Source organism: Rissa tridactyla, chromosome 7 (assembly GCF_028500815.1).
Source record: "Rissa tridactyla isolate bRisTri1 chromosome 7, bRisTri1.patW.cur.20221130, whole genome shotgun sequence".
NCBI lineage: Eukaryota > Metazoa > Chordata > Aves > Charadriiformes > Laridae > Rissa > Rissa tridactyla.
In genome coordinates, this window is record NC_071472.1 from 12,613,219 (window position 1) to 13,699,528 (window position 1,086,310).

Here is a 1,086,310-nt window from a genome sequence, read left to right on the forward strand (position 1 = left end):
TTTCAGATGCAAATAACTATTGCCATCTACTGGAAACAGACTCGCACAGCGTCAGCCAGGCGATGTTACCACTGCTGCCGAGTAATCCCCCAGGATCAGGCTGAATGAGACGCCAGTACCTGCACAAACCCCCCTCCATCGCCGGGAGGGGAGCACTTCACAACCTAAAGGCTCCTTCCAAAGCAACTGATTATACACAATCAATCAAATGCGACTTACAGACCCCACCCCACCACTGCCCCCCCGGCAGCACAGCAGTCAATGGTGCAATAACACAAGCCCCTGCCACACACACTGCTGCTCCTCCTCGCTACAAGGGTGCCGATGAAAGGCTCCAGAGGAGCCCTCCCCACCTAATGGCAAACAACTTCTTGTGTGGTGCACAAGTTCCAGCAGGAGCCATAAAACACCTATTATGTGGCAGACAAATGTTATTCTGTTCCTTTACCTGGTCTGGCATTGCATACCTTGAGTCCCACCAAACCCAGGATGAAGCTGTTACCCTGCTGTGCCATTGCGACCATGGTTTCAATCCTTCCTTCACTGGGGAGTAACATCCCAGAACCGCCTGCTCTCACCACTCAGGTATGCTTGATGCTCTCCTGTCCTTCAAGTGACTGTTGCCATTTGGTCTGAAACAAAATACAGGCTAATGGAGATCCTACCTCTCTTTTTCACCTGCTCAGCGAGGCGCACAGCATCCCACCATAGCCATGCCTGGGGGATGGCGAGAGACCAAAAGAAAGGGACCCAGAGCAGCTTCTTGATGCTACACACCTCCTGCTAAGAAAAAGGGCTCATAATAAGTTGCCTGAAGAACAAAAGCGACGCAGATTGTGTCCTGAAAACGGTAGGGAGAAGACACAATTCCAAAGGCCCTGCCTTTGGAATTATTTAATGTCACATTATTTAAGGACATGCTGAAAGCAGACACCCGGCCTCCTTAGCTAGGTGAGTACAGAAACACCCAGCCAATAATGTCCTTCTCTCTTGCCTTCTCTTCTCATGGCATTCCTGCAGCAGCTTCAGAATGAGAGATGGAGCGCGTTCTCATTGGCTGTCACGCTTTGCGTGGTTCTCGACAACTAGGGCACGTTCTTAAGCTCAGCTCAGTATGCAGGTTAGTGGGCTAAACCTACAGTGTCACTCCCACGTTCCTAGTGCAAGCTGAGCCAGATGCCCAGGTCACGGCTGTGCAGGAGCCAGGTACCTGCTGAACATACCTCAAACTTTCTGAACGCATACTTGTCACCTACCTGTCTCAGGAAGCTTTGCCTCTGAGGAAGAAAGAAATGTTATTCAGGAAAACAAAGACTCCGTAAATGCTCCAAGAGGTCTGAACAACTTTTGGATAGCTCTGTAAAGCCAGGATGGCACATGAAGGTGTACCAATTGACAAAAGCGCTCCATAAAGTTAATTGGCAAACAATTTGATCGATGAAACTGATGAACGATAATTTTGTTAAGTAAAGGAAACTGGTACAGACACTGGGAGATCATTTGGCCTTACCAGAGTAAATGGGTACCTGGAGTATTTGACAAAGCCGGGTGCTCCAGGCGTCCTGAGACCCCTGGTGAGAGATCAGCTGGATTCTTGTCAACAGAGGGCTGCCACTGCCACTGAAGCAGACTCCCTACCGCTACCCTTCTCCTCAATTACCTCCAATCAGGGAAAAAACCCTCCTGTAATACATCCCTTTGTATTGACACCATTCAGGAAGCATGGATTTTTGCAAGCCGTAACATGTATCTAGAATGCTATTTATTCTGACAAAAAGCTGATCCAAATAGCATATGTTTAGTGTTTGCAAATGTTAATGGGCTTCTTTTTTCCAATACAAACCACAAAAGCAAAACCAATCATATCACAGTACTTGCAATGGAGATGGGGAATGAAAGGCAGGAGGCTGAAAGGTAATATCCCTAAACAGGTGTTCCTCAGTCCTTTGATAAAGAAGCTATCAATTTATTAAAGAATCCACAGTGAATGTTAAGTAACCATGATGTCTGCAAAGGAAACTAGTTTCCATCATCTTCTAGTTCTCCGATACCTTCAATATAACTAAAAATCAATCCAAATAACACATACATACATTCCCCTAGTAGAAGGCTGCATTCTTTTCTACACCTCTCTCTCCCTTTCTCTCTAGATATATTCTTATATATCTTATACTTATGTATGTGTGTCAGCCGTCCATGAAGCACTGTGAAATAAGAAAGGGTCTAACCATTTTCCAGGATCTGAAAAGTTATTTTCTAGCAAAATCTGACAATTCACAAATGAAACAAGTTCTATGCCGAGCTATTGGCCCAGATATCAAATACAAGATAGCAGACCACTATGAAAAACCTCAGATATTAAGGAAAAATACGCAAGGAAGAATGTGGTTACATCTCTAGAAGCTCACACAGGGGACTCTGAGGTGACCAAACCTCAAACAGCCTGATATATACCTTGTGGAAGTCAGTCAAACTTTTGGCCATCCCTTCCTGAAAGCGAATATAAACAGCAACACTTTTATTCAAAGAAAAATATGGTATTGTGGGTGTTGGATGGACCAATTCCAACCTTAAAGAGGGCTTACTTTATAAACACAGCATGAAGTGGGCTCTGCTTCTACTAAATCGCACCAAAAAAAATCAAGCGGCTATGAATGGCCTTGTGCAATTCAAACTAAAATAACACATGTTGTTCAAGAGAGTAATCATCTTTCGTAAGCTCATTTTCCTAAGTCCACAGCTCAAGTGTCTGGCAAAATCAGCAGGGAAGCACCTACTGTTTCTCTGAATGCTGAGTTTGTATAAGCAAATGGCAAATCCTGGGAATTTTCAGTAAATTTTCACTGACAACTTGGCCTGGTGTGTCTTGTTTCTCATAGAATCGTTTACGTTGGAAAAGAGCTTCAAGATCATCAAGTCCAACCATCACCTCACACAAAATTTCAGCAAGTACTAATATTGTAGTCAAACTAAAGTAATAGGTTCAAAAGCTGTGTTTTTAGCACCTAGTAATATCAGGTAACGAAGAACAGCCATGCTCATTAACTTCTCATTGTGAAATGGAATTTTTATCAGTGCCGTAAAAACAAGCAAACAAAACCCCAACTGTCTTCTATTACACCGACAGTTGCATTTGTTCATTATACCTGCTAATCAGCAATTTAACACCAGCATAACTGGAATAGAATAATGGCTCCAGATGCTATGACAAAGGAAGTTTTCATTCCTTAAAAATTCATCTTTAGGAATAGCGGGAAGGGAAGGAGTCTCAGAGAACACAAGATTCTCTGACAACATATAAACTGATGATACAACAGAAAATTCTTCATGTGCACAAGAGCCCGAGTTAAAAACTAAGCAATACTTCAGGCATTCGTAATAGCTTCCCTGCCTATCAGTGGACGTGAAGTGAAAAGGTAGGTATAAGGACTCTTCTAGATTTTATTAGCAAGATAAAACCTTGTTCTATACTTAAAACACAAATAGCTGTATTTTTCAATCATTGACTAAAAAGGATAAAGGACAGCTTTTCACCTTTTCTGGTGTCCAGAGTTCAGAAAGGTGCACTGAATGCTAATACAAGCAAACTTCTCTGTGCTGAACAAAAGCTGTTTTCTGTTCTTCTGGATTTTTAAAATATTTGTGGTGTAAACGTTTCCTCAAATTCATCCACTCCTCCTCTTTATCTTTTCCCCGTCTTCTGGATTCCCAAACCAAAAGCAGACCACGTTCAAGAATGCATTCTTCTTCTCTGTCTCAAAGTGGGGAAGGAAGAAAATTAACTGCAAGGCACATCACCTCCAACACCAATCTTTGAGGCTGCACACCAAGGTATTTTCAAGGTCTTTATCTCAGACATCAGTCTGAGAAACACACTATGAAGACTATAATAGATATTGCTCCTGTTCACTTCGGATTACAATTTCATTCTCTAATTCTTCTTGGTTTTATTATGCATAATTCTCTTGACTATTACCACCTATTCAAAAAGAAAATAAAATATCTAGCTCCTTTCTTCTTGGTCATAATCTGACACTAAATAACTTACTGAAACACATAAAATTTTGGTATGAATTGCGCAAAGAAATTTGTCTGCAGCAACACTTTGTGGCACAGCAAAGCTCTGCTAATTCCCAAATCCAACAACACAAACAGCAGGGCAACCTCCCTGCCATTAAAGCTTGCTTCCCCCCCAGCATTTCAGTGAACCCTTATATTATTCTAAGTCACATATAAAAATCTATCTATTTGCACAGTATGAAACATGATAAATAACTGTCATGTAATTGTAAAAAAACCCACGGTGTAACTGATAGCGGTACTATACGGTTGCTGTTCTATTTTCTAAGTGTTTGGGGTTTTCTAGTTGATTTACAACTTCAGGAGTATATTATGGTTCTCCCAAACACAAGTCTAGATCAAGGAGGTTCTATCACAGCACAAAAACACCCAACTCACGAAGCCAGAAGAATAAAAAAAGTCCCTGGTCTTTTCTTGTTTAAGATAATCAGATTGATTTATTATTTTCCTGTTGCCAGCTGTTTATCTCAGATTTGAGCTAATTATTCATCCATTTCTAAAAGTATATAAAAAGAAGAACAATAGTCCAACAAGTACAAGTCACTCCATTTACTCACCAATCCATTTCCTTTCAACCTCTCCAGAGTTCGAACAGAAGCAGCGTGCAAAAATCCTGGGTTAAATGGCAGAACTTTTTGAATAATTACTAAAAAGAAACCCTCTCCACATAGATCACTTTCAAAGGATAATTAAAAGGAAATCATAAATGCAAAAAAGTTAAAGTATTTATAGCACTAGACAGAGGGCCACAGGTGCCATAAAGCTGATTCCCAGAAACAGAGTTTCCAGGATACATTTTAATTAAGAAAACATTCACGTTCATGTCAATGCGAAACAAAACATTCCAAAATTTAATATCTTACATATTCCAAATCTAGTTCACTAATATGCAATAGCATTATTATTATTATTTAGCCTATTCCCTACTGCCTCACAAAGGCAAAACTGATTTTGGAAGTGAAGAGCTTGCACGATATGCAGAAGACATAACTCTGTATATTTCTTCCATTAACATACTTTCAAACGGAGCTTTTTTATGCCACCAGTCAAATTCCCCAATTTTGGTGCCCCTACATGCATTTCACTGCATGGATATGATCCATTTTCCCCCTCTAGTCCTGTATTCCTTTGTTTCCCTCTTAAAACAAAAAAAGCCAAAGCCCCGTCCAGACAGCTTCTTCTTTTGGAGAACAGCGTTACATTCCTGAGAGTGAATAACTGTTGGAACAAGACTGCCTCTAAATGTTGCAGGACTTGTCAGACATTGTAATCAGGGGACTTTCCCTGTGGTTGTCGCAGCCGAATTTGTAAGGTAGAAAATGCTCCTACAGTCACATGAAAGAAGAGCTGCCACAAGTTGCGCAGTTCATACAGATACATGTTACACAGGCAAATTAACCCAAAAGTCAGGAAGGATTTGGCGTTCCTCCAACCTGTGTAGTACACAAACAGGTAACACTGTCAAGAAGAAAAAAGAAATCAGATTACCACATGAATAACTGCCACTGAAGAAACATTATCTGGTCATTTAGAAATTACAAACCTGAAACAAGTAAAACTCTAGATCAAATGTGTAAGAACAGTATCAATTTAGCAGTCATGGAAGGGTGAAAAGTACCTGTTATCAATACAAGGTTATATTTTGCTTCCATTAAACCCTCTTTGAGAACAATTCTCTCATAATAATTGATTACAACCTGCAATAACGAGTGGCTCATGACAAAGCAAAGTGGACGTTCCTGGCAATCTCTTGTTAAAATACATTCTGTTCCACCCAAGCAATAAAGAAGGAACCAGAGCCAGTGTTAAGTCTTCTTCAGGCAAAGCAATGGGAAGGACAGGGAAAATACCGGGGACCTGAAGCTGGGAATACTCAGCACAAGGCAATCACCCAAATACCACCACAGTGTCCTGCTAAGGTTAATGCAGAGGATTAACTGGTGGATGTGGAGAGGTACACATACATCCACCATCCTCCTTCAGGTGGTGCAGGATGGATCACATGTGGAGAGAAATACGTAACAACTCTACTGTAGTTCTGCCACATTTTAAGGGTCAGTTTCTACATGTTGTGGTGTAACGATGTCATTACTGCCCGCAGTTTCCAACTCTGCCTTCATCCTACTGCAACTGAAAATCTGTTCAAGTCTCTCGCCTCAGTTTTCGTCTCTAAAAGGACATAGCTGTCCAGTACTTTTTTGTGGACATTATTTTTACTTCTGCTATTGTTCAAACTACTTCCTTGACTTCCACAAAAAAACTGTTTGCTCCCTCTGGATTCTGTTTGATGAAGAAAGTTCTGCCTGTGCTTAAAGGTAGATAACAACATCACTTGGGCTTACTTTGTATCCCAAATCTGTTCCCAGAGGATATATAAGCATGCTCACACAAATTTTTTAACAGCATTCATCATTAGATTATCTAAGTGTCATTTCTGTTCTTACTGTGCATTTGCCACGTTTTATCAGTCAGAGAAAATCTACTTAATTTTCTTTCATTTTTCATGTTCCTCAAAAAAGGGCAAAAGCATTGTACGCTCACAACCGAACAATGCAATTTATTGAGGTTTCTTTATATTCTGTTTGAAACATAAGCATTTTCTTATAAAGCATGCATTTTTACTGTAACCATGGCTCAGATCAACAAAACTACTTGTGATTTCTGGATATCTAAGTATCTTCAGAGATGTGAGTACTGGCAATATCAGTAAGATTTGTATGTCCTTCCTCTAAAGCAAAGTAAAACTAGAGATAAGTAATCTTCATGTTTCAGAATCTAGACGGAATCCCTCTGAACCTGGTTGGCCATTTTGAGCAAAGCAAATGCAACCTACTTGCGCTGACAGTTTTACAAATCACATCTAAAAGAGCAATTAGTTGGTACTAGCACCTCAGCAATAAGAATTCAGATAATTTCCTAGCGTCGTTGCCGATGAAGAAGTGTAACTGCTTCCAAAACTAAAATAAAGGGTCAGGATATGCTTCATCAAAATGATTAATACACAAAGGGTTTAAAAACCAAAAAATACTACGGAAGTTTAAAATGTCACTGCAACGTGATGTTGAATGTTTGTGAATTTTACTGAAGATCTGTTTTAAATGAATTCTGGAGCTTATTTTTTTCCTTAGTTGAGGTCTGAGACGGTAAAAGATTTGCCACTTAAACAACATAGCACCAGCCAAAAGGCCAAAGCTCTGTGGTTTTAACACCTTGCTATAACAAGTGCTGTTACGAAACTCCTGAGGGCTTTTTTTCTTCTATTGAAGGGAAGTGTCAGCATGGCAATTACTGAGCATGCTTTTTTATGTAGAAGGCTCCTCAGAGCTTCAGAGAAGATTTTGATTTTTGATTTTTTAAAACGTATTTAATTTTAATAAATGTTAAGAAATGACTGAAAGCTCAGCTCCTGACACTTTGCACTCTTTGCACTTCAGGTACAACTGAGACAGTTGTTACTTTGGTACATTTTCTTCTTCAGAAGAGACTAGAAAGCATGGAGGAACACTAGACATGTCAGCTCTAGATGAACTGGAACAGGCATTTCCTGACTTTTTGGACATATTATCAGAGCTCGTAATCTTAGTTAACTTCCCCTGTGAACATCACAGCATTGCTAATTTGTCAGTGTTGCAATACTCAGTTACAGTTTTATAAGCAAAATAGGCCATAAAACAGAAACAGAATAACTTAAGTTTACTTGAAAATGGCATTTTCAAGTGTACCAAAAAAAAATAAAGTCATCCTAAATGTAAAAAAACCTTAAGCAATTACAAATCGCAGTTCATCTTTTAATGCTGCTAAGAAAGTGCCCTAAAGCTTTAAATTTTATTTCGATATAAAAGTGAACCTAAATACTGATCGCATCATCTTGAAATGAAAGGTTTTAGAGGCTTCGTGGTAGATGCTGATGGTGACAGACCATTCTCCCACAATACCAGAACAGCTGCTACTTTTCTCCTTAGACACTCTAAAAATATCAAGATCACATACCATATGTGAAAATGTAAAGGGAATACTATTATTATTTCAGTTTGATAGATACAGATATATGCCTGCCGCCTTAACTGACCACTCAACACATCCTCCGTATTACTACAATACTTCAAAAAGTCGCAGAGGATTTTCTTCGTGCTGTCTACTCTCACTTGCATTCTTCATATTTAGAGCTAGACTATGAAGATGCTCACCCTGGTCCAAAGAGCTTCATTTCAAATGCAAAAAGAGCTGGCATAGAAACGCCTCGGTTTATACATTTATTGGCTCCTAATGATCATGAGCAAATTGCATTCTTCATTGTTATACATGGAATGTTAGTGAACCGAAAACATCTTCTTCCATGTAAGTCCCATTTTTTGCCTGCACACCTAGCCTGCAAACATTTGCTTGGAAATTAGAGAAACACACTGCCATGTTGTTATTAACTGAATAAAAGAATACAACATTATGGACGCCTTGTGGGTGAATGATAATGAAATGTGTTGTCATGCAACATACGCAATTAATCTCCTGAACTCCTAAATGTGGCAAAAGAACATCAGAACATGCCATAGAACTGCCAGCCCTCTAAGTTCTGAAAAATGACCAATTACATGTTGTATGAATCACACTAGAAGGTGCAGAACAAGAGTCTTGACAGATAAATTTGGAATATTAAGAAAAAGCCCACATTCCGAGCTGCACAGATTCTTTCTTTAAAATAGATCTATTCAATTCAGACATTGGAGGAAAGACACGTGTCCTTATGTTTCAATGCAAAGACATGAATACTTTATAAAGAATAAGGTTTCTAATTTGGTAGAGGAGGGAAGAATGTGGTTTTTTTCACACAAAAAAATAATGGAGGAGCTCCACCTTATCTGATAAGGAACAGATCGTAGGCATGGAAAACTAACACCAATCTGAAGAATTATTGAAGGCAGAGGCTGACAAAAACCCAACAAGTGGTGAAGAACAGAAGTTGTACTGTGACGTTTTGCTAGAGATATAGAGCATGGAGATTACCTGTAACTTGGATAAAAGGCTTGCCTGATAGAAAGGGTGAGATAAAAGGAAAATTCTGAGACATTATTTTATTTTACAGTCTGACACTGTACTAAACATTGTCACATGTAAACAAGTAGAAGCTGCATACTCCACTCCACATGTAGGAGATTAAAAGTCAAAAGAATTGTAATAACAGCAACTGAGCATGAGACATTATAGTCACAGCTAAACATAACAGTAGTGTCACTGAATGACAAATGCCAGCGGGCACCAGAACACCTTGCTACAAATTATATAGGAAAATCAAATTCAGGTGCAGAAACAGAAAACTTACAGACCTGAAACAGAAGGTGAAACATCAGACAGGAGAAAGAAAACATAGTGGAAAGTAGCTAAAAGCTTTGAGAAGGAAGGAAATGCACAATAATGTACAAAGTAAGGAAGATTCTGGGGTGTAGTGCCTAGGTATTACTGCATTTACTTCACATCTTCCCAAAGGAGAGAAGCTGTTCAGCTGGTTAGATTTACTTGAACTATGAAACTATTACTTTAAGGAAATGATATAAACTCCATGTGACTTTAGAGATAAATTATAAGCTCCAGACAGAAAAGTATACCAAATCTCTTTATCAACTAACTGGAGAAAAATGTCAGCAAACATAAGCTCTTTGTATCAATCTACTGCATGATAGTTTATGATTAATGAAATAAAACAGAGCAGAAATTATTTTTATAACCGCCCTATTCAAGTATCTGTGACATTTAAGAAAACATGATGACATTTATGCACGACTGGGTAATGTTTCTAAATAAGCAGAAGAACACACCTGGTACAAACAGGCTGCTGTTCCAAGAAAAAATGCAATAACATAGCTGAAATCTTCACCTTCATTCTGTGAAAATAAAACCAAAAGCCATGTTTTACAATGTTTCAGTGAAATACCAGATATTTACAGTATGAAAGTTATTCATTATTCTATGATAAAATAGTCTCACATAGAGGTTTATTCCTATACTAATTCCTAATTCCTATACTACACCAAACAAAAGGAGTTAGCACTAATCATTGCTTGCTTATATGTCTGGAAAAAATCCATCATGATCTGGAATCTGACCAAAATATTTACTCACAATAGACAACTAATGTTGAGATTTTCACAGGCCTTAAAGGAAGTCCACCTCTAACACTGGACACTTACCTTCTCCAGATGCCTTTGAAAACACTGGTAACTACCTTTAATACCAATTTTATAGAATTGTGCCTTCTTCCAGCTTCACAAAATGGAAACGAGACAAAAGGAAAAGACAGAAACTGTCCACTAGGGTGTGGTAAAATTCTACACAGAGAACAACACAGGCAGCTCTGCCTTCATGGCAGTGAGAACAAACAAAAGCACATAAATTTATCACAGAGAGACTACTGGAAAATTAAGTTTTCCCCAAGGAAAAGACGGAAAAACTTATCTGAAGTGACAGAACTTTCCACTATGTGTTTAAAAAACAAAACAAAATTCCTTCAAACTTATTCAAATGGGTTGTTGTAGTTCCTGTAGAGCTGAGCAGAATAAATTTACGTGCTCAGTGATTATTCTAACTGCATCTCAAACATCTGCAACAATCAAAGACTTTCCTATGAAAGCAATGGGTAGTCATGAAAATGTTCTTCTTTGAATGTGAATTTCATTTTGAGAAGAAGGTGGTCGATTCGGAACTTGTTTCTGCTCAGAGTATGTTCCGTGTGAAGCATGTGCATCTACAGTGTAAAGTTTGTATGTCTGCACATAAAACTTACCTACACAATGCCGTACACTCCTATACCATACTTAAATCTTTGCCTCAGTGCCACTGCACATTTACTGGAGCACAGCTACAGATTGTAACAAAGTTTTGCTAAGACTGAAATAAAAACACTAATCATAAAGGAAACACTAATTCAGACAGAAGATGTTTAATGAATTCTCAGAAGTTCTATTAATCACGTTTTGGATTACTTATCCCTAAACCTTGTGGATTCTTCCAAAATAAAGTAAATAACGAGAAATTTTAATGTAATTATAGCATGCCTCATTTGCCAGAAATGAAAAAATAATCTTCCATCTGTACTGCCATCTAGTACCTCCAGATGCAGTAACACATAGAATAAAATGAATTGTCTGCCCTATCATCAGTTAAATAGGTTAATCTAATATTGGTATTCCTTTTTAAAAAAATCATCTTTAGAAAGGTAACATAACAAGTTCTAAAAACATCACAAAAAGCGACAGAATTCTGTTCAGTACTATTCGTACTCCAGTGTACTTTGAATTCACTCCTATTTATAAACAGAGTGAAGTGTGCATAACATAGAAAAATCTAATTAGGGATAAAGTAGAGATGTATGTTCACTATTTCGTTCTTGTTTTTCCTTTAAAAAACAAACCAAAACCAACTCAAAAGAAGGACCTAGCACGAAAAGCTTTCAGTAATCCTCTTCATCTATTCATTAGGCTTCAGGAAATGTTAAGACCTCAAACATTACTGCTTTATTAAATTTTTACATATATTAATAATTTTTTAAGACAACTGGAATACAGGTCATCTTCTTTACCTTACTTCCCCAAAAAGTCCCTTAGGTATCAAAAGCAATGCAGTTATAAAGTCTAGATGTATGTTTGAATAAAAAGATCATCTATTAGCCAACTTCCATAGGATTTTTAGTTTCTACCTCCATCGCCACAACAGTAGAGCCATTTAATGTTAAGCAAGCCTTTTTTTTGGGTAACACGTGAGCTTCGTAGCAGCATATTCATTCACCTGAATTACTTGAAATCATTAGCCACTATTATTTTCATTGTAGCAATGAGAATACAACTAGCACAAGAAATAGACCAGAAAGAAACCAAAAGGAGCTCAGAGCAGAGAGTTCACATAAACAAATAAATGTTTGTTGGGAAGGTTGTTTGGTGAGGGGGGTGTTGTTGTTTTGTGGGGGGGCAGTTTAGAAGAAATCACTTGACAGTTTCCCTTACACTGATCCTTTCAGCACACAAAGGGAAAGAAGCATCCTACTTAAAAAGGTTTATTAAAAACAAACAAACAGAAACTAAAAAAAGGTTTCTGAAAAACAATTTTACAAAACCTGTTTAAAGATCCCTGCTCTGTGGACCTTTCCAAAAAATTGGCCAGATTTTCCAAGCTGTTCATCCTTTCCCTCAAGTGTTTTTAAATAAAATCTATTAAAATTAAATGTCTCATATCCTGGCATAAATTTAGAAAACAGAACATTATGTTCACATTCTCGCTGCTACCAAGGTACCTAGGGAAGGAGCTGGCCACCCACCTGCTAATGCTTTTGAAACTCACAGCCTCAATGAATGATGCATCGCACTCAAGAAGGATGCACAGATCACAAACAATACAGGTTTCATAAAGAGAGGTCTGACCTCACAAACAATATTTCTGAAAATAAAACTGGTAAGACTTAGTTCATATAGCAAGCATCTTCTAAGGTGATATTATGATTGCTATGATGCATAACTCTTAAATTCATAAACATGAACAATACCTGGAGAAGACTTTCTATGGCATGAAAGCCACGAATTAAATTCAAAGCCCCACATAACAGACTAAGCACAAATGAGACAATCCCTGGCAGAGTCACAGGTTCCAGGCGCTGATGAGGAGCTGCAAAACAGATCAAAAAAAACAGATCAAAGGTCAAAGCAATGTCTTTAGAAATTTAGTAAAATAATAATCTCATTTTTCAGTGGCTTCTAGCTCATGAAAAGATCACTGACGCAAATATCAAAGTGCCATTTTTTTTTCTAAAAAGAAGAAGAAAATTTCAACACAAGGTTTAACAAAATATATATTTTCCTTCAATTCACATACATAATTGTCTTATTATATTTAGTCTTTAACTCAATACATTCAGCTTATCCAGTATAGTATTGAAAGCTGCTCAAACATGCCAGGAAATCAATGGCAAATGATGCACTTGCTAGCGAAATTTGTCCACAATTAGTACTCAGCTAATAAGTCACGTACTTAAGAGCTCCTCTCACAACCTCCACTTTCCTTTAACATTAATACATTAGCAGAGCTATTGAGACTGATTTAGCTTGTTTGCTGAACGGAACACTATGAGGCAAAGCTATTACAGTTCCCTACCTTAAAAAATACAGCCAGTGAGTGCTACCAAAAACACAAATAAAAAGACAGTTCTGAAACTAAGCCAGTATCTATATTACAACCTTATACCGACCTTCCAGACAGCGCTTAGAAGTCTCTTACAGAACACATTAAAATTAACACACGCTGTCTTTCCATGCGCACCCACTCCTTCGGGCTTATTTAGGGTCACGAGTATGTAACAGTTGTGTATGTTCCTCATTACTGTCCCTTTCCAGAATTAATAACAGAAAGCAAATATGAAGAAACAACGCAAAACTCTTAACAGTCTAGGCAACACTGGGAAAACAATAGGACTACTGAGCCATACTTAAATCATTCTGTTCAAATCAACGAAGTGTAAAGATGTGAACAATGAGGTTAATGAACTGTAACATTAATAGAGAGAGGGGTGTCAATCCCAGTTGTCTGCATTGCACACATCTAGGAAAAAGGCTTTCCAAACAGTTTATAAAGTTACAGAACCTAAAGAAAAAATGACAAAAGCTACTTCACATTGATAAGCAGACAGGGCTGTCTAATTATGCCTGTGTGATAATTTAAAAATAAAACACAAAATTAGTTCAGTTAACTCATTTGCGCTGAATTTAATAGTGTAATCAGTTGGGTTTTTTAAACAAAAGCATAACCCATGTTTAACTTTCAGAGCTTATTGCTTTTCTAACTGTAGTGCATATTAGAGGACTACTACCAGCAATCACTCAATTAACGTTAGATATGCTCTTTGCATACCAAACCATTCTTTTTCAGTGACTTGTAACTGGTTGGTTTGTGTTGGATTTTTTTTAAGCCATCTCATCTAGAGTGGCAAAAAGCTGAAGGTGTAAGTGACTGTTTTTAGCCAAAAATAATTGCATTTCGTTAATTGCTGGATAAAATTAGTTCACTGCTCTCCATGCACAGCTCTCCAGACAATCACAGTTTCCCCATGCATCAGGGAAACTTTAAAATATCATGTGTTAAAACAGTATTTAAAACACTTATTTGAGAACCAAGGGGGGAAAAGTCAAGAGTCTTGTCAGCTAAATCAAGATCCTATGAAGGATCATAAAATAGTAACTTTTCTCTCTTATTAAAATGTGAAAACAAATACAAAAACTTTAAAGGACGTTGCATACTGCTACTGATGTCATGAAGCTCTCCAGGGTTTAATAACTTTTAGTGTTACAATCAAAGCAAAAGAATCATTCAAAACAAAAAAACACAAAGGTAAAACCAGAAGAATGAAGGAGTGTCAGAGAAGGAAGGGTAAAGGACAGCTGACCTTGAGTCAGTACATCCACAATCTTAGAGATATGATAACTGCAATATCAAAAATTCTCTAACACAAGCCAAGGATCAAATAGAGCACAAATTCTGAATTAAAATGTTGAAATTTAAATAAAAATTTAGGAAATTTACACGGTATGAGAGACTGCACTACTTCTAAGGATCTTTATTTTTAAATAAAATGTAAAAAAACCCCACTGAGTGCACCATTAGACAAAAAGTAACTTTGATTTGACAACTGTTCCTTCATTGAAAAAAAAAGCTCAGAAAATGGTAAATTTATCCTAACCTAGAACATCACCCATCAGCATGCTGTCACCCTATTTCTAATGCCTGCCAACACCTACATTCACCTTTGAAGCAAAATTCTATCCATAATCTGCACACTTTATGCTTCACACATTAATAATTACCCCTATTCCTCACTACACAGCACAACTTTCGCTATAGGAAAAGGGCTGCTATTTTTAATTACTTTAACAACATAAGAGGCCTAGATGCTACACCTTGGATGCTTACAAGTATAAGCAACTAACAGACAACGCTTCATCAGCATAGCCATAACTAACGCATCAAATTCTGCTACTCTGTGTAACGAAACAAGATTTGCGTCTACCTAACTTCCTACCTCTGCATGCTACCCAACTTGATTTAACATACTTAATTCACTTATAGCTTGTCATATTTTTAACAGGGCAGCAGATTCAGGAAATTACGCTAGGCAAACCATATCTTTTTGAGAGAATTTGTCCTTAGAGCAAAGGAGAAACTCTGAAGTCTAGCCAACTGAGTGGGTAGCAAACATCCAGAGGAAGTTTTTTCCAAGGGTGGAGAGAAGTGATGAATGTAAAGAATTATAAAACTATTAGCAGACTTACTAAAAAAGACACTGTTATTCAATAGCATCTAAAATTTGAAGAGCTGAAGAAGGAGCAGAGTGTAAACCTCTCATAATGTACAGCCCTTTGATGATGAGCTCCCAGAGCAATTCAAGGAAGGAAGTGGATGAGTGAACAGAGAGATTTATGGAATTCAAAGGAAGAGGAGAGTTAAAAAACTGGAAAAAAAACCCCAGAAGAAAGTCAACATGGAAAGAAAAGAGGACAACATAACTGCTTCTGTAAGACAAGTTGTGGAGAGGGAGGTAAAAAAAAATTGGAAGATCATCTGCCAATTATTGTTTAATTTTACTTTATAGTAAAAAGGGAAACGGTCCTTACAGATTTTAATTTAGGCCCATATGATCTTCCAACACTTTTACTCGAAAAAATGATAAAAACTTCAACTCCCACTGTAATGACAACTTTAAAAACATAGACTATTTTGACACAGGCTGAATTCTCTCATGCTTATTTTTTTTCTTTTTCCAATTGCAGGAAGTTCGAATGCAGACAATTTTCTGAGTTAACAAGGTGCCACTTCTGCCACCATAACCTTTTCCACAAGCCAGGATTACACTAGGACATTAAGAGGTAACAACAACATAAGCATCAAAAGTGGCAAAAGAATAGTATCACAGCATTACATCCTTTTAAAAATGGCCCACACATATAAGTAGCAGATGACTAAAGGTGTGTATTAGTACTGCATAAAAGATTCTGCTCTTCTAAACGATTTAAACATCTTCACACTTTTTCTTCATTAGTTGTCCAGAATCTCTAATGCTGTTAAATTGCAAATACAGAGACTGTAAGCTACTTCCACACCGCCTCATAGCACGTAGAATTCTCAGGATCCGGGCCCCAGCAGTACAAACAGGGCACCCTAGCAATTTTGTTGGGTTTTTTTCCATCTTCAGTACAAAGTAGTTTTTAATCTTCTCAAGGAGTCCTTATGAGTAAATAAAGTAATGAGGACAATACACCAGCAAAGAGATCCTATTTTTATATATATATATAAACTGCACAAAATTAAGCCGATCCCTTATATTACAGAACTGTAGGAAGTGTTTAGATTTATGATTGCATTTTTCACCCTGCCACTGTAAAGTGAATGGCATCGGTGTATGTCTGCCCAGGATAACTGGCCTTATAGACAGAGACACTTTTGGAAAAGAAGGGGAAGATATTAAGTAATTAAAATCAACACTTCCTTTTATTCTACCTAGGATTTTGCTTCACTAAACTTGGAAGACGGAAATCAGATTATGTCAGTTTAACACATGGAGTCCATGTATTTGTGCAAGGACCTGGTAAGCTTTAAGTTTTCTGTCCGGGTGGGAAACAGGTAAAGGTGAGCCTCAAACTGATTCAGAGCATTCACTTAATAGCACAAACCTTTAAACCAGTTCAACCACATAATTCTATGTTTACTTCCTACATGAAATAAATTAAAGCTTTAAAAAAATAATGACTACTTAAACGAATGTAGCAAGTATATACAAAAGTGCTATTATTAACACAGTACACAAGGCACTTATTTCAGAGAGTACACCTTTTAGCCAGCACAGCTTTTTGGATTTTCTCTGTCATAGATGCTTCCTAAAGTGATACCTCTCCCTCCAGCTGCTTGAACTCGTGACACTACGCTCTTAGTTTATGTCATCATTGGGTCTTACTGGGCAGAAATAATAAAAATTTTCATAAATCTTAAAAAGGTCAGGAAAAGAAAGAAGATCATCCTGTTAAGTGCTCATCCTCATTTGCTTATTTTCATGTAGATTTTTTTTTTTCTTCAGTAAAGAGGTCCACTGAATAGACCCATTTCTTTCTCTGAGTGCCTTGGGAAGATACGCACTTTGAGCAGAGGACAAAACAGGTATCATACACGTAAGGGCATGGCAGCTTTATGCTTTAAGAATATCAAAGGGAAAAAAGTTTTTATAAAGAAAAAAAAAATCAAAAGAAAGATTATTTCTACTACCCTGCATCAGTCTCCTCTAAGGATATAGAAACAGAAGTCTGAAACTTACCTGCCGATATCTTACCAGTACCCTTGTATTCTGCCATGGATAAATGTGAGAACCCATTAGCTGAACCAAGTTCTGACACAGAAATTTGATACGGCGGTCTCAGTTTGATTTCTGTCTGCATGTCAGCAAGATTCATCTTTGTTGATAAAGAACGTGTGTTGTTATATCTCTGTTTGGTCCTTTGAATGAAATTATCTGTGTAAAATTTAGGACAAAAAGGTAAATCCTTAGGGACTTTTGTTAATTAAATAATCCAAGACCATGCAGCTTTATGTACTACATACTTCACAAATTGAAATATATTGTTTGAAATGCTTGCATTTACCTTGGAATTTCTATGGCTATTTCTATTTTGTGACTAATATATCATGGGCTATTTAATTCTGCAGTAAAAAAAAAAATTAAGCTCTAGAAATCTAATTACTTAGTAACTGTGTATAAACTAATGATTTTTCACTGCATGAGACTAAATGCATTACTAATACAATGGATTTACTGCACTTATTCTAGTTTTTCTGTTAGTTTAATAAATATCCTTATGAAAAAATTAACTCCTGCATTCGAGTATAAACTTACTTGAGTATGAAAAGTGCCTGCAAAATATTCAGGTGGAGAAAATTAATACCATATTATACAAATATAAAGAATGTAACAGACCTACATTTTAACTTAACAACTAGTAAAACAAAGAAGGTGTTGGGGAAAAAAAAAAAAAGAGTGTTCACAGAAATCTCTGTAAGGAAGACAATAACGTTATACAAAAATTGCTAAAAATTGCTTGACTGAATAACAGACAGGAATTAACAAACTGGAATATCTTCCCCCATATTTCTGAAACTGCAGTTCTTTTTGCTCTAATGCGTTTTATAAGAATATTTAAAATAACTGTCTAACATATAGTATTAAAGTGACAGATATTAATGGAATCCATAACAACTGTTATCTGGTATATATGAGATTAGTTGTATTTAGAGCTTGCATGACAGAAGATTAAATGCATTGCTATATCATAAGACAAATAAAAATCTCTCCCTTTCAGGTACTGAACAAAAATTACAGCACAAGTAAGAGCAAACATGAAATTGCAATTTTTCACTTGAGAAGTTTATGGAGCTCAATGCCTTTACATGTTAAGTATTTCAACAGGTACAAAGTCAAACAACTCCTAGTATTATTAACTAGGAGAAGAAGAACTCCAGATATGGTCACACAAGGCTTAAATCAAAACCTACCGGAATGAAGAGAAGGATTATAAACAAGTTGGGATAAAATGCTAGTAGCCTAATTTAATGCCCACAGAAGTATTTCTTTATTGACTTTAAAGGGAGTTAAATCAGATTCTAAATCCACCTGAAAAACAGCTACAAACTGCCTGGGACATTTTTGGTTTGTATGCATTAAGTTGCACATCTATTTAAATACTCATTTGTCTTAGTGTGAGAACGAAGGAAAAAAAAAAGTCAGATCCTTACCAAATTCTATAAAACAGTATGGTCTGACAGCAGTATTTGTCTTCATCATATTATAGGTAGTGATGAACTCTTTCTGAAGCTCATCCAGGAAGCAGAAAGCCAGGACACTGGGATAATTTTCAGTGCACAACATCATATAGCTTACTCCCAGAGAACTGATAAAGCTAGAATTGAGACAACAAATTAAAGACTTCAAATTTAAATCCAGGTAATTTGCTGCTTCATGAGTCTGATCTCATAATCAGAAAAGCAAAAACTGCTCTGGGGTAGCAAAGGAATTAATGCTTAATGGAAAGTCTAACACTATTCCAGAAGAAAAACAATTTTCTTCTAGGCAGTTTTTTACTTCAACAGCACATTGTACCATCATATAAGAAGCTGTATTATACATTTATGTGTATGTGTATACAATATGTGTGTGTGTGTGTATACATAAGTACACACTCTCAAACACATGGAACAGAAAATAACATAAGGCTTTTGGGATATAGAAACACAGCAGGTTTGTCCCATAATAGCTTTTCATTCATCTCAAATGCAGAATATGTGACCAGGTGCATTCCAAAAATGCAAAAACTTATCTTCAGATTGAGGGGGAGGGCAGCTGGTCCTTTCTAAAATGCGTGAGTCCATGCCAGGCCTAATCCCAAGAAATGCTGGAAACTCAGTACCAATGGGAGATGGAGAAGGCTGAGCACTTTCTAGGATCACTCAGGTGGTATACCTTCCACCGCCGTAACTTCTACATGTTTGCTAGGGGTTAGGATGAAATTACTCACCTCATTTAAAATAGCATATCTAAATTAGAATCAGAATTTAGCTCAGCTAAAGTGCAACTGAATTACCAACTACACACGGGTGCACCTAGTTACCAATACTAAGGAGAAAGGTCACATATAAAGCAAAATTCTTAGTAACTAATAGATTCAAAAAATTATTTCATGATAATCCAAGTTTCACATTGCAAAGAGGGGAAAAAAGAGCATTTTCTGAATTACTATTTAATCAGCATTGTCATGCCTATCAACCTTACTGCCTCAAAAAAATTAGGAATAGTTATAAAAAAAAAAAAACCAAAACACAAGAGCGTGAAGAGAAAACAAAAAGCTTCGTTGTGAAAGTGCTGGATGGAGCAGTAGATAAAACTCCATCCAACCATTTAAGGCTTTACTACACACTGCCTCCACACTAGAAAAATCATTCCCACCCTTCCCACTCCCTCACTCCCTGTCTGCCACATGAAATAATTATTGAGTTATGCTTGGTTTTAGGGCATGTTTTCTCTGAAGTCAACAGAAATCCTGAAGGTACAAGAAAAGGGCCTAATTTGATAACATCCTAACCACAAGTTTTCCGAAATACCGGGTTTTGAAAGTACTTGGGTACCTTTTTAAATTTGTGTAGACTAAAAAGAGAAAACAACGAATACTAGTTGAAATAGCATGAGGGAGAACAAGTCTGTTCATTTTCATGTAAGAAACAACCTTGAAATTTAAAGGAATATTTCTAGTAGGCCAAGGACTTCGATATTCATAAAAATACTGTCTATTTCAAAATAGAACTTCCACTAAAGTTTGAGTAGGTTTCAAATCTTTCTATAAATTCTCATTTTTAAATTTCTGATACATAAATACTGCCAAGAATTAATCCTAGTTTGATTAATCATTTCTAATGCAAACTGTTAACACAACCCAGGATGTCACAAATATATGAGAGAGAAGTCTTACTTTATATTATAATGCCCAGTTTTCAGGGTACATCTATCAGGAAGCTGCGAAAGTTTCTTTGAGAGCATTTTAAAATATTTTCTACATTCTTGCATTCCTGTGCTCTGCTCATAATCGGTAGATGCAGACAATGGGAGTCCATCCCTTACACGGACCACAGAGGCAGACAAAATCATAGACATTGCCAACAGAGTTAACAACAACCTAAAACAAAACACATATCAAGAGGAAGAAGAATTAAGGTAAAAGCAAAAACAACAGAGTCAACCATGACTAATCAAACTTCCCAACCTATATACTGGGTTCAGGCTTAAAACGGGGCACAAGGAGGATTTTCAACTAGAATTCAGATCAGAGTCCTAACTGAATAGCACCTATTAGTCTACGCAAACCGCAAAGAAGCAGCACATCTGACATCAACGTCATGTTTTCAAATATTTTTTATCTGAACTGCCATAAATCCTCACCTAGAGATACCTGCGGAGATTGAAACACTACTGCTTAGCCTCAGTACTCATGCAGCACTTGCACCCTTCAAGCTGTGAGTCTTCTTGTTTAGCAGGACAATTATAGTCTAAACAAACAAGAACAATAGCTGGAGAGGAAAAATGTGTAAAGATATGCCAGATGGAAACGTGATCCAGGTCTTGATCAAGCAATAATATTAATGTGCTTTCATGAAACTGTGTTACTGAGTACATGCTTAAGCACCCTGACAAACAGGGACTTACACAACTTACGTACTATCAAACAGGAAATAAAGAAATAAGGACAGCAAGGAATGTAATCCAGCTCTCCCAAAAGAATTTCTTAAACATGAAATGTCTTTTTTCTTATCTGGGTCTCCATTTTCTTTAAATCTTCAAAATGTGTCTATCAGTATTACATAAATACTGAGCAGGCTGAAATGGTGCCTGCAAAGCCAATGTATAAATACTTATACAGTATTTAATTTTAAAGGCATGATAATTAAAGCTTTGTGGAATATAGTCACTTAAAGAAAAAGTTGTGTATTTAAACATTTCTTCATAAAAAGCAGAAAATCTACAGCAGGCATTTAACAGTATAAACATAGCCTCCAGAAAGTCTTTCAAGACTGAAGACACATTTTTAAAACCTTCAAGTTCTTCAAACCTTACGTTAAATCAAAACATCCAAAGTTCAGCAAGACAAGCCTTAAAAGAAGGATTACTTATCTGCTAAGTATCAGTACACAAGTTTGTCCTGTTACAAGTGGGCGAACTGCTAGAATTTATATGAAGCCAAAAGCAAACACTTCCTCAACTCTTAACACTGCTCTGCAGACTCCTACCATGTACTACACCTATCGCTTAAGAGATTATGAAAAAAATAGTTTTTTGCCTCCCTCAGATGATGCTACTCAAGTTCCATACAGTCATAAAGTGCAAAAGAAAACAGATTTCTGAATACAGCTGAAATATGCTTTCATGTGCAATACTGACATGTTTACAACACCTTTCAAACTATGACATTAAGGGTGCTTTACAAGCCTTAGCAACTGAAGGACTCTATTCTGAAAAGTTAGAAATCCAAATTTTCCCAAAATAGCACCACCTCTTCATAAAAGAGAGGAAATAGCTGAACTCCCTGAACTCTCCCCTCCCCTATTTCCCACTACCCAAAGGTTATATATACATCAGGATACTTATTGAATAATAATCAATATTTGGGTTTTTCAAGTGTATTTACTCATCAGAGAGAAAGATGCACGTAACAATGATAACATCAAGAATGTGTTCTGATTTTCAATTTAAGAAATTCAGCTTCATCAGCAGTCATACTTTAACCTGCTTTGAGATGCATCACATTAGCTAAATAAATTTCAAATTAATAATCTTCTAATTTTACTTGTACAGTATATGAGACTTTCACCAAAGTCGTAACAGCAACAGAAGCCACTGTTGCCTGTAGTCTACTGAATACCTCTGGGCTTTTACCAGGTACGCTTGTTATTTCAGCACTTCACTACAGAATTCCCTATTGTACAAAGTGCTTTGATCAGCTGGACACAAAAATAGAAAACAAAGCAACTGTAGGACTTGCTCTTGATTAGCTTGCTGAAGTGAAGCATTCTAGAAATTAAACCTGCAGTTCTAGAAACTTTTATGTATCTCTATTTGAGTTCATGCACGTGCTCCCAGCAGGACAACTCACGTGGAATGCACATGGCATCCATTTTCTTAACTATGCTGTAACCATATAAGCACAGCAGCAGCTCAAGAGCATGACAAAACTGCGGAGGAGCTTTAAATTGTAATGGTTCTCCAACAATAACCACCTCTACCACTTGGAACTCAATCCTGAAAGGGACTTCTGGGACCTATATCAATATAAATATAAGAATAATGATGTGATAGCAAAGTTTAAAATTCCCCTCATTAACTTACTTGCACAGAATGTAATTTCATGGATCTGCATTTCCTCTGATGAAGCAAATAACTTCATTAGCACCTAACGCGAAGAAAGGAACATAGCTCCACGTCCTGTTTTAAGAAAAGGTAGCGAATAGGACAGCTCTGCAGGAGAAACTCAAAATCCTGTAGCCAGCTCTCAGAAGGAAAAATATTGTTCTGTTCACTTTTTAAATGATCTTGACGGTTAAAGTTCATGTTGAGCTATCTGATGAGATAAGAACAAACAGAAAAAGTTAATAAATGCATTTACTGGCTAACAATACTCTTTGGCTCTTTTTGTGAGGGTATGCTTATTGGAAAGGCCTGAACACACCCCAGGGAGACTACTCAGAGGTAGTCAAGTAAAACAAAAACAAATAATAGAAATATCAAAATGTTTTTCTGTTCTTTAAGTGAAGTTGAGGAAATGCCATCACTTCAGCCATTTAAAATGAGAAAATACATCTGTCTGTACAGTACATGCGTAACTCAGGGTAACACAACCTTTCACTGAGTCCCATCATCCACCTCATATGCTAAATTTAATCTGTAATCTCCTCTGATCAGAAACCTGAACACTTCAGGAATATAATTCAACACAACCACAGCTGTATTTCCAAAGCATTAAGGTTTTCCATATTCAATCTAACAATAGTTGTTTTACTCCTACAACTAAGGACAAAGAATCTATATGTCCCTAACTACAGCATGTATGCACAGACAACAGACAAAGGAAAGGATAAAGACTCCTTTAGAGATATTCTTTCAATTTCTACGTCTATTCTATATGTAAATAAATATTTCCATAAATCTAGAAAAATGGTTGCTTTCTTCAAGTTTCCTATTTAAATTTAGAGATATTAGTCTCTAGAACAGAAGATAAGCCTCCATTAAAATCTGCCAATTCTCTTTGTGTACTATGAAGTCACACAAGGTAAAAATCGTTTTCAGATGCACAGTTTTAAGATCACCAGTCAATCAGGTTTTGTTGTCATCATCTTAAAAACCCACACAATGAAAAGATGTACTTTTTCCTCAGCTTCCTAACAGCAGAATCAGAAAGCTATCTAAAAAAATGAAGCTAATGAAAGAAAATCACTTTATTTGCAAGATCACATATATGTAGAGATGTGTAATACATATACTGTAACAAAACTTTCAGCCTTACTTGAAAATGAATTAATATAGAAAAAGAGTTTACTAAATCTTCAAAATGAAAGACATACTTTACTCAGCTTTCAAAACAATAAGGCTCTACAGATGAAGCCAACTGGTAAGTCTGACATACACTTACATTGGTAGAGATTGAAGAAAGAACATTAAAGACAGGTAGTGTTTTTAGAACTATCTTTACGTGTCTTTTTAAACATCTGTTCAAAACTGCACAAAGTAATTCACCATACCGTTATAAATGTCATAGATGTTCCTCCAAAAATTCTATACCCATCAAACACCTGAAGATGACAAAAGACTGCACTTCCACTACAGATCATCTATAAATCCATTACAGATAGATAGAAATTAACAGGGACTGGGTTTGGTATCTCATCCTATGCAAGAACTGAGGAGTATCAAATCCAACCAGCAGGTGTTAGGCTTATGGATTCCTCACAAAACATGCAGTTAGCCAGTGGAACTGCTTGTCACAGAATGCTGTCAATGCTAAAATGTTACGTGAATTCAGAAGGCAACTAGAAAAGTTCACAGAAATACTACAAGGGTCATTAAAACTAAAACACTACCCTTTCTCCAGGGAGATGACCAAGCGATGACCAACAGGGACACCACACCATGGAAGCATCACTCCATTCTTGTGCTATTCTTACAGTTCCCTATGTGCTCTGCTTCTGGCCCATCTTTATTGATTTCTGCTTGCACCCTTGCACTTCACAGCCCTCCCTGCAAATGGGGGCTGAGAGAACTCATGAAAAAGAGAAACATGGAGAAAGCCGACCACAGATATATGAGTCAACCGGAACAGTCATTCCTCTGTTACTCAACTGTCCCTAATTTAATATACATATGTTAACCTGCACTGCTTTCATAAAAATGAATTATCATACGTGGCTTAAGTTTCATTTCCTCCCATGAGCAGGAAAACTTGGATGATGGAAACCAGAGCCTATTTTACAGTACTTTCTTTTTTTTTTAAGATAGATCCAACTACCATCTTATTTAGTTGTGTGTTATGATGGCACTTGGTCCTGAGGCAGCATTTAGAAAAGCAGTATAAAGTGGTATAGGTTCCAGTCTTCCTTTGTAACAAATTGGTCCTCCAATTTGTGATCTGACAATAATTGTTTTATACCTATCAGATGTCTTTTCATAACTTTTTTTTACAAGTGTTTGAAAGTGATCTTGTGAGTATGATTTGCTCAGGATACTTCAGTTTCTTAAAAACAGCCTAGTTTCATAAAAACCAAACAAGCTTCTAGGTAGATCTAGTGTAACAGCAAGCCTACCCTCCTGCAAACACTAGCCTTCAGCACCAACTTAATCAAGGCATTTCTTGCCAGGATGTCTGCCTCTCATGATAACCTTCCATAAAATATAAACTTGTGAAGTGGATGCAAGTCACGCACCTGCTTAACACGGAACTAAGACACAGTTTCTGTCCTAACGTCAAGTGTATATGATAGTGCTTTTGAGGGTTGTGACAGCTCCATTATGCAGGCAGGAGTCTTAATTTTTCCACTCTACAGCATACTTCAGAAATCCGTATTACAGACTAAAGCACCACAGAAGGACACAACAAATAAAGCCACTTTGACATCATCGGGTATGATCAGACAAGGAAATAATCCTAAACCACGAGCCCATATAATCCCTTCCCATAAAGCAGAGGAAAAAAAGAGACCTCGGAAATAGAATCAAGATTCTGAAAAACTAAGGGAATGGAACAAGCTGCATCCCAAAGTTTGGGAACTTGAGCCTTTCACCTACCGCCTACTTATATGGCGGCTTCAACATGATCATCTGCACTATTTCCAATGGCAGCTGGAGTAGGAAGAGGTTAATGTGGTTCCTGCATGAAGCAGGATGGCACTGCTTTGGGCTGCAAAACTTTATACAAAAAGGTTAATGCCGACACAGACGGCCAGAGGAGTCCCTGACAGACCCCTGCGACAGCAGGGATCTGACCAGGAGGCCTGAGGTGCCACCGACGGCCTCCCGCGCCGGCTGCCGGCAGCAAACCTCGAGTGACAGGGCAGGAGGAGGCAGCCGGTGCCGGGGGAGGCGCCGGCATCCCCCCGCTCATCCCGGCTGATCCCAAACGCAGCCCCCGACCCCCTCCACTCCCTCGTGAGCAGCCCCCGGCGGCCCAGACGGCGGAGAAACGGGTGACGAGTCGCTTCGCGGTGACGAGTCCCGCGCCCACCCCGGGAGAGCCCTGCGGTGCCCCGGCAGTCCCCCCCCGCCCCAGTCCGAAAGGGGAAGGCAGGCGGAAACCCGGCCCGGGGAGGGCGGGCAGACACGGGGCCCTACGGCAGCACCTTCCCAGCACTGTCCTGTCCCTCACCGTCCCTCGCCCTCCCTCACGCCGGCAGGCCCCGGGCAGGCCGCGTCGCCTGGCAACGGCCCCGCGCGGGAGGGGCTCGAGCTACCTGCCTCACCGGAGCGGCGCGAGCGGCGGCGACACCAACCTCCCGCCAAGCATTGTGGGAACCGTCCACGTCTGCCCCGCGCCCCCCCTGCCGACGGGGGAGCGCCCCTCACGTGACGCGGGCGCGGAGGCGCCATTGGCTGGGCGGGCGGCGCGGGGCGGGGCGGGGGCGTCGCCATGGCGACACGGCGGGGCCCCGGCTTCCCTGAGGGGGTCCGGGCCTCCGGTGAGGCCTCGGGGCTGAGGGGTGGCCGCGGTGTGGGGCCTGAGCCGCCGTTCTCTCAGGTGTGGTGTGCCTGAGGGGAAGGGGGTACTTCCCCCGCCCCGCGGTGCGTCCCCTTGCTTATGGTGGCGTCGCCTCACGCAGGCCTCCCCTGCCCCATCCTGGTTTGAGGTAAAACAGAAGCAGTTTTCTGTTCAGTAATTTGCAGCTAAGCCTCTTCTAACTGAACTCTCTGAAATTAACAGCATATATCTCACTCTCGGAGAGATAAGACCTGTTCTTTTGTAATTATGCCAAGAAATGGCTATGCAGAGAGGCTCCTGCTTGTAATAACCAAGGTCAGCTAACTTTGTTGTATGCGCAACTGGAGGGCCGGAAGCAGAAAAGTGTAGAGCGGTCGTACCTGTGGGAGTTGCGGACAGCACAGGTAACCCAAAACTGGCCAACAGGGTATTCCATCCCCTCTGCATCGTGCTCAGTATAAAAGCTGAGGGATCAAAGGGTCAGCCCTTTCTCTGTGGCCAGCATCCAAAGAGGACTCTCTGTTAGTCTACCTTTGCTCCCAATCCTTGTGTTCCTGAATCCACATCCAGAATCCCAAACCACAACACCCCACCACCTTGAACAGGGCTGCCCAGCCAACATTCATCAGCTCTTTAAACTTCCTCCCTGCAGCCCAAAACGCCTGCTGGGTTCCTGGGGAGTTGGGTTGGGTTTGTGGCCTTTGGTCAAACCAGTTGAAGGGTCCTGGCGCTGCTCGTGTTGCAGAAAGCCCGCAGTGTGTCAGGGTGGGGAGGCTGCCTTGCCATTGCTGGTTTTCTGCTTCACGCATCTTTGGCTAATTCTTAATTAGCCTCATTTTCAAAAGAAATGAGGTTTGGTAATTATCCTCTTTGGGTTCTCGTGTGTAATAACTTTTAACTATAGTTGGCCAGTTTCCACCAGGTTTAATGAAAGCATATAGAACTTGGCATATGCTCGATGCTCTATCAATAACAATATACGTGTTATGTGTTTTCTGATGGGGCAGCAAACGTGGCTGCTGATGGAGAGGATGTACGATGGTGGCCTAGTTGTCACCAGGACAAGGGCACTGAGATAACGCTGGCTGCTAGACTAATTTCACTCAAATCCAGACAAATCAACTGGGCATGTTTCGACAATAAATGACAATACAAGAATGCAAGTTTGCAAATCTCATTTCCAATCCCAAAGTGAGGTTCCTATTTTAGAACTACTTTCTTTACAGATACAAGAATAATTTTCAAGCTGTATTGCTCTTCAACTTTGCTGTTTTCCTACCATATCATACAGTTTTAGTCTGTTGGCTCAAATCTCAAATGAAAGCAGCTTATTTCCTCTCTAACGCCTTTTAATTTCTCCTTCCATCTGTTACTACTTCACTATCCAAGTGCTTGTAGCATTGCAAAGAGTGTTGGGGTAGAGGTAATATACCTCACGCTTTTGGGCTCTACTGAGCTTCGCTCAGGAGCAAGGTAATCAGGAGGATGGCACTGAAGCACATTATTAGTCTCCAACCTCAAGTCTGCCTTCTCTAAGCAGCATAAGCTATTTTAAGTGGACACCTATAGTGACCCCAGATACGGGTGGAGTATTGCCTCACTCCCTACCCCTGAGATAGTATCTTTGAATGCCAGTGATCCAGGTGTGGTAAAATGATCTCTTGGACCTTACAACCAGGTGTAAATTGCTATCACTGGAAATTAATTTTGCCCTTTCAGCCTCCAGGCTTTCTCCTCCGTGCTTCAAGCAAAGCTCAGCCAAGCTGAGGAATTGAGCGCTCCGTGTCAAACGAGGCTGCAGCAAGGGCTACAAGGTTAACGGTGGCCATGGAGTTGAGTAACAGAGGTGGAAAGGGAAGACTAGCAAAAGGAGAAAAACTGTTTTCAGGGGAGACTCAAAATGAGACAGGGAAGTGGTGAGGCAGGGGGTCAGGAGACATGGGTGGCATGAGGATGTGGGAGAGGAAGGCAGGTGCAGGTGAGCAGAGGAGCCGCTGCCAGAGAGGTCACCTGCAGGTGCCTTGTGAGGTAGTTTTGCTCTGAATGTAAAAGCAGCAGGGAAAAAGTCATATCCTGGAGAGCACAGGGGAAGACCCTTTCCTGAGCAGCATTCTTGTGGTGAAAGCTGGTTGCTGGGGGGAGCTGCCAAAGACATGCACCACGACCAAGTCTTGCTTAAGCCTCGCAAGGGACGGAGGGTCTGCATGTTTGAATAAGAACCTTCGCATCTCCAAGTCAGTATCTTGGCCTGTCAAGAAGAAACTGTGTTCTCTGTCGGGCTTTTGTAGAGCTGAGCTTGGGAACATCTCAGTCCTGACTGACTAGCATACATTTGGAAGATGATACACTAATCTAAATAATTTCCAGAGAGTCCTTATCCTGTATAAACAGAGTGAACAGTATTACAAGCTGCTACACAATTTAACAGCTTATGATAGCATCTACTATAATGCTGAGAAGTAGTGATTACTTAATTGGAGGCTGCCTAAAGGTTTGTAGTAAGTGCATACGTGTGTAATTTTAATTTTTCTAGTTCTTCTGAACTGTTTATCTTTCAACCCTAAAATTCTCTTGACCTTTTGTAAATGTTTTGAAGGAAAAAAGTTAAGCATTTTGCATTTATATAAACAGGACTTCAAAAATTACATACACAACTATTAGTTAAGACTTACACATTCCTAGGGGAAAAAAATGTAATATTCTTTATTTTCAGGTGAACCTGGCCCCAGAAGGTTAAATAAATTGCACAAGGTCACTGAGGGAGGTAGTGGCAGAGTCAGAAGTAGGGTTACAGCTCCAGCACTCCAACCTCTCACGGTGAAGTTAATTCATACCCTTTATTCAAGAATTTGCATGGCTAACAAGCCAGTTACACTTAAAATAGCTTTTTTTCTTGTCCCATTGACTCCCCTAAGACACAAATGCAGTAAAACATTGTTAGAGGGGCACACAGCGAATAAATTAGTGAAAGCTGCAGCCAGAGATAAAACTGAGATTCTTAAGAAGTAAATCCAGGAAAGGGAAACCAAAGTGGAGGAATGTAGGTGTTTCAAAAGGAGGAGAAGAGATGAGGAGATGAAGAGGAGTACGTTGAAGAGAGAGCTGGACGGGAAGGATTGGTGCTAAAGAAGTCCCTGTGGTGCCAAACCCCTCAGACATGGCAGCGAGGTGCATCTTAATGAGTACAGCAAAATAATGAAGCCATGTGCTTGCTCAATATGTCATCAGCCAGCTGAAGGCAAAACCCAACAGTGAACACTCAGAGACAAGTTAGGACAGGGTTTATCTCAGCAAAGTTTAATGATCTGGAACTTGCCCACTGTGAAGCAGCTCGTTGTTGCTATTTCTCCTCAATCACTGCAGGGGGAGTAGACGTGTCCGGCCGCATTTATACGCCTCGGGTTTAGGTGAGTAAAGGTAGGGAAGATAATCCCTTAGGCTTTGTTCAGCGGATTTAAACACGACTTTTAAATCAAGTTTCCCCAAGGAAAAATGGCCAGCCTGAGGAGCTGGCAGTAGTTGTGCTTGTCGGCGATGGAGTCACAGGACTAGTGCAGAGGCAAAGGTCTGAAATGACCCTCAGAAGGGCATTCAGAAAATTCAACTTCAGTTTTCTTTGTAGCATATTAAACTGTGGAATATGTCAGACTGCTGATCCACTTTTAACCCATTTTTATGGGGAAAATGAAAACCACCTCTGATTTAGACTAACTAAACCCAAAGCCTTTCATCTTTAAAAACAAAACAAAACAAAACAAAACAAAACAAACTTATGTTTACTAAATGCCTTTATAATTCTGTTGCTTCTTTCTCTGGACCTTTTTTTTTTCCTATGTCTTTCTTAAAGTTTGGTGATTGAAGCTGGAGGTATTATTCAAGCTGGGACTTTAGCTGGAAACTAGACTAATAATCCATTAGTGTGCTTCCTGTTTCCTGAATGGTAATGCCAACTCACAGCTATGTTGAATCAGTGAATTTATGTTAAGTGCAGCCCAGCTTCATCACGAGGGCTTTCCACTCCGAATCAGGGTCCTGAAATCACAGCGCTGGCTAAGAACCTGTGACTTTCTAGCAATTCTGCACTCTAAAAAAAAATTGCATCTGATTTTAGAGGTTTTAGAGAAACCTGTGTCCATAATCACAAGACCTAAGATTATATTCACTGGAATGAGCTGTTCTTGCTAACACAGCATCAGCAGAAGTGTGAGCAAGGTCATAAAAATAATCAGCAGAATATTCAGTTTATTTCCTTGCTTGTCTTTTAAAAGCCTTTTCTGCCGATTCGCTCATACGGGCCTGAGGTGGGCAGAAGAGTTTCTTTCATGGAACAATAATGTTTAACTCTCAAGGGCTTTGCAAGTCTGAAGCCACCTCGTAATGTCACATAAAGTATCTCACTGGTAATAAATGCAGATATTAGAACAAAATACAGCATTATCCCAATGGCTCTTGATGCAGCAGGGCCCAGCATGATCTCCTGCATAAAGAACATCATATTTCTGAAAAGTAATCTTCACACTGCATCTCAATTAGTTTGAAAAGCAACATGTTGTTAATGCATTTTTTATTTACAGGGCCATCAGCAATGTGGGCTTATGGAAATAACGCAAGTGAGCTTCTCTGATGATCGTGTCCCAAGCCATTCCAACAGTAACGTTCTCTCTTTGGGGCTTTTCCTCTTGCTTTATTCCCTGTCTGGTAGAAGCCACATGAATATACTCCTAGTACGCATAATCCCTTTAGTTCCCTACATGACTGTAATTGAACATATTGGCAGACTTTGTTTGTATTTAAATATTTTCATAGAAGGGAAAGTCATTCCAAGCTGATCGCTTCATAAGGCCAAAAATTTCATTAGGAGCCATTTAAACAATTACAATAAATAAGAAAATCATTATTTGTAAGTACAGTTGTACCATAAACACTATAATTTATATTCAAAGAAATCTTGGTCCCTGAAGAAATTTGTCTTATAATAATATATATTGTTTATAATAATAGCCACAACAAATTTACTTGAGTAAGAAAGAAGACACATATGGCTTTGTAATCCACAGATAGGATGTTCTATTTGAAAATTAATTCAGAAGGATAGAAAGGTTTCTTAGGACTGAAGGGATTATTAGGCGCTGTAATATCTAATAAGATTATAAGATGGAGGTGGTAGCTTACTGTAATAGAAACCTGCTAAGGCACAGGAATATACTCAGACATAGGGACAGGCAGGAGTTTCTGGGTTATCAAATCCAGTCCCCGGATACTGCAGGCAACTGGATCACGTAATCCATTTCATACATTTTGTGAGCTTCACTTTAAAACTAGGTATGGTTTTGGCCCTGTAATTTTTAGACCCTCACTCTGCAGGTGGATAAAGAACATCTAATTGATAGTCTAAATTATTCACGGCCAATTTATACTCATGTGCTCATATGCCAAGATTGCCTGTCTTTAATATTTCCCCCACTTGATGTATTTACAGAGAGTAATCAAACCTCATCTCAGTCTTTAGCTGCTAGGCTAAACGAGTTGCGTACGTACACTTCCCTTTCATGAAGGGTTCTCCAGTCTCCTCCTCATCTTAGCAGCCCTTTTCTGTACCCTTTTCATTAAGAATCCAACTTGCTTTAACGTGATTGATCAGGATCATGCGTTTTATTCCAAACAAAATCTTATTGGGGTCTTATACAAGGGTGTTCGTGCTTCCCTTGCTTGTCTGGAAATGTCGTCTCTCCTATTGCATTTTAGAGCTTCAGTTGCCTTTTCCATGCCCACACTGCACTGGGATAAACCATTAGAAATCTTTCTGTGCCGTTGCTGGTTTCCTGCAGAATTTTCTCTGCTGCCAGCTCTCTTACTACTTCTGTGGCCTCGCTCTTCAAGGACATTCTTCTTGCTGTGAGATGTTCTGAACTTCCTCTACACCAATGATACCCCCTAACGTTGTGACTTTGATACATTTTAAAGATCAGACACCTCTGTTTTCCAAATGGGTCATTAATGAAAATAATAATAATAATCAGTCTTAAGACTTACTTCTTAGGAGCTCTGAATAATTAATTCCCTTTCAACACCGCTCAGCTTCTCTTCTTCTAACACCCTGTATGCCTTGCAGTTCCTCTGTAAATCTCAGACTTCTCTAGGTAGCAGATACAATTTTATACACGGCTCCTCATCACTTACTTTATTGAAGTCCAGCCAGTCAGATTTCCCTTCTTTGTCTACCTAATTAATTACTGTATCAAAGAAAGCTATTGAATTAGTCTTGTATTATCTAGCCTTAGTAAATGCCAAATCCATTTTATTGTTTTCCACTGACTGTCATGACTTCTATAATTCTATCCTCCCACATTCTTTCCTAAAGCCCTACATAAAACGCTGATGTACGCAAAGCAGAATATATTGTGCCTTTTGAGTAAAATCCGTGTTTTATTTGTCTTTGGTATAGATTAGTTATTCACATCAATATGTATTTTTGACTAGCAGTTAGGGTTGAGCAGCAGTTATAAATGTATTGGATGCCTCACTTTATTCACTAGCAGAAATGTATATGCTTCCTTTTTTATTCTAAATATTGCTAGTACCACTTTTTAAAGGGACTGGAATATAAATTCAGCACGTTGCTCTGACTGAGACATGGCCCCACATGGAACAGGGTCTTTTCCTGAGCACGTTTGTTGTCCAACTCAAACATGATATACATTGCAGAAAGTCAGAGGACAACATGCACAGTGACTTGACATGTAAGGCAATCACAGGTATTGGGCATGGAAGAAATACAGCTTTTGAAGAAACAGGGAAGAGTTGGGGAGGATTTGGCTGAGAAGTACTGGATGATTGTTCCAGATAGAGATAAATTACACATGGTATTGTCTTCTTTGTGCTTAATTTTTAATTATGTTGTGGGCAGTACACAAATTGAAAGAAGAGCTAGTGAGAAACTAAATGAGACTTGAATTTCAAGTCCACCGCTGACCCGCAGACTTTGCGTGTCCTTGGGCAAAATGCTTTCTCTTTTTTTTTTCCTCTCACTGCCTCATCTGTAAAACGGAGATAACACTACTTCTTTTTTCCCAACCTGACTATTTACATAATAAAAGCCTTTCCATGCATGACAGTCTCTTATATATTTGTACAGCATCTAGCATAATGAGGACCTGGATCTTGGGACTACAATACAAACAATACACAACAATTAAGATTATACATCCATCCAAAATATACCTAACGCACCTAATACTGCGGTACCTCGCTGGAGAGACATGACTTTATTACAGGGTGAACTCTGCTGCTCTGACGTCTGCAGCCCCTCCTTTTGTTCTGCTCCATCGCCTACAGAAGGCTTTGGCAGAGAGGTGGGTTTTAGGGAAGTTAGGAGTCCTGATCCTTTTACTGTCTCCTGCAGGTGGAAGGAGTGATGGACCCCAAAGTCCGAAGGGACCTGCCAGGAGCTGGGCAGCATCACGCAGAGGCTCTGCAGAAAAGACTGAGAGGGGATCTCATCAATGCTTATAAATATCTAAAGGATGGGTGTCAAGAGGATGGGGCCAGACTCTTTTCAGCGGTGCCTGGCGACAGGACAAGGGGCAACAGGCACAAACTGGATCAGAGAAAATTCCATCTCAACATGAGGAAAAACGCCTTTACTTTGAGGGTGGCAGAGCACTAGAACAGGCTGCCCAGAAAAGGTGTGGAGTCTCCTTCTCTGGAGGTATTCAAAACTTGCCTGGATGCGTTCCTGTGCAAGCTGCTCTAGGTGGCCCTGCTCTGGCAGCAGGGTTGGACTAGATGATCTCTGAAGGTTCCTTCTAACCCCTACCATTCCGTGATTCTCCATGGCTCCATTTCCTCCTGCTGTATCAGGGAAGGTCTACCTTGAAGGCAGCTTGTTCTTCTCTGGAAAGGGAGCCTCAACCCACAGCGTCTCATCCATGTTGCCACTGCAGAGGACTGCATACCACCACTGCAGGACAGCCCAAGCACAGGGCTGTCCTTTCACTCTCTCTCCGTAAGCAAATCCTGCACTCTGGGACAGGTCTCGGTATGTTCTGGGGATGCAATAGGAAACGCTGGATCTGATCACCCTGCTCCACGCTCGTGGGGTGGGGTACAGTAATAAGTGTCCCCTCACCAGCAACCTGGAGGCTACAGGACGGGACCTTCATTATTATGCTGCACATTTTCCCAGAAAACGTTATATCGAGAATTTATGCTAAGCTTGGAGACAGACAGCTTACCATGCTGGAACTTTTGGGAAGTGGGAAGCTCTTTCCCCATCGCCTGTATGGCCAGAAGGTAACGCCAAAATACTGCTCTTGTCGGAGATCAAGCTGGGCCTGCAGTTTCTCTGCGTGCCAAGAGAAAGTAAACCGGAGGGCGCTTGGCTGGCCTGAGCTGGGGAGTGCAAGCCTGGAGGCTGGGTTGGCTCTGCAGCTACTTGGCATGAAGGGGAGTAAAAGCACGCATAAATTAGAGGCTCTTAGGCCAATTTCCTTGTTTTGCCCCAGAGTAACTCACTGAGGACACTTAATGTTTGCAGCAGTAGACCAGACCCTTCCCACAGGCAGGTGACACCTTTTATGCTTCCCTAGTGCTGGTAGATACACTATTACATTCATTTAATTGTGTGACACTGCCCTAGCTAAGAAATACAGACATTAAAAAAAAAACCCTAATTTCATTCCCCCCCCCCTTTCTCTTCACAAGTTTTTACAAACAAAAAAAAGAAAAAGAAAAGTGACGGCAACCGGATTATTAATAATACATAGTAACTGATTAATTTGGTTTCACGTACTGTGCAAGGACGATTGCATTATGTGGTGGCTATTGTTGTTTTGTGGGAACAGAGACTAGATATCAGGTGTCTGTTACAAATGTTAGGCACAAAATTAAACACCCACACATACCGAAAGGACTATCAACACCACAGGAAGAATTACTCATTTTGCAAGCAGAAAAATGACAAAGCAGAGGAGTGACAAATGCTCTAGATAAATCCCGAGCTCCAATTTAATGCATGGGCTAAGGACCTTTTTTCCCAAGTGAAGACTCCCAACTTTGCAGCATTTCTTACTTCTCCATAATTTAGCTGTGCACATATTTGGCATTTAGACTGTGACGGATTTACACATTTGCTACCAAATGAGCTGCAAGAGCTAATCAGCTCGGGCAGAATTGCACATATTAATGAAGAAGGCTCTTCTGCATGCCTGCGATGTAGACACCCACTTAACTGGGGCACCAGAGACTAATTTGAAAAGATTTTTGTTCACGTAGAAGCTTTTTTCCTATGATGAATGCTTGCAGGGAATCATGTGTTGTAGAGAGGGAGGGAGTAGTATCTGCGAAATCTGACTAAATGGTTCTCATTACTGAGTGATGGAAAAGCAATAGGAAAGATAATTTATTAGTGGCTCAAAGCTAATGAGAATAATTAGCACTGTGATGCTTTCTAAGCAAACACAGAATAACTGTTCCTTAAGGAGCACCGCTGCCCTGCAAGAGCAGCAAGTGCCCTGGGCAGGGAACAGGTCGGGCAGCTGGGTGGAAATGCCTGGACATCCTCCTGGCTTTAATTATGGGCCAGCACTGGGGCTGTGGTTCCCTAAATTTTGGGCTAACAGACCATCATCTTGCAGACCTCAAAACCAGCTACAGTGGGCTGATGAATACAGAGTTCAGCTTAACTCCTCGGAAACCAGAGTCCAGAAATCGCTGCCTTAGATACTGAGATTTTTTTGCAACATTGCATCATACAGTGCCTGCCAAAACCTCGGAAAAGCCGAGTCAGTGGAGGGTGCTTTGCAGGGAGTATTTCAGCAGTGCTGGTCAGTCAGGCCTTCCAGGAGTCCTAGTTGCCAGCAGATAAAATGGTATTTGGAGTCCTTTCCTTTGTGCAAACACCCAGCTACCCTCCTTCCTTAATCGGTAAATAAAAGCAGGACGCACAGAGAAAGTGTAGCATCTTCTCACAACCAGCCAAATAAAATAGCGGGAGAAATTCTGGTTTCCAATCAGTTCCAGCACAGAGCAGTTACGTACACAATTGGATTAGCCGAAGGGCTGCACACCCGCGGTTCCAGCGGAGCCACAGAACACTCAGGGATGCTGGGCTGCCAAAGGCAAAGGAAATGCCAGCCTTTGGCCCCGACACTCAGCACCTGCTGATAAAAGCTAATGCCTCCCCTCCCCCCGCCTCAGTTTTCAGAATTTACTCCTGCAATCCCAGAGTACCGTTACAGACCCACTCCCACTAAAGCAAGCCTATTAAATTAAAATGAGGTGCACGTGGACAACAGTCCCCACTCCCCTGAGTGTTGTTTTGAGCAAATGGCTTGTTTCATAGTTCGTAAAACACAGTTGGCAGTGGTGTAGTATTATTCTAGGAAATCCATACAGGCAATGTTTCTTTCTCTTACTACAGCACCATAAAGAATACGGACAGTGATTTTGTTTTTTATTTTTAAAAGGAAAACAGACTATGAAAAGATCTGTAGACTAAGTCACCAGGTCTTGACTTTTCTTTTGAAAAGCAGTAAGCCTCTAAAATCAAAATCACCCATGAAGCAATTCCATCTGAAATGAGACTCTGGAGCATTCTCTTAGAGCTTACTCATGACGGGAGTTGCATCTGCTTTTTTACTCCCCAATTAAATGCTGTAAGGACATAAACCTTACCCCTCTAATCTTTTTTGACCGTTAATATCAATCTGTCTTTGTGGATGACTACTGAGAGAATGTTAAGTCAGCAAGATTCAGGGACCTAATTTGGTCTGGGTGGAAGTTTAGAGAAATTCCCAAGGCTGTTTTCACCCAACTGCACCAAGTTAAGGAGGGGCGTGGGGGTCAATGGGGCTGTCATATCCAGAATGCAATTTTACAGGGGGAGGAAAGAAGAAATGGAGATTTGCTAGGCTGCTTTTCTTGATTCAGATTGGAAAGCAAGTTTCTTCCCGTCTCTGCTCTAGGAGTTCACAGAATCATAGAATCGTTTTCTTTGGAAGAGACCTTTAAGATCACTGAATCCAACCGTTAAGCCAGCACTGCCAAGTTACCACTAAACCATGTCCCTCAGCACCACGTCTACCCATCTTTTAAATACCTGCAGGGATGGCAACTCAAGCAGTTCCCTGGGCAGCCTGTTCCAATGCTTGACAACCCTTTTGGTGAAGAAATTTCTCCAAAAATCCAATCTAAACCTCCCCTGGCACAACTTGAGGCCGTTTCCTCTTGTCCTATCGCTTGTTACTTGAGAAAAGAGACTGACACCTACCTGGCTACAACCTCCTTTCAGGTAGTTGTAGAGAGCAATAAGGTCTCCCCTCAGGCTCCTTTTCTCCAGGCTGAACAACCCCAGTTCCCTCAGCTGCTCCTCACAAGACGTGTGCTCCAGAGAAGGACATAGTTATTGAACCAGAGGTAGATTTACAACAGAAGCCAAATTATCCTTGTGGGCTGCAAGGGACTGGGATACAAGCTCATGCTTATCTTCAGACTCCAACTTAGGTTTTCCATAACCCAGAGTATTCACTCTCCTGGGACATTGTCCGGGCTCCCTTTTCCCTCCTTTTCGCGGATGAAACAAATCCAACATCTCAGGCTCTGTCATTAGATGGGGAAGCCATTTCCCATCCAGCGGCTGCTAGTCTGCACAAAACGCTTGGTCCTGCCCCCAAGAGACTACCTGTAGTCTGACTACGCAATAGGACTCGGACTTGCGGGCTATTTATATCATGTTTAAGCCAACACTGGGGAACAAAGCGATACACAATCCCTGCTCAGCCTCTCTGCTATGTACACATTTTACGCCTTCTCAACAAGACTTAATCTGTTTAGGGTTAATGGTGTAGCGGATGAATCCCAGACCTTTGAATCGCACCTTAAAAGGGACCCGTAATTGCAAGAGCAGAATCTCTGATTCACTGCAAGCCATTTGTTATCAGCAATTAAGTTTCTTGCTGATAAATGATTCACGATTTGAAAGCCCAAATTACTCACTCTTAACCATGGCAGAAATTCCTTTGTGGTTATCAACACCTGGGCTACGCAGCTACTACGATGGGCTGGAAAGCCCGAATGTGTGAAATGCCCAACCATTTAAATACACAAAGTAAGAGCTCTTACATGTAAGATACTTTTCATTTGCAGTTTGCAGAAAAAAATTTTAAAGTATTTCAATTTGACTGACGCAAATACAAACATAAACTGACTTCACTAGCAAATATAAACACCAACTTCTGCTTTACTGGAGGCAACAGAATTACAACTGTGTAACTGAGGTCCAGACCTGGTCTACTAATTAAAAAGGCTTGGAAGCAAAGCTCACAGTACACTCTAGTTCACAGTACATAAGGCTTTTGTCAGCCATTTGATGTAATCGTTCATGGTGTTCAGAACTGTATTTTTCAAAAACCATTCAGACTATAAACCAGATGAGTCATGACCCTGTAACAGAAGGTAAATTATTCTCAAATATTTTATATTTGTGCATTAACACATGATTAGCCAAGAAAAAATGAATGCCCAAGTCCAAGAAGTAACTGACAAAAGACTGAAGGGAAAAATGAGAATCCCTAATTTTAATTTTATTATGGTGTAACCAGCTGTAAGGAATTACTGGTCTGAAGCGCAGTGTGCAATTGTCCTATCCTAAACATTTAGTAAAGCCTATAATTCAGAATGATCCTGACAAGTGATGTCACCATTGGCAAGCTATGATTTTTTTTTTTTTTTTTTTTTTTTAGGAAGTCTACATTTCTCAGCAATTAGCACTAACATTGTCACAGCCTATGCACAGAAATGCGCAAGCATTTCTGAAGATTGTATTTCTTTAACGCCAGCTGCTTTGACTCTGAGATCGAAAAAAAAATGCAGTAAGTTCTGGACTGATCATACTTGATAGTTTGCTGATAAGCAAAAGAATTTCTGTGTCAAGTCAAATGGCATCAATATACATTATTTCTTAAATGCAGGGCAGTTTGCTACTGATAGCTTGAAAGAAAGAATTACCGTGGTCTTACGCAAAAGCACTAAACACAACGTGAAATAACTATGCTAACAGAAAAGAAAAAAAACAAAACAACCCACAGTAAGAGACTTTATAAATTAAGCTACTTTCACACTAGGATATTATGTACTACCAGGCAGCTGATTTTTTTAAGTGAAGGGACTCATCAGGTGCCTAATAAGAGAAGATACTTGGCACAGCTCCATTGCTGTTCAAACTGATGTCATGGTTAACAAGCTGGCTACCATACAAGGCCAATCAAGCTACCGGTATTCCAGATTACTCATTAATGGCTTCAGCAGCTTAACGAGTGCCAAACGTACTGTGCCATTAATTGGGCAAGAGAGAAAAAAATATTGAGAAAAGAGGTAAGATGCCATTCACCTCCTGAGCAGCACAGCACCGAGTTGTCCATTAGCACGGCCTTCACCGAGGAACCAAACCACCAAAAGGAAATGAGATGGGCGGACTGAGGAGCAGGAAGAAGATTTGAGACCCAAAGCGCAGTTCTTCACTGTAAAAAGCTGTTTCGTCCGCCCGTTGAGTGCCAAGGCAGATGGAGGCCAACCCTCACGCTGCCGAACCCCCTGCCACAGCACCCAGCACACCTGGACACCGGGCTGTCCCCAGCGAAGGGGTGGTGGGCACCCGTCCTACATGTGCTGGCTCCTCCTAAACCACCACCAGCTGCAGTCATGCACCCAGCGGGGAAGAAGCTGAACAAGGCTGATTAATGATAAAAATACTTGTCTTTTTTAAAATTTATTTTTAGTTCAAAGTGAATCACAACTTCCTGCCCCTCCCTCTCCCCTCCTGTGAAGACATAAGTACCTCCAGATCAACATTTTTACATATTTTTTTTTTAAAAGTATCAAGAGTGTAACACATTTCAACTGCTGCTAATACAGGTTTTACAGTGATGATTTTGTCAGAGAGAGATTGTTTATGCAACTCCTGAAAGAGCTAAAAGGAAAAATCCCACGTACAAATGCTGATCAACTTTTGGCATGTAAACACATAATATATATAGTTACTGCATTATCAAAAGTATTATGCATTTATCAAAGCAGTTGAACACTTTCCAACACGTATTTGATATGGGCCAATCGTAATTTGAAGGGAGACTATACTATACCCTCTAATGGTGACTGTATACCCTGATAGGGTAATCACACCTGCCATAACTCACAGAGGCATTTGACAATATTGATGCCAAAAAAGGAGGGTTTAGTTTAATTTTACCCATGCTCTGTTGCTTTTTGATACTTGGTTTAATTAACTCAATACATTCTATAAAGGTACGTAAACAGTCCTGATTTAAAGACCAGAGAGATTTAAATGAAATCAATAGATCTGGACCGGTCAATGTTAATGTCTTCATTAACTCAGATACTTATTTATCCCTGAGCACCTTAAAATTGTTCCCCCAAATCTCACTGAAGAACATGTAACTATTTCACAAGAATGTAAAACTGCATTTGGATAAATCTGTGTCTTACAAGTCCCACTTTCCTTCGCTGGTTTAAAAAACAAAATGAAAAACGTGAACCCTCCCCTTTGTTTTTTAACATGTACTGCAATACCTTTAAAAAAAAAAATCACCCTATCAAACAACATCACCTACAGACACACTACAGACTACAAAAATATTGCATAGGAGTGTCAGTGGGCATAGTCTCACAACATGAGAGAAAATGCTAAGTTTTCTTTAAAACATTATGGCAACATTCTAATTTATTTTCCTTTTAAAAATCAAGTGGTTTCACTTTATTTCAAAATTGTACAAAATGGCCATGGCTGTTTATAAAAAAAAGTCTCTGTCTTGAGAATATGTGAAGTCTCAGGTGCATTAACAAAAGACCTGGAACCATTCACAGTGCAGCGGAAAGCTTCTTTTGAGGCAGAAACTACAATTCATCCTTCTTCTTTCCCACTCTTTCATGGTCTCTTTCTCTCAGGGTTCGCATGAAAGTGGTGAATCCAGACTCCTGGTTTTGAAGAAAGAAAAATATGGGTCATATTTTTACAAACAAGCCAAAACCATGCGTCAAGAACACTTTTAGCTGCTGTATCCCATGGCAGAATATAAACTAAGGAACAGTTATTGCTTCTGCATTGCCTCATCGTGTAGTGCTCTGGTCTGCAATTCCAAGGGGAAAATATCCACACAGATGCCACATGTCAAATTTTGAAGAGATCGGGCACAGAGAAAAAAGCCCTAAAGCTCACAGGACAATGTAAAATCTGTCCCTAGAAATGCCACCAATGCCTGTTCGTCAAAATCGCTCAAAGACATTTTCACGTCACATTTGTGTGCTACTTGTGTCATTTTGAAAGCAGTTACTGGTTGGCTATAGACACGTCTGCCACTGCTCCTCATTCCTTAGCAGTTTTGGTAATGACCTTCCTCCTTTTCTACACATTCAGATGAAGAGAACTACATTTTTTCAGGTTACTATCAAAATTATTGTCAAACAGTTTCAAACCTGGATGCCTAGATGCTGACCTCTGTATTTCAACAACTTACAGTTTCTGATTTCTAAGGCTGTCAGATGCCAGCAGTTTCCTTTTCCAAAGAAAGCTCTGGGCACAGAACACAACTCGCGGGCGTTTCAAAAGGTTTAAATAGGTGGAGGTGTGAGCACCTGTGCTTGAACACACTGTCCACTGGTACAAAAGCGCTGTAGTTGTCTGGGCAAATTACACCATTTTTACTGTTAAGCAATCCAAAACCAAGCCAATCAAAACTGGTGATAAAGATGGAAAATACAAAGAGGTAGAGAATAACAAACAGAAGCCAAAAACTGACTTTAAAAAAAAACACAAAAAAACGAATTAAAGAAACTAAACCAAAAAAGCCCAGAGCTGGGAAGCTTTTGAGAAGGTTGAACAACAAAAAGACTTCTAAAACTACTCACTATTCTTCCATTGAAAAAAACTGAAGCGACAAGTCTTGGCCATACACCATCTGAAGACATCTGGCAATCACTAGGTCCCACTGGAGGACCCCAGTTTCACAGCTGTGTGTCTGGAAGTCATTTAAAGTACACTTGGATCAGAGGGTATCCTGACTCTTCCTTGCTCGAAATGCCTGGGGTGAAATGCCCTCAAATCTCTGCTGTGGAACTGCAATTCCCTTGGAGGTGTGGAGGACCACTTACAGGCTACCGCTGGGGGACATGCTCTTCCCCATAGACAGTGCTCCAGCGTGGGGTGGCAAGGAGCTGAGAGCTCCTTCTTCTCTACTGGCTATGGCTCCTGCTGCAGCAGGTCATGTTACTCCCATGGCAGCTGACATCGCCTCTGTTCTTCCCTGCCCACGTGAAACGACGATACAGCAGCTGGACCACACTGAACTAAATGCTCATGGACATCTACTGATTTAGGGCCAGAATCAGGAACAGAAAACAGGTCCCCTGGCTCCCACCGCTCTCTCCTGAGATTTGTTTTGCAAGGTAGGAGGTGGTTGGCCAAGGTGGTTCAAAAGGTGTTGTCATGCTGATGGTAAGTCCTTTAACAACGCAATCCCTTGTTGCCGAAACAGATGTGTGAACAGACCTGGAAACTCCACGGAAGGCACTGTGCTAAGCACTGCATCCAGCGTTACCACGATAGGAGATAACAAAACCTAATTTGATGCTGCACAAGCAGAAGACCATAGGTCCCAGGAGAGGTGGAGGAGGAACCGTTGCCAGCAGCAGAGATTGCGATGTTCCTGTTGGGTAATTTAATTCTACCCAAGAAAGGGTTGGCTGCATGCAAGGGATTAGTCAGTCCACTTTCCAGCACAGGGATAATCATCTCCCAACTGCTGTGGCCTCAGAGCACTCCTGTTTTGCTAAATTCTATTTATCAGCCACCACAGATCCTTCCTTTCATATATCATTTCTATAAGTATGGGTTAGAAATACAAAGATTGCAGCTGAAATTTTACTTAATTGTTGGCTACTACACCCATCTTTACTTTAAGAAAAGATCCACAATCGGAACTAAACACAGTATCCATAACAACGCCTGGATCGGCACTGCAAAATGGTAATTACGGGGGTCCTAATGCTGGAGAAAACTGGGGGGATGAAGCTTCGTAGAGACTTCCCTAAGATCCTTACTGACAAAGAACCTCAGAATTTGGCTTTTTCTTCATGCATCTCTGTAATTTGGTGAGCTGTAATAGCAGCAATAACTTTCAGGCAGGGTTCTTTTATCAAAATACTGGATGGCTTGAAGACCCCAAGTTTTCCTTGCATACCCTAGCTCCTCCGGGCAATCTATCACTGCTGAGAAGTAACCTCCCTCTAGGAAGCTATGACAGAGAACACACACAAACAATTGGATTGCTCCCTTATTTTCAGGCACTTTACAACCATGGAGGGCATTATGCCATTTCTGCCCCTTATAGCATATAATTAGCTGGCCACAGCAGGACAAGAGAATGAAACTTCAGCCCATGGGCTAGATGGCACAATTGGTCTTTCCATCCTGAGTTCCAGGAGTGAATCTGATTCAGGGAGAATGAGATATTTAGCTTCCCCCAGTCTCCAAAGGACAGCTTTGCCCCTGCTATAAAACCAATGGTCTGTCACCCTTTGGCAGCCCGGTGGACCCGTAACATGTTTGCAGTATACACGCTTTCCAGATCCAGGACTGACAGGAGCAAGCTCTGTGTTTTCTGGCATTTCTGCACCTAGCAGCAGCCCATGCAATAAACCCCTCACTTTCACTCGGTCCAAATTCACTTGCAGACTTCAGCTTAAAGAACAGAACAGACAACAAAGCATGACCGAATCTACTCCTTTTTCCTCTTCTCACATTCCTAAAATAGACCAAGTATGTTTCTCATGCAGAGATGTACAGGGGTGTGGTACACAATGATTCATCCATGTAAGACAGTAACAGAAGCGGTTAAACATCCTTCCAGCATGGTAAAAATTTACTCTGCAGTTTTTATTTGCAAGGCAGCGTAGGCAGAGGAGACCTTCCTCCCTGTAGCAGGTGATGATTCTTGCTTTCACTTACCCCTCTTTCTCCAGTATATTTTTCCACAAATTTCCCGTAGTTGTAATAGTTGAAGGTAGGGTAGCCGTCAACCCCCTCCTGCTTACACAGGTCATGATTCTGTTCTTTGGCACAGTCCACTGCGGCGTAGGCAATCTGAAACGAAAGAGATTGGCATGAGAAGACAAAGCAAGACTTCACAGTTATGCTGCTGCAGCTTAGATTTAACACTAGGAGAGACCCAAGTCTTCTGCCAAAAATGCAACGGCTTTTGTAATGGCTCAGCTGTGGAGGAAGATCGGAGGGTGGTCATCAGGTCAAGCCATGCGAATGGAAGAGCAGAAGCCAGTTCCCTCCCGATGAAATGCCGCTCACACAGCACCCGGCCCGCGCAGCTGCAAGGTGTGTTCAACTCACACAGCTGAAAATCACCTTCCCGGCCTCCCCGCTGAGTGCTCCGTTAGGCTCCAAACGGGAAATCCAGAGCCTGTGTTAGTAAAACCAAATCCAAGCACGGCGGTCACAGCTCTGTCACGCTGCAGTATTTTTCCCGCACTTTGGTTTTAAGTGATGAACAGTGACAGGGTGACTTTAGTAACAGTAATGACCCACCTAACCCAACCTCCTTCCTGTGCCATGGCTAATGCTTGGAAAAGTCACCTCTTCTGTTCTTGGACAAACACGGCTGGTCACCTATGCGGGCTATTAATAGATTAATGATTTCTACCCCAAATGGCTTTTGTAAACTCCATTCAGTTCTCCTAAGGTCAAACGGGGATGGGTGAGAGGCTGGAGCACTGTCATAGAGAAGAAGGTTGCTTGCGTGCCATCTCAGCCCGAGTTTATGTTTCCTTTCCTGTCTTTTTTCAGTCTATCCTTTCAGGTAGGGCCTGTATGTTATGTGCAGCCATTAGCCAAGTGGGCTTTAATTCCCTTTGAAACCTCTAGATGCTACTGTCACACAAACAAACCCCGAGCAGGAGAGCGGCTGCCGTGCTCTCAGCCTGCCGGCAGCCCAGCAACACCCTCGGTGCCCGCTGGCTTTGGCACAGGCAGAGTGAGGAAGCGCAACCTCGCGGCCCCAGAGCATCCCTTCAGGCTAACCCTAGTTTAGACTATTTGACATTTGAAACCTGAATCTGTGAAGTACTAAGGAGGGGCTGCCCTCAACATTTCTGATAAGGAAACAAACCACAATTCATAAGCTTCCACTTAAAACTGCCGAGCCCTCTGCTGTGATTTCGCACTGACGGTTCCCGCGAGTGGCACTTCTTGCTCTGAAAGTACAGGCTTGCCTTCACAGCCCCGTTACGTGCTTTGCTGAAGAGCAAGCAGGTTTAAGTACAAGCTATGTAAAAAACCCAAACAAATTAGAGGAACGATGTTTGCAATTGTGGGTTACAATGTACAAGTGCTAATTTCGGAGCAGCCACATCTTAACTTGAAATTTCCGTTCCAGGAGCCTCCTTCAATCAATCTGATCAAAATACCTTTTGCTTGCATGACTTTAGGGTTGCAGTTGAACTGTTCTTCCGTAATTAAAAGATCACTTAATATTCCACAATGCCCTCCAGTTTCATGGCGACACTGTCAAAACGAGAAAACCTGATCTCATTATCCTAGCAGTAATTAAAGAGAGTGGCAAAGCCAACTTCAGTTAATTTGCTTGTTTTGTTTTGGCTTTGAAAGCCTGACAAGACAATACTTGGTAAGATCTCACTTGAGCCTATCTGCCAATGGAAAGCACTATATAAAGTGAGCAGCGTTCTTACCTTAATTACTTGGTTTCTGTTTCCCTATTTTAAACATTAATAAGGCCATTACAGAAACAGGGCTCTTGAGCTGTTAAAAACAGGTATGATCACACTTTTTTTTTTTTCCCCTTTTTGTAAACAGAAAGACTCCTACTCATTCAGGGCCAGTTAAAATGAAAGGTTAGGAATAATACACTGTAAAGGAGTTTCATCTAAGTATTTATGCCTTCCTGACCTTAGCAGCCAGCCAAAATTTAGAGCCCTGTTGGCTACTTTTGTGTAAAGGAAAGCTTACAATGGGGACAAACATTTATTTCATGTCACGGTATTAATGTAGGAAGAATAGAGGAGGTCCTGGTTCCCTAAAACCAGGAAGAATAAATAAAACTGTTTTTTTCTCACTGCTCTAAATATCACGCAGGGAGAAATTACGGCCAGAAAGAGGGGAGGGTATATGTGCACTCATCCAGATCTTAGTAGCTAGCCTGATGCATGAAACTTTTGTGACTGATGACCCGTCTGTTCTTAGATAGTGTCTTGGAGATTAGGAAAAGTACACTGGATGGAAGAGAAGCCCTCTTTATCTGTACCTCTCTGGAAACATCTAGATTGGCTTTGGTTGGAGCAGAGAGCCCTATTTCACTTAAAAAGGCTTTTGTGGGAATAGCCCCCAGTGAGGAGAGGGCATGGAGGAACGCAATGCTATAAGCTACTGTTAACCTTGTTAAAGCACATCTTCATTTGTTGCCTCAAAACAGATGACTGATGGAGGTGGCTTCTGAAAGGAATGCTTAGTAGTCAGCTTGAGATGCAGCTCTCCTCTACAGAACGTGGAAGTCTAAGCTGCGCATTTGTTGTGCACTGAATTAATTCACAAAGATCCTGGTCTAAGTCTGGCTGCAACAGTCACGTTAGCCTAACGCTATGCCTAATCTAACAGGTCGAATGATGAGGGACGTGTATATCTGGAGTAGCGTCTGGAGGATATGCCCATGGTCTGTCATTCTCTAAAATGCTCCTGATGCAAGCTCCCACACAGCCCCCCGGACTCGTCGCCGCTCCTGCAAATGTCATTTTGAGCCCAGCTCTTCAGAACATACATTCCCGTTCAGTTATTTTTACAGCCAGTGAGAGAAGAGAAATGGCAATTTTCAAAAGCCTTGTAACTCATACAGACCCAAGAAAAATTTCATAGACCGGCATCTAATTCCCAAGACTGTATCTGAGGCTGCATTTCAAATGCCGGCTGCCAACAGTAGCTGAGTAAGAGTACTTAGGAGAGCTTGAGTGATTACTTCAGAGTGGAAATGTTAAGGCAGCCTAAATATAGAGCTTGCTACCATCTCTATGCACTCATTACCATAGCATCACAGTCCTAATTGTCTTGCCTGTCTCACAGCGGAAGATCAAATATAGCGCACTGCAAAAAGAGAAAAGTAATGCTGAAAAACACTTGTAGCAAAACACGCTTCCGGACTGAGGACCAATTCCAATCTCAGTTCTGTCAACTTCACACAGCTGAACTCCGAGACGTACCAGAATTTCAGCAAACAGCACCAATGCCCTTTGGTTTGTTCTGTTTGTGTTACCATGGGCTGTGAATATTAACCTCCATTTTTGGTAGAGGAGTCTCCTACACTAGTTCCCAGTTAGGGTGAATCACTCCATGACTATACTGAAAGGCTGCACATAAAACGCAGCAGCCCACAAAAAGAAAAGCTTTGCTTGAGTCCTGGCTCAAGTTAGCGGTGATATATTGCAGAGAGGTTTTCCTCTCACTCTCAGTCTTCTTATCAATGATTGTTTTTTCTGCATCATTAAAGAAGAAAAATGAGTCAGGAAATATAACAATCAAAAAAGACTCTACCAAAATCTGGTTAAAGCTTTCTGGAGAATACTGCTCTCAGAAATGATCTTCATATTCAACTTCCAGCAAGAGGCTACATGAAGTTTACTGGAAAGCATAGGTTAGCAAGACCTATATATATGCTTTGCCTTGTAAAAACACTAACTTTATTCAACCAGAAATTTCAGACAGATTAAGCATAAGACATCCCTGAAACGTATCCAGAAGCCAAGACATAATCTCTCATTAATTCCCTCTCATTAAGAGGGAAAAAACCCTTTAAAAATCTGTGAGAGCAAGAATCTCTCCACTCTAGAAAAACCCAGAGTAACAGCTTTCAGAAGACAAGATTGATTTTATGGAGATTTTGACTGTTAGGGCTAAAATTTAATTTCTTGAGCTTTTCTAACTTTCCTATAACTGGGGGGAAAAATCCACTGAAAAAACATTATAGGAAGAAAAAAACCTTAAGTGCTATATCTGTGCTGCCTTACATATTGACAATACATCATTATATACAAGTTCCCTCTCCGGAGGCAATGCCGTTGAGGTTTATCACCATCCTGTTCAGAAGCTGTAGCAAGGATAGAATAGTTATCAAATGAAAAGACAGTCAATCAGAGACTGTGGACCCCAGAGGAAGTTCCTTGGAGCACATCCAGCCTTCCTGATGTTATTGGTAGTTCCTCACGACTACTATTCAGCTTATAATAATTAATAATACCAGGTTAGTATGCATAATAATAATGCATAAAAATTAATACCAAATTAGTATGCATGTCTCCTTTATTCCATAGTTGGTCTACTTTAACACAACTCTAACAACATCTGGGATGTGAAAATATCTTTATCTTAAAAGGGAAGTCCCACAACAATGTTTCATGGTTTTACCAAAGAAGTGTGAGCTTAACTACGGAGTTGCAAAGTTAACTCCACACGGCATTAGAATGTGAGCAATGTATGACCAGCTCTGAAGAGCTCTTAAAAAAGGAAATAGAGCACGGCATATTGTTCAGATGAAGTGGTCTGATGGTGAACGCTGACCTATTGCAAAAATCAGAACTTTTCATTTAGGTGCTTAAATAGAAGTGGAGCTATGCTGAAAGTGTGACCATTGATCTCCATGGGGCTCAACTGTAACAAAAGGATGATGCCTTATTTTTTACTGCTTAAGTTTTAGAAGGGAAAAGAAGTACTTACAGTATCATCTAATCATACATCAAGAATCACAGTTCCCTTCCAACAGAATTATGAAACAACTTTTTGCTCTAGAAGGATCTTGCAGGTAAGGAACACAATTACATCCAGCGGTTCAAACAGACGTGCAGAAAATTGAAAGTGGGATCCCTTGACCTTCCACGTAACTCCTCCTTTCTATTCTTAAACCTCTTTCACTTTAACAGTTTGTCTCTCAGTCACCATATGATGATATAGTAAAAATATCCCTGCAATCCTAGTTGCTCTCCTGTTAAAATATGTACTGCCATACACTGGTTTATTGATTCAAGGAAATAAATCTCTGCTGGAGCTAATATTGACTTTTGTTATGAAAATGGAAGTGAATAACTGAATATTGATTTGAGAGAGGAATGATATATGATAAGCTCAAAAAAAAATTAAAATAAAAGTAAAATTGCAGCATGAAAAAGAATGCTTCCAAACAACATTTTTAAGGTATAGTCAATTCCAGACAACAATTACCTGATTATTAGAAAAAAAGTCTGTTGTTGCCAAATGTCTTAAAAGCACCTAGGAATAAGAGAGATGTGCATTCTTCTCTATGATTACTCCATAGGTTTCTGTTTATATTAGCTGTTCTGGATCCTAACGGCAGTTACGAGCTGTTCTGCTAAAGCTTGTTTCAATTCAGCTACTGTTCTCAACGTGAGAGGCTTTGCAAATGGAAGATTCATTATTAGCTGCCCCGATGTGCCACAGCAGCATTACCATAGCTGCAATTCATCAGCTGTTCTCGAAGCAGGCATATTTGCAAAGGGAAGATCCATTAGCAGGCACCATGACGTACAGCACTAACATCACCATATTTAATGAGGCTAATTAAAAAGAAATTCAACTCATGCTTTTTAAGCAAATAAGGATCAAATTCTTGGTCAAACTCAGATATTTAGCTCATTTGGATAACTCTGTACAGTGATTTGGTTGGTACCATGATTTTAAACCATGGTTCAAGCCCAGAAACACACCGACAAAGCCAATGCACGATACACCCTGGGGACTCACCAGTGTCACTGCTGACTTGCACCCCCTGGCTACCACCCCAGCCCACCCCATCGGCTGCAACCTCTGCCATGGCTGTTTCTGTACAAGCTCACCAGAACCCAGCTGCAGTGCTCTGCTTTAGTCAGTGCATTTGTGCAGGAATAGTCTTCTGTTAAAATGGAGAAGACTAGTCAAACACCAGCCCCCTGGGGGGAGTTCCAGAGATTTGTTACTGAGAGGCCTTGAGGAGTCAAGAGCTTTCCTTCAGCAATTCCAAGCTGGAGCATCACAAATCAGTTCCTTCAAGCTGAACTTTAGGATCAGCCAAAAGGCAGAATGCAGATTTTTTTTGAAGATTTAGCTGGTGCCCTTTCAAGAGTCTCTGGAGTAGCTAGTGAACACGCCTTCCTGCTCTTCAATCTGTTCAGCAAAGTGACAATCCTCACATTTGCATTTTCTGACGTACACTGGTCATTGCCAAAACTCAAGCTGTGGAGCACAGGCCAAAGGCAGCTGCGTGCAAAGGCCACGATGCTTCAAGGCAAGAATGCTTCAGATAGCTTTTTTTTTTTTTCCCCTCATTTTTCTTCTTTTTAAATAACTGAAAGCAATATGCTAACTGCTTCGCTAAAGTAGCCTCTCCACTGATCTGGTCTTACTGGCACTGAATTTCTCCAGGTAGATGGAGAGATGCGGAGGCTCCGGTTTAGGGGTTACACCCAGAGCAGTGTTTTGCAATAGCCACACCACTGCCCCAGGCGAGCGTGCAGGCTCCGCATTTCTGCTCAAACCACCAGCAGTGATGTGGCCAACAAGAACTGACATTCGGGGCCGATGTTCCGAGCATTGTGTTTTTGAACTCTGACTCCAGCAGTGCAGATGATGAAAAAGTACACGGCATTACACACCACCCCGGGGCGGGGAGGTGTCTTCTGCGCCAAAATCACCCCCTTGGAGCAAATCCGCAGAGCCAGAGACACGTATTTAACAGCTTCAAGCTCTGCTCATCTTCAAAATTCCAATGTAAAGACTCAAAGTCTCCCAAAGGATACCTTTTAAGATACCATTTATAACAAATCCAAGGCTGGAATGTTTTTGATTGTTCTTTGGCTTCTGCAGAATTAAATGTTTAATTAAAGGACCACCCCTATTGAAGATACAGTATAAATGCTACCATACTCTGTTAAAGCGAAAAAACCTTTCTCCGGGGGCTGGGGAGGAAGGGGGGGGGGGGGGGGCGGGGAGGACAGACATTACTACAGATTAACAATGAAAATTAGTAATCTTTCCCTGTTTTTGAAAGTAATACTTCTTCCCTCTTAAGCAGCAATTTTACAGAAGTTTAAAACCATACAGAACTATGCATTAGCCAAAGTTCGAGGGCTCGGCCCAGTTTGAAACACGGTAATGTTCCCAGCGCTGCTTGTGGGAACAGGCATATGCCCTTCTGAAGTCTTAAACAGGTTTATTTTCTTTTCCACAAGGGCACAAACTGGCAGCAAGAAGCATCTTGGCAGATTATGGCTACACACAATTAAATAGGGCTCCCCGATAATCAATCCCTGGCACTTTCACAAGTCACCAGGGTGGAATAACATCATTTTCCCTAACTGCTCACACCTCTCTGAAACTGTACCAGCCTTAATAATCCCTACTGGCTCTCCTGTTTCAACTCATTACATTTTACACCTCCCCACTTCAGCCTTAAACTGAAGTCAAGAGTTGCAACCGTCAATCACTGCTCTGCTCTTGGAGTCCTTTCATAACCAGCAGTCTGAACTGAAAGCTGCACAACCCTGCATTTACCACCACCACCACGTCCCGTGAACTGCGCCATGATTCTGATTGCTTGTTAATACATCCTGGGGCTCTAATAAGCAAGTCTCACATTGTTTTGTACATTTGCTTCATCTCCTCTGAGTGAAATTTTAATGAGTTTAGGAAAGAGAGGTTTCACTGGGAACTACCAGAAAAGTGGAAAAACAAGGATAATTTTCTCAGAGATCTGAGCACACAGATTTCCAGCAGTAAGAGAACTGAAAGCTGCACGCCTCTAAACCGTCTGTGTGCCAGAGGGCATAAGTGATGGACTTCTAATTTTATGCAGTCAGTGATACAGAATGATTTGTTTCTTGTCAATCTGATGCATCGTCTGTGAGCTACAGAAAAGACAAGAGGAAAAGAAAAAAGAACACCACAGAAATTCTTCCCTTCTGGTAGCAGGCAAATTAATAGGGGCGTAACTGTTTCAAAATTACCTCTTCTAATTAAATTGCCAAATCTTTTCCATGCCACACCTAAACACGAAGCAATTGTGAAGTCAGAACAAATTTGGAGATCAGAATGAAATACAGTTTACTCAAAGATAATAAGCAGGTTTCTGACTAGTCATCTGGTTAAAGCCAGTAGCTCAGGTGAGTTTTTTTAAATCCCAGATATGCACAGACTCAGTTAAAAAGGTTCGGCTGATGCAAGGAAATTAACTGGTGTGCTTCAGCCATCAGATGTATTTTCAAGGCGGAAGCACGAGGGTCCTAGAAGGGCCCAACATCCCGGCCTCAAGTCAGCCAACTTACAGAAATATATTATATTTATGCTATATTTATGCCTCAACCTACGATTGAGGTCTTCAGGACTGTCACACAACTTGTGGTTTCTCCACACGCGCCCCACTTATGGCTGACAAAAGCTGAAGGGGAATGGAGATGTCGTAAATTAACTTTTATTAATCTTCCAATGAGAAAGAATGTGTTTTGCTTCCCAGAAAAGAACTCTTCCACAAAGAATTACAAAGAAAAGACAACAAGTAGTAGAAAACAGAGTAACTCAGTTTGACCAAAACCATACAATGCCTAAGATGCGGATACATTTCTATTAGCATAACAGCAATTTCATCTACAAGCCTAACACCCGATCAATAAGCAAAGCCTGTAAAGTACAAGTGGTAGAAAACGTTCTTAAGTATCCCTGAAATTATTAACAGCAAGTTACCTTTCGATCTTCTTTAAAGACTTCAGCAGCGGTTGTAAAATGCGGAATGGCATTTTTACAGTGTGGGCACCCTGTTTGACATGGGAAGAAAGAAACGGCATAAACATTAGTTGTAAATAAGATACTGGGACAAACTCAAGACACAAGGTGAACTAATGGAAAATTTGTATTGAAAGTAATTCTAGCCAAGGTTCTTCAGTTCTGGGAAGAGCAGGACAAGGCATCTGTAGACCATGTGTCAGCTACATGAACTTAAGCACACCTTTAAAATCCCTCTCACTTCAAGCAGTTTAAGTGTATACTTTTAGTTCAGTGACATCCCACAGAGGGACCACGGTGCAGGGGACTTTGCTCTACCGCCTGTCCCATAAGAGCACTGACAGATCACCAGCCACAAACCAACGAAATGTTTCCCTGCTGCTGCACCTCCTCATGGGCATTACCACGTGGGTTATTACTGCTGTTGCTTCAGAAACAAGCTGCGTTTGGTCACAGGAATTAAGATGGCGCAGTTGTGGACAGGAGACTGGAATTTGGAACGGAAGTCACCGGATGAAAAACTCCAAGTTGAAGACCAAGGGGAGTGTTTAGAAGAGTTTGGCAACTGTCTGCATTAAGGCTAAGCCATCGGGATCACAAGGGAGGGGAAGACGAGCAAGTCCAACGGGCCACACATCTTTCACGTATGGAGAGCAGATGTCCAGTCCTGGGTTAGGCTGGCTGCTGCTGGCCTTCCTGGAGACCTTCCTCCCGTCCACCACAAAACAGGCAGCCCCAGAAGAGTTTTACAGATGCAGCACACAAGAACCCCACAGCTTTGTGTGGGAGACGGGCCGACACTGTTTGTTACCACCACAGCACTGAACAAAAGGCCAGTTCATCGCTCCCTTAAACATGCACTAAATTCAGTCAAACATTTTAGAAGCAGCCACAGAAGGGGAACAAGAACTGATCTCTTGATTCAAGATTCAGATGTGGGCGCTTTTAATTCAGAAGTAACGTTTATTGTCTGGGATTAATCTAAACTGCTCTCAAAATATCAATACTAAGTAAGGCTTTGAAGAGGAATGTACCTGCCTACTTTTTTCAAACATAGCATAAAGAGGTTTTTCCTAAGCAAAGACTCAGGAGACTATTTTTTGCTTAGATGCCAGGAAAAAAGGAAGAGACACACTTCTGTCAATCCTGTAAAACGCTAGCAAAGGCAAAAGAGTTCATCCCACTATTATTTCTGGATAGGAACAGAACAGAGCACAGATGAGTTGCTCACAGGCTCCAATTACAGCTTATGCTACTGCTGTTCATCATTGTAAAATACTGGTAAACAAGTGGCTGCGTTACTTCTAAGTCAGTACTGAACAAATGCCCTCTTAGGAGGCTTGCAGCCACCCTCTCATAAACTGTACTCACTCTTTTAGCTGACAAGAAAAACCCGTATCTGTGCATAAATACTGCACGCTCCTTTTCACAAAGGAAAAGCTGCACACCCCTTTCATCTTCACCAAAAGGCAATTTCATTGCTTACATGCACAGCTTTGAATTTTTTTTTTCTTTCTTCAGAATGGGATTTTGAAAGCACTGCAATGACAGACACATGTCTAAATACAAGGAGAATCTACGCAGTAACTAACAATACCGAAAAGTCAAGGGGATGTTTCCTGGGAAACTGAGGCACTTCTGCAAATCCATCTTAATGGCTTTAAACTCTTTACGCAGCATAATGGCAGTCTATCTTGATGGCAGCCGTGTTCCACAGGGCGACAGGCAGGTCCTCTACAGCTTATGAACTATTAACTTTGTTGAGCAGTTTGGTATTTGCCTGGGAGAAAAAGGTCAAGAGAAGGAGGAGGCGGTGATGGCGGCCAGGGCTCCAGGCTGCTCGCGTGTCCACCAGCCCACTTCGATGACCCATTTTCTTTCTCACCACTTGCCTGTCCTGTCTGCCTGATACTGAAACGCCTTCAGGTCGGGCCTGTCTCTTGACGAATTTTAGATAATGTCCTGTACTGTGGGGTGACTGCCTCGGTTGACTTGTTAACGCTGTTCTACACAAATAAATCAGAACTGGTGACATCATCTAAAAAGAATTCCAGAGACAAGAAATGAGAAAAATCAGGCACCCCTAGAACAAGAACACTTGTTCTAGTCCACATGCTTACACGCTGTAGTTTACTCGAAAGCACTTCCAACTCTTGAACCAAAACATAAAGGCTCCTAAAACACTTAAACCTTCCAGGTTCCCCTTTCTGCTTATGATCTTGAGCTTAAAATTTAGATTTCACCAAACAGTAACTTTCAGACCCTCAACAAAAGATATTTCAAGAGAAATACGAGACTTCATGGCTTCTTTTTCCCCTCTAACACCTTTATGATACATCAGTCGATGTGTTTCCCACCTCGCAGATGCTGGGCATTCAGTAAAGCCTCTCTCCAAGACCCCACTAAAGTAGCAGCACGTAAGAGCTCTCCATAAGCCACGCTCTTCACGAAAACCAGAACATGATTCAACAAATGACAAGCATATTCTTTCAGACACAGAAAAGTCCAATGATTATTAAAAATGCAAGCTGCCATTTTACAGGGCCCAGTAGATGGCTGGTAAGAAAAGAGCTGTTTAGCTGATAACGACTCAGAGAAGCACCAGTGATGTCCCTTCCAACCCAGCGAGACACTGCTGCACATGCTGCTGCACTGCGTTCTATAGGTGGCATTGAGAAGGCATGGTGGCATGGTTCTCAGAAAAGATGCACATCTTGTAAGGCCAAAAGAGAGCATCCGATTATCTAGACTGTTATGGAATTTTGGAAAAGACAGGCAAAATCAAACATGCTTTGAGGTTACGGTCAACAACAGCACACAGAGGAGTGCCATGTAATCCAAAACAATGGGCAGAGGAACTTAAGCCCACAGCTTTTATTTCCTCTTCTTTGTGACCTCATCTTTTCACTCCAATACTAAATGACAAAAAGTTACCTTCATTTACTGATCTGAAGCTCCATCCCTCCTCCCCTCAATTCTCTCTTGGCCCAACCTCCTTTCTTTACTGCACTGTGCTTGCAAAACTAAAACACAACCATATGGCTTTTGGCAGAGCTGACTCCAAGTCCAGTAGGCATTTTGTTAGCCTTGGACATCCATCCATGGAACAGACGTGAACGCTGTGCTGAATTCCCAAGGAGTTTCAAGGAGTCACCGAAAAAGGGGAAGGAGCACATCATATGGAATAGCAGAACTTCATCTGTTACAACTTAGAAGGATTGCCAAATGCAGCAAACACTTGGAAGTCACCCAACCCAGTCATTCTATTTAAAGCACACATGCCAAAAAAAATAAAAGCAGAGGTTGATGTCTTCATTTTGACAGACGGAAAACTTGTTCTCCCCATTCCCTCTTCACACCCACTATCACATGTTTATTTTAAGTGTTAACACTATCTTCCAGATTGGAAAGTGCAAAGAAAGGAAATGTACTGAGCACTTTACATGAGGATAGGAAGTGTGCAGGCTCCATACAAAGGATTTTCCAGATGGGCTGCAATGGAAAGAGATTAAACTAGTGGCATCTGAAGCTGCGGGTAAGGTGTCAAGAACCAAAAGGTCCTGCCCCCTTCTCAGTAGTATTTATAGGACAGTAAGTTACTATGGACTAAAGAAGTGGGAAGATTCATTCTATTTCATTTCAATAGAAAAATCTGGGTAGTATGGTAGGCGCACAGACTTCCTACAAAGCCAAGAGGTGGACTTTCAATTGAGCAGCATTGGAAGCAGCGCTTCTGGGAGCAGAGCCTTCTAACGTAGGTGCAGGGCTTTGCTTTACCAATCTGGTTTCTTTGTTTTTACATCATTGTCAAATTTGATCTTAACAAGGTTAACAGCAGATGTGAACTGAACAGTAATTTCCTGTCCCTGACTTGAGAAATCTGAAAGAAATCTGCTCCTGGAACATCCAGCCTTTCCACAGGATCCCAGCACTGGCGCTCAAAACCTCTAATCACTTCTGCAAATCTTGAGCTAACTTCATTTCCCAATGCAGAAACACACTGGCACCACCTGGCAGGAAAGCAAGAGAGCTTGACGTCTGATCCGCGTGCGGTAGCATGTGTTAAGGCCACTCTCCGTTCACAATCAGCAAACGATACACCTTTATTACAGCTCTGGCCAGACATCCTCACCTCTCCGTGCTCGGAATTTTGCACTTCAGAGGCCCCCCCATGCAGCCCGGGGTGGTATCTGCTCTGCCTGACCGCTGAAGCCTGCCAGTGCCAGGGTACCAGGGCTGCCTGCTTAAACCACAAGTCTGTGGATCCATATGGTAACACATCTGCAATACAGGAGTTTTAAGCTCGCTTTGCCTTTGCACTACAAATTTAAAGTTTTACAGGAACCCAGTATTCTCTACGGAGTTTTTCACATTGCGAAGTTGGTAAGGGCTGGGAAAGCACACTAGAGAACAGTCACGGCAGGCACCGTCACATTCCTCACCTTGAAAACCAAGTAGTTCTCAACTGATCCAGTACCTGAAAAATATGGTTTCCGTGGGTAAAAAATTCAAGAGGAATGGCTGATGAACAACAGACGAGGGAAATCAAGCAAGCAGGCTTCATTCAGACCCATTAGCACTGAGGGGCTGGAGAGGGAGTCAGATTAAATCTCCTCTAATTAGAGAGGCATTTAAAGGAAAGATAGTGGGTCTTTTGGGAGATGAAGTGATGGAAAATATATAGCCCAGCTTATTTCCTGTGGACTGAATTTACTGATAGCAGGAACAACTGCATGGTACAGCGTCTTCTCTGGGTGTCTTTGAGGAAAGAACCAACAAAGCTGGCTTTGATTTGGGCACAGAAAGGTGTGGAAGAGGCCAGCACAGAAGCTGGATTCATCCTCATGGAAACACAGGTTTAAGGATTCTGAAGAATTTCTGAAGAAATAAAGAAATGAAGAAATAAAGAAGAAATAAAGGTTGAGCTAGATGTGGTTTCCAATGGAATGCCACAAAAAGTTTGAATACAGGATGTAAAACGAAGATATCACATAGGGAAATAGAAAAACTTCCTAAGTGCTCATATCACTTTGCAAACTGCCTTTTTTTTTTTTTTTTTAAAAACAAAGATCAGACTGAGGAAAAAACAATACAAACCCATTTGTCTAGTAAGGTAAGAAAGACACAAAACTGATATTAAAAACCAAGTGCACGTTGCCCCAAACATAAGAGTAATCAAGCATACATTGTGGTAACAATTCAATAAATCCACAGAAATATCATCCTCTATTCAGAACTGTAAACATTTCCCATGATTGCAGGGTCCCAAGGGATGCAGAAGGGATACAAAGAGGATTTCAAAGCCACGGAACAATCAAGTGAATAACTTACTTATCTTTATTACATTCACATGGAGAATTTTTCATTGGACAGAGTTTCTTTTTTTAACCAAGTGAATTGTTTAGAGATGATAGCAAGTCAAAAGAAAAACGTAGAGATTCTTAAAACTCCAGTGTACAAAAGTAATAGAACCAGATGGCAATTATAAAGATGTCTCCAGAGTAGTGCATGAAATAGATGCACCCTGTTGGACAACAGTCACCTTATTACGTTTAAAATAAAATTATGTGAAATTTTCAGAATTGCCCAAAGGAATCAAATTCTCTTTCCAAAAGACACAGGTTTCTACTTGCTTAAATATGAAAAATGTCCTGTAAGTTACTTCATGCTTTGTTTAATTTGAAACTACAAAGCCCGGTGATATAATATAACCTCTCTACAGCTGAAAAGTACAAGGTTAATTCAGTTTTCTTAGAGGAGTGGAAGCTGTATTAGCATAGCACATAGAAGAAAGGTGAAGCTGTTTTTAATGAATATAAATCAAAAGCTAACAATTTGTATAAAATAGATAAAGGAAGCAAATGGACATCAAAGCAGTATCTACAGTCAGCAGAGGTAATAATGATGTTTAAGTATAGAAGGGGCTTTAAATGTATTAGAAGCAAAAGAAATCCAAACAATATAGCTTTGAAAGAAAATGATGGAGTTGTCAAAAGGAAATTCACTGAATATATAAATGAAAATATTAAGTGGGTGTGGAGAGGGCCTCTATGTCTGGCACCTCCAAAACGCTGTTTGCACTTCTGGGTCAACAGATGAAGAATGAGTTCAAACTGGAGGGGGCTCAGAAGACCCACAAGAAAAATAACAGGACTGGAAGGCACGTTTCATGGCAAAGGGAGTCAGGAAGCTCTGTGTGCCAATAGCTTAACTCCAAAGATTAAGAAGTGCTAGAAATCAAAAAGAGTCAGTCTAGTTTTCATTCTAACAAGCTATCCAAGCTGGGTGCCAAAGGCTAAGTAACCTCCAGAGCCGGCTGAGAGCTGAAGCCCGTCAAATTCAGGCAGGGAATTCACACTCCCCATCACTAGTCATTTTTAGTCTGAAAGGAAACTGTTTTCTAAAAAAGATGCTTTCACACAGTGGTTCTCCACCCTGTCCTTGACTCCCATCGCTGAGCTGATGCTTCCACAGAGGTGATACGGTTTCGCTGTCCTTGTATCGTCTCCTGAGCAGCTGGGGGCTGCATCGTGCCAGCCCCATGGGTCAGGCGAGGACAGCCCCCACTGACCCTAACGTCAGCTTCCCAACCGAAGTGGCTCTATGTGCAGATCAGGCATTTTGACTTCAGAAAGCGCTACCTGATACTTTTTGCCCACTGCTAATACAGAATGATGTATAACCCCTCCCATGTTTTTTCTGTGTGTGCTTTTAGCATCTTGTACATAATAAAATCCAGTAAGTAATGTAACAAAGTGGCGTGCATGTATTTTATGTGAGATTTTTCAAAGAGAGACTTTAAACATGCATATATTGTAATGTTGTAGGCTGTTTCCATATCAAATATGCTAACTTAAACTATCAGTATTTTCATAGTGAAGTCCTGGCAAATCCTTAGAGATTTGAAAGCCCAGTGATTTGTGAGACCGTGGCATTTGTGCTGTCTGTGCTCTACCCTCAGCATGAGGAAGGGCTTTACTCCTCCTTCAGCCCCCAGCTTCCTTTAGTACCTCTCAACGGGTGATCTCAAACGCTTTAACTAATATCAATTAATTATGCTTCAAATTGCCCCTAAGAGAGACAGACACAATTATCCCCCTCTGCCATTACACCCAAGGTTAAATGGAGTCAGGAAGAGGTTAAGCGACTCCCGGGGAGCACGGCGGCAAGGTGCTGACTCCATTCACTCAACTGCAAAAGCATCGGGGACCCCGAGGGCTCAGCACATGGCAGGATGGAGCCCTCGGCGTGCAAAGTGCAGAGCAGGGAATGACTTTCCGACTCCCCATCTCTGCTTGAAATCATCGCTGTCTAAATAACAGGGGTAGATGCTGCCCTCCGCTATTGGTTTTTAAATGACTGCAATTCTAAGCAAGTGAAAGCAGCGCATCGCACAGCTATCAAAGCCAGCCCGGGAGCTTGTAGACCGCAGAGTAAAGCAAAGCCTTTTTCTACTTCAAGAGTCCCAAGCGATTAACTAGAATTAAAACAAGAATATTACTTGGTCAATCAAGGAAAGACAGGCCACAGACAGTAATTGCTCAGATAAGAGCTGAAAATGGGTATACTGCTTAAACCAACACAATTCGTGTAGCTACAGAAGTTTTTGAATCCATAGGCAGATTTGAGAAAGGCATTTGGAGATGTTACTGAAAGGTTAATTCGCTTTTGTTCTACCAGTAGAGAACTGGAGGACCTTTTAATTGAATATCTGGAACCAAAGCTCATTTTATGACATGACCTGACACATAGCATAATCATATTTTCAAGACACGAGATATTAGTAACTGAAAGGAGGGGGATTTGTTCTTTGATTTGAAAAAGGTCATGAAATTTTCAGTTAAGCATCAGGTCAACCAGGGCTTGCCTTGCTACTCTTAACAGCAACAGGCAACCTACTGCCAATTTCACAGGGGTTTGTTGGTTTGTTTTTTTTTCCCAAGCTATCTGAACTCTCATTTTGTAACACTTTAGGGGTATACTGAGGAGACAAGGGATACATAAAACAAAATCTTTGTAAACCGCAGCCTTAGACATGAACAATTGCAACAGCAGCAACAAAGTCATCAGAACAGGCCAAATTGTGAAGGTGGGAAGCGGAGAAAGCACAAAACTCCCAGACTGTTTTATCCACTACAAAAGGCAAGGATACGACTGACCGCAGTGAATTATAGAGGACATGACAGCACTTGGCATTTGGCAACAAGCAATCCTTTAAGATGGAAAGCTGTACAGCAAGCCACCTCTGGACAGGAAGGGTTAAAGAGCAATAGTTACATCCAGGACCAGACTGAAGTGTCAGTTCCAGCAGACCTGGATTTTCTAGATAAACTCTCACTGCCCATGTGGCACAAGCAAAGCTGGTAACAGCAGTTAACCAAGTCAGCATCAGCCTTGGTTAACTGCAAAAATAGTTAAAGAGCAAGTAAAATTATTTTGCCATCTAACATCCTAGTGGATGCAACTGGTAACCAGGAGATAAACCCCTGAGTTAGCAGGGGGCCGGCAGAGCACTGGGGGAGGCACCATGGAGTAACACCTGCGCTAAGCGAGGCTCAAAAAGAGCCCCTGTTATGATAACACTGCATCACCAGGAACAGCATCTGTCTTATTGGAAATGGGTTTGACAACAATGCACAAGGACTGGGTGGCATATTCGTAGTCAAATGTCTCCTAATGTACCCCACAGAGACTTTACATGGCATTGCACCACCAGACAGCTGTGTGTCCACGTGGAGAGAATTCCACGGGGCAAGGGCATGCAATTCCCTCCTCCTCCCCTTCTGATGAGCCTGAGCTGTGCATTCAGGTAATATTCTTCACACCAGTTCAAGCAGCTGTGACGTTTCAGGGTTAAAGCACACGTGCTGTTTTACAAAACAAAGGGAGCTGGATCACCCTGACAATTTTAAGTTTAGTGCCACGGCTCCATGACAACCCTGTCAGGGCTACCGCAGTCCTGTGAAGTGCCTCAACTTCTGAGTTGAGAGCAGTTAAAACTGTTCTCTCAGTGCTAATTAATATCCTCAACACAAGCAGTGGGGCTAAGAGCAGTTCTGACAGCCTGATTGCAGAGACCACTCTATAAATTCGTCCTTTATCAAAACCAGCCTGTTAATGTGCTCTGTGGCATCAGCACTATTTACACCGACAGGAAGGCACCTCGCTAACGTGAGCCTGTAGCAAGAGCACCGCTAACGCGTGAGAGAAACCAGTTAGCGGCAGAGCTAACATATCAAAATTCTGCAGTGCCAGCCCACGCAGGATTTAAAGCCTCATTATCAGAGGGTCCAGACCTCGCTGCTGCCTCAGTCAACAACCAGAAAATCCTTCCTGCAAGGGTTTTTGCCTTGAAATGGATTCTTTCTGTTCAGCATGTTTTTAATAATTTTTTTTGATAGCTTAAGCTACATTTACAAACACGCACATTTTGTTCAGGCTCTTTGATACAGCCTCCTAATGAAAACTTAACAAGATGTGCTTGCAAGGGATGGGAAATCCTCTTGGTGGGGGCCAATCCGAGGCCATCATGGGACACTGAACTCATCTGTGCTGCCGTTTGCGTGGTGCATCTGGACCCATAAACTGCTGAGTGTTTTAGTCCCCTCTGGGCATCCTTCCTACAGAACTATGTCACCCAGGTCTGCTCAGCGCCGAGATCCAGGACCGGGCATCCCACACCCAGCAGCCACAGGCTGAAGCCTCACGGTCGGTCAAAATTGCCATATTTTGTTACCGCAGTCCAGTTTAGCCAGAGCACAGCAATATCTCACCAAACCTTCCTGCGCAAAGGCTGAGATACGGTGCAACCAGCTTTGTCCCAGCTTACTTCAAGAAATGGTAGGGATGAAAAGAAAATATTACTGCTTTCCTAAGAACAGCTTTTTGACAACAGCTTGGGTCCCACGAGCAAGCTAGGAGGGCTGGGGGAGCAGACTGCCCCTGGCTGTCAGTATTAGTAGCCAAAACACAGCCTGCACCCACTGTGGCAAGCGCTCTCAGCTCAGCACTTTTTTGTCATTGTATATTCCTTGATGCATAACTTGGACAGAGGAAACTGGGCAGTTTCTATTGCAAAAGGACAGAGAAGGAGCATACCAGGATACAGAACGATTAGTATTTTGAACAAAGCCTATGGGTAAAATTAATACAAGTTTGCTTTAGCTCTCAGCATTTTACGTACTGCTGAGGAACCACAAAGGAATGGGTAGGACTAATTTAGTCAGAACTGAAAAATAGGTGTTTCCCATCATCTGATCTCTTACCTCTGAAGAAATGCCTATCTGATTTCTTATTTACTACTTCCTGATGGCCAGGAGATGACCCATCAGACAGCAATGATGTCAAGATTTCTCCTTGATTTGGAAGCCAAAGAAGTTTTTGTTTTACATCAGAACAATACCCAGGTACCATCTTCCACCAACAGCTTAGAACAACACCGAGCCTTTTAATGGCTCAAACATCATCCCAAAGCCTTCAGTGATTTTATCAGATGCAACACAGATTAAGCACCCTCATTCACTTCTTCCTGCCCTGAAAGAAAACCCTACAAAAAATTTAAGTGAAGAGCCAAGGATGCTGATGTCTCTTAATTGCACATCCTCTTGTCTCAGCACAGCCACTTACTCAATACAAAAATACCTCATTAAAATCATCCTCAGTAAGTTTTATTTCTGGGTGTTCTTTGGGTAACCCCTGTGGGTCAGGCTTCACCAGAAAATAACCTTTTCCAACTGACAAAAATAATTTCCAGTGAAGTGAAAGTTTCACTGCTGAACAGAGGACCGGAAACCAGCTTCCAGCAAAGTATTTATTAAAAATAACCATTCTGTGAACCCTGTTGAGTCCCACAAATTGAGGCCATTTGGTAAATTAATAACACTGGCAACTGCTGCCCTTACAAACCATTAAAAGGGAGCATTTCCCCCCTATTATTTCTCATTGCTGCTGAAAGCCTTTATTTTTTAAGAACGCTTATTACCTTGTGTTTTCATAAAAGTAGGAACTGAATGAATTTGCTCAGTGCCGAGCCCTTCCACTAAAAGTGATTGACCTAAAAAAAAAAAGAAGTGCCACCCCCCCATCTGGATCTGTTAATGACTGGTCTATTATACATAATTCCTGTTTCTGACACAGGTGTTGATTCCTTTGTAGTCTCTTTGGAGGCAGCAATCTCAACCAAAAAATGATACAAATGTGTTTTCATGTGTTGGCCTCTCATTCTTATGAGCCACAAGTGGACAGCTTCTGTTTCTGTGCAAGAATTAGTAGGGGGTGTTATTAAATCCTTCCTATTTAGCAAAAATCCAAACTCAACGGGAAGGTTAAAAAAAACCCCAAAACCCAAACCACAACCAACCAATGAAAAACAAACCCCCAAACAAAATGAAAAACAACTGTGTATTTCAAACTCGTGTCACTATTCCTAGAAACGCAGCATTGCTGTGGCTGGAAGGCACTTCTGGAGATCTCCTAGTCCAGCTCCCCTCCTCAAAACAGGGTCAACTAGAGCAGGTTGCCCAACACTGTGTCCAGTTCGGTTTTGAGCATCTCCAAGGATGAAGACTCCACTCCCTCTTTGGTCAACCTGTTCCAGTGTTCAACCGTCCCCACAATAAAAATAAAACACAAACAAAAAACCATTTCCTCTTATGTTTAAGCAAATTTTTCCTGTGTTTTGATTTGTGCCCATTGCCTCTTGTCCTGTCCCTGGGCACTGCAAAGAAGAGTCCGGCTCTGTCTTCTTTGCCCCCCAGGTCAGGCACTTACGCATGCTAAGATCCTCCTGAGCCTCCTCTTCTCCAGGCTGAACAGTCCCAGCTCTCTCAGCCTCTCTCCTCATACGTCAGATGCTCCAGACCCTTAATCACCATCATGGCCCTTCACTGGATTCACTCCAGTACGTCAACGTCCTTTCTGTACTGGGGAGTCCAGAACTAGACACAGCAATCCCACTGTGTTGCAGCAGTGCTGAGTAGAGGGAAAGGATCAGCTCCCTTGACCTGCAGGTGATGCTCTAACGCAATCGACGATGCCCATCTATGCAGTCTGTGTCCCCAGCTCTGAATTGCTTCTACAAGAGCAGAAAAGACCTAGCAGAAGTTTGAGGGAGCATCCCCCAAGAATACCTAAAACTTGACGGTCACATCACCAAATAATGACATTGAAGAGGCATATTAAATCCCAGGGATAAACAAGGCAGAAGACGGAACCATGTGACTTTTAGTTAGAGAATATGATGGTCATTAATCTGCTATGGGTCTTTGCATTGGTTCGACAAGAAATTCCATATAGGATTCCAAGGGCTTCTCCAGACAGACGTTTGGGTTAAAAAAACACAGTACAGTCCTGAAGCACTACCTGCATCTCCCTATTTCATTGAAAAATATGCACCTAGCTTCAATCACATTTTTTTCCCCCTTAATTCAGTTTGAGTAATGCAGCAAAACCATTTCCAACTGAGAAGATGTGTTTTTTACTGAAACTTTGTTGCCCTTTGTGATTCTGACAACTAATCGCAACCAACTGCTTCTATTTTGCACAGTTTTCAGTGCTATAGTAGGAGGTTAAAATTTAATGCATTGGCAAAGTCAAATCTCAATTATCTAGGATAACGGAGTGGAGAGAGCACATAAAAGTAAAAATGCAGATAAAACACATTCAGATAAGCTATATGAACAAACAGCGAGGACATATGAGAAAGAAGAAAGAAAAGTCAGTGCGCTGATCCCAGAAGAGGCACTGATGCAAACTGGTCAATGCAGGGCACTAGGTATTTAATGCTCCAAGTCTTGAAACAAGCTCTGGACGTAGACCACAGACATGCAGCTAGTGTACTTCTGTCCATAGCTAGTTAGCACTGCAGTCTAACTGGGGTAGGATGGATCTACTCTTGCCCATTTGGCTAACTTCCCCATTTGGTCCACAGCCCCCCAAAATCCTGATCATCCACATACCAGGCTATGTGTGTACCGTAACACTGTCCTCCTCTTATTTAAGGCATTTTGAACTCAGAGATAAGGGAGTGGGACAACATTTTAGGACCACTAGAGCCCCGCAAGGGTCCAGACAGGAGCCGGGCCAGGTGCTGTGCCAGCAGCCTGCTCCAAGTGCTAGCCCTGAGAAGCACCAACAAGGCCCAGCCGGCGCCACAAGTCTGTGTGGCGTGGTGGCCACAGAGGGTACACATCTACCCAATAGACACCCAGATGAAGGATCAGATCCAAGGCAGTTATTGGCACAAGTAGCATTGGCTTTTCTGCACCTGCCCTACTGCTGCCTCCTGCCCCAAATCAGTCACGACAGTGCGCAGAGGTACCACCGGCGAGGAACAGGAATGTGAAATCAAGAACATCATTCCCTGTGGGTGTCAAGTCCACAGGAACGGATTTTCTTCCCAGTCATTTCAAGAGTTTGGTTCTAATTCTCAGTCCTTAAAACATTCCATGGGCACCAGGAATAACCTTTATGTTTCACCCACGTTCAGGGTGATGGAGTAGGGAGTTCCCCATCTTTTCCTTGTGGATGTTGCAGCCTTCTCTTCCGGAGTTAAATCACTGTGAAGCACCGCTCAGTACCATTAAAGCATTGCTCAGCTCAGTCCAGAGTTATCGGCATAGCAGCAGATTGATGGTTCTCCTATACATATTAAGTAATTTGGACTGGAAGCTGCCACAGGAAATCCACATCCCCTTTTAATTTGCATGTAAGATATATATCTGTGGCCTTTGCCTAAAGGTTTGTCACTCTAGCTGAAAGCTTTACAAAGGTCAGAATATTCAACTTGCTGCTTTAAATTCTAATGACAGATGAGAGATACATTTCTTAGCATAAATATTTATATATAAACATACTTTATATATGCATGTATACACACACCCCCGATCTTAAAATATCCCAGCATATGTGTAAGTGTAACAAATACTGTCATAGAGTCACAAGTGAATGGAGTAACATGCTGTGAGTCTGCACTGACCTAAGATGTGGATCTGAATAGAAAAAGAAAATTATTTGAGATAATGGGGCCTGGCAATTTTAGCAGCGTTCCTTCTGCACTAAAATAAGCAAGTTAAGACTAATTGGCAATGTAAGCTCTAAGAGGTCTCAAGATTGAGGAAATGGTAAACAAAAGCTAATCTATCAAATTTAGCAGAAGGCACATTATCACTGCACAAAAGCAGAAAAATAGGATGATTTGTACCGTTCCATTGCATTAATGATTATTTCACAGAAATCAAGGATTTAAAATATTCATCTGCTACTTGCCCCTGCACCAACAAAGGGCAGGCTCGTTGCACTCCCTTTGTGCACCTGCTTTCTGCTTTGCACAGAGACACTTCCACTTTTAGAGAAAACAAATCTGACAAATCAGAAACTGTGTGTGACTCACATACTGACAACACAAAGGCAACGCTGACTGCCTTAGGAGTCATAGGAAGGCCAGAAGTGGTTCCAGGTAACATCTCCCTGTCCCATACATAGATGGTCCCATGCAGCACTGTATCCAAAACAGTGCAAGAACGTGTCTGAAGGGCAGCCCTGAAGGACCCAACAGTCTCACATCATGCAAGCCTTGCTTTTACAGGGCCCCGGTGATCTTCATTCATCCCTCCCGGTGTAAGGGCAGAAGTCAACCCGCAAACAACAGTATCATAGTTAGCCCATCAGGCAAGTAGCCTCATGCTTTCAACCCCGAGACACAGACACTCATTGCACGTAGTGTCTTAGCTTTAAACATGGCCTTAAAAAAGACCAAGAATTTAAGTGCCTCAAAAAAACGCAGCTAAAAACCGAAATGAAAATAAATCTCTCTCTTCCACAGAAAGTCACTCATCGAATAAAGGGAACTCAAGAGACAGCAAAGTCCTAAATCTTACCATTTTGTGTGCGATCATTTGATTTTAAAGTTACAGCTTGCTCTTAACCAGTTGAGGTCCCTCAATCAGAAATTCCTGGCACATGGGCCATTTTTAGTCAATAGGTGGTGGGAACTGGAGTTGAGAAGGGATTAAGTCCCCTTCCCTTTTCTTTTACAACCTTCCAGAAATCTCCCTTGTGAATTGCACCCCTCCCTTCTCCCACATCCAGCAGGGCTTCGCGGGAGCCCAAAAGCATTCATGTTTAATTCTCTAACAGAAAAGCAAAATAAGGGGCTGCCTGATTAAACATTAAGGACCTGAGCTTTTTCTCCCTTTCTGGAAAATACCTTCAGTTTAATGGGGACAAGTTAGTAACTGCTTATCTGAAGTTTATCCATGAATGGCAGGGCTGGCCACGTGATAGGGAAGAATTTTTCTTGCATCCGGGGGGGCTGAGTCATGGTGCTGTAAAAGCAAGTTAATGCTATCTAATATTAAAGTGCCAGGATTACCTTCTCCCTTTTAGAGGCCCTTCAAAAGTTAAGAACCTGTACCAAGTCTGCCTGTCTCGGGGACAACACAGGAAAACAGAAGAGGTCCCTCCCATTCACCTAACTTATAAAGGGCCTGATTCAAAACTTCTCTAGAACCATTCTCAGGAAAACATTCTCTAGAAACATTCTCATTCTTCAGAAAGAAAGTATGTGTGTGATGCACGCAAAACAATCTGGGAAGAGGGAGCTATGCCCTATTCCCAGTGGAGATTTAAATGTAGATGTATTACAGACAAAATTTATTCCATCAAAATTTGTTCTCAGCCTCTGGGGACTGATTCCTCCTACACCACTATATTGATTTCACTACTGAAGTGCTGCACTAATGAGTCAGGCTCTCCATGTCCATTATGCTACTATAAAGGATCACATTTTGTTATATGGACCATAAAATGCAGCAGAGGAAAATAAATCTGTTTTGTTTTTGTACCCCTGCCTGCTTTAGTGTCTGCATTAATGCAGTAACTCTTTAAATAAACACTGTATACTATTTTGTTTCCATTTATAAAGATACAAGTGATGGTGCCAACAACGGACCCATGTATTTATATTCAGAATCAGCTCTTTACCCTTAAAAGCCTGGGGACAGTGAGGGAATTAATTCAGGGTTTCATAAACTGTAGGGTTTATACAGCCCATCCACGTAGAGAAGTATTTACTTACATGGTGCATAGAACATGACAAGGGTGTGCTTCTTCTTCTTCAAGGACTCCCTGAAGTCTTCTCCAGCAAGGTGGATAACGCTAGTCTGTTTTTCTTCCCACGCAGGCTCAGGTGGAGGTGGTGCTTCAGGACTAGAAAAGAAAGGAAAAGAGTTCAGTTTGAAAATGCTTCTGGAAGCAGGCAAAGGGGCATCACTGGTCATAAATACCATGAGGGAACTAAGGTCAAACAATCCTGCAGGGTGCCTGTGCGGCAGAAAAACGCGCTCGATATTTCCAACACTAGATAACAACAAAAGTGATGCAAGTTAATTTCTGTAACTCAATAAAAACATAAATTTAAGTGATCTTACTCAGGTATATGAGTAGAAATGCAGAATAAAGATATCCTACATTGCATCCAACATCTGGGTGGAAAGAACATTGCTCCTGTATCACTGTGTCATCCATAGGCATGAATTGAGAAGAACAGCAAGCAGCTGGAATCAAAAGGCAACCGATATAGAACAACATCTTCCATTCAAACATCCCTTTTGTACTCTTTATCGCTATCATGCAAACTTCTATAAAGAATTTCGTGACCTTCTCTTGAATTCAGATATTAAAGCCAGGATGCAATAATCAGCATCGTTCCGCTTGGAAGACTGGGGGTGACCGAACTGGAATATTTTACCTTGATAAAGAGAATGTCAGGTTTCAATTATGACTGCACATACTGACTAGATCAGAGCAATCCCGCACATCTAGAGCGCCTCTAACAAAACTTTTGCTATTCACCAGCTCACAGACTTCTCAGACTCATTAAATTCATTCCTGCTGTATCTTAAATAGTGATTACTTATATAAAATCATCAGAATGGTGCCACAGTGTAAAGACCTTCATATGTCGCCTTGGTAATAAATTAGCTTTTCAGACTTTCCTGTCACTTTGAATGACACCATTTTAAGTTGTATCAGGTACATAAAATCTAAGTGGAGAAAAACTTGATTTTTAAAGTCCTACTCAAGGTCACTTGGTGGACATTAATTGCATTTCCATCGATACTGATTTGCCAGTTGTTAGCGAAAGAATTAGGGCAGCTGGTCTGAATTTTCACACGAACACAGTAGGTGTGAGCTATCATTGATTACACTTACAGTCAGAGGTGTGACTTCATCTCACACAGACCTTCCCATGCTGACCTGAAATAAGCTACCCAGATACTGGTAACAACCTAGTGTGGCAGCACTGACTACAGTCACCACAAAGGGACCGGGGATGAAACCCACATGGCTGCGACTAGACCACCCATTGGGGTAGGTTTATACAAGCTGTACTTTTGTCTCCAGCCTGCACCCCAGATGCATCCTTATTTCCACCAACTTCAGTGCAGCTGTGACAATTTTATCCCCGGTCAGCAAACAAGGATCTTCCTCTATTGTGTCTCTAGTTGGGAGAACATCCAACAGTCAAGAGCAGGAGACAAGCTGTCTGGGTTTCCCCTGTGCTGCTGACTACCTGAGGCTGCAGACAAAAGTCTTCCAGAGGCACAGCAGGATCCAGAAGGGCTTGACACCTCTTCCCTCTTCCTCACTGCCTAGTCACCTGCCAATATGTACAGGCGGTGTCAACCTGTCTAACTCAATATAAATTGCGTTGCACTCAAAATACTCCAGCAAACTGGTGAAACTAGTACAGTGATTTAACATACAGTATTGACACAGCAGCCGGGAGCCTGAGTATGCAGGGAGGTCAAGGGAGTTCTGTGTCTAAATGTAAAATACAGATAAAACTTCCCAACATGCTACAAAGATGCTGCCAGACCATATCTGTTACCTAATTCGAAGCACTCAGAGATGTAATTTAAAAAAAAAAAAAAAAAGAAAAAAAGAAAAAAAAAACAACCGAAAAAACCCAACACAACTCCCCTCCCCCCACCAAATAAGAGGGGAAAAATTAAAATTACATTCCTCATGCCAACTGCACTTAGCAGTTAAATGATTTAAAAACTTCACAAAACACTGGCAGTTTTTTTTTTCCCCATTGAATAATGCAGAAAATACATTAGGCTTACAGCACCTAAAGGACATGCATTTTTTATTCCAGAATACTTAAAGAGAGAATTGTACCAGCAATTTACTACTTTGAAATGAAATTATTTTCATCATACATCAAACTTAATTCTGCATATTTTAGCACACCACCCAAGAAAAGTTGGTTAGTGCAGACAAAGGTGCTGTTTTTGCTGTCTCACTGGCTTTCCTTCAGCCCCACATAGCTGGTATTCTAAGCACTGGCTCTGAAATGCTGGAAAGAGAAGAGTGCAACTGCAGAAATTCAGTTACCAACAGTGAAATATACTGCTTAGAGAGGGAACAACAAATGTTCTGTTTATTTTTCATAGCCATTGCTATTCCTTCTCCAGTGAGAGGCTTCGGGTATATTCAAAAAATATTTACTTTGGGAAAGAATTATCGGGACAACTATGAAAAACCCAGCAGCAAATAAAGGATTTGGTGTATTAGAGACCATAATTAACATACACGTTTGTATGGCTTTGAACACTGGAATTCAATTTGTTTTTGTTAGCAAGGGATTTAGGCAGTCGATGAAGCTAGGTTTAAGATTTACTTCCTCACCAAAGCAGCCTTCAGGAGCCACTAACCAGGAACCCAAATACTGTCTCAGATCCTCAAAACTTACTTTAGCAGCCAGTCAATGATCTTCTTTTTCGTTCTGAGGTGTGGCAGAGTGTATTTCTCCTCTCCATCCTTAAAGTACTTCAAAGTAGGAAACCCTGAGATGTGATATCTTTCTGCCAGCGCCTTGTTGACGGTAGCGTCGACTGCTGCAAGGACACCTGGACTCTAAAAGAGAGACCACCAACTGTAACTCCCAGCAACATACACACCCCACTTTGGCATGAAACAGTAGATTTGGGGGCAATTGCTCGCCATCTAGGTGCCTTCACTGTCTCAGGTACTCAGCACAGACACACAGAAAGACACAGAGGACTGATGCAAAAATCAGGAAGGGACATCTTATGTGCTAAATGTAACCAGAGTGTTACCTGTTCTCCTCTCATTTCCGACAGGATTGCCTGTATATAGCTCACTTTATAATGCTTAAGAGCTGTTCCCAGGAATGGCATTTCCTCCTACAAATCCCAGTTTCTCACAGAAGAAATGAGCATTGTTGCTCCTTCAAGTTCAAGTCAAATTCATCCTTCCCTAACTTGCCCTAACAGGCATCTTTACATGGACCACCTTTAGAGTCACAGGAGAACAGACACTTGTAGAGTGTGATTCCTCTGATCTTTGTTTTTCTCATCTCCTCCTCCTTCTCCAGCTACAAAGGGACTCTAGATGTCTCCACTGAAGATGCTTAATGTATGGGGGAGACTAATCCTACTTCTCTTCTTGCATGGCCTACACAGCAGGAGACTGAATCAATAACACTAATACTTATATTATTGGATCTCTCTTCTCCAGCCATGCTGATGGAGCACTTAAGATGAAGCTAATGGAGTGATGCAACCATAAAATCAGGGCATTCAAAAGAGGGATCACCCCCCTTTGTTTTTTTCCAAATCTAATTCATAAATAAAAGCCTATGTTTCTTCATATTCGATGCCTTTAAGTAAGGGAAAAAAAAAATCCAGTTTGGATTTGATCATATTATGTATAAGGCCTACAGCAGAATACATAAACATTTTTCGATTTTGTTTTCGTTCAAGACAGAATGTTCTTTCTAAGACTTTGGCAGGGCTCATGCATTAGCGATGAGACTGTACTTTGGAAGCACATTTTGAAGGGTCCTGTGGGAGGATGAGAACAGCTGAATTTGTTGTAGGGAGAAAAGTCACTTTTATTACTCCAGTTATTTATTACTGATAATTTGAAGGATATAATAAAGGAAATTAGCTTACATCATTGGCTACATGGAGAAACTCTGCAGCCTTCTCATATTCTGGCTTCATTTTCTTACAGTGCCCACACCCTGCCAAAAAAAAAAAATAATATAAAATTAAGTTGTACACGCCATAGTTATTCATTGACCCATTTAGCCATCATCCAAATCCAAAACCATGTGGTAGAGATTTACCAGAATTTAGACTGCATTTTACATAATTTATTTGTAAAGCCTTAGTATGATTTAGAATCTTTTCCAAAGTGGTCACTATGGCTTAAACAGTTTCATCTATTAAAAAAATAACAACAAAACCCCTGAATTTGCACCCGTACGTCTTTCCGCCCAGAAAGTACTATAAACACAGTATTTGTCAAGCCCATTGCTTCTAGCATGCTCCTAGGCGAGGCACAACCTCACCCATTTCAGTTTCCAAATCTTTATCTGCTCTAAAAAGAAACAACGCAGGCCCCCACGTGACTTCCCGACTTTAAGCCGAGGCTTATACTAGCACAGCTTAATTGAGTAATGTAATTTGAATTCAACTGCACTGATAATAAGCCCCGCTTTACACTGGTGCAGCATGTCCCTCTAGCAAGGACTTGCACTGATTTAATCACATCAGTGTAATTACACCACCACATATGTTCTCAACATAAGCAGGGCCTGTAAAACCGAGATAATGGTGTTTTCTCGCTCGTGTGAAGTTCTCCAGAGATCTGCCATTACTTCACTGCTAAGTGCTGACATTACAATAAAGTAAAATGAACGCATGAGCGAGAAAAGCAGATTTAAAATAAATTATTTGGGTGTAAATTAAACTGCTTTCAGCCGGTGTAATGTCTTCTGGGTAAGCTGAACTTCCAGGACCAGGTGAGGTTCCTGACGCGACAAAGTTACGCTTCAGCTCCTACAGCGCAATGCTGGGCCTCCAGGACAGCCCCTTCCTCGCCCCCGTGGGGCCAGCCCAGCAGGGTGAGAGCCAAGGGACGGAGAGGCAGAGAGGGACACCCGGGCAGGGCGAGGGCCGGCTCCTGGGCGCAGACCGGGGATGCGGAGAGGGGTAATGAAGCGCATGGCATGGCTCCGACGCACCGCACTCGCCTGCCCTGGTGCCATGTAATCTCAGTGCAATCCCTCGCCGCGCTTTTCCCTCTTGTTTGCAGCAGCAGCCAGCTTGTCTTTCTTTGGCTGTTATTGTTGGAACGGGCACTTGAAAGCCCAGACTTTGCTGAGCTTTTGAAAACTGTATGAGAAAATACGGCTAGAAATCTGTTTCAATGCAGCTTCAGCAAAAGCCGTCTCTGAAGTGTACGGGCAACAGGGCTGGGCTATTTTTACACCACTGTCTAAAGGAAAATAAACCAAGGATTCTGAATCTCAGTGCTGCTTTGATTCCCTCTAATGGGACAACTGCCGGAGCCAGCAGACACAAACCTAAGCTTGAACTCAACCAGACAACCATGTTTTATATAGCACAAGTCAAAGGGCATTCGCAGCCAAGAAGCGATAGGACATCCAGGTGTAGCTTCACCACAGCAAAGAGGGACTTCAGCAGAGCTCCAACCATCGCAGCACACCACGAAATGCTTTCAGGGCACATATAGCACCAGTTGGATACATTTGAATAAAGACCACAAATCCCACCTGAGAATTATGGCAAATACCCAAATGGTTGATCCCAGACTGAACTGCAGTTCAAACACTACCAAAGGTCTACATTGCTTAGTCATTTGCATAGCAATCGCAGCATTAAAAAGCTCCATGTCCTTCTTTTGAGCAAAATAATGTTTTAATGTAGTAGGAGCAGCAGAACAAGGGGATCTCAGGAAGAGGAGGAAGCTTTGCTTTGGTCTTAGATGGTGGTGGGAGCACATGCGACCAAGCTGGGAGCCTGATGCGACAGCTTCAGAGGTGAATTCAGGAAGAAGCTGGAAAAGGCTGAGGAAGAGTTACTGTCTCAGCACTGCTTGTCTTAGTTAAGAGCACGAAAGAGGCTGGCAAGATGATTTATTTGCCACCCACAGAAAACTTGCAGGCATATGGCTTTGTGGAAGGGGCTGACGGTTCCCTTTGACACCTGCCTGAGTTGATTTATTTCTCCTTTTAGGAGCAGAGAACTTTATTCATTTTGTGCTCTTCCTCACTTCTAAATAAAGGGCATCTCGAGTCCCAGCTCAGATACCTGGGAATGTCTCCGAATTAGCTAGCTCAAATTTGCACAAAAAGATTCCTTTTTGTAGGGGTAACTTCACCTTGGTAGGCTTTACACAGCATGTCCTCCTGCCAGACAAAGCTTCATACTGTGCTCTAGATACAGTATCCATGCAATCTACACTCTATTCCACAATCATTAACATTGGATCTGATCAACCAAAAGCATCAAACAACCTGAGTTTTCACAAACACATGCAGAGGGAAAAAAACCACATACCCAAACAACAAGCTAGGCATACTTTGCCCAGGAAATACAAAACAATTTGAAGCATCTGAAATTCATGTAAGTAGTATTTTGGAGAAAGATATCCAGACTATGAAATGTCACTGTTGTGGGTTCTTTCATGAACATCACACAGACACAGCACTACTGACTGCCACAAAGCTAACTCACTCATGCTTAAAATAAAGGGGAAGCGGGATCAGGTCTTTAAAGGCACTTAAATGCAAACTGAAGTCTTGGAATCTTTATCATGCAACTCTTGTTCTAGCCCTGACAAAGGACAGCATGATATGCCAGCCTCAAAAAAAAGCCACCACATTAAAATGAATCTGAAAAAGGGACAACAAATCTCAAGAGCTTCTCCCACGATAAACGATGCTTCTCTGGCCATCTTTATGAGAATTTTGCTATTGCGTGCTACAGTCTCCTTCCACCTACCATTGCAGAAAAGTGGAGGTATGAATTACAAGTCAGACCTACACACTGCAAATCAATTAATCTCTCCTATGATTATTTATCCTACCTCTCAATAATCCTGTGAGGATTGCCATTAAATTCTCAAGGCCAATGAAAAAGTCATTTAAATGAATTCCAAGGTCACTGCCTCTCCTTTGATTGCTACACTAGGTTGTTCAGCAGCAGCTGTATCCCTCTGCGCTAAGCTCCTCTAGTTTTAGACATTTTCTGTTCATAAAATGAATGGGAAAACAACAACAACCCTACAGGCCCTTAACCCAGATGCTCCAATGTCCTACATAAGGTCTGCTAGGATGGTGGAAGGAAGCCCACAGGCCTGTGGTGGCCATCTGTGATAGATGTGCTCTTAGAAGATGCACCGTCATGCCAAGTGTACACTGACATTAAAACTAAAAGACTAAGCAAGGGAAGCAACTCATTCAATCTCAGGTAAGACGAGAAAGGTCACAGTCGACACAAGGATGCCCCGCAGCCTACTCCAAGCACTGACATCCTCTGAGCCTGTCTGGGTCATGGCTGGTGGAAACACCCAAGGGACTTGTAGGTGTCTACACAAGAGGACTCCCACAGCCTCAGTGTTTTCTTGCAGAAGACAGTAGCTCCCCTGGAGGTGCAAGTCCGAGTTACTCTCCATCCAGCAGCAGTCAGGGTTTGGTCCCTGGCTCTGCGGAACAGCTCTGGACAAGCCCTTTGACTTCTCAACACCGCATCTTTCTCCTCCGGCACAAAAGGAGCTCCACGCTGCAAGGGCCAAGGCTCGAATAGAAAAGAGCACACAGAGTAAACGTAAAGGAGGAGACAGGAAAAAGAAGTTAAAGCTTACAAAACTCAGTGCTAGGACTGAGTGCTGGTACAAGACAGGCCCTTGCTAACCATTTTTAAAAGAGATGTCTAAATGAAGCAAGGATTCTGTTTTCCCAGTTTATTTATAATCAATCTTATTTGCATCATGCAGCCATGCAGATAAACAGCTCCTTCCTTCAGGGCAGCTGCTGTCACACAGCTGCACCCCCAGAACGACAGCAATCAAAGGTCTCCCCATCACCCCAGTGCAGATAAGTCACTTCCCTCCAGAATCCCACCGCAGGGCAGAAGACAACTCTCACTCAGCACTTCATCCTTCCCAGTGTGACTGTATGCAAGCGTAGAGGCAAAGGCCAGGGGGGACAGAGCAATGCTAACTAACGTTCAAAGGCAAGCAGAGCATGGACAAAGCGAAGGTTAACAACTGTACCAAGCAAATACAAATATTTACTTGGAAAATAAGTTGCTTACAGCACCTTGTTTGGAACCACAGCAAAGGCTCACAATACAGAGCACAGTTGCTCCAAACATTTTCAGAAGTGAACTAACGCAAATACTTCTACTGTTAAAACCAAGTTTTGCCTGCAGAAGACAGGCAGAAAACCAGTCAGGCAGCTCCAGCTAAGCTCCTGCATGTGCTGTCTTAGTGCCATCCCCAGAACCGAAATCTCTGTTTCTGTCATTCACTGTTTGCTTCTTTCAGGTTATTATGGCTATATAAATAAACACCATGCTTTTGGTCACGTCCTCTCATTTCAAGACAACATTGTCTGAGGATCTTAAGTGCATGCGACAAGCAAGAGATAAAAACCAACATCCAGGCAGTTGTGGACAAGGAATTTCTGACATGAAAAACCCTAGAGATAAATTAAATTGCAAATAAAGATTTAAAAGAATCATTACATTTCTGCCATTGACAGACTGCTTGCATACTGTTATTGCGAGCCAGCTATTTATTGTATTATGCTCCACATCCATCTATAGCCGCATACCAAAAATACCTCCATTAGCCTGATGAGAAAACAAATTTGAAGCACAAAGCATGTCCTGCTTTCAAGCAAGTTCATCACTGGCAGTTCGGACTACACTCACGGAAGATTTACACACAACTTCAAGGAAAAAAACATCTCAAAAAATTCAGATGCACCTTTGCTCTCTAAACATTTAACACCTGGGTATACATCTTTGGTTTCTCTATTCCTAATCCCAGAGGAGCAGTGACCTCTCAACACAGCAGAACAGCCAGCCCTTATGCATGCCCTGTTGTTAACATTGAACGTACACCTGTATACATAAAAGCAAGGGTATGTACATGGGAGGGAGACACAAGCCTTGGAGCCAGGGCAAGGACACACACAAGTCCCAGCTCTCTTATCACCTATGCGAGAACACAAATGTATCCTCTTCTGCCATGGAAGTCTTCAATACGCAAAGATTTCTTATGCATCATGTTAAAGAGTAGATCTAAGGTTTGACATGGGGCAGCTTACAGTTCTTTCACCGCTGTAGGAGAGCGTAAACTACAACAGCTGCAGATTCCCTTGCATAATTTAGCCGTCTGCATTGCAGACATCTGACAGGAAATCATCCATAAATTTGACAGGGAGGGAGGATGACAGAAGCAGCTGTTTCTCCCCATAATCACAGGTACACATTTGCAACCATGTTGGTTGCATGTTTACTTAATAGTCATAATGGTCAGACATCAGGACATGCCCAGATCTCCAGGTTTCTGCTCTAAAAAAAAAAATAAAATAAAACAATCACCTTATGAAGGATCAGGAGCTCATGAAATTTTATGCATCCTTTTCCCTCTGGGTACTTACTCCCACCAAACCATCAGCACTGCTCACCAAGGTAAAATTCCAGACAAAGATGTTTCAAGGTTTGATGCTTTCTTACAAGATCAGCAGGTGAAGCTTCAACATCTTTAACATGATACAGAATTCAAGTTTTCGACAGCCAGAAATGTGTGCATGCACAAATTCAGACCGCCCACCTCACTACTGTACTTTTAAAGGTAGGTTTGATTTGACCAAGTATGACATTGCTTAGGGATCAATGACAAGAAAACAGCTTTATGGCTTTACAAAAGACAAAGCCTTTGAAAGGTCAGCCTGGAAAAGACTCTGAGGAACTAGAAACATAGAATTTGAAGGAAAATACTTCAGCAGTTTGGATTACTGCAGTCATGCTACTTTTATGCGGTTGAAGCCTAACGCCTCGGCTGCGTGGGCTGCACAGTTCATCCCAGTGACAGGAGAGCAGCACAGCATTACAGTCCCCAACACTATCACCATCTCACGGGCATTGCCACAAACTCACAGTGCAGTCAATCTGTGTGTGCAATGATCTGTGCAAATCCAATCCCAGCACGTACACACAGAAGAAAGTCCCTGCCTGCCTTCAGCAGCTCTTCAGCGTGAAGTCAGGGCACGAAATGACTACAAATCCATCACCCCTCCTCCTATCCACATGACTAGCTGAGGCGGTGGTGACCCCACCACAGCCACCACCTCTCTCGGGAGCACCTCGTGCATGTGCTGCAGAGCACACATGGCAGGCACAGATGTCCCTGCAGGAAAGCCTGAGGGCACTGAAAAGGACAGAGTAGCACAGCACGGGTCACTACCAAACTATTCTGACTGACACCAAGGAACTCCTAGCCACAGGAGCAGGCCAACGCTACACAAACTACCTGACACCAGGGGATGCATGCTGAGGCAGCCGAGCCTCACCTCCCTACCTTAATCACCTTGGTTGTAGAGGTGAAAGCATTTGAAATCCAATTCTTGATCGTCTTTTGTATGCTGGCATAACTGTTTCCTCCCAGCATTGCTGAAACTGCTCAGCAGAAGAAGATTCAGAACAGCCTTAGACAGTTACAGTATGAGTTTGGATTATTTATTTATTTTTTAAAAAGACAGTCAGATCACTGCATTACATAAGATAAATCAGATCAAACTGAGAAGTGAACTTAACCAAACATATCCTCCAGGAACCCTCTCTGCACCCATGCCAAATTCACAGCTCCTACAGAAGGGCTACCTTCAGCCAGCAGGCTACCTTCAGCCAGCAACAGACCTCGACAGGGGAAGGCTCAGCACAGAGAGAGAGAGAAACACCGAGTGGGTCCTGCAGGCTGCCTCCACGGGATTTAAAAGACAACGGCTCTGATGAACTGTATAACACATGCTTCTGCTTTCATTTCTGGTCATGCTGAACCATATCTTCTTTTAACATAAAGGCTCAGGAGAGAGGGTGAATATTCTCCAAGGCTAACCTCAGCCACAGGCTGCTACCTGCCAGGGGTCCCCGAGAGTCAAGCAGGGAGAGAGATTTCTGCTCTATCTTGCCCTCAGACTGAACTCTCACTGCTTTTAACCTCACAGGGACCCCTGGCTGAGACAGGCTCCTGAAATTAGCCTTTGAAAAATATACCCCCATCTTCAACGGCACAGACCCCAGCACATGTCCAGGAACGATCTTTAAGCTAATCACCGTCTTTATTTAAAATAAACTAACAACAAAAATCACATGGTTCCTTATTTCCAGTTCAAATCTGGCTTCAGCTTCCAGCTATTGGAGATTACGCTGCATGTACATACCCTCCCAGTCTAAACTATATGGTGCAACTGGTAGAAATCAATGTTGGGAGACGATGGTGCCTCCTATCATCCCTCCTGGGTGGGAAAAGAAGTGAAGGAAGGTGGATCAGCCGGCATCGGGAGATATGAATTACACTTCCTACACCAGCTTGGAGGAACATGGCCCTGAGTAGGTGTTGAAAATTAATCTTCCCCTATTGAAATGTGAGAGAGACAGACACAACAGCATGGCTGCCTTAAGGTGAAATTGTTGAGAGTTTATGAAAAATACCACCAGAAGGTTTCCTTCTCAATTAAACCATAATTATTCCACATCCAAAAAAGACCCCCCCTGCTTCTCCATTGCCAGATGATCAACAAAATTTCACCCCACTGTGAAAGACTTTATACTTCGTATATAGCAATGGAAATGCCAGAAAACAGAGACTAGATGAAACGGCTTTGAATGTCCATCTCATGAAAATAACATAGCAAGCAAATGATTTCCTAGGATGCAATTCACATAAAACATCAGCAAAATGGATGCAATGCAAAGACATCTTCTTAAGAAAGGTACATCCCAAAGCACTTACTCTTATGGGGCAGGTGTGTTAAAAGCAATGGTGACATTGGCTATTACCATGAAGTTACCTATAAAAGTCAAGTACCAGGAAGGGATACTATGCAGAATGCACACTTCTTGTCCAAGAGCAAAAGCGGTTACCAGCTGAGATGCATTCACCTACTTAGGAGAAGTACGCTGGGATGCTCGCTAAACCCAAGTGGTCAGGACCCCAGAAGACACACCTCTACCATCAGCACAATACCTCAGTCTGAAAGCCATGGATTCATTTATTAATAACTCAGAAAGACAGCATCACTTGCCAACTCACCACCTGAAAGGGCACAAGGATCAGACAGGCAGGCAAGCAATTTTTCACTGTAGGCTTCTCTTCTCATTATTTGCCCTTTAAAATAAGTTCTCTACACTACCTTCCACAGGATAATAAAAATTGAAGCCATAAAGTATTTAGGAAGATAAACTTGATAATGAAAACTCTGCTGGTAATGATTCAAGTAGCAGAGATACTGTAAGGCACTTTCCAGATGAGAGCCCTGCACCATATATTAAGCTTATCCAGGCAAGGAAATTAATTTATTTCAGAAGAAATAAACCTGGTGCTTAATTCTTAAAGCTAATTCCTACTGTTAACCCATCATTAGAGACAAGCGAAGTAAACCTATAAAAATAAGTTACGCTTCACTCCTATCAGAACTTCCCACAAGAGCATTAAGGGCTTATATGTACACCAGGGTCAAGCTTGCAGAACGACATTCTCCCACTCTGCACGCTCAGATAAGGACTTTCACTGGACAAAAAGGGTCAACTAAAACTACAGAAGTCCTTTAATAGACCATTCTGAATAACTAAATCTACAACAGATACGCAGAGGAGGCGAGAATGGGGCGAGTCTCCCTTCAGCTGTCACCTCTCAGCTGCCCCTTGGCTCTCCGGCAGCCATAGCTACTCCTTTGCCGTAGTCTCAGTTCGTAGAATTATAGACTATCAGGTTGGAAGGGACCTCAAGGATCATCTGGTCCAACCTTTCTTGGCAAAAGCATGGTCTTAGACAAGATGGTCCAGCACCGTCTCCAGCTGAATCTTAAAAGTGTCCAGTGATGGGGGAATCCACCACTTCCCTGGGGAGACTATTCCAATGGCTGATTGTTCTCGTTGTGAAAAATTTCCCGCTTGTGTCCAATCAGAATCTCCCCAGGAGTAACTTGTACTCATTACCCCTCGTCTTTTCCATGTGACTCCTTGTAAAAAGGGAGTCTCCATCTTCTTTGTAGCCACCCTTTAAATACTGGAACATGGTGATAAGGTCTCCCCTAAGCCTTCTTTTCTCAAGGCTGAACAAACCCATTTCTCTCAGCCTCAGTTAGTCGGTAAGGACTTTTTAGGAGAGAGGGAACGCAACAGTAATGTGAGAAATGAGGCAGCAAACCCCCAAGGAAACTAATGTTCCCTTCACACCACCTGCCACGCATTCACAGGAAGATTTTTTTTTTTTCTGATTGGAATAACCTTCACAAATATCTTCTTTAATAGAGAAAATAATTGCTCCCTATTGGAGGCGAGCATACAGTGATGCATTTTGAACAAATCCCCCAAATTTCACAAAACCGAAGTATCTACAGTTCAGCTCCTTTCTTTCCTCTCTTACTACTGCCCTGCACACTGCTCTTCATACCCACAACTGCTAGCAAGTAAATTATTTAAAGTACACACTGTGTCCCCAGAACAGCACCAAGGCACAGAGCAAGCTGAGATCCAGCCTGAAAGGCAGAGCAGCCACAAATGCCCCAAAAGTCTGGTTTTGCTGCTCTTTCTGTTATGAAGCCGAAAAAGAGCAAGACAAGGCTTCTCCCTTCAAGTCCTGGCACGGGCTCTAACCAGGCTGTGAGTCATCACCTTTACCTGTGACAACCTTGTTTGATTTGTGCACTCTCCTGGTCACACATGGGGTTTCCTAAACCTGAGGGCCAAAAGCCTGATTGTCTGCCAGAAGCCATGGAATGCTGAAGGCAGAATCCTACTTCCTTTGTGTTAATCAAGTCTTTGCTATGTTCGTATGCCTTCTGTACCCCAGTGCTTGCAATACTGGAGCATCTTACAGCCTGGACATGCCTCACTAGATAAAACCCCCACACAAAGTGAAATGTTATCTCCACTTCACAGATTAGAAACCGAGACAAGTATTTAGCAACTTGGGTCTGGACTGCACAAATCAAAGCAAGGCAAGGAACTAAACTTTTACATCTCCAGGCCAAGGCTATTGCTTTTATCACTGTATCATCCTTTTTTTATGACTTCACTCTGCTCAAAGAGCACAAACTGCTTCAAAAAGACAATAATCTTATACGAACTGTATGCTCTAGTGTCAAAAGACCAACACAAAAGAGACAGTGGACTCCATCATTACTGTCTTCACCCTTTTCATTAGGTATCCTATCAAATTTTACTGCAGAAGCTAGTTATTAGGATTTTTATACTCTCCACATTCCTATTTATATTAAGTACCACTAAAACCCATATTGATTTTTATTTTTAAACCCTCAAGAAACGTAAGTGGGATGGTCATTAAAGGAAGAATCCATGTCAAGTTGTTCATTTTCCAGGTTTACTGCATTTTCAAGAACTCCTGTTTAAATGTGTGATTAAATCTCCACTGAAAATCATTGCTTTAATTAGTTTAATGAGGCAGGTCATTGCACTGAAATGTTTACACTCCCTGAGACTTTTGGCGATATTAAAATATATGTAATATCAAGCAACATCCTGTTGTAGACCTACATGCTTTTTTAAATCCTAGTCTGAGCGTCCCAGTCCTCCTCTTTCTGAAATCAACAGTCAGAATCTTGTTCACCTCAGTGGAAGCAGATTCAGGAGCCAAGAATTTACCTGTTTCTAACTGGTTCATATGAAGAATACATCTCTTCCAGGAGTCTGCCAGTAACGTCCAGCTAAAAAGTGCCTACATGCAATGAACTGAAAGTTGGCACAATTTATGCTTGTCCAGGGAAGCATTTTATTATACATGCCATTAAAAATGCATTAAGGCAACATTAAAGTTAGGCACCTAAGGGATGCAACAAGTCAGGAAATGCGATGCCGAAACCGAAGCAGATCTCCTCTCTTCACCTATCTATCCAGACTCTTGAACAGCAACATTCATCATCCAAGTGCCCTCGCGCAACAATTCAATCTTTCAGTGATTAGGGCATTGCGACAGCCCATCCTGACATCTGCAGTGCTTCACCAAGAAACCCAACAGAGCTAGGTACTGCCTGTGACCTACACAATGGTCCAGAAAGTTTACCTTATTCAAAGCTCTAATTACTCTAAAACAAGGAGAGCCTTTTCACTGGCTGTAGTAGGAACAGCTCACAGCACGGATCTTGACAAATGGGCTAGTAAGCACAGCTCTATCAGGTGGATATGGCATCTGCCAAGCTTCCAAATACATGACCTGACTTACACACTACAAACTTACAGTAATCCATTCAGGTTGCAGCCGATGCAGCACAGAATTGCTTGCCTTCCTTTTCTTCTCTGACAACAGCATCACTGAATAATGGGCATAGCTGTTTTTAAAGTACTGCCCATATGGAAAGTCCAATTTAAAAAGTAGAGTTCATTTGTCAGGTTGGGTTGTGAAAGCTTATAAAAACCTTTCAGGAAACTCTAAATAAACCCCTTACCGAGGGGCTACATCCTGCCAAGCTTTCAGCTTCCAACTGCCTGCCGTTTTGCACAGAGAACGTGCATTTTGAAAATACGTCTCTTCTCTGCAACTTCTGCCATTCAATAAGCCCTTCTCACACACAGTTATCTCCCACCATGGACCGATGAATATTGTACAACCGGAAACAATGGCACAGAGTGCAGACATGGAGGGACACTGGAGTAGATGCTATTATTGCTGCTGCTGATCCTCCTCCTGGGGAGCTACCCGAGACCCCCCCCATGCAGCCACTAGTCAGATGCATGACTTTTGCTCCAAAGCAATTTGGCTGGTGCCAAGGCTGAAACCAGAAGGCAGACCTTTGGTGATGAAAGACTATTTTCCACTCAAACTAAACTGATGCCATCAACAGAGACAGGCTGAAGCTTCTTTTGAAGAGCTACTGCTATAAGATGTCAAATAAATTAAAGGGGCTCCTAGCACAGGTCAAACAGGGACAGCTTCCCAGCTACCTCCTGTTTGTCTTCATCCTAGAGGCTGTACATCTGAAGGCAGGCGCCAAAAGCTCTCTATCTAGCCACCGAACACAGACAATATTTTATTTTAAAAGTCACAAATGCCAGATATTACAGGGACAAGTACAAATTAAAGGATATTTCCATTCATTCCACATTCAGTGTTGCTTGCTGTTTGGATAACCTACAAGCCTTTAACTTCTAGTTTGCCAGTTTAAATTTAAAAAAAAAATCCTTAATTGAATCATGAATAAGCATGGAAAATCATAAGATTTTATTTATTTCTTTATCACAGGCTGCCAATGTTAGGCTGCTGCTGACCTGTGCTGGAAAAGCTATTTTTTCTGGCTCCGCAGTAAATTAATTCTTCAGCCTTTTCAATTCATGGCCTTTCTGTTGAGGCTGCCAACAGATGTACCAATTAGTGCTCACTGCAATGGTAGCTTGCTTTCATAAGGAACCAGTGGAGGTCTGAAAGGGACACTTATTTATTTATAGTTGTAAAACCCAGTTTGAAAAAAACAGATTTGATTTTGTGCGCACATTTTGGGTTTGCTTTACTTTAAATATCAAGTGAGCAATGGATTCCTTCATCCTAATCTCACCACATGCAGCAGGAAGAAACAAAACCAAGACCACTGAAACCAATGATGGTGCGCTGGCAGGGAGAGATCCAAGTCCGCTGTTTGGTTAGAAGCTGGAGGCCTTCAACTTGTATTGGGCTAATTGGCTGGCATTCTTAATAATGAGTCCACAAAGTGGCTTAAAACCTTGTGGTTTAATGCACCAGAGGGAGGAGGGAAGGAGGAAAGGGTGTGAAAAGCTGTTTTTCAAAGCTAAATTGATAAAGCAGCTCCCTGTGCAATTAAAAACCTGCAAGGCTGAATAGTTGGCTTTGGAAAGCACTAACTGTGCAATTTATTGGGCTGGTTTATAAACGGAGAGAAAATATCTGAGGACAGGAAAGGAATTTCACAGACATTTCAACAACACATCAAAACTATAGCGCATTTTATCATCTCAAGATTTATTTTTGCCCTCCCTTCCATTAGGAGGGAACAAGAAAAGGTATATCAGGGCTGCACCTCCATAGCAGTTTCCAAGAACAAATTAAGGAGGGGAAATAAAAAAAAAAAAAGCACAAAAAAAAAAAAAAGCACTGCATTTTCCCTGCCTTCCCTCCTTTATCAAGGGAGGAAAACATGATGGCTTCAACATCCCCCCAAAGAGCACTGACATTTTTCCTAACCTAAAATCCTGCAACTACAGCTTATATAAAGTCTCTGAAGAAGTCCTATGAAGAGGGCTGGGAAGAAGTCAGGTTTAACATGAATTTAAGCTCACGTGCAAGGAAGAAATGTGGCAGGAAAAACATTTTAATAGTTTAATCCTTTAAAAATCAAACACCCGCTCACACCAACAGTACAGTCTAAGTGCCTTTTTCCCCTCTGTTACCTCTGGCACCAGTACCGGGCCATGGACTTTGCTACGGCCGATGGGGTATGAGGAGGGAAAAGCAACTTCAAGCAATCATCAGAGGTGACTGACAACCACCACTAATTAGGAGCACAGACTCAGATCTGTGCTTGCTGAAGGTACCCAGGGAGGCTACAGCTCGTGGTGGCGCCAGGACATTATTGTACATGAGGCTGCAGGAACAGGTACGCTTTAAAATGTTGGCAATGTCATCTGTGTTAACAAAACATAATGAAAAGTAACTCCTGTGCATGAAAAGCAGACACTTTTAGAACCCATTTCTGAATTGACTTTAATTTCAATCCTAGACTTTAAACACCCTTCAGTAGCATTTGAATTGACTTATCAGTGACTTGGTTAGGTTTATTTTGTGAAAGACACTGAGATTGTGCTTTGAAGAAAAACGCTGAGAAAAATGTAGAAAGGGAAATTTGTGGGGTTTTATTCCTTTGACAAAACCAAGTCTGAAAGACTGCAAGCCTCACTAATTTGGCTAATATTTTGGGCAGAATTATTTTTAAAATTGCCTTTGACACCTTGTCTGATGGGGACAAATGAAAACAGAAACAGGGCCTTTCTTGTACTCAAGCAATTCAGGAGCACTTTAAGTTCTAGCAAGTCCCTATGCCACTAAAGCATTTAACAACACTTGACCGGCAGTATAACTCAAATTTACAAACATTCAGAACCCAGCTGTCATCTTAGGCATCTAAGTATGTTGATCAGCTGCAGGCTTAGATATCAAGCAGCAAATACAGACATGGAGTCTATATTCTCATTGCTAACACAAGACTACCATAAACTGCATAGGTGCCTTTATGTCGTGGTACAGAAACTGCTTGGTTGGTGTAATACCTCTTCTGTTACAGACTTGGAAATAGGCTCACTAACATAACTGTGCTATCTTGTGTTAGCAAATATGATCAACCCAAGCAAAAACTCCAAATCCTTTGGGTGAAAGGGCCATTTATTTGTTCTTCTGTATAGTGCAGCAGATCTCAGTTCACAACTAAAGTTCCTGGGTACAACAGCAACACATAGAAAAAACACTTCAGGTGTTTTTTCACTGCAAGACTCCAGTTTGGCTATATCCAGGATAACACTATGCTCACCACCAGCAATTACAAAATTTCAGCAAAATGCCTGAATAAGGAACACAATGCTGCACACCCTTCGCAGAGGGCTGGGGAGGGAGAGTGCCTTCAGACTCCTGGCTGTTTGGGTCGCTGCTTACCTATGCTAAATATTCAGATTTATTGAACATCCTCTTAAGGGCTTCACAAAGGAGTTTCAGAAGGTTAAAAATCCTGCTTTGTGTCCCTAGCGACCTGCAAAACGAAAGCAGGATGAGCTTATCCTGCCCACCCACGCTCACCCATGTTTCTCAGGGCCAGCAGTAAGGACTCAAAACAGCACATCTTCTGTTCAGCGCTTGTGCTAAATTATTCCGGAAAAGGTAAAAGGTATTTGATAGCAAGAGGTGCAAGTTGCATGCTGCAGACCTTCCTGGTGTGTCTAAATCACACATAGCTGCTCCAGTTGAACCTACTTATGCTAGGCTGCACTTAACACAAAATGCTGTGACGCCTTTAATTGGGCTAGTAAGTTCAACTGATTGTAAGTAATTATAGTGTGATCCTCAGGGATGATCATTAGTAGTCACAGGCATGGAGACCCAATTGGCCACATTCATCACAGTGCCTAACTCTGCAGTTCACAGGTAGGTAGCAGGGATGCGTTTGGTTCAGCTGTATCTTCAGCACTTGGAAGAGCGGGGAGAGAGTCACAATCTTCCAATTCCCCACACATCTTTTAATATTACGCTCTGTTAATGCGCTGGCCATCTGACTATGTAATTAAAGTATCACTGAAATAATTCTCTCTCTAGTAAAAAAGCGTCTCATGAACACAAGATTGATAGTGTGCTAGAAAAACACCAAGTCACATGTATGCTGCATGGTGACACAGGGGCTTAAGTACTTGCTAATTCCAGGCCAGTGTTGAAATCCTCTTGCTTATTCTTAGTTACACAGAAGTATATCCTGAGTTCTGGGCCTATTTTGTATATCTGTTTTAACAATTTTTTTTATTAATACATAATTTGTAGAAGAAACTTTCTCATCCTAAGCTACCAAGATTAAAACAAATAAGATGTTCTCCATTTTTACCGCTTCTTCTACTGGAGTAATTTATTTCCTAATATTCATAAGGTGACTCCATTAGCACATTTTAGAAGTGCTAGGAGAAGATCTTTTAATCATGGAGATAACTGTTTATGATAGTTGTGTGTCATTAATTAGTTTGCAAACCTTACCTTCTCTGCTGAGGATGCCCAGAGAGGATTCTCACTAGCACAGATCCTTTACGTGTGTACAAGCTGGATTCTGCATGTAGGCATACCACTACCACCTGACTGTAAATAAAATGCCCCAAATACTCAAGTTGCATTTAAAATGGAGTTGTTTTGGTTTGGAACATTCTTTATCCCAATCCTGAGCAACTGGAACGTGTTATCAGGAGATTGCAACAGCCTGATTCAGGCATTTGATTTACTTTCAAAACAGCATTTGCCAAAGTACTGCTGTACCTTAGCACAGAATGCCCCTTAGAACAAAACATACCTAGCTAGAAGTTCTCCTCCTCTCCAAATGGGTCATGCAATATTGTTACCACTAAAATTGTATTATTTGTGTTTGAAAAGGTATTAAAAAAAAATCAAAAAATGAACAGAGCCCTGTTCAGATTTGTAACTAGCTTGAATTTACTATAAAATTTGATTGTAGTTGTGCGCATTCATCTATTTTTAATCAGACTTCCTAAAGGAATACGGTTTGCAGGGCCAACCGTCGATTTCTTCCCTCTCTTCCTCCTCACAAATACATGACTTTCCCATTTCACAGAATCATAGAATCTTCATGGTTGGAAAGGACCTTTGAGATCATAGAGTCCAACCATACAAACTCAGAAATTTACAAACTCAGAAAACAGAAATGCTTTTAAATACGACTAAATCTCTGTAAACATACAGAGATCTGGGGCTGGAGAGAGAGGACATTTATCCCAAGCCATTGTGCACAGAGAGGGAAAGGAGGGAAATTCAGCAGTTACATTTTTGTTTGGCAGCAGTTGTTGAGCCAAACCAGCGAGCATGCAGCTCCCGAGGAGCAGCAGCCTGTGCCATCGCTTGCATGCTGGGGTGCATGGAAATCTGGGGAAGGAAGGATTTGGGTAACGAAGGATAACTCCTGAGCAAATCAGGCTTCATCAGTTCTGCTACTTGTGTTTTGGTTTTTAGACCGGGCATTAATCTCCGGTCCCACTTTCATTAGTACAAATAACCCAGTGAACACAGTGACAAAGCAGCAGCCAGTCACCCGCTTCAGTGGATCAAATCCCTAGTCATTTCATCAGGCAAAGGAAATTCATTATGGTACGCTTTTCAAATGAGTCTTATGAGTAGACCTTCAAAAAAGGCATTTTGGAGCTAACTCCTGCTGATTTAAAGGGAAGCAAGACTTCAGCCTCCGTGCCAAGACCCTCCGTTGTTCAGCTGTGAGCACACAGCCCACCTCCAGAGCCCTAACCTTCAAATCTATACCCATCAAAATGAACACCTCACTCAAGTGCAACTGCCAGCACAGCAGCAAGAGCAGACAGAGGCTGTGTATCACCCAACATAGCAGATTTGAGGCTGAACCTTCCATCGCAGACACAAAGAATTGGTAGAACCAGCTATGGAGCTGAAATAACTTACATCATAAGTGAACAAAGTGTTTAACACACTCTATTACCCTACAGCATACAGGAGGACGATGTGGCTGGAAGAGCTTTCTGAGGGCAACCCCACTGCATTTTATTGCTCAAGCTAAAACCTCAGGTCGTGAAAAAAAAAAAGTCAGCCTCATGCATTCTCAAACAGTAAGCGGTATCACTACCAGCACTGTATTAGTTCTCAAAAGTCCTGGGAACTTTCTGAACTTAGATCAAGTTTTACCATTACTTCAGCACAATACGCAATGACCACCTCCCCACACACATTGCAAGAGAACAAACTGCAGCAGAGGAGTGAAAATACTCAAAATGACACACCAGCAGCCATGAACAAGAACTCAGGAGCTCGCAGTTCTCAAGTTGAGTTGCATAATCCACCAGAGCTCTGCTTTGAAAGCAAGCACCACGCAAAACAAGCTGAAAATGGGAAGTCATGCTGTAAAATTATGAGTCTCAGGCTATTTAAGCATCATTACACTCTTCAGCTATGTTTTGACTCAGCCTACAAAGTGTCTCTTCCAGCAGCACATCTCTGTCCTAAACTTGAAGTCATCAACTTCACAAACATTTCATGCCCTGTGTATTTAACAATCATCACAAACAAGAAAAGCCTGGACTTTGAGTTCACGGCTCTGTGAAACCTTCACGGAAAATTATCACTGGTTTTGTTGGCAAACATTTGGCTCAGGGTGCAGAATAGAAAAAAAAAACCAACAAACTCACATGGTGCATGGAACATCACTAGCACAGAAGAATGATCTTTTATAAACTTGTCGAAGTCCTCATCAGTCAGGTGATAAACTACATTTTCTTCATCTGCCCAGGGAGTCTCCGGAGCCTGTGGCTGAGGTGCCTGTGGGCTACAAGACAAACAGACACAGCTGAAAACCAGCTCTCTGGTGCTAAGCAGTCATTCTGGCAAGTCAGACTGCAAGGAACCACTTTGTGCAGATGTCCATATGACACACTAACCCTACTGAACAGCTTCCACAATTGTACCCACCCAGAACTCATAAGCACGGAAACTCAGATAAAACTGGAGGAGGAATAAAAAAAAAAAATCCACAAGAAGCTCAAGAACACAGACCAGCAACGGAAGGAGACAGAGAGAGGAGATAACCAGGCTGCTTGGATATTACATTATAGAAATCAGATGCATTTTCCGTTACTCTTTTACCCTCCTCAGCAGGATGCTCCTTTTCCCCACAGCATTCACACTTTGTAGTTCACAGGAGCCATTGCAAACGAAAGAAAAAAGTAGCAAGCAGAAAGCGCCAATCTAACCAGTCACCTTGAACACCGACAGCATGATTAGGGCTGACAGGGAAAGAAGGAGCTGGGGTGTTGCGACCAGTAGCTCGCTACACAGACTGTTTCCCCAGGAATATACGGTTTTACCCTGAACAACCCCATGAGGCCTGGGGAAGCATCGTTATGTCCTCACTCAGCAGTAAGCTTGTAGGCCTAATTCAGCAAAGCTACTCAACTGCATTCTTAACCTAAAAGATAAATGACACGTTCTACTGACTTTGCTATCACTGTACATGAGTTTAACCATCTTCGATGGATGAGGGCCAGGGAAACTGCTCAAAGACATGGTGGCAAATCTGGAAACTGAACCCAAGCTGCTCTGGACCAATTCAGTGCCCATCATCTGGCAGACAATTGTTCTTGGCTTTTATTAACCTACATTAAAAAGAGAATTTGGCAGATGTGAACTAAACTATGTTAATTGACATTTTATTTATTAAAGCAGTGTTCACATAAAGGACACCCAAACATATGAACATTTGGAGCCAGACTTTGAAGCTATCTTATCCTTGCCAGTTGTAGTAATGAGTTCCAAATACCCCCCAAATTCCCCACATTTTTTGGCAAAATACAGATCTGGATGTGACCCCATTGCTGGCGAAAAGAGATTTACTATTTTTGATTAAAATGTATCATTGTGTTAGCTGCCTGGAACAAGGAATGGCAAACGGATGATAACTCATTTATCCTGCCTTGCTCATTTTTAGGCTGAAAGCCTAGTTTGATAAAAAAAAAGCAGTGGAGATACACAGATTCAGATAGCAAATTCTGTTGATGTAACCAATGGGTATGATCCAAGAATATTAAGCAACCCATGCAAAACTGCGATGCACACCTCTGCTGCTGCTTATATGATAAACAAACCAAGAAACAAACATCAAAGCAAAGATGGGAGCTGCACTCAGCCAAGCAGCTGAGAAAGAAAGAGAGGCAGGTCCCCATCCACAAAAGTTTACTCTCTAAAAGCTTAGCAGATAATCAGTTTGCTTGTTGCTAAACCTGTAAGGGAGCAATAATCTGCAGGTATCCTGACAGAGTGAAGGCTTTCCAGAAAATACCATGACACTTAGGAATTTGGAAGGGGAGTTGGGTTGAGTAGGCAGAGCATGATGAACATGGACACAGTGGCTACAAAGCACTGGGAGAATGCTGTGTTTAGCGGGGCCTGGCATGGCCTATTTCAGTAAGGAATTAGTAAAGCAAGGCACAGGATGTTTATTCAAATGGCCCAATTAAAAATGCTGTGTATGCTAATAAGCCTACACAGGAGTTGGTAAGAAGCACCTCAAGGCCTAGAGGAAGCAACAAGCAAATTCTAAAGTGTCATTTAAAACTGAGACGAGGCATATCCAATGCCTGAAGACCAAAAATAGGATGACAGAAGCCTGGAAGAGTTATCAAGAGCTAATTCAATTAAGAACATTTTCTTGATTTAACTGTGTAGCTGGTGCTATGGAAGGGCCCGAGAGAAGTCCATAAAAACAGCAAGACAAAGTAAGCAGCTATTGAAGACAGCAAGAAGCTGTCTGGCTTGCCTACCATCCAAGCTGATAAGCAGCGTATCAGATTAAAAAAAAAAAAAAAAAGGAATTGTGGTATGTACAAGATAGCATCTCTGCATTAATAATGCTGCATGTTGCAGTAAGGCTGTATGATGGTTTCTCTCTATCAACTCATAAAAACATCTGAAACTCCATAAGATAGTAGCCAGTGCCTATTAGGGAGATAAGAGAGGTTAAGTATCTGTAAGACTGATGCATTAGCACACTTCAGCATAAGAAAGAAGCATCTTCGATAAGAAGTAAAAGAAAAGGTGTTGGAGCCCTCCAAACTAGCAGCTCTTGTTCTGAGAGGAAAGAACATGGAAAACATTCTTTCAATAATTTAAATAATTCTAACCTTCATTAAGTTATATCATGCCCTCCCCAAAACATTAGCGTAGATCAACCACTTTCAGCACTTTACCAGTGCTAAAAACATTTAAAGGGAAAAAGCAGAGAAGGGGGAGAGGGAAAACAGTTGCTCTTCTACTGTGCTCTGCTGTGCGTACCTAGTGTCCACAAAAAATAGGTCATTTCATGCGGCTCAATATCTGCTGGATTCTCTTTTGAGAATCTGCAATGACAGCACACACGTGCACAGTATAAAAACACATTGGCTTTCCTCAACATGGGCTGCCACGTACACTCTGGCACTGCTGTGCCACTGCTCTGCAATGTCTTGCATCAGAGTGACTTCCTGACGTGATTTTAATATTATACTATTCTGAAATATACCCTATACACCCTGCAGCTACCTAATTACACTATTTGGCTTCCCTAAAAAGCCCTCGCCATACCATTTGACTACTAGTACTGCAGATTCCTCAGAGTAATATAATATTATGCATGTAACAGATTTACCTCGTATATCGGTTTAATTGCAACATCCATTACTGGCAAAATTCAAGTATGTATAATTTCTCAATGTAGTTTCCTTAAAAGTTGTACTTATCATAGAAAACAGAGGCAAGAAGGCTACTGCTCAGATCATCTTTGGGGAAACTAATAAGCATGCACTAACACTAAGTGAGGCCGAACAGCTGTCTTTAGCTCTGGACTGCTGAAATATCAGCCAAAGCCCACAGTGGCTTGTTAGCAGAGATTATCATTGGAAAGAGCTTGCAGCTGTTCTGTTTTGCCTCCAGTAGCTGTGTTCACTTGCTGTCACAGCACTGATATAAAGGCCCTGCATATTACAGGGATTATCTGGATATTATGTGGGCAGACAAGGGAAAAAACCCACCCCAAACATCTAATGTTTCACATGTGGTAGCCAAGAGATAACCACATCCTTGCAAAACTGAAAAGCATAATAAAGTGCAGGTGATGGAGTCATATCCTTGCTGATCGTCTCCTCAGCATTGCTGCAGTTGCCATCTTGATTATTCATACCTGAAGGCTTAATGGACTAAATGAGGCTTTAAGAGTATGGCTAAATTCCTGCTCTTGGATCCACTGTGCCGTACTTGCCTGCAGTATTTATACCTCCTGATGCTAACAGGAACGCTGCTGTCACTTCATTTGTGGGTTCCCAATGCTGAAGCACCTAGCCTACCACTGCTGAAGACCCTGGGCTGCCTGCAACCATACCTGTGTCCCCAGCACAGCCCCGCTGGTACAGCAGGACAGTTATGATAAGCCATGTTATCACAGCAGTTTGCAACTTTCTATTCTTTCCCATGCGTTCGTTTCCTTTATTAGCTTCATTTCAAGATTATACCTGTGGCTGCAGCAAAGAAGGGAGGGTTACAAAGATGACATAATGCCCAAGGGCCAAGGGCTAACTGGTATTTCTCCATCACCAGCTCTCTCCAGCTGCTCTATCAGCTTCGCTGGCAACATGTCAATTTGCACCAGCTGAAGAACAACTATGCACACACTCACACACTCTTCTGTCTCTCTCTCAACGGCTAGTCCCATAGGCTCATTCAGCTCCCAAAATATTTATGACTGCAAATAGCTCTTTTTAGGTAGAACAAGATGCTTTCAACGCCACTTCATGACATGACAGGAAACACAGACTTTGTAAAAACAACTAGCAATCTGGGGTGCCTTGATCTCCGGGTTGTCTCTGCGAGACACTCTAAAGGCTACAGCTAAAGGTTGAAGAACCAATGAGTACTGCAGACTTGGCATACACATTTTTCAGGCACCCAAGACCACTGGAAATGTAAGTTGGCATTTTTAAGGAAGCTGAGATCTGTGTATCTGCATTTATTTTGGTCCACAGATGGTCTCCTATAACAGACAAAATGCAATTGTAAAATGCAAGGCATGCATGCTAAAAACCAAACATTAGGCAATCTCTCTGTACTAGTTTATCCAGTCTCAGTGGGGTAGTTTTATTTGCTCTTCTGAGCGGAGGGAATGAGGGAGAGATGGCTGTTCCTAAATCATTACATTCTGTAAATAATGAAGAGTACATAAAAGGTGGAGTGTATGAAGTTCAATGCCTTACTTTTTCAGCCACTCTGCTATATCTGCTGCGGTAGCACCATAGTTCTCAAAGTGGAACAGGAACTTTCCTTTCCTGTTAAAGCAACAAAACAACGTTTAGTTCTTGCCCTGGAAGATAAGAACATGCAATTATAGTTGAGTGTATGATTTCTAAACTAGTAGCAAAACATAACTGACTCAAAATAGCAGATTGTAGGATATCCCCGGACATTGTATTCTTCCTTTATCCTTTCAAATTCAGCAGCGTAAACATTCATCCCCGCAAGAACCTGAAAAAACAGAGCATAATCATATTGATTCTTACAATACAGCAGGAACATTACTACTTTTTTTAAAGAGTTAAGTAAAAACAACTAAGTTCTGTGCAGATTCTGATTTCTTGCTGTAAAGCAAGGAGATCTCTGTAAAAGGCAGTGAAGTTTTTCTCATTTTGTGCAAGGGGGGACAGAGCAATATTTCAGTCCAGTCCACAGAAAGCAAACGCCAATCAACTTGTCACCTCCTCCTTGCTCTGGAAGTGTCTCTGTTTCTTTTTATTCACCCACTAACAGAAATATCTAAAGGGAATTCTCTCAGTCACACTACTTGTGCTCCTCTGTGTGTTTGGATTTTAATCTACAAGCCTGAGTACATACCTTAGTTTGCATCCAAGCATTAGCTAGGACGCAAGAATTTCCACTCTCATCTCTCTGGTTTCCACTACAGCAATGAATTTACAGTCTCAGCTACTGTCCAGAACCAACCAAGCACTGGCATTATCCCATTTCAAAAATGCACTTACTGAATGGCAAGAGGAAATCAGCATTACTTTGATGTGAAAGTAAAACGTGCCATATTTCCATGAGCCCAGGAAATACCATAGAGCATTTATATGCTTTAAATATGTTAACTTAGCTGACCGATAGGGTATAATGAGAGTTAAGAATTAACCTTGTCCTACAGATATCACAAGCGGGGCACAAAAGCATAGTAGCTTTTCAAGCTAGCATGTGAAACAAAAAGCTTCTCCTCTTTCCTTACCTCTGTCCTAACCCACCCTCCACCTCAAGAGCCCTTCATCCTGAGCTTCAGGCTCGCCTGAAGTCACACCTGCGACTTATCCTGTGCCCCGTCCAACTGTCTTCCAAAAATTTCTGACTTGAGAATTTGAACAAGGGACCGATTCTGAGTTTCTGTGGGTGTGGGATTCACGCAGAGGCTGTCAAACCTTCAACCAGGGAGTTGCTGAGATACCACTTCATGATTAGCTTAGTTTAATGGCATTGATGGCTTAAGTCATTTTAGCAGAAGGATCTTAATCCAAACCCCTCCTCCCTCCCCCTCCAAAAACCAGGATTTTCTCCTTCTAGCTGAAACACCACATCAGAATTTAATACCGAGTTCCTGACTGCAGCAAACTGCACACACCAACCAAATGTGCTCAGAGCCAGCATGAAATAAATCTAAAAGCAGAAAATCCTCATTTGAAGGTCAACCTTTTCCTTTCCAAGAACGTGCTGGAAAGTCACAAAAAGATAGTTTGTTTTGTCTCCCCTATCCTGAGAAAGGACAAAGGAAAGATAACTGAGAAGAGTACAGCAATAGGGTTTATACTGGCTGGCCAAGTATCTTTGAATTTTCCTTGTAGTTCCAACAACCAGATTGACTTAATTCACATGAGATCATCTAGACCCAATTCTCCCCTTCCCTCATCCTCTGTGTCACCACTTGAGGGTAGGTAAATGCAACAGACAGTGGCTGCTTTATAAAGTGAGAACCAGGTTTGTCAACTAATTGCCTCATAAACCATCAGTCTAACAGATTTCATGATCGCCATGAACCTTCAGAGGATTTACTAGGTTTTAAATGGACATTCCCAGCCATTTCAGATACTCTGCTATATTTCACTGCGCCCACTCACCCTGCAGTGACTGACACAAGTCAATAACTTGGATTCATTCTGATGTTCATACATCATACGAAGCATACTTAGCAAAAAGCCTATTACAATGGGATTCAATTTTAATGACAAAAGTTAACGGCTTTAGCTGGCCTATAATCACAGAATTATGTAACGTCAGGCTGTCAGGGACCATCAAAACACACCTACTACCCAAAGTTAGGATCCTCCCTCTATACCTAAGCTGCTCCTGCCAGATGTTTAGCTAATTTGCTTTTAGTAAATGACTGAATGACCCTAACTTCAATTTAAGTCCATTACCTCTTGTAGCAGCCACAGCAGACGCGAAGATTAGTTTATTCCTTTCACCTCTGCAATTTGACATATTTCAACACTTCTCTGCTCTCCACCAAGCTACCTATAACCTAAAGCAACTCTGAGCATTTCCTAGCTGGCCATGTCTTCTGGGCTTCTGACCATTCCTGTTCTACTGTGACACACCCCCCCGACCTTGACTCATAGTTTTCTTGATGGGATTGCTCCAAAACTGGTACCTCTCACCACTACTTGAAACCTTCCTAGAGCCAAGTTTAATGAACAGATTAAACAAAGGCTTCCTCTGTCTGGTATCTGAAATAAGTGTAGGAACTTTATGCGTCTCAATTTTCATGTTTTTACCAAAAAAAGAAAAAAAGACAAGCATTAAAGGAAAAAAGCACTCAAAGCATACATTCAAGCCAGTCTTTACTGAGTATAACACCGGCACACTCATGAAGTCCATGGGCATTAAGGAGATGCTGAAGTGCTTTGCTGACCACCAGTTCCTCCCTGCACCGGGGCCATAGTGTATTGGTGACAGTCACCCGCCTGAGCTCACCTTACCCACAAACCATGGGAATCTCTCGTGCTAAGGACAAAATAAGCCAACTTCCGATTTGGAGCCCCTTTTTCCCTTCTGCACTGGGTGGAGTGGAATTGCAAGATCTAAACCCAATGTAACACTGAAAATGCCACCCTGCCTTCTTCTCAGTAACAGTTCTGGGACAAGAAGCAACCAGTCCCAAGAGAACACAGCAACCAGTGACAGGTACAGGTCACCTTTTCATTTATATGACCTATTAAATAGCCAATACTGTACTTCATTTTCCTGCTATATAATAGCAATAATCGCTTTTGAGCCTGGCATATCCTGGCAGCTAATGACAGGTCAGATTAAAAGGCCAAAACTTCAGCTCATCCAAACCAATCATAAACTTTCCAGCAAAGTCTGATCTGGAGGTCAACATCGCTCTAAAGGTATCCCATGGATAATTTATTATGGGTACAGCGCAGTTAATTTTAGGGGCAGCAAACTGTGTACACATCCCACTCAGGAAGCTAATTAGGTCAAATTTAGATGAACGGACCGATTTTTGTGAAAGACACGGGTGGCAGTGGCACAACCGGACTTTCCTCTGAACTAATCCTGCACTAAAAACACTCAAGTGCAAAACCCAACCCTGAGCCGAGCTGCATCAAGCACAGGCACTGCCAGCCTCAGTGCTGTGCCACAGCCCTGACACTCAGCTGTGCAGGATTAGCCCAGATCTACAGAAACCATTTCCAAGTGAGGAAGGAAATAATCAAACTAGAATAGATTTAGAGTTTAAATTCTCCGGTCTGAATTTAATAAAACGAGCTGGGCATGGACAAGGAAGGGATAACTGCAGGAGAAGACAGCGCTCTGCAGCATGCCTCCTCTCTGGCATGATCTCTGTAGGTGATTCTTTACATTCCTAATTCCTGCCCACCCTATGCCTCGCGATCTACCCGCTGCGAACGACAGGACTGCCTTCCCAAAGACCGCAGCACACACTCCACCGAGGGGAGATGGCATTAGAGTGCTGCCTGGCTGGATGAAAACCCACTTGAAAATATCTTCAAGGGTTGTACCATGTCCTAAATAAATCTGAACAACTCCCACTCATTTCAGCCCTAAGCAAACAAGGATTTAGAGAAAACACTTCTGAAAAACAACTTGTTGGGAGAACGTGGGGGAGTCTGACAGCACTCAATGCTTGTGAGCAGCACCGGCCAGAGCCGCCCTAGCAATGCCAGAACCGCAGTGCTTCACCTCCTCAAATTGTGCCAGGGGAGGTTTGGATTGGGTATTAGGAAAAATTTCTTCACCCAAAGGGTTATCAAGCACTGGAACAGACTGCCCGGGGAAGTGGTTGAATCACCATCCTTGGAGGTATTTAAAAGACATGTAGATGTAGCACTTGGTTTAGTGGTGGACTTGGCAGTGTTAGGTTTATGGTTGGACTCGATCATCTTAAAGGTCTTTTCCAACCTAAATCACTTTATGATCTTTTCTCCTAATCATATGCCACCTCTCCTGAGGAAACCTGTAAACTTGACAGTGAATGATCCAACAGGTAGGATCAGACCAAATCCAGCTAAAGCCATGAAAAAATACTCATGTATTATTGGTATCATATAAATTATACATTAAGCACATTATAAAACCTTGACTAGAGGAGTGCCTTTGACTTGCTTAGAGAGATCAATACACCTTATTAGTACAAACAGGTAACTAAATTATGGTGACTGCTGTTGATGGATTTTGTTATGGTCAAAACTTATTTTCATCTCCATCTGGTATGAACGCTAACTTTGTTGACAGAGCTATAACCATAAGATCTTATCAATGCTTATGCTTAACAGCTAGGTAGGACGATCAGTAGCTAACATAGTGAAATCCCCCTCCCATTACACTGTGATTCTCCACTAAAAAAGTGGGTTAATTATCACTAAAAGGGCATCCATCCTTGATCCCTCAGTAAAGCATCAGGCCAAAAATCTTATCAAATGCATTACAGCAAACATTTCTTTATTTATCGTTACCAACATGAGCTCAACAGGACTACAGACTCACAAATTAGAAGCTAAACATGAAACTACACAGTATCAGAGCCTGTTTTTCTATGTCAAGAACTACACTGGAGCTAAAGGGTAAATGAGTTAACATCTCATTCTCCAAAGTTTTAAAAAGAATAAAAAGCAAGAGAGAGAATCCTGAAGGGATCTGGAACCAAATAATTCATTTTTGTTTTGTTTCAACTTGCTTAAAGATTCCCCAGTTTGATAACTATTTGTGGTTTTAAATACTAAAAAAAAAAAGCGTTAAAATAATTTTTTAAGTTTTATATAAATCTTATCTTCTTACTTACATATTTACCCTTCAGTTCTGTGGCTGCCTGCTGGTAAGATGGCATCATTCTCTTACAAACTCCACACCCTGATAAAAAAGAAATTGTCTAAGTAATATGCCAACAATTCTATTCAGATTGTTCTACAGGATCTATGTTCCAAAGCATATGAAACTGCATTTTTTTTTATACAATAAATTTTAAACCAAAATTCCTTGTCTATTTCATGGAATAATTATTAGATTACTAGTTTCTAAGCATGTTACTTCTTGTTACATGCAGCTGGTTTTGCATGTTTTTCAATCTATTCATTTTCATACTCATTTCTCATCCCAGTTTTGTAAAGTGTAACACCATCTTGTATTCCTCAGGCTCTGAGCTGAGACCAGAGGGGAACTTAAGATGAACCTCACATTTCAAAAGTCAATGGAAGATGTCACGCTTGTGAACTCAAAGAAAAAGCTTTGTGCGTTTCTGGTCTTTAAGGGGGGTGTGGGGGGTTGGTATGTACTTCAGATTCATCCCAGCTTAACAAGTCTTTGAAATTCATTTGAGAGACATTTCCTAAACACATTAAACAGACATCAAAAGTTAAACAGTGCTCTGTTAATTGGGAAGACATAACTCAGAAGAAGCAACAGCCCTTGAAGGATACAATAACTTTATGTGCGGAGAAAAATACAAACAGCAAGTGAGGAAGACTACCAATGTATAGCTGGAGTGTGCTAAGAGCTGTTTGATGACGCTCTGGAGTGCTAAGCAGATTAGCACTAAATCACCTTGTAAGCAGCAGGTTTCATCCTTGCCAAGTAAAATATGTGCCTGCACATGGGAAGGGGCAGCATGAAAGAAAGGAAGCTGCGGCCAAGCACTTCAGACACTCTTTGTGGAAACTCTTGGGTCCACCATGGGATAGTAGTCAACATTTTTATTCTGGTGAAGAGACCACAGTTTTGAAAATATCTTCCAGAAAGCAGGAACAGATTTTGCAGCCACTGGTTTCGGATCACATCAGCATGCCTCGGAGGAACATCTTTTAATCAGAGGAAAGAGAGCTCTTGTTTCTGTGGTCTTTCCACCTTTGATCTCTCTGCTCAAATTGCCAGTGAGGTTGTTAAATTAGGGCTGGTCAAAATGACGATTTCTTGGTGGGTGCAGACCACTCATTTGAGCCCCCCTGAGATCTTGCGGCTTCCTCCAAACCACTGGACAGACATCAAAAGATGCAAGTTGTTAACACCATCTTCTGGATCTTCTGTTTCTTCTCTCTTCAGCAGCCTCAGGCCCCAAACTTCCCCAGTTATTGATCTATCTCTCTCCAACCTCATGCCACTCCCTGGACTCCCTTCTGGAGCACAGGCACGTACCAACCTCCTCCACCCAGCCATCACCCCTATAGTCTTTGCCTTCCCAGCTCTGCCACTGCTCCCAAACCCACTTCAGTACAATCTCTCCTGCCTACGTGTTTCTGGGTTATACTGTTCAGGATGCTGTCAAGCCACATATATCCCTATACAGGCATAAAAGGGTAACCTCAAAAAAGTCATTTTCTTCTGCTCTTTTTTCTTGTATTTTAACTCAAAAGGAGGGGCTTAATAAACACATATTAGTTTTTCCACTAATAAACACTCCATTTTTATAACATAATTGAAAACAGGGCTTTAAACAGCTCCTTTTTGTTGCCAAATCCAGGCCATCTCCTGCAGGAGTCTTCTTTGACAGTTAACTACAAATAAACCTAAATGCCTATAAGTATACCTAATTTTTCATGTTTAGTGCTGTCTGACTTTATAATATAGGTCCGAAAGTACAGTGAATGGTCTCCGAATGACAGGTAATATCTTCTAAGGAAAGCATGCCATTGCTCCGAGTCATTTTACCCAGACCAAGCATTCCTGAAATATTAAAGAAACTACATTTAAGTTTGCAGTGGCTTTCATCTCCCTCTGCACTGGTACGTAATGAAAGAGCCCATTTCCTATGAATCTGCCACAATGAATCTAAAGCCCCTGCTTCCAACAAAGCAGAGAAATAATGCAGCTGTCTTCGCTATAGCTCCCCAGACAAAGTCTCTGATGTCCTCTCATGCCAAAGACCTCCCTGACTCACCCCTTACAAGTAAAGAAAAGCAGAATTTCCTTTAGTGACCAGCCTTGATTTGCCGCTCCCAGTTATGAAAGGTAACACCTGTATGTAACCAGTAACTTCAGCTGCCCAAAGCCAGTATCTTAATGCAACTGCAGGATGTATTCTGTCTTCAGCAACAGGAGTAAGAAAAGAAAAATTGGACAAGAACCAAGTCTGAAGGTCTCGTGTGTTAAATAAAAGATGAGGGAGTTAAGAACTGTGAAATCAGAGGGGAGAAAAAAAAAAACTTACAAGTAGGCTTCCTTCACAGCAGTTTAGAAAGCAGCAAAAGTATTACAGCACTGAAGACTAGCAGGTGTTTTGCCACTTCAAAAGAAGAGAAACTGGAAGGAGGAGGGTTTCTGGGGGAATTGTTCAAAGAGAACGAAGGGTTAGATAAGGCACATTTCAGGAAGAGACTCAGTTGTGGAAAACAATCACTCATGATACAGGTAAACTGTGAAAGCACTCTGCAGCTGAACTCTCCCTGAAGGGGTGATTTACAGGCACAGCAGGCATATCGTCTCCTGCTGATGCTAAGGCAGCAGCGACTGGGAGCGACCATGCACCATGCCAGGCTACGTAGGACCATCCTGCTGCAGAATCTGAAGGCATGGAGCTGCAACTAATTTTAATAAAGGAAAAAACATTGTCTTAGAGATGCATCAAACTAAGTCTTGGGCAATTCTGGCCACCTTGGCAGTACTCAGATGAGATTAAAAAGGCAGAATGGCGTTTCAGGCAGTAATTACAAGAGAATATACACCGAGAAATATCAGATAATGCTGCCATGGGATACAGTTTTGAAGAGAATCAGAGAACAAATTGCTAGTGGTCCCTAACATCAATTTCCCTATCAGGGCAGTGCTGGGAGGCTTCTCTAGCTTAGGCCACACGTTCATTTCTGTCTCATGGCTCCCCTCCTTTCCAGCCAAACAACAACTCCAGTGCAACACCAGCTTGTTTTGAAGAGCTGGAAAGCCCCTCACATACCAGTCACCAGGAAACATAAAAAAAGCAGCTGTAAGTCTGCAAAATCAAGGAATGAGCGGCCAAGGCAATGACAAGATTGCAGCAATATAAAGTCAAGGTCACAAAAGAAATGGAATGACTGCAATGTGCTCTTCTCTTTCCTTGCTGTCTCCCTGCCCTGAAGTTCCACTTGTATTCAGGTTAATCCTGCCCATGTGGGTAGGAACACCCAGGCTGCCTCCTGGATGGAGTAGGAAAGATGTTCCTGCTCCCCACCACTGCACTGTTCCCTCTGCTTGCAGTTACGAAGAACAAATATGTTGGCTTTTTTCAACTCCACAGTCTCCTCTAGAGATCTTTTGCTTGTGTTGAACCAGCTTGTCTTATGCTATGTCCCAAACTGCAAAAGTAAAAAGTGTGTGCGATACCCATTTGCACTTACAGCTCTGTACAGGCCAGAGAGTTAGGCACTCTTAGACAGATGTATTAACACTCATGCACTCAGTGTACAGCGTTCCTGTCTTGTACAACACAAATCTAGAAAGGACATTGGGTAAGAAATTACAGAAAGCAGCTACTTAAAAGAACAACAAGCAAGGGTCATCACCACAAGAGAAAGAGGCAAGACTAGGATACAAGCAATGGACAGCTAGGGGAAAACTGAGGACAAACAGGCACAACAACACAAGGAGCTGAATGATTAAGATGCGACAAGACAGTATTAGTGAAGCACAGGTGAGGCTTCTACTCGGACATCTCTCAGTAGAGAAGGGAGAAAGAGGTAACAGGACATGCTGGGTTACTTACATGGGGCATAGAACATCATCAGAAGGGGTTTGTCTTCCTTCTTCAGAAGCCGTCTCAATTCCTAGCGAATGAACCAAAGAAAATAAAAACAGACCTATACCCAAGAACATCTCTTATTACTTGTGTTACAAATTTAAAAAGTCAATATATATATTGAGAGAATATAGGCTCATTTATCTTAGGGAAGAGGAGTCATCTTTCCTAACAGACAAGACTTGAGTTTCTTCTCCTTGCTCAATTTTAACATGAAAGATGACAAAATTTATTATAGACTCGAATATCTGCTAAATACCCTAGACCAATATCTTCACTGTTGAGACGTGGAAGTTGCATGGCTTGGTTTATTCTCACTGCAGAATCTCTGACTGGAAACTTTTTCTTCCCTGACCCACCCAAAAAGCCATACTCTAATTCAGAAAGTCAGACTCGATAATAAACAAACCAAATTCAGTTACCACACTATGAAACCTTGTCAGAGCTATGAGAAGCCATAAGAATAGATTTTTCAGTACCAGCATGACACAGAAACTAGATGAAGTTTTGAAATTGAATGCAACCCTTGGAAGGCTTCTAATAGAGTACAGAGGGTGAACATTAAATATTAATCTTCCTACAAAAACTGAATGTCAAAATAACTGTTTCTAATATTAAAAATGAAAGCTGGAAAATTGAAAAGGCCCTTTACGAAACACCAGCTAGAGTCCAATCAATTAAAGTTTTAAAAATCTATAGACTAGAAAACTAATACAAAAGAGCAAGCTGATTACATTGGAGAGAAAATAATGGGTAGCTCTGTGGTGGCACTGGCCTTCTTAAGGTAGTTTCATCGTATTTGCTGCTTTCCCACTTCACACTGAGAGGACAGTTACTGTACCAGGTTAAATCACTCAAGATCTGGATTCTGTTCCTTCCTGCTCCAGGCTTCCTGAGACATCCTCAGGCACGTGAAGGAACCCAAGGTTTAATGAAAACCTGCAGTTTTAAGAGCAGCATTTTACCTCCTACTTGCATCCTGCAGTGACTGCATCTTGCAAGCTGCTACACTTTCCTTAAGACAAACAGGTCTCTTTTGCCACACCATCCACAATACTTTGATACTTGCCATGCAGCTGGTAGATTAATATCACGACCAAATGAGACGAAGGTGGGAAGTGAGAGACTTTATAGTTATCACAAACCACAAACTTTGTCAAGTCACTTAAAACAGTTTGGGTCCTTTAAACTTCCCTTCCAAAGAAAGGAAATAATGATGCTTCTTCATTAATAATTAACACAAACACAGACACTCCCTTCATCCCATCTATTTATAAAACATATAGAAAAATCTATCTGCTAATGTACCTTTTCACTGTCAACATGCACAACATCTTTGGCTTCCGGATCCTCCTCCCACAGTGGAGCACCTTCTGGATCCTTGAGAAAGGCCACCATAGACTGTAATAAGCAGAGGAAAAAAGCTTTTAAAGCAAAATGAATGGAAACCATGAGACATCCAATCTCAAATCTATGCTGTCATGCAAACCTCATCTAATTAGTGCAGTGCCTTTGCTTTTCTGTACACGTATTCATCTGCTCTAATGCAAATGAACACAAATCTACTGCAGAACCAAGTGATACATGGGTGTGCACCTTCCTCAAAAACAGTATCCCAACTTACCAGTTCACATCTCCACTACAAAACTGGGTAAAACAGCGTGGAAGTACACCAGCACACAGGCAGTAGCTTCAAGGATCCTTCAGAGAGTTCTTTCGATGGTACTAGATCTGCAATACTTCCACAGTTACTCCCTGGCTTAGCAGGAAAGATTTCTCTTTAGATAGAGGTCAGGTTCCCATGCCCTTCACCATATCTCAGTAACCTTTGAATCCAATAGGACTAGTTGGAGTGCACACTGATACTCGCTGTGAGCAAAAGCAATGAACTCCACACTTAAAGATCAAACTGCTTATTTGGTCAAAGGAAGAATAATCCACCAATAGTTCCCTCTATGACCCACCTACCTAGAAACTGCACTCCATGGACTTTTAAGTTGGACAGTAAGAAGTAAACGTGACAAGAGAAGTGGGAAATATGAGACCCTGATTCTGCAGCTCCCATATTCAACAAGCTGAGTACACATGCCTACTTTACAACTGCTTTACCCAACTGACACACAACCAACAATCCATTTCAGCAGACCACAGATATTCTCTTTATTGTAAGGAAATACTCTCTGATGGTTCTGATTTTAGCCTGAGGGAAACTCCAGTCCTCCAAAGTCAATCAGATGCTCTTCATGGATTCCAACAGAATCGTACTGCCCCCCATTTCCAGTTGTACATGGAAGCACAGGCTTGATCACTGTTATCTTTGGATGTCTGTGCTCTAGGACACATAATACTTGGTTTTCTGTGTTTGTTCACCACTCAGATTGACCTCATTCCTTTCCCTGTGGCATTCATTGTAGGTATGTGTCTACTCCCAGACAAGATCTCTGCCACACTAGTAATGTAGTGAGGTCCCTGAGGAGCGTCCTTCAATGTCAGAGTGAGTGGATGATGCTGCCACAGCACTAAGTGAACTTTCTTGGAGTTGGAGCAAAGAAAAGCTTCATCAAAGCCTTTTTCAGCCCATGGGATATTTTGCCAAAGCAGCTCATGATGGAAGAGCAGAGCTGGGTATGTACTAACACATGCCAAGAGCACCTAAAAGCCTAGGTTTATACTCCACCTTCTCAAGAGCAGGTTAGTAGCATGCCTGGTGACACATGCCACTGAAACAGTCTCAGAGACACTTTTGCCATCTTTCTGCCTTTGATAGGGTTGCTCTGGTACAACATCAACAGATAGTGGAGTTCAGCCCATTTTCCTGCATCTCAGTTGGTACTGGAAGGCTTGAGAGGATTCAGAGCTTACGGCAGGATCCATTTATTGCATTTATGTTTCTGTCTACTTGCACAGCTAATATTGAAGAGATTTGTCTTATCACAAGAGACAGCATGTATTAGTCACTAGACAGCATGCAAAGCACTTAATGTACACAGTAAGAAGACCTAAGGAGTGAGGTAGTAGTGTTTGGACCACAAACACTTCAAGGAGAAGAAATTTGTTTTAACGTGGCATTAACAGAGAAAGAAACTAGCTAGGAAAAAAAAAAATCAAGTAATTTATAATGGTGTTATAGTTGTAAAAATCTCTAAAACTAGAGGCATTAACATCCCAAATGATGCCCTAAGAAGACTTACTAATATATGGGGAGAGAAGAGAAAGGGGCAAACCAGGGGAGATGTTCTACATTTAGGAAAGCTACATCACATTCTGCGCACCCTCATTTTGCATAGACCTCAACTGTACACTGGAGGGGAGGAGAGAGGGGTCAACATTTTAAATGGCTAATGAGTGCGATTGACTCTGCTAGTTTCAGGAATTCCTGTGTGCCAAGTTCAGTCATGTAGAAACAGATGTGGTTAGAGGATGGGGGATTAAAGAGATTTAATTCATCCAGCCTCTCCCTCTCAGCCAAGAAAGAAAAAAATTAGATGTGTAATGTCTTCTGGCAGGAGCAGGCAGCACGTTGCCTTGCACTCATTACTCCATGTGGTGAAGAGAACTTCCTGTATGCCTTTAAATAGGCAAGAACCCCCCCAGCAAACCAGCACTTTCTAAATAAAGAAAAGCAGTGGTCCCCAGGCTGCTGCGTTAGAGATCAGAGCAAGGTCCAGGCCACAGCAACCCCATGTTGAAGAATCAGCTACGCTCCTGTCCTGCCATGACGTGATTGGGACTCACTTTGACCCTGTAGCACCGACACAGCCATGCTGGGCTGTAACCCCCTGCCCGGACCCCTGTGACAGCTTTGAACCTTAAACACGGATTCATCAGAATACAGGACATGGCTTTCATCCAGCCTATGCTGCTAAAAGCTAGCAAGTTTTAACAGCACAATAGCTGGCTATCATATACAGACCTGGGTTTTAATCTGAAAAAAAATAAAAATACATATATACAGAAACATATCCCTCTACTTTTCACTCCTTTGAAGTATAATGCAGTAGGGATGCTAATAAAAAGCCTTTCCTTGATTTCACACACACACTCCTTACAACAGCAAACTTGAAAAGGATTCAGATTTTAGAGCAGGACCGATTTATTGGGTTAGTCTATTCCCTTTGCAAGTACTGAACAGATTTCTACTTTAATGAGTTTTCTCCATTTTAGAAGGAGACTAAAACTCTCCCTGTACTGTATCCTCCAGAAAAGGCTTCATCATGTAATAAACACAGCCTGGATATTGGCCTTATGGCACTACCGAGGATTAGGACATGGCATGGCTAAAGCAACATCCAGACATACTAGTTAAGATCAAAGACTGATCTAAGCTTAGGTCTCCAACAGCAGCTCATTACAGATGCTTGGGGAAAAACTATACCGGTACCATTCTTACATAGCATACACTGGTATACGCTCTCAATTTCTGGCAAAAAGTAATTAAGTTTATGGACTCTGCACCAGCTGTTGTATCTGGACCTCTGTGCTTGCTAATTATCAATGGATCTATCCTTTATGGCTAGTTAAAACTGTTCTTAAGGCTCCTAAACTCCTGGCTTTCACAACACGTAGCTATGAGTTCCACAACTGTTTGGGTTTTTTTTTAAACATAGCAGTTATTTGTTTCAAATCAACTGCCCCAAATGCCACTATTTTCACCCAAATTTGGAGGAAAAAAAATAGGTAATCATTCCCTTTTTCAAGCTCCTCACAGTTACACAAGTATCTACCATGGTCTCTTCCGGGTGTCCGTTTTTCAAAGCCCAAGAACCTTCATATAAATATTCAAGCCATCTGTGCCTCTGATCATCCTTCTCTGCCCTGCTGCAGTACTTCTACACCTTTCACTTGACGGGGCAACCAGAATCACATACAAGACACAAGATGAAGGAACCCAATGGACTCAGATGGTAGAATAACAATTCCTCTTCCATTCTTTGTTCCTTTCCTAATCATTTGACTTTTAAATATTGTTAAGTACAGGGCCAATATTTTCAAGCCAACAGCTGTTCTGACTGGTAATTCAAAACCTATTACGCTAGCCCGCATTACTCCAGCATCATTGGAGCTGTGTCCTTTCCTTCCTTTTCATGTTCATTACCCAACAGGTTCCTACTTTCATACTGACAAGCCACTTGGTATTGCGAGAACCTAAGTCCTTCTGCAAAGAGCCAAAAATATTTTTTTAAAACTATTCCTAATAATATTGCATCACCGAACTTTGTTATCTTGCAGTCCTCCTCCCTTTACCAGATAGCCCAAAGAGCTCCGATCCTAAAACAGGTCTCAGCAGCAGGAGGTTCTGACTGCTAACTAACTTCCCCCCCACTGTGAACACTGAGCTATCCTTTATTCCTCATTTTTCTAACAGTAAACCCACAAGGGCATCTCTGCTAATTACATAAGGATTTAGTTACTTTAAGAAATGAAAAGCTTTTCTTAAAAACCCAAGTACACTATCAGCTGGATCAGCCACATCTATGAAATTGCCGATTACTTCGGAAGAATCCTTTTACAGTTCTTCAGAGCTGTGTCCATCATTCTCCAAAATGTCATACATATATTAATATGTCTACTGGATGCCTGGAAAGAAGATCCGAGTTTTATTGCCACAAGCTTGCTGAATGATATGATACAAATCCTTTAATCTCCCTGTTCTTCAGTGTGTCCACCTGTCCATAAAATGAGTATGATACCCTACATAATTGTGTTGCTCTGCTGCTCGCTGTTTGTAACGTACTGGGAGATTCCTGACAAACACAGCTGCGAGAGAAAGGTCACTGCCTCAACAGAAGAAAACAGGGAGAAGTAGTAGTACAGAGGGAGAAATACAGAAAATATTCAGGCAGCTGTAAGCAGGAGAACAAGCAAACACTCAGCTGAGTTATTTGACCACTGCCCAGCTCTGATGCACCATCCAATCTGTAAATCATTAGCAGCTGGTTTCACAGGGGCAGTTAAATTAAGAAAGACTAGAGGTCCTAGAACGGGGGAACTTCAAAACCCCTCTTCCACCTGCACTGGAATCCCACATCTCCGTCCACGGGATGTTACCTCCTTCTCCCCAGCAGGCAGGGCAAAAGTGAAGGGGGAAGTGTTCATCACAAGACAGTGACTGAAGGAATAAACGGTATGGTTCCCGTTGTGCTATGACTGCCTCTCAGCCCTATGCTCCCTGGGGCTCTGCAGCAGGTGCTTTCCAGTTGATTCAATCTGTAAGGAAGAGTCACAGCACTAATTCCTGGTTGCAGCAATTTATGAAGGGCAGGAAAAACACGTCATGTGTTGTTCAAACCACCCAAATTTAGGCAACTAACAAGTCTCCCTCACCCCACCACCCACCAAGAGGGAAAAAAATTCACCAGGTGCATTTCCTTACTAAGTACAGAAGAAGCTTCGGGCACTTGCCAACTAGGCGGGTATCTAACATTGCCCTTCCTAGTGCCAGGCAAGATTTCTACTGCAGGAGATGGGAAGATACACAGTCCTACTCTCCCCACCTCAGGCAAATCCTGCATTATGATCCCAAGTGCAGGCTCAACGGATGATTCAGTGCGGGCAAACACTTCCAAGTGAGTCCCCGCCAACAGCCGCTCCATAACAACTGCGGCTGTAAAAGGAAGGTCCAGAGCAAGTGCGCTTAGGAACGGCCACTCTGACAGACTTGGGTTCATGTAGCATCACACACAAGCTCTCCTCTATCCCAGGCCAAACCCCTGAACAAGCCAGAAAGGGGAAGTAAAAGTAATGATGTCAGCCTGGGGAGGTGTCATCAAGCCTCCATAAGACCAACGATGGTGCAGAGCCTGGGTTTGCTGGAGAGGGAAGAGAAATGGGAACTGGGCATCAAAGCTGTACAGAAGTCACTTCTGGAAGCCAAGTCATCTCAGGACTGCAGCCTCACGTGAGGATACTCCCAGTGTTTCACCAGCGCTTCGCAGAGGAAGGCTGCACAGTTTCGGCCTGCTTACTGTGCTTGTAGTCCACCATTTCCACAATCATCAAGAGCTACACATCCGTTTCACACTTCATGTCTTCTTCCTTCCATTGCCCATTGCTGCTTTGTGTCGAGGTTTGCAGGAGACGGAAGATTATTTTATCCGTGCTGCACTCACGGCACATCCATAGAAACTGTGGTTTCATAATCCAATAAAAGATAAGACTACTCAGCTGTCTTTAAAGTTTATAAACACAGAACCTAAAAACCTCAGAGAACTCCTTATCAAAACGCAGTATCAAATAATACTTAGTTACACTGCCATTAATAGCACCTTGTAATCTAAACAAGAAAATCTCTATTTGTTGCCAGCCTGCAAGGTAACTTACAATTTACATCAGAGTTCAACATGGCTTCAATCTTCCTAATACACAAATATTCCTGGATCTCTGGTTGGCAGACACAAACATGCACAAAAACCTTCAGGTCATTCTGACAGCTGTTTATGAAGATTAACCCCCTCCCTTTCATGCCTTCAGCATGAAAACCAGTACCAACACCTGGTTTTAATCTACGAATGTCTCCCCTGTATCTAGCAAAACCAAAAGAATAACAATCAAATATTTAAATTTACCTTCAATGTGACCGCTCTGTTATATTCAGTATGAAATGCACCGTCCCTGTTGAACAAGGAGTGGGGAATAGTGTTAACTTACAGTACTGTTGCTGGATATCATATAGCTGCTCTTTATCACTTCTCACTAACCACAATAACATTACCCGGCTGAAGCCACAGAATTAAGAATTCTGTGTAGAGTAGAATTTACAGTACAGTAATTTAAGGGGGAAAAAAAGAGTAAGGAAAAAGGGAGAGGGCAAAACAGAGTGTAAAGCAAACAGGTTTCTAGTAAATAATTTCCTTCCTGACACTTTAACAAGAATATTTACTAAGGCATGATCTTTGGAGATGGAGCTGCAGCTGCTTGGTGTCTCTTACACTTAACAGTACTCCCACTCCTATTATTTTCAGGAAGAAAATCTCCTGCTGTCTCACAACGCTTGCCTTTCTCCACTTACTTTACAAAGTACTATCTCAAAGCAGAAAAGCAAGCACAGAGAGGTGAAGCAACTTGCCCAAGGCACATACCAGTGGGCACGTGCCAGCAAAAGTAAGACAGCTTAAATCTCAGGCATCAGCCCTGTGCATTGGGCAGTTTTAGTCCATTGGGCATCTCTTACAGGTCCCACTCATGCTTTTAGTGTATTCTATTCAACAGCAAAATAAAATTATCTCAACTTCTGTCACCACACATGCTTGAAAACTGAAGAAACAGCAAGCAATTTCACATGTCAAAGGATTAAAAAAAAAAAAGTGTCCATGCTGCAGCAATATGGAGCTGCAAGGAGAACAAAGGGTCCTAACAGGGGCATCAACAATTAGGAACTACAAATCCCAGCCCAGCACTCACTTATAATGGAGTAATTCCACTCCTTTCTCCTTTGAATTAGGATCTACTTTCATCTTCTTGCATAATTTTCGGCTTTCAGTATCACTGCAAAAAACACATATTGGAAGAAAAATGGTTACAAGAAAGGAAATCAAATGCATTCAGTTCTGAAAACTCATTGCTGTGCTTCCTCATCAAGCAGTTAGCTGCAACTAACAGTAATTTGGAAGCTGTTCGGCTAAGTTTGTGGGACGAGCATTGTGGAAAGCTCCGTTAGCCAATTTAATTTCTGCATTTGCTTGATCAGGACACAGTGAACTGTGTTAAAACCACACTCCAAAGCCAGGCCCTAACCAGCAGAAAGCAGCCCATTCCAGCATGTCCGAGTACCCCAGCAGACCTTCTGTCCACAGGATTAACATAAAATTTAGGAAGTCAAGTTTTCAAGAAGACCGTGCTACTGTTAGGGTGGCGGTCAAAGAGCACTCTTCGTGAAAAGATTCAAAGAGAAAGAGCAGGTCTGTTTTTATACCTGTCAGAAGATAATTCGAAACCAAAAAGAAACATCTTCATGGTATCTCCAAGCCCAGATCACAAGTGGCTAGCCTTAAAAATGTCCTACAGAAAACAAAAACGAATTCAAATTTTGGAGCCCCAAGCCCAGCAACCCCATTCACTCTAGGTATAAGGGATGTGTCCTGGGGCCACACCCGGGAAGTGAAGATAACGACCATCTGCCACAGCTCCTGAATGAAAGAGGAGGCATGTAACAGCAAACAGACCTCTCAGAGGTGGTTTTCAAACCTAACAAGAGTGAATCGCTTCCAGCATCACATTAGGCGGAGCTGAATAGGGAAAGGTCACAGGAGAAAACCGCATATACATTTGCTTTGTGGACAGGTAAAGGGTCTTCATGGCCTAACTGCTGTCCTAAACAATGTAGAAGTGAAGCTATAAGGATACTTCAAGCTGAAGTGAATATGAAGTTAGTCAAAGACCTGGGGAGATGAGTGACGCTGTACAACTACAAAGAAAAGAGGATGATTCACACTGACAAGACTATGCCTTGCATTGACAAACTGCAAGATTAAAAAGCTTGGAAACTTGTTCCCAGCAGAGGACAACTTGTACCTTTTACGCAGATAAATCAATTTAGAAAATGAAAACACTGAAAAGCCATCAAGTTTAAACTGATTAGAGACTCATTAGAGACCAAGATGCAAGGGTTGCAAGAGCCCCACCAAATTAAGTGCTGCTGCCAGCACTGGTGCTACTTCTCCCAATGTTCTCCAGCTGCCTTTCTGCAAATGTGAGGAACCACAAACAGTAAATTCATAGTGTGCTGCACATAAGAGTGTGCCTTTGTGGAAATTTCCCAAATGCTTACTGTAGATGGAAATGAGGAGGGGGTGCTACAGACACACGCTTCAGAATCAGAATATTATGCTGAAGAAGGAAATGAGGATTTTAAGTAACTAACGAAGCACGCAACTACCTCACCAGGAAGGTGCACCTGTAATCCCAGTTGTACAGAAGCATGTTCATCTGAAGAGTCTTACAGAATTCATGTTGGTTCTACATTTTCAGATTCATAGCCAAAGCTAGCCATTGTAACTCTCAAACTCTTTCTTTGCTTCTCCAGGAGGCTGGAGATCTGAGCCTGAGAGGACAGTTATTTTCACATTGCCTGCCACTTCTTTGTTTTCCCCAGAGTGCAGTGGAAGGTATAGCTAAATCAAATCACTGAATAACATGAACATCTCTCCTTGTAACAAAACTAGATTATGAAACAAATAGCTGGATTGGATTTTTGCTGAGAAGGCGGTTTGCCCCGTGCAGTTTGTACAGAAAGTCTGCAGCAACATCAAACCCTGGGGCCAGAAACATGTTGTCTCTCACCTGCAGTCCTCCAACAGTCCCATGGGCTAAACCCTAAGTGACTCGAAGGTCAGGGAATCTCAGCACACAGCACCAGTTTCAGATTATCCTCCCGTCTTACCCCAGGCACCGCAAAGCCCTTGTGGCCCTCCTGGAGCTGGCTAACCTCCAGACAGATAACTAAAGTCAGCCCGAACCACAGTCAATATTTATAAATGCTCATCTAGACACTCCCAAATGTTTCCAGGATACACATATATTAGTGGCCATCTCATCCTCACTAAGACAAATGTTAGGTGGTTGATGCGAACAAGTGTAATGCTGAAACCTCTCTCCAGCTACAAGGTCTGTCAAACCCCAACATGCGCAGACTATTGTTCTGGCATCAACAGAGGACCAAAATGGGTATCAAGACAATTCTGTTGCCAGTTTCCGCCACCAATTTGATGGCCTTCAAACTATATAGGGGAAAAAACTGTAATTGTTCCTTATGTGTCACTTAGAGATCCAGGTACTCATCTCAGAAAAGTTCTGCAAGGTTTATAGTTGAAAAACACTACAAAACATTACTACTGGGATGTACCTGTAAGCAAGCAGCTAGCAACTCCTACCACTCCAGCTACTACCAATTCACTTTCTGTTTGCATGAGTTTCTATTCAAAAAAAGAAAGATAAGAACAGCTGTTTCATTGGAAGGAAACAAGATCCAAGCCTGCCGTGCTATCAGGATTGCTCCATTTGTAGAGATGCACATAGTTGCTTGAATGCACATCCATTATCACAGGAAAGAAAGCAGCAGTTTACTCCAGTATGTGTCTTACCATTTAGTGGGCAGATTCTCTGCACCGCTGCATTGGGAGTTTAGTCTGTTTATGCAAGCTATCTGCACTGATGCAAGGGATGAAAGAGGAGCAAATTCCCAGAATAGGAAGCGTCTAAATATGTATCAGTAATTTTTTCATGCATCAGTGCAGATTTTTGCACGTCAGACACACCAACTCAGATGCTATACTAATGATTCTTTGGAAAAAGCAGAAAATGAGACATACAGAAATGGCAGAGATCCTGCATTTCCTTCTGCTTTCACTTACAGCCAGACAAAAATAACCTGCAAAGAGCAACCTGCTCTGATATCACTTGGTAATGACCATTATCCTTAATAAGAGTAAATATCAACACAGATGCGGTGTCTGCTCTGAGATTTGTCTCTTTTGGATCTCAGCCAACAGCCTCTCTCTGAAGATGAGCTCCTCAACTCTCACATGGGAGAGGTAATTCGGACTCTGGTTTTTGCAATTTTATTATAGCACTTGAAGAGGCAGTGTAAGAGTTAGTTACGAAGACTAGGAAAAAAAAAAAAAAGAAAAGGAAAAAACAGAACTAAAACCCAAAACCTAAAAAGACAGAAACCACCCCCAAAATCAGCACTCTACCACCCAGGCCAAGACACTCCAGACAAGGCACCAGGCGCAGGAAATATTGGTTGGAGGATGAGGTCAGTAACGTCCCCCAGCAGCCATCCTTGGCTGCCTTGCGCCATTTCTGTCCAGAGCAATTGATATCCTCCAGGTCCCTGTGCTACTGCTGAAGGGACCTCTGCTTTGACTGCAGGAAGCCCTACAAATCATCCAGCTTTATCTCCATGGAAAATAATCCAAACATCAACGTGTGTGCAATACCACAAAGGACCTTAACCAGCAGTTGTCTATGTGGTAGTAAGGCCAAACCATAAGTAGCACAATGGCACAGGTTCCTTCCACTCCCACTGGCATGTTCCTCACGCTCCCCCTTCCCACAAAACCAAACCAGGGTCCAAAATGCTCCTTTGTTGGAGAAGCAAAGACATATAGCAGCTTGGTAAAAACAAAATGAAAGATCCATGTTCACCTAACTAAGCAAGAAGTCTAAACAACAAAGACAGCAGGCATCACAGGAATACTTCACCCCTTTCCATTCACATCCCCACCTCCTCTACTGGGAGACACTTCTGTCATTTGGGGTTACAATGGAGCTGTCAGGAAGCCCGACTGTAGTGCTCCCTCTAAACCTCTGGGGTCCCTTGTCAGCGTTAGCATGCATGAATAATCACTTTGCACAAGCAGCCAGCTGTTACGAGGGCAGGAGGAGTGTGAGGGGCTTGTGAAGGAGATGTGATCTCCTTTGGATCACCACCATTGAAGCCAGCACCTGAAGGGGACATGCTGCAGGTATTCCTCAGGGGTGGTGCAGGATGCTGTCCACAGGCCATGGAGCTCATGAGCATAAGGATGGAGAAGCAGTGATACATACCGATAGCAGTCCCCAGTGGCAAGAGCAACCCAGAGAAAGGCTTTTGCAGCAATGTGTCAAGGTAATTTGAAGAGAGAAAGAACAGAGGACAAAGCCAGACAGACAGGAGGAACATAAGATCCAGGAGTTTGGCTGCAGTAAGTACACAATGGTTTATAAAAACAAAATAAGTCTGAGCTGGATGGATCCTGAGTAAGATCACGGTGCGTGGAGGTGGCAGTGCAAAACATCCTCCTTGGGGTGAATTCAAATATTGCCCAGGCAAGTCCTGAAGGCAGCAGACTAAGACTAAGATCCTCAGCACCATCCTCTCTCACGAGCACAAATAAGATCTTCTGCAGCTCCCTAATTATTTCCCTTATCACATAATGCTGCCCGTTGGCTTCTCATCAAGAAGGGCAAACAGCCCTACAACCACATTAGCCTCTGGGGAGGAAGGCTCTGGAATCACTGTCAAATCCCCTCTTAGGAAATGACAAAAATGCCATCCAAAAAAAGTTCACGTCCCCAGTTGCCAACGTAATTGCAGTGTGTGCTGTGTGGCCACACCACTTCAATGCCACAGTGCTGGCATTTACTAACACTTTGCAACACAGACTGGACACAGTCTTCTTTTTCATCCATACCTACAGTGTTTCCAGACACAAGAGAAGTCGTTAATAAAAACAGACAGCACCAATTTAAGTAACCGGGTCAGTAAATCTGTCTGCACAAAAACTCACAACTCTATCAGCATATCATGTAACCACACGTGAACCACAGACCTCACAATCTGTAAACGGATTTTCTCTCTCCTATCTCTACATCTCTCGGTCTGAACAATCCACATAAATTATACTTCAGCAGTCCCTTATATCGCAGTTGCGCCTGTAAACCCCAGTGCAATGGAGGCTCTATTGTATCGGTGGCTGCACAGACAAACACTGTCACTGTCCCAGCAGCTGGAAGAGACAAGACTGAGCAGGTAAGGAGGAAGAACGGGCTCTGAGAGCAGGGCGATATGGCAGAGCAGGAACAAGGCTGCCTACAAAACAAACTCCCCAACACTGGAAAAAGCTTTGCAAGGTACCAGTCAAAGCTGTCACCTTGTTACCAGCATGCTCTCTCGTTATTGTGTCTGTTGTTTAATTGCTTTCATTCTTTTATATTAGGGTGAAAACCATTGTACAGAGAACAACTCCAGTTAAACTTGAGGGCAGTGCAACTGCAATTTCAGACCAGCCCTCAGAAGTGAATTATCAAACAGGGTTTTCCAGCCCAATGCGCAGCCTCTGCACATGCCCGCTGGCTACCTTCCATAGAATACCCTCTCCAGACAACAGACCGATGAACATCTGAGAAAGCATGGAGTTGAGATCCTGCCAAACAACTAATTGAGCTTGTGACCCAAAAAGCAGCGAAAGGGGTGTCAACGCCAGAAATTTCCTCAAGCCACTTAAAAATAAAAACCACATTTGCACTTGCAAAACCAATCTGAAAGAGGAAGTCATTAATAGTCAGTTGCAGTTAGATGTGCTCCTACACGGTTTCGAAATCAAAAATGCAATTCATCGGCCATTGTTGGGGCCAATATGGGATTTTGACTACGCTCCTCGCAGTCACCAATCCCACCCTCCAACAAGGGCTGTGTGATCCATTTACACTACAGCAGTTTGTGTCCTTTGCTGACCAAACGGAAACAGACCGGCCCCAGCAAAACCCTCCTTCTCTCAGACTGCGGGCATCGCCTCCCCATCATCCTCACTCCTCCCTCTCAGCCCCAGGTGGCTGCTGCCACAACTACTGCTGCTGACAGAATGTCACATTTGTAAGGCTCCTCATATTCTCTAATGATCCCAGACCTTTCTGGATCACTCTCAAAGACAGAACTGAAATCAAGAGAAGAAAAAAAAAATAATTAAGAAAAATCACTTCTCAAACCATCAGCCTAGCTTGCAAGAGCACTTCTCCAAAGAGCTGTGCTAAGCAGCCTCTGGATGGTAATGGCTTACATCTACTGGAACAGAAAGCCCATACGCAGCCCTCCACGCAGACAGGCACTTTGATACTATGCTCCTGAGTGGGGTTTAAGAACCTGCAGTCACCAAAATAGGAACAGGACCCAGGAGAGACAGACGCAGAAGTAACCAGCACAGGAAGCAGAAAACATAAGGTTCATCTTTGAAAACAAAGCAACACTGTTCTAGGTTCCTGATGGAAATTATCATATAAAAGAAGTAACAATAGCAACAGGTTTCTATAGCACAGAACAAATGAGCTGCTCAAACAACGCAGTGGATGAAAAACTTGATTTTTTTTTAAGGGATAGGAGAGCATGAAAACCAAAACTAGAAAACATGCTGCTGGAAAGAATTAAAGATCAGGATTAGCAGACTGACAGGACAAAGTCTCATCTGAATTTAGGTCCTTATTTTCCCCCTTAGAACACAGCAAAAAGCCTCCCTGTGACCCACAAGGCAATCGCAGCCTTCTGCTCCAAATGCTCCCCTGGAACGTGCCAGGAATGCAAACAGAATAATCCATGTGCTGTGGAGACCCAGCGCCACTCTTCACCCAGTACAAACGACTCCCTGTGCCCATTAGTCAATTACAGAGGCCACGAATCTATAGGAATGAGATTAAAAAGAAGTATTTTCCGAAAATTAAAACCCATGAAATTAATTCTCACTGCAAGCAAGAGCGAGCCAAAGAGCAGAAAGAAACCCAAGACAAAAAGGTAATGGGTATCGTCAAGCAAAAACAATTAAAGGAAAAAATTATAAGCTCCAGCCCTGCAGAAAGTCAAGAAGTTATAACGAATGGTACTTTCCATGGAAATATAAATGAGTAAGAGGCACTAGGCAGCCCACATAGCTGCAGAGAAATAAGGTGAACACATTCACAGGAGCTATGAAAGGCTCTGCAGGAACTTCTAGAAATGCCAAACATTTGAACTCTCTTTACAAAGCAGTAGCTTTCCTCACCAGATGCATCCACACCTCCTGTAACCCACACAACCTGGCAGAGGGGGACACTGTCCTAACCCTGGACACAAGACAACTACCACTCTCCTTTGAGTTCACCCTAATCTAAGATCCCCCCATGAAGGCAGGTTTTGAATGTATCACCCACGGACACAGCCCCTGCAGCACATTGTCCTGTTCCCTTGGCGCCTGTGTTATGACCTTTAACTGCACTATGGGCCTGGTGAGGATGTTAGAGGATGTTTTAAATGAAGTATTGAATGTAGGGAAAATATAGGTAACTTTACACTAAATCATAGCTCGCTTGCTCTTGATTTTAGTCGGAATAGCAGCAACATTGAAGTGTCACAGTTAATGAGCAATTCTAGGCAAAACCCATGGTTAGGATGAAACGGACACGAGCAGAAGCACTACAGTGGATTTTAGTTAAACGCTCTGGATTTCTGAATTAATGCAATACACCAGACTAAATGGGTTTATGTTAGGAACTGAGAGCTTACTTTAACAAGGATTTTTTTTTCAGATTGGCATAGCACTTCCTGCATGGTCATTCTTACGGTAAAATAAAAGGGCTTTAATGTGAATTAGCATTAACCACGCAGACAGGTTACAATAGAGACAGGAGGAAGGTACTGAGAATCTATGCTGCAAATGCACGGTTTGCCCATATAAATAGCACCCACACAAGGACCACGTTGCCAGTATAACTACACTTGCAAAGCGTTCCTGATGGACACCCGGCTTACCTGCCCTGGACCAGCTGCAGATGGAGCCCCCACTACTTCCCCCAGGCTGGTATCTAACACTACATGCCATCCGCTCCTGAGCTGCCATCACCCTTTACCTTCAAGACAACTGTAGAAAAAGGCAGAAATCCCAGACACTGCAAATCTACTTGGATGGAAGAGGTCACATCAGTCCAAGAGCAGCACTCCTTTCTTCTTCCTTTTTTCTCACTCCATTAGATGTGGTCACTTTTATTTGCAATTTCAAAGCTTTTCATCATCTTTAAAATTCAACTACAAGGAAGGAAGATGAGTAGACTTATTCTGTTAAATAAATCCTACTTCTGATCAGCTTTATAGGAGTGAAGGTAAAAACTAAAGAGCAAAATTACACTTAAAGCCATCTGTACCAGTAGCCTTCTTTCTGAAATTCCTCCCTGCTATTTCAAGGTATTAAACAAATTAATTTATGATTGCGTATATGGGTAAAGCCTTTCTGTATCAAAGCATTAGGAAATTAGAAATTTGGGAAGGAAGATTTCATCTAAAAGGCAGATAAACACAGAAATTGGGGGGAATCCCAGAAAAGACAACTACTCATTCAATTTGGCTCTCTCATGAACCGGCACATTTAGATGCATAGCCTTGAAAGGGCTGCTCTACCAGCCAGATTATGGTTTTACCTTTATGCCAAATGCCATGGGATTGCAACAGTAACAAGTAATTGTTGGGGATGGGGAGTACAAGAATGATGCACAGGACACAAAAACGGAACTACAAGAATGACACACAAAAGCAGAAAGAGTGGGATTAAAACCAACCAAAAATTAGTCAGACATTTTAACCAGATGGCATTTCCTCTTCCTAGCAGTCTGATGTGCTAAAGCCAAGCACAAGCGCTATGACAGCAGATGGAAATTACACAGCTTTGTTTATGTTTGGGACCTACAGTAAAGGGAACCATGCAAGTTTGAGCAGAGAATAATTACCCAGAGCCAAGGAAATGGGTGCTTTTTTGAAAATACCAGTCCAAAATTGGGCAGGAGTTATAGTCAATAAAAAACTCGAGACAATTCAGTAACAGGAAAACTCAGGAGCGTTCTCTAAATCACATTCAGGATGGAAAGAGCTAGTTTCAACCTCTTCTGCTACCTCCTCAAAGCTGCACCTGACCACAATGCATTTTATAACCTGCCAAACATTTTCTTCTCTTCAACAAATCCATTTTACTTTCTTTCCACTTCACCCAAACTAGTTACCTTCTTCCAAGTAACATCAGTCCTTGGCCACACCATCATATATCACAAAACCTACTGAAGAAGGCTAGAAGATAACTTTATAATGATTACTCTTCAAAACCAGACCTCAGGGCATCAAAAACTGGGATTGGAGCTTTGTCTGCTTTAAAGACAAGCAACAAAAACTTCATCTTTCACTCAAGCAGTAATTCTGTCTTATTGCATTCCCAGGCACATCATCACTTTGTACCTTTTACTTGCCCCCCTAAGGATTTGCCAGGAGTTTCTATTTTTCACAGAACTCCTCTTTTACTTGACCACATCAGCGTTGTACTACGCCTCCAAAGACTGAAGTTTAGGGGGCCGAGGTGGGACGCAGAGACTCTGCGGCACGCACACTGACTGTCCGCCTGTAGCTCCACTGCACCCAAACCTGCGGTTACAGCTACCAGCAGCCAGACTCTGAGACTGCACAAAACGACACGACATTTTCTTTTCTGCAGACACCTTGAGCTTTCAACTCCCTATGAAGCCCTTCCATTTTCAAAATTTCTATCAGCCTGCTACTAAAAATAATTCAATAAATAACCCAACCCTCTCCTTGCTTACGTGCCCATCCCAATAGCATCTGAACACACTAAATGAAGAGCACTCATTCGTGCTGCTGTAGCATTTTTCCTTTTAAAGTTCTCAAAACTCTTTATAAACACTGACTAATGAATCAGGCAACATTTACCCAGCTGCCTGGAAGACAGATACACCTTTTTTAACAGCACGAAGTAACAAGTGAATCATTCGCAGAGCCAGGAACAGAAGGTGGGACTCTCAGCACCTATTAGTGTGGCATCTCCCCAAATACAAGTCTCCAAACGCTTGCTCATAAGATGACTGAGCCACCTCTGGGACGCTCTGAGGATTTACCAACCTGCAACGTTGTGCTCTACCCCTGAGACCAGTTAGCCTCAACTCAGAAACAAAACACCAGGTATTACAGGAAGGAAATAAATAAATAAAAGTTAGCAGAAAGCACTCTGTTCAAACCGACAGCAACAAGAAGTAGCCATCGCACAGAAGACTGCATTTTACCAGGCATTATTAATTCAATATTCTGTCATCTCTCACACCACTGTTCATTCAACATCAAACGCCTCAGCAAGGACTTTTAATTAAAACACAGAAAGGCTAGAATAAAACATATTTTTGTCACATCATTTGTGGGTCTTTTATTCACAATTGAAATAGCTTCATGTTTAATTGCGTACAGAGCCACATATGCTATCTCAGCTCACAGCAGCAAACAGTGACCACTTCAATGCTGCAAGCAATTGTCATGCTGCCCCTTCATTTCTAATCACGAAGCGTCTATCTGCCTGCACAAACTGATTGAAATCTCCTGTGAATGAGGACCTTATCTGCAAATACTGCATGCAGAGGTGTCCCTGGGTGCGTTGTGCTCAGCGTGGCCCTACTCCAGCATGGCACTTAACACAAGTGAGCCTAATTGTGCAGTAAAGACAGGTACCTGGCACTTCCCAGCCTTTCATCTCCGAAGCTCAGGCACTCTGGGGACCTGTACTATCCTGCTGCAAAGTGACAAACTAATTGGCAACCTCTTCTACTCCACGCTAACAGTCCCAGCGAGAAACCAAGTATTTCCCCACATTATGCTGAAAAACTAACCTCCCTGGTCTCCCTGAGACCACTCAACCTGGAACTGAAAGCTCAAACCTAACCTCTGTCTCATACCACAGACCTAACAAAAGCCGAGGTCACGTAAGCCAGCAATTCAGGCAGCCCGCTTCCAGCTGCAAACCCGCACACTCCCCTTCGCTGTACGAAATACAGAACATACTGCCAAGACCGAACAACCCATAACGATTTCCATCAGTGGAGTGATATGTCCTGAAAATGAGGGGAAGAAGGGGAATGACAAGAAACAAAAAAAAGCACCGCCAATAAAGAAGAAGAAAAGAAAGAGACTGCTGTCATCGCCACAGGGAAGCAGAGACACAAACCACAACTCTACATGTATGCCAGCCTTGCCAATGCTTGGATCTGAAGGCAAAGAAGTCCGCTACAGCGGGATGTAAAGAGCAAAGCCAAAATTCCCTGCTAAATATTGCTGCCAAACAAGCCATTTCTTGTCAATATTTGTAAAACAAATTGAGCCTGTGCTGTAAATATCGCTGTATCTGTGCACTGTTTGTTTCGGCATGAAGATTTGCAAATAAGCTTCACAGCATACTTGCAGTGGGAGAATAGCTAGAGCAATTCTGGTAGGACTCAGCTGTTCCGTCCCTACAATTGGCCCTTTATGACCAGTGGCAGACAGCACTGCCGCCTCCTTCATATTATCACTGCAACCAGGTGGGCAGCAGTTTGCAGCCACCTATATACACACACATGAAAAAAGCAATAAGCAAAGGAAAAAAGATTTCTAGGAAAAAAAAATTGTTTAAAAGTTACCTCAACACTACGAGATCGATTTCAGAATGCTTTAAGGGTTTAACAAGCAAATCAACCACAAAACTTGGTTCAGGCTCAAACTATTTGTTTGCAGGGGTTTGTTTTGGTTTTTTTTGCACACATCAAGACCTCCTTCGCCACAAGCCAGTCTTCCAGCTCACCTTGCTCCATGAAGCAAGTTCACAAACTCTCTTATGACATCCCTCTGCAGGAGGGAGGAACAGAAGAGACATCTGTGACAAATATTCAACTACAGTTGGACAGATCATCTATTTTTTCCTCGGCTCTTCCCAAATGAGTGATCTGAAAGGAAGCGCTGCTCAACCCTCAAAGAGAATTATGACTATTGCCATGTTACAGCACCCTGTCCATTGCCTGTCACTCGGCAAGTGTCAATCTGATTGTGGTATTACTGGCATTAAAGCTAATTCTGGGAACCTACAAATCTATTTCCCAGGTCTCCCAACCTCTTACAGCATGATCTTCATCAGGCTGCTTCACACTCTGGGAATAACCCACCTTTCATTACGAATAGGAAGCTCAAATATTTCCCCACCACAGTCAGAGGAAAGGCACTGCAAGTACCAAGCTACCCACAAAATGTATTAAAGCACGACCTGGAGACTTTAAAATATATTTCTTGCAAGTAACTTCCATAACAAAGTTCGGTTTAGATGACAATGTTTGGAGAGGGAGAGCATATTAGGGTTTGATGAATTAAAGTTTGTTTTACAGCAAAAACCAAACAACACATTTCCCTCCCCATCACCATCACTTACAAACTCAGCAGCAGAGACTTCTCCGTTGAACTAAGTGACAAAACCTCCCCGGACTTCAAATTGAAGTCCTAAACACTGAATCTTTCCTTCCCCAACCCAGAACTGAAATAAATCCCGGAGATGGTTATTGCTTAGCTGTATTATAGCAGCATTTTGAAAGGCCAGATGAACAGCCTCATCATTCCAGCAGTTGTACACACGTGCCACATACACAGGCATGGTAAGCATTAAGTCCCCCAACACAGATGTAGCCTAAAACAAGAAGGAAACAGAAGACACAAAAAGGTAGTGACCACTCCACATTCACAAACAGGGACGATCAGAAACTGAAGCCAAGAAGCTGGCCCAGTATCCTATTTGCTAGCCATCATTACTGACAACCAAAAATTGTTTATATGTGCTTTCATTGGAAACGGTGACTGAATTGCAGAGGTATGTCTGATCTTCTCCACTCAACCTTCTTTTCATCAGGGTCAATGTAATTAATTTGCTGGCTTTTCAGCAGGTGGGAAATGGTACAGGCTTCACTGAGCTCTGAGGAGCAGCCCTGCTTTCTGCCAGCGGGTGACTTGGAACACTGTCCCCATCAGTTGGGCAGAGATGAAAGTGTCTGTGTACTTGGACAAGTCCAGCAGAATGCAAACAGAAGGCAGAAGCAGAGGACTCCATGGGAGAGATACCTGCCTGGTGGCAGGGGGAGAGAAAGACAGGTTAACCAATAACAAAAACACGTTAAATTTGACTTACCAATGATTTATTCTGGATCATTGATTGACGGATGGAGGTTGGTTTCAAAAGTATAATTTTAAGGGAGCCACATGATTTTTCAGAGCTGACTTAGGTTTGTACACAGTGTACAATTTGTTCATACCATGGCAATCCACCCAAACACACAGGTAGGCAGCAAGCTGTTCCTCTGCAGCACAGGAAGGGGAATTTGCCACCTGCAGGCAAAGCTCTCGAAGCTGCATAGGCAGAGAGGCACTACGATACACACGCTAAAACCACAGGCAACGTGTTATTGAGCAGAACCACAGCAGAGGCTTTCGCATCTGCAAACCAGAAAGTACACACCTGTTCATTCCTCCTCACACAAGCAACCACTTACAAAAACAAGTTTTCCTGCCTTCACATTAAAAATTGCCATGAACCTACATAAGCACAGAGGAAGTTCTTTAAAAGAAAGCACTTTTATTGAGAAATGCAAACAGGTTAATGCTTCAAAACCAAGCAAACAGCCCTACTGCTCGTGCAACATTTGCTGTAGGAGCAGAACCACGTTGCCCTCCAGCTGAAGCACAACATGTGAGGTTCCTCCCCTTGTGGGAAAGCCAGAGCAGTCAGAATTTCTATGTCCCATGAAAGGGCAACGCTAGCTGGGGTCTCCAGCTTCACGCTGAAAAACATGCTGTCAGAGAAGAAGTGACAACAGCCATAAGGAAAAAATGATTCCCCACCACTGGTACAAAGGAAGAGAAGATGGTAAGATGTAGGCTCCCTACAGCTATGACCAAACTGCACAGAACAATGTGGGTTCAGTTACAGGCAAAAAGTTTCAGAGCTATCAAAAAAGCTAAGTCAGCAATAAAAGCCAAAAGAGGAGAGGGAAGAAAAGGAGAAAAACAGTGAGACATACCCGCAGTCTATCCAGCTTATAGTACCTCGTCCTTTCACCTCCTGGGCCACACTGGACAGTAACCTGAGCGAGCTTTCTGCAGCAGCAGCTGGAAAACAAAACAAAATAATAATAAAAATAAATCAACAGCAGCATTATTATTCCACATAGAAAAACACAACGGTGCATTCCTTTGTTCTGAAGCACTGGAAGAACATTTTTTCTAATTTGAAGAAAGCAGTATGAGAGGGATCAGTAAAATCTTCTGTAAACTAGAAGGAATGCTGGCTGCAGCTGAAGTTGGATGGCTCCTTCCCTCCACCCCCCTGAAACAACACACTGAAATTCATACCTCCAGGCACACTCCCTGACCTACATTGATGGAGCTATACTGTGTCCTCTCCTGCAAACCAGCTTCCATCCCAATACTGCCTTTTTCCTGTGGCTGAGCATTAACCAGTTTACACCACTGCCTGCTAATTAGAGCAACTTTATTTAGGATCTTCATTAGCTGTAAGGGCAAGTCATTCAGCATCTCTGCCTGCCTCAATTCTACCCATCACACACAGAAAAAACCCCACACTGTTATTCTCATAATAACCCTGGGAGACATCCAAACCAACAGTCATGAGGAGCTCAAATCTATCAGCCGAAAGCACCCAGAAAAGGTTCTTCCAAGAACTGGCTGTATTATAAATACCCAGCTGAGATTTTTATAATGCCATGCCACATGTGTAGATTTTGCAAAACACTTCCATTCCAAAACAGTCTTTAAACGGTATTACAAATAAACACAGAAGAAAAATGGGAGAAGAGCTCGGGAGAGAAAAATACAGAGGTTTCAAACAAGTATCAATTCCCCCAAAAAAAATCTAACAGAAACTGTTTCCTGCCTTAATAAACAGAAAACAAACCAGAACCTCTTCTAGATCTATTTAAACTGCTGCTGCTCTACAATTACTTCAACTAATTGAATATAAGAACAGCTATACTGGGTCAGATCGAATGCCTCTATAGACCAATATCTTGTCTCCAACATTTGAGAAAGTGAAGGCTATATAGGTCAGAGTAGACAAGTAGAGCCAGCGGGCAGTGATAGCCCCCTCAAATAATGTCTAAGCCTTCACAGTTTCTATCTCAACAATCTCCTGAGCCAGAAACAGCTTCTTTGTATTCGACAGCCTTTGCTTGGGCCTGATGCCATCAGAGACGCCAGCCCACACACGTTAGCTCTCAAGAAACGCTCCTACCCCCAATACTGATAACATGCAACTGCCACCTCTCTCCAACACAGGGATGCAGACACATGGGAAAATCTCCGCATGTACTTAGAGTGAAACAGTTTGACAAACACCCTTTAAAAAAAATAAGCGTTCAGGATAGGAGACTTGTCCCAGAAGACTCACCAGTTGAGCAGCCTTGGCAGGATACCCAGCCAATAGGGTGAACTAAACATCTCCTGTAAATGAGGACATGTCCTGAAACCAGTGAATTTTCTGCATGAGCTAGAAATACTCATCTATTTTTGCTCAGCTGAGAAGTAAAACCTTTGTTCCAGCAGTACGATCGGATGCTGGCCAACATCTCATCACAGCTGGGGGACATATATCTGGGATTAGAATCACACCTCCAAATTCCTATCTCCTTTTTCCCCTCCCCTCTTTCTGGATTTCTAATTGTGCAAGGATCGCTGTACTAGGAAGAAACATTAATCCCACAGTCAGCTCTGCATGCAATGCTTTAGACTGCTAAAACCAACCAATTAAATAACAAAAACAGGAGGAAAAAAGAAATCTCCACAACACGACTTTTGAACAATGCCCATAGGGCAACATTTATTTGATGAGTGTCAGAGCTGAAGTGCTCTGGTCGTGCTTCCAAAAATGAAAGCAACCACCCCTTAAAATATTAAGCATAAAAAGAAATTTTTTCCCTTTAAAAAGCTGAATAATACAGATGTCTTTTTTATCTAAAGTGTTCCTTTCAAAATCAAAAAGCATTAGAAACTCTTTTATGACTTTCACTTTGAACCTGTTACTACAAAACCATTTGGCCAAGTTCGAGCGCTCAAAGTTCCTCACTCTAGCAAAACACAAATATTTTAACAAAAATTAAGGCACATATATCATTTTAACTGTTTCAGAATAAGCATATCTTTAGGAAACAAAGTTAATTATCCCAGCACCTGCACACTTTTGTCTGCAGAATTCTCTGATACCCCGGGGGGAGGTAGAGGGATGATATTGGGTCACCTCATACTGCTCCAGAGCAACTCTACATATATCATTGCATTTAACTAAGATAAGACCCTTGCAACAGGTCAGAAAGGGAGGACCCAACCCCCAGACAAAGCATTATCTTGTATTGCTTGTCTGCAGGAAGGAAAAGGAAGCAACAACAAAAACAATACCGCACGAAGGAAACTCATCTTAGTAACATATTTTACTTCTTGCTGTCCAATGACTTCCACATCCACAACATTCTGCACCTGTGTATGGAGCTTAAAGGTTGTTTCTTCATTTTCCATGGTGTGTCACAAAACAACACACCAAAAGAAAAAAAGGCTACAAAGGAGAAAAAGGTACAGCAGAAGCAGAACAGAGCAAAAGGAAGAGCAGACAGGTAAGAGCAGGCGCGAACAGCCAGAAAGGAGAGCCTGAATGAGAGAGAAGACAGCAAAGAGAGATTCAAGGGGACAGGTGGCATGACGTGAAATGAGTCATTTCTCCCTCTTACACAAGCAGCTCACTTTTTATTTTTATATTTTGTTACTTAAAGTTGAAAGACAACCATGGCACACTCAAAGCTGTCAGAAGCAAAGATGGATTGATTTCAGTACTATAACTATTCATTAAGCCTTTCAGTGTCACCAGAAAATCGAAACTTGCAAACTACTGTGATAAACACACCAGAAAAGCTCTAGCTGATAGCTATTATGAGCAGCCAGTTCTGGAGACAAAGCCAGAATAAAGTACATTTTTGCCACCGTGACAGAACAATTAGAAAACCAAATTAAGACGACTCCAATCTTGAAACATCAGGAGCCTCAGAGTTAGAACAAAGGACACCGGTCCTGAAGAAGCCCTTGTAGTCGTGTAGAAGCATCTCGCAGCCACATAAGGCAACACCGCACAGAGAGCACGTAAGGGCGAAGAGCTTAGTCATCTGAAAATGCACACAGATGTTCAAATGCACACACCTTCTGGGCACAAAGAGCTGCGACGTTAAAAAAAAAAAAAAGAAAAAAAGGAGGAAGGAGGACTTACCAGATTTGGAATACAGCGCTAGTACGTTATTCCGTGTCCTGAGAAGCTTCTTAAAATCCTTGTGGTCACTTATTTTTTCTATGAGTGGAGACACCTTCAACGAGTACACGAACACTGGCAAGAATGCCTACAGAAACACAAAGCCAGAAACATGAGTAACAGCTTCCATGCTGAGAAATAAAATACAAAGACAAACTGCTTTTGAAATTGCCTTGACCTTTTTCCATAATCTTGAGACACGCTGCCTTAAATAAACTATCATATCGATTTGATAAGCAAAAGCCAAAAAAAAAAAAAAGCCATACGCATGCCTTATTGAAACTGGACCAATACAACTCCCAGCAAGCATCCTTAAGTGGAAAGATGAGATAAGCACATCAAGAAATATGGGTTTAATTAAGAAGCCACCCCCTTTAAAAGTTTGTTCCCTAGTCAGATAATCAGATAAAAATTCTTATGTAAATTTAACATGCTGTAACAAGAGAAGCAACAAATTACCACTTCGAGAGCACTCTTGTCCCTAGATCACAGAATACGCTGCAAACTTAATTGAGTACTTTGATATCCCAAAGAAGACAGTGAGAGCCATGAAGTTAAAATAACTAACCCACACTAACACAGAGTAAACCAAGGAAACGAAAACAGAATTTGCAAGTAATCCAGCATCTGCATTACAGCACTAACCACAACCTTCTCCCACCCACCCTTCCAAAGCGGAACAGGGCTTATGTTTCCCACTGGCTGTACTGTACCGCACACACACACACCAGTGCCTTTGCCACAAGATCAAGCTTGGCTTCCACTGGCCACATGGAAGGCATGGCATTTTATCTCTCTGCACCTCAGTTCTGTATCTATGCAAATAAATTATTTTTTTGTTGCGTCTTTTGGTCTATTTAAATCACAACTGCTTCAGAGCAGAGCCTTTATTTTATCCTACCATGAAGTAAAACTCCTATCAAAATATGACCATAACCTCAGCTGGGGTCTCTACCACTCATTTTTACTGCGATAATCTTCAATAATAATAATCTTAACCATCAGGCTATGCTGCCTCCCTTCTGCACTGTACTGAATTCATACTAATGGAATGATTATGGGAAGCTTAACTAGAGAAATTATCTAGTTTACATTCACCTTACAGTAAAACCTTAACACTTAATTGCTTGGCTAAAAGCTTTAGCTCATTTGCCTAACATACACAAGAGGTTCAACATTTTCTTAATTACAGAACTAATTTTGATCATGTCTCACTCCAACTGGGCTGGAAAATGCGTCCAGGATGGATGTGAAGAAGTAAGAGGCTGTTCTTCTTGCATCCCATGTATTACAGATTGCAGCATTCAAAACAAGGCACCAAGCCAATCAAAGTCAGAACACGCAGCCCCAGGCACTACGCTTCATTACAAATTTAGCTATTTGCAAACACCACGTCACTGAGGCACAGAAACAAAACCTGCACCTACGAAACATACTTTGTAAGTGCCAGAAGTTTTTACGTGGAAAGGGGAGAGGGAGCTTTGGGACGCATGAGGTAGAGGGAAGAAGCCGAGCTGAAACGGGGGTCATCCTCAAAACAACCCCAGGATATGTTCAGGAATTTAAAGTTACTAGAAGATACACCTGTATAACGTAAAATATAAAAGCACGACAGGCTGCACAGGCTTAGAGCAAACAAGTTATCCCACTCCACAGGCAAGATTCCCACCACTGAGCCCTGCTGACCAGATGGTCTAACTGTGAGAAACGAAAAAGCACGTTTGCAAGTCAGCCCCTACCTTCAGCATAAACGTCCTTGGTGCTTTAATTCAACCAACAGACTCACATTCTTCTAAATCCAGATGTCCAGAGCTCAGCCTTCCTACTTCAGGCTGATGTATGTGAATCATTTCTGTATTTTCTGAGATAAATACATGGTGTTGCCAATCAAAGTAGACAAATATAGTTGTGCTAAGTGAGGTGACACAGACATGCAAATTCCTGCTCAAAACTCATCGCAATCAGAGGCTGTACAGGAGGGATTAATCTAACACTGACTTATGAGCAGATCTCTTTAATCCTAAGTATTTAAAAAAAACCAAAACAAACCAAACTTTTTCCTTCACCTCAATTTTGTGTAACTATCCAAGTGTCTTGAAGTTTTATTTATGCCTCGAGTTACAGAAGACTAAAATTAAACTTTACTGAAACTAAAGGCTGAACACAGAGCAAAAAGGTGAAACTACAGGTTGCTTCTTTTGTTTAAAAAAAACTGGACTCAATTAAAATATTCTAGTCTATGAACTCACTGTCAAAAAGAAATAATTGGACTAAAGCCACAAAGGCCACTTTCAACGTGACACCAAATGGTATTATGAACTTTGTTTAAAGCATCTGTACAGTTTTACCAATCGCTGAGAAGTACATGTATGTCATGTCTTTTCCAGATGCAAAGGCTGTTTAGCCAATTTCAGTGAATTTTTTTTTTACACACACACCCACCCCTTATAATGGCAGAGCTATAAACCTCTTGAAAAATTGGATTCTGGAAACAGTGACAGCTTTAACTACTGCCTTGTCGGTGTTGCCACTAACAGAAAACTCGCTGTGCTGGTGGAACAGCAGGCACTTGGAAGGAGAGGCACGTCGCATTGCATACAGCAACTGCTACTTTGCCCAATTCCTCCCCAGGTATCAAATCAATACACATTACTCATTTTCCTGCTGTTTTACTACAGCAGCCGTCTCTGATCCTATGGTTTACACCAAAACCCACTGGGAAAGGCATTGCGCACACAAGCGCACCAATCGGCCCTGCCGAATAAATCATCATCTCCCTTTAATTAAGATTAATGTTGCAGCCTTTCCTGCTTATAAAACCCAAAAGGTCCAAGCTGAAGGCATTGCGTTGGAGAGAAACACCCTGCCTGCACATCTAAGGCAGCCGCAGCAATACTGGGAGGTTATCGGCTGAGCTCAAGAATTCTCCACCTCCCAAGAAGCATTTGCACTACATGGTGTTTGCAAACTGGTATGAATTAAGTAGTTCCATAGCCTTCAGCTTTCTCCTGCTGAAATTAACGAAGACCCTACCCAGGAATGAATGAGAGGCTGGCTTTTTGTCAAAACTCCTGAAGAACCCCTGCCTGAAGGCAAGCAACGTGCAGCAGACATTTTCACCCAAAGCCAGTCCCAGCCACGGGGCCACTTTGCCCTGCTCCAGAGCCAACACTGTGATGAGATGACCATACCAGCAGCTACAGCCCCACCAGGGCAGCTACAGCCACTAGTTCTGGCAAGAGTATGAAATTAAGAGGATGGGAAAAGAGAATCCTATGGAAGCAGTTACACACTCCTCTTCTTCACGGAAAACCAGGCTCATATTCCTGCACAGCCCACAGGCAAAGCGGCAGCAAAGACAAGGCTCATTTGCATGTACTGTGCGATAGGACTTCAATTGTGAGATATGACTCAGGTAGATTTACTCCAGACATTTTGCCGAAATCTTTGCAGGAGAGCTCATCAGGCAGGCACTGCCCGATCAAGCACACTGCTTCTTGTTTAAATCCAGGGCAGAAGAGGAGATGAGCTCATATTAAAAAAAGAAGAGGTCAAGAAAGGTGACAGTCCCTCCTAGGCAGGAAGCCTCTTTTCATATGCGTCAGGAAGTGCTACATTCACACATATGGAACTCTATAAATAAGAAACAAGCTAAACTCTCTTGTCACTTGAGCATCCTAAAGCTTTAAAATCTATTCACAACCACCGCTGAAAAGCTAAGAAACACTCCAAACGTTTTTCTCAAGAAGCTGCCTACCTTGGTACCCGTTAAAGGCAATTAGGACCAACACATGCAGTATCTGTGCCACCCCTGCCCTGTGACAGTTATGCTGACAAGAACTTGCAATAAAACTGAGGGAAAGTCTATTTTATTTCATGCTGTGTTTGCACAGTGCTTAGCACAACGGGTCCTCATCCACGGCTGGCTCGGTGAGCTGGGACCAACACAACAGTCACCTGGTGTCCTCGGATGCAGGAAACTTTGGTGGAGACCTTCAGTGAAAGGCAGGCTACACACAGCAGACTATGAAATGCAAGTCTGGTAGCACTTCTAGTCTGCAGATTTTTCCCCCGCTCAAGATCTGAATTTATTTTCACAGAATTTTTTATGGTGCAGGTCGCACATCAGTCATGTGACTGTAGTGTCTGATCTAAGATGCATGAAGGATTCTCAAGTAAAACATAAGTGAACCCAAACCCTCAAGACAGTCAACTCAAAACTGCTGAGAGACACTGCTATTTGAGTACAAGGTACAAAAACACACGTGCTCTAGCGCTGCCTCTGCTCTTCAAATCAAAGTATGTATTTAAATATATAATCTTGCAAGGAAGAAGTCTGATCAGTCAAAAAGGTTTAATTTTCCATTTTTTCCCCACTCTCCAGCAATTCCTTGCAGAGCTGCCGAAGATATGCAAGTGTTACAGAGCAGCGAAGCACTTCACAACTCCACTCCCTTAGAATTGGGACCCAAGAAACATCTGAGCCTTCAGAAACCCAGAGGCAAAGAGAGTTACAGGCAAATAACTATTTGCTAATTATACTTCCAGGACTGACACTATTCAAAAATGTGGTCATCCCTCAGGCCGCATTTTCTCTAAAATCATCAAGGATCTGAGAAAGCAGAGTTTACTTCTCAAGTTTTCACTCTTCTCTGAATCTCATTTCAGAACGAAAAAAAGGAATATCTTTCAAGCAGCCACAAAAATGTATTTTCATATTTTACATTTATTATTCAAATTAAATATGATAAATGCTTAACTGCTGTTCCCACAGAACCCAGTTCAATTTATGAGTTGCTCCCCACAAAAGCTTTGTGACAGCACAGTCTTTTGCTAAGGATAATGAGCATGTCTGGAGAATAATTTTTTATTTCTTTATTTAAAATCGAGGGCAATGAAAACATATGGTTTTAAAAACAAGAAAATACAAATCAAAATTAAATAAGGAGGCACTATCAGAGGAGTAGCATTGCACACTGGACAAAAAAACCCAAAAAACTATTTCCTGCTCAAGAGCATGAAAAAAATATATTTCCCTGGACAGAAATTATGCATTAAAAGATATAAATGGATAGGCGGCTGAAAATAGTGCTTAGGTGCCTTAGTCCATACGTCAACATACAATTTTTATGTGCACACTAACACATGTATAATTAGGCAGACAATTTGCACACTACTCATCAAGAATAGCTGGGGCTGACACTAACAAGGCTGATTCCAGCACAACTGCCGCTTGGCAGGACGCAATCTTACACTCAACCACAATTTCAAAAGCCCATTTTTCAGCAAGACATTGACTTTGATTTCTGTCTTAGCTTAACCGCCCACTGATGTCATCCTCATTTTGGGACAACAGCATTCAACCCACTGTAAATATGATCAATGAGCGACCCTGTACATATGAAACAGATTGCGTCTGACAAGGCATTTTATGGGAATCCAGCTGAAGAGCAAACCTGCCTCAAAATTCCAAGCAGCAATGGAGATGACTGAATTTAATTTCATAATTAATTTCTTTAGGAGGGAACTTCTTCAGATTCTAAACAAGGGTCTCCTCTGCCCCATTAAAATGGGGAGCAGGAGGGAGGCAACAGGCAAGAAATCCCAAGAAAAAGACCACATCTCATCCTCCCTTTCCTACCCAGTTCCCAGAATGAACCCTGTGGCGGAGCGCACACTCAACTTCATAAGGCAGACTTGAAAGAACATCTCTGTTCTGCAGTGATGGAGGTTTGTAAAGCTGCAGATCAGCTGGTGGCATGGCCAGGTCTTAGGGTGCAGGCAGCATGCACGTATGGAAAATACCAGGTCTAAGTCATCTCCAGGCAAGCACAAGAGAGAAGCAGATCTCTTGCTCCCTTCCCCCCATTTGTTCTCGCTTAAAAATACAAGATGTTCAAATCCAAAGCCCCCTTGTTTACAAGAATCACAGTTTGACTGCAGATGTTTTATCTTCCTTGTTCATCATACAAACCACTCTTGACCTTGTGCAATAATTGCTTGCTTTTCACTCACAAGCCCTCCCTCTGCTGCTATTTACATTCAGGGTTGTGCTGCTTTGATCACTGAGCCATTTGTAACAAATGCCTTCCAAGATGGATAGTGATAAGTAGGACAGTCCCCTGTTTTCATTCACGATTAATATCCAAAATAGCTGTAGAAACGTTTTAATCAAATCACAGGAGGGGAAACGGGTTATCTCTGTTACCCAAAGGTGCCTCAAGGAAGCCTTCTCAGACTTCATTATTTCAATGAGGCAGGGGAAGAGACAGGGTAGCAGTTGGGTCTCAGACTTCACGGGTCACAACTGACATAGCCCCTGCAATCCTCCCGGGATCACAACACAACCACAAACAGCAACCTGCTGAGGACCCCCAGCTCAGGGGCTACAGCGCGTTACCTGCAACAGATCCAAAAAGCCATCTACGGGCTCAGTGAGGAGCAGTGACCAACAGCATTAGAAAACCATGTTTTTGCCTGACTTACTGTTGCAGACACTCCCATTGGACACTTCTTTTATTCATTTCCCATGAGTTCTGTGGAAGAACGCATTCCTACTCTGTGTATAATCCAGATCAATTAACTCTCACCTCAAGCCATTCAAGGAATAAAAAACCCTAGCACTGATGACATTTTATCATGGTGGGTCATATCTGCAAGAGGCAAGTGTCATATCTTCTTTTGTTCATGAAGGAAGGCAAATTAAAATCCTGACACACAGTGTCTTGGTATTCTTTAACTTGGGCTGAAGAATGCTAGAAATAAGGCATTCTCCTTAATGTGGTGCTTGCTATGTTCACTTTCCAAATATAGAAGATAGCAAAAAATACCATGGAGACGTCAAGATTTGACTAGACTCTACTGTTCATATTGTTCTTAAACACTGGGTTTTAAGGAACATAAGCTACAGGCATTATAGTCTATACTAAAGGTTGCTCTTAAGGGCTCTGTGTAGCCAATTAATTGTATGGTTTTCAAATGCTTAGTGAAGGAAAACCTGTGCAACTATTTACTAATTAACAACTGACTGTAATAGGGTCAATTACTAATGCTGACAAAGAACTTTCTCCTCGCTATGAATGTGAAGCTTGCTCTCCCAAGTCAGGCATTGGTGCAATATATATTAAACAAGCTGTTGATGAAATAATGTTTCAGATATCACTTCTGAACGAGCACATTTGGATGACATCAGAAGCTAAGGGCATGAGCAAAGCATATGCCACACAATCCCCCACTAAAAATTGGGTTTTGAAGAAGTTTAAAGAAGTATCACCTACTCAAGAAGCACGAAGGGGATGCTATAAAAAGAAGACAAAACCACTATTAATGGGACTTACAAAGAAGAGAGGGCAAAAAGTGACACCTGAAAATCCTTAGCACTTTATATGGCACTTGTTATCTTCAAAGCATTGCACAAATATTAACTAATTAATCCTCACATTTTTCTGCCAGGTGATAAGAGACGAAGCTTAATTTAAATAGTTGGAGTAAGATTCATACAGAAAAGCAATCTGCAAGAGGCAAAAGGGAGGCAGCATCAGAGCACACCAGCACCAGCTGATCCTACAGCAGCACACAACCACACACTCATGATGTGCCATCTCCTGAAAACTGAGAAGGGGGAGAGGAAGAGTCTGTTTGCAGTCACCCAGCAAATATGCTATATGACCATAAACTCAAAAAGACAACAGACAAGGTATCATCAAGGCAGCTACAAATGAGACTACCTTTGTTATCTGTGTTCTGCAAGCACAAAAAATCACAGTGCCCCGCACCAACGCTACCAACTACTCTCAGCTAGCAAGTGCCAAAACTTAAGACCTGCTTTGCTATCACAATTTTTTGCCATTCACAAGCTTGAAATAGTGGCAGGGTAAAGGTAAAACATAACTAACTTCCAAAATAAACCCTGTCCACCTCAAGAAATTTAAGGCAATGCTGGTGATTAAGGTGATTCTGGTTCCAATTGCATTGAGTTTTTTCATTCATGGGCCTCCAAACACAACTCTGAAGACAGGTAAGTCTCATGACCTCTATTTTACCGAAATGAAGGAACTCAAGGAACTGCATCACCAAGAAGTAAAAGAAATGGTCAACAACAGAACAAACACCTCTTACATCACCAATTGCTCACAACATTGTGAACACACCACTGGGCAAAAACACCACTTGTGATGACCACACCACACTTATGGCAACAACCCTGGTCCTCTGAAGTAAACAGGAGCTCTGGCACCAAAGCCAAAGTATTCAAAACATCACTCCATAAGGTACAGAGTTGAGTAATAAAACCAGTCCTGAAAGCCAAGGTTTGATTTGGGAAGGGCATGTGAGGACACGGAATGCAGCCCATGTCACAAGTTTTACAAATCCATGCTTTGAAGAGGGAACAGAGATGAAGTAGGAATTGGGCAGGGGAGACAGCAAGTAGAGGATTTGCCTCTGCAATACCCTCCCTCTGACTGCAGCAAAACACTTCCCAAAGCAGCTCCCGTAGTACAAACATTAACTGGAAGGGAAGAGGCACTCCTGAATTCAAACCCAAATGCCACCTCGAGAAACAGCATCCGAGCGCTGCAGAGGAGAAGCAGTGCTCACACCCTGCCTGCAAACTCACCAGAGGCAAACTGCTGCCACGCTGCAGGGCTACCTGCAACACAAAGAGTGAGCCACATCCAAGTCCTCCCCGCAGACCTGGATTCACAAGCCCATGTCAGTGCTCACCAGTGCACTTCCATGATGTTACTGGGACTTGAGGAGCTGGAAGCCTGAAATGTTCCTTTGAAGCCTTTCTTTGAAGGCACCGGGTTTGAATGGCATCAGGTCAAGACGCCTGCTTCCCAACGCGTTCAGACTCTCTTGACTCAGTTTCTCTGTCATTAAGCCAACACTCAGAAGACAAACTGATCTTTGCCACGTTTGCCTGAGATAACATTCACCAGTGTTTGCAAAGCAAACGGATCCCAGATGCGTAATCCTGGTAGAAGCAGAGGCTGGCCTCTGCTAGGCAAAGGACAGTACCCGATACACCAGAGGAAATGCAAATCCACCTTGGTGTGAAACTCCTTCCCAATGCCTTTAATAGTCAATTCAGTCATTCGAGTGTGAAATATAGTCAACCACTTGACATACCAAATAGGGAATTATCTCTAAAGTTAAACCACAACTTCCCCATGACTCTACGACTCATTCAAGAAATAAAACTTTACAGCAGGCGGAGATCATTGCAGTATCTTCCTCACGTGTGCGTCACATATTCACAGTGATGCAGAAGATAACAACATCTTCCATTAGAAGACAGTGAAGTGTTTTCTTCATCCAGTTTTGTAGTTTTCCTTTTACGAATGCAGGAAGTCTTACAGAGATAAGGATTTCAATTCTCGGAAGCCATCTCCAATTTTGGGTCCTACTTTAAAAATTAGTCCTATTTTTCAGGAGTGCTATTACACACACGACTCTAGCTGCTGTCCCAGGGGCATTACAAGCACTCAGCACTTCCAGGGGAAAAAAAATTTAAAAAAAATCACGTTTGGGAACATAAAAAAGGATGGTCTGGAAGGAAAGACAATGTTCTCATTAACCTCTGTCCTATTAAACAGCTGGCATTACCTTTGCTTTAACTTTACACGCTGAGAACCTGCCGATTTAACAGCCTCACTGACTTTGCAAACATTGATTCAAGAAAAATTTAAAAGCAGGTTTTGCAATGTCACAGCTGTAGGCTAGTTTTTTAATCCTGGCATACAGCGAGTTACATATTTCAAGATGAAAAATCGCACCTTCAAGTGCAAGATAATGCAAATTGGAAGAAATAATTTAAACTACTTGTACACAGCAAAGGGGAAAGAATTAGCTGAATCAACAGCTCCATGAAGACATCTGCTCAGCATGCAGCATCACAGAGCAAATAAAATGCTGGGGCAAATTAAGAAGGGGAAGAGAGAATAATGTGGATAAATTATAATGGCTTCATATAATTTCACTGACAACGGCAGGCCCACTCTGCTCATCTCAAAGACACCAGCTCTGCAATACAAAAGGTCCAAAGAAGGACAACTAGAATAGTTAGAAAAAAAGAGATTCACGTGAAGAAAGCCGGAAAAAAATATGATCTTTTCATCTACAAAAAGAAATCACAGCAAAATACTTACATTAACTTGAAATGAATGTTACGGTAAGATAAGATCTGACAGTCACAGTGGATATAGAAGGAGATACCACAAATAACTCCACGTGTTCAGTTATTTTAAATGAAGAGAAAATTCAGTCCACTTGTAACTCCACTTGGTCCTCAGCATATACTTAATCCGTGGAATACACTGCCGCAAGTATCATTAAGAGAAGTAGTGTGCATATTAAAGATGAGCCACATGGGAAAAAAAGCCACACTAAGACCTCTTCAACATTTTAGAAAGAGTTCAGCCTGACTTCAGTTTCACTTGAAATCAATAAATAAATTGCAGATAGCAGAGGTCTGTGCTTCTAGACCAAGCTTAGAATAAAACAAACACTGTGCACAATGCACAGCATTTCTTTTCCCTCCCCCTGAATGAGCTGACAGCCCTGCCCCTGCCCGGGGCAAAAGGCTACATCACACATGGCCGATGCTTTCTATCCCACAATGACAATTCTAATATTAGTACAGAACAAGCACAGGGCAATTAGCAATTCCACACTTGATTTGTATGAATTAGATGAGCACTCCTAGGTCATACATTTCCAAATACATTTCAGATGACGCGTGCGTAAAAAAATTAATGTAATTTTTCATTAATTATTAACCCTATTTGTCCAGGCAGAAGGAAGAACTGTAGTTCATGCCAATAAAGTAAATAAAGGAATGCTTTAAAGCATACCTTCGCCAGTCTTTTCAGCTATTTATGCTAAATTCTGTGGATAAGAAAAGAAAAATCAGACTTTAAAATATTTCTGTAAGTAGGAGCCTCCCTGAGGTAAAGAGTGCTTTATTTAGTGTAATTGCAATGAAACATACCCAGGTCCTCCGGAATGCACCGAGATGGAGAGCGCCACATCCGAGGGGCGCAGAGGCAGGGCCGGCACGGCTGCCCCACGGGAGGCACCGGCTGCCCCACGGGAGGCACCGGCTGCCCCACGGGAGGCACCGGCTGCCCCACGGGAGGCACCGGCTGCGCACAGGTGCACAAAGCCGACCGAGGCAGCTTGGCTTTGGCAGAGCCACCGCCGAGGGAAAGCCTGTGCCGCCGCGGCACCGATTGTCACACCAAACTTAGGAACGAACGAAGCGCCCGCCGCTCCGAGCCCCCGGGGCCGGTACCGGACGGGGGCTGCAGCCCGCAGCCGCTCGGGGAGACGCCGCGGCACGCCGGGGTGGGTTTTTGAGAGGAGGGAGGGAGGGAAGCAGGAAAGCAGCGCACGGGCTGGGCAAACACCCGGGACGAGAGCTGCCGGAGCCCAGCCACGCCGGGCTGTGCCGTGCCGAGCCCAGCCCGCCCGGGGCGGCGGGGGCAGCCGCCGCGCCCAGCCCGAGGGGCCCGTCCCACTCCCAACTTTCCCCCAACTCCGCCGGCCGCGCCGAGCGCCGCACCCCGGCCCGGGGAAAGGGGGGGCACCCCGCGCCCGCCCGCCCGCCTGCCGCCCCGGGGCGCGGCCGCCGCCACTCACCGCCAGGCCCAGCAGCAGCAGCCGCCCGCGGCGCCGCGCAGCCCCCGCGCCCTGCCCCGGCACAACCATCGCCGCCGCCGAGCCGGACCCGCCGCTGCGGGCTGCTGCCACGTCTGGCGGCGCAGGCGCGCCCCAGCCGCTACCGCCCGCCCGCCCAGCGGCATGACGGGGCTTGTAGTCCGCCCCGCGCCTCCGTCCCGAGGGTGTGTGCGGCTCCCACAGCGATCCGGCACTGCCAGCAATCACAATTAAAAAAGCAATCTCCGTCCAGTTTGTTTCAACAGAGGATAAAAAGGGAAAAGTTCCAGCTCTTCTTCTCTGATGTCCCACTGGCCTTCCCTCTAGAATTAGTTTTTTGTGCATTCACTTCTCTCCCAGTGTGTACCTCACTCTAGGGAGACTTCTGGCAAATAACCTCCTTCTTGATGCTTTTTTGTCAGAGTCTTTATAAGCTTCTACTGGTCTAGAGGGGTCTGCAGGACAAGTCTTGTGAGGACTGAGGGTCCTCACTGAGGGAGCTGGGGTTGTTCAGCCTGGAGAAAAGGAGGCTGAGGGGAGACCTTATCACTCTCTGCAACTGCCTGAAAGGAGCAAGGTGGGGTTGGTCTCTTCTGTCGAATAACAGGCGACAGGCTTCAAGTTGTGCCAGGGAGGCTCACATTGGATATTAGGAAAAATTTCTACACCAACAGGGTTATCAAGCATTGGAACAGGCGGCCCAGGGAAGTGGTAGAATTTCCATCCCTGGACCTATTTAAAAGATGTGTAGACGTGGTGCTGAGGGGCATGGTTTAGTGATGGTTTTGTCAGTGTTAGGTTGATGGTTGGACTCGATGATCTGAAAGGCCCCTTCCAACCTAGATGGTTCTGATTCTTAGATGTGGGGCAAAAGGTGAATAAGGGAACCAAAAAAAAAAGGAAAGGGGAGAGAGAGTTAACTGGAAGAGAAGCTTAGAAACTAGGCCCTGTTCTCCTTGTAAGTTGTTCCCACTTGTTATCATTAAATCCTAAAGGAGAACCCTGCTTTATCTTCACGTGTTGGCAATGATGCCAAAGTGCAAGCAAATAAATACACTGAGCCTGACCGTGATCAATTTGTGCAGCCTCCATTATAATCACGCTATTTGAATGATTGCTGCATCCAGACGAACAAATCGGTCTGTACCCTTGGTTAGGGACATGCAGTGAGCCAGCTCTGCCTCGCAAGGACATCCCAAATGTTCTGCCAGTAATCTTAAGGTCAAAGCGGGTCAGCCGCGTTATAATTGGCTTCCCACAAACAGAAGGGATCTTCACCTACCGCCCAGTGGCCGTGTGAAATTCTTCCTTGGCTCAGAAACATCAAAGGAAAATCAAAGGCATCTTTTTGAGTCTGATCCTTACAGCTGACTGTCGCCTGAGCATTACACTAAGAGGCTGGCTGCAAGGGAGCAATTTGTAGATCCATACAGCTGACTGATCACTTCGAGCGGTGATCATGAAAACTGAATGCCGTTGACATTAACAAGTCCCCTGGTGGAGATGTAATTTTGCAAAGCAGAAACACACGTAGAGAAAGTTATTACTATTAACATTTACACTTTTGTGGCATCTTTTGCGGCAGAAGCAGAGCACACTTTTCTCAGTCACAGCTGGGTAACCTTTAGCAAATCATTTCACAGTGCTATGCCTCGCTTCCCATTTGCAGGCGGCCTCAGTTAGCCTGCCTTAAAATGGGAAATTGGCACTCAAAAATGCCAGTGAATGTTCACATGAGGCACAGCCCAAGAGCCGTCAGAGGAGTTTGGGATAAGGAAGGACACATGGCTGGAGAGGGACTTAGAGAAGGGAGGAAAAGGTAGGAATCTTTTCACTCTACAGTGGAAGGACCCCAACAAAACATCCTTTGCGTCAAATATCTGTACCCCTAAAGTATATGTTATCTGCACTGCCACTTCTCACCCGCAGTGCCACTTCTCACCTGCAGTCCTTACTGACTGCCCTGAGATGGATGGATGGATGGACGGATGGACAGATGGATGGATGAAGGGCTGCACTGTACTAGTCACCACCAGCACTGGGGCCAGTTTCCCAATCTCTAATAATCAGCCTGCTAGCAAAAGGCTCCAGATCCCCAGTTGAAACACATTTGAAATAAGCTATCAAAACCTCCAGGAAAAGGTAACCTCTTCCAGATCCTGATCACCTTCAGATCCTCAGCCTAGAGCTGAAAGGCTTCTGCACACAACTACCCTGACTCATCCAGACCTCTAATCTCAGTCGGATATCCAGGTCCTCAAAGACTGTTTGAATCCTCCTGTGACTCTTTTGTGTAGAAAACTGTTATATCTTCTGACATATCACATCACAGTTACCAGTATCAGGCAATGCAAAAGTAACTTCAATGTGGTGGAATTTCTGTGCTGTGTCATCACCATATGGGATGTGCTGCCATTGTGGTAGGAAAGGATAAAATCCTGGGACGTGGTTGTTTTGTACATTTTTATCATGATGGCAAGAGGAAGGAAGAAAAGAAGGAAGAAAGAAAAAAAAAGAAGACAAGCTATTTCAAACTGTGCTTCTGAGAGGTTATATAAAAAACCCAGTTTGGGAAGCTGCAATTCTTATATACAGAACAATATAAAAAGGGTATCCATGTGGCAACTACAGCTTCTTTCTTTCAGTTCAGCTCAATAATTTGTATCGACATGACAGGCATTGCCAAAACTTAAGAGACAAGATCATTGAGCATCTGTCTCAGGTCAAAAAAATATATCAAGTATCAGCTCTAGACAAGGCTTTACACAGTGGCAACTACTTAATCAATCCAGTCGTGCATTACTAATGAAGTCATTACAGTTGTATCTGAGTGCACTGCTATCCAGCATCCTAAGTTTTACCCTGTATCTGTTTGGCATTAATATCATATGCTGCTTGCTTTTCTGTAAATGTAATATTTGTATATGGCACCACAAAACACTGTGAAAACATTCATTAATTCACCACTGAGAAGCAAGAAAGAATTACTGCCCTTGGATTATAGATCAGAAAACAGTAGCAGAGAGATTATATGATCTGCCCAAGGCTATAAAACCAGACAGTTTCAGATCATGTTCATTTCCAAAGTCTGCACTGGGTCTGCTAATCCTTACTTGTCTATCTATATTCAAACACCTCTTTTACCAAGAATAAAATACAAAACTGGACTGACAGTAAGTATGTCTGTAAGGAATTACACCTTCCGCATTTGCTATATGTTGCTGCTTTATTTGACAAGCTTTAGTCTTTGTTCTCTTTTTAACCTGAAAAAGTCTCTGGTGGCCTCTGACAAAAGGTAAAATGAGTCACCTTTGCCACAAAAAATGACAGCAGAGCAGACCAAAAAAGATACAAGCACTTTGCAAGCCATACTGAATCCAGGGGCAACATGGTCTACACTGGGACTACATAGCATTTGCCCAAAATGAAAACAGGATTTGCTCACTGCCTTAACTACATCAAGTTTTCCTCCTTCCTTCCAGCAACATCTCTTCCTTCTTTAGTTCAGCTTCAGCCAACTGGTTTTGATCTGCGGGCCTATCTCCTATAAGTTTTGTGACATCTGTGTCATGGCACTGATTGCATCAGCTGAAAAGAGACATACGAGCTGGTTGCCATCAACAGATTGATAGTATCGTAGCCCTCGGCTCCTCGTGACCTTTCCTACAGCTCTTCAGCACATGATGAAAAGGAGAAGAGACAGGACCAGCCCCTGTAGGACTTTACATGGGAGTGGCCTCAGAGAAGAGGCACAACTGTACATCGCTTTTCTCCAGCTGACATCTGTCAGAGGGGAGAGTCTGAAGGCGGCTTTCCACTCCTGCTGCCTCCTCAGCACCCGATAGCAGGGCTGCAGATGCAGCATATCCATACACATCAGCTAACAAGTTCCATGGAAGATCATGAGCACGCCAAAATAAGGGGTACAAAGGTTCAGCTGTTACATAAAGGATCGTTTCTTAGGTCAAACATTCCGGTTTCATACTTTTGCATGACCTTTTTTTAACACTATTTTGTTAATGATGGAAATACATCATGAGTCTCAAGGGACTGCTCTGTGCTATTCAGCTGTGACACATCTGCGCGTTTCACCTGGTTCACTCGCTGCAGTCAATGGGAATGGCACGGAGGCAAGTCAGGGTGGAGTTTAGTCCGAATCTTTTATCTCAATGCTCTGCAAGGATGCTGTATGCAATCATGTAACTCAGTGCCTCCATTTTCTGCATCATACCCCTTTACATTTCTAGTCTAGAAGGACTGTGAACTTTTTGTACAGACCTTGCACAGCACAAAGGAAAAAACCACACATGCTGTGTGCTTTCATGGAAATTTTACTTTTGTACTTTATTGTTGTTGTTTCCTTCATTCTAGAATAAAAGTACTTTTGGACCACAGGTAGACAGATGCTCTTTATATATGAGAGGGAAAAAACAGTAGGTACTGCAGGAGTCAGTTAAAAGTTGAGCATAGATATTTTCCAAATATTTCTTCCTAGAAATTTTCCGTTACAGTTTTTATTGCTTTCTTTAAGTCTGAGGTCTGCATGCCCCTTTACATTTAAGTGGCCCTACTGTTAAGAACACTGTCGTTTCTTTCACTGAATTTCCAAAGCTGGATATAATGCGTTCCTGAGTAACATAAAAACATTCTACAGTACAGGCACCTTGCTGGCAGGTAGTAGATAATTTATGTCTCTCAGTTACCTGCTGAGAGAACAGTTTAAACAAGATTAAAACAACCACTGGAGTCTAGCTGTTGTGCACTGGCTGCAGCACTACTGCATGTTACCAAAGTACTGCAGTCAAGACAGTTTTCCAGTGATTTGCAGAAGCTTTATAAAATATTTGCAGGTTGTTTTACCTTTACTGCATCATCAGAAAAGTGTTGAACAAGGAGCTTGTGAAGAGGGCTGAGATCGGAATCTGAATTCAATGCACAGCCCAACCACAGGTTTCCTGCATGAGGATTTACATGTCACATGATCTAGCGGGGGCTGATGTCTCCACCTGTAAATCAGAAATACGTGGATAAGTGGGGTTTAGCGAACACCCATTGGATTGTGATGGTGCCTACATACCCTAGTAACAGGAGCCCAAGTGGTTATTTTAGAACAATATAGGTCTCTATTCTGCTGGCAAAATGCTCGACTTTAATACGCAAGTTCACATACCGAGACTGATTCTGCCGTGCTGCTCAGGGGTAGCCTCGCGCTAACAGCTGACAACAGGGAAGTAGATGACTTCTCCTGCGAGTACAGTTGTTAGGCCTCTGGTCTGGGTACACAAAATATTAATCTATACAAAGGACTGAATATAAAGATAGGACTATAAATATACGACCAAAATACTGTTCAGTGTAAAACTGTTTGCATTACTGGCCTCCATCTTCAATGGAATTGTATCCATCCACAGTAGCTGAGCATCTGTCTCTGTATTATATCCAAAAATGTATTAGCATTCAACCGTCAGCATATATTTGCTGCAGACAATGTTCTACTGAAATATTTTTTGTATATCTATCCTATGAGAATATATCCAATGCATCCAATATATACATATTCAGTACTTTTTCCTCTCCGTATATAGATAGATAATTTTATATCTGCTATTTTTACACATGTGTATGCACACACACGCGTGCAAACACATACATGGCAAGGGCCACTACTCACAGCTGTATGAAAAAAGCTGTGCTGTGATGAAGGTAGCACAAAAAAACCCAACCTTATGACCAAATCCCTTGGCTTTCTGCAGTTGTGCAGTCAGAGTAGCAATTTAGCATTTCAGTAAAGAATTTACTAGGACCTTAGGATTTTCTCTCTCTAAACCTCCTTCCTTCCCAGCATATTGCAGTAACCCATCTTTCAGTAGAGAAACACCACAGAGAATACTGCATGGGAAAAGAGATTGTAGAAGAAGCAGGGAAGCAAGCAGGAATAAGACCTTGATCCTAAACTCTTTGAAGGTAATGGATTGACTTCAGCAGGCTTTGGCGCAATCCTCAGCTGTCAGGGAGAAAACTCAGTAAAGGAAGGAGGAAAACCAGCTGAGAAACAACAGGAAACAAAGGAGGCAGAAAGAAAAAAAACAGCGAAGATAAAAGGAAGAAATCGGAAAGGGTAAAAGGTAGAGTGCCAAGGGAAGAGAAGCTGAGGAGAGCAGTAGTGGACACCGCTAAAACATAAATAGAGAAGAGTGAGATAAAAACAACAGTGAATGATCCGTGAAATGGAAGCTGATTTGCTCCTAGTTTTTAAGCTGGCTGTCCACATAGCACAACCTCAACATGCCATGACTGAGGCTGCAACTACATTGACCTTTTGATGTGCTCTGTGGCATGCCCTGTGTCCCAGCTCCTGTGGTCACGCAGGCCACCACTTCTTTAGAGAGCACCATGGCTCCCAACTGCTGTATGCATCTAGGTTTCCTATGCAACAAGGAGTCTGGTGTGCATCTGGATCTCACCTTGAGCATGGAGTTGAGTCCTGCGGAAGTCAATGGGAATGGAAGGAGCTCAGTGTGAGAGAAATATGAAGTCTTGCTTCTAGCTTCCACTGCAGCAATGAACAGATCATTTACGGTGGATCTTATAAGCACAAGATTGTTTTGCGGGCCAAAACCAGGAGTTAGGAGACGTAAATTCTGCTTCAGAGCCCTGTCATGAGGGTCTGGCAACTGTTAATAACTCTATAAAGTATTATTTTTCTCATTTTCTCCTCTTGAAATATGCATAAGCCTGGTGACAGGTGGTTACTCAGCTGCTGCTTGTGAAACAGTGAGATTTGCAAACAGGTTCCACTGTGAAACCCTCTGGTAAGGTCTGTGTTGAGAATGCACCATCATAGTAAGTTTCGGTTGTTCTCCCAAGTCTTCCTTTAAGAATACATTCAAATTTTTAAGATATTTAGCAATACCTCTGCATGGCTCTAGGTACCATAACACAATAATGAAATCCTTGCAGCATTATAACAACACTGGGAGAGAACTCTGACAGCCAGGTGAATTCCCGTCTATATCTTCATTGTCAAGGATATCCTCATGCCTGCCTTCTCAAAAAACCTTATCAGACAGATATTTGATAAAGCTGAAAAATATTTCTCTCCTCCTAGGATTCATCCTAAGCCTCTGGAATTGCAATATTGCCCCGGAACAGCCAGACAACACAGTTCCCTGGGATCCAGAAGACTGAACAGTAGCTCCAGAGGGCATCTCTCCTCCCCTTGCCTCCCTGTGCCTTTGGGAAAATGCTGAGTAGAAGAGCCAGCCTGAGACTCCAGCCAGATGCAACCAAAGCCAGGATCTCTGCACATGCAGGTAATGGTTTGGATTTCGGACAGTCGCACCTTTGCTTTGATTTCATTTTTGGCCTTTTGGGAGCGTGTAAGCTGAGAATTACCCCCAGGATTAGATGAGAACTAGAGTGAATCTGTGGGAGAGCAGGTTGAGCAAGGAAACACAACCAGGAAATAGTGTGAAGGGCAGATCTAAGAGGGACTGTGTAGAGATACAGCTAGGGATGGTGGCCAAAACTCATGGGTGGATGAGGAGTCTGTGTTTGTGTGAGGATATTGGGGGCAGTGTCTAGCACTGAATGGTGGGTTGAATGAGGAAGACTCAACTGAAATTTCAAAATTGGTGGATGAAGCTTAAGGTAACAAGACAGGAGCTAGAGGGACAGAAAAGCTGTAGCCACACTCTCCCCCACAGCCATTAGATTCATGGATTTCTGCTCTCAGTAAGTGCCTCCACACACTCTGATCTACAGATGACAATTTGCTATTTCTATGAGTTAACTCTGGTGTCTCAACTACCAGGATGGGAATGCTGAATTTTACTGATGTCAAAATATAATGTAACCTACAAAATGGAAATCGTTTTTCTCTGGATTTGTTTTTAAAACAAACTAGGAAATCACACACACACAAACTCTGTTCAGAGGGAACAAAGTCACTCAAGAGTTAGGAGATGCTAGATTAAGAATGCCTTAAAACCTGTACTATCCTCCTTGAATATGGGTTGTGAGATGGAGGTTTTTAACTACATAATTATTTTGTGTCCCACAGATTGCCTAACCTGTTTGTTGCAATAGTTGGGAGATGTATAATTAAAGGCAGGAGATAAATGGAAGGGAAAAGATGGTCTTATCATTAATGCAACGTAACCTCTATAACACTGGGCAAACTGCTTAAATGAAAATTTTCCCACGTTATCTCTAAATGTTCATATCTGTTTTTGAGTATCCAACTTGGTACCTGATCAAATTTGCCAAAATGCTGAGCACTCAAAAGAGAAACTGAATTCAATAGAGGCAGTGCAGTGAGTACTTAACACTCTGTACAGCCGACTATTCTGAAATAGGAGATCTTAGACAGGCTGTACACTCAGAATAGGAAGCTCAACCTTATGTTCCCTATCTATGACGTAGAAGGGCATCCTCTTTTGCCCTACTATGTGTTGGAAAGACAAACTTATCAACAGGCATGAAGCACTCAGGCTCTTTAATGATAAACAACATACAGAAGACCCCGTGATAAAGAATATAACTGACATCAAAGGGAAGTCTGAGTAGTATACAGTAAAGGAGGCAAGGGATGTACATGGATCATAGAAGTTAAATCAAAATATGAAGAGCTACGTGTGTCCTGAGCACCATCTATCCTGTGCACTGAAAGAGGAAGGGGATTGTGGGAAAAAGATATGGTCAAATATTAACAGATGCCTGTTTATCTAAGAAATCAGTTTTGGAGGAAACGAGCAGTGACAAGACAAGAATGTGTTCAAAAACACTCTGTCAAGCCTATGCAAAAATGTGTTAAGGACCTATAAAATGGAGATAATGATACTTTTCCTTGCTAGTGAAGTGCTTTGAGAACTGCTGGCAAAATCTGCTACAAGACTTAATGCATTTTTCTTTTCACAGGAACTATAAGATCTTACCAAGTGCCTCCAGGATAGCTCAAAGGATGGATCTGAAGACAATTGCAGTCAGTGGGAAGTTAGTTAATTTCAGGGGTTTTGGAGCAAAATCCATGAGCCATCAAATCCACTTTTATTTTACGAAGTGACTTGATGTCATGAGCTGTAGACCCTAGAGACAAAACGGTGGAGCTGAGGTTATTAGGGTGACATAAGCCAGGATCTGGGTTTGGTTTATTTTTTAAACAAGTTGCGTCTTGGCAGCAACCCAGAAAAAAAGCAATATATATAAAAAAATAAGAGGAAGGATAGCATGATAATAAAATAGCTACTGAAACTAGATCTGTGCAGACAGTGAAGTCTGTAAAATATAAGAGGGGGACAGCATTGAGACACTAACAAGGTATTGTCCAGCTGAACTAGTAAAAAGCAATAGAATGAGGTTTAGCTGAGGCTGACGGGGTCATCTCAAGCTCATTTCCCCACGTTCGCTGCAGAAGGAACATAACCGAAACAGCCGCTTTTTTTTCCCTTCTGTCAGTTATACAGCAGAAAAACTGAGCACCTGCTGAAGGCCCTTGTCAATGACAAGCAGCAAATGGTAGCACTAAAAGTGCAAGCCAATGCAGCAAATGTGACCTAAGAAATACAGACTGACAGTGAAAAATGCTGCAGACTTGAAGTGCGCCATAGCTCTCTGAGTTTATGAAGGCAGTACATCTGGGCAGCTAGCATGGGAAAAAATGACAGGGCGCATATCTGAGATGTTTTTATGGAAAGACAGAAAGTACAAGGTCCTTAGCATCATTTAGAAATGGGGTCTTAAGACTATAGTGAAAAAAAGAACTAGATTCACAATTTTTAACCTCTTGTTGCCAAATTGCTGGGGCCTGGTCTAAGTCTTTGTTGTGGTTTAGTGTCTTGTCCCAGCTCCTTGTGAAAATTAACGTTATCCTTGCCAGAACCAGGAGAGTCTTCAGGTGGACACACTGTTGCCAGCACTGTCAAAATACTCCCTAACAGGCCAAGGAAGGGGAATCCCCTTTTCATTAGAGAGCATCTAGCACCATGGTGTTCTGATCTGATTAGAAGCCCTTCATGCTAGTGTATTCCAATGTCATTATAGTAATATGTATTTTCCATTTCTCCTTGATTCAGTCTTGAGATAGTCAGAAAAGACAGAAATGGAAATGTTCAAGTATGTGTGATCTATGGATTCTTCCTTAACACAAATCTCTTGGGTTGTGCTTTTTCCCGTCACATTAATATCCGATTGGTTTTCATAAATGCCAGATTTTTAAGTGGGAATGGACTTGTTTTAATATCGTCTACTTACAGGAAGAGGTTAAGGGCAAGCACCTTTTCTCTAATTGGCATATAGACATAATTTCTCCATAAGGAACATGGATCTATTTGGGTTACATAAATCAAAACCCTCAGCCGTCTGTACCGCAGGGGGGACAATACGACTTATGCAAAGGAAAATCATGACTCTCAAATCTGCTGGAATTATAAACCCACAACTTTAACTAAAGCTGTTGGTTATATGCTGTGTTAATACTTAAATACTACAATACGTGCAAACAAGATTACATACATTCACAAAATAAGTGAATTTTTCTGCAAAGTGAATTTTGGTTAAAGCACGTTGTGTGGAAAAAGCACAGCTGACTTCTGATACAGTTTTGCTATTGTAATTGTATTTACATACTGTAGTAAAATGCCCTTTTAAATTTCCTTCTTTTTAAAGCTGTTTAACATTTTTCTCTTGTCATAGGGACAATACTACCACAGGCCTATTTGATTTATAATTGCATTTTGGCAGATGAATTAGTTAACATAAATATGAGATTTATTTGCCCACTTTGATAGTAATATATTTAAAATAATTTAAAAATCCATTTGACCTTTCAGTTTTGATGAGTTGGTGAGTTCTGAGTTTTCTCATACACTTCACCAAGTGTATGAGTAAAACAGCTTCCTTCCTTTGGAGTAATTTTATGGTTTGTGTAATAAGCAATGCAGAGAAAGTAAATGTTCTTTGTTTACAAACAACAGAATCCCATTCAAGTGTTAAACAACTGTTATTATTAATTATTTACATTGTGATAGCTCTGCAGAGACACCATCATGGAGCATGGCTCTATTATGTTAGCTGCTATACAAACATAGATGAAAAAGATGATTGTTACTATTCCTTGTGGCCAATATGCTAAGTTGCCCAAGGTAACAACAATTTGTTTATAAAAAGCAGCAAAAGGGCCTGGATTAATCCAAACAAAAAAGCCTAATTGTACTACTAAAATCATTTGTGGTAAGGAAGAAGGAAACAAAACTAGAAAAGAATGTGCTAGATTAACCTCACATCTGTTTACTGTTAAAATAATAGAGAGATCAGCTGTTCAACTCTTCAGAAGGGCCATTAAAAAAAAAAAGACTGAAGAGGAATCAAGATGGTCGTGAAAGGAAATATGCTAATGGCAGTGAGGCATTTTTTAATGGCCGCTTCCTACATTACCTTCTGCTGATGCTTCCTACATTACCCTCACTGATGCTGAAATACAGCAGTGCACTACTGAGTATCAAAGTCAGAGCAGACCAGGCTGTAGAGAAAGACCTAGATGACTCAGTACTCTCGCCAGCTTTGGCTAAAACCTGAACAAGTGCAGAGTTCCTGTTGTTGTTCTTCCTTCTACCTTTTTTCTTTCCCGTTTATTTCTTCTGTATCTCTCTCTTTTTAGCTTTTTTTTAGTAAGTGTTTTGCTTAGTTGACCAAGATCATAGGTTTTGTTGCTATGACATTAAATAGGCTGAAATCCCTGTATTCAAAATCCTGAACCCTAGTTAACTTTTTAGGACTGGTCATGAACACGTTTTTGATTCACTCATCCCATCAAATTTAATATAACAGTGATGCAGGAAGCTTGCAGTCTTGAAGCATTACACTAATCTAAACTTCTGAAAAGACTATTATGCATTTCTAATTTTGGACACAGAACTATTAGAAAGTGTTTCTGTTATTAATAAAACCAGCATCAGTAGGTGTTAGATCCCCTAGAAGATCTAGGTTTAAGAGACTGATACAGGAAGTCTGTGGCATATTAGAATACTGAAGACTGCAAACCTACAGGCTGGCATTCTGAATACTGGATTACCTTTCTCCTATCACATTGCTGTTTACAGCAGATTTGATTCATTATCGTTGCTTAATTTTCAGTTTTATGACAGTTTCCGGGGCAGCCAACACAATATACTGGGTTCCTTTGAATTCTCCAGAAGCGACAGCCTCCCCAAAACCCAACTCCCTTCAGAGTGCCTATTTGAGCATGGATTTCTACGTCAGGAAAGCAGTTAGGCATGCCTTTTTCTGTGTGCTTTCTAAATGATACTTAACCTACTGTGCCAGAATCTAGAGAAGACTGTTTTCTCCTTTAGACTTTCTCTGAGAAAAAATTGTTTCCTTTCTCTCTAAGAGGGTTTTTTCCATTAAGCTTTTGGGGAAGCAATCTCTGCTAGAAAGCATGATCATGATCATAAATGCATCTCAGCACTGCAATTCACATATGAGAATTAGAGGGAGCAGCCCCTGGCATTTAATCTGATCCACAGGTGACTGAGAAAGAAGCAGGCAGAAGCAATGTCTGCTCAATTTATCAACAGCAAATCTGAAAAGTACAGTACTAGCCTGCTTTTGGTGGAGAACTGAGCTTTTGACAGAACTATTTTAATTAGAAACATTTCTGTTCAATGGTACTTGTTTTCTGCAGAAAATTGCAGCTGAACCGGTGATCATAACCCTAGCTATTACAATTTTGTAACATTATTTTCTTTCGTATACTTATATATCTTATATATATCTTATATACTTATATAGATCTTTCGTATACTTAGTTTGATTGTCTTATACTCTTTCTTTTTAGGCTGCATTATCCCCCTCGGTGTGTTGTGGCCATGTGCGGGCTGTGATGCACCATTTCCCTGTACAAAGAAAGTGAAAGCGGAGGGCATGTTGATCTACTTATTTATGACAGGGAACCCAGCCTACAATGAAGAATACCATTTTGCAACACCTGTACTACAGTTCCCAGGAGGCAGCACAGCCATGTTTAGGAAGCAAAATATTTTTCTTTTTCACTGCCATTTCAGACTATTCTATCTAAAAGTCTTAACTGCCCATTTTCCAAGCAGCTCTAACCAAGAATCCTCAATGAGACAATAGAGGAAATAATAGAAGAGAGACCTTGTTAAGCAAAAAAAAAAAAAGAAACCTAGACTTCCAAATTTCAGATGTCATCATCTTGTAATGAGTTTATTTTCTATTATATGAGGTACTTAGGCTGATTCTTCAGAAAAATTAGAAGTTAATAATGATCAATCTACATTTACTCTGCACATAACTGTAGAGGTTATGATGCATGGCATAATTGCAGTGTACTGAATGTTTCCCTTTTATGGCTGGCTGCAGAGACTGTAATAGCCTGTTACTCATTTCTAGGTAAAGGAGTTCCTCCTTCGGTTTAGGTGGTAGGGATTTGTGCTTCTGCTGCTGAGATATTTGAACTTGATCCTGACTGGCGGTTGTAGACAGCTACATTTAATTATCATACAAACAGCATTTTGTCATTCTCCTTTCAAAACGACCCCAATGCACCTGAAAACAATACTGTGTCAAACAAACCAAAGATGCTCTTGGAAAGGAAGTTTTCCTGAACAGTCTTTGTTACAGGGAAGAATTTATCACATGCTTTACATGTTCTTGTTCCTCTGTTTCATTTCTCTTTCCCTTAAAGATGATAAAGAAATAGAGAAGACCCAAGGATAGATCTGGCATAATTCCAACACCAGTGTGTCTCTTATTCACCAATTAATTATTTACCTATTTTTCTGAGAAAGACAATCAACATGCAAACACAATCAGGATGTATTATGTGTATTTACAAGGAAGTGAAACATAACAAAGACAGAAGAAAGAATTGTAAATTTAAAATATTCTTGAAGATAAGACACCAAGGATAAAGTGACAGTTCATGAATGTATTCAAGCACACTGGCCCAAATCCATGCTGGCTATTAATCCATAGCTCACAGATGAATTTGTTTCACTGTTGTTTAAAAACAGAACAAAACCTGACTCTGGAGCAGTTACAATGAGCTGACAACCTCGGTACAGAGCACAATGTACTGGATTAGACTAGAGAAAACATATTTAGTTAGATAACTGCCACCAAAGAGAAAGGATGAGCTTGTAGCTATGGCTTTAGTGCACGACTGAGAAGAGCTGGATTCACTTCTTGTGAAAATCATCTCCTCTCTGTGGGTCTGTTCCCTGAGTAAAATAAATCTATTTTTACATTTCTGCATCATGAAAACCTTCGGTGAAGACATGCTGTGTTGCCATTTGAGACCAAACCTAGGCCTTGGAGACCAAAAGCTGTATACCTTTTCTGCTTGAAGGATGACCCATGTGGGGCCCAGCCCCACTCATGCTTACCTGGGTGACAGCTCTGGCCATTTCAGCCAAAACATGGCTAAATTTTGAAGGGAAGAATGCAGTGATACAGTTACCTGTGCTGACTGACAAAAAGGATGGGTAAAATTCGCTGGACATGCCCTGCGCAAAGGAATACCTGAGCTGGTGGAGCTGCCCAGCCCTGCTGAGGAGCTGCCTGAGGCAGGAGGCCGCAGGGCGCCTGCCCTGAGGTGGGACCAGCCTGGCGAGCTGCACGTGTGATAATGTCTTTTCCACTGAAAACTGTGAGCTGGGTGAGCTTCCCTCAGCCTGCCCGGCATCCCCTTTCCCTCAGGACTTACCCTCACGGCACTGGGTGGTGGTGAACGGAGGGCAACCATCAGCAGGGCCGGTGGAACTGGGTCCTGCCACCATGTCGGGAGTGCTTCGGCGGCTGTCACCCGGGAGGAGGTAAGGCATGGAGGCACAGGCTTCAGTCATCTTTTGGATGATGGGGAGATCATGGTGTTGAGAGCTCCACATTTACATTTATAACTGATTTAGAGGACCTATGAAAGGGTTTCTTGGCCTTTGGGGGGAAACTTGAGACTGTCCCTCCTGAGTGTGACAGGAGCTCTCTGGGTGGGTGCTGGGTCCCTGTCACCGCTCAGCAGACCCAGAGGCGGCTTTGTCAGTCATGAAGGGACAGAAAGATGTTGGAGTACTGCTGGAAGGACAGCACCGAACACAGCCCCTGGAGTCCGGAGGTCGTGAGGGGATCATCCCTGCTTGGCAGAGTGGCTAGTGGAAATGTCACGCTTCGGGTAACAGTGAGCGCTGAGGGGCCTGCCAGCTGGTGACGGGGGAGGCGGTGGTTACTCATAGGAGGTTTCTGTGTGGATTCCGTAAAAAAAGATTTGTGGAGGGCAAGAAAAAGCAAACTGTGGTGCTGCTTCACAAGGAACGGATGCCAGGGAGCCACAAGAGACAGTGACTCCCTGGGGCCTGGGCGTGGCAGGGCCTGTGAGGGGTGGCAGGACATGGCCTCCCTGCCAGGAAGCAGGGCAGTGGGGGGGCAGTGGGGCAGCTCCAGCCCCAGGCATCGGGTACCTCCCTGGGGACAGGGACCCAGCTCAGAGGGACCCATGGGTAGAGCTGTGGGGAGCTGGAGACCAGCATCGCTGGGGCAGGAACTGAGGGCCCTGGGCTGGGCTGGAGGGAGGTTTTGGGCTGTGGGCTGGTCAGGGCATTCAGGCCTAAAAGTGCACTCAGGGCCCTGGCAGTGGGCTGTATGCTACTGCAGTAACTGGACAAGAAATGAAATTATATATCACAGGATTCCATAAAAGAAAGCATTTGATAAAAATAAGCATTTTTACTGAGCGTGTACTTCAGCCATGGAACATGTTGTCGTAGGAAGCCACTGAGGACAAGACCTTAAAGAAATTGAAGTGGGTTTGGTCAGTTATATTATGGTAAGATTGCCCAGATTTGGCATAATTTATGTCAGATTTCAGAGAGATTTTAAAGCATGTGCTCCAGGGAAGAATTGAGTCTGTCAAGAGATTAATTTGAGATTTAAAGTGGAGAAAAAAGTATACATATCAGATTATGGCACTGCCCTCTTAAGCTACTATTAGAGAGGATACTGATCTGAACAGATTGCCAAGTTGATAACATGTGACAATTCTTATACTCTAGGTTGAGTGCAGCCATGAAAAACAACAGTGTGTATGAGGGGCATGTGATTTTAGATTTTAAAAGGGCTACACCAATTTAGCTGCTGACAAATGAAAGCATATCTGACCTGAGCATCTTTCAATCTGTGAGGTTTCATCCTCCAGGAAAGAGGAATAACTGACAAAAATGTTATTGCTTCCACAAATTAATTCAGGTTTCCTGCTCTTTATCTGGTACATAGCCTTTTGTTCTCCCTCTACCCTGCCCTCCCTTTTTATTCTTGCATGCAAGGAGACAGGAATCCTCCATCACTTAGGTAGTCTTTTGTACTTACAAAACCAGTCCAGTATTACAACATTTCTGACGACATGTGAAAAATCACCTCTGGATATGCTAGTGTATCAGCACAGCAAACAATAAGCAGGGCATGGAATCCTGTGGCAACTCACATATGAGTTTAGACAACATACGTACAAAAGTTACAGTATGTGAACATGGAAAGAAAGCTGAGCTGCCATTCGTACCACCTGGCCTGCTGTAATTCACAGTTTCAGCAGCAAAATGTGATTCTTAAAGGTACACGGACTACAGTTTGTGACCTTAAGGAATTCCTGGGTGACCCTTAAAAAGAAGGTTGCATTAGTTGTATCATGTCTTTCCCATAAAGCACACATCTGTGTAAAAGGTAATAAATTTTAAACATATTTCTTTATATGCTTTCAACTCCTTTCTACCTAGCAAAATCCCCAAGCACTTCAGGAGCTATTGGGATCCCTTTACCTACCACTAAAGTGCAGTCATTTCTGGGCTGCAAACCAGCAGCTGCTGCATGATCCAATACTTAACAGTTTGAACATTGGTGTGTGAATAATACTATCTCTGGCTGAAACCACACAGCAAGTATAACCAGTAATACATGAATCTCGTGATTTTCAAATACTGTATTGCCACAGTCTCAGCAATACAGCGTCGGATCTTTCATGGATTCTGTTTTTCCTTCCAGTGTCCCAGTCCTTTTCTCATTATTTTTCCAACATGCACTGGAGCTGACATAAAAACAGTTGAGTAAAATCAGAGTGACTATAGGAAACAATGGGAAACTGAGCTTCCTTCAACAAGAGGTGTGCATCTGCTTTGCTGCACCTCGTTGTTCGGTGTTCTCTTGAGAGAAGTGTTAGGACCTTCCACTTGTAATTGTGGACTCTTTTTCTGTTGTGTGCAGACATTTAATTTTCTCTCCAGGTCCCTCTGCATGTTGGTTCTCTCCTCTCACTTTTTTTGTTGCCCTCTTGTTTTCAGCATTGCCTGAAAGTTTGCTCATAGCTGGATTTTCATCAGGGATACCTGACACAGAAAGACATCAAAGAAGTATGCTTATTTTAGAGTCTAGCTGATTAAAAAAAAACAACCAACCGACCAACAAACCACCCAAACAAACAAAAAAACCAAAAACAAAAACCCCAAGAAAAAGCATTTTGAAATCTTAAACGAATCTTGACCTGCGCTCTAAGCAGCAGCAAGGCATCACAGCTCTGAGAGTGACAGATGCTTTACTATTGTGACAGCAGCAGTTTTAGTAGATTATAGTTTGAGAACTGCTGCATTTGCTGAATCAGCAAAACTGACTGCCTGGAAACTGAGCTGCTAATTGCTTGAATGCCTATGCAAATATCTCGCCTGGCTTCCTCCTGCTTTCCAGAGGAAGAATTAGGACTGGATTACAGATGAAAATCTAGATTAAAGTGAACCTGAACTTTTATAAAATGAAGACCTTCAGCTGCTCTTCACGGCTAGCTCTATCAAAGGGTGTGATTATTCAGACCTAGCTTTCAAACACTCCCAAACTTTGGGAGCTGAATCAAAATTCTAACATTGTCATTCAGGCTCATCAACTGAACACCTTTGAGTAACTCCAAGCAGGTATAATGCAAGACGTGCCGTGAGGCAGAGGATGTGTGTTTCAGTGCCGATCACTGAACTTCATGAACCCTCAATGCCATCATTTGTAGCAATGTGGCACCAATCTCCAAAGCTTGTTTTGAATTGTGCAGTGAAAAATTGTTGGTAGTTAGGCTGAATAATCTTTTCCTTTGTTATGTCAGGAGCAAATGACAGTTCGAAGTGAGTACTGCTGCTTCAGCTCAGCATCTGATATGTTTGCTTACCTGATGCAACGTTCTTAGGCAGTGATTAACGAGAGCCCCTGAGTCAGAGCCTATAACCATGACGAGCATTAACAGGTAAACCTAAAAACAGTAAAGGATAAAGCTCCTAAGGGAGAGAAAGGTACTGACTGGTTTCTCAGTCTGGCTGCTTATATATTGGCCCCAATCAGATTGTTCAGAGGTTGTTACATTTCAACCCAAGGCTGTTAAAGGTCCAAATAAATTTATTCATGGGAATAAATGTTTATAGCCCAATCTGACCCTACAGAAACTGGTGGCTTACTTCTGTGATTTAATCAAACCCAGACAGACAATTCATATTGGAATGCTTATTTTCTTCTGTGGCAAAATCAAAACCGCCAGCAGTATGCTTCTATGTAGAAACAAGAAGATGCAGAAATTCTTGCAATATTAACAAACCCAGTGGCAGCTCCCTGTTTGTTACACAGGGGTATACAAGTAAAAATGCCCCAGGTCATCAGTGCATTTAAGCATATGCCTACCTTTGAGCAAGTGCTTGAATATCACTGTCATTCCTTGAACTTTAATGGGACTTTGGGCCACTGTTCAAGGATTAATCGATATTTATGTTCCTTGAACACCTGAGATGGGCTTGCTTATGACTTTTTTGCTTTGCTGGATCAGGGTTTATAACCCTACAAGTTGATTTCTATCCTAGGCTTTCTAAATATTTCAAGCACATATACAAAAATAAACCTAATCTTCTGCCAATGTTCCACCTCTCTGCTCTCATGACATCCAGGACACAAACCACTGATCTTTCCAATGATCTGACTTACAAATCTAGTTTTAGAAGGCACCGGCAGCTAATCACTCCTGCAGTTGGAATACCTACATTACTGCATCTCTGTTGCATGTGACTAGCTTGGAAAATGAAGTTAAAACTTGTACAATAGAAGTAATTTAATACATGATTTAGAACTTTAACCATCTTACTACAAATTAATTTGCATGCCTACAAACCCTTACTTGTATGAGTAACCCTATGTGTTTTGACGAGGAAGGAATATTAGTGAGGTTTGGCGTCCTGACTGTAGAAATGATTGTATCACAGACTAGTGATAATATTTACACAAAATGCAGCAGTTCCATTCATTGTTCAGGGGAAAACAGTTTCATTTTTTCTGTCTTTTTTCCTTCCCTGTAGCTGTTGAATCTCACATTTTTTAAGAAAGGGAGAGGAGAATCAAGCCTCGTATGATCACACTTAACCTGGTTACCTACTGAATGAAATCATAACTGAGATTCAGATAGGTCACTGCTCCAATAGCCAATTATGTTCATCTCTGACAAAGCTTCAAGCACCATTATAGCTGATGGAAGTGATACTTAGTATCTTACAGAACTGGATTTTATGTTGTAGATTTATAGACAAATTTAGGTTGGAAGGAACATCTGGAGGTCTGTAGTCCAACGTTCTGCTCAAAGCAGAGCTGGCTTCAAAATCAGATCAGGTTGCTCCAGGCCTTGCCAAGTTTTGAAAATGTCCAAGGGTAGAAACTGAACAGAGCCTTTCAGCCTCTGTCTTGGTGACGTGCTAGTCCCACTGACACGATTTTTTTCCATATTTCCAATCAGTATTTCCCTTGTTGCAGCTTGTGACTGTTGCCTTTCGTTCTTTTGCTGTGCATCTCTGAGAAAAGTCTGTGTCTATCTTCTTCAATGGATTAAGGTAGTGCAAGACTGCAGTTATATCCCCTCTTGGCCTTCTCATCTCCAGGCTAAACAAACCAGTTGCCCCAGCCTCTCCTTGTATGTCAGGTGGTCTGGTCCCCTAGCTGTCTTAGTAGTCCTTCTCTGGAGTCTCTCCAGATTGTCCGTAGCTATTGTTCTGCAGGCCCCAAACTCCAGCTGTGGGGCTGTTCACTCATCCCTCAGACCTGGCACACGGGGTACTTCTGACCCTGATGCACGACTTTGCATTTGCCTTTGTTGAACTTCATGAGGCTCCTGCTAGCCTGTTGCTCCAGTTGTTGAGGTCCTTCTGAATGGAAACCCTGCTCTCCAGTGTATCAACCACTCCTACAGTTTGGGTGTCACTTGATGATGTTGTGTTGTGTCTCAGCATCCAGGGCCATATGGCATAGCAGCAGGGTAACATATTGACTTAGTCAGCAAGTGATAATTTTCAGCTTATCTGGCAGGAATAGAATTCTTGATAATTGTTGACCAGAATTCATGGAATATTTTTGGCCACTAGACTAGACTGAATATACAATACACTTTGCAGTACATGTTATGCTAATTAGAAATATATATAGTAATTTTATTTTGATTATACATATCTAAATGTGGTTTTATCTAGTAAAGGTATTTCTGATGGACATCTTTGTGTGGAAAAGAAATAGAAAATAGATAATCAGTAATATATAACTATATATATATAGGAAGTGGTTGGAATTATCTGAGTAGAAGAATTATAACAGTGCACTGCTCGATACCTGAGGCTCAATACCTGACTCAATACCTGACCCTGCCCGCTCCATCCGCCCTGATCTGTGCTGCTGCACTGTGTGCCTTCAGAAGTCACGACGAAGCTCTCACTTGCTTTGCTTTTGTGCCTTATATTTGAGATGCAGCCACTATATGTTGTGATGGCCAAGCTGAAGGAAGGATGTGATGTTTTGTAGGAGAAGTTACAGGGTTTTTAATTGCTGAAAATGCAAAGCAGAAAGCTCTTCTCTCAGTGCACTAGCCCACTCTGCTGCAATCATTTTTCTTTATTGACATCCCCGACTGTGCCGGCGAAGGGAAGCAGACATTCTCCATTAGGAAGCAGTGCAGTGTACAGTCTAATGCGACAGCATTCTTAGCTTTCTGTTAATGCAACATTTGCGGTATCCAACAATCTCTTTGCTGAGGTACTGCAAGAAAAATGGTGTCTGTTTCTTCCTTTTTTTTTTAACAAAAACAGGCCACACACTATAGTAACATCCAACCCAACCTCTTCCTGGTGTTCAGGTTTACCAATCATAAAATAACAATGAATATTCATATTCCATGTATTACTAGCTCTTCTTCGGACAGCTCAGCCTAGGCCCAAGATTCCCTTTCACCACAGAACTGCTTCCACCACCTTTCTTTTTGTGTGGGAGAGAGGAATGAATCAATGAATCAGGCGGTGGAGAGGGCAGAGTAGAGCTCTCTGTGGGAAACCTCTGTCTCTTCATACTTCACAAGGTTTTCCTAATGCGGGGCCTTCCATTGCATTGCCAAGTCACAAAGGAGTACATTGCGGCTCAAGAGGGAATGTGGCTACAATGTGCAGATCTAACCTACATTCCCCTAAAGTAGCAGGCGGAGCTGTTGGGTTTAGGGTTTCAGGTTTGTTGTTCAGAAATGTCTCAACCTGTGAAATTGTACCTACCCAGTCTAGGAATTTGAAACCACATTTTGCCAAAGATCATGGATCTGTCTGCATCAGTTCCAATGGGCCTGTTAAGAGAGGAAAGACTTCGTGACTTGGTCACAACCATCATAGGTGAAGCTACAATACAGTTTATTTTTTAAGCCCTTATTTTTAATACCTGTCTGGAAATCTGCAAAATGGAGCGTTGAAATTTAAACTAATTGGCCTTTGCCTAAAGATGAAAACATGCTTTTAAAAATATATTTTGATTGAGAAGACTAAAATAGTTTCATTTTAAAAAATATTTTTTCTCCTGACCTTTTAGTTTAAACAGCCAAAAGCAGGGAGATTTGAAAGTCAGTTAGTTTTGACTTGAATTATAAGCATCAGAATATCACCCACTAAATAGTTACAATATGGTTTTTAGTTAAGTTCATTAAAAACGTACAAGTATGGAAGGACACTGTATTAACTGAGTGCTATGAAGTCCTTAGAATGGCTTTCCAGGTCATGGGTTCCAAATACTACAGGAGAATTAAAATCTGATGAACAGATATTCAGTTTTACCTGCATGTTCATATTCCTACCACACTCAGAATTGCATTTTCCAAGCCAGACACTGCAAGCTGCATTATCAAGACATTGGTCATCACATAAGTGGGTGAAGAAAGTAATGCTAATACTTTCAAGACCTGCTCACATTTAGACCCAGATTTTTCAGTAGAGCACAGCTCACTGGACGTAACAGTTTGTTGTATAAGTGAGTCCCTGTAAAGCTTTTTAATGTAGCTGTTTAAAGGAAAATTAGGATAGGGCAAGATAATGCAAAGGTTGTAATGGGAACTTACAGTGTTGAGCTCATCTTTCAGCTGAATTGCCTACGGTTGGGTATGAAGTCAGTAGATAAGCTGTCAACAGTCCTGAATTCACTTTCCATTCAAATCTGGTTCTTGTACAGAGCATTCAGTGAGACGTCTGATGTGCCAAACAACACGTCCTTAAATTAAAGCTTAAGTCTAATTGTAAAGGTACCTATACTCCCCAGGGAAAAAAGTCCCACTTGTATTTGCCAAGGAAGTTTTCGGTCCCTCGGATAATATATATCTAGGAGCACCATAAAGGTGTTCAGTACTAGGTTTTACACTTCTAGTCTTCCAGGCAGAAGTAATTTCCAATAAACACAGCCTCTAGGCTCAGAGCTTGAGTTAGAGGAGGGGGGAAAGCAATTTCTGATGTAGTATCAAACCTTCTAATGGTGTCGTTAAAAACTAATTTTTCACTGCTCCTTTTATTTGCCAACAAATAGGTGACTGCTAGGTGCTGTATATCGTAGTGCAATGTGGATGGTCGCTGGGCAACGACGAGTGTCTCAGGTTAACAATCCCTCCCTCCTGGTATATCATGTAGTTAACTCAACTTTTATGTTTCATGAGTCTTTGTCTGCAAACAGGGAACTTTCTACTTCTGTGAGACTCAGTGGGAATACTCAGGCCTGCCTCTATTAAGTATGATGACATTTGCTGACTTCGTCATGTCAAGTGACATATGAAAATTGGCAATTAATAGTACCTGGCTTCAGGGGGAGAAACTATTGTATATCACTTGTCTGTAGGTAGCAGAGGCTTCAGATGTAATTCTCTGAAAATAAAGCAGTTGTCCCAATTTAAGCTCATTTCATTTCTTTCCGAAGAAGTGAAATACAGTCGCTCTGGTGATAGTGTCAAGTCATTCCTCTGTATTATTCTATTTGTTCCATCACAGCCTCTTCTCTCCAGGGAGCTCATTTGTATTCTCTTGCTTTCAGGTCATCTGACTCTTAGTTCATGTCATGGATTTAACTTTGCCTTCTCTTTAGTATAAATTAAAATGTTACTGTCGCCCGGAAACCACAACTGTGACTATTTAGCAACCTATTTTAAATTCAAGAAAAAAGCCATGTACCTAAATATTTTATGGCTAATGGCCATTTGGCTTCAGATCTAGATCTCAGTATTGGGAATAATGCTTACTATCACTATTGCTGCATGTCATTGCTTTTGAGTATTTGCTGATACTATATTTAGAAATGCATTTTTTCCCCTTTTGAGAAAACACCACATCACCTAGAAGGGCAGTTTGGGCTCCACTTGGGTCAGTCGCTTACATCGGCATAAAATTGTAAAGAACATTTTTCTGCATATATTTTGACTGTTTTCCTCATGGCAACCCCGTTTCTCCCCTTGCAGTGCTACAGGGAAATAAAAACTTGTAATCAGCTACTGAAGTGACTGGTTGAACGTGTGTGCCCAGCTCTAAATTTAAGCATAATTTAAAATTTTTGCCACTGACATATGCACTTACCCCTTCCCTCAGTCTGTGTGAAATGGCCTGGCCATCTACAGCAAAATTACTTTTCTAATGAGACTGCTACTACTATGGAATCGTGGTCCAGAGATCAAGTGTTGGTCAATGTTGTTGCCTAGCCTCCAGACGATGAGGCCAGAGTCAAGATTTTCCTCCAGATCTCCCCCCAAAACATCTACCAGTAAAGCTTATATGAATGCCCAGAACAGCTTGAGTTCAAGCAGGTCTGCGCAACCAGTTCAGTCATAAACAGATTGATTTTCTGTGTGCAAATGCAGAATAACACAGCACACTCTGGTTAGGCTGCAAAATGCAACACTAGCTGTGATTTGGGGTACTGTCTTTGGATGACTTGACTCGCAAAAAGCCTAGGTCTGATCTCTTCTTACCCCACAGAGCTCTGTTCTATGCTTGCAGGTCCTTGTGCCCTCCAGTACCTGTTATCCTGCCGTCTCCTGCCCTATAGCCCAAAGTCTTCCCATCGCTCTGAGTTTTGTCTCTCCTCCCTGCAGCTTGCATCCCTGTTCTGTTTGACTCTCCTCCATCCCTCTCGGTGCTCTGCACGCTGTGTTTGAAGGCGGCAAAGGTGTCCCCTGTTCCATGCAGGCAGCGTCCCTCCCTCTTGCACAGGCGATGCTCTCCAGGCAATGGGGTTTACTCCTGCTCCTTACAGCCAGCCCCCGGGGAAGCGCTGCCAGACCTCCCTCCCGCTGCCCAAGTTGCCGGCCGGCCGCTCAGCCGGTTCACGCGTGTGCTACACAAACCCACGCACCCGCGTGGATGGGTTCCCCCCGGCTAAGGGGGGTGCCCCCATCGGCCCCGGGTCACCCTGCGGGTCGGGCGGCTCCGTGCCCGCGGCAGCCGGGCGTGTTCTCGGCCCGCCCCGGCCCGACTCGCCGCCGGACCCGGGCGCATCGGGAGGCACTAGCAGCACCTAGTGGTAAAAGCCGGCCCCAGCGGCGGCAGGGGCGCAGCGGGGACGACGGGGCTCCGCCAAACCTCTTTTTTTCGGTGAAAGTGCACTTTGCGCAGGCTAGAAACGACCTCCAGGGAATGCCATGTCTCTCCCTCATGTGGAACTGGGGGGGACAAGCCAGGAGAAAAGCAGAGTAAAGGGGGTTTTTCCAGCAGAGGCGGCTCTGGACAGAGGTGCAGTTCAAGACCTCTGAGAGCAACTGTGATGAGTCCTGCCAAGCGTTCAGTCTCGGCCAAGCCCAGAACAGGAGACCGGCACATCCTCTCCATTGCGAGGTTCAGCATTTGGAGACTGAAAACAAATTGTTTGGTATAGGTCACTTCACATGCAATACCCTGACTTTTCCCATGGCATTTCTCTTTTTCAAAGAATCTGAACTGTACTGCTTTGTGTCACAAGCCCTTTACTAAAAGGTTTTGAGTAGTTTCCCTGATGGCCAGCGATTTTGGACGTCATGCTTGTAATGGCAGTAAGGTGTCAAGACCTGAGTGTTCAAGGAAACACTACAGCACTTTAATTTATACGCATCTTTATTTGTGGGTCTCTGAGCAATGCATGCATGCACATGACCAACAGAAGTACTGCCGGTTTTGGGGGGAAAACAGCAAAACACTAGCAGGAAAATGCTAGAAGATTTTAGGGCAAACACTCAATCTTTTCTTTAATAGAAAAATGTTATCCATTAGATCTTTAAATGTTGAAAGATATTGGGGAAAAAAACCCTTAGTTCATATGGTCTCATGCTACTGTGCTCAGTGCCTCATCTGCAAGTCTTAGGAGGAAGAAGGGTTGAGCTGAGTCTTCTGGAAATTGCATGTGTAGTTGTGGCATTTGGTGAGGTGTTTTATCCCTGAGGCTTAGATAGCCAAACCACCCACTCTATAGTAAAACTGGAAAAGAAAGCCAATAGTGCCCCAGCACAGCAGTACAGACCTGCGCTGTGTTCTGCTCTGAACACCCAGGCTGCTATACATCATTATTTAAAATTTAATTTACTAAATTGAAAGATATCATGCTGCATATTAGGGAAATGGAGGAGCTTGTCAGTTATTTACTATTCATGTGTGAATTAAGACAGTACCCTAAGAAGATTCTATCACAGCAAATCAGCTAGAGTTTTTTTCTGTACGTCTTTAGAAGACATGGGGATGGAAAAAGAAGGGCAGATGCAATGCTACTGGGCATGGGGCAGTCTGCTCAGCAGCTTCCAGGCTATGTTTGACTCGTGGCTTATCCCAGAGTCTGAGTTTTAAGCAGAATACATAGCCTCATTGCAATTATTTTGTACTCATTACCTGTCCTCATCTTTCCAGTGAGAGTTTTAAAATGGAAATCAGATAGAAAATGCTATACATATAAATAATGTATTGACTGTTTCATACAAACTGTATCCAAAAATGTGTTACTGCATGAACGGATGTAGTGATATAGTTACTTGATTAAGGAAGAACTGAGAAGTTAAGAACAGGCAAATAATTATGTACTGTATAATGATCATCGCAGTGGATCTATGCTGTTACTTCTCCGAGATGTGAATTGGGAGAACACCCACTGCCACCACAATTGGCTGTCATAGCACTGATGAGCCATCATACAATTACACTGTTTTTATATAGCTATAACATACCGTCAACATGAATGACTGGATCGGTTTACAGAAGAAAAAAATCCCAGTCTCATTATATATGCACACATACATATGCAATGGCAACAGTGCAGGCCATTCTCTCTGGGGATTCAGCTGATAAATAACTGAGGCTCTTATCTTGCGATTTTTAAATGTCACTAAACCAGCCCAGATGTATTTTTATCCCTTTACTGCCAGGCTGCCTGTCCATCACCAGAGACCATCCTACAGCCGTATGCGGTTGCCGCTGTCGGTGTACAGGCACTGTGCATCACCACGGGGACACCGCGGCACACCTCAGCCACTTGAAACACACGTTTGATGCAGCCCCCCCGCCCCAAACACCCCCCAGCGATTCCCCGCGGGGGGCCGCGGGCGCTGCCCACCGGCCCCGGGACTCGGCGGGCCGCGGGCGCGGAGCGGTCAGTGCTGCCGCCGGGCAGCGCACAGCGGCGCTGCTTCTCCCTCGAGCTCCGCGCCGCGTAACGCGCCTCGCCGCGGATTTTCCGCCGCCGTCTCAGCTTCGGCTTGAGAAAACTTTGACGCTTCCTTCCCCAGGTTCATTTTGACCCCCTTCGTCCCCGGCGAGCAGGGCGACATCGCGACGGGGAGACGCAACCTCAGCCCGGGCCCCGGGTGAGGGGAGCGGCTGCGGGCAGGAGGACAGCGTTCCGCCCAGGGTTCTCTGCAAGCCCTGCCGGGCGGCCTCTCCGGGCGGCCTCCCGGGCGGCCGCTGCCACCGGGTCCGCACGGCAGCGCTGCAGCCCGGAGCCCAGCGGGAGACCCCGCGGCGCGATTCCGAGCCCAGCCCGGCGGCTCCCCCGCGCCCCGCTCCCATCCCATCCCCAGCCACAGCGACGCTGCCGGCCCTGCGCTTCCAGCAGGGAGGGAAGGGGCTGGATTTAAATGCAAACATCGCTCCGCCGCTGGCTTTTATTATCGCTCTCGGCTGGTGCCTCTCCTCCACCCTCAGCCCTCCCCACGCCGGCGGCACTTGAACCTGCCCGCCCGAAAAGTGTGCAGCCCCCTATCCCCGACCCCCCCGGGCCAGCCCCGCCGGCGCCCCTCCGCGGGGGGGTCTGGCCGCGAAGCTCCACGCCACCGTGCTTCGCGGGACACCCCGCCGGCCCGGGGCGGCCGGCTGCGAGCAGCGGGAGGGCGGCGAGGGCGATTCGCCTGCGAAGAAATGCCCTGTTGAACTTTGAATATATTAGTTGACATCAGTGCGAGTTGGGGCTGCCAGCCCCTAGCTCCCTCCTCCTTCCCTACCTCCTCCTTCTCCGCCTCCTCCCCCTCCTCCCCCCCGGTCTCCGATGGAAAGAGTTGAAGCCGTGCTGATAGGAGCCGCCTGGAAGAGACAGCGGAGCGCAGGGGAGGACTTCGGTCCAAACTCCGGCCGCGCCGCGGGGACGCTGCCCGCAGCCGCTCGCATGGCCCGAGGAGGCGCTCCCTGAGCGCCGGGCCGGCCAGAGCCGCCGCTCCGCTCCCCTGCTCGCCCTGCGCCGAGCCCAGCCCCGCCGAGCCGAGCCGAGCCGCGCCGAGCCGCGGCTGCCCCCGCTCCTGCGGCAGCCGGAGCGCGATGTGCCGGTGAGCCCCGCACCGGGACCCCGGCGGCCACCCCGTAAGCGCAGAGCGGCGGCGGGCCGGGGGGCGGGCGGCGGGCCCGGCTGCGGGGAGGGGGGCGCGCAAACTTCCCAACTTGGCGGGGGGCCGGGGCGAGCGGGAGGCGCTGGGATGGGGATCCCAGGGAGGTGGGGAGCCCCGGGCTACTGCGCGGCTCCGCCGCCCCCGGCGCAGCCCTGCGGCGGGCGCGGGGTGATGGAGGGGCAGGGGGCACTCTGCGGGCCGTGGCGGGGTGTGTGTGCACGGCGCCCAGTGCATCGTCCTCTTGCCCCCCGCGGGCTGTGGAGCGAAAGGGGCTTTTCTTGTCGCTGTTTTTGCAGTCCGGCAGCGCTGGAGAGGACGTTAGGTAGGAGGTGGCAGTGGAGGTGGTTGCTTTCCTCTTTCTCTCCCTCCCAGATTCCCAGTTCTCCCTAAACCCGCGGAGTGGGACTGTGGCGTGAGGGAAGGGGGTGCAGCGGTGAAAAGCCGGATAGCCTAGACGGAGGGATATTAATGATTTTTTTTTCAGATGGTAATTTGTCTTTGTGGTAGGGGTGGCCCATTAAATTTCAGCTCACGTCCTGATGGAGATCAAAAGCGAAGGGGAGAGGGAGAGGGAAGCAGAGACTCTTGTGCAGCTCCTTAGCTCCGTGTATTGTTAGAAACTTATGGGGCGGGGGGGTTGGGGGGAGGATTCCCAGAAACGACCTTTGTCGATCCAGCTCCAACACCCACACCAAAAGTTAGAGATCTGTATTTTCCAACACTACCATCTGCTCCCCGGTGCTGCCCAGGAGCACGCTTACTGTTACGCCTCAGAGGAAACAAACAAAAGGTGTGCTTGCCAAGTCGGTACTGAACCTGTCTGTTCATGGGCTTTTCGGTGGAGTGTAAGTATAGAGGAGTGTCTATGTCCTAAAGGTTCACTGTATTCTGTTGTTTCAGTTTAGATTCTTAGATATAAATTTCCTGTCCTTAAAAAAGGTCTCCGAACATGGTACATGCCAGGTCATGGGTTTTTTTTTGTTTTTTTATTTTTGGTTGGGTTTTAATTTTTGTCTTTTTTTTTTTTTCCCCTTGAACTATTTATGTATGGATATATCGGTTTGGGATCATAGTGAAGTTTCATTTTCTGTTGTGCAAGTGTTCCCTCTCATTACAGAAAATACTTCTTTTCCTAAATTATAGTCTGAGTGGCAAGAGGTTAGCTCTCTCTGCCTCTGGATGGGTTCAGTGGTAGGCTGAGACCCGAGGCTGACTGCGCTGTGAACAAAATAGAAACCAACTAAGCTAAAGTTATAATGGGTTTTGATTCTTACTGCTGTTTGAGATCAGTAGAGATCCCGGTTGAGTGAAGGCAAGGAGGAGGAGTGAGAGTAGCTGGAACTAGCTACTCATACAGAAAAGTGCTCTCCTGATTTTATGTGTGATTTGTAAGCACCCAAAGGAAAAAACTGGTCATAAACTGCAGAAAAGGTGGCAATAGGAAAAAGAAAAACCCTGCAGATATTTAATGAGATTTTTAATAGAGATTTCATTTTTAAATAGACACTTGAATCATCCATATCTTTTTTCCTTTTTTCTCCCTTTTGGTCAAAAACTTTTCTGTTCAGATTGGACTGGATGATACGTAGACTCTGCACTAGGCAGGCTATAGTAGGGTATCTCTGCATTTTATGTTATGCCTCTTGCATTTTCAGTGAAGTGGAGGCAATTTCTCTTTTTTTTTTTTTTTCTTTCTATCTTTCTTTCCTCAGAGAGATTAAGTTTTTGTTCTCCCCTGTCAGGGACATGTTAATCCTGAAGTCATGGGGGGGGAGAGAGATCCCGCCATTCAGAATATAGATATTTGCTTTGTTCATCCCCCCACCCTGTTAGGCTGATGGAATTGGCAGTGGCTGCCCTCCGTGACCTCCCTCCCTTCCTGCAAAGAGCTGGGGCAACCAGGGAAGAGAAAATGTCCAAACTCCAGCGAGTGAAAAAGCACAAACCCAGAAGACAAAAGGCTCAAACAGAGAGATATAGGGGATGAGGGTCTGTGTGGGGAATGACTTTTAACAAGGTGGCCCTGATCAGTTCATATAGACTTGAAAAGATGGCATAGGGATGGGTTCGAATGTGTGTAGCCTGATAGAAACTCGATACAAGTTGTGCCATGGGATTTTAGTTGCTTTGCAGTAGAGATGAAACAAGTGCCCAAACAAGATGGCTTTGGTCATCCAGTATGATTGCCCTTTATTTTCCAGGCAGACAGCTGACTTGGGGCAACATACACCCAGACACTATAGTCTTTGCTTCTTACCTTGTAGTCAGTTGTAAAAGTCCTGCTTGACTTGGGCTGAGACATGGTGGGTCCTTGTTAGAGGAAATGTTCCTGGAGAGCAGTCTCACTCTGTGATATTAAACATGGCTTGAACATGGATTTCTACTTTAGTCAGGATTAATAACCATGTGAGCAGTCATGCTAGGGTTAAATAAGACCATCTGCATGAATATGTTTTCCTAAAAACAAATACATGACATGAAAAGTTTCTGTGCAAAGTCTAGGCTGTTGACTTGCTGTTTGGCAAAAGGGGGCAGTATCAAACAATACCACAAAGCAATCCGCTGCTGCACGGCTGCCTTTCTGCCTTGAGTATTGATGTGTGCTGTAACTACTGGGATCTGGGAATTTAGGGTGTTATACGGTAGCCTTTATTCAGGTGATTCCTTGTCAAGACATCAGGGAGGTTAATTGACTGCGTAAAAGATGCAGGATCAAAGCTGTTATTGTTTTACTTTGTGGTTGCATCAGTTCCATATGCTGGTTTGACCAGTGAAAGCTTGGAAATTAAGGACAATGCTTGACTGCAAAGCTACTTTTATTCACATTAAGTAGGCTGACTGCAGTAACCTTAATCTGTTCTTACTCCACAGATTTTAGGGAGAGCATGATGAAGCCCTAACTTTGGATTGCTGTTCATATAAATGCTCTCCAAGGAACTGTCATCACTGTTTTCCATAGAAAGAAAACCAAACATTTTCTTCCCTAAATTTAACTTTCTTTGAGAACTCATTTGTTTCCAACCTAGAGAAATATATTGATCCATCTTATAAAATATTGGTTTTAGAATGCATTTAAAAACCTTTTCACCTTTTATTTATCTATATGCCTGGAAACATTAGATGAGCTATTCTTAGTTCATTTTTTACTGAGAGCCATGGGTAATTTTACCGAGGGTCTGTCATTGGAAAGCCATGCACTGGACTCCAGCTTCGTCAGGTCTCCTAAGTGTTGCTCACTGCCTTTGTAGTAAGAGCTGCAGCAGCAAGTGCAGACTGGCCCCAAGAAAGAGGGGAAGTGGTGAGGAATAAGGAGTCTGTCGTAGTAACATGAAGATGTTCCCCTGCTGGGGCAGTGCCAAGATCCAGAGTTCAGGTGCAGTCCAGTGTGAAGTCTGCAACTGGATTTGCCGCACTTCAGATCATGCCCAGCCACATTATTTCTGGTGTAAAACTGAAAAACCATCTGCAGATAGTGGTGGAAGCAATTCACTACGATTTTCTAGGGGTGAAATTCATTGATGTTGGTTGTGCAGCAGATACATAGTATCAAGTCATGCTGAGATTGCAAAGTCAATCTTAAGTGATGCACTTACCTTTTACAGACTGAATACTGTGAAGGTGAACTGCCAGTATTTTAGGTTGAATCCTTGTGATTTAGACCAGGAGACAAACCGTGGTGTATTACAGTGCTGTCCCTGCTGTGCCTCAAAATGGTCTGTGTCTGAATATGAGTGTTGTTGACTTTGAGGATCAAGTCAACAGTTCTTTGTTATTGTTCTGTTGCCTTTTTTTCTTTTTAAGGAGGAAAACCCCAATTCACTGTCAGCTCATTTTGTTGTAGGGATTGTTTCTCTCCCTTTTACACTGTGGGCTGCTGACTCCTCCAGTGTTCCCAGTACCGGGACTCGTCCCCTCTCTGTCCATGGTGGCAATTTTCATTAGTTTCAGAGGGAGCTGTCTGAATATGAGATACAAGACTTCGACAGGTTTTTGAGCCTGCAACTTGTGTGGACAGTGCCTCGCTTGCTGCAGATTATTCTTCAAGCACAGTTAGCCTCAGTATTTATTTCACCTCTGTTCCTATTGTTGTCCAAAAAACACTGCATGACAGCAGTTATTCCTTACCCCGGGCTCAAACCATGTGAGCGAAGTGCAGCAGAGCTCCGACAGCACAACTGTGACTTTCAGTATGCGAGGTCTCCTTGACTACGGTGCTGCGACTCCCAAAGTTGTCTCTGCTTCAACACTCATATAAAGCACAAATTTTTAAGGTCCACAGAAAATCCGTCAAAGTGATTTTCTGATGATGGGTGTATGAGTAGTGATACTCTAGAAGTATTACTGTTATCAAATATGTATCTACAAACCAAACGGGTTTGTTTTGTTTTGGAAAGTAATAAGTCTGGGAGGTAATTTGCATGTGAAGGATGTTACCAAGTTACAGAGTATGACTCTGAATTGGTGACAAGGCTATTCATGTGCTTATAATTAAGCATATACCAAAGCACTGTGCTAAGGACTGGTGTGTCTTTATTTACTTTTTAGTGAGATTTAAATGAGATCATAAGTAAACATGCTGATTACTAGTCTTAATGCCCAAATCAGTTGTGAACACCTTGGGAGTTTATAATTATCTGCGTAATTTCATTGCTTTTCAGTAAGAGGTCATTTGTGGAGAGAGCACAGGACATTTGCTTCCCAGAAGCTGCTGTGAAGGAGCTTGATCTTACAAGGTGCTACATGTTCTTCATTCTTGTTAACACGTCTCTGGGAAACTGCACCCTACATGATCAGGCCCTGATAAACACAAACCGTAGCAGTGTGTGACCTCTGTGGGTCACCTGCTTTGTTGAGCAGGCTAAATGCTTATGGGCTTGCTAGTCTCAATATATAATGTACTCCCTATTAGACTGTTGCTGGAAGCCAAATAAATTGCAGAGTGCCAGTTTCAAAGGTTTGACTTTATCCTTTGTGCAGCAACACGTGACCAGCTGGGACGTAGCAACCTGCAGAGAAGAACCACAGTCATTAGTTTTATCTCTGTCAAATGTTGTGCTGCACTCAAAAGCTTAATTATAACTTCAAACCCATGAGGCAGCCTCCGTAATTGGGAATAATATGTGAGGATCTGATGATGCCAAATAGATCCTCCAGTAGCCTTGAACCGTCTGTGTTATGGAGGACATACATACCCTGATGCTGGATATGCTCAGATGTTAAGCAGAGATGCAGTCTGCAGTCCTGCAGAACAGCCAGGCTAAGTCCTATGTAGATGATCTATAAGCCATTTGCAGTTTGTGGCTTCTGAAGTTTGTATATTTTGCAGATTGCTTGTGCCATAGTCTTCAAAAACTGTTAGCTTTTAAGACAAGCAGATGGCTTTACCAAAATATATTTGCTGGCACCTGGAACAGGTGGATCTGGAATCAATTTATGCAGTGTAATTTTTTCCACACCCCTTTTGGAACAATTTTATACCCTGGAGCCACCTAAGGTGCTTATTATGTAGCCAATAGGGAACAGCTTCTGTCTGACTACATAAGATTTTACATGTCTTTTATAGCTAATGCCTAGATTGAAATGCAAAATTTAGTGCTGGGAGTGCATGTGAATTTGTGAAACTCCCTGGAGAAAATGTGGGTGCGTGTATCAGTGAATGAATTATGCTCCTCCATAGACAGAGAGGGCTTTTTTTAGTGGTAACAAATGTCCTGTGTTCAGTGTTTGTCATTTTAAAAGTAGTATTTTTCATTTCAAGTGCAAACCTTGTGCAGGTTACTGATGTAGAGTAAAAATGAAAACATAGCTTTAACTTTATTTGAAAAGATAACAGAATGAAAATTTCTTACATGGCATGAAAGTGTCCTGACTCAGAGATCAAACTGGTGTTTCCAAAATACGCCTCCGACAGTTATGACTAGATATATGAGAAAGGAGGATCCTGCCTGTCTTCTCGAAGGGCAGGAAACAAACTTTGATGAGACCTTGGCCACATCCTCATTCTTGCAACAGAATCAGGGCCAACAAGCTTACTTGGCCGTGTAGATTCATAGTAACTTCAAGGAGGTTTTGGGTGGGTGCTGGGACCATCTGCACAACTCAGAGGTAGGATTAGGAACTAAATCTGGCAACACTTTGGGGCTAGCCTCTTAAGGAAAGATGATGCTGACAACGGATGGCCTGTTGGACAGGTTTAATTGCTTTGCTGTGTTGCCTGGCCACGTGGAAGTTGTTTAGCCTGCTGTCTCAGCTAAAGTTTACTTATTTATCTCCTATGATGCTGATTTACAATAGATCAAAGATTAGGGGAAAATAAATTAAGACGACAAGAAAGGAAAGGGTAGGAAGTTCACGCTGGATAACTCAGTTTGACGGGATAATATAGTAAACTCAAGAACATAGAAAGAGATGCTTTTTGTAGCTTGTATATATAATGCAGGGAAGGAAAAATTGGCTAGGTCTCAAAAGTTTGTTAGAGTGATTACAGATCCCCCTGCCCTGCCTCACGTTCTTTTCTCTGCTCTCTCTTCCTGATTGAAGATGATGGTCTGCCAGAAGGAGATTTTCAAACACATGGTTTGGACAGGACAATCCGTCTATATTTATAAATCACTTAATATTTCACTCTCTGACCTTTTTGGGGTCTGCTCCACATATGAATGGCATTTTCATTAAAAAAAAAAGCTGAGACTCAGTTCCTGCCTCTGCCCAAGGTGCTCCTCCAGTCTTAGAGAGCTTAGCTTTTACTTGTAATTGCACGTAGTAACCACCTACTTAAAATAAAAGACAACAGGGGAAAGAATATCATTAGTGGCTTGTGGTAGGATAAAGATTCATACTTCATTCAACATGCAAAATAGGACTATGCACTGTAACTATGTGCTCTTCCAATACTGATGAAGGATGATGTCAAGTAACACATAATACAAATTATGAAGAATTCCACAGTTCCTGCTTTGTGAGGATAATCAAGTGATATAATAGTACAACTTACCCTTAGTTCCGTTTTGACAACCATGCTCATCAGTCAGAAGAAATAATCATCAGGGAGAGAAACTGATGCATAAAAGGACTATGGCCTGGAGAATTTTGTGCTCATCTGTTAAAGATATCATGAAATATAACGATGCAGATAGGCGCCAAGCGGGACTGCCAGCGACTGAGATCAGTATGAATTAGACTTTGAGGTCTGTGAAAAGTCTGGTCTTACATGGCTTGCTCAAGGTCATAGAGTTCATTACTGGCAGAGGCAAGGTTACAACCCCTGAAAACACTTACTCACATACTTAATTCTAAATATGTAGTTAAATCCTATGAATTAAATGTTTCATCTCATTGCTTTCCTGCATCAGAGCCCTAGACTTGTGCCTTACAAGACTGCATTTATCTCCTTGCTAAACACTGCCAGTAGGTAACTTGATCGTGCAAATCCTTTACTCACCAAAGCAGTTCAGTTCAAGTTAGCGTGACTACAGTTTGAGAAAAAAAGTTTCCTGATCGCATGTGCACAATTGGTCCCAACATTTTGAAGATTAACTGGGGATCATTCCTATATTTTGTATTTTTATATGCACGCACAGACATGCGTCTATATAGATTGAATTAAAACAAAAGCAAGTGATTCACGTATTTAAGATTTAATGTTTTCCCCCCTTAACCAACAGAAATTGTTCCCGAGAGAGTAATTTACTAGATGCCTTCTGTATTTGCCTAGGACTGTATATCAGGAATACAAACTATGATATTGCTAATGCTATGTGTTTCCTCTAATGGGTCTTTGAAATATTAAACCAACTTATATTTGGAATGAGCTTTGCACACCTCCTTGTCTGTGGTTGCTTTGCAAATCCAGGCTTCACTGCTTTGCCTTGGAGAATTATGAGTTTATTATACTCCTGGAATGCTAATAGCACTTCGTTTTCCCCCTAAATTTCTTCTTCATATTTATTTATTGATTCTTCATTTGAGCACAGTTTCGCAGATAATGGTGGTACTACTGAGAATAGCTGGTGTGAGTTAATTTTAAGAAGGCTGAAGTTACAATGCCATCCTTCTTTGCCAAGAATCTCTCTGTAAAGTTCATAAGCTAAGGCATCCAAAATGCTAAATTAGTTAAGATGACTGGATAAGATTACTCCCAATGTTATATTTCATTCCTAGTTTCATAAAGACAACGTGTGTCAAGGCTGACAAACCTAAATTTATTTTTTCATTGAAAACTCATTGGCAGATTTGAAGATGACATACTTCAGGGAAGAAGTCTTTTTTACGATCACTTGGTCTTTACTCAAATGAAGAACATCGACTTGTAAGAGAACACATGTGAACTGGGTTTTTAGCATTTCACTCTTTACTTTATGTTTTACTTTTGATTCCTGGGATTCTTTCCCATCTAGTCCCTCCTTCCACAGTGATGGATGGTAACTCCAGAAAGGTGCTTTCCTCATTTTATCTGTTTTCCCTGAAGGCACAGAACTTCCCTGAGCTGATTCATGTTCAAGCTGGTCAACTATTCTAAACAAACATCCAATTTCAATTTAAATATTTCTGAAGGAAGAGAGCATACTGCAATTCTTGGTGAACTGTTTAAAATGCAGCAGCCCTTGTGATTATGTTGCCTCTTAGTTTCACAGTTGCTAGGTTCTTGGTCCTGTTGTGATCTCATCTGGAGAGCAGAGCATCATATTTTCTTGCTGTGGAAGTACTTGTGAACTGCAGTCAAGTAATCTCTTAATTTCTATGTGATATTTCAGTATGATACTGGATTCTCCTGTGTTTTTTCAATCCTTATTACCTGATGGCTCTTCTCTATATGCTTTCTAAGGATGCTACTGGCCAAAGAGGACAGTAGCGCTGACAGCTGCAAAGGTTTGGTAGAGCTTGAACAGCAGAGATTGTAGAGCAGAACTGAGCAGATACATAGCAGGAGAAAAGGACTATAAGCTTGGAAGGCAGAAAATAGGGATAGTGGTATAGGAAGCTCTTGGCATGAGGAGCCTGGTGCGATACATGCCTGGTGAAGAACTGGAGTAGCTGTAGTGGTAAAAGGTAACAGCAGGTTTTTTCCTGGCAGCAGGTTTTTCCTGGAGCATCCTCCTATGGCTGAGAGGTGGGTAGGGACTGCAGAAGCCATACTGCTTGTAAATCAGAGCAGCGTTGTATCAGAGGACTTCTCTGCAGGGAAATGTCACAACGTCTGTCTGTACTTTGCAGGGCATAACCAGACTCTGTCTTTCACTCAGGAGCACCATGATGTAGGCAAAGAGAGAAAAGACACTTTAAACTAACTGAGGGCAGAGTTCAGCTTGAATTTCTGGTGGGGAAGCCATTCCGTTCTTGCACGTGTAAGATCTGGGCCTGCAGGATAAAACTCACTTTTGCAATCTGTACAAATGCATGAAGTGTTACTCATTTCAGTGAAATGACCTGTGGATGAGAAATTACCAGCCTGAGTTCTTGATTGCTAACACAAGGCAAAGACTCTTCAACTATTTCCAAAATTTATACTAGTGTACGGTTGGGCTGCACTAACCTTAACTGTGATACTTAGAGGTAACTGAGAGGACTAGAACCTTCCCATAAGTAATACAATTTCTGTTTTTAGTTTGGAAAGATGTTATCATTTAATGAAAACTTTATTTTCTGGCAGCCTACTCTGCTATCTCTTTACAAAGCTCTCAAAGGACTTGGATGTCCATGAAAAGCGCCAGAGCCCAGTTCTACTCACAGATACACTAGTGCAGCCCCGTTGAAGAGTTGTGGTTGTGTTTGACTGAGGACTAGCAGTATGAGCCCAAAAACTCAAAGACAAGTTTGTACCTATGGAAAAGGATTGCATAGGGATGGTATCAGTCCAGAGGCACCCTCCAAAACTAGGTCTGCAAGATTACGCTGTTGCAAAACACAGCATCAAAAGCATTTCCAGTTTTAATTAAAACAAAACACAAAACAAGATCCCTATTTCTGTTGAATTTTAAGCTTCCCAAATGTTTGAGCATGAGATGCAGAAGTAATTGATTAGAAACAGAAGTAAAATAATGAGGCTTTCTTTTTTTTTTTCCCTTTCCCAAGCTGATTCGACTGAGGAAGGAAAAAAAACCTTGAGTAAGACTTTTCTCCACAAATAGACCAAATGAACTACTGAAGTGCTTCACTGAAGTTATCACAGGGACCTAAACCAGTGGGATTATTTACACGGCAGACTTCTACCTGGTAAAATCAGAGGTTTAAATTAACAGTATAAAAAATTGGAAATAATCTGATGTCTGCAGTTCTAATGGTCTAAGACATTTGTAGAAGAGATTAAGGCCTGATCCTATGCCAAGGGGCATCAGTAGCAAAAGTTCCAGTTATGTAAGTTAAAATTGTTTTTTTTTACTTAAAAACCCCCAAAAGTTCACGTCTTGCAGCTCTTATCCAAGGACTATTTGCTTTTGAAATTGGCATGCTACCTGAGTCAGGGCTGCATGAGTTGGCCCCAGGTTTTCAACCTGACGGTACCTCTTTAAAATGCAGCAGTATAATTTAGGCATCTCTTATTTGTTTTGAATAGCAGAGCTAACATGTCTGTCAGTTACAATGACTTGATAGACACGATTAAAAGGCAGGGGATCCGGAAAAATGCATGCTTATCACAGCCAACCTTCCCTGATGAAAAAGTAAGTGGCTCAGTGGCATATTTGCAATTGAGGTGTAACTGAAAGCATTTTTAGAAATGTGCTTTGTAGACTGCTTTGAAATGGTGTTTTCTATTATGACCAGTTTCTGGAACAGATTATCATGATTGTAGGAAGCACTTCAAAGCAGATTGATGTAGGAAGATCTTTCCCCGAAAACTTTGGCTTCTCTGTAAGACAGAAAGCTACAAATGTGTCTGCAATCTGTGTTGTTTCAGCTACAACAACATTTATTTGATAAAAATGGGCTACTATCAATTTCCAAAATGCTACAAAGCTCTTGGTATTTTGCTGGCCCCTCTGTTTCACAGAGGGTTTCAAAGGTTGTGTATCCTTTCTCCCATATCCTTCTAAATTTTTTTAAAGGCTGAGATTTAAGCATTGTAATGAAATATTGAACTGCATCTGATAAACAGTTGGATGCTTAATTTCATGTACCGGTGGCCAGACTTTCACAGAACAGATCTTGACACATCATCTGGTCCATTCCCCAACCTCAGACAGAATCAACTTTACCTCCACCATTCAGCTGAACACAGGCTCAGCTGAACTCAGCAGTAGGTAAACCTTGGTAGGAACTGGAGATGTGCTTAAAATATATTAACCTCTGAATTTTCACCCACAAGACTAGCTGTATTCTGTTTCAGCAAGACTCCTAAAACTTTACGTGTAGGCCGAAGTCTGTATCTTGGGGAACTGAGGCCTTTTACATATTTACAAACACAGAAGCAAACAGGAAAAGCCAACTTTCTGGTTGGTATGAAACCTGGTGGTAACAGCACATTGAAGTGTGGTGGGATGCCAGTAAATTTTTCTTGTTTTTCAACGATATCAAAGAAGAAGGAAGCTTGTGCAGAAAATGAAAGGCAGCAGTAAGAAGAAAGAGAAGAATCAACTAGAACTGTCTTGCTCTACTATATTTAGTAGCACATGTAGAGGACAGGAAGAAGAATTTACAAAAAAGTGTTATTTTGTGCCTTATCCAGCTGTAATATAGCAAACTCATTGCATTGTCCTTTATGATTCCTAAGTGAACAAATTTCCTTTTTACCAGGGAAGAAGCTGAGGCAAAGAGAAGTTGAGTCACTTGTCTAAGCTGGTAGAGGGAAGCAATGAATGAGAGTCCTGCAGTCACAGTCACTTTTTCTTTTTTGGCAGCTGAAATATGATGAATTCTTTATGTCAAAGCAGAAGGGCCTTGAAATAGTCCCTGCCCTTTCTGGGAAATTATTTTTTCCTATAAAGCAAGGCCAAATGCTGTTGATGGATGCCTTATGAATACTTATGATAATTGTTAAAAATACATTTTTGTTTTATCCGCAGTGTCATCAAATGAAACATTCTGACAAATTAGTCTGATACCAAAATATTGTGTTGCTTTTCTCTCTCAGCTCTTTCAATAACTAAAGCAATACACTCTGTATGCTATAATCCATGCGTTCAGTTCAAAGTTGCCATCTTTCTGTTTGAAGCCCCAGCAGGACCTTCTCTTTACTCTTCTGCTCAAGCATTTGTCACCTTTCAGAGGCTGGGAGCCTGTCTTGTTTGTTAAAGAAAATAGCTGTTGGCAGAGAGACTCTTCCACACAACTCATGTTATAGGTTGCCTCTTGCTTTCCTATAGCCACACCGTGTCCGGTGTTCACTCAAAATGTGGGAATGGATGGGTCTGATATGCTGCGAGTTTATGTGTCATCAAACAGTCTTCAGCACTGGCCTGCTCTGCCTTGGCCCCTGTAAGGACTCTGTAACTATGCTATGTGGCACTTCTTTAACGTGTTCATCCTCACGCATCACGTCATCGTTTAACAACCTGCTTTATTCCTTCCTCAAGGTGCCTTCTTATTACTTAATTCCATAAAGTTTATTCTTTTAGAGTACAATTCATTTATAAAATGTGGTGAGTAAATGAAGTTATCTTATGCAAAGGACTTATTCTGGTTCTTTTTGAAAAAAATGCAGATCACTCTTAAATAAACTTCTAAAACAGACAACTCTGTGAACCCTTTCTTACCCTTTCTTTTCTCCAACATAGAAAATTAATGGCTAAGCACCAATTTTGTCCATATTTTTAGTGAGAATAAATTAATCTACTTAATATGTAGTGTGCTTCTTGCATCTACACATAATTAAATCATATTTGTTCTTAGAAACTATTCATCTAGTGTAAACCTGCTTCCTAAGTAAATATTCCTTTAATTAGTAGAACAAATAGATTGCGGGATTTGGAGTTGATTATCACAGCATTCCTTCCCCTGATGTCTGCTTCAGATCTGCACAGCGGAGAGGTCTGCTAAACACAGCCAGGGAACACAGCATCAAGCTTTTTTGCAGTTTGAAAATAAATACATCTTATGAATACTTCACACCTACGGAACCCTTCATTTGGGGATTACAAAGTGCTTTGCCATGCTGTGTGGGTATTATTTATTTCCATTTTAGAGGAGGATAAAGTGAAACAGAGAGAGATTAGGGCCAATATGCAACATCCCCATATTGTATTAATAGGCATCGCTGTGCTAAGATGTATATGGTTGTACACTACTCATGTAAAACAGCAGAGGACATGGCTTCTCATACAGGCTAATGAGGCACAGCCTCCATTTTTGGATGCCTGGTTGTGCGTTTCTGGTCTCAGGGGTCCTGAAAGCTCAAAGATGATGGAAGTCAGAGAGAGCTAAAGACTCTGGGGATCTTGGAGCCATGCCTCTCCCGCAAGGCACCTCATTTTCAGATTTGGCCGCTGGTGTTTAGTGGCTGAGGACTGGGGTGTGCAGTCAGTGGCAGAGATGAGAGAGGAGTGCAGGCGTCCTGCTGCCCGGCCTTGCTGTGCCAGAGCAGAACAATTTAGTCACAAATGCAGATCCTTGTCGTCATCAGACAACTCATGTAGGAGGTTGGAAGCTCCATCTGAACAAGTACAATAGCCATGTGCATGTCCTTAGTGTTTCTGCACTTGCCTCTGGGAAGGTGTGTGTGTATGTGGGTGTCACTGTTTCCTAGGATTTTTTGTGTTGAGACTGTTGAGGAGTAATTCCCCAGAAGTTATGGGAGAAATACATTTCCTGTGGGAGGAGTGTTTTAAGAGTTGTCAGCAGCATCAAGTTTCCTAACTGCAGGGTGAGGAGTTTCTGATAGGGGAGGGCAGATTTTGAGTTCTGACTTTCTCCTGCTGAGTTAATTAGCCAGACTTTAAAGCACTTCCTCTCCTGAGATGGAGTTTCTAATGTGGGAAAGAGAGGTAAGAGGCCATAGCCAAATGAGAGCCCCAATTACGGACGCAGGTGAACAAGGCTTGTAAACAGCTGTCTTGAGTCTGAGCAGAAGACCGCGTCTGCCAGTGAAATACTGTTTCGACATATCCTTAATGAAAAGAAAGGGTTTACTATGGAGTCAGCAGCCAAAACATCCTTTCTGCTGTTAGAGTGCAGCATGCCACATGTGCTGTGCTTCTTCCTGACTTTGCTTCAGGAGTGCAGTGCAATGGAGGTGGCATTTGGAGGAGACTCGGGAATGTCAGAGCTCAGAGTGGCAACTGGATGCTGTGTGATACCACGTTAAAGGGGACAACTCTTTGCACCTGCTTGTCTTTGGGTGGGTTAAATTCATAAAACCATCCCCACTCACACACATACTGACTTACAAAAATCCTCTCTTCTTACAGTTGCTGTTTGCTTTTTTTCCTCACTGGAGCTATTAGATGTAGCCAAACCTGGTCAGATTATGGACTGTGAAGGAACGAATATCTATCTTAAACAATAACATCTTTAGCATTTAACAGGTTTATAGTTTTATTTCTCTATGCACTTTAGCTCTGAAAGCGCAAGGGCTGTTCCTTCAAGGCTCTGAGGGCTTTATTTTAAAAGCAAAGGCATCAACTGCCCAGGTAAGTACCTAGGATGCTGGTAGTGCTAATACAGCCTGTGCCTTGTCAGCTAGCGCAGGTATCATCATAGTGGTTGCATCTCCTGCCTGTGGTGGAATGATAACTAAAGAGTGCCTTTATGTGGTTTAATGTAATCCTCTTAACCACAAGAAGATGTTCTGACTGTGTAATACAGTATCTGCACCGGGGAGTTAGCAGGAAATAACCTATCGCAATTTATATTTACATCCTGGATTATTGGGCAATAATTTCCTTTTTGCAGGAAGTTCTAACTCATGTAGAGGTCAGATGGTGCAGGGACAGGAAGTTTAAGGCAACTCCAAGAGGATGTCTGATGGGTGCTCTCTGCCTCACCTTTCCACTGTGAATGAGTGTGAGAGTATGTGTAATCTGTTTTGTTCATTGAGATCAAAAGTTCTTTTGGCATGAGAAGTTACTCCGTGGATAGCACCTTGTGCCATGCCACTCATGTGGAACCTCTACCTGTCTCTGTAACGAAAATAGGAGTGTGAATCCATCTGAAATCCAAGTGCCTTGTGGTTTAAATGCTTTCTCTTTGTTTTCAGATAACAACCTCTTTAGCTCTTTGAGGCATTTAATGAAAATTGTTTTAGCAGGACTGCAGTATCTTACAGAGCATTGTATGTGTTTTTGTGTAGTTAGGAGTTGAAACCGTACAGTACAGCTGAAGCCTCAGCGTTTTACTGTGTTGTGATAGGTAGCATCGATTTTACAGTTAGGTGAGACTGATTTCAAATGTTCCCTTATTGAGTTTATTGGCACCTACAACTAACAATGTTGAAAGGTTAAATGGTATGCACGTTACACTGCACACAGCCCAAAAATTTGTTTAGAGACCCAAAACAATAGAGTCTCTTGTGACTGCTCTCTTCACCCTGCAAAATTTCTGTGTGTGGATGTCTAGCCTTGATGAGGCTCTTCCAGATCACTGGACAGGGTCTTCTTACATCTTTTCTCTGCCCCTTGTGGAGAATATTTCTGACTGAAAACTGAATTGAAGGAAGGGCAGAATAGGCTCTTGAGCTGCACATAGGTTGAAGACTGAGAGCATTCCTGAAACATCTGGCAATGACCTGGCATTGATGGCAACATCAAGTCCTGTTACAGGCTTACTGTGTGAACATGAGCATGTCCCATGAGCGCTCCATGCTTCGTTACTCAGCCCCCTTGCAAAGCAAATAGTACTTCACAGAGATGCTGTGAGGCTTTGGTCACTGAGATTTGTGAAGGTCTGGGAACAATTACTCTGGGCTGGCTACAGAATTGCAAATATTAATATTGCTTGCAGTCAGGCAATCCTGTATAAATGTCACCTGCTTTGGTCTGTGTTAACAGTTAGAAAGGGACATGAATTCACTGAGAAAGAGAGACATGTGCTGTGATTGCTTAGATACAAACCTGGGAATTGGTAAGTTTTAACTTCTAAACTCATCCCTACCGGCAGCTCACTCATTGCTTTGGGCAAACAATGGGAAGTCAGTATCAGGTTTCTCTGTTGAAGTAATAATGCATAAGAAAAAAAAAAAAGATAGACAGTATTTTCTAGAGTTGTGAGAATTAATCAGAAATTGTTTTAAAGGATTGCCTGAAAAGTGCTATATATTTTAAATGGCTTCCCATCTCTGCATATTAGTTGTACGCATAGGAAAAAAATCAGTCTGAAGCACAGCTCCCATTTGGTGATTTCCGTTTGAAATTACCCTTTCTTTCATGACAACAACAGAAAGGACAGATGTGTGCTATTAAAAACAATATGTTCTTGTTCAAACTGGCAGCATTATCTCTGAAACCCACCCTGCTAGAGCAGCGCTTGCAGAAAAACTAGATTCCCACCAGTTAGCTGCTGCTAACTCTTCCACTTCATTCCCAAATTACTTGCAGAACAGCTGGCATTAGCCACCCTTATTTCCTTTGATGCAAGAAGTTTGCATTTCCCGTTCTTAGATTCCTCCACACCTGTGCTCCCAGTAACAAGCAGTGATCAGCGGTGAGTCACTTGACACCCTGTCTGTCTAGTGTTGGCTTTGCTCCTAGTGACATGTGCCAGCCTGGGTGGAAAAAAAAGAAGTTAAAAAAACATAGACCCTAAAGGCATGATAACTTGAATTATTTCCCTTCACCCCTTCCCTTCCTGGAGTGGAAATCCAGCTTGCGCAGGGGGTTCACAAACTGGAAACAAGGGGCTGACTCTGTGGCTGCTGTTGGCTATGATCCTCCAAACCTCAGCGATTGAATTGAAAACCAGCCCTCTCTGGTGCATTATGGCTCGCACACTAGATTTAATCGTTGAGTTTCCTTTGAGGACTAAAAGATTACAAAAGAGTTGCCAAGGCTGTTTTGTCAGTGGTCCACAATCCCATGATACTCTAGCTGACTTGACTTTGAAGTGGGCTGCAGATGAAGATGCTCTCCGTTCTCTCTTCTACAAATGCACATTGCAAGGGTCCAACTGCCGCTGAAGTTCCCGTCAGCTTGATTAGTTGGCACCAGCTTTGATGTGGAACAAAATGCTGAGGGCAAATTGTCTTTACCCCTCTAAAAGTTACTCAAGAAGTTACTGTATCTGTTCCTTCTGCATTTAAAGCCTATGAATTGGCTACAAGCCTCCTGCTATGGACCTGATCCAAAGATCATTCAAATAAAAGGGGGAGGGTGTCTTAAAATTCTTTCCATCAACTTTAGATCAGGCTGTCTTTTAAAGATACTTGTCCTCTCTTCTAATGTGAACCAGGTATTCTTGAGGACTGTGCCTATCTTCTCTGTTTCAGAAGTTTTTGCATTTCACTCCTACTGGCATGCCCAGTTCACCATTCCTCTCATTTAGTATGACTTGTGGTCTGTAGAAGCAGGTTGGTTTTCATTACTGCATCAGACATGGATAGCTACCAAGATTGTATTTTAACAGAAGGTGGAATATATCAGTGTTGTACAACTGAAGTTAGAGCCAATAGCATATTTTACCTTTAAACTAGTGAGTTTACCAAAGCCAGTATTTTTTTAAGCTGAATAGGGACTGTACATCTGTTGTGCTACAGCTGGAATACACGTCGTTAAGGGCAGGGTGCCCTCTCCAGGGGCTGGGTGTAGTGCTTTATATGCTGTCCACCTGCAATGGACTGTTTTCACTTGGCTGAACCGAACTGTGGTCATGGTTGAAAATAAGCAGATTTGTTATTTAATACCTTTGGCAGTCTGACAGGGAGTTGTAGTAAAAAATCTAGAGCGCACTTGGTTGGCATCCTGTTCCCATCAGGAAGGGCTCATGTAACAACAGATCCCCGTGCTTGTCCTCTTCAGCCAGGGGTGTTGTACCTGCTGGAGAGAGAAGGACCCCTAGGGTGTTGCTGTGTATTGACACCAGTCTGCAAAGGATAATCTGCAAAGTAGTACCACTGCTTCTCAGAAAGAGCCTTGGCTGCCCTCTTTGGTGAGGGAGATGAAGGCAGTGTTTTGTAGCCTGGAGTTCATGGGTTCCTGATGCAGGGAAGTGATGCTGTGTTTGGTTGTCCTCAGAGGTCATAGATCTGCTCTGCTGAATGCAGGAGGGCAGGTCTCTTCTGTTTCTCTGTCAGAAATCCCCCCAAAGGCAAGAGCAAACTTCAGTCAAATTGCTTCTCTTACAGGCTGGTAATTTATGTGTCTCTTTTGGCTGGCAATGGGCTGAGCTCCAACCTTTCTCATGCTGTTTGCCCTGTAACCTCTGTTCTTTTCCCGATTCCCATCCGCATTGTCAGAAATGGGCAAGCTCCCGTCTGCCGCCGGCCGGGCTGCTGCCGACTGGGCTGCTGCCCTCCCAGCAGGGCAGGGCTCTCCCCGGCCCCGCACGAGATGCTGGCATCTCCCTTCCCTCCCTCTGCCCAGTCCCTGCAGGCTGTAGTGCTTGGATGTTGTCCTTTGCTTTCATCCTCATAACCGTACCTAATCCAGTGATTACAGCTGCTTGTGTTTCACCAGAAAACCTCCGCATCTGTCTGATGGGCTGGTTGGGGTGGTAAGGGAACGAGGAGTTTTCAGCCACTCCTAACTTGGGCTGAAATGCACGGACTTTTAATCACATTTTCAACTGAATGCTAACGGTAGCTGTTTGTGAAGCCAAGAATGTGTCTCTTCATGCCACTCGAACGCTTTACTGAGGGTAAGGGCACGATTAGTCATTCAGCAGGCAAACATCTGGTGCTTTTGCGTGCCCCGCAGCTCTTCCTAGTTAGGAGGCCTCACCTCGGCCTTGCTAAGCTAGGAATGTGTTAGTGCAGGCATTTTAATTTTATGCTTTTAACCACCACCGTAAATGGGTGGGGGGTAAAACTTAGTTGCTCATGTGGTCTTTTCCAGTTCTGTATCCTTGTATTTCTAGATTCCAGTTCATTCTAGACAACAATTTCTCTCCCTAGGGATGTGTGATAGATAAAAGAAATAGGATTCTCAGAGGTTTTCTAACCCATTAACTCTGTCCTTTCAGGCAGAGTAGGAGTCAGAAAAGCAGGGAGAATAAAAAATGCCCTTATGCAATTTTTGTTCCTTTTGTCCCCATGCTTGGCTTCTCTTCTGAATCCAAGTCACCCTTTGAACATGGGCAATTCATGGTTGATATTCGAATCCTTGCAAAACTTCTTCCTTTTGTTCCTTTTTGCTTCCCTTGTTTCTTTTATCTCTGGTAGCCCACTTAGGCTTTTAATTCTAGAATGACAAGAAGTTTCTTTGTTTTCCACAACTGGGGAAATGCACTTTTCCAAATGCCTCTCCTGGCATCTTGGAATGCAATAACTGGCTTCTTCCACCTCTTCTACCTCTTAGCACATCCTTTGTGTTAAAACTGCTGACTTTGACTTTTGTTTATCTCATGTCTTCTTCCAGAAGCAGTATGAGATCTGCTGCTCAAAGTGCATTACAGCTGCTAGGAATGCAAACAGTGTTTGCAGACTAGCCCCGAATTCCTCCAGGTATCTCAGTAGATCTTAATCACAACCTGTTTTCTTTATCCAGGCATAGCTTCCAGGCACGCTCAGTCTCACAGAAACATGGTGAAACTGGTCTGTTGTCTTGCAAAGTGCAAGGAGAAGTTCTAGTTAAAGTGCCCCTCACCATCATTTAGAAAGTAAGATCTCTGTGCTGAAAAGTCTTCGCTGCACGATATTTCATTAATTGCAAGGTGACAGATACAGTATATTGTACACAGAGAACTTGTGCTCTCTGTCTCGTGTTCCTGTGCAACCTGCTCTAGGTGAACCTGCTCTGGAAGGGGGACTGGACTAGATGATCTCCAGAGGTCCCTTCCAACCCCTATCACTCTGATTCTGTGCTTCTGTCTGTTGTATAACGTATATTTATGGAGACTACTAAGCCGGATGGTGGGGATCTTTTGACCCAAAGAAGAATTATTAGTAAATCATAAGCTAATTAGAATTGGAAAAGGGCTGACAGCCTGTCTAGTTCATCCCTTGCTAATGTGGGATTGTTCCCTACAATGCATTTTCTCCTCTTGGCCTTAAATAACTGAGCATCTATTGCTTCCTTAGGAAAGTGTACCATTCACCAGTAGTGAACCCTGTCTAACAGCTACCCTAAACGTTTCTTAATTTCCTTCTCCCGACTAACTCTTTTTAGATTTTTACACTTTTCCAATATTTATAGATAGCTCTGTTGTTACCATATGTCGTGTCAGTGATCAACAATCAGCACAAGCTTCATTCTTATAAAGTGCTGTTAATGCTGCTTCAAGTTTCCCTCTGGAGATGTACATCTTCTGGTGCCATTAATTAATGCTCAGCTCAAACTCCAGCATGTCCTTTGATAAAGCCACTTGTGCATCTTATGCGCTCTGAATAAAACTGCAGTTCTGGATACCTTTGAAAATGTGGCACCAGAGTCTTGGAGCAAGATAAGTCCACGCAGTGGGAAGCCACAAACTCCCTTTTTCAATGTGAATGTTAACATCTGTTCATGTGGTAGCCCTAGGAAAGTGATTTTCCTTGTCAGGATAAGTCAGGACAGCTTCTGAATGGAGGTTTGTGCACAAGAGGTACAGATTGCTTTCCCCAAACTGTGTATGGGTGTGAGTGTGCGTGGGATATATGGTGCTAATGTAGCTGAGATATTTCAGTCTTCCCAGCTATGAGTTAGGGGTAATGTCACTTGTAGGTGCTATTGTAAAACCTTCAAAAACCAAATACTAATCACTACTGTGTCAAATGGTGCCTTATCTTTAAAATAGGCTGATCTACCACCAAATCCTAGAGAAGCTCTTCCTTTTGGCTGTGTCAGATCTGAATCTGGGCATAAGGCAAAAGGGTTTCATAAGAAAATACTCCTTTTTAGACTATCCTTGCCATCATTCAGTTTGATGATTAGGCTACCTTTTTATTTCAGCTCAACGACCAAGCAGCAATCTGGAATTATACATCAACCCGTTTCATATATTTTATGATTCATTATAAATTAAAAAGAATCCTTTTTTGGAAGCCTGAAATTTTACTGGTGGCCAAAGATCCAGCGAATCCATTTAGAGGAAAAATACTTGTAAGAGTAAGAGAGGATAAAGAGCATCACTGGCTGTGTCTTTTGGTGTAAATCACATTCATTTCATAGAAGTATTGAACACATCTCTTAAACTTTAATACCTGAATTTCAAGCCCAGCAGTCAGTGGAGTTTTTAGCACCAGCCAGAGAGTACTCATAGTTGGCAGGCAGATGGTCCTTTTCCCTCTTTTACATTCTTTCAACGCACTAACACTGCCAGTTGGGCATTTGAAAGCCTCATTAATTTTCCTCGCTGTTTGGCAATGAGACCTTGCTTGTTCCTTGCTGTCTTCCATTACTGAAACCTGTGCAGTTTTCAGATTGCTCCTACTTGTTGCTTTGATGTGGGGCTAGATTATTTGCCTTACTCAGGAACCAAATGGTGAATATGTAGAAATATGCTGGGATGTGATGTCAAAGTCACAAGTAGTTAGAGTGTGGAGAGAAGAAATTTGGTGTGTGGGTGCAAGGAGGGAATTAGAAGTGAAAGAGAAAGGGTCACGTCAAGACAATATTGGTGTTAGATCCAGCAAACTCAGAGGAGACTGTAACTTTCTCTGGTTAAATTATTTCCATTTTGATGTTGTGGAGTAACAAGTGATGTTTCTCTATACTTTCTGGAGGTCTCATGATTCTGTGGAGCCTCTGGAAGTACGTGATGCATCTAAAAATAGTAGTTTTGCGTAACTTCCCCCCCCCCCCCAAAAAAAATGCTTTACAGTGTACTCCTCCCTAATAAAGTGAATCTGCAGAAGTGGCAGCACAGAGCTGCATGTTGAGTGGTTTCGAATGGCTCCATATCTCATTATCCAAGTTACAGGATGGATTTTTTGACTGCCTGCCTTGCAAACTCATTTTGAGACAGGTGTGTTAAAAATGCATGTATCCTTGGTTACCTGGAGAGAGCAGAGGTGCTTTGTAGCTCTGAGTTAAGTTAAACGAATAAAGCCTGTATTATTCATCAAGACAAAATCATTTTCTGAATCTGAAAAAAAGAAACTGTCTTGTCTTTGAGAATCATTTATCTGGCCTTGATTTTCCTGAGGGCAGCAAGTAGAAGTCAAGTTTAAAACAGAGACTAAAACTCTTTTTCTGTGGGATCAAGAAGAGTAAATTGCCAGCAGAACCACTTTTGATCAAATGAGTGTCTGCTGCAGCAATTGACTGTGCTGCCTGCGCAGCACCATGTTACAGTGTTCATCTGCTCTCCAGTCAGTTAGCATTGCTTCGCGCTCTTCCTCTTGGTGTGCCTGGCAAATTGAGAAAGATGGATGTGTAAAAGGTTTTGTCTTTCTCATGTGGACTTCTGGAAGGCGAGGAGCTCACTGATAGATCAACAGTAGTTGCATCTGTCAGCATGTGTACAGAGAAACCACTGGTGCTAGGCATTCATGGTAACTGCACCTCTGCTGATGGCATGGAAAGGCATCGCTTGCTATGTCACAGCTAAAGAGGACGTGACTAGCATTCTGCAGATCTCGACCTGGGGTGTGATTGTCTGGGTTCTCACAAGTTGAGAAGATTCAGATACGACCAGATCTTCAGCGCAGAATTGAGGGTGATAATCATGACTCATGTGCTAAGTTCTCTGCCAAAGGGTAGGATGTTGCTGGAGTCATTATCTTTAAGAAGTAATTCTGATATCCGAACTGTCTTATCATGGTCAGTATCCATCCATTTCATACCTCGGCGCTCTTTGCTTTTGAGGCCCTGAGTCTTGGACAGATTGCAAATTAGAGCAATTTATATTCTTGCTGCCATGGCGAGTTACAGAGGAGAATAAATCTCCACAGAAAGGTGTGTTGGGCTTCTATGTGAGTAGGCATGAAGCAACATCACCAAGGGGACCAAGGCAGCCAAAGCTGGGGGGTGTATGTGTGGAAAATAACAAAAGTCATGTATTGATTGATTTTACTGAGCTTTTACACTAAGAGAGACTGCCTGTGGAGAAATTTCTCCATACAAAGAATTAGGATTGATGAGTTTGGAGAATATGGATCCATATTCACTTTTGGCCTATCAGCCTCTTCTAAATTACCCTCCTCAGACTTGTAACAAGTAAGTCACCAACCAGCCTGTAAGGCACAGCAAAAAATAATATATATTTTTTGCCCTAAAAATTCAGTCGATGCCTTTTAGTCCTTGATGCTAATGGTATTGTTATTATTTTTTCACTTATTCTCTCCTACCATAGTGGTAGGTAGTAAGGTAAAGCCCAAAAAAGATAAAAGGAATATTTAGCCTCCTTTCCGGGAGGAAGAGTTCCAGATGTTCCCTATACAATGAATGTTCAAGATATTCTGTAGTTGTGTCTGCATGTAATTCTCCATAGCATTTCAACTGGTTATAGTATTCCTTATCTTCTCTCCTAAAATATTTGCGCGTCTGTACGATATGCTGTTAAACAGGTACTGTTTTCCACTCCAGATGTGACTTTATTGCTGGACAGGGTGGAATGTCTCCTAAGGATAGTTCACAAAATACTTCATCACTCTAAGCATGAGATATTTCTTCCAGTAATAGTACGTATCTTGCCTCCTTAATAAAGCTCAGACTTATTTTCATTTAAAAGTTTAAAGAAAATCTACCATTTTTCTTACTCTTGTAAACTGTATTAGTTGTCACCCAGATTATTGCAATAGCATTTTGTCTGGCCATTTTCTCCTCTTCATTATATGGCAGAACTTAATTGAACTGAATGAACTATACATGAACATGAAGTGGTTATTACTCAGCCCTGCTCGTGTTAATTCACAAATGTAATTTAACAATTTAAAAAAAATCTTAACTTCACTCAGTAGTTTTAGAGCATCAATCACAAAATTAATTAGAGCCTTCTAAATATGTCATGCAAATTATGCATTACACTCCCAAATACACATACCATATAGAATTTGTAAATGTCATGGAAGGATTATTGCTGTAGCTGCCTGCAGTATGCTGATGTGACCACTTTTACATTGTGGGACCATAGTGTGATGAGTTACTCTTTGGTGGCTCTTTCTCTGTGCAGTGGAGGCTGCCATCGAATGTGTTGTTGGGGTTGGAGTTGAGCTGGAGTAAGATGTTATCACTCCAGCTGCTCATCTCAAAAATCTTGCTGGAGGAGGTTGTTTTACTTAGGTTAACATGCTTCACTTCTTGTTTGCAATGGGCTAGGAGCACTCATAGAGTCAATTTTTATGTTCATCTGACAAGTGGTGACATGCTACCACAAGGCTTACTGTTTTTTTTTTTTTTTTTTTTTTTTATTGCCTAGCCATAGCAATTGCTTAGATTGTAGTTGTTGTAGGTTTTTATTTGTTCCTTGTTTTTGAAGTCTTTTTTTCCTCAGCTGATACTCCCCTCCAATCCTTCTCTCCTCAAATCTTGTGGTCTTGACTTAATTTTTGGCCAGATTGTTTTATTAAGTGGGATGCCCTTTGAATCTATCAGGTAAGACAAGACATAGAAAAGCTGCAGTATAGTAAAAGCCCATCATTTTGTGATAAGCCCATGCATAGTGCCAAGCACAGTGGGACCCTAGTTCCTCACCATGGCTGTGGAGTCTCAAGTACCCTGCAGAGATGCAGGACTGGGATGACATCTCCAGAGTATTGACTCTGTTCCCTGCTCTTTAAAGATGGTAGGTTGTACGGTCCTTAATACATCTAGCAAGACCCATTTTTAAGGCATGTAGGTGTCTTGTCCCCACTCTTCTCACTGGAAAACTGTTAAAGAAACTTAGTCCTTTGATAGTCAGAAATATTTTCTAAGGTGTATGCTAATTCTATTCAGAGATAGCTTATATATTTTATTTTCTTGTATGAACACTTTCTTTTAACCTAAATAGCTCTTTTATACCTGATATATTTATGGTCAGTAATCATCTTCCATCTCAGCTTTTGTTTTACTAGGCTAAGCAGTCTAAGCTCATGGGATTCATAAAGTGTCTGATAGCAAGAGTAGCCTTTCTCTGGACCTACTCAAGTTTGAATTCCTTTTCTTTGGGTACAGGATAGAACTGTACTGTAGAGCTCCATTAATGCTTTCCCACCTCTGCTAGAAAAATGTGTTTTAATACAAGGATGTGGTTTCATTTGTCTTTTTAGCAGCTATGCCCTGTTAATGGTTCAGGTGCTCCTGAATGCAGTTATAAACCCAGGTCTTTATCTTCCTCTTTCTAGCCAGTGATATCTACAATATTCTTGCTGGTTTTTAAATACATGGTCTTGCCCTTTGCATTATTAAACCTCTTGCTCCACACCTCTTATGTCATGTATGATATCATTGTTCTCTTCTGTATCACCAATTTTTTTGAACTGTGAATCAGCATCACCTTTCATTAGGACATGCCAATGAATTAAAAGCATGTGAAATGTAGAACTCGGACTGCAAGTTGCTTGTGTAGCTCTTGCTGAGTCTCTGCCTCATCTGCAGGGACTTAGGCTGTAATGAATCTACAGAAGTTGCAGTTGGAAAGTTTTCATCTTTCAGCTCATGGTAGCAGACCATACATTTAACTCTAAATGTCTTTCGTTAAATTCCTAACGTACCTGTCATGTTGGTTTTCACAGTGTTACAAGATCTTGCGCTGTGCTGAACTATTTCAGTGTGTGCACACTTCGAGGTACTTGCATTTGTTAAGATAAAGCTGCTTTGCTCAGGACAGCTTTTCAATTCTCAGAATTCTTTGCAGGACTGTAACCTAAATCACTTTCAATTTGATTATGATACAGATTCAGTCTATGTCAGGCTGTGTATGGGTACTTATGCTTTCCTGTGAATGTAGGATTCGGAGGTTGCCTGCTGTGACCCACTGTCATTCCATTATTGAAACTGGAGCAAGCATGATTTACTTCAAAACAGTGGGACTCCATATGGACAAAATTTATGCCTATGTGGAGCTCCTCACTGAGGCAGGATTTTATGCAATATTACTGAAGCTACTAATCTAGAGATAGATTGGAAATTCTACTTATTGGCAAAACTTGAAGTCAGGCAAGTTCCACATCAAAATTGTCTATTGCGGGATCACAGTGACCTACTCAGTGATTCAAGTGAGGTTACACCAGGGGATGAGTCTGGCCAGTTAATTTACCCTTGATGACAGCAGTTGTGCTGCTGATCTACACAATCGGATTGCGTTTTGGCATTGGAGGGACTCTGGGGAATCTCACGTGATCTGTGCTGTGAAATTAATTTGATAATGCACCATTGTTTTCCCTGAGCTTGATCATTCATTCCCTGCCGAAGCTAAGGCCCTCAGGATAGGATTCATCATGTTTAGAAACCAGCTACAGCTTTCCATTTGCAGGACGTCAAAATCCCTGTGTGGTCTTTCTCTTGAAAAAAAACAAAGTGCAGTGCTATGCGCAAAAGGAGGCCTGATAGAGGTTTCTGCCAGTGAGGGGCACATTATCTTCCCTCAAGCTTTACAATTTACTAGGAGCACTGTAATCCATAATCACTGCCCCATGAAAAGTTGGCATCGAGTTTCTTTAGAGCTGATCATGGGTGAATCTGCAGGTGCTCATTCATGAAGGAACTGATGCAATCCATTCTGATGAACAGGAATCCCAACAGACTCAGGGGGAAGCATCCAGTCCCTCCAGGCTGTCATCTTTCCGTATCATGCCTGCAGATTTCAGCTGTGCCAGCTAGAGGCATCGGGCCAACTTTAGCCTTCGTGTAAGTCCATTAACATCAGTGGAGTTGCCTGCACCTACGCAAGGCTAACTTTGGCCCACTGTGGCTAAAGTTCTGTCAGTATTTCTGCTAAGCCCTTTTCTTTATTCACGGGTTTAGAAGCTGGCTGTAAAAATGTGCTCCATGCTGACATTTGGCATACAGCATCTCCTCATCCTGGGAGCACAGATTTTCTTCCTCTGTAAAATAAAACAAAACAAATGGAAACCCCAAACCCCATTGAGGAATTTTAGTCTGACTTCCTGGATTAGAAATAAGTAGGAGTTTGTTTCAGAGTCTTTCCTATTCACCTGTGTCTCTAGGGTGGATTTGTGTTAAAGATTATCATATGCATCTGTATGTACAATACAGACACTCTTTTATTTGTGATGTCAGCTTGTATTGCCTGCTTTGGTAGTTGGGGCGAGATGACCCTTTTAGGAAATATAATGTATTGCTTAGGCCACTGTGTCCATAAATCGGTGTCTTGTGGTAGCTTCTTTCTGGTTCTGTATCCCTTGTCTAAATCACAGAAACTACTTTCAGCAAATATAGCTCTGTTTTTGTCTTCACACAAGGATTTAAGTCTTGAGAAATTTGTTTGCTACTTCAGTGTTCACATAGGCTTTTATGTGGACACATTTCAGTTTTAGAGTTGCTTGAGAGTAATTCATTGCAGTTTTGCATGGCTGTCATCTGTTGGTGGCCAATGGTGGAGTGTAGACAAGTCACATGTGAGTCTGAGTGAATGGCAGAAGTGTTCAGTAAACAAGGGGGGGGGTTTGAATGAGTCACTTGTGCAGACACTCATGCCAAAGCATATTTACATGAACATTCATTAAACTACTAGGACTTCCTCAGTGATATTTCTTTGCCTAATGTTTTTTTTTTCTTGCAAATGCAGTTACCTTACAGACAACAATAAAATCAGCCTCACAGCTGTTTGTAGACAAAAATGCATTTGCAGTGTTTGTCAAGAGGAACTTCCTGGAGGGAGTTCAGATAAAAAGGGAACCTGCCTGATGCTATTGCCAACACCTGGGGTGAGATCTGCTGACAAGTGGGTGCAGTAAGTGGAGACTCTGGTTTCTGCCCTCAGGTCTGTCCTCGATCCCATAAGGCTACAGCAGACCACACAAGGGTAATTAGGAAATCTAGGTGTGGGAGGGGTGTATCTACTAGCATATTTATCTGTTTCACGAGGATATGGCAAATTTTGAAAGATAGTCATGCCCATGCCTTTTAAACAGCTGTACTGATTTAGGTTGTTACTGTCTCTCAGCTGTTCATTATCTCCTGCTCAGCTGACTGATCATGTAAGTATTCCTAATTTGTTTCAGTACAAAGTGAAGCAGATCATTTAATGAAGTTTTAATTAAGCTGATAGCAAGAAGGGATGGCCAGATCTTAAAGCACCATTGTTTTCAGAAATGAAGATAGGATGATGGCTGCAATATTTGCACAAGCCTATGGAAGTGCAGAGGTAGAAGTGATGGTTCAGTTCATATCTTTAAGATATGTTTTACCCTAAATCCACAGGATATACTGTTTCTAAAACGTTTTATGGACTGTTTTCTCTCCTCTGTATCAAAATACAAAGGCCTGGAAAATATAGCCAAAGAAAAGTGGAAAAAATTATTCTTGTAAAATGCAGGCTTACTGGAAATTAAATACAGGTATCACAGGGAAGCTGTAGTTTCAGACTTAACAACACTCGTGTTCCTTATTGTAGTATTTACATGGCCAGTGATGGAAAAATCCCAGTGTTCACAGATCCTCTTTTTTAGACGAGAACACCTTCACAGGTTTATCCAGTGTATTGCCTTTTTTAGTTCATAAAGGATCAGTCCTGGGGAAGCATATGTTCATGGACCTGTGAGCAGTAAGACCTTGTCTGGTTCTTTGTAATGAAAATATCATAGCCCATCTGCTTTTCCAATTGTAGAGCTGTCCTGGTTGGTGTCTCACTGACAGACCCGCTGCAGGGAACACTAGATAGATAGATACACATTTAGTATTAATTCAATGTACATACACTACAATCTAGTTCATTTTCACACACTCCTTTGGTAACTCTTATGCTTTAGTTTTCAATGCCTCTGGGGTTGGGGAAAAATCAGGCCCTGAGGGCATGTCGGCTCCACTTTTGAAGACTCTTAGCTTCAGAGGAAGCTAATGGAAGCTCTGGGTGCTCAGGACTTCTTAAAGCTAAGCCACGGGTTGTGCTGTATTCTCTCATACAAAATTAGTACCTCATCTGCAAATAGTTTCACTTGCTTCAAAGCAATCATGAATCGAAGAAGGCATTTCGCAGTAGGAGTGAGCCTTAGGGCCAGATGACTGGAGTCATTAGAATAAAGGAGCGTGAGCCTCCCAGGGATGCCTCAGCTCTTTTTGAAACGGTCAGTCCGAGAGTGTCTTGGGTCCTGGTGGGACGTTTCTGCACGTTGCTGACCTGCACCAGCTGAAGATCTGCTGGTGAAGCTGATGAACATACTCTACTACGTGAAGACCTATTGTTACATGTCATTATTGTTTACAAAATAGAATGTAAAACCCAATATTGCCATTTATGTTTTCCATATATTTTTTGGTTTGGACCAAATACTCAAAGCTAGTTTTGCTTTTATCTTTAATCAATTTCCCTTTCCAGCTCTGTGTTTTCTTCTTTATTGTCTTCCCTCTGCCCTCCTGGAATGACTTTTAAGTTTTTGCACAGAAATAAAAACAAGTCGAACTGTTTCTAGGAGTTTTCCACGTAAAGAAAAGCTTGATATTGTTATAAATGTTGGATGAATAACTAGTTTATGCTTTAACTTTGAAAGCACTTTGTGATGCTCACTGTGTCATAGAACATGTATTTGTTAAAACAATGCAGCATTTTTCATGGCCTCTGGTTTTTACTGCTCTACCCTCTGTACGTCCTTTACTGATCATTTTGGTACCCGAGCACAATTGGGGCTTGATGCATTAGAGTATTATGGTTTTGTTTCTCTGCTGCCTATTAAATATGCGCCCTAGTTCAACCTGAAATTATGGCCAAAATGCAGGAATTACAGGTGGTATTCTGTATCCAGGGTAATTCAGGAGTTCATAACGGCCTAATCTGACTGTAAAATATAATAATTTGTCTAAACCTTTGCAAGTACTTTAAAGTACTGCAAGGTGCAAAATATTCCAAACAGAGTGAAGAGCCATCATTAGAGAGAAAACAAAACTAGCCTTGCTTGCTTAGCCCAGCAGAGCTGAGGTGGAAATGGGATATGAGTGTCCATAAACGTATCACGGGTGTGATACCAGGGAAGGAAAAGAACTATTTAAGCTAAAGGACTAGGCTGGCACACAATTAGATATTTATACATCGGTTGTGAGTAAGTTGAGACTGGAAACTGTAATGTTCTGGCCACTAGAGAAGTGATGGCGGGATTCTGTCACAGCTTTTTAAAAGGGGAATATGTTTAATGTGGATCATGGTTGTTTATGAAAGGGATCAATAATGTGGTTGTGTGCGAAAGGAAGAGACTGGATGACCCGGCAGAGTTCAATAAAAGAGCTCAAACAGCTGAACTTTTGTTATATGCATTTAAGTGTCCAATTCAAATTGACGTCAGCAAACCCCAGCAATGTTACAGTTCAAATCGTCCTTAGTTTACCCCATTGCACATATTTCCATGACTTTGTAGGGGGCGAGATCTGGATATTATGTGTAAAATCTTACCTTGCGTAAAGTAAAACTTGACATTGTCATGATGGCCAGCAGACTGCACGGTAGGAAAAGAAGTATATTCGCCTGCTTGTCACTACTTTATTTAGACATGACTGGGTATAATAAATCTCTCGAGTTATCTTCCATATGCAGTATTCTGTATCTTATGAATCCCTTGAGTGAAGTTTAATGAGAAAGCAAGGTCACAGAACACTGAGGGAAAATTGCCGTGTTCCAGCTATGAAGACAAAAAGATTGATCCAGTCAATAGCCATTCAAGTCAGAGAAAACCTTTACATTGATTTCAATGGAACCTGGATCAGAGCCTTAGTGAGTAAATTACTGTCTGGTCTCAGCACTGTGTCTGTCTAGTGTCGTGATATAACACAATTATATCTGTGAAGACATTTTACTCTGTGTCTGTGCTGTAAGGCATGAGAAATAAAAGAAAAAGTGATCCCAGCTGGAGCATTCTCCACAATGCAAAGGTCATTAATTTTTATCTGGAGCTGTGAAATATAATTCAGAACTCTATTGAAAATGCACATTGGCATTTGTGATCTCTTCTTTAGGAACAGTCATTTTCCTTCTCAAAAAAGAGTAGATAATCACTTTTCTTCGATCAGTAAGGAGAGTTCTGTACATCAATGGTTTCAATCAAATGCTGAATTTTCTTCCTTGGTGATTTAAACTGAAGATGGGTCCAGACTGAAATGTCGGATCCTAAACCGAAGACTCTGAGACAGGTTTCTAGATTTACAGCTGGCTGTCTTAGCCAGCATGTTATTCCTGTTAGTCTAGCAAAAAAAGTTGAATCCATTGCAAGATCCACAGAGTGGTATTGTTATAGTTGCCCTAAATTATCAGTGCCTCCTTGAACTAGCTGTAGCACAAGCACAAATCATGTTGCTGAAGGCCTACTATGAACTCCATTTTTGAACTCCATTTTCAAGATGGTGACCTGGGGCTCAGAGGCTGAGGGACTGACAGACACTATCAGTGGCAGAGCCAGTACCGAACCTATATCTTCTTATGTTGCAGTATTTAATTGTAGATACCATCACTTAGGTCACTGAGATACATTTTAAGTTTTCTTGTTTGTTCTAACCTCAACAGACTCCCATGTCTTCTGAGTTACACGTGTGGAGAAAACAACGTTTTTTAGAAAAGCCTTCTTCCCCCTTGCATTTTGAGAATATGGTGTATGTTTGGGGCTGCCAATAGAAATTTCTTTTTAATCTCTTCCATAGTCAGACAACGGACCATAGCCAAGGAAAGGAAAAAGACATGAAAAACTGCATGGCAAGTGAAAACATATTGCAATCCTGAACATTTTAGGGATGCCGGCTTATTTTCCAATTATGCAGACAAGACCGTCCCTGTTTCTTCTTCTATATAAATTGAACTACCAGGCCTTCAGGGATGGGACCCTCTCGTTAGAACATTGTTTGGTGCGTTAGCATTTTGTTTCAAGGTTGCCCACAGAGAATAATTGAATCTGAGTACTGTGTTTGTCTGTGCAAATAGACACCTCGTGCATTCTCTTCAGTAGCACTGCAAAGCCTCCACTTAGTATGCACACACTGCAATGGTAGCTTAGCCTGCCTTCCCTTGCATGGAATATGTATGTACCCTGGATGCATTTGCACGCGCTTACATCAAGCTGTGCTGGCAGGTTTTTAGTTTGCACCGTCACTGTGGGCTTCTCAGGCCACAGAGAGATGGCTCTGTGGGTAAGGGAAAGCCGATGTTCTTTCTGCTTCATAGGAGGTGCTTACACGTGTTTAACCATTGCTAGGTAAGAGGTGTAAAAATTTTAGGTGCTGTGTGAGAAAATACTTGGACCGGTAAGGAGCGTGGGCTGCCTGTACTGTCTGGACATCTACACAAAGCTCCCTTAATCCCCGAGAGCCATCCACCATCCACTTGCTGTGGAGTGCTGTGAGCTCTGTCCCATTTGGTGAGCACCTTCTGAAGGTGCAGCTTGTCAGTGGGTCCTTCAGCTCAAGGGACTGTGTCTGGAGCAGGGGATCAGCGTGGTGCTGCACCCCAACATGGGTGTGCACTTCCCAGAGGGCTCCAGAGCTTTTTCCTGTTGTGTGATCCAGTGTGTCAGGCACATCCCCTGTGTTAACTGGTGGAGCAGAGGAAACGAGAAGTCTGCAAGTGCCAAAGTTAGAGGCACGTTCTCTCGTATTGCTCAGAAATGTAGAGGATGTTCCCACGGTACTGCTGCTTCCCATCTTCCACCCTCCTGAGACATTTCAGAAAATACAAAGCTGTCTTCACCATTTTCACTGTGTTCTCTCCAGCTTGTAATTGTCAAATCTGTGTTCCCATGTTCTCTTTGGGCTCTAGCTGTGTTGGCGTTACTGCCCTCTTAGGTCAGTTGCTCATTAGGTGGTGCGAATGCTCCCTGCTGTTTTAGTGCAGATGAGCTGGGTTAGGGTGTATACTATTTCAACTCAAGTTAAATGACCTTTCTGCTTCAGCTCTCCATTTGTTGCTGATGTTTGGCTTTGAATGTCCCACTGCACTGGGAGCTCATGTTGAGTTGCTTGTTTGTTCTGACCTCCTAATTCCCTTCCTGAAAAGTAGTGGCTCTGCAAACAGTTCTTTATCCTTCAGGGATGGCCTGCACTCTTGTCTCTAGATGAATGATCCCCCCATTTGACTAAATTAACCGTTTGGGTTTTTTTTAGTGGAACCAGCATATAAAGAAGTCTGGCGCACATTGTACACTTGCCTACACTGTGGAGACGAACTGAATACATGCCTTCTAAAAGGCAGGTCCTACTCTCTTCAGAGTCCTTAGCTACGTTCTTTTTTTTGCTTTAGTCGGAATCTGTTCCTCAAGAACTGAGAAGATGGTCAAATTCAAACAGTTAATATCTGTGGAACTAAGAGCTGCTGTTTCAGGTAAGGGCCCCGGCCCCATGCTCCCGGGTTCTCTTTGGCATGTCTTAGCTCTGCAGATGTTCTCTCTTGTCACTCTTTGTGAGATGTCACTTGTCACCCCAATCAGCTCTGGGCTGTTGAGGTCAGACAGATCACATGCTGTGAGGAGAGCAGAGCTCAAATGCTGCAGTGGTCAAAAGTGCATCTTTGAGATGGGCTGAATCAAAATCGTCAGGAAAAAGAGACCTGATGAGTGTGCAGGTTTGAGAAGTGTCTGTCTCCTCTCTCCATATTGATGGCTTCAGCTCTAAACTCTGCAGCTCAGATTGTCGCTGGCATTTTCAGCAGTATCACAACAATGTTGGGAAGGTAGGAGCTTCTTTAGGAGTTGGAGATGAATAGTTTTCCTTTCCCTAAACTGGCATTGAGCGTACCCAGCAGAGATAACTCACAGGAACCTTGCTGTTAATGCAGCCAGAACTGGAACAGATAGGACATATTTGTGAATCAATTCCTGACTTTCCCATGCGTGTCCTTATCCTCTGCCATTTCAGCAGTGTGGTGGAAGCAGATAGTATCCTGAAGCTTTTTTTCTTCTTTCCCTCTAGCGTGAAACATGCAGGATATTATAGACATCAAATCAGAAATGCATACTAGCATATTTTACACACAAGCTAGCTCGCTCACTCTCCCCGAGTAGAAGATATTTAAATTAAACCCAGCACATTCAGAAACACTAATGCAGCAGTTAAACGGAGTTGACCATAGCAGCTTCCTGAAAGACAAGTGTAGCCTAGTGCATTTGGCGCTGGCCTGGGACTGGGGAGCTGAGGTACTATTTCTGGCTCTGCTATCTGTTTTTCCTGTGCACAGTTTTCCCATTTGTAAATACAGACACTTATCTCCTTCAGGAAAGCTTTAAAACGGTTGAGGGAAGTTGTGGGAGAGCTGTAGGAATGAAGAACCTGCTTGGCCCTGGAAAGAATCTGTAATTTTTAGATTTTGTACTGATAACTAAGCAGGCTCCTGCTCTGCCTTTCAGTACCATTGAGAGGCCTCAGTTAGGAGCGGGGCTTCAGCATATGGGATGCTTTTGAAACACGCAATGTAAGTCAGACCCAGCCCTGAACAGATGGCAAAGTGCTCCATACAGCTATACGTCATGCCCTGTTGCAGTGAATGGGCCACTGCTGCTATAAACAGCTTTCGGGATAGATGCCTAATTAAAGAGAGGAGGCAACAAGTAAGCCTCGCAGTAGTGGGGAAAACGGGAGGTAACTGGAAGAAGTGGGAATGATCGAGCAGTCTAGGTCACACACAACCGGATTTCAACTTCTGGTTTCACTTAGTCAGAAAAATTCAGCTCTCTATGCCTGCACTTCTGCTTCCATTTAAAACTAAAACTATTTTTTAAACCTCTGTTTATCTTCAGAAACCTGTTTCTGCCTGTTTTCATTTTGTTTTTTAAAATTACTAGTTTAACCCGCTAAGACTTACCATGGATTTTCTTAAGGGGAAGAAATGCGTTCTGCAATTTCAAGCCAATAACGATCTGTCTGTGTACAACATGAAAGAAAGAAATCGAAGGAATTTTTTGACAAGGAACAGACGTATCCGTAAACTAATCTTTTCTAAGCCAACTGTGGAGAGGTTTAGCTTTCTGGTGTTTCCCATGAAAGCATACATAACTCAGAGCAGTTCAGCAGTTTCAGGTCACTTGATGGGATGTAATTAGCATTCTGTAATGAGCTGGCGAGCCCACTGTAGGTCTTGCCAGGGAAATGTTTAGGAGTCTGCAAAATGTACTTTGTACATCACACGCAATTGTTCGATCCATTAAGACATTTCTCCTCAGCTCACAAGGTGCATTTGATGCATATATACGGATGTGCTGCATATATGCGTACGGTGCGGATGCTTAGAAGAATGTGACCATACCAAAATTGGCAGTTCACTAACAGTTTGGTTTTTGTGAGCTGCAGGTACTATTCCTGTTGATGGCCTAGAAAGGCAAAGTTGAGAGTTTAGGACAGGGAGGAGAGAACTTAGTGTACAGAAGAGCTGCGTGTGTGAAGGGCGTAAAGCCTGAGATAAGTGATATAAAACCCTACTGTGACTACACAGGGAATGCCTGATTCCTGCCCATCGTTAGAGAGAGACGCTCTGTGGGAGAGCAGATGTCTTCTTCAGAGCTAGTCACTGGAGTTTGGAAAGGATATCGGGGAAATCCGCTTTAGACTCAGAGAGCAGTATATAGCACATGTTTTCTGAAATACTTTCTGACTGTGCATGTTCAGCACTAGCAATAATTTAGGCCCCAATCCAATACCCACAGAAGCTAATGGGTGTCTTTCTGTTAACTTCTTTTTAATAGACCAGGCCCATAAAGAGAAGACAAGCGTATTTTTAAGAGCCTGCTAATCTGTGGACCATGTGTTGCTTTGAGTGAAATCCCCTAGCACACTGTGAATGGAAGATTTCCAAAAATAAAAAAAAGAAAAAAGAGTAAATATCCATTTGTAGAAGCTAAGAAACTATAACGGCTGAGAAAGGAAAGGTCAGCTGCTTTCCAGGCTAAAGACTGAAGATCTTCATGGTTATGAATGTGCTTTTTCCATGTGTGGGAGTTTTGAAGATGCCTCTATATTAATTATATAGGGTAGAAAATAATAACAACGAGAAATCCACCCAAACAAATCCCAAACCTCCTCACTTTGCCTCAAATTAAATTGCATGAGTGTAAGGAGCAAGGGAGCCAACTTTCTTACAGACAAAAGGAAAAAAGGCCTAACCTGCTGTCTCATAATCAACACAGCTTTTGTTGCAAAAATACATTCTAAGTGTCAAAAAATAATTTGATAAGTAGCATTATTACATTGCATGCTTGTATAACTGTATTTCATATTTATTTTTATTTTTAAAGACAGAATCGCCTATAAGCATTTAGCCTGATTTTCTGTTAAACTACAGAACATGGAATTTCACCTGCTAATTCCAACATTAAATCCAATGTGTTCTAGCACATGACTGTGCTAGAACATACCCATACTAGGAAGAAATTAAAACTTAGAGCATGCGAGAACTGGACAGTCTATGACATCCCAGGTTAAAGGGCTAGGTGAAAAGTAAAAAGTCTGCTTTTTCCAGTTTGTTTGTCTAATTTCACATTCTAGCACTTTGATCTTGTTACACCTTTGTCTGCCAGATTAAAGAACTGCCTAGAATCAGATACGAGATATTGTGCAGGTACTTACAGACTGTGATCAAATCTCCTCTTAACCTGCTCTTTGGTAAGCTAACAAGATTGAATTCTCTAAATCTCCCACAGAAAAGTGTGTTTTCCAGATCATGAATCATTTTTACCCATTTGTTTGATACTGTTGCACCGGCGTGAAATTGGAGGTGTCCAGTGGAGAATCAAGCTCTGTTGCTTTATTTATTTTATAGAGGCACTTGTTCTTTGAAAAAATACTAGGCTTTAAATACCTTCCAAAATGTGACCAGCTCTGTATTTCTGCCAAAGAAAAACAGACAGTAGTCTAGAAGCATCTCCCCTTCCTGTGTAAACTCACAATTTTAAGTATTTGCATACTGGTAAATGTTTCTTCAGCACTTCAGAGAAGCAGTGACGGTGAAGTAATGCTCACTGAGCCCCAAATGGCGCTTGGAAAGCTTTTGAAAGAACCAGGAAATGTTATGCTTCTCACCAATGGGATAGCAATGCCAGTATCATGTTTTTATGAGCTAGGTAACTGAATCATCCGTCTTCGTGATCCTGTTTCTACTGAAATCAGTAGGGAGTCCTCCACAGACCCCCGTGGAAGCAAGTGGGTACCTAAACATTGTCATCTCCTTGGAGGCTGTACCTGCTCGATCCAGTTATCTCTTTTCCATGGCCACTGCATTTCATTTCTGAGAATTATAGTAATACTATACTATAAGTAAGTAGTGACTTTCAGCTGAGATCTGGCTGCAGATTTTGCTGGCCCAGACAGAAAGAGGGCCCTCGCATGTTTGTTTGGTGTGACAGTACAGAAGGAAAGTTGGCTGTTGGCTGGAGTGACACAGGGTCAAAACTGCCAGCCATCAAAGCCATCAGAGTTTGGGAGAAGTTCTCTGTGTCATTCACCAGACCTATCACACTAAAGCCCCATTTCTCCTGGTGTCTGTCTTTGACAGCAGGCAGCTGCAGATGCTTAGGGCAGAAACTATGCAGCATTCAGTACATCAGTATACGGAGAATTCATCCCTAGAAAGCTCTCCCTGCATCCAGGGCCGATATCTTCTTTAATGTTCCCAACTTAGCCCTTCTAAAGTTAGATCATTTGAGCTCGTCTTCGCCAGAAGATAAATTTCTTAGCTCATGCCAATGTTAGATTTTGGAATACAGGTCTCTCCAACCCACCTGTTGAGAAGTAAGTTAACATTTTAACTCCTTTTTGTCTAAACTCAGTGTCATTCGGCGTGTGGTTTGGAAGCTTCTTCCCCCTTCTGAGTGGGGAGAAGGATTAATGGTTTATGGTATAGCCAAAGAAACATGGTATGTGTGCTCCCAAATATGCGAGGTGGAAAGTAGCTTCTGAAAGGAAACTCAGATCCCTTATCTGACTCAAATAAAGTCAAAGTACAGTGCACAAAATAATGCTTGTGATTTCCCAGTTGTAAAGAGGAATAACTCAAATGATGTCAAGGAAGTTATACATGATTGATAACCAAGTCAATGACAGCAGCAGCTAGCAGTGAGCCTCCTTCCCCTAATGACCTGTTCCCCAGAGGCTGTTCTTGAAAAGCTTCCTGAGGCTACAAGAAGTCAGTGAGAGCTGAAGGCATTCAGGGTGCTAAAACTTATGTTACACGAGCATGAGGAGTTTGGTCAAGACCTTAAGATAAGGTATAATTATCTGTGCTAAAGAAGTTTAAATTCTCCTCTTGTAGGCAGGAACCTGTGTTGCGTAACATGTGCATGAACATTGTCAAAATCCAGCTATTACAATTAGTACAACTGTAGTTGAAGTTGTATTGATCCTGAATGAAGAATACCTGTTTATGGCTGGCAGAGGCAGCTTCCCTGCAGGATTTACTGGGGTTGGCACATTAAGCACTGTTCAACCTAAACGCATGAACTTCAGCCTCCATCGCTCTGCTTAGGTCTGCTTATATTTCAGATAAACCACCAGCAATTTAATGTTTATAGTGGAATGCAATCTGAAAATCAATGTTCCCTTGTCTGCTTTCGCCATTGTGCTCCATTGCTCTTTGTGGTCTTATGTTATTAAAATTACATCAGGTGTGTAGCTATATTGTATGATTTGGTAGTTGGAACGCAGATAACACTTGGATTATTGGGTCAGACATATTTATTATCCATTCAGAGAGGGTGGATATCTGATGTGAATTTCTGGAAGTGTCTGAGTCGATTTTGTAAGCTGAGAACAGTTTCCCCATCATTGGCTGCTGTGGGCAGTCTTCTGGCTGACGCTTACCTCTACTTTATCGTATGCTCCACTGGAGCGTAATGAGCATGTATATTGGAAATTGCTCGTTGTGTGTATGCTGAGGGGAAAAAACCTGTAGATGGAATCCAGCATCCACTGATTGCCTGGCAAAGGAAGAGGGGAATGGGTGTTTCTCGATCCTTTGTACATGCAGTGTGGGGCTTGCACTTGGCTTTGGGGTCAGACGCTTCTCTACTGCTGGCACTGATTGAGTGTCAAGGCCCAGGGAGAGGCATGTGTGGACAGAAGAGAATAGCTCCAGTGAGCAAGACAGTCATGAGCACTGAGCAACTGGGTGTGTTAGAATGACTTCCTACTACATCTAACTGTCTTGCTGTTTTGCCGTCTCTGAGTTGTACTCAGTGTCTCTGGATGCTGCCTGTCTTCTTGCTGGGTGTGCGTATTGGGGTGGGTGGGATAGCATGCACACCTCTGCCCGAACTTCAGGTGGGAGTTTCCAGCTGTGAGCAGCAGCAGGTAGTATGCTACAGTACGCTTACGTGGTGTAGAGCAGCATTTCTCGGAAATGCCCAGGTGAACCCTGGAGGTGCTTTTTTAGCAATCCAGAGCCAGGTGATGACACCGGTGTGGTGACTTTTTGGGTTAATTAGTCTTCCTTGGAAGCAGGTTGCGTTAGCTTGGCAGAGTGGTTATGTTGCTCACAATTGCCAAATGAAAAGTGGTTATGTTGCTCTCGAGGTAGCTTGTTGAAAGCTGTCTTGGGTGTCTGCCTGGCAGTGCACTCCAGACACCTACTCTTGGGGATGGAAGCAGGTTTAAACAGACTTGTCCTTGGTGGGGAAGGGAATCATCCAAACCAGCTCCACAGCACATGGCTGGACTTGTGCAGAGAAGGAGTCAAAGCCAGGACAAGCAATCTGGCCTCACTTGGAAGCTGAGTAATGGAGAAGTACATCTGCGTGTGGTGGCCCAGAGCATAGCAGCCAGCACATAACAAATCCACAGCCCCTTCCCTCCCTGCAGTCCTCAGTTCACCGGCAGAACCCTGCGGGTCTGGTTCAGAGAGGACACAAGTGAGTGAATTCCCTGTGAACTCACGTTCAGTTACCTTCCCCTCCACAAGAGTCAGCTCCCTGCCCAGCCTTTTCTTGTAGAAAGATGCAGGGCTGTCCTGCACCTCAGCTTCTGCACTCCTGCCTGCAAGCTGAAGAGGGGAGGTTCAGTGCCTTCCAAGTGAGGAGATGCGCTCAGCCAGCAGCTGCCGAACTTCTCTGTCAGGAGCTGAAACTCAAAGACATAAAACATGGAATCCAGATTTATCTGAAGTCTTCAGAATATTTTACAAAGCTATATGCATATTACTCAATAAAGCAGATTGCACCTGGCAAGCCCTTGCAGCTGTACATCAAAGGAAGGCACAAATGGAGGAGGGGAGGGAGGGACGGAGCTGGGGAGAGATTTCTCATTAGATTGTTATCTAGGAGATGATGCTTGGCTCAGCAAGCCTGTTTCTTCCAAGGTTATAGTTGAGAGTTGATTTTTTTGCTTCCATTATAAATAGCTTCTGGCTCCTGAGTCTGACTTGTCAGATCTTCTCCCTAGGATTGGGTATGGTCTTTGTCATACACTTATCTGGCTCTTCTCTGGCAAGGCCCAATTTGCAGAGCAGCTCTTTTTGTCCCAGTCAGTTCATCAGGTGGGACCTAGCTTCCTAAGGATTTTGTTTGTAGAGAGCTGTCAAAATCAGCTGGGCTCAATCCATGCTTCAGTATCTAGTCCGCCTGGGACTTTGTGGTCCTTCACGTGCTTCCTTCAAGATTTTGTTTCCTTTCTAGTCAATCCCACCCTTGGGCCTGGGTACAAATTGTTACTGATTCTTTCCTTCTCTGGTAGCTCAGTTGAGTTCTCCTCAAAACCAGTTTGATAAAAACACCAACCTCTTGGTGCCCTGTGGTGTTAACACTTGTCTCTGGTCAGCTGCAGAGTTGGCTGCCCATGGGAGCTCTCAGTGTCAGGGAAGAAGCTCGGGCTGCCATATCCCTGTTTGCAAAGCACCAGTGGTACTATAAAAAGGAGGCTTACGGGTGCCTGGGGAGACCCTAAGTGTTGCAGAGGGGATAACTGGCAATATCAGCCCAGGGTCTATTAGTCTTCCATACACCTCAGTGGATGTTCTGTAAGTAGCAGTGCCTAAATTCATTTTGATCTACCTTGGTTCTGGATTAAGCTTTTGCAGAGTCAAATTTTCTTTTTCCTCTGAATCCAAATTTTCAAAGCAAAGGGAACACCTGGAGTGGAAGATACTGCAGATGTCAGAGTTTTAGGCTATAAAATGATAGGATATCTTTTTTTTCTCAGTATAGGGTACATCAGCAGCTATGCGTCCAGGTATTTAAATTTAAACAACACATAACATGGATTTGCAGCTCTATTTTCGGTGCAAATATTTTATGAAATATTGACATTTAAGACAGTTCTGTATTCCTTGTTACAGGATAGTTAAACCTATAACAGCAGTTTCTTTCTTTATTAAATCCTGTAGAATCCTATTAGCTGTTGAGCTATAAAATCCAATCAGCCTTTTTCCCATAAGATCAGCTGAGAAGATGTGATATAAATTCAAAATATTAGCACAGACTTTAGCCTAGGGCAAACACTGTTCTCTGCAAGGATATAGGGCCTTCACTGTACTTACGCTAATATTTGTGACATACCCTTTACCCTCAGCTTGAGACTTTGCTCTCCCAATCAACAAACCTGTCTGCTTGAGACTCATTTGATGAGGCAGTTGATGCATCCTGCTGTGAAAGTAAGCACAGCATTCAAGGGTCATTTGAAGTCCAGCTGCCCAAGTCCTTTCTTTAAGACCACTTGAAGAGTGGGGAAAAATTGGAAGAAAACTCCCTGAAGAGGAACTTTGCACCAAACAAGCCATTTGGATGAGAATGTTACGCAGCCGCAAGAAGCCATGGGAAGAGACGACCACACAAGGTTAATTGCATCTGCCAAGTGTTTCCAGATTTAAAGAAACAAGAAAAACATTAAATCCTACACATTTTCTTTTTCTTGTCTGCCAAGTCCGTTAGTAAGCTTCTTAAACTAGTGTGTAGCTCTGTGGATTCTTTCAGGCCATAAGCATGTTACAGGCGTGAGTAAACATTTGTGTCTCCTGCAGAAGACGGGAGGACCTGTGCTGTAACCATCACACTGATCATGGGGTCAGCAATGGCTCTGGCACAGCTGGAACTTGTAAACGTGGCTGATGTTTGGTCCAAACCAGCAGAGCACTCGGAGAGCTCTGCAGCCCCCATGGCGCCGGGGTCCGGGAGGATTTGCTCACTGTGCAGGGAATGCACAGGACGTGTGTGGAGACTGAGCACGTAAGCTCCCAGCCTAATGAGAGCTGGGGGGTTGGCTCAGATTAGGCAGGGCTTTTCAGCTTTGTCTCTGTGCTGACTAACAGGAGCGAGGTGTCTCTTTACTATTTTCATTATCTTTTTTTTGTTTTCCGCTACCTGTGATATTCCAACTTCTTGTTACTGTGGATAGCAGAGCGTGGATGGTATGCGTGATCTATTTTTTCTCGTAACTAGAACATAGGAGTTTAACACACACCTTATAATTGGCATCCGTTATACCAAGAAAACCAGCAATTAACCTGTTACCCTTGTCTGAGGTTGACAAAACAAGAAAGTAAGTTGCATACAAATTAAAGTTGTTGCCGAACAAAATGGGATCTTTTTCTCTCTCTCAGAAATAGGAAAGTTTTGAAAGCAGTTCACTGAGATCAAAAGAAAAACTAACCATCCAGGGGGGTTGCGCCAAGTGACTTGAAAACACATTGATTTCTTTGGTGCTAAAAATCTTCTCTTTTCTTTACGTTATGATGTAAAAACAGGCTTGAATTGCAAAGCTTCTTGCTCAGGAGTTCAGTATCATAAATATGCATCGCAGTACCTCATGCTGTAGATGAGGCTTGGGAGTCCTCTGGTTGTACACACTTGGTAGGAAGCAACGTGAGGATCAGAGCTGGTTCTTGTATGGGATTGTTACTTCTTTGGCAGGATGTGAGTCAGCAACAGGTAACGTCTACAAAGACATGACTGGAGGGGTGAGTTGGGCTGTTTTGGGTTACCAGTAGGACAGAGCGCCTCACCTATCAGCAGCGTGTAGTCATAGCCTTGGGCACGTTGTGCTCTTGCCAGATCTTGTGTAGGAAATTATGTCTGAGCAGGCCTGGTCCTAAAGAAAGACTCTTAGGGTTGGCAGATGATGACTCAGACAAGAGAGTTGTTGCTGCTGATTCGGTCAGGCATGGTGTCACTAATCTCCAGGAAAGATATTAAATGAAGTTTCTGACATTTGAAATCGTTAATTATCACTTGGCGCTTTTCAGAAGTGAAGAGGTGCCAGTTCCATTTTGCATGGTTATTTCTTGGCAGATTTAATAGAATAAGAAGTCATGCAGGATTTTCTTCTCCATACCACTAAACACCAACAGTGTGCCTTAAACAGTGGCCATGGTGACCTCTAGGCCCAATCCTCCTAAAATTTATCCCCTTTTTCATACATGAAGCATGAATAAATGCAGTGTAGAATTGTGGCCATAGTGTATAAGACACCATTATATCCTCCCAAGAAGAAAAGTGCTGTAGAAATTCAAGATCAGTATTTTAAAACACCCTCCAGGTCTGGACTCCTGCCTTAAACTCTATCTGAAAATAAGCAGAAGCGCCAGACACTGCCTGTTTTGCCCTGCCGCTGGCCCCCTTCCTTCAGAGCAGATTAGGAACAAATGTGGAACTCACCGGCTCGCTTAAGCACTCCAGTGAATTTAAAAGCAAACATGACGATAAAAAATCAACAGCCTTTTCATCAAGTTTTAACTCTCTCTAACTCATTAGTAACAAAGGAGATGTATTACATAAAATAGAAATGTAATACATAATAATTTCTTCATCCTGTTATTAAAATTCTTTGTGATGTCACTTTATAGTTCATAAAAGAGTAATGGGGTAATTGAAGGGAACTATTCACATATTGTTTGAGGAGATGAGCAAACTTTTTTCCTCATTGCTATGTCCTCCTGTGAAAGAAAACACATTCCTTCTCTGATGATGTTGTGACTTTTGTCACGCTCTGCTTCTGAGTGTGTTTGTTAATTGGCACCTCTCAGATGAGCCTGTCTGTCAAAATCACATGTAGCACCTGGATGCGTAATGTAACAAAACACTCCCAATATTTGAAAGGAATTCAGATTTAATATCATATTCTATAAATAAAGTCTCCTTGTTGATACGAGATTGATGTGATATGCCTTTAATCATAAAAATGAAAAGTCTTCTGTGCATTGGCTTTCTAATGGTGAAGCTTTCAGATCCCAAATCAAGACATAACTTAGGCCCATGAATAAGCCCCGTTGAAGTCGATGACCCCTATGTACATGCTTAATTTTAAGCACGTGCTTCTTAAATGCTGCACAAAGTCAGGCCCCACTTTTCTTGAAATTCATCAGATCTTCTTTTCAGACTTTATTGGTGCTCTTATTTCTGTGGATTTGGAATGTCGCTAAGAATGGGGGTAGACTATTAGGTTTCCATAATAGTGCTTTGGCCACAGTCCTGCACCCAGATCCAGAAGAGTGCAAACTATTATCATAGGAACAGAGGTTTCCTGTAAGCTGTGAAAATTCACAATTCCCTTTCGTTACTTGTAGAAAGCTAAATTTATATCCAAGAACAAATGATTATGCAACCCAGTTCATGGAAAGGATCGCTGGCATTGAAGGAAAGGATCTCTATTAGCATGTTAAGTTTCCCAAATGAATTATACTGTCTCTTCTCACGTGCTGTGTTCCACATTAGTGGCTTTGCAGGTTGCAAGGTACGCTCAAACCTCTGCTTTAGTAATAATGACTGTAAGTAATTGAACACAGAGAACCTCAACTAAAGGCCACTGGGGTCAGTGACAAGGTCCTTACTGGCTGGTTTTCATCATGCTCTTTTCTGTTCTGATCAAATGCCGCCTGAAGTAGGAGCTGGGTTTAGGAGAAAATGTCCAGCACTTTATGATGGATGTAGATGTAGGTTTGGAGTTCTTTTCCTGGGAGGTGGAGATGCATGCATTTTGGAAAAAGAAGTATTCCACATTCTCAGAGTTGCATACACAATGCAGGAAGGCTGGAGAAGCATGTGGCTGAGCATAGAAATGAAGGATAAAGTGCTTTCCTTGCCCTGGCGAGACTGAACACACAGACAGAGAAACGCACACAGACAGAATGAGCCCTTTCACGCGGGGAGTCATGATTTACTGATGCGCTGACTGCATACCAAGTGCAGCCGTGTGACAGGAGTAAGGCTCTGCCTCTCGGGAGGATGGGGGGAAGACACCCAAACACCTTAAATCCTGTTTTTCTCTTTAAACCAATGTTGTTCCACTGACTGCATGAATTTACTGATGACTTATACCAGTATGTATGTTAAGACTTAAGCCCCTTCTCTTCTTCTATTCCATGTATTTCCAAACTGGTGTAAAAGGCTGTAAGGTAGTATCAGCAGTTTGCATAGGGAGTGCTGGGCTGTCAGCATAATGTGCTTTCCTCAGGTGTGAATGACTTTGGTGGCCGAGATATGGGCCTATTTCTTTTAGTACTGATGATCACTTACGTTGCTATAGCCCCCACTGGGTCCCATTTTGCTGGTTATTGCAGTGACGCCAAGCAAGAGGCAATCCCTTTGCCAGATCAAGGGCCTGACTCTGATTTCATGTCCTCCATGACAGGGTAAATGGGTTGAAGTCGATGGAGCTGTGCCGGGGTGAGGGGAGAATGGAGCACTGAGCGTGATGGATCTGCCTGCTTAAGGAGTTTTTATGGCTCCCAGGGCTGTGATGCTGGAATGCCTCACAAACTTTAAGACCACTCCTGTGAGAGAGGGAAGCAGTGTCATCCCTGCTTAACAGCTGGGGAGCTGAGATACAGTAAGATGAAATACCTTGGCCAAGGTCGCTCTGGAAGTCTGTGACAGAGCAGGGTCTGCCAAATAAAACCTTGCCAGATCTCAAGCTGGTATGCGGACGGCTGGGCCAGCTTCCCTCCTAGCATGGGGTGAATGGGCTGTCCTTGCCTTTTGTCCCCCTCTGCCCTCGTCTTCCTCCCTTTCTCGTGTTGCAGTGGTGGGATCTGTTTATCTCAGTCCCCTGAAAACAGTCAGGCAAATCCAGCCTCTGGGATGCTCTCCCTGGCACAGGTCGGTTGTGGTCCCCAGGGTGCAGGCAGAGGACAGATGCTGGTTTCCCAGGAGTGTCGGAATCCAGGGTCAGTGCAGTGCCGGACTGTTCATTACCAGGGTCTGAACTGTAGCACCTTCCCCTCTCACGTTTGTATTATTTAGGGTGACTAATCATAATAACAAATTGATTAAGGTTAACTGGATAAAGTCATCTAAGTCATATTTACTGCTAAACTAACTGCCCAGGGAGGTGAATTAATGATCTTTACAGAAACCTTTTATGGTTATTTGGCCACAAGGTGCGATCTGGTTTGATCTTTTATGCAACATAAATCAGTTTAATGGTTAAATCTGTGCAGCTAGCTGTTGAATTTAAATGAGGGCTTTTTAAATGAAGTATGATGCTTTTCCACACACAGAGGGACATTGAGCAGGTGTATATTGCAATTAAATGGGAAAACTTACAATTAGATAATGTTAAGTTTGTGACACTGGCTGACAGAAGCCTAGAGATTCATGGTGAAGGTCCATGATCAATCATTAATTCATGCCACTGCGGAAGAAGTAAAAATGCAAATGGTCTCAGTTGAGGTCAAAGTAGTGTGGGAGAGCGATGCAGGTCGTGCAGCGGATGGCTGATACCAGCCATTCATTTCAATAGCCTTGGGTTCAAATACTCTGTTGAGTCACAGATGGAAATGATTTGGGTTTAGCAGGTGGCTCTCAGCTTTTCTAGCATTTATGCTTCTTTCAGCAATATCCAGGAAGGTCCAGCAGAGATCAGGGATACATAGGCAGGCTACAAGCATGTCCTGGGAGATGGCTTCAGACGGTTGCAGATTTTCAAGGGTGGGAGAAATCTAAAAAGGCATTAGCAGCAGCTCTCCTGGCCTTCCTGCACTTTAACACTCTGCTCCTCAATCGCCTCATGTAGTCACAGCTTCTTCTGCCCATTTAGACAGCAGTGGTATCTCTTCCAAGAGCTAACTGTTTTAAATGCTGAATGCACTTTGGGAGGTGGAGGCTGACAGACCTGTGCTAATGCATCCCAGGTCAACAAACCAGATCTGGAAATGAAACCAGCACTTCCGATCCACACGAGTTTTTGTCTGAGCCACAAGACCACACTGCCTGATGGGTCTTCCATGAATCCTATCTTCACCCAAGGATGGAAAATGGGACCAACAATTAGGCAGGACAGCTTAGCTGTGAGCTGCTTCCCAGGGGATTTGCTGGACTCGAGAGCAGTCTGTTACGCACCTGTTTACTCAGGTGTTTCCTGAAGAAAAGGAGAAGTGTTTGGGATGTTGATTGAGCACTAAGGAAAAGTTGTTTGTAGCTGGGAAGGCATGGAGAGGAGTGAAAAGTTCCTGTTTGATTGACTTCTCAGTGCTCCTACGTTCTACTGGTGATATTAAAGAATAGGCAAAGAGCCTTGGGGCAGGCAGTGAGCTGGGGGTGGGTGAAAGGATTCATAAACACTCAGGGAGGGATTGGTTCAGGCAGCATAAGACATGTTTCTTACTCAAGACAAAGTTGCTGATGGGGCATGGTCCTCCTAGTCTTGTCTCATTCTTGATCAGAGGACAGTTGCCTGTTTTTCCTGTAGGGCTTGTTCCGTATTTCCCATTGAGTGATGGAGCTCAAATGCTCAGTGATTCTGCCAAGGCCTTCTGCGTGTGTGAATTCCCTGGTGTGACCCAGGGGAGGCAGCACAGCTACATGCTCACAGTGTTGAGTTGGGACTTGGGGGTCTTGGGTCATCCAGTTACAGCCTTAAGTCTTTTACCTGGATGACTGTGTGCTTTCTGCATGTTTCCTGTCCATCTCCCATCATGGAAAGCATATCTAGTAATGCAGAGTTCTAGGTAAATATTGCTTGTAAGTATGAGGATGGAAATGGCTGTATAAGAGTTAAGCCTTTTTACCGTGGATGTGCATCAAGTTTACTGCTTGAAGTGATACAGTCTCTGTAGAAGATTCACCTGTGTTCAGGATCAGGGCACATCACGGGCGCTTCTTGGGTTATGGCTTTTCAGAACTGCCAGCCAGTTTGTTTTGTTCCTCTCCGGTGGATCACCTGTGCTGAAGTTCTCTCCCAGCAAAATCAGTAAATAATATTTTAATACTTACAATAATTGTTTACATCTTCAAAACTCTGTGCAAACATAAGCTAATTGAAGAATTGCCATCAACCAAGAAATCATAGTTTTGTCTTTTTGATTTTTAACTTAATATATTACAGAAAACACCTGAAAATTGTAATAAATGCTGCTTATAGAGCAAGGAAAGGAAAATTTCATGGGTTTCTTTCTCTCTTCTTTTTCTAGTCAAAGCTGTGATTGATGAAGTTTTAATTCCTTTTTTCTTTATTAACTGGCACAAATCACAGAATAAGAAAAAAAAAATTAGCTACCTTCCTTCCAGCCTGCTTCTGCTGTGAATTTGCAGTATTGGAAATGGGGGCTGTTAGGATTCTAATGCTATTACCTTTTTGCGCAGAACAAAATAGAGAGAACATCACAAAAATATGTGATTTTTAGATCCTTAAGAACTGAACATGGGGGTTCAAGATAGTGCCTGAAACTACTGCAGACAATATCTTTTTGTATCACATTAAAATGCAAGTTGGTACATTAAGTCTCCCACCACTTTGGTGAGGTAAGTAAATATTATGATCCTATTTAACATATGCCTCAAGCCACATAAAAAGCCAAATAAAGAGTTGGCATACTTGGATGTAAATCATTAAAACTGCAGCTCCTTAAATGAAGAGACTTCAGTCCAAAGAAAAAATGTTAGGTCTGGAATTAGACTCAGTCCTCAACCCATCTTCTGTACACCAAACTGTGATTTAATAACAGAGTGACATATGAAAAACTGCACGATGACTCTGATGGCATTTCAGATTTTCACTGCCATGATAGTTTCCCTGTTTTTAAATCAAAGCTTGTTGTTTCTGCTGTGCTTGGGCTCGTATAAAGGGCGATAATCAGTCTTAGATCTGGCTGGTTTACACTTGGAGGAGCCGTTGCCTGGAACCCTGCTATTGTATGAAGCTGGTATCTCAAAACAAAGTTGGAAAACTTGCTCGGTTTCAAGTTCAGTCTATATGATGAGCAGTATAGGATTTCCACCAAAGTGCAGAAGGAGGCTTGGACTCACACAGAATGTTTTTAAAGCAGAAAACAGGGCTGTTGTGGCAAGCTTGGAAAGTGGTTTTGTTTGGAAACAGTCTGTTTTCTGTAGAAAGAGTCTGAGGCTGGGTAGAGAATGCAGAATGCCATTTTCTTTGTTTCTTTAGTCAAGTATTGTTCTTTACCACTTCACAGAGAAATTGGCTTATTTATTATCGGGACTTTCAGGATTCTCTGAAAATGGACATTATGATCACCCTATGCTGAGGCTGCACTGATCTTTCAGTAACCTTTATCTATTTTTCAGGAAATCAGAGAAGCTTTGTTTCATTTCCAGACTACTAGAGCAGGCTTCTTCATGGGGTGTACATTGGAGAAACATTGAGATGTGGCAGCTGAATTCTATCAGCAGAGAGAGTGGTTGTTATCTGAAATATCTGGCTCTGACAAAAGTTACTCAGTAACGCATTGGTCAGTTTCTGCTCTGATTTTATGACTTTCTTTTCTTGACTTGATATTTCAAGTCTGTTTTTGAGAATAAGGTTGGTCCATTCTGCTAAAGGAGAGATGTCGTCACAAATCATCATAGCCTCCCAGTCTGGGAAGGTCAAACGCATCTTCTCCTTTTTGTCCCACTGCTCAAGAAGGAAAGTGAGAGGTAAAGATTGCATGGGGGCTCTCTCAAAACACATGCAGAGTCTCAGCAGTTACTTGCTTTGGTTGTGCTTTGGGATTTGTGCTGGCAGAATTGTCCAATTAGGAATAAAAAATAGTGTCTGGAGCCGTCTCTGGTACCCAAAGAGCGAGCCAGTTACTGAGCATTCAGCATTGCTCCCAATTAAAGCTGCTCTAAAACCTGAAGTTGATGTTCTGTGGTGATGCAGGAATTGGTGAGAAGCAAAGCAAGTGAAGGTAGACAGCTCTGCTAGCCCAAGCGTCCACCTCTCCGTAACTCTGCCAGATAGGCTGTGGGGAGGGAGTGGGGAAGTGGTCCAGACAGTTCAGGAGGTGGAAGCAGCTCACAGCTGGAGGAAGGGAGGTCTCTGGCTGTAGCACATCTTCATTAATTGACAAAAAAATTACACTGCTGCTCCAAGTGCTCTGTCTTCAGTCCCACCTGGCTATGCTGTAACTCTCATTTTCTGCTTGTGCTGCAGGAAGGAAACAAAGCAGCATTGCCATTTTCCCTGCTTTGCCCTTGAAAGGCGAAGATGCTCCTTCACAAGCAGAGAAGAAAGGCCTGTAGTAAAGGCACTGGCATGGGACTTTGGGGATTTTGGTTTAATTCTTGCCTCTGCCATGGCCTGCTTGTGTAACCCTGAGCAAGTAATCTCCATGTCCTTTCAGTACTGCAGTTGTAGTACTGAAAGCCTTTTCCTTTCTTGTCTAGTGTATGTGCTGTTCAGAGCAATTGCGGTCTCCTTTTCTTTTGCGTAATGCAGTAACTGGACAGTGGGACTGCAGGAAAAATAGAACAATAACCTGGGCCACTCTGAGCTGATTCAGGCCTGGGGCAAATGAAATCGGAGGGTGGAAGGTGGAAGGCTGGTACTTGCCAGGTTTGGGAGCGGGGCTGTGCCTCATGGGTGCCTGCAGGAGTGGGCACTTGCTTCTCTTGGGAAAGCTCTCACAGTTGTGCAGGAGTGTTTCTGTGCTGACGTGTGCTGGAGATGAGGACTCTGCACGGTGACGTTTCAGTGCCGTGTCAGCCACGAGGGACACCAAGGTGCTCTGCTGATAGGAGAAAGTACGTGCATGCTGTGCAAATTCCTGTGGGTCCAGATACCAGAGTCGTTTCAAAGCAATAAAATTCTACTTGCAGTTTTTGTTTCATTTCCCAGACCTGGGACTTGCTTTACTCACCTAAGGTTCACAGCACCTCTAGTAAGGTTCAGAGGAACCTAGAGGCTAAGATGGGATTGGTACCTCTGTAGGACAGTCACCATGTGAGTTCAGCCTCATGCTGGACACCACACCTGTGGCTTCTAAGGCTGTGGGTTCTTAAGGTGACAAGTCACTCCCAAGCTGGAACCTGAAATAGTTTGTCACAAATCCCTATGTCCTGCTGTGGATGAATTGGTTGATGCTAGGTGACCCTTACATGTTGTTGTACCTGTTACAACATCGTGGGGCTGTCAGTAATCTGCTGCTGAACACTTCTGAAACAGAAGAAAGCTCTGCAGGGCAGCTGTTCCCCAGCAAGATAAAGCAGAGCACAGAGGGTAGGAGAAAACAAACGACAACACAGAGAGATGGCCAGTGGCCAGGTTTGATGATACAATTTTTAGGAAATTGTGAGTGTGTAGAGGAGATTTCTGTTTTCCCTGACACCCTAATGACTCTTGAGGCTCTGAGGCATTTGAGTGGAGAGGCATCATGAGAACCGCTATTCAGTTCTGCAGGAATAAATGGAAACCTTGTACTGCTGTGTGACAGCGCCAGCCCTCCTTCTGCAGGGGAATCGCTACGTCTGGGTAACAAACCAGAAGTGGCCCAAGCACGTGCCATGAACTGTCGGACCCAGCCCTGCCGAAAAGCCCTTGAGCGCATTTTGAGGAACCTCGGAGGGGTTTGTGTGTTTGATTCAGATCTGGCATAACTTCTGTCACAGCCTCGATCGGCAACGTCCCTGCAGCGACTGGGGCCCGAGCAGTGTGGTTTACAAGGGAAGTTACTATGTTAAATAAAAGTTACATAAGGAATAATTTACCCCCAGCTGCGCACAATAATGCTGCTGTAATTCCATCAAGGCGCTCTGCTGACATCAGAAACCGCCCGCGTGAAGTTTCAGTGTCTTGTTAATCTCCCCAGGCCTCACAGAGGGGCTCGCAGCCGCCGCTCGTGCTCCTCCATCACCCGCCCTCCTCTCCCCGGCAGCCAGCAGCCGCAGCGCAGGAGGCACGGGCACGCAGCCCTTCCAGCAGGAAGCCCTGCACCTCCCAGCACAAGTCATCCTCCACGCCAGCCGGGGTGGTTTGGTGGGAGGAATTACCCCCACCCCCCAGCCGCTCCTGGCTGGCTGGGTGCGAGCCTGGAGGCTGTAACCAGAGCTTTGGCATGGCAGAGCTAAGTGCCTCCTCGGGGCTTATTAACTCCTCTTTGATGCTTTCTGCAAAAACAGCTCTGTGGCTCCTGATTTGCATCCAGCGAGTCCAGGGCACGGGTAGACGTGGTGGGAGCGCACACACCAAACCCGCAGGCACGGTCGGCAGCCTGCCAGAGCAATGGCCTTGCGGGCCTGGAGAGCAGCTCTGCTGCTGGCCTTGCTGGATCCCAACATCTGGCTGCAAGTCCCGCAAAGGGCTGGGAGTGTGAGATGGGAGCGCGGTCGCTCCATGCAGAGAGTGGGGCTGGAGTTGCTGAGCCTGGAGCGATTTACAGTGAGCGCTCACGCTGCTCCCTTCCTCGGGCCCCTTGGACTGTTTGAGTGCTCATGACCCCCTGGACCCTCTCCGGTGGGACTGTGAGCTATAATGTTTCAAGAAAGAGAAGGATGACAGGGGGGATAAAGAGGAGCGAGGGAAAGGCACCTAATACGATTTCAGAGGTCCCTCTGGCAGTCCGTCCGTGGGAGGCTGCCATATATAATAAGGAAACGATTTGTCTGGGAATGATTCAGCGTGTAAAACTCTCCCTCCCTGACCTCTTCCTAAGTCCCCAGCATGGGATTGCAGGAGGTTTCCAGTGGAGGAGAGCTGATAAGGCACAATAGTTTTCATATGCTCGGAAGAGAGGTCGAAGTGTCCGTGCTGAGGCAGCGTTCTCACCGCCACATGGGGCTGTGTAGAGCCGCGTGGAGCCGCATTTCACCTTTACCCTATGAAGGGAGCTGGATTTTGCCCTGCTTGAAGACACATTAACCATTGGGGAACTTTCCTTTTCTCCCTAGCCAGCTCTCCAGCTTGTGTTTCCCACAGCCTCTCCCCCTGTCCTGGGACCATGGCTAGCTAGAGCCCACCGGCAGCTGCAGAGCAACTTCCTCACCAATTTTCACGGGGCTGCCTCGATGCTCTGAGCTGGCCCACTGGCATTTCCCCAAGCTTTCCACCCCTTTTGTGGGTGACCATGGGGAGGGCTGGAGGCTGCAGCAGCTGCCCTGTGTGAGCCCAGCGATGGGGGCTGGTTTTCAGCTGGGGAAATTTGTGTGAATTTTCTGGAGCTTGCTCTAGACATGAGGGTTGAATCGTTTTTGCTTTTCGGGTGCTCTGGGAGTTCCTCCTGTCCAGCACTGTAAACCTCTACCTGACTTGCACAAATGATTACAAAACTGCTGTTTCTTGGGAATTGAACTGGGTTTATAAGTTGTCAGGCTCTCCCAGCAAGTGCGGTGCCTATTTCCCATTCAGCATCCATCGTGTGCAGAGGGGAAGGGAAGAGACAGCAACAAAGTAAGCTCAGCGGCGTTGAGTTTGCAAATGCTGACTTTTAATATAGTAGCCACCTGTGTGTGCTTCCCTGTCCCCTAACACGCACACCAACATTTTTGCACCTTTTTTTCATTTAAAAGCTTTATTATCTTTTGGGGTGGATGTCCTCTCTTGCCGCTTGCTTTCTGCAGTTAGTTATACCAAGGCAAAAAGGTTATGAGGTGTGAGCAGATCAAAATGGGCAGGGATCTGTGGGCAGCCTGAGGGGGCTGCAGGTCCCTGCTTGCTGCCACTGTCACGTGGGGAAGGAGCAGCTGTGCTTCTGTGCAGTTCCCTTCCAGAGCAGTGCAGCTGCCTCCAGATCTAGCGTTTCTCCTTTCCTTGTCATTAGCTGAACATAGAGATGGCCAAGATTCCTGACCCTGCAAGTTCTGGGCAATCTAAACTCTGTGTGGCTGAAGGCCATGAAATACATACAGCATCCCTTGGGGAGCTGGAGGGGGAACTGAGCCTAATTCAGAGATGGGAGAAGAGACAAGCTCTGCAAAAGAGCGACCATTCTGCTGCGAGATGAGGCTGGACTGGGCATGCAATGGGATTTCGGGATGAGAAGTTAATGACCTTCATCATCTCACTTCCCCTACAGCAGTGACTTACACTTACACTTGCTGCACTGCTGGTAATGTAACCAGCTCAGCATGGGGGCTGCGTTTGAACTAGCTATGAGTGTGCAGCTAAAAAGCTGCTGGTGGGCACCACAGGCTGAGTGAATTCACAGAGGCCAAGGTGAATGGGGCACCCAGTGTTAGCCAGCAGCAAGGCTAACGCTCAGCAGTGAAGGAGATGTCAGAAGTTCAAACCGGTACTTAGGGTTTGTGAATTCATCTTCTGAATGCCTTGCTCTCAAGGTCCTTCAGAGATATCAGCATGGACTGTAAGTGAAATAACTCCTTTCCCTGTTATTAGGTGATACCTATTAGCAGACAGCTCATTTTCTGTTCTGTTCCTGGCGGGGACATTTTGGCCAGAAGTGGTTTCCAATCTGGCAAGCACAATGAAAGTATTACAGGAAGGGAGAGAAGTCAAGATCCATGGAGGAAATATTTTTATTCTCTTTTTCTCCCTGGTTTGAAAATAGCCCCTAAGCAGGATATGTCAGCCAGGAACTGAATAGTCTCAAGTTGCCTGTTCATATTCATCAGCTAGTAACAAGGCCACTCTGCACTTCTGTCTCTTTTCTGATTTTGGTGGGAATTTTGGGAAAAGAAGCCTTGATTGGGATTCCTACCTGGGCTGTGTATTTACTGAGTCTGTCACTGACCAAAACCTGCTGCTATATGGGGTCTGTGTCTGCAATAAGCCGTCCTTTGTGGATGTCTTGTCCTAGCTCCTAATATCCAGAGATTGGCTCTGAAATGTGTAGTATTTTGTCAAAGGCAGCTACAGTTTGCTATCATAATGCTGGATAGACTTGTCACCAATATGAATCCCAACTTTGTGTGTGGTGCTTTCTCCCCATCGCTGCCAGTATGAGTGCATTGCAGTCTGGCAAAACCAGTAGCAGAGGAAAAACATGGACTGTGTCTGTCAGTCATCATCTTCCTTGCTCTGCTGTTCACTTTTGCTGTGTAGAACAAATCACGTAACCTTTCTGTGTCTCAGTTCCTTCCCGTATAATGGGGACAAATATTAATTTGTCTCCTAGTGACAGAGAGAGGTTGTGTTCATACTTACAAAGTGCTTTGGTAATCACAGGTATTCCATCAGTGCCGTATGTTGTTATCCTGCCGTCTGAATGATCAGTGTTTCCTGATGTCTGGCTGCTTGGAGCTCGGTCTGTGGGGCACTACATGGCCAGCTTCCTGCTATGCCCATGTGCTGAACGCAAGACAACCAAGGACTGTGGGTCTGTGTCACTTATGCTGTACATGACACCTGGATCTACACTATTACTTTTTAGGCCGGTGCACTGGTGGCATGGAGCCATTGTGACAAGGACAGTGTGTAGCTCCACGGGCAGAAGATGCTTGGTGTCTCATCAGCTCCTTCAAGCAGTTTACACATCCCTCTTTCTCTCCATATCACCTAGCCTGAGAGCCTTTTTCACCACTTTGAATGTTTCCAGGGATGGGGCATCTACTACCTCTCTGGGCAACCTGTTCCAATGTTTTGCCACCGTCACTGTAAAAAGTTTCTTCCTTCTATCTAGTCTAAATTCACCCTCTTTTAGTTTAAAAACATTACCCCTCATCCTATTGCAAGAGGCCCTGCTAAAATATTTGTCCCCATGTTTCTTATAAGCCCTTTTTAAGTACTGAAAGGCTGCAATAAGGTCTCTCCAGAGCCTTCTCTTCTCCAGGCTGAACAACCCCAACTCTCTCAGCCTGTCTTTGTATGAGAGGTGCTCCAGCCCCCTCATCATTTTTGTGTCCCTCCTCTGGACCCGCTCCTACAGGTCCATGTCTTTCCTGTGCTGAGGACTGTGTCCAGAGCTGGATGCAGTACTCCAGGTGGGGTCTTACCAGAGCAGAGTAAAAGGGGGGACAGAATCACCTCCCTCAACGCTTTATTAGCACTTCTACTAATGTACACTTCATTAGCACTTCCTCCGTGACTTTTCTGAGCAGTCTGTAAATGCTACACCAGCCCTTTCTTCATTACCTTTTCCCCACTTCGCTGTTGAATTAATTCTTTCACACCTCGTCCCAGAGGAGCTACTGCTCGCTCACTGATCTGTAAGCATTTCTTGTCCCCTGCCTTTCTCTGGTTTTCATACCTGGGGTATTATTTCCGCTCTTGCCCTGTCCTCCCTAGGTACTTAACACTTTACATTTCATTTATAGTCCCTGTCTCATATTTTCTCTCTGCATTTTGTCTTCTCAGCCTTGTCTTCTTCCTTTCCCACTCTCACTGTTTTATACAGAAAAATGGAATTTGGAGTCTTTCTAAATCATCCGGTAAAGCTGAGCAGAGCACAAGTTCCCAGCAGCAGCATTCTAGGTGCTGACTAAAAAATATTCCCAGAAACCTTTCATTCTTTTTTTTCCCTTTAAATACATTTTTGGGTCCCTTCTGTAGCACATGGCTGCTGTGCTGCAGAAGCCATTGGTTGCTTTTCTGTTGAGAAGCCCAGGACTCTTCCACAAGGGCGGCTGTGCAACGACAAGGAAAATACTTTGTTTTTCTTCTCATAAGAGCCTTATAGAAGCTAATCTTCACAAGAGCCCTGGGGACTGGGGTCTTGCACAGGTAGGAAAGCTTAACCAGGGTCACAGGAGGAAATCAAAAGCAGAACTGGGACTGGGATTTTTGCACTGGTGCCCCCAGGCATTTTCTTGGAATGTCTTCAACAGGTCTTCTGCTGCCCAGCGCATGCACACAACCTACCCTATATCACATGCAATGGAAATTGCCATGGGGCATGCACAGCTAACAAACTTTGATGCAGGAGGAGCAGTAGGACTGAGGCATGGCTTTGGGAGACACATGGATCTATTATGATATATTTTACATATTATGATACATGACACTTAGGATAAATTTTGTGAAATGTCCTTTGTAGTTGACTAAAAAAACCAATTACTTGGATTCAAGATTCCTGCCTCAAAGGCTTTCTATTTGCAAACAGCCAAGCAGCACAAAAGTTAATTTCTTTAACATAGTCAGCAAGCCATTTGCCCTCACACCCCAGTGGTGATATGAAGCATAGTAACTTTGTACAGGGTGGGAAATTCATATGGGTCATTTTTAGGACTCATTTGTCAGGGTGTCTGCAAACCCATCTCAGTGGGTTTTCCTGGGCTTTGCCTCCCGGGAAGCATCACTGCAGTGCAGCAGCAAACCAGGACTAGCTCTGTCCTCAGCTACAGGCAGCGTGTTACTCTCCCTCCCCGACACCGGCTGGCCTCTCCTCCACTGCGTAGGGTATGTTGGGGGTATCTCAAGGGCTGCAGTGCAGTGGCTGAACAAGCATTCCTGCTTGTTCCAGGAGAGACCTGGGACCTGTTTAAGGTCACCTTGGATATTTCTGATCGTTGCTGCAGTGTGTTGCTCTGACCTATCTGCGCCATTGGTCCCAAGCTGCTGGTTTGTAGGCAAGAAGCCGGGATGTTGCGGCTTGCTGTATATTGTCTTTTGAATCTTGCTGCTGAGGGCTGTCTGGACCCTGGGAGGGACGCTGCTTTGCTTTGGGAGCCATCCAGAGTGTAGATCCTCGAATCACATGGCATGTGGATTATTACTTTTTAATCATAAATGAAACAAAGCACGAAAACCGAGATGTGATGTAGAACACGAACACCCGGCAAGTCTGGATGTTTGGCTTTCGCAGCTCAAGCCAGTATCTGCAGAACATAAAGGGTTCGTTATTCTAGCAGTAGCATGATTAGGTGCTATGAACACTAATGATCCAAAAAGCTCAGTTTTAGCTTACGTGAGAATTGTATTCTATGTTTTCATGCCTGTTAACTTTGCAGACAGCAGGTTTCCTACAGGAGCCTGAAATCCAGGCAACTACATGAAAAGTTACTGCAAATGCACGTAGTGTCTGACTAGAGCTGTGGTCCGTAGTGGGAAGTTAGACAAGGTGAGGCTGTAAAAGGCCAGTAATTGTACACAGGAGATGGCTGTGATTGCTTTGAATGTGGAGCCATTGTCAGGAGCACAGAGGGAAAAGCACAGCCTGTTTGAGTGCTCTTAACTCAAACTTGTGGCTAAGTGAAGTCAGGAAACGATTGGGGGGGGTGTGTGTGCTGTTGTCGTCTGTGCATTTTCACCTCTGGGATTTGTAGAAATTTGGGATTTTGTGCTGCCTTTGGCGTGGCTTTGCTACCCTTTGCCAAGTTTCATTAATCAGCAGCCAGAGGTTGCATGAAGGGTATGGTGTCTACCCGGTGGGAACTCAAGGACCAAAAGGAGAGGTTTCAATAATGTTTGTTTAAAGGCACTTCAAGTTTTTTTGTTTTATTTTCGGCTCCTGAAACATAACTGCCATGCTTTAACTATTATCAACGGCATTAGAGCTTCACGTAGTAACAGCACGCTGGGATCCATGAGAGAGTGTCAGACTGGCTTGCTGCTACATGAAAAATGTCAAATCTTGCAGCATCTCAGCTCTTGATTTTTGTCTGGTTTTTAGTACTTAGGAATTTGATGCCGTCATCTTATCAAAGGGAAAAATGTCTCAAATTAGAGCTTGCTTTAAACAGATGCTTTGCAGTCTCAAATAAGTACAATTTGTAGACATAACTCGGAGTGAAATTTAAATGCTGAAAGCAGCTCCATTCACCAAATTGATGGGATCCAGCTAAACAGATGAATTTTTACTGTAGCGCACCATCACCCCTTGAGCAGACCTTTTCCTTCCGAGGTATTCCTCTCAATTTACTCTTATCCCTGAGACTCCGGTGTGTCTTCTGTGCTGAACAGCACCTCTATCCCCTTGTCTTTGTGTCTCTTAGGCATCGCCATTCCCAGTTGTGACAGCATTCCACTTCATACATCGCTGTGTATGTACAAAAAGCCTTAATTATGGCACATTAAATGAAACAGTATGTAGAGCATGGGGTAAACTCTGGGATATTTTTAGTCTTTGTTGGCCTTGTCATGGCCCTTGCTGTATTTCTCTGGGAAACAGTTGCTGAGTAGCATCATTTAGCTTGTCCCACATAACTCCAGGCTCTTGGAAAGCTGGAGTTTCCTGCCAGGCTTGAGACTTCTGGGACAGCTGATTTCCCACTGGGAATGTGCCAGTTTTAGCATATAAGACCTCATGCCTTATTAATTTTGATGAGCGTTTAGGGTGGAAAGGCAATCTCAGGACTAGACGTTAAGTGTTGTATTTGAGGGGGTAAGCCCCAAAGGTCGTGAGTTTAAACTGCGGCTAGGTTATGTGTAGAGCAATGGGAGACACACTGCATCATTGCTGTCGAGGGTTCCTGATGCACAGGTATTCCCAGGAAAAGGGACAAAAAGCGTTACTGCCACGGGCAAATGAAGATACTCTGGATGGGTGGAGGACAGAGAGCCAAATCAGTGCCTCCAGGGAGAAGCAGACAAGAAGCAGACACCTTAGGCCTGCCATGGCTGACTGCTGGCTGGACTGGCAGCACGGCGGATGGGCAGCACTCAGCTCGGCAAACATCTGGCCACTAGTGAGGGTATGTGGGGAGAAAGTGAGGTCCTGGCTGGGGGTGTGGGAGAGAGTTTGTGATGTGGGGATGTCAGGAGATTTGGAAGAGGGATGTTGGAAGGCCAGGGTGGGATTACCTGGGACATAAGAGAAGTGGAGTTACAGGGGTAGCTGGGTCCCATGGTAACTTTAGCATCACTGCTTCCAAAACAGCTTGTTTGAAATGCTGGGGTCCAAAATGAGGGCTGATGAACCTGGGGCTGGAGACGGGGCCCCAGCTGTCTGCCCTGCCCCGACTGTCAGGGCCCCTGTTTAACAGAATAGGCAGAGGGGCAGGTAAGCCTGTGCTGCCTCCATCTCCGGTGCAAAACCCATCTTTTAGCTCAAACCAGTGAGGATGATGGGCATGAATCGAGCTCTCTGGCTGTAAGCTGTTGTGTTTAAGTGCAGACACGTGTTCTACTCTGCCCATGGCTTCAAGCAGTGGTAACCTCTGCAAATGGTTGAGGCAGACATCTGGGGATGGTGATGCCTTAAACTGCTGTAACACGATTAGCTAGGGCTCATCTGGTTTTTGAACCTATAGTATTCACTTTTGCAATCTCCTCTTTTTTACCCTGAGCACTAAAAATGTTTTTTTTCCTTTTTTTTTTTATTTTTGTCTAATGAGAATTTCATGTAACAACATGGCTCCAGGAACTGAGGCTTTATAAAGAAGAGAAAGTTATGAGACACTGTATAAAATCACCATGTTCTATTATATTATATAAAAATTAAATAATACCATGCTTCAGAGACAGAGACAAGTGCTTTTATTAGCTGAGAAAACACACATGAAATTCAAGTTCTACATGCAACAGCACAAAAGGTAGGTATCAGGCCTGGGAGCAGAACTGACTTCTTCCATATCTTAACACAGAGAAGGGAAAAAGAGAGCGGCTGAAGATCCTGAGCATGGAATTCTTCCTCTGACAGGCAGTGTGTTACATTAAGAAATAGAATAATTCATTTTCTGCAGTCATTATACTTGCTTAGAAAAATAAGACCTTTATGTATTTTAGTTTAAAAGTAATTTTTCACTTTTAAAACTGCTAAGAATCTGAGTGAATTTAAGAATGAGTTTTTTGAAGAAAACACTTCTGGTCCCAAACTGAACCAAGACTTAGATTAATCACAGTCTTCTGTGCAATAGAAGGCATTTGAGAATCCATCAAGTTCATGGGAAAGTGATCTTGGAAGAGCAACAAATAAATACTGTGACCTTTTGACTCTGCTAGCCCTGGAGCTGTGGTAAGTTTGCAGTCAGGCACTCCGTTCCAGACAGGAATTTTCATTGCTGCAGTGAAGTAAATCACCATGAGGAGGAGGCCTCGCTGGCCCTGTCTGCATGGAGGTATTTTCAGAGCTCCAATTCCCTGCGGGTGCCCCCTCCATCAGTGACAGTGTAAATGGGAGCCGACTGATAGATCTGCTCAGGAAGCCTGAAATACCAGCATCTTAAACCATGTTAGTTAACACAGTACCAGAAATGCCAGCGTTATCACTGTTGTGGTCTGCAGCGGTGGTTCCGGCTGAATCCCAACAGTGTGGGATGGATTTGTCCCCAAGGCAGATTTAGTGAGGGCATGGAGGGTGCTGTAGTACTCTTCAGTGGCACCATCTTGATGTGGCACATGTAGGACACGTGAGGTTTGCCATTCCTATCCATGTCTCTTCAGCAGTTCAAAGATGCTGAATTAATGATGGGAAGTAAAATAGTTTTTGTAAAAATCATTGTTTTTCATGATTATTAATTTAACGATCCTTAGAAACAAATGCTTTTAAAACCTTATGTTAGGGGAGGGGAGTTTCTCTGCAATTAAATTGTCTGATTGGGGTTTTTTGGCTTTGTTTTCTGTAGCCTAGGCAGAGCTGTGTCTACCCTGGATTGGACTCTTACGTCTCATGTTTTAATTACGGTTGAGCTGCAGACATTGAACCAAGTGTCGTATTGCCAGACTGGTTTTCAGACCTTGTGAGATCAAGTCTGGAGAGGTTTAATTTGTCTTATAGAGCCTGAAAACTGAAAAAGTGACTGAGGTTCTTTTTGTTTTGACATATATGTGTGGGGATGGAGGCTGATCTTTTATTGTTCGGATTTTCAGTCTTCTCTCTCCGTCTTTAGTTCCAAATGAATACTAGTTTCCTGCAGATTTGTGTCTTGTGGTTGGTTGCGAACCCTGATGAAGGTAGTTAGGTCTCATATAAAAGGCTATTTCCTACGTGGTTTAGTTTAATAAGGCACCAGTTCACATTTCAAGCTTTCCTGAAGCTGCTAGATCTTTGTCCTCTCCAGAGCTTTTGTTCATGAAGTTTGTGAGAATTACTTATCCCGGAAACCTCCACTTTTCTCTGGTCTGGATTAAAACTAGTCCATGAGTTTCTGAGTTATTAGGAAGAAGCAACTGGCAGACTGTACTCTGGGTATCATTTCCTCAGGAACCAGGAACAGCACTGACTTTTGTGTAACTACAGGAACTAGCGCTTTAAAGAAATGACCGGCCAGTGCAAGACTTGGGATAAAATTGAGAGTTGAAAATTATGGTTTCTCCTGATCGGTCATCATATGCAAGGGAATAAAAGGCCTGACTACCACGGAGGCTGCTTGGGGAGACAATACAACCAGGCTGGATGTTGTTTTGTTCTGCTTGATTGCCGCCTTCTCCATGTGAGCTCAGTGTGGCACGTCCATGCCGTCACGTGAGGAGAGTAAGAGGAGTTTGTACTCTGTGCGGTCATTATCAGGTTGTCCATGGAGAATACAGCTAATACAGTTCTTCTCAGCATTGTAGCTCCTGCTGGGGGGTCTTCTGCCCCAACAGGCTCCTCGCAGTTGCTCACTGTTACAACTATATGAGCAGGAGTCTACAGGGGATGCCCTGCCTTTGTCTGTGTGGGCTCTGTCCCTACCCGCAGTGAAAGACTATGCATGTCAAACATGCTGAGATCCACTAAAATGAGTCCTTTTCCTCTTAATGCTGGCAAATTTGGTGCTGCTAAAAGGAGAGTCTTGCCATCATTGTCCTTAAAAGGCTGTTACGGAGCAGTGCATGGGACTCGGTTGTGGAGCAGTAGAAACCTCTGGAAGAAAATCAGAGGCTTTGCTGTTGGCTGTAGAAACCTCCCCTCCTTCCTCAACGTACGTGCTCAGCGTGAACCTGTGAAATGCCCAAGAAACAATATCTATAAACACTTCTCTGAAATACTGTCTTACTCCCTTTTCATCCTCTCCCATCTGCTCTTTTCTTGTGTTTCTGTTCCTTTGGTGACGATAAAGAGCCCCCATATTAATTCTGTGGATTCCCTCCCCCTCAGGCAGCCAGTGAAAAATACAAATGGCATCTGATGTAAATCAGAGTAAGATTCTGTTGGGTTTTTTCCCCCCTTTTCATGCTCCAGGCATTAGTATAATGAAGGAGAAGGCAATGATTCTTATTTAATTTACATTCTTTAAGGCAGATGCCTTTGGCATGTATGGGACGGGAAAAGACTGGTCAGCGTGGCAACATGTGAATGACTAAGTCTGGACTGAGGGCAGATCTTTCATTTATTTAGGCAAAGACAGGAATGTGCCCCCTGCCTTCCTTCCGCAGATTGCCCTCACCTGCCACTGTCGCCTCTTTGTGAGCAGTGATTCATTCGCTCACCAAGAACATAGCAGCTGCAGAGCATCCCAGTTCCAGAAATGGTGACGACAACTGCGATGCTGCTCCACCACCAGCTGAGAGACGCTCCCATAACTGGCCAGAGCAATCACTCAAAGAAGGGAGAGATCTTTTGGCTGAGAGCTGTGCCAGGAACTTTCTTGTACTGTGCACAAAAAACCCCCCAACCAAACTAGAAAAGCTAGGTTGGCATGACCTGTACTTGTGCAAGGGGGAGTAGAGGAGAGTCCTGTCCCCCACTGCGCTCTACACAATATTTCCTCCTACTCTGACTCATTTCACCATAAGAGAGCAACAGGCTTGGTTCTGCCCCTTGTTTTCCCTGTAGGGTGGCTGCACACAGCCTGGTGTTTAATGCTTCTTGCAGTGAAGTGGATACAGCTTTTTCTTCTGGCAGGACTGAAGGAAGTGGAACTGCCTGTGCCACAATTTGTTGCCTGGGTCCTGTTCACTGGGAGAGCTGGTCCCCGCCTTTACTCAGAGCAGACAATGTCTTACAATCAAGATGTAAGTGATTGCACTATTAGGATTTTTTTTTCCAAGTCAAAAATGGCTCTCCAATAGGTGTAAAATTTTTCATTTGTGATCATACTGTGATGGGCGCATGGTAATTCTTCTGCTCCACCAGCAAATCATCCTTTCTGATAGACAAAGATTCGCTGATTCATTTATTTGCCATTTTTTCTTTCTTTTAAAAACTCCTTAAATTTCCATCACTGGGAAAACATTTAACTGCCGTAAGACCGCACCATGGGTTTGAATCTGATTTGTTGAGGCTTTGAGGCCAGACAACTTTATTAATGACAGTGGGTTCCTTTTCAGATAAATCCTCCTTTTCAGAGAAGATCTTTCCTAAAGAGTTTCACAGCTGATTATGGACACAAATAACTCATCAGAAAAAGTTAGTGATACTCAGTGCTTGGCAAGCCCTGAGTTATTATCCATTTAATGCTGCGGCATTGTGCATTTCCAGCTGTGTTGCAGTGGCACGCAGACCTCAGCAGCTGTTGCGGAGCTCATCAAATAGCTGTTGAGCATCATCCCTGATTTGTCATAAACCTAAAGGTTCCTCTGGGGAAAGAATGTTATCGCCTGCCACAGCCCGGCTACACTACAGCAGTGCTCCAGCACTGTCATTATCATAGGGACGCTGCTTGTTTGAATTCCTCCCCTCTCCCCTTTGCCTTTATTATTTTTCCTTTTTTGGGGGGGAGATTTGTGCACAGATTATTCATAGCCTTATGCTTCTGACTGACTTGTCTGGAAATGCAGTTTGGTGTATGCTTTAGGGCTACCTGGTTCATTTCTTGCGAACCAGCTGACTTCACATTTTAAAAAATATTTAGATGCCTAACAATACCAAGAGGCACAGAACGGTCTTTTTGTGAAGTGCTCAGGTATGTTGTCCCTATAGAGACGAATGGCATTTCAGGTGTAAATTGTGGGATGGGCAAAAGCTATGTTTATGTAGGATTTTAGTGTTTGTACTTATTCTGTGTAGGAACAAAACCAGAAAACTTCAAAACTGGAAATGAAATTCTGAGGGGGAAAAAAGCTTTGTTTGGGGTTCACAGAAAAGCTTTGTTTTAAGAAATGTTTATCTTCAGATGCATAATACAGAACATGCTAAAGCAAAACCTTATATCAGAATATTTTATTATTCTCAAAAGTTTTCCATGTCTGATTTCCCCATTTTCAGAACTTTTCCAGTTTTCTTGCCTTTTTTTTCCTTTCAGACACAATTTCAGCAGAATGGATATGATTTCCCAAATTCTTTTGGCTCAAGGAAAAAAGCTTCCAAAGATTTTCTGACCACTTCAGTCTTGGTTCTGCTCAAAGCCCTGTTTCAGGGTTCATGTAATTCCTAGAGACCTGCAAAATCCCGCCCATGGTCTGGTGCAGGCGGTCTTTTGCAAATGCAAGAGACCACAGTTTTAAGTTTCTGATGCTGGTGGCCAGATCACATAAAACTCTCTGTGCTTCACACATTTCTTGATATTATGTGAACAACAATAAAGTTGTTTTTGGTTTTGGGTTCTATGGTTGTCTAGGCAGGGTTCGAGTTATTGCAGTCCCTAATTTCAAAGTCTAGGTTTTTAACTCAGCCAACACCAACCCCTTCACGTTTTTAGTTTGGAAACACCTTGTTCAAGTCACTGCTAAGTGGCCCTTTATGTTTATATGGAAACATTATCAAAAGAGACATAGAAGTCACTCCTGGCCAAATCCCTATTTGGCTGTCTCTGAGAAACACCTATTTTTCTTTCCCTAAAATGCACAGTAATCCCAAGAGATTTGCAACGATCAGTTCCAGGGACACCCAAGTACTAGTGACAGGTGAAAGTATATGTGTGATTTCACAGAGAATTGCTCCTTTCGTGACTGCGCTTCTTGCAAAACTTGCCAAGTCACCATGATGGGGCTGTGAACATCCCAGTGACTGTGCTCTATAAATATCCTGGGTGGATAGAGACAGTGCAAAAAGCAAACAGAGCACTTAAGTGGTAAGGACTTCTCTGTTGGGCCTGCTGAGTTTGTGCTAGTTGTCATTGTGACTGTTTGTCACAAACAGGCTGCAAAAAATATTTTCAGCTGCTTGAGATAAAATGGACAGAGGTGGAGGCTTTGTCTTGGCTTGAAACAGTGAAATGCTTTCAGGCCAGAAATGTTCTTTCTGCTGCCAGCTCCCAGAAGACTTTTTTGGCCTGAAGGCTCATGTGTAACAGCTTATATATTAGTCCAATAAAAGATACACATGATCTACCTTTTCTCACTATCAGTCCATCACCTAAAATGTTGCTGCAGCTAATGGTGGCTTATACTTGATTTGTATCCAGTGTATTTTAAGGCTGCAAAACCATCCAGCCAGGATAGATGTCTGTCTCACTGCTGTCCTCTGCCTGTTATTATATGTTTGTATTAATGACGAGCTATCCTGTAGTTTCAGTCAATTTAAATATTGAAAACAAATGTTCTCCTTTTTCTCTGCCTTGAGGCTAGGAGTGATTGTTTCAGCCTCTTCAGCATATATGAATCTGCATCTGTTAGAGGTCTCTATTCTGCAGTGAGCCCAACATATGAACTCAGTTTGCAAATTCAGCTGAGAAATGCTAAAATTGGCACCTAGTTCTGCAAGTACCTATCCTGATAACATATTCAATGGTCTAAATACCACATTGCTTTTGAATTGCAGTTTTTTAGACTTAGCCAATTGGGTCAATGTCCTTCTGTCTCTTGATTGTTTACATCTTGATGTTTCAGTGTCACCAGGATACATTATTATGACCATGGGATGCAAACAGTCCATCGCTGAGGGTTTTTTTTTTAGTAACTTGGCAACGTTATCTAAAGCAAAGCAGACTCTTGAAATTGGGACATATTGCAATACACAGGGACAATAAGAAGTGTTTGTGGTACAGAGTATTTCTTGCACATTTGAAATCTCTGTTATATCAGTCTTAATCAGAAATGGACTGGCGAAAACAAAAGTAATTTTTTTTGCTGTTTAATGTTTCTGATAAAATTAGCATTTGCAAAAAACATTCTTGGAAATGGTATAAGAGTTTCACACAATAGCCTTAACAATGTTTATACTGCTGTTTATAAATAAGCTTTTAGGGATATATAAAATTGTAGATCATTGGCCTGATAAGCCATAATATCATTTTCAGAGCTATTTAGGTGTGTTGACTGAATGAATGTTTAGAAACAGTGCAGCACATGTAGTAAAAATTTGCATGAAAACCGTATCGATTTCAGGTGCAGAGGAAGCATTTCAATGCAGAATAGATGGGCTGCTGAATTTATCTGTATTCTAAGCTGGGAGCAGGCAGAACTTGCCCAAGGGACCCCTTGTAGTCCTAATGTGAGATGGCGCAAGGCAGTGGGAGGCATGGCATACGAGATGTAACAAAAGACTGTGAGCTGCAGCTCCTTGGTTCAGCTCCTGGGTCTGTCCCGTATAGCCCAGGGGCACAATGTGTGATGGATTCTGTTGAATGCCCTCATTTCTAGCCCTTGACACGAATGAGAGGGGCTGAATGACTATAAGGGGCTTCCGTGACTATAAGCGGAGAGGTAGAAGTAGATGCTGCTCTTCATGCTGCTCTTGACATGAGTCTAGTGATGAATCCCCAGCACTTTTTGGTTGCTGCACATTTGTTTCAGCATTTGGGGGCTGCAGAGTTGGCATACCATCAGCAGCAGAAGGTTCGGCCCCTCCAGAGCAGGGGGTCAAGGGAGAACCTACATCCCTAGTGAGTGGGCAGTGGAGAAGGCAGGAGGAAAACAAGAAAGCTTGGGACACATTGCTATGAGTTGCAGAAAAATAACAGGAATTTTGCAAAACTGATACTCAATGTGGTGATGTGCCATTTATGATGAAGTGCCTCAATATATCCAGATCATTTTGAACATTTTGTTTCTTCAAGCCAATGTCAAGATCTTTTTGTATCCTGCAATCTGGAGCTCATTAAGTGCATGACGCATGGAAAACTGTGTTTGCTCCTTAATAATGTAATACTGGGGAAAACAAGCTCTCAACCCCATTTTCTGTTGGACACCTTCTGCATTCCAAATTCAATCAATTTTATATATGTGCACTTGAATGTTTGCACGTATGTCTCACTGTGTCTGAGTGTGGATTTGAAAGTCACACTCTGCGCAAAAATCTCCCCGAGTCACCGATCCTTGGTTGAAGGCAAAATAACAAAATACATAAACCGCAGTGCTTCATCCACCCGTCATGGCCTGAGAGATGGAAATGCCCCGTTACTGCCAATGTTACAAACGGGTATTTCTCCAGAGGGAGATATTGAAGGATGCAGTGCATTTAGGAGTTTGTTGTTGTCTGCCTCAAAGTGAGGAGAGAATCAATAATTTGTTAGGCTGTGAGCTGACGGCTTGTCTGAGTGCCAGCTCCGGTGCCCTCCAGGATAAGCTGCCAAAGTGACTGAGGGAGCAAAGCGGGATGTAAATTCCACAAGTCATTTTCCTGAACCTCTTACGTGGGAAACCTTTAGAAGCCTCTTGGTAAGGACAAAATCCTTCCAAGCTTAATTCTTGTTTGAGCAAAATTCCTTCTGAGGTCAGTAGACCTAATCCCGAAGTCTTATCACTTGTTTACCTCAATGGGATTTGAGAGTGCGTGTGTGGGGAACAGGGGGAGGGAGGGTCTCGGGACAGGGTGTGCTGAAAATGCTTTCCTGGGAGGCTGGAAGAAGCCTGCCAGGTTTAGGTTCTCCAGAAATGGGCACACATGTGAAAAAAGGCTTGCTTTGATAAAAACAAACTTTGCTTCCTGCTTTCTCAGCAGCGGTAGAAAGAGGAGGTGAGTATTCCTCTTTTCTGTGGAGGCTCTTCGGTGCCTGGGGGTGGCCAAGCTGCATCTCTCAGGGATGGTACAGCTCATGCTTCCACGTATGTGCTTCAGAGGTGGTTTGCATCTGAGACCTTCCCTCTTTCACATCCTGGAGGAAAAAAAGCTCCCCAGGCTGGCAACTCCCTCTTGTCTTTTTAATTGCAACACAGTTCATCAAAGTGATAAGTAACATCAAACCTAGAAGCAGGTGAGAGCTGGGATGTTGGTTTCTGAGTTTGCCATGTGGCTCTGGGGAAAGAACCTTGCAGGGTGCTTTAGAGCAAGTCCTGGCTCAGCTTGCCCCCATGTCCTGTCATAGTGAAACTCCATAAAAGGCCCCTCATCCCTGCTTTGCAAATTTTGGCATGCCCACGGTGCCCTCAGCAGAGATTTTTCCTGCCTGTGTTCCCCCCCCGCCCTTTCTCCCTGCAAGTTGAAAATGTATCTCCTTTATAAGGGACTCAGCCTTTATTAGCCAAAGATCACACCTGTTTATTAACCTTCCAATAAGGCTACATCAGCTGAGTGAAACACCATTCAGCAGGGCGTATGGTATCATAAAAGTCGCTGCTGGTGTCACCCAGCTCTGTACAATGCAGGAAATGGAGCTGCTGCTTTTTGCTTTTTGGTTTGAGGCTTTTTGCGTTTTAGTAAATGGATGGAAATGGTTCTTCTCTTCTGCTTTCTGGTGAGTAACTTATAAACGGCCTGTGTAAAATTGGCTCTAGAAAATGTAATCAGAAAAATCTATAGGCAGTTGCATTGTTTTTATGAATGCTGGGTCATGATACAGGGAAGATTCCATGGTAAAGTTTCATTGAAAGTAAAGGAGGAACACTAAAAGCTCTGCTGCTGATCCAGGGAAAGTAAAACTTCGTCAAGCCAAGTAACACCGGGCCATCTTGTACTTTATTCCCTGCTGTTTATCTAAAGCACATTTCTTACATTCAATAGATTTCTACTTCTGGCAGTTTATATCTCCATGAGTTTAAGAGCTTTTGACTAATTAAGAGCAGAGAGATTTTCACCATGCTGCCACAGCCCCAGTGAAAGAACGATTTCTGAGCGTTTTGCTCTCTGGGGGCATATGAGGCCAAAATTATAAATAAATAACTGTCTGTGTGCATATACATACATATATTTAGATGTTCAGATTATATTTATATCCATATACGTATTTGTTCAAAAAAAGCCTTAGAAATGAGCACCTTCAGAGGGCAGGATGTGCGTACTGTAAGGCAGTCTTCTAGGTGGGTGTCCAGTTATGTTATAAGCTATTTGCAAATTAATTGTGGAAGAAATTTAAGAGGTTTGATTCTACGGGTGAAGAAGCGTGTGTGCTTGCGTGAGTGCATGTGCACGCATGCAGAAAGCAACTGTGAGGGATGCCTGTGCTTAAACTGATCAGACAAGTTTTATTACTTCTGTCCATCGATGCTGTTTTGAAATATGACAGGCTGATCCTATTAAGGTAGCTCAGAAATGTCTTTCTGAAATGGCTTTTGGGCCCCAGTTCCCACACTCATTTACTTCCTTGATTCACTGCAAAATCTGCTCTCCTCAGCATTTGCTGCGTTTGCTCACACAGATGCATTGAAAAATGGATCGTTAACCAGTGGTTTTCTGTAACAAAAGGTGGGGTTTGGTCCAGATCCAGAGAAGGACATACAGGAAAAGATCATAGCTGAGGAAATGACTGTGTCAAATTGCATGTGAAAAGTGAGAAGGTAGTACGTGTATGAAAGAATACGACTGAGTTAAAAAAATATACAAATGAAGGGAGAGGTAATTCAATTGAAACTCACAACTGCTTTAACCTCACTGATGTTGGACAGTGCCCGACTCCACAATAAATCCTGTACACCAAAGTTCAAGATTCAGATTCAGGAAAACATACAAGTTCTTAACTTCATCCCTATTTGGCAGCACGATTCAGTGCCTCTCGCATAACTGGTCGCCAACTCTCACAACGCTTGGTGCAGTACTGAGACCCCACGGATCCTTAATTCCGTGTATAGATGTTTGCAGTGCCACACGGGGAGAGTCTGGTCTGAACCAGAGCCTTCAGCAAATGTATCCTGAGTATGAGTGATGCAAAATGAAAGCAGTCAGGGAAAGGAGGATTTGTTGATGGAAGTTAACAAAACACCTTTCATTTTAGTGTGATGTGTTTGAGAAGAACAAAATCACCTGTAAGGCATGAAGGCTGAAAAACAGCTTCATCAGAATAAGAGAATTTACAAATGCATTATTATGCTGTTGCTAAGATCACACCTGTAGTATCCCGCACCAAGATCATGCTCTTAAATTCAGAAACCAGTCTCCAAAGGAAGACCACAACATTCAAGGAGATATAAGAGTGGGAATGAATTTAGCCAATTCCATCTAAAGAAATGTTTAATGGCAGGATGATCATCTCAAGGGTCATTTAATACCGGGAAAAGGAAATGACACATAACACGAGTAGTAGCACAAAGAACAATGAATTCAATTTAATAAAGGGCAAATTCAAATTGGAAATGAGGCTAAACTTTTAGATGGTTAAGGGCAGGCAGAAAAGGAAATAATTTGCTTAATGAGGTAGTTATGACAAACTAGGTAGAAATATTCTGGTTTCCAAATTCAGCAAGTGTGGAGTTGAATCTTTCCTGCCTGATGCAGCGGGTTCGTCCAGGGAGCCCAGCAGTGTTTTGTCAGCCTTGTCCATCATGACCATTCGTTGCATCAATAATCCATATATGAATAAAGGCGCTACAGTAGCATTGGTACATTTTGAGAATCCTTCTTTCATCTCTAACAGTGAAGAAAGAAATTAGATTTTTTGTGGCTTCACAATACGAAACAAGATGTTAAGTGTGCTGTAGTTGTACGAGCTGATATTTATAGACCACGTGGAGATTTACAGCCTCACAGCATTTCTGTCTGATCAGAACCATGTTATAGAAAGGCTGGTGGGGATTGTTCTTAGGGTTGCGTGGGACTCGGATGCTTTGCTCTTCACTGAGTTGTGGAGAATATTGGAAACCCAGAAGTACCTGTTCAAAATCCTACTCTTGTGTTCCACTTCCACTGTTTCCTTGAAGCAGGGCTGACCTGATGGCTGTTAGTAATGCAACGGTTGATCTTAATTAAGCACCTACAGGTCTCGCTGCTCCAGATGGGCTCTTAGTCTCCTGCCTGCTACAGCACTTCTAAGGAGCATGTCTGAAAACAGCCTTGTATCTGTGTTGCCTAGAAGGCTTTACGAAAAAATGCATACTGCCAGAACCTCACGTCTGAGTAAAAGTGGACCAAATGTATTTCCAGTGTCAATTTACCAAAATTAGTGAACAATGCAAGAACTGATACTGATATTGAAGTCAGTTATTCTAATATGATGAAAGTGATTAACAAAAATGTTTATCTCTTTGTGGCACAGATATATATTTCTTGCTTTATTTTAAATATGTTGAGAGGCACAGAGTACCTAATTAATGAGGTTTCATGGGGATCCCCATTAACATCTAATGACCATCAACTGGTGAGTTTTGCAATGTCTGAAAATGAAATTAAATGACAGCATTCGGTGCATGGAAATGGCTCATATTGTCCAACACAGCTAATGATTACTGTGTTTAAGTAACAGAATTCTCATAAGGATTTGAGCTGCTCAAAAATTAATGCAGTTTTTCCAGGACCTTGATAATGATCAGGAAGTGAATGTAAAACTGTGATCTCATGTCATTTGGAAAGTTAATGGAATAATCTGATGGGCAGAGCTTGCTAGGGATCTAACTGTACACTGGAAAAGAAAAAAAAAAATTAAGGCATTGGTCTCTGCCAGCAGCAGTGGAAATGGAGAAGATAATAGATTTTATTCCATATTATTTGAGATGAAAATGGGTGGTGTCCCAAAGAGAAATAAAGCAGTGTTGCTTTTTGTGAGGAAAATAGGTCAGCCTAAATACTAGCATTGGTTGTTACATGCTACTATAGATGTATATGTTGGAGAGCTGGTTGGAAAATTAATTTATTCCTGTAAAAAGATTGCTTTTAGAGAAATCTTTCTTTAAGCTTTGAGATTTTCATTGGAAAAATTGAAAATTATCAGTTTCCAGCTACCAGAAAGTTTCAGATGGAAACCTGGTTCCTGGTCAAGATTTTTTTCCCCAGTGCAAACACATAAACTCTTGCAGGAGTAGCCATCTTTACTGGTGTGGATGTTGTTTCCTCTACAGCAGAAATGAATCCATTTTTTTCGTGCAATATGCGTCCATATTCTGTTTTGTCTCTTGGTTCAATAGATCCCTTACTGGATATACCTTAGCTACTACCTCCTTATTCCAGTTGTGAGTTTCTAAGTCTTGGTTTCTAAGATTCTGTTCCGGTCATAAGTTTGTAAGGTGCTCGGAGGGCTTGTCATCCCATTTGCTCTGAGATCTCTACTCTTTGCAGATGAGCTGAAAATTAGTAATAAAGTGTTTGTGATGCTCAGTGAAAGCAATGGCAGAGGTTGCACTGGCAGTAAATGTGAAAGAAAGAAGCTGTAAAGGCTGAGGAAAGTAGATGCAAATTACCAAGAGTAAGTGCAAGCCATTTTTCTGAAAGAACTCAATCTTTTTGGCTGGGGTCGGAGAATGACAATCAAGGATTTGATCCATTTCTCATATGAGTCATTGAGGTTGTTGAATAATAACCCATAAAATTTATACTAGTAGAGTTGTTCCAGGACCCTTGGAAAGGTAATACTCCCTGGGTGTTTCACGGGAATATTTTTTGGATCTATAGAGCACATTACCAGTGTTCATCAACTAATATGTAGCACTTACTGGACTCAGTTGTGTAACTGGGGAAGTTGAGTTGTCAGCAGTAGGTCAGAGAAAATGATCTGTTGGTCCCTTCATGCCTTCACTTCTCTGAATAATGGACCTAGATGCCCCAATTAATGCCCACAAACGTGTGTATTTGCACTGAGCAAAGGAAGTACGGAGCTGCAGAAAGCTCTGTGATTAGCATCAAAACACGCCTTGATGCAGGCAGTCCTCTGTGTTGTTAAAAGGTGAAAGCAGGGATGTTTCAGAATTTGTTGGGGTATTTTATACAGCTTAGGCTGGTGTCATGTTATTAGAAAGCAGAGTTGGTTGGGAACGTGCTAGTAGTTGCTGGTCCGTATTTAAGATACAGATATGTACACCTCTCTGAATAGCCAGTAACTTTGTGACTTAGACTTTTGGCTGAGAAGTGAAAGGCAAATGTTAGACGGTCTGGTTAAATTAAGCAGCGTGGAGGCTTAAACTTCAGTCTTTTGTGCTGGATTGTTCCTTGGAGTGCAGATGCCACATGGGTTTTCCCTAGAGAAGGTCTCATTTTTATCTCCATGTAAAATGGGAGAAGCTTTGTGGCATGAGAAAGTTCTTTCCTCTGTTGTTAAACTAAGGACTTATTTCCAATACCTTCCCTCCTTTAAGTAGGTGTCAGTCGCCTTTTTTTGGTTAGATACCATAGACTAATTCCTGTCTCTGCTCTGGGTCTGTAATTGTGCAGAGTAGTTCATCACCAAGGGAAAACAAGTCTTTCTTTATAACTGTTTCTCTTCATTTTATCTCGGCTTGTCAGTGTCTGGCAGATTCTCCATCCTTTACGCCATTCCTCTTCAGCTCACTAACAGAGCCGTCATTAGCTCTGCATATAGGGCAGGCTCGGGGATTTCATTACATCTCTGATGTTTTGCTCACTCTTTCTCGGGTTCTCTTTGAACTTTATTTTCTCTATAGGTGAAAAAGGCTGGGTTCTGCTCGGAATCTGGTCTCTGCTTTTTATGTTCTTAACACTTGTAATTACTACTGGACTGGACTGACATGAAGCGATGCTGTAACTGTGCCTAACGTTTCTGTTTGGAAAAGCACTTATGATGTTGGCATGTGTATCTCATTTTGTTAAGTTTACTTGTACTGTTTAGGACAATCTGAGGAGATTTATAATTGCTTGTTTTGTAATACAGCCACAAAGAATTAAGTAAAGGCTTTATAAGTAATCTTTCTTTTCCTCTAGCCAAAGAAACACTGTCATGTTTTCATATATCAGCTTATTTAGGGTCAAAGTTTGGCTTCTCTCTGCATTTGATAGGCATATGTAAGTGCTGCATCTGAGTAGTTCACAGAGGAATTTGGCACTTTGATTTTTAAATGCGGTGCCAAACATGTGGAGAGAACAGCATAGCTTGATTAGAATGGAGCCCATGCAACGACGGGAGGTATATTTTCAGCAAAAATTACTATGAGAAGAGATGACAACTTAGGAGACCAATTGCAATTAAAATTGTAACAGACTTGGAGGATGGATAACTGCTAGCTTTAGATATTTGATAGCTAGGCAGAAACTCAGAAAATAAGTGTTTGCTGAGAGCAGAGATATGGAGGAAAGATGGCTTTATGTTTAAGACTCTACACTGGGATTCAGAAAATTGACTTCAGTTCCTTTCCTGGCTGCCTCACAGGATGCCTCTGTAGTCTTGGGGATGATTACAAACTTTTGACCATATGTTTATGCTGCATCTAGTGATCTGGATGTATTTGGTCTTCATGAAGTTCTAGCCTACCAAGTAATATTTACTCATTAGTCTCTAACAGAAAGTAAACAAACGGTCTTTGGAAAAATTAAACTGAGTCATGTTTACACTGAATAGGGATTCTGTGTCCTGGTCAGTGATGGATGAAAAGCAGGACCTTCAGAGATGATGACTATATCAGACTTGATGCTCAGACCAGGCATAGGATCATTTAAGTTGTTTCAAATAATGTTGTGATGAGGGAGAGGGAAGAAGGGGAGGTGATGTTGACCATGAAGACTATGAGCTGTTTTCCCAAGATCTTAGTCATATAACTCAGGAAAGAGGAAGGACCTAACAGAAGTAGAGAGAGCCTTCCTCAAAGAGGACTTTATAATATCATTATTGTATCGGCCAAATGCAGGCACACTTCTTTTTTAATGAAGGAAAAAAAGCCTTTTTTTTTTTTTTTTTTTTTTGTTTTAGATAAATCATCCACAAACAAGCTTATGAGAAAGCTCGAAGGAAGAAGGCCAAAGAGGCATGCCAGAGAAGGAAGTTTGCAGAGTCCAAGGGGTTCAGAGAAGACTGCAGTGGGACTGCCTCTGAGAGGGAGCCTTTACATCACTAATTCTTGAAGAGTTTACCTTCTGGGACTCCGACCTTGGACTGCTGCCAGTCCTTGGCCTCTGGGCTGGTGAGTTAGTGATGGAAGGATACTCATCTCTGTTGTGCTGAAACATGATGTTTTCAGGTTGCTCAGCATGAGGGGTTTTGGTCTCTGATCATTCTGTTTCTCCTGCTCCAGTGATGAGAGGATGTCTCAAGTAGTTAAAGCACAAATCTGGGAGCTGGAAGACTTGGCATCTGTTTCTGAGGCTGCCACAGCCTATTTGTGATTTTGGACAAGGCAAAGAATGACAGACATTAGATGTAGCGTTTTCCAAATGGCTCAGGGCTCCCTTAACTCTGCTATCATTGGAGTCAATGGGACTTTCTCCCTTGATTTTTTTGGGAACGAGGACTTTATATTTCAGACTTCGTGTGAGATAGTTAGGTTTCTGTAATTTGGATACAGAAAGTGTGTGTCTGCTGCAGTGCAAGGAACTGATGCAACTTTTGCAGATGCTGTTTAGTGGGCGGGGGAAGCACAGTTTAACTAAAAAGGCAGGTGACATTCGGGCCCTAGTTATACCAGTTCAAATCCAAAATAATGTTGTTGGCGTGTTTGGCCAGAATTCATTGTTAGCAAATACCTCGTACTTCACAGTCACTCAGTGTAGGTACATGTGATGCAGTATGGGCAGGGGGATGGTGAATGGAAATTGATTAGTTTGGTCCTAGAAGATAGCCCAGACCCAGTAAATAGCATTGCAAGGCGTTAGCTTTGTAGTGCTGCTTTTCCACTGTAGCATTACAAGAAGAACCATTTACAGATCGCGCCCAATTCTGAAACAAGGAGAAGTTTCCACTTTAGAAAGGCTGGAGCTTCTATTTGGAAAATAAAAAAGTTCCTTATGGAAAATTAATTTTTTATTTTGACAGAAATATATAATGTTTTTCTCCGGTTTTGTAGAACGATGGACCCAACACAGTTTGTCAGAATAACCAATCCAGGGACCAAGGTCCCATCCTGGTGATTCATTTCCCTTTGGACTGTCTAGCAAAGAGATGGGGGTCCACACACAGTTGTTCCAGGGGAAGTGGCAGTATTGGCCCTGCAGGCAGCTCCCAGCCTGGGATTCCTCTGAAAAAGAGGAGGCATGAAGGAGGCATCAGGAAGAGAACAGGTGGTGCCATTTGCAGAGAACAATCTGCAGAAATGTGTTCAGTAAGCCCCAGAAATCCCAGATGCACTGTTCATTTGCAGTTGATATGCTGAGCGTAGCTTTGGTCATCTGACAAGGGAGGACAGGACCATGTTGCTCAATCCTGCTGCTGCAAAAAGATACACAGCCAGAGGGATGGAGTGCCACTGTCCCTAGAGAAAAAGGAATACTTGTGTGCTGCTTATGCTCAGGAGGCCTGCTCAGGCGAGTCCCTTCTGTACTGTGGGCAGTCTAGAGGCAGATGAACATTGTGTTAGTGAGAGCTGCTTGACTGGTTATTGGGGATCCTAGAAGCCCTGTGAGTTTGATCTTAAAATCTGCTTGAGCTTCAAGTACTTTGGTCTATGGCATGGCTGCTGCAAGCTTGGGGTTGCTGGCCTGGAGCCGTCAGTGCTGTAAAAGCCCAGGCTCTGTAAGCTGTTTCCTTGGAGTCCTGCAGTGTGAGCTGGCGGGGAGCCGTGCAAGGTGGTGGTAGAGACCAACAAGACAAGCTTGGTCCCTTCACACCTCTTTTTTGATAAACCTGGTGAAACCAAAAGACTGGATGTGTCAATGTTGACAAATCAAGCTGTACTGTCAGAAAAGAGTTGTCTTGGGATTTTCCTAGGCAGATCTACTTACTGCATGCTGGGTCTGGTTTAGAAACAATTGCAAAGAGTGAACTTTGCTCAATGGGTTTTAAGTCTTTGACCTTCATTGCTCAGAATGGTGCTCAGAAACTGTCGTCTTTGGAGGAGGAAAGGCATTTTCTTTCACTAAAGATGTTTGCAGTTATTTCCTGTCTTCCCTTCAACTCTTTTCATATTTATATTAATATTTTCAATGCTAATGAGAATCATCACTATATGCTAAAAAGATCCCCTGTCCCTTAAAACTCTTCTTGAAATAGCCAAAGACAAAAAAAAAGTAATGAACTAAAGCTCCCTCTGAGTCTTTGACTCATCTGATCACCTAAATTAATCAGCTTTAAAGAAATGTGTGCGGCTTGTTGCGTCCAGGGCACTCTGTCTGGCTCCATGACTTACGTTGCTTTGTCTGGGTATCACAGCGTGCATATGGTGTGGGATTATGCTCTGTCCTCAAGTGCCTGCCACACTTACACTGTGTAATCAAACTGAATTCGGGATGAATGTCGGCTACAACAAAAAGGTATTTCCAAGCAGCTGTAATTTTAGCTTACAGGCCTTTTAGGATCAAATCTTCATCTCCAGTATAAATCCACTGAAGGAAAGAGTTTATTTAGATGCACACCTGTTGAAAGCAGAATCTAGACCTACATCTTGTCTTCAAGCAACATCCCGGGCCCTGCTTCTGTGACCTTCCATGTATATATACATGCTTTTAGTGACAGCCTTAAATTAATAGTCATGGCTGTATGTGGAATAGGCAGGAATGAAAACAGTGCCTAACTCCATGGCGTTCTTAGTGGAAACATTGCAAGCAACGTGGTCTAGCGCTGGGAGGCACCAGCCCTAGGTTGGGGTTCCTGGCTTCCCCCAGCTGTGCCACTGGCTTGCTGTAAAATCCTTCACAAATCACTCACCTTCTCTGGAGGTTCAGTTTTGCTTTTGTAAAGCAGGAACAATGATTCCTTTCAGCTGCGCCTCCACAGCAGTGATTGAGCGGGGCTAACAAGCAGTAATGCAGTCTTCAGGGAGTGGCAGCGCTGAAGCTACTCCAGTGAGTGTTTTGTACTAGGAGAAGAATGGATGCTTAAAATATTTAATCAACAATCTCTGGGTATATATACCCCCACTTCTGCATTAAATGCTCTTAGTGATTTAGGGCTTTATTATGTCTTCCCCTCTTTTGTTTATCTCATGTTCTCATCAACAGGAGCTTCATTTTAGACTATGGTAAAGCTTTTTAACCATACTTTTACTGGATATAGTCATTAGGAAATCTTCTGCATATGCTGTTTTTTTTTTTTTAATAGTGACCCCATTCTCACTTTATGAACTATCTTGACTTTTTTTAAAGGGAAACAATAATGAATTTCCATATGGGCTATACCTTGTAAAAAGATTATCTCCGTTTATTCTTTTTATAAAGTTTTCAGAAGGGAAGGCACTGTCCCAATGCACAGAAGCAATTTTTCTTTTCAATGGATCCTGTGACTCAAATCTAAACCTTTGCTCTCAGAGGAACACTTTTCAAATGTTTACTTACTGCTTGATTCCTGATAGGCAGTCTGGAAAAAAAACAGATGAGGTGTTGCTCCTGAAAGTTATACTGCTTTATATTGTTTGAAAGGCAGAGATTGAACTGATTTGTCTAGCAGCTTGCCTTTTCTCAACTGGGGGAAAGAGTTCCTTTGTAGCTCAGGCTTTTATCAACAGTCCCGTAAAAGTGTTTTATATATATACATAAAAAATCATACAACATTTATATAAAGCCTTTCATCTTGATGGCTCCAAGGTAGTTGACAAATTTGTCAAGTAATTTGTCAACTACTTTCCTCAAAGTTATCTCTCACTCCAGCACAAAAATGGAGGTATTTCTATGCTGGGTGAAATTATTCTTGCTACTAAACAGCTTTTTAAAATAACCATCAGACCTGTAATGCATGCGTTACAAAATTTTAATCTAAGAATTTTAGAAACGTTTTCCTGGTCTTCTAAAGGGATTTAATTAAATGTGAAGTCACCTTCTTTTTCTGGTGGTGCCCAGGGGAACTGGTGCATGAGGCGTGCTGAGCAGGAGAGGATCGGCACTGTGCGTGTTCTGTGGGTAACTGGGAAAAAAAAAGATAAATAATACAACACTGAAGACAAAACTGGGTCTTAGAAAGATCCCCTCTGACAGTCATTTGGTGACAAATTCCTGTTCTGTGGCACAGCTGTAACAGATTGTTGTGTATGGGTAAAACCTGCATGAACCAATGGGGACGCCTGCTCCTCTCTGGTATACCCTTACCCGTCCCAGGCTTGGTGAGGACCCTCTGTGCCAAGAGCGGGTTGCCTTCCTGGGGCTGGTGGTGTTCCTCGCAGCAATTTGCCCTTTACCTCACTGATGGCACCATGACCTTCTGTGTCCAGTATTTCCATAGAAGCTTTATATACGAGCAGCATTTGCCTCTTCTGGAAGGGCTCTGCATTCACACATCCCACATACATACACGCTCGGCATCTGTAAGGCTTCATCAGAGGATCCTCTTGGCTGCTGAACCTTTCCCTTGTGCAAGTCGTTGGCTACCTCGTGAGCAAACACGTTGCAAAGTGACTAAGGGTTTTGTGATGGGATCCATAGCATGAGTGTGTTAATGGAGTCAAGTGCTATTTATTGGCTCCAGCGTGTTTCACTGCGCCCTTGGCGCATTTGTGCTTCCTGTATGAAACTTGGCTGAAGGAGTCAGAACTGCAAGACATCATCCCAAATTCCAGCTGGGATGCGTAACTTGGCTACATGACACTCTCCCCTCTTTGCCCCCCTTAGCCACTTCCCATGTTAAATAGTTTCTCAGGACTCAAAGGGGAAGGGGGAGATAATCTGCAGGCCAGTGATTCTGATAAGTAGAAAAATTGCATAAATAAATTAGCCATGATTTATAGTAAGAAATTGTCGCTTGTCTCACTTGCCTGGAAGTTGTAGCTTGCTGAAATGACAGTCCTTGTCTTGCTGTTGGGGGGCTGGAATGCAGCAAGTGAATGCTGGGGGTAGGGATTTATTTCAGACATATTTTCAAATTGAAAAAAAAAAAGGTGTGATTTATTTTCTTTTGCTGCAGCCTGCTCCCAATTTTCAGTTTACATTAATAGCTATGGGAACAGCAGTTCTTATTGCCATATACTTTAGCTATTAACACCGTGTCTGGTTTGACAGTACATCTCTCTTAATTTTTTTTTATTCCCTTGCGGTCATAAAATATGTATCAGCCTTCCTTTTTAATCTTCTTTGGCATGTCCAGCTAGTTAATTTGCGTCTTTCTTTCCTCCTTTACAATTTGATTTCTCTAACATCATATACTTAACCAGAAGAAACAAACCAACTCTCTATCAAAAGTTCCTTTTATTTTTTTTTTAATTAGTAATTTGTTTGAATTCATATTTAATGGAATGTTTTCTCCAGGAGCCCCTAACGGCTTTCTACCCCAAATGTTTGCTTCATTGATATTTTAATTGCTGTATTAATCAGCATTCTGAATAAGAGGTCTTTCCCCTAGTTCAGTAAATCCATACTGGTTGAGTAAAGCATGTCTGTGATTTATGTGCAGATAAACAGCTTTGGATTCTATCCAATCGCTTCATCAGTTTTAATTCGGCTGCCTAATCAGTAGCAAACAGGAGGGTTGTTTTTTGTTGTTTTTTGCTTTGTTTTGTTTTTAACGGGGTGGGGGCTGTTAATACAGGATTTGGCATGTTCCCCAGAATGGCACAGATAGCTCCCCATTTCTCATCATGTTCATGTCACAGTCAGCTCTAACTTTCTAAAAGAGTTTATAAGAAGGGGATGAGATGCCAAGACCTGCCTTTGGGCTTTCGGTGGTATCTAAGGAACCACATAGATATGCAGTCTGAACAACAACTCTGCTCTTATCTCATGTTTTATAAAGGACATCCCTCAGATGAGTGAGAAAAGTGGAAAGGCTCGTATAGAAGCAGATTTTATTTCCTGTGTGTGTTTAGGGGTTGATGTCTTCAAAATTATTTTCACAGCAATCATGTTACTGCTGTTGCTGTTCCTTAATAGACGTAATGACTCTGATGGGGTCTGGGAGGCAGAGGTGAGCGGTGCCTGTGGGGTGCAGCTGTGTAGGACCGTGTAGCCTGCTCTCACCTTTGCAGCTCCAGCCTACAGGTTGCTGTTAGGTGTCAGCTATGGGCACAGTGCTGTAAAGGCCAGGGTGGGCCAGGTGACCCCAGGCTGAGGCTCTTCTAACTTAAAGCTCGTGACCAGAGTTCCTGAGCTCATTTTTGCCTACAATAACCCAAGCAAATGCCTGTTAAGGTTAAAATATCGGACCATTTACATTATTATCTATTAGCGCCATGTGTCCAGAGGTGAAGTGTTCTCTGATTTATAAGCAGCCTCTGAAGGATTCCAAAGAGCAGCCCCATTTTGGTCATCAGAAATAGGGCAAGCAATTCCATCTGTAATAATAAAGCTTACCTAAAGAGCTCAGCATGGTTTGAATAGTAAACCATGCCTGTGTGTCTCTGAACCTTGTCAGCTGTCCTGGCTGCCCTTCGTTTCACCGTGCAACAGTGCCTGGCCACTTGCCTTGCACCGGGAGACTGCAAGAGATATTAGTAGCTGTTCTTCTGTATCTGTTTTTTCCTGTTTCGTAGCAGCCCTTGCTATGTAGGCAAGCAGCAGGCTTGGGAAGGCTGTGCTAGGCTGGGTGGCCACCACTGGACTGTTAAGGAGACAGGTTAATTTAGAAGGAGAAGACATTGGCATTGCTACTGTATATTCTTGGGGGTTTACATCATAATGCAGGTGACATATACCACCTTTTTTCCATTTCAGGTTAAAACCCCACAGGTCTGTGTTTCACTATTACCAAGATGAATCCCAACGAGAGCTGCTAAATTCCAACTTTTTGGCTCAGCCTTAATGCCTTGCACACACCCATAGCTGAAGGGACTTTAAATAGAGCTTTGAATCATCCTGAAATTCAGAGAATTAGGCTGGGCTGGAGGGAAGGGCAGTAGACTGAGTTTGTGGCATTTTGGGATCAGTTTGCAATGCAGATGTGCATGTCCCGAGGGACCTTGGGCGAGGTGTTTAATCCATCTGCTGTGCTGGGATTTTTATAGCTTGCAAAAGGGCAACAACACCTCCCCGCCTTAGACTGAGGATGAAGAGAGGATAAAACTCATTAATGAAGAGAAGACATTCAGATCCTGTGTTGATTCTGGTACAGCTCCATCTCTGCTACGACAGTCACCGGGCTTTTTATTGGCAGTGCTCGAAGATTTTTCACAGATGGTTGTGAACATTTTTATACTCTTCTTGTGCGTGGTCAGAGGAAGGCAACATGGCTGCCCAGGGTTGGGGAGCAGTCAGTGACAAGGTGACAGTCGTGCCCCTGTCAGCAGATCCCCCTCTAGCCTCAGGGAGAGCAGAGATGCCTGGTTTCTGCTGCTCCGCAAAGGCTGTGAGCGGGCTCTTGCGCTAGTCCCACAGGTTCCTTGCCTCGGGATGGGCAGTTTATTCTTTTAATGTTGGAATTCCCTGCTTTTGGCTAAGACAGCATGGATTTGGAGGGGTGTGCGGAGGGGAAAATTTGGCCATTAGACTACGTTACTTATATTATCCTGTTTTTTTTTAATTGATGACAGCACTACGGAGTGACTACGAGGCTTGGGATTTTCCTGGCTTTGACTGAGCACACTCTATGGGCCTGGTTCTTTTAACCTCAACAGATGCTCTGAGCATCCCGTTCCTGTTAAAATTAATGTGAAACAAACTTCCCAAGTCCTGAAAGATGAAGACTATCCCATCTGTCTGTCTGCTGCTTTAATGGAGAGATAGGAAAGGTTTCATGCTGTAACCTGAGAGGGAATTCAAACATCTGAGAAGTAATTTCAGGAGAAGGCACAGTTTCTTGCAGGTGAATTTAGTGAATCCTCTATTTCTGGCCAGAAGGGAGCTATTATATTTAGAGAGTTAGGCAGTTTACAGACCAAAATCCTTCTGGTGATCAAACCTGAGAATTTGTGCTGAGCAGTGGCTTAAGTTTTAGAAAAGACAAACAGTCCTGGAGGTCTGAGCTAAGAGACGCATCTTATTTTCTTACAACCTTGTACGCTGGGCTCTGAACTGCCTCCTGGGTTATCACCAAAAAAGAATTTCCACTGTTATAATTTTAAAGAGCAAGAGTCAACTGGCAGCAAAGACTGGGTCCTTTTGTCAGGTGCTCTGTCCATATCGCGTTCCCTTGTGTTTCCCACTTTCAGGATTCAGCCCTGGCAGAACAGCTGCAGAAATTTTCACATCTTCATCCCTTTCCTATGATTTCTTCCATAAGGGAAGACTGATAGGAGAAGGAAGGAAATGTGAGAGTGTGTATATGTGTTAGTCTTAGAATGTTGAAAGAAGGGACTGTGGGAGCATTTTCTGGTTTATGGAAATGTGATGAATGAGGCTTCTTGTACAAAACAATTCCTTCAGTCCTCTTGGTGAACTTGGTGTCCGGTGCCTCTGTTGCTGCAGTTTGCTTTTTTCAGATGTTGCTACATTTATTATGACTTTTCTTTATTTTTTGTTTTCCTTTTTCTCTCTTCCTTTCTCCCTTTCCCCTTCCCCTTTCCCCTTTTCTTTTTCCTTTTCCTTTTCCTGATTCACACTATTTAGAAGCCATTGTTCAAGAAAGAATTACCAGAGAGGTCTGCTAATGCCTAAAGTCTCATTGCCCATGCCTGAGCACGGCACCTTAACCCATGGGAGCCCTCTGGCACAATATAGGGTTTTGACAGGTCAGATTTTAGTTTTCCTGGAAAAAACATTTTTGTCTTTTTAGTATCTCCATTCCTTGTCTATGGTGTAGAGTTAACAGCATGTGCTCCTTCTCAGGAGTGCAGTGAGGAAAAACCCATCTGGTTTGTGAATGCTCAGACATTGATCTAATGGAAGCCATGCAAATAACTAGATAAATGATTTCAGTGAGATCGCCTGTCAAGCATAATAGGTAGCAGGGTTAGAATCTCTTCATAGTGAATCATTTCTTACTGGCTGAGTGGGACTTGTGCTCACAAGCCATTTTGCAGAAGCGTCCTCTGATTCTTGCTGTCTCTATCTTTTCCCTGCCTACACACTTAGCTCCTTGATTTCTTGCTGGTAAGCTCCAGGGAGCAGAGACGACCGTGGCCAACCTCTGCACAGTGCTTAGCACAAAGAGTTCAGGCATAGGGTAGGCTTTGGGGTGCTGCTATAATATGAAACTAAAGGATAAACTATTAGAAAATAATCTAGAATTTCTTATAATGTGATATAATTTTTGCCTCTACTTTCATCAGGTTGTGGTGCAATTGGGATTTTGGATAAGACAGAAGGGTGATAATAAGGGAAATAACCTTTGAGGTGTGGGTTTCATCTCAAAGGTTTGTTCATTTTGTGCTTTGCTTTAGGATGAGTACCCTTGGTGTTTCAAAGAGGGGGGATATGGGCTCACAGCTAGCGTGCTAGATGTCTGCCCTGCCAGCCTTGCTGTGAGACCTGGGGCAAATCCTGTAGGCTGCGTTCACGTCTTCATCTGGCTGCAGCTCCTGGATTGGCTCAAGCAGTTTAAATAGGTCTTTACTAACCCGTATCTGACTGCATTTGCAAGTAGTTCTGCTGACAGAATGGAGGGTGCAATGAACTCTAGCAGGGGTGAGCGATGAGGCAGGGTGGTGGGTGGTCGGGACAGGAATGTCCCCAAAGAGAACGCTGCAGTGAGGAATAAGATGTGTGTTCACAGCCCACATTTCTCACTGGTGCAAATCTCCCACTTGGAAACTGGGGCAAGAACGATTCCTTGTCTCTTCCGTGAGGATGAAGCAGGATTGTGAAAAGTTCAGGCAGGGCTGCACAATTTCTAAGTTAGATTGAGTGTGTTAAAATATTTATTGTTTCTACAAGCATTTTCTGGTAGCGAATCTGTAGGCTAGGATTTTTGCAGAAAGAAAATAAAAAGAAAAAAGATTGCAGCTGAAGCAAGTCTTGAAGCAACCTTCAGATAAGCATTAAGGAAATTTTGTACACTGTTTTGTGGTTAAGCTTAAATAATGTTATTTACATTTTGTTTCCAAAATAGTGTCAAAATTTGATGTTAAATTCTCTTCCCCATCGGATATAAGATGTAGTTAGAAATATCTACTGAAGACTCTTTTTCTGATCTTTTCACAGGTTACTAAGGATTTTCCCTGGAGCTTGATTTTGAATATGACACTTCAGTAATGCAGAGGCTGTAAGTAAATAAAATAATGTTTGCAACCCGTCTTTAACAGCTGTGTTTACACTCTTTCCAGAGCTTCACTAGAACTCGTCTTTGCTATACTCTACCTTGCAATGGGTTTGCAAGGAAGTTTGCAAACTTGCCTCTCCTCGGCAAGTTTGCTGATGACACAAAGCTGGGGGGGGTGGCTGACACACCAGAAGGCTGTGCCGCCATACAGAGAGACCTGGACAGGCTGGAGAATTGGGTAAAGAGGAACCTTATGAAATTCAACAAGGGCAAGTGTAGGGTGCTGCACCTGGGGAGGGATAACCCCATGCACCAGTACAGGTTGGGGGCTGACCTGCTGGAGAGCAGCTCATCTGAAAGAGACCTGGGAGTCCTGGTGGACAACGGGATGACCATGAGCCAGCAATGTGCCCTCGTGGCCAAAAAGGCCAATGGCATCCTGGGGTGCATCAAGAAGAGTGTGGGCAGCAGGTCGAGGGAGGTCATCCTCCCCCTCTACTCTGCCTTGGTGAGGCCGCACCTGGAGTACTGTGTCCAGTTCTGGGCTCCCCGGTTCAAGAAGGACAGGGAACTGCTGGAGAGGGTGCAGCAGAGAGCTACCGAGATGATGAGGGGACTCGAACACCTCTCTTATGAAGAAAGACTGAGGGATTTGGGTCTCTTCAGTCTGGAAAAAGGACGGCTGAGGGGGGATCTTATCAGCACTTATAAATACTTAAAGGGTGGGTGTCAGGAGGATGAGGCCAGGCTCTTTTCAGTGGTGCCTAGCAACAGGACAAGAGGTAATGGGCATAAACTTGAGCATAGGAAGTTCCACCTAAATGTGAGGAGGAACTTCTTTACTTTGAGGGTGGCAGAGCACTGGAACAGGCTGCCCAGAGAGGTGGTGGAGTCTCCTTCTATGGAGACATTCAAAACCCACCTGGACGCGTTCCTGTGCAGCCTGCTCTAGGTGACCCTGACATGGCAGGGGGGTTGGACTAGATGATCTCCAGAGGTCCCTTCCAACCCTATGATTCTATGGTTCTATGACTAGAAGCTGACACGGTTCTAAAGTGGATCATGCCATTGTAGACACTTTGCTTTATCAGCATCCTGTCTCATGTAAGAGCTCCAATAATGGTTGCTTAATCTGCAGGAGGAAAGCCAAAGGCATCTGTCAGTATTGCAGGCAGTGCCACAAGCAGACAAAAATAAAAATACCTTATTAGCGTAGATGAGCAGTGAATAAAATGCAGTGATACATTACCAAAAGCTGACGTGCGGTTTGTTCCCAGGCACAGAACAAAGGCCAAGAACCTTATTTTACTTGTGATACCACTAATTAAAAAGGCCTACTAGAAGCTGAATGAATGAACCTGAGGGGTTGCTGCCCTGGTCATGTATTTGTTGGCCCTTGGTATCTTGGTGTCAGAGTTAGATATCTGAGGAGTCTTATCACAAAGGCAAGCTTTTGTGCAGTTCCTGGTTATGAATGCTTGAAAAAGATACAATTTCTTTCTCTTCCTCCACTTTTCCCATCTTTTTCTAAGGTGAATTAGTGAGCTGTTAATTTTGGTAGCTCCTTTCTGAATTCTGCATTGTTTTTCCTAATCAGTTCTCTCAGATCTGCTCAATCTCCATTTAATTCAGTCAGGTACTCAACATCCAAACCTCTTGTAATAAAGAGAGTGCTAATTTTTCCTTTTATTTCAATTGTAGTTGATGGTTTTCGTCAGGTGTTATCATATAACTCAATCACCTGCCATTGGAATTTGTAATTTAATCAATAAAGGAGGCAATTTTTCTCAAGGAGATCAAAAGAGAAAGAGCTCAAGGAAAATGCACGGTAAAAGGAAGGTGAAGAACAAAAAAGGATGATAGGAACTGTGGTTTGCACTTAATAGCCACACACCATGGTGATTCTATCCGCCTGGCAAGTAGTAAGCAAAAGAGTTACCACCATTTTAGAATTAATGAATCTAATGAGTGCATCTATGCACTCATCTTGCAAAATCTAGAGGGAAAATTATGAATGTTACTTTAAGATGCTATGACAAGTACCTTGTGTCAACTCCACCACACTGAACGGCTTTAGCAACCATGTGCAGTAATATTCACACTAACAGTTTGATACCAAGAGAGACACCTAGAGATGAAACTCTGTGCTATGTGAGATTCTCCAACTTTTCTGTTCACATGCCTTTGCTACATTGCTCTTGCTGTAGACAAGGGCAGAGGAGGGAGCAGCCACAGCATCAGGCCACTCTTGATGTGCTCATTGAACAGCTCAAGGCTTTGCAGCACAGGGCCTCAGTAAAAGGTGGCTGTGGCCTGTGTACCTGCTCTGTCCCCTGCCTCTCTGTTTACTTCCGCTGCTTCTGCTGCCCCAAAGGAGGAGGTGGCACTGCACTAGCTTGGCAGGATGAGGGGATGGCTACTCATTACTAGCAGTGAGATCTCCCTTGGTTTCATGCCCTGGCCAATTTGAGAAGTGCAGTATCCGGAAGAGCATCTCTGCCAGTTCTGCTGCAGAAGTGAATTTTGTCCCAAGGAGGAAGGTCTGTTTTGCGCTCAGCCTCTGGAAGGCAGCATCCCTTTCTCACACTGCCAAGCAGCTTTGAGCAAGGCCTGGGAGGCCGACTGAATGGCCCACTGGAGAAGCACTTGTGCTAGGTCACAGCTGGGAGTCGTTTCTTGGCTCCTTGACTTCAGAGGGAGATTGCCTGTACAGGTCTCAAAAATCAGGCCTCTGAAGCGTCACCCACGGTTTTGCTGATAAATTGCTGATAAGTATTATAGTCTCAACTTGGCAAGTTCCACAGAACTCAAGATGAAAAGTATCAAAATTATTCATTCAGAAAATGTTAAGATTTAAAATTGCAATAAATCATTGGTCTTTAAGGGATATCAAAATGATGATTTGCTTATGTCCCTCCCAAAGCCTCGTTGCTAGCGCTGTAGCCACATTTTCTGCAAATGAAATGTTGAGCCAGCCACTGAAATATGCATCTTGGGGGATTTTTAGAACAAGTTTTTTAATTGAAGTGGGCACATTAGTAAAGAAAGGCTTAAGAATACAACGTTTTGGGGAATTTTAACATGCAGTATGCGGCATTTGTCTCAAAGCTTTTAGTACTCCTCTTGAGTGCTACTACAGATTGAGTAAAAGGATATTTAGAGAGTCTTTAGGTGCTTATTTTCAACCTGGGTTGACAAACATTTCGTGTGGTAAGCGCATAATTTCATAAAACAGTAAGACAATCTACTGATGAACTCTACAGTGAATGATCCAAAAAACCCCCACCCCAAACACTCTACAGCATAAGCTATCACTTAATTGTAACAGAGACGTACCTCAAGGTTTAAATGTTGAACATTGTGAACTGAAGAATGCTTGGACAAGTGCTACATTGAAATGGCTTGGTCCTCATTTCTCAGCAATTCTGCCTTTCTGCAGCCCTCTTGAATTCAAGTCCTGCTCCTGTTTGGCACAACTGTACCAGAAACTTTTGGACAAGGAATGTGTGAAGCATGCCAATCAGACAGCTACAAAATCTACAAAACTGCAACTGGCCAACTTTTGACAAATCACTCCCTCTGCCCTTGGAAAATATCATAGAAGCCTTTTCTTGTATGAGCAATATTGTAAATATTGGTTCATCTTTCTTTCATGAACCTATGTTTAAGTCTATTCCCCAACCTTTCAACAGTGCCAAAGGATTACCAAACATGCACCATATGATTGCTTATGATCCTTGGTCCCTTCTAGTACACACCAAATAATGTCATCAAAGTCAGTGCAGTTCTGCCTGTCGTGTTTGGCCAAATATGAGTGCAGAATTTCTTCCACTGAGTAGCTTAATGTGCTGTATTTGAAGATTCACTTTTTGGAGCAACTAGACTTTGACTGGCCAAAGCAATCAGTGTTTTGCCTAGCCAGGCAGCCTAGGGAACCCAACTGTAAGAAGTGAAAAGCTTCTGATGAGAACCGAGGTTGAAAGCATTTCTTGGGGTTGATTTAGCACTCAAGAGCTCAGTGCTTTCCTGAATTGGAGCATCCTCAGAAATAAGCAGTGGCACATGCAGACTGCCCCTGTGTCCTTCCCACAATAATGACTTCCTCTTTTCACCTAAAAAGGAGAAAAAAAGCACTTATGCTTTAGTCCCGCTTGTCAGTGGTATTTTGCACAAAAGCCCTCCCACAGAGCAGAATAAGTGGGGGCTTGAGAATCATGCATGTGTATAGTATGTCCAAAAAAGTTTACATATATGTTCATTCCCCCCCCCCCCCCCCCCGCCAAAGTCTCTTGTCTTTAAACCACTAAAACATTTTGAAACACTTGGATTAGTTTTTATGTCCTGCTCCCAGCACCAAACCACCCGTTTTAGTGATTCCACACAGATTAGGAATTTGGAAAAAAAAAAAAAAAAAAAGAACATTGCAGCATCTTTTAGCTCATCTCTTAAAGGACTTTGAGTTTTGCTTCCGCTGTTTTTGAATTCAACAGGCTGCAGACGGACTGGGTGTCATTTAGCTATTAAAGATTTTTGTTTTCCTGATCATTGTGAAGTAGCATCATTAACACAGGCAAATTACCATGCTTCACTGTGCTGTGTCCATGGTACATTAGAAGCCCTTTCCCATTGGTAAAGCTGGGTCTATTCTTCCGTAAAATGAGGGGCCCATTGGCAGTTCTTTGGCAAGTGAGACAGAAGGACTATTTAATGAGAAGGAGAGTGGTCTAATAAGGGGGAAGAAGCTGAATGTGACAATTGCAGGGAAAGATAGCAGAAGGGTGATTTATAAAGCACTGCATTATTGGGAAAAAATATTCATCTAATTAACAGGGCCAGGGAAGGAGGGGTTTGTAGTTTTGGGGTAAATGAGTAACATGATTTTTCCAAAGTGCGTTTTAGAAAAGCCAAGCACTCCATTCCATTTCTCTTCCCCATACCAAGTGCTGTGCTTTCAGACTAATGGAAACTGGTTTGTATTGCTTAATTTTCCTCTTTGAAATGGTGTATTGGCTTTTGATGAAGAAATTGGACTTATGCTTGAATATGTCTGGATTTTACAAATAGGTTTTTTGTTTAATAAGATGAAACCAATTAACCAGAAAAGTCATTGCCAATGGATTTTACAAGTACATAAAAATATATTGCTTTTTCTTGAAACATTTCATCACCCTTTTAAACGTTCCTTTTTCTTTCCTTTGCCACCAGTTGACAAAGCACTGTGATGAATTTATCCCCTCATGCCTTTTCCTGGAGATTGATCTCTGGCCCTGATCGTGTGTGTGTTTGTTGGGGGGGTTGTAGGCATATGCATATGCATCTATTTATTTCTGTCTCACTTTGCCCCTGGTGGTGTTCAGTGCATTTAACTTGTGGTCTGAGGAAAAACAGAGCACACAAGCTATAAAAAGGTCTTCTTAAAAGGTTACTTAAAGTGGCACAGGACCCAAGGGCTAATGAGCAATCTCTCAAAGCCAGGTGTTAATGCAACTGCTGAAACATTTGGTGCAGCTGAGATGTTGAGGAAGGCAGTAGCACCTGGTTGTTACCCTACTGCATCCCTGGGAGAGGAAAGGTTTCCTGCAAACTCTTCTGAGGTCCCTCATTACGCCAGCTTTGCCTTGCAAGCGAGGGTGGGGACAGGGGCAAACTGTCCCTCAGTGATGCAAAGGTCTGTGGAACTGAGGTCTGGTCTCTGCCTGCCTGTCTCTGCACAGTATTGCTCATTTAATCACCTCTAGCGATATTTTACTTCCATTCTGAATAATTAAATTGGAGGGAATTTTAATATGAGGCCCCACCAGCCTCCTCTACCCCTAAATTTCCGTCAACTTTCTGCTGGTGAGAGGGCTGGGTGACACACAGGACATGGGCGCACACTGAGGAATTATAGAATTTCTCTTTCCATTACCTCAACCCTCCCCATTCCCTCGTAGCCTTGCCTTCTGCTTAAACTGCGAAGGATATTAACTTCTATGAGTATGTGGGGCGGTAACCCAGGCAGGCGTCGCCTCGGGATGACATGGTTTTCCCTGCTCTGATCAGCAATGTGTAAGTTGAAGCATAAAGAGTCTGCTTTGATCCCTAATAACTTTTCTCGTTTGCTTTAGTTACCAGCTGGTACAGAGATGACTAAAACATGGTACTTTGGGGTAAAACAGCGTGTCCATCCAAGTACATGGCATATGACACAAAATTAGCTGTTGCAAACAGACCTCTCTGTTCCTGCCAGCTTTGCCCCATCCTTCAAGAAAACATCTGCATCATCTAAAAGAATAACAAACACTAATTTTTGGTAGTACAAAAGGCTTTAATTCTCGTCTTCTGCAAGCAATGGGAGTGCCCTGTAGGTCAGTGCCCTTTTTGCATCCCTGCTTCCAGTTAGCAGTGGTTCTCACACTTTAAAAATAGGTCTATATATTTTACCAGCAGCCTGACATCATTACTAACGCTCTGCGTATTTGCCATGACTGAGTGATCAAGTTGAAGGAAATGATTGCATGGAGGGCTTTAAAGGAGTTACCCATTTCAGTGGGGTGTGAACTTCAACACAAACCAAACAGTTGCTTCAAGTCCTCCTGGATTTGTGAAACTCTCTCAATTAGCCGCACCAAGCCGTGAATGATGCTGCCCTTTCAAAAAGCCAGGACGGCCCAACACCTCCTTCCAGTAGCTGCGGTGTGAGCAGCATGTGCTGGTTTACATCCAAGCTCTTCCTCTGCTTATTTAATTCTCACTTTTTTTGGCCTTTGTTAAATTCCTAGGCTGTCCCTCATATTAAAATGACCTTGTTCCTCCAGGGAAACCTCCCCCCATTCAAGCAAATGGTACCAACACCAAATAACCGCTTTGTGGTATCCAGTTTTGTCCTGCATTTGTTTTAAAGCTTCCCAGGAACCCTTGGCTACTTCGTGCAAACTGTTAACTTGAGGGTAATAATTTTGTCTGGGTTTTGTCACAGAAATTCAATTAAGGAGGATTATGAACACAGTTGTAGGCCTGTTTCATTTACAGTTGCAAATGAAACCCAGGCCACACACTGATCGTTTATATAGGAAAGGAGATGCTGTGTAGTTTTGAGTGGCTGAATTACCTGCATGTTCCTTTGTGTGGCTTCACTTATTGCAGAAGGGAGGGGAGGGAGACTTGCAAAATGAATAAAGGAGTGACGGAAAGGCGGGAAAGAAATCACCAAGGGAAAAACTACCCCCACTGCTTTTCCCTAGGAGGCACATTTCCCGTCTACACATAATAAACTCCACGGGGAATTTCATCCTCCTTAGAAAACATATCCCGAAGGGCAAGAATGAGTAGTCCTTTATTTATTTATTTATGGTTAACAAAGAGCAATATTCTATTTTCATGGCCTTGGTTTGGCTCCAAGTCCCAGAGCCACCGGGGGCAAGGCATATGGTTTCACTTTTTTTTTTCAGTTCTTATTTCTGGGCCATGCAAGCTAACTTCTGTATTCCTTTTTTCTTTTTTCAAGTTTTTCTGCAAGAAGCTGAATTCCCCAGGTAGGGAAGGGGAGAGGAGGGGGAAGGGAGGAGAAGACATTTACCAGATTGAAGCAAAATGATAGCTGCTGCAGAGGCTGGCTCCTGGTGGAAGCAATGTGTCTGGAGATAATAAAAGAAGAAGGGATTTTGTTTATTTTGTGGGATGCCTTTTTTAGTTACAAAGAGCAAAACAAAGGCAAAACTTGTCTTGATGTCCTCTGATGAAACGTCTGTGTTCGTAAAGGAGCAATATATCTTTGCTTTGCTTTGCAACAGTAAACTTGGGAATTACTTTGCACCGCTCTGGAGATACGCGACAGGCACAGCATTTGGTCATCTCTTCTTCCTTATACAGGCTTTGTCCCACAGCTTTGGGCTCTGTCCTCTAACCCTTTGGCTGGGAAATCCCACACTGATTTCTCTGGGGTGTTGCCTCTGCCTGAAGACGCATAGGATGTGGCCTCCTCTTATTAATAAAGCTTGGTTCTTGTCTACTAACTTCATAAGGAGTTATCACATTTTGCAGGTGGGGAGGAGAGAGGTGCCCAAGGGTGGAAACGCAGCCCCAGTTGAGTCAAGAACAGGAACGGCCCCAGACTCCAGTTCCTGTCCTAAGTATCTAAATATCTCCTGCTAGTGAGCGCTGGAGTGTCTGCTAAGGGACCTACACCATGCATCGCCTTTGATTAAAGCTCTCCTCAAGTATACTCTATTTAACAACTCGTTTTCCTCTTGTTTCTTGCTTTCCTCCTGATCCTTCAATTCCAGGAAGGGTTTTACTGTCCTTACTGTGGTTTCAACTGCGTGCCCAAGAGGCTTACCGGATTCTTCACCAGATAAGGGGAAATAAGCTCTTTTGTTTCTACCTTTAGATCAGATACTGTTTCCATACACCTCTCTATACGGCCTTGACGCTGTTAAAGTCTGCAAGAGAGGCAGGCACCTTATTAACTCTCAAAAACTTCAGCAAACATTGACTGGAATTGATGCAGTGAAGTGTGAACAATATCTACCTTTGCTCCATATCCAGAGCAATTCATCCTGTGGTGAGGGGCTTTTACAGCAATTTATATTTCTCAGTTGTTTCGTGGTAGAGTTGTCTTCTGTCAGACCAAACTTGTGAGAGCTTGTTGTTGAGGCAAAACCTGGATGAAAAAAAATGAAAGGCCTTATATTAAAGGATGATATGTGAGTCCCTCACCTTTTGGGCACTTTTTCTGAAGAAGTTAGGACAATTGAATTCAGTGCCCTCAAGCAGCTTTCAGTCTAGATGAACGTGACTTTGGAGCGGGTATTATGACTAGATGGATCTGAGTTTGAATAACCTTGCAAAAGTCAGTGGGTTCATGCTGGCACAAAAACACTGGGGGAGAAAAGAAGGAGGATCAGGGTTTTCCATAACTATTTTGTTACAGCTGATTGGGATGATCTATCATAATCCAGTTTTGTTGTGTAGTGGAGGAAGGAGATGAGCATCTCCCGAGAGTGAGTCATGAGAAGGGTGACAAGAGCCGACCCTTGGGAGTGCTGATCTCCTCCCGCTGACGTACCAAGCGCCTCGCTGCCTAGCCCAGCCCGGCTTTCAGGTGAATAAAGTAGGGTGAGATGAATCTCTTCCTACATTTCAATCACATATTTTATAGTTGGTAACGCATATAAAAATAGCCCGTTTTAGCATCTTTCAATCTGTAGATAGTAGACTTAGATCCTTAGCCAGCATAAATGAGCTAAACTGCAGTGCTGAAGGGGTGATTTTGATGGAGTAACTTCTGCTTTGCTCCAGTTCAAGCAGAGTCAAATATCCATGTAGTTTTTGGGGGTTGTTCTAGTAGGACCCTTAAGCTTAGTACCTAAACCTCAGCAAAGGGACAGAAAGAGGCTGCAAGGTACGTACGGTAAGGTACACGATTTCTTATGATGCCTTATGTTTTGCATAAAGTGCTTCTTTTAGATTCATGACATCTGGCAGCATTGCCCTCTCAAAGTGCAGCAGAGAAATAATCCTTTCAAATCAGCTCTGATAGAGAGAGAAATGTTTTTCAGTAGCCTGGTTTAAAAATCATATCTGAGTCTTTCCCTCCTGTGGCTGGTAGCTGGTTTAGCACAAACAATGCACACAGGCAGTAGCCATTTCAGCGGTTTCCCTGGAACTTGCTGTACATTTTTAATTCTTTTCTTTCTTTCTTTCTTTCTTTGTTTGTGTTTTGTTTTTTTTTTTTTGAACAGACTTTTTTTTACACAGAAGGAAAAGCGTGTAGTTGAATCATAAAGCTAGATAAAGTATTGTGAGCCTGTGATGGATTGAGGTCCTTTTCAGCCAAATAATGACTTTATCTGCTTATAATGGAAGAATTGAAAGAGATGTGGGAAAGTAAGACTGAAACACACTCGGGAGCCTATATTTCAGGAACGAGGAGGAGGCTGACCATTAATACGGGAATTAATAACCCTCCAAAGCCACCTCTTTTGAGCAGCTGGAGTAGGAACTGGCAGTGCAGCATGCACAGACTAATTCTCTTTTAGAGCAGCTAAAATTAAATGTTTGTTACAGCTTTATGTACGCACACTCTCAGCAAGGGGCCGCTTTCTTTCCCTTTAGGCAAACTCAGAAGAGGAAGAACATTTAACAGCCTCGAACCACCCAGTCTGTGTGCCATATGTATGTATGTGCCACTGAGCCATGCCTGGGTTGTCACTGCTTAGACTCTCCCTGAAAGGTGGAATCTGGGCTGGTTGCTGGCAGTCCATGTTGTTAGAGGCACTGGAGCAAAATGCTAATGTTGATCAGAAAGGGAAGGTTTGAAATTGTAGGCAAACAGAGAAGATCCATCATGCGTTTTCACAGATGATAAAAGGCTGACAGTGGCAGTCTGCTTATCAAATAACTAGATTTATTGAAATAGCCTGTGCTCTCATTAAATAGTTTGCTTTTTGTGTTTTCATTTTATTTCATCTTACTGAAGGTGTCTGGGATTTTTTCAAACCTACTATTACTGCCATGGCAAACTGGCTAATTTAGATCATTTCCTCTGTTAATGCTTAAAAGAAGGACGGACTGCGGTGTTCTCTTCTTGCTAATGTAGTGGGACCTCAGCGCAAAGCCAGTCCCTGTCATGAAATCAGAGCTTCCTGGAAAATAAATTATAAAATCAATGTAATAATTATAAGTTTGTTCCTTGCAAGATGATAGTACTGGTGGAAGTGTGGCTACACATTTCATTTTGCGTGAGCCTAGCGCCGTCAGCTATGCACAGAAAATGGGGTAGGATCGATCATTTTTAATCACTAGAGAGAAATAAAATGCAGAAACAAAAATGTTGCTAGCATGATATGACATCCCTGTGCTGAAGGGACCATTCCTTTCATGGCTCAGCGAAGTACCGCATTTTGTGTTTTTGTTCCCAGGGGAACAAGCTGCTGCTTTCCTCCTTCTCTGAAAAAGTTTGTAAGATGAGAAGCGAAATATTAATAATTGAAAATGCAAGTTGCAGTAATGCCATTTGCATAAGGATGTTTCTTGACCCATGGAGGCTATTCACTGTTTGTTGGAGAAAAGATCAGCAGAGGAACTGTGGGAGCCTGATGGATCTAAAAGGCTACCTGGCAGTAAATAACGTTTCTCAAATGAATCTTAATGTGGGTCCCAAGACTGGAGTTCTCTAATTATAGCCTGCCCTTTTTCCTGGAGGACCTGAGATACTATCAAGAGAATCAGTTCCCCCCAGCGCTGGGTGTGGTGGCAGTAAGTAGACATTAGCATGGAGAGAGGGTTTTTTAACAAAGGACATGGAGACAAATCCTTCCTCCTGCAGAATTTGCTTGCTGAAGTTTATCAGTCCCTGTGACCTTCACTGAAAAAGTCCTTCTCCAAAGACATTTTAACGGTGAACTGCGTGGAGTTCATTCACCCGTCTGCTGCAGCAGGGGTTAAGACTGAGTTGACTCTGCTGATATTTTAACCTGTAGTTTCAGGAATTGTGGTTGTTTTTTGTTTGGCTTTTGGGGGTTTTGTTTGTTAAGCCAGATGCTTATGCTGCAAAGCCATCCTTCCATGCTGTTTTGAATGCTAGCAGTACCGAAACATTACTCATAAAGTGCACACACTGTTACGATTCCTGTCTTTAACTCTTAGCATATTTATAGGCCTCATTTCCATTTTTTGTGGTCTCATTAATGGAACAGCAATAATAAATTGAAATGTTAATGGGGGATCATTTCACCAACAGCAGAAGGTATTAACGAACTTGATAAGATAGTTGAAAGGAAAATAACTTTTTAGTAGTGTAATTTTTTTGACCATAGCCCCTGATGGTCTCCTTCCAAACATGTGTAATTGGGGCAGTTCTGAAATTATGGACATAATTTCATATGGACTTTTTTTAAATCAGCTTCCCAGACGCCTTGCATGGGAGATGGACCAGCTGCAGAAATTCCAGTGGGGGCAGCCATTCTGGAAGCTGAAGCATGAGCAGACTTTACTGTAGTCATGGCAGTAATGATAGAAACCCAGAAAGCACCTTTTGTCTATGTGAGTTAATGACCTTCATTAACATGGTGTGAAAAAGTGGTCCTCCTTGTATGAAGTGGGGAGTTCACATCCTGTTGTGAAGTACTTGGAGATAGCGTTCAGGTATGGTCTCATATAGGAGTTAAATTCCCCAACAAACAATTTGTGGAAGGAGCCTGAGAAGTCCTGTGGCGGCACCGCATCGTGCTTTTCCCACTTGTAAAGTGGAGGGCCTTGAGGTGATGGAACACAGTAGGATTTTCAGGCTTGGTCAGTTAGTGTCTGTGCAGAGTTAGTATCTTCTGCGGGAGAGGTGGTACCCTGGGGGGCAATTCTCAGCTGGAAGTAAACAGTACCAGACACTGTCCAGTACCTTTCCCAATGCTATACTTTGTTAAAGACCTCTGTGCTGGAGTTAATTACAGCTGTAAGAACATTTCTATATGCATGTTTAGAAGTTGAAGGCTAAAATTTGTAATAAAATTGCAGTAAATTTGCATTTTGGCCCCCGGTACAGGGCACCTGTTTGATGTTTAAGTAAGTCTTTTGCCGCATAGTTCTAGGAAGTTTGTTCCCAATGAGTTTTCCTCTCTCTGAGCACATGCAGTAATGCTTTTTGGACTTTGCTTACCCACAAATATAGTAGAAATTTTGAAGTGGATTGGCAGCTTTTCACCACCCTTCTTTCTTTCTTTCTTTTTGTTAAACAATAAGTTTAAAAGTACTAGAGTGGGCCAAGGATTGCATGTTTGAACTGGTTGTTTCCTATGAGAGAACAGAGATTGGCATTTAAATATGCCATTCAAGGTAATCGTCTCACAATCAGGAGTCTAGAAACCTAGAAACTTAATGTAGTCTTGTAAGTACAAATACGTGCAATTTTTTGAGAAAATAGAAAAAACATTATATTCCAAGGAGGAATGTGATTTGTCTAATTCTCTCTTCTTTTGTAGATATCATTAATTTCAAAATTACTTCTGTGCAGTGTTGTCTTGCTTCTGTGCAGGGAAACTGCATGAGCATGAGCCCACTGGGCTAAGCATGGGATGAGCAAGCACGTGTGGAAGTGGACAGATAAATGTCAATGGAAGGACATTTAAAACAGGGGAAAAAAAAAAAAAAGAGATTTTCTGTCTAGCCTTATTGGCAAATAATCAGTAAAAATACTAGGAGTATTACATTGCATTTTTTTCTTGCTTAGGGCTTGATCCAAAACTCACCAAAATGAGAAAATGAGTGGGAAACTTTATATGATGTGCTTGAACTTTGGGCTGGGACACCTGCTCCCCACTCACTCTTTCTGTCTTACTGCAACAAATTGCTAAGTGCCTCAGGCAAATAGATATTTTCAACAGCCAGCACTACCAACACTCCCTGGCACTGGCAAAGCAAACTTAATCTGCTGTGGCTGTAATGACTCTTCAACATGTAGAGAGGAAAACAGTTGCTTTGAGTAATACAACACGGACATGAATATGGATATGGGTATGGATGTGGATGTGGACATAACCCAAGCATGTGGCATGGGGTTACATGTTCAGTAAGGTGTCATTTTTATATAGACAAGTGACCTTAAAATGCTTGTTCCAGTTTGCTGCACCGTCATCTCTTAAAGTTCTTATTCTTTAGCACAATTGTATTTAATTTTCCCCCTGTTTTTTATGTCTTATAAAGTTCAGGGTGTGCTGATTCGGTTTGGGGATGGAGGTGGAGCACAGCTGGTGGAGTGGAGGAGCAGGGAGGGAGCAGATCTTTTTAAAGCAGCTAAACTCGTAGCCAAAAAAGATACTGCATTTATAATGTTCCCATTCTTCTCAATACTTAACAAGAAAAATGATTGTGTGTGTGTGACGTGAATATTCAGCACAGAGCTTTGGTAGCTGACCGCTCTCTTTTCACAGCCATCCAACCGCACACACATTCCTAGGGGATTACCTCACTGCCAGCGCTCCTCAAAGTGTGGGATACGCTGAAGCCGACCAACTGCAAAGCTCCTTTCTGCTCACTGTGGTGCTGATTTTAAGCAACGACCTTTAAAACCACAAACCTAACCCTACATCTACCCCCAAAAAGGTTTTTATCTGTTAGCTAAATGGAAGAGAGGCTGGGAGTAGAAATAGGGTAGAGTCTGTAGGTTACGTGTAGAAATTCCTCTCCAAGCTTTCCACTCCTCTGTGGCTCTAAACACTCAATAACTTTCCAGCCAGAGAATGTTTGTCCCTTCCTTCTCTCTCTCTTTTTTGTGTTCTTCCTTGTTTTGCATATTCTGACAACACTGTTTACTTCAGTCTGCAGCTCCCACTGCTTTGTGTGCTTTCTCCCCATCTCACAATTGCACAAATAAATCACTGAGGAAAATTTGCATTTGATGAGAATTTTTAGGTGATATTAAGTTTTATGGGTGGAATATAATGTATATGACTTGGCTTAATTAAACTGAATTTTCATTTATGACAGAGAGGTCTTTATCTGTACAAGGCTGGTTTTGTCTTTCATCTTTTTTGCTGTTAAACATGCCAGTGGATTTGAAAACCCGAGGATGACGGGTCTCAGAAAGTATCGTCTCTCTTGTATCAAAATATCTGCTTATGCCAAGTGGAGCAAATCTGCATCATCACAGAGCTGAACAGTTAATTTATGCCAGGAATTTCTGAACGCCAGGCGGTCAGAGTCCGAGGCCTGTATGTGTTGTAGCACCCTCTAGTCGCTCTGTTGGTAACTTGCCACGCTCTAGAGGAGAGATGAAGTCTGGCAAAAGAATTTAGATCAAGTGAAAGTTGATTAAAAGTTTGTCCAGCGTTTCTGTGCCCTGATATTCTATCTATATAGGTTGGAAGTGGCTTCCTTCCCCATCCTACAGAGTGGTGCTTCCCCGGAGCCCTGCTGGATTTGGCTTTGTTGAGCGCAGGATTTCTCTTGCCACTGCCTGTCCTGCTGCCATGACAAAGCTTGCGGATGGGATGCAGTTTGACAGTGAGATTGCTGGGGCTGAAGTGGGCTGTGAACACAAGCTACCTGTTCTGCCATCGGGGCTGAGGTCATGACGTCCGCAGAGCAGTGGGGAGCCTTGGGAAATTAGTTACTTGTTGGCTGCTGCAGCTTTGTTTCAGGGAGATGGGGAACCAGCCTCCCAATTCCCATTTCACCCTCATCTTAAAAATCTGAATTGAGGGAAGGGACAGAAGAGCGGTTATACTCTGGGTCACACACCTAACTATAACATGTTCAATGCATACCACTGACCAGGAACTCGGCCTGTGGTATTTCTCCATGAGCAACAGGAAGGGCTGTGAGCCTCTTGCAGTATCCCCATATCCAGCCTCCCGGAGCGCAGGTACTTGGGAGGGCTCCATACGAGTTCTGACTTTTTGACTGTTTCCCTGGAACAAGGCTGGCAAATTATAGTTTGAGATTGTCACATGGATTAATACTAATAATGCTGGTGCGGCTCCCCAAAGTTCATGAGGCACTGATGAAAGTGCTGGTTTCAATTTATTTATTTTTCAGGCCAAAGATTTCCACACTTGCACAACTCCCTTTGCTGCCATTTTCCATGCAAGGGGCCTGCGTGCCCCTGAGACTGATACTGCATCTGCTCCTCTGTGAAGACAAAGATAAACTGGTTCATGGTGTGTTGTTATTTCACTTGCTCTTCAGCATAAGAACAAGCAGTAAGAATGCATTTAAGATGTTAATGAAATTAATGAAAGCCAGATCTGGGAAACAGCTGAGATTGTTGACTGTCTCAGGCAGATTTGTACTTCATTTTAATTACAGATGAGCCAGAACCGAAACCCTGATTAGAATTGCTCCAGATTTTGGATCCACATCTCTCAGCTTTGCAGTTTGGACCAGTTTCTAGTGTTTAATGCTCTTCCCATTTTATTGTTCTTCTGGTTTTACTCCAGGTGTTGTAATGTTTTCATTTTGTCTCTGTGAAAGACTGGCCTCAGTGATGGACATGAGGACTGCTGCCATGGGTCCCACGGGGGCTGCAGAGGCGTAATTTGGTAGCAGGATGTGCTGATACACGCTGGGGGAGCCTGTACTAGACTTTGGGTTGATAAACATTTCAGTGCCGTCTATGCAGGCAGGTGGCTGCCCCTACTGGCATTCTGGCAGCTCAGTAAAATACGGTCCCTGGGAAGCCCTCCTTCGGTTAAATGGCAAATGTCTTTCTCTCTGGCCTGAAACAGCCACGACTCTTGACCAGTCCCCCCAGCTGCAAATCTGATTGATGGTTTGTTACCATGCTTTTGCCCATAACGCCAGAAGACCCCGTCGACGGTGTGGTGGTCTCAGTTTGCACGTATATCAATTCCATTGCAGAATTTATACTTTGATTAAAAAGAAAAGCCTCTTGGAGACAGTGCATTAATAATGAACAAATTCCTTTTTATGTCTCCTGGATATAAGGGGACCTCAAGCCTCTCCCTGGAGAGAGAGAATGGTCTGAACAGCCCAGTTAGAAACCTCAGAGGCAGCAAGCACACGGGAAAGGCTGGTTTATTATCTTTGTTCTTTCGTTGCTATACTTAAATCCCAGGAACAGTATTACTTTGGGCCGCAGATATTGTACCGTGCATTTTTAGGGAAGGTTGAGAAAAACACCTGATCATAATGGCTTTAAAAACAGTGATAAGAGAGGGAGACGAAAAAATAATTTACATTAAATGCTACAGTGCTTCATTTACACAGTATAATAAAAACCAAATTTTGTTATTCAAGTAATGATTGCAGGTTATTAAACTAGGCTTTAAAGACTTTATAAATGAAAGGCTTTTAATAAGTGATAAACATGGATGATAATGCACTTGAAAATAGAGAGAATCTTTATTAAGTTTGACACATTTATTCTCCACCCCCCCACTTCCCTGCTACTTTACTTGGTCCCTGGATCACTATCACAAAAATTCACCATGAGACAAAGCTTTAGCTGGGAAACTACATGGGAAAGCACCACCTTCCATGGCTGACAGGGCCTGGAGAACGTGACATTTTGGGAAGAGGCTGTAACACCGTGGATTCCCGCTGATCGGAGCAGCGGTCGTGGGGCAGCTAAAGCAGGTGAGACTCCGCTTCTGGAGCCAAATTCATCGCCAAATGGTTTCCATCTATGTGTGTAAGAGATCTCTCCTACACCGATCGCTGGAAGATTAAGCAGAGCTCACTGAGACATGAAAGTTGCTCTCCCCAGACAGCCGTTCAGTTAGAAAATTGGCAGCTGGTGGTGTTGGCAGGCGATGGGGCTGATGGGCAGAGCTGACCTGTGCTTCATTAGGGCCTGATTCAGAGCCTATTGACATCAATGGATGCCTTCTCACTAGCTTGAAGGATCTGGCCTGGGCAGTGCTGGAGTGAGAAACTTGGCCTGCTGCTTTTATTTTTTCGAGGGTTAGTTCTGACTGTCATCAGACTGGGACTTACTGACCTGGAGAGGAGGTGGCAGAGGGAGAGGCAGAGCTGTGCTGCTGAGCCGAGGGTAGAGCCTTCCTCTTCTCAACTGGTAATAAACTGATGCTGGTATAAGGGAAATTGTTCCTGCAGGTACTGCCTTTTGGTTAAATATTGGAGAGTCATAAAAAACTTCCTGTTATGAGGGTGAGCGTATCAGACAGCCCTGCCCAGCTGCAGTTTTGGATAACTTAATTTTACCTGCTCAACTTGCCTTCTCATTTCAGTGGAATATTCTGCTATGTTTTGCCTAAATTATTAAAGACTGATGAGGTTTCCAACCTAGAAGTGGCTGCATTTCAGTGATGGATGAGTTGATTCTTGTGTGGATATAGTAATCAAGGCATTTTTAAGCATCTTCGGCATGCAAGGCACAATATAAATGTAAAATATTATTTTGTACCATGCAGCTGCTCAAATCTGAAATACACATTATGTCTCGGTAATATAGACAGTGCTTAAGACTGTTAAATTAAACTATTAAAGTCTATAGAAAAAAACCAGAGATGACAGAGTGCAAATTAAATCTGAATTATCGTTAAATTGCTGTGCCAGTAGTTTTCAAACACATTCATAGTGACCTGTAAGAGAGCAAGGGGAGTGGAATGACATTCACACCTCCTAATTGGAGTCATTATCTGTACTTTGTTATCGTGCTGCCCACAACAAGGGCATCCCTGGGACAGCAGTGACCCGGGTAGGACAGAAAGCAGCCTGTGGACCACAAGGGATACATAGGGATGTAGTGAATGTCCTGCCATCTTTCTGATTTAAAGCCAGGACACGGCCAGGCAGTCACTTTGTCAGATAGACAGTTTTTAAAGGCGGTAAATGACTGCAGGCTCTTTTCTGTGCAGGGCGACCGAGGTGGGTGCATGGCTGCGCTGTGCTTGTAAGAAATGCCGGTGTCCCAGGGACACGCCAGTGCTTCCTCCCCTCTTCTCTCCTCTGCTAACAGCCCAGGCTCAGAGGGGGGCCTTGCTGGACCAGGGGCTCATAATAATTCCAGCTATGGGCCTTCATGGAATATCAGATAGAAAAGGAGCTTTTTAGGTCATCTGAGCGATCTGCCTGCCTAAACATGAGCACACCTGACAGTATGTTCTCAGGTGCTTTGTCCGGTTCATTTATATCCAAGTTTTCAGAGCTTCCTTTGGAAGTTTATCCCTGCCCCAGTCTCTAATAAGCACTCCACAGCGTATTTTTAAATTAAGATTTCGCCTTTGTTTTCCTCATTTCATTACTCATGATGCTATCTCCGTGTACCTCTTAAAAATCCCTTTCCATCCTTAATCTTTACAAGTGCTTGCAGGCATGTGGGTATCTGTTTATTGTGAGTCAACCTCATGCCAATCCATCAGTTTGCCTCTTGGAGCACTTTATGACAGCAGAAAGTGATTAATTTTCAAAGCAGACACAACCTTTAATCTGCAGAAAAGGAAACAAACTTTCCCCCGCTCCATTGCTGATTGAATCTGGAAATGAATGAATGATACCCGACTCAAATGTGTTTCTAAAATAGTTTTCATTAAATATAATCGGTCAGTGCTGATCATCAAAAGTGTCTTGAAGATTGGCCTATATATGTATACGGTACTAAAGTCAGAATGAGCTCAGTGATCGATATTCATCCAACATCTTAATCTGCTCAACAGTATTAAATGGATTTTCCCAACGTCCCCGTAAAGCGGGGAAATAATGTAACTCTTGAGGAGAAACATTAAAGCAGAGAGGATAAATGTGATGTCCAAAGCAACGTTGAGCAGCTCCTGACTTGTATCTTTGTACCCGTCATCCTGCTGTTTGTCATCATCAACTGATGCAGTTACAGCTGGGGAAAACTCCCATGGGTGGCCAAGAAAACCCAGGGTTTGGTAAAACTGGAGGAAACATCTCAGTGTGGCTTCCCCCTGTATGTGTTTTGGAGTCCCAAATCTGTCAGCTGCTCATTGCCAATGGCTGAATTGGGACTAAACCTGAGTGCTCACACAACCTTAGTTCTGACTACAGTTTATTTGTTTTCTGGGTGGTTTATTAGTTGTTGGGCTCCTGTACAAATGATGGGAATACAGATCCCTGTCCTGAAGTCCATCCCTTGCTACGCTGATAAAATGCATTTCCCGCTTCCAGCATGGGGCTGAACCTTGGTCCATGAGAAGCTAAACTCAAATATGCAAGTCATTTTACATACTGCTGCACTATAAAAATCATACTGATTTTATATACATATACAGTTAACTCAGTAATGGCTAGAGATCTGTGTTCCTCCCTAGATGTGCTCTAGGAAACCTTTTAAATCTCCCCGTTGCAAAACGAGAGGGTAACTAACAGTGTATTTAATTTAGTTATTTAAGGCCGAGTCTGCTATGGGACATTTGTCTGTGGCTATGACTTCTGGCAAGATTTGAATGAGTGACCGAGAAGAATCTGAATCATCCAGTCATGCAAATTAAACTATTTCAATAATAGGAGGGCTACTTTTCCTGATCCATAGTAATTGATGAGGCTCATTATATGTTAATATCACTCCTTTTTTTTAATCTTACATGTAATTCACTACAGTGTTTCAATGTGAAGGTATAATTAAGATTCAGATGGCAATTTCATTCTAGGCTGCTCTCTACACTTGCTTAAATAAAAATTAGCGCTTGCGATGCTATTTTCTCTAGAGGCAGAAAAAAATATTCTTTTTGATACTTCAGATATAAATCCATTCAGCCACTGCTGAGTTTTCTAATTGTGAAAAAATGCAAAGTACTACCTCTTCCAGGCAATCACTGCTTCTCCTCCCCCTCCGTGGTTCGGTGCCCCTGATGAAGGTCTTGTGTTCAGGGCAGCAGCCGGGGCTCAGTTTCTAAATGCACAAAACCTCAGACTTCCATGGTTACAGCTGTGACCAGTGACCAGTTCCTCCATCTATGTGTTAATGTTAATTGTCAGTGTGCACAGTGCTGGTGGGTACGGCAGCCAGCCTCTCCAAGGTCTGCACGACCAAGCTGTTGGTGCACACAGCCGTGCATGAACCTTCATGAAATCTCATTGAAATTTTGCCAGGCTTATTATACACATTAAGGGTTTATGTGGGGCTTAAATTGGGCAAAAAGCCTTGGTGGTGAGGGCAGGAAAGGCATCTGTGTGTCCGTGTGCTTGCGTGTATCATCACTTTGCGCTGATCCTCTTCTTTACGCCCAGGCTCTGGCTGTATGTGGGATTTGATGACTGCCTACCAGTTGACTACACACATGAGCTTACGGCGGGAATGCAGCTCGCTGTTGACAGAAATGCTTTGGAATGTAGCGTATGAAAAGAGCAAAACAAAATGTTTCTGTAATATCTTGTGAGGAAAGACAAATGTGGGTGTACATGAAAACATCCAGGCGAGCCTGCTGACACGGGCAGGGAGCGGGGAGACGGGAGTTTCTGTGCTTTTGTAAAGTGAGTAAAATAGTCACTACCCAGCTAGTGGGAATTTCTGAAGTGCATGGCAAAATCTCATCCTTTTTTTGGTAGCAACCATCTTTTGGAAGTGATCTTTTTGTTTAGGCTGACATCAGGTGCTTTATGAAACCCGTTTCAGAGGTTTTCTTTGCTGGCTGCTTGAAGGGAGCAGGACCGTGTGTCCGGAGCACAAATCTTGTGGAGGTGTGAACTGCGGCTGCCTGGCAGCGGTGGTGCTCGGCAGGGCAGCCCAGGTCGCTTCTCTGCTCCAAGGGAGACGTGCATTTTACAGCGCTCTCAGTGCAAGGCCCCGTGGGGGCTCATAGGCTGCGGCATACAGAAATCATCCCTCTGAAGCAATGCAGCCGCCCCGGGGGCAGAAGAGTGGAAGGGGGGAGGCTGCCTGTGGCGGGGGCTGCAGCCACCATGTGGGCAGGGGACAAAATCCCATCTCCGCCCCGCTGTTGGAATGGATGGGATGATGTGCCAACACCTTTTTCATTGGGGGGGTCTGTAAGAGCCAGAGTGATCGTCATCCTGCTCTGCAGTGGGGAGCGCTGTGAAAAATCACTGAGTGCCTTTCTGACTCAGTTTCTCCTCCTGTAAATTGGAGGAGAACTTCCCCAAAGGCGCTGTAAAAATGATTACATTACAGCGATGGTGTGGTGTAAGGAACTGTATGAGTCCTTCAGAGAGACAGCTTTCTGTCTGACAGCTGCTTTAAAGATGTAAAAAGAAATGCAAAGATTTGGCTTCGCTTTGTACCCTGTGGAAAAGCAGGATACGTCTTTCAAAAAAGGAATTTATCACAGTGTTGTAGTTTTGAAAGACTGCAAGTGGTGTGGGTCCTATTCTCCCCTGGTGTAACTGCAGCTCCTGCGCCCGGCTCGCTCAATAGCAGGGATTTGGGGTTGCCCGTCCGTGCAGGTAACTGCAGTGGGAGTGTGCTGTTTCTGTGCCATGTGTTGTACCTTAATGTGAGTTTTGGAACTGGGCCTGTTTTTAATAAATTGTACCTTTTCCTCAACTGCTTCCTGTCTAAATACTGTGCGCTAACCCAAAAATGAGCAACCGTCACAGCAGCTGTCAGTGGATTTTTGTATGTTCTCAGCAAAGACCCTCTGAGGAATTTCCTTATTAAACAGCTGAGCTATCAAAAGCGCCTTTTCCTGCCAAAAAGGGCAAAAAGCACAGAGAACTGAATGAATGTTGAGTGAAATTCTGTTGCAGTTTAACGAGACCGGGCCTTGGAAGGAGATCTCTCTCCTGACTGGTGCCTGCTGCAAAGAGAATCAAACCAATACGTTTAAGTCTTGAGGGTAAAACCATTACCATCTTTACTTTGACCCTTTCTGGGTATACCAGTACTTTTGACACGTTGCTGATGGATACTGTCACCCCTGGAGCTGAGCTGGGCTGTGGGGTGTTTGTAGGGCATCATGTGCAGTGAAGTCTTATCTACCCTTGGACAAACTCTAATCTGGGGGGCTGGAGAGCATTGTTTCAGCCTTCAGTGTGTTTCAGACTTGATCTTGAGGAGAGAAAGTACTCACCTCAGTTGTAAGAAAACAAATGAAGGTGTACAGACACACCAGGGGTGTCTGTAACTTTTGATGATCGAGTAGAATGGACCAGGACTCACAAGCCTGGAAAAGACATGGACCAAGTGTGGATGTGGCAGAGATCCAGTGGACAGGAGATGGCGTGGAATCAGGCAAGGAAGGATGTGGCTTCACACATCTGGAAGTCACTGTTTTGCTTGCTGTGTTGTTTTATGGCTAATTCTATAGGAGCGTTCATTGGATAATTGCTGATGAAGGGAAACCTGTGACAAGATGAGGGCCAGGGGTGATAGTGCAGGAATTGGCTTGGAAAAGCATTGGGACAAGGCTTGATAGAAGCAGCAGAAAGGCAGAACCTGCATTTTTGCAAAGAAGGAAGCAAAATGATCTGATTTGAGACAGAGGGTGATGTTAAAGAGAAATACCATGTCTGAGAGGTGGACAAGCTGATCACATGAATTAAGACTATTCATTTCCATGGTAGTACAGAAATGTGCTGTCTGCTTTTATTCCATCTCAACCTGGTTTTGACCATTTTTATTCTGAGTCACTGCCGGAGGGTGTCCTTTAATGCTGCCCTCCTGTACAGAATTCAGGAGCAGGGCTCTTTTGCGGATCTAAGTCTTTCCATTATCTTATTTCTTTCCTAAGGGAGCAAAATTGATTCCCAATAAAGGAGCTGGTTGATTTTTAAGATTCTAGCAATTGCCTATTTATTTGATCTTTTGGTTTTCCATTTAATGGGTTGCTCGCTCTGTCCCACCTCTAAATGACTTTCACCCAGTCTGGGGGCACGGACGGCAGCTCCGCATCCAGGCTATTGCATGCTGCACCCCTTCTCCAGGGATTCCCACCACATTGCTGGATATGAAAGCTAAGAAAAAATGTTGTTTCTCCTTTTCCTTCAGTGGATTTGACTTTTATTCATTTTGCCCCTGTCTGTCAGGACTGGATGAGTGGAAGGAAGGTGGAGTCACTGAAGCTCTTTCGTCACAGACCCTGAGCGCACTCTGCTTCACTCTCCCCTTATTCCCCAGAGTAAATGACCACTTTTTTTCATACCCTTGCATTTTCTTCATGCTTGTTTTTTTTTTCCTTCTCATCATGGCCTTTTTATCCTCGTTGCATCCACTCCTTTTGGTGCTGAGAAATCGTCAGCTTTGAGGCATTTCCTATTTTAGTGAATATGTTTGTCAGTAATAAACAACAGAGCATGGTCCAGGCCAACAGCACAACATAAATCTTGATATTTCTTATTTATTCCTGATTAATGTTCACACACTCAAGCCAGCTGGTTTCCAAGTTAGAACATTTTTTCTCTCTCTCTGACCACTGCAAACTCTTCCTTTTATATAAAGGATAAAACGTGTTTTCCTCCTGCTTTTTAAAGAGATGCGGTAGCTGTAGTTGGGACAAAGTCTATTCCCCAGAGTCACTTTGGTTGTGCAGCGCTGGGAATTTGTTTGCAAATGATGCAAATACAGTGCAGATGAAAAAGTGAGCATGGCTGTGTCTGTTATCCAGTGTGATTTTTTAATCCTTTTCTGAAGATAACTTTTATTCAGCAGGAAGCTGGTTATTTGACACACCATATCCTTCTTGTGGGTAGTAGATCCCTACAGGATTCCAGAAGGCTACTGGCAGAACAATTAAGGGTGCATATTTTAAGCAGTGATTTCAAGAGATGCTTACAACTCTTGTTGCTTGTTAGGAGAATAGGAATTGCCACGCCATATGAAACTGGCAGTCATTCTACTCTGATGTGCTGCCAGTGACAGTATCCAATGTCGGATGCTTTAGGGAAGATGCAAGAAACTATGAAGTGCCGTAAAGGAGCTTCCTCTGACTCACACGCAGCAGAGCTGGCCGATGCCCTGAAGCGTGTTGATGTAGTGTAGACAGTGATTTTTAGCTCATGACTGGTGTTAGGAGTGAGTTTTCAATGTTTCAGGGCAGGGCAGTGATGGAAGCAAAGGTAGCTGGAGCAGGTATGGGTTGGCCGAGTGTGGAACCAGGGAAGGCCAAGGTAAATTGAAAGAGTGCAGTGGAAATTCTCTGTTTTCATTACATTTATCACTTACAATCCATACAGTTTAGTCCTTTCCTTTAATTGGATATATTAAGTAAATCATTTATGCAAGTTCATAGGCAAATATTACAATAATGTGTGTCTTAATTTGCTCAGAATTAAAATAAGCTTTGCTAGGGAGTTCTTATGGTCTATCATGAAGCAGCAAAGACTTGTGAGCCTCTGAATTACCATAGAACTTGAATGAAAAATAGGTGTGCTTTCTTCCTCATTACTTGACTACCCTAATGCTGCTTTCACTTTTAACTGCTTTTATATGTTTAAGTGACTGGCATTTTGCTCTTCTTTCCTCGTGTGTTTGAGCCAGCAGAGCGATCACTCAGTTTTGATCTAATAACCATGTAGGAGATGGGGGCCACTTGACTTCCTGTAATTTCTTGACCCACCACCTATTGAACAGAGAAGTAATGCAGGATTGATACAGCTGACTTGGCTATGAGATCTCGATATATAGGATGTCAGCATCAGCCTGAAATATCCTGCCTGGAGAGTGTCAGACGTGAGCATTGCCAACCCTGACATCACCTGCCTAGGGAGGCTGCACCATATCAGTTACTCTGGCAGGTGGTTCCTTGGAACAAAGAGAGATTAAATATCCCAAAGAATTTTACTCAGCTGTGTGAAACATTATTAAAAATAATTTTCAAATAAGGTTTGTGCGTTACTTGCTCTCTGGTTGTGTAATGACAGGATGCCAGGTTTCGTAGGTGTGGGAGACACAGACGCCGTCGTGGCTCATGCATTTTTAAGAGGGCATTTGCTGGAGAAAGACCTGCACAAGCTGCAGGATTGCAGCAGCTTTAACTGTGGTTATGTGGACAAATCCATTTTCATCCAGCACTATCAGCAGGATGGAACTAGGTAGGACTGCAAATTGTCGAGTAACTTGGCCCGTGGTGCGGTGGCCAATTTTGCACTGCTGCCCTCAGAGAACACGGCAGACGTTGCTGCCAGGCAGAGTCACAGGCACCGCGATTCCACTTCTTGCTCTCTTCAGAAAGTAATCAACTTGACTTTGGTGGTTTGGATTTTTTCTCTTGCCTTTCAAAGCTTCAGCACATCTCCTCGTTTTGGACACAAAATCGTCCCCTGTAGAAAACTCTGTTGACACAGGGACAATGCTTGTTGCCCTCTACGTTGAATTCTTGTTTTCTGGGAACTTTGCTGGTTGTGGGATCTGCATCAGTAAAGCTGTGATAATGCAGAAGTCAACTTGTGCTCAATTGCCTGAATTTGGTGGGTAACCTGTACTGATGTCCATGCTGTCCCAGCTTGGCTGCTTTCCTTTCCAGGTGTAGCTAGAGGAGAGCTGGTCCTCTTTTGTCTACACTGTGCTGCAAACACTCTTGCAGTTGCAATAAAGTCTGTGATGATGATAGCACCTATTTTGGGTGCAAAGTGATGCTTAAAAAAATTAAGAAGGCAACTTTAAAAAAAATGAGATTAAAAAAGAAAGAACAGAGAAAGGAAATAAAAAGAACATACCTCGGTCAGCTGCATGCACAATTATTCGCCATTCTTGGAAGCGAATGGCAAATCTTTCTTTCCCCTGCAATTCCAAACTGCTGAATTGCTCTGGGATCTCTGATTTACCTGAATATCCTCTCTTACACTGAAATCAAACTCTTAATGTTGCTTATACACTCCTCTTGCAGTTGAAAATCCTGAGTCATTTTAACATTTCATCTACTGTCTTTACTCCATTGAACAGAAATAATGGAAAGAAGATAGAGTGATAAAGAAAAACACCAATGGGAAGTAGCATGAAAACTGATTGATGAGACATAATGTAGTTAAGCAACAGATGTTAAGCACCGTTAACTGATTGTCTTATTATATTCTTCCAAAGGCTCATCTCCCCCAACCCTCACAGGCCGAGTGATCTGGATGTACGTACGGCAAGTCAACACAAATCAGAAGCAAAACATTTGCCCGTAGACTTCTAAGGAGCTTTTCAGTTAGACAGTGGTGGTATAAATGCCAGCCTGATCTGATCTATTAGTGCAGTTAAGAATAACCTCTCTACCCTTTTAAACATGGAAAAACAACAGCTCTAAGTGGCTGTGAGGTTTCAATTACATTTGCACCCCAGAGGGACGCAGCGGTGACCTGGTGCTGATGGATTTATGAGTATGTTATCTGACAGGAAGGCGGGTTTAAAAACAATTGCGGCAACACATGCTTAGTTATTACACTCTACTACTTTCCTTGGCTTGGACCTCTCTATTTGTCTCCTCTCAGCAGGCTCAGGTAGTCCAGGGGATTCCTACCATTGATATTAAGATTATTTTCTTGTAGTTGTTTCAGAAATCAAAAAGAAAACTAAAGTAATTTTAGACACTAAAAAAACCACACCAACGTTTGAATCGCTAGCACGGTGAGAAGCCTTTTGCTTCAGATGTTTTTTTAAAGCTGAGAAGATTATTTTGTCTGACTAGTCTGAGCAAGAGTGATTTCAAGTGTAAAAGGATGAGTTAGATTTTTGTGAATGCTTTTACATTTAAATCCTTGGAATAAACATGCTTTATTGATATGTTGTCTTGTCTACATTATATCATAGAAGAGCTTGATTTACTTAGCTGGAAGCTCCAGAAGATTATTCTTGAAAGTTATGAATTGCTTTCCTTGTTCCTCTGGAGCCTTTTATTCTCCTTTGGGGCTAATCATTATGAAGCAAAGAATTTAATCAGTATGAAGCAAAGAATTAAATATTGATGGGAAATAATGAAAACATTTAAAATGGTCTGAAAAATATACAATTGTCATGACTATGAAAGTGTTCAATTAAATAGTAATATTTCAGCATTCTCTAGTATGTCACAAACCTACATGTGTACATTCCAGCTCAAAACAACCGTCCTGTGTAATGGTTTCAGTTTTACAGATGTATTCACCATTACCCTATGTGTGAAGACTACTAAGCAGTTTTTAATTAACTTATGTCAAACGTTGCATAGCGGTACATCAACAAGAACTTACAAGAAGAACAAATCTTCATTCAGCTCAGATCAATACATGTACATAATTCATTACACCTGTACAGAAATATCCTACGAAGGCACCTTAACTCTGACCCATGAGGCTTTGCAGACAGCAGATGTCTATTTTAATAATTATTGCAGTAACAGAGATGAATAGGAATATACCCTCAGATGCTTTTGCACGTAGTAGCACTTAATGATGCCTATATGTCATCTATCTGCTTGCATTAAATTGTCTAAGTTACCTCTTGTAGAGCTAAGAGATGAACCAGGTGTTTGAGCCATATTAGCCCCAATTAACATCCTCTTTGATCTTGCAATAGCTTGATGGAAGTGAATGGCATGGACCTGAGCTTTGGATTCATCTGAAAATGTCTCTTTCTTCAGCAGGCTCTAATTTTGCCTTTTCAGCTCCTCAGAGCCTGTCTACCAGGCAGTGTCAATGCGTAGCTATATACTACTGAGTTTGGATCTTTTCAGCGCATTATGGCCCACATAGTCTCAGGCAAGTTGCGTAGCCGTGCTCCATTCTGCTGTGACTAAGTTGCTCACGACACCTGTAGTACACGTTCTGAAGATGGTGTGAGTGCATCTGCATCTGGCGCAGGGCTTCCGTGGTAGATCAGCTCTAAAATGTGAGGAGCTCCTCACTTGAGCTGATAAGACTGCAAAACATGATTGGGCTATGCAGAAGAGGATGGTATTGGAAGTTTATAAGTTATTATTTTTGTATTCCAGTTAAATCTACACTTTGGGAAGAAAAAAGCCTCAATACTATTCACCGCATAATGTTTTTGAAAACACTCCTCCTGTTTTCCTACAGTTTTGTCTTGGCTATTCGCTATTTCCTCTAGTGGAGGACAAATGGTTGAGTTTCTGACAGTCTCAGCTGGTATGGTATCCCTGAGTACCACAACCAAAGTTCTTGCAGTGTCCTGGGTGCCAATACTTAGCAAGTGAAGATCTCTGCACAGTCGAGTGTGATGCCTGAAGCAAGTGGCTAAAGAGGTCCGTGGGTGGGTATTTTTTGATGAGAGCTCACTGCTAGTGCTGCAGCAAGAGGAGGAGAGACGAGAAGAAATCAGAGCGCCATGGCAGACAGTTATGTGGGCTTTGTCTCCTAGTTGCATAGAAAGTAGTTTGACATAGCCAACAACTTTCCTGCATAGCAAAATTTTCCTCTTAGCAGTCTGTGCATGGATCAGTCAGGAACATGACGTCTGCTTTAATAAATTTTCCTGATTCCTATTGCCTTTCAAGTGGTCACTGAGGTACAAGGACAAGAAAATTTAAATGTGCGAATGGCCAATAACAAGCAGCTTTTGCAAAACTCACTGTCTTGGTAGAGCTCTGCCACAGCAGCAATAGCAGCATTTTCAGTCCATTTTCTCCAGCTGATCCCTGCTGCCAACCCTACGATACGAAACAAACCGGCTTGGGACAAACAAGAGCATGTAACTTATCCATCCCCGCACCTCTCCAGCAATAGCCTCTTGCTGCATCAATCGATGGACTGTTTACCTGATGAGGCAGAGGGATTTTCACTTCACAGTGTGGTTCCTATTTGAAACTTGTGTGACCTCCCTGCGACTGCCAGGTTAGTGGCAATAACACATTTCACTGAGAATATTTGGCAAGGAGGGGTTTTATTTTGTGCTTTTCCTGTCTGACAGATGGTTTTTGGTTGAAGCAGGGGTAGAAATTCCCCACAGTAGTTGCAGGGAGACTTGGCCACATCCACTGGCATTAATTATAATAATTGTCCTTCGTAATTAGCTGCGCGCCAGAGCTGGAGGCACAACGTCGCGTCTCTGCTGACTCCATCTGATTGTCGGGTCCTTTTGCGGATTGCTCTCCCACAACTGGGAAACAGATTGTTTGGGCTGGAATTAGAGAGTTGTAGGTAGGCAGCAGCTGCTCTTGAGCTTTTTTTATATGCTAGTTGGATGTGTGAGATCAAATTGGTTTTGTTCATTTAACAGCCTGTTCAATGGAGGAGGAAGAACAACATGAGCCCCTGTAACTGGTAAGGCTCTGTTCTGATAGAGGCTCTGCCTTACATGACAGTTAGGTGTATTTATGACTCTGGAAATTATTGGTTCCTGTTCCCCTGCAAGTGTAGGAAACAGCCCTACATGTACCTAACTTCTGGCAGAGAAACCCTTACTCGTTGCATGTAATACCAGCCTGCGCAGGTGGCATTTGGTTTGACCTGAACTTGGTGTAAGCGTTTACTCAGTGAATACAGTGCTACTGAAATTACGCAGGGATTTTCTGCCTTGTAATTTAGACCTGGAGCTGACCTCACTCTCAAGACCCCCATATTTAACGAGTAAGCCTGTGTACAAAAAGGAGGGCTCATCTGAGCCCTGAGCCTCACTGATAGTGAAGAACCAAGGTTTACACATTTCTTTAGCAGGGTCCTCTGCTTTCTGGGTTAGCACACAGGTAGTCTAAAGCTTAGAAGCCGTTCCTGAAAGGACTTCACATAGTGGGAACAAGGGATTTACTGGGTACTTCAGACAGGAGTGATAATATTCATTAGGAAGTGTGAGTACTGCAGGTGGGTTACTGCAATAATCCACAGAAGCTAACACCAGTCATGTGGATAGCAAGGTTGGGATGATGAGGCTTATGCTACTTAATTTTCCTCTGAAACTTAGTCCTTTGCATCACAGGTAGTCAGTCATATCAAGCTACAAAGTGCAGAACTTCATTGTCGTTCCTACGTCAGCAGAACTGTGACGTCCTCCACAGCGTTCAGTGCCTTTGATCATGTCTGCATTGCTCTGGATGCTCACAGTTTGTTTCACCCTAACGTGTCAAAGCATTTCACAAACCTAAGTAACTAAGGTATTTTTATAAGGTGGACAGGCAACATAGGCACCACACGTTATCAAAAAGCAAGCTGGTGTTTAGAGCGGTTAAAAGAACTGCCCAGCCTGTGCTGAGATTCAAATCCAGAGTTCTTGCTGGCCAGTCTTGCCCCTAGACATATTGACCTGCACCAGGTGATCTGCTGATGTGGATGACACACTTCTGCTCTTTGGCAGTGGACTCAGACTGAGTTACCGGCATGTGAATCTGGCTCCTAGAATGTTGTGTGCAAATTGGTGTTTTGTGTTCAGGGTACGGCATCAATGCAATATTGAAATTAAATCCAATTTGTGTCAAGCAACTTTGACAACGTAAATACTGCTGTGATGCTGTAGTGAGTGAACAGGTAACAAACCATGCCGAGACACAAGATGGATGTTTTCCAGAGACACTCCTATGCAGTATGTTGTGAAGCCTCGATGATCAAATGATTAACTTCTCAAAGCAAAACAAAGGTACTCCACTTCATCTGGAGAAGAAACGCAAGGTGGCTGCCAAACCTGAATGGCTGAAAGAAATCTGTGTTCATTGTTCTCAACTCGGTCTTTTAGAAATGGCAATAAAATCACGCTTTCTTTTTCTTTTTTTCCTCGTGCCAAGCCATGGCTGACACCAGGGATGAATCTGACTCTTTGCTCTGCACAGTCTGGGGATGTGGGAGCAGAGTGACACAGCTTGCTGTGGTGACTAAACCAAAACTTTCAGAGAAAGCGAGAAAAATCTACATTTCCCTCCTGCATCAAGTTCATCAAATGACTTCAGCTTATGATATTGCATTACATTATTAAAGCTAAACTCCAAGGAAGCAGGTGGCCCAGTGATGTTATTTCACCTCCCAAGTCTGTTGGCAAATCTGTCATCTTAACGTCAAGGAAGAATAAATTTTGGTAGCTGCAGTCTAGGGTTTTTTCAAAAGCAGGGAGTTATTAATGGTAATGGCTATTAGTGTTAAATGTTTGCTTTTTGCAAAGGAGTTGACTATGATTTGTACTTGTCACTGTAAAAAGGAAAAGGAGACAGTATTTTCACTGGGCGTTCAATTCCCATTGGGGGAAGTCTGTGGGAGTTGGGACTACCTTTTCTCTAAACTGTAGGGGATGTGTCTATGTCCGAGCTTGGAGGGTGATATCTGCAGGCTTGCCTTGAGGAGAAGGAGAAGGAAATCCTTACTTGTCGCCTGCCTGCATTATGCATAGCTTAAATCAGGTCCAAATTGAAAAGAGAAATTTAAATAGAAAGAAAACCTATATCCAGTGTTCTCAGTATTCAAGAAAAAAAAAAGCAAAACCAAGGGAAAGAATCTGCATCTCAATCTCATCGTTGTGTTAAAGGAGATGTACTGAATTTGCGGAATGGCTGCAGCAAGTTGTGAATAATGTATGAAAGGGAAAAATTGCTTCCCTGTGCACAGAGAGAATGCAAACAGCTGTGCTGTTTGCTGTGTGCTGGTTACACAGATACACCGGCATCGCTGGGGACCCACAAAGAAGAGTGTAGCAAATCCCGAGTTCCTCAGTTTTCCCTCCTGCTCTGGCACCAGTCCTTAAGAAGTTTAAAATTACTTTTATCGGTTATAATTAATTTTTGTTCCAGTTCTCTTCTTTTCTCCTCTTTTGGCAACTGGCCAGTTAAAGGGATGGAGAGGTAATGAGAAACATACACAAACAGGCCAAATAAGGAAACGTGACTCTAAATACATTATAGCTGATGTTTTTTTTTTTTATTTTTAAAGCTCATCTGTCTCTTTTTCAATGTTGTTGTTGTTTATTTACTGCTGGTGAAAGATGTGGATGAATAGGCTTGGCAAAAGTCAATGTCTTCTGGTGCTTTGGTTTTGTAAACCAAACCTTGATTTCTGTTACCTCTGTGTTCACCCACTACCTTGAGTAGTTAATCTACTTTGATATGAGAAGTCAGAATCTGGCCAAATATAGGGTTTGTGCTTCAACGCATCACTGGTCAGACCTTCAATTTTTTTAAGTCTCGATAGCCTCCTGGCCAGAAAATGAGACTTGTGCCCAGTTATGTGCCATCTTTATAGTGGTGTTAGTAAGGTTTAGGGCCAGCAGGGTACTGGTCTTTTTCAGAAGGTTGTCTGAACTCTGGTCATTGAAAGAGAAGGGGAACAGACGCAAGCTCATTACTTACTTAGCTTTCATTTAAATGAAATAAGCTTTTAAAAAAAATGTAAATAAGCTTTCAGTCCTACTCTCTGAATTTAAACAGATGAGTGAATAGCAAAACACAAATCGAAGATCTGTCTCTCATTGCCAGGAGAACCTTTTGTCTGAGGTGGTGAAGAAAACACAGACAATTATTCATTTTTATGCTTTCAAAGCATTGGTTTGATGGTGCCAAACTTTTTCTGACAGATCTCGTCTACTTCAGTTATCTGCCACTCTAGCTTGTGAGGTTTCTAGGGCAACTGACATCTTCGTAGTGAACCACCCAGCATATTCTCAGGATTCATAGAAGGTTGTTCTTAGTGGCTCCTTTTCCTTTAGCACTCATAGATTTCAGTAGCTCAATTTCTAAAATCACAACAAATTATTATTATTATTATTATTATTATTATTATTATCATCATCATCATCATCATCATCATCATCATCATTATTTATGAGCACAGGTGAGTGATTTCTTGTCTTGGATTTTTGCAAGGCTGATGGTTAGGAATGCTTCAGCTTTTTCCTCTGTCAGGTATCTTCATAGGCAAGGGGTCTTGGCCAAGAATACTGCTTGTAACCCTCTTGAACTTTCTTGGGAGTAATATTAGCTTCACTGCTCTGGAAAAGTGTAGCTGTCTCAGGCTGGGAGCTGAGCTTCTCATCTGAGCAACAAGAGAGGTGAAGAGAAAGGCAGTGGAAACAAAGAGCTCTGGTCTGGGGCTGCAGAGAGGGGGAGCTTCTGCAGATTATCCATGAAATTGCTCCTGTCAAAGACTCAGTGAATCTCAGTAAGATGATACAGGATTATTTGTATTGGTAGAACCTGATCCTGAAAGGAAAGGAGCTAGTTTCCTGGCCAAAGGAGATGGGAACATTTGCTCTGTAAGTCCACAACCTGGGGGGAGTTCAATGGGATGTGTGGTTGCAGAATGCTTGTTCAAATGTGTTTATTGTGTGGATCAGGAAAACCATTAACCATGCTACCTGGAAGAAATAAATAATCTGATTAGTCTGAAATTCCAGATGCTGGGGGATAATGTGTATACATGTTACAAAAATTAACTATGTTTGGCTCCAAAGTCAAATCTCCTTTCTTAAAACACTTTCTTGTGAAATATGATCATTTTATCGTTCCATGTAAGATGGATGGATAGTGATAAAGAGATGTAAAGAAGCTGCACCACAGCTGGGTGCAGTTAAGACAAGAGGCATGGAGTTGCAGTGATATATTCACAGAGACGTTCCACTGTGTATTAATTTTGTGTTCCAGTGGTGTCTGAAAGCTCTTTGACAACACTTTTAGCCTGGGTATTGTGTATTTGAAAAGCATCTAGCGTGTTGGTGGCAGCTATTTAGGAAGCAGTATTCTTCATTGCCCATTGGTATCATTCTTCCTGCGCTATTGGCTGTGCAGAGGCAGAAGCTGAACAGCATTGATCATTCAGGTCTGCTCCTGGCTTCCAGGCCAAAAAGTAACAAAGAGGTTTGCTGGCTCATCAGCTAGCCAAGGATAAATGGGTACCATGCTTTTCACCAGACCTTCTCTATGAGGTGGTAAAGGGGCAAGGAAATGTATAGTTAGCTGTTGAAAATAAACGATAAAGTTACTTATAATGCTTACACTTCCAGTTGGAGCCTGTTTGCTAACACCATCAACCCCAGCCACTAATGCTTCCCGCTTCCCTGATGAGCAGCTATTTTCTACTGCTGGCGTGGTGTAAGAATATCGTGAATAGGATTTTTTATTTATTAGCTGTGTTAATGTGGCACATAGGAGCTGCATTACGCTGGGCACAGTACAAACACATTTATTTAGTCTTGTGTGAAAATTACTAATGAGAAAAGATGGCTGGCCAAAGCTCTAGGCGTTCTGACACCTCTGAATAAAACAATGACATCCCAACAGTGATTAAAGTGATGATTCCAGCAGAAACTCAGCCAGCTGCTTCCAGAAACTCCTACAGCATACCATTAGCCTTCTCTAAATAGTCTATAAAATAGAAGACTTGACAAATGTTAGGAGATGGTCTTTACTCTGAAGTGTTTACAGTCCAAAGCCTCCATCCTTCAGAGAAGTGTCTACTTATATGATGTTGTCCAGTGAGAAGATGTTACTTGTCTCCTTTAAAATTATGCACATCTCTGGATGGTCAAGACAGAAAGCAAAGGGAGAAGAAAGGAAAACTCTTTTTTGCTTGAAAAGAAAGAAAAGACGGAAACTTAAAGCTGAAAGGACTTGCCTGAGGCCACATAGAGAGTCAGTGGCAGAGACCAGAATAGAAGCCAGATGTTCCGAGTGTGTGACAATATGCCTTACCAAGAATTTAACAGGGAGATATTTCCCTCCAAAGTCTGTTTTCACCTCCCTTTTGAATTATCTTTTGGTTGTCTTTTTATTTTTCCAGAGGATATCTAAAGAATGACGTGGGGAGTTTCAAACAAAGATGATACACTGAGGAATCCAAGCTTTGGGACATTTGCTTGAGTTCTGATTTACCATGAGCTGCTCTGATCCTAATTCTTAGGCAGGAACCTCAAAGACTGCAGAAGTCTATAAATATTTGCTTTATTTGCAGTGAAGAGTACAGGAAGTTCTGAGTTAGCCTAATTTAGGCTCCAATATAGGCTATTTATGTACTACCTCCTAGGATCACCTCTGATTACTGAAAGAGCGACCTTATTGGAAACCAACAAGCAGGTCTGGAGTTAATTATAAAGGATTCAGAGCTCGCTGCAGAACCCTAACAAAGGTATTTTTGTGGATGATGTTACATGTTTTTATTTAACAGCTCAAATCAGGAGAGCTAAAACAGATGGCGTACTTGTTAGTGCTCTCTGAGAACACCTATAGAAAGACACTGATAATACCGAGAGAGGCCAAGCCTAATAGGTCAGGAGTAATGGCAAAGATCAGGCTGTCTGGGCTCTCTAATTACCATCTGAAAGCAATAATGAACTGGTCAGTGGGGTCAGGAACAGGTGATGCTGTGCGGAGGGGGAGAAAGAGGGTTTTGTTTGTCTTCTGCTTTGGAAGAAGTGGTTTAAACATAGTTGCCTCTTTTTTAACTTTATGATAATGGCAGTGATTTAATCTAATCTAAATGTGGCCTTTGGAGCAAATCTGCTCTAGGATTTTTCCAAAATAATTTCCTGAAGGAAAGAAAAATCTCCCTGAGCAAAGTTCAGAGTAATGTCTGAAGAGAGAAATGTAAAAAGCTGACTTATGGGGCAGCAAGTTTATACATGGGATGATGCTCCTCTGGGGCATTATAGAAAATGATTATACCAGATTTTGTTCATCAAGGCAAAGTAAGCTAAATCAGATACAAGGCGAAGCCCTTAGGAGGGGGAGGAACGTATTCAATTTAGTGAGGCAACTGTGATAGTAATTAAAGCCCAGATGGAAACCTTTGAATGTGTCTGGCGTCTGTGTATCCGCTGTGTTTTTTCTGTTAACTTGACATTATAAAAGGAGCACCCAAAGAATAAAGAGATGGTGTTTGAAATTTCATCAGTCAAGCACTGTCCCAAATTTGATTTATTGTAAACAATCTTCAAAAATTGCTTTGGGTGTATATGATACAGGCAAGGAGTTTTCTCAAGTGGTAATTCACAAAGAGAGAAATTATACATTATTTCTAGATTTGTCTTCGCTGAAATGCAGTCAGGATTAATCACACCATTTGCCAGCTCTGACTGTGAACCTCTTGTACTTCGGACATATGGATAGAATTTTATTCTGCTGTTATATATTCTCTCTGAAGCAGAGTGCTATGCTGTTTACTTTATGAATGGATATACTGCAAGATTTCAGTAAAAAACCCTATACAATATAAAAATTAATGTAAAAATCAAGGATTAAAAAGGGAAATGTTGTCCTACTTTTTCCCTCAAATACACAGGCCAAGAGCTGTGTGTGGATGTTGTATGGAAAGACTGTTAAAGAGTCAGAAAAATGTAACGAGTGATTTGCTATTACTGCTGAGTGGAGGGCTGGGGGTGGCTGTAACTCTGCTGAGCTGTCGCACACACCGGGAGCCTCCAGTGTCTCCTGCCTTGTGTTTGAGTCATTACTTTATCTGGAGCAGACAGACTGCTTCCAGTCCCAAATCCTCCAGCATGTGCACTATTTGATGTCTACTGGTACAGTCGTGTATGTTGTGCTAAGATTTACTACTACCACTTGAGTAATTGGAGAGTTGCAGCCCACGCTCACGTTTTTCCTGGTTTGATAGGCCAGGCTTGGGGTGCCGGCATCACTGACCAGCCTTTCCTGTCGGAGCAAGGGGGGAGAGTTTGTTGTTTGGAGCAAGTTAAATCTACAAAAAAAAAAAGGGGGAGAGAGGAGATATTCCTCTTCAGGTGTGTTACATCACTTTCCCCTGTATTATCTGTAAACACGTATTTAGGGGCTTTTGAAGAAGTCTGTTACTCCCTAGACAGACCAGTTTATTGGCAATTTTGTGATGTTACAGTTGCAGTCAAAGCTGCAGTTAAGCATGTGTAATTAGCGGTAATATTAATGGTCTTTAATGATACTAACTCCAGGCAATGGTGTTTTCCCAGAGTTTTCATTACGTTTATGCTGATAATGGCTTACATCCTTTGTAAGAAATCCACGTTGCCAAAATCCTTCTGGTGGTTTTCACTTGAAAAAGTATCTCCATTTGTGCATATTTCCCCCACATATGCTGTCAGCCTTCATTATCTTTTTTTTATTGTTTTTGCACTGAAGTACATGGGGCCTCTTTTGCAGTCTGTATTCTGAAATAACAACAAAAAAGCCACTTCTTAAAAATACAAAGCCTTCTTTTAATGGAGATTTTTTGAAGAGCTCTGCTCTTAATCCGCGTACTCTATGGCTACGTTTGCTCCTGTGCTCTCTGCAAGCGATTCACCGCTCATTGACGAGAACCCCAAACCCTTGGTCCCACGACTCATGAATTTGACAGAGATTAAGTTTCAGATCTGATTTTTTTTTTCAGTCTTTACCTCCACGTTTAACATTAGAGGGCATAACAAGTGTATGTGTCAAAGGAGGTGTTTTTTTACATAAGTCAGGTTGGTACCTATAACCTTGGAAGCGGAGTCGCAGCGTTCGTGGGCTCTGTGATCAATCCTCCGGAAAGGGATGAGAGACTTGCAAGTCGATAAAAGACTTGAGTGCAGCGCAGAAGAGGAGCCGATTCCCAATCACCTTTTCAATCAGCTTTTCACCTGTCATCCCGTGACTTTGCTTAAAGCCGAACTAATTGTAATTAAAAATAAAATCCTTTTTTATTCCCTAAACCCAACATCCTATAAAGTTTATAAGACCACTGGTTATATTTATGGCTCTTATACCTCCAAAGGGAGGCCGTGGTGCTTTTGTCTGCAGTTTCATTGCCGCCACGGGACTGAGGTCTGAATCTTGCATCAGTGTACGTAAGAGGAGACTTGGGAGATTTATGATGGGAAAACGCTGACAGCTCCGTGATTTATTGCAAGGCTAATGGGCAGCACCGTAGTTCCTGACAGCTCCAAACCCTTGTTCGCCGGGACAGTTTGTTTCCAATACGTTGCCTTTGCTGGATCTTCCCCCCCTCTCTGGATGAATGCACTAGGCTGGTGAATATCTATATTGCTGCATTTTCCCTTGGTATTTTAACAGCCTTTCACTTTTAGGACTTCCTATTGTTGAAATTTGTAAGAGATTTCAGGAACTTCACAGCAGAAAGGCTTTTTCATGTGAGATGCCTTTTTTCTTGTTGTTCCCTCCCCAGCCCGGAGTATCTTACATATTCATTGTCACACCGGATACTCCAGCAGCAGCTTTACATTTGCGAGCCGTGGTACTTTGCTGCGTCCAAAAAATGGGTAGGCACTGAACAATACCTACTTTTTAACTCATTTGAGGAGAATGCCGTGAATCTGCATAATGATCTCACACAGAAAGTGCTTTATCTTCACGAGTTAGTGAGTCAGTTTAGGGGTATTCTATTGGCAAAAGCTTTCAGAGAAATTATGCATGGTAAATTAATGAAGGCCGTCTGAGGTATTATTGTGTGTGAATGCACATGCCATTAGAATCAATGGCTGGCTGAAAAAAGTTAACGGTCATTAAGGGACTGTTAAAAAGGCCAGTGGACACAGATTTACTCCCTTGCAGGGCTCTGGTTGGGTTAGGTGAAGACAGAGATTGCTATTTGCCTCCAGGCCACAGGACAGCCCAGGCTTTGGCTTTCCTGTCCCCATTTCTCTTGGCTTCTGTCCCTGGCAGATTTACAAGAGCTTGCAAGAGACCATCTTCGGAGCAGGTAAAGACCTTTGTGTCACTTTTCCTTATCTTATGAGTGGATGGTAACAGAAAGTCCAAGTGGGAAAGCTTGAAAGGGCTTCAAACCTCTGACCACCTTTGGGGGTGGAGACCTTTAATGGAAAAGTTGAAAAAGAGAGGGTTCTGTTTAATTTTGGGTGATGCCACCCTGTCTGAGGGTAATTCTTTAAAATATTGCTCATCTGAGTAGTGGGATATCACCTGCAATTTATGTTCAGATAGCAAGAAAATAAATCGAGCACCGCGACAGATCTAACCATTAGCCATTAGCCAATGGTACGGGAAATGGAGCGCTAAACGCCAACTGCAGATTAGACAACTGCGTACCATTATCGGCAATTCAGCTGTGAATTTCTCATACACAAAATATAAGTGACGCGAGCTATTTCGGGGGCACCTATATTCCCTGGGGCTGTGTCCTTTCCCTTGAGCACTGCAGATTTTTTTTTTCTACATTGTATTTTGAAAGCAGTGATTCTGACTGAATAAAATGCATGGAGAAAATTAATGATTTGATATGTTCTTGCTGCTGCCAAAAGAAATATAAAAGAGTCTTTGATCTGGGGGCTTTAAAAAAATGAGCTGGACCAGTTACTTATACTTACTTACTGACCTAAGTAAGTGATAAAGCCTCTGTGTCGAAGTTTAATTAGTCTTGATCAAGATACTTTTTTAAGATTTAGAACTAGTGGCCTTTTGAAGAAGAAAGGCTTCTAGTTGTCATTTATGCCACAACATGTCCTTTTATCATACGTTGTATGTCTCCAGCAGGAACAGTTTTTATTTTAGAGGAAAAGAGAGATGGCTCATTTGATGGAGATTAGCACGGACAAGCTTACTAATATTTGAAGACAATTTCTCTGTCTTACCTTTTTATCTGTTTCATATCCCACAGAGATTACCTCAGACTGCCGTTGTTAGTCACTGTTATTTATATAAAGATATGTAATGCATTTGTGCTTGAGGGGTCGTCTGTAACGGGGTATGCAATTTCAGATTGTAGAGACTGGCAGGAATTACTGTGAAGAATTGCTTTCCAGTGACAGCTTTATCCTGCCTGTAATATGTCATTGCGTGTGACTTCCAATTAATCACGCAATAACAAAACATTGCGTCTGGCGACAACGGTGTGTCCATTAATACGGAGAAGTAAGTCTTGGCTTTATGAACACAAATGCTGTCGTGGTCCCCTGCCCACTCGTGCACTTTAATCAGTAAGTCTCAACCCAGAAGAAACATTTCTCTCTTCCCCTCTCCCCCATCATCCTCCATTGCTATCTATTAAGCTGCAATCCATAACGTCTCGTGTCTCTGTAATGGTCTGATGGCGTGTGGTTTTAAATGATTGCATGAATTTGACTTTGTCTCACTCTGCCTTGACCTTGGTGTCTTCAGTGACTTCCCCTTCCTCTGTTTTCAAATCAGGAGTGGGGAGTCGGGAGAGAAAATGGAAGAGTGACAGAGTGGACTTTAGAGATATTTCACAGGAGGTTTAATGTTGTTCTTTGAGGAAATGGGGGAGAGAAGAGGTAAGAGAGAAACTATTACTGGAAGACAAAACGCACTGATCTGCAAATTTGCAGGAAAAAGGCATCCTGCTGTCGAGCATAACTGGCTCCATAGACTGAAGCCTGCCGTGTGCTGGACCTCATTGGTAAGCACAGCGGAAACCTTGCAGTAATTCTTCCTCTTGCTCACTCTCCCATTTATAAGAAGATTGCTAAGTAATGTATCAATTTAAGTAAGACCCCCAAATCTCATTGTGTTTTACAGCTATATCTATATCCTGAACGGAAGCATAAAGAGGCATTTGGGTGCTCTGTGCTTGGGCTACAAAGAAAAAGACACCCTGGTCCCAGCCACCAAGCACGCATCCCTGTTATTATATCCAGCTAAATCCAGGAGTAGATTCTCACTCCACTGAAAGCCTTGGTCTTTTTTGAGTTGATTTCTTTTGGGTTAGTATTGAGGTTTTATACCTTGTGCAATGTAAATAGGAAGCCTGGTAGTAATTAGTGTCAATGCTTTTCTTTTTCCCCTAAGAAGGAGATGAACTTAATTTTTAAAAAGTGCTTGGTTGGACAGTGTCAGAAGAATCTCCAGAGCATCCGGAGAGCTGGTTTACAGCACAGCATTGGCATGTTACATGAAACAGAGGAAATTAATTTTTATAACTCTTCCCATGGGTTAATACTGTTAGCAAATTTGTGACACATTTGACTGGTTGCCTTGAAAAGTGCACACTGAAAGAGGCATTTGTGTTAGTCATGGATTTTGGCAATGGTGTGTTGGGTACGTTGGAGTACTTTCACTTTGTGCAAGTAAAAAGCAAATGTCTTTGGGATTCTGAGGAATAACAACAAGGCTTGTAGCTCCTTGGGGAGATCTTCATGCTCTGGCTTGCTGCATCTCCCCATTGTCCCTGAATTATCAGCCAGACAAGGCAACAATAGCAAATCAAGGGTTTATCTCAAACATGGTTATTCTGGGGTAAATGCAGTATTATACCAGGGCCATACAAGGTTCTTGTTCCCTCTGGGCAATATGACTTCTGCCAGTTGGCAAGGGTATTAGTTTTGGTTCTTTAATTAAGGCTAACCCCGTCGCTCTTGCTGTATGAGCAGTGGATCTGACAAGATGCCGAACGTGCTAAACTATATGAAATAAATGCACCTACTCTAGCATTAGTCCATCATGGACTTGAGGGCCCTCAGTACCACAAAAGGTGATCTCCTTAGTGATCCCTAGCAGATGCAAGCCAGCACAACTCCATAAAACCATTCACTGCCAGGTGGGGGCCGTCTATTTACATCAGGCTTTTCTATCAGGTGAAGGTGGTTGGTGCATGTGTTTGGAATGAAGCACACACAAGGGAGGCCTCCAAGAAGGCAGGTTTGTAATCAATTTCTCATTCCCAGATTATTTTTCCAGGATCCCCATAGTATGGTGTTTGAGTAACAGAATAATTTCCTAGCTATTAAGTGCCTGAAAATCAGCAGTAATTAACTTAGCGCAAATTCTTCTCTTCCTCTCCCTCCTCTTTGCTCAAAAAAACAAACAAATGCCCTTTCTCAGCAGAGGAAATGCAGATGGAAGCGGTCTCTTCCGCCTTAGCGCAGTCGTGTACAGACTACATCTTCTTCACCCCTTTCAGTTCTGTGAATAACATAATTGCTTTGTTATCCCTCAGGGGATTTGTAATATTAACACTGGTTAATGACATTAATTCAAGTTTTTACCATTAATAAAATGGCCTTGCTTAAAATTAAGCATTACATTTCAATTAGTAGTCCATCGAAGACTTTAATAGTCTGGAGCATTAGTGATATATTTTTTTAATTTCTTATTAAATTTTTATTGTATCATGCTAATTTCCAAAGAGTGATTGAAAGCCCAGCTGATCCAACGAGCGACCCTATCTGCCATGTTTCTTGAGGGAACTTCTTTCTTTTATGACATTATGCAAAAAGGTCACATTTCCACAAAGCAGGAATCTGTTTCAGTCACCTCCTGAATTCATTATCATCCTTTTTACTTTTTAACATGAGGCACATGATATACAGGCACCCCAGGTGGACATGTTTAAATTAATCTAGTAATAATTGATTCAGAAGAGATTTGGAGGACAGAATTTGCATAAAAGCCATAATGAGAGCAAATCCTCCAAGGCCAGACTGAACAGCTAAGTCCCTGAATAACTTACATCTCCTAAACTAATTTGGTTGTATACGCAGGATGAAGGTGTGGGGGCTGGAGCACCATGTGCTTGGAATTCATTACAAATAATTCATCTTCTCCGGAAAGCCTGGCCTCGGAGTGTATTAAAATGATATCAGCCCCCAAATGCTTGCTCAAACCCTGCCTCCTGGAAGACGACAACAAGGTTTCTGTCCGATTGTTTGGGTCTTTTAAAGCATTTCTGAGGAGGAGAGCTGGCACCCTGGGGCTGGGGCGTCTGCTGGCAGGCTGCTTCTCCTGCCCGATGGGAGAAGATTCAGATGTCCAGTTTTAGCTGGACATCTGAATTTGTCAAAAATGTGAGTGTGGAGGATGATCCCAGCTTTCAGTCTCAGATATTCCTCTCTTCCATTCCAGCATGGAGCAGCTTAGCTAAGTCGTAGATCATAGGCTTTATATTAAAGCCCAGATCACCTTGGTGTTATGGGGAATTTAGGGAAAGGGACACCTTACAGCGTGGGGACTGTACTGTGTACTGTTTAGCTAAAGTAAATCTGTGGACAGTGAAAATTACGACTGCAGTTCATTAACAGAATGCAGCCAAGAGCTTTTTGAAGGTCACTTGTCCTGCTTCACTTTCCGTTTGCCTAACTATCATTTCTGAGAGAAGCCCTTAAAGGATGTTGCTGTGACCCAGCATAGTAATACCTGTGTTCTTAGGCTGGCGAGCGTCAGTTAGCGGGTAACACAGTAGCATGCTCCTGGAATCAGAGAAGTTGCATAGGATATTGGAGGAAGAGGAAAATTCTGCTCAGCTGTTTCAGAAATTGTTGATGACCAGATATTTTTTGGGGGAAAATTGATGTCACTGTTGTTTTCAGCAGATGAGGAATCAGTCCCATTTTGTTTACACGCAGCAGTCGGTAATAACCTGTCATTTGAGGGCTGTATATTTTCTGCACTGCTTCCCTTCAGTGCTGTCCTGCAGCCGGGTAGCTCTGGGGAGAGCCTCTCTCCTCTACAGTATCCCGAGTGCAACGCAAGAATCGGGGCAGACCAAAGCAGCCTGGCTGCTGCGACGAGGGCAAGGGTTAACAGAGCCCAACCGGTAACCGCTGTTGCCAGAAATATGAGAAAAGCCGGGCATTGCAGGAGAAAAAAAGGCTGACAATTATTATTTTGTCTGTTCAGATTTGGGGCATATATAGGCTGTTTGAATGCCTTCTAGCCAAAGGTTTCCATATGATAAATGATGCTGTGCAGTGCCAAGAAGACGCTGCAGCGAAACATATTCTTGTTTCCAGGCAGGCTGAAACTTGGAGTTGCGCTACAGTGATGCTTTATGCTTATTCTCCTAGAGTTACAGTCAAACCATGAGTATGTGTTACGTGGCACCAGGTAATCACAAATCTTTGACAAAAACAAACAAGCTGTAGTTTCTCTCTCCTGCATGGGCAAGCATTAAAAGGAAAAGTTCTTTTCATCCATTGTTGCAATGTAGCAGCAGAAGAAGAACCTGCTGGGAGGGATGAGATGTGTTTGTGACATGCAGCAACTGCCTTAGACCCTGGCACGTGGGGCTACGTGAGTGGTGCAGGAGGATTTGTGGGATGGAGCAGAAGGAGGGTGGGTGGCAGGAGCCATGGCCCTGGCGCTAGTGCTGGAGTCTTTAAAATGGTAAAACAAGGCTCTAGGGAAAGTCAAGTCCATATGTTATGGCTGAGTGTCAGGCAGGAGGCTGATTGGTGTGACGATTTCATGGCTCAGTTTTCATCTGCTGGAGACTTGAACTCTGAGATTCCTTCAGGTCAAAGGAGAATTGTGGTTGGTTTTTGTTTTGTTTTGTTTTGTTTTTCAATTTCATCTTCTTACTGTTTTCCCAACTGTGTGGCCACAGGCTCACTAGAGTGGCTCCTACATAGTTTATCAGGATCACCTATCCCGTTGACACAATCTGGGGATTGCAGTTGACCCAGCTTGCTCTCACAATGTTGAAGCGAGAAAACTTGCAAGTTACCAACCTATACGTGCGGTACAATTTGGTACCACTTTTGCTAACTTCCTTACTAAAAATCCCATGGGATGTCTCCAGTAGACCCTCTATAATTAGAGTTGAATAAAAAGCTAATGTCAGTAAAAGAACACTTAGTACTCGAATTAGTCAAAAATTCAAGAACACTTATGCTTTTCATATTAAACTGTGAGACAAAAGAAAACCCCATACCAAAAGCATTTGGAAGAGTCCGGAGGAGTTTACTTCTCTTTCTGTCTCTACAAAAACTGGCTGCAGTCACTAGTGACCGAGGCACAGAGTTGTGTTGTGCCTCAGTTTCCACAGCTGTAATGTCACAGCTGCAGTGGGGAGGTGTGTGAGCAGCAGCACCACACACCTGGAAATCACTGCAAACAGAGGAGCGTCTCCAGACTGTCAGGCACCAGAGTGTACTGGAATGACGCTGGCTGCGCAGTGTGATGTTAGCGGCTGTGTCTCTGCTGATTTGCACATTTACAGACCATTCCACATCGTACAGGGCAGCAACTTAAAGAAAAACTGCTGCCTTAGTGTTTCTGCAACAGCTATAGATTTAAGGCATGGGTCTATGGGTTGAGTAGCAAACCTCAAGCCAGAAAGAGCCCTTGCAGCCAGGTGACTGCAGCAAGTCTGATGCTGGATCTACTGTATTTGCATTATATAGCCGATCTGCATGTAAACGGCACGTCTGGCACCTTGATTTACAGCACCCATGCAGAGGACTCTATATCACGCATACAGTGAGAAAGGTGACTGCACTGCAAGGGATGCTGAGCCCTGGACATGCTTCCCGGCTGCAGGCAGGGCCTCTGGAATAGTTATTCTTGCTGTGTTGCTGCTGTCCTGTGAGCCCTGCGATGGCTCCTCTCTTGGGCTGTTGTTACACTCATTCATCCTCTCCGTTTAATGGAGCATCCAGAGACTTTGACTGGGAGCCAGGAGCTCCCAATTTCTAATCTAGGCTGCAGTAAACTTTGTCTCTGAATTGCAGTCGTGCTAAGTACCATACCATCCATTGCATTCTGCTCTTGTGTTGGTCTCTGCCTTAATCTTTGTGTTTTACAGATGGAGCATGTGAAAAATAATTCCATAGTCAGTCCAGGTCCCAGAGTTACCAAAAATACCTCCACTTTGACATCTCTGTTGACAGTCTCTCAGAGAGGCCATTCTGTGAAGAGCAAACAGAAGGTCTTTCCATCCCCACTGTAGAGGTAGTCTTCTAGAGAATGGTGGAGGCATACCACCAGGGAAATAAATGAGCGTAAGCCTTCATTGCCAAATACGATCTTTGGATAAACAGAAGACTTCAGACTCCAAGGCACCTTTTCACAAGTGCTAAATTCATACCCCAAACAAACGCTAACAAAACCTCTCATGTCTTTATATTATGTGTAGCCAGTAAAAAAAAGATCTAGAGCCCTCTGGGGAGTTTCTCTTGAAGCACTTGGGGACGCACTCAATGTGTGGTCAGGTTAGCACTATTCAAAAGCGGGTCTGAGTGTCAGCAGAGCACGTATTTATTTATGCCCACTGGGTTTGGCAGAAACCCAGCAGTATAGTATATTTTGCTCTGTTAAACAGGCTTTTATTGTTGAATCAGCTTTATTTAATGGGAGCTTTCTATAATAGGTTCCTGTTCTGGAGGGCCTCGTCTAAAGGTGAGGAAACAGTTCAGTTTCCAGCACCATGCAGCCACTGACTGTGCCACTGTGGCCAAGTAACCAAGTGGTGGCCGATGATGGCTCATTGAGGGCATACACCAGTCTGCCAGAAGTGGGCTGACACCAACCAATTCATTTTGTACTGAGCCGTTATGAAGAGTTTTGTCTCTGTTTCCTGATCTGAACGAGAACATCCCATTGCATTTTGTGGGCTTGGTTTGGGACCTTGACCATTCCTGGGTGGGTTTGAATAGCAATCAGAAAGCGCTCTAGAAATAAAATGCGCCAAAGTGCGCTGTCAATCTTTTGTGGGAGGTAGACCTAAGAAGATCAAACTATAGTCTATTACCATTCAGCTCCACTACAGGCTTCATGAGCCATGAACCTAACAGCATATTAGGTTATACTGATTTCTCCTTTGCAAAGAGTTACCTGAATTATTTATATAGATGACAGAAAGGTTGCAATAAAGTGACCTGTGTTGCAAGATCTTGATTGTTTATTTCTGATATGAAGCCTACTGTGATACTGCAACCAGTGCCTTGCAGACTGTGCGAGGCAGGAGCTGTGAGAGTGCCCCAGTGGTCAGCAATGGAGACTGAGCTTCTGCTTTGCCGCAGGAGAGCGTATTACGTGCACACTCTTGTGATCCACCCTGCTGCTCAGTTGTAGGGGCGTTTTAAAAGATAACACTTGGATTATAGGCATGAACATGTAGTTCTGTCTTCCTGGCGTGTTGTGAGAGTGAATTCAGTGTGAAGCTTTTATGTGCTGTGTGGAGGCCATGGGAAGCCCTGAACAAGGTGGGCACATGAGAGCATGGCAAACCCCAGCCAGAACAAGAGCTGTTGTGAAATTAGAGGTGAGTTCACCGATTCTTCAGAAGACTGTAGGGTGATTTAATTAAAGCAAAACAAGTTGTCTTTACAGATTCTCATCTGAACAGTAGTTTGACCAACCCCATATGTTTGCCTCAAAAGTAAATAAATGAGAAAACCTTGTTATGCGGGAGCCCGGTCTAAGGGTGCACATGAGATCTGACATGTGGACGCACCAAGTGCAACGTGCCATGGTTTGGCTGCGAGACAGATCCGTCTCCCCAGTGCAAGCATGGCTGAGGACTGAGTGTGCGGATGTGGCCAGGGGCAGAGGGAAAAGCTGTGCCTTTTCTTCGATAGTGTGAAACGGTCCTTGGAGCCAGTCCGGTGGGACGAATTCCAGATGGTGAGGGTGGGAGGGGAGGGCAAGGAGCAGCGGGTGAATAAAGGACCGTGGTTTTGTTGGCCTTGGAGTTTTCTAGGGCAGAGCTGCCTGTGCCAGCCTGTCATAGCCGCATTGCTGAGCTGTCTTGCTTTATAATGTTTATATTTATTTCCCTTATTCTTCCAGTACTTTTTTGAATACTTTAATGTCCACCTCTTTCCATTGCTCTTCTTCCTCCTGGTATCCCATTCTAATAAAATCATAACTGTGCCAATCACAAAAGATCCTGAACAGAAGAATTAATGCTTTTATAGGAGGTTCCTTTTTTAGTCTTTTTTAAAGGCAACTCTTTTCTTTAAAATGAAAGATGAAGCATTTTCTTTTATCCTTAAACTTTACTGTCACGTTTTATTAAGTCAAAATGATAGTTACAGTCAGAGGAAAGCAGGATATGAATTCCTGGTACAGCCATTTTTAAAGTGTGCTTTGTTTTAAAGCCCTGAAGATTGATTGAAGGTATTTTTCTTTTAGACGTGGAGCTTTAGTCAAAGGGGGCCTGATCCGAGTTACCCTCTGTAAATCAGGATTAGTTCCTGTGAAATCAATGGAGTTACAATGGTACAATACAGGGCGAGTTGGAAAAGACTCATGCCCTGAGAATGAATAAGGGAGGGACGGTGGGTGATCCCCTGAATGCTGCACTTGTGCGAGGGGGCGAAGCCACGAGGCAAAGCAGAATTATACGCTGTCCCTATCGGGCTGCCATGAAACGGCCTGGATGAGGAATGGCTGTGCGGCAGCGGGCTTGTGCTCACATGGGTGCTGCGGTTGCAAACCTCAGCCCTGGGGACACATGGAGTGTGCAGAACTCCTGCTGTACCCAGGAGCAGCCCTTTGCCCGTGCCCTGCCACCGCTGCCGCAGCCAGGGAGCCCCATGGGCTAAGAGAGACTGATTTAAGAGACAAGAGGATGGTGGCGGAAGTGGTGCTCTACAAAATACCTGTCTCTGGAGCATATTTCATGGGATCCAATGGAGCTTGAATTTGTTGACCTCTTTTTGGCAGAGGCCCAGAGGGATTCACTGTGCAGAGGGGAGAGATATGCCCCATCACTGTGCCTTGGGACTGTGTAGAGGCGCAGAGGACGGGCTTTCATGAGGGAGAGGACTGATAAACTTGGACAGATAATCTTATTGGACATTTTTATCTTTCTGTTTTTTAACATTGTGGGGTGGGGGGGACATAGCTAAGGTGGTAAACATACATCAAGATGAGCAAATAAGGAATTGAAATGATATGTCCTGTCTGGGATTTGAGTTTAACCAGAGATTTGAGTTCTTGTCTCTCATCTGCACTGAAACCTTGACAGCTGATTTCTTGAACCCTAAGCCATTTTGAGCAGTCTCTAATAAGAACAGCTCTTTTTATGGCATTTAACTGTATCTAAACGGCTTAACGCTAGGGCAAGTTCCAGCAGTCCAGCAGTGCAAACCACCGCTAGCCTGGGCTGTGCTTAGGACGTGCAGTGTTTTAGCAGTCTGGATGAGAACTGATCCTAAGCACTGGTCGTACTCCAGCCCTCACAGTGAAAATCTGCAGCTTGGGCAAGATTGGAGGCTTGAGTTTGGCCATCTCCAATAGAATTAAAACATTTACACTTCATAACTAACTGCTGGACTTTCCCAGACAGTTACTAGTTTGCTCTTGGCATACAATTGACCTGCTCTTGCACATGGCACTGCTTCGTATTCAGAGTATGGCTTTTTTCAGAAATAAAGTTGCAGCAGCTGGGAATAGCAATTACTGAGTTAGCGTCTCTCTTAAAATATTGAGGAAAAAAAGAGTAAGGCAGCCCAGGAAGGGGCAGGTTGAAGGAGTAACTTTTTGCAATGCTCTCCAGTGTCTGAATATTGTTCAGCTGTGCTGTAAGGCTCTGGCTTCTGTCACCCTTGATCAAGGTGGCATTTACCCATTGACTCTGACTCCAGTAGACACCAGTTCAGGGCTGCACATGACACTCATTTAGTTCAACTTCTCAGCACATGAGAGTTCCACACATCTGATGGATGCAATTGGATGTAGGAGATAGGAGACATAGGGAAGGATACAAGTTTTTTATAATGTTTCTCTTTCATCTTTGTCTGGACATATATTACTTTCCACTATGCATCAAGTTTGAAACTGCTATTTTCATGCACACTTTGGATTTCCCTATGACAACAACGAAAAAGAAGATGGAACTTTACCCCAAATACTGGTTACAGCTTTCTAAGGAACACTGAAGTCTCTTGGACTGTGGTAGAATCTCCCAGGGAAAGTGGCAGAAATCCAGCTACTTGGCACATTTTACAACTAGTCCAGACAAAACACTAGTAAATGTACTCTGCTTTGGAACAGAATAGGCTGTGCAATGTTATGAAACTTTCCAGTATGCAACTTTTTATCATTTCATGACCCTGATGAGTGTGAAACTTGAATTTGATTATAAATCACATAGGGGCATAGAGGAAGCATGGGATCCTACCGTGTGTCTTTGATTTTAGAATTTTTTTCACCTAGCTTGAGATCATTGTTTTGATGCTTAGTACATGAAAGTAGACACATTGGGTCAGACTAAAAGTCTGTCTAGTTTAGTACCTTATTTCTAGGATTAGCCAGTAATGGCTGCACTGGGAGGCGTAGAGCATGTATAAAGTGAGATTTCCATGACTGTCTCTTCCAGTTTCCAGCAAGGATATCTGACAGTGAAGAAGTCCTTTTGCCTCTTGTGCATTTCCCACAACAACCATCTCCTATCTAACGAAAGTTTGACTTCGCCTCTTCTGGAACTTTAAGTGGATCCGAGAACTATACAAACTACACATCCCTGGGGTTCACATCTCTGTGCTGTGTTTCACTTCTGGATCCGTACAGAATAAAAATGATCATTTAAACCAATGGCTGAAAATATAATCCGATGCTTCATCATCAATAATTTTCATTACAGCATGACTTGCATAACATCTCCATCAACTTGGATGCCACCCTACTCAGTGGTGTACGCCCTGCAGTATGCTTGTGCTTAATGACTAAATGCTGTGCTGGCTGTAGCTTTGAATGATTTCACATCTCTTACTTCTGCCAGTTCCATTTTTTAATTTAACATGATATTTTCTGTGTTTTAAAAAAAAAAAACCTCCGTAGTGAAGCACTGTAGAACCTCCTTTGGAGAACTGGAAGGGGATTTTATACATCCCTGCATAAAATCTGCATGTACATGGGGCTGGAAAAATTGTGAAATGCTGTAATCTCTCACTCACACTAGTTGGGAAAACAAGTCCCTAGAACTACCCCAAATCCTTAATGCCAATGCTATTTTCAGTCAATGGTATGTAGCTGCTGCTGAAGACATGCATAATGTATGTGCTGGCAACTCATCTTAATGCCAGTGTTTAAAATCATAGAGAAATACAGATAAGAATAAAACATAGGATCCCTCTTTCAAACCAGCTGTCTCCCATTGCTGCTGTAAGCGGTCCCTTATTGCTTCTGTGATGCCCGAAGACCTTTACAAACTTCTTCCAGCTCCTTGATATCGCAATATTGTCCCCTATATTGGAGTTTGGTCCATGCTGCAAGCCTGTCATTGTGTATCAGTGCCTCATGCTATCAGCCTGGCCACTTCAGATCACTGAAGGTGTTTTGGAGACTCCGAACAAAAATATAGAGGTATTGGGCTCTGCGAATCACTACACCCACAGGAACTGAAAATCTTGTTATGCGTGAATTTAATCAGAATCAGCTTTATCACTAGATAAGGTTTAAGGGTAGAAGACTCCATTTGTTTGAAAACATGTGTTTGTAATAATTGAACAAAGTTACATAGGAAAACACAATATGGACTTCAGTAAGATTAAATTTGGCAATGCAGATTTTCCTAAGCTGCAGCAGCACCTCGGGGAGCTTGTGGCATGGGCTAATTAATCCTCCACCCCTGCCTCAGGCCTGGTAGGCCCAGGGGAGTTTTTAGAGCTATATCTTTCCTGCTGCTATTGTTAAAAATGCTCACGTGGAAAAGGCATGGCGTTTCCCTCCCCTAGCCTGGGAGCAAGAGCTCCTTCTCTTTAGCTGTGCCTCAGCTCTTGTGACTGGGAGCTATAGCATCCCATGATAATGCAGGCAATTGACTCACTTCTCACCATTCTCCCCATTAAGCTCTTTTAATTTTTATGTTACCTTAATTAGCACTTTCCTGGCAACACCTTTAAATTGGCTTTTCTTGTTTCAAGACATTTAAGACAGCAGTGGTAAAATGTATAAATCTCCTATTAGAACAGTATTAATTGCATATGTATTTTCGTGCTATTGATAATGGATGTAGGCCTTCCCTTAGCGATCTCTTGAATGCAGCCTGACATTTAAACATGGACACATCATGAAAGTGAGCAGTGAGGTGTCCACACTGGGGGACACATTCACGCCTGGAGTAGTTATTTCGTGTTGTCAGCGCTGGCCATTGCACACTGGCTGCTGTATAAGGACACATACCCTAAAGGCACACAGAGATAGATATTTAGGGAGCTGTGCACTTCCCTTCTCTTTGAAGTTATAAGCCCCAATACAGTTGTAAATTGGGTCATTTTTTTTTTTTTAGATGCTGTTTGTGGAATATTATCTTGTGTACTTAGCACAAGTGGGATCGGGATGAAAGGGGAACCTCCACCCTTCTCTCCCCATGTTACACACTCTGGATAAGCATTCGTCTTTCTGAAAGTTGGAATTATTTGTATTGCAGGTATCTTCCCCGGGCCTACCTTGGAAGCTAGATCTGCAGCCGCCCTTCAGTCATGGTTGTTTCAAGATTAAAGGCCATTTCCCTGTCATTGCCAAGCCTTTTTCTTCTTGCTTTTCATCTCTCAGCATCACAGAATGTACCTGAATACTCTGAAGCTGAACATCAGCAATGTGTCAGGAAAGAACACCCCACAATTGCTTTTGAAGGTAAGAGCTTCTATTCCTGTTTCAAGTTCCAGTAGGATGATCCATTTTGAAGTCCTTCCTGGTGTTGTTATGGATGGTGGTTTAGTCTGTGCTGTTTTCCTTACTGTGTTCCGGAGGCCAATGCCAGTGGCCTGAAGAATCATATTCCCTTTGATGCTTTACAGTGTTTTAACTTGAGGTTGCACAGCAGACACTTAGTTCAGGCAGTTTTAGGACTACTGGTCTAAGAATCTCCATTTTCAATTCTGCGACAGGCTCCCTGTAATCTGCCATACTGAAACTGTGTTTCAGTTTCCTTTTTTCTAACTGGATTCAATAATGCTTGTATACCTCACCTGGCTGGCTGGATCCAGACACTTAATACATGAAAAGTGATGGAGAATTTGGACATATTTGAATACAAGAGAAGTACATTGTTTTAAAATTGCAGGGAGTGGCTGCCTTTTTGTTTATTGGTTTTGTTTTGTTTTGTTTTGTTTTTGTTATGTATTTATCACCTCAGCTAGTAGTTTTTCTGTCTTTCACCTGGGCATTTAACTGGTCGAGGTCATAAGAATGTGAGAGGGGACCTTTGTATTGCAATGGGCAATCCTTATACTGTTCTTTTGCAACATGGAATTTCTCTTGTCCTTATCCCAGTTGGATTTTTCATGAGTATGTACTCCTCTAAGTTGCTGTTTGTCCAATCTGTCCACTTACCCACACGGCAGTTAGATCATTATATTGGTACCACCATTATTTCTGAATTCACCCCAGACTAGTGTGTTAAGCTGAGTGTGCCAGCATCATCAGCTGCTGACCATCTCCTTGCTAAAAATGGTTTCCTCCTAAATGTTGAAATATTGATTTTGGTTCCCATTTAAGGCTTTGCAATGCATCTCCAGTTACATTCTTCACTAAAGGCAATTAAGTACCTTGCAATGTGTCTCTAGTTAGGGGTCTTTGCTAAAGGCAATTTAGTTGTGGTTTTGTGACCTTTGAGATAGGGTTTCCAGGAAGAAAGTAGTCAAAGGCTTCCTTGCTGACCTTTCAAGATTGTTCTAGAAAGCTTTACTCTTTTTCACAGAGGAGGAAACTCTTGTCTCTTAATTTGGAAAGTGTAAGAGGTTTCTTGTCTGCTTTCCATTATCTATGCTTTAAAGGTTTAAATGGATTGAAGTAAATTAGCAAAATCTTTAAGACTACATGATATGGCATTGGCTCTAACCTTGCTCCGGTGGAATGGGTAAATAAACCTTGATTTTAATTGCTAAATAAGTGTAACCATCTGTTTAACTGGGGAGGGGTGAAAGGAGAAACTCTTGTGGTTAAAAATGTAGTGGAACTCAGTCAGATATTTAAATAGATAATACAATAATGAGGATGTTACAGGTAAAGAAAAAAGAAGTGTGGGTTCTTTCTATTAAGCAGGAGCACAGAGTTTGCAGAGGATGTGTTTGCAGGATCCAGCACTGAGATAAATAATTCTGCAGGGAATATGAGAGCCCTGATTCCTGATGTTGAGGAATTGATGGGCATTTCTGGCAGTCAGTATGAGTGGTTCTGTGCAAAAGTGGTGGCTACGTAAACGCACTCATACTCTGCCAGTTTGCTTTGTTTTAATCAGGCATGATTTTTTCACAGAAAAAAAATAATCTCTCCTCCCCTTTCACTGTTCTTGTTCCCTTCCTCTCTTTAGTGACAGAAGGCAAAAGCGGGTATGAGTTAATTAGAACTTGACAATTATACAAAAGAAATAAAGATTGAAATTGCAGACACATCAAGAAAATGATCCAGATTATCATTTGGTTCTCTTAAACCCAAGTTAGATTCAGAGTTGGTTTTTCTCAGCACCTGTTTCCTCATGATTGTTCATGATAGAGTTTAGTCCTGTATGTTCTGCTGGAAAATACACAGGAATACAATTAAAGGCACCTTATTTCCACTGCACGTAGTATTTATGTTCTGTGGAAGAGGGCTCACGCCTCCAAAAACATGTATCTGTTCATAATACAATTTACCTCAAAGCTATACCCTGTTGCGATGCCAGCACAAGCAGGTTTAGGCAGCACGGGAGACAAGCTGGGGAACCTACCTCTTATGTGCTATTGCAAATTGCTCTGAGGGTGCCTGTGCTTAGCAGCGTGGCTCACGGGCTTCCTGTGGGTCTCCAAATACATTGTCCCATGGATCACAACCTGCTATACAATGGAAACATGGAACCAACGACTGAAAGAGTGACCTCAGCAGCAGCTCTGCTGATACTCCCGCTGCCAAGGGGGAGGATTATGTTACAGCCGCAATTTTCAGTGGATGGGCAGTAATAATAAGAAAGGCCCCAGACCATTCAGTCATACAGGATGCATTAATTTACTGCCAGAATGAACAGATTCACAAAGCAATTTATGTTACAAAGGGGTTGAAGGCTTCTTTTTCACAACCTTGCTAGCCAGGCTTCCCATCGCAATACAGAGGGGATGCCATAACATGTTTTGTGTTCTCCAGTCTTCAGTTCCCACCTGACTTGTGCTCAGCCTCTCTTTTTATTGTACTTTTCCTCCACATTATGATATTCTTAACATCCAGTTGGCCGGATAATATCCTTGTCACAGAAGAATCCAAGTAAAACTCCTTTCTGTCTAGTTTTTAGCTTATTTCCTGAGAAATTATGTATTTTCTATGCCTCATCTCTTGCTTATTGTATCTCATCCACACTAGTCAACCATCTGTTTGAATTGATATCTCTTTGTATTGCTATGGTAGGGCTAAGAAAGAGAGAATACAGTACATGACCTACTCATTTAAGCAGAAAGGAGTCTATGTATGCAAAATGCTTTTACTTCAGCTGTGGTTGAACCTGAAGAAATGCCTGTTTCTTTACAGGGTCCATTCCCCAAACCACCTGCCATTACTTGTGATGTAGAGCAAATGGTCTAGACAAGTCAAGGGACATAAATTCTAGTCATAAATATGCTTTATATGCTTAAGATAAAGTTTGCGCTGCCAGGAGAGATGTGGGCTGGGAAGGGGCTGTGAGCTGGATGATTTATCCTAGCAGACTGCATAGAGATCATGAGGGACAGGTTAGGAATTTGTGCTGTGAGCGCTATCCTGTGTGTTTGCACAGTAGCGAACTAACACAACAGTGCCCCAGTTTCCCTGGGGCTTATAAATGATGCTCATCGTACAGTTCACCAACAATAATAACGTACCCAGTTTGGGCTTTTCATAATTAGATTGTTTTACTCTGTGCTTATAAGAAATCCAGTTAAAGTTTGATTTCCCTTGTTAGATCAATAAGAAAATGATCTTTTACTTCCCAGGAGCCTATTTCTGGTGTCTTATTACCTATTTGGCTGTGAGTGGGTAACTGCATTAAGGATCTTGCATGCTTGTTTGTTTTTCAGCGAGTTGAGAAATTAGTGAAACAAGTCAGGTGTATTCTTAGCGCATCCTTTTTTATTTATGAATGCATGTACACATGTGTCCAAGTCCCATTTCACTAAACAGTATGTCATCCCGACACAGCTCCACTGTGGACCACTCTAATAAGCCAAACACTGGAGAAATTGTTTCTAGTTCTTGTCAGTCATGATCATCTTTCTTGTATTTCCCACATATATCTTATAACCAGTAGATCAGACCCTGCATTCGCAACTGGGCTGTGCCCTTGCCGTGCTGTCCTGGTTCTTAGCAGTATCCTTCACTTTTATATGGCTGTTTCTTAGACATAAAGCACCTTTGCTATTCATTAAAGACATTTGGAGCTCCTTTGTAACATGCCCCTTGGGAAAGCCAGAAACATCTTCTGCCACAGCAATACTATGCAAGATTTGTTATTTTGGGAGCTAGAGTCACGACTGAGGTGCATATATGTTTCTAATGGGTGCAGAGTGCCTGGTTTCAGCTTGTTTACCAAGGAAGTGCTTAAAAGTTTGCAAACTCATCTGTGTTATCTGAATCACTTGGATGTTCACAACTTAACTGGAAATGAGTTGTAGACCGGTTTCCACTTGCAGTTTCTACCATTATTTATTTCTCATTAGTTTTATCCATTAAATCACTATGTTCAGGAAAAAGTATGATAGACTTCCCAGGTTTTTCTCTGTTCTGTCTCCCAGGGATTTCTCCCCTGGGCCAAGACAGTTAGTGTAAGCTGTAAGAACATCATTTGTCCCTGCTTTAATAATTGCAGCCTGTCTTCATCCATAAAAACACCTCAGCTGATCTCATGCTGAAGCATAGGAGAGAGGTGGACTTAGTTAAATGGCTTATATCCCAGATCTTCTCAGGACTGCAAATCTCAGCTGTGCAGACCGTATCATCACATCTGGGGTGAGTTCTCAGTGTGCAGCATTTAACCCATCATCTAATCCTCAGTCTCTCCCAGATGCAGACAAGTTGCTTTGTCTGTTGCCTCAGGTTTTCAAAATGAATTAGTTTGGGAGTGTTTAAATCTGGGATTTTACTTCAGACTGTCTGTAATTATTACCTCCTAGCAGATGAATGTGATTCAGGTTGCTTGAATGTAGCTTGCTATATATTTTTTCTCAATATTTTCTTTCTTTAAACAACATTTTATTGAAACGTGGCCAGCTTCGAACACTGCAATCTGTGGGGAGCAGTTAAGTGTTTGCTTGTTATATTGAAAGCAAAAGCTGTTTTAACTTTGTGGGCTGAAGGATAATAGGGTATGATTTATTTCTTTTGAAGGTTCTTGACATTTTACCAAACACCCACACTATTGTTGAATTGGTCACTAATACATTATTCCTTTTACTGTATATTGATGGAAATAAAAGCACGTTAGCATCCATCAACTCCAAAGGCCAGCTAGGAAAGCCCCTTAGGAAATTCTGATAAAGATTTACACTTTTCTTGAGCAAGTGAGATTTTTGTAATCCAAACCAAAATTTTAGTTAAGGAAGGATGAAGATTGTGGGATGAAGTATGAGAGGTATATCTGCTTAAACAGCAAAGGGAAGGCAAAATACATTATGGGAGAATTGTCTTCTAGCTCATAGCCTTGCTGCCCTGGAATCTCCATGCAGGGAGTCAAAAACATTAACTAATGATGGATTTTTGACCAGAAACTGGTGGCATCCTGTGGGTGCTACAGAATATTTGACCTTCAGTGCATTTCAGTATATATTTTGTTTCCATTAAGCAAGCCTTGTGGAAATTTTCTTTTTAATCTTGAAAAATGGAACTGTGGCAAATGAAGCTGATATTTTCTTCTTTAGGGTTGATTTAGAATTTGTTTGAAAATTATGACTAATAAAGCCATAAATATACAGTGGTTAGGGAAGTAATTTGCTCGCAGGCAAAACTTCTGAAAATTACACCCAACAGCTCTCAATATCTTTTTCATTCCATAATAATAATTATAACAATACTGATGCTGGTTCTTTGACACTTACCCATTAATGGTGTCCAAGGCACTTCACAAATAATCACATTGAGATCTGATTGAAAAAATTGTTCAGTGTGCCATTCCTTGGGGCCTCGAGAAGAAAAGGGGTCTTGGAAGAGTGCCCTTCATTCACAAAATGCTTTTGACAGAGCAAATCATCACAAACAGGAGAGAAAGGAAGACTTTATGGTGAAGCTTCAGGAAGCAAAGTGATTGAGTAACTCTCATCTATTGGAGTAAGGGAAGGTAAAACTTTAAACAGGTACAAGAGTTCAAGTAAAAGAGCAGCCTCTGACCATGAGTGGTGATGATGATGAGAGGGAGGGCACACTCAGCAGCAGGACTGAATGAGGTGGGTTCACGATGTGTAGGAACAGGTACTCAGAAGGTCACCAGTGTAGTATGCATGGACCAAGGCCATGAAAACCTCTGGTCAACAGCAGAGTAGTTTATTTATATTTTCCAGAGTTTCCACTGCTGTAACTGGGTCTAACAGCAGCAACTAACAGCAGCATGGGCATGGTCCTTTTTTTAGCAGAGTGGTTGGATCTAGGACATAGAAGTGGGCTGCCTCTTTTCAGAACCCAGGCAGCATCCCAGACAAAGGAAACAGCGTGGAAAGCAAAGCAAAGTGCTTTTCTTCTTTTTCTGTGGTTCAGTGCAAACAAAGACATGCCTTATGGAGACCTCATTCTCAATTTTAAGGTTACTTAGAATAGTTCCCTAACTGAATAAGTTTGTGAGCCAGTGGTATGGCAGACCTCATTTATTTAGCATATCTGCTTCTGATGTGTGTTAATATATCACGTTCTCCTAAAACCTTCCATCCAAGGATGTCATTATGCTTTGATAAAGCTCACTTTAGTACGAGCAATCTCATAAGAAATATTCTTGTTTAATCATGCGGGGTCCACTCTGGAAAGCCACAAACAGTCTCAGCTCAGTCAAGCACTTAATATGTACTTACCTTGAAGTCAGTGGGATTGTGCACTTGAAACCAAGTGTATGCTTATGTGCTGAGCTAGGACACAGCCAAAGTGCACAGCACTGAAACATCAAGTCTGTAAATGGAAACTGAAGCATACAATTTTGTTTCTAGCGAGTTCTGCTACCATAGGTCCAACTGGCTAAGTTGTTCCTCTAACATGGCAGAATCAAGTGGTTAAGAAATCCAACATGTTCCTCGGCTAAGTATGGGATTAGCTGGATGAAAGTCTGTGATCTACAATACACAGTAGACTGGATTAGAGGTTTTTATGATCATTTCTAGCTTTGGGAGGCGCAGATAAAATCCTGAAGCAACTCTTGTGCTTTGGCTTAAAAGCTCTGACTTCATAGATCATCCATCCTTTCCTTTTTATAACATTAGGCAATCCTTAGAAGGTGTTTTAATGGGAGTGCTTGAGCTGCAAAATTCAGATTTGTATTTTATACATGGGGATTGCTCTGTCTTACAGCACATTAATAAAAGAGGTGGAGGTCATAGGTGAAATGTGGTCTTTGACAATCCTTTACTATTAATAGCCAGCTTCCAATCTAAAAACACTCATCCTTGTGAGAACAGGTTCATTTCAAAAGCCTTTCAAAATTTTACAGCTTCTGCCCCGATTCATTGGTGTAACTGACTCACAGTGGGACCTTTGTCCACCGAAGACAGTAGTCCTCATAGGCCTGGCTAGCTAAAAAGCACAAACTGAGTGTCTCCAGCTCAGTCTCTGATGAGCCAGCAGAGGGTCAACTTGTGTTTCAGATGTTCATCAAAATCAGACACATCTGCTTCTGTGGCAGGTCTGTCTATCTGCAGGTGAAATTCAAGGAGAGTTTAGCCATGCTTTCTCTGCCTTCTCCTACGTTCTGACTAGTGAAAACAGTTGTCCTGAATCTTGTACCATCTTTGCCGGCGCAAGTGGCTGATGTAGACATGTAACTGTAAGGACAGCAAAAAAAATTTGCCTCCAGATGCGAAGAAGGCAGATCGAACGATGGTTGAATGATGACAAAGGAGTGTTTTTTCCATCAGACTGCAGTGGCTGTAGGAGCCAAGATGCAGCTTGCTTTCCTGTCTGAAAAGAGGGATTATACTGATCAGAATGTCATAGGAAGCTGCAAGTGATGCATGAGCACTCACCTTATCTTCTCAGTGAGGGAGATTGCGTGACAGCTGCAGGGCTTGTCTCAGTAAACAATGGATCACAATACTTAAACACTCTGCAACATCCTTATGAAAACAAGAAAGCTGTGGGTTTGCTAACAGTGGGGCTGTGTGTGGCACTGGTTAGCAGTTTCACAAGGTGGTGGTGGGGCACAGGGCTACGGCTGCATGACACCATGCAGTGCTGTGTGGGGTAGCAGGGCGAGGTTTTCGAGGAGGGTTGCTGAGGAGGGGAGGCAGCGTTAGGGTAATGCTTGCCCTGGTTAGTAGCCTGCTGAGGAAAGCCAGATCCATTCCTTCCACGAGGTCCCGTGCTGTGTAGACACACACCTTTGGTCCTGTTGATCTCAGGCATGGCAAATGGACATGCTCATGACTCATGGACATGCATCTGTATCCTACACTCTTGCAGCACTGGCTCTTAATCGGCCATTGCCAGTAAGGATCTGCAATGCTGGATGTTAGTTGGGGTTTGAGGTCTTGTGGTGGTGTGAGCAACTGGAGCCATGCTCAAGACGGAAGAACCTCTCTCATGTTACACGACTTCTTTCTCAATCCCCAGCCTGAGGCCTGGGGACTCACCAAGTGGAAGCACACCTGAGGCAGGTCTTGATTGAGCTCCTGCCTGCCCTTCATCATCTGCAAATAGGAACCCAAGTGAAACAGAGCGTGTGCCAAGACTGGCCTCTCTGATTGAGCAGAAATGCTGAAGAACTTTAGAAATGTGCAGAATTTGGAATGTGACTCACAGTCCTTCAGTCTCCTTCCTTGGGAGGCCCCCAGGACAGCTTAACTGCACACTGTCCCATACTGGGAGTGAGTACTAGTGCATGCTTATTAACTGGTGTTTTCTTTATCTGGGACCGAATCCCTGGATTCTTCCTGATAGACTGGTGTGTTTTTCCAGCTGCTCCATATTATTAATAAAAAAGTAAACAAACAAGCAGTCATAATTGTACTTTCTCAAAAATTAGGTTTGGACTAAGTTATTTTTTCTCCATATTGAAACAATTTAGCACGCTTGTTTTGAAGAAATGATTAAAATTTAGGAAACAAAGAGTCAAGATGCTCGGTATGCATTAGCAACAGTTATTGCCTCCTGTACATTGCGTGCTTTACAGATAATTAGGTCTTGATGCACTAGCCAGTATCCCTAAACCCATTTAACAATTGGAAGCACTGAGTTACTAGTTTCATGATGTGCCCAAGACAGAGAGGACTCCATTGTCAGCACCATTGGGCACTTGGGACCATGCCTACTTCTCCAGATGTCATTTCTCTCTTGGGATGGAAGAAGCTCAGTAAGGTTAGTTCAAGAAGGAGCTGTAGGCAGTGAGGAGAGAGGTGCAAAATCATCTAGATTTGACATAACTTTAAATGATAACATATCTAGAATACCATGACTCTTGTGATTCTTATAGCTCCGTGAAGGTACTGCCTGAGTCTTTGGTTCTTTTTTTTCCCTTCGGGATGGTAAAGAGCAGAGCCCTTTCTTCTGTCTCCGTCTGTTCCTTGGTAGATGAGAAATGGGACTATTCCCTCTTTCATGATACCCAGAGAAAAAAAAGTCTTATTCTTTCTTCTTCCAATCATCTCCTATCCGTGTGTTCTTGGACAGGCTGGAGAGGTACATTAGCAACTATTTGCTTCTTGATCTCATTGAAAGGGAATGGCTCACTGCAAGCAGCTGTACAGTGACTCTCAAGCCACTCATGGGTTAGCTCATTGTTTCTCTCATCTGAGGAGGAGTTTCGTAGTTGGCCGAGACAGGAATAATTGATTGAGTGGGCAGGATATGAGGTATAAATGTGGAAGGAAGGTGAAGCTGCTAGAAAAGAAAGCAGGAGTGGGAAGGGTGGTGAATGTGGGGTCAGAGGGGTAAACTGAGCAAAACCATGAAAATGAGATAGCTGGAAGAACATCTGAGTTGGATTTAGGTATTGAGGAGAGAGAGAAGGAAACTGCTGGTTTGGCCCATTTGGTAGAAGGGGTTGTACTTTGCCAACTGCCTTCTGAGTCCTATGTAACTGTGAGTGGATATCAGAGATGTAAGAAGGCAATGAAGCCAGAAATTGCAGCAGTTGGGATGCAGACATATTTAATGTACAATTAAGGATTTCAACGGATCAGGTTAAAGAAAGAGAGAAAACCAGTAATGAGGTGGAGGTGGTGATGGGAAGACAAGACAGCGGGGTTATATGTATGTGTAGGAGGACTTTTGGGGTAAAGCCAGCTTGAGTTTTTTGGCCTCGTGAGTAAAGTTGAGCTCTGAGTGCTGACACATTTGTTTGCTCAGCTCTGCCCGCGCAGTAAAAGATTTCTCCTTCCCCTGATAAATTTGCTGAATTGTGGAGTGGTTTTGTGTTGTGGAGGCTACTTTTACATCTCAGCATGAGGTAGGAGTGAAAGTTATTTTCCAACGACTATTGCACTAACCTGCGGTGTGACCTACAACAGAGATCTAAAATTTGAAATGAGGCTGATATTAAAATATGATTTATTGTCAGTCTAATAAAGATAACACTGTAAGTAGACTTTGACTTCTGTGCATCCTTGGACGTGTCCACACTTGCTGCGTTTGAGAAGACAGGTGGTAGCATGGGTAGTCATTAGCCTTCTGATCTTTGGTTGCAGCCTTGTTTGCTTCATTTCTGATGGATTCTGGTCAGTGGCCCACACAGAATGGAAACTGTGGCCTCAGTCTTAGCAGGCAACTGTCTACTTTGTGAAAAATGCTCTGAATACTGAGGATAATTGAAGCAGAGGTTGGTGTGAGATGGTAGATCTGATTCTGAAAAGGGGACGTTTCATCAGTCTATACCAAAGACAGCCTGAGACTTTACCTTATGTTACAAAGTGATTTGCATCTGTTGGTCATTGTTGTGATCCAACACTGAGAGTCCTCCAGGCTAATGGGCAGTCTGAAGAAGATCCAAGTGGTTGAGTACTTGCAAACTGGAGCATCTGCCAGTCGCTGTACATGGTTTGCCCCGTGCCAGGGATGAAGCAAACCAAAAGGAGAGGAGATCGTACAGTTACAGAAATCATGGCTGTCATCTGGGCCTCCCCAGGAATGTTGAAATACTCACACACAGTAATTAAACATGCCATGAACTCATAAGCTAAGGGAGTTAAGTCTTGTGAGTTAAGAGAACTTATAAGAGACCATACTGAAGCAGTAAGGGAAGTGCTCAATGTGTGGTCAAGTTAACAGTGCACAAAAGTAGGTTTGAATATCTGCAGAACAGGTATTTATTCCCATTGAGTCTGGCAGGTCCCCAGTGCTATATGTGTGCTTTACTTGATTGCACAAGACCTTACTTATTTTACAGGGGCTTTATGTAATGTATGTGGTTCAGGTTGTCTTTTCTGGAATGGGACCCGCGGATCTTCCTTCATGTTTAACTTCCCTATCTTCCTCCCTTAAGGTCTTTTTATGATATCTTTGAAGATTTTCTGTGCAGCCATCCTGTTTTCAGTAGGAGACTCATGTTTCTATGTGGTGGCACAGGTAGTCACCATACCTGGCACTAGTCATGAGGAGCTATCCTGAATAACTTGATGCGTGGACACCTTGAGCAGCGACTACACTGCTACTCAAAGGTGTGAACAGGGCTCATATAGATGTGCCTGAATTGGCTTTCAACTAGCCATCTCCAGTATAGATAATGACTTTGAAACTGGCAATACAGTAATCATTTTGGGCTGCAAACTCTGCCCAAAACACAGGAGAAATACTTGGATGAGTAATTCAAGCCAAGATTTTTGCTCCTGCAGCCTCCCTGGTATTTAAAGCTAGCTCAGATAGAAGCATGGGTAGTTTATATGTGGGTATACCCTTATTTTGCACAAAGAATCCTTTGGTCCTGTTCAGTTTAGCTTCTTTTGCTCCAGACTAGGAAATCCATTCTGAGAGTTATTCCGGAAGAGATGTGCTTGAGTATCACAGTGGTTAGCCATGCTCCGTGCACCTAGCAAAGGCTTTGCAATTTCAAGGCATGGGCATTTAACCTCTCTGCTCTCGCGTGGTGTGTGCTGGATGCACAAAGCTGTTACAGCTTGCTGGAGATGGGAGCTACAAGTGGGCTCAAGTGAGATGAAGCAGTAAATGCTGTCCTTCAGACAGGGGAGTCTCAGCTCAGTGTTTACATACTTCATTCCTCCAGAACACACAGCGTAGGGGTGAGGTGGGGAGCAGCTGGTGTTGAGGAGATGAAGGCTCAAGTATTACCAGGTTTACCACATCTTTAGAAGCTGATCCAAACCCCATCAAGCTCAGTGGAAAACCGCCAATGATTTGAAGAGCCTCTGGATCAGGCCTTTAAACCCAGCTCCTGCAATTTGGCACGCCGTCCTTTATGCAGCTGACTAATCCTCGTTCCAGTCCTGCGCTCCTAGGAAGCCGGTGCAGAGCAGTGTGCTAGCAGGCTGCAGGGACCACCCTCCGAAATGGCAGAGGGCCTTTTTTCACCTTGTCTTATGCACACATAATAGCCTGAGCGCAGCTGTGTCTGCAGACTTAAATTTCCTGCAAAGCTTTGCCTTCTTTGCAGCTGGATACCTGAAGCACCTTGAGCTGTGAAGGGACTTGTAGAGCTTTAGAGGCTCTGAATCAGATGTCTGGCGATGGATGGTGTTGGAAACTATTAAACTTTTGTTCGTTGGTCCTCATGTGGAGGAAGTGAGAGCATGGATCTTTAACCCCCTGGAAATGATTAGAGATGAGAAGCACAAAGGAGGCCTTGATGAACATTTTGCCCCTAAGCCATGTGGTTCCTTGCTTTCCAGCTCCTGCTGCCGACATGCAAAGCCAGGGCCTTGGTTTTTAATTTTTCATACTGGTTTTAAACTGATACTTTTGCAAATGTAAACATGCCCCAGCACTGAAGGTTTCCAGCCAAATTAAAGAGTCAGCACTGGAAAAATCAGCCTTCTGAGAAAGGTCAAATACAAGTAAACTCTGAAGTTCATTGGGTCCATATGTGTAAACTTCAGCTAATACAGGATAGACCCAGGGCAGCACTTACCTTGCAGAACCCAGCTAGTTTCAAAGTGAAAGGCTGGAACTGTCCTTAGGGATGCCTGTGGTCTGAGCAGTAGATTTGAATGTGTTGAATGAAAAGAGACCATGTCCTGACTTCTGGTTGCATTTCCATTCCACTTAGCCCTTCCCTCTTGACAGGAAGAAAGAAGGTTGAAAAAGTGCTGTTTGGCATTAATTCTGACAACTCACATGTAGACATTCTTAGCTGGGACCATGCTGGGTTTAATAATCTCCAACTACATGCCTATAAAAGCTTAATTTTGCTATGAGGATGCATGCCTTGCAGCCTTTAATTTAATAACCAGGAAGGGTTTCTTTATAAGTTGTACCACCTGCAGTAGTAATAGAAATCAAGACACTGCCTGTTATTTCTTGGGCTTCATTGACATTTCAGCCAACATGGAAAGATTCAAGCCACCTACTGCCTTTAATTTTTTTTTAATTATTTTTACCTGTAATTTGTCAGAACTTGCCATTAAAAGGAAGATCTGATGAGTTACCTCTCTGAAGTGTGGAGCTTTTGCTTAGAGCAGCAGATGAGGAAATATTCTTCCTGCCACTGCACTGTCATAGTGGGTTAGTTAGTAGGAACGAGTTGGTAGGAGAGGAGGTAAAATGACAAGATAAATTATGGCCTAAAAGCAGGATCCTTAAAAGGTATCATCATTATATAGCAATCCCCTAATCCCACCCCCATCAGCCAACAGAAATGCCAGGAGATCTGCGGCACATGTCAGCCGGCTAACCTGCCTGAAAGGTGTTATTGTTGCTGGTTCTGCTGCTTGGCTCAGAAATGTCTCTGCAGCTAAAGAGCTACAGGAAAAGAAGACAGAGCCCCATTAGGAGAATGCCAGAGGTGAAACTGCGGTGCCTCCCTGGTGCTAGTACATCATTAAGGGTCCCAGAGGAGCGTAGGAGGTGGAGATGCTTGAAGGTTAGACGGGCTGAGTTATTCCTTAACTCATGCCTTTTCATTGAAGAGCAGAGGAGGTACACGTGGTGTGTGTGGTTACGCAGTGTGACAGGAATGCTGAGAAAGGCTGGAAGCCTCCAGCTCCTGGCAACAGGGTTTTTAGATTGGAAGGTTGGAGCTCTCATTGTCAGAGAGACCCCAGCAGCGTCCAGTTAGGTGGGGCGTGGGACCAGGCCTGATGGTGTCCAGCTCCATGGTGGGGTGGCTTAGGAACCATTACGAAACATGGTGGTGTTCAGGGCAGAGGCAGAAGCGCTACAACAAGGTTCTGCTTTGGAAAGGGAGGCAGGACAAGTGGAGTGTAGGGACTTTTGTATGTGTTTTCTTAAGGTTTTGATAACTGAAGGGCTTGATTAGGTTTCGTCTGTCCCTGGAGGGAGAAGGGACTTGAATTGCTCAAAAAATATCCATAAGTCAAAGGTTTTAAACTGTTGCATATCAGTAATCCTACAAAGCATGCCAAGACACCAAAGGCCTTAATGAGATTCGTCATCAGCATTGTCATCTCACCCCTGTGGAAAGGGGAACTAAAGCCTATAACAAAACATTCAAACCTGGCTGCCCTCAGTGAGACTTCTCAATTTATCATTGGGGATATAAAATGACAATGGAGCGTGTTTTTTCAGAGCTCTTTTGAATTGGTCTGAACTGCATCATTATTGTTATGAGTCATCAGGTCATTGGCCTGTGTACTGGTATCCTGTTAGCCTGAGGCCAAAAGATATTACCTTTCATGTTGAGCCTTCTGGATCTTCAACATCCAGTCCTTGAATGAGGCAGGGTTACTTGTCAACAGGTCATAGAGGGATTACAGATACATTGATTTGGTTTCATTTGTGCCTTGCTCCCTCAGATATTTGGTATTCTCCATGTATTTAACAGACAGAGTATTTAACAGTTGGAATAAATTCCCAAGAGAAGTCATCACAGTACATCTGGATGACTTTCTGAAAGTTACGTATATCTCCAGTTATTTTGTAAAGGTGTAAGGTGAGAGGCTGAAATTCTGTGATCTGCGATAGACACAAGGTCAAAGCTGGTAACTGTATTGAAAGCTGGGATTCTGTGAATGCCCTAGCATCACACCTGAGAGTAGCCTAAAAGTAGTAATTCAGCTTTTTCTTTAAACAGGTGTATTTTTTATTACATCAAGACTATCTGTTGTAGATCTCTCAATTGATGTTGTAGCTTCTGGAAGAGCTTTGTCTCCACGAGCATGGCATAGCCAAGTCTATTGCTTTGCGTTTAACCTGTGTGGTTGCAATTTGGACAATTGCCTAGACTGGCAAACCCAAGCTAGTTGATAGAGCCAGTCTCAAGCTTGTGCAATCTCTCAGCCACAAAGACGCTGTGATGACAACCTTTCCCCCCTCTCCCCCTCCATCTAAATTAAGGAAGGAATTCACTGATTGGCATCGCAGATGTTAGGTAAAGTGAAACCTAGAAGAGAATGTAAAACCTGAAAGAGAAGTTAAAACCTGTCATTGGAGCAACCAGGTCTTCAGTGCAGATCACGTCTACTCTAACTTGGTTTTCAATCAGTTGACCCCACCTTCTCTTTCTGGAGGGCAGCAGTTTCCCTGTGCTTAGTACAGAACACAAGGCTACAGAGGTATTATGGCGGGCAACCTGGTCCCTTTACATCACTTAACTCTGGCACTGAAGATGGTTCCCCAGTTTGAACAGAAGTAAAATTGAGCTGCTATTGTCTCTGAAACCAATGCCGACACTCCGTCTTGGATGTGAAAATAACTGCTGAGACAGCCCTGCATTTATGTACCCTTTTTTGCGCATTCTACGGAGAATCAGAATAAATAGAAACCCTTTAAATAGATTATTAATTAGCCTTCCCCTGACAGATAACTCGGTAGGAAATCCATTAGTGGATGTCCGGGTGAACTCACTGCTTCTAGAGCAGCTTTATTGTTTTCTGCTTTCTCATTTTCATTGCAGATCTGAAGCCCTGGGTGTCGAATTTCACCTATCCAGGTGTGCATGACTTTTCTCAGCTTGCACTGGATGCCAACAGGAACCAGCTCATTGTGGGAGCAAGGTAAAGATAATCTTCTAATTAGTCCAGGGTTGCTGCTCAAACTCTGTCCCTTCTGGCTTCAGAGGAGAGTGTGTTTCCAGCTCATGTGGCCAGTCTCCCCCTCAAAAAGAAAGCTATAATTTATGTAGAGGGATTTAGACTCCTAGTATAATTGCAAAGAAGAGAAAATTACTAGAATTTAAAAAAAAAAAAAAAAGATGCAATCAAAATGACTGGTTAATGAAGCAGAATGCTGGTATCTCCCTCAGTATCGTGAATTTTAGAAGAGTTATAGTAAATCATTCTGCACCATCCCTCTGCCAGCACAGAATTTGACTTTATGGTGTATTTGCCGTGGCCAGACTTTCCCTCTGTACCAGGTTCATCTTAGTATAGGTTGTAGTGAGCCTTTGGCAGCATAAAGGATTGCTTTCTTCTCTCTTCTTTTAGAATTCACTCCACAGCCTGTTTACTTCATCTTGCTGATATAGCCAGATCCTCACCTAATGCATTTTGGTGCAACTCGGTTGTTCTGGCCCATTGTATATAATTAGCATATATTTTCCTTTATTTTTAAACATTATTTTTATTTAGGATGCCATAAGGGGAGGATAGAAATACACAGCATGAGCATAGGAAACCTCTAACAAATTTAGAGCTGCATTTGTAACAGGGAAAAGAACTATGGTTCAGTGAAATAATATATGTCAGGAGCGGCTGAATCATGAGCCCCAGCAGCGACTATTTTTTATTGCATAATAAACAGATAAGACAACCCAAAAAGAAAAGACTAAGCATGGCCTAACAAATCAGTTTAAGTATAACATTTAGAATCAGATAACATTGTGGTCGCAGTCTGTGCTATTAATGAAAATGGAGGAAGAGACTGCTTTCTTCCCGGGTTATTCAGCATTAGAGGACAGCGAGGTGAGGAGCAGAGCTGGAAGAACTCATGATATGAACAAGAGGAAAGAGCAAGATGTGTAACAGAGGGAGAGTTTTGCTCCACAGAGACAACCGAAGTGTGATTTAATACACATTTTCTATGTGTATTTGTGCAGTAAATAATAACACATCTTCCTGTAGCTGTTCAAATTGCTAGAGGCCCTCCTGCTTTTCATACAGAAACATTTTACCTTTCAAGCTGTGGCTTTACCTGGGCTGGAATCTGTAACCAGCAATTATTAATATTTATTACTTCAGAACGACATTGCTTTGGGGACGACCATGAACAGTGCCTTCTGCCAGGCATTGCACAAACACAGGCACACGTTGCTCTGAGGAATTTACGGTTTCCATAATTCTGCTGCACGGCAGGTTTCCCCCCGTGCCGAGGCTGCTAACACTGACACGCTTCCCCCGGCCCAAACCCCAGCAACACGCCCTGGAGGGACTCTCTGTCTCCACAAAATTTTGTATGAGCACGGTTAGACACGAGACTACAATATCATTATAAACAGGGGAATGACAGCAAATTTGACTTCCCACTGGAAGTACAACACAGTGCAGTGTGTTGCCTCATGAGGAGGCAGTGACAAGTATTTATAGGATTTGCGTGGAAAAGTCAGTTTTCATGAAGCAGTACCCACCTGACTGGGAGACGGAAAGTTTCGGTGGTGCCACATGGCTCTGCTGAGGAATTCTTGATAGAGTTAATGGAGATGTCATTTCCCTGGGTGGTTTTCTTGGGCTGGACGCAGGCCTGGTATGGGGAAAGTGGGGAGAGCTGAGCCCTTTCCTTCTTCACCACCACATTTCCACCCTGCATGAGGTGACAGGGAGATGTGGATGAATATGGATCCTCTGGGTGCGCTGAGCTCCTGGAGCTGTGCCAGAGAAATGGGAATGGGAAGTAAAGCCTTTTCTGTTCCCTCCTTCCCTGATAAATCCACACCTTGTTCTGGACTATTTTTAGGGGTGATTTTTTGAGTCATTAGTTGCTCGTGCACCATCTGCTTGAATCTGCAAATGAAACAATACCTCAAAGAGATAGGAGCTGTCTCTATCCATCTCTACAGGGTGTAATTTATGAAACCTAAATTTAAATGTTAACCGTGTTTAAATGTGCTACTGTAGTAGTAACGCCAGCTATTCTGGGGTTGTGGAAGGAGTTTGGGACCAGGGTGGAGTTTATAAGTACTCCCACTTCTCAATTTCCTGGTTAACATCATTCTCTGAGATGATAGCGTTATAAATTATTTCAGACTAGTTCTTTCTGTCTCTATTTAAAAGCAGTATGACCTCACCACAGCATCTCTTTGGCTTAGTTCATCCTGCGTTTCAAAGCTTCATAGAAAATGCTTCCTAGAAGAAAAGAAGATCCCAGGGCTCACGAGGGTTTTTGGTTTCAGGAATTGGACACAGCGTGACTGAAACTGTAAGAGGTATTGAGGGCACGCCATGCAGACAGGGAGCTGGAATAACACAAGCCTCAGATTTTTAAGCTTTATCCTTATCTGAGAGCCCTCCCTGAATGACTGGTGCTATCTGAGTGCTAACCAGAGGAGTTTGATAACTCCACGGCACCAAATATCTGCCAAAAAACCAAAAGAATTCATTTCAAAAGCCCACCATGGTTTCTAAGCAAAGTATTTGCTTGTCACATCATTTGTAAAATCCAAACATTTGCAAGTAAGGATATGAATAGTTTAGAACATTGTAAATCTCACACTACCCATATTATGAGCCACATTTCATTAAGTATAAAAACACACATTTCCAAAATTCATAACCTTCATTTTGACTCATAGTTTGCATGTTTTGTTTTTGTTTTAAATGTAGTGCTAGTATTTTAATGTACTGTTTTTCTTCTGTGAATGAGTGATTGTTTTGAAATATTTGCAGCTTTTTTTCAGCTCTTGAGTGCATGTGATTACTATTTGAGCTTATTTTAATGGGAGGAAAAACAATTTTCTAGACCTCATTATTATTGAGAAAAAACTTGAAAATATGATCTGAACAGCTCAAAAAACAAGACACATAAATCCCCTCATGCATTAAAAAACCTGATGATTTTGGGAGCTTAAATCCTGCTTTTTCTGTGCTAGCTATCCGCAATGCCATTTTGTCCAATTGTCCTGCTTTTTTGCAAAACACTTTCTTCTTTTCATCAAGAATAAACCTTGAATTTTTCAGACCTGAGAAACCTTCCAAGTCAAAGCCAATAAAGGAGCTGAAATGGAAACTGATTGCAGCCTTGACTATGTAGAAACTTCCATCCCTCTCTAATAGCATGATCTGGGATGCTTATTGTCTTTACTTTCAATCTCTTTCCCATTATTAGATTTCAAATTTAACTCTGCTATACAGCATTCCTAGCGAGCAGTTTGCTTTTATTAACTGAGGGTCTATTTGCTCTACCTAAACATCTGAAATCAAAGAGTAATGGTGAGGAAATGGGTGGCAGTTTCTTGCAGATTAGTGTCACATAATGAGCTATAGTTTTGAATTATAGATACAAGTTGTATATATGCCGCCACGGCAGAAGAGCCACAGAGGAGATTATTCTGGTACCAGAACAAAGGCTAGAAGACTGGGACGCTGCTCTTTTGTCAGTAATACAGCTGGTGAATGGACTGGGAAGAACAGCTTGAATGAGCTGCTGTATAATAAATGGTTTAACAAAGGAGATAAGCTTAATTTCCTAACTCGATGGGCAAGCAAAAGAGACCCATGTTAAAAAGCAGTGACTTAAAAGATGCAACTGTTGGAATTCATGGTATCTGCTTGCTGTAGCTGAAGGTCAGATCTAGATGCTGTCAGAAACCACAGAGAGCAGCAGCCTGCCTGGGCAGCCAGACAGCCGCGGACCCTTTGCCTGTGCCAGTGTGCCCGTACTGTGATGGGGATGCTGGAGGTAATGGTGGTTGGGCAGGAGGAAGCCTCCATCCCCATAGGCAGGATGTCCCAGCTCAATTCTCCAGTGTTCTTCCTTTGCCCTTTCCCCTCCCTCCTTCCCTTCCCTGTCTGTAGCAGAGACATTCTGGTCTTCTCCCATCCCCACGGCAGCGATTTCACCTGCACGTTGGAGAAGCAGTGCTCTGTTCTCTGACCTGTGCTGTAGGCAGGGTGCCCATTCCCCATGGAGGGTGGGTTTGTGGAGGAGGGCACATAGTGTAGCTGTGACATCCCACCTTCTCGAGGAGCCTTACTCCTCAAGACTATCTCATTACTGGCTGGGCAGAGACAGGAGCCAGTAAAGAAATGATGATATGAAAGACCCTGCTTGGAGTCAAGCCAAAAAGCATGCTTCACAAGAGCTCCCTGGTGAGGAGAACATAAAAGGTTTAAAGGAGGATAGTTGAGACACCATGTGACAATCTGGCACGATGGCAAGCTGAAGGGAAACAGCTTGGACAACAGGAGGATGGTACGCAAACAAATGGCTGCACAGAGAGTGGCTGGGAAGCCCTAAGGGAAACATTTGACTTTTCCCAGAAGGAAACTGTGGGGGTGTCAGCTCAGGGCACTAGCCTGCTGGGGCTATGGCTGTGAGAGACATGGCTACAAGGGTTGGCCATTCGCAGCAAGTGGAGGTGTTACTGTAGAAGACCAGCCAGAAAGCATCAGGACCAGAAGTCCTCATTACCAAGAAGAGCCTGGAGGTAGAGGGTAGTGAGCAAAGGCTGCATCAAGGGACTTAAAACTGGCAAGTAAAGTGCATGTCATTCTGGACTGCCAGACTTCTCTGCAATAAATGTAAAGCTACTAAGCTGCTGGTGATGCAAGTCTGGGTGCTTTGATGGGGGTAATTTTCATACTTGATTTAGAGCTGAACTGAATGTGCCTGTTAATGCCAAGTAGGTAGGTGCAAGAAAGGAGATACAGTTAGTTTGGGGAGCAGGGAAGGTACTAATGAACTTACAAAGGTTGTTTTAAGGGAGCACAGCAGGCTGGGTGGAACCCTTCCTGGCTGTTATTGCTCCTGGCAGTATAAGCATTAAAACAACTCTGGATCATGCAGGCTTAGGAGCTGAAGGCTGAATGGAGCGGCTGATGTCCCAGAAGAGTTGCTTCAAGTTGCAGCTTGCAGAAATATGGCAAATTGTAAATATACTCTAGGACCCTCAACCAGCTGGTTTGGCACCCTGAGTTTATTGAAAGTCTCCGTCGTATGATAGATTAGTCTGTCAGACACCAGGTTTCATGCAGATTTCTGGCTGAACAAAGGCTCTTTCCTGCCTGCTTGGCAGAAAGCTCTAGAGCACTGCAGTAAAACTCTCAAAACCTGTGCTGCTTGGAAAATATCACTCTTACCCTTGGGCACCTTCAATCCTGTCCAGATCTGGACTGCCACTGAACCCTGAAGAGAATAAGTCTCAGCACTTTATGTTGCCTGGGCAAAAATCATTTTGCAAACCAGGAAATTCAGTGGCAGAAGTTGGGTCAGAGTTGATTCACAGATTTAAACTATCAGCATTGGGTCTAAACTCTGTCAAGAATGCTTTCTGTTACCAAATGATCAGGGCCCCTCACCAGCATTTGTCCTCACAGAGCTTCTGTGAGGCAGGAAACCACTAATAATTTCACACTATAGATGGGAATCCGAGGCCCAGAGGGATTAAGAGCAAGCTTGCCCTCTCAAAAGGCTGTGATGCTGAGACATGTGAGTTTATAGTAGATCTGGAAGGTAGTGTAGTGCTGCACCTAACACAGCTACTCCTGCAGCAAGACTGCGCTTTCTGAAGGTACCAGTCAAAGTCTGCATAACCTCAGAGGTCTCTGCACTTGGCTAATGTGGACATGGCCAAAGCTCTTTGTGGACACACAGAAAACCTGTGGCAGATCTTGTATTTGGACCCTTTACTGTTGTGTTTCCATGTGATAGTTTTATCACTTGTCCTCAGCCTTGCATCTCCAAAGAAGATGTAAGTCTCCGAAATGCTCACGGAACTCTGTGATTCCCACACACTTACACTGGGACAGTGGGGCTTCAGCATGGCTGAAAAAGTAGTCTCGATTAGCATGGATAGACTAACATGCAAACAAGTTAAATTAACATTGGCCATAACCACATGGGCACAGCCACAGGTTAAATAGTCCACAGACTTGTCCTGTTATCGGCCAGGAATGACATCCCATTCATCCCTGACTACAGGATTTGACTCAATACTTTTCTGAGACAAAATGACTAAGCTGAGTTACTGCCATTTCTGATGGCTCGCATTAGTATCACACTGTCTTACGCCAGCTTTACCCCCCACTAAGTCACGTTTGGCTGAGAATTACCTTGCCAGTTGCGGTATTAATGAGGACGTGAGCAAGCAAAGAGCATGATAATGTTTTTGATTATATCCAGATCGTAGGAGGGTAGCTGAAAGCGCTGCTGCAGAGAAACCTAGAAAAACAAATACCATCCTTTCTCACTGTGATTTTTCCTATCAGACAAAAGAATGCTCTAATTAAAGTTGCATCCTTGTCTCAGGGGCTGGAGGGGGGCAGATAACATGGTGATGTGAGAAAAAAAAGGGAGAATCAGTCTCTGAAATTAACAGAAACTTTCAAAGGACCATTGATGTTTTTTAAAGAAGCTGCCTGACCTGCATGGTAAAGAACATGGTGAAGGTGAGAAACCTGTGATTAGACGTTGCAGCTATTTAAATCCATAATTGGGGGTGCACAGTTTCTTTACACAGGGAACAAAAGTGCGATTTAAAGTGCAGGTTTAACCTCTGGTTGAGCCTGGGATAGTTCAGAGGGAGAATTTCCTCTCTGATACTGTGCCAGATGAGGTCAGCTCAGCCCTTGTACAAGCGTGGAGGGGTGAAGCCCCACTGGGGTGCCTGATTCTTACCTATAGAGTTTGCTTTGCTGGTCTGCAAGTAGTCCAAATTTGCCATACTGCAAATCTGTGCCGTCCCTGATTTATACCCCTTGGGCAGGAAGGGAAGCGGTATGAACAGGAAAGGACAGAAGGAGAATTTTTGTAATTATGGGATTCTGGGAACTTTGTAGTCTGGCCCAAATTTTGTTCAAACTGTAATTTTTTTTCTTAGTTAAAATTTGTGTATTTTCTCAAGCACAGAATGTGAATTTTAATTATCTCAGGAAAAATAAATCAAATAAAATGCTATGCTGCAGCACTGTCAGGTTGCTGGGCTGGACCAATGCACAGAAGAAGCTGCAGCTACAGAACAGCAAAGAGGCAGCTTTGCCCCAGATGTTGTCCGTGGAGAAGAGGGTGAGGCAACGGCAGTCTCTGGTCTGTCACCTTTGTTGACAGAGAAAACAGATGATCCTTCAAATCGCCTGCAAGGCACTACCGTCTACCTCTCTGCAAATGACCTCACCGGCGTGGTAGTCTGTGTGCTTTTGTCCATCATCAGAGGAACCAGGCCTTTGACTGACTCATGGGCAGTGCCTGCGCCGCCAGTGCTCTGTGAAAGGCAACCTTGGTGCAGGGCAGGCTGATGGGAAGCATCCTCACACAGGGAATTGCAGGCCTGACTGGAAAAATATCTCATATTCCAGATAAAATGAAAATTGGTGATACCCTATCACAAAAGCAGCCACCCATGGGAGCCTCACTGATTTTAGTAACACACTGAGAATAATTAAGTTTGAAGATTGTATTTCAGAGAGTGGGGTGCAAGAAAACACAAGGTCAGGATATTTTGGCAAAAGCCTTGGAGGCTTGGACCTAATATGTTTTAACAGCATCAGAGGATGGGGCTGCAGGGCAGATTGCTTTTGCATTACTGAAAATACTCTCTCTTGCTGTGGTTAAGTTGGTGATATGTCAGTTTTATATGGCAGGGCTCACCACAGTGGCTTGCGTATTATTTATATCCAGATATTTAGGTGCTAGGCCTACTGTTCCGTGCCACTGCAAAGGTATAAAAACCACAGAAAAGAGAAGGGGTTGGTTGGCAATAACTTAAGCTCACCAGCCAACTCTATCAGTATTTGCATACAAGTCATGTTGAACTCATCCAAAGTTTGAGGAAACCTGACAGAACTGAGCTTGTTTATCAGCCTACGTAGGCAGGTGGGGGGGCTGCCAGGGAATATTTGCACAGTAATCACTGCATCAGAAGAGGAGGAATTTTACAGTAGGACTTATTGATAGCACAACTAAAAGTGATGGGCAAATAGGAGATCAAAGGTCCCCACGCGGCTCAGGGCCACATCAAGGTGCAGTAAGTGCTCCGTGACTCTGCCAACTGGATGAGAGGGGGAGAGAGGAGCTGTCAGCCACATGTCAAGAGAGACCTGAGGTGGCATGTGGGATAATATGTGATGGTCTGAGAGATGGACTCACTCTTCCAGGAAAATAGGAACAAACCTACACACAAATTTTGAAAATTTGGCTCAGTTTCCATCTCTGAGGTTTTGAAGAAACTCATCTACTGAAACAGAGGGAGGGAAATGTAACCAAAAAAAATAATATGTAAATTGGCCCACGTTTTATAAATATGTTCAAAAAATATTACAAAAAAAAATCCCAATCCCCATTCTCTGAAATGTGTACATATGCCTACCCTCTAGAAAACACCTGGTTCAAGGTGTCTCAGGAGCATGGCAAACACTGTCACCTCCAAGGAGGTGGGATCACATTGGAGCGAAGCTTTGCCTCTCCTGCCCTGGGAAAAGAGAAGGTCCAGAGACACCAGAGCCAGTTTGCTGCTCCCCTTGCAAGCCGATGGAAGAGGGGACATGGCTGTCAATCCAAGGGACAGTCCCCTTCCTGCTTCTCCCTCCCACGGCAGCAGCCATCCGTCTAGATTTCTGAATGCTGGGATAGTCCAAAGGTGCCAGAGCTTTGCTGTTCCTGCATGCCCTGCCCCTATAAGCATCTGCCTCTTTTGACTCTTCCTAGACTCTTGAGTACACGGCATTAAGCCTGAGCAGATCTATGACATGTGCCCTGTACCATTAAAGCTGATGGTAGTTCTCCTCCATTGACTGGGATATAGAGGATTTGATTTTCATCCTTGTTTCCACTGAGAAGTACTAAATGGGCCTCAGTGGCAACCCAGAAACAGTTATCTGAGACCCCGGCTTAATTTGGAAGCTGCTTAATCAGAATGATATGCTGCTTGCATAAGGAGCCTCTTCTAAGAGGATGCTCCTCTAGCTCTGGCTGGATTTATCACTGAGAAATGTTGCTTTGGGAAAAGGAATTGGTCATACAGCAACTGCATCGTATTACTGTATGCCGTTTAGTATGGTTCCCTGTTGAACATCTATTGATTTTTAAGAAAGAATGATGTACCGGACAAGTTTTTCTTCAATAGAAACAAAGTTACTGGTGAATACAGATCCAGCTTGTAAGGGAGATGCTGGCTCTCCACAGTTTCTCCATCATGTGTATGCCAGGCCCTTCAAATGAATCACTGGAGTAGCTTTTGCAAATGGATTATCACATCACACTCCGGAGTGGGCACGTAATTAACTCCTGAGAGCAAAGGGCAGACTCACCCTTCAGGAGCTGGGTTTCTTGGGATGGTTGGCTAGTTCAGAAATGTGGATAACCATCTGAAAAGTTCAGCCACAGCTGGACCTGCATAGAGGCACTGTGCGTTAATCTAGCATGAGATTTGGTAGCCAAGAGCCCTGGGGTCTGATCTCGATTCCATCACTGACTTGCTGTGTGCTTTGGAGAAGGTCATTTAACCTTTCTCTGGCTCATTTTCTCCATTAGTATAAGGGGGGAATGATACTAACCAGCTCCCAGGGAGTCGTGAAGCGTGACTAAGCTGTGTTTATCATGTACTGTGGAAGTACAAAGTATATCTAAGGCCTCCAGAAGCAAAGATAGGAAGAGCTGACAGGAGCTGCTGGCTCCTAGCCTGAGGCTCAGCCCCAGCACGGGGCTTCCAGGAGTGCCAGAAGGGAGCATTAGGTTTGTCACATGTATAATTCTGTGTCTTGTTTCGTATCGCCCAAAGGGCCCTGTTCTGTTCATTATTTTTCTTATTATCTATGCTGTGGCAGTTGCGAGTCCCTCTTGTAGACCTGGCTCCTGATTGCAACACAATCCCCTCCTCAGGAGGGGAAGTGGAGAGGGATGTGCTGATCTCTTCTCCCTGGTACCCAGTGATGGGAGGCGTGGGAATGGTTCAAAGCTGTGCCAGGGGAAGTTTAGATTGGACATTAGGAAGCATTTCTATACCAGGAGGGTGGTCACACACTGAAACAGGCTTCGTAGGGACGTGGCCGATGCCCCAAGCCTGTCAGTGTTTAAGAGGGATGTGGACAATGCCCTTAACAACACACTTTAACTTTTGGCCAGCCGTGAATTGGTCAGGCCGTTGGACTAGATGATCATTGTAGTTCCTCTCCAACTGCAATAGTCTATTCTGTTCTATTCTACAAGCGCAGGGAACACCTTCCCAGCGTCTACTTGAGTCTCCAGTACCTCACCTGGGCTGTGCTGGATGCTTGTTTCAGTGCAATCGTTGACCCCAAAAGGGAGAGTGTCTCTTCACTCAGTTCTCTTCATCTTTCCTTAAACATATTTTTTTAGCATGATTAAACATTATTATCAGCTTTTGTTGGCTTTGTTTCTACTTGCAGCATAATCGTCTGTGTACAAAGAGAGGGGGCTTGAGATATCCTGCCTTGTAACGAGGGAGGGATGAGCTTCTTACCTCTACTATAAGGTGCAGGCAAGTAGCAACATGCGAGTAGGTGTACGTGTCTCACAGTGATACAGACCAGCTGAGATAAGGCAGAATATTCCTGGTCACTGTGTGCATGTCGAAGTCCTGAGGGGTTCTGGTGGGGGTCAGCATTAGGGATCTCGTGGCTCCCGATTTGCTAGCAGGGGTTGTTTTGAAGCACAGAGAGGTTATCTTACCTGTTCGGTGTGTCTGGAGGGGGACAAAGTTGAGGAATGTGAACAAACCTTGCTCATTTAAATAGGAAAAAGAATGTGAAGCTAGAGCAGCCTTTCATTCACACGTATTCAGTCCATTGACTGCAGGGATGTTCCTCCTGATCTACCACAGCAGAACTGAAGCGTCCTCTCTTTTAATTAGAAGGAAGCACCTTTTAATCAGCCAGCACAGTGGTTGATTGATGTAGTGCCTGAAAAGAGGCACTGAAAAAGAGGCCTGAACGAGTGTCTGAAGGATGTTGCAACCCTTATAATTTCAGAACTCCTAAGAGGAAGGGTCTCTGCTATTATTCAAGCACTCTTGTTATGTGGCTTCCTATTGGAAAGGCGTAATTTATCTTGTAGATCTGTTGCTCAGTGGCATCGTAGACAAAGTACTTTGCCTTCACTGTAAATTGTTTCAAGGCCAGGCAATGTGTGAACAAGTGCACGGGCATCATGTTACAAAGTTCATCCAAGGTGCGGTTGGCTGTATGAAATAAACACTTAATAAGCAGCTTTTACTTGGGAATGTCATGGCAAGCAGATATAAGCGGATATATTCTTCCACCCTTTCTTGAAACACATCTCAGCTGCTCTCCTGCTGTTCTGGTACGTCTGCTTTGTGGTACCAGGCACAGTGAGCACTTAATCATTTTACAAGGCAGCCAAATACAAATTATGAAGCCAATTAACAAATACTTTCATCTACAGGATTTATACTGCAGCTTGGCTCTGTTCATACGCAGGCTAGCATAGAAGGCCCAGTTCAGGAAAGTAATTTCACATCTACCTAATTTCCATGAGTGTAAATGGCATATCAGCACAGGTTTACATGCTGCGCCCCAGCTTTGGGGGCAAGTTATTCTCCTAACCAGGACATAGACTAATGGACCGGAAGATCAGCTCTTGGCTGTGCCGCAGATACACTCTGTGATGTTGGCTAAATTGCTCAATCTGTGTTTTAAATTTAAATGAGAACAATGTCTCTTTTTCACTCTTCTGCATGTATTTAGATGGCAAATTCTTCAAGACTAGGTTGTATAGAGCAGAAGGGTCTTTACAACGGCTAACATCATATATCTGAGCTGGGGGCTAATATCCCCCTGCAGTCAGAGGTGACAGAGAGAGGATCCACCCTCAGGTTGTTTAAATAGGCATCTGCTGTGAACCAGTCTCCAGAGGAACCACCACCACCCCACTCTGTGTCTTCACACAACAAAACCACAGTCTTGGCTGAGACTTCAGGGTATTACTGTTTAACATGGGCGTTTTCAGAAATGCACTGATGTTCATGAATAATAAGGTTAATAGTAATAATAATTAGTGGTTTCAGGCACCTTCTAATGTGTATAATACCATTTGTCCCAGAGTACTTAGAGGAGTATAGTTGATTGCTCTGAAGATAGCTGAAATACAGCCAAGTCTGGGATGAAACAAAGCTCATGTTTTAATAGCATGGAGTGAAGTTGTGTGACCTTTTAGGACAGGAAATGAGTAAGAAAGTTGTCCTGTCCCTCCAAGTTTGTGCACCAGCTTTTACACAGGAGAAGGAGGTTGTTAGAACAGCTGGGTGCACCAGGCAATCGCTCTTCTGGCCTAGTACAGATGGGTTTAATTTAAGAGAGAAAAGAATTAGCCAACGTTCACTTAGAAGACAAAATGGGAGGAAAAAAAAAAGAAAAGAGACCAAGAAGGCACCTCATCCATTCATGCAGAGATCTCAATGTTCTCATATATTTCTTAATCCTACTCTTTCAGCTGCTTTAAATTATAGTTCAGCAAGGTATTAAACAGACATAACTTCAAACACAAGCAGAAAAAAAGGACACAAATGGGGCAATTCTAGGTACAATAAACCATGCCTGTCATTCAGAGACCTTGCTCATTCTTGGACTGAAATTGCAGTTAAAATGCAATTCATAAAAATGGCACTGTCTTATTCAGCAGATCTTTCCCCTTGACTTTTTACTCCTGGTATAGCATTACAGAACAAGTATAGTTAAAAGAGCATATTATTAATTAGGAATTGGTCAGTTCTAGCTGGGCAGGTGAACTGGAGTCTGGAGGCGTCTCTGGTAGCCTGGTCTGCCTACCGGCGTTCGTATTACTGCTGATGAGATGTGAGAAGGATCAAACAAACAAAAAGAAACTGCCAGTGGCTGTGCACACACCAGGTGAAGCAAGCTGATGAAAGATGTAGGGAAACCCTCCTGTCTGTAAGAAGGCCACAAGGTCAGACTTAGAGAGCTGGGGTTAGTAGGAAGCCTTTGGAAGATCATTGTGCTATTCACATTAGTACGATGTTCCTGCCTGGTTTAGGTCTAAGCACTCAAGTGATCTCTTCGCCCAGGTGCTACACAGCAGTCACCGAGAGGACAGAGACTGGCTTTATTTAAATGGGCACTGTTCCTGTCTGCATCTGTTTTGGCTGAGTGCAAAGAAAATTGTGTCCTTTAGATACGTCTCTTCCATTAAAGATATTTTGGTTGAATTTGCTCTGCGGTGCTATCAGGGAAAAAAACCTAATATTAAAATTTATTACTCAGTCAAACTGTCCAGCTTTTTACAAGGCTAAAACAAGGAGCTGAAATCTGCATTAAAAGACTTCCAAAATCAATGCATTTAAATAGCATGCTTAACAACGGGAAAGCAACTTCAAGTCTCTGGTTATGAGAACTTTCTCCTTAGGGTGCTGTAAGACTGGAGGCCAGTGATATGCTTAACTTCTCCAGGAGAAGGCTTATTCCATGATATCTCACGTCCTGGAGTTGCATTAATATTTTGGTGGGAGTAGCATGGGCTTTTCTAAGGGAGCTGTCAGAGCAGTCACTGGATGAGAATCTCTCTCCATGTCGAAATTTTAGCTGTATGTAAGCTCAGTGCCTCTGGTCTGCTGCATGCACCTGCAGGACATTATATTTAAGTCTGTGGCTGATGCTAAAGTGTTAATAACAAATTACTTGGGAAAGTGTGCTGCCCTTTGAGGCAGAATTAGGGTTTCAGACTGTACAAAAGAACTGCTGGATCTCCAGTGACAGGACTAGGAGAGAAGATGGAGACTTCGGGGGTGTGTGTACTACTCTGCATACTTACAGGGGGTATAATAATTATTTTGTTCGGATATTGCTAATGGATCTCATTCTTCTCCAGGTAACAAGTCCCAGTATAGAACAGGATGATGCAAATCAAAGCAACATCAACTGAAGATTCGGTACCACGAGTTTGACTTCCCAAGTTCCCCATCATCCTTGTTCCCATCCTTCTTTATTGACAGTCAGCAGCAGTTGAGACCTTGTGATTTATTTGTAGAAGTGGGACAAAGTATACAGGCAACTCCATGATTATGACTTAGGTGATATACAAGTGAGACATAACAGAAGAAGGAAAAATTGCTCAAGCCGTGTAGTGGTCACTGTGACCCAATATGAATCTCTCGTATGTCAAAGTTTGAATTATTTTCTTTGCTTGGGCAGAGTGTGCTGCTGACTACAGACCCTTAAGAAGACTCTTCAGAAGAGTCCTTAGAACCTTTTCATTACTATAGGAGCTTTCCACTGATTTCTCTTGACTTCACTGACCTAAGACTAGGAATTTGCATTTTTACTAGGTAGGGGAATGTCTGTCTACTGCACTTGTAGAGCAGATGGAGCTATATCATCAAAGCTGCAATTTATAGAATCACAGAATGGTTCAGGTTAGAAGGGGCCTTAAAGATCATCTAGTTCCACCCCCCCTGCCCTGGGCAGGGACACCTCCCACTAGACCAGGTTGCTCAAAGTCCCATCCAGCCTGGCCTTCAACACCTCCAGGGATTAAATAGAGCCACCTCCAAAAATGTAGTTCGCCTGGTATAATATAAATGTGTCTTCTTTGTGAGACTGTGGTGACAGGGATGTTGGAAAAGGATCACAGCTCTTCAGATTCCCTGACAGATGGGATGCAAAAATATGAAGTTAGACATGGCCAAAACCCTCAAGCACACGCTCAAGTCTGTATGGCTTAGTATGTCAGCTGATTCCTGGTAACTGCATTGTCTTAGTAAGCAAAAATGTGAGATAAATCCTGTTAACTAAGCCTCATCCACAGATGTTTCTGTGAACGTGTGTTCCCTCCGATTTGTGACAGGATATGAACATACAGAAGGAGGGTTACAGGAGCTCAGCTGATGTGTGGTATCTCATGCTGCAGTGACTTCTGTCAGGAGTTCCCTCGCTTTGCCTGTGGAGATGCGATGACAGGAGGATTGGGAGTATCTGCAGTCACTGCTTTGATTTCCCTGTTGGTTTTCTGTGCAGAGAGATTCTGCTGAGAAGCATCGGTCCTCTTCTCCTCCTTTTCCACAAAGTTCTGAATGGGAGTCTCCACAAGGACAGGCTTGAGGGAAGCATACTACAAGAGTCAGCTTTGCTCCAGCTGGCTTCTGTCCAACCCCAGTTTTCTCAGAATGCGGAGAAAAATGAGCAGAGCCCATACGGGACTTCAACCAAAGCCCTTTGAGGGCTTGCAGAGAGTCCCTGTGTTTTTGGGATTTCATTGTGGTTCTTCATCATGGGTTCTGGAATATTTTACTCCAGATCTGCTCAGAACTTTGTTACAAGGTTCAATAAGACACTGATAAACAAAGGGCATATAACTATTTTTACATTCTGTGGAGAGGAGTCCAAGAAAAGATGTTTGTTTGTAGAAATGAATGACCAAAAACTATGACTTGCTTTTATAACTTTTCCCCTTCCTTCTTTGGTAGTCTAATGGTTTGTAATTTTTCTGCTTGTTCATGCAGGAACTACCTCTTCAGACTTAGTCTACACAATGTTTCTCTTATTCAGGTATGTTCACTTTTTACTCTCTTGTTTTATTTGACTTGCTAATGAATGTTCTGTAATATTTGGTGTACATTTTCAGAAGGCTGTATAGTGTAAATTTGCCCAGAGCGATGGAGCACAGAGAAGACAAAGTCAGAACCAGATGCTTATTCCCACTCCAACAATAATGCTGGGGGAAGGGCTCTTCTACACTTGCCCATTTGAACAGCGCGCTCTGCTCTTGTTTCTTCAGTGTTTGGGTGGTAACGAGATCTGCCAAAAATATGGCATCTTAAGGAACAAAGCATGCAGTGTGACTGATACAGGCTTAAACACAACAATCAATAAAAATCCTTGGCTTTCATTAGAGGAGATGTTAGCAACATGTAGAAGAAGCTTTTACTATTCTCGTCCACCCTTGTTTTTAGCCATGGTTGGCCTTTGTGAACATGGATTGCTGAGGAGTTGTGTTTTGCTGAATGCATTACAAAAAGCAAGATTGGACTTGCAAGCATTTGAGAGGCAAAATGGGTTGAAAAATGTGTGTTACCCATGGCAGAATGGAGGCAAAGCAGCTAAAGTTTGAAAGGGCTTGCAAATATCCAGCAGTATTAGGACTTTCCTCCCACTGCACTGAGTCTGGAATTGAAAGATGCTGCAAGAATTGTTAGTGAAAACCCCAACTGCTTATCTTTAAATAAATAACTACTTATGCTCTGGGATATTTACCATCTTCTACAGTTGCTAGAGCACCAGAGATGTATTCAACATTTTTCAGACAGATTGGAAGGCCTTCCTCCTGTACCTGACCATGCAAAGAAGCCATTAGGGTAGTATTGCCAGCCATTCTGATGTGCACAAGCCTTTTGCTGTTAGTAAGAGTTACAAGTATAGATGGAGAGAAGAAAAGATGTTTAATGGTTGTAAAATGCATTGAATCTTCCTTTAAAAGGAAAACAAAGTCCGGAGTTACCAATGACAACAATAAAGAGTTAGAGAAGCTGATACTCCCATTTGGCAGTAGTTTCCCTTTGCAGAGCCATATTAGCATGGCTGGAAGGCTTCCAGCGAGCCCACAGGAGAGGGAAGTCTCTGTAGTTATGCGAAGTGTCATACCTTCTGCAGTGCCTGTTATTGTACTGCCTGACACAGCCTCTTGTGCTTGTCAGACGAGGGATCCCCTTCCACGAAACCCAATTGCAAATTTTCCTTATACGCTTCTGAAGTCAGGCTTGGCTTGGGCCCTTTTCAGTGCAGTTTCCTTTCCTACACTGCAAAACATGGGAAGCCTCTTTCTATGGCACTGGAGGATGCTGTGGGATCTCCGGTTAACATAATGAGCTTAGTTTGCTCCTGCTTTCTGGGTGTATCCGGTCACTTTGCCAAGACTTTTTGCATGACAAAGAGAGCATGGAATTATGTTGACACACGTGTTGGGAATGATGGAAGCGATTGTTTCCTGACCTAATGGTTGCCTAAGTAGCTGCTTGGCTTGTTTCCATAACGCAGATGATGTGGCTTAGAGGCACCCCCTCCCACCTTCCCTTCGCTGTGCATCATTTTAAAGATCAGTTCAGAAAGCGAGACAAGAAATGCAAAGAATCTGCAGTTTAAGAAGTAATCGCAATGCTAATTTGGGTTGGTTTGGATCTCCTGTTTGCTTGCAAGTAAAATACAGTGTGGATCTTGTCAGGCCTGATTTGGGGATAGTTTTTCAACTTCAGATTGTGGGCTGATTTATTCCTGCTCATGGTGCCTACTCTTTAGGTTGCCAGTGGTGCTAAATCTGCTTCAAGGTGCAGGATTGTGTTGACAGATGTCTGCTCCCTTGCATCTGTGCTTCCATGAGGTGAGGGCAAGAACATGAGGAGCACAATCTACAGAGACAGCAGGATATGCTGGTCATGGGGCAAAGCCTGGCACTGTGAGAAATATACCTCTCTACAGCATGGTTAGGTGAAGTTTAAAGCTGTTTTTCACTGAGTGTTCTTGTGCAATCAGCTATATCCGTAGGCTGCACTGTCCCTGTGGGGAAAAGGCAAGGGCACATTTGAGCCCCACAGCTGCCATGGAAAGGAGAGGAGGCCAAGGTCAGGGTGCTCCTCTGAAGGAGATGACTCTTAATTGTCTTTTCAGCAAGGCTGGCAACGGCATCTCGCAGGAGCAATATCCCTGTGCCACCGCTTGCTAGCACAGCAAATCCAGTACTTTAGTCTCTCATTCTCTAATGGGTAGATTTACTAGCTCACTCCACCTAATGCGTGTTTTCTGTGACAGTTATCTGTTCTTTAACCAGAAAATGAATATTTCCTGCCATTGAGCAGGCCATAATGTTTTTCGTCACAGCATTACTATATTCATTGCTTTCCAATGGGAATAAATTCTTCTGTTTCTGGATTATAATCCCCTTTACTAATACGGTGTATCACAAACCCAGTGTTAACCATGTCGTTACTCTCTGGTTTTAGAAAGGTTTTCAGCACCCAGACACTAAAAGGCCGCCCTCTTTCCTTCTACCTGTTGAATGGCCGTGGAGGCCTTTTATTTAAGACCAAGGCAAAATGAATTAAAATGAGCACGAGTTCTCCCTCAACTTCAAGGATCATCTTGTGAAACTGTCACTCCTGGAAATACATTTTAGAAGTCTTCAGTTCCAGAAGCCAAAGTTATGGTATTACTCCTGAATCTGTGTTGGACTACCATTAGCATAAACTTAATTGTGTAATCTCCACAGCAAAGAACACACTCGAGTATCATGTAGCCACTCCACGTAGTTTGGATAGGAAGTTATTGTCTTGGAAGTGCAGTAGACTAAAAGACAAAATTTAGCATTATATGGGCAAGTTACTGGATAAGAGCTGTGTAAAAAGATAGCATTATCCTATAGAACAGTTGAGATTTCAGGGGAGGGGAGGAAGTGAGGTAGATTTTAGGATGTGTCAGCTGTTGGACCGTATTATAAAGGGGTCATTTCTTTTCCTTTCTGAGCTCTCAGCTGCTCTACCACGTGCTGAAGTTTTCTCCTCACTTTGAATTTGCTGTTGGTTCTGCTGAGGTTGTTTCTTCAAGACTGTAGCACTGAGCTTTTACATGAGAACTAGTGAGTGGAGCGGAGCAGAAACTGAAGCAGAAGCAGCTTGTTTCCTGCTCTGCAGAACAAAATGTCTCAACTTCTTTGAGACTTTTCCCCCCTCTCTCTTTGTTTCTGAACTGTGTTTGAGAAATTCTGCTTGGGACTTGAGAAACCTTACACCAGATGAGTTGTAGTTGCATGAGAAACCTTAGTGGTGGTGCTTAATTTTTTTTGTGAGAAACATTTTTGGCTGAATGTCAATATCCAGAAGGAAGTTGATGCCAAGGTATTTTGGGGATCATTTGTGATTCTGTCTACCTGTCTGTCTTGCCAAAATTGAGGCACATTGTTAAAGAATTTCTGAAAATCATCATCTTGAGATGCTCCACATGGTGTATCCAGAAGCACCTGTTAATTTTGGAAACTTTGGCATGTAGTATTCAAATTCTTGCAGCAGTCAAGAAGCATAGTTTTAAAATGGATACTGTTCCCTAAATCTTTTAGCATCTCTTTTAAGCAAAATCCCTGCAACATGTTTCATCTCCATCTTTAAACGGTCCTCTTTTATGCATTCCAAGCTTGAAGTATTAGGCATTTTATAGAACACATTTTTAAAATTATGTGCACTTGAGCACATGCTGTTTAATTTATGCATGGGTCTGAAACAAGGTTAGGTCCTAATCTGCAGCTTTCACATGAGGCCATAGAAAAGTCCATTTTATACTGGAGTTTGTAATTAATAGAGTAGGTGGAAGGGTCATTTTAAAAACATAAGCCTTTGAGCAAATTTTAAAAAATGCACGATGCTGATTAGGACTTCTTAGCAAGCAATGCTATTCTCTGGTGTGAGCTAAAAGCAGGCTACTTGGCAGGCATTTCATAAGTCCCAGTGCAGTGCCTACCCCCTGTTCACCCTGATTTTACCCGGAACTTAGAGTTCTTAATTGAACTGAGCGTGAAATGATTTTTTGAACCTTTTTGAGATGCTAAGATTTCCAACCTTTTTTCACTGAGATGAAAACAAGACTTTTTGACATCTTTGTAAAATCTGAAAAAGAAGGAGATAGACACATGGTTACTTGGGATGCAAATATTCTAGGTCAAGTTATTTTCTGAAGCATCAAGAGAGAGGATTTGAATGGGCTTTTCTCTCATCTTGAGCGATTGACCTGGTTTGTTTGGGGCAACTTTTTTCCTCTTATTTCCTTTATGCTTGTGACCAAAAATTTCCCTCTGGATCCAAGGTTCTCTTCTGAAACCTCATCTGATAAGTTTAATAGAAACTATTAGAATTTCATAAAATGTTTTGATTTCAATTATTTGTTTTAATGGAAGATCTCTTATGAAAAAGTTTCTAACCAGCCCTGTGAAGCTTCAGGTTAATAGTATTTAAAATACTTGAAAAGCCAGTATGTATTCCATTTCTTAAAAATAAACTGTATTTTAGCAGAATATGAAAGAATAAATGGGCGTACCTTTCGCAAAACTATTTGGAAGACATAAGTTATTTCATCTGCTAAGAAAGACACAAAACTTTTGAGATTAAAATATGCTTTAACTAACAATCTAATATTTTTTCCTGAGGACAAAAAAATTAAGCGAGGACTAAGTTCAGAGAGAGAGCGTGTTAGTTCCCCAGTAGTCATAACCCTGAATTTGGTAGGATTGCCTGTGGAGTTACGCACTCTCCAGTACCACCTGGGCTGCCAGAATCTAGATCTCCAGTTACAGATCTGCAATTACCCCACTGCAAAACATGAAAATGCTACAAAACACACAGCTTCATTTGCTTTTGAAATTTTGCTCCAAATGTATAAATAAGTGCATCAACATTCATGTGGGCACTTTGGAGAGCGTTACCCAGTCACTAGGGTAAAACTTGATGAACTTCTCAGTCCCACTGGAGGCCTAAGACTTAAACCCAAGCTTAAAGTTAGCAACGTGCTTAGGCAGCATCAGCTCTTAAGCCTTGATCTGAAGCTTATAGAAATCAATTTCTTTCTGATAATGTCGTGGGGATTTGGAATGGGCATTTTTTCAAACCTGAAACAGAGACAAAATGTTTCCATATGGTCCTGTAGCAGATGAACGTATCCAGTGCATTTCCAAAAGGATGGGTTTACTCCAATTTTTCTTCCCTCAATCCAAGAAGCAGAAACGTCCCTGCTACAGAGGTGAAGCTCTTAAACTGCACATCTGCTCCTGAAGACACACTTCCCTCCCTGCTAGTCCCCGGAGGAATCTTTAACTCTGTGGCATAATCACTGGTAAATCAACAGTACGTATCAACAAAGTGTAGTTAATAATAATAAAACTTGCCTACCAGGCCTCAATATGTCACATAGCAACAAACGGAACAGGTTTCATATTTTGCACTTTCAATCAAACCGAGCATTAAATGCATTGTTTTCTACTTATTTAGGGCTCAGTAGTGCCACATTTATGTGTGCTGACAAGAAACATGCTCTGCAAATGTATAAAAGTGTGAGGAGAGGTGGCAGGGTTTGACTTGTTTTTTCTCTGTATAGTTGAATAAAGTATGATAAACAAAACCAACGGGGAGCAGTGAGTAATATAGTTTACAGCACAAATTGTCACTCAAGTAATCTTTCCTGGTGAAAATACTTCACTGGGAAATTTTAAGGATTCAGAATACGTTCACAAAGCCCTGGTGCTCATCAGAAAACTTACAAATAAGAGATAACTCTTACCTCCCCGGGAGATGCCGGGTAGGCACCAGACGGGGCTTGGAGGGCCCGAATTTGTATTGCTGGCTCTGCCCACGGGTGCCTGAGGGAAAGTTAATCTGCCCGGTTGATCTGCCTGGGGTTTGCTCATGTGCGAAATGGGGATATAGCACTCCTTTATAAAGTGCTGTGAGTTTTGTCAATAAAAAGAGGTAAAAAAGTATTGTGTTTCAGATTTTCTTGCAGAAACATCCTTGAGCCAGAGTCGTTCCCATTTTTCAAAATATCCTTTCGAAAATCGTGAGGAAACCAGGCATTGATATGACAGCGCAAACCCAGGGTGCTCAGAAGTTGGCCCAAGTTTGCTGAATATATTTATTTCTTCAATCTAGTTGGAGCGTCAAGATTATCATCCAATTTAAAATCCAGTTTGGGAAGTAATTTCAGGAAAGAGTGAGAATACTTTGCCTATCTTTATGTACCACTGAGCCGCCTGACAGGAACTCCATTTTGAAATGTTCAGGAATAAGCTTCACTTTCCAGAAATCATTTTCTCAAAAGCAGTTTATTATTTGTTTCTTGCAGATTCCCAGATACTTCTTTGAATTATATGACACATATTTCTAGATAAAACATTTATTTCTTTATTTTCAGACCAATGCAGTTCCCTCGTTTAAAAACATAATCAAAATCTCTACTAGAGCAGATGCAGTCTTTAATATGTGGCTCATAGCTGAGTTATGATTGTCACATATTTTATCAGTACGATACATTTTTTATTAACAGATTAACATATAAATCTATTCATAAATCACCTTCCAAAGCTGCACCTAAAACCTCTCACTCTCAGCCTAGAGGTTTAAAGCTATTCCATAATAAAGCTTATATTGGCTGAACAAACTTTCTGGCAAATTCAGCTTTTTATTCTTATGGTTTCAGGTTTCCAAATCAAATCTTCTCCCTGAGTACACTCTTCCTCAAAATGACTGATCAGGAGTTAGATTGCAGCTTTCAGGTGCAGGTCTTCCTTCTCAGGATTTATCTGAGAGAGACATTTCTACCTGGGGTGGGAGATGGGGAAGAAAACAAGGCATGTCGGACTGGAGATGGCCATGCTGGAAGGCCATACTTCATCCTGCAAGGACGCACTTCTGCAGCTCCGCGCTGCAGGGAACGGTACTTTATGTTCTTTGATAGGCTCCGGCATAAGCTGTTGGGAACAAACGTTGTGCTTATGTTACTCATCAGCTGAAATTCAGAGAGCAGAGAAAGCAAATCTCTTCTCACACCTCATAGTGTTGAGTGATTTCTGAACACAACATCCCCTCTGTCTGAGAGAACCCAACTCAGGAGTCCATTTATAGCCAGCAAAGCTTTTAAGCCCAGGTTTAGCTTTAAATAAATGCCTGTTTTCCTTTGAGAATTGTCCGAGTTAAGAGCACGCTGCATGCTCTGCCGAGTGAGAATACGTTTCAATACGTGCATTCATAGATTTGCTAAACTGGCTCAGAGTGCACTGCCTAGTTGTGATCAATGTACTTGCCCTCTAAAGTGACTATTTAGGCATGGTATAGGAAGTTCTCATATATACATTTACATATATATTTATACCTATACATATGTATGTACCCATACGCAGGAGGATCGTATACATAGGGTTGTATAGCACATATAGGAGGTTCGGGAGCTATACCTGTTTGGATTCATCCTTGGCATTAAGCAGGGCAACCTTCCTGGAGTCAGTGAAGGCCACGGAGCTGATTTACATCACAGTTACACTCACATGGTGAAGTGAGGTTTGCGTGATGACTGTCGGCCATGGATTGCCAGCTCGCTTTCCTGGGTATTTGTTAGTTGTCATTCCCTCCTTCCCTGCCTCACCTCACCTAAAAGCCAGAATTACTACAGGGGTTTTGGTCTTTGTCAGCAAACATTATGAGCAGGATTCAGAAACTGAGAATTTAATTAGCTGCTGAAGTCACTTACTGATAACAGTAGCATATTGGTCTCTTTATTTGATAAAACCCTGTCAGGCGTTTTATGTGTAGGGAATGAAGACTAATGTTCTTACTCCTTGCAACTTACAGTCGGGACCATTAAACATCCTTTAGAAAGGGGAGGTAAAAAAAATGAAAATTCAAAAGAAAAATATCCGTTGGACTTCTCATTTCTTGTCACCAACGTTGCTTCTGTATCTTTGCAAAACGTATTTTGGTTTGCCTGTTTACTCCTTTTTCTCTGTAGGCTGCTTCCCACTCCACCAGCTCTCGGGGATCTGCGTGTACTTATGCCCTGGCTGTCCCCTGCCCTGACACACGCGTTCATCTGTGGCTACTGTCAACAAATCCAGCTCTGCTGATGTTCCCGAGAGGCAAATCTGCCTCTTGTTGTAGGCTACACCTTAGATAAACTGACACTTATATAAACTGAGATTTATATAAAAACACACTGCTTTTTTATTATTATTATTTTAGGGATGTGGGGTATTTTTAGGCGTGGGAGAGGTTTATTCTCTACCTGCAAATGCTGTCTTACCACAAGGCACATAAGGCATTTCCTAGTTGCTCCTGTCCCAATTAGGGCGCTCCGATGCGATCGTTAGTGAAGGCTCTAATGCAGGATGGGTTTAATGCAGCACCTTCGCTAAAAGCTGTTGATGTGGCAACAGCGACCGACTGAGTTTCACATGCCGAGTGCAGGGTTCATGCAGTTGGCTCCTGCTTCACGCTCTCCTGGAGAGGAGGTGATGCCTCCCGCAATCTCTGCCCCACGCAGCGAGCCCGGCTTTGCGGAGGTGGCGAGCTGCCCATCAGTGGAGCCTGGGGAGAGGTCCCAGCACCCTGCTGCAGCCAATGCTGAAGTGTGACACTTCTCAGGGCTCTGCACTCAGTGAAATGCATTTCCTACCTGGGACCTGGTGCCCCGACCCGTCCGTGGCCTGGGAGCTGAGCTGCACATACTGGGAAGTCAGAAGTAAGACAAGTTCTTGATAACACAGAGGAGTGCATCTTACACGACGAACAATGGAGTATCTGGGCCACTTGCTGCCAAGAAGCAGCAGGTTTGGTTTTTTTTAAGACTGGGAATACGGGGAAATATCTACATTTTATTCTCAAAGCAGAGCTTAAGAGAGATTTAAATGATTCACGTCCCTTGCACCGGCTCTCTGTAGAGGATTAAGTTTGACCCTGATAGCATCCAGTCATTTATAAAGAGCGCATTAAAAAATCACCATTTATTGATTTGCACCTCTCTAAAAGGGCCCATGAATGACCTCATATGTTTCCTTTAAAACGAACTATTGAGCTCTTAGAAAAAAAGAGAACTATTTTATAGTAAATACATTTCATGTCAGTGCACGCTTTTTTTTTCCCTAGATAAATAATCCTACTTTTCTCTGTTAGTAACAGTTTAGCTGATGTGTGTTTTACAGCTCTTTTAACAGCAACAGTTCTGAATGACTAATACGAGGGGATTATCGGAGCCTGGAGCTGCGCAGCAGTCAGTAACGTGGCCTGCCCAGCTGTTACCAGAGACCCAGAGCTGGGGAGCAGAGACGGGAACGGTTTGCTCATCACTCCCACAGGACATCGATCCTGCCTCAGCATGGCAGGTGCACCTTCCCTGAATCCTTTGAGAGCCCCAAAGAGCTTTGGCCTCCAAGGTTTCATCTACCTTTCCCAGGCTGAGCTCAAGGAAAGCACAACCCATGTGCTAAGAGGACAGTCAAGTAAACAAACACAAACTCAACTATGCCTACAGCATCTCCAGCCACCTTGACTGGAAAAAGATGTCAAGTTTTCAGACTCAGAAGCCTTTCTTCAGGGCAGCAGGAGGAGTAGCAAACCTCCAGCTAAACAACATCAGGCAACAGCTGCTGTGAGTTGGTTGCTGATGGGTGGGTAATGGGACAGGAAGGTTGGGTTGTACCACTAGAAGAGGGTGAGGGATGTGGCTGTGGGGTATAAATAAGTTGCTGGATACCACTACAACTTGAACAGTCAACGGGATCTTACAGGTAGTCTGTTGTAACTGAAATGTGTTTTTCATCTAAAAGTTACCACACTACGGTTGTAGCTATTGAACATGTTTGTATTGGTAGCGCAACCAAGTACAGCCTAAGCTCTTCTGAGGTTGTGGAGACCAAGTGTGGGGAGTCAGTGGAAGGAGATATGCAGAAAAATTGCATGTTTCCATTGTCTATAAGGAGAGTTTGGATAGCATGAACTAGTTGCCTCGCTTGTAAACAGCTGTGGGCAGGTAAGGTGGTTTCCAGCCATCTCCAGTCTGAGCTTTCCGTTCTCCACATGTGAAGCTGAGATAATGATACTTGTCCTTTTGAAGTGCTTTGAAACATGTGGCTTTCTGTTTAAAACCTAAGTATTATACATGATGATATGCACTTGTAAATGTAGGGCATTTGCCTTAATCATGAGTCTGCAGAGTTGTTATATTCTGATTCATAGTACATATATTATTAAGCAATTGTTATCTTCACCTCTGCTTTCTAGGTAAGCAATTATGTGACTTCAGTACGTCCACGTGTTTAAAATGGACCCATTTTTCACTACTTTTTTCTAAGCTTTTTAAATGAAGACCTTTTAACGTAGAAATAGAGTAGTTGGGGTCTGGTAGGGGAAAAAGGCAATAAAAACATAGCACTTCAGATAAAAATACTTACATTTACAGGATTATTTATATTTTAAAAAAGAGAACAGTATGGAAAGAATTTGAGGGGAGGGTTAATAAAAATATGTTTTCATCAGAAACACTTTTGTGTCAGGAATGTGGATCAAATTCCATATATTATTTTAATTATTAATTAATCACTTCAGACAGGAGACAAAGCACGGTTTTGAGGTTTTTGAAATAGAGTGTTTTAATTCCTTATAAGTAAAGAAAAAGGAATAACAAGACTGCAGTCACCTGAATAGGCTGCAATGTTGCTCAAAAAGAAGTGATTTAAGCTTTATTAAGAATGACAAAATGTTCTTAAGTTAGCCTGGGAGTATTAAGAGACAAAGTGCAGTTGCCTAAGAGGAGAGGATTTTGATGCATGGGGTAGAAAGGAATGATCAATGGTTCATAAATATAATAGTGGTAAACACAGTGACAGGAGAAAAAATGTATGTGGCTAATATAATTGTTACAAATTTAGTAGCTTTTGCTGTGAGATCAGTTACTGAGGATTTAAGAACAAGGCAGAAAAAAGAAAAAGATTTTTTTTTTTTCAATACAAGATAAATGTGAAAGCATTGAAAACCACCAAAAAGCAGTTTGACAGAAGCAGCACAAAGAAGTATGCTGCATTAATCCTGTTGGAGAATCATTTTGTATTCCCTCATCTTCATTATAAGGCATATTCTCAAAACTCATTTGTGGAATCTTTGACCTCGGTAGAGGTCAAATGCAAACGTGCTGGAAAGGGAGGTGAGAGAAGAGACAGGTGGTGGGGGAATGTAAGGGCAGGACTCAAACTGAAGGAAATAGGAAAATAAATCCTGGCTTGGCAGGAGAGTGCAGACTGGAGAACAGAACAGAGGAGCTGGGAGGAAGGAATGAAAGACACTGCATCAGAGTCTTCTTTGCAGGAGAAGGACCAAATAAATTTCTTGTTGAGATGAAGCTTGGCACGGCTCACTACGGCATCAGTTGCTGACGTCTGGTGTTGGAAAAGAGGAGGCAGAAGCAAGGCAAACTGTGACAGACCAAGCAGGGAGTCTGAAGGCATCTGCTTCCCAGCCGTAGGAGGAAGCTAGGTGGATTGATGCTAGGCACAGCGGTGGGGCTCTGGCCGCTTACAGCGGCAGCAGGCAGGGACTGCATCCAGCTGGGCAGCGAGGGGACAGTAGGGGTTAGAAACATTTAACTTTTTGTGGTGGGACAGGAGAGGGGCAGAGCGCCATCTTTCCTAATGTTGCAGTCCAGTTTGGATTTAAACTGGTGTGTGCTTCCATTTTGCAGCAATAAACATAAGGCTTAAGAAATATCTTTTAGATTCTTGATAAATCAACCTCATTGCTTTTTTCTCCAACTGATTCCTTGTGCTCCTCTGAGACAAGTATTTGATTTTATATTGATCAACAGCTGAACTCAACCACTGCATGTGTTGCTGGTGATGCGATGGTATTTGAAATGTGAAGCTTTTGGTACAAAGAAATGGAGAGGTTCAGGTCCTTTCTGGCTTGTCATTTCCCCACTGACCACTGAAAAGTGTTGCTGCATCTGTAGATAACTGTAGCCTGCTCAGAGGCTTCCAGTGTATTTAGGACAGGATGGATGTTGGCTTCACACTTAATTGGAAATGCTGGGGAGAGGAGTTGGGGGCAGCGTATGGGGAATTCAACACCATTGGTTCTTCACTTTCTCTGTATTTAAGTGTTCCTTGCTGACGGAGCACAGATGGTCTTGGATTAAGTAAAAAAACATGCCAGAACTGCAGGCTAGGCTGAGACTGGGGAGGTAAACTTGACATGAAATAAGCAGAAGGCTGTAATTAGCTTATCAAGAGCGTTAGGCACCTGGCGGAGGAAGGCAGATATGTAATGCACAATGTAGCTATAGAACAATTAAAAAAAATATATACCAAAATCCGTTCTATGAAACATGGGAGACTTTTTTTCATCACTGACTTCCTCTTCCAGCCCAGCCTGGTAACATCTGAAATGTCCTACTTATTCTTGGTTACTAGTGTTTTATCAGAAATGACACTTTCTGGCAGTTTGTGATGCTGAGCACCAAACCCCATAGAAGCTAGAGAGTCTAAAGGTCAAAATCTAGGTGTGGTGCCAAAACCTTTCCTGAGAAGCTTGCACCACACTTGCCTGTGCACCATGTGTACTCCCTGATTGCAAATATCAGTCATCTCACTGCTCCCTCTTGTTCTTTCTGCCTGTTTTTTTGCAGCCACATGTTGTCTTTCACCTTAACTCTCGGATTTGGGCTTACTGGGGCAAGAATTACCATTTAACTTTAAGCAGAAATCCCTAGCAGAGTGCAAAGGAGTATTCCATGTGCTTCCGCAGTACATGTCAAAGTCCTGGTCTCTAGGAAAAGGAGTCTGGATTCTTTCGCTAGGTCTGCAAAACAAATGGAAATTCAGGCATACATCTGCTGAACTGAATAGGGAAAGTACAAAGGCTCCTCTTTAGCTGAGGATTTAGAATTTTTTGCCCATAGTCTTGAAACTCAAAAACTATTACTTTAAAATAGGGAAGAGCAGGAAGGAGAGTCTGGTTTCACTTAAGTTCCCGTGGCTCAGGCGGGATCTCTGTTTTCAGCTTGCCTTGCAAAACTTTCCCAGTCTCTCTGGCTTGCACAAAACTGGCCTTGGCTAATTAAAGTAATCTCAAAGCTTTCGTTTGGTCTCAATAATGCGTCTTTCACTTAATTAAAGATTTCCCAAGCCTTTTTTCCCTTTTGGTTGTACTACACCAAGCTTAAGAGCACAACCAGAAAAGAATGTTGATAGGATAAATTGAATCACATGCACATTTATTTTTTTTAATTGCACACTTCCCCCTTTTTTCAAGCCAGGACAGAGCTCAAACCATATTCAACCTCTTACACAGTTTTAATGAGAATATATTGCAGTGTTTGTCATCTGAAAGAGTATTAGCCCCCCCGCTAATGCAATAGGTGTGATTTCCCTAAAGAAAAACAGGAGGCATGGAACAGTGAAAACGTCATCTTGAGTTCTTCGTTAGTTTCTTTAATACTGCAGGATGTGCCGATTTTGATTCCTGAATCTCAGCCTAATTGTTGGGAGAATCGTATCCAAATTGGGCATTTCCTCAAACTTACTTTAGCTCCTTCTCAAAGCAAACAAATAAATGCTGAACAAGAATGTTTGGTGATGTAACCTGGAGAGGAATAAGGAATGCAAGACTTCCCCACTTGAGAAAGCTGATAATACACAGAGGTTTCACATGTGCTTCAGTGATTACATTTTCGGTTTGAAGCATGTATGGGAAGATTGCTTTTCATAGCTGAGCTCTAAATGTGGCTGCACAAAAATGCACTCGGTTGACTGTGCAGGATTTGTCCAGTCTGTCTCAGAAGCAGGGGGGGAGGGAACACAAAAAAAATGTATAGTGGAGAACCCTTAACATCTCTACATAGCAGCGAGCTTCAAAGAGGCACGATGGCAAGGAAACCCGGAGTAGAAAAATGAAGGAGAATAAAATGCCTTGCTTGATGCAGAAATACAAAAGAGACTATAGCCATGGTAAATTGATTTTGTACTGAGTATGGGCTGGTCCATTGGAAGGGGTTTTGAACCTCCTACTCCAGAAATCATTGTGCAAAACAGTAAGAGGAGGCTGCTTAGAAGTCTTGTCACATCCATCAGTGGAGCCCACAAAGAGGAAGGAGGGATTTAGTTCTGAATGGTGACTCTGCCAAAGAACATAAAGGGGTGGAGATGGACATCTTTTGGCGGTAGTGGGGCCTCGAAGGAAGAATTGCCCCCACTTTATCAAGGGCGACCATTGCTGTGACTCCATTCATTGGCTCGCTTCTTAGAAATAGCTTGTGGTACCTTGTTCATAGCAACTGAAGAAAAAAAACCAAAACCACAGCAAAACCTGTTCCTCACAGAATAAACAGTGCTGGTGGTGTGAGAGGGAGTGCTGTGTGGTGCCCACCTGGCCAGTGTCAGCCACACCTGCACGTACGTCGGCTGTGCTTGACTGTAGTGGAATTTTTCTTTAATCAATTTTGACTGAGTGTATTTTAACCTCTTTATTTTGTTATTTTATTGATTTATCATATAATCTTATGTCTCTCTAATCTCCAGTGCATTTAGTAAATGTTTGTTGTCATAAGCTATAAACTGAATGTGACATGGCAAGAAACCAAATTCCACTGTGGCTGTTAATTACCCAGTATACTAGAAGTCTCCTCTCTGTTTCTGTATGCTTTTGATCTTCAGTAATAGGAAACACTGTAAGTCGTCTTTCTTTAACATCCGCTGTGCTGTTCTCCAGTTCTGGATGTTGTCGCTCATTCTAAACTGGCTACAGGTGAAAGCTGTCAAATATCTGAGTTAACTAAGACTATAAATTTGCATTTCACCCTGTCCATGCTTTTGTATGCTTAAAAGCAATAGAAATATCCAATAGATTAAGTTGTTTTCAAAAAAAGATAAGCATTCCCATATAGTACTAGCAGCTAAATCATTGCAGTGTTAAGCACTTTCAAGCAAAATGAAGTAGATCATCAGCAAAATGAAATCATTGTCACAGACTGACATTTTTCTTTATATAGAATGATAAAAATACAAACACTAGGTAGTGGAAACAGAAATCCAGTGCCATCTTTATCTCTCTTCTTTGGAGCTGTATCTTTCTTCCAAAGTGACATGTTGGCGTGTTCATCTAACGTTGCTGCATAAATATGTAGCTGTCAGTCTGAGCTCGGCACATAGCCACAGCAGAGTGTGTACTCCTTTCTTTACCCTTATGGACCGCACTGCAATCCGATCTGTTGCTAAAACCTTTAGTCTGGGCATTATTCCTGGCTTCCACAAGCCCTTCTGTTCAGGTAAAGCATCACATCCGTAGCTCCTCGTGTTGCTGGATCACCAGGGTCTCTGCACCCTTCCACTAATTCCCCTCTCGGGCGTATCCTTGTTGCATTGCATTAGTGCTTACATTAATGTTATGGGTCGTTCACAGACCTGCTTATCACTTCCCGTAAGAGACTCACCCCACTTTGAATCAGCCCATGAAGCCCATGTCTCTCCCCTGTGGTTAATGTGCCTTCTCCTCTTGCTTTCTCCCATGTGTCCTCTTTGTGTCTTGGAAGGATCCCATTCTTGGTATACTAACTCTTCTGGTTACTAAACCCTCGGGATGAGTTTCTCTGTGTGTGGTTATGCGTTGTTGTCTCTGTCCTCTGCCATCCACTGCACCCCGATGCCTCATATATTGTTACGCTTTGCTTATAATGCATTTTGGCAAGGCTACACCTCCACAGGCTTGCACAAGGAGTCCTGGGCTGTGATGGAGGCTCACGGGCACTACAAAAACTGCAAATATGGATGAGAAAGCCAGTTCCATTATATAAAAAAAGCTGAAATTCTCTTCTGTGTGGCATTCAGCATTGAGTTACAAATGTTTTACGCCAGGATTACTGAAAGTATGCTTAAAGCGCTGGCAAGTCAATCTGCTTGCTTCAGATATGAATTTTAATTTGACAGTACCTCCTCAAGGTTGAGCTGGCTGCTCCATTATAAGCTGTCCTTTGTACACTAAAATTCCCAAAGAGCTGAAAAGTACAGGTTGTAGCCTGGATGGGACTACCTATATGTATTGTTTATCTTAGAAAACACTGTTTTAGTTTTAGTACTTGGTATCAAATGTTCTTTACTAAAGCTTTAGACAATTGTCTTTAATAATAAGACTTCATACTTGTACAGTACTTTCCATTTGGTTACACTGTAGAAACCGTGATTTGTTAAGCCTCATATAATGCTGCTTTCAGATAAGGAAATGCACAGTCTGGAGTTGTAAATTCCTACCTGACACTGCAGAGAGGGGGGAATGTCTGATTTACAGATGGTATGTTGTTTAATGGAATCTTCTGCAGGACAAATGTTTTTATACATTAGACTGCGGCCTTGCCTGAAGATGTCAGAAAGGATGGGATGCGTGGCATCTCTCCTGTTGTTCTACTCTCTAAACCTGCTCCCTCTGTGCACCACCGATTCAGTGGATGCATTTTGTGATACTGGCAAAAAAAAATGCTACCTAAGAACTTACTTTGTGCTCGACAGAAAAGTTTTTAGTCCTCAAGAGAGCAAAGTTCAGTGCTCATCTCTGCCTCTGACATGCTCAGTGGCTTTTCCTAGTCAGTTGACCTCTCTGGGCTTCTTGTTTTCCTTTCCTCCCATGTGCCTGTGTTTTCTGTTTGGCTTGTAAGCGCTCTCAGACAGAAATTCTCTCCCACAACATGTTTGTGTATTGCCTAGAAATATGGGGGTCACAATATCAGTTTGTGCCTCTACGTGCTCCTATAATACAAGTAAATAACAAGGGATTTTGAAGCTGTGAAAGAGAGAAAATCAGTAGCATTGACCATCCAAGAAGAACTCAAAACAGCTGAAAACTTTCCCTCAAACGGGAGTTGGTAGCATTTGCCATTGATAACAGGCTGTGTCTGTAGGCACAGACACACAACAGAGGTACAGGAGCTTACTGGGACGTGCTGTCTGTGCCGCAGGAAGACTGTGAAGGATTTTAACAGGTATTTTACCTTCCATTTGAGATAAGACAGAACCGTGAACAGAGTGGGCTGCCATGACTCAGCTGATGTACAGTAGCTCATTGGGCTGGGATAACTTGATCGGAGAAAGTAGAGCTCCCATACCTGGAGGCCCTGTTCTGCCGGGGGTTACAGCGATGCTCCGTCCATCTGTGCATACAGCCTGAAAACATAAGGTGGGAGGACAGGCTCCAAGTCAGTGAGGCTTAAGAATAAAACCAAAAAAGAGAACATAATCAGATCTCCTGGAAGCTCTCCTCCCTGACTAGTGGGTGCAGACGTACAGCATTTCTATAGTTTTTGTACAATAGGTGAGCCAGGACAGAGGAACTTCCTTCGGACTATTGCAATTCTCTTTGTAAGGATGTGATAAGAGTCCGTGAGATAGAGGAACATGAGTATGAAAGGTGGTATTATTTGAAGCTGAGTTAAAGATCCATTCTTAAAATGAGAAAGTCCTTCTTCCTGATTCCATCCTTACTATGCCAGTATGTAGCATCCACTTCTGCTCTGATGTGAACAGAGTGAGTGATGGTGTTCAGCAGCCAAAAAACGTCAGGCCAAAATCAGTCCCAGTATAGTAAGAGGCTGACTTTTGTTTATAGAGAGAAGGTCTCATTCAAAGATTAAAGTTATGAGAACTGGAACCCACTGATGGATTTTTTTTTTTTTTTTTGCATGTTTGCCAGCCTCCATCTTCTAAGTGTTACATTTTGAGGTCTGTGCCAGCTGACTTACTGTCCAGCCACTCCAGAAGAGCCGTGCGACTGGGCCAGTCTGTTGATAGGCGCTATGGGTGTTAAGTTGAAAAGAAGCAAACAGCTTGAGTTTTACCACATCTCGAAGGATCTGACAACACTTAAGGGAAATCAATTTATAATTTGATAAAACACAAAGCAACTCCCTTCGTCCAAGCCCCTTCCTCTCCGTGCAATGAATTGACTGAGTCCTGTGATCGTTCCTCATGCCTGTCAGTGCACGCAGCAGCGATCTGTAATTTGTATACTGCAGTATGTAGCAGAACTATTTATTGAAGCTTGGCATTATGTTCTTTTGGTATTAGTTATCTGTCTATCAGACATGTTTATCACAGTTTTAATGAATTACCAGTGTTGGAACTTCAGAAATGGCCTCTAGGGTATTAAGCTACTGTGCTTTATTATTAAGAAGTTAGATTTCAATAAGTTATTATTTATAGAGCACTGTAAATGTGCCTTGTCTTCGAGAGAAAAAAGCAATGCTTCAAAAAGGGAATTTAACTTTCCACTTTTAGGTTAAGGCAGCAAGTCTTTATGGAGAAGTCCTGGAGGATTAAATAGGGAAGAGATAGGTAAAGATGTGTTTTTACAGTACATATCATAGAAACTTAAGTTAAACAAGAACCTTTTCATGGATTTTCTGGATACAGCCTATAGAGCTTCTTTCAAAGATTTTTTTCTTCTAAGTGCTGTAAGACCCAGCACTTACCAATTTCTTTTAAATGCTGTAGAATTTGCCCAGGGAGGGGTTGATTACACTGGTGCTATCTAGTGTAGAGACCGCAAACTATATAGAAACATAGAAATAAACTTATGAAATGGATTTGTTATTATCAGAAAGAATCTATGGGTGATATTTCAGAGGTCTGAAATTTGTTAATCAGTATGGATGAAAAGATTGATGCTGACAATCTTGTAGAGGAATGAACTGGCCTCTGAGCAGCCACTGTGTGAGGACTTGGTCTGCACCTCAATTTAGCAAAGCCCTTAAGCTAAACTGGTCTGGTAGGGTATGTAAATACGGGCTTTATTTCTATAAAAGTTGGCAGATATTAAATGCAGTGCAGAAACATGGTCCCTGCATGCTCCTTTCTTCCCAGACTTGGAGAAGAGCTTCCATACCTTGCTGTGAAATGAGCTGATCCAAAAAATTTTTGTAAATGTAAATAAGAAATGCAGAAATTTTGGGCCAGTATAAGCAAGCCAAGAAGCTGCCTTCAAAGCAAGTCTTTTTTTTTCCAGAGGAACATTTCTCTGAACATACTAGTGCCCTGTACAGTCGCTGGAAAGGAAGATGTAAATAAATACCCAGGGAAAGAAATGGCTGTGCCGGCTCAGGTCTCTAGTGAACAATAACTGTCATATCACAGCACCTCCTGCCCTCCTTCCTCATGCATAACTCAGCAAAGGGTGATGTGACTGGCAGGCTCTGCTCGGGGTGCCCTGCGCGGCACAAGCGGGGAACCAAAATCACCCCTTACTCTGTGGGCAGATTGAGAAGTCTCCTGTGGGCACTGCAGAGGGCTGATGGAAGTGGAAGCTCCTGCCGTTAGCAGTCCCTGCAGACCTGAGCCTGGGACTCAAGGCGCTGCTTCTGCTGACGTTAGCAGAAACCGGAGGAACTCAGTACCTTTTAGGAAATGCTGGGCATCTCACAGAATCAGTCCCTGGGTTTTTTTTGCAGTAAGTCTGTACTTGGGTTTTTTTTTGTCTCCTTCCAAACGTACACAATGTACACTTTTGTATTACACTTTTTTCCCCTAATAGGAGAGAACAACATGATTCTGTGTGCAGGCGTGCGAGGCTGCCAGTAGCTTGCATGGAGTACTTATTTAATGGAAGTGAGGTTGGTAACAGATGGATAAGTTTGTAATGAAAGACTTTAGAAATGAAGAATGGGTTTAATTTACCCAATATATATGCATGTAACCTATTCTCTTCCAGTCTTCACTTTCCAGTTTTAAAGCAATGTTCTGGTTTTGCACAAAAACCTACAACCTCTGTTGTGCAAGTACAGTGCAGGGATTAGTGTATGCCTAATCTATTGAATTCATATGTGGTGTTTGAACTAATTATAAATTGCTGGCCTGAATGCAAAAGATGGTCCATAGAAGTCAAAGAGATTTTCACATCAGCGTTTGAGGATGCACATAACTATTGATAACAGGACTTGCTAGTGACAGGCAGGTACTTTGGATGCCAACACTAGGATGTGCAGGTAATTAAATAAATGTATCTAGAAAGCTTCTCTCAGCACTGTGTGCTGAATAACTGATTTGACAGCATGTGACGAGCTGGAATTTCTAGAGCACTGTTGATCTGCAGTCTGAACTGGAAGCAAACTGTGATGCTTATAATTTATTAGAAGAGACGTTAACTCTTTCTTTCTGTGTTGGAGTGTGACATTTGAATAGTCAGATAGGCACTGAGCTTAGCCATTGTGGCCCATTTCTATTAATTTCTGGTTGGGTAGTGTTGCACGAGGTACGTGACTCCTTCTCCTGTGATTGTTCTCCTTCATGTCACTTCCTAAAGATGCAGAAATAACACGCAACGCCACCCCCTCCCCCCCCCCTTTTTTTTTAATTGAGAAAATCTGCCTGCATAGAACTGATGAACAGAAATCGAGATGTGAAGAACTGGGTGTCCCTGCAAATAGGCTGAAGGAAGGCATTTTCAGTTAAGGGACAAAGTTGCTAACACTCTCATGCCTGTCTGCACAGGTGGCTGGGCAGTCCTGCTCGTGGTTTGCACGGTTCTTGTCTTACACAGCAGCTGCAGCCCTGAGCTGGTTGTTTCATTCGTACGGTATATGAATCTGGTGTTCCCCTTATTCTGCACATGGGCCATATGGTTGTATAAGAGATCCTCAAAGAGACTGGGAACACTGTTAGAAACTGCATTTCTACTGGAAATGCAGGAGGGAAGAGATGCTTGTAAGGAGGTAGCATGAGGAGCTGGAGTGCTCTTGGTAAGGATGTAAGGGGAGGAATTGCTGACATCCTGATAGCCTAAAAAAAGTGTTTGCTTGGCTGCTTAAGCAAATGGCAAGGAGGAAGCAGCTAGGAAAATGTACGTACTGTCCTGTGTTTGTATATAGCCTTGCTCACAGGTTTGTCACATCATTCAGGCTCAGTTTTCCATGACCCATGCCATGAAAGTTGTTTTATTGACACATGGGTCCAGAGGTGTCTGCTCTACTGCTTTTGACTGACATCTGTAGCAGGAAGTACAACAATCATCCCAGATGTGTTTTATGGAGCTGGGAAACTTAAATGTCTCAGACAACTGAGAAAATGAATGACAAATTGAGGATGATGACCTCATCATCCAATGATGTGACCAAAACCGATCCAAATGAGTGACAAAAACTTCTGGTGGATGCAGTTTGTACCTCGTCCAAGTGTGCAGAAGCAGCTTTCAGATGGAAAAGAAATAGTATTAATTTGGTTTATTGAGGCAGATGAGGAAAAGCACCTAAGTCAGTGTGCAAGAAGCTGGCTATTGAGAAGTGTTATGATCAGGTAAGCAGACAAAAGTCCAGAGCATCCCTTACAGTGCTGTGGTGTTAGGCAAGTGTTAGGTAGGTGTCTGCCCCACTGAGAAACACAGGGGTACACACAGATATAGTCCAGAAGAGAGATCTTTCTGGAGGTTTCTCTGTCAAATGTCCAGGATTTAGTTTGATACTGGGGCAAAATGGATCTAAGGCAGAGGAAGAAAATTTCATCTGGGAAGGAGGGGCTTGGGTTGGACATACCAGTTAGATGCAGGAAGTAGAGTACCACCATTGCACTGGGAGTTTGCACAGAGAACCCCAAGACAACAGAGATGACAAGAGTGGGACATTTTGATCTGAAAAGAGAGCTGATCAGTCAAGTAAAGAACCAAACAATGCTGTAAAGCTCATGTGAAAGCCCTAAGCTCAGAGGTCTGAGGTTGCCCAGAACCAGGTCCAACCCAAAGGCCGTGACCACAGATGTGTGTGGGCTCCTGGGAGCCCAGCAGAAGGACTTGTCTAGGCTGTAGGTCAGCTGACTGGTACATACTCATACCTTGTAGTGCAATTATTTAAACACATATTAGCTCCTTGGCTTTGCAATTATATTTTTATTATTGACAAGATGTTCTACTTTGCAGGGTCATGAATATTTTCTTTGAGTCACTGTGGGTCATTGGAGTTACTCAGCCCTCAAACTAGCTCCTCCCTGTCCCACCGAAGACATGTGTGGGACTTGTAAAACATGCTCTGGATTGCCATATTGCTTAATTATCCTCTTAGCTCTAATGAAGTGCACCCTGACTAATGGCGCAGTCAAAAACAACATGTTCCTATCATCTGGGCCATCACCAAGAACTTCTGTTATCACTAGACTCATCAAGGTGGTGCTTCAGAAAGCTGAAGGGTAATGTTGCCTAATATAACTAATCAGTTAGGCACTGAGAACATAGCTGGAGGGGACCAGTGCTCTGACATGAGCTACGTTTGCAACGTGCCTCAAAGCTCTGCGGTGCAGGTGTCTGGCAGGAAGAGCTAGGTGTCCCCTAGGAGGCCAAATTCTTCTCTATTGCTTTGCTGCAATCCCAGAAGACCCCAGAGTATTTGCAGAGAAGCAGCATTGATTGCTGATGTAACCTACAATTTTTGTTTTCGTTTTGCCCTGTCAAGCACTGTTAAGGTAAACTGGGCTGTATAATGGGGTGTGCTCTGTCTTTGTTTTTCAAATGGGAAGAAGAGCCACCTGATGAGCTGTCTCTTTTCTGGATATTTTTTTTTTTGATTAAGGTTATCAAAAATTGATCCAAGGTGCAAGGATACTGTGGTTAGATGAATAGGGGCTAGATTTGGGACTGTGGATCAAAACGCTGCTGCACAGTGGTTTTACAGATGTCAAGGGCTCCTGGGACTTACCAGTCAAAATTCCTTGCTCTCCTATGATGGCTTATCGATGTGAGCTTTCTCATCCAGTGATATATCCCCTCTCAGGATATGGCTAAATGATCCTTTCCAGCAAGGACTTATCCCAGCTCTCAAAAAAACACTTCTGAGGCACAAGTTTTTGGCCTTCAGCCTGGATTGGACTGCAGTACATGGGAGGTATTTCCCAAGTGACTGCACGGGAAAGATCTGTGCTCTTCCCTTCTCCCACCAGATCTTTGCATGTGCTCGTAAAATCTTACTTCAAGCCAAATTGAACTGAATGCTCAGCTAATGGAGAAGATACCATTTTTTAGAATGAGGTAGAAATATCCTTTCCCCCAGTGTTGTGTCTAAATCCATTTGCCAGGTGGTGGCATTTCTTGCAGTTCTGAGCGTCTTCGTGGACCTGAGCTGAGGGTGGGAAATTGATTCCATTTTCTTACTGGTCTCTCATCTTTCCTCCGCAAAAAACAGGATTTATCATGTGTCAAGGGGACAATTTCTATGGAAGCCCAGAGTTTAAAAAAAATATATTGGCTGCAGTGAGAAGGTTCAAGAAGAGTTCAGATCTGGACTGAACTTTGAAGCCATTTCCTGCGTTGGTAATGGACTGGGGAAAAAAAAAAGAAAACCTGGCTCTTTTAGGGGAAGTTTGGATCTGTATCTGAACTTTGTGAGCCTGGCCTTTCCCTATGTAACAGAGCTATTTTTCTTCTACTCAGAATGATGTATTATGTATAGTATGGATGTTTATATGTATTTTCACCTCCAGCTAACAATACCTGCTTGAATTTGTTAGCACTATTTTAAAAAAGTGCTGAAGGGAGGAAAATTGTGGAGGGCACTGAATGGTTGGGTATGTTGCTGAATATTTTAAATCTAAAAGTTTTCTCTAATGCAGCTTTGCTGGTCTTGACTTTTCTTGTGAACGAAGGGGCTTCTTCACGCTGAAGCAGTCAGTCAGAGCCGACTGGAGATCCCAGGTGCTCTCGGCCCCTGGCCAATAGTGCCCTCAGCCCTAATGCGTTTTACTCCATCTCAGGGTCTGACCCCACATGTCTGGCATCACAAATCATCATCCAACCTTTCTCCCCGCTTCCCATCTCTCCTGATTTCACCTGTCAGCTCCCAGTTGTTGGTTTATCCAGTTCACTTCACTGCAGGATTACTTAGAAGGTGATAATCTTGTGGGTAAATTTAAGAAGACCAGCAGATTTGTGCAGAACTACTGGACTTCGCTGCAGGGAAGGTGTTCGTTTTGGTGATGAAAGCTGGCGGTTTTATACAGCACTATCCTCTTAGAAAAAAGGTGATGGCTCGGTGTGTGGGGCTTATGTCTTGGACCTTCCAGTTGAATGATGATCAGGAGTTGTATTTATATGTAAATTAAAGTCTGTCCTCTGTTAACATTCCAGTTACTTCTGCCTCTGGACTTCTCATCTATTTATCATTTGCGTGCACTGTGAGCACAGTGGGAGTGAGATACATGTTTACCGTCACAATGCTGCTTTTAAATTGGGCTATGTAAATTGGCTGGAGATGGTTGCTCTTGTTTTGGGAGTCTCCAGACATGGTGGTTGGTGGCATTGTCATGTGACTTGTGCATTTTGGTTTCTCAGGCAACAGCATGGGGTTCAGATGAAGACACCAGGAGGTCCTGTCAAAGTAAAGGGAAAACAGAGGTAAGTTTTGCTTTGCTACAACGATGCTATGGGTAAATTTATTTACACCATGTGAAATGCACACAGGGAGCATCTGACAGCAGCTTGAGATTGTAAATTTGCAGCAGTTTAGGTCTACCACCACAAGTGTATAAGCACCACAGAGCAAGCCATTTCAAAGGCCTCCTGTCCAAGTTATTAGACTTGCTCTGCATGAAATTTAAAGGTGATTTCACTGCTGGAGAGGACGCAATTTGTGACACATCAAGGAGCAGAGTGGTGGCAAGCCAGGGGTAACATCTTGCAGTGGGGTCTGAGGCTGGGCAGGTTGGCTTATTCTTGGTACTCAGCAGTGAGCCGTTGGCATTTGGCCACGTAGGCTTCAATGCTTGTTTGCAAGAGTTCATCTTTGTATAATTCACTTGAACATGAGAATTGAATCTGCTATCACACTGCTGTTTGTTCATGTGGAATTTCACAGAGCTGCTTTAGAGGCAGGTGCAGTCCGCTGAAATGCAGTTTAAAGCAAGAATTGCTTGAACCAAGGCATGCTGTCCCAGTAGGCTGGAGTTTGCAGGCATTTCTAATCCAAACACAGGTCCCTCCCGCTTCTTTTCTGGGAAGCTAAAACAAAACCATGTATCTAAAAGCAAGAAATTTTTCAAACGTGGTGTTGGTACTGTTCAAAAATCTTCAGGCCTCAAATGAGAGGGTGTCCTATTGTCTGTCCTTAATAGTACACGGCAAAGTTCTCAGTCTAAACCAAAGGAGTCGGACAAAGGATAAGAGAGGATAAGCACGATCTGTGCTTACATGTGGACAGTCAAGCAGAGAATGATTGTGTGGCTGGCTGAAAATGCAGGAATTCTGCCAAGTTCCAGTTCAGTGCTTTAAACACAGCAGGATTATATGATCTTCCATTGACCACACTCATTTTATATAATAAACTACGTGATTACTGTATTAACTTGTATATACACAAAAAACTAGCTTGAATCTTGCCGGATAGGCAACAGTTTACTTCATGTAGCTGTGGAGAGCAGGAGTATGGGTATCCTAGAACATCTGTTAGAGTCTCATGTAGGATCTATGTTATGCAGGAAAATATTCACAGAGGCAAAAATGGGTTGGGTTGGGTTAGGTGGACACCAACCACGGCCAGCCGCTAGAAGAAGAACCCAAGAGAAGTTGTACAAAATTAGAAAACTCCAAAGCCCAAGATATGAGGAATTTTTGAATTTTTAGTCTTTGTACTTTAAAATGTGTAAAGAAAGGATCTTGCTCTTTTCTTCCATTGTAAAATTTGTGAGATTTAAATTGTATCCTATTGTTCATGAAGAATTTGAATTTATAACCCAGAATTATTTTGTCAACCCCTGGATAAAACCATGCATTTGACTGAACAAATTCTAGGATAATTTCAATTTGTCTTTTTTACTGTCATGCCAAAAGAAAGCAATGGTCTGAGTATCTTCACTGCTGCTTCCTCCTCAAACTGCAAAGAGTTTGCCAAAGAATTTCATGAGGATAATGCTCTGAACAGCTGAGTTTATGCTGATTGTGATCCAGAGCTTGAAATTGTTTGGTGGGTGCAGTGGCCATGGGTGTGAAGTTCTGAGGAACAATAATTAAGCAGATTTTTAGACATTTCTTGACATAGAATTAATGGCAAACAGAGGTGTTGACTAAGAGTCTGACCAGAAAACATGAAGCTACAAACAAAGGTGGAAGGATTCAGCAGTAGCTAAGTAAACTCAGATCTCCCAAGTCTGCATCTACTCTAACGTGTGTGTCCATGGCTGAGTCCCTCTTAGGGACCCTACACGTTCATTGTTTGTTACGCTGCAGTGAGATGAATTAGCGCTAGCTCCAAAAATACCAAGTTTAGCCTAGTCAGCTGGTGAAGTGCTCTACTCCAGCTCTGACCCAGAATCTCTGGCCTTGGCTGGGTAAATGCAGCAAGTGAGGGCAGCACTAACATGAATATTTCTGATGCTGCTGTGCAATGATGGGACAAGATCCAGAGCTTTGTCTGCCTCAGCTCTGCTTTGTCAAAACTTGACTTATGGCAGTTTTCTACCTAGCACAGATGATTTGATGATAAATATGTTATGGATTGTCAGGCACTTAGATATGTGGTGATAGAGGCTAGAAATAAGGAAGACCTTTGGCTCTTATATTAATTCACAGCGTAATTTGAGTAAGTTATATGACTGGTCCATTTTCCTTGCTGATTTAATGATGTATGTATTTTAGGGTGAGGTTTTCAAAGCTACCATGTGTATTGAAATGCCTTTCTTCCACCTTCATTCTTATGCCTGTTGAGTATCTAAATCAGATTCTTCCTGCTGCTTAGAAAATATCTTCTAAAATGCTTAGAGCTTTACCATAAGAAAAATAAAAATTGCAAGAATAGAAGCCACAAAATACGTATCACAGAAGTATAATTCTTATGGCATGACGGTTACTCCACATTTAAGTACCTATTGGCCAGAGAAAAGGGAAATGAGAAATCTGGGTCCCAGGTTTGAGGTTAGAAAGTACTATTATGTTGGTCGTTTCTCCTGACACCCTGTGTAGCTCTGGCCACAGATTTCACCTGCTTATTCCTAAACGGAGCTCAGTACCTTGTGTTTGGTTGCTGTACCTTTTTGAGGAAGGCAAAAAGTTTTGAACTGAAGAACAGAAGCAAATGGGCTGACTGTGTGCTTTGCTGGCTTGGTCTAATGGCAGATGACCTTCCCTGTTAACAACATGTGCTTTATTTCCTCTTTGGATCTGGCTTCAGTTTAGAGTGGCTGAGTCTCATTTTGCCCTTCTTTGCTAGATTAAAGAGCCCTTTAGTTACCAATATTTATTTTTTACAAAGGCACTTATAAGCTCTTGTCAAATCAGTACTTAGGCTTTTTGATAAAGTAAAAAGCTGAGTTCTCCAAGCCTCTTTTTCCAAGTCATTTTTCTACTGCCCTTGAATATTTTTTGTGTCTGTTTTCTGTACACTCCAATTTTTCACCTGTATTCCCTTGTCAATCTCTCTAATGCCTGAGTGTGATTAGAACAGTCTTCCACCTCTTATTCACCCTCTTCTGCTCATATACCTGGCAGTTTCATAAGCTCTTCTGCCGTAGGAGATCATGCAAAATTGCCTAGACACTGTGACCACTGAATCCTTTTCACAGTTGCTGGTCTTGGGGTGTTATCTCCCAGTCTATACATAGAGCCCTTTTGTTCCTTGCTGTTAAATGCATATCTTTCTTACAAAAATTTATTTTATTTGTTGGGTCCAGCTCCCCAGCCTAGCATATATCACTATAGTGAGGCTTTGACCTCACTGGTAATTACTGTTTTCGTAACATTTGGGTTATCTACAAATGTTCGTTAAGAAAAATGTTGATACTGGGCTAGCACCACCCCATCTGGGACCCTGCTAGAGTAGCAAGTTTGTGAAGAATTTCACTCTGAGGACTTTTTTCAGTCCAGTAATTTATCAGATTTTAATCCATTAATGTATGTGTTCTTGAACCAGATTTTAAAATTAACTCTCTGCAATATGTCATGTGGTATTAAAGCAAACACCTCAGAAAACCCTTTTTCATTTATGTCATATTTATCAACCAAAACTTGTGGTTTCCTGAAAGGGTTGTATATGCTTTATTTGCCATGTCTCTGGAGATCCACGTGGGCTTCCACTAGTCATCATTCTTATTTTTGCAACATTTATAAAATGTGTCCTGATCAGCACCTTAAAACTGTCCCCTGGAAAACATCCACGTTACTGAGAGACAATGCAGAGAAAAAAGCCCTTCTTTCTGTCTTCCAAGTAATATCACCCAGAGGTTGTAGTTAAAATGAGTGATGGATAGAGCAGAAGGGGAAGAGGTGTATTTAATTTCATTCAGAGTTGCTCAGCTTCTAGATTGTAATTGGTTTGTCTCTGCATAACAGTCCACATCCACCACATCTAAGGAATTTTGCCTGGCATGGAAGGTTGTTTTGGTTTTTCTCCTGTCTAAGCACAAAATTATTTGTTAACTTTCCAAAAGCAGCACACTGTCATTTCAAAAAGTGAAAGGGAACTGTTTCTGAAAATGTCAGTGATCCAGCTCTTTCTTACATGCTGTCCTAAGAGCTTTGTGTAGCCAGAAGGAAGATGATGAACTAATAACACTTTTGGAGCAAGAAAGAACCAAGAGAGACGTCTGATAGGCATCCAGCTCTCGGCTGTCCCACCGTATTGCCAGTATAGTTTCTTCCTTTTCTTGTATGATGTCCTGATACTGGGGGGTCTTATGATTCACAGGTTACAGGGAAATCCCAGCCCAAGGCTAGAGCCCACCTGAATGGGTTTGGAGCTAATGGAGGAATCTGCTGTTTCAGGCCTTCAAGTGGCTCTGTGTCACACAGAGGAGGTGCCCTCTGGTTATCTAATGGAGCTGGGAACCTCCACGCCACTTAGGAATAATAGGCATCCAGGTAGGACAGGCACCATATAAATCCCCAGGCAAACGGAAATAATCGGGAGGCTGTCCGTTATTTTTTTCCCTCATTTGTAACTGTTCCTAGAGATCCGAACTTACATTCCTAGTACTTCTGCTAAGCTATCAATGCAGAATCAGCCCCCAAATTTGATTTGAAGTCCATTAAAGAAAACTTGCTGGAAAAATCATTAGCAATTCTCTTTGCTATCTATTGCACTCAGAGGAGAAAGACAGCTTGGTCAGGATATTGGCTGAAACTGATTAATAGAATTGTTTGTCCAAAGAAATAAATATAGATATCTGAGAGCGCATTAATAACAGTGCTCGAGAACATGTTAGATCTTGATTATTTTTTAACAAATTGGGATGAACGGCAACAGATAAATGTTTGCTGCACTCTTAAAATGTTGTTGAAGGGGTAACATGGGAGTTCTGGCTGATCTCCGCGCTGCAGGTTGTGCTCCAGGAGTTTGTGTTTATTACTGAGGACAACAAACCATCTGAAACAGCTATTTTTCTCATACAATATGTAAATATGTTTTTAATCTATGATTAAAATATATCAGTAAGTGATGAAATAGTGTTAGCCTAAAAAAAGAAAGCATTAAAAAGAGGATCTCTGAAAATGGGACTTGAGTGGTTTATTCAAAGTAAAAGGGCAATTAAAGTAGTGGCTATATATGGTTACACTTTCAAAGAAAAATACATCTGTACAATGAGATTAAGGGCTTAAACATTTGAGAACTCCAGTGTTCAGAGATGACAGATGAAACGACTCAAGAAGCACCTACAGCTGGCCTATTCGCAGCATCCTGAAAATGTCTTTTTGAATTTTACCTCAGACCGAAGCCGGCAGGAGTTCGACCCCTCCATTTGCTGCCCTGTCCACATGAACGAAGGGAGTAACAGGGCACCGCTCTTGGTTCTTGGGTTTGAAATGTGCTTTCAAAGCAGCCTGACATCTATATGAGCTAGAAAGAGGCCTGGTCCTATCTACAGTTATGGATATTACAGCATTCACAGACAGACACGTTTACATCTAAATTTTGCAGAAACTGCAACAAATGAGGATAGGCTGAAACTGCAGGGAGGGAGGGGCTTCACTGAAGTTCATTCATTTAGTGACTGTGAGACCCAGTGCCATGTAGGCTTGAGCATTAGAAGTCACGTACTCTCCCTTACCAGGAAAACAAGGGTCATTAGACTGGAGAAAAGTGGTGTCTGCTCAATTTAAGGTCTTATCTCAAAAAAGAGACCAGTACCAGGTAATTTTGAGGAAGGAGCAAGAACCCCAAAGTGGGTAACATGCAATTCGTAGGAAAATTGGAGATATCCTTAATGCTCTGGCGATGAGACGCAGGTTTTTATCAGCTCTGCCATATATTTAATAGTAATCCCAACTAATATAACTGGGTTATTCTCATTAACCATATAAATACCCAGTCTTCCCCCTTTATTTAAATCCTTAATCTCTTGATCTCAATAATATCTTCTGGCGATGAGATTTGCAGACTGATCATACACAGATTTAACTGTCTGCTCCATAATGTGAGAGCAGGATCCAAATATTGTCTCGTCTGGACAGAGTTGGCTTCAAGCTTGCCAGATTTTCTGGCTATATTAAAGCCCATCTGAATTTTGCCTCCTGTATGCCTAGAGTTTTCCAGCCACATGGAAGAAACTGCATTAAATAGCTCCTATTTTCTGTAAGGGTTTGTGAGATCATTTTACTAGCCAGTTGCCTGAACTATGAATTGTGGCAGAGAGCAGCACGTTGAATGATTTTTCAGAGCAAATCCAGGCCGGTTTAAAGAACACAAGAGTGGAGACTGTTCCTTGCTAGTTATTTTGAGAATAGGGTAAAAAGGAGATCTCATGTAAATCTCATCAGCGGTGTCTTCAGAAAAATCCTGCAAGCTGGAGCACTTACGTGGTTGTGCTGCTTCTTTGCTTTTGTTGGAGGTTTTCATAGACTGACATGACTGGCAGTGGCTACAGCAGTAAGAAATAACAGATGAGCACAGTATTCCTCTTTGGGCCAGGCAGGCTAGAGTGGTGGGGTCTGGTAGGTCAATCTTTGTTGGTGTCCTTCGGGATCTCCTCTGACTCAGTGTGTCACCATGGCAAGTCCTTTAGCACCTGTGTGTCTTGATTCACCCAGATAGATAGGGTGAATCAATAAACAGGCAGGCAGATAATGCACATCTATTTCAAAACGCTACCTACAGAACATTACTTAAAGCTGTTATACATTGCTTTGAGACCACTGGATGAAACGTACGTGTTCTCATTGCTCTTCCTCCAGGAGCATGGAGTGCTGTTAAACCTCCATCAGTAAGGCAGGCCCAGGGAAAACGTCTGCTCAGCGAATTCATAGGAATAACTATGGTTGGATATCACAGAATCACAGGATGGTAGGGGTTGGAAGGGACCTTTGGAGATCATGTAGTCTAACCCCTGTGCAAAGCAGGGTCACCTAGAACAGGTTGCACAGGAACGCGCCCAGGTGGGTTTTGAATATCTCCAGAGAAGGAGACTCCACCACCTCTCTGGGCAGCCTGTTCCAGTGCTCTGCCACCCTCAAAGTAAAGAGGTTTTTCCTCATGTTGAGATGGAATTTCCCATGTTCCAGTTTGTGTGCCTGTTGCCCCTTGTCCTGTTGCTGGGCACCACTGAAAAGAGTCTGGCCCCATACGGACCATGCCTAGAGGCATCGTTATCTAAGCAGGGAGGAAAGCATCCACTAGTCACCCAAATTTCTCCCTCTTACAGCCAATGAAATAAGTAATGAGCTTGGTGCATCCAGTTCTCTGAAGAGCATCAGCTGTCAAGTGTTTCCAGTCTAACACCTCGTCCAGACTGACTGTGCTCTTTTGCTCTTTGCTACCGCAGTTGAGAATGGGCTGGAAGTCATGGATTAAATGTTCTGGTGCAGGTTCAGACAGCAGCAGATATATTTGCTCAGTATGGTTTCTCCTCTGTTTCAATAAATAACTTGAATGGATACAAATAAAACTGTGCTTAATTAGGCTAAAATAACACAGTATTTTACAAGTTTCCTGCATCCTTACCAACCCAGGCTACTGCGCCTTGGAGTAAAGTGTGCAAGAGATGCATCACTGCCAGTAGGCTCCAGAAGACCATCCAGCGCATGACCTTGCAGAGAAATTCTTTTTTGTGTGCTATCTTCTCAGCTGGGAAGATTTTAATGGAAATTGAAGTTTGCTGATCTGTAATATAGTTCTGTGCAAAGAAGAGAATTCTGCAAATTAGGATTTTAGATTTCTGCAGGACAGAAGTTTAGATAGGGATATATTGAAGTACCTAGGCAGGAAAGGGTCCAGCAACATAAATAATATTAGCTGGTTTGGGTCAAAAGCTACGCTCAGACTCTGCACAAAGCAGAGAAAGACGGAAGTGGAGGGGGAGCAAATGGGTATTCTCTTATTGTGTGAAATTTGGGTGCAGAGCTGCATGCTGGGTTAGATGCCAAATCAATCATATTCTGAAAACAAAACCCTGTTGGGAGAGGAGCCCATACCTTTTTTTTTTAAAGTATCCCCTCCTGAATTTCTAGTACTTTGCAATTAAATACATAGTGGTCCTAAAGTTATGTGGGAGTGAATAACTGTGCTCTATAGAAAGAGGAGTTACTTAACCCACTCATAAAATGCAGACGTCTCTAGGGCAGGGGATAACTAACAGGGCTCACAGCACCATGTAACGATGATGGGAGAGGGCAGAGAGGCTGGCAAGCCGTTCGTCTTGCTTGAGGAAGCGACGAGATCTCTATTCTCAACACATAGCAGGTGGGACGGTGCTTCTGAAGGTCCTGTTTGATAGACTGATGCACAGTCACCATGACTGATCTGCGCCTGAAATAAGAAGTGCTGAATCAACCCAGCTCTGAATTCAAGCTCTCATTTTCGGGTGCCAGGCTCTACGCATGTGATCCCCGATACCCCTGCTGAGACTCAAGACCGGCAGCACCTGCTCCATGGTACTCTGTAGCCTCTGCCTGGGCTGGGCGAGTGCTCCTGGGCTGGCTCTGGAGTGCGGGCCCTCTCATCTTCTCCATTCGAAAGCAAGCCTCACGTGTCATGCCCATGCAGTTGCTTGTCTGTGGTTAACACTGGTGGGGTTTCACTAAATGCCATCCTTCAAGGAGATGATTTCCATAGAGCAAATGAAAGGAGATAGCACGTAATCCAGCTAAGCAAGCCTCTTCCTTCCCAAATGATAGGGAGTGTTTTTACACTGCTGAATCTTGGAAATGAAGTCTTCAGGGAAATGATCAACAGCGTGGAGCGCTGTGAGACAGGCAAGCTCGCAGAGTGATTGCTGCTTACAGAGGGAGAAGCGGTGTCTATAGCTGTAGGCTCAGCTTAGTGGCAAATTATGATGTATTGGAGGGAGGAAAGCAAAGCAGCCAGGATAACCCAGCCGAGGTTGTTATTTTTTTAACAAGTTTCATTTTCTGTTTACAGTAGAATAGAATAGACTTTCTTCACTTGGAGGCCGGTGGGTGCCACTCATTAGCTGTTGCTCACATCCTTTCTTCCGAGGTGCGCCCAGAGCCCAGGGCAGGCAGGCTGGTGCCAGGCTCGCTGTACAGCTCTCATCGAGGCTGTTCAGACGAACCTTGGGGCAAGCGGCTCTCGAGCTTTTTGCACTGCCTGTGGGAGTTGCACGCGGATCTCATACCTCCCTTTCCTTGCGTGTTCTGTTAGAAAGTCCCTGCCTTATGTGGCCTCTTCTTCCCCCAGTGCTTAACTCCCCAAAGATGCTCAGTTAGCCTGATCCGCAGTCCACAGGTCTCTGGATATGAGGCTGCGGGGAGAAAGAAAGATTGTGCCTCTCTCCAACAACATGAAGGGGATTTTCTGAAAAAAGTCAACTGCAGCCTCGTGCTGCCACCTCCGCCCCAGCGTGGGACATCTGGAGCCCCACACCTTTGGGGACTGGCATGTGGGGGGAGTTGCCTGTTTGTACCAGCAAGCGGTCGTGCAGCTGAGAAGAGGGGATTTGCTGTTTCTCGCTGACCTGGCCTGAAAGAGAAACTCCTTCTACCATGGAAAATCCTGAGCACACAGTCCTTGTGGGAAGCAGGAAGTAACAGCCTGTTCAAGCACAGGATTCCCCTGACCAGCCTGGTCCATTAAAGAGAAGTTCCTGCTGTTTTCCTGCTGGCAGTGGTGTGAATTATAGTGCAAATGGACCCACTGCCCTTCACGGGAGTTTGTGTCTGGGTAACGTTTTCAAAGCTGCAGCATTACTGGGAAAAATAGGTCAGAAGTATCATCATGAAAAGAGCGGGGATTCCTCCTCCAGTCTATGCAGAGCACAGACAGAGGCACTGGTGTAGCTAATACAGAGTCAACCTGATGGATAGCATCCTACCCAGGGACTGTGCAGGGCTATGATTAGAGAAATAACCAGCAAATTGGGTTTGCTCACTTAGACCGCTAGTCCCTACAGGTGTGCGCTGCTCGATGCAACAAACCTCACTCCGAGTTAGAGCTAAGGAAGGTGTATTCCAGCTGAAATACAGGTAATTTTTTTAACATAATAAATAACCCCACGGTCTCCATTTCAAAAATGCTTTGTCTCTGTCTTGTGTCCCTATAGGAAGAGTGCCAGAACTATGTCCGAGTGCTGATTGTTTATGGCAAGAAGGTTTTTACCTGTGGTACCAATGCCTTTTCGCCGGTGTGTTCCAGTCGACAGGTCTGTTTCGACTCTTTTGCAGTGATGGAGAGATACACGTGCTCTGGGGAAGGCCGTCAGGGCGTCATGGCTGTAGAGAATATGTTCCAAATGTAGCTGATATGAAATTGTTTTGGTTTTGTTCTTTGGGCCCCTTTGGGGTGGTGGGTGTATCAGCAGGTGGGGAGCTGGATCTGGACAAAGTGCTACTAATGTAAACCTTGGGTGTGCTATTGAAAATGGGGAATATAGACAAGCTTAGCTGTGAACGCCTCCTGAGCTGAATACTTAAACATTTCCTTAAAATAAATGGCAAAACTCCTTTTGGCTTCAAAGGAGGCAGGAACAGATCCAGAGCAATGTTTATGTTAATATTTTTTAATGCCAGTACACATTCAGGAGGTGCCTATGGAAGATTAGAAACCTGTGCTAGCAGCAGGAGCACCGGATTACACTGAGTGGGTTGGGGCCTACAGGCTTTATTGACTGGGAAATTACCCCTCTTACAAAGGAATAAGATCAGTGAGGCTCAGATACAGCTTCTTATGTTGGCAAACAATAGATGTAAAGATCAATTTACAGTCATCACTGATGTTACTTTCTTATAGCTGCCTGGTTTTTTAAAATCAGGGTTTTACTCATAGGTACTTGTGGGTAAACTGAATTCTCTGTACCTCCCTCCTTTTAAATACAGGTAGGAAATCTTAGCAAAATCATTGACAGAATTAATGGAGTGGCTCGGTGCCCGTACGACCCCCGGCATAACTCGACAGCTGTGATCACATCGCGAGGAGAACTCTACGCTGCAACTGTAATTGATTTCTCTGGACGGGATCCTGCTATTTACCGCAGCCTTGGAAATGTTCCCCCACTTAGGACAGCACAATACAACTCCAAATGGCTCAATGGTAAAGTCATGTGGGTCATATCTGAGCAAGAGGTGTATTAAAGTCAACTTGGCAGGCTTGTAAATCTTTCCCTCTGTTTTCATATTGGGATCCAGAGTTATGATGGGGAAGGGCTTCCGTTGCGGTAATAGATGCAGCTTAGAAGACATTTAAAAATAGCCTGGAAGTATTTCAGAGAAGTTGATTTAGAATATAGAAAGTGGGTCTTAAAGACTACTTAACATATATATGGGTCTTTGTCTTGTGAGATGACTAAATGCATCTTTTTAACAAGAAAACCACTCAGAGATTTGAAGATCAAAACCAACTTAAAGCATCATATTGTTGACCCAATTCTGCGTGGTGTTAAGCACCCTCAGCTTCCACTGGCTCAGCTGAAGATGGTTGGTTTCAGTGCAAGATCAGTCCAAAAATGAGAAATTTCACAGCACATTATGTTCCACGTGAACCCACGCTGTTGTGGATTTATAGTTATTAAAAGCAGCTGTTACCCTGGTGTGATAATACCCTATATCAAACAAGCTATAGAATTTCAACCAGTAATTCCTGCACTGAGTCCACACATTCTGACTGGGGCAAAGCACGTCTTGCCTGAGCAGACCGTAGTGATGGAGAACCCAGTATTCCCCTTTCCCTCTCTCCTTTGACCCAGGTAAGTTGACAAGATATTCAGAATCTTTCCATTGGATTTCAGGACCTTTCAACCAAAGGTACGAGCAGTGGGACTGTGCACTCTCTGGAGCTTAATGAGACTGACCTGGGGCGTATTGAAGTCAGTATGGAGATACAGAGTTGTGGGAAAAGGGTGTCATCAGGCAAAACTACAAATTAGGACCAAGAAGCAGCATAACCCGTATACGCTCACTAGAAATATGTGCCTCTTGTCTGTGCACAAATGAAGAATTCAGACAGAAGTCACATTGGAACAGGAACACAAACAGAAACTGAGTTTCTATTCTGTGATTGGAAAAGCTAACATGACTCTTGGATTTATAACTTTGTGCAGTGTTGGGGACCTTGGAGTAATTTCATCCTGTTCTGGACACTTTTCAACAAGAAACAGAAAATCTGAAGATGATTCGGAGAAGAGCCATGGAGTGATTTGAAGCTAGGAAAGCCTGCCTCACATCGAGAGACTTAAGGAGCTCAATTTATTTATCTTTCTGAAAGGAGATAAAAGGTGTTTTGTTCATGATATGGAAGTACTTACATCAAGAGAAGACTTCTGGCAGGATAAAGTCCTTTAATCTAGCAGACAAGTCATGACAAGAGCCTGTGATTGGAGGCAGAAACCACATAATGTCAAATGGAAAAAGAAGTACAGGTTGCAGCTGGGGCAGTATTTAGTCATTTGAACAAGTCACCGAGGGAAGTGATGGATATAAAGCCATGTGACATTGCCCAGTAAGATCAGACCTGCTTCAAAAGATGTGGTCTAATTCACCTGTTAGTTACAGGATCCGATGGTGGAATTACAGGGTGAAATCCTCTGGTTCATGTTAGACGGAAGGTCAGATTGGTGAGCGCAACGGTCCCTTTAAGAGTCACTGTTTGAAGGAGAAAGTTTGATGGGAGATGCTTTGGAGTGCCCTCCCCTCTGTACCATCATCTACCTCCCAAACCTGCCTTGCAGTAGCATCAGCCTGCCTTCCTCTCCCTCCGCCACAACTCTGTTCTCCTTTCACTCCTGGGCTGCAGCATTAAAGGAATTCTGTACTTTCCTTTTTTTCTTCTTCCTTTGAGCATTGCTCAGAAATGAACATTGTAAAAGCAGCGTATAAAACCAACAGGGTTTTTTTTGTTTAGTCAAATATTATTCATTGGCCAATCTTTTCCCTTTGCCAAAGAAACTGTTTTGATAAAAGACCGTACACTTTAAAGCTTTGTTAAATACCCAATTAAAATATTCACTACAAAACCAATTCCAGGTTCTTTTCAATTATTGTGAAAATAATAACAATAATTCTAGGAGAAAAAGAATTAAGGAGAGCTTGCTTCAATACTGTCAGTCTGTGGCATGGTTTTGTTTTACAGACATAAGATTATCTTTTGTGCCTAGAAACTGCAAAGACTTCATGATAAGAGCCAAATGTGATTGTGCTGGAGGAGTAGGTTGAATGTTTCAATGCAGCAGTCTGGGGGATCGGGCAGATGCACGTAGCACATTTAACACACCATAAGGTGCACTTCAGAAGTGAATAGGTGAAGGAATCCAGTGGGAAGGCTTTATATTGTAAAATGAGTATGGGTACAGAGAAGAGCCATGCATATGCAAGGTGTTGAACTCTGCTTCCACTGCAGTCAGTAGCAGCTTTGGCAATAAAGCGGGGAAACAATGGGGTCTTTCCAAGATCTGAAAAATGGAACTAGAGCTATAACCCCATATATCATTATTCTCATCTACTGTTTTTATGTCATCTGCTGACTCCAAACTCCCCACGGCCCCAGCTTTGACAGCCTGTGTAAAGGGAGCTGGTGGTGCAATGCATTGGGCAAGTCAGTGAGCACGGATTGATTTCTCACCTGTATAAATCTCCTCAAACGTTTGTTTTTCAGAGCCTAACTTTATTGCTGCCTATGACATCGGTTTGTTCACCTACTTCTTCTTCCGTGAGAACGCGGTAGAACATGACTGTGGGAAAACAGTCTATTCTCGTGTGGCAAGGGTTTGCAAAAATGATATTGGAGGGAGATTTTTGCTGGAGGACACATGGACAACTTTCATGAAAGCCCGGCTGAACTGCTCCCGTGCTGGAGAAATCCCTTTCTATTATAATGAATTGCAGAGCACCTTCTACCTTCCTGAGCAAGATCTGATCTATGGTGTCTTCACTACTAATGTGTAAGTTGCACTGATTTTACTGCCCTTCTTCTAATCCCCAGCATTCTGAGACTGACAATATCCTGATTTCTTAGACGGTCTGAGCAATACTTTTTTGAACGGTCCTTTGGTTAACATGACGGAATATATAGGTCTGTGTTATCCACTGTGGCAATATAGCCTCTAGGACAATGTTTTTAATTCATGGTTCATAGATTTCTGGAGTCCGTAAAAGGTGACTGTGCAGTTCTAGGGTAACTTAATTTGATATAAACTTGGGCTGTGACAGACTTCTGACTTTTTGTAGTGGCAATGCTACTTGTGTAGTTCAGAGAACTGGTCTAAAAAGGACCCAACAGAAAAACGTAATTAATTTTCAGCCAGGTTAACTGCCTGGGCAACCTGACACAAAAGTGTGAACACTGGGGCTGGCCCAGGAAATGGGCAAGTACATATGTTTGAGAGAGAAGGACTGGAAGGAGGAAAATGAGACAGATGGGATCACCACAGCCTAGACTGAAAACAACACAAATTGCTGTTGAACACCACTCTGTAGAAGCAAGGTCATACGGGCTACACAGCATTTGACATTTCCAAGGGGGACTGTACCTCCACTACAGGTTGTTTCAGGTCCACAAATCAAAAGCAGTGTTGGAACTCTGAGGGGAAGGCATGATTTCTGAAACTTCATAATCACCTCTTCTTGGCTTGATATTGAAAAAACTTGTAATTGGAATGATTTAGTGTAGCTGTGAAAGCAGAAAGGAGAAGAGGAGTTAATTAAAAAATATATTAAAAAACTCATAATATATATTTTTAAGTCAGGAAAACTCAAATAACTTTGAAGCCCAAGGCTAGGATGATAAGTTTCAAGCTACAACCAGTCTGCGTGGTATTGAGTTTCAGTAATACGTGTTCTCCAGGGGGGTGTTATCCTCATGTGTAAACTAGAGAATGAAAATCTGAGTTAGTTACTCCACACGACAAACACTCAAAGTGCCTTTTTCATGCTGGGCAGCCAATGTCTTTGTGGTTTTTGTGTGCAATGGAGTACTGTTTAATATGAATAAGGGTCTGTTCCCAAGAAGCCCACAGCAAACCAAAGAAGTGAAGCCCCACTGAAGTATAGGCCTTCCTATTTTTATGTGTCACTTGCTGGTGTGACTTGAACTTCAGCTCTTGAAGTCACAAAGCATCAGCCCCAACTTCTTGAGCTAAAGCACTGTTGGGAGTTTCACTATGAGAGTCAACAGAGCCTGAATGTTATTCCTGCTCTGTAAATGTCAAGAAGTAGGTAATGTTGGCCACCCTCATCCATCTTCCATGTTTTGTTTCTGCACTACCATTGCCAATGTGCTAAAAGTGAGCCAGTGGAGAAGCAACTAGAAAAAATAAACATGACTGAGTGCTGCACCTTGACTGTGGACTTTGGGGAAAAGTCTGTCCTGGGATTGAAAGGAGCATGACTTATTCTCAGAAAACATTTAAAGGATGGTGGCCAAACTTCCTGAACATTAAAAGGAAACCTGGCTACTGCTTTGGGCATTTGAGATGACACTTTTTGTTTGGTTTTTTTTGCCATCAGAGAAGACTTCTATGCCCGTAATGATAACGTTTTATCTATCCATTTGTCCATTCATCCAGTCAAGAACAGAAGTTGGAAATGGCAAAATTATTAATAACCATATTGTATTTATCAAATTTGTATAGTTTTTGGAATATAAAGCGGGGAGACATAGGCTGCCTCTGGTTGGAAGATTTCCCGTCTGCCGTTTCTGCCTCCCAGGTTTAGTGTGAGACATGATGAGTGTTACCTGTCTCCTCTGGGTTACACTTAAGTCGCTCTTCATACGTTACGGGTGTATGTTCTCTCTTGTATCTTTGGAGGACAATATAACATGTAACATTTGTGTAACTGAAGAAATGAGTTATTGATAATAGCTGAAGTTAGATCAAGTAGTGTTTTGGGTCTACCACATGATGTTCTTTTGAGAGTTCAAAGCGAAAACGTTCCAATTTGTCATCCAACTAGAGAAATAATGGTAATTATTCTTTTAACTTCCACTGGGACTTATATCATGCTGCATGAGCTCTGCATACCAAAGAGGGTTGATGTATGCTCCAGTCTGAGTTTCTTTATAATAGAGTACCCATGCACCACAAAACTATGATTTTTTTTGTTTAAAGGTATTTTTATTTTGGAAGGATCATGTATAATGAATTTAGGGTCACTGTATAACCAAGGGGTATTAGTGGTTGTGGTAACACCTACATATAGATTTATTGCTTTATGTTATGTTATACCCAGCTGAATCAGTGGAAAGAGAGCTTTTCGGGGAAGCAGCTGATGAAATATTTAAGAAGTTTTTATTAAATTTTTTCTGGGAGGTAATGGAGGCAATGTTAAAACCTCATTGAACTTAACCCATTCTCTAAACCACCCAGTTAATCACAGGAAGTAGGAGGTGGGAATAAAGGAGGTTGCACTTCACACCAGGGGCCAGCTGCACAAGTTGATGTCTCTGGCTTCAGACTGGGATCAAACTTTTCACAGGGAGGGACGGGAAATATGCCAGGCCACAGATGGAAAGGAAAATGGGCTGCAGATTCATCAAAAACCTCTTTCCTTTCTCCTCTCTAGCAAAGGGAAAGGGGTAAACTGTGGAGTCCTTAGCAGGGCCCTAAAAATATCCTTTTTTTTTTTTTTTTAAAAAAAAAAAAAGTGGTTTTGTTAGACTAGTGGGGTTTTATTCTTTCTTTTCCTTTTTCATTTTCTTTCTCATTCTCCTTTTTGTTCCATGTGTGCCTCAAGGCATTTACTTGTCACCCATCATTAGCTTTGTGTTAAGAGCTGCCGTCTGTGAGCGTGCCCTGCGTCAGCGGTGTTCAGGCAGAAGTGGAGTAAGGTTCGCCCGGCGATGCTTTGACACGTTCGAAATGAACTACTCCATCACTCTGGGGATGGAAGGGGCAGGGGCAGGAGTGGAGAATGGGAAGGCAAAGCAAGAAGTTCTTCCTCATGTTGTATTGCTTGGAAGAAATAAGCTGGGAAAGAATCTGTTCTTCTGCTTCCCGGTCTGGGATTGTGGAGCAAGGCTTTTTTTTTTTTTTTTTTTTTTTGGGTGTAAGAGATTATAATTATTAGTTTAGTAAAAAAAGTGTGTTCTTTTCAGAGAATTCAAATTGCTTTAATTAGCAGAAAGACACATACAGCGGGGCTTGGGTTATTTAAAAGGCACCGTGACGAGTCAGTCTCTTGTGCTAGCCCTATTTTTAGTTTTCTTCTGATATCTTTTTCTCTAAACGTTGTTCTTTTTCTTTAAAAAAAAAAAAGCAGGGAGGAAGGGGAGAGCTGGGAGCAGGTTTGAATTTCAGGTGACACTTAGCAAATGTCCCTCTTTGGGCTGGCTTCCCTGAGGTGCCATCACCATGCGGGAAGCGCCCTCCAACCCTCTTGAGGCAAAAGGAGCTGAGCCTGCTCAGGACCTTGCAGAAATGGGTCCTCCATGACTGAAATGGGACAGTGAAGGCGGACTGATCTGTGTGTGAGTCTGACTGGGCAGCGGAGCATCCCTAAAACGAATTCCCTTCCAAAAAGTCTTTCCTACAGTGGCATTTCCCTACCCATGCTCCTCCTGGCTGGTGCGTGCGTGGTGAACAGCCTGCCCCGAGACAGGGGCTATTCCCAGCTGGGAACACAAAGTGAACTGCGATCATTGAAAACAGAGGCTTTCACGCATTAGCAAGACCTTTTTGCATGCTGAGCTGCTGTAACAGCCAGCCTGGTTTGCACTGTCACCCTTTCCCTTCCCCTGCATGTATGTGTGTATTTTTATATATATATGTATATGTAATATTAGGGGATCTATTTTATACCTGAAGATTTCAGGAGCCTGTAGAAACAGAATTTCACCTTGAGAAACAGCAAGAGATTAAAAATTAGGTTGTTTGTAATCAATAAAGATAGATGGGTTGTTGAAAAAATAAAAATAAAACGAGACACAAATAATCCATGCAAATTAAACTGTATTCACCTTTCTTGTCAGAACTGCTTCCATGGCCCTTAAATCACGGACATTTTAAAACCACGCTTAAAATTCATTCTCAAAATTGTCTTGCAAGCCATCTGCATTTTACAAGTTATTTATTTATTTTTACTCCTCATGAGAGTGGTATCACTGTACATCTACCTAGCAATTTACAGGTATTTTATTTGAGTGGAGTTTGATGTCTGTTATGATGAAAATGTCAATGTTCTAATGATTAAATTGATTTTTTTCTCCCCTGTTCCAGAAACAGCATAGCTGCCTCAGCAGTGTGTGCCTTCAATCTGAGTGCCATTACTCAGGCATTTAATGGCCCGTTCCGTTACCAAGAAAACCCAAGATCAGCCTGGCTGCCAACATTAAACCCCATCCCTAATTTCCAGGTACTACTGCTGCCCTTCGTTTTACTCCAGTCCCTTTTACCTTCCGACACTCCACTGGGCTGATTTGTGTGGGGCTCATTTTTCCAGGTAGACCCACAGTGAAGAGAAATTGTATTTCTCCATATTCATGAGTAGTTTAGTTTGTGGAACTCCTTGCCGCTCGTTTTTGAGACCATGGGATTATCAGTTAAGGGCAATTTGAAAATAATAGAACAACTTCAGTCACTTTATGCCCAGATTCGGTCAGTGCGGTGCAGAGTATATGTGTGACAGCCCCAGCAAACCTGAGTCTTCTGAAGCATGAGCCCATTTTACAGCTCAGCCCCTTCACACCTGGAGAATCCTAGGGAGAATGGATTTGTCTTCCTATCCTCACTTCCCATGGTGAATCCTTTCAGCCCAATTGTGTGAATCTGGCTTTCCTTTATTATGGCAAAGGTGCTGAGGCTGCCTGCAAATGCCATCTGCCTTCAAGCTGGTGATGTCAGGGACCTTCCAAAAAGGACTCTGCAGTCACCTGAAATCTCAGCAAGAGCAGATGGGAGGCAGGTCCACACTGCGGGCAGGGATGTGCTTGGGTTCTTGCTGAGGAGCCTTATTTCTCCCCCTGAATTCCCTCATGGCACCTGAGTGAGGGCTTCTGGCTGTACAAGGTGGAACAGGTTTGGGCTCTCAATCACCCCCTCAGTTTGGTGCACTCAAAACCAAGAAACAAAGCTTTGCTGAAGACTTTTTTTCTCTTTTCTTTTCTTTTTTTTTTTTTTTTTTTTTTTGAGTTTAGTGGGAACATTAAGGTTAACTGAGAATCAAGGGCTTTCTGTCCCTTGCTGGGCTAACCCAGGAGTATCAGATAAAACGTGGAGTGCAAAGATTGCAGCAGCAAGATGAAAGAAAAGGGTCAGAGGAAAATAAGAAAGGAAAAGGAGGTATGTGTCAGACAATAGGAAGATTGCAAGAAGAGATTAAGATGTTTTTCAAGTACAGGAGGAACAAGAGGTCAGTGAAGGGCCTTCAGGAGATGACAAGGGTAATTTAGTGACAGAAGAGGCAGATATTGCAAAAAAATTAAATTAATTTTTTTGCCTCAGTGTTCACAAAGGAAGATGAGGGAAGCATGCCAGAACATTTTTTTTTTCTTGCAGAGAGGAAGGAGAAATACTGAAGGATACAGAGGATCAGGGCAGTGCAGATAATCAGGAAATTAGAACAAAACAAAATAAAACCAAACCAGAGGGATGCTGTGTCAGCACACAGGCTGCCAATAGACCAAACGGATTATCTGTGACTTGATGAGAACAGAAAACAAAACCAATAATGACATTCCTGCCACTGGGACTCCTCCTTCAGTGATGCTCTAGAAAGGAAAGTGAGCGGGGAGAAAAGCATCCAAAGCAAGACGGTAGTGTAAACCAGGAGTACAGGACACAGCAGAAGAGAGAGATCTAAAAACTCTTTAGAGTGTGAGATGAGTCATGAACTAAAAAAGACCATTGCAATAGGAAAAAAAACATTAAAACCCACCTAAGGACAAATCAAAAGCCACTGATGTTTCCTTAGTCTGGGTACTCAGGAAGATGCTTAAGTTGGTAAAAAAGTGTCCATGTTCATAGGTGGTGGCAATTACTATCACCCTGTTCACCTACTTCACACAAGCTCCAAAATAATGTAGGGCTTAATACACCAGCCGTTAGGATCCATATTTATTGTGTAAATGTGAGCTAAATTCCTGTCAACTCATTTTAGCACGTCGTAAGAGAAGCTCTGCATGGTGCACAGCGGAAAGGCAGCCACGCTGCAAAGAGTTACTTTGGTGCATGTGGAGACTATGCACATGGGAAATTTGTACGCTGTAGCTGGAGTGCTGTAAATCCACATCCTAATTGACAATATACCGACTTCTCTTCCAAAGAAAGCCCAAAAACATGGACCCAAATTGAAGAACAAGAAATTTGTGTGTTTTTTTCTAGTGAAATTACTTAGGTGTGAGCTTCTCTTAGTGAGAAGTGAAGTTGTCCGTGGACTGAGTATGGGAGTTGGCAGGATTTCTAGTTTGTACCACTGACTCCCCTGGCCTCGGGCAAGATAAATAACCAGTCACCCAGCTGTCTTTTGGAGTAATTGATCTTCTGCCCATTGTGCATGGTACTGTGGGGAAGAGTGAAGATCCAGCCCTGGCTACAGACACAGACCACAGAACTGCATGGAGAGTTTTAATCTTGCATTGTTTTTTGAAAATGCTGAATTGTAGAGATTTGCGTGAGATAGATAGAAATTCAGGCCTTAAAATGCACTATCCACCTGGTAGGACTTATGCTGGTGTTTCAAAGACACAAGATGAGCTCTCTTCTTTCCTTCTATTCTGGATGAACAAGGGCATTGAATCCAATTTCGGTGCACCCCTTGGTGCTGGAAGATGGGTGGACACGGCTTGATCTGCCCTTTGCTGAGAGAAGAGCTGCGTGTGGGGAGGGGGCAGCTAGTGGCTAACCTGCCTGGCTTCAGATGAAGCTGGAAGGGTCTGTTCAGAAGGGACCACATCAGAGAAAAGCAGTGTGGTGAGTTGGGCTCTGTGGTGCAAAACCAACCTGGTTTTCAGGTTTTTTAACCTCTGTTTTTTGTGAATTGTACAGACTGAGATACCAAGTAGAATCTGAAGATTATTTGAAATCCTTCAAGGATTTATCACCACAAAAGCTTTCTCCCCAGTGCTAGCTTTAAATCTTTCTACAGCTAGTTTTAATTCTTTTATTTTCCTCCTCGGTTTGTTAATGCCTTTTGCCCTTCTGGTGTGCTGGCTCCAGGGTATCACAAAGGAAGGAAACACCACATCGCTGGTCAGTGGGCCAGCTGGGAGAAACATTTTTAGAGTGGGCTACAGGCCAAAGCTAGGCTAAGGACCTATGATCAGGCCCAGGGCCTGATCCTGTGACCCTCATACAGACCCATCTCCCCAGGAAATCAACAGGACTTTGGGTTTCAGAAGAAGAATTTCAGGGTTTGGTCTTGGGCTGCTGGAGAGGGGAGAAAATGCAGGTGCTGATGTTCAATCTTCCATGTTTAGTGTGGGACGCTGAATGATGACAGCCCTAATGAGAACCTGACGGAGAGAGTCCTGCAGGATGCGCAGCGCTTGTTCCTGATGAATGATGTCGTGCAGCCGGTGACTGTAGATCCGTACGTGACTCAGGACAGCATTCGATTTTCCAAACTGGTGGTTGATATTGTTCAGGGGAAGGATACTCTCTACCACGTGATGTATATTGGGACAGGTAAGAGCATCGGGGCTTAAGAAAGTTCCCTCGTAGACCTAGGAGCCCTGGGACCCCAGTCGTGACATTACACAGTTGTCATTCAGTATCATTTGGGCACAAAACAGCATGGAAGTTAGTTTGCCTCAGTAAATTAAAAGCAGGATGGAGAACTTGAGGCAGAGTCCCAAGTGAACAGACCATAAATCTACATTGTGTTTAAAAACAACAATAACATTTTTCTCCCTTTTATAAAAACATGTTTCAACCCATCAGACTAATACATAACAGTGGGGAGGAGCAAAGGTCACTGAAACGCTCTGTGGTTTCGTGCACGTAAGTTGCCTTTCTGCGCTATGACATACTCATCTCCAAATAAGCACTAATAATACTTAACCTCCAGGCTTGCACAAGGTTTTAATTATTTCTTTCTTTGCACTTCCGTGTGCCTGCTGCTGTATGACTCCCAGTGCTTTCGGGAACGGGCATGCACTGAAATGTAATGCAGATGGGGAAGCTGAAGCAAGTGCTTTTTTTGTGGTAGCATAGCGAGCCAGTGGTAGAATTAAGTATAAGATTTAGTCTCTTGATTTCTACTGCCATCCTCTAATTAGCAGGACACGTTGCCTCTTCTGAAAAGCACGGATATCTTGGATAAATGAAAGATGCTGAAGAAGGACAAAGTGTTATAAATGGTTGTCTTAGCCTATATTCGTACTAATGATAGAGGTTAAATTAAATAGTTTGATTAATCAGAGCATATGGCCAGCCTCATGGGTATAATGTTGTTATCCTCTATTGCAGAAGCTTTGACTTTAGAATAAGATGGATTGCCTCCGTGTTAGTTTAATTTCACATCTGAATGCAGAGTCACTGCCTCATTCTCATGTTACCACCTTCCAGGACTGTGTCATAATTTATCCAACTTTTACCACCACTTCAAAAGTGATCATCTTGGATGTGTTTTAGTAACATCCTCACTGTGGGAGCTTCTATGTACATTGATTATGATAAGATTTTACTTAAATGGAAACACAGCATGGTGCTGCCATTTTGATATCTTGGTATTTTAAGTGAGGAGTCCCAGCTACAAAGCCCGAGAGAAAGCTGGGATACTTTCTGCCTCATATCACTTGTGTAGAAAGGTCTGCTCCTTATTCGTGTTTGCTTTCTGGCCCTGGTGAGTGGCGACTGCAGAGTGAGCTCTGATGGACCTTCTGCCTCTTCAGTAGAGACAGCCCTGCCCAGAGGCAGCCCTGGACATAAACCCAGTCCTGGGACAAACCGAGCCAAAACTTGGGCCTCGGTCCTGTTCCAGACTTAAAGCCCCCCTAAGTAAAAGAGAAGCTTTGCACGGCAGCCAACCCCGCCACTCTAAATTGCTGAGCTTTGGCAGCAATACAGAAGTTATCGGGATAGAAGGATTAAGCTTCAGGAACACCCGAGGCTGACAGACCCCTTTGGGGTTTTAATGGAAAATGGTGTGGTTGACGCCTTTTCCCCAGCATAAATCTCCCACAGTTTATTAGATCTTTAAATTATTTAGGTAAGAAAGAGCACTGTGAACACAAGCATATATGTTTCTGTGTATGTACCGCTCATGCCGTAACATCCCCTTGTCAAGCTGGCAGGACGGCTTCTTCCAGGAAGAGGATCAATTAGATCTGTGACCCATGCAGTCATTACGGAGGCCTCTGAGATTTCCAGCAGTGCTGCTGCATCTGTTGTCATTTGTCATGGCATCAAATCACACCGATCTGCTCCATAAACCAAAAGAAATATAGACTCGGGGCACCAGAAATGATCCCTGCTTTCTCGGGTCACCTTGCTGGTAACGGGACGAGACTCTTTTCTGCCTCAGTGCTACAACTGGGAAATATTTCCAGGTACTCACTCTCCAGATGGTTCACATCCTTCTGGTTTTCCATTAAAATACATTCATAGATGGTTTCTGTAATATCTGAGAACTGCTGAGGGTTGTAACCATGTAGCTGGAGCTCTCTCTACCATGGGCAGCAGGTGACCCAGAACTAGGTTTAAAGCAGCTGTGTAAAGATGACACTAATATTTCACTCCTTAGGCAGGTATGAAATGAAGTCAATGCCTCCAAGATTTACTTGTGCCTTGTTTCTTGTTCCATTAGAGTATGGCACCATCTTGAAGGCCCTTTCTACCACTAACAGGAGCCTGAGGAGTTGTTATTTAGAGGAAATGCAGATCCTCCCTGACGGGCAACGGGAAGCAATCAAGAGTCTTCAAATCCTACACAGCGACAGGTCTCTCTTTGTGGGCTTAAATAATGGAGTGCTAAAAATTCCTCTGGAGAGATGCTCCATGTACAGAACAGAAGGGTAAGCAAATTTATGGCTCTGATATATTCCACTTCAGCCTAAAAACAAAAGCACCGGGGAAACATATTCCAGTCTGATTTGGTTTAGAATGCTTTTTTTCATCACTACAAGACAAAAGACACTGTTGGAAATGCATCTCCTGACAGATACATTCATGACAGGAACAATGAGAATGAGCAATAATTTTTTTTGTAATATTAATTAATCCTCATCAGAAATTAATTGTGTGTTTACCACAGAAAGACTTGCAATATTTACCACCATTTTTTTTTTTTTTAACTTGACATTTCGGTGTTGCTTTTATTAACTCCGTGTGTTTTGCTGGTAGTTCTTATTGGCAATATGGCTGCAGGTTTCTGAATTTGGGTTGCAGCCAGCCTATCCTGGCTTATCCGAGTGATCACCTCTCAAACATCTGATGAGGCAGGGCTGAGCTGCGTGGCAACTTGTTATTGCTTTTGGAACCTAATAGCTCATCTCAACTATGTGTGACACCTCTCACACCTGAAGAGATTCTCTGCCTTGATTGTACCTTTTAAAAAGAGTAGGAAAAAAGACTTTTTTTTAATTGTCAGCCCTGGCTCCAGAGCAGTTTTCCACCCAGAAATGTGCGGAGAAGGATTTTGCATCCAAATGGTATCCCCCCGTTTAAGCAGGTGGAAGAGTGTGATACCAACCGATTGAGACATCTGCTCAGATAATCTTCCTGAGTGTGCAGTGGGGTCTGCTGTGGGTAATTGCTTGTTTACATGTCTTAAAAACAGTCTTCCTTCTCCTCTCTTGCTTTTGCCTTGCTTTCCTCGACGAGAGTTTTGTCTGCAACTGATGTCCTCTGTGCTAGACAAGAGGAAGGAATTTGTGAGTGACGTCTAAATGGATTCCCTCTTTCACGGCCTACTGCAAGATGTCCCTGCCCTCTTGCCAAAAAAACCCCAAACTGACATAGAAAATGTCACCATCCATTTTACTTTCAACAAGTAGAGTTTATCAATCAGCTTGTACTAAATTCATGTCTGTCTAAATACAAAAATGCCAGCTCTTTCTGTTTTCACTGAAACTCTTAATTATCCATTTCAGAAAATACAACTTGGTCATTACTGCGAGTTTGACACAGAAGTGTTTAATGTGTAAAGATTTAGTTGCTTATACAGACAGGCTGACACAGAAGTGTTTAGTAAGAGAAAGAGAACCACAGCTGGAAAATGCCATCCTGTCCTCAGCCCTTAAAAACAGAGATTTTAAAAAGGTAGAACATAACAGCTGTCATCTTCAGGCTGTCCTGGAGAGCTTCAGTGTGAGAGTATTTATGTGTGTATACATATATATGATCCAGTTTCAAGAGAAACGAGTTCTTCCTTTTCTTTCTTTTCCTAATCTTGAGTTCAGTTTTCCAGTAATTTATAGATCGTGTCCTAGTTTTCAGCCTGCATAAGTGGTTTGTGTGGCACTTCCATTAAAACTCAAATGGTGGAGGTTAGCTCAACTGCCTAAAAAAGGGACAAGCAGGGAATTGTCCCTTCAGTGGCTGGAGGGCAAACGGGTTGGGGTACCACACGGGAGCACCATCTCTTTAGGACTTGAGAGCCGCAGGGCAGTCCCCTGCTAGTATAAACTTATCCCAGCAAAACAAACACCCACCTCCAAAGAGGTTCCCTTGCGCGCTGGTGGCCACAAACAACCTCAGTTTTATGCATTGTATGGCACTGAGTCCTGGCTGAAATTCCTGGGAAGCTTGTGTACCAATGCTGTTTTTTTCTAAAACAAACTTTCTGGAGGCATTTTTCAGTGAAATAAGGAAGTGGTCCAGCTCTTCGGAGGTTGGAGGCTCAAACTCTGCCTCCATTGCCTAGTTTCATGATAGGGCCTCCTGACAGTGTGGTGGGTGTATATGTTTGGCGACGTGGAAGGCCAGAATTTGTTGAATTCGGGTGCTGGGCGGGTAGTGTATTTGTGTATTGCAATGGATCCTTTGCCCCATGGCTGAGTCTTGTGGAGGGACTGCGCACTTGAAAAAAGGAGGAAAAAAAGAAGAAAACTTAGGAAAGCCAAGGAAGGCCATTATTTATTTATTTATTTGTTTGTAAGGATATTTGTGACATTATTATTACTTTTTAAGCTAAGCCGTTTTTTTGTAGGAAATTATTCAACTGCAAACTTTTCAGCTGCAAGTGTCGGAACCCTTTTTCCCCTTCGCATCCTGGCTACGTAGGTGATAAGTCAACTTGGCCTCCTTTGGATTTCTTTCAATACTGAACTGTATCGAGAAGGATGTTTTAATTTCCTCCAGTGCATTCCACCTGGCACTTCTCCTGGGCTGTGATTTATTGCTTATTGTTGTGTCTATGTTTAATACATGCCAATATACAGCCACCACGGGAAGAAGGGCTCCCACCCCTACAACACCCCCCGCTTAGTTTTTCGTCGTGCTGTGACTTCTTGACTGGCCTCTCTGAAAAGCTCTGGTTTCAGCAGTTTTTATAATCTAATCGTTTTGATGGAGGCTCGGGAAACTTGGAGGTGATGGAGAATTTGTGCCTCCCAGGCAGGAATACCACAACGCTGTTTGTTTTCTTTGGCTCTGCCTCATGTTATCAGGAAACTTTGCAGCCTTTTGCACCCTGGGGGCTGATGTGGCTTTGTGATTGCTGACATAGAGCTCTTCCCTTCACCCTGCCTTCTCCCTTCTCTCTGGAACAGGCGATCTCCTATCGAGAGAAAATTGATCCTAGCATTGATCCCCTCCAGCGATCCTTGCCACTGTGCTGCTTTAAAACCTTGGGGCTTGGTTCCAAGGCTCAGAAATGAGGCAGAGGAAAAAGCAGCAGGGAAAGGAAGAGGTGGAAAGGGAAAAGGATTTCTGCCATCTCCTTTACTGTTTGTTTATTGACACGGCACCAATTTAATCTCTTAAATGGTGGCCAGTAACTCAGCCCCATGTCTTGATGTTGTTTGTTGACCCAATATATTTCTGGGTGTCTGAGCAGTGTTTTGTGTGTGCCCACTGACCTGTCTCAATCTGTCTTTTCAGAGCAGCCATTCTTAGCAACAGGGCAACGGGAAGACATCTGTAATGTCAGCTGCCCAAATTTACAGGCTGGATTTGGCTGCAGGGACCTTGCCTTGTGCGTGTGTTTTCCTGTTGTGCTTCAGTGCTGCCGTTCCCCACTCTCGCTGGAGAGTGTTAGGAAGATGTCCAAGGCGAGCAAAACCTACAAACCCTTTGAACACGCAGCGTGTTTTGAAGGCTGCTTTGCTGGGTGTGCTTTAGCTTGGCTGTGCTTGCTGCTGGATTTTGCATGGCTTTGAAATCTTTGTAACCTCCCTGCAATTTTCAAATGAGCTTGGATTTTTACCTCAAGTTGCCCCCAAGCTTTGGGGAGGCATGTTTGGAGAGCCAGCACTGCAGCTTTATCACTGACACCACCATATCTCTAGATATGTGCCTGAACAAAATCCTGAATCTGAATTCGAGAGAGGTGAGGACTTCAAATCTGGACCATTATTTTCAGGTGGGACCTATCTGTGGGGGTAGTTTAATAATTTTTTCAAAGGGTAGGCTGAAATTATTCATTTTAGGAATTGCAATCAAACAGGTAGGAAAATGAAGCTGGTTGTTGCAGGGAGCACTTTATGATCTCTCTGTGTTGCCCCTTTGCAGCATCAGGGCTGTGGGCCTTGGAGTGATTTTGTAGCCATTTTTTGATTATACATTCTAACGAGGAAAAGAAAATGTGTTTGGGAACGAGACCAGAGGGTGTCTTGAATACCCACCTTTTCTGCTCTCACTGTCCTGAGGAGTTTATTTTAATGCACTTTATGTTGATAATCATAGAATCACAGAATCATAGAATGGTTGGAGTTGGAAGGGATCTTAAAGATCATCCAGTTCCAACCCTCCTGCCCTAGGCAGGGACACCTCCCACTAGACCAGGTTGCTCAAAGCCCCATCCAACCTGGCCTTGAACACCTCCAGGGATGGGACATCCACAACTAATAATCAGTCTTTCCTCTTCCTCCCTCCAGTTTTCTGCATAAAATTTGCAGTTTGCATGATGCAGGTTGCAGTTTTGGGACGTGCAGTGTGGTTCTAAGAACAGTTTCACTTGCCTGCCCTCTCCGTCATGCTGTGCTCACGTGTGGGCATCCCATCAAGGTTGTGTGAGTGCCACCTCAGGTCAGCCTCATGCCAGTGGAGATACTCCTGCTTCTGAGGCTATGGCGAGAGCCAGATCCTCTTGCGTGCAGCTGTGACACGCTCTCATTTGAACTCTGCCCGCTTTTCTGACCTGGTTGCGGTGAGTTTGCTGTTGAGTGACGCTGAGCTTTTGCCCTCCTACTTGGCCTAAATTCTGCCGTACATCCCCTCTGGGCCGTGGTGCTTAATGCAAACCTAGCAGAAATGACTCAGCTGACAAGTACTCTTATTTGCTGACTTGAGTTCTGTGTGAGGAACACAATCCACCTCTAAATAGCCCTGGGCCAGTGATCAGACAACTAAGTACATATAGGTGAGTAACTCCTGATATGGCTCCAGGGAATTCTCGGAAGAAAAGGGTCAGCAGCTGCAGTAAAGAAGCAGAGTTTTTTGCCGTCTTTCTGTCTTCTGTGCTTGCCTTCCAGTGTGGAAAACTGGAGCTCCAAGGACGGTCCCTGTACTACTTCCACACCACACTTTAAGGGGGTTGAGATACCACATGGAGGATTGCTTTGGTGGTTATTGTTGTTTTCTTTTTTTACTGCTTGTGTAGTGTAAGATCCTCTGTAAAAAGGGAACAAAGCAGTTGAATTTAAGATTGCAAAACCAGAATTACAGGACAGGACTGAAACTGTTGCGGAACTTTTGGAGGAATAATACAGTCTGGGAAGAGATATGAAAATTCCCCAATTTGGGGGAAAGAATGAATTGAATATGGGCTGGAAATCCTCTGACCTCTTCATCAGAATGACGGTAGTTCCTTGAAGGACAAACAAGGAACTATTGTTGGGTATAAAGCACGGGAGAGAAAATGTTAAAAGAGGTAGGGGAGGGAACAAAGCAGAGACTGTTGTTCTGTGGAGAGCAGCAACCAGCAGATTGCTGAGGCGATGTTGACGGCCTGACTGTTCATCAAAGACCTTGAAAATCCAGCCCCTTCTTCTGAGCTGAGGATGTGGAAAATCTGGCTCAGATTTTGTTTTGAAAATCTTCTCCCTGGGTCTTAAAAATTATTCAACACGTTGAATATCCTTTTAAAAATAGAGGCAAAAGGAAAGGTAAGAGCCTACAAAAATGTTGTGATAAAGCCTAATCATCAATTTCCATCTGCTTTGGCTGATATGGCCTCTCCAGAATTAAGGGAATTAGCTAATTATTGTACCACCAATAATGCTGAAAAGCTTTGGAAGACTTCATAGGCAGAAAGGAGAGTGTTCAGCCCAATCTTTTGTCATCCACAGTATCCAATAATACATCAGAATAAATCACTAAACATCTGGTTTGGCATTCTGGTTGCATTTAAGTAAATAGCGAGACTCCCACTGACAGAGAATGAAGACATCAAACAGAACCATGATCACTGAAGCTCTTGGAAAGAATGAAGTTTGGTAGATGAAATGGATCTGTGTTCTTTAAATAGAAGTGCAAAATTATACCATTTTCTCTATCCTGAAAACACATTTGCATCTGCTGTAGCAGGCAATTACTGCCATTTTCTTTAATGTAGCTGCTTATATATGTAAAGTTAAGCACATCCATACTATTTGCAGGATATGGACCTTTAAGATTCAAGGGCATGGTACAGGTCTAAGAAACCTGGATTTCGGGATAGCAGTTGAAGAGCTTCGTTTGAACGGTCTGGGAAAGGGATATGGCCAGGTGTGACTGAAACTGGAAAAAAAAAGAAGGCAAGGGTAAGCGGTAATGCAGTGAGCAGGGGCATGTTTCCAGTAAGATGCCAGAGAGATCGGTTTTCAGTTTCATCTTATTTGACATTATCTTTAATGGCATGGAAGAAAGAAAATAGCATACTTTGTAGATGGCATTTAGGTATGAGGGAATCACAAATAACAGTGAGGAGAGAAATGCAATGTCGGGCCAGGAGGGAAACCAGCAAGAGGCTGAGTTTGAGGAATAAGCCTGTGCTGAGGACGCCGGTGTTTGTATCGCTGAAAAAGAGAACGGAGGATGAAAGAGTGGAAACGAGCTTTGCTTCAAACCAGATGAATTATTACCGTTTTTCCCATTTCTGTTAAATGCTCGAACCAATGGCAAACTTTACATTCATTTTAAGTTGTCTGAACACTTTTAGGCTCCTACTTTTAGCTCTGAACTATGTAAATGGTCCCGAGTGGATGGTACTCTGGCAGAAGGGGAATTTAGTAGTAGCCAGAGTCTGGGTTATACAAGTGCTGAAACAGATGAAGGTCACTGCAGAAAAAGCAAACCAAAATCAGCTAATTTCAGGGCTCACTGGCTTTTGTCTCCTTACTATCATGACTGGGTTGCCAATTTGTTTCGGGGGGGCTTTGGATTTGCTAGGAGGGAGGAAAAAGCAGGGAGGCTGAACGTGCCGAGGGCTTTTATTTGTTCCTTAATTTTTCAAGTGTACTGCCAGCGTGGCTCAGCTCGCGAGATCGGGAACAGTTTAGTGTATGGATCCCTTTAGCTCTAGCAGGCTGGCTTTAGGCCAACTCAGATCAATGATGTCTAAAAGTCATTACCATCTGATGCCTGCTAGGTGGGCTGTGTGAAATTAGTTTCAACACAGCGGCGACTGACAGGAAACCAGGTAGTTTTCTTGGAATATGTAATGTTAGGATGACACTGATGCTATTGTTATACAAACAAGATTAATAACTAAAGCTACCAGCAAGCCCCAGGGCAGATATCCATTGCATCCATCAATTCTTGCCATTTGCGACTATTATGTCATAAAATTTGTATTCTAGGCAATGGTCATGTTCTGCTGATGCAGAGTCTACAGCCTTACTGCTGCCATGGCTGGTTTGCTTCATGTCTCAAGCTTCCATTCAGCATTTGCAGTGTAAAACAAGAATGTGTCCAATGTTAATACTGAATGAATGTATTGCTGCAGATGCATCATTAACTTTTTATTAGGAGATGTGCTGTTTTACCTGTTTGGGGAGGAGGAAGTGTCTGGAGCCAGAGCAAATTTGTTATTGTTGGTTTAAGTTTAAATTTAAGTATATATAAATACATAAAATATGTATGGGTTGTAGAAAAACATAATATTGTACCGTCCAGTGTCTTTTACATGTCAAAATACCTAAGTACTGTAGATCTATGGGAACACTCCAGTCTGCAAAGGGATAGGGCTGGATTTCAAGAATATCCATTTAGTTAAGTGATGTTGTCTCTTGTTAAAAAGTGGAATTGACATTTTTTGATGCTGTTTTTATAGCTACGTGGGAAAAACCAGCGGGGAATATGTTGGCGGGACCATTTTGCCCCTTATACATTGTTAAAATAGCCCTGCATTGGACAAGAGACGTGTTAGATCCTCAGGGTGTAGTAGGTGGTCTAATATTTATTTGCCTTTTCCAACACACATTAATCTACAAAGGTTCTGTCTAGTTGAATCTACATCTTGTTGAGCAGAAAATAATTACCTAGAGCTTAACAAAATCCAGCTTTCACAAAGGAGCTGCCTGAATATGGATTACTTTGTGCAGCCTGGGTGACAACTGTAGACTGTTTTCAGGTTTCTTTATCATCACTCACATTTCTTTTTAAGTTTTCTGCCTTTGCAGTTTTCATTCCCTTCCTAAGTACCCATTTTAGCATAATTTGTGTTCTTAAATCGTCAGCATCTTGCAGAGGCTACGTAAAGCACCTGTCTGTGTCCCTTGCAGTGGGTTTGCTCTTGCCTAAACCACCCTTTTCCCCGTACCCACCTACGCCACCAGGCTACAGGAGTTTGCCATGTTCACACAGAAGTCTCAGATCTGCAACCACAGAGCAGAAATGCAGGAGCAGAGCACATCTTAATCTGACAGCCGCCTCCAGACACTGACTGACACAGGGCAGAGACAGGCAATAACACTTGAGTGCGCTGATTTGCCCAAGCTGCCTTTCCAAAAGGCTGTCTAGTCCCCTCTGCCTCTTTCCATATGGCAGCCCTGGAGGGCATGTTTTCTTAAGGCTCAAAAGCCTGCTGAGGCTAGGAAATTGTTGTGCTTCGAAATCCAGACAAACATGCCTCGCGTTCAGGAATTCCTTCTGGCTATTCCTTTCATTAGGACTTTAATAGTATCCGAGTTTCTTGTGGATGACTGATCCCATCCCTGGTAGTCAGAGGCCCTCTGTACTTCTGTTTTTATTAGAGGTCAGTTTTGTTTGGCACAGTGACAAGAGTTTCTAATAATGTTTGTGGAACAACACATTCATTTTTTTTAATAACCTGCTTTACTGATGTAAACATAAATCCAGATTTAATCAGAGTTTTTCTTGGGATGGCATTAATCTTCATATTTGAATAAATGCAATGTTGTTTTATTTCACAGCTTTAAAAATAAAAATAAACACCTATCCAATACAGAAGTCGCTGTTGCTAAAAGATGATGGAATGGGACGTCAGAAAGTAAGAATTGGAATAGTTTGTTGCGTAGATTGTGCAAGGCCATAATCTATAAAACACAATTGGCTCATCAATGGACTTCAGTTTTAGAGGTTGTTTTACACCATGGCTTTAATTTATTCATTCAAAACAGATCATGTGCAGAGCAGCAATCACCGATGCTAAGCGTGTGTGGGTGATAAATTACACACACACACACAACACGCGCACGGTTGAGCTTCTCCGCCTCTGCACCCAATATCAAATGCCAAAATACCAAACCTTGTCTGTCCAGATTACCATCAACTGTAGCCCTCACAGTGGTGGTACCTGTGAGCTGTAGTATGCTCTTCCCGAGTAGTGCCCTGCTCCACAAATAGCCGCATTAATTGCTTATGAAATACATGGCTACTCGTCTTGAGGAAAGGGCAGTAGCATCTGGCATGCAATACGTTGTATTCACCAGCTGAGAAATGAAGCTGCTACTTGACCAGCGTCTGACTAAAGCAGCTCAGTTCCACTTGGCTTCTCTTCTCAGTGGGGAAAGATAATGGATTTGTACAGATCACTAACTCATCTCTGCAGTTTGAATTTTTAAAGGTATCAAAATTGGAGGGATTGTTTGAAGGTCTGGTGCTTTTTTCCCCTTTCTAATCTTATTTTCTTAAGCCACGAACATCCTTTTGATTCGTGTTCTTCTCTTTTCATGCCATCTGGCTTTAGGGAAGACAGAAGTCCGCTCTTCCTTGCATGGGCTATTGAAGTTGTCAGTAATTGTGATTTGGTTGGCTGGAAGCTAATATGATTATTTGTTTAGTTCATCCCCTCCGCAGGTTGATAGCAATGGGACAGTAAACTAACCTTGTCAGGACATGTCTGTCTGCCAAACACAGCCTCGTGCTTGCAACTAGCAGACACAGCTAAAAACCCCCTTATTGCTTGAAAAGGGCTGTTCCCTTGGGGTTACCTGCTCGAGGAGTACAACAAATTTCATTGAGTGCGAAATTCTCAGATCTTATTCCCCAAAAAGAGCAAGGTGAACTCTTGTGCTGCCTGTGCTCTCGAGATCTGAGCACAGATGAGCGTAGGCTGCTCAGCGCCTTTTGCAGGATCAGGCTTATAAATGTTTGCCCCGCACCAGTTGATAGCAATGTGGTCTCTCTGCCTCTAATGAACTAACTGGTGATGCCCATGGGGGTTTAAAGGACTAGGTGCTATGACAGCTGTTATGTTTCCCTGGTGAATGTGATGTTCATTGCAGGTTCCAAACTCATCGCCAAAATTGCAGAACCCTCTTCTGGCAGAGCGGCAGGGTTTTGTTAGCAAGAGCAGTTTGGGACGGGAGATTCTCAGTCTTTGGGTCTAGAGCCCTGCCTCTGCAGATCATCACATCCTGTCATTCCATTGCCACTTGCTTTTAGTCATCCAAAAGGAGTGAGAAAGAGGTAAATGAAAAGAGAGGGAATGAAAACTGGGAGAGTAAGCGCATCCTGGCAGATGAAAGGAGTCCTTCAGTGTGAATGCTCTGGATGACAGTTTTGTGGCTTTTGTAAAAAATGGCATGGTTTTGTGTCTTCTGTCTGATAGTAAGAATGGGAAGAAGCTCTAGTAATTCTTTCTTTCCTTTCGTCTCTCAAAGCCTGATATCATGGGTCTGGTTCTATTGATTTGGTGATCCATTTATTAAACAGTCTAAAGATTTTTAACTCTCTGGGGAAAATGACCAAAAGATTAAGTTATTTGGACCCAGAGCAAATTAAAGTGGATATGAAAAATTTTTGAACTACGTTTAAGCTTTAATGAAGATTCTGAGAGAAGACTTAATTCAGGCTATTACAAAAAAAGGAGATCTTGGGCAGGACCGGCATCTTGGAAGCAGAAGCCTTTTTACAGCACATGCTATTCATGAAGGCTCAGCACCACCAGGCTTCAAAGGCCCTGTAAAAACTCTTTTGAGTCGTAGGTAAGAGTTTCCATTGACTTCAGTGGGCTGCGGATAGCGCTCCACTTGCACAGTCTTAATCCTTTGTGTTATCCCAGATCACTGCTGTAGAAATGATTGCAACAGCCAACAACAGAGAGGCTTACAGCTCCCAAACAGCAGGCAGCAGGTGAGCTCGTATGAGTAAGATCTTATTTTCATGCAAATGTCCTTGGTAAGTGAGAATAAGGAACCGGAGAGAAAAATACCTTGAATAGGAGATACAAATGGAATTGTTTTTCAATTGAGCGTTGTCAGTGTATATGCCTTTATGCCTCAGATAAGACATTTATTGTGAGGCAATGAATTAAAGTGAATTGCTATTGATAGTAATGCCCTGTCTTAATAAATCCAACCTCTCAGATATCCGTCAAGAGGTATTCTCCCGAGTCCTCACTGAATGCTCTACGGCCAGAGGGGAACTGGGAGCATGAACCATGCGGTATCACCACCATCTTACTTCCAGAAGTATCCCGCTTTGTAGGATTTCATTAACTAAGTCATTAGCATTAATATAGCCAGTGTTAACCTGCTACGCTTGGGTAATCTTCTGGGATAATGGGTTCCCTCTACCTGTGTGAATTATGATGGGAGACAACAGTGTGTCATTAGTTCCTTGAGGCATTCCCAGCCTGCCACTTGGGAGACCCAAGTGTGGTGTTCCCTGTGTGTATGGTACGAAATCTGGCCCCACTGAGCCAGTGGCAGAAATCCCATTGCCTTTGAAACATCAGAATTTCATTGTATCATGTAAACTCCTTTGTATCTTATTTCACAGTATTTACATAGTGCCCTGCGAGACTTTGGGTCCCCCGGCCTGTGTGAGTTTTTTCAGTGGTATCATAATACGAAATGGTCTTTATATGTAAACATTCCAATTTATTTTGTATTCTCAGAATAGGGAAATGCTACGATATCTTTATATTTTCCACACCATGGTGCCTGATCTACTAAGAATGACAGCATATTTCTGAAGCATTTTGATCTGTGCGTGCATGTATGCATACATATATTTGTCTTTTGGTGTGTGTTTGCTGGTGTGGTTTTATCTTTTAATGACATAAACAAGGACATATATTCTAAAGATATTGTAAGGATATAAATTAGGGTGGACTTTGAAGTGTTCACTTAAAGTATTTGCCAGAAATGTTGTTCTCTTGCATTAATGCACATTGTAATGCTTTTTCCTGCTTACAAAAGGGAAAAAAACGCAGCAAATTGTGTGTGAGTAAATACACCCTTAAATGTATCGCTGTCAGCTGATATAATAGGTTTCTTACCAGAGCTGAGGCAGATGAGTGGGCTCCAAATCCTGAAGGGAGGCAGACAGCATAGCTATTTTGTTTTTAGATTTCATATGGTTTTGAGGGCCTGCCGTCAGACGAGGAGAGGTCCCAGGCTTTGATGGTTGTTAAATTATGGAGTGCTCGTTTTGACAACCCAGCGGAGCTCGGGCTAGGTAGGAATTCATTGCACCCAGGATGCAGAGCGCAGGGCTGGTGCGGGATGGCCGTAGCTCCCTACCAACAAGCACCACACCGGGCTTTTGCTGGGGCCTGTCATGGTGGCCTTCTGGCGGCTCTGCGGCTCGGTTACTGATGGCCCGTCAGCTGGGGGTCAGTGGCGGCGGCAGGGGATGGCAGGCTGTGATCCATTGAGTGCACCGTTAGGGATCTGTAGCTCGCCGCTCTCAGCCAAGAGCAGCACATTAGCTACATGACATACGTTATGATAGTGCCAGCAAAGTGGTCAGTGCCTAACCGGGATATATTGCAGCCTGCGGAGTGGCTGAGGGCTGCAGCACAGAACATATGGAGATTATTTCCTGAATTTATGCAGCACATGTTTTCCTATAAATTAAATTCAGGGAAAATGTGTATCATAATAGGGTGATGCTCACAACAGCCTTCCCTGTTATGAATTACAATGACCTCTCTCAGCTCGCTGGGTGCCCAGCGAAATGGCTTCATGCAGTTGGAAACAATAGCATGTACTTTTCAGGGTCTGAAAGCCTGACCAAAAGGCTCTCTGACTAAAAGCAGGGATTTTTTTCTTCCCCCTCCCCCCTGTTGCTTCTCTCATTCTTATTCTTCTCTCTAGAAACCGCCCAGTTCCCTCCTGAAGGGCTGAGCTGCCAAGAGGCTGGGCAGATGCCCCAGTGTCTGCTCTGTGATTAACTGGGTGCTGCCCCAGCTGAGGGCTGCCCTGGATGGCAAGGGCAGCTCTGGACGTGGAGTCAGCCCCACTTCATGGATGAGGGTGGTGTGGGCTGCCAAAACAGCACAGGAGTCCTTAGCGAGAATAATGAGCAAAGCAGGACACGTCCCTTCTGTGTCCTTGTACTGAGGATCCCAAGTCTTTCTAGGCAAATATTTGATGTTCTGTTGCCTGGGGCTGGGACAAAATCATCTCTGCCTTTTCCTTGGATGTGTTGAAGCAGCTGAAGGAAAAATGTAGTAGAGACAGTCATTGTAACTACCTTCCTAAAGCATGAAAGATTAAGTCATGTTCCTAACAGCTCCGTGTGTGAAATCTTTAGTCGAGGAAATGTAGGAGCTGCCATGTGGAAGCAAACTGGAAACTCATAATTAAAATATAAATATATACACATGTGTCTCTGTGTGTGTGTATTACACACACACACGCACACACACATATATATGTAAAGCAATCGGTCCCAGACAGCAAAACAATCTAGGGTTTGCTTTGGGGCAAATTGCTGTGGAGTCGGTACAGACTGATAGAGTGTTTTCAGCTGTGCTTAAGGGACTTGCTTTTTCATTTGCAGCTGATTACAGGCTAATAAGATTTCAAAGATTTCTGGGAGGGAACAGTTCACATCTCATTGCATTTGATTTTTTTTTTTTTTGATGTTTCATTTATCATACTGATACCTACCCTTAGAATAAATTTTATTACTCTCCTGTTTAGCTTCTTGAGCTGAATTTTTCCCCCTTGCTGCTGTCTAATTGGCAGTTTTCAAATCATTTGGGACTTTTGGAAAGATCCTATCAGCCTTTTGTGTGACAGAAGAGAATGGATCATCGGAATAAAAAATCATGTTGTGAATCTTTTTAGGTTTAGTCCTCTCTTCTTTGTCTTTCAGTAATACATGCATGATGTAGCTTGTACTGTTATGTTTTCTTAATGAAAATTAACAATTTGAAAGCAACTCATGGGAACAACCAATGCAGCTGAATTTTATCGGTACAGACTAATTCTGTGACTGACCTTCTCTGTTTAGCGGCAGTACTAACCTAGTTATTTTTCTTTAGCAGCTCACATGTTGGGAACACACACTTAGCCTGTAAATATGGATTCAGGAAGAAAATGAATACAGCAGTGTTCAAAGCAGCCAAAAGCTTAGAAATAATGTTCTGCTGTGACTTTTCCAAACTGACATCTTGATGCTGGGATTATAAATGAAACCATTGTTCCAGCAAAGGCCAAGACTAATAGAAAGCCTTTATTACTGGTCCATTGGCTAATTGTGCTTGTCTAACCCCTTTGGATGGACACAGTGTCAGAAAACATACTCACAGAGGTTGCTTTGTGTGAGATTTGGCCTGCTGAGTGATTACATGGGGGCACAAAGATATCTCAATGACAAATGTTCTTTGACTAAAATTTGTAAAGTCATTTTCTTTCCCTAGGCCTTGGAGAGGAGTGAACTGATTTTTAATCTGCAGCTTCTATGAGTGATATTTGCTTTGTGTTCTATCACCCTTCTACTCAGCCATTCTTCCCTTCCAAGCAGGTAAACCTCTGCTTAGAAGAAATTGTTTCTTCTGCTGAGCCTCGGCGCAGTTGACAGCTGTCATATACAAGCACTATACTTGAATACGTGTCTTTAGAGCTAGACAGTCTTAAAAAGCTTTAATCTTTTCTCTTTGTACATGCAGGGAATGCCTAGGAGCCAGAGACCCCTATTGCGGCTGGGATAGCAAGCAGAAGCGATGCACCACCATTGAGGATAGCTCCAACATGAGCCTGTGGACTCAAAATATTACAGAGTGCCCAGTAAGTGGAAGGAGTGGAAATAGTTTATATATGTTGGTGTGTGAGTGTGTGCGTATGTGTAGAAGGGAGAGAGAAAGTGAGTGTGTGCCAGCCTGATGGGGCCTGGCTGTTAGGAGAACATGGAGAGCCTATTATCTGTGCACAGCCACTTGTTTAGAGCACAGAGACCCCAAATTTATTTGTTTGCTCCAAAAGGGGATCCTAAAGTAAGCATTCAGTCCTCCTCATGCCCACCCATGCCTTAAGAAGATTGGATCATGCTGTTGGGTTATTGCTGAGAAGCGTGTAAGCCCCAGATGAAACGTAAGCTTTCTCGGGGCTGCTCCACTGTCTGCACCATTTCCTTGGCTTCCCTGCAGCTTGGGGAAGTCAGAATAGCTGATGTACAGCGCCCTCGGGCAGCATCCAGTTCATTTTCTTCTTGGATCCCTGAGCCATGCCCAGGAGACAATGCTGGTGAAGAAGTGTTGCACTCCAGGAAGAGGCATCTAGGGAGCAGCAGAGAAACAGGGCATGTATGGATGGTTTGCAGAGGGAACAAAAAGATGCAGTATGTACTAGAGAACAAGAGGGAAGGGGAGAGTGTATCCAAGAGAGGGAGCGTGAGAAGAAGACCGTTCAGTTCTAACCTTAATTTAGCAAACCAAAGCATCGGTGGGCATGAGGACGACTGAATGCTTGCTTTGGGATGCCCCTTCTGGAGCAAACAAGTTGATTTAGGGTCTCTGTGCTCTAAACAAAGTCTATGTGATATTTCAAGGAGATGGTCTTCTTTCCTTGCCCTGGTCTCCATGAGATGCATCAGCTAAAAATAAGTGTCACTGCTTGAGTCAGTTTGAGTTGGCTCTCCAGCTCCCTTCCAGCCCACCCAACCTCCTCTGACGACACTATCCAGTTCCTGGCTGTGATCCCCAGAAGCCGTCTGGCCAAATTTAATTCCTGCTGCTTGAAGTGTACCTGCAAGGTGGCTGGGGAGGAAAACCAGGCTTGTTAAAAAAATAGCCGTGGAGGAGAAATTCTCATTAATGTCCGTCGTTATTATCTAACGTCAATTAGCATGTTAATACTGCTAAGTCCAGTAGATAGAGAGAGAAGACTGGATGGTTTATATCTTCAGTATGCTATTTCTGTCTGGAGGTGCTGCGATGTTTATTCCCCTTATCTTCCTTACTTCTCAGATATTTTCCCAGGAAATATTAGTCATTACTTCAATCCATCCTCAGCTTGGCAGGCTTAAGTTTTTCACTGCTGGATTCAGAGGCTTGTGTGTTTATAACCCTCCTGTGTTGAACTGGGATGCAGTGCTTCTTGATTGACCATGCTGTTATCTCGTCCTGCTTAATGCCTGTGTCTGTTGATAGGTGTGTGAGGTGTTAATCCTCTAGTTTGAACATGTCTGCTGTAGTGCACACTAGGGAACAGGCTACTCCAGATCATTGTTTCAAGGTCATAAAAATCCAGCGCAGAATATTCAGGAGCTTTGGCGGTTCTTGGGATGCTAGTTTTACATTTGTTTTAGCATTTCCATTGTAGATTATTTTCCGTTTAGGTGCTCTGATTCTGGCACATACATCAGCCTTGTGCTCTTCAACTGATGGGCTGCCAAGCTGTTTAAAATCCACATGTGAGTGAATTCTTTCTCCTCTGCTCCTTGCTGAAATGAATTCACCTCTGGCATGGAGTGGGATGGCTCATTTAAGCACCTACATCAGCAATATCCAAGTATTTCCTTGTGTTCAGTGCAGGATAAAGGTTGTGGTCAATAGAGGCAAGAGTCTGGGGCAGCATGTGCAAATAACCACTGGAAAGGTAGGGGAATGCAGTGACCCAATGTCAGATTTCGCTGCTGAAAAAGGCCTGTCTGGGAGTTTAGTTGGATGAGTTACTGTCTTAAGAAGTCCTGGCTTTTCTCACCCCACTTTCCTGGGCTGAGCACCAGGCGTTCAGCTGTGCTGGTACAGCTGTATGTGAGATCACACTCAAGTGTGACATGGCATAGATTAAAAGCACCCCTCCCAAATAAACTTTTCCTAACCCAGATAGTGTCAGTGAGTTCTTCTGCAGCCTAGCCCACAAACAGATGTCCTGGCACAGCCGAAGGGACTGGCACGCAGCAACTTTTAAAGCCAGAACTGGCATATTATTGAATTATATCCTACAGGGGCCAGGCATTTGTGTGAGTCAACCACAACACTAACACAACTTGACTGCTGCTCTTGTGCAAACATGCTCGTTCAGAGCTAGTCTGAACAGCTTTGTATAGCACTACATTGTACCACAGATGCCCGCTCTCCAGCTTTAATAGTAAGGGACCTTAGATAAAAGGTTAATTATACACTGTTAACATAGTACCTTGGGCAATGGTTAATATATGTTATTAGCAGGTAATGCCCAGAACCTCCTAAAGGTTTGTTGCTAAGGTTGCAATGTCAAACGTTTTAATATTAAGAAGTGGGAAGACACAAATTGCACATGCTGCTGCTCTTTTCCCTGTTTGTGCGTGTGTCGTATCAGGGAGTCCCGAATATATGATTGCATGCTGTTTCTTCTTAGGCTTGGGAGAAGGGAGTGAGGTGCCTTTTGGTTTTAGGAAAACTGAAAAAAGGCACATCCTACTTTATAATATCTTACTGATGCCAACATGAGCCACCAGCAGGAAAGGAACTTTAGATTTGGCTAACAAACTCTGTTAGTCAAGTTCATGGGGTCACTGTTGGTGGTGGTTGGCAAGTCAGGAGTTGAGTATTCCCAATGAAATGTACAGTGTTCCTTATCCTGAGCCAGATGATGCTCTTCCTCACAGGTTTTCATCCCAGTCCCACTCTGTGCATCCAGCAAACCCCTGTCTCAGCCATCTGGCATGTGCTCCTTGCCACTCCATTTTCTTGCTAATCAGTGCCCGTCTCCCCACTCCTTTTTTTGGGGTGTCTAGCAGACTTGTACCCTGCTCTCGATTCCTGTGGGCTCAGCCACTCAGAGCTGCAGTGCCTGGGATAATCCTGCTCCGGCCCACACTGGAGCATGCCCAGGACCCAGAGAGGACTCCAGGTGCTACGATCAAAATCTGCGAGTCTCGGAAAAATTTTCCTCCTCGCTTCTCAAGGATTTTATACCCCAGACAGATCTGAATCACTTTTCATGGAAATCGTGAAAAGGTGGTACAATGACATAAAGTTCAGTTCCTTGCCTTGAACACTAGCTTGTTTCAAGGAAAAGGTTGCTGCTTATGGACGTTCTTTTCCCCTAGATTGGATTTTAGAAATGTTTGAAATATTTTGACTGAAAACTTTGCAAGAATTTTCAGCTTCTATCAGACAGCCAATGTGGAAACTTCCAGCTGAAATAATTGAAGCTTGGCAAAGTTATAAGCAGTTGACATCTAAATCCTAAGAGGAAGCATAGATGAATCAAAAGAACAAGGAATGCTTCCAGCCTTATCTGTACTATCAGAATAAACATTGAAAATATCCTGGCAGCTGGGCATAGGAATGGTCAGTCTGAATTTTTAGATCCTGCACTTGAGCCTTTAGATGGTACAAGGAAGAAATGAAAAGGCGATGCCTTTGGGTGGAGTATGGCAGCTTACAAAATATGAGAACTGTGGAATCGGTAATAATGTCAGGTGAGAGAAGAGCATTCGATCACGGATGTTTTTAAAGATGTCCTCTCTGTCTGATGGGTGCTGTGTTGGCTACAAAGGATTTGCCTTGTAAAGACATTCCTGAAAAACATCAATGCATATGGGTTTTTATCCCACATCCCAACTTTGCTCTTTTGAAGATGTTTTTATGGATTATTGTTCCATCTTTAAATTCATATATAATTTCTTAAGTATAAAAACTTCCCACACTCACAACGTGACGTGTTTATAAATCTTAGATTTTGGTTATGGCTGCTTGTTTGTTTAATTTTTGGGTTGCTTCCCAGTATCACTTATGAGCCAATAATTATTTGTCAGCTTTTTTTTTTTTTAATTGAAGCCACGGGCCATATTATACCATTGATTTCTGAACAGAACTCCCTGCTGGAATCAGCAAGGCTTTCTGGCTCAAAAATGAATAGAAATGATCCAATACTTGGATTATGACTTTCGTAAGGCAGGAGGAAAAAGGAGATAAAAATCTAGTATTAACTATCTCAAAGTAGTTCTTTTGATTTTTTTTTTCCCTCCTGACTTTTAGCAACCCAACTGTATTGATTTTTGACTGCATGCATGTTTAAAACAACAAATTCGACAACAACAACAAAACTCGATGTTCTCTTCTCTGGGCATCATGCCTTGTAACCTGCAACCCCGAGCAAATTTTTACGACGACATGATAATCTATTTTAAACAAAGGTTTGCAACAGATGCTTGAACCCCCCCCGACTACAGCCTGACGAGCACAGTAACAGATCTAAACTACTTCCATGCCACTGCTGCATATTTTTGATGCTGCTGTAGATGGGTGAGAGGGGAAGATGACAGCCTACCAGAGGTGCATTGTGAGTGTTTAACATAGTGCCAGACTTGGAGAATAAGCAGAGCAGCATGTTTCAGAGGATGAGTGTTTGAAAGCACTACTCCTGTGGCTGTGGTTGGCTCCTCGCGTGGCTCTTGAGCAGGCTCACAGCCTCCCTGTGCCTCGGTTTCCTTGTCTGTAGAGCAGGAGAAATTATTTTCCCTATGGGGTGGCCCAGGGGACTCATCCTGCTGACTGCAGAGCTCAGTGAAACATGGCACAGTGGGGATTGTCAGTGGTAGCTGGCTCGGATTTGGGGCCAGGGCTGCTCGCCAGGGCCCCAGCCTCTTCCTTTCTTCACCCTTTGTGGCATGCGACACTGCTGCCTTTGCCAGCAGTTTTACCAAAGCTGCTGAGCATCCCACCACCCCATGGGCGACATCAGTGGGGACGAGCCACTCGCAGCCAGCTGCCATCTGTGCCATCCTGCCTGCGAGGCCCAGCGCTTTGGGACATGGAATGAGGAGGATGGAGGGAGCCACAGTGGGGAGATAACATCATGGTGCTGCGCTGTAGCAAGGAAATTGCTGTATATAGGCAGGGCAGGGATGTTCTGAAGTCGGGAGCAGAGGGGAAGGCAGGGCAGGGGCATTCAGGGCAGCCTGCCAGGCATGGCCCTGGAGTTGCTGGATTTTGCAGTAGTGGTGGAGCAGGCATGAGAAGGCAGCGGTGGCCTGGGAGCGATCCCAAGAGGAGCAGGCAGCACTCATCTTCTCGAAGTCAGCCTGGGTTGCGAGGGCCCTAGGACCTGCTCCCCCAGCCCTCCGCTTGGGGCTCACCTAGCGGCACTGGTTAAAACAAGGCACAGGGGAGCAAGCTCTGACACCCCATCTCCTGGAAGATCTTCACCAACGCTGGGCTGAAATAGTTCTGATTCTCATTCTTTTGCTCTGCCAGGACTACCATATTTTTACTTCTTCATCGAAGCGCACGGGAAGCTCAAGCCCCCCAGCCTGTTTGGGGCTGTACAGGCATGAAGCAAAATGCTGAGGAAACAGCCGTGGGATCTGGTCTATAAATTGCCTTGAGATGAATTCTTGCTCTTTAGCCCACTGTGTGATCCTCAGCATTAATTCTGGTCACCACCATCTCCTTCACTGTCTGTCCTTCACCCAGCTTAGCCATTTAGACTGAAGCTGTGCAGCGTGGGACGTGGGAGTGCGATGGTTTTGTGGCGTGGCAGATGGATGCTTGTGCCTGGTGTGGTGCTGGCTGGGCCGGCTCGGGTGCCTGTGCGCACATGTTAGGTATGCGGGGTGGAATTTGGAGGGTAAATATTGATGCGGCGTTGTCTGAAAACAACCCTCTGTTTTGAATCCTGCTCACAAGCACAGACAGCTCCCATCTAAGCTGCATCCTAATCCCCCCGGCAGCTTTGTTTGGCATTTCTATTGTGGGGCTGTCTCCAGAAATGTAAACTTGCTATTAATGACCTTTTTTCTTTTAAAATTAGGTGAAAAACCTGACAACAAATGGAAGACTGGGGCCTTGGTCCCCATGGCAACTCTGTGAGCATTCGGATGGGGACAGCACAGGCTCCTGTATGTGTAGGTCACGTTCGTGTGACAGCCCTCGTCCTCGCTGCGGAGGTCGTGGCTGCGAAGGGGCCAGGATTGAAGTTGCAAATTGCTCAAGGTACCTCAGCATCTTTGTGCTTTTTAGGAAGGGAGCAAGAGTTGTGCCTGTCCACAGCTTAGCTCCTTCCTTACGTTTCTGTGACATGTTTCTTGTTGTATCCCAGCCAAACTGAGGTATGTGAGGTCCAGCTTGAAGCTAGTGAAAAATGAAGGAGCCCAAGGGCTCTGAGAGATGGGCCTTCAGCCAGAGCTCTTGGAACATGAGCACCCCAAATTAGTGTACACATTAACGTTTCCCTACACTGTGCCTCGGTTTCCCTCAACTGTACGGTGAGTGGTGACCCATCAGGAGGAGGCGAGTAAGACAGAAGTAGCTGTTAGCCAACTGAACAGCAATAAGCTAGAGAAATCCAGTAAGCTCATCATTTTTTGGAGTTTGAATTCCGAGGTTGCATTGCCAAAAGTGAGCAGAGCTCCTTCAGAGCAACGCTTGTAAAGACAGGGCCTAGCCTAGCTCCGAGCAAGGCTTGTTTGCCTTGTTCTGCCAGTCTGTGAACTGTCTGCAGCACGCTGGCTAGGTGAAAGCAACAGCTCATCGTCTGGCGGTGCTTAGGAGGCATGCCTGCCGGGGACAGCACTTAAACAACGCATGCAGCTCGGCTTGTGTCAAAGTGTTGCCTTTCCAGGGAAGCCTGAAGCTCGTGTTTGAGCAGTATGGAAGCTAAATATCCTCCGGTCAGGTGCCCCAGCACAGCCGCAGTGTTTCTGTCCATGTTACCCCTCCACCCTCAGACTACATCATGTCATGACTCAAGGAGAGACGATGCAATAGTGTAAGCACTACTTAACCAGGGTGGGATCAGCCAATATTCTGGTAAATATTGGGTCAATACAGTTTTTATCTACTTTATCTGCTCCATAAATGTTCATGCCGTTAAGGACAGCTGTCTCTTGATGCCTCCCTGGAGATCAGTGCTGGTCTTGGCATTAAAAATTCAGCAATACTCATGTTTTAATTGGCATCTCTCCTTCCAGTTGTGGGCTGTGCTGCCCAAAAGGCGCGCAGTCATTCCTGCCCCTGTGCTGCCACCGTGGGCTGAGCGGAGCGGAGCCTTCCCCAGGCAGGCTTTTTATGTCAGTGGCAAATGGAAAGCGTGCCAGTGGGAAGGGTTTCTCAGCACTGCTCTGATGGCAAAAGAGGCAGGAACAGCTTCTAAGAAGGGGATGAAAAATAGATTATTCAATCTTAAGACACAGGAAAACAGCGCGGTTTGAAAAATAGGGACATCTGGTCATCCTACATCCGCCTCAGCCCTCAAATTTCCTTTAATTGACTTCATCTGGCATTGAGATTTCTTTTTGCAGAGGGAGCAGGATGCTTAAAGATGAGTTCTATTAGAAAGCTGGAGATCAGAAAATGGAAGGGGTCTTTATTTGTGTTAAAAATCCTGAAACATAAATAGATGCTGAGAATTGTTGGGGTTTTGAGGAGTTTTTAGTAGAAATTACTTTCCCTTTTTTGTTGCAATAAGAGCAACAAAATTTTTGTGATTTTACATATAGTCTTTCTTTTGCGTTAAGGAGTGGGGAGGTAGTAGGTGGGTTAAAACGTGGCAGAATAAGATGGAATAGCAGGATTTTTATATAAGTGAGTTTCTTGTTCTTTGACCTTGTTTGGGGCGGGAGAGGGGAAGGGAAGGAGGGAGAGGGATGAGAGAACAAGAGGAGGAGGAGAGAAACATCTAACAGGGTTCTGAAATAAGGGTGCCAAGAACAGGCAAGAGTTGATAACAAATACAAAAAGTGTGAAGGGCAATGCGGGTTTTAACTTTCATCCTCTGCCCTGATTGGTGCTATGCCAGAAAATATTTCTTGCCAGCAGTGTTATTAGTTCAGTAAATGCTTTGAAAATTAACATCTGTTTTCAAGCTTAGCTTTCAAGAACCAGAGAGCACCTGAGTTGTTTTTTGACTAGATTTTTTAGAAAGGTTTTTCCTTATTAAAAAAAAAAACAAAAACCAAAAGAAATGAGATTTTTTGGCTTAAGGCAGTGAAGTGTCAAGATTAGGCAGTTCTGTAAGACAGAGCATTGCCACCAGCTCTATTCAAAATGAAACCTGCGGTGCGGAAGAGATGAGATACAGTTCCTCCTCTCCTGCTCCAAGGTTCAGTAGTGTTGCCAAATCAGAGGAAGGTGAGCTTTAATAAATGCAAGGTTTTCAAGATGAAAATGTTGGCTTCTGTGTAAGCACGCGGTTGGGTTACCGCGTGGCGGCAACCTCGCAGGAGCCAGCTGCCTGCACGTGCTCAGCCCGTCGCAGGAGCGAGGCGCAGAGCCTTTGCGACATCTCTGTCGCTGAGGTGTGAACGAAGAGGTTTTACATCACATTCGCTTCAGGCTAAGTTACCAGAGATGTGATCACTCATTAAACCGTGAAACTTGATCCTGCCTCTGAGCTCTTAATTGCCTTCTGGTTTCTACAGATTTAAGGTCACACTACAGTGACGTCTGCAGGCAGCCATGAAAGCTAGAAGCAATTATTGTTATTTTTAATGAAATTTGAGATTTCCACTTAATAGGATTCAATGCTAAAGGCTTTAGAAAAACACCAAATATTATGAAGTTTGTGATAAAACCGTGGGAGCTGGCAGTAGTATTGCGGTAAGAGATTTAAAGCATCAGTACCTACTGAACTAGCAGAGGGTAGGTTTTTTTACATCCTTTGGCACAACTGGCATTCGTGAGCCTCAAACCCTCCACTTTTTGTGCAGGAGAGTCCAGGACATACAACTTGGGGATCCACCATTGGATCAGAAAGGGGAGGTTATGAGGCATGGGGGAGGTAATGGGGAAACAGTGAGAGTTACAGCAACCACACTGTTGCCCAGCAAATCCTAGGAGGCATTTTGAAAATCCTTCAGCATTGGCTTCATTCTCTTCCTTTCCAGTTCTTAAAGACTTCAATGGGAGGAAAGTTAGGCCAAAGCTAAGCACTTTTGAAACTCCCTTTTCTAGATCTCTGCTGATGTAAAGTCTGGTTGAAATGAATAATCTCTTATCCAATGAGTTGAACCATTCCCCCATCAGTGCCTTATGTGTTTTGTTGCTGAGTACAGCATGATGTGGGCAGACCGTTAGGTCACCACCACACTCCGTTCTCTCCCACCTCCTTTGTTAGAAATGGCGCTTGGACACCCTGGTCTTCCTGGGCCCCGTGTAGCACCTCCTGTGGGATTGGCTTTCAAGTCCGCCAGCGATCCTGCAGCAACCCCTCTCCACGGTACGGGGGCAGGGTCTGCGTTGGACAAAGCAGGGAAGAAAGGTAAGAGCTGTCCACAACACCATGTGTTCACTTCTGTGGTTATAATGTTGGCAGTTGGAAGTGGTGGCTCTTGTATGAATGCAGATTAAGGCTCTTTGGCTGAATGCACAAAATGGAAGAAATTCCAGAGAGATGAGGTTTCTCACATGCATGGCCACTGTCTTTCAATGAGCCTTTGGCCATCAGAGACTTCAGTTCTGCCTCCCCTCTCAAGCAGGACGTTTGAGACCTTCACAAGTATTCCCGTCTCCCAAACAGAGGTCTGACCCCCTCAATGAAAGGAGAAGCTGTGCCTGCTGTCAGCAGTGTAGAGTTTAGTGATACAGTTACACTGTTCTGATCCGTCCCTGAGGAGGCAGTTGAGTACGTGCAGCTTCCATCGCCAATTGCACCATTCCTAAGTCGCTATTAATTGTGCTGATGCACCAAGAGAAGTTCAAAACAAAATACAGCTGGACTCACGGAGTCAGGGTTGAGTTTTTGCAGGGGTTGGCATCAAAAAAACATCTTTTTTTCCCTCTGACCTAAGCAAATTTCATGCAAAATCAATAAGAGACAATACTTTTTGAACCTACGGAGCCATCTGCACTATTACACTTCTTCGAGCCCGGCCCCTCATTAAACGCATGCTTCAAGGCATCCCAATTTGGTTTCCAGATTTGACATTTCATTAAAGGCCACCTCTGCTTGGCAGTAGGCTGTTGCTTGTCCCTTGAGTGGTCACTTAAGACAGATCTCTCTGCATTTCTCAGAATACAAAGGGCAATTCATTTAACTTCCTTGATTCAGGACATTTTAATGTTTGGTTTGATTTGTGGCCATTCAGAATGGTCCTTTTTGGGTTTTAAAGACTACATCCGAGTCAATTGCAGTCCTGTGTGATTCAATTTGAGAACAATATTGATTAAAAAGCTGAACAAAATTAAAGTTACCTTTTGAAAAGGGAACATGAAATAGCATTACTTTAGGGCCTGCTTTTAGATGCTTATAGCATCTAGTTCAGCTCCAGTTGCAAACACTAGTTTTTTAGGGTCCAAGCAGTAGTCAGGGCCAGATCATGGGAAGAGAAGATTGTCAAGCCTTTAGCACCTGCCATTAGTGACAGGTCACTGTTGAGTTGACCTGCCAGTAGTCATCCCATTGAAAATATTTACCATCCACTGTCTCTCTTTATGACACATGGGTTCAACTTATGAGCTCTTTTGTGAATTCAGTGCATAAAAGTTAGGATCTTAGAGCACTTTCAAAAACTTGATCTTGACCATTTATTCCAGCTGTCTCAGTGAGCTCAGCCTGGTTAACCGCTCCCCCTGTTCGGAACAAAGGGTACAGTTCTATGAACAGGAACGTTGCTAATCTGGCTGTTGTGTCAGCCTTCCGCTGGCTTTCTGTGCCTGCATGAATTGCACCCAAATGCAGTGTTTAGTCTTGTATCCATCACCATTTTGTCCCTTGGATGTGCTGACATGGATGTGTTTTGAGCAATGCGCTTTCTTATTTCAGATTCTGTAATGAGAACAGTCCATGTCCATTACCAATTTTTTGGTCTTCGTGGGGTCCTTGGAATAAATGTAGTGTGAATTGTGGTGGAGGGATTCATTCAAGGCAGAGGTCCTGTGAAAATGGAAATACATGTCCAGGCTGTGCTGTGGTATGTATTTTTTATTGACATTGCGTAAGGGGCACCTCTTGGCATCTAGCATCTAGGAACTTGGTATTTAACTCCTCTCTCCATCTTGGTTTTATTTCTTAAGCTAGAAAAAGCCGCTATCCTCAGCTTTTGCTGGAAAGGATGCTGAAATGAACTGGGAAGCAGAGAGGTGGCAAATTCCCAAGTCAGTGAAGTTGGTGTGAAAGTGTGTATGTGTCAGTCTCTGTGTGTGTGTTTACCTAAAGGTAAGGACAGACTGGTGTACAGAGGACTTCCTCAGGCCTCTGTGGGATCAGGTATGAAGTCCTGTACCTGAAAGCATTATACATTTTCTTTTCTTCTATCCCACTCCCATTGAGTCAAGGAGGCCCTAATATCAGAATTGAGTCTTATTGCCATATTTGAGTAAACAACTGGTCAAAAACCTAGTTAACCCATCAGTGAGGCGATGGCTACCTATTTGCTCTCTCTATTTTCCCGTTCCTATTCCGGCAGCTGTTTCATGCAGCTGTTTTAATTAGTTTTATGGAGAGTTTTCTTTCAGTGTAAGCAGATTTGATCTGGAACCTCCCATCTGTTCACAAGCTGTTTGGCATTTACTCTAGAATCATAAAGTCCTGAAGCATTACGTTTCTTTCCCTCTGCCAGAAAAGACTGGTTTGTTTATTTATTTATCTTTAAACAAGAGCACAATGTTTGTCACTGGAATTCCTCCCACTAGTGGCAAGAATTGTAAAGGCCCTAAATCACCCCATTCCCATCCAGCCAGAACGTTGTCTGTGCTCAGTGGATGCTCATCTCTACACCAAAGATGGCAAATGGTTTAGTCCTCACTAGAGAGTTCAAAAAGCCAACCAAACAAAAATAGCTGTAAAAAGATAATCTAAACCCATCTTAAAAAGAAAACAATAAACTTTTCAAGGAATAAACCTTACTAACATATTGTTCTTATGGGGCTCCTCTAGGCTGACCTGAGAGCAGCATCTCAGGGTCACAGCAGAATTTTTTTGCTGTTATTATTATATTTTTATTATTATATTATTTTTATCTATTTTATCTATTTATCTATTATTATTATCTATTGCCTGAATTATTCTCCTGCCCATAATGTACCAAGTTTTTGAAGCCTCACAGGCCTTTGAGTCAGCAAAGAAACACAAACCTGAGGGAGACATAGAAATAGCAAGCATAGTTCATCCTTGAGGTCCACCTGAAGCTATGCACCATCACTGCCTTCACAGTCACCACATTTTGTGCCGTGCCCAGCACTGGCTTGTGTCTGTGAGGTCAGATAAGGTGGATGGAGGTTGTTTTAGATCCAGGGGGTACCCCCTTATTTTCTGGAGTGGAAATAAATCTCTGTCAGTTAGGCTGCTGCTATTTAAGTAAGTAAGGAGAGAGTGGTTTTCCTTCTTGGCAGGAATACAAGACCTGCAACCCAGAGAGCTGCCCAGAGGTGCGCAGGAACACACCCTGGACCCCTTGGATGCCTGTCAACGTCACCCAGAACGGTGCCCGCCAGGAGCAGCGCTTCCGCTACACGTGTCGTGCCCAGCTGTCCGATCCTCACGAGCTGCAGTTTGGGAGGAAGAAAACTGAGAGTCGATTCTGCCCCAATGATGGCTCAGCAGTGTGTGATACTGACTGTACGTCTTGCCAACTCTGGGGGACCATAGGGCAAGCCTAGATTTGGTGGTGGAAGGGGGACCCTCTCAGAACAACAAGAACCTGATTGTGTCTACATAAGTCTCGCCATGTATGACCGGTGTCACTGCAGAAGGCAGGGATGGAGAGAGCCCTCTGACTTAGAGATCAATACAATTGTGTGCTCTGTGCTTATGGCATTGTATAGATTTGTTCTTGCTACTACCAGGCTGCCCCAAGGAGAACAGGCAAGTAATGAGGGTATAGAGAAGAAGAGAGCAGCCATTCTACAGGACAGTATGTCTTTATTCTTTCTCTCTGGAGGCTCCCTTGTGCCCTGCCTCTGGGGTTATTCCCTTCGGTACTGTTGTGATGCAAGGCAGTGTCCTGAGGGCACAGCCTCGACCGCCACAGTTTGCTGCCCAGAAAGGCCATTTATCAAGGTTATCAGTAGACTCAGTTTGTGTGTGTGCAGATTTCATTTTGTCTCTAGTTTAGCTGTAACCCTGTGTAACAAAACTCTTGCTAAGGGCCTTCAACACAAACTCTTCCCCAGGGCACATCAATCCTGATTTTATTCATGAGCTGAAGCCCTTTTTAAAAGCCGAACAGCTAATTAATTTGTGATCTTGTGGTGTTTTGTTTGTTTTCCTTGAAGCTCTTGTTGATGACCTCCTCAAGACTGGTAAGACCTCTGCACGGATTATCAATGGGGGCTGGTCCTTTTGGGGGGCCTGGTCTTCCTGTTCCAGGGACTGTGAGTTGGGCTTTAGGATCAGGAAGAGAACATGCACAAACCCTGAGCCTAAAAATGGTGGCCTGCCCTGCGTGGGGTCAGCGATGGAGTACCAAGACTGCAATCCTCATCCCTGCCCAGGTAACCATGATCATCTTCCTGCATGCAATTCAGAGGTGTTCTTCCCCATCTTAATAGTAGATCCACAAAGAAAAATAAAATCAGTATTTCCAAGCTGCTTTTTTTTTTTTTTTAATTTGGGGGATTTTTCCTTAATGTTTTTAAAAGCTATTGGAATGACCCATGTATGTGATCTTGAGTGCTATGACTTATGTTTCACCTCGGCTCAGAGGGTAACACAGCCACATCCTCTAGAGGAAGTAGTACCGTGGCTTGTCTAGCAAGTTTTTGCTTCAAGAAGGTTTGATATTCCATCCAGTGGAGGGCATCACGGTGCATCTGCACCTTGATGAGGATACAGGCTTAATAAATGTGGCTTAATACTGTGTAGAGATGCTTGATGTGGCGGTTCTTCTTGTGAACACTTGTTTCTTCCCCCTCTCCTGCTTACGTATTGTTCTTGCGATGGGCATCTACTCTTGGCATCAGTTACCATTTCCTGCACAGCCAGCAGGGAGTATTCTTGCCTGGTTTCCTGGTTTTCGAGTTTGTCCTCATGTTTATGTTGCACTCCTGATCCAGAATAGTAATAATAGACCATTGACTACTGTATTCTCTCTCACTTATCCTTCTTGCTCTGTAATAACTATCTAAACTAAATTTAAGCAATTTTACACAAATTACCTTGCCTCTTTGCAGTTCTAGCAAGTATCTACTTCTGGTGATATAGTTTGTGGCCTACACTTGAAAATGTTATAATAGTATTATTATGATTCTAAAATTCAATACAAAGATAAAATTCCAATGCAGATATAATCAGAATGTGCAGCAAGAGCGTAGCGGGAGTGTCAAATATTGCACTCTATGGCCTATAAAAAGAAAATAACTCTAGCACTACAAAGGCAGCTATTAGTACTATTTTGGAAGCTCTCGGTGGCTTTTCACTAATGTCTGTGCCCTTCTTCTGTGCTGTTTTCTCCCCTTGGACACTATGATGTTTTACAATCTGTTCTGAGTGCATGATTACTATTTCTCTGTGTCTCCCTCCTTCCCTGCCTCACTCAATGTGTATACCCAAATCCTGGGTTTATCTTGCACTACGTCATCAGGTTATTATCTTCTGAATTAATGGCATGTGAACCTGCAAATCAGGCAGTCTAGTTGCCTGACAAGGGGCGGGTGGGAATCAGGGATCTTAAGTCCCTCCCTAGTTTCATTATTAATCTGTTATGGGGCTGTGCTCACATCATAGAATCACAGAGTGGTTTGGGTTGGAAGGGACCTTTAAAGGTCATCTAGTCCAACCCACCTGCAATCAGCAGGGACAATAAATAAAGCCTCTGAGTTTCTGTTTACTGAAGGTTGGAAGTAGAGGACTCGGGGCCCCCACAGAAAGGTGCCATATAAGCTCCACTTAGGTTGTAAAGCACTTTTTTTCCAAGTAAATCTGTTGTTGCTGTAGGTGAAGCATCAGGAGACAATATAATAACAATGCTGTATTATAAAAAGTTGTAAACTAGACTAGACTAGAATACAATAGAATATTTCAGTGACTTACCCTAAGGAATAGTTTCTATTTTGGCACTTCATGATGTAGAGTCTTTTTGTGCATAGACTTCATTCTGCATCTGCAGATTGCAGCACATTTGTACCCTCTCTTGATATGAAGTTCTTGTTGTAAGGCCCAAATGTCCTGGGGTGCAAGAAACTGCTAGCTAGTCTGGGCAGGGTGGATCTGGAAGGCGAGATACTGGGGCTCTCCGGCTTTCTCACAGTGAGAGGAGTAACCAATGGCACCTACCTCTCTCTCCTTGCTTTTCAATGTCCTTCAGTGAAAGGTTCATGGTCTTGCTGGACTCCTTGGTCTCACTGCTCAGCAACCTGTGGAGGAGGACACTACCAGCGCACACGGACTTGCACCAATCCAGCTCCGTCTAGTGGAGAGGATATCTGCATTGGGCTGCACACCGAGGAGGCCCTTTGCAACACGCACCCATGTGAAGGTAGCCAGTTTCTGTCCCTGCGCCAACTGGCTTGAGTGGTGGTAGGAGCAAGACACATCTGCAAAATGTTTAAAAAATAAATCGGAAACACCACCAGTTAAAAGCTTTTCTGTTCGTTCAGTAAATGTCTATTGAACCAGGGAGAAAGGAGACATCCCAGTGGTTCAACTGCAATGCATCACCTTTCTCTTTACCTGTTCACTAGCCCATGCTCTGGCATTCTGGTGCCGGACAGGCAAAATCTTGTTAACAGCCAATCCATTTAAAGTAATTGAAAAAGCAGGAGCTTGATTCTTCAATGTGGAAGCTTACAAGACAAACAAAAGGAGTCATGAAGCATCAATCTGTACAGTTGCTGAAGGGACAATTCTTCCTTTTTCTTACACAGACAGGCAGATGAGCATGTGCTAGAACGCAGAGAGCAGGGTTTAGGTCTGTGCTGCTTTTGAACCACCTTTGTGTATTTCTGATCCAGTGCTGGCTGACTCCTGTCCTTAGGAAACTCAGCAAGACTTTCTACCTGCTGTAACTCGTCCTGGCGGCTTGAGGTATCCCCAGGAGGCAACCTCAAAGCTTGGAGGTCCTGGTGCAACATTGCCCCATCCAACTCCTTGTATGCCTTTAACCAGAGAGGTGATATAGGAGCTGTTAAGACAACTCCGTGCTGCGCAGTGCTCCACCAAGGGTTGGTTCAGTCCGTACTGGGAAAACTACAACCTGACAAGTAGGGTATGATGCTTGCACTGTTATTTGTATTGAGAATATTAAATCCACTAGGGCCCCTGGATTAGATGTGACAGAGAGGGCCAGGCCAGGACCTAGACATCCTTCAGGATGGGAGAAGTTTGGTGTCTCTAAGGGATCCTTTTCCTTCTTGGTGACATTGTCTGTGTGTTTTCCTGATCTTGGATTTCAGGTGGCTGGTCAGAGTGGTCAGAGTGGAGCCTGTGTAATGAAGAGGGCATCCAATACCGCAGCCGTTACTGCGAAGTACACAGCCCAGACTCTTCTCAGTGCGTCGGAAACAGCACACAGTACCAAGAGTGCCTGTATAATGAAATTCCTGGTATGTACAGTGTCATCGAGGAGGGAGAGGGTGGGCCAATGCAGGAGGACAGCTCGTGCCCAGACTGTCAAGCTAAACTGAGATTTTCCCTACTATAAATTGGGTTTGGATACTTCTAGAAAAACAAGCAAACAAACAAACGTTATAAACTCCTTTGTGGCAGGCACAGGGTAACTGACAATCCTTTAAGGCAGCTTAGCTTTTCTTTAAAACAGAGTTACTTAGCTCTGTAGTAAATAACTGGTATTGCTTCACCTGAGTTGAAGCTTTTAACTTTGCATAGTTCATCTCAGGCTGGACTATAAAAATTATCTCTGTTCTCAGTATGGATAAAGGCAACAGAAGGTCCTTGAGTTCAGGTATCAAAAGAAGCATCCCAAAAGAACAAAGAAATTAGGAGGGGCAGATGGAGAAAAGTGGTGTGTGAAGTGGGGAGATTAATCAAGGGTCTGACAGAGCGATACTGCTGATGGACAGATGGTCATCAACATCTTCCACCCTGTGTTTTGTGGAAATTGAATCTCCCAAGCAAATACTTCGTATGGGTCTAGACTGAATAACCCCTTTCTGCATGTTATTTTCTGGTTTACAGTGCCCTGACTTAAAAATCTGAGAGCTCTAGGCAATGGTACTCTTCTTTTTCATGGTTTTCTCAGCTGTCTTCTTTCCCCTAAATCGAAGAAGCTGAACAGTGATCAGGTAACAATACTGGAATCGTCAGGTCTTTGGAGAGGTTTTGCTGCATGTGTTTCACGCTCTGAGTTTATCATTCAATTTAGAGAGACTCTCAGCTTGCTGCAGAACACATGAGCAGCTTCTCGTGTCTGGAACACAGGGGGTTTAATTACTTAAAGAAGGAAAGTGATGGCAAAATGACAACTTTCTCCAATCCTCTTCTCTTTGTTTAGTGATCCTGCCTGCCTCCAGCATTGATGAGAGCACGAACTGTGGAGGTAGGGTACCACTAACTATGTATCTTATTTTTATCTTAACCTGGCTTCTTTTCTCCCTGTGCAGTATCAACCAAACCATTAATCTGTACAGCTCATATCCCACTGATAGCCTTAATTCCACTGGAGTCTTGCTGTCTGAGTCAGACTGGAGGAATGTTTCGCATGTCCACTTGTCAGTTCCAAGATTTTTATTTATTTCGGGGTTTGGGTCGGCCACTGAGGGTCATTAATTACCAGAGAGCACATGGCTTGTCCTCTCTCCCTGCAGGGTAAATGTTCAGGAGAAAGGAAGGGATTCCTCATCCCACCACTGTAAGCCTCCAGCTGTTTGGAGGCAGGTGTTTTTAAACAATCTATAAAGCTTCCAGTGAACGGGGTCTCTTAGATTCTTTGCTGATAGAGGATGAGATTAGAGTTTATACTTGTTCTCCAAGCACTTCCTTTCATTCAAGTCCTCACCTCTCACAGAAGTCCTGTCTCCTTTCTGCATGTAACTTGGAAAGATCCAGTCATTAGTGTCACTTTTCCACTGCCCTAGGAGCCCTTATGATAAAAATGCAGACTGAAGAAAATGGCAGGTTCCTTCAACATTTTAAAACACTAGTTTCACACTAATGACCATGTCACATCCCTGCTCTCCTGGAATCTAGATGATCTGCAGGCTGCCAAAATCTCTTCTCCCTGTGGAGATCATGGCAAAAAACAGGCATGCCACCTGTGGCACGAAAATGTGGCCTCTCAGTTTGTGACTGCGGGGGCAATCAATGGAATTGAGATTTCAGCACCTGCAATGTAACAGTTGGCTTTCTGCGTCACTCCTCCCCCAGAGGGTGCCTCCGATCTGCTTCAGTTCCAGGACTTCTTGCTACGGCCTGCACCCTGCTGTTGTGCACTGTATCCACGTTTCCTTCTTTTACCACCACCATTGTATCTGCTGGTGCAATCTACATTTTACCATAGCTAATATTATTTATTACTTAGTGTTCTACAATGTTTGGCAAAGAAGCCAATCAATAGAATTTCTGTTGACGCATCTCAGAAAATCTATATTTTCATGATGAACCAGAAAGCTTCCCCTCTGGGGACTGACATGCTGCAAACAAAGTAATTTGGTTTTTCCCTAAGATACAGCTAAAAATCACCTGAAAAATCAGATGGTCTTTCAAAAGTGAAATGTAAGAGAGCTTTATGTTTTAGAAAGGATTTCCTACTGTAGTGACTTGCAAATGTAGCAGTGAAATGAAATATTCACTGAAATATAAGCAAAGCTGGGTATGAGGAGAATGTGACGGTGTCATGTGGCTTTACTGGGCGCTGTTGCATATTCTGTGTTTTAGCTCTCATGAGTGACATAAAGCAGGCAGAGTTTTTTAGAAAAGAAATGTCTTTTGGGAAAAGTCTTGTAACATTTAGTAGGAAATTAGCATCTTTCTGCTGCTTTTTTGGACCATCATCCAAAACACAACAGAAAGTGGTAATCTTGCAATAGAATTTTATAGTGTGGTTTAAAAAATAAATGTAGCTCTTCAGTCCAATAAATTCTCTATGTTCCTTACTGTAATTATGATTGAAGCCCATTACTTTGTTGTAGAACTCTATTGGTTTTGTTCTTTTTAAACTCAGGAGGATGTGCTTTAACTAAAGATTAGAGGAGAGCAGTAGACTAATGGGCAGAATTCTCTATTTGAAAAGCATATCAGTTAAAATGTAAGATGGCACCAAAAAATTGCACGCTGTGATCAGACTAAGAATGAACCTCATTTAAAGCCACTCTCTGAGCAGTCCCTTCCATTTGCCTGCACACAGTGAAGTCAACACAGCAGTCTGTCCAAATGAATTGGCTTTTTAAGTATTATGAGAATTTTACCCCTGCAATCCCCGCCGAGCCCGTGTGGCTGTCCCCTGGGACAGCTGCCCTGGGGGGCCAGCAGTCAGGGGTCCCTCCCCCCGGCACTAGGACCCCTGTCACTCCTGTTTGAAAGTTGACAAAGCAAAGGCAGAGGAAAGGTAATAGCGTTTGGACTCATCATTGCTGATTCTTTTTCTGTAAATCCCTCCCCTGCACATAGCAAGAGAGCAGGGTCATAAAGTTTTGCCACCCAAGATTGCCTCTGGTTGCTTCGTTAACTTGATGGCTGTAAAGATCGCTACTGTTTGTTCTCTTGTCACTGGAGATCTGTTGGTGGTTGGTTTTACCATGGGGTTTGAGAGTCTCCGGTGTGAGGGAGGAATGAGGAGCAGTATTTGACTTTGTCTTCCCCCCACCAGCCGGAGTTGTGAGTTAAGTACTTCCCAGCGTGTGGGATGCACAACTACAGCTCCTTCCAGAGGTCAGCGCTGTGCTTGGAGGGTGCTGCTGCAATCCCACGTGGAGAGATCTCTGTAGGAGGCTTTTATAGTCCAAGAGCTTTTCTGTTTGAAATATTTGCACTGTAGCTACCCTGCCGGCACCTGCCTTCCTATCTTTGCAGTTTGTGGAGAAAGCCAACAAAGAAGTGTTTTTCAAGCAGTTCCCCCCTTTCCTTTTCCATCTTATCTTTCCCACTCCCCTGAGGATCCCTGTTTCACTGTTAGCGGTACAAATACACACCTCAGAGGTAGTGCAGACATGACCAAGGCAATGCTGCCCTGTGAATAAGCAAGAATGCTGAGCACACTTGGATTACATGGGGGAGGAATGTGTATCTCCCCCACCCCACACACAGTCCCGTAGGCATTTTGGACAGCCAACAAAAAGGGCTTTCCTCTCCCTTCCTTCCCCTTCAGAGAAACACTGAGCAGTTTTATCCCCTTATTTCCATGACACACACACATGCTTTGGAATCCATTAATGTGCATTGTTTGTACGGCTCATTTCTTTAGCTGTCAGCTTAACATAATGTTTAGTTTCAATATCAATAGAGGGGCGAGAAGAGAGACAGGGAGGGAGCTTTGAGAAAACAATGCATGAACCTGTTAAACTGCACAAGGCAGAGCTGCAGTGGGGAGACCGATTTGCAGGGAGATTATGTCAGTTTATGTTAGAACGTAAGACTCTGGCTTCAACAGCTTATTAATGTTGATCCCGAGATGTCATAGCTCTGATTTGCACCTGTGGTCTTGTCGGGAGAGGAAAAAAGGCTGTTCTTTAAAAATAGCATCTCTTGTCATTTCCCTTGCAGGTTTTAGTCTCATCCATCTGATTGCCACTGGGGTCTCCTGTTTCTTCGGCTCTAGCCTCTTAACGTTTGTGATTTACGTGTACTGCCAGCGCTGTCAGAGGCAGTCCCAGGAGTCGACTGTTATCCACCCAACCACTCCCAACCATCTCCATTACAAGGGCAACACAACCCCCAAGAACGAGAAGTACACCCCTATGGAGTTCAAGGTAGGGTAGTTGATGAGAAATACCACAAACAGCTTGCTATTACCGAACAAATTTTGTCTTAATGTCAGGGTTGGAATTGGGTAGGTTTGTGATTCTGTGCCCAGCTGTTGGCCTTATCCGGGGGGGTTGAAGGGGCATTTAGCTGTACTGTCGCAAAGGGGATAAAAAGTCCCATTACTGCAATGGGGTTTTGTTCTGTTTCACGGTCCTGATGAATGCCAGTCTGGCAAGTACATACCAAGATACTCCAGCCCATTCTGACTATTGTATGTATACAAATTGTCCTCTAAGAAAACAGTAAGAGCTCAGTTCAGTGCATTGGTAGTGCGTGGTAAGAGGAAACGGAGGGGAGGAAGAATAAAAATGGAAACTTCATTAGACAAATAGCTGGGAAAATGCTTATTGGTAGGATGAGATTCTGAAAATGCTTTGGGAACTGCCAAATTGGAGAGAATGAGAAAGCAGAAAGGGTTCTGCCCCCGCTATCAGTACTGGACAGAACTTAGCCCAGGCAGCCATGCAGAATTCAATGGTAACAGCGGAACTGGGAGCTGAAGCCTTAGGAGAAACTGAGTGTTGAAGTGGCATGCTCTGTTGGCATGTCTGCTTGCTAAAGAGAACATTAGAGAAGATAGGACCAAGGGTGCAAGAGACAATATGCTGAGACAGTAGCACATTGTTGTATTTGAGCATCAGTCTCCAGGCGAAGTGTGGGATCAGAGAAGTGAGCAGTGGGATGGGTAAAGGGGCTTCATGTCACCACAGCAGGAGCAGCCTGCCTAAGGTCACTTGAACAGGGTGGAGCATTATTTGGGACATGAACACAAAACAGAAGGAAGCCCTGCAGCTGCTTGTTCCTTCCTATAGCTGTGTCTTGTGCTGTTGACATTTTGATTGTCTGTTTCTGCTGATCTGGCCTGGCTTCTCACTGAGACCCAACAATAAGATCAACGGTGGGACCGTAGCCATAGTCCTGGGTGTTGGGGACTGCTTCTACGCAGGGATTTTATCATTCTGGGCACAGGACAACTCCTGATACATGGCCATGATTTGCAATGTGAATATGCATGAGAACTAAGAGCTTGCATCAAATCATTTGAAATGAGTCAATGTCAGTTTGGTGTTTTAAGGGAAAACAGTTTGAGCTGGAAAATAACAGACCAGTTTGGCAATAAGCATGTGCTGAATTCCTTGTGTTGGGCATTGCAGCTCCTCAGAGGATCCCGCTGCCTATAAATGCAGTCTCAAAAATACATTTCCTAGCAGCATAAGGCTACCGTTGCATAAAGTTTAATAAGGGTGCAGCATCATAATGCGAGTCAGCATGGATTTGTGGAAAGTAAATCACGTCAAGCAAATTGGATTCCTTTTTTAAATTAAATAAATATTGATCTAGATAGGAGGGAAGCAGCAGACATATTGGGATTTTGCAGAAGCTTTTAACAAAGTTTCACAGGATGTATTATTCTACACACTCTGCATATACGGGTTAGGTAATAAATTATTAAGACAGGTAAAGAACTGGGACCTGATTCTGAAAGCTTCAAACTATAAGAGTAATCCTTTCGGTTATGTGAGTAGTTATGGCAAAGTCAATAGGAAGACCCAGATGAGAAAAGCTTGCAGAAATAAAGAGATGAGCAAGAGTATCCCCTCGTTTCTTACATAGCAAACAATGAAGAAAAGAGACAAATTTATTTTTGTGGCCGAAAGCAGGTAGTTACAGGGTTGGCTTTATGTTAACATTTTCTTCATGATTTATATTGTGCTATCATATGTTGTCAGACAATGCTAAAATAGGAAGAATGGTTAAAATTTAGAAGGATGAAGTTGTTCGCGGAATGATCTTGATCAGATGGGTAAATGGATTATGCAATGCAATACGTCTATGCCGAGTGGTGGAGTGGAGTAGAAGTAATAACAAAGCTAAGCAAAGTTTAAAATAGCAGTAGATTAGTTAATGTGCTATCAGGAGGGAGCTGACCTCTTTGATAGATGCATCTCTGAATACTTGATCTAGTGTGTAGTAACAGTGAGCAGCTGTTAGAGTCTTCTTTTGAGGGACATAAAGAGCCTAGGCATTAGATCAAGTTTTGAAAAGTCTCATTTATTTAAAGGAAGGCATTAGCTAACCCAGACTGCATGAGTTAGGCTGGGGGGAGAAGGGACCTGGACACAAGGAGAGATAGACCAGATGGGACTTATTTATAGAATGTTAGGAAGTGAAAGAGTTCAAGTGCATAAATCTGCAGTCATTGGACAGACCAAAACTAAATGTTTAGGAGCAAGGGGCTGCTTACTGAGAAGAACACAAAGTCATACTCTTTCAGAGTGGTGAATGAGGCAAAGAGATTTACAGAAAGGGTAAAATCTGTTTATGAAGTGAAGCCCTTTTTCTCTGTTCTGGTTGAATATTTCCTTATGTTCATCTTTTCTGTTGGCCCTCCTTTCTTAAACTCTTGCCTGAAAATGTCTCATTTAATACTACAAATTTGCCATTTCTCAGTGTTCCCTTGAAGAATATAGCATTAGTGCAGTAAGAGGAAGGCTCTGTGTGCTCTGTGCTGTGTAATTACTTACAGAACTTGTTATTAGCCATCTTTATATTTAGGAATAAATGGCAGATTTTTCTAAGGGTCAGGAGGGAGTTTTTCATGCCTTCAAGGAGCATGTGTGGTTTTATTGTGACGCTACACAATTAACATTCAAATGACGGAGGAACTGAAATTCACCTACTGGAAAATAAGGGTTGGACGGAGCTTGGATATGGGCCCACCTGAATTTAAAATGTGTATGTATGAAAGAAAGTGAAAACACCTGAAATTACGGATTCTAAACCCAAGTAAGTTTCTATTCAGCAGATACCAAGGAAACTTTCCTCAATATTTTTTATGTAATGACAGCAAAATCATTGTAGATTTGGGAGTCTGTGTGTGTGTGAAAGAGTTAATAAAGCCATGATTAAGGAAATACATGGTGTGTAGACTACTTTTCAGTAACAGAAAATGATAATACACAGTGACATGATGGTAGCAGAAGGCTGAGCATATGCACAAGTCTATTATTTTCCATTCTTTGATAATAATAAGCCTTCTGCAACCATCTTTAGTTTGTTTTCATCTTGAAATATCTCTGCTCTCCAACCAGCAGGTGAACACAGTAGAAAGTTTGGCACTGTTACATTCAAATGTACAGCACTGAATGCAAACTCATAAATCAAGGTGAATTTTATATGAAGGCAGATTTTAATGAAGGAAGTGCTAGCTGATAGGAGCCTTGTTGGACATTTCAGCACAGCAATGCAGTAATGCAGATCAGATGTAAATATCATACATAATGGTGACCTATTGATCATTTAGCTGATGCTAACTTGCTTAGGCAGTGTTTGGCAGAAGAATGTTGTATTTTTGCTGGCTTATTTTCCCTTCCTGTTTTGCTTTCTCAGGAATGCTGCGAGGTTTATTATTAGCTATTTTAGCTGTGGTGTCTTCAAAGATTTCATGCATATACATTTACCAGCAGCACGTTGATTTTGATTTGTTATTCACAGATCATAGGGGAGAGACCTTTTGGGTCACCTAATAAGCAGTTCATGTTTCATTAATTGGTTAAAGTTCATACAGCACTCTGACAATATTGAAGACTGTGCAGAACAAGAGCATAATGAAATAAAAATTACCTGCTCTTCACATTTTGGCATGATGGGTTACAGAACCACCTACAACCTTCCCAGTACAGCCACGCCGATTAGTTAATAACCGGCTATCAAAGCAGAGAGGGGATCCTCTTTTTAAATGTCTTGTTTCAACTACTCAGCCACTTACTCATATGAGTTACTCGTTAGCATCGTGCTGATGGGAAGCGAGATGTTCATCCTGCAGCAGAAGTGGGAGGATGTAGGGTCAAGGTTGAGCCCTTGTGAATTAGGAGCTCTTGGAAGAGCCACACATGGAGAAAGGATTTGGACTGAACTTCTTCCTATTGCTAAATTCTCTGCCAGTAGAGAGAGCCAACTTTTTATTCTATGCGGGATTTGCATAGGCAAAGGCGTCTGCACACTGGTCCAAATCCAAAATCCAGTGGCCTTTGGATCAGGCCAGATGGGATCAGTGAGAAATGTAAGTTTGCAGGATGGTTGTGATGATGATTCTGCAGATTTTCTTCTCGATTGTGCTGGACAGACCTCCCTCTGTCCTTCCTTCCTTAAACACAGCTTTAGTTATGAGTCACACAATCAAACTCCTCCTGTACCAATGCTTCAAATAAGCTAGGGAAGCACTGGAGCTTTCCATCTGCTCTGGGCATTACTGCTGCTCTTGTAGAAGCTAAAGACCAAACTCTAAAGTTGTGCTCAAGCAAAACAATTGTTTATGTCAATGAGCAAATTTATTGTGAGGGAAAATGAGGTGAGAACTGAGTGAGATCGCAGGCTATGGCATTGAAAGAGGGGAACTATATACTGATGTATCACCTGATGCCTGAGGTTTCTAGGAGAACACCAGAACAACACACATTAACTTGAGCAGGATTCTGAGTCCTGCACTTGCTCAAAATTATACAGCAAATACAAATGCCACTACCAGAAAATGGGAGGAATATTCAGTAGATCACTTGGGACTCTGTATAAATTAGAAGCTACAATGAATATTTTTTAATAAAATGAGAATAATGCTGTTGAGAATCAAATAACAGTGCAGAGCAGACACCTTCTACGAAGGACTCCGGACTCTGTGATCCACATTTCGTTACTAATCCCAAATACTTCATAGCAATGAAATATCAACATGGAGGGTTATGAAACAGAAACCAATTCTGTCTTTGGAAGAAGAATCCTTCTGAATAAAACGACAGGCTGTGTGTTTGGTGTGGCTTCCAACATTGCAAAAAGAAATAAAGCTCAGGGTATAGGAAAGTGGATCCCTGTATGGATTTTAAATGTCTCTCTCTTGGTGATGGTCGTTTTCACTGTCAGTGAAAATCATGCCTTTTTATAGCGGGGAGACAGCCAGTGGTTCAAGTTTAAATGAGCTTTAACTGCTGTCAGGTGCCCTAGAGGAATGTTCGTCTAAGTCATCCTTGGTTTCTGAGGGTGTTTGTTTCTCTCTGCCATGGAAAACTTAGGGCTTCGGTGTCCTGTCGCTTAATTTGATATGTTGCTACTTCAACTAAAATTGGCTAGCCCATTTATTTCTAGTGATCACAGCACATACACTGATAGCACTGTGATATAAACTTTTTTCTTTTCCCAGTGACCCTTTCACTGTGCATCATTTAAGCCCCAGGAAGTGGCTGTAAAGTTCAGACATAAGCCAGCAGTTGATGATACCCAACATCATCAATAAGTTATCAACAGCCTCCCTTAAGTATTTGCTTTAGCAACGTGGCATTTTAGAGGGAGATTTAGCTGATGTAATCAGCTGGAAAAAATAAATACACACACACACACATATATATACACACACAAATATAGTAAATCACATTGAAACATAAATTTTGTTACCACTGAATTTCATGTTTGACAAAGACTATTTCCCCTGAACAAAGTGGCATTTAAGAACATTAAGTGCTTGAATGGTAGAGTACATATTTTTAGTACTTACCATGAGTATGGTATTATTTGAAAAAGAATAGTAGGGGCAGGGGGTTGTATTGGCAAAGGAGCATTGTGCCCTTTCTTGTATGATCCTGCAGTTGCAAATCTCACTTCAGGGGACTCTCAATTTACATAATGCCTGCTAGGAAGGGAAGGCTAGAGAGCTTACCGATGGGGAAAAAAGGATTAAGTGGTGCATCTCAGTCAAAATCTGTTAGTGTCTTTTCTCCTCTTCATATCATTGGGTCGAGTCAAATTAAGCAGTCAAGCATGCCTGGAGGTGCGGCTGTCCCAGGGTGATTGTGCCTGTAGAGTGATGTGCATCTCTTGGAGGTGTCCTCGCCCCACGGCAGCAGCAGCTCAGCGGGTTGCTGTGTGCAAGTCACAGATATCTCCCTCTCATAGATACATTATTTAAGAGTAGGGGAAACTGCCAGTTTGGATCTGAATGTTTCCTTGCTCCTGCTCCCTCCAGGATGCTAAGCAACTGCTCACAATGGTCCCCCAATGGAAATTGGTCCCCACTCCATTCACTTTTCATGCAAACCCTTCAGACTTCACAGGGCTGTTGCTGCTCACCGTGGGGTGGGAATCCACATTGTTCCTCCTCCCCCACCGTTTTGAGAGTCCAGCTTTTGGGATGACTTTTTGTTTTCCTCTTTAAGCCATATTGAGAAGTTTTAAGTGACACTGGGGTTAGATGCTCCATATTCATCCTGTCATGTTATCCTCTATTGACTGAGCCTTCTCTCCTTCTTGTATGACCAGATGTATCTCCTCTAAACCCAGGTCAGGGATATATATGGTCCACACTCTGCCTTCTTACAGGCTAGGCTACTTCTCATGGATGCTCACACTAGCCTTTCTTTGGGGTTGTATTAGTGCAGCTGTGATAGTCTGTGGGTGCAGGCAAGACAGGCAGACAAGTTTTGTTTGGTTTGGGTTTTAATTAGATCAATGAGGATAGCTGGAAAAAGCTGGTGGGTTTTTGAACATGTGAACTGCTATTTCGGACCTGCAGACAGACAGATGTGTTCAAAAGTTTATCTGATTTTTCCAGCTATGCTAATTTATCTAATAATTGATATTACCTTTTTCTTGCAATTTTTGCCATTCCTAATTTCTCTGAGGTTGACACGTATTGGTCCATGCCCACCCACCTGTGCTGGAGAAGGCAGCTGGAGAAGGAGAATTAAATGAAGGACTGCAGGAACAGGAATAACAAAACCCCACCGTACTGACTGCTGTGTGTTTACATGACTTCCCTCTACTGGTCAGAAGAGGAATATTTCAAATATACCCTAGCCTCATTTGCTAAAAGTTAATGGTTCTGCCTTGGTCCAGGTGCTTGAAGTGGTTCTTCACTCCTTCTCTCCAGGAAGCTCTGGCTGGCAGTGTTATGTGCATTAGCAGGACCGGGAAATCCTCAGTGCCTCCAAGATATGCAGGAGGAATTAATTGTGTGTTTGCAGAAGAGTTTAAAGGGAGCCATGAAAGAGCCAGGGAGCTAAAGTAAAGGGAGAGGATAATATTAGACAAACCGTAAATACCAGAAGACCTATAACCTGTGTAGTACACTTGGAGGGGAGCTGCCTTACTATTCATCTGGAATAGTTCCATTAGCAAATAATGGATTTTTAAGTTGAATTATAAAAAAAATGGAGCTGCATACATATAAAATAAAGATAGCTGTGTCGGTATGCAGAACTAGAACTCAATGTCCAGAATGTGTTTGGCAGCTCTGAGAGATGACAGCCAAAATACCTGAGCTGTTTTTTTCCTGAACCATGACCGCCCTGTCCTAAAGGGCAATTGAGAGCTCAGGGCTGCTCAGGATGTGCTGGCTGCTGCCACGGCACAGGCTGCAGCAACACTACATACATTGCCACCATTCCCTAGTTCATCATTTCTATACGCACAATAGGTTTGGTGTAGGGTAAGCAGGAGTAGCTCTGCCTGCATTCCCCTATAGCTGGGGGAATCCTCATTAAGTCAGCTCTAACACTGTCCTGAGATTTGGCACAAAGCATGTGAATAAAGGAAAGAACTGAAAATCTGCGGATGAAGGAATCTAGATGGACCGTATCCCAGCATCTGTGAGAACCAGCTAATGAACAACTCCAATTACCTTTATAAATATCATGGATCTTGGGCAAACCCTCAGTGCCACGAAACGCAAAGGTAATACAAAAGCGTTTGTAAGAAAGCAGGCCAATTTCCTCCCCGCTAATTGAGTCACTGTTAAGCTACCAAAGTCCAATGCACTAGTCACACAAGTAGCTCCAGTGAGTCTGTGTGGGAAATGCCAGTTGGATTTGGGGATAAGGGAAACTATCCGTAATCACACAGGCCCACAATCAATAGAGTATGCCTGGACCTTCCCCATTCAACAAAGAATATCAACAGGGTGTTAAATCCCGCTTGGTCTTTAAAATTTGGCAGAGTTTGGGCCATACTTGAGAGTGAAACCAGGAGAAACAAATGGGATTGACTCAACCGTGCTCTCAGTTACAGCGATGGAAACTCACTGAAACAAATCTGTGTCAGTATTAATATACAGGCAAATCTGAATTAATATTTGAGAGGCAACATGTCACATACCTTGATGAAATGAAAGGTGGTTGGGCTGAACTGACAGCTGAGCTGGGACTGTAATGCTGAGCAGGAAGAAATCAAAAACGATCACTTTTTGCACAGACTTTCAGCATTAAAGGATGAAGGGAAAGCACGAGACTGAGCCGCATAAGGGCAAATTCTCAGCTGGTTGAAAATGTAGCTTCACTGGTCCACACAGCTAAAGAAAAGAGGATGATGTTGGTGTCTTAAATAATCTTGTGACGTGTAAGTAGAAATTGGCTTGGACAGGAATGCTGCTGCAGAGATTGAAACCTGGCTAATGGACTGTGAACATCGGGCAATCGTTAATGGGAACATACGGGGCTACAGGGAGGAGTTGTTTGGGGCACTGCAAGCAGTAATGCAAGGTTTGGCTTTATTTAATATCTTCATTAATGAGCTCGGAGAGGGTGCAGTCAGTGTGTTAATTAAACAAGCAGAAGATATTAAATTGGGAGGTGTGTCAAAAACCCAGCCATTGCTATAGAAATAATGGAAAATGACCTGGGGAGGTTATAAATGTAGAGAGGAAATAACAAGGTGAGATGCAGCGCAGGGAGAAAACAAAGCAATCTTGAGGAAAATAATCAAAAAGCAGCTATTTAGAGGGTGGGAGATACTTGGAAAGCAGTAAGACTATAAGAGACTGAACGAGTTAGCAGATGGCAAATTAGGCCAGTTTTTACTTTTATTTCTACTTTTACTAGGGTTTTTTTTTTTTTTCCACCACTGCAGTTACACCTTTGCAATTCTCAGTCTAAACGTAGCGCAGTGGGCTGGCACCAGACTGCATGACTTGTGTTGGTAATTCACCGGAATAAGCAGCTCCGAGACCATCTGAAGCCTCAGGGCTGCTTATTCTAATATAACTGCAATGAGAGAGTGAGAACTTGCCTTCCCCGGACAGACCTACAGCTGGCCGCTGTGGCTTTACTAGTTACCATCAGCTGAAGCCCTGTCTAGCCCAGGCGCTCTACATGATCATCTGCAGCCAACGTGAACTGGGAAACTTAGTTTTAGAAGGCAGTGATTATACCTCTGGTAAGTTAGTCTGAGTGCTAGAGCATGCACGAGGGCAGGTGCTGTAGCTCAACTGATGAGCCTCCGTAGTAACACTATGGTACACATGAGGGACCCAGGAAGGGGGGAGGAAGGATGTAGACCAAAGCATAGTAGTGCGGCAAGGAGACAGCTTACACCTTCCCACACAGCTGAGATCATGTCTGCCGTATCCTGTGCACCAGCTATATTGGGAAGCGGCTTGGGGCAGCCCTGAATTCCTCCTTTGTGTCTTGACACCACGTCATGGGTGTTGCCACCACCAAATTACTGGCAAGCCAGGGATAAATAGCAGGCTCTAGGCTAGACACCTGCAGTTGCCAGTGGGAAGATTTCCATTGACTCCTCGGACTCCAGTTTTCAGTTCAGAAAAATACTTAAACCTGGATTTAGCTCTAAGCAAGGACTCGCTTCAGTTTGTCTTACTCTTACATACAGTTTGTTTTGTCATCTTACTCATGTGCTTAAAGTCAGAGATGTGCCAAAGCATCTTTCTGACAATGGTCCTTTATGTTGCCAACTCTGAAGGTTTTCATAAGTTTTAAACAGCAGTAATATAACCTCACTCCCTCCTAAGTATAAGGATAAAATAGCTATTTTCAAACAGCTGTAGAAAACTGTAGCTATTCATTTTCTCATAATTGAATGATAGTTCCATTGTTAACCTGAGCACATCTACAGATGATGCCATCATTTGAGGGTTCTGTAATTTATTTACCAATAACAGTGAACGAAGAATTTCCAGTCTAAAAATATGGTAAGCTTCCATCCAAAAAGAACATGCAATCATAAGTTTAGTGTCCCAGTGGGATTTTTTTTGTATCTCTTTTTGAGAGGAAAAACCTTATTATATAGAAAATGGGTTCCTCATCTGTACATCGACACTTCACTGTAAATCCTGCAAACAGCCTTATTGAATTCATCAGAAAAAACTTAATACGTAAACCCTGGCCACTGCTGCCTTTGACTTCAGTGCAGGCAGAGCTCAAGAGATTTTATAAAAGCATCAAGTGAGATAGTTTCTTTGCTGTAAGACACTAAGCAAATTTTTAAGAAAGAGTGGAAAGAAGGATCATTAAAGTCTTAAAAATCACTTGTAGCTTGCAGTAACTACATGGGTCTCATAAGGTCTTTCTGGCAACTTTCCGTCTTTCCAGGGTCATTTGCAATGTATAGCTCGAGAGGCACAGCGGTGTTGTGGCATCCAGTGGATCAGAAGAAAGGGAGTATGTGGGTGGGCCAGACGTCATTTATTTTCCTGGTGTCAATTAATGCCAAAAGAGGTTATTTCAGTTGTATGCTTTATTTTGTGGAAATGTAATGATTATGCTAATTATTTCCAAATTTACTCATTAATTATAATTCCGAGATCTCTGCCTTGGTACTTCCAGAGGTGTACAAGCTGTGGGAAATATTTCATAATATTAATATATTTCCACAACTCCACTCATTTGGCTGATGTTCCTAGAACACAAAAAGTAACATCCCTTAACAAGAAGGCATGGCTAGCTCCATAAAACAGCTCATCTGCATCAAAAAGGCATTTTGCTCAATGTGATTTCACTGCACGAAACAAACGACTTAAAAGGAGGACAAAAGCTGCTAAAGGTTGGATCTTGACTTCCTTACATCATTGCACAATTCCCTTATCCCACCGTTTTCCTGGGGGATGAGGGGGAGTAATCGCCATCCCACTGTTGCTACAGGAAGTCTGTTGGATGCTGTTCCAAGGAAAATTGGAAACCCTACTTTAACTCTTTTAGGGCTAATTGTGCAACTGAGTTCAGTGGGAATTTTGTCCCTGATTTTTGCACAGGCAGGACGCAGGATGCACAGGGCCTTCATTTGGATATTGCTAAGGGGAATGGGTTGACTACAAAGTTGCCAGCTGCTACGAGGACCCTAATTTTAGACCTTTGCCTATGTCCACAGTGGGTGACCAGGGTTAGCGGTGACTGGAGTTGTCACCCTTGGTTCCTTAGTGCCTGCGCTCACTCTGTGACAAAGGAAAGGGGAAGTTTGTCTTTCTAGTACACTGGGGTGCTCAACATTACAAACAAACTTGCAAGATGGAAACTTCCAATGGTGCAGTCGGTCCTGGCACAGGCGACACATCTCTGATGATTCATGGCCATTGTAAAGGTGCGCACTGCGTTGTTCAGCCTCTTCAGAGGTTAAAGGGGTGAGAACTTAAACATAAATGCTAGACAAGGGTGGTTGGAAGCTGCCCAGGAAGGTCACCCAACTTTTCCTTTCTTCTTTTTACCCTATAAAAGAGGAAAGTGTCGTGGGTGGGAGGGGAAGAACTGCAATAACTCCTGTCGACAGAGAAATAACAGAGAAACTGTGAGGTTGGGGGAAACTGTCCTTGCTCGCTGACTTCACGGGGACTGTGGTGCTGCGTAGCTGGGGAAGATTAAGCCACAAAAGTCTTGGGAAACTTGTCAACTGTTCTCCCCCCACCACCCCCAAAACAGAAAAGAAGAGCTGGAGCTCAAAGAGAACGCTGTGTGCTTGCTGCGTGAGAAGATTCAGGAACTCTTGCCATTGCCATTGCATGTCATCCTCTGGGAACTATTTTATGGCCTTTATTTTGGTATTAGTTCTATGTGTATCAGATGCTTTTAGAAGCATCCTTTTCACTTTAGCTTCTCAGAAACTACATGGAATTCCTTTTAATTAGGGGGTGGGGAGATGTTCGTCCCCTTTTAAAATTGAGTTTTGAAATTTTCGTGATTGTTTATTGAATATTGAAACATTTGATCTGTTTATGTGTGTAAGAAATGTTTATACAGCTTGTACATGCGGCTGTAGGATGGGAGTAGTACTGAAAGTCCCATACTGTTACACACAAAGATGTTTTGATACATCTGAGAGAATGTAAGCAAGTAGGTCAGTGGATGATGACTTAATGATTTGGAGCAGAGGCAGGATTTGGGGGAGTAGTGGCAAGGCATTGCTGGAGAAAAAGTAACAAATGGAAAATCTGGATGATGACTTAGGCTAAAAATATCAATGGAGCAAGCTGAACGAAATTAAATGTATGCATACGGCACAATGCAGTCATGTTTAACACATCCGACGCTTGGCTCTACCTTGGGAGAAACAGCCTGCGAGTGTACATCAGTATTTTGCCTCCAGTATGAGTACCAGGGAACAGAGCAGCACACAAGGGGGGATTGCTGTCAACTTTCCCCTCAGACGCTTCCAGTTCTAACTAATACAATAGCAAGAGAGACAACAATTTGTTTGTCTATTTCTATAAATATTGAAATGCTCCGTATTCTCTCGTGCTTGGCATAGACATGCAATTTACTGGCAACAAGACTGGGCCTTGTGATTAGTTGACAGATCACATGTAATGGAGAAAGCTGATGCTGTTTTACATGCTCTTAAAACCATATCTGTCTTAGCCCGCCTGAAAACATCCCTGCTTGACAAAGCAGAGTTCCTGGGTCAGAGAAGTTTTTTTTACATATTAGTCATATGCTAATGCAACATAACAAAGGGTCTTTTAAAGAAAGCAGTTGAAGTTGTGCCTGCTTTTGTGTGATCCACTTGGTTGGGTTAGCGCGTGTGGTTGGCTTACCTTCTGCTAACAGGTTCTTGTATTGAGGTTAGTGGTGAACAGACCAGAAGAAACAAATGATATCAAATATGCCAGGATGGCATGGCTCACACTGGAAGGGAGGAAGTGGGTAAAAGTATTTCATTGACACCTGTTGAGTTTCTAGTTATTAGTTGAATGGAGCACTTTTTCTAAGCACATCTGCAAGCGTTCATAATAGATATGGGTCTGGCCTCACTTTTGCATGGGGAATATTATGCTTCTTTCTTCTCAAGGCAGGATGGGACCAAAATGAGGGCCTGAAATATGTTTCCCTCAGTGTTTGAAATACATCATGTATATGGCACAGAGATGTTGCACCAAGTGATATTTCAGCAGTAGACGCTGATCAGACTTTTGGTCTTTTCTGATCCCGCTTACCCAGCAACCAGTCCTAAGAGGTTGTAGCTGCAGGCAGGAGGAAGCATTAGTGTTTGATATGGGAGGACGCAGACAACAAGAAAGGGAAAATTCGTGTTGAGTATCAGGAAAATTGTCATCAGTAGGGTCTGATGAGTACTCAGACGACCAACACATCTCCCTGAAGGGTGCAGGATGGTCATGCAGAAGGGCTCAGGCAGCAAAGGCAGGTTTTTCTTCCTTCTCTGAAACCTCTGCTGAGGACAGCCTGAGCTCTAGTGCTCACTGTGCTGCTCTAGTCAGCTTAGTTAGTGTAGCCACAGGTAAGTCTCTGCAAAAACACCAAAGGATTGTCCCTTCTACGAGGACTTACTGGGCATTGTCTTCAGCAACCACTTCTCGGCCACTGCAGTACTGGGGACTTGGCTCAGAGGTGGCTGAGGTGAAGAGGCCCTTGTAGGAATCGGGCTGTGAGCAAGGGCTGGGTCTGTATCAGTTTTTGTGATCGACTGTAGTTGTGTGGTGGTGACGACTCTTGGCCTTTCCCGTTGGGACTGATAAATATTGGTGGGAATGCCTATGGGCACAGCAGGCTGTTTTCATCCCCGCAATAGCTCCAGTGAGTTCAAGTTGTCAGGAGGCTCTGACCTTGACGGCATAACCCATATAGCATTGGGGGAATATCTTCCGAAGGGACAATCATTGGCCATCTCTGTATGGTCACAGCAAAGAACTGCAGAACGAGAGCAACGGTTAAAACTCAGTAAAACAGCATGGGAGCCCGCCCAGAGAGAGGTAACTGCGCACCTCTTCTCCTGCAGTGCATGCATGAATCTCTAAAATTCACTGCTGCCTAATTTCCCTTCTTCAAAATATCAACCAATTTCTAGTGCCAAGGAACCTAATAATCTATTTATTAAAATGAGACAGACAATAAGTTTGTGTGGGGAAATGTTAAGGCAGTGCACATTGATCATGCTGATTTAGGACTGTACTGCCATTGCAGCATTTCTGGAGACAAATTCTTTGGAGCTAATTGCATTATAAATTCCACTAAACCATTTTCATAAGGTATTTCCCTAAGATATAAGCCCTCCATTGAAAATAAAACCAAGAAGAGCAAAGGAGCAGTTGTGGGTTTTTTTCCTAATTAAATGTTATATGGAAGTAAGACAAGACAGAGAGAAAAAAATGCAAATCATGTTAATTAAATGCTAAGTCTGCTGTAAGGGGCTAGTTTTAAATACCGTGGGACATGTTGAAACTCAGATTTTTAACTGAAAGCCAAAAAAGTAGGGTCCTGAGGCTCTTGTCCTCAGATTGAGATGGTCCTGAGCCATCCAAAGTCAGGATTTTGATGTCACCAAGTTTCAGCTGTGGTAATCTGGCATGTTGTGGATCTTAACCATCCCAAAAAGTGACTTGGATGCTGGATCACCTTCAAGAGAGCCCAGGGAGTGCGTGAGCAGGAACCAGCCTCTTCCTCCTGCTGTGGCAGCCCGTGGCCGTGGGGTTACGCTGCCTGCAGTGGGTGCCCTGGGCTAGAGACGCCGATAGGACATGGTAGTCATCGTGCACAGCCAGTACGAGGACCTGCGTTGTTCACCAGAGAGCAGTTCCCCCAGACACTCACTGGTAGTACCCAGCACAGTGCATTTTTACAGGGGATCTCAATCGTTTTTATCAAGCTGGGTCAGAAGACACTGAAGCAGAGAGCAGTTAATTGGATTTCCCAAGGAAGCATAGCAAGCAGCGGAGGACTGAGCCTGGCTTCCTTGTTTCCCAGCCTCCAGCACCAAGCGGCAGTCTGTTCCCCACACTAGTTTAATATTTCTTTGGGTGACTGGGAGCAAAGCATGATATTTCTTTTCTTCCTTCCATATCGAAGGGAACAAATTCTCGTTCCTTGGAAATATTTGTCGCTTTGAGTGTGCCTATACAAATTCTCTCCTTGGTTCCTACGAGTGACGTGCTGTGAGCTCAATTTAGAGAGTCCAGGCAGGGAGGGATGGCAGTCAGACCCGGAGGAGGCTGGGACTCCTCCAATTTTCATGTATATGTTTCAGGTAATGCTCATTTCCAAAAAATGTCATTCGCTACCTCAGCAACTGGGAAATTTCTTTGCCAGGGTACTTTTGCTATAGGAAAGCCTTTCCTCCTAATGTCTTGTATGAAGTTTGTATGAGTTGCCGCTCCCAGCTGTGAGCCTGTGATCGGATTAGAAGAAAGCATTTTCTTTTCTTCCTCCTCCTCTCCCCCTCCCCATGCAGTAAAATTACAAACAAATTGGGAGATAAATGTACTGCCTGTGGTCTTGTCTTTGCGCCTAAGGGTAGCTCTGATCATTTCGACGGTCACAGTTGGGGTACAGCTAAGCCCTGACTGTGCCACGGGCACATGGACAAGGCGAGACCCCCCTCGCATAACTGTAGCCTCCTAAAAGTCGGGCACCCACTGTCAGCAGGTCACCCCGCTGGCTGCCAGGGCTGGGGGGACAGGGGCTCCCCCAGAAGGCAATTTTCATCTGCACCTGCCTTCACGCAGGAAGGAGGCTTCTCCTCGCCTTGCCGACAGAGCCCCAATGCCTGAAGTTTAGGTGGCTGAAGTTAGATGGGTCGAGTAAAGCTAACGGAGCTGGGTATTTCATGGGCTTGAGCACTGATTAATTGAATTTCATCTTGCCCTGAGCTGGGTCAGGTATGACCTGTTTGTCTCAAGTGGGAACTGAGGTGAAGTGGTTCCCCCAGGAGCGTTGGATTGTGGCAGAACAACCGTTAGGTCCCAGGACTTGTTGCCCCATTAGACCTCTCCATCTCTCTGCTCCAGACAGGAGAGACGCTCACGCCCTTTTAAAGGTGCTGTGCCCCGAGCGTGAGGATGCTGTAGCAAACACGCCTAGTGTCTGCTACTGGAAAGAAATCTAAGCCAGGGGCTAGTTGAAAAACCTGTCACAAATGTTCCTCAGCCAAATTCACAGAAATCAGATGACTATAAAAATAATGGAGAAAGCTTCATAGAGTTATTGCATCCCCTTCCAAAATGGGATTTTATCCTTGTGCATAGGTAACAGCTGGCATAGCGGTGGGCTTTCTCCTGGGGGGAAGGGGGACATGCGCTTGCTGGTGGGAAGAGTAATAGCAATTCTTGCAAAAATCAAAGAAGCGGGGGCGGGGGGAAGAGGGGAGGGAGAAAAACCCTATTTCTAAATTTTTATGGTAAAAGGGGCATTTGTGGTTCTCATTTTTTATGTTGCTGCTGCCAACAATTGTTACATGGTTGTTAAATTTTTTTTAAGTCATTTTAGTTTTTCCAAAAGTGACCATGATTTGTTACTTATACTGTAGCTTACAGAAGTGACACACTTAATATCGGGGGGTCCAAACCTGGATATCTACCAATGGAGATGGAGATCAGGTAAATGCACACCTGCTCTTCCAAAGAGAAAAAGCTGCCATTTGGCAAGTGGTTTGAGAGGGAGATGCAGACTGTAACACAAGCATTTTGGAAGAGATTAGATTGAGCGCTGCCATTAATCACCAAGTTCCTTGTAGGCCCAGCATGGTTTTGTGTGACAATGATGTTCAGACAACACGCCAGCTACCAGGAGACTCCGTGTCCCTGGAGAAGGCTCTGTGTTCTGGCCCTAGCAGTAGCTGAGCACAGGTCCACCAAAGGAGACCTGGCAGGAGCCGTGGTCCCCCGCAGACTAGCCCCATCGCGAGTACGATGTACCGTCTTACTCTCCCAGCCGGAGGGAAGGTGGTGGTGGCTGCAGCAGAGACCGTGATGGAGAAGGCAGGTGAGAGGGAGGTGTCTGCAGGTAGATAAGAGTAATTATGTGGCACCAGTACCGTGCCTGTCATTTCCTCTTCTCTTTTACAGACACTTAACAAGAACAATTTGATACCAGATGACAGGACCAACTTCTACCCGTTGCAGCAAACCAATGTGTACACGACAACCTATTATCCCAGTACACTGAATAAATATGACTACAGGCCCGAGGCCTCCCCTGGAAGGACCTTTACCAACAGCTGATGATGGACAGATCCTACAGGACTGGATCACTTCCTATATGAATTTTTTTTTAATTGATTTTATGGACCAAATACTGGCCCAGCCTTTAGATGTAAATATTGTACAGTAGGGTCTTTTTTTTTTTTCCTTTGGTTAATTGTATTTCTTGTAAACAGCACATCTCCTTACAAGGACAAAAATGCATATGGACTGTTCTGCAGAGCTTTTGTGGACATTTGGCTGGAGATGGCACTTACTACTGCAAGTGTTTATGGCTGGAAGATCAGCGTTGCTGTCCAAGGCCGACGTTGTCAAGGAGGTGGCTGTGTCTGGGCTCAGTGGCCACCGTGCTGCAGCACGCGACACATGGGTGCACTCTGAGCAAGGCAAGAGGTGGCCTCCTGGGGCAAGGGGCCACCAAGGGCGTCTGTCTCGTGAAGAGCATCCTTCCTGAGACAGGATAGCAATAGTGCACTGGATGACACGCAGCTCATGAGACAGGCCAAGTGGGACTCCATCGTGCCAACAACTTGAAGAACGTTTTTTTCTTTCTTTTCCTTTTTTTATTTTTAATTTTTTTTCTGTTTCTGCAAAAAAAAAAAAAAGTGACTTTCTAGGGCAGTGTTCCCTGTATCTTCAACAGAATCTTTTCATATTACAGGAAATACTCTCCGCAGCCTTCTTTGGTAATATGCAGTTCAGCTGATGAGAAACAACACACAAACAAAGTGCATTACCCAAAGAAGCTTTCTAGAATGTTTCCAGTCTTAATTAAAAGAAAATTATACAGGCAGTGAGACACTGAGAAGAGTAAATGTTGGAATAACATCGGACACATGAACTTGGAGTGCCTAACAAACAAAAATGTTTATATCACTGGAAAAAAAAGATGTGATGATTGCCGCACAAGAGCCATGGGCTTTTTTGCTTTCTTTCTTGTTCTCATTTTTTCTGAGACAGCGTTAACTCTTTTTGTTCTAGCTTTGATCCTGATGGCGTCTGCCAGGAAAGGCAACTTTAGAGGCCATGCTCTTCTTGTTGGAAATCACCATGCTTTGGGCTAATTTTTCCTCTTGTTTTATTGTTCGTTTTTAGTTCATTTACTTTCAAAGAGTGAATAATTCTGACTTTGCAGGGGGAGGGTATTTTTGTAAGGAACGTTTCCGTGGTCTGACATGACCCAGAAAGTCTGCTGCACATTCTTATAGCGTCTTCCAGTCAGTACTCTATGAAATAGTAACACAGCTGAGTAATGTACGTTGTTTGCCAATATTTCTTTAATTTTTCTGAACAAAACCAACCCAACAAACAAATGCTGCTGCAGCTACTGAAGTAAATTGGGGCGGTAGCATTATTAAACAGTATATCCAGCCTTGAAATGTAATTTTGTGTATGTGTGTGACTGTGTCTATGAGAACTGTATTAGTTTGATGCAGAAGCCATGTTGTCTACAACCAGATGTTTGTCTGACATAATTGTTTGGCAAAAAGGAAACTTATTGCTGGTGCTTAATGTACAATTACATCCAATGTGTTAGCAACGTGAACAAGTTCACCGCTGTTATCATTCAGTGTTTCTAAATATTTATGATGAACTCCTGATGCTAAGGATTTTAGAATGTCGCAATACCGAGCATGAGATAAAAGTACACCCCGAAACGCGCGTGAGCTCCACGTTGTCCCGAGCTTGGCTTTGTCGTCTGCATCTTACTCGAGCAATTGCCATGCCCGTGCTTGGCCATTGACTCGGCCGTGTTCCCAGCGGTCCCGTTTGTCTTCGCTTTATTTCAGATTTCGCTGTAAGCTGACGCTGGTCATTTCTCAGTGCTGTTCCTTTGCTTGTTTGGAAGCCCAGATTGGGCTGTGTGCTCAGCTCTTTCACGTAGGCAGCCGGTAGGAGATGAAGAAAGACTGTGTTGCTTGTGACAAGTATATTGCTTTTCCTGCGAGGAAAAGCCAACATGGCTCTGTAAGCCTGTGTTATGGTGGTTTGACCAGAAGGCAAGAATAAAGTAGCCTCCCATTTTTAAATTACTTTGGTCGACTTCAGTTTGCAGTGATTGAAGGCTGTAGGGATATTTGTAATAAAGTGGGGTCATTAGCACTGCCGTGAGGATGCCTTAGGCTCAGTGGTGCCCATCATTTCCAGCAGCTGTTTTTCTAATTTAGCAGCTCATCCTGCTTCTGCTCTGGTCTCACCAGGTGAAACAGAGGGAACAGAGGAAGAGAGAGGGAGAGGTGCCCTTGAATAGATACACTGACATTTGAAGCAGCGGGGTCAGGAGCTGACGCAGACCTCGAAGCTCTGTCTGAAGCAACCTGATGCAACCCTCCAAGCAGGCACAGCGGCTCGATGGCCCTAACGCCCCTGGCAGCGCGGCCAGGGCGAGAGCGGCGGGAGGGAAGCAGGATGGCCAGGGAAGCAGGAGAGCGCTGGTCTGGGTACCAGCGCCTGCAGGGGGGCTCTTCCCAGGGCCCTAAACCCCATTAGAGGAGTGATGCCTTCGTGCCTTGTGCCGTAACGAGTTCACCCCTGTTTCACTGCATTTCCGCGGTCCCCCTCAGCAACATTGAAAATCCTGACTTAAAGTAGTTCTAGCAAGTACGTAGCCCAGGGGTTGGAAATTATTACATTAGACTATCAGGATGGGATTTCCCAGCTTTAATTTATGTGTGTCAGAAGAAAACATTGGCTCCCAAGATCACTCTAGCTATTAAAACCATCTCCGAGCTTCCCCTTCAGAACATTCCCTGTATCGACACATTGTGCAATTACCGTGCACGTGGCAGGATTGCAGCTGGAGTGTGGGGGGGATGCAAGCGAGTCAAACCTTGCAATTATTTTAATTTTCAATCTTTCTTTTTTTTTTTTCCTCCTTTAACATTTTTCCATTTTCAGTTTCGCAGAATAATGCGATGTAAATTGATTTTTTTTTTTTTCCCCAAAGTGCTACATAGCAGCTGAAATTATTTAAATGTTCAGCTCACCAAGATAGATCATTACTGCCATTGCGCTCAGGAGGTGGATATTTTGTAGGCTATTGGAGGGCAGATGCTTCGAGGGTGGTGCATGTGGTTATAGTTTCATCAAGACATTCCTTCTTACCAACCATCCAAATGGATTCAGCCCTTTTTCACATAATTGGCAATCACAGCAAGGGTCTGTAGGCTCCATTCGAGCAGAAAGTAAAATCCAGGAGAGAGCAAGACAGCGCGAAAGAAAGAAATCAAAACGCTTATTACTCAATTAGTGTTTGCGTGAGAGTGCAGTTCTTTAAGGACAATGTTAATGCGGGCTGAGGGTTGCATTTTTTTATGAGCTCTCTAAAGCGTGGCAGGTTAATGACACCATGTACAGTGATATTCTTGTGATCCAGGTAATTCGGCAGCTTGATCATCAGCTCTGTGATATCTGTAGCAGCTTGAATTGCTCCTGCAGCTGGACGTTAAACTTCCTAAAATTTCCTATTCCTAAGGCCATCTTACAGTACACTGGAAATGCAGTTAGTTCGGGAGCATTGATTTCTAAAAGATTGATGTTGAGAGGTATCTATAGTTTTTTTCTTTCACGTCTAAGATGGAGAAGGGGAACCCTGCGCAGTTCCTGTGTCGGTCTAGAGACGCTCATTCTCTGCAAACCCTTTGGGTAGGATTCAGGTATATTGTATGTAAAATATGATGGAAATCTTACAGCCAAGTATGTAGCAGAAGCGTCTTTCATTAGGCTGTCCTTCTTTCTTTTCCCATGGAAGTGGCTGCCTTTCTCCCTCCAGAAGGGGTGTGCGTTACGCTGTTATCCAGGCTGTCTTGTGCTGTTGCTGTTGGGCTTTACTTGATCAGCGAGCAATCACCCAGCAGAAATAACTTGTGCAGCTCGCTAACAGGCAAACCACTTGATGATTAAACCACGGTGTAGGAGGTGCTGATGCTGTAAAGGTGCACTGGAATGTTCAGCGTACGAGCCAGGGCTGTTCTTAAATACGTGAACCGTACAGCTACTATAGGAGAAGAACGCGTGTTGTCTTACCACCACTGTTCTTAATGCCTTACGTTCAGAAATTGAGCCGGTTGGTTTGACATCAGCAGAGAGCAGGAGTGGAGCCCACGTCTGATGCAGACAATTTGACGCCCCCGGTGTGAATCTGATGTTAAGCCCACCTGGAGAGGAAATTGCTGTCCACCGAGACTGATTTATTCTTTGTACCAAATGTAGTGGGGGAAGAGTTATATATATATAAATATATATATATATATATAAAAAAATGTAAATGTAAAGTTTGTGTAACAACTTTTTTTTTTCTAATAGTGGATATCTATCAGTGGATAGATACAGTATATATTTATAATATATACACACACAATATATATATTTAGCAAAATGCCTGCAGAGGAAACTTAGAATAAGAAAGGCAGTGCTGGTATTCAAATTCCACGGGGACAAAGTGAAGAAAAGAAACCTGTAAAAATCTAGTAACCTTTCCGTTAGGTTTAAAAAAACACTTTTGAGGTAAATGAAATAATATAATTTTTTAATTGAAAAGCAAATTGATTTTTCTAGTTAGAAGTGCTGATTCTCCCCTAAATCATCCTGATTAGGGATGATTAAGAAAAAGATTATTGTTACCGCTTATATTTTCTGAATAAGCCTCCCAAGTCTCTCATGTGTGTCACTCTATTGTTTTTGTAATTACAAGTAGGGAGTAATTGTGCAAAGAAAATTAAAATAGCAAGTAGGAGTAACAAATATTGTACCATTAGAGGAAAAGACATCATCTATTAGAACGTGAAAAGTGTCATCTCCCATGTTAAAGGAGTTAGCAACTGCTTTCTGAGTTATTGATCGCCACTGTAAGCCTTGCCTTAGAGTCACACTAGGAGGTTTTAGTACACAATTTAAATTTAGGGAAGAGAAACCCTGCAACCTCATGGCTTTTGGTTTTCAGAGGGGTACAAAAAAAGCCACCAGGCCATGGCAGTCAGGCGCCGGGTGCCCTGGGTGTCCCTGGAGCTTCCGGCGTTTGTGGCCCAGGCTCTGCGTCTATTCCTCGCCCGTTGCTCCCGCCAGCCAGCCAGCAGCTCGGCAGGGCATGGCACCCCTTGGAGCTGTCGGGCACAAGAGAAATACCCAGTAATTTGGGTTGGAAGGATTTATTTTTTTTCACCAGATCCCTTTAGAGCCCTGGTGACCAAAGCCCAGTGACTGTTCCCCTTAAGCTTCTTAGGAAAAAAACTTCAGGCGGCTTCAAGAACAGATTTGGGGTAGGTGAGCAAATCCACAAATTTTGGTGCTGCCTGATTGCCAGAGCCTTCCAAACTGGACAGAAACCTCTCTGGAGCTGGGTCCTTGTGGAGCTTGTCCAGTCTTGGCCATTCTGCCTGGAAATTCCTCCTTTGGGCCCCTTGGGAAATTTCAGTGTCTGCATTAGTCCTGGCTGGAGGAGCAAAACCAGCGACCTACTATTTAGACAGCCACAAATGTAAGTGCTCTATAGCATTCAACAAAAGTTTGAGTCTTGGACTTGATTTTTTTCTGTTCTGCCTCCAGCCTCAGCTGCAAATTCACCCCGGCTATTCGCGAGGGCTCCGTGCCGCAAGAGCAGCATCTGGCTCGCTGCAAGTCCCAGCCACGCTTTGGTTTTAAACAAACCTGATGATTGTGAAAAATATTAACGCTGCTCTCCAGTAACTCTGAAACCTCTGTGAGCGGGGTGCGCTTAATTCGCGTGCCACGGAGTCAAGCAGAGGTCGGCGTGGATGGGCCATTAATAACTGAAGGAAAAATGATTTAATACCAAAATGTCAAACAATGTAAAAGCCAGCCAGCTGCATGACAGTGGGGTTTCCATCCGCACACCCCTCCTTAGATAACATCCAAACCTGCGCATACTTAAAAGCGATGCGGTTAATTAGGAGCATTCCCACAGAGGAAGGTTTAGGGAGGATGAACCGTACGTGAGATGGAAACGATAGGATTTAGCTTGTAATTGAGGTGGGAGAGTGACAGATGCGATACTGGATCTCGGATACATGGGAAGTTATTGCGCAAACACGGAATGCTTGCCCCAAAACAGCAAAACCTGGAGAGTATTATTGGACTCTGTTGTGAAGGCACATCACCCTTCCTATGCAATTGAACTTGATGGTACTTTAGTATAAAGGTGACCTAGACTGTAATCACTGCCTTTAGACACTGTGAATTTTTTTTGGGTACTCTGTATTTTTATATATTGTACAATGTAAAGAATAATTCAGAAATAAAACAGACCAACCTGGCAAGCCTCTGAGTTATTTCCCCTCTGTGGGCGATGCGCGGTGGGGCCGGGGCCCCTGAGGGGACGTGGAGGAGATTCCTCCTGATGGTGGGGGCCAAGGGCAATGCAAAATTTACTCAGTGGGGATGGGGAATTACAGCATACATCTGTCTGCGCTCCGGCTGCATCCCGAGGCCCCGGTTTGGATTATATTTGTCAGGAGTTGTAGACTACGTGCTTACAAAATTGTGTTCCTGAGTATAACGCCAAAGTCTGTCGCTGCAATTCGACTCCCCTCCCACGCAAACCTGAGTGCAGGAGTGTGGCTCCGCACCAGACTTTGGGTGCGTTGGAAAGAAAATGGTATTTCCAAGTAAGGTGCCCAATGGGGTAAGATCAAATCTGCCTGAAATTGGGGATGCCAAAGCCACGTCCGGTTCTGCAGTCTCCCCTCCTCTCCCCGGCACAGCACACCCAGTCTCGGAGGCCGCGGCTGCTGACGGTGCCAAGGAGCCTGGCTGGACGCAGCGAGCGAAAATACGCCCGTCTGCTGCAGGGCCTTTCAGGTGTACGCACACAGCTGCACTGGGAGCCTATGGCTGCTCCTTCTCAAGCCCTACGTATTGCTGCGAAAAGTTATAAAAAGCTGAGGGATGCGTTTTGATTGAAGGATGATCGTAGCCTCGTACTGAAGAACATTATAGCTCCTGTTGCATTTATTAATCAAAGTAAAGACCATGAAAAGTGACAGAGTCAGGAACATTTTAGTTTATGTTCCGATACAGCTCAAGACTTATATTGAAGTTTCATACAGAAAATTACACCATAATGTCGTAAAAAATAGATTGGATTACTAATAACCTGAAACGTGCTACACCTGCATACATAATACTTTAATCCTACTAAATCATAAGCTATCATTTGGGTGTTTTCATATTCTCAAGTGTGCATACAGGAATTTCTTTTCAATGCAGACCATTAAAAAGTAATTGAGAGGCACAAGATCAGTAAAAACAAACTTGCTGTGAATAAGATGGATTTTTTTTTCCCCAGTTAGTTTGCACGGTAACACAGGGAGGCCGTTTCCGAATGGTTTTGTTTTGCATCAAGACACCTCTGCACACAATTAGAGCAAAGTATCACATTGGAACCTATTTCCATTTTCCTTAAAAGCTGTCTACCACAACACATCCTTTTTTTTCTAGTTGATAATTTGATTCATTAGCATAACAGTTTCCCTTTTAGCCCCAGTGTGTTTTGTCCTCTCACCTTCACTATCCATACCAACTGGTGCCTTTTCCTCTTCGATTCTTAACTGTGTGTAGTAAACAGCAAAAACTTCGTTACCTTGCAGGTTGCCCATCGGCATTTTGTGAAGCCGAAGCCTTAGGGCTGTGCTGTGGGCGATGGGGCTGAGCAGCACCCGCTGCCCACGGGGTTTGCCGGGGAGGCAAAAACAGGCAAATGCGGGCCCCTGGTCCGGGATGCAGAGCCCTCTGCAGGGACCACGGGCCCCTCCAGCCCGCTTCCGGCATCACTCGGGGGGTGAGTATGAGGAACGGAGGAAAATTAAAAAGCAGAAGGTTCCTTGTGATTCATGTCTACTTCTTTCCTCCTGGCTCCCTGCAATAAATGCTCTAGGGATGCCCTGAGCCAGATGTTGCAGTGACGAACCTGCTGTATCCCTGTACATCCATGTCAGTCCCTTCTGCTGGGCTGTTCTTTTCCATCAACAGCTGGAAACATCCGTGGCCAGCGGGGCACTTGCCTGGGCAAGGGTACAGCCAAGGCTGGGCATTATGGAGGAAAGGAGTGGCAGGGAACTGCAGCCCGGCCCAGTTAACACCAGTGCTCATGAAAACGCCGGAGCAGGGACTGGGAGGAACGAGCTGTAACCACCGCAGAGCGGCTGAGCAGCTGCGTGTTGGCACCAGGGCATTACCAAGAGCGAGACGTGTCAGACCGAGTTAATTTCCTCCTCTGAACGGACGTCAAGTGCTGCAGATAGTGCAGAAATGAGAAATAACCTGCAGCGGGATTTTTAGGGAGGCTTTCCACTCTCTCATGCACCATCTTCATATGCTGCCGGGAGCTGTGGCCAGGCAGACGCCCTCCTCGGAAAGCACTCAAGCTGCCGCGATGGAAAGGCGTGCCAAGTGGGTGTCCTACTGCCATGCCAGTGTCCCCACCAGTGTGCCCAGCCCCACCAGTGCCCCCAGCATGACGTGATCACAAGCCCTGGCTCCGACCCCTGAATTTCCCTCTGCCGGCACAGGCGTTTCACTGAGCTATGAGAGCCCGCGTCACCGTGCTGCTGTGACCAGGCAAGGGACAGTCCCCAAGCTCTGGGACAGCCCCTGAGTCAGCTTAAATCAGCTCAGTGCAGCCACCGCGGTGCTGAGCTCAGCACCGAGCAAGGACCACCTCAATGTGCACGAGAGTCAACGCCCTCCGGCAAAACCATCGCTTCCCGCGCTCTCTCGTGTGCTTTTTCCCCTCGAGCACGGAGCTGAGGGACCGCACGCTCTCAAACACACAGCTCAATTGCCAAAAGCTTTGGAGATTCATTAAAAATGCTGTTTTGCTAATAGTTGAAATGTATTTTGACGTGGTTTGTTTTGCTTATTCATAAAAAGCCACTCGTGGAGTTGTCATTGCGCTTCCTGTTTAAAAAGCTGACTTTGGAATTAACCAAGATGAAGGCAGAGTTCAGCACTGCCCGAGCCTGTTTCCAAAAGAAAAAAACCCAACACACACGCACTCTCTCTCACACACACACACACACTCTCTCTCACACATACTCACACACTCACACACACACACTCTGTCCTCCCAGCGTGTGAGGTAGGACAGGCAATAAATTCCTTACGTCGTCAGGAACAATGAGAATCAGGCTACGAGGGCAAGACATCAGCCCATTTCCCAGGACACCCCACACACAGAGCTCATTTTCGGTCACATTTCAACACTTCAGGCTACGACTTCCCCAAACCAAACTGTTTTCTTCTGGAGAAAGGACTGGATGGGGCTAAAGTCATTTTCTTTGCCGAGATAAAAAAGTGAAGCTGGTTCGCAGTGGGCTGATGGGGCTGGGTAAACTCTCGCCTTCTCCTGCTTTGCTGTGGTGTGCTCTAGGGCAGGTTTATATTGTGACCCCGAGTTTTATCACCCTCTTTTTTGCTGTGACCAACCCTACGTTGACCATCTCATCGCATCAGCTGAAGCACGTGTAAGATTAGTTTGCTCTTTATACTTTTAAAACTATAAAGACAACAAGGAAACACTAACGTGCTGTACTCGGACACTGGCCGTGTCCACCCCGCACCTCCACGGTGTGTGTCTCTACTGAACACAGAAGATTCAACTCAGCAGATCTTTGCACCAGCTGCAGCAGGTCTGGTACCCAGCAAATATTTAAAGCTCCTTCTGGCTGCGGGGCAGAGGCGTCTCCTGGCCGAGGAGCTGTGCCGTACCACTGTCACGCTTCAAAATTTTTTCAAGTTTCTTTTTTTTGAGATTTCCAAAATTTTTTTTAGTTTTTCAGAGATTTCCAAAAGTTTTTTGAGCCTTTTGGAGATTTTCAAGGTCAAACTTTGCAGTTTATGACCTGGCAATTAACTGGAAGCAAAAAGTAGTCCTAGTTTTCCATCACTCCGTAGACTGTGTGGTGTCCCCCAGACCTGGGCTTAGCGTTGACCAGGGTGAACAGCAACAGGCTGTGGAGGTTCGATCCATCTCACCTTGCTGTGTTTTTTCATTTTTAAACTTCCCATAGTCATTTCCTTGCTGTCGTGGAAATAATGGAGCCGGCAATGGATTGCTCCCCTCTCAAGCGCAGGGTAATGAACAGCCATCAGAACCATTTGATATTTCCATGATGTGAAGCATCAATGGCCACAGAGAAAGCTGTACCCATTTTTGCAGTACTTAATTTACTGTCACGAGCAAGTGATCTGTAGGAGAGAGCAGGCAGAACGCTGATACACTTTTATTACCCTGGCAGGAGCCACATTATTGTTTTCTGTTTCCACATTTCTTAGCAACAATGTTTTTTTGGTCAAGGGTTTCTTCGTAGGAGCTCGGCTGAAATTATTTTTCTGTTGTACCCAATTTACATGCTGACTTACATCAGCCTGTCCACGAGCGAGAGCCTTGCTTTCTGCCTGACAGCCTCCTGGCAATTACCACTGTCTTCTGCTGATCCATGGCTCCTCTGGCGCTGGGAGAGACGAAGCTGGGGGAGGCCGCCCATCGCGGGGAGCTGCTCGGTCCCTGGCAGGCCACTCCGTCCTGGGCACCGGCGCGGCCCAAGAGGGGCTGGAGCTGACAGGGACGGACTCGCTCCCCGAGCATCGCCTCTGCGGCCGGCCCCGAGACCCGCAGTCCTGCCCCAGCCAGGATAAAACAACCTCTAGGTACCACGTGAGGGCACAGGGTAGGACGAGCTGCCATGCTTTAGCGTATGCTAAGGCCTGTTCTGGAAAATCTCTCTCAAAACAGTGTTTTCTGCACTTCAGTGGCAGTTGAAGTCGCTTCTGCGTGAAGCTGTGCTGTTTTAATACGCACTTTTGCTGCTCGTCCACTCACCACAAACCCCTCAGGGCTGCCCTTTCCTTTGCCCACCAGAGACGCTCTTGCAGCGCCAGAACTCAACCGCGAAGCTACATCCGTAATCCCGGCCCTCGGCTCTGCAGTCAAAGGCAGGTTTAGGAGAGCCCCGGGGAGAGGCTGAGGTTCGGGACACGGTGGGGTCGGTTCCTCAGCCGCTGGTGTTCCCTCTGCCTGTGCCCGCCCCAGCCCCCCGCACCGGGGTCCCACTGAAGCTACGGATCCCCATGTGCTGCCTGGGGGGAGGCTGGCACCCCCTGGCCACTGCCTTTTAGTGCCTGAGCCGGGTACCTATCGTGGCTGTGGGTCTGGAGCCAGGCAGACGGAGGGATGGACGGGCTCACCCACGGCCCAGCAGCCGCCGGGGAAGGGGTCCGCCCCATCCCGGCGCCAGCGTCTGAGCCCCTCCAGCCCCGGGATGCGCCTGCAGGCACGGAGCAAAGCGGAAAGCTCCCGAAGAGGAACCTCGCTGTGGCCACGGAACCTGCTGAGAGTCCAGGGTGACCTGGCTCTGCCCCGGCCGTCTGCCCGTGCTCCTTTGGCTCTGGAAGAGTTAAGGTGGTTTTTGCAGCCCTCATCCAAGGATGACTTCACTGGGTGACTGGCTGTTCCCAGAGCGGGGAGCGTGCCGCTCCTGGCAGCTCGCGTGAGGAGTCCTGGCATGGTGCACGCTCTTGGGGTTCCCCTCCGCCTGCTCAAGCCCGAGTTGTAACAAAAACAAACCAAACCAAAACAGTCCCCTGGTTGTAAATTCGTGTTGATATGGCGGTGGGTGCAGAGTAACGTCAGTGGCGTGTGTCAGGTAAAGGCCGGTGCCCTGAGTCCCGACAAACTCCCCAGCTGCAGCCCAAACCATGCCCCTGGGGCAGGTCACACCGCGGCCCCTCGGCCCTCGTGACCCCCGGCAGGAGAGAAAAGGCTGGTCCACCCACATTTGGGTGCTGCTGCTGCCCTTCCCCAGCACCAGCATCCCCCGGCTGCAGCCCAGAGATGGCAGAACCCCCACGCCCGGCATTTCCAAGTGGCCCTGACTTTTTTCCCCAGCCTCTGTTTGTCCCACGGCCGTTAGATGTGAGGTATCTGTGAGCGGCTCCCCCACATCTGGGCACATCTGGGCACGTCACCGAGTGCCTGCACGTACCCCGGCCCCCAGCCCGGCTGCTCCCGCAGGTCCCTCTGCCCATGGGCAACTCCAACGTGGTCGGGGAGGGAGCCACCAGCGAGCCCCCAGCAAGGATGTGTCCACTGGGAAGGAGAGAACAAATGTTATTTACATGCCAGGGAAAGAGCAGTTTTCACCAGCAGCAAAGATAAAATAGAAACCAGCTAAAAAAAAAATAGAAACCCTGTGAGAAAGAACGAGCATAGCGGGTTCACCAATACACAGAACTACGGCAGGGATCTGAGATGGAGATGGATCAGCTCTCATCCCCCCAAAAGGATGGAGATTTCTGTAACACTGCAAAGATAAATACAACCAGGAACTGTATCATTAGAGGAGCCTTAAGCTCCCATATATAGACTGGAAAGAGACTGTTGCTAAGAATAGTGGGGCCCAGATATTCCACGATATGAGAGTTGACAGATTTCTTCCCAGAACTAATAGGACGTGAGGCTATTTTAAACTTGCCCTGGTAAGTAGTCAGGGCATTATTGAAGAGCTGGTCCTAGAAAATAAACATGGATCAAGAGATCCCGGGTTGGGTCCGTTTCAAGTGGATGCAGAATAAACACAAGGAAGGTTATTACGAAGGGCGCCCTTTCCGAAAACATGAACAGAGATGTTAATGATGGGAACCAGCAACATCAGCGGGCTTGCAGCTTCCTCAGCCGGGAGCCCGGATGAGGCGGGATGTGAAATCAGAGCCGGGACAGTGGGATGGGGCAGCGGGGGCTGCCACCGCCGCCAGCACCGTCCCCTCCCTCCCTCCCTCTGCCCCGGCCCCCGCCCCGCGTCTCTTGGTCTGCAGGGACCGGCAGCAGTGCCAGCCCCCACCCTAAAAGCCCACTGAAAGCGATGGGAATTCTTCCGCTGGGTGGGCTGGGCTTTAGGTGAGGCTACGTTCGTTTAGAGCAAGCATTCCCCGTTTCGTAGCAGTATCTCCAGTGGGGTTTTGGCAACATTATACCAGAAATAAATTATTCCCCAGTATTTTTTTTTTTAATTAACGAACAGCGACGGCAGCACATCTGAGTAACCTCTTTAATGTGCAACAACCAGTACGTAAAGTAACACGCACTTCATGGTAAGGTTCCAGTTTTAAAAAGAAATGAGCCGGTGGATGTGTTACATTGACAAGTATATAGTGGTTTCCACATTATTTTCTTAAAAATAAAAATACAGCACATCCAAATATCGCATACAAAAAGTAGAATTTGCCCTAAAATAAAATTCTATCAAATCATTAAAAAAATTACAAAAGTAAAATGCATACAAACTCCAGTAAAATTGAACAGTCTTACAGGTCGAGGATAGTTTACAAAGACGCTCTCCAACACGTAAATCCCTCTTCCTGCTCCATATGCTCATGCAGTTCAAAAGACCCCAACCGCTGGGTGCGTCACATAATTAAAAGCCATTTTTTTCCACCATATCAAGTACGTGTTTCTAAAATGCACAGCGGAAGACGTTAAACTTGGTAGAGGAAAAAGGGATTTTAAATCTTGCAAGTATCATAGGCAGAGAAAATAAATACATGTGGAAAATACATCGTTGTCCTGGGAGGGGGGGCAGCAGCCAATGGCCGCCCACCAGCCCGTGGGGATACCCTGCGGCTCTGCAGGGCTTGGTCAACCCAGGGGACAGGTGGGAGCAGAAGGGTGGGAGCAGAAGGATGGGGGCAGCCAGGAGAGGGGCAGGCAGGGCCTGGGAAGAGGGAGCCAGCTCAGTTTTGTCTGTGATTGCACATCCAGAGCGTCTGGAGAGAGCTGGATACAGCCCGGCATCACCGCACACCCTCCACTGCCCCGGGCAGACCAGCGCTCTGAGCATCCCGTCCCTAAACACAACCATTTTCCCCCAGTTTGTTAACACAACCCGTCCTGCCAGAGGGGTTTTCTATCTATAGAGCACATACTGTCTATGCCTTACAGATTACACTGGCCGGGCACAGAAAGCCAGCGTCTGTGCCCCCCACAGCGGTCTCAAGGCTGAGGACCTTGAGAGAGGTCCTTGAGGACCCAATGGACGCATCCCATTAAAACAGGGCATTTCCCAGGCCTTGCTCCAGCCCATCCCTCAGGGGATCCCCCAGCACTTCCCAGCCCCGGCCGCAGCGTCCCTGCCCGGGGAGGTACGTGGGGTGTCCCCCTCCCCTTTCACAGCTGGGGAGAGTGAAGCACCCCACGCACCAGCAACCCTTCCCCAAGCCCCCGAGCAGCTCCGTGACTGAGCCCAGGCTCTCCCTACCCCTCCCAGCATCACACAAACCTGCCCAGCTGCTCTGCAAAGGAAAACATGGCGTTTGGGAACTTTTTTTTGGCTTTTACAGACAGACAGACAGACTGAGGCCAGAGAAGTGGCCTGAGCCTGAAGGGAAACGTTCCCCATAGAGACAAACAGGATTTGCTCATGGTATTTTCATCACGTAGCAACGCAAAGTGAGCACAATGAGTCTGTCCAGATCTAACGAGTGGCGAAGTCGCATGGGGGAAGCTGGTGGGGTGAGAGACCGTGGAAGGAAAAGCTTTTATCACAGAGAGAAAGTCCCACCTGCCTTCTCTGCCGCACCTGGAGGAGCCAGCGCCTCTACGCCGTGTGCCACAGCCACCGCTGTTCCTGCGGCACGAGCGGCAGCACAAAGATAAAACAGAGGCCAGAACCTCATCCTTCAGAAAGCAAAAAATGAGATCCTGCTAAAACTGGTCCGTAGAAGACATCCCTCCTGCACAAATAACCCAGGCGCCCGCCAGCATCACACCTTCTGGGCACCCTGGCTGGACGCCTCCCTTCTCCCCCCATCCCCATCGCTGCACCCCGGCCCGGGCACGGAGCTTCCCGGGGCTGCGGGAGGGGGTCCACGCTATGGGGGGCGGGGGGGGGGACACACCGATTGATCCAAACATGTTGCCATCCCAAGTAAAAGGCAGGAGCCAGCGCATCTGTGCAAATATTTGCTTTTGCTTGTCAAAACTTTGGACAGCATTACGTTTCTTCCTCTATTTATTAGTTTCATCTGTCTTGAAACATAAACTGCAAAAATCATAAGCAGATTGACGCCATCTTCTGACTCCCCCGGCGCTGCCGCCTGCTCCGCGGCCATTCTCCGCCGCCGCCTGCCACGATGCTCCTGGAGGTAGCGAAGCAGATACTCCTGAGCCACCAACCACCCACCTCGCGGCGGCAACGGCTGCAGGGACGGAGCGAAGCCTGTGTCGGTGCTCACGGTCTCTCACAGCTGGAGCAGTAACAGCCCGGAGGTTTTCGCCCTCTCGGAAGGGAGGCAGCAACCACAACAAGGCTTTTCCCCCGCTACATGGGCTCCTTCCTCCTCCCAGCCCCGCCGCTGGGACCCACATCCCGGACCCACGGAAGGTGGTGAAGCAGCTCGTGTTCGTTTTGGCAGGGTCAGCGCCTACCCTCGCACCGCTGCCGCCCCCCTGCCCGAGCCCCGCTCGCCCGGCCCCGCGCTTCAACAGCACCGGGAACCGCAGCACCACCGTCAAACACCAAACCGGTACCAAATCTCCCCGTACGCTCTCACGCCAGCGCAGCAGCTGTCTTGCCGAATTATCCCGATGATCCAAACTCAGGCTAAAAAGGAGCCCCCCAAAAACTAACGAAACATAAAAACGCCGTTGTCATAGAAAATTATTAATATTTGACCCAACAGAAGAAATGAAGATGAAAAATTAAAACCCTGCCGTCATAGCGTTATAGGACAGTTATATCCACTGCGCAAGCTGTATAATTCCAATTCATATTTCACTCAATCCTCACAATTAAACAGCACTTCCCTTTCTAGTACCAGCCAATATACACAAATCAATCCATTCCGCTTGTTTCTATTACAGCGTAAGGCTACGCACTCCCTTGCTAAGTTTTACCATAGAACAAGCCAGGCACTAACAACCCTGTCATCCCAAAGCTTTCCATTTTATATGGATTTGATGAACTCAGCGCAGTATTTCAGTGTTGAAATGGCCCCTGGAGCCCGCATTTTGCTCCCCTCACTCGATCCACCAGCCCGGCACCCCCCCGGGTGACCAGGGCAAACACTGACGCAGCCTGGGGTTTTCCAACCCCACTCCAAGATTAACGACGCCCCACTGTCCCACTCCTGTTCATTGCGGCTCCGTCAGATGGTTGGGAATAACTCCATGATGCCGTGAACCGGAATACCTAACATCAGGTATCAGCAGCTTGGGTGTCTAGGTGTGGGGGCTAAAAGGATAAGTTTCAGGCAAATTATAGCCTGCTCATAACAGACTGTCCGCTCACACATGTACAAAATCCTTTGGGGCTGCACTTTCCTTCAGCTTGCACAATTTCCTAAAAAAATGCTATTTTAATGCCTATTAAGTAGATGGTCGACCAACCCATCCCTCTACAATCAGCTTGGGAGCACGGAAGCTCTTCTCCATACCTCCTGCATGGACTCAGGGGAGCAGGCGGCCACGCGGGAAGGCAAAGGAATCAAACGGAAATCAATGCAGCGCAGAGAGACAGCAAACACTGCCGTAAGAGGAGCCTTACGTCTACTAACCCCGAGCTTCTCATCAGCAGCACAAAAGCCAGCACAGCTCCACAGCTCGCAAGCAGCCAGCCTTCTGAGCCAAGCAGAAACCTGAGGAGCAGCCCATGCTTACAACGAAGAACTATTAAGAGAGAGCCGTCACTACAGAGCATCCTTCCTGGCATTTTCAATATAAAACTTAGCACAATCATTTGTATTTTAGGGGACTCCGCACTGCTGGGAAAAAAACAAAACCAAAAACAACGTTCTTCAGAGCCGTGAGCTTATGAGCCATGAAAATAGTACAACTTCCCAGGGCACGTTCCTCTGCTTGCAAGTCAAAGCCCAAGCAGCAGCCAACACCAGCTACTCTGCGGCAGAGCAAGGTAATGCCTCATTTAGATAAAAAACACCGTTGCTGATGGCTCAGAAGTTACAGAGAGACTTAGAACTTCAAGTAATTAATAAGAGAAATATTAACCGTTTTGAGCCTGTTCTGCACTGCTGCTAATCGCATCAGCGTTGCTTAGAGCTCTCCCTGCAGTCTCAAAGCCTACCTTCCAATAAAGCGCGGTTATCATGGCAGCTCGGACCCTCGGGAAATCCAAAGGTGGACCTAGCGATAACCCATATCCCAAAAATATTCCCACAGGTTCAGCTGGGTTACTGGCATGAAGTGGACTGCTCCTCCGGAGAAGGATGCTGCTGCTGCTGGGCCCAGAGGATAAAGTATTTTTCGGAGATCTCAGCAAGCACATCTGCAACCCCCCACCTCCATCATGAGCCAGACTGGTTAATCTAATAAAATCCTAAAGCCTGAACATGGCGTGTGTGGAATGCAGCAGCATCCCGCCCAACTCCAAGTAATTGGGGAGCCATCCTTTGGTTTTCGCTCAGGCAGATTTCCATCAGTCGTGCTGGGAACTCTGGTTGAGCCCCAAGTGTCTCCACCCCGGCGCAGGTGTCCAGCAGAGCCGGGTAACGCCTCTGTTTTGGTGGTGCAGAGGCGTCGAGGGCTGTCATTAAGAGCACACACTACAGCGCCCAAGATGGACGCAGAAACTTTTACCAAAGCGTCAAAGTTCAAGACAGCAGCGAGCAATTCACACTGACGCAGAAAAACAATCAACGGGGATTAAACCAGGACGTTCTCTCTTCTCCCGGCTGTGGGGAGAGCCTGAATCTGGCAGCACTGACAAATATTTTGAATTGTTTGGTGCTTTCTGTAGAACAGAGGCGGAATAGGTTATAGTCTGAACACTGCCTGAAGAGCTTCTCCACCTTAAAATAGGACAGTGAAAGGATTAGAAATCTCTGTCACTCGGGACAGTGCCTGAACGATGCAATTTTAATCTTAATATAGCTACAGTAAATTGCAGAAGCAGAGCTCCGAAGAGCCATCTGAGCTTGTAATTCTGCCATGACAATGCAACTCCAATCAGACTCTTGGCAAGTGATCCTTGGTTTCAGAAGACAATAGGTAGCAGCAGCTACTGGATACTGAAACCATTCCAGGCACTAAAACATAGTAAAAAGAAGTTGGACAGTTAATACCATTCATCTGAAAAACGGTAAGAGGATGATGCCAGCGGTTCCGAATGCGCTGCTTAGATTGATTTAGTTATCCCAGCGTAGGTTAGCTCCATTTCTACAAAGAGCCTGTTTCAAGACAGAAAAAAATCATTTAGTAGCCGATATAGGCAATGAGCGAAGTCAATTTTCTGTTACAACAGTAAGTACATCCATTGCTCTGAAAACATAAAAGCAGGGAACAGCTTGTTTTATTTTACTGCACAGATACACTCCTGAGCGGAAGGTACTGGTGGCAGATTCTCTCCGGGGAAGGAGAGCGGGCAGAACGAAGGGATCCGTGTCTGAGGCAGCGCTCAGTTCAAGGTTTATTCCAGTGAGTTTCCAGTGCCGGTGTCACCCCGGGGCGGCGGCGAAGAGCCCCCCAGGGGAGCAAAGGGCCGTTGATTCAGACTCCTACGGACGCACAACCCTGCAACACCGTCCGCCTCCGACACACGACCGCACCACAACCCCTGCCGTGGAACCGCCACGGTGGGAAATCACTCACCCCCCACAAAAAACATTCATGTCACAGACAGCGTATGTATGCGCTTCCATTCCCAGCAGTGAATGGTTTAGTTACAAACAGTGGCATACCACCGTCCAGAGACAGGATTGCCTAAAATAAACCTATGTAAACACATACCCTTATATAACTTATATATAAAAGATATATATATATAAGTTTTATTTGTGTATACATAGATATAAATACGCACGCAGGCACACAAACACACGCCCCTAACACAAAGCACAGAACACACACACGGAAATACTGTAAATAATGCTGAACTGAAATCTAAAAATATAATTAAGAAATTATTAGCAGGTTTAAAATTGAGTTAAAAAACTATTCAAAGTGTCTTTAATATTTATGTTCAAGTAAGGGCCAGAACGACCACCGATTAGTACTGATAAAAAGAGCTGGCGTTATATTTCCCATATTATGCCAAAACTCATGAGTTATTTCTCATTGCCAAACTCATTGTCATTTCGCCATCAGGGCACCTCATCAACTAGAAAGATTTTTTTTTTTTAGGAAACGGTGATTTTAAAGACTTGAGTTAACAAACAATCTTGTTTAGGCACCCTCAATCATAAACTAATCCTAAAAACCACGCACACCTTATTGTATCAGAAGAGAACTAGTGGGACTTGGACATCCACACCCACAGTATTCAGTGGCACAAACAGGTCGTCACATTAAAAAAGGCCGTACTGGAGACGGGGGATGAAAAGGTGACACAGTGGTGGCCTTTAAAACAGCAACATTTACCAAGAGTGAGGCTCCAGTAAACTTCTGAGATACCACGGATGCTCCGTGTGCAGGAGATACACGACCACGGTGGTATTTCAGAGGTGACCGTGGGTGCAAGTTGGGTTTCAGTGGCAGCTAAAGCTATCGTGTGCTCCAGGGTGACAACAAACACCTCTAACAACACTCCAAGGACTGTTTGGGATATTTAGTATGGCTAAAAACCCTGGTACCAGCGTCTTATATCAGAAATCAATTTATTAGAACGTAAATGTAGTGTACAAGCACCAAATCGTTTTAGCTTAACTGTTTAATGGACATTCATTATATAAATGACTAGCGATTTAAAAGAGAGATTTTTTTAAAAAAAGATTTTCTTTTATCTTTTTTTTTTATTCCTTTTGTTAAGATTATTCACTATTTCTATTCTGATAGAAGACTGAAGATTACTGGTACCCCGGTGTGCACAACCTTGAGTTCACACACACACACACACACACGCTCACACAACTGTACACCTCACTGCTACATCGACAGCCTTTTAAATAGAGAGTCCCAGCTCTGGCACCGGGACCTGTACACCAGATATATCCTCTTTGTGCATTTCGGCATCATTATCACCACTCAAGTTCCACGTTTATCGCAAATCAAGGTGGTCTTGAGCGTAAGAACAGCCTGTCCCTCACCCTCCCTAATAAAGCCACGATTAAGTCTTGTAATTTCTTTGTTTTTCCGCTGTTCAGCCGTGCAAATCCAGGCAGATGTGCAGCCTGCAAAGCTGACTTCCAGTCTCTCCCAACCTCTCACCACCCCGGCGTTATCACACAGAGACGACGACATCGAGATAGAGTCTGTCGTAGGACTCGCGGAAGCAGAGGATGAGGAGCAGGCTGAGCAGACACGATCCCGGCAGGCACCAGTTGAACCACGAAAACTCTGTAAAGCAGAAAACAGACCCAACCTCAGAGTTATCAAACGTGCTCCATGTTCAAAGAGGCCAAAACTTTGATTGATGGCGGGTTCGAAGGAAATTACTGGGTTCTGAACAAAATCCTGACAGCTCTCGATCGATACAGATGGTTAACGTGGTCCATGAGACTTCTCCGTGGATGCCTTATGTACATATAAAGTGTTCTTTTAATATATATATATATATATATGTATAAAAATAAAACACCAACGCCTCCAGCTAATGTTAAACCTCCTTATTCAACCTGTCAATGGAGAAAACGTCAGGAAAAAAAATAAATCTATCGTTGCTAATGGAGAATAAACCACTTCTGAAGACTCTACTCATTAGTTCTTTGATTTCTATGGAGTGAAAACGAAAACAAATTAAAAGTGTAAGAAGAAGCAGGATTTGATTTTGAATCAAACCTGCCGCACGGTTTTGAGAAGGGAAAACCAATTCCTCAGAAGAAACTTGTGAGCCGTACGATCAATTCAATTTGAAACTAGTTGCACAAACGGCCTCCTCAGAAGCCTCTTTTTAGCTGTTAGTAGACATAATGTACTGCTCTTAAAAGCTTGTGTTCCACATTCAAGAAATCCTACCGCCTGATATTTGACTACTAATTAGCAGTTATAGTCTGGGGGGTTTTTTTTGGGTTTTTTTGTTGTGTTTTTTTTTTTTTTTTTAAAAAACAAGTGCACCACAATTTCTTTTTTTGTAAATCTGTAAACTTACTGAAGAAACATTCATTTTACTGGAGATGGTGGGGTATATTTGTTTTTGTTTTGTTTTGGGGTTTTTTTGGGTTTTTTTGTTGGGTTTTTTTTTTTTTTAAATTTCCTTTATTATTATTATTTATTTATTTTTAAACTCTTCCTCAAGGCCTGAGTTAATCAAAATCAAGACTTTGGCACTTCTACTTTCTTAAATCTGTAATTTATATTGCTAAAAGAAAAAGCACAATTTATATTAACACAATGCAAAGGACAAAAGATGCAAAAAATTGCATCTCCACAGTTCTAGCTGGAGCAAAATCTTCAATGGACTGGAAGGTTTCCAGGGCTTGGCTCTTTCACGGCCTTTGCAGTATCAGAGTATGAGGAGAAAAAGAGAGAAATCCGAATTAAAACCACTAAAGATTATTTGGCCTCAAAGGCAAGACTGAGGGATCGAGATGAATTCGACTGAGGTCCGGTTTATCCGTAAGCTTCTTAAATGCCATTAGAGGATGTATTTGAATCAAATGTAAGACAAATGTTTAAGATCGTTATCTACCTTCTGAATGATTTTTTTTTATCAAAGGAGCCAATAGCACCCACTGGAACTGATCCCTCCCCGCTGCGACCACAGGCGCTCTTCTACTTTTCATCATTTGTGAAACTGCATCACAGAGAATGGATCATCCTAAACACAAATTACTACTTTTTTTTTTTTTTTTTTCCTTTGTAGAATCAGGGAAAATATTCCAAGTGCATGGATATACTAATTTCAGGTTTATCCTTACCTGGATTTACGGATACCTGCTAGGGAAAGAAATACTGGAGACAAAAAAGGGATGCAAATACCCTATTTATGAGGGAATGAGCTCACTTTATCATAATTCTTCAGTCAGAAGTGAGACACTGTATCCCCATCCTCAATTATTAAGTAATTCTGAACACTGCATTGTTACTCTGAAAAACGTTGAAAAATGTCTCAATACTCTGTATAATCTTTTCGGCTCAGGTGTAAACGTTCAAAATAATAGCATATGTGAACAGAGTTCACACCAATCAATATTAATCATAAAAGCATTCTTTAAAATGTAAAGACTAAGTATCATGCCACTCGAGGCTAGCAGGGATGGAACTCAGATTTTACAATGACGCAGTTCAGTGTCAGTATTAAAAAAAAAACCAAAACCAAACCTAAGAAAAATTAATCGTTTCTCTCAGTTTGTGTTCACAGACCACAATTTGGAATGGGGTTGTCAATCTGTTTGCAATTCCCTGGCAGAAAGACACACACACACCATGCCGAAAATTTGTGCCGGGCTGTAACCTTCACGATTTCAAGCACAATTCGTTCTGAAATTTGTCAGTCTCCTCTTGGTTATAAAACACACCATGTTAAGAAGTAATCCACTCATGCACTCATGATAATATATAAAAGCGCAGAATTTCTAATGCTTCCAAAGTAAAACATTGCTCTACAAATCTTGCAGCATGAAGCAAACATTTACCACAACAATAAAAATCAAAAAACTGCATCTTTGAAAAACCATTAGTAAAGACCATTTTGCCTTTTAAAGCAAGATGGGTTCTTACTTTACAGCTTAGAGTAATAATATATATTATAGTCTACTAAATAGCAAGTTGAAAGTTACGATTACGAGTTATGAGGAAACACATAATACTCGAGAGATGAGAAAGTCTGAAGAAGTTGAGGAAAATATCAAGCAAAACACTGTTGTGCCTGATGAGGCCACCGGATTAATCCAAAGAAATGAGTATTTTGTCTCTGAGCAGCGGTCCCGAGACGCTCTCTCCCCCGCAATGGTATTTCCAAGCCACCGATGGGAGCTGACCGTAAACGGGGCGTTTCTGCTCTGCCCCTCCTGGGCAATGCAGATTTACCCCGAGGCACGAGAGGGGATGAGCTTTACTATGGCTTTGAACGCCCACAGATACCACCAGTAGTAATGGCCACATTACCCAGGCCTTCAGAGAAATATGACGACAGCGTGTATCTTGATGGGTTCTGGCTACAGCAAATTCTAAGTGGATTATGACTACATACATCTTGCACTAAAGCGTTTCCTTTTTATTAGCATGCATAGAGAAAAGAACAATTAAAGTTCTTCTAACTTGAAGAATCTACACAGGTAGATTCAAACATCTGATTATTAATGGAAATTGCATGTACAAATCCTCCCTTTACTGACAATAGTATGTCTTCACGGAGAACTATATTTTCAAAGTAGCTTTTATTTCTTACCTGTATGGTAAAACGTGAGGAAAAACAAAAGCACTCCCATAAACATGTTACTCAAAAAGGTGACAACTCCACAGGTAATTCCTTCTGGAACAGGGTAGACTGTTTCCACAAAGAGCTCAAAGAATATTGGTACGCTGCTGTTGAGGAATATACCCAACAAGATGCAGGATGTGTACAGTGTAGCTGTAACAGAAACAAAAACAGTTATTAATTTCACACTGGCATTTTATCCCCCCGATTCAGAGCTGCCAAGAATACTAATATTTGAGTAACTGAAAAATGCATAAACTTATTTTTATCCTCTGTGTATCCTAAAGCATATCACATCCTGATAGTTTTAGGTAGCATGCATGCATTGATTTGAATAATAAAAAAAAAAACCAGAGATACTGATTTTTTATTTTTTTTTAAACAGAACCCATGAAGATACATTCAGTGATCTGAAATTCACTTGTAAATAAAACAAACAGAACAAAGTTTTGAATGCAAAGCATCACCTACAGTTTAATTTACCTCTGAAATTAACAGAAACTATTGTCCTATACACAATTGGGACAGGGAGCAACTAATGCACCAAATCAGAAAAGGACATGGATTGACCTTTTGACTTAGCTTTAAAGGTCAAAACTAATTTTGCTTCCATTTTACAAATAAAAACTAATGATCTACCGGATATCAAGACATTAGTATTCATCACAGCCTGAGCTGCAACATGTTGGATCCCTTTTGGCTGCAAAAGGAAATGAAGGGCACCCAGCGCCAGGCAGGAACGGGACATATTTGATAACGCAGATTATTCACCGCTGTACAACAAGTTATTTTTCTTGGACGAATCAACAGAAGAATACAGGCATTTCGGCAGTGGCCTCAGACATTTCGTTCTACAATTTCTGACACTGCCAAATACTTTGCAGTGCTTAATAGCGATGCTTAATATGCCTATATTATCTATTAACAAACCTATTATATCTATTTCTGAGAAAAAAAAAAAAGAAAACTTCAGAAGAATTAATTAGCTATTTAGAAATGTAAATACATCTTTGCTAAGTGCTGTCTTGGGAAGGGGGAGATTTCCTGACCTGCAGCCTCAATAACTTGAGGCTAGTGATCAAGTAAAAAGTATAAGGATACCAGTAGAAGGCCTGGAAAAAAAACAGAGAAGTCTGGAATATTCTCTCAAGTTTCTACCAAAATTACAAGAAAACTTGAAGAAAATTTTTTCAGATGCAGAAGTGTTACCAAGTCACAGGGAAATTATTTATAGCATCTTGTCACTGCAGTATGGTACAAAATGCTTAGACAATTTTTTTTTCCATACGGATATATATGTTTATATAAAATAGAAACCGCATTTTCAGTTTAATTTACGTTCTTCTGTCTTGGAAAGGAGAGTACTGAAACAGCTCTGCTTCATCCTCTGTTAAGAATTGCTCGATTTTTCAATTAAGAAACTGTTAGGAATCAGAAAACTTCCAGCTTAAAAAAAAATAATAATAAAAAAAACAAAACACAAAACCCCACTGTTTCTTAAAATATGAAGAATCATGGACAAGAGATAAAGGCATTAAGGAGCAGAAAGGGCTATCTATCAGATCTTCCATTTGATGTGGTTTGCTTAAGGCACAAAGACATATTTATTTCTCTACAGAGGATTTGCCTGGACAGGAAAAAGAGGACAGAAGTCTCAGCCAGAAAGATGATACAGATGGCACAACTTCAGGAGGGACAGCTGGCCCCCACCTTTTTTTTTTTTTTTTTTAAAACACACTAGAACGTTCTAAGAGAGAAAGAGAGAGAAAGAGAGAGAAAGAGAGAGAAAGAGAGAGAGAAAGAGAGAGAAAGAGAGAGAGAAGAGAGAGAAAGAGAGAGAAAGAGAGAGAAAGAGAGAGAAAGAGAGAGAAAGAGAGAGAAAGAGAGAGAAAGAAAGAAACAACAAACTAATAAGCTACGATAACTTTTTAAACTCTCAAATTCTCTTATTATAAACTGCAGAAAAAAAGTCAAAGAAATGGATGCCAGGTATGTATGTTCAAGAGTTCTCAGAGAGAAAGGAAAAAACCAAACCAGTATTAGGATGCTTCTCCTAATGGGCTCTTCTCGCTTACACTGAAGAAGTGATTCCGTAGTTACAAGATCCATAGAGTTTTGCTGCAAGTCCTCAACAGTACTTAAAATTTCATGAAGCTCTCTTTGAAATCCTGTTTACCTCAAACACCACCGCACATTGCTCTAAATGTCTCTAACTGCTATCAGGTGTAGCCAGCAAATCCGAGCATTGAATTTCTGAGCATGGTATTTTTTTGTTGGCTTGAGAAGCCAACACATAAACGAAATAGAATATCTCAATACAAATGAACATCTGCCCCTCATTACACTCAATTAAAGATATCTATGGACAACTACTTGTAACTTCAACAGAAAATTTCCAGAACTTTCCCCAAAGAAAAGAAGGTGGTAGCCAGCCGTTATGTCTGTGTTAGAAACTCAAACAGTGGAAATAGTCGTGAAGCTGCTGAAAGTCACAAAGCACCATCAAAAGCTGAGCTGCATATAGAAAGCACCAGCAGCAACACCTCTGCAGGAAGAACGAAACCACTTCCATAAACAGCAACAGCCAGGAAGGGGGCATCGTGTGCCTCTGAACAAAGACGATCTCTAGGCACGTAATTTCCAGAAACTTAGATTCACTTGAGGTGAAGGCAAAAATATGCATCTGAGATTAGCAGCCATGCAAAAGATCAAGACTTCAAATTTTAGTCAATACAGGAGATGCAAAAGTTTACATAAAACAAACAGAAGCCTTCAAAATAAATTTTATAGTTTACGCTAGTTGAATTACATGGTTGTTCATCACTTACTAAAAGGTATCAACAAGACCAGACCAGAAGCAAGTAAGCACAATAACTCTGTACTTTAGAAAATACACCCTTACATTTCCTTGTCACTACAGCTTGCTTTAGTCGTACATTTAGCAGATACACCCACCGGCACACAACTCTCACTTCCATACCGCCATGAGCAAAGCAGCTTGAGCATTACCCTTTGTTTCCCCCCAAAGTACAACCTGCCCCACGTGTGCACGCCAAAAACTGCCAGCTGAATACCAACGACAAAGCCTCCGCTGAGATCACAGGTAACACTTATAAAACAAGGTGTATGTACATGGACACATATATTTGGAAACCAGTAAAAGGCAATGGCAAGGCAAAAGGACGGGTAGAATATAGCACCTGGTAGATGCCAACTTAAATTCTACGACCCAATGGAAATGACAGCTTTAACTGGTAAACCTCAAAAAGCCGCTCTGAAAGCGGAGGAAGTCTGAGGACAGTCCAGCCCGAGCCACACAGAGATGTGCACATCTGAAACCCTACAGAGTTCTCCCTTAATGGGTACATACTGTAGTGATGGGAAAGTATTTTTTTTATTTCACGTTTCTGTAAATCATCCAGGGTCTTCCTGAGTGCTTATACAAATAAGCTTATTTCATTAACTTTCGATTAAGTCACAAATTCAATTGGTCGACTAGAGAGGAATTCAAAGATAAGACAGGCAGTTTCAGAAAAATAAGTTCTGTGAAAAAGTCAAAGAAGAGTTCAAAAGTGGTTTTTGCCTTTTATTTCACGCATTAAGTAGCACACCTCATAGCAAGACACTGTAGCAGGGAGAATACCACCTATTAACGGAGACCATTTACTTTCCATTGCAGCGACCTTGCATTGAACGAACACAAACAATTATCACGATTTTATAATGCAGAAGAACAGCTGCTAAAGTCACAGCGAACGTTTTTTCAATTAAGACAATCTTGATGACAGCCATTGGAAATGAATATAAGGATATGAAAACACTGATAAAAAAAAAAAATAAAGGGAAAGAGATGATTTACCAAGAAGCTAACATTATGTCCTAAAGCCTAACAAGGACAAACAAGGTTGGACAGGCATACACTGGGGAAGCGTGTTATGCTATTAGTACTAAAAAAGATCACTTTTTCTTAGGAAAAGGAATTAACTGCCTATGAAGCTACGCACAAAGTTGTGTACCCGAGACAGTGACAGCTGTGGACATCAATAAATAATGGAACTGGGCTGCGTTTCTTTAAGCCACTTTGATTAAGGTCACGTTTTAAAGATGCTTGTGTGAATTAAGCAGCTATTTCACAGGTTGGCCACCGCGAAAAGAGCAGGAAAGGCAAAACACCCACCCAAAGCACAGCTGCTGCAGAGAACTGGCCTGGAGCTGCCGCAGCAGGAGGCTCAGGCTCGGCTTCATCGTGTCATGTTCGTGCTTGAGGTGTGAGGCAACCCATGCTATTCCCTCAGTGCTCATCCTCCTTCTCCTGGCCGGGATGGAAGCAAGAAATGAAAAAACCCTTGATAATAGCGCTAGGGATGTTACCCGTTAGACAAAGCAAGGTACCGACCAGGGACTGATGGTGACACAGTGGCTTAGCACAAAAAGGAGAAAAAGTGGTAAGAAGTTACATTTCTTCCCGGCTTCTTCTCCCCTGCAGGTCTTCAGCTCCAGGATGGCAAATAGGTGCCCGTATCCCAGAAAGAGATTTTCTTTTCTCCTAGCCACAAGCTGTGGCAAAAGCTTATGCCAAAAAAAAAAAAATTCGGAAAAAAATCAGTAATTCAAACAGGGATGTGATTTAATCAATGGCATGCACTTGTCCCCAGATGAGCTTGCAACACAGCAGAAGGAGTCTCAATATCTCTGACATCCAAACGAGTTCCCAGAACTTTCCAGGATGTTCTGCAACATGTTTAGCAATTTACTCTTAAATTATACCACTACTAAATTTGTAACTACGGAGCCTGATCCAAACCCAAATGAAATTAATGGAAGGACCTCCACTGACCAGCCCACTGGCACATAAGCCTTGGCTGATTTTTCACAAAGAATATGAAACATTACAATTTCTTTAAAAAAAAAAATGTATTTTGCAGATAAATTTACAAAGGAAATGCAGATACCCTAGAGCAATATCAAGCACAAGCAGGTGGTATAGCATCTTCTTCCAAAGTCCTCTGCCAGAAACTGTTGAACTCTGTACATTTTCTAACAGTTCCCTTCTCAGACAAACTGAGCCAAGACTCCCACAAATTTCATATGGATAAACAGGAAAGTAAACACAACTGAACATGTTCTTTTGGGTGTAGCATACAATTTAAAGTGAAGCCTGCAAAGATCTAGAGCGTTTTGTTATTGCCCATTAAAACAACATCCCAAACGCCAAAATGAAAGGATAATGCCTGATGTGGACGCACGCTTCATTGACTTCAGTACTTCAGTATCTCCACGAATACTTTGAACAATTCAAAGATAATTCCTATCAAACTCAGTTCCTATCAAATTCTCTAAAAGTCTGTTAAAGTGGAATGAAACTTCCATATAATTTAATTCCTGCTACTGGCCACGGTAAAAATAGTCACAGAAGAAGTCCCCCTTAATTTTTCCATGAGAAATGCGACTCCCTCAAGGTAAGACAGTAATTTTTACTGTAATTCACTCACAAGAACAAAAAACACAGTAGAAAGAGGAAGTCCCTGTAGTGCGCGTTTATAACATTTTCATTGCCTGGATTTCCATTCCAGCACATGCTAATCAAATTCTGATCTCATGATACAGTTATGAAAGTAACCAAAAATCTGATCAAATTGGATTTGTTCTATATACTTCCCAAGAGAAAAGCAAGTGGAACTCACTTCAAAAGCAGAGCATTCACTTTGGAGAACTAAAAAGTTAAGAAACGACTGAGTGAGCCTCAAGAAAAAAAAAAAGAAAGAAAAGGAAAAAAGGGGGGTGGTGGTGGTGGAAATCATACGATATTTGAGGCTTGCTATCAATGGATATTTCAAGTGGCCAGGTTTATAGATACTCATCCCTGAAATGCTCCTCCCAAATTTCAAGCATTGTACACTGTTTAACACTGGGGGTTTTACATAAAACCCTTAAATTAGTTCTTCTTTAAGCACTCTTCTATCTGTGGATTTACAGAAGCCTTCACAAAGACAAAGGTCATTACTCCCTTCTTATGAGTGGGACAAGCACAAGAGAACTGGGGGTAATGATTTGCCCACAGCCATAAGCAGGTTAATGCTGAAGCTAGAAAAAGAAATGTTTTCAGGCCACTGTTTTATCTTCCGGGTCCTCCTGCCTCATACTTATCAAGCACGCCTTGTTTAGAGTAAAGAAATTAAACTCAAAGAATAAAACAATCCGTATTAAATAATTAACATCTCTCTTTTTCAATACTGTGCTTTGTAGATGAGGACCGGGAGACAGACGTGTTTATAACGCTCAATCTGTTGAACCTGAAAAGAAAGCCTAGGCTGCTTAACCTAAATATAGTCATCAACTCCTGGAGTTGCCACCGGATGCAGAGTATATGCCATACAGCACTAGAAAAGGTTTTGTAAAGCAAAATTCTGCTGAATGTGCTCATAAATATTAGAATATCCTTGATATGCTATGCTGAAAACATTCAATCTGAGCTGCGAGCAACTAGCGTTGCATATCAATTTTTGGAAAATACTAGTATTTGTATCCAGAGATACTACCAGCAATACAAAGCGGCAAGATACTGAAACTGGCATTACAATGCCTTACACAATTATTTTGGGTCAAAGTATCCCATTGTACATAAATTCACATAATGAAGTTCAGTACAAAGCAAACTAACAATGGACTTGGCACAGAGAAACAGATCAGCAGCTGCATTGGGAATTCAATGGAGAAAACTATTTTCATGCGCAACGTGTGCATAAAATCGTCTTTGAAACTTGCTGAAAAATGCAAATAATATAAATTAAAATAATTTCTTAAAAGAAAATTCAAGCTTGCTTAAAATATAAACCGATTCCAGAATCAAGGGTTTTTAAGAGCTGTGATTAGCTGATGAGAGGTGTTTTAGACAGATGATACAGTAGCTATGATGGCACTATATCATTATTGCCTTGCTTTCTTCCCCCCCCCCCCCCCCAGCAGTTACTAGTTCATACACATCACTCCAAATACAGTTTTTATAAAATCTTTTGGAGATACATTAAGAAGTCAGCAAATGAAAACTTGTCTTGCTCTGTGGCAGGAGGAAAAAGGGAGCACGTTATGATAATGCAGAGCGACGCAGGCATTACACAATACAAACAATGCTAAACAGTGTCATTTAAAGAAAACACAAAGCAGTCATTGATTTTTAATATCTGCATTAAAGGTCTCCATTCTAAGTAATTACATTCTGTAGGAAATACCTTTAAATGATGTCGTGCCTATTTACAAGGAATTAGGAGAATATCAGACAAACAAGTGCAGGAAAAAACATTTTGCTGTGACCATTTTTTCCAACACAATTCCTCCCCCAATATTTAAACCAGACACTACTAGAACTGCTACAGAGAATACTGATTAAAAGAGGGAGGGTGGTTTGTTTGCTCTTTCCAAACAAATCTTTAGAGATTTTCTTCCCTTCCCTTTAGGGTGAATAATTGGCCACACTCTCTCACCTTTTTAGCATTTCAAAAGCCTGCTTCCATGCAAATGTACCCACCTGAGTGCTTTCTCTGCGGACCAGGTGAGAGACAGGCAGAGGGGTTTCAGAAGAGGGGAAGGAGAATGTCGGCCACAAAATATCCACACGCTACAGGAAAAGACTATTTTTTGGACCTGGGAAACCACTGGCAAGGTCTACCTATGGATGCAAACTTTATTCGTGGATCAAGCAGTTGTCAGGTGAGATGAAGAGGATGATGATGTTCTCTAACCAGCCTTCATCTCTAGGGTGAAGCCTGCCCTTCACACCTGGGCCAGTACAAAGACTCCCCTGAGGTGTCCTGCTTCCTCATCAAAATTGACCGTTCTGTCCCATGGAAGAGATCCCTTTTAACTGTACCAGCAGCCTGCCAGGTCATGGGGATATTTTAGCAGTTTCCAGGTACTGCTGAAGATGGCAACACTTGTTTATGGTTTTATAGGACAAAGTCAGACTCACTCAAGAGAAAAACATCGGAGGCAGGGCAAAAGAGGAGGGGAAAGCCCTTGCAAAATGGGAGATAGACAGTTGGAAGGGAAAACCTCCTTGCAAGATCAAACGCACGCCCCCACAAGTTTCCATACCAGCCAGTTTGAACCCTGCTTGCTCTGCCTCAGCATTCGAATGAGGCTCTAGAGGTGGACCGCGATCCGTCACTGTCTCTGTAGCACTGCCGAGCCTAACACTTGCGCTCTGTGCCATGGGACAGGAAGAAGTGGAGGAGCCTATTAACCTTCTGGCAACACCAAACCCTGTTGCCCACAATAACACAAGAAGCCCTGCTTTGCAGCAGGTGCTCAGCGCTGCCTGCAAAGTAGCCCCGGGATACAAAGCGTTACATGGACCTCTACTACAAAAACCCAAAACCCACAATGATGGTTGCTTTTGTTTTGCACATCTTCCAGCTCTACAAAAACACACAGAAGATAGCCACCTGGAAGTCCACTGTCAACACCGGTCCACTGAATGTGCAGAGTGACTTCCACCTTCACCAGCTACCCCAAATCACTTCCCACAGCTGCCAGCCAACAGCCTGCCTTTGACCTTCTACATTTATACTCTGATATACTCTGCATCTCAAACTTTTAATTAAAAAGAAGAAAAGAAAAAGAAAGTTAATCCAAGTCAATTCAAATGTTCTGTTCCTCCCAATTACTGTGGAATGCAGAGGTCATCATCATATTGCATCATTACATCGAGGAATAATCTAGCATGAAGTCCTATAAATTAGCTGAAATAGCTTGTGTGTTTTCATCCATAACAGCGTATTTCATGAAGATATACCACTGCTTTTCTGTGTACAAGGATTTAAATTGAACAGGCGCATTACATCTATTTTATATGAACTTTAATGAGAAAAGGCTGGTATGAAACCCCCACAACCTATGTGTGAAGTTTAAACACTATGCCAGAGAAGAAAAAAAGAGATCTTATTTGGTTAGGCCCTGATGCTTTAGATTGCCTTTTTTAGAGGACTTCACCATATTGCTAGCATTTTTATTCAAAACAAGCTTGTGTTTTATAGAAAAGGGTTCAACATTTACGGTGACATCTATAAGAACAGCACAGACAGAAAACTCTAAAACAGAATTTACAACTCAATCTAAGGAATCGTCCATTTTAAAAGAAACGATTACTGCATGATAAAAGCAACCCAATCCCTACATTTTTATCAAGGGATGTTAGTGGAGGATACTTTATATCAAACCCCAAAAGCCTTAGGTACTTTTATGTCCTGACAGTGGATCACCTTTCCAAAAAAACCACCGTAATGCACCTACATGCTATAAACAAACAAGAATTCTTCTAGAACCTATGTTGCGTGCTGAGCTCTTTAGAAAAAAAAATAAAATAAAATGAGAGACAGAGCTCCATCAGTTTTGTTTTGGATCATTGGTGAGTACATACGTAATGACTTTCACCTCTTGAAACCCCTCCGCTTCATTCTTATGCATAGACTTGAAGGGACGTTTATGTGTTTGGCTTGTTGCATCAATTCAGGGGATAGAGTTACTGTAAAAATTTACATTACTGCAGGCTTGTAATGAAGTGATGAAGCAGGCAAGCACAAGAAATAAGCTTTTATTGCGTTTACTTTAGATCTGATGAAAAGCAAAAATGCAGTCATTTAGTACAACAATAGACACCACGAAATTCAATTTATTGATTAAATTATGTTCTATTTAAGCAGAAATTTTTTTGAAAAATTTGAAATTTCAAGAGAAATCACAAATTTGACCTATACATCCAGATGGTGTTTCTCCTGATTTGATCATGTATTTCGATTTCCTGTACCCACTATAGTTTACAGTTGTGACATATGCAATGCACCAAGGACACTTACTGAAACTCAGAGTTAATTCAAGTAAAACAGTACTTTATATACTGCTCTCCACACCAAACTATTTATCAAAAATGGGAATAAACCAATTTTCATTTCTCCTATAATGCATAAACTTGCCTATAACAAAGATGGCACTTTATTTCAAATGGATTTACAGAGTTCTTTAATAAATAAATATTTTTTTAAATTTCGATGGTTAAGTTTTACTGTAACTTATTGCTCTGTTGAAGGTCTTGGACTCACAGGTCTATCCATCCATCCTTTGGTGCAGACAGTAAGGTGAAGGACAGATTTTTAAGAACAAAGCAATGCTAATTTTCAACTAAGGGTACAGCTCGCTGGCAGCTCGAGTGGACCTCTGAGCTTTTCCCCGACTCCAGACAACAGCTTTTTTTCCCATCTTTTTGAGGCACAGGCTGAGGTAATTTTAGGCTGGAAGAATTCCCTAAACCTGCATGCAGGGCAGCACAGCGCAGGGATAGATTTAGATGGCTGAAAACACTACGGGTCACCTTGGTTTGAACTGCACCATGCGTTTTCAATAATTAATATAAGTTTCAGACCCCTAAATTCCCAGACATGTCACTGTTTCTTATATGCAATGCTACTCCCATTCATCTGATTTTTCTCGGTTTATTTCTCACTTCTGTTATTCCAAACACTCAAAACAGAAAAACACTCAGTCCCAAAATCAATTTTAAATACATGTTCTGGGTTCTTATTATTGGGTTTTGTTAGTTTTTAATCTTTTTATGAAGTTATTTAAAGCTGGTAAAGAGATTTCAGATTCAGTAGGTTTTCTAAATCTTTTTTCTTCTTGTCTTGGTAAAACAACTGTATTTCTAAAAGATACCACGCCAGGTTATAATATAGGGTTTTTTGACTGCAAATATTTACCTGCAATACCAATTATAAATAATAGAAATTAAAATAATTGTCGATACCTGTGGTTAAAGGCAGATGAGTGACACTAGTTAGACAGGTGAGAGTGAACCAGGTTGATGCTAATGTTGCTCCAGATAAAAGCAGCAGCAGTATAAACTTCAGCATGCCCCTGATAAAATCTGCAAACCTAAAATAAAAGCACAGATCAGAGCAGTACAAATGCTGATTTTCTTATTATTTAAATGTGATGCTTGACAATTAATTCAGTATATTCTCATTAAACATTTTGGAGACTATAAAAACAATTTAAAAACCATTTCTCATTTTCAGAAATAGAAAAAAGCGCATTTGTATAGAATGGTGATATTTCTAGCTGTCAAGCTGAAGAGCCACGGATTTTTTTAGCTGTCACAAAATAACAACCAAACAATTCTCAAGGCATCAATTGAAAACACTTGGTACACAGGATGGGTTTGGCTGGTTTGTTTTTTTTTTTTCCTTCTGCATTTGTTGGACACAACATCACACCACTACTTACATCGCTGTTTTGTCAGCGTTTGCCAGTCTCCCTTGGCAGACGCACGCGGCTCGATTAGCATGTGAGGAAGCTGCTGCATTTCATTCAAGACATAGTTAAGCGTCACGATTCATTCCTGTGGGAAATGACAAACCTCCAAATACCAGAAATCCCTAGATCGAAGATGACATGGAACAGCCTCCGAACCCTCGGATGCATTGGCGATGAAGTTCTCGGTGGCTTAGGCAAAGGAGGAACTCTTTACACAGGCGCTCGCTGCCGGTGGCCGTTTTGGGTTGAAATGTTCCAGAAACCAAGAGCTTGGTGCTACTCCTCTCCTACACACGTGCCCCACTGACGATGTAGGGAAGGACAGTCCCACAGAGGGAAATATGATCTTTACACCACCTGATGGTACAACTGCTTTTTTTCATCTTTTTTTCTTTTTCTTTCAAGGAGACAGAATGCATTTGAGCAGAGCTCACATGGCATAATTATCAGTGCATCTGCTCTTTTCAGAAGGGATTTCAACACAGCTACTAAAAAAGATATATTAGAAAAGGCAATGTTGTTTATCCACTAGTAATTTTCTATAATCTCCTGCTTAGGAGATGTGATTTTGGGCCGGATGGGTTAGGTATGTATGTCTAAAGAACTCCTTCTGCCCTCATAGCCTCCTACCTCGATTAGGCAGCACAATCCGCCTAGGTTGGTCCCTGACGAAATCTGTCCTGGCTGTCAGCTAACTGTCTCCTCTCCCCTTCCAAGGATCACTTTACAGGCAGATACCATATAGCTTACTTGACAAAACAGATAACGCTACGAACGTTTTAAGAAGCAGGAAGCCTAGCTCTACATACACCATAAGAGATGTACACATAACGCAATCAAAAAAAAAAAAACCACCAAAAAACCAAAACACGCCCCCACTTCTTTCCTCTTATTTTGATTGTCCCTGTGCTTTCATTCCACATTGAATTTAGCAGTGAGTAATTCAATAAGCAGTAGAGGAAGATCAATGCTGCATATAATCTTAAAAGTTTATGACTGCAGTGTTCGAGTGGCTTTCGCATTAATCTCCAACAGTCAGAGGTTAGCTGCTACTGTTGTTTTTTTCTGACAATCCAAATACAGCAATCAGGATCACCTCAGTGGTTTGCCAGTTTCTCTAATTATTCTTTGGGATCACTGGGGTCAAAATCAGCAATTTTAAAAGCTTCTCAAAGCATCTCGAAGTGCAAACTTTACATGTCTTCCACAGAGACTCCCCGCTTTGCCTGACGGCAAACACCACCTCTCCTTACAGGCAAGAGCAGGTACGTATATCCCATCTAATGAAACACCATGTGAGAAATACCAGCCTTCAGGGAGGGACATCCACAGACAACAGGCCTGGAATGGATCTCTAGGGGGTTGGTCCTCCATCTCTATCCTCCCACCAGAGATACGTGGGGATGGGAGGACAACATGCAACTAAACCATTAAAGACAGTTAAGCAGAGCAAATATCTACCTTAACTGCGCAGCCGCAATTCTTTTTGACACAAAGATCCTGGTTGGGGTATCAGTGGTATCAGTGTGCTCCAAGGAGCTCTCAGACATCACAGGACTCCAGAAGCGTCAAATACAAACTGAAAGGTCTATGCAGCTACGGAATTCAGCCAGCAACAGAAATAGTGGGGAAAAAAAATCACATAGCAAACTAGCCTGAACTTGGTAATCAAGGAACTTCTGCTTCTTGTCTAGTTACAGGAGAATAAAGACGACCATAAATCTAGTCAACTCTTCAGAATACTTGTTTCAATCAAAAAACGAGAGAAATTATTTCTGTCCTCTGACCCCAGTATCTGCTTTCAAAACTCTCTGTTCTGTCTAAATCCTCCTCCATCATCTAGCACGTAGGGGATGTCTGCAGCTGCTAAAAAAGTAGGCAGTCCAAGAGAGAAGGTGTATGCTTACCCAGACACAGACCTCTGAGCCTACTGCTGCGAATGGTCTCCTGCAACCCAGCAATTCCAGCCCTGGGCTGGATCCTGCAGTTCAAATCACAAACCTGCATTTCTGACAGCACTGGCTGTTGCTAAGGAAATTACCACCGTGTCAAAAAGTTTCAGCATTTTGACTACACTGCAGGGTAAAACCAGGAAGAAAAACTGAGCCATGGAAGCCAAAACCTCAGAAGTATCTACGATCATTAGCAAATGAGGCAAAAAAACCCACAAAAAAACTGAGAAAAGGGAACAGATTTATGTTTCCATGCAATAATATGAACGTCACTCTTTGACACTGCTTTCCTTCAAACCAGTATCATTTGAAAACTGCCAGCAAAGGGTACAGCACCTGCCATCTGCCCAAAATAGCCCAGGCTTTTCAATTATAAAAATGCATCACACAAATTAGCTAAACATATCTAAGTTCATGGCTATCGGACAGGAGTGGGTGGAGAGCAGGAGGATTTATGTATTGTGCTGAGGAAAACTTGCACCATTTTGAAAATGAGATAGACAAACAAATTTCCAAACCAGGCATTACTTTCAATATAGATGATTTAACACCCACTGTGATGTTCGGGACCAAATGCTCCAGGGCAAGGCTCAGGTTGTTACAGTTCTAAATGGCAGAAATGGAAGAAGCAAATTCCTAAACTGCACCAATTTTACTCTGATAAATTAGCATAAAAAAAAATTAGAAAAAAACCCAAACCAAAACAAAACCCAACAGCTTCTTGAGAGATGGTTAAGGGGGAGAGCTGCTTGCTTGGCAAATCACAGTTCTGACACTGAAATACATCAACTTGTCAGCCTTGACAAGAATCATTACTTAATTTTCCTAATTACAACTTTCAGCAGATTACAGTCAGACTCGTCATTGATTCAACCCTACACAGATAAACGCTGAATGGGCCTAGGAGGGAGAGTCATCCATCAGGAGTGACAAATCACCTCCTCCCTCCCTTTCTGTGTGCAAACCCTCCCATTTGAACTGTGCATCACCCAAGTTAGACATATTTGGAGCCTGGCTGTTGGAATTTTTTTTTAATTTACTCAAAAGCAAAGCTGCGAATGCTACAAGACACTGGTATGCAACAAGGTTTGAAATCAATTTTAAAGCAGTTAAAGAGACTGTCAGCATTTCCTGAAACTTAACCCAGGCAGTATATTAAATAAATTAATCTACCATAAAGACTGAGATTTGCATGTTGGCATTGAGTCAGCAGATTCTCTCCTAACAAAGTTAAGTGAGCTGCTAAGGGTGCCCCTCTCCTATTGAAATGTCGAAACTATGCGAGAGATTAACCCATGATGGAAAGGATTAAACTGGCACGCTACCTGCTTCAGCATGTCACCCGCTGCAGCACCTGTCTCATTTACAGCAGTTGGTTTTAAACATCTACTTCTCTTAGAGACAAACCCTCATATCTGACCTTGGCTAATCAAAAGTAGCTCTTTTTAAAGGAAATCGTGGTGTGAACTTTGTTTCAATAGATTAAGTCCTTTGGCCTGCATCTGGAGCAGACGGGAGGGAAGCGCTTGGTTTTTTCTCTCTAGGTCAGGAGTTTTTTCCTCTCCCTCCACCGCAGTTGCTAGGCAGCCTGCAAAATGTCAGGATGAGGAACTTCACATTTCTTTATGCATTGTGTATTCTGACGATGCACAGCAAGTGGAAAAAAAACCAAGAGCTTCAATTTCCATCCTAAAAAGATGCCTCTCTGGGTCCACAATCCCACAACGACTGCAATAATGACAGACCCTGCACTTGTGCTAAACTCTTTGCAGAACTGGAGTCTAAAGAGTGGACATAGAGAAGCCAGGACAATGCCCTGACATCTACCAGATGCAAGGGGAACATGTGATTATTTTTAATCAATTTTATAAACTCACTGCTAGAGTACCTCCAAAAAGACTTTTTCTCCCCTCCTTTTTTTATATAAAAACGGAACCTCAGTGAAGAAAAAGAAGCAGCAGCCTTTTGGAAAGGCAATCCCTTCCTTGCTTTTCCGCTCTCCATGTCATCAGCATTCATGATGGCCAGAGAGAACCGTGTCTGGATATTTTAAAAGTGTAGGTATAACCATACTACCCATAGCAGCATAGCAAAAAATAGTCAGGCCACCTAGGAATCCAAAAACCTGGCGAAAACGGGCTCCGACTAATTTCTCTATCGAGAAATGTAACATTATTGTGGGTCGGCTGCTTGTGCTACATTCCCAATATCCCTTCGGGAATCGGTATGCCCAAAAGCGTTGATGGAAAGAGATGAGAGGCTAATTTCCTCAATGCTTTCCAAATGTGCTACAATGGGTTCTCCCACACACCAGGCAGCTGAATTCACAAGAACTGTGTTTAAAAGGAGCATACAGGAAGCACTTGTCAGGAATCGGAGTATGGCCTGCCAAACTGAGGCACACGCGTGCGGAGTTCTCAACTCCCAGCAACCACTAACATGGCACGTAAAAATCATTGCTCTACATGAAATATCATAACCCCAGAACTATGCTTTTTGCATTTCGAGTACATAGAAGATGAGAGAAAACAAGTTATGTTATTAAGACAATAAGCTAAATGACAATCCCAGTTGAAGAAATGGAGAAGGACACGTAATTATTCCTACCTTGCCATTGCTATGCCAACCACACAACCTCCAACTATAGACCAAAATCCAATCCAGCCTGCATCTACCTGACAGGAAAAAAACCAAAACAAAACAGAGAAACGTGTTAAAGCTGAGAAAATAAGATGATAAGATGTTACTACCAAAACAAACGGTGTGCAGGAGCTGCAAACTGCTAGCAACAGCCCCTGACAACAATGGGAAGTCCAAGGCTTTTTTTTCTAGGATATTCAAAAGGAAATAAATTCACTAAAAGAAAGTATGACTAAGCAGCCTATGCCCTAAATGTGACCTCTCTTTATAAAAGCTGAGTAATGGCCTCTGGATTTTTATAATGCTCTATCAAAAGCTTAGAAATCCTCTTCTCCCCACTTCATCATTTCCACCTGCTAAATATTCTTTTCTTCTACTAAAGGTGCAGCAGCCAACAATACTCCTGTTTGTTTACGTACCTCTTCCTTCTTGTCAAAAGGTGCATACGGTCCAAAAACACCCACTGCTGGTGGAGAGTCAGCAGGGAAAATGGCGACAGTTTGGGATGCCAAAGCTACAGTTTATTTTGTTTCAAGTTTCAGGAGAAAAGTGGTCCATGTGTATTCATAGCAGCTTAAACATAAACACCTGATAAAACTGTATGCTAGTGCAAAATAAAAACATGCCACTTACTTACAAAAAAGCTGCTGGTTACCGGTCAGGAGATACTTACTTGGCTTACGTGAACTGGCGTTAATATCAAATCCAGAACACCAGACCAGCCAGAGAAAACACCCAGTGGTATAGCATAGGCTAAAGCAATCATCAAGAAGCGGAAATTGCTGTGAAGACAAAACATACGCAATTAGCCGCAGCTTATATTAGAAATTACACCAAGATTAGCTGCTAGAGCAATTGACACCCTAGAATCTATATTTTGCCCATCAAGAAAAATAGCAGAGGTGTGAAGAAGAAGTGAGCCAGGAAAAACAAGAAAGGTATCCAGTCATGCCACTGAAATTCCAGTGTCTGAGATGTTACTTTTTTAGCACTGTGATAATAAAAAAAGCCAGTCTCTCCACATAGTTCAAAGATTTTTGTAACATGCCGGGCTCATGTGTTTCCCATTTCCACAAGCAATTCTTCCATGCATTTGCATGGGCAACCTACCTAGCCTAAGTGTATGTTAGGAACAATAAGCACTAATTTAAATGACAAAAAGTGTATTTCAAGAATACAATCAGAGATTCATACTTTTTGAACTGTACTCTTTTTTTTGTTAAACTGTTTTACTTCTCTTTATTTTGGTGAAAAGCAGGGAGAGCTCTGGGAATGAGATGGGTACAGTTGCAAGAGTGGAAAATTTTGACAGTTTGAATCGTCAAAAAACAGAGACAAGTATAATATTCCGCTCTAAATAGCCAACGTGTTTGCTTTTTCCTCCCAATTGAAACTATTCAACCTTTAGTATTCAGTGAAGATGAAGCAGTCAAAGCTGTGTCATCATCTTCACCGTACACAGCTAAACAGGAGTTGGCAGACAAATACCAGCACCAATTTCCCCCACCTACCCATCGTAACTGAAAGCAAATGCAAAATCTTTGCAAAGAGATATCCAACTTTTTCTCAAAAATGTTTCAATTTTGGAATAAAACCAGAAAATATACCTTGGACTCTGCAACAGTGATATTTTAAAGTGAAGAGATTTTACGGTGGTTCCAAGGTTATCCCACGGGATATCTGTGTAACCACAAAACGTGGCTCCCCCCACTCCCAAACAATTAACATAAAATTGATCCTGATCAGTACTAGTTCCTCAGCACACAGCAGCAATTTGATAGCACACAGTTACGACAGCCAAGAGGGAGGGAAAAAGCTTCAAATGCTCGCCAAAACATTCAGAGGTTTGCAGCTTACGCTGTTTTACTCCCCTAGAAGATCCATGCGCAGCACACCAGCCCGTGTTTTTTTGCACTGTTCTTTTTCACACATCCTCTTCTTGAATAACACATTTCTACCACATGAACATACCCTCCTCTTTCGATATCATTCATGTCAGATTTATTTTTTTAATGCAAAGAAAAACAACTCCCAAACTTTCAGCTCTTCCACATGCTGCTTTTATTTCTCTGAACGCTAAAGCGTTTGCTGTCTTCCTGACAACTTACTTTCTCTCTTAAGAATGCCATGCTCTCATCTTCGTCTATCTTGCATCATCTTGGCATCCCTTAAGGCAGGTCTTCTGATGCTATTTAATGCTACCCATGTAAAAGCTAATTCAACATCTGTGTAATAAAATAAAAGGGGAAGTACCCATTTTGCATGGACATTATATAGCCATGTTGTAGACTGCAAAGAGGGAAGTCTGGATGCGCTGTTCCGAAATAACACTTGCTCAATATTCAGAATCTTTGGGTATCTAAACCCCATCTCCGTTAAAGAGCTACTTTTGCTGGGAGTGAGTACTTTGTTACTTACTTGATCGAGATCTCCTGTGGTGTATTTGTCTTCTCTAACTCAAGCAACAAGACAGACTGGCACATGGGATAGCTGCTCCGTGCCACGTCCAACTCCTAGCGCCAACCCTAGAGAACCAGCTCTGCATCGTGACATCCTCCACTAACAGAGGTTCAACCCTGCCTAGTCTCCAGATTAAAGAAGGCAACTGGGAGAAAAGGTGCACATCAGTGACAACGCGGCACCGATCACTAGATGCCATTCTGTCCCCTTGCCCAGCAATAGCTAGGCTGGCTACCTGAAGCACTAAAGCTATTTGAAACACACATCCCGAGTAGCAGCTCCACTTTTCATGGCTCCAGTCACTTGTATTTGTTTTTGCAATTTTGCAATTGCTCCACTGAAAACAGAAAAATGTGCTGTCTCTCACACCATCAGTTAGTGAACCCACACTGTTTTCCATCGTATCAGCCCTTACGACAGGATATCAGCATTAGCCTCGCTGTTAAACCATTCTGCTGGAATATGAATTGCCTTTTTCTTTTGTTTTTTTTCAGAAACCTACTTAATGCCACTAGAATCTGTGAGACAGGCTGGTTCAGAAGAGAGCCCTGTCAAAGTCAGTCACCATTTTCAGAATAACTTTGACAGTGCCTATTAACATCAGGCACACTCTGAGCAGCTTCCATCACTGGACGGTGATGTCACATGCAAGTTTCATTAAAGAAATAAAGATGCACAAAAGCTCCGTTATGAAATTTCAAAATTGCTTACCTAGTCCCTTGAAAATATAAAAGGCACGTAACCGGCTAAAACCATCTAATTACTTCAAAGCAAAAATCACGACATGTTTTCTTAATGCAGATTTTAAGACTTATCAACTATCTACTTGTCTTAGAATCTTTTCGATGGAAATTTGTGGCATATTCTGAAATATGAGGGGAAAAAAAAAACAAGTCATATTTGCTTCACCCAAGAAACTGAGAAAGGGCACTGTACTTTTTCTAATGGAAATTCAAACTGCGCTTGTCACAGTGTGTGATAGACTGTTAAAAGATTTGGGCTTAGCTCCCAAACCATGACTAATCTGTCATCTCCCACTGCAGGCTCAGAGAGTTGGTATCAGGAGATAACTTGAGATCAGCTCATTGTTATAATCTGTCAGAAGCAGGAATCCTCCAAACCAGGAGGAAGAACCAAGTTCCTGAGCAAGTCCCCCAAAAATGGCTTACAGGGGATGGTTGACCCTAAGAAGATACATATAACTCCACAAGAAGCAGCTCATGAAGATGACTGCTCAAGGACCTGAAGGTGGGAAGGCGTGTGGGAGTTGTAAGGATGTGATAGCTCCCTTTGGTGTCCAAGGAAAAAAGTTAATGACTTCAATGCTAAAGTTATGCTACGCAGCTTTATTTTGAAGTAATAAAACTGCAGCCTGGGGGAGAGAAGAGGGAAATGATGAACATCTCAATTCTCATGAGTGTTTTTCCGTGCATAGTTGGGTCAGCCCACCAGCTCACATACATCCTAAATGCCTTGCACACAGTACTTATACCAGAGGGTAAGTCTGCAATAAGGGGAAATCATGATTTCCTGGTACTTATCAGCTGATTACCTTCAGTCTACACCATTAAGTCAAAAGAAAGGCTCTCTGTGCCAAGAATTATGAAGCCTAGATTAGGCAGGCAATAGAGCTTAGAAGCCTAACGAACCAGATGATGGATTTCTCTTGAAGCAGGGCAGATACCGTTTTCTTTTATAAAACCCCCTTGCTTGATGGATTGTTGCTGAAAGGCTCCCCAAGATAAGTGGGTTTAATGATGAACTGTTGATTGTTGCACGTACAGAGGAATGAAGAAGTGCCTTTGATAAAGGGTAGCATGTAAGAATGCATAAAGACCAGAGGGAAGGGAGATATAACGATCTACCTGACTGCATTTTAAAAAACCTCTTGGTTCTTGGAGACACTACAAACTATGCTCATTATTTAAGCATCCAGTTTGTTTTCTTGTATCATTGATTGTAAGCCAACTTTGCTGCTTACCTCCTGACCTTACCAGTATCTCAGGTCCACTTTTTACAACACTTTGAGCAAGCAATCTAGTAGTTATAAAGCTCCCAAATGAAGTACGGCCAACAGAAATTTTATATTTCACCTGCGGAGTCAGTTGCTGTTTGGATTTCTGTTCAACGGCAACATTTTTACAACGTGGCCCTCAGGCAGGGTCTCACTGCACACCAGCTTGGATGCGTAACGGCATTGCTATGTGTGCTAAGTGTCCTTATGAGAATTGCTATTTTTTTAACATCCTGAGTAGGTCACTTTGCAGACTAACCAGCCGGCTGTACTCACACCTTCTCCCAACTGCCAGCCTGCTCCAGGATGAACACACTGGATTAAGCATCTTGTCAACTATTTACTCCCCCAAACTCAAACAAAAGCCTCCAAAAACAAAAGAAAAAAAAAAGGCAATGACAACAAGCGATAAGATGTTTTTGCTGCCTCTAAATACTAAATAGACTTTCAGAAAGTACAGCCCACGCTAGGTCTGTAATAACTAAATGCCTAAAGCTCCACAATTACCAAGTTTCAAGCACCCTTTGTACGCAGATTCAGCCCTTATCACTACATCCCACAAGAAACAATTACATAAAAGTTTGAAGTTCCCCAGTGAAATCAGCCACGCTCCGCACCATGGCAGCCGTTCTTCTTTGCCCCAGGAAGTTCATCTGTGCAGCATCACATACAGGGCACAGGCCTTCACAATTATTCAACATTAATATTGCTTTAGCTGTTCCTCTGAGATCAGACCCCCACGACACAAGACACTGCACAAACACTGGGGGGACGGGACTGTGTCTTACCAAAAGAGCCCAAGTGGCAAAGCTGGAGATGTCACTTTCTTTGTAACCCTTTTTTGAACCCCCAAAATTTAAAGGAAACTAACTCACCTTTGAAGCTGTCCAGAAACACATCTTGAGACACTTCTCCTATTCCCACTTCATAATTTAACATACAATTAATGAGATTTAATAGATCAAATAATGGTTTCAGACAGTTCATTCATTGCTTCCACAGCTGAATGAAAGCAGCTGAACACTCCTTTGAATGACAAGCAAACCTCAAATTCATTCCAATATAATAAGCATAGAAGAAAGCAGCTTATTAGTTAGTTATGCCCAGTGTTGTTAATTGTTATCTCACACCTAGCAGTACGCACTCTGTTAACAATCTTGTATAACCTGACGTAACAGAAACAGTGCATAAGAAAAGCCGCGCTGACAGAATGACTAAAGCCGTGTTGGCGCTGAAGGACTTTGGCATGAAGGCTTGAGATACACTCAATGATTTAAAATTTAATGTCTGCTTTTTAGCAGTTAGCATCCTTTTATGTCTCAGCATTAATATTTAATTTTATTTTGTTTAAAAGCACTACAAACCAACTTGTTTGCTCAATGAGAAGATTAAAGCACACTTGTTTTTATTTATTTAGGTGCTGATCTGCTTTGAAGTGGAAAACCCAATGAGGACCCACCTTAAGAGTCTGCAAAAGCTTCTCCTGTAGCTGAGCCGTTGACTCGCCGCAGCCACGCTGGGAGGGAATGGCGGGCGCGAGGGGAAGTAGGCCAACGCTGCGGAAAATATCAGGGAAACCATTCCAAATTCTAAACAAGAGGGCGAAGAAAAACAAAACCGAGAACAGATGTTAGCATCAAAAGACTTATTTCGGTACAGCATTGTTATCAGCCAGCCTCTGATACGTAAATCCCACCACAAGTGCTTTACCGCTCCCGACAACAGAACTCCATAAATTGAAGGAGAATTTCTTTTTTCCTCCCCAAGAAAGATTTCAAAACGAGATAAAGAATCAATGAGATGGAGAAATACCAGCAGTCCATCCCAGGGAGAGGAGCTGCAGAGCACCAGGCTCACACATGGGGAACTCAGCGAAGCAAAAGGAAAGCTTTGGCTTTTTCTCTTTAGAGAGAACCGCATTATGAAGATTTGGCAATGTTTCCTTGCGATGGAAGTTACGCAGTGCAGGTAATAGCGTGCTAGAGACTTTAAACAGATGGGACTGGGGAAGCCCCAGGGCACGGAATGACAATTACTCAGCGCGCAGGATGATGAAGGCAAACGAAAGGTCAAGCAAGGCATCACGGACACAAACAGTATTAGACGGCGACAGAATGTAAAGAGAAAAGTGTAGGAGCAGCCACGGCTCAGGAACAGAGGGAGCACAGGTAACAGGGAGAAAAATGAAAGAATACAGCTGTTTGCAGATGCTCCTCCTGTTCAGCAGCAGGCATTCTAGATCTTTGAAAAATTTCATAGCAGAAATTTGGACCTGAACTTGCAAAGTGATGAACACTTCACAGAGAATGTTCAGAATGTTCACAAAGCATGATCAGGCATTCTGAGAAAAAACAACTCCACGCAGTCAGTCTAATTAATTTGTTTTACAGGCCTTTTACAACGTATATCATGTTCTCCACAGTCCTCAATCCCAATACTTCTCCTATCCCCTTTGAAAACAAGATTCTTTGCTGCTGGAGAGAAAAATGTATAGCTGAAATGTGTTATCTTAAAAGAACTGTAATCTTATAACAAAGAAGTGTTCACTGACACCACAAATAAATTCCAGCAGAGCCGGATACTCAACTGCGTTCATTTTCTTTTTTCTTCTCTTTTTTAATAAATCAATATGATCGTGGCATTTTGCCAGCTCTTCTGCTAAACCAGAAGAAAATAAATTCAGGAAACTGAAAAGTAAATAACACTCGAAGTCTAAATGGATCAGCTGGAGGTGGAGAAGGGAAATGAATGCTTCTATTTGGTATATGGAAAAAAAGTCTACACTAAATTTCTTTTGAAGGCATACTGGGAATGTGACAATGCCATTCTTCACGATCAAATACTAAAGGATTCCATTCTGAATTAGGTGGTGTCTCTTTTTCCTGCTGTAGTCTAATTGCATGTTTTGAGGGTCAAGGGCACTTTAACTAGACCTTCTCACTATATCTCCTCTGTTCTCCAGAAAACAGATGAATTTCTATCTTCATGTACATTGTTTTTGAGACCATGAGCAGTGATTAAAATGAACGGTCCATAACTTGATCAACCCAGGTCTAAGAAAGGGATGAGATGCTCTATCACTACAGCATGATACTACACAGGGAAGCAAGGCCTGACAAATGCTGCTTATCCCCTTCTCCTGCATCTAGGTATACATATAGGTTTATAGGTATACATATGTACATGCATACATATGCTTTAATGACATATTAAAGGAAGATTTCAGACTGTAGACAGGTATAGCCAACAAGAATGTGACCACACAAACCCATAAACTTTGTCTGAGGTGCTTATTATTTAGCTTCATTATATGGCAATTCCATAAGGGGAAAGGCTAGGTCTTTTTCTAAAGAATGTAAAACACGTTGGTAATTTTTTTTTAAGTCACAGTAATATTTTATAACAGGTGCCCGTCTGGGGCCTCTTCTACAAGTTGCCTCCAGATTCCTGCCAGTCAAATTGCTGCAGTAGGAGCAGTACAGTAACACTTCATTTATTATTTTTTTAATTATTAAATTCAGCATGCAGTCCTTGTAGTACCTTCTTGCAACTCGTTAATGTTTCCCAGTGTTATACTTACCAAGCTAACAAATTTGCCTTGCAAGCACTGCCCTCATGCACATAAGAAAAGAGCAGAATTCGCTTTGGAAACTAAAGCAGCTCCCTCTATTGAAGAATAGAAGTCTTTAGTGCCATCTTAGCTTTGTGTATCACACTTGCATCTCTATCAAAAGTCTAGATCCTGCCAAACACATCTGATTTCTTACGTGTTGCATTGCGTCCTCAATAGGAAACCCACGCCTTTATCTCCATCATCATTTACTCTATCAGACCAGAAAAAGAAAAATACATTCCCAGGACAAGTTTTAGATTGTAAGTAGAGAATAAACATAAGCAAAAGATAAAAGGTAAGAAATAGGTCAATAATGAGACCCAGGGAGCACTAGTCACAAGAGGAACTCTTCCACGGGAGCTGACTATTGGCTTCTCAACAGTGCAAAGCATTCAGAATTGGGCAAGTCAGCATAAATTACTGTGCACAAATACAGCTGTGTACGTCTCTTGCTGAGGAGTGAATGTGGAATGCCTTGCTAAAGCTGGGTACCATGCCACGGCTGTCAAAGTGGGGAGATGCCTGCATCTTAGCCTAGGAAGTAGGCACGCCGCTGCCTGTTTAAGCCCCGAACAGAAAAAAGAGGTTACAGAGACCCAAGCCTCCTTGATACAAGCTCTTTTTCCTTCTGATAGGCTACGCATAGCACAAAAACCTACCCAAAACTAGAGACTCTCCTCCCCATCTTGTCCTGAAACATAAAGGGGGAATGAGGGCACTTTACACACATTTTTTTATTTTTTTTAAACAAATAATCATTTTACATTGATGTTTAGGAAAGCACATGGCTAAAAGCTCTGGCTGCAGTCCAGAATAATTCAAGCTTCTTTATGCAGTTCAGGTAATACAATTCAATTCTGATTTGCTATGTCTGTACTATTTCAGCTGTGAACCAGAATGTGCAAAGACACAGATGACACAGGAAGAGGCTGTGGTAATTCAGCTGAGCTCTTAGTCTGCATTTGAGATAAAGGAACAGCAATTGATTAAAACACAGAAGAGACTGGAGTTAACTGAGCAATTTTGGAATGAGTTTACAAGCAATTGCTTCGTAATCGTGTTAGAGGCTAAGTCCTTGGAAGGTTAGCACGCTCTTGGCATGCTACTGATCTCAAGTTAATAATTCATATCATTACCGTCTTTTAAAAGTCATCACCAAACTTTTGGAGGCTGCTTATCTAACGCTACCTCACACAACAGCAACAAGCTCCATCACAAACACAACTCCGTTAGGAATGCAAGGTGCTTATCCTGTGAAACTGGCTTTCCCATGCTATCTGAAAGGAGAAGTCATGCCAAGCCTGACCACACTCGCTAAGGAAGTGGGGAAGTGGGACACTTGGGTCCAGCTCCTTGTTCTGCTCCATTCCATAACACCTTTACTAGTAATCAGTGAAGTCAATTTGAGCTTCGTTCTCTGCCCAGCTGATGAAGGGGACAAATAATACCCTACCACACCTATCAGGTATTTTTCGGTGCACAGGTGAAGAGAGCCGTACAACTCCCCGAGGTAGTCACCCACCACGAGGCAGCCTTCCCTCCACCTCTGGAGCCTACCTGGTGTAAGGAGGACAGGGGAGGCAGACAGCAGGGACCTTGCTCCTGCAGCTCTCCAGGGAAACAGGGCTGAGGTGAGACAGGACAAATCCCATAATGGACTCAAAGTAACCTCCTCTTTGACAGTTCCTGTTTTAAACCAGTTGGATGTTTTTGCCACCGTCACTGCGATTCACCGCAGGCCAGTAACGTTCAGGAACCATCTCTTTTTCATTGCCTGAGCAAAAGGGATTGTAGCTCCTAAAAAGATGCACCCCATGCAACACAACTACAGCTGCAGCTGCACAAAGAAACCCACCCCTGTTCAAAGCACTTTCAAATACCAAGAACTACAGATACCCCACAAAACACTCTTCCTACGAAGCTGAAAAGCTACTGTAGGATACTCTTATGCTGGGACCAATGATCCCAAACAGGTTTACAGGATGATCCCAAACAGGTTTACAGGATGTTCCCAAACCCTTGCCAGTTCAGAAAGAGCCGTGCTGAGACACGGGAGAGAGAACACACACACCTCTGAACCTTGGTGGCAAGCAAGATCCATCACAGCTTCTGAAGAAAATGCTTAGGAAAACCTCCCAAAAGAGAACACAGAGGAGAAAGTAAACCCAAGGGGCTGCTGAAAGCAACATTTCTAATGCTACCAGACTCAAAACAGTGGGTTTAGACACAAAACTGTACTTCCTTTAAGCAGATGAATTCTTCTCTCACCATGGAAAACCTAGAGATGGAAAGCTAAAACACTTCTCCAATTGCTAGATTTGTCCTCCCCTTATCTACTGCTCCTCAGGACAAAAGCTGACTTGCCTTCATTTTTCCTTCTTGCATACTGGCCATTTTCATCTGCCATGAGATTTTCAGAGTCTAACCTTATATTTACCTCTGAAAAAGGTCTAACCAACCCCAAATTTCCTTGTTGTTCCAATACATTTGAGTCCAGTAAAAAGCAGGTTACTCAAAAATACTTGCTGAAATAGTGATCCAACTTCTACTATGCTTTCTTTAAAACGAACAGTAAAGTGGTCCTCGCCCAACAGGAGCATTAACTCAACAAAATTTCCATAAGAATAACGTCCAGGAATAAATTGTCACGAACAGCTAACTCAATCCCATAAAGCTGCGTATAAACTATATAGCATATATACTTTGAGACTCCTGGAACACTTCGGGCTAACTCCTGGCTGAATTTCAACAGCTGCAATTATAAGGGGGGGAAAAACCCAACCAAATGTGCAACTGCCATGACATGGTAAAGTTCAGCTGCTTTTAATGCTATACCAATTTATAATCACAAAGAATCAGATTTAGACTCTTAAGCCACTTAGGTAACTCTTTTTCCTTAATGCTTGCTGATAATTTTTGCAAGAGGCATAGAAGCCATTGCATGAAAAAGAGCAAGGACGTAAAAATTTAAGTTATATCAGGTGAATTTTATATCAGTGTTTTTTTTTCCACTAAACTGCTGTCACTTCATTGAAATTGCTCACCACATAAGAATTATGTGGTTTTAGTTAAAACCAAAATCTATTGAGTTTTAATTTCAATGTTAGATTCTTAAATACTAATAATCTAATCACATTTGAAAGCCATATGCAAGTCATAAATTAAGGCCGATTTAATGCAGGAAAGAATATAATGCTGAAAGACTATTGGATTTCCATCCTTAAAGAAACAAAAGAAAAAACCCAACCTGTCACGGACACATTTTTTTAACAAAAATTCAAGAAGGAAAAACCAGTTTGGAAGCTCAGGGAAAGCACAAGGTTGCCTAGAAGACATTTCTCCTAAGATTAGCCGATACAAACAACTGAAATACTTCATTTGGAATCAGTCTGTACAAAAGGCTATTTTTAAATCTTTACTGCACAAAAGGGAAAAAATATTAACCCTTCTGATGGTACATTTTACCACTTTCCCATCAGTCAGCAGCTGTCTTCTGTGCAGACCAGCCACTAGAGGGTAGTGGTTCACAAGTACCAAACACACACATGAAAGTATGTACATTTTTCATAATTTTTTTCTTTTTTTTTTTTTTTTAATTTTTATTCTATTCTAAACCACACCTGCATACAACACAGCCTCAATGCGGTCCTTGATGTGCTCAGTGTTGCTCTGCGATAGCAGTGAGAGGTGAGATGTTCCATTAGGCGATGGCACTACAAGAGGTCCCACTAGAAAGGCGCCGGCAGCGCCCAGGTAATTGAGCAGCGATGCGATGGCTGTTGCCGTGGCACGTTCATCTGGAGAAAACCACGTCGTGGAAAGAAATGGTGCCGCATTCATCACAGTTGGCCCCGCCAAGCCATTTAACAGCTGCCCTCCATGAATCAGCCTGGAATAGAGAATAGAGACCACAGTCATTTGAATGACAATTGCCTTTGTTTCTTTTTTTTTTTTTTTTAAATTAAAAAAGCACGTTAAGATATTGAGTGCTGGAGATGGAGAGACTGCAAAAAGAAATGAAATTCCTGTGCAAAAAAAGAATATTCTATACACTAAAAGAAGCCCAATTAGACTGATTTAAAGAATCCAGAGCTACTCTGTTCTCATTACCTCAGATAAATGGAGAAGCAAACGTTCTCTTCAAAGCAGGAAAGGAGGAGGGAATAAAAGGGACTTTCTTTGCAGAAAAAAGGTATCATGATAGGACATAAAAGTCAAAAAGGCATGGTAGCAGGAAAGTTTTAAATTACAAATGTCTTAAACCTGACCCCTTGCCTGCATAAATCCCAACAGAAGATTTAAATTAGTTATGGCAGATCGAAGATTGAAACACTTCAGCAAAATACTCTGCATATTTTTTCACTGCATTATTTATTTTTATTTACACACTCAGATGAGCTTCATGTGCCTACAGATGAGGAGGCCGGGCTGTTGAGGTTTCCAAGAGAATCATCTTCTCCAGCAATCTGGCCATTCTCAACACATTGTTGAAACAGCCAAGCAAACCCAGATTTTTCTCGTTTTTCACACTCGTTGGGATTTAGCAGATAAGACTGGTGACAGAACAGAGATAGTACTTCCAAGCAGTGAAGTCTCTACAAACTTTGGCTTAATACTAGTACAATGAGCGCACACAGAAAGGACTTTTTGAAGGCTCTTCTACATGTGGAAGTCAGCCAGAAACCTTCCACTTTGACTTTTCCAAAAAGTGATCAGCCGTGAAAGGCAAAGGCATTTTGAAATTTATATAAAAACCTCATGTCTAAAAAACAGCTAGCGAGTCAAACAAAACATTACAACCCTCCAAAGCAGATCTACCCATTGTGCAACAAAATGGTGGCAGATGATATTTTTATATGGGTGGTGTTTTTCTAAGCATAGCAGGAACTCGATGTTATTGCTGCAAAACTTGAGTTGTCAGACATAAAAAGCTACGGGCTGAAAATGGGGAAACATAAGCTAGCATTTAGGCAACGTTTCAAGCCACAAATGGTTGAATAATATACAGTGTAGTGGGAGTTTTTTAAAGCACACAAAGGAACAAAATATGCAAAAGAAATGCTGACAGACTCTTTATCAAATTAACAAGCTAGCTTGCAATAAAAAGGAATAGATGCTACTGATTCTCAGCAGATTAGAAAACAAAATTTTTAAACAGAATTTATAAAAATATCCAGGATAAAAAAGAAAAAGTTATTACATATCCTCTGAAAACTTGCAGGAAACACTTTCTGAGCTGGAACCGAAGTAATACCCACTCTTAAATTTGAGCAATTGCTCCTTTTTTTTTTTTCCTTTTTTTTACCTTTTTTTTTTTTTTTTTAAAGTTCACATAGCAAGGATCGATTTCATCACTATTTGTTCATGATGCGCTTCAGATGGGCACCACCAAGGCACAGTCAGGCCTTTTTCATGCTTGTTAAACTGTGGGCCCCCAATAAAATAAAATTAAATGGTTTTAAATAAATAAAAACCACTATCTGAATAACGCTCTGGTATACTTTTCTGGAGGAGAGATTACATGAATCCCTCATGGTTACTCTCCAACCCAGTGTACTTTGGACAAACCAAGGCATCCTTGTGCACTTTGGTATTTTCATTTAACTTACCTCACTACAATAAGTTATTCTCAAACTTATCCTAAACTGTTCCAGGGTACTTGCAGAGCTGTGCTACATCCCCAGAAACAGCTGCATCTCACTAGCCAGCGAGGTAACTACTGCAACATATAAAGATATTATTTTAGTATTTCCTCTCACTCCAAAGTGAATTTAATGCTTAAATTGTGGTTTTGTTATTGTATGCTAGGAAAACTGTGTCACCACAAAATAACCTTTATAGCTATCGGTGCAATATTAACACTTCTGTTGACTCATACCAGTATGATAATATTGTTTTAATTCAAATATGCCTATTCCATAGAAATTCTAAGGGCAAGTAAGACCCACTAAAATCAGAAAAAAGTACAATAGTTTTTCTGCAGCGCCTATGGGCGCTGGTAGAAGAAGAAGAAGAGTTATGTAAAAAAACCCAAACAAACCAACAAACAAAAAAACCCAATTCATATATTGTGAGAAATATGCATACTCTTTTCATGTACTTACACTTCAGATTTAGATCTATCGAACTCCACCATCCGAATAAAGCTCTATGACCGACCTCTATACTAGAGGGAGACACGTGTTAATTTTACTTTGCAGATCCAAAGGGAGAAAGTAATACCTTAATCCAGAACTTTAATTCTACCTTACTTTTCTGTCTTACTTTTTTTTTTTTTAAAGAAAGAGCCAATTTTTGGCTCCCTGTAGGTCTCTTCTTCTGTTGGTGTTCTCCTGCCTGCTCTCTCTCCTGCCTTGCCTTGCCCTGCCGGCTGTGCTGTCTGTTCCCACAGATTTGCCTTTCCATCTGCATTTTCGGCATTTACCAAGTTGGACATTATCATCCTGGGTAGAGCACCTCTTATCTTCATATTGCTTAATTTGTCAAGTCTAACACATTTGGGTTAATAAACACTATTTTCAGACTAAATTGCCACTGATACACACTACTACTTCAAACATCTCTGCATATAACAACAGCCTAAACCTTATTGTATCTGTTTTTCAATACTTGCTTGAATTAAGCTACCTTTTTTTTTCCTGAGAAAAAGATTATTTGCATTGTTCCTCTACACATCCTTAGCTCATTTCCCTAGAGAGGCAGGGACGAGAGATTCAAAACACAATTCGGTGCATTTACTGAGCTGCTGCTCCAAGAGACACGTGTAGCAGCCGCTCCATCTGACAGAGAAATATGAACACAACAGTATTGGTGGCTTTTTGCTGTTTGTTACAACATCTTATCATCACCGCACTAGATTTCGGTCTCACAGCCCATAGGAGTCTCCTCCTGAACACCATCAGTGCTAAGAATTGCTGCAACACCAGGACACACTTATTTCTGTTACTCCCCCATTTTCTTCTTGTTTCTGCTAGCAAAAAGGTGCAAAGAGCAACTGATTTTTTCCCTGCGGCTATTTGCAGTTTCATTCTGCACAACAAAATTTCTCTTCCCTGAGAAAAAGGCTAACAAGATAACTTCAGCTCAGGACCCTACCCAGATGGAAAAATATTTTTCAGACTTATTGCACTAACAGAGTAATTTTCATCTGTTATTTATCCGGCTCTGCTCTGTTTTCAGACGCATTATTTATCCAACCATCACCTAATTATTTTCATGTATCATAAAGTAGAAAGTTATTGAGCTCAAATAATAGAAAGTAACAGAAGAGTGGAAGGCTTTTTAATCACAATCATGAAAGGAAAATTGGAAAAAATGACACCAGAAATTCATCCCTGACTTACAAAATAATTGATGACTGTCTAGCTTAAAGCAAAAGTAAACATCCAGCCAAAATATCTTATTTCTAACCATTCCAGAAGCCAGGTGAGGGACTCATTTCAAAATTTCAAGGTTTTTGCACCCCTGACCTCTGCGCTAATGAATTTGTATGCTCTGCCAAACTTGTAATTAGCAGTTGAACACAAGGCCTTGAAAAAAAAACAACCAAACAAACCCCAAACAAAATTATTTGAGGACTATGTAAATGTAAATGCTAGTGCTAAATAAAATATGCCACAGCATCACAGTAACGGATAACATACATTTATATTATGTATATATCCAGCTACATATAAAAAAATTAGTACGCAGGCATATATATATATATATATGCATACATACACCCTTTTGCACAAAATAAAGATCACATTTCTTCCTAAACTGGTCTCTGAATGGCAAAAACATAGAACAAGGGATAGTTCAAATATAACACTAGAAATTAAAGAAGAAAAACTCTTTTTTGTACTGTATTGTCATCTCTCTTCCAAATTTTTGTCAAGTCACATTATAAATAACTTAAATTATATGGGCTTCATCACTTCCCTGAGGGGAGACTTTATATGAGTATTAAGAAGTAACCTGGTTATTTCTACTTTATTCACTCCCTGCTGTCTCTGCTTCAATATCCTAACAGGCAACAATAACGAAAAAAACACATGTAAGACTATAAATGCTGAAATTACAATATCACCGAGCAAACTGCATATGGAAAAAAAAAAAGTGAGATTATACAGGAAAAAGGTTTTTGTGATTGATGATAATACCACATAGTTAAGATGGGAAAGAGCCTCCATTTACACTTGGCTTGAATTATCTTTTTCTCCCCGTACAGGTTGAAACTCTTCATGCATGGTCACAGTCCTGTCAGGTATTGGATTTGTTAAGCTATTAAAAAGCTGTGTGTTACATAAACACTTTTTCTATGCAAAAACTGCAGACATTTAACATTTCTACCATAGTGCATCTCATGCCTACGCTTACGAGCATTGTAAAGGAAAGGGTATCATCTCATTTGTTTCTGTACTCAGATGGGGAAACAAAGGCAATGGTAGAGGGAAAACGACTTACCCAAGAAATGACTTTTAATACAATGGATTTAAATTGCAATGTTAAAATAAATCTCCAAAGCGCAGTTCTAAGATGTGTTAATTGAACTTGTTTTGGGAAGGCTAGGACTGGAGAAGTCATATCAGTATTTTAACACTGATGAACAGAATGGAAAAAGCGTTTTCTTTGGCAGGCAACACAGGGAAAGAGCGAGGCCGTCGGCCCCAGCGCGTTGCTCTGACTCTCTAAACATGGATTTTCCCTACCAGCCTCTGATGAGCCCCAGTCAACTGGGAAATGAGGTTCCTCTGGGTCCTAGCAGGTGGCAGAGCTCACCTCAAAAACCTTGCGAAGATGAGATTTTTGTGTTTTGTTTTGTTTTTTTTTTCCTGAAACTTCTACCCCACTTTTCCTACTAGCTACCATGAGAATTGACCGCTTACTCACTATTAAAACTTCTGTGCAGATGCAATGAAAAAAAATTGCCGCTGTTGGGCAAAGCGTAAGGAGTAACGAAGTCGCTTAGAGCACCAGCCTGCTGCTGCACAAAGACAGCGCTGTAGCATGCCTCTTGGTCTGGAAAAGTTTAGTAGATTAATTACTGATCCTAACAATTAACGCAAACAGGAATTCCGGATAAAGAAGTTAATGTTTTACAGAAATGGATGGCTGATTTTTCTTTCACATGCCTGACATTTTCACTCATTGAAAGAAGTAGATTGTTCAGCTCCTGCTAATTTGGAAGACAAATAAGTTTATATAGTGATTAGCTCATTGTGGGAATTACTGGAAGCAAATGAAAGAGACCCTTCCATTGGAGGACTTCAGAGCATTTCTCAAGTGCTATTGAATTTAGCCTAAGTACATGGCAACAAAGCAAGCAAAAACCTCCTATTCTGGAGCATCTACATTGATGTATGATGCAAGTTGCTTGCCCAGGAAAAGGAATATGAAAAAACATGGACTTACCCACATTATGCTTTAAGAGATTTATTATATCTCTGATACCAGTTTTGTAAAGAATCACCTCTGATTGTTCACAATGAAGTCACTAGAAAAGCATAGAGCTTTTCCTTTAGACTCACAAAAATAAGTACAACAAAAGAACCCTCTATCATTAAGTGGAACCTTTTCAGGTACTTTTTAAGGCAAAGACAGAGTTAGGGAGGTCAAATTCATGCTTTACAGCAATTCACTGCTATGGACTATGGGGAGAACCCGATGCAAATGCTGTTCTGTTCATAACCCGAAGAGAGTGCAACAAGGGTCTATGTCTGGAAAAGGATGGGAAAGGAAAATACCTCTGGGTAAAGCAATGAACTCATCTATTAAAAATAACATTCTGAAAGATGAATTTCATGGAAATGCACTTCCTTTCAATATTTTCATTAAATGATGTATTTATACTACAAAGGCTTTATGCCTTCTGGATATTCATGGATTGAGGCCATTAGCATTTTTTAGCTTGTTTTTGATGCATGCGACCATTGATATGTGGAATAATTTAAAGCTGTTTTTCCCCATCAGTAAGAAAAATTATTACAAGCAGAAAGCCCGAATCACTGTGTGGTACATTATCACCAGCAATTCAGTGAAAAGGAAAAGACAAAAACTTAAAAATGTATTTTTGACCATTTTCATCAGGAACTGGGCTCACATTTCAGCCCCCGTACAAACCATGGCCTCAGCACAGTCTGTCACATCATTATGGGAGCAGACTTGGAAAGAACCATAGCATCTCCCAGGCATCCCAGCCTCACGCCTCTTCTCCCACTCTTAAAGAAAACAGCAAACACATTTGCAATGGTCTGAAAAACAGGGAGTTTCGGTTTTAAATTTAAAAGGATTGGAAAAACGGAGTTGGTCCAAAACTATTATTACTGAGAGCCTGCCAAGGGAGAGACAAGGATTTGCAAGGGGAGGGAGCAGCAATTGCAGGCCAAGACCCTGACGTCTCCGTCAGACGTCCTGACAGAGGAAAGGGACAAGGCAGGCGTACAGCAAGACCCCTGGCAGTATGGTGACAAATTCACTCACATCCTCACATCGTCACACCATGTTATTGTGCCGTCAGCAGAGCTGTCACGCGGCTGAGAAGATGGTGTCTTCACTTAAAGCCTTATCCAAGTTTGAAGGATGAGGGCACATGACATCAAAGCTGCTTTTTGTTATTTTTTTTTTATTAAAAGGGTCTTTTTTGTTTGTTTGTTTTTCTTTTAAAGCTAACCCACTCCACAAACCCATTTTTAAAAGAAGACATCTTTAAAGCAACCCTAACGGAGAACACGCTCATCAAATATGAATGGACCCAAAATAAACAGCATTGCTGTAAACACAAAGTGGGTAATTACATTATGGGCTAATGAGGCAAAACGTACTGAAAGAAGTTATCAGGGAAGCGCACCAGGCCTGGCTGCTATCAGGGCTGCCATGGGAGAAAGCTGATGGAGATTACTTAGCACCAGTAGGATTTTTTAGTAAAAGAGTAGGAACGTACATGAGATAGAGCAAATTAGGAAATGGGATAAACAAGACCTATTTAAATGCTCCCACACAATTTTTCCGTGAAAGAGCAAGAGGATGTTTTGATTATAATGCAGCAGCTTCGATATAAATTCAATTAATATGAATTATTCTTCAAGGACAGAAATTAGCCAACAAAATATGAGTCACAAGACTAAGGCAAAGAGCTCAATATGATTAAAAAAATCAAAAGCTTATTACAGTTGAGGATAACACCTGCCATTACATGAGATGGAGTGAAATATCCCACAAAGAATATAAATTCTGTTCCTTCCAGCATAGGCTTATATACTTATATACTACCTCAGGCCTTGTAGAAATGTTGCCCATTCAATATTGCAGCAATACTGAGCCCTTTCTGAGATTTCAGTTTCCTTTAATATATCTACTGGATTTACCATTCCAAGAATTTACACAGGGTAAATTGCTGCTTCAGCAGCTAACCCCGTCGCTGGGGGAGGCGGATGACACCCAGAGTGCCACGGCTGAAATCAAGCACAGGAGCAAGAGAAAGGAGTATTTACCACCAAACCCATCAAGCCATCTTCTGTTTCCACTAAGGCTGTTTCAGCTGAAGGAGAAGCCAATTTGGCTGCCACCTAATTGGCAGCGCTGAGCAGCAGCTGCCGGTGCATCACAGGACACGCTGGGCAGGCAGAGGGACACGCAATCACCCACCGAATCCACCTCTAACATCGACAAATAAGTAAAGCAGGAAAAAATCATTGCCAGTTAGGAACGACACACAGGACCTCTCATCTAAAACAACAGCTTTGGAGCAGAGGTTAAAAAATAAAACCTGTGTAACAAGATGAAGCCAGTAGAGGTAATAAAAACAAGCTAAACTGTTAAGTTACGGACGTATAAGATTAAATATTCCTCCTGAGAATCTACCCATGAATGACTTGTTTCCTTTTACCCCCACTTACCTCTTTTTTTCGATACTATGGATTAACCCAACTGAGCCTTCCCCCAGCTCTGCAGCCAAAGCACAAACCAGCGAGTGCCATCAGCGCCAGGCAAGTGCTCCGTCTCAGCATCCTCCTCCTGCGCTACAGCACACCACCGGGTACCTTTATTCACCTTTTTACTCCCAGAACCACGCTTCAGATTAAATAATTTTTTCATTTCTCTCCCCCAGTGAGTCAGGGAGCGCACAACATGCATCACACTCTGTCTTTATTTCTTACGGTCAGATTCTTCTACCATCCCCTCTCCTAAAAGGCTCTTTTAACTCCCTGGAACATTTTAACCCATCTTCTCCACAGCTGCTCCAGGTTTGGGGTGCTTTTGTAAGCACAGAAGTGTGTTAAGTATTTCCAGGGAATATAAGAGTCTAACGTGTCCTTTCTTTACTCTTCTGAGGTGTCCCTTTGCATTTTTCATGCATGAGAATGGTGGCTCATGGTCATTTTAGGATCAGGAAAGGCAAACAACGAGATGATCCCATGTCATTCTTTAGGTTTTCAGGGATTAAAAAGGGAAAATGTGGAACTATTAAAGAATATGTCTAACAAGGATAGAATATTTGATAGAAACTGGGTTGCAACTAGCTAAAAGAAACAAAATGTACCAAAGATGTGGTAAGAGCGGATCTACAAATACAATAAAGGGAAAAGTTAACATCAATGTATCTAAGAGTAGGCAAAAATTTTCAAAATCCTGAAGAGTGGCATTATTAAAGAAAAAGCCCTTTTACAGGAACTAGCAATTACTGGTGTGCCCTCCATAAATGACTTTGTAAATAACCGCTCCTGTATCCGCTGTCATTCTCCGTGTCATTGTTTTGCTGGCTTCCCAACAAATGTTCTAATGGTACTTATTGCCAAGAGCACCCTCTCACCGCCGTGACTCAAGGTCCTCAATAACTACTTCTCTGTTGTGAAACCTAATGTGAAGGCCAAACCCTGCCAGCCAACAGCATATTAAGTTCTAATAAATTGCTTAATTTATATATTCAATACAAATGACAAATTATGTTACATCCTTTACTTCCATGTCTCTAATTATCCTGTCTTTCAAAACACTTTAAGAAGTCTTGCATCACATGGTCAGTCTTAAAAGCCACAGATTTATGGCTATGGGCTGATTTCATCATTTATTTCCTTCTTTCTTACCTGTTTCAGCTCACATAGCTTTTTGCCTAGATTTATTATTTTACAATTATACAGAAGTCCTAAGCTGTATGTAAATCTATTGCTAAACACATAAAATGAGATAAATACAAAGTGTTACATGAAGGGGGGAAAAACCAATCTGGTCTATAAAATAAAAATGGCCTCTTAGTAACTGTTAATACTCAGGATAAAATAATCAAATTTAAAAAGAATGCAATGAAAATATTCCCTCAGTGCCAAGTAGTAGTCAAAAAGGAAAGGACTGGGCCTGGAGATACAGGCAAAAAAGCGTTAGCGATGCTCTTGCAACCTTCAGGGAACGGAAGAAGGTACAAGTTCAGGAATGGTACAATTTGATAACATCTTTTTTTTACGTTCTATATAATTTACATTAATTATGAACTAAAAAAAACAGGTGTGGCAAATGAGGTTTTCATAACATTTAGAAAGGAGTAATAGTTTGGGGGTTTATTTTTAGAAGTCAAATTCACCATCACATATCTGGCACATTTGACAAGCCCAGATGTGTGTGGTACGTAAGAAAAACTCTCTTTAACCTCCTTGTCTTTATGATACACACATTAATGTCACAGGTTAGTGGGCTGAGGAGGAAAGCAGGTAAGAGCATAGGTGTACGTGAGAGGGACTTTACTAGCCCATGTATAGGTTTGCTCCTCAAACACAGGTCCACGCTTCCTCATTTTTGCCTGCACTCCCACTTCAGCCTTCACTGAATTTATGCGGTTCTGGCATGGATTCCCAGTACGGTTTTAGGTCACACTGGCAGAGAACGAAAATTCACCATAAGGAACAGCTGCTTCAAGAGACACAGTCAAATGCGCAGCCCGAATTCTCCCTCATACAAGTCACACACATACATGGGCACCAAATGAACTGGAAACAGAGGTTAAGGTTTGTGTTTAAAACATGAGTCAGAGAGCTGGAGATAGTCTGCTGTTCCACACTAGAGCCAAAAGAATAATTACAGACTAGAAAGGAGCTTAAGAACGCACTTGGATATTACAGGTCTGTGTGAGATAAGGAGCACAAAGCAGTCAGGATTAAATGTCAGTCTTAACGGTGATTTCCTCACGTCTCTGATTGCTCTGATAGGCAATGGGCTTTAGTAGCTCTCCTTAATGTTAAATTACAAGAGCTTAGGGAGCAGAGACAGCTACAAAGTAGAAAAAGCCCTAAACCCTGACAAACCTCATAAACGTTCTTCTAATTTTATGTATCTTAACTCTGACATAATTGTCCCATGGAAATCCTTCAGTATATTACTGCAGATTATCCGGCAACTGAAGGAACACATTAGGAAACATGCAAAAGCATTTAAAGACATTCCAGTTACACTGGCTTCTGAAATGCTCCAATATTAGCTTGCGTGGGATCTTGTCCATCCGAGTGGCTCTGTAATGTTCAAACTGTCATATTAATGCACATACACATTCAGAGTAAGCGCACAGTTTAGTGCTCAGCCATTTGTTGCTAATTCATTAAGCAGTAATGCTCATCCCAAAAATATTATTTTATTTGGTATCATGCTTCAAATAATCGATGAAAATTGGCCTTAAGTCTTAGTCCCCAAAACGATGTAAGTTACATTGCACAGCCTGTACAATTACTTACAATGTCTCAAGAAATCTTCGCTGAAAACCATCCTTGTGCTTCACACCATTAGCTATAATTAATTCTCTCTAGATTTTTAGTCAAACTGTGTAAAAAGATCAAACTACTTCCTCAGGTAGAGCTGCAATTCTTAAAAAAATTCTCTTTTTTTGGCTAAGTAACCAAATTTATCAATTTCAGCTGGAGATGACGCATATTTTCACAGCATGAATAAATGAAATAAGTAACCTTTTCCATTAGGATTCTGCTCGTGCTTTTTTATTTCCCCTATATGCTTTTCAATAAAATGTATCATTATATTTTATACATCTCATCCGACTCCACAGCCTTTCTTTACCGAGTTAAAGAAGTTGTTTTTTGAATGTTTCTTCTTAAGCATTCATTTCACCCTTCTCCCAGATCCCATCACTGCAGTTACACTGGAAAACCTTGTTTAAAGGTGATCAAAGTGTGTGGAAATTCTCCTTCCTACTCCCCATATGATACCTCGCATCAAAATCTCACTTGGGAATTTCTTCTTAAGTTCTTACCATCTTCATTATTACTTTGGTAAAGCCTAGGCCCACATAAGTCTTTTGGCATAAATTGATAAATTAAAAGCGACATAAGACACCACATTTCATTGCATTTAAACCATGTAGCCAATTTAAAAGATATATATAACTAATCCAACATTGGTCGGAACTGATGAACTGGATAGTGAGCATCCCTTAGCATCTTGAGAAAAGGTAAAACAAGGGCACAATGAGGATTGCTCTTCCTTAATCATACGTTTTTACCCTAAATAGAAAGGGTCACTGTGATCATCAGCATAATACGGTTAGTTCAGCCTCCCCTGCTCACAAAGTCCTTGAACACCACATTGAAATGGGCAATGCTGTTGGCAACTAACATCTGGAGCACCCTGGGTTTCCTCATATGCTCACTAAGCACCTAGGAACCGAAATACTCACCACGCTGCACTCAGTTTACTAAGCCAGCGTTACATACTAGCTACTTACTCCTGATCGGGGCTGGTTTTACAATCGATGTGTTTTTCACATTCTCAGTCCTCTGAACCTATTCCCCCCCCCCTTTTTTTTTTTAACCTGTGACATTTAGTCACCTGCCTTCTACTTCACACCAAACATTTTCTTTCTCAACTTAAATGTTTCTGAGTTAAGTTTCCAGGGTAAGCAACACTAAAGGAAAAAATGGAATTTGCTGAAATAATACAAGGGCTGCCTAGAAGTTGACTACAATTGAAGGGGAAAAAACATACAAACCTTTTATAAATATTTTTTTCTTGGTGCTTACATAACTAGTGAAGATCTAGTGCTACTACTATTTTTAAAGAAGCAGAAAAACGTAGTAGTTCCTGTACTCCTTCCTCTTTCAGCATGAAAGGCAAAACAAAGATAAGCGAACAACAAGCGATCCGTATTCCCTGGCTGCACACTAAGGATGCGGCTCCCGTACTTACCGAGGATTCCTGGGCTCATGATACATTGATGGGGCAACTGAATTGTTTGGATTGTGTGATTTTTAGGAAGTAATCTGTCTCTATCGCAAACTCTCAAATTGGATGTGTACAGAAAACATTCGTTTCAACCACAGAGAAAGCCGAAGACTACTTTGGAATGCACACTGGAAGAGACTACATGAAAAAGCCATTTTGCATGAATTCATCTGGTTGACTGCACAATCCCATATATCCAATATGAGAAACATGAACTAATTATTTAACATTTGCATATAAATTACATATTTGGGGGTTTTGTGGCATGGTTCCCTGTGTGATCTCGGGCCAGTTTCTGAACCTCTCTAAATCTCTGCTTCCTTGTTTGCAAAACAGATTAATATTAGCTATGCAGGATGGGGTGAGGCTTAATTAACTCAAGTTTGTAAAGGGCTTTCTGATCTTCAGATACTATCTAAAAGAAGGACTAGAAAAATCCATTTAAGAAGCAAGAAGCATGTAAGCCCACGTCCACACAACAAACATTTGTTTCATCAAACCCATGCAGAAAATTTGTACTAACATTTCTTTGCCGTAGCAGCAAAAATTACGTTGGCAGAAAGCATAAAATATGTATATTAAAAATAACTGATTCACTTACTTCTTCCTAATTTCTAGGTCCGAAACTGGAACACATCTCAGGCCAGCTCCCAATACCATGAGGGATGATGTTAGTAACACAGTCACCCTCAGACCTAAGATGAAAAAACAACAGTATTTTACAAGTTAAGTCAGCAATGTTGCAAAAAAATGCGTTCCCTAAATATATATATTTATACGCAGTCTCACAAAAGTAATTCATATCTCTTTCAAGTCATAAACACTTTGGTGCTGATATGAATTACAGATACATTATGAAATCCTGTGTTATTTTCTATACTTACACTCCAGAATTACAAAGGCTCACTCTTGGCATACTATCGCCCAGGATTGTATCCAAAATCTTACAGACATTCTTGGAAGTGAAAAGTGATAATAAAAGTATCATCAAGATGTACTGTGTTTCCTTTAGAATTAGAAGCATCAGGGAATCCGCTCCAATGTGTGATCTGAAATCTAGGTAGATCCAAAGAACAATGTAGACTTGTACATTCTTTTCCAACCACTTAATGAGTGCAGACACAGCACTGTTATTGTTTTCTTTCCTAACGCAGAGATGCATTTCATCCTGAAGAAATAACTATTTATTCAGGGGGAAAAAAGTTCAAGTATTTTTTTGCAGTCCTTGCAATTAGGCCAGGTTTTCGCTGCGCTCAGCTCAAATTGTCAGAGGACGTAAATATAGTACATTAGAAAAAAGCTACAATTGACTGATTCCTCGAATATGTTTTTTTCCTCATACTGTGATTCTCAACTGAGAAGCACTTAGATTAGAAACAACTTTATCTTAGTGGTGCAATTCCTTTTGCCCGCGGTTTGCTTGCTGCTGCTAAGGTGTTTCCATCAGCAGCAAACAGAAAGAGAACAGTGACAGCTGAGGGGCTTAATCTCCAGAATCTTGTAAAACACCAAAATCATAAATATGCACAATTAAAAACCGCTGATACAGTCTATATCTGTGAAGTCATAAAACTTGGAAACAATTTCACAGCAACAAACAGAGAATAAAGGGCTTCCATGTTCTTAGCAGAACATAATAAAAACAATTAAATGCTGACAAACGTGCAGTATCTCTAACTTCAGGTAAAACTAGTAACTACCCAAAACACAGACTGAAAAAGAACAAGTCCCTATGATAACTCACCTAACAAACAAATTATTTTGATTGTTTCTATAACCAACAATTTTCAGAGAAGCACTCCCTCTATGTTAATGACTCCTGTAATCAGCACAATTCAACCAGCACTTGCACTACACATTTTGTCTCCATGTGAATTTTATGGGGGGGTTTTAGATCACGTATTTTACCAAAACGTAATTTCAGTGGTTGAGACATCACTTTGCTCTCATTGCCACAGCTCTTAGTGAACTTCATTCATGGGTGTGCAACTCCTTGTGCTGGACACTGCACAGACCGAATCAAAGACGGCTCCTCTCTCCATCAACCTGGCCCAAGTCAACCCAAACAAAAAGTTGCCAATGCAAAAGGTTTTATGAAATGGACGCGTGACTTCCTTTGGTATGGCTCAGTCATTAAGGAAAGGAATGCAACCGGCAGTCCTGCAACTCCAAAGGACACCTCACAACCCTGATGCCCCGGAGAAGTATCATCAGCTGAGAATATTTGTTTCCTTGAAGGATTTCCAATGCCTGTCCAGACTTACTTGCTTGACTCTGTGCTCAACCAGCACTTGTTACTGTGAAACTAGTTTTTCAAGTATGAGTGTTCAGAGAGCCCTAACTAAATGCCCGGATAATAGGGCTGTTCAAAATCCTGTTTTTCTTCATGTTTGCCAGGCCACCCCATGAGCCTTCATGCCATGCTTAACCCCATATTACCAAACTACAGACGTTGTGGGGGTAATCATTTGTATCAGGATTACGTATATGATGCTTTTGCCTCTTCTCCTGGGAAATGAATCTCTGTGAGCATTGCTTTTTTGCATAATGAGAACTTGCGCGCAATGAGAATTGTAATTTTATTGATGGAAAAAAATCAAAACACAAGTCTTTTAATTGAAAAATTTACAGTGTTCCATTTGGAAATGCTGCTGCAATGATTCAGGAAAGGTCTAGTGATGTACATATCACCTTCATATTTTCCATGTAAACCATGGTCTTTTTGAATTGCATGTCGCAAAACACGGCACATTCTGCCTTCTGGGAGACACAAGTACAGAGCCAGCCAGCATGGAAGGTCCTGCTCACGGGCACAGAAGGTCCTGCCACAGGAGGCACAAGGCAGGTGCAAGCCCAGGGCACAGCAGTTAATGACTGTTAGACAGACATTTCAGTTTAAATCACTGCAGGAGATAGGATCATAGAATTGTTAGGGTTGGAAGGGACATTAAAGATCACCCAGTTCCAACCCCCCTGCCGTGGGCAGGGACATCTCCCACTAGACCAGGTTGCTCAGAGCCCCATCCAGCCTGGCCTTAAAAAATTCCAGGGATGGGGCATCTACAGCCTCTCTGGGCAACCTGTTCCAGTGTCTCACCACCCTCATGGTGAAGAACTTCTTCCTAACGTCCAGTCTGAATCGTCCCATCTCTAGTTTTAATCCATTCCCTCTAGTCCTACCATTACCCAACATCCTAAAAAGCCCCTCACCAGCTTTCTTGTAGGCCCCCTTAAGATACTGGTAGGCCACTATAAGGTCTCCTCGGAGCCTTCTTTTCTCCAGACTGAACAACCCCAACTCTCTCAGTCTGTCCTCATAGGAGAGGTGCTCCAGCCCTCTGATCATCCTCGTGGCCCTCCTCTGGACACGCTCCAGCACGTCCGTATCTTTCTTGTAGTAGGGGCTCCAGAACTGGATGCAGTACTCCAGGTGGGGTCTAACGAGAGCAGAGTAGAGGGGGAGAATCACCTCCCTTGACCTGCTGGCCATGCTTCTCCTGATGCAGCCCAGCATGTTCCAAATCAAAAACTATATAATTTTTAATTAAAAAAAACACACCAAACCAAAAAAAAAAAAACCAACCCAAAACAAAAAACACAAACCAATAAAAAGTTTAAATTTAATCTGCAGAAAGGTTTCCTAAGAAAAACAACATGCAATTCAGTGAAAACTGAATTGGATGCCGAAGTGTTCCCCCAGTCCTAAGTTTTGGCTTATCTTTAATGTCAGCCTTAGACATCAGGTAATTTTATTTTAAAATTATCAGTTAAAGCCTCACACAATCATGTATGTTTGATCTCTCCAAACATTCCTTGAAGTCCTCATTTTGAATACTATATACTGTAATGTTTTGATCGCACAGATTATTCTTTGGCCTTCTCCCCCCCTACCTTAACATGTAAACACACCCCTAAAAATACTTCCGGTTAAAGCTGCATGTTGAAAATTATGACATCCAAATAAACAGGTAAAAGACTCACAGACAAGCAACATGTTAGATATTTTCATTGCTAATTACATGATATGTTTCTACCCTCTATGCACCTTCCCCTTCAATTTTGCTTTACATTTTAACTCTCTGAATCCATCCTCTTTTTCATCTTTGTTAGAAATTGGCCTTTAATATATTTTTATAGTTCTTTCAGTATTTTTGCTTTGAACGTTGCAGTGGTCCTTAATCTGAATTGGGCATCTTGTATCACTCTAAAAAGTGCACACCAGAGTGTTTCAGATCGCAGCATGCATCATGGGGACAACAAACCAAAGTAACCAACCAAGTCTGAAAAAAAGCCTGTGAGCCCTCCAAGAAATTATTTCTCTATCTCAAAAGATGTAAGTAATTCACACAAACAAGGTTTCGAGTAGGTGTAAAATTAAGTTCATTAATTTTACCCTATAAACGCAACCAGTAACCGGGGTGTGGGGGTGTGGGGGTGTGTGTTACAAATTAAAATCCATCATCCAGTTTCCAATCCCCTTCTACCAAAGGGTTCTGACACATGGACGGAAAGGGAAGAAGCTTCCTAAAAGGGATTTTCTGCCAATGGAGGAAGTTTTCCGCTCTTCGCAGCCTTTCTTGTTGCCGTTGCAAAACCTCTTGGCGGAGGCTTTGGGCCCCGCAGGTTGCACTGGCTGCTGAGCAAAGCATGGCCATGGTCAGAATGGCCAAACGTCATTGGCAGTAACAGAAAAGTCCAAGCTAGCAGCAGAAATTGAGTCAGTAATAAAAAGACACATTAATTATCATTTATGAGTGAAACAGTCGATATTGTTCAACTGTTTAACCCTCCTGCGGCTAACAAGACACTCTGCTTTACAACTTCAGCAGCCCACGCTGCATTTGCTGGTTTTTATTTCTCTTTAAAACAACTACCCCCAAACTCCTGCTGCTATTACAGATTTAACACAAACTCTCAACCCACAATCCTCTTAACTCCCCTGCAAAACACAGACTTTCAGTCCTGCCAAGACCATGTTGTACTAGCAAACCTTGATGTTTACCTGTGCCCATGGCAGGGGGTTGGAACTAGATGATCTTTAAGATCCTTTCCAACCCAAACCATTCGATGATATGCTGACCGGTGGGACGTTTCTAGCTAGCCCACAAGCTTTCTTTCTGGGAAAGCAGCTGCTGCAGCAACACACATGGCAGGATGAACCCAGGCCCCGCCATCACCCGCAGCCCAACACAGAAAATGGGCAAAACCCAACACACCATGACGTGGTCTCGCACCGGAGTCGGAGGCAGCAGCCACCAGTGGCACCCAGCTGCTCTTCAGCTCCCTCACAACAATGTCAGGCGACGGCATCCAATACGTAGGTGTTGCTAACCCCCCCAACTCTGCCAGCACGCCTTACTTTCAAGATACTTTTTAAAGTACATGAAAAGAAAATTCTTCCCCCCGCCCTCCACACACTGCATTACTGACTTGTAACCCAGTTAAGTGATTTAGTATGCCCAGTTTAATAAGAAACTTAGTAAAGGATGCTGTACAGCTACAATGAACTCCTCATTCCAACTATTTACACATTATCAGTTTGTTATTCAGAAAGAGAACATGATCAACAACCGCTTAATGCTTTTGTAAGCTTTTGAGAAGTATGACCGTTCCTTCTCTCGCCCGTAAGTCACCCATTACAATAAAACATCATAAAACACGTAACTGAGAACGTTTGTTTGTAAAAAACAAAAAACACGTTTGTTTGTAAAAAACAAACCCTTACACAAAACACACTTCAAGGCAAAATTGCCTGCACGCTCAGAAGTGGAAGTTTCTACTTCTGCTGTCTAGTGGCAGCAAACGCCCTGTGCATCCCCTGGCTCAGGCCGGTGTTTGGCCGCATCCCGGCTCCCCAGCCACTGCCACAGACACCTCTACTTCAGAGCATCACACAAATGGCAGACACTGTTTGGGTTTGGGTTTTCCCCAGCCTCCTGATGAAGGAGGAATTTTCCTAGGGGCAAAATTCCAGTTGGACACGCAGAACAGTCACTTTTCACCTTTCTGCTAAGATGAATGGACGTTTGGCCAGGGGAGAGGCTGCCGGATTCAGCCCCTGCCTGGCACGGCAGCAGTGGGTTTCCCTCGCACAGCTCACGCATCCGGCGCTCGGATGCATTAGCATTTGAGGGTTTTCCTTCCCTCAGCTGCAGATACTAAAATCAGTCCTCACAAATACAGGATACGACAAGGCTCTAATTAGAAGCAAGTGACATCAGCCTGCTGCACATTTTCACACTTTTTAAAGACCAGGCTGGAAGCAAGAACGGTCCCTTCTGACACTGAAATGAGAGCATTTTAATTTGCTTAATGACTCTACTACTATTTTGACTAAAGCATATCTAGCTAAATAAAAAGTTTTAAAAATGCTCCCTTGATGCAGACACATCAGGAAATGAAAAACTCAATTTCAACAGCCATTCCAACAATTCACTGTTAAATTGAGCTTTTCCTTTCAATTTAAAGTAAATTCACTTGTCAAACAAATTCTTGCTTTGCCTGCCTTTCCTGACAAAATGAAGTGCAGGATCTTGCATTTTTTCTTCTATGAAGTTAATGTATAACAAACAGCCTTTACCTTCGGTTTCAGAAAGGAAAGCACTGACCTCCAAGTCTTTTACAGTTTTTCTTTAGTTCTAGAATTGTTTTTGTCTTGTCTGAATACCCTCCTTACTGTTTAATCATCCTTTTTAAAATGGATTTTTCTTTGCTGGATACCAATTGTGCATTTTATAGCAAAGGTCTGTTTCTCTTCCTCCTTAATGTGTGCCTTTACACTTAGCCATAATAAAACAAAAGCTTGTTTAAACATCTCACTTTATCAGGGAATCCTGAAAGCTCTCCACAGAGTCCCTACTTCATCATTATCTACTGCTCCAGAAATCTTTGTATTTTAAATGTAATTCAAGCAAAATTATACTAATAGCTGTGCCATTTACTCTCACAAGATCAGTTATCCTTGTCATGATTAAAATGCCAAAAAAAAAAATTGCTACCTTTCTACTACACACAATGAATAAAACTTCTGTTGTGCCTGCACTTTGCTGAATTGACTGCTGTCATTAAGGACGATAAGCAGCAATCCTCTTTCAGAAGAAACATCCTCGCATCAAGCAATACAATTCTCATCCTTTTCACTGATGTAAAAAGACTTCATAGCTAAGATGTGCTCCCAATCTTTCCGCTAACACATGGAACAAACTCGAAAAATCAGCGTATCGGGCCTGCCTTGGATTCCACAAAAGCACTTGATTGCAGAGGAGCATAAATTGTGTTTGGAAACTCAATGGAAAATAAATACGTTATCAAGAATAGCATCAACTACACTCGGAACCAACAAAGACCCCACGCAAGAGAGAACAACTACCATCTCATATGTGACTAATCAAAAATTACTCCTAGTTTGATGGCCAAGACGTCATGGGGTGCCATTAAGCACAACATACATGATGCTGATGCTTCTATTATCTTCCCGTCTTTCGTAAGCATTTTAAAATGTATTTTAATCCCGTATTTTTAAACAAACTGAAGCCAATTGTTTCCATCTGTTCCCCTGGCTCTATGTGGCACTACCAAAGTAGCATCCAAATTTCACCTAAAAAGGTTTAGGACTTTTTTTTTTTTTTCCCCTGATTGAAAATAAAGCAAACTCCCAGTGACCTCATTTAAGCATTCTGCAAGACAGGTCACAGCATCCTTCTGGTATCAAGTAGTAAGAATCAAGCTCTAATAGTAAGAGCCAAGCTCTATCATACAGGAGTTGTTTGAAATAAATTAGACCCCAAACTACATTTGTGTTGTCCCCCCTAACCCCCAGTCTTGTCTAGGATACAAAAAGTAGACCTTTTCCTGTATGGATCCTTCCAGTGGAGGACTGCACAGCAAGAGCAGATTCCACTAGACAGTGTGCTCCAATTTCCATCTGACATCAACAGTAGGCAGATTGGGATCCCCAGACAAAATATGTACTAGAAATCTCTTGAATTCTAGATGTAGGAGGTACATTTCTCTCTATAATTTCTTACAGCTGTTGTAACAGAATCAGGCAGCAACAGTTGCCCAGTTAACATCCAGGCTATCAGGAGTTAGAAATTTCATATAAATTAATTTATTGCAAAAATTAAATTCAAGGAAACAATCTTCGTAGGTACAAACGCAGCACCTTCAACTGAAACAGTTCCTGCGGTTTGATATACACTTTCTAATCAAGGTCAGAAATTCAGAAGAGCCAATAACCCAGAAGCATCATCACCAGCGATGCAGGGGAACCCACAGGGAAGTCCCTGCCAAATGAAGAAGAGCGAGCAGTGCCAGGGACCAGATCTAACCCAGAGATAAAGTTATTTCTGCTGCTAGCACTTGTTGGGCCGACACAGCAAGACTGCGTGCAAAACTGAAAATATGGCAGCCAACACACTCATCCCCACTGGTCCTTTTTTCAGTTTAACTCTCAGATGAAAAACATCCTTTCTCTGCAGAAACATCATCATGTGAGTCTTTATAATAACAGCATCACTTGTGATTTATGAGGTTAGTTAAGAATCTTGTAAAAAAATCCCAATATAATGAAGAGACTCAAAGCAAAAAATTTAGCTAGCCAAGTGTTTTGGAGAGAAGACAGTCACCTCAGGGGAAATGACCGAAGATGTGTAACAACTAAAACAGATATAGAAGCTGCTAGGACGTAATTGTGAGAAGCAAAGCTGCAATTGAGAATTATAATGACAATCACACAACCACCCCACAATTCCTGAGCTGCTGCGTCTTTCTGTACGTGCATCCTGATTGTGAGTGAACCAAAATACTTAACGTATTCACACTCTGACTGCTCTGCTCACTTCTGGTTTGTATTGTAAATACTCTTCTTGCTTTACAGGTTTTTTGGTTGGGTTGGGTTTTTTTGGTTTTGTTTTGTTTGTTTTTCCTTAACATTCATTAAAGCATATTAAAATCATTATTTTTCCATTTACTCTAGATACAAGAATTTGACTGCATCTGTTAGAAGGAAGAACAAGCTATCACAACCACATCAGGAGGATGCAGTGTGCTTTTGTCTCGTTTGCATCAGTTAGGTCAAGAGAATACGATCAGTGGACCCATCCTGTTTTAACATTATCGCAGTATATCAGGCAAGCACATAATCTCTAAAAAGATGTCAAGGAACGTACAGCTTAATTCTCCAACTCTATTCCTCTAAACTTAGTTGTTACAAATTTAATGACCCAGGTTCCTCCATGGTGTCTTACAGAGTTAGCCCCACGAACATGGATATAATCACAGTTGGTGGCAGACTGCAGCTGGAAATACAAAGTATTTCAGAGTTTGTGCAGCAGTTCAGAAGTTTGGTATTGTAAATAACATGGTCTTGATTTTAAGAACTGAACAGGCTTAGTCTGAGCTTTTGGATATATGAAAAGGTAGTTTACAAGTATTGAAGTTTCCTTTCCATATGTGAGCTAAGGATTTTGAAGCACCCTAACAGTTTAACATCAACAATGGAAAAACAAATGGCAAAAGATGCCGATTAAAAATCTGCACTGCAAACTCCTACCAGTGTTGTAAATTCTATTTATCAGTCCAGAGACTGACATTTTGCCTGAACAGATAAACAAAGCACTGAGTTGAATGGTATTTGCCTGCAGATGAAAATGCTGATTTTTAGAATCAGTTTTACACTCTTTACTAAAATATCTCCTATTCTTTAATACCATGTTTTTTAACTTCAAAGGAGACCAATTATTTTAGCTGTTTATTGATATTACTTTTTACTGCAGAGAGCATCCATTTTATCTGCAACTAATCCAAGTGTGATGAACCTCTATTAATCCTTGCAGAGCGCCTCCGAGAGAAGAGAGCACTGCCCTGGGGCAGTGGGACCTGCATCTCTCAACATGCCTTATGAAATTGGGCAAGCCATTTATCTTCTGCTCCACTTTTCCCTTTCTTTTCCCCCCTCTGCCTTGTTTATTCAGGCCATAGGCACAAGGAAACAGCAGCCAGTCTCACCATTAGTATTAAAAAGGCTAGTAAATCAGGTCTTCTCCTCACCTGGGGTTCAGTGCAGTGCTGGGATACAATAAAAAAAAATAAAAATGAAAATGAGCCATTTGAGTGCTTACTAAATCTGTGAAATTAATATACAAATATTTGTAAGAGTTGTTCTTTCTTCCTTCAACTCAGGTACCTGCTTTCTACTCTCAACTCCAATATTTACTGAAACAGGAAGATATCAGTGAATAATTAAGTCCATCTTTGCCATTTGATAAACTGAAAAACTATGTACCAGGACATGCATGTGCTAGTATATACATACAAAGATACAGAGCAACTGACAAAAACAGCTAATAATGCAGTCAGGGACTAAACCTCTTCATTAATTTGGAAGCTAAATTATGGATGCTTATTAAAAAGTTGAGAGACAACGAGTACAAGGCAACAAGACTTCACTCTAGTTCTCGCTGTTGTATTCCTGGACGAACACCGACAGCCCAAACCAGGGGGAGGGAAGCTTTTTCTTCCCACTCATTTCAAGGACTCCCGATTGCACAGCAGGCTTAATTACCACACAACTAACTACAGATCCTTACCTGTGGTGACAGAGAGGAAAAACAATCTCTCTTGTACATATCTATCAGGGAAGATGTTCTGTCATTACCTTAGTGGTACGTGCCCGCACTGCCCAACAGTGCATGAAATTCTTCATTTTAAGAAATACAGAGGCATTTTGCTTTGCCACAACAGAGCATCAAGAAGCAGCCATGCAGCAAGATTGGCAACCGCCCTAAATACTGCCTAGTGCATCTGCTAAGCGGGACACTAAGTGCAAAGTTTCTCCTTTTTAATATCCCTGCTGTGAGTTGAGGTAAAAGAGAGCCTTAACAGTCCCACTGACGTAATATCCATGTGGGTCTTGTGACTTGGAGGAAAGGTCACTGGACTGAGCTTTCAGTTTTCCTCTCTGTGAACCGTTTCAATGCTACTTTAACATTAAAACGCATCAGGCACTATTGAGGGTACATAGCTGATCCTAAAAGACACCCTTTGCGGCACTGTAACGGGTCCTAAACCCACTACATTTTTTAAGGCTCCTGATCAACTCTTTAGGTTCACATGATTAATCAATTAAAATATAACAACTCCACCTTTCTCAAATATTCAAAAGGAATGCATTCATCAAAAACAACCAAATAAACCAGAAAGTTTCTAAATGCAGTTGTATGTGATGTCTTGTATTCCAGAAAAACACCGGCAGACTTTGCAAAAAGCGGAAGACCTCTCACTTTCAAAACACATCATTCCCTCAGGCTGAGTCACACGCATCTCCAGCTTTAAAAAGAGGAAAAAAATCTAAAAATCCTCTCTCCTACGAATCTGCATGAGAAAGCTTAATTTGTAGCTTTTGAGGAAGTTGGAGCACTGATCACAAGCTTCTGCAGCATAATTATAGTTACAGCACGGCTACAGAGCCACAATAGCACAGGCACGTGAGAAGCATTAAAAAGCAGAATTATGGCAGGAAGTGATGGAATAGCTCTGAACGTCACCACTGAGAGAAAACCAGAGCAAGCCACAATTTCCCTTGCCCCAGGATTATAACTAACAAAATTCTTAAAGAAACTTGTACTGGCAAGGTTTTTGGTCTGCTCAGCTGAGGCTAAACTGAGTTGCCACTGGGAGAACTCAAACAACGTAACAGGACGAGGGGTAATGGGCACAAGCTGGAACATAGGAAGTTCCAACCAAATATGAGAAAAAAACTTCTTTACGGTGAGGGTGACAGAGCACTGGAACAGGCTGCCCAGGGAGGTTGTGGAGTCCCCTTCTCTGGAGGTTTTCAAGACCTGCCTGGATGCAGTCCTGAGTGATGTGCTCTGGGCAATCCTGCTTTAGCAGGGGAGTTGGACTAGATGATCTCTAGAGGTCCCTTCCAACTTTGAGAAATTCCACGAAATTCTCCAAGAAAATTTGCAAAATATTCTAACAGAGAATTACTGAAGCATTATGTTTCTTCAATTTACTTCTGCTTATCTCAGCACTGATTTTGGTTTTTTGGGTGGTTTTAAACCAAATATTTTTGTTTGCAATGTCAAACTATAAATTTTCACAACAGAGACCACTATTTTAGGACCTGCATTATGAACTATCTACTTCTGCTCGGGAAAGGCAAGCAAATACCCATTTTACATGGCTCCTTTCCCATAAGCAGGGCATTTCACACCAGAAAAAAAAAAAAAAAAAAAAAAAAAAAGAGAAAAAGGTAGAAAGCGGCAATGCAGAAAATATCCAAACTTTATTAACAAGTAATGAACCTCATTTCTGCATTCACTTCAGGTTTGTTTTTCACTCCTAAAACATAACATGAAACTAACACCTAAACCCAACATCGGCCAAAAATAATGAATAAAATTTGTTTTGTTTGTGCAATGGTAATACTGTGATTGGAATTTAGAAATCAGTAAAGCTGGGTTAGTTCAGCATTATCAAATGAAAATGTTCTTTCTTTGTTTGTACTTACTTTCTTCTGCTAGGAAAAATAAACAATATCATATTAATTCTTTAAAGGAAACAGACTCGGTTTTCTTTAAAAGAAGATTCTGCTTTTACAGGTTGAAGCCTACTCTTTTTTCTCTTTAAAGGAATTATAAACTAATAGCTAGAAATTATAAATACAGTATAAACACACAGCTAGCAAAACGAATGCATTACAACTTTCCAAAGTACTTTACTACTTCAATAATAAAAATCTATGAGAGAGCCCAAGGGACTTTGATAACAGTGGAATTATTGTTGCCATTTCTGTTATAGAAGTTAGCATCAGCTACCTTTATGTAGCACGGCTGACACACTGTCAAAAACTTCTAGAAGAAAGGAGATAAGCAAAATTTAAATATTTTTAAAATGCAGCAAGGCAGTGGAAAACATAATGGTATTCTAGTGTTTTCTGTCCTGTTCTGCCAGGGCTTCCAGAAGGGGTGAGGCCACAGTAGCCATATCCACCCCAGCATCCCGCTGGTGCCTCCATCAGGAGGCCAGACATCCATCATCACCAAACACATGCAAGAAGGAACAGCTGCCCTGTCTGTGTTGGCAGCGTCCGGGGAGCCCCGCAGGGAGCAGGCGGCCGTGGCCCGGGGTGTCTCGGGGCTGGGGAGGGTGAAGGACAAACGAAATACCCCCTCTGGCCGATGAGAGGCACTGCCAGGCGCTGTTCAGAGGCAGAAGACTGGGACCTTGCTGGAGATAAGAAAAGGCAAGAAGGTCAATTGCATTCAAAGAGACTTCCCAGCTCCTGGTTTTAAAAGTGCATCTCAAGCCAGTTGACAAAAGCTGTGTTTTGCTGATCCATGGCTGTGGTGCTGTGCAGGCAGCCCAGGAGGGATGCAGGCACCCACCAGCTGCTAGCTACCTAAGTCCTGTTTACTATCGCCTCTTGTTTGCTGGAGAAGACTCTCAGTGTCCTTTTCCCTGTGCCTCCTACTCGTCTCGTTCCTCCACCTCTCCCAACCCCACCACTCCCTGCCCTCCAGCTCTAGATCTTGCTTCTGCAACTGTGCCTCAATGCTTCACCCACTACCTTGTCCCATTGTCTCCCCTTCTCTCCATCTCTTCCCACCTATCCAAGGGCTTTTCTGTCATCTGCTCTCACTCCTTTGAGCACTCAGCTTCTTGCATCCAACCTCTTCTACTTCTCAACAAGCAGGACGAGTGGAGGACAGAGGGAAATTGGAGGACAACATGGGCACAGCAGGAAGGAGACACACAGGTGTGGCAGGAGATAGAGAAGAGGAAACAGTCAGATTAGGAAGAATTTGGGTCAAGAGAGGGTTATGAGGAGTAGTGAAAATACACGATCATACAACAGGGGAGACATGGTACATAGCTGCGCTAGAATTACACTCTCCATAGTCAACTTCTAAAAGCTTATATTGACAAAATATCTTCCGAGCTGGAGCTGTGTCCTGACCCAGTTCCAGGACACTTAAGTGCTTTAATACTGCTAGTGTTAACAGCTGCATAATAAGAGTATGGGATTGTATTTTACACCGGTAAATGATTTCCCCATCCGTCAATTTGTCAACATCAAGGTACGGCAAGTTACACACCCCACGCTCAATGCACCAAAGCCTCAAGATAACGTTATCTTCACACAGACATTGCTATTCTCACGTGAGTTACACAATCATGTTAGGATTTTACTTTCCATCATGACAAAGTTGTTTTAAATCCAGCGTGCGGTTTCCTGATATTGTTCAGTATGTGGCATTTCAAACAGCTGTCCTAGCACCACTGCCCCAGCAGCAAAGAAGTGTGCTAAGAGTGCAAAGAGCATGAGAGTTGCAGAAAGGACAGTAATATAAAGATAAACGTCTGTGGAAACACAGTACAAAGCAGAGACTGGGGGTGACACCATCTAACAGAAAGAGCTCCAGAAGAGGACATCTGTCTACAGCCATGACTGATGCTTTCAACCCGACCTGGCCCATCAGGAGGTATGGGAAGTGCTGCTAACAATCAAGCTAGTATTGCTATGATGAATCATAGCCACATCAAGTTAATACAACTCATCAGATCCTAATTAAACCACTCTATGTTGCTAATCACTCTGTGTATCTCAAGTGGTCTTTTGCAGCATGCCTGACTCCAGTGAGGGTGGGCCAATCAATTCTCTAATGAGTCCTCACTTTGCAAGCACTTGCGCAAATGCTCTGTGGACTTTCATGCAGCTACAGTATATAAAATTAAACAACAACAGCTAAGTTCGGTCCAGTCTTCCATTATCTTTTCTTCTGATGGTGCAGAAAAGTGTCTGTGCAAACACACACCTCAGCAACTCATCAAAATAAGTTTTGTAAAATCAAGCTGATCAAATATCTGCTCTAGTGGGATTTACCTATATTCAGCTCTCTAATTGCTTCTTTCATCTTTCCACATGAAAAACAACGCTTCATCTCATCTCCCAAGATTTGTTAGCTTAGGAAAATTAATCCCTTTCACAGAATTTGATAGGTGTGGATCTGTATCACTTATAAGACAATGAAATATGCATCGTTCATAGCATGCAGTAGAAGATGTCCACAAGATGGGAGAGAACAGACTGAGGTAAAACTGATACTTTCCTTCAAACTTCTTTTGCATTTGCCTGCAGTGCATCAATCACCTGCCTTCTCACCAGATATATACAGTTTTTACTTCATATGAGTCAAAGCATTCTCTCCTCCCCCCCCCCTTTTCTTTTTTAAATTGAAGCTCTAAGTTCACATTTAGCTTTCATTAAATCCGAACGAGCCTTCTGCTGCTCTTGTTGGAGTTAACAAGACCTTTGCCATTAACATAAACGCTACTGAGTAGAATCAGTTGTTTATGATGAGAATACTCCCTGTAATCCCAGCATATTTCAGTCGAGCACCAGAAACATCACACTTTCCTTTCTCACTGGCTCCTTGCCATTCTACCCACATTTTCATACCTGTAAATTTTCCCATGGGTATTTCTTTCCTGTAGGCTGTACTAACCTACCAAAAAAAAAAAAAAAGAAAAAGCATAAACCTTTTCTATTGTTGAAGCGTGTAAATCCTTTTAGCTTGATCTCACCAAATTAATATAACTTATTAAAGTCTTACAACCTTATGCCAAGTCTTATCCTAGGCATCTTTAGCTGAGGCTCAAGCTTGAACTTGACCCATGAATTATCGAATTGGTCATTTTGAAGTATTGGCTACATATCTTGCAGTCATTCATCTAAGATAAGAAAAGTCTTATTCTGAGATCATGACAAAGAGAAGCTGCAAATGTGTTTCTTTGCCACAAGATAAAAACTCTCAGACTTTAAAAGCTCGCGATTTGTCTACTTTTTTCCTTCTGTTAACCAAAACTCCATGTGTTTATGATCACTTGGGACACAACAGAATTATGAATACTTCCATTAAAAACTCAGCATGTTCTTGTGACTGTCCATCTATGCCAACTGTGACACCTATCAGCAACTAGACCTACTGTAATTTTTCTAAATTATTAGTGATGTGCTCCAATTTACCTGAGAGCCTGAATGACAGACAAGGACCCTGAGATGCCAAGTGCAATGGAAACACCTAAGAGAAAGAAAGTCTTCCCCCTCTGTTGGCTTCACTTGACCATTCATGTTTCTACTGACTTTAGGAAAAACAACACTTTTCCCTTTTTGCTCTCCGTACCCACCTTCACATCTCTCAAAATAAAATGAAAGGCCTTTCACAAACACTTCCTAGATGAAAATCTAGAGGGAGAACAAGTTCACTTGAAGTCTTCTCCCTTCTGTCCAAGTGACCCTAGATGCGAGTTAGAGGAGTCCAAAGCTCCCCGAAAGCAAAATCAGTGCTTCCATGCGTGCAGCACACTGACAATCTGGGAACTTCAAACACAAAAGCTGCTCTGCAGAAGTCTCTTTATCCATCATGTGTAGTTTATTTTGTACAGAGAACAGTTATTAAGACATTTTATATTAGTAAGGCCTGATTTAGTACTCATACTCAATATTCATGACTATTTTGTCAGGCTGTATTAAAGGATTTAACCTCAAAATTCCCACGTGGAAGAGAGAAGAACTATCAAATGTCTTCGAGAGGGAAACTGAGAAGCATGATTTAAGAGACAGCAATGAAATCAAGAGTTTGCTATTCAGGAAAGGAATAACTATTCATACAAGTAAAAACATTCATGGTTTCAATAGACAAGCCAATCTCCATTAAAACCCAAAATCTGATTATTGAAGTTTTCTCTCTACTTCACAATTTAATCACTAGGATAACAATGCTATGTAAATTTAATTTCAGCAAAATAAAGTTACTAAGAATGTCTATGCAACCCATGTAACTATATACCATTTTATAAAAAAGGACCAAGAAATAGATTACATTTCACTTTTACAAGTAATATGTCACATTTCTTCAAACTCAGTATAAATCTGTTCACTGTATTTCAAAAATTAATGAAAAATATCTCCATTCTGTTCAATTTGTTTAATGTAAATTAGCATAAAGTATTTCATTCTTCATTGCCTCTTCTTGATTATATGGGAGCATAATGAAAACTGACAGCATATATTGCTTCTAGGTCTCACCTTGTAACTACGAACTTAACTAATAAAAAAAGAGGAACCAGATCCATAGAAGTATGTAAACTTCCGATTTTGAGTTAGATATATAAACACCCTAACAGTTCCGAATGCTTATATTTACCTTCCCAGGAAATGAAACACTCAAGGCACAAAACATCCATAAACACTCAAGCATCATGTGACAAATTGTAGCTAATTTTAATCATGTAAACAACAAGGGTCCATCCAACTGCACAATGAAGTAATTTCCCATTTAATTTCAGTCTTATTGAATCTCTAAAGGTAATTATCATTTAAAAAAAGGACTCTCTAACACTATTGCTAAAGAAAATACACCAGACAAGACACACGTAGCTCCATGGCACACTCAGTCTTTTGACCTTTCTTCACCAAGAAACCAACTAACCAAGAGAACACCTGTAATCCTGCTTATGGAAAAGGGTTTCAAACCTACTTCAAAATGGCACATATTCAAAAATGACACATGCAAACATCATTCCTGAATTTCAACACGCACCATCCCAGAACAGAGCTAGGAAAGGTTACGGATGCCACCACTGTGCCGATGAGAGCACCCAGCCAAGGAGCGTGGAAAGCCCCCCTGGCTCCCGAGGAAAAGCGCACTGGCAGGAGTCTCCAGGCAGCCAGAGGAAGCAGGAAGGCAGGGACAGAAACAGGGCTTGCTCCCCAGAGAAGAACTGCCAGCTGTGACACGTGAGCCTTGCCTTACAGAGACACCAGGTAAATCCAGACTTCCTCCAATGCCTCAAAGACTCTTTAAAATACAGTGTTAACACTCTTCCGAAAAATCGCCTATTCCTACGGAGTCTGTGCAGACCGTCAAGTAAGATTTTTTCACAAATACAGCCTTGTTAAAGGCCATCACTACGCTCCTGATGAAAATTCACTCTCAACTTCTTAAAAACCCAGGAAATCACTATAGATCTACAGGAACGTGGGCTTAGCCAACCCAGACTGTTCATCATGCTGCTTCAGACATCAACACCCGTTCTGGGGCATCGGAGCCCTCGGGGGAAGGCATACAGTTGCCTGTAGCATCTCCCACAGATGTTCCCCAGTGACACCATCTACACACCTTTCCCAGCCCACATATTCCCCCCATTCTCCAACCGCATTACCTGGGTCAACTGCAAACAGGCCTCCACAAAAATGCAGGAGACACACTCGGCAAGCCAGGAGGGAAGAGGCCACAAAGGCCGAGAAACCCTTTGAGGTCAGAAAACAAGAACCTTGTAATTTCTCCATCCTGGATCCCTTCTATACGGAACTGAAGAACATTTGGAGCTTATTTAGTGTACCTCTTAACTGAAAATAAACACTGTGGTCCCCTCTTCTCAGAGGACCCTACACTTCTCTGAGAAGCTGTGATGGAACTGAATCATGCAGACCAATAAATGCTTCTTCCAGGTAGCATTATTAACATGTCTATTGCTTAATATTCAATCTTTCAACTTCTAATTAGTTAAAAGGTTAAAAAAAAAAGTGACCAAACCCTTATAAGCAGTACTGAAATAAGAAACAAGCACACAAGTAATACAACAGAAGTTTGGTATGGAAACAGATTTATGTTTCAAACTATACACTACAATGAAAAACTGAAAAAACAAAAAGACAAATACTTTTTGGACTTCATCTTAAGCACTGTAACACAAAATCAGACTTAACTGGCAGCAGGCAGCTACGTAACAATATCAGTTAGCTATACCTCTGACTGTGAAGCATAGGACTATCTAAAAGCAGAATCTCCCCTCAAATTCTGACGTGCATCATCTACAGTGTCATACTTCTGATACATGCCAGGTTTTACATGTTGACACTTCACAATTACATTTTTTTTCCTGACAGTTCCTTTACTAGCTAACTCCAATGACAGATGACTCCAATGACAAGCCAGCAGAATAAATGGTGTCGTTTCTCTATATTTTTGATACAGAGAGTGAACTTGGTGCAACAAGCATTTGTACGCCTAAGCAAGCGAAATACTGCCCTTGCAAAGTCACACCCAACCAACTTTACAGCTCCAAAGTAGCAGTCACACTCCTCCCGGAGCACACATACTCCAAAGAGCAGAAACCTCCCCACAACGTGCCACCGGTGGAAACGTGCCCCACGGGAGAGGTGGCCAGCAGTGGCTCTCGTCTCTGCTCCATGAGAGACCAAGCAGCAGGACTGCACCACCACTTCCAAAGCGAACAGCACCACGTTCTCTGTGGGAATCATCCAGGCTTAGAAAACAGCATGGAACGCAACAGGGCCCCCACAAAATCTGCTGCTGTGCAAAGAACATGCTCCAGAGCCCCTAGGTACTCCTTATGCATAGCACCAAGGAGCTGAGATGCTCTGTTTAGGCTACTGACAGAAATTCTCTCAACAAGGAAAGCAACAAAGGAGGAGCAAAGTGATAGTTTGTATCAGTATCTCAAATGATCATGGAAATCTAAAAAAAAAAAAAACAAAAAAAAACCCACAAACAAAAAAACCCAAACACCTAAGCAATCAGTTAAGGTAATGAGGAAAACACTTGTATGCATATTCTCACTAAAACAAGCTATGTGCGAAACAAAAAAATCCAGCAACTATGTTACTAATCACATTAAAGAAACAACAAAACACTAATGTTTCTTCTTCCATGAGATACTTCAAAATTTTTCCAGGTTTTGGGGTTTGTTTTTTTTTGCATTGCTCAGAATCAAATTTGTAGAAAATGAAGAAATAAAAATGCAGACTCGGTTCTACAAGCACAGGTTGAAGCTTAACTTTATTTCCTTCATACCACGAGCAGAGTCATTGTCTTCACTATACGAAACAAAATAACTTACTTTAGTTTTAAGATAATTAAGAACACTATTATACACCAGTCTAGACAGACATTGTCGACTTAAGCCTACATTGCTTGAGAGGAGACTGGCTGTACAGCCACCATGGACTCATTTGGAAAGCGTATTTTCAGCCCAATGGGTTTTATTCCCCCAATGTCTCTTTGGTTTTAGGAAAAGCAATTCCAATTTCGAGACACAAGCCTTCTCAGCTACAACTTTTCTCCCTGCCTGCCTTCACTTTCCCCCCTTCCCTCCCCACAAATGAGCTATTAATTCCTAAATAAATGGAATGAGTAGCACTTAACTTCGGGAGCCACAAGGGTACGGTTGCTCCTATCTCCTGTTTAGAGGCCTGTTTAAACAGGAATTAAAACACTAAACACTTCTGTGGATTTAGGCCCAAAAATCTCAAATCCACAAACAGAGGTCCTCAACCTCACCAGAGCGGTCCCCAGGGCGACTGCAGACGGACTGCACAGGCCCTGGAGAAGTACTCTGAAGATAAACACCATTTTCAGAAGTTTGCTACCAAGATGCAACGGCCTGAGTGCAAATTGGGAAACTCTCCCTCGTGCTCATCTGCTGAAACACCGGAGCACAACTTCTGGTTTACACGTGCCATCTTTGCATCTCCCCAGCACCACTAAAAGCAAACCGCTGGCTCTGTGTACAGTCCGCTTTTAAAAATTAAGTATTTCTTTCAAGACGCGGGGGCTGCCTTGAACATGGGCTTTACTTGATCCAAACATCAACACGGGGGTTTGTTTTACAGCCGATTACCAGAAAACCTGACCATCTCCAGGTCAAAACACCCGCATGGCAATGCCAGAGGGATGCACATCTCCAGACCCCCACCTCAGCTGCCACGTAAGATGCCATAATTCCTCTTAGCTCTTAGGAACAGCTTCAGCACCTTCCTCGTGAACGGCCTTTGATGTGTCTTTGTTTGAGCGGTGTACTGAAAATAGCACTCATAGTGCCTTTAAAGTATTAGTCATCCCTTTTTAAGACCGAGGTCACCAGCCCCGAGCACAACGGGCAGCCCGGGGCTGGCAGCACCCCCTCCCCCGGCCTGGGGGCCACCACGCCGCCCCTCACCGCGGCCTCGGTGGGACACGGCTACGGCCACAGCTACGGCGTCCCCGCCTGGCCCGGGGGAAGCCGCAGGAGCGGGGCGGGGAGTCCCGACCCCCCGGCCCCGCCGCCCCCGGCCCCGCTCACCCTTCTTGTCCATGAGCCACATGAAGAAGAAGCAGGGCGCGAAGCCGATGGGCCCCCAGAAGACGAGCAGGGCGATGTCCCAGCCGCTGAAGCCGAAGGCCAGGCGGGCCGAGTTCTGGATGGGGCCCCAGCTGTTCCACACCAGGCCCTGCGCAAAGCCCAGCAGCGAGAAGAGCAGCAGCACCAGCCACCGCCGCCCGTAGACGCGGCCCGACAACGGCGTCAGACGCCGCACCGGCACCGCCGCCGGCACCACCGGGCCCCCCGCCGGCCCCCCCGGCACCGGCCGCCGCCGTTGCTGCTGCTGCTGCTGTGGCGGCGGCGGCAGGAGGGGCTGCCGCTCCTCCGCGCTGCTCCAGCCTAAGCCCATCTGCGGGGGCGCTGACGGCGGCCCGCCGGGGAGGGGGACGGGGGAAGGGACACCCACACTTCAACCCCCGAGCGCGGCGGCGCTGCCCCGGCCCGGCACAGCCGCATGCGCGGTCGGGGAGGGCCGGCGGCCGCCTCCTTCCTCTGCCGGCGAGGGGAGGAGGGAAGCGGCGCCGGGGAGGAGAAGCCGGGCCCGCTGCCCGCGGGGAGGGAGCCCTGCCGGCGGACAGACGCGGGCCCGCCACCTGCGGGGGCGGGAAGCCGCCGACGCGTCGGGGAGAAGGGGCTCGGGTCCCCGGGCAGCAGCCGCCGGGGGCGAGGGGCCGCTCGGGTGTCACGGGAGGGAATGGGGCGGGGGGAGCACCTGCCTCGGGGCCGCTGTCAGCCCGGGCTGCCACCGCGGCTCCGCCCCGCGCGGCAGGGCTCGGCGGGCCGGGCTGGATCCCGGGCCGGGCTCCCCCTTCCGTTAGCGAGGGCGGTGCCGAGGGGAGGCTGCCGGAGCCGCCTCGGAGGGAGAGCCGGAGGAGCATGGCCGGGGCGGAGAGCCGCCGTCCCCCCGCGCCGGGTAGGTGCCCCTCGCCCCGCCGCGCCCGCCCCGGCCTAGGCCCGCCGCGCTGCGGCCTAGCGCGGCCCAGCGGGCGGCGAGGCCCGGGCCTGGGCCCGGCAGCGCGGCCTGTCTCCCTCCGGGCGGGAACGGGGCGGGGGGCGAAGCGGGGGCGTGAGCCGGGCCTCCATGCCTCTCCTTCGGCTCCTCCTCCGAAACGTCCCTGTCCGGCGCGGGCCCGTCTCCACCGCGGAGCCGGGCTGGCCCTTCAGCGGGGTGTGGAGGGAAGCGCTGATAGAGGGAAGCACGGCGGCAGGGCTGCGCCGGGGGTCTGGCCATTTAAAGGGAGAAGTAAATTGTTTTGTGCTGAGGTGGAGACAGACCAGCTCTGGTCTGAAATGGGGGTGGGGGGGAAGTAGGGTTCAGTTACAGCCTGCATTAAAATCCATTTAAAAATAATTCGAGTGAATATACCGTCATGTGGGCTACACTAAGCTCATTAGAAACTATTACCGTTTAAGTAGATTGAAGTATATATTCATTCCATTAGGTTACATATTTATCTGTACATCTACCATCTGCACTTGTCATAAATGTAATGGCTCGTATGCTGCATAATGCTGCATCTTCCCTGAAAAAAAATGAGGTATTTCAGTTTGGATCACTTAGGCGTTCTGTCACGAAGTCTGGAAGTTGGCTTGATAAACGCCCGCGTGCTTAACTGGGGAGACGTGAGCAGTGGGACCCAGGTGGGCTGGGTGCGGACTCAGTGTCACTGTTGGTGCTCTGGGCAGTGCACAACTGAGTTTCACACGTGGTGCCTGTCCCGCAGTTTTGCAGCCAAACCCACACACTCCCATGAAATCTTCCCAAAACAAACGGGCATTGCATTTTGTTTAGCCCACACAGCTCAGTTCGGTGGACTGAGGTTCAAATTAGAAGTTGTACTGAAGGTGCAAAAAGGAAGTGTATACCCACTGAAATCAGCAGAGCTATGATCAAAAAGAAAATGAGAATTTGTCTAGAAAAGTTCAGGAAATCCCCCCAAAAAAATAAAATTCATGCACAATTACAAAAAGGGGGAGACGGACATACAGATAGTAACAAACTAATATTTGAGCTTGCTGTGTACAACTGTAGTGGCAAAAATAAAATACAGTAGAAATATTGGACGAGATTCAGATTTGATCATGACCGATGCATATTCCAGAAGTGCTTTGGGGCTCCAAGTAAGATTAATTCCCTGTTTTACTAGGTCTTTTTCATAAATTACCAGCTCAGCATAGTTTAGCCTATGCCAAAATGTTCTTTCAATTTACAATGGCTATGTTACTACTATAATATAATTGATTTGGTGGCATTGTGCCAAAGACAAAGTGCTGTCATTTACAGAAGTAAACAAAATGAAAAAATATTTCCCTATTTGAATGTTTTTCAATTAACTGTAGTAATTGTGGGGGTTTCTTGGTTGTTCTAGTGGCAGGAAGCCCATCCAGAAATAAGGCAAGTGGGGCTTTGCAGTGTCCTTTAACTGCAAAACTTGCTCTTGCCTCTTAATACCTGCCTAGTAAAATGAAAACTTGAATATAAGCAGGATAACTCTTTGATAACTTACTCAAGCCACTTCACCTTACCATGGGCTTAAAGATATTTTGACTCTTGCGTGGGCCAGGAAGAAAGAGAAATTTCTGAGAAGCAGCAACAAAAGGAAGGAGTTGTCAACATAGGCTCAGAAAATCTAGGGTTATTTACTATGGACTTAATCATGATTTAAATAATTTATTTTAATTGCTTGATTTGAAATCGCTCCATCTTTTCATAGCTTCACAACCCATATGCGCATCTTTCAGTCATGGCCTGACCTTTTCTGTTCCAGCTATTTAATTAACACACTGTAATATTCTGTGTGAATTATTCTTGTTTGCAGGATATGGCACCATTTAAATTTGTTAATGTAAAGGAGCAGTGCATTGTTGATAAACTGTTGGAAACCAAATTAGCTTTATCTTGCAGCTAGCTGATTGCATTATTTCACTCATGGGCATAATACTTCCCTAAATATGCTAATTTCACTCTTTTCTCCGTGTGGTGACATTTTTACTGTTCTCATTACTGACATTTGTAATATTTGGGGTGGGGAAATCTTTTCTTGCTTTAACCTCATTATAATGTGGCTAAAGAGATTTGAATATTATCAGATGAAGTGCACATATATTCAGGCAAGTGGAAAGGTTATTTCATCTCCTGGCCCAGAACTTTCATGCCTGTAGCAGCACTTGCAAGAACTTAATGGTGCCTACATCCAAAATTGTGATACAGAAGCCCATCCAATTACTAATTGCCCAACCATGATAGCGTATCCAATGGTAGGTGCCTTCATTTCAAACCTAAAAGCTCTCAAAGTGGTTGCTTCTCCGTATCCACGCCTTCCTGCCTGTGTCCGGCCTAAAACCTTCTGGAATTCATATTAGGAGGAGTTGGTGGCCTTGAGCTCTGATAGACTAGTGGTGATGGATAAAAATTACATGGCTGAAGCTGTTACTGCTGCCAAATGCTCATCCCATCCCTGAGGCAGGCCTCGCTGATGCGCTTATGAGTTGGCACCTAGACTGTGCTGATTTAAGCGTGGCTTATTAAGATAAACCAAAGGCCTTGACAGGTTTGTTATAACCTTGAGGCATCTGGAGGGTCCATTTCACCTTAAACACACATAGCCTGTAATAGCTGAACCGAGCAGTCCAGGAGAGCGTCCCTCCCGTGGTGCAGCCCCCAGTTCCTAGCGCATTAGGAAGTGCCATTTTCTCTCTCCATTCATCAGGTTTTTGACAGATTTGCTCTCCATGTGACTTTCTTGGAAGAGACTGGACAATTTTCAGCATCCCCTTGTTTCTTATGCCTCTCTCCCAACCCCAACAACGCCTAACGTGTACTTTTACTTCCTTGTGTCAACTCATATCTCACAATCTGACAAGTAGCAATTGATTGCATACCCTGTGAAGGCTACAAGCATTTTGGCACAAAATGGGCAGGACCCAAAATTCATTCAAAGATTCAAAAGTGGCATTTAGCCAATTCTGAATATTCCTTCCAGCATCCAAAAAGAGACCTGTTTTCCAGGGATTTCCCTCAACTTCTAGACTTCAGCTGGAGTTGTGGCAGTGGGGTTTCAAAGCTGCCAGAAACAGCGCTAGTGTAGCAGGGAGCTGTAACGGTCCTCTTCTTTACACCCCCTGTCTTGAACAACACCTTTGAAGGTAGGGCTGTGAGGTGTGGGAAAATCCCGTTCTTCACTCGTCAAGTTTTGACATCCCTTTCCTTTTAGTTACTTACAAACAGGTTGTTCGGGATCTGCTCTGGTTTGGGCTTAATTTGGGTGCCTTCCAGTCTGTGTATTCTGTACCTTAGAGCGTCTTTTCTCACCTTACTTTTTTATCAAGATAGATAGACTTCCAGCTCTAACATCATACAATGATTTCGTTGTGCTTCATGAAGAAAAAGGTTTTACAGTGCTTCCTTCTTCCTAGTGTCAACAACAAAAATACAGACACATCTTCAGCTGAACATTTTTATTCTTAAATTCAAATATCAATGTTATCCAGTGGGCACTTGTTTATGTCTTTTGATTGCAGGCTGTCTATATCCACATTGCAAAGTGATCATTGTAGTGGAGATGATTCTAAGGTTGGTGGTGAGCCAGACCCCATTGCAAGGTCCTTTAGGGAGATGTGGGGTAGCTCCTTTTTCTTGTGGAGTCTACCTTTGTGGTTGGCCAATGAAAGACATCTCACCAGATTCCCTTTAGACCACGCTGTAGGTTCTTCACTGTAGCTGTCAAAAGGAATATGCAGAAGACACACTTGACTTGAGCTTTGAGTCCATTTAAAGCATTTTGTACTCCATTTATGCTTGTTCTGCCATTCATCATTAACGATGAACATTTAGATGCTGATTTTATCTTCTTTGAGGGGAGATAGAAGCTGCATGATGTCTTTCATCCAAGCTCATTTTGATGGATACTTCCCTTCCTCACTTACACAGCTCAGGGTCTTAGGTATTCTTGGGGAGGTTATGTTGGAGCTCCAACCTCAGCAGACCATAGACCCTATGTTTTTTCTTTCATTTTATTGAGGGCTATCACGTGCAATTAACTGCAAACAACATCAATAGAGTATTTTGCATCCCAAAGTTGTGTTATGGAAATCCAGTTTCAAAGACTGATGGTTTCTTGTCTTGAAGACCTGAGAATGATGGAAATGAACCGAGTCACACAAGGATGTTAGGTTTGAGTTGGGAATACAGGGTGAAAATCTCCACCTGTCTCCTTGGGCTAGGACTGCCTCAGAGTAGATCTCATTGTCTTCAATGCCAGCGAGAAGAGCTAGTCATATTGCTCTTCTGCTGATCTTTCCAACGTGTCTCTGGTGAATGTATTTCTCATTCCTGATCAGACTTTGTCATTGTTTTCCTATCGTCTTACATCAAAGCAGCAAGGAGTAACGTAATTATTGCTCTGATAAAATTAATGATGTAGGCATTAAGGAGTTTGTCACAGCTGGCCATCATACAATAGGTATGCCATGTGCTCACCACGTGAGTCTTCTGAAGACCTTGTCTGGGTAGGTGTTTGCGATCAGATCTATTTGAAGACACGATGCTCACAAAATGTTTGTTTGGAAATTTAACTCTCACGTAATACTGTATAGAAAGAAGAGGCTAAACAGATTATTTATGTGTCTCTGCTTTTCTGAACAGGGCCATATTATGATTTAAGAATAAATTATTCTATGCTTTGTGATCACAGACACAATGAGATTCTTAGGAATGTAGAGAGACATTTTGATTTTTATTAGAGTATTTTATCAAGAGCGATGGTAAGGCAGTTTCAATGCCTTGGTATAAAAGTGCAACTTTAAGCTTTTGCAGTTTTATTTTTTTGCTAATGCTCAGGGGGTTATCTTAAATTTATAAATACTATGTGCTTTCGAAGACTGGATGTAGAAGACATTCTTGCTTCTAAAACTAACAGTGAATTAGTCGATGGTTGACATAGTGACATCAGTGTTTAAAAGGAATATGAAAATGTTGAAACTCCTCTACTGAAAGGACTTTTCCAGATATACATTGACAACTACTGAGTTTTGGTACATTTTGCATATCGCAAGAAGCTTCCAAAATTCAGAGCAGCAGCACTGTCATGATTTCTTCTAAAATTAAAGGTCATCTTCAGTCTTCAGAAGAGCAGGTGCACCTGATGAGAGCAAAAGTTCATGCACATCTGAGTGGAGATTTGGGCCTGCAGAGTCCTTGATCTTCTCTGATATTTAGCTCTTGGTGTTTACAGATAAAGAAACTTTGCAGGCAGTTGTTATTTGAAAAAGAAAAGAGAAAGAAAATCTCTGGAGGGAAGATAGCAAAGATATGTTGACACCACTAGCAGTGGCTTGTTGTGTTATAAAGTTGTGAAAGATAAGCTTCTGCATAACAAGGCTGTGCTTTTTTCAGTAAAAACAGAGTTTCTTTTATATTTAATATTTATATTAAAAAACAGCTCACGTTAATGAAATGTTAAGATTGAAAATTAAATTAGAAGAGCTCAGTCGTTCACATTTTGGTGAGCTGTATTAGGCTGAATTAGCTTACATTATGTACATATTACCTTAGCTCTACATTATGTCAAAGCAAGATTTTACATTCTTTATATGAACCCCAAGATTCAAAACATACACTGTTAACAGTTTTTCACAGACAAATTTTGTGTTGTTCCATGAGAACCTTTATAAAGAGAAATAGCAACTTGAAATAAAGGATAAGCTAACTTCTGCTTGGTTTACCCATGCTGAAAGAGATGGAATGATGTAAACAGATGGAATAATTGCCATGCTTTTTGTTTAGTATTCCTATAATAATGGCAATTTCTGAATCTAATACCCTGAGTGTGCACATTGGTTATTGTGCACTTCAGAAACTGTTCTAGAGGTTCACATGGTGGTTCTCTCTGGTTTCTTTCAATTCAATAATTTATGTAATTCAAAAATACTTCTTTTATTCTTTTAAAGTATAATTTCATTCTGACAATTATGTCTGTAATTGACTCAGTCATTAATCATAATTTGTATCCTACGTAGTATAATAGTGAACAAAGTCATGTATACTTCCATCATAACCCCTTTGTGGATCAAATTCAAAAGGCTCAGTTGTATTATTGGCTATTTATTACAACGGCTTATGGGAAAAAAATGTATTTTTAGAATACCGTTGACTATTATTGACTATTTACTACAATATCTTATGGGAAAATGGTGTATTTTAGAAGATGTAGATTCTTTTGTTGCTGTCATTTTGACGTTCTCGCCAGTCAAGTTTGCAGGATAGGACAACAATAAAGTCATAAATGGTTACGGTTTTTGACAGTGAATTTTATACAGTGCATTCATCAGTTTAAGGAATAGAAATAGAAATAAACTTTACTTAAAACATGAACAAATTATTTTTTTCTTAGAAATATAGATGTTTGTTCCCTGATGTGGCAGTTCCCTTATTTTCGGTCATGATGTTATATTAATATTAAGTTTTGTATTAAATTTCCCATCTATTAGGAAATGTTGTGAGAAATGTGTATCAGTGCCAGTGGGGTACTGTGAAGGAACGGCTTTGCTACTAAATTTCTTCAGTGGGTGTAATTTACACCCCAGCCAGGCAGAAAGGTGGAATTGTGGCAGCCTAACTTCAGGAAGCACAGTCTCTCCTGGTGGATATCCTGGTGGAAGGTTTTGGACAGAGACCATAGTCTTTTCCTTCAAAAGAAAATGAAATGCCATTTATTTGACAAGTGCTGCAGTTGGATTATGTTTCACTTTGCTTTCCGCAGTTTTCATCAATAAATATACCAAATTCATTGGAAATACATTTAGTATGACTTCTGTCAGTTGTACATATCCTAATTTTCCTGGGTTGGGGTGGGGTGAGAGGGGAAGAGGGTATTTCAAATGGCAGAAGACGCAGGCAGGAGCTGTAAGGACAAGGAGGGAAAGGAAAGAATTTCTACTGGAGGAGAGCTGAGGAGCTGAGGTCATTCAACATTTGGTTAGTTATCTGGAAACCGACACAACTGCTTTCTAAAAGTGCACCGCAGGGCGGGAGGAGAAGAGACAACAGGCAGAAGCTGGCCAGGGGTTCAGGAAGAGCTCTCTAGGAAGAGCCCTGGGGGATTTAGGAAGGAATTTCATAAATGTATGCTTGAGATGATACGCTGCCATTTAGAGCAGGGGCTGGGAAGGCCCTCCCAGTGCTGTGTTCTGGGCACAACCTCTTACCTCCAGCCCTAAGAAGTCTGGCAGCTATTTCCTTTTCCTTATCGGAAGGACAGTTTGAGGTTTGAGGGCATAACCCACGCTCTTATCTTACTTCATGTCTTGAGTCACTCACAGTTACTGTAAGTAAAACTGTACAGTGCTCAGCCCTGCCACAGCACAACTGGAAAGTGGGTACAAATACAAATTCCTGTTTTGGCCTCTTTGTTTTCTCTTGTTCCCCCCCCTCCGCAGCAGCAGACATGGAGGGTAAGGAAGGGAGTGTTGGCTTCAGGCTACCCGAGTAAGCTTCAGGTGCCAGTCTCACCAGTGCAGAGATGGGTTTGACCAGTCTATCCTGAGAGGCTCCATGCAACTGCTGATTATCCTTCAGTAGCCAAAATACCTATGCAAATCTAGGTTAGATGGCCCCCAGGTATGCTGCGTCTGCAGTATTGACATTCCCGGAGCCAAAAATAATAGTAACTGCAGTAACTGGTCAGGACGTAATAGCTAGATGTTCCTGCGGTATTTCCTGAAAGCTACTCGTGTATATTTAGATGTATTCTGTTTGCCCAGAGTAGGCTGATTACCGTGCATGACGTTGTAATCACATGCAGATTATTTAAAGTTGTTTTTTAATTTACAGAGTTAATGTACTGTGAAATCATTAAGTCTGACCTCCAAACCAAGTCACTTCTCTTTGGTTTGGGGAATTTCCCCATCCTCCCCCATACCTTCTCTTTTCCTACTCCTGGTTGTTGGATTTTGGAGGTTGGTTGAACATTTGAGTGACCTGGCTGCTTTGTATTAGTGTATTGAAAATGCCATTTTTTCCTTTTAACTTTTTGTACATTTTTTAAAAGAAATAAGGATGATGAAGCATGACAGATTCGCAAGAAAAACAATTTGACAATGCTTATACCAAATACGTTGTCAAGATTTCCTTGTACTCCCTCTTTTAGAAAATACTTTTAATACCTCTCAATTAAATCTCATATTTAAGCAGCAGGGTGTTTTGGCAGAAGCCAACTACCACGCACTAATGAACTCTTCTAATTTGCTAAATTATTTTAAATGAATGACAGTACATTTAGCTTTTTAATGGCAGTACATTTAACTTCTGAACAACTTTGATCAAGTCCACTTTTTGTCAGACTGCCTGCTGTGCTAAACTCTTTATTCCCAAACGCCACTCAGTTATTTGGAAAAAACTGTTAATCGGAAACATTAGGTTATTTTCTCTCTTACAAGCACAAAAATCTACTGGAAAGTACTTAGCCAATTCATCGCTTTTATTTTACCTGCCCTCATTGCTGAAGTCTGGATAAATCTTCATATTTAACAACACTTCATGTAAAGACAACTGGAGAGCTTTGTTTTTTCAGTTGGAAGATCTTTATTTCGCAATGTGTTACCTTTCTAAAGAACACCTACGTTTTTCACCAATTATATAAGCTGTCACAGTTACAAAACTTGAGCTAAAACTTGGTTTGGTTTTTCAGTTCCTGGTAGAATTCTATACATGCCTTGTGTAAAATCAAAACATGAGACAAATTATTCCTGCTTCCTTTTGTACTGTGAAGCCACATCATTTGTTGAGCCTGATAGAAAGAACTAATTTAACAGTATTCCTTTTCTCTTTTGGATCAGAGTACAACTGAGAAAATGAAGACTCCAACAGAGCTTTTCTTTTCAAAGGAAATAGGCATTTCTCTTCCCTCCGGCTACCTGATCTCCCGTAGGAATTTGACATCTAATGCCCAGGATGTGCCACGGGCATTTTGTTTCTTTGCAACACATTTTATTCATGCACCTTTTACTTGTAGACATCCATGTCCAAATTGTATGCTGTCATATATGCTATACAACCTCAGCTTTTGCCTAGGAATCAGTCACCATCAATTTCAGGTTAGGAAATACTGAGAAGCAAGAGCCCAGCTTATGAGGTCTCTGTGAATACAATAACTAAAGAAAAGATTAGTATTATTTTAAATAGCAATTTTTTTTTCTGAATCTCTTTTTCAAAAGATGTCTTCAGAGATCTCTTTTAATTACATTTTACCACTCCTGCAGTATAAATTTCTATCAGAGATCTCTGTTGGTCATGAGCAGAGTTCTCCAAATTATCATAATATCTATTTGATGTAGTATATGATATTTACCATTTATTGTGTGCCTTTTCTTTAGCAGGCATTTAGATATGCATGACAAATATTATGGGGAAAGAATTATGTTTAGCTGACTGCTGTTCTCACCAAGGAATACATAAAACTGAATCAAGACACTTAAAGATACTTTGCATAAAATTGGCAAGAATCCCCATTTGTCTTTGCAAAAAAAAGCCCCTAATGTTGATTTATCTAATGCTTTAAATTTTCTAAAACGTTTCAAACTTCACTGCTGATTATATTGAATGTATTGTATGTGATTATTTTATCTGTATCAGGAAAAGATATACGCTCATTTAACAATGATTTCAATACTGTTTGAAGATAGGAATGATTAGCATCTTACTGAGACAGACTGTCGTCTTTCATTGTTTCTAAGTATTATAGGGAAATAGGTTTATAACTGAATAAAGCATGATGACATGAAAAAAACCCTTCAGCTAATGTTCAGTGGAGGAGAGGCTATTTAGTCTAATTGTGTTTTTTTGTTTGGCATTGATACAAACTCTCCCAGTAGCTTGAGCTCTGAGCTTCCCACTGTATATTCACTGTGGCTAAAACCACACTTTCATAAGCACAATACGCGTGTGGAAATCACATTAGAAAGCCACACAGCATCAACAGTTGGCCTGAGTGAATCTTCCTGTCTCTCCCGGTAAAATTTCTGCTCTTGTAGGACATCCCAACTGTTGACTGAGGTTACAGGATAAACGGAAGCTTTTGCAATAAAACTCAGCTTCACAAAATCCTCCAGAAAACCCTCCAAAAAAGTGCCACCAATTTCTTGCATTTCTTTGGATTTTTATCCTCTAAAATAGTTAAATGCACTGTCCTTAAAACAAAAACAACTGAGCAGTCAAAAAGACAACCATGCGGTGATAAACCTAGCCTAAGCAGGAATGACTTCATTTTTACGAGTTGGAAAACCTGAAAGGTACATAAGGCCAGCCAGCTCCTACATCATGAAAGCCACCTCTGTATGACATTATAATTGCACCGGTTAAAGACAGAAGAAGTTTTATAATCCCCGCTGGGAGTGTTCAGGTCTGGACTGAGTCTCGCTTTTAGCCTTTGAACAACATCACTGCGAAAAAAGCATGCTGAGCTTTAACCTCTTACCCTGCCTACAGCCAGCTCCTGGTAGCTGGACCAGCACATGCTGTTGTATCTGCATATGGTCTTTTTGCCTTCTCTGGACTCGCTCCCTCTAGGTATATGAACCTGTTGCTCGGAAACCCCCAGGACCTCCTTCCGGGGGTAGTGAAGACCATATGGTAAGACATACGGTCCCTGTGAGGCCTCCTTATGTCCTGGTTGTGCAAGTTGCTGGAGCGCGAGACTGAAGGCCAAGTGTCGTAGACATCTCTGTGTCACAGCAACACCATCCTGTCAAGTGTTGCTCTGCGTATGAGAGGAAACATGGAAAACAAACCAAAACCCAAACTCCCTCCTGTCATCTGCCTTAAGAAAGGGAAGCCATTTAAAAATTTTACATTCCATGGAGATGAAATATTGGAAGTCTTTTGTTTTAAAGCTTCAAACTAGAGTTTTCCTGAGGAGTGGAAGGAGAGAGCATTTCAGTTTCCCTGGAAGCTGGCGGGAGAAGGGACCACCTTGACCATAGAAGACCCCAACCCTGATATGTTCCACTGAACCTGTGTGAAGACAGCAGTTTAATTTAGAAAACTAGACAGTACAGCTATGGTGGAGGATAAGAAGAGGGACTGCCAAAAGAAGAGGGACTCAAAAGAGTTTCCAAAGAGATTTGTCATATAGCATGCACAGGGCTCCTCTTATTCCTGCCATTCGTGTTTCAGCATTCATATATTTATTTTAAACTGTTATGTTTGAAACAATCCTGAAGAACCTTCCTTGATGGTCTTGTTCCCAGTGGGTCGTCTTCTGTGTTTCCCCCAGCTGCCACTGCTGGGCTGCCCTGTGTGGGAGATGCTGGCTCTCCACTACCTGTCCCACCACCCACAAAAGGGGAGGAGCGAGAGGCAAAATTAGCACCTAGCAGTAAAGGGAATTTTCTTGTCCTGTGCTTGTTTAACCCCTCATGCATGCCAGACTGTAATTTGACCCCTAAGTAGAGTGATTGAATTGGTTGGTTTGTTTTAAATGAGCTGCTAGGAGTCATGGGGAACCATACGTATTGATTCGGTATGTTAAATCTTAGACATTATACAGATACAAATTCTGGATGAGTTAACTTCAATAGAGGTTAAAATAATGAATAGATTTTTTTTATGATCTGGAGTTGTAGTCCACTGCTTCAGTTCTATGGAGCTGTTATGTTATTTTATTTTTTTTTTAAATCAGGTTTTCCTTCTCAATATGTCCCTAAAGGAAAGTTGTTCTGAAAGTGCTGAGTTTATTCAAGGTTGCCAGCATTTCAGCTTGACAGTTTCAGTGGGGCATATAAATCTCTAAACAGCAAAGGAGTAAATGGGAATCTTGCATTAGCTTAGTTTTTGGATTGGCGCAATTTCCTTTTTCTAAAAGTTTGCAGATGAAAAGGAATTTTAAAAAGCTTTAAAAATACCTGCTGGTTTGGTTACACTGTTGTTTCTTGGTTAAAATCAAATGCGTAGGAACCTGCTTTCCCCTCTCTGACAATGCACTACACTTCTTGGAAAGAATCCCATGCAGAAAGACTGTTAGTCATAAAATTTATGTTCTTTAAACTCTGGACATTATTCATAAGGTTTTTTTCATTGTTAGCCTAATTCTAAACAGTTTGGCTGCAGTGCTTTATTGCCTAAGCTACAAGTGAAAATTCTAAGTACGTGCCTATTTTTTAACTTTTTTTTTTTTACATTTTGTGCAGTAATACACAGCTCTAAACTTTAATTTAGTGTAGGAATATTCTTTCAGTGTTTGCAGTAGAAATTTGACTTGAGAAAAATCTACAAATATAATAAAAAAAATCAACCATAAACAACGGAGGTGTTAGTTCTTAATGTTTCCTACGCAGTGGGAGATGATAGGTAACGCTTCGTGTATCATAAATCATCTCTCTACAGCTGTGTTTTTTATTTCTTACATAGGTGAAGATGTCAAACCATTTACTCCTGAGAAAGCCAAGGAACTTGTGATGTCTCTACAGCAACCTGCAGTCTTCTGTAACATGGCTGGTGACTGGCCAGCCCTACACTGGAACACGAAATACCTTTCTGTGGTGTTGGATGGGAAGACGATCCAGTTTAGGCTAGGTCTGAAGACCGTGGATTTAGGTGAGACTGAGGTGGACCGGTGTTACATGTCTCAACTCTCTATTCTAAGGTTCTGCGGTCCTCTGCCTCTCCATTATCACTGTTCACTCCCCAGTGTATTACTTTTCACCTCAGGCTTTGCTTTTAGGGCATTGGGTTTGGCCAACAGTGGAACTCTCCTTTCTCTTTCTTGTGTGTTTATTCATGGTAGGAAGTCTAGTGAGTAGCACTAACATAAGAGAATCAAGCATCTCCATTTTCTTTCCTTGCTTTGTAGTATGTGTGGTTGGTCCTGGTCTTTTACATGATTCAGATGTTCATGTGAGCTGAGCTTCCATATTCACAAACCTAAGTGCATTAAAAAATTAGCCAATTAACTGGTCTATCTTGGTTTTTTTTTCAAATCTGGATAAGGGTGGTAATTCTCACCTTCTTCTCAGAGGTTTTATAAGACTGGTTATTTTCAATACGTTGAAGTCCTATGATGGAAGATGTTATAGAAGTATAAAGCATTAAGAAAATCACTTGATACCAGTACAATAATTTCACCTCTAACCCTCCAGATTCACTCGGATGTCTAGGAACACACTATTGGAGAAAGACAATTTTTGCACTTGATTTTAAATACTACGTTTTGGTCTGTAGCCCCACAATACTAGTCATAGTCTATCCATGGACAGAGTTTCATACCAGGGAGGAAAGACACAGGAAAGGTGCTCTGTGGCGGCAATCTGCTAGACACTTTAGAGGTTATGCATGGCTTTATTCGTGCTCTGTACATCCTTTGCCCTCCCAGCCACATACCAAAATACATTTTGCTGTGCACTTTCTCCTGTTTGCCTAAAGTATCTTGGCTACATTCCATCTTTTTTTTCCCTAGGCCAGACAAACCCAGTTTTTAAAGAATGTTCACTGTAAGTCATGGGTTTTTAGATCCCCCCCAACTGTTCTCTCTGTACTCTTCTAACCTTCTTCAGTTGGAGCGCCTCTTTCTTGCAATGTAGGGTCTGCACAAAGACTCCAGATGAGGGTCTGCTAGTTCCTATGGAAGTGGTAGGATTACATCACATTATCTTACTTAACAACACTGTGAAATTTGCTTTCTTCACAGCATCATGACCGTATTATTTCATGTTAAATTTTTGCAAGAGAAGTGATGAAACAGAAGGAAGTGTTAGAGGGAAAATGCTTGGCATTTTAGGATTTCAGAGCATTTTGCCAGCATGGATTAATGATTCCTATGCCTGGGAAAACAGATGTTATTTACTTTCTACAGATGGGATAACTGAGGTGTAGAATTAATACGTTGGTACACGTCTTCACAGCAATATCTCTATGGTTCGATGAGGTATCAGCCAGTTCTTGCACTACAAGTAAACAGCATCCTATTGCCAATAGGGAAGAAATTGCATATATATGGCATTTTCCTTGATACCTTGTTACTATATCTCAGTTGTAATATGCATGGCTTACCAGGTAAAAGGATAGTTTTGTTCCTAGTCTCCTTAATTAGTAGGCACTTTTTGAAAGCCAAATGGGTATTCCAACTGGGAAAGCTTCTGATGGGATTGATGGAGTGTTATGTAGCTAAGTGATGGATTGATGCTACCAACTAAGTGGATAAGAGTCACCATTTAACAATAACTTGTAGTCACTAGGGATATAGAGTGGATTTAAATTGGAATTTGTATCTTGAAGTTTCATCTATCTGTATTTTGCTTTTTCCTAAAGGCATCAATCTCTAGGCAGCAATTGGTTTGTCTCCAGGAACTTCCATTATATGCTAATGTGAGCTAGAAATGTCTTCAAGAAGATGGGTAGAGCCTTCAGGGATTGTAACTGAATGAGACCTGTGATGCTATAAAAAATTTGCATTGTAAGGATATATTAGTGAAGCCATTAACCAAGCCATCTCAGAGTCTGAAATAATGTAATGCATTTCGTGTGCCACTGTCATTTGGAAGATGGTTGATCTCACTCTTTTGTGCTTAACATTGTTTTTCAGTGAGGGCCTCTCTTTCTTATCATTGTTCACGCTGACTTTCCCAGATGAAACGGAGGCAGCGATGTGGTTAGAGAAAGCAACAGGAGAATACAACTAAAATTCTGTTGATCTCTCTGAATACCCCTCCCATGTTTACCATAGATTAATTGCCTTAAGACTAGTCAGGACCACTCCTGCCACTGAGTCAGAAACATGTACAAGAAAGAAACCGGTTTCCTGCTTGTAAGTATATTTTGGTGTCACTCTGAAAGGGCTGCTTTAGAGTTTCTGAGGTTATTTAAGCCACGAGAAGACCTCTTACTTTGACAACTTTCTTTAGTTGCCACATCTGCAGCCTGGGTGAGGATTCCCAAACTGAAGATTCCTTAATATAAAAAAGTGAGAACTGCGAATGGGGCAACTTGGTGGGAATTGCTTGGATTTTATATTTGCTTTTCTTGCTAGTTTGGAACTTCCTGCGGCATATCGATATGGAAGGCACATTTGAAACATGGGAAACATGAGCGCTAGCAGTATTATTTGTATGTATTATTTGTGTGTATCATTTGTACCTAAGTTTGCGTGTTTGATAGTGTTCTGTCTGATTACACAAGTTAAACAGTATGTGTCCATACAAGGAAAAAAATACAGTCGGAGGATTAAGCAGTGACAGAGATAAGATACCTCCAGAGAGAGTACCAGCGTTCATTACAAGAGCAATGAAGATGCTATTAATCAGAAAATCCCTATCCATCTAGTTCCAGCTACGCTAATGGGTTTATTTTTCTGAGGTGGGATAAAGGGTGGGGAGCAGCTACAGAAGTTGAGTTTCTGGCAGAGAAAATGTAGCGTTATAGCCCATCTCTCCGAAGGCTACCTGGAGCACACCAGCAATTACAAAGGAAGAAGAAAGCTTACACATAACTGCCTTCTGTACGCAGACATTCCTTATTTGACCATTTTCTCTGGTTGGGTAGTAAAACGAATAAAGAATGAGTTTACTATGAAGAAGCTGGAGAGAACAAGAGGTTGTCATGCTGATCGGTTATGAGGCACAAGATCTCTGGAGGAAATTTCACTTGGAGGTCCTGGATAGAGCTGATGCTGTCAGGTACGCAGTTGGATAGAAAAGGGCTGCAACATCTGCCCAAGAGGTTTTACCACTAAGGACGGGAAAAGAATTCAAGTCTCTGAGGTTTAATATAGAGAGGGACTGCAAAGGTGACCATAGACGCAGTAGCTGAATAGGAGACTGAAAATATATTACAAATACCATAGGCTGACTAAATGTTGCATAAAGCTGAGATTTGAGGTAGTTATTGGAGTTGGATGTGGATGGTCAGTTTTTTGGTTTGTGAGTGTGCCTGTGCTTTTTTATAGCATTAAATGGTGATTCCTTGCTTGGATTATTCATTTAAATAATTTTATTTCCCCAACAGCTGTGAAAAAGACATTTGGTTTTCTTTTAAGTTTAAAGAAATGGAGGAGGCATTTCACTTACATTCTTACTGAAGCTTTAGGGTATTTTGTAAGGATATTATTTTTTCTACATTTCCCTTAGCGTACATTGCAAACACTGTCTTTCTGAGTAGAACAGAATTTGGCGTCTCTCAGGACCAGACGTTAACTGTTTCCTCCAAAAAGCACTTCTTCCCTCCCTCCCTCTGGTTTCAACCTCTGGCATTAGGTGGGATATCAAAAGACTGTCCTGCCTCCAGATACTGTGTCATCAGGCAGCACTGGTAGCTTGCTTTAGACTTATGTGGCTTAATCTACACATTATCAGTTACAAAACACCTTCATCTCTTAGTCATTAAGCAAATCGGTTCATAATGTTCTTGCTTTCAGCTGCCCATTTCTAACACTTGCACCCCAGTTGCAGTCTACAAATGCATCTAAGCAATCTGTCTAGATTGCCCAAATACATTTTTATTACTATTTATTTTTCCATAAGCACCCACACCTTGGTACTGAACAAGTTATAAATTAAACCAAGAACCCTGCCCTGAGGAGACTGTATCCTAGAAGGTAGTTTTGCTTTTCATAGTTGGAATTTTTCAAATGAAGCTCAGAGTGAAATACGCTGTGAGGTAGCAAGAGCATATTTCTTGCCTTTGAAACACTTGCTCCTGAGTTATCTTGGAAAATAGGCAGTGTCCTTAGCACTCTTTGTTCTCATCAAAATAATATTGAGCCACCTTCAGTAGGGCTTGAATCTTTTATCTAATTTTTCCATCAGACCATCTTTTAGTAAAATGATGTGCGTTGCATTAATGACTGGGTATCAGGAGGAAGCACTGGACTGCAACATAGGCAGGGAATCAGATACAGGGGGTTTTGGTTGTTGCAGGTGATTTATATATCTTGTGTGCAGTTCTTAGGTAGGGAGCCCTCCTACTGCACAAACCCAGGTTACAGATTGCTGAATAGTGGGGCTTATCTGTCATTTTTAGTTAATGAATTTGATAGTGAGGGAAAGGAAAACCACTACCTAGGCTACTACAATGCAAAACGGCAAAACGATAGCGATAAAGGTTTGTAAAAGCTTTTTCTCCCGCCTAAAGGGAATAAGAACAAACGTATGAGACTCTATGGGAATTGCTGCGATAACAAAATGAGAGCAGTAAAGAGCGAAGAGCTGCTGCTGCACAACAGTGAAAGGATCCCATTTCTGAGCAGCCCTATGCAAGTTACACAAGGTTAAATTGCAGCTCTGTCATTGTCGTTCATTCAGGCTGCAGTCATTTTTCCCAGTAGTAGTTATAGTAAAGTGAGGGATTTTTTTATTATCTTTTTTTTAACATTGGATAAGTCTCTTTGAAGACTGGCACAATTAGCAGCTGTGGGAAATGAAGATCTCTGATTAACCAGAAGTAAAGTATGCTGTGGTGTGGGTTATCTTGTAGGCCTTCCAATTGACCTGACCTTGAGCTGAAAGGCTGCATCAGTCAGCCTGACCAAAGCATGGCGGGAGCAAAACACTGCTGGTAAATACTTTTAATGTCTGCCAAGGAACACTGCAATACACTTTTGTCATTCCCAAATGAAAAATAAGGACACACAGCACTTTAGATGGACCATTGGCACGCACGTAGCTCCATAATTTGCTTCTTATGCATTACTGTGCTGATTTGGTTATTGCTTTAGGTGGGAAAGGGACAGATGAACACGTCCATCTACATAAATCCATGGAGACAAAATAATGGGTACACAAATACTGGTGTGCACGTTTGCAGCTCACGCTTAAGAAGGGAGATGAAGCAAAGGACAGGCTCTCAGTTGTTTTGGGAACTTGGGCGCATTATTGAGTTACTGTGCTTAAGGGTGCCTTGCACATGAACAACAGTAACTATTGGTGTGCTTTTACCTCACAGCAAGTTCAAAGTAACAGCCATGCACTTAAATTTTAATGAAAAAGCAATAGTCTCAGACTTTAATTGTGAGCTGGGTGATTATTGACCAGAGTGAAACCACCTAGTCTCACTTCATGTCTCATCTCTCTCAGAGCTGAGAGAAACTACATATTATTTTTACTCTTTCTGTGCTCAGTATTCCTGTAATATCTCACTTTTCCTTTGTTGCTCTAGTTCCCCAGTTTGAAACTAAGTGTAGCTATGTGGAGGCTACACTTGCAGAGTTTTTGGCTTGGAGTTGTGGGCAGCCTCCTTGTCTCTCTGGACCATTCAGTCGTTACGAGTACTCCAAATATTGGGCTTATGCTGACTACAAATACATTGCCAGGATATTTGAAGACAAGCCAGAAATTTTCCAGGTAAATCATTAATGTTATCTCATTCTAGTTTAATCGTTGCAAATTATCTAATGTTGCTTCTGAAACCCCTGCTGCTATCCCCTCTCTGCTCCTTTGGCCATTTAGTTTAAAATTTTGAAGTAAAAGCTGTTGGCTCTCAGGCTGAGAACCAGTACCAAGGGGCAGCCGTCTAAAATTCCTGGTCTCCTTATGTGCTTAAAAACACCACCACGAGTGACGAAAACGACTACCAGATTGGCAGCGCTCCCCTGCCCATTTAGCCCAGCATCATGCTGTGACTGGGCTGGCTCGGCGAGCACCGAGTGATGTGTGTGACCTCTGCAGCTGAGCACTTCGCCTGCACCTCTGCGGAGGGTATGGAAGTGAGGTGGGAATAGAGCATGGAGATGACAGGCAGCCAGCAAGCCTGGCATGTTGCAAACTCCAGGCCCTGCTGCCGTCCCACATCCACCTTGGGCCCGAATGATGCCCAAATTCACAGCTCCACTCAGGAGAGAGGATTTGATGGCATGGATTCACGCGTAGCAACAAGGCTGTAATATGGTTTCGCTCTGTGTTTTGCCTTGTGGCTCATTTTCTCAAGGAGCAATCCCTTCCCTTCGTATATTTAGGTTAACTGCAAGGAGGAGAGATTCTGAGTCTGAGCGATTATTACACCTTGATTGCCTGTGAAGGCAGTAAAATACATGAAGTAACCTGTCCATGGAAGTACATAATCTATGGCAATTTCCAAATACAGGTATTAGGACACATAGATGGGGTATTTTCTTACACTTTCTTCATGTCTATCTGCTATTTCAATGTATTGGTTCATCTACGTTCTTGCTACTTCTCCTTCCAAATTGTAAGAGGGCAAAATTAAGGATAGGTGTACAAAAGGTGTATTTTTGCAAAAGATATAAAGAAAGAATAGTAAATGAAGCCTTATTCATTTCTAAACTTTCTATTGCAAAGATGGAATCATAATTCCCTGCAAACACTGTGTCACCGGGGTGACAGTGAATATGAACTGATAAGCCCCTTCAAATTAATTATTTCCTCAAAAAGCATTTCCCGTGCTCCTTATATGTATTTTATTCTTTTATACCAGTAAAATCAGTATTTTTCAATGCTCAGGCTTTTTTTCAGACTCTCTCCTTTGCCGTTGTTGGTGGGAAGGTAAGGTTTGGGCACAGAGACCATTTTAGCTTCCTTTCTCCCCTCCCTTCCTTGGCACACTCAAACACAACCAGGATCACATAACTTGGGCTGCACGACTGATACCGGGTCGTGTTGTTTGAACATGACTATATCTACCATATACATCTAGATCTACCATATCTATGTGGACTTGCCTTGGTCTTCTTTCTTTCTGCCTCAACAGACAGCATTTTCCTGTGTTTTACGGCACAATAGCAGCTCAGAAGACCTGAACAGCCCACTGCTTCGTTTGGTCAATAGAAACACACTTGAAGGAAACAACTATCTTCCTGCCTCCTTCTTCCCCTTGCCCCCATTCAAGAACAAAATTGAGGCTCCAGGAATCGCATTTGTGTGCACGTGTCACGCCACAATCTCGTCACCTGACCTATAACACGCAACAGATTGTACTGCAATTTTAGAATAGACACACGTAATGGTTATGCCGCAGATTATTTTTTTTTTTTTAAAGCAGAATCTGGGAAAGAAAAAAAATCGATGGTGTTATGCAAGCAAATATGGTGTATGTCATCTGCCAGTTTCACAGGCATGGGAGTGAAACGCATCCGTCAGTTCCAGACTCATATGGCTTTTGAAACACTGCTACACAATTTATACCAGCCAAAAGAGTTCTTTATAGAAATTATCTTCCATTCTTGTGTGAATTTGATGATAACCCCTTTTTTCTTTTTAGATTTTATTTAGATTTACGTAAGGTGACTTGAAGGGGAAAAGAAGGCCAACTGCACTGTTATTTATAGTGATTAATAGGGCCATTTAGAAGTTGTTTGAAATTTAGATTGCACTGTTTATCATTTACAGTTGTGTGGGCTAAGGTAATGATTCCATTATTCTAATCTATGAGCAGTATCTAGCATCTTACATTTTTTGTTCAGTTGATATTTCATTACAGAATTTGAGATATAAATCAGAAGCAAGATATATGCGTGAAGTTTAAATAGAAATGAGACCTTTTAAAGTGACATACGGGTACAGATTAACTTCATTATAAGAAGCAAATGAAATAAATATAATTCACAAGTAATGTGCCATCTGTTATGGTTGGAACACCTTTTACTGCATTTCGTCTTGCTGTGGCTTTTTATTGTAGAAAAGGAACCCACTGTGACAAGATTTCAGTAATCCTACCAGTTCCTTTTCAGTTCGTTGGTTAAAAACTATTTTACCCATAATCGCTTCAACTATTTACTACAGCTGCAGCATTTTCAAAAAGTTCTTTTAAATCCAATATTGATTATGTGTGCTTTCTTTCCACTTAAATTGTAACAAAATACAAAAACTATTTAGGTGTGAGATTAAAGTGTAGAGATGGTGTTACGTTTAACTTTATCACTGAGATAGTTGTATTGGATTTTAAATTTTATGGCTGCTGAAATCTATAGGAGCAACTTTTTGATTTTTTGCTGCCTTTGACAAATGTTTATATTAAACTTCTGCATTTTTTTCAAATGGTGTCTTTAAAATCAATAACGCTGCAATTCAAAATCTTTAGCAACACCTAATTTTTGGGAAGGCTATCGCTCATTCTGAGGGTTTCCTGATAGAGAGTCATGGTGAAGTCATCCTTATAATCGTGTCTAGCTGTAGTTTTCCTCATCTTAAAAAGGGATTGTCATCCACCTGTCTGCAGGCAGCTAGCTTACATGCTGAAATTAGGAGGCTAGACACCTATTTGCTCTTTATAGATAGATAGTAGAAAGAGAGAGGTTTTTCCAAGGGGTGATTGAGAGTGCTTTGACAAGAGCAGGAGCCAAGCTTAAATGAGGTTCCTGAAGTTAGGTGATGCGAATGACCCAAAGTGCTTTACTGAAACGGAACAAATACCGTTATCTTCCTTTTCAAGATGGGTAAAATAAAGCTCAGAGATGAAGTGATTTGCCCAAGACCATCAGGAAGCCAGGAACTGAATCTCGGTTTCCTAAGGCTCAGTCCGGGGCTCCAGCCAAAAGGCACCAGTATCTCTGGCCAGTATACTTCAAACGCTTTCCAATAAACAAATGATCAGGCCCTGGCAGGTGGCAGGGTCAGCTATAGAAAGATGGGAAAGCTTTATCCAGGCTCTGCAGAGCCATCCTGCAAAACTCTTGAGCTATCTGAAAAATACGTCACTGTCCCTTGTTCCAGCTGTCGTCCCCAAGGGATTGCTGGCAGGAGAATCAATGGACTAGAAAGCTCCAGGATCACGTTCATAACAGATGCACGCCTGTTCTGCCCTTTCCTGCCGTGTAATTGAATTGTTTGAAGTTCACTGTCTCTGCAGTTGCAAAGGCAGGAGAATAATGTGTCCATTATAATAAGGTAATAAGGAATTTAGAAAAAACAGTATACCACGGAGGTGAAATCATACCAAAGGGGTGAATTCTGTATTTCCAGAATACACGGAGAGCCCTGAGACAGGAGCAAAGAGAGAGCAAACATGGTACATGGATTATCAAATCGGTTTGAAAAGGGAATGGGGATTTTTCCTTCCTTCCAGTCTTCTTTTTTTTAAATGCCATATATACCAGAATTTTTCCAAAAGCAATCCTGTACTTGGGTGGATGGTTAAAACTGGAGAAAGGGGGGGAAAAAGAGCGTTTGAAGAGAAGGAAAAGAAGCCACATGTGGCCACGAGCGCTTGGGCAGTCCTTCTGTAAAGCAAACGGGTAACTTGAGTAATATGAAAGACTGGGATGAGAACTGGAGACAGAGATCTGGGAGGCTGTGTAGCTGAACAGAAAAAGAAGAAAGTCAGCAGAAGAAACATGCCTAGAGAGGAGAGTTTTGGAGGAAGGAGCACAGGCCACGCATGCAGGAACCCCACCAAGGAGTAGGAGCCGCAGTGGATAAGGAGTGACTGAGCGGTGGAGGGAGAAGACAAGAGACTGGGGGAACTGAAGGCAGGATGTGAATCAGTTCAACAGCTTACCTGAATAATCTTTTCATTGCTGTAGGATATAAGGTGGTCTGACTTTGGTTTTCCTGGAAGAAGTGGGAAAGAGAGCACGCTGTGGATTGGTTCTGAAGGAGCAAACACCCCCTGCCACTTGGACTCCTACGGCTGCAACTTAGTGTTGCAAGTACAAGGAAGGTAACAAGTGCATATACATATGACAAATACAGGGGAAAGTTATCCTGTGCTATAAAGTTAGTTTTGGACTCTGCGTATTGAGTCTAGGTCCAGATTATTTTAGTTTTCTGAGCTTTCAATGACTGAAAAGCATCAGGAGTGTTGTATAGGAAACAACAGAACCTCAGGCAGGTTGGAGTCTGACTGGGTCATGGAGGTAACACAATTTTATTTTCTTCTGTTTGAGGAAGATTGTTTCTGATCTGTGTGTTATGTGGTCCTGTAATAAACGTTTTGATCTTCCTAGTAGTTATGAATTCAGGAATTTGCAATTAGGAACTAAAGAGTTAAAAATAAAAAGCCCAGAAACAAAACAGAAGTAAACTACTTTAGACTTTTACAATATTCGCTGTGCAGGAACCTCTAATAGCCTGCTAGAATTAATTTAAAAGAGGAACATCAGAATGGGAGCAGCCAGCTGTGAGCAAAGTTGAAAGGGACACTTGAGGGTCCAAACTAATTTTGGAGCATGTGGCTTTGTTGCTGTATCTTTCTGCCTGTTTGCACGCTGTCTTTTTTTGTTTTTTCCCCATTCTTTTTTTTCTCCTTTCCTTGTATATTGGCCTCAGGGGTTTTTTTGTTTTCTATTATTGCTAAAGTAATGCTAGAGTAACGAAACAAGTTGCGTGTATTTTTTAGGTTTGCTAGTATAGAGTGGTAGGAATAATTTGCCGGTGGGATTTTAGCGTGACTAATTACTCTGATGTTTTATACCACAGTAAAATCACGATGGTCTTGTGATTGGAAATCAGGCATGCTGGCTTCTATGCTGGGCAGTGCCGCAGGTTGACTGGCTTTAAGGCCTGAGGCAAATGAACTTGTCATCATCTTACCTGTAAGAAGGGTAACTCTGTCTAGCTCTCAGGCAGATTTTCATTCATGTTTATAAACAGCTTTGAGATCCTTGGGTGAATGTGCAGCAGGACACTTGAAGCCCCCCCCAGCACTGCGCTTTGCTCCCGCCAGTCCCATAGACTTCACATGGCATCAGTAAGCATTATACATTGAAGTCCAGACACTTAAGTGTAGTTAGGAGCCAGAAATCTCATTGAAAACCATGAGACTTACATGCCTAAATATCTTCTAAGGATCCACCTAAATACCGTCAGAGCCGATACCCGTCCTGCCCCTTTGATCTCTGCCTTCAGGTGTTGAGCTCGAGCCAGAGCTCCAGCATCACGTAGCAGTTTTGCCTGCCTTCCCAAGATACACCCTCCCCCTCTGGTAGAACAAAATCCTTGTTCCTCTTAGGGAAAGAAGCCTTTGCATGGCCTGAAAAGACAAAGTTGTTTTCCTCCTCAGAGCAAAGCCTATAAATAGATTGCAAACTTCCACAAGCTTGTGAATCCTGTGCTGCTTCAGAGCAGAAAGATTCCCTTTTGAGACTCACAAACAAGACGGGCTTTGTAACAGAATATAAGCTTATGCTAAACTTAAATAGATTTGCCTTTGCAGGAAAGCCAGGGACGACTCCTTAGCCCTTTGTTGCTATCTTGAATTTCCTCCTTGCATCCCTCGGGCTTCTTAATTTTTTGCTTTGTGATACTGTTCTGGCATGAGCTGCAGGATTAACCCCTGAGCCTCCTGAGCCTAGTTATTCTCTGCCCCTTCAGCGGGTCTAACTTGGAGGGCAAAATAAAGTTGCAATGGGGCTTGGGTTTCAGGAGAACTATTTTTTTGTGCTTGAGCCCAGCAGTAGCTTTGGTAATTACGAAGAAATGTCAGCGGCCTGTGGCACTTCCATCTGTGCCGATCTCTGCAGTTCTGGCTATCCTGCTATTCCTGTCTCGTCTTTTTTTGTGCCATTTGGCGTCTTTTCCCCCATTTTCAGACCTGTGACTTAGAACCGACAACCAGAAGCAGTAGGCAAAAAGCAAGAAGTGGGTACCAAGCAAAGGGACAAAAAGAAAAGGTCTTGCTAGAACCTGAAACAAAGAGGAGAGCTCCGCAAATTGTCCGGCTGTGCTGTAAAGTACTGCCTTCACTTTTCCATTGCTTAGTGCATGGGTCACTGTAGCACTGATTGTCTGGCACCTTTTAATGTAATAAATTCTCCCTTTGTGTATTCCTTTCGGGTTATTTCCATCGCCTAAAGTACCGTCATATAAACCTCCTATTTCTAAATAACATATGTACCTGCTAAGATATTTCATTTATAGTACCCATAAAACTGGCACCACCAGTTCTGGCGTGTTCTTTTTTCTGTCTTTGACTAGTCTATGTGAGTGAAATAGAGACATCAGCGCCTGAGGACGAGGTCCGTGTCTCGGTGCTGCACTGTGGTGTGTTGACCCACGTCTTTGGGCACATAGAGAGCAACCTGGAACACGGGTCCCCTCATGAGCAGAACGACGCCATCCTGCTCCATCTGGGCATTTGGTCACACCAGGGAGTTCTTAAACCCAGGGGCCCACACAAGCCACATTTTCATCGTGTGGTACCGATAACACCAAAAAACGCAGGTGTTTCAGGATGCCTATGACTATGGATGTCTCTCGTTTTTATTTATGCCGTTGCCCTGTCTGTGGCATAGGAGCATCAGTGTGGGTTTTACTAAGAATGAGGCGTTTGTGCCTAACAGCCAAATAAGTACTGTAGGTGATGATAGGAAACAGAAGATCACGCCCATACCCCTTTACCGTTACCATTCTAAACACACAATACCCTCCTTTTAAAACAAACATGAGTACAGCAGCTATTCATTCAGTGAATGAAAGTATGTTGTCTCTAACAAAACTGTTTCCCCTGGTTTATAGAGCAATTTTTAATGCTCTGAGCATCTGTAAATGCTGCGTGTTGCTCCGTAAAAGGGAGGAAGGAGAAACCAGATGGGAGAGCTTTTCTTTTTCTTTTTTTTTTTTTTCCATTTTATTTTATCTGCCTTTTAAAAATAATTGGTGAGAAGCTGTAAATCTTTTCAGTTAAAAAATTAAAAAGTGGAATATTTTAAAAACACTTTTAGGAGACAGCCTGTAAGCACTGCCTGTGTTCTCACTGCGTAGGAGATTCACACAGCGAGGCAGATTTATGTTTTATTGAAAACCTTGCTACTGCCTTTAGTTCTTTGCTGTAACTGACATGCAACTGAATACATTTTTATCTTCTCTCTATTTTCAGGAAGAGATGGCACCTCTTCCCACCTGGTGACACCAGTTTCCTTTATCCCACCAGGATCCCTTATGAGGAATCCAGCGTATTCAGCAAAGTCAATGTTGCCAACCCTGATCTGAAACACTTTCCTGAGTTTAGGAACGCAACAGCCCATGTGGTTACGCTCAGCCCAGGACAGGTACCCTTCGCATATGAGCTTTATATTAGTTTAAAGCTTCTAGTAAATTATTTAACTGGCTAATTAAGGGCTAGGCAGTCTTATTGACTGTGGTACTTCAGTCCCCTTACACTCTACACTCAGGCTTAAAATATTTCTCCCAGCACGGGAACTTTCTTTGCTCACAGTTATTTTACCAGCCTTTTTTTGTACAAAAACTGCAAACATTTTGGAGAGTTAGTTCAATCGGCTGCCCGGTTCCATCACAGTTCTTGCAATCGCCTCCAATTTGTCTGCTTTCAAACTTTCTTGAACAGTACTCCAACCTGTCTACTCTGAAACCGGTATGTTCCATAAAATGTATTTGATTAATGAGCATGTAGAGCCAGCAAAGGAACTCGTATTTTTATAGTGAATAACCTTCACCAGGGAACATTGGCCCAACTTGTTGCTTTAATAGCAGAGTACTGTAATGATGATACTTGCATTTAGAGCGCGCACCATCCAGAGGTTTCACAGTGCTTTACAAGGACGTGAGGATATTATTAACCCTCTTTTACTGAGTAAGTTCAGTTACGAGTGCCGGCCTTACACTCACACAGGCAGTCGGCAGCAGTATGAGAGTAGGGCTCAGGACTCTTAATTCCTAGCGTCCCGCCGTAAATAGCGTCCTTCTTTATTTAATCAACATGGTCTGTATTTGGAGTCTGAGTTACCCTTTTTCATTTGTTCAGCAGTGCATGTCCTCGTAAAGCACTCCTGCGCATCTCGAACTGTCAGGCCTTTCCAAAGGAATTTTGCAACGTTCGTTGCTCCGACTGCTTAAGACAGTGTAGCTGCCGCTGCTAGAGCCTTTTCACCATTGCCCTGCCTGATGCTGTCACCTCTTTCGACCTGCCAGCTCAGCAACTCGTGCGAGGGTTCCCTGATCCCTGGCTGGCAAACCCAGCTGCCTTCAACAATTTAAAAAATGGATTTTTGCTAATCCAGGTAGTTTTGAGGAGGCAGAGTAAGGAGCGCTCTTGTGAACTAGTGAGATGGCAGACTGGAGCAGGACAGTGGTTTCCAACAAGAGGATGATCTCTATCAACTGGGAAGAGTATGCTCTTCTCCTGGTACGGTTGCAAATGGGGAATACCTGTGATCAGCATTCATTGTTTGCAGTACATTAGCTCCTAGCCGTACTCCTAAAGCAAATGATTCGTTTCACGCTCTGCACTTTGTAAGGTGCAGTGTTCAATAATTTAAAGCACAAAGAACAAATTTTACTATTGATAAAACCGACACATTCATCCAGCATTTCATTATCCATGATCCCCAACACTATTTCAATTTATAATCTCCTTTGGAATGATCAAGTATGGTAGTGAACCTTTAATATGATCTTAATTTTAATTAGGCTTAAAGCAATTACAAATTAATCTTGCTAGGAATAAAGGTCTTGAGCCAGCTCTAATGCAAGTTGTCTGCATTGCCACGAAGGAGACGCTGTTTGGATTTCTGGGGAGGAGGTAATGTGGAGACAACGATGGAGCAGTGAGGTGTTGCCTTCATCCATTTTATCAGCCCCTTTCGGGTGGTGCTTTCCATGGACTCATCCGAAGCTTATGGGGCAGGTGGCTGGGGACTGCTGCCCTGTGAGGGAGAGGAAAGAAATGACCTAGAAGAACTCCTTTGTTAACATGGGAGAAGATCCCTAAATAATAACAATCCCAATACGTGCTTAGCAGTGTTTTTTGTGTAGAATTAATGCAATTACCGCAGAATTTGCAGCCAGCTTGGGTTTTTTTGTGATAATACATAGCTTCTCCACTCCTTCCCAGGGGGCATGCAGAACATTTTGGATTAGATATTGGAACAATAAAGGGTTGAAAAATAAAGACAGAGGTGTTAGGTATTCAGGAGAGCAACTGCATGTAGGGTGAGTGCAGCTTTGAATATCAAAAACTGATGTCTAATGCCACCTTCTGGTCGCTGTTTGCTACAGGTCATTTTTCTACACCCGTTTAAGGCTTTAAAGCAGAATTCCTTCTTATAACATTGTACCAGTGCACAATGTGTGCTTCGATTGCATCCTTTGTGCCCTTTCACTGTATTGTCCAGAGGTGAGTCTCTGTTATGAATTCAGGCAGTTGGCTGAGATTTTATGTTTTATAAGGTTTCATCCTGGACTTGACCAGTGGCTGTGGGCTGGATTTCCACAGGGGGCTTAATACAACTTCTAGTTATACATTAGTGATCTGTTCTTGATACAAATTATGATAAAATTTAGATATCTAACTTATTTAAATAGGCAGCTGAGTAGTTTTAGTGTTTGCAGCTGTACATTGCTATATGCATGAAGTTACAAGCTCAAGTTTTGTCACACAAATGTAGGGGATCCTTATAAATATTTGGAGCGGGTCACCTATGTAATGGTTGCGAGGGTGAGCGGTAAGTATGGAGCAGGATTTGTGCTCACTGAACTAGTGAGTTTTCACCCAAAGCATTAGTGTTTTGTTTTAGTTGTTCCTAAATTCTCCAATGTTTCTGGTAACACCTTGATTGTTTTCACAAATACTGCTTAAAAGAGCGCCAATGGGGCAAAACATGTCTGTTCTGCTATCTTCCACCCCACACTTTGGGCCAAGTGTTAAGAGAGCTAGGGTAAGATCTGCTGCCCTCAGTGGGAAGAACCTGGCACCTCCACAAGACGATTCATCCTCCCTGTCTTACACAATTAGAGTCCTGCAGGAACATTCTTCCCATCTTGTCCTTCAGCACAGGCTATAAAAGGAGCCTACGCATACAGATGCTTAACTTTTTTGATGATTAAAAATAGGAGAGATGAATCCCACCTGAAAAGGCTACAAAAAACCCTGAGATGCTATAGAAATACAAAATCATTGATCATTCTTTCCTCATTCTGCCCCACTTCTCACCAGCTTCTTGCTTCCTTCCTGCTCGTTATTGTAATTGTTCTTAATCCGTCTTCCTCTTAATCCATATCCATAGAACTAAACAATGGTAAAAAGACTGGAAAGCACATTTCGGCTTGTCTGAAGGCAGACACATGAGGCTCCACACATCTGCTCTCCTAACGGAGAGCAAGCCCCTTGTATGCTGGGCTCCCATGAGCAATGCCATCCTCTCTCACATTGCCCCGGACAGACAGCAGGGGTAGTGGACACCAGGGCCCATGCTGTCACAGGCAGCACGCAGCGGCTCCTGCTTCCTGACCCTGTGTCCCAGGAGCAGCCGGGAGCCAGAGGAGCCGCAGTGCATCTCCAGACACCAGAGATGCGAGGAAGGGCCTCACTGAGCTAGTCTCAGAGGCACATCGAGTCTGAGAAGGATGCTCCCTTCCAGGCTTGACAAACATTGTCACAGTATGGGAAGAGTGATTTAAAAATTATCAACATGATTGCTTACTGTCTCTCACCATGGTCTGCTGCTCTCCTCCCCTGCTTTTCTTGCCTGCCTTATGAAAGTCTAAAGAAACACATCTCAAACTCAGTCTGTGTCCGCAAGTGCAGTTATCACTAAGTTCCTGTATATAACTGCAAGTTTTTCTCCTTCTGTTCTCCCGCTGCAGTGTCTAACACACCAGGGGATCCTGCTGGGCAGCCACAAGAGCGCAGGCAGACCTCTGACTTCGAACCCAACCCTGAGCAAGCAGGAACCTTCATGAAGTCAGGGAGGGATTTCCCTATGTGCCACCTTTACAGAACAGGGGTGAGAACTTCGGATTGGGCTTAGAGGGGAACAGCAGAACAGACAGTCTCAATAACCAAGAAAAATATAACTGATACCAGAAAGTATAGTAAGTCAGGAAATGCAGTAATTCAAACTTTTTAAAAGGCAATTAAATGTTCCATCTCCAAGTATATAAAATACTTTTTAAAAGGGGTTACAGTGAAAAAAAATGCTCTTGTTGGAAAAGAGTTTAAGTCATTTTAATAATGGAGAATTCAGAGTTGTCTGTAGCATTATGCATAGTAGATGGTTGATAATTCTGTTTTTGGGAAGGGAGAACGAATTTCCTTATGGGAGACTACAGAGCTGTCACCCCCAGAGAAGGCAGACAGCCCAGACCAACCTCTAGTCACTGCAACTATTGTCTCCATCACAGAAAAGGCAGCAAAGTCCAGGAGCTGAATTTACACTAAAATCAGTGATGAAAACACCACTCAGTCCACAGCACACATGGAGAACCCCACGAGCGCCCAAAGAGTCGGGCAAACCAAAGGTGAAAGATGCTAGTTCCTAACTCTACTTTTCCACCTCTTCCCCAAACTTCCCCCAGTCCCTGGCCTGGGTCGCTACGGACACGGCACGGCGACAGCCCCATTCCCTTCCCGTTCACAGTGCTTCTCCCCAGGCCATGTCTGTGTTTCTGCTGTGAGTTTCCCTGGGGTCCGGGTTTCAGTGGGTGGGAAGATCCCAGCTCCGGAGGGAGGCAGGGCAAGAAGCACCTTCCCAGCAGCCGGGCGCCGCTGGGACGGGGCACAGCTGGGGTGGCAGCACGCTCACAGAGCCCTCACACGGTGCTCCCGCAGAGTTCATGGTGCATTTACTTATTTTGTTTTATTTTTCATTGCCAGGCTTGCAAGCAGCTCTGGGATTTGCTTGGCTCCCCCCGCAGCCCCCCATCTTTTCCTTCCCATCACACTGGCATTCTTTGGTGCTTCTTTTTCTTGCGCGTTTACCCAGATATCTTTTTCTAATGAGCCGGAATTTCTTGCTATAATATTTCACTTCAGGGTATGCTCTCTTTTCGAAGCAATTCCACCTCTGCCCTACCTTTGCACTGTATCGAGTTAATCATGTCCATTGAGAATTTAAACCTGTTCTGTTCTCTGCGCTGTACAAGTCTTCAGCATCGCTCCACTTGCTCTCCCAGCTGTTCTCTTGGTTTCTTCCCTCCCATTACAGGCCAGAATTTCATTTTATCTTTTCTGGGATTTCTGTCCTACTTTGCCTTCATCTGCTATATTTGCCTATCACTAGCCTAAATATTAAAATTATCTGATTGGTTGCTGTTTAGATCAGTATCTTGCCAGCCCACAAAGCCAGATATGTTCTGCATAAAGCAGGCTAACACAAAATTATCTCTTAGCTTGGAATAGTTCTGTCTTGCTTTTGCACTTTATGTTTTCCCTGTAAAACATTTTCTGCGTGTGTGTGTGTGTGTGTGTGTGTGTGTGTGTTATTTCACTGTGGTTTACTTTCACATTTCCTATTGAAATGTAATTTCAAATGTAGCTAAATCTGTGTCCCATATTCATAAACATATGGAAGTCTGCTTTATTTTATTGTGGAATTGATAGTTGGGGGTGTTGGTGGGTTTTTGTTTTGGTTTTGTTGCGGGTTTTTTTGCTTCTAGTTTGCAAACCTAGATGAATACTAGTTTGTAAAGGTAGAAGTATACTTCTCTACTTCTCTCTTTGCTGGATTATTTTTTTAGTCTTCTGTTATTTCTGCTGCTCCCTTGCCAGCTGTATTTTTTTTTGTTTTAATTACTTTTTTACCATTTCTTTGTCTTCATTAAAATGTTAGTCCTTTTGCTTTTTGATAATTTCAATGTTCTTGCTGCCATAAATCCTCATTTTAACATGCATAAGCTTCCCCAAAAATGAAGAGGGAAAGCAAGTATCTTCATGGTACCTGTTTTGCCTGAGTCAGAGCTCTGTCGCTCCTCTAGAAATTGCGTCAGCAAACAGTGCCAGCTCCAGAAATACACAACTTTGCACTTATTTACCCTTAACCTGCTGGCAAGTGTAACCTGATGAGTCTCTCCAAAGACCAAGTTGTCCTCTTTGGGTTGAAAAGACTGGACTGGTTGGGGGGATTGTATTTTCCTCCTAGCTCTACCTCCTCTTTCCAAAGCAATTCCGTCTTTACTTTGCACACGAATCATGCTGAGCCAGCACTTGTATTCCTGATTTCCATCCTGGTTTTCCCAGGCAGCCCCTCTTACTGAAGCATTTATACACTTCTCTTAATTTGCCTCTCGCTTTTGTTCCCTTGCTGCCTGCTCTCTCTGCACCATACCCCAGTTCCCTAGTGCCTTCATCCACTTCTCCAGCGTGTTGCAAGCTTACTCTTGCTACCCAGGTCTCACAGTAAGGACCCATTTGTTGGAAACAGCTACTTATTCTAGAAGCTATGCCGTCTTCTGCTGTACACCAAAATTTTCCAGGCTTCATCTTGATACCCTGTCATTTGGATGGCACCCAGATTCTTTAACGGAGTGCAACGTCAGACCCCCTGTAGAGCAGATGAGTGGGTTTTTGTATGAGTCTGCCGTCAGTGAAACACGAGCAAACACTTGCTAACAGATAAACCCATTGCAGCTAATGCAACTGCACTTTATTAATTTAAAGTGTAAGTTTCTATGATAAAAGCACCGCTCTGAAATTAGTTCTGTGTAGAAAACATGTTTTGGCTTCAGTTCGTGGAGGGTTTTGTACATGTTTAAATGTTAGGAACAACTAATTGGTGATATTTTTTTAAATAATGGCCCTCCACAGACTGACTTCCTTCTGTTTTGTGTGCTGTACTGGATTAAAGTACAATTTCCAAATGTTTTTGACCCTTAGAGAGCCAATGCTTTTTTTTGTTCTTTGATTTAAATTGAAACCTGTGGAGAACATTTTGTCCTGTGGCCCAAAAATGACTCTGTTCTGGCTGCCGTGTAAGCAAATGTTTGCAGGACTAGGGCCTCAGTCATTGTTTCCTACACAGACATTTTCTCATTATCCATGTTGTGATATAATGAAGCACAGGGCTATCTAGGTAGCAGAACATTCTTTTAAGTAATTTGTGTCTACCTCGAAAAAGAATTGTCTGCAATTCAGATACAGATCATTGCTTCACTTTCTCCATTCTGAAGTGTATATTTTTATCCGTCTCCGACCATTTTTATTCCCTGTCAAACCCCATCTTTTATGCTTTTCTTGATAGCTCTATGTTAATCTAATGTTCAGTAATCTGTAAAGCTTGTACTATATCATCAAAACAACATTAATGTCTTTGTACCATAAAAGCCATGGGTTAGAATCAATTTTGTGTCACAGCTATCATCCTGATATAGTTGCAAAGCCCTGATCTAAACTAGACTGTCATGATTTCTGGGACACCTTCCTTTAAAAGCCTATCTACTAAATGTGGCAAGTTTAATACTAGTGATTATTTACCAGAATTAAAGCTACATATCGTTAATCACCTCGATGAACGTTAGGATACCTGCTTTTGGGGGAAGCCAGCTGGCAGCCCTTCTAAAAGAACTGAGAAGTCTGCTCAGTTGGAGAGCCTACAAAAGAGTTCTTGCTCGGCTGAGACTTTCTCTAAAGCCCTGCTCTGCTGCTACACCAGCTGTACTCCCTTCGTACCCCCAGCCCTTGCTTACCTAGAACAGCTATGAGGTTACAATCCTGCTTCACATGAGGAGGAGCTTGGATGAAAGGTAGTTCTGGATCACGTCTTCTTCTTATATGATAATATTGATACAATGGGAGGAGACAGTGGGCATTTAAGTCCTGAGAAAAGGCTCTTCTAAAGAGTCATAGAAAGGTTCGGGTTGGAAGGGACCTTAAAGATCGTCTAGTTCCAACCCCCTGCCCTGGGCAGGGACACCTCCCCCTAGACCAGGTTGCTCAAAGCCCCAACCAGCCTGGTCTTGAACACTTCCAGGGATGGGGCAGCCACAGCTTCTCTGGCCAACCTGTTCCAGAACCTCACCACCCTCACAGTAAAGAATTTCTTCCTGATATCCAATCTAAATCTACCCTTTTTCAGTTTAAAACCGTTACCCCTCGTCCTATTGCTCTACTCCCTGATAAAGAGTCCCTCCCCGTCTTTCCTATAGGCCCCCTTTAGGTACTAGAAAGCTGCTACTAAGGTCTCCCCTGGTAAGATAAGACAGAGATAAGGATCACCACCCACCCCTATTCCTTGCCTCATTCTGCCTCTGCATCCCGCATCACCTTAATTAAAACACCTTACCTTTCTTCAAACCTCTGCCAGTACCCTAACGCAATGTCTCTGATTTCAGGTCCTGCTCGTTCCAAGGCACTGGTGGCACTATGTGGAATCCATTGATCCCATCACTGTCAGCATAAATTCTTGGATTGAACTGGTATTTTCCTTTTTATGTCATGGTGATGTAGCACTTCCATGTTTGCATGTATTATAAAGAGTAGGAAAGCTGACACAAATAATCCAGTCCCAGATTTGATGACCTCATGAGACACTTTCGAGTAGTTTCAATGGTGCTTAAATTTTTACAGCATCTTTTATCCTGAGGATCCCAGAAAACTTTGCAGACTTGCATGTTCTGCTAGCATCATTTGTCAGCCACCACTAAAACGCAGCTACGCTTTGCCAGTAGCACAACATTCAATTCAACATTTTTGCTAGGAAAAGTGGGGGGAGAAAAAGACCTGAGCAGAAAAATGATGCCACTCAATTCAGCTGTTTTTCTTACTTCGCTGCATTGAGCGGGAACCTTTGCAAGGATCAAGGGCTGAAGCATTTTGTCCCTTCCCTGTCAGGGTCAGCCCTGTTGGGTTGGGTGCTGCATTCAGAGGCTGGTGAGGGAAGAGCCCTTACGGGTACAGTTTTTCCTGAAGAACCTTCCAGGCTTCCAGATCTGAAACCCCAATTTAGCAGAAATCACATGCAAGTTTACCTCAGTCAGGTAAACAATTAAACACAAGCTGAACTTTTCACGTCCAGTTTCTCACGGACTATAGCTAGCTTTGTGTTGAATAGGGGACAACAAAACAGCATCTTCACCTCAAGCACATGCTTACACGCAAAGCTAAATTAGAATTTAAATCAGATTAATGTGATAGGAAGGGGGTGGCAGAGGATTTTTGAATTTTCATTTCTCTGTGATAGTTTTGATTTGCCTGGAGTTGGATTTTCTCAAGTACTTAATTAATTTTCTTTTCCCCAGGCTTTGATTTTTCTTGCTCATGTTAACCAGTATGTATGGGATGGTTCCAGGGATATCATCTCAAGGCTTCAGAAGGTTTTCTGATTCAAATTACTTTATCATTAATCCTAGCTTAATATAAAAAAGACCCTTTGAAATGGCCTGTGAAAGCTGCCTCACTAAAATACTTATTGCCTTTTTTTTTTTTTTAAACCCTTTATTAGACTGGAAATCTGCAGGGGAATGAACACATGCACTCAACTGCTGTCGAAAGACTACATGATACATTTCTTACACCAACATCAAACCAAGCATTTGCAGAGTAGAGGTTGGGTGTTTCCCTCATGGAGAAATTTTCCAGATGAGACTCTGTATTTAGAAAGGACAGCGGGCCAACAGCCCATACCGAGTTCTTCTATAGCCCTAAGTGCAGTCAGGCTGCATCCAGTGCCAGAGAAAGCACCAGCGACGTTGTAGAGCAACCATTTAAGCCTGCCTTAAATTTGAGCAGCCTTTGAGGCAACTCAGAGGAACTGGCTGTGTGTCCCCGTGCTTGGGAAGACCCTGATGTCAGCGCACACGCTTGTACACTAAGCTGTGCCTCACAGATTGTCCCCCTCTGGAGGAGCAGGTCAGGGCTGGATCACTTGTGCCGGGCTGGTATCTCCCAGGTGGCTGGGCGGTGCGTCAGCTACAGCATTTCTAGCTGTTCTTATGTGCCGAAGGAAAAAAAAAAAAAAGTAGGAGACAAACTCTGCGGTCCTTCTGTTGATAAAGGTCTCGCAGAAGTCACCAAGATCCTGTTTGGTGGCAGCAAGAGGAGATAGTTCTGTATGGCACCATGAGCAGAGGAGTGTCTGATGGATCTTGCTGACGAGTGACATGCACACTCCCCCTCCCCAAATATCAAAAGCTGCCATAAACAAGTAGCTATTTCAACCCGTGTGGAAGTTCCTTACAGAAATTATCCCTACAGCTGATGACGGCAGCACTGTCAGGTGTCGGGCAATCCATCTATAGAAATAAATTCTGACCTGGATGCCAGAAGACAATACTGAGCGTATTTCCATTACCAAACCAGGCAGTTCTTGCTTGCAGCTGCTTTCATATTGACAGATGTGGATCATGCCAACGTTTATAGTCCTAGTGAAACCATTAATTATATTGGCAAGACTTTAGAGTAGAAGTTTAATTTGTTTTCAGCTGGATGTGAGCTACTCAAAGTATTCCTTGCTTCCTAACATACTCCCAATGCAACCAGCACAACCCTGTTATTCAGCAGACCGGGATGAATACCGAGAGTGCAACACCTTAAATAATTTCCGCATGGACATACCAGACTCTGTGTTTTGGGGGCTTGTTCTGTGAGGCCATTGATAAGTCAAGCATCCAAAGGCACAAAATGCTAAGAGCACCCCCACCTGCTTCTATCCCAAATTCTGCTCAGAGTTCCAGGATGAATTACTGCCTTTAACACTCATGGTTTGCTTGACATGTTCCCCCAAACCTTAATTAGGCAGTTCAAGGGCTGTGGGTTGACAAGGTTACATCTTTCTTCCAAAGCTTGTATGTCTAAGCATCTCAATGAAAGCAAATTTACGTATCCACTCCTAGGCACTTGTAATTGAAATAACTATACCACCATCTTGTTTGGAGTCTTATTGTCTCCTCCCGCATACCCTTCCCTTCCACGTACAAGAAATTCAGTTAAGTAGGAAAGAAAGCTTTAAAAGATCCTAGAAGGTTTTGTTCTGTTAACCTAAACTAGCAAGTACCCAGCTGCACAAGGGGATGATGCAGAAAGTGAAGGCCCAAAGCAAAAGAACCAGTTACTAACTTAGTATTTAGTTTCGCAGAGAGCTTCCAGAGGAAACATGTTTTTCCTTCTGCCGATGTTTAAAACCGCAGCAGTATGTCAGCTACTGTGACATAATAAAATATTTCCTGAGTTGCCTTACGACTCACTTTTGTGCCTCTGTAGCCCCCAGATAGTTGCTCCTTGCTGTAACATCCTGTGTGTTTTACTTAAATTAGACGTAATATGTAGATATATGAAATTTGCTATGTACTTTCATGGTCCTTCTAGTCCTAAAGAGCTATATAAATGCATACATTAATTAAGTGCTAACATTGCACTGTAATTTCAATCACCAGATTTAATTAACAAAGCACTAGTAAGGAAAAAAGATTATATCCACACACCAGAATCTATTTTTTTGCAAATCCTTATTCAGATGAGTAGTCACACCAAAGTCTGTGCTGCTCCTCACGTGGGGGCTGTACGTGTGTGTAGGAGCATCAGGGGTCTGACACCTTTCACTGACTTCAAACGAAAGCCATCCATTTAGGTCTTCCATGTTTCGGCAGAGACCAAGTGCTGACCTATCTCCAAACACTTTCTGTTCCCTTGCGGCAGGATGCAGATCACGAAGCCCGTGTAGAAGAAGCAATAACCCGAATGCTGGTGTGTGCCGTAAAATCGGCAGAAAACCCCAGCGATGGAGATCTCTGGCTAAATCCCACAGAGGTAAGCCCTCTCTTGCTCCCATTACAGCAGCGATAACAGAGAATTACTGACATTTTGCTTAGCTCCCCCTGAGTCTTTCTGCTGCCTGAGAAAAAGAATTTTAAATTCCTTCCCTTCATGTAGCAAAAGTAATTCACGGAAGATGATCACGCAACACCGAGCTGAAAAAGCTCTTTTTAACCGAGTGTACCCTGGGTGTTTTCTTAGGTTGAGGCAACGTCCCATGAAATCAATCTTCAGTACCTGAACGAAGCAGTGTCTGCGTATTTCAGGTGTCAGAAGGCAGGTGTGCTCGGGCAGGCCCGTCCCAGCAGCGCGGCTGCGGAGCAGAGGACAAGCGCCTCACGCAAGAGGAAGAAAAGGGAAGTTGGCCGCGAACCAGAGGACAGCGGATCGCTAAACCAGGAATTGGGCTTTTCAACACTTCAAGCAGAAAAGTTGCAGGAAATACCTTTTGGGCCTCATCTTATTCAGGTTTTACCAGAGTCTCAAGAAACAAGCTTGATGGGTGCAGCTGCGGTCGAAAGTGATGGTAGCGATCTTCTCCGTGAAAATGAAGGAGGGCATTTTGGGAAATCACACTGCACCAGGAAGCAATTGGTAACGAGTAACGACTACAGAACGCCTGCGCATCAAACGGGTACAGACGGCAGTCCAAATGCCTCACAGACAGCCCTTTCTACCAACGATTTGCTGGACTGTTTGGTTAATCCGCGTGTCATCAGTCTAGTGGCTCGGCTGCTGCTGGAGAGAACAAGAGTTTAGTGCCAGGGCGCTTTATCATTTCTGAATAAAGAAATCAAATGGCAGCCTTGTTCTGGGTGTTTAGGCTCAGCAATAATTGAATGTTCCATTTCAAATAATTTTTCGGTACAGACGGATACAGTTAATGGTGAAGTGGCAGGTTGAAGTTGAGCTGAAAGAAGAATAACGGGTTAATGATGGCTGGGAAGAGAAAGGTGTGTTTAGTCAGAGAGCTCCTCGGTGTTACAAACAAAACAGAGGGCATACAGTTATAATCCCACCTCGTTGTGTGGATGGGATCCTTAAAATGTTCTACGGCTCTGAGCATGGGCTGGGGACAGCAGGCTCTGCATTGCAGGGGGTAACAGCACGGGCTGTGATTCCTCCTGGATTAAGTTTACTAGACCTCAACTGCCAGGGTGAGGGGGTGGGTGTCATTTTCTTGCAGGGGTTTCTTGGTTTGTTGTTTGGTTTTGGTTTTTTTTTCCCCAATATATTTTATTTATTTTAAAGTGGAGCAGCCTAACTACTGACTGACAGCTTTGGTCTGGGCACCCTCACTGCCCCCGGAACCAGGCAAACCAGCTCTGGCCTCAGGGTGAATCCTGAAAGCAGACGTCACTAGGAATGGATGTGGCTTGGCCGAATCAAGGAGATACTGCAGGACTTCATGCTTTGCAGCTGGGGTCAGAAGTGGAAAGCAGACTTAGAAATAGATGTGTTTGATCTATGTCTACGTTTAAGTAATAGACTCGATTCATCCCCACAGGTACGGGGATTGCAGTTTGCACCTTCCCGAGAGGAAGGCTCGTCCCAGCAGAAAGATTGGTGCTCAGGGTAAGAGGCATCCAGAGTCACTGAACCCCGCACTTGCTCACACACCTCCGCTGCCAAAGCTGGTCATCAGCTGGAGGGCTGAAAAAGCACTTTTGTGCTGTCCTTCATCATTGGCCTTCCCAGGGCTGGGGAGATGCAGGGTGGCATCGCTACTGAAACAAGCGTGGCTTGACGAGGGACTCGGGAGGTGGTAACAGAGCAGAGGGGGGCTAAGGGTGGGAGGAGGTAGACTGACTTACTGTGGACTGCAGCCCTTGACCACATCACGTAAAATAGTAAATAAGTGATCGGTTGGATCACTTCAGAAATAAACCTCAAATAAACCTCAGCCAAGAGGTACTGCACGCACTACTGCATTTACTTCTTTCCACAAAATAGCGTGAGTTTTGTCGCAAAGCTCTAGGAGGGAGCGAGACAAAAGCCCTTAGCAAGAAAGCAGCCTTCAGCTGGCTCAGAAACACTCGACGGCAAGGCAGGAGACAAAAGGCCATCGGGAAGTTACTGTTGTTATTTAAAGCCAGATGAGCACAGTTCCCTATCTCTAAGGAACAAAACAAAGCAGTTGCCACTTTCTGGCCTCTGCCCTACTCTTTACCATAACAATCAAAATTTAATGACTTTGTAACTTTCGGTTGTAAGTGGTTGCTGTACAAGACCATCCTTTCTTCAAAGTATAGTAGTCCTTGGATTTGTTTTTGAAGGCTAGCTTGCCCTTTGATTAAAAGGTTATGGAACTGGGAAACATAGGGAAGAAGGTGAGTTAACACTGAAGCTGTGCACGGAAGCTTGAAAAAAACCTGGAAAGAAAGCTGCTGAGATCTGGGATGCTCTCACCTCCTCTGATTTCTGTCTGTGGTGGCAACAGAGAACAGCGTTTGTCCTAGCCATAGCTTCAGAGGGGTTCTTCTGGGACAACTCCTGTGAAGCCTTTGCTTTCAAAACTTATCTTTGCTCATGTCACTAGCACCTACAAACCAGTTTCTGTCATCAACCTCTTTCCACATTCACAACCCTGCACCACCAGCCATTTCCTGATACTTCCTTTGCCTGATGCCAGTTCCTTGCTCAATACATGAAACTAGCGCTATTTTCACAACTCTCACCTGCCAGCAATTCATAGTTGAAAAATCATGATGGCAAAGGTGCTTTCCCTCAGCTTTTATGCAGGTTGCGGGTTGGCAGGGCCCCGACGGACGATGGTAAGTGCTGTAGATATGCACCAACAGGTCAGAAATCCAGGAAACCTTGCCATTTAAAACACACGCACCCCAAGAAAAACCCACAACAGCCCCACAACCTAATACGCTTGGAAAAGAATTAAATTGAAAAGGCTCGAAGGTTCACCTTTAACAAGCACAGAAACTTTATCCTGGTGGGCCCTTCTGGCTGCAGTTACTTCAGCTACTGGAACGCGCTGGGAAGGAAAGATGAAGCAAAGCGGTACGGGTAGCGTGCTGGAGACCTTGGCTTTGAAAGTGACCATGAGTTAATAGTAGGTGCCACATCAGCTGTCTTTGACACAGAATTGCGCGGTTTCAAATGTCCTGCTCTACCTTCGTAATTGGGCTCAGACCCTGATGACACCTAAGTATCGTTTTCGGCAGCAACCTGCAGGCAAGGTGTGATTCTCGGCAGCATCCGAGAAAATCCACCTTCCTTGTTTTTTGTTAAAACGCCAAACTGTCTCAATGGGGTTGCACCACTGCGACAAGACCAGAATTTAATAAAACAGTCCCACTGACACAGGTCTTGTTTGTGCGTTGGCATCGCTGTGCCAAAAGGATTAAAAATTAGTTAGGAAACACCTTAATCACATCTGCTGCCTTTAGTGATTCACCGGGCTCCGAGGGAGCAGACCTGTAGGATATGGCAGCCCCGTCTGGATGCACGGGGACATCTCGGCCTGGGCTTTAGTGACAGCCCGCTCCCGTCGGGAGCTTGTCCCCTTTGCCAGGCTGACTGGAGGGGCTGGGACCAGGCAGGGACTGCTGCTGCTGGGAGGAGGGGTTGCAAATTCTTCGTTTTAATTCACTGAGGAAAAATAGTCTTGCGATAAAAAAGCTTTTATATCTAGAAGGGATACAAGGCAGTAAAGTGGAGGAGGTGGACGGCAACACCGCCTCCCAGTCCCCAAAATTAAACTTCGTTTAATCTTTCCTCCCAAGGCAGAGATCATTTGGACGCTGCCCCCACGCTATTTTTCCTGAACGTTTCCTCCCTTTGTGTCCAGAAGGGCTGTCCTTGGAAAGGTTCGCTGAGGGTTTCACAGATCTTTCCCCCCCGCGGTCAGAGGCTCGGGTGCCCGTGTGGGAGGACCCACCTCGGGCTCAGCACGGGAGCAGCCGCTCTCACGGGGCTGAGCCGCGTGCGTTGAGAGGCGGCATCGCTCACCCCTCGAGCAAGTGCCCACTGTCACAGCTGGTGCCTGCCCGGGTGCAGCCCCTGATTTAAGGGCCAGGCTGTGGCCAGAAGCCATTAGCCAAGGGGACAGGGAAGGGCGCGAGAGAGGCTGTTTAGGATGCCAGGCAAAAGCACCAGAAGGACTTTGTGTCTCAGAGGCGCGATATAAAACAGTCACGCACTCGGCACACGGGGGGGTGAAGAGAGAGGAATGACCACAAATCCACAAAGTCACGTATGGCAAACGGCTCGCGCGCCAAGAAGAGAAATTTATAGCTCTGACCCGTTTCGCAGGATACCAAACGCCGTGATTTCTGACACTGTTTCTAAATTCATGGCCACTGCGTGGAGAAGCTCAGACAAGTTTCTACATATTCATAGCATTAAAAATAAATGATTTCTGACCTCTCCAGTGACAGCCTGGCTTGACAAGGAACAGAAACCCAGCGCCCAGCCCCCTGCAACCACTAAGAGGAAACTTTCTTTCACCTCTAAGAAAATTTCCCACTCGCCGTCAGCAGTGGGCATGGCAACGGTTGAGAATGTGGCCTCCAGCCATCACCAGGGTGGTCACAGTGGCGACGTGCTTGTCGTCTCTGCTTTAGCCGAGTGACAGTAAGAGGTTGCCACTGCACAGCTCGGTGATGAAGGCAAAGCCGTGCTGCAGCCCAGGGGCCAGTCCAAGCCACGGGCTGGGCCAGCGTGTTCATCTCCACACACACATCGGGGCCATTCCACTGGCCTGATGGAAGCCCTGGATCTTCCCTGTCTCAAAACCAGGTTTAGAGAGTGGTTCACGGGCCAGCCTGGTTCATCCCTCCTGGACTGTCCGACATCGCTACCCTCTGTCCCTGAGCACAGCCCTCACCTAGAGGGATTTACACCTTACCCAACGCAAGAAGTCCCACCTCTCGAGAGAGCAGGAAGGGAAAAACCCAAAATAGTTACATCTTACAGAGTTTTAGTCTTTCACCGAGAACCTCCCCACTACATTTCACTGGGTACCATTTTATTTCACAGCAATATTTCCCCCTCCACGTTCGCATCTTTTAGAACGTCTGCTCTGACACTGTTTGCTTGATGCCACAGAGCAACTCAGTTGCAGAGCTGTGACATATGTTATGATGTAGCGGTAACCATAAACTGAAGTTTTAACTAACAAACGTGGCATATTGAAGAGGCAGAGAGAATCCTTCCACAGTGCTAATTGCCCTTTAAAATAGAGGCAGTGCTACATATTAGTCCCTCTGCCAACTAGTAAGCTCCTTGCTGTGTTTCTTGGCCACAGATTTGAACTGTTTAGGTGTACGGTGTGGGCAGGCTTCCTCTCTGGGAGAGTTTCCCGACATTTCTGGTGTTACTACAACAGTGGCTGACGGGGAAAGACCTTTGCAAATGGGTGGCCTGGTTTTACCACTCAGTTCATCTGAACGGATGAGAAAAGGAGCCTAGATCTTCCATACCGTGCTATTCTGTCCTCTGGGTGAAGAGGTCTGATCCCACAGCGAGATGGGGACAGAGCTGACACATCGGCTGAACGTGGCACGATGGCAGCTCTGCCTAAAGAGCCACACATTTTGGACCTGTGTTTTCGGAGACGTCCCAAGTGGATGCTCCACTAGACATTAATTTCTCCATCCATTTAGTGGGGTTTGTCCACCTTAATGGGGTGACCGGGAGCTAGAAGCTCTGGTCACCTTGGGACAGTCAGCTTGGCAGGACGGCAGCACCCAGTGCTCTGGGGAGGACCGTGGGGACCAGGGATGGCAGGTTCTGTAGGTCAGGGATGGGGGAGGACTTTTGTGAAAGTCTTCCAGATGCCCTGGGAACACAAGCAGAAGCCCGGGAGCTCTCTGACCTCCCAGGTCAGGCAGGTAAAAGTGTCCCCCACAAGCCAGAAGCATTGCTTTGCAGCCAAATCTCATGTGCGCTACAGCTGCCCTGGTCCTTGCGTTATTGCTTACCTGTTTGCAGGGGCAGTGTGATGGAAAAAGCCATGGCTAGGTCCCTGCTCAGCACGTGGTACAGTTCCTCAGCAAAATCCAACTCTAGGTTTTGAGGGCGCAAACTTTGCTCCTTCCAAAGCTCTCATGAGATTATCTCAGCAACGAGTTCGGATTCCTTGTGATGACCCATGAAAACCACTTCATGAACGTCTGAAGCTGACACTCCAAGCACTGAAGAACTTTTAAACCCAATTTCCCAGCACAAGAGGTGGGGGCCTGCATCTTTCCAGGTCAGAAAGGTCGCTCACAAAAAGAGCTTTCATCTCCCTGGGGGTTATTTGACTCACGTGGAGCCCCATCACTGCCACAAGGAGGGTACCTCTGAGCTTCTATGGCAGCCAGAGGGTTAAATTTGTTCCTAAATTCATCTCTCACCCCCCCATGCCCCCTCCTCCTGCTCCCCACAGCCTGGGCCATGCCCATTCACTGCACCAGGCAGCAAAACTCACCCTTCCCATTCCTGTGCCCTGGTAGGACACCTGAATCCAGTCCAATTAGCAGCAGCCCTAACAAAGCTGGCTGAAAAACCACCATTAAAATGAAAAATGGTTGTTGTGTAAAAAGAAGGCAGAGCGAGCGGGGCCATAATACAACTTATTGCCATCCCCAGACGAACAGCCTCATAACTTATGAGGAGCTCGACGCCTCGCCTGAGTTTTAGCCTGTTTCTCCCCAGGGAGGTAATGCGTTACCTCCGCCCTGCGCTCTGCATTCGCTCAGAGCTTTGGGGTTTTATCTGAAGAGATTAGGAACTCTGCCATGGTTAAAAGCGGAGCTTTCTGCTACGTGGCAATAGTTCATTGAAACGTGGTTTAATTCTTTGTTTGCTGCTACCTTGACTGAAAGCTAAGGAACTGCAAAGATTGATGCCACGCACTGCACATAGATCATCGCCATCTTAGCCATGACTGTCTCCTCCTGATCCCCCACCAGCCCCATCCTCCACCCAGGGACAGGCCCCTGGGGACAGACAACCCAGCCTGGGCAAGAGTACTCTTCTTCAGCTAGGGACACGATGGGGTGAAAGGCCTCCAAATCACCAACGTACTTGATTCTAAGTATGTGAACAGACCTGATTGAGACCCAGTGACATCCATGAGGAGGAGCCTTATAAGCAGATCAAGGCCAGAGAGCAGCAAGGCCAACCCCAGGGTACAACACGTGCCATTAGAAGCCTTCCGGGCCCTATAGCTGCCAGCCATGTTGTTGCCATTTTTAACTTCAAAATAATGTTTAAAATTCTATTAGAAGAAGCAGCAGAGCATGGACTAATAGTAAACAAGCCTGCCCTGGCTGGGGCAAGAGAGAAAGGAAGAGATGGCCAAGCAGGTCTTTCCCATCTCTTCCTCTTTGGAGAGTTAATTAGCGAGGCAAGGTAATGGTATTTGTGCATTTACTGCATGCACTGATTACAATAAATTTTGTCCTGCATGTTAAAGTCAAAAACATCTCGCATCTGCCAAAAAGCAATCAGGACCAATTAATGAAGATGTGATTTCCCCAGATGCTGCTATTAACATAATTCACAGTGTTCCTAGCAACATGAATATAATTAACCCAGTTAACCACAGCTCCCATCACCACCACACCGAGCTGCCCGTGCTGGCAGAGGAGCCTCCCCGAGCCCCATGCCCAGGTGGCATGTCCACAGGGCTCCGGGTCAGAGCTGGTCCCCGTTCCCCTCCTCTGGGGGTGGGTTTGGGAGTCACGGACGTGGCCCACAGCCCAGCAGCAGCAGAGGCTCTTCTCAGAGGCAGGACAACACAACAGCCCTCACCCCCCCACAGTTCCTACAAGTCAAAAGCATCTCTCCAACAGGAGGGGTGACACCACAGCAGACCCACCCCAGTCCTGGAAAAGGCACACACACGGGTCAGTCAAATATATGGCAAAAATTAAGACAGTCCCTTAACTCAGAGCACCTTCCAGCTCTTCTTTCCAGATTCATGCCTTGCGTAACGACGTGGTAAACACTCAGCTTCACCTTCACCGCCACCCAAAGCACAACAACTTACTGTTGGGGAGCAGCAGGACAAGCCGGGAGCCGAGGGTAACCCTCGCCAATAGGGTGCAGTCCTACAGGGGCTGGTCCATCAACACCTCCACACAGCAAGCCACAAACCAGGTCCGCAGTCCCACCACAGTCCAGTAGCTGGGAGCAAAAGTAAACAGGGCCGGGGAGATGTAACCACATGAGTCTAAAGTCCCTTCTGAAGGCCAGGCTCGAGTCAGGGCTGCTGGCCCAGGGCTGAACTGCAATGGGGCTCCAGAGCCCGTGGGTGGGTGTGTGTCCCAGGTGAAGCTGGTCAGGGCCATTAGGGCCTTCAGGTGCTTCTCCTGCAGTGATAACGGAGCAGTGAGCCACCATCAAGCCTTTGACATGCCACAGCCAGTGCTTGCTGCAGGCTGGGGACAGGTGATGCTCACACTGCTGATGGGGAAGGGCAGCGGCGGTGGGGTTTCCTCCCTGGTCTGTCCTAATTCAGCTCCCCTCCTGCTTCTCAGGCAGGAGGAAGAGGAGGAGATGAAGGTTCAGGTGTTCAGATCACAGTTCAGGGTTTTCCCAGTGCTTTGGTACGTGCTGAGCGGAGGCAAAAGTCTCATCCTGTGTCTACATCTCCATCTTGGTCTCACTCGATCGCTCTCCAAACCTGGGAGGCAGGAGCTGGAGCCACCCTTGGGAAGGGGAAAACCAAGCCTCGTGCAGCTCCCTGGACCATGTTTTAGCAGAGAAGTGGGATCCCTGCTGGCCTTTGGGGCGGGTGCAGGCAAGATGCTTTAGCTAGTCCTAACATCTTGCACAAAATTATTTCAATTTTCCATGGTTTGAGAGGAGAACTGACATTTTTCAAGTGGTCAAAATTGGTCAGAAGTAGCAGTTTCACCCATGTCTGAGGATTTCTGGGCTGGGTTTGTTGTTGGGTTTTTTTTTGTTTGTTTGGGTTTTTTTCCCCTCCCCTCCATTTCAATGAAATTTCACATCAAAAAACCCTGGGCAGGACTTCTAAAAACTTGGAAGGACTTTTCTCTCCTGAGGGAAGAGCCCCTGGTTTCTCTCCTAACCTTTTTTCTGGTTAGAGAGGAAACAAGAAAGGGGATGTGAAAAATTAATGAATGCTTTTCTTTCCCCCCCACAAGTGGGGAAAGTTTTCAAATGAATTTAAACTATTCAGTTCTTTCTTTTGATAGCTGTGGTCAATAGGGAGTTGATTTCCCAGCCAGGTCCGGGAGCACCTTGAAGCTCCTAAAATTTGAAGAAACATTAAGCAACCCCCATTTCCTAGCTTGAGGCCGTCGGTGCTTTAAATAATTCATCTTGTTTCTTGCAGATTGATTTAACTCAAATCACCTGAAAATACTAGGCTTAAAAATATGGGTAATCTGCTGGCTAGGAAAAAGCAGGAGGTTTTAATGAAAGTACAGACCTCTCTAAAGCAGTGAGTAGTTTAACAATTACGTGATATAATAACATGTAAAAAGATGCTACGGACAAAGGTGAGATCATTCATGTTAATTAAAATGTCTGAATCGCAACGCTCCTGCCTTAATAGTGGAATTAAGCTGCGGCGTTGTAAAGCGATGATAGAACGGTCATTGCTTCTGTGTAATTAAGGAAGAAATAGAGAATTAACAAGTGCCTTTGCAGAGAGCTGGGGAAACGCTGCCAGCTCCTCAACGTCGCTGGGCGGGCGGTTTCTGGGGGGGGGGTTCCTGGGCACTGGTGGGAAGCAAAGTGCCAGGGAGGGGGTGTCCGGGTGAGAGGCTGCCACTAGCGTGGGCGGCTGCTCCCGCCGGGGATCGCCCGAATCCTGCATTGAGAAAGGTCAGGATGCCCGCCAACCCTGAAAGCGACCCCCCCTTTGCTTTCCCCGCAGCCCTCCTACCTTTTGCCCCTTCGCTGAGAGATGTGGCCACCAACCCAGCCTGGCTATGAGCACCGGGGACGACTTGGTGACACATTTCAAGGTGTTTTCTGCGCAATGCGCTGCCCTTTCCCTGCGGGTGGTGGGTGCTGCCCTGAGCCCCGGCGAGCCTCGGCCACGCAGGCTGCCCGGGCTGCGCTGCCGCCCCGGGGCGGGGGGGGTATGAAATATTCATCGGGAAAAGCGAGTGAGAAAGTGAGCGATTGACTCCGTGGCCGGGCGATTAGGGCACGGGCGAAGGGGAGCTCAATTATTCACACCCGGCAGAGCGGCTTCGATCGCAGGGAGAGCAAAACCTCCCAGCACCTCGCTGCCAGCGGCTGGAAACTCCCCGAGGACAAGAGAAACCCCCACTTGCTGCTTCCCTGTCCTCATCCCACCGGCATCCGTACCCCTTTTGCAAGGGGTGCAATTTGGTCCCCAAACCCCAGAGAGGGGCCAAGACTCTGCATCCCCAAAAGGAGGGTCCCAGGGGGAGGGAGCCCGTGTGGTCCCCTCCATCCCTCCTCTGCAAGATGGAGATGTGGTGGGGAGTGTGTGGGGTGGGGGATTAAAATGTCTGAGGCATTGTAGAAAAGCCAGCAAGGAAATCTGGTCCCTCTTGGCGAGCAGAGGTAACGCCTCCCTCCCCGCTGGGCTGCTGACGGGTGGGATGCCCAAACTGCCCCCGCCTGCCCGGGGGTCTCCCAGTGTCACGGGGGGAGCACAGCTGCTCCCCAGCATTGTCCTGCATCTGTCGGGGTGTTGGGCTCTGCCACAGGGCACCCAAACCTGTGCCCCTGTGGTGGCGCAGGCTGAGGCTGCTGGAGGATGCTCTGCAGCGCCCGGGAGCACCAGCCCCACCGATGCACAGCACGTGCCAAGGTGGCTCTTTCAACAAAGTTTTCCTTTTTTTTTTTTTTTTTTTTTTTTTGCAACACGGTAATTCTTTTATTCCATCAGCTACAGAAAATCGATGCATCTTTTCGGTTAAAAGTCCTGGCTTGAAGCTTTCAGTCCCTTAAATCATCTCCCCGTGATTTAAGGGGAGATGAAATCCCTCTCTGGTGCCAGCTCCTGTGACACCTTCCTAGGAGAAGAAAGGCAGCCCGCTGGGATGGCATGAGGTGCGAGAGAGGCTGATTCCCCTTCTCCTGCCCCATCAACTTCCTGACCCCCCCCAGCCACCCCACAGAGCACCTTCTCCCCCAGGTCACGACGGCGGTTGTGCTGGGGTCAGCTCCTCCGTGGACAATGGTGGGTGCAAGAAGGTGGGTGGGTGCCCACAGGAGTAGCCCTGTGCCACCGAAACCCCGCAGCATCATTTTCACTGGCCAACGGCACGAACTCGGTGGGGAAATCACTCAAGCGTGGCGAACATGGCGCGCCAGGAGGCCATTTCCAGCCCCGCTCCTGGGAGCGCAGCGGCACCCGCATACTAATCCAGCCAGATGTTATTAAAGCCTTGATCGAATTAAACATATCGAGCTTTTAAGTTCTCCCTTTGGATTTAGCCGGAATAAATCCTTCTGAGAGAATCAGCTAATTGACGGGTTACTTTTTAAAAAAATTTTGGCAGCCTGCTGGGTTGGAGCATCGGCAAGAGGGAGCTGCTGCCCCTGCGCCTGGCCAGGACAGCCAGTGGGACGCTAACGGAGTCCGTGTGTTTCCCTAATGCTTTATGGACTTGGCTGAAACATCAGGAAGATATGGAGAGCCCCAGAAGTAATTTTTAAAAATTCGGTACTGAAGGCTTTTCCCTCCTTCCCACTTTCAGATTCATTTATTTAATTTCCCCCCTTGAAATAAAGACTAATGTTGCCGGAGCTGAAAGCACGGCTCTTTTGTCTCGCCTCGCAAGGAAGGAAAATAGCCTTGCTCCCCTTTTAATGCTAATGCATGAAAAATCTCCCGGCAAAATCTCCATTTATCAAGCCCGATTGAAGGGCAGACAGTGGAGGAGCTTATTGCCCTGCCGCCTTTTACCTTGTACCTCTGTTTGTGTTATCAAGCGGTGTGATTAAGAAGATTGCTTTTTCTTTTAGGCGTCACGGGACAGAAAATTTACAGCAAGGGGATGCAAGAAAGGACATGGGTGCAGCTTTACGTGGAAAATAAAGCGTTTCCTAACAACTAAGAGAGAGATGTGAAGTTTGAGGCAGAAGGTGGCTTTCAGCGTCGATGTGCCACGTGTCCTGCATCACCAAGGGCTGGTGGGAAGCCGCTGGGGATGGAGGGCTCGAGCTGGGTCTGCGGCAGCGCCAACAGGTCAGCCACCACCTCTGCCGCCTTTATCAACCAGTAACGCAATAATATTGATTACTTTCACTGACCCAAACACAATCTTTTAAACAATTATTTATACAATTAATAGAGAAGTCAAATAACGCAAATGAATGATAACGTTTTAAAATAATTATTTGCTACAAATGAACATAAATGGTTTCAATATATAATGCATTAACTCCAGCAGTGGGGAAATTCATCCTAATTAGAGGTATTCTCAGGCTGCGGCACGTTCGTCAGGGTGCTCAGCTCCAGGACCCTGCCTGAAACCGTTTTTTAGGTGTAAATCCCTATTTCCTTTACTCCCATATAAACTCCTCAGGGCTTTTACTTTCAAGTAACACGCATCCACAGTGAGGTTTTCCTTTTTGTCCCTTAACTGCTCCGCTTTGTCCCATTTTAATCCTGCGGGAGGTATGGTAGCGGGAGGACACAGCCCAGCCAGAAGAAGGCTCATCTGCTCCAAAGGCCTTGTTTCCTTGCACGGAAAATTTGTAGTGGACAATGAGAGCATTGTAATGCTGGCTTCCCTCTGCCAGCAGCCAAAACCACCAGGAAGAGCAGGGGTGAGCCCAGGTGTCCGCAACGATCCCGATGACACCGGGCGGGAGCTGCTCCCCAACCCTCCCAGCCAAACCCCATCACTTGGCCAAACAGGGACCATGCCTCAAATTGATCATCAGGGCAGATATTTTGTGGGCATAATGCAGTTTCTTGCACTTAACTCAATCACTGCATAATTACATTACCTTCTCTGGCACCTATTTGTTTGTACCAAAGGCACACGCTTTCCAGTGTTTATTTTTATCCTTCCGGGCAGCTGATGTTGGACAATGCAATCAGTGGTGACAGAAAGTTTCCGTTTCGATTAATGAGAGAACAAAGTTCTGGGGGAAGGAGAGGCAGAAAAACAGGGATGGAGGAGGACACGTGGTAATTCAGGATGATTAGGGCTAATTGCCCTGTTTTACTGCCAGTTGCAGTTTCCCAGGCAAAACTGTTGGGCTGTGAAGCTCTGGAGATGTCGCTCAGGTGCTCGCAGTGATGGTGAGGTGGGCCACCTGGTGTAGGCTGCCCAGTCACCCATGGGACTCGCTGTTGTCCCGCTGCTGCTCATGGAGCCCTGCCGGCATGCGTGGGGCAAGGCAAGCAAAGGGTCAGGGACACTGTCCTGACAGATCCACCACGCAGCAGGACGTGAGAGATGGTGGAAGAAGCTTGGTTTGCTGTAGAAGCGCCATATGGAGACAGTTACTAGCAGTGGTCCTTGGTGCACTGCCATGACACCACGTGGGCAGACAAACAGCAAACCCAGCCGTGTTTTTTGCCAGCATGTTTCCCCATGGGGAAAACCAGAAAGTACCTGTCTGCCCGCAGCATCCTTCCTCCTCCTCTCCCTCCAACATGGCTCGCTCCCTGAAGCGCGGCGGTTTATGTCCCTCATCGAACACAGTGCTGGCTGTGCCCATTGTCCATGTAGCACCTCATCCCTTCATGGATGCGTTGGCTCTTAGTTCCAATGGCACCTCACGGAAAAGAAGTCCAGTTAAATATTCCCTTTAGCTGTGTCAGCGTTGTCACAGTATAACTATCTGCCTTTCCCTCTTGTGCCTGTCTCATGCCTGCTGATGGATGTGGTCATGTTGCTCCCTTCAAGTCCTCCTCTCCCACCTTCTCTGTTGGCCTCACCTCCATTACCCCACCTCGCTCAGTACCTCATTGGAGACCAAGGCAGTGAAATCTCATCTTGACAGGCCTCAGTAGGAGCAGAATTGCTCCCAGACTGTTTATATTTTTAATTAAGCAACAAGTCAAATCTACTCCTCCAGCTGACGGGGGTCACCGTCATCCTGGAGCTACACAAACCAGGAGCATCTGGATTGCTGGGCTGTCTCGAATGTCCGTTTTGCTAGTGGATGTGCATGAAGTCCCCACGCTCACGTTAGCCTATTTTTCAGGGCATCTGATTTGCTTTTGGAAACTCCCAATCCTGAGGAAAGCAAAATGAGGAGAGACTTGGCTTCTTCCCCAAGAAAAGCACAGTTGATATATTAAATGTTCCCTGAGTGCCGTGAGTTTGCCTTGCCCTTGCATGGCTTAAATATTGCATGAGGCTCAGGGAAATGGGGAGAAAGGCTTTTATTATGACTAGTTTTGCCTGTTTCTTGTTAAGTTTTACCATCACCATGGCCTGTGGCCAGGTGTGATCCTGCTGGCTTGGGTTAATGTCCCTCCGGGCTGGCTGGGAGCCCTGGGGCACCTCCTTCTCCTCATCCCTTTCCAGCTACTGACACTGAAAAACACCTCGATGCTGGGGGCTGGGAAGGAGCTGCACGGGGGGAACCAGCCCAGCCTGTTGGCTGCTCTCCATCGCCTGCACCGGCTGCAGCAGCCCCGGGGAAATAAACCCACCAGATCAAAGCACACCATGTGGCAGAAAACCCGATGAGCCCCTCCAGCAGAGCCCGAACTGGCACAGGAGGCATCGCTCGGGATATGGGATATTCATGCACAGCAAAACCTGTCACCAGGGGAGTGCTGGCCTCCACCGCGGCCCCAGCAGGAGTGCTTTCAAAGGGTTTCCACCAGCCGGTTGCCCCACTGCTGTTTCCCCAGCACCAGGGGAACACGAAGGGGATCTATAAGGGCATTTATGGCCATCTGTGGCGGGGCTGCCCTGTGTGGAGATGGGTCAGGCATGGAGGCAGATGACGGTGATGGGAATAACACGGGAACATGCAGAGTTCCCACTCTCAGGCGTTTGTGTGCACTTGGATACCTGCAGGAAGATGCCTGCCCTACTGAAGGCGATGGTGGTATGGAAGGAGCACTTTCCGACAGAAATATATTCTTATTTATTTCTGGGACATAAAATTTTACCCATGCATCACGCCCCATGGCAGCTGCAGGAACAGACCCACCAAAGTCATCTTTGTGAAGAACGGAAGTTTGGAAATAACGGGAACCTTTTATCCACAGCAAAACGTTTGTCATAAAACTTCAGAAAACAAATTTCTTTTTCAATGGGTCCCCTAGGGCCTAAAAAATAAATATCTGAGGATTCATGTAGTAGTAAAAGTCGATAAAAATCTCTGAAGCAAATGGGCTATTGAGGAATTATGCGTGGAAATGAATGGATGGATTCTTCTGCAAATCTCTTCATAGAGGTGCCCTGACATAATGAAGACACAGTAGGTGCATTAGTAAAAATCCTCTTTTTAATAACTGCTATACCTTATGGTTTTCCTAAAGCGACGGTTTACCAGATGGAAAATCCACTTAAAGATTTTTATCTAGAAAGGAGGCTGCGGTCGTTCAGCGGCAAGGAGCCAGCTTCGTTCTCCATCCCCTCCCTGGAGTGGGGGACACCGTGCCTGTCTGCGATACTCCAGAGCAGTAAAAGCCTCCCTTTCCCCTGGCAAGAGGTGGTCAAAAGATGATCTGGGGGCCACAGCCAACTCGATGGTCACAAAATGCAAGGAGAAAAACACAATGTATGGAAATACGGTGGTTCCTGGCCGGGGCAACGCCAGACACATCCCCCACGGAGCGCCCGACAGCCAACAGCTTGTAACGGTGTTTACCGGCCCTCACAGGGAATTTTTCTCGCACCCCCTGAAGAACACGAGCTGAGTCAGTTTTACGTAAGTGCCGAGCTTTGCTGTGGAAACATTGCTCCCTGCTTTAATTATTATCCATTTTCATTTTTCCAAGGAAATGTTGGGCCTCTCTAAACACCCCGCTGCTGACTCCAGAGATCTGGGAAGGATTTTGGCTGAGCAAGCATTTCTCTTGCAAATCTAAATATTTATGCTACAGCTGTGTAAACAGCCAAAAACTCAAAGGGGGGTTATTTTTAATGTTCACGAATTGCAGTGAGGGATTAAGACGGACACGTCATGCAAACTCTGACGTCTTCTTTTGCCATTTATCGCACATTGTTGCTGATGGGCTCAGCCCCCCTGAGCATCCTTTCTAAAGGTGTTTCACTCTAATTATTTATACGGCGAATCCAGATGGATAGGAATTAGATGATCGCTACTTTATGTTGCATCGCCTATCCGCACGCCAAATGTACATCTGCTTGAACGCAGCGGTTTAAAATTACACAATGTTAAAGAAAAAAAAAAAAATAAAAAGGCAGCCTGTTGTTAAAACATGATATTTGGGAGGGAGAAAAGCTATTCCTTAGTGCGCATCCAAAGAATATGTCACCAATCTTAGCACGACCCTCCACAGACTCTTCTCACGGAGAAACAATTATACAGTCTTTACTCAGCATTGAACAAGCAGGAGTTTTGTTTCGGAGAGCTGACCCTCGCCTCCTTGCTATCGGTTATGTTATCCGTAACTTGCTGCTGAGAAGCTGGGTGGGAGCGTGTACGTGCCTGATAAGGTACCAAAGCAATTGCAAACCCCCTCCCTGATTTTGGCCGGGGTCTCCCTGCAAGGTAAATGAGGGTTTTAAATGCGTACGTGTGTAGCATCTCTGCGGAGTCCCTCCCGGCCTTGGCCGCCTGCCTGCAGACATCACTGACGCTGTGAGGAAGAGGGAGGAGATGGGAATTGCCAGGGATGAGCAGCTTGAGATAAACACAGTTCAAAATAGATAATGCACATGAAAGAATTTTTTTCCTCAGGTTGCAGAGAGAAAAGCTGCAGCTTCCCCTTTGCCCCCAGGCACACACAAGGCACTTTGGGGATGGTTGCACCGGCCAGGACAGCCCACAGCCTCCGGCTTGGCTTTGGACGGGTTTTAACTCTATTTGGGGCTTCATCTGAGCAGTGAAAATGGCTCGGTCCCCTCCTGGGGGACAAGTGGGGCATCCCCAAACCAGCCTTGGCCCCATTGCGGACCTTATGGGGGGATACCAGGGGAGGAAAAGGGAAGGACCACCAGGACCGTGTCACAGACCCCCACACCACCGCTGTGCCTCCCGGGGACGGTGCTTGGCAATACCTGGCTTGAACAGCTCAACCAGGAAAGGGGGATGCAAACACCCAGCAATGGGTTTCCCCTAAATAAACACTTCACTCCTGAGCGGCGCCGCTGCTGCTGGCGCCTTGCCTGGGTGATAAATTGATTTCCTTAATTAGCAGCCCCATTGGTTGGTGGCATGTCTGGGAAGCGCGTGGCATGCAACACCTCCGTGGCGTCCCAGCACAAGAGCCAGCACCGACCCCCGGGATGCACCGGGAGCTTTGGCTGGGGAGGGACTCATCACAACGAAAGAGGGGGGCAGCTGCCCTGAAAAAACCTTCACTGGAAGAAAAGTAATGGAAAACCTCCCAGAAAAGCAGCTATTTCGGAAGAGTAGCATCCACCCATGTGGAAAAACATGAAGATCAAACCCCTGGGTGGGCAGGGGGCTCAGATGTGAGTCCTCAAAAGCAGTTTCTGCTCAGCTTTCAGTGTTTGGGGGCCTCAGTCACCTTGAACAAGGGCAGATCATCGGGGTACTCCAGCACGGGCTCAGCCCTACGCACGTGCTCAAGCCTTTTGACAAAAGTTGGTTAAAATGAGAGACATGCTCCCAGCACCACGCAGGAACGGAGCTCAAATTTCAAGCCAGGGAGGCCTTCCACCATCAGGGGTCTATCTGACACGGTTAATATTAGGCGAACAATTTCCAGCAGGGTAATGTTCCCGAAAAGACAGGATTTAAATTTTCAGGTGCAAAAGAAAAGCTGGAGACCAATTTCCTCCCAATTTCCTCCTGGTGCTGCTGGGGGAAGGAGGACTCAAACCAGCTCCTTTACGCTCTGCCACTTAATTAATTTTAAGCACTTTACAGTAAAACACAGTTTGGCCCAACTTCTACAAATGAGAAGACAGAGCAGTGAAAATGCTCGGCTCCCCCGGCTGCGTTGCGCACCCCGAACGTGCCGCAGCCAGACGTGGGAGCTTTTCCACCTGAATATTAAACAAGGAACGGAAGGTAATTCAAGCCTCCTGAAATTAAGGGTCTAAATCCATTTACATTTACAAACTCTGTAATTAAATAATAAACCAAAATATTACGCCTTGCGCTCTAAATGTGAATTCATTTTCTAAAGGGCCTATATCTAAAATTACATTACAGCCCCTTATTTGTTTAGCCTGCTGCAGTCCCTGCTTGCAGGAAAGGAAAAATTGCATGGAGAGGAAGGAACGAAATCCCCAAGTCCCAGAGCCACGGCGGGTCCTTCTGCTTTAGCCTGGGCAGGCTCGGCCAGGCTTTTCCTCCCAGAGCTGCCGAGGCGCCTGCGGCAGCACGAGCATCTTCCTTCCCCATGGGCAGACGAGCCGGTACCCAACCTCATCCCATGCCCGACCTGCTCCTGCCAAAACCCTGTGCCAGAGTCCGTCCCTGCTGTGTGACCTGCCCCCAGGTGACTGCTCGGAGGAGCTTGCTCTGCCCCATCATACGAGCTCTCATGTGCCAAAATATGGCAAAGGCCCTGATGCTTGTCCCTCCTCCGTGCCCTGCGGGGCCGTGCTGGGGCTCGAGCCACCTCTGCCCTCCTGCCTTTGAGGACAGTGACAGCGGCACAGCCACTGATCTGCTCTTTTATTTGCAGTCTCGGCAAAGAAATAAAGGGAGGGAGACGGGGAATAAAAGCAGTAAGTAAAGCACAGCTGCTGTGCTTTACATTTCCCATGGCGACAAAAACAAATCACAGCCTGCGTGCAGCCCGGCCACCTCTGGGAGAGAGAGGGGCTGGGGGAGGTTGTTCTGTTGTGGGGTTTTTCAATGGAGCATTTACTTTATTTCCTTTTGTTGTGTCCTCTGTCTGCTCAGCCTGAACCACAGCCCCGTGCCGGCACCACCAAGGGTCCCACCAGTGGTGTAGCGGGGGCTTGCGGCAGGGACAGCATGCAAACGACTTCGGGAACCTTCCCAGTTTGGAGCCTCTCTCGCCTATCACCTCAACGTCAGTTACTGCTTTATAAATATTTAAAGGCCTCGCATACACGTGCACAGCCTTCTGCAGCAAAAGTTTCCCCTCCACACAGCAGGGAGGGGACACCAGCTCATCCCAGTGACACGCTGGGGGTGGCAGGGGCTGTCACCCACCTTGTCCCCTCCTCACTGTCTCCAAGGGAAAGGCAATGTGCCAAGACCCTTATCTCCCTGTGTCAGGGTCACGTAAACTCATCCATCCCTCCTTCCTCTTTTTCTTTTCTTTTTTATCCCGCTGGGCTGCCGGAGCGTCCCCGGCAGCCGCTGCTGTTCAGAGCCTCTCCCTCAGTTCTCCGCTTGCTTTAAGCTCCGCGAGGCGGAGAGCCGAGCGCCTTTAAAACCACGTTACATCAATTATCACCACAGGGTTTTCATCCTGCACAAGGGGACAATAAGCAATGCAAATAGCACAAATACAGTGTTTGATATTTAATGATCCCATGCCGGATGGGCAAGATGTGCTCTTGAACAGGAGTCTCTTTCTCAAGCCGGTGCAATGCAGAAAGGACCCTGTCTTTCATGACTAATTGAGCCCTAATGATTTTCCTTTATCATCCGAAATGAAAACAAAGGATTTAAGGGGTGTTTCATTGCAGCACTGTGGGTCCTTCTGTTCATTTATTATTACGCATTTTAAAAGCTGTGCTTTGACTCGTCCTTCTGAACCCACTTCTCTCTGCTCTTGCTGCTGCTTTTGCAGCTCTGTCCCTTTGCCTCCGACAGCCTGAAAAGAGCCGCCGCGGCTCATGCAGTCTCTGCCAGGAGCAAAGGCACCTGAACCGTCCCCATCAGCCACACTGTCCTCCAAAAACTTATGGATTTATTTGGATTTCAAACCAAGCGTGAATTCGCAGGTTGCACGGGCAGGCTCTGTGCCGGGAGGGAGGCGCGGGTACAGGGCTGGCCCCGAGGCACGGGGGGACGAGCTCGCCCCCAGCTTTCATGGGGACAATGGAAATGCCAGAAAGGACCAGGGCAGGGCAGATCTTGAAACAACGACGCTTCGCTCCCCACGGTTGGGGGACAGTGGTTTGGGATGAGCTGCTTGCTCTCCCTGGCTCCCCAGGAGCGAAGCCCACCACCTCCCTGCCTGGCATGCTCGTGTGCAGGCAGCAGGGTGCATATTTAACAGGGAGAAGAAAAGGAAGAACTGTTTTTTCCAGATAAACGGCCAGGATGTGTACCATGCGCCCACTCCTGTGCTGAGCCCCACGTTCAGGCAGAGGCAGCCACGTAAAGGAAAGACGGCAGGATGGGAGTCGGACTGAAGGTAATCTTGCAGCCAAATTGTTCTGCAAATGGTAACGGCTTAAATCATTTTCCAGCTCTTTCTGGCCATTTGCTGTAATTAAGGCTGAGCTCTGAGGTGCCATCACAGCCCCACAACACATTTCCGAATTGCTGCTCTTCTGCAAAGCCACCTCCAGAGGTGTCCTTGAGATGCCAGCCCTAGGGTTAATTGCAATCGACAGGAAAATTGGCCTCCGGAAGGAGAAACGCAGACACCGGGTGAGTGGGAGCCGGTGGAAACAGAGTCAGGCTGCTGCTGGGGCCCCAGTGTCCCTCCACGTGGCATCCATGGATGCTGGCACACACGAGAGCAGTAGCCCCACGTCTGGCCTAGACCCAGCTGGTTTCAACCCAGCAGCCCAACACAGCCCGGACACCGGTGCGGAAACCCCACGGGCAACTATGCCACCGAGCGCACGCAGCTCCGCCGTGCCCAGGGGAAATGCTAAGGATGGATTTGGTCCTTCCAGCTGCCACCGCTCCGACTCCGGCGTTGACATGGAGCTCAGCACCAGGGTGCTGGTGGGATCTCAAGGGGGATGAAAGCAGCAGTGGACCCCAGCCGGAGGGTGCCGAAACATGAAGGCTGGGTGTTGTGAGGAGCATGGCCGCCCTCCACCTCCCTCGCCCCCGAGCATTGCATTGGCCATGGCACGGAGTCGCAGACTCCCATCATTTTTCTAAGTATTCCTCATCTCCTTCAATGCCATTAATCACACTATTTCAATTAACGGACCTGAACTGTTGAACAGACCCGTTATGCGCTAATATGTTATTAATTGGGTCAGGTTGGATGGCAGCAATATTGAGTGCCGTGCGGCTCTGAGCTTTCATTGTCTGGTCCAGGCTCGTTTCATTTATCTAATCACCTCCCCAATGCCACAGGGACCCCGTTCGCTTTTTCCCTCTCCGCCCACCTTTGAGGTAATCTGATACATTTTCTGCATTGTCTGGTATCAACTACACACTGAAGAGAGTCATATCTAATTTACAGTACTCTACTTTCCCAAGAAAAATCAATGATTGTTTACATTACTATCCTACAATGCCTATTTTAAAGTAATTCATGGCCGGGCCAATGCTATTACTTTTATTAAGCCATTATTAGTGGGCAGATATTATTCTGCTCCATTGATCCTAAGTTGATGCAATTACCACTTACGAAGCTAGCACCGGATGTCTGAAAATTTCAATTCTGTTTGCAACCTGAAGCTGTATGTTAAAATCGTGCCAAGCCAGATGCGGGTGGTAGAAGTCAGGGAAAGCTGGCTCAAAACAAAGAAGGAACAGCCCGAATTTTATAACTTAAATCCTTTTAAAGAGGAGGTACTGATATCAGCCTGGACCCCAGCCACTCCCAAATGCCCCATGCCAAAGGGAGAGACATACCCTCTTCACGTTTCACGCGTCCTATAGTTCATAGAACACTCATCATCGTGGATTACCGGTTAACTGAAACATCCTCTGATACGAATGGGAAATTTTACAGATGAAACTAAGTTTAGCTCTATCTGGGCAGAAAATACACCGAAAGCCAGGACAGGCCCACGTCCAGCTGGGTGTGCATTTCACTCTGTTTGCAGAGGATGAATTTCACCCAGAGGCCTCAAATCTCTTTTTCCTCTTCTCTATGTAAAAAACTTAACAGCAGAGCAGTGTGGGAAAATTGAGTGAGACAAAATATGGCAAATCACCAGGGTCTCAAACATCTCCAGGAAAACCAACAGCATGGAGTGACCACCTGGTCATTAGGGGTGTGAAAGGTCCTGCAGGGCAGGAGGGTACAGGAATCCCCATCGGTGATGTCCACCCCGTTGAGAGGCCATGTGGGTGCCCATTGTGACCCACAGGGCACAAAAAGCTTATTTTAGCCAGCAGAAATTAAAAACTGCAGTTTACAATAAAAATAATCCTTAAGCAGCTTGGAAAAACACAAGCTCAACCACATCCTTTTGATCATGGGCAGAAATGTGCTTTGTGTGTAACTGCAAATGGATAAAAACCTGCCACTCAAGGAACAGGATAAGACAGAGAAAAGAAAGACAGTTCCTGCCTAAGGATGTTGCTCTCTAAATAAAAGGTGATGGATGGATGGAGGGAGGGATGGATGGATGGATGGATGGATGGATGGATGGATGGATGGATGGAGATAGTGGAGAAGAGTGAACCAAGAAGATAGGAGCCATCCCAACAGGCTGCAGCACCAGCATCACCATTCTTAAGCTGATGAGAGACAAACGGTTTGAAGGAGAACCATGATGTCTGCTGAGAACCTTGGCAGTGCAAGCAGGAGGAAATCAAGCCCCTAGGAGGCCTGGCTAAATGGGACCAGTAGCCTTTGGAGTACGTACTACTGGAGAGGGACCTCTTTCCGCTAATGCTTTGGCCTGGAATTATTTCAGAGTAACAGATACATTTGTTTGGGACATACAGTTTCACCTGAGGCAAATTTGCTTAAATTGTACTTTTTCAAATGCATTTTAAAACACCATGAAGCAATATATAGAATCATAGAATCATTTAGGTTGGAAAAGACCCTTGGGATCATCTAGTCCAATCATCAACCCCACTCTACAGAGTTCTCCCTTACACCATATCCCTTAACACCACATCTAAACGACTCTTAAACACATTCAGGAATGGTGACTCCAGCACCTCCCTGGGCAGCCTATTCCAGGGTCTGACCACTCTTTCTGTGAAGAATTTTCCTAATGTCCAGCCTAAACCTACCCTGCTGCAGCTTGAACCCATTCCCTCTTGTTCTATTGCTAATTGCCTGTGAGAAGAGACCAGCACCAACCTCTCTACAATGGCCTTTCAAGTAGTTGTAGAGAGTGATGAGGTCTCCCCTCAGCCTCCTCTTCCTCAGACTAAACAGTCCCAGCTCCTTCAATCGCTCCTCATAAGATTTATTCTCCAGGCCCTTCACCAGCTTCACTGCCCTGCCCTTCACTCCTCTGCACTCGATCCAGCACCTCGATATCTCTCTCCTATTGAGGTGCCCGGAACTGGACACAATACTCAAGGGGTGGCCTCACCAGTGCTGAGTACAGGGGGACAATCACCTCCCTCCTTCTGCTGGTCACACTATTTCTAATACAAGCCAGGATGCCATTGGCCCTCTTGGCCACCTGAGCACACTACTGGCTCATGTTCAGCTGCTCGTCAATTAGAAGCCCTAGGTCCTTTTCTGCCAGGCAGCTCTCCAGCCACATTTCCCCAAGCCTGTAGCGATGCATGGGGTTGTTGTGGCCCAAGTGCAGGACCCGACACTTGGCCTTGTTGAAGCACATTCCGTTAGCGTTGGCCCATTGATCCAATCTATCCAAGTCTCTCTGTAGAGCCTCCCTATCCTCATGTAGATCAACACTCCTGCTTAGCTTTGTGTCATCTGCAAACTTGCTGATGATACATCAGCAAGTCCTTATCAAGGTCATCAATAAAGATGTTAAACAGAAATGGTCCCAACACTGAGCCCTGAGGGACACCACTTGTGACCGGCTGCTAGCTGGATTTAACTCCATTGACCACCACTCTTTGGGACCGCCCACCCAGCCAGTGCTTGATCCAGCAGATCGTATGCTCATCCAGGCCATGAGCCGCCAGTTTTTCCATGAGAATTCTATGGGGGACAGTGTCAAATGCTTTTCAATTCTAGGTAGACAATGTCCACAGCCTTTCCCTCATCCAATAATCAGGTCATCTTGTCATAGAAGGAGATCAGGTTCGTCAGGCAGGACCTGCCTTTCATAAACCCATGCTGACTAGGCCTGATCCCTTGCTTGTCCATTATATGACTTGTAATGGCACTCAAGATGATCTGCTCCATGACCTTCCCTGCTATTGAGGTCAGACTGACAAGCCTATAGTTTCCTGGATCCTCCTTTCTGCCTTTTTTTGTAGATGGGTGCTACATTTGCTACCCTCCAGTCCATCGGGACCTCCACAGTTAACCATGACTTCAGGTAGATAATGGAAAGTGGCTTGGCGAGCACATCTGCCAACTCTTTCAGCACTCTTGGATGTAACCCATCTGGTCCCATAGACTTGTGTGCATCCAAGTGGTGTAGCAGGTCACTGATCACTTCCTCTTTAATTGTGATGACCTCATTCAGCTTCCCCTCCCTGTCTCCTAGCTCACGAGGCTGGGTGCCCAGGGAACAACTCGTTCCACTGCTAAAGACTGAGGCAAAGTAGGCATTGAGCACCTCAGCCTTTTCCTCATCCTTTGTGACTATGTTTCCCTCTGCATCCAATAAGGGAGGGAGATTTTCCCTAATCCTCCTTTTGTTGTTAATGAATTTATAGAAACATTTTTCATTATCCTTAACAGCTGTAGCTAAGTTGAGCTCTAGCTGTGCTTTGGCTCTCCTAATTTTCTCCTGCATAGCTTTGCTATATCCTTATAGTCTTCATGAGAGACCTGCCCCCTCTTCCAAAGGTTATAGACTCTCCTTTTGCTCTTGAGGTCCAGCCAAAGGTCCCTATTTAGCCAGGCCACTCTCCTTCCCCGCCTACTTGTTTTTCGGCATACGGGGACATCCTCCTCCTGTGCCTTTAAGACTTCTCTCTTGAAGTATGTCCAGCCTTCCTGGACTCCTATATCCTTCAGGGCAGCTTCCCAAGGGAATTTGTCCAGCAGTCTTCTGAACAGGTCAAAGTTTGCCCTCCGGAAGTCTAAGGTGGCAGTTTTACTAACCCCTCTCCTTGTTTCTCCAAGAATCAGAAGTTCGATCATCTCATAATCACTGTGCCCCAGACAGCCACCAACCTTTACTTCCCCAGAAAGTTCTTCCCTGTTCACAAGAAGCAGGTCCAGGAGGGCACCTTCCCTCATCGGCTGACTTACCAGCTGTGTGAGGAAGTTATCTTCCACACATTCCAGGAACCTCCTGGATTGTTCCCTCTCTGCTGTGTTGTATTCCCAGCAGATATCCAGGAGGTTAAAGTGCCCCACAAGAACAACGGCAAGTGACCGCAAGATTTCCCCCAGCTGCTTATAGAAAGCTCCGTCCGCCTCACTGCTTTGGTTGGGAGGTCTATAGCAGACTCCCACAGCGATATCAGCTTTATCGGCCCTTAACCTAATCCAAACACTCTCCACCCCATCATCAGTATACTTGATTTCGGAGCTCTCATAGCATTCTTTAACATACAGGGCCACTCCACCACCTCTCCTTTCCTGTCTGCCCCTCCTGAGGAGCTTGTAGCCATCGATTGTGGCACTCCAGTCGTGTGAGGCATCCCACCACGTTTCTGAGATAGCCACTATGTCGTAGTTTTCCTGGTGCATCATGGCTTCAAGCTCCCCCTGTTTGTTGTGCGTACTGCATGCATTGGTATAGATGCACTTCAGATGTGCTAACGATTCCAACACCTTTTTGTGAGCAAGGTGGTTCAGATTCATGAGCATTTTTGCTATTGAAAGGGTTCTTTTAGCATTTCTCCTCCCTTGTACTTTTTAAACCATTTAAAGTATCCCTAGGTGTTTTTTTTAACCCTTTTGCAGAGGGGAGGACTGAGATTAAAGCTTCCTCTCCCTGTGGGAAAGGGAGCAGCAGCAGGAGCAGCATGACGTGTTTGCTGTAGAGGTTTTGGGAGCCCAGAGCACGGACCGAGCCTGCAAACAGCTCTCTCCAGGCAGACCAGAGGCACATTAGCCCAGCGCCTGCTGCCAGTGCTCAACACCCTTCACCAGGGGGTATATTATAAGTGAGATCCCTCCCCTGCCTCTCCATCCAGACAGGTCAGAATCCCTTGTTGGAAACTGCGATAGGGTTTGGCTCATCAGCGTATCAGGATCTGTTTTATCTGCCCGCACAAGCCTGCATGCAGGAATAGATCAGATTAACATGGCTGATGAAAAACATCCTCCTCTTTATCCCCTCTGACAGCAGAAACCTTTTATCAACAGTCTGAAGACAAAGTTTTCTCAGCCATAAGTTTTCTGCCTTGGGGGTTCGTTTTTTCTTCCAGTAGAAGTTTTCTATTTTTTCTTCAAGAAAAATCAAAACATTTTGATGGAAGATTTTTTAGCCATCCTTATGCATTAGACATGGTGGCAGACAGACTGGCACATCAACATCTGCTCCTTCTCACTGGATTAAATTTAATATCTGGTGTATGAGCGCTAACCCTCCCTCAGAGATCCGCTGGGGTCGGCTCAATGAGACATACCTGGCTTGGAGAGAAGAAAATAGCTCCTTTTCTGAGGGCTTCCAAATGCTTTTCCAGAGTGACCCTCTCATCATTTTATCCCCTCTTACAAAGCTAACTTCATAATGCCCTCCAATGAGGCTTCAGGGAGGAGAGTGTTATAAATTGTGGCTCAGTGAATCTGCCACTCACTGCTGCTAATATACTGCATTTATCCTCGCCGCCGCAGAGGCTGTGGCAGTGAGAGGAGGAGAGAAGGAGAAAAGTAATTACTTCCCGCTCAGTTTGTCACCAAATCCCTTCATCAGCCCTCTCACGTCTTTCTTGGCTGCGTTAGCAACTTGCCACGCTCCAACCGTGCCAGGGGGATTCAGCGGCACTGGTGTTAACGGGGCATGAGGATGGGGAAGGGGCTGGGTACCGCAGGCACCAGGAGCCCCCTCGGTGCCCAGCTTGCCCCGGGCTGTCCCGCTTGTGTGCACCAAGTCCCATCAGCCCAAACAGCTGCTGCTTGAATGCCATTAGAATCCCCTAATCAAGACAAGGGTTTATTTCAGTCGGGAAGTCCTATCCCAAAAGCGTCCCCGGTGTGGAATGAGGGAGAAGAGAAGGTGTCTTCTCCAGCTGTTTTTTTCTTTTAAATATCCTTCAAAGGCCACAGATGTGAGAGTCCAATGTTAAAGTCTCTCCTGGAGAGGACTCAAACTCCATATCCTCATTCAGCAATACGGATCAGCCAGACAGCGAGTTAAAAGCAAAGATATTGAGTCATGAAATGAACCCAAAATGAGGGCAGTTTGCTGGCTGGTGCTGAGATTCCCAGGAGCAGCAGCATCTTCCTGAGACCTGAAATTAGGTAGGATATCGGAAGACCTTACCTGGGGCATGTATTAAATTGAAGACAAATATTTTGACCAGCACCTGATGGGCCATTTTACTGCTTTTCTTCAACTCATAGAATCATAGAATTGTTAAGTCCTGCAAGGTCGAATAAAAGATCAACAGCAAGGGCCATTTTCCTCTGGGGAGCTGGTGGACATGGAGACCACTGACGATGCCATGAAGGTATCCCACTTAACCAGCCTGGCACCGCCATCGCTGGGGTGTCACGCACTGAAACCAATGTGCCATGTGATGAATTTGATGCACTTCACACTGAAATTGATGCATCACCTTTGGAATCAAATTTATCACCTCTTCTGTCACACTCCATATACTGAATCAGAGTCACCACCTACTGAATTAAAAACTTCACATGCAGTTCACATCACATCATAAATCAGGCCAAAATGGAATTAAATGCATTGTATGCTAAGAACTCATTCATCACCCCATAAATTAAACATGGGACAAGCCTCTTAGGCTGGATGTGCCCAGCTATAACCTGCAGACTCCACTGGGGAAAACATGACACACTGAAGTCACTGAGGGCTTGGCCATTAATTTCTGTTAATCTTTTCAGTGCCAGGATCTACCGTGTACCAAGTCCAGCTCTGTCCTGGACCAATCTGAAACTTGGAAATGGCAATTTCTGCTGTTAGCGAGTCTCCTGTTGAACCATCCACAATCCCCGCTTGGAGGTTTAGGCAGGAGCCTGGAGGAGAGAAGCAAATCGGGCCCCAGCCCCGCTCCTGCATGGGAGAACAAGAGGCTGAGAGGGCTTTGTACCTCTTGCTGGCAGCTAGCACAGAGTGTCGCACACACACAGCCCGTCATGTCTTCAAAGGACCATGCGCCACGAAGGGCCAAACTCAAAGTCCCAACATCCTTGTTGCTGGAGGGGAGCATTTTTCTCTGAAGCCCTCAGCTTAGCATGGGGCTGGGCTTGGCGGTGGGGGCTGCTGGGCACCCGACACCCCTTTTGCAGTCTTTGGACTTCAAGGCAAGAGGAGGGAAAAAAAACTCCAGGCTCAGGGATTCATGTGGTGCCAGAGCATCCGAGACTGTTCACTCCTCGGCAGCAGGCGTTGTTAGTCCTGCGTGACAGATGGGAAACAGGAGCACAGAGTAATAGGTACCGGCTGCTCGAGGCCAAAGTTAAAGACTGGGGCAAAGATAAGACTTCAGAAATTCTTATCTGAAACCAGGATACTCTTTTCTCCTTTTTGTTATCTACATTAATTTTGGCTTTTCTGACAGCACCTCCCCATGTGCTCTCGCCGCACAGGAGCTCCCTGCCCTGTCCCTGTTCCCCAGGGAAAGGTGGGATGAACTTCCAGCTCGTCTGAAGCACGGTGCAGTCAGATACATCCTTGGATCCAATCCACAGTCTTTCCTTTTATTTTCCTATTCATCTGGTCCTCTCAAAATCTGCTCAGGAGCAATTAGAGCCTGTCAGCTACAGGCTGATGCAACTTCTATTTAATTAGCCCAGCAGCCAATAAAGATCTCATTCATCAATTTCTCATGGAAGGTGTGGTTGGGGCGGGGGGGAGATTTGTCATTTCTTCCCTACATCCAGATGGCTCCGGAGTATCTATCAGTGATCCGATCACACGCATGGACTCATGTGCACATCTGAGGAGACTGACCAGCTGGGAGACATCTGTCTGGAAAGTAGTTATAGGAGAAAACAGTGCAAGACTGTCCCAGATGCTCTGTTAGCAAGACTTGTTGGTGGCTCGGTCTCCAGACCACGGCCAACCTGGGCAGTGACTGATCCTGGTGGGATGAGCAACTTTGGAGGGCTTTTCCTTTTCTGACCCATTTTGCTGCCCTTGCCAGCAACAGGAAAGGGCAGAGATGTCTAAGGAGGGACAGACACCAGCAGGATGAATTGGGGGAGGCCTGAAGAAGTATGGAGTTTGCCCCGTACCTGCTGCCTTTGCCCTGGGAGGGGGATGAGAGCCCCTCTCACTGTGCTGCTACGCTGAGAATAAACACATTAGAGATGGCAAAGCAGGAGAGGAGAAATTAGTACCCAGACTGATGGATCCCAGCAAAGTTTTGGGGTGTTCAACCTGCCAGAGAAAGTCTTTGGGGTGACACCCTCTTTGCCTAAAAGCTTCTCCTTAAATTGACTGTCGGGGTATCAAATACTTTCCTAATCTTCTCCTGACAGACCATCTAAGTAGGACACATTTGGGCTGGGCTTTTCCCAGAGACTGGTCAGGGTGTCCAGGAGGATAGGGGAACATAAATCCGTACCCATGAGGTCACTGTGCTGGCCTCGCATCACAAAAAGTGGGTTTCACCAGCTCAGACCTGCAGGAGTGGGTCCCTGCAGGAATCGCTTGCCAACACTGTTTGCATCTTCACCATCACGACTCATTGAACTAAAAAAAAACAAATCAGTTACCCCGGGACAGTTCATAGATTACAAACATGAGTGATGATATCTTCATAATTAATGATTATGAGAAAGCAGCTTAATAGTTTGGTTCCTTGTGGCTGGTTTGATTTGTTGTATACATGGCAGTTGGTGTAAAGCAAAGCATGTAATTGGAGCCAGTTTACCCTTGGTGTGTCCAGCTGGTAGCTGCACTTCCCCAGCTTTCACGTAAGGCTGTTTCTTCTCAAAGCCTTAACCCCCAACAGCAGAAAAGGGCTGCAGATATAACCACATCGATAGCCATATTCCCAAACTGGGAAATGCTTGGGGATTGAATGATGGGCAGTTTCTTGCTGCTGCCCCCGCACATCTGCAAGTTGCCGTGGTCAGCAAATCTCCCCTGGAATTTGCAGAGAAAATGCCCGTGCTCAGCACAGGGCCCTGAGCCACCCAGCTCCTCCGTAGTTATTAACAGCAACATCATAGATGGCACATTACTGTGATTGATGCTGCATCAATCAACTGGAAAATTGTTAAGTAAGTCTTAAAAAGAAGTGAGATGAAGACTTAAATACCGGGCTAAAACGTCCATATAATGGGGATTATTCCAGGATTGAAAACACATGTGCAGACATGCTGAAATACGCAGCTGTGCCCCTCTCCCTGCTGCTCCATGCTGGCCACCGCTGGTTCCAAGGGAAGTGAGTAATGAGTGCTTACATTGCAAATGGGGATGGGCAATTAGCAGAGGGCACATAGAAACTGCAATCAGTGTGAGTCTGTGGTTCTACTGCTTATCAAATAAAAAATAATGAAGAAACACTCTTTCTATTAACACATTCTTTCAATCCAAGCTGTGGTGTTTGGCTGCTTTTATTCTGTTCCATCAAGTTTTGTTTGATTTGGCTTACTTTTGCTTAAGACCGATGTGATATGATACACTCGGAGTTGCCAACTTAAGTATATTTTTGCTGGTGTGATGTTTGGTATTTCAGAACTCCTGGGGGCTCCTCTATTAAGGAAAGTCACAGATTTTCTTGCATTAAAACAAAAAATTCGTGGCCAGGTCAGTTGTGGAGAAACTCATGTGCGGCATCCAGCTTCCCAAACCCAAAAAGCAAGCAAACAAAAAAACCTCCACAAAAACCAAACAAAGAAAAAACCCAAACAAACCTCAAATGTGTTATCTTTTAATCATCTGTGATTTTCAAACACTATTTCCTTGGGGAACCCAATGCACAGATTTTCTGCTAACAAAAGGTGATTTTACTGGAGAACAAATTCACTCCTCATCTCCAAAGCCTGGCTCGCACACTGGTGAATTCCTGTATTGTGTATGCAAAGCCCACAGTCAGAAACCACAGGGCGGAAATGGCCCGGTGCCCAGCACGTGTTCTGAAGGGGGTGCTTCATGCTTTGAGTCTCTATTCTGGTTGTGTTTTCCCCGAGAAGACCCCCCTGGGGGATGCATCAGGTTTTCCCATGGGGTGAAGCGCCCTCCTTGCTCTCCTGCAGCCATCTATACCAGCAACAACCTTCCCAGGCAGACGCTGGCGCTTCAGCCCTTTCCGCACCCTTTACCCTGAGCTCAGACCTGGAGCAGGTGAAGGGGATGCTGCTGCAGAGTCAGGGATGTGTTTTACCAGTCCCAGGACCTGGACTGAATGTTTTCCAGTGCTGCCTCCAGTGCTCTACCGAGGACCAAATCCAGCATGTCCTTCTGGATCTCCCTTTTCTACGGAGGCTCAAGGTGGTGTCCTTGCTCCTATGCTTGTTCTCAGACAGGACATATCTCTTAAAGCACTTACAAACTGAACAGACCCAGCAAGCTCAGGACTGGGAGAGAAAAACAGCTTGTTTTGCCAGCCCTTCATGTTAAGCTTCTATATTTAAAATGACTACATAAACTAAGAAATTAATAACAGGCCTAAGCACGTTACCAGGCAAATCCGATTCTTACTTAGGAGAATTGGAGGGAATAAAGCTAAAAAATTTGCTTCAAGGATGAGATTTAATTCAAAGTGCCAGTGCTAGTTCTACTGCACTTGTAGGTTTAGAGAATAAACCTGCTAGCAAAGAATTGTCTTAAACAAGATCATCATTAATCCCGAATTCAGCTGTCAAAAAGACTGAGATTGCAAACTAAGAGGGGAACAAGGGAAACCTGGTAATTTGTTTGTTAAATATTTGCAAACTGTCATATGAATAATGGATAATAAGAAAATTTTGGCCATCCAGAGCTGATGCATAACACAGAGCTTTGCTGTATTGCACCTAAACTATTATCAATAGCACATTTATTATTATAATAGATGAAAAACAAGTTTCCTGGCTGAAAAACAAGATCAATTTGAGCTCAAGCTATTTGGATGTATTCTAAATATTGTAATTAAAATGCAGCATGAATGTTCCTTAAAAAAAAAGAAAAAAGAGAGAGAAGAATAGCCCTACTACAATTAGATATGCCATCTAGCTCTGACTCAGTAACCTGAGAGAAAAAAAAAAAAACAGGCAAAATTGTGTTTGTGTCCAGTCAGACATTCCTCATCTTCAGGGCTTGGTGCAGAGCCTAAGCTAACAGAGCTTTTCCTACTGGGTCAGGATCCAGCCCCAGGCTGGAGGATTTGATGCAGAGAGTCAGCCTAGATTGCACTGAGCTCCCTGTGCAGGTCAGGATTTGATTAGAGTCCAGCAATGAAACTCATCTGAGCTCTATCTTGCTGCAAATTCCTGACCCAGTAGGAAAAGCTCTGTTAGCTTAGGCTCTGCACCAAGCCCTGAAGATGCAAATTTTTCACCCATAAAACCCAAGCAACTCCAGAAAGAGATAAAGAAGCCACCTGTGGGAAAGGCTCCACTCCTGGAGCAAGGGCCTTGGGAACAGAAATGATTGGAGTGACGTTCCCCTGCAGTGTTATCACACACATCAAAACCTGCAGGAGACAAACGTGACTCTCACCTCCCCCAGCAATTAGAGGCTCGCAGACACTTCCCAGGGGATGCCTGACACCCCGCAGAATTGAGCTTTTCTTTTGTTCTGATAAAGAAGCGAGTGACTAGTGAGTTACAGCAATCTCCTGGTAGCTCCCTACATAATTGCATTCTCTTATGTCTTTTAATCATAAGCCCCGTGAGGCTCATAATACCTCATGTGCAATCCAAATTGGCCCATCAGCTCAGTTTATCAAAGGGACCTAATTTAATCCCAGTCTTTGATGGAGACAGAAGCGGTCAAAGTCTGCCCTAATGATTTGCTAAGTTTACTTAGCTTGCAGATCTGTGGCGTGAAGGGCACTCGGACTCCAAGCACAGCATTGATAATGGGAAGCCATGACAAGGAAGACAAAATTGGCAAGAGCTTGACAGTTTGAATCAAGAGAAACCACAGCAGAAGCCTGGAACAACGGTGGAAACTGAAGAGGCAAAATAAATGGTTGTCACCACAAGTAACAAGTCAAATAAATTGTTGGAGACAACGGCTCCCTCGGAGTGAGTACCACTACTGTGAGAGACCCACCAAGGAGAGGGCCAGAGCAGATGAATCCAAGCCAGGAAATGCAGAGCCAGGAGCAAAGCGCTGGGGATGGCAGAGCTGCTCTGACCTGGCAGCATCCCCTCCCAGCCCAAGCAGGATGCAGTAGGCATGACAGCACACCTTTCAACGGAGAAGTGCCTGCTCTTCCACTACAAGCTGAAAAGAAGCTCAAAACTTCCAGGGCTGAGCAGGTACAGTCTAGGTGCATCTTTCAAAACCACCAGGATGACTTCCCTGCTCCAATTCAGCCCAGTAGGTTAGTGGACCCCAGGAGGTGTAAAACAGTGACACCAGCTAAGAAATGCTGAGCAGATGGAAGCAAAAACCCAAAGGAAGGAGCACAAATTCCTGGCTTCAAGGGATCTTGAACAATGAAAAGCATTAGGACTAAAGGCACCGAAGATAAGAGCTTTACGGAAAAGCTAAAAGTCCAACCTTGTTCAGAAAAGTGAGGGTTGACAGGAGAAGACTGGAGCAGTTTTTCACTCCATAGCTGTGAGTGATGGATGCAAACACAGTAAAAAACTGCAAAAAAAAGAACTTTACTGGACAAAACCAGCTGGTTCTGAAGCACTCAATGGTTTTGAATAGTTTCCAGCTCAAAGAGAAGAGGGAACTTGGAGCCTGAATTACGGAAGCTTGAGAAGTGCTGCGGGCCGTAAGGAATGAAGAACAAGCCCTTTGGTTTTAACCAACATGTACAAAAGGATGGTGCAAAGAAGGGCCAAAGAAGTCCTCCAGTAGGGATGTAAAGGACTATACCGGCATCATTAGCTCAGAGAGATTCTTCATGATACTATCAAAATTTCAGTAGAAGATAGATGTACCATCTGCCTGCAAACAGGCAAGGCCATTTATTTGTTTTATACAGAGAGCGCAGGTGCTCAGGACAACCTTTGGGGGGAAAAAGGAAAAGAAAAACAGTGACAGCTCCAAAAGTAAAGCTACAGACAGCAGACAGCAAAGGGTGAAATGCAAACATTACCCAGACTGGCTAATCCCCACAAAATGACTGTCTTGTTAAAAATATATCAAATCCTTGGTCTCATGAGGGATGTGGTCTTTGGAGGAGTGGGGGACCTGAATTTGAGGAGAGCTTCCAGGAAGGTGCTGGTGGGTGGGCAGAGTGGGAGAGCCTCGACCTTCCCTTACTCCAAGGCAGTGATGAGATGGGGAGACTGCACAGCTCCCTTGGCCAGCCCTGAAATAACAGGGCAGCTAACGACACTGGCTGTGAATGAGAAAGGAAGGGGGAAAAGCAAATTAAACACACTCTATGGAAAGCGGGAACTTTCTTCTCTTTGCTCTGCAGATTTTGAGCTGTATAAAGTGTCAGGAAGCAAAGCCGATGTTAACAGACCATGAATGGCACACAGACGGGCTGGCCAGTGCTGGGACCTGGGAGCTGCAGCCTCCTGAGAGGCATCCAAGCATCCACTGGCCTCTGCTGAGCTGAGGGCGCAGTGGGAGCCGGGCTGCATGGCCCCGCATCTGGGGAGCTGCCGTGATTGACAGCAGCTCGCCTTTTTGAAAGGCAGCAGCTCCTGGCGCCTGCTGAATTCATGCTGGCCTGTTTCACCTCTAACTCAGGCAGGAAAAATCCATATTGGCACAGCACCTTTAGAGAGGTTCCTGTCTTTGGTGAAGACAGCATGAAGGCCTATATGGGGAGTGTTTTGATGCATAGGTTACACATAGCAAGAGCCCAAACAAAGGCTCCAAGTAGCTCCAAGCAGATTTGGGCAGTAAAAGCTCAAAGCAAGAGAATTCCCTTCCACTTGAAGAAACTTCCCTTGTGGGTGGGTGCATAACACATCAAGGTCTGGGAGGTGCCATTTCCCTGAGACCTGGTCACTGGGGCTAGGCAAGTAGACAAAGAAGGAGCAGAAAGTGCCCTGCCACAGGCGAGCAGCACCAGCACAGGTCCCTGTGCCGGGGGGGGGGCAGCTCTGCCCAGGCACGCAGCCTGCTGCTCCTCGCCCGGTAGATTCAGAAGACGGAACCTGGCAGCACCACAGTAATAACACAGGTCTCCCAGAAAAACATGGACACCATCTTTCAAAACACCTCGGTCAAGCCCAGAAAGGCCACAAAGCCAGCCCCCACTGACATCCACAGTCCCCGTGCCGGTGACTGCTGGCAGAGGAGCTGGTCCCACTTCACTGGCTACCACGTCCACCCTGATGGGAGATCTGTGGCTACTGATGCAGCCCACTGACCACACACTAGTGCTGCGATGAACACAACCTGAGTGGCTTTCTGCCATTTCTCTCCAAGAGAAAGACTCACAAACGGACTGAGGGGTGCAGGTGAGGCTCCACAAGTGGGAGGCTGGAACGAGCAGCCTGACCACAAATAATATATAAACAAAGGCCAACTAAAGGAGGCTGGGGCCACCAAGGATCTCAGGCAGCACAAACAGACTCCCCATGGATGATAACAACACTGTGTCGGTCCAGGGGTCCCTGCAGCTTGACATGGCACAACACAAAGGCCGACTGCGGGCAGCGAACTGGGCATGGGATAGATCAGAGGGACACACAGAGATGCTGGGTTACTCCAATCCTTCTGATTTGCCTACAGATGATGCATAGGGTCATATGAGGCTGTGACAAGGGTCCAGAGCCACAGCAAGCCAGGGCAGGTGCCCTGTTACCAGCAGATATTTGGCTCTGCATGGTTTCTGCCCAGACGTGTTGGTCTCATGGGTGAGAAGCTTTTCTGGCTGCAGGAAAGTGGGCAGCACCAAGACAACCCCCAAGATGAAACACTGTTGCTGGCAGCAGAGAGGCTGCATGAGAGGAGGAATAAACAAGATGCTGAGGACTTGCAAAGGCACCAGGGAGAAATCCGAGTGACTTCTGGGGAGGGAAGGTGAGCATGTGGGAATGAGGGGGATGACTGGTAGAGTTGTTTGGAGCCAACTTTGGAATCTGCAACAAGATGAAAACCAAGCTGCAGCTTGGGAAGGGTACATGTCTTCCACAAGTCAATTCAGCTTCTTTTCATTACACACATAGGTAGATTGAACAGGACAGGCCAAGCAGACTGAACAACAAATGCAATGACAAAAAAGAATCTAAAAAGTGATGTCTGCTTGATTTTTGTGTCTTCAGCTTGGCTGCCAGTTGCCACACTGCTGGATTCCAACTGCAGCTCTTCATTGCTCAGACTGAATTGCTACATTTTGGTTTAGCATATATCTGTAGCTACATATCTGTAAGCATATTAAAATTTTAGTTGAGCACTAAACAAGTGTTTTAGCAGTTTTTTGAGTGTGTTTCTCTTTATCTTGTTGATTACAAGTCTCTCAGGTCCTTAGTTTTGGCCTAAATTTAGACCAATTCTGGCTGAGCTCTGCAGGATAACTGCAAAAACTATTCATTAAAGAGGAAGAGATCAGAGTTGATCAGCTGACAGTGGGAGCCCGCAGTGGGCTGCTCCACATCCTGGCAATCTTCTGATCTACAGATAGGAAAGGCAGGTTAATGTTGATCTGCTGGTAAAAAACAGCATGGAAAGACCTTGAGAAGATGCAGCAGCTCCTTGATTCAAAGCTCACTGAGAAACAACTTGTTTCGTTCCTTGTTGACCACCTGAGATGGCAATGAGGGAGGGATTTTAAGCAAAGCAATTATTCTCCTTCATGCAATTTCTGTAATGCAGCATGTGCCCTTCTCAAGGCAAAATGTTTAATAGCATCCCCATTTTAGTCTTTCTGGGAAGCACTTTGCAAGAGATGAATGAGGGTCCCTGCTTTACAACGCATGCGGGCAATTCCAACAAGCAAGCAACGCCACAGTTCATTCTTAGCCAGCTTCACTGGAGATGTTTTTTTCTACTAAAGTGCTGGGGAAATACAAAGGCCTCGCAATATCTACTGGTACATGACAGGTTTATCGCACGCGTTAACATGAAATACTAGCTTAAATCCAGCTATCAACATGCAAAACCCTGACCAGATCTGTCAACATCTGGGACCAGAAACATCTCTTAAATGCTGTTTTAAAATTATATCACAATAACAAATGTAGTGATAATGAAATGCAGCGTCTGGTACCATCCAAAATTCAGCAGCTGTGGTATTTGCCATGGAGCGGAAATCCCAGGTTTAAGCTGGTGGTGCTAGAAAGCGTTTCTTGTAGCTAGGCAAAGAAATTCAATACAGAGAGAAAATGAGATTATTCCTCTGTGAGAGACTCTGGCTAAAATTGCCCATTAACCATCCCTAACTGGATGCTACTCCCTCCTGCGCTACTCCCATCCATAATACACCTGCAGCTGTTTTTTTCTGTCCCAAGGGGAAGCCAAGGTGGTGGCTGCCAAGGATGGTGGGGCCATTGCCAGGAATACAGCCACTTCCTCCTCCAGTCACTGCAGACCCACCGACGCAGGCCTGTATGTTGGTTTTTGCAATACTCTGGAACAATGAACCAGTTCTCAAGCCACAGGTAACTAATTCCCCCGGTGGCCCTCCACCACCAGTTAGGGGACCGCTTTTCTGAAAAGCCTGAAGTCGTCCAGTCATCCACAATTTAACCCTTTGAGCTTTCCACTTCTCCCATCTTCTTTTCTCTCCAATTAGTTCCATGTGAGGAATTTCAGCTGTTCATTGAGGAGCTGGGAAGACCTTGACCAAGTAGCCCTTTCTATCCTCCCTGCCCATCAGTCTCCAGCCTCTTTGCACAGCGCCTCAGCCCAAAGCCAAGGCCAGTGAAAACTTTTCCTTTCACTCACTCGCATTTCACTTTCACAATAAAACTCGCATCCAGATCACTGCTCAGGAAAACCACATCTTTCAACAAGCCCTGCCCCAGGCTACCTTGCCCAGCTCCATTTGGGTCTCTATAGAGAGGAACAAGCTCCTGTGCCTGGCCAGGCTCCTGCCTCCCAGCCAGCGCTGACAGCACACACCAGCTGCACCTGAGCCAGTCCCATGCAGCCCTCCCAGGGCTCATCTCCTGGAATCCTCCAAAACTCATCTTCTGGAATTGTGGGGCTGTGGGGAAAGGGAGAGGGAAGAAAAAAGAGATGCAAGCCTCTTGACCCGCACAGAGCAGCTTGCTACCAAAAGGTGTTTGACTGGCTCAGAAAGATGAGGTAAATTTAAGGAACCCACAGCCAACAAGTTGTTTTGCTGAATTTGAAGTCTTATTTTTATGCTTATCTCATGCAAAGCTGGAAATAACACTGGCCACACTCACAACCTGCTAAGAGACAAAAATGTGTTGAAAAACAGCCAGTCCAACTCAAGGGAAATTTGCTGCACAAAACCCCAAAACTTTATCAGAAAGCATCCTTTAGAAAAACAGATAAATACACATACTTCCACAGTGAAGCCAAACTCCTGCAATCTCCATGAAGACTTGTGCAGCAACATAGCCACAGATCCCCACCAGCTCATTACTGATCCTCAGCTGGAGATGATAATTTCTGTAGGTCAGCCTCCAAAACAGCTGGTGTGAGCTTTCCCTAATCTGCTCCAGAGCAAACTCCACCAACAGCTGAGGCTCCCTTCAGCGACAGGCAAAGCTGGACAGGCAGCAGGTTGCTATTTCTCTATAGAGGTTCACATAGCTTTATATATACTACCACTATTTTGGCTTCCCTCTCTAATCTTAAATCAAAGAATCAGGAAGAATAAAGCATATTGTTCTAAAACTGGGTGTTAAGAGCTGTGCATGTCCCCGTCTCTGAGCTGACCATATGGAAGACAAACCCAGAGACCTCAATGCTCCACAGATTTGGGTCCTAAATCTTTGATCCAGTCTTGAGTCCATTTGAAAGTGATGAAAGGGCTCCAAGGATGGAGCCGTGGTTCTAAAATTGGAGAAGTGCTATGCTGAATGCGCTATTTTGCCACCTTCTCCAGCTACAGCTGGGGCAGCTCTTCATTACCAGCCCCCAGCCTGCTCCTGGCTAGTTGTCAGCATGCCCAGTGGAAATCCCTCCAAACTGCTGGTGCATTTCAAATAAATGGGTCCAATTAGCAAAGCTTTATGACTGCAGCTGAAACAGTGGGAAGGATCATACCGGCAACCAAGCACGCAGATCAGAGGAGGACAAAGCTTCCAATGGGCGATGATGAGCAGGTGGGAAGAAGTGACTGTGTCAGCTGGAAGAGAAATGTGAACAGAGCCTTACACTCCCTCGGGCAAGCAATTCCTCAGAGGGGCTGCAGGAGCAGCCCCCAGCCTCATGTTAGCACTTTATTTATAGCATTGCCTTCCTGTTCATTGCCTTCTCAACTGTGAATTGCAATTTTTCTCCCTCCAGCATTATGGTGATGGTTTGGAGCATGGAGATGTTTGGAAAAGGGCAATTTGGCATCAGGAGTCTAAAAAGCAGATACAGATGACATCCTAAATGTATCTTTTATGAGTTTGGAACGATTCCTTTAAATTAAGCTCAGAGTGTGTGACAGCTTCTGGTAGTGCCGCCAGTAAGGAAATAAAACATAAAAATCAAGAGGTTCTTGAGCATATGTAGTCTTAAAGATCACGTCCTCTGGACAACTTGCTTTCCCTCATGCCACTTTGAGCTGTGATGTACCAAGTGCTTCCCAAGGAAAGTGCTCCAATAGTTTTCAATTGTCTCTTCACCACATATGCCCTCAAACCCCAACATACTTCCAAATTCGAGGCTTATAAAAAATTAAATGCTCCAATAATTCTAAATTGTGTGTGTTCAGTGTTACTGGAGCCTGTCCACTCCTTCAGTTTGGGGATTTTTGTTTTGTTTGCGGAGGGGAGGATGAAATGCTTTCTATTAGTGCTTCAAATTGGAAGCTGGTCAAACAGCATCATAGCAGAATGATTCAGCAGCCTCTGAGCTGATTCGCAATGTATCATAAAACAGGATTAGGAAAACAACAATAACGGGAGGAGAAAGAACCCACACAAAGAATCACGGCAGGAGAACAATACCAGAAAGGAGCAGAGGGAATAATCCTCACTTGGCTTCTGAGGAGCAGGTCGGATGACCTAATGGATGGCTTTCAATGCCCTTCATTCCCCGCTGCGTTGCAGGGTTCAGCCGCCTGGATCCAGCCACCACAGCTTAAATAATGGCTCTGCATTGACTGAATCACATTAAGCATTTCTGTGCGCACACCCGCAGCCCGTTGTCACTTATCTGAGACCACAGTCCCCCCCTGGCACAAGACCCAGATGCTATTTCACAGCAGGCAGGAGCTTATGCAGAACTAGCAGTGGAAGTTCACGACCATTTAGGACAGGAAGCGAAGGAAACAATTGGAGGCGGTGAGTCTTCCAGTTATAAACCAAAAAGCGGGGGTTTCTCAGCCTTACTCAAGAAGACACACACACACAAGGTGGCACATTAAAGTAGCAGAGATGTCAAGCTAAGCATATTCCTTATCACTGTCCTGAACAAGAATGAAATTAAACATGTATTTCATGATCTCCTGAATCAAAGCATCAGTGGCCACCTATGGCAAATGCCAAGATGGAAGAGGAGGGCATCATTTAAAATCTATTCTCTGTGAACCTGAAGAACTAATTGACAGCCTTGTTGTAAATTAGGCCATACCTGTTACAGCTGTGGCCTTGGAGCGACAGAGGAAGGCAGGGACTCTCTCGGGAGTTTTACTAGATCAGCAATGGTTGAATTACTTCTATGCAGAACATGAAATCACAGCTTCACGCAAGCGAAGAAAATCAGACAATTATATCACAATTCGAATAAAATAGCTATATCCAAAGTTTGTTAGAGAGACACAAAAAACAGGGAGGAAAATGAAAAATCTCCTATGCCACGATCTCCTCTTTGTAGACTGAAAAAATGATAAAGTGCATCCTTGTTTAACTCACTGCAGGATGCCTGGAATTTTATAGAAACTGCTGCAACGTGTCTCCCAGTGGGGAATAACTGAAGCATGAGATAAGAAATCAGCCATATCCTAACCTGCAGCAGCAAGTGCTGTAAAAGGAAATGCCCAATAAAGGCTTAATATATAGGAAGATGGCAAATAAGTGCCTGGATTTCTGAAATAAGAAAGCCTAAGCCAATTCTCTAATCACATCTAATCAAAGAACACCATCAGTTGCCAAAAACTTCTAGGAAAAAATGGGTATCAGAGAGATGGTAGCATGCATATCTTCTTCAGTAGTGTTTTGGGAATATTTTAGCCTGCAGAATTTAATTCCCTGTTATTACTTCTGAGCCTAGAGGCGAAAGTCATAAATCAGGACCATTCATAACATGCAATAATGGTGTGAAATACTCATAAGGCGTGTTACATGATGAAATCCTTTGGGACTGTGTGTAACACTTCCAGTCCTTGATGACTGCATTAAAAATTCGTCTGTCAGTAACATTTATTCTTCCCAAATTCGGATACTGGGTTTTCATTCTTTTCTCCCAACATCTCCAAATATTGCTGTCATATGGCATTCCTTCCACGCTTCCTCCCTGCTGCCCTAAATATATGTTTAAAACAAAATCACAGGAAAGCATTCCATGGTTAAAAAGATGGGCAGGTTTTAAACTACACTGTATTTACTTATAACGGCTTTTAATACCAGAGGAGCTTTCCCAGGGAGTTTTGCCCTGATTTCAGGACCCCCATTGTTTTTATAGAGGGCTACTTGGTCCCATTTAGAGGGTGGCCACATTTGAGTAATACAGACTGCAATCCTATAAAACAAAAAACATTGTCCCCACTCTTTTACCCTCCCATCTAGTGAGTTAAAAAAAAATAAATCCCAACCCATGATGTGTTAGAGCTTTGTTTTCTGAGTAACGAGACTAATCATGTTTCCTCCGCTTGTGGTCTCTCTCTTCTCTTCCTTTTCTTCTAGGTCCTCTGGATCCACGCTGACATAGAAATATCCCATGATGGAGAAAATAATGCACACAGCAAAGAGGAGAACAGTGAACAAGACAAATTCAGCCCACTAGGAAAGAAAAGAGAACAGCAGGTCAGGAGACCCCAGACTCTCAGTCCAGAGGATTTCTCTGCACTTACAAGTGATTTTTAGAGAGCTGGGTGAAAAATACTTTTCAGCTTCCAAGATTGCTCACAAGATAGAAACTTTCTCATCCTGTTTTCTGGTAAACCCATTTACACATAATGTAATTATGAATATGTGGTATACCTTGAAACAAGCCAGTTAAAATGGACTGATTTCATTAAATCTTTTCTTAGAAATCTGTCCTGACTGGAACGTACCTGCCTGGGCCTTTTGCCCCCAAGATGCCTTTGGGAGAGGCAGTTTCATGTTAGCCAGAAACAAGCCCCAGTTCACACCTTAATGCCACCATCCCAGAAATCTGATAGCTTGAATTAAACAAGCCCTGCACCACAACCTCCCTATGCAAACCCAACATCTCAGCAGTGCTATGGGCAGCTGGCCCTGAAGGAGTCCCCAGCTAGACACCTGAAGAGGCTGCCTGCCCACTGGGCTAGCTGGATGAAGGCTAGCTGCTTTTGGTAAGCAACTGCAACGCGTGGCTGGCATTGTGTCTAAGCTCCAGGCCCAAATACAGCCTGCTTGCCTAGAGCTGAGATCCAGCAGTGTTATCGCAGTGCAGGTCACAGTATTATTTACTGCCACTGTGGGGCTTAGGGAAAGTCACTGATCCAGAGGGCATCACTGTTGAGGGCAAAGCAGAGCCCTGGTTGGGAGGTAGCTTGGTGCAGGCTGCCATAACTCCGTTGCTGGAACCTGGGGCTGTGCAGAGAAGCTGTGCCTTCAGGACATGGACACCCAGAAGCACCATCCAGTGCCTGTTTTAAAGCATCACCTCTGTTTTAAAAGCCAAAGCATACCTGTGCCATTGGCGCGGCCTGTGCAACAATGAGCACAAGGGTATTCCCAACAGCCACTGTGAGCAGCCAGCCTGCCTGCAGCACCGACTTCATGCTGGCTGGAGACTGAAAAGAGGAGAAGGGCCTAATCAGTGGGTATCATGCTGTGCCCTTCTGCCCTGGTTCACCCTTGTGATGTCCTGTCCGGTGTAGGTGTTCCCAGGCTTAGCCTAGGAGGAGATGATGGAATTTCCTCTGTGTAGAATGGTTAATCTCAACAACTGCATAAAAGGAGCTTTTGAAACATGTCCTCCAGGAGGACACAAGAAGAAGGAGGAGATGCTGATGTTGCAGAGCTGGATCCTGATCATCCTCAACCTGCATCATCTGAAACTGTAAGATCAGGAAGCCCAGGAAGACACACAACAAGCCTACAGCTTGGATTCTGGTGCCATGTGGCTGGACACCTTTGGAAAAGAGACTGAATCTTGATGTTAAGCTTCTTGCTGATGACAAATTTTCCATATCCCATGACAGATCATCCCACTGTATTAACTGCCCTCATTGATAAACATCTTCACTTTACTCCAAGGATAAATTTGAGCAGCTTCATCTTTTTGGTCTTGTAATGTCTCAGTCCTCTCTTCTCATAAACCTTCTCCCAGACAACACAGTCTACCACAGTCAAACCATTCCTTGCATACTCATTACCCCTTGCTCCCTTGTTACAGACTCAGGTAGGCTTAGACCCTTTCAATCTCTCAGCTTAAAGCAGGTTCCAAGCCCCTATGCCACCGTGTAGTCCTTGAGATTCCTTTGCCTTTTTATCACTGCAAAATACATACCACAAAATGTTTCACTGGGAGAAAAACCTGATATTACAGTATTCAGAGCTTTGACATTAAAATACACTTCCATCCAGTTCTGTTCTATGTTCTCAGCTTTACTAGAAAAGGAGTTTCCTGAGCATAACTGAGAACAGGTATCTTCAGAGTATGAATTCATTAGCTTGAGAGGAGCCAGCAAATGGTGTTATAATCCCACTTTTAGCTGAAGCACAGATAACTTTGTCAGTAAGTGTCATGCCAAAGGACGTATTACAAGTCAATGGCAGATGCAGGAATAAATCCTGAAGTCTAATTGTAAGCCCCTTATCTTTAAGTCGAGTACCTGAGAATAGGAGAAGGCCAGACCTGTAATGGAGAACATCACCTCCCCAGCAGATATTAATAAGTATTGTGGTAACTGCCAAGCCATATGGACATTGTTGGCTTTGATGTCTTCTGACTTCCATGTCTTAACAGCACCTCCAGAAACCTAGCAGGAAAATAAAGGTACATTGATTAGCCGCTCAAAGATCATATCCTTCTTAGCCTGGACTCCAAGAGCAAATTTACCAAAATGAAGTTTTAAGTAAAGTTGGAAGCAAAGCTCTGCCCTGGAAGCAAAACTCTGTGTCTGACCCCTGCCATTTCCAAGCCTGTGGGGAACAGGCTGACTTTTCCTGCAGGGGGCAGAGGTGACAGGATGGAAGCATCCCAGCTCATTCATGTGCTACAAGAGTTGCATTAGTTATTACAAACAAAGAAGTTGCCTTCTGTAGTGGGACTGGGAAAAGCCTGTGTGGTGCTTCTGCAGAGCCTGTGACCAGCTGCTGTCCCCAAGGCCAGAACAGGACAAGAGGGTAAATGCTCATTGCTTCCATGTGGCCACTGCTCCCATTTCACTGGCACAGTACAACTCCCCTACGATAACAGTGACGCTCAAATAAATCCACTTCAGGAATACCAAGATTACCAGAGACTGCCCCATATCAGACGTATTCAGATAGTTACGGTAGTTGTATTCCCAATTCTTTTTGTTTGCTCTCCAAGGTGCAATTAACACTGCCTCTGGTGCACAGAGGCTCAGAGGCAGAGAGATTTGACTAGTAGCCAGGAAAGCACTAGGCTGAAATGACTTCAGGCAGAAAACCCTGTGTTTAAGGAGAGTAGTTGGGAAAATACAAGGGATGTTTACGAGATGTACTTAATCACCATGCAGGGAGGCAAATCAAGAGACTGTATTTTAGCAAGCTAAAAGGGGTGAGAGGAGAGCTGTGCATTGCTCTTTAGCCCATAAAGAAATGTCACAAGCACCATACTATAACTGCACACTGAGGAAGGATGAGTAGAAGGCAGCATCCCCATGATTTAAGTATCACAGTTCAGCCACATTAGCAGACTAATATATTGCATTCTTAGTTCTTCTATATAGCGCTCCTGGCAGAGGAGCAGGGCTCAGTACAAATCACTCCAATAATTAAAAATTAACTTGGCCTGGAGCAAACTAACTCTCTACAGAAGGAGGAACCCGCAGGGAAAGAGATGGAAAAAGAGGGTCAAAAAGATTAAAGGACTAGCACAGGGTCCAGAAGGGCTGAGGCACAGAAACACCCCTGAGCAGCCATGGCTACAGCAGGGACTTTTGTAGGTGGGTAAATGCTGGAATCCTTGACCTCAGTGACGCGGGACACATCTACCTCTACTGGCCCCGATTCAGTTGCATTACCAGAGGCTATGGGGCAATATTCTTAATCAAATATTCTTCATGTAACTTCTTGGTTTCTCATCTGGGGAAAGAGGCTTGCAGCTATGGAGGAAGGGTCTGGCCAGTGCCACTTCAAATGTATATGTGGTTTATGTATGCAAATCTCTGGACTCACAGATGGCAGCATCTGCCTGTTCCCTCCAGGACTGTATATCCCACTCCAGATACTGGAGTTAAAAAAAAACGCCAGGTGCTTTGCAGCTATATTTTTCCCCCTACGTATTTGGACTCTGCAGACATGAGCAGCTCCTATTAATTGCCCAACAGGGAGATGTTACTGCCAGGGAGTAGCTGACAACACTTTGCTCTGCTCATCACAACACAGTAGTCAAAGTCCCAGAGGGCAGCTTAGCAGTGTGTTATGTCAGACCTGGTTTGTCTGTGTGCCTGTGCAGTGGAAAGGTTAAAATGGGAACCAAGCTGATCACGTTCATCTCCGTGGCTCCTGCCAGCTGGACCAGGGTTGGAGCAGCATGCCTAAGAGGCTGGCAGGCAGGGAAAGGAATCCACCCTCTCAGCAGCGCTCACGCCCCATCAGGGCTAGGTTGTTCAGAAAACCATGCCTTGACTTTACACTAGGCTCCAAATGAGCTGTACAGACAGTGAGAGGAGGAAAAGCAGATGTACAATCTCACCAACCTCCTCCCTCAACATGTCCCTCTTTCTCCCATGCACAATCCACAAGTCTTGGAAGATCAGCCTTTAGATCAGTAAGTTAAATGTGTGGATACAGCAGACTGCTTCTGCAGAGTTTTTTCAGGTGTGAGGTACCACCAGGTACAGTATTTTAAAGACCACATGCAGAGTCAGCTCTTGGCAGACTGTAATAGCTCTTTGCAGTGCACTGGGTCAATGTTAACTGAACAAGGATGGCATGAGACCAGCACAAACCACAGATCACATGATTTTCCATGGAGGATTTCCATCACGCAAAAGATCTTACTTGTTTAACCCATGAGATCTGACAAGGTCACAGTGGAAGGTGGAACAAGTACCTTTTACTGTCCCTTGTATAATGAACTGCCTTCAGATGGCTACTGCCCAGGTCTCACAGGGTAGAGAAAGCAAGTGACAGTCGCAAACATAAGAACAGTAGCACTGGCAGAGACTAGAACAGAAGGAGCTTGTTACTGCCACAGGGACACTTACGTTAGTTATCACAACGGTGTATGATGCGCCGAAGTCGAGCAGCCCTAGCTCCATGGTGAACTCTCCCGTTTCAGTTATGCATTTTCCATTATTGTACCTAGATACAATGATGAAGTACAGTATTTCCAAGTTAGTCCCACAGACAAAGAGCACACAGCAGCCGTTATCAAACATGCCCCTACAATGGAGTAGGGAGGATGTATGATGTAAAGCTGCAGTCATGTTTATGTAAGGCGATTACTAGAGTACTTGCCATCTTTTCCTTCCAGAAACACTTAGGCACTGACCGGAGTTCACCTAATGACCTGGGCTGTTGCTAACGTTTTTAAATGGCTTCTGCTTCTTCCTAGCACTGCTTTTTTTCCCCCTCAGGTTTATTTTCCTTTCAAACTTTTCTCCACTGCTTCAGGAACTGTGGGCCAGACAAGTTAGCCAAGCTCAAGCAGCCTTCAGGAAATCAGAGCTATGCATCCACAAGCCACTTTGTTTCCTTTCAATAAAGCAAATTAGCCTTCATATTTGTTTTTCTGATTTTGGATGTGTGAGATGGCACAGAGGCTCAGCAGCATTGCCACAACGGCTGCTGCACCCTACTAAATTGCAGCAATAAATATTTTGGATGGAGCTGATGCAGAGAAAAGCCATGAAGCTTGTTTTGAAACATTGCAAATGCCAGAAATACCCTACAAGAGCCAACTCCAAAGCTGCCAAACCAAGGCCATATGGAGCCCCTGTCTAACAAGCCCAGCCTGCAAAGCCATGTAATGTTACTCGATGTTACCAGCCCACATACCAATGCTTTGTAGTGTGGAATATGAATTACCCTTTCCCTGAGAGCACACTAACACTAAGAGCTTGGGCCTGAGAGAATATCAAAATAGAGCAGGCATCAAATGGCAGGGGGGACTTTACCGTGTCCCACCTTACTCTGCTGACAGATGCACAGGAACGGCTTGCTTTTTCCCTCCAGGCCCCCACAGAATGTGGATAAAAACTCAGAGAAAGTTAGGTGCTGTATCAAGACTTCTTCAAAAGGCTTTTTGGGTTTCCAAAATTCCCCTGACCTGACTGTGAGAAAAGTCAGATTATGGCCTAAATTAGGATGTCATTATACTCGTGTCATGGGAATAAAGTTTCCAAACTTTGTCCCTACTGATTTTGTCTTACCAAAGCAATAACAGCCATGGGAAGGGAGCTATCTCAGACACTGTTTGGAGGCTGAATCTATTCAAGTGCGTATTGCACACAGAGATACTGATTTGCTGTCCTTTGGCTTGTACACTTTGCAAACTAAATGCATGGTGCTTCTGCACACACACGAGTGTCCCAGAGCACCTGCTCTGTGCAGAGTCAATAATTCTGTTTTTTACAAAAGCAGCAATGCATTATATCTGCACCCACAACCCAACGCCAAGGCAATAGCAATGAAGGTTTTGCTATTCATCCAAGAAAAGCCCCATTGTATCCAAGGAAAGGCCTCAGCAAGAACCTTCAGCACAGCAAGGGAAACTTACTTGTCCCTTTCTAGCAGTGAGTACTCAGAAGCACTGTAGTTCTTCTGAACAGCAATGAACCGTTTGCTGTCAATGGTGAGGTTAACATCTTGACTCAAACCATTAATGAATCTGCAAAGAAAGCATATTTCATTGGGTTGTCAGACAGGGCAGGAAAAGCATATTATCAGACACTTGAGGAGAAGTGTGCTCTCTCTCCCAAAGCATTCTGTAACTCCATAAAGTTATGACAGACTCTCCTGCAAGCTAACAAAATACTTGCCCAATTCGTTGTCCAGTTTTTCAATATAAGATTAGTTTTCCCTGCTGTGTAATTTTGCCCTCTTACTCCTGCGAAAAGTGACCCTCACTTTTTGTGGGTTAGGACTTCCAGGCAATCTCTTTTCAGTGACTTTCAAAGATTGTTCTGTGGCTGTTGGAGATGACAGAGCCCCAGCCCACCCCAGGAAATTATGAAGTTGGGTTTCCTGATGAGTGTGTGCACCATGCTGGCATACTTTCCAAGGAGTTTCTACCAACAAGAAAAGAGTTTTCTAGCAAAAGTTTTTCTAGAGCTTTTCATCAAAACCAAAGCTTTCATGGGAATGTTCAGGTTTGGGTATTTTTCGTGCAGTGTTTATATACTTTTTCATAGACAAAAGACAGTTTCCTTTTGACAACTCAAAAAACATTAGCAAACCCAAACCCTTTTCATTTGATCTGACTGTTTAAAATATTTTGGTTTTCCGTTCTTAAAATGGGGATGAAATCCCTGAAGATAGTCAAGTGCTTAACAAAAGTAACTTTTTAGTGGAAAAATAGTGAAACCTCTTGGCAAATTTTTGAAGGGGAAGTTTTGGGATTTTGTCAAGAATGTTCACAGGAAAATGCAAAACATTCCTGACTGCAGGTATTAATCAAGTCTCCAAGGCGGTGTGTAGTCAGTAGAAGCCTTCACAAACCACGGCTATGAAGAGATACTGCTCTCCTGCTACTGTCAACACGGGCTTTCAGATAAGGGAGTTGGTCATTGTTTTATACTCTCTAAAGTTTTTCGGGTTTTTTTTTGTTTGGCTGGGTTTTGGTTGATTTTTTTTTAATTGCAGCTTGCCCAAATCCTCCACAAAGTCTAGCAGGAATATCCTTTTTTTTTTTTCTTTGCAAATCTGCTTCTTCTGCACCTCAGCAGCCTCGCATAAGTCTGGTGATGTGGCGCTGGAGGTAACTGTGACATCAGTGAGATGGCATTTCAGTGCAGACCAGCACAGGACTGTTCATGGACTAGTTCTGGAAAGTAGACTAGCCGCTTAAGCAGAGCCCAATGCCCAGTTGAATTGTTTACGAGGACGTAAAATTACTGCTGTATCCAATTTAGTAAAGCATTGTGCGTGAGGCTGGGTGAGATAAACGAACGTCATGGGTTGGCCAGTTTGCAGAGTATAGATGGCAACAGCTCCTTTCCAGATTGCTTCTTCTCTTTCTTTCCCAAAGAGGTGGGACACAGTGAGATGAATTTACCACTCTTCCAAAGGGAGAAGATCTTTTATGGTGCCATCTCAGCCCAGACTATCCTAGGCAGTAAGCAGCAATAACGCTCAGCTCTGCATGGCAAATGTGGGAGGTGACACCCTGTCAAGCCTCCGCAGCTGACACCCAAGTCTTGCATGAGAAGTGTGGACTAGATTCCAACCTGAGAACATCTGGGTTATGTTACATACAGCTTGCATTAGATATAAGCAGTTTCCCTCACCCCACCATCTCCAAATCCTCAAAAAAAGCCATTCCTACCTAACAGCTGCCAAACCATTTTCTGGCTTTGCTTCCAAGTCTGTAATCTAAAGAGGGGGGAAAAAAGAAATCAAATATATTTATTAATGCCTCCTTATAAATAATGTGTAGCAGGAAATACTAGTGTCTGTGGAGTTAAACATGTGTTGCAAACCCCATGGAAATCGACTGGACTCTCACATAAGCTTGACATCAGGCCACAGAAGTGAAGTCCTGGTATGATGAAGCCAATGGCAAAATTTCAGCTCCAGCGAGGGCTTAAGATGAGATCATACCTTTTTTCTCCCCATCTCCTGCGTAACTAAGGCTACAGAGTTCCAGCCAGTCACCCTTCTACTGAGGCATGTAACACCCTCCAAAAAAGTATTTTTCTTCATCTGAAGATAGCAAGAGACCATTATCCACATTAGCCGCTTTCAATGACTAATTGCAATTAAACATGAGTGCCTTACTCCTACAAAACCTGCAACTGCCTAACTTTCAGATCTTGGTTCTTGGCATACTCATAGACTTCACAGAAGCCTAAAGCCAAGAGGAACTGCTAGGTTACTATTCTGATCATCATGTATCACTCATATTTCCCCTGACTCCCGATACTCAAGAGATTAAACTGTTGTATGGTGCTAGCAGAGAGCAGGTGAGACCAAGTGCACTGAGCTTGTTTGTGCCCACAGTCTCTGCAGACACACCTCTGAAATGGCCATCTGGTTGGGCACACTGGGGAGTGAGAGTGCCTCTCCTGGAGATCACAGCTAGAGCATCAGCTCAATACTTAACATGATCTACACTCTTTCAAGAAGAGTCTATTCGGTGTACAATGCTGAAAAAAGACAGTAGAGACACAGCCCTACCCTGAAGACTGAATGTCACAGAAATAGAATATGGAGCAAGGTCTTGGCTGGTAGAAATCCACAGTTCTGCCATGTCCACTTAAGCTGGCAGGACAATTTCAATTTGTGCAGCCCACAGACGGAACCCAGACAAGCCAAAAGGGACTGAATCTACCTTCAGAAACTGGATTTCTCTTAAAATTTTCTAGCCCTTTCTCCACACTTTCTTCCTGATGTTCAACCCTGGGCTTCTGAGACCAAGGATACAGAATTTCAGTATACCTATAAAATGTCTATTGTACTTCAGTGTGATATGCTGATCTACAAATGATGTATGCCCTAAATAATAAATACCTACAGTGAATAATAAATGTCACAGCAATAAATAATAAACAACAACATATTTTTTTCCATGGGAGACACATGGAATCAACACTCTAGTTCATTGCAGACAGGCCAGTCAAATCATTACTCACTTCCATCGACAATCCCTAGAGCTCTCAAATTCATTTCCTGCCCACTCAACAGCCCACAAAGGAGAAGAAACCAATTTCAGATTGGCTCCTTCCAGGAAAACACCCCCATCTGAGTGAGGGGCCCAAACCCAGCAGTGAGGGAGGATGGCATGGGCCATGGCTACTCCAGGGCAAGTCCTGCAACACAGCAGTGATGCTGACATTGCCTTCCTCATGTTGCAATGCTGGAAAAGTGAGCATTACTTATCACACTGTCTTCCACATCTCCCTTATCTACAGCTAAGAATGACAGGTCAACAGCATCACCCAACAGCACTGCTGTTCCCCAGTGCGTGGGAGCCTGCCCATGCCAGGGTGGGCGTTAATTTAAGCACAGACTAGATAGCTGGGGCAGCACAGAGATGTACTGAAGCTCAGAGATTGCTTTGCTCCACCCTGTCACAGGCTTTCTCTTCATAAGGACTCTACAAAAATCACTGTTCGAGTATCCATTCCTTAAGGTAACAGCACACAGCCATCAGGGTCACAGGGAAACTTAACAACATTGTGTGATAACAGGAGACAGGCTCGAAACCATAAAGCATAAAAAACCCCCAATGTTAGGAAAAAATAAATTCCTAAAACTCCCCATTTTTAAAGACAGTTATGTGATTTCTACTATATAATATTGAATGCTTAGTACAGCAACCCTGCAAGGTAGGAGGCTGAGGAACTGCAAAGAGAATTGATATTTTAGTATGAGGATCGATTCTGATGGCATTTACACACATACATACACACCTGCCACAATGTGCAATAACACTATACATTTCAAGTGAGCTTCTCGGCATACAGCTGCATGTAAAAGATATCAGAATCCAGCCCTATACATCCCATATGCCTCTCTCTGATTGTTGTGGCAATACACAGAAGTCCAAACGCAGCCCGCTCTGCTGCAGAGCCTGAAACGAGCTTAATCATTTATTCTGTTCAGCAAAACAAATGGGCCTTCTGTGCATTTTCACTAAACACACGCAATAACTAAACCTGGAATCATTCCTCTGATGCTTTTATTCCATGCCCAGCCCTAGAGCCTCTTTAATATCTTTGCTTTATAGAACCATCTTTGGGGGAAAATCTCTGGCGCTCTGTTTCCTTAGCTTTCCCAAGCTCTCCTGCCTAGCAGGCATGACTCTGCTCTCCCACTGCAGCATTCACTGGATTAAAGTGTGCCCAGAAACCCTCAGATGCCATAACGCCTCCATTAATCAACCAGCAGAAATGTGTACAGATCCAGTGCCGCAAGCTAAGAAGTCAGGTTTAGAGCAACTGAGAGCAATCAGACAGACACTGAAACTGAGCAAATGAATTAATGAGCCTATTACTCCATTGTATCATCACAGCCATTGAATTAATACTGTATTTACACTTCACTCCCACACTCACTAAGCGGCTTGATAGGCTTCCTTCTGCCTCAAAAACAATTAAGCTGTATACTGATTTTTCCTTCACGGTGTAGTTAAAAGCAAGAGACAGTCCTTGATGTTGCAGGGTAAAGTGAAGGCTCTGTTGTTCTCCATTCAATATTAATTTTGAGTACTCAGCTGGGTTCTGTGGAAAAAACAAACTTGGTTATACTTTCTTTAGATGAGAAAGGATCTGGCTCTTCCCACCAAGTGTAACCCTGTCCTCTCTTCAAGGAAGCCTCTACAGAGAGGTTAACAGTCAGAGCTGTCTTCTACAGGACTATGTTGATCTATAGGCTTTGGGCTGGTGAAGCCAGAGCCTGGAGGACCTTTCCTTGCTGGATGTAACCCGAAGGCCAGGGCACACCTTCTGCCTACACAGCTATCCTTTGCCCTGGCCCTGCTGTGCCTCGATGGGACCACATCCAAAACATGGCAGGCAGCTGGTGGCCTACGAACTGCTGGGCTGAGTCTCAAACTAGCCTGACCTGTAAAGTAAACTGGAAGCTGAAATAGGAATCAGCCCAGTGTCCATGCCCAGTTAATTGCCTTCCTGTTTCTTTCCTCCTTTGCAACTAAGTACTTTTCAGATGCTATCCAGATCCCAGCAGCAATGGGATCTCATTGCCCAGTCTGAGCACTGAGATATGTGAGCTGAATGCTCATATGCTACGTGCTCATGTCAGGACAATTATCCTTTATTCTATTCCTGATTACAGGTGAATGTAGTTAGTCATTTCCTCCTTTGCCATGGAAATATGTCTCCAAAGTTTCCATTTCTGTCTCATCAATGGAGACAATATGCTCTATTTTTAAAGCTATTCCCATGCATTTCTAAGGCAGTAGAGGAAAACAAGCTCTAGCATCTGTGGGCTTTATTAGAAAGTACCTGAAAAAAATCCCACCCTTTCTTCAATGGGATGCAAGTCAGGCCATACAGGCACAAATAAGTGCTTACCTGAAAAGCCTCCACAGGCTGCTGAAATAGGTCCCGGTCTTGGATTGTTACTTGAACAGGGTTCTTTGCCAAATTCAGGACCCGAATTAAACTCTCTTCTGGGACAAGTCGAGGCATATCAGTTTCCTAATTAAAGTAAAAGGCTTTAAGTGCCATCTGTATGCTTTATTAGCACTTTAATATCTCTTCATTTTTAGCCATAATAGTCTTCCTCTCTGTAACGAAACTCTTCCATCCCTTCCTCATCCAAAGTTGTAATGAGAGAAAACTGAACATAAATCTTATTTAGGGAGGTTTCCTCATAGTAGCTGAATAGCCAACCTGTCGTTCCTCCCAAAAACTGGTTGTCACACCTGTAAGACTACAGGCTACACAACTGCTGGGCAGGTAGAACAAAGTCACTCCATTTATTATACAGCTCCCTAGTGTCTGGATTTAACCAACTGCCATATCAGAACGGAAAAAATTGTGCTTAGCTTTCAAAAGCAGTGACCAGAATAATTATTTCCCACTGCAGTCAGTGACTGGGAAAAGAATTAGGCCAGAAGCTAAGCAGTTTTGAAAATCCCAGTCCAGCTCCATGTCTGTAATTGGTGCTTTTGCATCACTTGACACCGTGCTATCTAACAGCCAACTGTATAGATCTTACTCCCTGTTTTCTGAGAAAGGGAGGACGGTGCCTCCAGCACAGAGGTATCTCTTTCTGTCAGGAAACATTTCCTAGAAAGAGTATTTCAATCAGCATCAGCTTTGTACTATCTAGAGATCTAAAATGCATTTTTTTTTGTAAACTTCTCTCTTTTCTCACTTTATTTTCAAGTAGCTGCCAGCAATACTTCAGAGCTATTAACTTTTCTTCTACCTCATCCTATAAGTTGGGTATTGCAGGCAGGGTAGTTTGAACCTAAGTCAGTGGGGAGACACACTGTCAGAGAAGATAGGGTGACACTGATTTCCCTGTACCCATATGCTGCTCCAGACCAACAGGCCTGTTAATGATATCCAGCAAATCGCGTTACTATGGCTTTTCACCTGCACTACCCACAGCCAAGCCAAGATGGGCCATCCTATCCCAGTCTTTGCTAGAGCTTTTACTGGCCTTCAGGGTAAAATTTCCATGCACAGGCAGGGGGGAACATCTAACTCACCTTGTCTCTGCCCAGAGGAGTCACCCCACAGCCAGAGCAGACTTTCAGTGCTAGGCCAGAACTGCTGGTGGTGACAATGACAGCATTTCTTTGCTCATGTAAAGAGATCGGGAAGAAGACCTGAACCCACAAAGTCTCATTTCAGCAGGAGACTTGTCAGGGGATTCACCTGAGGAACCAGCAGATGTTAATCCAGGGCTGTCTGCCAGCCACTCTAACAGAACATTTTAAGTATACCTGGAAGCTTTAAAAATTAATCCTACTGTAACTTGTGTGAGCCAAAGGTCAGCCAAAGTCTGCACAAGGTTGGTCACAAGCCAGAAACAAATGGTACAAATCTGCAGGGGCTAACATCGAATTTACAAGAGATTTGCTACCATCCTGTCTGGGGATGCCTGGCAGTCCCCGATGCCTGTGACTACAGAAGTGACTGAATTCACCTGCCTCACTGGAGAATCAGTTTACTTGTAAAAAAAACACACCCTAAAGGAGGAAAGGAATTAAATTAAAAAACCAAAACCACTACACATATACAGCCCACCCCAACAGTAAAAGCTACAGCAAGAAATAGGAGAGAGAACAGACTACCTTTTGGGAATTAATCACTAGCATTAACTAGATGTCTGTCAAGCACTTTTGACGATGGAAATCTAGAATATAGACCAATACAGATGACTGGCACAGCACAACTGCAAAGACTAGAAAGAGAGAAAAAGACAGAGAGAGAGAGAGAGACAGAAAGAGAGAGAGGGAAAAGTAGACAACGTAAGAATTATCATTAGCCACTGGGTCAGTATGCTTAATTGCAAAGAACATATTAAAAATTATAATCAAGGAACACAATGGTCAAAAGGATTATCTAATACGGATCAATAAAAATAACCCAGGGAAAAAAAGTATTTCTGAGGAATCCCTTGTGCTATACTTACATTTATTTTGATTTCTACAATGGCTGCAAGTCCAAACGCCACCCCTGCAAGGATCATACCTGTTGCCATTTTCCTAATAGGTCTATGGAGTAAATGAAATAGGTGCCATTAAGAAAAAAAAGTAATATAAAACATAGAATACTATTCCTCAGAGCCAAAGATGTGCCAAAACCATGTAATAAACTGTCCAAGAGGTGGCACTGGGGATGACATGCTATTTAAATTGCCAATCATTTAACTTAAAACTATTCTATTATTCTGTATGAGGCCAGCACTGAGGCCAATTAAAACTGATATGCCATGAAAAAAAGCTCTTTACTTGCAAGTTTCGTATTATCTCGTTCCTAGCTCTTCTAGTGGGAATAGCTCATGGCACTATGTTAACCTACGATGTTGGAAGGAGCACTAGAAATGAAATATCTTCAAGTCCCTTTTGGGAAAGGCAAAAGAAAAGCAGCATGCTACTTAGCAGGAGGAATGAGAAGAAAAATGTATAGTTTGTGTCATCAATGTTTCTGACCATCTGTAGCATCATTCTGGGTTATTTCTCATGCCAATACATTTACATTTCTACAGAATAGAGAGCTTCCTTCTGAACTCAGAGCAAAACTAGTGCAACTCTACCAGAGTTACATGAGACAATCTGATATAAAGCAGAATAAAATAGGTCCAGAACAGCAGGTCCAAACTCTGCACTGAGTTTTTGAGACTTGAAACAAATCTGGTTCTAGATTCAGTGGTCTCCACTATTTGCAATGGTCTGAATTCACATTCCAGATTGACTGGGCTGTGGGAAATCCAGATTAGGAATGCAAATTTTGCCTCTCAGTTATATGCCCTGGGATAAGAAAATATTTACTGCTTGCATCTTGTAATAAAAAAAATTGTTTTGATCTTCAGTGCTGCATTAGGATTTTGTAGCACAAACTTTTGCAGCCACATAGGCTAACTTCCTGCAGGCTACAGCATTTCCACAGCCACTTCTACAGGTAAACTGGATAGGAGCCTGTTCGTATCCCACATGCAGGGGCCAGAACCAGCATGGCATTCAGTCCTGATCGGTGCACGAGTTTGTGCTGTTGGGTGAACTAGTCTGTGAACTGATCATCAGGCAGGAAGCTTTCTGTCAATTTGTGGCTCAGTCCAGGGCACGGACTCACACTGAGGTAGCACGGAAAAGCACAGCTTCTGATGTGTGTCCTCCAAAGGGCACCATTGCAGGGCTGGCCAATGTCTTTGATATGTCTTTAGGTGCAAGTAATTCAGCATGACGGTGGAGGATCAGCAGGGTGAAGGAGTAGGCCTATGAGGCTCCTTCCATCCCCATTTTATGTGGTTTTGTCTATCCAGCATTTTAGTTTGGATTGGGAACATGCTTTTTAAGCCAATCTCCCACTCCATTCTCCCTTCCCACGTTGAGAAGTGGTGCTGGAGCATGGAAACTGGGCTCCTTTCAGCTGAAACTGCACTGCCAGAGGCACTCCATGAGTGCACATAACATACTCTCACTGCTAAAGGGCATCAGTCCACAGAGGCAGACTACAGATACTCTTGAAGTAAAATCCCCCAAAATGCATAAAGTCAGTCTCAGAACCAACCTGGAGGTCTGCTCCTATTACACTGCACTTCTTGCTAACATACGCTTGGAATAAAGTGTTTGGGCCATACGGAAATTCCCTTATGTACTCATTGGTGCAGATTCTAGTGTGGAATCTGCTTTCACAACGCCACATGTAGCCCACGTGGGACAGTGAATTTGGCCGCACAGGGACCTTTCAGGGAGGGAATTATTTAGGGCTGATATAGGGGATAAGGTGAAGAACATGTTGATCAAATTCGAAGAGGCACTGTTCATGAACATCTGCTTTCAGGGAATGTCTGTGCAGAGGAGAATCCAACATCACTGAATTTTCCCCTCTAGAATTTCCAGGGCATATGGAAAGGGTGATGCTGCCTATTGGGATTGAAGTACTGGGAAGGGTGAATGGAAATTTGTGTTTCTTCTCCTTAAAAGTTATTCTGCAGACTTGCTGCAAAAGAATAAGAACAGAGGCATCTGTATTGTCCCCAAGTACTTACGTGAAATTAAATTTGCACATGTTTATCAGGGGGTAGAGCCCAAGGTCAAAAACCGGGATGAAGACAAGAATAAGAAGTGGATTTAAGAACTGCAATACAAAAGAATGGGAGTTTAGTGACTAGAAAGCAACTTTCAGTAATTAAACTCATAAAGCACTGTCCTCCAGAAATAATTCCATTACAGAAAGGACATGAACAAACACTTAAAAACCTCCTTTTAAAATATAATCATAGTTTGCACTCCAACAGCTTCTGCTATTTAGTTTTCACAGGCACGAATACATTTTGTTCATATCGTCCTCTCCAAGAGGTAAGCAAGCATCACTGGCCCAATTTACCTGAAGAGAGAACTGAAACATCATGTTTTTAAAAAGTACAAAATCTACTGACAATAGAAGCAGGTGACCTTCAGTGCTGTGGTGGGACCTTACAACAAATCAGCAATAATGGAAACATCTTGGGACTTCAGCAAAATCCCAGAGGAACAGGCACTATTCTGTGAAATTGGCAATTTCTCACACTTCCACACAGCTTGGTAATCCCCCAGGAACTACATTTCTCCTGGGAGGGCCAGAGCTTGTCTGTCAGACAGCAGTGGCAGAGCAAGAAAACAGAGCGTGATAGAGAACAAGCAGAGAGATGCTGTTTCAGTTTTGAGGGAAGATTTCAGGGAACAGAACAGCTTTGAATTTCTCCAGAGCTGTTCAGCGTAAGAATTGTAATCAACTGTGACAACACATCACCATCTTGGAGCCTTCACATTTTCATCTGCTCTGCAGGAAGGGAGGAAGGAAACATATTTCAGGTGCAATGCTCATCCCAAAGCAGGGGCATGTTAAAAGGAGACACAGTTTGAATCCTCCACGTGCCAACCCCACTTCAAGAACTATTATGGTGGCATGTCTCCCCACACCACTGCACCATTCTGCAGGATTCAGCCTCCATGTAAGGACATCATTGGGGTCTTCTGAACCCCAAACTAAGCTTTCAAAACAGCTAGTGAGCAATAAGGCAGTGTCCACACCGCAGCAGTCAGCAGGAGCACTGCTTTTACCTTCAAAAGGAGCAAAGAAAGGCCACTGGTCCCATGAGAAAACGAAAAATGAGTCAGAAAAAGAAAATACATTTCTAAGGGTTATTTCCTACCCTATAGTATCTTTTACCTGCATTTGGTCAGGCTGAAGGACATATATTCCCTGAAACAAAAAGATATTCCAAGTGATTCATAAACACCATAATATAGTAGCACATACGGCAATTAAGTAACTGGTCCAGTTTGCCTTAGCAGCAGAAGTTGTTTCCTCAAATGCTTTATGTTGGCTTTAGCAGCTGATATTGTGCTCTTGACACTTGTCATCTAAGGACACAGTGTTTGATGAGAATAATTTTGCAGAAGGAAGCTACACTCAGACCTTGATATATGGCAGCTGGGACACAGCCTATGACAGATACTGAGACCCATCTTTCAGAGTGGCTGAGCCATGAAGGAGGGGGGAAATGGGCATGTTAGTGTCCCAGTTGGGATTTGGACTTAGAGCTTCCTCCCTCCTTGCTTCTGTAATGGGAAAAGACCAAATCCTGCAAGTGAGTGCTCTCAAGCTTCAGGACCCTCTGAGCTCTGTTGGCATTTCTCCCAGGCACCCCGAGAGGATAACAAAAGAACAGCCCTGAGCCAGGGGGCTGCACCAACACCTCTTTCTTCCGTCCATCTTCCCAGGGCACCAAACAGGCTTTGGACATCTGTTCAACTGTGACTTCTTGCCTTGAGCCAAGAGTCCTCAAGGCTGTAAGAGGTGCGTCACCCTTGCATCACTGGACCCAGCCCCCACAATTGGGCAAGGCTAATGGGGATGGACGGAGGGATCACAGTCCCCAAAAGGGACCAATGAGCTGTCTCCAGGGAGAGGCTGGTGTTTGAACTCCATGCAATGCTTTTCATTTGAAATTAAGACAAAGAGGGGGAAAATTAGGAAGGAAATAATATCTTCCCAAGAAAGCATTGTGGGTGTTTGTCTCCTGTCTCCCAGGTTTGTCCTGAGCTGAATCTTGAACAGCTGCCTGTCTCTCCCAGCTCAAATTTTGGGCTTTAAATCAATTTTAAACTGGAAAATGGGCATTTACAATCCTAAATTCTGATGTGAGCATCCTCAGGTAAGATCTAAGTGGCCCATTAAAATATATATGTCTGCAAACCAGCCCTGTATGGTGGCATCTTTACGCAGATAGCTGATCCCCATTTACCTGCCACTGCACCCTGCACCATTTGCCATTCACATCTTTGAAGAGCTTTATGGCTACTAACTAATTAATCCTCATCACATCTCTACCTTATACACAAGATTCCTGCTGGTTTCAAGAGGCTTCATTAATGTATCACCAAGTAAGCCAGAGTACAAATATATAACTACAATAGCTCTAGTTACACCTTACAAGGGCTGTGTGAACTTTCCCTGACTTCACTCTCTTCAGTGGGGGTAAGCAGGCTGGAAACCCTACCTGCTCCAGGTCACAGAGCGACCGGTTGCCAGTGGGTCAGCACTCCTGACCCTGCAGGCTGCTGATGGCTCCCCAGCCCTCGCTCCTTGCCAAGATGTACTGTGATGAATTGAACATGGCTGCACAGAGCCTCTCACTTCTAATCACCAAAAGTGCAACTCACCCAGACTCATCAAGCAGATGCTCTTAGTACTGCGAGACTCCGGTTAAAAAGCAAGAGCAGTGATGTTATTACTAGTCTTACCAGCGTTGGTGACATTAAGTACTTACAAAATCAGCATTCATTTTTGTGGCTTGCAAAGTCCACCTGGATCCCTAAGAAGAAAACAGAAAGCTGTGAAGCCTTCAACATGTCTTATGGGACTAGAAAACATGGGGAAAGAGAGGAAGACAATACTGGAGGTCTTATTTCCCATTTATTCCTTCCCATCCCTGTAACACATGCCAGTAGGCAGGGCACATCCTTCCTTCTCACCCTCCTGTGCCAGACACCCAGCAGGACTGTGAAGGGAAGGCCAGCAGTGATGGTGGGCACTGCCTTAGCAAGCACCTGGACACCCGGTAGGACCATGGCACTCTGTGTCCCCAGGATGCTTTAGTGTTACCCTGGAAAAACAAGGGTGCAAACCCAAGCCGTCAGGCAGACCTGCAATGCACTGTACCATACCTGCTGATCAAACAGGGCCCAGAACATTGGCAGCGGTATGAAGAGGAAGAGAACACGTGTCACCATTTTAACCTCCCCAATCAGCTGCTTCTATAAAGGGAATAGGCAAAAAGGTAAGATGGGAGTGAGAAGCCACCACGGGATTCAAGCCACAATGCATGAGAGCTCCTGTTTCTTTCTGCATGGCGGTTATTCATTGCACTTATTCCTGATATTGAACATATTTGCATTTCTCCATTTCAGTGCAGCACCTAAACTGTCCATTAAGGGTCAGGAGAGTACAGATGTGGGAACGGACAGGACAAATGAGAGCCCGGTGCATGTGAGGAGTGGTGTGGCCAGGCCAGTCTTACTGTCTCCCTTGTATGTCTGCCTGTCTCCCTCCTTCCCCCTCCAAACTTGCCAGGTAGAGCATCACTTACCGAGTATTTTTCTGATGCCCAGTCCAGCCAGTGATCTCTCTTTGGAATCTGATGGGAGCGGTTTTTCAGACGGTTTTTAATAGCAAACTAGGGAGAAAAACAGGTGAGTAACTCCTTTGTGGTGTCCCTGCCTTTGTCACATTCCCAACACAAGACTGCCCTCCCTATCCCCAAATGTAAGCAGCGCCAGAAAATTGTGGGTGTTTCCTGAAAACCTCCAAAGTCTCAGACTGAATGCTTTATGACCAATTCTCTACAGGGAATTTTCTGTGATATTGGTTGATTAAAGGTATGATGTGGGAATGAACTACCTCATGGGCTTGTTTTTCGGAGAGAAATTTGACACAAGCCCCCAAAGACTGTTTCATGCTTGATTTGAAACCTGCTACATGATAAAGCTTTAAACATCATTTCTTCAGTTCTCTTCCAAAAAGCACCTCTCGAATTGACCACTGTGCTGGGGAGGAAATGCCTTGTTACCCAAAGCAGTGTCAAAACCAGAACTCTCACTCCCTTCTTGTTCTGTAGACCTTTCTTTGCATATTTGTGGCACAGCCCATGTCACATTCACTCTTAGACCAGCTTCAAGTTGGTTTCTCACTGGAGGAGAAATCAGTGACACCGAATTTGTAACTTGTTTATTTATGCTGTGTGCTCCAGTCACTGAACCCAGCCACCCTGGCAAGAAGAGTGGCAGACCTCACTTAGGAATACTATCCTTAAGATCTCGCCTGTTTCCCCAAGGTAAGTCTGTCACTAGGATTGACCTAGGTAAAAAGAAAACATCTGCTGTTAGCAACAGCTTCCTGAAAAAGAAACATCATTATCCACCTAATAATAAGAGAGTATTTTTTCACATACCATATTCAGCTCACACGCTATGAAAAATAATTGATAAGGCTGTAATGCGCCTTCAGCAGGTGTCTCTTGCATTTACGTGAACATGCTGAATGTGCATAATATGAATGTGTACTATTACTGTCTGCTGAACTGATAAACTTCAGTAAAATTATTCAGCTGAAAAAAAATGAGTCATATATCTGATACTCCGTGAGCTTCCGAATTTTCCTTTCAGTTCAGACTCCACTAGCATCTGCCAATAGTGGTTCTAACTGACATCAACTGAACAGTTCATGGAGCTAAGGAAAAACGATTGAAATGTTGAAAGAATAAACTAGAACCTAAATGTGTTTCTTATTTCTTACAGCTCATCAGCAAGATACCCAGGAACAGCATACAGAAGAACTCCAAACGTCACCTCCCCGTTTCCTCTGCACTTTTCTGACCTGCAACCTCAGAGTCATGCGTGAAAAAGAGAGAATGGCACACACTTACACCGATGCATTTGCACACTTCAAGTAAGACATTCCCTTGTGGTGGCGTTTTTCTGTACAGTCCACTTCCAGCAATGAACACAACTGAAAAACATTATAATCCAAATGGGAATGGCCATGAATGAGTCCTGCATTGGCTTCTGGGAAGGATCCCCCACCCCTGTATTCAATAGAAATCCTCTGCCCTTGGGGCTTACAAGATAGCACTTTTAGCAAGGTCTGGTCTGGCACAACAGGCACCTCCACACCTGATTCATGCTGGGAATCAAAGCTTTGAAAATTCACCCATCTATGCTTTTTGTATGCTAACCTTAAAATACAATCCACATTGAATTGCTGCACCTGATGCTGGAAATCAGCCCTGAGACATTCCAACCGTGCGAGGATTAATCCAGACCCAACATGGACTTAGTGTAGTTGCATCTCACACACATTTCAATGGAAACTGCCACAAAGGTCACTGCATCACATAGTGGTGTTGACAGAAATTACCTCCATTTATGGTTTCCACAAAGGGATACACAATTTAAGATAGCGTTTTGTCTTGGTTTTCCTCCCTCAAAGCACAAAGAATATCGGACTGAGGCTTCAAAATCCTGTCAGAGAGGGGGCTATCTGATTACATATCATTTGTCCTGCTCTTTGAGAGCCTCTGAGGACATTGCAATTCCAAAGATGTTAGGCAGGGACAAGAATAACAAAAGCTGAGCATAAAATCCATATAACAAACCAACCTCAATGTTTTAAACTAACCCAATTTTCTGGGTCAGTCCACAGCCAGTGGAGAAAAGCCTGCACCTCTGTCCTAGCACAGGAGGCACAGGACACTGCAGGAAACTCACCATTTCTCTTTTCTGACTGTGAAGACCATTTGCATCGAGTTTTGACTTGCAGAACTGTCAGAGGGAACTCTGAAGTCAGTTTAGTTGAGTCCCACTGAAAGACACTTGTCCAAAGTCACCCAGAGTGGGCAGTTGCACTACCTAATTTTTAGCATCTCCTTGTGGATGTGTTGGTGCCTCTAAAACATGATTCTTTAGGTTTGCTGGAATACCTTCTGGTGATGCCATTGACTCATTTGGGAACTGAGGTTCCTGCATTAGGTTTGGCATTTGGAATGAAATAGTATGAATCTTCCCCCATCTTTCAGAAACTGAAGGAACACAGAAAATCTTGCTCTATAAGATTTCCATTTTGCCTCTAAATCTATCCTTGCTTTCCATCATCCTGAGAAGAGGGCCAGTCATATTTGAAAGGGTATTTTCTCCAGTTCTGCATGCTGCTCACATAGTCAAATATATCACTTCCAAGAGCATTTTAGCGTGTTACAAAAGAACACAGAGCTGCTTTGCTGGGCAGGCCATGGAATCTGGCAGCAGGACACTAGCTAAAAGCACATTTCGATTGATGCCCTCACCAAAACTGCAATATTCACACGTCCATTTTCCCCTGGGCAGATATTACCCTGCTAGAAACATTCTTCACACAATGATGCATGGAGGAGCCTGTGCTGCCTTAAACTGATAGGAATAGGCCACAGGGGAAAAGCCAAGCTTCTCAGGCCCATGACCATGCATTTTTTTGAAAATAATTGCTGTAACGTTAGCTATGGCCTGATGACTTTATTCCAGTGTCCTGATTCTTCTCTCTGATGAAAGTTCGAGGGGAGAGAGAAACATTCACATTCTCTGGGGGACGAACCTCTCAAATCACAGATGCCGTGCTGAAATCACACAATTGTTTGGTCTCTCAATTAAGTTAACAAGCTGAATGAGAAGTCAACCCATGCTGTGTCAAAACCTCTCAAATGCAGCATAATAAGGGGACTGCTCCCCTCAGCAGCTTGCAACTGTGGAACTAAAGATAATGGGGTGTCCTCCGTATTGGCTACCAAGCAGTAACAGTATGAATGTGGAAATTGCTGAGTATTTTATGAGGGATGAAGAAGAAATCTTGACAAGTACATTAATGGGGCTAAGATGCAAGCTTTAGGAAGCACGGTGATTGCGGCTGCCTCCTTACACTTGGACAATAAGGGCTTTTTACTCCAACAGAATAATAATAAGCTGTCACTGTAATTGTGGGAATTACTTCAGCCAAGCAAAATGAAACAGCTCAGAATAAAGTAACATCTCATTCAGCTCCTTCTGCGATTTCTGTGTGGTGCATAGATTCTGAAGCAGAAGTCAGAGCCATTAAAGATGGCCCCAAGCTGCAAAGAGCCTGTGGAAAGGTTAGAAGTGGTATGCTAAGCTTCTCTTCTATAAACTGGGGATCTTTGAGGACTGCTCAGATTGCAGTTCAAAGGCCAAGCCTGCCTATAGGCAAAGCTGTAAGCCATCAGGAGAATCATTTTGGAGCCTTCCTTTGCTTTATAGAGCAAGGCAATTGTATTTTGAAACATCCACCAGACCACCTTCTCATCAATATCGTGATAAAGGATTGCAGTAAAACCATGGCCTGCCCACCACTAAGTGAACTAGTGATTTTTCTTGCTGTTCTGAATTGTGGAATTGTTGGGTGACCTTGAACCCTTGAATTTCCCATTGTAGTATCCATACAAAGCAAGTGAATTTGTGCATTTTCTCACCTATCCATGCACTCAAAAATAGTAAATCCTGTTACAAGCATTATTCTTTCCACTCACCAAGCGCCAACACCATCAGTGCTGCTGGGACACCAAAAGCCAGTGCGTAACAATCCTCTCCAAAACATTTCACATCTCCTGAAAAAGTAGTCAGAAATAAAAGCACTTCATTACAGTCAGACTTATGTTACTGGGGCCTTTGATTTGCTTCCCCTAAATCAGTCACTTCCCCTGGCTTTAAATCTTCTTTGCTGGTGCTTGACACTGTGAATTGAATCTCCTTGAAACAGTTGTCCTCCCTTGATGAAGACAATTTGGAAGCAGGGTTAGTGTCTGCCAGCAAAAGCAGCTGATAATGGGCTACTGATGAGAATGGTAGAAGGGAGGGGGCAGACAAACAGGTAGAAAGAAGTAGTAGGTACTGGAATCTGGTAGGTAATCTGGAAAAAACCCACAACATTTAAAATAACCTGACGCCATTCTGTATTTGCCTAGATATAAATAACTAGTACTGTGTTTCCACATTATTTGTGCCAGCTGCACGATTTATTGAGCTAAAAACCTGAATCTGATTTCATAGCTACGTACAGTGGACAAAGTGGAGCCAATACCCCTACTGAATAAGTGGGTGCACAGGATTAGTTTTAACACTCCAGTTCCCTTTCTCGTCACCTTTGCACTCTCACTAGAGGAAGCCTGCTCTAAATGTCATGTCTTGCAATAACCCATCAGGAAGTCAGGTTTGTTACAGCATGGCTTTGACTGATCTGAGCCATGGTTCACTGAAACCCTGCCCCTCTTGGACCAGGTCAGTTCTTGCACCACATGAATTTAGAAGCCCAGCTGCAAACAGCAAGCCAGCAACAGGGTCTGTGTTTGTATGCCAGTGGCTACAAGTTACTGCATTCTGACATGGAGTAATATCAAAATGGCTAAAGTAAGCCAATAGAGTTAACAGGAAACCAACCCATGAAGCCTTCACATGTTCCTGTTTGTTGTCCCTGGGCAGTCACAGTCAGCTGCATAGCTGTGTGCGTGCATAGCATTTATTTACTTATTTTCAGCAAATTAGCTGAAATCCAACAAAGCTGGCAGTGAGACATTATGGGCATACTGAACTTTTGACATGCAAAATTGAGTTGGACTTCACCTAAAAAGTATATATTCCACATTTCTGCCAAACGTCCAAGAACTGCACTTCTTGCTCTTCCAAGAAAAGCTTTCAAACTTCACAGAAATTTTACTCTTCCCCCATCCTCTCCATCTCATTTCCATGTTGCAACTACTTTATTGCTAGGCTATATTGGCACAAGTTTTGATGTTCAAAGGGGACTGTATTGTCATTTGCCCACTCACTACATTGAGCAAAAGCCCCTTCCCAACAGAATGCTGACCTGGGGACAACAGAGAAAGAGCAAGAGATACAGCATTTGTCTTTGCCCGTACACATGGTGTAAATAAGAGACAAGCACAATTGTCCAAAGGCTTGTGAAATGAATGGCCTGTTAAAATAATCACTCTGAACAAGTGTTAAGCTTCCTGGAGAGAGCTACCTGGAGGCCATGGGATGGAATGAAAAAAATTGCTACTAAGCGTAAAGCCTACCGTGTCCCTGTCCCCATCCCCATCGCCTATGGCCTGCCGCTCTGCCTCTGTGTCTGTATTTAGAGCGTGCCAATCCCTTTGGATTCTAGGCGCTGCGATACAATGAAGTAAGTGCAGCAAGACTCAGGGACTAAAAGGGGTTGTGCAAGCTGGCTAGAATATAAAGTAGGTCTTAAATGGGGCATAGGCCTGTGCTTTGTCTTCAAAGCTAGTTGCTCAGGGCTGCAATCTTGCAAGCAGACCCACGCAGACATGCCTGGGTGCCAGGACAGAGCCCTCCAGAAGTCAGCAGCACCCTGGGGGAGGGAGAAGGTAGGATTTCAAAACCAGCCCCGCTAAGTTTTTCATCCCTGACTCCTACACAGGATAGCAGAGATCAGTTCCCATCCACAGGTTACCTGCAGGCAAGACAGAGAAATAACACTTCAATGGCAATGGGGAGGATTAGATGATCATATAGGTCCTTCCACCTTTCATATTTTAATTCTACAGTTCAGGCTGGCTTTGAAATACAACCAGGAATATAGTTTCTGTGACTTGTCTGCTAGTACTATAAATCTGTTACACCACTACGACAGGATTAACAAGGCGTAAATGCAATACACTGCCCACTCCACAGATAATATAATTTCTGCTATTCAGTTGTCATAAAAGCCTAACTATGCACAGCAGAGTAGTCAGAGGGCAGCTAATTTATTGTCTTATTCTAAATCAACACTGACCTCTTAACACAGGAGTTACAAACGTGGAGATCAAACTTCCAGCATTAATGGATAAATAGAAGATGGAAAAAAACTTGTTTCTCTCCGAGGTCTAAAACAAGAGAAGACAATATCAATGTCACGGCTAATGCACAGCATTGGGCTTGCAGATTGAACACTATCAATTCTCTTGTTAGGAAGGCTGGGTAAATATTGACACGCAGCGCATAAAATGTTAAGCAAACATGCTTGCGTTCAGGTGATGGTAAATGCTCACACAAATCAGCTCACGCTACTTGAGAAGCGCTTTGGGGCTTTTTGGCATTTCAGAGGAAAAGCCACTGCTTCGAGAGTGTTGTGAGACTGGAAGGAGGGGAGAGCATTTACTTATTCAGAACAAGTAGCATGATTCAGATCCTCTGTCACCTAATTCAATCCAATTTGGCACAGTTTGACAAGCTCATAATTTCTTCCCATGTCTGAGCTCTTTTTTTTTTTCCCCTCCTCTCCTGTGCAGAAATAGAAGAAGAAACCTGTGTATTTTGAGGAGCTAGTAATGACAGCATAGATGAGAGAGTGCCAGCAAATGAGAGGTATCCATCACACAGGAGATTACCAAGCTGAGGCCAGTCAACCTCAAACTAATAGGGTAAATTAAATCTACGGGAGCAAATTCATGAGCCTGATGGAGGGATGAACTCTTAAGAGAAACAGTTCAGAATTTAACTGATGTTGTAACATATTATAGTTCATATAGTCAAAGGATTCCTGTTGATCTTCTTTCCTCCTATATAATTCATAATTTGGAAGGAATCAGGAACTTCATGCAGAGTTTGGTCCTTTTTGCAGGAGTAATGCGTGAAGGCATTCAACCAAGAGCTGTCTCTTCTTGTTTGTGAGGGAGACATACACACACAGTCGTATGAACATACATAGTGCTAAACCTCTTCCCCGTGCCTGGGTGGGCCAGCAGAGTGGAGGAAGAAGAGCAGGCTACCTGACCTACCCCACGCTCATCTGTATCACCACCTATGGGACACCTGAGTTGGTGAAACCAGCATTTAAGGACAGCCCTGGCCCAGGTTGCCAATATATTCCATATATGTCTAGGCTTTGTTCCCAGCTTTCACTAGGTCCTGTAAAGTGGGAAAATTGCTTGGTACATGGCTTGGTGCCTGGCAGAAGCTCCTTAGGGCACCTTGAGCCACACGTCTAGGACTTGTGCATCATGTGAATGCGAATCCTTTACTTAGTTGAGTGTAAGAAAGCTCCTCAGGGGCCTGGTTCTGTCCCCTCTCTTTCTAATATGTCCTGCTTCCTCCTGCTCCCTGAGACAACAATATTCACAAAGCTATAAAACGGGAGAAAATGTGAAGAATTGCAGGCAGCTAAAAGAGAACAGCTCTTAAGGAATGAAACCTGGGATCCAAAAATGTAACAAAACTTCCCGTGACTAATGGTGCAGCCAACAGGAAATATTGCAGCTTCATTTGGCAAGAAGCCTCTTATCACAGGGGATTACTGCAGGGAAGGTGGGCAGGTGGGAGGGTGTGAGAGGGCTTTTCTTTGTGTCCCCTTGTGAAGCGGGTACCGGGAAGGTGAGGGAGAGAGCCCCTTGCTTCCCACTGCCACCCACCAAGGATTCTGGGGGTCCCCTTACTTGGATTAAGGGCTTTTTGCCTCGCCCCAGCACAGCTATGAAGACCCCATCAACTTGAGCTTTTGGCTCTTCCACAATTTTATTTCCTAGCATGTCCCAGGCAATTTAATCCATACATTACTCCGAAATGGTTTGTCATGGATTAAAGGATGTGTAAGCGTTATAATAATCATCTCTATGGCATATTCCCATGCTTAACAGCAAACAGCACTGGGTCTTACTATCTCTTATACTCCATTTCTGTCCTTACCAGTGTTTTTTATTACCTGCAACTTTCTACTGCTAAGCTAATATGAGTGTGTTTTCTTCTTCATTCTACCTTTGTGACTAGTTAAGGAAATCTAGAGAAATGAGCAGCCTCAGCAACCTGTCCTGCTCCGAGTAGCCCTGCCATGGCTTGATATGGGCGGTGCAGGAGAGTCCTCACAGTCCTGCCCTCTTCTACTCAAATTCTCATGCCATATCTCTAACCCTTTATATCTGAGCAACTCAGAATTTCTGAGACCTGAGAAAAACTCAAGCATGCAGCTCTCAACATGATAAAGTCTAGAGTAACAATTACTAAAAAGAATGTGCTGGTAAGAGAAGAGGGTAGTGATGCATAAAGAATTTGGGGCATTTTGTTTCACACATTTTCAGATTTCAGTGATGGAAAAAAATGGTCAGAGAAAAGCAGGAGTACAAAAATAATGACCCAGCAGCTTGCAAATTACACTGATTGGAAAAGAGAATTCCCTCCCTATTTTCTTAATCTTTAGAGCAGACATACATTAACAACATGATTTGGATTAGCTAATTTGAGAAAAGGTACTGTACATGATAATCCTGATCTCCTTGGCAACCGGAAAATAAAGAAACAAAGAGAAAGCTATTTAGTACCTTAAACACCATATCACACTGTTGGAAAGCAGCTTTGATCCTTAATTAATATGCACAGCAGCCTTCGCATTCATATAACATATCATAAATATCATTTGGTTCAGGCATTTTTAGCTTGGATTCCTAATCCCACAGACAAAGATGCTTGGAAATCTCCTGCAGATAAATCTACTTTCCCTATCTGACCTCCTGCTGAATCAGTCTCCATCACTGTTTCTAGTAGCACTACACAAAGTGGCAGATCCAATACTATTACACTCATAAAGTACTTAAAAGAAAAACAGACCGATGGTGTGCATTTACCTCAAAACATAAATTTATCTCTACATGGGAATAGCAGGGGCAATTTATTTATTCATTTTATATACAGAACTACCACATCCCTAGTTTCCAGATGGAACAACTAAGCCTGTGCACTTAAGGGTCAGCTGAAGTTTATTGGTGTCCTGAAAACTAAGGGGGAATCAAATGCTTCATTTAATTTGGTATTTTCAAATCTTATTTCATCCTACCTGGAGTGGAAGATGAAAAACATAAGTCCTCTCAAACAGCACTCCGGGGGGGAGAAATATTCTGGTTGGCCCCAAACCTTTCATTCCTTACAAAATCAAAACTTCTCATTCCAATTTTCAAGACTTAAATTCCTATCGCATAGCATAAAACATTTTTTTTTCCTTCTGAAAGGCCAAGTCATTTCAAAATGGTAAAATACAAAACTTTCTATTCTGAAAAGAATTAATAGAGCAGAACGCATTGTCCTTATCAGAAGGCTTTTTACAGTTTTCTTTCTCTAAATTAGTTTTTCTTGAAGGCAACACACAGGTGAATGTTTGAGCCTTAGTATTTGACAAATTTGTTGGAGAGGTGTAGTCTGAATGCTGGAGAATGGGTACAGGCCCACACAACCACGGGCAATTCAGGTTTTTCTCTGCAACTCACTTGTGCTTGTAAATTTGGGATAATAATATGTATGTGCCTGGCTGGGGTGCTGAGATTCATTAGCCGAAGTCTATAAAACACTGAAGATAAGTGGTACATATTATCATACTGTAATTAGGTGGTAATTGAAAGATGCTGGATAAACATTATTAATCATTAATATTCATAGAAGTAGCACTTCTGAAAACGCTGCAGTAACACCTCTTAGAATCCTCTGGGGACAGCTATTGGCACTGCAAGCTGTGATGCCCACATGCTAGTATGCACACACCGCATTCCCAGAGCGCGTGTGCTGTACTGCCAGCCTGTTGTTGTTGGTCAGAGTTGTGCCAACTGGGGAGGCTGGTGACCACCAGATAATGGCTGCTCCCTCTTCTGTGGCATCCTCTAAAGCACCAGGTCCAACTGACAGCACAGGATGAACGTGCCCACAGAAGGATCTGCTTTGAACAAGTGACCATGAAACATCCCGTGTTTTGTTACTCCTTAGTAACTATAAGCTTCATCACTTCATCATCACACAGTTCATGTGCAGAAAGCACAAGTCTCCCCAAAATTTTAAAATAAACATTCTAGTCTGTATTATTTGTTCATTAAATGCTAACTATATGCTAGGGCACTGCAAAAGATAAAGAGCAAAATGCTCTACAGGGATCCCATCCCTTGTCCACAGCCAAGAAGCTATCCTTTGTCCAATTCTACCAGTGCCTTTCCTGACAGACCGTTAGTCTAATGTCCTTCTTCAGTGCCTCCATTGATGGGAATTTCCATCTCCCAAAGGTCCTAGTCTTTTTCAGTGCTTCTCTAGATCTATTTCTGGAAAATTTTTCCTACTGTCAGTCCTAAATAATCCTCCTTGAGTTTAAGCCTAGTCATCACAGACCCCAACATTTATTTTCCTTCTTGTAGCAGTGGCCTTCTATATATTTGAGGATTTGTGCCATGCACAGAAGTTGCTGATTTGAATGCTGTCATGGAGAAAACTGAATTTTTTATTTGTGTGTTAGGTCAACGTAATCTAAGTGTTTTATTTCAGGTCAATTTGAAAATTTAACATTTTGCCTGAAGCTTAGTATTTCCTGACCTGCTTCACTTCTTTAAGCGCCACCTTATCCCTGGTTGAGCCACTGTGCTTCATAATGGGAGTCTGAAATTAGCGCAGGTGAGGAGCTAAGCACTCATGATAGAGAATGAGAATACGAAGCAACTGGACTACAATTCACAGGATGCAAAGCACAAAGAGCTAAAAAGAAACATTTTTTCCAACTCTTCAGAACTTTCTGTTCTGGAATATATAGAAAACATTCTGGATAGATGTGGTACCAGCACGACTTTCAAAAGACTGGAATTTCCTACAGTTATTTCTGAACAATATCTAAGACACAGACTATGACTGATTTGAGGGAAAGTTCTCAAGGAAGCATAGGCTGGTGCTATAATTTTCTCTTTCATTTGCTGTATTCCATTGCGGTGCATTATAATCACCCCTGTTATACTGGTTCAGGAATGGCTACAGTTCCACGATACATGATACAGGATTTTCCAACTACTCTGATGTCCATTTAACGTTTAGATGATTTGATGCAATTATGACCTATCCTTCCTGATATCAGTCCTGTTCTGGTGTCATGTTCCTTTCCGGAAGCATCCAGATCCTCTCAAGTTTTATGCAAACCCTCCTACTTCACATATTACTACATCTTTTCCTAGCAAACTGGCCCTTATTCTAGTACAACAGAATGTGATCACATAAAAATCCTCATAAAATAAGTAGACACTGCAGATTTTAGGAAAGAAAAGAAGTCTTACATGTTCCTCTTCAAACTGGTCCCCACCAAATGCAGAGACACAGGGCTTGATACCTCCCGTTCCAAGGGCGATCAAAAACAGACCAACCATAGACAGGATCCTTCATGCAAGAACAAAAATATCACTGTTGCAGAACCTTTCCAGTGCTTATGAGAGCATTTTAGTGCCACCCAACCATGATTCCTCTGGTATTATTGTCTTTTACACATGGATAGTGATGATGAGCCAGGTAAGTGTGAAAAAAAAAAACTATCCTCCTTTCTGCATTCAGTACCAATTAACCAAACTGCTTTTGTCAGTTTCTTGCTGTTCTGAGGCCCAATGGACATACTAGAGATCAAAAATCCATGGGATTATTTTTCACTCATATGAGAACAAAAGATTGCAGAGATCAATTGAGAAAAATAAATAAATAAATAAAAATTTAAAAAGCTTTTTCCTGTACCCTTTCAGCTTGGGTAAGCATAGACAAACTGTTTGAATTAGGCTCATTCTAGGATGCTTTCTGACTCCTAGTACTCCTCAAAATACCATTGCTGGCCAGACAGATTAAGTCTGTAGGGAACAGGAGTGTCAGGACTGGCCAAGGACAAAAGGAAACTTCTGTAAATAAGATGTGCTCCTGCCTGCATGTGCACACTTTTAGAGCTGTGACCACCTAGGCAAAAATAGCCTGGTGGTTTCATAGATGCCAGCTGGGGTACTACTCTGACAAGCCTATCAGCTCAGAATCTAGAGAGCAAGAATGGTTCTACCCTATGGAAGAGGTAGACTCTGTCACATCAGAAAATACATCTTTGGTTTTGTGCTTCCATGCAGACAGGGGAACCTTGGTGAGCTGGACAGACATGCTGATGAGGAAATGAGGGAGGAATGAGCCTGTCACAGGCAGCTGGATGGAGGAGGCCAAACTCCACTAGCATGGTATAGCAGAGAGGGGTGATCAGAGGTCCCTATTTCAAAGGGCTTAGAGTCTCTGTGGTGGTTTCCAACTCCTTCTGGTGCATCCACACTCTAGATCCACCCTTCTATTCTTACTCAGATATCCCAAACCCTTCCCTGATAAAAGCAACCCATGCACAGCCTCCAAACTGCTGGCCTGATGGAGATCATTTAAATGAATTATAGTTCTGGGTAAACCAGCTACCATCACAACCTACTACAGTGCTGTGGTTTCAACAGCTACTTACACATGAACCACCTGGTTGCCTAGGGATGGAATTGCACCGACTGACTTTATCAGATGGCCAACCACATACACAATGGAGAGGTAGATGATCGTCCTGTGAGGAAAGCAAACAGCAGTGACTGAAGGTGCTGGGTGATGTACAATCCGAAAACAGAGCGCACCTGTGCTTCCTGATACGGCAGGTCTACTTGGCAGATACACAAGGAACTGGTTTGTTCATACCACCAGTATAGCAGGCAGCTATAACTCTTTTGTGTCGATACTGAGTGCACTGGAAAAAAGGGATAGGCAAACGGGTTCAGACTAAGGAGGGATAGCCCCTGCTTTCTTTGTAGATGTTGCTGAGCAGAATAAACTAAAAATGTTCCAATCTTGTCATGCATGGAAGGCTGCAAATACAAAAGCACTGTTCCGGTTCAACTCAATTTCCAGATTACTAATAATTGGCATTATGTAGCACATGCCTAAGCGAATCCCTTGACCAGAAGGCATCTACAGGGACTGTTGCCCACATTGAACCCACCCAACTAACTCACCTGAATTAGGAGTGTGGTTTCCCCACTACGAGTACCTCTGAAGGACTGAGCTCATCTATCTGCCTCCCATGTCTTGGTAAGGGAGAAGAACTCTGACTAGGAGGATCAGACTCTTGAGTGTATTCCATTCCTTCATTATCTCCAGGATTAAGAGATGTCTATGTATTTATGTGCAGACTAGACACACACAGAGGGAGTAGAAGGACTTGTTAGGACAGAGGTACTAGAAGAAGCCCTATGAACTTTGAGTACAGAAGTGGTCCTTGACACATCCAAACCCTGGTTGCAATAGCTAATTTAGGGCCACATCACATCATTCCGAAAAGCCCCTCTAATCTGTTATCCTGTCCTCGATATTGGTCCAGCTACTACAGCAAAAGCCACCTCCCATTCAGTCACAGGTATTACTCCAGGGAAAGTCTCCTGCCTGATGCACAAAAGTCTGCATAAGGATTTACCTTCTCACAACACCATGCTGCAAAACAGATATTGTGAAATACCAATGAACACTGCTAGGTGACCTTAAATAATGAAGTTAATAAACCGCCACTGTTATTTTTTTCATTCAAAGGGACAAGAGAATGATTAAAATTGAGGACAAAGGAAAAAAGAACATTGATATCTCCTTAAGAACTTTCTGCTGGAAAGGTATAGGGCACCTGTTTTTTTTTCTGTTGAGACTCTTCTGCCAGATGTGCTTACTCCTAGAGAGAAGGGTTCGGCTGCACTTCATCGCTCTGACTGCCAATATTCCTCAGACAATGAGCAAACAGTGCCAAGCAAAGAAAGTCCTGCATCGAGCTGCTCACCACCACTCTGGGGGAGATGATGGTCCCGCAACTTACCAGCAGAAGGGAATACTGCCTAACTTACTCAGGGAGAGTTTACCTGGTTATGTGCTAAGGGAGATGATTTGAGTGAACACAGGTTTCACTGGCATAAAAATGGGTGTGCCCACACATTCCCTATGCTGTGAAAGCATAAGTAAATATAGTATAGTTAGTGGCATTTTATCTGAAACTGAGAGATCTAGAGGATGACACCACTTCCTCACCATTTTTGAATCCCTCTCAGAAGCAGATCTTGGCAAGCTGAGGGTTAATCACTCTACACCTCAGCTTCCTCAAGGTGGGTAGGGAAGGACAGTGGAGGAAAAATGTGATTATGACATTTAATTTGTTCCAGCTTTGTTGCCTGTTGGTCCTTGGGTGAAAGAGGAGCACTGAACAGCATGAGCAAACAGAGAGGAGCTGACCTTCGCAAGTGTATCTTTGCTGCACTGACCTAGCTCAAAACTAGGAGCACACACAGCACTGCCCTTGCACAGGCTCCATGGTGTAGGTGTATGCTGTCTGAATTAGAGAGATGTCTTCACTCACTTGTATTTCCCCAGCCATGAGTCTGCCATGATGGCTCCAATGACAGGTGTGAAATAACAGAGTGCAGAAAAGGCATGGTACACCGCAGTGGAGAGATTCTCATCCCAGTGGAAGAAGCTTAAGAAATATAGTGTCAGGACAGCTAAAAGGAAAAAAGCAGATCACATCAGATAATTAATGCGTATCTCTGCAGGTAAGCAGGAAACTACATCACAGTGGCAAGAAAACCACTGATTTGTCTAGCAGCTATGAGCACTGTTGTGGAAAGATCGTGCGTTCAGAACTGTTCCTCATAATCCCTGACACAGGAAAAGCTAAAATAAGATATATGAGTATCAGGCGTTCTTTGCTCATAAACATTTATGTTTACCTGGAAAATATATTTTCTAGCTTATCTTACCGGAACCTGTAGTTCTGTTTATGCACAGTTTCTATTTGCAAATTAGGTGCCTGTATGATTGAATTCCGAAACAAGCTGATTGCACACAACTATGAAAGATGTCACACACTGTAAAACCAGGTTTAAGAGAGAGAATCATATAAAAATTTAGACTGGAAGGTACATTTGGAGCTCTCTAGTCACAACTTCGGCTCAGAGCAGGTGTAGCATCAATGTTAGGGCACGCTATTCATCCCTGCATCCCAAAATACTAATTTACTTTGAAAGACTGCTGAGATCACACACAGCAGAGCCCTGGAACACCAGGCCAGTGTGTACAGAAACCCAAGGATGGGAAAGTCACTTCCCAGACACAGGCCGCATACCTCTCATGCCATAGTAGGAGAAGCGCTCGCAGAACTCATTCACCACGATGAAGGCAATGCTTAGGGGGTAATTGGAGCCACAGAGTTTCTGCAGGAGACAAATGAGAACATATCAGTTCTGTGAAAGCCTTCAGCCCAGCAACATATCACCGCAGTGCCCAAGCGGTGGAGAGGAGTCCAGGCCAAAAACCAGGTGCCTCCTGCTGCTTGAGTGGCCTGTAGGTTGGACTCAAGAGAGGGGAGCCCACGCCTATCTTACTTTGGTTAAGGTTCCCCAGTGAATCAGCCTGGCTGACATGGGCCCAGCAAGGACCTCCATGGTGATTCGCACACTGCCAGCAGCCCACCGTGCTCATAGCTCCAGGAACTTCTGTGGAAGGTTCCTACTGCCTCTCTGCTGCAACACAAAAACCCACTGAGATGCAAAAACACCTTCAGATGCCTTTTCTCCTACACTTCATATAAAGCTACTACTCTGCTTCAAAACTGCTCCCTCTCCTAGTAGCAGACCTTGCCTGAGCAGACCTTGCCCCAGGGAGCTGCTGTCTGCTTCCACGTGAAGCTGCTCCCTCCCACGCGACAACTGCCCTCAATCTCTGCACCTCGCTTGCGCCGATCTGTGCTACTGTGTTCAGGGAAGCAGAGCATCAGCCCTGTGTCCAGCACTCCCTCAGGCATGGCATCCATTTCATATTCCAAGAACGTTGGCATAGCTATGCATAATTCAATTTATTAATCAAAACTAAACGAAACAGTGATGGGACTGTCAAACCTGTCTGAGTGTGGCCACTCTTTCACTGAGTCTGACTTTACTTCAGCAAAAATCAGCAGCTTCCAAGTAAAATGCATTTAAACAGACGAGTCTTGGCATGACCTTGTGTGGGCCTCTGTCCCTCTTGCTACCCTACTGTGGTCTGAGCTAAGCAGCTTCCAGCTGCTTAGCTCCACTGCCTCGCAACACGGAAAGCAGGTTTTCACAACACTGCCCAGCCTCTGCCAATTAGCAGGAGAGAGGGGATGGCCACGGTGAGGGATGGAGGGGACGAGGCAGGCGGGGGGGAATGTGATATTAACAGCTGCATTTATATTTGGCGTTTTAAACAGCCATAGTATGGGCCAGTGAAGTGAGATGAACTCTTCACATGCATTTCTGTGCCTCGTGTCGGAAATAATGAGTTCCTGTATTTCTTCTCAGAGTCCCAAATGCAAATACAGATACCAAAATAGATGTGTGTATTCAGGTTTATTTCACCACCAAGAGACCTGAGCTTATTTGGATTCCCAAAGCAATGGCATCAAGTTTGGAAGAGTCTAGCTTAATGACGCTGTCTTCCTCAACACTACACATGAGCAACAGAAGCGAAAAGACTGGCTGGCAGGAAAAAAACCAAAACACAAAACCCAAATGCTTTCCACTACTTAACCCAGCATCTCTAAAGACAAATATTTTTGTCCCTTTTTATATATATTTTTCTTTCACTGTTTATGAGCTGCCTTTTTATTACAAAACCCTTGGCCTCTTTGCTTTACTAGAGTAAATATGTAATTATCCCTTTCATTTATTATTCACTCTGAAACCATCATGCTTAGCATATGGCTTGTAAGACGGAGTGGACTCCCTTGGAAACTGTACTGGGGTCTCCTGCTTTTAGACTAGCCTAAAAATGGTGGCATGTATAAGCTGTAAATGCATAAACACACAGACATACACACACAGAGAATATCTTTCTCCAATAAGTTTTTCATAATAAAGAAAAAAAGCCAGAAGAGGCAAATTATGTTTCCTGTGGGTGCTTGGAAGCATTTTTTCTGAACTTGGAAGTAAAACAGTATAACACAGATAATTTTCCTTCATCTCTTTCACAGACCTCGCTATCAGTACTCATGAGATTTAAAAGCATTTGATGGAGATGCAGAGTGTGACTGTTCAAACCCAGATGGCCAGGTGTCGGGAACCCTGCTGCCTGAACTCAATCCTCCGCACCTGATGCACAAGCTCTGCTGGATTTAGCTGCAGTGGTTTAAGGTATCACGTGCCACACTGCGACCTGCAGTAACAGAAAACCTGGCAGTGACCCATTTCAGCCACTCCTGCTCTGGGATGGGCACCTCCTACAGATGAGCAGGAGGAAGCAGGGAAAGGAGAACGGGAGGTGGTGACTTCCCAGCTAAACCTCCCCAAGTGCCTGAGCCAGCACCCTCAGTAAGTGCTTACAAGCACAGAGCAACGACTTACAAGCAGGGGTACTTCCATCTGCCTTGTATGTCATGAGATGGCATCAGCACACGCAGAAACCCTCATGTATCCTCTCTGCTGTATCACTGACCTGCCTGTGGCCTGCCTGGACATCCAAAAGTGGGCAGCTTTCATCCATGCGGAGAGCCAGATGCAGTTTGCTTGCTTTCGCGGAGGAGGACCTCGCTCAGCGGAGAGCCCCGGCAAAAGCAAAGAGGCTAAGCCTGGATTCATGAGCGCACAGATAGTCTGCTGTGCTTAGCTACCACTGTAAGCCTGGGATCTGCAGGATTATGGAGCTCTTAAAGATACTGTGGAAGTTGATAGCCTGTTTCTTTGGAAAAAAGAAAGGTCATTTAAAGTGCCAGTTACAGGAGATGTTTGTTTTCACCTCTCCTTGCTGACTGGATGGAAAATGGGACTAAGATTAATATTTCACAGGAGCTCTGGATATCCAATAGTTAATGTCTGCACAGTACTTAAATTTGTGAGTTAAATAGTTGGCTTGCTAATGACATAACTGACTGCGGGCTTTAAAAGCAAGTATTACCACACTGCAAGTCAAAGTAGGTGCAATACAAGCCCTGTTCTCCCCAAAGTCAATACAGCATACAGATTTTAGGGGTCAAGCACTCAACAAGAATTAGCCTCAAAGCTGCACAAACTTCAAAGCTGTAATGCAAGAAAATATTCAGCTGAATCTGGCTCTAAATCAGGTCCAAAGATGTAAACTTGAGGCTCTGTCACTACAGTTGAGCTCTGTAACACACATCAGCGGCCTGTGCTCAGTCCCTGTCCTTCCTTCTGCTCTGCAGCATCTGGGGACCCTTCCCTGCTGGGTTTCATCATACTAAGCAAATGCACAGGTCAGCTCCCTCCCTCCTCTACACAACATCCCCCTCCACTTCAGAGAAGTAAGTCTTTTCCCACAAGGAAAGATGCGTTTAGAAAAAAGCAGCAATCAAAACTTTTACCCTTTTTTGTAAAGACTCAGTCAGTTCATTTTTCCCTTTAAGCTGCCCTTTCTTAACATAATCAGGTTAGTGGAGGGATTTTTGCCTTGAGTTGTTAATGCTTATTTGAACCCTGTGCAAGAAAGGGTGTTTGTCTCTAGCCAGAGCACAACAGAGGAAAGAACACAGAGATCTTGCAATGTTTCGAGCAAGCTGAGCAGAAAGCAAAGAAAAGGAAATCAGCTGTAACACTCACCGGGGATTTTTTCTGAACAGGGAAATCTCCTTTGGGGGGATCATCTCCTGCAGAAATAAAAGTGAACAAAGTTTCCTTGGATTCGTTTCTCTGAAAAGCGTTCATCTCCCCTCTCGCCTTGTCTCCCACCATGCTATGTGGCTGTGGTGAGTTGACTGGGAAGATTTCCAACCTCAGGCATGAAGTTTGATTCAGTTTGAGTTAACCCTAATTGAGCACATTTGTGCAGCCAGGACAGAAAGGAGAGGGAGATGCTACCAGGAAAGACAACTCCAGAGTTCAAGAAGAGTCAGGGAATGTAGCCTAAATCATTCACAGGTTGGGGCTGTCAGCACTTTGTGGCACAGACCTCCTATTTGCTTGGCATGCCCCCAGCTATCGTACGTGCACCAGCCCAGCACAGCACTGTATGCTGAACAGATGTGAGCTGAATAAAAATCCCAGGTCCCAGATAACCCTAGAGCCTGCGGATTTAGGAGCAGAGCATGCATCTCCCTGCTGATGCGGCAATGACAGGTTTATTCTGCAGAGACTGCAGGGATCTCATTCCACTGAAAAGCCACACATCCATCCCAAGTTGTAACTACTAAAATGCTCATCACGTCAAACCCTTGGACGCTGGATGTCACGGACACCTGCACTGTGTTAAATCATTTCTTTGCTGTCCCAGGAGTGAAGTGACCCAGGGTTCATTCCTGCACCAATTCCCTGGAATGACCTTGCTTTTTCCGACAGGACAATTTAATCCAGAGGGCACAGCCAGAACCCAGGGGCAGCCCCAAACCCCGTCTCTACTTCCTATTTTCCAAAAGCCCACCTCAGGGCTCCCTATGTGGCAAATGCATCCTCCGCTGTGCTGGGAGCCCTGGATTCCCCCTGCAGCTATATGGGTTCAGGTCCCTGCAGGTACCCTGTTGTCCCTCCTCCCCTGCCCTTCCCACAGGAATATAGGAGCTCTTTATCAGCATTCTTCCAGTGCCAGTTGCAATTACAGAGCAAAATTCACAGTCTTCCCATAAACCATCCTCAGTGGCTATGGCTCTGCAGTGTTCTCAGTACAGTGCAGGCTTTCTTTAAAAGGCAAATGTTCAAAGAATTTTCCCAAGTATTTCTCCTTTCTATCACCAGCAAAAGTACAGACCACACCCAGAACCTGCAGCTGGTACAAGGAGTCTCCATAAACTCATCCCTAGCTCAAGTACTGAGTTGCTCCTAGTGCTTGGATATCACAGGAACCAGGTCTGCAGTTGACAAACCAGGAAAGAGGTCTTTGCTCATACCACGGATCCATAATCTGGCTGCAGTTATTCCTAACAAGACATGGAGAACACTTAGATAAGGAACTCAGATGTGACACAGCACACAGAAGGAGCATAATTACTCTCCACATTCCCTCATGTGCTCTGGCATTGCTTCCTCTGAAGATCCCCAAGGATCCTGCTTCATTCCTGCTAACTGGGCAGCTAAACACGGGGCCAATGGGGCAGCTAAATATGAAGCCCAAACTTCAGATGAGGCCAGGGAGGTCTAAGCATTTCTTAGTCCCTTTTTCTTCTACAGCAGTGGCAAAGCAACACTTTGGTACCTCCCTCGTACTGCCATAGACCAGCTCCTCACCTTCAGCCCTCCCGGTGATTTACACACCCGCACAACCTTGCGTTTCACTTGGGTCACACTTCTCAGGTGCCACGAACAGGGAGCTAGGGTTTGTTAAGCCCATTTCACGGGCAACAGTGACTCAAAAGTACACCCAACTTTGGGGGCAGTGCAAGGAACAGGCTTGTGCACGTTGGTCCTGTCTCCTGCACACCAGGTTAGCGTGCGCTCTTGATTCCTGCAAGTCTGACCCTGTGCTCAAGGCAGCAGGAATATTTTTGTGCCCTCACTGGTATTTCTTACTGCCCTAAGTATCTCTAGACAACTCCCAGAAGCCTGTTGTATTGTGCCTTGCACACATGAGCAGAGCAAACACAGCAGCCAAGTTATTAAGGGAATAATACAAAAGGAAGACAAAAATGGTTTCACTATCCCCTGTGCAGGGCTCCCACGCTGCTGCAATGTGATGCCTTAATATTTTCAGCATCTTGCAGCTGTATTTCCTGAGTGTGTACACAGTGCCGTGCATCACATAAGCTAAATGATTTATTTTTTTTTTTAATTCTAGCATGAAAAACCATATCAGTCAGTGGGATTAACATATTACTTGTCAAATACACTGCATAAATGCCAGAAGGTTTTCTGAGACAGAAAGGGAGAATAGGAATTCACATGTCTGGTAATAAATGGTAACTCCTGGCAAACAGCAAAAGCAAGTTAAAGAGAATAAATCTGCAAGCACCTCAGATACAAGTGAATTCAGAATAAGACCCAATAGAAGGAGACCTGCGCGGCTGGGCTGAAAATCAGGAAGGAATTGTATCACAAATGGAAATAAGGTGGCATTTCTGAAGACAAGTATAAACAAAGAGATCAAGCATAGAGCGATAGAGGCTGCAAAGCTAAGGCACAAAACGAATTACAGCTAGCAGGGGGACACAAAAGGCAATAAGAAAAGGTGTTAGAAATGCTGTCAATATTGGAGAAAGAGGAAGGAAAATGAAAGCCTGTTATTTAAACTAGAAAACGAGCAAACAAAAGCTTATCCAGAGAAGCCAGAAAAGTTGTGTCCTTTTTGTTTGTCTTCACTAAAAAACCCAAACTGCAACAAGATACACAAGACCATTAAAATGAACAAGTAGGAATATGGGTGAAATGAGACAAAAACCACTTAAAGAATATTTGGATACCTCAATTGTGCTCAAATCATTAGAGCCTAGTGAAGTTCACCTTCAGGTGCTGAATGTAGTTTTTGAACCATTTCCCTTGTGAATGACAGAAGCAGGACAAGTATCACAACTGCCTTTAAAAGGGAAGGTTAGGACAACCTAGGCGTGTTCCCTCCGCAGCCAGAGAGATACTTGATCAGATAATCCCTTCCAAGCACCAAAAGAAGAATAAGGATTAAAAAACAGCCATTTTGGATAGGAAAAAATGCTCTCAAACCAGACTGTTTTACTCTTTGGCGACAGGGCAAGTGGTGTAACAGCTAGAGAAGCTGTGGATATGATATAACCTAGCTCAGTGTCTCTAATGTCTCACGAGGAAAAGAGGGTCCAGATGAAATACCCATACAGTGGGCAGCTGTGAAATCCCTCTCAGAATAGCTATCAATGTTTTTCCATCAGATTAGGAGGGCATGAAACATGCAGGTCCTCAGCTTTTCCGTGGGCAAAGGGAACATCTGCACAGCCAGCGTGCTGCTCTTGTTTGTGCCCAAAACCAGCATGCAGCAAGCCTGGGGGAAAACAGGGTATGAACTCAAAGTGACATTGCTAAATGTGAGAAACCATTTTGCAGCCCTGGAATGAAAAAGATGAAATTCAGGGAAGAAGACTACCAAATGGCACCCCTACCCATTGACAGGAAAAGCAGACACAGAGACCAACTATTCTCCATTTTTATTGAGGATAAGGTGAGAAAAATAACTGACTTTATTTTCAGTAAAGAAGATCTGGGGCTGCTTTTGTCCAAATGCTCTTTCTGCAAGGACAGGTGAGCACTGGATCAGAGTTGGTGTGGCTGGGGCTGCAGGGTTCGGGCAGTCCCCAATATCTGATATGTAAGAATGTATCAGGGACTGGCTAAGTATCGGGTCCTGCCCCAGAGCAGGTAAATGGATGAGGTGACCTCCTGAATTTCTGTGAAATAATGTGCTAAGCAACTTCAACAGGTAAGCACGAAAGCAAGGACTGCTTTCTGTAAAATTTCCTCTTTTCTGAGTTATCTTTATGCAAGTGGGGAATCTGCAGGATGATTCATGCTTAAATGTAATATTCAGCTACCAGATGCCTTGCATAGCCAGAAGTTCCCATGAATACATTTTTCTATGACTTTCAGTTCATCATTTAATTTTTTCTGGTTCCCAAATCCACAGGAAGACAATCTGCATTTTCCCTTTGCATTTACAGTCCTCAGATTCTCATTGCTTCCTGCTGCAGTACTGTGCACATTAATCTGTTTATACTCAACTGATCTCTTCATTTTTATCTGCATTCATCTTGTGGTACAATCCCTTCTTCATTTTCAGCTCAGCCACACTGGTCTCTTAATAATGAGTCTTATTTTGAATTCATATACACTGGCCATACTTTTATAGCCCTTTTACCACATCTGTGTTTCTCTCCTCTTTCTCTCTTTCCAAGATAAGGTTATGAGAAGCAAAATGAATGTGTGCCAGCAACACTTTGGGCTTAATGACATGGCCCTGGATGGACAAGATAACCTCTCCAGGTCTCTTCTGGCTTATTTTCTCCAATTCTTTGATTACAGGAAAGAGCATGGCTTAACTGATTTAGACAGATCAAGACTGGTTTCCATTGCCTGCACACTTCTCTCAAACTTCAAAGTAATTTAAGAAAATGAGGTATCAAATCACTTGAACAACCAGGAAAATATGCCAGAAGTCTTCAGACCTACATCTCTGCTCTATTCACCGTCCCTCATAGACTCAAAATTGTAAAGGTATTTAGATTAATACCACTTATAATATCAAGTACCTAATCTGTATTTTAAGAGCCCGTCATCTGGTCAGTAGTCAACCTGTAACAATCAGAGAAACTTCTCATCCCTCCTGGTGCCTTTTTGCCTTCAGTTTCTTCTATGATTAACAAGAAGAAAGCTTTAAAAAATTCTCTCACCAGCTTGGACTTCTTTTGCAGCCTGCAGCACGCTGTCCGCCTCTGCCATGCCTGCTGCTTCCTGCACATTGGACGACCCCAGGTCTGTTGCGCCTGAAGATCATAGAATCATAGAATCATGGAGTCATAGAATCACAGAATTGCCCAGGTTGGAAGGGACCTTTCTGATCATCGAGTCCAACCATCAACCTAACACTGACAAAAACCATCACTAAACCATATTGCTAAGCACTATGTTTACCCATCTTTTAAATACCTCCAGGGATGATGATTCCACCACTTCCCTGGGAAGCCTGTTCCAATGCTTGATAATCCTTTCAGTGTAAAAATTTTTCCTAATATCTAATCTAAACCTCCCCTGGTGCGTGAACCTCATTGAGCAATCCTCGCTTGCTCTTACCCTGTTGTCAATGTTTCACTTCACAACAGCAGTCCTTTGGTCACCAATAAAATAGTTAAACTTTCATTTATTTTTATCTTGAAGTCAAACTGAAGTAATCTCTGCTCAGCTCCCAAACGTCATAGGGAATCTGCCCTTCTCCTTGAATACAGCCTCTAAGGCTGCACGGCATCTGTCACAGATGTTCACGATCAATCACTCTGCACTGCTGCCACACTATCTTTCAATAAAATTACTACTTCTGGATGAGAACAGGGACTGGACCTGTGACTAGACAGGATCTACAGCTGGTCATAAATCCAAACTTTTGACACTGTACACCAACTACAGAGCTGGCCTTAACTATACATGTCTTTTAGTAGTTAAGGTTGTGAGGACACAGGATTTCATCACCTTTTGACAGACTGGCTTCAGTTCCTCGTTCTTCACATGTCACACAGGAATGCAGACATAGCATTGAAATGCTGTCCTCCCAGACCCTTTTTCACTTTAAACCCATGAGCTGTCTGAAGAAGGATTAACATTTTTGCTACCATGCTTTTGCTGTGTATTTCTTTCTGCTTCCCCCCATAACCTCCTCTCAACTCCTGTCACTTCCTTTCAGAGAGGCTCTAAGGCATCTCCTCTGTAGGTGAAAGCCCCAGATATTTTCTGCAGATATAGAAATGGCTCACAGTGAAATTCTGTGTGTTCAGCAGCAAGCAAAACAGGGTTTCCATCATCACATGTCATGGCCTGAAGCCACCTGCATCCTTCCCCTCTTCCCTGCACTGAAATTCCAGACCCATGCGCTTCATGGCCTCATATCTCTCATTGTCTTCTCAATACACAAAATATAGCCACAGCTACAAACACATACATAGTTCCTAATGAACTCTGCTATTAGCTGAACAAAGGTTCTCCCAAGGCAACTGGGTGGGAGGTCTAGAAAAATGCACTAGGGAAACACTAAGAGACATCCAAACGCTACAGTGAAGAGAAACATGCAGCAATAGCTACTTATATGTGTAACAGCAAGCAGCTTAAGCTGATGACAGATCAAATTCCAAGATGAAATGAGGAATAAATTCCTACAGGTGTTGAGTCACTTGATAGAGCAACAAGGGATGGACAGGCTGAAGTGAACGGAAGAATACAGCACAAACAACTCATAAAAAGACAATGGTAAATTGTTAAGTAAGTGGCTTGTGAAAGGAGGACTGAAGCAAAACTTTAATTATGGCTACAAAAGAGCAGGCTATTCACACAAGATATATTAAAGTGAAGATAGATGGTAAGAAGGATTTAAATCCAGAATGTAGGATGTATGGCCAGGATCCAGGGAGCGCTAGTCATATTATAAGAAGATGTACCACAGATAAGTACAAAGCACAGCATGGCAAAGCTAGCAGTATGAAAACCTGGGTAAGCACTGTGAAAAACAAGCAGAAAAGAAGCACGAGCACTACAGGCCAGACAATGCAATAGAGAAAGAAAAGCTGGAGGGAGAATAGTTGTTGGGAAGAATAAAAAGCTTTACTTGGTAATGCTTGTGACTTCTGTTAGAAGATTAGAGGGGAAAAAAAAACACAGAAGGAAAGGGCTTTTCTTTCTGAACAACTTTCTAAGAGACTGTCATAGCATGGAAAAATTAGGATTTTTCTCTTAATTGGAGGGAATGTCCAAGCAAAACACAGGGAAAGATAAAGCTGATCAGCTGAGGCAGGGAAATGAAGAAAACCCAGCACAAACAAAATACAACCACAGATTTAAATTACCTTCTAGGGTCTCAAGATGGGAGTATCACAAAACCACTGCAAAAAATTGGAAGTCAGCTCAAGAATAAGACTTGTTAATAGTAAGTGAATACCAAGGAAGCTATATATTGCATAGAAAATCAGGAATAGTTTAACAATTCGGGCTGTCCGTAAAGAGAGGGGCTCGTGACCTCTTGAATTCCTTTCCAGCTATTTTCCCCTCCAGTTCTAAGTTGTACTTGATGCTATGGGATAAGGTACCGTGACTCAGAGCTGACTGGTTTCAGTAAGTTTAAGACAGAGAAATGGACATCCAGATGCCCTAGACAATCTGGACCCATGGGAACATGTCCACTCTCAGGGATGTTTCTGTGTTCTGCCATTCTTGCTTGGCCTTTCTTTCCCCTGTATCAGAGTGTGCTGAAAGAACAAATCAAGAAAAGGAGAACCAAAATAGGTGTATAAGGGAATGTGAGCTCAGTTTCTAACACACTAGTCAGTGCTGTTTGACTCACAAGGGTGTAAATGATCAATTCTGAATGTCTTTTTTATGCCCCTAACAAACAAGGTGTGCTAGTCCCTCAGACACCCAACACCACAGCTGTCTGTCTCAGACATTACTCAGGCTCTCTGTTCAAAGCCTCTGAATAACAGAGAGAGCCTGGAAAGACAAAAAATCTGAAGGTTTACCCGGTCCACTTGCCTGGGGCTGAGGCTGCGTCGTCCCCTTCATGGAGTGAGAAGGTGGGAGGTCCCTGCAGCTGGAAGAAAGATGGATGTAGTGTGGCAGGACTTTGTAAAAGCACTTGAGGACTGTTTGGTGTCCTAAGAACATTTTCTCCCTGGTAGTATCAGAAGCAGGATCTTACATAGTGCAGGTATGCTTTTAGCAGCAGGTCTCAGGGCGCTTCACTGAGCAGATAGCAGTATGTCCATTTCAGAGATGAGCAAAAGAGGGAAAAAGCATCCTGAGGAAGGCAGACTCCACTGAAACCTCTGGCATGTCAGCCCAGCAGTCTATCCATTGAGCTGCCCTGCCCTTAGTATTATCACAGCAAAGAAAAACCAGCTAATGATTTATTCTGCCACAGGCTCTGAGGAGTAGTTCAGCTACTGAAGACATCGCAGTTTGCAGCAGCCTTGGGTCTGGAAGAATGCTGAAAGACAGTTAGATCCAGTGTCCCAGTCATCCCTTGGGTGCATTGCGCTACTCTCTGCTCACTTCCAGCCTCTGGGTCAGATACTGCCTTGGGAATTTCGCTTTTTGCACTGACCCCTCAGCTGGCCAGTAGCTCCTTTCTGGTGGTGAGTCCTGCACCCTCTCCCACCCAGCTCCAGAGTAAAAAGCTGCTTTTACTCACTGGTAGCCTCTCCTTCAGCGAGAGGCAGCTGGTAATGAGAAAACAGGAATCCTGTAACTACTCTCTTCCTCCCAGCCAGCTCACAGGGATGCCCAGCACTGGGAGGGCAGGGGGGCATCAATCAGGTAGAAAGGAGGTGGCACGGCTACAAGATGTGGCAGCATGACCCCGAGGTTCCGTTCTGACTATGCTACTTGTCAGGCACCTTGAGAACATATTTCAAGTTTTCTAGCCTTAACTCTACTGGCCATAAAACAAAAGTCAAGCAGCTCTAATCTCCTGTACATCTGGGGCGAATAGTGCCATTCATTAACCTGGCTACAGGACTAGGAGAATCTCAGGGAAGGCATTAATTATAGCTTTTCCATTTTTTTTCCATGCATCCACAGTAAACAGCCTGCTTGTTTTATTCTTTGCAAGCTTCTGTATATCAGGAGACATAATGCACTGCACAATTTCAAATCTTTGCCATCACAGAGAGGGTATTCTCACCATATCCCAGCACAAAGCTGATTTTTTGACTATAGTTTAAGTTGGATTGCAATTGTGTAATCAGTGTTACATCAGGGCAAGCTGCCAGGGACAGAGAACATGTAAATCCCCAAAATACCTCTGTTCTGATAAAAAAAAAAAACGAGAAGATCTAATCCAGAGAGATGTCAGCTCTCTGACAGTGACCTCTCCCAGATGCAAGCACAGACAGATATGATACGACATTCTGTATTCTAGGGACTGTCATTTCCACCGAAATGTTAATCTGATCCTCCCCAGCCAGCTCCCTCCATTGCCACACTAAGGGACAGGCATATCAGGGGCTCATCCAAGATTCATTAACTCTGGTTCTCTGCATTTTCATAACGAGCTTGCAGTGCCATCCATTCTTTTCAGCCTCCCTTGCAGCAACCACGGGGATCAATCTGCTAATGTGGTGAGTGCGAGTAGCTCTCACCAGCTCCAGCGGGAAGAGCAGTCAGGTGGATTTTCCCTGCATCAGGTCCCAGAGGGATAGGAACAAAATTAGAGACCTTTCTTGCTTCTTTTAAAGGTTGCTGTAGACATACAGCCTTTGGATCTCCAGGGTTCATGAAGCTTTGCAGCACAATTAATTTTGTCCTGACCACCCTGTGCCCGTGGTAGTCTGCTCTCCACTGCCACTCGTGGCAGTTTCCCTCCAAGTTTGTCAGGGAGAAAAGTTATACTTGCATAGGAGGAATTCATCTGTGCCTCTTTGTCTTTATGCTAACTCCCCCAAAGAGGTCCACTTTTCCTAGGAGCTGAGCAGCCTCTGGTCCACCTGACATCAGTGGGACCACAGGTTCTCAGCCTTTCCCAGATGCCACCCCCACAGCACATGTTAACTTCCCTCTGCTCAACATGCCTTTCTCCCAGAAATAACCTCTCCAGTCTCAGCAGCTTAACTGGAGTGCACCTTCTGGCTATGATCAAATACTGAATCAGGCACTTGCTCTAACCCTCCTCTTCTATCCCCAGCCTGGGATCCTCCTCCTGGAATCTTGCATGGGGCTGTGCCCATCACACAACAGTCAACTCCTGCATCGCATACCTGCGAACACCCTGCATGCTTCACTTATGCAAAACAGCAACATTGAACACAGAAATGCTTTTCCCATCGGCACACAAAACCCACCTCTGGTGTTTTCCAGCTTGTCACCACCCAGAAGCTATAGAGCAGCGGTGAACGTGCAGGGCAGCAGCATGGCACATGCCAAGCAGCAGGCAATGCTGTACGTTGCTCTTAATGCACCTGCGGGTCACCAGAGCCTTGCTGACTTCACTAGGAGCAGAGCTAGCCCCATGCGTTTTGAGTGCAGACACAGGCTCAGAGCATGAGTCCTACACAACAGCAGGAGTTTATTAATAAAGTCAAATTAAGCTACATTCACTCTTCAGTCTACTACACTCACCTCCAGCCCCTCTGCTTTCCTAACCTATTTCTAAGCAGTTCCTCGTACACTATAAGGATAAAAACCTCCACAGATTTCCAGTATCTTCCTGTGGTGAGCTATCAGCTATTGATCTGGTTGTTCTTTACGTTTATTACTCACCAGTAGCCAGTCCCATCTGTATCTGAGCAAAGCAAGATGCCCAGATCTAGCAGAGGTTTCATTAGTCCCAGCACTTGCTCTCTGAAGCCTTTTTCTCTGGAGAGGATGTCTGCCTGACAAACGGGGAAAAGCTCAGCAGCTGCAATAGCAAGATGGGAATGGTACATGTGGGTCGTGAGGTAGCATAGGCATGTACCAGCTACAGCAAGAGATGCTAGATGATGATGATGTGCCTGCTCAGGTCAGTTAAGATATCCACTGCAGTCCCATCTGTGGTGCCTGACAAAGGCAGATAGTGTTTCCACCGCAGTTGATGAGCAACAGTGCTGGGATATGCTGGTATCAGCTTTCTACCACCGCTTCCATCTCCTGTTCCCACAGCTGGCATGTCTTTGCTGTTTGGCATTCAGCCTTTAGATGTCTCCAGGTGCTCCTCTGTAGCCCTTAGTAAACAGTGGAGAGCACAGTGGTACTTGGTGACAGCAAAATCCATTAGTGCCAATATTTACTAGCTTTAATAAACCCATGCAAAAAAAAAAAAGAGCAGTCATGTTTTCCATGACGTCCAGCTATGCCTAGGCTACATGAGAAGATCTAGCCACACCAGTCCTTTAAGATGCAGAGGGCCACTCAAAAGGTATACATTCAATTGACTTCAAAGAACCTTTGAGTGCTCAGAAACTTGCAAGAGATTTGTTTAAAAAAATAATCACTCTCAGAAGTAAAGTGTACATGGCACTTTTTCTCCATCTCTCATTCAGTTTTCCCTCTAACAATAAATCACTAAAGACACTCAACATGGAATGCCTTAGCATTGTACTCATCTAGAAATATTTCTTTGCTGTATAAACTCAGATTAATATTCATTCTCTCTGAGATAAAGACAGCTAGAAATAATTTGAGGCAATAAAACCAGTTTTCAGCATTCCTGCACTTCCCATTGTTAACAAGCACACGATCTTATAACAGTAAAGTCTGAGGAATAATTCTTTTCCTATACTAGATCTGATTGACTAGACATGACAGATGGTGTTTTTATTACTTTCCGTCTTTATGCCATTCTAAAAGAGGCCTCATCTAATGCAGCCCAGGCTGTGTTTTGAGTCTTAACCTCTCAGATAAGCAAACTCTCTTTCATCACGTTAATGGATCCTTACTTGATGCAGGAAGGTAATTTTCCTTAAAGTTATTCTAATCAAGCACTCTGACCCCAAATTGTCCTGGCTGATTGACTGACAGCAACGGGTAAATCTTTCTACTGAGGACCATATTTATTTTCAAAGAGGGAAAACAAGTTATTATTATTATTGCAGAATCAATTCTATCATGCATTCAGTGACTCCTCAAACACTGATTTTTACTGCAGCCGCAGAATTAAAGATAAAAGTAAAGTTAATGCAGCCTTCCTCTCAGTAGTCGTATTAAATAACAGGCAGGAAAGGAAAATTAGAGAGAGATGGCCTGCTGTCTATTGGTACCCCCTCAATTAACTGCCCCTATGGTAATAGCATCTGACCCTAATCAGCACAGACCCCTTCAAACACAGGCTCACTCCAACCTGTCTTCCTGCATCAGCCTCCAAATTGAGGGCTATCAGCCCAAGTAACTTTGCCACCAGGTTGGGAAGAAGTGACAGAGGACTATCCAGCTTCTAAAAGAAAAGGTCTGAAGGAAAACCACTGCCTCAAGGATGCTCCCTGCAAATCCCATTTCCAGCATGGCATCTGGCTCCACCAGCACAGTTTGGTGCTACAGCTGCTCGTTAGTGCAGCGACAGGCCATATGGAGAAAGGGATCATAGCGCCCTAGTGCCTTGGGTCTTGGTTAACTCAAGTCACTCCAGGCAGAAACCCTGCCAGCTGTGGGGCTGTCCAGATTGCTTGAAGCAGCAGATGGGAGGTCCAATCTCTCCTACTCTCTCTCACCTACTACAAGAATGGTCTAGCAATTGAGTCAATGTAAGGACAAGGAGAAAAGGCAACCATCCCAAGGTTGTGCAGAAAACCAGGCACAGAAACAAGAACTGGGCCCACAACTCCTGAATGATCATTCAGTCAGTGCTTTTACTTCTCAACGCACATATTACCTTTCACACAGCCTCACAAGGAGGACTGGTAGCCCTGATGCCCCGTCAGACACTAAACACTGGATTTCCACCTCCAGAGTATCTGACCCCCAGGAGCCTCAGCTGCAGTTTGCAGGGCAAGCAAAGTGAGCTACTTAACACAAAAACTGCTTCTTTGATGTTTTCTGAGCAGCTGAGCTGTTGTCCTAACAGCTCTGCTGAAGTTATTGATGCCTCAAATGAAACGATCATTCTCGATGATTTTTATCTACCAGACACCAGACTTTTAGGGTTTAGTCAGGCAGAGTATTACATTGTAACATCAAGGCAGGCATCTTTAAAACAGGAATGATAAAGATGCTGGAGAATATATTAACTCCTTTCTGCCCACTGTAGGGGAAGACCAGGTTTGAGACCATCTAAGGAACCTGAAGGTGCACAAGTCCATGGGACCTGATGAGATTCATCTGCGGGTCTCAAGGGAACTGGCAGATGAAAATGCCAAGCTACTATCCATTATATTTAAGAAGTTGTAGCAGTTTGGTGAAGTTCCTGCTGGCTGGAAAAGGAGAAACATAACTCCCATTTCTAAAGAGGGAAAAAAGGAAGACTTGAGGAACTACAGGCCAGTCAGTCTCACCTCTGTGCCTGGCAAGATCATGGGGCAGATCCTCCTGGAAACTATGCTAAGGCACATGGAAAATAAGGAAGTGACCAGTGACAGCCAACATGGATTTACTAAGGGCAAATCATGCCTGACAAATTTGGTGGCCTTCTAGAATGGCATTACAGCATTGGTGGATAAGGAAAAAGCAACTGATGTCATCTACCCGGACTTGTGCAAGGCATTTGACGCTGTCACGCGTGAAGTCCTTGTCTCTATATTGGAGAGACACGGATTTGACGGATAGACTATTCAGTGAATAAGGAATTGGCTCTCAGAGTTGTGGTCAATGGCTTGATGTCCAAGTGGCGACCAGTGACGAGTGGTGTTCCTCAGGGGTTGGTACTAGAACCAGTGCTTTTTAATATCTTTGTTGGTGACATGGACAATGGGATTGAGTGCACCCTCAGCAAGTTTGCTGACAACACCAAGCTGTGTGGTGAGGTAAACACACTGGAGGGAAGGGATGCCATCCAGAGGGACTTGGACAAGCTTGAGAGGCGGGCCCATGCAAACCTCATGAAGTTCAATAAGGCCAAGTGCAAGGTCCTGCACATGGATCACGGCACTCCCAAGCACAAATACAGGTTGGGTGGAGAATGGATTGAGAGCAGCCCTGAGGAGAAGGACTTGGGAATGTTGGTTGATGAAAAGCTCAACATCAGCCGGCAATGTGCGCTCACAGCCCAGAAAGCCAACTGCATTCTGGGCTGCATCAAAAGAAAAGAAGCGTGGCCAGCAGGTCGAGGGAGGTGATTCTGCCCCTCTACTCCGCTCTGGTGAGACCCCACCTGGAGTACCGTGTCCGGCTCTTGGGCCCCCAACATAAGAAGGACATGGACCTGTTAGAACGGGTCCAGAGGAGAGACATGAAGACTTCTAGTCTCCTCTGTATTAGAGAGGGGACTTGGTCTGCTCCGGGCTTGGATGCCAGGTGAAAAGTCTGTGTTTGAATCAGAGGCTCCCATACCAAAGTCAGAAAGTATGGCTGGGCTCAGGCTCACAGATTAAAATTTCCCGAGCTTTCTCAAATGTCTCTGTTTCATGTCCTCTCTTGTAGTCTATCACATTTAAAACACACAGCACGCTTCAGGAGAGGCAGCCTTTTAAAATAGTGCTCTCCTCGAATATCATTATGGGCTTGATTGCAGACACCTTTGGGCTCAGAGCAAGCACCACTGAAATTGTTCAGACAGGGGATCAATAGAGGGGCATAACTTAAAAAACATGTTACTTGTGGAGACAGCCTCCAGGGACAGCCCTGAAACTGTCCCCACAGTTAAACAATCCCAGAAGAAGCAGGCATCCATCCCTGTTAATTACTGCTGGGAAACAAGGCATCAGAGTAGCACGAGGAAAAGACGAGCTTGATTCTTACTAATTCTCATCTGCTACGCCAGTTTTTAAATGAGCAGTGTACAGCAGAAAGAACTTGTCTCTGGGCCTGATGCAAACTCACATAAATTGGGTGAACTGGACGATACGCAAAATTCACCCCCATCCAGTTTCCGGTGTCTGGGAATAACTGACTCCAGCTGCTTTGGAGAGAACTGCAAAAAGACTCCACAGCTATCAGATAAGCTGCCCCAGTAGGTTTCTCATTGGCTTTATTGAGTATTGGGTCAGACCCCATGCACAGAAGTGTCCGTGATCAATGAACCCATGATTTGCTAGTTCTGCCCAAGGGCTTATTCACAGTTAATCCAAACCAACTTGATTCATGAAACTGGCTGGAAATCTCATCAGAATGGGCTTTGCAGAGAGATTTCTGGCACTTCTGCTGAAAATAGTGCAAAAAGAGACTCCACCCTCCTCCGAGTTATGTTGTCAGATCTGGAGATGGGTGATTAATTCACAAAAAATAGTAGTAGCTTGCTCATTTTCTGCCTTTTGCTTTTTTCCCCCCTATGAACAGAGGTGTTTTTTCCTTAGGTTTATTTGGTTTTCAGAACTATTTGTCAAGTAGTTTCTGCAAACAATTTCAGGTACTTTGACAGCATTAGTGATCTGCAGTATAAACAGGCACAACCGGACACACAGGCTACATCATACACTTCAGAGTTTTTCACCTGGATGAGCATACACCTTAGAAACAGGTTCGCAGTGCACATTTGCACAACTCTGATTCTGAAGCATGAAAATGGATATTTTGGACGATTGCCTCAACACCCCACTCCCACAAACATTCCTCACATGATGTCTGTTTGAGCACTCCCAGCCAGGGAACACAGAAAGAACAGGAACACAATCAAAGCACGTTACTTACGGAAATATCTGCAGCAAGTCTCAAAGAAACGTGTCGGAGGAGTGTCCCCAGATGGAGGGATTTCCATGGAGGAAGCAGTAAAGTGGTCCAAGACAAAAAAAGAGCACTATGAACTCTTTAAACTTCAGGATGTGTCTGAGATGAATGTAGGGAATGAATACAAAGTTATTTCGCCTTGTACCCACAGCAACACTTTTATACCATGGTGATGTACAGAGAACAAATGGTGAAACAAGCTCTTGGCCTCACAGAAACATTGCTCTGTTTGTTGTCCCTGAAGGCTTTCAGTTAATCTTCATCTGTGGGTTTGGCCAGAGAAATGTGCTGTGAACCTCCCCTCTCTGATTTCTGTATGCAAACATAAAGCTTCTCGAGAATTCTTTAACTCTTTAATTCATCATTCATGTACTTCAGGGGAGTCTTTCATATTTTCTGTACCGCTTGGTGTCTTTATAAGTGTAGAGTTATTGGTGGGGTCTCTTTCTGACTTGCACATGCTCCAGAGCAGGACTCCTGTAGAAAGAGCTGGTCCTATAGGGAGGATAGTCAGCTAAAACAGGGATCGTGCTGGAGCTAGCTTGGCCAGACCTGGTCTCTCTCAGCCCTAGACCTTCCTCCTTTTTTCACGTTCCCTGTTGGGGAACGGAAAGCAACCCAAAGGATTTGTCTGTATCAAGCCACCTTTCCAAAAGTGATTAGCAATAAGAATTGATGCCATATGTTTTCAAGAGATCATACTCAGCTTAATGCCTAAAATTAGATTTAGGCTTTGGTGAATGGCAAGCAGGAGGGAAACGCACTGTACTGACTACTCAGGTTCTCCAAAAAGCCAATCCTGTGAGTGCCGAACACTTCTCAGGCACCCCCCACTTTCTACAGATACAAGGATCACTTTGCCATTCAAGTGCAGCTTGCAGCAAAGTAGGAGCAAGCCAGGCAGGTAGAGCTGTATTCCTACAGCAAAATAACCTGGGTTCGTTAATTGCCCTAGAGAGAAAAGAAGTTTTCACTTTCTTCAGCCTTGCCTTCATAATCCACTGTAAAAATGAAATTTGCTGCTCCCAAAAGTTGCTATGCTGCAGAAGGACAGAGCTTGATACAGGTGGCCAGCTGGCCATCCACCCAGGCACCCTGTGCCCCCATCCCCACAGCAGCCAAGCACCTCAAAGGCACCAGCAGCTCCCTCCCGGTTCAGGCACGGGGCTCCAGAGAATGCAACTATTTCAGTCCCAATGCTCAGGTCGCTAAACCCCCTGAGGCACATTAGTTCTTAAATAAGGCTGATTGATGAGCAGTGTACTGATCATTTCAGAGGAGATAAACCAGATATTCAAGATGCTTGTGACAGAATAATTCAGAGGACATGATAAGATGCCATCGGATTCTTTGAGATTAAGAGACTGATTCTCCTCTCACTTGTTTTGGTGAAAAGCAGGAGGAGCTGCCTTGTCTGTGGAGGTAAACCTGTAGTAAAATGGTTTAATAGGAAGAATCTCCTTCTTGGGTGTTGGCAGGACCACACTGGAGCGAGGACATCTGGGTCCCCAGACATCATCTGGCTGCCCAGGGAACCCAGCTTGTTTCCACAGCGACGACCCTGCAAACCCTTAGGGTCTGGGGGATTCCAGGCTCCCCGGTGCAGAGGCAGGAAAGCCCTGCAACAAGGATACAGTTCCTATTGCTGCTCCTGGCAGGGAATCCCAGACTTATGAGGTCTTCTACATACCTAGATAGGCCCGAGTCTCCTCGAGCCACGTGAACTGCCGTTCAGACCCCAGTGACTAGCAGCAAAGCCGCATACCCTGGGTTGTGGATATGGAGCCCTCAGAGACAGCAGAGAGAGAATGAGGTACATAAGGGCAGGAATTCAGGCACTGGTGACTGAGAGGTCACCAAGGAGAGTAAGGAAGAGAAGCAGTACAACATGAGGGGAGCTCAATTTGCCATGAAAATCATAGACAGAGGTTAAAAAAAAAAGCTTTATAAAATATTCATTCTGCTTCAGAGTTTATGCACAGGAAGAAATCTGTCAAGGCAAACATGCCCCAAGCAAACATCACCTGGGAAATGCTGAGGCAGTTCTCCTGCCCAGTCCTCCCAGCATATTAACACGTCAGGTCAGTGAAAACAGGGCTGGACAACACTTCAGTTTATAAAAAGGTCAAGGCTAGTTTCAGCCAGCTGCATTTGGTATGTGGAGCAGCCCCAGCTCATCACATCTGTCTGCCCCTAATGCTCCATCCCTACAGGATTTCAGAACAGCTATTTTGACCAGAGTCAGTAAAACCAAATAAACCTGTGTTTCTAAAAAAGGCCTATGTAGCAAATTTGCAGTGTGCAAGTCCAGAATAAACAGGAAACTGTAGAAAAATTATGTCTAGTGGTTGCCACACAGAAATAAACCCTAGGGATGAGCCACATGGGACATCCAAGGAAGGAAGGAAGGAAGGAATTATCATAACTGAGACTGAAGAGAGGAGACCTTGCTGAGACACTGTGGTGGAAATGAGGGTGAGAGTGATTTATCTACAAGCTTGTGTAGTGAGTGTGAGGCCAAGGACTCTGCCTCTTGACTTGGCTGGAGGTAGCAGCACTGGCAGATGCTCTATAGTCTTTCTGTTGTACCCCAGTACTACCCACAGCCAGACATGCAGGAACCAACTCATCCAGCCTGTCCCCATGCCCAACAGCGATTCCGCACAGAAAGTCAAAACTCAGGCACAAACACCCTCCTCAAGTCCCATCCAAAGGTGGAAGATGGGTCATTACTAATAAAAACAGAATGTTTTGGTTTCACAATGGTCTCAGGGAGTCAACGGCTGCTGGAGCAAACAGCCTATTTCATTAGAATTTAGCAAGGGAATAATTTAATGGAGCTCAGATAAAAGGCAGTCAGATGGAACTCAGATTTAGAAGAAATTGCTTTTTTTCTGAATTACTGTTTTGGAGGTTAAATAAGAAATATTCATGTAACTGCACTTTTCTTGCACACTTTCCCTGATCGGTGCACTAATGAACTCTAAACGGTATGAGGAAATGCTTTCAGTCCCCCCCACACCTCCCAAGAGGCAAGTTCTTTATTAAAAACTAATGATTGATTCTCTTTTTCAAAATTAGCATTTGCAAATCTGGAGGCAGCTTCAACCCTGGAATAAATAGGAACAATTCCCTTTGCACTGATTAGGAGTTCATCCTTCTCAAAAGTCCCAAAGGCCTCTTAAATTGACTGTCTTGATTAAAGATGGGTTTAGCTTTAATTGAGTAATTGTTGTGGTTTGTTATCATTGGTGATGGCAGACATTTCCTTTGCTGTATCTTGGCCAGACAGGGGTGTTTCCTTTACACCTCAGTTCAATCCTCTTCAGGTGAACTGTTCAAACAATTACAGATATATCATCAAAATACATAAAAATATGTATACGTCCACACATTTTAATATGTCAGCCTTGGAGCCTGGTGGAAGGTCACATTCCAGGCTTAAATTGTGGCATGGCATACAGGGCTCCAGAAGACCAAGAAGAGCCTGTAGGACCAGAACCACAGATAGAAGAGTGTAACTCCACTGATTTCAGCGCGTTGTTGCCAATGAGACAGTTCTGTGTGCTAGGGACGCAGAGCTGGAGGAAAGTCTAGTTAAAAACCAATGTATGCTGCCAGGATTTAATAAGTTTACTCTGGCGCTAAGCTGTTAGGTGGCTTGTACCCTTGTGCCTCTCAGTATTAGTCAAGCAGCTACGAGACCCAGTATGAGGAAAGACTTGGCTAATGGTAAATCTCAAGAACATACATTTTCTCAAAGCCCTTTATAGGGATTTGGAATCAACTGCTAGTGAATGAGTAGTTAATGTCTTCACTTGCAGTTAGGACTGTAAAACATGTGGATGCACATCTCTGGTGTCTCACTATCAATTTCTAGCTGCTTTATGAGGGTCCTTCCTGTGATTTCCTGACTCAAACCAAAGACAGAACTACCACCGCTTAAAACTGAGCTAGAAGCTAGGAAAAACGGGTTCTAGGGTTAATTTTATGTCCAGTGGTGACCTCTTTGACACCATTTAGCATTTGAGAGATAAACTCCCTGACTGTGCAGCTCCGCAAAAGCTCTTTCTAACTGAATCAAGCAGATTTAGATTATATCAACTGATTTTCTTTGAAGCAGGAAGTAGGGATTCACTTCGACTGGTGAAAAATGTGGGCTTGCAGGGGAAAGGAATTGAGAAGATTGTCTTCATGTAATAAACGAGAGACAGAATAAAGTTTCTAAATTATTGTAATATGTAATTCAAAGATTTTAGTTGTTATGGTTTAAAAATCTGTAAACACATAGTAAAAGCTCACAACTGAAATAAAACATGTCAAAAACCTTATGAATGACTCAAGCCGTGTTTTTCAGTTTTTCAAAATGCAGGCAGCTTGTTCTGCTTCAGGATAGAAAGATTTTCTAAATCTCGGACATTCTGGTGGGGTGGAAATGTCCATCTCTGAGGCTCTAAGATCATTACATTCCCAGATCTTCTAGAGCTGGAGACAACTGTGTTGACAGTGCACTCTCCTGCCACTTCTCCACCTTGCTAATGGTGCACTGATGTGGACAAAGCACATGCAATGAGGCAGGTTATTGCCAATGAGTGGCAATCCAGGTTTACACTGCCTCTGCTGCCTTTTCAGTAAACACAGCTCATTTATCAGTCAGCCAAGGAGGACAAGCTCGGGGTTGTGTCTGCTGTTAGGGAACGGCAGAGCAAAAAAGATGGCTATTTGCACAGGGTGAAGACGACCTGCTGCTTGCATGGGCCAGATCTGCCCCACCTAACCACCCCATTCAGCCCTCCCTTGCTGAGGCGGACTCTCAGATTCCTCAGCTATGTACTGGCTGCCAGAGCAAACTTCTCCATGGAGAGAGCACCCATCAATGAAACTGAAGCCACGGACACCCAAAAAACTGCCTATGTGACAGATATCATGACTCTGCTAGACACTGCGGATCCAGCTGGTTTTAAATGGAGAAGGAGCCTGGCTCTTTCAAGCTCAAAGCTCAAAGGCAACCACGTAAGGGCAGAGCCATTGCTTACAGTAACTAAATCCCACACTACAGTCAGACTATTGGAGTACTCGTAAAGAGTCCCTCACTCTTTACAACAGATCCCAGCAGATGCTGGTCAGCTCCATTCATGCAGAACAGATGACTCTGGCCATGCCAATGAAAGATGCAGCTGCTTCGTAAAGCTGTGGCAGATGCACTGGGTGGTTGCCTGAGCCAGCTGGTATTGATGTGCAAGCCAGCGAAGGGCAGCAGATCTGCACAAATGGCAGGATGGCCAAACACAGCTTAGATAACACAGTGAACACCTCCTCTTCTCCATCAGAGGCTGGACAGATGGCCTGGAGAGACAGCTCTGCATCACCGAACACCTTGCTGCAGAACAAGTCACAAAAGGCTTCCTTAGGCAAAAGAGTCATTGGAGGCAACAGGCTCCTTGCCTGCTCCCAGCTAAGGAAAGAGCTGTGGGACCACAGGCTTGGACTGCACAGCTGTATCTGGCCAATGGAAGCACGCTATGCATGCGGTACCTTCTGCCCTACTGTATTTTTGGCCCATGCCCCACCCTGGCGGGTAGCAAGGATGAAAGTAATTTGACATGTGATGAACTAATGTGAGCCAGAAATGGGAAGGCAAAGGAAAGCCAAAACCAAGACAAAAGGTTGGCTTACACAGAGAAACAGAACCAAGCACCTGCCTCAGAGAAGGACAGGATACAAAAGGTCACTGCTAGCACTGGGTTGTTCCTGAAATAAATGTTCTTTGGCTTCAGGGCACACAACAGAAGCACGCTTCATTGAACCTTCTGCTTCCAGCATGTGGTTGGAAAGTGTTTGTTCCCCATGCCACTCCAGAACCATGGTGACGGGCTATTACTATGACAAGGAAAAAGTCACTCTGGCAAAGGAAAGCCAAAACCAAGACAAAGGGTTGGCTTACGCAGAGAACCAGAGCCCAGTGCCTGCCCCAGAGAAGGACAGGATACAAAAGATCACTGCTAGCACTGGGTTGTTCCTGAAATAAATGTTCTTTGGCTTCAGGGCACACAACAGAAGCACACTTCATTGAACCTTCTGCTTCCAGCATGCGGTTGGAAAGTGTTTGTTCCCCATACCACTCCAGAACCATGGTGATGGACTATCACTGTCCGATGACAGATGGGTTTGCCTCTCTGTTCTTCAATATGTGGAAGGCCATTGATCGACAGACTCTCCATCCCTACTCTTTTCCCTTTCCATCAGCTATGGAAACCTCCATGCATGTTGTAACCCTGACGGGCCACGTAATCAGCCCACTGGTATCACAATACAATTGCACTGCATTCAGCAGCTCTCCAGCAGCCCACCTAAAATAAGCTACTGATTCCATTTGAGTCCCCAAGGAAAAAACAAGCAGATATCAAAGCCAGCCCCATCTGTCAGTGACTGCCAAGAACATGACTTCAGAGACTCTGGAGACACAGCTCTCTAGGAGAAAGCAAGCCAGGCTGCTATACCCATCTTACCATTGCAAAGTGAACCAAATTGACTAAGCAATTTAAGAAGGTGCAGCCTGCTCCTGCCCAGGGAAATGGGTTAATGTGCAAACTGGAACAGGCCTGAGAAACCAGGCCGTGGCTCAGTCCATCCCTGTTGGTTGCAAAGGAGGCTGTTTCTACCTTAGGATCCGAACTTCCACTGGTAAGAACTGATTTAATGAGGAATCTTCCAGACTGGCAAACATACAAGGCTTAACATTCAAAAAGTCTAGGAGGCACCACATAACCATCTCTTGATACACTGGCATGGCCCTTCAGGCAAGGAGCAGTCAACCTAAGCTGACTTACTGTCATCTTGCTACTCATAAAAAAAGAAAAGAAAGGACCAGAAATGTAAAGGCCAACTATAATGTAATGCATGTTACTGCCTTCAGTTATACTGCTCTGAATCTGCCACCACCATTTCTCTCCTTCTGCTTGAAAATTGCAATGATAGCACTTTGCAACCAACTTTCACAAGACTTTACAAAACAGCAGTCAGATGGGAGGGTGGTTTGAAAGATTACAGAAAAGAAAACACAGGGCAGTGACTCCTATTTGAGACGGGTCAGCCTCAGGACCTCAGCATTTTCCGGTGTGCAGCCATGCACACAGAACAGCTGTCCCTAGTCAGATGGAAGCAACACATTGCACGTAGCATTCAAACTGATTCAAGGGTGGTCTTGTTTTCGAAGAGGATGGAAAGGGACTATCCAGACATTAAAGGAGCAGAAAGGATAATAAATCTGTCTGTCTAGACGTTCAGCTGAACAGATTCTCCTGGGAGCCAAAAAGAATTGCACTCCTGACAAAAATAAAGTGGTGATTCCCAAATCAACCACAAGCATAAATCCACCTAGAGCTTCCAGGGAGAGGTATACGGGACATTCTGTGACTGACCAAGGCTCCTTTGGCTAGACCTCGAAAACAGGAGAAACAAAAGCTCCACCTGTGGAAGCAATGCAAGTGTTAGCTGCCACCACATCGCTTGTCTGAGCCAGTGCAGCTTGGGAATACAGTCATGTGGAGCAACAAACTCTTCCATGCCATGAGTGCCCTTGAAACTCAATCTCAATGATATCTTTCAAATTTAAAAGCAACACTGTTAAAAGAATGGGAAAATAAAACTGGCTGCTCCTAACCAGAGCTTTCCAGAGTTGCTCTTCTCTCTGCATGGTGTATTTGTCACTGTATCACACAAAGGTACACCATCACTTCCCTGGTCTCTCTCCTTTCTCCTATACCTGGTCACAGCTGAGGGCAGCCTGGTATGGAAGGATGAGGACAAGGCACAGCTGAGGGAGCCCAGGTCTCACAGGAGCAAGTCCTCCAACCTCATGCAAGATGATTCTTCTTAGTGGCTGTGCCTCATGCCACACAATTTTTTCCCCGCCATTCTCTCTCTCCCCTCCCAAATTCCCCAACACACATCCATACAGAAAACACCCTGCCACACTTTGAACACCCCCCCCAGTCAAGCTTTTCTTTTTCAGCTGCCTGACTGCCACCCCCAGCATAACAGGGCTGCCCATTTGCAGAACTCAGCACTCTAATCCATTGACCTTTTACACTTTGTACAGGATTGTCTATTTCTTATCACCATAGCCCATTTTAAGTAATTTTCTAGAAGTTCAGTTCATTCTTCTGCTTTGCCTAAGGAAATATAAAAATTTACACCTATTGTAAAAGCATGAATAAAAGCTGATTGCAGAAAGTAAAGACAATAATGTGCCCATAATACTAACTAGCTCACTTGCACTGCATTTCTGTTTAAAGGAAGATTTGTCTGATTATCAACAGGGTGTTGATTTAGATTGCTGCTAGAACTACCACTGTAAAAGTAAATCCACTTTTATTGCACAGTACAGAGAACAGTTATGTACAGTTTAAACTTTTATGCCTGTTACCAGTGGTGATCAATCTCTTAATAATTAACCCAAACAGGTTCTGTGCCAGGAGACAACATATTTAGTGCACTTGGGATATTTTTTGAAGAGGTTAAAATTTACAAAATAAAAATCAACAAAGCCTTTTTAAAATAGAAATCAGCAAAGTTGGTAACAGAACCAGGTAGAGAATTTATGCCATTCTCAGATCGGGCTGTTTGAGAAAGGAAAGTGAGGGCAACGCTCTAGGACTTAAAAGATTCACATGAAGTTTCCAGTTCTGTACATAATTCTAGTGTGACTGAAGTTAGTCTTTTGATTTTGGGAAATGTTTTTTGCACTAATATTGTGCAATTTGGCCAAATATAACAGAGAGAGAAAGAACTGCATTCCCTACTAAGAGGCAGTCACCTTCAGTGGTAGCCATATGTGTTTTGATTACTCTTTACGCAGTTCTCTAGTGACCTGATACTTGAGAAGCAGGCCATAAGTTTTCTTTGGCAGTGATGTTGCCCCCTTCACACTCATGCATTTCTAATCTCAATTCTGTAATGGGTAATGACTAACAGCAAAGAAGTAGTTCTAGAACAGAACAGCAAAACAGAACAGCAAAGGCTACGCTGTGTGGTCAGCAAGGGGGGGGTGTTGGCAGCAGGGCTATGGGGCAACCTGAAAAATACCAGTTGGAATCACTTTTATGGAACATTTACAGAAAATACATTTACATATGAAAAGCACATTTAGCTGAAGAGCATTTCATCAGTCAGAAGTCACTTGAAGGCACTGATGGGGAGAGCTTTGGAGAACACTCAGGATCCAGTTCTTTTCAGTACAGCTTCATTATGAGACTTGCATAGACTGCTTTCCAGTTGGGCGACGTACCCATTTAGGAGCATCGGTCTGACTGACAGATAACCCTGCTAGTGCAAGCTGGGTGGGAAGGCTGCATGCTTGGAATTGGCATTGAAGGGACTGCCATTAAGGAGCAATTAGGTCATCGCTAAAAGAAACTCATTGGCTAGAACATTTAAAAAAATGTGAGATCATGCAGATTTAATGACTGATCAGAGAGATTTCTAGGATAGTCCTCCCACCAAAGTAACAGAACCAACAGCTGACAGATTATATGAAAGAGAAAATCCTGTAATTCAGCCTATTTCAGTGCCTGAGAGATGGCACACAAGAGGAAAATCACGTTGTTAAGGTACCAAAGCAGCACCTTGTTTTCAATTTTCAGCTGTGTCTCATCTTCCTGTCATGATCTTGGGCAAATTACTTGACCTCCCATAGCTTCAGTGCCTCAGCTTTGAAATGGGGAAGATTCTTCTGCCTTGATTACTTGGCTTTTAAACAACTTCAGTGAGCATCTTTTTGTGGGAGTTTGTGCGGCACCTAACACATGCTCTCTGTGGCTGTTTTAAGGGATGAAGCTCCATCCTTTATATGCCATTGTAAACACCACTAATTAATAATCACTGGAAATTTTTCACTGCATCTATGTAGTTCAAGAGGGATGCTCTCATTTCCAGGCCACAGAAATGAGCAGGACAGACTGAATTCCTCATGCCTTCATCAAAGGACTTCAGATGGGGCAGCAGCTGTCTGGGGGTTAAAGGTTTTCAGCAGTCCTTCGAAGGCACTGGCATTGCCTGTGGAGTCTTCAGCCCAAACAAAAGAGCAAAGACCCTCAAGGTCTTTTGGGACTAAGAGCAAGAGGAATCTTCCTTTGAATTGAGGAAATCTTTAGAGAAGGGACTTCAGACCTCTAGTGATAAAGGAAATAAAAAGCATCTGCACTGACAGCTCCAGTTAGGAGCAAAGAGGCACAAAGGGCTTTGAAAAACAATCAGCCTTTCATCTTCAATAGCAAGCTCAACAGCTCTGCAGCAGCTGCTCTGTAAACAGCATAGCAAGGGAAAGCAAGTCATTGGCACCAAATGCATTAAACATGGCAGTGTCTTCAGATGACATATTTTGTAAACTTCCTCCTTACAAGTTATGCCATTTCTTAAATCTAAAGGATTACCTGCTGTATAGCAGCAGAGTCATTCTTCCAGGCATCTGGGCAGCTTCATTAGCCATGTTTCTTGCTGAGTTTCCCATAATGCAGGCAGGCAGTTTAGTTAAGAGAGCATCAAATGGGATGTCAGGTGACTTGGGTTCATCTCCTGCCTCTGCTTTATATTTTCTGAGGGACCTTCAGCCAATCACTTCATCTTCAGCACAAGTTTTCACCTGGAAAAGGAAAGGAACTACTATTTTGTCCTAAAGCAGCCGGCCCTTTATAACAATCATTTGCAACCTTTTATTGACTGTGGATCCATAAGAACTTTTTCACAAGACACTGCTTGGCAACTTAAAACCTCCTTTATTTAATCATTTCATGTGAACTATAAAGCACTATCGGTACGGCTTAAAAGAAAGTACTGAAAATCCCCCTACAGTATTTTGTGTGCTGAAACAGTTAAACACACCCAGCATCTATGTACTCGTACAGGGAGGGATTACATCCTCTGAGCAACTTGGTTCTTGTTATCTTTTAAGACTAAAGTGACATTTTTTCTAATTTCCAACTCTGTTTCTATTATGAAAACTATGTTAGAGATAAAGAACAAGCACTGTTAGCAACATCTGATCTTCACTTGTTATGCCTGTGGCAAGGCATGACAAGACCCCCACCTTTCCATTTTCTCCTCATGCAGAAATCTATTGGGATTCTGGTCACTTAAACTTCCTAAATCTCATTTTGCTAACAGAAGAATAAGAATGCCAGACATTTCCAGAGTGCACAAAGGCTTAACAGTAACATGATATACATAATACGTCTGTACTGCTTAAAAACCACTACAGACTCTTTTAAGTAGCTGCCTGCCTTTGTAGGGAAGCAGCTGAATCGTCTTCCTGCAGCCCAGTTCCCTAGGTTCACTCTGCCAATGGTAACTCAGTGTCACAACCAACAGTGAACAAATCTCACTGAACGCATGACACCCACTGCTGCTGAGCTCTAAAAAGCCCCTTTGCATAAGTCACAGCCCCTCTCACCTGGCACATGACAGTCCCATGAAAAGCACCTGACACTGCTTAGTGGGGAGCATTTGGGGCTTGCATCTGCCCCTCAGTCTTTGCCAAGCTGTCATCCAAAGATTTCCTCAACAGCAAGCATTAGCCAGCCCCTCCACTTCTGGCTAACTGGCTGTTGCTAGGCCAGATGCTTTCCCCTCCATCAAGCACGGATAGGTGGCTTCTCAGGAACTGCCTTGAGAAGAGCACAGCTGCCTCACTGTGCTAAAATAGGCACTCTAATTTGTTCTCCCCACTTCAACCAGTGAAATAGCATATGGGCTTCTGCCCTCTCTTTTAATTTGCTGCAAAGCAGCCCCAGGGTTTCAGGAGAAAGCATTTGGTGATTGCACTTGTAATAATCCTGGACACACATCCAGCTGGTACCTGCACACTCGATAACCATTCCAGTATGTGGAACAGCAACACTACATCCCACATGTCCTCAGGTCTGCATCTCATGTCTTCAGAGCAGGCAGCACTGGAGGCTCAACCCTAGGTACTGCACTGCAGAGAAATTTTGCTGGCAATCTCCTTTAGCAGCTTAGTTGCTATTAAATACCTGGGAGGCAGGGTCAGGCTTTGCTCCCACTCAGTAGAGCCTTAAAAATCTTATCTTCTTCCCGCAAAGTTGATTCATGAAGCAAGTATAGCCTGTGGAAAGCCGATGTTTTACATACCCTGCTGTGGTGGTCCTCATGACTTGACTTGAAGACCTTCCTTTAGTCAGAGGCGTGACACCTTCAAATGGGGAGCACACACTGGCTGGTACAGAGCTAAGCTTAAAAAGCCCTTGGTGCTGCTTGGACCTGGTGGGATCTGCCTTCCTGTTTCGAGGAAACAGGGTGAAGAGGTGTCATCATGTGGCCAGAGACAGCCACTGGTTTAATGGCAAAGGCAAGTATCCTTCTGCCTTAGTCTCAAAACCAACCTTCTATCATTCTCTGGGAGCAGCAGCCCATCAGGCAGGGACAGCCATAATGATGCAAACATCCTTCCTCACCCCCTCCCCTTGGTAGATCAGCATTATTACACTTTTATAAAAAAGGGAAAGCTGAGGCACGCAGCAAGGTGGCAACTTGTCCAAGGCTGCTCAGGGCATCACAGTCAGGAGGCTACATGAACTGCTGGTCTGTGGGCAGTGTCTGTTTGCCTATAGCAGCCTCAGAAAGCCAAGCTCTGTGGCTGCAAGCATGCTTTTTTGGGATCCGCTTGAGCCCTGAAGACAACCAGGGTGAGCAGACCCTGATCTGCAGCAGGGTTAAGAATCCCTGCCAGAGTCTGGCTTTCCCATCGACAGTCAGTGGAAGCAGGTTTGCTCCCCATTGCCTTGGATGCCCCTTCCCACAGCCAGGCAGAAGACGGGGAGGTCTCTTCCCCACTCCCCCAGCCCGGCCTGCTTCTCACAACCACAGCTGACCCCAATTCAAACTGCTGACACTTTTGCTTAGGGTATTTCAGAGCTTCGTTATTTGTGAATGCCTTTTTGTGTAGCGCCATTGGCACCAGCACAGCCTGTTCCCAGCCGGTTCCAGCAGCTCCCTGATGACTGAGGTGACAGATTGAAACGAGGCATGGGCTCCGAGCAGGTCCTCAATGGGGTCAGGGAGAGAGAGCAAGCATCCTGGTGGATGCTTCCTCCCTTTTCCAGCTTCCACTCCCTGCACATCTCTATGCACACAGCCTTCAGTTGCTGCTGTCCAAGAGCTCAGTGCAGAGAGCTGCTTGCTTAAAAATACACAGACAAATTATTAAATCCCTAGCAGCAGGCTGGGTATCAAAAGACTGCATGGCATTGGGAAAAAGGCAGCAAAAATGGCTGGGAGGCTTCCAGGATTGATTTGTGAGGAACAGATTAAAACAGACTAAACATCTATATCCTGACTAAGTAGTGGCCAGGTGCAGGGCAGGGAGCTAGCTGCACGCATCAGGGAGATAAGTGCTGCAAGGGACGATCCAGCATATCTGAAGTTACTGTGAGAATCCTATATTTAAGAAAAGGAGGCTTCTCTTGAGGGGCTGCTGCATAAACTTGCAGCCAGTTTATGAATTATTAATTGCTCTAATACAGTCTGTAGCTGATGCCAGGCTCAAGTTAGGGAAGAGGCCAAGGTACGTCCTCAAACAACTTCTCAGCACAGAGACAGGGTGGCAGAGAAAAAAACAAGAATAACTAAAAAAGAAGAGCATTGCCAGGATGGATGTGTGTCCACCTTGGTCAGGATCCTGCCTTTGACTGTGGCTAAAGGCAGATGCTTAGGAAAAAGTGAAGGAATAGGGCAAGTAGCACATTCCCAAATGCTCCTCCAGCATCTGAGTTTGTAGCTCAGGTGCTTCTGTTCCAGAGAAAATTAATGACAAAGACACCCCAGGTGGGAGACCAGAGCAGAAAAATGTCTCCTGAGAGCTGAAAACCTGCAAAGCATGACAGATGAGTGGAGATCATCTGAAAGAACATTGCTCTCTATATACAAGCAGTATCATCTGTTCAAAGGAAAACAGCCATGACCTGTGTAACAAGCCTTAGTAGGCATCTCAGTATCTACAACATGGTCAATGTAAGACACTTTTCTTAAAGATATTTCATGTTTGAAATGATGTCAAATGAAGCTGTTAGGCATGTTTTCCCAGTCCTACATAATTTGGAGAATTCTGCCTTAGTAAGATGGCTGGTGTGTGAACCATTTTGCATAGTATTTGCTTTCTGCAGGGTCTCATCCAGGGCAGTGGCTCTGGCAAGCAGAGTCTGCGCTTTGACAGGGCTGCTCTGCTTCTGCACACCAACACATACGTAATCCAGCTCCGCTGCGTTTCTGTCAAACCCTCACTGTATCTGCAGCCACAGCACTGCTCCCAGACTTCTATTTACAAATCACACCTTCTTCACTGCCAGAAGGGGAATTACGTTTTTCCAACAACAATAAACACCATTTATTGAACTCTGAACACAGTTATCAATGTTGGCTAGCCCTGGCCCCTCAGGAATAAAGACAAGGAGCTTTCACACACCCAAGTAGGAGGTCCAGTCCTGACTGCTGTTGAGAAGGGACAAAGCTAAAAAGCATCCTCAGAAACATCCACAATCAGCTGAGCTTGATCTTGCTGTCAAGGGCTAAATTTCCCTATTTACGATGCACAACATGAATGTCTTATTTTTCTATAGAGTACAACATTCAAATTTCTCTATTACAGTTTTACAAGTAGCCGCCTGCGTCAGTCAATGGAAAACTATTAAAAAACAAGCACTCCAAAATCAGGCCAAAATAATACAGGGCAAAGCTAAAGAAAACAGCCTATATCATTGCCGCAATAAAAATCAGACTCCTATTGCACAATACCCTATGTTTTTTCTTTTCCCCTGACATTGTTAACAAATCTATGCAGTTGTCCTACTGGTAAGTATCTGGAGGGAAACGCAGCTAAGCAGGCACTTACCAAATCTGCTGTCGTGGGACATGGGTGATGGGACACAGAAGTACCCAAAAGCAGCCCACGGCTTAACCTTCTAAAGCAATGTAAATCCAAACAAGAAACCGATGCCTTCATTATCCTCAAACAATTGAGGGAGAGGAACGTTCAAACAGTTCTGCAGAGGCTGCAAAGCTAAGCCTTGAGTGTGGGCAACAAAGCCTCCCGACGCGGGCAGCCCCTCTAACAGATGTGCACACCAGTAAGCACTGGAGAGACAGACTCTGGCATAAAGAGACACATGAGGTCACACACAAGCCTGGGGACAACTGGGGTCCCAGGACTGTCCCCTCACTTTTGCCATCACAAGTTTCTGCACAGAGAAACCAGGTCACCAGTACAATGAGTGGTGAAAAGCAACCCAATGGGTGTCACCTCAGACAAAACAAAGGAATGAGGGATACTTTTTCCTGATCCCAAATGGGTGCTGAGTGACCTTCAAAATCAAACTAGAGCAGGGTAAAGGCACTGATCCCCATGACCACTGCAGGATGGACAAATGGATTCTGCTGCTGGTGTTGATGCTGCATTTTTTTTCCTTTCCTTTCCTTGTGTTCACTGGGTTTCCTTTCTTCTCCTCTCCCTGTGGCTATTACACAGGATCTACCTACTTCCCCATTTAATTGCATTCAAACCTTTTCTTTTCCCACTGTAATATCCCCAGCTGCACAACTAGGAGTGGGAAAAGGAAAACCACAAGGCACTGTTAAGAGTCATGGCCACATCATTGCTTTGCTGTCACACTCCATGGCATGACTTACTTTCCAGTGTATTAGAGGTGTTGCTGAATTAAAGATAGAGTTTTAAGACTGTAAGTGTCCTACACACTCTATTTTATAGATGAAAAAACCACAGCCCATAGGGCTGAGGAAAAGAAATCTGCTCTTTTTTCTCCAAGCTGATCTTTCCTTGTTACTTCTGTTGCTTATTTTTGTTTTTCACTTTCTTTACCACTGAACTTGTCCACCCTGCACCTGCACTGGACTGAGCAGACCCATCCTGCAGTCAATCACAGTGAGTCACTCAACTCAAAAGGTAAAGAGTTAGGTCCGCATTAGAGGTCAGACAGGAGTAAATACTGCTCTGAAGGGTTTTGCATTTAGGCACAGGTAAGCATTTGTCTTACTGGAAAGCTGCTTTAATTCATTGTTTTCAGCTAAATAAACTCAAGGGCACAAGCAAGACACTGACACGCTGAAGTGCAGGAAATCTCCAGCACATAACAGAGCGGCCAGCACACAAAAGCACAGTGACTCATTCAAATGCTTAGACATTGTCAGCTGAAAATTACTATATCATTACACTTTACTATTTAGAGGTCTTGCATGCTCTATCTGGGAAGGTAATCCATTTAATCTGACCACTTCTCATGGGTAAAGCTCAATGCCCAGGTCCTGGACCAAGACAATAGCCTTTGTTACAAGGAAAGAGAAGAGTTTTATGCCCTCCTCCATAAAATAGCACGCAGGGCACAGAGACAAATACCTTCCCCTGACATATGAGTTACAGGCCACAGTGTTGATTGACCCATGAAACAAGATGAGCAAATCACCCCCAGACAGATCAGATCTCCTCAAGCCAGAGGGCAGCTGGCAAAGCCCAATCAAGAGGGAGCTAAAGACACCAGTGATTACCTTGCACTGGAAGCTCCTTCCCACCTCCTCTTCTGAGGCTGATCATCTCAGCTTCTTGGAGGTGCTACGTACCAGCTATGGTGTTAGCATCTTGCACTAGTCACCTCTGCCAAGGGATGGTGAGAAATCAGCCATATCACATCCACTCTGCAGGGTGTGCAGATGATACCAAACATGAGCAGCCCTCCAAGGGGGCAGTAGGCGTTGTCTCACGTCTGACATAGAGCACTGATCGGCAGGAGATGTAATGAATTGATGTTAACAGTAAAACTCTTTGGGCAGAACGACCGGCAATGCAGTGATATCAAACAGCTGGTAAGCACCTAATTCCAGCTAGTGGGCCCTTATAGAAGTGCCTACAAAGGTTTTGCTCTGGCAATAAGGCCTTTGGGGGGCTGATTTCTGAGCCTTACAGGGATTTAATACAAAGCCATGCAGTTTTATAAGCAGAGGACCTGGAACACATTGCAGAAGCCAGCCCAAATCTGCAGTGGGATTACAGGTTCCAGCAGCTGTAAACAAGATATGCATCCTGCATTCAAAGCACCACAGACATTAGAAGGAAAGTGGACTGCTACGATCTCAAGCAGGGGTGCATTAAAAAAAATTAAGAAGTGTTTCTGATTGTGTTTTTCCCAGACATAAATAAATCAAAGTAGTCTCTGTCCAGGAAGAGCAGGAAAATGCTAACTTGTCTGGATTGCAGGAATGGATTCACCAACTTCGTCCCTGAAACCAAAGAGCATGTCTGAGATCATCCAGCCTCATCCAGACATGAGCTGAACGAGCAGCTGCACTCTCCCATGACACCAGTTCAATCAGGCTCTTCCCAGGTGACAGTCTGGGTTAATTGCAGAGGTCAACACCTGAGCTCAGGGCAGCAAGCACTGCACAGGGCAGCTTTCACTAACACTTTCCTGTGGCAGAGGAAATCTATTTCCTTTACCTGAACAGAGGAGATAAACTCCCACTGAGGCCAGCAGGTTTCATAGTCCTTAATGCATGTGATGGGCTGGACTGAGAAGCAGGTAACAACCAGCTGTGGGTGTTTGATTCCTGGATCTTTTCCTCGCAATGCGAGACACTGGCTGCTACACCTCAAAGCTCTGGGACCTTGTCCTTTCCCTGGTGGAGCAATGGGATTGGGTAAGCAGTGAGGTACAAGCAATGGAGGACTTCGCTGAGCCTCAACAGTTGTTTCTACACACGGACACATCACATGCCTCTGCCTCAGATCTCCCTTGTCAGTCACACCAAACTGCCTGAGCGTAGGAGCCACACACTAAAAGAGTACCTAGAAAAACAGAGCCTCAGGCTCTGCTTACGCCTCTGTACACCATGCAAGAGAAATGCTGACAGAGTACTCCTCCATGGCCAAGCTGCGTTCAGAAACTGGGAAAAGCACACAGAAAAGAGTCAAGGAGGAACTGGTGGGGAACAGATCTGAAGCAGTGGCCCAAGTCAGCACAGCTTCAACATACACCTCCAAACCAGCTAGCCGGGCACCAACTTTTCTGATGCTGCTGGAAGCCTCGGGCCCCATAGAGGTGAGGGGACAGGTAGTTTGGGGGCAGTTTGCAGGGAATAAAGTCCTTTCTCACAGCTGCCGGCCTGCCAGACTGACTTAAGTGCTCAGGAACACACTGCTCAACTGATGCGGTCAAGAAAAGAGACTTTCTTCACTTACAAGGGAGATCTGAATGCAGTCGAGTGTCTGAATGCAAACTCAGACACACAAGCCAAACCAGCTCCTTGTGGCCTTAAACTATGAAGGACAGCACCAAGGAACTTAAAAAGTGATGCACAAAGAGCAGTTTAACCAACATTAGAGCAGGAGGAAAGACAAAGGAGACCAGGAGACCAGATCTCACTGGTTTTTCCAGGCAACACCCGACGCAACCTGAACAGAGTCACATCCCAGGGCTGTGTCTGTGTGTTGGGCTGTGTGTTAGGGAGTGGTGGTGACACTTGGCTGCACATGGGCACCAGCTGCTCCAAACACTGGGTCTCACGGGGAGAAAACACACTTCCTGTCTTTGGCTCAGTCTAAGGTCTTGCTGTCCCTTGGGGCCACCAGATGCCACTGGTCCCTTGCAGGTTGCCTGGGCTGAGCACACAGGGCCCTCCCACCAGGCAGGGACTAAGCAAGAAGCCAGCGCTACAGGTCTGCCGCTAAGAGAGAAAGCTGGACTAACTCTGGCTACCCTCCAAATGCAATGCCTGCCAGCAGGTGAAGATCTTCCTCCAGGAATACACTAATTATCAGGAGATTTGCGTTTCAAGGCAAATCAGAGCCCTTAATCATCTCCCCAGCCACACTCGACCAAACTCTGGCCCCTCAGCAGCCCTGAAGGCAGATGATCCAACTGCCCTGAGGACCAGCCAGGGAGGAGGAGCAGCCAGGCCATGAATTCTGCCCAGCTTTGCCTCTCCCCATGAGTGCCTGCATGCCCGCAGGAAGGAGGGATGGGCACACTTAACCTCCCCAGAACTAGGCAGCAAAATTGTGATCTTTCCAATGTGGATGAGTCATTTCCAACTGGGTTATTAAGTTATTACATTGTATTATTCTATTAACGTCATTGCCATTTTCAGGAAAAGATAAACCTAATTTTAATCTGCTCTTAATTGAAAGCTTATCAAGAGACTGGCTCCATCCCTACGCAGTGAGACGGCTTTTTTTCCTTCTCCTTCCCTTCCCCCTCTCCATACGCTGCACACTTTATGCTGATGAAAAGAAACATCTCTATTCATTAGAGAAAAAGCAGCTTGGAGTTGATCAGGCCTGTTAACCTACAGCCTGGGTTGTTATCGCAGATCAGACCTTCCCTAACAACAAAAAACTGTTGCGGGCTGCGGTTTGGCGGCCTGTTGCAGCGGTTTCGTTAGCTGTTCATTTTTATGTTAGGGTACTTGACAGTTTCCATTAGAGGAAGTGAGAATATTAAAGATATTTCATCAGCTCTGGGAGAAAGTTAAGTATATAATGCGAGGGGACTGTGCAGATTTTAATTACAGATTCCCCCAAAAATCCATAGAAACTCTGATTAAACTCCTAATTACTTTTAAAGAAGTGAATAAGCAGTCAATAAGATGAACAGCAGTCTCTCTCCTTCTTTCTTTTTCTCGTGAGCAAGTTCCACACTGATAGCATGCGGCAGATGTATTATCACAGGCAAGTTAACAGGAGACCAAGGGGGAAACATTTCTCTAAAGGTTCCTTTGAAGAAACTTTTTGCAACATCTTCAATACCAAGCCTGGCCCTAAAATCAATCAGGTCACAGTGATTTACACCAGCAAAGGATGTGCCCGTAGCCTCCAGCTGTGACTTCATTTTGCGGGATTACATTGGTTTTTCTCTGCCTCCCCACACAAGTGGTGCTGGCCTTCAAGGGGCTGTGGCAGGGTTTCACTCCTTGTCTAGTGCAGGGAGGTGACACTCACAGAGATGCAGACCTTGTCCCAGGGGCCTGGAAAAGTCCTACTGGCTGTGTTTTACTAGCAGCCTTCCCAAACATGTCACGCAACCACACTGAGCAACTTCACTTATCCCATCTGTCAGACCACAGAGCTGGCAGCAAGTCTCCCCTGAAAGCCCTGGCCCAAGATTACGGCTCAGCCACAACTAATATCTCCACAGCTGAAGATGTGGGCATCTCTGTGCTAAGAAGAGCACCAGCCCCTGGCATAGAGAAATACTCTTATTCCAAGGGAAGCTCTTACCAGATGGTGAGAAACTTCTCGGTCCCAGACCTGTGGGCCATGTTTTAGCCCATCCACCCAGGCCCAGCCCTGCAACATGGATGCACCTGACTATCTACACTCATCCCGAAAAACAAAAGTAGTTTCCCAGCTAGGCATTTTAATTGCCTCCTCAGAACTTGCTCAAACATGATGGATTTGCAAAGAAACTTCTTTCTTCTGAGCTTAGCTGAGACTCACAGTTAACTACAACCCATGCTCCACACCCCCATGAGCATTACCCCTCTCTTCCATGGCAGTCTCTGGCTCACATTCACCCAGAGCTTTGCTACAACTGTGCCAGAGCAGCACAAGCCCTGCTTGCTCTCTCCAGGTACAACAGTGCCAAATAGAGTAAAAAAGAGATACCTCCCCTAAAGTAATTCAAAGTCTGAAGGTGGGACCCCCCCTGAGCTGGTGTACAGCAGCAACACATGCTGACCAAGCAGTAAATGTTCCCAGAGCACAGCCATGCTTCATCTTCCTGTCTTCTCTTCAAGCCATTTGTCTCCAATGCCCGAAACTTCAACCCTGCAAATAGCTTTAATTTCCCCATCTCAGGAAGGAGAACGGGAGTGCTTCTAGGGGGTCAGCTGTGCCTGCGTTCGAGGGCTCTCATTCTCCACCTGTATCACCACACTCTGCTTCTTGTCTGATTTTTTTACATTTTCCCCACAGACAAGACTCACAGATACCAAAACCCTCCTCCTACAGCATTGCCAGTGATTTTCTAGCTAAAGCACAGAACTGGGAAGCAGCCCCCCAGCTGTTGATGGGCACTAACCACTCATCTCCCCCATCCCTGCCTGTAGTGCCAATGCAGTTTATATTCCATGATGTGGCCAGAACTGTCCTCACTTTATCTGACCACCCACGTCCCACAACTTTATCTTTCACAAACCTTTCAGAATTGTCCCCAGATCTGGAGAGACCTTAACCAGAGGATGCAGATGACTTCTGGTATACCTGTTAGTTCAAGATGGCTAAAGCCACCTTGTGCACTGGGTACAGCGCCTGACAGAACAGGGCTCAGTGCTGGCTGGGAGCTCTCAAAGCTTTTGCCATAGAAATAATTTTGACACAGAAAACACAGATAAAATTGTAAGGCTACAGTGCATGGACATTCAAAGCCTGATTTGTTTTTTTTGGAAGAAAGCTGCAGTGGGTTCTTCTAGGGGAGGAAAAATACCAAGATTTTGTATCCCAAGATACAAAATGGGAAACTTTTGTATCAGGAAGGGAAGGAGATTTTGCGGTGTGTTGGAGAGCTCAGTTAATTCCCGAGCCTTGAGCCAAGGGGATGGAGGAGAGAGAAAGAGGCTTGGAAAGGGAAGGAGGGAAGGAGTTTGCTCTGCAACCAAAGCCGGGTAATAAGGCATATGTGGCTTCCAGTGACAGTGTGAGAATTTACAGTATAATAAAGATATATACGGCCATTTGGAACATGCTATTTCTAAAATAAAATGACTCTGTATATTGATTGCCCGAGGAATTTGTACAGAACCTTATTTCCAGACATACAACTGAGCATATTATTTACTCACTATAAAAGCTGGATAAATGGCCAGGCTCCAGGACGGTGTGAGGCAACAGTAGCTGTTTGTTGACAGATGAATGGAAGGAGGTTTGAGCATGATGGAGAATGCCAGGATACTGGGACCTATACCACCCAGCCAGCAGCTTCCACAAGTCACGGCAATGTATAGATCAGGTGTATGTGCTTGCTCTTCAAAAAGGGGATGCCACTTAACCTCACCCTCAAGAGGGTGATGCCCTCTTGAGAAGGCAGGAGCCCAACATATGGGAAAAATATGATTTCTCCTCTGGAACAACACTGAAAAATGAGGAGTCTGAGGCCAGCAAGTTCAAAAAGCAGAAGGGTCTGAAGCAGAGCAGGCTCTTGTACAGCAGCATATGAGCATTCACTTGAGGCCCCCGACCATGGGTGCCATAGTTCAGCCTCTGCCTTGCTTCCCACAAGCCTGGCCTGGACAGGTCCCCCTCAGCAGTACTGAGAGCTACTGGCTCATTTCCAGCTGAATGACATTCTATGGAGTTCAGACAGCCGATCCTTCCTGATCCGGGTTTCTCTTCCCGAGAGACCCCTAGGCATACAGGTGTCCAAAGGGAAAGGGCTTTGCAGGCTTCCTTGTCTCACAGGCAGACCTTAAACTTCAAAGCATTTCCTAGGGAATGTGGTACACACATCAGCTGGGAATTTCCTTCCAAAGGAAATAAGGCTAGGAGGAAGAAAGAGTCTGAAAATGAGGGGAGGAATAGAGAAATATCTTTTGGCGTTCCAGCAGATAAGCAAGCAGTAAGGTCATCCCAGAGATGGGGATTCTATAAAGTTTAGCAGCTCTACTGTAGACTACTGTATTTAGTTTTGCCTCAACTCATAAAGCAGGTGAACAAGCAACACAGTTATCTTGGGTATTCTCCTCCCCATCTCCTTGCCTTTCACACTCCATCACGATGTTATCTGTAGGTGATACCAAGTCCAGACTGAGATCCCCTAGGCAGGGACTGCATCCTTTCCGTATTACCAGGTGTCCAGACTATTACAGCAGTAACACAGAGAGACACAAAGGACTTCCAGACAGGTGAGGGCGTCTTGACTCATTACTTCAGCTCATCAGCAAGTAGCTCTAACAATGAAAATAAAAACTCATGTGTGTTAGGCTGTGAAAGGGTTGTAAAACTAGGTTTACGTTCAGCACGAAGCTACGCCACCACAGCAGGCCAGAGTATCAAAGAGGCTGAAAATTCTCGTACTCCTGCTGCCACCTAAAGGAAATTTCTCAAAAACGTTCTGAAATATCGTGGAATAAACATGTTTATGTTTCCAGGCTAGAGCGGGTTTTTAGCTGAAGAAAGATCCATTTGGAACAAGGAATGTTACAAGCAGGATATTTCTGTCTCCAGGAATCAGCTCCAGTGTTCCGGCAGATTTCCAGCACGACCATGATTACAAATGGATGGGGCCAGGGGACTTATGCTGCCAGCACTGCAAGGACTCCAACTGTGACCATCTTGATGGCCATGGTCTAAAGCTACACGAGAGAAGGTTTGTAGACAGGAGCAGTATCTTTCATTACATGAGCCAACCTAAATAGAAAACCAAAACAGCTTTAGGGTCATAAAAATATCTTCTTCAAATCATTTAGGGCTCAACACAAATACCACCAGTTCTTGTTCAATGGCTTCCTCTGAAATAGTTTTCCTCAAGGCACCTGGTTCCTGTGTTTGAATTCTCCCCATTATTCAGGGGAGACACTGAGTCCTTTGGTGCTTTTGAAGAGATGGTGACCAGATCAGGCAAAGTTTAGAAATCTAGCACCATGTCCTGTTTGGGCCAGGTGTTCCTGATGTTGGCTGCCTAAGCAGCTCACTTGGATTAATCCATTTCTTTTGGATTTGTTTGCCAGAATTGGGCGTACTCCAATGGCGCTGGTGGTAGCTGGGCAAAGGGGAGATTTCTAAAAGGAAATGTTCCCATATTGTGCATAAAATAGCAATAACTTTGTTCAAGCTTCTATGATGAATAAATGCCCAACAGCAGAAGTTCTGTACAGTCAGCACTAGTGAGCCCAGGGAAATATTAAATTGCCTCGTAAACTGGAAGCCAAGTGGAAGTATTACTTAAATGCTCAAAAAGTATAATTTGCTGCTGCAGATCGACAAATTGCCTTATTAAATAGAGGGAACATTACTACATGAGTTATGAAATTGGCTTTACAACTTTAACTATAGAGTTCACATTTTAATAACCTTCTGCTTAAGGGGTAAGAGAATGTAGCCTATTTAGTTTTCTATCATGTATGCGCATGAGGGCATGCATGGAAAAATGTGCATATGACATTCAGAGTGCTTGAGTAGAAAAATTTCATGAAACGTATCACAGGTTAGGAGCACTTCTCACATACGGGCCAGTACCTCTCACTTAGAACTCCAGTGAAACCTCTCCGATCCAGGATGATTAAGTAGATACTTCCAGATATCCCCATACAAAATTGCATGTTTGTCAAGAACAGGCAGCAGTGCATAAGCTTCAGTGCACGGTACACTCTGATGTATCATTCCATGACATGAATATCTAGTGAACTTATTACCTTCCCTATGTATTTACTTTTTGGGATGAGTGAACACTGTGTTGTCCTTATTTCACAGCGAGTTAAGCTGAAATGCATATGCGTTAAGCAATTTGCTCCAAAGTATCATATTGCGATGTGTCATTTGATGATAGCTGCACTTTCCTGGTGTTACTGAGGAAGACATTTGACTCACAGACTGTCTTGCCTGAACAGTCTTGTCAGGAGATGTGATTTCTACATATGCTTTTCTTGTCCCTGTGTTCCACAGAAACTGCATCTACCCAATTTGGTCTAATACTTTCCCATTTATCCTCACTAGGGAATTTTAGCTTTTCTTGAAAGTGGAAGCAGAAGCTATCTAGGGCATTAGCCATAGATGAATATGACCTTTTAATTAAATGTTCTGAAACTGCTGAGGAATTGGGAATGGAAGACAATATGGATGATTTTGAAAAAGAGAATGAAATAAAGAAAATAATCCTCTCAAAAAGGATCATCTCCTTGTGACGCCTGTCTTGCTTTCCCTCCCAGACTGCACCTCAGGTATAGCTAATATTCCTACAAATATTACAAAAACAGAGGCAGCACAGGAACGCTGGTGTGCTCTGCTACAAGGCACTGCACAGCATTAACTCCACAGCCAGCAGTTCTCATGACTGACATCAGAACATACTTGATATCAGAAGATGGAAACTAACAGGGGAATCAGAATGATGAGATTTTATCTTACCATTTTATTCCCCAAATGCTCAAATTGGAAAGTATTTTTTTCTCCAATACTCAGGAGCATGTACTTTCAGCTAATTGCAGTGAGTGGCTTTCACATCTATCCCCAGCTGCCCTCAAGGTGTTGTCTACACAACACAAGAATTCCCAGAGCCTTTAAGTAGAGAGGCAGTCAAGTAACTCTCACTAAATATCTCTTCAAGTGTAACCACAGGTGTGGGACACATCTCACCTACCTTCAGCCATCCAGAAGTGACACCTGTAGTCTCACCTACTCATTGAGATGGTAGTCTTAGCTTACATTTTGATGGCCTGCAGGAAGGGGAGAGGACCCTGCCGCAGAAGATTCAGGAGGTTGTGTACCAAAGTCCTGCTGAAACGCAGGCTTGGGGAACTACTCAGAACACTCCCCACCTCTGTTTTTGTCTCTTCCAGCAAGACAAAGTAAATATACACATTAATAATCAAGCATAGAAAATCACACACACACACCCTCCTCTGCGACAGGAGTGCGCATTTCATATTCTAGCCATCCAAAATGTGTCCCTGAAGCCCTGGGGTAGCATTTACCTCCCAGCCAACTGAAATCAATTTTGCTTGTAACATCTCATGAAACAGTGTCTCTAATACTTTACTCTATTCCACACACTATGTTCTTACCTACATCTATTAATTTTTGTAATGGTATCCAGGAAAAAAAGAAGGCGGCTTGCTTGGCACACTTTCGGTTCCGAAAACAAAAGAACCCAGGAGTTCTCAGCACCATTCTTGTCTCCAAAGCAAAAGTCCTCACTGCCTCTTGCTGTTATGCCAGAACCGTAACTCCACTACAATGCATTTACGTCTTGGTCTTGGTCCCCTCCACTTTAATGCAAGCTTTGGTGTTTCAAAATTCCAGCAACAAAGCACAGCAATACTACACACAGGATGTGCTATGCGCATGCCAACACTTGTATGGCTTTAAAAGCACCTCTGTAATTCCTATGCATCAGGAAGATGGAGTCATGCTGGCACAGGTTTTTTGCCATTAAAAGAAGATGTAAATGTTCCTCAAGATCTTTGCCTCCCTGAGTAACCTCACACTATTTCAGCTATCTGGTCTTTCTTGGGTCTTCAATGGAAAGTCATCCTGCTGGATCACTTATTGTCATTATTGCCACAGACAAAAAGGCAAGATAGGAAGTCAGGTGACAGGTCAGGGACATGGAGAGTACTTCATTTTATCTCATCAATGTGAAAGATAAAGGATTTTTACTTCCACTCTGTTAACATGTTGCCTGTAGAGATGCTCCCTTCCTGTTAGCAGTCCGGCATCTATCTGAAGAATTTCTGCATTGCATGTGGAAATAAGCCAATGTATTGATCAGAGGAAAAATTCTCTAATAGGGATTAGGAGAAATTTCATCTGTGGTCTTAATTCTCTTTTAGCACAGCTTGCTGTGAAGAGCCTGAAGACAGCAGGGGAGTACTGGATGAGGGCCTCTTTGCAAATTACTGGTTATTAGTGTCCCCAGCCTGCATGCCAGCGAAGCAGGGCTGTGGTTCATAGGGAGTGACTGAATCAGTTCTGACACAGGCACAAGCTGAAGAGTGAGATATGGGATGAAACTTTCCTTGGATTTGTTTCTGATACTGGAGCAGAAGAAACTCCGCACGTACATTACCTTGCTTCACATGCTTACCCAACCGGGGACTAGGTACAGCTATCTAACACCAATCTTGCACATATATTCAATGACAACAAATATAAAAGGGATCCATGAAGCAGAACAGACTATCATGAGTATTCACACTTGTTTTGAGAGAGCCTGATCTACAGAACACCGTAGTATCCTCCACTATCCATTTCTATCAGTCATGAATTTCCTGAGTTCTTCTCAGCTTCAGTGCAATACTGGGATATCTTCAGGTTTTTTTATAACTTACAGATTTAAGGTTTGAAAAGTGCCCAGGCACAGAGACCAGTGTTAATTTCCACATGCCTTAGAGCACCAATTAAATCCACCCCTCTGATTCCATTGGACTCTCTGCAGATGTAAGCCCAAAAATGAGAGATAACAGCCCTACTACTACTACCAGGGAGACATCTTTCTTATCTGCAGGTGGGAGACACCTGCATGCCCAGCTCCACTGTGGTAAATGCCAAACAGGCCTAACAAGAGACAAAGTTAGTACCTGAAATAACAACAGGCCACAGAAAAGGAACGGAACAGCGCTGTGTAAGAGGGGCCTTTGGAGCACCAGGGGAGAGACAGTTTGGGGAGCAGAGAAACCTGGGCTCTGCTCCAGATACTCTCTCACACGCACAGGTCCGTGGGCAACAATTACTGTTTCACGTGCTGTGAGCTCAGTGCTAATTACAGGAGTCTAGACTAGGAGCAAAACCCAAGGCATTAGAGGCCAATGTGTTTAGTCCAGAAGGTAAAGACTACAGGCAATAAAGAGAATTGTATTAAAGATATGAACTACCTAGCAAGGGGACTAGAAGACCTATAAAAACAAGGTAAAGTGAGTTAGGAGGATTATTAAGGAACCAGAAAGAGATATTGGGTATCAGACTTACAAAGAGGTTCCCAGGAAGCATAACGCACTGTGGACAAGTCTGTACCAGACAGGAAGTAAACAAGACAATTACTCCAGTAAAAATGATAGGGGTGAACTGGAGTCAGCAGGTGATGAAATGGGGGAATTTATGAAACTATTTTTTTTCCTCCTGCCTCTTTCCAGGGAAGGGAGGACCCAATGCCGTGGCAGGGAGTATATCTCTGGGAGAGAGAAGAATAGATAACGTGCAGATAGCAACAAAAGTGTTTCTGGGAAATACAGGGAATTCACCATTGCCAGATACATGAAACACCCAGTTAAGAGAAAACACATCTAGGAGCTGTGCAGGAAATGAAGATAACAGACAGAAAGCATCAGGTCTAAGGAAGCTGTTTGAAAAGATCCGGCAGTGCCAGCAAAGGAACACAATGGAAGACATATTTTGATTAGTTTTGGAAGATTGCTATTGTGTTAGCACAGTGCTGAGATACACAAGGAGGATCGGGGGTAACAGGCAGGCAAGCAGATGACCTGCCAGCCCCAGGACTATGAGACTGGTGCAGTTACCCCGTGAAGCCCCATATCATCAAGCTCTGCAGAGCCCCTAGGTACGGTTGAACCATGCACACACAGGAAGAAAGGCAGATCCAGAGCACAGAAGAATTTGGCAATCTGCTTGTAACATTACCTTGAGGTAGCCCTGGACAAATCGGTAAAGTCTTCTCCTCCTATTTCATTATAATATCCAAGTAGGAAAAAATGAAGTCCTTTAGATATGTGTGGCAGCCTCATAGCAGGACAGCAAGAAGGCTCATGCCATAGCCTCTGGTCAGGACTCTGAGGACCTGCCATTAGCTCTGCCCATGAGCCAGAGCAGACACTGGGGATTCACTGTACTTGGTGCTCTCCACTCACAGCAAGAAACAAGACTGTGAAGGTGGGAGAGGAAAAACTGAGGCACAAAGTATTACAGAGGCTTGGCCTCTTCCTTTGCATAAGTCCATGGCACAACTGGCAATTCCTTCTTGTAAATCAGTAACAACTCCAGTCAGCCAGTGCAATTACTAGAATTAAAAAGGAATCCGATCCATTTAACTAGATCTATTGACTTCCACATTAGCCCTAAAAAATCCATATTCCAGGCTGAAAGCAGATTTACAGGGCAAACAGACAAAGTGCAGGAAATAGCTATATTTCACCTCTTCCTTAAACTCAGGATGCTGGGTGGTAAACCACAGGTGCTGGGGAATGATGATACTAAAACACTGGACTATTTGCAAAGGAAAATAACAGCCCCTCACCACCCCTGCTCCTACAAATGCTTCTGCGTAGGGTGAGTCCTACTGAGCAACACCACCCTCATAAAAGTGTCCAGAAAGGAAGAAGTGCAAATATTCTAAGGCCTGATTCCCCCTACACTTTATACCTTATCTTACATAATGGCTGGATTCCCACAGACACACACACAAGATTTTTCCTTAGAAACAAGGCAGAACTGTTTTCCAGTTCAATTCTAAAATGTCAGTAGTCCCATCATTACTAAAAGCTGGGAGTGCACTTTCAGGTCTATATGATCAGTTAGGGAATAAATGCCCAATGCTGTCATGCCTATTTGGTATCTGGTTCACTTCTCATGACCCAGTTAGCCCTTAATTAGTCCTTAACTAGTCAGCAGTGGCAGTGATTAATAAGGTGAATTGCCACTCAGGAGACTTAATTTCCCTCCTGCTTTTTCTGTTGTGTCTATATGGACAGTAAATTCTTTATAGTAAGGACTATGTGGAGTGTGTCCACCTGTTTTCAGGTTTTATACCTATTTCCATGGCAATGCTGCTCAGGCTCAGTTCTCCAGTCCAAATGAATGTTTTACATTACATCTCCCATAAGCATTAGCTCAAGGGACTGTATATGGCAAATCTACAAGTCTTTCAATTTGTCTACAGGAAGATGAGGAACATGACTGCTTGTAAATAACAGGTTTGAGGATATAAATCATCCTTCTGCTTCCATCCATCTGTCCCAAAGACTCTGAAGCTAAAAATGCACAGTTCATTACCACATAGTTGTTACTCAGCCAAGTTTCAAATAGCGTTAATATGCATCTTCATGTATCAGTGACAGACAAGGTTCACCAGTTCAGCCCTGGGCTGTGCATGGCAGAAGCGGTACTGCTGGCTGGTAGAGAGCCTTCACAGGTCCTTTATGTGCTCAGGACAGCCTCCTCTGCTAAGCTGCTCAAGAGATCTGCACGAGGGGAAGAGACACTCAGTTTAAACCAAAGCCAGTAACAGGACTGGGAATGAAGTTATTGTCCTGCCTTTACTTTTGAGCCCTCCAGAGACAGGACCTTGCCAGAGGGGTAAGACAAAGCCCTTGGACAGAGATCACTGGCACCACAGGTCAAAGGGATCCAAAACAAGGAGACCTGCATCCAGCTGTACTGCAATTTTCCATCTGATCACAGATATGCACTTCCCTTCCACTCCCCCTTTTGTGGTGATGGCTGTGCAACTTTTTACCACTTTCCCAAATGCACTGAGGCTTAGCATATTGATTTGTGTCGGGAAGAGGGCAAGAACAGGCACTGCTGGAAGAGCAAAGCAGCGTCTAGCAGGCGCAGGTAACCAGATGAGTGATGGGTGCTACAGGAACGCTCGCAAGTAAATAATAAATCTGTCTTGTCTGTGCTGCATGTTGCACAGTAACTAATTCCTTCTCCTCCGCATGGATGCTGCTGAAGTATGGTGGCTGGGTACGTGCTCAGCAATGGCCTGCCCCTGAACACGGGATAGCTATGCAGAACCCCACCGCACTATCTTGACTTTGAAGAATATTATAGTAGCTTTAAAGCTCTCAGATATTAAGAGACCATTACTCACTGTCTCTTTGGAGCTGATGGAGTCCTTGCCCTACGTGTTCTCCATTTAACAAATGTCACTGATTGTTTTACAACACACTCCGCCGAGGAACAGAGGAATCTTTCAATTCAAACAGAACTGCAATAGATTTAAACAGCCAGCAGCGCTTTGCGCTTGCTTGGGAGCAAAGTAGTTTTGCAGACTAAGGTCAGGCTAATAATCCCTGAGAGAAACTGCCCTGAACAGAAGGACTTTTTGCTGACAAACCCTGCCCGTCCCTTGCACAGCAGGCCCAGCAGTAAGGCTGAGATGTGTCCAACATCATGCAGTAAGTCTGTAGTGGCATTAGGGCTCACATGCTCCAGCTCCTGCCCAGCTGAGCAGTGCCATTCGTGATGAGCTCTGGATTTCACAGTCAGGCCCCCGAGGTGGCCGAGAGGCCAGCATGGAGCTGAGAGGGAACTTCCCATGCGGGCAGCATATGCTCAACCATGCTGCTGTTTCAACTTCCATGCAGTAGGATATTGATTTGACATCAAATTATCATTTCAAGCAAACATGAATGTTTCCCCTATGTTAACCCAGGAGATAATGTGAAAATCTACAAATTTAGTCAATGGTAATCATGAACCAACATGCCAGTAATGTTGCAAATTAACAACTGTACTCCTCTTAATACAGAGAAAATGCTATATCATAGCTAAGTATTTTTTTAAAATCTGAACTCAACAAGGATAAAATGGCATCGCAAATCTACGGTATCATAAAAACTTCCATTCCTGGTGCACAATGGATTTAATATCATTATCTAGAGACAGTATATGTTCCTATTCTTCTGAAATCATCCATTCCTCATCTAAGGTTAATTACTTTACATGAGAGATGCTTGAAAATTATTTCCCCCATGTGGAAAACTTGGATGAAAATGAGAACATTCTAGTTTGGAATCAAAATTCTCAGTAGAAAACTGTTGGGGTTTTTTTTATTTTTTCCTCAACTGCACAAAGCACTGTATTAAAAGTTTTGAGTTTTCATTTTCTACAGAAAAGCATCAGCTCTTTCAGGTTTTTTTCAAAGAAAGCAGATGCTCTCCATGAGTTGCTATTTGCTATGTCAAAACGAAAATTTTCTTGGCATTAGGTCTAACCACACACTGCACCAGTTTCACTGCTACCGCAGCAGGCAAATATCCAAAAGGACTCAGTATCACTCACAGGCACTTTTTTTTTAATGCTCTGACACTACACCTTGCACCAATACCCTGGGTTATGCTCATCAGAACAAGCACCGTGGAAGGGTCGTCAATTTGCAGAAACAGACCCAAGGGCAAGGGTACACAGTACTGTGGAACCGACCTCCTTATTCCTTCAGGATTGTGCCAGAGGCAGTTTGGCAGTTCTCAGCGTGGTTTCTGGAGGCAAAGTGATTCTCTGCAACCACAGCTGCAACAGACTTTTTCACCTTTTACCCTAGGACCAAACAACCTCCCCCCGGGCCTCTTCAGAGCCATCCATTTGTGAAATGGCTGTGCAAAAGGGGCACAAAAGGCAGTAGGAACTTGGATGCTATTCCAGCCTTAATGTAATAACAGAGGTGCTGCTCAGGAGCGATGTACTCTGTGTCCCTCAGTCCCTCCAAGATCCCAATTAATACGATTCCATTAACTTCAAAAGGTGTGCTAAGTAGTAATGCTCTGGGCCATTAATTCCAACAACGTCAGCATGCTCTTGCTATGACATTTGCCTTAATTAGTACTATAACCCACTACTTGACTGCTAGCTTTGCAGATAATAATTCATACACAAGTCCCCCATAAACAGAACTTTGTGTGCTTCCTGCTAGAAACTGCACATACTGGTACATACTAAAAAATGCCACAGGGGCACAGGATTTAAAATGTTGTAAGAGAAAAGAAAGGGGTTTAAAAAGATGTTGCTAGAGTTATTGTAACTCTTTGAGCTTCAGTTACCCCTTATAGGTCTGTTTGTTAGGCTTCAAAACTGCCAGTTTATGATGTTCTTCATAGATCCACCAAAAAGCAATAGACTGGAGAAAGTGTCTCGGGGTGGCATTAGTCTGTAGCAAGCTGTAGGCTTCTTGTAAAATCTTTACATGGGATAGATTCAGCTGAAAAGGATTTGATCCCTTGAAAATTCAGCCAGAGAGACCTGGACAAGATCAAGAAGTGGGCCCATGTGAACCTCATGAGGTTCAACAAGGCCAAGTGCAGGGTCCTGCGCCTGGGTCAAAGCAACGCTTGGTGTCAGTACAGGCTGGGGGATGAAGGGATTGAGAGCAGCCCTGCCAAGAAGGACTTGGAGGTACTTGTGGGTGAAAAGCTGGACATGAGCCAACAATGTGTGTGAGCAGCCCAGAGGGCAAACTGTATGCTGGGCTGCATTAAAAGAAGCATGGCCAGCAGGTTGAGGGAGGTGATTCTGCCCCTCTACTCTGCTCTGATGAGACCCCACCTGCAGTACTCTGTCCAGCTCCAGAGCTCTCAGCACAGGAAACTCATGGACCTGTTGGAGCGAGTCTAGAGGAGGGACACATAAATGATCAGAGGCGTGGAGCACCTCTCCTATGAGGACAGGCTGAGAGAGCTGGGGCTGTTCAGCCTGGAGAAGAGAAGTCTCTGGGGAGACTTTACTGTGGCCTTTCAGTATTTAAAGGGGACTCGTAAGAAAGAGGGGACAAACTTTTTAGCAGGGTCTGTTCCAATAGGACAAGGGGTAATGGCTTTAAACTAAAAGAGGGTAGATTTAGACTAGATATAAGGAAGAAATTTTTTTACAGTGATGGTGGTGAGGCACTGGAACAGGTTGCCCATAGAGGTGGTAGATGCCCCATCCCTGGAGACATTCAAGGTCAGGTTGGATGGGGCTCTGAGCAACCTGATCTAGTGGAAGGTGTCCCTGCTCACTGCAGGGGGGTTGGACTAGATGACCTTTAAAGGTCCCTTCCAACCCAAACTATTCTATGATTCCATGAAAATGAGATGGTCCTCATCCACCCTGAAAACAGCCCCTGCTGCCAGAAATCAATATGTCATGCGTGGCTTTGTTTCTGCCTCAGTGGTAGCAAGGTTGTCTTTGGGGAGACAACCCTTGAGGGGTATTTACAATTTAGAATGGGGCAAGGACATATATCCTGGGAGGACATATACCTGGGAAGGGGAAAAATAGAAACAGCCCAACTTTCCCATAACCTCTTAGTTTCTGCTGTAATTTATAACAAAGTCTTATGGAAGGGAAGTGGGGATAAAAAGGATGCAAGAAGATCACTGTAATAAGAAATAGGAGACAACAACTGATACACAGGCAAACAAGCAGTCCAGGCCTGTCCAGCCACCAGGCACACATGTGGAAGGTCTTCCCACCCATCTCCTCCAGCAGCAGCAGCTGGAACTCTCATCTTACTACCAAAACAAAAACAACTTTCACAGGCCAAAGAATCAGGATATCTAACTTCATGTTAGGATCCCTTGCACACCTGAGCTTAATTCACTTTTCCCCACACCTTCTAAAACTAGAGAAGTACTAAGTACTGAAAACAGTCAGCAAAGCAAGTACCAATCTAGGTGGTGTTTTCTGAATGAGCCAACTGCAGGTAACTCAGGATGAGTTACTGATGATAGGGCTGATGATGCCCTGTAACAGCCAAACTCTTGAGATCAGTACATTTTGGCCAGACATCTTTCAAGGTCAAGTCTCCCAAAAACATGCAGTTTTGCTAAACGGCCAGATCTCCAGCAAGGCATGCTGGAAACGTATCAGCACAAGAGGGCAATGATGCTAGTCAGTATGGGCCAAACAGTCATACAGAAGATGTAGGCTGATGGAAGGACACTGGATATTGAGTAAAGACAGGAAATGTAACCAAAGATGTTATCTCCTTCAAAGAGAGAGATTGGTTCTAGAAAGCAACAGAGATTCAGATGCATAGTGTGTCTTCTAAATGTTATCTCATTCTCCACCTAGACACGACAAACAGATGTTCCTGGTAACAACCCCTCTTGTAGCTAAATGAGATAACATAGATGGCTGAGAGATGCCAAAAATGTTGTTCCCAGACCACTCATTCCTTGTTTTTCCAGCTGAGACTGCCAAGAAGAGAGGCACTGACTGCCAGTTAGAGTTTCTGAAGGCAATACTACTTCAGAAAGAATTCAGATGAGACCAAACCACTCATTTCCCCCCAGGACTTCATTTTCATCATCAGGGAAGAAAATGTAATACATCCCTGCAGGCCTTTGACACTGAAGTCTGAGGACCTCAGTCTGATCTTTATTATACTCATGTAAATCAAGGCCTGCTTGTGATACAAAGTCGGTGACATTTCACCGCTGTGGTACTAATAAGGCCGCATGTATCTATCACCTTCCCTGACAAGCATCCTGAAAGGAGATGGAAGATGCCTTGATTATAATTCAATACCCTTTCCCTGCCATGCGTGACTTGGCCAATTGCTAAAAGAAAGGGAGAAAAAGTCCTGAGGTCAAAGAGGAGGTCTGTGCTGGCGCAGTAGCTGGAGCAGGTCTTCCCCACATCAGACCAGTGCAAATTACTGGGGGAAGAGGTTAACTGACATGAGAAAGGGCATCAGTCCCCATCTCCCGCCTCCTTGCCACAGCATTTGGATTTCACACGTTACCAGCACAGTCTCCTGCCTTCCCTCCAGCTTCACAACCCATGAACGACATGAAGGCAACCTAGCAATGCCTGGAGTCTGCGTCAGCAATCCTGCACTCATCCACTCATAGCACACAACTCCAATGCATGAGCTTAAAGCTCACAGGGTGTTCAGACTGGGGCGGCATCTACCCCACCAGACTGACACTCTCCCCATGCCAGTATCCTTCCTCTTTCCAACCAGAACTCTGAGAGCCTCTGTGATTCTGGTCGTTCTCCAGCTTTCTGCTCAAACCAAACTGAGGAACAGCCCAGAAAAAAATACCTGTTTAAACCAAGCTGAGTGTGATATTTTGATGGAGCATGATGGGTTTTGCAGCCACCAAGGGATTAGCCATAAACATCCATTCCTACTAATGCAGTCGTGAGCAGTTCTTCTCGGCAGATCTGAAAAGCAATTGAGGTGTCCCTGACCATGGGAGGGGGGTTGGAACTAGATGATCTTTAAGGTCCCTTCTAACCAAAACCCAAACCATTCTATGATTCTATGATTCTATGAAAAGCAATACAAGACAGCAGCCATCAGCAGTTAAATCAAAAATAAGAAAAAGACATAGGCATAATCCAAATTATTGCTCCAATCCCAGTGTGTTCTGTGCTAGAAATAGCTCAGACTGAGGTTCAAGCCACAGGATTTCCAAACAGCTCCCTGACCCCTCACACTCCAGGAAGGCTGAGACTGGCTTTTGTGGCTTAACTCTTACTGCCAAAGAGTTTTTTCTCAGGGGCTGGTCCAAGTCTATGGACTGTGCAGCCTGCAGGATCTAAAAGCTGCTACAAACTACCGTACCTCCTCTTCCAAGGGTGACTCCCATTTCCCAGCAAGGCAGGCCATTTAATGCTGCTCACGCTTGAAGTGAAAAGGTTGTGTAGTTTTTTTAAAGTTCTCCTTCTATTATCTTCTGCTGAAGAGAGAAGAAAAGCAGATGCATATGGGGAGCCTCTGTCTCTCCTCATTTAATGTGGGACTGAAGGGCAGACAGGCATCTCAGCACCACCAGTGGGTCATAACTCTAATGGCTGGTTAGAAGAACCTGCAGCAAATCTCTGTCCAAGCTTAATAACAGCACCTGGTCAAAACCACCCATAAGCATCAGGAAATTCAGCCCGGATTACGATGAGGGTGGCAATGGCACAACTATACAATCTTCTGCATCACTCTGGAAACACCCTATCTGCTGAGAAGAGTCACTGAACAGAAGTGCCATTTGTTTCAGACACACATAGCCAGCTCTGGATGATGTCAGCTCTCATATAAATTAGTCACTATAAAATGGAGAACGCAACACTGGGAAAAAAAAAAGCGAGGAAATAATATGAGAGGCTTTTCTTGGTTCATGACTGGAACAGCTACTGTCATTTAAATTTTATTAGGAAAGATTAAAAGGAGCCTTGGAGTGAAGCTGCTGTGATGAAGTGGTCCCAGGGTCTCCATAACTGTGATTGGCACCATACTGATGTGTCAGCCTGACAAAGTTATGATAGTTATTACGCTGGCCCTAAACCAGACCCTTCAGCCTGAGGCGAAATAATAAAAAATGGGGAAAAAATCTCCAGAACACAGGAAAACTCAATCCAATTGGGCACAGAGATAGACATTTATCTCAGCATTATTTTTTTCGGAGGTGGCATGGAGCAGACAGTCAATACTGCCAAATCTGTACATGGATGACTCCTCTCATAGATGTTTTTGTAGTCTGGCCTGTAGGTGAGACTCGGTGCATAGCCAGTCCATGCCTGCCCTCCCTTGTGGCAGCAGGGCCCCTGGGACACAGGAGGGAGCAGGCTGAGAAGCCTCTCATCAGTTCAAGACAGCACCTGCCTTGCTCATACTGGTTGTTTCTGTCCCCACAAAACAGCAACAGGCTCTGCGAGTCAGGCTTAGCACTTGCTAGGCGGGGCCTCTGATTTTATCCCCATCTTCACCCTCAGCCATAGGTAAGGAAGCTGGGCTTGTGTCACCACTCTGGAGAGAGCTGTCACCTGGCAGTCACAAATGTCTGTCCACATGTCGCCAGCCCTCACAATGCTGCTGTAAAAATCTCAATTTCTGCAGGCTGCTGCCTTCGAAAGCTCTGTGTGCCCTCAAGATACCTTTTGACGCATGCAACCTACTCACTGACCGCATTACACCACACATGCAAGCGTTATCTCTGGCCCCAAGAGACACTGCCTGCATAAGCACAGCTAACAAACATAAGGATAATGAGCCCTTCTCACTACCCCAAAGTTGAAGGTGAGATGCCTTTTTAATAATAGGGTATTTGGAAGGATTTATAGGCTCTGGTTTTCTCAATACACAAATGACAGCATCAATCAGAGCCAGACAGCCGAGGAGGAAAGCAATATACCTGCTAGGTGAGGGGAATGTTGATGTAAGGCACAGGCAGCAGGGGCTGTGACTGGCAGGAGCTGCCGTTTGTGCCTATACCTTCCCACCTGGCAAGAGGTGTGGTAGCTAGCAGTAAATATGAAAGAAAAACTTCATTCTGCATCCCACGCATGTTTGGCTTGTGGTTTAGGACAGACTAAGCCACTCTGGTTCCATCTCTTCCTGTCTCAGGGACTCTACCTGCTGCTTACATAGAACCACAGCACCTCACAGGCAAAAGACGAGGCTTCTTCCAGGTCTGTTTGCACCCCACAGCCCCTCACTGCTGCAGAGGTGGTAGATGAAAATTGCAGATCATTGCTAACTGAGACCTGTGATTCCTCCACCAATTTAAAGGCCAAACACACCAGGCAAAATCAATCTATTTTCTTGTTCAGAGGTTGGAAAAACAGAGGTAGTTGAGTTGCAATAGCTGCATTCTTTAAAGACACCTTGAGGAAAGAACAGTACTTTGAGGCAACCAAAGATAGGCGAGCAGATGATAATCCCATGTTGCAGTAAGCACATCCTGAACAATATTGCACATGAACTCAGACAGTCTGGGGCACTAGGTTATCTGCCAGTGGAGGCAACTGGCAATCCACAGTACATCTGCACTTGGTCTACCACCCTTTCTGTCCCTACGTAGGGAAGGGGAATAGCTGTAATACCAGCGCAGGAGATATAGTACAAGAACAAGGCAGGTGATGCTTTGAAAAGGTGCACAAGGTTGGAAAGATTGTTTGTTTTCACAGTGTTTGATCTGCAGAGCCAAAGCAGAAAGGGAGATCTCCCATCCAGTGGGATTATTTTAATTCATATTCACCCAGAGAGAACTGTTTAATTTGAGCCTACTGAGTTGGAGTTTAATTGTCCTATTCCATTAGCTACTGCATGCATGCAAACACACTGTACAGTAAATCCTGTGTTTCACTCCTGTGGCTGTTCTACTGAAACAAATACTGGGTAGGAAATGGGTTCCCAACCCACAGAGATTTTTGCAGCTTTGAAAAATCCCATTTTAGAATAATACCAAGGCCTCTCAAATCCCTTCTCAAAAGAAATGCATGTGTACCCCAGCAGCTAGGGGCTATCAACTGGGACAGGATGAGACTCTTCCAAGTCCAGGCTGACTTCTCAGCAGGTCTTCTGCAAGCAGGCTACTGGGCACACCACCATCTCTGCTGCTGGAACTTCATTCATGCATTCCATAAATATCACAGTTTCAACCAGTGACTTTAACCCAGCTTTCTCAGGGCTAATGAATATTGATTTTCTACAAAGCAGAACAGTTTCAATAGGACAAGCTGATAAAAACCTGCCCCAAAATACCCGTGAACCTGGTACATTAAGTTGGGATACCTTCATTCAAGCTCACATTCAGCAGTCTCTCACTACTCTTGCCTCCCAGATGAGTACTACAAGTCCCATGCTATGCACTGTAATAGAGCATGCAATCATTTCTCTGTATGTCCTTGATCTAAGCAGAGTTTAATCAAAACCACCCCCCCTTTGAGAAGTATTTTCTGAGCAAAACTATTTCATCAAAATATTTTCAGCCATTTCAAGTACAACAGCTCAAACCCATTTGTTGTGTTGTGCATACTCTGCAATTTAGCAGATCAATAGGCAATCTTTGCCTTTTTTGCAAGAAACAGTAAGAACCTTTGCTGCTGCAGACACTCCCTTCTTTATGTGTGCCTTTGACAACACTTCTGCCTCCAGCTTCTCTTTGCTTCCATGCACTTTGCAGGTGTACGCCTGAGCGAAGTCAGCATCTAATTCATGGGACAGATAAGGCAGAACAAAGAGAGGGCTGAAAATACACCTCTCTTGCAGAAGGGAAAGCTGAAGTCTGTCATTCTGCAGGGCAAACTGAGCAAGTAACAAAGACCCTCAATTTCCTTTGGTAACAGCCTCAGTGAAATCCAGACCCAGAAAGCCAGCTGGGAACACAGGAACATACTATGAGCAATTGGGCTAATAGAGCAAACTCCCAAATGGCAAAGGACTGAGCATGTCCCCCTGTGCTCTGCAAAATGCAGATGATTAATTCCTTCCACACCCTCCCTCCATCCTCCCAGCACAGGACAGCCTGCCCAGCACCTCCCTTGTAGCCAGCATACACCTGGCCAGAGCTGACGTCTGGGATTTAGCTTTGCTTTCAGTGCCACTGCATGGCCAGCCCAGGGAGTGGCATGTGCTCTACTAATCTTGCATCTGCCCGCTACAGCAGTGGTGTTACACACGTGCTGTCCAACTCGCAGAGCTCATTGTGAGTCACTGCTGCGTCAGGGACATACAGGAGTGCAATCCAACAGGACATCCACGATTTGATGGATAAGCCAGGCTTTGAAGATCGTTATACATGTTTTCCAGACATTATATCACTCTTGACCACTACTAATCAAGTCCTTTACAAAAGATACCTCAATTTCCCCATTAGGACACTAAAACACAACTAACTACAGTCACCAACCACTCTCCCTCAGTTTCAAGCTAAAAAAAAAAGCATTTCCCAACATAAAGACCTCACAGTCACCACCAGAACTTAGAAAAGAGCTGCAGCAGTTTCTCCCTCTTCCTCCAGGGTTTTAGGGCTCATTACCAGACTAAAAGATAGCCAGGGTTTGCCCGTTAGGAGCTTTTTCGTAAGACTGCAATTCAAATCTGCAATTCAAACAGTTTACAACACGGCATGAAAGCAATACAATTTATCTTAACTGAAAACAGTTTCTATCTGGCGCTGTTTGTCTTAGAAAGCAGGTCTCCCTCCCAGGGTCATTCAAGTTACACAAAGCACTGTGCCACCACAAGTATGTAGAGGCTGATGCTGAGCACTTACTACTCGAGGGGGAAAGCAAGGCAGGCAGCCCTTCTGGGGGATTGCTCAGTATCTTACAGCCCATCCAGCTGAGGAGATGCAGGATACAGTCACCAGTTTCAAGTAGTTCTTTGGCTGGAAATTGCTACCACTCCTCTGTGTTCCTCACTGAAGTGCAAACCAAATTCTTCCTGCAGGTGAGAGCAGCAGCAAACGGTGACTCTGAGATAAGAAAAGTGTCAAGGAGTCCTCTCATCAGCCCAGGTTTGTCATGATGAGGACCTGGAGCTTTGGGTGATTGTTGAGCGAAAAAATGGTCATAACCCATACAACAGGCCAACCTCAGACAGTTTGAGGCTTTTTTCAGGCTTTTTCAGTAAACTCTGAGCCTTTCCCTCCTCCAGGTCACACTAAATGTCTCATTTTTCTCCCTAGAAATTGTAGTGATTTAAATAAACATCACTTTCGACAAAATGTGTCACATTTTATTCTGAGGCTGTCAGAGTAAAACCTTCCTCGGAAAAGTTCTCCCTTTTCATTTTTGGCCCAAATAACTCACTAAACTGAGCCCAGATTCCCAAATAATTTCACTTCACAAAACTGTATTTTTCAGTGAATTAAATATTCCTCAAAAGGCATTTCACCCTATGCTGATGATCCCTACCATTTTCTTCTTTGATGTGGTAAGTAATAAAAGATGACTAAGTGAGAACAAACCACTCCTTTACTTTACTACTACACAAGCGATTCCACTCCCAACCACTTTTTCATGTTAGATACAGGTTCCTCAGGCTTTTAGAGACATGAAGTTCCTCTAGAGAGAGGAAATGACTTGCCTACAGTCACACTGAGCCAATGGCAAGGCAAAAGAGATCTCTTGCGTTGCAACTCTCTGCTTGAACCACAAAACACCCTTGAGAGGAAGAGATTTATTTCTACAGTTTCCTGATTTGCAACAGAAGCACCACCACAGGGTTTATTGCGAGGAATAGTCATTAGCAGAAATATCAGAGTTGTGCCTAAAAGCACCAGACATGACAACAATTGCATTGTGTGAGATGTCATCTGCACACCTAGTGAGAGACAGGCCTTGGAGCGGAGGGCTTGCAGTCTGTGGAGACAGCTGAAGGATGCGACGCAAGTGTTAGTCCCTTTCAAATGCAGAGAGAGGCAGTGGCTCCACAGCATTCATTCTGCATTCCTACAGCAGCAGACCCGGCAGCTTATCTAGGCCAGACTTTCTTCCTTAATATATATTATCCAAGAAACCACAATTCATTTGTGTAAATCTCCCATTTCTCACTGGTTACCACTGAGACTTTCTTCATTGCCTCACTCAGTGGTGACTGCCTCCTCCCATGCAGAGCAGCAGTGATCAGGGTGAGGATGTGCAGACAAGATTCCTTTTTGATCCGCTGGATAAAAACCACGAAAAGCTCTCAAGGCTGACCCTGCATGAACTGAAGGAACAAGGACGCAGTGCACCTTGCCTCTTTGTAACTCCTACAGCTCTGTGAAATCTCAGCATGATTGCTAAATTCTGTTCCCCAGAATCCCAGCTTCAGTCAACGCTTAGCAATGACTATGCATTATGCATTATGCCCTCATCCTTGGGGGGGCACTGAAGTCAGGAGGCTCTGAAGTGCAAATAAGACGACCTGTATTAAACAGCTTCCCAGACTCAGTGGGCATGCCTGCATAGATGGGCACAGGTCCATCAGTCCCAAGCTCTGACCTACCTGGTGCAAGCCAAATCCTGCCTGGAAATACATAGGATGGTTAATGCAGTACTGCCCGCTCTTGCTCGCGCTTGGGGCAGTGTCAAGGTACCTGTGTCTGATGGGGCAGTACACGAGCACAGCACGTGTCCCACCACCTTCACGCAGGCAAAGCACCCGTCCTGTGGCTTCTTGCCACAAGTAAGATTTGTACCTTTTCTTTTCTGCTTTCTTAGCATTCCGCTAGGCGGAGCAAGTCCAAGGAGCCCCAAGGACAGGGGGACGGTGTGGCACACGCTGCACAGAGGGAAGCCTTGCCACACAAGCTCTTGGCCATCAGCAGGCGGCTCGTTCTTCAGTAGCTGGCGAGCACCTGGCACCACACTGGTTTCTCTGCCCCTGCACGGAGATGTTTGAGAAACGCAAATCTATAAAGGATAAAAGTTACCGAGTGAGGAAACGGAGGGGAGAACAAATCCAAACCACAACATACTGAGTGCTTTTTTGGCCGTCCGCCCTACTTCTTACAGCATTTGCCGGCTGGCAGCGAGGAGGGGTTCCCAGGCAGAGGAGATGTGGTTGCTCAGGCTGCTCTGGAGCCCCATTTTTCACCAGGGCTCTACCCATACCACCAGTTGTACATTGAATTTTCCCTCCCAGCCCTGGTGCAAGTGTTTCATCCCACAGCCGAGGCCAGGCCTGGGAGCACTCCAGGGCGGCCAGAGGGCCGGGGTTCTCCTCACGGAGCCAGCGGCCATAAGGCGGGAAGAGGTGTGAGAGCCGCAATGGCTCCCACTGCGCCTCACTGGCGCTCACTGTCCCCACAGCCCGGGGTCCCGTTCCCCTCTGAGCTCCCCTTCGCTCCCCAGCCTCACTGCTCCCCCAGCGGCATTGCCCCGGCGCTCCCCGGCCCGGCCTTCTGCCCCCTCCACCTTGTGAAGGAGCCCAGAAGATGGCGCCGGCCCCTCAGCCATGGCCGCCTTCCCTGCCGCGGGGCTCGGGGAGAGGGGGGCGGCATCTGCGGGGCGCTGAGATAAAACACGATGGAGGAAACCTCCCTGTCCCCCGGGGCAGCCATTAAAAGAAAACAGACCCTCGCCATGCCCGCAGGGGAGCAGGAGCCATCGCCCACGCCGCTTTGACGGCAGGTTGCCGTGCGGACAGGAACCCGCCCATGGTGGCTGGCCCCTTCCCGCCGCTCCCCGCCCGCCTCCGGAGCCCCGGTGAGAGCCGGAGAGCGCCGGGGAGCGCTTCGGCCACCGCCGACCCCTCGCCTGCCCGGCTGCCTCCATTCCAGCCTGTCAGGAGCAGAGCTCCCCGGCCCGGTGGCACAGGGTGAGGGGCAAGGGGAAGGCGCGGGGCCACCCCTGGGAGGGAAAATGCCACGTTTTTGTTATGGCAGCCTTCAGCAGGCAGGATTAAACCACGACCTGCGGAGACCAGGACATTTGCTGCCTGCAGAACAAGTTTTCCAGCGCCGGACGGACGGAGCGACCAGCAGCTGAGGCGGCCTGTGAAGGCCAGGGCCTGGACCTGCGTGCGGCCAGGAGGGTGTTTATCTTTCCTTTGGATCGGGCTGCAGAGGAGTAACGCACTCTCCTTGGCACTCTCCTCAGTCGTCACTACCTTTAAATCTTTAAATTGCCATTGAGCGATTGCCAAACGGCTTCGGTGCCAGCCTGCTGCTTTCAGGCCGCGGCAGGAATTCTGTCAGGGGAGGTTTGACGTGACTGCTGGGACTGGGTGCTTGAGAGAGACTTCAGGAAACACAGGAGAAAACAGGCACTCAGAAGCAACAAAAATGCAGCATAAAGTTGGGTTGTTTTTTTCACATGGCTGGTTCTTTGGAAACTTTTTACTTTCAGGGCTGTTTTGGCAAGGCGGTCCTTGGGACACGTGGCAATCTCTGGTGGAACTGCGGAAGGAAATAGTTCCCTTCAGGAGTTGTTCTCATCTCACACACACATAGATGTACACAGACAAATCAACAGCAAAGCCTGATTTTTCCGCAGTGGCAAACAGCATCACAGGACAAACTGAAACATCAAGAGCACTTTTAAAAAGGGAGTCAGAGATCCCAAACACCAGCGTTCTTCAAAGACAGCAAAACTCTGGGCAACTGCCCGCTCTGGCACCTGGCCTGAGTGCCAAGGCACGTTATCCCGCTGGAGGAGCGAGCCAGGGCAAGGTCCTTGAGTGGGAGCTGGGGAGAAGCAGAGCAGCAAAGCTCACGGGCATGGCTGTGTGGGACCTGACAGAGAACCAAGCCACTGGACACAGGGCACATGCAGCTGCCATCTGGGTGTTTGTACAACTGTTGTCAGAGTTCCCTTGTGGGAGACACCTTCTGTTTTAAAAAGCTCCACTCTATTTGTCTTCTCTTTTTTCTATCTCTGCTAGTAATCAGCTTCATCTTCTAGGTGCCCAATTCCCAGTGTCTTGGTTAGAGGATCTGGTGGTACCCAGGCAATCATTAAGAAATCCGTTAATGAAAGGTCCTGCTCTGGACTGCTGCATGGAATAATGAGAATCCATCTGAGCTCTGTGGATCCTAATCAATACCGACACCAGCTCTTCATGGTGCTGGTTCCCATCCCAAGCCTGAGAGGATCTCTCCACTCCTAATCTGAGGCTGTGGAAAAATGGTCTGCCTTCCTTGGCAAACTGTGGTTGCACAAGAAGAAAAGCACACAGCATGCAAAAATAACAAATGTAAGACTAGAATATTGTGAGAAGGGGCCCCAAACGAAATTACTTCAGATTTCCTTGCAAAGCAAGAGTCCAGGGAATCAAACTATTCCTGAACACAGCACCCTCTCCTGTCTCATAGACAAATGCCCAAGTGCTGCACACTGAAACAGCTGTTTTAAATAATATTATTTACGTGCGTCACCAACATACGAATATAAGTCTTTGGGGTAAGACAAGCTCCCGGAAAAAGGTGTGTATCTGCAGGAATTGAAACTTAAGCAAAGGTTTGCCCAGAGAGGGTACAAACTATTCTTGGCCTGAGTCTGGTTGAATAGGTTGAACTATTTGGGATGACAAGGTTAGGCTTCTGGAAACCTGCAAGTACGTGAAATGCAAGTACTGGGGTGTCTTTTAATTGCAGGGTTTTTTTTTAAAAAAAAAAAAAAACAACCACCAAAAAAAACCCCACAAAACCTGATTGGAATTAAACATCACCTCTGTTAGGGAGCAGCATGAGCTGGCTGCTCCTCAAGGGATGGGGAGCCAGTAGCCAACCATGATAATGCAGCCAGCAGAGATGGTGGCCTTGTCAGTGAGTTCCTGCAGTGCTGTCTGGGAGCCTCTCCCCGTGGTCACCAAAGGAAGGGGGCTGCCCTTGGCTCCACTGGCTCTAGGTCAGCCCAAAGCCAGGTACCAAAAGGCCCAGGAGAGGGGATAATCTCAGGACCCTTACACTCTTCCCACTGACAGCCCGGCTACACTGCTGCATAGGGGTAAACATTCCCGCTGGCACTCATTAGAAGAGTGAAATGCAGAAAGACCAACCAAACTACACCAGTCAGTCAAAATAACCTTGGGAAGGCAACTCTGGAAACCGTTGTGTGTGTATCTAATCCCTGTGGAAATTACTTTTCCATGCCCTGAAGAATGCCGCTTGGATATTTGTAAATTCAAATTGTCATTTTGGTCACACTGAAGTCAGTTAGAATTCTGCAATTAATTTAAATGATGGTCAGAATTTAAAATCCATGTTACTACCTTGAGGCATTTAAAGCCATTGTAAATGAAAAATTAAATTTACCAACCGTTTCTCCCTTGCAGTGAACAAGTGCCTTTCACCAAGCAATTGCTGTGCAACAGTTGTCTTCATCATGTTGAAGGCGAGACCAGAATCTACAGCACCAAATGCTCTTTCTTCAGAGCTGTCTGTATCTCGGCGCACACACACACAAAAGAGAGTTAACATCAGGCCGTGCAGACACATGGTTTTATCTTAACACAGCTAATACATTACCAGCTAATTACTGGAAATTCGAAGCAGCCAGGTCTCGGACCCCACTCACACGTGTTGCTTGTGATAAGAAGCCGCACTTTTGTATTTATGCATCTGTTTGTCAGTGGGAGTGAGCAGGTAAGCTGGGTTACTGCTAAAGATGTCCTGACCATCTCATCTCCTCCCAGCCCAGCAGTGACCAGATGTAAGCTTGCCTCTCTGAAAAGTTATTTTGGCACTGCTGGTTTCTAAAGAACGGCCATCGCACCCTAGTCTGGGGGAGGCTGCACTGTGGCTGGAGATGAGTAAATTTTGTGCTGTCCGTACAGGGCCTCACAGTAAAACGCTTCGTTGTATCATACCCTGAAAGTCTCAGATAAAGCCATTTGAGAAAGCGGTGCTCTAATTTCCAGTTGTTTTGTTGTTCTAGAACTAGAAATGTTAAAAGCAGGAACAAGATTCTAGTCAGACAAATTAACTGTTTGACTGTCATTAAGCCTGTGTACAGCTTTACAAAGCAGCCTATAAAATAATCTGAAATTGTGTCTGTGCCAAATTTATCAGGACGTGCCTTTTCAATACAAAGACGCCAATTGTTTGAAACAGCTCCTAATGAGTCATTTTGGGCCACAGATTAATTGTTTCTGCCTCAAGGGATTCGACTCTCCTTTGTCAGATGCAACAGTAGCAATGATATATCCCTGGTTTTGCTTTTTATCATTGATTTTGTGATGTTTCCCAGGCTTTGGATCCCATTTTGGCAGGGTGGCCCAGGATCAGGGTTCAGACATTTCTGCACCAGCAGCGCCTTCCAACACCACCTTGAGCTTCAGCACGGCCAGATCCGTCTCCTTCAGGACAAATTGGGAGCACAACTCGCCTGTTGCTGGGGTGGGTTAGTCAGCACAGCCTCGCCTAATCCTACTCACCCACCCTCTGTTTGTGACTCAAATATTTGCATTTTGTGCTTTTTCTTTCTTCATGGATGGTAGCACCGGAGGCTGGGAGACCATGCAGCTGGGTGGGTTATGCCCTGGCAGGACTGTGAGCTTGCATATGTAACTAACTCAAGCCCAGAGGGAAAAGGACTATCTGGTGTGGTTCCCATGGCTTGTCTCCCTTCTGAGATGCTCGCTTTTTGTGCTTTGGAAGTGGCACCTTTAGGAAGATTGGGTCTCGCTCCCTTTTGTCAGAAGGGACACAGTAATGCTGTAAAATACTGTTGCATCCACTAGACCAATACATAGTAGCTGCGTGAAGAGCAGGGTGAGAGAGTCATGCCCACTGGTTAAGGACACAGGACCTGCCACCCATCGCGGCTGCATGTCTTGCAAGGAAGCAATGCAGCACTGCTACAGAACTGCCCCAGGAAAAGTGGAGAGAGGGAAAAGGGGAGACCAGGAGAGGGCACACACCCGATCTCTCTTTTCACCTCATGGGCGGCCCAACCACACACCACCATGCAAGGTAACCCAGATGTTCCCTTGTGGCTCCAGCTTGACTTCTGCATAGTCATGCTTTCAGAGAAGGTGCCTGACATGGTCCTCGCCACTGAGGCAGAGGGACACAAGAGTTGTTTCCACCTCCCCCAGTCAGAGGGAGAGGAGGAAAGGTGCTTTTAATTTCATCCCCTGATGCAGTGGAAAGGCAGAGGGAAGGAACTTTAGTTCTTTACCCCATGAGACCAGGCTAAGGAGGCCTCAGCAAAGCCAGGAAAGAGCAGGGGCATATTATCATTACTTCCCCATACAAAGGTGCAGTTAACACAATCCTAAATACCCCCTCCCATGAGAAGAAAGGAGGGAAGCTGATACTAGCATGGGGAGAAGGAAGCCTGTGAGACAAGTGGCCTGATTTCACTGGAACTGTGTTGTTTGGCAGTCTGGGAGGGCTGTAGTAGTGCAGCAAGATGGCTGGGTGTTAAATTGTATGGTTTTGTCACCTGAGCAGAGTCTGTCAGTGAGGAGTCCTGCTGATGAGGCCTTGCACTACCTTGAACAGTCACTTCATCTTATTGCGGGATAACCAAAATATTTCCCTCCCTGACGAGAAATCTGCCACTATCCCTGTAAAGTGGAAAGGTGTGAGAGGTGCCAAAGCAAAAAAGCTTGAAATTATAGTTTTAATTTAGGTTGGAAAACAAGTTTACCACTTGTACAGCCCCTCCTCCTTGTCGAAGAAATGCAAGGTGAAGAAAACACAGCTGCGAGGCAGCCTCTTGCAGCTGAGCATCAATATCAGGCAGGAGGTCTCTGTGTGGTGTGAGCTGCTGATAAGACCCAGGAGGTTCACAAGCCACCACGCAGCAGGGAGCAGTTTGCAGTCTCTGCGCTTCCAGCAACCAACGCACCTGCCTGGGGGTTGATCTCAAGGTCCCAGGAAGTGTCAGATCAATCTACCGGCACCGTCAAACACATCCCACGGACACGGGCTGTTTGCCAGCCTCCCATCACAGAGCTGCTCCTGTTTAACAGTGGCTGAAATTACCTGACAGTTATCATTCTCCAGTACAGCACAGACAATCGTCTCAAACCTATTTTTGTTAGGTTTAGAGAGATTTGTGCAGCATAAGCACTTCTTGTTTCCAGACCAGAGGTCATTTGGATCAAAGGCTCTGATGTAACATGGCAGCTTCTTTGGCTCACTCAGCTCAGAGTCTCTCTACAGAATTATAAATATAGCTGAGACATCATTAAAATTTTAACAAGTTTCTCTCTGGGGGACCTCAGTTATTCACCTGTGAGTAGCTGTTGTTTCATCACCAGGAGGGAGTCAAATGGAAAGTACAAAAGCAGGGATGGGTTCTAAGCTTTAGCAGTCGTTTTGGTTTACAAATTAATGGGGATAAAAAGTCCCCACTATGCTCGGTACAGTCCTTCCAGGTGGTACTTTCTAAAATGTTCTCATTGTGGCAAGAACTTCTTAAATAACTTAACGGTCTTGCATCCTCGGTTAAACATAGCCACAGCCACTGATCATCAGTATCCTTGACAAATATGGTGTCCTGGGTGATCGTTACTAGGCAAAGTCTGGCTTGTGAGGGGCAAAGTAGCTCAAATAAGGGAGCCACACAAGTGTAGCTGCTAATCTACATGGAGTTTTCCCCACCTACGTTCAGGTCACATTTGGCAAATGTTTTTGATGGCCAGTATTTATAAATAAAAATAAATTATGAAATGTTAGCTAAATATTTCTATTGGTGACTTTCGCACAGGGCAAAAATAACTACCCCAGATTATCATTCAGTGTGGGAGTGGAAGTTGTTCTACACTGTGGTGGGAGACAATCGTGAAGCACACAAGCCTTTCCAGAAGAGTTGCTGAAGGACAGCTAATTCCAAAATAGCTTGTCTGACCCTGATGCTCTGAGTGGCCCATTACCTTGTGCTGCCTCTGTTGTGCCCTTGTTATTCCATCAAAATCAGAAACTGGCACAAAACCTGGTTTTATTTGAAGGGGGAATCTCAATTGGACATTGGCCTTTAAAACAACCTTAGCTTTTAGGAACGCTTGGTGGTGGGAAATTTTTTAAAACTACCAGAACCACTTGGATCAAAACTCTGGTAAAAGCCTAGATCTTTTCATAAATTTTCAATGTGCAGAGAATCAGGTGTAAAAAGGAAATTGGTTAAGGGATGCGTTGGCATTTCAGGCTGCAGCCAGCTCCCATGTCTCTGTCAGAGCTGTATATGAGGATGTCCACAAGTTATTTCTTCCAAGAAGTCATGGCGATGAAAAGGTGCAGGAAAAAGGCCGGGGTGGGGGTGTGTGGGGGGGAGTGTTGCAGAGTTTATTGGAAACTAAATACATTGAGGATCTTAGAAAAGGTACAGCCAATTAGGTGAGCTCAAGTTTAATTCTGCTGGTTGCTAAGGGGAAGTCATTGTGCAACTGTTTTGCAAGAGAATTGAAACTGGTTGAACAAGATACGCAGCATGTGGAAGTGAAACTAAAGAGATTAAAGAACAGTTTGGGTTGTTGTTGGGTCTTCTTTAATTACCTTTTTAAGACGCTCCACTTTTCTTTAAACTTTAAATAACAGCATGAAGAAGGCCTTGTCTCTTAGAGGAAGCAAATAATCCTCTGTCATGCGTAAGCACACTTATGAGAACAAGCCAGGTATACATTTTCAGGAGACAAACCAAGCTGCATGGAAAAGACAGCATATGGGAGATGAGAGATGGAGAACAGGTTCTGTAACAAGGGCCCCTGTTCAAAGCAAGTCAAGAGAGGTCTCAGCAGCTAACTCACCAGGTACGTGTTGTACATCAACAAAGCCTTCTCTGTTGAATGAGAGGCTCCTTCATCTTTGCCTCTAACCTCCATTCCTTCCTCACCACAGCAGAGGCGTTTGCTTTTCAGAGAAGGAAAATCTGAGAACACACTCTATGTGTTCTTCTACACTTTTACACACATCTATGGATCCAGAAAACCACAGAAACTACTAGAGCCCAGCAGGCCAGATCCTTCACTACAGCATACGTGCATGGGTTGTACGAAAACCCTGTATGAAGTTGGTATCTCTGCTTAGGAGCTGAATAGTTCTTCCTGCTGATACAAACCCTGAGCTCTGAGTCCATGCTTCAGGAGCTTTTCTCCAACATGGGGGTCTGCAAGTGGTGAAATAAAAGCCACAGTAACAGATTCTTCAGAACTTTCCACTAATTCAGCCCATTCCTGTGCATATAGCTGATAAGCAAGGACCTGCTGCCTGTGAATACCCAAGCCATGATCAGTTAGTCTTAAACAGGGTGACCAAGATCACTTGGGTCATAACTACTAACCAGTTAACAACCAGGAGAAGCTATCACCACAGTTTCATTGAACTGGGCAGAGTAATAGCTGAGACACATAGGTCCTTCAATCCTCCCCTCAGATGTGGTGACTACTCCTATCAAGTTTTAGGCCTAAACTGTGAAAGAAATTATCATTGCACACTTTTTTCTCCTCATTTCAGTACATCTGCACCTTCTTTTGCATTTCCCCTACCTCCCCCAAAGCAGCAGGAATATATATTTTGGCAAAACGCGAACACCCTTATTCAAAAAACTCTTCCTCATTCTTCATTTTACATCTCCTCAAAAAGCTGGTCTGAACTCCTTATCTACTTAGATTGTCCTCAGCATCTTATGTAGTTAGCTGAGTGACCTCAAAAAGTGGTGAGAGGAGGAATTCACATGCACTGCAAGCATTCAGCATAGGAGCCATCACAAGCCAAGTCATCTTCTCTTTCTTCCTCTGCACTTCTTGATTTCTGTCCAGCCCAGGCATCCTCGTCTCTTCTGTTTAAGAAGCATTCAGCAGCCTACTTGGCTGTTCTCAGAAACCTTCCTGTAGAAATTCTAAAGAAAATAAAAAGTGTTGGCCAGAAATGATACAATTTTTGTGGGCCAAAATCTTGAGAACCAAAGCAAATGATTATCTGAGATGATCTGTTCATGTTTGGTTCCCCAGCAATCAGTCAAGAAAGACCCAACAAATAATTAGAATCATAGAATTGTTAGGGTTGGAAGGGACCTTAAAGATCACCCAGTTCCAACCCCCCCGCCGTGGGCAGGGACATCTCCCACTAGACCAGGTTGCTCAGAGCCCCATCCAGCCTGGCCTTAAAAAATTCCAGGGATGGGGCATCTACAGCCTCTCTGGGAAACCTGTTCCAGTGTCTCACCACCCTCATGGTGAAGGACTTGTTCCTAACGTCCAGTCTGAATCGACCCATCTCTAGTTTTAATCCATTCCCTCTAGTCCTACCATTACCCAACATCCTAAAAAGCCCCTCACCAGCTTTCTTGTAGGCCCTCTTAACATACTGGTAGGCCACTATAAGGTCTCCTTGGAGCCTTCTTTTCTCCAGACTGAACAACCCCAACTCTCTCAGTCTGTCCTCATAGGAGAGGTGCTCCAGCCCTCTGATCATCCTCGTGGCCCTTCTCTGGACACGCTCCAGCACATCTAATTCTTAGAAATACTGTTGCTCTGTTCTCAAGATGATTCACTGTCTGTTAGCACAGAAGTGACTTACTACAGTCCTTTAATCTGAAAAATGTTATCTCCTGCTTTCCTCCTAAATAAAAAACAAAGGTCATGCAATAACACTGATCATATCAGGTGCCTTGACAATAAACTCTGCAGTGAGCTGGGCTCCAGCTGATTCTGATATCGTGTCTTTGATGAGCAGCTGTTTTCAGTAATCCACGCCTAGCCATCAAAATAATTTTCAGAGATTATGCGGGAAACGAGGTTATTACTTACCAAGCAACTACAAAAGGCATGGACGTTGTATCGAGTTGTTTGGTCTTTATCAACTAGAACTTCCTAAAGGCCCTTTACAGCGTTAGGGGCAACGATCTCAAAAGGGAATTACAGATAGACAGAAAAGCCCAAGTAAATGGCAACTCCAGGGTTAGTCGTGGAATCCAGTGGTGCCAGGGCTGCCCTGAGGGGATCACCTCGGCCCCTCCACATGCCCCAAGGCAGGGTTCATGAAAAACAAGAGCAGGACAGAGATCTTGGAAAACCTGGAAGCTGCCAGGCAAGGTAGTTACAATTGGTAAGAATACCTTATCACCATTTCAGAACCTAGCGGGGGTTGAATACAACAACCCTGAAGAGGTAGTTACCAGACAAATTATTGAAATTTCCAGTTGTATTTGGAAGATACTTTTCACTCATCAATGTAAGTGTTCCGCAGATGTTTCTCAAATCCAAACCATGCACAATAGCTTAATTATAATGTCACAATAAAATATCGTTCAAATGTTATCTACTGCTGAGAGATACATACGCACACATGTTTTAAATCTCTGGATGTGAAGACAAAATAGCTGAAAGCAATGGGATAGAACCAGATATATTTCAGAAGACTATTTTGAGAGAGGTACTCAGAGGTCTTAGGAGCAGTGGCCATAGGAACCCGTGGGAGCTGCTGATTTTATTCATTGCTAGTTAAGTTGACATGACAGGAATAAAACTGTTTTTAAAGGAGAGGAAAAGAATTTTCAAATCAGGATCTGAAAAACTTTCGAAGACCAAAAGGACAATCTGATCTGTTTTTCTATTGCTGGAATACTTCCCTTATTCACACTTCTAAATCTCAGTGCAACCAGCCACCTCCTCACCCCTGCCATTTGAGAAGACCCTGCAGCAGGATGTGCGGGGGCTCAGCGCTGCTCGGGGCACCCAAACCAAGCCTTAGGGGAGGAAATACCCCCGGGACATCAGAAATGAGATCCAAGCCAGAAATGAGATCCAAGCCAATCCCCTCTGCACAGCGACGGGCCCAAGCAAGCTCTTCAGCTCACTCGCCTGTGTTCGACACTTACGTGGAGAAGGTGAGTCAGATCACATACGTTTGGGCTGCAACCAGCATACAGCGTTTTTTTCTTCCCACATTTCAAGTCTGTTATCTTTTGTCCTCTTATCTCTATAGGAACTCTGTTTCAGAATCTTATCTCTTGTCCTGATATTTACAGGGAGCCTTTCCTCAATTATCACAACTGTGCATTTGACAGAATATTTCCATCTGGGTCACAAACTTATTTACACTGGGCAGCGTCTGCCTGGCCGCTAATCACTTTGTGCTACGGTGCCATACGAAAGCTTAACCGAGACTCTTCCCATCCTAGACAGCTTTCAACCCAAAGAACAAATCCTAAAGATAGCACAGGCTTAGTTACAGTCCTGAGACTCAGGAACTCGGAAATCTGCTTTACTCCCAGAGCTATATTTAAGCACCTGTACGCACAGTGAGTGCAACTATATACCAGGTGCAGGTAGGTTGTACTCACCCGTTTTATCACTGAAGGAGTGATGATAATGCAGAAGTACACACGCTCTCCATGACTTAGACCCTGGCCTGGTCAGTGCTTCCACACATCTGCTTGCTCCCGTACGCCCTGAATACACCGTTATTCAGAAAAACCAGCAGCATTCTGGCTAGAATTAGAATTTAGCTCTGGCCTAAAAGAAGGCTTTGATGCAAAAAACTCACTGGGGACAGAGGGAAGGCAAAAAGAGGCACTTCCATCTCAGGACACTGCATTATTGTGCACCCCTTTATTTAGCACACGGGGCTGCTCCTTAGTCCTAAGGTTACCTGCAACATCTCAGCTCCTCACATCGCCCTTGGAGACTTTATGAGCAGCAGGTGCCAAGAACCAGGTACTCTGCTTGAGTTCCCATACCAACAGCTAGGATCCATCAGAGAACTCAATGCCCTTTCCCTTGAGAAAGCTCCAAGTATTTCACCACAGTTATTACACAGCATCCTGCCTCAAGGTTGCTCATCAGCCCTTTTCTTCTCGAAGACCTGTTCGCCCATGGTTATTAACTTCAGCTTTTTTCCTTTGAGAATAACAAGAAAATATTTTGCTTCTTATACCAACTTCAGGAAGACTAGCAAGCTGTTACCTGGTGCAGAGCATGAAGCACTGCCATACTTTGGGGTACGGAGCGCAAGGTGGGGGAGCATCAAAAAGCAGAATTTCCAGTATTTCATTTCTGCCTGGTGGTACCAATAAAGGTTCCTTTGTGAGGGGTGGACATGGTTTTGGCCTCTTATTCTGTCTGGAGATAAACACGGTCTGACTCTCACAGCACAGTTGAGAGAATAAACTAGTCTAGTACCATCTATTGTATAAATGTATTGAGTGTGCATTTTTTCCATGTCTGCACATTCAGGCTTACATATAGAATTCAGTCCTCACAGTTTCGACACAGAGATGCGATGCAATCACTGCAATCTAGCACAGGAGACTTCTGTGCAAGACTGAGCAGATTTATCTCATCAGAATTCATCCTACAGACATTTGCTACTGTTAGCTACAAAACTTTCCAGTACTAAACTAGAGGATGAAATCTGGACTCTTACCTGCAGTTCTTCAGGTCTTGAAATATAATTTCAAAGGAGGAAAAAATAAGACTAGGCAAACACCTTTTCTGCTCTAACACAGTATGATTTACTAATGGCATTTGGATATAATCTGTATTAAACATTCTTCAGTACACTGGCACCGCCATAAACTTTTAGCGAGCTCGTATTAGGGCTTGTCTCAATGTAGGCAGAAGCAAGGAACACCAAATTCTTGCAGACGGGGTGGGGAGTCCATATTAGCTACCATTTCACTGCTTTTTATGTCTTTGCATGACCCTTTCACCGGCAGGACTACTATAGCTAGAAAGTGGGATTCGTAACGAGTAAAAACAGAATCAGACACATGACAATGATAAATATTGCTTTATTAAATTACTTTTATACTCCTACAAAGAAATTTTCTGATTTCTGTTACAGAATTAAATGAAAGAAATTCATTGCTGTCTCTGCAGTTATCTAAATTTAGATACAAAAAAGGTTGTAAAAAGATGAGCCTATTCAAGTTACATAAAAAAGGCAGAGAATAGACAAGTTCCCTTAGGAATCTTGAGGCTCAGAAATATAAAGTCCTATAATACAACGAAATTAAGAATTCAGCAATGTGTTGAACAATTGTAAACTGTAACTGCACTAGTGGACCACATTATTCAGCAGTTTCCTTAAAGGTATGAACTGTGAACTGAACAAAAAGTGTAGCTGACACAGCAGACCTCATTTAGTTGTTCTCCGTTTCGCTCCCTCCAAGTAAAAGTTGTGAGATCAGCATTCAGCATTTGCATGATAGGAAGGAAACTTGCCTCCATAAATATCAGAAATTTCTCCATTCCATAACTATTTATATAAAGTAACTAGCTGTTACAAATCAGTTTCAAGTAAAACAGGTGGCTGAGGCAAAAATAATCAAAATCAGATCATACACAATTTTACTGTAAATACAGTAATTTGAAAGATAAACATATAACCGTAGCACTGACAGGATATCAATGCTGCTGTATTATAGACATGATGTGTCAGTAGAAAATTAGGATGTCTATTATCAAAATCGAGGACATTCATTCCAGTCTCCGGTAATCTAATCTTAGTGCAAAACAGATGCTAAGACATATTTAGCAAAAAAGGTGATACGCTTAAGGCCAAAAACTTTGTTCAGTCATCACTATCGCTTCCAGATTCACTCAGCTGCAAGTCATTTCCTAGAAGAGAGAGAGTCATCGCATTAGTCATTTCCAAGGAAATACTTTTTTTTTTTTTTTCTTTCAAGATATTCCCTTTCCCAATTAAAGGCTTGCAAAAAACTAATACCAAACAGGTTGTGGAGTTGGATTAGATGATCTTTAAAGGTCCTTTCTAACCCAAATATTCTATGATAAGAGAATAAATAGGTGTAGAAGCAAACTCCCCAGTGACAGAACCTTAGAGAGAGCACTTTTCTACAATTTTAAAATCTTGGCAAGGAAGCCATTAGCTTACTAGCCACAACTGCGTCTATTTAATATCACCAGATCACAAAAGACAACACCTAGCTATCTTTGCCACCCACATTTTCATGCTTCGCAAGTGGGAAAACTGCTGGTGAATGCAGTTTTGTGAAAAACGAGTTGTTGTTTTTTTTGAAACACATCTGAATGCTACTCAGCTGTGCTTGAAAACAAAGTGGTGTCTCAATCAAGAGCAGCAGCTCTTTGATGTACCATTTAAAGATGTATCAGTGACCTACTATTTCAAACAGGTTTCGGAACAAGTGAACAAACAAAACATCAAAAGAAATTTTACCCAGCACTTTAATTTGGTGGCTATATATATTTCAAAACGGGGAAGTAAGAAGAAAGACTACATCATGCTTTTAATGGATGTCCATAAGCTTAGGGGGTGGGAGGAAGGGAATCTTTCCAGGATGACAGATAACTAACAAAAAAATACAGCAGCAGCAGCAGGCTATACAGAATCTACATCCTATCTAGCAACTTCCCACACATTTTTAAGAATTTGTTCCAAGTAGTATGCTTTTATTCACACCTCCCTTGCCAAACAGCCATTAAATAAAAAATAATAATAATAATAAAGGAATGCATCTCAGACTGTGTTGTGCAGAAAGGGCCTAAAAAGCAAAGAAAAAAAAAAAAAAGAAATCACAGAAACTGAGTAGGCACACTATTTTCACATGCCTTTTCCTCAGCTGCAGCACCCTTCACTGACGACTTTTGCAGATGTGTAAAAAAGTAACCTCAAGAGGGTAAACCTGACGAGACACTCAGATTGGATCTTTTGTTGTCAGGCATATCATTTCTGCCAGAACACTGAAGTCTTTAACATGGCTGCATTTAGCCTTCCTTTGTTTTCCACTATGTCATCACTAAAGCTTAGAAAGCGGTACGTGATTCTCTATGACAAAACAGAAAACACTTTATATAAGGCAAGAATAGTGAAGATGGCTGTTTCCAGCAATCTTTAAGGTACTGCTGTAGACAAAATTCTTCCAATCCTCTATATAGAGACAATATTTACAGCCATGTTATTTTAATATAAATTAAAAAAGCAATTTTGAAAGACCAAAATCAAGTAATTTGTCAATAATTATTCAGGACCTAAGAAGTAATATTTCAAGGCAGAGAATGGCATCAGTAAATTAAACTCATGCATTTACCACTCAAAGGAAGACTTGCAGTGAATTCTTAGAAATCCCAGCCCTGTTATGCACTACCTACTTCAGGAGAGGACTGGGCGTACGAACAAGAAGATAACCTTCCAAATAGTGATTCTGCAGCCTTCAAGAGTTATTTCAACATAGAAATTACACAAACCCTCTAACACCAGCCAAAAATACCAATGCTTGTGAAAACCAGCAGATGGGAAAAGCAAGAACTCCGAGTTCCAGAGTCAGAAATAATGCATTAGGATTTACTTCAGGAAAAACTGTCTGCCCCATTCTTATAACCCTACCTCCAAAAGACACCTTCAGAGAGACGGCAAAATAACACAGAGCAGAGTTGGTAGTTTTCAGATGGGTTTGGTGCAAGAACGGAAAGTTCATTTAACTAGGACCCTGAAGAAACCTCTCTGGACTCTCCTGTACTTATAAGGCAGCAATAAAGTGGGGAAAACTGCTGAATTCAGTTTTTACTGTGCCAATTGCTTATTAGCAAGTGGAGAATTAGATTGCACTGCAAATTATGACATTCCCTAAATTTTTAAATCAGTGACTTTAAGACATTCAATTGAATTCTTAAGAATTCTAGGGGATGGGGAAACTCATAGGAGTGACCTGTGTTTCACGGGTCTCAGTGGTCACACCAACACCAAACTAATACAAGGGAAAATTATTTCATGACTTGTAGCAGCACCAAGTATCAAAAGAAGTGAAGCTGTGCTGAATACTATGTACGTAACACAAGGCCCCAGAATAGCCAATCTATGCTGTTTTTTCTTTGGAAAATTACTTTATTTAACCTAACTCTTGTTTAAACAAAAAGTAGACATAAATATTTGATCATATGTTGTTTTATGAAGAACAGATCCATTAGTGCCACCATTTACAAACTTTGTTATAAGGCAAGTTGTGAGCCTATATAATCAGCTTCTTAAGACAGAAGGGGGAAAAAGCAGTAATTTGAGGGTGAGGGGCAGTCTTGAGCCCTGGATTCCTGAGGAGGCAGATCACGTATATCGGACAGAATTATTTGGTTACCATGCTCTAGACACCACCTCCCTCCTGTGTTTTCCAAGTTCCACAAAACCTCAGCTGTATGATTTCTACATGCAAGATGAAACTCTGCTCTCTAAGCCTTCCCCCAGCCTTCTGCCCACGCACAGCAAGCCAAAGGAAAACTTCACTAATTACCCAGTATGGCCCCGATTCTACAGGGGTGCACAAAACTAGTCACGCACAAAAGCGGTAAAACCTCAAAATGGGATTAGACAAGCAAACAGCTTGTGCTGACTATTTCTTGATTCAGTATTTTATTTTTGTAAAATATTATTTGAGATGGAAGAAGTGACTGTACAGGACCCCGACTGAGATCTCTTGCCATTCAAGCTAGAACCATGTGCTATCCATTTAGTTTCTTCAGGTTTCGATCTCCTGCTAAATTCCCCTCAGCCAGGGAGCTAGAGAAACACATTCTCCTTGAAAGTAACTGTTATGATCTTTGTCTAGTTGGAGTGTATTTTAAGTGTTAATCATACTAGAAGTTGGGGACAGAATCATTTTAAGCAGTAAATAGATCCGTAACTATATCCTAAGTAAATTCTATGATTCTATAAATGGTATTAAGCTAAAGATCTAGGCAAGCTCAGATAGTCAAGCCCAGGGCTTGATGCTGCAGACAGAGGTTCTACCTGTCAATGTGGTTCTTGAGCACCATCAAGCCACCAACTTCCCCTGTAACAGTTTTGATGTTGTCATGTTTCAAGCAGCATTTTCTCACTATGACTGTTGGAACTGGCGGACCTGGCCACCTGTACTTTTAAGCGTGTTTCTCAGTGGAAGCTTTGCCAGCTGGGATTCTGTCACTGGGTATAGAGCTTAATCTCATTTTCGTAACAGTTTTATTTAAAGCACGAAGAACGGGAAATCCCATTTGTGAATAAGGGTTGAAGTAAATGGCACACTCTAAAGTTACGCAAATTATAAACATGAGATATTGTTCTCTACAGTGACAGTAAAATGAAAGCAGCATTTAGTCCTTTGCACACAAAGTCACAGGACTTTTCAGTTAATGCACTACCTAAATAACAAGTACAGATATTTAATTAAGTATTTAAATACTAGCTACAAAAAAAACCCTGTTCATTAAGTACTGAAATAAAAGTAGGTCTGCCGGAGTCTAAAATTTCAGTATAACAAGTTTACATATAAATGATAAACCTTAAAGATCTTAGGCTGCAAACCAGGGTTGATGGGAATCTCTTCAAACCAGGAGCCTGCAGCTAAGCACCTAATTAAAAATGTAATAATTTTCAAAGAGTCACTATAGCTGAATACTCACTTCTGTGTCTGAATACTCCTGCTATTTAGGTAGTGAACTTAAGGTGCTCTACCTAGTGGGATTTTTTTCTGTTCAAACTCTCCATTTTTGAATACACTGAGCATTCAGTTGCAGGCTGCACAGCAACCACTTACTGAAGAACATCATAGCTACTCTTCAAATTACATTTTTAGTTGCCTGAATGGTGGAATAAGATAGTATCACCTGAAAGCAAATCACCTCCTTCCTTATACGCGAAGGACAGTTTTGCCATGCTGTGCAGTGGAACAGTGCCATGAATAACAGTAACTGGAGTAGCTAAGAATACACCATCTCTTCTGTAATTCAGAGTATTGCCAGGATAGTATCTTTCCCATGGTTCTACCCAAGAAATTATAAGCATATGTTTGGGGAGTGCCCTCTTAGTTCAAGTATTTTCAATACAAAATTACTGTTCTCCAGTCCCAATGTATATAACTGGGAGGAAGCCAGAAGAGCTTAGGAAATATTTTCAACTGCATCAGCTTTAATTTAATATCTCTGGGGACCAAGAACGTTCTAGCCCACTGTCTAATTCAGACCGCTGCTGAACAATCAAACCCTAGCATCACTTCCCACAGTTTTAATTATAACAGAGACATACTTAAAAACAATATGGTTTCCTTTCAGAATCTTGATGTCTGGAATCGTGCACTAAGAAAAGAACAGCCTTTGTACTTACGTAGTGTATTCATCATATGACCACTGCTCTCTTGGGATCTGTTATGACTGGCATCTCTGTCAGGGGCAGCGTGTTGTGGTATGGCAGACACAGTAGGCTGTGGCTGCAAATATGGCATCGACATAGGAAGAGAGGGCTTTGTTTCCTCATCCTCAGAATCACTAGAACTATTTTCACTACTTGATGAAGAGGACGAAGAACTTTTAGAGTCAGATGAACTGTCAGAGCTACTCAGCTGATCCATGATACTGGCTTCTGCTTTTAGCTCTGCAAACAATACAATTTGTTTCTCAGTTAACATTCATCATAATTGCAATATAAGAAGGAGGGGGAAAAATAATAGAAAAGAAAAAAATCAACAGCAGAAATTACACACATTACAACAACAGAAAGTACACACATTATCGCAACTAAAAAAAACCAAAAAAAACCCCCAAACCACACAAACTCTCCAGAACAAAGAAAAGAGCACAAGCAAGCATCCAGCCTGTCATGTGGTTTTCTCCTTTCTTAACTTGGGCACTTTCTCCCTTTCAAGCCAAGCGTCAGAACAAGGGTGACTGTGAACTGTGAACCCAAATGCTAACCCCACATTCCACAGGGTAGTGCATCCCACATAGCCTTTAATTTCTGCAACTAGCAAGTCTTCTGTATTTTCCTTAGCACCTCCAAAGATGTCTATCACTGACTAAGAACTGCAGTTGCAATCACACAGATAAGTTAGCTGTAAGACGGCTGCAGCTGCACCCAAAATGCCTCCCAGCAGTTCAGCATTACAATCAATACACTTGTTTGGACTGCGGGACATTTTGCTCAAAACCAAGTAAAGCATGAAGAATATCCAAAGGAACCATCCACTGTATACCATTAGGAAGATTTCATCAAGTCGTTGTTCTGTTTATAGATTTGGGGCAGGGAGGGAAGCTAGAACAACATGAGGTTGAAATACTGGAAATTAACAGATCAAACTGACTCAACCAACTTGCATTCTTGATGAAACAACTCATGTGATTACAATAATATTTCGGAGCATATGACTGGATAGATCATGCTGTGCAGTATGCATTTTTGATATATACTAGCCAAGGACCAACATACAGAGAAAACTAACATTTGCAGAAAGGGTACACATAATAATCGTGCAAAATAGGGGAGCTGCTGAAGCAAGAACGCTGAAACAGACCACGGAATCGTGGTGGATGGAGATTTTATACAGCGAGTTGAGAGTTACCCAGAGTGCAGAAGTTCATCATTATAGAAGATTGTAACTACCCAGACATTTGTTAAGATGGTCTTACAAGCACTTGGAATACTTCAGGAACAGCTTTGATACAGCAGACATAAAAAGCAACTAGGAGAGTTGCTCATCTCACAAGTTTACCCAGTACAGAAGAACAGGTTGAAGATGAAAGTCACCAAGATGCAAGATGGCTCAGAGTTTAATCAAGAGAAGAAAGGAGAACAAAAGAATAAGCTTCAACACAAACTTCCATGAAGCCTTCCAATTCTGAGTTATCAAAGGCCACTCTAAAGGAAAGGTGCTTTGGCCAGTCAGCCTTATCAAAGGCCAGTCTAAAGGAAAATGGTGTTCTGGAAAAATGCCACCTGAAATAGTGCAGCTATGGCTGCAAGGACAAACTAACCCAGTGCCAAGGAAGTATAGAAAGTACAATAAAAGACCACACTGGCCAACTCAAACATAAGGAAAGAGATGGGGAGTGGAATAAAAAAAAAATAAATAGAAGCATCTTCCTGTTACTAAGGACATGTCTAAGAGAACAGCTTAAGGACAGAAAAGCTAAGGCAAAAATTAGGATGCAACTAGCAGAACGATCAAAAAGTAATTTCAAAATTAATTCTAGAGAAGAAAGACCAAAGAAACAACTGATCTACTACACATCTGGAGCTGTAAGATAAGTGAAAGATACCACTCAAGTCCTATGAGCTTAATTCTTCCAGTTCCTCCCTGCTCTCACCAATGTCCAATAAGAGAAAAATTTTAAGTGAAAGGCTAACAGTTAATACCAAAAACTGAAGAATAAGACCTCTGCCTTGAGTTTTGATGTATTTTAATCTGACAGAATTTAAATTAAGCGTTTTCAAGTGGTGAAGGAAGGGCTGTATGTACACTAGAGGCCAAAGGTAGAGTGACCTTCCCCCCACCCAAGAAAACAAAGTTAGTAACAAGTTCAAGGTAGTGTACTTAATCATTCTTCATCCCATGGTTGTGTAACTGACTATTCCTGCTTAAGTAGGCAACACTTCTGAAAAGTCTGTGAGTTACAGTGGATGACTACCAACAGTTCTACTGCACTGTGCTGTTGCAGAAGCGACAAGCATTACACTGAGATGTGATACTGTTTGGTCTTTGTGCATAAAGATGAACAGTGCCTGTAAAACAATCCTCTTGCTCAACTCGGCACCACTAAAACCTTAGCTGAAACAGTAAATGTATTTAGGTACTATACTTCAGGAAGTTTTTGGACTCATTGTAAGATAGGTAAAGGAGAGTGACAATGAACCTGGGATCTAGAAAACTTCTAAGCAAAGACTGAACCACCTGGCATCATTTTGCATAAAGAATGAGAAAGACATGGCAGCTTCTGAGTACATGAAGGACTGCTCAAAAGCAGCAGAGTAACCTGGTCTATACTTGCATAATAAATGTGAAAGTAGTAATGGGCTTACTGTCAGATTATTTATTAGGAAGAACCTGAACAGTTAGGAGACCAAAGCCCTGGAATGGACTGACAGAGAGAACACAGGATCTGTCACTGGAAGGCTTTAAGAACTGGTTAAAAAACTATGTTAGAAATCTGACTTCAAGACAGAAGGACTTTTAAAAGGTCCCTACTATCCCTATTTGTCAGTTATTCCACATTCTTTAGGAGTACTCAAAATCGGACTGGCACTCTACGCAAGAGTTTGATACATGTTGGCAGCCACTTTGGTGGCTTCCAATACGTTTGATGCCACCATTCCCCCCAAAACAACAGACCACCAGGAAAAAGTATTTTATTCCATGCACTCAAGTACTGCTTCCTCTTTGCAACCTTAGGCATATTCTAGTACTGTTCTGGTCAGAGCTTAAGACCAAAATGGAAAAAAAAAAAAAACCCCAAACCTTCATAATGATACATTTAAGAAAAAAAAAATCCGTTTAAAGGCATTCAGAACATCTTGGGAGGCAGATGTCAATTCCAGTCAGTGAAACTGCCACCTGTCAGCATTTCTGTAGCAAGTAATTACCACCTGCCATCTTCCTTGTCCTCCAAAAGGAAATAAGGCCTCCCATTAAGTGAAATATGAGTGCTGCACCAAACCAGAGTCTCTCAACAATACAGTACATAGTCCTGTTCAAGAGTTGATTTATGCAGTTTTTAGCTGTCTTTTTCATTGGAACCTCATCTTTCACAAGGTCTCATCCAGTAATTTAAAATGTATTTCGAGTTGTAAAGCACTGTAACCTATGTGTTTTCTGGGTGCAGAGAAAGAATGAGGAACGATGTCAAAATGGAAGTGACTGAGTTCGTTCCAGTGCCACAACACAATCAACTATATACCTGATTAAAGTAGCAGCAGAAGACAGAATCAAGGAGAGACAGCAGTGGGACCCTTGGCATTATTAAGTCTAATGGTTCATCTGATTTTTTTAAGTTTCAAATACTGCTTTGTTACTACTTGAGCCAGAGTGCTCATTTCCATATCAGGGTAAAGTGCTTACATAATCAGCTTCTAGTGTGAATCTCAAATTAAAAAAAAAAAAACAAAACAAAAACCCACAAGAAAACCACACAAACGAAAACCCTTGGGTCTCAAAAACTAATTGCTAGTTGAGAGCAAAGTCTCTGAAACTTATGTGCCAGTGAAGCTTACCTTGTTCGATATCATCCATAGGAGAAGACGGAAACATCTTTTCTTTTGGTGGAGAATTTTTAATGTTGTTTGGACCCTTAGTTGCATTTCGCATTTGCTGCTGTTGCTGTTCTATGCGAGACTGGACTTTACTACTTCCTTCAGCTCTGTGTGTAAAAGCAAATGATTTTTAATTACTAGAAGACAAGAGGCAAGGAAAAAGGCAAGAATACAGGGGATACAGTATCTTAAGTTATGGAATTATTTGTTATGCCTTTCTGAATAGCACCATTAGATTTCTTGGTACGTTATTATACTGCCATATAATTATATATAGATTTATTAAAATTTTTTTTTTAAAACAGTGCTAATAACTTTTTAACCCGGCTACCCAGGATCACTTAAAAATAATTCTGCTGGAAATTACTTATATGGACTCAGCAGCAGAAAAAAAATAATTCAAAAACTTGGTATGAGAAAAACAAGCCATTAATATTACTGAAACATGTCACAAAATTTACCTTTTTTTATTTGCTCATTTAGAAGACAGTAGGCAAGCTACCTTCCAAACAGATTTTTCCCCCCCTCTAAACTCATCCGAAAATAGTTACCATCTTTCAACAATGTGACAGTTTTTACTTAAAAAAAAAAAAAAAAATCCCATTTCTTATGCCAGTCAAGACTCGAAAGCTGTGAAGTCAGTGTGCTGAGGAAGCAGGCTTTTCACTCTATTGAACAAGGCCAGGTACTTTCTAAAAATGAATTTTAGCTAAAAATAGTAATGGGTAGTCCTGCATCTCAATTTAGACTCAGTAACAAATCAATTTTCACAATGAGTAAAGCACAGTTTTTTCTCTTGCAAATCACCCACCTGGTTTTTTTCACAGTGATGTTGCTACTAAGTTTCTCTAGGCGACATTCTCCAGTGTCATGGTTGATAATTAAGATACATTCTTTTAGGTAAGGCTTCTTTGAGCCCTTGAACACAGTCACTGGTGGAGTTGAGCCCTATTAAATCAGAAGTCCAGTAAGCGTTACTCCTGTAGTCTTTTTCTTTTTTTTCTTAGAAACAACAATCCATCACAGTGATGACAAGTTCACTATAAGTGATAATTTCTAACCTTTAAAAGTGTTCAGTTAATTCAAATTAGATTCACAGTAGCCATGACCAAAAGCAGCTGGTGTTTGACTGGAACAGGATTTCACCCAGCTTAGTTTAGCTTGAAACTGATTAAATGCTTATTTCCCAATGAGAGCATGCTCACTGTAGGACTCCTTTTACCAAAAAGGGTTTCAGTTACCATATCAGCAGAGCAGTAAAGCATGGCAGGTAGTAAATTTTCCCTTTCCAGTCTTTCCTGCTTTAGAACTGCATGCACTAGAGCAATAAATACCAAGGGGAAACTTGCACTGCCAACATCCACATGAAGCTTTTCTGTGTACGCAACACTTCTGGGTCATCCTACAGCATATTTCCAATGTGGTGAATACACTTAAAGTTACAGCGCAACTGTTCAACCTTCAGGTCTTTTGTAATTTTACACTCTTAAAGCAATTGTTTTTCTACTCTAAAAATCACGCAAGCAGCTCTGAAACTTCATATATTCAGTATATTCTATATTCAGTATATACTTATGATAACAAAACAAATCATTCCCTTCAGCCCACCACTCTTCAGCCACCCACTCACCTCAATATTTGGCAGTGTTATTGTCACCTGTTCACCTTTGCCAACTTCAAGGTCTCCTTCACAGGACATATCAATAGATGCAGGCTTAAAGTCATCTAAAGACAAAAACAAACTGGATTATTTACAGGCTTTTCAGGAATCTTATAAATGTAGACACCTTTTAATTGCAGTTGGAGGCTATTAAGTTAAAGCCTTTTTTGCTAGTGTGTCATCTACCACTCCCCTGAACAAATCATTCCATAAGTCAGTAGAATTCAAAGTCAAAAGGGTTTTCTCAAGATTCAGTATAAAAGTTAACACCTTTTGGTTAAAATCAGAAAAATGGTTTTAGGTTTTAATGGTTAAAGAGGCTCAACAAGCTGTGTTATATTTCAAAAGATAAATCCTCACATAATTACTGTCAGAAAAATCAACAAATAGTTTTTGAAAATGTTGATCCAAGATATGGGAGATGTAGACAAGTGACTGAAAATATGAAGAACACCAATCCTTAATATCCATTCCTGATTTTACTATAGCATGCATGTCAGAAGCTGACCAAAACTTGACTTTCAGTATATTTATTTTTGTCAAAAGTGAAATTACTTCCCAAGTAAATATTAATTTACTTTTTGGTTTTTTTCAACATCTAAAGTATTGATTAAAGCTTTAAACAAAAGAAGTTACCAATTTCTGGTCCTTTTCAAAAATCTGAGACATTGAAAATGAGCATGTGTTCAGGCACCAGCACTGCAGCTATGTAACATTATCTATAAAATAGTATTTCAACCACAAATGAATTTGGATGGGCTACAGCTAAAAGGCCTGCCTGCGCAGATCTAGGGAGATAAGACAGCATCAAGAGGCTCTGCAAGGCACGTGGTAACACGAGTGGGTTTGAACCCATGGTTCCAAACACAGGCACAGGGCCAGCCTTGCAGCCTGGGGATGTCCAGCACCCTGCCTCGCATGCTGGGGACCGGCACCCTGTTGCACCTGAAGAGAGGCATGGCAGGACCAGGCGTGTAAAGGGGACCCATTAGACGGCACGTTCCCTAGCCGCTGCACGTGCTCCTTGCCTCACAACCTGTCACGTCAGCCACTGCCGGTCATGGGTGGCAGCACTCTGTTACAGCTGGGGAGCTTCACAGTCCAATAACACGACCTGCAACCCACGGGCCAGGCAGCACAGGCCAGAGCTGGGAACCGTGGCTCCAGCTTGCACACCAACCAGGCAAGAAAACCAAGCTTTGGGAGCTGGTGGGCAGGACTATGCATGCAGCAGAAGGCTTTGAGTTAAGACACAGGTAACAGCCCCTGCCAACCTTGTTTACTGCAAAACCCCACACGTCATCTTACAGGGATAAGCATACAATAGTCCCAAAGTCTCTCATGGAATTAGAGAATGTTTGCTCTAATATACAGTAACTGGGTGGTTAATACTTTAGAAAATTAAGATACTGATTCCAGTGTCCATGAACAGACTTGTGCTCTTAACTTTCAACCAGCAGATGTCTTCCCCTTTACTCATTTGTTAACAAAAACTTCAGGAGCAGAGAAGCTCTGCATTTGACAGAACTGATGAATGTGCCAGTTTCTATGTCTCATTCGTTGGAAAGGAAGAGAGATTTCAAAACAGATTTCAGAATAAATCATCAAATTACAGGAGTCAGCAAGAAATTGTACAGGCAGGAGGTACCAGACGTGGTTTTTAGTCCTCTTTAAAATTAGGGTAAATTTCAAGTTACAGCATTTGTTTAAATCCATTTATAGCTTTTGCCTGCTCCTTCCCCTCTCCTCCCCTCCCACAATTGCAGACAATCCTGCTAAGTGCCATTCCATTTGCTCACAGAAAGCACATTACCCATCTCGCTGCACTGCGTGAAAGCATACAGGACATTCTCCAGAGAACGTACGCGAGACTGAATCTTGGGAATCAGTCTATAAATAACGAGACATCAAAACAAGAAGCAGCAGTCCTAAATTACCAGAACTATAATCCTGAGAGCATTTGTTTCCTAGCTACCCTCAGAATCTTTGAGCACACACCTCTCTAGATAGTAATTATGTACTCAGGGAGGGTATACCAGCTTTGTGATTAATACTGCCTTTAACCTTTGATTGCTGAATTGTACTTAACTTCTAAAAACTAAGCACAAGCTAAGAGGGCAAAGCCAGAGGTTCAACCCAGTTCGGTTTTCAGCAGAGACACGATGCTGGATGCCAAAGGTGTAAAAAGCGAAGTTAGTTCCCAGAAAGCTGCGAGGGGCAGCACTGGGATACAATGGCCGTATCAGCACCACGCTCTCAGGAGCAAATGAAGCCTGATCTGCCCCGCATTGCTCCCAATATCCACAGGGATATTGGCACCCCAGGAGCAAACGAAGCCTGATCTGCCCCACGTTGCTCCCAATATCCACAGGGATAGGCACCCCCAACCCCAGGGACTCAGTTCTCAGCTGTGCCACCCCCCCAGGGATCCCCCCACGAAGGCTGGCAATTCACGCCCCTTTCCCGTACTTTGCCTGTGCAGATGACTGATAATTCCAGCTCCCTTGCCACACCATGCCCTCCCTCACACCGACACCCGCCCCCTAGGCCTGCCAGCAAGGCCAAGCCGGGACGCGGCACCTGCCCGGTCAGCGTTCCCGCCCCTCAGGGGACCGGTGAGCCCAGGGGCGGGGGGCCCACCGGTCCCCTGAAGGGACGCCTGCCCTGAGGCGCTGCCCCAGCCCCACACTCACAGCGGACGGTGTGGAAGGCGCAGCGCGGCTGCTTCTCAAAGCTCTCGCCCAGCTTCAACACTCGTTCCTTGGGGTCGAAAAGCGAAGGGACCGCTCCGTTCATGGCGGCGGCGCCTCACACCACCACCCCCCTTCAGACCATGGCGAGCCCGAACGGCCCCCGCCGCTGCCGCTGCCACAGCCGCCGTCTTCGCCGAACATCCCTCACAGCGCCCCGGATACGCCCACTCGCCTCCCATTGGCTGCGGCCGGCAGAGCCCCTCCCCTTCGGTCCCTACGCCATGGGAAGCGTGAGTTCGGATTGGGCCGCCGGGCGTCCCTCTGTGGTTTTCCACGAGTGGGGAAGCAGGCGGAGGCGCCAGCCCGTACGCGGATATGCAAATGATACCCGCCTCCTGCAGGGGAGAGCGCTGGTTGGTGGAGAGCGGCCGCGACCACACAGCTGAGAGGGGAGGGGGGGCGGTGCGGTTAGAACTGGTGGGTTCGTGCTTCCCATTACCCCCCACCCCCGAAGTGGGGGAGCCCTCGCGCGGCGGTGAGAGGGGTCGGGGGAGGGCGGGAAGGGGCTTCCCCTCGGAGCGGCCCTGACGGCCCCGCCAGTGTGGTCCCGCGCTGCCGGGGGCTCCGTGGCATCGGGGACCGCCGCTAGCGGAGTGGGGGGCACTGAGGTGACTCTTGCGGGAGAGGGCAGCTGTCCCTCGCCGCCCTGCTGGCGGGAAGCGCCCTTCGGCGGGCCCTTCCCCCCCTCCCCGCCGCCCGTGGCTGAGGTGATGGCCCTCAGGGAGGCCTCTCACGCTGCCCGCCCCGTGGGGCCTCTCTCGGGCTGCCCTGCTGGAGCCCTGTGCTGCCGGTAGAGCCAGGCCCGCGGCCTCGAGAGACGACATGAGGGAGCGTGGATGGATGCATGGATGGATGGAGGGATGGATGGGGCTTCCTCCATGTTTGTTTCCTTCCTCAGGGGGATACCTGCTGCCCGAAGCGCAGAGCTGATTGTTGCAGGAGCTGGAGGTTTGATGGAAGTTGTGGTTTAAGGACCCCACACCAGCACCGAAACAATTAAAAAGGGAAAGAGGATTGAGTCGATGGTATTGCTGGCCCCTCTCTGTTTCCTATGGCCAACACGCCCAGCGCAGGGCTGGCAGCTGCGGACCCCCGGATACTGGCCTTAGCGGCTCAGGTCACTGAGAGCAGGGAACAGGACATCCCCCTGCTCCTTCTAAACTTAAAGGGTAATTAATACCATTACTAAAATAAAAGGATGAGGTTAGTGAAGTACGGACAGTCCTTCTTCCTTCTGTCTCCTTAAATAGAGAAATTTTTTCTGAATGTTTCTGGCAGGGCTGGAAACTCAGTAAGGTTTATAATACAGCTTTTCCCGAGAGTGGCATTTGCCTTGGCAACAATAAGGAGGAGGAGGAGCTGGGGAGCAAATGGAGAGGAAGTCTTTTCTCCTTCTCAGCTGTCACTGTGTTTGTAAGATCCCTGCTGATGTGGGCATGGACCTTACACTTGGTCAAATAATTTCTCCCAGTGCTTTTGGGTGAAGAGACAGAGTGGTTGTTAGTATTCGATTTTTAAGTCTACATGTAGAAACACAAGCACAAGCTCCTGTGTGACTCCCCCTGTCTTTCCTTTTGCCACATAGCCACTGCTCATACAAACGGTAGAAACAAGTTAGGTCCTGTTCTAAATTGGGATGTAATTAGAAGGAAGCTGTATGTTTTGCAGTGGTTGTGGTTTTATCTGGCCTAGGAAATGCATACAAATGGGCTATATCCCAGGTAATGTATGTTTTACTACTAAATATGTAATGAGAAAATGGAAACCTAAGTTTAGCTATCTTTCCCAATTGTCATATAATCTAACAAATGGATTGTAGCTGTAGGAGTGAAAAATGCTGACAAAACATTTTATGCTGTTGTTAGCACTTTTAGAATTACCTTAATTCTGGCTCTGTGTACACATGTTTTAGAAAAGGAAAAAAAAAATCTCATACATCAGAATCTTATGTTCCTCTTTGTCTCCCTCCTGCTTTCTTCCCACAGGAATTTTAAATATTGCTTCCTTGGGATGTGAAGAATCAAAAAAAATTAAGCAAGATATATACAATTATGATCTTACTCAGTACTGCATGCTGGTCCTTAGACAAGACCACTCTCGACTGCGTGGAGGCTGGGCTACTGCTGCCCAGCTAGCAGAGATACTAAGGTAAAAAAAAAAAAAATTGCTAAGAAATTTTCTTCTTGTTTTCTTCCTGGCCTTTCATCTTGCTCTTTTTCTTTTCAAGCTGTAATACGTTGGCTCCCATCCAGAACAAGGCTTGTTGTTCAGGAAAGGCCAGGGTTAAAGTGCAGGGAGCAGTCAAGAGCAGAGGGGTCAGGCATAGCCTAATTGGTCCTGTTTAATTCATTCACATTGTGTTTCATTGAGTTGGGTAAACTGGGGGGAACAGTTTTTGTGTTGGCTTTACCTTTTCTTGTGAACAGGACTCATCAGTGTCACAGTTCTTACCCAGCAATTGCTAATTTTGAATTGCGGTTATTTTAAAAAGTTTGTGTACTTAGATTTCTTCTTGCAAAAATCTTCAGCCTGATTGACTCACAGCTTGGCTTGACTCTATTTAAATATCTATTTAGTATACCTATTTTAAATATCTATTTACATTTTAAACATAATAGAGGACTCGGTTCATACAGACTAGATAGCTTGATGTAGTGATATTGTGAGAATGGCATAATTAAGTTTAATTCATAGCTAGTAAATAAGACAACTTTAAAGTCAAATCCCCAGTGATGCAATCTCAATCCTTCATGTCAGGAAAAATAGTAAGTTTTAAATTTCCCCCGAGTTGTACTTGATTTTGGCTTAATTAGGGAGCAAAATTCTCAGGCATGAAGCAATTAGGCAACCATCTCTTATTTATGCCGTATCTGCAGTATGAATTTTTAATGCTAGTAATTTCACTAAGAGATGCAAGATTTATCACCAGAATTGTGTGATACTTAAATCATCCCCTATAAGCTATTTCAGTTTGCAGAGAAAACTGAAATGTATTTTAACTATAAAAATGTCCTTTTGTAACTAGATGAATCTCAGCTTCATGCCTAGAATTCTCTTTCCAAGGGCTTTGTTAAGCAAAGCTTTACATGTGTGCACTTACAAAAAGCTAACAAAGACTAGATAAGATGTTAGCAAAATTCATAAAAGTTAGGAAGACTCTTTTGCTGCACTAGTATCAGTGCAGAGTACAGAATTTAAAAGCTTCCCTGTTGTAAAACATGCAGTTTCTTGTAAAAAGTCTTCCAGAAATGACTGATGTGTTTGGGGTGAGTAAGATAAGAAAACAGATCTGAAGAACTGATTTCCAGCCCATATGTATTCCTCAGTTAGAGAAAAGTTGTAGACAGATTTGCTGAAGGTTTTGTGGTAAGTAATATTTTTTAATACATATTTTCATTGCTTGATCCACACCCCTTTCATCATCAGGCTTCCTTTATCAGGTTTTTGTCTACCTTTCTATTTTGCCTTTTCTTTTCTTTTGACCGTCAGAGCTCTTCCCTAGCATGTGGAACAAGCCTGAACAGATCCTATGAAGCTAAAGGAGAAAGTGCCTTGGATATGTTTTTAAACTGAGACGTGCTACATTAAATAGTAATATACTTGCTGTCTCCAGCCTGTCAGTGATTCCTCCTCCTTTTGAGGCAGCTACCTTGGAGCCAGTCACAGCAGTTAACTGCTGTTCAGTGTCGAATTGTCCCATGCCAGTGAAGCATTTCTTCTCTGATGACGTGACATTCATTCTAAGCTGTTCAAACAGACCTTCAACTATTCAGGTTACTTTTTTTTCTTTTCTTTTCTTTCTTTCTTTTTTTTTTTTTTTTCATTTCAGTCATTGTTGTGTAGGACTAGAGGTGAAAGAAGATACTGAGGAATTTTACAAGAAATTTCTTCCTTCAGCTATAGACAACCTGCTGTTTTTGGGAAGACGCTTGCAAGCACGATTTATCCGAGCAATCAAGGTATTTAAATTTCATAGTTAAAAAAGCAGAGAACCTCTGTAAACTTTCCAATGTTATGTGTTGTGTAAGTAGGATATTATTCTAGGGACACTGTACTATGAACACTTATTTTCTTATGCCCTGGAGCTTTGAAACTGAAATCTGTCATTGTACAGTGTTGGGTTCATTACGTGTGCAAAGCTAGTTTGTTACCATAGGTTTGTTTAGAGAGTTTGGCTACTACTTTTCGCAAGTTTTAAAGGCAGGGGAACAAAATGCAATTGTAAGCAGGATAGAAGAATTACGGTGGTAGGATAGAAAAAAAATGCCTGACTAAAGGCAGCATCCCAGTCACGGTAGTGTCTTTTTAACTTTGCATATAATTAGTTCAGTCTTTGTAATGGCTCTGTTCCCACTGCTTTATTCAGCTTTACAAAAAAGGTTTAGGAAGTCTTAAGATTTTAAATCAGATTTGTTGAAGTTTGTTTTGCCAGAGAATTTCTGCTGCGAAATTGGCAAAAAATTCAAAAAATGCTCACTGCTTCTGAACCTGCACATTGGGAACGCCAAAGGCAGACTTTGAATTTGTAGGTTTGAATGTTTTCTTACATTTCTCTCCCTCTTTGCAGAGAAGAAGGGGTTTGCCCATCTAGGTTCTCTCGTGCTTATGAAGCATTCTGAGTTCCAGAATCGTAAGAAAAAAAACCTAACAAACGAAACCTATTAATAATTTAAATAACCAACCTCATGGATTCTGATAGCTTCTTTTCATATCCCTGTTTCCCCTTAGTATCTCACTTCTTGGCTCACTGGCTTCTTGCACTTAGTCAAAGTTTTCCTATAGAGTATTGTGTTGGGCACCACAAACACAATCAATTCACAGAAAGTATCAGTAGAGTAACGTATTTTCTGTTAGTTCAATACTTTAGAAGTGCATTTACTGCTTAAGAAGGAAGCTTCCTGAATGACATCCCAAGAGACTCGAGTCTTATCCGCAATATGTAATTTCCCCCACACTTTCTTATTATGTCTCAGCCTACATGCTACTTGAGTCATGCTTGTGGGCAAAGATTTCTTTTGAATGCAAATGCAGTCTACGTTATAATTAGTCCTTTGGCTTTTAAACCATGTGGTCTCAGAGGTGACTGGGCACCCAGACTTGGTGCTTGCTCAGTGGAACTTTGGAAATCCCACTCTACCAGTGCAGATTTGTAGTTTATTCTGCCTTCATTTGCTTTTTGTAGAAGTCTTTGAAGTCAAGGGAAGTACTGAAATAGCTTTCAGAAACTGACGTATTGCCAAAACACAGAACAGATAATATTACAGCTTAACTTATTACTGTGATTTTGTATCTCTCATTGTCAGTAAGAACCAAATACAAAGTTAAACCACGACTGACAGCTGGAACTTGTAGCAGGGATCTAGGAATAGGCTTTCCAGAGTGTCATTTGTAGAGACTCAATGTGGGAGATATCAGGCCAAGTGCTTTATAACAACATTTGTCAGCAATGTACTACTATCAAAAGCCCCTTTGCTGTCCACACACCAAGATTTTAGATTTCCAGTGGCCTGTGGCTCACACCTGTTAATACAGACTCTAGACTGTGCGTCTGTATGTGCGTTCACATGTTAAAACCTGGATTCTTCCTGGTCATTTTTTCCAGTCCAGTGTTATCACAGGTAAGCACATAACATAGTCGGTTTGGCAAACTGATCAAACTTCAGCTTAATAGCACTTTGGTGTTTGCTCCCAGACTTCCAACTGGGAGGTGCTTCTGAAGCCTTACCATGCCAGTTTTTAGGAACCTTTTCCATTTTTACTGTGTCCTCGGCCACTTTGGACCCTTTTTTTCCCCTCTGCTTTAATCTTAAATAATATGTTTCACCCTCTGTGGATTAAATCTGTGATGCATTTGTATTGAGATATTATTTGTCTTCTTAGCCCTCCTATGCTATAAAATATTTTTGAAGGAGTAAATAAGACTTCTCTCTCCCTGTTATGGTGTTTTCAAGAATGGATGCTTTTTTAGTATGGTTAGATTTTTCTTGATTGATCTCTGGCCTTTAAGCACTCGCAAGTTATTTTTTTGACTGGTTCCTACAGTTTCACCAACTCATCTTGGAATTTGATGGAGTTTTGGTCTTCAGATCCCTGAAACATACAAACCTTCCCGTTACATCAAGGCGAAGTCCTCAGTGAAGATATGTACACATACTTTTACCTACTTCTCTTTTGCTTAGGATGAAGAAAAACAAGATTTTTTACGCTGGTTCCAAACAGTAACTGATGCCATCTGCTGGCTGTTCGGTGGGCATATTCAACTAGCAGCATGCGGTAAGGGAAAAGTAAACCCATAAAACAACTGAAAATTTATTTATGGCAACTACAGGTGTCAAGAATCATCATACAGGTATCAAGAATTTGTATATATCAAACATATGCAGAAACTTGACCAGACTACGTTGCAGCCCCTGAAAAGTAGATAGACTTGAAAACAGATTTCTGAAGTTGTTGCCATGCCAGGAAATTTTACAAACATCTAATGAACTTCGCTATACACTTCTGACCAAAATACGCTTTCAATTAAACCAATGTTAATAACACTGATTTTAAAAAGCGGAATTTTGTTTTGTTTCTAATATGGAACAAAAAAACTAAGGATCATAAGATGTGTAACTAAAACCACACGTGGTCAGAAAAATTACTAAATATGTAGACAGTGATACACTGGAATAAAAAAGATGGTGCTTTAATAATATCAGTGGACTTGCATTAAATAAACCTGCTGTAACAAACTGTCAAGGTTGAAGTCCTTACCTTTTCTGGATGTTGTTACCCCAGTGATAATGCCACTGTTGTAATAAGAAACTGGTACTAGTGTAACATAAAAGGCTTTAAAGTTTTTGTTCCATTGCAGCACCAGTGCCTGAGGGATATCCAAAGGCAGGAAAAACAGGGCTCAACATGTTTTTTAGCTGTTGAAGTAGTTTACTTATTCCAGTAAGTTTCAGTGTAAAAATTATAAAAGGAGGAGTTGGTTCCAGAAACAGTATCTGGTTTTACTTGCTATGGCATATGTTTCATAATGAAGTTTGTTTGTTTTATGGTATTTTCAAGTCTGGTTCTGATTATGTGATTTCTTGTTTGCTTGTTTTTGGTTTTTTGCAGTACTGCAAAATGATCACTTCCTGCAGTTGTTAATAACGGATGATGTTGAAACAGCAATTAAAATGATGTCTGTTTTACACAATATTTTGACGGTCAATAGGTTAGTTGTTTTCATATCATTGATTTTTCCGAATTTTAAATTTAAAACTCATTTCACTGGTGCTTGGTAAAATAGAAAATTTTCATATACAAGAATTGTTGGGGGGTTGTGGTTTTTTTCTTAGTCTTTGTTGTAGAAATAGAAAAAATAGCTATTTTCTTTATCTTGCTGTTAAATTGAGGGAATGGGAAACAGTCGATTGAAACAGTAGCACTGCCTGGATGAGATTGCTTGTCCAGCTATCTGGGTATGTTGATTTGCTGAACGCCTGACATATCTAAAAATAAGTCACTGTTAAAAAGCTCATAGTTTGTAATTAACACCTCAATTCTGTGTGTGCTTTCCCGTCTCTTTTTTTCTTCTTTTTAAAGTTCTGTCTTGCTCCAGGTTGATGAAGAGACCCTTCACTCTGTTTTGGATGAGCTTGTTTATAAGCTTTCATCTACCACCAATCCTGTTGTAGGAAATGCTGCTACAAAACTGCTTTTGTTGGTGGCAAAATTTTGCAAGCAGCTTGTGAAGTTACTCACGGCTCGCTACAAAGGTTGGTAAGCATGCATGGGACCAGTCGCTCAGCCTCCTCTTACACTCACTGTGAAACTACAAAGATGGAGGTTTCCCATCTCAGTTCCATCCAACCATCCAATACAGATGGAAACTGCAGTGCTGTGTTGTTGGTGGTTTTTTCCCTTCTCTTCTGTTCATTTTCATTATAGTTTCGGGTGCCGCACCTCTTTCTGTTTCCTAGATTTATTTTCTTCAGTCTGTTGAGGACTCTGCATGTGGCAACTTGCCTTTTAAAGCTGCTGTTTGTCACTTCCAACTGGATGGGCTTTACTTCTTTCTATGTGATGTTCTGCATCTTTTTTCCTGTGCCGGTTGGCTGTTGAGAGATCCTAGTAGCAGGGTGCCTGTACTGCCATGGTAAGAGCCGTGTGTCAGACATCTGCCAGTGCGCTAAGGCTTGCTAGTCCAGAAGCAGGAAAGTTTTACTTAAAGTCAACTTCTGACCCTGGCTGTGGCACATCTGCTTATCTGATTGGTGCTGTTGTGTTACTGAGGCGCTGACTATCTTTTGCTATCAAGTGATTGGTGTGAACTCTTTCCAGAAACTCATGACATGAGTTTATCATTTTGTCTTGATGCCTTTAGATGAGAAGGCTGAGTGTGCATAGAATTTGCTATGTTATTAATTATTTAATGAGATGTCCCATTTGATGTTTCTGTCTCTAGCCTAGCAGGGAGCTCCAGGAAACCCCTTTGTCCTCTGTCATGTCTATGGAGACTAAGAAAGAGGCTTTGATGTTCGCCAGATCTTTTATATTCTGGATGTTATTGATGGTCAAAACTACTTGTGAGCAGCCTCAGTCCTTTGGGGACAAGGACAGTAAGAAGTGGGTACGCTAGACAAAAAGGTCCAATTCCCTTTTTTTACACTTGTGCTAATTGCTTATTAGGCAGTGAATTTCGTGACCGGATGGGCAGCTTTGCCACCTTTTTGCTTACAGAATTGAGAGAGGAGGACTTTCTTTTGGTATGAAATTAAGTATAATGTGCCTAAGGCTGGTATCACATTGCAGATTCTTGTGAAGCTGCTGTGATGGTCTGATCATCCCAGATGTAGAATGCTGGCTTGTCTGAAGAGGTGCAAGTCTCCATCAAAGGATTATACTTTATTTTGTTCTAGAATCGCAATATGCCGCAATCATTTAGAGACTCTTCATTTCTTGTACATTTCCTATTTCCACTAAGAAAAAAGAAAGTTTTTTTTTTCCCGTATGTTTTTTTTTTTTTAAAGTTAGAGTCCTTATGTTAGTTTTCACTCAGGCTTTGGACTTCTTTAGATAGTTTGAGGAACAGCAGCAACAAAGAAAGCATTACAGTATTTCCACCATCTGGCCATCTCGTTAAAGTGACATGGCTTCACAGTGGCTCAGAGCCGTTGCCAGTATGAGGTACTTCGGTGTAAGCTTTCTATCAGTAGATGCTGCCGGCCAGCGGTGAGGAGGTCACTTGAACCTCACATCTCCAAGACTAGCAGGCTTTACACCAGGTTTCTAGGAGGGCACTAAAACCTCTGAGAGGCACATGTGAGGTACTATTCCCTGGCAGTAGCTGAAAGGCACATATGGCTACATAGTCAGTACAGAAACTGGCAAATAGTTGTGTCAGACCCACAGGACTTCTGTGAGGGACCTGCCTTGTGTTACTAGGCTACGTGGTTTTGCAGAGCTCAGGCAGCATTAAGGCACACACTGACTCCATTTGGAGTCTCACCTGTCTCTCCTGAAGTGTTTAACTGTCATCGTCCTTCCAAAATGGTGCATGTGTGATAGAACAGAGGTGCCATTTCTGTTTGCATGAAGGACTTTGTGCTCCATATCTAGATCCTGTAAGTATATATGAGTATTGAAGTTGCCCAGTGTATGAATATGCTCATGGACAATGATCTGAAAATGGAAATTTCCTGAATCTGCAGTTTTTCAGGAGGGTATCTAAACATGTGTCTACCTCCTGCTCTCCTTTCTTTTCCCTCCAACTCTCTGCAGAACTCTCAGGCTCTGGGATTTGTCTCATACACAGCTAAAAAGCACATGTTACTGTCTACTTGTGCCCTGTGCGTGACACCCCGAGTGTGTGATATGCAGGGAGCGCAAGTGTGCTTTTTAGCTGCTGTGAACTTAAAAAGGTGTTTTGTCTCAGGGATTGGATGCACATGTACTCACAGTTAGACTATGCTATACAGGTAAGACGTCAAAGAATTCCAGTTATAAATAAATTTTTTTATGAAAAATATGAAATCAGTGCTAATAAAACCTAGCACTTGCATGGTGCTTTACATCCTTTTGGTACCTTACAGTGACTTACTGACAAGACACTGAAAGTACATTGATAATTTAACTGCCAGTTATGTAGACACAATATATGGTGACTTGGACGTACAAAATTGCAATCGCTGTATAATACTTCTCTGTGATGGTTGGAGCACCAGATAATACTCTGTATTGAAACTCAAAGATGACTGATGATATTCAGCTCTAGTGTTCCTTTGCACATAGAATCAGATTTGATTTTTTGAAAATCCTGAAAAGAATAATCACTTTAGTGGTATCACGTGCTGCTTCTCTCTCACTTAGGATTAAAAGGGCTTTTAAGTAAACAGTGGACTGGCAAAGGATTTGACAGGGATCTCAGTCAACTCTTGGACCTGCTGGACTTGGAACAATCCAGTGGAAAAGGAGAAATGCGGGTACTGAAGTTTAACGAGATTTTTGTATGTGAAATCCTAGTCACATGTGATTTATATATATTTAGAGTGGATTTACTCAGTCACTTTGACGCTTTTCAAAGCCTGTGTTATTTTTTCACTTTGTTAATGGATTTTTAAATTTGCTATTTGTTTTTTTTCCCTCCACCATTTTTGAAGACCTAAAGAAATTGTCCAGTGATAAAGGTGACTGTGACTCAAGAGATTGACTTTCTGTCGCAGATTCACCATAGATTTCTATACAACCATAGGGGCAAAAAATTAATTTAGTTTTGCTAACTATAAAACAAAAATAACTGTGTCTGCTTTTCTCACATCAGTGTGACAAATTTGGATCTCTGAACTCTAGGCAGCATTCATATAGAATTAAGTCATATAGAGAAAATGTTCAGAAAGAACACCTTCTGGGCTGTGTTCCAAATAAAAGAGATGATGTGTGTTTTATGAACTTCTTACCAAAATTTTACATGCAGGTTTCTCAAAGACAATACTTTAAAGGAAATCAAAGTTATATTTTATAGAGACCTGCTTTCATCTTCAACAGAGCAGGGTATTTAGTGTTGGGGTTTAAAAAAAAAAAATCCATTTAACACTAGAATAGATAATTTTTTTTTCATGTTTGTTGTGTTTCAGTGACTTCTGATCATACTGCACACATAACACTTCTCCTGCTGCTAATTCTTCAAACTTGTATTTCTGTCCCATCTAGTGTAGGTATTTTGATTGAATCACCATTTGAAATATCAAGTGCTTCAAGTGCTTTAAATACAAATTTCTAACATTGATGAATGCAGTTAATATATATTTTATATTTCTGCTGTAAATTGATTTGTTTACCACAGAGAGCATCGATCCAGATGATCAGATTAGCTGCCCTTGGAGCAAGTACAGGTGTCATGATAATAATCATCTTAGAGGACCTTAAATTCCCTAAGCTGTTACAAGTACTGGATATTGATGTATTTGAAAACTGATGGTTTTTTGGCCAAATGTTGAGATTGTTCCAAATATGCAAGCAGTAATAAAGTGGGTTTATATGCAGAGAAAATATTCTACCAACTGCTTTATTAATTTCAGATGCAGCATCAAGCAGCTTGTATAATCCAGGCTACATGGAGGGGATTTCTGACAAGGAAAAGGCTGAAAAAACTACCCCAAGCTGTGACCGCTTTACAGAGAAGCTTCAGGTAACCAGTACAGCTTTGTAAAAAGCACTAGTTAAAAGGTTTGGTTTGGTTTTTCTCAGGTCACAGAGTCATTGGATCTGCTGTCCAGGTAGTCAGTGCCCAGCCTGTCCTGGTTCATGAGGTTAATTTGTACCAGGTGTAGAACTTCACATTTGAACTTCATGTTGTTTCTGTTGGCCCATTTTCTGTGTTTGTGGAGGCTCCTCTGACTGTCAGCTCTGCCCTGCATGGGATTCTGATGACAGCCTTGATAAAGTCAAGGAAAATTACATCCACTGCTTTCCCCTTGTCCATGGAGCCAGTCATCACATCACAGAAGGCAATCAGGCTGGTCAAATATGATTTGCCTGTGATAAATCTATGCTGATGGTTCCCATTCACTTCCTGTGCTTCCTGGAAATAGCTTCCCTGAGGATTTGTTCCCACGTCCCAGGCCATAGGTTTGGGCTGACCAAGAGTTCCTTCATCTTGAAGATGCTTTTTCCCAGTCAGCTGTTATTTCTGTAACATAAAGGTAATGTAATGCCAATATGAGCTGCTTCACTACAGATTCTTTTAGTAGAAACATCCAAACAATGTGCTTTTCCAGCAGCACCAAACTGCCACTTCTGGTGCCAAAAGTTCCAACTGTCCCTTTCCCAGCTGCCAAACTTCTCTGCGAAAACACTTACTTCTATGATGCTTTTATATGTTTTCTGTGTAAAAATTTATGGCATATAGAACACTAAAACGTGGTACACTGTAGCATGGGATTGCACTAAATAGCACTAGAGGATGAGGTACTGGTGGTAGAACATTTTACTGGTTCACAGTTAACTTGACACGAAATTTCACTGTAAATTGAATGTGGAGCTGTCCTGGAGTTTCCAATCGGATGTGCCAGAGTGCTGCAGAAACCAAGGCCCATAGTATTTTCTCCATATAGTGCTTGCAAGACCTTGTTCTTCATTAATATTTGAAATCTTTGACTCTCAGAACTGGAGTCACTTCAGTGACCTAGAAATAGTATCCTTTGATTTGAAGCACCACAGAAGAATGAAGCTACATAAATAATGCTTGTCTTACTTGAAGTAGGATTTCAGCAGTGATGGTAGCACATACTAGGCTAACTCTTTTGAGAAATTTAGTGTGAATTTAACATAGGATAAGGGATCTAAATCAAGTTCAGACTCTACAGCAGGTTTCTTCAACCTCTTTTTGCACATCTTGAGCATTACCATGTCAAAACTAGATCTTAGAAATCAATTAGTCAAATCAAATTGCATTATGATCAAGGGATTAGAAAGCAGACAGTTCTGATTTGTCGTCTAGACTGGCATTAGAAAAAATATTGGACTTTCAAGGGTGTAATCTTTAAATTCTGGAGGATTTGCAGGGGCATTGTGGCAGTGTCCATTGAGGGCCACTAGCCACTCCAGCTTTTGTGGGGAAACACCAAGAATGACATCCTTGCCACTCCTTTCTACTCCACCATACACTTTGAGCCAATATTTCTGCCCTTATGAGGCACCTTGCAAGCCAAAATCATAGCCCAGAAAACTTGAATGATGGACTAAGACATAACAGGGTAAAGCAGAAGGGAAAGGGTAGTGAGCAATCAACGAGCTACTTGACTTTCTTGTGTCATATTTTCAGTACTGTAAGCATTAGTACATGCCTTTTAAATAGTTCTTGAGTCATTTAGATGGACTTTTGAATGTGTTTGTTTAATATTGAGAGGAATGGAAATGTATTAATATCCTTGCAGTTGTGTGTTTGTGGCTCAGTCAGTACCGATGTACTGAGTAAATATAGCACCTGTACAGCTCCAGTGTTGTTTTTTTTCTGTCTAGGCCAAAGCTGCAGTTAGTGTTATACTGAATTACTGTGTTTGGAATACTTTAAGCATGACTTTAGAAAAGTTTTCAAGAGGACTTTTTGATTTTTTAACAATCAGGGTTTGGTTATATTCACAGATTTATTTTAGAACAAGTGTGGTTAAATACTGCTGAGGTTGAAACTGTGAACTTGGCTCACCTGCAGCTGCAGTGGAAGATCTTAAGCTCTGCAAGTTAAAAACTTCTGAAACTCTGGTTTCAGAAATGTCTCCTCAGTGAATATTTAAGCCTGTTAATTTCTCCTTGAAGTTAGTTCAGTGTTACACAGCTAATTGTAGAACTGTTGAAATGGCAATAATTTGTATTAGCCATGCATCAAAAATCAAACCGTTTTATATATAAAAGAGGTGATCAGCGGGAGGCTGATCTGTGCCATGAACTGCTGAAGGAAGCATGGATCTCACTCTGTATGTGTTTTGTTTCTGTTCAGAGGCATTTCTCTGTCACACTGTGGTCTTGTGCAAACAAATAGGTCTTATCATTAGGAGGAACTGAGACTGAAGAAGAGCGTGTGTTTTGCAGATTACATGGCAAAGAATCAGTATCAAAGAAACATTTAAATATCTGACAGACGCTATTGGTAGTTTCACAGATGCACATCTGAGAAGTTCATGAAACATTCTTGTAGTTTTCCACCTCGTGGAGCTGATAAAAATTTCTAGGGAAAATTATTAATAGTTTTATCAAGAAAATGTCATCAAAAATCCTGCTTGATCCTGTGACATCATTCCACTGAGAAGTATAATATGTGCCTGCCTGGATTAAAAATGCAAAGATTTACAGCTCTAATTTGCAGAAATGCGTGGGCTGAAGGCCTCTAGTTTCCTTGAGACTATTCTGATGTAATCACATATATCATGATCTGTCTTTGTAGGTAGATGTGTGGCCACGCTTCAAGTCTGCATTACCATCATAAAAGGATTATGGTCTTTCAGATCATGGTGGAGACTGTTTATCACTTAGGGCCAGATCTTTAAATCCAGAGCATCTCTTTTACACAATAGCTTCCATCCCATCTTTCCCCACCCAGTTATGGAGGTTGAGGAGAAAGTATGGTTGCTGGAAAAAATATATTGCAGTTTATATTAGCAATGGGAAACACACAAATAACTCAATAGTACTGCAAATCTAAAGGTATGTGACATGAAGCGATATAAAGATTGCTGGACATTAGTTCTAATCTATGGTCTTTTTTCACCTTTCCGGTACCCTTTATGCCTGTGCTCTGTCTGTCTGTTCTCTTTCCTAGTGCTCAAGGTGCTCCTTTCATTGTCCTTGGAAAAGGGCTAGAGAAGAGCTCAGGGCTGTGGGTCCAGTGGAGGTACTCGGGTCCTGAGTGGGCAAGTGATTTTGCTGCAATAGGAGAAGAGGAGGAGTCACATCATTACCTCATTATAAAGTCTCAAGTGTTAAGCTGCTAATGAGGTCAGGTCCATTGGGACAAGAAGGAGCAGTGAAGGGAGGGGGAGTCCTGGCTCACAGCTCCTTATGCTTCACTGAGACCAAAGTGGTCTCAGTAATTATTAGTATCAGTATATCTAGTATTAATATATTAGTCTCTATATTAATATGTTAGTGTATATATCAATTATATATATATAGGCTATTATTAGCTTAAACTCTCTGGGGCCAGTTACAGAGTTTTCAGTTGTCTCAGCTGTGAAACATCTGCTGGGGCTTTCTGTTGCCAAGTACAGCTGGGCAACATCCTAACATCAAGTTACAACAACTAGTACAGATCAGGAAGAGTTTGCAAGAAAATTCTTTCCTAGTGTTCTGTTAACAAAGTTGATAGAGAAAATGTGGCAGTCTGTATTTCCTGGAGAAAAAAAATCCCTCTAAATTTAAGAAGTGAGCCTTAACAGACAACATTCTGATCTACTTTTGCAGTCAGTCCAAAAATAATAGTACGTATTATGGAAAGCAGGTGCCATGCATGCTGATGGATGCTCTGGAAAAGGTGCATACTGGAGCAGATGACTAATGTTGCTTTACCTCTTCCCCAGATAATGGAATCAAAGTTGTTGTTCTAGTTCGTGCTGGCTATGAATGTCCCACACGGAGCACTGTTCCCTTCAGAGTCCTTAGAACTTTATCCTTTGATTGGCTACCAGATTGAGTGACTGGCTCAGATTTTTTTCTTGGCTATACATAGTGTGGTAATTTGTTAGCTTGCAGATGATTCCTCATTGCTTGGTGCGGTCCTGCAGCCAATAGCGGGAATGGCAGATTATTTTGTGGATTTCCTCCCTCAGTGCTGGACCATTTAACACAAAGAGAACAAGAGATGGTTTTAAGAAATGTACGATTGAAGCTAATTGTTAATGTATTTGTGTATTGCAGAGCTAAGCGGGAACAGGAGCTGCAGCATTTGAAAAAACAGAAGGAAGATGAGGCTCTAAAACTGCAAATGCAACTTCAGAGGCAGAGAGCCATGAGACTCTTCCATGAACGACAGCTGGCCTTACTGGAAATAATCCATGCCAGTATGATATATATTAAACTATACTAGAAGATTAAACTGTCTGGGTCTCCTTAAGAGCAGTTTCCCCAAGTATATTTCCTAGTCTTGCCTGTCTGTTTGCACTTTAGTCCAACTGTCTCTTCTGACCCAATTATCTGACAGAGAACATGCTAATTCTACAAGGGTAATTACTGATCAAGATCTGCTGCCTTCAAAATGGCCCAGGAGAAAGGGAAATCCAACTTTCTTGTGTTACAAAGCTCCCTTGCAGCTATAAGTCTCTGAGACATGGCCCACAGCTTGGATGACAGACCTTGGATGAAAAGAGGTTTTTAACTGATAGCGCCCCAGCTTTTTTGGTACTATCTAGTTTAAGGATTAAAAAAATAAATTGTAAAGAGATCCCAACCTACAGTCTTATAACTGGTTTTTTGCTACATTTGTAGGTGAGGTAAATAAGTACATGGAGGAGATGGAGGGGAAATCAGCATTAACTATCCAGAGATTCTGGAGAGGGTATAGAGCAAGAAGAAATTTTCATCAACAGAGACAATCACTTAAGGAGTATAAAGCGGCTGTTGTCATTCAGAGAGCAGTAAGTATATATACTTTGTTCTGACATTAGGTAGGACTGAGTGGATTATTGCAATGCCTCAAAAAGCTCTGTTTATTCTCTTACTGTTGATGTACCCATAATTTATTAAAAAATATTCAGAGGATGGTAGTCTAGAGCCACAAGTTGTTTAGATGGGTTAAACCTTCCATATATTACAAAATCTTGTACAGCCTTGCAACTAAAATGTAAGAGCTGCCACTTTGAAACCTAAGGTTGGAATTTCACCACGCTACAGATGAGTTGGTAATTTATTATGAGTGTTCTTACTTATGATTTAGTATTCATGCTGACCATTGTATGTTGTCTTTTCAGCTTCATAGCTAAATTTATGCTTTAACAGATGCAGTACTGAAATACTTTTCTTTCACTGATTGATTACAAACAAAGCGAGAAGACAAACTTCCTGTCTGTGATTGTCATATTCTCATATGTTCTTTACAAAGGCTTGTAAATTCTTGGAAAAACGAAGAAGGAGGAGACCTCTCTCTTCTTGGAAAGATCCCAAGGGACTGACTGATGAGCAGAGACTAGCTTTGCAGCAGAAGGTGGATGACTACATCAAATTGCATCCGGTCTGTTTCTTAGTCATTTCATAATTCGCATTAATGATGCAACATAAAGTACTGTAGGGATGAAATATATTCAGCTTCATAAATTCTGATCAAGATAATCCATGTGAGGTATGCATATATTAACCCTGCTTGTTTGACAGCGAGGCACTAGGATATTGGGGATTTTAACCATTAATCTAATAAAAAGGGTCAAAGCAAACTGTAATTGGAAAATTCATATACTTGATGACGGATAGCTTTGGAGAGAGCTGCAGAGGAAGCAAAATTATTAGGTTAACAATTAAGAACAGCATTTGCATTCCTTGTTTAGACATTATTCTGCCCCCAGAAGATTTAAAATAACCAGCTCCTAATGGTAACAAAATGTTATTTTCCTCCAGGCTTCACAAATGTCAGAAGAAATGAGTAAAGAATTGCATATGCAGGCCCAGGAAAAGCTGGCACAGTTCCTATTGAGGAGCAGACTGGATCAGAGAGCAGCGCAGCGGAGAGAGACATTACTGGCTCAGGTCAACACCGATGTGGAGCTGTTAATGAGTATGTGAATGCTCTGGTCATAGTTTTGATTACCATTTGGATTAAACTAATTTAGAGAGAAAATTGGAGGGAACAGTGGTAAAGCCTCATTTCAAAACTGAAAATATTTCTTCCTTTGCCATCTGCCTTATCTTGAGATTCAGGCTTTGTTAGAGATTATCTAAGTGTTGCTATAGGTTACGTATACACATCTGCTTTTCAAGGAGCATCTTATTCTTCTGCTAATAGTCTCTCTCTGTTATGTTCACAAGAAAAGCAATGGCCCTGTGAAAGGCATTAAAATTTCTAAGAAGGGAATCTCACACAGCCTCTTCCTCTACATTTGTTTTGCTTTGTTCTGTTTTCTTGTGTTGTAAGCAAGCCACTCGTTGAAGTGCTCTCACCTCTTCCAGATAAAGAGGGAAATCTTTGAGTTATGAATTCTGAGTCATGTTTTTATTTTCTCCGGCTTGTCCTTATTTGAAACGGAATTCACTATTGTGCTACCTTAATTCCAGACAAGTAGCCTGGAGTAAAAAAGCAAGAATAGCAAACTGCAGCCACCAGAGAGCACCCAAGCCGGACAAAATTCAGCAAGTTACTGAATTCCATTATTTAGTCTGTCCTGTGCTGTGTCACTGCAGCTCATCGCTCCCTGAACAGGCAAATCAGCAACACACACTCACACTGTGCTGGGTCCCCCAGGCAGGGAATACACAGCGCTGCCGCACCAGAGCGGTGGAAACACTATACTGATGTCACCCTGCGCCAGGAGCGATGATCCAGCCGGAGCAACCAGCAGCTCCTCTTTCTCTTAGGTCATAGTTTCACAAAAAGTCATTTTGGTGGATGAATGACTGTTGTCTGCTGAATGAAGTTGTCCTGCTTTTCCCCTCTTCTATTCCTTCCCCCATTATGTATTTATTTTTTCAGATTAGTCTTAATTTGTATTGCTTCTCCAATCAGGTTTATCATGCAGCCATAAAATTGTAATGCCAGCATGGGGAAAGGAGTTACCTAGGACAGCGGGAAGTGGGAGGGGAAGGAAAGGTCCTTTTTTTGTTTGAAATACTCATAAAACCACAAACAAAATAAAGAAAATTATTCTTCTTGTTTTTACAGATGCTCCAGGGTTAGCAGAGATCACAGAAAAAGATCTTGATGTCTTTATGAGTCGATCAGTCCCTGTAGCTACCAAGGCAAGACAATCCCACAACACTATGCTGAAATACACTCGCTGCCCGTGGTGGAAGAAGCTTGGAGATGAGTTTGTGGAGGATGATGTCGTTCCTGATGATGCCCTAAATGCAGAACTGGGAACTCTGTTTATTGGTGGAAAGAAATCCTTTTAGGTAACAGGCAGAAGAATTTCTTACGCAACCAGACTCATATCTTGCACTATGCATTCACTTGCGTGTGTTTTTAAGGAAGGAAAACACTTGAATTGTAAGACAAAGCACTGAAAAAGACCAAAGCCTTATTTTAGTGCATTTTACTTATTAAAAATCTCTTCCTGTACATCAACAGTTAGATCCTATTGATTGTGCTGTTGCAAATAGGATTTAAATACTGTAGTTGTAAATGAGGATATTTTGTAATCTGTATCACTTTAAAAGTAAGTTCATAACCTTTGGCTTTTCAGTTCTTACTCACACTCAGATGTGTATAGAATCATGCCATTGTAAAAGCCTGGGCTTCTATAGCAAAATATTTTATCAGGTGATGTGCTTTGAGATAAAGATGGGTTCGGAACAAACCAAGACATGAATAAGAAGTCAAGCAAGCACTAGGCAGGCTGGGTGCTTCTGGCAGGGTAGAGCAGTGGACTTCAGTGAGCACAGGCAAAGCTTGGCCTGAGGAACTCCACCAGCCTCTTGACAGCAGCAAGAGAAAAAGCAAGGGGAGGAAAAAATGCCAATATTCTTGGATTATATGTGTGCTCCTTTAAAAGCATGCAGTTCTTTCCACAGCCAATGCAGTGCATTGTAACATGGCCGCAGTCCGAACTGTTGTAAGGGATTGTAGCCTCAGTGTGACCATTTGGACCATCAGTGCTGTCTTCTCAAACCATGCAGATGCTGTTTAATCTGGAAAGGTCTACAGCACAGGGCCTCTGCAGTGGCTGTGACCTGGTACGCAGTAAAAACCTACAGTCAAGGGCGGAAGGCTGCTGCTTACTGATGTGCCCAGAAAGCAAGGAGAACTCAAGGCTGCAGCTAGTGCCATAGGTGCCTGTGCTATTTTTTTAGGTGAGAGGCCAAGAGAATCCTAAGAATAAGATCTTACCTCACTGCAGAAAAAGAAAAAGCGCAGTGATTTCTGCCAGTTGTATGTGGGCAGCAATACTGGTTCAGCATGTTTGTTTTCCATTCTCTCTAGAAGGTTTTGAGTTTTAATTTTAGTGGAGATGAATGGAAAACAAATAAATAGAAATAGTGGGCAGAAGCCCAAGCCCGTTCAGATGCAGCTGATACATTGAAATTAATAACTGGACAGCTGCCAAGAGGAAGAGCTGTGCTCTAGGTTAATTTTTTAACAGAGCTGTGATTTGGAAGGCACTGAATTGGCTCTCAGTTCCTTTCTTGGAGAGTTAACTGGTGGAACAATCCATTAAGCATTTGCCAGAGCCCTTGCATGTGTCTGTTGAGTTACAAACTGTTCTGCACAGCCCTGCTATTAGTTTTACACCATGCCCATAAGAAGACAGGTGCCCTACAACCACCAGAGTGGAGAGGCTGGGGGGCAGTCACCAAGCGTTCCTGGGGATGGAAGCTACTCCCCAGCAGCTGCCAAGCTCTGGTGCTGGAAAAGGCCCAGCATCTCTGTATGAACTGCAGCAAGCCAGCTGGTCCCTCACAAATACATGAGTCCTCTGTGCACGGCATAGTCCCCTGTGCCATGCAGCCACTGACCCAAACTATTCTGAGACGGCAGCCTCTGATGTTATGTTTATACCTAATCACCTTCATTATAACAGCTCTTTAGTACGGGGGGATGTTCACAGAGGTGCTTTGCTTAATGTGTTTGATGTAAAGAGACGAGCCCCCTGGCCAGTGTTAAATACCAACTGAATTATAGAGCCATCTTACCAAAAAGCCATTTATTGTAATGGCCATTGCCACTCACTGCCATTAGAGTGGATAATGAACTCCCCCTTTGGAATATGCAATTTGCTGAATAATGGGATTTTTTTAAGTGAACAGAGAGCCTGATGGAAGGTGCAGTCTTGCTGGAGGAATTCGAGTTGCTGGGTTGTTTATTCCCAACCCAGCAGCACAAATTCCCCTGCCCCACCACTGCCCTGATAAGTAAAAATGCCTCTTCTTACTTTGTGCTTGTCACCAGGAGATCTCAGTCATCTCCATTTTACAGAGCAGGGAAAGCAAGGCAAGAGAGCCAGAAGGGAACGTGCCTATGGCTGTAGATAACTGTATAACCTGTCACTTGTTCCCGTTACTGTCCCAGGCAGAGCAAGCCAGAAAGGAGCCACTGGAGCATGCTGGGGCAGTGCTGGGAGATGCTCTCAGATGCCAGTCACTGTGGCCAGCTTGGAGCCTGGGCCCAGCAAAAGAGACCCCCAAGCTGCCCTGCTGCTGCCCCTTTTGCTCATGAGTGGGAGGGATTTGGCATAGCTTGGCTCATCCTCTCCTCAGGTCCTCCTGCACCATGCACAGGACACGTCGCTGGCGACTTACTTCACTGCAGCTCCTTCTGGCATAAAATACTCCTGTCTGAATAATGGGAACAGATGTAGACAGCTGAGCGGAAGCCACCTCCAGCCTGCTACCAGGTGACCAGTCCTGTCTGAGTTATGTGGTCACCAAAAATAAGACTGTAGGAGAGGCTGTGAACTGAGATGGGGCCAGTCCTGCTCCCTGCTTGCCACAGACCACAGGCACGCTTGGAAAGCACATAAACGTGCCAGAGAGGTCCTCCAGCTGAGTAGGAAAAGGGGCAGAATTTGGTCGTGCCGAGCAGGTCTGGGCTGTGCCACTTCGGATAGCAAACAGGCCTGCCCCAGCAGCCTGGAGACAGACCCTGCACACGCCCGGAGGAAGCGCGGGGTGGAGTGACAAACCTGGGGTGCCATGCTGTGATGTGCAGAGGTGAAGCTGGAGCTGTGAAGGCAGCGGTGCTCAGGTCATTAAATATTGATGCCATCTAAGCTGGCCTGTGGGGGCGATTTAGCTGAATTGCAGGTTTCTGTTGCTGAGATAAATTGGACCAATTTGTCATGTGATTTTGTTTCTTCCCTCCCTTAAGTAAAGCTATACAGGAGTGTTATTGACACAGCTTCAGCAATCTGGACAACAAAATCCTCTGATGAAGTAAAAAAGAAGGAACGGTGACTGTTCTCCTGCCAAAGGTGCCACCAGAGTCATGGAACAGCAAGAAGGCAGCAAAAGGAACAACAACAACAAAAAAATCACTCATCCCTTTCAGAGCTGGAGACAAAGCAGTGTCCTCTGCTGGCTCCTGCAATTGAGGAAGATTCCTGTTTATCCGGACAGATGCTTTTTTTCAGCTTTAGCTGTAACTGGACTCTGCAAACAACAGGACGCTCATCTCTAGTGGAGACACAGGCATGTGCTTGAGACTATGCTGCTAAGTCCAAGGGCATCTCCTGGCCTGCCAGGCTGCCTGTAACAGGAGCTCTGAACTGAGGACGGGAGATAACCCCGATGCTGTTTCACCTCTCGCCGCCGAGTCTTCTACTGCTGATTTCCATGGGAGCAGAATCTGGTACAAACATCTGCTCTCCACTGCAGAGTATCATGTACATCAAGGACAAGGAGAAATGAAAGCTTTCTCCATATAGCGGAATCGGGGCTATTTATAAATAAGCATGCATCAGAAAAGGGGGATCCGCAAAGATCATCGCAATCGGTCTCTTAAGTTCTCCTTGTCATCCTTCTTCATAGCACAGGAACACCGGGTCATGCTCCAGGCATTCTTGTGTACGGAGAAAAACTCTTTAATAAAGAGGTTGTTTACTAAATGAGCGATATATGGGCCTAGATTTACCAAGGGGAACTCCTGTCCCCTCTCTCCGGGTTCACTCTGGCTGCCTTCTTAGAACAGAGGGGCAAAGTCTGGCAGGTGAGGACCAAGGTCAGGACAGTGCCGCCCTGGCAATTTTTCCCAGCTGTGCTGAAGAACTCCTCTATGACCTTGAGAACATTCTGTCTCTGCCTCTGTCTTTTCCTCTCTCAAATGAGGCTTATGAAGAGGTTTCATATGTTGCATGGTAATTTGCTTTCAGAGCCTTCAGTGGAGGACGCTGTGTGAGCCCAGTGCCATGGAAGTCCCTCTCTACTAAGGTGAAACAGGAGTTTGACAGGCCCCAGAAAGAAAAAATGTTTGTATAACCAGATGTTGAACACACAGAAAGACCTCAGGGTTGCCATGCTCTTTATTTCTCTTTGAATTCAGCTTCTCTCCGCAGAGTTTAGTTCTTTTCTATTTAATTACATCATCTAACAGAAACAATGTCTTTAGCTATGCGTGATCACTTAACAAAACCTATGACAGTGAGCAGTTCTGATCAGGGAAACTTCATTTAACACATCTTGCCAATCCAGAACCTGCCTGTTTCGAACAAGGTGAACATCCACACATACGAGACAGATAAGATGACCCAGCTCAATCTAGTATTACATGATAGAGCCAGTGACTGTGACACTTAATCCTAGAAACAATCAAAGCAACCTTTAAGTTTGCCAAACCCCTTACTGTCTGAAAGGGAAGAGGTGTTTGAGCTGGCACTGCTACCCCTAAAATGAATGGTGAATCAAAATAAAATAGTTGCAAATGCAGGATACAACTCTGTTCTGTGCTCAGGAACAGGGAAAAACGGAGGCATTACCATTGCCTTGGCTTTATTCTGAGAGTAGCTCCACTGGTTTAAGCGAGGCTGCCCGTCACCTGTGAAGGCTGATAGAGGAAGATAGTCACGGAAGTCACCAGAACCATGCTTGCTTCAGGACAAAAGAACGTGCCATCCGCGGCCAGATATTAGGGACTTACGAGGTGGTCAGTCTAAAGCAAATCTACTGGATACGGAAAATGAAGGGAAGCACCGTGAGGGGAAGCCCAGAGCTAACCCAAACCCCACCTTCCCCGCTGGAAACTGCCGGGAAAGGAGGGGAGCCGGGCTGGGGAGAGGGGCGGCGGGGTGCCCAGCTAAGCCCCCTCAGGGCTGGGGAGAGGGGCGGCCGGCCTCACCCGCGGGTGCCGCCGGGTCCGGCGAGGGGCTGGCGGGGCTGCCACCATCTCCCAGCAGCGCCAGCGTCCACCAAGCCCTCACCGAGGCGCCCACAGAGCCGAGGAGGAGGGTCCGGCTCCTCCCGCCCCCGCGGGGACACCGGTATCTGTCCCCTCAGCTGCCGCCCCCCTCCCCTCACCCCTCTCCCTTCCCCTCAGGCGCGCGGCGGGCGGGGCCCCGCAGCCGTTGCGCGGCGGCCGTTACCCCCCCGCGCCGCCGCGCGCCCGCCGTTGCCGTGGCGACGGGCTAAGCCGGGGCCTGGCTGCGGCGCGGCGGGCGCAGAGGGGGCGGACGGGCGGCGGCGGCGGGCCGGCGGCTCGGCGCTGCCGGGGCATGCACAACAAAGGCGGGAGGCGACGCGTCCCGGACGGGCTCAGCAGGTAGGTAGGTGCGGGCGGGGGGGCGCGGATAGGTCCCCTCTCGGCAGCCGCTCCCGCAGGACGGCTGCCCTCCGCCGTGCTGAGGGGGCCGTTCTCCTCAGGGGAGAGCGACCCGCGGCGCGGGCTCCGGCTCCGGCCCCGGCGTCGGTGCCGCACCTTGCGGGCGGCGGGTCTGCAACAAAGGCAAATGGCTGCGCGCCGGGGAGGGCTGCGGGGCTGGCGGTGGCCTCCCTGCCTCTGCCTGGCTCCTGCCCCTCTCCCGGATGGCACACGGAGGGGAACCGGGCGCAGCTTTTTATGTATTTATTTGGGTCTCCGTCCCGGGGCCCTTCGGGTACAACCGCTAGCTCTGCGCCCAGCCCGGGGAGCGGGATGGGGGACACACGCTTCCCGAAGCCTTCCCAACACCTTTCCCGGCTGCCACCTGCTCGTTGCTGGGGGACCCGCATGCCGCCCACCCCCTGCATTTGCTCGCCCCTCGCTCGCAGCGCTTTGCCATGGCTCCCGTTGGCGCAGGAGAGCGGGCTGAAAGGCTCTGCCCTGGGCAAGTCGCTTGCCCGGGGCTGCAGGCAGCTGCCCTCCCCGCCTAGGGCTCCCCATCCGCCCCCGGCTTTTTCTCCTCGGGTCCTAAAACAGCAGCCGCAGAGGCAACTTTGCGAATTGGGAGGTTAGAGCCTTTTCGATGCCTAGGGGCTTTTGTCCTAGGCAAAGTGGAATATTGTGTGCTGGTACGGTATTAGCCTGAGTTTAATTGTTGTAAGGGGTGGCTGAACAGCTCTTTAAATCTGCGGGGTGCCAGTGAGTCATTTCTTAATTCGTTTCCATGTGATTCATAACGTTTTCAACTCCGGGATGCCTTTTCCCAAATTCATAATAGGTTTTGATACCTGAGCTATTAGCAAGGGCATCTGTTTGAATCCATAGAGGTAGAAGTTTTACTGCATTGTTGAAAATAGCAGCTACGACAGAATTCCCTGGGGGGAAATCTATAAAACCTGCTCCTACCATTTTTATTTACACTGCAGCAAAGCAGCTCTGGGTGCATCTACAGTTTTGCCTTCCCTCATTTCCTAGTCATTGTGGAACTGAAAAGCATTATAAACAACTCTGCATTGTTTGTTGGTATTATAGTAAGGCCTGAGGGCTTGGTAATGGTTTTTTTCATTCATGGCTCTCAGAATGCTTCACAGACATCAATTAAGACTGGGAGCCCTGCTGCAAGTCAGAGAGGTTTTACTGATCCCATTTTACAGATGGAGGAGCAGATCGGAGACCTAGAAAGATTGAAGTCAAATTCAGAACCTAAGCCATCATCTTTCATATCCTAAACCCTCTGTTTAGGGTGCTCTTCCCCACCTTCTCTAGCAAAATTCTCTCTTAATTTCACTGGTTGCTCCAGGAGCTGTTTTGGACACTGACAGGCCATGTATGCTTTGGGATTTTGAGATACTGCTCTTGCATATTGCCGAAAATTATGTGCCTTTAGTGCCATACTGCTGAGAAGAATGATTTCTGATTAAAACAAGCCTGTGATTGTTCTTTGGTTTGTACTAGGGTAGAACCCAAGAAGGTTCTACCCAAGGTAGAACCCATTATGGATGAGGGTGCGTTAGTCAAGACGTTGTACAGCCAGATAGCAAAGAATGCGCAGAGCTGACAAGCCAAGTACAGAAAGTGTAGATACCCGTTATGACTTCTTTGACGGCCTCCCTTGCAAAAGACTCTCTTTGAAGGGCATATTTCCAAAAGCAAAACAAGTGGTTCCTACTGTGACTGTAACCCAAAAGACTCCTGATCCTAACCTGTTTTTGAGTCTATCCACTTGCTTTCGTGGCCCAGACAGGAGGTGGGCTGTGTTTGAGATCTGATTCCCATCCTTAGGCATTGCTTATGTTGATCTCCTTTAAGGCCTTTAACCAGAGAACTCCAGCTGCAGTCTCAGATTTAAGTCTTGCTGCCCTGCCTGTGGAGCCCTCCACAAGATAACAATGGTAGCCCCAAAGCATTTACAAAGTTTTAAGCTTCTTAAGCTTCATCTGTGTAAGAAAAGCCTGATGCAGACTAGGTGATGATGTACAGCTCCCAGTAGTCGCAGAGGGAAGGGAAAGGAGCAGACTGAATGCTTTTCTGGGTTTAATACCCATTGGGTGCTTGCAGAGTCTCATCTAGTCTTACAAGGTGTTCTAGAAATGCTGATTTCTTAATATTTAAGTTTGTAGGAGATCCAGTTTCACTTTAAATACATTCTGCCCCCGCCCCCAACCATTTCGGTGCTGCAGTTGCAGGAAGCATTGTTCATTGCTGGTAGGCAAGATGTGGTATCACAGTTTGTTTCCTTTCCAGTGTTTCAGAGGACAGTTCTTTCAGAGAAGACAGAGCAAGCGTAGCTCCAGGGCCTCCATGGCTGGGCATCAGCCAATTACTGTCATATCAGATTAGCTCTATGGCACATTAGCACTCGTTTATGTTCATACAGATGCAGCATGACTGTTCCATAGTATTGATGGAATTATTGTATTTACAGACCTATAATATGACTCATTGAAAGGGAGGTTCTGATTACAAAACCATGGACTTCCAAGGTGATTCCTCCGTGGCTTCTGTATGGGCCAGTTTTGAACCACGAAGAAGAAATGAAACACTAGAAAACATAAGCCAGTTTTTATTTACCATTGATGCAGTTTCCTTTTTGGCAAATTCTAGGGCAAAAAATCCTCTATCACAAAAGAAACAGGAAGAACTTACGGGTTTTTTTCCACCTTGCCATGATCCCGACTCAGTAGCCTACTGTAGCTACTTCTTGGCCTCTGAGAAAAGCTCTTACCTGCCTATGCTCTGCAGGCATCTAGCCCTTGAAACCAGCATTAAGATTTCCTCAGCTGCCACTGCAGTCCATGAGCACGTTCTCCTTGTCCAGAGCAGCCTGGCAGCAGCAGTCATGGGTGTTGGCGAGATGAGGAGGCATCACATGAAGCACTCCATAGCCAGAATTGTAAAGCTGTCCACAGCATGGTGACTTACCTGCTGACATTCAAAGGGTGTGCCCGTTTGTCTCTGGGAATAAACTAGGCACCTCTGGCCAGAATCACCATGAGTTTCGCAGTCCCTGCTTCATAATTAGCTCAGCCTCAGCTTCCAGCTGCTTTGCAGTTTGTAGCAGCCCTAGCAGCTGGTTCCTGGCAACCATTGTCACCTTCCAGCACAGGAACAGCTTTAGCTCAGAGTCTTGGGAGGATGGACAGGGCTGGCAGGATCAGTGATACTAGGAAAAATAATGAAGGTGCAGAAAGCAGGTGCATGGGCACAGGGAGGGAAGGTAGACTGAGAACATATGTGACAATGAGGGGAAAATGAAGCGAGAGGTGGGAGCAAACGCCTAGACTTCGTAGAAGTCGCAGACGAGGTAGGACAGAGGAAGAAGCAGGGAGCTCTGCAGCTTGTAGGAACAGTGAGGGGGTTCTCCTCTGCTGCCAGGGATGAATTGTATTACTGCTGCCAGCCTTCCAGCCCACTGCTCAGGCTTCAGAGCTGCTCAGCCAGCCCCGAGCCACTGCAGAGTGCCATGCAGCATTTGTTATTTTCAAAACACCCTGCTGTAAGTTACAGCAACAAAAGGTGAGTAGCTCTGAGAACTGCACAGGAGTGCTGGGGTCAGTTGCCTTGTACACAGTGCCATCCCTGCTCAGGGAGGGCCCTGGGAAAATCTGCGTCACCGCAGCAGACACCAGCATCAGTTATATGAGGAGCAGTGATTTGCTGCTCAAGGACAGCAAGGACGTTGGAAAGTCTGTGATTTCAGGAATTAGTTATGGAAAGCTGGGACCCTCAGGCTGAGGTAATAAGAGTAGCTGGAGAATTAGGCAATTCCCATATTCATGAGATGACAGACTGCAGTCCCTTTGCCAAGGCTGTATTAAATACACTGAGGGGCAGAGGAGTTTTCTGGCTTTGCTAACAGCTGCTTCAAGGTGAAGCACAAGGGGAAAAAGAAAAAAAAATTCTCCACTGTCTGCTGATATTCATTTTGCCATGTAACAACTCGGGGCTCTCTGCAGACCTTTTGGAACGTGGGTTTGAGACAGTCCCCTCACTTTCTAGAAATAACCTGATTGGGAATTAAACAGTACCTGTCCTAAAGACTTCTTTCCAGGAAGGAACTAAAGGAACTAAAGCTTTTGAAATCCTTCTCTGTCTCCTGTCCTAGACAGGAAGTCAAGGAGCAACAGTAAATTTTTTCTTATAAAGAAAAAACATGGCTTTGTGTTTTTAGCTAGAGAGAGTGTCTACGCCCTTGCCTTCTCTGCTGCTAAAATGCTTAAAGATACATGTAAGCAAAAATCCATTTTTCCTTTGGGATACGAAGCTTCAGCAGATGCTAGTGGGAGTTTACAGGCTTGGTTCTTTGTGAGTGCCTGCAGAAGCAGCCAGACGCTGCACTAGCTGTGGATGCAGTGCTAGAGCTGCTCCAGTCAGACACTGTGCAGCCCAGCTTGTGCCTTCCCTGGCGTCTGGGAGCAGTGCTCAGTGTCCTGTCAAAACTCATTTGTTTGCAACACAGCAATCTGACTGTTTCTGCAGGCATGTTTAGGAAGCCAGTTACTGACTGAAAGATGACAGTGGCTTTGACCACAAGCGAGTGATTTACAAGATTCGGAGTACACACAGCTGAACTTTTCATGCAAGGTTCTTCCCCCAGGAAGAAGGGAATTAAAGACCCTTAGACACCAAGGAGAGACAGCTCCATTCAGACCTAGCACAGAAGTGATATGCATTAGTTCCTACTGTCACAGCCAGTCAGAGCTGCTGTGAGAGATTCATCTGCGGGCTTCATACCTTGTCTCAAGGACAACTCGCCTACCATTCCCTCTAATCAAGTCCTTGCTCATCTTGAGGATCTTTGCATCTCATACACCTCGCTCAATAAACCCATCCTTCAGAGAGGTCTAGAGGCAAAGGAGTGGTTCAAAGTTTGACTGGAGGAGAATTAGCACCAGCCATGGCTGGTACTGGATGGAAGCCAAGCCCTCTGGATTAACAGGACATTGGTGCCTGGGGATATTGATCAGCTCAGTGCTGAAGTACTCCTGTCACTCATGGTGGCGTGACTTATCCTTCCAGCCTGCTTCTAGGAGTAGACAGAAGCAACCCCTTTCAAGAGGAGGTCCCTCTTGAAAGACCCCTTTCAAGAAAGTGCCTTTCAAAAGCCAGGGAGGTAACTGCTTCTCATAAAGGATCAATACGGTTTCACTGCTAATCCACGCTGTGGTAGTTTAACCTGGAAAAACCTCAGGCATGAACTGAACTGAGGCCTCTCAATTACAGTAAGATCTGAGAGCACTCCCTCAGGAGTCCTGGTTTGCGGTACTTAACTGTTTTGCACTGATGTGCCCCGTTTTTTACCACAGCTGTTGCAACAGCTCTGTTCTCTGTGGACAATCAGGGTTCAGGTTTCCACAACACAAGATAACCTGTCTGTGAGTCCCAATGTAGCAGTCCTCTTCCTGGTTTAAGGGCTAGACATAGTTTTGGAAATTGGTGTTTTATGCTTGCAGAAGCCATACCTGCAGTGGCGAGACCTCACAAGGCGTTAGTTCAGCTTCTCTGAAAGCTCAGTGTCATTGAGAACAAACAACAGCCAGTCACAGGAGAGAAAAAAAGAAAGAAAAAGAAAATCTGTTTTTGAAAGAGGAAGGAGTAGGCCATAAAAGCCTTCCTTACTGATAAGCAGCCCCTGAGCTGATCCGCTTTTTAACATTAAGGTGCATAGCTTGCTTGTTTGATCTGCCACTTGAGTCTCAGGACACATTCCAGCAAGTATGGGCATCCCATTTCTGACTCTGAGAACCAAGTCTGCCAGTACACAGACAATTGCGTCTTTCAGGGAGGATTCTCTGGCCTTTATTTCAGGTTCTCTCCTACCTGGTTGCCATATAGTCGTGTCCCCAAGGGACACAGTCATTGCTCGCCTACGCAGCACTGTGTTACCTCTAGTCACATGCAAACAGTAGAGCAATAACTCTGCAACACTTTTTATTCTGGCTCTCAGCACACTCAAGCTTTTCTTCATTATAGGAGTAGCACTAGTACATAAAACGGAGCTAGCCTAGTCCAGAATACTGGCTGGTATTCAAAGACCACTTCCTCCAAGCTCAGGATCGGTGCATCCCTGAAAGAAATCGGCTAAGGGATGCAGGAGACCTGCATGGTTGAGCAGGGAGCTTCTGAAAAAGCTCAAGTGGAAGAAGGAAGTTTACAGTAAGTGGAAGAAGGGACTGACCCCTTGGGAGGATTACAAGAATGCTGCCAGAGCGTGCAGGGATGAAACAAGGAAAGCCAAGGCTGCCTTGGAATTAAACCTGGCTAGGGATGTCAACCTCAACAGGAAGGGCTTCTACAAGTATATTGGAAGCAAAAGGAAGACCAGAGAAGTTGTGGGCCCACTGTTGAATGAAACAGGAGCCATGGTGACGGAGGATGCGGAGAAGGCAGAGTTACTAAATGCCTTCTTTGCTTCAGTCTTTACTGCTCGGCCCAGCCCTCAGGAGTCCCAGGCATTGGGGGAAGTAACGGGGAAAGAAGACGACTTCCCTTGGGTTGAGGAGGATCGAGTGAGGGATCAATTAAATCAATTAGATATTCACAAGTCCATGGCCCCGATGGCATGCACCCGAGAGTGCTGAGGGAGCTGGCAGAAGTCATTGCTGGGCCGCTCTCCATCATCTTTGAAAGGTCCTGGAGAACAGGCGAGGTGCCTGAGGACTGGAGGAAAGCCAATGTCACTCCAGTCTTCAAAAAAGGCAAGAAGGAGGAGCTGGGGAACTACAGGCCGGTCAGCCTCACTTCCATCCCTGGCAAGATGATGGAACAGCTCGTTCTGGGCATCATCTCAAGGCATGTGGAGGAAAAGAAAGCTATCAGAAGTACTCAACGTGGATTCACCAAGGGGAAATCATGTCTGACTAATCTGATAGCCTTCTGTGATGGCATGACTGGATGGATAGATGAGGGGAGGGTGGTAGGTGTGGTCTACCTTGACATAAGCAAGGTGTTCGACAGTCTCCCACAGCATCCTCATAGGGAAGCTTAGGAAGAGTGGGCTTGATGAATGGACAGTAAGGTGGATAGATAACTGATTGAAAGACAGAGCTCAGAGGGTAGTGATTAGGGGCACAGAGTCTAGTTGGAGGTCAGTGATGAGTGGTGTTCCCCAGGGGTCAGTACTGGGTCCAGTCCTCTTCAATACATTCATCAATGACCTGGATGAGGGGATAGAGTGCACCCTCAGCAAGTTTGTTGATGACACAAAGCTGTGGGGAGTGGCTGACACACCGGAAGGCTGTGCTGCCATACGGAGAGACCTGGACAGGCTGGAGAGTTGGGCAAAGAGGAACCTTATGAAATTCAATAAGGGCAAGTGTAGGGTGCTGCACCTGGGGAGGGATAACCCCATGCATCAGTACAAGTTGGGGGCTGACCTGCTGGAGAGCAGCTCATCTGAAAGAGACCTGGTGGACAACAGGATGACCATGAGTCAGCAATGTGCCCTTGTGGCCAAAAAGGCCAATGGCATCCTGGGGTGCATCAAGAAGAGTGTGGCCAGCAGGTCGAGGGAGGTCATCCTCCCCCTCTGCTCTGCCTTGGTGAGGCCGCACCTGGAGTACTGTGTCCAGTTCTGGGCTCCCCGGTTCAAAAAGGACAGGGAACTGCTGGAGAGGGTGCAGCAGAGAGCTACCGAGTTGATGAGGGGACTCGAACACCTCTCTTATGAAGAAAGACTAAGGGATTTGGGTCTCTTCAGTCTGGAAAAAGGACGGCTGAGGGGGGATCTTATCAACACTTATAAATACTTAAAGGGTGCGTGTCAGGAGGATGGGGCCAGGCTCTTTTCAGTGGTGCCTAGCAACAGGACAAGAGGTAATGGGCACAAACTTGAGCATAGGAAGTTCCACCTAAACATGAGGAGGAACTTCTTTACTTTGAGGGTGGCAGAGCACTGGAACAGGCTTCCCAGAGAGGTGGTGGAGTCTCTGTCTCTGGAGACATTCAAAACCCACCTGGACGCGTTCCTGTGCAACCTGCTCTAGGTGACCCTGCTCTGGCAGGGGGGTTGGACTAGATGATCTCCAGAGGTCCCTTCCAACCCTATGATTCTATGAAGCAACTGCAGGCACTAGCATAGCCCCCAGTCACATCAGCCATCCCCTCCACGCTTACAACAGTGCAGTAGGCATAAGTGCATAGCTTGTATTTTTTTTACAGGCTGACTTTTGACCTCCATGGGAAGAAGCTCCCTGTTCCCTCTGCCCTGTGCAGAGGGATGAGAGTCAGCAGCTTTATTTCCTCATTGCATTAGGAGCCATGCTTTTACCTGTATCTCACCTTGTGTAAAGACTGTCAAAACAGAGTCCTTTTTGAGTAAAGTCATATTGAGTCAAACTCCAGTTATGCCTCAAGCTAACACTACTATAAAGAATAATCCATTTGAGAATATCTAAATGTTATACAAATCAACTCAAAGTTGTTGTAATAGGAACGGCAGATGATATATATATGCTAAGTAGTACATCATTAAAAATAATGTTCCTAGCCCTCCATAAAGAGAAAAATTTAGACATACTTTCCCTTCTTAGGATCTGTGTAAGAAACACTTGCCCTTACCTGGTCATGCCTTCTGCTTTCCTCCCAGAACAAGACCCAGCCTTTCCCTCCCATAGTAGCCAAGGTGAATGCACCTGCTTGCATGACACAGCAGAAGCTCGTACTGCTCACTTTCAGTGAGCAAGCTATAAAGGTGTCCTCACAGAAAATTCCTGGCTTTCTGGACCAGGAGAAGTGGTCTGCTATTTTCAGATGGAAATTAGAGAAATGGGAAAGCTGGCCTCTAGATAGGCATGTACTTAAGGGGCAGAATGCCAGAGGGTCTCTGCAGTCCCTGCTGAATTGATTTGAAAGATGCGAGTACTTATTTTTGGTGAAATGATGTGGCACATTCTGTGAGAATATGGCTATGAATATAGGTGCTGAACACTTTTAAGAATGAGGGTTTTGTGCTGTTCATTGGTGGATCTGAATGTGGTTGGAGAGGTGGATATGTGTTAGCAGAGTGACTAAACCTTTGAAATGCATACTGAGGCAAAGCTAAGTCAAGTGAGATGTCCACCTTTCCAGGCAATGGACAAGATCACGATATGTCTGGAAATACAACTCCCAGTCCATGGTTCCACCTGCAGGACCACACTACATCATTTTGTAAAATAGTGTTAACAATCCATTTTGGATTATCTCTGTAGATTATCATAATTGTTGCATAGTAAATGTGTCCATGTGTAAAAGTCCTCAGCGTTAACATATGTGTGCAGACTGGAGTTTGCCACACACAGTATTTAGCAGCTGCATAATCCTGCTGATGCCAGCATAGCTTCCTTAGGTGGAAGCCGTGCACAGGGTGTGGTAACAGGAGGTAAGAGGTTCATAAACTTGACGGTTGGACAAGAATGCTGAGATGTAAACTTTTGCTAGACATGGGCTACAGGATTTCCCCAAACTGATTTCTTCTGTCCAGTGCCCCTCTCCTTTAATGGCTGTTTCCAGCCCCTGAGCCCTGTGAACCAAACTTAGGCATTCACATCCCCAGTCTTGCTGGCTGTCAGCAGCCAGTGTCACCATCAGCTGCCTCTCTGGGCACCTGTGCGGTGGATGTGCTCTCACCTCGTGCTGCAATGCTGATTAGTTGGACACAATGCTGTGTGCGGTAACGAGGGATGTTCTTTCTGTGCATCACACGTTCTGCTTGCACTCAAAGGGAATCAGCTGCTGGACTGAGCTCAGACAGAGCCACATGGGGCAGTGGGGACACACCGAGGGGCAGGGTACGGAGGTGTGGGCAGCGGATGCTGCTTCAAGTTGAATCCCTGCTTCATAGCACAGCTCTAGTTCATAATTCATGCAGGGCTTGACCAAAGCTGTAACGGGAGTGCGAGTGGCTATGGCTTTGGGGGCAGGTGATAGTCCTCCTTCACCTTCTTCTTCAGGGTTGTGGGAGGGACAAAGGATGAGGAGTTTATAACAAAACACAGAAAAATGGGTTGAGAAGCCTCATCAGGTGACAGGATAGCAGAGGGTGCTCTGTGGTAGGGAGAGGAGTTTCTGTGGCAAGGAAGAGAGGGTGTAGCAGTGGTGTCTGTGCTGAGGAGAGAGGAGCTCAGAGGGAGCAGGGTAAGGCAGTGGAGCAGGGAAGATGCAGGACAGGGGTGTTAGCTGCGGCTGATGAATGGCAGTTGTTTATTGGCTTGGGAAGACCATGTAATCTCAAATGCCTGGAGCTTTTGAGATTCAGCCCTATCAAGCATCAAAGCAGCAGGTGGGCAGCGTGACTTCAGGTAAGGAAGAGCAGAATGCCTGCCTCCTAAATATATTCCCTTCATACCCTGCCCCGTGCTCTCTGTCTATGTTGCCATTTCTGCTGCTGTTTGAAATACACAGCATCTGGAAAAAGCAATGCCCTTGTATAGTGCCTCTGGCTTCAGGAGAGTTCTCCCAGCATTGAATTTGGCCCATGGATTTTAATTACTCTCTGCTGCGATAGTAATGAGAGCCAGTGGAATTGTAGTGATTTTATTTCCTTTTAATTTGTTATGATGCTCCGGATGCAGATTAACTTTCCCAGCTCGATACGTATTATTGATTCATTGTGCCTCGTGATGTGGTAGATGGCTCCAAGAGGTGGCTGATTTCACTGTAGCTTCCCTTGGTAGCTCTGTACCACATGCAGTGTCCTCCTCGCTCCAGCAGTAGCCAAAATTGGGTACCTTTGCTTGCATCTGATTAGGTTATTTACATCCATGTAACTGAGGATAAACTCGGGCCTATGTTAGTGCCTCTTCATATGCAATAGTCAAGGTCTCCGAGCTTTCTTTCTGTTCAATGTACTAAGTGTGAGGACAGGATATGATCATTTAATGGAGATGAACCTGCTTCTGCGCCAAGCACAGGGGTGACCCACACTGAGGGGAATCATCTTGCAAGGAGGGAGGAGAGCTGTAGTCAGAGGTGTCTTCCAGCAGCACTCCTCCAAGAACACCCTTGCCTGGGAAGGCCCTTGGCAAGGCAGTGGCCAGCCTCTTGCCCATGTCCCCATGTGCCAGGCTTGGCTGATGGGCATATGGTAGACTGCATTGCCCAGTTGTTCATGGGGTTGTGGAGCAGCAGGGAGACTCTTAGCCTCAAGACCTCCCTCTCAGTGAGGAAACCTGATAGGAAAACTTATGGTATAAGACTGCACTGTACTGAGGGATCCTCCCCGGCTTTTTTTAGAGAAACGCCCTGCAGTCCTTAATGCAGAGTAATTCATGTCTTTCTTCCTCTGTAATTACGTCATTGAAGCTCTAATGGGGACAGACCCTGAGTTCTCTCAATACAAAGCCCAACCAGAGGTGGAGATAAAGAGGCTGAGACAATGTCTTGCTGGTTGTAACAGCAGTGACTGCAAGATAACCTGCAGCGCCATTAGCCAGAATTTGTTCCACAGGCTCAAAGACACCCCAGTGGAGCCAGGCTGGGTGTGTCACTATATTGGTGCAAGTACACAGCCAGCCCTAGGCTGGAACCACTGCTGGCTCTGCACCACACAGCCTGCTGCTCCTGCCTGCTGGTGGCTTGCTGGGCCTGGCTGCAAACCTGGTGCTCCACCTAATCAAATTATCTCATGGGGCAGTGCAGTGCTCAGAAGCAGTGGAGGTGTTTTCTCTCCCCCATGGTGTTACTATCCTACATGATCTTGGATAGCAGAGAGCCAAAAGAGAAAGGGGGGAGAAAGGCAGGAGTCAGACTCAGCAGCTCTGCATCCTTCTCTGTGCCAGCCCCTTGGCACGGACTGCAGCAGGAAGCCCGGTGTGCCAGGACTCATCTTAGAAAGCTACCTTGTCCTCAGCCATAGAATCATAGAATGGTTCAGGTTAGAAGGGACCTTAAAGATCATCTAGTTCCAACCCCCCTGCCATGGGCAGGGACACCTCCCACTAGACCAGGTTGCTCAAAGCCCCAACCAGCCTGGTCTTGTGCCTCACCACCCTCACAGTGCTTTGTGATAACCGATCCCCTAGCTCTGTGTATCATTACAGCACGAGACCAGCGTGTCCCTCGGCAAGTCCAAAGGGACACTGACTCCATTGCATGAGTGACACGAGTGTCACATCGTCAGAGGCCATCCGGTATCCAAGTGCAGTCATTGCACTGCTGATGAGCAGCCCTACAGCTCAGTGATTATTACCTGTTTGCTGATGATGGTTATTGGCGCCTTGGAGGCGTTCCCTGGAGCAGAAACTAAACTCAGGCCAGAGTAGCTTTGCCTTAACTCAGAGTCTGAACAGTCACTTCAGATGTAAAATGTTACTTGTCCCTCCTGCAAAAACATCCATCAGCTCTGTGGACAATTCTAAGGCTCAGGAACGCGTATACTGACCATGCAGCACTGGGCAAGCCAAGATAAAGTAGATAAGAGGTAAATACCAGTTTGTCTTGTCACACACTGACTTTAGGACTTAGAAGCCTATATCCAATTAAAGCAGCCAGGCAATTAACATCAAAACAGTTGAGCCTGGTCTTCATGTAGTGCATGTTAATATGGCTGCTGTAGCTGCAAGGAAGCCTCAGATTTATCTGAGTGGGTTTGCCCCTGCCCCATTATCTCCATCTTGCAGAAACTTTGTTTCCAAACCTTGCTCTGTGTGACTTGTCCATAGGATCGTGGTGGCAGCAATCTTCTGTCTATCTCTGTCTTGTTTCACCTCCAAAGTTTTCCTGTGCATCTACCTGCCAACACCCCACTCATGCTGCCCCCTGAACAGTGAGGAACTGCTGTCACCAGCTTCTTGAGAGATATTGAGCAACAGATTGGCAAAATGCTTTTCGAAAGATTAGAAAATAGCACTAGGCAGAAAAACGGAGGTAAATTTGGACGCAGTGAAAAGTCAGATACTGGGGATTAGATCCCAAATGTCATCATCCTAGGGAGCTTGGGGCAGAATCCGCAGACCCTCAGCCACAGACATCCATCATGCATTAGTCCAGCAATGTCACAGTGTCCTTGCACCCAGCAGCATTTCCCCAGGATACTTTGCATTCATTTAGGAGCTGCAAAACCTTTGGGGATGTAGTGATTCACCAGAGAAGGTGCTTATGCTGCCGTAGGCGAAGCAGTACAAATACACACTCTTGGCTTAGTTCCACCATATCCTTAGAGAAAATAAAAAAGCATTTAACTTTTTTCTTTTTTTTTTCCCTGCTTAGACTAAGCCAAGTTTAACACTTAGCTGGGCTCACCTGTCAGTGACAGCAAGTGTGCCTTCAGCACAGCACCGAGGGCAGAACTGGGAGAAGCAGAAGGGCCCTTCTGTTCCCTCACTGTCAGACCCCAGGGGAACAAGTTTGTTTCTTCAAGCAACATTGAGACTGTTTTGTGATCCCAGCCACACCAAAGTCCTAGCTCAATAACATCCATTTTATATCTTTTAGGTTAAAAAAACCTCAACAAACTTAACAGAAGCATCTAAATTTTGCTACTCTTGATGTGCACCAAGTTTGTCTTCCTTTCTGCCTGGAATAAGAACAAGGCTGCTTTGTACCCTTCTCTGACTTTTATTCAGTGTTTAGGCTGGGAAAGTGGAAACCAGGTGAATGTTTGAACAGCCTTCAGCCTCCACCCTTCCCCAAAATGGTTTGCATTGAACTGGACTTTTAATAGTTTGCTGAAAAAAATTGCATTGTATTGAACCGGTAAAGCTCTTGCTTCCCTACTTCTTTTACAGTCCCTACCTCACAGAATCACTTGGAAGCAAACAGCATCTCCTCCAGGATTTCTTTGGGGTTTTGTGCTTTTTTTTTTTTTGTGGTGGGTTTTTTTTTTCATTTGGCTTTTGTGTGTGTGTTTGGTTTGTTTTTTGTTAATGATGAAATCCTTTACTCTCACCTCCCAGATGAAATTCCCTGAAGCACTTTAGTGTAATCATATCTCAGGGATGATGCCTTGCTTAGAGAAAATGCTGTAAATAGCAAGTGGTCTCCTGAAGGGACAAAGCAAAGGAAGCCACATAGCAACTGCTGTTGTCTGGCAAGTCACAGGGGCACCGTACCTCCTAAACCAGCTCCCAGAGCAATTGTACATCATCGCTAGTCAGGTGCCCTTTCCAGAAGACAACAGATGACTGTTTAAAGAAAAAAAAAAAAAGAGGGAGAAGGAAGGAAAAGGAGAAGAAAACAATGGTCAGAAAGGCCAAAAGTGGCTGTAAAGACACAACCACACACACAGTTGCCCTGGTGGTGTGTAAAGAGAGGCAGGTGTGCTTCAAAGACTGGTCCTTTGATTTCTCAGTCCTGTCCTTGCCCACATACCTGCATTTCCTTACAGCTTGAGAGGGGAAGGCACCCATGTCCTTGAAGGTAGCTAGAGCCATGTCAGCTTGTGCTCAGACAGTGGCTTGGAGCTGTTACGCTTATACACAGGTCCTAGAGTTCAGTTAGTTCCAAATAATTACACTTCAGTTTTAGGAAACCTTACCCGACTTTCCTTGGTGCTCAAAGACTGCAAGGAGAGGAAGGGTCTAGTTCTTGCAGATGCTGGAAGGCAGTTTTATTATCTCCTTTTACAGATACCAGAGCTGAAACACAGGAACTGGAGTGTCTTGTCTGGGAGGACCCCAGGAGATCAGGAACCAGTAGTCAGGTCTCACATGTTACCAGGTTACAACCTTTTCACAGCATTTCCCACTCTGTGCAGCTATGAAAGTTACAATATTTGTTTTATTCACACACTTCAGGGTGAGAAGTCACAAATGTCAGCTTGTGGCTTCTCCAAATGATCTTAACCCAGGTCCACAAAAAACTCAGGAGCGTAAATCAATGTTCTGTGACCTTCTGCAGAGAGGCTATTAACAGATAGAAAGAGAAGAAAGTGCTGCATCCGTTTCATGGCAAGGGGAGTTGGCTTTAATTTTTAAAATACTCTCACAAATGATTGATGAAGCAGTATTTTTGGAGAGGAGAGGAAACTGGCAGTCTTCTGGGGCTAGGTCAAATGGCTTATGATGCCAGTTGTCTACATCAGAGTACTTCTACCAAAATATTTCAGACACTGTGGCCTGGCCAAAATCGTCTCCTCTGGCTGAAGCAAGAATAGCATCTGGAAATAAAATCTGGCTTGAGCAATCAACAAGGCATCAATATCTCTCCCTATTCATCAGGATCTTGAGTCAAAGGCTGTCTTGTCCAACAGTCTTAATACGATCCAGAGCTGCTGTACCATCAGGGCATCACAAACTCCTAGGTGCCCGGGCGGGACAAAGGAAAGCAATGCACGCCAGAGCTGGAGCTGAGAACAGTACCACCATGGGACACAGTGCTGGCCTGTGGGCCATTTCCCATCGTCACCATTTGGAAAGAGAGAAAGCAATGGACTTCAGAGAGGGTCTTTCGCTGTGGCTAGTGGAGAGTTTCGTGATTGCATTAGGAGACCCCGTACCAGCAGCTGGGAGGCAGGAGGGTGTTCATTGCATTTATGTTCTTCCTCTTTCTTTATTAACTACAATTCCTCTGACCTCTGCAGGAGGACATGCAGGAAGAGGAGTATCAGCGATCTAATTACAGTGCCTGATTTTGCTGCTGCTTTTACACATTTATCAAAGGTTTTACCATTGACTTCAGCAGAGTTGAAAAAGAGATCTTGTTTCATCAAGTGGCACCAGATTAAGTTAGCAGGATTCTGTTCCAGGGCATCTGACATGCTTCCAAAATCCAGCCCTGACACTGCCCAGGCCATTGGTAATTTGATTCTGCTGGCGCTGGCGAAAGCCCTGAGCAGCAGCACAGATTGCACCTTAAGATCTGCATACTCAGATGGTAGTCCTACTTCTTTGCGTGTCCGGCTGATTTATTTTCATACATAATGATCAGAAAAGGAAGCCAGCACCCTCAGATATCCCTACCTTATGGTAAATATCAAAATTGAAACTTGATTTCAGTAAGAATCATGAAAAATGGAGCCATTATATTCTGCAGAAGTTGATGGCTGAGGCAGAATGCTTTGTGCCCTGGCATAAATCAGTGATGTTAGCCGGCCTGGCTTCCATTTGAGAGACCTCATCATTTTCACAGATGGCAGCTGGATGACCTCAGCGACAGGAATCAGGGCCTCCCACTTCACATGGAGAAAGCCCTTCAATCTTTAACTAGCCAATCTTTGACTTCATTTTATTTAAAGATTTTAGGCACTGTGTGGTGCTAAAGAGGAACTTGCTGAGCTCCTATTACCTCAGCAGCAGCTGATATGTAATGAATTATTCAAAACTAGCCAGTTCCTTCATTAATTTTAATAAATCAAGTTTTCCACCATGTTCTCGGCAGTGCTGCCAGCTGGGATATGATGAGGTAAGCCCATTAGTTCCTGGGGCCTTTTTCATTTGGTCTAGGTTTACAAACCTGAGGGCTTTTATCGTTAACAAGAGATTAGTAGCAGACAGTGCTAATTTGGAGTAGATCTACAGTGGGCAGAAGTGGCAACGGAACTCCCCCATCTCTCAGGAGGTGGCAAAGCCCTGTCTCTACACGGGGAAGATGTGCAGAAATGGACTCAGCTGCTGCATGCTGACTTCCAGGGCAGAGTGCAACCCTTCAGACAGATGGCCTGGACACACAGCAGCTGAGAGAGGCACTTTCCATCTTTCGTGCAGACTCACAAAATTGTTCCTAGGTCTCTAATATTTCTCCAGAGCAGGCAGATTGTGGTGTTTATGAGCCAATCCCATTTAGTAAGCATCTATGTGGATCAATCTTACATGTAACACGTGCACGCATCGCCATGCTTAATGCATGTGCAAGCAGGATCTCTCAGTACACTGCATACATCCTGTCCAGGCTGTTGAAAAACTTCACAGCACAATAATTGCCACAGCAAACGCAAAGTTGATCTGGTGACTCCTGCAACCTATCTTTCCCTTTTCTGCTCAAACTCAACAACAGAAAATAATTTCTGACACTGAAGCGCTGTTAGCACTTTGCATACCTCTCGTTGAGCAGGCAGGAACACGCTTGTCTGTTCATTTGCTATCAACCTTAAAATTGCTCAGTCTGTTCTTTGCTTCCGCTCTCCTGGCCAAATAAGAATCAATCTCATAATGGAGTCAAAGGCAAAAAGATGCTGTATGTCCCCTATAGAATTTATTTTTACCATATTGTGCTTTGTTGCATAAAGAAGTCAGATTGACCTATTTCCTCCTTTTTCTCCTCTGTAAACTGCAGGTTACTCAGGCCAGGGGATTTCTCCAGCCCGGGTCTTGTAGAGGGTTTAGCGCTTATGGCCCTTATCCTTCCTGTACACAGGACATGCAGTTTTTACTGGAGAGAAGCAGAGCATTCAGCCCAAACCCATTTCTACTGCGGCTGCATCCAGCCCGGACTATTCCTGTCTTCAGACAGCTTAAATTGTCATGAGGATAAGATCAGATATAACATAGCTGCACCTTACAGCACATGCAAGGAAGGCAGAAATCTCTGTAGCTGCTTTTTTATCATATATTTTGGGAGAGGAAAGATGAAATGCTGAAGAGAAGAGAGGCTGGACACCAGCAATGCTGAGCAGGAGTTGTTTACGGCCATGGTGATAAATTCAGTGCACGGGTTAGCCCGTGAGTATCTAACCTGCCAGCATCTGCATGGTGCATACTCTCATGAATGTGCTGCTGGTAAGGCATCCAAGTACAGCAGCTCATCCACAGGTCTGGCACCAAGGCTCAGTCTGATTGATAGATGAAAGACAGACCTTGCTAAAGGAAGGTCATGGTTATAAGAGATTTAATGATTTGATCTTTGGGGATGGAACACGAAAGAATAGCACTTAATTGCGAGAAATAAGAGTGTGGCTCCTCACAGTGTATTAAATAGCAATATCCATATATCTGTGTTTCAAGAAGTGGGACTTCTGCAGTTCCCTGCAACCATTGTACCTGCTGGCTCTTCTAGTCTAGTCTGCCTCACACAGACATAGGGCTGTTTCCCATGCCCTAGCTATTCCCACTAATCATCACAGCCCCCAGAAAATTGTTCTGGAGGTTAAATATCTTCACTATGAAATCATGCACCTTTCTGTAGTCTGCTTTATTCTGGCTTCTGTTCCCAAGCAGCAGAAATGTGCTGCTCTTATGAAATGTATTTTCCAAACTGACCTAAGACTAAGGCCACTCTCATGTCATGTTTTGGTATTCCCCCCAAAAAAAAAATAAAAATCATCATCTCAGATTAATGCTGCAGATCTCCCAAGACAGTTATGGCTGAGCAGCTGACAGAGGTAGCTTTCTACTCACTCTGCATTCACAACACCACTACTGATTGTAGTTCCACTTCATTTTTAGAGTGACGGTAAGCTGTTTTTGAGACCCAACGTATTTCAGCTCCTTTACACCATCGTTAATCCTGAAGCTCTTTAATTCTCCCAGTGTCTTTTTTTCCTTATCCAGTTTGTGTAATTCTTAGCTTGTTTTTATTTACTACTTTCTATTTTCACAGTGTTTATACATATCAGACGCTAGCTTTCACTTTCCCAATAAAGAATAATCCTGGTTTTTTTTTCCAAACCAGTATATTTACTTTCCTCGGCCACAAGATTGTGGCTATTTGAACATTTAGCAAAAAAACCCCATAGACTCCCAATTATTGTTTGTATTTTTTTACTCAAATTTCCTTTATTACCTGGCTCACATTTGTTTTCAGCTCTCTGAAACTGACATTTTTACAGTCGTAATGATGGATAATTGGTTTGCACTGGGCTCTGTTTGCACACAGCAAATACAACTGTGTAGTGATCATTGGTAACTAAGCAACTAGGTATGTTTTTAATTCTACAATCAATTCCTTGTTATCTGTCAAGATTCAGTCTAACACAGCACATGCCCACAAGGGATACAACAATTTTTGGAGTTAAGAACCCATCATCTATATGATTGGGAGTAATAGCAGGATGAGGCCCTTGATTTACCACTTTGACTGCAGTCTCGTACAGGCACGTAGCCTTTTTCTCTTTCAGTGGATGTGAAAGTCTAATGGTCTTGTAGTCGTGATGGTTAAGGTAAGCATTATCCAGAAGAAGCTGCCACAATTTTTTCTGTGCTTTAGGCAGTGACAGCAAACACATTTTTGCCCTTTATCGGTTAAAGCAAATCATTAACATTCAAGGGCTGTCATTTGGGTAGTTTGCCATTCAGAAGTCAGAAGGCCACTTGTGACAAGCTTGAGATGCTCTGCTCCTACATCCTGGAAGGTCTCCTAGCAGTGGTTGCTTCATGAGACATTTGAAAACTCTTGATTTTCTACTCCCTTGTTCCATGTGAACATTTCTTTCTTCTATTTAACCTAGGGAAGTGATACTCAACAAACTCAAGGGCTCTGAAAGCTCCTTATCAGGGAGTAAGTAAGGATGGACATCTCTGGAAAGGAAGGTTAGGTGCAAGCCAGGCATCAGGGCAGGTTACACAACCTTGGACAAGGGGTATAGTCCCACTGACCCAAATGGGAGGAGCAGAGTGAGCCCTGTGACTGTATCTTGGTTCAGCCAGCAGTCCAGCAAACACCAGAGAAAGCCATAGTCCCAACGCAGCTCTGATGTCACCCAAGAAGTAAAGTTGGCCAGGCCAAAATCAGTATACAGACAGCCTAGCTCAGGTAAGGACCGGGGCAAGGACTTAAATGCAGCTCCCAGGCCAATGGGTGCAGGAGCAAGGGTGGAGGTCCCAGATGAGGCTGGTCAAGGTAATTGGATGCTGTCTGACACTCCTCAGTCTAGGCCTGGATCTGCTCTGCTACTCAACTGTTCCCCAGGGATCGCTAATAGACACTTCATATAAAAGAAATAAATATTAGCTTAATACAAAAAGGAAAACATGGCCTATCTGGAGCAGGTTGTAACAACTCTTCCATTGCTGTCCATCTGCAATGAGTGTTATATGGTGCTTAGAAAGAAATCTTTACAAGCTACATCTCCAGACTCTTCTTGCGACTCACCCTTCTTGCTGTTGCTGCTTGCTGAAAAGAGCCATATGGATTTTGTACTGAACGTTGCGTAAATGCTAATGTGTAAGTATATTTAGAGGTGGCATATGGACAATAGTAAATGGGAATGAGTGCTTTTTTAGTTCAGATTACACAAGGAAGTTCTGTAAAGCCAGATGCTGAAGTGGGTTAGTCAGGAAGCTTTGTTCACCTGGAGTCCCAGGTTCAGATCTTGATTGGAGTTATTTCTGCACTTGGCTGTGCTGGCTGACTTTGTCAACAGTACTGTTTGCCAGCAGATGTAGAAAATCCTGAAGGCTTCAGCCGTTTTAAAAAAACCCCACAATATACAGTCTGATCTGGGTGATACTGTGGACCAGTCAGAGACAGAGATCTCTGCCCTTTGGGGTACACGGAGTTATTTGTGTCAATTTAGAAAAGTCATGTCATCTAGTAGCTGACAGAACAGTGTGCTATAGCTACCAGATGAAGGAAATTATTTTATTTTTGAATCCTCGCTGAGCACCAGAAAGTCCTGGGATATGTGGGAGTCTGCGAGCTTCAGTGCCCTCTCTGTTGGTGAGGGTACCGTGATTCATTCTGGTGCAGTGCGTCACAGCTCCTGTTGTGCCTGCCCCGGTCGGGGAGCAGGCGCATTCTCCATGCTCAGGCAACAGGTATTTGAGCTGGGTCTGAAAGCTCTGGACCAAGTCCCATCCGGCATCAGGCGAGCTGATGTCTGCACAGTAACTGGCCGTGTCAAGAAATCTACAAAATTTTTCAGTGTTTGGGGGGATTTACTTGTAGAAACTCAAGCCAAAAAAAAAAAAAAATCCAAGTTGAGCAGAGAGGGAAATTTCTCATGAAATTGTAGGTAGAGCATCCCCTTTGATAATACCGTAATTTTATCTGCTCTGATTAAAAGGTTAATTAGATTTAGAGCATTTATACACAAAGGAAAAACGACAGCATCCTGACAGATTTTTACAGCTTGCGCAGGGGTTGGCTTACGGCAAATCCACTGTGGTCACTTCCGTCACAGCCTGATGTCTCTTGTTTACAGCCTCGCCTGCAACATTAAATAGCAGCCATAAAGCATTTTGCCACTGGTCCTGCCAGCTGATGAGTCCATTTTAAAGCCTGCTCATTGCATTGCGTGCATTTCTCTTTGCATAGGGAAGTAGTTAGTTTTGAATGTCACCCAGTCGTACGAAGGCAAGTGGGAAGATGGATTATGCTGGCAGCGATCCATCCATCTGTTCATCTGCCAACACTAATGTTTAGCTTTTCAGGCTCCCAGTTGTCTTAAATAATGCTGACCTACAGGATCTGGGGTGGGAAAGGTCACGTAGCTCATTTTGTCTTCCATTTCTTAAGTGGTAATTAAACTTTCTGAAGTGTTATAGTTACATGCAAGAATTGTTGATGGGCAGTATTTATGAAGTTGAGGTTAAATCCTTTTCTGAGATGCTGTGTTGCATGAAATTCTTAGCATCACATTGGATGCAGCATCCCCACCGTATCTTCTCAGAATACATCTTAAAAAAGGTGTTTACAAAGGATTCATATCTGTTTCCCATGAGTGACTGGTGTCTGCATAGACAGTATTTCCTCTCTTTAGAATGATAGTGCCAAGTTGTATCTATAGCGTGGTTTGGTCTCTCCTTGCAGCAGAATGTTCAGCGTTGGGTAGGTGTGGATACACTGAGACAACCACAAAGGCTGCAGACTTTCAGTGCAGTGCAGGAGTTAAGTTATTAGAAGAAAGCTGGTTGTTTGCTTGTAGCTCAGCCATGATGCTCTTGGTTCAGCTCTTAGAACAGCCTTGGTGGTATAAATGTGCATGCGAGGGCTCTTATTAGCTACTGTGATCTGTGTCTTATTTTTTCTCAATTACAAAAAAAAATAAAGGTTAACAAGATTGTAGTAACCTTCAGGAGACACATGGAATGTTTTGCAAAATGGCATGAAAGTAATTATACCTAACTTGGATTGCAAGGGAAATACAGAGACCAGAGCTGGTTGACAGCAGACAGCTTCAGATCCTGCAGCAAGTTAGTGGCATAGGAAGGGGGATGGGGTTTCATGACTCAGGATCCAGGGTGGGTCTTCTTCACACTTAAAGTCATGGGGACTATGTGATCTAGCTGATATCTGAGATCCACAGCACAGGGGGAAGGGATCTGGTTTACTGTCCTTCTCCCTCACTCGCTTAGAAAGAGCTGTAGAACTGCTGCATTTATTCTTACTTTTGTTCACCATCTTACATGAGCAATGGCTAACCTGCACTGCAAGAAGATGCAGCTTAGTTGCACAAAGTATCCAGTGCACTTGAGTAAACAAAACCATTTTCTTTCAGCCAGCTCTAAACAAAGGAGCATATCCTGCCATCTCCCCCATCACCTTTCGCTATAGTGTAGGAGCTGGTGGAGCACCAAAAAGAGAGTCCCTCGGCAATATTGTTAAGTTAAAATATATAGGTGTGATTAGGAGCATCCCAAGACCATATGCATTGGTATTAATCAGTCTTAGAATTTGTTACAATGGTGACTTTAAAAACATTGCCAATAAACCACGCATGACATGATGCTGGGATTTGTGCCTAAAGGCATTTACCCTGGTGTCTCCAAGTGGAGGAACCCAGAGCTCCTGCCCAGCCAAACTGGCCACTTCTGTTCAGCCTGAGCTGCTCTGGGCAGTTCACCACCTGCCGTGTCTCTGCAGTCACAGAGTCATTAGTAGAAAAATAATAGCTGCATGCACGGTAGAACAACAGTTCCCCACAGGCGGAGATCCAGTTTCAAGAAGCTATTATGTTCCTATAGCCTTCTCTGTCTCCCAGTGCAGTAAACCAGTTCCTGCTCCTGTCTGGCCCCACCAGTTTGTGGTGATACCTCCTTTCTTCCATCCATAGCACTCACAGCCCCCACATCCTCTCACTTCTAGCTGGGGGAAAGGCAGGACACTGCAGCTGGTTACGTGCTCCCCACCCTGGCCAGCAGCAGGCCAAGCAGAGCAATTAGGCATGCTAATTGCAAGCCACAGCCTTTGCTATAGGGAAGACACCAATAGGAGTCTTCTCCAGCCATCGGTGTGCCTAAAGCTTCTAATGCAGACAGGCAGGCAAAAGGGGCTAGAAAAAAAGATTAAAAATAATTTCCATAGCTAATTGAGATGGAGAGGAGGGGAAGAGGTGCAAATCCAACTTGAAAGAGCAGCCTTTGCCTCTGAGATAGCCAACTGGGAAAAATAACTTACTGGAGCATTCAAGAATATGAAACACAAGCAAATAAATAATGCCGACAGTCTGATCAAAGGGTTGCTAAAGAAGAGAGAGCCTCTGCCGGTGCTGGTCCAGCCTCCATGTGCTTAGGAACCTTGCCCAATAAATTTGATGAACAGCTACATGTAATGTAGGGGAAACTAAGTGAATTTTGCTCTTGGGATCAGTTCCTGATGTAAAGTGCTTTGAGACGCCATAGTCCATTAAAACTACGTTTATCAAAAGATGCAAAAGAGCCGGGCAGGGTAATTTTGTCTCCAGTTCCTGAGTTCACATGGAGGCAAAGGATCTAAACACACAAGTGGATGGAAAAGCTGACACATCAGTTGGATATGATCTACGCCAGGGCATTTACTGGCAAAACTGCCCGTGTAATGATACTGCTCTAGATACTTCTCCCCTGTGGATATCCTTGTTCTGTAATAACAGATCAAAACCAATAACAACTTTCTGGAGTAAGAGTGCCCATCAGGTGATAGAGTAGTACGTGCCTGGAGCAGTACCACTGTTCGGACTAAAAAGTTCCCTAGTAAGTTTGTACGCATATAGGGCAACTCCTAGACATAAAACACAGCAGAAAAGATAAGAGTCATTGTTAGGACAAAAAGCATACTCTGAAATTTACTAATCGTACTAAAATTACCCCCAAAACAAAGCATCTTGCAGTTTGTACATCCTTTGGTGGGCTTAGATAAATAGCATGTGCAGAGGAAGAGGGAGTTCCACTGGGACTTTATCAGTTCTTCATTAATATGTCACCAACGTGAACTAGGAATGTTTTTTCCAGAGAAAGCAAGGCCAAAGAGAGAACTGGTATTTTAGGAGGACGATTCCTGTGCCCCAAATCCCTAGAACACTTGTGCAAGGTGAGAGGGCCCAACTGCAATTGGAGCGCAGCCTGTCCTTGCCAGTCGGTGGTTTTGACTCAGCTAGGATGAAGGGTAAAAGATTACTCTAAACTGCATATTACAGAGTAGGAAGCCCATACCACCACCTTCGGAGAGTGCACAGTGCTGAGCCTCAGGAAAATACAGCAAAAAACTGTGCAACAGCAGCTTTTCCACGCTTGAGACAGCTCTGGAGAGGCAGGGGGTTCCCAGTGGCTATCGTGGCAGCTGAATGAAATTGTCACTTGTGATAAGGCATCCTGAGAGCTGGGGAAAATCCTGGCTCTGTGCCCGCTGGCGCAGGTCCAAGTGATTTCACTGGAGCCAAGATTTTTATTCTGTATGTGCAATGAATTGCAAGGGTGAAGCTGCAAAAATAACGCCTGGTAATGAAATCCGCTTGCAGCAGTGCACCTATGCGCCAGAGCCCTGCTGCGAGCAGGAGTGTTTGCACTGGCTCTGAGGAACACCATGTTGTTCTTGTAAGAGGGAGGATGAGTCGGGAGGTGTGAAGTGCCACTGAATTCATCTAGGATGTCACACAACTGCCCATTTGTAGGCAAACCCACATGTTCCTGGGGGATTTTTTTGACCCACTTTTTTTTTTTTTTTTTTTTTTTTTGGTTAGCTTTCCCTGGATTCCCACTAACCTCAGGGACTATCCATCAATATCACCATAGCAACAAGAATTAATGGGATCCTGCCTATTGACAGTCAGAGACTACATGGCCCTGAGCTGGGTGGTGAGCTATCGCCTTTAGCTTTAAGGAGAAAGGCGAGAGCTCAGGATCTCCGTGGGATCGGTCCTCTCATTCTCTCTCCCCTGCATCTCCCCAGAGAGGTCCTGCATTGCATAGTGTCAATAAGGGACATATTTCTTCTCTCAGTAAGTTATGTGCAGTGTGTGCTGTAGGGAACTGCTGGCAGGAAAAGATGGGGCTGGATTTGCTGCGCAAGTAAGGATGGATGTGCCTCTCATGGGTTTGTTTGCGTGGCGCTGTGGCACTGAGAGACACTTTACATTGCAAATAAGCAACTTATCCTGCAAACCTACAGGGAGTTCAGAGCAAAGCGGGAGGCTTAGAGGCCAGGAAAGGGGAATGGCAGGCTAAACTGCAAGGAGAGATAAAAGACATGTCATATAATTCTGCTAAATGGTGAAGGAAGGGAAATTCTCAGCAGGTGTAAATTAGCATTGACAAGCTATACTGATTTACACCCAGCTCATGGTCTGGCTCACAGTCTAATCAGCTGAAAAGCATCAGCATCTGAAAGGGAGGGAGTTGTTTGGAGAGGCCTGTGGGAGGAGTTGGTGTTTGAGGAGTTGAAAACACGCAAAAAAGAGAAAAAGAAATTTGTCAAGGTAGGTAGGGAAAATCTCATGATGTTCCCCAGGGCTGGCGCAGAGGCAGAGCCTGGCCAGTTGCACCAGTTCCTTGTCAGGACTCTCACTGCCTGGTAGCAGGCAACATGCAGGGCTGGACCTTCTGAGGACAGATCCCTCCACTGAGACAGCTGATGGGTACAGTGCTCCCAGATTTTCTGTGGAAGCATTGCTAAGTATCTCCACCCTCGGAGGGGTGGGAAATGTGAGTGCTCATGGCCATCCATGCCTGGCCAGGACTGCTGACACTACTGCCATCCAGGTTTCCTCATGCCAAATCTGCCTCTGCCAGCAATACGCCAAAGTGCCTGAGGGCTTTGGGATGTAACTGAGCAAGGTGTAGGATGAGATCATCCATCTCCCTCACCCTCTTGAACACCTCCTTCCCTCCCCCAGGCCTCTCTCTGAGCTCACCCATGAGGCGTGCATTGTTGGCTTGGAAGGACTCCGCTCATCCACCTTCCATGGGCTTTGGGGGCTGCTGGACTAAGTCCCAGTGCAAAGTTAATGAACTGAAATCAATAGATTTAGGTTGGGGGATTTTTTTTCCCCACTAGTGAGATGAGAGTCAGGGTTTGGGTTTATATTGCCTTGTTGGAAAGACCAATGCTGTAAGGCACTAGTGCACTCAAAGTCTGAGATTTATGGCTGTGCTGCAAAATACATCTTCCTGGGAAAAGGAAGGGAGCAGAAACTTTTGACGTACGCCTTATTCTTAGAATTAATGCGTGATTTCTTTTCCCTGCCCTATGCATTTGAAGGATAGGGCCAAGACTCTTGGGACAATGTTAGAACAAGAAATTGGGAATCCCTTCAGCAACTGTGATAGATCCAACTTTATAGGACTGATTTTCTGTTGTCTTCCCGGGACAGGCGGAGGCAGTGTCACAGGACATGGAAAAAGCTGTTTTTCTGTGTTCCCCATTGGTCATGTACTGCTAGTCCAGCCATGAGTATTTCCACCTTGAAAAAATCCAGTGCCATGACTCAGGCCCTGCACATCATGAGATTAAATCATGTGTTAAAGGATGATCTTAAAAAAAAGCCTGGGTTTTTTTTTTCCCACTTAGTGTGACTTGGCTTTTTACCTCTTTCTTGACAGAAAGTGAGTGAAAACTGAGTTGAAAAGCCAGTCTTCAGTGCGCCCTGGAAAAAAATATTCAGCTGAGTGCTTAGGTGAGGGCTCTGTTGATCCTCATCACATGCTGGCAAGGGGAAGGGAGTGACCAGCTTTTTCCTGATACCAGCTTGATTTACTTCCCTCCCTCTGTTCTCATGTTCACCTAACCTAACATGCCACCTGATTTTTTTGCACTGCCCTCTCTGCCTTCATAAAACACATACAGAGGATCAAGATGGTTTTAGATGATCTGAGATGTAGTTCCCTACCTCATCAGCTACCTGCTGCAGACACATTCTATCCGTGTCTGCTCTTTCCAAAATTATCTGCCGCTCATCACTGCCGGAGAAAGGCCTCTAGGCTGGCAATACGGGGCTGGCTGGCTCACAAAGGCATGTCTAGCAATCAGCAGAGCATTGGTGGGGTTGTGCTGGGGGTGCACCTCTGTCAGCGGGAAGTCAGAGGAGAACAGTCTGGAGCTTGCGCTGGGAAGTTATAATTGATGTTGGACCCTTTGCTGGGACTGACCTTCAGGTCACAGCCTTGATCTTTTCTGCCCCACCAAGGAATAATAAATTCACTTGTACCTATATTGTGACCATTTTCTGCAGTTAGTGCTGATGTTATATCTATGCAAAGTAGGAATTTGGAGGAGGAATGGAGGTGCCACGCTGTAAAATGGGCTCACATATGGCTTTGTACTTCCCAGATCTCATGGAGGGCTGGATTGGTTTTCCTGGCTCAGGCTTGCCTCCAAGAACTGCGTATGTCTGAGCCAGGGAGCATGGAGCCAGGCATGGAGCAGGGTTGGAGTCTGTGCTCTGCTCATGTCTGTTCCTCATGATGCTAATAGCGCTTGCTGTGTGTGTATGCCCAGACCAAGGTGGGTGGTGGGCAAGATCTGCTCTGCATGACCCAAAGGCATGGGAGTGCTTGGTTCATGGTGTGTACACAGCAGGGGAAACCACCTGCATCCTGAACATCAGCTAACTTGAGCCTAAGCATTGTCTCTGCTTGGTTATAACCCCCATGGGCTCTTTCTTCATCTGTAAGAGGGGAGCAGAATGGCTCATGGTGTTACAGAGAAGTGCAGGATCTATTGATCAGTTGCACCCTGCAGGTTCCTAAGTACTGTGGGTGATCTGTCCCAGGAGAGGACTTTATTGTAAATGGGACTTTCTTCCTCCTGAGAAGGAGTCATCCAGAGGAACTTTGTGTCCAACCAGGGTGTTGACTCATTGAAAGCTTGGCAGATGATGGGTGATGCCATATCCTGGGGCACTTCACAGACAACGCTGCCAAGCAGCTCCAACTGGGAAACATGATGGGGGTGTCACGCTGGTGTCTTCAGGAGTATTTGTTACAGTAACTAACACACTCAGCCTTCCTTTGCTGCAAGGTGAACGCTGATCCTCTCAAGTTCCATTCCCTCTACTGCATTGTCAGCAGGACTGTTGGAGCAGTGTTGTCCAAGAGATCGAGTGGTGCATTGGTGAAACAAAAGGGGGTACTGTTTCCCAAAGCAAGGAATCAAGAGGGAATGCAGGTCACCTTGAAAATATGCTGCCTGAAATCAGTGTGCTGGAATGCCTCCCCTTAGAAGTAGGCTGTAAGTATCGTGTCATCGCAGCCTTTCTGAAGGAGGAACACAAGGAGAAAGCCAGGCAGTGACACAAGAAGGAGAAACTGCTCAGATTTAGAGAGCAGCCAGAAAAATTCTTCAAAGGTGTTGCTGCCAGTTGCACAGATGTGTGGAGCAGTAGGGCTTCTCAAGTGAAACCTTTCATGTCAGTAAAGCAAAGTTCCCCAACAGCTTAAAAATCCCACAGAAAGGGAGGCACGAATGCTTAAGACCTTCAAGTGATTCCATATAATTTTGAGATTAGCTTTTCCACTGCCTTGAGACTATTTAGGAGCCAGTGTGACCAAAACAGAAGTTCACATGGAGTTATGGTGATTCCTACACTCTCCCTGGTGGAACTGTGTGCACCATAGCAGGATGTTCCCATGATGATCAACAGATAATGTGGACAGACTCTTCTCTGGCATATCTGGCTGATACGTGTATACTATTGGGCTGCTCTGATCAGCCCGCCCTGACCATGGGCAAGACCAGTTCTTTTTCTGGAGGCAATGGTAACAGTGGTGATGCTTCAGAAGTGGTACCTGTTAAGAAGCAGCCACAGATGGGCTGTGTAAATTTGTTTTGAATGCAGTGGGATGGAGGAAGAGTTGGGGAAGCAGGGAAAAAAGAAAAAAAAAAAGAAAAGAGTGAGGAAAAGAGATGTGAAAGGAGGAAAATGGTTAGAAAATATAATGTGACAAGGCAAACAGCTCATTGTACAGCAGAAATTTGATGTCATTGCCTATGCTCTCAGCAAACCCCCAGACCCTGGGCTGCACTGGATCTTCAGAGGCTCAAGAGAAACTTTGTTCCCCATGACAAGCTGTCTCAGAGTTGTCATGGTCCATGCTTATGATTAAGCAGAGAACACAAGGACTATAAATACAGTGAGCAGACTATAGAGGTTATGGTTTTCTCTATATTACCTAGTTTTGAAGCCAAGGTGGCAGTTATTCCTCTTGCTAGCAAACCTGATTTGTGCCATGGAGCAGACAATGAAAGCAGTGATAATACTGTAAACTTAAGGAAAGTTACGCCTAGCTGTTTACCCTAAGAAGGAAAAGAAGCCCAGGAAATTGGACTGGTTTAGGTAACTGCCGGGTCCATATCTCTCCTGCTGCAATTAACAGACGCTATATAAGCCCTGTTCCTGTTTCAGCTGCTACAATGGACAAAAACTCCAAGAAATATAACTGCAGTCACCTAATCATCCCACTGCGTCAACCAGTTCCTGCAGCACAGCTCTAGTTAAGTGAACAGCTAAGAAAGCAAATACAGCCAAGGCACCTTTATTTTTCTTGTTAACCTTTAACTTGAAAAAATAGACGTATCTGGCATTCTTTCCCTTGAGGTTGCTGTTGTTCTGCTAAGCAGCTGAAGTGATGTGCGTGACATGGCAATAGACAGATCATGCTGTGTCTGTGAGGTTCGCTGTATCAGATAGCAAAAAACTCACAGCAGTATCATAGCTTGCTAAAATCCTTTGTATAGCTCTTTGAAATGTGCCTTTTGCATCCCTCTAGCTGGTTGGATCTCTGAAATAAAAGGGAAAGTGTACTCCAGAATAAACCAACCTCTGTTCAGTGGTGCAATTTGCAAAACCCAATGCAGATATTAGAGTAAGACCTAAAGGTTAGTTGAATCTCTTATTTCAAGATGTATTAAGGTGGCTCCGGTTACTTCCCTCCCCTAGAAACAGGAGTTTGGTGTGGTGGCCATGACTCAGAAGTTAATTTGTTTGTGACTGAGATGTTGTAAATGCGGAGAGTGGAAAATGTGCCAGACTCACCTGATGCCTCTGATGAAGGCAGGAGAGGCCAGACAATAGCAAGCTGCTCTCCACCATCTCATGGAAAAAGCTTCCCTGTTTGACAAGTCTATCGAGCAAATCTTGCTGCAGTGAACTCTGCGAAGCAGCACTGGAGAACCTACTCAGCCCTGCCAGATTTGGTGGCCTCTTTTCCTGAGGCCTTGTGGGCCCTGTCCTGATGTCCCTGTAGTCCTTGGACATGACTGGTCCTCTCCACACTGCTTTTCACCAGCACTGAACAATTTATCCTGTGTTTGCCTGATTCATCCTCCTGACACTTCGTCTGGTGCTTTTCTGGGAAGGTCAGCCAGGCAGAACGGTTCTTACGCGTATGGGAAGAAATAATTTATCCTTCAAGCTTTAATCCTTGAGAAATAAGTTCTTTGGGGGGATTTTGCAGGAAAATGAAGGTTAGTGGCAAGTCTCCAAGCAGGCACTTATCAGAGTAGTGGAGGAGAAGCTGATTAAACAGAATCACATGGTAGAAAATAAGCTGAGCACACGATGCCTTTAGTCTTATGCTCACTGGAGGTGTGAGTCTCCTAACCACCAGGAACTTTTCAGTCCCTGAGACGGGGAACAGGCAAATGTTGCATAGACAATATGATCAAAAGAGCAATGATGTGCCATTCCCACAGCGGCAGCCAACGCTGAGCTCCTTTTTGCTATTTGGCCTGGACTAGGTCAGCATTGGCCTGGAGGAGGGCTGGACTAGAATAAAGCCCTAGCTTTGGGAAAGTGTGTACAGGACTGCCTGGAAGTACCCAGGTGGGTCAACAAAGGAGTGCAGCAGCAACCCACAGTGCTTACATATGCCAGGGAGCAACAAAGAACTGTCAAGTTGCTGCTTGATTTAACTGGAAGAGAACACAGGGTGCGTTAGGACTGCTGTGTACCTTTAGGAGAGGGTGAGTTAGGACCCTGAGTTGGGGCACCATGTGAGAGATCAGCATTTACTTCACTCCGTTGCTTCATGCTTCTGTGGCATTTGCTAGTTTCCATACCTGGGATCACCTGCTGTAGCTACAGACTGTAGTTGTAGCTCTGAGGTGGTGGGATGACAAACTCTTTCATGTTGCTGTATTTCCCAGTGTTTCTTCGATGGTGACCCTGTAAGACTGCAGCTAAATATTCTGTATGTACAGTGAGCCTGCAAGGATCATCTTTAGCACATCAACCATAAGTATATTAACTTAGATGGGATTTTTTTCTGTCTCCACCTCGTGCTCTCATCCAGCAGAGTGCCTAGAACATGCTTGTGGTCATGTTACTTTAAAGTTGAGTGTGTAGACACATGCTTTATGTTACAGCAGTGTCACTGACCTGACAAACACGGGCACCCGAGCTGAAACCGTGATGCTGTTCCTGTGTGCCATGAGGAATGGTGCACAACAGGGGAAGGAGGGAGAAGGGCTTAGTGTTTTCTGATTACAGGCCAGGTCAGAATTATCTGGTGTTTTAGAGAGACCTCTGCTTTATTCCTGCTCTAGGCATCCCTGGGGAGAATGCAGGCAGTGCCTCAGCACAGCTGGTCCCCCTTCACAGATCGTGACTGGGGCAGCAGTTGGCCTCGGTGATGAGTGGAATTAAGCTTAGCTACCTGACATGCTGTGCACAGCCCTCAGAGTGGTGACGTGGGGGGAACAGGCAAGATTAGAAGAGTTCAGTAGGAAAGAGATGGTCCTTTCAAGGATGGAGTGACAGGGAAGAAAGGTGCTCCTCTCCAAGCTGGCTGTTTTGAGATCTCCACAGCTGCCTTGAAGGCATGAGGCAAACCAGAGCACACCGATATCGGAGGCTCCTTCTCACTCCAGCCAGGGCACTGAACCCCCTTGTACACCCACCTGTGAGCTACATCCACATGCACCTTTGCTCTGAGCTCTCCTGAAAGTATCAAAGAGTTCAGACACAGTTCCCGTGTCTGAAGTGTTTTCTTAAAGCAAAAAGTCACTTTTTAGAGAAAGAAAGCTCAGCTCTGTTGGGTGACAAAGATTAAAATAAACTATTTGGAAACAAGATTTCCCTCTTCCTCCACTGAATCCAGTAATTTTTGGTGCCTGCCTACATGTCAGCAAACTCTGCACAGCCTCCTCTGGAAATTCTGTCTCCTGCAGTCTCTCACTGCTGGCTGTGGCTGTTCTCTCTCTTCTCTTCGTCCTCCACTCTGCAAACCTGCCTCTGCCTGCCCCTCTCTGTCCTTCGCTCTCTGCCTGCCCCTCTCTGCCCACAAGAGGTTTCTCCCAGCTGCTCCTTCCCTGAAAGCAACTTTTGATGCCCCACGCGCATCTTCTGGAAAATCCTGCCCTGGCACGTCCCTGCTGCCTGTCAGTGCTCGTGAGCATGGGCACCTTCCACACCCGCTGGGGAAATGGGCCTCTGCTCTCCCTGCAGGGCAAGGGGGTACCCTCTCCTGCTGCCTGGCCTGCTCTCACTGTAGCTGTCCTGCAGCCCAAAGAGGGGTCAGTGCTACGGGCCCCAGCAGTGAACTTCCACCTGAAGAGAGACCATGAGGACACAAGTCAATTGTATTTTCAATGCTGCCCCGTCTGTTGGTGAAGGGAGCAGCCACAGACAGATCCCACCCCATCATTTCTGTGCCTCTGCTACCTTGCTCCTCTCTTGACTGCTTCTCCCCTTGCCTGTGCACTTTATTCTCCGGCTCCCTTGCTCCCACACGTACACACGCAGAGCTTGCCAAGCAAGCATGTAGCCCAGGAACCTGCCTCACATGGGCCTTGGTTTCTCTTCAGGCTTTACTGTATATAATTCCTTGCCTTGGGCAAGGACTGCTTTATTCTCAGCTCTCACAACAGCAAGGGTTGTTTGCTCTTTCTACTTGGTATGAAAGCAGAGTGCAGAAAGTACACAGTGGCTTTTATTCCCGTGGCTGTGAAATGATCACAGACCAACCAGACAGGCCATGGCATCCCTCATTAACAGCACTTTCTCACAGGAGCCCTTCAGCACTCACAGGAGCCCTGTTCCCTGCTCAGTGACTGGCTCTCACATCATCTCATTCTCTCTTTCTTGACAGATCATGTTATAACCTATGATCACAGAAAGTCCTGATCCTCACGTTTCTCTGCTGTCACCTGTGGGCTCCTCCAGAGCCGTGAAGAAAGGGAAACTCCAGCCCCACCATGAGAAGACTGGGTGAGAAGTGCCTGTGACATCTTGGGGAACAGCCACACCTTGAGAGCTAGTTCTAATTTTTACTTTTAGCAATTGTGAAGGAGGAAATAATGTTCTCCATTCAGTGGTGATCCACAGGAGCAGCTCTGCCTTCCCTCTCTGGGATTAGATTAGAGATGGTTTCATTAATGTGGGGAAAGTATGCTAATTTGAACCACTCTAGGCAAGGGGTGAATCAAGCTACCAGCGAGTTACCAAGATTGGCTTCCAGGCAATACACTGCCTCAGACTTCTCCTCAGGTGGAAGATGTCTGTTGGTGCCTCACACGATTAGATGCCTGAGGTGTCTTATCCTTCAGGGAGTAACAAGCCTCTTCATTCCCCTCCTGGTCAAGGTGGCTGTGCTGCCTGAATGATTGGCAGCGTGTGGAGAACCCAGCTGCACTGCAAAGCAAACAGTCTGGGCTGTAACTTACATGGTCCTGTCTTGCTTTACCAAGACCTCTTCCTGCGTGTTTAACCTAGTTGGTTCTTGCCTGGCTTATTATTACAGACCAATGCCCCACCATCCCAGCTCTATGTTGCCCTTACGAATCTCAGGCTAACCCCATATCCCCTGCCCAATCTTGTTCTCCTTAAATATGGCACTCACTCATTCCCTTTGCCTCTGGTTGCCAAGGGAGGGAGTGGGCAGGTCTGTAGCAGACACTGATGTCTTGCGTGACTGCTGTCAAGTCCATGAGGCCTAAATCCTTAAGAGAAATTTGGAGTCACTCCATTCAATGTAAGGAGGCTCTTTCCGCTTCCAAGGATGACTTTGACACTTAGGCTACATCCTGCTGGCCCAAACTGAAGTTTTGGGATTTAATTCTCCACATTGCTTTGAACATGTGATTTAGTCACTTAAGTTCCCTGGGCCTTACAATGCTGAATAAAGATCATAGGAACAGCCTTGGAAACCACACCTTCTCTTTCTGGGCCTCCGATGAGCTGTTTTTTGGGGTGATCATTTTGGGCCTGTTGCTAAGGGGTCAGGAGGGTGCATTTGTGAAAGTCTGTGCACTGGAAAGGCCTTGGAAATGCTTGGCTACCAGTCACTAAAGCATATGCATCTTCCCTGTGAAGGGTAAATCAGAGCACTAAGGGGCTGCAGTGTGACTCTTAGGGACAAAACCACCACCAGACAGCCTTCTTCTTCCTCCTTGCTACTTGAGCTTTCCAGGAGACCACATTGTCATGTCATCCCTTCCCACCCCCAGCCTCCTCAACCCACAAACTCTTGTCTGCACCCCATTTGAGGGAAAGAACCTCATTATCTCTTGTAAGCCTCCCATCTCCTTAGCACTGCAGTGTGAGTAAGCTGGGCTGTCAGCAAGCACTTCTGAGTATTCCTCACTAGAGTTGAGCAGTGTTACTGTGAGGGAATTGCTGAGGGTAGGTAGGGTAAACTGGTCTAAAATTTGGATGGGTAGTGTAAGGCCACTGTTGGCTTGGCTAGAGATGGAAAAGATTCCCTGCCCCAAGCCCTGTGGCTCATCTCCTAGTTATGCTGCTCTGTTTCTACCCAAGCTGTTGGTGTTTGGCTTCTGCATTCCCTGGAAGCAGACCTGGTATTGCATCCTGCGAGTCATCACCAGGCTGCTTCAGTAACTCATCTTTCCTTCCATTCACAGGTCTTCTACGCATGGCGACTCAACCCATGTGAGAGCTCTCTTATGTGAGTACCCAGCAGCACACTTTGCTGTCTGTGGTCTGTGGACATTGACTGGCATCTAAGCGACACCCCAGCTCCCTCCTCTCCCCCTAGACGCCACTGTCTTAGAGCCTCCATGTGCATTTGCTATGACATACATCAGTGTTGATGAGAGACAGGAACACTGCCGGGTGGTCTTGAGCTGCCAAAATAATCAGCTTTATGCACAACATGGCTTAAAGGATTTTTCGGTTAGCAGCATGCATCCACTAAAGAATCTAGACACTCATATTTTTTCTGGGGACTTCCACACTCTAGACTCCTGCCACACAGGCAAGGCACCTTTGGCCAGTCCTGTGGAAAACCGGATGTATCGGAGCGTGGAGAACCTTCACTGGTCAACAGTTGCTGACTCTGGGCTATATTCTCACTGCCGGAGCCTGGATAACGAGATCATCTTTCGCTATAGAGGCACCAGTCAGTGGACAGAAGGCTGTGTGGATGTGGCCCCAGTACAGAGCACATCGGACTCTCTGAGAAACCTTTCTCTTCATGCTAAACAGACATCTCGATCAGCACAGAATGTGCTCCTCCCTCCCTTTGCCAAAGTGCCTCAGTGGCTTTTCCCTTCTGCAGAGGAAAGAGCCCTACATGGGGATGCCAAAAAAGAGCTGAAGGAGAAGCTGAGGCTGCACAGCAGTAAGGTGGCAGAGCCCTGCAAGCCAGTGCGTCCACAGCTGGCCCTGCCTGACCTGATGGCCCGGGAGTTTTTTGAATGCCAGATGTGCCGGCAGTACAAGAATGGTTGTGCTGTCAACTGCTGCACAGTTTTGGTGGAACACACTGCTTTCAGGCACAGCCTCACAGGGAGGCAGAGACTGTGTTTTGCACACAGGAACATCAGTCCAGAAGACATCAAGCAGGAGGCTCAGAGGAGACTTCAGCTCCGAAGGCAGAATAGCTCCCCCAGTTTGCCCCTTCAGCATGCTGGGGAAAGCCATGAGATGGCCAAATCCAGAACAGCAGAAACCCTGGAACAATATAGTGGGGAAACAGATGTCAAAGCCACATTGGGACAGAGCAAGAAAGGCCGCTGCAAAGAGAGGCTCTACATACCCACCTTTGAGGAATTCAAGCAAATGAGAAGTAAGGAGGCATATTCATCTGCCAGCAGCAGTGGGCCAACAGAGTGCTTGAATAAGGGTCTGCCTGCAAACCAGACCCTGGAGGAGGAGAACAGTAAGAACCTCTGTCCAGAAGCTCTGGGGACCAACGCTGTGAATGAAGCTGCTGTCACAGCGGAGGATGATGATGATGTGTTCCATGAAAACCACACCTCTGCTAGCTTTTCCCAATATCCAGCCACGTGGGATGGTTTCAGAATGTGCAGCCCTGAGGTGAAGGACAGAACCTTCCAGATCTCCAGCCCGGATAGATCCCCGGTCCCCATTTGCTCTAGCCCTATTCCACGATCACCTTTGCAGTCAGTAGCAATACACAGAGCTGGGCAGGAAATCCTCAGTGATGAGCAGCAGAAAGGAGAGACAAGACAATTAAATGATGTCCTCCACCTTGCAGGGCAGTCGCTGGCTTCTGAAGCCCAGTCCTCTTGCTGTTCATCGCTGCTGTTAGAAGCCACAGACTTATCCAGCTATGGAGCTAAGCTACAAAAAATGAAGGATGAATTCATAGGTTCAGCCCTGGAACTTATTAAGAAAAGGTAACATGCTCTGTGGGGTCCCCTGAAAGCAGTTCCCTTGTTAATGATCTGGTCTCTCTCATGATATTTACATTTAACTCCCATAGCATAAATACACTGTTGTCAGAGCCTTTCATCTTAGGGTCTCTGATAGCCACATGGACATGTCTTTAAACTGTTGAGCTTAAGCTCCATCTTTGTATGGGATTAAACATCAAAAAACATTTTCATCTAGACTTTGCCTTTTTGTATGTCTTAATCCTGTCCAGACAGCAACCATTTGGTCCTGACACTCAATTTCCTGCCCATTTTATTTCTGTAATAAATTGTTGACAAGTCTTTTTTTTTTTTTTTAACATCTGTTAAAAGTAGAGGACAGCAGAGGAATACAAAGTACTAATACGATTCCTTTGAAAAAAGATGTAAAGTCTGTCCCACCACTGCAGGACATGAATTTAGGTAGTGTGACATGCAGCAACAAGTGCTTTCACTTGCTGCCTGTACGTGGTGAACACGCAAAATAAGAGCAAGGTGGCTGCTACAAGTCTTTAACTTTCTGGAGACTTTAACTCTCTGGAGACCAGCACAGGCAGCGACTGAAAATCTTGCAAATACTGTCCTTCTGCCAACTCAACATAAGCAGTGACAGAAAATACTTACATAAAGCCTTCCTCCCTCTTCTCCAACCAGGGTTTTGCCCTTCTCTGGGTAAGATTTTCACAAGGACTGCTTTCTCTATCCTGGTTTTGGACACTGCAGTCCTGTTACCTCCCTCCTGCCAAAGAAATGAGGATCCCTTTCTATGCAAGCAGGTGGACCAACAGGAATCAGCAAAGTTCTGGAAGCTAGGAATTTGGGTCAGTTATCACTGCCTTTTCACTAGATAAGGCTGATGGGAAAAGGAGGAGTAAATATTGGTGGAGTGGTTTGTTTCCATACACTTGGCTTTCAGGACTGGCTTCACCAAGAATTACATTTGACTTGGTTCCTGGCTGCTTCCGACATCCACAGATGCGGTGTGTGAGACGCCAGGGTGTCAGCTTTGTACATTGGCTTGGTATTTCTGGAATGCTAGAGCTCTGAGACTGGACTCAGGTTTTAGAGGAGATGAGAGTGACTTCAGCACAGGAATGAGTCATCTGAAAGAGCCTCTGTGGAGCTGAAGCTCCCCATGTAGACAGAGCCAGAAAAACAAGCAGTAATACTTCTGCAACTTTATAATCCAAAGGGACGTAGGTGAAGTAGGTGGTGTCAGAGCCCTAAATGCTTCCTTCAGTTGTCCAGCCTTTGTGCTTTTGTTCTAGAGTATGAAAACCCAATGAAGAAACAGACAAGAAAGTTACGGTATGCAACCATTTTCATTGAGCAGGGCTATTTTTATCATTGATGTGAAATAAAATACACAGAATGGCACAAGCCATGAGTAAGAGCATAAGAACAGCTGTCTCCAGGTAGATCAAAGGTTTGGCTAGTATCTGAAGCCCAAGGTGCATGCGTAGCAAAGTATACAGGAACTGGGTAGTGCATATGATCTTTTTTCCTACTAGTCTCCCAGCCTCCAAACACTTTCTCTCTAGGGCCTTTATGGTTTCAGCGTGGTTTCTGTGCTTTTAGTATGCTCAGTGGGTTTTGTTTCTGTGAATGTGTTCAGTCTCCCTAGTTGGGTTTGTTAAAATATATGAAGTGATTTTATTAACACCAAAATGACAATTGATATAAAAATTAGAATGAGAGTGGTTCCAGTACTAGAGAGGCTGATTCATGTGAAGGAACCACCCTGGCCTGTTTATTTTCCACAGGAATAACGATTAATGGTAGAGGTTGTAATTTCTTCAGGATAGCAGGCGGAAGACAAATTCGTTGGGAGTGCCAAAATACTGGTTAGTGGGAAACTCCAGTTTCCTTTATCTGGAAATTTCTCAATTTTCCATCATTTTCACCTGAGACTGTAAAGTACCTGAATATTCATATATAACTCAAGCTGATTCTCACAGCAGAGGTGGGATGCTTTTTGTCTGGATGTTTTGGGTCCTAAATTACGATTGCTGACATCCAGACTACTTTTTTTCTAAGTCTCAAATGAAATGAGCTGAAAGCTGGGGATTTCGTCCCATTTCCACAGATACTGAGCTCAGCAAGCCTTTGATAGAGATGTTGTGGTGGAGCATCACAGAATAAGATAGCTGAAATTGTCTTCACTTTCCAGTGTTTCTGTGTAAATGTTACAGTTTCACAAAGCAGTTTTGTCTGGTTAGTTAATTACCTCCTTAGTAATTCATAGTTAATTACTTAAGACTCATTCAAATGGCTTAATATTTCATCAGTGGAGATTAATTTTCAGCTTCATAATTATGGCGGCTTTAGCCCCCTCATAGGGCACTGGTTACCTTTAACTTAGGTTGTAGTCCTGGAGGGGAAGGGGTGTTGACATCTAGGTCGAAATCCTGTACGCGTTTCAATATATAGTCCATTTTCTGAACTTGTTTAAGCAGTGAATTTTTCAGGATAAGGACGTGGCAAGGACCTGGGGTTCCTGTCTATGAAATGGCGGGCAAGGTGACAAGAAGAACGTGCCCAAGGAAGCAAAGGACATGACTAAGAAAGAAGGCTACCTGAAAAGAGTGATGGGGTGTACTTGGGGTGACACTGGGTTGGTGGGTACAATAACAGCTTCCCATAGCAGAGGACTCAAATCTGGAAGGCAGGTGCCAGCAGGGAAGGAGTGGACAAAAACATTTCCATTGGTCAGAAAGAGTCAGGAACATGTGGAAAGGGCTGAGAGCTGCTGGCTTGGACAACGATACAACCATGAAGAATCCCATAGAGACCATGAAGGAAAGCAGATGCGTTTCCAGCTGTACACCACACACCTAGTGGCTCTGCTTCCATGAGGTTCAGAGGTGATGGCCCAGAGGTTTAAAAGGCTGTTCAGAAAGAACCATGTGCTGGCCCAACTGCATCATCTGTCCTAAGAGAGAACAGGGAAAACTGAGTCCCCACTTCTGCAGCTCTGCATGAGAGCAGAGGGGAGTGCTTGAGCAGGCATTGGTGTTGGCAGCCCAGATCTCGGCCAGGGGGAGTGGACCGGAGGAAGGAGCAATATTCCTTTTTCTTGGCAATGTCCCCTCTTCCTCCTAAGCCAGGGGCAAAGGTTAAAGGAGCAGCCATAAGTTTTGGTTCTACAAAGCTGCTTGTATCCTGCCTGTTTTGCTACATCCCTCTGATCACACTGATGGTGGGGTGCGGAGCAACTGCTCTGCAGAACAGTACTTACCCCCACACGGCATGGCCAGTACATCATGCAGGAGAGATCTAATCACAACTAGAAGTAGAGCAGTCAAACCAGGGATGAAGAAATCTCCTTTCACACAATATGGGTTTTGCATTACTGCCTTTCTTACCTCTAGCTGGCCAACCATGGGGTGGGTTGAATTTCTTAGTCTCCAGTCACACTTCCTTAGCTCAGCTCTCTGGGTAGTATTGGCTCTTACTCCCACTGCAGGTCACGTCTGGAGATTTTTTAAAAATATCCCTATTGGGTTATGGAAACCATAATAAGCACTGGCATCTGGTCTGCAGACCTTATAAGCAGAGAGCTGCTGTCACCTTCACTTAGAGGAACAGTAATACTCAGGAGTACTTTCCATGTTTAAGTGGATGATCGTGAAGCACTGTAAAATGAAAAATGAAGGCTCAGCTTCTCTCTGAGACTATGGTCTGTATGCTAGGCAGTGGCGTGATCAAAAAGAGAAGATAATATTCCAGTTCTGAACTCTGCTACTGACCTTGGACACATCCCATTGCCTCTCTGTGCCTCAGCATGGTCCCTTCTTTCTGCATGTTCCAACCAGAATCTGTTTGGGCAGGAGCAGCTTTTGGAAATGGTGGTTTTCCAGCAGTGGCAGATCCTCTTCAAGAGCTTTCTTGCTCCTTAACCTCTGCCTTCCCTCCCACAGGTGTCTCCAGCTGAACTGTTCATACTTTACCCAACTCAATGAAACATCGATGAAATAATCTGTCAGGGAATACATGAGGGAGAATATTTTTTTAAACCTAGATCGTTTCAAGACTGATTTTAGATCATGGCTACACAGGCAGTTACACTGGACCGGCTGAAAGAGTGGTATCCCAAATGTGGCTGGGGCCAGGAGGGAGGAAGGAGATGGACACAGGACAGTACCATGGTGGGACCACAGCCTTGCTGTGTGCCTGCGCTGCTCTTACTGCAAGCCTGTAGCGGAGATAATGCAGTCTGTACTACAGACTCTTCATGACAGTGCTGATGTTGGTATCCCCATCTTCTGGGAAGAAAAGGCCTGGAGAGGTGAAGCGATGCTTCCAAATCCACATGGCAGGAGGTTAGCACAGCAAAAAGTAAAAGCCAGGAGCCTGCTGTTGACACCATGCCATTGCCGCAGAGCTGCAGCTAAACTCTTTTAAAGTTGGTAAATCCTCTGGTAGTGTCAGCTGGGACCTGGAAACAAAAATGGAGGAAGATGAAAAAGCATCAGCTGTAAAGTTGCACACCAGCTTTTCTGGCCTGACATCAGAGCCAGTTTGTGTTCTGGGAGATTTGCTCCCTCTTCAGTGATTTCAGTGTTGGCTGATGGTTTCTTATCAAAGCCAACTGTCATTCATTGTAAGGAAAATGCCCGTCTCATGTGTTTGCTTGTAGCTGGCAGTGTTGGAATTGCACATTAGCAATGTGGAATGCAGTGTTGGAATTGCACGTTAGCAATGTGACCTACCAGCATAAGTTCACAAGTGAAGCCTTTAAGAAGCAGATTTTTGTGGTGGGAGACTTTTCTTAAGCATAAAATACATGCATAACCTGAAATATGTTCCAGACACAGGCTTCCTCTATGTGCAGGCATCCATATCCAGTCCTGACAACCTTTCTTTTTAAAGGAATCCAAGTCCATAAAAATTAAGTAAACCCAAAATGAAAAAAATTAATATTCTTCCGAGCAGGCTTCATTGTGCATGGAAATAAAGTGTCTTAGAGAGTCTGTTAAAAAAAAAGTATCACAAGTAGTATCAAAAACTACAGCCTGTCAGCTACTCTGTCAAGTCAGTGGTTTTGCACCAGACTCTTGTCTGTATGGAGCGGTGGTGGTGTCTACAGAAAGGGGAACGTGGGGTTGGAACAGGCTGCCTGGATCAGCCAGGCCAGGCCCTGGTTAACGCCAGGCAGCCCTGAATAAGAGCAGCCCAGAATTGCCAAGTGAGAACAACAGACTTTGCCAATCTTTTCAGGACTCTTAAGTGCACCAGAAAGCCTGATCCTGAGTTCACTGAAAGCAGAGGGAATCTTTCCAGTGGTTTCAGCAGGCTCGGGATCATATGAGATGAAAAACAGAGGGAAAGCTCCTTTAATCCTCTAATCTCTTCAAAGTATTACGGTTTTTAGCAGGTGATTTTCTTCCAGATGAGCAATATGGTTTCTGTGTTGACAACATCTCTTTAAATAGCAGCAAATATGGATATGGCCTACTTAGAAAGAAGTTTTTCTGGTCCCTGTGGGAGAACCTCATGTTTTATGGACACAAAAATGCCCTGTGAGCACCCAAGTCTTGATATCCCAGACTGATGCTGGCATGAGTGCAATTACCCGATTTGCGCTGCTGTAACTGAGCTGTGTTTAGAGCCGCTGAAACACACGCACCGCCATCCATGCCAACCAGTCTAGATTCCTGCCTGCACTTTCCGTGAACTGTTGCGGCTGGTGGTTCGAACCTGGGCTTGCTGCTCAGTCTCATCTGTGTCAGGAACAGCAGGTGAACTGCATACGTGATGTTCATCAGAGTCTGCTTCTTCCCCTGCAGCTGCAATGCTGAGACTGCGGCCAAATCCCCCTCCAAGGGACAGTGTGATCTGAGGGAAGCTGATCTCCCCCCTCCAGAGGACAGCCAGCAGCACTCAGCGATGTCCATGGCAACAGAGACCTGGGAGGAAAAGCCAAGCAATGAGACATCCAGCGACACTCCACCTGCAGGGAATGTAAGGGAGAGGAGTTCCCCTCTCATCTTGGGCATGTGTTTAGTTTTTTTTCTTGACAGAAGTTTTAAAGGATCCCATCGTTATAGGAACTGGACAAACTGGGAGGCTGGGGTCTGAAATCACCCATGAGTGATTAAACTCTGAAGCATTTCTAGTGCCTTTTTTATTACAGTTAATGAAACAGGAGTCAGTTTTGTGCCCTTGCCTATCTGCCGCTGGATCTTTTGCAGGGAGTTCAGCAATAACCCCGTCATGGCTTTCAGTGAGCCGCCAGCCCCTCATTGCTGCACTGCCCAGGAGATCAGACAGGCTCCCTCCTAGTCCCTACTTGGTCAAACTGCTCATGTAGGTAAGGTACAGAGGCTGGAGTTCCTGACCCTGCGGCGCTGAACCATTCACAGAACAGAGGCAACCTAGCTCAGATCCCTGGAGGACAGGCTGAGCCCCTCCTTGAGGCCCTTGGGTTGCCTTCTTCATGGTTATTTGACAGCTGTTATCCAGCCACCACGGAGCCACCGTACTCAGAGCTACCCAACAACAAAGAGAGAGGGGTCCTTGCTGACAGGGACAGAGGGACCTGGGGGCACAGATTTCCTAATGACTATGTAGCAGAGCTGCATTTACAATCCCAGCGCTGATGTGTTTCTTTCTCTCCTTTGTCAACTGAAGTCTAGTGGCTGCAAACCAGGTCCTGCTTTGACCACCACCTTGCTCCAAATCCACTTGCCTTTCTTGCAGACTCCCAGTCCCGGCTGCCGCCGATCCAGCTCCGACATCGTCCATGAGAGCACGGAGGGTGCCAAAGCCCAGCGGGAGTGCCGGCTGCGGCCGCACTTCAGTGACCCCATGCCGACAGACTCGGTGAAGAGGAAGCAGCTGGAGCTGAAGATTGCAGCTGCAGCACGGCAGCATGCGCAGAAGCGCCGGCAGGAGCGAGACCTCGGTATGTTCTGCACACTCAGAGGGGGCTGATGAGCCAGATGCTGACCCCTTCTATGCTGGTGTAAATATAGAGTAACTCTACTGACCTGGGGGAGAGAAGCATTCTGGGTTTAACCCAGGTGCACAGGCAATTAGGTTATGCTCTGCTGTCTCTCTGTCTGTGCCTGGCAGATGGCAGGGGAAGAGAGAGCCTAAATGAGTTCACAGGTATGGGCAGCACAGGGATGACAGGCCCTGGGCATCACCTGGGAGCCATTTAATTCTGACTCTCACCAGTCTTAGCAGCAGAACAGGAGGGGAGACAGCTAACAGCTCTGCTTTCACCAGGTCTAGCCTGCCCCCCAGGGTTCGTACCACTCATGGCTGTGCCACCTTGAGGTCTTCAGGTGCAGCTGGCAGTTCCTGTAATGATTTGTGTCTGTTCTCAGGTCCAGTGGTAGCAAAAGCCAACCTTGGCCATGGTGGCAGCTTTGATGAGACCCGCCGTGCCCCACGTGGCTCCCTCCGCTCCAGACATCATTGGAGCAATGTCAGCAGCCTGAGCACGGACAGTGGGATTGTTGGCGTGAATGATGTCCGGGATGACCTGGATCCCAGCGAGGCCACCCGGACCAAGTCAGCAGATGTGGAGAGGGCAGATAGTGGCATTGGCCAGATGCCAGCCAGAAAGTGGAGGAACAGGGCATCCGAAACGCTGAGCTCCCTGCAGGCCTGGGAAGCCCACCGTCCCTGCACCGACTGTGGAGAAAGGGACCTCCCGGTGGAGACGGATGCGCAAAACTGCAATCAGAGGCGGGCTGACCTCTGCGAGAAGTGCCGCAAGCGCAGGACAGAGCGCAAGGAGTCTGTGCTGGAGTTTGTCAACACAGAGGCCAGCTATGGAGAGGACCTGCGCATCATCAAAGAGGAGTTCTACCTCCCCATGCAGGCAGCTGGGCTGCTGAGCCAGGAGCAGCTCCTGGGCATCTTCAGCAACATCCAGGAGCTCATTGACCTCAACGAGAACTTTCTGGAGATACTCCAGGAAGAGATCGATCAGGCCTTTGACCAGGTATGATGCTGCGTGTTCTAAAGGAGCTAGACCGGGCAGACAGGAACAGGTTTTATATTAGTGAGCCAGCATAGGTGGAGCAGAGGATCAGGAGGTAGGACTCCTGGGTTCTGGTCATCTACCTAGTGCCTTGCTCCCTCAGCTATTGTAAATCAGTGGTTTCAGTAGGCCTGTGCCAGGTCACAGCTGCTGGCCTTACTCTCTGCTGTGGTAATGCAGGCACCAGCATGGTGGTCAGAGGGCAGAGAAATAGAAATAAGACTCTAGAGCAGTAGACAATCACTGCAAAGGACATATAAACAGCTCCACACCCCCCTTTCTTCAAGAAAGCAAAAGCCACTTGTTGCTGTATCAGTTTCACCAGGATGTTTTGTTCTCTAGGAAACACATCCCTCCTCTCCTTCTCCAAAACCCTGCCTATCAAACTGAGTGACGCGTATTTCAAAAACTGGCAACTTTGATAAACGCTCTCATGCACCTGGCACAGTGAAGACAGATGTGCACTGTGTGATGTCCCCTGTGAATAATTTATCGAGACAATGGCTTCTACAAACAGCCGTGGGTTTCCCTATCTCCTCCTCCATGTTGCTGTTGCAGTCAGAGCTCGGTACTGCACCAAAAAGCTGCCAGCAGCCAGAGAACTGCTCCCTCTCTTGCTGCTGAAATGAGTAGTGATTGCAGAGCATGTCAGCATACACCTCGACTGAGCTAAGAGCGTTGTGTGGCACCAGATTCTTATTATTCCCTTATTTTATTACGCACCCAGAGGTCACAGAACAGTTTACCATGAAATTTATTTTTCATTTTGGCATCGTGGTAGCCAGTAAGAGCACAGCTGGAGGAGACTGCTTGCCAGCCAGGCCTGTTGCTGGGATCAGCTGCAGAAGTTGTTAAGTTCTGTTACCTGAGTTACATGCCTCACCTACCCATTTGCTCCTAAATGCTTTCTGTTAAATTATGCACTGCTGCATTAGGCTTATGGCAGATCTGCCGGCAAGAAGGGCCCCAGTACACCCTCCTGACTAGCAGACTCCTTCTGGCCTTTGAGTCCCTGCTCTGGTAAGCTGGCTGAGCCCACACAAGCAGAGAAGACAGCTCTTTATGTGTAGAAGAGCAAGCAGTCAGACCAACTTTCCTTCCCCTCCTCACACACTGCTTCCCCCCGAACCCGCAGGGACTGTCTTTCCACCAGGAAGGGCGAGCGCAGTTCCACCTTTGGTCTGGTGTTCACCAGATCCTGCAATAGGTTGATGCTGATAGGACTGAAGGCAGGCTCCATGCTTGTGCCTCTCCTGAGCTAACCCAGCTAACCCATGCTTGCAGGGTGATGACGACCTGATGACCGTGTGCATCGGCGAAGTATTTCTAGAGTTCGTCAACATGCTGCCAGCCTTTCAGACCTACTGTCTTCAGCAGTCCTCCTCCGTGAATATGCTCAACGCACTGGAGAAGGAGAAAGAGTTGCTCAGGTGAGAAAGGGGCTGGGTGTGTGCTTCCAGGCTCTGGGGACAGGCAGGCACCAGGCTGAGGGTGAACCCTTTGTCAGCTCAACTAGATCAAAGTTTTGATGCTAATGATGTTCTTCGGTGATGAGCTGCTCTCTCTTGTGATGAGGAGAGTAATTTATTCTCCAAAAGATATTCAGTCCTTGATATCTCCACTGAGGCGGCCGGTTGCTCCCCAGTATATACTGTATTTTGTGGCAGCAGTGTTTGCCCACTGAGCACTGCGCTGAACTGTCACCAAATAATGCTCAGCTGAGAACAGCTCTCAGTCCCCGTGCCAGAGCACAGTTTGGATTTCCACTGAGGAAAGCCACTGTGTGAAGCATGCGTTTCCCATTTCTAGCCCTGGACTATTGGGCAACGTCAGGCAAGTCACTTCTTTTTCCACTGCAACAACTTAAAATGACGACAGTAACAAATTCTTGTTTAGAGTACTTTGTAATCTAATGATGAAAGAGCTACAAATTAATGTAATCTGATATAAACTGATGTGTCTGCCTTGAGCCTACGTCAGCGTGTACCAGAGAAAGATCACACCCTCATGTTTTATGATTTAATAGAAGACTGCTAGGATGTTACGTGCTAATGTCCCAAGCACCTCATCGCTGTTCTGCAGCTGAGCACAGCTGCAGAAATCATTGTTCATTTTTGAGAAGTCAGAATTGACAAGGCTGTTAAAACCAGAGGGGATGCTGCAGTGCCCAGCAGCTGTCACACCACGCTGTTCATTTGCATTTAGGATTGCAGCATCTGCTGGCAGAACAGCCACCATTTCATTCCCTCTTCTTAAATTCCTGCAGAATATTCCTCAATGTCTCCCAGAACGACAACACAGCACTGCGGCGGATGAACTTGAGGTCCTTCCTGATGGCCCCTTTGCAAAGAGTCACCAAGTACCCACTGCTGCTAAGCAGGATCATCAAGGCCACCACCGAGTACCACCCAGATCATGGCAGCCTGCGGGAGGCCAAGAGCCGTATCGAGTCCCACCTGGAGCACATCAACATGAAAACCAAGCAGGAGGGGAACACATGGACCCTCCGCTCCTTTCGCCAGGACAGCAAGAAGAAGAGAGAAGTCATCAACATTGAGATGAGAGAAACTGCCCTCAAAACTGTAGGTTGGCTGCGGGAGGAAACACGATTTGTGATGGAGGGGTCTCTGCAGCTGGCCCAGCCTCCCGATGGCCAGTGGGTGAAGAAAGGCAGCAAGACCCTGAAGTTCCAGAACATGCAGGTCCTCCTCCTGGTGAACATGAAGCGCGTGTCCGAGTCCAGCCTGGAGTCAGCCGAGCCAGGGCCTGTGAAGGACGCTGTGCTGGTACTCATCAGGGACAAAAATAACGGGAAGTTCCATTTGCTCAGGGAGCCCTTGAGGCTGAGTAATTGCATCGTCTCCACTGATCCTGACTGCGACGATACTTTTGAACTCATTGAGATCAGGCGGGAGGCATTTGTGTTCCGGGACAGCGACCGGGCGCGGACTCACCACTGGTTCAGGCAGATCAGGCGGTACTCGAGGGAGCTGGGCTCCTGGAAGAAGCGGCGGAACGCGCTGCCCAACATCATGATCAGCACCCCTCACACCAGGCCCTGAGTCCCGCACGGGCAGCACGCAGGGAGACTCGGCTTGACCAGTGCCACGCGCTCATCGAGAGCCTCCGTGGCTTGAACTTGCTCTGCTCCATGGACAACACAGGGAGGAGGCTGTCCCACGAAGACTCTTAGCAGCACTGGAAGCAAGCATTGCAGCCTAATTCTGGTCTCCAGCCTCAGGACTCACGACTTGTACATGTACAGTGATGGGTGGCTGATGTACATAGAGAGATGGGCTTCCCTCGAGGAGCAGATCTCTGGAGGAAAATACTGAGTTGTTTAACTTGTTAATGTTGCACTGCGGGAGAATGATGTATGATGCTTGCCATTGCATGGATTGTGTTGAAAGCCAGTCTTGACAACATGAGAGAGGTTTCCACCATTGACTGTATTTCATCAGCATTAGGTAAAGTCAGGGTCAAAATTAGGTGCAGTATTATGCAAAAGGAGAGGAAAGTTGGAGAAAATTATGTTTTCCACTGCTACTCCTACAGACTGTATTTCATTACTCACCTCTGTATATTCAGTCAAAATACTTGTTTAAAAAGAAGGTCTTTCATCTTTAATCCAAATCAAGTAGGTATCAATTTGCTCAGATACAGCTGCATGCACACAGCATAAAAAAATCCAGACAAGAATAAAAGGAGTTCTTGCTCTCTCACACAAACACCCCAAATATGTGTAGAACCTGTGGAAGAGCAGTATACCCTCGCTGGATGTCTGTTATTTAACTGATTTAGGGACAGGAACATAACGCTGCATCTGAAATATCTCAGAAGTGTATGTAAATATAGCTCTGCTGCCACTAATAGTGAACTTAAAAGTTTGCAATTATTTAAATGATGTAATCTAGTGTATTTCAGAATTTAATTGAAAGGAACAATTTACATTGTACTGTAGAGTAACATAAAAGGTTTTAATAATTTTGTTTCAATGACTTTATGTGGGTTTTTGTTTTTTTTTTTAATATTTGTGTTCTGGAGTAGATAGTTCATTTAGTGTGGGTGGCATTCAAGTGGACAATGTGCCTACGTCTGTTCTTTGGATCCCCTGAACATAATTCAGGGGCTACTCCTAATGAGACTGGGAGACCGGTGCAAGCCCCCTATCCTAATTCTCCCTAGACAACAATAGACTGGCACAAAACCTCCTGCTCTGGCCGCAGCCCTGCCTGGGTAGGTCAGGCCCCAGCGCAGCAGACGTGAGATCCAAAACTGAGGCCACAAAGCGCTCCCCCGTAAGGCCCAGCCTCTCTCAGCTCCGCAGCGGGGAAATGACTCCAAGCTGAACAATAGGAAAAAGGCAAACAGGGTTTAACCTTTTCAGACTGACGTTACCGCTGACCGTGGCCTTGCGATTACAAGATCAGCGAAATGTCACGCTGTGACTTATACGGTTAAAAGGCCAGATTACAGCCCTACAGGCTAAATTAAAGGAGCCTGAATTTTGGTCGGTGGATCTCGGAGGACAGCCTTTAAGTCTTCTTTCAGCCCCCCCCAGGGTTAAGACAAAGCCAATCAGTATCGTTCACTCCCAGCAAAATATTTGTTACAGGCATGTATTCTACAGGAGGATTCACACAGGGAAGCATATTTGTGTATTTCTCCAGAGACCAACCAGCACCGGTGAGCGCACAAATGGAGGCGGTCAGAGGCTACCTTCACGTAGGTAGCCCTAGTCTTGTGAAATCACCACTGACCCAACGCCTGAGCAGCCCTCCAAACCGTACCCAGCGCTTTGTCCTCCTGCCACCGCTGCCGGGGCTTGTTACACAGCTCTGGGCGCTGAGGCAGGCACCAGCAGAGGGACGTGTGCGTACTGTACTGCCTGTATTTTCTCTTCACCTGCACCATCCAGCGTTTTAGTCCTTCATTTTGTCCTTGAGGAAATGTGAGGTTTTGCATCATCTGGAGGCTTTGCAAACACGCACCAAGACACGAGGGTGGCAGCACGCAGCTGAGCACTGTAGCGAGCGATAGCTGGCAGAACGCTTGCTGGGGCAGCAGCCTGACTCCCTCAAGTGAGATGGAATTCCCTCCAGCTATTTCTAGTGATTAGACAATAAATTGTTGCCCAAAAAACACACTGAAGTGCCAGTGAAGAGCACAAGGCATTGCTTTTATAGTTTGCTGTTTGTTTTTCAAATAGATGGATGGCTGAGCAGCACAGCTGCTGGAGGAAGATTTCTCTGACGCTGTCGTGACAGATCTGCATCTAACAGCCGTCAAGCCCCATTCACTGAACAAGCAGAAAGCAACAGCTTGTAGCACCTTTGTTTTCTCTCCCAAGATCAAAATGGTGCGGCCACCTTCTCTTCGTTACCGCCAGTAGCAGTTTTGATAAGGGAAGGCCAAAGTACAGTCAGCCTAATAGATTAATTTATCCAAACAGCGAGTGGCTTTCACAGCCACAGAAAGCTGCTGCTTTCTGGAAAGTTTTCAATTACTTTCCAGCACAGTGGTTTTCTCCACGCCAGTTCACCCCCAAAACCAGCCGTGGACTGTTTGTACAGCCGTTATCTTTAAATCAAGATACCTTCAGTCACCCTGGCTGCTCAAAAAGGTTAGGGAACAATAAGTACATGTAAAAGGCCTGATATTTAGCATCAATCTTGCGTTTGGCTGATTGTTCGGTTTGTCAGATTCAGGGCTTTTCTAGGTATCACAGGAAACACCTGCCTGCCAGGCTCCTGCTAATCGTGGCCTATTTCCTCTGAACTGGGCAAACTCTCCCCAGAAGAAGGTCCATAAATAATGGCCGGGTGTTGAGTTACGAGCAGGACGTGTACTTGGTGTTGTAGCCCTGTCCTAAAAAACCCACGGCCGGGGAACAGTACGGGCTCTTTGATCTGGGACAGGTGCCACGGGAAGCGACAGCCCGATTGTTGAACCTGTCAAACAAGACAGAGGTGGCGCTTCCAATGTTATTTATCTTTTAAGTATCCGGTGTGTACTCAGCTGCCCGCCCGCCTTTAAATTACAGGTGTTGAAAGGGAGCAGGAGCGCAGAGCGGTCCCTGCGGCCCCGCCAGGACTCGTGCTGTGGGGTGAGCCCGCACAGGATGGGCGAGGAGCGTCAGCACGCTGACAAGGCAGCAGGTTTCCATTATCCTCAGGAACCTTTCAGGATTGGATGATCCCTCTCCTGGGAAGTTCCAGGTCTTTCAGTATCACATGTAGACATCTTGCTCGGCAGCCCAGGAGATTAGTTGCGCTGTATTTTTCCATATCTGATTAACAAACCCGACAAAATGCTATTATAGCCCAGGGTACTTGGGAAAAGGGTTGTCTGCAAGCCAAGAAAGCAATTATTTGTTCCAAACTGGCCGTCCTAGGGCTCCGTAATATTTTTATACCTCTCATTGTCATGACTGACAATACTAAGATTATTTTACAGGACTCCTGCCCACTGAACTTACCCCGGCTAAGTACAAGCAGGCCTCTCTGGAAGTACCATGTTAGGGGAAAAAAGAGAAAGTCAATTACTCCCTTGATTTATCAGAACTCATAAATGACATTTAACAAGAATTTAGGATGAGTCTTACTGGTTGTTTACCAGGAAAACAACAACAACAAGAGGCAGTCTTTATCATAGAGTCCATGTGGGTTTGAGCTCACAAAGCAGACACAACACTGGGTTAAGAGATGAGGTCCCGAGGAAAGATGAACAGCCACTTTAAGAATCAGCAGGCTGAGGGGGAAAAGCCTGAAAACAAACCACAGGGAGATGAAGAGCAAATACTCTAGAGGACAGAGACTTCTGCTGCAGCGAACAGAGATCTTCTCTTTTATGGTGCTCTTGTACATTCCTCGTTGGTCCTTACAGAAGCACGGATGGGGAAGGGATGTTCAGCGTGGGTCTCCGCTATGGGATCAAGAACACATCTGAAGCAGAGCACCAGCTTTGGTGTGGCAGCAATAAGCTATTGTAGCTGTCACTGGAGACTGAGAGACTGACCTCAGCACATCCCAAATCCTGAAAAAAGCTCTGAGATCATCTCAGATCTCCTGCCTTGGGGAACTTCAGTCATTCAATGCATGTGAATCTATTACGGAGCTGAAGTCCCAGGAAGGCAGATCTCCAGCAGGAGATTCTGGTCAATCTCTTGCTTGTCCCTGATATCCTCAAAGGGGAGATAATTCAAGTCGTCTAGAGCCACATCAAAGATATCCCTTCAGGGCTCATGGATGATGCAGCTGTAGTAACTCTCCTTTCGTGATGTCAGCCATGGCTGCTCTTAAATGTATGCTCGGGAACCAGGCAAGATTCAGCTGGAATTAGGCTGACATTCTCTGACTTGAAATTGGAAAAACCTGGAACCAAATGGAATGGAGGAAACCGTCCTCCTGACAGAGATCAAATAAATTTTCAAAGATTGTCACCATTGGATGACCTTCTGTCACTACAGCGGAATACGACAGAGCAAAAAGTCTTACTGATCATGCAGACAAAGGAACTGCCTTATTTCTCACAGAGGCTGCTGCAGAATATCAGTATGACTGGAGACAGGTCCAAGCAATCTAAAAAAATAAATAAAGTTTTGAAAATAACGTTGCACAGTCCAAAAACTCCAGGCAAGCCCCAAGGACACTCATTAGAAAAAAAAAAAGACATCTCCCTCAGGAAGCTGAAGGTGGTCCCCTAGGGGAAACCTTTCTACAACACGGATGGAAAAGTCGAGCGATAGGAGCATAGAGGATCCTCTTCAACAAAGAGTGAAGAACCCCAACGAGGAATCCCAACACAGGCAGAGCATCCTCCAGCACTGGTGTCTGCCCAGGCAGAGGGGGCAGTTACACAGCTGGAAAGAGTTGAAAAGCTGGCATTAGGCCCTAGGTCCATTAGCAGGGATGGACGTAACGATATTCTGCAACTCTCCAGCTCAAATCCTGCCCTGGTGCGATCTCCACCAGCAGAGGCTTCGCGTCCCTGAGAAACCATCTCAGCTGCAGGTGAGAAGACCCCAACTGCACACAGCTCTCCCAGGGAAGGTGCCCTGCTTAGGAGCAGGCAGAGGAACGCGTTGTTGCAGTGGCAGTGGAGCCCCAGGTGGTTTTGAACCCTTCCCTCTTAGTGCAGGAACCTCCCTTGCAGTGTCACATCCTTGGAAGGACCCACATCAAATGTCTCTCTGGGTGCTGTGGGGAGCGCTGGCAGATGAGAGTGCAAAGCCCAGAGGTCACAAGAAGGTCACAGAGCAGATTCCGTGACTGATACCAAAACATGCAAAGAGCACAAGACTTTCACAGCCCTGGACCATTGGCTGAAATCTTAAGCTTTTTCTTCCCTTTAGGTTCTCTGCAGTCCCTGTCGAAGTCTCCAGCAGGCTGTGGTGGTCATCAGGCTTCACAGAAGCCTGTGAGAGCTGCCAGTGCCAGGGCCCCAGTGCAGACCTGGAGGCAGCCGGACAGCTCTCCCCACCGGGGTGGGAGCCAGCAGGTGTCCTGCGGAGCTGGCAGCGCCCTTCCAGGGCTCAGGCTCTTACATTTTCCTCGACAGAAGCAGGTTAGATGTTTGCACACCCAAAGCATGAATAGGCAGAGGAACAAGCGTTCAGATAAGGAATGTATTCCCCCCCTCTTTCAAAAAAGGACAGGTTTTAAGACAGCCGTTTTCCCCTTGGGCAGGGCAAGCCCCCAGCGCTGGCTAACCAGTGCCAGCCAGAAGCGCTGCAGTTTGAAGTGACAGTAACAGAGAGGCCGAGAAACCTGCAAGGAAACACCCATCTTCAAGTAATTCATGCCTGACCCACGACATACATACAAGAGAGAGATACCATAAAGGACTGTTCCTCTCAAAATTGATCACTTTCTTAATGACACTCCGTGAATGCAGCAGGCAGGAGGCTCCGAACAGCCCCTCCACACACTTCAGTACACAGCAGTATCCAGCAACAGACAGTACTTTAATGAGGGGAGAGGGGCTGCTGATGAGGAACGGGTCAATATCCACACACAGACCCCAGGAGTCATTCATGCTCACTTTCTGCTCTCATTAATTGCCTTTGTGTGTAATGACCTTACTGGCTGAACGATGCGAGCAAGGCTCTATAGCACAGAAATCACTGCTTTGCAGTAAAGTGACGGCAAACTGTTTACCCAAAGAGAAAATCCTTGGCAATCCTAACAGAATACTGCAAGAAAGTGAGAGGATTTACTGTGCAGTGTTACAGCTCAGGGCCCGCTTAGAGCTGGCAGCAGAGGAAGAAGCCTCCCTCCACGCACTGGCACGGTGTGTGCAGGACTGCGCGGTGAGATGGATTGGTAGCAAACACTGCTGAAAAATAACGATTGTTTCAGCTAGATCAGTTCCCTGATCCGGCTCACTGCACAAAGACGTGCGCTGGCATGAGAAAAGGGCAGCCTGGAGGTGATAACGTGTCCTTTACCAAGTGCCAGTGTAAAGAGGTTGCTGATGTGGGGCTGCAGTTAATCAATTCCAGCAGACGGAGCTCAGTTAAAGAGCCAGCCCAGAGGTCTCCTCCGTATCCTGTGCCATGGAGCTCTGGTCACCCCTATTTCCCAGACGGTTTCAGGTCAGCACTTTCATTGATCTGCGGGGGTTGAACAGGCAGTGCTATAAACAAAGAGCAGTTAATCAACTATTTAAGTGCCCTTTTTACTGAAATAAAGAAAACCCTCAGAAATGACGTCAAGATAGGGGAAAACAAAAACCCCAAACCAGTGAGTGAATATGAAGATGATCCAAGAGAGCGCTCCCGGGAACGCCCTTGAGGCTGAAGTGGCTCAGGGAGTAGCCGTGCTGGCTGTTGAGTCAGACTCCCCAGCGCTGCTGCGCTGACTCACTCCCCTCCCAGCTGCCAGCACACGCTGCGCAGCCCATTCACTGCCAACCCCAGTGATTTGTTCAGGGTTCAAGTGCATCTGATTCATCATGAGCCACGGAGTCTCTGCAGTCCTCAGAGCTCCGTCTCTCACTGCCGTTCCTCTGGATAACCCTGGGAAAAGGAAGGGTCAGAGAAGAGAAACCCCCTACTCAAGTCCTTCTGGGTCTTCCCTCTGCTCCCAGCTCTGGGACAGAAACACAACTCATCATTTAGGACCAGAGGAATGTTCAGATTCAAATCAAGGCCACAAGGTCCTACAGGCTACCTCTGCGCAGAGGAAGCCACGAAAAGCATGTCCCCGACTTCCCTTGCTGCAGCCTAAGGAGAAAATTTGTGTTTGTCTTTTCCCTCACCCAGACCTGGCTTGGGAACACGCTATACAACCCGGCTCTTGCAAATGATGCTTTTCCAGAGGAAGATGCTCGACTCCCCCAAAACCTAGGAAGGGGAAAGAACGAGGTGTTTGCTAAACACCCTCCAGGAACACAACACTGGAATGTCTCTTTCTCAGGCACTTGCTCTTCCCAGAGCCTCAGACAGAAGGATGCCACACCTTACAGACTTTGTAAGCCCTAAGAGACTTGCTCTTCCAGCTGCTCTCCCACAGTATGTGCACCTGTGGCGCAGCGCTGCTCTATCTCCACCACCTCTCAGAAACCACGTAAGTAGCAAGAGCTGGCAGATCTAGGATCTACTGAAAAGCTGCATTAGGCCCACAGGATCCCATGTCAGGAAGCGGACCTGTTGCGTGACCAAATGTGACCGGAGCGCCTGGGACACAAGCCAGCACAAAGCCTTAACAAACCAGAAACCTGCCCCGCCACGTGGCCTCGCATCCCAGTCCCGCACGCCAGGAGTCCTCCAGCCCCAGAGACATCAGACTGACGCTCGGGAAACCTTTCTCTAATTGCCCCGCTCCCACGCATTTCCTGTATGACCCTGCTGTGTCTCAGAGCCTTCGGGTGTTGTTTCGCGAGTCTCTGGTTTTGGCAGTAGAACTGGCTTAAGCTCCTTCCTTCCTCCCACCTCCACGGGGTTAAAGCGAGAAAGAAGCAAAGAGCGGCACCGGGCAAGAAGAGAGAACAAGTCTGAAAGCTGGTTCATTGCCACAGGGCCCAGGAAGTTACACCCTCGTTTTCTTCAGCTGTGAAAGAGGGATATTACCATCTCCCCACGTTATGTGACATAAGATACAAAGGATGAGGACGAACAATAAAGAGCATGAGATGCTCTGAAGATGAACCTTGCCACATCTTGGATTTGGTAATTATAAACTCCTCCATATCTCTCCTGTTTTACTTGGTGAAATAGGTCAAAAATAAAAGTAAAAAAAAAAAAAAAAGCCTATGAAATCTGTTTGCAGCTTGACTTTGGCTCCATTCACCAGCACGTGAGTGACCCACTGAAGAGTGTACACTTCTGTTATTGTCCAAGTACAGCTGGAGGCCAAACTTAAATTATGATATTTCAGAGTAGGCTCCCAGGAAGGGCAGCAAACAACAACAGATTATATCAGCCAACAGGCAGAGTTACCAAATGGCCAAAATCAAACAACAGCTTTTATTGGCCAAAATAACCAAGAAACCATTTTCTTCCAATAAACAAAACAAAAACCTAACTGAAACAGTGGGAAATCTTTGCTAACAAAATGAAACATTAACAAACCCCACATACACTTGGCTGTTCGTGTTCATCCTCTGGAAAAATTCCTCCTCCTAAGTAAGTCTGTTTTTCTCCTTAACCTTCCTGCACCACCAGGAGTAGAAGAACGGCAAAACTCAAAGTCATTTAAGACAAGAGAACAACCAACCTGGGGAGTATTTACACAAATGAAGGAGGCTGTTGGTATTTGCAAACATTCTACATGCAAAGTATCTGAAACTAGTAATTCCTTCTTTTCTGAAGACAGAAACATTTTACTACATGAACTATAATTCTGATGTGATTTTTTTCTTTAATCCCAGGACACAGGTACAGCTGTAGCCTACTTAGGTTGTTAAAACTCAGATGCTACCTGCAGTTTATCAGTTAACACTGCTCTATTCGGAAACTTTGGTAGTTTAAAAAAAAAAAATAGAAAAAATTTAGTTACACCGAGTTCTCAAGGCAAATGATCATATTAAAACTCAGCATTTACTCGTGTCAGTAAAACAAACAGCAGCCAGTGAAAGCAGATGTTTGAGAACACCTTGTTCTCCCTGGCAAAAGAAATCTTGCAGGAAAGGAAAATACCAAGAGAGAGAGAGAGATGTGTCCGGGTGCAATACACCAGTTCCAATGGAGAAATTCTCAGGAATATTCTCACTAATTTCTCAATTAAGGGCGATACATTAACAGAAGCCATTTAAAAAGATCAGGTTAATAAACAGTTATGCAAATCTGTTCAACTTACTGACATAGGTGAAAATTTAAGAAACAAAAAGGCAAAAAAAAAATCACCGTCTTAAAAAATGTATAGATATTTACACACTGTGTTTTTTAAAACACCACATGTATCTGCGCTGCGTGAGCTGAAGCACGTCACTGCCAGTGCAGGGAAGCAACACTACACAACTAAGGAGAATTTCAGCTCATGGGAGTTACTGACTACTATTGCTGCTGTGCTCAGAACGGCACCATGTTTTGGCAGAGGAGTTCCACTGGAAACAGAGAACCTCCTGCCCTAATCTAGATGTGATTTTACAAAACATTTTGAGATCTAACACCCGTACTACACCTTTTGTAAGAAAATAGAGAGCAGCTTTCAGCTGCAGTTCTTCTAAACTACTATAGGGAGGCTTCGCTAGCATGCCTCCTAAATTGGCAACCATCTGAGGTAATCAATGACGCTGTTAAAACGAGCATCCTTCACTTCTCTCCACCCGCACCAACTGTTGCCTCCTTATTGAGTCCTCTGATCGACAAGTCGTAAACCACTTCCTCAATTTTCTTGACATCGTATTTCAGGCCATCGTAACGTTTCCTCAGGGAGTCATTCTTCAGGTTGAGGAGACGGAAGCCAGAATCCAGCTCGTTGATGAAAGTCGAGATGCGGAGAGGGCGAGAATAGTCACCAGCCGTGACGCTGTTCACCGCCAGTCTGGCCTACGAGAGGAAGACGCCGGGGAGAACATCAGCAGAGGAAACCACCCAAATCACATCACTATTCCCATCCTGTACCAAATGAAGCAGTTTTGTTCCAGGCAGTCGGATTATTTATACTTTCGTCTACCTTTTTGTTGACAACAATCCTGGATTTTCAATCAAGTGACTAGTTTAAATCTTAAAATATCCGTGAGGAACAACTCTGACATAGAGAGGCAGTTTGCTAGAAGTTCAGATGGAGGTGTTGCATATCCTAACTTCTAGGAACAACTTGGGAAAGTTAGAAAACACTTTACTTTCAAGTCAGTTTCAATCCAAATATATGCATGAATATCTTCCTTACCAGCTCGCTGGCGAGAGTTAGCACACCAGAAAGATAGTCTTCAATGTCCAGGTGAAAGCCGCGCTCTCGATCAGCTTCAACTACAATAAGAAAGAGAGAGGTAATCAGGAGCAAAACCAGCGAGTTGAAACTGCATTTGTTTACTGGAGCTAATTTGAAATATCAGATTTATGAAATATTATTACAAAATAAAAGTCAGCCTTTTCCTGTATGTGATGCAATTATTGCCTCTTCTCAGTGTTTCAGTTTACCATCTCATACATCCTCCACTGGACGTGCAATAGGTTATAATTGATCCAACAGAACAAGTGAATTTACATTAATACACAGGAGAGGGGTCTGCAGTCCTTTTTTAGAAAAATACTGGCCTGATGTATTTTTCAAATCCTTTGCTCTGGGAGGACATAGTTCTCCTTCAGCATAAAAATTTAATCCCTTTTCCACATCTTTTAAACACCAAAAGCAACAAGCGATACAAATACGCTCTCATCTTTCAATTATTGTTTTAGTAGATTTAGGCAATTTGAATGAATAAACTTCATTGATGACAAACTTATTAATAAATAAATACTTTTGTTCACATTACGTTTGCCATTTTCCACCTTCTAAAACAATTTGTTTATATAATGAAATCAAATACCAGATAAATTTTGGAACCTATTTCTTGGGAAGAAATGAAGTTCTGCTGTTTCCCTGGACCTCTGAAAGCTACAACGTCTAAAAAACGTCACAAGTTTTTTCTCTTCAGCTACAACATTAACTTACTTCCAAGTATTTCTGCAACAGCCTCTCGGGTCACTAACGTTTCTGACTCCAAATAGACTACAAATGCTGCCAGAAACACCAACCGCTGAAGCACAAACCTCCAGTGCTCATGAAATCTGTCAAAGAAAACACCAAGTCAAGGTATAAATAAGTTCGGCAACAAGCATACATTATGTATACATTATGTTTTCCACCTTTACACATAGCACTTTGCAATATTTTTGGCTTATCAAAATGACACCAGCCTAAAGTCGTCTCCTTGGTACTCCAGAATTTCTCTCTGCAGACAGTACGCTGGGCGCTGGCACTGCGCGCACCTCACACACCTCCTCAGTTTTTCAGGTTGTCATGCCCAGAAGAGCACCCAGGGCTTTCCCTCCCATCTTCCCTCGGCAGATCTGAGCTGACAAGATTCTTGTTCTTTGAAATGTTCTTGCTAGACACTGTCCCCTTCTGGCAGCAAACAAAACACAAAGGTGACAACTTCATTTAGTGTCTGCAGTATCGAACAGCCATTTTGTGACAGATTGAGAGCTCTGTTTTCAGAAATGCCCCAAACCTAACAACTTAACTGAAATTAATGGAGCAGCAAACGCTCTGCTCTCAGAAACAAGGGCAGCTCCAGCAGAATACCACTTTCTTAAACTTTAATTTTTCTTTTTTGAAAAGGTTTCTAGAAAAATAATTGAATACTGGATACTTTTAGTGAAAAGTTAAAAAACAAGTGTTTAAGCAGAAGCATTTTTTTATCTGTGCTGATAAAAACCTCACACTTCTCAAACAGAAAGAAGCATTGGGCCCATAAGCCTTTAGATCATTCTTCCAAAGTAATGATGCCAAATATGCCCAGGCAATTCGCATATCCAGCCTGGCTGTGTGTGATCCTGCACACCTGTAATACTGATCAGCAGGAAATTTGGTCTTCAGAGACTCCAGCTGCGTTCTCACTGTGCCAAAGTGTTCACGAGCCTTCTGACATTTCTTTGGTACTGAAAAAGAAACAGCACAACATTCAGTACTTGACAGGGAACAGGGTTTTGTAAACAGAGAGTTTTCTAGTGTAGACAGCGCTGTGTCTGCTCCTTTGTTGTCCAAGACAGTCTACTCACATTCAATTCAGTCTCAGAAATACTCACTGTCGCACCAGGAGTCACACAGGTAGAGGAGAAATACTCCTGAGTTTTGGGCTGTCTAATCTGCTCTAGTCCTTAGTTTTGAACTCGAGACAAGATGCCCCAGTGTTATTTAAGAATCACTGCTAATCATGAATAATTACTGTTGCTATAAAACTTATGTCACAGATGAAGAACCCATTCTGTAATGGGCACTGGCAGAAGAAAACGCTGGAAAGGTCACGCAACCTACAGACCAAGAGGCAACGGGGGATACAAACGGATGGAGGCAGGAATGGAGGAACAGAGAGTCGATGGGGTGTTTGTGGAATGAACCAACAAGCAAAGGAGCCTGGCAATGTGCTGAGCAGGACAACAAACAGGCAGTGCTGAAGGAGAGATGACAAGGAGAGACAGAGAAAGGCTGAAAAAGACGACGACTGTAAGACCTCATCAGAGGTAGCAATTTTGTTTGAGGGTCTGTAAATGCAGAAGAGCTGGGACTATGGCAACAGATACAGGGGCAAGGGAGGGAACCAGCAAGAGCAGCGACACGGTTAAAGCCCCTTGCTACAAGCCCCTCCAGGCAGCAGCGCTCTGGAGTGGCAGGGCTACAGGCGGCACTGGGGGAAGAAGGACACAGCAGAGATTAGGCATGAGCTGATAACGGGACACTTTTAATCTTAGCCGTGTGGATGGAGTAAGAGAAAGGGGCGGTCAGCTGGGCCGTACAGGTGGTATAAAGAGAGAAACAAGATGTTCTGGAGAGCACCCTAATGCAGTGGTTTAGGAAAAACAGCAACAATCAGGTGTGCAGTGCTGTTCTGTTGTGACAACTGGCCCGAAAGAAAGCCCACAGACCAAGCAGCACCGCCAAATGACTCAAATGAATGAGTCGAATTGACTTTCTCCATTTTAAAATCTTACGGTTTTTTTTCTTATCGATCAGAGTTAGGTTAGATGAGGTGCAACATCCCTTCAGGAAACTACATTTCCTGCTTTCAAGTGATGTATTTGAAGAAACTGTGTTTTAGGCTACGTATGTTATACCTGTTCAATGTATGTTATATCTCCGCAGAGAAATGGTCCCTTGTTTATGTACCATCCACTGCCACCTCCTGTTTATTGATACGAATCACAGCCACACTGCACTCAGTACCAGGGCCCGACAGAACTAACCAAACCAGTACTTCTTCACTGCAGCCTCCTCAGAAATCCTGGTCATGACCCAAGGAAGGCAGAAGATCAACCCGACAGGCTCTCCTGCATCTCAATGTATAGAAGCTAGGATTATTTAAACAAGATCCATAGAAGCTAAATCTGGAAGCTGTGATGAATTATTCTTATCAAACAAGCCCTTCTAGGAGTCACTGGATCACCGCTGATGCTTTGCTAAACTTAACACAATGTATTTCAAAAGCAACGACATACTAAGTTGACTTTCAGCCTCCAAAGACCCTACCTGTCACTCAGACTCATGTCAGCCAACAGCTGGCTGCAGCACACACTGCCCTGAGCAGCTTTCTGAGCAGTTCTCAAACTCCATTTTGGACAGGGAGCAGAGGGAGTGGAAGGAGATCCTCTATCCCTGTTCCGGAGGCTGCCAGCTTGAGGCTCTGCTAGTTTTCCTTCCCTTCCCCATAGCTGAATAAAGGCTACGACTGAAAGTGCTTATCCCACAGCCAAACTGTCTCATGCTCGGTGCAGAGAGAGACCACAGAGAAGCTGGCACCGTGAAACAGGTCTTGTCTGTGGGTAGGTGGCTGCCCCACGGTAAAAAAGGTTAGGTGAAAAACTCAACGAAAACAGGTTTAGCCAAGAGGTATTTTAAGTCCCCGGAGAACAGAGGAAAGGCGTTGTGCGAGATAACGTTTTAAATACCACTGACTGGCACAGGAAACTGCCCTCCATCAAACTTCCAACCACCCTGTAGTTCTATTAACGGAAATCACGCCACCCCTTACCCGTCTCTTTGGCAGGGTGGATTGCTCAGCCTGGCTCTCTGTTGTCTTAAGTTTTCATCTCTCTACCTCAACTGTGAGGCAAGAATAATTACAAAGGACCAGCCGGCAGGCTGCAGGAGAAAGAAAGTCGACTCCCACTTACACTGGCACAAGGGAGGGGGCACAACAAGCACCACAGCTTCTGTCAGCAGCACCAGCTTCAACCATCCATGGCAATACAGCTGCAGTCACCAAGCACCATTAGTTACCCTGTCACCTGTGAACTTGTAGTAATTAATATTATTTTTGCTTTTTTATTGATTAGTTATTAGTCTATATAGTTTATTTATCTTTTAATATTTTTATAGTTCAATATAGTTTATTAATAGCATTAATAGTTTTTCTTACATCTTGAAGTAAATAGATATGACACTAAAAACAAAATCTTTACACTACAAAGTCTAGGCAGAACTTTGTTGCAATGAATAATCCCCTTTTTCATAGTTCCAAGAGTCATCATTTATCCCTTTTTAATCTACTAAGGAAGAATCACTCTAGTTTCTTAGTAAAAGTATGGTACTGACTCAACAAATGAGATGCTGCAGTAAGCCAAACAGCCATTTAAGCGCAGTACACTGCAGAACTACAACCATTATCAAATAAAACTGTAGTCTAAACGTGTGACATCTGACAAGTGCTATTTATCCCCCAACAATCCTTCTGTTAATTGGCATTATATCATTCTGCTATAAACCTTTATTAATCTAAACCTTTATTAATCTAAACCTTTATTAATCTAAACCTTTATTGGCTTTCTTTATTATGCTTAGAATTGATGACAAACTGACAGGTCTATTATCATGAGTTAACTCCTAACCTATTAAGCATGCATTCATTATCTTTGGTATTACAAGAATTATAAGATAAGCTTTTTTTCCTCTGCCTCCTTCTTTTTTTTTACCACTTAACTATTCCACATCTCTTTTCAGACTCTGCAAGTTCCAGGACCAGCTCTCTCCCAGAACTAAAAATCAAGTGTGAAAAACAGTGAGCCAGACACAGGTCTCTACTACTAAATGCTGAAAGCAACCTCTGAAGTTGATACCCACAAAAAACAACTGCCACAACATCCACAGGTTTACTCAGCTTGGAAAAATGAATGTCTGCGTAAGTTAAACAGTTAGCAATTCTAATTTTTATCACTGCCAGATTTCTCAAGTAGACGGAAGCTGCGCTTGCCAGCAGAGGTTAAACCTCAGGTGTTGCACGTTGCTAAACACGTACCCTCTCAGAGGCCAGAGAAATCCCAGGCCTCCAGCTCCCGCGCGAGTGTGCTGGTGAAGGTCACCAGGCAGATGACAACCAGTCAGCTCTGTAGGTGAATAAAACAGCACCTGGTGAGGTTCTTTCTCCTATTCACCTTCAGAGGGTGGCCTGCCAGATGTTTCCCCTTCCCAAATTCCTCTCAATAGTTTCCAAGAAAGTCAGAATGGATGCTTCTTCTCAGGAGATAGTCACTGACTTGAAAAAATATCTTTTAAGCCACACATTTACAGGAAAGAACCATTTATTCCAGTAGTTTCACCAGTAAGTCTAAAAATGGGGGTGAGGAAGCAGAGATTTGATTTGGCATCTAGATCTGTTGGTCTGTTCTCATGCCCTGGAGGAAATGGGTTGGCCCAAAAACATTATGTCAAACATCTTAAACAAATTTGGACTGAAAGCAAGGAACCACGCTAGTTACAACTTAAACCTCAAGTTGCCACTGAAACATACATCAAGGACAGCTCCTGCTTTATCAGCCTTTACATGTTCCCTTTAGATTTTGCAACATTAAGCAGACTTTATACATACACACATACAAAGTCAACCTTGTACAAACCAGACTAAAGCCCCCCACTTTCCCACAGCATCCTGAACACCCCCCAGAGTGTTTGGGATCACAGTTCTATGGGGTGGGGTGCGATGGTGAATAAGGGTATTAACAGATACAAGGGCTCAACAGGTGACGGTAAAATTTGCAGGATATAAAAATCTACATGCACATCACTTAGAGGGAAACTCATGAGCCAATTCAACAACCCAGAAAACGAACACCTGCAAAAAACCCACACTCTTCTGCACAGAGACAGCGAAACACCAACCCAGAGAGGGGAGAAAGGGAAAGAGCGGGAGTTCCTGAGGATGAACGGCAGATTCTCTACTTATCTGGCTTGAAACCTTCCAGCTCCCACTTTCCCCCGCACCGTGCCACCAGCAGCCTCTGAGAAGCCCACACAGGACACGCAGGTAAAGGGGCGCCGGTGACAGAGGGACCGGCGCACCCCGGGGGGTCCTTCCCGCCCACCCTAGACGGCTGCTCCCCGCTCCCCGGGGAAGGCGGACTCACTGTCCTGGAAGCCGGCTCCCTGGTGCACGCCCTGCAGCAGCGTCAGGATCTCCCGGGCCGTCTGCTCCAGCGCCTGCACCACCTTCCGGATCTCCTGCGGGGACAGGCCGCCATCAGGCCGGGCACTGGGCCCTCCACCCGCCCCCCCCGTCCGGTCCCCTCCTCGTCCCGGCGCCCACCTCCCGGATGTCCTGGTCGGCGGTGAGGACGCCCTGCAGCACGATGAACATGTCGCTCACCGACATGGTGCCCGCCACCGCCTCCCGCCTCTGGGGCCTCCCGCGCCCGTAGGGGGCCTTCTCTGACGCCGGCGCGGGGGCTGCCCTGCGCGCTGCCTCACCGCGCCGCGGCCGGGGCTGCCCCGCGCAGTGCCTGAGCCGGGAGATGGCGGAGGGGGCGCGCGGGCGGGTGCCCGTGGGGAGCCGCTCGCCCCAGAGGGGTACCCGTGACTCGGGGCCGCCTCCCAGTGCGGCGGGGCCGGGCGCGGTGCGGCGCCGGGTTCCCGCTGCCTGGGGACGGCGCCGCGTTGCTACGCGACGTCGTGTGCGTGTGGGGAGTTCGGCGGCGGCGCCCCCCGTTGCTAGGAGACGGCGCCTCGCGGCTCTGCGCCTGCGCGCCCTTGCCGCCGCGTGCGCGGGGAGTGACGCGTTTCCGGCAGCGGCGCGGCGGGCAGCATGGCGGCGGTCGAGGCTGTGTCGGCGGAGGTGGCTGTGCCCGCGCCTGTACCGACGGCGTCGCTCCTGGCCTTGGAGCCGCGGCTGCAGCGCGAGTTCCAGCAGAAGGTGCAGCGGGTCCGCAACCAGCGGGCGGCCAAGGTGAGCGGGGCGCCGGGGCGGGCTGGGGGCGGCCGGGCTGGGCCTGGTGCGTCCTGTCCTGACGCGGCTGCCTTGTGCCCCGCAGGAGGAGCTGACGCCGGGCGTGGTGTACGTGGGGCACCTCCCGCGGGGGCTCTGCGAGCCGCAGATGCACGAATACTTCGGGCAGTTCGGGACGGTGACGCGGCTCCGGCTTTCAAGGAGTAAGAAGGTAACGAACCGCGCCGGGACCGGCCCCTCGCCTCCGCCCCTTCCCCGGTTACTGCTCCTGGAGCGCCCGAGACAGACGCCGGCTGCCTCAGGCTGGGTACTGCGGTCGCTTTGAGGCTCTGAGACTGATCCCTCGCACAAACCTCGGTGAAGGGACAGAGTCAGCTACTTCCCTGCAGCAGCTCCCTGTGTCGGTGCCGCCTGCCCGGTGCTCCGCCTCCCGTCCACGGCGTGGGAAACTTCGTTGCAGTTTCATGATCGGGCAGAGGGGGGCGCCGTGCATAAGGGCCTGTCCTAAAAATCCTCCTTCCAAGACGGGTGTCGGGCTGATCGACAGCATTGGCTCCGGACTGCAAACAGGCAGCTTCAGCGACACTTAATGGAGACCCCTTTTTCCATAAGTAAATACGCTTATGTGAGAAGTGTTGCCAGAATGCACGACTTCAAGGTAGAACGTGAAATGTCGTGCTTTTTTGTTGCTTTGTGCTTGAGAAATTTAACTTTTCATTTCTGGATTTAGTACCACCTTATAATATTGCTGTGTACGCTGGGTAACAACAACAGAACAGCAACAATGCAGGGCAGCTTTTTTGTTTAACAAGTAGGTATTGGTGAGCAGTTTGTTTCATGTACAGAGATATATATTTATGAATATTGTCTTACCGAATTAAGACTAAATCTGCTGCTTTTAATGATTTCACTGGACTTTGTGAAATTACTTGTGTTTAGCTGAGAATGGGCTATGACGCCAGAAGCATAAAATAAGTTTAATTTAGCTCTTCAGGTATCGCAGCATCATTTCAGATTTCTTTCTGTCATTGCTTGCAGACCGGAGCTAGCAAAGGCTATGGATTTATAGAGTTTGAGTCCGATGACGTGGCTAAGATCGTTGCAGACACAATGAACAACTACCTGTTTTCTGAAAGACTGCTGAAGTGTAAGTATAAGCTGAAGTGTAAATCCTCTTAACGTGGAAAGGAAATTCATAGTTATTTGTGTTACTTTTTCGGACGGTTGGGGAATCTTGGTGGTTTTTTTAATGAAGTTTTGTCCCAAAAGGATTTTCTGTGGGGCTGAGCTTTTCTTCCCTTTCTTCGTGTGTAAAGAACATCCTCAGCAGCCATTTGGTCACTTCTACTGTTTTTTTCCTCTAGGCTGATACTCCTCGTGTAATCATGTAACGTGAAATCTCAGGGAGCAGTGGGGTTTGCTGCAGAGACAGTTCCTTTGATGTGGAAATTCTTTGTCATTTGTAACTGTTGCAGCTGCTGTCTGTGTAGTTAGATATAAGGGGCTTTTTTGATGAAAAGATTAATGAAATTAGTAAGTTCCTGAGATATGGTGATAGTGATGCTTGCTTTGTAAAGGATTATGAGCTATATATGCATCAACTTTTGCAAAACAAGCTTCTCTGATTGTTTTCTGTGTGAAACTGAAAAAGTATTCTTTTCTTCCATCCATCCATTATGAGTTCAGTTACTTTCTATCTTCTGTGTCCATAAAATGCCGTACTATTGCTCTGCTGCAGCAGTGGATAATGTTATAACGAGACCTGAGTAGCATTATGTGAGTACCTTTGGTGGGAGGAGTAGCTCTGCTATAATTTGATGTCTGATGTTTATGCTACAGGTCAGTTCATATCTCCTGAAAGGGTCCATGAAAACCTCTTCAAAAACTGTAGCAAAAGGTTTCTGAAGCCTTCTCAGCCAGCAGTCAGGCGGTACAATAGGATACGTTCACTCATTCAGAAGGCAAAGATGACAAAGCGACTGCTGCGAAAAGAGAAACTCTTACGGAAGAGGCTTGCTGAAAAGGGGCTCGATTATGACTTCCCAGGATTTGTAAGTTTGGCATGGTTTTGATGAGTGTTTTCTGCAAAACATGTTTCTAAGGTTGTACTAAATCCAAGAAAATCAGTGGGGTTTGTGTGGAACTGGTAAAAGAGCTGGAGCACGAGGGAAACTTCCTTGCATTCAGCGTCGTATAGAAGCTCCTGGAAGTTAGTGTAGTGCTGTTGCTGGGTTGTACTGTATGTACGTGTGGGTTTACCTTTGGAGAATTAAATAAGTAACAGCAAAGGGAAGACATTCCTTTTCTTCTGTTTGTATAAACAGTTGGCTGTCCTGTGGTTTTCGTATTTGTCTGTAGATCACAGAAGAGCGGCAGGGGCTTTGTCAGGGCAGGTATTTGAAGGCAGGTCCCCAGACTATAGCTTCCGTCCTTAGACCTTGCCTAAGCCAACCGAGCGTATTGCTCATTTGCAGAGTGCTTGGGTGAAGTAAGTTGAAGTTTAAGCACTGCTGTTTAACATGGTATTTTTTTACAATGCACGGCAGCAGTTTTCTTATGTTACTTTGGGTGTTTTTGTTCAAACCACATCACCTCTGTGGCACTGTAAGTCATTTTATTAATTCAAACCTAATTGTTGTAGCAAAGATGATGTAGTTTTGAAGCAAAGAAACCTATAGACTGTTAGGTGACCATTTTGCATCTTCACACGAGGAAGTTTGTAGTGATCTACCTGATCTGTCTTGCTTCCTAGGCTGCACAGGAACTTTCCAAAATGAGAGAAAAAGTTAAAGCATCCAAGAAATCAAAGCTGAACATTTCTTTGAGCAGCCAGGTAAGACCGAACAGTCCTGGTGGTGCCCAGCACCATGCTCCACCATTCACGGTGGGGCAGGTGTTTCAGGTCTGCAGCTTGTTTCTTCATATTAATTTCTACACCTGAAAACTTTCACATTGTTTGCTTGAGAAATTTTTGTGCCAAAAGTAGCCCATGATACATATTAACACTCTTGAATGGGGGAGGGTGGTTGGATCCTCTCAGCTCTTTCTCCTGGAGCAGCATTTAGCAGCAAAGGCTTCTGCTTAGCATGTTGTGACTACTAGCGCTTGTCCCGAGGTGTGTCAGGGCACCCCTAACTTGAGGCAGGAGAAAAGCAGGGTGCTGGGGACAGTCACCTGTACGCCACCTGCATCTGTGCCTTAAACTGGTACGGAATGGTCTCCTTGCTGGCATCCTCCTGATGGTCTGCGCTACATTCTAATACCAGCCTGTTTTGACAAAAAAGAAGTCGAACCATTAATACAGTCCCCATTTACATATTATACTGTCCCTCCTCCCTTGTGCTCTCCAGGCACGGTATTCCACTATTTTGAAAACTAATGCCAGCTAAAACTAGCAATAGGATGAAAGGAAAGCTCAGGTCATTGTGACTGAGATTTGGGGCACTGACAGTCTGAAAAGTCTGTCAGGTCTTAACATTTCTGTTTTGTTTCGTCACCGCTGTGAGTTTGGTTTTGGTTTTTTAATGTTACTGGATTTACTTGTGATAATTGTGACAGGGCTGGTTGTGAGGAGGACGGGATAATTTATACATTCGGTCAACTGAGTTATGGGAATGTACTGAAATAATGGAGCTGGGATGTTTCACCTCTGCTGTGGGCTTGAATGTGGCATTTCTGTATGCTGGTCTCAAATACGGTTTTGTTTTTATTTTTCTCCTGATTATTTTCCTCTTGGCTTTCTTAGTGCTTTGAGTCAGGAAAGATAAAGTTTAGAAAGCAAATGTGCTTAATGACATGTTAGAAAATGTGAATTAATTTACATTTGCCTTTCACATATGCCTTTTTGAAGATGGCACTTTTACCTGAATAAATACTGTCTACAAAAATAGCTCGTTATAAAAAGAAAAGAGTTTTCCCTAACACGTGGAAGTTCTCATGGAGAGCTGGAGTGAGGTGCCTTGAGGTACCACAGAGGCCGTGACAACTTCTCTGGCATATGCTTTGCAATGAACCATGTCTTTCTGATCTCTTCAGGATCCTACTCCAGTCTGTACTCCAACAGTGCTCGAGCGCCGGAAAACTTCCCAGGCGGATGATGATGCAGAGGACAATGAAATAACTCTCAGACTGCCCCCTGCCAGTGTTAAGAATGCTGTGCAGAGACCAAAGAAGCAGCCAAGAGAAAGACCAAACCTGAAGAAACAGAAATAGACTTAAAATTTTGATGACTGTAGCCATGTTATTCCTCAACTCAAAAACCGTTGAGGTGGAGCTTCTAGTGTTCCACTGCCCTGGCTCGTTTTGTCTTGACTAGGCTGTTTCAGTCTGTCCTAGGCAAGGAATCTATTCACAAATCCTCCCCCTCCTGTTTAGCCATCAGGAGACTTACAGTCTTCTCTGCCTTTGAAGATATTCTTGACGTTGTGCTCACAAGTGCCCATGCTGTGACACGCTAAGAGTCATCCCAGAACCTTCAGTTAATTCTGTAACTGGTCTCCGGTGCTCACTGTTTTGAAAGACAGCGTGAGGCTGTCCATTCACAACTTGCTGATGTGGGCTGTATCTTATGTTTATAATTAATGATGTGTTACAAGCAAAAAAAAATTAATCATTTTTCAACTGCGTTGGCTCTTGGTAGTGGTTCTTCTGTTTAACTGAATGTCTGTGTTTCATGTGAGTTCTCACATACTTACAGAAATAGAGGGTGAAGGATTTTTTTCCCCCCAAGGAAGACATCCCCTTCCAAGGAAGGAAGGATTTTTTTCCCCCCTTGAATTTCATCTCCTGTTTGTGATCAGACAAGATCTGCCTGTACTGTCCAGGGCAGAGGCAGAATACTGCGTTGCCTGAGCAAGCCAGTGCCTTCCAACCCTGCTTTCAGACTGGGAAACATCCTTTGCCAGGATGCGGAGTGGTTGCAGGGGACTTTGAAAGGATGGAGATTAGGAAGGTGGTAAGAGACAGAGGAAGATGGCTGAAATCACTTGCATTCAAGATTCCCATTCCTTTCCCTATGCAGGCAAAAGATTTGAGATTTTGAGAGTGTACCCTACTGTGGTGGACTGGGGTCCTCTGTTGGCTGGTGGCATAGCATCACAGCTACACTTTCATTCCTCGCACACCTGTGTAAAAGGCATTTCACGCTGCAGAGGTCCCAGGCATGCACGTACTGACATACTGCTTTTCCTCTGGGCTGACCAGACAAAGGTAACTTGCTAATTCTTTGGGGGTTTGTGTGCCATAAACGTGCTGTTGCCTGGTTCAGAAAACATTCAAGGACCTGCAAAGTGTGGCTGCCTTTAGAGGGACTTCTTGGTGGACTGTGGAGAGGAGCAAATGGTGACAACTCTCTTTTGACCGGCTGTTCTCAGAGTGAGCGAGGCTCTTTGAAAAGATGCACCCAGAGCAGTTTGGGTTGTATTAGGAGTTCTGTTGTCCTCTGGGCCCTGCAGCACCTTATCCCTGTATTTTAGTTTCACTGCCTGTGTGAAACAAGGATGTCTTTTGCTTCAGGAGGTGGTAAGCACATCACAATATTGTAATAAGCGTTTGGATGGGTGAACCGGGAATGGGAAAACAGGGTTTTGTCACCAATAGTATGAGTTCAGAGAACTGAGTGTAGCTTTTTGTTGCGCATCAAGATTTATTCTTGTTCCAACATAACCTGTCATAGCTGACTGCAAATAACCAGTCCAGTTTGAAAATGCAGTTTCACTGTGCAATTAGAATTTGGATTTTATTGCAAATCTGAGACCTGCAGAAATTCCAGTTTGAGTTTTGTGGCACGTACTTAGCCTTGATCTTTTATTGTCGGAGATGAAACACACTCTACTGCTGCAGTGTTGGCTGTAGGTCAGGCTTGGCAGAAGATTTCAGAGGAAAGCCCAGGTGACGATAACCAGCTGCTCAGGTGGGTGGCTGGCGCTAATTCCTTGGTTATTTTAAGAGTCGGACTCCTGGCAGAGGAGAAGAAATCTGAACCATTGGCCTAGCTAATTCTGTCCTATCTGGCCTGATCACTTGAATAATCATGTGATCGTAATGACGTTCTCTCGCTGACTCAAATTAGATCATTCTCCTTTGTTGCTCTAAACTGTCGGGGAAGCCGCTTGGATGAGCACGTCTTTCTATCAAATGCTTGTCATCTATCTCCGGCATGCTAGGGAAATCTGTTAAGCAGCCCAATGGTCACTGACAGTCCTTGCTTTTTAGTAGCAGTGTTGCTGTGTACACCTGCAGGCATTCTTCTCCATGCATTGTTTGATGGGAAACAGGCAGTGTTTAGATCTCAAACCTGTGGAAAATATATCCTTAGCTAAGGTTCGAGGTAAATGTGATCAGAGTGGCTGGCAGAAATTGCTTATCTGTTAGTAGCTGACATGCAGCTCTGAAAAAACTTTTCTACCTGGACTTCATATGGCAGAGAGCAGCAGAAGAGAAGTGTCGTTGTACGTCTGCCCAGAATGCACAGTTTTCTTTGAAAGTCCATGTTCCTCACTTTCGTGCAAATAAAGATGTCTGTTGGGTCAAGATGAACTAGAAACGTGGCTGCACTGTTTCCTGTCTGGAGCTGAGTCTCTTGGGAGCAGTCTGACACCGGGGGGCAGCACTCTTCAGTTGTGTGGACACACGCTGCCCTCTGACAAAGGGCGCACAAGGTTTCCTGACCTCTCAGTTATAAAGAAACCTGTGTAGTTTGGAGTGGCCGGCTGCATTGGTGTGACTAACGCATCTGTAACATGATTTAAGAATATGGGAGAAACCTGTACGGATCTTAATCAAATATGCCCATTTCTTTGGTGCTACCACAAATAGTCCTTCCAAGGCTGTTGAGTTAAAGCTGCTCTTAAGAAAACTAGAGTAACCTACCCAGTGCCATTCCATGTTCACTGAAGCTTGAGCAGCTCCCTTCCTGTGCTTCCCGTTCCAACTCCCTAGCCTGCATTTTGAACCTGGAGCTGATTTTTTCCTACTCTGTTTCTGTTACTGTGTTCCTCTCTGTGCCCGGTGTTCTGCCCCTGCCTGGAAGCCCGTGTCTGCTTGCTGCTTTCTTCCATGTTTGACTCTGTGGCTTCTTTTCACGCTACTTGCTGTACCTGGTCTATCTTGTCTACATGCACGAGCTTCCAGGGGCTTATGCTCTGCAGACCTCTTGAAAAGGTTTGTGCCTTTAAGCTGGCACCCTGGTTGCTGCTCGCTCTCCATATTCGCATGACAACATGAGCCTTGAAGGAAAGACATTCAAGAAAGCTGTGCTTACAATAAGGTTTGCTTCCTGCTATAATTTTCCTTTCCCTTCCTTTTGTTTATTGGTCTTCCTTCAATTGAGATCAGCTTAGATGGCAAATCTGAAAAGCAAGGAAACAAAATTCTGTGCTGTTTGAGTGAAGCACAACAATACCCAGGCTACAGCAAGGAAGTCTGAGCAGAAGGGTGGCTTTTCTTGGTGATAGTTTCTGTTTTTAGGCTGCCTGTGTTATTAATACACTGCTGTCCTGGGAGATGTACATAAGCAGAAATTCAGACACCTGATACTTGCCAAATATAGTTTCCGTAGCAAGTGGACAGACGTGCTGTGTCATGAGTTATGCCTCAGTCCTTGCGCTGATTTTTATTTCTCAGCTCCAATCATTTGTTCATTTGTCTTGGACAAACACAAACCTCCTGGCCACTGATTTTAGGGCAGGCTGTGAGCTGTTTTTACTGGGATGCTAGGAGTGTTGGGGCTTTGGTTTCAAGGCATAACATGCAAGCTCTCTGCCTTTCTGTAATGAATGGCTGTGGAGCTGGGTTACTGAACACCTACTTATGTAATACCATTTTCAAGCTTCAGAAACACTTAGGTGATAGTAAAGTCTGCTAATTTACACTCATTTATTTAGATTTCTCTGTTTGTAGGAAGGGGAGCTGGGCTTAGGAGTGCACGGCATTCCCCAGCACGTGAAGCACTGGAAGTAAAAGAGGAATGGGGCGGGAGAAAAGCAGAATTGGATGCAAAATAGAGGGGAGAAAGCAATGATGAAGCCAGTGCTCACCTCTGGAGAAAAAAGCGTTGGTGAATTTGGCAGTGTTAAACTGCTTGAAATTAAAGATACGGTTTGATGTTTTTCTTACTTGTTTTGCCTGTTAGATGTGCTGCGGGTTGCCCGGCTGTACAGTGTGTCGGGAGTGTGCTGCAAACCGTGGTCCAAGTGCTAGTGCTTGTTTGTGAGCCCTGAGTGGAGGAGGAGAGCAGGCTGGGCAAGTGACGCTCTTGCCAGTAACAAGCCTGTTTGTTTGCATACCTGGCTTTTAAAAACGGCTGCAGCCCCAAGGAACAAGGCTAGAACCTGTCTACAAATAGCTCATGGTGCAAGGGAGGATTTGTGTATGGCTCCGAGGGGTGCATCCTCTCCAAGTAAGGCACCAGCAAAACAGAAGGTAGCTCTAGCAAATTCCTCCTCTCCCAGCTTTCCCTTCACAGTGCTGGGGTCTTTGGCTCTCACTTTGCCTGTCTGATGCAGCTAGCCAGGGTAGGGCTGTGTTGGGTGAGGTGCTGTGCACATCCCTGCCCTGGGCGGGATGTTGCAGGTGAAAGCCGGGCAAGCAGGTAACAGGAGTATAGTGGATGTGATCTCCATTAAGTGTTTTCCAGGAGCACCCATGAGTCTTCCTCTAGGACCAGACTCCTTCATTGTCCAAGATGCTGTTCAAACACATCCTGTTTTCCAGAGTTTATAACCTAACCCACAAAGCCTTGTAACATCCAACTCCAGGTAGCGGTAATCTGCACATTCTTGGCCAGAGATATGTGGGCGACCACCCCAGGGTGCTGCTGGAATGGAGGCGGTGGGGAGGGCCGTTCTGCACAGCAGGGCTGCTGCCTGGCACCGCGAATCCAGGCACATCCCTCCCTGCCCAAGGCCAGCAGCTGTTAAAGCAAGCCGAGGAAACGGTTAACTGCATGAGTGAGAACTGCTAATAGTGAAACATTTTCTTCCATGCAGGGTGCAGCAGGGCCTCTCATCACTTCTCCTGCTCAGCATTAATTAAGCATATGGCAGGGACAGAGATGCTGGCTGTCCTGGGAGGCTTGGACTAGTTACACATCTGAGTGTCTGTGGCCAGTAATGATGTTTATCTCCTGTGATGGGAAAGCATAAGCTACAGAGAAGCTCGTATACAAGTCTTGGCTCTGAGCAGAGAAGAAAATGCTGGTTTATCATTTTCTTCAAATGTGGTGTTGAAGAGAGCGGGCAGGATTCTGAGGACAAATGCTGCAGGACTTCGAGACAGCAAGATGGGTGTCTGCAGTGAGCCACAGGCTCTGGTGTCACCTCCTTTTTGTGTCCGCACATTCAACCCTGCACTTGACCCATCACATAGAGTCTGGGACCTGGCCTGGATTTGAAACTTCTTGTTTTAAAGAACAGGGAGGAGAAAAACAAATAAAACTGTTTTTTTAGGATAATGATTCCAGAAAGCCTGTTTTTTTCTGTGCATTTTTCCAGTGTTGACTGAGAGGAGGGCTTGGGGGGCAGGTACGGACCTGGAAATCAGGCTGCTTGCTCCTCAGTGTGGCATTGCTGTCAGTTGCCCACAAGTGCTTGCACAAATCCCCATCTTGCATGTATTTTCGTTTCTTTAAAACGAGCAGGGAAGTAGAGTTACTTCTGTCAGGGTGGCTTTGCAAGGCTGAAAGCGTTGCACCATTTTGAGAGCGAAGGCAGCACCTTGCCTCTCCGTCTTGCTTGCTGGGTGTACTCAGAGTTACTGTGTCTCACCATCATGCCCTGCAGAAGGCAGTCGTGTGGTGGGGAGCGAGCAGGGGGCTGCGCCAGTCGCAGCAGTAGAGCTGCTTTGTTGCCTGCAGTGTTTTTATTTCTGTTGATGTGAGAGCTGGAAGGAACCCAGTGTGACTTGCAGGTGCTGAGCTGCATTTTCAGGTCTGACTGTTAGAAGGACCAGGTTAAGCTGCCCAGAAGCGACGGGCAGAGGAAATGTAAGGCAAATCTATAAGGCTTTTCCCTCAGGTATGCCCCACAAAGACATGATGTTTGTGGTTTGCTGGCTGGGCAATTCTTAAAATGTGTTCTATTGAATTGTATCCTGAAAAACAAACCATCCAGGTGTGGAGCTGCTGCAGCTGCCAGAGCTTTGTGACTGGGCTGGCAGGAGCTATGTGAGCATAAAGGACTGGTATCAGAGGCGGTGTGGATTCTCCTAAGGCAAACCTGTCCTTTCATGTAATGTCACATCGGATGAATCACAGCCCAAGTTTTTATCCTGAGAACTACTAGCTCAGCTTTTTTTCCCCATCAGCTCATAATTTTACAAGATGAAATCCTGCCGTGTTAATATGTAGTATAGATTCAATCAGTCGGTTGTTAAGAACCATTTGGAGTCGGTGATTTGGACAATCGGTTTTGAGTGAGCTGCTGGTATATGTTTGCTGTGTTGCTGTTCAGTGTCAGCCCTCCCATTGCATTTTGTAAGAGCTTCCATTAATTTCAGTAGAAATCTGCATTTGGGGTGAAGGGTGACCTAATCTTTAAAAAGGATCTTAATCCACTTAGCCTCTCTTGCAAAGCTCAGCATTTTTTCCTTGTCAGGAGCAGACTGCATTCCTAACCTTGATGTGTCACTTTCCAGTTGGCTTGATATTTGGGTGAGGATAAAAAGGAAATGTTTTTCAAAGATTAAAAGAATCCATGCTGCTAAGGTATGTGCATGTGTGATATGCAAGTATTAAAAAAAAAAAAAGAGATGTGAGCATAATTGTAAATGTTTGGGTGGTGGAAAAAAAGATAAAATAACACAGATAACTATATAAAATAACAGCAGATGACTATAGAGAACAAGCACAGGAAGAGGTAAATCCATTTGAAAGAGTGTAAATGGGGAATTATGAGGGAAGAGGAAATGGGACTGAAATGTTGTTTAATGTAAATTAAAGTGCAAGACAAAAATAGGACTCCTGTTAGTTTGACCCGTAAATGTCTCTTCCCAGAGGCTTGGGACAAGCCAGGAAAAATATGGTCTCTGATGCAAATGCAAGACCTAGTGCTTGTGCCTTGTTAAGACTAAAGACCTTCTTCTAGGCTGCTGCATTAAACCTAGCTCAGATCAGAAAGGGTGGAAAGCTGTTACCAGTAGCCTGTGTTCAGTTTTGGGGGGGTTTCTGCTCAGACTCCAGTTACAAAACAAAGAACGTCTCAATTAACACTAATTGGTACCTTCCTTGATGTTTTGTCCGGGGCGAATGAACTGTCCCCTGCCACCCTGGAGGCAGTCACTTCAGGTCAGAGCAGGAGGCCCATGGGGATGTCTCATGGCTCACAGGACTTTCATGCCAACAGAAAATCTCAAATCAAACCCAATTCACACTGCATGAGGGCTACCTGCTTTGTATGTGATGTTTCTCCCTGGGTGGCCAAATTTCTGCAAGGGGTGAACACACGCAGACATGCCCATGTGCACACGATGAGCCTTGAAGCCATTTGCTCACTTCCCTTTAATCAAAACCTTCTCCGCTCGCTTTTTCTTTTCTGTTTGGTGACCGAAGCGAAGCTTCATGTGCCTTCACGTGGGAGTTAAGTGGGTCAGCGGGCTGCTTTGTTTGTGGCAGCTCTCACGTGGAAAAAGCCCAACGCAAAACGCTGAGGCTTGGCAGGAAAGTGCCAATTAAAGATAGCAGTGCAGGAGCATATTGTCTGAACTGAAAGTGCTCGAATCTGGGGCTGTGACAACTGCCACGTGCAAAGGAAAGAACGAGGAATTATTAAATTTAATGTTGATCTGAAGTCAAGTAGTCAAGTCTGGATAGCACATAAAGGAAATGTGGCTTCTAAGTCTGCATGGCAGTGTGCTCAACTCTAGGGAAGCAACCCAGGGGAAGCCAGGCTTTGGTGCTGCTGCCTCTGCTGTCATGTGCAAATACATCATCATACTGACATTCGTAAATGAATACGTTTCTCCTTGGAGCCCTCGGATCCCTGAGCAGACATTGTGCAAAAGGGCCCTGAAGGAAAGGGAAGAGCAGGTCGCTCAGGTATAGTCAGTGTTTCTAACGAAATAGAACCTCTCCCTCCCAATCCATCCCTCTGCTTCCCACTAGTTCTAGTTTGTTGACGTTTTTTGTTTGAAAGAGCAGTGTTGGGAAATGAAAGCTAGAATATACATACATTCCTTTATTTCAAAAAAAGCTTTCTGGTTTTACTTTGCCCTTCCTCACAGCTTTCTGTGCCCTCACTGCAGATGTCCATGCGCTGCTCTCCTGTTTCATCTTGCAAATGGACTGTGCTTTATTTTGCACGTGTATAGGCACACACCTCCTACTCGTGACAAACCAGACCTTTCTCAACAGGTGGGGAACAGTGTCCTTTGCAGGTGGACCGATGAGAGAGATACATGCTACTTCATTGGGAACAGTGTCCTCTCAGGAGACAGGTGTTCCTACCTTTGTGCTGCACTAGTCTGTTTTTGTTGGAGATTCATGTGCGAGGTAGGTAAGTAAATGCAGATCTTTCAGAAAGGAGAGCATAGTAAGAAGTACCTTTTTTAGGTATGTTATTTATAAGGGTAATGCCAAATGCCTGCTGTTAAAACCAGTGGTAGTGAAGTCCTTGTCATGCACTTAACATGTGACGGTAGCAGCTCCTCCAGTTTCCTTCATTTAGAGAGTCGTTTCTGCACCCTGGGATGAATCCCCGAGGACTGGTTAGAAATAGCATGGTCATTACCTAACAGTACCTTCAGAGAAGCTGAGGTATCTGTGCAGATTGGATTCCATCCGGAAGCTTGGATCTGGTTGCTCTTGGGGTATCCCAGCATGCCCTCATGGTGGGTTTCCATTGTGAAATGTCACAGGCAACAGGCACACAGGCCTGTCATAGATGGTGCTAGAACCAATGATCAGTGTCCCTCTGAAAGCTGATGGGCGGCACAGCATAATCAAGAGCCTCCTCTGAACACAATTAAAGAACGCTGAGATGCTGTGAGACTCTAAAAGAAAGATAAAAAAAAATATCCCTGAAAGGACAGTATTCTATTAGAGAAAGCAGGATGAAGTGTGCAATATAGTGCAGTACTATATGCAGTAGAGATTAATTTTAAGAAACCTAAAGGGCAAGAATCAGAACAGTGCCTTCACTGCCTACTTTTAAGAAGTTTAAAGAAAACCTGCAGGTTACAATGTATTTTAGACTTATTTTCCTAATGAAAATGAGGCTTATGTGATCAGTCTGTCTGCATCTATTCATCTGTCAGGCTAACCCCCTCCTTTTTCCTTTTCAGCATTTAGGGAGGAGGAAAGAATCTCACATTTCATGAGAACGGGAGGAGAGAAATAATGATTTCCAGCCTCAGGGAAAGGCAGGAGGGAGCTCGGGCATGGTGTGGTTCCTTTGGCAGCAGCCTGCCAGTCGATCTGCACATGGGTACAGCCCTGGACTAACCGTACCTTGTGCTGCCTGTGTCTTCTTAGAGGGGAGTGTCACAGGACACACAAAGGAAGGTAGGGCTGCTGAGAGAGAGCAGGGCGGATTAGAGGGACAAAGAACACAGATGTGTAGGAAAGCAGGCATCATTAGTGCTGCTGCTCATGGAACAATTTGGTTATCTTAAAAATACAGATATAAACTGTTCTAAAAGTCTCTGCAGGGAACAAAGGAAACCAAGGAAACGGTCATGTAATAACAGAAAACCCCAAAATAATAGATAGAGCTGATTAAATGACAGAGAAATGTATTTTTTGTGCAGAGACTACCTGTTTTATAATAAAAATGTGAAGAAAACACATACAGACTGTGTTTGCAGTCTATCTGTTGATTTCACAGTGAGGAAGCTTTGAAGTTTCTTGAAGTTGTCACCTGAAGTCTTGCAACAAAAGAGAAAAGAAAAATTATATTTTCTGTGCAAGTTCTATCTGGGAAGGGGGGGAAAAAGTACTTAAAAACCAAGACAACTGCGTCTGTCAGCATTTCTCTATGAAGCTTTAGACTGCCAAACAGTGACTCTAAAATTGCCAGAAGTAAGAATCTATGAAAAGAAGGGCAAACACCCCATTATATCAGAAGGCAGTATTGAGAGATTTCCAAGGTAAATGGCTCTATTGTAACACTGAAGAGAATGAATTCACAGCAAACGTGCAATACACAATTATTGATTTCTTATGGAAGCTAAATGAAATATTGGTTATCGTAATTCAGCTAACTTAAAAATATTTGATCAATTTTTATCTCATTTTCTTGCTCAAAATGGAATGTGGTGGTATTTCAGGTAGCAGAGAGGGAACTATCTAGAGTCTCCAAGAAAACTTTGCCTATAGTTCTAACAGATTCAGATGAACTGGAATGATTGGTGCTTTATTAATGTACTGATGATCCTGCCTTGTCGTCAGCTGCTGTTAGAAGACTGCAAAACGAGAGAAGGGCAAACAACTGGAGTCCTGGTTGCAGAACTGGGCAGTTGGGGTGGGAGAGCACTCAGCACAGGGGCTGGCCCTTCCCTGAGCGCACATGGGCAGTCATGTGGGAACTGGAAAGCCACAGTAGGTTGAGAGAGCTGTTGTGTCTCTACTAGACGTGGGTAGTACTTAGCTAGTTAGGGCTCTCAGGAGATTAGCTACTGCCGGAGGGGTGAGAACCAAGGTAATTTCTAAAGCTGGTTTGTAATCACCTGCGTTCGTTCAGTTTACACAGAGCTGGCATCCTTTTAAGCAGTAATATCCCCAGCTTTCTCTTGACATCTGTGCAGCCTGTTCCACTTTGTACGTTTGACCTATGTTGATTCCTTCATGCAAACCAGCAGTTACATATTGCTCTGGAACCTGGTGGTGGGAAAGAACAAATTAGCAAATTTAGGTCTCTTTGGAGTGGGCTTGCCAAAAGCCATTCCTGTGCCAAACTGTAAGCCGTGAAGAAGGGCATTATTATTTCAAGAAAATCTGGCTGAAAAGGAACCACGTTTCCCACAAAGGGTTCTTACATGTGGACTGTTTTGATGGCTCAGACTACATACTTATTGGAAACCACGATGTTACACCACCTTATGGAGGCTGACTGCTTTCTGCAGCGCAGAGGATGAGGAGAGCTGGGGTGTTTGAGATTAAATGGAGGTTCCCTACAACCAACAGGAGAGATGCGGCTGTAAGCCTAGGGAAGAAAATAATCAAATGTGCCTTGGTAAAGAGCCTCTGCACAGGGAGTTTGTTTCCTATTTTCACCTCAGTTAGTCATATCGTAGGAGTGCTGCAACTCGTTCCATTTAGAAGAATTAGTTGCTTTTAAATGCAGCTTTTTAACTAAGGCTGCACAAAACACTCTTTCCTTCAATAGGGAATCGTTACAAGGGGGGGCTGTGCGCTAACACACAGCCTCAGGCCTCTTTCCACAGAGCAGCGCTTGGCCCCCAAGCTCTCTCTGCCCAATATTGGCACATTAAAGCCTCTCACAATCAGGGCCCACCAGCCAGGAGCACTGCGCTCCCCGAAGCCGAATCGGTCGGGCCCGGGTTTTGAGGCCCGCCCCGCCCTTACCCCCGCTATGGCTGGGAATAGTCCCGCCCGCTCGGCCCTCACAGCCCCAACGGCTCCCGCCGCGCGCGCGGCGTCGCCGTGGCGACCGGGCCCCGCCCCTAACGGCCACGGCCGCGGCGGCGGGGCGGTGCCGCGCACGCGCACGGCGCACACTGACCTCACCGCCGCCGTGCCGGGGGTCTCCCCCCTCCCCCCCGCCCCCAACCATAGAGATCGGCGGGAGGCGCGCGTTCCCCAGCCGCCGCCTCGCACTCTATGGTACGTGCCGGGGTGGTGGTGGGGGGGAGTGTGTCCGCGCATGCGCGCTGCCCGCCCGGGAGCCTTCTAGAGGCGCGGGGCGGCGCAGCGCCGGCGCGGAGGGGGTGTAGTGGCGCATGCGCGCTGGCTCCCATTCTTCCCGTGGCAGCGGGGCGGGCGCAGCCATGCAGCGCAGCGGGCGCCGCCGCCGGCACTGAGCGCTGTCCGGCCCCCGCCCCGCCGCCGCCCCCGGCAGGTAATGTCCGTCGCCAGCACCGTGCTGGGCCTGGGGAGTGGGGGGAACTGCCGCCGGGCCGGGTGGGGTGGTGGCGGTGGGGGGATGAGGAGAAGCGCGGTCGGGGGCTTTGTGTGGCGGCGGCGGGGAGCGCGGCCGTGAGGGGAGCGGGGCGGGGCTGGCGCCGCAGGGGCCGTCCCGCCCGCGGTAGAGGGCCGGAGCGCAGCCCGGGGTCGGGCGGCGGTGCGGGTTGTTGAGGGGAGGGGTGGGGGAGGACGGTGCGTAACGGCCGCAGCGGGAGCCGGGGGTGCGGGGGCCCAACGGCTGGGGCGGCGGGGGTCAGCGAGCCACGGGGGCGGCCGGACACGGCTTCCAGCGGGCTCCGCTGCGGGCAGGGCTTGGGGCCGGCGGGGAGCGGGGGCAGCGGCAGCCCGGCGGGCGGAGGGGCGGCGGTGCTCGGTCCGCGGCAGGGCAGAGGCCTCCCGCGGGGGTCCCGGCTGGTGCCGGCGGTCGCTGAGCGGGGTGGGGGGGAAGCGCGGCCGTGCTGCCTTCGCTCGGCAGGGCAGGGTTGCGGTAACGTCTTGGGGCTGCTGTGTTTTTCAGTCCATCTTGGGATTCGGGGTGGATTCGGCTCCTGCGTTTGGCCGGCCCTTTTGTGCACGTGTGGTGCTTTACTTCATTTATTTCTACCAAAATTTTTAAGGCGCGTTGGGCGAGGTCTGGAAGTTTGTGCCCGTACAAAGAGATGGATTGATCGTTAGATGGATCCTGCAAAAAACGCTTTGGAGAGACGCTGGGTCTGAATAAATAAAATACAGTTATTTGTCAGTGTGCGTATACAGGCCTGCAGGGGCTATGCGTAAGGTATTTTCAATGTATGTGTCTTCAGATACCTGTGAGGAAGGGAAAAGCCGCCCCCTTCCCCAGCCCCCCTGCAGAGCTTCTTGAGAAAGGTGGGAAACTGAGGCAGGGTGACAAGCTCAAGGGTGTATGGGAAGCCAGTGGTGGAGTCGAGCAGAGACTTCCCAGGTGTGAGGGTTGTCCTGACCAGTAGATCTGTCTGTCCCTCGCAGCCTTATTTCCTAAGTCAGTGTTTAGTAAAGCAGGTGAGGGTTAAGCCAAGAAGCATGTGCCGAGCTGGTGTTGGTAGGGCAGAGGTGTGTTCTCCACCCCAGTGCTTGTACCAGCATCTCAGGCGAATATGTTGGACTCCATTTTGCTGCTCAGTAGCGCAAACTGTTTCTCTGCGTCTTTTGAGCAGTTGCATCTCTATCGTGTGCTCCTCTTGATGCCACCTGGATGCTGTTGAAGGCAAACCAAGGTATTGTTGCTTGATACCTGATGATGCAGATCCACCATTTAGATCAGTAGTTATCAAATGAGATCTTACAAAGGCATTAGAAGTGTGAGTGTTTGCTTCTCTGTGGGATTCTGAACTGGATTTAAAAGAGGTTTGCAACTGAAAAGGGGACTGCAGCTAGATAGATGCAGAGGTGATCCTCTCTGTATTTTGTAGTCACATTTGTCTAATTTTTTAAAAAATTGCTGCCAACATAAGTGGAGTTGTTTGAGTTTTTTTTTTTTTTTACACCGATGCCTGCAACATTCTTGTGAAGTCCTTGGAATTGATCAGAAAGCTTCTGTTTCAAGAAGAAAAATGACGTGAAGTTAAACACATTGGCCTTGCTTCACTTGGCTGGTAACGAACAGCGCTAGAAGTGAGACAGCAGCATGCTTGTGAGATGGAAATGTTTCTCTAGTTCATGTGATGTTCCCTAGAGGGCCAGTTGCAGAGAGCACCTATGATCAACTCAGCTAGTCCTCCAGTCAACTTTGAAGTTCTATAGGAATCTTAAATCTGAGCTATAACTTACATGTTATGAAAATCAGATATTTATAAGGTAGAACTGAAATGATTTATTTATTTCTCCCATATGTTAGTCAACCCTTCCCTATCCATCAGGCAATTTGGTCAGGGCTACTGGTCGGTAGAGGATGAGAGCTGACAGCAAGTCTGAAAGCTTCTGTAATGAGTTACAAGATGAGGAGCTAGATCTTGCCTTCGCCATCTTTTGTGTTAAGGGCAGGTCATGCTGTGTTATCAGAAGAGTGAAATAGGCTGGATGTTTGGATGGATAAAGTAATGACCTCCCCATTTCAACGTGTAGGCAGATTTTCGTGAGAGTAACGTGGCTCTGAAGCTTGTGGACTGCCATTATGGGTACCCTTCTGGCCTCAGATGACTTAGGATCAGGCTCATGTGTCACCCTGTGTCTCTCATTATCTCAGGCCTTGCCTAGACTGGGCCTGGAGATCTTGTCCCCGCGCCTCTGGGTTGGGCTGGCTGCTGCTGACGCCTCCATGGCTGGCAGTTGTCATTGAAGCTTCCTCCTGGATTCTGACAGTGCACCTTCAAACAGCACTTGCCAGCGCATTAAAAAAAATGCTGGCAAGTATATAGAGGTGTCTCAGCTGCGTGAATAAAATAGACTGGTTTTGTCTATTATTTTCTTCAGACTGTGACTTTAGTAACTTGTAAGCAAACAGTCTGACTGTGAGGAAAGGGGGGTTGGCTTCTTTCCTTGATGAAGGGTTGATGTTTGTGGCAGTCTTGTGCAGAAGGGCCTTAGCTTTATCCCGCTGTTTAATGATTTACACTCCATGTTGTGCTTTGCTCAGTTTTTTCATTTTCATCAACCTGAGCAGTGTTGAAGTTTGTGTTGCATGTTTCTTTAGAGCTCACTTGGTGTTTTGGATATTGTCTATTGGAACAACCTGGTACCGGTCCTCAAAGCTGTCTGAAAGCCTGATATGAGCTAGTTAAGAGTTTTTGCATAGTGGGATACTGAAGAGCTAAACACACACAAGTTCCTTGGCATTCTGTGCCACACTAGCGTCTGGCTGTCATAAACATGAGAGATCACTTTCACCTCTCTGGCAGCACTAGCACTCTTGCACAAAAAAAAAAATCCCAACCCCAGAACAAAGCCCAAATGAATTGGATGGAGTTGTAACTGTTCAAGTTAGGGGTTTTGTGGCAACAAATACGTTTTGAGGTCTGAGAGGCTGCAGGTGCTCTCCAAGAGATGTGATCTCAATTCATGGTTAGTGTTTATCTGGTTTCCTGTTCTGTCACTTAATCAAATTTCTGCATGTTTGGCTCGACAAGGAAGATGTCCATTCTGCATCTAGAAACAATATGCCAAGTAGGAGCAGCAAAATTAATAGTTAGAAAAGTGTCATAATCATTAGTTTATTGGAAGTGAATGGGCAGATTTAAAAATCTCTGATTTGTTTCTCCTGCCAGCAAAATGATAGGCTAAACAGCCTAACCAGGCCAGTCCCTGGTGCAGCGTTTCTGTGTTTCAGGTCTAAGCTAGGGCACTCTTTACACTTGTAGATGCTTTAGATTCCAATATATTTCAGAAAGCCAAATTGAACCAACAACGATTTGCTGAGGCAAAGATCTGATCAAAATGGAGTCAGATTCTGACGTGTGTTTCAAGGTGATGATGAGCAGAAGGGAGGAATTGCAGATGTGTCTCTTTGCCTGTTAAATTGTGGTTTCTTAGCCCAGCAGTCTCTTAACTGCCACTACAGTTTAGCCAATTCATGGTATTGTCAAACAAAACCCCTTTCTACTCCTCATTGTCCTGTGCTCCCTCCACCCACGGTTTATAAATCTTAAATGCAGTGGTGGCTTCTTGCAATCCCTTTCTGCCTGTGTTTGGGGATTTCTTTGGCCATCCGCTTATGTGTGGTTGCAAATGCCAGGCTGGATAGAATCTGCTTATGCCCGAGCACAGAGGGTAGCCCTCCTTCCCCTCCCTGGAGCTGAACAGGTCCGAGGTGCTTGTGTTCTGCTGGCCCCTGTCAGCAGTTGAACTCGCGCTGCTGCTGAGAGTTCTCCTGTCCTTGGCCAACAGTTTCCAGGAGAGCTGTCATCCCCAAAGAACAGGGGTAGGCAAAGAGCCCTATTTTGTCATGCAGGCAAGCTTGTGTGTAGTCATGGGGAAGAGATGGACATTAGCTGGGAAGCCTGAAGAGAGACCAAGAAAATTAACTTTTTTGAAAACTGTTGACTTACAAACTGCTGCTGTTGCTTCCCAGAGCCAGTCTCTTACAGGCTCCTGCCTGAGTTCCTGTCTTGTTCAGTTTTGGGTGGCTGATTGTTTTTCATATCAGCAGCATCTTGGCATGACTTGTTGTCACAAGTATGCGTGTAAGTCATTGTCTGTGGCTGTAGTATCTGCTTAGCTGCCTGAGGCTCTTCTGTGAGTGAACTTGTTTGAGGTATAGACTGCTTGGAGTGTTTTTTCGCCTTCTTTACTCCCACATCACACACATTTTGTTAAGATTGTCTAAAATACACACGTATGTTTTGAGAAAATGATGTGGGGTGCAGAGGGAAGAAATCTTACTGAAAGGTGCTTAGTTGGACGCTCAGTGTCCCTTGAGGGCTTGTGTATTATTTTTTCCATTCCAATCTGTCATTTTACTACTAGCACTTGTCTTTCAAGTACTTCCTTCCAAGGTAGTTCTGTCTGGGGCTTGGTACACAAAAACTTACCTACTTCTTCTGTGTCACTAACCACTTACACATCAGTAGGGATAACAGGGTCCTGGAGGATTAGGTGAGTATGGAATTTATATCAAACCCACTGATGTCTTTAAAACTAGATTATCCTGATCTTGTACCAGCATGTGGTGGTATGGGTTTTTTCTTTCCCCAACATGTGATCTTGCCTTCAGTTCCCACTGCCACTGGAGACTTGCTTTGCAGTGGCTCTGGGGATGGACTGAATTTCTACCCCATTCCTGTCTGTAAAATAGGAGGTCTTTGGTATTCTCCCACCTTTTTTCTTCAACTGATGAACACTAAGAGGTGCTTTCCCTCTTCAGGACCAGCTAAATAGTGATCTTAGCCCAAGGGACTTAATCTCTTGTGATACAAATAGAGTTTACAAGATTCAGATACCTGCTGTGAAGCCACTCATCCTGCTAGCAGTCTGGCTAGTGAAGGGCCACCCTACTCTAATTGTCAGTAAAGTGGTAAAGGGTCATGAGGATAGGGTTGGTTCTTCTCTCGCCCCCCACCCCTCGACATCTAGTAGGCCCCTAATAAATTGCTTGTAGTGTGATACCTTGGAACCATGACCTGAGATGCCTACAGAAGGGAGTCACACAGAGCAGCTCCTAACGGTGTAGGATTTTGATCTGCATCTCGGCGCTCAAACTGTTAAAAAGGAAGGAGACCTTGAAAGCTCATTGTAGACTTGTCCTTGGTCTCAGACAAAGTTAAAACCAAACTAATTTCGGAGAAGGGTTGTATTAGGAAAACAAAGGATGTTAAACATCGTCTAATTTTCTACCCTTCTCTTGAAGGGTTATTCCCACTCTGCAAAGTGGTTCCATTAGTGTAGAGTATTGGGGTCACATTGAAGTGACCTGCAAGTTGTCTTGATTTGCTGCAGCTTTGTTACTGTTGAGATTTTTGGAAGATTGATGCCTTGCTGAAATCGTTAGTTCTCTATGAGGTGTTCAGTTACTGAGGCAGCAATGCAAACCTTTAGCGGAGGCATAAGAATTCCTGTTATGTGAAGCTTATCTCTCATCTTACCCAGGGTAGAGTAATGCAACTTTCACAGCTAGCATCTGTCCTAGGAGGATTGTGTGAAGGCTAGAAGGCCTTAGTTAGCTTAAGCCCTGGAAATCTTTCAGCCGTCTTCACTCTAGAAATCTGCCTCAGTTTTCTTCATGGCAGTGAAGTTGTGCCCTGGTTTAATTTGTTTCTGTCTGTACTTTAAACATGAACCCCTTAATAGACTCCAAGCAAGTCTGAAGAACAGCTGATATTTAGCAGAGTCCTAGGAAGCCTTCAGCCAGACTTCTTCGTGGTTCTGAGGGTGAACTGCCCGCAGCAGTAGGCAGTTCACAAACACTTCCTTAGTGTTAGGAGGAAGAAACCCTCCACTGAAGACCTAATAATGCTTCCAGCAGGGAAGTGGCATGGGCAGTGCTTTGCTTGTCAACAAGGCTGTCCTGGCGAGTACTAGAGGTGTGGTGGCTACTTTGTCTGGAGACAGTTAAAGTTACTGTACAGGGGGTGTGGAAGGAGTCTCTGCATAAGGTGCAGTCAGAGGCACTTAGTACATTGAGATAAGCACGGGGCTGTCCCTTCTCCTCATTAGAAAAGCATGAGTTGTCAGGCTGGAAATCTAAGATATCATCTTTGGATTAGGGGCAGGCTCAACTACAAGGCAACACTAATTACTGATTTAAAACAATCACAGTGATTGAGCAATGTTCCCGGGCACTAAAGAAACATTATTGCCTACTTATGGAGACAGGTGAACAAAAGGGAGAGCCCATCTGTCAGTTGCTGGGTGGGTGTCTCCTGCAAACTGCCTTTGGCTCCAGAAAAGGGTTGCTTTCTTCTTCAAGTAGGACACTCGATGTTTTACTTGTCATCTCATTCTCTCGAAGGGTTTGAACAACTAAGAATACTTTGAGCTTGGAGACTGTCAGTACAGCTGCTTTGTCCACTGCTACTTGCACATGGAGGGAAGAGTAGGTTTGAGTGCTTAGTGAGTGTCATACTTTGTAAAGGCCTGATACCAAATTTCCTCTGGGCAGGGAATAGCTGTACAGGTTGAAGCAAAAATAGAGGAGAACGAGTGGACAAAGGACTAAGAGTTCTCACCCTTACTGCAGAGCTGCAGTTTGACACTGCTTTGCTCATGAGATCTCCATCTAGTCTTTGGAGGACGTGATTTCTAGGTGCTGTTCTAATTGCTCTGAACCTCTTGCCCAAGGTGGCTTGGCTGGCAAGCCCAATAGTTAAGTATTTACACTGCCCACCTTCCAGTAGCAGTGAACTACTGCAGGTTTGATGCCTGGTACCTTTTATATTTGAAAAATTGCTGCATTTGCCTAGGGTGGAGATCTCTTGAAGTAGGGAGAGGAGTTCTTTGTTGTGGAAAGTCAAGGTTCAAGGAAGTGTCTGTCTAATGTACCTTGAATTAATTTTAAACTGAAGTTTGCATGCAGTTAGGTCCTGAGACCTGTGAAGAGGGAGGCTTATTGGTACAACTGTATTGCTGTGTTATTTCTACAGCTGCTGGGTTGTAGCTAACCACATACACAAAAAAGGACACCAGAGAAGTGGTGTCACTTTTGCAAGTTGTTTACAAGTTAAGGTTATTGGCTGGAAGTAGGTACAGAGGTCCCTTAAAGAAGGTGACTAGAAAGACCAGTGGCACTGGCTCTTGCCTACAGTGATAATGAGTTGCAGCAATATTTTGTCTCTGCAAGTTTGTGTCTTGAGTTAGCTGTGTTAGAGTAGTTGACTGGGAAGGTTGAGGACTCCACTGGTTTGTTGGCAAATGAAGATGGCAGAGAAAAGTGACAAAGATAACTCAGCCTGTGGACTAGAGCAGGAGAGAGTGGGGCATAATTTTTAAAGTTGAATAGTTATGTTGGAAGAGCTCCCAAGTATAGACAAGACCCCAGGAAAGTAGTAGTGCATTCTTTACATGCTTCAGGTTTCCTTCCTCGTTGCAAGAGGAAGAAGATTTAAAATTTCCCGTAAAGTTATCCTAAGATAAAGCCTTACTTGAGAATTGTGAATAATGGAGTTTCATGTAGTCTGAGGTCAGTGAGGTTCTCCTAAGCACTGAAAAAAGTTCACTGACTTATGTATGCAGTTTAATGTTGCCACAGCATCTTAGCTAAAAAGTATTTCTGTATTACTGTTCGGATAGACCTATTCTACATGCTGAGACAGTTTATAGTGTTGTGGTGGTAGTATCTAGGCTGAGTAACCTTGGGCTGTTCAGTCTTTGTCATCTTTCTCCTTTAAATTAATTATTTTGAGCTCCAAGCTGGCATTAAACTTAAACCTCTCTAGTGGCTTTCTCCTGGATAGCTCTTGATGGAAAATGTAGGTGTTACTGACAGAGGCTTTTACAAAGCACATAATTTTGATGGCTTATTAGTGAAAGAGCGAGCTTTATTTTTGCAGTGACAGTTGGGATGGTGGGGAGAATAGGTTTTTTCTCTTAGACTATCTTGTCTACACGTTGACATTATCTCAGACGTAGCCTAGCCTGTCTCCCTGGGTGTAAACCGCAAGCTTAGGAGGAGCATTGGAGAAAACCCTTGCTTTGGAGCCTATATTCGCAACCCCCCTCAAAACTTGGAGGAGTTCCAAACACAGGACCTGTAAGGCTGAGTTGTTAGCTTTGAATTCTGCATGACTGTGCTTCTGTGGGAAGAGGTTGTACTCAAAATCCTAGTCCTAAACTGTGTCTTGTAACATTGGCTACCCCAAACCCATGGCATTTAAATTCTCCAGGAACAGAAGTGGACCACTGGGTCCGAGACTGTGGCTTTGTGTTTTCCGAAGCTTGTTATGTGGGGAGCATCTGCCCAGTTCATTTCCAGCTTGATGGGATGTAGCAGCCATATGCTTCATTGCCTGGGAGGTTCATTTTTTGTCATCTTGGGTTTTGGTTTTCTCAGGTGGTATTTTTTCCACTTCCTCCTGTGAGGAAGAGGGGGAGTCAACAGACTTCCTAACATGTGTGGAAAAGCTTTTTTTTTTTTTTAGTTAAAAAGAAATGCAACTTAAACACCTGTTGTCTGGTAGATACAAGCCAGCTTTAGCCTTTCCTCTTGGCTTATTATTACTGTTTTCCCCAGGATTGAAAAGTATTTCTGGCTCTCCTCCCCTGTATGTGTTCGATGGTGGTGCCATAATGCGTAGTGGATCTTCTTTAGACTATAGTCTTCAAGATTATGACACAAATCTGTTCTTCTGTAGTGCACCATAACTTTTATCCTATGCCTTTCTTCACATTTTCAAAAAATGAGGAACTTGAAGAGAAGTTTGTTTATGTTAGTTTGCTTAAAAGATTGTTTCTGTGCCTCTAGGTGGAGACTTACAAACTCTTAAATGAAAACCATGTAGAAGAAAGACTTGAAACTTTGAGTGCTCCTTTCTCATGGCAGGATGGCCAGCTAATGGTTTATTGGATGTGTTGAGACTTGTCTATGTCTGAAGTTAATAAAAAATGGCTGTTCTGTGGCAACTAAGTCATTCACACCCTCCTGTAATCTGAATTTTCAAGTTTAAGCAAGTTCCACATTTCCATTTTAAAAGCAGTTAGGGGACGTTCTTCACCATGTTCTATCCAGTTTAACAGAAGAGTCCCCTTTTGAACACGTGTGCAGCTTCTGGAGTCCGGAAGCAAACCACGCAGCTAACTTGAAAGGCTTCCGCTAGAACGTGGTAGCTGCTAAGTATCGTTTACCTGCCCCTTCTCCAGTAGCTGTCTGCTAGCAAGGTGTCCACTGAAATGCTGCCCTCCTGTGTGAAAACCCTTCTGTTAGGTGCTTAGAGACTCTAACACTGGTTCGCGGAACTGCAGTGCCTGCAGCAAGGAGCAAGACCAGCCCATGCTAGAGGGCAGGGCAGGGGCCAATATTCAAAGGTACAGACAGGGAGACTCGGAGGAAAACTTCTGGTGTGCTTTTATGATGGCTTGAAGCAACCCTGGTTTTTTTGCCTGTGCTGCCATGGGTAGTTGGAGCCGTGTCATGAACCGTTTTGGTTGAGCACAGGAAAGCTCAGAGCACTGCTTTCAGAGTTGGTGCTAAACTGAAATGAGTGAGAAACTGTAGCTTCAGCGATAAGAAAAGGCATGGCTTTCCGCTGGTTTGGAAGCAGTATCTCTTAGAAAGAAAAAAGGAGTTGCTCTAAGGGTATCGATTGGGGTGTTGTTGAAGATTTTAGAACTTGAAGTCAAATCAGTCTTGAAGTGACTTGAAGCAAAATGGTGAGAGTTTGGTATGTTCTTAGACGGTTCATCCTGGGGTCGTGGTCACAAGCAGTAAGCTGTCATGGCACTAGCATAAACCCTTAGGTGCTGTGTGTGCAGTTGCAGCTAATGCTTCCTTGCGGCTCTGGAGGGGGAGGTTTTGCTGGTGAGGGGGGAGTTTAGTCTACAGGCACATGCAATGCATTGTGGCTGATGGTAGGATTTGCCAGGCAGTTGGCTGAGGTGAGTCCCTGGATGTACAGAACTAGTTTTGATCGCCGACAGCCAGTGGGGATTTGAACTGTCTGCCTGGAACAGAGGGACCTGCTCTCTGGTGACTCCTCTTGCCTGAAGAATAGCAGTGCAGACAGCTGGGACCTGTCTGGCAGCGCTTGTGGGGTTAGGGAAGCTCAAGACCACAAGCCTCTGTGCTGCCTCTGGATGCTGTGTTTGGTATTGGTAAGATGTGGCAGTTTGTAAGTCTGGCTAAGGAGGATGGAGGTGAGATAATGAACTGAAATAGTCTGCTGTGTGAGGTGTGCTTTTGTTTCCAGGCTAGGGTTCTTGCGTGCATCTTATCTGCTGCCAGATCCACTTTGCTGTATTAAGACTTTTGTGAAGGCCTTATTTGCTCAAACAGAAGGTATTTAGATTTGCTGCCCCAGTGCTTCCAATTAGTGAACTTGTGCCTCCAGCTTCCTTCCAGTTGTTTATTAAACCAGGTGTCTGCTCCGCAGCCTCTTCCCTTGCTCTGAGCTTGACCTGCTTTCCTTATGCTGGCGGAAAAAGTAGGGCAGATTTCTAGATTTAGATATTATTAGACAGGAAACAAAAAGACACTCTGGATTTCTATCACACCCTCCTAAAATAGCGAACCTGTGAGAGGGAGTGCTTCAGGAAGCAGTATGGTGATGCTGGGAGCCCTGGTCTGTGGGAGGGGGGAGGACAGACCTGGGGTCTGTTCCCTGGCTGCCTGGAGGGATTTGTTTGGCTGCAGATGGAGGGACAAATAAAAAAAAAGCTGCAGTTGAGTCCCTGTTGGACAGGAGGGTTTTTAGGGTTGGAGAACATAACCAAACCCCAGACATAGCCACTCTTTTTAGACGCAAGCCAAAAGCTTACTTCACAGATGATCCTGTGCTTCTGAGTGGCAGCAAAATTTGGCCTGGCCTTGGTTCTCAGGACACCACAGGCACTGTCGATTGGGCTGCCTTTACACTATAGCACTAGGCCAGTGCTGTTTCCTGGGCATGTGTAGTTGGGATATATAGAGGATTCAGCCTGGAAACAGCTTGAGCACCTAATTTTTGAAAACTACTTGTTTTACGTTCCTGGAGCCCAGTGTTAGTGCTGTACCCTGCCGGCCAGCTGATGGCATTGATTGCTGAAGGCCAACAGTCAAAACAGGATCCAGACCTCTTCCTGCTTTCACTTCTTAAAGCAGATGTGTTTTCCTGGTGACCTGCTTAAGGATTTTGTCTCTACCTTTGTAGTTGGATGGTGACAGTGGTAGTTGCAATAATATTGATTACTAATCAGCTCTTACTTAAGCTCCAGATTTACTGTCCCTAAGGCTTCTAGGGAACTGATGGGTAACTGCTGTTGTAAAGAATAACCAAAGGTTTTTGTCCTGACCTACCTTGTCTGATTCCTTAAAATAGAACAATGCTGCATGTATCCAGCTTATCACAGCTTTGCAGCTGTATATGAATAACCTATTTTGTGACATGCTTTCAATCTTTTTTTTGCTCCAGTCTTAATTTAACCTATAATACTGTTCTTTTTCATTTCTTTCAGAATGGCCTGCTGAATTGGGAATTATTGCAGACTCAACAGTACAGCACAGCTCGTTGCTTCATCTATTACTAGTTATTTAAATTGGACTTTTAATATCCTGCCAGCTGCTGTTCACACACACATGGTGCATTGTTGCCATTCTCAGAATTGCATCTTTGAAACCCAGACCCTCAGTAACCTTCATCGAACAAAGAGGCGACCTCCTGCGTACGTTTATAGAGGGATTTTTCGGACCTACTGCCCTCTAGCTTTCTTGCTGGTGCTGTATTGCTAAGACACTATGGAGCCCAGTATGGAGTACTGCTTAGCGCAGGTGCTGCAGAAGGATGTTGGAAAGAGACTTCAGGTTGGCCAGGAATTGATAGATTACTTCTCAGATAAGCAGAAATCAACTGATCTCGAACATGATCAGACTATGCTGGATAAAATGGTTGATGGACTGGCCACTTCTTGGGTAAATTCCAGCAATTATAAGGTAAGATTTGTCAGATGGAATGTGATTACAGTCAGAAGTTTCAATGTAAAGTGCTACTTGATCCAAGTGAAAGCTGTAGTGTAGACTTTCTAACATACGATTCTGTAAGCTGATAATTATGCTGAATCAACAATTCTTGACCCATTTCTTCATAGTTGATAGCCAATGTGATACTGAGAACAAAAAGCAGTAAGAATTCAGTAATTGGGGTTTAAATAAATGTATTTACATTTGGTGTTCGTACTCTGTACTGTCCTGGTTTCATTATGTGTCTTGTTAGCTGGTGGCATGCTTTGATCATCCCAGTAGTTAGCAATGTTGATGATTTCCTGCCATACGAAAAAAAGTTTATAAAACTGCAGTATTTTTCACTGTTGTTACCTCTTGCTAGACTTTTTTTTTCCCCACTTTCTGTGGGGAACTTAAGTATAATTGATCTACTGCACTTAGCTCAGGAAAGGTAGTGTGTGTTTATGTACGTATGTTCTGTTGGATTTGGCAGTGTTGCAAATGAGTTGGTAGGACATGGAACTCCACTGCCTTGTTATCTCTGTCAAGTTGCTTCATCTCCCTACAGATCTTAGCGAGGAAGTCCTAACGCTCCCATCTACTGTGGAGAGGGGAGGTGTTCTCAGCTGTGGCTTGGAAAATTCCTGTCCCGGTCCCCTCACAAGGCACTCTGACAAGTATAGGGTACTTAAGCTGTTATATGGGATATAATTGGAGACTTTATTCCTTTCTGATAAGTCCAGAAAAATCTAAGAGTTAAAGTTCCTAGAGAGCTGAGCCTGAAGCTGATTAACTGAGAGTCGTACTGGAGTTCTTTCCAGTAGAAATGAAGGAGAGACTAGCCATGTAGGTTGCAAGTGCTCTGGAGCTGAATGCTCTCAGATCAATTTACACTATTTTTAACGGAAATTTTGATTGAGAAGTGGTTGTGAGATTGCAGTGTACTGGTCAATGTGTTCTCCACAGCTGCATTTTTCTTTTCGTTTTTGTCAACAAGCAGCTGTGGCAAAGCTTTTTGGCAAGAAAAAACAACAAACCACCAAAGCCAATACAGTCTCAACAGAGGATCCATTCTGGCTGAGCATGTGGAGAAATCTTAGTTTGTTGTCATTAACAAGTAGTGTACATAGATGTTTCTGAGAGCATTGCATGTTCTTATTCCCCCTTTTATTGCTAACTGGATTTCTCTTAGACTTCCGTGATTCTCAGTGGAAAGGTAACCCAAGCACAGTAAACTTGAAATAGTTACAAAATGTGCTGTTTGCATGGATTTTACGAAGTGATGTGGGTTGTGGATCTATGCAGTACTTTGCACTTCCAGCATCACACTTCGCTTGCAGAACTTCTGTAAGGATAACTTGTTCTCTCTCTCTTCCAATGCCCTTTCTGGTCTTTTGTTTGCTAAACTAAACACTGAAGATGTTCACCGTGGTATTCATTCTCTGGTAACAGGCTGGTGGCACTTCTGTACTGCAGTGAGTCTGTTCTAGAACTCATGCTGCTGAGCTGACTGTTCATTAATGTGCGTGTTCTACAGATAGCATTTGCTGTGTTTAATAAGCTTTAGTAGGCGTAACAGAGGCATGTCTCGGGTGTCTGGAGGATGTTTTCTCAGTGAATGAGTATAATGGAGGATGTGGAACCTTTGAATGGGGCAAGCCGACTACCTGGAGGTTAGTGATGTAGAGAGGTCTTGCTTCAGTACCTGACCAAGGTTTAGTGCACCATCGCATGCCAATCTCTTCCTTTTGTTTTAGTGCCTACATCTGTGTTATTGTTGCCTTTCTTCCTGACGACTTGTGGTGTTGGGGGTTCAGAAGCTCAGCTCTGTGTGGCGAGAGGGAGAACAGGGTAGCTGGTGTCATCTGATCCAGTTCATGGATTAGCGTAACAACCCTGGGAGTGAAAGGCCAAGTATCACTGCCCTAGAATAGCCATCTGGAGAGCTAAACTGCAGTTGTTTGGTCATGGTTGAAAAAGCCATTATATTCACAGTCTGTTTCTGTGCTCACCTCACTCCCTTCATTTGAAAAAGTATCAGCTTAAAATGAAGATTGAGATCATCTGCATGATCTGAAATTTCCTAACACTTCAGAGATAAAATGTGTGCTCTCAGACTGGTTTTGGATAACAAACCCTTTATCTTGGGAGGGCATCCAGTTGATTCATGGCTCCTGCCTGTCTAAGACTCTTCTAACTAAACACTTGTGCTTATACGTTATCACTGGGGAAACATCAGCGAGCCAAAGAGAAGTGACATCTCCGAGGCAATCCAGTTCAGTTTGGATTAAAAGGAGCCTCAACTGATGGCGAAATTACTATGCCTTTACAAGGAAGGAGGGCTCAAGCTGTCTCACTCATTGGCATACAAGTTTGAGCTATGTAAGTCGTGACCATCACTGACACTTTTAGGTTTTGGTGGCTTTTGTACGTTGTTTCTATTTTAACCTGTCACTGTTTTATGAAGTCCTTGACCTCAACACTGGGATTGGAGACAGTACAATCTTCCCTTGCAAGTGATGTGGCAAAAAAGCAATGATGGGGGGGGAAGAGATGCTTCTCCTTTCCTTGGTGCTATCCAAGTCTATAAAAGCATCATGTGTGAAACAGTGAGACCCAACACCCTTCTGATAGCACTCAGAACTCTGAAACTCTTAACAAATGGCCTTGTGACCTGGTCACTGGTCCCTGCTTCATAACAGGCAGCTGCCTTAGGTACAGAAGGCACTTGGATAGTTCAGGATACTTTTCAAGTCAAGGAAACATGGGGGTTATATGAATCAAGGCACTAAGGTCCAGTGCAAGGCCACTGGCGTATCTGTGCTTGAACTGCACCCAACAGGCATTGCCTGGTCTGTGTTTTCCCAGCAGTACTTAGGGGTAGGTGGAATACCAAAGAATGGTGCAGAGTGGAAAGATGAATTCTCTTTGAGAGCTCTTGCTCAGTTACTTAGAGCAGACAGCCTGTTTTCATGGGCACTAGGAGTTGTGGGGCATATTAGTGAGGTTGGGCTGGGGAAGGTATTGCAGGATGCTGCAGACCAAAGAGGAATCCTGCCTCTGTTCATTTCCTCATGTGCTTTGTTTGCTCAGTCTGTGCTGCCTCAGAATGGTGGTTCTGCTTGACTCCATTTCTTCCCCTGCTAAGCAAAAAAGAGACCACTGTTTTGCAGAGCTTTGAATCCCTGAACAGTAACTAAGGCCCGCACTGAGCTGTCTTGAGACATGAAACAAAACAACACAGCAGTGTCAGGGGCCTCAGCATGTCCTCTCAGCTTCACAATCCTATAGCAAGGGGAGAGAGCTGAAATCATCAGTAATTCCTCAATGAACAATCTCACTTTGAGCTGCTTATGGCAGTATTTTGTAATGCTGATGTTAAGTACGCAGGATCTCCTGACTCATCTGTGGCTGATGTGCCTTTCTCTGTACCCAGACTATGATGTGCCATTGATGTGTCATTTTGGGGTGTAGCATAAGGGAATATGTCCAGGATCTTAAAGTAGTTTTCTACCAGCCTGATATTCCTAGAGGTGAACTGAGGGTGTTTGGTAGTCATCTTCTCTTGCCTGCTTCTCCTCAACAGGAGAGTATTGTACCATCTCCTCCATCTAGCATGGGGGATGATGTTTCTTGCACCTTTTTCTTCCCTGTGATGTGTGGTCTGTGCTGTTGCAACTGAGGCTTACACAGAAGGTATTGTATTGCCCTTGGTATTGATGGTCTGTTTTTGGCTAGCAACACTCAAGAGTGAACACAGTTTAGACTTGATGGTGACAGACTTCAAGCAGGTCAGGGTCCATCAAGTCGAAGAGAGGTTCTACTCAGTGTTTTCTCATGTTGCAGTGGTAGGAGAGGCCAGTTTGAAGTGAAACTAGGTGGAGGTTTGCTGTAAGGAACTGGATGAAACTTTGTTTTTTTTTTTCCTGCACTTTGGCAAGTAGTGTTTTTTTGGCACTGCATTACTCTTGCTGTACAGGCTGTGCTTGTCAAGGAGAGATCTTGCCCTTGTATGGGGTGTCCCTTTGCCCCAGAGCAGCTTGGTCTGGGTGAGGCTCTGTGCCCAGCAGCTCGCAGGACTAGGCTTTGCCTATGAAAGGGGAGTTAGGAACGGACATGGTTAACAGACCTGTGTGGCTGAGGACACTTCCACTTGTGAAGGCCTCCTGGCTGTGCTGGTAGACCCAGGCTGTCAGGGTGAGAGATGTGCATGGCTGTGTCCTGAGGTTGGTTTGTGTTCATGTGTGCAGGACTGCAGATTTGATTTGTTTAGCTCCTTAGCTGATTTTGTTACTTATGGAGACATCATACTCTTTAAAATAAAATGTATGGTGAGATGTTACAGAGAATTTTTTTTTATATGGTGAAATATTGCAGGGAAACTTTATTTTCCCTGACAAAACTCCTAATAGTGTTAGAGAAAGTAGCCTTCTATTCTGATCTGTGTCTGAATATCAAGCATTACAAGAGCATGCTTCACTGAGCTGAAGAGAAATAAAACTTACATACATAAATTAGCTGGCTTTCTTAAACTGTGTATTGAATAAATTTTTTTCATCTTCTCTAATTGAGGGGTAGAACAGATGGTGCAGGCTTAGTTTAAAGTGGCATCTATTAGAGTTACTTAAGCTGATGAATGGTTGTTCACTATAAGCATACATTTGTTCTCTGTACTGTGTTTATTTTGGTTGAAATTCAGTGGAAGAAATCCTGATTTAAGAAATAATTATCATGCATGGTTATGGGTTGATATGATAATTTGGTAAGTGTGTTTGAGTATTTAATGCACAGGGGGAAAAAAAAGACTTCACCATCTGGGGAAGAAAAAAGAGAATTGTAAAGGGTTTCCAAGCAGCTGCCGCTAGCTGGTGAGTTTTGGGATGCTGAGGGATACGTGAGGATCAGTAATATATATCTGCTAAATATTAATTTAGCAGTTTCAGCCCTGAAAACCTCTTTACCATGAAGCTGCAACTGCTAATAAAAATTAATTGAATTAGTTTTGATACCCAAAAGGTATGAGAAATGGACTATGGAGGAAGAGTAATCTTGAGATCCGGACTTGTGACTACAGCCTATTCGTTGTGTATGCCCATATTGCAAAAGGTATCTTGGCAAAAATGGCCTCTGGCTCCTCTCATGTGGGGAGAAGAGCTATCTTAGGAAGGGCTAACAACCCACTGGGCTTGAGCTGCATTTGCAGAGTGTGCCCAGTGCTTGGTTTTTAGGATCCTGTGCTGGCATGTTCCTAATAGGTGGGTTTTCCTGCCTTAAACTTACAAAAGAGTGGAGTTTTGGCTCCAGGATATCCAGTTTCCTGTAGGCATTAATGTAGTTAACTCCAAGTCCAGCTGATCACTTCTTTTTTTTTTTTTTTCTGTGGCTGTAATATCTGGGCCTGCCTTTCTAACACTTACCACTCTGTGTGGTTATTTGATCAGATTATGGTACAGCTCTTATTTATTTGGTATCAGCAGGATGGGGAATGCCATAGAAGATGCACTGCAGAACAGGAGATCTGTAGTAGCTGGGGTAGATCAAATTTAATACTAGCTTCAGTCCTCCATATTCAGAACAGGAAAAAATGTACTGCTGTAATTTTCCTGTGGCTTTTTCTTAACACTTAAAAGGTAATAATGAGTGGTTGTATCAGGAACGGTTGTCCTCTTCCAGCTGGGGTGGGAGGGACTGTAGTGGAATAGTAATACTTAGTGTTTTATACACAATGTGGATGTGATGCTGGTTGAATAAAACAAACAAAAAGTTTGTGAGCCTGAGTGTAGGAGACAACAGTATCTTTCAGTTGTTTACCAACGTATTAAGAAATCCAATGTAAATAGTGAGAACGTACAGGATCCCAAGGGAGTGTGAAGAGTGGAGACCCAATGTTGAAATAAATAGGACAGAAATTTGTTTTCATAGTGGCGCACACAAAGTCTGTCTGACTTGGTGTCCTGTCTCTTGTTGGCTGGTAGTGGATTGTGAGAGATGACAAGAAAAATGGGGTATAAAGCAAATGCATCCCTTCCACGTCCTTCTGGCTCGTGGAGATTTGAGACCCTGACTTTGTTTTCTGACCAGATTTATATTACATTCCCATTGGATTTTAGTGCTGGGACTGTCTCAGGGCAAGAGTGTTGTTGATGGCTATTTTTTTCTTTAGAGACGTTTCTCTTAAGTGTTTGGTAGTGTGGCCGCCTTGGCATCGGCAAGGCCAAACAGGCTCTCGGCTGGGACTGAGAGTCTGGTCAACACACAACAGACTGAACCATTGTGGTTACTAAATTGAGAGGATAAAGCTATTCCTTTAATGCTGGTGTAGTGTTTCAGTTGCAGCACTTCAGTGCTTGTCACTAGGGTTTATTCAGAGGTCTAACACAGTTTGCTAGCTCTCGGGAAACCTTGGGTCTGTAACTTGACTGCAGGCTGAGAGCCACAGCTGATGCATCGGTGGAAAAGACAGATTATTGGGGATTTATTTCTGTGGGGATAAGGGTGTACTAATGCTATTGTACAGCGCCTTGTTGGGCCCTTCTGTGGCATGTGTTGTACAATTCTAGTTGCCTGTCTGCAAGGAAGGAATTCAAGCTGGAACAGGTGCAGGGAAGGGCTAGTGTGGTGTTTAGGGGATTGGAGAGCCTGGCTGACCAGAGGAGATTAAAAGTTTCGCTTGTTTAGTTTACAGTATGAAGGCTGAGAGGGAATATGACTGCTGTCTATAAATACATCAGAGGGGTGAACATCAGGGAGGGGAAAGAACTATTAAGAGCTAAAGGGCAAGGTTAGTGCAAGAACGAATGGGTATAAACTGGCTGTGGGTAAATTTAGGCTGGATGTGAGATGAAAGTTGCCTGCAGCAAGAACATTGAGGGACTGGAAAACTCTTGGAGAAGAATAGATAAGGACAAGACATCTGTTTGGTTTTAGGATACATCTTGTGATGATTTTGAGCAGTTTTTATACAATACAGAATAACGGGATTATGCACAGTGGTAGGGAAAGTTAATTTCAGTCCTTTGTGTGGTAGAACAGGTATGATACTGTGCCTGAAACTGCTATAACACTGTGAATAAACACATATTTGAAGCGTACTGGTTTTGGTCCTCGGAAATCCCAAAGTGACTTACAGAGACTGTTCCTGCTGTGCCTGAGGATCATGTGCCTGTTATCTCTGGATTAGAATTAGCAGTGGCTCATATGCATGTGTGATCCAGCTCCCCTTGAGTTTAGCAGGCAGCTGGTTGAGTAGGGGAGAATCCTTCCTTTCCCTGTTGTGGTGACTCCTGCCCGAGGATTGTTGCCTGAACTGGAGGCTTGTTGCAGTGGTGGGTTTACTGGCATCTTGACTTTTGGCAATCTTGGTGATATGAGCAGAGGCTCTAAATGGTTCAGTGGAGTTCTGTTGTTCTCTTGATGCTGAAAGAAGTATTAATCAGCCCCTCAGGTCCCACACCAACACCAGCTTCACCTGCCTGTTAGTTTCTCAGCTAAAAGTACACACACTCTTTGTGTCTTCTTTGTGGGATTATTCCTTGAAGTTTTCTTGGAAGCTTTTCTTGTATTATTCTTTGAACTTAAGCATGAAAAATCACCTAGTGACAATCCCACTGGAAGTGGGATCTAATTGCTCCTGACTTTGCCTGGTTTTAATTAAATCATTTTGTAAGCAGGGAAGTTTTATGAAGCCTCATTTCTTTTGTGTTTTTTTTCTATGTAGATTTACTGATGTTTAATGCTGTGGTTTTCCTCATACTGAAGTCTTTTGCTTAATGGAACCTCTTTTGCTTTGTTACTATATTTGTAAGAGGATAATATCTTTGGGATCTCTTATTTTCTGTGCCGCATCTGGTTGAAGTTTGAAATCAGTTAAAGAATCTGGAAATTATGGGGAGAGGGAAGAACGTATGAATGATGAACAATATAACAATATCATCCTTAAAAATCAGACTGAGAAATAGCTGTTATATAGTAATAAAGATACATATATTTCTTTCTTCCTGGCGCATCTTTTCTCAACCTTCTAATGTGTCCTTAGCATTAAGTGCACCTGTGTTAGTTTTTGGAGGACCAGCCCACTAGACTAGGCAGTCTGAAGGGATTCTTTCTGGTATGTGATTCTGGCTCTGGCAGCCCTTCCTGTGGCAGTAGTTGCATTTTGGGAATGAAAGATAAGAATTCCTGTATCGTAGGAGGATCAGCTCATAGGATCACAGGATAATTTGGGTTGCAGGGGGTCCTCAAGGGCTCATGTAGTTCCATCCACTGTATTATTGTTTACAATCAAGGCCTGAAAACTTGTTTCTTAACTTGGTTTTTCTAACAAAATTTATTAGCACTTAAATGGTAGGTGTCCCAGTGTTAGAAGTGCCTGCATGAGTTGACTCCCATATAAGCGCTTTTGGGATGCCAGTGATGACAGCACAGCAGTTTGGGTTTGTCTTAAAGGTATGTGAGCTGACTCTAAGATAAGCTACGCAAGGTTCCAGTGACAGTCTGGTGGAGGCTCAGCACAGTTGGGTTTGTCCTGCTGTTTGGCTCGCTTAGAGCTCCAGGTTTCTGATGGCCAGTCTGTGCTATGTGTGAGTTTGTATAAAGCTACCTCTTGTATTTGTATCCCATGTGTCGTCTGCTCTGTGGCCATATCATTAAATGCAGGAGGGAAGGTGTGGAACGCTCTGGAGACATGTAGTCTCTGATTTTCTCCAAGTCAATGTTACCTCCCACGAATTGTTTATTACTTTCCTGCTAAATCAGATCTCTCTTTAACTAGACAAAACCTGCTATGTTCCTCATTTGGTATTGCTTTTGTGCCAAATATGAAACTTTAAAACAAAGCAACATTTGAGTATTCAAGAATCAGAGCAAAGAGTCCCAGCTATCAGAGCGTGGAAAGCAAGATAATTTTTTATAGTGTGGCTGGGAGTTTAGCCAGAGGAAAGAATCTGTGTAGGATTGGGCCCTGAATTAACTGTGAGAAAGAAAATTTTCATGCTTAGTAATGCTTTCTCATCTCCAAAGGTACCTCTTTTTTTTTTTAAGAGAAGTTTATGGACACAATGAGAAATTAGGTGGTAGAGCCCCATCCTGCCATACCTGTCTTGTGGCTGACTCTGCTCAGATGGGCAGGACATGCGCCCAGGTGGGAAGGCTGGCAGGATCTCTTTGGGGACCTGGAAGCATTGCAAGGTTAACTGTCGCGTTGCCATCTTGTCAGGCTAAGAGTGTTTGTGCCTGTCTTTTGGTGGTTGAGAACCTGGTAGTAGCAAATGTAAACCCCAAAGTTGCTTCTGCTCAGTGTATTTTGAAATTACAGTGTTTGAGTAATATCTGCATTTAGTGTGAATGGTATGTTAGAAACCAGCTCTTTCTGCTAATTGTCTTAGTTCTTTGTGTGTCTGTTAGACCTATATTTAATTAAAAGACAGTGTTTTTGCTTTGTATTGTCATGACTGTCCATTTGACTAATATCAAGTGACATAGTCATGATGGGGTCTAATTGGAAATCTTACCGCAAATGGAGGCATTGCTGCTTATGCAGTGATGTGGAACAAATGCCTGCTTTTAACGGTTTAGGAGAACTTAATGTCTGACTATTGGGAGCTTAAATAAAGGGAATGCTATTTAAAGCTGAATGTTACAGGCTTTTACTGATGTGCACCCACCACCAAAGTTATCTGATGGAGCCAGACCTGTTTAGAACCCCATTTCTGTAATTCCTTTATAAATATAGACAATGCTAGATTTCACATTGGAATTGAGAAAGCATATCTGAGTTTTGGAGGGAATCCTGTTTGCTCGTAGCTGATGGAGTTGGTCCTGTTGCACCAATTTATCCCAGTACTCCTCAATAAACAATGTATCTGTGCGTGTTCTTAAACCTGTTTGGTGCTGTGGACAGAGTGATCCTTGGGCAGGTGCTAGTGTACTCTCCTAGCTTTTGTTAAGACCCTGGAGAAGATAGTTGTGTACCTTGTTTGAGTCTGAGACCTGCAGAGGAGCACTGCTATGTTGTATCCTGAGGAGTGCTGATGTGCTGCAGTTGTGTGCATGGCTGAACTGTTTCACCTCCAAAAGGAATTTCTCTTGAAATGATTGTATGTTGTATGGAAAGCACACAGGTTTTAGGAGGTACCTACCAGATTGAAATATTTGTGGTTTTTTTTCCTGCCTGTCTGGCTAAAGCTTTTTTCTTCTAGGCCTGCATAGGTGGGTTTCCTGGTAGTCTACTGTCTGCCTCTTCTACCTGCTGTCCCTTTAGGTCTTTGGAAAGTTGTTACCTGTATAATGTTGCTGAACTGTGAATAAGTTATGTGAGTAAGTCTTGTGAAAGACTCCACCAGCTCCAGTCCCTGTCAAGATCTGAGCGTTCTTGTTGCCTTTAAAGAGCTCTGCTGCTTTCTTTGTGTTGCTCGGGTCCCATTCTCTCCATGCAATTTCATCCGTTTCCTTCTGGAATTTCCTGTTCTAATAAGCCAGTTTACAATTAATGAGAAGCTTTTCTCAAGCAGGAGGGCATGTGCAGAGAAAAGTGCAGTGGTTCTTGTTTGAAAATTTGCACGTAGAGGTGGTATGGTGGGAACTGACTCCACAGATGAATGGGAAGGCAGGAGCTGGCATCTCAGACGAAATGGCAATGCTTTGAAGGTACAGAGATAACTCCAGTGTGCAGAACTGCTAGAAAGGGATGGGGGTGTGAAAAGGATCGTTCTAGCCCAAGTACAAGGATAAGACAATTCCCTCTACAGCAGTACTGATAAAAATGGGGCAGAGCTGGAATGTTTGTGAAAACTGGAAGGAAAAGGGTATGTCACAGCAGAAAGGGGAGCTACTGAGAACCACGTGAGAACTTCTAGCTGTTTAGGACAAATGGGAAAGGCTGGATTTTAGGTCTGTGTGAAATACTGCAAGACTAGAGACTTAACAAACTTTGAAATTATACAAGTTCCTAGGCAGGGAGAAGTTTTAATTGAGTGTTAGGTACTAACCTGGTCTTTTCTCAGCTGTTTACCCTTCACTGTGCTATCACTGAGGTCTCTGGGGCTAATGGTAATTGATGGCTATCTTACAGACATCTTTCAAAGAGATGGTTGCCATTTTCAGGAGAAAGTGGTGCATGGGACTTGTAGCAGAAGACTCTGCTGTAGTTGGGCAAACACTTCATAATGAGAGTTGGTTACTTTTCTAGGTGGTAGCTCTGATACAAAACGAAGTCATGTGGGGGGTGGTTTGCTGACTTCATCTATGGAAAGCAGGTTTCTCATGACGTAGTAGTGAAGTCATCTAGGTCATGTGGGTCTCATGGGTTCGCCAGTCCTTTTGGCTAACATAGGGGAGGGAAATGAGGTGAAGGGAAAGTTGATTTAGAGAGGAGCGCCAGGATGAATTGCTGCATATGTACTAGATACTCTCTGTGGGTACTCCAGACTTCCATGTGTTAGGTGTTTTCTGTTTTTAACTAGAATCCAAATTTATCACTAAATTGTTTTCCAGGAGTGTGTTTTATGATGATCCCAAGATGGTTGGTCCAACATCAGTATAATTCTGTTGGATTATGCATGGTGGCTGGCATGCTGTTTTCATGCCCCTGGCCAAAGGGGCTCATTTGGTGCAGCTGCAGCCCGCAGACACTGCTGAGCAAAGGCTGTGCTTTGGGTGTATGAGACATCTGTTGAGAAAGTGTGGGGAGCTGGGTAAGTGGCCGTGTCTCAAATAACTAGTTGTGCAGATGGGGTAATGCTGGCGGTTCAGAAGGTCTAGATAAAGGCCTCTGGGGAATCTGAGCAGGTGTGCACGAGCTGGGAGCTTGGAGGAGAAGGGAGCTGCTGACCTGAGGAAAGATGGGGCTGTGGGGAAAGATGAGGGTGGGATAGACCCTGCATTCCCTGTGGGGAGGTATCCACTGGTGACTCTCATGTGGCAATCAACTGAGAGGAATGGAACAGGAGGACAGGTTCTGGTGTGCCTCTTGTAATTGGGGTGAGGTAAGCACAGGCAAAGAGAAGAGGCTGAGGGCAGGGCTTTGATGAGGTGGTGTTCATCAGGGTGGGAGGTGAGCCAGGAAAAACTTCTGGGATGTCAAGGAGATGATGTGAGCCTGTTTATCTTCCTTCTGTTTACTTCATGGCTATCAGCAGTTGTGGGTGACTGGCATCTTCAAGCTGGAGGATGTTAAATTAAATGTGTCATTGGAGGTTGCTTTCTGGGCATTAGAAAGGCACTTGTGATAAATGAGGGCAGCAGTTTTGATAAGGGAATGCATGCCAGAAAACAGCTCTACAGCCAAACTTGGCTGAGCAGCAACTAAAACAAAAATGCTCTAAAAGCTACTTTTTTTAATCAGGAAAGGTGTGGTAGGGTTGGGACAATGGGAAATCTGGTACTTAATTAACAGCCAGATCCTGCTGCCATTAAAGTTGGGCAAACTCAAATTGACCCCACCTGCTGCAATGTGCTGCTTAAAGCATGCCCATGTGCAGGCTCTCTGGAGGTAGGATGTAATTTTGGATGAACACCACAGCTAATGTTGGAAAGATCTGTCTCTTTTTTTTTTTTAGTTTTACCTCTTGAAATGCTTGTAATAACATCTATGCCTGTGTTACTTGTGTGCATGTTAATAAGGATTAATTTACATTGGAATTTCGTTTCTTATGGATTTATTTTTTTTTCTGGGAGACATTCCTTTGAGGCTAACCTTTAATAATAGATAATTGGGGGAGGTAATTAATCTTGTTTACTTTTTTGTTACAGAAGTCAGAGTATGTGATTGAAATTTAGGATTTTCCCACTGCCCCTGCTTGAAGCTTTTGAATCTGTATTTCCTAGTGATAGTTTCGGTGGTTTTAAAGTAAAAACACATTGGTTCTCTTAACATGCTAGCTTTTTATAGTCAAATAAATGTGAACTTTGATCAAATTTTGGCTTCCATGTCAGTTACTGTGGCATTGTGTGAATGCAGCGTCTTTGGAAGATGCTGTTTTGTATAAAGCTTTTATGCAATAGGAGATGGAAAAAATTCTTGGGCTATTACTGGTGTTTGTACTGCTACAGGAGTTGATACGAGAGCAACCCAAGCTCTCTGGTTGTTTGCAGTCTGGCTGGAGCGTGCACCAGTTTCCCACCTGTCATCTCTGGTCTCTGTAGAACTCAGATTATCGTTTAGGGAGCTAAAAAGATAACTTGAAGGAAGTGAGGCTGTTGCCTGTGGGTTTACGTTCACTCTCCAGAGATCCACATCCTTACTAAAGAGTATGTAGGTGCCTGTACACTTCAGAAGCTTGAAAACTACTGCGTGTGAATCTTGGGTGGCAAGGTCCTTTTTTGGCAAATGGGAAAAACGCTTGTGTCTTTCTGCATTTGACTGTTGTGTATGCAATGCTTGTATCTAACAAAAAATAAATTGTTGGTCAGAATTCTTAGTTCTGATCATCTGCCTTTATTCAATTTGAAAATCTTAAATCAGATTAAGCCCTAACGCTTGCTGTTCCAGAAGAAATGCTTTATTCACAAAAAATAATTAGTGCAGGAGGAACTGGTTGGGATTTCATGAACTGTATTACATAGGATATCAGATTAACTGATAATATAACCATATGTATTAGATATAACTGATGACGCCCTTCTGCATCTAAAAATCTGTTATTGGTGCAAATAATGTAGGGTAAAGAGAACACTGGCTGTGTTCTTTAAAATAATGTGGCTTGATGATAGACAGATAATGCTGTTTTCAATCAGTTTTTTACTTCTCTTGTTCTTGCTGTTTCCTTTGCCCTTCCCGGATCAGTGGTGTGAGAAGGATGTTCCCTCTGCTTCCAGACAATGCTTGTTTTGACATCCTGTATTCTGCTCTTGGTTATTTTGAAGGAAATTTAGAGTCTCATTTGACTTTAATCATTATAGGTATAAATGTCTCTGAGGAGAGCAGCTGACTATCCGACATTACAAGCTGGATTGTGATTTGGAATTAAGGCTTCCTTCAGTCACGAAGGGGTGTCCTTGTGCAGAACCTTATTTGTTGGGTCAATGCTAGGTGATCAGTCAGGGGAGGTTGTGTCATCCTATTTCAAAGGGGTATTGTTCTGTAGCAAATAAAAGAGCTGAGAATGAGGTGTTTGGAAGAGCCCATCAGCAGATACTTGGCTTTCCCAGGACCTGCAGTAGGGTCCAGATTCTTCTAAGAACTCCAGGCGCATCCTGTTCCTTTGAATGGAGGGTTGAGGCTCGGCAGGGAGGGTGATGGAGACTGAACCCAGGTAAGGCTGGAGGGGTCCTTTGCCACGTGATCCTCTTCTTTCTCGCTGGCAGGTTCAGTGTTTGTGGATGACACATTTAAGCTGCATATGGATATTGTTTTCATCTTTGTGCCTGTTTTGAGTGTCTGCTGCTCAGTGCTCATTTTGGGAACAGTTGCATACCTGTGAGATGGATCTTATTTTTTCCTTTTATCTGGCATCAAAAGATTAAAAGAAAACTTGAAAAGAAGCATATGCTCTTCATTTGACTTGCACAGCTAATTTTCTTCTTAATGCGGTGAGCTCCAGCTTTCTGCTGTAAGCAAGTTTGTGCACATGCACCAGGAGTCTGCAATGGGCAAGTCAGGGGGAGATAAATGTTCTGTTTCAGGGGAACTGTAGATCTCCTATTTTTTTGATGCTTTTTTGTGAGTAATGAGCAATAAGTGATCCGTCTGCACTATGGACAGTTGAGCCTCACATGTCAGTCTTTATGTAGTTTTCTAGGCCTGGTGGGTCTTGGACTATGGTGATGGCACATGCCTTGTGTAGTGTCGTCTTCCAGTAGGGGCTGTATTTGCCCCCAATATTTGGGTTGGAGCATTTAATGGACTCTGTCAATGCAGATAATGCTATTTGACTCCTGATGTCTGAAGTCTTCTCTAGACCTAATCTGTGTATAAAACTCCCTGGAAGTCCTTCTTGGTAGCAGGAACCCTGTGCTTCTCCCCTGATCTTGCAAAGTGTGGTTTAGAAATATTTAATGCGTGTTTTTCTCTACATATACTGTAAGTAGTTGGTTTGAAGAGTCACTGCGCTTCTGATTGGCATAGTTAATGGTACATGTATCCTGAAAGTCTTTGATGCTAGATCAAAAGCAAATAAAATGATTTTGGAAGGATGAGACTAATATAAATTTTTAAAATTCTGTAGCGCTTTTCATGCAAAAGGATCTGGAATTGTTTTCTCAGACCAACAAAATGGCTAAACCCATCAGTGAAGCCTGCAGCATTTACCTGCTTGAAGAATAAACTTGGCATAAATGTGTTGCTTTCTGTCAAGGGAATTGCATTGCTTTAAATATTGATGCTATGTTCTTTAGTCACCGGGCATTAAGGCAGAGGTTGTATTTATTTCCTGGTTCACAGATAAAGTAGCAAAGCAATCCTACAGGGAAAATTTGGCAACGGGCTAGTGAATTTTAGTGCTCTTTGGCCTCTGAACTAGTCACTGTGCTGCCAGTGAAGTGAAGGTCTGGAAGGCAGGTCTGGAAGCTCAGCTCACAACACATCCAGCAAAGCTTCCAAAAGGGGAGTGGGAGAATGGCTTTTCTCCCTGACAGCTCTTACCTCATGGCTGTGCTGAGGGTAGGTCCTGCTGAGCCCTACTGAGCTGTGTCTCTCATTCAGTTGTGCTGGTCCTGATGGCCATGTGTTCCTGTGGCTGTAGGTGTGACAAGCCCACGGGAGCCAGGTTCCTGCCTGATGTCCTTCCTCCCTTTACAAGCAGGAGCTTGTGCTGATTCTTGCTGGTGGCCAGAACAGTACTTTGCTCTCAGATACAATGTTCTCCAAACTGCGTTAGCAGAAGGTCTCTTCTTTAATTAAAAAAAAAAAAAAACAAACAACAACAACCAAACAAAAAAAACCCAAAACACAACAAACCAACACCCAGGGCTGGACAGGAGGTAAGACTATGCCTCTCTCCTGCTTCCTTTGACTTGACTTTAAGTTTTCTTTCCTGCTTGATACTTCTGGAGCTACAGAAATTGGACCTTGTGGGACTTGGATAGAAAGTGGTGCAGGGTATTTGCAGTGTATCCTGCCTCCCTTCTGCCCTCTCAGTGGAAAAGAAACTGTACTGAAGATACAAGAATATTTGCTGAACCAGTAGTAGAGATGTTCTTTTTTGCTGTCTTCTGCTTCGTGTGGAGAAGCTCTTCCCTCTTTCTTCTCCTCTGTTTGCTTCACCAGCAGTTGCATTAGGTAACTTGGCTCCTGGGGCACATTGCTCTTGCTCTGCCTGCAGTCTGCCCGCCACAGCTTTGGCAGCCCAGAGCTTTTGCTTACCAGGCTGGTTTGGAGCTTCCTTGGCCTGCTGTGATGTGACTGAGCACAAGAGCCTGGTGTGCGGTATTGTCACCTCCGTTTGGAGGGAGAGGTACAGAACCAGTGTTAGGAACTAATGCTTGTACCAGACATGGTGGGAGGGAGCCCTCCTCTGTCTGCGTGACTGAAGCAGGCTGGCAGGCAAGGTGACTCTGTAGTGGAGAGGAAGTCCCTGGTTACTTTTCACACTCTTCATTTTCTGCCTTGTTTCTGTGAAGCTGTAAGCAGCTCCCAAAAGAATGGAGGCTGCTCCACAAATTCCTGTTGAGGATTTCTCACTATGTGGAAGACAGGCTGGGTGGTTTGCTTGCTAACCTTGCCCCTTTAGATATAAGAACATGATTAAACTATCGCAGGTGGGTTTTGTGTGTGTAATTACAAGTTAGAGACCATCTGTTTGGGTTGCTGAACTGTGAGCAACTGAGTGGGAACTGGGTTTCTGCTGGTGTAAATGTTTGCTGGGAAAGCAGGTGCCTTTGCAGGAGTTAGCTTCAGGGGAAAAGGTGTTTTCTCCTGCTTGTATATGCAGGTGCTCTAGCTAATGCCACATGCAGGTGCTTCCCGTTCCAGGTTAATGATGCCTTGTTCCCCCAGGCCTCAAGGATGGTGTTTAAAGAAGGGAGAAGTGTATTGGCAGGATTCGGTTGTTGGGTCTGTTCTGTTCACCCAGTTCCTAAAACCACCATGGTGAATTCACTCAGGAGCTATGGGAAGGGACATAGTTGCTGCTGAGCTGGTGGCCTCCAGTATTTTGGGCTCTTGGGAAATGACTAGAGGGCAGAGCCTTGTCATTTCTCCCTTCCTGAACATACTGCGTAGTCTAGGTTTGAAAGACGAAAACTTCTCTTGCAGATCCCTCTTAGACAGCTAGTACTGCTCCCAGTCTGGCCTGTGAAGGAGCTGCGTGGATTTTATTGTATGTGAATAAGAGGAGAGTGATAGTGAAGAGGAGTTAATACTGAAGAGCCTGCCATTGACTTTTAGCTTGCAGCAAACCCTTCTCCCTCCTTTGGATGCTGAGGCTGTGAAACAAAGGTGGTAATGACAAGATCCAGGTTTGCAAATCACAGATCTGCACTACAACCAAACTTTTCTGCATAGGCAGTCAGAATAGCAGTCCAGTGTATTTGTAGGGTGGCTCATGAGATGAAGCTTTAGATACCTTGCAGACACTAGCATACCTTTTTTGATTGTTTCTGTACTGCTTGCAGTGTTTGCAGGCACAAAGGCGACACAGTCCCTGCCTGTGGGAGATTGTGCCCTGCATTAGAGGAAGTAAGAGGAGACAGTTCTAGCAGCAGTGCAGAGTCGCCTGCTTGGAAATTTCTTGCCCATTTTGTTCATCTGTGTTCATGGGAAAGCTCTGGAGAAAATCTGAGTGTTCAGAGACTGCATATGACTTTTTATGAAACCTTAACCATGAGCTAGACTGTATTTTTTTTACTGTGGTTTTAAGATGAATAGGCATTGCAATAATGTGATATGAGTACTACATGTTAATGTGTACGACCAGCCTGTGGTAGCTAATGTGTTTTGGGGGTCTCTGCCTTTATGTCATTCAGGCTGTCCTGAAGAAAAGAAATCTCATGAGATAAGGTTTTAAAAGAAAAGTTTCTCTTTCCTGCTAACTTGGGCTGTTTAATATCCTCACAGGATATTAAAGGAGGAGCAGTGAATCTCTTTGCAAGGTCTGGGAGCACAGGTTGTGAACCTCATGGCTTGAGTCAGCAGAGATACAAGGCTTGGGCCACATGCAGGAACTGTGCTGTTACAGACCTGGGTTCAGCTGGCATCTCTGCCGCTGACTGACAGTATACAGTGTCCAAGTGTGTAATGTGTTTCCCTCTTCCTAACTCTCTTCTCTATTCTTTTGGGAAAATAATGTGATTACTAAATTGAGGATGCTGTCTGTGTGAGCCCATTGTAGTGATTTGAAACTGGGGGCTCATGTCAAGACCTCTGTAGTTGAGGGAGGATGTCTAACAAATTCAGCTTGTTTCTTGCCCCCTCCAGAGCCAGCAGCTAAGGACGATGTGTGAAAGCTTCCTGGCATAGACCTCACCTTAGGGTTTCATTCAGTGGTGGATCTTAACTACACAGAGGGAAGACACTTTCCCTATCTTAAGGTTTGGGAAACTTCGCAAATTCTTTTTTGACACACTTTCGTACGATTTAATTTAAACTCGTCCCTGATGAGCTAAAACACTACAAGCCTAAAGTGTACTTCATATTGGTTTGAGTGGCCTGGGGACTTTTTTTACAAGGTTTAGCTCACTTAATGTTGCATAAATGGGTTCAGTTTCATTGGGAAAGGGCTGGTCTGTGTATTATTCTGGCTTTAGTAGCAGGTCTTGCTGTAGCAAAGCAGCACAACTGATTTGCATTGAGATGGAAACTGATAGAGATAGCTGAATATGCTAACCTTGATTCCCTTTCATGTGATGTCCAGCATGTGTGGTCTGTGAAGTTAGATGTATGGGTGATTGGAAATCTGTTCTGAATAGCCAGAGGTTTATTAAGACCTATTGTTTGCCGTTGAATAATGAATGTCACAAGTATGAGGAGTTTTATTGAGTCTTGGAGCAGTTCAGCATGATAGAATCCAAATGCCTCCTTGCATCTTGCTTGCAGCAAGGGGGAAGCTCTTTCATATTCTCTGTGAGTGAGCGCTTCCCTAGTTTGTTCTTCCAAGAAATCTAATGACATGCATGCATACTTCTAAAAGCTGGGCCCAAAATAAGTTTTGTCAAGAAGAAAATTGTATTTATGTTTGTGTTTTAGTTGGGGTCATTGGTGTAGAGTTAAGGATCCTGCAGGGAAAGAAAGGATGGATATGGTTTAGGTTTTAGACACAGGAGAGGGAGTCTAGGGTTCACCTTAGCCTTTATATACTTTGTGGTTGTACATTACTCTTGAGTTAAGCCATTGTTGTAAAGTTTTGTTGACCAGGGTGTCAGCCTTACCCTGGGGAGTAACTCGTATTTGCCAGTGTAATTTATTAGTGGATTGCTAATAGGAGTCTATTGTCAGTTTGCCTTCTATTGTTCACAAAGGAGGTTTACCAACTAGTAACATAACTTATTTTGCTGATACTGTATTTCTAATGGTAAGGAGGAAATTTTGAGGCTTGGTAGGTATTGTAATATAAGGGACTTCAGGAAACAGTCAAATCCAGTGTCGTCTTCACAGAAGACAACCAAATGTACCCAGGTATCTTCTGTCAGACATTTATCCAACCTATGCTTAAAATACGTCCTTTGAAGATTTCACAGCCTCCTCAATGAGTCTGCTCCAGTGCCCCTCTGCTCTTCCTGCTTAATTTCCTTTCTAGCTAATCTAAGAGGATTTCTCTTCATCCTGCTGGAGGATATGGGAAAAGTTGATCACCACCCTTGTTCAAGTTCATGCTAGCAAAATCTCTTCAATGTAGTTTCCACTCTGTTTACTTGTCTGCCAAATGAGGCTAGTAGTTTGTGCTTTGTTCTGCAGTGTATTGGTGGAGTTTTGTCTGTGCTACGGCGTCCTCTGATTGCGGGATCTGGCATGATTCTGGGATAAGGGCATACTGCTCTCTTCATCCCAGAAAGGTGATAAGTAATTGAAGGATAGAGAAGAGCCACCTCACTAGCCTGTAGATAGATCTGCTCAAAGGCAGAGGCTTTGCTTATGTGTCCCTTTGACTGAGGGATCATGTACCCTTGGAGGTGTAACGTCTTCATTATTTAATGAAGACCTCCTAAATTAATCTTTAGCCATTTTACGCTAGCTGCTCTGGTTTCTAGATCCAGTTCTGTAGCAGTGTCATTAACGAAGAGGAGGAGGGGGGGAGATGTGGGATGAAACTTTAAAGGCATTGTCGTGGGCAGAGATACTTTTTGTAATCTCTAGAAAGGCACAGCATGTGGCAGGGAAAAGAGCACGCTGGCAGATGGGGTGAGTGCAGCTACAGTCATACCAAGGAGACAGTGTTGTGAAGCTCTCGTGCTGTGGCAGACAAGTGGGTCACAGTGTTGATTTGTCACCCTGGGTAGGAACTTCTGCTGCCATCAAGAATGTGATTATATGAATTAAAAGCGTTTCTGGGGAGGGGATCAGTAGAAGATGGTAGGATTGATCTGTGTGCACAGGGAATTTTGCCCTTTGAGGCGGAGTGCTCAAGTCAGTCTCCTCCGGGTGAACTTGCATATACAACCTGGAAAGCAACAGTGGACAAGAGAAAAGGTCTTTAAGGCTTATTCTCTTGGCTGCAGCAGAAGTGTCCTGGACAAGTCAGCTGGGCTGTACTTTCCCTTGGTGGTCATTGTGCTTATAAAGTGTCTTGCAGTCGTCTGAGATACATGGCAGAAGTGACTGGTGGTGTCAATGGTCCTTAGGCTTTGGTTTGTGACTGTGTTCATTTAATGGGCATAGTCTTTCATAGCCCTTCCTTGGTGAGCCTACCTTTTTGGTATTCCTGGTTAGCTTTGCAGCCTGAGGAAGAGTACACCTTGCACGTGGACTGAGGCTGAACTGCAGCATGCTGCTATATTGAGAGAAGCCTAATGAATATAGCGAGAGCTTGAAAGGAGCGAGCGATGGCTTTTAGGCCTGCCTCAAAAGGAGTTCCCGAACTGCAATTATGTGAGCAGAAAACTGGTTTGACTTGTGCTCTTCTGCTTTAACTTGGTGGGGCAGGAGAGCTGCAGTGTGTCTGTCAGCTCCCTCCTGAGCATGGCCCATGCTGGCCTTGCTCTTTGTTTTTTGTGGTTGTGGGGGCAGCTGTGTCCAGGGAGTTCGAAGTTCAAAATCCTCCAGCCATGATCTGACAGTTAATTACTATTATTACATAAACCTGCCTTTCCTTAGGCTTAACCAAAACCCAGAAAGCTGAAGGTGTGGGAGGCACTGTTGTGATGGGACCCTGATGGGAGGTGCAAGTTTTGGATCCACTTGAACTGACCTTCAGGCTTTTAGCGGGTGGGCACAGTGTGAAAATCGTTCACTCAAGGCTATTTAGGCAGGACATAACTTGTAGCAAAAACGAGCTATTGGTTATGTTGTAACAGTTCCTTTCTAGCAGTCACTTTTAGTGTGCTGGGTCATGGGTTCCCCACCCCAGAGGTTTGCATTAAGATCTCTTCTGATGTTGCTGTTTGACCCCCTCCCCTGGCTTAGGGCCCTTAGAGATGGGTCAGACCCACATCCCCTGTGCAGGGGATGAAGACCTGGGCAAAGCCTTGGGAGGCAAACTGGGAGCGTAATCCTGGCTCTGCTGCAAGGCTGTTTTGTGGTGCCCAGAGTCAGCTGGAAATGCACGGTTTCCTCGGTGTAAAGTCAGAAACAAAATCTTTGTGTACCTGCAGAGACAGTGTAGGCTGGAAGGGTGCTATTTGCCTGCATGCCGCTTTACACAGGCGAAAGGAACAATAAAACCAGTGCTGGTGTTGATTAGTATTATATCCCTTCTCAAACCCTTCTAAGAAGGGATTTCAGGCTAAGCTCTGAGGAGCAGGGAGTGAGATTGCTTTCCATGGGTATTTTGCCTGGGACCTTGTGTTTCTTTCTTGCTGGGAATGAGGAATAAAAGGGAGGTGTTGGTGCTGCCATATTCTGATTTCTAGTCCTAATTATCTAATGATCAAGAAGAATTTTATGGAAAAATAATGCAACTGAATTTATCTGTCTTGCAAAATAAAGTTTCCACTATCTTGGATTATTTAATGAGTCACTTAAACCATCAAGGCATATGTAAGGTCAGCACGTAATTGGGCAACTCTTTAAGGAGCATATGATCTACCTAGTAGACTGAAGTAGCTTATTAGCTAGAAGTCTGTTTCTGGGGTTGTTTGTCCCGACCTAATACAATTTAGGTGATCTTTAAGGTCTGAATTAAGTTATCAAAAGGTAAGAAACATGCAGTGACTGCTGATTCCCCTGTTCTGTTTCTGGGGAGAATGATGTGAGTGCAGTCAGCTGGCTTCAGATTCTGTCTTTATGCTAGTCTGATGGGTCAGAATCTGCCCTGTAGCAGCAAATCTAAACTACTTGCCTTTGGTTGATTAAAAGGTCAAGATACATTAAAAAACAGTGCAGGGTCTGCACATCTCTTGCAGTTCTTTTCTTTAGAGAAAGAGTTAATGAAGAATCTGTGCTTTGCTTCAGTGTTGCTTTTTGTTTGTGGCATCTTCTTTGATGTATGAATTCGAAGACAAGGAACAGAATGTATATGCACACTCTCAAAAAAAAAATAAAATTAAGTCCTTTGAAGGAGGGAGGAGAAATATCTTTAAATGGTGATGTGAGCATACGAGTAGCTCTGCCTGGATTTTTTTTTTCCTGTATGTATAGATCTGAGGCTGAACTTCGTTTGTAACTGGACTGCATGCTGGCACAGTCCCAACAGTGCAGGCAGATGTATATGAATTAGCCAGATAGTACTTCTTTCCAACATACAGACTGTACTGCTAGACCTCAGTGTGACAAGTTTACAATACTAATAATGCTGTGTAGTTTCAGATGAGGATATGAAAGCTCTTGAAAAACACTAGTTTGTATTTCCTGTCTTGCTAGGGTGCAGGAAAGTGCTATTAGCCTACAAGAGAAGGGCAAGAAGAGAGGTAACTATAGTTGCGTCCCCTTCCTAATCAGTTGCTGGTCATTTTGTGGAAGACTTAGCAACTGATCTGCCTGACTTTTTGTTCAATGCAGATGTTGTAAGAAAAAGTAGCCACGCGATCTCTAACCTGCACCACAGGCAGTGTTATCAGGAAAGCATGTTATGTTTCTTGGTGTTATCCTTGGGCATCTACACGTCTTAACTCCTCTTTCTCTAAATGTTTTCTAGTCTGACATGGTTACTATCTGTGAAACTCAATCTCCTGTTCTTCTGAAATGATCTCTGTGCGGTAGAGTGCAAGAGACTTGCCTGCAGCAATCCCTCCTCCTTCCTGAACAAAGTTGCTGTTGACACAGACTGATGGAGAGAGGAGTAGTAATTGGAGCCTATCACTGTGTGTGACTTTGAACTTTTTACTTTTATCAGATGATGTCAAGTTAAACAAAACCTCTTAGATAAATAAACCAAAAGCCCGATGCCAATTCTTTTCTGAAAAGAATATACCAGTTCCTACTATGGCTGGCAGTATTTGAACTTGGCATATGCGTGTGCCGATCTTGCTGCCTGATCCATGTCTCAGGTCCTTTATACCTTCATGAAACCCTGTTGAAGTCCAAGATTGTCATAGATCAGATCATGTAGCTGGAGTCTTTGGGGGCTACAAATTGTTGCCTGGCTTGTACTACTGAACCTAGATAAAGATTAAAAAAAAAATAAAGTCAGTTTTCCTGTTTCACAGTCTGCCAGCAAGGTCTTATCGGTGGTGGCACAGAAGCTCATTAAATAAAGTCATGAGTTGACAGGGTTGCTTCTAACTAGAATATGTAAAACTGTTTCAAGTTTTAATGAACACATGAAGTCAACAGCAGCTTTATGTTCTTTATGTTAAGAATCAACTAAAACAAAATGGTTTATAGAAATGTGACCAACCTCATCTAATTTTGAGCAGTGAGGTGGAAATGGTGTTGAACTAGATGGCCTTTGGACACCCTTTCTAACCCGATTTTATTGGTGAGGTCTATTGTGCTAAAGGCTAAAGAGCGATTATGTCTTTTAACTTGGTACAGAATGTGTAGTAGGGCTGGATGGGAGGAAACAAAGCAGCATCCTTTTCAGTTCAGGTTAACAATGGCACAGTATCTTGTCCGGCACTGTGTCTATCTTGTTTCAGAGTTCACAAGACATCAGGTTTTGGTTCTGGGAGTTCTCAGAATTACCGTGCTTTTCCGCGTAAAAGGTGTTGCTTAATACTAATGGGGCACTTTGCAACTATTCCAAACTGAAGTCAAGAAACCACATCTGAAGTTACAGGAGCAGGGAGGCTTGCGTAACTTCCAACCTGTATGAATAAAAAGAAATGAGATGGCTTAGAATGAAGAGGCTTCAAAGATGCAAAGGGCACATTTTTAAAGGTATTGGTGCTGCTGATTTCAGTTTTAAGATGGCATATAACTTACAGATTAGAAAACTCCACCAAACCTCCCTTACAATCTTAGAGACAAAAAAAATAAAAAAATCCACCTTTGAACCTGGCTGTGATGACGAGGAACAACTGAGTCCCTTCCTTGTTGAATTACAAATGTTTCTGCATTTCTTTAGTAAATGTTTTCTTTAGTCAATGTTGTTTTTATTTAGAAGGAACAAGTTGTAAAGTTGTTTTTCCCCTTCCCCTTATGAGGTGAAGTGTAACTTGCATCCAGTGGGTTGCATTTCTTCAGAGTTGCTTTTCAGTGTTGCTTCAAGTTTCTGCTGTGTTGGGATGAAAAAAAAACTGTCTGTCCCCACCCCCAACCCCCAAGCATGGCCCAGCCTCTTCTGCTAAGCTGTATTAAGTCTTAGGTTTTTGCATTTTTATAAAGGTATGCTGTGCTGTTAACTGCCTGCATTAATATATAGTATATCCTGTTCAGCAGAAAGTTAGAAGGCTGTTCATGTTAACAAGTGTCCAGTGAGAACAAACCGTTTTGTGAAAATAACTGAATTGCAAAGCAAGGCAACTGATCATCTAAAATCACGATCAAAATGGCTATTTAAACACTTGATTCAGCTTACCTTTTGTTGTGTTGAAAATAATGATGGGAGATGAAGTAGAGAAGGACATGGTAAAAACATTGAGAAAGGTGAGTAGAGCCTGTCCAGGAGGTACCTGCTTCATCTGGCTGTGCTTTCCCAGGGTGTCAGCTGTTTGTGTAGCCTGTGCTGAACTGAGTGGCTTCTTGTATTACATCTATAGCTTCTGTTCCTCTGATGTATTTCAGTTTCTCAAGAGTTCCATTTAAGATCATTAATCTAAGAGCTAATGATTTAGTTAAACATTTAATGAATTCCTTTCTTGTATCAATCCACAAGAACTTGTGGAAGCCTCTAATGTGAGGGATGGTTGTTTGTGTAGCTGCAGCATGAGAGCATTGATAGGAACTATTTGCCTGACTTGTTTAAAAGTGATTCTAGAGCCAATGTGATATGTTAATGTTAAATGTGATGTAGAAGCCAAAATGTATGTTGTCCCTATAATTTTCCAACTGTTTTTCCACTTGTGCCATCAGCTGCTCAGATGTTCTCCTCCCTTAAGAAAATGCTGGCTCCTTCAAACAATGCAGGGTGAAGAATTCCCTTCTCTTCCCTTGTTCTTTTGTTTTCTGTAAAGTGTCTCACCAGTTTAACAGCTCTGGTGACTGGAGTGCTTCAGCCCCAGGACCAGACACAGCATGAGTACTGGTTGAGCTGAGTCTTACCAATGTCAGCCCACCCTTGTGTCTCAGGTTGGATCTTGAACCAGCTATTGCCGGGCTGCTCTCCTAGGTCTCCCTGTGGCTTCCATGGGAGCCAGTTGCATGAGTTTTGTGTAGCAGTGGGTTTCCAACAGGACTACAATAGCCAGTATAACTCCTTCCAGGCAGATTTTGTTCAACAGCTGTCCCATGGTGACAGCTGTCACCTATTTCAGACCTGGAACACCAGGTGAAGGAGATGAGCAGTGTTATATGTATGGAATTTGGTTTTACAGACAGCTTGTTAGAAAAAGCCACAAGTACCAGCTGAACTGCAGTGCAAGTGCATAGTGCTTGGTGCATGTGTTCTGCTCCAGACCAGTTCTGCGGGCATCTGCAGCCTCTAAGTGCCAAGGTAAGAAATCTACCCTTGCCTGTGTGTGGTGTCTCAGACCCCAGGTACTCATGGATAGGTAGCTCGCTCGAGATTGCAAAACCTCTTTGGGTTTCTGACCACATGCCATGCACCAGTGTGGTCCAAGGGTGTGCCCTAATTTAGATGCGTTGTGCTTCGCTATGCTGTCATAATTGAGTATCTGTTGGAAACAACTGAAAAAAGGCGTCTGTTTTCAGTCTGAGGGAGGAAAACAGATGTTTTATTCTCTTGTGAGAGCTCAGTTAGAGTGATGCTTCAGCTGTTGCTCCAGATCTTGATGATGACAGCCAAAAAGGCAAAGGGACAGACGCATAGGTCAAAAGGAGTTGAGGAGAGGAATGTATTTAGGAAGAAGAATGCTTATTTCCTGTGTGTTGTGGCATGTGGGGTTTAGTTCTGGAAAGTATTGCCCTCAAAGTTAGCAATAGCTTTTAAATGGGCAGGGACAGAATCTTTTTTTAAATTCCGATGGGTCAAATTCTTAGAAGATATCTACTTGCTGGAAGTTAAAAGATATTAAAAATGATGCCTGAATTGATCAAGAAATGTGCTGAGAGCTGGAGTTGAGAGGCTTGTGTGAGTTATGGACTGGTTAGAGCTCTGAGCTGGTTGGAGCTGCTGATCCAGAAGCTGTGTAAAGAGGTCTGCAGGGTGCCAGGCTTGGGCCGGTTGTGTCACTTCTCACTGAAATGTCCCGACCCCTTGCAGGATGACACAATGGCTCAAGCAGAGGGCACAGTGGCAGCTGCCCAGCTTGTAGATGGGCAGTGGTGCATATCTGCTGATGTAAGGTCTGGTTCTACCTGCATAGGCACACTCAGGTAAGTAGGACAGGACTGGGACTGTCCCGTTCTGTGGCATTTGGTTTTCTGGGGTCCTGATTTCAGCTGGAGTCACTGGCGTTGCACTGATAGTAAACCTCTGGAAGCTTTTCCTTTAGGTTTTTAGGCATACATTGAGAAAGAGCATTTAACTGTATCTTGAGGGGACTAAGAGAGAGAATGATAAAACAAGAAAGTGATATAGTCAACAGGTTAAACCAGTGGTTTTGTCTTCACTGACCTGTCTTGACAGTACTGAAGAGTAAGGTGTGGGAAGCATCACATTTTCTGTATGGGCTGTGCTAGATCTTTTGGCTGCTGTGGCTGCTGGGTTAGCTCTAGCTCAGGTGCACTCCCCACTGGTGAAGGGGAGACTGAGAAGTATTTTAATGTGTGCCTCTAAGGGGCATCCTCTGGGTCAGAACGGTGTGGGAAATGCACTGTCTCCTCTCCAATGCTCACTTGTGAAGGAAGACCTTGTGACTTTACTGCTGAAGACTTGCCTGGAGGGTAGTGCTTGCCAATACTGCATGGGTCTCAAGCTTCACCATCCCTAAGGGGATGGGAGCAGAAGGTGTAGGTCCAGCAGAGAAAGGGCAGCATATGTTCAGAGATCCTCTATACTTGAAAATGGTGCTGCGTATTCCAGAGGCTGGTTTCTTTGCGCTTCTCAGCACGCTTGTCTCTTTCCTTCATGTGTCAGGGTCCCACTCTGTTCTGAAATCTCTTGAAACCCTGAATTTTAGTTTTGTCACACAAGATCCTAAAATCATCTCCTCTTGTGATGCTGGCCACTGGAAGAGCTGTGCCTGAATTGTGAACAGCACTTGTTGGGCCTGTCGTATCTAAAACTTGCCTGAAGATCTGTAGAACATGATGCAGGAGCATGGTGTTTGGTTGTTTTTTTGTTTGTTTTTTTTTTAAATATAAAGCTTTGTTTGGATTGTCTTGTTTGTGAGCTGCTGTGGTTGCTGGTGGGACAGCCAGCTCTGTCCTAGCCTCACCCAGTGGGCTGTTTGTGTCTACACCAAGAGGTGATTTTCCTTGGCTGCAAATTAATATTGTCTTCCAAGTAAGAAGAACATAAGCAGCCTCTTCCTTTCACTTTCTGTGGTCAAGTGTAGTCTCACTTTCACCTTTTCTTCCAACTGCACTCTCCAGCATAGTACTTAGTGCAGTTCTTTCTAAATAACTGAACCTTTTGGGCTCTTTGGCAGCTACAAAATCAGTTGCCTATTTACTTGGCTGTTAGAGCACCACAGTGCTAGCAACACTTTCCAGCAGTTTTTAGCAATGGAAAGTGAAGAAAGGACTCCTCGGGCACAAACTGAGGGGGAATTCCAGATAGGAATTTTGTAATTACTGAAGCTGTAATTTAGAATTTAGGCAGGATGTAGAAGCCATTGCCCTTGTGTTAAGAGGTTGTTAAAGGCTTTCCATATGGCCAGTTGGTCAGAGCTTCAGCTCTTACAGTCTTCTCTGGGTGAAAAGATTTCAGTGGGCTAAAGAAGCAGCTTTGCAGGAATAGGGCTCCTGCTGAAGTGATGCCTCACTCCATGGAGGGAGTGTTCCCTCCTGACACTTGTGGCCCCCTTTCTCTACCTAGCTTCCATCTCCTCGCTTACTTGGGCTATTGTCTCTACTTCTTCCTGCAGCTAACAAAGGCATCTTGAACCTTTCTTCTCCTTTTCTCAGTAGAGTTCTTAGTTGTACTATTAGGCTGCTGTGGATTGCGTCTGGTGACTCTTCTCAAGGATGTAGGAGCGTATGGTAGATGCTGAGCAGGCAGTCTGACTGCACAGGGCTGGGAGCTGCTGTGGAAGCTTCAGGTCTTAGGGTGTTTCCAGAGTTTTGCAAAGGCTGTGGCTAGGGAGAATGCTATTGCACTCTTAATTGCATGTGTTCTTTTCTTCCCAAAAAAGGCAAGAAAAAAGCTACGTTAGCTGTGATCTAGCAGGAGATGTCAGCATGTGGTAACTACCCTCTACCCTGCTCAAGTCAGCTTCTGTCAGCTCCTACCCATGGTGGCTGCTCGGCCTCTCTGAGAGGTCCCCAGCTTTTTTTCACATTACCAGCAGCTAGTGGGTCTTGGCTGTGTTTGCACCTCTTTGATGCCCTCCTCGTGAGGCTGTCCATGTGGCCTGTCATCACAGCATTGCAGGATTGCAGATCTGCAGGATTTTTATGAGGTTCCTCATAAAAGCTTATGTTGAATGGTGTAATCTGGAAGTGCAGGTGTTCAGAAGAGTGGGAACTAGTGGTCAAGGGAGGTAGCTGGATATTGGAGCATCCTCACAATTCTCACTACTCCTCTTGAGCCCTAAGTGAGCAGAGAGGACGGTGGGTGATTATCTGCTAGGTTGTGTGTTTGTCTTCTTGTTTTTTTTTTTTTCCAGTTGCTGTCTAAACCATCAGAAGCACTTCTGTTTCAATTTTAAAATGTGCTGAGCACTTTCTATTCCTGTAGGTGTTGGAGATGGTGTCGGGGTCAGCACTTCTGTGCTGGGAATCTTGAGGTCCCCCAGCTAATATGGTTCTTCCTAAAGGCGGATTGCCAGTGTGATTTCTTGCTTTGTCCATGTACTGTATCAGGCTTCTGCCTCTAATGGAGCGGAAAACACTTTCATTAGGTAAACCAACCTGGTCTGTTAATAAGGCACATTGCTAAACTATCAATTTACTAGTTGCCGTAATAAAGGCTTTCAGTTTTCCCATGAAAAACAAAGCAGGGTATTGCAACGGCTTTTTTCCTTTCCCTGACGCGTTCTTGTTGCTTTTCTGTAAGAGATCCTAGCACTCATTCTATGATGCTTCATTTTGCCTTGAGCTCCCAAGATGCAACTTGTCACCAAAGCTACAAGCTCATTCAAGGATTTGGTGGGTCCGATCCACAGCTGACGCACACAGGCGTGATCTCATCCATACTCACAGAGCGACATCCATTTTTCTTTACTGGCTGAGGACCTGGCTGTAAATGTAAGTGCTCAGCCTGGGGGCAATGGAAATGTACAGAATAGTGGCAGTGCTTGTGACTCAGATATTTAACTGCTTTGTGGTGAGGAACCAAAGGCAATAGGAGTTGGTAGTGCATGTGTTTTGTTCTAATTTTTTTTATGTGAAGACACTAAGCATTGAGTACTGCCATGCAGATATCCATACCTGTAAGGCCCTCCAAAAATGGGACTACCTTCCTGAAACAGTGTTTGCTGCTGTTGGTTTTCATCAGTGTTTGGGGTAATTGAGACATGAAAGCGTGATTTAAATTGGGACTCTACCTTCAACTGCAAGGTCTCCTGGTGTATTTCCACCAGTGCTGCTTCCCTGGAGACTGAGTGCAGACTGTAGTTTGTGTCAGTAGTGATTTACCTGCTGTGTGGTCTGGAGCTTTGACCTTGCTCAGGCTAGAAAAGCCACCTGTGCTCCACAGCAGTGACTCTGCAACTTGTGATTCCCTCTGTATCCTTTGGGCAGAGCCCAGTGGTTGGTTACATGCTGCTCCTTCTCATCATGGTTATGTGCAACCACTCAAGGACCGATGCAGAATCTTTGTAAAAGAGGGTGAATTTGTTAGTCTTGGGAACCCTACCCCTTCAATTCCACTGAGTGGAGCCAGGGCAAGGAGCAGTGTGGCTGTGGGCTGACTCACTCCAGCTGCTTCACCTAGGACATACTTGACATCTCTTGTGGAAGCAGATGTCCACATTTCAGAATGATCATGTTCTTTTAAGCATCCCCTCCATTTTTCTTTGTGGAATTTCTGTAGTGATAACCTCTTGCTCTGTGGTGCATTTCCTTGAATTGCTTTGAATTTTTCATGTGTTCTACCAAGTCTCTAGTTCTTACATCAGGAGACAACTGAATTTTTTTTGGCTTTTTTTTTTTACTGGATATAGAAAATAGTTCTTGGGGTTTTTTGCTTTTGCATAAGAAAGGCGCCCTTATGTCCTAACAGTTGTTGTAAAAATACATCCCTCCAAACACTTAAATGACCTTAGTCCTTCCGGGATTTATTTCACTTTAGAGCTATGCATTATTTACTGAGTTGCTCATCTGTTCCCGGGTCTGTAAATGCAGGAGAACTTTAAATAACCAGGTTTTTGCTCACTTTGAGTGTTGGTGGTTTCATTGGGTGTTCTGGTTCAGCTGTTTCCATCAGTCCAGCAGTGAGCCCTGGCAGGCTTCCACTTGTCATGCAGGCTTTACTGTCCTTGAACATTGTCCAACAGTGCTGCACCATTGTTGGGTGAGTTGGCGTCAAAAAGCTGGTCTCCTGAATTTTGAGGTGAACAGTGGTCCTTAATTCATAGATGCTGCTTCTTGATAGTTTTTTTACAAGCAGTAGTTTGAAAGTGATGAGATGTGCTCTGAGCCCTGTTATGTTAGAGCAGCGGGGGATTAAGGAGATGGGCTGATTGCAGTTCTCCCTGCTATTCCAGTCCCAGAAGACTTGTGGGAAGTTGTATTGCTCCTTGTGGTGTACAAATGAGGTGCTTGCCAGAGGCTCAGATGGTTGGGACTGTAGTATGGGGACTCTGCAATAGTACTGGCTGCCATCAGCGAGGAAAGGAGAGTCACTGCAGGGTCAGTACAGCCACGGGAGCACAGGGTGGTATTGGCATGGAGGGGTAGGGAAGATAAACTTGCAGGATGATGGTGGACAGAGCCTAGGACTGAGAGGAGACCACAAATAGTGGAGATTTGGGAGCCTGTCTGGGCGGAGATGCGCAGAGCAGTCAATACCTCCTGGATTTTCCTTTGAGAGGGTGGCATGCCAGAGGCAGCATAAGTAGCCTGGGCTTCACTGCCTTTAGAGAGGGCGGTTGTCATGGACCATCTTCATGGGCAGCAGGAGATGGATTCACAGCAGAGGAGGAAGAGTTGAGGCATCCCTAGATGTACTGCCAAGAGAGGAAAAAAGGCCTTCAACCATAAGGTAGAAGAGACCACGAAAAGGGATATAGAGATGAAAGCTGTTGTGTAGTTTAAATCCTGCCAGGTCTGCTAGATGTGCTGCTAGTCTGACTTGCTGAACAGTTGCGTGCTGTGCTGTAAGGAGCCCCTCGGTGCTGATGTTTTCCAGTGTACAGGATCTGGCCTCCCTGCTGGGGAAGGACGGAGTGCCAGGGATGTTCCTGACCCACTGTGACTGTTCAGCTGTAGGTACTTTCTGTGTTTGATCCACAGCATAATTCTAGCCTAGCATAATTCCGTGTTCTGGGCAGAATAACTCTGATCAGCTGTATAGGAGTGTAGAAAAACACTACGAAAGGTTTCTGTAGTGTAGCTCTTTTTCACATTCTTTTAAATTCAAAGCAGATGTCTGGACTCCCATCAATATGTTAAAACAGAAGAAAAGTGACTGTGAGATTAAATTTCCAAACAGAGCAAATTCCCACATTAATTAGTTAAAATTTCTAAATCTCACAAATTTAGAAATCTGTAGATGATGGAGAAATAAAAGGGGCATTTTTTTTCTCTGGGAAGTAATTTGAAGAGACTGTGATCCATGTTCCAATGGAAAAACTTATATATCCAAACCAAGCAGCTGGTCTCTTGAGGCATTGCTATATTGAATGGCAAATCAATGGGCCAGTGTCCAGAATTGTTTGTGGATTTTGACGGTGGTGTCTGTGACAGAATGGATATAGAGAAAGAGCCCAGAAATAACCATTTCAAGTCTTCCCCCTCCCCCCCACTCCCAGCTCTTTGACCAAAGCTTGTAGTCATGCCAGTAAAACCAGTTGTGCTACTGTTGCTGCCTTCTTGTTTGCTGGTGTTGGTTTTGCAAATTGTGTTGTACAGTATAGCTCATATGACCTGTGTCTGTACTGGGATCGTTGGTCTGGGGCAATGCGCTCACCGGTAGCAGATGTGATCCTGCCTTGGAACACGAAATGTTAACTGCTGGAATGGCAGGAGGAGGACTTAGTCCTCCAGGGTGGATGTGTGCATGATGAGGTGACTTGTGTGCAGGTGGAATACAGCAGTCAGCATTTCATAAGCTAACTTTGTCTGTCTGTCTGCTGGGAGTTGTATTATTGCTGTCCTGACCCAAAATACATACCTGACTTCAAAACTAAATCTGCAAATGTGTGATAACTTTAGCTCCTGCTTGGTCTTGGGTCTCCAGTTCAGTTTTGGTGGATGTTTCATGTCTTGAGGAATTAGAACTGCTCCCTGTCTGACTGATGAGCATTAGTCATCAGTCAGTGCTGTGGAACACTGGTGCTTGTCTCAGGCTTCTCAATGTGAAATCTGAAGTGTTCTCCTTTTTCACAAATATATTAAGTCTACTTAAGGTACGCAAGTGCATTTCTGTGTCTTTATGAATCCAAAAGATTATCTAAGCAAGTATTTAAAAAACCAAAAACTTGGTTGAATTCTCCTGCAGGTTTTTTTTTTCACTTTGAGATTTAGAAGGTTGTCTTTCTCCACCTCCTTTTCCTCGTCCAAGAAAGACCTCATAGACAGACTCCAAAGTGAAACAGCTAAAAGATGTCACCACTGTGTTGGAGATGAGGAAACTGAGCATGAAGTAAGATGCTGGCACAGCTGGGGTAGAGACTGTACCTCCAGCATTCCCATTGGGGTCTGAAGCTGCCAGGTGTGGAAGGTCCATCATAGAATAGAATCATAGAATCTTCATGGTTGGAAAGGACCTTTGAGATCATCGAGTCCAACCATACACACACAAAAAAACCCCTACAATCTCTGCCACTAGAGCATGCCCTGAAGTGCCACATCTAGACATTTCTTAAACACCTCTAGGGATGATGACTCAACCACCTCCCTGGGCAGGCTGTTCCAGGGCCTGACCACTCTTTCAGTAAAGTAATTCTTCCTAATATCTAATCTAAACCTCCTCTGCTGCAACTTCAGACCATTTCCTCTGGTCCTGTTGTTATTCACTTGGGAGAAGAGGCCAACACCCACCTCTCTACAGCCTCCTTTCAGGTAGTCGTAGAGGGCAATGAGGTCCCCCCTCAGCCTCCCCTTGTCCAAACTAAACATGCCCAGCTCCCTCAGCCTCTCCTCATGTGACCTGGTCTCCAGACCCCTCACCAGCCTGGTAGCTCTCCTGTGGACACGCTCCAGCACTTCAATGTCCCTCTTGTACAGCAGGGCCCAGAACTGAACACAGTACTCAAGGTAAGGCCTCACCAGTGCTGAGTACAGAGGCACTATCACTTCCCTACTCCTGCTGGCTGCCCTATTCCTGATGGAAGCCAGAATGCTGTTGGCCTTCTTGGCCACACTGCTGGCTCATGTTAAGCTGGCCGTCCACCAGCACCCCCAGGTCCTTTTCTGCTGGGCAGCTTTCCGGCCACTCTTCCCCAAGCCTGTAGCGTTGCTTGGGGTTGTTGTGACTGAAATGCAGGACCCAGCACTTGGCCTTATTAAACCTCATACAACTGACCTTGGCCCATCGATCCAGCCTGTCCTCCATCAGGAAGCCAGTGGAGTGAAACCAGCCCATGGGGATGGGCTGCTCAGCCCATCAATGATTCCCTGCAACAGAAGTGGGATGAAGCAGCAGCCACCACATACGTTTTTGCTGTGTGTGGCATGGTGTGGATGGTGGAGGAAAGGGCTCATCTCTTCCCCACTATGATCTGGAGCTGCTGTGTTAGTGCAGGCTGTCGGGGTAGCCCAAGGCTGTGTTTCACTCTGGTCACTTTGTGCTGGATTGTGCAGTTTGCTTTCTTGCCCTTTTATGGGAGTGCATTTAGGTGTGTCTTGTTTTTAAGCTGTGTTGGATGTGTTTATTTGTCTGCCATGCTTGCTGAGCGTTTACTGTTAGAGCAGATGATGGTAGGCTATCTGCTGTCTGATACATGGAGCTGCCTGCAGGTCTTTCAACACCACCCATGTATTAAAGGACAGATGCTTTGAGTTCTTTGAACTAAGTTTTTAATGACCTCTTTAAAAAAAAAAAAGTATTTTCTGTATTGGGAAAGGCTGTGTTGCATCCCAGGAACTAACAAGAGGCTTGTTTACTGGGAATGGTGGTGCCTTGAGACCTGGCAGTTGGAGGGAGGCAGGAGAAGGGCTTGCTGACAGCCCTTAGTGTCTCTGGAAAGTACTCTGAGACATTACAAAGCAGCAGCGGATGCCAATTGAGCTGAATATGGGATGGCACAAATTGCTTTATTGACTGTCTTGGGGAACCTCTGGAGTCAAATAAGCAAAGTGGCAGAGCTGGGGCTGTGCCACTATGTCTTTCTGCAGTGGGTTTGGGAGACCTGAGATCACTTGTTTTGGGGCCTGCATAAAGCAGGGGGCTAAAAGCAGCATCTGCTGACCTGGCGTTTTCTCAGTTGAGGGCTGGGTGCCTCTGTGCTCCTACAGATACTGGTGAGTCTTACCTTGCTTGGAGCATGAAGCAAGACCTGTGCTGATGTAAAGGCCTGGAATAGCTCCGTAGTTATCAGCACTGCAGTGTTATCTGGAATTTCATGTGGAGAGCTGCCCTTCCTGTGCCTTGGTGTGGAGCAATGCCTGATGGCTGGCTTCCCCGGCAAGGGTTGTGCTGTGAGATCACAGCAGTGGCGTGGCTGCTGATGCGGCCCATCGCTGCTCTGGCCCTGTGTGACGGTCTCCCCTCTCCTGAAGTTCCTTCTGGTCATTGGTGTGTGTTAATTCAGGCAGAGCTTCAGTCACCGCTTCAGCAGTAAACTGGGGTGGGCTCTTCAGTGCAGTCAATCCAATGCAACAAGGGCTGGAATTCAATTCATTCTTCATTTGACAATTGTGCCCTGGGTTTTCCTTTTATCTGTCTCTCTAACAGGCCCCTTGGATCTCAATCCATACAAGATTTCAACTTTCCACCTCTGACCTTCAGCAGTTTGGGAGGCAGGTGGTGCATCAGGGTTGATAAATGAATCCAGCATGGAAGGGAACAACACTTGCTCACCCCCAGTGGTTGTTTCCTCAATAGCTGCCCAAGCCGCCGCTGTAATCATTACTCTCCATTTCTATCAGCACAACAGCAAAAAGTCTTGGGAGGCTTAGCTCATCTTCCCCATCTTGTCCTGGGGGCGAACTGCAGGGTAACTGGCTGTGTTTGCACTGTGCCTGTGTTTCCTTTAATGTCTGAGTGATGAGTTCCCCTTGCTTTTCCCAGCTTGCAGGCAGTTAGAAGAGATGGATCCTTTCCTCTCCTGGGATCCCATTTATCCCTGGGGCACACCTTGGTGATTGCAGGCAGGATGCTGCTGTGATGGGACTCTGGTCAGACAGCTGTGAACGATGACTGGATTTCACAGGCCCAGTGACTTGTCTTGAAAACATCTGTTGGCTAACGAGGGCCTAAAGCCTCTCCTCTTGCTGTACCCAGCTGGGAGGAGCCGAGTGGGCAGTGGTAGGGCTGAAGGCAGCTGGCTCTGGAGCTGGCTGGGCACTTGGCGGTGGTAGGTTGCTGTGATGGGAGAAAAAGTGCAGGAGCTGTTTGGAGAAGGTGAAGTGGTACGTTGGGGGAAGTTTGGATCCAGGCAGTTATATTAGGAAGTTTTCTTTTTGGGAGACTTGATGTGCAGCAGGCTATTTCTTCTGTTCATCGCTTCTTCCCTTGCTCCTGTGGAGCTGCATCTGGTGTGACTCCATGCGATGAGCTGAGGGTGGGAGCTCAGGTTAGTCATAGAGAGTCGCGGTGCCCTGGATCAGCTCAGGACGCCGTCCAGAGCCGTGTATCCGTGGGACAGGGTCAGCCGTAGCAGCGGCCGTTGTTGGGAACGCGCCGGGCACGCGCCACAGTGCGAGGTTCCAAAAATTGCGCCGCGCGCGAAGCGGGCGCTGGTGTGTTGTTTAAGGCGTTAGCAGTGCTGCCCTCACCACGCGTTCATTGAGCAGCCACGCAACCCCCAGATAAGGACGGTTGGCTGTCTGTTCTGCTGCGCCGCCGCTAGGGGAGAGCTCACCCCAGCCACGGTACCGGCGAGGGGCGGCGCGGTGCCCGACCGTCTCCCCCGCCGTCCGGCTCCGGGGCACGCTCCTCCCGGTCGCGGCGCGGGAGCGGCGGTTCTACCGCGTCCCTCGGCTCCGGTTTTAAGCCTTTTTGTCGGCTGTGGCGGCGCTACCCAGAGTGCAGTGCGCCAGCCGGGCCTCTATTTGCATAGGGGGCGGGCCAGCCGCGCCGGGCGGCGCCGGAGCGCGCCCCCTGCCGGCCGCCCCGCCAGCAGCCGCGGCCCTGCTGCTGCGAATGTATAGATACTGTAGGTACATGTGTGTGCGGGATGTTCGCCGTCCGCTGCGCTGTGACAGCCCTGGTGGCACCCCCGCGGAAGCCTGGCGGTCCGTAACGCTTCTACCTCAGCGCCTTGCTAAAAACCTGGGAAGGGCACTCATAGAGAACTCTCACGATCTATAGGGTCTTGCCAAGTATTTAGTATACAAGCTGTGCAGTATATTTAGTGTGTGATGTTTTGGGTTTTTTTTGTACTGTTATTAAATGGGGCTAATCAGGGTGGGGGTTCTGATCTGCAGACTGTCCTGAAGCATCTCTCAAACAAAATGCCTTTCCCCGTGTTTCAGTTGTCATGAAAGTGTTGGGTTTAATTTCTGCAAGTAAATAATTAGGCAGCTGTTAGTGCACACCATTTTCTAATTATAAGTGTAATAATCACAATTAATTAAAACTGCTAGTTACAGCAACTACTGAAATTGCTATGCATATGGTATGTGTACATTGCACATATATACGTATGAATTTAGCATTGAGTGGCAATTACAGTTGTTAGCTTTGTCAAGCTCTTGGCAGGGAATTTTGCCTTGTAAATGTCACGGGGAGCAATAATTTGGGGGCTCTTCTGTTCTGTGAACCAGTCGGCTTGTCTGTCGTATGCTGTGCAAGGAGCAGTTGTGTGTATCTGTGCAGCCCTGTCACCCGGGCGAGTGGTGCCGGTGGCCCTTCTCCCTGGGGAGCAAGTGCTGGTGCTCCCACCTCTGCGTGCCTTGGCTGGGGCCGGGGGGAAGGGCTGCCACCTATAACGCCTTCTGTCCTGTGATTGCAGGTGGTTCTCCTGGGGATTGACATCCTTTCAGCGCTGGTGTCCCGCTTGCAAGATCGCTTCAAGGCTCAGATTGGCACAGGTAAGGGGTCTGTGTGTGAGGGGGGGATATCATCGCTCTGGTGGGGTCCCCTCTGGCTGCTGTGCACACAAAGCCTTCTTTCTCCCCAGGAGAGCCCCTGTGAGGTTCTTGGTGGTTTCAGGCTCGTTCCTCTGTTAGGTGAGGGGAGAGCAGAGGGGCTGTGCTGCTGTGACAGTTTTGTGAGGGATTTGGATGTTCCTGTTTTCTTTCCTCAGTGCTGCCAAGTTTACTTGATAGGCTGGGAGACTCAAAGGACTTGGTGAGGGAGCAGGATCAGACCTTGCTGCTAAAAATCATGGAACAAGCTGCTAACCCTCAGGTATGCTCGACAGCCCTTTGCAGTGCGAGAGAGCAAATGGCTGCTTAAAAAGGAGAACTTTCTTCTGTCAGACAGAGGGTTTTCTCCTGTGTCTCTGACTGAAATGGCTTCATCTCCTTACACCTCATTAGGAGATATTTGCTTCATTTGCGATTGCTGCTGTAAGTCAGGGTACACATGGGAGCATCACTGTCAGTGGATTTCCCAAGGATGGGATGGGTGGGTGGAAGGGTGGATGTTGGAGGAGTTGTTCTGGGTCCTTGGAAGATACTTTCTGTAAGTAAAAGCATCATTTTAGCTACTGGGGAGTTACTGTGCAGTCAGCACAGAGCAAAGAATTAGTCAGATCTAAAAATGTCTTCTACTTCTTGTCCTGTTCTGCTTGGGTGAATGAAAAGCTTTTATTTAAGCTCCAGAGATGTTATGCTGTATGTCTGTTGGAAGAAAGAATCTGTCTCTTTCCCCGCGTCCTTTTTTTTCTGTCTCACGTTCTTTTCTGTCTTCCACAGTACGTGTGGGACAGGATGCTAGGAGGATTCAAACACAAGAATTTCCGGACAAGGGAAGGGATTTGCCTCTGCCTTATTGCAACACTCAATGCGTAAGTCGGAACCTGCTGCAAACCCATGTTTTGTACACGAGCCTGCTCTGTGACTCACACCGGTGCTCTTTTGTTCTTTATTCCCAGATCTGGAGCTCAGAGCTTAACACTGAGTAAGATAGTGCCACATATATGTAACTTACTTGGAGATCCAAACAGCCAGGTAAGCTTTTTGCTGTGAGTCAGGTCTGAAGGTTGTGCTGATTGCCTTGTTGGTAAGCGAGGCTCTCTGTTCTGGTTGGTAAATTTGCTAATTGTGGTGCTGGTGGTGAACTCTGAACAATGCTGTTCATTAAGAGCCCTTGGCTGGTTTGGAAGAGGTGTGATTTGAAGTATGCCTAAACCAGCATATCAATTACTGTAAGAGTTCCAACAGAACAACACGAGTCTGCAGGTGAGGTGAATGGAGCAGGAGGCTTTTGTGGGAAGGGAACTCCTGTGCCTTACAGCCCGAACGCAGGGGAGGCTGTAGGGATCCCTCTGGGCTCGGTGCAGCACCCGTCACCTTCAGAAAAGAACCAGTCTGGGCAGGGAGGGCAAATGGGACCAGTCAGGCAGCCTGGCCATGTGCGCTGCCAGAAGTTGTTACGGGGAGATTCTGAATAAGGTGTGGAGAGAAGGCAAGCTGTATAGGAACCTTAAATCAGCAATGCAACCCAAATGAAGATACATGCTGGAAAAAAATCTGTCACTTCTGTGTGCTTTTTGTCCTGCCCTGCCCAGGACCTAACCTGAAATTAGATGCAAGTATGTGAGGTTAGTGAGAAGAGGGAGGTGGGGAAGCAGGATTCAAATTTATGCCATGTAACGCGTATTAGCAGTTTTTGAATATCCCTGTTGCCCTCCCAGCATGGGTGACGCATCTGTGATCCGCGTCTGGAGTGGGCGTTTAGCTGGAAGGAAGCGTGGGGTGGACAACGGTGGCATGGGTTTATTTACATTGGCTCTGGAGAGTTGGCCATCTTCCCATGGCTGTCAGGAGGACTGAGTGTGAAGCAGCCTTCCCTCGCTGCTTGTGCCAATGCAGGATGATAAACCTGTTTACCCAAGAATTTTCTGAGGAAGCTTAATATTCAGGGTCTTGGTAGTTCTGAGCTGTGACTGAGCAAGCTGTTACTCTTCAAGGGGATATTGGGCTTAGGACTTGGACTTGTTGCACAGACACCTTGGTCCTGCCACTGGTGAGCTGTTAATGAATCAGAAAGTTGGTGAGGGCAGTGATATGTGTTTTCCCTCCTTGTGTTTTCCAATATGCACAGCTCACTACCCCAGTACTCAGCTGCAGGGGGAAATGAGGCTGATCTCTTGCCCCTTCTCCTGGGTCTGGTTCCTCATCCCCAGAAAGCCCGTGCCCAAACCGATCGACACAAATCGCTGTCAAAGTGGCTCCTGGTTGAACGGCTCCTCTCCTGGGGCAGGGGCTGGTCCTGGGCTCCCCTAGGGCTGCTTCTGCCCAGCCAGCGTCTCCTCTTGAGCTCTGGGGGACCTGATGCTTGGTCAATGCTGCCCTCTCTTGGTGAGAGATGGTGGAGAAACACAGATCCAGGTCAAGCGCAGTGTTTTTGTCTTTTGTCGTGGATGTGGAAGCTGTTCTGTTACTGCCCTTTTCAGAAAGAGTGGTTTTGTTGTTTTCAACTAATGCAATTGCACAACCCAGTGAGCATCTGGTATGACAACAGTATGTAAACTATGGCTATTTTCCCAAAGAGCAAATTGAGCATTAAAGCTTTGTTATTGCTGTGGTAGACTAAACCAAGTATGATAGTAGGGGCTCCCTGCCTTACCCAGTATGGGATTTACCCAGTTTCTCTGGTTAACTGTACACACACAGTCCTTCCAGATGATGCAGTGAGGACTTCCATGGCTGGCTGCATTGTGTGCCGTGGCCGGAGGGGACACGGTGTCAGGCTGGGGGTACGGCAGAGCTTGTCGGGATGTTCTGGCTCACTGTGGGCAGAGATGCGGGTGCTGCCACTTCTCCCTGGCTGTCGGAGGCAGAGAGTGAGGCTGGGTTAGGGTCTGCATAACCCAGAAACCAGGGACACCAGAGTCCCCCCTGAGCTGTGTCCAGAAGTCCTGCATGGTGGCGTATGGGGCTGATGGGCAGAGAGAGGAGAGGTAAGAACCTGAGTAAGTAAGGGCTGGCGTGAGTGACGGCAGTGGTTTGGAAAGTGGCAGTGACCTGCTGGATGGGAAGGCTGCAGGGCAGGAGAACGGAGTGAGATAAGTGTGAGTAAAGTGCTTGCCTCTATTTATTTATTTTATGGCTAGGAAGCAGGGCATGTATGCCTGCCCTCTGACTCCCACCTATAGGAGATTCTAGCTTGTGCCCACAAGATACCCTGTGACTAGTCCTGTTGTGTCTGGGTGCTTGGGTAGCTGCCAGGCCACCGTCTGAGAAGCAGAAGTGCATACGTCCATAGGCATTTCTGCAGACAGAGCAGATAGTTTACTTTCTCTGCCTGCCATGTTTGATGGAGGCTCAGTACAGAAAGGTGACACTAATCAGATTTGTGGCTCTTCTGTTGGGTGGAGGGAAGGATGTGCTCAGCAATTTCTTGCCAAATCAGTTTGGAAAACATGCAAAATTCATGGTGACTCAGGTGATTGATTACTTGTCTCTCCCTCCCATATTGTTATCAACACAGAAACATAAGTTCAGAAGATGGCATTTAAAATCCATTTGTTTTATAACGTACTAGGAATATAAGGTCTATTTGTGTCTCTCTACTCGCTTTTTCTTATTCAGTGAATGTACCTGTTGCACACAATGGGTAGAGTTTGGCAAAGGCAGCCCAGCTCCCTGTGTGTGTCCCTACATATAAAACCTTTCATCTCATGTCTTGACTGCCTTTTCCATTAAATTAGACCCACTGATACCTGAAATGCAGGGATGGGAGCTCCTTCATGAACTCTGTGGTAATGTGTATAGTGGCAACTGTTGTTGCTGAGAAATATGCAAATTTCTTTCTCCAAGGTAGGGCAGGGATTTATTTATTTAAATGATAAAGATGATTGATTTCTCTTATATCTTGCATTCAGGTTCGAGATGCAGCAATAAACAGCCTTGTGGAAATTTATAGACATGTTGGTGAACGCGTAAGGGCTGATCTCAGTAAAAAAGGATTACCCCAATCTCGGTAAGTTAAGAATGTCCTTATGTCTTCACTGTTTTTGGTCTGCTTTTTATTCCCATCTTTCCTTTAGAAGGCTTCAGGAGCTGCGTGATTGAACCTTTTCCTGTGATCAGGGTTTTTTGTTGTTTGGCTTGTGGTTTGTTTTTTTTTTTTTTTTTTTAGATCCTACAAACACTTACTGAGGTTGCACTTAATGTGGTTCCTGTACCTTTGCCCAAGTATGCCACAGCATCTTTGGAAAACCAATAAAAACATTACAGATGTGTAGTTAACAGATAATGAGATGTGATAAAGATCTTCTGCCCCATCGGACCTGTGACATGAATGGGAACGAAGTGTCAAGGCTAAAAACAAATGTGTGAAGCTGTTTGTTGTTTTTGTAGTATTTCTGCAAATAGTTAAGACAAGAAAAGTAGTAATGGACTAGAAATGCATCTACAGTTAGACATGTCATCTTCAGTAATGTATTTCCAATTGTATCTCTTATTTCTCTGTAATATCAGTTGCCTGTCAGTTTTTCTTATCAGCCTTTGCATGTTGTGACTTTTTTTTTCTTAAATTTTAAAATAACTGCCCTCCACACTGATATTTCTGACAGTGCTCTCAATGACCTGAGTGAGCGTAGAATGTCCATAGAGTTGGAAGAGACTTTCAAAGATCATCTAGTCCAACCCCTGTGCCATGGGCCAGAACGTCTTTCACTAGACCAGGTTGCTCAAAGCCCCATCCAATCTGACCACGAACGCTTCCAATGATGGGGCATCCACAACTTCCCTGGGCAACCTGTTCCGGTGGCTCATCACTCTCACCGTAAAAAAATTCTTCCTTATATCCAATCTAAACCTACCCTCTTTCAGTTTAAAAATCATTGCTTGTTGTCCTGTCACTACAGGCCTTGCTAAAAAGTCCCACTTCGTCTTTCAATATATGAAGAGGTCTTATAAGAAAGACCGCAATAAGGTCACCCCAAGCCTTCTCTTCTCCAGGCTGAACGGTAATCCCTCAGAAAACCTGAAACTGGACTCAAAATTCCTGTGTCCATAAAGGGGACTGTCCCGAGGCAGCAAATGCAGCTGAAACTGCTGCCCAGATCCATTCCTTTTTTCTTACTGGGTCGTCCACACTGGAATAACTGGCAACGCTAGTCCTAAAATTTTGCTACAGTTGCATGATTTCTGTGGGCTGCGTTTTGATTTCAAAGATCCAAATTGAAATTGGTGGGGACCAGCTGCGCAACATATGTCACAACCCATTGCTGGTTTATATTTCTGCGTTCTTCAAGTAGAGTGTGGTGTAAAGGCACTCCATAAAACTGGCTTTGCTTAAATCTAGGGCTTTTAGAATGATCAAGCTTAAAATGTAATTTTGTGAATGCACTAATATTGTCAATGCTTTTAGACCTAAGCTGCCTTTAAAAAAGACTATTTGCAATTTGATTTATGTGGTCATAGGAAAATTTGTCCCATAACATCTTAAATTAGAAGATTCCTAAAAATTCAATTCAGTTGTTCATGGTGTATTTCTTTCTTTAACTTTCAAACAGGTTGAATGTAATTTTTACAAAATTCGACGAGGTCCAAAAATCTGGAAACATGATCCAGAGTTCAGGTGGTGAGTAGATGTACTTGTATTCTCTTTTTTGGTGTTTTTAGCAATTTTCAATTGGTGTGGCATTCAAATGGACACAGAGCAAGCATTCGTTCTGTTGGGGAAGTAAAGTATTAGGTGATTTTTCAGAAATACATAGCTCTTGCAGAAAATAAATTGATGTTTAGTTGGTCTGCTTTGTCTTCCTGGTAGTATCAAGACGGAGAATGAAGCTGAAGTTTCAAGAACAGAAGATGGTGTTAGAGCTGTTCTCCTTTTCCTCTTGAGTGTCATTAGGGAAATATATCTTCTGTTTTCAGGTCCACGTTCATCTTTGTTTAAACTGTTCATAAGGTAAATTAAATAGTAATTCCAGAGAAGAAGCCTTTTTAGTTTAATGCCCTAAATATCACAGAAAGCGTACATATTAGTGTAGGAGTGTTCCATTTAAAGCTGATATTGTTTAGGCACCGTATTTTGCCGCTCCTAAGTTTACGTACTTCCTATGTTTATAACTGATAGTCAAAGCCCTTGTCAGAGCCTTAATTCTGTTCTTTCTTGTCCAAGGCAAGTATTTTGCTTGCTTTAAAAACAAATGTCTATTACTGCTTTTCTCATAGGTAAATTTATGAGCTAGAAAAGACTTTCAGTAAGTGTCACTCATTTTTTTTTTTTTAGGGATAGATTCTGGAGAAAATTATTGGTGAGGGAATTAGACTTTCTGCCAACAGCCAGCTAGAGCAGAGATGAAGAACTTGGGTTCAGTCCCATGGGTTCCGATCACGCTCACACCCTCTGCAAGGCTGAGAGCAGAGCTGATGTCCCCAATCTTTCCCATCGTGCTCTTAGACGCCAAGAGAGCAGAGTGGTCTAGGCACTATTCTTCTTGCTGTATCCATTTTGAAATACGGTAAACTTCGTCCCTGCACGAAAAAATAAAATGGACTTATTTGAAAGTTCTGAAGTTATATTTTGGATATGTCATCCGAAATATGATGTGATTCTCTTGTATGTCTGGGAATGCTGAAGACCTAGTGCGGGTTCCTCTGATGGAATGGGTTAAAGCTGTGCTTTTGCATAATGTGGGAAAACAATGGCTGCATAAGTAAATGAGGCTTACAGTGGCAAAAAAGTGCGGTTGAGAAACAAATATCCTTGTACTTTTTTAAAAGGAGGGAAGTAAATATCTAATCCCTTAGCAAACATCTTGACGTTTACAACCTCCCGGTGTTCTGAAATCCTATCTCAAACTGAAACAAGCTTACTGCTGATCCAACTTTTGTTTTCCACTTGGCTAGGCAAGGGTAGATTTGTTTGTTTTGCTAGTAGTGGAATAAAATGGGGTTTCAAAAAAAGAAAAAGTTAATTTGATGCATTGTTGTACTATGCAGATTGCTGTTGTCTGGAGTTCCAGGAGACATGCTTGTGCTCTGGGGTGAGATGTGTTGCTACATGGACATGTTAAACAAAAGCTGTGGTGGGAAGATGGCTGTGGGTGGGATTTCTGTTGGCTTGCTTTAGTGGGAGGGGGAAAGATTTTGGAGCTTAATGTGCTGCTAGCTAAATTTAAGCTGTTTATAGAGGGCTCTTCTAATCCAAATGAAGGTGATCTTAGAAAATGCGATGTGCCACAGCTGATTAGAAGAGTATTTAGTATGCAATAGGTGAGAAATGTGTAAGAATAAACATCAATTAAGAGAAAGAAACTAGAGTTACCTTAAACTTGCAACATGAGTTTTAGCTGTGCAGTCATTTTTACGTGTGTGTCCCAGAACAGTACCAGAGACATCGCTTGCGAATCATTGGCTTTTGAGAGGTAGTTCTGATCTCTAGACTGAGCCTCCCAGTGCACACTGTGATGTGATTCAGGGCTGCTGGCACCACTGAAGATATCAAAAGGAGTAAGATGAGACAATGAGGGTGACCTCTTCTGGGCTGACAGTTCTTAGAGTGCCATTTCTTTCCAAGAGAGCAAATAATCTGTTCTAAAATTCCTAAGGAAGGATTCCTTAGGAACACTTTTTTTTTTCTTTCCTGTAACTGCAGGTAAAGTGTCTATGTATATTAGGTCTGCTTGTTTTAGGCTTCGTTGAGAATTACTTTTTTCTTCTAATATCCCTTCCTCTGTCACTGTTTAGATGAATTTGAAGATTTAGCTTTATTGCAGATATAGTGCCTGGGGCCTTACATACCCTATCTCATGTCCTTGACTTCATTGATGGGCTTTTTAGGCTTCTAGCCTCAAGTACTCATGTCTTCCCTCACTCTGCTTCACCTGATCTGCTGATGTCTCGCCCTCCTTGCTCGTGCCGTGGCTGGATGCAATGCCCAGAGCACGTGTGTTAGCACTTCTCCTCTGTTGAAGCTCCTGTGTGGGCACTGAGACTGAAAAGCAGCCTGGGGGGAATGGAGCTGGGGATAATGGAGCGGTGTTATGGGGTCAGAGACCAGGGTGTGGAAAGGATAAGGATCTCCCACTGCTCTGCCAGGGCCTTTTCATCCTCCCTAACCATAAAAAATGTCAGTAGCTGCATGAGTTAATTTTAAAATAGTTCTTATTTGTGAAGCTAATAATGAGAACACTAGTTATTAATACCTCTTTGTGTGCGTTTGAGGGAGGGTTCAGTTTCTCATAGTGCTATATAGGCTGGTTTGTTGATCCTTCCTGGCCCTCCAAGCACAGCACAAATAGAACGTACATGCTCACCGTATCTAATGTGTCAGCAGCTCTGTGCAACTTCCAGTTTATCTTTTTGAGGTTGTATAATCCAGTGGAGGAGGCTTATCTTCATCCATGGTCACAAGTTTATTATGGCCTAAAGACAATCTAAGTTTGTCAGGTTTTTGTGTCCCTGACGCCTCCTGCAGCTTCTGAACAAAGGTGACACTTTCAGCAGCTGTCAACATCACCAGGAAAGGTGATGACAAAAATATTGCACATCCAAAAGATTCACCTTTCTCAGGAAGTAGCTGTCTCGATCTTGTTAATCCTTTGAGTCTGGCAGAGTCCGCTATTGATTATGGGGAATGTCTGTCTGTTACCATTAATACCGCTCCTTTCAGATTGTAAGGGCTGTAAGTGTGTGCGTGCAATACTAACACTTTAACCTTCACGTTCTATGGCCTGGATCAGATGACTTCAAGCAACACAGTGGAGTTGTACTGTCTTAAAAGCTCATGGTAGTCCCTCTCTGTAGCCAGCGTGTTCTATTTCTATCTCTATGCAGGCTGCATGAGTGTCCCGGAGGTTTTGGGAGGCAGACTGGCAAATGTTTGCGCAGACTGTCGTCTGTAAGCCTTTGTCAGCGTAAGATGGCACTACAGAAGGAGCAGCGTCAGCTCCCTCGCAGTGGGTTTTCTGCTCAGAGCTGCTCCCCATGTCGGGTGTGTAGAAGCTGCAGAACAGATCCGAATGAAAAGTAACCCGCTTCGCCCCCTGGGGAAGGGCTTTCTGTTGTTTAGGGTTAATGCGTGGCTCTGAAATGGAAAGGCTAACTGAAGCTGTATCATGACTTCCCAGATCAGTAGCAAACACAATGTCTGACACTTTTTTTTTAATGCGGTCTTATGGGTGACTATGGTGAGTCTAAACTTCTGGTGGGTAGTGTCGGGGGGTAACCAAGAGCAAGCTGTTGGCTAAAGTGTCACTCATAACGGAGCACTGGAGTGGTGCTAATTACGACAAGACTTGAAAGTGGTTGTCAAACCTGACTTACTGCAGAACATAGTGGTATTGGGCAGGTGGGAAAGCAACTGTGGCTTCTGAAATGGTGAAATATGGCGAAAGTACTGGTCAAAGAAGGAGGATAACTAAAATCTGGTCTCTTAGCTCTGAGAGTACTGTTTGGGATAAGTTTCCTCTACCAGCTCACTGAGGATTCAAGTAAAAGAAAGCAATTGCAGCAGCATTATTTGTATATCAGGAGTAATTTGGAGGTTAGCAAGCATGCTCTAAGTTGTTAAAGATTTCTTAGTTAATGGTTCCCAAGGCACGAGCAAACGGAAATCTTAGTCTACTAGAAAAAGTGCTTAAAATAAGGCATTTCCTGATCCCATGAATAAATCAACTCTAATCAGAATGTGAATTTTATATCTATGAAAATAATTCGTGTGTTAAATTTACTTATCTTTCTATACTGTGGTCCATTAATGCTTCTTTGTGTTTATCTTGAATTGCTTGATTTTTTTTTTTGGCTAGGCTTTGTTTTTATCATGTAGTAATACAAGAATCAAATGAGTAGTGGGGTGGGGGAGGTTTGCATAGTAATATGAGGTGTTTCATTAAGTCAGAGGGAGGTTTTGGCATGCCGAAGTATGCTGCTTGTTGCTAGGCAGCAGCCCTTATAGCTAGAATATGAAGTTAAAATCCACGTTGGATTTCTCGATGATTCTCAGTGCATCTCTGTTTTGTTATTTGGTGTATAATTAGTCAGCCTCTTGAAGCAAAAATTATAGTTTTTCCCCCTTTGGGCTTTCAGCGAGCTAATTATTTTTTGTGTAACTGCTTTTGCTAATTATGCAGATGCCTTATTCCCCTAGGACAAATACATTTTCAGCATGAAAGAGCCAATAATTGCCAGCTAGTCAGCTGCTGTCTTCATGTGGCATTGTGCGATGATCTTTAGCTGGATGTGATGCAGGGAGAGGCTATTGGACATAAACAGAGACTCCAAGAAATTTATGCTGCACGGGTTTCCTTGGTATTATGTCTAGAAGGACCTGAACACAAAGCGTATACAGTTTTTCCATGGGTTTGAATTGACTTTGGATCAGACCTGGACTCCAGAAGACTTTATAATCAAGGTTCAGGGCAGATTAAGAATGAAATAAGTGATCTGCTGAGAGATACAGCTGATAGGAAATGATGACCCAAACAAAAGCTATTAGTAACCAAAATGTTTTGGTGTGTTTTTTATGCTCTTTATCATTGCAATATTGTAATATAACATTCTTTGATGTAAACACTCATTTTTTTTTTTGTGATACAACTTGCGCTGGTGCGTGGAGGTGTGCTGCGGTGGTGTGCCAGTGTGGTACCTGTGGGAAGGGGGCGGATTGAACTTTCTTGTGCCATGCTGAATTTTGACTTTTCTGAGGACAACAAGATTTAGGGACAGTGGAGGTGGCAGTGGTCTTGGGCTGCAAGGAAATCAAAGCAGGTGGTCTTAAAACCAGAAGTCTGGAGCTGAGATCTCTCCCCCACAGATACTTGCACAGAGTAAGGTGAGGATGCAGGTTCAGTAGTTGCCTGCGTGAGTTAATGTTCTAAGAGAATGCAGGTTATTGAAAACAGTGCTAAAGTAGCAGATGTGTTAATTCCGGTTACTGAAAGCCTATGAAGAAGGAGCAGTGTTGCTCTGAGTATAACTGTATTTGAGGTATTGCTTAAGGTAAATACGCTCCTTGTTGAATTAATTCTATTTGTGATGAAGTTGACAACTTGGAGGCGATTAGACAGAAATAGAACTATTGTAGATTCCTGTGTTTTGCTGTTAATAAAGCAGTGTCACTGAAATGCTATTTTGATATTTATTATAAGGAGGAAGAATCACCCATGTTTGCCAAGCGTTGCCATGCGTCTGTGGGTGGGATATTGTTTGTTTGTCAACACACATCCAAGCACCAGAATTAGAGACTGGAAGGAGGGATGACTGTCTGATAACACAGAGAGGTTCTGAACCAACAAACGCTGCACTGTGATTTTCTGCATTCATATCTCCTTGTGCAATTTAAGTTCCCTTATGGCTTGTTCTCTGTGAATACTGTTTTTAAGTTGAAAATCAAATAGAAAATTTATTTCATTGACTCAGCATTCCTGTGGCATTAAAAAAAAAAAAAGGCAAGGAAATACCCCTTTGCCTGCACGGGGGCTGAGAGAGCAGAGCAGGAATGTCTGAGTGATACTTGAATGAGTGCTATTAACTGATAGTACATCCTTGTGGAAGGTATAAATGGACAAGACGAGCTCTGCTCCCTCTCTGTTACACAGCGTTGTAAGCAAGCATATTAATGCCTCCTGGACTTTAAACTCTCAAATTTAGAAGGGAGGGATGCGAGCAAGCAGGCATAGGAGGACGCATGGCGCTGAGCTGAATGCTGGGCAGGCTTTTATTTTGGAGGAGAGGTGGCAATCGTCGGCTGGGTGACACGGAGAAGTCATTTCGGAGGGTGGAGAGTTTGCTGGTGGGTAATTTGCCGAGAGACACGTACTGTGGGACTGCTCCTGGAGCGCAGTGCTCTTCCCCAGCATCTCCCCAGCACTGCAGATAATGACTACGGGGAAAGGTAGGTGCTAATGAACGTGCCAGGGGGATGGACAGGCTTGTTTGTTAGCGTCGGAATACTTGCCTGTCAAATTTCTTTCTAATGGTGTGAAGAGACTGAAGCAATCTTGCAGTAAAAGTGGAACTTTAACAAAAAGAGCCTGTAAACATCTGTAGCCTGGTGGTGTCAAGCTCAGTTTAAGCTTCTATAAAAAATGATAAACGATCTGTTTTATGGGGTGAAGGAGGAAGATGTGTGTGTATATAAGGGACTGGAACAGGTTGTGAGAGGTAAAGGACAGGTATTTTCAGACACCCTTCCCGGTCTGTGATGTTTTTGAGTGATTGGTGAGGCTTTCATTTCTAAACTGATTCCTTTTGCAGCATCAGCTGGGAAGATGATTTAAATTAGTTGTAAATACTTTTGAATTAACATTGAATCACAGTTCCAAGAATGTGCCAAATGAAGACATTGCTGGCTTTTCTGCATTTTTGTGTTTTAGCTGCATTGGAAAAGACTATCTGTGGAAGTTGGAGAGGCTAGAGGGGAATAGGTGAAATGGGAATGCAGAGGAGCTGCATCTATTCACCTGTGAAGAACTAATTTACAGGGTAGAAGTGTGTATTACATTTATTTTTGGTACATCAGAAGCCTGTGCCTTTTGTTTTGGCTTTCAGAGGAAATGATTTCTGTTAGCTACCTTTGCAAAAGCTGCATCTTTTTCCTTTTTTCTTCCCTCTCTTCTCTGCATTCAGCGTACCTTCCGTCCTGTAAGAAACCCTCATTACACTGTGGATGCAGTAGGCTAAATCTAGGAAGTGTGAGACTGTCAACATCTGAGTTGTATGGACCTTGGTTTTGTATTGATATTTACTGTCTCAAGGTGTGAGTTAATTGGCAGCTCTTTGTAATGGATTAGAAGGTGGAAATCACCTGGGCAAATGGAATGCTATGGAATTGATACTACATGTGACAGTATGTGCCATTTTTACAGGCAGTTCTTCATTTTAGGGGCTTGAATCCCTTTTGAATATTATGGTTTCTCAGTGCTCTTCCAAGGCAATTATTACATGTATTTTCAGAGGAGGCAGGGGATGCATTTGTGTGTATTGTTACTTGTGAACAGCCAGTAAATGTCTCCCAGATTGAGGAAGAAAAATACCAAATCCTGTCTAGGATGGGTCTCTTCCTCATCCCAAGCTACATCACCTGTCACTGGACAGTGTCACTATCTACAGCTCAAACCTTTTCACTCTGGCTCCTCCTGTCCAGGTCAAAAAAAGGACTTGAAAGTAGTATTTTTCCAAAGTTGTGGTTGCGTTGAATAATTAATGTACTTAACTGCTTTTTAAAGAACACAAGCACATATTTGTTGTTGTGAATGAAGCATGATGGATTCATTGTGCTGGGAACTCCTCAGCTCTGAAAGATCAGCTGGTAGAATGAAGAGCCTGCGGCCATAGTCCAGCTGGTTTTATCTGCTGGGAAATGTCTGACCTCCAGGTCACTGTTGGTTGTCTGAACTGTGATAGTAGCAAATGTCAGAAGAAAAATAAGTGTGTAAGTTGTTAATGCCATTGTATCTTCTGAATTGAATCCAAAGTACCTTGACTCTAGGATTCCCTTGCAAAGAAGGAGTAGACCAGAGTTACTTTGGATGTGTGTGTATCATCACTTCCCTAACCTCTGATGTTTTATACGTGAACACAGAAATGTTTTTTTGGCAAAGTTTTGGTGTAACTAAGCAGAACCACTCTACCACTGCATTTCATGGTATTTCCAACAGATGTGCATAAAATGTAGGCTAAAGGAGTGGGCAGCTGAATGATGAGATGATGCTGTTTAGTGTGGACCCCATGAGCAAAAGATTAACATGTACAAATCTGTTAACACTGATGGAGGTTAAATGCATGAATATCCTGCACATCTGGAAGTGAGCTTCTTTACACAGGACATGTTCTCTTATTCCCCATTGGTAAAAGTACCATGTGAATCTGAGGGGCCTCAATGGTTGTCTTAAAGAACACATGAAGCTTAGAACGCATTGCAAGGATGAATCTGGAGTCCGGTGTCCATAACAAGAATTAGAATGACTTAGGAAAGATCCTACACCCTTCCCATGGAAACTGCAGTAACATCTGGTAAAGCTGTGGAGGCGATCACATCTCAGTGATGCTTAGTAGTCTTGCTGTTTTCTCTCCTGTGGTCTTTTCCTCCAATTTCTTTCATGTCTTTCTCTGTAAGGTTGGTTTGGTATATAAAACAAAGCCTCAAATCTGCAGTGGTTGTTGTCTTTAAAAATCTCTGGTCCAGTTTCTTGGTATCTTCTGTGCTGCTTTGCCCACTGTCTCTCCTCCATAGATCTTTTGTGAGAAAGAGTTTAGGGGTCAAGGCTGGAGCAATATTAACTCCAGTGACATTTTCACATGAGAGGACTAACTCTAAATGTCAAGTTTTTGATCTGTTAGCTTTGCCATTTATTATACACGACAACTTCCAGGGGCAAATTTATTAACAGGATGGTTCATACACATGTGCGTACACACACATGTTGGTCATTGTGAACACAGCAGTGATTAAGTCAGCCTTTTAATTCTCAACAGTTCTCTGAGAAACAGGAGTACAAGTTCCTCAAATATCCTAAAGGAAGGCTGGCATGCTAAGGGCAATCTAGGATGGGTGAAAAGTATCCCATAGTTGTATATTCTGCAGATTCGCAAAGCTTATTTGGGTTGTGTTTATGTATTTCACACATTCTGTCTTTAGTGCTTGCTGGGGAAGCACAGAGAAGTACTTCAGTGAGCACAAGTGATGGTATCACATGCTTTTGTGCTGCTATGGAAAGAATTACAAAAGTGTTCTTGACCTAGGAAACTTTGCCTGAGGCTCATAAATAGTTCAGTCTCCAGAAAAAGTGGTGGAGAGCTGGGGGTCTTTTTTCCTCCCTTTTTGTATGGTGGCTGGGTGCTGAGTGTTTGAGAGTGGTTTCCTGATACTTCTGATAAGCGAATGCTCTGGGCTATTTTTATATAGAATCACTGTCCCAGTTAGAATTAAATTGCTGTCCTTAATCAGCAGTCTCAGCAATGGCCAAAGGCTACTTGGGGGAGAGATGAAATCTGCACCTCTTGTGGAGCACTTCGAATTCCTGTGCTGCTGTTCTCGTTTATGAGACTTATTTTCAGATTGAGCATGTAACAAGTGAAATGAGTTTAACTGCTGTAATTAGCAGCCTCTGAGGACAGCAGTCACCCTAAGGTAACTGGTGAACTACAGTGTAGGCTTTTGGGGCAATAAGAGTACATGAGATACGTGTTTCTCTTGCTGGTGATGAAGAGCATCCCTGCCCTTGCAGAACTGGGTATGTGTGGCATAACCACAGTAGTTGCGGCTTCCGTAACTGTGACATTTTATTCAAGTGTCTAGACTGAAGATTTCTAAAGAACCTAAGAACAAATGCTTGCAGGCTTGAAGGTCTTCTCATATCTAGTCACGTCTCATATTCAAATCATTGACCTTAGGCTGGATGAGATTAGACTACCAAGTCCATTTCTGAGAAAGACAGACTAATACAGATGGTGTATCCAGTTTTAATATACAGTGGTAGAACAATAACTGCAGTTACAGCCATGTGAGTCCGGGGCATGAAGAGGTCCTTTTTTCTAAACGCTGGGGTGGACAAATGCTGATTTGTTAGTCCAGTGGGAAGTACAGTTAATGCATTGTCCGTACTCGGCCCTGCTCTAGCCAAGCTGCCCTCCTCCTTCATTATGTTTGGCTGAAGTATTTTGTTTGTAACTTAGATATAGTGATGTGAAATAGAGCAAACCCAAACTATAATAAGTAAAAACGTCCTATTTTTGTATTATTAAGACAGCAAATACTGTATAATGACTGGGTTTCTTTTGCCTGCTGAAGGAATTAATTCTGCCCTGCTGCTCTGCCAAAGGAATCCTTTTGTTGCATTGTGCAAAGCGGTTTGAGTCTCTTTCTTATTTATTCCCCTGAAGCCTAAAACTGCAGACAGCCCTGAATAATCCTGGCTTGGTTTACACCCTCCGTGTAGCCTGAAGGGAGCTCACTGCAGCCAAATCTTCATGAGGAAAACTGCTAATGGCTGTGTCTTTGCAGTTGGCCTCCAGAGTCAAGCCAGGTGAATTTTAACACAAACAATGCGCCATGAGGGAAGAGGTAAATACCTTCATTTACAGTATAGCGTCACCTGAACTGCTTTTCTCAAGAATGGCAAAACCTATAGCAACTACATTTCCAGATCTGCTCCTTTCCTGGCGGCAGGCCTGGCCCACCTTCCTTCAGAGCTCATCAGGGCACCACGAAAGACCTTTAGATGCTTGACATGGAAGCTTCTGGTATTAGATGCAGATGCTAGTGTCCAATGAATATGAAACATATCTGGACTTTGGAGACCAGGATGGATAGTGGTTTGATAGAGGGTTTTGGATGCTTATATGCAGAGGTAGGAAAGATAAACTTACACTTTAAGTCCAAAATCTGCTCCCTTTGATGTTAATGGACTCTTCCTAATGATTTAAATGGGAAATGAACAGGGCCTCTTGTAAACTGCTGGTTGACTATGTTGTGATAGCCTTTTAAGGGTGCGTTAGGCATGATTGCTCCTAGTCTTTCAGAGGGAAGGAGGATATAGAAGTTGTATGTACGAAAGAGTGCTGGCATTGCTTCTCCTAGTGTCTCCTTCATGTAGTCGGCATTGGCTCTTACAGAGTTGGTGCTGCCTCCACCCCCACGTGATGAAACTGTTCCCTTTGGGTACGGTGTGGGTAAAGATGTGTACATCTTTAAGAAATGATGCTTGTCTTCCATGTACGTATCTCCTGAGTAATGGGACTCCTATCTAGCAGAGCTCTGGCTCATAATGAGACCTGACACTTCTAATTAGGTGTGCTTTATGAAGAATGTGTCTGTGTTCTCGAGCATTCACGTTTCTCCCCCTGACCCCCTCAGCTCTTGCTGGTGAGCAGGAGGGAGCAGGGGCAGGGCTGGGCATGCTGCTCTCCGGCTGCAGCTCCGCCAGAGCCCTTCAGCTCCGATTTACGCTCCTGCTGTTTGAGCTCTGTGCTGGGCAGGAGCTGAATCTGCAGAGACTTCTAATCACACGGAGCTTCTGTGATGTGGAGAGACAATCATGCTCCTTTTCACTGGACACCTAAATAAGATCTGATCCCAAGCTTCCACAGGCAAAATGTTTATGCACCAGCTCACTGAAACTTATTCTCTGTTCCCTCCCCCTTAAGAAGCTCCATACTTGTCTCTAGTGCTTCCTCAGATGTCTTTTTTTTTTTTTGTGATGTGCTGGATCTTGTCTCACTACAGTGGGCTTTCTCCAAGGGTCTAAGTCTGGGATGGGTCTTGCTCATTGTGTTCCTTATTTATTATTCCTGAAGCTTATTTATTATCACGGGCTATAAATCAGTCTTGTCCCTATTTTTGTCCAAACTATTGCTTGTTTATTGCAGTGTGGTATAAGCAGCTCACTGCACTCTCTTGCCTGAGAGTGTGGGAGGTGCGGTGGCATGCTGGGGCACTGGGGAGTTTTGTGGCAGAGGTGAACTGAGAGGTCCTGCGGAGTAGTTTGAGATAAACATGAAGTCTTTATTTTATCTAGATAGACAGCATTAAAAATAGAATTAAAAACTTAGTATTTTGTTTGAAACTCTTGGTGGGGAAAGGTGATTGCTTGACAACAACGGGGAACAATGCCTTGTGTATAAACCAGTCAGGGCACTCCATCAGCTACAGCAGGATGGTCCCTTTTGGGCCTCACGCTGGTTCGGTCCTTTCCACCAGCTTCCTCCTGGGAAGGCTGGATCACAGAGCCCTTAAACCAGCACGCTTTATATGCCATAGAAAATGCTGTATGCTACCAGTTTGAGATGAGAGCATACCTGAGCAATGTTTGATGGTGTTCTGTGCCCTTGGCCAGTGATGACCCTACCAGCCATTTTTGAAAGCGGGTGGTCTCGGCTCCCTTGTGACATGGAAGTGACTTCTGTAAAACGACACAGTACCAAGTGCCAATAAAACACACTGAGCAACTTATAGACCAAAAATTAAAAAATAATCTTGACTTTTCTGTACCTATAATGCATAAACCACTAATTCCAGAAAAACTCCAAATTGGAAGTAAGACTTTATTCAGGAAGAGATTTTTCATTTGGTTTTACGCAAGTTGCAGAAGTTCATGTACTAACAGGGACTCAGGGGACAGCCCTGTGCTCATTTATTCCATGAGCTGATAGTTTTTCACTCTGAGGATGGTGAGTGAAACACTGCAACAGGTTGCCCAGAGGATCTCCACCATGGAGACTTTAAAAGATGTCTGGATGTGTCCCTAAGCAACCTGATACAATTTTGTGACCCCTGCTTGAGGAAGGAGGTTGGATCACTTGACCCCCACAGGTTCCTTCCAACCTAAATTATTCTATGATTTTATATTTCCTTTAATAGGGGCAGTAGTTATTTTAGATCTCCAAATTAATAATTTTTTTTTCCTCAGTACTTTTATAGCCGTGTGTGTTAGGAAGCTGAAGACAAAGCTTGCCAGTGTCATTTGAGATGGTGTGTTTGTCTGTTGCTGAACACTTCAGTTTATCAAGAGTGATAACAGGGCCAAAGGCAGAAGAAAATGTGACCTCAGCTGACAACGCAACCTGATGTCAGCATAAAATGCCTGCAAGCCCCAGCAGAGGCACCTCTCTAAATGGCAGCGTGTATCACTTACTGTACCTCCTCTGCTGATTTGGTGTTATACTAGAGTTGATGAGAATACTTCATTCTAGTTTTATTGGTCTGTCATCAGTGTGACTGTCAAGTTGCACATGGGCATATTTAGTGAAGAATTAAGATGCAGAATACTCTGATTGTAATATTAAGGATTTAAAGCTTGATACTTAAATGTGGATATATTCTAATTGTTTATCTGAGGAGCAGCTTGCTACAAATCAGTAGGTGAGGTTATATTTTGTTCCATTTAATCTTCATGCCATTCTCTAAAATACTCTTTTGAGAAGTTGTCTGAACCTTTGCTTGTAATGGTAAGCTTTATTTTGCTGGCTGAGCTCTGGCTTCCAGTTCCCCGTGTAGAAAAATGGAATATTTCTTTTAATTCATGGTGTTTGAATGCATTTTTTTTTAATCTCTGTGACAAAGTAAAGGTTTTGACCCTCTTCTCTCAAAATGTTTGCAAAAGGAATCTAGGTGAGCTTGGTTTAAATGTAATCTAGGTGACTAAGAACCTTCCCCCCATCCCCAACAAACCCAACCATCTTCCAGGCAGTAATTGTCAGTAGTTCTTTGTGTCAGTGGGAGGGAGTTTCCAGATGCTAGCAGGAATTAGGATTCTGGTTCTAAACACAAAATGACTATAAAAGAAAGAAGGAGGGCAACTTCTCTGGCCCATCTCCCCTGTTCTGCTTTTCAGTGAAGGTTTCATCAATTCAGTCTCCTCGTTGGAGAGAGTGCAACAGTAGGGACCCATGAAGCTTTGCATGGGAAAGAAAAGGCAAGGCAAACAGCTCACAATGAGGCTAATTGCAGCTTTGACTTCTTATGAATGCCACTATGTAAAGGTGGCATTGAGATTCACTTTTCCCAGTTAAAACACCTGATTTTCCTTGCTTTCAGTCTCTGGAGCAAAGCTGAAAACAAATCTAAATATAGTCTGTCACATGCTGTGCTTCACGTGTGCCGATTCCTCTGTTTGCTAATTCTTGTTTAAGTGAAGGCAAGCACAGATGGTTGCTAAAGGGAACCAGATGATTTGCCAGCATGGTGGTGTGCTTGCAGGAGGGAGACTCGCACAGGCTTGAGGCTGCTTTGTTGTGATTGCTTTTAGTTCAAAATTTTCATTTAGGAAGTTGAAATTCCTCACTTTAGTCTCCTTTTTTAGTTTGTGGTGGGATTAATTTCTGGATTTTTACATTCTAGCAAGGTGCTTGTTGACCTTTCAGTCATTTATTGTCAATGAGCTGTTCTCATTAGGTGTGGAGAATAAATGAGAATGGGACATACATGGAGAAGTTCAAATGTAGGACATGTCTTAATTCCATAAAAGACAGACGGATTCCTTTCTCCATACTGCCAGGAGACAAAGGTCTCCTCATCCCTTCACAGACCCTTTCCTTCAAAGTAAATAATGCCAAGAAGAGACCCTCACTAGAGGGGCAGCATGAGCATAGTTTCATCTTTTTAGCTCAATTGAGTTAGCTGGACTGAAAGCCCCCCCCGGTGCTGACTGATATGCAGGCTAATGGTTCAAAGCTCGCTTCCCTGGCTTGCTTGTGTCTTCGAAGCACAGATTCAATATTTGGCAATTTCTAGGGAACCGCTGGGCTGTGCCCTGTGTCCAGTGAACCAGGGTGCTGCTGGTCACTGTCTGCCTCAGGCTGCCACAGCAGTACAAACAGTAAATAGCCAGTGTATAACAGAGCCATTTGGTTCCAGTCTGGATGAAATAGTAATAATTGCTACTTGGAAATAAAGTGCTCTGTGATGGAGAGGAGCGATTCAGGTGGCTCAAGTGACCAAAGTGGCTGACTTGTGAGCCTCAGATGAACCAGGCCTATCCCGCTCTCACGTTCTGGGAGCACCCAAAACCCTTTTATTTCTGAATAGACTAATACCTGGTAAAGCAGTTGGCCACTTATGAAAAGCAATTATCCCTAGACAGAAATCTTTTACTTCTGGGGTACCTGCAAGGATATAGGACTTGAGCGCCCATGCTCGCAAAAGGAACAAAGCCGTGTAGCAGACCCCTTGAACAGTAGTTGGTCCTTGCTTCTCAAGAAATGATGAAGGTTTATCTACATATTAAGCATAGAATTTGGATTTAGTAATTTGATGAGACATTATTTTCCCACAGATCTTATTCGTGTTTCTTCTGAGTTTTGGCTGCTTCTGGAGGCAGGGTGCTGCTAACTGTTAGCTTGCCCCACGTGTTTGGTTTTCAGTACTGTTGGCAGACGGCAGTATACCCTGTGAGTGCTCCATGTTATTTGTGGTTAAACAACAAGGTACCAGCAGCCTATATTGCATGCTAAAAATTACTGAATTGGGTGGAGAAAGACTTACGTAGCTTTTTTCTTCTGCAACCCCGTCTTCTGACACTTTCTGATATGCTACTACTGATACGCTTTTCTGTTTTTCTTCAGTTCACAATCACTATAGTCAATTGTTCATGCAGCTTTTTTTTAATGTTAGTTCTTCATACTGATTCTTCAGATAGTCTAAGCAATGCCTGGAAACAGCTGCTAATAATAAAAACTTGCTAATTTGGTACTTGTCTCTGCCTCCACTTTCACACCTCCTCTGTGCTATTACCATTTCCATACCAGATAGTGTTTGAGCCGTGGAGTTTGTGAGCATTTTTTAATGTGCTGACAGATAGTAATCCTGCCTGTCAAAGCGAGTATTAACACTTAGTTATATGTAGCATAACACTGACATGGTCACTCCTGCTTCTGATTTGTGAAAATATAAAGCAAATGCATAACAGTCTGGAGTCTGACTGTTGCTCCTAAGCAGTGTTATAATTTAAAAATAAGTTACTTGCTTGTCAAACTCCTTTTACTTGATGAATGAGTAAATAGAAACAGTGAGTCTCTACTCTCAAACAGTTTTTACAACTACTTGAAGAAGTTTCATGTGCTTTGGGACACACTTCAGGACAGATGTATTTGCAGGGCTGTGTGTCACTGAAAGCTCGGGTGAATAAGCGCAGAAGTTGAAGGTTCGAAAAAGAAACTCTCAGATAAAGTCTAACTAGTTGTCGTAATTTTAAGATTGGCTTCAGTGTCTCTTTCAGCTAGTAGAAGGAAAGTCTTGGCATCACCTGGATTCTTGATGTTGCTACACAAAGTAGTACAAATAATAAATATAAGCCACCAAATAAATATACTTGCATATAATAGAAGTGTAGAGCTTTGCACGTTCAAGTGACAGGCTATCGTGAAATGAGCGATATGCAAAAAAGTGAAATAAGTGATAAGCAAGGAACGTTGCTTTCCTTGTTAGACTTTACTTTGTAAAATATATTTCATTTTGAACAACTTACTCTTGTTTTTTTTTTAATTCTGCCCAACTTGTACTCCTTTTTGATATGCGTAAAAGGAGCAGTCATATTCCAAAAGGTTTTTCATATGAACTTTTAAATATTAATGCTAGAAAGCAGATCCAAGCCATCTTAGTCTTGGTGCATCCATGTAATGTTTGTACCTCTGACCCAAGGCACACTCCTGTATCTGAAATGAAATGTGTTTAAAAATCAAATATTTTAATGTTTTGACATGTCATTTCCTTTTGATCCTGCTCTGGAATGTAAATCCTAGGTGCGTCTGAATGTCATACACTGCGTGAAACACAGTGCCTTTAATAACCTTGAACTTAGGCTTTTTTTGCCATACAGCACACAGGGCTATTACAGAGCATCATGTATTTGAGTGAGGACCTGCAGGGAGTTCACTGGATGAGCTCACCCTTCTGAAGAAAATAATCTATTTTGCTTCTTGCGAAACAGAGACGATGCTCTTCTGCACCTCCTCTGCTCTGAGTCATGCCTTTTCTCCTGTATAAGAATGTGAAGTGAGGGGGAGATGGCAACAAAATCATCTAAAAATAGAGATTCAATAAAAATGGGACTACAGGAAGTAACAGAAGCCTGAGGAAGCAGCCGCCTCCTGTCTTTTGTTTTGTAGGTGCTTGAAAGAGCTTTCCCTTCCCTCAGTTCGTCTGTCCTCTTTGTGGCCTGGAAGCTGCAGATACCTTGGGGTGATAATAGTGAACTTGAAAAACAAATTTCTCTCCTCCCAGTCATCACTTAGGGTAAACCTGGGTTCTGGGAAAGATGTCATCAGTGGATTTCAGCAGCACTACTGCACTGAAAAAGGTCCAGGAAGTAGTTGAAGATCATTCAGTCAACCGTGGAACCAGTTGTGGGTTTTCCAAGATAGAATTGTCTCAGACTTCAGCCTTGTTTGTTTATTTTAAATTTGCTGAATAACTTTGAAAGAAGCCTGTTTAGGATTAAAGCAATCTATTAGTTTCTATCGTCAGTCCTAATTGATTAGGACTTCTGCTCAAATGTTGTGCTACTTGGTTTTGCAGTTGGTTGCTCACGTGCTCTCTTCCGTTCCGAACTGGTAGGATATTACAGTATTATGCATCCACTTTATCTTGACTTCTCTACCTCTTTTCCCACACCCCCCTGAATACAAAAGTATCTCAATCTTGTAAGTCCCAGAGACCGGACGGGCCTAAAGTTTTGGAGGCCTGTCCAGAAGAGCTTCATGCGTTGAAGTACATGCCATAACGGGTCTGAACAGGAGGAAGGCTTAAATTGATCATCTCTGATTCATCCTAGATGAATATCCTAGGGTTTGGACCTGTGTCTAGCAACTCAAAAACATCAACAAAGGCATTCTTAGTGGCGTTATTAGACATTTGAATTATCTCTTAGGTATGATATTGTTTTAGTCACTCTTTACTTCTAACATCAAACTGTATGAAGCGACTTTATAATAATGGAGGATAAGGAATCATGACTTCAGGCACTAGGAAGTATTTAATTGAATTGCTGGACTGAAAGGGATGTGTGCCTCTTTTTTTTGAGCATGATCTGAGTTGATCTGACAAATGAGGAGGCACACACACACCAGTTCTCAGGATGGCTCATAAAACACACGGCTCCCGAAGGCCCAATATATGTTTTGTAATGATTTCTGTCTTCCTTTTTCTACTCCCTAACTCAGCTTCCTTGTGTGTTGTAGAAACTTAATCTCTTTGCCTCTCCTTGGTGTGTTCCAGAGCCTATTTCCATCTCCCAAAACTTTAACTCAGGCAGCGTACATTAGGTATCATATTAAGCTCTGTGCTCATTACCTAGTTATGTGCATTGCTTGATTGCAGCAAGACCAAATATAACTTCTGTGCTGCCAGTAAAAAATCACTTATATGGGTGTCCTGCCTTTATCTGATCACTTTTTTTTTTCCACCCTTTCTCAAGAAAATATCCCACCTGACTCCAAATTAGTCAGCAAAATTAGAATATGGACGAGTGGTGTTTGGTGGCAGCCAAATGGAGAGAATAACTTCATAAGCTTAATTTCCTGGTAGACTCCTCACAGTTGGCAGGAAAAATTGCCAGGGTGTGGGGTCTGCGTAGGTGATGCTGGAACAAGTTGTCACTTGAAAGATTTCACTTTGGGTAATCTCTGTTTTTCAGGCAAGTAGTAAAAAACCATGTGAGTTTTAAGGTTTATGAGTTTAAGCTTTAGGGTGAATTGTACATGCTAGAACTGAAAAAAAAATGTAGGAACTGTTCATCTTAACATGTATATTTATGACTTTCTTTACTATTTGACACAGTATTAAACAGCACGGAAACACAGTGGTGTAATGGAGTCAGGTTCTCCTGGTGACTTCTGCTTCCAGCATGAGCAGCCTGCTGAAAAGGGGACAGCTTGTTTCTAGGATCTGAGTCTCTATATGGACTACCCTTTACAGCTTGCTATTTAGGAATAAAGCGTAAATGTCATGATGAAGGGAAGTAGCTCTCTACAGGGTAGACAAACCGGTGCAAGGGGGGAAGAAGCTGCTATCTAATTTGTCTGTTTGAATTATCAATGCAGTGATCTTTCAGGGTCACAGATATACAACATAGCTGTGCCAGCCAGACTTGCCTTAGGGAGAGGAGACATCTCAAGCTGTTTAGAAAATGGTTCCTTATATTAATGAAGTGTTTTCTTTTTGGTTTTGACTTGTTTGACTCCTTTGAAGTCTTGCATGGAGGCAAGTATGCCTGTGTGAAACCAGAAATCTATACAGATGGAAATCAGTTGTGTTTAGTTAACCTGTGAGATGTGGATGGAGCTTTTCCTTGTATCTGCATAGATTTGAGATTCCTTATGGCTGTTCAGATCTGGGGTGTTTAGTTTCATAAATGCCAATGGTTTGATGTTGCCTAACTTAATGATTTCAGTGTCTTTTCTGAATGAGGAAGACAGTAGGACTTAAACCAGCTGTGCTCAATACCTTGTCTGAGTCTTGTTCTATATCAGCTACTCTAAGTTGGCAGAATCACCTGTGAGCAGGTGTCACTGATAAGGAAAGATGAGTGATTTTGATTTTTTTTTTTTCCTTCTTTCTTTTTTCTTTTCCCCAGCAGTGGTGAAAACAGTTAAGGCAGGCTTTCTCTGCAATCAGTGTTCTCAGCTTTTGCATGGGAACCTCTTTGAATTTTAATGTCTCATTCTGTTTAGGTCAGTATTTGTTTTGGAAAGTCTGTAATGGCTATATCCAGAGTGAGATGTTTTAACTGGGCTGTGATTAACGTTTGTATTCTTTGTGGTAAATGTGAATGATTCTGCTTGGCTTAACTTTCTTTAGGGCTAAGTAAAATTGTATTACCTTGCAGTTGGTAGCTTAAGAGCAGGACAAGGGCTGTTACTGTGGCTCAGCTGGTGTCTCATAACTTGTTAAGCAGCAATAATTTGATTGTGAGCCTGGGTCCTGAGGCAAATTCATCCTTCGTTTTTACTTGACAGACTTTGCCCTTGAACCAGAGGAGATCTTTTGCCTCCTTGCAATGTGTTTATTTATAGCTCCCAGCACCTCTTACCAAGTTCTGAAATTTGATTTTAAACTAAGTGACTGAGGTCAAAATTAGCCTGCCTTTAGTCTCTTTGTTTAGCTCTTCTTGTGGGTAAGGTGGTCTCGGGGTTAGAGTCAAGTGGTATAGGAGATACGGTAGAGGAACGGGTAGAATTCAGGTCAGAGAAACTGAGATTTTACTGGTCTGTCACAACCCATTTTTCTAATTCTCATTTCCTAATTGATCCTGAGTGATCTCTGTATTTGATGCAGTAAATAACTTTATATGGGGAAACGGATTCCTTTCCTCATTCTTTGATGGGTGTAACAGCTGTGGAAGTCTTCTACTGTGCACACAATGTATGGGAGGAAAACAGGATGGTTACTAAAAAAACTCAAATCACCAGCTGTGGCGTCAAAGTTAGTTATTGAGTATCATTTGGGACCAACCTTCAATCATGGCAGACAATTTGGGATGGTTGGGTGACAGGCTTAAGTTTTGGCCAAGCGAGGTGCAGAGACCTGAGGGTGGTTGAAAAAGGTGCTTGAGCCACGGGGAGAAAGTGAATGGTACCATTGATGGAGGCCAAATAAGAGAGGGTTAGGCAGGATTATGTTAAACAGACTAATTAGGACACAAGTACATGCATTTCTTTAACGCCCTTTTTCTTTTAAAAGAAAGGGAGAAGGATCTTTGTGCTTATTTTTCCTGTATATAAAATCTGAATAACGGTAACTTTTTTTAACTATGACTGCATTATTTATATTGTAAGCGCTTTGGGAAAGATGCTTTTTTCTTTGTAGCACATTAGAGTCCTCCTTCTTACTCAGGGTTTAACATTGCCTCTGAAATATGAATATCATATTTAGTAGTCTAAAGTCATTAATGACAAAAGGAAGGAAAGTTTCAGCTGTGTCTTGACTTCACCTTTGTATTTCCTTCCCCCCCGAATATGACTGCTTTATTTGCTGTACCTAATGATGGTGTTTGTTTATGGGGGAGGAATGTGGAGGGAAAGAGCTTAGATCTATCTTTTGTTTTAAGAGTTGCAGGGGGAAGGCTTGCTTTGGGAAAACAGAAGCCATGCTGACTGTTAATATTTTATACGCTGTGACACATTTTTGGCTTAGGAGCCTTTTTCCCCATGACTTTCTTCCTTAAGGCAATGGTTTGCTTAAAATGCAGCTTTGAAGGGTGGGTGAAGAAAGCCTGAGAAACTGACGTGTCTCAGGAACTGGAGCTTTCCACTTGTAGATCAGTAATTCAGGCTGCGTTTATATTTGAGGCCATATTAAATACGAATTTGATTCTTTCAGGTTCCGTTATCCAACCACATGGAAACCCTATATTGTAGTGAAGCATCTATTGAATAGGCCACTACTTAGTGTACTAAAACCTCTCCGTGCTTATTTGAAATCACATAGAAGGAAATCTGAGATATTTGCCTCTAAAAAATAATGAGGTCAAGTTCTGCACTCCCTTGCATTCACCTCCATCCCCAATGTATAGAGCTGGAAGCAGAATTTAACCTAGTGTGATGGTGATTAAATATAGGAACTCCTAAACTCTAATACGTCTTCTGGCATTTGCTCTGATTCTTTTCTGCATGACCTGGAGTTAACCTCTTTATGTGCATTTTGCCTGTTTCCACTGTGTCAAAAAAATTGAACTAATCCTATCTAGATTATACACAAAGAAATCTGTGCCAAGTATTATTAGAAGTAATCATTAGTGAAAATCCATTGTAAAAGTTACTGAACAAGCATTTTTTTTTCCACTAAAACATGTCTTACTGTTCTGAGGTTGGGTGCTTTTTTTCAAACTAGTCATTAGAATCCAAAATGTTTTCATAATCTGTTATCTACTGGTTCCTGCTTCTGCAAAATGAACGTTTTCAAAGTTACCATTGAAGTCACTGATCTTGAGTGTGGTTTCACTGCTTTTTCTACAATGATCCTGGGAAATGTAAAATGCTAGTTATGGAGTTACTGGGCTTTTATCCCCAGTGTCTCAACAGAGAATAAACAAAATCGACTTGATTGTTGGCAAACCATCTCTCTGCCAATATTTACCAAAATGAGTGTGATGTGGGTAGGGAAAAGATTATTTCTCACCAGCTCTGACGGGATGCTGATCTAAGCTCTGGTTGTAGTTGAATGTGCGTAACGTAGGCATTACGAAAGCTGGCGTGGGCTGAGAACTTTAGCACAGGCATAGTGGTGGTGAAGTATGGTTTGTAAGATCCTGTGTGCACGCAGCTTATCAAAGCTGGGCTCTACTTGCTTGTATAGAGTTGAATTGAGGTGGTGGTGGGGCAAGAATACTCCTCCTCCTCCTCATGCTAGTTTTACTAGCCAGGAATAATAGGCAGAAGCTTTTGCTTTTTAGTGCATCAGCAGAGTGCTGATGCAGCCAGTCCATACTACTAAATACTCCAGAGCCAGAGTCAGCAGCAAGTCAGGTTCCCCATCCCTTTCCTTGCGAACAGCTGCAGTGGATGCTCTGGAGAACATACAGCCAACTCTTTTAACCTAGCAGCAATTGTCCCAGGAACTCCCGAAGCCATTGCCAGACACGTTTTCTGTCAGAAGTATCTCAAACCACTGCTTGGTAACTGTATGTAGGTACAGAGCGTAGCCTTGGTCATAACATCCAACTTTGAATTATTTTTAAATAAACAAAACTTGTCTGTACACTTTGCATATGAGCCTTCACAGTCTGTAGTAATATGCATCTTTATAAAGATGAAGCATTTATTTATGGTAGAAATTTCTGGTCATCGTGCTGGTCATACCTGTTGTAGTTGATAATCTTTTTCCAGATGCATGCAGGCTGTTGCGTCGCTGCCCGTTGCTCCCTAGTTTTCTTTCTATCATTGTTCTTTTGTCTCAACCACCTGCAGTTTTAGACATTCTTACCTCATAGTTATTGCCCCACTGAGCATTTTACAGTATTTTTAAATGGTTAGCTAATTAAAGTATATTAATTATGCATCAGGCCAGGCGTTCTGGGTGGGAGTCATTGATGTGTAATGTGCTAATACCATACAGTTTTTGCGGCTGTAGTACCTGTGTTCTTGCATTACTCTCTAACTAGGCAGATGAAGGTCTTGGGGCAGAAGCCCTGGCTCCTGTTTTCTGTGGCTGTATAGAAGACATAGGCTGACAGCCTTGTTTTCTCCTTCATCGTTCAGGAATAACTGCACATGTTTCTTGGCTCAGAGGGGGCTGCTTGGAAAGTTCAGGATGCCTCACCATCTCATAGGGTGGTCTTCCCCTGGCAAATGCGAAGTGCTGGGCAGCATGTTGCCCCTGTTACTGATTGTAAATACACCTAAATGAAGATCTTGGGTGGGGCCGGTGCTACAGCTTCCCCAGGTCCCTCCAACACATCTTACTGGCTTAACTTCACTGTCCCAGCTGTCCTCTCAGATCTATCCTGAAAGTAAACAAAGCTGCAGTTTGGCATTTTTCTCTCCTTGTAGGTGTTTCTAGAAAGCTTCCTGCCGCAGGACTTGTGTGCAGGAGCAGGCTTTGCACCGGGGAGGGTGTTCTGTGGTGGCTGGAAGTGGGATCTCATGCAGCATTTCTACCTGCCAGATGTGCTCTGGGTGACTTGAGGCAGTAAGATGCTTTTGGCCTTTTCGTAACACTGCTTTGTCCTGAAAATGCCAGGATGCTCTTTCCTTCCTGATATAGCTGTGCATGCTAATTGTCAACGCTGTATGCCTTGCTGCTTGTATAGAAAATGAGCAGCCCTTCAGCCAGCAATAAGTGATAGCAATATAAAATGCGGTTTCCTTTTGTTGACAGTGATGCCTGTTAGGGCAGTCAGCATCCAGGTGAGCTGCCCTTGTGCTAATTACCAGAGTAGGCAGAGGGGTCTGTGCAGGGAATGCTGGTTGGGAAGCACAGGCTGGAGAAGAGGTTTTTTCTAATGATGTCATGGCAACAGATGGTGCTAATGGCTGGAAACCTGAACCTGGGCTGTGGGGCTGGAGGCACCGGGTGCCCTTGTCCTTCACAGGTGAAAAGCATCTGTCTATCTAAAGGCTTCAGATTCCTGGTGAATTCCTTAATTCACTTTATAGGGTACAGACGGTCCAGGTAAGGCAGAACTTTACTTATTTCTTCCCCAGATATCTGCTTTGTCATACGGGTTTTGGCAAATAAAACCCGAGCTGTCGCCAGCAGATGTCTCCCTGGGAGCTCGGTTTAGCACCGTCTTCGGTAGCTGTTTTCCTGTAGCATTGCTGGGTACCAACCCCGTGAAACACAGAGAACTCAATTTCAAGTGTGGCTAAGCTTTAAGCAACCTGTCAAGAACAACTAAATTAAAACACTTTTTTCTAATACCTTGTGATGCGATATCTGTTTTCTCCAAGCCACTTGCAAATGTCACTTTTGAATATGCATAAATCAGTTTTGAAGATAATAAATAAGCAAATATTTGGGACAGTACTCTAATCCTTGTGAGAGAAAAAAATTGGAAAAAAGCATATGTTTAGGAATGGAGCTTAATCCCGATTCTGGCAATGTCCTAAGGCTTTCACACCCTCAGCAACTCTATTTCAGTTTAGTCAGATGTTAAAATCGTAACAAGTACTTCTCACTGCTGTTGAATGGCTCTGCCTTTTAATCATGTTTCTATCATTTTTAGAACAAGTACTGTGCAAGGGTGACCACAGACCCAGGCGAAGCAAACTGCTGCCTGGGGTGGTGCGTGCAGCCTGGGTGACCAGTAGCGGAATGATGCCACTGCCCATTTTTGCTGCCTGAATTTCTGAGCGAGCAGAGGCTGCAAGCACAGGGAGTCCAGGCTGTTGCTGTAAGTTTTCCAGCAAGTGCCGAGAGCTGGCTAAAATCTGGAGGGGAAAGGTTTGTTGCTTGGTCTTCAGCATCCCTGACACGTGTGCGCGTGGAGATGGTGCCCCAGGGAGCTCCTGCGCTTCTGCAGAATTGAATTTTGCTGTCTTGTGAACGAAGGCAGAAGAATTTGCTTTCTTCTATATAATTAGTTGCCTAAATAATTAAACTTCACTAGGACTGAGGGGAAATCTTAACGTCGGCACTGCAGCGGAGAGGATAGCTTTGCCTGCCATTCAGGAACGAAGGAATGCTTTCCTGCAGCTATACCAGTCCTGCAATAAGGCCACTAATTCCTGTAGTTCTGGAAAAAGATATTTTCTGACTCTAAAAGATCCCCCTGGTCCGTCCTGTATAAATAGCCTTTCTTATTGATTGGTATCTCTAGAGCTTAGGGTATATGACCCACTTTGCATTTTTTATCTATGAAGATTATGGTAGCAAGAGCGTGGTGAGGAGGGAGGAATGCCTGTGCTTGGGCTGCTGCTGGCCTCTCCCCACCTGGCACAACGTAAAGGGTATTTTCAAGGGTCCAGAACAAAACAAGGGACAGCCACCCCAAGTGCAGTCAGCAGGGAAAGCTGCGGCAGTGAAAGACAGAAATAACACCCTGTTGTGGAGTGTTTAATAGGCTCAGAAATAGCTGGTGTGTTTGCGGAAGGCTGCATTGGGAGATAATTCTATCCCTGTACGGACAGCCGGGCTGGGAACGGCAGGCGGGTGCCCTGAAAGGCCTAATAATGAGCCTCAGGGTGACAGGAGGGATAACTGCGGGGTAGGGAAAGGCTGGTTTTGCTCTTTAAATTGAAACTATATGTAAACATGTGGCCTTTTGTGGTGGGTGTGTTTTTTCCAGGGTGTGTGTTGTGGGTTTCCTGATGCTCCTGAGGTCTGGGGGAAAGCTGTGTGGCTGGCTGGAAAGAGATCTGTGGGAATATTCTATTTCCAAGGATAACTTTGATGAAAACAGACCCTTATGTTTTTCTTCTCACTTTTTTTTTTGCCTTCTGTGTGTGTCTGTCTCTTGTTATTTATTTTTTTTAAATCAGTATGGGGTGAAGGCTGTGTCTATGCAGTGCCTAGTGCATGGGTTTGTGATTCTTGTTTAGGTGTTTGTATGAACTGTACTAAAGCAATTAACAAAATTAATAAATCCTGGCTATTTTTATGGATTTATCTCAGCTTTCAGTGTGTTTGTTAATTCTTTTGGCTGTTTGAGCTCAGTATCCTAGCTATTTTGTTGTCTCCTATTGCTACTTAATTTTACAAAGCTTGTAGCAACGTGAAACCTCTGTACTGCCTCTTTTCTAAATCTAGTTAGAGCTAATGGAAACTTTCATACTGCCGAAAACCATCCAAAAGAGTTTCAATGACTCTTAAAAATTCCTATTTCCAGGTGTGTTAGTTTCATGAACAGAAGTTTATGAAAAGTACTTTGTCTGCTGTGTTCTTACTTGTGTTAATGCTCATACACTATTAGAGAGTGTATGCTATGGCTTGTTAATGTGATATTAATATTGTCAACCTTATGGTTTTAAAAGTCATGTTTTGAAGCAAACAGGCTCATAAATACTGAATCCTTTTTATTTGTCTCTTGTTTTCAAGTCTTCAAGGCTCTTGTTCTAAAGCTTCCCCACAGCCATCATGGGTACAACTTAAATTGGAGCCATCTGATTCCAGGATTAAAATTTATAATAACCCTTGGAAAAGTAACTTGATCAGTCATGACTTGCATGATTTCAGTTTAGTCTTCTGCAGGAAGATTTTGTCTGACTTACCAGGCCAGTCCTTGAGAGCAGGTTGGGAACGTTGCCAGGGCTATTGCTTATTTTCTCAGGTAGAAGTTGGAATTTACTTTCCATAAGCGGATTGTGTCTGCTCAGTCTGGTGTTGGATGTGATCAGGTCAGGGTGTACATCAATTTCCTCAGTTAACTTTATGGAATTGGTTTAATAAATGTAGGATTCCTCACTTTGTTCATTATTTCTACTACTGCCCAATGTTTTTTCTGCTTGCAGAGGGATGTCAGACATCAGTACTCTGAAATTGCCGTAGCTGTGTGCTTGGGATTGAGCAGGGTGTGTATCAAAACAACCGCCTGTGTAAATGTGATGCATTGGGAGCAGAAAACAATTCCAAGTGTTACTTCTTTCAGGAATCTTCTTTCCCTTTGTGATAGCAGTTGAAGACCTGTTAGGTCACGGGCAGCTTCATTAGCTCATAATTAGACAGAATGAGGCAGGAGCCAAGATGATGAATGTCACCTTTCCTGGCTAAGGAAGGAAAACTGAAACATTATGGATTAAGGAAAAGCTCGTGGGTGTTGGAAGGATTATTAAAAAGCATTTGTCCACTTACCTGGCGTGACGTTCTTGGCTTGGGTCTCTAAGTACCACCTTGCCTGTGGCTGACGGCAGCTGTATTGCTAATTGTATTTATTGTGGGCATAAATATATTGTCTAGATTTACACGTAGAAAATCTTATTCAGAAGACAAGCTCCCACCCAGAATTATATATGTTCTAGTTTTAATGGGGGAATGTATGTGAGAAGAGAAAGAAGCCGAGGTGATGATGATACACATGTCCTTGCAGACATCATCATTGCTGTGGCTGCCTTAGTCCTGGTGAGCCCTTGGAGGGATCCCCACTGAGGCTGGGTTTTGGGGAATTCACTTGAAGGCCCTTTGAGAAGGATGATGAGGTGGTTCATTGAATTGTGCTGAAAGGTGGCAGCGGGATGGCCTGGGACTGGAGCTGGTTAAAGCTTGGGAGAACTGGACCCAATGGGACAGGGGGTGGCACCGGCAGGGTCTTACCAGGATCACTGAGCCCAAGTAGGCAGTGTTTTAAAGGCTCAAAATACTGTTCCTGGTGTGAAGCATGGGGAAGGAGGGGCCACGGCTGGGGCCAGGAGGAGGGAGCAGCTGGGAAACTGTGGGAGATGGCCAAGCGAGAAACCGTAATGATGTGCTGTGCCTGTATACTGCTGCTCGTGGACCGTGACTCCTTTGTTTTTTAACATTGAGTCCTGCTGAGGAGCATGTATGTGTCCCTCTATCTTCAGTGTCTTCATAAACTCGTTTTCCTGGAGAAACCTGTATAATACATGTAAATATTGGGGCTGAGCAGGCTTGTAGCTAGGCCTTACTAGGTTGGTCTGTGCTCATGGGAAGAGGTGTTCAACCTCCAAAAGTGACAGCTTCAACTGAGGTTAGTGGTGCACCCATAGAGGAGTGAGCTGTGCCTCGTGTCCTATGGGGGATACAGTTGGAGATGGTGGGGCCAGATGCTGGCCTTGGGATAGGGCACCGTCTGAGGTATCCAAGGAGTCTCTGTCTGAAAAACACTGGCCAATGTACGTTGGGTTGTGTCTGGCAAAAAGGAGTACTTCCAGAGCAGGCAGAGCATCTATAGACTCCACCTTCTGGTTGTGGTGCTTTGGTCTATGTAGATGTCAGACTAGAGATTTAACCGCTTAAATTTAGATGTAAGGTTGAAGTGGGGGGAAGGGGATGTCCTGTAAAAGGAAATTCTTGCAAGTTGCTTGCCCACTTCAGTGGCACTGATGCTTGGACGTGGGACATGATGAATGGGCACAGCAGGGCCAGAGCAGGTTTGGTACCTTGCAGAGTCAGGCCTGAAGACCATAGTGGGGCATCTTTGTTAGGAACAGACGTGGTGGTAAGCTGCTTTTCACGCTCTGTAGTCACTACAGTGTAGCTCTCTTCTCTAAAGCTTACAGATAAATAACTAAAAGATTTGAATCTGACATCTTAAAGTGGGGTGGGTTTTTTGTTAGGTTTTTTTGAGGTTTTTATGGTGGTTTTTTGTGGGTTTTTTGTTGGTTTTTTTTGTTGTTGTTAGTTTCTTTTTTTTAAGCCAGAAGGCATCTCCTTTCCTTGGAAAGGAAACTTGAGACTCAATTACTTTGCTTTAAAAGGTCCCAGGCTGGCGTTCAGGCAGGGGAAATGCTGGCCCTTATTCACTGTGGTTCCTGAACAACTAGCGCAGTCTCTTCTCCCCATTTTACACCTTGCCCAGGCCTGAAGGGGTTACGTTTTAAAATGAATAATGACTAAATTTATTCGTCATGGACAAACGATGACAGCTGTTGAGATGCTCCTGTTAGCGCTTCCCAGGGGATAAAGTCAGGCTGGTTCCTAGTGCAAGCCAGCCCAGCCAGGCAGAGTCAGCTCGTCTTCATCCCGGATTATTTGTCCTGGGCTCCCCTCGCTAGCAGGGAATTTCCTTCTTAGAAGTGATGTGAAGTTTCCTGGGCTGAAATGGGTGTTGATGAGAATTCTGCAGAGCCACAGTCGCAGGGAGAGGACTGAAGCCATCGCTGTTTAAATCCACGTGTGAAGACAGCATGCTTAATGAATACGAGGGGCAATGATTGATTATGTTCTGGACTGAAAGCCGCGGCGCTCGGTGAAGCACTGTTACATCTGGGCATGCTATGGAAAATATGAAGGAATGTTGAGGAAGCTTATTTGCAGAAGGATATGTACTTGTAAGCATTGTTTTTTTTTCCCCTCCTTAAATAATGTAAAGGAATTGAAAAATGTAAAGCAAATTGTGTTCTCTGTTTCTCTAAGACAGCAGAGTGGTGAGCAGACAAAGGCCTCTTTTATAAGGGCATGTCTCTGACGGAGGGTGCTATATGGCCCTTATAAATGAGCGCGGGGCGGGGGGGGGGGGTGTCTTGGGATGGGAGAACATCAACTGTTATTGAATGTTAGAACGTGGCACCGATTCCGCTTTGGTGCATCTCTGCTGGAGTCACGAGAGTTACACCCATGCTGAATTCACCACCTCGTGATTTGCAGATGGGCTGCAAAAAATACGAGATCCTAGTTCAAATGATTATTGTGTTCAGCAGCCAACAAATGGGGGAGGGGGGGGAAGGCTTTTTAATGGTAATGTATAGTAGACTGTTTTTTCTCTTATTTTCTGAACTCCCATGTTCAGGTTTCTTTCCGTTCTTTGTTTCTCTTTCTGTCCTGCACACGTGCTGCCGGGAGACTTGGTGCGCAGTTCTGAACGTGGCGCTGTTATTCTGCGCTGCTCAGATGAGAAAATGCTGATGGGTTATAGAAGGGATATTCTGATTTGATAGATATGTAATGCTTAGTTTGTAGACTTAATGAACAGAAAGATATGACTGTAATCCAAACATCCCTGAAACTGTGGGCAGGCTGGCTGGTTGGTTTTTTTGGAGTGTTGGTTTTTTAGCCAATGCTCAGAAAAGCCGGTTTTACACTGAAAAGATAGTTGCTGTAATTGCTAAAATGCTGTAGCAGTGTGATTCTTTTAATATCTGTTTTCCTGATTTTTTTTTTTACTTATTATATGAAATAGCAAACCACACCCTCTTCCCCTTTCAGAGGGGTGAGGCTTTAAAAATGCAGATACAAGAGGAAGTGAATTAACTAAGACATATAGATAACCTGAAATGCAGCTGATGGGGAATTTTATTCCCAGATGAAAGTGGTTTTGAAGTAGTAAAGTATATTTTCTGAGTATGACTGACTTTCTCTTGTCTGGTAATACATCTATGATAATTATTTGCTTAATATCTACATGAGCTTTTGAAATAAATGCAATTGGGGCAAACTTTGCTCAGAAGTTTTTTGTATTTAAGGTCTGCGTGGCTCTTCCTGCATTGCTTAAACCTCTTCCTAGGGGCTTCAGAGATTACATGTTTTAAAGTCTATTTTGATCTGCCATGACCTTCTGTGCAACTCTCACCAAATAATGTTTTTGAAATAGTTCCTGTTTGAACTACACTGTATCTTTCAGGGAAAAAAAATTCAATCTTGATTTTTAATAACTGCCTGGGATAGAATTCGCTGGGTGACACATGTCCTTACCTCGCAGGGAGTCAGTGCTGTGACTATTGCATTAAATGGAGGGGGGGGAGCGAGGGAAGAAAAAAAGGGAGGGGAAAAAAGCCAATTCAGAATTTAATTTGTTCTTAACCTCCAGCCAGTGGCCTTGTTGTATATTTTTCTATGAAGTGAGAAACAATATTAATAAATCACACTGGAAAACTATGTTAATAAATCTTGAGTTGCTCTGTTAATACAGAATATAATCAAACAACTTGTTAAGAATCTGGCCAGGCTAAACAGTCCCCTGCAGTGAATTTTCCTTTAATTAAAAACATGTTTTTCCAATCCTTTAATCATTCTCATGGTCCTTCCCTGAGCTCTTTTCAAATTATTTTTGAATTGCGTATGTCAGAACATGACCGGTGTCAATAGGGAGGCAGCAGGGTCTCCACGGCTGCCTTAAGGCACTGTGTTAAAGAGAGAGCCCACATCCTAAATGGGACTTATGTTCTCCTTAGCTGTGGGACCTTAAATTTCTTGATGTTAAGGTTCACTTGTTCACTTTTGCCTGAACAACAGTCCAAGTACTGTTACTATATTACCCTTTTCCTTTAGATGCTACTTTTTTTCTGACCCTTTCCCGTATTCCAAGACTTCTTGAATATCAAAACTAAGGGGAGAGATGCCCTTGGCCACCTTTCTTAACTTGGATGCTGGTGTCTACCTGACATTTCATTGTTGTGCTGTGACTGGAGTATGGCATTGTGTGCATGGGTACATATTGGAAATGTGGGTTTTAGGTTTTTTAGATGGTACATGATGGTTCTCCTGTGTCTGGCTGCTAATGAGCCAATACCACTTTGGGCAGGGAAAACTCCTTAAGGCTCTTGGGCTGAGAACAAGACAGGCGTTTCTCCCTGTTCTTTTGCCTCCCCTAGAATACATCTATGCTGTTAGCAATTTATTTTCTTACTTTCGGAAAGCTCAAGCTGTATTGAATTTCACTCATTAGTGTCTAACTAGGAGCCTGTATTTGTTACTAGATATTCCCAGGTGCTTTCCTGAATAAGGATGGATTAAAGCACCTGCTTGAGTTTTTGCTGAGTGAAATTTTGCAAAGGAAATGTTCCTGAAATGGTGGAGAGTGGGTGCGTACATTGGACTGCTGGAGAGGGATGGACATGAAGCAGGTCTCAAATCTTGGAAGATGTGTCAGTGTGGAGATGCTGTGATGGGGACTGAGGTGACATTCCAGCCTCAATAAATAATGTGTGCCATATATACCAGCTGTCCAAACACTTTGTCACCTTTCAACCTAAGGCTGTTTTTTTTTTAAGTGGGTTAGCTAATCTGTGTAAAAACGCAATATAAGCACTCCTTTGGAATTGAAGTGACCTTCACTGAGAATCAAAGTGACTGTAATTCATTTTAAGTTAATTTATTTTCACATTTGGAAGTAGAGGCTGTAGTTCCCTTTGGATGTACACAGAGGATTCAATAAGTTTTAATACATCTTATAGTTTTTATGAATTTGGGTAACTTTTTCTATTTCGTTGTAAAGAATCTCTGTTGGTCACTTAATTATAAAAGTTAAAAGCGGTTTTGTAGCTCTGGATGGCTTTGTGATTAACGGCCTGTGGTTTATCAGCAGCAGGGGTGTTGCCACGTGATGTTTCCTGGGTTGCCCTGTTTGTTCTTGGTGTGGGTGCAGGCAGTTGGCAGCGTGTGACCGAGCAGCCTGTGCTGCCTGATCCTGCCACACTTGGATCTTGGATTTGCTCATGGTCTTGTTTCACTACAGCTCATGGCAAAATAGCTCTTGGAGGCGTGAACATCAGAGATACAGAGTGTAGACACCCCAAGTAGTATCTGTGGCTTGCACTGTTCTGCTGTAGACTTGAAGTGTATTCTTTATGAATGCATTCATTGAAAGACTTTATAACATAGTAGTCACAATAGTAAAGTATTAGGTTCAGTGACCTGGTGGTTGTTTGTGAATAACCAGATTTCTAGCGTGAAGACACTGCTGAGATGAGAGCTGGCAGAGCAGAGCTGAACGTGCAGCATGTTTGCCATCGTGTGGGCATGTTCCTTGGGGCGTCCCTTTGCTTCATCAGACTTACAGCTCAGTATGCTTTATTTGGCAGATAAAATTTTTGATGATGAAGACTCCGTGGATGGGAACAGACCTTCCTCAGCTAGCTCCTCTACATCGTCAAAGGCCCCTGCTAACTCACGCAGAGTTGGGATGGGGACTGCCCGCAGAATTGGGTCTGCAGCTCTGGGCTCCAAGTCTTCAAGTAAGCCGATAGCATATATGAATTGGTCTTTATGTAAGGTATTTATAATGTGCACGTTTGAGCTTATTGCAAGGATTTCCAGGCTGGCCCCCAGAATCCAGTAACAAATTTTCCCTTGTGAAATCATTATGTGAATGTTGTCTGCATGCCACGACCGAGCTTTGGTAGGATGAATCTCCAAGCAGTCCCCACATCCCTATAACGCATTCTGCGTTTGTGAAAGGCTGAACTTGTGTGGTTCTGCGAGGTTCTGTGAGTCAGTCACGTCAACATTGCAGTATGTAGATTTTTGCCTTTATAACTGCAACTGTAGTTGAACTGAAGCAGGCTGCTTACAGCTACATGCTAAACTTCAGCCCATACAATCCAAAACTGACAGACTGGATTTCTTCTAAGGCCTTTGGGCATTGCTGGTCATGAAGGTGCAGAAAGAAAACTGAGCAGTAATTCTGAGTGTAAGCAATAATCCTACATGTGCTTATTATTCTACATGTGACCTAGAGAAATGGAGAAAGCTCCCTTTATCAGCCAGTCTCTAATCTGATTAGTAGTCCATAGACTATTTATCTTCCTTAACATTTGTCGGTTTGTGCACCTGTCAGATCTGCACCTTCATCTATTATAGACGGGATTAAATCCTTTAAAATAAAATCTCACATATAATTAAAGCAAATATTCCCTTTCATCTTTCAGACTGTGTTCCCTAACTCTTGAGTGACTACTGTAATGACTTCCCTAATGTGCCCTCTGTGCCTAGGAGTTGAAGGATGCTGTGAATGTCTAGTCTGTGCCTGGCATTGAATTTCCCTGTCTCTGCTTTTGGTACATCTGCAGCATTCTGAGGCTGCATGGATAGTGAACTTTCTCCTGATTAGGTGCCTTGATAGCTGGTGGTTTCTTAATTGATTCTCTTGTTGATAAGAAGATTGAAAAGGCTTTTTCATTTGTGTGCCAGCAGCCAAAGAGGGAGCAGGTGCTGTGGATGAAGAAGACTTCATTAAGGCATTTGAAGATGTCCCAACGGTTCAGGTAAGTAGAATTACATGTTAAAACACACATAATAAAAAGCAGAAGATGGATGTAGGTTCTCATCCTAATCGCTGGCAAACTGTGCTTCATTGTGATGTTGACAAATCTTCTTTAAGGGGAAGGCAAGTTGAAAGTTGGAGGGAGGCAAGTTTTAAACGGTGGTATCTGCCAGTAGTTTGTGTGGAATGCTCACAAATGGAGGGGAGTGGGAGGGTTGTGATAGAGGTATCACGGGAGCTGACACGGAGCTGGAACTGGACATGCATGCTGTGCGGTGCAGTCTGGTTGAACAAACACTTAAGTCAGCAGGAGCCTCTCTACATTTCCTCTGTACCATCTGGGAACTGAAAGCCATAAAGGTGACTTGCGTCTCCGGGATCGCTGCCACAACTGGGTAGTGCATGTTTGCCGATAGGTTTAGCTGAATAGTGTCATGTATCCCATCTCGTTCACCAGAGCTTTATTTTTGGGACAGCTGAACAGCACACGTATCTACTCATGATCTTGTGCAGGTCTTCACTAATATAGCTACTAGGAGCTGCAGGAATGCTGCTTAGAATTGTGAAAGTATGGTAAAATAATAAAAGATCATCCTTTAATCATCTTGTGGGCATCTAGGATTTTTTTTTATTGCAGGAAATGGGTGTAAATTCTTTGCGTTATGCAAAGACAGCTGTATCTAAGGCTAGCACATGACATTTAAGCATTGAGGAGCAAAGGATGTAAAAAGGAAGTTGGGAAGTGATTTTTTTGGAGTAAATCTTGCATTATGATGCTACTCTGTATTTAAATTTGCAGATTTATTCCAGCCGGGATCTTGAGGAATCCATAAACAAAATAAGAGAGATCCTATCAGATGATAAGCATGACTGGGAACAGAGAGTTTCCGCGGTAAGTAGTGAACTTGGATATGAAATCTATTAACACAAGGTTTTCCTGCATTGAGCTTAATCCTGTGACGAGGGTACTGGGAGGACCTCAGAGTAAGGCTGGAACATAGCTTGTGGTGAACATCTGTTACGTTCCCCCAAGCTATGGGGGAAATGTTTCCTTACGAGACGGAATTTAAAACACATCTGTGAAGGAAAAAGCTATTTGCTGTACAAGAATGTGGAGAGGCAGTATCAGGTTGAACTGGAAGTCATGCAGCGAATCCAGATGTAAAGCTAGAAATTTGCTAGCAGAGGCGGAAATGAAAATGTCTAAAGTGGTATTCAGAATATCTTAAAACTTCCTGATGAAGCAGAAAGTCACTTTGCTTTTAGAGAACTTATTTATGCTTTGCAAAAGGAGGTGTAAAACAATTCAGAAAGAATTTACACACTTAAGTTTTGAATAAATAAATACGACTGTGGGAAATGCAGAAGTGGAAAATCAGATGTGTTATATGCATGCCAAGATTGAGTTTTATTTACTGAGGTAAGCTGTGTATTCACAATATAAATAGATGCATGATCTTGTCTACACTGTAGGCTTTCATTGCTGGTGAGCAACTTTGGCATGTCTGTCAAATGCTGCGTTACAGATCTGAGTGGCAAACTGTGTTGATTCAGCTTCAGGGTTGTTTGGTTTTTTTTTTTTATTATTTGCTGTACTGAGTAACAGTGAACTTAAATCAAGGCACTGTACAGAATCCTCAGTATACACGAGGGCCTGTGAAGATGTCCAGAAGAATTACTATAGGATGAATTGGTGGTCCCTGTAATATTAATAGAAAGTCTCCCATTTTGGTGGGGTCAGGGTTCCACTTCTAATAGAGCCAGATAATTATTCTAATGAAGTCAACAGACATATTCTAGATATAAGTCAGTATTACTCAGATCTGAGTTTGAGCCATGCCCTTTTAATTCTAGTCATCTTTTTAATACAATAGTTAGTTGTGAGAAGATCTAAGCTTTAGATGCTGTTGTAAATAGATGGTTTCTGAGGGGAAATGGAAGAGAACCTTCAAGACATCCTTTGACTTATAAAGTGATGTTTGGGTTATTAACAATGCAATTTGAGTAGCTGTGTGCAACACTTCTGGATTCCTATAAAAGTTAGCTGGAGTGTTTATATTATCGTGTTTGGTACGCTAACCTATGAGTTGAACATAAGATCTGAGATAATGAATTGCTTGGACTTTGAGAATGCAGTTCCTCAATGCGTGTTGAGGAACAGTTGTACAAGGACCCTGGAACCAAGTTATCAGCCCTGAACATAACTGTTCTTGTGTTTATTGCTCGTTAACAGTCACTGCTTTCTTTTCTGGTCCTAACAGTTGAAAAAGATACGCTCCTTACTTTTGGCTGGAGCTGCAGAATATGATAACTTCTTCCAACACTTAAGACTTTTGGATGGAGCATTTAAATTATCCGCTAAAGACCTGCGGTCTCAAGTAGTGCGGGAGGCTTGTATCACGTTGGGGTAAGTTTACTTTCTACATATGCTTGCAATGTGATGGAGAAAAAAGGAACAGACACTGGTTAAAACACATTTAGGATGTAACTTGGTCTGCTAGTACTATATAGTTATAGGTAGACCGTGATTTTACTACAGCTGTTTAAAACCATGTCCATGTAGGCCAGTAATTGTAATCGTGCCAAACTGTGGTGTTGAGTTTTAAACGATGCTGATTTGAGATGCGCTGAATGAATGAGCAAGCCATGCATTCACGCACCGAGTAGGGAAAGATTGAACAGTAAAACTGAAAATGCATATGCTTTGTTCTGGTCTGGATTATGCTAGTTTTTATTTCTGATGGTTTATCCTTTGTGAAATGCTTCAAGAAAAAGGGCACCGCAGTGTTTCTAACAGCTTTTTTGAAATTTGTGCACGTTAAGGCAAAATAGACTGGTTCAGAGAAACTGTGATGCAGACTAACAAGTTCAGGACAATACGTTCTTTCAGCATTGTCCCATTTGTTTGATAATTTTTTAGCTGTGCTAGTTACTTTATTTACTTTATGCTGAACTTACTGTTTCTCAGAGTTCAGATGAACATAGAACATCAGTTTGAAATGAAAGTAGATGAACTATTTTTTTGACACATGGTTTTCTCTGCCTCTCGTAGTTGGAGAGGAGGTGACAGTTGGGAAGAGTGAGGTGTCAGATGTGCTTATGTCAGATGTTCTGTAGAAGTCTGACCGGCTTAATCCTCAGCACACTTACCAGCATGACTTCATTCTGTTTTTCAGACATTTGTCATCAGTTCTGGGAAACAAGTTTGACCACGGGGCAGAAGCCATCATGCCAACAATTTTTAATCTGATTCCAAATAGTGCCAAAGTCATGGCCACTTCTGGTGTTGTAGCAGTTAGATTAATCATTCGAGTAAGTATATATCAAAACAGAAAAAAATTTTATCACTTCCAAATACTATGGTGTTTCTGAAAAAATATGAACGCTACTGCAATGAAAAAGAGATTAAGTGCCTAATCTACTTTTCTGATTGTGTTGGGCTTGGCTTTCTCAGATGTCATGCAGCCTTGTGTAGATGATGATAGTTAAGCCCTGCCAAAATAGTAGGAAAAACATTTCTTTGCAGAGTAATGTATTTCCACCCCTCTAAGAGCCGAGCAAAGCTTTTTCTTTGAATGGGTTTTAAACCTGCCTTGCAGGACAGACTCATCCTCTTAATTACGCTTTAAAACTCCTCGCGGACAGTGCACACTTCCTAAAACCATTAGGTCACGGAGGTGACTTCTGCCTAGTGATTCACTGGGGAAGCTGTAGATAGATAGCCTGACATCTCTCAAGTTGTCACCACTGACACTTCAGATCTTCTTGCAGTGACTTCAGCTCTTTGACTCACTGGGGCCTGCCATTATGGAAGAAAATAAAATATCTGTTAAAGATATTTTAACAGATCAAATATAAAATGTTTTTATTAATAAAAATATTTGTCCATATCTGTTAGTGTTCTTTTATTTAGCAGTTCTATTTTTAAGAATTGAACAAAAATAAGTATCTACATACTGGGTTCAGGTGGCTGAAGGAATGGCTTTCATTCCATGGAACTGTGGTGTAAAGGTTCCTTTTTGTTTCTGTGTTTGTTTTCTTCTAGCATACGCACATCCCTCGATTAATACCCATCATAACAAGTAATTGTACCTCCAAGTCTGTTGCAGTTAGAAGGTGAGAATTTAGTGTAAATTTTTTTCTTTTTTTCATGAAAAGGTTGATAGACACGCTTCGTAAAGAATGCATCTCATTCTCCCCCATGAGATGGGGTCCAGTTCAAAGTCAGCTGTCTTGTATAAGCCAGCTGCACTGCAGAGTTAAAAAAAAAAAAATATGCACTTTTCCTCAAAGAAGAATGTTCTTTAAGCTAATCTTTGTGCTTATAACGTGTTATAATAACGTCATATTATTTTGGCTTCTTTACAGACATGTTCCTATTCCCCACTAGTAGCCGTTATAGTGACACTTTGAGCCAGTCAGCAGGAGTAATACTCTGTTGATAGTGTCATCTGGAAGTTGTACTGGATGTACTAACGATCCTCTCTGCACACCTGAAATTGGGGCTTTTACTGAATTCTAATGTCCCCAAAAGTTTCATAACAAAAGGTGGCTGTTGTCAGTGCGCCTCTGTTAACTTTGAGAACTCAGCGTTTCTTGTCTTTCTTCTCTCAGGCGCTGTTTTGAATTTTTAGACTTGCTGTTACAGGAGTGGCAAACGCACTCCCTAGAAAGGTAAGCTCTGAAAACAAGTGGGTTATTTCTCTCCTACTTATGTCTGAGGAGGTTAAGTCTTGGAGAAAGGATAATCCAAGAGGTGAGATTATATCAGGTAGGTCTAGTAGAGATATTATTGCCTTAAAAAAAGCATGTACGTGTGTGCGCACACACCATTCATTCCTGTAGTTCTGGCAGTCAGAGTTTGGTGAGTCCTATGCCAGCCCTGGAAAACCTGGATAAGTGAATCCCTGAACTCAGCATTCCTTTTTGCACCCTAAAGTGAGATGATGTGAACGCAACTACACGTCTGTCAGGAGCTTCTGAGGCTTCTACAGCACTTTAGACTAAGGAACAGTGAAAGTAATTGTGGGAAAGAGACTGGGACGTGATTTCCTTAGCCCTAGATTGTGCAAGACTATTTAAGGGTTAACGGAGTGTTTTTTGCAGCCAGGCAGTTTCAGTAGCTAACTAAAGACTGACCTATGAAGACTGCTGTTTGCCTTTCCCTAGTCAGCAATGTGGGTGAAATAACACTGACTTGTAAGAGTAGATAAGTAAAGGCTCCAAAGGATTTTACATGGAAACGGGAAGATGTGGTGAACCCTTTGTTCTTGGAGACCAAAGCAAAATCAGATTAGTCATTTGTTTATAAGTGTGGCCTATCTTTCCAGACTGCTGGATAACGTTTTCCTTCTTATTTCAGACACATATCAGTGTTAGCTGAAACGATAAAGAAGGGAATTCATGATGCAGACTCTGAAGCCAGGATAGAGGCAAGAAAGTAAGTGGAAGCTGTTGTTGGTGCCTTTTCTTACCCTCCTCCTTTGCCCCTGTTGTGCTGTGAGTCGATGGTGTTGGATGGTGGAGAATGAAGTCCAGACAAGTTCCATTCTCCTGACAGTTGATGCCAGCTTTCTCTTGGCTTCAGTGGGAGTGTGTACTTCAGACGTCATACGAGGTGATTGAGTAGGGCTGAGTTATATATGTATTGCATCTTCTAACGGTGCTTATTTCACTTTGTTCTTGTAATATTTTATTGTCTTTTTATCTGAGTAGGTAAAATGCTTACCTGAGTTGTTCAAGAGTCTAGAGTTGAGAACGAGTAACCTTGTCTTTCTTTTTGATGTTTGAGTGGCTTGCAGTTAACTGAGATTTCTTCTGTTTAGTACAAAAATACTATTATTTCTAATATATTTTTTCTTCTCTTTTTGGCCTGTATGCGAGACCAGGTTATTTGCTACTCTTGAAACAAAAGTCCTTGTGGTAGTACACTTTTAAATGGTATCCTAAACTAAGGAAATCTTATGACACCAAAATAACATATTTGTGTGTATCTATAGGAAACTATAATAACTGCAATTAATTTTCTTCTGTTGAAGATCTCTTGCATTTCCGTTAATGTGTTTGTACTTACAGTATGCTGATACACTAGGATCATGCTCTTCTGAACAGAACGCAACAGGAACATTTTTCTTCAGAAATGGGATGCTGTAAAATATGAAATCAATGAACAATAGATTTCATTAACCTAAATGCTATATTATAAGCAGAGGTGTTTCACAGTAGGACTGTTTAAACCCTTTTGAAAAGGGAATGTGTCCATCACTGAAAAATACAGCCGACACTGAGACTTCGCAGCAGGTGTCTAGTTAAGTTGAATAGACAGCAAGGAGAATGGCATGAGACTTCAGAGAGCAAGCTTAATTCTCTCGTCCCACGTTGCTTAATTAACAATGTGTCTGATTGTAAGGCAGAAGCTTGTTTCCTTCTAGTGATGTGAGAATGCATGGGACTTCTCTGAGGAGTGGTTGTCGCACAACCAATTCTTGATTCATTTGAACTCACAATCTTACTCTTAAACTGGACATTACTTGTCTCCTGAAAAGTGCCTAGAGTCTTCATCTCCTTTGTGGTGAGAATGAATGTTTAGCCATCAGCCAGGAGACTTGGACCAGAGACGAATTCTTCTCTCATCCTCAAATGCTCTTCTGTTTTCAGCATGGCACTGATTGGAAGTCTATAGGGGCATCTCTTTTTCCTTTTCCTTGTTATTTCGTTCCTAAAAAAAACCTCAGCCAATAGCCTCAACTAAGTACAGAAGATTTGTCTCTGCAGTGTTGTAGAAGAGCTGTTTGTTAAATTTAAGGAAGAAAACACCACCAGCTGCTGCTTTCCTGAGTCAGGCTTGTGTGTGTGTTCTGCTTTTGGCATGTTTTTTAAGTAGCTACTGAGCATCCAGTTCCAAACTAGCATCAATCTAGTGGGTCTACCATCTCTTATGTACATTAGACAGAGGGATGAGGGTTTCTTCTGGAATAGTATTTTTTTTGACTACTTGTGCTTTTACAATGCACCGAATGGTGCGTTCCTCTCGTCTTATTTTCATTTGGTTTGTCTGCTCTGTGGCTGTTTGAGCAATACAATGGGTTAAAAAAAGTGCTATGTCGTAAGTGTGTCATAGGGGCAGTAGATGGTTGAAATGACTGGGCTAATGACCCCACTGATACCAGTAGTGAAAAGGGCTCTGACTGTACCTGTGCTCCACTGCCCCCTAAAACGTGACGAGGAAATGTTCACAGTATTGTGCCTTTCTTCCAGGTGTTACTGGGGTTTCCACAGTCACTTCAGCAGAGAGGCAGAGCATTTGTACCACACCTTGGAGTCCTCCTATCAGAAGGCCCTGCAGTCACATTTGAAGAACTCTGACAGCATCGTTTCCTTGCCCCAGTCGGATCGCTCCTCCTCCAGCTCCCAGGAGAGTCTCAAGTAAGTCCTTTGATGTCACCACCTCCCTGTTTTAAACAACTGCGGATAGCTGCATTGAACTGGAGGGAGCCATCACGTTGTTTTGTCTCATCTGGTCATCATTTGGCCTCAACACCTGGCTACTCCAAAATTTATTTTTTTTAGCTACCATTGTATTAAAATAAAAAGCCAGCAAATCCCATTACTGGCTTAAAACAAAATCATTATCTTGATTCCATAAATAAGTTTCTAGGAAGCTTTTTGTGCTCAGCAGATACTGTTAGTCACTCCTTCTGAGTATGCTGAAAACAGTGGTTGGATTGAAAGTCTGTGTTTAACGTTAATCCTAGAGGTGCAAGTATGCCTCTTTCCATAGAAGAGAAAAAGACTAAACGAAATTTGAGTTGTAACTGCAAAATCAATGTATTAACCCTTCTGTTGAATGTATGTATTCCAGCTTCTCTTAGAGATATAGTCAACTTAGGATCCAAATGTCTGCAATTTCAGGGTTAGACCTATATGAAAAATATCCATAATTTATTGGTGTTATTTTCTAAATCTACAAAAAGTGTGCTTAAAAATCTCTTCTAGCTCAAACAATGTGCATGCAAATTTTTTTCTTAATACTTTTGTAAAGAATTTCATGGTGGTGCTGTATTTATTCTTAAACAATAATCTTTCTTGTCTATTCCTGTATATAAATAACTTACTATTAACACAATTGTGCAAGGGAACAGAGTAGCACTGTTACTGATAACTATGAAATACCAATTTTGATTTAATAAATATTTATATTAACTTCTAGCCGTCCATTGTCTGCCAAAAGAAGCCCTACTGGAAGTACTACATCTAGAGGTGAGAATAGAAGCTGAAAAAGGTGTTGCTAAGGAAGCGTGATGAATTAGAATGAGAATTTCAGACACTGTAATATGCAATGGACAACTTTGATCACTGTTTACTGCTCCTTAAAATGGCAACTTACTGTGTAAAATTTTTAATTAGTTTTGGGTTGTGCATCACATTGTGTGCATCAACTGCTGATATAATGATGCTTTTGAAAGTTTGTAAATCTGCTATTGCTTGCACCTGAAGGGCAAGCTAAAAAGCCTTGAAAATTGTAGCCAAGGTACATTTAGCTGTGTAGCAGCCGGAATAAACTACTGCTGACGATAAGACATACAGCTACATAGTCTAATGGTGCATTCAGCTTTACAATTTTCTGTCAGTTACTTTCTGTGGTTTCAGCACTTGCTGGAGGCATCATCTGCACGCAAGTCCTACAGTCTTAAATTCCATCTCGTTGCTAATCTGTTTTTACTATTAGATGGAATATTTAGGTGCAGCTTTCCTGTCCTAAGTAAATGCATACAATAATCTAAATAGTAAATTTCAATACAGAATATAACAGACGAAACTTTCTTGGTAGAAATAAGCTGCCTTCTACACCTGACCAAGATCGGGTTCTGTCTGGTTTGTGTATACACTACACCCTGCTGAGACCTTTGATTCAAGGCGATACTGGTGTGGAACCTACTTGATTGTGCACACAAATGCATGTTTGCTTGCAGCTGATTAGACAAGCTCCATGCTTAAGAGGGTAAGCATCAACAAGTGATGGGAGCAGCAGTCCTCATGACATGAGAAGATGAATTGTTGGGAAGGAAGTTAGTAGAACCTGGATTGAAGGCCCTGCTGGTCTGTTTTGCCCAACAACTCACAGGCTGGTGATGAGTACTGTGATTGAACTTTCCCGTCTAGGTTCTGTTAGAAGTGTCTTTGCTACTGGCCTGGCAGCCTTTTTGGTGCCTGGCAGCATTTAGGTTAGTGTCTGATAAAGTTCTTAGAAGTAGCATCAGGTCAGCATTGAAATATCTTTGCAGGCAGTGTGGGGAAGCCCACATTGCCCTGATAAAGCATTCTTAGCTGAGTTATTTCAGTGCCAGCAGGGAGCATTAAAAATAGTACATTAAACTGCTTGTCAAGCTCTTTGAAGCACACAGCTCAAAAAATTAATCTTCTTTATTCTGGATCTCCCACTCCCATCTGCAGCATCTACAGTAAGTACAAAATCTGTGTCAACACCAGGATCTCTGCAGCGATCCCGCAGTGACGTCGATGTGAATGCAGCAGCTAGTGCCAAGTCAAAAGTGACGTCTTCTGGAGCATCCATCCCCTTCAGTTCTGCTGCAGCCTTGCCCCCGGGCTCATACGCATCACTAGGTAAATCTACATGTTCTTCTACTCTTGCAGTTAGCTTTCTTTAACACCAGAAAGTGCCTCATAATTTTATTTGAATATTAAACTCTAAGTAGAAGAACATATCTCTGAGATCATTACCAGCTCTCTAGGATCACAGTGGAATCTCTTGCCCTTTGGGGTTAAGGAAAAAATTTGCAACAGAACTGACTTGAAGCAACTTCTTAGGTTTTGAATTGTTTAATGGTCTGCGTCTCGCTCTTCTTTCTGGGGAAAAGCAGATCTTACTCTGGTTCTGGGACGTTGTTGAGGGAAATATTGCTCAATTCCTTTTGACGTTTCCCCCTGTCTCTTTCCCTTCTCTTCCTTCCCTCCTTTCCTGAAACTGGTTTTCCATTAATTGTTTTATGCTGTGAATAGTACATCTTAGTTGAGTTTGATCACTTTCTGTTTTACAAAAGAGAAAGGTGTAGAAGCAAAGAGGAGAAGTCAGTCTTTCTATTTCAGTACACAGGATACAAGTATCTGTTCCTTATGGTGACTCTTTGCATTATAGCCACGTCACATTTTTCTCTTAAAGCATCATATATCACTTTCAGGTGCCCCAGGGTTTCTTACAACAAAGTTTGCATTTGATCTTTCTCTCCTGGAGTTGCTGTTGAAGGAGGCACGGAGGACGAAATGCAAGGTGGTGACTGACACCATGTTTGCAGAGCTTCCACTTAATTATGAGCAGAGCTGATCATCTGAGCTAGTTTCTCATTCTGCTGTTTTCATGATAATCTAATTCCAGACTTTTCATTGATTTACCTTTACAAGAGGAAGAAAGTTCAGAAATCGGTGATCTTGATTTAAGCTATGTGGATTGTCTTCACTGAGTCCATTGAAAAGTTGCTTCTCCTTACTGTAAGGGATTTTGTCTTTAGTCTGATAAAATAGGCTTGGTGAATTATATAGGGATGGTTTCTATGGATTCCTTTTGTAGACAGGTTTCTTTCACATCTGAAATATTTTACCTTGGCTTAAATGTGTCGGTTGTATTTGGTTCAAAAGTTGAATTCTTATTCTGATTTGAATTGTTCCTACTTGGTTCAAGACTTAGATACATTGCAGAGAAAAAGTAACACAGAATATGAAGTTGATCGCATAATAGCGTGCTTTTTGAGCTTACAGATGCAACCATTTTTCGGTCGCGCTGCACACTGGCTTCAGTGTGAAAACTGCTTTCGAACACTCCCTATGTCATGAGGAAGAACGGAAGAAGGGGGGAAGTATCTACTAACGTTGGCTTTGTCCTTGAAGCTGGAGACTGAATACAGCGTTAGTCTTGCTCTTAAAACAGGCTGTAGGAGAAAAGCAGCAAATGCACTGTAAGTGATGCAAACATGGCTGCTCCTATGGACCCTGCTTCCTTTTGAGCTAGTAGGGACACCTGTCACTTGCGCATTCCTATGAGAGAAATGGCGAGGCAAACAACAAAAATGGAGTTTGGCAAAGGTTGGTTATTGCAGGAGGGAAAACCTGCAAGTGTGTCCTTCAGGTACATTGAGCTTTGATTTGCTGCTCAGTCAAACTTTTTTCATTTCTTTAATTGTATTAATTTTTTTTGCGTATTTCTGCAGCTAATATATAGTGCCGGCGTCTACTGATGTTACTAATTTTCCCTATTAACCCTTTCCTTATTTTTTTTAATTTGCCTAAAGATGGTACTACCAGTAAAACCGAGGGTAAGCAGTCTCTCTGTGTAACTGAGGTGTGTCCACAGTCGTACCACCCTACCTGGTCTCTGTTCTCAAAGTGTTATCTGGTTCTCATCCATGTTCACTGGTGACCTGCATGAAGTGTTGCATGGTTGTCCTGCTCATTTTGATGCCATGGGGTATTCTTCCCTTTCTCTTCAAGCTCCTCCCCGCTAATAGGCACTAGTCTGTTTTTATGACTTCTGATCACAAAACTGGATGTGGGTCTCCATATTTAAAGCACTGATTTTGGTTGAAGGTGACCTGTGCACAGATAAAAAAAAAAAAACCCAAACAAACAAAAGCTAAAAAAACAACACAGGGCTTGTGTTTTCTTGCTCCATGATGTGTAAAGGTTTGCTGTGATTTTTTTCCATCCAAAGCTCAGGTCGCAACTGCCAAATGCTTTCGGGAAGAGACTGGGCAGCGAGAGAATTGAATGAGATGATCACATGGCAGAAAAATGAGGACAGTAAACAATGATCTCTAGGGAAGGAATACTTAGTCAACCTCTTTAAACCTGAGCTCTCTCTTTTTGTTGTTAACTGTCTGAGCGCGATGGCTTACATCTAAGACAGTTGGAGGAAAGGCTTTTTTCCAAGAACACTGAACCGCCTAGTTTGGGAGGGCTCCCAGTCTGGTTCTCTGGCTCGTTGTCAAAGCTTGTCCTTTATTTCTCTCAAGCAAAAAAGATCACTGGGAAATCACTTTTTCTGAGGTAGACAGGAGTTGAAAACAAGAATGCCTTCGACATATAATGAAGACACTGTACCCCCCAGCAAATCCATTTTTTTCCCTAATGCAAGTCTCTTTTTCAAGGGATCTATTACTGTCTTGTGGGACTCTGCTCGTATTCTTGATGGCTGCTTGTATTTGGATGTGCTATTCTCAGAAGTGCCACTGTGACGTGTGTGTTTTTTCCGTACTATTATTGATGCATTGATTTATTATTTAGAAGGAAAGGGTTCTACTGTTTTCGAAACTGGCACTTAATCTTATTGTTGGAGATGAACTGGTTCTGCATCATGGGCAAGTGTTTGTCCTTGGTGATCTCTCAGTGATAAGAAATATGAAGTTGGCCCAAACCACCTGTATTTCTAAATCAAAGGCAAATTAGATGACAGTTCCATGTTGTTGTAATCCTGAGCTTTTTTTATTCATTGCTGACCCTTCTTTTTCTCCTCTTTATCCCCCCCCCATTCTCAAACTTTTCTATTATTGGCCTAATTTTGAAATGTTGAATGTTTAATGTTAATTTATGAAATACCCTATGCAGGTCTCAGTCCTCTGCTGGGCTGTAGTAATATTTTGGAGGCCTCTTCCAACAGCTGTCCTCTGGAATACCTTTACTTTTTGTTCATTAAACACTTTATTGTCATGAAAAGGGTCGTGCATGGGGTTTTTTTGTTTGACTAGTTTGTTTTTTTTCAATTCAGCTATATTGGAAACAGATTTGATTTGGTAAAAATCTGTAATAGAAACCAGCAAGTTGCTTGAGGGGGAAGATTGAGATGAACTTTCAGAAATGGTGTTTGCCATCCCCCTCCTGTTAAATACCAGATCTCATCTCTTTCTTTTGCTCATAGGATTCTCTCTTTGCGGGAGAATGAGGATCAGGGAGGATTATAATAACATGGCATGCTACAGACGGAGCACTTGAAGTATGAGTTTAATCACTGTTTGAAACTCTTCATCTTTATTATTCTTTATTGAGACAGTTAAGGGAAAACCAGCCTTTGTTCAGGATTTCGTGTGTCCTACAGATGTGGGCTGAGAAAGGTCTTCTGCCAACTCTTCAATCTTGCAGAGTTTGCCAGGAACTACCGTGAAGGCAAAACTTTATATTCTTGACATAAATGTAAAAGTTAAGGGGGTAGGGAAAAACATCCCCCTTGCTCTGGAAATACCTATGTGTGCAAGAGACACTCTTTGAACATAAAGCAGAAATTCCATCCATGCCTGTGCCCCGGTGTTTTTTTTTTTTTTGCAGGTCACCAGTAAGTAATTTAATAGCAAATCCCTGTGTTTTTTTGTGTGGTTCAGCTTAACATTAAATCTGCAGTCTGTTTCCCATCAGGGCTTTCTGTAGCTGCAGTGTGAAAGTTCTGCACCTTCCCCTCAGCTGGGAGCCAGCATTGTGTGAACTTGGCAGTTCCCATCTGCTATGCCCTCAGTTCTCCTCGGCGTTTTGTTTTTGAGCCAGACATCTCAAAACAGGAGCAAGATAGAGAGTGGGTTATGCCAGCAGCAAGAATACAAGTTAAGAGCCGAGTATCAGTCTTTTGGTTTTAAGTAGTGTCATCCTAATTGACAAATGCTATTAATGTGGACTTCCTTATGGAAAGGTGGCATGTGTCTTATATGCCACTTAAATCTGTGCAGGTCTTCTGCTGTCTCTGCGCTGTGAGGCTGTGTCTTTATGTAGTGCAGAGTTATGTCTTGATTGCCCAGACCCTTCATTTTTGGGTATCTCTTGAACTACATTAAGAGCTTGGCAGGGAGAAAGCTTGTAAGATCTAAACTTCTATATTTATAATCATGATCGGGACTTCACAGATAGTGCTATGCAGGTATCAGTTGTGCCGTGTTTGTTATACCTGATTAAAAGGAAACCTTAAAGTTTCTGTGTGTTTTATCATGAAACAACTTTTCAAGGAATATTTTAAAACTGTGCGTGATGGTGACTTTTAGTACAGAATAATGGTTCGGAGTGTTTCTGTTATCTGGCTGCCAGTTTTCAAAGTGAGCATAAAGACAAGCCCTTCAGACAAGCATTTCCCAAAAGGGAGAAAGCATAAATACTGGTCTGTCCTGAAACTGGCAAGTTTAAAACAAAATCAGCAGTTTCCAGAGTCAGTGGCACAATTTTGAATAGTTTTTATGGTTTATCAGAAGGGAAATGAAATCTGGTATATTACAGTTTTCAGATACCAGACCGCTTTTTTTGAGCCTAAGTTCAGTTGGACTTCTTGAGCCTTACCAAAGGCTTTGGGAGTAACACAAGGTTTACGAAATCACCATTGCTGTTTTCTTCTCTGCCTTAAAGCTTTTCCTTGACCTCAAGGACAAGGAACAAGTCAAAAGTTTGACTGAATGTGGTGTCTTAGATGGAGGTGCTCAGGTGGTAGGTTTCTTTGTTCTCTTGGTCCATCCCTTTGCAAGCGCTGACTTGATTTGCCTGTGCTTGTTGGTGTAAAGCAAAGTGGTGCCACTATTGTTCCCTCAGCCCCTCTGCCATGGAGGGAGTTCTTGTGCAAAACCCAGAGGCATCACGTGCTGCTGGCTTCCAGCAAGGGTCGAGTGATTCTTGGGGGAAATCACAGTGCAGAAGCAGGTCTTATACTAGTATAATGTTGGATATGTGCTAAATATGCATGGAAACCATACCATGCTTCTTGAAAAAAAAAAAAAAAAAAAAAAAAGCTGTTTACGGATTTATATGTAAAGCATGTTTTTAATTGATGTGTGCATGTCTCACAGTTTCCCACATGTCATTTAGCAGTGACACAGCTAAGCGGGGCGGGGGGTGGTCCTAGAGGCTCTTTCAGGAGTGGTTCTCTCCAAGCAGGGGAAAAACCCAGTGCTGAGTAATCTAAATGCATTAACCTGATCCACAGAGAGACCATTACCATCCCAGTGCTTCCATGCATAATTTGTGTGGTTGTAGATATCATTGTTCACAGCATGGAACTGATTAAACTCAGTTGTGGAGCTGTTACAGACCATTTCTAGACTATTTGAAAGCCGTTTTCTTCAGTGTAGGATACAGGCCTGTGACTTACAAAGCTTATGTCTGTTCTGAGCGCTGGGGATGGAGACCCTGCAGTACCCTCCCAGCGGAGCTCCAGGCAACACCACTGGATGGAGCCTCTTGTAATGCAAAAACATTATCATGGAATCTTGCTTTTCTTGTTCCTTTTTAAAAAAACAAAACAACTTTGCTAGGTTTAGACATACGTTACACACTTCAAGGTTGATTCTGATCCATTGATTGTTGTAAAAATTGACAATAACTTTAAAAAATAAAACCAACCAGCCTCCCCCCCTCCAAATAGTTTCTTAACGCAAAGCATTTATATGGAGTCTTTCAAAATACTTTCTGTACCAACAGCAGTGTGTCCCATCTCAAATTTAGATCAAGGACCTTTTTATGGAAATACTTTTATGTTTTTTGGAAAGTAGTTGGGGGGGTCTTTATCTGTTCCTTTGCTGTGCTGCTCTTATCAGGATGCAGTAATTCTTTTAAGAGGAGCAGAAAAATAATGGTTATGAAATATGAATTGCTATATCTGCAGTTTGAGCTAGGTATGGAAACAAACACTTGAAAGCAAAGTAGTTTTGGGAGGGGGAGGTGTTTGCTTGAGTTTAACAACACAATAAAAAGTCTGAATAACTTATTTGAAATGTTATTTAGTCTTGCTTGAAATTAGTTTTTCTGTCTGTGGTAGAAGCCACACAAATAGTCCTATGTGCAAATGACTTTTTTTTTTTGTAGATGAAATCCTTAAGGGAATGCAGTAGACATGTTTGTATTATATAGAGGAACTTCTGTATATACATGCTGTGTGTGGTATAATATATATTAAAAACCTTGAGATTTTCAAGTCAGACAAATGTTCATTCATCTTACATTACTATAAAGCAAATAGAGTTTGGATATCATAAGACTAAGTTAAAAGTTGTGCATATGTGTGAAGGTCAATTAACATATATATGAAACACCCCAGATCCCTCTTCCGGTTTTTTATCTCATACAGATTTGCCCACAGCAATTTTGAGTTCAAATTGGTCACTTCTTGTTTTACAGCTAAAAACTTTGCTTGAGTAGGAAAAACTCAGAATCTTAAATTTTTTCTTGAAGAGTAGCTTTGAGTCAGTTATTTTGAACCGTTTTTATGCTGCAAGTCAGATTAGTTACCTATATGAAAAAATAAATATATAGGCTTTAAAGTTGAGAAAATAAAACTTTGGAAAGTATATTAACAATCCATACTTCAGGGAATACATATAACTGATATCAGATGGCACTGTTTCCTTGTAACTGTGGGAAAAACTTGACCTTCAATTTGAGAGGCATTTTTTTTTGCCCTTTTGTTTTACTTTATCCCATGGACTTCAAATCATAAAGTACTCCTAGGGTGAGCTGTTAGTGTGCTATTGCAGTGTTCGTACCATTACGTCATTTTTGTGTGTCATATATTTCTAATTTCTGCTGTTCCCATTATTCGCACAATGCAAGTCCAGTGCGGTGTTAGTTCAAATGCTTGTCAGCCTTTTTAGAAGGATGAGAAAACCTGTGTCGGTGTTGGGACTCTGTTTCTTCTGTGCAAGGGTAGCTCCTCATCCCACATTGTTCTCTCTGATACCCGTTAGGCCAAAATCAGTGTGCAAATCTACCAGTCCAAAAAGAAGCAGAATTTTGTTCCTGGGCATTCATTCATTCATTCAGAAACTACTGAAGTTGGTAGGAGTCTGTTCGCTGGCTCTCAGGGGTTCCAAAACAGGACTGAGCTCTCTATTTCTAATCCTGCTGATAATCATATGTTAATGAAGTTTGACCCTTTAGTGCAGTTTTCTTTCTTAAAACCCCAAAAACTGGTATCGGAAGCTAATCTTGGTTTCTCTTTATATATTTTAAGCTTTGTATTTCCTAAGGTAGGAGAGTTGCTTATTACATATTGTCCCAGTTTTCTCCTTGTTCTTAGTCACCTGCTGATAAAGGGGCGGTGGGAGATTTTGTAGGTGCAGGAAGAACAGAAGATTTTGGGGATCCTGAGTGGCCTGTGCATCAAAGAAGGAGGTATCGGTCCCTTCTCACCTATTCTTGGACCACGTACACCACTAAACGTGCTTTCCAGTACTGTCTGTTACTGGGTGTAACATTGAATTTCAGCTTGAGTTACTCCCCAGCACTTTCTGCCAAGGGTTTCTGTTGGCCTTCTGGAATGATGCAAGTTAATTCCATTACTGGTTCCTAAGACTGGTCAGGTTTAACTTCTTGTCCTACTGTTTTGTACTCCTGCTGCCACCAGTGAAGCCCTTCTGATGTGAGAAATGAAAGGAAGCCTTGAGGTTTCTGACAAGAGTGTGAGGTCCTTCTGCCTCCTTCCCCACACATGCCTGCAGTGGGGTTTGGGGGCGCACACCTTGCGGCAAGTCACACAGTGGCTCCGTTCATCTGTGTGTTGCTTCACATGTGCCAAACTTGCGAGGGCTGGGAATGGGCCAGCAAAGAGCTATAGAGCTGTCTCTGGGTTGTGTATCAGGCTCGCCATTTGTAAGGGGCAGATAATGTCCTAGAGCAGAGGAGATCTGCAGCCTTGCTGGTGGTAAGAGGACCTCAGCAGCCAGTTGCATGACTGGACCCACGTGGACATGCTCAGGGCTTGTTTAGTTGAGCCAATATTTTCCCAGTTTTATGCTAATGATTTCTTCTATGTCTTGTCTACAAACGAGTGTTTGAACGTAGGTCTCTGTATCTTGCTTACTGAGCTATTTTAAAATGTGATGCTGGTGGAGAGGTCTGAGGTACAGCTGTCTTCCAGGCTTTTTCCCCTGCAGATAAGTCTAGGCTTTCTTCTCAAAGTTAAACATCTCCTTGTTGCTTTGTGTCTATCAGAAACTTGCAGACCATGTTATGAATATTTTGAGAGCTGGGAGAAGAACAGAGCTCTCTATCCGTTCAGCCTGGGCTGCTTACCATTGTCTTGTGCTGCATGTGTACCTTACGTGAAGTGATTTTTTTGGGTGGGAAGCGTATATCTCCCTGTTCATATTTCTCTGTATGCTTACGGCGGAGACAAAGGGCAGGAGATTAATATCTGTAACCGGTGGGTGCAGTTGTCTAGACTCTTCTCTTACCTGTTGTGGTTTTTTCTTTCTTTTATTATTGTGCCTGAAACTTGAAGTCGTCCTCTGAATGGAGGAGAGCACTGGCATTAGTCCTGAGAAACAGCTTCACATTTGGCTGAGAACTGAGTTGTTGAAAAGTGCTAATGTAGGCTTTCTTTGTGTTGCTCTTAATTATAATTTCTTTCCCATTAACTAGAGACAGATAATTGAAGCTTAGCACTGGAAAGAACATTCTGTAGGAAACAGTTCTGCCTCAGGAAGGGGATGAACTGATGACCCTGTAAGCTTTCCTAGCTCAAATTTCTGTGGCTTTTTCATGAGGAAAGGACAGAAAAAGGATTTAGAACACTTTGAGACTTTATATCCAATCTCCACTTAACGGAGACACACAGAATCATTTTTCCACAACGTTGATTGTGTTAAATGGGACTCTCCATTACAAATAAAGTTACTCTGATCTCGGGATAAATATTGAGGGATCTGTAAACAGCAGGGAAACCTCAATAAGCCTGAAATAAAAGCGTAGTCAGGCTGTGTTGACAGACTCTCGCAGGAGCGCATGCTAGCCTGCGCGTGTAGAGCAGGATATAAAACACGGAACTGCTAATTGGAAATCCCAGCGATGGAATTTGTGGGGGCATCTGTCACACCCGTCTCCGAAAGAGTGATCGCCTTCTCGGGAAGTAATAATTTGATATAGGAAGCAGCATTTAGGAAGCTGAAATTTTTATTGTCGATTCTGTGTAAAGAAGCTACTATAGAACAGAAGCAAAGGCTATAGAGAGGTAATATTTTTTTTTAATTAAATGTCTGATAGCATTACAGAAAGCAAAGAAGTTTTCAGACTCGTGGACTGTGACTGTTTCCACTCCCTGCCCTGCGTCTCAGCCAGTCTAATGAAAGATGCTGCCTCTCCCTGTAAAATTTTCCTTCTGTACCCTGGTGAATTGTGTGTATAGCGACCCTGCAAGCACAGAACAGCATGCTAGACACTGCTGCTGCCTTTGGAAGAAACCTATTGACACTCTGATTGTCTTTGCATTCCTCCAGGTCGGATTCGTACAAGGAGACAGAGCTCTGGCAGTGCCACAAGCGTCACCTCGATGCCTGCTGATACCCGAGGCCGCAGCCGGGCTAAAGTAGTTTCCCAGTCCCAGCGTAAGAAGTGTTTTATTTCTGGGGGAGCAGAACAAATAGTTATTAATACGTTTCCCTTGAATTGTAGTAGCATCAGCTGAGGATTGGGCTCACTTCTGTTAATAACGTTTGGACATGTAACAAAACAAATCCCCACTCGACCACTGTGTACTCCTGCTGAGTGCTTAGTTGCTGCCTTTTTTTACCAGTTGTGCAGCAGAATTTCATGTCGCTGTGATGTGCAGGACTAAATAACTTGCCCTGGGTCCCTCTGAGGCACCCTCTGTGTCTGTAGCTGACTGCTGTCCTGGGTTCTTGCCCTGCAAAGCTTCTCCTGCTTATGTGACTGTATTTCTGTACGTGTAACGTGAGCTGTCTAATGTGATTTGGGATCAATTTAAAATAGGACATTACCTATTTTATGTAGATACCGGGGAGATGGTTCTGCTCTCTGATTCACGTGACACGTGTGCACTCCCTGGCCTCCTGTCAAGGCAGGGTTTTCCCCTCGGAGCCACATGTACAGTGCTGCTGCATATTTGTCATGTGGATCTAAGGAGAGTTTTGCCACTGAAACTTTAAAAGGGATCTGGGGGGAGGGAGAAAGCCCCTCACGTTTTGAGGACCTTCAAGCTTGTGGCTAAGAGGGGATGGGGTTTGTGGGAAGACCTATTTGTTTTAAGGACTTGTCTTGCTTTGTACCCCTATTTAAAAGGCCTTCTCTGTTCATGCTCTCGTTGCTTTGCTCTGTCTTGCTGGAGGGGTGGGGAAGGAGTTTGTAGCATTGTGTTAGGCTGGGAGAGCTGAAGAGAGAAGTAGTGTATTTGGGAATGGGGCCAAAAGGAAATCTTAACATGGAGGCAATGAAGGAATTCGGGCTTTGGTATGCCAATATAAATTGATTTCTTCAGTTTTGAACTTAAAACTGATCCAAAGCCAGGAATGACCTTTTTTCCTAAACTTAGTTTGGTGAAAAATTATCAGACCAGATGAGACAAGTCTCAGAATTATTTAAAGAATAGTTGACTATCCAAAGGTTTCAAAGATTATGGGCTTTATTTTTACAAAAAAGTCTTATGAAGCTTTAGGCTGGTCACATCTGAACCTGCTCCCTTGGTCTAGTTTGCTGAATCCCGATTCCAGCCCAGCCCAACCAGATGTGATCATTATCCTTAAGCCAAGCGTTGCATGAAATAACTTATGAATTCAAATATAATATGGTCACAGGACCGAATTCTCCGTGCCTGCACAGTGGATAACCCTGTTGCAATTTTGCAGGCCTGGTCGGGGTGTAATTTAGAGCAGAACTTGGGTCTCAAGAGTGTCGGTTGACATTTAGCTAAGCAGCTGATCAACCTTGAGAAACTGTTAGTTGCATCTGCTCGTTAACTCACTGCATTCTGCAGAGGCTTTTGGAGTGACATGTTTGTGAATAAATCTGTCTGTATTGTGTATAGCATAAACCGCATGCTGAACGCTGTATTGTCTTGCTGTCTTTTAATCCACTTTTTGCCTGTCCTTTGGTCTGCCTTCATAATCAAGGATCCAGATCAGCTAATCCTGCTGGTGGTAAGAAATGTTTTCCCTTTCTTGCTTTCTCACGTTATTTCCTTCACATTTGTTAACTGCTAAGCTTTTAGCTTCCCTCACGCTCTCCTAACTATGAGACTTAAAAGGCATTTTCTTAAAGTCATAAATCCAAATGTGTATGGCAAGTGATTTTGCTTTCTCATAGTAATCAGACATGGTAAGCATACGTTCTGCATACTGAAGCTGGCTCATTGCTGCCACTTAAACCCCAGGTGCTAAATTCTTCATCCAGTTATTTCGGTGCAGCCCTGCTGACACGGGCGAGGCCGCAGCAGCGTAACTGGGAGGAGTATTGGCTTTCAGGGTGCGGGCGCTGTGTGTGAGGCTGGCATCTGGCCCAAATATTCTCACTTTGGGGGTGGTGGGGAGGGAGCCAGCACCACATACAATGTTGGAGCATATGGTTTGATGGTTTCAGAATGGTTTTGGCCAAGAAATTGGAGGCGGAAGTAGGTTAAAATACATGCCTTATGTTATTGTCCATCAGATTAATAGAAGTGCATATCTTCTTAAATCAACACAGAAGAACAGTCTTTAACTCTTGCTAGTTGTAATAATATCTGCAACTGAAATTTTTGTGAGATGTGTAGATACTCTTCAGAAAGAAACCAACATGAATATTGGTTCTGAATGTAAGCTTGCGCGAGTATATTCTTGTAACCTTTTCAAGTATAGTTTTCCTGGGTGTTGTAGTAAACAAAGAGAATGTCAGGAATGATAATATCAGCGGCAAATTTTCAGTGACTTTTATATAACTGAAGAAGCAAAAAAGAGTCTTGAATCTATTACTTTCACAGTTCTTTGTGATTACCTTTAAGCTAGCATTATTTAATTTTCAAACAACTTAGCAAATGAAGATCCACAGGAAAAAAAAAGTATTATTCAACTCCTTGAGTTAGCAAGGCTATTTAAGATAGGAATATCTACTGCAATTGAAATGTAAATATGTAAATCAGTCCTGGTTAGACTGTCTCGCAGACAACATTGCTTAGAAGAAATGTAAACTTGCCATGGACTATTCAAACAGACAAGGAACAATAAACCAGGCCACCTACTTAACTGGCGAAAAATTGTCTCCAGCTGAAAAATAACTGAATAGTTTACCTTTAACCAGTCAGACCCAAGTAAGACAGCATCTCTACAAATGTGACAGGCTCACTCAGTTTACCCTTTATTGTGCTCATCTGCTGTTGAGATGGTATTTTTTTTTAAATTTTCCACCACTGAATTACTGGGGGAAAGTAATGCCACCACCGCAGTGCAGCGTGAAGATGCCTGAGCCACCTTGCAGCAGGTTTCCGGTGCCAGAAGCAGGCTTGCTGCAGCACAGTGCTCCACGCAGGCTAATTCCTGTTGCGTCATGAGGAGTTGAAGCAGCCTGGGAATTCCGTGCTGCTGCAGCAAGGCTGCTCCTGGCATCTCCGCAAGCTAGGGTAAAGCCGGCTGGGGTATTCACACACCGCGGTGTCTGCTTTGGTGTTGATCCCAGCTGGGCAGCACGGTTCATACAGGCAGGGTTGCTGATGTCAGTGTTTATTGTGCATGGGCTTTCCTCAGTCTTCCTCAAAAGCCTGTGGAGAACACTCACATTAGTTTTCTGAGTTATTTGGATGGAATTCTTAGAGTTGATTGTGTTCTAGTTTTGCTGTCAAAGTATTTAAAATCTCATGGGTTTTTAACTGTGTTTTTTTTTTCCCCTTATTTCTGGTTCTCTTCTAGCTGGTAGCCGGTCTAGTTCTCCGGGTAAGCTGTTAGGAAGCGCCTATGGTGGCCTGAGCAGTGGAACATCCAGAGTTCAGCCGGTGCCATCATCTTCAGAGAAGCGCACCAAGATCCCTCGGAGCCAGGGATGCAGTCGAGAGACAAGTCCCAACAGAATAGGCCTAGGTAAGAATAGTCACTGCAGTGACACGCTGACCGGCGTGCTCAAAGGAGAGACTTTCCTGTTGACTAGGAAAGTGTTTATGCGTTACTGTTGGTGGTCTGAGTTTTTCAGCTGGCAGGTTAATGTGATTGTGCCTTGTAGAAGAGTGATTTTAATTTTCCAGGTTGAGCTATAGTTTCAAAGTAGGCCTAAAGATGTCATGAGATGTCTGCTGTTTGAAATTCAACATGAGCGATGTTATTAGATCAGGCAGCAAAAATAGTTGTGAATAACCATCACTGCAAAAATACCTCATTTGGCATCAACTGCTTAGTCCTGGAATGAGTTGAGCAATCTTTACAGTCAGTTGGCATCAAGGGCAAAGAACAACATCTTGGATTACTGTAGAAATTTTGCAGCTTAAATGATTTGTCCATCCTTAATATCTTTTCTCATCCTTAATGTCTTGGAGCCGCTTTCTTAGATGGTGTTTTAGACTTATGCTTTAACTGTTCTGCTTCCAATATTCTTGACTCAGTGACTGTTATATAAATATTCTGTAATAGTTTTTATTTTCAAATTTATCAGCAGACTCATTTTTTTAAGTCGGGTGAGTAAGCATCATTATATATAAACTTTTGTGTATCTGAAATGAGGTGGAAAGGTATGCAGTGTGCTGTCTGAACAAGTAAATATTGTTTTCATTTTTTAAATGGAAATGTTTTCATAAATGTGAAGCTTATGTAGAGAAAGAACACTTTAAATAATACTGTTACTAAATTATTTTATATCTCCAAAGAATTCACTAGTAGGTTGAAATTGATTGAAATTATATTCCTACTGTTGTCAATTAAAGTTTTAACTATTGCCCTAGCAACTGTATTTTAAATTTAAGCTACCTTTCTATTTAGAATGTTGTTAATAGAGAAGTATCTCATTTGCCCTTCAAGTATATTGAAATGAATTTGAAGCACCTGAGTGCATATGCTGTTATGATTCATAAATAATATTGCACGTTCATTGTGATTATTTTTCCAAATTCAATGTTCTTGTGTCTGATCTGTTTTACAGCCTCTGTATGAGTTGTGCTTTTCTGTTTGTTGCTTTAAAGTGTAAAGTGCCTCCCAGTAATTGTTCTGCCATTGCTCTGCAGAAGTGGGTTGTTTTTTAGGAGGCAACAAAGAATGATGGGTAGTACCATCACATACGCTTAAGCTGATCATCACATTATGTGATGATTCTGATTTGAAACAGTCTTGAGCATCTGAAGGGAAATTGTCTTGTGTAAAATCCTCACTCTTGGGTTGCCTGCTTTCAGGTGTATTATGGGAGCCTTGAATTCTTTTGAAACTGTAATTTATTACCTCATTGGTGTGTGTTCTTTGGGAGTGGGAGAGAGCTCTGACAGATGTATCAGATGGGTGGTTTCCACCCATCCTCCCCCCTAGTTGATGTCCCAAGCCTGCTCTTTCGGGCTGTCGTGGGAGCAGGAGAGTTTAACACTTGTGGTGCCTTTAGCACTCAGTTGCAGAAATTGTGTCTTCATTGGGTCTTGAAAATGGTAATATTGGCTTGGATGGAGATAGCTTTTGAGCTGTCATCTTTATACCATTATTCCATTGTATTTATTGCTTTACAACATAGTAGCTAACAGTATTTTATGCTTTTTTATTGTGTTGCTTCAGTCTCTATCTTTCTTGACGCTTTTTTCATTTTTCATTTCATTGAATAGACTCCCACTCACCTCAGTCCTAAATATGTCGATAGACTTTTTCAGAGTCTGATTCAAGATGATGCTTGAGCACACACATAACATCAAATGTACATGCAGTACTTTTGGCTCTGTGGGATTATTTATGTATTTGATACACGTGTGCTTATCCAGTGGGCTGAAACATCTCAAGTCTGTGGTCATGTTGCAGCGCAGCAGGTGTTGAACCACTGTGCAGGTGAGGCTGTTAGAAATGGGTGATTCCTGGATCCTGTTCGTAACTCATCCATTGCCTTGTGTGGCTTTTGCAGGGGTGACTGGGAGTTGCAGCCAGACCAGTGATGTATGTGTGCAAGATGAAGCACACAGAGTGTCGGTCCCTGCGTGCAGTTGGGTTTTATGACAGGAACCATCCACTGGAGTTTTTCAGGCCCCTCTAGGGCCGTGGCAAGCCGATAGAGCCTCTGCATGTGGGTGCTGTTAGCATCAGTACCTTCCTGTTAGCTTAGGTTTCCATGAGGACCACAGGTATCCATGAATTATGTTCCGTATGTATGCTGGAAACCTTGAAGTATGTTGTTTTCCCAAGAGGCAGCACAACGAGGCACATCCGGCATGCTGAGGTCCTGTGTGGTCACCTGTGTGGCCCTGCTCTGTGGCAGTTTTCAGTTTTAGGCTTGTCTTTCCTGTCTGCTCAGTGGAGATTTCCTAGTGGTGATACCCTCTTGGGGAAGGAAGAGTATAGTCCACTTAATGTCAAGTTGGTGTTTTTGGCTCCTTGAAGGAGGCCTCATCAAAATAGGTGACGTCCATTTCCCATGGATTGGAAATTTATGTGCTTGAAGTTAATTCTGTAGGATGCTCAGCAGATCATGTGGCACAGTTAGATCTGAAAGGAGTCAGAGATTTGAGATTGTCATTCTCCAAAAATTGGAGCAGGCACAGCTGGCCACCACTTTCATGCAGCAGCACTCTGTTGGGGTTGTGCTCTGTGTGTGTGTTGGAAAGCTGAAGGCAGTTCTTGACTTGCCTCCGCTGGGTGTACCCCACTGCAGAGCTTTGCTTTGGCAGCAGTTACAGGCGCTTTAAAATGCTCGTACTGATGTAAAGGAAGCGTCTGCTGATTTTTAGTCTCTGCTTAAGAATCATTAAAAATCACACCCTAATGAAATGCAGATTTCTTCCAAGCGTTAGGCTGGTAAACAGGGGCACTACCGACTTCTGCTGGTGTTCCTTGCATCTGTTGGGTTTCACTGGTGTAAGACAGCCTAATAGTGTGTTTTAGTAATGGCGTGAACCATATCTAGTTGCTCTGCCTTTCTAAATGAAATTCGTAAAACTTACGTGTAGAGGACATGTCTAAAAAGTTGGGATTTTATTGAAAACAATCCATTGTTGTTCTGTCCTAGACTTTCAGTCCAGAGCTGGCTATGGGCACACCATCTGCTTTCATCCTGCCTACTCTTTTTAATCAATTTTGCTACTCGTTTACTTAATTTCTGTTTGATTTTTGGGGGTTGGGAATTCTGAAATTAAGACTTATGTCTGTCTTCTCTGCCTTTGCTGCCTGCACTGCAAAGACAGGCCGTGACAGCACGAGAGACTCATCTAAATGACAACACTGCTGGCCCTAACTGCTGGCAGTGCCCCAAGGAAATACTCTGAACAGCTGATATCCAATCTTCCCTACACAACACAGCAGTAAAAATGTGGGGCAGGTGCCTGGGAGTCCACAACAGACTCATCATTCAGTTCTTTTCAATCCATTCTTTTTTTTTTCTCCTTTGCTTTTGTGTCTGTATCCGGTAACATGGAAAACTTTTGTTTGACCATTACTCATGAAGTGCCCAGTGTTTGGTTTTGGGTGCTCTGTTTGTGCAGTCAATATTGTGCTTCATCTGCAGCATTGTCCGACTAGTCTGTTCTCATCCAGTTAAAGTGCGTTTTCTTCATACTTCATGCTGCCGCTGTTAGCTGTTATGGAAGGAGAATGTACTCTATGCATCCATCAACATATATATATATATATTAATCATTCACATCTCTCCCTCTCTAAAGAGCTTTTGCTAGTTTTAGTAGGGTTGTATTATGGAAAAGATTGACAGATCTTCTCTACTTAAGAGAAATAAGTGCTTGTGCAAACCTGATGTGAAGGCTGCCATTATTTACATATAAGCACGAGACCCAAGAATGAGAAGTTTGCTTCTACAGAGCCCTCGATTTCGAGCAAGTATTTGTGTGGAAGACTTCAGAGTGTTACTTTCACCTGTAGTTCACCTGTCAGCTTTTTTCCTTGTATATTTGAGGTGGGAGTATTGTGCTCATGGACCCTGACTTCATCCAGTTCATACTATTTAGTCTGTTTTGTTTATTATAAGACCATCTAACTCAAAAGTTTTAGACACTACGGTGATCTAATCAACTTGGTCAGTAACTCATCTTGTATTGTCTGACATCAAAGGTCAACCATCAGAACCATTAATTCATCTGAAAGATACGAGTTGCGTTTTGCAAAACTGGGAGGGATTTGACAAACCAAGAATCTGGCAGTAGTCTGTATTTGAATTTTAAAGCCTAAATATGAAGGTTTCTATTTTGTTCTGTACTGTTCCGCTTGAAAGGATAGTAATAGATCCAGTGTATATGAGCCCCCGGAGGCACTGTAGGGAAACTTTATTAGCTTGAGTCTAGGCATTTATAAGAATATACGTATATTCTGAAGCATGCAATGGCACTATTTTTATAAATATGAGGATGCTGTTAAAGAATTAGTATAAAGTAGGTTCATGTTATGTGTATGTGCCTATGCTACATTGTCATCAAAGCTGGTAGATTAGATTTTACTCTGCATGAGAAAATTCTTTAATGGCTTTTCATGAACACTTAAAATATGCTACTGCCTTCTCAAAACAGCAGAGGAAATACCTCTTTAGTCATTAAGTTCTTCAAGGTAGACTCATGATGATTAACTACTATTCTTTTTCCTAAGAAAACATTGTATTCTCTACTGGGCATGAAGCTTATTAAATAACTTTCTGCAAACATCTCTCCTATCAAAATGACACAGAATTTGCAGAGGAGTAATCCAGTTTTAAATACCTAAATTACTCGTTTTATAAAACCATAAAACTCAAATTCTTGATGTTAAATAACCTTCTAGGGGTCTAGCTCTGTTTTTCCTACTTGGACAAAACCAGCTAAAGTCAGTGGAATTGCTTTTTTGCTCTGAAAGCAGCTTCATCTTCTGTCTTCTGCTTTGCGTTTGGCCAAATGAAGAGTGTGCATATGATGAGTTCCCGTGACGCAGCTGATAGGCAGGAGCCTGATTAGCCTGTGGGAATTGAGCACTTGATAGCCCCAGACCAAAGATAAGAGTCTTATTGGTGTAGGGTTTTGTCAGAGTAAAGAATGTAGTTTAAAGCTCCCCCTGAGTACACGTATATCTCAATCTGTGCACGTAAAACCATAAGATTTTAGAAATGTTTGAGGAGCAGAAATTAGCTTCTGTTAAAGATCTGAAGCTGCTGCTGATAGAAAATTCAAACCACTTTTAAACTTGTCTGTCAGGTATTCAGGTTCTAAATGCTTTTTTTCCCCAGTATCCTTCATTGGAGAAAAATGTCTCTGCAAGTCTGTACAATACACCTTTTTTCCTTAGGATATTTGTTAATGGCAAAACTATCCTTGTGAAAGGCAAATCTATGTAAAAATAGCATATTGGTATTGTGACTACTTCTAAAAAATTTTGACCTGGTTTAAAAACGCTGCTGTTCTGTTCCGGAAGGGTGTTTATCTTACAATCAAGCAAAAGATATTCCAGAAGGGTTTCTTTCGGCATCATCTGTTTTGCATGTTTTGTAACAGTAGAGCTCCCCTAATTGATTGAAGATTCCTGCTCTACTTGAATAACAAAACTTGAATTACTTAAGAAAAAGGCAGACCGTCAACCAGACGTTTAATGCTGCTGAAATTTCACATCACAAACACAGCTCAGCGTGTGACGTGGTTGGTTTGTAAAGAGCCTGGGCAGGCTGCTGCAAACTATAATTACTAATGTAATAATTACCGTAACTAACAGAAATGTGACTTGACTTTGAGCTTTCTATCCTCATTAAACTTGTTCACCTTCTCTGAAACTCTCCATGCTGCATGCTAGCACGGAGCAGTCGTATCCCCCGACCCAGCATGAGTCAGGGGTGCAGCCGTGATACCAGCCGTGAGAGCAGTCGAGATACAAGCCCTGCTCGGGGCTTTCCTCCGCTTGGTGAGTACATGTAGGCATTGGAGCTTTAAGGGTCATTTTTTTTTTTTCTCCTTTTCCCTTGTTCTGATTGCCCTTTCAAGACGCTGCCAGGTGAAATGAGCTTGTTTCCTCTCCTCTGTTGGAATCCTGACACACTCCCCATTTCCAACCCTCTTTCCCTTCTGTTTTCTTCTGCATGCTTCAATTCTGGTTCTCAGCGTTTCACTGTTAGGAAAATAGTTTAGTTTAAACTTTTGTAAATTTTAGTTTCATTAAATGAGCTTTTATGGGGCTGCTGTGCTTCACTTTACAGCACTGATGGAAATCTATGGGAGAGCAAGCCTCTATTTTCTAGGTCACAGTGTAGTAGTTGGTAGCATCATAGTGTGTTGTTGGGTGACTCTCATTATTCATGATCTGATTTTTCTTACAGCTAGGTACAGTAACGGTATGTCATTTCTATATTAAATCCTCCAATAGATATAGAACCTGTGTTTTGTAGAGGGTTTACATGACATTGTCAATCATTAATTAACAAGTTGCGTGTGCCACTTCATAGGAAGTGTTTTCAAGCAGCCTAAAATCATGGAAAGGTTGAGGTTTTAGAAGAGAATCGTTACCGTGCAGCTTAAGTGTACAGTACAAATAGAAAATCTCATTACACTTACCACATGCAGAAGTTTTTTTTTCTGCACAAGACTGAAAACAGCAGGATAGTTAATGTTTCTGATCAAATACCATGTCATATATTCAACCAAATACATCAATTGTATGAAAGATTTGTTTGTCATCTCAGACGTAATGAAATGTAGTTGATCTCCCTGCCCTCTTCATTTGCATAGTAATTTCATAGCTGTGCATGTGGTATTTAAAAGTGAGAAAAAAAGCTCTTAAAAATTTCATCAATGCTGAAGAATGTTATTATGGGATCTGTTTTGCACATAGTGCCAAAACACAGGTATATGAAGTAGTGTCTAAGTGGAACATAGCATTCTGGGCTTAATTCTGCAACTTTAATCCAATAGTGAGAAAAGGTAATAAAAAACGTGGACAGATGGGCAAAATTTTCCTGTTTGGTTCTCATACTTGATTAATATTCTGTACTGTAATCTTTTAAAATTACATAGCTATTGTCGTTATTGGTTTGGTTATTCATCTCAATTTCAAACACTGTCAGTAGAGGGGCTCGTTGTCTTCATCCATATGAAATCATTGGCAAAATTCCTGTTGCTTTCAATGCTGTAGAGTGGAATCTTCAAGATCATATTAGAGAGGATTTGGGGTTCAAAACTTCATTGTTTTGAACTGTAGTGATCTATAAAATAATATAATTGCTTTATCTGTAATACCTCAAATTTTGGTGAAAAATGAGAGTTCAACTTAACATTCAGAACTTGGTTCATAGCTCTTTAAGATGACCTTTTTATTGATTAAATAAAGCTGGTTTGATACCAGAGCCATAAAAGAATAGTAGATATGCAACTGCAGCTCATTTTTAGTTACCTGTCTAGCTTCAGTTATGGATGACTTTCTCCAGCCAAAGTGTTCAAGCAGGCTGGATTTAGGGGTTAACTTGTCAGTGTTCTATGTCATTGTGCTGTGTTTCATTTTAGTGAAAAGATATTAATTGAAATACTGTTTTGAGCCCTTTTTCTGGAAAAATCAATGCAGTGTACCACAATCGGTGTGAGTTTGGTCCACCACCGAGTCTGACTTGTACACCGAACACAAAATTTCAGTTACAGGTGTCTATTACACTGATTGTAACAAACTTTATTGTGGGGAGAAGGCAATTTCATTTTAATTAATGATACTTAATTACCTGAAGAGTAATACATTTCTAGAAATACATTGTTATTAAAAGTTACTGAAGCAAGGTGGGAATATCAACATAATAGCAACCCAATATACTTGTTATCATGTTGTCTTTTTTCTTGTGTTTTCATTTAAATGCTTTAAGCTCGAGCATGTTCATGAACTTGTTAATTATGTAGTGTGTTATTCATCTGACAGAAATTTATATATGTCGATTTAAGCCAAAACAATATGAGTCTATTACAGTATTTCTAGAACCCAGGCTAATCTTACATTAATGCTAAGATAATATAATCCTACTGTGCATGATCTATTTTTGCTCATAAAGATTAAGTTGTATGTTAGTGAATTATGCTTAAGCTAGCTATATGTAAATGACAGGATTCTTGCATTTAATGATATTATGGTCAATGTCAACGCTGACATCCTGACCTTGCAAATTGCTGTGCTTTGTTTCGGGGCTGCCGTGCAGGGATGCACATCTCTGCACCAAACCTCTTGCTTCTGAAGTTAGGAAACCCCAGTGAAGAGGTTCACTCAGCTTCTTTGCAGAGATGTGATATTTTTTTAAATTATTATCTTTAATTGTTATTCCTGTTTCTTCGTGGGCCTTGATCTTGCAGTGACATCCACAGGGGCACAGCGGATGGCTCAGGAGAAAGCAATTGCGAGCTCAGAATCTTAATTGTGAGGTTCAGTCCATAATCCTGCACTGATCCTGCAAATCTTTCATGGGTTATGGTGTCAGTGGGATTGTTCTCTTGAATAAATGCATGTGTTCTCCATAGTTAAAGACCACATTGCATATTCTGTATAGCTTTTAGTCAAGCTCTCACAGCTGGGAAAATACTTAAATTTTATTTTTCTCACTTTGATGATTTCTGTTTTGTAATATTAGTATTTGTGTTTATGAATGCTTTGCCTTAAACGAAAGACTTAGTTTTTCTACTGCATATGTATATGCATAAATGACAAAGCCTATTTGTATTAGAAGGTGATTCTGCTTTGTTTTTTCGGTTTCTTGACAGTACTAGTAATGATGTTAAAGCAACAAGGCCTTCAGTGAGTCTGTGGTGATGAATTGCTCAAATGAGCAATCAGTTTCTTGGGTCAGTTGCTTTGAGCTAGGTGAGCTTGGCTTGTCATTGCTAGACACAGGGAAAAACTCTCTTTAGAGAAACTAAACTTCTGTAATCTGGAAACGCCTGGGCCAGCTTTCCATTTGCTTTCATAAAGATCTCACCTTTATGCTGAATCCAAGAACTGAAAACCTCTCCAAAGGCATTTTGTGATTCATGGGCTGCTGACAACTGGGAATTGAAGTGGGAGCTATATTTGGCTCCGGCTCTTCCGCTACTGCGTGTGCTCCGCTGCTATTAACAATTTGTATACATGTGGTGTGGTTCTAGATAGATGTGTGATGTGCGTGTTCAGACTAGCTGTGCATGTACGCACTTACATTCAAAAAACATGTATGCAAGATTTGTTAAAAGCAAGAGACTTTTGGTAGTAGCAACAATATGTGTGTACGTGTGTTTACTTGGGGAAAAAACCCAACCCAAAGACTTGACCTCCCTGTATGACTCTTTCTACTTCTGTGGTTATTCATTCCCTTTGTTAATGTTGGGGTTTGTTTTGTGCATAGGCTAGAATGTTGTGGAAAAAATACCTGCAAGCACAATTCTTAACCATTCATCATGGCTTCACTTTGGGGTTTAGATCAGACACATCTAAATCCTGCTCTGTAGTTATGTGCTCCACGTCCTCGTGATGGCCGTCTGCCAGATCTGTGGGTCTGGAACGTGACTGATGTGCACTGGGTTGGTTTTTTTGGGGTTTTTTGGTTTGGTTTTTTGGTTTGGTTTTTTTTTTTTTTGCTGAACTGCACCGGGTTTGGGACTGTTAGAAATGAGTTTTGTCATGCATCATGTTTACGGTCATGGGGGAAAGTGGTGGGGGGAAGCTACAGACAGAGGTGTCGCTGTGGGGCTTGCACTGTATCTGTTATGCATCCATATACAGCGTCATTTCCCTGTCACTATGAAACACCTTTACCGGTAGCGGTCACACGCATCCCCTTTGGATTGTGGCATTTTCTGTCTCGGGTTCAATGTGTGTTAATCCTGTGGGTGTTGCCATTCCTTCTACTTGCAGCTTCTCGACGTCATTCCAGGTCCACTAGTGCTCTCTCCACTGCTGATTCTGTTGGGCAGTCAGGTGAACAAGCGCTAACTGCATGAATCCGCTTCTTATACGTAGTCGTGTTTTACACCATCTTAACATTTGCTGTCATGTGCATCAGCCAGCACTTGGCATGTGCTTCTCACCGCTGTGGGGCTTTCTGTTCTGTTTTTGTGCAACGTGGCTTTTTGTTTTGAATCTCATTTATTGGATGTTTTTAATTTTTATGCATTTCAGGAACGTTGTGAACAGTGTTTAAACAAAGGGTGATCCAGGGCTTTCTCAATTCTCCTGTAAATTGGATCAGTTGTGCAGCATGGGCTAAATCCTGACAGATGCAGAGCACTTGTGACTTCTGTTTATATTTCCTCTTCAGCAGTGTAGCAGTTCCCAATGCCTAGGACCGGATCCCAGTGGGTTTCATCCCATTTATTACTAAATATTCTGGACTCCTGTCTCTATTAATGAAAGTTCTTTGTGGGATCCTCTCTAAAATACACTAGAGCAGCAAGAATTAAGCACCTGATGAGCTTTCAAAATGAACTTTGGAGCAAAACACATGCTGATCCATCCTTCACTTAATTCTGAAGGCCTTGTCCAAAGTACACGGAAGTTGTTGAAAAAATGATTCACAGGGCTTTGCATCAGGAGACTAAGGCTTACATATAATGAGAAAAATCTGCAGATTCCAGTTGTTGCTTCCCCACGTCTGTGCTGGATTCACAGTTGTGGAGAACCTGTAACTCCCTTTGGAATCAGGATGTTTCACTGGGAGTCTTAAAAAAAAAAAAAAAAAAAAAAAAAAAAAAAAAATGAGGGCTGCAAAGCTTTGGGACAATAGAGACTTAATTGTGGGGACAACGATGATGTAGAAGACGAGGGCTTCAGTGTCGTCTTGAAGTCTAAAATTGTATAAAGAATTAGTGACTCTGAAAGTTATTTGATTAACGCCCTTCAGGTAGGGAGTGAAAAATACTCTGTTTCTAAATCTATTTAAATGGCTGTCACTTAAACTCTCAAAACACTTCCCTTACGAGTTACTCGGCAGAAATGATGCAAGCTGATTTGACTGGCATTTTTCAAAGTAACAGTTTTGAGTTGGAATTCAACAAAAATAGTTGAAAAAATTTAAAATACCTCAATGCCAGATTTAAGCTTTGTTTGCATTCAACGTCTTGTGATAGTCACTTTATACTTGGCTCCTGTGGTTTGGTACAAAGCATAATTAAATTCTATATGGTTTCTTGTGTTCTGAAGAAGGCCAAAATCTCCCTAAAAATGGCAAAATCTGGCCAAAAATGGTGGTTGGGAATTTTCATCAAGTTTGTAACAAGTATAATGACTCTAGGCAGGGAGACAAGGGAGTGTGGCCAGAGCATACTCTACTTATTTCTTGCCCAGTAATGCTGGGCTTGCCTGTACTGGTTACTCCTGGAGCCAAATGTGTTCCCAGCCCCACGTTAGAGATATGCCGAGGTCTCTCCTAAGGTCTGCCTTCTGCACTCAGGTACGGTAAGGGTGTCTTGGGGAGAAGCCCGGAGTGACTTGGGTGTTACAAGTTTAAAGATCACTGAAAGAAGTATTTCAGAAAATTCCTGATAGCCGTGGAGACAGATAAAAGCCAGCATGCCACACTGTACTTAATTTGTTAAAAAAGCTCCATTTTGTTTCTTTATGCTGGGTATTTAAACTGAACTACAACTGAATTACTTTGTCATTCTGTTCTTCATTTTTTTTAAAAAACAAACTATCTTCCCTTTTCTAATGTAATACTAAATGAATGTGAAAACAAATGACAGTTGTATTTTTTTGATGCTATCTTATTTCAAAAGTTAAAGCCAAATCCTGATCTCAGTAACGCTTGAGTAATGTTATTGAGTTGGGTTTAAATATAAGACTGAGTCCAGAACTTGTCTCAACATTTACAGCCCTTGTACTGTACCAGCTACCATTTGCCATTTGCGCGTAGGAAAAGACTTGTCTTCTGTACATCTTTGTAAAGTATATCTCCGTTGTAGTGACTTTAGTTTCAATCAGACCTAATGCGTTATCATCTTCCCTGCACTTCTATTAAGAGTGTACAGACCTTTCTGTTTTAGGGATGCAGTACTGTTTCACCTAAATATTTGAAATGATTCTTCAACCCAAGTGCATTAAAAAAGGGAATAGTAATAACACATACAACTTTTATTTCTTTGTGAAATTTCATGATTTGATTACTTTTTGGCAGTAGTTCTAAGAAGTTTGTTTATTTTTTTTTTTCCCCTTGTAATGTGTTTTGTAGAAAATGTGCTTTTGTTGTAAATCAGAAATGTCTTGTCTGGGTACATAACTCTGAGAAACAGTAAATTTGATAGATAACACTTCTAATCGAAATAAACAATAGTCTTCAGGGTGGTTTTTTTTTTCCCTCTCAAAATACTTCAGATTTTAAAAATCTTCCCTATTTCCCCTCAGTAGCTTAATCTCTGACACACTCAGGTAAAGCTTTAGAATTAGGACAGTAGACTGGCAGACTTCAGTCTCTGATTTAAATTATGCATGTCAGCGTGAGCTAATTCCTTAAAAGATATTTCAGTGCAGTATGTTTTTAAAGAAGAAAACAATGAAGTTTTGTGATAATTGCAGTGTTTTCGCAAAAAATGCCATAAGCTACTGAATAACAGGCTTGTGGAAATCCATGATACAGTTACACATTTTGATAAAGAGTATATTTCCTTCATTAAATTAAATATAGATGAACTGATAAGACCTGTGTGACCTGATCCCTCTCTCTTGCTGCTTGATGACTGCCTCCACTGGGGATCGGCTGACGGTCTATTAAATGGGTTCAGGCACCACTGAAGTTGCTGGCAAAACTCTTATTGGCACGTGCGGGTGCAGGGGACAGACGTGTAAAGCATGTCCCAGGAGGGATGTTCCCGGTCCTTCTTGAGCAAAGACGAGCCCACGTGGAAACAAAAACTTGGAATGCCAAAACCAAGCTCTTGCTGCTTATAGCCCAGAGCCAGGATCCCAGCAATATGGTATCTCATCTACTCCCATCTAGGAGGAGTGCTGACAGAACTTGGCCCACAATAGTCACTCATATTTTCTCATATCCGTGAGCATGGTTTTCTGAATTTGGCCTTTGCCCAAAGAAACTAACTTCAGTAACTTTTTTGGCAGACTGGGCAAATGATAAAGTATTAGGACTGTAAATGGCATTTTCAACTCAATCCTGTTGCTTTAGATGCTACTGAGAGCTTTGCCATCAAATGCAAAGGGAGAACGGTAATATTGTTAGATCAAAAAAAAATAAATCAATTTTGATAAATCATAGAGCCTTTAAATGGCATTTAAACTGCTTCTCAAGAACAGCAGTAAAACAAAAATTGGAGTCACTTCACAAGCAAATAATAAACTTTATACTGTGAGGCTGCGGGGGATATTCTACTGGTTAATCAAGCCTTGAGACATAAAATAGGCTAATCTGGTGCTGCTAGTCTCACATCCCTGCCTGAGAAGAAGCTGCGGGATGGATGAGTGCTCTGGTATTAACATGTTCTGACACTGGGCACGATTCTGTCTCTCAAGTTAATGAGAAGCTCTCTCTTGATTTTTGAGAGCGCCAGATCGGGACTGGCACGTCTGCCTCTGACATCAAAATAAAACTGTGAAACCACTTCTGTGTAAAAAAGAAACACAGACTAGATATGCTGCTTCCCAGCTTAAAAAAAAAAAAAAAAAAAAATTAAAATTTTGCCCTGAGGATCAAAAATTGTCTCTGAGGCCCAACAAACAATAGTTTATTTCTTACTCTAATGGCAAACTCTAGAGCTGTGGATAAAAGAGTGTTTAATGGAAAAGCACTGTGAGTTCCCAGAGCCTGTGGGGAGAGCTGCTCGGGCACCTGATTAGGATTCCAAGTGAATGTGAATTCATTTAACAGTCCCTTTCAATGTTGTCTTTTGTGCAGACCGGTTTGGACTCGGGCAGCCAGGCAGGATGCCTGCTTCGGTGAATACCATGCGAGTCCTGAGCACGAGCACAGATCTGGAGGCTGCTGTGGCCGATGCACTGGTAAGAGGAAAAATACAAAATGCTTCCGACACCGGAAAGTGGCTTAAAGTTACCTGTACGTACGTTCTCCTCTTTCTAAATAGCTTTGTTCTGAGTGTGCCAGTGTCTGATGCTGTAGAGTTAGTTGCCTTTTGCCGCTTTGTCTCTGGGTATATCGTCAGCAATATTTGTTTCTTTATTCCGTGTTAGTTCTCCATAGCTGTTGTCAAACGGACGGCTGTGGTTTGGTGCTAGAGCTGCAGGATGGGTTCAATCAGCTGTTTGTCTCCCACTTGGCTCTCAGAGGGTGAATGTGTCACTGTGGGGATGCCCAGCATCCGCGGGGTCAGGGATTTCCATCAGTCCCATCACCTGCGTGAAGACTTTATCAGTAAAACACAGTGTTTTCTGTTAGTGTCGAGTCCTGATAAGGTTTCAACAAGAACTGAGAATTTCACAAGTTCCTGCCCTGTGTTATTTGCACCTGGCTGGATACTTGGATCAGCTTGTAACTTGGCTTGCCTGTAATACGTACCATCTCACGCAGTTAAGTTGGAAGTGTGTTTGTCTAGTTTGCTGCTAGTACTTTCAAACATTCTGTATGTTTCCAAGTAAATTTATTGTCATTTTTTAAAATTTTATTTGTTCTGTATAATCTTACTGTACTATAGTATCTCTCAGCTAGAACCCAGAAAGTGTTTTCTGCTCTTCAGAAGACAAGTGTTAAGATAAGCCTTTGGATTTACCTTGAGTATTTGCAGGGTAGAGGCCGGAGCAATTATTGTAGAGCATTAAGCGGGTACCCATGTATGTACCTTGGGGCTCCTCCAACGCTAGACCTGAGCTGAGGGGAGAATTTCCTGATGTATCTTGAGACAGATATCTCCTTTCTCTCTTTATGGAGAATGAACCGTGTCCCCAGAGTTTGTGATAGATGTCCTTTCTCCATTTCCTAGTTCACTTTCCCTAGGGATGCATAGCATTTTCTTTTTTATATTTGATTGTCACCCAGCTCATGTCACCTCCATTTCTAGATGATTATTAGAGTACTCCTAGAGAAATGTCACTTTTTTTACAAAATCTACCTTTCCATTAAAAGAAGTGTTTGTGAATAATACATAGGCAGGATGGTATATAATAGATGGCACTGTTGCATTTAGTGGACTGAATCATTAGTGGGCATTTTCATTAATAAATTCAACAGCTTGTGAGCCAGTTTCGGTTCTCAGCACCTCAAATTTGTCACCAGAGCGGTTCAGGACATAGTTACAGATGATGGCTTGCCTGTATGAATGAAATCAGGCTGTACCCCTGAGTGTGAGCAGTTGCCACAGTTCAGTTCACTGCTGATCACTGAGATCTCTTGAGGTGTGACTTAATCTTCAGCTAGATTTACAGAGTTCCCTTTTAAATATTCCGCTCTTCTAAACTAAATAACATTATACCGGAATGTTAAAATCTTAAAGGGTTGAACTTAAAAGAGAAATCCTTAAGTACAGCTGGAAACTAAGTGGTGCTGCTGACTTGGTTGATCAATCTGAATTTGTATGACAATGCAATCTTGTTGTCCCCTTCTTTCCCACCACCCCAATTTGTTCTTTTTCTTGGTTGTCTTCTCACAACAGGCAATTTACAAACTCTGTTCAGGCTCCTGTTGAGAGAGTAATGTGATGCCAGCTTTTTCCCAGCGGCCTTGTTTACAGAGGAATATTCTTTTTCCTGTAGTAGGAAATTAAAAGAAGTTCTCCAAAGATGTCTTCAGCCAAATACTCAGTTTAAATGAAACCCAGTGGGTCATTTTGTGACCTCTATTCCCTGCGTGCGATTCCCGTTGGATACACTGTTTGAGAGATGGACTTGGCCTGAACCCACAGTGTCTGTACTGGGAATCAGTGCTTGGATCTGTCAGAAGAGCTCAAAGGGTGATGGAAACTTTGGCGTTAAGTAAGGCCTTTAAGCCAGAGGTGCCAGCCAGCGGGTCTTAAAAGAAGCTAAGCTTCAAAAAAAGTGTGGTATGAGAACTGTGAGTTAAAAGAGAACTTGGTTAAGTGAAGTAGATTAAATGTGCTGTACTGTAGATAGCGGTTTCCTGACATCAGAATTTCTTTCCAAGACTCTAAAATCAAATGCTACTGATAATGTGTGGGGAAATAAATCATTACCAAAAACTCTGATGTCTTCCAGAGCACTGTTTCTGAAAAGTAAGCAAAGAGGTGCTGTATATAGATCTATCGTTAAAAAACTTATTTAACAGATAATCTCACTTCCAGGCTCACAGATGGAAATTGTAGGATATATGAGTAGTGCAGCAATTAAGAGATAGGCGTTATTATACCCACTTTTATTTTGCGTAAACTGTATTTTTTTTTAATTTGCTAAGACACATTTGCTATACATTTTTGTTGCAAAAACAAACCCTACATAAGCTTCTGACATAATTCTCTATGCTTTTTCCCACCCTTCAATATTTTCCTGCCTACAGCTGTTAGGAGACTCCAGGAGCAAGGTACTAGTGCTTTCTTGACTTTTTATTTCTACTTTCCAACTTTCCCCACTCTGTTGCTAACGCCCATGATACTGCACTCGAGTTAATTTCTACACTTCAGTCCTGCAGTCCTAGTGGAAGCAACACTCTGCTGGCTTCACAAGTCCAAGAACTGCAGGACTGGACACTGGAAGGAATTCTGTAGCAAACACTTTAGAATGTATCAGAAAAAGATCACCTATGTTGTCTTATCAATCCTGTTCTGTTACAGTCCATTTAAGTGTTTGTTTCGCAGTATAGTATGCAATTTGTTTTGCTACCATAATTATTCTAATATCCCTTCTGTAAGGATTGAGGTTGTCCAAGATGTAGCTAAGGGAATTAGGTCCTCCAATGCCATGCTGTGGAACTGAGTGGGATTTGAGTACTCAACTCCCTTAGCAGCCTCAAGAAAAATCCTAGCCCGAACTAACAGAGCAATTGTTATCTCCTGCATCCCAGTGCATTTCTAGAGTCACTTTGATATCAATATCAAAGTGACTGTGCATGCCAGCACAGATTCCTTCAGCTCTTTCTTCCTTATCTCTTTTTTTCTCTTGAAGTAGAGGTTGTATCATCATAGCATCTGTAACAATGGAACTGACCGTTATTGACAGTAAAACAACATATGATTTCATTACCAGTAGCTAATTCCAATGGGCATAACTATCTCATGCTGGGGAAGGCAGGCCCTGCTCCCCTTAGTCACTCAAATAATCTCATTGAAATCAATGGGATCTGTCTTGCTCTACTGTGAGAGGTAAGCAGGCAGCGCTTGGTGACGTCTTTAAAACACTGTATGTCACTGTAACAGTAGCATTAGTCTTCCTTTTAGTGATTACAGATAGAATGTTTTTCTTTTGGCATTGGTGTAACTATATATAATTTACTAAGCTAGAGTTCTCCCTTTTCCAGAAAAAGCCAGTGAGAAGAAGATACGAACCCTATGGGATGTACTCCGATGATGATGCTAACAGCGATGCATCAAGCGCTTGCTCGGAGCGCTCCTATGGTTCCAGGAACGGGGGCATTCCACACTACCTGCGTCAGACTGAAGATGTGGCTGAGGTCCTGAACCACTGTGCCAGCTCCAACTGGTCTGAAAGGAAAGAGGGGCTCATAGGTCTTCAGAACTTACTGAAAAGCCAACGGACACTGAGGTGACCTTGATAGTTTTATAGCATCAGTCATTTGTGAGAGATGGCTATAGTCAGTAATATTTACTTGCCTTATGTAGACAATATCTTTCACAGCTGTGAAGGCTTTGTCTCCACAATGTGGCACTTTTAATTACTTTTGGGAAAAAAATCTGTTATGTCATCAGTATCACTTGTGTTAAATTTGTAGTGGTAATGTAGACAGGACTCAAGTAAGCACGCTATCTTCTCTTAGCCTTCCTCTGTCTTGTGAAGACCTCCAATAGTAGGTGTTTGTAGCACTGTGGGATTTCCCACAATGATGGTAATCTAAATGCACTCAAAGGGTGGTGCTGTTTTTACATGAGTTTGAACCTTCAATACTTTTTTTTTTTCCCAGCAACTGAGTTGCTGAAGAAAACACTACACTTATTCTAACATGACTTGGGGGGTGCGTGTGTTTTAAAGGTGAGATCAGACAACGCTCTCAGTATGTTGAGTATACTTTGACTCTTCATGAAGGCTGTGTTAGGTATAATTCTAGATATTTTTTGTAACTCTTCAAAAATCTTACATCAGAAACTTGAGTCTTCTATAAGTAGTGTTTATAATGTTGGCAATAAAGTTGGTGTACTCTGAAACTTTGCTTACAGTAGGAGAGGCAGACCTTTTTCTCTTCTTGAAAGCCACATAAACCCTTCAAACACCTTTGGAATGTCACGCATTAAAACAGATCTAAGAATTACCCAGTAGTCATGTGGAAATTTCATATGCCACAGGTCACGTTAACTAAAGTCAACTGGCTCTCAGGCCATAGGCTTTTCACCTTTAGTTTATGGTAAAAGTATTTGGAAACAAGCTGTTTCTTTTGGCTTCTTTGAAGATAACATTCACAAATAGCTGCAGTGTTTTTATTTTCCTATTATGAGTATTATGTACTTAAATTGTGACCAAGTTTGTAAGTGGTTGTTGTATGGTTTATAGCCTACCTACTTGGATTCGCGCAATTGTTTCTATTTTAAAAGGCCTTCATGCTGGCTGAGAATATTTGATGGCTCACGTTAACAGGCTGAATGAAAACGTACTGAGAGCAGGCCTGGAAAGGGTATTCTCTTGCCATCACAAAAATATTCTAGCACTTCACATGATGCGGTGTAGCCCTCAAGTGGGAAGTGCTACAGGTTTTTAATATGGGTAGTTAGAGTCTCTAGATCTGAGATGCTTTTTGATGTGGTCTATTTACGAGTCTTTTAAAAGATACTTCCCACAGGCATGCTGTCTGTTTTTCTTCCTTTTACTTTATTTTTAACAAACTGCCTGGAAAGACTCTGGCACCTCATATCCTTGCATGAAAAAGTTGAGTGAGACTTTGATTTTTGGCACAAAGGTGTGTGAGGATTGGCACAATCCTTTGATTTGGCACAAAGGTGTGTGAGGTTTTGAGTTTGGCAATGGTTCAAGGGAGGAAACACTGAGAAGGCTGGGTGATGAGCTATTTGTCCAGATCAGTTGCTCTTGGCAGAAATACCAATAGAATTCAACTATTATTTTCAACCCTGCTGGTTGCAGTGTTTGAACTGTACTGCTGTCACTAGTCCTTCAAGCTAGCACGTTTACTTTGCTTTGATCCTGAATAGTTTATAAACCTGTCCCAGAAACTACACCCCTGCGGAGTTATTTTTTTAATTTGATGCTGGTTTTTGTTCTCTAGATTATATTTCCTTTTGGTTTGCTTTTGGTCTGCTTCCTCCTTGGTTCGGGGTTGATCTGGTGCCTGTTCTAATGATTAGATTTTTATCATCCTGTTTGTTCCCACGGCATCTTGCAGAACATCATCAAGGTCATTAGTCCAAGGGGCAAGTCTGTCTTCTAATTAAAGTTGATATCTTCTGTTGTGGTATAGCAAGTTTAATAAAAAGGCAGTGATGTGGCTAGGTTTTCTCTAGTACTCTGAACTGAAAGGTGGCTGATCCTGTGTTAGCTGGCATTTGCATATCTTGAAAGATGTGCTTGAAAGTGGTGTGGCGCTTACCCATCCTCTTTGTCTCGTACAGCTTCATGTGGCCTAGCTCTTTGAGGACTCCCCATAAGGTCTTCTAAATAAAACAAGGGCAACAAGTCCCTTAAGGAAATATTCTTCCACTGCCTGTTTCAATTTAGTACTTGTACTGTTAGCTTGGGTCTGTGTGCTTTGAGAGAGACGCACTTATACTTGCTGTCTTCATGTAACCTTTGTCCAGAAAGAAAATTCGTTAGACTAATTCGGGGAGCTGCAATGTGCACGAAGTGAGGAGCACGTTGTAGGGTAGTCATTTTGAGACTGTGCATCCTCATCCTGAATGAGGCTGACAGCTTGCTGTGGCGTCGTTACAAAGACTTCTTCCTCTACATCAAACTCTTAAGACCGTTGTCTCTGTGCCCTTTTAAAATTTGATCAGCCTTTCATGCATATGTTTATTTGACAAAAATGTCCTGTGTTACTTATAAACAAGCTAACATAAAATAATTGCAGACTACGAGTATATTCTGGCCTGTTGTTTGAAGCTATTTTGAGAGAGAGGGAGTTATGTTGGTGGACTGTAGAATTCATGTCTTTCTGGGAAGACCTATAGTCAAGATCTAAACGGCCGTTCTCTGAACAATCAATGTGCATTTTACTAGTTCTGATTTCATAGTAATTGTGAAAAATAGCTAATTGTATCCATAGTATGCAGGGAATGTTACCCAACTGTCTTGCTCTGTTTTTGTTTGCACTGTAAACAAGCAGAACTTCTGCATTCTTTGGGCAATTTGTCTTGCAGGAAACTAAGACTTATATTTTCAATACAACGCAAATAAGAGCTTTGGCACCAAGCAGTTCTGTATTTGACTCAATATCTTACATCATTCTTACATACATCATTCTTTTTCCCCAGCATAAAAAGAGCATTACTGAGCACCTAATAATCTCTTACTAATAGGAACTTAGATTGTGCCTTGGTTTAATTATCATCTGATTTACTAGGTATCCCACTTGTTAATCTGTCTTCCATTTCTATATATTTGTCTCCTCAATGCGTCTGCCCTCAGACTTTGGAGTCAGTTCTGGTATCTGTTAATTCTGTGTGATTCTAGACTGATTTTACTGAAGCAGCTGAGAATTTAGACCAAAATATCTGATTAGTGTCTACCTAAACAGTATTAAAGTTATGATTATACTTTGAAAATTTGAATTCCCAGATAAAAAGCAGACTTGAGAAATCTATTCCTAGGCTGCAAAAGACCCACGTTTCAGTGGGTCAGCAACCTTGATGCAGGCAGAAAGTAAATACCTCCCAAACGTGCATATTTCAAGCCGTCTTCTGAAATCCAGAATACAGAAGAAAATAGGTGTGTCTGGCTTATGATTTTAAAAAAAAAAGTTTATTAGATTTCTTAATTTTAGGCTTGTGATCCCAGCAGTTAAACTGGAATGCCAGTTAAGGTGTTGCCTCGATACAGAGTTTTCAAAGTGTGACTTAAGTAACATTTAAATAAAGAAGGTTAGATTTTTCAGCTGTTAATGTTTACTGGCTTTTTTCTTTTGCTGCAACTAGAGCTTTAGCATTAATACCATGTTTTATTTATGTATTTTAGCCGAGTCGAGTTAAAAAGACTATGTGAAATATTTACTCGCATGTTTGCTGACCCTCACAGCAAGGTAAGATCACAAAGACTTGGCGCGCTTTCCTACATTACCATGTGTGCACGTTTGACACTGTTCCAAGAGTAATGTTCTGTATTTCTACCCCTGCCATCTGCTGGGGAAAACTGGCATTTATAAATCCCCTTGATTTTTATCTCTTTTGCAATGAAGGGATGTGTCTCGATCTCTCTTAAGTTGCTAGGATCTGGTTACTCTCTGCTTCCTAAGGAGCAACCTAATGCCTTCCAGATATCAGGTCCTGGAGTGAGAGGTTCAGTTTTATCTGTACTTCTCTAGGGAGTGTCTTGGTGATACACAGTAGAGTGAGGTTCACGAAGGGGAACGAGCCGTAGTTGAGCATCCTGGTCACTGGGGTTTGTGTATTGCGTGCACCTGGGAGCAGTACGGAGTCTCACCAACATACTGTTCTGGATCTCATAGCCACGTTGCCGTCTTTATGACAGTGACCTTTGAAGTTAAAGGCCGTGGCATGAATTTACAGGCATCTCTTTAAAAAAAAAAAAAAAAAAAAAAAAAAAGGCTGGGGAATGGCGAGGTTGGGCCCATAGGCATGTTGAGACCCAGTGGTCTTCTGTCAGCAGGTAAGTGGGAGCAGGGAGAGGGGAGAAAAGGGAGTTTTATGCCCTTTCCTGGGGAGGCTTGCTGGTCGAGGGCAACCAGTCATTGCTGGGTAAAAACATCTGCTGTTGGGTTAAACACCTTTTGAGAAAGAATAAGCTGTATTTGTACTTCAGGCCACTTGGTAAACCAGTTTTAATAAACGGTTGACTGGTGGGAATCCCCTGGGCAGGCGTGGTGGCCTGTCACAGGTCTTGCTCAAAGTGTGCATTTTTGGCTGTAATTATAGTCTGGACCAGCTGTTGTTTTGGTTCTCAAAGGTTCAGCATGTCTTGTGGAAAGGGTGAAGGCGTAGCTATTTGCAAAATATTTCCAGTTTCTGAGTACGGTGAGGGTATATTGCACACTGGACTCAAGTATGTCCTCTGTGGCAGCGGTGATCTGTCATCTGCACTGCTTTTATAGAATTATTGCGACAGACACATTAGTTGTGGTGTTAAACATATGTAAACTTTGTTACATGTAAACATGCATAAACATATGTTACTTTCATGAGTGAGGAGACGATCTGGTCCAAGGTATATAATGTTTTAAATAATTCTGCTGAGGAGAGAGTGTGTTGTAAGAAAATGTAAACTTTCAATGAATGCATCTCTTATCTGTATATATAACTGCATCTGAACAACCAGCCTTGATCACTATGTGTGCTAACGAGTGGTTTGTTTTGTTGCATGGCCTGCTTTGCCGTGGAATTCACAACAGAGAGTAAGTGTATCTACCCCCTTCCTTCATTCATTTCATGTGGTATTTTAATACGACACATTTTAGACGTGTCTTGTCTGGTATCTTTTTTTTGAGAGCAACGGAGTCACTAAAATCATTCATTCATGAAACTGTCTATAACAAAATCATCCTGAAACTCAGATTGTAAACCCTTCCCCTCTGATGATTTTTTTATTTTAAAGCAGGGTATTCCTTTTTATGACACTGGTTTTGCTTGTAGGTCTTCAGCATGTTTCTGGAAACCCTGGTTGATTTCATCATCATTCATAAAGATGACTTGCAGGATTGGCTTTTTGTTCTCCTGACCCAGTTGCTAAAGAAAATGGGAGCAGATTTGCTGGGATCTGTGCAGGCAAAAGTTCAAAAAGCTCTGGATGTCACGAGGTAGAGTACTCGGATGGTGAATGTTGTGGAGGTTTTTGCAGGTTTAGAGAAAGGCATCTGATGAACATTTTAGAAACTCAGTAGCGCCATATATTTTGCGGGCTCAATCCTGATGAATACCAGAATAAAGGAGAACAAAGTTTTGTCACAATATTTCAAGCATTAAATTAAAAAGGCCTACCTCTTTTCTAAATAGATAACTTTAAAGCATAATACTTAAAATGTGTAACTGATTCATTTTGTTAATTTGGGTTTTTTTGGTGTTCATGTGCTTTGATATCGATTTTCTTTTTGAAATACTTATTTGCAGTATTCAGAATATGAATGGTGCTTTACCACAAAATTCAGAGCCTCCTTCATGTTTTCTAATGGCAAATAACAGTAATGTCATGATAAGACCTTGATTGCTACTGCAATGTGCACACCAATTCTGTAGTCAATGTCCTTTTCTAACAATGTCCAGCACAGGACGCTGTTGCAATTAAGTTCAGCTCATCCTGGAAATGGGACAATTCAGAAAGTAATAGTAGTGATCCAGGAGGAAATAGGATAGAGGAGGGAAAAAGAGGAGAGGAATCAAAACCAGGTATGAACTCTGAAGAAAAGATGAACCAGTCTGCTCCTACCGATAAGGGAAAACAAAGAACAGCCTGAAAAGGAGAAGGAATGGACAGGTGTGCCAAAAGCTGGATAAGTGTACAGAGAGCAGATAGAGGAACAGTGTATAAAGGTATTGATGTAGCAGGTTTTGGTAGTATGAAATCAATCCTTAGACTTGGAGTTTCTCTGGTTGGTGGTAAAGTTCAGAAGAAAAGCACGATAGGTGCCAAAATCTGTTGTGCAAACTTTAGTCTATTGAGTTAATTTAGTCCTGAAAATTTATCTTGCATTACATTATTGCCTTTTTTTTCTTTGGACAGGGATTCTTTTCCATTTGATCAACAATTTAACATTTTGATGAGGTTTATTGTAGATCAGACCCAAACACCAAACCTGAAGGTCAGTATCAAAAGCCTTTTCGCTAAAGCACCAACACAGTTGTCTTAGCTCGCCATGTCAGGCATACCATACAGCATAGAACTCGTAATTGTAAGTACGCGTGTGATATAGAAAGGATATTGGCAACTTTGATTAACTTTCTCGTTCTACATTTTAATAAATCTAAATATCTTTAAAACAGGACCCTGGGACTCATCACAAGTCAGTAAGAGTTGGGCTTTAGGCACACTGCAATATATTAGAATAAAGTTTAGAAACAGAAAATCCCTCTTCACCCTGGTCCTGGTGGGAAGAAAACCTGGCTGTGCAGGACAGAAGGGACCAGATCCAGTCTGAACAGCTGGGACATTGGGACCCTAGGCATACCTTATGTGGTTGTTGCACAGATGAGACATAGCAAGTGTAGGGTTTGGAGGAAAAAAAAAAATTAGACCTTTCTGTTACTGAATCCTCCCAAGGGGATAGTGTTGTGCAGACTGTTTCTCAGGAGGTTGCTGTTTCAAGACTGTAGGAGCACTGTAAGCTCTGGAAGTCATACACATTTACCTTCCAGAGACAGGAATATACAGGGTGCCAAATGACTTGAGTGTTCTTTCTTCAATCTCCCAAATTTTGGATCTTTTGAGACTTCAGCATCAGGAATTTAGTTTGAGACCAAAAGCTATGGTTTATCATCTGGAACAATAACTGCAGTGGAAACATCCTGGTGAAGTACTGGTTTGCTTATGCAAATGCACAAGCAGACATATGTATTTCAAGCCAGTTCTGATATACCATTCTAAACTCTTACTACACAAAATTTATCTCGTTAGAAAGTTGCTCTTGATTTTTTTTGAAACACGATGTAGAGACATGTCACAGGGATGTGGGTTTTTTTCCCCTCCATGTGGCATAGGTCATGCCAATCTGTAATCTCTTTATTATGTGGTAAATCCGTTTTTGCTAGCTCATGAGATTAACAAATCCCTTTTCACTTCTCAGGTGAAAGTTGCTATCCTGAAGTATATTGAGTCCTTGGCAAGACAGATGGATCCGACAGACTTTGTGAACTCCAGTGAGACAAGACTTGCTGTATCTAGAATTATAACTTGGACAACAGAACCAAAGAGCTCAGATGTGAGAAAGGTAAGCCAGCATGACGAAGTATTTGTGGTAATTATTATTCTTCAAAAAAAACCAAACAAACCCAAAAAAATCCACGGAAATAACCAAACCTGACACATAATGGTCATAAAGGTAATGAAAAAAATCAGTGGTTGAATTCTAATTTAAATAAATGGATTTTACATACTTTACTGTCCAAACCAAATTGCCAGTTCAATAAAGACACACTTCTGAAGCATGTCTTCATATATATTTTTTTCTAGCAGGTACTTAGCTCTGTGATTTTAACTACTATTACGGTGCAAAAAGAGATCATAGTTTGAAAATGTGCTTTTTATTGAGCAGTCTGGATATATCTCTAGGTTTTTGTTTATTTAGATGAAGACTCTGTGCTTTGTAGACTCAGATGAAATCTGGCACGACTTTTGTGTTATAATATTGTTAAAAGAAAGTAAACAAATCAGTAAGCTGCCAGAGGCTCTCATGTCTTTTCTTTTAACAGCCGTGTGTTTATCTCAACCTGGAAAAAGCTGACACATTTAGGTCAGGTCTGGGTAATAGAGTTACCTTGTTCTTTATCTTGCTGTAGATGCAAGTGTCAGGCAAGCTAAAATGGGGCAGGTGGTGATACTCATCTCTCCCAAGCGAAAAGCGAGACTTAGTTTTATGTACCTGGTGTCTGTAACACAGTTCAAAATTACCTTCTCTTCTCACCCCAGATGTAGAAGTAGATTCCAGGAGGAGTTCAAGGCTTTGAGATGTACTTGGATTTTAAAAAAAATCCAAACTTCAAACATTTCAGAATGTAAAAATTGTATGAGATATTTACACTCTGTGTGCACTTAAAATGTTGAATTAATACTAGAATTATATTATTTTCTAATTTTGGAAATAAGAAAATTATTTCTGTTATTAGTAATTACTTGATTCTGATGAAAAGATCGCTGGGTATCAAAGGTGCTGCAACTGCACCATTATCTGATATCTCACACCAGGCTTCAAAGAAGCTTTTTGGGTGCATGCTGTTTGCGTTCGGCACACAGCTGATTGCATCTAGAGAAAAATGTCTCAGCCTCTTTTCTGAAGACTTTCTGCAGAGATTATCCGCACCAGTGTGACTGAAATTTGCTTCTGCAAAATAGTCTGCCTCAGGGGAAGAAAAGAAAAAAGGGTGACTTTCAATTCCGGACTTAGGTCTGGAATACGCATTTCCATTTTGATCCTTCCATGTACATAGTCAGAAAGAATTAAACAGGCAAAGAAGCTGCTTCGGTGTTACAGTTCAAGTAAACCTCAAGCAGTTTACTCTGCTGGTGGTCTGTGAGATGGAGTTGTAATTAATTTAAGTAGAAATATACATTAAAAAGCAAAATCTCTGCATATTGCTGAGCAGAAGAAACATTCCACCGTTAGGGGTCATCATTGCCGCATGCAAAATAGCGAAGAGTGTCTGCAGCAGCTGAAAAAACTGGCTGTGAAGCTGCGGGATGCGGGGAGCGGGTGTTCACAGTGCGGTGTCCACTCTTTTATCTGTTTCAAAGATGTGCAGAGCTCTGCCAAAACTTCCAGTAAACTCCACCTGAGCAGTACCTGGGCAAGTGCCTTGGGGGCTGATAAGAGATTATGGAATCTAAATTCTTTTTATTAAACCTGCATGTGACTTGGATTTGCCTCTGATGCCTGTAGCTTGCAAATAAATTATCACACAGTTAAGCTACTAAAAATGAATGCCCAGGTGATCTTTATTTCATCATACCGTTGCTGTACTATGATTTTATTAAGAACATAGTACAAACCACGGGCTTTAGAAGAAACGCTGGAGCAAAGGATCTGTAAGCAATCATTGGCCATTATCTCTGTCAGGACTGTAGTTAACAGACTAATAAATTCATTATGTGGTAACAAACTGGATTATCAAGGGTCACCCTAGACTGGTGAAATGTTCTGAAGAAAACAAGATTGTCCTCCTTTTTTGGAGATTATAACCTGGAAAAAAAGTATCTTTTTTTAATATCAAGATGATTAATTTAAGGATCAGAGAAGATTCTGCCCTCATGGCAGGTATTATGGTGGCCTTCAAGACCTGAGGTTTTCTAAGTGCAAAGCAGACCAGGCATTGTAAACATTGTCACAACCTAAAAATGGAGACAGCAGTTGAGGTTATGGGGGAGAAGAACAAACTCAGTCTTCAAATAACCAAAGTACTACAAGAGGCCTGTAAAAAGTATAAAATAAGGTAATTTTTCAATAGAATCTGGATTTGAGACCACTAGTGGAATCAGCTCAGCTCCTGCAAACTGACTTTGGTTTTGGTACTGAGGAGTCTTGGCTGGCGTGGTGCGGTCCGTGTGTACTACTGCGGCTGACTGGGTGGAACAGCGATGCCGATGCTCAACTGCTCGCGGAGGCAGGGACTCTTTCTCCCAAGAAAGGTAGTCCCTCACCCAATGTGGTGCTCGCCCAGATTTGAGTTACTGAATGCTCCCTTGATGCAAGTAGCATCTGTGTGTGTGATTTACGTGCTGATCTGTCTGGGCTCTACCTGTGAGCAGGTGCAGGTAAAACAAGCTTGCTCGTGCTGGTGGTGAAGTATATAAATGACCTCTGTCAGTGGGGAAAGTATGTGGCTACCGTGTGCACGTGGCAATGAGTCGTGCAGATCTGATCCTATGGTAGCAATCAAGGGATCGGTTCAAGAAATGCATTATATTTTCAGTTAATAGTGAGATTACCCTTTTATTAGTGATCATCTGTCCATTACTACTATTCGCTATGTGTGATGGTCATGGAGTTCCCAGCCCCGTAGTGTTAAGACAGTGGAGAAAAACAGAACAAAAAGTGGCATTTAGTCCAAAACTCTTTTTCAAACAGAAAGATATAACTTTATTAATAAACCTTGCATATTCTGATGGTGACTTAAGCACACTTAATGAGCACACTTAACCTGTCTGACACCTGACTTGAACTACAGATCATGTTTTATAGCTAGTGAAATCAGAAAGAAACTTAGTCAAAGGAAATGCTGTTGTGCACAAAACGGTCTATGTTCTTGTATGAAATGATATCTGTACCTAAATATAAGCTCTCTTATCACAATAAAAACATGATGTACTTTGAGGAACATACAGTTGATGTTACAGAGTGTCATTGACAAAGTGCCATGATTCCCTCTCAGAGCAGAAACCATTTAAGCTGCTGATAGTAGCCGTGAACTATGTACAATCAAAATTATTGTCAAGCTGTGCTTAAAATAAGGTGATCTGCAGTGTGTTACAGGTAAATATTTGCCTTGTTTTAAAGATTGTTAATACTCCTGGGTGTTTACCCTGCATTCAAGTTAAGATTTACTTCCTTCAAGCAGTGCTAAAAAAAAAAAAGGTGAAAGGCATTTGTTGTCTGTGCTGAACAAAAGGCATTGGGTAGGAGCATGTCACGCAGCTTTGCGTGGAGACCTGGATGGGATGTGGTTCCAGTGCAATGAGAGCACCTGTTGGTAATTTCCGCACCTACAACCTGCTGGCTGCTTTTTCCCCAGGCAGAACGTGTCAATGGGCAGGGCACAGACCAGGATTTCAGATAACTCGGCTCTAATTTTGATTGCGGTAGCGTCTACCCTTGTGCGATGCACTTGACTTTCCTCTGCTTTGGTTTATGCCTCTCCCTATAACAGGGTGTTAACTCTGATTATTGTTTTTTTTCCTCTGGAAAATGTTTAAGATTTGATGAAATCACTTTACAAAAGCCAGTTAATTACCACACAGGAAAATAACACAGTGGCAATGCAAATACTGTGATGACTGGTGGGAGGACGTTAAGTCAGTAACTTCACCATGTTATCACTAATATTGTCAGTAAAGTTATTGTGCAAGCCTTACGTAGGTAAAGTGCTTATTGAATTTGGATGACAGGCTTGGGCTCTGTGTGGAAAAATACTTTGGTCTTGGAAAAGAGCCATCAATTTGAGAATGGAAATGAGAATAAGGCTTCTGATTTGTCTCTGGTCAAAGCCTAAAGAAGCCTCGTGTCCAAAGCTCAGGCAAATGGAAACTTTTATTAAACACGAGTGCTCAGCATTTGAGGGGGTGGAGTCGTCTGTGTGAGCACACAGGATCTTAGCGTTCAGGAGGAGCTGGAGGGGAGCAAGGCCTTCTGAGGTGAAGGGCCAGTGACATTGCCTACTGTCTTGTTAATCAGCCAAGCTCTGGTTTCAACGATAAATAATGAGACCTGTATTGCCTGATCGTCACTTGGAATACTAATCTCAGGGAAGAAGAAATTTTTCCTTTGTGCCAGATATTCTGACTGCCTTCTCTGTTGATGAAACATCTGTACAGTAGTTTTATTTTACAAGCCTGAATGCATTTTTACACATTATGGGCAGCCGTGTGTCACGTGTATGTCATGTTCTGCCTTCAGTTTACGTGACTGGGAAAACCTTTTCTTTCAACGGTCCTGCTTGTTACTGAGTTTGGCCAAGCTGCCCTTGAATACAGACAGCAGGTGGGACTTGGTAAGAAACTATAGAACCATTGCAACGAATCAAAAAGCCCAGGAGGGTGCTTGTGTTACTGTGGTTTGTATGAAGATGAAATCCCCCATCAGAGTACCTAGCGGTAGGGTCCTCCCGGGACTGGCACCACTGGTTTGCAGGTGAAGTCTAGAGGTGTCCAAAGAAAACAAGTTTGGGATCAGTTGGGGTTTTTTTTCCCCTAAAACTGCTCAATTGAGAAACTGTTTCTGAATTATACCAGAAGATGAGGGAGATTTTGGAGAGAAAGCTGCAGGTCAACAAATTCTTCATGTGTTCAAAGAGGCAATGAAGATGTATTTACTACTTTAACTAGTAGTCCTAGATATCATTTCTTGAGAAACGTTGATGTTGTCACTTTGATAAGGAAATCGTATTGATCAATAAAGCCCAGAACGAGTTTGGATAAAATATTGCTGTGATTATTGCTGGATAAAATATTGGTGTGAATAAAATATTGCTGTAGGAGGACCGGTGACAGACAAGAAAGCAAACGCTGCTAAGGAAATGAAATTGGGCTCCTTTGCAATGTGATGCCATGAGACCCCTCAAATATCTCCTGGAGCTTTAATTTTCCATCTAGCATCAGGGTGATTTGAGCAACTCTGGGACAGAAGCTTCCCAAAGACTCTGTGAGCTGCAGTGGCATCGTTCATCTTTAGTGGTGTCGGGCAGTAAACACTGTTGGTTATGGCCTGTTACAGTAGCAGTGGCAGAGAGGATATTTGCAGAAATGCTTCAAAATGGCAAATTGTTTTAATATTCCCCAGTGAGAGGCCCTTGCCTTTCTGGGTCAGAGGTTTCTCTAGCACTCTTGCAATATTCCTACACCAGATTTGTGCATCTCGTGGGCTCCATCAAGATCCAAGTTAACAGAGAACCAGGCCTTAGCATTTCATTTCAGGCTTATGGAGTCTTAAATAGGATTATGTCCATACTGCTGAGATCAGCCTTTTAGCCAAAGGATATTCCTAAAGAAGTCAAACTCAGCCTAAATGCATAGAGGAACTCCTTTCAGGCATTTAAACCTAGTCGGTGTTAGGAAAAATAGTGTAATACATCAAAAATGGCACCTGATGGACTTCAGTGTTTACCTGATTTAATACTATTAGAAGAAAAAGGATCTCTGTGTCCTAGCTGTGTTTACAAAATAGTAGCTGTCATTTTCTGTTTGTTTTGAATTTGATGCTAGAGAGCTATGAGAGCCCGAATGTTTTCAGTGTACGCAGTGTAAGGAAAATGGGTTTTCCCAATGTTAGCGGCCAGAAAATCCTTATGTCCTTGTTGGAAACATAGCACTAGGGTAGACTTCCTTAAAATGAATCTCTTTGCTTTAATACAGCCTTCTAAGTATCCTTTGAGTTGAAAGCAGTTTGTAATATAAGCACACTTTCTCAGTTTGCTTGAAACAGTAAGAGCTAGTGCATGATAATAGGACATAAGAAGAAATTGCTTCACAGAGTGCGTATAGTCATGCTTATATTATGTGTCTGTGCATAATATATTTGTGTGTACATGCTATTTATATAAACACGCATAAACCTACATAGGAATAGGTGGTGTACCTATTTTGAAAATTGAGATTAGAGGTGATATTTACATGATGCGTTGTAGAGCCACCCAATAAATAGACCAAAGGCTCTTTTCTTTGTGCTATGATGGATGTCTGCCAGACTTACTCTAGCATCTTACTCCATCTCTTACTTCAGTAGCTTATCTTTTCTTAGCTTATACGTGGGAACCTCCCCCTCAGAATTCAGACTTCTATCATGCCAGGCTTATAATAAAAGTTTCTCAGTTGTTAATGAAATGTAGCCATTGTTTCTGGTCCTCAAACCTGTTTTTGCAACAAATGCCATTTTGTAAGGAGCAAAGTTACTCAAAGTAGCCTTCATCAGCTTGACTTCTGAGGTAACATTTGGCTCTCTAGAAGTAATGAACGTTTTTGCCATGGTCTTTGCTGTGCCCAAGTCGCAAAACAACACCATGCGTAAGGAGTTGTGATAGATAGGATACAACGGTAATCGGAATATGCGATGATTCAGTGCTGCATAGTTTTTGCTGGCACTTGTTTGAGATGCCTTTGACACATGTAATGCAACCATCCATGACTTGCAAAAGACTGTCATGATATATTAAGTGTGTGCTGTATATAAAACATAATAGCAATGTGGATTTAATCTGTACGTGAATTCTGTATTTAAATCTGTTAAATTCTTCCTTTTCAGGATGTAGGTGTAAACAGCATATTCTAATAGAAGGCTTATGGGAAAACTTTGTGTTTAAAAACTTGTGCTCAAGCTAACGCACTTGGATTGTATCTGAACTGATGAAGCTGTTGAGCTTCATATTACTGCATCAGTAATACAGCTGTCCATACTCATCTGATTCTAGACCTGAAAAAGGAACAAGCAGGAGGTCTGGTCTGATAGACAGCTTGTAGCTTAGTGCCAGCTAACGCTTAACTGTCTGCTGGAAAGTACACTCAAATAATGCTTTTTTTAGAGCCTGCAGACACTCTCAGTAGATGTGCATTAACTCATTTAACATCAGCTATGTTCATTGGAAAATTGAAGTGTCGCCCTTTGCCGATATGTGCTAATATAAGCTACCTAATGTGTCACTGCTGCCTCTCGAGCTCAGTGGATCTATATTTGATCTGCAGTTTAGTGTAAGTCACAGTGATGTGAGACAGAGCGAGCTTCTCTGTTCCAGTGAGCCTTAGGTTATTAAAACCACATTGGCCTTATACTGGATGGTGAAATGAATGATGCACAGAGACTATGAGTGTGTATATGTGTCAAAAGTGAGTAGATGTTAGTGTGGATCTTCCCCAGACCAATCGCATGATAAAAGGTGTTTGTGGACAGTGTTGGTCTATCAGACTGATGCCCAGACTGGAGTCAGGAGTTTGCAAGTTCTTAACCGCTTCTTTCTCTGAACTTGGAGACGTCTGCGAGGATAGGTGTGGGCGCATGCAAGTACCTATTCCCCGGCTCCTGGCTGGCCAGATGCATGTGTCATCTCAGTGCAGCACTGCCCAGGCTCTACACCTCAGCAGAGGTTTTCAGGTGGTTATGGAGGCCATCAGGAGGTTGCCAAAGCCAAGCCCTGTACGAGAACTAAGGGATGATCTGTAAGTCTGGGAGTCGTGGCTGACTTTAAATTTGAGCCAGTGCTGCCCTCTGCTGAAAGGAATGCTCTTCTGTTAAACTCCAATATTGATGCTTTTTGTTACTTGAAGTCAAGCAAGCAACTGATTGCGAAAGCAAACTCTCCTGCTAAAAGATAGTGTGTGTACTGTTTGTATGGTGTAGTTGAAATCTATGCTTTCTCTAAACAATATCAACTTCCCTGTTTGTCAAACCCAGACCATGCATAGTTGGGTGGGTGAGGATTTGCCAGCTAGGACAACTACAGCTTCCTCAGGCCCCGGTGAAGGAAACTTGGAAGAGAAATGCAAACAGGTAGACTGAAAGCTGTGTGCACTAATCACACTAATCTTGTTTGCAGTCTCAACTCAACTGTCTCGCTGTGTGAAGAGACCTTGACTGGGAGCCTGAAAAAAGTGTGTCTGTCTGTGAAATAATTTTTTGGCTTTGGTGTGCATTTCTGTTAACTCTCGTGTTGTAGTCCCTCATCAGCACTTGGGTTATGAGGTCCTCTCCTTCTGTGGAGCTGCCAGTGTTGTGAGCCCATGGCCAAGAGAAGTTTGAGTAACTTGAAAACTGCTTTCATATAGCTCAGGCAACTGGCTGCTTATTCTGCTTGGTCTATTGGAGCAGCAACAGCTGCAATCATAAGGCAGGTGCTTGTATTAAGTTTAGGTCACTGACCACATTTTCTCTCTAAAATCAATGGATTTTTCCAGTTAGCCTTGATCATTTTGCTTAATGGGCTCAGACCGTTTCAAAGAGCCTTTATTATACTTCAGCCAAGTTGCAGAGGTTACTGATTTTGACAAATATGGCCAACACCCACTGTCTAGGTGAAAACAAAAAACCAAAAGATGCTGAAGCATTTGTGTCCCTTCAGCAGCTGACACTGTTGGACAGCATGAATTCATCTGACCTAAGTGTGAAACTTTGGGAGCTGCTATGGGCTCGTGGAACCTGATCCCTCGCTGCATTGTTATAAGGAAAATTAGGAAGTTACATAAGCCATCCTTTGCAAATGAGTCAAGAACCTGATGTGGAGCCAGACCCCCTCACCAGCATAGTCAGGCTCTGAAGTCACTGGAGTCACTCCAGCTCAAGCCAGCAGAGAACTGCTTCATTAAGATTAGATAATCTGTAGGGTCTACGTTATATGTCACTGAAAGGAGATGGATTAGTGTTCCGCACTAATGGTACAGGGACACAAAGGCAAGGGAAAATTCAGATATTGCTCTTTCTTCAAACTATATATCATCAAGCATGAGTGTTGCATGGAGAATGTTTGTACATTGTGTACAGAAATAAGTTTGTTATTGCTTGTTTTAAATTTATCTACTCTTTGAATAATCTAGTTAAATAAGGGCCAAGATTTTCAGAAATGACCTGAGATTATGAAAACATCCTCTGGTTTGTCACCAGCTGAAAATCCACAGGTTTAAAACTCTTAGAAACGTTATCTGTAAAATACATCCTTTGACTAGGTAAACGTATGCTAGGTAAGTGAAACTTAAAGGATTATCAAGTGTGTCTAGATCTAACTGTTAGAGAGGTGTAGAAATGCTGTTCCTGATGCTCTTCATTACTGAAATAAAATTAACTGTATTAGTCATAGAATCTTCATGGTTGGAAAGGACCTTTGAGATCATAGAGTCCAACCATACACACACACGCAAAAAAAAAAAAAAAAAACCCCGAAAAACCCGCCCAACCTACAATCTCTGCCATTAGAGCATGCCCTGAAATGCCAAATATAGTTGTTTCTTAAATAAACTTGCAAGTATTACAGGAGTGAAATTTAGAGCACGTTATAAATGTGATTTCAAGCTAGCATACACCTTCCAGCTTTTGAAGTCAGTGGTAACAGTGTTCTTGACTTTCTGGTAGCGGGGACCAGCACCTTTGTGTGTAAAATTTGAGTTAGGAAATCATGGCTGAACTTTCAAATAATGGCTTTTGCCTGAGATAAACCTAGAAGTGCAGTTGGATAGCGAAGGACTATTTAAAAAGAACACAGAAAAGGTTAACCCACGTATCTCCAGTGTTGCTTTTGAGAGCTTTACTGGAGCACCACTCCCAGACTGTAGTAGTACTTGGCTTTATTTCAGAAAGCACAGACTGTAGGTTCGCTTTCTTTCAGGCCACATAAGATTGTAAGCTTTGAGCAACTGTTCAGCAATTCATTCAAAGCGCAATGACCTATTTGCAGGCAACAGCAAAGCTACTGAAGGGCACCGGGTGCATAGAATAGTGGCAGGCACTCCTAGAAACAAGCTGTGTTTTGTGCAAAGAAGGAGGGCGGACGCAGGCCTATTTTCATTAAAGCCAAAATAAAAAAATGGAACAAAATTGAAGTGACTTCTGGGAGCTGAAATTTCCCTCAGATATTCCTGTAGCACGTCATCTGTGCTGTCACTGTTTGTGTGTCGGGGTTAAACTGTACCAATTAGAGAACTCTCTGCTTCAAAGTGAAGCCACAGAATCACAAAGTCCCTGGAGGAGCTCTGGTGAAGATTTCGCTCAGATCTGCGAGATGCATCTTAGACCTCGCTGGCATACAGGAAAGGTACCTCCAGAATGTCACATCGTAGAGTGTGTGCACTCGGGGGTGTGTTTGGCTCTATTTACCTGTGAGGTCTCCAAGGATGGACCTTATTTTTCTAACCCATCAACGAGAGGTATGTGAGACAAAGGGATCTGAAATCCTTTCCCGTCTCACTGTACCCTGGGCAGCTCCTGACTTACCAGTTGATATCTCCAGATACTCAAGTCGCTGAGCAATCTCTCAACCTGGGAACCTTGTTGATCAATTTTCCTGTTTGTTTTATCCCAATGAATATGAGATCTGCTTGTTCTGACGCAGAAGATCTGCATGTCCACTTCCTAACCATCCGGGATACGCATGCCATTCACGAGCGGGAGTGAACTTTGGCATGGCTTGTAACTTTGTATTCAGCTCAATGTGCTGATTGTTTTTTACGAGATCTCTTGTTTGCAGTAATATTTTTATTACAGAAAATACTATGCTGGTGAAAACTTAAAAGTTCTTGGATCAAAATGGACAGAAATACACATCCTTGTTGGATACCAGGCAGGCTTCATGGCAGAGTTGCCCAAAACGTCAGGTCAGAGGAGGGTAGAGTATGGAGTTAAGAAAGCCACAGGGACAGTTATCTCCCTGCTTCTTTCATCCTTAGATCTTTAGTGTGAAGTGAATAACGACATACTGTGTTTCTGTTGAAGTCAGTGAGAATTTTGTCAGGAAGTAGCATGATCCATCTGGAATGAGGAGTCTGAAGACCTGTTGCTCGCTGCAGTTGTTGGAAGGCTGTTGAGTGTTGTGTGCCTCAGTTTCTCTGTTGGCCGTATCCAAAGGATATTACTTACCCAACTTTCGTGGATGGAAAATGTTTTTATGTACAAAGCTGTGTTACTGCAAATTGGGGCTGAGGAGCAGAAGGAACAGCATAGCTTGAGTTGTGATTTGAACAATGCCACTGAAACAATGAGGTACTTTGATTCCCCTCCACTATGAAAGGGGTTTTGTGTACCCAAGTTCATCTGCTAAAGGATTCCACTTCACAGGGAACTGCAGAGACACTTAATTATTGCAACTTTACAAACACATTACTAAAAACTCCTTCTTTGAATTGATGAGAACAATGAATGTACAGTTATTACCACAACAGCAAGTTCTGCTTTTACCCTCTTTACAGTTCTTTTTCATTTTTAGGAAGTTTTAGAAAGTTCCCCAGAGAGTCAGACACAAGCGTCTGCTCTTCCTAAATTTGTAGGTGTTCCAAAATAAGAGCGTGTGCGGCTTTGCTTCTTACTTTGTGAGCCTAAGACACTGCTTTGTATCCAGACATGTGTTTGGGAGACTGGTGTGTCAATGGGTACACCCCCTTTGGAGAAGGTGGTGCTGCAGACCATCAAAGATCCTTCATCATTGCTTCAATTTCATTGTTCTTTTAATCAGGTTTTGTTTTTTTTTTATTGGTGTATATTTTCAAGGCAAAGATGGGGGGGGGGGGGGAAACAAAACCAGAACTGGTGCAATCCACATGGGTTTTATGCTGCTGGTGAAGTCCAGTTAGGAACATGTGATGTTAATTACTCTTGCAGATCTGCTCTCTGTGATTTATTCTGCTTCCATTCCCATTTAATTCCATTGTTGTTGTTCAGGTTACGCAGAGCTGTGTATCTGCTAATGGAGTTAGTGGAGATCCTGTTCTGGCAGCTAGTCTTCCAGGCAGATAGGGCAAACCCTGATCAGTGAAATTAATGGTAAAATTCTCGATTGTTTCAGTGGTACCCTGGTTTCACTTATTAAGCTAGGGAATTTGGTGGAGTTTAGCCTGTCCATGGATGAGGGAAAGGTGGTTCTCACCATTCCAGTAGATCTTCCCCTTGAGATGGAGTCTTCTGTTGCTGAAACAGCCTCAATGGTGAGACTTGCAAGGAGAGGTGTGAAAACAGAAACAGGGATTGTTGGTTTGCTGAAACAAACTTATTCAGATCCTTAGGAGCAGGAAAGGTTGGATGGGAGAGGGCTAGTCCCACTTGAACTTAAAACAGAAAGCATGGGAATGACAAATTGCAGTCCTAGATTCTTCATACTTACCTGAGCTTCTGGTTTTGTTTGTTTCCTGTAAATTTTTGCAGTAACTTCTTAAACTGAAAGATGGGCTGGACAGAATGATGGTAAGATTTTCTCACTAGCTATGAATAGCTCTACACTCCACACCTGAGAAGTTAATGATACAAATACAAAAGTGTATTGTAAGCTCTAAGAACTAAAACGTTAAGTATACCAGTTAGTAATTCCTTATGACACATCAGAAGGAATATGTCAAAAATCTGTCTAGTATGGGAGTCGTCTTTTTGAATGAGACACACATTGTTTACCATAAGGATTGTTACCAACAGAATGCATACCGTTTTCAAAGAATAAAAACTGATGGTCTTTCCTTTCTTCTTTTCAGGCAGCACAAATAGTCCTGATTTCTCTCTTTGAATTGAACACTCCTGAGTTTACCATGTTACTTGGTGCCTTGCCAAAAACATTCCAGGATGGTGCTACCAAGCTCCTGCACAACCACCTCAAGAACTCCAGTAACACCAGTGTGGTGAGAAGCCCTTGTCCTTGCAAACAGCAGAGCCCCAAAGACAGCAGCTCATTGATAAGCTATTGCAGATGTTGAGTAGTATGAATTATCTGTAACTGTTGTCTTGAAGCAATATGGCAACAGAGGCTTCTGTTTGATGCTGGTTTTATAGGGACCGTTAAAACAAAAAAAACCTCAGTTATTTTTAAATTTAATACAGTCATAACCAGTACAGATTTTAAAAAGAAAAAAAAATAATTACTGAGAAGCACATGAAAGTTGGTGGGGTTTGTGCTTTTAAGTTGGTGATGCTTTTGAAAATCCTGCCAGTATAACAACCTTTTGGCTAAAACGCAGATCCTGATACCACAGACTTTCTGGGCTTACCACTGCTATTGAAATCAGTTTAATAACAGATATATTGTGTATTAAGATGCTCGCAGGAGCTTTGATGTGACCTACAAGGTCTCCTCAGTCTGCACCTATTACCTTATGTATTGGTTTTACGGGAAGCTCTTGCATATTTTTATTTCTCTGAAGGAATATGTTAGTAGAGGATTTAGGTGTGCTTCCAAACTTCTTTCCCCCCCAGAGCAGCAAGGATTAGGGTATTTTTTTGCCTTTTTTATGTGGAAAACTTGTGAAGCTTGATGGACTTTGAACCCTCCTGTCTTTGCACTTCCGCTCCTTTGGACAAGCAGACCTTTGTGTAAGCTGGAACTGCAGCATTAGGCTTACAGGCGAACGGTCTGGATTCTCCAGTACTTTTGACTTGGTGTGAAGAGAGACAGAATTAGGAGCAATTTCTCCCCATTTTGCTGTGGTATAAATGATTGTGCAGGCCAGGGGAAAAATGATAAGTTTGCTTACTTATGCTTGTAACAAGCACAATCAGAATGCTTTAGACAATGAGGAAAATAGCTGCATAATTAAATTGCCAGGGTAAAGGTTTGCATACTTTGGAGCCTGGCAAATCGTGTCTGAGAAGCTGGGTAGCCTGGTGGGTTGACAAACCATTTCTCTGGCAATATTTGCAGGCTGTATGTGTTGTATAGCTAAAACTGCAGGTATTTGGATTGTGGAAAAGTACACGTGTGCTTTCTCTGTCTTCAGAGCAGTACCTTCAAGAACATATTAATGACTACATGAACCATGGCTGCTGATTTTTAGGTGAAGAGCCAGAACCAAAACTGCATGAAGCTTGTCTAGTGCAAACAAAGGCAATATTTGGACCTGTTGTTGTGTACTCCTGCCTGTGTATTGCAACACGTTGCTAATCCCTGTCTTCCTGCTTCTGTGCCAGGGTTCCCCCAGCAATACCCTTGGTCGGACTCCTTCCCGGCACTCCAGCAGCAGAACCAGCCCCTTAACTTCACCTACCAACTGTTCCCATGGTGGACTGTCTCCAAGGTAATGTGGCAGGCTAATTAAACCACTTGGAAAATATTAAAGGATTTCAATACTGAGTGTGCATTTGCAGAATATGACTCACTTTGAAAGCAAAATAAAGACCAAAAGTTTATAGATTGCTCCAAAGAAACAGGGTTTGAACATGATAATACATGGTTGGTGATTAACTTCATTGTTCCAGTCCATGTTATATGTGTAATCTTAATGTCTTTTCTTATAATATTCATTTTCTTTCATAACTAGGCCTTCTCCAGAATCACATTTGTGGGTTCAATAAAGGTAATATTAAACGTCAGCATTAGAAATGAGGTCTTGTTGAGGTTGCAAATATCACAAAGTATATGATGACTTTCAGGTCAAGGTTTTCAGACTGTGTGTATTTTCTAGGTGTGCCCTTGTGATCAGTAATTCATCTGACTGTAGCACAGTGCTTGTGCTGCTGAGAGAAGTTCTGAACCTCCTGTTCCCCTTTTACACTTTGTAAGGATGCAGAACAAGCAGAGGTGGTGACTCTTTCAATGCTGAATACCTCTCAAATAGCTCTCCTGGCTGCCCACCAGCAGAATAACGGCCTGATCCTTTCGGCAGCGGGTCTATTGCAGCCAGAAGCTGAAGCTGCAGTTGCAACCCTAGAATATGTTGGTCCGCTCCAAAACCTTTTATTGAGCAAACATGGACCCTTGGATATTGGGAATGTACATATTTCACACCATAAAAACTTAAAGCAGAGGATGTAGGAATTTAAGCAGTATGCTCTGGGACCATAGAAATATTGGAGGAAAGTATTAGGTTGTATTAGGAAAATATTAGACCTGGTCAAGCTTTGATTCGTGCTGGAAACGCTTAAAAGCTGCTGCACTTGTCTGCCTGCCCTCTCCATGGGAGGTCACTCCCCTTTGTCCTTGGAAGAGACAGAAGGAAACATGTTGGGTGATGACTGCCGTTCGTTGTCCAGTGTAGTAATTTACATGGAAATCTGTTGATCAGCCCTGTTGTGACTTGCTAAACCCTGTCTGGAGGAATGCTTAGACATGTGAGTTCTCATGCGTCAGGAAAAACACAGGCTTTTAGCCTTTAATGAGTAATTATTCTAATTCCAGCAGCACAGGAGGAGCGCATGGTGTTTCCTGAGAAAATTTTGGATATCTAAACAGATCTTTGTGACCCCTAAATCCACTGTAATCCAAAACTAGACTGAGAGGTTGCAAGGCAAGGTCAAGTGCCTAGTGTGAGGTTTTTTTCAACAAAGGTTTCATTAAGAAATTAAGTGGTAGAGTTTCAGGGGAACAGTTCCAAGTATGTTGCTTCCTTTTTGACTAGTTCGAGCATTGCTGCCCTGCTGATTTGTCACAGGAAATTATAAACTGAGATATGGCTCCCTGTGGTTACGTTGTGGCTTTGCTGGCCACGTTTGCATGTGGCGCTTATTTTTTTGAATCCATGACCTTTTATCATGCTTTTTGGGTTTTGCCATTGGGACATAACTGTGTTTTGCCACTTTGCTTGCTGCTTTTCGGTTTGTCTTTGCATTCTTCTCACCTTTTGATGTCAGGATGCACATATCAAAATATTGATCGAAGCATTCAGCGTACGCTTAATACTTTGTTGCTGCTGTTTTCTGGTATTTTGGGTTTAGGAACTGGAGGTTTTTTCCTGTATGGTATCTTCTCAAGGAATAGTTAGCGAGGGCATTTAATTCCAGAGCATTCTGCCATTAAGTTGTGAAGACCAAAACTGCCACTGATGCAGTGGGACAGGGATTTCCTTTAGAAAACAATCATTCCTGCAATTTTCTATGGAGTTCTTGGAGGTGTTGATCCAAAAACTTCGGTGTCTTTTTAAGAAGTGTGTCCTGTTTCCTCACTGGATTTAGCTATTCGAGAGTGATGTGTAAAAGTTACTATTCAATGATAGGTGAAGGTGGAAGCTGCTGTAAAAGCCCTTTAAAATACTCAGGGGAGAAGTTCTACTCTTTTTTTTTGTGAGTGACCTCTGAGCAGTAACAGTAGCTGCAGATTTTTACCGTTAGTAGAAAAGGTGGTGGCAAGTACTGCGAATCAGTGGCAGTAGTTTCTGATGCTGTGCTGGACTGCCTCCTCCTTGAAAATGTCCTGTGCAGCACAGTTTGAGCATGGTCCTGACTTGCAGAACACGGGAGAATTTAGCTTTGTTTCTGAAGAGTACATGTGGTCATCCTTCTCTCAGGAAAAAAAAGCTTTGGAAGATGTGCAGGGTACACTGCAATATTGCAGTTCTTGGCATAGATGCGTCTGTGTCATGTTTCCATTACAAATGCTTGTTGTTTGCCATTCATCAGTGGTGTAAAATGTCACTTTTCTCTCTACAGACTTAAAAAATGAGCACACCTGAGTCATTCTGATAGCAGTGTAAAAGGATAAAGATTCTCACAGTTTCTCTGTGTAGCCCTTCTCTGAAACTAGGCTTGGCTTTACATTTATATGGGACCCATTGCCAAAGAGTTGTACCGAGGTTGTGTACACCTAATGCTTCCTGGGCGCTCTGTGTGCGGGCCCTGCTTACCTTGTCCGTGCCTGTGTCTCGTACAGGCAGCCTGAGTGCAGTCAGTCCAAGGGTTATCTCCAGTTCTTAATGCCAGCTTTTATTTTGAAGATTATACTTTCCTTTGAATTTTGTCTTGATGCACAGATTGGAGGGGTCCATAGACTCGTTTATGTCTTTGGGGCTGGGAAATGTGTAGAAAGGATAGTTGGGTTCCTGTAGGAGTATACAAATGTTGATAAGCGTAGCTGCTCTCCCATATTACTAATGGTTTGTGGACAATATCCTCAGAATTAATCAGGAAGACTTCATAAAGTATGTATGTATGCCATTGCCCTTGGGTCACATTACTTCTCCCATATTATTGCCATCACAGATGAATTCCGGGTGACTGTTTTTTAAATTATTTTTGTGTGTGTACTTGTGTATACATGTATTTGAGGTCTCTGGTTAGATTTTTGAATGTTTTGAACTGGACTTTGCAAACAGCTAATTTGCCTATCCAGATGATAACGTCTCCTTAATTATCCCTTGCTGTTAGTGTCTTCAGAGGGGTAGAGGGCAGAATCTTTCCTTCCACTTTCATTTGCTCCATCCAGTTCTGCTTCATGATCGCTAGAACACATCCACTGCATCTGTGGGTTACTTCTGCATTTGTACCTGCCTTTTTTTTGTCTTGACAGTTTTAGTTTTTGGGGAGAGGAGTTATAGAGGAAATGGCTGTTTTTTGAAGAAAAGTAGGGGAAGGCACTTGGGAAGACTGAAAATAATAGGAAAAAACCCAGACTTCTGACTGAGAGGAAAGACCGTTTCCTGGGCAATGCTCAGATGAGTGGCTTGAGTTCGTGTTGGACAGAGAAAACTTTCTGACACTTAGTAAATGGTGTAGCATGACAAAAAGGAAGATACTAAGTTGTGAAGTCTTCCAGTGAAGAATACTGTTCTGAACGGCAAATGAACTTCTGTCAACTCAGATGTTATGTTCAGGTTGTGAATTTTAACCTAGAGTTCTGTTGGAATATTTGAAGGAGTATCAAACGAATAGGTTTGCCCTACTGTTTCTGCCTTTATTAGTAGCTTAGAAGTCTGTGTGTAGTTCCAATTATGAAAAAACCCCACGAAATTTAGTCTTTCAAAGATCCCTAGAGGAAATGCATAAAAATAAAAGGCTAACAATTTTATTTGGCTATATAAGTTTATGTACTTGTTTTTTCACTGACAATAGAAAATGCCATTAAAAATAAAATTTGACAGTTCCATTATTAAGCTGAGCAAGGCAGGGCAGGGAAAAAGAATTAAAATAAGCCACCCACTGTATGCAATAAGGACAAGCCTGCATTTGGTGGCCTCGTGGCAGGTAGGTGAGACCTGAGCTGTGAGACTTACCAGCAGCCCGGTTGTCTGGTGTATTTCTGTCATAGTTGCATGTAATAGCTATGGGTTTTGATTGCTGGTTAACGAGTGAATTTCTTGACACCACTCTTCAGAGGGGTTTTTAACTGGCTTTGCTGCTGTTTCCACTGGAGCAATTCTTGACTTGTTTGCCGCATCTGATCTTGCAATATCTTTCACTTGCATATATGCAAATGTGACTTAACTTAAACTTAATAGAAACAAATTGGTGTCCTGAATACTCCACCAGCTCGAGCATCTATGTAACCATTTAGAAGATAATTTTGAAAAATCCATGTACCATAAAGGGAACTGGACAAAAGCAAAGGTTAGACAAATTGTCACAGGGATGGGATGCCTTGACCCAAAGGCACAGGATCAAACAGCGACCAGAAGGGGCTTGTGGAAGCTTGATGAGAGATCTGAATCAACTTAGAGGCTGGTTTCATCCAGTCGTTCCAGGTTTGTCTGCTGAGACCTGGGCCATGTCCCCAGTTTACGTGATGCATTTACACGCTAGGTTGGCTTTCACTTGCTACATATTTGGGATTAGTTTGAATCTGGTGAAATACAATCAGATTGTAAGCCCTGCAAAGGTTTGCTGATTGTGTAGGGCCTGATTGCAGGCTCTTATAGAGGCACCAGGAGCCAAACTTGAGAAGCTACCTCTGGGTGTCTGATTAAAAAAAAATCAACTCCAACTTTCCTTTCTTCCAGGGAAATCCTGTTGCTTGCAAATACCTGCTTAGAGTTTGAATACAGATGCGTGGTCAGGGATTGTTCACTTAAAGCATTTTAAGAGTCATTTATAGAGGCTGTATCCATTTGTAAAATTTACTGGTTAGTACAAGCAGGGACTATTTTCCTGTGAACCATATCATTATGTTAGGAATAAAAGTGGAAATGAATAATAAAGGCCAAACTAATGACTTATGGGACTCAATGGAGTATTCTTGTTTAATTTCGTTTCTATTAATTTTTTTCTCTCTCTCTCCAAGGCAGCATGACAGCACTAAACCACTCAGATTATAGTTTCTTTATTTTTTTTTTCTCCTCCCTCTCCTTTCTCTGTTTTTTCTCTCTTTCGTTTCTTCTCTGATCACGGCAGTCGGTTCTGGGGTTGGAGTGCAGATGGGCTGTCGAAGCACCCCCCTCCCCTTTCTCAGCCTAACTCCATCCCCACTGCTCCTTCCCACAAGACTTTCAGACGCTCTTACTCTCCCAGGTAACAAGCTACCTGTTAAAACCAACTTGTCTGAGGTGTCACAGTATTATTTACCTTTCACACCGTGGGATTCGTTCAAATGTGGGAAACGATTTGCAGAGGCTTTGGTTGGAAAAGAGATGACGATAGCTTTCAGAGAACGGTGGCAGGCAGCCGCCCCTTCATTGCTTGGGGAAGATGCGGCATGCAAGCGGGGAGAAAAAAAACAGAAGTGGATTTTTCCAGAATCTTCCTCCCTGCCAAGTTCCTGAAATGGGTGTACGTTTCACAGTTGGTTTCCAACGCAGAACGCAGTTGCTGAGCACTTTCTGCAGGCACTGGTTGCGTTACGATAGCATGGGTGAGGTCTTTCAGCTTGGCTACACTGTGCCAGCGGCACACGAGTACGTTCAAAGAGGTGAATACAGCTCAGTACTGATTTCACATCTGCGGTAGCGAATATCCATAGGACAACGAGGATGACGCTTGCGTGTACGATTTTACCAACTGCCTGCACAGTGTGATAGTGGAACATCTTGGAAATTCGTAGTATTGAAATTAAAATTGTCCTTACCCACAAGATTCAGAGGTTATTGATCACTAATGCTGACATCTCTTCTTCCTCCAGTGCCCTCACGTTTTGTTCCAGTCTGCATACAGATCTTTAATCAATATACTGGACAAAAGCTGTATACTGGTTTTAATCAAAAAAACCCTTCTGGATACAAATTTAATTTGTCAGATCCCTATGCTAAATCCCTTGGATGCTTTTTTAAGTTTATACCGTGACAACAGCCTTTCTGTAGATGTCGTTTCTCCTGACTTAAATATACCTATTACCCAAAGAAGGACTATATATAGGCTTTCTTTCAAGCAAGAAATTCCTAATGAAGAACCGTTGAAAGAAAAGCAAACAAATTATTCTTTGAGGGCTTAAAATCTGGGAATCTGTGATGTCTGAGAGAGAAAATTGAATCCTGTGGTCTGTACCTCTGTGAGTACCTGCAGAATTAAAAGTTTAAATCAATGTTTTGACTCTTCTAGGACACTTAGATATCTGTGGAAGAGATCTGGGTTGATTTTTGGAGTTAAAGTTGAGAATTTTTTCCTCCTTTCATTGTCTGACACCAAGGCTTGGAATCATTTGACTTACATTCCAGCCCAGAGCCTGAAAGTGCAAGGAAGTGGGCTACTGTGTACTGCTTGAGGATGCTAAACTGTTGATTACTTACACGTAGTTTGGATAGGAAACTGAATAGTAGTTTATGGAAGTAAAGCGTATTTCATGTCAGACTGGAAAACTGCCAAATTGTACGTTGACAAACCTGTAGAGAGCTGCATTGTTTTAGTGCAGCAGAAGATGGAAAATAATGTTGTGACATCCCTGATGAATACTGCTCATCTCTACTCACTTCTTATTCATCCTGTGACTTTCCTCTAGTTTTCTCCGTGGGTCATTTTTATTATTTTTTTTTTCCCTGAAAGGTGGGTGTAGTTCCATTTTATTTTTTTATTCCCCCCATTGTGTTGTCTGTGAAGTGTTCCAGCACACATACTGTCAATAGATGTGTGTGTACACATGTCGAGTTTTTGTCCATGTAGAGCACAGCCATAATGTGACCTCCTATGCAGGCTTATTCTTGACATATGAAATCACTGGATTCTTGAGATTTTTATTAAAATGTGGTTTTGTGCTTTGAAGAATGCATCAGATTTAGAAATTGCCTTAGTCTTTTAGCATTGCAGAGTCTGCGCTTTGATCTCATCTTTGATAGCAGTGTAGGGCAAAATTCACCCCTGAGGAAAGATGCGATGATTGTAGCAGAAGATTTAGTGTCAGTATATCTGTGATTATTTCTCTTTTTGTGTGACCTTTGGTAAGTCGTGTCATCTCTTGGTGTGGGTACACGGGTACAGTCACATGTACGCCTTCCTGAATAGCGGTTTCAGTGCTTACTTAAACATTGCATGAAAAGCCCCTTAAGATCTATGAATTAAATGTGCTTGAGCTCAAAATTAATATTTTTGAGATCATATGAAAGAAAGATTGTCCTATCCTGGCCTGATACATATGAAGAATCTAAGAACTGCCTTTACTTTTGTCTGGAAAGCCATCACAGTGCATTAGTGTTATTCATCTGTTTAAAAGCCCTGAATACTTTGACTTCTGTAGGTTTATAAACAGCTTTTGTTTTGGGGTCTTGGTCTGTTCTTTAAGTGGTTTCTCTTTCTTCCTGGCCAGACGGACACTGTTTAAAGTTGGGGAGTTGGTCTTTGGTTTCTTTGCCAGAATACACGGTGCTGATGCTTGTGTGTGCGTTGCTTGGGAGCCAGGGATTATGGCTATTTTCAGTGTGTTAATCCCAAAGGAATCGGGCAGCACCAATCTTATCCTCTGTCTGAAGTTCCCGAGTTTCTTCTAGAAAAAAAAAAAGTAGCGTTTCTAGATATTTAACATCCTGCTTCTAGTTCTATTGAAAATAATGCTGTGCACCCAGGATTCGGAAGGGGTTTTATGTTGTTGGTGGTTTCCCCCCCCACCTCCCAGGGAATCTTTCTTTTGTGGAAAAGGAAGAGTTCTTTGTTCAGCCGTCCTCATCTAAGCCCATCCTGTCACCCTTCCCTTACTGTTAAGAAATAGTAACTCACCCATGTAGGGAGCCACCTCTTGCCGTTTATTGACAAACAACTTGATGTAAATGTCTTGCATTCTTTTGGTTTATTTGCTTCTGGCTCTACTAAGGCCCCAGACTCCCCCAGAGAAATAGTTCTCAGTTACTAGGTCTGTTCATTAAATCTCTCTTGGAAAACTGATTGTCACGCAAACTCAACTTCTCCTAGGTAGAGCATAGCCCTGCCAATAATGCCTTTTCATTTTCTCTAAGCTTGTAGGAGCTTCTCTTCCTAGCCACACCTTTTCCTGTCAGCTGCCCTTGCATGCCAGATATTATTTCATGGAACTTAATTTTGGATAACTCTCCAAGGAATCCCCAAACTTGCATGGCTTTATGCTGCTGAGGAACTGCTGAGAACAGACAGGCTGCAAGAAAGCATCAGATTTGAGCGAGAGAATTCCCAAACTTAAGCTCAATACTGACATGCATCTTTTATCAAGGCATCGTGCAAGTGGTTTTGGTTTTATTATTCTATAAATGAAAATGGGACATGTTAGACTAAGGCTTATGTCAAGATACATTTTTCTTTACATTATATCTGTCACATTTGAATCCATTGATAGAATTTATTTGATATATTATGAAACTTAAATGTCATTGGTTTCATTTCCACCAGCCATCACAACCTTTTTAGTTCTCATAGTGATTGGTTTTATTTATTTTCCTTTCTGAATAACACCTTTACCATGCTGGGGATAGGTCTTTTGGTTTACAGAAGCTAGCACACTCACTCCTATGGAATATAACAAACAGTGGACCTGATTTACGCTCACTTATAGCGATGTAATGCCACTGACTTCAGTGGAGCTTCTGCTAGATTTAGCCATGTTTGAGGGGAGACTCAGACCTGAAGTCTGCTTTGATTCCATCCATGTTTTGTTACAAGGCGCTGTTAGAAAGGGTCCACCAAATCATCTGTCTCCAACTTGGCATTGTTTTTGTTAACAGTCAAAAGCGACTTCCAATTTCATATGTAACATTTCATATACGTTTGGTCTTTAGTATGCTGGATTATGACACGGAGAACCTAAATTCTGATGAAATCTACAGCTCTCTTCGTGGAGTCACAGAAGCGATTGAAAAATTTAGTTTCCGTAGTCAAGAGGACCTGAATGAGCCAATCAAACGTGATGGAAAGAAAGACTGTGACATTGTAAGTATTCCATTGATTAACGTCCCCAGATAAGTGAAATTTTAAAACGTTGTGTTCAAACCTGGCTTTGGATTGTTAGTGTACAAAACCCAGTTATTCTTGCTGTATTCTTGCAAATGTCTTCAGCTTACTGGTTGCTGACTTCTTATAACTAAGCTATGGGGTCCCACTAATGTAGTCCCTTGCTCCCTTTGAACTCTAGTTGCCTGTGAAAAGTGTTCATTGGGTTTCTGAGGGAGTCTCAGGCGTGAAGGAAACGGTGCTAGTGTTCCTCAGGGTCAGTATGGCCCACTCATGGCTTTTTCATGGAGTGTGTGTAGTCAGGTCTCTAATGGGAAATGTTAGTTCCTAAAATTCATGGGTGGTTTCCCTCACAGGCTCATTACTTCCTATATAGGACGGACCCATAATCACTTTGAGGGCACAACTCATGTGGTACCTTATGCCATATGAATAGTTACAGAATTATCTACCATGTGAGATGCCATTTGTTTTAAATTCGTGGATTGCAAAATTTACAGGAATCTTAGACTACGATCCTTATGAGTACCTTCCAACTTGAGATATTCTATGACAGTTTTGCTTCCCATCTGGACAAGCAAGTTTAGGTTAGTAGATTAAGTTAGCCTTCAAAGCTAAAAATTCTTGGTCCAAGATTTTTCTTCGTTCATTTCACGTTAGCTTGTTTAGCATCACCCAGTCCCCTCTATCAGTGGGTTGTGAAGTTTAATGAGAAGGATGTTGCTTTTGCTTCCTTTCCCTTTCTTAGCAAACTGGTCCTGTTCCCGAGCTTACGATCTTTGCCAGCTTGTGCAGTTTTAGCAATGTTAACTTAGATTTTGAAACGTTAGCATAGCTTTTTGCCCTATGGTCATGAGGTATTTTTGGAACAGTTGTGGTTATGTAAAAGAAGAGTTGGTAGTAAGTTTTACTTAAGCATTATGTACGTGTAAACGGTTCCAAGCATCTTCATATTGGTGGATGAAGTCCAAAAAAGCTACTGCTTCCATAATTTGAGTAGTCTCATGTATTTTCTGTCTGTTTAATCCCCCAGGTGTCTCGAGATGGTGGCCTCGCTGTGCCTACCGGCGATGTCCGTGGAAGCAGTGACATTGTGGAAGGCGGAAGGATGGCTCTAGATAACAAAACCTCCCTACTTAACACCCAGCCTCCCCGCGCCTTTTCAGGGCCACGTGCTCGAGAATATAACCCTTATCCTTATGTCGACACAATTAACACTTACGACAAGACTGCCCTGAAGGAAGCAGTGTTCGATGATGACATGGATCAGCTTCGGGATGGTTTGTATCAGCATATGTCCTAAAACTGGAGGCAGCTTGCTCTGTTCCTGGAATATTTGTGTATGGGTAGTGCTCTCAGATATGGGCCTGCCCGTGCTTATGTGGTATATTGCTTTGTAGCTGAGTCGGGGCTTGGTATGAAAATACTCTTGTGTTCTCATGTGCCAGTAGAACCTGATCTGTGGCTATTGAGAAACTGTTGTACTGCAGTTTTAATTTTTCTTCGTCTAGAGTTTCCCTCAAGCTAGTTCCTTAAGCATCTAAATGCGTCTGTAGGGACACTATTTTGGGGACCTTCCACCTAAACATGAGGAGGAACTTCTTTACTTTGAGGGTGGCAGAGCACTGGAACAGGCTGCCCGGAGAGGTGGTGGAGTCTCCAACTCTGGAGACATTCAAAACCCACCTGGACGCATTCCTGTGCAACCTGCTCTAGGTGACCCTGCTCTGGCAGGGGGGTTGGACTAGATGATCTCCAGAGGTCCCTTCCAACCCTATGATTCTATGAGTCTACTCTTTGACTGAAACATCTCACTCAATAGCTTGTTGTTACTGTTTCCCTTCATTTAAGTGATGCTGCACCTTAGCTTTATTCTTGTGCAGTGCACTGATGAGTCACTGTACTTTGATCTAAAGGTCATACATGTGATCGTTGGTTTTGGGTGTGTGTGTCTGGGAAAAAACTGGCAGTTCTCATCTTGTAGCAGTAATTGGAACTGGATGAAATTCAGTCGGCATCTCTTCCTGGTTCGCTAGAAGCCATGTGCAGATTCATGAGCTGTGTTATGAACTCAGGTGCAATTGTGGGTTAGTTGGATTCTCTTGCCTGCTTGACTGAGGCCACCTGGGATTTGATGTATTTTTTTGGGGGGGGCTTTGTTATGCGCACTTTGTTCTGTAGAGGGTTAGTAATCTTGGGATCTTTGATCTCTTTTCTCATTTCCCCAAATGATTTGCTGCCATTTGTCCTAGAAGTACCCATTGACCATTCAGATTTGGTGGCTGATCTTCTCAAAGAGCTCTCCAACCACAACGAGCGGGTGGAGGAGCGGAAAGGAGCTCTCCTGGAACTGCTAAAGATCACAAGGGAAGATAATCTCGGAGTTTGGGAGGAACATTTCAAAACCATTCTGCTCTTGCTGCTGGAAACGCTTGGAGACAAAGACGTGAGATGTGGATTTTTGTTGTAACTCCCCTGTACATTGCTTCATCTAGGGTGATAGTTCCTCCACGCTAGTTTCAATGAAACCTGCTGCGTTTGTGCAGCACCTCATCAGTGATGCTGCACTGCTTGTTTTTTCTTTTGAAGGTTGGCGACTCTGCTTTTGTTTTTAGTGTGCTTAATGATGAATTTTAAGCTATTCTGAAGTGTTCCAGCTTTTTCCCCTTCCCTCTGGACTGTTAGTAATAAATAACCAGGAAGTTGAACTAGAATCAGAAGAGAAGTTATCTTCTGATCTTGTACAAAAACTACTGAGACTTCAAAAGTTGTTCTCTTCCAAATTAGGACGAAGTTACAAGCTCGCTCTAGATCATACCCATTCCCCAAAAAAAGGAGAATAAAGGAGAATAGCTTAACTTTATTTTTTTTTTTGCTTTGTGTGGTTTAAAGATCCAGGCTATTAGATCTCATGGGATGGGTCTCTGTCTCTTGCAAAAATGTCATCAAGAACAAACTGCTTTTATAGGGAATCTTGTTTTGAAGCATTAAAAAAAAAAAAAGCTGCATTATTATCACAGCTTTATATTTGATAGCTGATCAAAGTGGTAATTTACAGGCTAGACTTTTACTTTTTCCACTTGGGGCTATTTGTTCAGCTTGCAGCACAATGATACTTGGTAAAGGCTGAGCACCCTGCTGCGCCCTCACGTCAGAGCCATGCTCCATCTGAATGTTACAATATTGAGGCTTCAGAGCGCTGAAGCACTCGCAGTTCTTTTTGTTTCATCAGATTCAACATCCGTTGTATTTCTTATACTCCTTGTAAAGTATATGGCAGGCTCTCCAAAATTTTAGTTCAGAAGCAGTGTAGGTGGCTGACGCTTTCTCAGTCATTTGTAGTATAAGCATGAGCTGCTCTAGTCCTACGTGTTAGTCATAGCATCATCACACATGCATCGGAAGATGTGGTGCCTTTAGCTAAATAGATGTGAATTGTGATAGTGCATGACCTTTGCAGATGAATAGCAAAGGACCTGCTTTTAAAGGCTGACTATAGAGTAAAGTAAGTATTCCTCTGCTGAAATGACAGAATCTATTTGGAGTGGCTACAGGCCAAAAACTTAATATAGCAGTTATGAAATTGAAGCAGGTGTTATAAATCCCTTCTGCTAATGATCTTTTGATATAAAGGATTAACACATAGGTCAGTGTTGACTACAATGACTGACTGTTCTTGAAAGTAATTTCCATAGGAGTTACAGGAAGAGAGTCGACTTTACTGCATTAGAATATGAGAAACAGCTTTGTTGCATGGATGGAACACAGTTTGATATCCACAAAGCTAAGCAAAAGAGGAGGGGCAAAACAAATACGATCTGAGCTTCTTTGTAGATTCATGTAATGCAGACGTGCTGCTTTAGGTACAAGTTTGTACTTCATTGCCAAAAGAGTACGGAATTTAACAAAGTGGAGTCATTCTGAGTCTTTCTTGTATCTGTGACAGCAGTCATTTTATGTGAATTTTTGTGCAAAAGCAAGTGAGGAGACCAATTCTGAATTGTAGTTATATTAATTACATCCTCACTCCGCTGGACCTGGTAGAGCGATATAGAATTTCTGGTGGCGTCCATAGGGAGCCATGAGAACTTACTTCAAACTACAGTTTTGAGAAGTGACTTTTTCTAATGTGGATTTCTCTTGACACAGCATTCAATAAGAGCCCTGGCGCTGCGAGTCCTGAGAGAGATCTTACGGAACCAGCCGGCAAGGTTTAGGAACTACGCGGAGTTGACCATCATGAAAACACTGGAAGCACATAAAGATTCCCACAAAGAGGTGAGCGAGCCTTTCAGTGTTGCTGCTGGGAAAGCAATATGGAACTGCTGAACTGTGGGATTTGACAGGCAAACACATTTGACTCATCTTGACAGTGGAACAAACTGATATAAATCCTGTTTTCATACTGGGAGACTTAATATGCTGAAGTGGGGAGGAAAAGTTGAGGCTGACAGAGCTGCTTAAGTGGATTTGGAGCTATCTGGAATTGTAGGCCACTCTTTAGAAACTTTCCAGGATTTCCTTGCTCATTCTGGGAGAGGTTGAGACCTTGTAGTAGAAAAGCACGTGTTAAATAATTTTTTGGAGCACACTGAGGGCACTGCGCTCCCTCTGTCTGTATGGGTAAGGATAGGAAACATACTGGAGAACACAAAGCCCAGGTGCAAGCAGAATTGTGTGTGAAAACTGAATGGTGAAATCGGGCCATGCTGGAAAACTGGGAACTGGTGACTAACAGGAGAAAATAGACAAAGCCATGCTGCTGAAAAGAAGCTGGGGCAGAGGAAGAAGCAAAGGGAAGAGTGAATTGCATATTTTTTTTTTTGGTGAGAGAACTCATACGTAAGACAGAAAGTATTCTTCTGGAGTAAAACAAAAATAAAGGGACACGACGATAACATTTGAAGTAGATGAATTCAAATTACGTTTAAAGTCAGTCTTTGCAGATTGACTTCCAAGCTGGATCTTTTAATTTACGTTGTGCATGTTGCAAGTTTGAACTAAAGCTTGGAAGGTGCCACATGAATTTCTCTATATGTCCATGACGACTTTGTAACCAAAGTCCTTGCTTTGAAATCTAAGACACTTATTCTTCTCTGTAACAGGCTTGTCCTGAACTAGCAATTTTAGGCATCTCTGTCTGGAGAGCTTTGGCCATGAAAAAGATCATTGTATAGATCAGACTGCTCCAGAGCATTGCGTAACTTGCACAAGGTTATGTTAGCTGTGCGTAGCAGAAACTGTACTGTTTAAAACCCAAAACAACAAAACAAAACAAAAATTGCCCTCAGGGAAAGAACCTAACAGGCTGGATTTCTCTAAAATGCAAAAGTAGAAAATGTTTAATCCTTTAGTGAATGGGGACTGCCGTACTCTGCCTGCCTTCCTCTCCTTGATTTAGAGCCTTTGCACTCCTGTCATTTTCAGTTCAGAGTAATAAGAAGCAGTTGTAAATTGATTTCCTGATAAAGCAGTCAGACAAAACATTGTGTTCTGAAGGAGTGCCTTTTATTGGCAGGTTTTCCCAGTTGCATACTTTTCAGCTCACCTTGACTCGGTGTCCTTTATATTTTTTTTTCCTGAGAGTCCTCCAAAACTGCCATTTCTAGCAGACCTTTCCAGATTGTCTCTGGCTTTGTTTTTAATGTCCCTCAGAACTCGCTGTCCTCATGGGACTGGTGGGTTTTATAGAAATCAAGCACAATGTTGAAAACATGACACTTCATGCCTCTGTATTCTCCACGCTGTGTTCTTCATGCTTGTGGTATGGAAAGGTTCTTCAGGATTTGCATGAGGTGCCTCCTGAGGAAAAGCAGAGAAGAATAAGTCTTTGCTACAGAGAAACCAAAGCTCGATCCAGCAAGGAAGAGATGTGAGTTCTGGCACTTCTTTATAGAAGAATAATTCAGAGCTGTATTGCTATCAGCAAGTAGCTGCTGTGCTGTACAGAGTGTGCCTTTGATTTACAATGCATTTGCATAGCATCTTCATAATTAAAAAAACACATCTGCAACTGCTGCGTGAGACCTTTGGGTGACAGTTGTCACAGCAGGACACTGCAGGTATATTCCTATTTTGCTATTTGTTGCTAAACAGTTGTGTGTGCACTGTGGTATTAAGTACTGGCACAGGTGCTGGATTTTTCATTCTGTGTATGTTTTTTCTAATCCCTGTGTAAATGAGGCTCTCAGAACCACGATGCAGCCCATGAAAGGCATCATCTGGCTTTCAGTAGTTTGAGAATATCAGCACTCATGAAGTTAAGAAAAGTTTTCCAACCTGCACTTGGGTCTCTACATGTACTAGGCTAAAGATATGTCTGGGAATATGCTTTAGGTGTTTTTACCTGTAGCTGGGGCTTGCTGATTCAGTTAAGTCTGGGAAAAATTAACTGAGAGTCCATTTGGGTGTGACTCAGTTGGTCAAACTCATAGCTCCCAGCCAGAAGGTCACTAATTCCCATCCCAGGGTGGCCCTTCTGCTCGCTGTCACTGCTGACTTTGCAATGCTGCTCTCTCCAGGAGGGGTGGAGGAGCTGCCCTTTGCTTGATCCCACTGAACTGGGAGATTAAGTGAAGATTCACCAGTTTGTGATTGAAGGGCACTTTCAAAGAACAGCTGAAGGCGGGAAGGGAAGAGCTCAGTGGTCTGTTCTACAGTTTTCTTTTTCACTAAATCAGAGCAGAATTAAGGGCAGTGGTGTACTGTCCTTAGCCTGCGTAAAATAAAATTTTCCTCTCTACTGTAAAAACTACTTTGAGGAAAGCTGCTATATAATTTGGTTTGGAAAGTGTTAATCCTTGTGCCAGTGATGCCCTGATAGGATGTCACTCCAGGGTTTATTATGTTTCTGGGCTGCTTCTGCCCTGTAGTGGAAGACAGGAATGATCCTGGCTTTATAGTTTGACGTCCTTTGGCATGTAACAGGCTGCGTAAGTCAGCGGAAAAATGACAGTTTTGACCAAGCTGTATCTGTTTCGATCTTTCTTACCTGATATTCCCCTTCAGGGCTACTAATTGCCCAAGTTACTGCTCCTGTTTTCTGTTATGTCTGGTCCGTGGAGAATCGGTTTAAAGTGACCAAGCAAAGAGAAGAGAGTTTGAAGAGAGAACCCTTAATCTCAGGTACCGCCTCCAAGAAGTCATTCTACTAGGAGGCAGTTCTTTGGAAATCAAGAAGGTGGTTCCTTTGTCTTCCTAAATTCCAATTATTGCTGCTGTTCAGCATGGCCAGGAGGGATCAACTAACAAGTTATAACTAACATATTCACCACCCAGCAAATACCATCCCCTCCTCCATTTGAGTGCTGATATCTAGTTAAAGATTGTCTGAAGCAAAAGGGCCTGTGGTTTTATTCCAGATCATGTAATTCAAAGCATCAAAACAATGTTAGTGTGGTTGGATATCTTGGGATGCTTGGATAATTGGCCGTGTCCAAGCTGAAGTCTTTAAACAGTTCAATCTTTGCTGTGGCTAGAACTCTTTTGCCTTCTGTTGCTGAAGGCGAGGTCTAGGATCAGCAGAGCAGCACAAGGTAAGAGCTCCACTTCTCTTCCCAGGGACACAGGAGAGAGAAACTTGGTGCATGGAGTTGGATGCCGAGTCGTGCCTTGTGAGTGCAAATACAGGAGATTGGCAAAGCACAGACCTCAGTGGAAGTTCAAAATTAATGTTGCCCTAGGCTACAGACTAGAAGACTCTGGGTTGGGATCCATGTTCAGTTTGCATTTTTTAACTTCACCCTGCTTTTATACTGTTTTTAGTATAACAGTCTATTCAGTGCTGTTGATTTAATGGGGTGATGTGAAGAGTCAAGCCTGCTTCAGTCATAACTGTAAATATTTATGGGGGTTGACATGTAAATGCCTTTCACTTACTTCTGGAGCATTAGAATGTAATTGAAGTTGTGGACGGTATTAAATCTTGTTGATTTTTATCACTCTTTGTTTAGAGTTGTTTGGAAGAGAACCATCTTTCTGTTGCCAATTAGTTAATATTAACTCATTTGTTCCAGTGTAGTTACTCACCCATAACTAAGGAGAGATGCTGCCTGCTGACCCAATACCATTGATATGACATTGCTTCAGATTCATACCAGCAAAATGAGCATAAGTTCTTCTTATTGAGTATATTAAAACAGAAATAGTTCATTATCTTGGGAAATGGTTACAAACTGAAAATCATAGGATAGCTAATTCCCTGCTGCTCTGTTTTTCTCTGCAACTAAGCCTATAGACCCAGCTGATGCGTATTTTCTATGTGTAAGGAAAGGATATTGTGATATATCTTAGATGTCTAATTTTGGTCTTTTATTATCGAGAAGGTCCATAAGCATAATCTAAAAGAGGGTGAAAAAGAAGAAAACACAGCTATCCATTAACTGTAGATAACTGTTACTCTCTTGCTGAGGTGCTTTTAGACTGGCCTCTGACACTTATAAGATGATTTGCAGCTGTCCTCTGGTGGTGGTGTGATCTATGTAGGTTTCTGCAAAATATAGCAGAAAAGCGCTAAATGATCACAGTCTTTAAGGTTAATTGATATATAGTCCATGCTGGAAGCTGCCAAGTGCCGCAGCTTGGCAATTGTTGATGTTTCATAGTATACGTTTATGTGCTTTTTCTAATTCCCAACACTCTTCAGATACTGCACAGGAGAGGCAGTCTATTCTACTTCATCTCCTCTGAATCCCTTATAAAAATCACATTGTTTTTTCATCTGCTTAGCACTCCCCATTGCTGAGTCCACTTCCTGCTTTGAAACCAAGTTCTTAATTGTTTGTTCCTCTCTGGATCAGACTGTAAAGCCTTCAGGGATGGGAGTTTGCCTGGCTAGGTATTGGTAAGCCTCCATCCCCTCCAGCTTAGATCATGCAGGCTTTAAGTAACCACCTCTAGATGGCAAAAATTGGCTCAAAAACATAGCTGTGTGCCTTGTAAGCCTGAAAGCAAAACCTTGTTGTTCTGCTTAATGAACTTCTCCGGCAGTCCGTGTGTTTCACAATAGCGTACAAAGCCTCTAAGTTTTCAGCGGGGTTTTACCCACACTGCTTCATGCTCTATGAATTTCTGCAGAGACGGTGCAGCTAGCCATCGTGGCAGAGTAGTCCAGCTTAGTCCTACATACAGCTGGTATCCAGGTGTACAGGTGCTGCTCTGCTGAGATCCCAGCACGTTACACTGATGCCCTGCATGGCCGTGAACCTGCCATGTTCTGCCTTTGGCGAGTCAGGACTTACGTTTTTATTTGCCAGTAGTTTGTGTCACTTCAAAGCAGAAAGGAAACCATCAGAACCCTTTAGAAAGCTGCTGCATATTGACAAAGAGCAGATTACCACAGACAAGCTGCTTGCTGCAGCCACCAGGCAGCAAGCGACATCCACAATACACTGAGAGGAATAGCTGAGCAGAAGAAATTATGCGGAAGAGATGGAGTCTTGCTTCTGGCTGTCTTAAGTGAACAGGATCCCATGGCTGCAGTGCATTATGAACCAGGTAAACCAGTGGGAATTGTCATCCAGAGTTTGTCCAGCAAATTTTGTAGAATGTCGATGATGCCTGTTCCTAATAGTGCACATCAGCATACCCCCTCCCATTGAAATCAGAAAGCATTTCATGTGCATGTTCCTAGGGCTGCCACCTTTGGAGCTTACTCCTTTATAGCATTAAGAAGACGTTGTTAGAGGTGAAGAGCCTACCTGTGTGTTACACCTCTCTGGCTTCGTGCATGTGAATATGGTTCCTTCCCTAAAGCAAACTGGGTGGAAGTATAACTCTTTCTGACTTCTGGGACACTCCCTGGAAAGGTCGTAATGCACTGCAGATTTCTTTCAAGGAACCCGCCATCAAACACAGCTTATGTTGTGCCAGCAGAAGTCAGGCTCAATCTAGTCTCTAGCATGTAGAGGATTCTCTAGCATTTGGAAAGGAGAAAAACCTGCTCCTTTAAGGCAAAGCGCTATCTTTTAGATCTGCGTTCCTGGGCTACCTGCCCTGTGTTGAATGATATCGAACTATCCAGTTCAAGCCATGGTTTGCTGGGAGGTAAAATCATGCTTGTGACATACCTTGTGTACAGCTTAGTGTCTGTGTTTTTAAAATGCTGGAGGCTCTCTTTAGTCTTGCACATCTTGCTTTACAGCCACCTTTTTGAACTCGCTGCATCCAGCTGCCATCATCATTTGACAGCTTTGCTAGTTTTCTTTCATATTCCTGAGATTGCTGAGGATAATTATATTACGTTAGACAAAAAGTTTACTTCACTTGATACCCTACCTGACTGACTAGCAAGAAGCAAGCGTACAATGATGCTTCCCATCAATATTCTCCCTCCTTCCAGCTGCCCGAAACTTACAGCCTTCCCATGCTAGTGGTTCTGCCTCCCTTTCAATGTGTTTTGGCCTTTGGTTTTTCATTAGTGAACCTGTCTATTTTTTAATCCTCTTATGACAATGAATTCCACAGTCTGAACACGTACTGAAGAGCACTCTTTTTCTCAAATTTAAAGGATGCATTTTGTAACCACTGCTTCTTGTGATGTCTGCTGTTAGTGTGAGCCTATTGGGGCCATTCCTCCCACTTCCCAGTGTGTATCTGTTCATCATCCCTCCAAAGGTGGCAGGAGCAACTGTTGCTTGATGGTGTTTGCTCCTTTCTTCCACTCCTTTCAAGGCTGTTTCACTCTGCTGGTCAGGCTAAAGCCCTGATTAAAAAAGATATTTGTTTTTTTTTTTGATATTGTATGGTATGTATAACTTGCAAGACACAAGCGTTGTGCCTCACAGCAAAATATCTTTGCTAAACTCTGCTGTAATTGCGCGTTCTTGCTGCCATGTGACCTGGCAGTTTGTATCTTTTGATAATACACTTCCCTCTGCGGGAATGCTGCCGATTTCTCTGGCGTTGAGGTGAGCTCTCATTACTCTGGGAGTGCTGTGCAAATATTCAGAGACGTACTTTCCCTCGTGGGATGCGGAGTCAGTCTGGGTGGCTGAACGCTTTATTCTGCCAAAGCCAGAAGGAAAGACCTTTTTGGACAGGGCTGGTACTTGCATTGCAGAATGGTGGCATTTGGCTTTCTGTGCCGGCAGGGATGAGTTTGTCCTTTTGGCTCGCTCTCAGCTGGTGTTGCCCTACCCCTTCCTACAGCCTGGCCCTTTCCAAGGGAGCTGGGAGCTAGTTACCTGCAGCGTGTAAGCACATGCTTGAATCCCATTGACGTCAGTGAGACTTCAGCATGTTATTAAAGTTAAACAGACACTTAAGGGATTTGCCGAAGTGTGGCTTAGATGCAGACGCTGTCTGCCAGATGTGCTCTCGGAAGACTTGGATGTCTCCCTGGTGTTGTCACATTTACAAGCTAATATCAGCAGGAAGCCTACTGGACATGTGTAATACGTCCTTCTGTATTTAGAGGGAAGGCGCTTCAGGGAGAAGTGATGTGAAATACCCAACCACTGTGTAAATGCGGCCAGATCTTGCTAGAAATAGGCAGCTTTGCCGAAAGGAGGACTTGCGGGGGCATAAATAAATCCTGCACCTTTGCAGCTGACCTTATAATGTGCAAAATATGTCTGACCTTTGTTGCTATTTGAACCCTCGTGTGTTTTGTGAAAAATTACAGCTATATTTTAACCCCTTGTGCTTGGAATTGGTTAATAGGCTTTTAAAAAAAGGCTTTGTCTCATGCACTTGCTTCGTACCTGTAACTTGATGTGCATGGTAAACTCTGCAAACAGGATGTGGAGCTGAAACCCAGATAGAATTACTCATTCAAATTTTTACCTACTCAGTACTGTCTGGAGTTCACAGTAGTGTATTTGGGATCAGTGTGTGACCTTAGGTGCATACTAAAATATTACTGCTTTCTTATCAAGTAGGATAACAGGAAGATTTAAGGTTAAAAAAAAAACAACAACACTTTTTTCAGTGGGTTGTGATATATATGCAAGCTTTTCTTTCTGAGGGTGACTGAAAACATTTACTAACAGTAATTGGAATTGTTGCAAAGCAAAATCCCAAATGGCCTGTGTCCAAATAGTTGGTGGGGTTTTTTTAGCTAAAGTGACTTGCTCACGAACATTGTTAAATTGATTACAAGATATCTGGGCTCTCTGTAAGTCCACTGCATTGTTTGTGGAAAGCTTGATGGTAGCAGTATTTCAGCACTGGGAAAGCCGACGTCAAAAGCGGTAGTGCCAAGAAGTGAATTCCTTTAAAGGAAACCTCCTGGGAACTCCTGACTTCACCCGCTCCAGCAATTCAATGCTGTGGTGCCAGAGCATGGCATTGGTTTCCCTTAAGTACCCGGGTGTTTTTCTTCCTTCCCAGCAAAATCACATAGTGCTTCCTTCTAAGCTAGCACTAGCTCATGTGGAAAAATACTAACTTTCATGCTTCTCGTGTGAAATTGAAGAGAAATAAGCAAAGAAGTAGCTGGAAGAGGGAAAACTTGCTGGAAGTGGGAAAGCAAGCATTCTATTCTGCTAGGTTACTCATTTACAGATCTTTCAGGATGAAATTTTTTGAATATTGACCACGTTGTGGATTGCCGTTCCTTTTGGAATATGTTTTAGTATTATAATTAAATGCTGAGAAAGGCCTGAAGTAGACAGAGCAGTTTGACAGCTTTTCTTCTGTAAACAGGGCACTGATGCAGAAGCAGTCATGGTCTCGGGTCCGCTTCACCATCCTGCCTGGACCTTGTGTGAAGTATCTGGGATCACTTTCACTGTTGCCTTTAGAGGATGCCAAGAGCCAAGTGGATGAGTTTTGTTATTTCCTGGGTGTACAGGTGTCTTTTGGGCATTCCTGTTTGAGGGGGGTAGCTGTCAGTATGAGTGGAAGATTAATGACAGTGGTGTGGCTCTGATGCTAAGACTGTGGGTGAAGCAGGCTTTATAGGAGGAGGTCATCTCTTCTGGGCACTATTCACTCCTGCTACCTTAAAATCAATTAAAACTTTTTGGAAGTTGTTCTGTAGTCCAGGCGGGGAGACATTCTTGTCCTGAGATAAACTTCCAAATACTCCCAGTTCATGCATTGTCCACGTAGTTACTTAAAAATAATGAAAGCTTGCCTTCTTTTGAGGCTTTGATAGAGCTATGTCTGTCCATGGGTTGCCTTAGTCAAATAGAAATCCCTGAATTTCATACCGTGACAGTGTGTGGAAGAGGGGAATGAGGAGAATCCAGCCAGCTATGGCTTCCCCCTAAGTGACGGGAAACCTGTGGTTTGCTTTATTTGCTTTTTTTGCAGAGTGCCTGGGACAGGTTTGCTAGTGCTGGTTGCAAAGTATTGACTTCAGACAACCCCAGGTAGTTTAACTGAGGATGAGTTAGAGAACTGGTGCTAGGCATTTGAGCTTCACTCACTATCAAGAAAGGGGAGGTGCCTTGAAAGGCTGCATTAACGCTCCTGGGCTCAGAGTTAGGGACTGCCTGGGGCTGGCTGGGAGATCCTAAGCATGACAATTCTTTAGTGCTTCTTTCTTCTTAGAGTTGAGGTGTTGGATTTAAGCCCGCCCAGTGGGGCGTCTCTGTCTACTCAGGATTTACCCTCTGTTAAAAGTAAGGCCTGAGAAGAAGGGAGTGAAAAAAGATGAGCAAAAGCATCCTCCATCTTTTGTACTGAAACAAGAACATGGGGAGCAAAGAGCGTGTGATTTGTGGCCAGGAAGAGTGCAACCAAGGGGAAGCTTCCTTTTGTTGCCTGGCAATTAGCACAGACACTTGAAAAAAGGAAACCTGCCTTCCCATCCTGTTGGTTTTTTTTTTATCCAATTACTGCAGAATGTAAAATGAATAAACTCTCATGGGAGGAGAGACCAGAATCGGGTCTTTCCTCTTTCAGCTACCTGGGGAAAGCTAGTTCTTCCCCAGTGGGTAAGAGTGTGAAAGTTGTGGATTTGGCTTCCCTCAGGCTGAGAATGGAATTTAATTTGGGATCTTCCTTGTCTTGTGTGACTGCTTTACAGTGTGGGCTGGTTGCAAAGGGTGGGTGCTACCGCTGTTTCCTCTTTTCTTCCTCCCATGTTTTATAGTGATGCCTTAATGTGTTAGATGTGCTGAGGGCACAGATACCTGGTCGGGGACACCCTGAAGCCTGTTTCTGTCTGTAGCCTGGTTCGATTACAGCATAGTTTAGCTGGAAAATAGCAGGACACACATGTATAGGCATGGGTTTCTCAGCTTGGGCACCCAAGCACTTGGCAGGTGAGATGTTTACTGAAAGCTGCAACAGTGTCATTCGTTATAATGTTTACGGAGAAAAAAATCTGTATTAAGTCTAAGCTGGTGGGTTTAGGCTCTCTGATGGTGGCTGGAGGGATGTTGCCCTCTTGCTGCTTCTAGGATGGGGGGTGCCTGTCCATCTTCAGTGACAGTTCGCTCTTTCAAACTAGCCACAACGTTGACACCGTTACATTCAGCAGGGTGGACTTCGTGCCACTGGCTCCAACAAAGACGTCAGTGGAGGTGAAGGATGTGAATTCTCAGAGTCAATCGCCTCTCGATAGAGCCTCCTGTGGATCTGTTAATAAACATCCCCAAGCATTTCCTGGCAGTGATTCCTAGTACACGCCGGTGGTTTTGGCTGTGGTGTGTGACCTCATTAACGTAAGGTTTTGCTCTGCTTTCATTCCAGGTCGTCAGAGCTGCTGAAGAAGCTGCTTCCACCCTGGCAAGTTCCATCCACCCCGAGCAATGCATCAAGGTGCTTTGCCCCATCATTCAGACTGCAGATTATCCAATTAATTTAGCTGCCATCAAAATGCAGACGAAAGTCATCGAGAGGATTTCCAAGGAGTCGTTGCATCAGCTCCTTCCTGATATCATTCCTGGGTTGTTACAGGTACAAAGTCCCATGTCACAAATGCTCTTGAGCACAAATCACCGTTGAGTAACTTGAGGTCTGTGACCTAAGAGAACAGTGGACCTTCTGGGGCCAGATTTTGGTAAATTAAAGTTTTTAATACCTCTAAGGTTTGTTTTGGTTTTTTTGTAATTTAGCTTTTAGTGTTTTAATGTATTAAGGAAAAGAAAACTCATATTCCTATGTTTATATTCCACAATTAGATGCCTCGGCCTGACTCCTCAATTAGCCAGTAGCAGCTATATAAGGCATTTATTGAAAGTAGGAGTCGGTCACATCTTATGCTGTCTCAGTACCTCCCAAGCAATACATCTTGTAGTCTCTCCTTTAATTCTGCTGAGCTGTTCTGCGCTTTGAATTGTACTTTGCACTTGACTTCGAATCCCAGCAGGCAGACTAGTCCTTTCCTCTTTCCTCTCTTGAAATCGGGACCGAGCTACTCGCTGACTTCATTCAGCCTCTTTCAAAACTCTCTCAGCCTGGGTGGGGAGCTGTGTTTTTGCCAGTGCTCAGGCTTGGTCTTACATTGTGAATTTAGCTTTCAGCGCCGGCCGTGGCAATGTTGTCTTCTGTTACCCTACAGAAGCAGCTGGCAGTGTCAGCAGCTGGGATGGGGCTGCATGCAAGAAGGAAATGAGGAGGAAGGCAGCAGTGAGGGAGGAGAGAGAATGTGTGTGTGTTTACTGGGGAGGGATTGTGACAGGAACAAATCAATGTGACAGGGGAGACATGTTTGTGTGGGTAAGACTTCAGGGGAGAACTGGAACTGGAAGGAGAAGCCTCCTTGTTGTGAGCGCAAAAAGCTGAAGGACAAGAGCAAAGTCAGAAATTCCCCTTGCGCGTCCCAGCTTTGTAGTGTCAGCTCTTGCGATTCTTTTCTTAAACCTCAACCTCTGGGAATCGGGCAATTCTGTATTGATTTAAACTTTTGTTGTAAAAAGATTTTAACCATAATTGTTGGCAACAACAATCTGGACAGCGTAGCTTCAATGCACCAGAAAAGTTTGGGAGCAGCATGCCTTTAAGATTAGTTAGGCTTGTTTTATTAAATTGCTTCCATGTCTTAAAATTGATCTTATTTCGGAGCCTAGTTTGCCATTCTTCATCTTGGAGTGATATATCATCAGTGATATTTCCTCACCTTAGAAACTCATAGTGATCGAAGAAATCTACTCCTGGTGTTTGAGAAGTATTTTGGGAATCTTCTGGCTGAAGGACTGTGTGCGGAGGGAATCACCCATGTGCTTGTTTACCACGCCAAGGGGGCTGGCGGAGCATTGAGGAGTGTTGGATGGTGGCAGTGTGAGCACAAGCGTGCAGTTCAGCAACCTGGAGTGGGATCCCTGTGAGCAGATGGGGATCTCCATGCAAGAACCGGGTTTGGCTGGGGGTAGTCATGCTGCTTGCCCTGGTCCCCTGGCTCCCTAGGAGTGGGGGAGGAATGGAGCTGGACCAAGGGGTGCTCTCCCACATGCTGCGTCTCGATACCCTCGGGCTGAAGAGAATTTGAACCTGTGTCATCTCCCAGGCAAATGCTTTTACCTGTTGAGATGATTTATTAAATGCAGGAAGCAGCTGCTGCCTTGTGGGCAAGTTGGCAGATGGAGAGGTGGGGTGATGTGTCCTGCTGGCACATGTAGGGCAGGCTCTCCCAGCCTATTGCCTGCCGGGATGCACCCCCCCAAGGCCTCAACACTGCATGGACCTGCCTGCCCCAACAAGAGCAATTTGGGATGCGCACATAAGCAAAATGCCAGGTCCATAGGGAAACTTGAGGTCAAGCAGAGGCACCTGATGAGTTCAGGAGCCTTTGGGTTGGGACCTGCAGAGCCCTGTGTCCCAGCTGTCCTCCCAGCAGTGGCTTGTGTCTCCGTTGGGTGGTGTTCTGCTGTGGGCCTGGGCTCAGCCTTTTTCCCACCTCGGTCCTCGATAGCTTGATGTTTCTCTGAGGTCACCTAGGTCTCCCGCTTTTCTAGTTCAGTGCTTTTTGGGATTGCAGACTGTATTTTGGCTCTGCAGCTAGAACATCAGCCCTGCTAGCGGGCAGCCTGGCAACCCCAGCCGTGCCATATCCCTCCTCCCAGCTTTCCCGGCAGAGGTCACCCTGCGTCCGGAGGAGCCAGCATCCCGCAGGCTGAAGTGATGTCTGCCCTCCTCGTGGGGTGGCTGCTTAGTGATGAATCACTGCCCAAGTATGGGACTGATGTCACCAGCTGCTGAGTGACCTGGTGGCTAGCTCGAGCTCTCCTGAAGCTGCCAGAAATTCCTCATGCCTACAGGGGTCTTCCAACATGTTCTTTTCTGTGGTGTTTCCTACCTGATAGGTAATCCAGGTCCCGGAGGCAGTTCATCTAACAGACTTCCACATATGTTAGTCATTGTGGATTTATACATAGTGTTAAATTCATCTCCATCTGTAACTTTGCTCTCAGGAGCAGAATTGGTTTCCTTTGGGTTAGATTTGGGTCAGGAGAGACTTTTCTGAAGGCAAGCTTGGGAGCACAAGGGCTCCCCTCCAAAAAGTCCTGACCATCCAGGATAACATACGGTCATCTGAACTGGATGCAGGAGTGTGTTTATTTGATAGTCCTAAGCTCATGTTGGGAAAGTGTGTGTTGTTGCTTCATGCTATAAATAACAAGATACTAATAACTTATAACATGATAGTAATAACTAATAATATAAGGAACAAATAAGATGTATTGGGTGCTTGTATTCTCTTGCTCTTTAAGTACTCAGGCTGCAAACTGTTACATTGAGCAGGGACTTTCTAGTGATCTGTTAGGTCAGCCACGTTTGCAAAATGTTCATCAGCTCTTTAGTATATTGCTCTGGAGGGATGTTAGTGAGTGTTGTTTGACTTCTGATCTCTTTTTTTTTTTTTTTTCTTGTTTCACAGGGTTATGACAATACGGAAAGCAGCGTCCGTAAAGCTAGTGTATTTTGCCTAGTAGCAATTTATTCAGTAATTGGAGAAGAACTGAAACCTCATCTCGCACAACTCACAGGAAGCAAGGTACAAGAGTCATGTGTCTCTGGTGTTTTCAGAATAGCCGGTGGAATGGCTTGCACTGCTAGCAGCAAGACCAGTGGCTTCATGGTAGCTCTGGGTCAAGTTCCCTGTACTCTGTTAAATCCTATCTCACCCTGCCAAGCACCACTAGAACAGCACAGCACTTGCTCAGCACCGTGAGCATTTGAAATCCCACTAAGCAAGTTTTGATGGGGCTCAGGGATCGATTTCATGACGCTGTGTAGCTGCGAGCTGTCACTGAGCGGGTCCTTCCAACTACAGCCATGTTTACCTTGCCCCCTCGGCGTTGCATCCCAGGGTGACTGTGCAGTGAGTTGGGTCAGCTAGCTGCTCTGGCTGAAAACCACATCTGCGAGGCAAATTAATTAGCTTTCAGTCCACTCTGCGGCTGCGCAGGTAACCCTAGTGCAAAGAGTGGAGGGAGCGCGTGGCTGGGATGGGTGGAAGAGCAGGTCTTCTCAGCAGCAGGTTGTGATTGGGGCTGGTAGAAACGCAGGTAAAACTCCACTCTTAATAGCATGGCAGATGTGTCCCTTTCCTCCTGGGACACCAGCAAGCTCAAGTGACCCTTCAGAGGACCTTGTGCCCTGGAGTCAGGTTAGCAGCAAAACTTCAAATTCTGACCTGATGCTGCAAGAGAAACCAAGTCTTCGTTCAGCTCTGTCCATCAGCCAAGAGCTGGCGTTTTGGGTTGAGGTGGGCGGAATTTGATTACTTTTCAGAGCTGTCACAAGATTTCTTCTCCTGTTTGAAGTCGTCATACCCAAGATTTCTCTGAAATTTCAAGATTAATTCTGTGTTTTTTCCAATTCTGTGTTTTTTCCTGAAATAGATCTCTGCATGTGAATAACTACTTAGTTCAGAGGGCTGTGTTCTGTTATTTTGAAGCAATAATTTCTTTCATGGGTAGGGACTGTGGTTTAGACCAAAACAACCTGAGACTGAGGGCACTTGGATTTTATTTCTGAACTGAGTTGCCTTGTCCTTAAACAAATTACTTGTGCCTCCAAATTGCTCTGTAAAGAGACAGCTAGGGGTGCTGAGGTTTACCTCGTTATCTCTGGGCGGTTAGGAAATCTCCCTATAAAATATAGTAGAGACTTTATTATCCCAGTATCCTAGGTGCCACGGACGTACTCCACCACATAACTAACTATAAACATGTGAGTAATTCTTCTGGTTTTACGCAGACCGCCTGCATGTTTAAAGTTGAACGTGTGCATGAGTCACTGCAGGATCTGGAGCTAAGGTTGGTAAGGCAGAAAGGCAAAACAAACCCATGCAAAGGAAGTGTATAGTCATCACAGCTGCAGTTTCACTAGGTGTACCAAGTTAGTGAAGATATTTAAATGTCATTGAAAATGAACGTTTTCTTTATAAAGCGTGGAGAGTTCAGGGTGTTTCCAAGGAGGGACCGTGGCTCTGGGATCACTGGTTGTGCCTGCAGCCCACTGACCTCTGTGGGAATCCTTGCCGCGATCAGGCTGTGGGGCTGGGCTCTGTGAACTGGTGGCTGCTGAAGTGAAATGCAGGAAGTTTTTCCAAATCCCATTAAATCTGTCTGTAGTTTCAGTGGGACTAGGCATACCCTCCTGTCTGTCTCTGTTCAAACATGCTCAGCTTTGCTTCTGCTTTTCCTCCAGGGAGCCCAGTGTCAACTCACTCAAAACTGAGTTCACCACAGAACGCGAGTTTCAAGCAGTCGACTTTTTTGTCCGCCTGTTTTTCCTGGCATCTTCTCCTAATGTTTGTTTGTTTCTTTCAGATGAAGCTACTAAACCTGTACATAAAGAGGGCCCAGACCACCAACAGCAACAGCAGTTCCTCTTCAGACGTTTCAACGCACAGTTAATGGAGATATGTGGACATATGTGTAGACTTAGAAGCAATCAACGGTGCCTCTCAGAGACCTTTCTGCTACTCTTCACTGGCGTGCTCCATCAGCTCAAGGAGGCCATGCAGATATTTATTGCAATCAGTATTTTAGTCCCTTAAAAGCTTTTATGTAGAATCTTATTGGTATTGAATGTAAAGGAAGCAAGGTCTGTGTTGCAGTCTTCATTAAAAGTGAACAACAGAAAGCCATACTTAAACATATTTGTATAGCCTGCTGAAATCTCAGAAATATGTTTAGGTTAGCGTTCCAAAAGTGAGTCCGAGAACCTGGACACACGTAAAGGTCAAACAAATCTTGTTGGTTTTGTTCATACCCAGTTCTGATTTCTGTGTACTAGTTACCTGCTCTCTCCCCGTGGCTGCAGCCGTTCTGGCTAGGTTCTCCTCTTCTTACAAGTCTTGTGGTCCTGTTTTGTACTCCCTGTTGCAGCTTGCCTGATGTGCAGGGCTCCCCTTGAGGAGATCTTTGCCAATGTGGTCGATTCCAGCCTCGGATGCTTTAATACCGGGAGATACCAAGTGAGTAATGAAAAAGTAGTTTCTTCTTAAACATCTGAGTTTTTTTGTACATAGTTCTTCTGACAGACCTCCGATGGGCTGATTTCTCTGTAACTGCTCTCCAGCCAGCTGTGCTGTGCAAAGCAGCTGGGCTCTTGCTCCTTTCATTGACCCTGTAAATATTTCTCCCCTCCCAACCCATTCAGCTCTTTCATATGCTCAAAAGACTCTCCAGGTTACTTGTTATTCCCCAAAGGGAACCTGAGACCTAATTCTGGGACCGATGTCTGCGATGGGACACTGGAGTTAGGTGGGCGGGTGTTGGATTAGGCTCTGAGTGTGTCCATGGGTGGTCAGCGGGAGCTGGCAGGGCTGTGTCTCAGCACATTTTTCTCAAAGTCTTGTAGCATCAAAGGGCTGCTCTGACCTGACCCGCTGGTGTTGGGTGGTGAATGGCTTCATCCCCACAACTCCTTTGTGCTTTGGGCAAAACGTTCCTCCCAGAGGACAGAAAGGGCATCTGAAACTGAAGAAAAAGACCCCGTGGAAGCACCTGCTGAGCCAGCTGGGACAGTGCTGGTCGCCTGCCACAGCTCTCCTCCTGTGCCTGAAGAGCCTGCAGTGCTGTTGGCTGCCTTTAGAAACCTCCTTCTTCCTGGCCAGCCCCACGTGCAGCCCTGCTGGGCGCTCTGCATTTCGGAGGGATGCGGAGGGCCCTTGCTGGGCGCTGCTGTCAGCGGGGTGAGGCTGCGGCGGGGCAAATCCTTCTGCAGCCTGATGACACAGACCAAGTCAGAGCCAAACCAGCAGCAGTCAAATGCCCCACAAAATCCAACGGGAGACCCTTCTGTTTGCAAAGGGTGAGCTCCCCCTGCCTCTGCCTGTAACCAGGGGAAGCAGGAGGACGGTAGTGCTGTGTTTGGCCCTGGACTGGAATCCTGGCTGATGGGCATGCCCACCCCAAACCCGCAATGGATCAGAACTGAGTTTTTGCTCCCAGTGCCAGTGATGCCAAGAGGATGGTGGACCTGCGGCTTATGGCTGCAGCTGTGGTGATGGATGTGTGCTCCCCAGCTGCTCTCAGTGCCTCGGTCTCCCTCCAGCTCCCTCCATTTCCCCTTTGGGGAGCTGAAGAGACACCTTGGTCGCATACTGAGGACATGAGTTTGCAGTACCGCAGCAGGGGAGTGCAGTGGGGAGGGTAAAGCCCCGTTGTCCTCCCTTTCCATCAGGTCCTCCCTGTGTGTCTCAGCCCCAGCCCCCAGGAGCTCCGCTGGGAGGTGATGCTTGGTGCCAGCTCCCCTCCCAGTCCCAGCTCGGGAGGGGTTGGGGCCGGTGGGGACTGTGTGGGGTTGGGCTGCAGAGCTTGTCGGTCCCTTTCCCTGCTGCCTTGAGAAGAGTGGAGGAGATGACCTACTCCTGAGTTGGTCAGGATGTGTCCAGGCTTTTACTGGCTGCATCTTTCCCAACCAGTAATGCCGTGGCAGTAGAAACCATGCGATCCTCCTGGGTGGGATTCCCCCAGGGTCTTTCCGCAGACTCAGAAAAGCCATCCTCGGGGGGAGGAGGAGGATCGGCTGCTCCATGGTTGGCATCTCCCTTTCTGTGGACCATATCTTTTCAACACCTTTCAGTATGCTTGTTAGAATATTCTTTTTTAATTTTTTGAATTATTCAAATTATTTTAGTTTAACACGAATTTATTTTCCCTTTTGAGGAAATACTCAGCCGACTTGTTGGCAGCGGTTAGCTGTCTTGTCTGAATTTTTTTCTGAATTTTTAGTAGTGGGTTTGGTTTTTTGTTTTTTTTTTTTTTGTTTTGTGTTTGGCGTTTTTTTTTAATTTGTACTCTGATCGCTTAGTATTTATGCCGCTCTTTCTCCCCATCTCAGTTCAGCATCTTCTGTTCCAGTTCTGGGGTGCAGAAGGTCAGCGTAGCTGACCAGATGGCGATTAGTCCTGCCCAGCTGTGATGGAGCGTGGTCCATCACCGTTTGCTGTTTGTTTGTTTGTTTGTTTTTCCTTGAATGGCACACTGTAGCAAATCTCCAGGAATTGAATTCCTTCTCAAATGATTTTATATATTTTATAAAATCCTGTTAGTATGCACTGAGAGTGAACGCACTGTAACGTCCCCGGACTGACCCTCGCACGTGCGCTGACACTACGGTAGGAGGTAACGGTTCGTCCCTCGACAGACGCCTGCGACCTGCCGCGGCTCTGCCACGCCGGCCGTCAGCCTCTCTTTTCCGATACTATTGGCACACTTGGAGCTGCAAATGGTAGAACCAGGCCTTACTTTCTGAATCAGATTTGGTTCTGTTTGGCAACAGATGCTCATTAATGTGCTACTTTATTTTGTTACGTGAGTCAGTCGAGGACTGTTCATCCTTTGAGTACTCTAGAAGTATGTTATACCTGTACACAGTAGAGAGCATTCTGCTTAGGTATTTATAAATCATTGCGTATAATGTACATAGTAAGGTTGTTTAGTATGTTGAACATGACCCGACTTTTTTTTTTTGTGTGTGTGTGTTTCCTTTGAAGTACTCAAAGGGCTAGCTCTGAATGTCACCTCTCTGACCTCCAGTGTTCTGGCTTCCACAAAGCTGTACAATCGTTTTGTTTTCTCTTCAGCAAGCATAAAGGTCTCTCTGGCTACAAATCCCAGTGTCCACACACGCTTGCAGAGAAAGATCTGCACGCTGGCAGTGCCTCACCGCACCGGTGAAGCTCGTGTTCACCTTCTCCCAGCAGTAGCCACATACTGCAGCTGCCTTTTTTTTTTTTTCTTGCTGCCCATTATGCAGGGCTTCCATTTTTCGTACCTTTCAAAAAGAAAAAAAAAAAAGAAAAAGAAAAAAAGAGGAAAAAAAAGTTTTAAAAAAAAAAGGTGTATTTTCTTTGCCCACCATGCTTTAAAAGTCTGAAAGGGAGAAAACTCCCAGCAGACAGCGGCTCCTGGCTGCGAGGTTGCCGAAATCCTCTGATGTGGATGTTTTTTTTCTGCCATTGGCTGCACCAGTGCTCCGTGGGCATGGGCAAATACCGGATCCATCCGCCCCACAGGTCTACGTACTGTAGTTCTCATGTAGTGCAGAAATATCGAGGCATGTGGCTTTCTTAAGGTACACTATGTGTGCTTGCCTGGATTACAATACAATACAAGACTGTCTTTTTTATTGCTTATTACTAGCTTACCAATAACCTGTATAAGTAATGTAACTCGCATCTTTGTCATCAAAACCTTTTCTCCCCGCCCCTTTATTTATCAAGCATAATATTACATATTAAGGGACAGAAAAATAGACCTTTGTAGTATACAGCAGGACGTTGCTAACAATGTTTTAAATGGGAAGTAAAAACCGCTCTGAAAAAATGCCAGCCATGAGAAATGACTTTGTTGGCACCGTGTTCATGCGCATGTATTTTTTTCTATTTTTTCCGCTTTTGTCATGTTACATCCATATCTGTATTTATATCTTATTTGTTTCACTTTTGAGTGTATCATGGCAATTGTACAGATGTTTTTTGTTAACATTTACGTGATAGAATTTGCTAAAAAAAAAAAAATTAAAATAAAACCTTTTGAGTTTGCCCTAGAATAATTGGAAGTTGAGCTTCTTTTGGGGGGAGAAATATTAAAGTAGATCAATTTTCCAACACAGCTCCACACTCCAGCAGCCTTTCCTTGTGACGGATTTGCTCTTATTCCTGCCCTGGCTGCTGTGTTTTCATGGATTAATTAGAGGGTATGCAGTGGGCTGGCTGTTTCCTACAGGTACCAGTCGAAGTCGCCAGTGGGGCCAGCGGGCAGCTGATCTTTTGGGGTGCTGGTTTTCTGCTGTCAGCTTTTAAAAGCTTTTTGGGAAGTCGTGATTTAGGGGATACTTGCGACATTATGAACTGGAGAGCCATATGCTGTTTGAAAGTTGATGGTCTTGTGCAAAGTCATGTAACTCAAGGAGTAAGGGCTCCAAAAGATGCCTGGGTTATGAGGCTCGTTAAGAGAATTGTAGAGGTTTTAAAATATGTGGCAGTAGAAATTTAGGTGATTAGGTGTTTGTGGAGGGGAAGGGATGTTGGGAACTGCACAGGTCTCTGTTCCTGGTACCAAAAAACAAAGAACTTGAATTTGAAGTGGCTGGGGAGCCCGAGTGCTCAAGCACTTGTGTGTTATCCTGGGTGAAAAATAGCTCATTGCAACTTAAAAACCTGTGGTGAAGCTGTGCTCTACGCCAGGGAAACGTCCCCTAAGGTGTGACTTTTACCTTGATATGCCGTTCCTTTAGCATTAAGGTAAAAGGTCCTCAAATACTTTGTCCTGGGCACGAGGGAGTCAGGACTGGTGTCTCCTTTGCCCTGGCACTCCTGGCCACCACCAAGCCCTGCCCGTGCCAGCCCCGGGACCCTTCTGCATCAAGATTCGGGGGGCCCATCTGGGAGTGAGGAGCAGTGATTGTTTCCCCTGCTGCAGATGGACCATCTCACCCCCGTGGTGGTAGGGTCTTTTTTGGCTCTGCCTTATGTCGGAGCAGTATGAGGGAAGGTCCACGCTTGCCAAGTGACCCTGGCTTCTTCCCAGAGCACTTCCCACGTGTTTTTTCTCCAGCAGAACCAGGTACCCGTGGTGATAAGAAAGGGAAGAAAGAATTAATAGAGCACTATCTCCTCTGTGCCTTGTAAAACTCCAGATGCTGGCCTAAATTAGCCTTTACAGCCCTAAGGGATTTGGAAAAGCTCTGAAGTGTGAGGCATTGCAAATGTGGTAGCATTGGACAACCTGAGCTGGGGAGCTGGATTTCACTGACGCGTGCTTAAATGGTCAGTCCTTGCAAAACCCTTTGTGAGGGCCGAGGAGAGGGACGTCCCGCAGATGCAGCAATAGGTCGTTCTGGCAGTTTGTGCAAGACTCGTGCAGAGGGCTGTCTGCATGGCTGGAGGTCCCCTTTCCCTCCAGCACACCAGGCAGCAAGGGTTGGAGCAGAGGAAGCTGGCTGTTCACCTACTCCATCTCCAGAGAGCACCTCTCCCAGCCTCGCGGCTGGGTTTTGCCAAACCCTCGTGCTGTTGCTCAGGTTATAAAGGCGGCAGCCAAGAAGGAGCTGCAACCGCTGGCTCATCACCAACCATTGACAGATGCACAGAGCTCCTCTCGGAGAAGCTGTCTTCTCCCAGAATGGCTCGTGCCTCCAGGCACATGCTGCCCAGGTCTGACCACCTGCTGATCTCCTCGGAAAATACGCAAATAAGGGACTTGGTGCCAAGACTCGCAGCTCCGGGGGTGCCAGCACGGGCCACCCCTCTTTGCTGCAGGGGCAGCATGGCAGAAGGCAACAGTTTTTGTGGGATGCAACCGTAGCAAGTGAGAAGCTTGACAGGAGCATCCCAGAGTGGTTACTGCAAATGAAATACAGGAGCACAAGAAAATAATCCTCTCGCTCAGTCTCCTGGCTCCTTCTGTGCTGGATTTTGGCGTGTCCTGTAGGGCTGAGACTGCAGCGTGTTGACAAGGGGGTGTTTGTTTATTGAACCACCTCAAAGTATCTGTCCCTTGTAGCTCCTTTGTCACGAAGTCCCCTGTTGTCCTAAGCCACATGATTGCTTCACAGATGGAGAATGAGGAATGGCTGTAATTGCTGGCTGAGGCGGTTTTGCTGGGCTCTCCCCTCTGGTGGAGGACCGGAGTTGCTGCCAGCAATTAAAGGTAGTTAGCAGATTCCTGGCAAGCGCGAAGGCTTGCTCTAAGCACTTGCAGCCCATTTTCAATCCGTTTCTCTGTCCTGGAGGCTCTGAAATGCTGCTCGTTTCTTCGCAGCCCAGCACTTTGCCTTCCCCAATCTCAAACGATTTTGCGACCCCTTCCTTCCCACTTGTCGGCAGAGTTGCACCCCTGGACCAGGTGCCTTATCTTAATTTGCCTCAGTTAAAGAATAAGATGTTTTGGCTTAAAACCCCTGAGAAAGTGCAGCTCAGTTGATCAGTGGTAACTTGTTAAGTTAAATAATTCCACAGCTTCTGATTGTGCAACCCAATTACTTGCTTGTGCAACCCTCGTTTACCCTCCCCGAGCAAATATCGCACACCCTTCTCTTCCCTTTACCAACCCAACACATTTTTCCTGCTTTGCCTTTTCATACGCATCCATGAAGTACAGAAAGGGCCTTCCCCGGGCAAGCCTGCTGGGAGGAGGCTCAGCATGGAAATGCATGTAATACTGACCTCGGGGGGGAGAGGACAGGCCATAAATCTCCATCCCCTGCTGTGATGGGGAAGAAAAAAAGCCATGGAAGGCTTTTGGGAAGCTGCTGGGGCAACATGGGCATGGAAGTCAACCCAAGCATTGGGCTGGGATGAAGGGGGTCTCTTGTCGGCAGAGACTGGGTGGTTGTGTGTTTATTTAGGTCCAGAGAAAGACCGTCACTCGTTGTGATCCCTAGTCATGGATCCATTTGTGGGTAATATGGGATTATAGCTAATATATGCACGTAAAATGAGATGGAGAAGGTTGTTTCAGTAGCAGGGTCAGTGTCTGAGTGCCTGCACCATGCACGGCTCTCCGCTGCCGGGGCAGCACTCATACACGGATGGGAAGATGATCACACCACTGCAGCGGCTGTGCTCCCCGGGTCTGCCGCAGCTGTAGCACAGGAGATGCTTACATGTTTCAGGTTCTCCCTGGGGATCCAACTGCAGCCAAAGGCTCGGGAAGTATTGGCCCGTTAAATATGTTGCCCTTACGCAACATTACTCCGCTCTCCGTGCTGCTTTGTCATAACTTGGCAGGTCCCAAACCAGGCCAAGCAAAGCCATTGCTTTCCAAAAAAAAGAGCTATTTATATCTAAACTCCAGTGCCAACCCATCAACCAGGAGCCAGCGGCTCTCCTTGCTGCCCGGCACGGGGGCCAGCGGGGATGGACGCTTGTCCCTTGGGGCAGGGGCAATGCATGGGGATGATGCTGGTGGGGCTTCGACCCACCGAGGGACCCGGATTCCGGGTGGCTGCGGGAGGGCTGAGCGGGAAACAGCTGCTCGGGCGCATGGAAAAGGCAAGGGGTTGCTTGGGAGCGGAGACAGGGAGCATCCGAGTGGGCAGCGGAGGGGAGAAGGAGGGCAGCGTAAACCAGACCGAGCTAACGCGGGGATTACAGGGTGCCAGGGAAGCTGCTCGCAAACACATCGGGGACAAAGCAGCCTTCCAGCGCGAGGGGTAATAAGTAATTAATGAGGAGAGGGATGAAATTCATAATGACTCAAAAACGGCCAAGATAATGAACTCCTTCTCTTTAAATCCACCTTTAACAAGAAAACTAAGGGAAAGGATTTAGATCAATTAAGAAGCAAAGAAAAGCAATCTTGTAAAAATAGCTATCGACACCAGCAAGTGGGAGAACAGCTGGAAAGCCTCTCCATGCAGAGGCAGCAAGCAGTTGAGGCCTATGGCTGAGGGGGTCGGGGGGGATAGGTTTGGTTCTGAAATGATGGAGAATTGCAATGAAACCCCCCAGCACCCAGCCCTCAGTTTGTGCAGCCATCCCCGTGCAGGCAGCAGGGGCGACCCTGCACCAGCCGGCCAAGGGGAGCTGCTCGGCTGCCGGAGCTGCAGGAGGTGAAACGGAGTGAAAAATACCCGCCGCTGCCGGTGCAGGAACTGCATCGCTGGTGGGGCAGGACAGCCCGTGTGTGGCCAGCACGCAGCAGCCTCACGCTCGGAGATCTCCGTTATGGGCAGCAGATGCTGGCCAGGTACCAAACCCCAACTCCCAGCTGAGCAGCTGTGATGCCTTTTTTCACAGAATCATTGAATGGTTTGGGTCAGAAGTGGGTGGGGGGGACGGTTTACAGATCATCTAGTCCACCCCACCTGCCATGAGCAGGGACATCTGAAATACCCAACTGGGTCAGGTTGCTCAAAGCACCATCCAACCTGACCTTGACCACTTTTAACGATGGGGCATCCACAACGCCTCTGGACAACCTGTTCCAGTGCTTTTCATCGTAAAAAAATTTCTTCTTTTATGTCCAATTGAAATCTACCCTCTTTCAGTGTTGCAGCCCTTTCTCTTCTCCTGCAGAGAAACTGGGTTGTACTACGTTTAACACAACGTGGCAGAGCTAAGCACCTCTTTTCTTCTGTTTAGGGTCCCCAAGGACTAACACTGGGGTCTGTTTTTTTCATAAAGCTGCTCACCCTCCCAGATGTGTCTCTGCGTGCCACCACTTTTGGTGAAATCTAGACCTGAGAAAGCAGGAAGCTGAGCAAACTGACAACACCCAATTTCTGTATTTAACAACTGCGTACGGCATAAAGGCACCCATAAGTGACAGCAGGTAGAGTAGTAGCCAAAGGAGACCTTCAGGAAGATGGCACCAGTGTGCTCCTGGGACCTGGAGATGTGCTGACTGCCTCTTGCTGGGACTCACCCCACGCTTTGCTCAGCTCCTGGTCCCAGCCGTTGGGTGTACAGGGCACTTGCAGTGTGAACTCTATGGTTTTTTGGTGTTTGCATGACCCCTCCTTGGCAACACTACTAGATTTTTACAAATCACTGCAAATTTGACAGGGAGCTGGCGATTAAGCCTGGCTGTCCCCTTGCTGACAAGCTCTGGGGTGACCATGGTGGGGAGCAGCAGGGGGTGGGGGGCCACAATCTGCTCACGTGGGATGGAGCAGCCCCCTGCAAGCATCAGCGGCAGGTATGCAGTGGCCCTCAAAGCAATGGCCCCCACTGCCTTCAACCCTGCCAAAGCTCAGGGGTCACAAAAGAGGCTGGAAACATTGGAGTTGCCCCTAAAACCTCTTCATTATGTCTCTGTTAGAGGAAGTATTTTTGGCCTGCTCTGGCCGCTGTGCAGCAGGACACTGGGATATTCTCTTCCACGTCCTGGTGACCCAACTTCTTTACACCTGTGACCCCATCTCCATCCCCATCCTCCTTGCTGGGGAGTGGCTCCGCAAGGTCCATCACACCCGGACCTGCCTCCTGCCCCCTCTGCACCATGGGGTGCCCTGGCACGGGGTCTCCTGCTTCCCCTCTGCCCAAACGCCCCCTCACCCCTCCAGCACAGGCCGGGGCTGGCTCAGCACCGCCTGAGTTGGCGCTGGGGGCTGAAAGGGTTAAACGGATGGTCCTGTCGCAGGGGCAGTTTCTGGGCTGCCGGTCTATAAATAGGAGCTGGGTTTCTAATCTGCTTGCCACTCGTTTCCACTCCCTGCCAGTTTTTTCCTGCTTTTTCCTGCAAGGAGGTATCTGCAGCCGATGCTCCGCAGCCCCACGGATGCTGCCGGGAGAGGGAGGCGAGCGGCCGAGGCTCGCCCGGCAAGACTCACCGTCTGTCAGTCCTCCCATAACCCATCCTGATTAAAAGGCCAAAAAAAAGGAAAAAAGACAAAAGAGGGGAGAGAAACAAAGCCCTCCCCTGGCAGGGGCTCCACGACCCTGGTCTGCGCTGCGAGTCCCCAGCCCAGTTTTATGCCCTGCCTTTCCCCCCCCACACCCGAGCCGCATCGGAGACGTCCCCTGTCTTGGGACGGGTGAAACCCTGGTCCAAGTGCTGCGACCTGATGTTGAAGACCCATCTCTGCTCCCTGCAGACAAACTCCCTGGCTGGTGGTTGGAGAGGGTTCAGGAGCTGGCAGCATTTTTGGGCTCCCGGCAAGTCTCCCGTCTGCCGGCTCCCCCCGTGCCTGCCGCCCCTGACCTATCTCCTCCATCTCTCCGACAGCACTAACAACTCCATCCCTGCCGGGCGACAGCCAGGCCATAAATCCTTGTGAAGGGCTTGAGGACCTGCTGGAAGAAGGCGCTGGGGGTTTGCAGACGAGGGCTGTGAAAAAAGGCCGGCTTCATGCTGGGACAGGGAAGATGTGGGCAGGTTGGAGGGTGGCCAGAGATCAGTGAGGACATGATGACTCCCAGCAAGCTCGACCTGGGTTGGATAACGGGCAACAGAAGAGGCCTGGGGAGACATGAGAGCAGCCCTCAAATATGCGGGAGGGGAATGCAGAGAAGGGGGATGAGCTCTTCTCTGCGGATGGGGCAAGACGTCTTTGGCCTAGCAAGAAAAATTTACATGAGGAAAACTTGTTAACAGTCAGGGTAATAAAGCAGACTTGTCACCGGGCCTAATTTTGACAAAAGTATGATTTGCTCGAGCATACAAAGCGGAAAGTAACTCGAAGAGTGAACGAGCCAGGGGGCGAATCCTTCTGTTGTCTCGACCTGATGCATGTTGTTCCACTTAACCTGAAAACTCAGCTTGGATGAGCTTTTCTGTTGATGGACAAGGAATAGACTAGAGGGGAAACAGCCAACGCACGGGGAATTTGTTGCATGGCTCCTTCTAAGCATGGTGTCCATGCTGCTGGGTCTGGGCCAGGTCAAGTGCGTGTCCCGGGGACCTTTCCCCACGCACCCGCCTTGAGCTTCGCGGCAGCCGACAGGCACTTTCCGAGGCTGCTGACTCACCGAAATGGAAATGTTCTGCCAAAAAATGTTGAGTTTGATAAAATTGCTAATGGGACCCTGCTGGCTTCCCTGACAGCTTGGCTCCGTGCCTGCATTTGGAGTAGCTGCTGGGAGGGAGGTTGCTCTTCGCAGCTGAAGGAGTGTGATGCTGGTGGCTCCCAGGGCACCGGCTCCGCTGTGGCTCTGGATGGGCCGCGCCAAGCCAGGGCATCCTCGTGGCATCTGCAGCCCCATGACCCCCAGCACCCTGCCTTGCAGCTGCCCCTAGTGTCGGTTGTACCATGAGTTAGCTTCCAGGGAACATGTCTTGTTTCAGACAACGAACTAGCGTTTTTTTCCTCAGAATCTTGAATTTTCACTTATTTTATTTTTTTTAGGAATGAAAATTCAGTCTCCTGGCCAGCTTCAGCTCTGCCTTAGCCTGAGCTGAGGATGCTGTGCTGGAGGCAGTTAAATAGGATGCCCCGACCATGCCTCAGCTCCTCTTGCCCTGGGAGACCGGGAGCACCTCCCCGGACTGAGAGCGGCAGCAATTTAGTCCCTGTCTTGCAACAGGCCGGCTCTTCTGGCCAACAATAAGAAATAAATGGAGGTATTTATTTGCCCTGTAGAGCTAACCCTAGTAAGTAGAAAGCCCCAGTTGGTTTTGCATCCCGTTGGCCCTGGAGCAGCAGCACCAGCCCAGCACAGCTTGGCTCCCGGCAGGCTCAGCGGGCGCTGGACTCGTCTGAGCCCTCATGGGCAACTCAGAGCTGGGGCTGAAGGTCTGGCCACCCTCTGCCTCGCTCAGCTGTGCCCTCTCAGCACTGTCGTGGGTGCGTCTGGGACCATAAAGGGCTCCTTGTGCCCTTTGCACCCCAAACCTCTCCTGAAAGCAGCGATTCCTCCTTTCTCTGGGGTCATTTTATTTGTGTTAACAAATTAAAAAATAGTCTCACTTATTATTGAATGCGAACAACACAGAGCAACCCCTCTCCAAAATGCTGCCTGTGAACGATGGGCTGCCATGCTTGGAGGACACGGTCTTCCCAGCGCGTAACTGCAAGGATACCCACTTCTCTCCTTCATGCATGGTTTAGCCGTACAGGTGCCTATTCCCAGTGAAATATAAACTGCAAAAGCCATGTCTGTGTTTCCTTTGCGCGTCCAGATGATTTCCCACGGCCAGCGAGCATCCCTCTGCTCCCGCAGGCTTGGAGGGAAGCACCAACCCACGATGACCAGGGCAGGAGAAGCTGCGGCGAAGGGTTGTCTGAGGCTTCAGGCTGTCCTTGCCGGGGACACTGTGCCGCAGAGCAGGCTGGTTGATTATGGCTGGACCCAGGGCAACGTCCAGCTCCACTGCTGCTGACATTTTTGGCGTTCTCCAAACCCCCTTCCGACATCTTCAGCATCTGCTTCAACAGGGGTCCCCATTGCCCTGGGGACACCTCTCCACTGGGGTGGGTACTGCTGCTGCCGCCGCAACAGGTTCAGGGAAGGCCATCTCCTCCTAGCACCTTGGTAAATGCTCCTGCCAGCCTGTGCTGACGTGCCTCCCTGGCCATCACCATGCCACCTGGGCAAATAGCGGTTTCACGCTTTTGGGGTGTTTGCAAGAGCTTTGCTGTTGCTCAGTGCCTCGTGTCCACCAGTTCCCACCACTTCATGTTGCAGGTCCCCGCTTTACACCTGGCTGCAGAAAGTCCCCTCTGAAGGATGGTGGTGGGATCTGACTCTGGAAGTTTAGTGCAGCTTGAGAAGTCCCTGGAGGTTTTCCTGTCCACTGAGCTTCTTCATCATGCTGCTGAGCCAAAGCTGCTCCCGGCAGCCGAGGGCTGAAAGCTGGGAGGTGGCATCCTTCCTCTCCTGCTGCTGAGAGCAGCCTGCGTCCTTCTCCTGGCTAATCCTGGGTGGTCAGCAATAGGTGATGGATCCAGGGTTTCCTCTGGGACAAACCCACCCTAGTGGGAGGTGGGGACAGGATAGCCCTTTTCCTTCCCAGCCAGCTGCTGAAATCCAGCCCATGCCAGGGGTGAGCCAGTGCTCGGAGCAGGTGGGAGCGCTGGAAAGGGATCCCTGGAAGGGATCTAAACTCAATCCCTGATAGCTCTGCGACCAGAGGAGAGCACTCCATCTCTCCAGGCAGTCCTCTGAGAGCGGTCAAGGTCACCACAGATGTAAGGATATAAACTTCACAGCAATAGGTTTAGGAAAGCAAAATCCCTGTGAGTCGCTTGGCTGTCACCGTGCACCGTGGGAGCCAGCGTCCCCTCTCGCTTGCCCGGGGACGTTGCTGCAGATGGGAGCACTCCTTTGCGAGCGGCGCTGCTGGGATGTGGGGATGTCCTCTCAGTGGCATTTTGCCCTGCAATTGTTAACCGGCATGTGGTTTCTCACTCCATTTCCTTTGGCATTCGGCAATCTCCGTGTTTTGGGCGAGCGCTAAACATTAACTTAGACTTGTACTTAATAACTCAGCGGTGCTTTTGGAGCCTAGTGTGCAGGAAGGGGACACACTCAACCCCCTTCCCCCAGCCCTGTTAAAGGTTTAGGGATGTCAAAGATTTAGAGATGGCAAGTGCGCACCAACGTTCACTGAGCACACACCTCTGCTTGGCTGAAGACATCTCCAGGAATCCACTGAATGTTCTTTTCAGGCACCAAAATCCTTTGATTTGCTTGATTAACATAACTAGGAGGTCCTTGCTGATTTGAAAGCAGAGTGAAAAACCTCCTCAGCAGAAATCAAAGCCCTGGAGGGGACCGGTATGTACAGGAATGGCATTAACTACTAATCCCCTCTAATCCAAGATGACATCCTTATCACATGAGGGCATAAAATGTAATTAGACTTATATAGTGGTATCTCCAGAGCGCTAAGCAAATATTAACCAATCCATCTTCCCAGCGCTCGTGTGGGGACAGCCCAGTTACCCTGCCTGTGCAAGTGAGGAAACTGAGGCACAGGATGAAGACCTACCAGGGTCCCTTTCTGGAGAAGGCCAAACAAACCTTGCATCCAAAAATACAAAATTAGCAAAGCATTTACGACCACTGGGAGGCCTTCTCGGGGCATGGAGCATGTCTTCCTTCAAGGCCCCTGTTACCAAGGGGATGGCGAGTCACTGGTGTTTCCCTGCACTCCCAGGATCCCTCCACAGCTATTACGTATCTGCAGGGAGATAAAACACACGTTCAGACATGGGCTGCCTCCATTGTTAAAACACGTTTAAATGATATCCAACCACCCCTTCAGCTCTGTTTGTGTTAGGGTTTGTTTTCTAACCTCGCTTACACCCCAGATGGCCCCATCTCATGGATGCTGCAGAAGGCGTCTTTGCTGGGGAGCTTTGCTGTCCTCCCCTCGGCTCTCCGAGGTTAATTGTCCCCAAGACAATTAGAGCAACTGATCGCCCCTGCCTGCATCCAGTGATGCTGCTGCCCTTGGCACCAAAGCTGGCATGCGGATTTTGCAGCCTGAACTGAGGTCTCCATCGTCCCCCGGTGCTGAGGGTACCCGGAGATGGGCAGGGAGCCCTCCCTCAGGCACTGCCTGCACGATGCCTGTCACCAGGCTGCGGTGGTTTTTTATTTAACAAAGTATATGACCTGATCAACTTTGAGCAGTGGGATCATTTGCAGCAGTGGGGGACGTGGTCCTCTTATCAACGTCAGTTAGTGTCGGGTGCCCTTGACCAAGGGCTGCTTTTGAAGGAGGAAGACACACAACAGCCACCGAATTTCTCAAGGTCTTGGGATAAGATTATATTCCTTGGGCTGGCAATGCCCTCTGCTTTAAAAACAAGTGGATGTATTTGAGTGTGAAGTATAAATAGCTGGGCTCTATTGGTCTCTGAAGTCAAAAGCACCCACCAAAAGGCTACTGGCATATGAGGGACAATAAGTTTAATGGGCTCTTCTTTGGTGGGGACATGGCTGTGTCACTCCCTTGGCTGGAGGACATTACCCTTGAAGATCTGTCACAACATACATTTGTCAGAGAGCCTGGGAAGAGCTGCGTGGTGCAGGGTGATGAGGGACAGTCGCGGTGTCCCCTGGGTGCTCCCCGGCTCCTGGCCACCTCTCCCTGCTGCGAGCCGCTCCCGCACCCTGCGGCAACCAGTCAGCGAACGTTTTGTTTTATTTTCCCCCGAGACATTGGGAGTGAATGAGAAGGTTAGGACTCATGGGTTTGTTTGCTTTATTAATAAAGATTTTCTGGAATAGAAAAGAAGATGCTGTCTGCAGAAAGCTTTAGCAAACTTTTCCGGGCATGAGGAGGGAAGGAACACCATCGAGGCAGATAGGTGTTGAAGTGGTTCACGGAAAGCTGTTTTGTCATTGGTCTTTTTGCAGTTGAGACTATGCTATACCCTCAGCGGTAGTCATACCTCAGTGTGCTGAGGGCAGGATCCGTCCCCAGCCCTCCCTTGGGTTCTTCCATCCCTGCTCCCCGCACCGCGCTGGCACCACCAGTTGCACGGCCACACTGGGACTCAGATCCAGGGACTGATCCGGCTGAGAAGCAAACTGAAGACCGAAAAAAAAGTGTTTTTTTCTCCTGGAGAAAGAACAGTTCCCAGAGGGAGCTGGTCCCCTCCCGGCGCTGCTGGTGCAGGCGAGGGGAGCGGTGCGGCGTGTCCTGCCGTGGGTGGATGGAGGTGCAGGGAGAGGCAATGCCGCTGCCTGGGCTGGGCTTTTTCACCCCAGAACCCACCGTGGGACACCTCAGCTGCTGAGAAGTCAGTGCCACGGCAGGTTTCAGCCTGCTGAGGAGGTGCTGGTAACCCTCTGTCTAGGATGGCCACTAAAACCCTATGCTTAAGAGGCTGCTTTCCGACTGTGAGATGGTTAAAACCCACAAGTGCCCAAATATTAGCACGCTTCAGAGTAGGGGACAATTTTTGCCCTTTTAGGCAGCTCACCTGACACTGCTTTTCCAGCTTTATAATGCCGCCAGTGAACTGCTGTAACATGTGTGACTTGGCCAACACGTCCTCTAAAAGCCATTGAAAATGTTCCCTTTCCTTGCCTGAGGGGCCCTGGCTCCAGAGTCGCTGGGTTTCCTCCCTCTTCTTCTGGAGCTCCGGCTGCCCAGATTAAATCGTGTATTGAAAAATTCCATAACAGCTTCCGACCTCAATGAATAGCATATTCAAGGCCACTGGAAGGCTCTTGCATTATCTAGTTCAATGTTTTTCAACCTTTTTTTTCTTTTTTTTTTAAATTTCCAGTAGAGATAGGAATCCCCAAAAAGTCAGATCTCTAGCCAGCTGGCTGGCTCGGTGCAATCACTTTCCACAGCCCCCTTAGGCGCAACCTGGGCCCTGGCAGGATCTCTGGGTCACTGGCTGAAGTCTGCTGCAGTGTGACCTCCCATCTAGGAGAAGCCATGGGATTGCATCTGCAACTGCTGGCATCTCAGGCACCACAGGGGATGCTGCAGAAGAACACCTCTGGTCACTTCCATCCATGCAAAGCTGGGCTGAGCCGGAGCTGGCAACAATACACCTTCAGGCTGGATCAGGCAAACAAGGGATGGCCTACAGGAAAGGACGACCTATACCCAGGCTGAAACAAAGCCTCAGACCATCAAAGAGCTAATAGCAGGAGGATAAAGGTTGGCACTGGAGTCTTGAGACACTAAGGGAGGAGAGAAAGGAGAGTGAGTTAGCCCTCGTGACCCACAGAGGTGGGGTGGGAGGGAGAGACTAAAGAAGGCAGTTGCTGTCAGCTCCAGGATTCAAAAGCACATCCCGAAGCAGTGATTGGTCACCAGCCATGGAAGGAACCAGGACAAGGACTGCAGAGCTGTGTTCCTTGTGCTCTGTGTCACTGTGAGGGATCCCAAGCAGACCCTGGACACACACATCTTGGTGCTTGGATGATGGACAGATGTTTTTTTTCCGGTTGTGAGTATGTGGGTATGAGGGTATGAGTGAAAGTGGGTTTGTTTTTAAAATAAAGTCCCCTTCCCCTCCTCCAAAGTCTCATCTTGAGACTTGCCCTGTCATCATTAACCAACAACTGGGTATTTCCTATGATTTCCTCGGCAGATTGTCCCCTGTGAGTAAGGCTGATGTTCTCTGGCCCTACCCATGTCCTGTGCTCCTGCTTGGTTGTATTAAAACACACTTTTTTTTTTTTTAACCTTTTTTTTTTTTTGTGCCTCTGAGCTAGGAGATCTGGTATCTCACGTGTCTTCCTCAGCAGGTATCACTTGGGAAATCATTGTAGCTTCTGTATAATTAATCAGATTTTAGATTTTTCTAAGTGCTACCAGAGAGAGCTGTGCTCGTAAAATTTCTGATATTTAAGATTGAGAGGTCTGGCTAAGAAGTTACCTTTACTAAAAGCAGATTTCTTTCAACTAAAAGGTGACAGTCTGTGATTGTTCCCAACTCCCTGCTGCTGAGCTGGGATAACAACGGGTGTCACCGTGACAGCCTCCACCAAGAGCCATCTCCCCATATCCCGTTATTTACTGTTTGATTGCTTAGATTTGGGCAGTTAGAAAGCTACTTAAGGAGTCCATCCCTTCTCTTTTGTAAATATTATCGCAACATGGGTTTTCTTTTGGAATTCCCCATGGATTCCAAGTCATGCTGAACACTGGCACCAATGGTACAGATGATTCTTCAGCGCAGTTTATGCTTGGATTTACTGGATTTTCTGGATTAAAACTGTGTAATTTTACTCACTGCTGAGGTTAGGAAAGTCCAAACAAGAAACCTGCAGGCAGAAGAACTCAAGAATAATTTCTTTTATGTATTTGAAGGAAAAAACCCCACAGGTGGCGTGTATAATGACAAAATCAAAATGCCAGGTGCTCCAAATAAATGGAGACTATTGAAAAGCAGCTAGGAAGGTTAGATATAAATCTGACTGCTTGACACTACCAAGCAGATTATGTCACTTTGGGCTTAGTCTATTTATTCATAATAAAAATAGCAGTGCCGTCTCACGTAATAATCTCGGTGATTGCTACTGCTTGCACCAGGTGTTATGTGCTGGATGGGGTCAGCTTCCCGTTCAGCGTTACTGCCTCCCCTCTGTTTGTGTTACGAAAAGTCCCTTCCCATGAGATGTTTATAAACTATGATCAAGTTTCTTAACCTTGTTTTGATAAATGAAAGCAGATGTTTGGCAGGATTGATCTGATTCATCTCCAGTGTTTACAGGCAGCGGGAGCGCAGTGGCATGGTCCAGGGAGTCTAGGACACTGTTCATCCTATTCTAAAGAGATGTTTACATTAGGGCAAATAAGGAAGGCAAACCTACACCTTGTAAGCAGCTACAACTACAACAACCTTATCCTCCTATTTCACACTAGTACTTGTATTTTTCACATCTTTACTCCATCTACAATGACCTGTCTTCAAGACCACAAATCTCGTTTACAATGGGCAACCTGTACCTATAGCACATAACTCTTGATTGAACTATTTTGTGACAATACAGTTGTTTAGCCGATGCCCTATACACAGAAACATCAGGAGTGGCTTGTTCTGTTCCTGGTCAGGGGCAGCCTGGAACAAGCCCACGTTGTATTTCAGTGTCAGAGGAACCCAAGTCCTGGGATGAACCAGCAAAACTGTTTTATGGACAGAGAAACGCTGCATTTATATGAACATATGCAGAGGTTGAGTAGTAATTTTGCATCATCCTGACTCTAGACATGGGAACAAAGAGGGCTGTAAAGAAGATGGCTTGTGTGTTAGACTTTTTAATCTCAGTTGATTGATTGCCAATTCATCTGGCGTGGTTAATAGGTTTGGAGAAGCTGATGGGATGTCTGTCCCGGGACATAATGATTTCTGTCATTCCTTCCTTGAGCTGAAACCAAATGTTGGTTAATTGTCACTGATTGATTAAAGTAGAACAAAGGAAAACTTCCTCTGAAAGTTTGAGGCTTGTCTTCATTATGAAATATGGGAGCGCTTCTAGCCTGAGATAAAATCCTGCTGAAGACAACAGTTTCTGCTTGCTGTAGTGAGCTTCGATTAGATCTTCAGCGTCCTTAGTCTCTCTAGTCCAACAGCAGTTCTGGAGATAAGAAATAGGTAGTTTTTGCCATGGTATAGCTAGCAATACTGAATGCTGTGCATCTGAACTGCTGCTGACCTTCCCTAACTACATCATGGGAAAAGTTAAAGCAATGGTCCCAGGAGGGTTTTGCAGTGAGGTTAGTTATTTCGCTATGAAAACAAACCAACAAGCCTTGGTTTGGGAGGGAAGGCGTAGCAGTTCTGTGCTTTGGTCACTTGGATCATCTTATCTGAGAATATTCATTCCGGTTCGTGCCCTCAGACTGCCATCCCATCCCGCTCCGGGAAGTCTTTATGAACACCACCGGGGTACCTTGGCGGTCAGGTGATTTGTAGATTAAAGAGACTTGAAGTTGGTGCTGATTTGTCTTAAAAAAAATTTGAAACAGTAGTGTCTTAAACCACTGCAAGTACAGCTGCCCTGGGTTGTGTGGGGGTGAGCAAAAATTGCCACATTTCTATTGCTCTCACTAAGGTTATTGCAAAGACAAGTCAATGTACCCCACTGCTGCTGTGGAAAGACAAAGGGTCTGATCCTTCTTCCACCTACATGGCTTTTACCTTTGTGTAACTCCACTAATTTTTGTCAAACAACAATTTACTTTATCCCTGTATGCATAGGAAGAAAGTAAAGTCGCAGACTTCGGTACAGCGTATCCCACCTTGAAAGAGATGACCTCTCCCTGGTCTAAATGTGTGGCTGTTAAGAAGAGCTAGACTGGGACTCATGATTTGGGATTTATTCACAGATGTCTGGGATTTATTCACAGATCTGTCACTGTCTCGGTGATGGGAAGTCAGTTTGCCCTTTAGTTTCCTCACCTGTAAGGTAAGACTACTTGCTCGTTACTTAATGCGAGTAGGATATTCACAGGCATCCACACTGTGTGCCATCATATGAAGTTAATACAGACGGAATAACTTGCCCCAGAGGACTCACAGAGATGAGAGGTGACACCTTGTTCAAGCAGGAAATCTGGGATATTGAGAGGGAGAAAGGAATATTGAGGAAATAAATGCATTTGTAACGAGTCAGTAGAAATGAGTCTCTACTCACCTGACCTCACCTTACCTTAGAGGGGACTTGGGAGGTTTCATTGTTAGACTTAGGAACTGCTGTGCAAACACAATAAAAAAAGAATCTTAAATTTGGTTTATAGAAATTAAGGGAATTACATGTTATTAGAATAATTGTACAAATTACTATCATTGCAAAATTGCTTTTATGTATGGATATTCCAGTTGGGAATAATTAGTCAGACTATATGTAGTGAATACAAGAAAACCACACTCCCTTTTCCAGTTTATCTTCTTCTTGGTTATGAATTCATTGTGTGAATCATCTAATTAGAGCATTTCTATAAGAAAAACCTCATTTGATGGAGGAGTGCTTTGAAGCAAGGACCAAATATTGTAATAATAATAATGCTCATTGTTTTCTCATATTTTGAGTTTTTACAAGCCATAGTATTTGTGAAGGACTAGTGTTCTTGTGAGCTGTAAATTGTGATTTTTGCTAAGGTACAAAGAGTTCTCCTAGGGGCTATTGAAAGGCATTTTGAGTACATGAAGGGTCTTAAAATGTTTTCCTTTCAAGGAAATTAAACTGTCTCTAAAGTGTTTAAGGGGAGATGAAAGGCTCTGTAATGTACTTCTTCATGCTTCGTGCTGTCCTACAACAGATAAATGCCCTGGGGTGGAGCATTTCAGATCTTTCTACATGCTCAACTGGGTCTAATTATTATCCTGGAATCATTTCACATTTGAGGAGTTTACATTGGAGAGGATGCGTCTGCTTGTCACTGTTGCTTTGCGAGGTCCAAATTATAATAAAGCCTTTCCTCCAGAGTTAAATGTAACCACTTTTCAGATGTTTTTTGCTTAGAAGTCTCAATAGGGCAGGAGAGCACATACAGTAGAGCAGTATGTGGTCTCTTCAGAAGCTGAGAAGCTGTGGACATCCCACTTGTACTTGGGCATTACCTGTGCGGTGAGCCCTGGACATTGCCTTGAGCAGGAACGAGACCGTGGGGCACAGTAAAACCTGTGTCAGGACCATAGTATCCATTGCAACTGGATTTCATAGACTTGTTGAAATGTTGGTGGGAAGGGACCTCTGGATGTCTCCAATCTAACCTCCACCCCAAAACAGGGCTGGAGTATACCTAAGTTGAGTCAGCCATGGCTCTGTCTGATTGATTCTTGAATACCTCCAAGGATGGAGATGCCACAGCCTGTGTGGTACCCTGTTCCAGCGTTCCAGTCCTCTGGTGAAGAAGTTTGTCCTAGTGTTCAATCTAACCCCCAAGCAACAGCTTGTGTCCATTGCCTCGATCACTGCTGCTACTGCGAAAGGTTTGACTCCATCATCTTTTTACCTGCCTTTGCACAGCTTGTGGGCCACGATTCCATCCAGTCTTAACTTCATCATCATCAGACTCAGCAAGTCTGAGGGCCTCAAGATCTCCTCACAGGAGAAGTGCTCTAGGCCCTGACTGTTTTAGCAGTTCACCTGCTGGATCCCGTTCAGCTTCTCCACCTCCCTCTTGAACGAGTGGCTCAAACAGGTGCAGCCTCATCAGCACCAAGCAGAAGGGATGACAACTTCCCTCGATCTCCTGCATTAGGAGGAGTGGTTTGCCTCGCTTGTGGTGAGAGGGAACTGTTGTCTCCTATGTGAGCTGGCTTTCAGGATAACCCACGGGGTCCTTCTCAGTAGGGCTGCTCTTCAACCAGTTGGTTCCCAGCTTGAACTGGTGCTTGGGGTTATTCCAGCTCAGTGCACTACTTCACGTGTCTCTGCTAAACTTCATGAGGTAGTTGGCCTCAAGTTTCCCAAGGTCCTTCTGGATTGAGGCATGGGTGCTCAGCATTCCAACCACCCCACCTGATTTGGTATGGTGTGCAAATCCGCAGAGAGTGCTTTTTGCCTCTTGTTCAGGCCTTTCAGACTGCTTTTTCACGAGGAGAGAGGACACAGCCTTGGTCTGTGGGACCTATGAACTAGACATCTTCTGGCACCTCTTTCTGTGCTTTCACACACCCTCGCCTCTCTGGCAAAGCTGGTTTAAGCAGTCCCTGCTGCAGCCTGGCCCCCGCCTGCTGCATCCCTCCCTTTCCACTCCCCAGTTGCGCTGACACCAGTGTTTGGGGCAGGGTGGCAAACCAGACTGGTGGGTGGATGTGGGATACGCGCAGCCATCACAGATATTTTTGTCCTGGCTACATATTGGTTTTGCTGTGAAGCAAAGCTTCCTCGGGCAGCGGAGCCGTCAGCAGAGCTGGTCCGGATTCAGCCCTGTGTGACAATGCTTTGCCTCCTGCTGCTGCTCCTCACAAAGTGCCGGGTGGTGACGGTCCCCCTTGCTCTGCTGACCTGGTGTGTGCGAGGATGCAATGTATTTACGCTGCTCTCGGAGCAGGCAGGACGTGCGGGCACAGCGCGAACCGGGCGCAGCTGTTTGCAAGAGTCAGTGTCTGCTGCTGGCCAAAAAGTACATGGGTTTTTTTTGTTGTTGTTGTTCTTTTTTTTTTTTTTTTTGAAGTCATGTGCTTCTTTCCTACTAGCACTGCCGCCTCCGGAGGCCTCCCTCGTAGCAATGTAAACACGGCTACTGTGCGTGCTCCATCCATCGGAGAGAGTGCTGGTCTCCGTAATTGCAACCTGTAGCTCACAATGAGCAAGCCAACGCCAATAGATGCATAACGAGCATTTAAAAAGCGCTTATTTTGTCATCCAATCATCGATCATCCTCATTGTGTAAATATTTTTTGTTTCCACAACAAAGCAACTCTAAAAGAAATGTTCACCAGGAAGAAGAAAAATTTGGATTCTGCTGATAAAATCAGGACACTCAAAATGATTAATATGACATTGGGGAAAGTTCGCAAATGAGGCTTAATTTCTGTGGCAAAAGGACCTCGTGGATTCATCAGTGCTTGGTTGTGCCTGGAAATTTAGTGGCAGCTGGAAATTTGATGGTGACCTCTGATAAGCGAGAAAATGGTGAGGGTTTTGATGAATGACTTGAATAAGGAAATAAATAAGCCAGTCTGCGCGGTATTCTTCCTGGTATTTGTTTTGCTATTAAGTTCAGTTAATGCGGTTCTCATTGTGTCGTGATGACTGTGTTGACAGCACATCACGACACAGGAGCGCTGCTGGCAGTTTGGCTGTCGGGGAAGGGGATCCATTGCCTGAGACACGCACGGTAGAGCAGAAGGTGACTGTAATAGGAAGGCATTTGGAAACCTTTGGCAAGGACATCAGAGATCGCAAAGATAGAAAGGGTCCCGGTGAGCATCTTTGTTCTCCTGTGTCAAACTGGCCACAGGACCTAAATGAATTCCTTTATTTAGTCTCAATTTACATCGATAAAATGGGGATGGGGAAAGGGGGCTTTAACCACAAACTTTGGGAAAGTTGCACTCGTGGTTGCTTACTTTCCTTGCTAAATCGGGCAGCCTGTTCTTAGCCTCAGTTTATTAATTTGCAGTGTTTATTCCCTGGCTCTCGTATCTTTGCTGTGAGGTTTAGGAGCATTTGTCATGAAACGGTGATTTCCCATGTGAGTATGTATAGACTATGTTTGGGTCACCTGCTAATCTTTCTCTTGGTAAAACCAAACTAAGCTCCTCGTTTCTTTCACTACAAGGCACGTTTTCAAGACCTTGTTCATTCTCAGTTTTCCCAGTTTGGTGTCCTCCTCCTCGGTTGTAACACGAAAACTACATTCATACTCCTGGTGGTAGCCGTTGCCCCGACCTGCTGGCCACCAGCTACGCCCCGAGCTGCTGTTCAGTAGAGGGCAATGGGAACTCATCTGGGCTCGTTTCCATCTGAAAAGTGGACCCGCACAGGATGGATGAGACCTTGGGGGTCATTGGGCTACCAAGGAGAACCTGCACTTGCCACTGGAAGCTGTCCCAAACCCTGTCAAAGGCAAAGCAATGGTTTTCCAGCTTTTGGAACAATAAGGGCTGTATGAAAACTGTTCCTTTCTTCATTCAGAACATTGCAGTTGATTAAAACATTGGCTTTTCAGTCGTTTCTAGTTTCTGGTGCCTTCAGTGTTTTCCAGGGAAGTTAAAACAATTTAACCAGTTGCAGTACAGCCACTTTCCTTGGTTCTATTGCGGAGCCTACTTAAATATAGTTTCCCTGAGGATCCCCAAGTCAGAGGCTGGGAACCTGTGAGCTAAAATACACACAGAGGCAACACAAAAGGCACCATGCTCTTTGTTTTCCTTAAAGCATATTCAGTGCTTGGGTGACCACCCCAGTAAGTCTTCTGAAGTCTCTGCAGCTCATTTCAGATCCCCGCGGTTCATCAAGACAGGCTGCAATTCTATGGCCCGTGCGTCAGGAGAGAGTTGGAGCAATCCCTGAATAACCTTGACTAATGCCATAATGAGCTAATGGCAGCTTTGGGAGGCTCTTCAGTACAGTATAATGTTCAGCCTTCATCCTTTAACTAAGTTTATTTTGGGCTTCATGAACACAAAATTGCTTATCTGACGTAGAAGCTCCTGTTGGACTTTTCAGAAGAAATTCAGATGTTTGTGTGGAATTCATAAAGGTATAGAGATGCTTTGTTTCCTTTGAATTTGGTGGGAGTTAAGTGCTTGATTACTTTTACCGACCTGAGCTTTTACTTAGCCACCTCTGCAGTGTTATAATGCTCCCACACTCACACCCCTTTAGCCCCTTGGCTAATGGAAACACCTTTGTTTGTTTTTTTTTTCCAGAGAAGAAAGGGAACAGAATATGTGACTATATCTCAGTCACTTCAGTGAAAAGTCTGCTAGGTTGGCGCCGGGTGCCGAGAAGCTGATCTAAACCTCTGACTCTCCAGCAAAGCAGATGAAGGGCATGCGTGTTTTCCAGTCAGTGCTTAGCTGAAGGGATTGTAATGACCAGTGAATCAGCAGAACGAACTTTTGGGGCAATAATACTTTAAACTGAAAGTGCGGATATCAATGCTTGAAGGTTTGGTGTTTGGGGTTTTTTTTTGGTGTGTTGTTTTTGTTGTTTCATTTTTTTTTTTTAATCAAAAGGACTTACATACTTAAAAATATTGTAGCTCTTCCTGCCAGCTTGAGCCCACTGGCACATTACTTTTGTGCCCAGAAGCAAATGTCCACAGGAAAGATACTTATTTTTAAAATACTTTTTCACACAAAAAATATCCTGGGGTCCCTTCATAGCATTACCTCAAGTAGAAAAATCCGTCAAACAAAATATTCACTCAATCCCTCTTAATCATATGAGCAAAGCGTTTTACCGTGGCCAATTGAACAAGCATCTACAAAGAGAGAAGAAGAGCAATCAGCACAGCAGAGGGAAAGCAACGACTTTCATCTGGGTGGGAGTGGGAGAGCAAAGGGCGGTTTGGGTGAGAAAGCTGTGCTGGAGAAGGTTTCCTCACTGAGGGGCTGTGTTAGGGAAAGAGGAAGGGCAGAGGCTGGGCCATCAAGGGAGCCCCAGAGGGGAGCAGAGGAGGAGTTGGTCTGTATGATGTGGTGGATTTTGAAGATCAGGAGAGGGTATTTGGTGCTGTGATGCAAGCTTCCGTGCTGGGGGGAAAAGCAGGAATTAGATGAGAAGATGGCTGAGATTTCTTTCAGAAGAGGTAGACTAAGAAAAAAGATGTCTTTTTTTTTTCATCAGATTTGGCTAAGAAAGGGATGGGAGGGACAGGAAGATTCAGAAGACAGACTGCTGGCAGAGTCTCTGTAAAATTTATTACCAGATCTCACCTTATATTCTGCATTCAGCAACAGGCCAGAGAGGAAAAGAATGGGATTATTTTAAAGTAATCTTCCCTCCAACATATTTACTGTCTAGAAAGATAGTGAAGAAAATATTGACGTGCCAGACATGATGGGATCCCTCATTTCGCACAGGGTGGTCATTTACTCCTACATTGGACTACATATTTCTCCAGTCAGTGCAGCAAAATACTCGAATTGTGGAAGGCTATTTACCATTTAGAGGAGTCCTTGGACACCTCAGCAAACTTTGTCTTGTTTCTCTGTTCAAGAGCTATATATAGACTTTGCTCAACCAAGGTCTGAGCAGCTGCTGCTGCTGAGATGTCGTGTGAGCAGAACTAAATATTTTTAAGAGTATAGAAAAGTGACGAGATAACTCCAGCCGTTTTGCTTTGAAAGAACCAGGTGTTTGTCTGGCTGCGTAGCAAGAGAGGAAAGAGAAACTACCTTAAAGGCACATTTATCTCTGCTATTTCTTAGTCTGAAATCGACAGAGATAAGCAGATATAAATAATGCATCTTAAAAACTTTAAGACTCATAACACCTCTGTGAAGCTAATTAGTTACCGTTTAGGTTACCTTGTTCTTCACCTCATGATGCTGCCAGTGCCTATAGTTATACTGCATCTGACTCTCCCGGGCTCAACCTAAAGATGATCTATAGGTGCTATGACAATATTGACATTCTATAATCATAGCAGGATACCAAAAATTCCATCTGACAGTGAAATGCCGCTCTCTCGGCTGTAAAACATGGTAGTACATAATAATATAGGCTGACTTAGCTCCCCTAAGTAAACTGCCTTTTTCTCAGCTGAAATTTGACCAGGAAGCTTGTGGGTAGGAAGGCTTCTCCTGCAAAACCGATTGGAAGATTTTTAATGACTCAGAGTAATTAAGGGTCTGTTTCCATTTCTGCTGGTGGATAGACAGTAGGACATGACCAAAAGGGGGAACCCCCTCTACCCTCTGTTCCCCCTCCCCAAACTGTCAAACATGAGAAGGGTTGGTGGGACAGGAAGATGCACAGGAGCAGGGGATTAGGAAAATGATGGGTATGAAGAGCCTTGTGGGTGAGGATCAGGATCTGCAATTTGAAACGGGAAAGAAGCAAACTTCTTACCGAGCCGGGGAGCTGGGTTAGGACAGACAGACGGGGTTTGGGTGAGCGAGGGGTGGGGTTAGTCGCTGGCACTGTCCTCTTGTGCCCGCATGTCCTCCGGCAAATTACTTTGTCTCTCCTTCTCCCACCTGGAAAATACCTCCCTGGCATAAAGTTTACATTAACATGAAGCACAGCCCGGCGTCAGAGACCGACGGCACGGAGTTAAAGCAATCAGCTGTCCTTCACTTGTAAAAATAAAGCCTTTAGAGGAACCTGAAGAGTGATTTCGCTCCCGGCCTCACTGCTGTCCCACGGCCCGACGTGAGGCGGCTCGCCTTTACAGAAACGGCCAATGTGGGGGGCAGACAGCCAGCCCCAGCGGAGCCGGTCCGGAGCCGGGGGTGTCCCCGTGTCCCCGTGTCCCGCTGCCGCACTCCCGGGGGGTACAAGCCGCCCAAGCCGCAGGGTTTGCCGTGGACACCCCCGCTCTCCCAAACACCCTTCCCGGGGCGAAGCCACCTCCCGCCGCCTCCCCCTTTCCCTCGGGGGACCCGTCCCTTCGCCCCGGGGCTGTCCCGGCCCCTACGTGCCCGCTGGGGAGGGGGGAACCGGGGGTGGCGGCGGAGCGGGGCGGGCCGGGGCGGGCCGGGGGAGGGCTCGGTCGGCTCCCGCTCCCCGGCCCGGCCAACCCGCGGCCGCCGAGGCTGAGCCATAAAAGAACCGAGAGCCGGCGGGGCCGCGGCTCCATCTGGCCGCAGCCGTGCCCGGCGCGCCTCGGGGTGGGCAGCCCGGCCGGCCCCCTCCCTCCCGTCGCCCGGCTATCCCCAGGGACGGCGCCGGGTCCCCTCCCCGTCCCGCTCCGCCGCCCCCAAGATGCTGTTTTGGCACACGCAGCCGGAGCACTACAACCAGCACTCGACCGGCAGCTACCTGCGGTGAGTCCCCGCCCGCCCTGGGCAGCGCGGAGCCCCCGGGGGTGCCCGGGGCGCGGGTGTTGGGTGGGAGAAGCTGTCCTCCAGCCACCCCCGTCCATCCCCGAAGCCACCCGCTCGCTGGGCTGCCCTGGCGGCACCCGGAGCCGTGGCATCGCCCGGGGTTAGCGCTGCGAACTCTTCCTGAGAGATGGGGACTTTTTTTTTTCCCCCCCTTTTTTTTTTTAATTAATTTATTATTATTTTTTTTTTAGCGCCTAGTTAGACATCTGTCTGCAGTTTTGCTTTTGCCGGCTTCCCTCTTCTCGGGAGCTTTAGGTAGCGTGGTTCAAAGGGAGAAGGTGTGACAATTGCGGAGTGGAGCACTGGCAAAAGTCTCTGGAAGACGTCTGTTGGCAAACTGAGAGGGCATCCAGTTTTTGCAGGACGGGATTTCTTTCTCTTCTTTTTGGGAGGACGGGTAAAAAGCTCAGAATTTCACTTTCTGAACTTGCCTAAACCAGCTTTTTCCTGCCTCACACAGTCGTGTTTAATTAAATGTGCCTAATTTAAGCACAAGGGCTGCTAAACAATAGTCTGTAACATGTGTAGCACAAACCCGTATTTCCTCCCTCCAAAAGACAACAAAGTAGACAACTTTGGGAGTTTCCTTTCTACTGGGTTCTTATGAATTATCTTTTTTCTGAATATGTAAAGCTGAGCTCTCAGCTGGTGTCAATTGCTGCTGCTGCTCCTCTGCTGAAGTGCGATTTTGCTGAATTGCAGCAGTGGAGAACCTGGCTGTGGCCCAAGAGCCTTGCTTTCAAAATGTACCCCCAAATAACCACTCTTGAGAGAACATTGACTTTGTCCGGCACGGCACTTCAAACACAGATAATACTTCCCTTAACTATTCCTGCTCCCTGTCGGTGTATTTTGACTGAATAATAATTTCCCATTATCAAATGATACAATACCGTGAGATTCTTGCTTTCTGTTGGCTTCCCTGTTTCTTCATACAAGGTGCTTCACCTCCTTCCTCGCTCCCAGTAAGTCTATTTTAACAATGTGTATGTAGCAGAAAGTCTTGTTCTCTCTTGCTCTGTGCTTGCAAACCCATTTAGTTGAGGACAGCGAGAATGGTAGTAGCAGATGAACTTTAGCATCGGTGCTGTGTTCGGTCTCCGTGTTAGAGAGCACTTACAGTGCTCAGGTTGCTTCGTTAACATCATGGATTTGTGTAGCACCGGAGTGCTACAAGATCACCAAGTCTGGATCGGGCTCAAGCCCACAGTTCAAATTCTTTGGAATTGGCCAGAAAACACATTAGATTATTTCTCCTGCCTTGAACGTTACTTGGGGGGATAAAGTATACCTGGTCTCATAGGAAGGCTGCCAGTATGAAGGTAACCTGTCAGTGTTTTAGGAACAAACTTCAGCTTTAGTGAGTATCTGCCACTGTGACAGTGGTGGTTTTGATCTGGGACTTAAAGCCCTAAAACCAGTTTTATGGCAGCAATGGCCTCAGGTGTTTCTGGGAAGGTCAGTTGAATAAACCCCTTGCTTTTTGTAGGGACCTCTAATTCTGGCCAATTCACTCTCCATGGGAATGTGTCAAGACGTGCATTTCTGGAGGGGCGTTCTTCTGCTGAGCTGTGCCTTTCTGAAGGTTCTCCATAGCCGCTTGTAGTGACTTTCCGGAGGAAGCTGAAACTTGTGTCAATGATACTTTGCAGAGATCAAAGGCTTTGTGCATATCTGAGACATCTGTGTAAATTCTGCTGTACTTCAGTGGTATTTGTAGTTACAGCAGGACAATACTCTAGAAAAATCCTCGTAAATCTCCATTCATTTTTATGGAAGCCCTGTATGTATTTCATTCTCTGTTCTGCCAGATGGCTGAACTGTCTCAAATAACTTTCTCCCTTCCCAAGTAAGTGGACTAACCCTTGGTTAAGACCAGAACTGTAAAGGTGAAAACTTGGGAGAGTTTTAAGGCTTTCCACATTTTTTTTTAATTATTTTTTTTAAGGATGGGAACTGTTGTGAAAGCCTATTTTTTTCCAAAACTTGATTTACAACTCTTGAGTGAAGAGAGTTGAACAAATATTGTGATTTCTTATATACCTATAGCTTAGAAATTCCTTTAAGCCTTGATCTGTTGTTCACAGCCTTCAAAGTCCTGAATGCTTTTAGTAAGGTGAAATGTTTTAGAAGAGCTTCATCCAAAGCCACGGATACCACCGGTCATTAGTTCAAATGCTAGGAATGAAAATGTGATTAGGTTGTGTGGCTTCATCAGTGCTTTACTATGGCAAAGCTTTCCAGAAACAAAATTATGGATTCCTCCATGCTTACAGTCTTCAGCGATCAGACAGCTGTTCCAGCAAGTGTAGGGGTGTTAAAAGCCTGATGTGAAACATGATATTTGAATTTTTGACTTCCCCTTGCCTAAATTTCTCAACTGTTTCAGCTGAATAGGTGTACAAATTCCTCGCCCCGAACTGTTAAACCGGGGCCAGATTTTGTGCGCTGTTTTTTTTTTCTTTTTGCGGAACTGCAGAAGCTTCCAGGCTTCAGCGTGTTTGATCTGTTCTCATCTGTTAAAGCAACACACATTTTAATAGCGCTGTGCAGGCGAGCACGTTAAGAGCGAACGTTGGCATCCTGGGCGAGTGAGATGGCTCTGTGGAGCAGTGTCAGATCCTGCGTGTGTGTGCGTGGAGCAAAGCTATCTGCTTCAGAAATCTACTGCAGGCATTTCTGTCACTTCATTACTGTAGTAAATCATCATCACTAAGCGAAAAAAGAAAGCCTCTCTGTGGCTGCAGTTAGGCAAGAGCTGTGATTATGTCAGTAATGCCAGTAAGCAAATGGGGGTGGATGCCTTCGAGTTGGTGATAATATAGAGGGGGTGGAGTTGGAAGAGAGAATGGAAACAGAGATGGGTCTTTCTTTTCTGCTGTCTCTATCTGAAAGGTCACAGTTTGCTCTCTGGCTTTATTTTGCCAAAAACATGCTTGAACCAGGTACTTCAGCAGTTTGGTAGAAACTGCTGCGCCGTGTCACTGATGACCTGGGTAGCCTTCAAGGTTGTGGGTGCTATGAATGAACTCAGGGTGGATCATTAACTGAACAGACAAGGGAAAAATTGTTAATGCTCTTTCCATAGGGAGCATGCCTGTACACGCTGGCATGTTCCCGAACAGTTTTTCTTAAAGCTTTTTGTGCATGGGGTTACTGAAAGGAGCAAAACTGCAGCCTCTGTAATGGCAATCTCAAATCTTCACACATTGGGAGGAAATGGAGGAGCAAAAAAAATAATCCCTTCTTGTTCTGAGCTGTCTCTGTGTTCAACATAATCCTCCTAATTTAGAAGGATATTACTGTCTTAAGTAGGTGGACACAATGATCAGAAATGTTAGCAACATGGGAAAGGCTAATGTAGTTCTTCAGTATCAGACGTGCTAAGATGAAGATGCTTATTCCTGACATCTCATCTTGTACTAATCATTCTGTTGTGTTCTCAGCCTCATTAATACCTGTTCTGCTTGGGGATTAGTGCGGGTTGGGATCAGTCTGACACTAAATCAGCAGACTGGTCACCATGAACATCCTGTAAAGGAGCCAGAACTGGGACTGTGCACGGGTCCTACCGAAGCTGCTCCTGGGCACCTGCGTGTGCGTTTATGAAGGCAGCCCCGTGCCCTCTTAAGAGCTATGCGATGCCTTGGGACCAGGTTTATTAGAGTGTAAGGAAATATTATGAGTCAAGTAATCCAGAGGTTCATGCCATGATTTACCTGAATGTCTCCTTTTTACACCACAGCTGTCCGCTCCTCACCCTTGGCTTCTGCTTGCAGCCATTTTACTAACCTGACATACAGCTGTTAAAATAAAGTGCCCTTTCTTGCCTTTTTTTTTTTCTGAAAGGCTTTTGTCTGAGAACACAAGAACTCTGAAGCAAATGTATCTCTACAAGGATGAAGAATCTACTTTTGATAATTTTTTTCTTCATCAGGAAGACTGCTTAACTGAAAAGTAAATCTGATTTATGTTTTAAAAACATACATTAATTCTCAGAAATATTCTGTTCTGTTAATGCTGAGTTCTTTTGTGTCTAGTGCTGACATCCTAGAGGCAGAAGTTGCCTTGTTACGTTATACGGGCCAAATTCTTTATTTTTCAGGCGTCATAACTGGGTGTTTCTCCAGAGGCCATCTCCATTATCTCGGAGCACGAGAATCAAATGCAGATCGAGGTGAGAATATTCCGTGAAGTCTCTGTAACTAAAAGTGCGTGCATTGTATTTCCAGAGATGTCCTTGCACTGCCGATCTTCAAGCAGGAAGAACCGCAGCTGTCTCCTGAGAATGATGCCAAACTGCCTCCCTTCCAGTACGTCCTCTGCACAGCCACGTCACCCGCTGTGAAGCTGCACGAAGAAACCCTGACCTACCTCAACCAAGGTAGGGTTCGTACTACACCGGAGGAGGGCATATTTCCTGGGAACAACCCGTGAGAGAGAGACTGATCCCATACTTGTGCCTTACTGGGAGGGCAGTGGGATGGGGAAAAGAGGGAAAGAGATGGGGAGGGGGATGGAGGAAAGCAGGAGTATTTAATTTTTCATATTTATATACTGCATTGTCAACTGATATAAAATAATGAAGTACCATTGATTTAACTGTTGACTTGAAGCAGCATTGTAGCATGTGCTCTTCCCTGTAGCCAGGTACTGGCTCGATCTCAGACAATTTAAACTGCGGCCTCCTACCTTCATTTTAAAAGGTCAGAGTAATTAAGCAGATTGGCAAACTTTGGGCTGGGGAGGGCTCTTAACATTGCAAGTCTCCGGGCACTGCTGGGGGTTGTTGCCGGAGGATGAGTTAGCAAGTGCCCAAGGGCTCCTCGGTGGTCTGGGCAGGGTGTGACATTGCTCCCGCTGGCTGGGTGATGTGGCTCTGCTCAGTCCCTAACTTGACAAGTTGCTGTGGTTCAGTGCAGCCAGGTCTTCTATAATTGACCTCATAGGCTAATTTTTACTCCTTGCTAAACAAGTACTGTGTGTTTCTTTAGGCTTCCCCCCCCCCCCCCCCCGCCACCTTTGGCAGAATTTGTGCTGACACATCTGTGGTTGGAGTTTGGCTGTCGTTTTGCAGCACCTCCTGCATGTGGGTCCTGCAGGGATCATACTTCTCCAGGCACAGATCATGCTAAAACTTATTACACTTGTTTTCTGCCAGGTTGTAAACACGGGCATTAGCCTAGCAACAAGCTGAAGGCCATCTGCCCTGTGTTACTGAGATCCTCTCCTGCTTCAGGACACTGTCCCAGCTCTTCAAGCTTTGTTCACTGAACATGAAGCTCACTCAGATCCTGCTCTGGCTACGTTTCTCTCTATGTTTGTACGGAGCAGAGCTCTGTCCTCCTTTGGGCTCTGACCTCAGGTGCATCTGTCTGCCGGATCTGTGTTGCTAGCTGGTAGACCCATGGAGCCCCTCTAGGAAGATCAGCCAAGTGCTGCAGGCTCTATTTAAGGTCATGTTTCCTGTCATGTAGGCATGCACTGTGCTGTCTCGCAGATCAAAAGATCCTTGGGACTTGTGACTGTCTTCCCAGTTTATCCATCCAAATACAGCGGACTCCAGGAGATGATATAGGGCATATCAAGGGTGAGATGGAGATGAACCATCCCGTGAAACACTAAATTCTTTCCTGTTTGAGTAAAAGATTTTCTGTTGTGAAAAGCAGCTGATGGCCAAGTATTTTAGCATACGTGAGGCAGTGCCTGCTTTTTTACCTTGCCAGGGCATTTACACAATAGCATGAGTTTTAAAACACTGTGTGACTTGAGCAGTTTAGGTTTTCCTATGTAAAGTAAGACTGTTACAGCCTTTGCAGATAGACCATGTTGTGTTAGGCTTTCTCCTGCTTACTATCACAAGGAGCTGTCTCCTGCTCCATCTTGACACAGTACTGACCTGTTTCCTTGGCAGACCACCAGTTCTTGTATATTTTCTGCAAGTGTCTTTCATCCCTCAGGGGGAAAGGTGGGATGTGTCCTTGCAGAACACAAGAGCATGAGGTTGGACAGGCCTGGAGGAACACAGCAGGGATGAGGCTGGCAGGAGCTGTGCAGTGGGGCAGAGTTGGGAAGGGGCTGGGGGCAGACGTGAACACTCTTTAGCGCTGTTGGCTTGCCACAGCGGATGGAAACAGAACCTATTCCTAGAGGGTATTTGGGGTGATTAGTGGTAAAAGGTGGTGCATCTCCTGACAGTTGAATGGCTCACTGCATTCTGTTCCTCTTGGCAGGAGCTTCGCATCTGCCTGCCACCTTCTCAGGAGCATCCTCACCTCATTTATTTAAGATTCCAAGCAATTTGTCTTCCTTCTTACACTGAGATACTCTGGGTTTCTTGAAAAAACTCTTGAAATTCAAGGCGCTCTGTGTAGATGGATTTTTTTTATTATTTTTTTTTGAGATCTTGCAACGTACCAACTTCAAAAGTCATTCTGCTCTACTCCAGCAGAGTCCACACCATTGGCTGCACTCTTGCTCCCAGCATTGACCCTTTTTGGTAGCAAGGGCAGGCCTTGACTGTAAACTTGTCTGACAGGTAGTCTACCTTGATACTATGTCCTTTAGACCAAAATCCCTTGGCCGTGCTAATTAGGAAAAAGGGACTGGAGTCTACTCCCACGTGGATATGAGTTGCTGTGAGAAGCTTGTGTGTTCCTTAAAGGTAACTACAGATATGGGGAGAAGAGGATGCTGGACACACACCTTTCGACCAGCTGTGGTTAGAGCTGGGGAGTCTAACTTCTGTTGGTGGGATATCAGTGAAGACATTTCCTGGGGTTAAAAAGAGATGAGGATTTGTCTTGCAATTCCAGGACAAAGAATCAATTTGAATTGGCAGATGACCTTCTGTTTCACTTGGAGGTTTCTGTTTAGGAACTTCTACATAAAAGGGTATTTGGTCTTTTTTCATGACATCTGTGTCAAAAGCACGTTCCTCATGCATTGACCTTCTGGAATAAAAAAATAGGAGGTGTGTCAGTTTAAAAGCAAAAATTAAAGTCTTTGAGTCAAATTTTCTTCTCCTTTAGCAACACTTCTCTGTGGGAACCACTTTTGATTCTTGAGCTGTATAGTTTTCCAGCGGGTACCTGTTGTGTAGATATTTTCCCATCCCTTCTCCAAAACCAGAGGAGGGTGATGCAACTCTTTACTTTGACCAGCTCAACACAAGCTAGGGAATCCCACACTGATCTCAATTGTCCCGCCTGACCTACAGCTAAGTGCAAGTTAAAGGCTCTCACAGAAAATTAATCCCGTTGATAGAACTATGTTGTATGAGCCTGAGGCAGTATGTGAAGGGAACTACGAGGCAGCCCAGGCCTCTGGTGCCAATACTCATGGCATGGCAGAAGAGCTGACTGATGCCAGAGCACTGTGACCCAGCTGCGGTGCCACAGCCACCTCATGAAGCACTTCAGACCATTCCCTACACCTTATGACCTTACACCGACTGTAAGCAAAGGGACACCTCTTGCACCTTACCCTCTTTCTGTGCTTATCGTGGTCTGGCCAAACACTGTTACACAAAACTTCCCTTCTTCCTTGTATGCTTGAGTTTTGTGATGGATTACTTTAGCAAATGGGTAACCTTATTAATGGATGTCCCTCCGCTCAGTCTGCGCTGGTGTGAGCTTCAGTCACAGCTGGCTCCTAGTAAGGCAGATACAAAGACACAGGGGCTGTCCTAGCTCCAGCAAAGCAATTCGCATCCAGTGTGGTTACTTATCTCAGTTGTGAAGACTGACTTTGGGGTTTTCTGCTTGCTGGGTGGCTCTTGCTACTTGCTGTCCAAATGTTCCTTCCTGACTCGAGCTCTTTGCCACTCAGTAACTGACTTTTTGCCACTGTGAAGCCACTCTGCTCCCTGCCCTGAAACATTTACTCCACATGTGACTGGTTCAATGGCGGTTGGTGAGTGGACCAGCTCAGGAGATAGTCCATGTGCAGAACTGGATAGAAGTAAGGTCAGGTCTGACAGAGGTATGGAGTAGAGAAAGAGGAAATAGCAAATTGAAGGACAAGTTGCATAGCAGAGATAGAAGAGGAACCAGTGGAGAAATTCAGGTGATATCTGAAAGGGTTTCATAGGGGCTAGGAAGAAGGTCTGTTCTGGGGCTGTGTGTACAAATGGGAGAGGCCTTCAGGCTTGTGGAGTGTAATGACTTCTCATGAGCCTCGCTTCTTGCTGGATAGACCCAGAGAGATGGTCAGTGGCATTGAACAGGAAGAAGTCTTTGGCCTGGTCTCTCCTCAAGGGTGAAAGAGGAAGTTGAGAGGACTCCTGAGGTGGAGACCAGTGTTTTCAGCAAGGGCTGGGGAAGCATTTGTGAGGGAGCATAAGGGAGTGAGCTTAGCTGTTGTGTTAAGTTGACTTGGGGACATTCAGCAGTGGCAGGCTCCCAAGCTTGTCTGCTCCAGTTTGAAACTGAGCGCTAGCTGGCTGCAGCTCTAGAACCAGCCTGTAAATGAAGTAACTAGAGTCAAATCCTTAGCTTGGTTTCCAAAGACTGACTCATTACACTTGTCCTTCCCGGTCTCTTCCCCCCTGCCTTCCCTCATTCCTTGGGAAGCTGGAGCCAGAGCACTGTGAGCCCAAATTGAACATGATCTTAGTTTGTTAATCCTTAGGGCAGTTCCAATGTTAAGAGATCTTTACTGGACCTCGGGAGGATTACTCATCCAATGTGACAAATTATGGAATTAGTATGGTGTCTTAACACCACGCCACCTTCAGTCCACGAAACTGGTGAAGGTGCTGTGTCCTTGCATTAGGAGTTGCTGCTGGCATCGCTCCTTTGGTCAGGGATCGCATCTGTCAACAGAGCTACACTGTCCAGAAGTCTGCAGCACAAACATCTCCTAACGTTTTTGGAACTAGCCCGCCTTTTAGCACTATTTCAGTGTCTCTTGTGGATAGGGATTTTTCAGACAAACAATCAACCAACAACCATATTACAAACCGCTGCTTTAGCAAGAGGCCTTGATGCAGTTGCATATTCCATGGTCTGCAGTTATATGGGGTGTGGTTTGACCATGGCTGGTTGAAACTGGTTTCAAACATGGACAGAAATGGGAGCAATGGAGGTGGTTCCAGAAATTGCGCTGGGAGGAATGCGGAGGAAACAAGCACTGTACAGTAGATCGGCATGCTAATAAATGTGAGGAAATAAAATCATTCCTTTAAAAAACAAAACAAAAAGCCAAAAACCTGAAAGTCATTGCCCAAGGGAACTAGCTCGTAGTGCCAGAACCACATGTGGACTGTGAGCTGTTCAAGCAATGATTTTGTTTCATGACCAGCATTGTGTTGGCTCAGAGCCTCAGATCTAAATTACTCCAAATAGAGGGTGGTTAAGGTTGATGGCAGCGGGTCACTGAGAGCAGGCTGTGTGACAAATCCAGCCCTGTTCCCAAGTGGTAGTTCAGAGTAACTGGCTGTCACCTGCCTGTAAAGTTTTCCTGGGCTCTGCTCATCTCTCCAGAGCTGTGGTATGGGACTTGTGGTTCTTGGCCATGTGAGGATTTTAGTATACAGCTGGTTAGGATTGGGAGGGCTGGCCATCTCTGCTTTACAGTGTCTTCCAGGAGTCATCTTTATTGCCAGTCCTAGACAGTTCAGAAAACAAACAAGCCAAAAACCCAAACCATGAGGGAAAACCACTAACATCTCAGAAGACCTGTGATGGGAGTGTTGCTGTAGAGGTGCATAAGCAACAGATGCCTCATGAAGCTGAAGATGGACTCAGTTTGAGTCTGGGTCACACCTAAATGAAAGCCCCAAATTTCAGCCCTCAGGTACAAAGGCATGCATCCAGGTTCACGACACGTGTGCATAAACTGGTACACTTTAAACTGTGCCGTGTTTAAAATCTGCTGGGTGTTGTCCTACCTCAGATCACTGCAGGCATGTCCTGGTTTCAAGGGTGCAGAAAGCACGGGGTAATGAGCAGCTGAAGAGATCATCTTGAAGCTGATGGCTAATTGCTTGGGCAGGAGATGAAATTGCTTGCAACAGAAGGCAAAAGAGAACCTTTGCCTCCCTTAAAAAGTCTAAAGTTCAAATTAAGTCTAATCTTCTACAGCCAGAGAACAAAGTTTTAAAAACTGAGATTTACAGTAAATGAAAAAAGCTGTTTTGTATTGACGTTAACTCATACGTAATTGAGTTTTTATGGGGTCACAACTGACTGAATGTTTGTAGTTTTCCTGGAACAATTCTTTATTTGCCTAAATGAAGTGTAGAGAAGGCTGAGTGACCAGCTCTGCCTGGGTGTGCTTCTGGTTTAATTATAGCTCTGTTTGTGGGGATATTTTTGCTTTGTCCCATGCTAAGAACTGCCTCTTTTCCTAACAATCACTGCCATTACTGACCAAGCCCTGGGTATTTCAAGGAGCTCTGCTGCTGGTGGCCTCTGCTGTGTGAACGTGAGCTCCACCCTTGCCTGGGATCACAAGCACAACAATGACTGTGTCGTTGAGACTGTGAATATCAGGTGCTTCCTGGTGGCTGCCCACCTATGCATCCTCGATCCCTGATCATTGTGGGGTGCCGTAGAGCTCCTTGAGCCCTTTCCACCCTGTTCCTGGGTTTGGATGGCTTAAAAAATGTCTAACAAAACTGGTTTGTCTTTCCCGTTTCTGAGACGAGCTACGTGGTATTTTTGGTTCTTGTGGTGCACCTCTTCATCTTTGGAGAAGGAATTTGTCTCCTGCCTGACTTTGAAGACAGCTCTGAGTAGGTTTTGGTGTCTCAGCTGAAGCCATTAATTGTGCTAGCAGCAATTCCCCCATATGTTTGGCAGCTCTGTCTTCACTTGGCAGCCCAGGATAAACAACCCTGTCTCCAAACCACACCATCCCTAAGCTCATTATGAATCTTGCTTCAGATGACAGGGCACCTCTGCATAAGTAGAGCATCTGACTTCTGTTGTCCCTAGGAAGCTAGAATCTCAGTTGTCTTTTAACCAAGAGGCTGTTTTCTATTCTTTCTGTAATCCTTTCTTCTGTTGCTAACATCTGGATGAAATTCAAGTGGGATTGTGAATTTGCTGGATTGTAGCCTGTGCACAACTCCTACTGGAAGCCCCTAGACTGCATTTTGTTTTCCCACTTCAATAAATCTTCAATATCTGTGAAGGAAGAAGGTGCTCAGATGTTCCTCTGAGCGTAGTGAGAAGTAAGAGAATATCTGTAAGATTTTTTTACTTATATTCCATGTCACTCTTACTTTCTTCCATTATCCGTGGCTACTTTGAGATTCTTGTGATTATGATAGTGAAATTTTTGCCTGCGTTTTTACAGCATTTGCTGTCTGTATCAACCTACCTATCAATCTGAGAAGATGCGGTAATTTTTCAATTAGCTTTCCCTAACTTGCAGTGTCCTAAAAGATCACATTTTAAGTAGCAATAAGAAGCTTGGGAAGCACTGTAGGTTTGACAGGATTAACTGTTTCTATAGGTGTAATGTATGATACCTTCTTTCTGAAGAGGCTGGAGAAAAAAGCACCTTTTTTTCCTCTTTGCTTGCTACCAAGCATTTATTACATGTTCCTGAAACTGGACAGCAAGCACTTGAGCCATGAGATTCCTCTTGTCTTAGCTCAGCGCCACATTTGTGACCTGTGTTGAAGGTACAGTCTGCTTTGATGGGACGATTGTCAACCATGTTTTCTCCCCTGCTCTGTGGTCGGCACTAACTAAATAGCCAGGTGCGGGAGTGGGACTTGCTTTCTCCCAGTTTCTTACTGAGGAAACGTGAAGGGAGCGACTTACCTGAGGGCATCTGAGGGAGCTGCTGGGTTGGGTCAGGAGTTGTACTCAGCTCTTCTGCATCCCTCTTCAGCCCGCTCACCTGGGACCGTTCTTCTTAGTTATCTGAAACTCAAGTAAACATTACACACAAAGCTACTCTTATAGAGCTATAAAACCTGTTGTCCAAATTGACTTAGAACAGGTTGAAACCAGAAAAAGCCTGTATTTTTTACTTGCACAGAGGGGGCTGAGGTTTTCTGAGCTGGACAGATGTGACTAAGATAGTCCTGGGTGTTTCAAGTACATGCTAGAGAAGTGGAAATACAGGAATAAATTATTTTTAAAGGGCAGATATTTTTCTCAGCTTTCCATAAGAAGTCCATAGCTTCTTCACTGATTAATTTGTATTAAAAATAAAAGTTTATACTACGGCTTAGGTTAGGTGGGGTCCAACAAAGTGGACGAGGTCTATGCGAGAGAAACCTAAGTGCACACAGTGAATTCAGCAACCGGGAGTGTTTCTGTGTTTACTGACTGTTTTTTTTGTCCTTGATTCAAAGTTAGACTGTAGGCTTGGAGGAATTAAATGTACATCCCTCTCTTCTGAGTGGAAATCAAATGAGGAGTGTTTTTGTCAGTGCCTGACAGCTATGAAGTGTCACCACTGTAAAATAGACCATCTTCAAAAGTCTGTGAAGAGCAGGGCTCAGCCAAATGTTCATATAGTAAATGAGCACTGAAATTTTTCCCCAGCAAACTTGGCTCGGAGGCATGTGTTTGGCTTTCCCACAAGAAAGAGGTAGGGAAAGAGAAAGAAGGGGACAAAGAAACCCCCTCGAGTTGAGGGTGGGTCATAAGGGGAGGAAAGACACAGGATGAGAGATGATGACAGTGTGGCTCTATGGGGTGGTAGTAGAATTTGCAGTTGAATTGGTCGGCTGTGTTCCTGTAGTCTTGCTGCCCTGGTGGTAGTGGCAAGTAGGGCAGGCATTCTCAGTGTTGGGCTCGGATGGGTACCGAAACACAGAGGAGCTAAGGTAGCTTTGCTGCAAAGGGAAACAGTCAGGAGGCAGGTGAAGGGCGAGACAGCAAATACTAAAGCAAAGCATGAGGAAATTGTGGTTCTTATTGCCACCATACAAGCAAGTTCAGAAGGAGATTGTTCAAAAGAGGAGTTCGTGAGCATTGGTCATGACTGGACAGCTTGATCTGGACTCTGAATATCAGAAACTGGTAAGTTATGGCCAGGAAAGGGCAGGCTATATCCACCCTTCTCCATCCCTTGGTGCTTATAAAGTGCTGTGTTGAAGATGATATGTGGGACAAGATGGACTACTGTGTCAGGGTGACTCTTGTGTTCCTTTTGCATTTCCTGGCCCACAGTTGGACCTCCTTTGCAGGATTTCCATGTTCCTAGCATAGCGGGAGCTTTCAGGGTGGCCTATTGTGTAGCTGGTGTATTCATAATATCCACTGGATAAACATCTCCTACAGCATCTTGTCAAATGAGGCTGCAGTAAGCAACCACAGAATACCCACTGCCATTTGTGGTGGGGGGAGGGAGGATTTTGCCCTCGCTCCGTGTCCTGCAGAGCGTCTGCACACGGGACACTCCAGCGAGTCTTATGCTAAGTTTTATTTTTGCTTTTGTCTGGCTAAAAAGGTGTGGGCAATCAAGCATGCAAGTTCAGATGCCAGCTCTGTCACTCTTGCCTGTTTACCCTTTGGGTTCATTAATCTTTCTTGTCAGAAAAATCTCTGTGTGTGCCCGATGCCCTGAATAGTTGCATTTGGCTGTTTCAAAGGTGATCCTCCTGCCCGCTGGATGTGCTTTGGTTGAGGAGGATGAATGCTTTTTTTTTTTTTCCCTCCTCCTCCTTCTGCGTGCTGCATTCGACTGTCAGCATTCCTTTGCCTTTATCTGTGCGCTATTTAGGATGTCCATATAAAGTTGCTAAATGGAATTTTTATTGGCCAGCTTGGCTTAATAATCAAACAGTTTCCAGGCTGGTTCTGTCTAGTGCTGTGTGGATCCATTCTGAGAAAGAGGACTCGCAGTTGTTTTTTTTTTTTTTTGTGTGTGTGTTTTTTTTTTTTCTTTCCACAGACTTTTGTTGGGGATATTGCTTAGTATAAGGTTAGGGTTCAATTAATTGCTGGAAAGGCAAGCAGCCCGCTTGGCTAGATTAGGTCAGGCCTGAGTCATATTGGTCTGGAACACCAGCATCCTAATTTGAAATCAGTGTATCGTATCGGTGTACTGTGCAGAAAACCACAAAATGTGTAGTGCAAGCGGCCCTTGAAACTTAACACCAAAACAATAAAAAAGCAAGAAGGATATTGTGGTTGTGTAGCAAATAATAGGTGAACAAAACGTAACTTTGAGCTTGAAATAATGATAATCTTCTATATTCAGAAGTTGCCTAGAATTCCTGATGGCTGACTAAATTCCAGCAATAGAAATCAGTTAAACTATTATAGCTTTTACCTTTTGAGCATGTGAAAGCATTCCCATGTTGAACTAAATTATTTTTAATCCATTGCAAATTGTTGACTTTCAGTTCTTTTGTCCCCAAACTAAGTAGTCGTGCCTGCATTTAATGTGCGTTAATTACCAAAGACAATAAAAGTTAAAAAAGTAAACAGTCTATAAATCCTCTTTAAGATAGATGCAATTGCTCTATGAATCACCAGGCAGGAACTCTCTGGACCTGGGTGGTTACTACTTTGCTGGATACTACCCTTGTTTGTAAAGCAGAGTTGCTCAAACTCTAGCCTAGGAGGAGATTGCATAAATTTGCTGTCGCTCAGGGAATGTCTGTTCAAAATACAAATTGCAGTGTATCATCACCCGCCCAGGTTTTTATTGGTGCCCCTGAAGCTTTCGGTGAAGCTGAGGGACAAATTGCATCTCAGGAACTTAATGTGGGTTTCCAAACATTTGTTACCATTCTGTTCACAGCCTGAGGTAGGGAAGAAGGGTTGTGGCAAGCTCTGTGCGAGGGGAGCACCGGGTCACACGCAGCTGTGCTAGGGATTTGCTTGTAAAATGTATTTTCATTTCAAGTAGTGATAGAGATACTTGAGGAGCCCTTGTATGTACGTGTGCGATATTACAACATGACCAGACACCTGGCTGGTCACCAGCTTTGAAGCTGTCTTGAACCCGTGCTGGTGCAGCTATGGCTAATGTTGAGAGCATGGAAGGAACAAGGTTTCAGCAAGTTACCAGCCTTTAAGACTAACGTTCAGCAATGCTGAATCTCATCCTGGTAAGGGAGGACTGCTATGAGACTGCCATCGCTGCTCTCCATTGCCACAGATGTTTTCTTTAGGCTCTTCCTTCCATCTGAGCCCTGTGGATGTCAAACCCTTGTCGGCTGAGGACCAGGCTGAGGTCAAGGTCAGACCATTCAATCAAATCATTGCAGAGTCTCGGCATCGGTACCCTCTGCCCGTGTCTCCAGCTTTACCACCAAGCGTTGACTTGGAAAGATGTAGTCTGACCTGTATTAATCTGCATTTCTGTCTGAGACAGATGAAAAATCTCAGCATTTCAGCTGTATGTTTTGGGCTTCGCTAGTTGCAACGTGTCATGGGAACTGGGAATACAGGTTGTTTTAGTCACACTTGCAGCCTCATTTTTTTACAGATTTAGATACACGAGTAAAAATGATCTGTTGCTGATTTAGTTTCAGCAGAAGATTGCAGTCTATGCCTGCTGGTGCTGACGAGTCAGTGATGCAGGATTCACAGACCATCTGTGTACCGAGATTTGAGTGACTTCTTTGACCTCTTTGACGCCAGGGGGAGTATGGTTATCCTGCTCTAATTGCAGGGCTGAGATTGTAATTCACTTGTTTCAGGAGTTTTGCAGATAGTGATGGTTGAAAACCTAGGGTAATCAAGGTTTGGAAGGTATTTTTCAAGGAAAAAATATAATCCAAGCAGCATGGTGCTATAAAAGTACAAGTATCTAAACCCTGCCTATACTAATGCCAATAAATTATGGGCACCATTAGCCACGAGGCAATGTATTTGCTGGAATAAGTTGTAGGAAGAACACATTTTTCAAAATCAATACCAAAAAAAGTATATATAAAGGAATTGTGAAGTATTATGACCAAATTCTCACTGATAGAGTTCCACAGAAAGGGAAAAAAACCCGTGTATTTATGAAGCTTGGCTGGGAGTCTTGTTTTGATAACAGTTCTGCGTAGTAAGTGCAGTTAAACATTCAGAGGTCAAGGGGAAAGCAGCTAGCGTAAAATACTGTTTTGATTGAGGTTTTTCATGGCGTAAACTGAGTTCCAGGGCTTACATCAGATGACCCATATATCTTTCATCAAAGGATTTTATTTCCTCTTTGGCTTTTCATTTAATATTAACTCTGCCTCCGCTACAGTTTCTTTTTTTACCAGTGGGCAGAATCTGTTTCTAAGTCCATCCGAGGTGAATCTCTCCCGTCGGGAGGACACGCACGGTGCCTGCTGTCTGCTGGGTTGCAGTATTGTTCCTACCCTGTGCAACGGGTTGGAAGAGTTTTTGAGTGCTTGATGCTCGTTTGGAGGGAACATGGCCGATGTTTTTATGTCCATCATTTTCTTTGGTCTCATTGGAACTACAAATAAACAGATCAGGATGATGAAAGAGTAGGAGTGTATCAGTCTACACAGGTGTCCCAAAAACCTGCTCATTCCTGAGATGCTCGCTGAATGGCCGGCAGTGCTTCTGGTTCTAACGTTGCCTTCCTTTATAGTACCAAGTCATGCCACTTATTTCTCTGTCCCTGTTATCCCATCTGAGTCCGGTCAGAGATGTGTTTTGCTGCCTCTTGGACGCTCATGGTCTCAAATACTAAATTAATTTTCTGTAATGATTAATTAGCTCCCTATTTGTATGGGAATGAACTGTAAGTGCACGAGATGCTTGGCTGTGTAAATTTGTTTGAGGCAATGAACTGTATCGCTCCATAGCTGGTGAAAACTATCCCTGAACTGAGCCATCAACCAGCCAAGTACCTCACACAATATAGATATGCATGTACAACATATACATAGGTACATAGAAAACTAATTTTGTGAACCTGAGACTGATCTTTTTTTATGCTAATGCAACAGTATTGATTATGTGGGGAGATATGCAATCTCTATAAAAATTGCCAAGTAAACAGTATTAACATGTATCAGTGGGAACATTAGAAAGTCTCTTGAGTTAAAGTGTGGAAGACCTCAATTTCAGGACTGTGGTTTACAAAATCCACTTTTATTGTCCAGCAATCTTCAAAGGAAGGTCACTGTTATTTTGGTTTACATATGCACAAAGAGATGGGTTAAGATCTATGCATGTTTCCAGTGCTTGACTTGGTACTTCGTATGGTTTATTCTTCCCTTTCCCCATGCCCCAAGCCACTTGCTGCATTCAAGGGTCATTTCCTGTTTGCAGAACTCCTATTGACATCAGTAGGAGTGTTGTGCAAACATTTGAGGCTTCAATATGGCCTCTGTTATCCTTCCCCCCCCCCTTTTTTTTTTTCTTTCCCTGACAGCCAGCTGAATAAGCACAATTATCCCTGTGCTCTAGTGATATGGTCTGTACTCACGCAGGCAATCAGAAGAGCTGGGTTTCCCAAAAGAAAAATCTGCCTGAAATACAGTGCCCTCCTGACACATCTGCTGTTATAAGTCCTCGATTTCTAGATGCAGATCCAGAAATACAGCTTTTTTTTTTTTTTTTTTTTGGTCTCTGCTGGTAGCAAGTGCTTAGAGGGAGATATATCTGCTTTGCAGTTTTCTGCAGGGCCAGTGCAGAGGAGACACTGGTTGAGCCAGAAAACCCAAACTGATCTTCTCGGTGCCTGCCTTGTCGTACTTGTGCATTTTTCAGTAAAAGGGAGGATAGCAAGACGAACAAGAAAAACTAGCTATAAGGTATACGTATGCTCCATTAATCCTAACAATCCTGTCCTGCCTCTGTACCGGCTGTAGGTTTATTGTACAAAGTTGGTCCTATACAATGAGCTTTTGTGCTGTCTTAGCCGTTTGTGCTTAAGGTATTGGGACAGCAGTCTCCTTTGTCTACTGTCAGCCTTGGAGGGAGATGTTATTTCATAAACCAGTTAGCCGAATTCTACTGAACTGGCTAAATTCCTTATGCTGGGGGTGGTGGTTGGGTGCTGGAGTATGAATTCCCTTCCCGAAATTGGTCCTTACACATCCTGTAATGCCCACTGCTGCTTCCACGTGCATGTCTGAAGGGGTATTTATGCCCTGGGCAGCCGCATTCAAGGCATTATGGAACACATCTTGTATTTCTGGTTCACCGAAACACCTTACAGACCTGACTGTTCTCTGCAGAAGGCGAGATTTTGCCAAGTGGCTGTCCTCTGCAGAATAGTGCCTAGATTTGTTGTGCCAGCAGCTCTTTACGCACCCCGTTGCTTCAGCAGAAGGGGCAGAGGAAGGCAGTGCTGTTACAGCCCCGTGACACGGGGGGACAACTGCCTCGAACACCTTGGTGACTTTCTGAAGGGTGACCAGAAAACTGTAGCAGCCCTGGGAAGACGAGGCTGTGATCGATGCCCCAACTGAGAGCTTTTAGCTGCCAAAAGACAAACCTTCCCCTCAGATTTCTTGCTGTGCTTTAGTGCCTACTTGATTGCTGGGGGCAAATGCATTATGTTACCAAAAATGAGCTTTCCCTGATCAAACGTATGCTTTATTAGCCACGTAAATGCCAGCATGACTCTCTCATTGCTACAACGTATTAAACACCTTGGAAATGTTTCCTTAAACTCTAGGTCAGTCTTATGAAATCCGTCTACTTGAGAATAGGAAATTGGGAGAGTTTCAAGATTTAAACACAAAATATGTAAAGGTAAGGAGAAATATAGATTTCTTTTCTTCCTGCTACTACATACAGCCTCTAATGAAGGGCCCGACCTTGCTCACACTGAGACAATGGAAAATACTTTGCCATTGTTTTTAATGGGAGCCGGGCTGATGGAGTTGATGAGTGCCGGTTTCACGGGACTGTGCAGCTTGGCTTTACCAGGGCTTCAGGGGAACCTTTATTCTGTTTGTGATCACAACCCCAGAGTTTCACTGTGAATATTGGGTTCAGGGGAATCCCAAAGTTCAGCGGTGAACATGGTCAAAACCGCTGAGAGGCAGACTTGATTCCCTTCTTAACCCCAGCAACACGCCGGGGCTGTTACATGTCAAATGGAGGACCCTGGTGTTTACATCGTTCTGCCATGCACGTTCTGCATAGCTCCAGTTTACCGTGGTAATGGGCATAATTATGAACATACAGAACTTGGTTGGTTGGTTCTGGGGATTTTTTTGTTGTCGTTGTTTCCCACCTCCCCAGACATTTCAAATTCAAGAACTTGGGTCCGGATCTTGGTTCTGGATCCAACCATCAAGCCTTCCTCTCCCAAATTCTTGGCTGTTCTGCCTCAGGATTTCTTTTGAGAAGTGGGGGCTGGTTGCAAAATTTGGATTCCAATCTGGATTTCAAATATTGTCCAAGGTTAGGCAGTTCCCTGTTTGTCTTTTGGCCCATTTTGGGAAGCATGTAGATTGGGATTCCAATTTTGCAGCCGTTCCCGCTGTGGCTTGCTTGCTTCTTAGAGCTAGGGTTTGATTTGGGTGTTTCTCAGGTTCATTGGCAAAAAACTTTCGCTCCCATTTGACAAAGAAATCCCCAGCAGGAGCATAGACTCGAGAAACTGGGAAGTAAGGAGCCACTGACTCATGCTAGCGTAGCACTCTCAATGTACAAAAGGATATATTAGTTAGGGGTACTTTGGACTTGTCTGCCCCGGGGATTGCTCTTATTCCAGCCTTTTTACTCTGGTCGCTGATATGGCTGCACCATTGCAGGCTAGAGAGGAAAATTCTCCCGTTACAGAAGATTTCCTGTTCTACACTCATTTAACTGTGTAGTGGGGCAGTTTACCAGCGTGCTGGAGCAAATCCAGTGACAACAACTGGCTGTTAATGGCTGGAATTAAGTTTAATTCCCACTGACAAGGTGTCTGGTCATGTCAGCTCCACCAGTGCAGGGACAGGTGAGCTGGCTTTCACAGTTGATAGTCAGAGTGGGATATACTGGGGTTGAGGCATGGTACAGACGCATTAAATGTTACCCCCATGTGAGCCATTTTGGGTGTGGAGGCAGTATAGTGATGTTTACATGGCATGACACCTGAGATTAGGTGGACATTGCTATAGTGCTTCCAGACGGAATCCCAGAAAGCTGTACAGAGATGCATTATGCAGCGTAGACATGCGCTGTGAGGGGGAAAGTGTGTTGCTCTCTCACTGAGGGGTCCCTTAGGAATCTGATAACCATGGTGATGGGTCTCTTAGGTGGACCCTCTGCTCTCCTCATGAATGGGAGGGAGAAAAATAACAGATCAGCTTTTGCTTCTACGCTGGAAAACCAAAGTCATCTCAAGAGAAGGGCCTTTGGATCACGTTGTTCATCTTGCCATCTTTTCTTAACAGAGCATAATTCGTGTAGTTTTCCATGATCGACGCCTGCAGTACACAGAGCATCAGCAGCTTGAGGGCTGGAGGTGGAGTCGTCCTGGGGACCGCATCCTTGATATAGGTGAGACTCTTTCATTATGGTTCCTGTGCAGTGTTTGGAAGTGAGGTGCTGAATGATGTATGGTGTTTTTTGTGTGCGTTTAGGTTTTTCATATCCTCTCTTAAGAATCCTGTATGTCTTTGGGTGGGAAAGAGATCTAGCACTATAGGTCCCAAATAGATATATCGTTGGTGGCTTGGCTTTTCACATACGTCTTGTAATTGTATGGAAATGCTTTCTCTTCTTCAATTTAATATTTTTAAAATTTTAGGGGTTTTCTTCTACAGATATTCCGCTGTCAGTTGGTATCTTGGATCCCAGAGCCAGCCCGACACAGTTGAACACTGTTGAATTTCTGTGGGATCCATCAAAGAGAGCCTCAGCATTCATTCAGGTAAGACAGAAGTGATATTCCTGTGATAAACAGAATGGTGAGATATCTTACGAAGACGTGTAGAGTTAAGGTAGCCAGAACATGAAGAAGAGAGAAAGATGCTAGTGATAATATACAAACTCAAATGACAATCATGTATAATTAATTTGTAGGATACTTGCCAATCCAACTTGCTAGCTACTTGCTGGCTTTGGAGTACTATCTGCTACAGCTATGATTTTCTTTTTTAAAAAAAAATGGATGTTGCTTTCTAAGCATGGGCTTTGCCTGGAGGAAACTGTTCACAACCTGTTAGTTTTGCTTGCTTTCCTCTTTCGTGAGTGCGTCTCATCCCAAATGCCAACTGTCTGTTTTCAATCTGTGTGTGGGATTTACTTAAATCAAAGGATGCTTTTCCTGATGCCCTGCTTCTCTCTGGGCTCCTTGTTCTTCTAATTGTTTTGTCCTGAGGAACAAAAATTAAAACATTTTGAACTCTTCTGCCTCTCAGTTTCTCAGGAGCAGCCAAACCCGCATGTTCAGGCACCCTGCAAGTCTGGGGAGTCTGAAATTCAGATTTTCACAGCTTCCAACTGTCTCCAGAGATGAGCGCAGCTTTTGTTTTGCCAGGTACATTGCATCAGCACAGAATTTACTCCACGGAAACATGGAGGAGAGAAAGGGGTGCCCTTCCGGGTGCAAATCGACACCTTTAAGCAGAATGAAAATGGTGAATACACAGAACACTTGCATTCTGCAAGCTGCCAGATCAAAGTGTTCAAGGTATGAGGTAGTTTTAGCTTTGTCATCAACTGGATTAGACAAAGACACAGGAACGTACAGTTTTTAAATTGCGTAGGAGTGATGTAAATAGTGGGGTAAAAGAAGAACAGACTTTTAACTGGGTATGCTGAAGATCTTAAACAGGGCTCTTGCACACAAAGTGACTTTGCTACACAGCAATTCTAGTTAAGTTCAAATGACCCAAGTGCTGCACAAAGACTTATGCCTGTCCATTGTGCCTTGAACACTATATAAAAACTGAGATCTGTGCTGTGTGGATGTAATAATAATAATAATAATAACCCTCCCAACAACTCAAACCTCGACTGGTTGGAATGGAAACCCATTGGAGCAGCATCAGTGCACAAAATAACTTTCTGTGGAATACAGACAAGTAGTGTCTAGAAGGCATTGCCCCTCATTAGTTTGTGTCGTGAAGGTGATGTGTATTGCAAACTATGTCAAATGTGGTCCCGTTTCTTGGGTATATTGAGGCTACTGGTTTAAATCATTTTGAGTCAACGTATTACACTGATGATATTCAGGGTATCCACTGTATTTTAGTGCTCCTAGGCAAGAATGGGCATCTCCGGTTTCTTTGATTCAATCCTTTATGAACAGTGAGATTATAACTTTGAGATCTTGAATACCCTTTGCTGGTTGCAGCAGAGTTCCTCTCCATGCTACCTGGAGGAGAGAAAGATGATTCTGTTCATCTCTGAAGTTCATCATTTGGGCATGGCAGACCCGTAGTCACTTAAAAACAAGCTTTTCATAGGCCTGTTTTCTTAAAGGATCTGCTGCTCCAGGCTTGCTTCTATGAGCAGTGTCTCTCCTGTTCCTGGAGAGATGGTACAAATACCAGTTGAAGTGCGTAACTCATAGGGCTCGTGGTCTGAAACAGTTGGTATTGAATCTCAGGACAGTGCTCAACCTATTTTGGAATCGCAATAAGCGTTAATGTTATAGATGTTATAGAAACAGTAGAGATGCTTGACTAACTTTTTTTTGTCTAGAAAATGCGAATGTGATCTTGTTCTATATGTAGACTTTCCATAAATCTTAAGGAGACCTTTGTGAACAGATTAGAAAAAAAATAATAATCTGTTGGCCTCTGTCTCCAAACTTGTAATACTTGGCATAAGGGAAAGCTTGTGCTTGTGCTTATAGCCTAAAGGAGCAGACAGAAAACAGAAGACTGACAGGGAAAAAATGGAGAAGAAGACCACCCAAGAGAAGGAGAAGTATCAGCCTTCCTATGAGACAACTATTCTCACAGAGGTAAAGCGTTTATAGACACATGTCATACTACTTCAGCATGTTGGGAGATAGATTTGAGAGAAAGTGCCGTCTGACTGAGCCTTGGAGATTGCCTTGTGGAGACACGTATGCCCAGATCTGACTGAAACTGAGACCTGAGTGAAATTATTAAATGTCTCTCACAGTTGAAGTTTACAAAAGATGCCAAAGTCTTTTATGTTTTGAGGTATAAACCAACCCTTAATAGCCTAGGTTTAAAAGAAGTGTTTTCTGTCTTCTACAGCGCTGTCAGGCACTTGTCATGGTCCTTAGATTCCACTTGTATGAGGTATTTTCTTCAGAACTGTCTGGCAAAAGCTCATGTTGGAGATGGGGCACTTGAACAAATGAATAGGCTGTCTGATTAAATTATTAATCTGTTTTTCTGTGGGTGTGCCTATTGAGGCTACAGTTACATACTAGATCTCAGAATATTCTGGTTTGTACTCTAGGAAAATCTTGAATGTCTTATATTCTGATGCATCTGGTGTAGAGATATGTGTGTTTCTACCCCTTGCTGCCATTACTTAGATGTATATTTAAGCTTACCCCAGGCTGCAGAATTACTAAGCAACAGGGACTCAAGACAGTGGTTTAAAAGTGCTGTTTCGTTTCCCTATGGGGATGTTTTGTTGTTTGATTCAGGATTTAGTTCTCTTTTTTTTTAAGTGGCTTGCTGGATTTCTAAAAATGAGGGCTTTTTCTTAATTTAAATAAACTTCCTGTTTGTGAGATCCAGTCCCTCCCACTCAATTTCCTTCAAGTTGCCAGGAGTGACCAGCGTGTTTTCTAATTTAACGTGGTGGTTGTTAACGAGGCTCTTGTGTGCACAGACCTAATTCTACAGAGTTGGCAGATCCCAAACTCTTCCTGTGAGCTCTGATGCACTTTGACATATTGGATGGGGAAATGTGGGTTGCCAAAGAGTTAAATATTTGCTAGAGCTTGTGGAGATGATAAAATATTTGCTAGTATTTGTGGAGATGATAAAACTCCAAAGCTACGCTTGTCTTCTTTTTATCATTGCAAACAGGGATCCTACAAAGCATTTTCTTGAGCTCGTGGTGACGGGGGGTTCCACAGGGCTGGATTTCTCCTGCTGATTACAGTGGCTTAAATTCAGAACAGTCACGAATTCTAGCTGGGTTACTCTGGTTTTACACTACTGTAATGGAATATGGACTTTGACCTATATTTGTGAAGACTTCTAGTAGCTTTTTGTCTATCTTAACTTTTCTCCCTGTAATACCCATTATAACTTGACTAATAGCCAGAGGTTTTAACAGGCTGGTTCAAATTCTGCTCTTTCACTGGTATAAACCTGAAGCAATGCCACTGGAGCGTATTTGTCACTCTTGCCTGGATTTAATTAGGGGTTTATAATTGAGACCAGGGGTATTTCTGTATCATTGCTGCCTTCAGTCTGAGCTGACTTACTGGCGTTGCTCTGACTTACAGCTGTGCACACTTTGGCCCAGTGTTATTTGGGGACAGGCTTTGTGAAATGGGAGAAATGTGGAATGCACAACTGGAATCAATCTGGCCCCCTGACAGCCCGCTTGGAGAGTGGGGTAGAAAATCCATGGCCCGTCTCCTCCTCCCAGCAGGAGTGATGAGCTGAAGTTAGTGGCGTGGCAACAGCATGAATGTGGTATGAGAAGAGAATCGAATCCTTTATTTCCATCCTTATGAAAGTATCCCCGCTGCCTTTCTTCCAACAGTGCTCTCCCTGGCCAGATGTGCCTTATCAAATGAACAATGCTCCATCTCCAAGCTACAACAGTTCTCCCAACAGCTTCAACCTTGGAGATGGGTATGTAACAAATAAATGCTTTATCTTTTCTGTTGATACGGTAGCCTTTGTGTGCATGTGCTTTGTGTGTCCACGCATTTCATACCCTGGAAGAAGAGGTCAAGGACCACCCTTCCTAGAAAGGGGGAAATATTTCCCACATGGACTTTTAAGATCTTCCAGCCAGGAATTCCCTGTAATGCAGAGTACTATTTGTATGTTCACTGCTTATGGGAGGAGAGCATCAGAGGACCACCAGGGCAGTTTCTGCCGTGAATTTGCTCTCTTACTCTTCTGTAGGGGTCAGAGAACACACCATGTCCTGTACCAGCAATTCCCAGTATCTCCTGACAAGAGCGTTAGAGGCTTTCAGCCTTCAGCACATCTTCAGAGTTGGTATTTCTTTCTGTTTTGAGGTAGTTTGGGGTGCTGAATTCCCAGTTGAATGGGGTGTAATGAAATCCTCTCTGGGGCAAACAGCTTGGGTTTTGAGAAGCCATTCCAGATCAAAGGACTAACAGGAAGCATGGTTAATTCATTAATATAGCTGTCATAAAGAAACAGTTTTAGTGGTCCTGGAACACCCGAGATGATAGCTGATGACAGAAATATACAGCAGGGTCCCTTGGTACTTCTGAGTTCTCCCTGCAACATGCTTTCCCCTAGGAATTTGGCTTAGGCCTTTGTTTTCCTCCTCTAGGACTCTGCAGCCTTGTTGCCTTTCCACACAGCTTATTAATGAGTCAATGTTGTATCACAAATTCTCAATGAGCGACCTCAACCTGTGAATAAGGACAAACACTGAAAAGACAAAAATTGGTGTTTGCGGAGAGATCTGTTGAGCATTTTCTTCCAGTGGTAGATTATTAACTTTTGGGGAAAATCTTTGACATGTTGAAGTCCTGTCTATGTTTTAGCAGGATTTAGTAGAAATGTGTTTTTGTGTAATATAGTTAAATTGCAATTTACTATGTTTAAGATAACACCAGGTTTGAATTATAAGGTCCTTTATTCAATTTTTGTGAAAAATCATTATAAGACAGTGAATTTAGTTAGGGGATTTGAGTTCACCACCCTGTAGGTCACAACTTCCGTGCTTAGATGGTGTCTCATTAGTGAGTCACCTGTATGGAAAAGTTTGAATGAGGTCAGTAAACTGAGGTTTTTCTCTCAGTGAGTAGGATCTCAAATGACCAACAAAGGGCTCAAATAGAGATATTTTATTTTTTTCCTTTCTTGGTCCAGATTTTGGACATCTTTTTCAAAATATGAGAGAGAAGCAAAGTTGGTATGTAACTTGTGACAGTTGAATCAAATGGAGGAGGGGGAAGAGGATGGACATTGCAATGTAAAATTTAAAATAATATGTTTTTTCTCTTCCAACTTTACATAATTTTTTTTAGCAACAGTTCTCCAACCCACCAAGTGGAGCTCCTGCCTCCCAGCAATGATGTAAGTACTTGAGATCATGTTAATGTGGTGCTTTTCTTTTTTAGGACACTGGTGAACAGTTCATTTCAAGACCTTCTTATTCTTTTTGCAATGTAGCATCTCCTTCCTTCTGCTTCTATTCAAGATGCCCAGCAGTGGCTTCATCGTAATAGGTTCTCTCCGTTCTGTAGACTCTTCTCAAGTTTTTCGGGTGAGTTTAAACCATTCAATTATTTTGTCTTTATTCCCTTTTCTAAGTGCCGCTCATGCTTCATATCAATAGCATCTGCTGCTGGCCACTGTTGGTGGGATCCCTGGTTTGGTCCAGTGTGGTTGTTCTTTTGTTCTTAGTTTAGTTAGCATTTGGCAAAACATTTTGTAGAAATATAGAGTAAGTGAAGACAGAAGAGAATAAGCTAAGATGGAAGGGACTTCTTGAGTTCATTGGGTGCAACCCCTGCTTGAAGCAAGTCTAGGGCCTTGTGCAGTTGCGTTTGAATATCTCCAAGGTTGGAAGTTCCACAGTTTCTCTGAGCAACCCCTTCAAATACTTGACTACTCTCACAGTGAAAAAGTTTTTCCTTATACTTAATCGATGTTTCTCATCTTCTGTCTGCTGCCTCTCATCCTGTCCCTGTGCACCTTTGAGAAGAGTCTGGCTCCATCTGCAGCTCCACCTCCACTGTACCCTTCCATTAGGTAGTTGTGCAGAGCAGTAAGATGGTGGAAGGGGGAATTGCTAAAGATGTTGAAACCTTGAGGAGCCTCTCTCAGACTTGCAACGTGATTAAATAACCTGGTGAACATGACAGAGAAAATTGGGCCATTTAATGGCCAATGTTAAATATCTAGCTTGTCTCTGAGTTGGCTAGAATATCTTCCAGTGCAGCACTGCTCTTTTGGCAGCTTCTAGCTCTCTGTTTCACAATGAATGATTTGCAGTGTCCATCTCTCTGAATTCACACCTTCTCTAGGCAAATCTGTCTGATTTAGCTTTGTGGATTCTCTCCCCCTGCCCTTTCCCACTGCCCGTACATGCAATTTGAAAGCTAAGATTTGCCTAACTTCTGAAAAAAAATCAATTTGAAATATGTAGGTGCTGACTTACTGAAGATGTCCAAAGAAGATTTTGTTCAAATCTGTGGGCCTGCTGATGGAATTCGGCTCTTTAATGCAATCAAAGGAAGGTTTGTACTTCTTCCTTCCTATTTTTTTTTTTGTTATGGCAGCATCCCTTGATAATTTCAGCGTTAACTAGAAGTTAGTCTTGGAGCTGTGGCATTTAGACCTCCTTTTAACACTTCAGAGAGGTCACCTCCGAGGCTGGAGATCATGATGGTATTCAAATCCAAGCACAGCTCAGAAATGTTGCTGAACTCACACCTGAGTTAGAAATGAAGCAGCATAATGTGTATCTCCAGTGGTTTATTTGCTACCAGCTGATAGCTTCCATCCGCTTGATATGAGAATACAGCCTACAATATCCTGTGTTGCATCTCCATCACAGGTAACAAACCAACCAACCAACCAACCCCTGGAGCCTCAAATGATTCTTAAACTTTCTTTTATTGCAATAACATCATAAATTCTCCAGCTGGGCAGGATTCAAATCAGTAAAGGCAAGTATGATGAGCTGCTTGGCAAGTGCTGAAAACTATTTATTCTTATCTGATTCTGAAGAGATTAAGGTGCTCTGCACTGTACCACCACCTCCCAGGGGGCTCTTACTAGACCTCCTGAGACATCTAGTCACCAGCATCAAGACTATCCCTTAGTTGGTTATTCATGCACAGCCTGAATGATTTCATCTCTCGGTGTTTGCTAGATGACTGGAACAATTTTAGATCACCTAATTATTTTTTTTAATACTGTTTTTTAATAATCCATAGAAATGTAAGGCCCAAGATGACAATTTATGTCTGCCAAGAACCAGAGCAAAACAGGTCCCATCTCCACCAAAAACGAGAAAATGGAGACGGCAGTCTTTGTGGTAAGTTTTTATGGATTTTGTTAAACACTTACCTGGTGAGAATGCTGCTGTATGCCTGAGCTCCTGCGTGGGACAGCTTGGTGTCCTGCATGTTTAAAGAGGTCCTGTTTGTCCCAATTCTGATGCTTAGGTTAGTTTCAGGGCTACAGGATCCAACTTTTAGCATCTGCCTGGGGAACAGACCCAGCTTACAAGCCATCTGCAGAATACCACAGGGAAGTCTCTATTCAGTTCTTAATAGGGAACATAGCATTAAAAACTATCTTCCCATCCACAATTTGCTTTAGATACGGCTTGTTTGAAAATATTCTGGGAAATGGAAGGTTTGTATATCTTTAAAGTGAGATTCTAATTCTTGGAAATTCAAAACTTTTGGGGACTCGCTGTTCCCTGATGACATGATGTACAATCAAATGAGAATAGAGATTGTCCTTAGTTCTTGTGCGTAGCATTAACCAGGCACAACTTTTCTACCTGGTTGTTTCTACCATTTGGATAGGATTTAAAAAAATAAAACTGACATCTACAGTTATTTGATACATTGTAGTCTTTAGTTTGTATCTATGGGGTAGCGGGATAAAATCTAATAAAATCCTACTTTTAAGTTACATCATATCATGTGTTTTACTGCTTAATTGGAACTACTTTAAAACGTCAAAATCAGTGAAGTAGATCATCCAAAAATTTTAACATCTTTAGTAGAGGGGTTTTTTAGTGCCTCATGACACAAGTTGTCATTAGTCCCTGTGTTTTCTTCTGGGCAAAAGTGACCTGTGCTTTATTTGCCCACTACATCCAAATAACTGGGTATTTTTCTACAAATCATCACGCTGGATATTTGGGGGATGCTTTAAAGGTACTAAGCTTGTCTGCTTACTGTCAAGATTTGAACATTGGTCTTAAACCCGTTTGGTTGCTGATATTGAGCATCTTGGTGCAATCTGTAGTTGCTATTCTGTAATTACTCTGTAATTCTGTAATTACTTTCAACTTGTTGCAGTATATCATGCAATCTTCTTGGAAGAATTGACCACGCTGGAATTAATTGAAAAGATTGCAAACTTGTACAGCATTTCTCCACAGCAGATAAACCGAATCTATCGGCAGGGACCCACAGGGATCCACGTGTTAGTGAGCAATGAGGTAAGGGGTTAAGGCAAACTCTTCCCGGGGCTGTAACGGTTGTCTGACTTCTGAAGTTAGAACGACCTTTTAAATTATGGAATGAATCTTCAAGGAAGCAAAGTTACTAATCCCAACAACTTAAAGCAAATACTTAAAGCAAATCATTCATGCATACCATTGATTTTGGTGTGGTTTTAAGATCTTTGCTTTGTAGAAGAGGGTGGTTTGGTTTGGTTTTTTTTGAAAGCAAAACAATACACAACAAAATTAGCCATTTCCTTTTCACATTGGTTACTGAAAAAAATTCTGAAGTGAGGATCTAAAGTAAGAACTCTTAAAACTGAATAGGAAAGTTTCCTGAAGAAGGCAAGTTTGAAAATTTTTAAGTCAATTAATCTTAGATCTTGGACAGTGATTACAGCCAGTGGGTCAGAGTCAGTGCTGTGTAAGTGCGCGCTATGATTTCATGGACCTCTGCTAGCTGTTTGTGTCCCATTATATGATGGCTTAATTGAGTCCATTCCATTAACTTGCAGGTTAATAGTGAGTTGCCCTTCTTCCTCTTCCCCCCCCCCAAATTACTTACTCATTCATTTATAAGAAACATTGTTAAAACAAATGAAGCAGAGCGTAGGTCTCAACTGGAGCCTAAATTGAAGGCTGTCATGCTTATTCCTAAAGTCTCCTTGCTATTTCAGCCTGATTAAATCTGAAACCTTGATGCTTTATGGATGTAAAGCGCTTGGAGGCAACTCTTGGTAGGGGAATTGCCCGAACCAGCTTGGGTATAAGGCTTTAAGTATTTATTTAAGTCAATTATTAACAATGTCTATTACTTTTTTTATAATTTTTTTTCTTGTTCTAGTACTATAGTGGCAAGAGTGAGGCACTCTATGAATGTACTTCAAGCATCATTAGGCACAGACACACAGGCTGGCCAGTGAAGTCTGATTTGCGGGAGCAGGGGGTGGATGTTAAACCCAAAAGAGAATAGGGAGATTAAACTAAGTTGAAAAGAATGTTTGGTGTCAGAATTTACAGCTGGAAAGTGCTCTACTTGAATGATATTCAATAGCTAGGACAAGGTTTTTGTGTAAAGCTAGATTTTTCTGAGCTGATCAGAAAGTTTCTGGTCACCTCCCCTGTCTCCCACACAGCTTCTACTCCAGCTGTAGGAGAGACCTTCTGAAGGTAATTCACCTCCTCTGTCCCCCACAGCTGCTCTAAGATGGGAGGAAGCATTGACTAAGCACAAACCTTCCATGGCCGTTTCAGATTGGATCTGAAGTCAGCTGAATCTCTTAACTCACCTCTTTAATTAGGGGCCTCACAGAACCTACATGTGTTCTGAAAATCTAGTTGTTTCTCATGAATAACTCAAATAACTTTAGATACTGATCTTGCTTCCCATGATCTGCCTTGTCTCTCATAGCAGTTTCATTAAGATTCCTTTGCCTTGACAGAATACGAAGAGGTAAATTATGCCTGCAAGCACAGCATCTATACACTAACGTCTGGTCAAAATAAGCAGGTGGACTCTGCCGAGATGACTTTATTCAGCAAGGACCCTGTTGCTCAGGGATGACCAGCTCTAGATATTATCCCAGACGCTAATGTAAGCTCGGCTGAGCTTCATGGTTCAGCTGAACGTGTCTTACCATTATTAGATTTTTAGGAGGGCTGCCTTCATCCAGTCTAAACTGGCATAGCTTCATTGAAAGCAATTAAGAGCATGCTTTTTAATAGACTAGGTGGTGTGGTATCAAGAACTGCAAAGAGGGTGGTAAAATGGTGAACAAGGCAGATCAGTACCAGGCAAGCACTTTAGTATAAGCTTCTCTTAAGCACATTAGCAGCTGCAAGGACCTTAATTAATCAGTCATGTACTTTAATAATCTTACGGGCAGGGTTACTCAGGACTGTGTAGGACTAGACACCAAATGTTGTTTGATAACTCTCCTCTTGAATTAAATTGCTAAAAATATTGTGTGTTGGCTTCTTTCCTCCTGCCCTTCAGATGGTGCAAAACTTCCAAGATGAATCTTGTTTTGTTATCAGCACATTAAAAGGTATGTATTGCTGCCACTATTACATGTAGTTCTAAAGATAATTTCTCCCCTCAATTGCACTAAACGTTATCACAAACACAGTGCTGTTATCCTGAAAAGATAAGTAATCTAATTTGGTGTAAGTCAAGGTGTTGCATCAACTTTACACTATGATAGACTGATCTCTGCTTTCATCTCAGCTACCCTGTAATAAAATTTTCATAAATCCATTGATAACACTGACATAAACAAGGAGAAAACCTTCTAGTAAAATGATAAAAGATGACAGTTAGTATGTTGTATTTCTTTATGTAAATATTTTCACCTAGATGTTCAATATTAACTTTTGTGAATGGGTTGTGGAACAAGAGTACAAACTATTGCAAACTACCTAAGAAGAAAATCTGGAGTTCTGTGTCTGTGCTGTTTTCTAAAAGCAATGAAAAAATGCTTTGCATTTCTTTGTTACAGCTGAAAGCAATGATGGATACCACATCATTTTAAAATGACCGTGCTGCACAGAAAGACTTTAACAGCCTAAAATTTAGTGCCTCACTGAGATTGCTACAACCTAGACTGGAAACATGAAGAACCTTCTGGATAAAATGCTCCTATGAACTAAGAATTACCAAACAGCTTAAGGAAAAAGTTGCTTTTACAGATATACATTTTTGGTGGTGTGTGGTTTTGTTTTTGTTTTGTTTGGTTGTTTTGTTTTTTTTTTTTTGTTGTTTTGGGGTTTTGTTTTTTTTGAAGCTGGAGCTGAGAACATCCTCAAAGCTTGTACATGTTTCTTCCTCCCTCCCTTCCTCTTCAGTCTTAAAAATTGTCGAGGTTTCTGCTTATTACTTAAAAACATCTGCTTTCTACTAAAGGGAAATGAAAGATAAACAAAACCCAATTCTGTAGACCCCTCATGGTTGGGTGAATTGATTTATTTACTGTTCTGAGTGCTCTCTTGCTTTCAACACACACCCTGTTGCTGATGGACATAGGCTCCCTGGGGCTCCTCTTTTACTCTTTGAGGTGGAAGGCTCGGGGCTTCATCTGAAACCAGACTGGGCGATGCAGAGCATGGATTTGGTGTCCAGTCCTCACACAGAGTGTCAGCCCTGGAAGCCCACACTTAGCTGCTTTCCATCTGTAGATGTGCTCAAAGTCCAGAGACCTCGGTCCATCCTGATAGAGCTTCTGTAATACCAATCCAACAGAACAATTTTGCGGGGTTCAGGGAGGAACAGACAACCAGAGGCAAGCAGTTCAGTACCATATGATATCTTCAGCTTTAGAATAGTCTCCTTGAGTATGGAGTATATGAAGGTTTTCTGAGGAAATATTTTGAACATTGAAAAGTTACAGAGCTCATGACAAATTCATACTATGGATTTATTCTACTCTGCAAAGCATTGATTAACCGCTGTCTTTACTGTAACTGGGAATTAGGTTATGATCTTAATGATTTTTCCTCCTGTTGCTCACTGAAGTAAGTAAAACTGAATTTTGATTGAGTCGAGGTAATGGATCATAGTTGCTGCTTCTTATATTCTTGCTGTTTCACTTTTGACTTCTGTTTCAAATATCTGCAACTATGGTCAACTCCACCCTCCCTTGGTCTTTTTGGGACACCATCCAGGCTCCACTAAGCTGAAAAAGTGGCTTCCACGGATGTCAAAGGCAAACTGGATCACACCCTTCTTGCATGTATGGAGTCATTTCACTGTTGGAGGCTAATTAATAAGGCTGTTTCCCAAACCGAATGTCCATATAGCATCAAATTTAATTTCATCCTGAATTGAGATGGAAAGATGAAATACCAAAAATTTTCTTGGAATGGAAATTTTTCAAAAAATGCGAAATTGTCAGCTGGAAAATGCTGAATAAAATGTTCTAGCCTTTTGAAATGGAAACGTTTAATTAAATCCATTTGGCCCTTAAAGCAGCATCAGTTTGAGCTACTGTTGCAGACCTCAGAAATTACCATTCAAGTGCCTTGTGCGCCGTGTCTCCCTTGGGGCCCAGCTCTTTGGCTGGGTTACAGATCCCATGATGCTCTTACCGTGGGCTAGTCAAAGGGGGAATGCGTCATGAAGGCTGGAGGGGTGCCCAGGAGCCCAGCCTTCTGGGAAAGAAGAGGACATGGAGCCTGTGAATTACAGCTCCCAGCTGACACGGGAGGAATTCAGACAGACACGGACTGATATTTTTCTGACAAAAACGATGTGTTTCAAGTTTTCCCAAAAGAAATGAAAAGCAAAATATTGAGAAAAGCAACCTTTTTTTCATTAAAAGCATCAAGTTTTGCACAAAAAAACCCACCCATCCCCACTGATTTTTTTTTTTTTTTTTTTTTACACCAAAAATAATACTAGAATAGAAAAATCGTGTTACAATGGGAAAACCTTCAGCCAACTCAGCTAATTGAGTAACATTGCCTACTTAGGCACGATCTTCCTCAACTGGCTGTCTTGGATGCTCCATGAATTGTAGTGTTTCTCCAAAAAGGATACCCAGGCTTTGGGGCGTGTTGATTCCTCCCCATGACATGGAGGAGCTTGAGGTTTCTTGGTTGAGAACCAGGTTGTGTACATGGTCTCCTAGAGCGAGGGAGGTCAGACAGAGGGGCTGGGGGGAGCTTTGGGGGAAGATATGCCTTTTGTGGAGAATAGGAAACGCTATCTTTTTGAGAGGAAGGTGAGGCCATGCCAAGCTCCACTCAGCCTTGGTCCCTGTGTCGCCTCCCTGGTTCTGCAGCCTGCTTTGCACTGGTGTGCATGTAGAGGGGGGCAGCTGGGAAGCCCTGGGCACTGAGGCATCCCGTTTGTGGCCACACAGTTACAGCTGCCTTCCGAAAAGGGAATAAATTCCAGCCGGTTTTGTGAGTAGGTGGGACCAATGTGCCCCCGCGTATCGTGAGCTGTTTGGTTTATTTAGTGGAAGGTCTTTGGAAGATGTACGTTGGCTGTGCTTTTTCATCTTGTTTTGTAATACTGGCCTAATATCTGGTGTGGCTGTTGTTGGTATGCAACTCGGAGAGGTGAGTCTGACCTGATGAGAAGGGTTTAAAAAAGACCTTGAAGTTGCCAGGAGCGTGGCCTGTGCTGTATCCACTTACACATGATAGCCAGGGGGCACAGCAATACTGAAACACAGCAATGTGAAGAAAGGCTAGAGGTAGCTTTCCTCCCAGAGTTAGGGAATAAGAACTGTTTGCTTATTTAGAAAAAAAAAAACAACAACGAAACTTGATTATTTAAAAAACAAATCTTGCCCATAAGGAATTATAGGCAGAACTTCAGTAGTGTTTCAGTAGCAATTGCTTGATTAATTTTGAATAAAAATAACTCTCCAACTCGTTATATTTAGATTTTTAAAAATAAAATAATTTTATACTTGTAGAGGGTGAATTTGACGATATACCTTGTTTTCCTTTCCATGCTGTAAGAAGGTATACCAGAGTAAATAATTGCATAGATTATAAATATTGTCCTACTGGGTGGGCTCTACTGTTCTATCTATGTTAGCCTGTTTGTAAAGCTGTATAACTTTAATGTGTGTGTAAGGTCTATGCTTACCTGACAGAGTAGTTCTAGACCTTGTTGAACCTCTCTAGTTCTAGCAGAAATTTGAAGGATTGTGCTTGGTAACATACACGCCCATGAAGATGCAGGGCAGCTAGTTTGGTGTCTAGGAGAATTCCAAGTTGCTTCAACTTAGAATCATAGAATATCTCGAGTTGGAAGGGACACATAAGGATCATTGAGTCCAACTCCCCACTCCTCACAGGACTACCTAAAGCTAAACCATATGAGTAAGAGCGTTGTTCAGACTCTGACAGGCTTTGTGCCAGGACCACTTTCCTGGGGAGCCTGTTCCAGTGACCAACCACCATCTTGGTGAAGAACCTTTACTAATGTCCAGTCTGAACTTGCCCTGGTGCAACTTCATTCACTTTCCTTGTATCCTACTGCTGGTCGCCATAGAGAGGAGATCAGCAGCTCCCCCTCCACTGTCCCCCTTGAGGAAGGTGTAGACTGAGATGCGTCTCTGGGTGTTAGGAAAACATGTTGCGCCCTTTGCCCTTGTTGCCTGATGGTGCGTAACCAACGGGTGGTTGTACGTGGGCAAACTGGCCATGCACCATTGTGGCTGAGCGGCTAATGCTAGTGGTCAGGGCAACGTTGGTGTGAGATTGGTTGGCCATCCAACCTTCCCCTCTGTCTCCCAAAACCACAAAAGCAGAACCTTGCCCTGTTGAAGTTGGTGAGTTTGTCCATGCAGGAACCAAGCAAAGTCTTCAGGATTCACATTAATGGCTTACGTGAAGGGTGAGAGAGAGACTTGTCTCACCTATGTAAGTGGCAGGTAATCTAGCTAACCACTTAGACTCTCCCTGTGGTTACAGAAGGTCTGCCATCCTTGGACGGACTCATTTGCCCTATTTGAGGTTGTGATAGCCTCCAGAAGGAAGCTTTTGTCTCCTGAAACCTGGAGGAAGTGCAAATAATTACCTATCTGGGCTAGATATCTAAATTCTAGATAGGCTAAGGGCGAGGGAGATGAGTAGCTACCCCTCATCTAAATATCCAAAAGCGTTTTGCATTTACTTTGCTCTTAAGAGCCTGTTACGTTTATTCTTGCCTTTGTTGTTGTTGTTGCTCCTGTTTCTTTTTAAAAAAGTAACAAAGGAAACCTCTCGCTCAAAGTGATTTAAATGAGACTTTCAGCTCTATATGTGAAATTTGTACAGCAGACCTTTATAAGCTCTGGGTTTTAGGATTGCAATGAATTGTATGGTATCCCAAACTGTCTGGCTCTTAGGTTGTATGTATGGTGACAGCCACTATGAGAAGAAGTGGGCTTGCTGGGGATGAGAAGGCAGAACCACTACATGATTAAAACCAATATGACTCCAGCCAGTACTGCTAGGTTCTTGTCAGAACTGTACAGGCTGCTTGAAATTATTTCATAAATTGTGGCATCTTCTCTGGCAACTGAGTAAATTGATACAGATCAGTTAGTACGACTCTGGTGATGGTCTGAGAACTCATAGAAATGTCCATGATACACAACTGCAGAGCAGGGAAGGGGCAAATAATCTGGTGACAGAAATTTGTGCCATCTGCCTGAGGTGGCAGAGCTGGTGTTATTGAAATTAAAGCTCCCGTTCTTTCGGCTGGCCCTGCTTGGTTAATTGGCTAAAATAGAAATGATAATTCAATCTAGCAAATATTGGAGTTCTCATTGTCTTGGTGTGAAATTTAATGGGCTGAAGTTTCAAAATTTGCAGGTGGTAAAAGGATTCTTGCAGTTGTGAAGTCCTGAATGGCACTCTCCTTATAATGTAACATATACATATTATGCGTATATATACACACATACATACGGTACTTTATCAAAACATATATGTGCTGAGTACTTGTGTTCTTTGGCTTTAACTGGTACTCTGCTTTGTTTAATTGCAGTTCAATGTAAAAGACTCTGGTTGATCAAGCTTTGAAACCCAGCTGTTCCTTGGGTAGAGATGTAAAAGTCCATAATAACGACAGTAGGTGATTTGGACACGGTACACATGGAGGGGTGTGAATTTGATGAAAGTCCATAATAACGACTGTAGGTGATTTGGACATGGTACACGTGGAGGGGTGTAAACTTGAGGAATTTCTGCAATATAAACCCCAGGCCTTGGTGCAGATGAGCATATTCTTGCACTAACACTGCAGTTCTATGTTGCAGCTTCTGAAAATTAGTTAAAGAGAAATAGTTTGCCCAATGCTTTGTAAACTAGTAAGAGCTACTCCCTAAGCAGAACAACCATATGATGACTTTCCTAGCTTGATGTTGTATTGCTTAAGCATTGGCTGTAATTCTATCATCTGGTGGACGACTGGGACAGGCTTTTTTTGTTTGCTTTTGGTTTTGGCTATTCTTAAAGAAATGCTTGTATTCAGACTGTAGCTTCTCTTTCTCCTCCAGTTATGAAATGGTTTAACTTTATGCTACTAGTAGAAATACTTTCTGAAGATTATAAATCTGTTTGACAGCACAGGATACTCAAAGTGGGGAGTGTTTTTTTTGGCCTTGATCATCAGTACTGTGGGTGAATAGGAAAAGACAGACTGGAGGTGTATCTTAACATCCTTGCTTCTGTTTAAAAAAAAAAAATGGGTTAAGCTGGTGCCTAATTTTTTGTGCATTTCCGATTTGTAGCTTTTTTTTCTTTCCTTTTTTTTTTTTTTTTTTTTTCCATTCCCTCAAAATGCTCTGCTCCCTGTCGGGGGGACGCGTTGGTGAGTAGCTGGTGCGTCCAACTTTTTTAAGTAGCCTGCTGTTGTCCCAGTTTGCTTGGGGTGAGTGTTTGTCTTTCAAAGGGCTAGGGGAGTTACCTCTCTTCACTGACAATGCAGCCGTTCGAGACAGGCCATGCCGATCACGAAGTCAGTGTGACGGGCGAGGGCGAGTGGAGGTGGGTCAATTGGAGGCTGAGGCGTACCAGTTGTGAGTAAATACTGCCACACTCTTTGTCTTTTCGTTTGTTGGTTTTTGGGTTGGTTGTTTTTTTTTTTTTTGTACATGAATAATAATAATAAAAAACGCATATTTTGCACTGGCTCTTGTACTGTTGTGCAGAAGAAATCTGTATCTAGAATCTGTGCTCCAGTCAAAATGCAAATAAACCTATTTGTAAGAAGCACGGGTTTTGTCTCTGCTTTGCTTGGTGTGGTTGGGCTCAGGAGAGCCTTGGCATCGGCTGCTCCTTGGCGTGCAGCTGTAAGGTGCTGGGCACCCTCTCAAAATCAGTGGGACTGGAGTTTGCCAAGTGCTGGTGACAGAACATCAGCTGCAGACAAATGTCCTGCAGCGTTTTCTTGATGTTGGGACTGATTTAGCTTCTCAGCAGCATAATGCAGTGACCAGTTCATGTTTAATCAGGTCAAGGCATGAATAGAAATGCCTAATTCTTACAGAAGCTGTGACAATGGCGTATACTTCAGTGACAGCACAAGCTGTGTTAGATGACAGCTGTCTTTGCTCTTGCAATGCTCAGAGGATACAGGTGTTTCAGAGCCTGGTCCTCAGTGACATCAGAGATGAGCAAAAAGTCCTTCCTGGTAGCAATGCTCTGCCCTATTTAGCAGCTGTTATTAGATACGCACTGGAGAAGAGGCAGTGAGGTTTGGAAGTGGTCCAATGGTTTGGCTGGGAACACTTCAGTATCCTCCAAGAGTTAAGACGTAGATCTAATGGATGTGGACATAGACATGTTGGAGTGGGTCCAGAGGAGGACCACAAAAGTGATCAGGGGGCTGGAACACCTCTCTGATGTGGACAAGCTGAGAGAATTGGGGTTGTTCAGCCTGGAGAAGAGAAGGCTCTGGGGAGACTTTGTTGCGGCCTTTCAGTACTTAAAGGGGACCTACAGGAAAGATGGGGCTAAACTTTTTAGCAGGATCTGTTGCAATAGGACAAGGGGTAATAGCTTTAAATTAAAAGAGGGAAGATTTAGACTAGCTATAAGGAAGAAATTTTCTACAAGGGTGGTGAAACACTGGCACAGGTTGCACAGAGAGGTGGTAGATGGCCCACCACTGGAAATGTTCAAGATCAGGTCGGACGGGGCTCTGAGCAACCTGATCTAGTTGAGGATGTCCCTGCTCATTGCAGGGGGTTGGACTAGATGGCCTTTAAATGTCCCTTCCAACCCAAACTCTTCCATGATTCTATAACAACATACATGTTCAGGAGATTGATAGATGTTCGGTATCATTTTCCAGTTGGAGAAGATGGAGCCCAATTTGCAAATATTATCTTCCAGCAGCCAAATTTCACGTTAAGGCGAAGAAGAGGGAATGGATATACTACCATGTAAGGGTGCGTCTTAATCCAAATTTCGAACTGCAGACAGTTTGAAAGCTGGAAAGTGAGCAGCTTCTTCCAAGATCCATTTGACCTCAAGAGCAATTTCACCTCCTTTCTTTTCTTAAAGAAGTATTTGAATCACAAAACTAGAAAATGCAGCATGTGTTCATGTATGTCTCAGTTCATATGCAAAGTATAAAGGCACAGACAGCATTTCTCAAGGAAGATAGATGAGAATTGATTATTTTTCCCTTACTGGTGACTCAGGCCTCTCTGAGAAGAGGAAAGGGACTGTCTACCCTAGTTTCTTTTAGCTTAAAGTTTCACCAGAGGTAAAAATCAAGCTATCTGAAGCCCAATATGGTGAAGTGTTCAAGTGTTCAACTGCTCCATGCATGGTTAGGAAGCATCATGTCCCACAGGGCTGCTGGGATTCAGCACTTGTTCAGCTTCAGCATAGGCTCAAGTCCTCTTGCAGGCAGCAGCAGGGGAGCTGAGCAGGTTGTGCTGTGATGGCAGGATGCTGGTAGGTACTCGGGGGTTCAAGGCTGGCATTTGGGCTCTCCAGGACGGGCCGGAGGGAGCTGAGAGCATGAGGCTCCTGGCAGACAGTGCTTGGTGGCTGTATGAGCCCTTCTGGCTGCAGGGGCCGTCCCTGGGCCCTTGAGGACACAGGTGAATCTCTCCCTGAGCCCCCCGGGCATGGGGTGCTGAGTGAGCATCGTGTGCATGGGTCATTCCCACTGAGCTCCGTGCAAAATTAACCCTCTTCTCCCGTAAGCCTCACCCATGAGCTGGCAGGGATTGGTAAATGCAAGCAGGAAGGTTGTTTATCTGAAATTGCCTAATAAAAGGGGTTCAAAGACGGGGAAAGGGGTAATGCTGCACAATTTAATTTCTGTGGGAAACACACCAAGAGAAGCTTATAAGGAAAAGACGTCCAGAAGTCAGCTGCAGCTGTAATTAAAACTGCACAAGAGCTGAAAAGAGGTTTACAGGAGTGAGGAGGGCCAAGACCTAAGACTGGGGCTGCTTAGCCAAGGAGTTGGCCTAATCTCATCTAAATCCTCAACAGCAGGCAAACATTTTAAAATTAATTTTCCAATTTAAAAAAAAACACAGTGGGGGTCTTTCAGTTAAAAGGATTAGTTGCAACTATGGAGCAGGCAGGGAAATAACATCCCTCATACTACTCTCTCTGTAAAGAAGCTAAATGCTTCCAGGCTTACCTGAGTAGGAAAGATTTGACACTGCAATAATTAAATTATTTTTTTTTTTTAGTGTATTACATCAGAGGCTGGTTGTCCCAATCAAACTGGAGTTTCAGACAAGTGTAGACTTCTCTGCTCCCGGAGACGTGTGGCCCAGGGAGGCAGGGCAGCCACTGGGCTTTGGGGTGCACCAGCCTCTCACATTTCAGGAGGCAACTAAGATGCCACGTGCCTTAGGAGTCTGCCTAGGAGAGCACAATGGGCTGTAGTGCCTGTCTTGGCTCATCACAAAAAAAATAATGTCCTTCCTCCCATTTCCTGGAGAGCAGTGATGCGACTCAGGCTCTACACTCAATGTTGTGCTATGCTGGTAAATTATAGCAACAGATAAAATCCCCTTTGGAGACAGTTGAGTAAGGACAACAAACAGAAAGCTGGAAGAAAATAACGTTTTAAATAAATGTGATGAAGCAGTAAAAGATGGTAGACCACCACCTTCAATAAAGTGTGGTCGCCCTTCCTCCCCTGTCTGGTGATGAGTGATCTCGGAGTACCAGATCACTGGGACTTGTAAACCAGCATCTGCCTGCTCCCTGCTGTGGACATGGAGGCACAGGGCTCTGATTTATCCTTTTTTACCCCAGAGGGTGCCTGAGAGATGTGTTAAAGGTATTTCTCATTATGAAAATATAGGCACTTTTTTTCTTTTGCTATATATTTTTCTAATCCTAAAATCTTCTATTTTTTACTGTTGCAAACAGCGCTAAATGCCTCCGTTCTGATTTCACAGATATTAAATCATAAGAAAGTATGATAGAGCTGGAAAAAAGATTGATTAGCAGGAATCCAAAATTAGCTGAGCACATTAGTGACTGAGAAATCATTTTCCAAGGGTGAAAATTTTAATAAATGCTGAAGTTAAGACTCTGCTTTAGAGAGGAGACATGCTGGAAATATTATGTTAGATAGACTCAAGTAAATGCAACACTAGGAGGAATTTCTTCATGAAAACGTTTTCAAAGCTCAGCATCTCCCAGAAGAAAGAGTTTCTGGATGGTTGGTGCCACTTTGGGAATTAAGATCTCCGTGACATCACCTAACAGTTTAACCTGGGGTAGTAAAATCAGGGGAAAATTGAGAAAAAATGAGTGTATGCCCTTATGAAGGAAGAAAAATGTGGCTGAGGCTGCGTGGCTGGAGCAGCACGGGAAAGGAAAGCTCAGCGCGAAAGTATGGAGGTCACATACGTTAAGCCAAGTGCGTGCTTCAGCACAGCTGTCCTGAGGACAAAGAACATTGTCCCGGGCAAAATTATTCCAGAACCGCCCACAGTTTCCTTTTTTTCCAACAGATTTACCTCATTTCATGGCGGTGCTTATGTGGCCACAACTTTTGTTTCTTGAGCAGCCATAGTTATTTACTGTCAACATGCGTGGCCTGAAAGAAATCAAGTGACAACATGGGGATTGTTGAAGTAATTAGTAGCAAAAAAAAGGAGAGGCGTTCTGCTTCGCTTTTTCAAAAGCTTTGGCTCCCTTCTGGCCCTGCCGATGGCTTTGCAGCATCCCTGCCGTGTCTGCAGAAGAGTACCTGTTCCCAAACAAATATGCATGCAGACATGTGGGCCCAGCTCCTGAGCACCTTGCTCAGAAATGTAACGTACTGCTACTCAGGAGGATTCCTCTCTCCATAGTTGTTCAAACCAACAAAGTGAATCTGCAAATTTTGTAATGAAGGTGGGTAGCAGGTTTTTGCTCTACCAGCCTCTGCCACTTGGCTTGGGTGCCTGGGTAAAGGGAGCCCAAGCCTCCCAGTTAGGCTGTTCTTACTCGTTTCTGGAGGACACCGTGTTTCTCCACGGATGATACCGGCTATTTTATTATACTAGCCTTAAGTGATGGCTGAAAGTGGGTGGTTGGATTGTCCCCCTGGAGTCTCATCTTTGGGCACCTTTTTAAGGACTAGTGGCTTTTCATATTTAAAGTAGGTTATTTATGGAGTGGTTGCGTGTCCGGTTTGTCATCAGAAAATCTGCTTTGCTGCCATGAGGTTAAAATTAACGTCAGAAACGGTGCTAATTATTTGGATGCTACTTCTTTACTCCTATCTTCCCCCAAGTAACTAATAACCGCACGTGCTATTCCAGGGCCGTTTGGGGAGGGGGTTAAGCCAACTGCTGGTGTATGGAAGTCAGGGGGTTATCTATCAACTGTCTGTGATGGAGAGTATAGACAAGCAGAGTGAAGCCCACCCACATTACTGCAGCTGTAGGAACAGGGCTGGGGTGTTTTAGTCCTGTTTTGTGTATCCCTGTCTGAAATGGAGCTGAATCCCAGTTAAAGAAATGGTCTCCAGCCCATCTGCCAAGGGGAATTCAAGCAAGCCCGCCACCATTAGTTGGTGGTGACCAAGGCAAGGAAGCAACTTAACTTTCACTTCAAATCCAGCATGAATCATTTTTAACACCCTGAGGACAAAGTGGCAACAAACCGTTGACTCACTTTGAAACTCAGCTGGCTGGTGGCAAATGGCTTAGAGCAACCTGTGAGAAAAGGAGCGTTCCCATGTTGTTTCTGAGGTCGTGCCATGCCCTTTGTGCAGCTCAGAAGCCACAGAGAGCTGCTCGTCACGAGCGCCAAGAGCTGTGCGTGATGTGCAGTGGCCTCAGCTGAGCGTTGGCGGGTCGCTGCGGAGGGAGGTGGGACCACCACAATCCTGCCTGGTATGCACAGCCGAGTGTGTCTGAACGGCAAAGAGGGTCCTGCTGTTTCATGTGAGAGTGACACAATTTTGTACTGAGTCTTGGGCTGGTTTTGTTTTGCACTTTTCAATTCTCTGTTGAACAGTTGAATTTTCCATCTAATTGTGGTGATGATTATGGTCACCTGCTGGCCAGCTACACAAGCAAAGCAATTGAGAAAATGAGCCTTTTGATTCTTG

The 1,086,310-nt window shown here is 43.6% G+C and overlaps 13 protein-coding genes and 1 non-coding gene across 53 annotated transcripts; 7 read left to right on the forward strand and 7 right to left on the reverse strand.

Annotated features, from left to right (window-relative positions):
• Positions 1–285: 285 nt before the first annotated feature.
• SEC22A (SEC22 homolog A, vesicle trafficking protein) lies at positions 286–26,733 on the reverse strand. 8 transcript variants are annotated; one of them, XR_008467757.1, is made up of 10 exons: positions 25,970–26,203; positions 23,021–23,252; positions 20,613–20,816; positions 18,886–19,049; positions 17,414–17,608; positions 12,608–12,726; positions 9,891–9,956; positions 4,638–5,538; positions 3,535–3,751; positions 296–632 (listed from the first exon to the last, which is right to left on the reverse strand). XR_008467757.1 is itself a non-coding variant. In XM_054209221.1 (8 exons), exons 3-8 carry the CDS (start codon positions 20,792–20,794, stop codon positions 5,338–5,340), a joined length of 927 nt encoding a protein of 308 aa, XP_054065196.1. In that variant the 5' UTR covers positions 20,795–20,816; positions 23,021–23,252; positions 26,671–26,733; the 3' UTR covers positions 4,490–5,337. The 8 variants fall into 8 exon arrangements, 5 of the variants coding, with proteins under 5 accessions (XP_054065196.1, XP_054065194.1, XP_054065195.1 ...); XR_008467755.1 differs by having other exon boundaries at positions 286–3,751; XR_008467756.1 differs by having other exon boundaries at positions 286–3,755.
• A 13,740-nt stretch (positions 26,734–40,473) lies between these two features.
• Positions 40,474–142,729, reverse strand: PDIA5 (protein disulfide isomerase family A member 5). The gene is made up of 17 exons (XM_054209011.1): positions 142,606–142,729; positions 130,924–131,050; positions 127,679–127,766; positions 113,726–113,809; positions 112,891–112,936; positions 106,634–106,726; positions 105,293–105,353; positions 101,408–101,475; positions 96,494–96,585; positions 96,318–96,389; positions 91,731–91,867; positions 73,707–73,777; positions 72,482–72,645; positions 69,800–69,930; positions 53,686–53,756; positions 44,896–45,030; positions 40,474–41,867 (listed from the first exon to the last, which is right to left on the reverse strand). Exons 1-17 carry the CDS (start codon positions 142,672–142,674, stop codon positions 41,787–41,789), a joined length of 1,590 nt encoding a protein of 529 aa, XP_054064986.1. The 5' UTR covers positions 142,675–142,729; the 3' UTR covers positions 40,474–41,786.
• Positions 142,730–170,475: 27,746 nt separating this feature from the next.
• On the forward strand, positions 170,476–447,772 carry SEMA5B (semaphorin 5B). 4 transcript variants are annotated; one of them, XM_054209286.1, is made up of 25 exons: positions 170,476–170,768; positions 246,558–246,768; positions 256,733–256,793; positions 309,027–309,232; positions 324,747–324,846; positions 340,428–340,473; positions 364,773–364,835; positions 374,921–375,019; positions 375,693–375,906; positions 378,463–378,748; positions 383,021–383,156; positions 386,218–386,425; positions 388,548–388,755; positions 403,194–403,311; positions 409,267–409,448; positions 412,570–412,713; positions 414,217–414,364; positions 415,785–416,010; positions 416,667–416,885; positions 418,697–418,867; positions 419,784–419,933; positions 420,842–420,886; positions 424,048–424,253; positions 440,833–440,902; positions 441,371–441,503. In XM_054209286.1, the coding sequence occupies exons 4-25, from the start codon at positions 309,079–309,081 to the stop codon at positions 441,376–441,378; spliced, it is 3,201 nt and encodes a 1,066-aa protein (XP_054065261.1). In that variant the 5' UTR covers positions 170,476–170,768; positions 246,558–246,768; positions 256,733–256,793; positions 309,027–309,078; the 3' UTR covers positions 441,379–441,503. The 4 variants fall into 4 exon arrangements, with proteins under 4 accessions (XP_054065261.1, XP_054065257.1, XP_054065258.1 ...); XM_054209282.1 differs by lacking the exon at positions 440,833–440,902 and having other exon boundaries at positions 441,371–447,772; XM_054209283.1 differs by lacking the exon at positions 440,833–440,902 and having other exon boundaries at positions 170,476–170,734; positions 441,371–447,772.
• A 6,780-nt stretch (positions 447,773–454,552) lies between these two features.
• On the reverse strand, positions 454,553–526,673 carry SLC49A4 (solute carrier family 49 member 4). The gene is made up of 9 exons (XM_054208021.1): positions 526,160–526,673; positions 505,605–505,698; positions 492,427–492,695; positions 486,653–486,782; positions 481,393–481,501; positions 480,687–480,754; positions 475,619–475,746; positions 464,794–464,976; positions 454,553–461,801 (listed from the first exon to the last, which is right to left on the reverse strand). Exons 1-9 carry the CDS (start codon positions 526,527–526,529, stop codon positions 461,686–461,688), a joined length of 1,467 nt encoding a protein of 488 aa, XP_054063996.1. The 5' UTR covers positions 526,530–526,673; the 3' UTR covers positions 454,553–461,685.
• HSPBAP1 (HSPB1 associated protein 1) lies at positions 526,635–565,594 on the forward strand. 4 transcript variants are annotated; one of them, XM_054208018.1, is made up of 9 exons: positions 526,907–527,093; positions 539,583–539,768; positions 545,319–545,503; positions 549,637–549,773; positions 552,984–553,101; positions 557,192–557,308; positions 561,116–561,199; positions 564,417–564,527; positions 564,735–565,594. In XM_054208018.1, the coding sequence occupies exons 1-9, from the start codon at positions 527,057–527,059 to the stop codon at positions 565,290–565,292; spliced, it is 1,533 nt and encodes a 510-aa protein (XP_054063993.1). In that variant the 5' UTR covers positions 526,907–527,056; the 3' UTR covers positions 565,293–565,594. The 4 variants fall into 4 exon arrangements, with proteins under 4 accessions (XP_054063995.1, XP_054063993.1, XP_054063992.1 ...); XM_054208017.1 differs by having other exon boundaries at positions 526,910–527,093; positions 552,930–553,101; positions 564,735–565,589; XM_054208020.1 differs by lacking the exons at positions 526,907–527,093; positions 557,192–557,308 and adding an exon at positions 526,635–526,698 and having other exon boundaries at positions 539,589–539,768; positions 552,930–553,101; positions 564,735–565,586.
• A 14,191-nt stretch (positions 565,595–579,785) lies between these two features.
• On the reverse strand, positions 579,786–660,539 carry SLC15A2 (solute carrier family 15 member 2). 11 transcript variants are annotated; one of them, XR_008467779.1, is made up of 25 exons: positions 660,262–660,538; positions 649,704–649,796; positions 644,968–645,014; positions 641,523–641,610; positions 640,758–640,899; positions 638,844–638,936; positions 637,654–637,753; positions 632,388–632,478; positions 630,121–630,198; positions 627,475–627,557; positions 626,140–626,226; positions 625,718–625,807; positions 625,321–625,365; positions 623,718–623,750; positions 622,555–622,643; positions 620,476–620,557; positions 618,399–618,524; positions 617,421–617,585; positions 614,690–614,736; positions 612,923–613,033; positions 611,409–611,505; positions 608,841–608,987; positions 607,692–607,796; positions 605,450–606,816; positions 579,786–579,874 (listed from the first exon to the last, which is right to left on the reverse strand). XR_008467779.1 is itself a non-coding variant. In XM_054209515.1 (25 exons), exons 1-24 carry the CDS (start codon positions 660,326–660,328, stop codon positions 606,640–606,642), a joined length of 2,283 nt encoding a protein of 760 aa, XP_054065490.1. In that variant the 5' UTR covers positions 660,329–660,538; the 3' UTR covers positions 594,882–606,339; positions 606,630–606,639. The 11 variants fall into 11 exon arrangements, 9 of the variants coding, with proteins under 9 accessions (XP_054065490.1, XP_054065489.1, XP_054065496.1 ...); XM_054209515.1 differs by lacking the exon at positions 579,786–579,874 and having other exon boundaries at positions 594,882–606,339; positions 606,630–606,816; XM_054209514.1 differs by lacking the exon at positions 579,786–579,874 and having other exon boundaries at positions 594,882–606,816.
• Positions 660,540–715,617: 55,078 nt separating this feature from the next.
• On the reverse strand, positions 715,618–729,420 carry EAF2 (ELL associated factor 2). The gene is made up of 6 exons (XM_054208714.1): positions 729,223–729,420; positions 726,500–726,594; positions 725,681–725,817; positions 724,831–724,976; positions 720,955–721,221; positions 715,618–716,462 (listed from the first exon to the last, which is right to left on the reverse strand). Exons 1-6 carry the CDS (start codon positions 729,323–729,325, stop codon positions 716,416–716,418), a joined length of 795 nt encoding a protein of 264 aa, XP_054064689.1. The 5' UTR covers positions 729,326–729,420; the 3' UTR covers positions 715,618–716,415.
• A 133-nt stretch (positions 729,421–729,553) lies between these two features.
• IQCB1 (IQ motif containing B1) lies at positions 729,554–752,006 on the forward strand. Of its 6 annotated transcripts, none has more exons than XM_054208710.1 (15): positions 729,554–729,635; positions 730,181–730,451; positions 731,268–731,430; positions 733,112–733,241; positions 735,462–735,555; positions 736,390–736,489; positions 736,861–737,033; positions 739,627–739,739; positions 740,835–740,944; positions 745,165–745,307; positions 745,732–745,880; positions 746,345–746,473; positions 746,854–747,010; positions 748,112–748,341; positions 751,253–752,004. In XM_054208710.1, the coding sequence occupies exons 2-14, from the start codon at positions 730,334–730,336 to the stop codon at positions 748,339–748,341; spliced, it is 1,809 nt and encodes a 602-aa protein (XP_054064685.1). In that variant the 5' UTR covers positions 729,554–729,635; positions 730,181–730,333; the 3' UTR covers positions 751,253–752,004. The 6 variants fall into 6 exon arrangements, 5 of the variants coding, with proteins under 5 accessions (XP_054064685.1, XP_054064686.1, XP_054064684.1 ...); XM_054208711.1 differs by lacking the exon at positions 729,554–729,635 and adding an exon at positions 729,657–729,699; XM_054208709.1 differs by lacking the exon at positions 729,554–729,635 and adding an exon at positions 729,688–729,757.
• A 1,521-nt stretch (positions 752,007–753,527) lies between these two features.
• LOC128913179 (uncharacterized) lies at positions 753,528–802,374 on the forward strand. Its single transcript, XM_054210302.1, has 8 exons — positions 753,528–753,634; positions 786,808–786,926; positions 788,579–790,318; positions 796,123–796,297; positions 797,036–797,240; positions 797,668–798,290; positions 799,614–799,759; positions 800,596–802,374. The coding sequence occupies exons 3-8, from the start codon at positions 788,748–788,750 to the stop codon at positions 801,389–801,391; spliced, it is 3,516 nt and encodes a 1,171-aa protein (XP_054066277.1). The 5' UTR covers positions 753,528–753,634; positions 786,808–786,926; positions 788,579–788,747; the 3' UTR covers positions 801,392–802,374.
• A 7,391-nt stretch (positions 802,375–809,765) lies between these two features.
• On the reverse strand, positions 809,766–818,197 carry TSN (translin). Its single transcript, XM_054208491.1, has 6 exons — positions 818,052–818,197; positions 817,873–817,966; positions 813,321–813,417; positions 812,429–812,544; positions 811,664–811,743; positions 809,766–811,320 (listed from the first exon to the last, which is right to left on the reverse strand). Exons 1-6 carry the CDS (start codon positions 818,115–818,117, stop codon positions 811,084–811,086), a joined length of 690 nt encoding a protein of 229 aa, XP_054064466.1. The 5' UTR covers positions 818,118–818,197; the 3' UTR covers positions 809,766–811,083.
• Positions 818,198–818,509: 312 nt separating this feature from the next.
• NIFK (nucleolar protein interacting with the FHA domain of MKI67) lies at positions 818,510–823,310 on the forward strand. The gene is given in 7 exon segments (XM_054208492.1): positions 818,510–818,687; positions 818,773–818,898; positions 819,726–819,834; positions 820,527–820,738; positions 821,440–821,520; positions 822,723–822,867; positions 822,870–823,310. Coding segments are annotated over 7 exon segments (858 nt in total). The 5' UTR covers positions 818,510–818,546; the 3' UTR covers positions 822,914–823,310.
• Positions 823,311–834,556: 11,246 nt separating this feature from the next.
• Positions 834,557–1,019,350, forward strand: CLASP1 (cytoplasmic linker associated protein 1). 11 transcript variants are annotated; one of them, XM_054209909.1, is made up of 39 exons: positions 846,295–846,769; positions 884,687–884,765; positions 884,981–885,084; positions 885,594–885,685; positions 885,773–885,848; positions 888,728–888,825; positions 890,366–890,433; positions 923,145–923,297; positions 924,253–924,326; positions 925,125–925,217; positions 926,587–926,732; positions 927,502–927,637; positions 928,371–928,441; positions 928,940–928,999; positions 929,688–929,765; positions 931,583–931,750; positions 932,535–932,584; positions 933,779–933,949; positions 943,567–943,674; positions 946,963–947,130; positions 952,975–953,082; positions 957,031–957,093; positions 958,020–958,022; positions 961,016–961,119; positions 963,581–963,604; positions 964,538–964,782; positions 968,374–968,437; positions 970,005–970,168; positions 971,089–971,167; positions 972,149–972,292; positions 984,937–985,080; positions 986,363–986,469; positions 995,263–995,413; positions 996,468–996,714; positions 997,687–997,880; positions 999,584–999,712; positions 1,010,078–1,010,284; positions 1,013,205–1,013,321; positions 1,015,105–1,019,350. In XM_054209909.1, exons 1-39 carry the CDS (start codon positions 846,575–846,577, stop codon positions 1,015,189–1,015,191), a joined length of 4,569 nt encoding a protein of 1,522 aa, XP_054065884.1. In that variant the 5' UTR covers positions 846,295–846,574; the 3' UTR covers positions 1,015,192–1,019,350. The 11 variants fall into 11 exon arrangements, with proteins under 11 accessions (XP_054065872.1, XP_054065884.1, XP_054065874.1 ...); XM_054209897.1 differs by lacking the exons at positions 952,975–953,082; positions 957,031–957,093; positions 958,020–958,022 and adding exons at positions 834,557–834,697; positions 980,171–980,266; XM_054209899.1 differs by lacking the exons at positions 952,975–953,082; positions 957,031–957,093; positions 958,020–958,022 and adding an exon at positions 980,171–980,266 and having other exon boundaries at positions 997,690–997,880.
• LOC128913224 (U4atac minor spliceosomal RNA) lies at positions 883,436–883,552 on the reverse strand. Its single transcript, XR_008467888.1, has one exon. It is a non-coding gene; the product is annotated as a U4atac minor spliceosomal RNA (small nuclear RNA).
• A 23,532-nt stretch (positions 1,019,351–1,042,882) lies between the features above and the next one.
• Positions 1,042,883–1,081,012, forward strand: TFCP2L1 (transcription factor CP2 like 1). 2 transcript variants are annotated; one of them, XM_054209598.1, is made up of 15 exons: positions 1,042,883–1,043,047; positions 1,047,340–1,047,491; positions 1,061,663–1,061,739; positions 1,063,377–1,063,482; positions 1,063,749–1,063,855; positions 1,064,465–1,064,617; positions 1,065,788–1,065,898; positions 1,067,638–1,067,729; positions 1,069,112–1,069,160; positions 1,069,257–1,069,350; positions 1,070,236–1,070,326; positions 1,071,029–1,071,129; positions 1,072,130–1,072,272; positions 1,074,272–1,074,323; positions 1,074,774–1,081,011. In XM_054209598.1, exons 1-15 carry the CDS (start codon positions 1,042,986–1,042,988, stop codon positions 1,074,809–1,074,811), a joined length of 1,428 nt encoding a protein of 475 aa, XP_054065573.1. In that variant the 5' UTR covers positions 1,042,883–1,042,985; the 3' UTR covers positions 1,074,812–1,081,011. The 2 variants fall into 2 exon arrangements, with proteins under 2 accessions (XP_054065573.1, XP_054065574.1); XM_054209599.1 differs by lacking the exon at positions 1,042,883–1,043,047 and adding an exon at positions 1,043,281–1,047,064 and having other exon boundaries at positions 1,074,774–1,081,012.
• Positions 1,081,013–1,086,310: the final 5,298 nt, after the last annotated feature.

What these genes read in the sequence shown, in the direction of transcription:
- TSN (XM_054208491.1), bottom strand. Translation starts at nt 818,117, where the DNA reads ATGTCGGTGAGCGACATGTTCATCGTGCTGCAGGGCGTCCTCACCGCC. An exon ending in CCTGCTGATCAGTATTACAG is followed by an intron (nt 812,545 to 813,320) that starts GTGTGCAGGATC and finishes TTTCTTTGACAG; the next exon opens with ATTTCATGAGCACTGGAGGT. An exon ending in TGTTGCAGAAATACTTGGAA is followed by an intron (nt 811,744 to 812,428) that starts GTAAGTTAATGT and finishes TTCTTATTGTAG; the next exon opens with TTGAAGCTGATCGAGAGCGC.
- EAF2 (XM_054208714.1), bottom strand. Translation starts at nt 729,325, where the DNA reads ATGAACGGAGCGGTCCCTTCGCTTTTCGACCCCAAGGAACGAGTGTTG. An exon ending in ATCACTGTGAAAAAAACCAG is followed by an intron (nt 724,977 to 725,680) that starts GTGGGTGATTTG and finishes TTTTACACACAG; the next exon opens with AGCTGAAGGAAGTAGTAAAG. An exon ending in TATGGATGATATCGAACAAG is followed by an intron (nt 721,222 to 724,830) that starts GTAAGCTTCACT and finishes TATTGTTTGCAG; the next exon opens with AGCTAAAAGCAGAAGCCAGT.
- SEC22A (XM_054209221.1), bottom strand. Translation starts at nt 20,794, where the DNA reads ATGTCTATGATTTTGTCTGCCTCTGTGGTCCGTGTAAGGGATGGACTC. An exon ending in ATACTGTTTTATAGAATTTG is followed by an intron (nt 17,609 to 18,885) that starts GTAAGGATCTGA and finishes AATTTTACACAG; the next exon opens with ATAATTTCATTCAAAGGACC. An exon ending in CAGCAGCCTGTTTGTACCAG is followed by an intron (nt 5,539 to 9,890) that starts GTGTGTTCTTCT and finishes TCTTCTTGACAG; the next exon opens with TGTTACCTGTTTGTGTACTA.
- HSPBAP1 (XM_054208017.1), top strand. Translation starts at nt 527,057, where the DNA reads ATGGCCGGGGCGGAGAGCCGCCGTCCCCCCGCGCCGG. An exon ending in TTACGCTCAGCCCAGGACAG is followed by an intron (nt 553,102 to 557,191) that starts GTACCCTTCGCA and finishes TCTCCATCACAG; the next exon opens with AAAAGGCAGCAAAGTCCAGG. An exon ending in AAGAGTCGGGCAAACCAAAG is followed by an intron (nt 557,309 to 561,115) that starts GTGAAAGATGCT and finishes CTCTGATTTCAG; the next exon opens with GTCCTGCTCGTTCCAAGGCA.
- SLC49A4 (XM_054208021.1), bottom strand. Translation starts at nt 526,529, where the DNA reads ATGGGCTTAGGCTGGAGCAGCGCGGAGGAGCGGCAGCCCCTCCTGCCG. An exon ending in CGCCAGTTCACGTAAGCCAA is followed by an intron (nt 480,755 to 481,392) that starts GTAAGTATCTCC and finishes TTTTCCTGTCAG; the next exon opens with GTAGATGCAGGCTGGATTGG. An exon ending in GTTGGCATAGCAATGGCAAG is followed by an intron (nt 475,747 to 480,686) that starts GTAGGAATAATT and finishes CTTTTATTTTAG; the next exon opens with GTTTGCAGATTTTATCAGGG.
- CLASP1 (XM_054209909.1), top strand. Translation starts at nt 846,575, where the DNA reads ATGGAGCCCAGTATGGAGTACTGCTTAGCGCAGGTGCTGCAGAAGGAT. An exon ending in AGAGCTCAGATGTGAGAAAG is followed by an intron (nt 972,293 to 984,936) that starts GTAAGCCAGCAT and finishes TCTTCTTTTCAG; the next exon opens with GCAGCACAAATAGTCCTGAT. An exon ending in ATAAAGATTCCCACAAAGAG is followed by an intron (nt 999,713 to 1,010,077) that starts GTGAGCGAGCCT and finishes CTTTCATTCCAG; the next exon opens with GTCGTCAGAGCTGCTGAAGA.
- SLC15A2 (XM_054209515.1), bottom strand. Translation starts at nt 660,328, where the DNA reads ATGGAAATCCCTCCATCTGGGGACACTCCTCCGACACGTTTCTTTGAG. An exon ending in GGGCATCAGAAAAATACTCG is followed by an intron (nt 625,808 to 626,139) that starts GTAAGTGATGCT and finishes TTCCCTTTATAG; the next exon opens with AAGCAGCTGATTGGGGAGGT. An exon ending in TTCAGCCTGACCAAATGCAG is followed by an intron (nt 622,644 to 623,717) that starts GTAAAAGATACT and finishes TTTGTATTGCAG; the next exon opens with TTCTTAAATCCACTTCTTAT.
- SEMA5B (XM_054209282.1), top strand. Translation starts at nt 309,079, where the DNA reads ATGGTTGTTTCAAGATTAAAGGCCATTTCCCTGTCATTGCCAAGCCTT. An exon ending in CAACTCCAAATGGCTCAATG is followed by an intron (nt 375,907 to 378,462) that starts GTAAAGTCATGT and finishes TTTGTTTTTCAG; the next exon opens with AGCCTAACTTTATTGCTGCC. An exon ending in ACCCCATCCCTAATTTCCAG is followed by an intron (nt 383,157 to 386,217) that starts GTACTACTGCTG and finishes TTCCATGTTTAG; the next exon opens with TGTGGGACGCTGAATGATGA.
- PDIA5 (XM_054209011.1), bottom strand. Translation starts at nt 142,674, where the DNA reads ATGGTTGTGCCGGGGCAGGGCGCGGGGGCTGCGCGGCGCCGCGGGCGG. An exon ending in TGCTGCTGCTGGGCCTGGCG is followed by an intron (nt 131,051 to 142,605) that starts GTGAGTGGCGGC and finishes GTGTTTCTGTAG; the next exon opens with GCATTCTTGCCAGTGTTCGT. An exon ending in GTGGAATTACTCCATTATAA is followed by an intron (nt 112,937 to 113,725) that starts GTGAGTGCTGGG and finishes CTTGTTCAACAG; the next exon opens with GGACGGTGCATTTCATACTG.
- IQCB1 (XM_054208710.1), top strand. Translation starts at nt 730,334, where the DNA reads ATGGCCAACACGCCCAGCGCAGGGCTGGCAGCTGCGGACCCCCGGATA. An exon ending in CAGCTAGCAGAGATACTAAG is followed by an intron (nt 731,431 to 733,111) that starts GTAAAAAAAAAA and finishes TTTTCATTTCAG; the next exon opens with TCATTGTTGTGTAGGACTAG. An exon ending in ACTGGAAATAATCCATGCCA is followed by an intron (nt 745,308 to 745,731) that starts GTATGATATATA and finishes CTACATTTGTAG; the next exon opens with GTGAGGTAAATAAGTACATG.
- LOC128913179 (XM_054210302.1), top strand. Translation starts at nt 788,748, where the DNA reads ATGACATACATCAGTGTTGATGAGAGACAGGAACACTGCCGGGTGGTC. An exon ending in CTGGAACTTATTAAGAAAAG is followed by an intron (nt 790,319 to 796,122) that starts GTAACATGCTCT and finishes CTTCCCCTGCAG; the next exon opens with CTGCAATGCTGAGACTGCGG. An exon ending in AAGGAGAAAGAGTTGCTCAG is followed by an intron (nt 799,760 to 800,595) that starts GTGAGAAAGGGG and finishes AAATTCCTGCAG; the next exon opens with AATATTCCTCAATGTCTCCC.
- TFCP2L1 (XM_054209599.1), top strand. Translation starts at nt 1,046,991, where the DNA reads ATGTATCTCTACAAGGATGAAGAATCTACTTTTGATAATTTTTTTCTT. An exon ending in AGCTTCAACCTTGGAGATGG is followed by an intron (nt 1,067,730 to 1,069,111) that starts GTATGTAACAAA and finishes AATTTTTTTTAG; the next exon opens with CAACAGTTCTCCAACCCACC. An exon ending in TCCTGCCTCCCAGCAATGAT is followed by an intron (nt 1,069,161 to 1,069,256) that starts GTAAGTACTTGA and finishes TTTGCAATGTAG; the next exon opens with CATCTCCTTCCTTCTGCTTC.